Source organism: Stegodyphus dumicola, chromosome 9, assembly GCF_044657685.1.
Source record: "Stegodyphus dumicola isolate Sdum_Otavi_A_Nest chromosome 9, ASM4465768v1".
In the NCBI taxonomy this organism is placed as follows: Eukaryota; Metazoa; Arthropoda; class Arachnida; order Araneae; family Eresidae; genus Stegodyphus; species Stegodyphus dumicola.
In genome coordinates, this window is record NC_140776.1 from 155,422,477 (window position 1) to 156,547,267 (window position 1,124,791).

General features: G+C 33.5%; 5 protein-coding genes across 10 annotated transcripts; 3 read left to right on the forward strand and 2 right to left on the reverse strand.

Annotated features, from left to right (window-relative positions):
* The first annotated feature begins 29,357 nt into the window (after nucleotides 1-29,357).
* Nucleotides 29,358-917,415, forward strand: LOC118184628 (uncharacterized). The gene is made up of 30 exons (XM_085824262.1): nucleotides 29,358-29,580; nucleotides 488,661-488,844; nucleotides 535,727-535,799; nucleotides 603,155-603,274; nucleotides 628,530-628,635; nucleotides 666,970-667,039; nucleotides 670,819-670,989; nucleotides 679,053-679,118; nucleotides 705,551-705,652; nucleotides 710,396-710,539; nucleotides 726,193-726,325; nucleotides 730,096-730,166; nucleotides 758,987-759,176; nucleotides 771,480-771,632; nucleotides 781,009-781,098; nucleotides 799,018-799,142; nucleotides 802,718-802,928; nucleotides 863,179-863,358; nucleotides 867,301-867,438; nucleotides 868,368-868,434; nucleotides 874,238-874,329; nucleotides 874,430-874,527; nucleotides 875,556-875,673; nucleotides 875,767-875,900; nucleotides 881,000-881,192; nucleotides 890,884-891,087; nucleotides 897,920-898,859; nucleotides 901,562-901,874; nucleotides 905,732-905,819; nucleotides 913,878-917,415. The coding sequence occupies exons 1-30, from the start codon at nucleotides 29,529-29,531 to the stop codon at nucleotides 914,085-914,087; spliced, it is 4,836 nt and encodes a 1,611-aa protein (XP_085680388.1). The 5' UTR covers nucleotides 29,358-29,528; the 3' UTR covers nucleotides 914,088-917,415.
* LOC118184627 (uncharacterized) lies at nucleotides 809,788-841,787 on the reverse strand. The gene is made up of 6 exons (XM_035354335.2): nucleotides 841,262-841,787; nucleotides 825,520-825,613; nucleotides 823,127-823,269; nucleotides 815,728-815,955; nucleotides 814,085-814,448; nucleotides 809,788-810,835 (listed from the first exon to the last, which is right to left on the reverse strand). Exons 1-6 carry the CDS (start codon nucleotides 841,628-841,630, stop codon nucleotides 810,237-810,239), a joined length of 1,797 nt encoding a protein of 598 aa, XP_035210226.1. The 5' UTR covers nucleotides 841,631-841,787; the 3' UTR covers nucleotides 809,788-810,236.
* Nucleotides 917,416-938,082: 20,667 nt separating the features above from the next.
* LOC118189613 (glutamate receptor ionotropic, delta-1-like) lies at nucleotides 938,083-990,017 on the forward strand. Its single transcript, XM_035360262.2, has 9 exons — nucleotides 938,083-938,173; nucleotides 944,687-944,826; nucleotides 960,550-960,776; nucleotides 963,795-963,882; nucleotides 967,676-967,834; nucleotides 970,867-971,008; nucleotides 974,968-975,191; nucleotides 986,074-986,327; nucleotides 989,786-990,017. The coding sequence occupies exons 1-9, from the start codon at nucleotides 938,083-938,085 to the stop codon at nucleotides 990,015-990,017; spliced, it is 1,557 nt and encodes a 518-aa protein (XP_035216153.2).
* Nucleotides 990,018-1,005,006: 14,989 nt separating this feature from the next.
* LOC118189618 (protein vav-like) lies at nucleotides 1,005,007-1,116,501 on the reverse strand. Of its 6 annotated transcripts, none has more exons than XM_035360268.2 (27): nucleotides 1,116,129-1,116,500; nucleotides 1,109,805-1,109,921; nucleotides 1,103,384-1,103,442; nucleotides 1,077,963-1,078,037; nucleotides 1,072,958-1,073,066; nucleotides 1,067,929-1,068,036; nucleotides 1,067,771-1,067,839; nucleotides 1,067,478-1,067,678; nucleotides 1,062,452-1,062,547; nucleotides 1,062,288-1,062,359; nucleotides 1,056,707-1,056,799; nucleotides 1,052,026-1,052,117; nucleotides 1,046,897-1,046,945; nucleotides 1,046,605-1,046,625; nucleotides 1,040,043-1,040,135; nucleotides 1,036,735-1,036,844; nucleotides 1,035,855-1,035,956; nucleotides 1,031,647-1,031,678; nucleotides 1,023,370-1,023,516; nucleotides 1,017,318-1,017,427; nucleotides 1,017,139-1,017,192; nucleotides 1,016,929-1,017,035; nucleotides 1,016,665-1,016,781; nucleotides 1,016,146-1,016,239; nucleotides 1,009,306-1,009,414; nucleotides 1,009,016-1,009,158; nucleotides 1,005,007-1,005,946 (listed from the first exon to the last, which is right to left on the reverse strand). In XM_035360268.2, the coding sequence occupies exons 1-27, from the start codon at nucleotides 1,116,336-1,116,338 to the stop codon at nucleotides 1,005,902-1,005,904; spliced, it is 2,634 nt and encodes an 877-aa protein (XP_035216159.1). In that variant the 5' UTR covers nucleotides 1,116,339-1,116,500; the 3' UTR covers nucleotides 1,005,007-1,005,901. The 6 variants fall into 6 exon arrangements, with proteins under 6 accessions (XP_035216159.1, XP_035216158.1, XP_085680389.1 ...); XM_035360267.2 differs by lacking the exon at nucleotides 1,072,958-1,073,066 and adding an exon at nucleotides 1,073,504-1,073,615; XM_085824263.1 differs by lacking the exons at nucleotides 1,023,370-1,023,516; nucleotides 1,072,958-1,073,066 and adding an exon at nucleotides 1,073,504-1,073,615 and having other exon boundaries at nucleotides 1,116,129-1,116,501.
* A 210-nt stretch (nucleotides 1,116,502-1,116,711) lies between these two features.
* On the forward strand, nucleotides 1,116,712-1,117,509 carry LOC118189619 (RNA/RNP complex-1-interacting phosphatase). The gene has a single exon (XM_035360273.2). It carries the CDS (start codon nucleotides 1,116,790-1,116,792, stop codon nucleotides 1,117,330-1,117,332), a length of 543 nt encoding a protein of 180 aa, XP_035216164.1. The 5' UTR covers nucleotides 1,116,712-1,116,789; the 3' UTR covers nucleotides 1,117,333-1,117,509.
* The last annotated feature ends 7,282 nt before the right edge of the window (nucleotides 1,117,510-1,124,791 follow it).

Sequence of the window (1,124,791 nt, forward strand, 5' to 3'; positions counted from 1 at the left end):
CGTAAACCGAAACGATTTCCTCCATACGAACTGATGGAAAACGTATTAATTCATTCCTGAACCACGGATGTTTGCTTATTTAAAATTTATTGCAGTGCCTAGTGTTGAAGGTTATATCGCAAAACCAGTGGATTAATCTAAGACATTAAGGAGACTCATACACCTTAAAACTAGCAAGACCTTCGAATATGTGACTGTTGCAAGAATAGAGGTAACTTATTTATTTTAAAAGCAATTACTTCCAACTTTTTACAGCTGACTACATAACATAGCTGCTTTCTGAAATAGTCATCAGAAAGTTTGTGTTGCCAAAAATATTTTAATAATTTAATCCGCTTTATGACAAAATCTTTCGTCATGTTTCCACCTTGCGCGCACAGTTTAAAACATTCTGTTGCATAATTTAATTCCATATTTAATATATAACTTTTATAACATTTGGAAACTACTGTGAACCTAAAATTCTAAAAATTTTATGTTAAATCTTTATTTTATTTTGAGTTGAGTTTATAAAATGTATTTTGTTAAAAAAATCTGTAAGGTTTTCGTCCATAAATTTTTTCAATATTAAAATATTCATCAGATTTTTGGTTCAGTTAGAAAGTAGTGCCCATATAAAGAATTCCATCCAATTTCAAGGATGTACCATTAGCCATTTTTAAAATATCATGCGCGCAAGGTGGAAATATAGAGAAATATTTTGTCACAAAGAAGATTAAATTACAAAAATATTTGTGGCAATACAAACTTTCTGGTTACTAGTTTCCAAAGCAGCTATATTACGTAGTCAGCTGTAAAAGGTTGGAAGTAATTGCTTTTAAAATAAATAAAATATCCCAATTCTTGCAACAGTCGCATATTCAAAGATCATAAGGGGTTTAAGGTGTATGTAATTAATGTAATACAATGTAAGACAAATTAATGTAAGACAAAAAAAATAAACACAGTATTAAGCAGATAAAATAGACGAAAATATAGTTTAATTTACTGCACTCGTACGGAGGAAATTGGGCGGTATAATAGAAAGTGATGAAGAGAAGAAATACAATAGATATCATCGTTTGAAGATGATCTTCTTTGATGAAATGAAATAGCGATCTTTCTGGGTCATCAGATAATGATCTGCCATTTTCTTCATTTCTTCGTCTCTCAATAGTGGCACTTGAACCTGCTTCAGTCTCATGGTGTCTCCGCTTCACTCAAAGGTATCCCAATATGATTTTTATTGTATATGTTTTAAAAGACTTCTAAGATAAGATAAGGCATTATAATTGGAAAAGCTTATGCCAGACTTTGATAGCGTTTTGCCACAGTGATATTACAAGAAAATTTTCTCTTTACCACGTTTTTTGCACAAATGTCACCAATCGCAGAACTAGATTCACCTTTTCTTCCTTCCTTTTTTTTTCCGAAAATACTACGCCCACAATCGCTTTTTTGTCATTTCAGAAGCTGCTCTAGTGATTGTGTTGTTCAGCTTACTTTTACGGTTTTCTAGTGATTTCTACATGTAAATATTAAGTCCACGATTTTACCCAGAGACAAAATATTCCAAATAACAAAAATATTCTAAATGTCCTCGAAGTATCTGCCTTCAATATAATATGGCCAATAGTTTCCTCCTGCTGAATTCATAGTCCTTAAGCTGCCAGGCTTTCATAATGAAAGAAGCAAAGGAAAATATCAAGTTAGTTTTTACAGAAACCCCTAAACCTTAATGAAATGCATTCCGCAAGAGAAGAAGGTGAAGAATGTCCTTGTTTGTTCACTTTAGCTATATTTAAGTCACGTTTATCGGCATGTATGTCATTTAGCGTCAAAGATTGTCTAAGGAACTTTTGAAAATCATTTGTTGCTGACTCGAGCGTTTTAAACTTAAACTAAATTCGGCGGCACAAACAGCCCTTAGCGAGCCATGGTCGGAAGTGTTCTGATATCTGCTTTCTAGACCGTGGGCTCCGGGGTGCTTATGTATCTTATTCTGGAAAAGTGGTCAGCTTGTCGTAGGGCGTCCGGTGTTTAGCCCCCATGCGAACTAGGTAGTCATTTGAAAGTAAACTTCTCTTTCGACAGTCTGAGCGATAACCTATTCCTGTTTGGCTTTCAAGTCTGTTTACAAAGTGAAGGACGGTAACCCATTTTCTTGGAACCGCAGTTCCGAGAAATGTTTATTTTGACATGGTGTTCCGGCAACACATAGAGTGTGTGATAGGGGTTCTAGCTATACAATAATTTACGGAATCTATGATTACATCAGATTGTATCTTATACAGCACTTGTATCGCTTTACCTCCGTGCCAATTTAATTATTCTGTTTGTCGAAGTTCTTCAGTAGCACCTCTGCGATGCCCGCAGCCGGCGAAGTTCCTTTACTTGTCATTTGGTTCTGGTTTTGAAGCTTATAAATACTCAAAGGGTTATTTTTAAGGCGAAAGGCACAATTTTAACACAGAAAGGGAGAGGAAAAGTGACAGGGCATTAATAGCAAGGAAAAGTTTAAAAATTAGAAAAAAGTGCATAAAAGGATTAAACGTTAATAAAGGCTTAGAAAATCTGAAAGCATTCAGAATTTAACTGTCGCCCTAAAGGACATTACAAAGTTTAATACGGTTTATTATTGGAAATTATCAACTGAGACAAGTCAAATGTTATGTATAATACTAGACGAATATACATATAGACTAACATGGGAACGGTATTAACTTCTGTACATTTATGAAGTGAAAAAATGTACAATGTAATTCTGTAAAAATATTTATAATGTTTTCAATGAGATAAATCATTAATTAAATCATTTTTATTTAAATCCATCAGATGGAAAGTAAAAAAAAGTTTTAACTTTCTTGACTATGTGACAGATTGACTTTGAAAGTTAAGTATCTCATATTTTGCTGAATGGCAGACTTCAATGAAAAGTGAAACCACGCATTTACACTAGTTGTGAGGAACGCTAATTCTTCCCCACATAGATTTGGTCGACTAGACCACGTGCTGTCTCCACTTACCCTTTAAATGGACATGATATTATGAATTACTGCATCTATCCATGCATTTCTTCGTGGCATAAATGGTAGCATGTAGTCTAGTAATTCGGAAATTCGGCGAATTGTATAACCTTCACCTAGTCTTTCTTTCTTTAAAAAGCAAGAAAAAGTAATGCAAAATTCGTTCAGATGATTTAATACAAAACCGACACAGTATAAAATATTAGTTGTAAATTTTTGTAGACTATTATTAGTTCTCTTAATATGGTGGGATTCAGAATTTTGCATTTCTGGAAAAACTTATGGCAAGTAGAAAGTATTTCATCATGTATGGAATCGATCTTCATTTCTTTAAGTATTTGCTTGTTCTGAACATACCACTGGGCCTTCAATATCATTCTTAGTAATTTAATTTGAAAAACTTCTAATTTTTTAGGATAGGTTTTAGCAACAGTGCTCCAAACAGGAATACCGTATGGATATAGCATACGTTTTGTTCTTATGTGAAGTTCCGAGTTTCTACGTAGGAGATTATAAAGGGCCCCTGCGTTAGCTTTTCGTAATGCATTCATAGTCTGTTCTTGAAACAATAGTTGTTCGTCAAAGAGCACATCTAGGTATTTACTAGAACTGTTAAGTGGTATTTGCACATTATTAATATGAATATCAATGGCGAACGGAGTATTCTTTCTATATATCTTCTAAAAATAGCAACGTTATCAAGTTCAATATTCTGTCTTACTCTCTTCGGGAACATGCAAGGACCTGACTCGGAACAGAGAGCTTACTAATACTATGTTCAATAACTGTGGGAAGTAGACAGAATACACAAGAAGGGTATACAAAACCCTTTATTTTTCTCTATTTACAATAAATTCCGTACTTCGGAATACAAAGACCCACTACTTGTGGTCTAAACTTAAAAATATAAAAATAAAACTAAACTCTTAACTTTGAAATAATAAACGTGGAAGATTGGCCTTATATTAACAGGAAGCCGTATGTAGTACAGAGAACTGTGAACACTACAATACGTTTAAAGTTATCAAGAGGATTAAACCTCTGGCCTGGAAGGCAACCAGCAACTGAGTAAAACTTCTAAGGTAAGCGGCCTGCTTCGACTAACTGCTTCCTCTCTCTCGTTTGGCAAAAAGCCACAACTTAAATACTTGGCGTTCGCCAGACAAACTTTGCATAAATACGTTAACGCTTATAATTCTGGCCGGAAGTAGAAAATAAGAAGTGATAGTAAAGATTTAAAATAAAATAAACGTTAGTAAAATTTAAGATCCTTACAACGTTACACTTATTTGGGTATAATTTAATTCTCCAGATCTTGAACCAATGATCAGTGATATTAACTGAGAACTTAAGTTTGTCAACAGCGAGGTGCGGTTTTAAAGACTTCATAAGAACGAGAGTATCATCAGCATATTTAGCGATTTTTGCATTTATTGGCTGCGGCATGTCATTTATAAAGATGTTAAATAGGATTGGCGCTAAAATGCTTCCTTGGGGGACGTCACACTTAATGACCTTTCTATTGGAGAGAGATTTTCCAATTCGAAATTGAAATGCACAATTTTTTAAATCGGAGTATATTAATTTAATGAGATTGATAGAGAGAAGTGCTTTTGGCATTTTGAAGAGAAGGCTGGAGTGCCATACTCCGTCGAATGCCTTTTCTGTGTCTAAAAAGCATGCAGCAATAGCAATTTTCTTAATAAAAGCGTCAGCAATAAATTCAGTCACATTAATGAGTTACTGTGTAGTACTATGTCCTTGGCGAAATTTATATTGATCGGAGATGATGATATTATTCTTTTTTAAGTGATTAATTTGTCAAATTTGAATAATATTTTCGAAAATATTACCAATGCAGGGAAGCAGGCTTATTGGGCGGTAACTGGTGGTTTCTTTTGGAATTTTACCTGGTTTAAGGAAGTTTATGACTATATCATGCTTCCATTGATGTGGGGAATAATTTAAACGAATGCAGTCATTAAAGAGATTTGTTAATAATACGATGTAACGTCAGTGAAGTTCTCTGATAGATTTATTGCAGATTGAATCGTATCCTTGTGCTTTTCTGATCCTGAGATTCTTAATGACGTTCTGTACTTCTCTAGAGGAGGTAGGTAATAAATGATTCACGTCAGTTGCGATGAATTAAACTCTCGTTGAACTCCTGGACTTCTTGTTCAGTTTCAGGATCGAAGTTGGGATTAGGAGTAAAGGTGTTTTCAAGGTGCTGAGCTAAAACTTCAGATATTTCCTGTTCAGAATAAACGAGTCCACTAGGGGTATTGAGAGGGCCGATTGCGATCCACAAATGGCTTTTTAAGACTTCTGGCAATTTTCCAAATAAGGGTAGGTTAATATTCTATATTATCTAGGAGTTCTCCCCATTTGCTTGATCTATAATCACTGAGTAATTTAGAGATTTCTCGAACTTTTTGATTAAGAAGTCTTTTTAATCCGGGGTGTCCAGTATTTCTTCATTGTTTTGCCAATCTATTCTTATCTTTGATTTTTTCTTGAATTTAACCTGGAAGTGAATTTTGAGAGCGATCTTCTTTAATGATAGTAGCTTTTCGTAGAGCATTTTGAATTCTGGAGTTGACTTTATGGATTTCAATTTCGATATCAGAAATTTTAGCAAGATTAGGGTAAGTATTTGGAATTTAAATAACAGTATTAAATTTCTCCCAGTTAATAGTACGTTTGAAATTTTGTTCATTTTATTCAAAGCTATTTAGGATGAATTTATCGGGTAAGTTATCAGATGACATTTTCTGTAGGACTTCAAGATAAGGAGTTTGAATAATATTTTTAGTGATAACAATGTCGAGAACTTCCGAAGAGCCTGTGTAGTGAAATCATGTAGGAGTTTCCGACCAAGTACTTTAAGATTATTGTGAAGAGCATAATTATCAAGGACAGTGCCATTTTGGTTCTACGTGAATTCCAAGACGGATGTTTATAATTTAGATCTTCAGCCATAAGTAACGGGAGATCTGTGTGAGTTAAGCAGTTTGTCGGTAATTTGGCTTCCTGGGGTCTGTCGGAGATAAATAAAGATAAATAAATAAACGGAGATAAATAAATAAGGATCACCAGATCTGCTATAGATGTTAACCGCGGTGCACGTATTTCTAGATATCTCATATAAAGTTGATTTGAGATAATTTTTAAGCATAATGAGGGTACCTCTACCTTTGTTATCTAGAGGATCATTGCGATAGATTTTATATCCAGCAATTTTAAAACGATCACAGCGGCGTAAATGAGTTTCATTTGTAGGGTTTATATTTATTTTAACTAACATTTATTTTAAGCTATCTTTCCTGTCAAGCCTTTACTTTCCCCTAGAATTGCCAATGCCAGAGTATGTAAATCGTAGTAGAACGCGCGGAGTATTCAAATTTTAAACAGAAGTAATTGAGTTTAAATAGAAGGGAAGCGAGATTGTAAGTGTGCTTCTTGAATCACGAGCGTGAAGGTTGCTTGTTAGAAAGTTTAAGAACCGCGCGTTTCGGTCTGTGTGCCTATTTCGACAGTTCGTTGAATCTTTCAAATTCTTAATCAGAAAGTTTGCTGAATCTCAGCTGTATCTTAGAACGCGGTTAAGTTAGTTACGATTATAGAGCCTCGTAGGTAGTGACTTCGTTATTTATTCATCCTGTCATTTATTTTTAGTTGCATTTTTGTCTATTTTGTTCAACTGCAAAGTTTGCTGAATCTCAGCTGTATCTTAGAACGCGGTTAAGTTAGTTACGATTATAGAGCCTCGTAGGTAGTGACTTCGTTATTTATTCATCCTGTCATTTATTTTTAGTTGCATTTTTGTCTATTTTGTTCAACTGCCGGGTCGGCGTAAATTGTGAACGTCAAGTGAACGCAACTGTGATTTCTAAAGTGAAATAAAAAGGGAGTTAAACCCTTCTTAAGAGTTTGTTAATTGAAGCAGTGTCGTAATTTGAACAATTATGACACTGCTTTGGTCCTGGCATTGGTTTAAATTGTTCAACAAAAAAGCAATTCCTGTGAGATGTGTTAGATTAAATATTTGATTGTCTTTTTCACTTCGAGCTACTTCCACTAAGATGAGCGGTAAAGGTTTAATTTCGTCATCCGTCTCCTTAGCAATTTGTTTTATTGATTTAACAGGTATACCTTTTCTATCAGGGCTTCTTCAATTTCAGCAACCTGGAGTGCGAATTGGGAGCTTTTATTACTTCACGAATAGGTTTATCTTGTGCTAGAGGAAAGGTATGGTAAGAGCGTTGAAAGGTTTTTCGTCTAGTAGAGCAGTAACTTAACGATAGCAATCAGGAGCGACTTTTCTAAATGCAGTTTTATCTCCAACACGCGCGACTGTTGCCACTCGGAAAAATGAGTGTGAAAATATGTTTTTTCAGAGTTTTTAATTAATATCTCGGTTGATTAAAGTCGTACGAAAATGAGAATAATCGAAATGACTTCCCACGAATTTTTGGAATTGGGACTTATGTATTTAATATTTGGCAATGCTATTTTTATTTCATTGTAAAACGTAGAAATATTTTATTAACAAACTTTACGATTTGAAAGCAAGCAGTGGGAAAACTTCCCACTGCAGCAGCAGCAGTGGCAGAATAAAGCAGATTTTTACCTCCAGAGTGCAAGACTGTTGCCACTCGAAAAAAATGAGGGTGAGAGTTAGCTTTTTAAGCGTTATTAATAAATATCTTTGATTTTAGCCATTTTGTTTTGGGAAAAGTTGGACGTCGACATTTCCCAAGACCTAGAAAAGAATTGTAGAATGTTTGGCGAGGATAGGTATAGTAGTGACTGAGTTATTAACGAACAAACAAACAAACTGTTTTCTTTATATACATAGATAAGACAAAATATCCGCATCAATTTCGCTAAAAGTTATCTGGTATGAAGTATGATTTATATAGATATGAATATATATATATATATATATATATATGTGTGTGTGTGTGTGTGTGTGTGACGTACCAGCTTTAGTCGTAGCTTAAATTATCAGACGATAAGTTTAAAAAAAAAACAAGATCCATTTATTATTATTCAGGAGAAATAGCAGTTACAAAATCAGATATTCGCAGTAAATAATGCGAATTACTAATAACTTTTTGTATGAAGTTTACTGCATCGTGACATTTAAGAAAAAGCCCCCGATTTTCCTTTGCGAGTCCTTTTATAGCCTCTTGAAAGTCCAAGAAATGACGTCAGGCTCGTCAGCCAATCCAGTTCGCTTTAAATATTTCCCCAACATTCTATAACTGTACGTGTAGAAAAGGCGGAAAAAACAACTTGACTACGGGGCTGTGGATTTAAATCCACGTACTTTCAAATAAGAGAACGTCGCCATTAAAAATGAAAAGAACATACAATTAGAAACTTAAGTGTATTCTTGACTATGGAATTTTATTATTACAAATATATAAATCATAATTAATATTATATATACATTTTTATATGTAATAGATATATATACACATGTATATATAATAGAATATTTATAGAATTCTTAAGAGTATATATATACTCTTAATATATACTCTTAAGAATCTTAATAGTTGTCTTTATCTACAGAATGATTTCGTATGGATTTTATAACAAAGAAAAGTTTGATTTTATGATAGGGTAAGTACAGACATTTTTTTTCAACTTGACTTTAACTCAGAATTGTATTTGTGACTTCAAAGTTTATCTAAATTTCTAATTTTACATAAAGGATAAAAAATAATTTAATATTTCTCGACATATAATGATTGTAAATAACATGATGGCTTCTAAGGACTCGAAATTTTAAATTAATTCAATTCACTTTTATAAGACGATATTAAAATATTTGCTATTCTGCCGGTCATCTGCATAGTATCTTACGGAAAGTAATGTCATTTTTCATAAAACTGAATTTATTTTGGTAGAAAAACTTCATGCTTCAGTGATCTAAGATGATTAAGTATTGAACAGAAGGAAACAGTTTGGAAAATATAGACATGTACTGCTCTTCATATCATACTATAAACTATACTTATTTAGTAGTTAGTTTTTAGTAATTTAATTTAAAACGTTGGATATTTAAATCAATATTTAACGTAAGAGGTTTTTTTTATTTTGCTGCTTACTCCTTGTTGATATTAGTTATCATCCCGCATATACTGGAACTAAATTAAAAAAAAGGTTTTTCAAACCTTCCATTCTCCGAAAGTTGAGTTTTTAATTTTACTAGAAAATTTAATTTAAGAGCTCCTATAAGTAAAACAAAAAATAGCGGATTTAGAGACGAGATGGAAAATACATTTTTACTTTTAGTCTTGTATTTACATTTATAATGAAAGACGACATTTAGCTTTCTATTTCAGATTCAATTTTTTTTTTTTTTTTACTGAAACTCTAAATTAAATCGCTTTCCTCATGTTCCTTTTGTTTTCATTACAGATCACCTGAGACGTAAGCTAATTTATTCTGTTTGATTGCAAGTTAGGATATTTCTTTAAACTTTTTATTTTAGAGAAATATAATATTTTATAATGAGTTAAATAATGATTTTGAAAAAACAACAGCATTCAATTAGATTATGACGTTTTCATTATCTATATAACGTTTACAAACAGCTTTCTTAAGATATATCAAAAATAATTCCAAGGTATGTGCAGATAATAGATGTATCAAATTATAAAAGATTTGATATTTGAATCAATCCATTATCCCTTGCTCATGAGGAATGTATACTGTCATTTAGGAGGATATCTGCAAGAATTAATTTATAGGTCCTTGTGGCAATTGAGGAACGAACAGAAATAGTTATTAGACAATTTGAGACATCTCCATTTGATACAATCTCTGAGTAAAAATCAAAATTATGGTTATTAAAATTTCTCTCACATGCATTTATCAGTGACACAGATCATCAGATCATGTGCAGCAAAATCTGGCCGCGCTACAGTCTCATGAAAGAAAGAACGTATAAAGTCGTTACAAGGTTGAGGTATCTACAACAAAAGGTCAGGCGTTTTGGTGAGCGGAAAGCTGGAATATTTCAGGCGAGCATGCTGTATAGTAGAAGGATGTATCAGTTCAATAATGAGGAACTGATCGATATGCGTTACGTTTATGAGGCAATACATAGAAATGAATCCCATGTAAAGAGAAAACTTCTTAAACAGACGTCTGCCGAGTCATCCATTGTTTGGACCATTGCACCGCAGATTAAGAGAGGCTTAGCTTTCTAAGTGCAACCCCAATGGTCGTCAATACACTACATGCACACCTGCCGTAGAGGTAGCTGTGTCACGGGAAACTGAAAGGAAGCTCTGAAAAAATAACAAAACAATCGAACGTAACTTCGAAATATCCAAGCTCAACCTTACCTTAATCTGTGGTGCAATTGCCCATACAATGGATGTCTTGTCAGAAGTTTGTTCGGAAAGGGCTATCGATAGATATGTCTTGTGGCCTGTCTATTTCCATTCATAGCTCCATAAATATAATGCGCGACGCATTCTTTCTCCTGCAGCGTCCTTGCTTTAAATGATCTCTCTTTCCGCTCTTCAATACACCTATGAACATCTCATTCCCAGTGCACTGGCGACAGTTTCTAACGCAACGTCTTACGCAAAATTTGTTCGCCATAGTCTGATACACCAGGAAATAAGGATTTGTAAAAGAACTTTGGAACACTCTGTGTACTCAGAAAGCCTCCTCTTTGCAGAGAACATTCGCGGACCGTGTTTCTACTTAAAGTCCTACAAGGCAGACAACGTAGCGAATGACCAGAATTCAATCATTTCTATTCCTATATTTGAGAAGTTGGGAAGGTTATTTTTATGGAACTCAGTGAAACTGGCAAACCTCTAGCCAGAGTTTTAGCAACTCCTTAAAAGAGGCCTTCCCTTTACAGAACTCCTTTCTCGGTCCTCAAAGGAATCCAGAAAAGAAAATTTTACCTTATAATCGCTTTTCGCCTACAGGTGATCTAAATCTTTTTTCTGTGATTCATTTTTCCATATATTTTTATTCGGTGATACATGCATGCTAATTGCATAATTATGTAGTTTTAGTCCCTCTGCTTCTACCGTACATGTATTGAGAAACTTTGTCTTCCCGTCTCGTCCTGTAAATCATTATTTCAACTGCTTTCTTTCATTGCTGCATTTTCTCCATACATTGCATATACGCGTTCGCAGCCTGCTTCCCCAAAGAGATGTAAATATTGTTTATTGAAACTGTATTATAATTTCCTATGAACTAATTCTTGGGTAGAAGTTATTTAGGGGGACTATAATCACATTCTTTAAGACGGCCATTTTCACAGAAGACTAAAACTGTCTCAAACTATAAATTATCGGCTTAGAGAGCCTTAATGTTAGTATATTATTCACGTGTGAGATAGTACTGAATAACTAATTAATTAGCAATACATACTGGGAGCAAATGTAAGCAAGTTAGTTCGAAAAAAATTAAATACACAAAAATTGATAAACCTTTCTGGAACATTAGGCATAATAAGTACAATTCAGGTTAAAAATTGTTTTGACTTTAAATATATAAATAATAACTGAAATCGATTCATATTATTCCCATATCAAATATTTTGATTTTAAATTCAGAATAACTCTTTAATAATGTTGCCACAGCAGTTCTGTAACTGAAAAAAAAAAAAAAAAAAAAAAAAAAAAAAACCTAAATTTACAGCTTAAGCTTTTTCATTCTTTATTTGTCTTGTATTACTGTGACATATTTCTGAAGCTCTTTATGCCTCACAATGAAAGGGGAGAAAAATCTGCTTCTTAACTTTTCAGATATCTAAGATATTTCAGCAGTTTCTTTAGATTCTCCCTCTCTTGATATAAAGGCATTACTTTGTGAAGCGTTAACGACTTTATAACGTAATCTACATATGAACATGCATATTCCATTAATCATAACGCACTTACAAGATCTCTAAATGAATGGAGAAGAGCTCGATAGAACTGCATCACATCTCTGCTTATATAATATAAGGAAGACATTAAATGCTTTCCCTCAAAGTGTCAAGTGCTATATTTTGAATGTTCGATCGCAAATTACTGTAACGTTACAAAGTGCTAGAAAGAGAAAATTTAACCAAACCAGGAAATAAAAGCTGAGAACTTTAAAATGCTTTCTGAACATCGAAATGTACAACGATTTATAAGTCAACTATAGCTCTGGGGTATATATATATATATATATATATACATATGTAATAATAAAATTCCATAGTCAAAAATGCACTTAAATTTCTAACTGTATGTTCTTTTCATTTTTAATGGCGAAGGTGCCTTATTTGAAAGTACGTGGAATTAAATCCACAGCTCCGTAGTCAAGTTGTTTTTCCCGCCTTTTCTACACGTACAGTCATAGAATGTTCTGGAGATATTTAAAGCGAACTGGAATGGCGGACGTCATTTCTTGGAAGCTCCGCGTTTCCAGAGACTATAAAAGGACTCGCAAAGGAATATCGGGGTCTTTTCTTTAATGTAACGATGCAGTAAACTTCATACAAAAAGTTATTAGTACTTTTTATTTACTCCGGAGATCTGATTTTTTGTAACTGCTATTTCTCCTGAATAATCATAAATGAATCCTGTTTTTTAAACTTATCGTCTGATACTTTGAGCTACAACTACATCTATGATTCTTCACCAATCTATTTATTCCGGACAAAAGCTGGTACATCACACACACACACACATATATATATATACATACGAAACATTTGTTATTAATTTAGCTGTAACTGGTAGAATCAGTTTTACTCCAAGCGTATACGTTTTGATTTATCACTTGCAACTTCAATCGCTCCAAGACTATATTCCTAAAATGAGCGTTACCTCCCCCCCCTTCAGCTGCATCTGAGGGGGGGGGAGGTAACGCTAGGAATCACTGAGATAGATAATAAGTCTGAATGACATAGTTAGGAAAAGAAGAGATCAATTTTGAAGCTTTCTTTATTTTTCTCTTTAATTATAGCATGTTAATAATTCATACGTAACACAGAAACATAGGAAGGCTGCAAACGACATTTTATTTAGGACCTAAGTAATTTAACAGAACGCAGTTCTTGTGCTTACAAAACCAGCCAGCACTTATGGTATAGTAAGGAATTCAAAGTTAAGTTTAAGTCTTAGGTTAGCCGAATGCTACATAGAAATTGTTAACGCGCAAGTTGGCTCAAGCCTTCACCAGAGTGACAAGCACTGTTTGCAAGAATAAAGCTACGTCAAAGACAGAATGCTATTATAGAAATCCATCTAGTAACGTGGCCTCCAGCAGGCGAAACACGCTCTGTTTAAACAATCTAAAACTTCCCTTTTAAGACTATTTCTTTCTGCTTCATTTAAATACACGATAACTAAAGTTAGCAGTCTGGCAGGAAACGGAAAGGGAAAAGTAACAATAAAGATCCATAACATAAAATAACGGGTAAGATAAAGTAAATAAATATTTCACAAATGTAATAATTTATATAATTTCCATTAGGAGAAAATATCAAAAATGAAATGAACAGTGGAAAGCCAAGTATTTATGTCTTGGATAAGGCAAAGTCAAGACCACTTCAAAAGAAATCGTAATAGTAGGGAACCTATTCTATCAGTTCCTGTCTGCATTTAAGGCTAGAACTTAGTTCTCTTTGATACTTGAAGACCTACTGTAGTCTCCTGCATTCTGCTCACTACATACGCGGAGTTAAAAGGCCAATCTTCGCGCTACTAGTCTTTGTAAAGTATCTAAGTGAAGTTTTTATTAAGTTAGTTTTACTTCTTATTTTCTACGCTTTAGACCAAAGTGCTGGTCTTTGTATCCCGAAGAGCAGGAAAGGCTGTAAACTGTGAGAGATAAAGGGTAATTTAACCCTTCACATTCTTGTCGTATCTTCCGCACACACGAGCATAGTTTCAGTAAGATTCTCTGCTCCCATTCAGGATTTGCATATGTTTTAAAGGCTATTAGAAGGAACAGAAGACCTGACAAAGTTACCTGGTGTAAATACAAGCTGCTTTCATAATTGATATAAATTCACCAATTTAATATAACCAATCCTCAGACCGCGACAGAATTCAAACGTACCAGTTACCAAACGTGAATTTACAGTATTTGAGACAAACTTTGGAGTCTCCAATAGCGAAAAACTTTACTTGGCAATGCAGCATTAGCTAGCAGGCAGAAACTCTTACACACAATTATTCGTAATTCGTCTAATCTTATATATAAGCGGCTTAAGTGTTTGTCGCCGATAGTTTATTGGTTGCTTGCGTAAGTGTAAATTGTTTTATTCCTCGTGCAGTGCAGCGCGTGACGAATATAATGAGAAAGCTAAGCCGGAAAAATTAAAAATACAACAGCACGTGCATTTAACATTTAATAAATAAATTTAACATCTATATATAATAGAATTCGGAAATATGGAACGAGCAAAAACCGGCAACGATGAAAAAAACAAATAAAATGACATAAATAAATATCTTTAATATATGCGGCTTAAGTGTCTGTCGCCGATAGTTTATGGGTTGCTTGCGTAACTGCCCTAGCCAATGAAGTGAAGTTGCTAAGGCCCAGGGTTGCCGTTTCAATGGAGACTTAGACAATTTCCTGTAAAACTTGCCTTTGCTATGACCATCAATAAGTCTGAGAGCCAAACGCTTAAGCGTGTTGGCATTTTTTTACCGGAGCCTGCATTTGGACACGGGCAACTTTAGGTTGCCTGTTCAAGAGTTCGTGAAAGAACGGACGTAAAATTAAAAATAATGGATGGTCCTCTGCAAGGCGAGCTTAAAAAGGATGGAAAGATCTACACAAGAAATGTTGTGTACAAAGAGATCTTTGACATGTGAATTAACATTTTATTATTTAAATCACCTTTATTTATTGAGCTAGCGGTGGATCTTAAGAAATGTACCGCCAGTGGTTTCCTTCATTGCACTCTACTTTAAGCAATTAAGCAAGTAGAAGGCGGAAACCAGTGGGGCAGTAAGCAAAGGGGCGTCCTCGCCGCCTGCCCTGGGTAATTCAGTTTGAATTAGCAGACACCTTTGCACAAATCATTTTAATTACAATTTATAATATCCAGAACAACGGTCATTTCGTATGACCGCCGGGCTGTCTAGTTTTATTATATATTGCTTGCCACTCGAATCTACATAAACTCTGTAATGAGAGAATCTCACGGCAGAAATGCAGAAAGAAAAGATATAAATTAAATAACATTTCCTTTAAATGGCACACTCACCTCTTTTAAAGGAAGAGCTTTGAATGAAAATCGTCCAATGGTCTTTATGAAAAGCTTTTAAATTCTACATTTCTAATACACATAGCTTTTTCACATTAAGTTTACTATATTGCTCCTATTGTGACCAATCTCAATTGTCTGACCTAATCAGAAGACGCCTACGAATTGTATCGTGGCACTGAGTAGAAGACCACGTCTGTCAACAAGAGCTTTGAGCAACATACAGATGACAGTCTTAGGTCCCAATCACATTATGTTTCGGCTACGCTGGACTTGTTGTCGTAAGGGACAATTCTAAGAACTCGAACAATTCCAGGAAACTCACGTAGCTAGGTTACCATTCTCACTTACTACAAAGACTCGAACGCCAAACAGTAATCGATTATCGCTCAAATCGGGACACGTCATCCTTCAGAAGCACAACATTCGTCTGATTGGTTGTCTCTACCCAGGACCAGAGACATTTTCAGTGAGGTTTGAAAAAATCCCGTGTAGCCGCAACATGTCTTCCGTAGCTAGGCGGGACTTCGCTTCAGGAGGTGCTCTTTTTTCTAGGAATTGTCCCGTTTAAACCAGTGCTACCAGAATCTCGTTTCTCAGAAAAGTCCCGTCTAGCAGGGACTGTAGCCATGTGTGATAACCTCTTTACTTTGCTCAGTTTGGCAAAAGGTTTAAAGCACAGCACTCCCGGAGACGGGTCCGAGAGTCTCTACTCCTCTTCCCTTACCACCAACTTCTTAGAGGCTTTTAGGATCAACGTATATTTTGAATGCCACTGTGTGCACAGATACTATACATTTACGAACATGCATGTCTTCTCCGGAATTCGAATGCCGGCCCTTCGGTGCGGCAGCCAGAGTCACTAACAACTATTACGGTTGGGTGGCACATACTAACAATTTTCCATCTAGGCAGCAGTATTTTGTTTCTAAGTTTAATTATAATTCTTTAACTAAAATTTTGCATAATACGTCTTTCCATCTGCATCTGGAAGGAAATCTGCATGCTATATTATTTGACTACACTAATACATTTCATTTTACTATAACACATAGAGTTTGCTTAAGACATTCTTGACTAAAACCCTGGTATTTTTATCCATCTTAATCTTTACCTACGGCTGTTATGTTTGCTTTGAAAATTGTACAGTGTATCTGTTGTCTTTTCCGCTTATAACTACCCTTACGTAATTCAATATATCTTGTTAGTATGAATTGTATCTTCTTGACAATATCTTACCACGCAAAATCTATCTTAATGTCTAAAATTTTGCATTTTATTTAAGTATGTTTGGCCGCACATTTACTTTATTTTATTATTTTACTTTCATATTTACAGAAAATCAAATGAAAACGTTGTTTTATCTTTAAAGTTACTTTACAGTTCCAAACTATTAACTTTGCGAGTGTTCCAGGTTAACATTCGTACTACATGCATCTAAATTCTGAAACTTACCCAATTCTGAAGAAGTCTGAGTACTTACTCAATTCTGCATAACTTAAAAATCTTTCCCAAATTAAGATTTCAACATACACTACAGTTTAGAAACAAATTCGAAATCTTTCCAGAATTATAGACGAGCTTTTATATTTAAACAATTGCAGTTAATTTTAGCTAATTTACTTCACCCATGTCCTAAGTCTTTTACAGCCAATGTTGCGGCATTTCGCTTTAATTTTGGATCAGCATGTCAATTTGAAATATTAGAATTACTTATCCGATCCATTTCAATTCGTATTTCCTTTCCGTCATTCGATGGTGACATCAGTTCCGGAACGTTTTGCTTGAAGATTTCAGTTCATGTTGAACTCAAATTGCCAATAATTCCTGTGTTTGCTCCAGAAGCACTCTTCTTCCAGTGTAGCGACTTTTGAACTCATGTAATGGTGGGAATTTAGCAGGGATGTCTTACACAGCACATGTATGCTATTTCGCTTTATGTTTGGAACTTCAGTTTGAAGTATTTCGTGCGGCTCCATTCCGTAATTCGTTGGTGACATTAGTACCGAAACATTTTGCTTACAGATTTCAGTTCTTGTTGAACTGAAATTGCTAATGGTTTGATAGTATTTGCTCAACAAGCGTGCTTCTAGATGGAACAATTGCGGTTGGCATTTGCAGATGGAACAATTGCAGTCCTTCTAGATGGAACAATTGCAGTTGTAATTTCTTGGCATTTACTGTCTTTCTTGTTTTCTTCAACCTTGTTGCCGGACTGCCATCTTTTCATGAGGCCTCAGGTTTGGCCGTTGAATATCAAGTTTCCTGCCGCACAGCTTTTCTGACGCCGTCCTAAGATTCCTAAACCTCTGCTTCTCATTTCTTCCCTGCCATGTTTTTACCATTAACCATTTTTCTTAGCCGTTTTGCCACTGGAACATTTTCATAAACCCATTTTGCACCTCTACACCTGTTTGCCTTCTACGTGGAACGTTTACTTGAGATTCCCGTTTCTGTTAATACGGGCACGTACACTCTATCGTAAAGCCTTTTAACTCAATCTACATCCGTGGAACTCGTCTGCAAATTGTTTGTAAAAATATTATAGTACTTTTGCCATCCACCGCTACATATAATACGCCCTTCAAACTTGGCATTCAATTTACTTTTTCATTTTTCCCCCAATGACAGCGTGTGATTTATTTTCAACCGTTTGTCTCGGACTATTATATATATTTCATTCCTTATTTTTTATCATAATGCAATTTTTATCTGTCTCCGGCTTTATCTGACATTTTGAGCTCGTGATCAATTAACCGTTTGAATGCCTTTTGTTGAAACTTAGCTTTACTTTTCTGAGCGATTATCTAAGGGTTCTTCCCAGAAATAATTTCACCGAGAATTTTTTGGCCTTTCATGTTTCGTGGACCGCAATGCACACTCTAAATCTTCAATATTCAAATCCCAGCTGCTATGATATTTTTCATATAACAATGAACTATCTCTGTTGCATTTTTGTTTACGCTTTCATCAATATGTGAATAAAGTCTGTATGGGGTCATTTTTATGTGTTTTATGTCCAAGATTGTTCATCACTTCTCAAAAATGTTGTTCACAAATTGTGGTCCTTTGTATGGAATTATTTTTAGTTGGCCCCCACATATTATTATATATTTTTTAAACACATATTCTACGGCACGTAGAAGTATTAGGTCACACATCTTTGAAAATGATCAACAATCTCTAATAAATAACACACTCTATTTACTTGACTTCTAGGATAAGAATCTGATAAACCTCTTCCTTTATGTCATATTTGGAAACCTAGATTTTATATTTTTTAAGTACCTGGCCAGCGTGGAATTTACGTATTTACACTTATAGCATGTAGTGTTCTGGACATACTAGCACGTAATTTGTTGCAACTTGGGCAAGAACATAGCTTCCTTGACTATCTTTATTGTCTTTGCATTCATCATGGGAGCTGAAATTGAACTGTTATATAATGAAATGTCATCGATTATTTCATAACGTTCCTTAAGACAAATTATGACAAGAAAACTGTAAAATTAATATGATGAAATCAAAAATGCTTAAAGATTTGAAAAAAATCAAGAATTTGAAAAGCTTTTCGGAAACAGTTGCTGAGTTTTACGCATATTTGTACGAACGTTCGCATTCCCGTAGGCAAACAGTACCTATTGTATTGTGACTGCTAAGCTAATTTTCAATCTGATTAACTCCTATTTCACGTTTACTAAAACTTGATTTCGCAAGATTTAAATCTTTGAAGTACTATCTTTTTAAAACTGAATTTGAGGAGCAAAAACATCGAAAGATTTGATCAATTATAGAATAAAAGTAGTTGAATCGTCGAAGATATATTTGTTGGAATCGATTTAGGATGTATTCATCTTTGTAAATGGCATTGTATGGAAATGCCAGAAACTGTTTGATATTTAAGGGTATTCTTAGATTATTGTGACAACAGAGGACTGTTTTTGAAATTATACTGAAAGCACATACACTCAAAATTCGAACCTACAGATATACGAGCATTATTCGTAAACTAAACAAACACTCGTGTACTACAATATTACAAGCATACTGTATGATGATCTGGAAGTGTTACAGACACAGATACTTTCATTCATTGCTGGTATTGTAGATAGTGATGGCATTGAGGTACATTAACTTAGTTGCAATGAAAGGTAACCGTCGTACGGAGTAAACACATTTTGTTTCTGGATTAAATAATTCCAGAGAAGCACAAATTAACTATGAATTATACACGGTGTTTATGTGAGTATCGTTTGCTTCATTTTATTGTTGCAAACAGCGTAAATTTCTTTTGTTTTTCTTCCTTTAGTTTTGAACTTTATGTGGGGCAACAAGATAATTGATTGATAGAATTGTGTTTGTGACAGCCATGTAGAATGGCTCGCTTATTTTGTATCAATTATTTCGCATCGCTGACATTTTTTTATAATTAGTGTAATGAAATAAAAGTGAAGGAATACAGTCCATTTGTTGATTGATTATTGTTTGTGAAACATATTAAGTAAAGAACACATGGTACTGAAAGAAATTCGCCTCCCGTTCTTCTTTGTACTTTTTATGGGTGCTGAGTTTTCTACATTTTACCATAATATGACAGATGAAAGAGAGAAGTAAGCAGCTACACATTAAGAGGAAGCTAGTAGCAGGAATTTAACTTCTTCTTTCCTTTTCTTCTCCCTGAGTTTTCCATATTTTTATGAGAATACGACGGATGAAAGAGAGAAGTAAACAGCTACACACTAAGAGGAAGCTAGTAGCTTGACCTTTACCTTTTTATACTCTTCTGCCCGCTGAGTTTTCTATATTTTTATGAGAGTATGAGGGATGAAAGAGAGAATTAAGCAGCTGCACTTTAAGAGGAAACTAGTAGCAGGAATATAACGCGTAATAATTCAAAGAAGAAAGCCTTTTCCTTGAAGGCAAGATTCACAAGAAAAAGACTTTTCTTGAAGAAAGAAAGTCTTTTTCTTGTGAATGCCTTTCTTACTTAAGAGAGAAGTCAAAAGGTTATACTTTTTTAGTCAAAGGCAATTTTGAGTTTCAGTTTCGAATTATTGTGATTAGCTAAGACGTTTATTTTAAGTACCTGAATTAGTAGCATTATATAAGACCATTTGATAAATATTAACTTGTAAATGACACACTTTAGAAAGAACAATTGCAAAAGAGTTACAACAAATTAAAATTAGAACTTTGTTTTCGATACTTTTTATGCTACTTACATATTTAACAAAAAGAAAAATTCTGTCTACTTGGTTGATAGTCGATAGTTGACTTCCTTCATCCATTCAAATGAATATATGTTCTCTTGCGAGTGGCCTAATTCTTTGCACACAGAAATTTATACGGATAGGAAACAAAAGCCTCTTTTATAAAACGTGTTGTTCCAAAGCTAGTTTATCTTATTATTATTTCAAAACATCTGAAAGGATCTTAAGGAAGATTTGCAATGGGTAACTGACTCGTATTCAAGTAAATTTGTGGGAAACTACGCAAATTCTACGGAACCAACGCATTTAATCGCGTTGAATCGTATGCACGAGCTATGTTCTGTGTAAACAGTGTACTTTGATAGCACCCAGGGAATGCTGGAAGATTATAATTCTTAAAACGTGGGAAATATTCCGCCTTTGAGGAATTTCCAGATCCTTAGAACTTCGGAATAGTTTTAAATTTAAAGATAAACTTTAAAACTAACGGAGTCTTAGTTGTTCAAAAATTCAGCAGAGCTTTTATAAGCGTTTTCCCTCTTAAAATGACTCCAGAACTTTAGGCTAAACATTTAATTAAATACGTATTTAACGAGGAATCATACCTGTTATCCTGCGCCATGGACAAATTCTGCCATTACGTAAAATCTGCAAGTTCTCCGAAATGAAATGTTAAGGGTTATATTGACTGCACTTTATGATGTTTGAACTAGAGTAGAGGTCTTCAGACTTTCTCGCCAGAGGGCCACATCAATAAATTAACAAAGATACACAGGCCACAGATCTGTCAACAAGAAGTGTAGTCAAAATATTTACTTGAAAAAAGGGAGGTTTGTTTTGCAAGACTACAATTGATTCTAAGCGAAGAGATAGTCTTACACATTTGCATATATATATATATGCAAATGTGTATATATATAAACATATGTTACGGTGAAACACCGAAATCTGGAGAACGTCATTTATCACATAGTCACATATTACACATATGTCAACATTCACATAGTCTCTTGGTGTATGTCCGAAATATTTTCCAAATACTCTTATTTCTGACTTACACCGGTCAATGTCGACATTCACCATGTACTAATGGTGAATGTAAAACATATAACAATATTATATTTTATTTTCTTCTCCGTCATTCAGTCGCGAATAAACGCACTTGATTCTTGAAATAAGAACTTAAGAACATGAGAACCTAAAACACACAATACATTCAAAATGAGAAAGGAAAATAATATAAGTTAAAAACTTACTTAATTATACAGTACGTTCTAAATGAGAAAATAAAATAACAGTCATAAAAAACTTACTAAATTATGCGATTCAAATCTTATTTATTGCAACAACTTAAACTATTATGGCACTTTATGACTTCTCTATTCGACTTTCACCAGAGCATATCTGTGATTGTCTACATACACCGGTGAGGGTCCGAATATACAAGAATGTAGTGAAATATTCGGTCTTTCACTGACGTATTTGGTGAATGTTGATATTCTCCTGTGAAAGTCGACATTCTCCAATTTCGGTCTTTCACGGTAACATATACATATAATATACATTGGTTCCAAAACGTCAAATGGAAATCGAATTAAAATCTTTTGCAACATTTTTAACTATGAAAAACAATATAAAGATCAGACACAATAACACGCCGAATAAATACTAATTAAGAAGTCAAACAACAAAAATCAGCGTTATATTTACAAAATTTTCACAGCTGTGAAAAGTTTGTAAATATAACGCTGATTTTTGTTGTTTGACTTCTGAATTAATATAAAGATGATTGTACAGAACGATGCTACAAAATGCATTTACAATAAAAAAAAATTTACATTTCATCTTGAAATATCCGATTTAATCTGCGTTGTCGTAATTCGTAAAGTTTCCTCAAATATCTGTCAGCCGTGTTCTTGTTTTCAATTTTAGGATATTCATTTTACTAAAAAGCTGTTCGCATATGTGGGTACTACCAAAGTTAGAAGACACGAAGATCGAACACCATGTTTACGAATACCTGGATACTTATCTTCGGTCACGTACTTGGAATAAAAATCAATTAATGTAGGATTTTCAGGAAACTTGCATTTTACTGCAGAGTCACACTGTAAATCTAAAAATTCTAATTGAAGTTCAGGTGGAACACTTCCAACGTCAACTGAAAATGGCGAGGAGAACATTCTCATAAAAATTCATTTTCACGGAAATCGGAAAATCTGCTTTCGAATTCCTTTTTCAAATTTGAAATGAATTGTACATAATTATTTGAATTCCCTGTTGTAGATTTCTTCACACACTCCATCAATTTTGGAAAAGGTGAGTGGAATTATTATTTAGCAACTGACTTTCCCACAGGATTAATTTTGTCTCAAAAGCTCTCACAAAGTAATAAAGATTATGAACAAGTAGATCTTTTTCCATTAAGCGGTAGTTCAAATCATTGAGATAACCTGTAACATCGACAAGAAATACAAAGTCTCTCAACCATTTCTCATCACTGAACTCGTGAATAGATTTCCCTTTAGATTCCATGAATTGTTGAACTTCGCTTTTCAAAGAGAAATGGCGCTGAAACATCTTTCCTCGGCTCAACCAACGTACTTCCGCGTAATACACAACGTCACCATCAAATCACACAAGAACTGTTGAAATTGCCTGCATTTAAGTCCTTTAGACAGAATGAAATTTACAACAACAACAGGGATAAGAATCTACCCTTTTTATGGAATTGAGATTTTATGCGTAGTCAAATTATTAAAATTCCATATAATAAAGTGACATTTTTAAAAAATTCGTCATTTTTAGAAAATTTTATCTCAAATAATATCAGGAGTGTCAATAAAATATTTCAAATATCAAGAATAAGAGAAAAAGAATTTTTTTTTATGACAAAAAGTTGACAAAGCAATTTTTCTTGAAATGAAAATGTCTTAAAATTCTTCAATTTTTCTTCAAATTTAAATGTAGGGCCACTAAAATGCCTTCAGCGGGCCACTGGTTGAAGAAACCTAAACTAGAGTATTGATTTGAATGTCGAGTTAATTGATTGAGCTATACTTTGACCTGAACACAAATGGTTTCGTAATAGATAAAGAATTCACTACCTGATAATGATATTTATATTAATTAGAATTTCAAACGACTGTGGATAATTTTCTAGAGAAATGACATAAGATATCTGCCTTAATAAATAATTAATTATATGTGTGTAAATTCCTTTGATAATTTCTTTCCCTCTGAAGTCATTTTAGAAGGTAAACTGCAATCATTTCTCATAATTTTCTGATTTTTATGTACCAAGGAAGTATGCAGGTACAGGAGCCAAAATGGTGCCTGTCCTACAAGTATTTCACTAAATCTATATTTCTCTAATCATACCAATGAAATTTACTTAAGTATACTAAAATGAATGTTTGAATAATGTAAGCTCCCACGAAGACAGTTGGCAGGAAAAAAATAACAATGTATAAGCATGAGAATAAAAAATGAAACACATAACAAAAGCACCAACTTTTAAAGGTAAATCCAAGATAACATAGAATATTTACAATGAAGTACAAACATGTGAATGTTAATGTTATTACCAATATCATACTCAATTATGCAAAATCCGATGTCGACACCACATGCCTTCCTTGTATGGCCTATTAAATTATACACACTTTTGGCTGCATTTAATTTAAATATATTTCCTCGAATTTCATTAGACATATATTTCTCAGTCAATTAATTCAGTTCTGTCTTTGCGGCAAAGCAAAAATACCCAAAACTTCAAAGCATCATTAAAAGATGTAAAATGCAGAAAAACATAAAATACCAAATACAGTTAAAACACTTAAAAACAATTTTTAAAACTATAATTAGAGTTTCTACGCAAAAACAAGCAATTCGGCCAGCGGACGAGAATGCAGAATTTTCGTGGCACAAAGCTGAAACTTTTGATGAAACGTGACTTTTGATCCCACTCTGCAAAAAGACATTGAAGGTGTCAAAACTGACTTAAATCACTATGCTACTGAGTTTCAAATGTAAACAAATGGCGGTTCGTTAGGCTTAACTCGCCACCTAAACTTTTAAATTGATGATATTCTATAACTATTGCATGCAGGTTAACTAAAGGCATCAAAACCTCAACCGGAACATAAAACCACACAATTCAATTACTTTTAAAGCAAAACATGCACAGTTCACCAACATATAAGAATAAAAAAACTATACTTAAGTAGCAAGGTAACAGAGTGGAAATATATATATTTATATAAGATTTATGCAGCCGATTGCAAAGAAAAAGGGAGGTGCACAACTACCGTATTATAGCAGTCCCATATACAAAATTTCAGCATTCTACTGATATTCAGTTTTTAAGTTTTGTGAGATAAATGCATACATACGTACGGACTAAGAAAAAAAAATCTCTTCTGAATCCTTTTTAAATGCAATTTACAGTCCGTTTAGACGCAAACACAGTTCTGTCCATACGTACAGACGTCACGCAAATACATTGTTCGAGCAGTTGAAATGAATATTTCGTTGAACTGTGATACCCGAAATTTTTCGAGATTACAGCACTTCCTTTACTTCGTACAAAGAAGTAAAAAGGGGGGGGGGTGATGGACAATGAAATGGCCTACAAGAAACCAGCACATGTGTAATTTCATCACCTACGTGTCATACCTTGCTAAATAATTATTATTTTACACACGGTTTCATTTCACACGGCACATGTGCTATAAAACTCAATAACCCACAATAAATATTACACATACTAATTTTGAATTTTTTTTAATAAGCGAAACTAAGATAACATATGCGCTAATGTGTCCGTATCCAAGCAAATCTTGAATGCATGTAAGAAATTAAATACTAGAAAGATCTATTTTTCTTTATTCTTTTACTTTTAATAAAATTTGTTTTATTTTATTACTTTTCTTTGCGTTTTTTAGCTTTTTTTTTTAAAAAAAAGGGGAAGGAAGAAGGGGATGCTTTCGTGGAGAGCTTCCTGCAAGGGAAACTGGATTTGCTCATATTGTATATGAGAAAGATAACGAAAAACACTCATGCAGCCAGCTCATTCGCATGGGTATATAACACATGTCAAACCACCAGTAGTGAGCTCTCTTAACCAATCGGTCTCTATGGGACTTGTGATTCGTTAAAAGTTTGATATTTTTTTGCAGGCAGTGTGAATTTATTATTAACCTTTTGAATCATTAAAATGAATTTATTAATCTTTTATTAGAAATTTATATGTAGTTAAATAAAATTAATATAATTAACTCTTATTTAAAATATAAAAAAGGGTAATATATATTTCTTTAAGGTAAAATAAAATCCATATGCATAACTTGTATGTAAATATTCCGTAAAATCCGAAATATTCTTGAATTTAGAAGTACCAGTTGTTATCAGTTCGTTAATGTTACAAGCTTATAAGTGCCAATCAGTTCAGTGTCCTGAGTCATATAATTATATTATCTCTGATATACGAGATGTCATGAATTTTCGTGACATTGCTGCAAATCTACAATAATTAAGCTTCTTAAAATTTTTTACTTCCATTTAGAAAGTAAAGGAAGTATTGTAATCGCGGAAAATTTCTGAGATCATATTTCAACGAAAATGTCCACTTTGACCGCTGCTGAATTCATTTGAAGGATGCTTTTGCGTCACTTCTGTACGTACGGACAGAATAAAGAACTCGTTTTACCGAAAAGGATTGTTATAATGGATTTAAAATGGTTTCAGAAGAGATTTTTTTTTCATGACGACTGTACGTATGTACATATGTATCGCGCGTGACTCAAAATGAGTAGCCGGGTAACACAGTGGTAATATATATATGTTACCGTGAAACACCGAAACTGGAGAATGTCGACTTTCACCGGAGAATATCAACATTCACCAAATACTACGTCGGTGAAAGACCGAATATTTCACTACATTCTTGTATATTCGGACCCTCACCGGTGTATGTCGACAATCACAGATATGCTCTGGTGAAAGTCGAAAAGAGAGGTCATAAAGTGCCATGATAGTTTAAGCTGTTGCAATAAATAAGATTTGAATCACATAATTTAGTAAGTTTTTTATGACTGTTATTTTATTTTCTCATTTAGAACGTACTGTATAATTAAGTAAGTTTTTAACTTATATTATTTTCCTTTCTCATTTTGAATGTATTGTGTGTTTTATGTTCTCATGTTCTTAAGTTCTTATTTCAAGAATCAAGTGCGTTTATTCGCGACTGAATTATGGAGAAGAAAATAAAATATAATATTGTTATATGTTTTACATTCACCATTAGTACATGGTGAATGTCGACATTGAGACATTGACCGGTGTAAGTCAGAAATAAGAGTATTTGGAAAATATTTCGGACATACACCAAGAGACTATGTGAATGTTGACATTCACCAGTGAAAGTCGACATTCTCCAGATTTCGGTGTTTCACCGTAACATATATATTGCCACTCGGTTAGCTCAGATTTTTTATTTTTATATATTCGTAAATTGAGCGTTTGTTTAAGAGATAGAACTTCTGTGATGATAACATTTTGAAGATTGCCAGGGTTTTCACCTCCGCCCATGGCACTAGTTGAATAGGCTTTATCATAGAGGCAACAACAACAACATTTATAGATGGCGCTACATTAGCGTTCCCTTCCCTCCACCCATTTTCTTCGATACAAATGCAGTTGTCGCTGTTTGCATTTTGTTGATGATTTCGAGTAGTAGCCAACGCCTTAGGACATTAACCCCAGGCCTTTGGGTTAATACAGAGTATACAATAATCCACCAAGCTCCAGTTTCTCTTTTTGCATAAATTTCGACCTTAGATGTAACACCCTGAATATGCGCTTCAGCTCAGTTACGTTATCGATTTAAAAATTGCAACTTTATTTTCTGACTTATTTCATGATTGCAATATTATTCTTTAAAGTCCATTAGGTGCCTGATAAGAGCGCACTTGATAATGCTTACACCCCTTTTACCAGCACCTGCATTACCTCTATATGGAAAACTGTTAGTCAGGTATATACAAAATATGGTATATACCTGACTAACACGCGCCCAGGTGACATTACTGTACTGAGCCGCATATATCGTTCTTTTATGCAATATTTGAGGCGAGTACTATCCATCGGTTATCGACGCCATAGATCGGTTGGTTCTTTTTGCTGAATTATTTTTATTCTAAAGAACAAAAAGCTATATCTGATTGTCTTCGAAATTCATACAGTTTTATATAAAATCAACTTCAAAATAAGGTTTCTGTTTTGCCTAACTGAGTTTAATTTTGATATCTTTATCTTCCAGTTTGATTCAAACTATATACAAGTTTAAATTTAAAGTACGACATCGTTGCTCCGCTATCTCAGGATTTTTAACGTACCTTCTATTATAGATGAACTCGGTAATTTATACTAAAATAGCCTTTTTAAGACAAGCGGCAACGCAAGAGTTTCATTACGGCAGGTTGTGATTCACTTCATTTATATTTTTAAGGGGACTCATACACCTTAAAACCCATAAGATGTTCGAATAGGTGACTGTTGCAAGAATTGGGATAACTTATTTATTTTAAAAGCAATTACTACCAACTTTTTACAGCTGATTACATAATATAGCTGCTTTCTGAAATAGTCATCAGAAAGTTTGTGTTGCCACAAATATGTTTATAATTTAATATGCTTTGTGACAACATTTTTCGTCATGTTTCCAACTTGCGCGCACAGTTTAAAATGTTCTGTTTCAGAATTTAATTCCATATTTAATATATAGCTTTTATAACATTTGGAAACTACTGTGAACCTAAAATTCTAAAAATTTCACGTTAAATTTTCATTCTATTTTGAGTTGCGTTTATAAAATGCATTTTATTAAAAAAATTTGTAATATTTTCGTCCATAAAATTTTTCACTATTAAAATATTCATCAGATTGTTGGTTCAGTTAGACAATAGTGCCCACATAAAGAATTCCATCCAATTTCAAGTATGTACCATTAGCCATTTTTAAAATATCATGCGCGCAAGGTGGAAACATGGCGAAATATTTTGTCAGAAAGAGGATTCAATTACAAAAATATTTGTGGCAACACAAACTTTCTGGTTACTTGTTTCCAAAGCAGCTATATTATGCAGTCAGCTGTAAAAAGTTGGAAGTAATTGTTTTTAAAATAAATAAAATATCCCAATTCTTGCAAGTCACATATTCGAAGATCATGAGGTGTTTAAGGTGTATGAGTCCCCTTAATGGACTAATCAAAGAAGTAAAAGTGCGGGAAAGAGTGCACATGTGAAATAACGTATTAAATAAAATAAACCTTAAAAGGTATCACAATAATTGTTGTACATAAAACTAAGCAAAGCTCGTGCTAATTTTTGTCGTAATTATTTCTATCCGTTTTTCAGACAAACAAAAGTTTTCTAGTAAGTATAATATTTAAGCAATTATTCCCGAAATTAATTCCTCGCTAGATACTCTGACAACGTTTCTTTCTGAAACTGCTGAAAACGCATGATCTATAAGCATTTCCATGGATCGGTTTTATGTATTATTTAACAAAACCCACTTCTGTGTACATTAGTTATTATTGCAAACATTCTTTTATGTATCTGAGGAAAAACGATCAAAAGAAAGAACAGTCTTCCGATCGCTTACTTGCGTGGCTGTAGTACTCAAAACCTCACGAAACAGTTTCCGAACTTCACGCAAAGCGATCGAACTATTTCGCGAGAAGGAAGGCGAACTCTCTTCAGTCCAGATGTCGCCGCCTTCTCTATCTCCCTCTCGTTCTCTCTCTCTCTCTCTACCTGTACCTCTCTCTATCCCTCGCAGAGAAATGTGACAACTTTCTTTGGTGGTAACGATGCGCGCGCTGCTCGGCGAGGTCTTCCACGCTCCTCCCTGAAGCGCTGGCTCTTCAGTGGCACTGCTAGAAGTGTCACCGGACGCAGGAGACAAACATTTGCCAGCGACGCTCCCGGACTTTAGTATATCGCACGTGTCCTTGTCCGGCATGCAGGCGCCCTACTGAAAGAGGTCAGTGAAGGTGGAAGCATGGCCGAGAGAACGCAACTTACCGGATATCTCGTCTACAAACCGGGAGGCAGTAAGTTTCTGTTTTGGTTTTCTTTTTCCGTGTTTTCCCTTTACGTGACAAAAGGGAAAAGTTTTCGGTACGTAGTGCTTATTGTTTTAACTAAATTAAGTTTCTTTAAGTTGCGCAATATTAAATTAAATATGTTCCAATCTCTCGTTTAAATATTGTAGTCCAAATTTAATGTTATCGTATGATACTAAGATCATAGCACAGTACTTAATACGTAGGCGAGAAATATTTAACATCTAAAGAAACTATTTTTGGAGAAACTATATAATATTTTCCTAAAATAATTGTATTTTAAACAGGTTTGCACTTAAATATTAACTGTAGCAGTTAAAAAAGTTAATGACATTTGAATAACCTAAAATGTTTAATTTTTTTAGCTTGATTTGTGATTTTCTTTCTTTGTGATATTCTTCATATGTACGAAACAACAAAAGTAATTTTATGGCGGGAAATATACGATAATTCTATTCACTTAAACAGCTGTGTAAATAAGCAGTCTAACTTTCGTAAAAAGACCGTGGAGTTTCCAGAAAATGTTTCATCTTCAATGGAGGCCATGAAGAATACTACAGACAATCTAAAATAAAATACTACTTACCTACGTTAATTGATATAAATGTCACTTTCAGAAATGAGAGCTATAAGAGTTCAGTTGTAAATAATCCTCACGTATTTATTTGTGTTCAGTTACACTCACATGCGAAAATGTAATATTCGACAAGATGCAATTTTTTTCTGTCTTATTTTCAATTTGGTGATATTATATTAATTATAAATTTAATGGCTATATAAATATATTATGTTATTGTTTAGACAGTAAACGTAGCAATACTAATTAATCATATCACGTTAATTGGATAATGTTTGCTGTTATAAAATTTACCGAACTTTCTAAAACTGATTTAATTGAACATAACACAGCAATACGTATAGAAAAGAGTTTCCTTCATTAAGATTGCCGTCAGTTGAGGGAATATATCGATGTTATGTTGTCATATGATATAAATGTGACAAATTAAATTTTACAATTCTGAATCAAAAAGAAAAGTTGTTAAAAGTGTTAAATATCAGACATTTTTAATCACACATTCCAAGTGTATTTTAAGAACTGCAATTGGAAAATTTAATTTTATAAAATTCAGCTAGAATGTTAGTGACGTTTTATATTTTATTTATGAAATATTCGACGAACATTTTCCCCCTACTTTATGTGCTAGGAATGCTATTTACTGATTAATAATACAAATACTTATTTGCGATGCGGATACAAAATGCAATTTTCTGGTGTTGACAGAATTATGATGTATGCAACATATGTTGAATACAAACATATATTAAATACAAACATATATTAAATACAAACATATATTGAACATAGTAATATTCAATACACAGTATTAAAAATTCATAAAAGTTATAGGAGTTTTCCTTTTGAATATAATGTGAAATTATCGTATATAAAACTGCAACATCGGATTAACATAACTGTAGGAGAGGGTATAAATATTGGTTTTCTTTCAACTCTGTTCAACTTACTGGAATCTGTTTTGGATATTAACTAATAATACATAGATGACAATCATTATTAATTATTTGACGTTGTAGTTACCTTTTTACATAGTACTATTGATAAATGATAAATCAGATTATTTACTGATTTTTTTTCCTATAGTGATGTGATGATATTCAGCTTTGCAAAATTTGAATAACTAACACGAGATGTTACTTCTTCTTAATTATTCATTAAATATCCGAATTAAAGTTATATACGCTAATAATAAAGTCATATAAGCTGTTATAATTTAAATCTATTGAATTTTCATTGTAATTTAAGGAATTAGACGTTTTATGTTTTTCATTAATAAAACTATTGACTAAAGTATCTTGCATATGATTTAATACTTTCAAACTAAATCGAAATAAAACTTGAATATTCTCTAAAACGTAGCATTTTTTTCATGCAAAATCAACGCCAGATAAAGACGTAATTTTATTGTATTTTATACATTGTGTGAATTTCTTGTATTTATGATTTCATATTCCTAATCCATCCGAAACAGCGAATACTACAAAATAAGGGACGAAAGGGATAAATTTACGTGTTCAAGTGCCATGTAAAAAAATTAATCTTTCTTTGAAGGTTTTTTGAACCAATCGTAACGACAATAATTTATTAAATTTCGCCATAAAATCGATTTCTTTCTTAGTTATTTAAAACATTAAGATGATACATATTTTCATAACTATTTTAGGAAGTGATTGGATTTATATAAAAGATAGATATAAAGTTTACAGTGAGGTAATTAGTTCAGAAAACAGTTCAAACCTACAGTTTCTAGGAGAAAGTAGTCTACTGGAAAACGTCAAATCAAATAAACATGTAATAAACCATGTTTTAGTTTAACTAAGAAAGCGTTTTATCTTTAAATTTCTTTAAGCATTTATAACTCAGTTCAAGTGGATTAAAAATATTCTGTAAATAAAACGCTTTGGGATAAAATTTTGGCATAACCATTCGTTATTATCCTTTTGGTGCTATGCTAGTTTTGCTATACACCAACAAAATTTAACTAAATCTCAACAAAGAAAATTTAATATTTCCTTTTAGTCAAAATTCATAATCATCTAATATGTTATAAAATGTTTTGCTGTTTCATCTGAGCCATCTGTATTGATAATCTCTGAAGAACTGTTTTAAACTTTTGGTATCCTTTTGGGTGAACGTTAAAATTTGAACCCTTTCAGATTTTAATTTTTTGTTTTCTTTCTGATGTTTCTACACAGACTATAACATTAAAATTTCATTTTCGACCTTACCATTGGCATATAATTCCGAAAGTCATAGGTGCGTCCTACCGTTTCGACAAGTCTGTAATACGTTACATATATTTTACTAAGATACTACGTTGCATATATTTTGTATTTTTATTGATTTATAATTTTTCTGATCTATATTATACTCTCGTGCAATGTAGTTACTGAAATAACTATTCCACACTAAAGAGTTCTTTTGATTTTTGTTTTATTTTGTTTTATTCCATTCTAATCTAGTTTTACTCCATTCTAATCTAGTTTTACTCCGTGATATTTCGTTTTTACTATTCGGTAGGAATATGTTTTAAAGATTGAATTTTACAATTATTTATCCACATATAGACATATGCACTTTCTTAGCTAAGCTATCTTTTTTAAATGTACTGAAAGTTTAGAGGTTTTTAGAAAGCACAAAAGTTTTGGGTATATTTGACTGAAAATAAAACCGTGGGAAGCCCACAAGAGAATTTATTGGATGTTAACAAAATTTTAAGCAAAACTAGAAGTGACAACTGGCAAATGGCATATATAAAAACGATCACTAGTAATAACCTCAACTTCGTTTTGACAATTTTGACTTGAAATTAGTCATTGTTGGTGTCATTTGTTTTACTTCCTTGTACGAAGGAAAAAGGAATTATTAAAATCCCGAAAATTTTCAGGTATAATATTTCAACGAAAATATCCATTTTGACTGCTTTCGAATGCAATTTAACGATGTTTTTGCGTGATATCTGTACATAAGGACAGAATAAAAGACTCTTTCCTCTTCCCAAAATTATAAAACTGATTTAAAATGAATTCTGAAGAGAAGTTTTCGTGGCGTATGTACGTAGGTATATATGTACGTACGTATCTCGCATAACTCAACGAGTAGCCTCAGAACGTTGAAATTTTGTATATAGGACTGCTATAACATGTAGATGTGTACCTCGTATTTTGGCTGCAATCAGCAGCACCAAATTTATATAAATAAATAAATAAATAAATAAATAAATAAATAAATATATATATCCATTCTATTAACCGCCTCAGTGATCTCAGATTTTGTACTCTTATATATTTGTAAACTAAGCTTCGCAACAACAAAGATAATGCATTCTTTTGTTATTGCGAATTAAATCATGTTTTATCTGTTCTGGAATTTATTCGAGGAAAGAAGTGTTTAAGATTTATTTCGTAATTTTTAATATAGATATTTTGAGTTTTTATATATTTTTGCCTTGTCAGGAAGTGAGAACTGAATTAATTGAATAAGAAATATTGAATCGTCTGTGAAAAACTTTCTTTTTGGTTTTGTATGCTTAATTTATAACATCTTTTATAACATCGTTCTAAACTTATTATAATATTTGAATATAACATGTGGCAACGATTAGATAATTCTTCAAATGATATAATTTTGTTCATTCTGATTTATAATTTGAACGAAATGTAACGCTGTTAAGTGAACCTAGCGCCAGAGTGTCGCTATGTTAAACAAATATAGTGAAATTTAAATAGTTTCTTTATTCTATTGTGGTTTATGCGCTGTCAATGAAGTAGATTTAATTCAATCCAATAAGTTTACACGAAATGCAGGAAACAATGCGTATAATATAATATCGCGTACAAGGAAGTCATGTGTTGTACACAGTTGTACACATCAGGTTTTTTTGATAGGTAAAACCAACAAATTTACAACTAAAAGCTATTTTCTCACATGTCAGTACATTTTATAAATCTGTGTAATTTAAAAAGAAATTTTTCATATCGCATTTCATTTGTATTAAAACATATTCCAAACAAAATAGAAATGATGTTATATAAATTTGTAACACAGAATACCTTGCGGCACCAAAAGTATAATGGACCAAAAAATATTTTCCTATAGATTATCACAGAATAAAAGTTGACACTTTTCGACAGAGTCTAAATTAAATCAATTTTTAACTGGACATGACAATTTTAAGAGCTAGTTTTAAGTGATTTAAACTTGCTTCAACGGTTTTTTGCTGCTGCGATAACGCTGATGAAGATTTTAATCATATTAATCTAGAGTGTATTCATCATGTCCAGCTAAGATAATTCAGGACATTTTAAAAGCACTTTGTGTATCTTCGTCAAAATTGTTTTTGAAACTTTACGGACTAAAGAGACAATTTCTGCCTTTTGGAATTTCATTCGCAATTTAGATTATTGAGTTCTCATTTTTTTATCTTTATTTTATTATTTTTAGTTTTCATTTTTTACTTAATTAAAAAAAATTTTCTTGCCTTTGCAGTGCTATTGTACATTTCTTTATTTACTTTGTTAGTGCTATAACTTACTTGTGTAAACCTGGTGATATTCTATGTGAAACACGAGAATTTGGAATTAAATTTATCCAGAAATAAAAAATCATGTCAGAAATTGCATCAGATGTAATGATATCCTGGATTATTCCCAGCAGAGATTCAGATACTGATAATCAATATTCGCATACATTTATAAGACTCAATATCAATGAATCGATTAAATGATGCCATCCGTCATTCCGTCTAATGACAAGCAATGTTGCAACGCTTCCTTGGAGGTTGTTTCTTCTCTAGTGTTGTAAAGTTGCCTTATTTCAATGAATTAAATAAAATATTATTACAGTTCTTGTATTTAGTTTGCTATTTTTAGTAGAATTGAAATTAGTATTGTTTTGTATCACCGTGCAATGCAGCACGAGACTTATATGTAAAGAAAGATATGCGGGAAAAGTTAAAATACACGAGCATGCGCATTTAATAAATAAATATCTCGTACTCTTTTGCTATCCAGAAAAATCGAGGAAATACGAGAATGTTCTCGTGCATGATTAAAAAGCTTATAATAGCTGGAGTAAAACATCTCAATTCAGTTCTTTACTTAGTGTGGTTATTTGATTGTAACGAATTCGAGGTGAGATCGGATTATCTTCCTCAGTATTTGAATTGAGTTCTATTCAAAGTTTTAGTAGTTTAAAATATAACTACTGTAAGATATCATGATATCGTACGAATATCTCTGAGAAAATTTCAGCATTTTGTTTTATTTGTTGTTTAAGAATAAATTTTATTACTTTTCATCGGATTTGTGCATTCAAATTATTACGAGCCCGTACACACGCAACAATATAATATTCTGTTCAGTACATAGGTTGCAAGATTCCTATCAAAAATTATTACCACTTTATTCAGTAATTCAGCTAATAAAGGTTCAGTTTCAATCAAAATATGTGTGAATTTCATTCACTTATCATTTAAAATCCATATTTATTATATCATACAATTAAATTTTGCTAAACGTGCTTTTTGTATACATTTATAAATCTAAGAACATTTCTTGTAAACTTTTTGTAGGAATAGTAAAGAATATGTGCTTAAAAATTATTGGAAAGTTTTAAAAATATACCTTTTACTATTCACACATGATAAGATTTCTAAGCACTTGTTATAATTATTTAAGGACAAAAGAATTTTTTTAACGGTAAATCATAATTTCATAATAAATAAATTTTTCAGATTACAGTCAAGTGTATTGTCTGATTATTGCGAAAGGGATTAACCTTGTGACGGATTATCAGGGATGTGTCTTAAAAAATGTTAAGTTTGTTTATTGCTGAAAGATGAAAAAATGATGATCAGCGACCATCAGCGTAAAATGAATCTGTTAACAAATATAACTTCCCCACTCAAAAAAAAAAAAAAAAAAAAAAACTGAAATCTTTTAGATTTTACATTACGCTCAAAGGGAAATTTTTTAACCTTTTCTGTGTTATTTTATTTATTAAATGTTCTTTGCACTTAAACCATAAAGTTATGAGCATATCTTTACAATTTCCGGATATACAGTTTTGCGCGCTAGAGATAAAAAGTTTTATTTTTTTCCCTCCCCGTAAACTCTTGCCATTGCTCACTTTCAAATCATTGAGTTTGTTACTCAAAAATTCGTTAAAGTTTTACAAACTATGAAACAAATTCGAAATTTCGAATTTGGGCTTCCATCTGCCCATATTCGCAGTAGGATTACGTCATTCAAAATTCGATGGCTCTATGTACCGTTGTTTTATCACAATGCGAGAAATATACTTTCATTTATGTAGATGTTTTATTATTTAATTTCTTCAAATATAATGCAGGACTCTAAAATTTGGTGGCAACAGTTTGGAAAGTGAAACGGACATTTATAATGATTCAACGCAAAATCGCAAAACGGAAACAATAGTCCTTCAGGGACAAAGCCCCTTTGGACTAAAAACATAGCATAACAGGCTAATAAAATTCATAGCAGAAAGGCATAGTATTTCGGATTAGTAAGCCTTAGATGAAACTACAGTGGTTTGCAACTCATACTGGAATCACTGGAAACTGAAACGCGAATATGATTGTGAAAAGAGCAGCCATAGAGCCTAACACAAGCACACTAGATGGGTCACCTCCAAGCGCAGACTTAAAGGCTATTCAGAATAAAGAACTCCCCAATCAATGGCATCGACAACAGGAAGAATGGTATATAAATTCTTCTCTATGACTCATAAAAATTAATCAGTGGCACTTCAAATAGTATTTAACTGGCCATCAATAAGATACTTGCAACGTTTAATCCTTCGTGATAATGCCCAGTGTGCTTGTGGAATAGTTAGCGACTCCGACCACAGCCTTTTTCAATTGTTTAAATAACATCCAATCATCTTCTCTGCAAACCCGGCGAGATGTTAATGTAAGAACGTGGGCAGACAACGCATTTGGAATGCTTTTGCTTTCTTTAGTATCGAGAATGTGTAAGGACAGCCAGTGTTATTTCCAACATTCTGGATTAAACGCCTTCCTGCAAAAACTCACTGAAAATACCCCTCTCCTGATTTTACCCAATCTCTTAAATTTGTCTCCGTGAATCTTTGAGTGCTGTGAGTCTTCCTGCCCGTTTTTTGGTCATTCACCTGAACGTCATCTGTGAAAATTTTACTACCGTTTATGTTCGGTTATTTTCCAGTATCTTCTCCGTGCAATCGAATTATGTTGTATACATACACATTCTTAAATTTATCCCTTCTGCGTTTATATACAGTAAGGTCACTATGTAATTTATCTGTTTGTGTCTTTGTAAATGCAGTGTCTTCACTGTGTATTATCGGCCAAGTTTATAATTTAATCACTATTCTGCCTCATATACGGAGATGCTCGATTTAATTAACAGCATTTTATGCGACTTCATTGTTGTATGTACACAAAAATTCATTTTATATAATTTATTAATGTACCATTAGTCTCCAAATGTGATTATGCAGGAAACACTTTAAATGCGTCGTTTCACTTTTGATTCGAGCCTGGTGTCGTTCAATGTAAGATATTTATCTTTCAAATTGAATCTGTTGGTTTGAATTAATAAACTAAGCTATTTGAAAGTAATAAATGCAATTCTTAAGAATATTCGTTTCTTACTTTTAGATCGGATTGATTTAGAATAATAAAAATGCATTTAATTCATGATCTATCTAATTAGAAATATTTTATATTTTCATAGAGGAAAGTTGTATAGATTTGTATTATTTATTTCACGTTTCATAAAACCTTAATGCATTTTTGATTAACAAAACCAAAGGATTTGAAAGCGAGCAGTGGCAACACTGCACGAAATAGAATATTTTGATCTCCAATACGGGAGACTGTCTGTCGAAAATTCTAAAGATATGCTGTTTTTAAGTATTTTGTGATTTTGCTGTAGAATTTAATTTTATGTGGCTAAATGCGAACTAATATTTAATAAATAAAGCTGGCATACAAAACGATAATAATTAAATGACAAAAAATTGTGTAAGCCATCTTACGAAGACAACTGAACACTGGTTATTATAAACTAAGGAAAGACTGAAAAGATAGGAAAATGTACAGTGGATGAACAAAAATATGGAAACACCTTGTGAAATGCATGTTTGAAAAGAAAGATTGATTTTAATGAAATATGTAGGTGGCGCTGGCGTTTTTGACTACTTACGCCACCTATACAACTTCGTAAATGTGTAAACAGTTCAGTTGTTGTCGGAGTACCGTTATGTGAGGTTGTCATTGCATTATGTCAGAGTTAACAGACTTCGAACGTGGGCAAATTGTTGGAGCACGTATGGTAGGTGCTTCCGTAAGCAAGGTAGCCGAGGTGTTTAGTGTTTCAAGAGGTACTGTATCGAAGATTTATTCCGCATATTTGAAAAGCGGAAAAACATCATCTGCTAAATCACAGCGCGGACGAAAGTGTGTCCTGAGTGATCGTGACAGACGATCATTAAGGGCAATTGTGACGAAAAATAAGAAGACCACAGCCGCAAAAGTTACTGCTGAAATGAATGTTGTGTTACCGAACCCTGTGAGTACCAAAACAATTAGAAGGGAGCTTCATAAACAGAGAATTGCTGGCCGTGCTGCAATTGAGAAGCCACTCATCAGTGATGCTAATGCCCGTAACAGGAAAAGGTGGTGTTTAAGTCATAAAACCTGGACTATAGAGCAGTGGAAGTGAGTAATATGGTCTGACGAGTCTTCTTTCACATTGTTTCCCACTTCTGGCCGAGTTTACGTCTGGAGAACGCCATCTCAAGCCTATAATACGGACTGCTTGTTGCGAAGAGCGAAACATGGCGGGGGTTCTGTTATGGTTTGGGCAGCCATATCGTGGTTCTCTGCTAGCCCCATGATAACTGTGTCAGGGCACATGACTGTCAAGACTTATGTGAACATTTTGGCCGATCAAGTTCATCCCATGGTACAAACTTTGTTCCCCGATGGTGATGGTGTCTTCCAAGACGACAAAGCCCCTGTTCACACAGCTCACATTGTCCAGGACTGGTTTTCTGAACACGAGGATGAGTTGTCCCATCTCCCCTGGCCACCACAGTCACCAGACCTGAATATTATCGAACCTCTGTGGTCTACATTGGAATGGAAAGTGCGTTGTCGTTATCCACCGCCAACATCGTTATCTGAACTTGCCACCGTATGCAGGAAGAATGGTATAATATTCCCTTGGCAAACATACAGGAACTGTATTTATCCATTCCGAGAAGACTGCAAGCTGTTTTGGATGCCAACGGGTTTCCTACACCATATTAAGCAAAGAAACATGTTTTTTTAAAGGTGTTTCCATATTTTTGTCCAACCCCTGTATGTCCACACTTGACACTGCTTCAAGAAATCTAAACATATCCTGTTTTTAAAATTTTTGTTATTTTGCTGTTGAATTGTATATGCCCTAAGTGCAACGAAAGGGATGCTTAATAATAAATCTAAAAAGGCAAATAAAATGGTCTAGCGGAAATAAGGGAAATAGCAGTCTGGTAGGCCGCGAGAACCTTTTCTAAGCTTGTGCATCATAGGCATCGTATAAGAGACAGTTACAACAGTGATGTGTTTCGACCGATATGCTAACGTCCCAATGGATCGGCCGTCCTACTGTTGGCGAAAAGAAAAGGAAGTGTTTGGGATTTCCTTTTTCGGAAAACTACGTAACGTAATAGGATGTATAAACATCGTTAAATCACCTGTCAAAAGCTGCTAACTCTTTCGCAAAAATAGAAAAACACTTTATAACCATTAAATCTTCTTGATTGACTCGTATCGAAATACAAGAGCAGTGTAAACAAAAGCAATCAGCATAGGCACCCTGATGTGAGGATGCAAGGATAGACAGGAACAGGAAAAAAGGCAGGGAAGAGGGTTGTGAACGCTCTTAAGGGAAAGGAAGAGGAAAGAGGGTTGCGAAAGTATTCAAGAAAAAGAGATCGCTCTCTTTTTTTTCAATGGCAGATTGTGAACAATTACAAATGTAACCCAGTCCATTAATCTATACAAGGTCGCATGTAGTGGTCTCTTTATTATGGAGGCACCTAATACGTGGGCCACCATCGCCTTTCCTATGAAGGGACGAACGGTTACAACCATGCCTTCTCCGGGATTCGAACCCAGGCCCTTCGGCATCGTAGTCAGCTTCCCTGACCACCATACCGATTGGGCGGCAGAAAGATAGATCTTTGAATATTGATTTAATTTACGAAACCAAATGAGCTTATTCCGATTTAAGTACTAGTAAACCGGATTGATTAACCAGAGCAGCAGAATGAAATGAAACTTATTAAACCAATTTTTAATTGAATTTTTCTGCTAGTTATAATATGTGTTATTCCTGTTTTCTATGATTTTAACTGTCATTTAATTATCCACAATTTTCAGTTAATTGTGGTAGATATTGTTACGTTTTTCTTTTTCTTCTGCCACCAGTTGCTACGTTATCTTCTTCCTTCACGTTCGTACGGGGTTCGTAGATTTGGAGTGAATAACGACGACATTTGATGAAGTATCCAAACACACTTTATTTAGAAAATATTGTCAGGACATCTCCAAAACACGTTTTACAGTCGTCGATAAACAACTATAAACACTCTGACACGATCAGCGACGCAGCCTTCATGTTATCAGGCTATCACGGTGGAGACAGCTTCCTGCAAAGCCCCAGACTCTGCTTTCCGGAGTACAGCTCCCGACTCTGCTTGGTCGTTCTCGGAACTCCACGTACTCTCGAGACTCTCCACGCTACAACTCGCGATGCACTCGACGACACACAGAGCACAGCTCCTGACTCTCGGTTCAGTCGTTTCCGGAGCTCAACACGCTCTCTCGACGATGCACTAACCGCGATACTCTACGAGATTCTTTCGGTGCCCTCGACGACCCAACATTCTGGGCTAAACCGGTAAGAATTTGTTCCAGAAGGTTCTTCAACCGTCCATGGTATATCGTCAATTTTTTCGCCAAATGTCGCCAAATGGGTGATATCTCAACAAATATGGCAACCCTGCCTCCTTGCTATTTTATGGCAACCCTATAACTGCTTTGCGGGGAAGCTATCTTACCGTGCCTGTACATTTCGTAACAATATATCCGATATTAGCTAGGCAAATCGGTAGTTGATTTTTATGTTCCTTCTGTGCAGATAGTTTTTAATTTTGACAAAGAGGTATGCATATCGTCATTTTAATTGCTTTGAATACCATTTCCTTGAAAACAATTTTATGAATTTTGAGAGAATTTTATCATTTGTTAATGTTGGTGTGAATTTTGCATTAATTTGTGTAAGCGATTACTGTTGCCAAAGTAAATTTACATAATATCTTCTGCCAGATTTCACAGAATGAATTATTAGTCCAAAGGGGCTTTGTCCCTGAAGGACTATTGTTTTCGTTTTGCGATTTTGCGTCGGACTCATAAACGTCGGTTCACTTTTCAAACTGTTGCCACAAAATGTTAGAGTCCTGCATTATATTTGAAGAAATTAAATAATGAAAAATCTGCATAAATGATTGTCTATTTCTCGCATTGTGATAAAACAATGGTACATAGAGCCATCGAATTTTGAATGACGAAATCCTACTGCGAATATGGGCATCTGAAATCCCAAATTTGGAATTTGTTTTATTATAGATTTTATATTTTGTAAAACTTTAACGAATTTTTGATTTACAAACTCAATGCTTTAAAAGCGAGAAATGGCAACGTTATATAGAAAAAAAATACTTTTATCTCCAGCTCGCGAGACTGTGTATATCGGAAATTCTAAAGATATGCTTAATTTAACATTATTTTGCGATATTGCTCTTGAACTGAATTTTATGGTTTAAGTGCAAAGAACATGATATTTAATAAATAAAGGTAACACTCAAAACGTTAAAAAAACGCCCCTTTGGACGTAATTTAAAATCTGAAACATTTCAGATTTTTTTAAAGATTTTAAATTAATAAAAAGATGGAAAAGTATTATTTCTGTAATTTTATTTGCTTTTAATAATATTTAAATCGATTATAAGCTGTTCCGTTTTTATTAATACGCAATTTAAAACCAAATAAATAGCAAACTAATCTAAGATACATACATTATTTTTCTAGTGCCAATGAAAGCAGACATATTTAATTCTGGTTTCCATTTCTTTACTGTATTCTCTTATAAATACAGTATATTAAAAACAGATCAGAAATCATTTTATGTCAAACAAGCTCTGCAAACATGCTTGTGTTTACAGAGTCTCTGTCATGCGTTCATATGGGGAAAGAAAACAAATTCATCAGTAATACGAAAAGTAATTCTACTATTTTTGATTTTTCAAATTACTTGCCTTTGTGTATTGATTGCTTGGTAAAGGCTTTCATCAAAACAGATACTTTCAGAATCATGAAAAATGTGTTTATTCTGGTATGTGTATATAAAAAAAGAGATCATTAGAATGGGAAATAAATTATTCTGATTTTCCAAAATATCCATTATCACGAAGACTGTTCTTCGTTGACTTTGTTCCACGTTAAAACCAACATTATTTAAAGGATAACAGCATTATTTATAGTACATCATAGCTTCACAATTATAACTTAACTAATTTACAAATATTTTGACAGTTACTTCTTTATTATCAATGTAGATAATAAAACACATTTTAATACCTTGTAGAGACATTAGGTTGATTGGAAAAGCCGGAGAGATGAAAAATGAGCAGACGTCTTCGCCGGAAGTTGAACCACGGACCTTTAGAATACCGGCCCAGCGTGCAGAACCACGAAGGCAAGCTAAGAAAGCGGGAGAAACGCCTTATAACCTTCATTACGAATAGTGATAATTGATTAATTATTAATATTGTGGGGAAATAATCTTACCTCGAAGTCTGAAAATTTACTTCATAAATGAAAAAAAAATTAAGGTTACTTCATAATTTCTTTGGTCTAGGGAAGAATAATTGTGAGCCAATTCAATTCAAAATTTTTTGACCGTGATGAGTTTCTCAATGTTTGCTTAGAATGCTCTAAACTTTGATCTGCGGTAGATTTTTGGGACCTTCTCTGTTTTTCTTTATTAGGCTGTTTATACACATTTATCCTGTTGAATGAGCTGTTATTTATCTCACCGAAAATTCCTGCTTTTCCGCTCAGCTGCTTTTGTTTCAGTTTGGTTTTTTGAGATTATGGCAAAGCCTCGAGGGCTATCTCCCTAAGAGAAAGGGTTCCTTTGTGGAGGACTTTCTAAGGAAAACTAGCCTCGTATACACATTAAACATGGGGGAAAACACGAATCGCCCATGTAGCCAGACCGTTCGCGGGATTCAAACCTCGGACCGAACTACCAGTGATCGGCGACTTTACCGCTCGGCAGCTGATGGGACCCTCTATGGCCTCGCTATTTTAGATCTTTTTGAATTCGCTGCATATGCCAGTTTACTGTATTGTGTATTTTTCTTTAATGCAATGCGTAATTTTAAATGTAAAAATGTATTCAAGTTAAGTCATATAAATAATTTTCCACTATACGTTCCAGTATACTTGACGTTTTCTAGCATTAATTGGTACTTTTCCGTTTTGCCGGCGCAAGCGATAAAGTCGCCAATAATGGTACAACCGATGCCAAACGGAATATTCTCGCTGGTAACCTTTCACGCCTCATTTTCAAAAGAAGTCGCAGCTTTTTCTTATCAGATTGATTGTTTTCTTAATACTGGCATATAATTGCATAGAATTTTTATCAGATAATTCAGTTTCATGTCTAAGGCCATTTTCGGTAATTAAGTCAATTAGGATGCAATCACAGCGTTTATCCGATGCCGAAAATATAGAAAAGGTAAAGTCAAGGGTTAAATTCAATTCTTTAGCGAAGTAAAGCACTGCAGTTTTACGTAATTCCTAAGTAAGCTATTCGTACGAATTGAAATATTTCTTGCATTTAATCTTATGTTCCAAATTAAGATTTAACTTGAAATTAATGTAGATAATTACTGAGAGCATTAGATTTTTGTAGAGTAGTTTACGTGAGATGAGATCGCTAGGAGTCACGTGATATGAACCGGCGAATCAGGATGTTGAACCATGAAATCATAGTAAATTCTTAAATTAATGTCTTTTTACAAATTTATTGTCTTTATTTATTGGCTTTTTATAAAATTTTAAGCGATATTAAAATGTTTATGCCTTCAAAAAAAGAATTCTTAGAACTAACATTTTTTTTAATATTTTTTTTGTGTATACTGTATGTTGTCGCCAATAAAGTCTGCTTGGCGAGATTTGCGCCGGCTAAACGGAAAAATACCCATTAATTTTAATAATTATTGATAACTGGTGTTCGACTGGAAGAACATTTGTACACGAGTTAAACATTATAAAGCAGGGAAAATAAAGCAAAATATATTTGGTTAATATGACATGAAATGTTATGCCTCTTTCTAATTAGCAGTGAAATAATTAGCAATCATTACAATATTTTAATTTTATTGTTTAATTTTTTTTCAATTTTTATTAAAATAAAATTAACAAAAAACGTAAATATAACTGAAATAAGTACTTAAATTATTAAACAGTTTTAGTAGAAAAATAGAATCTTAAAAGTACAATCTGATATATTAAAATTAAATGAAATAGCAATTGTACAGAAATAATACTTACCTTTCCAGAATTGATTTAATCATTGTATGCTCTAAGGCTATATTTTAAAGTTGATTAGAAGTTTAGTTCTATACTATCGATTATCTAACTTCATAACACGCCCATTCTCTCCTGAAGATGCAAATTCACTTATTTTAAAAGCTGATGAAGGAGATGTGAGGCAGGAATGGAATACTATATTATTACAGTTATATTAACACGGCTTTACAGTTAGGATCCTTGCTTCGGATTTTACTAAACATTAGAATTCAAAGACGGATATCTTTAATTTGACGTTGTAGGTTAAAGCAATAAATTAATCTTAATTCTTATAATCCGCAAATCTTATAATTCCTAATTACTCATAACGTTAATTTTAACAATAAATCTTTGGGTTCTAATCTTAGCAAAAAGGAAAATGAGACCTTACGTGAAATTCATTCTGATACTAATATCATTATCTCTAAAGCTGATAAGGGCGGACAGATCGTTGTTATGGACAAACACACATATATTACTGGAGTCTCTAAATTGATAAATGAAGGCCCATACTGCTCGATCCCTAAAGATCCTTCAACTTCGGACCTCATGAAAGTAAAAAGTGCTATTAAATCTTCCCACATTCTGCCAACTCAGTTGAAGAAATCACTTATTCCGCCTATTACTAATTGCGCTAGACTTTATGCTCTTCCAAAAGTCCACAAAACCGGTATTCCTTTTCGACCAATTGTTTCCAACATACGCACTGCTTCATATCCTTTGGCCAAATATTTAGTTTCCAGATTTTCTCCTCTACTTGATAACAATATTCACACTGTAAAAAATTCTGTTGAAGTCATTGATAAACTTAAAAATATTTCCCCACTTCGTTCTATTATGGTTTCATTTGATGTCAAATCATTGATTACTAATGTTCCGGTCGAAGGAGCACTAAATTGTCTTGAAACTAGGCTTCGGGAATTTCACTTCACACATACTGAATTTAATGAGTTGGTTTCGCTTACTAAAGTTTCTCTAAGTCAAACCCACATTGTTTTCCAAAATGCATATTTTCGTCAAGTTGAAGGATTGGCTATGGGTAATCCTCTCAGTCCGGTACTTGCTGACATTTATATGCACTATTTTGAGATGAAATTATTTGATAAATTACCTTTTCGTTTTTGGATTCGGTATGTTGACGACACTTTCGCACTTTTTGACGGTTATAAAGAGGATTTATCCGAGATTCCATCTATTATGAATTCAATTGATCCAGCCATCCAATTCACTCTTGAAATTGAATCCAACAATTCCCTCCCCTTCCTCGATATTCTTATAATCCGCAATGAAACCGATTTTAGCACCACTGTGTACCGTAAACCCTTTGCAGTTTGTTTACCACCCCATGCCAAGTCATGCCACCCTGTTAAGCAAAAAATGGCTTCTTTTTACTATTATGTTTTCCGCGCGCTAAACGTTTGTTCCTCTGAATCTTTGCTTACCAATGAACTTAATTATTTGAGAGCAGTTGCGATTGGCCGTGGATTTTCTCCCGTGATTATTGATAAAGCCGTCAAAAAATTTTCAGATTCCCATCAAAGAAGACATTCCACTGTTAGAAATAATATCAATGACCTTGTCGTGCTTCCATTTTATCCTTCTGTTAGCTATAAAATTGCACGGATTCTCCAGAAATTCAATTTTCAAGTCGGTTTCTCCCCTATTAATAAAATTCACCCTTCGATTCTAAAAGATTGCGTTTCTGTCTTGAATTCTTGGGGAATTTATAGTATATCATGTCAGTGTGGTTTAAGATATATTGGCCAAACAAAAGGAGCGTTGAAGTTTCGTATCAAGGAACATGAATCTTATGTCAAAAAAGGGGAAATTAACAAGTCTTCAATAGCGTATCATAGCTGGACTTTTAACCATAATTTTGATTTTTGGGTCTGCAAAAATCATCCAAAAGGCTTCTTCCATAGGCGAATTGGATTTTCTTGAGGCTTTTCACATTCACAAAGATTTAAAAAGTTTAGTTAATGATTTGAAGTCCAATCCAGTCCTTCCTAATGCCTTTAAAATTCTACTGTCTTAATTCAATTATTTTTGCCGATAGATGGCGTTACCTCCTCGCACTTGGTACTACCAGAGGGTATAAAAATCCGTTCAGTGGTTGCTTTCCATTATTTGAAGTTCAGATTTTGAGCGTAATGTGCATTTGCCCTCGCTCCCTATTTTACCTTCGCTAATATTTCTTTATGCTTGATCAGACAGCCTGGCTCAGTAAAAGTAGGCGGCCAGTGCAACTCTGATTAAAAATCTAGTTATAACCACGTGCAGTGCTGATAAGCACAACGTGTTTCTATGATTCCTATTTTCTTCTTTCTATGTATTTCTTTCTCCTGATGAGGAGGGACCTTTAGCTGCCCTCGAAATCGATTGAGTGTTTCATTATACCTACGCTAAATATAAGGTTGTTTTTTACGATTTTGATTGTCATATTAGCGTGTTTCTCTTCTAGTCTAGTTTAATCTTAATTATCGTTAACTGAGGATTAGAATTAAACAACTGTTTGTCTGTTATAACGGATCCTTGTTGGGTCTGAAAATATGAACTGATATTACTGAAATATTAAAAAATTAATGTGTTTATAATAGATCAGCTGAAGAAGCAAACAGAAGAGCTTCAGTCTTTAACGAGTACACGCTAGTACTAGATCAGCACAACAGTCAACATGGTGGGCTTTCCCACCAAATAGTCATAAGCTGCATCATAACCTTAACCGTTTAACTGTCAAGTTATTTTGATGATTTGGGTACACAAATTGTCAAATTTTTTTATTGCAAAAACCAAATGTTTAGTAAAAAATAAAATATACTTAAGTAGTTAAAAATTGATATTTTGACGTACATGGCGTAATTTTTAAAGTTTTGTAGCCACTGCATATTTTTTGAAGCGGCTGTCACTCAACATGGCAGTTGCAAAGTTCGCTTCTAGTGGAGCATTATTTTCTAAAAATGAAAAAAAAATTAACTATTTTCTAAAACATAAATAAATATAAGTGAATACCTATTAGTAGTCCAGTAATTCAGTCTTGTGTGGTACAACTGGAAACACTTTTCCAAGCACAAACCAACTCCACAATCACTACACCAGAATCGTGATTCCTTCCTTATCTTTTCCCCATTTTTATCCTTTTTCGAACAACACACTTTGCACTGTCTTGTAGGCTCACGTTTCGCAGGAATAGGAGGAAAATGGGATATAAAATGTCGTTCAGTAAGACGAGCAGGGTTATCTATTGTAGGTGGCCTGCCAACATTCTTTTGTCCAGAAGCTGCATCATCATATTTATGTAAAAGCTCTTCTACAACTTGGATTCGAAATTCTAAAAATGTAATACGTTTCCCAACTACATTTTTATAGAGCAAATATGAGTTCCAGAGTACCTTGTCTAGTAAATGTAAAAATATCTTTTTATAATATTTTTTCTGACGTTTTCGGATTGTTGGATGAAAGGATATTTCCTGATCACAGCGATCTACACCACCCATAGTTAGACCGTAATTAGAAACAATCTTCGGCTTGAGTATATCGCCATTTTTTATTTTTGAGGCTGACCATGGAAGTATCATGAATACTGCTCATCAAACACACATCCTTCATTTTCGGTTGAAGAATCTAAATCATCTATATAACGTTTCAAAGAACTGGACGCTATTTTACAACAAAAAGATCCCATGCACCTTGAACCAAATAACCTCTAACCTTTGAAATCTTCAGTAAAGTGCTGTCATCTATTGAACTGAGCGCACGTTAACTTTTCCCGAAATACAGTCGGGTTTGACAAAGAGATGAAGCCGAAATAAACGTCTCTCGATATATATTCGGGTATAACAATACGATGCACTCAAAAAAAAAAAAAAAAAAAAAGAAATTACCCCGAGTAATACTCGGGCATGACATTTTCGAACACCAGTGCTGTGCCCGAGATTATCTCGGGCATGACACTTAAAAGGTTAAACTAACTAGCTTTAAAATATCCTTTTTTCCTGCTCTTAATTTGCATAACCTTCGGATCTGAGAAAGTATACATGACGTGAATCAAAACGATGATAGAGCAGTTCTTAAATTAAGCTCAGTTGCTGGTAACATTAAGGATAACTCTTACGGTATTTTCTGCCTCGTTCTTATGTAAGTGAGATACGTTTATCCTAAACTGCAAAAGACGATTGAGAAATGCAGAAATACAGTTCTATACTGTAAACTCTAACATATTGTGTCAAGAAGTGATGGAAATAAAATTGTGTATTTTCCTAGGCCTCATAGTAAGTACACTTGTAGATGCTAAGCTGTAGTAGCAACACATATCAAAAGCTTCGGGCCATTATTAAGGAGAATGTAAGCTAACTCAACACGAATGAGTATAAGAAGAAAGTTGGAAATAGACTGGAGTCAAATTTAGTGTAAAAGTCATAATAGAAAAAAGATTCGTACACTACAGGAGAAATGTAGGTACAGATGTAGGAGGAACAGATGTACAGGAGAAATGTAGGTAATGATATACGTCAGTTACTCTCTGGTCATTGATAACCGTCATTCCCCGTTACATAGTATAAATTACAGCTATTAACTGAAGCTTCAGCAAAGAAATACACAAATATAAAGGCCGCTTAATATAAAACACACATATGCCTCGAAAGAACATTTTCATTACATCTGTCACAAACGATTATGTAGGTGCATGAATACTGCGTTTCGTACTTTTCTGGATGTCAGAAACGTTACACAATATGTGATGGGAAATTTAACACATTATTATATAGAAACACCAGTTTTATGTACAAAATATTTACATGTGTATAGAGTATGATTTAAGAAAATAACTCCGTTTAAACTCAGGTGTTCCTAACAACCTACAAATTGAATCAACCAAACTAGTTAAAAACGAAATTCGAACTCAGGTGTGAATGCCCTACCAAACGTTTTGTAGACAATTCTCTTCTGCCACACACACTGTCTGTCTCACCACTCACTTACTGGTGGTAACTTCTCGCCGCGATGGGAGGCAGCTGATGGGCTGCCCGCAGAGAAGTACATGACACTAAAATAAAACAGTATTGGTAGGGTTTTTTGACAACATACGCAACGGTCCATATTTCTCATTCAATCAATCCAGTTCTCAATTCGCAGCAAGGCAAAAATACAAATAAATTCAAAACATTTTCATTAAAAATTGTGAAATGCAGAAAAACCTAAAACACCAAATGCAGTTAAAAGCAGTTAAAAAAATTACAATTAAAATTAGAGTTTCTGCACGAAAGCAAGCAATTCAGCCAGAGGGCAGGAAGACATTTTTCTATGCTCAAAATTGAAAGTGGCCGCACTGAGCCAAATGACAGTGAAGTTGGTGGACCAACAGACTTAATTCACTGTTCTGCTAAGAGTTTGAAATATAAACAAATAGTGACCTGGTTAGGCCTAACGCTACTTAACCTTCTAATTGTTTTATAATTCTACAACTATTGCATGCAGATAAAATAAAGGAATTAAAACCTTAACCGGAACATAACAAAATAATTCACTTCTCTTTGGAAAGAGGCCAAAGCAAAGCTCTTCGAATTATCACAGAAGCGGTGAAAACTGCCCCGATTACAGCTAAGCAAAGCTATACTTCCAACCCACCAAATGCTACTAAAGTCAAGTACTACCGAAAACAAGCAGTTGGTACATTCGTTAAAATGAAAGCATCGCATAGAGCGCATTGAATGAACGAAAGCAAACCAAGTATTATGAAGACCCAAATGTCTTCCCTAGAGGCTTGGGAGGAATTATTACAAGATATAGATGAAAACAAACCAATGAATTGTAACAAGATCATGGTTAATCCCCTTGAATATACTGATATCAAATACCAGCTAGATATATATGATTTGGGAAAGAAAAAATTTTTGACGCAATATTAAAACCAAACACATTATGTATTTTATATGAACAATACCCTAAACCTGGATGGACCAGAGTATACAGTGATGGCTCTAAAATACGAGACAACACTGGGGCTGGTGTATACAGTAAATTGTTTTCCCAATGTACTCCTGAGGGAACTTCATATCGAATTTTCATGCAGAGATCCTTGCAATCTCACTGGCTTTGGAGGTCCTCAAGATAAAGATCGATTGTTTCTCTAAAGCAGTTATTATAGTCAATTCCAAAGTAGCCATCCAGGCTGTAGTTATAAATCATGGCACAGATACCCAGATTATATCAATAAGACAAACTTTGAACCTTCTTTATAAACACAACAAAACGATCGTTTTTCAATGGATCCCTTCACATGTTGGTATCGATGATAACGAAAAGGCAGACTCACTAGCCAAAAGAGGAGCACTTGTGCCACACGACAGCAAACCACTTCTTCCAGAGTCATTTTATAAGGTATTTCTCCCGCCGTCTTAGCATGGCTTGGTGGTATAGTGGTCAGCACGCTCGACGCGTATTCGAGAGGTCCGTGGTTCGAGTACCGGCGAGGGCATTGCTCATTTTTCGCATTTCCTGCTTCCAAAAAATCCTAATGTCCCTACAACCTAACAAGCATATTTTTGAGAAATCTATGGATATTCTTATATCTGACCAGGCAGCAAAATCAACAGGTAAATCCTGGGTTAACATTCAAGACGCATCGAACACGTTTTGTCAAAAACCCCGTAGAGAGGCTGTGGCAAACTTCAGGCTGCAAACAGATCACGATTGCATCGCACATTAGCTTAATAAAATTGGCATCCTTCCATCTAATATATGCCAAATTTGCAATTTTGGCATCATCAGTGCAGAGGATCTTCTTATATGCCCAGAACTATAGATAAAGAATCTCAGAAACGTGGTGAGATAAGTAAACTATATTGGAATGCCAGAGCTTTCATGAACTCCTTGTAAAGACTACATCCCTTATGTTCCTTTCCTTGTTGTTTAAATTTTCAACTTTGTACTTGTGTTCCCATGTTCATTTATTCTGATTCTTACTTTATAAACGTTTGTTCTTTTTTATTATTTATTGTTTGCTCTTGTGTGATACTTGAGCTGTTTTATATGTTTGGATTGATCTTTCCAATAAAGCCATACGTAAAAACAAATAATTCAAGAGCTTTTAATGGAAAAATTGCACATTTTAACAACATTTAAGAACAAAAAGAAAACCTGAGCTTACAGAGCCAGGTAACAGAGTGGATATACATGTGTAAACATAATTCAACCACTTTTAAGGCAAAAATTGCACATTTTGCCAACGTACAAAAATAAAAAATCCTGAGTTAACAGAGCCTGTTAGCTTAGGTATATATATATATATTTATATATATATAACCAGCTGATGATGTACCAGCTTTTGTCTGGAATAAATAGACTGATGAAGAATCATAGATGTAGTCGTAGCTTAAATTATCAGACAATAAGTTTAAAAAACAGGATCCATTTATTATTGGTCAGGAGAAATAGCAGTTACAAAAATCAAGATCTCCGGAGTAAATAAAAAAGAATTACTAATAACTTTTTGTATGAAGTTTACTGCATCGTTACATTAAAGAAAAGACCTCGATATTCCTTTGCGAGTCTTTTTATAGCCTCTGGAAAGGCGGAGCTTCCAAGAAATGACGTCAGCCATTCCAGTTCGCTTTAATTATCTCCAGAACATTCTATAACTCTACGTGTAGAAAAGGAGGGGAAAAACAACTTGACTACGGGGCTGTAGATTTAATTCCACGTGCTTTCAAATAAGAGACCATCGCCATTAAAAAAGAAAAAGAACATACAGTTAGAAATTTAAGTGTATTCGTATTCTTGACTATGGGATTTTATTATTACATATATATATATATACCTTTGGTGTGGCTGATTGCAACCAAAAAGAGAGATGCACAAGCAACTCCCTGTTATAACAATCCATACAAAATTTCAACGTTCTAAGCCGACTCGTTTTTGAGTAATACGAGAAGTACGCATACGTACGTACGTACAGACGGTCACGGAAAAAACCTCTTTTGAAAACATTTTAAATCCATTTTACAATTCGTTTTGGAAGAAAAGATACTTTATTCTGTCTATACGTACAGCTGTCAATCAAACAATTCATTCAAATGGATTCGAGAGCGGTCAAATTTTCATTGAAATACGGTACCCGCTTTTTTTTTACAATTACAATACTTCCCTTACTTCGTACAAGGAAATAAAAAGAACTTTTTAATATACTAACGACGCAGTAGAACATTAGATGCACTTAAATATATTTCTATATTCTTTTCTTTTTTGTTCTGCTTAGAGGTACTAAACTTTTATGTACTAGATCAGCAAAATTGCTTCATGTAGTACATTATTTTGCAAAATTTATATTAGGAAATGTTTATCCTAAATTTATTGCAAATTACTTTTAAAATTCTACGCCTGTAATCCTTGATTTGATGCAAATGCAGTGCGTTATTTAAGTAACGAAATATTCATAAATTTAATTAAGTAATATTGGTTTTCGATTCATCATTCCTGTGTCAAAACAGATAATAGTTCTGTCACTCTCCGGCTGCAGCTCACTACTTGCAACTGCCAGCTTTACATCGTTAAGTAATTACTGATGTATTTTAAGAAAGTGCGAATTTTAATTTTACCCAGTATTTTACACTTTGCCTTCTAAAGATCGATAAGGTAATTTTGTGCTTTATTTATACTTCATAGATTCTAGTTAAAATGCCCTCGTATTGTGCATTAAACTTTCAGTCTTCGGTTCTGGGGAGCTTGTGCAGTTAATTCTGTAAAAGAGTAGAAATCTTCTTAAAATGACATTTGGTTTTTGTTTGAAATTTATAAATAGAAATTTGCAAAGCACTTCTAATTAGGTGCAAAGAGGCATACACAAATTAACTTCCAAATCGCAAACAAGTTTTGATAATTAAGCTGCTAACCAGGTGTATCAATTTCTACTATGTTTTATTGTTTCTCATTTTCAAGTACATAAATACACCACACTGGCTTCAAAAGTACAGTCAAAATTATTTTATGATAGTTTTGTTTATGGCAATTCATCTTTCGATTTAAAAATTAAACAAAAATGATTGTATTAAAAATATTAAGACTCACAAATACAAAAATCTAACTTTATATCTGAAAATGCAGCCTGAAACCGTACTCGTAGATGAATCAGAAAAAGGCATTAGAAGTACTAAAACTCATGACTAAAAATTTTTAGTGTCTTAACTGAATAACTTATGAGAATTGGCAATCACTGGCGAAATGAAATTTTGATAGGTGAAACTCAAATGAAGTATTAGCACTAGCAGCATATTGTCAGTTTTAGTGAAACATTGTCAGTTTCACTAGCAGCATATTGTCAGTTTTAGTTATTGTAGCATATTGTCAGTTTTTTAGCACTAGCAGCATATTGTCAGTTTAGCATATTGTCAGTTTAGCAGCATATTGTCAGTTCAGTCAGTTTAGTATTAGCACTAGCAGCATATTGTCAGTTTAGCATATTGTCAGTTTAGCAGCATATTGTCAGTTCAGTCAGTTTAGTATTAGCACTAGCAGCATATTGTCAGTTTTTTTATTAGCAGCATATTGTCAGTTTTTTTTTTTTTCAGAAAGGAAACGTAAGGTGAGAAAAAGGGCTTTTGATTTTTTCTTTTAAAAGTTAAATTTACCTTCTAGTCCGACTGGGCAGATAGATAGTGAAGTTAGTGCACCAACTGACTTAATTCACTATACTACTGAAAGTTTCAAATGCAAACAATTAGCCGAAACGTTATACTTAGCCGTCACTTAATTTTAAATTGTTAGTAGTTCTACAGCTATAACAATTGTAAGTCGCCTGCCTGTATTCGATATCAGTATAGGAGCCCTGAACCTGGTGTGATTGGTTAGCCATTGAGTATAGGACGCACCCATCTCTAGATTGGATCGACAGTAATTTGAACGCGGATGAGTACATTTCTGACATCTTACGTCCAGTGGTTGTGTCCTATCTTCGAGGATTGCCAAACGCCATCTTCCAACAAGATAATGCAAGACCACATGTTGCACATCATGTTCTGATCTTCCCCGATACACAGGGTATTCGATTGCAGCCCTAGCCTGCTTGGTCTCCAGATCTGTCACCCATTGAAATCTTCATTGGTCATGGGTTGCTGAGAGATTAGACCACCACCCCTCTAAAGCTAGTACGGTTGATGAAATGTGGCATAAACTTGAAGCAGCATAAAATGAATTGCCCGTTTCGGTCATTCAAGTCGAGTTCGACTCCATGACTAACCCGGTAAGGGGCGTTTTAGCTACCAGGAGTGGTAGCTGTTTCTACTAATTTCGTCCCCCTGCGAACTGCCAAACTGTTTATAAAGTTAATCATTTTGTTTTCATTCCATACTATTTAAGTACAATAAATATCTTTTTTGTATTTACTTTCCTTCATGGTGTTGCAATTTTAATGGCCAGCAGTGTATTTAAAAATCCTAGCGTGGATAAATAGGTACTTACTTGTATGCAAAAAACTAAATAAGGATTTGACATAAATATGTTTTATCTAGATAAATATTAGATTATTATTATTATTATTATTATATTATACTATCTAAAAATATTAACATTATTACATTCCTTTAATTAGCGTAATTGTAATTTTCCGTATTTAAAGTTGCAAATTTTGCTTCACTTGTCATAAATTGAATGTAGAGTGCATTGTGAGGGTGTGAACTGGTTTATGTATCTGAATATTTAATGAAAAGTTATTACCAGAAAGGTGTTAATTTTTGTGTTTTAAGACCAAATAGGTTAATAGGGGCTGTAGCTTAACTGACTCAAAATACTTTAAGAAACTCTAAACCACCATTTTTTTTAGCTTCATTGATACTGATAAAATATTGTTCAAATTAAAAAAAAAATTACTTATTTTTCTTAGTCTTTCATTTGAACGATTAAAACGGTTGTCCAAAATGATTGTTAAGTTTTTTAAACTCTCGCTGACATCGCAGTATACCAGAGTGCTGATGCATTCATTCCTGCTGACCTTCTTTCTTTTTGTCTTTTTAGCTTTATTATTAAGCATCGTTTTCTTTGCTGTTACATCACTTATAATTCAACAGCAAAATCACAAAAATTTTAAATGCAGGATAGTAGCATATGAAGCAATGCTAAGTTGTTGGCATGTATTGTCATGTAAGTCTTTTCTCATTTATAATATCAACACTCAGTTTTCTTAGCAAGATCGTTTAAAAACTTTTTCTATCTTTTCATTATTAAAGTTTTGAGTATGAACTTTATTTACTAAATATCACGTGAACGCCACACAAAATTCAATTCAACAGCAAAATCGAAAAACATTATATATTTAGAATATATTAAGAATTATATATTATACATTTAGAAATATATTATATATTTGGAAAACAGCATATATTTAGAATTCCCGATAGACAGTCTCGTTCGGAGGAGATAAAAATGTTTTATGCTATATAGTTACCACAGCTCGATTTCATATTGTTGAGTTTGTTAACCAAAAATTTATTTTTCGGAAATAAATTTTTAAAATAAATCCCAAATTCAAAATTTGGGCTTCCAGATATCCATGTTCGGGTGGAGGTCTACGCTATTCAGAATTGTATGTCTTTGGGTACCGTAGTTGTTTCACAATGAAAGGAACACATATACGTACATGCAAATTCACAATTACTTAATTTCTTAAAAAATAATACAGAGCGGTAATATTTGGTGGCAGCAGTCTGAAAGGTGATTCGCCGTCTATAGTGAGCCTACGCAAAGTCCTGTTTCGAGGCTAGCAGCACCTCTTGAGCTCTCTCTCTCTATGTATATGTATATATAATTGTAAAAGTCTAAAATTTCACTTTTTTACATATATAAGAAAAATGTTTTCATTAAGATAATAATTACATTAAGACATTATTTCAGTGTCTTCCGAGTTTTATCGAACCATATCATGATATATGTCGGAATAATAAAAAGTTTGGTAATAAATATAATTGTGTTTGGGAAAACAACTGAAACTAGTTCAGGATAATTAGGATATATAAACAATTGCAACTAATTCAGGATAATTTTGAGATGCTATAAGGTATTTCTTCCGCCTTCTTAGCGTGCCTTCGTGGTGTAGTGGTCTGCAAGTTGGGTGCGTATTCCAGAGGTCGGCAGTTCGATTCTCGGCGAAGGCGTTGCTCATTGTTCAAGTCTCCTGCTTCCAAAAATGCCTAATGTCTCTACAATGCTACTCAAAAGTATCTTGAATTGAAAACACCATCCAGTCATTCAATTTTCATACCTTATATAAAACGCATCAGCTAAATAAATCTAAACAGATAACAGCTATTTTTACAAAACCTGCAAAATGCCATACATTACAATTCAGCTTCATAAATTTTATTTCACACTAAAAGATTTCATTTTGACAAATCTAGTTTCTGACAAAGAAATCCTGTCAGTAGGGACACAGGCCTTTATCGAGTTATATTTATGTATGTTTTTTTATCTACTGCTCTAAAAGAGGATCAAAGAACTGGGAATGTTTGCAGTTTCTAGTCTCCGATGTAAAAGCCTTCGCAGCAAAAGCTTCAGTAAGAGGATATAAGGGGAAAACCACTATTTTATTTATTTACAGGCACGGGGAAAAGGCAAAGCGGCTAGGGACAGCAATATGAAGACTAGTCGGTTTTGTGTAGATAAAGCGCTTTGTTGCTGTGCGTTGTTGATGGCGAACAATGGCGGTATTCAGTAATCTCTTCTTTTATTATTGAAAAGGTACATCACTCTTTTTTGGAAACAGCTATGTATTGTGTCTCTCTGTAGGGGGTGTCCTATGATGAGTATGAACGCTATACAGCTCAAATGTGTTACCCAAAACATTGCTAAAGCTCAGTAATTATATTCTTGAAAGAACTGACCTTCCTGATGATATTTTTCAAACATGAATCATAGAAATCTTACAAGAATATTAAGAAATGTTTTGAATAATTATGGAAGTAGTAAATAATGCTATAGTAGACTGTTGTCTTGTGCGTATTTTCATTTTAGGTCTGATATGAAAATGGCTGATTATGACAGCCTGAACAAAGAATCAGAGGTAGTGAAATAAAATCTTTGAAATAAAGTACCACGTTTCGCAACCAGCGTTAACTGCAATATTTACATTATAGCCACAGTATATATATATTTCTCTCCTTTCTTAGCATGCCTTCCTACTGTAGTGGTCAGCACGCTAGGAGCGTATTCAAGAGGCCTGTGGTTCGAGTCCCAGCGAAGGCGTTGTTCATTTTTCATCCCTCCTGCTTCCAAAAATACCTAATGTCACAATAACTATTTACATGGTCTATAAAGTATGTTCTCCCTCCTTTCCACATGTCTTCGTTGTGTAACTGGAAGCATGTTCAAGAAGTATTCTGGAGATCCGGAGTTCGAATCCCAGCAACGGCAAAGCGGATTTTGCTGACACCGAAAAATTCTATAAGCTTCTACAAGTGAAGCCCGAACTAAGAAGGTGGTGGATGATAATTCGTCACCACCAGGATTTGGTGATTAGGTCTCCAAATCCCCAATCGTCCTTTATACAGAATTATATAAGGTATTTTCTCTCCTTTCCTCATATCTTCGTTATGTAAGTGTGCGCACGCTCGATGGGTATTCGGAAGGTCCAGAGTTCGAACACCGGCGTTGGCACTGCACAATTTTCCCGTTTCTTGTATCGAAAAACGTAATGACTCTCCAATTATTTTTTTCGACATCAATATTTTAATGTTAATTTGGAAAGCTGTATCTTATAAGCTTCACTGTTCCATCTTATCATTTGTGAAATATTTGTACTTTTCCGTTTCGCCTGCGCAAATCTCGCCAAGCAGACTTTGTTGGCGACAACATACAGCATACACATAAAAAATGTTAACAAAAGTTAATTCTAAGAATTTTTTATTTTGAAGGCATAAAAATTTTAATATGGTTTAAATTTTGTAAAAAGCCAATAAATAAAGACAATAAATTTGTAAAAAGAGATTAATTTAAGAATTTACGATGCTTTCGTGGTTCAAAAATCCTTATTCGCCGGTTCGTATCACGTGACCCCAAGTGATCTCATTTCACGTAAACTACGCTACAAAATCTAATTCTCTCAGTCTAAATCTAAATCTAAATTAATTTCAAGTTAAATCTTAATTTGGAATACGAGTTTAAATGCAAGAATTATTTCATTTCTTACGAATAGCTCACTCAGAAATTATGTAAAACCGCAGTGCTTTACTTCGCTAGTGTATTCTCACTAGAATTGATGAATTTAAAACTTGATTTTGCCTTTTCTATATTTTCGCCTTCGAGTGAGCTGTATGATTGCATTCTAATTGATTTAATTACCGCGATTTGTCTTAGGGGATAAAATTTAACTATTTTGTAAATATTTCTATGTAATTGTATGCCAGTATTGAAAGAAACAATCAATCTAATGAGAAATGGCTGCGACGTGTTTTGAAACTGAGGCGTAAAAGGTTACCAGGGAAGATATTCAGTTTGGCATCAGTTGTACCATTATTGGCGACTTTATCGCTTGCGCCGGCAAAACGGAAAAGTACCAAATTTTGCTACTAGATTTTGACAAAAATCTGTTGTTTTACATGACAGGTTGACATTATGTTTAATTTTGATACATAGCATAAAATTGTCCGAAGATAAAAAATGATTATTTTTTTAAAGCTTGTATTTCGTGTTTTAATGAAACGTAATACGCAGGAATAATTTCATACTGTTCTGCAAAACTGAAATAGTAAAACCAAATAAAATATATTTACAATATCTTTCAGTATATTAGTTGATTTATTGCAGCTTTATAATTAACTTGGTCTTTCTAAAGTACAAAATATTGTTAAAATATTGTGTTTGAGGGTTGCTAAATCATCTTTGGGAAATATCCAGCAGTGAGATCATATTCATTATATCAGCTTACCTTCCAACAGCTGTTTCGTATCTCATGCAAAATTTATTCTTTAGAAATACAGGTAAAGACCGTTTCTGGGAAGTTCGTTTAAACTTTCCATGAATCTCAACACTCTTAAGTTTAAGTAAGTCACTACTTTTAAATTTAAGTTTTTGTCGGTGCTGCTTGGCAACAATATGGAAGATAGAATATTTGTTACATACCTTATAATAATAATTCTAAACTTATTAGATACGCTTTAATATTTTTTTCTGATTATATCAACATAATTCGATAAATAAAGAATTAATGTAAACATCACTTACTGCAAGTGAGGTTATATAATGATATTTCTAAATTGCACGTCAAGGCGCTCTTGAATAACAAGCGTTTGCTGAATCTTATTTAATGCAATCATTATGGAGTAGTTTTTTGGCAATGATTTTAGGGGTGACAGAAAATTAAATATTAGTTTGATACAGAAAGAATTACTGTTTGCCTGCTTGCTTTGACCAATCGGGAATGGATTGGCTTATGCCAAAGTACACGAGGGCTATCTGCTCAGTGAAATACACGCTTTCGTGAAGAACTATTCAAGGGAGTCAGCGATGCTCGGCAGCTGGCACATTGACCAGTCAGTGCATTGTCCACTCTAAAAGCAAGGCTACTGTAATTACCAAGAGTTTTTCTCTTTACTATTAGTTGAGCTCTGGACTGCGAAATTAATAAATTTTTAATTAATTTACTACTTAGTGACTTAATAAATTATTATTGGATGTGATAATATACATACATTTATTTCTAGTCGATGCATTAGGTCCATAACTAGGCTCATGTAATGGTTATGCATTAGGTCCATAACTAGGTCTAGTTCAGTGGATGAAAGGGTATTTTAATTTAGAGATACTATGTTTACTATTGAAGGTATATAGTGGGACAAGTACTAATGGAGAGTAATGTGAAAATTGTTTTGTGTATGTAATTTGCAAATTACAGATATTAAAACAGAAACTTTCCATTACAAGCTGGATTGTACCTCTTTCAACATTTTTTGGGAACTGAAAAATGTAATAGTTTTTTATAAATTATATTAAAAGCATTGTGTTTTTGGAACATAATGATTATGGTTATTTGTTTATAATTTCTTTCCTTTGATGACGGAAACAAATATAATCTCGGGCTACTGATTGTTTTAACCCTTTCCGGCACGCTACCTTTTAAAGTCGGAGTTTTGATAAAGAAAAAGGTAGGCAGTCTAATTAGGCCTAGAGGAGTACACAAGTAAAATTTTGTGAAGATAGCACTTATCGTTTTAATTCCGTGGGTGTGCCCAAAGTGGGACCACTGATTGAATAGAGCTTCAAAAAGAGTGCTGAGTTGAGCATTGTTGTCAATGAACTGACCGATGAGATGCGGAGAAACAAAGAATACAGACTCTCACTGGTCCTGGATTATCGGTGAGTCCGGTCTGGGCACACCTAGGGTTCGCCGTTTGATTTTATGCAAGATTTCAAGGCAAAAATTTAAAACTAATATAGAATAAGGCGATTAGCATACAGCCAAAAAAATAACGTATAGATTTCTTTTCAAATAATTCCTTGTATACCCTAAAAAAATTTGGAGGATTTCTTTAAGAAATTAGGGTCTTAAAAAACTAAACATGGCTAAAATATATGGACTGTTTGTGTGTAGCTGCCATTTACTAAAGAAGGTTCAGAGTAACCTATAGTAACTTATAAATCCTTTTTCATTCAATTTTTCTGTGCGTACAGAAAAAATTTTTAGATTTGTCAAGACCGGACATACTGTGGCGCAAAGGGTTAAAATTGAAACATCTAAATTAATTGAGTAATCAACAATTCACATATCAAAATCAAAGAAAGTGTAGATTAAAAGTTTCATTTGCCTCATATATCTGAAAGAAATAATTTTTGATTATTTATTAAGTGGTTATTTGCATGTCGAATCAAAATTTCTGCACATCAGTAATTAATTTAGCAATGAATTTGAATCATTGCGTGTAAACCTCCAAATGAATTTCGATCATAGTTGGGATTCTGTAACCGTATGGCTAACCTTCAGCGTTTAAATCAGATCTATAGCTCTCTCAGAGTGATGTGTATAATTTACCAACGTTCCTAGTTAATTGCAATCACGGAAGGACAGATGGTCTGTTTATTTTCTCATCAATCAGGGTTAAATGACTGGAAATCTGGTTTGTTTTGGACAATATAATTGCAGATCGTCTAATAATCAGTGTTAAGGAAACTAACATCTCATTCATTTGTTAAAATTTTGGAGTCTGTTGTTACTCCAAATTACATAATTCTTCATTACATGGTTCAAAAATTGAATGACGTTCAAGAAGATATAGTAAAATGGCTGCTGTTTTTATACAACTATATGGATCCTCAGCCATTTGTAATCCTATACTGTCGAGCACAATTGACCGAAGTGGTAACTCTTGAAATATAAGTTAAATAATAAATGCACTAGTGTAATGTGAATTTATACAGTGCTATTATATTAGATAATAAAACGATATTAATGAATATTGAAGAGCGTTAAACTGGATTTTTGAATCAAATTTACCAATGAAATGCTCATAAATTTATTGAGTGACCTCGGTTGCGTCCTGCAGCTTACTCCTATGATTATCATCAAACGCTTAACTGTGGCGAAAATAGTTAACATAAATAAGCTATCAATGCTTTCTAAACAACGGCTGGTCCAAATTCCTGTTAGTTGCTTGTCACATTCTGGACTTTTGTCGAGGCTCATGAATTTTCGCCATTTTTCTATTTTTATTAAAATTCAGTCGAACCTTTTGGAACGATGACTGATGAAAAGATACGTTTTGTTTACGCTTGGTGAAGTTTATATTTCGCTAGTGAAGAAGGCAAACGTATTGCTAATAATTTTAAATTGCCATTTTAAGAAGTTATTTTAAATTAGTCTCATGTGGTATTTTTCACAATATTTTTTAATCCAATGTGAATCAAAGAAATGTAAAATAGATGAAATATAAATCAAATGGATTTAAGGCGTCACAAATGTGTTCTTATGGCAATTGCTGATTGCTTACAAATACTTATAACTGACAAAAACGTAGTGTGAAGGCAAGTCCTCACATTTTCACTCCGAATTCTAAAGGGTGGTCCAAAATTATTGAGTGCATTTCATGTTTGAAAAAAAAAAAAAAGGAAAAGCTGAGGTGCGTACATGCTTATTGTTTGCTTCAAAAGACAATTTAGAACAGTTTTACACACCAAAATTTTTAAACATTAAGCAACTGTCACATAAGGTCTATTTGTAGCATGCAGGTCAAACGTGAAATGCGCTCAATAATTTTGGACCACCTTGTATTTCAACTGTGGACGGAATATCTCATCACATAATCAGCCAGAACCAACCTCTAAGGTCCTTCAGCATAGCTAAATTATTGGCTCTCGTAATTACAAGATTGTACCCACTTTCAACTACATAGAGATCGACCAGAGTCCAATCACAAGTCTTTCTCCGAGCACCTCCTCATTGATGCACTGAGTCACGTTGCCTGCAACTCCTCACTCTCCTGTATGGACACTCGTTCACGATCGTGTGCCAGCTCAATATCGCTGGCAACCTGATTCCGCAATGATAACAAACCTTTATCCCCTTTCTTATTCTGAAATCTTTCTGTTCTCACAGATCTCAACCACATTGTGACAATATCACAGTCAAACGCCGATAAAAGCTGTATTTTAGCTGAGCTGATGACGTAGTGCTTTGGGAGATACGTCAGATATAACTTGGTATTCCCTCTGTCTCTTCTCTCTTCAGCAATACGCTCGCAAGCGTAAATGAAAGCTGCAAGACATGTCTCGTAACTTTTCTCCACACCATAATTTTCATCACCAAGTTCTCGTAATTCTTCATACAGTTACTATTTTTACGCTTGTGAACATGTTTAATTTCTGCTTTGATGGATTTTTAATTGCTAATAGCGATTTTAGTTTAGAATAATTAGAAACAGTACGCATTTTTTTCGGAAGTTCGTTCGGAGTGTGCTTTCTATGTAACAGTAATATTGACGGTTTTTCCCTTTCCGAATGATAATGTTGCTTACTTTACACTCAGAAATTTGAATACCCTGTATTTCACGACGTTTTTGAATTGTGGGATAATAATATTTCTCTTTGGAAAGTGCAAAAACATATTCTTCAAACCACAACTTGTTTATATGCGACATTTTGAAAGAAGAATAAATTTAAAAGTAGCGCACAAGATTTATTTTTGCAAGTAATGAGATGTTGCGGAAATTTTATTCTTTTAAAAAATTCTTTAACAAAAATCGTTCTAAAATGTGTAAACACTATCCATAATTATACAAGTGAAAGATAACCATACTAATATTCTTAAAAATTTTAAAGTTATTGTAACATTTATGTTTTGCGAATATAAATCTATAAGGAAAAAAACTTGCTGATACAACATAGGATTTGCTGAAAAGACCAAACCGGTTATTACAGTTAAAGGATATTTGCATGGATAAGAGAATAAATATTAATTAAATAATATAAAATTTATAAGCTGTACTGCATTTTTCAGTACTACTTCCCAAACCTGGCAGTATTAGCGTGGGGGGGGGTGATATCTTACAAAACAAGTGCGTACATAGTATTCTTATAATGCGATTTTCTCGAAGCAACTTTGAATGTGCAGAAAGAGTTTTAGGTGAAGGGCTCTTAACTATGAGCCAATCAATTAATTTTGATGCTAAGTGTCATCGTCTCAGGACATTTGATGAAGTCAGAAATCATTTGCGGATTAAAAATCCACTATGCAGATACTGGCAAGAATAAAATTCATCTGTCTGTGCTCTGGGGAATTTGATTTAATTTACTGATGCATTCAATCGGATTCGAGCAAGGTTTGATGCTAAAGTTGAAGATAAAACAAATAAAACTGCTAGAGGCCATTTTCTATCGAATGTGAAATAAGATTTGAAAAGCAGAGGTGGATGAATTAAAAGCGGAAGAAATAATTCATGCTTGAAAGATGCATGAGAAGCAGTGAGCAAAATGGCTTTTAGAAGAATAAGGAAGAAGTTAAGGAAATTATCAAGGCCACGAGATAATTCGAAGCGAATTAGCTTTGTCCATATCACGGACGAAGTTACTTAGTTACTTATTTGAACATGACAAAGCTTACGAGGGAACCCGTTTAAAAAGAGTTAGCATTCGTTATTTAAAGTGAAAATGGCTATTATTTCCGTTACACTCAGAGAAAACACAAGAAATACCCATAAAACCAGCCGCTCGTCAGGCTTCAAACCCAAATGGAATTATCAGTGTGCAACGGTCTTATCTGCTTGCCCATTTACAGTTCTAGTACTAAGGAATTTGGAGAAAATATCAGAAGACATAAATACTTTTTAAAACAATAAGTTATTTAGAATATTTTAAAAAACTCATGACTGAATATCTCTAAAAATATTCGTCATAAGCACATTCGTAATTCAGTCTAAGACTCAGTTTGTAGCAGTTTCCGCAGGAAATGAAGTGAAGTAATGTACACACTGTGGTAATCTTAATCGCGTAATAGCTTTAGTAAAAGGATGCAAAATACATATTTTTATATAGACTTCATAGAAGAGAAACGTGAGCGAGAAACATTTCACAGCCGAATGGGTAGTCATGTTATAAATATCCTAGACATTGTAAAATTTTGGGTACTGTAAGCAAATTCGCTATAGACATCCATTTAACATATGCGTCCAAGTTTCGAAGCCAATTCCTGAGACCTTTAATGCAAAAAATCTGATGTCAAGGTCACATGATTTTACTGTACAGCCTATTAAATTAAACACATCTTTTTTGCTGCATTTTGTTTAAAATTATTTCCATGAATTTCATTAAAGATAAATTTCTCATTAATTTAATTCTGTTCTTTCTCACTTCGCGACAGGGGAAAAGTACATAATAAAGACTCGAAACATCTTCAATTAAAAATTATAAAATACAGAAAAATATAAAATACAAAATACAGATAAAAGAAGTTAAGAAAATTTTCTTTTCACAAATAAAATTAGAGTTTCTACGCAAAAACAAGTAATTCGTCCAGCGGGCAAGAAGGTAGATTTTTTAGTGAACGAAATAAAAGTTCACATTTGGTGCCACTCGGCAAAAGTACAGAAACTGACTTAATTCACTATTCTGTTAAGTTTTAAATGAAAATAAATGGCTGCTCCGTTAGGCTTAGTAACTTTTAAATTGTTGGTAACTCTAAAACTATTTTACGCACTACAGTGAGTATATATATATATATATATATATGTGTGTGTGTGTGTGTGTGTGATATACCAACTTTAGTCGTAACTTAAATTATCAGACGATAAGTTTAAAAAACAGGATCCATTTATTATTATTCAGGAGAAATATCAATTACAAAAATCAGATATCCGGAGTAAATAAAAAGAATTACTAATAACTTTTTGTATGAAGTTTACTGCATCGTAACATTTAAGAAAAAGCCCTGATATTACTTTTGCGAGTCTTTTTATAGCCTCAGGAAAGGCGGAGCTTCCAAGAAATGACGTCAGCCTCGTCAGCCAATCCAGTTCGCTTTAAATATCTCGAGAACATTCTATAACTGTACGTGTATTAAAGGCGGGCAAAACAACTTGACTACAGGGCTGTGCATTTAATTCCACGTACTTTCAAATAAGAGACCGTCGCCATTAAAAACGAAAAGAACATACAGTTAGAACGTTAAGTGTATTCTTCACTATGGAATTTTATTATTACATATATATAAAATATACATTTTTGATGCAACCAATTGTAACCAAAATAGGGATTCGCACCGTCTGTATATACAATACAAATGTCAGGCAAAATCCTCGTTCAGATGTATTGGAAAGCGGTCAAAATGGATATTTTCGTTGAAATATGATACCCAAAAGTTTTCGCGATTACAATACTTTCTTTACTTCGTACAAGGAAGTTAAAATCACCCTGTTACCATTACTGTTTTGTCTAAACAGCGTTAGTTGCCACTCACCTTCAGTTTCTTCGACGTTACTTTTTTTTTTCACATTTTCTGCCATACAGAAAAGGCTGTACAGAAAACCCCATATCTGTGCTTAAAAGCAGCCTGGGAAAAACTGATTCTTTTTTCTCCCATTTAAAAGAAAATGTTATTAAAATAACTCTGGGCAACTAATAAAGTTTACACCTTTCTAAATAACGTGCAGAACAGGGCAAGTTCAGGTTTCATAGGTTTTGCTACAAGCATTCATCTTTTAACAGGAATTTCAATTATTATTACAGTGCCGTAAGTTTACAGATCAATTACAATGCAGGTATATTTTTGTCATCGCAACACTCTATAAAATTTTTAGCACCAGTTTTACGCCTTTCCAAGGCAAATTATTAACCCTTTGCAAACATCGAATTTTTCCAAACCAATGAATTAAACTTTTAAAGGTAATTTTTCTTTTTATATTACTATATCTTTAATTTTGTAGAGAAAATCAATTAGATGTTTACTTTCTGAATGGATGTGAAGTTTGCGCCTGAAGTCATGTCAGGGCTTTATCTGTAACATAATGGAACTGAAAGAAAATTTAAAATCTTTTTCTGGAAGTTTATTCACGCAATAACCAGTTTGCTGGTTGGATAATCAATTAAGGTAAAACACAAAACGATTTCCTGCCTAAGGAATACTTTTAGAATTATCCAACGATTATTGGCTTGCGATTACATGTGATAAAAATTGTAAAAACATTACGTATAGCCAGATCCATCGCCGAATTTATTGGTATTCTCTGGGATGGCAGATTAAATGTTGACATGGGAAGCGCTTACTTCACCAGATCACTGTACAGTTACTAATTTCTATCAGACAAAGTGTATTTAGTATTAAGCAAATTACTGACTATTTCCCACTTTCATGGGTTAAACTAGTTCATATGCATATGCAAACTAAAAACATTGCACATGAAAAATAAAGAACACCTCAAATTTATTAGTAGCATATAAAAATTCCAGGCTTTTTAACTTTCTAGAATTCTAATTGTATAATTCTTTCAATTGATTTTATAGACTTGATGTGGTAAGTGATAGAATATACATAATTTTGTGTAATTTAATGAGCTGGCTATTCTTTAATAATCTTCATTCTGGGAGTTAGTTTGCAAATTTAATATTAAAAAAACTACTGCAATTGATTGAAATTTGAAATAAAGTGTATAAACCACATTTGGCGAACGCTCATAGCAAATTTGCTGAGTTTCAGAACCTGCCAATGTATAAATTCACGTATGTCTTCGGGAATTTTGAATAAAAATAAGTTTTTTGTAGAAAGATAAATCCCTAGAAATACATCTACTTTAAGATTATGGTAAATGTTTTGCAGGCTATAATTCAAAATGCTTTCGGAAATTTTATAAAAATTATTAAAAAATACAAATTTAAAAAATAAAATAGAAAAAAAGTGGTCGAATTTTATTTGGCTTGGACCTTAACTTCGAACTGTCAAAGAAGGAACCAAGTAAGTTTGATAAAAAAAGAAATATTAATAAATATATACCGAATTCAATTAACCTTGAGAAACTTAAATTTTGAGAGCTAATTTTTTTTAACAACTACCAGGGCGATTTTTACGAAACTTGGCACTTTGGCGAGATTTGAGGTATAGGATATGTGAAAACAAATCAGTGTGTCAGCTCAGAAAAGTCCATATAGGTGTCAAATTACCTGCAATGCTAGAACAATGCTATATATAAATTTAATATATGTCCTAATTTCACGCATTCGAGACATAAAAACGCAAATTAAATTTCGTGAACCAGCCATACAGAACGGGAGATATAGAACTGTTCCAGTTTTTTTGATTGAATGGGTGTACATCATAAAACATTATTCAGTTTTCCTTCTCTGCATTTAAAACATTTTCGATAAAAATGTATACGCTTAGTTCACAGTGCGCTATTTTAACGCTAAGGAAGAGCATAGGACAAGCCCCTTAACTCTGTAAATGAGCAACATCAGAGTAAAAATATTTAGGGTTTTGTTGAAGGATAATATCCGTTTTCTAGACGATGCAATCTGTTCCTAAACTTGTGGTCTGTATATAGATTTTTAACTTTTCCTACAGTTATTTTCCACAATTCGAGATGTTTATAGTAATGGACCTACCTCTATTTTCCAGTGATGTAATTTTACAAATGTAAGCACAGAGCGTTAAAATTCATTTTACAATTTATACTTGCAATAATTCCGTCCCTTGTTTTCTTCTCCAAGATTATAACAGCATGGTTTATGTCCAGCCGATCTGCTTTTAAACTGAACTTTATTAAATTCCTATGCTCCGACATTCGCTTCTATTTGAAGAGAATTCAGTTTTATTCTCAAATATAATACAAACAAATACAAAATAATAAATAAACTCTTCAAATAATGACTGATTTCGCCTTATTCAGTTTCAATTAGAAATGGAATTAAGAATATGACTTCTAATAGTCATATTCAAACAAAATGACTTCTAATAATCACTTATACACACATGACTTCGAATATACAGTGATACATATGACTATTCACTTATACACATATGACTTCTAATATACAGTGATACATATGACTATTCACTTATATGACTTCTAATAGTCATATTCCACAATCAAACTTAATCAACGCCTTAATAAAAGACGTTGATTAAGTTAGATTGTGGAAGCCGCCAAATCTGGACAGTGGTTAACGTCGCTGGCCGCTGTACGGCAGCGCCCGGTTCCAGTCATAGATAGGGCATGGATTGTTTGTAAATATAGAGTGCCCTAAATATATATATATATATCGTGCATTCTAAATATATACATAAATATATAGGGCTCCCTGCATATTTAGAGTGCCCTATAGGAAGCCGAAAGTTCTTTTGAAAGGTTGTGATAGGGGGAAGGAGACCTTCGGAGAGGTTCGAGTAGGAATTTCTGTCGCATGACAGGAAATACACTGAAAAAAAAAAAAGGGGGGGGGACAGTTCTATATCTCCCGTTCTACTGGGCCCATTGATGAAATTCAGCATGCCTTTTTAATGTCTCGAAAACGCGACTTAGGATATTTATTAGATTCATATATAGCATTGTTCTAATGTAGGTATTTTGACACAAAATCGAACTTTTTCTGAAATGACATGCCAATGTTTCCCCATATTTCGATTCTACGACTCAAAGTATGCTAAACTATCAAGCCTTGTAAAAATCGCACGAGTATTTTTTAGAAAATTAACTCTCAAACTTTTAGCACCTCGATGTTAATTGAATTTAATAAATATTTATTAATATCTCTTTTCTATTAAGCTTATTTGATTCTTCCTTTCATATTTCGAAATTTATGTTCATTCCAAGTAAAATTCGCCCATTTTTTTTTAAATTTATTTTTTAAATTTCAATTTTTATATAATTTTTTCGAAAAAAATTTGAATTATAACCTACAAAACTTTTGCCTAAAGTAGATGTATTTCTAAGCATACTTGCAAAAAATTAGAATTTTGTATTCAAAATTCCTAAGATAAACTTGAATTTACATTTTGACGCGTTTTGAAATTTGGCGTAATTATTATAAGCGATAATAACGAAAATGTGTTTTACGCACTTTGTTAAAATTATTTGAAAGTATGGATCATGCCTTTTCTTCCCGCTGGTGCACAAAGAAAAATGACAAACGAAAATAGGTTGTTATAAATTAAGAAGTTCGCCAAGCGAATTATATGGCGCACGCTGAAAAAATTACTCAAAGATAAATTTTAAAATTTCTCCATAAATTTCTCACCAAAAATTACAAAATTTAATATCTAGGCACAATTTGAGTTGTAGAACAAAATATGGAAAAAAAAGTGCCAGGTTAGTTCAGAAAAAGTACGATTTTGTGTCAAAATACCTAAGTTAAAGCAATGTTATATATACATAATATATATCCTAAGCCGCGCTTTAAAGACATGGAAAACGCAATTTGAATTCCGTCAATCGGCCCTTTAGAACGAGAGATATAGAACTGACTCCTTTGCTGCATTAAACTGATTATCACTGCCAAGGTAATTTCTGTAAAATTTTCTGGTAGACCATATGCTAAAAATTACTAAAATCATTTATTGAGGCATCTCGAAATTATGATAGTGTCATATACAATGGAGAACAAAAGACTTGACAGATTTTTCATGCTTCCAGATATTATATTATACTTGAATTTCCATTCAGATTCCCATTAATATTTCGAAGAGATTTCGATTTGCCTTGTTTTGCTCGTGTGCACTTATGCATAAAAGATGTGTTTTCTGAGCATCGTCGATAATATGATGCTCAGATGAATGAGGAGGAAATATAGACATCACTAATACGTAATAATTCAGGAAATGAAATATAGGGTTACAGCCGAAAACATCGCGGCAAAAACATCGCAGACGAAAATGTCGCGGAGAAAACAACGCAAGGCGAAAACGTCGTGCTACAAAACATCGTGGGAGAAAACATCGCAGTTCTAAAACATCGTGGTACAAAACATCGTCGTCGAAAATAAAGCGGTTCAAAAACATCGCAGTTTAAAAACATCGCCGTCGAAAATATCGTGGTAAAAAATAAAGTATCTACAAATCATCGCATGACGATAACATCGCAGATATGCTTTTTTCAGGCATGCTTTAATAAGTGTAAATGGATATTCCCATAATGATTTGTGAGCGCAAGATGAAAAGAAGGATAATTTTTACTTTCAGATTTTTTATTAATTAATAAATTTTTGCTGAGAAAATAAAAAGGAAACTTAAGCATAAAAAATTAATGCAACTTATAGCACTTAATAGAGTTTTAAACCGACATAGTTAACTAACAAAGGCCATTAATAAATCATTTTTATAAAGTTCTTACTGGTAATATTTTATTAAAAGTATAATTAATTACATTTAATTTTCTATGCTCAAGTTTCCTTCTTACGTTTTCAGAAAACATTTATTAGTTAATAAAATATGTGAAAGTAAAATTTATCCTTCTTTACACCTTGCGCTCACAAATCATTATGGGAATATCCATTTACAATTATTAAAACCTGAAAAAAGCATTTCTGCGATGTTATCGTCATGCGATGATTTGTAGATACTTTATTTTTTACCACGATATTTTCGACGACGATGTTTTTAAACTGCGATGTTTTTGAACCGCTTTATTTTCTACGACGATGTTTTGTACCACGATGTTTTCTCTTTGCGATGTTTTTTCCCACGATGTTTTGTAGCACGACGTTTTCACCTTGCGTTGTTTTCTCCGCGACGTTTTCGTCCACGATGATTTTGCCGCGATGTTATCGGCGGACACCGAAATATAGACATCATTAATACGCCTTTTTAGTGTAAAAAAGAAGTGGCATTTCCAAAAACAGATACCAAAGAACTTCTCTGCTGAAATAAGTAGGAAGTTTAGATGTCAATTAAGCTGCAAGCCGAAAAGTAAAATTTAATTTTAAAAATGACACCAGCTTTTTTACGGATGAAATACTCGCGAGCACGTAAAAACCACAAAGTACTTTTAAGTAGCTGAGGGAAATTTTTAGTACTTTTTTTAATGTAATTATGTTATATAGAAAATTACTAACTCTGAATTTTTCTGTGTCCTCCCAACTCTTGTAAAACTTCAGATTTATTAAGAATCAAGTTTAAACTTTCCTAAAGAGTTCATTTTCCTAATGCTAATTAAGATGAAGTATTCAAATTCCAAAAATCCAATTAAGAGCAAACGATTCTAAGGCTTAGGAAAAAGTAATCTTTAAAAGAATATAAGACATTTTTTCTTTTTCTGCAGATAATTGTTTTACTTTAGATGAGAGACAAGAGAGACGATCTTCTCTTTTTCATTAAGGCAACCGAAAAAGAGCGAATTCTTAAACGGGCCAATTTTCTTTTTCATATCTCAAATTCTTTGAATTCCATAGACTTTGCCAGAGGAATGTAAAGATTTCAGCATTCAGTAAGCTTGAATTAGTGTATAAAAATAATTGTGAAAAATTATTGTATAAATATTTGAGCTTAATAAACTAAACTCACATTATTCATAAAGGTTTTCATAAATATCGCATTGTTCTAAAATATGATATCTTCCGATAAAATGCGTGTTTATCTGAAGATACTTTAAAAATTTCTCAAGCTTTAATAAGATATTAAAATTTCTACAGAAGTGTTTGCATTAAATCTTCTATATAATGTCTTCGAATTGTAGGTAGTAGATTCAGGTACAGGTTGTTTAGGGGAAAACAAGACATTCACGATTAATCACTAAACATCATTCTTATTCAATAGCTTTCTATAAGAGCATCCGCAGCAATAATTGGCCCTTTCTGATTTGAGAGCTATTTGTGTTTCACATTACGACCAGCTCCGCGATTTTCAGCAGCCTATCATGCACATCACATGCTCATCGCAGGTGTACATTATAAGCAGGACTGCAGATTTTGATTAGAACAAACTGATTTGTACAAGGCCGTCAGAATTGTATAGTATTATTGCATTTGTATATGTATAGCAAACAAATGCCATGCACATCTATTTTCATATGATATACATCGGTATGCTTATATCAGTATTGTAACGGTTTCTTTTACATGTAATCTACTTCGAACAACTGTGAAATTTCCAGAACTCTTAAAACGACAGTTGCATTTATTCATGCATTGTCTCCTTCCTACCTCTTTCAGCTCAAGCTGATGAATCAAAGCAGAATGTTTCTAACCACATGGCTAACTTCATCGCTTCCACTGTTCGTTTCAGTACTGCGAGAGATGACGTCCGAGTCACTCTTGTTTGTCATTCACTTTGGGAACGAACGTGTGAGCTCTTTTTCTTTTTAATCCATTGCTTCATTTATATTGAGTGTAACGAAATGTCCAGGCGCAGTGAGACAGCTTCCCCGCAAAGAAGGTTTAGGGTTGCCATAAAATGACAAAGGAAGGCAGGGTTGCCACTTTTGGCGAGAAATCGCCAATTTGGCGACAAAATTGGTGATATACCATGGACGAATGGAGAACCTTCTGGAACGAATTCTTACCGGTTTAGCGCAGAATGTTCTCGAACGCAAGCCGAAAGCTATATAAACCCTGCTGGCTCGCAGTCCATTCGCGTGCTTTGTCTAGTGAGCTGATAGTCAGTCACTGAGCGTGTGTCTCGAAGTCTAGCGCCGAGTTGGTCGTCGAGTGCATCGAAGAGTCAGGTGTATCGAGGTTAGAGCATCGTCGAGAGAGTGTGTTAAGTTCCGGGAACGACTGAACCGAAGAGTCGGGAGCTGTGCTCTGTGTCGTCTAGTGCATCGCGAGTTTAACGTGGAGAGTCTCGAGACTACGTGGAGTTCCGAGAACGACCGCTCAGAGTCGGGAGTTACTCTGTTGCTTTGCAGTGAAGCTGTCTCCACCGTTATTGCCTGACAGTGCGAAGGCCGTGTCGCTGATTGTTCCAGCGTGTTTATTGTAAATCTTCGACGACTGTAAAAGTGTTTTGGAGCTGTCCTGATTAATGTTGGTAAATAAAGTGTGTTTCGATACTTCATCAAGTGTCGTCTTTATTCACTCCAAATCCACACGAACCCCGTACGAATGTGAAAGAAGAAAATAACGTAACAACTGGTGTCAGAAGATAACGTAACAATATTGCCAGTTAGCTAGATATTTCTGTTTCAATTGGAATTATAGATATGGACGAGGCCACAGTACTGAAAATATTCACCTTCTGGATTAATCCCTGCAGTTTTTAGCAGTTCATCTGCTTTTCTCTTTGCCTTGATGTCTACTGTGGCAGTTGATCCATGATATTTCAATTTTCATATCTTATAACGAGTTAGAAAACGTGTTGATGCCATTTATAATATACGATGTACTTGTCTGATTGTTAATTGTGAATTAAGCAGCCTGGCAATCTGTTTTAATGTGTAGTTGTTTTCAGATGGTGCTTGCGACTATTTGTAGTGCCGTTCGAATGACCACTAGTGCCCTTGTTGGAACATGTTATTTTCGGGATTCTTGTGTCCAATCTAACTAAACTGAATGATGCTTTATTTCTACGTACACAGCGCAGCCAACATTGTTGTCCGTTTCGGTCTGTCACTAACCGTGGACGGGTAATCAGCTTTTCTTTTTCTTTCAAGTCCGTAAAAATTTAAATCTATTGCTGGGGAAAGATCACATGGCAGTATTTTATTTTCATGTTGACTGAAGATGAAAGTTTGGGATCTGTACTCTAACTGCTGATTCAATTGCAGGCTTATCAGATACGTAGTATTTCTACATTATTATTAAAAGGAATTGTTCGTGCTCAAGCGTTTAGTGCTATGTTAAATATCGTATAATAAGTTCTAATTATTCGTAACACAAATGGTTTTTGAATGGAGCAAACGGTCCTCATTTTCCTTGTTTTTATGGAAACGTCAGTATGGCTGAACCATTTATTAACATTATTACCATTTTTAATACCTGTCCATTATATGGCGAATAAGTTCCCATTTTTAGCCATGCATATGCCAAGTTCATCAAGAAAAATTCAGAATTAATTGGGACATTTAATTACATGACGTAGTGTAAATCCTATTGCCTCAGTGCGTAACTTAATGTCTGTAGACGTGAAATCCAGCATAAATTTGGGTCAATGGTAAAACCAATATGTTTCATTGCTTTAACTTTTTGATTGTGTTCACTTCGGTACAGGTGGTATTGTTTTAAGAATTTTCTTGCCTGGCTTATGAATCACTAGCAGTTGAGACTTTGATGCTATATTTTCAGCTTTTGTGAGTTACAGATGACACTGATTCTGTGAAACATTTCATTGCAGTTATTTCTAAAGACTTTCGTTATATTACCAGGGGTCACAAATGCTGGTTCGTTTACGAAAAAGCAAATATTTTTCTTATCATACGCTGTAGTACTATTTTATTTGTTCGTCTTCTCATATTTAACTGTCCGGATTTCTAATTATACTTTTTGAACGCCAGTTTCCCAACAGCTATCGTGAGGGTAAAAGCGCTAAACGTTGATAGCTAGATATGAATTGAAATCCTGTCGAATGGACTGATACGTGAACGTTTAAATAGGTTTCCACTTAGGTAACATGAGTACGAACCAGTTTTTCTCATAAATTCGTTTAAATGCATCCGTTTCCTTAAGCAACAGTCCTAGTGTGTTTTGTAACAATCCAGTAATCCACTTGCAGAGTTCCTCACTTTGTTGTACTAAGTTACTGTTGGAAGTGAAGAAACTTAAGAATTGATAAGGGAATAATCTTTTGAGTTCGTGTGACAGGACAGGACAGGAACAAGTACAGGGGGCACCAAGCCATCGCCATTGACAAAAATGGTATAGCCCCCATGCACTACCTCTCTAGCGTACCGCCCCTTCCACAGGGTACCTGATTATGGTAAACATAGGGCATAGCACTATGAACATATAGGAAATAGCACAAAATACTGTTATAACATTCTTCAACACGTAGGACATAGCATTAACATACTGTTACAGATTATTTACAATGCAAGAAGATATGTTTATTATAGAGCTTGTTGGTTTTGGCACCGCCCCTTCCACAGGGGACCTGATTACAGTAAACATAGGACGTAGCACTAACAACGTATAGGACATAGCACAACATACTGTTATAACATACTTCAACACATTGGACAGCATTAACATACTGTTACAGTTAAGACACAATAACACGCCGAATAAATACTAATTCAGAAGTCAAACAACAAAAATCAGCGTTAATTTACAAAATTTTCACAGGACTAGTTTAAATCATGTCATCCGACTAAACAAAAGTTAGCTTCATTTTATTCCTATGTTTTCCGTGCTCTTCAAGTTTGCTCCTCCAAACTAGCCCTTGATGAAGAACTAAATTATTTAAAAGCAATAGCTATTGACAGGGGCTTTTCACCCAACATTATCAACCAATCAAGCAGTTAAAAAATTCTCATCTCAACACACTAAAAGCCACACTCTTATTTTAGGAGATTATAAAAATTCTGTTGTCATTCCCTTCTTTCCATCAATTAGCTATAAAGTTGCACATATTGTGCAGAAATTTAACTTTCGGGTTGTTTACTCTCCCATCAATAAAATTCCAACTTCTATACTCAAGGACCCCATTCCGGATATGAATTCCTGGGGTATTTATAGGATTCCTTGCCAGTGCGGTTTAATTTACGTTGGCCAAACTAAGAGAGCCTTAAAATTTCGCGTCAAAGAACATGAGGCATATGTTAGAAAAAAGGAAACACAGAAGTCTCCTGTTGCTCAACATTGTTGGTCCGAAAATCACACTTTCAATTTTTCTGCTGCCAAAATTATTCAAAAAACATCTTCCATTGGAGAACTGGATTTTCTAGAGGCATTTCACATTCATAAAAATCTTTCTGTTCTAGTTAACGATCCTAATTCCAATCCAAATTTGCCTTCGGCTTTTAGAGAAATTATGTTTTAGTTCTGGTTTCGCCAACAGATGGCGCCACTTGCTTATTCTTGTCCAGGCTTTCTTATCTTATCTAAACATTATTTCCTATCTTGTTCATTTGCGGTTTTGCAGCTGAAGATGATGGTTCGGTAAAACCATCGAAACTAGTCCTGTGAAAATTTTGTAAATTAACGCTGATTTTTGTTGTTTGACTTCTGAATTAGTATACTATTACAGATTATTTACAATGCAAGAAGTTATGTTCATTGCAGAGCTTGTTGGATTTGGCATAACATATGCTAATGAGATCTAGGGTGGTTATATTTGAATTATGTATGGAATGTTGTAGTGCGGTAATTAGGTAGGTAGTGTTCCATTTGGTCCAAGTTCAATATTCAGAATTTAGCGGTCCATGGATGCACTACTTTAACGTGTACTTTGATATATTATTGTATTTGATGCACTGTTCAGCTGTTTCAGTTCACATGTGAAATTGGTACGTTATACCTGGTGCAGATTCTGCTACCTGTTTAAGGTGGTGTTTGATGAGTTGAAGGCACCCCTGTTACGATACAATTCTCCTCTTGTGGAGTATGTGAACACTTTATGAGTGACACAATGGCATAGAACCAGTGGATGCAGGCACACGTACAATATACATTTATAGCTCGCATTTTAGCTAGTCCCTTTGGAGGACAGTTATTATGAGATACAGTCTTTGAGATCACGTTGCTCTTAGGTGGTTGGGGCTGGTTTCCCATTCTGTGAGGAGTCCATATAAAGAACAAGATAGAAGGGTAAACAAACCCTTTATTATTCCAACTAAAGTTCAACAAAACTCCGTCTTGGAGCGTACAATAAAATCAACACTTCGGCTTGAACTTAAGATACTAAGAATTAATCTAAACTAAAGAGGTATAGCCGAAGCTATCAATATTCTAACAGAGTTGTCCCCTTAACGTTAATAGACTGCGAAGTTATCAAGGGCCTAAAGTACAGCCGAGCGTGATAATAGCTTACGAGAGAGTAGCCTAAAAAGGCGGACGCGTGCAGCCAGAATATTTGGTATCTCTCTCACTAAGACCGAAGAACTTCGCGGTTAAACACCGCTCTTCCTCATTATGTATCCAGACGTGGTTCTAAAACTACGTTCTGGCCGATAGTGTAAGTTGAAGTTAAGAATTGATAGGAAAGGAAGTTCAACTCAAAATTTAACTGTTAATAAAATTAACATAATCCTTACATACTTTCAATAAATCCAAATTGTAGGCCAATGAAATTAATTTTGTAAATTTTTTTTTTCGTGTTTCTTAACTTTTCCGTTGATTTAAGGAATATGAAAAGATAATTAGAGCGAAATATGTGCTCTTATTAAGACGCTTATAAGGTATTATCACCCTCTTTTCCGCATAGCTTTGTGGTGTAACTGAAAGCATACTCAACGTATATTGGGGAGGTGAGGAACTCGAATTCCGGAGACAGCATTTCTTGAATCTAGAAAGGCTAACGACTCTGAAAGCTATTAAAGATGTTTGAATGTAGTGTATGACAGATATACACATGTATACTCTTAAACTATATGTATAATGAAAGACGTCATTTAATGCTACTTTCTATTATTTATTGACTGTTTATTACGTAATTTTATTCAATAAAGAATAATGTTCTTATTTAGTTTTAATTGAATTGAAATAAGTGATGGGATTTATGTAATACACATTAAAACTAATTATTTTATTTAATTTTAATACACCTAAAGTAAGTATAATGTTATGGGCAAACATGTATCCTCTGCTTTACATGACGTCCCTTTTACGAAGGACCTGCTGTTTTACTTATTTTCACTTAAATAAAGAAGTCTAGTGAACCAGATAAGTATAATTGCAGTTACGTAAATATTTCCTTAGTGTCTCTAAAAGCTAATCTGCTTTTCGAATTCAGTGTGAAGCTTGTGTCGTAAAACAACTATTGTACTATATAGTACACTTCTCTCTCCCAGGTATATAAATAAATTCTATTTTCAATGCAAGCAGTGGTTGGTCGATGGACTGCCGCAGACATCCCGGATATTGTTATCATGATGACTGCATAATGAATAGTCAAATTAAGGCGTAAGCAGTAGTTTGTTCTAGTACCGGTGTGAACGATAAATACTAGTTTTTCCCATCAATCTGCAAGCACTGGAAGTTTCAATAACAATTAATTTTACTCTGACTTATTAAAGTATTAACCAAAAGGGCGTCTCGCTCAGTGTGCTAAGTAGTTTCAAAAGGGGGTTTGCATCGTCGACTATAAACGGCTGCATAACATTTCAAATTATTCCTACCAAATACTATCGCCCTGTATCATATCTAAAAAATTAACTAATGAGGAATCTGCATGAATGTATGTATTTTTCTCGCATGTAAGAAAACGACGTACCTAGAACCATCCAATTTTGAAAAACGTAGTCCTCCACCAGAATATGTGCCCTTGAAAGCACGAATTTTGAATTTCAATTTGTTTTGTTATCTATATCATATTTTTTAAGACTTTAATGAATTTTTTATTAACAGACTCAGTTATTTGAGAGGAAGCATAACACTTAACGCAATAAGACATTTTTATCTCCAGCGCATGGGACTGTCTATCGGAAATTTTAAAGGTATATTTAAATAGTTTGTTATTTTCCTGTTGAATTGAATTTTGTGCAGCGTAAACATGATATTTAAATAATGAATTTAACGCCCAAAGTGTTAATATTAAAATCCAAAAAATTCTGCAAGTTATCTTATTAAGAAAAGAAAACTGAACATTGATATGATGAACTGAGGAAAGACTGAAAAATATGAAAAAGCTGTATGGCAACATTTAACACTGCATAAGGAATTCTAAACATATGTTGCTATATTACAGTTAAAACCTTTGTAATCTTGGGGCTTAAATGCATATCGCGTATGTGCGAAGAAAATGATGCTTAACAACAAAGCTAAAAAGACAAAAAGAAATGTGTTAGCAAAAGTGAGTGCAACAGGAGACTGGTAGACAGCCAGATGAGTGAGAGCGTAAATATCCTTCACAAACCCTATTGGGCGACCGTTAAAATCTGAACCCTTAAAAATTTTTTTCTCCTCTTTCCTAGTTCTTTTCTTTCAACTACAATTTCATCAATATTCTCTTAACAAAAATATCAGTATCAGGTTCTTTATATTTTCTTGAAAAATAGTTTAAAATTTGCTTTTTCCTTTAGTACGCAATTCTTCTTATGATCATCTAACATATTGTAAAATACTAATTTTAGCACCAAATGTGCCATTCTTCTCGAAACGCACTTTTTAATTTAATTAAGTTTATTAAGTTATTTTAGTTAATTTTTCGTTAGATTGTGTGGCTGCTTAGTACTGTGAAAAATGAGCAACGCCTTCTCCGAGAATCGAACCATGCACCTCTGGAATACGCGCCCAGCACGCAGACCACTACACCAGGAAGGCACGTTCAGAAGGCGGGAGGAATACCTTATATACTCCTCCTTTTAAAGGGCGACTGGAGTTTTTTAGGTGACCAAATCGACAAATCCTGTGTATGGAGAATAATCATCCACTACCCTTTCAGTTCGGGCGCCATTGTAGAGACATTAGGCATTTTTTTGGAAGCTGGAGATATGAAAAATGAGCATCTCCTTCGCCGGTAATCGAACCACGAACCTTTGGAAGACGCGTCCAGCATGCAGACCACTACACAACGAAGGCACGCTGAAAAGGCGGGAAAAATACCTTAAGATGAAATTCATCCATGATGATAAATGATAGCATTGGTAAATGTTAGTTTGATGAATTACATTTTAAAAACTATATTATTTTGGGAATAACACCGAATATTTTAGAACTCTGTGATTTCTGAAACAAGTATGCATAGCTTCCATTGAATAAACAGCTGCTACAATATGACAATCTAAATAAATAAAAATATTTTTATTTTGATAATTTTTGGAATACAGCTAGTATAGTTACAATTTCGTTTAAAAAGTGGGGTAATGTTTCATTTCATAAAAATAAAAACTTGTTATGCCCAAATAAAAGGGAATCATATTATAACAGAGGTAAAAGACGCTACTAGAATGAATGTGTTCTCCTTTCCGTTACAAATGCTATTCAAATACATATTTGGAATATATATTCCCTAAATAGTAAATTACTTTAAATCGTTAACTACAATTATCCAAAGCTTTGTCATCGCAGTTGTTCGAAAGTTTGGAAACTTCCACTTCACGGTACAGAATTAGCTAAACAGCTGCAGATTCGAAATCGATAGGCAGCTGCGAGTTTCGTATCTATGCATTATGAATTTCACTCCCACTTCTCCGTTTCAGCTACATCTAAACCTAATGGCCTGTTTGGAATAAAAAAACAACACAGACAAGTTCATTTCGCCGTTTCTGACAAGCAATTTTTAATGGCTAAAAGAAAACCTTGTCAGTTAGGAAGCACTAACCATAAATTAGAATCCATTTATCTCATGAATTATGATAGCGATAAGAATTGACATGAATCGCATAAACATTACCAAAATTGAGATTTCTGAAGAATAATTAACTTCGTGTAGTGATCTTTACTAAACATGAAGCACAACAGAACTCTAAAGATTTAATCGAGATTATAAACCATCCACATTTTTCGTTTATTGTACTTTATCTTAAGAAGCATTGTGCAATTAATACCAATCTTTTATAAACAGATTAAAATGCTTACGCTTTTTGATAATTAAATTATGAAAATACGTTTTCATATTTGCATAAAAGCGCTCCTTCGACTAAATTATGCAAAATTCTTCCTAAAATACTAGTTTTCTTTACTTCATTAACAAAGAAACGATTCTTTTATTTACTTCATTAACAAAGAAACGATTCTTTTATTTACTTCATTAACAAAGAAACGATTCTTTTATTTACTTCATTAACAAAGAAACGATTCTTTTATTTACTGAAAACAAATTGCTTACCTTATTTCAGTTCAATTAAAGAGGCCTGCCAGTAGCCAAATAGGGTAAAATCGCTAAACTCGGTAATGGGAAGTAGAAAAATAAAACTTACGATTAAAAAATATTAATATCTCTTTTGCACTTTGAAATAAATTTAGGAGTACATCAAAAATAAAGTAATAAAATCTGATGTCAACACCACATGACTTTATTGCACTGCTCGGATTTCATTTGAGATATATTTTCCATTCATTCAATTCAGTTCTCACTTCGTGGCAAGGCAAAAATTCATAAAACTCAAAACACCTTCATTAAAAATTGTAAAATACAAATAAACATAAAACAATAAATGCAGTTAAACAGTTAAAAACAATTTTTACAACTAAATTACAGTTTTTACGGGAAACAAATATTTCGGCCAACGTGCATGATCAAAAATTTCACAAAAGTTTCGATACACAAAATTCAAAGTTAACTTTTGGTCTCACTGGGCAAAAAGACACTGAAGTTGATGCACCAATTTATTTATTTCATGATTATACTAAGAGTTTTAAATGTAAATAAATGGCGATCTCAGCAATAATTCTACAATTATTGCATGCAGATTAACTAAAGGCATGAAATCTTAACCAGAATATAAGAACAATGTAATTAAATCACCTTTAAAACACAAAATATACAGTATCCAACATATAAGAATAGAAGAAAGAGCTTACGGAGTCAGGCAAGATGGTGTATATATATATATATATATGTGTGTGTGTGTGTGTGTGTGTGTGGTGTGTTAGGTGAGGCTGACGGAGGTGCGTAACAAGATGTTATAACTGTCCCATATACAAAATTTCAAGGTTCTACAGCTAATCGTTTTTGAATGCGATATATATATATGTGATGTACCAGCTTTTGTCCGGAATAAATAGATTGGTGAAGAATCATAGATGTAGTCGTAGCTTAAATTATCAGACGATAAGTTTAAAAACAGGATCCATTTATTATATTTCAGGAGAAAATAGCAGTTACAAAAATTAAGATCTCCGGAGTAAATAAAAAAGAACTACTAATAACTTTTTGTATGAAGTTTACTGCATTATGACATTTAAGAAAAGCCCCCGATATTCCTTTGTGAGTCTTTTTATAGCCTCTGGAAAGGCGGAGCTTCCAAGAAATGACGTCAGCCTCGTGAGCCATTCCAGTTCGCTTTAAATATTTTCAGAACATTCTATAACTGTACGTGTAGAAAAGGCGGGATAAAGAACTTGACTACGGGGCTGTGGATTTAATTCCACGTACTTTCAAATAAAAGACCGTCGCCATTAAAAAAATGAAAAGAACATACAGTTAGAATTTTAAGTGTATTATTGACTATGTAATTTTATTATTACAAATATATATACGTAGGTATGTAAAAGAATCTCTTCTGAATCAGTTTTAAATCCATTTTACAATCCGTTTTGAAAAGAATAGTCCTTTATATTTGTACGAAGACGTATAGATGTCACGTAAAACTCGTCTAAATCATTCCTTTACTTCGTACAAAAAAGTAAAAATCTTTACGCGATGTATTCGTTCATCGAATTTTACTTAGCTTTTCATAAATTTGATTTGTTATTCATTATTAAAATAAATGGAAAATTTTTATATGCGTAAATAAGTTAATACAAGCATATTTGCCTTCTTTAGTAAGAAGAATAAGGATTTCGAGTAATGAAGTTCTAAGAATCTTGTGTTCCGATAATTGGAGTTTTCATCTAATAGAAACGCAACTGAACATATAATATTTTACTTTTGTGCATGTAATTGAAGTGAGAAGAATTTATCAGTCACGTTTGATGAAAGGAATGGCATTTACAGTTTCGAAACATAATCGGTGAAAGAAATTAACATCTTCGAAATTTTCTTATATGGCAATAAAAAGAACATTAGTTTTCAAAGCTGGAAAGATAACTGTAAAAATCAACTGTGCTCTTGTTCGAAATCAAACCACGCATCTGCCTGTTTCTAACAGAACATGTTAAGCACTTGCACTATCATAGTTTTTTCGGGAAATGCGATAAATCCTCAGTTGGGCAACAGCACTTCAAATATCTTCATATTTAATCTTCTCATGTATCAAAATTCTTTCTCTTCTGAAGACCACCAGCGGCCGAGCGGTAAAATCGCTGAACGCTGTTAGTTCCGACTTGAGTTCGAAACTATGCGAACGATCTGTTTGCATGGGCGTTTTCGGGGTTTTTCCCATGTGTAACAAGTATATGAGCCAGTTTCCCTTGCAAAGTCCCCCAACAAAGTATCCCTCCCCTTAGGCAGATAGCCCTAGTGTGCTTTGCAATAATAAAATAAACCAAATGAAACATTGCTATAAACATGAAATGTTCCGCAGCGTTAAGTATGTATAGAGAAAAAAATCCTTTGTATAATTTTTATAACTAGCAATTCTTATGTAAACTGTATAATTTTTACAAGAGTTATAAGGTCTTTTTCCCGCTTTCTTAGCATGCCTTCGTGGTGTAGTGGTGAGCACGTTCGAAGGGTATTTGAGAAGTTCGAGTCCTGGCCAGGGCATTGCTCATTTTTCATGTGTATTGCTTCGAAAATAACTAATATCTCTACAGCGGCGCCCGAATTAAGAATAAAGGTAGTGGATGATAATTCTTCACCACCAGGATTTGGCGATTGGGTCCCTGAATCCCCAGTCGCTCTTTTTTTATATAAGGCCTTTTTCCCGCCTTCCTTGCATGTCTTCGTGGTGTAGTGGTCAGCACACTCGGCGTGTATTCAAGATATCTGTGATTCGAGTCCCAAGGAAGGGATTGCTCAGTTTTCATGTCTCCGTCTTCGAAATAACCTAATATCTCTACACAGCATTTAATGTTTATATCGCAATTATACAGCATATCGAGTGGCATGACATATATGGAGTATACATCATATCGAGTGGCATGACATATATCGAGTATACAGCATATCGAGTGGCATGATACAGCATATCGAATGGCATGAAAAGAATTATATAATTCTCTTGCCTATGAATTGTTTTCCCTGTTGAGATACAGACGTATATTTCCAATGCGCACTTTCTCTCATATAGAATACTGGTCGATAATATTTAGATCGATAACTGTCGTAATAAATCTTCAGTTACACGTTGAAAATTTAAGCCATCTCAAAGAGAACTGAGAATTTAAGGAAAGTTTGAATATATCAAACAGAAACCTAACACAAACGGTGGATATATCGTTATACTTTTACCTCATTTCTGTCTCGAACACACGCAAACAAAAATATTAAAAAGTTGCTACCGAAGACTAAAGGAATAACACGGCCGTAAATAAAATAAATTGAATTTAACGAAAATGTTCCTTTATTCACTTTCTCATCTTCCTGAAAATTTATTTATCTTTTGTTATTTCTTTTTAAGAACTTTCTAGGTATCGTTTGTTTATATTTTTTCTCTGAAAATAAACCAAATTGTTGAAACATTAATCTGTTTATCACGAAGGTTTGCAACAAAGTTACATGTATTGAACTGACTCTGGAGGACATAATTATTATTTTGATGGACTTGTAGAGATAATGAGGGTTTGGTTTGGTTTATTTAACAGCTGCAAAGCACACAAAGGCTATCTGCCTAAGAAGAGGGATGCCTTTGTGGAGGCCTCCGCATGAAAAACTGGCTCGTATCTACATTCATGTCCATAAATTAAGGATAATTCGGAGTCACACGGAAATCGAACTCTAAAATAAATATATCACTGTAAAATCACTACACACATCTTCAAGAATCATATGCAAATTTCACTAAGTAACCAGATGACATCGATGGTACGTCACAATGACTAGAGTGTAAGAGAGTGATATGTAAGGAATACAGCAAAGAAGTAAAATTGTTCGCAGGCGCTTTATAAGTATTTCGGTGCAATAACCGAATAGTTATGACACAAAGGACGCATTTCGATGATTTTTTACGTGGTAGAATTATCGGCCGTCTGGAATGTGGGCGTACCCAACTGGAAGTATCAGACGAACGTGGAATTGCCCGGAGTGTCATCTCCAGGCTTTGGCAACGATTCCAAGATGATGGTAATGTGAGTAGACGTTACAGCACAGGTCGCCCCAGAGTTACAACGCCGAATGAGGACCGGTATTTGGAAGTTACTGGGAAACGAAATAGGCGGAGCACAGCTTCAGACCTATATCGTCAGCTCTCTTCATCCACTGGTACGACAATTTCAAGGCAGACCGTGTACAGACGCTTAGGGCAGATTGGTCTATATGCTCGTAGACCTGTCAGATGCGTTCCACGTACTGCAACTCACTGTCGCCTGCGGTTAGTCTGGAGTAGAGAGCATGCATTGTGGACATCGCAACAGTGGGCTTGCGTGATGTTTTCCGACGAGTCTAGGTTTAGCTTGCAGTCTGATTCTCGTCGGACTTTCATATGGAGATCTCCAGATACCCGTTACCACCAAGAAAACATCATTGAACTACACCGTTACGGTGGTGCAGGAGTGCTCGTTTGGGGTGGAATTATTCTGGGTTCCAGAACTGACCTGCATGTGAAAATTGGAATCATGACAAGCCAAATCTATCGGGACGTCATTCTGGTACAACATGTACGTTTGTTTCGGGGCGCCATGGGCGCACAATTTGTGTTTATGGATGACAATTCCCGTCCTCACCATGCAAACATCGTAAGCGAATGCCTTCAATCGGAGGATATCACCCGAATGGACTGGCAAGCATTCTCACCGGACTTGAATCCAGTAGAGCACGTGTGGGACATGCTTCGCCGACGAGTTGCAGCCCGTCAACCTCCTCCAACATGTCTAGCGGAACTTCGGAGAGCATTGCTTTTTGAGTGGTGTAATATCCGCCAAGATCAGATCGATAATTTGATACTCAGCATGCTAGGCGTTGTACGGATTGTATTGCATCGTCTGGGAGGCATACAATGTATTAACAAGCATACCAACCATGTAATATTGTTTTTTTGTAAATAGGTTTTTTTTTTGAATTTGCTCCAGGGAGAAAAAATCGCTAATTTTTTTAATAATATCAAACATATAGGGTCTTTTTTTGCTCTTTACCTTTTGTTTAATAAATAAGCTTTACAAATAAGTCAAATTTGTTTTGCTTTTAACTCTTCATTTGCCTGATTTTGCATTATCCTTAATTTATGGACATGAGTGTACTTTAAACACGAGGAAAACCAGGAAAACGCTTATGCAGCCAACCCATTCTCCGAGATTCGAATCTTGGACCAAACTATCAGTGCTTAGGAGTTTCACCGCTTGGCCGCTGGTGGACCTAACCTAAGGAGAGGGATGCCTCCCTGGAGGATTCTCTAAAAGAAATCGGTTCATATCTACGTTGACATGGAGAAAACCACATTCAATGACATGGGGAAAACCTGTCTGCTCACAGGACTTTGAGCCCGGGTCGAATTACCAGTGGTCAGCAACTTTACCGCTTAGCTGCTGGTGAGCCTTTGTTCCTCAAAAGAAATAAAGGAACAAAAGGAATGTTTTAATGCTTTTCACAATGCTGTTAATATAATAAACTGACTTCACGGGATTTACATATAATTTCTTTTGCGCAACATAAATTTCAGCCATTTTTTTTCAGAGAATTCTTCAGATGGGTTGTCTCAGAAGATATCAGGCGATCAAAAGTGAATATTTAGGAAGATGGCTTTCGTGCTCTTTGTCGTCAGTAATTAAACTAACACACTACACTCTACAGAAATCAACAGTATAGTATGATCAGCTATCAACATACATAACACCTCTGTCCATCTTAATAGAACTTTGTCATGCAGAATATTTAGCTTTATTATTTTGAAAAGCAAATAAAATTTCAGGGAAGCTTGCTTGTTTGTGTAAAATGAAATCAATTTTTAATATATTATATCTGATAAATTCTGTACACAGACATTATTTGAGCATTAACAAACCATCAAACATAGCTGTCTGCAAAGAGTAGAAGTATTCTTATTTGTTTTCTTGTAAAGCCACTAAAAGCTATTATAAAGCTAACCATTATTTGAACGAAGTAGCAGTACAAAAGTATGATAAGTATTGTACGATACCTCTGATTCATCGCATTTAATAATAAACAAAGAAAGGCAAATTTTGTATTCCACGGTATCAGTAAGAATATATAAACAATAAAATTTATTTTCTTAATTTACATATTAGATTTTAATATTATCTAGAGTTTTTTTATACTATGCCTATTTTATTCATTCTCTCGCGTGTATTGTGGTTTTGTTTGAATGCATTATTTACTGTATAGCAATTTACATCGAAAACAGCAAACTCAGTGAAAACTATTAATAATTTACAATGAAGCATAAACATATTGTTTGTGTGCGTACGGGTTTGTAATCGATAGAATTCAAAGTCCGATAACAGGTTAATACAATTTATTATTATCAAAACAAATATTTCAGAATTCTGGAATTTTCCACAGAAATGTTCATACAAGTTTTCACAGTATCACACAATATAATCTGTAGCTGCAATTCAAACTACTAAGAACGTTAAACACAACGCAATGTAAAGTGCATCTAAAGAGAAAATTAATTCGGATAATTCAGTTCGCGCGGAAAGACAGCTAGCAACAACAATAACTAAGCAACTGAGAGCAGATTCATTCTCTCCGGGATTTTATAATTTTCAAGATTTCCGCCAAGAGATTTCTGGTACTTCTCGAAATTAGTGAAAAGCAACACGAGGGTGGGGAATTACGGTTACAGCTAACATAGTGGTTAACTGCATTTATTCAGTTACAATACATATTACGGTAATACAGTAACCGCTAAATTTGGCGACTTTTGTCGGTTTTGGGCAATTTCTTGCCATGTATTCTTATTTTTCTGGCATAGCTTTCTCTTAAACTTCATTTCAGGCTGCATTACACAGAAAAATATAACAATTTTACTTGTAATTCTACTAAAATTACCTATCTAAGTACAAAATTCGTAACAATATTTACTTTATTTCGATTCATAATAGCTTTCTGAAATTAAGTGAATGTTATCTCTCGAACAACTAATTTGCAATGTTTTTAGCCCTCAAGGAATTGATTATAATTTTTCCCTGTACAAAATATTTCGCTGTTTCAAGGAAGCTTTAAAAAAAGAAGAATCTATACAGAAGCTTACAAAATTAACACTATTAATGAAATTTAATAATTTAGTTGATGATATAGATTTAATGAGAAGCCCGGTGGCACGGTATCCGCCGAAAACATCGCGACAAAAACATTGCAGACGAAAACGTCGCGGAGAAAACAACGCAAGGCGAAAACGTCGCAGTACAAAACATCGTGGGAGAAAAAAAAGCAAAGAGAAAACATAGCATTTCTAAAACATCGTGGTTCAAAATACCGTAGTCGAAAATAAAACCACGATTATCGTGGTCGGAAATAAAACCGCTGTTCAAAAACTTCGCAGTTTAAAAACATCGTCGTCGAAAATATCGTGGTAAAAAATAAAACACCCACAAATCATCGCACACATGCCTTTTTCAGGTTTTAAAAGTAAGTGCATTTTTCGCATAATGATTTGGGAGCGCAAGAAGGATAGAGGGATATTTTTACTTCTATATTTCCTATTTTTCCTAATAAGAACGTTTTGCTGAAGAAGTAAGAAGGAAACTTAAGAATTTAAAAACTGCAAATGAAAATAAAAAGTAATCCAATTTACAGTACTCAGTTTTAAATTTACTTAGTTAATTACAAATTTTGTTAATTTTTTATAAAGTTTCACTGATTATTTTTCATGAAATATACAGTCTAAAAATGTTTAGAAGAAGGAAGATAAATAACTGCATCAGGTTAACTGTACAAAAGTTGCTTAGTTAATTATAAAATTATTTTCTTCCACGTTTGTTAATCCGTTATTCTTTTAGTGAAAATTAAATCTTATTTTGTTTCCATTTATTCGTAAAGTGTAGTTAAATATTTTCTCCCTCTTTCCTCCTTGCGATACCAAATCAATATGCGAAAATGCATTTACAACTTTTAAAACCTGAAAAACACGTGTGTGCAATGTTATCATCATGCGATGATTTGTAGGTACTTTAATTTTTACCACAACATTTCCAAAGACGATGTTTTCAAACTGCGAAGTTTTTGAACCGCTTTATTTTCGACCACGATACTTTGCACCACGATGTTTTAGAAATGAAAAGTTCTCTCTTTGCTTTCTTTTCTCCCACGATGTTTTGTACCATGACGTTTCCGCCGTGCGTTGCTTTCTCCGCGATGTTTTTCTTCTGCGATGTTTTCGGCTGTAAACCGGGGTCAGAGTGGCTAGCGAATCGCGTAGCAGCACCATAGGTCCGGGGTTCGATCCCCGGTCTGGGCAAGGTTGACTCAGACTTTCATCCCTTGAGTGGGTCGAGAAAATAAGTTCGCTTGGGGGCTAAAAACACTAGGGGTAATGCCACAAGAGGATTACTTGCTCAGGGCGTATGCTGATGCACCCCGAGGCATACGGTTAACATTGGCCCACTAGGGCTGTTGCGTCACTGAGTTTAGATTTTTTTTATAGATTTAATGATCCCATGTTATTCGCAATAAAAGGTGTGGTGTATTTAATTGTGGCAAAGCACACTAGGGCTATCTGCCTAAGGGAATGGATGCCTTCGTGGAGGATATTCTAAGGGAAACTGGCTCGTATACACGTTACACATGGGGAAAACCACGAGAACACCCATGCAGCCAGCCCGTTCGTGGGATTCGAACCTCGGACCGAGCTACCAGTGTTCAGCGATTTTACCGCTCGGCCGCTGGTGGGCATATTTGCAAAAAAAGAAAATATATCTTAAATGAAATCCTCTGACGATCTTGAAGGAGATATTAAGTAGTTCCAATTAAAGAGAAGCAAAATAAATTTGCAATAATGGGAGAAGCAGCATAACCTTTATAGGAAAATGAATAAGCGCGACAAGGAGATTAAAATTTTTAAAGCGTGTTGAAGAAATGGAATTAAATTAATGTCATCAATTAAGAAAGGTAAATTTTTTAGCATATGAAAAGCTTCATGAAAATCAGATTCACCAACTGAAAAGGTTGTGCGAATAATTTTCACAAAAATAAAGTAAAAACTGTGGTTTAGGGGCAACTATGAGGATTTAATTAAAAGAAAATAGGTTAAAGTAAAATAAAAATTAGAAATACATTTGTGTAAATTTTGCGGAAAGTTCTGTTAATTTTGAAGACTATCAGACATTATTTTTGCTTCTGAAGAGAGAAGATCTGTATATGATCGTCCTTCTAAACCGGACAGAATTTTATTCAGAATCTAAGTCCATCTAAGAGTGATTTTTTTGTGTCATTTAAATTTCGAAAATTTGTTATTAAAATCTTGCTATCCTTGAATTATAATTATTTTTAGCCCAAAGGAGCATTAGCTCGGAATGGCTATTATTCTCGAAACGGATTTTCCGTTGAATCACTATAAAAGACTAAATCACTTTACAAATTGTTGCCACTAAATGTCATCGATCTGCATTATATTTAAAGAAATTAAATAACGAAGAATTTGCAAGAATGTACGCATGTTTTTCGCTTTGTGAAAAAGCAACGGTACGTAAAGCCATAAAATATCGAATAACATAGTCCTACACTCGAATATGGATTTCTGGAAGCCCGAGTTTGTTTTATGTGTATTTCATATTTTGTGAAACTTGATTTGTCACCAAATTTTTGATTAACAAATTCAGCGATTTCAAAAAGAGCAATGACAGCATTGTAGGGAAAAAAATATTTTTATCTCTAGTGCAAGTCACTGTATCGAAAATTCGAATGATAGGCGGTTTTTTAATATTTTTAGTGGAAAGGAACATTAGTCCAAATGCTCTTCAAATGTGTATGTGTATATAAATGAAAAAAACGCCCCTTTGGGCGTAATATAAAATCTAAAAGTTTTCAGATTGTTTAGTCCAGTTGGGCTTTGGGACTATTGTTTTCATTTTGTGATTCACTCTGTACGGTTCACTTTTCAGACTGTTGCCACCAAACATTATTAACCTGCATTATATATAAAGAAATTAAATAATGAAGAATCTGCAAAAATGTATATATGTTTCTCGCATTGTGATAAAAAAACCGTACCTAGAGCCATCCAATTTTGAATGACGTAATACTACTGCGAATATAGGCATGTGGAAGCCCAAATTTGAAATTGGAATTTGTTTCATTACCGATTTCATATTTTGTAATACTTTAACGAATTTCTAATTAACAAATTTAAGAATTTCAAAGCGAGCAATGGCAACGTTGTACAGAAAAAACATTTTTATCTCCAGCGTGTGAAACTGCGTATAGGAACTTCTAAAGATATGCTCAGTTTAAAATTATTTTGCGATATTGGTCTTTAACTGAATTTTATGGTTTAAGTACGAAGAACATGATATTTCATAAATAAAGGTAACACACAAAACGTAAAAAACAAAACCGCCATTTTAGACGTAATTTAAAATCTGAAACCTTTCAGTTTTTCGTTTTAATATATATATATATTGTTTATTTTTCCCGAACATATGATTAGCATTTTCTGTTTGCAAAATTTTAAGTTTTTAAATATGGGCGATATATGTCTCTCATTATTGGAAAGTAAAATGGTTCAGCATTCTTTCTGTGGATACGGATTACGCATATAATTATCTGTTTTATTATTTAATATAAAAATTGTAGTAAGCTCGCCTAAAAGTTACCAAGAGCTGCTGCTCCAAAAGGTTCAACACGTTTTATAAAAAAATTAATACATATGAAAATCAAACCATTAGACATGTAAAACATTAAGGAAACAGAAACAGACAAAAAGTTAAGCGGAAAATGGTAAATTAGCCCAATTCGACTTCCAAACTGGCTTTTCAAGGGAAATTTCATTTATTTGAACGTCGAATCAAGCTAACCCCATTACGCGTTTCGCCGAAACAGATTTGAGACTTTTTCGCTAAAAAATGTTTTAAAATTTAGACAAAGTGTCTTGGAAATTTTAATAGTCTCAATTCTCTGTTCCAATTTCTCGACGCGTCCGCACAGAATGATACATTAAGATGTTAAAATATGTTAAACAATACTTAAACTTCCTAAATCTAGACTAAAATCAAAATTAAAATAAAAATAAAAACGAAAATAAATAGCGATGAGCTATTAGTCCTAAAAATACAAAAACATACGGGCTGGGCCTGCAAGCTTAAAGATTAACAATTTAATTTTTAAATTATAGATTTTACAATATTATATTTTAATTACAGGTTTTCATTACAGATTTCTAAAATCTATAATTTAAAAATTAAATTGTTAATCTTTAAGCTTGCAGGCCCAGCCCGTATGTTTTTGTATTTTTAGGACTAATAGCTCATCGCTATTTATTTTCGTTTTTATTTTGAGTTTAATTTTGATTTTAGTCTAGATTTAGGAAGTTTAGGTATTGTTTAACATATTTTAACACCTTAATGTGTCATTCTGTGCGGACGCGTCGGGAAATTGGAACAGAGAATTGAGACTATTAAAATTTCCAAGACACTTTGTCTAAATTTTAAAACATTTTTTAGCGAAAAAGTCTCAATTATCTGTTTCGGCGAAACGCGTAATGGGTTAGCTTGATTCGACGTTCAAATAAATGAAATTTCCCTTGAAAAGCCAGTTTGGAAGTCGAATTGGGCTAATTTACCATTTTCCGCTTAACTTTTTATCTGTTTCTGTTTCCTTAATGTTTTACATGTCTAATGGTTTGATTTTCATATGTATTAATTTTTTAAAACGTGTTGAACCTTTTGGAGCAGCAGCTCTTGGTAACTTTTAGGCGAGCTTACTACAATTTTTATATTTTACTTATTTTGCAGCATATTGCGCAAGATGTTTTCTAGACCAAAATTGGTTTTTTTTTAAAATTATAATTACTACTTTGCTTGATATTTTATTATTTAATAATATACTCTGAACTTTGACATCTTAGTAATTATTGTGAAGTAAGGTTTCATGATTTACTGCTAAAACGTATAAGATATCACTTTACAAATAATAAAAAACAGGGTCTGACACGGTAATCATATTGTTTAGGTAATGGATACGCAGTGCAATGATCCTTTTGTGTTTCTTCTCAGTAAAAATCTTGCAAAATCCAATATACGTTCTACTTGTCGATATACTATTAGTAAGGCTCAGGAAGTACGAAACCGCCAGTTCCAATAACAGGAGCAATATGGAAGCATTATTTATTTTTCAGTTGACACTTTCGGGCTATTCGTTAGACAGAAATTGGCAGTTTCCGTAATCGACTGCTTAGAACTCTTCTGGGAAGCGATCCATTACTCTCCGTCTGCTTTCTCAGTGGCTTGTTAGGACATCATTTCTTGAACAGCAAAAAAAGTCTCTACTGACTACGAATAAGAGAACTGCGAATTAAGCGAAGATTGCAGAAGAGAAAAGTTAAGGAACTTAGCGCTTTGTCAGGCTTAAGAAATGAGCTTCAGTCTGGGCAGGCTTGGATTAATCGGATTAAGGGAGCAATATTAGCGTGTTGTATGTCTGGTATGCTTCTGAGGTTTGCTTGGAGAATATTCTAAGAAAGAAATATTTGGTGTAGTATATTCCATGAAAAGAAACTGTAAAATAGGATTATGCAAACATCTTCTTTGTTCTGTGCTCCAAATATAAGTAAAGTCTTCCTAGTTGGCAAGGCCCTACTTCTACGTTCAAAATTTAATGCACATAAAAACTACTTTTCAGTATCTCATGGGAATTTACATAATTTCATTAATTTGTAGCAATCTTTAGTCCTTAGCTGTTGCAGAGATATTTACTTAAGAGAATGCAATGATTGTGTGCAGTCAGATGGCGGAAAAAATAGAATACTTTGAGAATGTTGAGAAGTTTCTACAATTTATGGGCGTCCACCTGTGGCCTAGCGGTAAAGTCGCTGAACACTGGTAGTTCGGTGTAGGCTTCGAATCCCGGCGAACGGGCTGGTTGCTTGAGTATTTTTATGTAGCGGATGTACGAAGCAGTTTTCTTGAGAAAGTCCGTCACGAAGAATATATAAATCAAAATTATAATTAATGTAAAATGTATGTAATTAATTAATATGAAAAATAGTTAAATCAATTTATAATTTAAACTAAAGGTAACCCCTTCTTTCTCCCTCTCTATTCTAAAAATCATAATAACTTTTCTGGATTGCGTCATTTCTGGATCAATCCATCTTGCATGGCCATCATAAAGCTGATGGCGTAAGTAATTCGGAACCTAATCTCAGAATTTTGAAAACTAAAACTTTTCTGACCTAAACCAAAATCTTTCTCTTGGCGATCATCCATATTGGATAAACGCGCACTTTAGCTTCAACTTCTGGACTGCTTGGACGCTAGTTCTCTATGCTCTCCTCCTATAGATAATAGCATCAAAAATGTAAATGTTCTGGAAATATGCATAATTAGAGTGCCAAGTAAATTGTGGCCACAAATGACAATTGAAATAAAAACTGAATACTTAATCTTAATTCGTCTGCCAACTTTCCTAGTCAATACGGATTCAACATTTTAGCATTTCGTAATTACCGTTCAGTATGCCATCTACGTTCTTCGTCATCAATATTTCTACGTCTTTTTCTGCATTTTCATTACATTTTTAGTCAACGTGGCCGTTGATTGAACATAGTTTTATTTCAGAATAAGGAAAGACTTGATAAGCATAAATAGGTTCGTATATCATCATCATCATGCGCGCAATGGTTGCCACACATTTCTCTACAGCTTACATCTCTTTAGACAAAGGACGAAGTAGACCAATAACCGATGCTTCGCTGGAAGCAGTAAGGAGAAGCAGAAAAACGGGTATGCAACAGCAAATCGCCAGATATAAAGTGAAAAACTTCTTTAATTTGATTGGTTGAGAGTCGTCTGCATTGCAGCATGGTTTCATAATTAAACATGAAATGGATTAATTTTGAAAAACGCAGGTCAATAAATTTATTATAAACTATTTCGTCTTTTGGAACAGAAAAGGAGACATAGCCAAATTAAAAGGAGGAATAAAAAGGACTATTTGCGAAATAAAAGTTAGTATTCTTTCTTATTTTATAGCTTTCTCTTAGCATTCTTTCCTATTTCTAATTTCATAGAGTTATTTACATAGAAAGTAATTTGTACATTGCAAACAACTAGGTGAGGATGTTTCATCTTCACCTTGAATCAGTCACTAATTATGTAGGTACGTAGAAATTAAGAAAGCTTTGTTTCTAAACAAATTAAATCGTCTCTTTAATTAAAACGAATAATGTAGGCAAAAATTGCGATGTGCTTAAAACTCAAAGCAGTTTTATCCCAATTTTCAAGGACAGGGCGTGCCAGTCTTTCTTATTCAATCAATGTGCGTTAACATACTCTTCACTCTTGCTTTGGAGAAAAACCATCTCCCAAAAAAACGGACATTTTTGTAATTTATGAGTTTCGGAAAATTTAATATAGCGATAGCACTTTTGACAGAGTCTTTGTCACGTAACTGGTTTTGGCAGACGTAAACAACTTATAGTGTCATATATTGTAATTAATGATGACAAACATCTGAAAATCTGTAAAGTTTATATTATGACAGCGGATTCTTTCATTCATCATCAAATGCTCACCAATTTTTATCCATACAAAAAGCTACGGGAAAATTTATAGTCAGAAGATAGACTATAGATAAACCTTAGTAAGACATTTTCAAGTTTAAACAGACTTTCCTAATAAACAAATATTTTACTTTGGTTTCAGTTTGAGATAGAAGAAGCACACAAAATTTAAGGAAGCGATTAAATACTTTATATAATTTCACTCCTTCGTACAGTTTTCCTCTTGGTTATAACTAAAACACCAGTTGTCTCAGTAGTCGTGATTTGTTTAAAAATGTATGCTTTCAGGATCTTAACTAAAATCTGTATTATGTTTCATTTAATAGTATTTAAAGTTGTTTTCACTTGGCAGTGTCTGTAGAAATTCAAACAAAAATTTTATTTTAACTTCTTCCAGTAAGGGTACAACGAAAGAAAACTTATCATATACAGGGTGTCCCGTAAATATTGCGAGAAACTTCTGGGGCAGGTAGGACACATAATAATGATTGAGAATTACATAGGAACCCCTGCTCGAAAAGGTCATTCTACGCCACCAGGGCGTGCTGTATAGGAGAGTGCTAGTGGAAAATGAGGATTGCCTCATTCGAGCGATACGGAGAGCACGGGACGCTATATGAACAGAGAACAGGTGGTTCCAACATGAGTGCTCATTTTGGACTGGATGTTCGTAGCCATTTGAACAGATCATTCTTGCATCGATGGACTGGTCACGGTGGACCGGTTCCCTGGCACCCACGCTCACCGGATTTATCGAACCTTGAGCTCTTTTTGTGGGTGGCCATTAAAAGTGTCGTATATGAGGATCCTGTTGTGTCTGAAATGGATCAAGTGGCAAGACTCGCTTGCGCAGCTGCTACAATTAAAGCAACTCATGGTGTGTTTGAACATGTCCAGCAATCAATGGTACTTCGGTGTCAGGCATGTTTGGCGTCTGATGGTGCAAACTTCGAGCATCTATTGTAACATTCAAGCTGTCGTACACCATTTGTAGTCATGTCCAACAAATGTTTCAAATTAAATCACTCTCTTTTTCCTTTTCCATCTTCTACTTCTGATACCACTTACCCCTGACACTTCCGGGTATCCTTATGATCCGGGTATCCTTAATCCTTATGATATGCCTTACTTCTCTCAGACGTTTGTCGCAAAATTTACGGAACACTCTGCATAGCAATGTATTGCCAAGAATAATTATCTGTCTGGTGATACTAACTGAAAATATTCAGTTCTAACACTTTGTAGAGACACCACTTATGTTAATATTCAAACTATAAATGTTACTAATCATTCCAAATTTAAATACATTGCTTCCTCAATAATGTCATATTTCTCATATTTAATTAAAAATTTATTTTTCCCCTAAGATCCAAATTTTATTTAGAAATTTCTTTGCTTAGAAAAATATAGGTTGAAATTATCCAAAGTATTTATTAGAATTAAAATCTGATTTATTCGATTTATTACTGTTTAAAGGTATTCTTGTATTCATACTTGTATTGAAGATTTTATTTTGGTTTCCTTCTAAAGTTTTGCATTAGACTAGACTTTCTGTGGGATACCTTAATCTTTAGATTCAAATAAACTCAGTACCCCAAACAAATATTTTTCTCTACAAAATGGATTCCTAACAGCGATGTTTGTTCCTCGCTGCGAAATTTTACATCATCATTGTTGTGGTAGAACATTTTCATCATTACGAAGCACACTATGGGCCATTAAGGCACCTAAACAATCTACTTGAGTGTCTTTTAAGTATTTGTGCTGGAATCTGTATATTGAAGATGCCTCTTTTGTTGGATTTGCATAATTGCACATCCAGTATACAAGACAGTTATCATGTTTTCTCGAAATGCAAAACCTGAATGCCGCACGTGGCTGGGCAAAGAGACGGAGATGGACAAAGAAAAGGAGACAGCATTGATCGATCTCATTTGCAAATGGACTTGGAATTTGTTTTCCGCTTCAGAGATTCTTTCCCTTTACTCATCATTCCATCCATTCCTCATCGAATATTAGAATACGACTGCTGAATCGTATAATAGTAAAGCCCGCATCGATTCGCTTAAAGAGCTTTTCGCTGAGGAGATGGCAAAGGAGAAATTTCAGCCAGTTCAGCGTAAATTCGTTTTGCAAATGCTAACCTCTCCGTCTGTTAAGGCTGAAGTTGTTTTAAATGCTAAGGTTATTCGTTAAAAATAACAATAAAATATCAAACAATGTTTTGAAATAATATTGTCGGCAATTTCAAAAACCAGATACACAAGCTGTTTTTACCCCTTCTCGTTTTCACTGTCGTTCCCATTTTTTCGTGTATGTGCGTGAAAGAGGCAAATCAATTTATTATCATATTCTTCAAGATGGTTACGTTCTGTCTGTCATAAGAATAGCTCTCGCCAGTTAGTCTGCAGCTGTCTGTTGCTGTAGAAACGAGCACTGACCCATTTTCCGTAGGAGTGTCTTGAAAATTTACTTTTCATTTTTGCCATCTTGGAGTATTTAAAGATGAATTGGCAACGCTTGGATCGCCCATATTTGAAATATTCTAGCCCTGTTGCTATAGCGACCGCTACCCTGTAGCGTGAGCTGTTCTTCTCGTAGACAGACAGTATTTTCGCCTCCTTTTGCAACTAATACGTGACTCACTGCGCAGAATTATGAAACTCTCCACTTAATTAACATTTTCGTTGACAAAGGAAAGAGTCCCGGTTGGAATACTGGTACCCAAGGGAGCTTGTTCATTTGGTTCTTGATTCGCCATAAATTGTATTATTAAATTACTGTAAGCTTGACATTCAGAAGGTGTTTTTCACGGAGTCTGGAACATCGTTTTGCTTACAAGTGCATAATAAAGCGAGCGATCAGGAAAAATCTCTGATATTTACTTTGTTGAAGCTGGCGTATACATCGCAACGAAGCTGTCAAGGATCGAATACCGCAATGGACAGGAAACATATGATTATAAATACCTATATAATAACAAGCATTCAGTCCCCAAATGGCAGTAGATAGAAATGTCGTGCTGAGAAATATGATTACATATGTTATGGTGATCCATAAGGGATTTACTATTCTTTTTTATATGAATGATGTGGAGAAAGACATGTGGTTAGCAAGATGACGGTGATATTTAATGGAAAATACGTTACATTCAAAATCACACGTTTACCCATTAAAACGTAAGGGGAGCGTTGGAACAACGAAACCATTTTTTTCTTGAATTTAGGGCAAGTATAAAATGATCTATTGTTAACTGAGAAAATACTGTAATTGGGTTTGTTTATTGCCGCTACAAATAAAAACAAAACACAGTAATTATTTATATACTGATAAACGGAAACTTCTCTGATCGAATAACATTATTGCAATTATTTTAAACTTTAGAAATATATCTCATATATCCCACCGGTTTAGATCAATATAATTTAAGATAAGTATTAGGTTTATTTTTGTATTTTCAAGGGTTAAATATAAAAATTATTAACTAGGTTCTGATCAAATGTTTTACCAACTGAACTGCAATAACAGGTGTTAAAGATATCTTTTCGCAATAATTTTTGTGTTGACAATAATGCTTGTGCCTTAAAGTTCGTTAATAAACTGCGTTTTTCTAATATAGGGCAATACTTGCATATTTCGCCTTCAAAGAAAGTCTATGTATCCATTATTTTTTATGCTGCAAGCACAGCGTTTCCTTTATCGCTACTGCAGTATTTTTATCTTGATTTATCTAAATACAAGAACATCGCGTGATGGATTGGGTTTTACTATGCTACAGATTCACCAATAAAAAACTTAAATAAAATGAAATATAAACGAAACTGCTGAAACGCTTTAGTTGTGCCGTTAGTTAACACTAAAGGCTTCTTATGCATCTGTAAGTTTAACACTTTGTTACTTAAGCCAGTATTAGAAATCTGTTTACCTAATGGTACTTCCATCAGAGTTACTCAAGAAATGTGCATGGATTATTGCCCTAACGACTGTCAAGTTACTCATAAACATGGATTTAAAATAAACAAACGTTATTGCAAAAAATTACACCTGAAAATTTGATTACTTCTCAACAGTTAACTTTAAACACTTCGGTAACCGGCTTTTGGTACTTTCAGTTACCAGAATCAATTTCGTGTAAGCATTTCAGTGCATTTGGGTGTTTTTGCTTTAGCTAACCATTTTAACACGTTGAGCGCCACGCGTATTTCTTAGGCAATCCCGTTCAGGCCACGCGCGCCGCTTAAAAGCGCTGGTGTTGTAGGGCCAGTGATTTTTATAGCAGTAGAAGATAGTTTACGTTTGGAACGCGATTCCTATAGGCATTCATTCAACACGTAATGCGCCAAATCTGTTTTGTTTTATTTGTTTGTTTTGTTTGGCCAACTAGATAACATTTTATCGAAAGAGATTCGTGGCCGGTGTCCCCTTTACAACAAACCAGGTCATTGCAGTTCTTGGCCCCGTGCAAACAAAAATTTTCTTTAACCTAAGCGTCAAAATGCCAGTTCTAGAGTATGAAACCGATAGCAGCAGTGAAATTATTCTTGCTAGAAAACTGGCCAGAGAGAATGTATTTTTATCATCTTCTGACGACGAGGAGGAGATTGTTAAAGAATGGCATGACCCGAAAATGGCGGACTGAACGGAAAATCTAGTGTCAGCCACAGATGGCTGACGCGGCCTAAACAGAAAGTCTAGTGTCAGCCACAGATGGCTGACGCGGCCTAAACAGAAAGTCTAGTGTCAGCCACAGATGGCTGACGCGGCCTAAACAGAAAGTCTAGTGTCAGCCACAGATGGCTGACGCGGCCTAAACAGAAAGTCTAGTGTCAGCCACAGATGGCTGACGCGGCCTAAACAGAAAGTCTAGTGTCAGCCACAGATGGCTGACGCGACCTAAACAGAAAGTCTAGTGTCAGCCACAGATGGCTGACGCGGCCTAAACAGAAAGTCTAGTGTCAGCCACAGGTGGCTGACGCGGCCTAAACAGAAAGTCTAGTGTCAGCCACAGATGGCTGACGTGGCCTAAACAGAAAGTCTAGTGTCAGCCACAAATGGCTGACGTGGCGCTCAACGTGTTAAACAACAGTTATCAACCTAGCCCTCTCAACGTTATCGACTTAAATTTTCTGTGTAGAAAGGTGGCTTTCTAATTCATGACACAGGAAAATTTCTCCCAGCTTTTAGAGTATCCGATTTCGGGTTGGATGCTTATTAGAAGAAAAGGAATAAAGTCATTTTTTAATTATAATCGAGAGAATACCATTTAATCATGACATTTGAGGAACTTTGAAATTTCAGGGCTACACTGGTAGCTTTCGGTGGTAAACTTGAATTGTTGCGGACTCTGGTAAATACAGCACTTTTCCAAAAAACAGAGCTAGTTCTCACAGACAGCACTAAGGTTTTTCTCAATCTATTGTTGCTGTGACGTATCTTATTTTTCTGATAGTAAAATCAGAACAAGCCCACGAAATTCATCGTGGCAAGATTGCGACTGTCATTGGCAAGAGCCTTGAGCACCATACAGGTTGCACTGCGACTATGATCAGTTCCACATCCAGTTTTGAAGGAGAGCACCCTACGGGGACGGCTCCGAGGGTCTCCCACCCCTCTTTTCCTTCCACAACCTCTCGACTCGCTGCATATTCCGAGTGCCCCCATGCCACACGGACCCTATACATTTACAAGCGTCCAAGCCTTCTCCGGTATTCGAAACCGTGCTCTTCGGTACGGCAGTCAACTTCACTAACCACTATCTCGGCTGGGCGGCTGCTTTTCAATCTATAATGCATAAGTTTATAGGGTTCCAGCCTTGAATTTACAGCTCTATGTGTGAAACCTTGAGAATTGGTAAGCGAATAATCGCTTTAGCTCAGGAAACAGAAGCTTAAACTCAGGGTTAATTACCCTTAATTGTCCAACATAAGAATTAACAGACTGTACTTTTAACAGGACGTGCCAAAAAGCCTCCCCTTGGGCTTGAACTGAAGAGTACTAAGAAATAAAATTGAACTAATACTTAACTAAAAAGATATAGCCGAATTTAACTAAACGGGAAGCTATCAAGGGCTAGAAATACGGCCGAGCGTAGTAATAGCTTCGTGTAGGCAAAAGGTAAACGCGCGCTAGTCAGAATCTCTGACTCTCTAACGAACTCAGTGGAACTTCGACTTAAGTGCCGCTCTTCCTTCATTTGCATTAACCGCGATTCTAAAAACACAGACTCTGGGAGGAAATCTGTAAGCTGAAATTAGGAGGGACAGGAAAGTATCTTTAACTAAAGATAACTGTTAAAAACATAGGATAAACCGTAAAAGTTAACTAGCTTTTGAACTCCCTTTTACAAGGTCCTAAGTTTCGTAAATCTAGTTTGAGCGAATTTTTATGTTTTAAACCAAAAGAAGGACAGGATAGCGTTTAGACTCAGTTTAATTGCTGGTAAGACTTAAAATAATTTCGCCGACTGACTAAGTTAAAGCAAATTATTCTACTATACTTAAGATATTTTGTCAACTTTAAAGGTATAATATAATGAGAGCGCAATAAATTACCGCCTATAGCAGTTGCTTTGACTATAACAAAATGGGAAAAGTAAACCTTTATAAAACATTTAAGCATTTTATTATCTATCACAATAACGTCGAAGGAAAATGGAATTAACCATTAATTTTATTATTGCTTGAAAATGTAATATCTTTCCCTGCGTAAAATCATACTTATTTGCGTATTAATTTCAAATTTTTAATCTTACTTTTAATAATGCCAGGTAAGTTAAACATATAATACAATATCTAGTAATTTTGCATTTCATAAGTAAAAAAGAAATTAAAATTTTCTGATCCTGAAGTTAAGACACAAAAACAGGTCAGCAAAAAATATTGAAAATTATGAAGTAGAAGAACTGGAACATTCTCGGTAAAACCTATTGCTGGAGAAGTACTATAAAACTGGAATAGTTTCAAAAAATGTTTGAATATTTTGGAAATATTTTCTTAAAGATAGAACTATATATTACGTTTTCAAAGAAAATTATTCCTCTGAAATTAATAACAGGTTGCGAAGGTCTGTAAGAAAAATCCTAAAAGACGCAAACAAAGATATAAGAATCTGGTACTTTTATGATTGTTGCCAGGATGTGGAATGACGCTTTGGGCTCTAAATTGTGGAAGAATGAGAGGAAGTAAAATAAAATAAAAAACTGTTCTTCTTAAACGTAAAATGAAAGGAATTTTATTTTACCGCATTTTTTCTGTACGTACTAAGGAAACATTTCTCTTAAAACAATTCAGGAAAAAACATTTGATTTGAAATATTTTTTTTCCCTGGAAGAAATTTCGAGAAAAGGAATGGCCTGAGTAAAACAAAAATCAACTAGAAATTTTCTAGGTAAAAGAGATTTTATTAAACATTTTGTAAGTACGGTGAATAAATGGATAGAACTAGATAACGAACGTCTTTTATTTAAAATATATTAGGTATGAAATTATTTTTATTTAGTACCTGAAATGCAAGAATGATACCAATCCAAGTTCTGATATTAGTTTTATAGTTTGCTTTATGTAAAAGAAATTCGAAATAATGATGTTTAATTCCAGTTTCTATACCAAAAATGGAACCACCAGTGGCCGAGCGATAGAGTCGCTAAACACTAGTAGTTCGGTCCGAAGCTCGAATCCCGCGAACGGTGGGCGTTTTCGCGGGTTTTCCCACATGTAACGTGTATCTGAGTCAGTTTACCTTAGAAAATCCTCCACGAAGGCATGCCTTAGGCACGTAGCTTTCGAGGTGTAATCACGTAAACCAAACCTACAACAAAATTTCTAATTCAATAACCCCCACAACACACAGAAAAAGAACTTGTTTAAGCAATGAAATTTGAATTTTATGAGCGTTTTGTTAATTTTATGAAAAGAGCACTGACACAGGTTTTAGTAGAAGCAGTTTTTAGTGATATAGTTTAACGAAAAATAGCGTTAATTAATGCATCCTATAAACGACCCAGAAAAATAAGCAGATAGGATTAAATATTACCAGAAAATGTGAAAGAGCATATCGTCATAAAATATCCAAAAATGTCACAAAAATGTTGACAGGAATATCTGATATTAAAAAACTTTGTAACGGCATTTATTGCTTTTTTAATCTTGTGTCACTCAGTATAAGTCAACTTGTGCTTTAAGTTTTCCTTTCTTTTTTTAAATCTTTTTTTGTTCATTTTCTATTCACAAACTGCAAACTTTGTTTCTGACTGAAATTTGTAAGTTTTGTTTCAAGCTATTTATGATGCCATTTTGAATTTGGCAATTCGAATGCTCGTTCCAAAAGTGAAAATGCAAATAAGTTTATGAAAGATTATAAGTAGTTAAATTTATCAAAAATTTTGTAAAATTTATCATTTGCTTTATATTGTTCTTTTTGCTTAATGGATAATATTCGTTTTACTTCCCACATAAGTATAATAATATGGAGAATATTTGGTTGGAGAGGATTTAAATCATTCACAACAAATAAAATAACATGATTCACAACAAATAAATCATCAGAAAGTTTTTCCTTTATCTTATTCTTGAAGCCCAAATTTATCTTATTCTTGAAGCCCAAATTTATCTTATTCTTGAAGCCCAGATTTATCTTATTCTTGAATGCTTACTTAAGGTAAAGAATTTAAGTCTATTTATAAAATCTTTGATATATATTAAGGTATTGATATATAATAAGGTATCTTTGATATATATTAAGGTATTGATATATAATAAGGTATCTTTGATATATATTTGATATATATTAAGGTATCTTTGATATATATTTGATATATATTGCATAACTGGGATTTCTTTAAAAGAATATACTTTTATCAAATGAAAATTAATACATAAAAAAATTATTGTTTCCCTTCAAAAAGAATAATAGTAATAAAATTGTAATGCTTATCTATCAGTTAGTTTTACTACATTTTAAAATGAAGTAAATGACTAAATAATTTTCTTCTTAGTTAGTAATCATGTTATACAACCTGAACAGATTCGTAATGGATTGAATGCACAAGTCGGCAGAAAGTTAATAAAATTGATTCTTATCCTAAGAAATAAAAAAAAATGCTGAAATTTCCTCAGAGATATATATTCGTACAATATCACAATATCTCACAGTAGGTATATTTTGAACTACTAAAACGTTAAATAAAACTCAATTAAAAACAGAGAATGCTAATCCGATCTCACCGCTAATTTGCTATATCCCACAACAGGAAATAAGTAAACAACTGAATTGAGATGTTTTCCTCCGGCTTTTATAAGCTTTGTAATCATGAAGGAGAACATTCTCGTATTTTCTCGATTTTTCTGGATAACAAAAGACTACAATTACGAGATATATATTTATTAAATGTTAAAATGCGCGTACTCCTATAATTTTACTTTTTCGGGGTGGCTTTCTCTTAAAATTCGTCGCATGCAGCATTCCACGGGGAAATGAAGCAATTTAATTACAATTCTACTAAAAATAGCAAACTAAATACAAAAACCGTTATAATAATAAATTAAATGATGATAATAATAAATAAATAAAATAAATAAAATATCAGTTGCACTACAAAAATATCAAAATATCTATTTATAAAGGAGCTAAATAGAGAGGAAGAAATATTAGGTAGAGGAGTATGTGTTTATATAGATATAAATAGAGGAGTATGTTATGAATAATATTAAGCCTTATTAGTAATTGGAAAAAAAGGAGTAGTTTAAATTTAAAGAGAAGAGAACAGAAAAGAAATGGTATAAAGGATATAGAAAAGTGATTACTAATCATACAATTTAACAATAATTTAACTTAATTTAACAATTTAACTTAAAATAAATAATAAATTAAATAATAATAATAATAAATAAATAAATAAAGTAAATAAAATATCAGTTGCATCATTATTGTTAAATTAATGTTAAATTAATTATCATTTAATTTATTATTTTTAAGTTAAGTTAAATTGTAACTAATAAAGCTTTACAACTAAATTATTGCATTACAAAAGAAGTATAAGTAAATGTAATAACAGTAGCAATATTATTTTTTGCTGGGATTGCTTATTGACTGCTATATTACGCTTGATATACATATAAATAAATTATGTTAAAATATGTATTAAGATTAAAGTAGTAAGCTTTGTTACAATAACGTTTATGTGACAAGAAAAGTAACTTTACAGTTAATATAGACAAAGTAATTAAATGGAATTAGTAATATTAATTAGTTATGAAAAATAACGGTAAAGATTAGTAATATTGATGTATAAATATTACATAATCAAAGAAAAATCTTATTATGAGAAAAGCAGTATTAGGTAAGTATTTTAATTAATAGAAGAAAAGGAGTATTTTAAATTTATTGAAGAGAAAATATTGAAGGTAATGTTAAGGGAAGGAGATGAATAGACAGTAAATTGAAAAGTGAAAGACTTGGGAAAGATGATTAATATTGAGCCAATGTTATAGATATAATAACTTCAATACAATCTCTGGCGGAAAATCTTCAAAGAAAACCATAGACATTCACAATTTGTTAGTGTCAATAATGAATTACACCACTACGCAATTTTCTCCAGGTGATTTTCTGATTCAGTGAATAATTACCCTTGTAAAATCATCCAAAGGTGCTATTTCTACAGAAAGGAATTTTAAACAGTAATAATAAATATTTAGAATAACTTAGAGCTGTCCTGAACACATTATATCCTACTAATTTCTGTTTTAATTTCCGGGTATTAATTATTTAACAATAATACTCTTTAAAGCAACAACTTAATATTCACCAATAACCAGTACAAATGCCATTCCAATGGTAATTCTTTTATGATTTTTAAATAAAGTTCTTTTTTACCTAGACAACTAGAAAAATAGTTTTACTACAGAAATAATATATACGAATTTTTCCTTGGAAAAAAAAATTGTTAAAGCAAGAATTGCAAAAATTTAGATTCCCAACTTAAATTAAATATCGGTTACACAGTTTCTGCCTTGTATCTTCTGAAACGGGAATATATGACATTGGCTACTAAATCTGATAAAATAAAAATAATTTACCATTGTGTTATTCTTTTCATTACCAATATATTGTAAGTAGAACAATAAAATAAGCGGAAAGATTGTTATTGGAGACTTATAAATTTCAACAAAGAAGGCTTGTATGACATATTGAATTATGTAATATTACCAGAGGACTGAAACCGTTAAACATATATTAACAATTATTTAGCTGAAAATATATTACTACTGTTAAAAATTCAGGATACAATTAATGAAAGACAAGTGGTTGGTTTATTGATAATAGTAAAATATGCAAGCATTATAAGAATGCTTTTCTTTAGAAAAAACATGTAATAACGTTATGCATTAAGAAACTCATCCTGGTTGCTAAGAACTAAACCAAGAACCAAGTTTCAGTGTTCGATTGACTTAACAACTGAACCACCAGTTGGGGCCTGCCAGTGAGATAATATTTATACAGTAAGCATTATTAACACGATTTAAATTGACATAAATAATAGCACACTATATAAAATGTCTCGTTAATCGTATACCAAAAAATAGCATCAAAACCCCGAGAGAACGAGTCCCAGGATGTCCCACCCCTCTTCACGAACCACCAACGATGCCCCAAAGACACTATTAGATTTACAAATATCCATGCCTTTTCTGGGATTCGAACTCAAGCCCTTCGGTAGTAGGCTCCCCTAATCACTGCATCGTCTGGACGGTGAATTACAAATATAGATTCATAAAACTAAGTTCGAGAATATTAAAACATTTAAGAAAAATTCATTAAATTTCGGACTGCATTTTAATGGCTGCTCCATGGCTGCATTTTAAATACTTTGCTAGCAGTGATATGGATAATTTATCTGTATTTATCTTTAGGCATTCATTTAGTTTTACAGTAGTCTAATTTTCTAATCAAACTTATTTTTCTTTAGATTTTCTATAAATCATGTGCTCAGATTCAACTATGGATACTTATAACATGAATAGTAAGAATAAATGAATAAAACAGGTACAACAACACGAACCCACTGTATATTTCTTTAACTGCAGCAGATTTAATATTTAAAAAAGCTATTTTTGTCAAATTCTTGCGGAGTTTTATCGGCATATAACTCACGAAAAATAATAAATTCCACCACCTCTAATTCAAAAGGCTTTTATTCATTAAAAATTCATTTATTCCTTTCATTGCTGTGAATTCATTATTAACATATATTTACAGAATTAACATCCAAGGAGCAATTCTATGTCTTCTCTTTCCAAAACGCTTCTTTTGTTATATTGAATTCATCGCACAGTTAGGTACGACTTGTAATTCCATAGTAATACGTATGTGGCACATCGAAATGATTACAATACTCTACTAAATGCTGAAACAGTAACCCAACATTGAATTTAAAATGCAGATAAAACGGTATAAATCTTGAGCTTAGATAACGTCAGAGTGTTCTGTAGTAGAAGGTGAAAAAAGTGCATCCAATCACGATGACTGATTTCACCTGTGTTCGCTAGATGGTATTGTTTGCCTACATGCATCTACGCATCGTGTTCGCATATCAATCTTTCTATACGACTTCGCACCGGTTTGGAACTGTACAAATATACTACAGCTATAAATGACTATGTCATAATTCCGAATCCACACTCACCTAAGAGGTACCAAATTTTCATACCAACTGTATGATTAAAATTACTCTGTAATTTTAATAGCTCAATTTTTCACAATAACTTAATGTGTTTTTTTAACAAATTATTTTACAAACTTATGATTTGAGCATCTTAAGGACGGTTACAGTTAACATTGAACCTAATTTTTCCTATGAATATGCAAAATAAATTTACCATTATAATGCCCAACTTATAACGTGTAGTGGTGCGTCTCATAGGGAAAGAAATCCGTTCTAGAACGATGCTTTTTGTACAAATCGTTCGTTATGCGAGACGGTATTTTCCATATGTTTATGTGGAAATAATCTTAATCCTGTACTTCTTTTTACTTTGAAATTGCAAAACGTTGGAAAAACATTACGAACGATATTAAAAATACCACACATTTTGGAGATATGATGTGCTTACTTATTTTAAGTTATAAATTTATTTACGTGCACAATGTATCATACAAACAGTTCTTCAGCTCAGTTTGGAATAAGTTTCCCTTTCCTTCCAGTGGGGGGGGGGAAGAAAATTCAGCGATCCTAATTTTTCTTGTACACACGTTTTTAGAAGATTTAATCTCTAAGAATTATTTTAAGGTGGTTAGCATTTTTCTATTTTAAAAGACGGTCTTGAATTTTTGCGTGAGCTTGAGGAGATCTATCCTGGTTTACCAGTTCTTCCCACTTCTTCAAAGGACGAGAGGTAAAGCCGCAGAACACTGGTATTCCGGTATGAGGTTCGAATTCCCGCGAATAAGCTGGCTGCATGGGCATTTCTGTGGTTTTGTCCGTGTGTAACGTGTATACGAGTAAGTTTCCCTTTCAAAATCTTCCAGAAAAGCATCCCTCCTCTTAGACAGATAGCCCTCGAGTGCATTGCTAATGTCAAATAAACCAAACCGAACTCACTTCTTCAGAAAGCTTTGAGGGTTACAATAAACAAGAACCATCTGCGCTATTAAGAAAGAACTCTTTCAGTGTTTCTTCATGTTCTCGCTCAAGGTTAGTCTTCCAGATGACATGCATTTTTTTTTGTTAAATCCCCGAAGATTTTTCTGACAACACCCGGAAGATTTTTCTGTGTTTGTTCAACTGTAATTGTAAATGGAATCTTAAAACATATTTAGATCAGCTTTACGTGAGACACCGCCTCCTGTTATGAGCTTTAGTTTATTGAATCATATATCACATATAACACTATAAGGTGTGTCTCCCACCTTCTTAGCGGGCCTTTGTGGTGTAGTGGCTCATTTTCATTTTGAGATTGTTCATTTCTCATCTTGCCTTCTTCCCAAAAATACCTAATGTCTCTACAACACTGTAACTCATAACAAAGCACATGAAATAGGATATAGCTATAAGATAAATTTTTTTGAAAAATTGCAATTCTAAGCTCTGAAATTACAAAAATGTATTAATTTTAAGATTAAAATTTTAACTTCTTATTTATGCTGTGATGTTACGTATCTTACCGGTTAATAATCACAATATTTAATAAGCCTATGTGGTTAGAAATTTCAAACTTATACAGGATTTATGTGCAATTAAATGTCGTTTCGAGGCGTTCTGTGACCTCGTGTATTATTATCAGCATTATTGACTCTTATTATTATTTTTGTGCCACAAGCACAGCGATAAAAATTATTACAAATCCAAGTTTTTAGTCTGAAACATTTTACATAAGATTTGTCATTAGGCTTTTCAAATTAAATCTATCACCGATCATCTCCAAACTTCATTTCCCGAACTTCGATTCTTCATTTTCAGTTGGTATTTGTTTTATTCGGAACTTCAAACAGTGCTTTGCTTTATCGGCAGTAGCTGCACACCGAATAATAATTAATTCCCTAACAAAGCGAAAGAGATAAATTCTTTGTACGTTCTCAAGGAGTTAAAACGAAACTTCAATCAGGTTTGCTTGATACGCTTTAATTTCGTAAAGTTAAAAAGAGTTGACTTACAGTCTGAAAATTTAAATGAAAGGAAGGTAAAGGTTTTAAAATCAGCATTTATCAGCAAGTCCTGTGTCGTTAATGACAGATTAAACAAAATGCTTGAAAGAAAGAAACATTTTTTGCCGCAGATTGGAAAGCATTTTTATACTGCTGTAGGATAAAATTAGAACTGTTAAGTATCAGTTACAATTCCTTAAAATAGGTGCGGAATTGTCTTATAATATTGTCTTTTTGTATTGGCTGTCAAAAACAAATAATACATCGCAAAAGTATTAAGCAATTCTTTCCTAATCATGAATTGTTGGAAGATATTGTGGAAGGCTCCGGATCATTACTTATCGTCATAAGAAACATTTGAAAATGATTCCGATTTGATGTGAGAAGATCGTTCGAAACTTTTCCAGTAAGAGATAATCTTGCATGAATTTGAAAAAAAAAAAAATTAAAAGTTCGGTGAGTGAATCCATATGGATTAGTACAAGAAACATTAAACTTAAAGACACACACGTTTTTATTTTATATAACCAATTTTATTTAATTTGTTATTCTTTCCTAAAAGCCTTAATTGTCCCCTAATCGTCAGCGCCAGAATATTTAAATTTGATAGCGCGTGTGAAGGAATGCAAATTCTAGATTGAAGAAAGAGTTTTAAAACGGAGTTTCACTAGGAAAGAGGAAGAGTTAGGCTACTGCCGTCAACTTTACTTTTTAAGGCGACTCATACACCTTAAACCCCTCATGATCTTCGAATATGTGACTGTTGCAAGAATTGGGATATTTTATTTATTTTAAAAGCAATTACTTCCAACGTTTTACAGATGACTACATAATATAGCTGCTTTGGAAACTAGTAACCAGAAAGTTTATGTTGCCACAAATATTTTTGTAATTTAATCCTCTTTGTGACAAAATATTTCGCCATGTTTCCACCTTGCGCGCACAATATTTTAAAAATGGCTAATGGTACATACTTGAAATTAGATGGAATTCTTTATATGGGCACTATTTTCTAACTGAAGCAACAATCTGATGAATATTTTAATATTGAAAAATTTTGTGGACGAAAATATTACAAATTTTGTTAATAAAATACATTTTATAAACTCAACTCAAAATAAAATAAAAATTTAACATGAAATTTTTAGAATTTTAGGTTCACAGTAGTTTCCAACTGTTATAAAAGCTGTATATTAAATATGGAATTAAATTATGAAGCAGAATGTTTTAAACTGTGCGCGCAAGTTGGAAACATGACGAAAAATGTTTTCACAAAGCGGATTAAATTATAAAAATATTTGTGGCAACACAAACTTTCTGATTACTATTTCAGAAAGCAGCTATATTATGTAGTCAGCTGTAAAAAGTTGGTAGTAATTGCTTTTAAAATAAATCAGGTATCCCAATTCTTGCAACAGTCACCTATTCGAACATCTTATGGGTTTTAAGATGTATGAGTCCCCTTAAGTCTTTGCTCCCAGAGTTATTGCTGGTTCGCGTGGCTTAATTGCATTTACTTGCTACCACGACTTTACCACTCAGCCTTCAGGTTGGTCATTTTACATCTATTAGCAATAAAATACATAATACTCCCAATCGTGAACGATGGACTACAGGAGATTCTCGCGGACTTGCGTCTACTCTTTGTTAAATTTGTCTCTACTTTGTGATCCCTTTTATGTTTTTGTTTGCGTTATAAGGTATTTCTCCCGTCTTCTTAGCATACCTTCGTGGTGTGGTGGTAAGTGAAATGTTATTGAGAACATCCGCGTGATGGACGCGTATTCCAGAGGTCGGTGGTTCGATTCCCGGCGAGGGCATTGCTCATTTTTCATCTTACCTGCTTCCAAAAATACCTAATGTCTCTACAGTGACGAAGGAACTAAAAAGACTGTTGGATGATGATTCTCCACACCCGGAATATGGCGATTGGGTCCCCAAGGACCCTAGTCTTCTTTTAAAAGAAGGAGTATATAAGGTATTTCTCCCTTCTTGGCATGCCTTAACATCGCGTCAAAACAGCGATACTTCGGAAATACCAACATTGATTGGTTGATTGATTCTTGGCATGCCTTCGTGGTATGGTGGTTTGCAGGCTGGGCGCGTATTCCAGAGGTCCGTGATTCGATTCCCGGCGAAGGCGTTGCTCATTTTTCATCTTGCCTGCTTCCAAAAATACCTAATATACCTACAACATATTTACGTCTTCCAAGGAAAGGAAGTGCCTTCATATCATATTATAATCACACTTTAATTTGTGTTTATCTTTATATAAACGTTACTCACTGAACCTTTTGCATTAATCTTCCATTTATGTTAGTCTGAATGAGCTTTCAACTCGATGAACAACATATGAAAAAAATTAAGGATCTTATTTGACTATACATCTTTCAAATTTCAAAAAAACATACTTAAATGGGAAACATTTAAAGAATTTAATTCTATAGTTCATGAGAAAACATTTGTAAAAAATCATCACTCGGCTTTGGCTTTTGAGCCCCCTAAAAGAAAAACTGAATGTCCAAAAGGAAGAACATAATGAGAGGCAGCTTTAGGCACAAATAGTGCTGCATTTGCTTCTTCCAAGGAAATACTTAGTAAAAGAATTTACACATTCTTTTACTAATTTCTGTAATAGTTTGCGACTACTTTTTAATTTTATACATTTTAATAATTTTTTTATTTTAAAACATTTTTTTTTGCTTCGCAATATTATTTTTACTTTTCATTTTTTATTTTTGAAAGAAATAAAATATGTGATTAGATTTTGATATTTTGTTCACAGCTCACCGCTTGAAACAACATAGAAATAAAGGCTCATCTCTATTTTTATTTTCATTTTTATTTTTATGTAGCGTGATAGTAACTAAGATATAAAAAATTATTTAAAGTGATATTACACTAAGCAAAGTAATTATTCTTTTTCTATGTAGTTTCTAATCCCAAAACTGGTTTCCTTTTTATTCCAATTTTGAACTGTCTAATGTAACATCTGCCCGTATCATAATTGACAGCCATTGTTCTAGATCATATTTATCATTCCAATTTTATTTATTATTTTTAACAATACACTTGGACACAATAAAAACTTCGTCCTTATTCTGCAGAGATTCTGCATCCTTATTCTGCAAAAGTATTTGTGCAAGTTGTTTCTAAAGATCTTTATAAGAAATACTGTACTTATTTATTTTGGAAAGCACTATTTCCACATACCGTTCCTATTCAGTATTCTGTTTAGTCTTCAAAACAATGTTTGCAGAACAAAAATCAATATATTCTTTCGCGAGTGACTAACCTTCGTACTAGATAAAACAAACTAAATTCCCTTCTCTCCGCGCAGAACAACTGAAATGTTATTGAGGAATTAAGTGAATAATTTTTCGGTAAAGTTTCATACACATGTGAATGCACAAATATTATGTCTAGACTCACGTATGAAAAATCTTTTATTTTCCTAATGAGGGCAATCGTTGTGAGATAACGAATATTTGGCAAGCAACAATGCAATTCATAGTTCCCTTTGTTCTCTGTATAGAAGAAACTCTTCTAGTTTCTCGTTTAGTTTGTAATGAATTCTTTCACTAAAAGTTACCGTATTACATCTAATCGGGTTCATTTCACTTTCTATTAATGCTAAATTAACCATTATATAATTGGAATTTAACCGCCATATATCTATATAAAATCAAAATAGATACGTAATTAACGTAATTAGAAAAACGCGCTACAAAAAAAGCTCTTGGTTATACTCTAGTTCATAAGGCATCTATGTTTACTACATTCATTATGAATGAAAAGCTTAAGACTAACCAGATCTTCAATGATTTTACATAGCAACTATGAATATTCGAGAGAGCGTGTATTACTTCTGATTAAAAATTAGTTAAATAGTTTTAAGAATATTCGTATCTCTTATCTACAGCCATTCTAGCCAATAAATGCAATCTTTCTAATCCTTCTGATCTTAAATCAGATTCCAGATCACGACAACGTATGTTATAGAGACCATGACGAAGAAGGTAGATCTTAACGTTTGTCTGAGAATAAAAATGTTTTATTCTCTACAGTGTTGCCACTGCTTGTTTGAAATCTTTGAGTTTTTTAATAAAAATTCGTTAGTTTTACAAAATATGAAATAAAGACATTTTGAGATGAAGTTAATGTAATTCAGATAATATTTCACATAATTAATTATTAGAAAAGGAAACATCAGTTTGATCACTAAAACATATACGTTATCATAAATATTAAAACAAATCGTAATTTTTAAACTAACATTATCGCAAAAGCATTAATGCTTGTATAATTCTCTAGCAAGCATTAATGTTTATATAATTCACTAGCTGCTATACAAGCATTAATGCTTGGCATAATGCCAAGTTATGTAATAATTCGATTTATGAAAGCTTGGAAAGGAATTTCATTTCAGATCTGGATTTTATTGGAATTCTTTATACCGCTTAGTAAGCATTAGCTCTATTCTCTGTCAAATGTCAAGAAATTTTTGCCCTCTCCTCACAAAGCAGAACGCGATAAAAATAAGAGAAAATTACATGCAGTTGAAGATTTCGGGGAATAAAACGAGAAGTAACTTGTGCATTCTTTGTGGAACAAAATCAATAAAAAAGAAAAGTAAAATATAGATTTTACATTGAATAAAACCATTAAAAAAGGAATAGCGAAACGTAACTTCTGCGTGGAAAAACAGATTGTGCGAGGTATAAAATCGGTAACTGGAGACAGACACTGCATCAGGAAAAAAACCAATTAAAAAAGAAGGAAAGAGAAAGTTGATTCTGCTCTTGAAATGAAATAAGTTAACAAACTTATATAATAAAATTTATTAATTGATTTTTAACGTGCTTAAACTGCTGTATTCCGATCAGTTATTGAAATGTGATATTTTAACATCTAAATTAGTCAACAGTATAAATACCAATATTCGGAATATTAGAAATAGCAATATTTGGAATATTGGAATTACCAATATTGGGAATATCGAAATTTCCAATATAAATTCAGTTATTTCCAATATTCCCAATTTGGTAAATTCACAATATTCTGAATATTAGGAATATTGCAATTACCAGCATTGGGAATATTGGATTTACCAATATTGGGAATATTGGAATTATCAATATTGGGAATACTGGTATTAACAATAATGTGAAGATTAAGAATATTGGTAATATTGGAATTACCAATAGTTGGAGAGAACCTTTCGTATCAATTAATCAGCTGCTATTTCTTAAATTGAGCAAATGATCGTATATTACCCAAGTTCAAAAGTTCAGTGAGACACTAATACCCTCATGCGTTACAAAAGCTTTTATAAACGTTTCTTGCTGTGACATGCAAATACTAAATTCAACAATTTAACCAGTTCAGAGTATAAAGTTAAGTTTAAATTGCACTTAAGAGCTCATTAAATGCAATCACGCCTAATTGAGTCTTTACTAAGCCCTAATCACACACTAATTAAATCCTTTACTACGTGCACTAGATTGCTGGACGAAATTTTGTCCCTGCTCAACTTAAAATTCTACAACACAAACTAATACCAACAAACATACAAAAGTAACTAAATATTTAGAGATACTTCAGGTTAAAATTAGATCTACGGAAATTAACAAAAATTCCTTTGTTTAGGGCCAGAGAATGCTATTCATTGGGCCTACCATACTTTTAATGAATTTATCGTTGTTTATTTTGAATGTTGTAAATAATTTCCTTTGTTTATTATTTTTATTTTTTGGATGTGTTACTTTCAGTTAAAGGTGTTTGAAATAATTGTATTATTTAAAGTTGGGGTGTCTTTTTTTACTTACATTCGTTTAAGCCTCGTGTAATACTTTGTGGTGCACTAAGATATATATTTTCTTCTCAATAAAAAAAAAAAAATCTGATGTGTACACCACAGGACTTCCTTGTACGGAATATTAAATTATATGCATTTTTCTTGCATTTCATTTAAACTTATTGGATTGATTGAATCTACTTCGCCGACAGCGCATAAACCACAATAGAATAAAAGCGTTCTTTAAAATTCACTCTAGTATTTGTTTATCATAGCGACACTCTGGCGATAGGTTTACTTAACAATATTATATTTCGTTCATATTATAACTCATAATGCACAAAATGTATATCATTTAAAGAATAGAATAATCTAATCGTGCCACATGTTCTATTCAAATACTATAATAAAGCTAGAATGATGTATAAAAGAAATTAAGCAAACAAAACAAAAAAGAAACAGTTTTTTTCACAGACGATTGAGTATTTCTCATTCAGTCAATTCAGTTCTCACTTCGCGAGAAGGCAAAAATACATAAAAACTCAAAATATCTGTATTAAAAATTACGAAGTAAATCTTAAACACTTATTTCATCGAAAAAATTCCAGAAAGGATTAAGCATGATTTAATTGGCAATAAAAAATGAAAGCGTTATATTTGTTGTTGCAAAGCTAGGTTTCTCTAGTTTGGCGACAAATCCACTAGTATGCTGTTTCAAATGTAAAAAATCAATGGCCGCCATTAAAAAAAGGCTTAGCGGCACTTAAACAACTTTAAAATTGTTGATAATTCTAAAAATATTGCATACAGATTCACTAAAGGCATAAAAACTTTAACCGGAAGATAAAAACAATATAATTCAATCATATTTAAAACAAAAAATGTACAATTTACAAACATATACGAGTAAAGAAACTGAGATCACTGAGCCTGGTAACAGAGGGGATATATATATAAATATATTTATATACGTTTGGCGCGGCCGACTGCAACCAAAATACGAGGTGCACATCTAAATGTTATAGCAGTCCTATATACAAAATTTCAACGTTTTGAGGCTACTCGATTTTGAGTTATGCGAGATACGTACGTACAGACACCACGAAAAATTCTCTTCAGAATTCCTTTTAAAGCAGTTTTATAATTTTTTTGGAGGAAAAGAATCTTTTATTCTGTCCTTACGTACAGATATCATGGAAATACATCGTTAAATTGCATTTGAAAGTGGTCAAAATGAGATATTTTCGTTGAAATATGCTGCCTGAAACTTTTCGCGATTACAATACTTCCTTTTTACTTCGTACAAGGAAGTAAAAAACACTTAGTCCTGCATCGGAATTCTAAATTTACTCTGCTACGGAAAATTTTTGTAACTTGGCTGCTGAAATGTATATGGCACAAGCGCGAAAAAATTGATTTTTAATAATAAAGCTAAAAAGACAAAAATAAATGGGGTTAGCAAAAGCGAATGCCAGACTAGTAGCTTGCAAGCTCATCCTGAACGTAAAAGTCCTTAACAAATCCTTTTGGACTATTTTTAATATCTGAACACTTTCAGATATTTTTCTTAATCTTTGTATTAATTCATTTAGCAAGTCGTAAATTTATGCAGTTTAAATAAGTCAATTTATAAATTATAACTTGAAAGACAAAGATATTTTGGATTATCATATGGCACTTTGAGGATCATATGGCATATGATCATATGGCCTATCATATGGCCCTTTGAGGATTGACTCTTTACCACAATAAGCGAAAATGAGTTGAAAGCCTCGTGAAGCGAACATAGATGTTCGCTTCACGAGGCTACGAGTACCAGGCTACGAGAATAAAGGACAAAGAGCGCTCTTGGAGAACTGTATTTGTAATTTATAAAATATAAAAGGGAAATACAATAAATTGGGATAATAGCCAAAAGCAGTATCTTCTTAGTCTAAATCTTAAAAATATATTTTTTAACGGAAAAAAGGATAATATATAACATTCATATTTCATATCAAATAATTCAAATAAATTTAAGTAGACTTCATTAAATATAATTTAATTGCGGAAAATTTGGAAGTAAACATTCCTAAAATTAAAAAACGTATTATTAGCATTAGCACTTAAATGCATTAGCACTCTATTAAAACATCTCTTTTCTGAATTGACAAACATGAAGTTTCTTTAAAAACTATTTAGAAACTATTTGAAACATACGTACGTACGTATGTATGTATGTACCTCGCATATCTCAAAAATGAATAGTCTCAGAACGTTGAAATTTTGTATATGGGTATAACATGTAGATGTGCACCTCCCTTTTAGAATGCAATCGGCAGCACCAAAAGTGTATATATATATATATATATATATATATATATATATATATACACTTTGTTACTCGGCTCAGTGAGCTCTGTTTCTTTATTCTTATTTGTTTGTAACTTGTGCAGTTTTTGCTTGCTTTAAAAACGATTAAATTATGCTGTTCTTATCTTCCGCTTAAGGTTTTTTTTGCCTTTAGTTAACCTGCATGCTATAATTGTATAATTAGCAACAATTTAAAAGGAGTTTAAGTGCGGCTCAGCCTATTTTTTTTTTTACCATGGCAGACATGTTTGTTTACATTTGAAATTTGGCAGAATAGTGCATTTGTTGCCAATCTAGAGAAACTAAGCTTCGCAACAACAAACTAGCGTCTTCTTTTATTATTGCGAATTAAATTATGCGTAATCCATTCTGGAATTATTATTTAAGTTATTAAATTATCTCATATATTGACTCAGCATAGCGTCCACAACAAATTAAACCATTTTCTACGGCTTCAGTATCTTTTTGCCGAGTGATACCAAAAGGAAACTTTCAATTTTGTGCAACGAAAAATCTATGTTCTTGCAAGCTGGCGAAGTAAAGGAAGCATTGTAATCTCGAAAAATTTCGGGTATTATATTTCAAAGAAAATAGCCATTTCAGTCGCCCTCGAAACCATTTGAACGATGTTTTTGCGTTACATCTGTACGTATGGATAGAAAAAAAGGACTGGTGTTTCCAAAAATGATTGTAAATTGGATTTAATATGGATTAAAAAAAAGATTTTTTTGCCCTTGACGTCTGTACGTAAGTATGGAAGTATCTCGCATAACTCAAAAATGTGAAATTTTGTATATGGGGCTGTTATAACATGTAGTTGTGCACCTCCATTTTTGTTACAATTGGCTGCCCCAAACGTGCATATCTATCTATTTATCTTTGTATATATATATATATACTCCCACTCTGTTACTTGGCTCGGTGAGCGTAGCCTTTTTTTATTCGTCTATAATGGTAAATTGTGCATTTTTTGCTTTAAGAGTAATTGAATTATGTGGTTTTTATGCTCCGGTTAAAGTTTTTATACCTTTAGTTAATCTGCATGCAACAGTTGTAGAATTATCAATAATTTAAAAGTTTAAGTGGTAATTTAAGTATAACGAACCGCCATTCCCTTAGATTTGAAATTCAGTCAGTTTCTGCACCTTCAATGTCTTTTTGCCGAGTGGGATCAAAGTTATTTTTCAGTTTTATACACCGAAAATTCTGCCTTCCTGTCTGCTTCCCGAATTGCTTGTTTTTGCGTAAAAACTGTAATTTTAATTGTAATTTTTAAAATTTTTTTTTAATTGTATTTGGTGTTTTATGTTTTTATATATCTTTAAATTTTTAATAAAGATATTTTGTGTTTTTATTATTTTTGCATTGCCGTGAAGTGAGAACGGAATTAATTAAATGAGAAATACATGTGAAATGAAATTCGAAAAAATAAGTGTTTCATATTAGCAGAAAATACTGTAGCTACTCTGTTTCGGACCGAGCCAGAATCGTTACGAGTAGAGCAATGCGCATCAGGTAAGCAACGCATTTTTGACTAAGAAACTCAACGATTTATAAGCGAGCAATGGCAACGTTGTACAGAAAAAACATTTATATCTCCAGCGCGCGGAATTGTGTATTGAACTGTGTGCTCATTTTAAAAGTATTTTGCAACATTTCTGTTGAACTGAATTTTATGGTTTAAGTGCAAAGAACTTGATATTTAATCAATAAAGGTAACACACAAGACGTTAAAAAACGCCCCTTTGAACGTAATTTAAAATAATAATAATAAAAATAAAGTAAAAGAAAAATCTGAAAGGTTTCAGATTTTTAATTACGTCCACTGGGGCGTTTTTTAACATTTTGTCTGTTGCCTTTATTTATTAAATATCACGTTCTTCGAACTTAAACCATAAAATTCAGTTCAAGAGCAATATCGCAAAATAGTTTTAAATTGAGCATATCTTAAGAATTTTCGATACAGAGTCTCGCGCGTTGGAGATAAAAATGTTTTTCTGTACAACGTTGCCATTGCTCGCTTTGAAATCGTTGAGGTTGTTACTCAAAAATTAGTTAAAGTTTCATAAAATATGAAATCGATGATAAAACAGATTCCAAATTGGGGCTTCCACAAGCCCATATTCGCAGTAGCATTACCTCATTCGAAATTCGATGGCTCCGTGTACCGTTGTTTTAACACAATGCGAGAAATATACATACATTTATGCACATTGTTCATTACTTAATTTCTTCAAATATAATGCAGGACTCTAACATTGGGTGGCAACAGTTTGAAAAGTGAAACGGATATTTATAGTGATTGAACCCAAAATCTCAAAACGAAAACAATAGTCCTTCAGGGACAAAGCCCCTATGGAGTAAAAAAAAAAATCAGATTCATTTTTATTTGTTTAATTTCTTTTATACGATATGTTATAGTATTTGAGTAGAACATGTGGCAACGATTACATAATTCTTCAGATGATATAACATTTTTCTGCATTCTGAATTATAAATTGAATGAGATGTAACGTTGTTAAGTGAACCTAGCGCCAGACTATCGCTATGGTAAATAAATATAATGAATTTTAAACAGCGCATTAATTCTATTGTGGTTTATGTGCTATAGACGAAGTAAATTTAATTCAATTCAATAGGTTTAAATGATATGCAGGAAAAATGCGTGTAATTTAATATTCCGTACAAGGAAGTCATGTGGCATACACATTATAATTTTTATAATTGAAAAGTAGCTTATTATCAGCACTCGTCCGTAAACATCATGAAATTTGAATTTCGTAATGATAAATTACCGCTTTCTACCGTGCATTATCTCGTGACATAATTGGCTAGAATATTCAGCTAGAAAAAGAACGATACTGTTTCAGATTCATTCGAGGGTCCATCGTTCCCTTCTTCACTCCGAAAACCAGAACTGTTTCTACAATCTTATTAACCGCATAAAGTTTCCTTTTCTATTTTATTTATGCATGCATTTTTTCTTGATCAGGGTTGCTCGTTGCACAAGTGTCCAAATTAATTTAGCGTAACAAGAAGCATGCACGTGCATTTAATACAGAGAGAGTGAGAGAGAGAAAAGAGGACGTGGGCACTATCCGCTTATCGATAGAGCAGGACCACATACCTGAGCTGAATTATTGAGTGATTTTCTTTCTAAACAGCAGCAATGATAATTTGCTCAATCGTGCATGAAGCGCCAAATTTTAGGAGTGCAGAGGCCTGTAACAGAATTGCCGGAACTCCTTAAATGATACGTAATGCGACCTCTTGCAAACTGGAATTGCTTGAAGCAGGAGCTGAATAAGTATTTACATAATACTGTTGATTACCCAAATTTGGATTTGTATCGATTGGAGGTACAAAAGTAGAGTCATAATTAGTTTTAGATTAATGTATCAAATAGGTTATTAGACCTGAATATATATTTTCTATATTATTTATATGCTTGCAAGTGTATTTAAGCGTTTGACATTCAGTGTTCCTAGACACAATGTACATTTTTAAAGGCAATCAAATTCCTTATTTTACAAATTATGCATAATAGCATGTTTATTTCAATGACTGCTTGAATAGAATTGCTTATAAAATAATCTGTTTTTGAAAGAAAAAAAAATACTGTTAACTATTTTTTGCTGTAAGTAGGTATCTTTAGACATGTTAAATTTCTATTAAATTACTTCATGTAAAACCATATGGAAACTGTTAAACAAATTAAAATAATAAATCAGATTATTTGGCAATTTAAGAAAATTATAGAGCTATTTTATATGGTGGAATACAAATTAGTGTCCCTAGGAAAGAGTTTACACGAGTTAAAGATTAGTATTCCTAAATAACAACATGCAAAAAAAAAAAAAAAAAAAAAAAAACTGTGATTTTTTTTAAATGTTTGTTGCCGTTACTAATTCTCTATAGAATAAAATTATAATTAAGGGCAGCATATTTCACACCTTTGAATATGAAGTTCGTTATGTAAAATCAAATCTCTTTTATACTTACTTAAGCCTACAGACCTAATAACAGAGATAAAAGATGTATATAAATAGCTTTCATAACTAAACTTTAGAACATACTAGCTCCACTACATTTGATATTTCCTATGAAACGTTTAATTATTAGGTTTACATTGAACAATATCCCATCTGTTTTTACTAGCTGTAATTATGTAGAAAAAATCTGAACGAAACTATGGTTTTCGTTGTTAATTAACTCACAAGAGAAAAATATCTGATATGGATACCGCATGATTTACTTGTACGGCCTATTAAATTATACACATTTTTGCTGCTTTTCATTTAAATGTATTTCCTCGAATTTCATTAAAGATATATTTCTCATTCAATTAAATCAATTCTCACTTCGTGGCAAAGCTAAAAGACATAAAACCTCAAAATATCTTTATTAAACATTTGTAAAATATAGAAAAACATAAAACACCGAATACAGTTAACACAGTTAAAACATTTTCTACAATTAAAATTGGAGTTTCAAAGCTAAAACAAGCAATTTTTCCAGCGGATCAGAAGGCAGACATTTCGATGCACAAAAGTTAAATTTTACTTTGATCCCATTCGGCAATAACACATTGAAGGTAGAGAAACTGACTTAGTATTTCACTGTTCTACTAAGTTTCTAATTTAAACAAATGGCGGTTCATTAGGCTTAACTCGCCATTTTTAAGTTGTTGATAATTCTGCAACTATTAAATGCAGATCAATTAAAGGCATAAACACCTTAACCGGAACATAAAAACTACATAATTCAATCAGTTGTAAAGCAAAATATGCACTATTTACCAACATATACGAATAAAAATCTAAGCTCACCGAGCCAGGTAATAGAGTGGGAATCTATATGTATGCATTTACGTGCGATTGGTTCAGCCAATTGAAACGAAAAGGGGTGGGGCATGATTATGTATTATTGGAGTCCCATATGTATTATTTCAAAGTTCTAGAATTCTTGAGTTATGTCAGATACATACATACGTACGTACGTGCAGACGTAAATAAAAATCCTCTTCTGAATCCATTTTAAAACCAATTGACAAAAATAGACCTTTATTCTGCCCGTACGTACAGATGTCACGCAAAAACTTCGTTCAAAATATTTCGAGAGCAGTTGAAATGGATATTTTCGTTGGAATATGATACCCGAAATTTTTCGCCATTATAATACTTTCTTTACTTCGCACAAAGAAATAAAAAGTGCATTCTGCACCAGTTAGGAATAAATATCTGCCATACACCATCCATCAATGTCCAGAGGAAATTCGCATTGTCGATACGACCCCAAAATAAGAATATGATTATGTATTTCAACGAGAATATTCCCAAGAAAAGTTCGGGGATATAAATGATTTTGCAGCTAAGGAAATTTACTTGAAAGATATGCAGGAAATGTTTCGAGAATGAAAATTAGAATTCATAATCTTAGCTGCAGAGAAACATACAATTATGAAAATAAAAATTCACTAAAATGCAACCTAAGATTTTTATAGATTATGAATGAAATTCTATTGGCGATAAAAGCAGGTATTCTTCTCTGGAATCAAATACACTCATGTCTATAAATTAAGGATAATTCAGAGTCACGCGGAAATCGAACTCTAAAATAAATATATCACCTGTAAAATCACTACACACATCTTCAACAATCATATGCAAATTTCAGGAAGTAATCAAATGACACCGATGGTACGTCACAATGACGAGAGTGTAAGAGAGTGATATATAAGTAATACAGGCAAAGTAGTAAAATTGTTCGCAGGCGCTTTATAAGCATTTCAGTGCAACAACCGAATAGTTATTACACAAAGGACGCAGTTGGATGATTTTTTAAGTGGTAGAATTATCGAACGTCTGAAATGTGGGCGTACACATCTGGAAGTATCAGACGAACTTGGAATTGCCCAGAGTGCATAGGTCGCCACAGAGTTACAACGCCGAATGAGAACCGGTATTTGGCTGTTACTGCCAAAAGAAACAGACGGAGCACAGCCTCAGACCTGTCTCGTCAGCTCTCTTCAGCCACTGGTACGACAATTTCAAGGCAGACCGTGTACAGATGCTTAGGGTAGATTGGTATATGCTCGAAGACCTGTCAGATGCGTTCCACTTACCTCAACTCACTGTCGCCTGTGGTTAGCCTGGAGTAGAGGGTATGCATTGTGGACACCCCAAAAGTGGGCTTGTGTGATGTTTTCTGACGAGTCCAGGTTTAGCTTGCAGTCTGATTCTCGCCGGACGTTCATATGGAGAGCTCCAGGTACCTGTTACCACCAAGAAAAAACATTGAACGACACCGTTACGGTGGTGCAGGAGTTCTCGTTTGGGGTGGAATTATACTGGGTTCCAGAACTGACCTGCATGTTCAAATTGGAACCATGACAAGCCAAATCTATCGGGACGTCATCCTGGAACAACATGTACGTTTGTTTCGGAGAGCCATGGGCGCACAATTTGTGTTTATGGATGACAACGCCCGTCCTCAGCTGGATTCCAAAATATTAACTTTGTGAATTATTATGAGTTAAACTTTTAATTTCAACTCATCGGAAACAACGATTATTTTAAGTTCGAATAACCCTAATTACATAAACAATGTTAAAAGTTGCCAATTCAATGAATTTAAAGAGGTAAATCCAATGATTTAATTATGCACAGGTGAATGGCAAATGACATAAGAAGAATTAAATCTAAATGCATATTATAAATATTTGACCATTTAAAAAAGCTTAACTATGAAACCCTAAATATTTACTTACTTTAAAAGTGAAGTAAGACCAAACATAACATCATGCTACTAGGAAATGCGCCACTTAAGCTTAAATAATAAAGAAATTGTTCTGCTATTTTTGTTTGCTGGGAAAATTTCTGGATAGCTGCAGTAATTTATTTTCTTTCCTAAGTGGCTTCGGTTGTCATATTGACAGAATTTTCAATAAGCTAAAAGGTAAGATCTAACAAAGCTTTTTTTTTCTCTGTTTCTACTATAAACGGCTCAACGCTATTAATTTCATGGGAATTAAAAATTTATTTCAATATTTTAAAGCATGAAGTTTCGCTATTTGAGAAAAGCTATTTATTTCTCTTTTTCGTTTCAAGAGGAAGATTGTAGAAGGCTATTTTTATTACTCTAACTGTACCAAATAAAGGCGAAAGAAAAAGAAGGCTGCTGAAATGAAAGAGCATTTTTCAGTTTATTATTAATCCATAAATGTTATAAAACGTTTCGTTAGAAAAAATAAAACAAGTATCGTAACCATTACGACAATGATGTCATTAAAGTATTAAAAAGACATTTTTTATTCACAATATTTGAATTATTAAATATCTCGAAAGGGCTTTTTAATACTTTAATGATGTCATTAAAGTATTAAAAAGACATTTTTTATTCACAATATTTGAATTATTAAATATCTCGAAAGGGCTTCCTTTTTATTTTCACACTTTGCGATACAATTGGGTTCGCGACAAATAGGTGTTGTTGTCAACTGATGATGTTATAATACCTTTTACTTATCTTAGTTATTGACAGATTGCTTCCAAATACAACATACAACTTTGGACGACAAAATTATCAGCAAATCTATAACATTGTATTTATTTTGTAATACATCTGAGATGAAACCAAATTTTTATCATTGAATGTAAGCAACGTTATTCAAATTTTAATATTTGACGTTTCCATATTTTTACCTAGTTGCAGAAGCGACTTTGCTCGGCATACTAGCCACTATGATACTCTTACACAATTACATCATTCTCAACTTGATCAAAAGCTCTATTAAGAGCAAATTTGAAAGTTATTAAACATTGGCATAGTTTTGGCGTTGTAAAGAACCCACAGATATTCTATCCGAACAACATCTGGAAACTGTGGTGGCCAGTCTAAAACATTCTGGACTTTGCGTACGCAGCTGACAACCATGCTTACCCATATCATAAGGTGTCCGCCGATAACATCGCGGCAGAAACATCGCGGACGAAAACGTCGCGGAGAAAACAACGCAAAGCGAAAACGTCGTGCTACAAAACATCGTGGGAGAAAACATCGCACTTCTAAAACATCGTGGTACAAAACATCGTCGTCGAAAATAAAGCGGTTCAAAAACTTCGCAGTTTAAAAACATCGTCGTCGAAAATATCGTGGTAAAAAATAAAGTATCTACAAATCATCGCATGACGATAACATCGCAGACATGCTTTTTTCAGGCTTTAATAACTGTAAATGGATATTCCCATAATGATTTGTGAGCGCAAGATGTAAAGAAGGATAATTTTTACTTTCATATTTTTTATTAAATATGAAATTTTTGCTGAGAAAATAAGAAGGAAACTTAAGCATAGAAAATTCATGCAACTTATAGCACTTAATAGAATTTTAAACCGACATAGTTAACTAACAAAGACCATTAATAAATCATTTTTATAAAGTTTTTACAGGTAATTTTTCATAAAAAGTATAATCTATTAAGTTGCATTTAATTTTCTATGCTTAAGTTTCCTTCTTATTTTTTCAGCAAAAATTTATTAGTTAATAAAAAAATGTGAAAGTAAAACTTATCCTTCCTTACATCACTTGCGCTCACAAATCATTATAGGAATATCCATTTACAGTTATTAAACCTGAAAAAAGCATGTCTGCGATGTTATCGTCATGCGATGATTTGTAGATACTTTATTTTTTACCACGATATTTTCGACGACGATGTTTTTAAACTGCGAAGTTTTTGAACCGCGTTATTTTCGACGACGATGTTTTGTACCACGATGTTTTAGAACTGCGATGTTTTCTCTTTGCGATCTTTTCTCCCACGATATTTTGTAGCACGACGTTTTCGCCTTGCGTTGTTTTCTCCGCGACGTTTTCGTCCGCGATGTTTTTGCCGCGATGTTTTCGGCTGTAACCATATCATAATGCTGATTCTTACATGTTTTACAATGTGAACCACGTTTTCTCTTGCTCTGTGTTGTGGCCCACCAGCGGCCGAGTGGTAGTTCAGTCCAGGCAGTCCAGGTAGTCGAATCCTGGCAAACGGACTGCCTGCTTGGGCGCTTTCGTGGTTTTTCCCATGTGTTACGTAAGAGCCAGTTTCTCTTAAAACGTCCTCCACGAAGGCATCCCTCCCCTCCTGTGCTTTGCTGTAATCAACTTCGTCTTACATATGTTGTGTACCAAACACCTAAAAGTCAAGAAGAAAACGATGCTTATTTAAAAGACTCGTTTGTGATCAAGAGCATTTTGATCATTTTTCAAAGATTGTTTTTGCTTAGAACAGAAGCAAAACAAAGCTTCAGAAAAGATAATACTTGACCATTCCTTTTGTGTAAACTCTTTGTGGTTTAATAACCATTTTAACCGCAATGTTTTTATTTGTTTGAGCTCCACGGCTTCTTTATAGCTTTGCAGTCTTTTAAACCAGCAGCTGTAAAGTCTCCCTCTCAGAGTTTTAGCAATAATTGAGAGCTCTGATTTCCTCCTGTAACTTAACAGCACGTTAAGTTCGCGAGAATTTTTACTTCGATCTTTTACTGATTTTCGAAATAAAGTTCAGTCATCACGTTTTGATAGTACATTTTTCTCCCAGTTTCCTTTCTGTTTAAGTGTGAACCTATTTTTTTTTAAATTCTCCGAAAGCAGAACATTGAAGAGCAAATAACAAACATTTAAGATTTTCATTTCTTATTTAAAAACAGAATTTGATGTTATAAACTTCTTTACGTTTCATCGTTTTCTGTAAGAATGGCTTTAGTTTTCGAAATTATCATTTAACTAAGGTAATGCAATAATGAATTTCCGTTAAAATAAAGCAGTCTGAACGCATTTTGTTAAAGAAATGGATGAAAATGAAACTAAAAATTGAGTTTTTGCTTCTTTTGATTTTTTCAACCATTTTGAGGTTTTGCAGTTGAGGATGGTGGTTCGGTAAAACCATCGAAACTAGCCCTGTGAAAATTTTGAAAATATAACGCTGATTTTTGTTGTTTGACTTCTGAATTAGTATTTATTCGGCTTGTTATTGTGTCTTAATTAATTGTATTGTGTGTTTTGATTTAATGAAACTTGTGTATTTTTATTTTGCTTTTAAATGTTAATTTCATATATTAAACTGTAAATCGAATAAAACTGAATGCGTCGGTATTTATTTCCAAAATTAGCTAAATTTGATCCGGAGATTCTTCGGACTATTTTAGCGTGATTTAGAGATTTATGGCCAACTTGGCGACAATCTAGATGTTTGCGGAAACACATTTTTAATTTCCTGGTGTCTATTGTTTTTTTTAAGCTTCCAGATGTGCTACGGCAACCCTTATAAATACAGACAGCTAGCTACATTGGGGCAAATCAATTTAATTTTTCATTTCCGATTTGTGCGACTGTTGAGTTCCTACTTGTAAAAGGCAATTTTAGAATTTGCTCAGTAAGGGATAATGCTGATCTAAGATATATTCAAGAATGAAGGAGAATTTAATTTATTTCTAGTGCTCTCTTTGTATATATTATAGCTGTTTAACCTTCTGTAAAAGGTATAATATTTTTCAATAAAATGTTAAATTCTGCTCATTCATTAAGAGTAATTCTCAATGAGACTCTGCGAACTCGCATCAGGAAATAGTATCATAAATATAATACGTTTCTAACATCTTGTAAATTGGGGCTTAGAAAAGCTGAAATTTATTTAATTTCTGCATCCAGAATCAAATCTAGTACTTAAAAGGATATATTGTGGTAGCTATCCATTGATTAAGGACTTACACTGTAAAATTTTGATTCTGTTCTGTGTAAATCTTCTTAGATAATGGTTAACCAGTGACCTTGTAACTAGCTAGAAATTCGAAGTGAACACTAACGTCATAATTAAAAGAGTTTCCATAGCATATTGTGCATAGCTTTCGAATAATTATAAAATTACCTGGCGTATAGTCAGTTTTGATTTATGAACAATGACCTGACTGTTTAGAAGTTTTTATTTATTATTTTATTACTAATCCAATGTAAATAAGAATCAGGTTCTTTTAGGAGACATTCTACTAACGCCTTTTCAGAGGCTAGCTTTTCCCTAGTTGCTTTTCCTAGTAGCATGTGAGTTTGTTTAGATAAGGCACTTGATTAAAGCATAGCCCACAAGAATAATCCTTCCGGGCTTTGCCTTAATCAAATACCTACCCTAGCTGGTATGCAATGATTCAGAGATGACGCGTATGAAATTTCTACATATATTACTCATATGCCAACTCGCAGTAAATTAATCTTATATGGATAATATGTGCGATTGCATCGAAACCCTGGCAAGCTATTTGAAAAGTAAAGTTAATAAATGTGCATACATTATTTTGGCTTAAGTAAGGCAGTTACAGTATGTTCATTTGCTTGTCTTTAAATCTGTGTAAAATAGTTTTATAAACATAGAAGCGCAATTAAAATGTAAGGTGAATCACAAACAAATATTACTTTAATGTACTGCATTAGCTATATTTATTAGCTGAATTAGCTATTTCTGTACTGAGTTATTTCTATAGTAATAACAATTTTTAAGAAAATTCTCTAAAATAAAGAGAAAAATTGTTTAGGGCAAACACATTCTTGAAGTATTATTTCTCCTCGCAACTGCTGGTGAAGCAAGTTTGAAAAATATATGGAAGATTACTGTATGTTTCAAACAATGATAATCGTTGTGTATATCATATAATGATAATACAATGATAAATATTTCTCACTTTCTCCCTAGTACCTGTAAAAATAATATTTCCTTCCTGAACATATATTTTCTAACTAATATAATTTAAGTTTCAGAGTTATAAGAAATTTAAATCATATGCACGATAATTTTTCTCTTTACATAGTCAGGGAGAAGTAGTATGTAATGGTACATGAAGGACGTAGTATACGTACATATATTAATGATCGTATACCTACATAGTATGTATACCTATATAGTATGTATACCTACATAGTATGCATAGTATATACCTACATAATATATGCCTACATAGTATGTAAAATACCTACATAAATGATGTAGTATACCTAGATATATTAATTAATGTAATATACCTACATAAATTTAATTTTAGGCCAATTATTTGCCATAATGTATTTGGTCAGAGCTGGGAATATTTGCTGCAGCCTGAGGATGACATAGGACCACATAAAGTCATTCAGGTTGTCTATCAAAAAGCAAACAGAATTTTCATTTTTAATTAACTTCAAACAAAATAATGCAGTTTTACGAACTAGATAAATTCGTAATACATCTATTCCATCTAAGACATTAAAACATATTTATAAATTATTTCAAAAGAAATGCATGTATCTTCAAGTTTTGGAATTGGAACCACAAATATATGTATTTACTAAATGTCCAGACTAATGTGTTGTTGTTTTAATGGAAGGCAAATATGCATTTACAAATGTAATGACAAATTTATATTCAGGTATTTATGAATGGTATATATAAATTTATATTTATATTTATATTAATTTTTATATTCAGGAAAAAAATGAAACTTTGTCTTTAATAAAAATCAGCACTCAAACCACGATATGCATCAAAAGTTTAATATAATTTCAATGTGAATAACCTGACCGTAATAATGCCACAATTATTTAACCAATTTTTAGAAAAAGATTACATTTAATGGCCAAGAAAGTATTTCAGGAGTAATTAAAGAAAACCTCCTTGTATAGAGTTTATAAATGTTTTATACTTATGGTTATAGGTTTTTGAGCAGAGCCAATCTAGTGTTTCATGTACATTCATCTAGATCAATATAAAAACTAAAACTTCCTAAAAATATATATTAAACTTATGAGCTTTTTATGTTATTTAAATTACCAAAAAGATTATTAACGCATAGCAATCTTAAAAAAAGACTTTGCCATTTTTTAGATCAAAAACAGTGTCATTAACGTGAGGCTCTCTGATAGATAAGTACTCTGCGTATACTAATCTTTCGTGTTTTAATCGGAAGTGTATTAAGCTATTATATTATATTAAATATGAAAAGCAACAGTATTAAATTTGGATTTGCATATTATTTTATCTGATTAAATTGTATTGATTATACGTACATTTTATTTTAAACAATATAGATATATATTACAGTAAAAATGAAGAATTTAAAAATATTTGTGTACGTGAAATTGATTAACTACACTTAACGACAACAATATAGTATATACCAAAAATATAACATGTGAAATCAATTTCCAAAGTATAATATTGTAGTTTCATTTTTGAGAAAACATTTTATTACGAGATTTCAGCATTTTCAACTCATGTATTGTGTTCCAAGTAAAGCTTTTAAATCCTCTAGCTCACATTGTAGAGTCATTAGGTTAATTGGAAGCAGAAAAGATGAAAAATATGCAACCGCCTTCGCCCGGAATCGAACCACGGACCTCTGGAATACCGGCCCAGCGTGCTACCGTTACACCACGAAGGCACACTAGAAAAGTGGGAGAAATACCTTATAACATATCTACAAAAATTCCTATCTTTGCTGAAGTAGAGGCTTTCAAAATTGTGATATATCTGAGACGTACCTATACTGTTTTAGAAATATTCAAATATTGTATATTGCTTTCAGACTGTGATCAAACACTGAAGAATTTTGCTGCCTATTATCCGGATATTCAAAATCTAAAATATTCTTTCCTTATAATTTCGTATCCGTGGTATTCTCGTGTATATTTCTTTTCTAAGAAACTTTTTCTTCATTTTTTACATACTTATAAACGATATAGTGTTATTGAAAATTAGGAAATACCTTTCGTTTAGTAAACCGTCATATGAAATGTATTAAATATAAAGTATAGATGATCGGTTAAAATCTCTGTCTGTTTGTGAAAATGAGCCATCTTGAATTTCACTTAAACTGTAATATGCATAATATTGTTATGTCAAATATGAATTTGAATTTAAGTTTTTTTTTTTTTTTTTTTTTGCATTCTAAACACGCAGCTGCATTTAGAAATATGCATTTTGCATTTCTCAAAGTATTTTAAGAAGACAATGCCAGTTTCGAGATATTGCTGTATATTAGCTAGCGAGATGTACTAAGCTATATGAGTTCGTGAAATCTTTTGTTTACTTATTGACTACCATTCGATATTGTATTTCTCGGATGGATTTATTTAGCAGCCAGGAACTGAAACTGACACATGGCAATTATAACACATAAGTACGTTAATGTACTTTAACACATAAGTACGTTAATTTAGTATGCACGTTACGTTAATTTAGAAGTCTAAAAATGAAGTTACTGAAAAAAATGAGTTTAGTTTGCTATTGGAGTTCAGATACTTTACACGTTAATATTGAATACTGAGTTCTATAATTAAAATAATTAATTTTGAGTCCTCATTAAATATTGAGCTTTTCTAAAATGCGAACTCTCACTATAGCAGAATCTTTGAGTATAGTCTAATTTCATACAGTTCTATAGCGTGGTGATTAGGGTTTCATAACTCTCGTAGCTTGGAGTTATTTATTTATGCATTGGTTTAACTTGTTAATGAACGTGATGACACTAAGTGTTTTTTACTCCTTTGAGTGCAATAAAACATATGATAAAGCCTATGACTCAAAATATTAACCTTACGTTTATATGATTCTTTTAAGTAATATTGTATTGTCTTTTAAGTATGATTCTTTTAAGTAAGTTAATGAATATATGAAACTTCAGAGGTATTTTCATGACATTTCTTTGAATAAATTGAGCTAGTAGAGTATAATTTGTAAGGATCCTAAGTTTTACTAACGTTTATTTTATTTTAAATCTTTACTATCACTTCTTATTTTCTACTTACAGCCAGATTTTAACTTATTTAAAAAAGCTTTTAACTTATTTATGCAAATTTGTCTTGCTAACGCCAAGTACTTAAGTTGTGGCTTTTTGCCAAGAAAGAGAGAGGAAGGAGTTATTAGAAGCAGGCCGCTTGCCATAGTAGTTTTACTTGGTTGCTGGTTGCCTTCAAGGCCAGAGGTTTAATCCTCGTGATAATTTTAAACGTATCGTAGTGTTAGCAGTTCTCTGTACTACATACAGCTTCTTTTTAATTTACGGCCAATCTTGGAGTTAGGCACTTGTTTATTTATCCAAATTATTTTAGTTTAGTTAATATTTTTATATTCTTACGTTCAGACCACAAGTGGTTGGTCTCTGTATTCCGAAGTTCCAGAAATCATTGTAAAGAGAGAAAAATAAAGGGTTTCGTATACCCTTTCTGTGTGTATTGTCTACTTCCCAAATTTATTGAACATAGCTTTAGTAAGCTCCCTGTTCCGAGTCAGGACAGTTAATGTTTCCAAAGCAAGTAAGGAGGAACACCAGTCCTGATAAATTTATATAATGCTTTAGAGTTATCAAATGTGTAGAGGTTGTGAGATTTATCTATTTATTTTTAAGTAATAGTCCATTTTAATTTAGAACTTTCCTATTACTCACCTTTCACCTATGCGTTTCATGCCAGAAATTCGAATGAGACAGCGAGCGTTTATTCAGATTAAAGTAGAAAGAAGTGCTATTTAAGCAAGCGTTTCAGAAGTTAGTTTTAGAGCGTATCTGCCTATCCCAGGCCACGCTATGCTATGATTATTAGCAACCTGATTTAGTGGCGTTTAGTGCTTCTAGCCATTCGGCTTTATTTCGCCGGTTTTTTACAAACCAAAGCCTTGCCTGCGCGTTAAATTATCCTGTGAGCCTCTAGGCTAATCTACCGCATTTTGAATTTGTTCATTGTTACATATTTCCGTTAAGCCAGAAATACTTGGTTTCTGTAAACCCAAGTTGTGTTCGAATAGGTCTTATACACCCTTCTTCTAACTCTTGTTTTGTTTCACAAGGCTAGAAGATTCTTCAACAAAACTAGAATTTATAAGGTTATAAGGTATTTTTCTCCCTCTTTCCCTTCGTAGTGTGATTGGAAGCATACACGACACGTATTCAAGAGGTCCAGAATTTCGAGTCCATTGCACAATTTTCACTCAAATGTTAAAAAAAAAAAAAATATTCTGCAAATGGCACCCAAACTAAAAGATGGTGGCCGATAATTCCTTACCCTGAGGATTTGGCGACTGGATCCCATACTCTCCAGTTGCCCTTTCAAAGGGGTGTATATAAGATATTTTCTCTCTCTTTTCCGAATACCTTCTGGTATAACTGGAAGTAAGCTGTATGCATATTTAAGAGGTCCAGGCTTCAAGTCCTGGCGTGGGCATTTCATCCTTTTCATATCTCTTCCTTCAAGAAAACCTAATGATTCTGCAAGGTTACGACTGTCGTTTCGCTATCCCATGTCAGATTCGGGCAACAAGCAAACGCCTACGTAGAATACAGCTCAAGTTTAGGTCTTCATACCGAAGCATATCATTGTTATAGCTTTAAGAGGTGTGAACAAGTTCAGCCGTTAACTGAAAATTGCACTAAGGTTGAAAAACAGTTCGGGTTTTATGAGAAAAACAAAAGACGTATTAACTGCTCCGAATTCCTCGTAAAAGCACATTGATTCGTGGAGCAAAAGCCATATAACGTCCATTCACAATGAAATGGTGCCAGCAATTCGAATAAGGCTGCACAGACTTGAGTAATGCTGAATGACAAGACATCGATGGGTCAGCATCGATTAATGCAAAGATTGCTCTGCAGTTTGGTGAAACGACTGTCAGCAGTTTCAGAGTGGCAGTTATGGCAGAGAAACTGCTTTGGAGCTGGTAACTGAGTGGGCAATAAGTGACACTCGGTTACCTTGAGCTGACCTTTCTATGATGATAAGCTGATATTTCTACGATGGCTGCGTGATGAAGTAGTAGATTTCTTTTGTCAGAAAATCAAATCTTTAGATTATAGAGACTCTTTAGAGACCCGTTGATTATGTTAAAAAATATATGTTTCTGTGTCGTATCTTAATGCAGTGCGTCACTCGTAAAATTTTCTTGACCTGCAATAAACAAATGCATTCCATATTTTGAATCCCTCTCTCGTATAATACTGTTATATAGATTACCGTGAGAGTTCAATCCAAAAAAAAATTTCTTATCTGGTAAAGACATCTTGACCAATGTTATATCTTAAATTCATATTATGTTAAATGTTAAATATGAAACTACTTGCCGTTAAAGGGAGTGATCGTATAGTGAAACGTGTACAGCATTTTTGCGTTGTCAAAAAAAAATGCATTCCGGGACCGCGCCGTGAGAGGATCGAAAACATAAAACATATACAAGATATAAAGGAAAAGTTCATATTAAATATATAAAGAAAACATACTGTAAGAGGTTCCAGATTAAATATCAGTTTATTCAATTACAACACAATAAGGAAAAATCTTAACCTCATCTGAGAGTCTGTACATTTAAATTCATAAAAAAAACTTAAGGTTTGTCTGGTGATTTAAAAGAACGGAAAGGGAACAATTTATGGCCTGAGAGTTAAATTTTAGATTCGACGTTGTTTTTTTTTTTTACTGCTAAGGACGTTTTTGAAAAAACTTGCCTAAAGTTCCAACACACCAAAAAAATAATACTTATCTTGAGTGGACATCTTGAAGTGGAGGAGAGCTCATATCTTAGCTCTATCCTTACGTCACTTGGCAAATCCGCAAGCCAGAAACTCGAACGGCACGACAATAATTTACATCAGCTATACCGTCAAATCTTACGCCTGCTACTGGTTTCCATAGAAGAAAATTATTCCCACTGGAAGCAAGAGAACAGCTTACACCGCACGGCTGTCTGCCTAGACTCTCAGCTCCACCAAGGAAAACGTAGACAATTAAGCTAGGCATTTTAGAGAACGGCTAACGCAGGCTTCCAGTTGTCTAAGGTGACATAATTCCTTTTGTTTTCAAGTCGGAGTTCAGAGGACATCGTCCTGACTTTTGCCGATACAGATAGTGACCCAAGTCTCTGTTAATTTTTTTGTTATTCGCTCAACAGTTTTTTTTTCTTCGCATTTTTGAGAAAACCCGCGGCCGGGGAGCATAATTGCCGCTCCCCGCCGGAAGCACTGCTCGATGCCGACTAAATCTTTTCCTTTCTCCTTCGCAACACCCGCAAGTTTTTTCTCAGTCTCCGTCAACAAGTCCGTCAAGCCCGAAAGTCAGCGAATCCAAGCAGTGAGTGCCTAAGCGAGTCCAGAGTAAGTGTGTAAGAGAGTCTCGCCTCTTAACCAAAACGCGACCGGGGAGCATATTTGCCGCTCACCGCCGGAAAACACCTCTCGGAGTCACTTACATTTTGTCCAGCAAGCCCAAAAATCAGCGAGTCAGTCCGAGAGTCAGCCAAAAGTAAGTGTGTCCAACTCAAATTTCCTTCTTCTCCTTCACCAAACGGGCTCCCACTATGGCTTCACTTATCGCCCCCTTAATTATGGCAAAATCTTCGTTTTCAACTTCAGAATGCGGAAAAAAAAGGGTGATCGCGCATGCGCGCCCTTCTTCACTTAGCCAACAACCGGACCCTCAATCGCCAAAAACCTGAATGACTTACATTGAAAGACAAGTAGCAACCTTTGACCTTTCCGTCACGTACTTTCCTCTCTTAAGGTCAACTAACAATGAAAATTCTTTCTCGAACATTCTAAAGCGCGCGAAATCATGACTTGGCGAAAATTGCCTCCCTTTCCCTGCTTCTTTCACAATGAATAAAAGTTTTGTACAAGATTTGCAAATAAAAGAAAATAAATAATATTCATTTAACTAAATAATATTTCCAGAAGCATCTGTTTCTCCCCAAAATTAAAGCCTTAAATTAAATAATTCAGAATCAAAATAAAATTTAAATTTCCATAAATCATAAAATCATTCACCTAATTTTTATAACGCTATCCGGTAATTTCCCTACATAACATTCCTTTCCCCTAAGGAATTAAATTTTGGTTTACCAAAATTTAGCAGACAGACACTTCTTGAAATACCATGACTCATACTGTGCAATAAGGCTAAAGGATAACATGATGTAACAATATTTCATACGACTCCTTGGTACAGTGACGTTACTGACACATTAAATGTAAAGTCCAAAATGTGCAAGTAAAACAACAAGATTAATCAAAGCAATTACTAATGAAAATACTCAAGGAAGATCATCAAAAATAATTAATCAAAAACATCAATTAAATCACTTAATTAAACCTAGAAATACTCAGAACACATACAGAAATAAAAATAAAAATAAGGCGCTAATCACAAACAAAATATGTCTAAGATCAATCAATAAGATAATTAACGCGCCGCAGATACATAAAATACATTCCTGAGAAAATAAACACACTAATAATTCAAACAATTCCAAATAAAATATGTCACATGAACGTATTCAAATAAGGAGTAAAGACCCCTAAGTACTACGAAATTGAATAACTTCTAAGATTGAATCCTAAACAGTCACGTCTAAGAACAGAAGCGGCCTGATCAGGGCCAAGCATTAGAAAAGAAAAGAACGTTACAACACAAGGAACCTCGGAACCAGCCGAAAATACCCCACACAAAAAAAATCAGAAAGAAAGAAAACGTGATTGTCCAAAATTTCAATTCAACCAAAATCAATTCCGAAAATAGCATCCAGAATACGCTGTGCAAATACCAATTAGAATTTTATCCAATACACACACAAAAATAATACTAATACCTAATGCATGTACAAAAACGTTTGGCCAAAAATTTACAAATACTACCAAGATACACATATACACATAAAATGAAAATACAATTAAACTGTAAAAATTTCGTACATAATTCAAATGAGCAATGAGATCAGTGATACCTAAACAAAAAAATTTTAAATTGCAATACCTAAACAAATACACAAATAGTCATTGCGTTAAACCATATCAAGTCAAAAAATAATTTCACTGTATTTCAAGTCAAGCCAAAAAAAAATCAACCAGCAAGAGTGAAGTGTCGCTAAAAATTTTTTCAAACCTCACGGTAAACACTAGTGAGTAACAACACCATATTTAAGTCCCCTTAGAAAGACAACACCAAAAAAAATTCAGTAATTCTAAAAATCCATTAGGTCCACAAAAACAAATTTCAACTAGTCAAAGAAATCAATCAAAGCTGGACTGAAGCACGTTACTAGAACACTAAATAAAATATCACAAATAAAAAAAAGTGTTCAAAACAAACTCCCCAATTTTAGGCAAAACTAAGATCTATTCTGCATCAGACTTTTTCAAAACGTTGTATAGTAAGCTAAGTAACAGCCTTCAGAAACACCTCCACCCAAACAAAAGAAACAAAGTAACTCTTTACCGCGTCCATGTAAGCTGAGAAAAGCGCTGTATTATGAATGACAGACTCAAACTTTACGTATCAAGCAAACCTCCAGACACGTTGAAAGAGAACATAAGATCTCTTATCTCGGAAAGAAAAGTGCGCTGACTGAAACGTTACAATCCTGAACCAACACAATGAAAAAGATACAACAATAGTTTTCTCAGATAACAAGTTCCTGTTTCTCCCGGTGTAAGAGGTCAAGTGCCACCATGAAGTGCAAGTATTTACAAGAAAACGAGCTTTCAGGACATTCCAACTTCACGCAAGACCTAACTGCAAGCAACAAATGCAAAGTTCTCAAAAGTGCTAAACTAAAAAAAAATACTCATAACTCGTAACTCAAAAATCCCTAAAAATCACACAAATGAAATCCATAACTCAAATTCTACTATTTTCCTATGACCACAGAAATCTCAATTCTTCCACAGAAACTAAACATCAGAGAACTTACATTTTACGGACCTTGGCAGAAACCACCAAAACAAAACAAAAACCTGATACAACTATCTTGATACTACCAATTCAAATACAAAACTTAAGCCAAAAGAAGAATTAACCCCAAATTCAGCAACCAGTCCAACCAAGAAAGAAAATTCAGTATCTCAAATCACATCTATTACGATTAACTAGCAAATTCAAGACAAACTACTTGTAATCAACAGAAAATTCCCGCTCATGAGTACAGAGCAAAAGTAACTAATCTTCTCAAACTTATCTAAAAATTTCCACAAACCAAATTCCCGTTGTCACAAAATTCTCATTAAAATTCACTTTCTACAATTCACAAGACTAACTCAATTTCTACTGTTTAAACAATTCTCACATGACAACTCTTCACAAACTTAAAACTCAGAAGATAACTAATCCCACTTACTCTGACTCATTAACTAATTAGAACTTCACTCAAGCTGAAGAATTCAATCCAAAAAAAAATTTAAATATGCAAACATCACTATTGCTGATCTCAGGCAAAAATCCAAATCTAACCCATGTTCACTTTAAAACAGAATTTTGCAATTGAAAAAAAAAAATCTTCAATTTTTTTTTAACTCATTCATTTGTATCATTATGCCTTAAGAACTTATAAAATTCATTGCTCAATACTAAATTAAATTTTCTAACACATTACACAATATACTGGAATCATATCAAAACAATGTAATCAAAAAAATAATAAGATACTTGGTAAACTAGATAATCATCAAAACATTACATACATTTCACAAAATATTATTCAATCAATTCAAAATAATCAAAATTTCTCTAACGTAACCCCTCACGATTACACATTTCACAAGATTCTGGGTTAAATAATTTGCGAAAACACACACACAAAAAAAAAATTTCTAGCTACGCCTAGCTATGGCTTGTCTCATTCAGTAAAATAATTAGAGTCTTTAATCTCTTTCTCTTAGAAGTGCTCAAAAAATGAGTCCAGTTTTTACCGACAAGCACTCGAAACTTGTTACAAGGATACACAAATAGCATAGGATTATCGTGAAATAATTCATTTTCCATCTTGTATCAGAAATCAGAAATCAAAAGTATACATGCAGGAAACACTCAAGGATTTTCTACAGTAAAAATATACAGTACCTATTCTCCTACATTAAAAATATATATTTTTCCTAACTTTAAAGTTCAATTCTGTTTGCCTAACGTTAAAGTCCTAAATTCCTGAAATTCACAAAGATTCTCAAAATTTATCCTCTTGTATTAACAACTTCATTAAAACAGTAAATTACTAAAAATAGGTAAATTCAAAATCAATTACTGATTCGATCCTTCACTAAGCAGAGGTCACGGCACCAATGTTATGAAGAAAGTTTCGTCGTGAGAGGATCGAATAAACACAAAAAAAATATATATATAATACTTATCTTGAGTGGACATCTTGAAGTGGAGGAGAGCTCATATCTTAGCTCTATTCTTACGTCACTTGGCAAATCCGCAAGCCAGAAACTCGAACGGCACGACAATAATTTACATCAGCTATACCGTCAAATCTTACGCCTGCTACTGGTTTCCATAGAAGAAAATTATTCCCACTGGAAGCAAGAGAACAGCTTACACCGCACGGCTGTCTGCCTAGACTCTCAGCTCCACCAAGGAAAACGTAGACAATTAAGCTAGGCATTTTAGAGAACGGCTAACGCAGGCTTCCAGTTGTCTAAGGTGACATAATTCCTTCTGTTTTCAAGTCGGAGTTTAGAGGACATCGTCCTGACTTTTGCCGATACAGATAGAGACCCAAGTCTCTGTTAATTTTTTTGTTATTCGCTCAACAGTTTTTTTTTCTTCGCATTTTTGAGAAAACCCGCGGCCGGGGAGCATAATTGCCGCTCCCCGCCGGAAGCACTGCTCGATGCCGACTAAATCTTTTCCTTTCTCCTTCGCAACACCCGCAAGTTTTTTCTCAGTCTCCGTCAACAAGTCCGTCAAGCCCGAAAGTCAGCGAATCCAAGCAGTGAGTGCCTAAGCGAGTCCAGAGTAAGTGTGTAAGAGAGTCTCGCCTCTTAACCAAAACGTGGCCGGGGAGCATATTTGCCGCTCACCGCCGGAAAACACCTCTCGGAGTCACTTACATTTTGTCCAGCAAGCCCAAAAATCAGCGAGTCAGTCCGAGAGTCAGCCAAAAGTAAGTGTGTCCAACTCAAATTTCCTTCTTCTCCTTCACCAAACGGGCTCCCACTATGGCTTCACTTATCGCCCCCTTAATTATGGCAAAATCTTCGTTTTCAACTCCAGAATGCGGAAAAAAAAGGGTGATCGCGCGTGCGCGCCGTTCTTCACTTAGCCAACAACCGGACCCTCAATCGCCAAAAACCTGAATGACTTACATTGAAAGACAAGTAGCAACCTTTGACCTTTCCGTCACGTACTTTCCTCTCTTAAGGTCAACTAACAATGAAAATTCTTTCTCGAACATTCTAAAGCGCGCGAAATCATGACTTGGCGAAAATTGCCTCCCTTTCCCTGCTTCTTTCACAATGAATAAAAGTTTTGTACAAGATTTGCAAATAAAAGAAAATAAATAATATTCATTTAACTAAATAATATTTCCAGAAGCATCTGTTTCTCTCCAAAATTAAAGCCTTAAATTAAATAATTCAGAATCAAAATAAAATTTAAATTTCCATAAATCATAAAATCATTCACCTAATTTTTATAACGCTATCCGGTAATTTCCCTACATAACAATACGTTTATGCGTTCATTAAAGAAAAACATTTCTTTCGAAGGAAATCATATGGAAAGAATCGCAGCTTTATTTATATCTTTGCATTCAAGAGATAGCAAAATATATGCCTTAAATATACGTAGCATTTTCTTCAGAGAAACCACGGATCTTCTCTTTAATGACCAGATTGCGTGGATTCTAGTATTGAAGCATATTATTTGAACAATTGTTTGCTTTGAACTGCAAACATATTTAATAAAAGAATAGGAGGTTTGGTTGGAAATACATCGAAAGGTATTTACTTGAGATAGCTGGGACAATGGAATATCTAATTTCGAATATGTAAGTCGTTATAAGTGGAAGCTAAAGTACAATTGCTTTTGAATTACTTCTGTTGTTGCGTGCATAACATCTGGTGTTCTGTGTTGCATTAAGTGTATTATGGTTCGAAAGTATTTCAGATGTTACGAAATTTAGTGAAGATAAACTAGCTACATACGCCATGAAATTTTTAAAGTTAGGCAAAATTAAAAACGAGAACTCACTATTAAAATGATACACATATCTAATTTTGCTTATTTAATTTTATTGCGATAATTCAAAGCTCGCTGGATAAATAGTTAAAATGAAATTAAAGTCAAAATTTGCCAGACAAGCAGAGAAAAGGAACGAATTTCCAAACCCTGATAATTTCAACACTTACAGTTTCGTGAAAACGTTTGAGATCGAGGATTTATGTAAACATTTGGAGTAGGAGGAAAAGTAAGTAGATCCTAAATGAAGTAATAACGCAAGTAACTAGTATGTAACTAAGTAATAGTTGTATTAATCATTTTTGGATTAAAATTTACCATGATAAACTAGTCAAACTCTAGAAAGTGAGTCGATATCGTTATTTTTATTCAAGATTACGGGGATTGTATTTTCAATTATACTACCCAAATTTTATGATATAATTTTAAAATTAAATTTTTTAAATTTTAAATTTATAATTGACATCGAAATTGTTTGCTGGTATTGGCAGGTAAAAAAGACGACTTCGGTAACTGAATTTTCTCGTGTGCCAGAAATACATTAAGTCTCTCAGAATCGGTCTTTGGATTACCATGCAGTGCATTTTTATGAAAATCCTAAAAACATTACTTAAATTGTAAAGATATTATTTTAAACTAACCAGTTATTATAATCTGCATCTGTACTTTAATTTCTACGTTCCCTTTCCTCACCATAATGCAAATCAGAAACCAGTATTTAAACTGAGGTTTTTGGATTTTAACACAGAGCATATTATTGGCTGAGCGTGCACGCTGCCTTTAATTCCTGCCATATGTGATAGTTGTAATTATTCAGCTTTGCGTTATATCGCTGTCAACACTTGTATTTTGAGGTATACAATTTAGGTCACATTTAAAGATAAATCAGTATAAACTTGGTTTCATAAGGCCGTCGATTTATTCAAACTTTAATACATAAGTATTTAGGGCAAATTTAAAAAAAATCCTATAAAATGGCTAGTGTTTTTATTTATTTGACAGTTCGCTGTTCGCATTCCATTTGGTTTGCTCTGTACAGTACAGAAATAATTCACTTCAGGCTCTAAGCATTTTCAATACTTCAAAAATTGCATTGTTTAAAGGAAGCTAATTAGCACTAATGATAGATTTACAAAGAAATCTCAAGCTTTCATTTCTTAAAAGGTTATTGCTAGCACTTCATCAAGAAATGGTGATAAATTACTCAGTAATTTATCACCATTTCTTGATGAATTTCTTTATGAAATTATTTCATGAAGAAATTCATCAATTTTTTATTTCTTTATGAAAAATTACCTAATTCCTCATAAAATCATTAAAAATACATTAAAAAAAGCTGGCATTAGCCTTACCAATTTTTAGATTTCTTGAGTTAGATAGTGATATTTTATGCTTAAAGCCCAATGGGACGATATAAAGTGGATGGCTGATTCAGGGAATCTAATGTAAAAATGTATAGATAATTCTTGTAACTACATTTTCTTTCCTCCAAAAAACTTTTGGCACAGTACTTTTAATAGTATTGTTTAAATAGTTTTAAATTACTTTGATGGCCAATTTTACTACTTTTATAAACAAATCGGGCCTTTTCGTTTTTCATTGTAGCTTGATCGCCCTCTAGCTTGAAGAATTACGACTTTTATTAACACATTACTGTTTTTTTCTGTTTTTTCCTTTGTTTAAAGGACTGACATTTAAGGATCTGTTACAGTGACACTTTGCTCAAGAAAGAAGAAAAAAGGTTTGTGTGATGATTTTGCTTACTTTCAAGCAATCAATGTGTGAGCGTTTCTTTAACTTCTTGCAACAATAACTCTTGCTGATATTATGAGAATTATAGGCATCTTTATTTTAAATAAACGATCTTTAATTCCAGATACTTGCGTCTATTTGTACTCTAATTATCTTTTTTAAATTTGAATTCAAATTATCCAGTTAAGTAATTGGTCATTCATAGCAAATTAAAATTAAATTTGTGGCTTATTTAACTTTCCCACTTTCTTCGTTAATTTAATATTATAAAAATGAATGCAGTGACACATAGTATATATACATATGTAAGATATAATAAAATATGATATCTGTTTCAAAAAAAATATAATTGGTGACCTCAAAATTAACATTCTAAATTTGGCGATCTGCCGCTAAACTCATCTCTTCTCACAGGTTCCAGACTTTTCTATCTTATGTAACGTTTTAATGCAGATACCTCTTGTCCAATCAAATTAATTGTAAACCAAAACTGAGCTGAAACTTTTCCATTCCCAATCTTCTTCCTCTGAAAGTACTATAACTTTCCCCTTTTTCCGCATAAGCTCTCCTGCCGGCAAGATGCGTTTTATGTATGCTGCTGCCGCAGTCCCAATCACATTATGTTTCGGCTACGTGGGATATGACGTTGAAAGGGACAATTCTTAGAACCCGCACAATTCCAGGAAACCCACGTAGTTAGGTTACCATTTTCACTAACTACAAAGACTTGAACGCCAAACACTAATCGATTAACGCTCAGATTGGGATCACGTGAGCCTTCAGAAGCAGAACTTTCGTCTGATTGGTTGTCTCTACTCGGGTTTGAGGTCCAGCCGAGACATTTTCGGTGAGGTTTGAAGAAATCCTGCGTAGCCACAACATTCTTTCCGTATCTAGGCGGGACTTCGCTTCAGGCGGGGTTCTTTTTTCTAGGAATCCCTCCGTTTAAAGCAGTACTTCCAGAATCTCGTTTCTCAGAAAACTGCCGTCTAGCAGGGACTGTAGCCATGTGTGATAACCTCTTAACTTACTTAAAACGACGTCGTACTTCAAAATGCAACTTACTGTGTTCAAATATAATGAGTATGATTTGATATGCGTAAAAAATAAAGATTGTGATTTTTCAAGATATGTTGTGCTAAATTGCGTTATCATGCTTTCCACCCTGCCACCTTCAACCCACTACGGTCTTCGCCTTCATCTACGCAGTATCATAAGCTGTTAAAAGTTCCACTGTTTTCATCTACGCATTTTAAAATCATGATATATATATATATATATATGTATATATATATATATATATCATTGGAAAAATAATGTAGAGCATTCTTTATTTATTTCACAAATCGTTGGTTATTATACAAAATTATCGTTTGTTTAATTTTCTAGAAGCAGTCTAAATTAGTAAATTTAAGTCAATTATCTTTCTATTTAAGGAACATGTGTTTCTTAATATGCAATATAGCCGCACTTAGTTACCTTTAGACTTTTGGTAATGTGTTGTTTCTAATTCGTCAGATCTTCTGTCAGATTCCAGTTTCAGTGCACGGTCACGGCTGAGACCTTTCCCCGCTGCTCTTCAGCTTGGATGGAGACCACAGGGACAGAATCTCATGTCTCTAACATTCTCATTTCCCTACCATTAAACCTCATAGAAAATTTCCTGTGAATATGTAAAAAAGGTCTCTACTTGGAAACTTTATAAACTAACAACAATTTATAACTGAAATAACCCCATGAACACCTACCTCTTTTGTATTACTATTACAATGCATTATAACATTGCGTTCCCAGTATTTATTATCTCATTATGTTTATCTTTTACATTTGTTGCACCACAAAAGATGTTCAATTTAATTTGCGAATTTCAAATTGTATTGAGACAGTATTGTAATCTTCTGTCCTAGATCATTATTTTTTAATAAGCACTGGCTGCGAGGCGGCGTATGGTGGGATTACACGATGTACCATAATAAGCAAACTCTAGATCTTTTGGAAAGCTTCAGTTTCCTGATTCCTCAACCCTTCTTTGCAAATTCTTATAAAACTTGCAATTTTTATTTTTTTCCTCCTTCCCTCCTCTCTCTTTATATATATATATATATATTTTGTACGAGTTAGTTAGTCTGGGATGGCAATATTTGTCGATTCATGGTACATCTCTGGTGTTCCCCATACTTTTACCTGTATTTGTACCTATGTATGTGAGTTCTTGAACATAACGTCATTTTTTATTCTTGAGAACAACGTAGTTTTTTATTCTTGATCATAGCGTCAATTTATTCTCTTATAACATGTGACATTTTTAACTGTACATCTGTGTTAATCGAAATTTGATAAACAAGAAATTCCTTAATTTGGCTTACGAAAAGTGCGTACATGAGCTACGAAAGAAGTTAATGAGCTTATCCAAATTTTTTCCATGTCCAATGAACTGTCATATTCTCTAGGTATTTGGAATTGCGATCTATTTAAATCTTAGATATTTGTCAAGATTTATAATTATTTCAAAATTTATAATTTAATTAATTTTATAATTTCATTTATAACTCTACAATATAAAAATTCTTTCACTGAGAAAAGTAGCCTAAGGAAATGTGTGTTCAATTAATCTTTTACATACATTACTGTTAAAGGAAAAGGAAAGCTAAGATATAATTAAAGGAAAGTGTTTTATTCTAAATATAATCGTAACTCCATTTAATATATAATTAAGTTGAATAGTTAATGTGTTATTTTAAATATCTCATTGGTTGTTTACATTTTTATTCTTTAAATTTAAGCTTCTATACTGGGGCAATCATTTAAATGGAATAAACTCTTAATATTAATTTTCGGCGTGTTTTCAGAAAACCATATGCAAGTGAAATGGAATAAAATTGCTTCTTGAAGATGAGAGATCTATACCAATGGATTTCAGATCAATTGAATTTTATATTGATCTGATTCTATTGAAGTCTATTTCAGTGTACGTTTCTTCTCCTACTTTATAATTTATATTGAAAATCTCTTCTTATAATACTATCAACTTCATTAAAAAGAATATTAGTGTTTTTAAACAAGTGTGGCGGGACGTCAGTAATTCACCAGTGGTTGAACATTTATAGTCCTTCTATACTAATTTTTGACCTCACACCACTCTTTCCCTGCCACACAGACACTATATACTTACAAACATCCATGGCTTCTCCGGGATTCCAACCCACGCTCAAGTATACGGCCGTCAGATTGGTTGGCCAATCAGGTTGGCTGTATTTTTTAACACTGATTTTGATAAATGAAAATTTTAAATCGGTGTGCATCGTTTACAATCTTTATCGCAATACACCACTCTCCTTTCGTCTATCGCGATGGGCATTGCTACCTCTTACTATTTATTTATTTTTCCGAGGAAGTTGAGGATCATAAAAGATGTGGAATTTGAACCTTTAGAAGGATCATCACTTTTCTTATTCAAAGATGAGATCTGAAAATTTTTACGACGTCTCATGCTGCTTTGAATGGCTATGAAAATGGCGCCTTTGGAATTTTATGATATTCTATTGCTTGTTCAAATGATGTTTTATTTTCAATTGCTTACGAATTATTTTTTAAGTAGAAAGTTATTTTGCTAAGCTAGAAAGCTCCGTAACATAAACTTGTAAGCATAAAAGAGGAAGGTTTGTAATAATAGCTGAAAGCATTTTAAAATATCATATTATGTAGCAAGACGTTTAACACTTAGCACTCAGTTCTCTAAATCTACTCTCTCTTTGCCCTCTAAATTTATTGGGTTTTATTTAGATTTTAATTCAATTAAACTTTTCGTTATTGCTTGGAATAATAATAAAGATAATTAGGTGAAAGAAAACCGTAAAATTTAAGCTTTTTTTTCTGTAATGCAGCTAATTCTTGCAATTTGTCTGAAATGCTATATTTAAGGTTTTTTTGGGGGGGAGGGGAAGTTACACACACACACGCCTAAATTGAAACTATACAACGTACGTAGTTTATGAGAGGAAAATTTTTCTTTATTTTAACGGTTTGAAAAATTAGAATAAAGACTTCTACGATTGTTCTTTCCTTTTCTTCTTTAAGAATTTCAAATTATAAAATGATATGAGTCTAATCGCATCGCAGAGCCACCCCTCTGATCAATGGTACTTTGTAATACATTAGAAATTTCTTTCATCGTATGCATACAATACTAAAAATGCGAAAATGTATAAATATTTTTATCTTGATAATTCTTTTTTTCAAAAGTTTGGTCCTTAAAATGCAGTAAAATAAATTTTTAAATAGAAAATTTAACAAAAAATTAAATATTTAACAAGTTACTAAATTCATTTATCTGCATTAATCACACGTGTAAAATTTATGTGTTTGCTTCACTATGCAGTTTCCTTCTATATAAATATAGCAATTAGTTTTCTTTGATTCTGTTTGTTTAAGCAGATTTCAGTTTACTGAAATAACTTTTTAAAGTAAAATAATTACTTAAGCATTTGCTAAAACATTCATAAAATTTCTTGACATTTATGAGTATGAATTTTGTCATTTGATAAATACCGTGTTTCCTCGGATATAAGATCTAATAAAAAATAAGTCCCAAAATGATTATTCAGGATAGTCCTAATATAAGGCCTACCCTTAAAATAGTTAAAATCGCCAGCCAGCGGGCACCTTTTTGCCGAATGACCAAGTACAGACACAATACGCATGCACATTTGAAACAAACACTCGTGGTTGCAACAGATTAGAATCTTCAGTATTCAATCCATCACGTTAGTTGCAGATGTTTGTCAGTTGATTCAATAATACACTGTGATTCTCAGATACAAAAAAGAAAAAGTTCTTCCATCAAGTACAAGAAAGGAATGTGGAAGACTATGAAGGTTTTTATAAAAGGTTTTTATTAAAGGTTTTTAAGGTTTTTATAAAACCCTACAGCTTTCTGCAAAGAGAAGTTGGATCTACGAATCATCCGAAAATGGGGATCAGAGTACGAGAAACTCAGGCAAGTCGACGGAGAAAATGCTAAGAAGGGTTAATGTAGATAGTTTCAACAACCATTATTTCCTGAATAGGAACACTCATCTGTTAATGGATGGCTTACAGAAAAGCAAAGTGTTTGGTTGTTCGCAGAGCTGATATTTAGCATTTGCCCTTGAAACGAAAATTATTCTAGATCAAATTCGAATCATAATCCAAAATGAGATGCATGGCCTGGAGCGTTTTACATAAATTTTAATTAAACTTAATATATACATTATATATAATGTAGACTAAAATGCCTCAATCGAATATTAAGGCTCAAAAGCAAGAACTGAATAGTTCCATCAAAGAATCTAAATCGAATTCTATTGCGTAGTGCATCGAATTCTACCTTCAACTAAAAGAATAAAATTTCAAGTCACGTGTTCAGAAGGGGAAGCGTCAAGTAAGCCAATAGATGGACTTCTAATGCCATCTCTTGGCGATATCAAAGAATATTCCTTAAAAACCTTGCAATGGCATCAGAGCTACACATATGGCTAGAAGAATTCAAAGCATTGCAACACTGTGTGAATGGCTGCCTTCAGCGATATGAAATCTCTTTAAGGAGATCGAGTTCAAATTGGAAAATACTGAAGGGATTAAACGTGCACTTGCATCCAAGTGTTTCGTCGATGCATCGAGTTCTGTAAGTACCAACTCTCGAACATGATAACATGATTGCTATAGATAAAACTACAGTGCTTATTGGCCAAAGGTCTCAAAGTACCATTGATCAGAGGGGTGGCTCTGCGATATACATTCACTCCACTTGTACGAAAGTGCATGCATTACAGGTATTTTGACAATTGGTCTCTATGGTAAAACCCACCCCGCTTCAAATTATCTCTAAGGGCAGGAAAAAAGAAATCTAAAGTTCTAAAGTGTTTCAGGTAGTCTTGAGACTGAAAAGGCTTTGTAAACAAAGGCAGGAGTAAACAAGTCGGTCGATTTATTTCTTCCACTTGTTTTGCAATATGGCTAAAGTGGTATCCCAGTGTGGGATTCTACCATCATTCATGAAGCTCAAACCCTTAGGAACTTCCTCATACAAAGAAGAATTGATCAAAAAATATTCCCACAGGGATGAAAGCATATCTCCATCGTTTTGATATTGTAATGAACAGACAATTTAACGACCATTTACGCCTGGAAATCAAAAACCACATTGAAAGGAATGGAGGGAAAATCAACGAGGAATGTTTATGAAGGCTAAATTACAAAACGTCGTTACTTGGGTGAAGAATGCATGGGATAAAATAAATAACAGCTGTGTTGCCAGTGCTGTACGAGCTGCCAGTGCTACATAGGTCTGAAGAGTTCATGTGAGGAAAGCTACATTGCTTAGCATGAGAGTCTAGAGTGTTTTAGACGAAATGAAGTCGCAAAAACTTCAGGCCGGAGTTCGTGATCTGGAGTTTTATGATGATACTTAGAAGAAGAAGACATGGCTGCATTAAAATAAATGATTTTGTTCATTTCTGAATGTCTCTTGAATGTGAATAAATGTATTTCTTGACTTTTGAATAAAGGGGTGCTTCCCTCTCGTCGTTATAGAAAAGAGCTGGCTTAGAACGGAGGAAAGCTGCCAACCTGTTATTATTAATCTCGGATTTATTGAAGATAATTCACTCCCAAGAGCGCAGTTCAGTGCAACAGCTCCTTGGTGCAAAGGCAGAACTCAGCGACTCAGTAGGCAAACTTTTTATGCTAGTTTTATAACATTGAAACGTTACTCGTGTATACTAACATGGTTGCTTGTTTTGTTTTCCGAGCAGCATTAAGTATTGAAAACGAGTTTGTCAGGGAGGTGTTGGAATTGTTAACATAGCTTGGCAATAATGGCAGCGCGCAGATGGAGCATACATAAATTATAAATCCAAAACATTTAGCTTCGTGTTGTATAAGTGCTATGCACTTATCCTATACATTCCAAGTGATAATTATCACTTACGATGTATCGCCATAAATTCTTGTTCTTTTTCATAAAGAAATATTTGTCTAGGATAATTTAATTTCGAATTATTTACTAGCATCAGATAATTTTCCCCAAGATGATAAAATGTATTTTTTATTATCAGGTCTACTGAATTATTTCGCACTATTTTTCGTTCTGTTGTTTAATAAAAAAGTTAAGGAAACTTTGCAGAGAACTTTTAAACAAACTTTTGCTTGCTAAATGGTTTTAATTAGAAGTCATCATGTAGCTCCTCAACGCAGTTTTTCAATCTAATTAATTAATCTTGCATTAGATACTCACAAGTTTTCTTTTAGTTGAAGGTAAGTAGCGAAAGTTCAATTAGCATGGGTAGAGTTATGCAAATGCAGCACTTTCAGAGACGAATTCTCTAAACTACTTAACGAATTCCTTTTTGCTATGGGAGGTAACAAAAGAAAATTGTCATCAATGGCGAAGCGCAGAAAGTTTACACCTTTTATAGCAGAGGCTCGAATTTTTTATTCCTCTATATTTTATTATACTAGTATATTTATTTTTTCGTATTGTTGTATTAAATTTATGCTTTGTTTTACACATTGTTTTATTACGTATTGTTTTATTAGTTTTCATACGTACTGTTTTACTGATTTATTGTTGATTAGACTCGTACTATTTTACATTTTATTATACTGCTAAATATAGATAAAAACATTAAATAGCAGCAGGAGGGTGTTTTCAGTTACATAATTGAATGGATACTACTATTTGGTACAAAATAAAGTAAAAAAGTTCTTAAAGTAACAAAAATTAAAGCTGTATTATTCATAAGCTGTTGTTACGTACTAAAACAGATAAAAATGGGAAATATCAGACATAAAAATCTCAAGACAAAAGTAATTATTTGTACGAACGGCAGCTAATCATTTCTTGTACTATCTGTAACTTGCTTTAAAAAAATAACATATTTCCGATAATAATTTCCTTTCTTGCTCTCAGTTTCTAGATAAAGTACCACTGAATTAATAAAGATTTGAAAATAACACCACTTGATTATATATATTGTAAAATTAAAACTGCTTTCCTAGCATTTCAGTGCATTTATTATCTTGCATAGCACTCCAGTTTTCATTTTGAAAAATGTTATTCGACTATGCTTAAGCAAATAAGAAGCGTTATGCATAATAAATAGAAATTAGCTCATATTATATAATTCAAACCTAAAATAATGCTTTAAAAATACCTAAATTGTTATTTTAGTGATGATTTATTAAAACTAGAATCATAAGCGTCACATTAGTGAATATGATAATCCATAGTTCTTAAGCCGTATCATCAAAATATGTCCGTTAGAACTGTTATATAAAAGCCTAACATGATTGAAATATCTTATGCTTAGCCCATCTAAAATGTTTTTGTTCGTATCATAGCTATCGTGAATGTCAATCTATAAGCAATCTTAATATTTGTTAAATTATATTAAAAACAAAATTGCACTCTTAAGAAGGAAAGAGTGTTAAAATAAAAGTCAATGAAATTTTCTTGCAAAAGCGTCTCATGATATTTGTTCGCCAAAACTTTTCATAACAGTAGGAAATAGTACAATGTATACTTTCCTGTTTAAACAGTACAATGTATAATTTTCTGTTTAAACAGTACAATGTATACTGTTCGGTTCTGTTCATACTTATTTCCTTGAACTGTGAATCCTGAATAGTAAATCTTGATTATGTATCTTGCTTATTTTACGTATTATTTTTACTGTTTTGCCTTATTTTATTTATGCATTATTTTGCTTTTTAAATTTTTAGTATTGCTATTTAGTATTTTCCCGTGTTTTATGTATTATTTTTGCTGTTTTATCAGTCACTCTGTTAATTGCTTATATTATAATGCATTTTTCCCGCCTTCCTAGCGTGCCTTCGTGGTGTAGTGGTTCTGCACGCTGGGCCGGTATTCCAGAGGTCCGTGCTTCGATTCCCGGCGAAGGCGTGGCTAATTTTTCATCTTGCTTGCTTCCAAAAATACCTAATGTCTCTACAATATATTTTACAGTACCGAATTATTATTCACGTTTTGGATGCCTATTGTAACCATCTATCTATAACTCTGCAACTATGTAACTTAAATTGTTCTCCTCACCCACAATGCACCCTTCTTCCATCACTGCACTATCAACTCACCCAGCATTTGCTTGCACCGCCCCTAGCACTCGTCTCGAGCACAATATGCACCAAAGTGTTTTATGTGGATCAAGTTAATCTCGTCAGCGGGGCTATTTGGCCGATACGCTATCTACTCCAGTGGAGCTGCTGCCTCGCTGTCGGTGGAAAGAAAGAAAGTACAATGTATATGTATGTGAAGTAAAAACTTCTTATCATATCTTCAATATCAGCAAGAATGAAAACGGGGCTAAATTACATCCATAGTTATAAATTCCACAGCTTTATTATTAATATTTTTCGGCTCATCAATTTTAAAAGCAAAACGTTTTTATAAGTAATATTTAAGGAAATAATGTGGCATTTGAAATTAAGTTTTTTTTTTTTTTTTTTTTTTTTTTATATATATATTCGGTCGCGTCGCTCAATCAGTTTTTCGAGGCAGTCTAAATACTAAAGAATGTGTTAAGGTAAAATTAGTACAGAAACAACCTTGTATTTGGTGTAGATTTAGACAAATAACTCGATTCTGAGAGCAAATACGTCCATCTTCAGTGGTCACATATCGTACGTGATCTTGATTCACGTATCATTATGAACGCAAATGTTATGTGAATCATATGCGTCCATAATGATATGTGAATTGGTATCCATAATTGGTATCCATTCTCCACAATATTTTTGGAAGTTCGCTACATCTTGAAACAGGCAATGGATGACAGAAAAAAGCAGCGAGCCGTTACGTGGTAGCTGAAAGCAAGCAAGCGGAGAAGTGAGACGCATTCAGAAGAAAGCCTCAAGTTTTGATTCGAAGAGAAGATTTTTGATTTGAAAGTGTCAAAAGGTTTTGATTTCAATCGAAATATTATTTGCTGATTGGCTAGAAGATTATCTGATTGGCTTAAGGTCAACTCATACACCTTAAAACCCATAAGATGTTCGAATAGGTGACTGTTGCAAGAATTGGGATAACTTACTTATTTTAAAAGCAATTACTACCAACTTTGTACAGCTGACTACATAATATAGCTGCTTTCTTAAATAGTCATCAGAAAGTTTGTGTTGCCACAGATATTTTTATAATTTAATCCGCTTTGTGACAACATTATTCGTCATGTTTCCAAATTGCGCGCACAGTTTAAAGCATTCTGTTTCATAATTTAATTCCATATTTAATATATAGCTTTTATAACATTTGGAAACTACTTTGAACCTAAAATTCTAAAAATTTCATGGTAAATTTTTATTTTATTTTGAGTTGAGTTTATAAAATGTATTTTATTAACAAAATTTGTAATGTTTTCGTCCATAAAATTTTTCAATATTGAAATATTCATCAGATTGTTGGTTCAGTTAGAAAATAGTGCCCATATAAAGAATTCCATCCAATTTCAAGTATGTACCATTAGCCATTTTTAAAATATCATGCGCGCAAGGTGGAAACATGGCGAAATATTTTGTCACAAAGAGAATTAAATTACAAAAATATTTGTGGCAACACAAACTTTCTGGTTACTAGTTTCCAAAGCAGCTATATTATGCAGTCAGCTGTAAAAAGTTGGAAGTAATTGCTTTTAAAATAAATAAAATATCCCAATTCTTGCAACAGTCACATATTCGAAAATCATGAGGGGTTTAAGGTGTATGAGTCCCCTTAAACAGACTATCTGACTGGCTAACCATAGCTGTATTGCAGCATTATGTATGATATGGGTTAATTTGAAATAACGTAGTTTAAGTTGATAAGTTAAAAGAAGTTACTATTTTCAGAACACAAAGGGGAAATACTGAAATTAAAATGAAGAATGTAAGGGGTTATTGCCAATTAAAATCAGAAGTTTAGTTTACAGACTTTTATTTTATTAGTCTCATATAGTATATATGACTAATAAATCGATGGTGGTTCTTCGCATTGTAAATTGCGTTTAAATACTAATAACTTGGAGAGACTTTAATGCGTAGTTAGAAAGATGACACTAAAAAAAAAAAAAAAAAAAAGACTTGTTGCTGGACACGAACTAATTATTCAAAACATATTTTTCGTCACACATGATCCTGTACATAATACGCATTCCACAATTCTATAAAGAATATCACATGTTAGATAATAATATAGTTAGGAGCACGGCAAAGCAAATGGAGCGAAGTAGCGTCTTGACTGCAAGAGAACTGAAGCTAAAGTGCACAGTTATCCAGTACGGAATCTCCACAAGAGAAGGGTTTGGTTTAGGTTTTAGTTCTCGAAACTTTGAATTCAGTTTCCGAATTAGTTATGCCATCAGCGTTTTGCAAATAATGCAAGATAGACTGATCTAGAAATGATGCAGTCCAGAAAAATTATTACGATTTTTATAGCAGAGACGGGGAATTAAGGGATTGCCGATAGTTTAAGTTATAATTTTGATTTACATATTTTTATCTTAGATATGTATGTATATAATTAATTATATACGTATGGAAAATTTCACATATTTTCTAACAATTTGATTAAAATAAATAAAATATATAGGGTGGCCCAGAAGTCACTTTACATTTTGAAAATTAAATAACCTTTTCTTAAATGACTGTATTTAATTAATTCTTTTTTATGTTTTGCTTATTCACATGTCCATTCAAATGGAAATGAGCTTCATCTCCCATGATCAACTTGTGAATAAACTCATTGTCATTTCTTGCAGTTCTCTGAAACCTGACAGCATAATTTACTCGTTTCTGAAAGTCTGCTGGTTTTAAAGATTGCACTAATTGAACCTTGAAAACGCGTCACTAAGTTCCTTATTGCAGGCCTACTAGGAGGATGTCGAACATTAAAATGGTGCATATCTTTGCGTTGCAACAATTGACCGTCCATTTTCAAAGTAAAATTCAATTAGCTTCACTCGTTGTTCTGTTGTAAACTTATCCATGCCAAAAATTTCCAGGGATTATGTTTTTTAATTCTGAAAAGAGAAAAAGAAATATATTAATAGAAAAAAAGTTATTTAATTTTCAAAATGTAAAGTGACTTCTGGGCCACCCTATACTTAATTTAAACCACATAAAAGATCGGAAAATTTATGAGTCTAATAAAAAATAGTAAATTTACTTCAGAAACGTAATTTTTGCATAAATGTCAAAAGCATTCTGTAATGCGATAAATTCCACGTCTAATAAATTGATCTAAATAATATATTTCAAAAGCATATTTATGGAGACGCGATTTAAAACTTGACTAAACAAGAAATATCATATTCAAATTTCAAAAATTAAGAAGTTATTTTTTATTCTTCATTTCAAAAGAGCTCAATGAAATCCTCTTGTAAGAGATTTTAGTGTGGTTTATTTTGGCATTTGAAAATTTACTTTACAAAATGTTGAAATTACATTTTCTTTCTTTGAGAATCCAGTGCATTTTTTTATTATTCGAAACGTTCAGCTTGAAAACAACACTTAAACTCTTCAAAATGAGGCCGTAATTAAAATAATTTCCCTTTTTGGCAACCAATCAGTAGCAGTAGCTGCAACACATAACGCAGAGACGCATCATATCAAATTTGGCTTCGCAATTAATTAAGTACAATTCTTAAAATCCGTGTAAACTGCAATTATGTAAATTTTAATTATGTTGTTAGCATACCATTTTATAAAAGTATAAGTGCTTTAATTAATTTGAAAATCAGCTCAACTTAATGACGCTTTTCTAACAGCTACATAAACTAATGCAATTCAGTTTTATTCCATTACATTTAAAATGAAGGACTCAACTTAAGAGGTGTTAAAATAGTTAATGATTGTTTAGTAGTGAAATTTAAAGTTCAAAATAAATTATTAACGCAATATTACTTCTCGAAGTTCTGATAGAACCAGCGCACAACTGTACAGCAGTAATAAATGATAAGAAGTGATGGACAACCAGCTCACGTTTTATAAGGTGACCTTCACCCCCGTCTTGTAAGATATTTTATTTTAATTAAATAACTATTATGGCTTAAGCTTTTGCTGTAACTTTCCTTTCTGTAGTTCTAACACGAATGGAATTTAGTTGGTTGAGTATTTTAGTAGAGGATTTTGAATGTTTTAGTGTTACAGCTTTCAGCAGCATCGGGGGGCAGTTTGCATTTTATAGCTCAATTCTGCACGTGAATGTTCCGGCTTTAGCTATTTCGCTAGCGTACTTTAAAATGCGCCGTTAAGCTATTTGTGTCGGCTTATATAGACCATTTTGTGCTGTATCCAAGTGCGTTACCTTGAATTTGAATTTCAACTATGTTATGTTAAATAACCGCAAGTGACGAAGAGAGCCTTCTGTTTAATTTAAAGATTTAGTAAAAAAAGGTTATCTTAACCTTCTAAAGATTTTGTCATACTAATTCAGAAGGAGAGATAATTCAATCGTCAGTCTAGTAGGTATTTAAGAGCATTGATTTAATCTTTTAAACAGAACTGGATTTTCTAGAGGCATTTCACATTCATAAAATTCTTTCTGTTCTAGTTAACGATTCTAATTCCAATCCAAATTTGCCTTCGGCCTTTAAAGAAATTATGTTTTAGTTCTAGCTTCACCAACAGATGGCGCCACTTATTCTTGTCCAGGCTTTCTTATCTTATCTAATCACTATTTCCTGTCTTGCTCATTTGCGGTTTTGCAGCTGAGGGTGGTGGTTCGGTAAAACCATCAAAACTAGTCCTGTGAAAATTTTGTAAATATAACGCTGATTTTTGTTGCTTGACTTCTGAATTAGTATTTATTCGGCGTGTTATTGTGTCTTAAATAAATAGAACTTACAATTGCATCGTAATTGGAACTCGTAAAACAATTCCATTATATGAATTTACCAATGATATATTCTACATGCTTCAAAACATGTTGTTTGAGTAGACAATTTCAATATCAGAATTTTCACAATTAAAAATAATATTTCGATTTTAATTAGTATAAAATAATAATTTTTAAATTAATTGCTGTTTTTTGTTGCATGCTACGTGTTCTAAAAGATCTTCTTAATAACTAAGCCAGATGAATAGGAAGAAACTGAAAATTTATTAAAATAATACGACAAGATAAACAGCTATAAATAGACTAAGAAGAACACACAGTGGCAGACTAAATTCTCCTTAACTCCAGAGAAATATCACGAATCGTTGAAATTAAAGCTAAGCTAAATCTAAAGCAATAGTCACAGACTTGCATAGTCTCCTCTAATAAAATAGACTTAAACTATTAAAATAAATATCTTAGACGCTCAAAGCCATATTTTTTTAGGGTTGCTTAGGGGAAGAATAAGCATTTCTGGAAGCTTCAAGAAAAATCGTTCCTGGAATTTCGGAAAGGAGCATTCCGGAATCTTTAATCCTTTCGTCAAATTGGCAACAAAAATTCACACTAAGACTTACAAGGGTTTCTGTTCATATCATTGGCTGTACTGAACTCTACCCTTGTCATTCAGATGTCTATGGATTTAATGTTAGATTTTAAAGTAATTGCAAACAGATTCACAATAAACAGCGACAAACCTTATTAAAAAATACAGTATAAGATTATTACACAAAATTCATAAATAATAAACAAAACAAGGCATAAGTTCACATGAGTATGTAAAACCTAAATTACAAACAAATAAACTTAATACAGTAGAACTTGAATTATCCGAATCAATTGCGGCCGAACCCTATTCGGATAATCAAAAATTCGTATAATTGGATTTGTTTCCGATTTTTAAGCACATTTTAATTAATTACTTATGATGAAAATGGAAGAAAAAATTATTTTTAAAGAAGCGCTTTTAATTAAGTAAAATGAAAAAGCAATACTTTTGCTTACATGATATATAGCGTACTGTACAGTATTTACACGTGCTGAAAGTCATTTCTTGCTAAACATCTCGGTCAAAGTAAACTGCTTGACGGACACCGCGCCTGCACTTAAAATTTCTTAACTAGTCGTTATTTGCTTTAAAGGATGAGCAACCAAACTTCTGAGCTAAGATCTTAGCTTTTTCACAAAGAATCGGATCCGAAATTGGGTTTCCCACAGAACTTTGCTTCAAACACCACTTGGAAACGGGCATGTTCTAAATTTTTGTTTGCTACTGCATAGATTTCCTTGAAAAACTTCCATCCTCGTTTTCAAGCAGTCACACGAAGTTTAAAAGTGTAGGTTTGACCTTTTAATGACTGAAAGCGTTGATCGTCCAACACTGCGTTTCCGTCTTAATTTTTTTCTTAAAGCGATTCAGACGATATAAACGCGAATTTTATACACTTTTGATAACTGTGTAATATTAACCCGAAATCTTTCAAACCCTATTAGACTGACAAGAGAGTTATCTCTCCTTCTTAAAATATATAACAAAGTCTTACGAGGGTTTTAAATAAATCTTTTTATTTACTCTAGAACTGAACAGGAAGCGCAGTTTGTGCGCATATAATCCAGAATTACGCAAATTGCCGGTATTAAAATACCATAAAGTTTAATTTATAATTTAAAAAGAACTCGTAGCCGCAGATTACGCGAATTAGGCCAAACTAAGTTTGCTCAACTTTAATAGCACAATTTAACTTAGGCTATCAAAGGGCTAATGCTGGAGTATTACTTGGAAGAGCTGGGCGATGGAAATAAAAATTCCAAGCTTAGCTACCAAAAGCACGCTTTCAAAAATATTCTAAACTACTGCCTTAAATACACCTTAATCTCATTTACATCTTGGTGAAGGTTAACGAGGAGAACTTGTAGAAAAGATAAAATCATAAAATTGATTAATTAAAAGCAGCAATTTGTTAAAGATCCAGTGGATATTAAAAAATAAAATACTTACAATTAAATAAAAGTAAGTGATTTTCATACAGGGGAAAATTCTTAAAGAAGTCTGATTCATATTCCTCAGTGATTATAACAGAAAAAATCAAATAAAAAGTTAAGAAAATAGAAATGATACGCGATACAAGTGGTACATATTTATTTATTTCGAATTATATCTTCCATTTATTGACATGAACATTTAACATTCTCTTATCTTGACTTAGCCAAACAGCGGTGGAACGGTAAAGTCGCTGAAGACGTGTAGTTGAGTTCGAGGTTCGAATCCCGCAAACAGGCTGACTGCATGAGCGTGTTCGTGCTTTCTCCCATGTGAAACGAGCCAGTTTCCTTTAAAACATCTTCCACGAAGGCATCCCTCCCCTTAGGCAGATAGCTCTCGAGGCTTTGCTGTAAGTACATAAACCAAACGTATCTTGACTTACACCAAAAAACACCCGCAGGTAATAAATACCATAAGTTATGCAAGAGGATTATTATATTGGATGCTGTACGGGAATTTGAAGGACATAACTTTGAATTTCAGTGGATTGAAATTTAAGTTGACAATTAAATAAATTTTGATTTTGTCCAATATCTTTTAACTCACTGGGGACTTCTTATAAGAATGCTTTTTATGAAATATTAAAAAATATATTATAATTATGTTTGTGCCAAAATGTCATTTGCTATTATGATGAAATATATTTCAATTGCTTGAGCAATTTTGTGATTGAGAAACCCTCCGCCAGCTTACAGTTTTCGGCCCTTTTCAATAATTATGTTTATTATTTAGGCTTAAGTAAGAAAAATTGGAGAAGTTGAATGGAGTATTTGTTGAGGGTTAAATATTGTTGCGTGCGTACGGGTTCGTAATAGATTGAATGCACACAGGTCCGATGATAGGTTAATACAATTTATTTTATTAAAAGAAAAACTTCAAAGTTTTGTAATTTTAACAGAAATACTCGTATAGGTGTTCAAAGTATCACACACTATTATCAGTAGTTACGCTTCAATCTACTAAGAACGTTAAACACAACGCAATGTAAAGCGCATCTGAAGAGAAATCTAACCCGGAAGTATCTCTGATCTCACGCTGAACTAACAATTCGCAACAATAACGACAACAAGGACTTACTAAACAACTGAGAGCAGCTGTTCTCTCTCCGGCCTTATATAGTTTTCAATCGGCCTGAGATATTTCTAGTACTTTCTGCTCCTCGAAATTACTGTAAAGCAATATGAAGGTTGAATTACGGTTGTAGCCGATATAGTGATCAAATATAACACGGACCGTACCAAAATATCACAAAACTGTGGCCATGTTTGGCGATTTTTGGCGATTTCTCGCCAAATTACCGAGATACCCATTTACTCGATATTAAATGAACTTGTCCCTGTAGTCTTAATTTGGAGTATGTTATCTAGCATTGGATAATTACATTCAAAATGCATTATGACTAGAAATACTGGACGCAATTTAAACAGTATTAGATTAGGACTAATATTAGATTGGAGAGTAATGCTATTTTCATCCTCTGTATTATTTAAAGGCATTCATTAAATGAGGTATTGAAAGCCGCAGAGCACGCTAATGGGATATATTATCATTGGTTGTATAGAAAATAAAAAGAATGAGTAATATTATGACATTATCAGATGCTATTTTCGTATACGTGAGAAACCTTCTACTCTTTTAGAAAGGGATTGTATAAAAATCAGCATTTAACAAGATTGACCCGCAGTTCATTTTCATACTTGCGAGAATGTAACGTATTAAACATGCTTATGATTGTCTTGAATCGTCTATTGACTACCATAGCGATGATTATAGCGAGTTATGATCGTCTTGACTCCTCTATTGACTAAAATTCGTCTTGACGTGACTACAACTACTATATACTGACATTGTAAAAAATATTATCGATATAATATACAGGGTGATCTTTTTTAAAGTGACAGTGTTTGGAGCGACTTGTAGCGCGATCTAATAGCCGAAATGGCACCAAACTTGGTATTTAGACTAAACAAGATATGGAAAAAATGATTTCGTGAAAACAAATTTTAGTTCCACAAATCGCCGCTAGGGCATTTTGTGACGCTACTGTAGCTTACAATAACGAGAATTAGCATAAAACACGGGTATCAAAGAAAAATGCAGATGTTGTGCGATGTAATAGCGGCTATAATAGCGCCAGTAATAGCGGCTATAATAGCGCCAGTAATAGCGGCTATAATAGCGCCAGTAATAGCGGCTATAAAAGCAAGCAGTAGACAGCTCCGAAATATAATCTCAGCTGAAGTAAACGAGCTCCAGTGGACATTCCTCTCACGTTACCAGAACGTGCGTTACTGGTGAAGCTGTATTACATGATTAATGTAATGCATCCGCAGCTCTTCGGGAATTTCGAACCAGAAAAAAATTACAAAAGGGGCCTTTATCGCTGAATGGTCTTAAGAAAATGATTAAGAAGTTCGAGGAAACGGAGTAACTGACCATTCGCGCTAGGAGAGGACGTAAACCAGTATCAGAAGATGTAATAACTGATCTGGCAACTGCAACTGTCGAAGGATCGCAGGGAACCATTGCTGGTACTAGCAGCGCCCGGGGTGTCGCTCAACAATTGGACATGAATTATTCCACGGTATGGAAAGTTTTGCAGCGCGTTATTGGATTTTACCCCTACAAAATAGCCGCTTCCAAGAACTGAAACCAAGTGATTATGATAAGCGAGTGACATTCGCTCTATCGTTTCTTGCCAGTGTAGAAATTGATGATGCATTAACATGGCACATTCTGTGGGGAGATGAGTGCCATTTTTATCTCAATGGGTCCGTAAACACACAAAATGGCCGAATTTGGGCTTCTGAACAGCCCCACACGGTAAATTAACAAACGAGGGGCCAGAGATCCAGCCGTGCTCAAAAACTAACAAAGAGAAACAAACAAATAAAATATTAATCTATTAATCCCGGGAAACCAAAAGCCCCAGGAACCGAGTAACAAAAAGTTAGAAAAAAGAAAACTAAACAAAATCATAAATACGACCAGTGAATTTCTTGTCATCACTGGACCTTAAACATTCACACAAACGAACATAATAAAATAATAAGGAACTGTTAGAAAATAATAATAAGCCAACACATAACCAGGCAAATACAAAACAAAAACACCATTCACACATAAATTCCTATGGCTTCTCTTGAACTATTCACAATCTTCATTATTTGTCTAGAATATTCCACAAAGTTCTTATAATTTTTCTTGAAGTCACTTCTATAATATTTTCGATATCTATCCCTTGCACTCCCAGTAATAATACAATTCTCAAAGAAATGCATAGAGTCTCCAGTGACATTACAAACATTACATTTATCATTGTCCTGCAATCCAAATCGTTTCAAATATGCAGGGAAGCGTCCATGTCCCGTAAGCATTTGGTTAACATCTATATCTTTAACCTCATGTTCTTTTGAATCTTTATAATTTTCATTAAACCACAATTTCTATTAGATTGCTCCCAATTATTTTTCCATTCGTTCAATATGTAATTAAATAAAGTAGAGGTGGCCCTTCTTCTAGAATCTGGGATATTTTTAATAATCACATTTTCGTCCACAGCTGCAGACTTAGCTAATTCGTCCGCCCTCTCATTCCCCTCATATCCTGCGTGTGCTTTTATCCAGTGAAGCTTAATATTATGTAAATCTTTCAATTGTGCATATGTCTTTTTTATTTCGAATACAAGAAAGTTTTTACTTGCAGGACCCGAGAGGGTCTGTAACACCGACAGTGCATCAGAGTAAATATTTATATTATATCTAATTTTCAATGTACCTTTAATCCAATTAAGAGCTTCAAAAATAGCATACATTTCTGCTTGATAGACAGAATTCATAAAATTTAAACGAAATTTCCATTTATGTATTTCAATTCCGTAGAAGAATACCACAATCGCACCTCCAATACCCCCTCGAGTCCTGAACCATCTGTGAAAAATATTCATTTCCTGACATTCGAGAAATGCACAGTCATAAGGAATCAAAATTTTATTATTAGGATGAATGCAGTCATCATCAAAATTTTGAAACGCTTCACTTTTAATAACACATTCGTTTATATCTATATGATCAACCAAATTATTCGAAAGTAAAAATTTTTTATAATAAAAATTATACTGGAATGAGAGGGGCGGGACACCAGCAAGGAGGCAAACCACCTCTGTAGAGACTGTCCTGAAGACTCTCGTAACTGCCAGCATCCAGCTTCTCTGCAAGGTATTCAATTTGTCTCGCAAGCAGATTAACTCCCTTGCCCTAGCACCCCAAGCACCTATTCCATAGAAAATTTTAGGTAAGATAACACTGTTAAAAATTCTCTTCAGTGTTGGTGCCTTTTTATGCAAGGTTTCTGTATTAAAAGTACTACGATAAAAATGTAAAATTCTATCAGTTTCTCTATGTATAAATTTAAAATGTTCAATAAAATTTAGCTTTTCATTTATGATAACACCCAGATATTTTATATTTCTCTGAAAACGGATATTCTTACCCTCAAATTTCAATTTTGGTGCTCTAGTTCTAGCAACCCCTCTAGGAAAGAAAAGTCCAAAAGTCTTTTCCACATTAAAATAAATATTTTCAGATTTACTCCACTTCAACATCTGCTCTTCAACTTTTATAAAGGTATGTTGTATTTTTTCCAGAGAGGAGCCCTTAATAATAAGCAGAATATCATCTGTATAACAAATTATTTCTGCATCAGGAACATCAAAATCCACAAGGAGAGTATTAACTATTAGGGCCCAGAACAGGGGAGCACTACACGATCCCTGCGGACAGCCTTTAAACATTTCCAAATTTATATCTAAATCCTCTGAGAATCCCTTAAAAACAATTCTTCTATTACTAAAATAATCCCTGATAAGCAGATAAAGATCTTTTGTAATCCTCAGCTCAATTAATTTATTTAATACGGAGGACCATCGAACAGAGTCAAAAGCAGCCTTGACATCGAAAGAAACAACCGCGACATGTTCAATACTTTTTATTCTACGTATTTTATCAAATACCCTAAAGAGTGCCAGATTAGCAGATCTTCTTTTCCTAAATCCATATTGATTTTCCGCAAGATGTTGTTTATCATTTATGACATATAAAAGTCTATTTACAATTAGCTTATCCAATACCTTAGCAAAAACCTTTAATAGACAAATTGGGCGATATTTATCTTCATTTTTAGGCAACAAAATTAATCTTCCAATCTTCCAGGCAATAGGAAAAACATGCAAAGACAAACATTTATTAAACAAAATAATAAAAAACGAAGGATAGTTCACAAACAATCTTTTTACAACTCTTGCCCGAATTCCATCCAATCCTGGAGCGGCTCTGTCTCTAAGACTTAAAATGACTTCCCTAATTTCTTCGTAGGTAAAGTCCAATTCACCATCTAAGTCATCATTACCAAAGTTATCACATTACCAAAGTTATTATTATCAGGATCATCAATTTCATCAGTTTCAATATTCAGTGTCTTTTCCACAATTTTCAAATATTCTTCTTTTACATCCGTAGCCGCTCTATTATCACCATCTCGTAATATAATCTGTTTCTTAATTTTATTCGTAGCAACCTTAAAAATTCCTTCGTAATATTCCTTGTCTTGAATAAAAACCTTATTTCTAAAATCACCCTTCACCCTTTTAATTTTCTTTTTATAAAAAGCCAAACATTTTTTATATTCTATTTTTCTTCGTATTCTAGTTTCATCATCCAAGTCTTTCACCTGGCAACTCTTGCGGATAGCCCTGACTCTCCTTCTAAGAGTATTCAGCTCATAATTCCACCAAGCAGTACCACTACGTTGTCGTATTTCACATTTTAAATCTATTCTCGTTCTTTCTTCAATTCGCTTCTCCATATACAAAATTAAATCATTAAATTCCCCAGCATCCTTCGTATTGACAATACGATCTTCAATCTCAAAAATAAACCTTCTCATCTTAACGCAACATCTATCAATTCTTTTAACATCTTTTAACATCTGGTCATCTGCTATGGTTATATGTTTATGTTTCTCTTAGAATAGACATACTCTATGATAGCTTTGACGCGCCGCTGTCCGTAGTAATCCTGAAGAAGGTCTTTGAGGCTATGTGATCCCTGGAGCTGAGGAAGGAAGGCTCTGATGGGAGAAGTGAGTGGACAGTCGTGGATGTAATGTGAGACGTCTTCTGAAGAAGCTGAAGTACCGCAGGCGCATTTGACGTTTTGATGGCAGAACCTGCTGAGGTAGCGGGAAATATTCCGTGATTTGCGGAAGCTTGTTGTAGATAGAAATCGGTTTTGAGCCTCTTGCTGTAAACCACGTGAGAGATGGAGTAGGTGTATCGATTAGTGCCTGATCGTCCTAGCGAGCGTGCTGCCAGATAAAGAGTTACCAAAACGAGGATTTAGGTCGATTCCCGAGTTCTACTATGTGATAATATATTACTACACATTAATCCGTTGTACTGATCTAGGTACGCAATTCATGCAAAAATAGTTACATTACTACAAAAGAAAAATATATTACAAATTAATTAGGTATTCTTTGAAAAAACTCTGGAAAATAGATTGTTTTTTCCATTTATTCCCTGTTCGCGGTGCTTCAGTATATAAATAAAGGAAGAACAATATGCCCGATACAGAAGCAACAAATTTCAAATTAATGAGAAGTTTCTTCAGTAGTTTGTAATTTATTCGGCGTTATCGTTTTCATTTTTATATCGTCTACTGTGCCTCATTCTCTGGTTCTTCACCTTTTGTTTGACTACTACAACAATTTCGAAGCCTGCTGAAAGAATGTTATTTCTCTTTCCTTATCATCTTATCAAAATTACATTTAACGGTTTTCCTTCCAATTTCGAATCATTTTTAGCAAATGCACTAGCCTAGAATTTTATATTTTTCCTGTGGTCTCTTGGAATGCATTTTCTATAATCTCCAATAAATTTCTTCAGGAACAAACGAATCTCATTATGTTATCTTATCAGGTTCAATGTTCCTTCTAACCTTCTTCGGGAACATACAAGGACCTGACTAGGAACAGAGAGCTTACTAAAACTATGTTCACTAATTGTAGTAAGTAGACAGGATACAGACGAAGGGTATACAAAACCCTTTATTTTTCTCTATATACAATAACTTCCGTACTTCGGAATACAATGACCCGCCACTCGGGGTCTAACGTAAAAGTAAAAAAATAAAACTAAACTCTAATTTAACTTTAGAATAATACACGTGGAAGATTGGCCTTATAATAACAGGAAGCGTATGTAGCACAGAGACTGTGAACACTACAATACGTTTAATTTATCAAGAGGATTAAAACCTCTGGCCTGGAAGGCGAACAGCAACTGCGTAACTTCTAAGGTAAGCGGCCTGCGTTGACTTACTGCTTCCTCTCTCTCGCTTGGCAAAAAGGCCAAACTTAAATATTTGGCGTTCGCCAGACAAACTTTGCATAAAAACCTTCACGCTTATAATTCTGGCCGGAAGTAGAAAATAAGAAGTGATAGTAAAGATTTAAAATAAAATAAACGTTAGTAAAACTTAAGATCCTTACAATCTTATTATATGAATCTTATTATTTGGAAATCCACCCTACTGTGTCCAACTGTATTTTATTTAATATCTCGACCTAGGCAATGGATAATTTCAGTGATTAAATGAGTTTAAGCCCATATGTTTTACTATGTCCGTTGACTTACTTACAGAAGTAATATAAGTAGCCCAAAATAAACCGAATCGGACGTAGGGGGGGAGACTTCACTTGCTTTGGAATCAGTTTACTTGCACTACCCGATGTTTAGAGTTAAAAAATGGGCTTTGATGTCCCTCTACCTCAGTTTGATCTTCTTGGTAGTTTTATGTGTTATATAACTAAAAAAAACAAATTTTGGTAAAACCAAGTCTTAAACCTCGCTCCATATATGTGAGCACCCAACATATATGGTCGTTATGCATATAGAATAAAAATGAATTCTTATAAAATAGGGCACGAGGATTTTTTGTCTTTCCTAAAAAGCATGATTTTTATTTTGCTTTTGTTTATTACCAGTTTCCCAGATACCCGTCAGTATCGTGATGGCTGTTTTTACTTAAGGGGTCTCATACACCTGAAAACCCATAAGATGTTCAAATAGGTGACTGTTGCAAGAATTGGGATAACTTATTTATTTTAAAAGCAATTACTACCAAATTTTTACAGCTGACTACATAATATAGCTGCTTTCTGAAATAGCAATCAGAAAGTTTGTGTTGCCACAAATATTTTTATAATTTAATCCGCTTTGTGACAACTTTTTTCGTCATGTTTCGCTCTTGCGCGCACAGTTTAAAACATTCTGTTTCATAATTTAATTCCATACTTAATATACGGCTTTTATAACATTTGAAAACTGCTGTGAACCTAAAATTCTAAAAATTTCATGTTAAATTTTTATTTTATTTTGAGTTGAATTTATAAAATGTATTTTATTAAAAAAATTTTTAATGTTTTTGTCCATAAAATTTTTCAATATTAAAATATTCATCAGATTGTTGGTTCAGTTAGAAAATAGTGCCCATATAAAAAATTCCATCCAATTTCAAGTATGTACCATTAGCCATTTTTAAAATATCATGCGCGCAAGGTGGAAACATGGCGAAATATTTTGTCACAAAGAGGATTAAGTTACAAAAATATTTGTGGCAACACAAACTTTCTGGTTACTAGTTTCCGAGGCAACTATGTTATGTAATCAGCTGTAGAATGTTGGAAGTAATTGCTTTTAAAATAAACAAAATATCCCAATTCTTGCAACAGTCACATATTCGAAGATCATGAGGGGTTTAAGGTGTATGAGTCCCCTTAATTAAAAGGTCAGGAAAAGAATTCTTATTCTTAAATGCAAAGGTTCTCTTTACACATTTAGGCCACTCTTATTGCATTTCTTAATTTTCTGTCTAGAATGTCTCTAATTCACAATAAATTTATGTCTTTAGTACAAACATTTTACACTTCTCAAGTAAATGCCCTACACGAATTATTAACTGCTTAGTTTTCTACAATTTTTTCTTGTTCAACAAGCTACCTCTTGCAGTAAATTTGTAGTAGCCAGTTGGCGGAATGCATTTCAGATTTACATTTTGAAATCGGGTGATTTCAATTGAAAAACAAATACAATTTTTAATTAAAACGAAAATTCGTCTATAAAATTCTTTTTAATTATGTGAAAACTGTAATATGAAACAGTAGACAGGATAATCCAAAGTCTTCGTGTTATTTAATGATTGAAGGGATAATATTGAGAAGATGAGATTGAAGGGAGCATAAAAAGAATTTCCGGCAATCGAAAATTCTACATAAAGAGGCATTTACGTTGCAAAGTCATTTACACGTTGTGGATTTTTTGAAGCAGGAGACAGGAAAAATCAGATAATAGATTTATTTCGAAGGGGAAGAATAAAAAATCAATAGTAATGTTCTTCGCGGGACTTGAATTGAGCCTAGCGACTGCTAACCGGACGAGTTTCCAATTACATCACGAATGCTCGCATTTAGAACGGAGATTCTTTACATTTTTCCTTATTTAACGAGTGATCGTGGAAGATTGCACCTAGCCGCAAAATCCTGGTGATAACGAATTATCGTCCACCACATTTTAGTTCGGGAGGGGGTATTGCCATAGAGTTGTAGAATCTCTTAAGTGTTTGTCTGAGCAAAAAAAAAAAAAAAAAAAAAAAAAAAATGAAAATATGAGCAATGGATTCACAGAGATTCGAACTCCGGACCTCCCGATTTCTAGCCGTACATCTTTCGAATTACACTATGAAGGCAAGCGGTAAGGAATAAGAAAGGTTCTTGCAATGTAACTGTATCTAGCAAACATCTAGGATTCTACATAAATTTGTATCTAAGCATATTCAGCAAAACAAGACAGAAGTTTCTGTTATTATTTAAATTTTTTTCGTTGGATAAAAATGGTGCAAACGTGGTTAAAAATAAAGAAATTAGTTTTCTTAATTGCGCATCTGCTTTATAAAATTCAGCTAGAGACGAGAATAATATTTATGGAATTATTACTTTCCTCTAGGTGTAAGCAGTTATATGTTCAGGTATCAGTATGGATGATTCGTGGTAGTTACATGGTGATCAGCGAGGTACAGTTGATTTCTCATGTAGACTGCACGATAACTTTTCAGTACTTGTATTTGATTGGTTGAGTCTCATATTTCTCTCCTGACGCTCTTTATGGGGAGGAAGATGTTCAGAATTATCGCATTATCAATTGTGTATACCAGTACTGCAAATCTCGGAGCACATTCAACTAGTAATTTGGAAGCTCCATTGTTCAAACCCCGGCTAAAGCACAGATGATTTATAATGTTTCCCTTTCTGAATGCCTAAGGAGACTATAGAACAGAATCAGAAGGTTCTAATGCATAATCAAAAGATATATACTCTCGCGAAAGTGCGAAAGTGATAATATGCTTGATGTGCGTTTACAGTTTTTCCTCTTCGTTCAAAACTGAAAATGTTGATATATACCAAAACGATATTTAAGCGGTGTTACAAAAATTATACTTAAATTTTAAAAATAAATTCATTGTTCAAAAACATATAGAAATATAGATTATCGAGTGTCTCACCGTTGCACGCCTCATAAAAGTATAGACTATATTTTCCTGAAATACATTATAATTTTCTTCGTACAGCATTTTCGGATATTTATAGGAGAAAGAGATTAGTTAATTTTGGGAATGGCTATAAGACCTGTAACAAATCAAGGCAAAATTACTTCGCATAAAGGATTAGTGATGCCAATTAACTCAGATTTAAGGATTCTGACAGAATGGTTGGTTCACAGCGTTTCTAACCAAAAGATGATATATGATTTCTAATAATAAAAAACGAAAAGGAAAGGAATTAATTTCGCTTTTTTGGGGAAAAGACAAAGCGTATAAGTTAGACTTTTATATCATTAATTATTTCCAGATAAAAAAATTTCAATTTATTGAAGAAAGCTAACATTAATGTTTACCAAAGTTCCTTTATGAGAAACATTAAATTCGGCTTATCAAAATATTTTCTTCTGTCGAATACTCTAGGGAAACTTTTGATTCGAATTTTCCAGCGGAGAAAAATTGGGAATTATTAATTTTCAGTAATCGACTTTCCTTTGTATTGTATGCAATTAGTTGCGTTTGTTAATTTTGTTCTTGTTGTTACCTATCTCATGTGTCTGATAAATAGTCATCGCAACCCCATAATATTCATGGTGACTTGAGTATCATGCAGGTGGCAGCCAGATTTTAACTTAGTTCCACCCCCAAATTTTGACAAAGAGCATTCCGAAGGGACGAGTCCGAAATCTTTACACCAAACTCTAGAAAGGACTTCCATGTCACTCCATATTTACAAGGTGTGTTCGAAAAGTTCGGTGATTGGTCTCATAATTAAAAAACCGCGCCGGTTAGGATCTTGCACTCACGCAGACGCAGTGAGAGAAATGTCATCTAGAGCCGTCTAACGGCCATTTTACGATAGATAAGAGAAAGCTCATGCTATGAGCAGTTTAACACAGTCAGTGTGAGAAAGATTATCAGTGTGACATGGAGCAATGCATAATCATTGCATATCAGTGTGACATGGCAATGCATATCAGTGTGACATGGATTCGGCCACAGTACCGGAATGGACAGTGGAATCTGCTCTATGACAACGCCCGGCCGCACACTGCGATCCGTGTAAGCCAGTTCCTCGGCAAGCAACAGGTTCCAGTTTTGGATCACCCTCCATATTCTCCAGATATGCCTCCCGCGGACTTCTTCCTGTTTCCCCGCCTCAAAGGAGTTCTGAAAGGCCAACACATTTTTGACATTACTGAGATCCAACAACGTGTGACAACGGTGCTTCGAGGCATACCGAAAGAAGCGTTTGCAGACAGTTTCCAACAATGGTACACCCGATGTCAAAAGTGTATTGTTGCTAATGGCGAATACTTTGAAGGCCAGTAAAGCTATTTTGCTTGTTTCTATTGTTTCCTTTTTTATGGTAAAATTCACCGAACTTTTCGAACACACCTTGGAGAATGATAATAGCACAGCCTTTTCCAGATTTCGAACCTGGGCTCTTTGGTACGGCAGTTAGTGTCACTAACTACTATTCCGGTTGAGCGACTTTAGCTTTAATAAATGTAAAAGAAAGCTTAACCTTTTCCCACTGAAATATTAATTTTTACTTATGTTTATCAGGGTCAATGTTCCTTCTAACCTTCTTCGGGAACATGCAAGGACCTGACTCGGAACAGAGAGCTTACTAAAGCTATGTTCAAAACTGTGGGAAGTAAACAGGATACACAAGAAGGGTATACAAAACCCTTTATTTTTCTCTATTTACAGTGACTTCCGTACTTCGGAATACACCGACCCGCTACTTGGGGTCAAAACGTAAAAGTATAAAAATAAAACTAAACTCTAATTTAACTTTAGAATAATAAACGTGGAAGATTGGCCTTATAATAACAGGAAGCGTATGTAGTACAGAGAACTGTGAACACTACAATACGTTTAAATTTATCAAGAGGATTAAAACCTCTGACCTGGAAGGCATACAGCAACTGCGTAATTTCTAAGGTAAGCGGCCTGCTTCGACTCACTGCTTCCTCTCTCTCGCTTGGCAAAAAAGCCACAACTTAAATACTTGGCGTTCGCCAGACAAACTTTGCATAAATACCTTCACGCTTATAATTCTGGCCGGAAGTAGAAAATAAGAAGTGATAGTAAAGATTTAAAATAAAATAAACGTTAGTAAAACTTAAGATCCTTACATGTTGTCTATGGAATATATTCGATTCGTCGTATCGAAATATTCATTTATACCAGAATGCTTATTATTTAATTTCAATAATTGATGCTCTACTCTATGTACAAAAAAATCATTTCATATGTTAATCTTATGTCTCAGTGTAAGCAAATGTGAAGAAAACCGTACCATTTCCTGTAGAAATATTACTTTTCACTTAAATTCGTCTACATGAAATATTTAGTTCTATCGAGTATTTAACAGGAAATTTTCATCAAGAAATTTCAATATAATAAAGTCTGGTAATCGAAATCCCGTTGCATGTAAAAAAGATAACAAGTCATTTATTACTGTTAGTCTTATTACTAAATGTAAATATAATGGAGAACTAGATATTTTTCTGTAGCAGTCAAAAATAACAAAACTTTCTTTCCTCGCTGAGAGATAATTTGTATCTTTGCTGCCCAGACAAATGGGCATATGAAACGGATTCCAGGCCGTTGAAAGCATTCCTGAGGAAAATATCTGTATATTATCTTACGCTATCTGTGTCTTCCGTTTACATACATTTTGAGAAAGGCCAGATACATAATATAATAAATAGACCGCATTCAGATTCTAGCTTTTATTTTGTTGAAACCATAGGTCTTAGAAGAATGTTTGGAGCCTATTCAATGCAAAGTATTTTTGTTGTATTTGTTTCCAATTTCTCGCAGAATTTCCTATTCAATATAAATATCTTTTATGTTGTACCACTGCAGTTTCTAGTAAGAATGGAACAAGTACATCCCCTTTCCCAATGCGTTAATAAAAGATGCATAATATGTGTATGTGTCTATAAAATTTTTAATCAATTATGGTTTTAGCAAAAAATAATAAAATTTAATTTAAAATTAGCAAAATACCCAATTATTCTTGTCAGGAACTTTTTTATACTGTATACAGTCATTATGTTATATAAATGCAGAAACCTGAAAAACGTGTAATGCCCTCGCCGGGATTCGAGTTCCTGACCTCCCGAATATGTGACAAGCATGTTCCCCATTACGCCATAAATACATGCAGAAAAAAAGGAGAAATTACCTTATATACTCCCCCCAAAACCCAATCGCCAAATCCTGGCTGGTGACAAATTATCCTCCCCCACCTTTTTATTTCGGGCACCTCTGTAGAGTCATCAGAATTTTTCGTTGTTAGACGGCTGAAGAAATAATCCGTTGTAGCCTCGCCGGATTCGAACTCCCAACTACGCTTCGAGTGGGCTTCCAGTTACACCACGAATGCATATGGAAAAGAAGGAGAAATTACCTTATATACTCCCTCTTTTAAAGAGCAACTGAGGATTTGGGGAGCTAGCCGCCAATTCCTGGTGGAGTTGAATTATCGTTCTCCACCTTCGTAGTTCTGGCGCCACTTGTAAAGTCTTTTAGAATTTTTCGATGTCGGCAAACTGAAGAAATCCGCAAGGCTCTTCGCGCTTCAAGTTATATCATGAAGGCATGCGGGAAAAATACCTTATAACTGCATATTAGAAATGAAGAACTGTACGGTTCATGTATAAAGAAAATATGGTATGACAAATTTCGCAGCTGATATAGTGGAGGATTAAAAATCCTGTTATTATTTGAGAACTATTACCGCAAATGGGAACCAAAGTAAATTTTGCTGTACTCCTGCTAAATGTCGTTCGTGCACTAAAAGTTGGGAGAGCAGTAAAAGAAAGAGAAGCAATTGGTATCAAAAGTAGCCTTTCATTCTACTTTTATGTCACCCCTATATTCGCTTTGATGCTGAGGCAGAAGTGGCACTTTATATAAATGTCTGATATACACCAAAGAGCCATTACATTACAACCACCCTGCTAATAACATGTACGACCACCTTTAGCCCTCAAACCTGCCAGTACCCGGCGTAGCATTGACTCCACAAGGTGCTAATACGTAGTCTGAGATATCTGGTACCAACTGCTCATCAACTAGTCCAGCAATTAGCGTAGCAGCATGAATTTGGTTTTCCAGGTGAGATCACAAGTACTGTATTAGATTAATGTCAGACGAATTTGGAGGCCAAGACATTACTTGAAATCACTGAAATGTTCTCCGAACCACTCCGTGACTCTGGTGAACCTGGTCTGAAACGATGTTCACGGAGCACACAGACGTCATGGATCGTTCTATGGGGATTATGGGTGCTAATGTGCTCTATGAAAACATTCACTGCACCATAATAATCGCCACGGGCTTGTCTCTGTCCAACTATGCATTCGGGAGCCAGGGTTTCATTTGCAAATCGGCGCATTAGCACACGCCCGTCGATGGGATGGACCAGAAGACGTGATTCGTTGGACCATGCAACTTTCTTCGATTCTTCTAATGTCCAATTCCGATGTCTTTTGGTCCATTGCAAACGGAGCCTGCGATGACGTGCCGTCAGTGCAGGGACATGCTTCGGCCCATACGCAGCAATGTGCGCTGCACAGTGTGCCTGGACAGTGTAAACTGTCTGGGTCAGCACTGTTGTAGCTGGTGGGGATTTCGACTGTTGTAGGTCTTCGGTCACAGCGAACAATGCGTAGCAATATCCTCTCTCCTCTGGAATGAATGCGCCTTCGAAGATACACTGCTTGCCGGCGACTTGTCGTTTCACCATCCATACGCCACATTCAATAGGTGCTCACAGTACCTGAACAGCCCACTAAACGTGACATTTCTGATATTGATATTCCCAGTCGCCAAGCCATAATGATTTCATCTTTATCGAAGCCTGATAAATCAGCTAGTATTCTTATTATGTCGCTAATAGCTCTATGCTTGGAAAGACAATGCATAGCAGCTTTATATACTCCAACATTAGCCGCACATGTGAAGTGGGTTTGTTTCTGTGCGAGACAATTGTTATAGATGGAGAGTGGTCATAATGTAATGGTCCTTTGGTGTATATATCTAAGTTACAGGCACAACGATATATATCCTTTTAGCGATATAATGTACAGCTAGAAATACAGACGTGATTTTAATTTAGGTTTCCAATGTTGGCTGTATGTTTGTGGCAAAATCTTACTTCTTGGCTTATTTGCAGATCGTCTTATATTCCAAGGCATATATTAATACAGCATTTGTTTTTGCTTCAGTAGATATTTGTACTGTAAATATGTCCAATCAACGTATAGAATTTCAACTAAACCGTGATCCCTTTGCTAGAGTTCTATGTTGCTCTTTTAACTGAAATGAGTAGCTGGGATGAAAGTTAACTATATAATGATTATTTAACTAGGAAATTTTTCTTTCGAAATTCTCACCTGTAAGCTTCGTAAATTTAAAACTAGATTATTTATTTTAATAAAAATTGCCCAATAAATAAAAGCTGAATTATTTCCCTTCATCATAAAATATCTTTGGATAGTATAAATAAGCAGTAGCTTTATTACAAAATTTTTCTAGAGATAACAATAGTATGCGCGAAGAAAGAAGCGTTTTCTAGAAATAAAATGCGATATTTTTTATTTAACCAAATTTAAAAATCAGGAACTTCAAAGTTACTCACAAATATTTAACCATGCTATAAGTAATTAGATATTTTCTGACACGCATTTTTAAATCAAATTTTAATGGCAGAATTACATACTATATACTCTATCCAGTTTCAGAAAATAGTGCTAGTCAATGAATTCCAAGGTTTATCTACTGCATTTAAAAGCTAATGAACATTTTCTAAACAGGCTTAGTTAGTTTTGCGGTAATTGTTGGAAATGAATTTTTAGAAAAGGTAAAAATTGGCATTTTTACCTCTCTAGCTTAGAAAAAGAACTATTTCATAATCAAGTAATCATAGAGCAAAAATAGAATTTTGACATGCATTTAAAATATAAACGGCTGTGGATTGATAAAAAAGGACACTTCGCGACACCATCATTTTTCACCTAAAGATACGACTTATGTTTGATGACATTAAGAAAGAACTATTTATTGTGAATCCTCTTCTAAGAACCAAAAAATCAAACTATTGTTAAAGAGCTCTGTTGTGAGCAACAAATATAACTGAAGCTAATCCCTGATGTAAAAAATACTTAATAGCTATGAGAAAGAGTTTACGCATTTTTCACGAAAATGCATGCCTTTTATGCCGTAAGAACTTCTGTAAAGATTAAAATAATTTGGATGGAAAATTATGACTTAGCTATTGCAGGTTTCTGATTTCACATCCCAATCATCTTTTCAAAATTTACCCTCGCATTCGACCATTTCAAATCTACCAAAATGCCCTAATGAAAAATATTTTGATTTGGTATATGAAATCATAAGAAAACTTTCATTTCCTCTTTAAACTAAAATACAACAGTTTCTGATAAAAAGGTAATGAAAATTTAGGAGATCAAGCAATTTCAAATGTATTTTAAACTAAAGCTAGAACTATTTATTTTGCTAATTTAGCTGGAAGCTAAATACTGTCAGTTTTAATTCAGACCTCATACCAGACACGGTTATAACTGAAGTGGGAAATTTCAGACAAGCCGAGTGACCAGACACCGAAAGACTGAAAAAAACATTTCCCATTGAAAATGGATATTTGAAGAAAGTCTAATTTTTCTCTCTACCACTGAAGAATAAACATAAGCATCTGACTTCAGGCTTTTTCATCTTCTTTCCAAATGTTTATAGCTGTCTCGACATCTGACTGAGAGTTATAAAAAATAAACTTTTGCCATTTCATTTTTTTGCTATCTTCTTTTCGTTAAGGAACTAAGATTCCCGAAAATTCTACTTTAACTAGGATTTCTCTTAGGATTTTCTTTAGCAAGAAATCATGTACTATTTTTGTCATAATTTATCATGCGTAAATAATGTTTTTATGTTTTAATAATGAATATGTTTGCATTTACTTAACTGGAATAACGTAACTCATAATTAATAATCTTGTTTGTGTAGAAAGAATGATTTTCGAAAATGTATAAATTAAGTTATTGCATGCTTTTAATTATCAATCTTCTTTTTTTTTCCCGAATATTGTACGTTTAATTAGTGAGTGGCAGGTAATTAAGGCTATTTCTTTCTTTGATAAATGTGCAACAGCAGAATAATTCTCTTTCAAATTCTGAACAACGTTTCCCCTGCCACAATATTCTTTTTAATTATGTTTATTCTTTTTTTACTGTTATTTTTTACTTTAATTTCCTTTCATTGCTTTTCTATTGCGTAAAGTTTGTTACTAAATAATTGTTTATTTATCAAAGCTATCATTAAAAAAATTCCTACTGTCTTTTTGCAAAGATTACATAAAAATTATCAAAAAAGAATTAGCGAAAGAAAGAACATGGAAAATTATTCTTAACACTATTATAAATATAACAATTGAATAAACTTCGCTAAACTAATTCATAATCACCATAATAACGTTTTGCTATAATGGCTAAATAGTTTAATTATGGAAAAGGCCTTTAACTAGATTCAATAAATCAGCTTGCAAATTTTTCGCTACGACACAATCCTGTATTTGGAGAAAATGTTATTAATTATTGCGCTTTCTATGAATTGTGAAGTATTAATCTTTAATCCTCTTCGAAATGATGTTAACAATATTTTTCGTGGATTTGGAGTGACTGATAACAATACTTGATGAAGAATCAAACCACAATTTATTCGTCAGTATTACACAGGAAAGTTACAAAGACGCGTTACAGTCGTCGAAAAACTACGATAAACACGCTGAAACAATCACCAGCACAGCCTTCAGTCTATCAGGCTATAAGTGAAGACAGCTTCATGGCAAAGGTCTAAGGTACAGCTGTCGATTCAATCGATAACTCTCGAGGTAATCTCCGAATTCAAAGCACTGCTACTGAACTCAATACACTCAAGATACTCTTCACGATAAAACTACTATTCCGAGTACAGACAGGGCATTTGTAGCTCTTGAACTGCCTTGGAGAACATTCTCGGGAAGACCTGGTAAGAATTCGTTCTAGAATGTTCTCGCGCCGTCTATAGATATCGCCAATTTTGTCTCAAATGCTGAATTTCGCGCCAAATCTGGCAACCTGACATTCTTTGCCACTTTCTGGCAACCCTACAACTGCTTTTTTGGGGAAGTTATCTTACCGAAGCTGAGCATTTCGCAAAAATATTTAGACATTTCGATAACATTTTCCAAATATAAAAGCTGATGGCTAAATATATTAAAAAAAAAAAAAAACAATAAATACAAAAGCCAAAGCAATTTAACTTTAAAAAATTATTTCTTAGTAAATATGTGACATATGATAATGCAAAGAGCAGAGAAATTTATACATTCCGGAGTACGTATTTTTAAAAACTTTATTATGAAAATTTTCTAACTGTAATTACGTCTGCAAAATGGTACTTCATGAATGAAGAAATAAAAGAATCCCTCAAACCAGTGTTGGATGAACAGTGCTTGGAAACGAATTAAGGCATATGAAGGGTAGGAACCAATTTTTTTATCTGATGTGGCCTTCCGATAGTATTTTTTGAAGGCGAGAGTGACGCTGAGTCATCTCTGAACATCTCTGATTTTTTGCAATGCAGCAACGAAAAATCTCTAGGTTTCGATAGTACAGATCAGAAATGTCATTCTTGATGAAACGATGATATCTAACTCGATTTCAAAAGTTAAAACTGAAGTAGTACGTAACCATGCATAAAGGTCACAAAATTCGATGCTCTTTTATCAGCCCATAACTTGTTTTCTTGTTCTTGTAACTTGTTAACTTGTAACGGGAACTGATTTCGACGAGAAGAACAACTATCTTATGAAACAAAAAACATGTATTTCTGGCCTCTTTTATACTCTCAGCGCAATGGGATGCATATTCTAGTTCGTGACATCACTCGAGACATGTCAATTAATTTTTGAGTTTCCAGAGGAGCCAGCTTAGCTGGGAGAACATTCCTAAACTACCGCCTTGTGATCTTGCTGGTACGGCGTGAAAAGTCTGAATGTAATGTCGACCACCTTGCCATTCACTTTCTTTACATTGTGTACATAATTAAGATAAAATAACACACCGAACAAGTATTAATTTAGAAGTCAAACAACAAAAGTCAGGGTTATATTTGGAAATGTTCACAGAACTAGTTTCATTCATTCTCACTTTGGCAGCTGAGGATGATGGTTCGGTAAAACCATCGAAATTAATCCTGCGTAAATTTGCAAATATGACGCTGATTTTTGTCGTTTGACTTCTAAATGTGTACAGAATGTTAAATATATACAAAAACACATATATTATGAGATCCACGAGACGTTCAAAATAAAAGAATTATAAATCAGATCAAACATAATGCTACGAAAGCTTCGATTTCGAATACTATGTAATAGATACATGTAGAAGTGGGTGGGATATGAGAATTTCATCATTTGTTGTACAGTTATAGTCCCATCGCACTCACTGTGCAGTTTCATGTTACTCTCATCCCACTTTCCCTACCCCTAACTACCCAAGAAAACGTTTGACTACCTGACTCTATGCCTCACGTATACTGTACACTTACAAACATCCTCCCTCTTGGGGATTCCGATTTGGGCCAAACAATACGACAGTCAGCCTTGCTAACCCTTTTAACTATCGGGGCGGTCGCAGCAGGCAACTAAAGGCAATTGTACATTTCCAGTATTTAAAGCGTTCTTGTATTTAAAGAGTGAGGAAGCTTCAACGTGTTGTGGGAACCAAAAAATCTTTTTCTTCACATATTTGGCATATAAAAAAACTATTAAATCGCGTGTTCTCAAGCAAATGACACTTGGGTGCTACAGCAGATGCAATATTGAACTTGGCAAGTTCTTGTTCAGAATATAACATCTAGGTTTCGTTTATTTTGATTTTACTTTCTTTTCCTAATTGTTTGATTTTTTCAGTTTTTAATAATTTTATTTTTTGGAATGGCCACGGAACCCATATAAAGTACAGGCGGCGACTTAGGAGATCTTCAGAGCACACTTTGAGAACAGCTGATATATAGCATTGCAATAGCTGCACTTAAAAAGTATGAGTAGAAAATATCTGCTGTAAAATCATAAGAATAATAAATAGAAAAAAAAAAAATCTGAAAGTTTTCAGATTTTATTTTACGTCCAAAGGGGCGTTTTTTTAACTTTTTTTGTGTTACCTTTATTTATTAAATATCATGTTCTTCGCACTTAAACCATAAATTTATGTTCAATAGCAATGTCGCAAAATAATTTTAAAATGAGCCTATCTTTAGAATTTACGATACACAGTTCTGCGCCCTGGAGATGAAAAAGGATCCCCCCTCCCGTAGATCGTTGCCATTGCTCACTTTTAAATCGTTGAGCTTGTTACTCAAAATTTCGTTAAAGTTTTACAAAATATGAAATCGATCATAAAACAAATTCCAAATTTCAAATTTGGTCTTCCACATGCCCATATTCGTAGGAGGATTACGTCATTCAAAATTCGATGGCTTTATGTACTGTTGTTTTATCACAATGCGAGAAATAGACATACATTTATGCAGATGTTTCATTCTTTAAATTCTTCAAATATAATGCAGGACTCTAACATTTGGTGGTGGCAACAGTTTGAAAAGTGAAACGGACATTTATAGTGATTCGACGCAAAATCGCAAAACGAAAACAATAGTCCTTCAGGGAAAAGCCCTTTTGGACTAATAAAAAATAACAAAAGTAGCGTGAAAGCAAGTAATGCTATTTATATTTTAAGATCAACAGCTTTCAGGTTTCGATGTTTGATTATTATTTAAAATTCTACCATATTGCTTCTCTTTCAAACAGTAAAGCAATTTAATAATACATTTTCGTAGTCATATTAATTACCGCTTTCTTTCTAAATGTTTGTCATGCAATTCCAGATATCCAAACTAATTAGAAGTACAACGGATTTGGATACCCTGATAATTTCTTTTTGTATGTTTAAAATTGCATGCAAGCGAAATACGTATTTACTGCAAGTGAGAAAAATATTACTTTTTAGCTTATTGTTTTTCATTTTAGCAAAGACTCTGCACTTCGAAACAATAGAAATACATTTTATTTCCATTAATAACAAATAATGTTTTACATTAAGTCAAAACCTGACATCAATTTTGTTTGTCTAAGTTCACAACTAGTTTCTGCTTCAAATAAAGTAAAAGGGAGGAACTTATTTTCATTACAGGTTCGAAAACTAAACGTTTTGTTTTTATTTTCATGCCATCAAAATCAAACGCAAAAATCATTTTTACTTCCTTGTACAAAGTAAAAAAGAAGTATTGTAATCGCGAAAAGTTGTAGGCAACATATTTCAACGTAAATATCCATTTTGACCGCTATCGAATGCAATTTAACGATGTTTTTGCGCGATATCTGTGCGTAAACACAGAATAAAACTTTCCTCCAAAAAATTCTAAAACTGCTTTAAAATGAATTCTGAAGAGAATTTTTCGTGGCGTCTGTACGAACGTATGTACGTACGTACGTATCTCGCATAACTCAAAAACGAGTAGCCTCAGAACGTTGATATTTTGTATATAGGACTGCTATAACATGTAGATGTGCACCTAGTATTTTGGTTGCAATCGGCCGCACCAAACGTATATAAATATATTTATATATATATCCACTCTGTTACCCGGCTCAGTGATCTCAGTATCTTTACTCTTATATGTTTGTAAATTGTACATTTTTTGCTTTAAAAATGATTGACTTATGTTGTTTTTATTTTCCGGTTAAGGTTTTTATGCCTTTCGTAATTCTGAAAGCAATATTTGTACAATTATCAACAATTTAAAAGCTGTTTAAGTGCGGTTAAGTTTTAAATAACATGGCGAACATATTTGTTTACATTTGAAACAGCAGAATTGTAGATTTGTTGCCAATCTAGAGAGACTAACCTTCGCAACACAAAAATAACGCCTTCATTTATTATTGCGAATTAAATCATGCTTAATCCTTTCTGGAATTTTTTCGAGGAAATAAGTGTTTAAGATTTACTTCGTAATTTTTAATGCAGATATTTTGAGTTTTTATGTATTTTTGGCTTGTCGCGAAGTGAGACCTTAATTAATTGAATGAGAAATACTAAATCGTCTGTAAAAAACTGTTTCTTTTCTGTTTTGTTTGCTTAATTTCTTTCGTACATCGTTTTAGCTTTATTATAGTATTTGAATAGAACATGTGGCAACGATAATTCTTCAAATGATATAAATTTTGTGCATTCAGTGTCGTTATAGTAAACAAATATAGTGAATTTTAAAGAGTGCATTTATTCTATTGTGGTTTATGCGCTGTCGACGAAGTACTAGATTTAATTCAATCCAATCAATTTAAATGAAATTCAAGAAAAAATGCGTATAATTTAATATTCCGTACAAGGAAGTCATGTGGTGTACATATCAGATTTTTTATTTAAGTGAAACAAATGCGTAATCTCTTTCTATTTAGATCAGATACAAATTACTTTTCAGGGAAAAAAAACCCTTCTCCAGTGCAGACAATGATTAAAATAATAGAAAAAGAACACATGTAGCAAGTATATTATTTTAAATTAATATAATAGTCTTATTTAAAATAAATCTTTTGCATTAAATTTCATGAAAATATAATTTGTACTTTTTGTTATTTATCGAATATTTATTTTAATTTAAATGTGTTACACAGTATTCTAAATTAATATAATAATTTCTGAAATGTATATATCATGTGAAATACAATCATTTTAGCCCAAAGGAGCGTTAATCCAGAAGGCTATTTCTCTCTAAACGGCATTTTGCATTGAATCATTCTAAGATTCTGAATCACTCTTCAAACTGTTGCCACCAAATATTATCTCCCTATGATTTTGTTTAAAATAATAAATAATGAAGAATCTGCATGAATGTATGCATATTATTTTCATCCTGAAAAACGACGATACCTGGAGCGATCAGATTTTGAATTAAATAATCCTCCACTCGTACATCAGCACTTGGAAGACCGAATTTTGAATTTCGAATTTGTTTTATTATCTATTTCACATTTTTTGAAACTTTAATGAATTTTTTATTAACAAACGCAACGATTTTAAACCGAGCAATGGCAACACTGTATATATATATATATATATATAAAACATTTTTATCTCCAGGCTCAGAGACCATGTATCGTAAATTCTAACGATATGCTTATTTTAAAATTATTTTGCGATATTGCTGCTGAATTGAATTTTGAAGCCCGAATTTTAAGTTTCGATTTTGTTTTACTGTCGATTTAAAATTTTGTAAAACCTTTAACGAATTTTTCATTAAAAACTCAATGATTTCAAAGCGAGAAATGGCAACATTGTACGTAAAAAGCATGTTTATCTCCAGCGCGTTAGACTATCTATCGGAAATTCTAAAGATATGCAGTTTTTTAATATTTTGTAATATTGCTGCTGAATTTAATTTTATGTGATTTAAGGGCGAATAACATGACATATAATAAATAAAGGTAATACACAAAACGTTAAAAGCGTCTCTTTGGGCGTAATATAAAATATAAAAGCTTTCAGACTTTTTATCTTATTTAAACCAAAGTAAAACTTACTATTTTAATAAAAAAAATTGATGTGTACACCACATGACTTCCTTGTATTGGAATATTAAATGATACGCATTTTTTCTTACATTTCATTTAAACTTATTGGATTAAATTAAATCTACTTCGCCGACAGCGCATAAACCACAATAGAATAAATGCATTCTTTAAAATTCACTCTAGTGTTTGTTTACCATTGCGACACTCCGGCGCTAGATTACATTACAGTATTAATAATTATATAACAGTTAACTGATATAATAATTATATAACTGATATAATAATTATATAACAGTTAACTTATATAATAATTATATAACGGAAAATAAGTTAACTGTTATATAATCCAATAATTATATAACAGTTAACTTATATATTTCTTTCATATTATAACTCATAATGCACAAAATTTATATCATTTAAAGAATAGAATTATCTAATCGTTGCCACATGTTCTATTCAAATAATATAATAAAGTATTTTCAAAAAATTCCAGAAAGAATTAAGCATGATTTAATTGGCAATAATAAATGAACGCGTTATCTTTGTTGTTGCGAAGCTAAGTTTCTCTAGATTGGCAACAAATCCACTAGTCTCCTGTTTCAAATGTAAACATCAATGGCCGCCATTAAAGAAAGGCTTAGCGGCACTTAGACAAGTTTAAAATTGTTGATAATTCTAAACATATTGCATACAGATTTACTAAAGGCATAAAAACCTTAACCGGAAGATAAAAACAACATAATACAATCATTTTTAAAGCAAAAAATGTACAATTTACAAACATATAAGAGTAAAGAAACTGAGATCACTCAGCCGGGTAACAAAGTATATATATATATATATATATATATATATATATATATACGTTTGGTGCGGCCGATTGCAACCAAAATACGAGGTGCACATGTTATAGCAGTCCTCTATACAAAATTTCAACGTTCTGAGGCTACTCGTTTTGGAGTTATGTGAGATACGTACGTACACGTACATACGTTCGTACAGACGCCACGAAAGATTCTCTTCAGAATTAATTTTAAAGCAGTTTTATAATTTTTTTGCAAGAAAAGAGTCTTTTATTCTGTTTTTACGTACAGATATCACGCAAAAACATCGTTAAATTGCATTCAATAGAGGTCAAAATGGATAATTTCGTTGAAATACTCTGCCTGAAACTTTTCACGATTACAGTACTTCCTTTTTACTTCGTACAAGGAAGTAACAATAAAGGAAATTTTACTTAACTTTCAAGGGATTTTATTAAATAGACAGCCGGATATCTAGGGTACCGTATTCTTTTCACTCAGTGTTGACTTCTAGCTTTTGTAATAACAGCCCAAAATAATCTGATTCCTGAAAGACAAAATGAAAGATCAGTTTTGTCATCTGTAATAGAGACAGATTGTTCAGTTTATTTTCCTTAACGCGACCTCACGCAGGATTTAAAGTACTACAGCAGCAAGGATTTTGTGTTACTGGAAATAGCTTCCAAAGAACATGAAAAGCTAGAAGCCACAAATAAATGTGCTTCTTTGTGAAAGCAGTTTGTAAGGAGAAATCGGATACTTCCGCGTCCGATAAGACTCAGCCGGAAATGATCCGAAATGCTCTGCCCATTTCACAATGATACGTCGTTATCGGTAGTAAAAACGAACAGACGGCTATCGGAAATCTGAGAGAGAAAACATCGATGCATGGCTTTTCCGATTCAACGGCAGAACATTTTTTTTTTTTTTTTGAACAAATTTTTCGATAACTTACCTGGTGAAAAAGGCGCAGAAGATTCACGCGACATTGAATAGATATATCGGATTAGTCACTAAAAGAAAACTCATAAATCAGAACTATTGATTTCTGATGTTTCAACTTTTTTCATCTATCAAAGCATACCAAATTTATTAAACTACTTTTTATTTGTATTTTACTTAAGACTTTAGTATATGCGTGCTCATATGTTTTGGAAGTGGTGAAAAATTTAAAGTGAAAGAAAAACTTAAACTTTAAAAATCAGATAGATTTTAGATAGAATTTTAGATATTTTTTTTTAGAAAATTAGTAACAAACTTGTATCCAGATTAGATTTATTAGTTATTTATTTGATTGTGTTTCTGCATTTACGAAATAAATGCAGAAAATCATTCATTTTTAATAAAACAGTATAGCAGATATATTACTTTATGTTCAATTTGGTGCAAAAAATATCCATTATTTACTAAGATGAGCGCGGAAATTAAGCAGTTTCAGAAATAAGAGCGAAATTAGTGTATTTACAGTGACTATTTTAAGAGTCAAATTTGCTCTTAAAACATTCATGTTAAGTACAGAGGTAAATATGTTTGTTCATATGGAAAGTTAATATTCAATTTCATTGGAGCAGAAAAACATCTTTTTGCATACTGCTTATTTATAGTGCTATACTGTCTGCAGTCGTAGCTGGCTTTTGGTTTATTTAATTAAGGCAAAGTACGTGAGGGCTATTTGCCTAAGGGAAGAGATGATTTCGCAGAGGGCGTTTTAAGAGAAACTAGCTAATATACATTTTACATATGAGGAAAACCTCAAAAACGCCTATGCAGCCAGCCAGTTCACGGGGATTCGAATCCTGAACCAAACTTTCAGTGTTCAGCGAATTTAACTCTCGGCCTTTTGTACGCCTTTAGTTTTAACTGCAATTTCAACATTGAAAACATAAAACAAATGTATTAAATTAATTCAGCTTAAGAATAATAAAAAATTTAATTACCAGAAATGCATTCTACATAAATACACTTTGAAGCATTTGCACTCATATTTTTTATCAATTATAATTTTCTTGTAAAATATTTGGTGTAATATTTTATGTTACTAGAAAAGGTTGTAGAGACATTAGGTTTTTTTGGAAGCAGGCAAGATTAAAAATTAGCAACGCCTTGGCCGGGAATCGAACCACGGACCTCTGGAATATTCGCCTAGCGTGCAGACCACCACACCAAGAAGGCATGTCGAGAAGGTGGGAGAAATACCTTATATACTCCCCCTTTTAAAGGGCGTTGGGGTTTCTATGGGACCCAATCGCCAAATTCTGCGTATGGGGAGCCATCATCCACCACCCTTTTAGTTCAGGCGCCACTGTAGAGACATTAGGTTTTTTTTGGGGGGGGGGAAGCAGGCAAGATAAAAAATTAACAACGCCTCAGTTGGGAATCGAACTGCAGACCTCTGAAATACGCGCCCAGCGGGCTCACCACCACACCACGAAGCCATGCCAAGAACGTGGGAGAAATATCTTATAAGGTGTGCAAAGTAAGACGTAGATTTACTTTTCAGAAACGTCTAAAATGTTTCTACGTTGATACAGTGTTCTATGGCTATAAGAAATTTTTAACATTCCGCTTATTTTCTTATTATATAAATAATAGCTAATTTTATGTGTTTATACACAGAAATGTTTTAATTTTTTAAATTTATTTATTTTAAGACTGTATTTTGCATGTGGCATAGACCTTGCGCGGACTACTTCTTCAAATTTAATAGGAGATAGCGTAGTTTTTACGACAGTTTTATTGTTTCCCTCTATGAAAATGTTATTTTCATCATTTCTAATTTTATTGCCACGACCACCTTTGACAAAAAACAGAAACTTTGTTGCTAATAATTTGTAGCAGTTCGGAAGTAATACAAAAAATGTAAACAGTCATAGCTTTTGTACTAGAAAAAACACATAAACAACTATCATGTTATAAGAAATACAATGCCACATTATTATACTGATACACTCTTGTGTATATTCTTATGGTCTTGTAACACCGGATTCTTATACTCATCGATGAATAGTCTACCACTAGACTACATTTTTTATTTAATACTGTAACTAGTATACTTTTATGCATACTTATAATGCAGTATAGAATAGATATCACATTAGTACTATAACGTACGTTAGACGGAGAAGTGATATTGAGAAAATGTCCCTCAGTACTGTAATATACATATTGATACTTAAGTTTACATCTTAAGATTTCAAGATTTCTCTATAGAGATATGTAATTTCGACGCTGATCATCAGAAATAAAAATATTTTGTAAAAAAGATATTTCGTCTCTTTTATGGTTATAATGGACTAGTTATCTCCGTAAACGCTATACATTCAAGGCACACATAATATTATCTATATAATTCTCCTAAATGCAATTGTTTCATTTTCTGTATAATTTTTCTAAATCCAATTATTATTTTCTATATAATTTCCCTAGTGCAATTATTATATTTTCTATATAATTTTCCTAAATACAATTCTTGCGCCATTTTATTAATATACCGCAAAATTCTAAAATAAATTTAAATTATACATATCAAAAAAGTTCAGAGAATAAGTGGAATCTTGTTGTTCAATCTACATTCGTAACTCAGTAGTAGTATTGTTACGGAATGCCCAGCTGCGTGAGATAGCTTCCCGGCAAAGTGAGGTTAGTGTTCCCAGAAAGTGGCAGGAAAAGGCAGGGTTTCCACATTTGGAGCGAAATCGCCTATTTAGCAATATTTGGAGACAAAATTAGCGATATACCATAGACGGAGCGAGAACATTCTAGAATGCGTTTTTAGCGGTTTTCCCGAGAACTTTCTGGAAGGTAGGTTAAAGCTATATATATCCTGCCTGTACGCGCTGTAGTAGTCTTGAATTTAGTAGTGTGTTTTGACTTAAGAGATTAGTTTGGGAGTGATCGATTGAGTCAGTATCTGTAGTTTAGTGCTTTGCCGTGAAGCTGTAGTCACAGTTATATCCTGAAGACTGTGTTGCTGACTGTTTCAACGTGTCTGTCGTAGTTTCTCGATGAATGTTAACATGTCTTTGGAACTCTCCTGTGCAACAGCTTTTTTGCAACAGTTTGTGTAATACTGGCGAATAAATTGTTTTTCGATTCTACATCAAGTGTAAATCAACTATTCCAAAGTCGATTCTACATCAACTATTCCAAATCCACGAACACGTAGGAAGCAACATAATCATAGATCTGCAATGACAAAAAGCGTAATCAAAAGTTATGTGATTAATTGACTAATTTCTGTCACTTATGATAAAATACAATAATGACAAATAGTATAATTCTGTCACATTTTCCGTCATGTTTCCGCCATGATGTCCTTGATGCATTTTTACTGCCTTATACCAAGTAAAGAAAATATCGTAGCAAGGATTTCAACTGAAATATCCATTCTGATCTGTCTCAAAACCATTCGGACGATTTCACTAACATTTGTAGGTACGGGCAGAATAAAAGAACTGTTTCGCGCGAAATGATCGTAAAGTTAATTTAAAATGGATTTACAAGAGAATTTTTCCGTGACGTCTCTACGTACGGACGTATGTATCTCGCATAACTCAAAAGCGATTAGTCGTAGAACCTTGACATCTTGCATATGGGACTACTGTAATATCTAGTTGTGCATCTCCCTTTTCTGTTGCAATCGGCATTACAAAACATGTAAACAAAAATTGGTAAAATTTAATTGGCCGTACAAAGAAGTAATGAATGTCCACATCAGATTTCTTATATTTATAATTTTAGTATGTGTTCTTTAAGTATTTATTATTTTAAATTTTTATCTCCACAAAATTTCTTTCCCCATAAACGTATTTTATTGGCACATTCGTTGCATTTTCATTAAAATATTATGAATTATGTTAGGATCTTTAACGTCATCACAAATTCAATATTAGACATTTTAATTTTTAATTCATAAGCACATATTAAAGCGCGAATCAATAATTAAATTTTAAATGAAGCACTGTAGGGGGTAACGTAAAGCTCAAATCATTGTTATTTTTCTCTTATTCATGTCATAGAGAAACCATAATAATAAGCCACAAATCGATACTTTATTGTCTCAATTTTCATGTGCTAATTAAACGAAAGGTAAATTTAATCAAGGTTAAGTTGACTTTAAAGAAATGTTTAAATGTAGCCAGAAAAATGATATATTCTTACAATATATATAATACGAATTCCGTTTCATGATATTAGTCAATGTATTTGATATTTCTGCTCCATGAATTGTGGAATAACTTCCCGCTTGAATCTGAGAATAGCTCGGTTTACGAGAGTAGCTGTCATAGGGGTGATCATTGATTTATATTTAATTAATGAAGTTCCCGGCTGAAGTAAGCGAACAATCTTTAACGCCTAAGAATAGCCTGAGTTCAAACAGATAAAGCAGGAGTCGGTTTCTAGAAATTAATTATGTAGTTGTGCTCTTCTGCAAAAGGAAAGATAGCAGGAAAACTTCCTGCGTAACATACGTATTTGAAGCACTTACGTAACCACTTCTCAAAAGAAAATATAATTCTGAGTACTCCTTGAATTGTAATCACTTTTGCTTTCTTATGAGAAGTAAAAGAAGTGCTGTAAACGCGAAAATTTCCGGATACCATATTTTAAGGAAAATGAAAATTTTGACCTCTCTCAAATCCACTTGAACAATTTTTTGCGTGACATCTGTACGTACGGAGAGAATAAAAGACGCATTTTACCGAAGAAAATTTTAATTAGATTCAGAAGAGCTTTTTTTTCGTGACGTCACTACTGCATATGTATATCTATATGTTGTACATATCTCTCATAACTCAAAAACGATTAGCCATAGAACGTTGACATTTTGTACATGGAAGGACTGTTATTATCTAGTTGTGCATCTCCGTTTTTCTTGCAATCGGCAACACTATATATATATATATACTATATATATGTGATACAGCTTTGTCTTCGACTTTTGAGCGCGTCTCATAGTTATTAGAAACGCATGATTTGGATATCGTCTGCTGCAAAGACGTGAAGAATTTCAATTATTTATGCTGGTTTTTTTAGTCCAAAGGGATTTGAATCCCGAAGGACTATTAGTTTCGTTTTGGCATTTTGCGTCGGACTCATAAATGTCGGTTCACTTTTCAAACTGTTGCCACAAAATGTTAGAGTCCTGCATTATATTTGAAGAAATTAAATAATGAAAAATCTGCATAAATCTATGTATATTTCTCGTATTGTGATAAAACAACGGTACATAGAGTCATCGAATTTTGAATAACGTAATCCTCCAACGAATATGAGCATGTGGAAGACCAAATTTGAAATTTGAAATTTGTTTTATGATCGATTTCCTATTTTTTAAAACTTTGACGAATTTTTGATTAACAAACTCAAGGATTTCAAAGCGAGCAATGGCAACGTTGTGCAGAAAAATCATTTTTATCTCCAGCGCGTGAGTCTCTGTATCGGAAATTCTAAAGATATGCTCGTTTTAAAACTATTTTGCGATATTGCTGTTGCACTGGATCTTATGGTTTAAGTGCGAGGAACATGATATTTAATAAAGAAAGGTAACACACAAAATGTTAAAAAACGCCCCTTTGGACGTAATTTAAAATCTGAAACATTTCAGATTTATTTATTTATTTATTTTATTTATTTATTTATTTTTTCAATTGAAGAATTGTGAATTGTGATACAGCTTTGTTGTCGCATTTTGAGCGCGTCTCATAGTTAGAACCGCATGATTTGGATATCGTCTGCTGGAAAGAAGCTGAAGAATTTCAATCATTTATGCTGTGTTTTTTTTAACAGCACACAAACGAGCAGGATTAAATAGTGTACTAAACAGCCAAGTAAGAACATATTTTAAGAAATTATTTTTTCTCAGCGTGTGAACTAAGTTGCTACGATAATAGTTTATTTTAAATATATTATGTTAAAGTAATTACGAGTTTATTTAAATTTCAAGTCTTATTCTAATTAATAGTATTCTAAGTAAGATTTGGTATTATCCTGAAATGTGTAGTGATAATCATAAAATTTGAGAATACAAAATTTTTATTTAAGTCTATTATTCTATGAAGTGTTGATAATACACTTAATAAGTTCTAATTGTATGTTCTTTCCATTTTTAATGGCGACGTTCTCTTATTTGAAGGTACGTGGAATTAAATCACAGCCCCGTAGTCAAGTTGTTTTTCCCGCCTTTTCTACACGTACAGTTATAGAATGTTCTGGAAATATTTAAAGCGAACTGGATTGGCTGACGATGCTGACGTCATTTCTTTGAAGCTCCGCCTTTCCAGAAACTATAAAAGGACTCGCAAAGGAATATCGGCAGCTTTTCTTAAATGTCACGATGCAGTAAACTTCATACAAAAAGTTATTAGTAATTCATTTTATTTACTCCGGATATCTGATTTTGTAACTGCTATTTTCACCTGTATAATAATAAATGCATCCTTTTTTTTAAAAAACTTATCTTCTGATAATTTAAGCTACGACTAAAGCTGGTACAGCACACACACATACACATATATATATATCCTTCCTCTTACTCGGGTCGTAAGCTCTGTTTTTTTACTCTCATATATTTGTAAATTGCGCATTTTGTGCTTTAAAGGTGATTGAATTTCGTTGTTCTTATGTCCCGGTTAAGTTTCCTATGTTAATCTGCATACAAGAGTTGTAGAATTATTAACAGTTTGAAAGTGTAAGTCTAAGCAACACCTCCTAGAACTAACTGAGTTAGTTCTAGGAGGTGTTGGTCTAAGCCTAAAGTGGCAGCTGTTTATTTACATTTAAATCCCTTAGTGAATTAGGTCAGTTAGTGCAGCAACATTTTGCCCACCGGGGCCAAACGTTATATTTTTGTGCGCCAGAAGATTTCTTTTCTCGCCCCTCGGCCAAAATGTTTGTTTTTGTGTTGATTTTAATTTCAAAATTATTTTTATTTCGTGTTTTAGGTTTTTCCGTATTGTACTATTCTTAGCGAAGATGTTTTAAAATTTTTACGCCTTGCAGCGAACTGAGAATTGCGTTGATTGAATGAGAAGTATATCTCTAATGAAACTCGAGAATATAAGTTTAAATGAAATGCAGCGAAAAATGCGCATGATTTAATAGGCCGTATAAGAAAGTCATGTGGTGTTCACATTAGATTTTTTATTTTTTCTTCTGTAAATATTAAGCAAAAGAGAAAACAGGTAATAAAATGTTCATGTACTGTAAAAGTCAAAATTTCCGAAGTTCCGCATTCCGGGGGGAGGAGGAAATGAAAAAGATTTTGAGAAAAGGGTTTAAGTTCTAGATTTTTATTTAAATTAGTTGTCCCGTTATAGGATATGAGACAATTTAAAGAAATATTAAATGTAAATAGTTAGCCTAAAGGGCGTTAGCGCAGAACGGCTATCAATTTAGTTTTGCCACTTTGCGTCGAAAACTTTAAATTTCACATTGATAAAACAACGATAGCTAGAGCCATCAAATATTGAATAACGTAATCCTCCACCGAATATGGGCATCTGGAAGCTCTAATTTGCAATTTTGAATTTGTTTTATTATCGATTTCATATCTTGTAATACTTTAACGAATTTTTAATTAACAAACTCAACGATTTCAAAGCGAGTAATGGCAACACTGTACGAAAAAAAAAGACATTTGTATCTCCAGCGCACGAGACTGTGTATCGGAAATTCTAAAGACATGCTCTTTTAAATATTTTGTGAGTGAAGAACATGTTATTTAATAAATAAAGGTATCACACAAAAAATGATAAAAAAAAGGCTCGTTTGGGCGTAATATAAAATCTGAAAACTTTCATTTTTTTTAATTGCAGTTAGAAGTAAATTTTAAAGTCATACTTAGATACACCAGAGTAGAACAAAAAAGAAATAGATTGTTCAGAGTAGTAAATAATCACTGTATAAATTTAATATAAGTGAGAAATGGTTTAAAAAATAACATTTTATGGTGAAAATTGAAACGAGTAAAAACCTAAAAACACATGCTCACATAACAGAGCAGAATAGAGGAGAAATTCGGAGCAAACACAGCAAAAAACTGTTCCATAATTTCAAGAAAAGTGGAAAACAAAAATATGTATTGTGGTCACCATATGACTTCTTCTACAGCCTGTTAAATTATGCACATATTTTGCTGCACTTCTTTTAAACTGATTTCCTAGAATTTCCTTAGAGATATATTTCTCATTCAATCAATTCAATTCCGACTTCGCGATAAGACAAATATACATAAAATCTCAAAACAAGTTGAAATAACTTATAAAACAACTTATAAAAATTGTAAAATACAGGAAAACCTAAAACACCAAATGCAGTTAAAAAATAATTTTTACAATTAAAATTATTTTCGAAGCAAAAGAAAATAATTCGGCCAGCAAGTAGGAAGATAAAATGTTCGATGGACAAAACTAAATGTTAACTTTTGGTTCTAAAGACACTGAAGTCCCAACGTTACAAGATGAAAATGGGAGCTGTTAGAAATGGTATTCTGGAACCACTAAACCAGTTGTCAGATCAAATGCTCTTTATAACCTTTCACGTTGCACCTCCACATACTTTCGTTTACATATAATTTAATTTCGTGACAATTTATGCCTATCCATTTGCAAGGTAATATATTTTTTTCTTGGAAAAAGATACTGCATCTTCCTTACTCCGTGATGAATTAAAAATCAACAACCCTTTTTTTTATAATTAGTCCAAAGGATATTTGTCCCTAAGAGACTATTGTTTTCTTTTCGCGATTTTGCGTCCAATGTTCGTATCACTTTTCAAACTGTTACCATCAAATATTATCGCCCTGTATTATATTTGAAGAAATTAAATAATGAAGAATCTGCATAAATGTATGCATGTTTCTCGTATTGTAATAAAACAACGGTAACTAGAGCCATCCAATTTTGAATGACGGCATCCTACTTCGAATATAAGCATCTGAAAGCCCAAATTTGAAATCTGGAATTTATTTTATAATCGATTTCATATTTCATATTTTGCAAAACTTTAAAGAATGTTTGATTAACAAACTCAAGGATTTCAAAGTGAGCATTGGCAACGTTGTACAGGCAGAAACATCTTTATCTCTAGCACGGGAGACTGTGTATAGGAAATTCTAAACATATGCTCAATTTAAAATTATTTTGGGATCTGAATCTCTTGAACTGAATTTTATGATTTTAGTGCGAAGAACATGGTATTTAATAAATAAAGAAACACACAAAATGTTAAAAAACGCCCCTTTGGACATAATTTAAAACGTGAAACCTTTCAGATTTTCTCTTTTGTTAAAATTGAAAAAGGCTATTACGATATCCCTTGGTTCGGCAAATTCGTGAAAATACCTTTTTCCGCATAATTTGACGTTTTATCGCGGGGACTAGAAAAATCAAGTAGTATCCACACATCTTTATTTTAGTATGTAATATCAAATCATGAAAGCAAGCTCCAGCTGTGAAAAATTCAGTACAGCTTCTTGATGCTTTATTCTGAATTATTCAATAATGCAGCACTGTAATTTGTTGCATTTGTTAACTATTTATTCCCTTTTCCGCCGTGGTGGAAATAGCGCCGGTGAGAGCATATTTTAATAACAGGGAGTCTGACGTCACATAAAACCCCAAGGGTACCCTGTCGGATTAATTGCAAGTCAATTGATGCGGATCGATGCCTGTGGTGACAGAAGTCTTGGATGCAGCTACAAGATATCTAACGTTAACAGATAAAACTATTTTTCTGCACTAGAGAGATATATTTCTATCATTAACTAATTAACTTACTCTGTGGATGCGAGGAATGCGATTGCTAAGATTGAAAGTTGTATTTCCTGCGCACCTCTCGAGAGGGAAGTTCTGAGATAGGATCACGTACTGGAGAAGGATTTCGGATAATGATAACGGCTTTGTTGCAGATATTGCTTTATTTAAAAGGGAGGCTAAGTCTTTAATCTCTACTCCCCTCAGGCCTTCTGGAAAATAAATTGCCTTAATTAACGGAAACAAATTGATTTTCCGTTAAAATTGGAGATCAGTCGTAAATTATGAAGGTGTTTCAAGCATCAAAATGCAAAGAATAATTAAAAGCTAATATTTAAAATATCAAATTGAATCTCTTAGCTCATTAATTTTTTGGTAATTATGCAGCAAAATGAGTGTTAATTGATTGGTGATATTTTTCATATAGTCAAACATAATTAAGCCCTTTTCCATTTGATTATAATGGTTTAATATATATATATATATATATATATTTGTAATAATAAAATTCCATAGTCAAGAATACACTTAAAATTCTAACTGTATGTTCTTTTCATTTTTATTGGTGACGTTCTCTTATTTGAAAGTACGTGGAATTAAATCCACAGCCCCGTAGTCAAGTTGTTTTTCCCGTCTTTTCTACACGTACAGTTATAGAATGTTCTGGAAATATTTAAAGCGAACTGGATTGGCTGACGTTATTTCTTGGAAGCTCCGCCTTTCCAGAGGCTATAAAAGGACTCGCAAAAGAATATCGGGGGCTTTTTATTAAATGTCACGATGCAGAAAACTTCAGACAAAATGTTTTTTAAATTTATCGTCTGATAAAAAAGCTGGTACATCACATATATATATAATAAAAGTGTGGAAAAGACGATTTGAGAGCTCTTTGCTCAGAGCAATTCAAAACCACTCAGAAAGACATAGTAAAATATTTATTTATTTTACTTATGAGTTTTCTGTATTATTATAGTACCAAGATGAAGCATTATAACTTACTTTAATTAACAAGCTTTTCTCATATTAAAAATTATCTTATATTCTTACTGTTTGCTTATTTTATTACGATGTGTGAATGAGAAGCATTTGAAACAGACATAAAAGTGGGAAATGAAGAATTAAGTACCTCCTTACCGGCCTAAATGATTTGTGAGCAGTGATTCTGTTAGATAGCGAATTTTACCTTTTCAGTTGAATATAGGTAAATCTTACCGAGATAGGTATAAGAATGAAATTCAGCTTGTAAATTTAAAACAGTTTGAATTTGCCTGTTGTCTGTTATTCTTGTTAGAATCAGAATTAAATTTGTGTTCGTTAGTTTATTTTTATACCTTAATTTGAAGGTGTAATAAAATTTAGTTCCGGCTACTTTCTGTAATACTTAGTGTTTGACGTTTTAGGAAGGATAAAGACTGAAATTCATTCTTAAGATTAGAAATGTTCCAGCTTAAGCAAAAGCGAAATTATATTTATGTATGTAGTACTAGTCGCTAAGCGACCAGCCTTCGTCTGGCTTTTAAATGTACCGGGAAAATGCCTGAAGAAAACACCAAATATTAAATTTAAAAACTCCACAGAATTTTACTGTGCACATTTGTTGATAAATTTGTTCTGCACAGAATTTTACTCTGCAGAACAAATTTATTAAAAACAAATATCTGAAAGGTTTCAGATTTTAAATTACGTCCAAAGGGGCGTTTTTTTAAAGCTTTGTGTGTTACCTTTATTTATTAAATATCATGTTGTTGACACTTAAACCATAAAATTTAGTTCGATAGCAATGTCGCAAAATAATTTTAAAATGAGCCTATCTTTAGAATTTCCGATACGCGGTCTCTCGCGCTGGAGGTTAAAAACGGTTTTTTTCCCCATAGAGTGTTGCCATTGCTCGCTTTTAAATCATTGAGTTTGTTACTCAAAAATTCGTTGAAGTTTTACAAAATATGAAATCGATCATAAAACAAATTCCAAATTTCAAATTTGGTCTTCCACATGCCCATATTCGTAGAAGGATTACCTCATTCAAAATTCAATGACTCTATGTACCGTTGTTTTATCACAATTCGAGAAATAGACATACATTTATGCAGATTTTTCATTATTTAATTTCTTCAAATATAATGCAGGACTCTAACATTGGTAGCAACAGTTTGAAAAGTGATTCAACGCAAAATCACAAAACGAAAACAATAGTCTTTCACGGCAAAGCCTCTTTGGTCTAAAAAACGAACAAGTTTCAATAAAAATGTATTACATAAAATAAACAATATCTCTTAAAGTAAATATTAGTTATCCTAATATTAAATTAACCAATTTCCCTTTGACTTCTCTCGAGAACGTCCAGTATCCAAGAGAAACATTAAATTTAAAAGTTGCACAGAATTCTCGCCCTCATTTTTCTTAGTGGCAAGAGTGCTGATATCAGCAACAATGGCAACAGCAATATATTAGCAACAATGGTAACAGCAATATATCAGCAACAATGGTAACAGCAATATATCAGCAACAATGACAACAGCAATATATCAGCATTAATTGCTGTGTGCCATCATTGCTGACACAATGAGAGAGAATTATCGATTTGATGCGATTTCATTAAAAAACAAAATAAAAAATCTATTTCTAATTTTGAAGAAATCGCTTCGATGTGCCCTGGCTTTTGTGTAGATGCGCCCTATGTACCAAAGTTTGTAGCTCTGGGTCAATGAGCTTACGCTAGTGCGATCGAAAGACACATACACATACAGACAGAAGCTTCCATTTATCTATATAGGTGAAAAGAACATTCGCAGTTACTTATGATTGTTTCTGTTTACTTCATTATTTATTGATCTGTCTCCATCTTAAGAGTTTACAAAACTTTGCTTCTTCTTCAACAAATAGGTTATGAGGCACGTAAGAATTTTGAACTCACGCATATTAGTAATTAAATTATTTTAATAGTTTAGATAATTCAGTAATTATAACAAAGAAGCTATTTTCGGCTAGAAGAAAAATCTACGTAGAGAATATTTTTTAACCCTCTAAGCGGCGAAGCCGTATATATACGGCCTAGAATATTTATTGTGATATCTGTAAGAACGTATATATACGTGCATATTAAAATATGTTAACGAAATTAAGGCAATATATCAAAAGAAAACAAATTCAGATATGAAATACCAGTAGAAATTTTACATTAAAATCAAAAAAATAATTTGTTCTCATAGTAGTTTTGGGCAATTTGTGCTTTCTTAGCAAAAACGCTGGCCGCCCAGAGGGTATAAAGGCTGCTCAAAACCAGAAAGTTTAGTGCTAGATAAAGAGGGGTGGGAGATTTCTAGATTCACCCCGGAGTTTTCTCTTTCTAAATTTATGGAGGAACTGAGCATACAGTCGGATTGTAACTTCTAAGTTCTGGCCAACGACAGGCGTCTAAAAGCTGCGCCCAACGACAGATGCAATCTTGCACATTTTACACCATAACAATTCGTAGGCTTTTTCTGATTACATCAGACAAGTGAGATTAGTAACAACACCACCAACAACAAAGTGATTAGCTTTCACAAAAATTAATTTTAACTATAATACAGCATCACTCGAACGGAAAAATCCCCAATATAGAACGAATTTCTTCTAAACCTTGAGTTAAATGAAATGTAAAGTTGCAAGCAATTTCCAAAAAGAAATGTCAGATAAAGTTAATTAAAAAAAGATTAAAATTAGTAACGAGAATGTGGCAACGCAATTAAATTCCCAAACCGCGTTTCGAAAGTCCTAACATGATTTCTTCTTCGGCGACTAGTAAGAAAATAAAATTCAATACCATGTAACAGTGCACAAAAGCAGATGGAAAACACGAGAAAACTTCTTCTTCCAAGAGACAAGATAATGATAGCAAATGAAACATACCTAAAAAACCTAGTAATGGGAAAGTGAGTGGAGACGCAACAGAATAATCAAGTTCTTTTCAGAACATTTTACATTCTTTATCTTCTGAAACACGATTTTTCAGTTTGATTACAAAATATATAGTGAATGTTGTTGATACCAAAAAACTCTAACTCTTTTAGATTTTTGATCCATCAATCACAAGTAAATAAAAAAGTCAGAAATATATTACTGGAACTCTACCGTTTTATATGGGATAAATTTTAAAAGATTATTTAAAAAAATTACTTCAGTCTGTAGAGACATTAGGTTTTTTTTGGAAGCCGGAGAGATGAAAAATTAGCAAACGCCTTCGCCTGGAATCGAACCACGGACTACTGGAATACCTACCCAGCGTGCTACCGTTACACCACGAAGGCACGCTGGAAAGCGGGGAAAATACCTTATAAGTCTTATCGATATATATTTTGAATGTTAAATATTATCACTCTAAAAAACGCATAAGTATTCATTTTCAAAATCTAAACTTTTGGCATCAAAGAAAGATTCGCGAGATGAGTTCAAAATAATTGAGTAATTCCCAAGATGTACCAACAACCAACCTATACATATGTAGCTTTGTATAAAAATATATGCTGACCATAAGAGCAAGATATATACTTCAGTATTTAAGAAACTAATTTGAAGGAGAAATTTAAAGATATAAGTTTGAAATGAAGGGTTTAAAATCGTATTTGGAAAGCTGAAATTATTCGAAAAGTTAACAAAGAAGCAAAATTCCTGAAAAAATGTTATAAGAAAAAATTGAGAACAGTAACTGATAAAATATATATGAGATAAGAAAGATATATGAGATGAGAAAATATTGAAAAAGAATGTTTGCAAACGGGCTTACATTCTTTTTTTTGCGTTTTACTAAAAAAATAATAATTCAAAATTTAGGTACTACATACCTTTCTTTTATCGTGCCTGATGAGCTTGCATTCTAGCATTTATTTTCTGTTGAAATTTCCGTAATAAAAGTAAAAATAGTTATAAATAATCTGGTGTGGACAAAACATGACTTCTCATATGGCCTATTAAATAGTGCACATTATTTTGTTGCATTTCGCTTAAACATATTTCCTAGAATTATTAACTTAATTAACCGATGCAAATTGGAAATGGCATCAAAAATTGGAAATTTGAAATTAAATATTTGTCAATTCATTTTATGATACGGAAGACAAATTTTTTGTATTTTTATTTTTTCATAACAAGTATAAAACTTCATAAAATATAGGTATAGAAATCTGAATTCATTTGTCTGGCAGAGTTACTATATTATTTTAAAGCAGGAAAAGTGAAAAATGTGTATTACCCTCACCGGGAATCGAACCTGGACCTCTGGAATACGCGCCGAGTGTGCTAACTTTATACCCCGAAAGCATGCAGGAAGGAGAAAGAAAATAACTTATAAAATATCCTCGGAAATTTTTGTGGTAAGGGAGTCAAACTTCTTATGATTTTATTTTTTAACAACGAGTGTAAAAAAACGTTCCCAAGTTTAAGAATAGGAAACGCGAGATTACAATTTAAAGTTAGATTTTTGTTATTTGTCAAAATTAAACATTTTAAAGTTTTATACTGCCAAAACATGAATATTTTGGTCATTTAAAACACTTCTGTAATCACAAGTATACAGGTAATGCAATGAATGCACGATTTTACAAACCGAGTTTACAATGGAAAAAGGCTGTATCGGAAACTTTAAGACTGTATCACTTTTCAAATCGTTGCCACCGTACATTATCGCCCTGTCTTATATTTAAAGACATTAATTAAATAATGAAGAATCTGCATAAATGTATGCTGTTTCTCGCATTGTGATAAAACAACGGTACATAGAGCCATCGATTTTTGAATGACGTAAACCTCCTACGAATATGAGCATGTGGAAGACCAAATTTGAAATTTGGAATTTGTTTTATGATCGATTTCATATTTTGTATCACATCAATGAATTTTTGATATAAAAACTAAACGATTTCAAAGCGAACTATAGCAACACTGTATGAAACCAAAAACGTTTTTATGTCGAGCGCGCGAGACTCTGTATCGGAAATTCTAAAGATATGCTCATTTTAAATTAATTTACGATATTGCTGTTGAACTGAATTTTATAGTTTGGAAAAAGAAGTTTTTTTATTTTGTACAGGCGTCATGCAAAAAATAGTCTAAATGGATTCGGGAGCAGTCAAAATGAATATTTCCTTTGAAATATTGTACCCGAAATTTTTTGTGGTTAGAATACTTTGTACAAGGAATTAAGGAGGGCAAAAAAGTCCTGATAGCAAATAGCACTAGTGCAACGCTGCTGACGTGATTTTGTGTATGTGAACTAATTTCGTTCACCTGCTAGAAAGCCAGGGATCGCTTTCAAGAATAACAAATCATATTGTTTGTCCTATGGTTTAAAATTTTCGAGACAATAGAGCGGCTGTCTTCTGGGAAATGAGGTTTGTTGTCTTATAAGGTATTTCTCCCACTTCCATGGTGTGCCTTCGTGGTGTAACGGTAGCACGCTGGGCCGGTATTCCAGAGGTCCTTGGTTCGATTCCCGGCAAAAGCGGTTGCATATTTGTCATTGTTCTGCTTCCAGTTAACCTAATGACTCTACAGTCTCTTTCTTCAATGACAGGAATATGACACCAGCAGATCTTGGTCATCAGTTTTGTGGGTAGTAAGCAAAAATACTATGTTTAATGTAACGGTAAGTAGAATTTAGCAAAACCTTCACTGAGGAGGAGAAGGTAACTCCACATGCAGATAGGATTTAGAGCTGAGCTAGTTTCTTCATTCTTTATTTCATAATATTCCTTGGTGTCTGAATTTTCCTCAAACTTTATTGTGTCAGAAAAATAGAGTTAGGCTTTACTACAGGAAAAATCTTTTCAAGAAACCGGAACGGAAAAATCTGTGTTATAAATATGAAACGGTTATAGCCGATAACATCGCGGACGAAAATGTCGCGGAGAAAACAACGCAAGGCGAAAACATCGTGCTACAAAACATCGTGGGAGAAAACAACGCAAGGCGAAAACATCGCGGGAGAAAACAACGCAAGGCGAAAACATCGTAGGAGAAAACATCGCATTTCTAAAACATCGTGGTACAAAACATCGTCATCGAAAATAAAGCGATTCAAAAACTTCGCAGTTTAAAAACATCGTCGTCGAAAATATCGTGGTAAAAAATAAAGTATCTGCAAATCATCGCAAGATGATGGCATCGCAGACATGCTTTTTTCAGGATTTTAATAACTGTAAATGGATATTCCCATAATGATTTGTCAGCCCAAGATGGAAAGAAAGAGAAATTTTTACTTTCATATTTTTATTAACTAATAAATTTTTTCTGATAAAGTAAGAAGAAAACTTAAGTATAGAAAATTAATGCAACTTATAGCACTTAATGGAATTTTATATCGACATACTTAACTAGTAAAGGGCATTAATAAATCATTTTTATAAAGTTTTTACTGGTAATTTTTCATGAAAAGTATAATTTATAAGTTGCATTTAATTTTCTATGCTAAAGTTTCCTTCTTACTTTTTCAGCAAAACATTTATTAGTTAATAAAAAAATGTGAATGCAAAAATTACCCATCTTGCTCTCACAAATCATTATGGGAATATCCATTTACAGTTATTAAAGCCTGAAGAAAGCATGTCTGCGATGTTATCGTCGTGCAATGATTTGTAGATACTTTATTTTTTACCCCGATATTTTCGACGACGATGTTTTTAAATTGCGAAGTTTTTGAACAGCTTTATTTTCGACGACAATGTTTTGTACCACGATGTTTTAGAACTGCGATGTTTTCTCCCACGATGTTTTGTAGCACGACGTTTTCGCCTTGCGTTGTTTTCTCCGCGACGTTTTCTTCCGCGATGTTTTTGCCGCGATGTTATCGGCGGACACCATATGAAACACAGATTTTTCTATACCGGCGTCTCAGGAAGGAAATCTGAACTAAAAACCTAGAGCTTCATTATAACAGGCATCTTAGTAAAATTGAAAAATACACAGAGAAAAGTACCCTATAATCAGGCGAACAACGCTCACTGGGATACAATGCGCATCTATAATTTCAAATTACATTTTGTAGTTTTTAGGTACATTCGCCGTATAACGCACCCCCATCTCTTTATGAAAAAAACCCCTAAAGATAGATGTGCAATGCTCTTATCTTTTGAAATCATTCATTCAAAGATTTTCTCCAGGTTTTCGAGCAATGTTATGCTAAGCTGACAAGCGATAAGGAGACCAATATGTGTGTGGTGGTTATGTTTAACGGTGCATATATTTCCGCAAAGATGGTGCATTGTATTCTTTCATATAATTCTTGAATAACAGGTACACTGGGAAAAAAAGAAAATCTAAAAGGTTTCATATTTTAAATTACGTCCATAGTGGCGTTTTCTTAACACTTTGAATGTTACTTTTATTTATTATACATCATATTCTGCGTACTTAAACCATAAAATTCAGTTCAAGACCAATATCGCGAAATAATATTAAATTGAGCATATCTTTAGAATTTCCGATACAGTCTCACGCTCTGGAGATAAAAATGTTTTTTCTGTACAACGTTGCCATTGCTCGCTTTGAAATCCTTCAGTTTGTTAATCAAAAAATTCTTTAAAGTTTTACAAAATACGAAATCGATAATAAAGCAAATTCGAAATTCAAGTTTGGGCTTCCAGATGCTCATACTCGCAGTAGGGTTACGTCATTCAAAATTCGACGGCTGTGTGCCTTTGTTTTATCACAGTGCAAGAAACATACATACTTTTATGCAAATTCTTCATTATTTAATTTTTTCAGATATAATACAGTGCAATAATGTTTGGTGGCAGCAGTTTGAAAGGTGAAACGGACATTCAGAGTGATTCGACGCAAAATCGCAAAACAAAAACAATAGTCCCTCAGTGACAAAACTCCTTTGGACAAATAAGCACAAATAAATTATTTGCATAATAGAATAATAGAATTCACCTTTTTTGCCCAAATAATACCAGAAGGCATTTAAAATCAAATTGCCTACAGATTTCCTTTTAATTCAAATTTAGCCACCAAATGCCTTCAAATTAAGATATAGCTGCAGAATTAAAAAAAAAAAATATTAGCTACATGCTTCTCAAATAAGTTTACTGAAAATCCCTTAAAATTGTTAAACTGAGATAGAAAAAATGGAAATGAAAGATTAATAAACACATTTTGTTATCTAAGTATCACCACTGAATAATCTAGTGCTATTCACTTACACGTATTATTTGTCTTTTAAACATATTTCATTGTCGATTTTATATCATATCATTTATCAAAACTGATGTGAGTTTACATTAAAGATATTATTTTGTTTTAAAATAACTGTTACATTTATCAGTCTTTGTTTTCCCCCCTCCTTCAAATTCGGGTTAACAGTGACGATCATGATGATGGTGACTATCGACTGCTGCTTGTTGACGTAGTAGGTAACGCCCAAACACGACAGAATAATCGGGTAAGGAGGGCCCTTTTACTTACCCAATTGGTTGCTATTTCCGTCTAGGTTATGAATGACATGTTTCCATTGAGTGAATTATTGTTACTTAAATTATGAGTAGGAAGTTCATAAACTCTCTTGAAAATTGCAGAAAATAGGGTTTCTTCACTAATTTTGTCAAATTTCTTTAAAAAATTAGTGAAATGATATAATCCAAATAGTTTCTAAATTGTTTTTGTTATTTTTAGTTAATCGAAAGATGCTAGTTTTTTTCAAGATATAATTTTCAGGAAGGCGTTACGTATTAAATTATGTGTTACGTATTAAATTTCAAAACCTTTTAATTTCAATTAATAAATTTTACCTTAAATTTAATTCATGACTATCGGATATAAATCCTAAATCATAAATACAGATACACTTGTAGTAAATTTAATTTTCTGAGTTTTTAAATAACTTTTATATAAATATAAATTATATTCTTATCGTATAAACTACGATTTATATACTTTTTGATTAGATTTGTATCTATAAATAACTTAATGTCACTTTATGAAACAATTAACACTTTCTTATGTTAAATACACAATGAGCATAGTTTAAAACAATAATGATAAGTATAAAGATTAATTTCAGCGAAGCATAATTTTATTGAACGTTAGTTATATTACCGCCCAACCGGGACACTGGTTGCTGATCCTGATTGCCGTGCCGAAGGGTCCAGGTTCGAATCCAGGAGAAGGCATGCATGTTTGTAAATGTATAGTATCTGTGCAGCATGGGGGCACTCTAAATATGGTGTGATTTGAAAGTCCTTTGAAGAGGATGTTGGTAGGAGAAGTAAGGTGGGAGTGTTTCAGACTCCTCCCTCTAGGGCGTGCTTTCTCTCAAAATTTGGGGTGGAAGTGAGCAAACATTTATCTGTCACCTTTATAGTGGTCAAATCAGTACCAATCAGTATCAATCAGTATTTGCCAATCAGTTACCAATCAGTGCAAAATGTGCATTTGCACTGATGCATCTAATCAAACAGAAAAATAGACGGTATAAAATTATTTCTTAATTAAATATTTAGTAATTGAAAAGGATTAAGAAATTTGAACAAGATAGATATGGTTTTAATGTAAAAGGTGCTTTGTTTCTCTAAGGTACTGACTTTGATTCAAACATAGCCTCCTTCCTTCTCCCAAAAATGTGCCATAAATGTTGAAAAACACCAGAAGAGAAACAACACATTACTAAATATGTTTAGTAACTTAGTAATAAAATGTTTTTTGAGATCGAATAATAAACATACTATGTCATTCTTAATGCTCTTCAAAACCTTGCTGAGTACTATCTCCTATTCGCCTTTGTCTTTTCATTCACCATTCATGTTTAATTACTATGTTAATCATTATGATTAAAATACCTTGCAGTTAAAACCCTTTTTTTTCTTTTAAACCTTTTCAACAGATAAATCGTAGTTTTTTTAATCTTAAATATTCAGTGCATTTTATTTTGTCTCTTCGATGCTATTTAATTTTTGTAGAAGAATAATTAAATAACCGAAACTAGAAAGGTATAATTTTTCAGTTTTTATTATGATGAAATACCACTTTCTTTGAAATATTAAAACTAAGCATTTTTTTACCTCTTATTTGTTAAAACTGATCTTCCTTCCTGCCTTAGTTATTAATCACTAGGTCTGAAAGAGCAAAAGAGGTTTATATTTTTATATGTTACATATATTTTAGTGATCAAAAAGGGCTATGTTTCCGCAAATCAGATATATTCTAGAGATAAAATGTGTCTAGCAATAAATATTTATATAGTTCTAGCGATAAATATTTATATAGTTCTAGCGATAAATATTTATATAGTTCTAGCAATAAATATTTATATACTTCACGTGTGTGTTAGCGTTGAGTAAATAAAATTTAAAAAATAGAATGGATTAGGAAGGAAATCAAACAAAAAGATTCAAGTAAATGTTTTGCTCGAAGTTTAAGAATTCTGCTCAATTTTACTGCTTGATTGTTTTTCGAATACTGTGTGAACTAACATTTCAGTAAATAAATGCATTATTCTTTTGAAAAATGTAAATACAATTTAAAAACTGAAACCGGTTTAATAATATTTATTAATGAATGGGTTTATTAAATAAAGTTAATTTTTATTACATATATAAACTTGTTTCCACTGTAAACGACGATAAAATTTCTGAATCATGTACAGTAACATAATACAAAATGAGGAGACTATAGACATAGGCATTTCTACATCGATACAAAACAAAATACTCCTAAAATGTAGAGTTTGAATTTTTTTACATGCGTTGAATATTTTACCACAGTGACCAAATAATTTATTATTAAGCAATTCGTTAGGAATGGTCAAATCTTCCGGTATGAAGCTGCGTTTCCCTGAGAACTTTGTCGAGGGTGCACCACAGGTCACCACAGGACTGACCACTGAGTCAACCTAAGAAGTGTGCACTAAGGTTCATTCTAAAAAGGGGATTGTTGACGACATGCATGCAAGCCTTGTTCGAGATTCGATACCCGGTTTAATAATATTGTCGCTTACGTACGGGTTCTTAATATATTGAATGCACACAGGTCCGATGATAGGTTAATAAAAATTTATTTTGTCAAAATAAATACTTCAAATTTCTAAAATTTTCCGCAGGAAAAATCTAGTACGGAAATTCATAGTATATCACAGAATATTTATATAGTTCTAGCAATGTTGGGGAAAATCAGTAGTTACGCATCACACTACTTTCTTTCTTTCCACCGACAGCGGGGCAGCCGATCCACTAGGGCAGTTAGCATATCGGCCAGATAGCCCCGCTGACGGAATTTACTTTCCACATAACACACTTTAGTACATACTATTAAACTCAAGACGAGTGCTAGAGGCGGTGCAAACAAATGCTGGGCAAATCAATGGTGCAGTGATGGAAAAAGGGTGCATTGCGGGTGAGGAGAACAATTTCAGTTTCACATTTAGAGTTTTAGATAGATGGTTACAATAGGCACGCACAACTTGAACAATAAATGAGTACTGTGAATTTTCAAATACAGATGTAACTGAGTTATAATCAGCTAAATAGTGCATTAATTTGAATACGAGCAATTAACAGAGTAACTGATAAAACACTAAAAAGAATGCATAAAATAAGGCAAAATACTAAAAGCAATATTAAGAATACTAAAAAGCAAAATAATACGTAAATAAAATAAAGTAAAAAGAAAATCTGAAAGGTTTCAGATTTTAAATTACGTCCAAGGGGGCGTTTTTGTAACATTTTTGTGTTACCTTTATTTATTAAATTTCATATTCTTCGCAATTAAACCATAAAATTCAGTTCAAGAGCAGGATCGCAAAATAATTTTAAATTGAGCGTATCTGTAGAATTTTCGATACACATTCTCACGCGCTGGAGACAAAAATGTTTTCCTGTGTAACGTAGCCATTGCTCGCTTTGAAATCTTTGAGTTCGTTAAGCAAAAATTCGTTAAACGTTTACAAAATATGAAATAGATAATAAAACAAATTCCAAATTTCAAATTTGGCTCTCCAGATGCTCATATTCACAGTAGGATTCCATCATTCAAAATTTGATAGCTCTAGGTATTGTTTTATCAGAATACAAGAAATATACATACATTAATGCAGATTCTTCATTGTTTAATTTCTTCCAATATAATACAGGACGATAATATTTGGTGGCAGCAGTTTGAAAAGTGCAACGGGCATTCAGAGTGATTCAACGTAAAATCCCAAAACGAAAACAATAGTCCCTCAGCGAAAAAGTCCCTTTAGACTAATAAGGCAAAATTATAAAAGTAATACATAAAATAAGGTAAAATGCATAATCCAAGGTTCACATTTCAAAGAAATAAATATAAACAGAAAAGAACGGAAAAAGCTAACTTAAATAAAATAAATTAACTGCAAGTACAGAACATACAGGGGCTGAGTTGGTGACGAGGATGGCAACTGAGAATTATTCCAGCCTATCTGAGATGATACGTGCAATATTAAAGCAATCGCTATGCATTATTTCTCGAAATATCTTAATATCTTCGGCCCATGCATAGATATGATCTCTTACTGGCTGTTTGAGATGATTTTCGGCAATCTCTCTGCAAACGGACACATAGTGGTCCAGATCTCTTGCCATGCCGCATGAGCACTTGTGGTTTTCTCGTTGTCTGAGAAGATGCGGGTAAGTCATGAAGGGACCATACCCTGTTAGAAACTGGGTACGGTGAGGAGAGTCAGTTCTTAGTAGCCGGAAGACGTTGGGGAAAATTCTGTAAATTCTTCAGCCAGTAGTCTGTCTCCCACAGATGTTGTCAACGCTTCATTAATTCCCTCTCGAGCTCGGCTTTTAAGAACAAGCCCGGGAGAAGTACAGCAAGTGTGCGGGCGTAGGGGTCAGCTGCTGCTCTTTTGGTTGCTGCATCTGTGATTTCATTACCCAGTATTCCGGTGTGGTCAGGTACCCACTGGAGTTTGAGCATATAGTAATTTGGTCAAGTTCTTTAGTAAAGAGTTTTTGTATGGCCCTGACGAGTGGATTTTTACTGCATGTTCATTGGATTGCCTGAAGGCCAGAGACCGGGTCTGAATAGATACTGAAATAGTTATTTTCCAGTGCATAGACAAGTGAAGCTTTTAATGTAATCAGTTCAGCCTGGAAAACTAAAGTGGTGCCTAAGCTTTCTTTTCCAGGTCTTTGGGATCTGATTCCCATGCAGAACACAACAACCGCTACGGTGCCACAATCTCCTATAAACCATCGGTATATATTGCAGTGGCTTTGAAGTACGTTGGTGAATTACAGTTAATCGAAATATTGAATTCATCCGCGTGATAAGGTGACTCGGGAGTGCTTTGCTCATAGTCAGTATATACATAAGTCCTATCCCACAAACCTGTTTTCTCTTTGATTCGGAGCACATGCACTATTGCACTCTCGCTTTGAGCTACGACTTGCAGAGGCGGCAGTTCTAAAATCACATTTAGTGCATTAGTAGGTGAGGTTTTATATACTAGGGAAATGCTTCAGAGGAATGTTCTTTGTGCTGAGCGTAGAAGATTCTTCATTTTAGTAGTGATCGTAATGCTCCACATGGGGCTCCATACGCTCAGAAACTACGGAGTACCATGGCTTAAGCAACATCGATGAAACTCCCCATGTTGTTGCTTGCTGTCCTGAGGATGTAACGAAATATCCTGTCGTCCCTGACCTCCTTAAATGTGGCATCCAGGTGAGTGCGTCGTCAATTACAACACCAAGGTATCTCAAGTTTCCAACTATTTTAATATTTTTGCCATGAATGTTGATGCACGGAGTTATTCGATGCTTGGGTTTTTAAATTAGCAGTAATTAACTTATGGTCATTGGCCCATTTGGCCATCTATTCCATTGCTTCTTGTCCTAGTCTCATATGCTTTGCAGCTGTGCCCTTTGATTACAAGCAAAAAGTCATCGGCATAAGCCAGTATTTCCGTGTGAATATCTGTGTTAAAGAAATTCAGCCACAACCCAGTGACAAAGTTAGCGAAAAATATGAAACTTTTGATGATGTCATACGACGTGCGCATGCACAGTAAGTGGCTATGCATCCACCTTCCCGCGTATTCTCGGCTGGTGGGCAGCTCCGGCTCAGTAGCTTGTTGGATGCGGTCGCGAATGGTTTTAAAGTTTGTGAATTTTGTTGACTGAAATTAATAAATGACTCAACAAGAAAAAATTTTTGAAACGAAGAAGAGAGTACAAGTCGTTCTAAAGACAGATAACGAAAAGTCAGTTTCGTGGAGCATTACCGATTGTAATTCAATGCGGCTTACTTTAAACCGTAGTAGTAAGAAAGAAGAAATATGGGCCGGCGATGCGTGTGTGGTTGATATTACAATTAATTGACAGACACGTTTTATATTGGCTGGCATCTGTATGCATTCATCCATTAGTATGGATTATTATTATTATGCATCTGTATGCATAATACAGACGATTTAAAATTGTTTCTCTTCAGTGCGCTTATGAGATACTCAGCGTAAAGCTTGCTCAATTATGATGATTTCGAGATAGATATAGACGTATCGATTATTATAATGGGATACGTTAATGCAGGCGCGAAAAGAAATGAAAAGGTATCCGATTTTCTAAAACAACACTTTAATATGAACATGGTATCTTTGAATTATTTAAGTACACTGGCACCTCATTTAGAGATCTCACATTCACAGCAAATATGACTGTACAATTACTGAATTATGTTTGTTATTTCTCGTACAATCCTCTTATATTACATAAACCAATTACGAATAGGATTTGTATACAAACATGAATAAATATTATTTACCTTTTGCAACAAAAGGTTAAATTTACGTTACGTGGAATATAATTAAATTTCTTAAATCTCGATCTCACCATTTTCATAAATTTCTGAATTTATATGAGTTTTGTGTTCATCGGCAATTTTTCAGTGAAAATCTATGTTTTTTTTTATCTTTTAAATATGCTTGCCAACTTCCTGCTCTTATGTTAAAGAAAGGTTTATAATATTAAAGAAACATAATATTTTGTAGCAATATTCTATGACGAAACGAAGTCGTAAAACCTTATACCCTCATACCGTCACTTCAGAATGTTTTCTTAAACTTTATGTCGCACTCGCGAAATTATTCTTCACAGAAGAAATTCTTAAATTACATTTTACAGGATAATTATAACAATTATAATAGTTCGTGTTGCTCTGAAAACAAAAGCCTCAATCTTTTAAGCTCTCCAGAACGACAGAAACTTTGAAGCAAGTATGCATGTTCTGAACAATAGTATTTCGAAGGCAATCAGACTATAATGGTTTTTCTTTACATTTTAAATAGAACTGCTTATAAGACGTTTTCGCGAGTTTCCCGGCATAAGATTATTCTGATAACTTTATAAAACTGGGTTTTTTGAATTGCAGTTATAACCGTTCAGGCTAGGTAACAAATCTGTAAATTCTTCTAAGAGAAAATTCATGTAATTTATTTTAACAACGTGTGAATATATATATATATATAGATTTTAGCAACATAACTAGAAATATCGGATAAAGCAAATAATAAAGGATTGCGGTAAGTAGGGATTACAAAATCATGTTACTGTCTAAAAGCAAAAGGCAACGAAGTTAAATTTCTTTCGATCGTAATCTCATTCGAAATCGAAGAAATAAACTTGAGGCTTAAGAGTTCTTTCATCCCTCTCCTTCGTCATTTTCTTACTATTTCGTTGCACTTTCTGTTTGTTTATCCTCTTTTCTAAAATTGAATCGTATTTAATCTCCTTTTCAGAGCTCGAGTGATAATTTGGATTGGATGGTTCGTGTAATACCATAAGCGTTGGTGTAAGAAGATATAATCAGATCATAAGAAGCATACCGTTTTATCTTGTTTAGGGTATAATACATTATAAGATTAAACAACTGTAATGTAATTCCCGAATTTAATGCTATTCAGAACAACTTGGTAAAGGATCGAAAATAATAAGGACAAAAATAATAATGATTTAGGCCAGTAAAATGTTAAAACATTTTCAGATAAATATCAAAACAGACATGCGAGTACAGTGCGTTATGGGACAAACGGGAAAAGATAAAAAGATAAAGAAGAATTTAAAGATAAAAGGATTTTGGCTTAAAGGGAAAGCAAATGTATTTATAAATATTTATAATTTAGAAGTGAAGGAAACTTAAAAGTATGTAAGTAATTTTTAGGTAGTTACAATTCTCTGTAGTATTAATTATTTAGGGTGAATGTAATAAATTATATATAACTGTAATAAACTATATAAACATTCTGAAACAGTTATCAATTTAAAATGCTTATTCTGTACAGCAGATGAAATTACAGACAGCATTTTACATTACTCTAGTTATAATAATTTCCATTTTATCACAGTATTCATGTCTTCTTATACCTTTAAGGGTACACACACAGTGTTAGAGCGCTTTATGAAATTAATTAAGTTACGACGGCAAAATATCTAACATCTGTGTAAGAAAGAGCTGTTTTCGTGGAGGAGTTTGTTAGGATAATTAACTTAACGGTAGATACCATGGGCTGATACTAAGCTGGGAAGAATCTGAAACCATCTGACATTTCATTAAAACCAATTGATCGAGAATACGTGACTTTAAAAGGGGATTTTGAAATTTCTTCTTTGTTTGTTTTTGTGATTAAACTTGAAATTTTATCACTCTACTGCAGATTCCCTTTAAAATACTTTGCTTTTCCAATTAAAAAAGGAACATAAATGCATAAGAATATCATCATTACCTAAACCGTGTTTCTAAATGCAAAGAAAATTATTTCAATAATTGCTTCAATTTACAACGAAGGTTTGGCCCAGTTTTCTAGTGAAAATGTTGAAATAAAGTATGCGATCGTGGACGGAATCTGTAAACTTTACGACTAAATTCTGGCTCCATGTAGAATGACAGGCAATTTATAGCCCTATATTAGTCTTCCAATGAAATAATACCGAACTCAGAAGAAGATTTAAAGTAAAACTTTTAATTTAACAGCTTACAAGTCAGATAAAACTTAAACAATTTAAGCATGCAACTCATAAGGTAATATCCTACTTTAAGTTTTGGGTCAGAACGCGCGAATCATAAGAACAAACACCTCTCCAGCGAAAGATTAAAACCTGTTCACAAAAAATCTATTAGCTGGGTAAAAATAATTCAGAAACGATCAGCAGTAACTGCCAAAAGCTCACTTTTATCTTTAAAAACTATATTCTTATAAACGTTAATTTATTCGCATCCTGGTGGACGCCGGCGAAATTACAAGTGCCGCAAAGATTAAAAAAAGAAATCCGAAAGATTTCAGATTTTATATTACGCAAAAAGGAACTTTTTAATGTTTTGTGCTTTCTTTATTTATTAAATCTCACGTTCGTTGCACTTAAAACATAAAATTCAATTTAACAGCAATATCCAAAAATAATTTTAATAGAGCAAATGTTTAGAATTTCCGATACACAGTCTCGTGCGCTAAAGATAAAAATGTTTGTTTTTTCGTACAGCGTTGCCATTTCTCTCTTTGAAATTTTTGAAATTCTTAATAAAAAATTCGTTAAAGTTTCACAAAACAGGAAATATATAATACAACAAATTTGAAATACAATATTCAGGCTTCCAGGTAGGTGTCCATGTTCGGGGGGAGGATTACGTTATTCAAAATTGGATAGCTCTAGATACCGACGTTTTTCACAATGCTAGACATCCATGCAGATTCATAAGTATTTAATTTCTTTAAATATAATATAGGGGGCTATTATTTGGTGGCAATAATTTAAAAAAGTGATTCGCCGTTTGAGTGAATCGCCGCAAAATGCTGTTTGGAGATTTATAGGTCTTCTAGAGTACCGCCCATTTGAGCTAGAAAAAAAAAGTATAAGTTAACGAGTACATAAAAACCCAACAACCGTAATAAACATAAAAACCCAACAACCGTAGCTCAGCACATTATTACTTCCTTGTACGAAGTAAAGGAAGTATTGTAATCCTGAAAAATTCCAGGTACAAGATTTCAACGAAAATATCCATTTTGACCGCTATCGAATGCAATTTAACGATGTTTTTGCGTGATATCTGTAGGTATGCACAGAATAAAGGACTTTTCTTAACCAAACAAATTATAAAACTGATTTAAAATGGATTCAGAAGAGATTTTTTCGTGGCGTCTGTACGCACGTGTATATGTATGTATATATCTGGCATAACTCAAAAACGAATAGCCTCAGGAAGTTGAAAGTTTCTATATAGGACAGCTATAGGATGTAGTTGTGCACCTCTCGTTTTGGTGGCAATCGGTAAATATATATATATATACCCACTCTGTTACTCGGCTTCGTGAGCTCAGTTATTTTTATTCCTATATGTTGGTAAATTGTGCATTTTTTTGCTTTAAAAATGATTGAATTATGTTGTTCTTGTCTTCCGATTAAAGTTTTTATGCCTTTACTTTACTTGCATGCAATATCTGCAGAATTATTAAAAATTTAAAAGGTGTTTAAGTGTGGGTAAGCCTAATTTTGTTTTACCATAGTAGCCATATTTGTTTATATTTGAGACTCAGCAGGAGAGTTGGTTTGTTGCCAATCTAAAGAAACTAAGCTTCGCAACAACAACTGTTTCTTTTTATCTGTCTAATTTCTTTTAAAAATCATTTTAGATTTATTATATTATACTTATTTCTGATTCATGCAAGAACCAAAGATCTTCGATGAATCAAAGATCTTGAATAGAACATGTGGCAACGATTAGATTATTCTTCAGATAATATAATTATTGCGCATTCTGAGTTTTAAAATGAATGATATGTAACGCTGTTAAGTAAACCTAGCGCCAGAGTGTTGCTATGGTAAATAAATATAGTTAATTAAAAAAAAATGCATTTATTCTATTGTGGTTTATGCGCTATCGACGAAGTAGATTTAATTCAATTCAATAAGTTTTGAATGAAAGGCAGGAAAAATGCGTATAAGTTAATATTCCGTGCAAGGAAGTCATGTAGTGTAGACATCACATTTTTTGTTCATAACTTCACTTTGTTGAAATGAACGTGAGTAAACATGTAACATGTTAATTTACATGTAAATTCGATAGATTTATGCTTTAGTGTGAATGCTATACAATGATTATTCCTCGTGGAAAACATTCCTCATTTTCTAAAGAAATATTTATTAGCACTTTTCATATCATTACTAGGAAATTCTTGAAACTCAGGAATTTCTTTTTCTTGATATCCCCAACTATGCACTCCATGGAATCAGCATTTACACGGCATCAGCACTTCGCATTCTTATGCTGATGTTACGGTGTCCGCCGATAACATCGCGGCAAAAACGTCGCGGACGAAAACGTCGCGGACAAAACAACGCAAGGCGAAAACGTCGTGCTACAAAACATCGCAAAGAGAAAACATCGCAGTTAAAAAACATCGTTGTCGAAAATATCGTGGTAAAAAATAAAGTATCTACAAATCATCGCATGACGGTAACATCGCAGACATGCTTTTCTCAAATTTTAATAATTATAAATGGGTATTCCCATAATGATTTGGGAGCGCAAGATGTAAAGAAGGATAATTTTTACCTTCACATTTTTTTATTGACTAATAAATTTTTGCTGAAAAAGTAAGAAGGAAACTTAAGCATAGAAAATTAAATGCACTTATTATACTTCTCATGAAACATTACCAGTAAAAACTTTATAAAAAATGATTTGCTAATGGTCTTTGTTAGTTAACTATATCAGTTTAAAATTCCATTAAGTGCTATAAGTTGCATTAATTTTCTATGCTTAAGTTTCCTTCTTATTTTCTCAGAAAAAAATTTATTAGTTAATAAAAAATATGAAAGTAAAAATGCCATGCTAAAGCCTGAATAAAGCATGTCTGCGGTGTTATCGTCATGCGATGATTTGTAGATACTTTATTTTGTACCACGATATTTTCGACGACGATGTTTTTAAACTGCGAAGTTTTTGAACCGCTTTATTTTCGACGACGATGATTTGTACCACGATGTTTTAGAACTGCGATGTCTTCTCTTTGCGATCTTTTCTCCCACGATGTTTTGTAGCACGACGTTTTCGCCTTGCGTTGTTTTCTCCGCGACGTTTTCGTCCGCAATGTTTTTGCCGCGATGTTTTCGGCTGTAATCGATGTTACGGTGTGTGCTGATACGCCTCAGGCTTCACTTTCTCCGGTTCTTAAATCAGTCATTACTAATACAAATATATCTTTGTATTGATTATTCTTGCAAAATAGCTGAACCAAAGATCTTGCACAGAAAGAACTCTTTCTATTGGTTCTTTTGCAAAGAAAATAAAGGTCTTTATTTGGGAATTTGTTGGATAATTATGGAACATTATAAATACGAACTTGTATATCAAATTTTGTTTAAAAAATATTTTAGAATGTTAAGAGAACTTGCGTAGTAGATCGCTTGTTAGCCAACCAAAGAGGAACATGGGATGTAAATGAAATAAAAGGCTTTTAGTTGGTACTTTCTTTGAACAAAATACCTGTCAATTTATGACATTGCATTTATTTTTATTATTCCGTCTGCTTCACCTTTCAATGGGCAGTACAGGTCAGCCATATTTATCTGATCGTTGCACCAGCAATCTTTTTTGGTTGTTTACCTTTTCAACCTTATTATTAATAAACAGATTTAACATTAGTGTATTGCTTTTGTTCGGTGCTCCAACTTATAATGTTTTGAGTATGTTAGTATAAAATTAACAGAAAGGGAGGGTTAATTAGTTTAGAGATATTTAAATATGTTACGTAGGAAAAAAATGTCATTAAAATTACTTTACTTTGACATTTTAACCTTTAAATCTGACTTCTTCTTAACTAACTTCTGTTTGGTGCCACGACATAAAAAAACCACAAATTAAAACCAAAACTAACTACATACTTACTACTCTCATAATCAAAATCTTAATACTTTATATCAAAGAATGTGAATCAGACATCCCTGGTGTTTTGTTATCCCTGGAAGACATCCCTGGTGTTTTGTTATCCCTGGAAGATATCCCTGGTGTTTTGTTAAAATCACAGATTATTCATCAAAACAAAATGCGAAATGCACCTCCGCAACAAAATCACCAATCTGCTATCTCTCACTAAAAATAAAACTAATTCAGATTTCCAACCTAAAACACATAAATTTCAACAAACTCTAGAGATAGTCCTAAAACACCTTACATTTAAATTCAACTCAGAACTTTTCAAAACACCAGAGAAGGATAAATCTCACCTTTAAGCAGTCTACTGATCAGTGCAAGTAAATTAATTAGGTAAGCCAATCGCATAGTCAAAAAACATCTAAAATAAATTTTTCCACTACCGCAGTATGGTTACCCATTTTCTAATGAATAACCATGTTTCTGTACTGATCACATGGATGACCTACAATAGACCACAATTAGAACTCAAAAGAAACATACACTAATAAAAGTAATAAACACATTTATTAAATATTCCAAATATGATAATTAAACATAGCTGGCCAGACTACCCCTACAAAACATTTCATTTCAATCTCTTTTAACATTACTCAAATCGTACGAAATCATAGGAAAGCACCTCATATTAATCTTTTAAACATGAATTTAAATTCATGACAATTAAACGTAAAAAAAAAAAAAAAAAAAAAAAAACATAACTAACACCTTCTCAGCTATTGATTACTCGTAACACTTTCTCAACTATTAATTGCTCATAACACTTACTTAACTATCAATATATTGATTAACAACAAATACTCAAATTTTAATCTTCATAATATCAGCTAAAGCTTTAGAATTTAACACTTCCAAAGTCCTAAAAATTACTTCCTAAAAGAAAAGGCAAAAATGAAAATAACAAAAATTTCACTCATCATCGCTGTCTAAAACCCAAAATCTGAAGACTCTCACGTAGAAATAATATTCAGTTACTACTTAATTAGTTGACATAACCACAATCAGTCTGGAAACTGTTCGAGACCGTCACTGTTTGATATTTCATCTCTGTCGAAAAACAAATCTGAAGACTTGCAGTTAGAAACAATGTTCGATCAATACGTAATAGTTGATAAAAAACCGTCAAACCGTCGGATGAAGATTCGAGACACTCACGGCTAGCTATTTCATCTCTGTCAAAAACAAGTCTGAACACTCTGAAGTCAGAAACAATGTTCAATCGATACGTAATAGCTGATGAAAACACAGTCTGATGAAGAATCAAGGCATTCACGGTTGGCAAACAGACAACTGGAGATGACAATTTAGATCTTCGCCGTATGAACATCTTCCACAAAGCGAAGCGACAAATTTTTCAAACAAAATTTGCCGGTCACGGATAATGCTGCACCTATCCTCAAATGTTCAGCCAATTTCGCCGCAGTTTAACCGAGAGGAGCCCGCAACGAGCTCGGACCGGTCCCCGCGGCCAGTACCTCGGAAATAAACAATATAAACCGCAACCGCGGTCGCCCACAAGACGTCCCCGGGCTACGCTCCTCTCAAAAGTCGATCAAATCTGGACCAAAATCTTCCTCCTCATACCGTGCAACGGCTTAAGAAACCACAGTAGATGCTCACAACGTAAACGCCTCTAATTCACTATTGGCTCAAACAACAGTAAAATTAAAATTTAGCCAATCTTAAGCAAAACTTGGACCCCCCTGTAGCCAACTAAAACAAAGGTGATAAACAACGACCAAAATTCGAAGTAATTCAGAACTCTCTACAAGATGACAGACCCTTTCTTTCCAACGCAACAGAGTTATGTTTCCAACCTATTATTCATTCAAAAAATCGCCGCATCTTAGAATTGTTCGTCCCTGCACGAACAAAACACGTGTATTCAACCCCCCCCCCCAGAAAAGAAGAAATTGCAGCTGGCCACAACTGACTGCTTCGCAGGAAACGGAAGTAACAGCCTCGCCTTTTTTTTTTTTTTTATGAATCACATCCTCAGCTAAACTTAAGGGGACTCATACACCTTAAACCCCTCATGATCTTCAAATAAGTGACTGTTGCAAGAATTGGGATATTTTATTTATTTTAAAAGCAATTACTTACAACTTTTTCCCGTTGAATACATAAAATATAGCTGCTTCGGAAACTAGTAGCCAGAAAGTTTGTGTTGCCACAAATATTTTTGCAATTTAATCCTCTTTGTGACAAAATATTTCGCCGTGTTTCCACCTTGAGCGCATGATATTTTAAAAATGGATAATGGTATATACTTGAAATTTGATGGAATTCTATATATGGGTATTATTTTCTAACTGAACCAACAATCTGATGAATATTTTAATATTGAAAAATTTTATGGGCGAAAACATTAAAAATTTTTTAAATAAAATACATTTTATAAACTCAACTCAAAATAAAATAAAAATTTAACATGAAATTTTTAGAATTTTAGGTTCACAGTAGTTTCCAAATGTTATAAAAGCTATGTATTAAATATGGAATTAAATTATGAAACAGAACATTTTAAACTGTGCGCGCAAGTTGGAAACATGACGAAAAATGTTGTCACAAAGCGGATTAAATTATAAAAATATTTGTGGCAACACAATCTTTCTGATTACTATTTAAGAAAGCAGCTATATTATGTAGTTAGCTGTAAAAAGTTGGTAGTAATTGCTTTTAAAATAAATAAGTTATCCCAATTCTTGCAACAGTCACCTATTCGAACATCTTATGGATTTTAAGGTGTATGAGTCCCCTTAAAAAGAACTTTGCCTAAACGAACGAAAAGTTTAAACAAAACTAAATATTAAAAAGTAATTCTTAAATAAAAACATTACAAATTCGTTATTCACAGTAAAATAATATAATTGACATGAATACCTTATGCACAGTAAAATAATATGTAATAATTGTTCACAACAAAATAATACATAACATTTTCCTTAACATATATGTACATGAATGGAGGCTTGCTGCCTTTATATTTCGTCAGGTGCCTAGACCTGGTTATCTGCTATGATTACGTTTCTCTTAGAATAGACATACTCAATGATGGTTCCTACGCCCCGCTGTCCATAGTAATCCTGAAGAAGGTCTTGGAGGCTATGTTATCCCTGGAGCTGAGGAAAGAAGGTTCTGATGGGAGAAGTGAGTAGGCAGTCGTGGATGTAATATGAGACGTCTTGCTGAAGAAGCTGAGGCACCCCAGGTGCATTTGACGTTTTGATGGCAGAACCTGCTGAGGTACGCGGAACATCTTCCGTGATTTGTGAAAGCTTGTTGTAGATCATGATGTGATGCTTGTTGAAGATGATATGAAAGCTTTTTGTAGATTTGTGAAGGCTTGTTGTTGTATTTATGGCATGTGAAAAAAAGCATAGGGATGATAACAGGGTGATAACTTTGCGATGCTAAGAGCTGCATCGTATTAATCGGGTCCACTTTGGCATTCTGGCATTTAATGCAGGTATCGAAGGCACAAACGGGAATAGGAGGTATTTCACCGAGGTATTTCAAACGGGTGTTAGCTCGGCAGGTATTTCACGATGAGTTGATGCTTTACTTCATGGTAATTACTCTCGGGCACTTGAATATCATACCGTGTAGAATATTCCTATTCCCGTTTGTGCCTTCGACACCTGCATTTCATGTCAGTATTCTATTCATCGCGTTGCCGTATCACTATAGAGAGAACCATGGCTACCGCTACGTCAATAACCTCACGGACAGCTACAAGTACATCAGAATGATACCAAAACGAAGCACACTCTTGGCGTTTAACGTAACATTATACATCTTGCGTTTTCAAGTTTTTAGCACTGTGCAGGCGTAAGGGGAAAAGCAAATTTCTCAACAATCATAAAGTTAATTTAAACATAAATTTAGGCCATAGGTAATAATTTTTAACATGCTCAAAAGAGACATACGTCAGTTTAGAATTTAAAATTGAGCAAGAATGCTAATTTTAATTGGCACTAATTTTGAATAAGATTTTAAAGAATTCTAAGGCGTATAGATTGCTTTTTCATGAGCGAAAGCGTTTTGCTTAATTTTAAATTTATGATTACCAAGTGAGAGAATAGTAGACTAATATAAATTGTAAACATGAAAGAGTATGAAGGGAGAAGTCTAAAGCTCTCACGACATTATGAAATTTTGGGAATTCATCGTGTCGATTCATAATTTTACCTCTTTTTTATTTCTGTTTTGAAATTAAAGAAGAAATTTTTTTTAAAAAAAAATTCAGAAAATTTCAGATTTTAATGGTCGCCCAAGAAAACCTATCTGAGATTATCAATAGAGATAACCCACTAAGAATAGGGATACATTTTATAAAATACTAGATGAATATACGTTTGGATTAACACGAGAACATTATAATGTAAGGTCATTAGATTTTTTGAGCCAGGAGGCTTGTAAAAGGAGTAATGCCCTAGTCAGGACTCGAATCTAGACCTCTCGAATACACACCTAGTGTGCTACCGGTACACCATGATGACATGCAGAAAGGAGGAGAAAACACCTTATACACTTCCCTATAGGGCTACTCGGGATTAGGGAACCCAGTCGTCAAATTCTGGTGGTAAAGAATCATTATCCGCCACCTTTAAGATCGGGCGCCAAAGTAGAATAATTTAGAATTTTTTATACATTTGACATTTTTATACTACATGGTGGAATGACAACGTTTTAGTAAATGATAGACTTTCAGAAAGACAAACTGAGCCAGTGTTGATGACATAAGAACTGGCATTAGGCTAAAGGATGCTGTGAAGGACATTCTAAGAAGGATTACTTATTAAATCTTCATCACACAAATAACAGACTTGTAAGGTATTTACTTATTTAAATTAACTGGTTATTTTATGTTAGACATCTTTTCTGTCAATTCTTGCTTTCCGTTTTCCTGCCAGAAACAAGTCTTAACTTGTACGTATTTAAGTAAGGGATGGAGATTGCTTTAGTCAGAGCATGTTCTGCCTGTTGGACGCCACGTTACTAGTTGAATTTCTACGACAGCATTGCAGCGTTGCTTTTAATCCCGCAAATAGTACTGTCGCGCCGGTGTAGGTGTGAGGTAACTAGCGCATTAAATATTTCTGCGTAGCCTTTGGTTAATTGTAGACTTAGGTATAATTTAAAATTCTCGTTTTCTGAGTTACGCCATAACTGTTGGCTGACTTTGTAAGCACCAGAAGTACCTTCTGTTGAACTTATTTGAATTCTTAATAAAAAGATCTTTTACATTCTTTTTAACTTCTGCTTGCTTAATACTAGACATAATAATAAGCTTTAATTGCTTATTATTATGTCTAGTATTAAGCTTTAATTGCGATAATTTGCTTAGTTCTGTTTAGCTTCTTGACTAAGCGTATGTTACCGAAAAGAGACGACTCTACAGACTACATCACATACGAGTAGGTCACATAAAGTCAAAATTCATTCTTAACTCATCAGAGGAAGACTATTCTCGTCATCAAAAAATCAACAATTTTAAGAACAATAATTTCTTTTGTACATTAAAATAATTGAGAAGGGCAATTAATGAGCAGTGATTAATAGAGGTAGGCAAAGAAAAGAAATGCTTTAAAACTCAAAGTAATTTACAATAAAGTTCCTAATGCTGTGAGGATCTTAAGTCTTACTAACGTTTATTTTATTTTAAAACTTTACTATCACTTCTTAGTTTCCACTTCCGGCTAGAATATAAACGCGTTAAATTGTTTATGCAAATTGTACTTGCTAACCTCCAAGTACACTCATGTCCATAAATTAAGGATAATTCGGAGTCACCCGGAAATCGAACTCTAAAATAAATATATCACCTGTAAAATCACTACACACATCTTCAAAAATCATATGCAAATTTAAGGAAGTAACCAGATGACACCGATGGTACGTCACAATGACAAGAGTGTAAGAAAGTGATATATAAGGAATACAGGCAAAGAAGTAAAATTGTTCACAGGCGCTTTATAAGCATTTCAGTGCAATAACCGAATAGTTATGACACAAAGGTCGCATTTGGATGATTTTTTACGAGGTAGAATTATTGGCCGTCTGAAATGTGGGCGTACCCAACTGGAAGTATCAGACGAACTTGGAATTGACCAGAGTGTCATCTTCAGGCTTTAGCAACGATTCCAAGATGATGGTAATGTGAGTAGAAGTTACAGCACAGGTCGCCCCAGAGTTACAACGCGGAATGAGGACCGGTATTTGACAGTTACTGCCAAAAGAAACAGGCGGAGCACAGCCTCAGACCCGTCTCGTCAGCTCTATTCAGCCACTGGTACGACAATTTCAAGCCAGACCGTGTACAGACGCTTAGGGCAGATTGGTCTATATGCTCGTAGACCTGTCAGATGCGTTCCACATACTGCAACTCACTGTCGCCTGCGGTTAGCCTGGAGTAGAGAGCATGCATTGTGGACACCGCAACGGTGGGCTTGTGTGATGTTTTCCGACGAGTCCAGGTTTTGCTTGCAGTCTGATTCTCGCCGGACTTTCATATGGAGAGCTCCAGGTACCCGTTACCACCAAGAAAACACCATTGAAGGACACCGTTACGGAGGTGCAGGAGTGCTCGTTTGGGGTGGAATTATTCTGGGTTCCAGAATTGACCTGCATGTGAAAATTGGAACCATGACAAGCCAAATCTATCGGGACGTCATTCTGGAACAACATATACGTTTTTTTCTGGGTGCCATGGGCGCACAATTTGTGTTTATGGATGACAACGCCCGTCCTCACCGCGCAAACATCGTAAGCGAATGCCTTCAATCGGAGGATATCATTCGTATGGACTGGCCAGCATTCTCACCGGACTTGAATCCAGTAGAGCACGTGTGGGATATGCTTGGCCGACGAGTTGCAGCCCGTCAACCTCCTCCTACAAGTCTACCGGAAACTTCGGAGGGCATTGCTTTTTGAGTGGTGTAAGATCCCCTAAGATCAGATCGATAATTTGATACTCAGCATGCCTAGGCGTAGTACGGACTGTATTGCATCGTCTGGGAGACATACAATGTATTAAAAATCATACCAATCATGTCATATTGGTTTTTTTATAAATAGGTTTTTTTTGTAATTTGCCCCAGGGAGAAAAAATCGCTAAATTTTTTATGAATATCAAACATATACAATCTTTTTCTGCTATTTACCTTTTGTTTAATAAATAAGCTTTACAAATAAGTCAAATTTGTTTTACTTCTAACTCTTCCTTTGCCTGATTTTGCATTATCCTTAATTTATGGACATGAGTGTGTTTAAGTTGTGTATTTTTGACAAGAGTTAAAGAGAGCCGCCTTGCCACTGCATCTTGTACGAGTTTTCAATCAGTTGCTGCTTGCCTTTAAGGCCAGAGGTTTAGTCCTCTTGAGATTTAAAACATATCGTAGTTTCGGCAGTTTGCGTACTGCATACGTAATATTTGAAAAGGCCAGTCTTAGATAGTTTTGTAAACTATTCACAGTCAGCTCTTACTTCAAATTTTAGTTAGTAGTTTTATATTTTTATGTTCAGACCACAAGTGGTTGGTCTCTGTATCCCGAAGTGCGGGAGCACCTGTAATCTTATAGAGAATAAAGAGTAAAGTCAACCCTTCCTGCTGGTGTTGTCCATTCCACACATATTTGAACATACGAGCTTGAGTAAGCTCCCTGTTCCTATTTAAGACACGTCATGTTCCCGAAACAGATAAAGAGACATAGAAGTCCTGATAATACTACGAAATTTGCTAAAAAAATGGCAATGCGCGAGATCCCCATCTGTATCATAAGTCACTTGCAAAAGTAATGGATCTGAGGTTCGAGATTTCTAATTGAAAATCCCCATTTGTTTGTAGCAAAATGTTCAACGATATACTTACTTCTGTGTAGATAATACGTTACTCAAGCACAAAATTTCAAACTCTTAGATGCTACGAGTTTTAAGTATATTTTCGACCAATGATCGGACGCCGGAATTGCAGGGTATTATTTATGAGATTATTTAGAATGAATCTTTGTATTATATTTATTATTTTCAATAATTACTTTTGTATTTTGCAATCATTAAATCTTATTACTTTCTTACTCTAATAATGCTATTAATTTGTATAAAATATTATTAAATTATTCTCACAAGCCACACTTTATTAACTAATTCATACATTTTAATTAAAAGAATTTATGTTAATTTGAAACAGTAATATATGTACTAGATCATTAGAAAAGACCGGTTGAATTTTATATTGTAAATTATTCCAAATGAGTTTATAGCTGCATAGGTTTATGATTACTATCGTCTTTTAAATAACTTAACTAAACTATTATTTTAAAAATATGATTATAAGAATATATTTCGAAGCGAGAGCTATAACAGTTCTAGAAAAATTGTCAAGAACTTTTATAGTAATAATAAACGCTTCCGGATGTAACATGCAACTATTTTAAAAATAATGTTAGAGCATAACTGGACGCGTAAGAATGCGGATTTCGAAAAAAGAGTTTTCTAAAACTTCAAATTTTGTATGGCTTATCTTCACGAATGTCTGGCAATTTGTTGGCATAAATTATGAAACGCAGACAGTCACGTTCTTCCTTGCATAGTTTTCATGCCTTTATGAGCTAAATTTGCTTACTTTGTCTCGCAGTTAAGTGTGCTTTCGTAATTTTATATGAATTATTCTAAAGAACATTTGCAGAATTCTCCAATTATAAATATAATAATTACATGATCTTGATATGCATCAGCTTTAAAATATCGATGCAGTTAAAGAGAAGTACTCCAATTTTAAGCTAATTATTTTCTGTGGCTTAAAAGATTAAACATATATTTTAATACATATGATGTTCTAAACTTGTGCAGTCTATGTAAATAACAGGAAAAATTAATTTTCATATAAGAATAACTATATGACATCATTCTGAAATCAAATTTCATTTTGTTGTTCTGGGCAGCTCAATGCTCTTTTAATTTAAAAAACAATCTAAACAAGTTATTAAAATAAAAAGAATTTGCGTAATGCTACAATGAAACTAAGCATATAGCAAAAAATCCTATAACAAAGTTCGCATATTTTGCTTTTTAAAAATATGTAATTCAAGGTATTACATGACTACTGAATTAAGCTAATATTTCTCTTTTCATCAGAACTAAAACAAATAATTTGCGTCACAAACTGATTTATTTAAAGAATGAAATATGATATTTCTCTATTAAACACATTAAAAGAAAATTCCTCGAAGTGTTATTGTCTTTAGTTTGCAAATCTGGCCCTCTTGGCAATGGAGAAAATACATCCACTTAATTTGGGAGACATATTTATTTCAAACTTCATGCAAGCGATCTAGCAAGAAAAATGTGCAGTTAAGTCTATCATCATTAAATATTGTTCTATTAAATAAACTACATAAAATACCGTAAATATTTAGCTATCCTCCATATACAGTTATTTTATACTGCTGGCTGTTAAGCAACGTTCTACCAAGAAGGACAATAAATAGTAAAAATGTACTTATACAATATAACAGATGGAAGACTTCATTAAATTTTCAGGTTGTTTCTTGTACACAGCGTACATAATTCAGTATACAGAACTACAATCTCTGGCAGCAACAACGGCGGGGGTAAAATTAATGCTTTTTCTTTTAGAATTTAAACACTTCCTGACTTAAGAACCTATACATTTGAATTTTATTACAAATTCTTTATATATATAAGAGTAGCGAAAAATTTTATATAGTGTGCTGTAGCTTATACAAAATTAGTTTACGATATAAAACATTTACTGAATGAATCTTATCTCATTGGCAGATACAAAGTAATAGTCCAATCTGAAAGTTCTTTCTGGGTTTGTTCCTAGCAAATGAAACAACATTAACCTACACATAACTCAAATACAAGATAATTTCGTTGCAAATTTCAGAACGAAAACATATCTGGGAAGGCGGATATGCTTATATACTTCATTTTCCAAGTACGCTGCAAGCCAATAAAATTGATATACCAGGAAGGAAAGCAAAAATCGGGATCTTACTTATTACGCATATACAGTATGATGGGAAGACGACATTAGATTTGCAGGTGGTTTCGGCTATACAGAATCCAATAGACAGAGCTGCCATCTATGGCAGCAACAATGGCTGTAATCCAGCTGGGCATCGACTGGAATTGAACTTGATGGCAGATGTAGAATCCTCATTTCGTGTGGCTTTATTTTTACCTAAGTCATGAATCGTAGTGTCTGGCGAGAGCTGTATGCCAGTCTTTTGATAATCCATGACTAGATGTCATCCCTGGGTGAGAGATCTTGGCCAAAGCCTCACTGGGTGAGAGATCCGGTAAGAGTGCTGCCAGAGCAAACATCGAACACTCTCTGTGTTGATGAAGGTCAGGACAACGCACACAACATGCCGTCTTGCATAATTTTGTTAAAAGGCGGCGGCACGCAGGCCTCAAAAACAGGACACAGCCACTTTTCTTAATACGTCAGAAATGGAATAATGGCTTCCTCATTACCGGCTTTGCAAACAAGAAATAACCACGGCGTGTAACCAATAGCAACTCATACCAACATGCCAAATGCTAGACCTGTTTGACGATGACAAGTGCAAGCTGGCAATGTTCGTTATCATCGGTGCTTTCATACACGGATACATCCGTCATGATGCTGTATGCAGACTTGCGATTAGTCTGAACAGGCAACATGGTGTCATTCTTGTGTCCAGTGCCGCTGTTCGTTTCAACACTGTCTCCACTCCTGCGTGAAAGGTTTGGTTCATTTAGTTAAGGCAAAGCAATCGAGGGTAATCCTCCTGAGGGGAAGGAAGCCTCCGTGGAAGACTCTGAAACTGGCTCGTATACCCGTTACACATAAGAAAAACCAGGAAAGCATCCAATCAGCACCCCATTCGCCGAGATCATAATCCCTGACCGAACTACCAGTATTCAACGGCTTTACTACTCGGCCATCGGTGGGCCCCTGCATGAACGTAAGCTGCAGTGAATTTTCAGTACAAGGGCCCAAATCCAGTCCGTCTTTATGCGCAGCTTTTAAGGAAATTATTTCATAGTTGTTTCAGTTTTTCATCAATAGATGGCGCCAATACCTTGACTTCCTTCTTCTCATTCTTATCTTCTTATCGTACCTTTTATTCGGTTTCTTTAGACATTTTTTTTCTACACTATTACCGGCTGTAGGAAAGCACAGCACTAAAGGGTCAATGGTCTCCAAATTATTATTCAGTTCGTAGTTGTGTATTATTGAGTTCGTAATAAAACCCACTGACCAATTTTGAGATTCCCTTAACAACTTTATCGAATATTCGACGAATATCCTGAATTTAGCGTTGTTAACTTATACATAGTTGTACAAAAATTACGAAGTTTGACCTCTTTCATGAAAATGCTTTCGCGCTCTTCAACCATGCAGGAGCTATCTACGATAGAACTTACTACTTATTCTACACAGCTTTCAACCTACGTTTAAGTGCAGGTTTTGATGTCATTAGATTATTCGGTCTGAAAATAAAGTAGGTTTAATTATCAATTTTTATAAAGGACACGGAAGGCAAATTATATTTTAAACACTTTTTGGAAGCCTTCATATTTTCTTAAAATAATTTGAAATGTATGGAAGCATTTATTTAATAAATTAAGAATTACAATTCTTTTTCAATGTATTTTCTGAATGACTTGTACAAATATCTCAGCAACTCTTAGATTAGTGGGAACATCTTCATCTGAGATTCTAAAGGAGCTGATATTTTGATTACCATTTAACTCAGCCAAGTTCAGCAAAGGCCTCACTTTGAGTTTCTGTTTCATTACTGAAAACAAGAGAAAAATTTAAGAGGTTCTTGAGAACAGTGAAATCGTCGCAAGAATAATTTTACATTCCTCCGAAATTGCTCATCACTTAAATGTGTATGGAGAAAAATTGGAAATATTTTCGTTTTCAAACAACTAATCTCTGTTCTCCAGTTTTTCTGACCACGTTCGTTTCTACGTTTTATAAGGTATTTCTCCCACTTCCCTAAAGTGCCTTCGTGGTGTAACGGTAGCACGCTAGGCCAGTATTCCATAGGTTCATGGTTCGAATCCGGCGAAGGCGTTGTTAATTTTTCATTTCTCCGGCCTCCAAAAAGGTCCTAATGACTCTACAAGTGGCGCCCGAATTAAAAGGGTTGTGGATGATGATTCTCTACACCCAGGGTTTGGCGATTAGGTCCCCTAAAATCCTAGTCACCCTTTAAAAAGGGGGAGTATATAAGGCATTTCTCCCGCTTTCCAGCGTGCCTTCGTGGTGGAGTGGTTCAGCACGCTGGGCCGGTATTCCAGATGACCGTGGTTCGATTCCCGGCGAAGGCGGTTGCATAGTTTTCATCTTTTCTGCTTCCAATTAACCTAATGACTCTATAAGTGGCGCCCGAACTAAAAGAGTTGTGGATGATGATTCTCCGCACCCAGGATTTGGCGACTAGGTCCCCTAAAACCCTAGTCGCCCTTTAAAAAGGGGAGTATATAAGGTATTTCTCCCATTTCCCTAGCGTGCCTTCGTCGCGCAACGGCAGCACGCTGGACTGGTTTTCCAGAGGTCAGTGGTTCGATTCCCGGCGAAGGTGTTGTTAATTTTTCATCTCTCCGGCCTCCAAAAAGTCCTAATGACTCTACAGCTTTAGCACATGAAGGTAAATTTACTGAATTAGCATTTGTCCTTGCATTATAAATTCTTAATTCACTATTCTCTCAATGTTAAACAGAAAGATTTAAAGTTGCTCTCATACTTTTGCAAATTTCGCTGACCTATGCTTCTGCTCAGGATGATAAATATAAAGCAAATTCTCTTATTACCTACTTTAATTTTTCTGAGAAAAAATTCTATTACCTTGATTTGTTTTTGCCTGCAAAATAAATCCTCGCACAAATTTATTTTACACAAAGCCCATTGAGCCATCAAATGTTCCATTAAGATGTCTTAACATGAATTTCATGCCACATTTGCGTTTCCAAATATCTCGTTAGTAGGCTATTGAAGATATCGGATATTTTCAGAATTCCTGTTCTGTCATTGTGCAAGGAGATATGTTCCATGTTGTTACTTAAACGAATGTTTAAAATTTGATATTATTTAAAGGAGTCATTAGTATGTTTTTTTATCTTGTAGCTTTTACAGCTATGAATGTTTAAGTAGAAGTACATATATAAACTTTTAAAATTCCCCATTCGTCTTTTATATCGTTCATTTCAGTTGCATTATAAAATGCATTAAAGCTTGAAAAATGCAAAAAGAAGCGGTTTGGAAAGGTTTTGTATATCTCAAAGCCGCACAATAGGACCTCATTTATAATATTCTAGACTTTCCGAGTTCTAAAAACAGAACTTAAACACTTCAACCATTGCTCTTGTATTATTACTGATTATGTTATCTGCTGCATTAGAAACAGAATTTGGTACATTATATATTATAGCAGAAATAACAATGCTACTTTTTACCTTTATTATAGTTTTACAATTTAGACGTCTTGCATTTGATACATTGTTATACATTTAGAAACTAGACAAACTACAAATAATGATTTATGAAACAATCAACTTTAGTAACTGTACTATGCTTCTAAACTACTGAGTGGGCTGTATAGCAAAAAGAACTAGTTAATTTATTAACAGTAATTAACTAAATTCAGTTTTAATACATGCTGGCATGTTGCTTGGCCATCTGGATTCAGCCGGTATACGTGGAATGAACTTGCACACATGCATGTAAATGCCAGGCATATTCCAGAAGGTCCGGTTGTCTATGAAACGCCGTTGTGAGTCACGCATTCTAGCACATGGTCAGCAGTTCGAGCACCTCTTGTAAGTCTCTAAAACCGATGCAAAGAAATGTTACATGTAAGATAATAAATGCTTTTTTTCCTTCCTTCTTTTTTTCTTAAGTGTTCTTTCCATCATTGAACTGGGTTATTTTGCCCTACTATATGGCATATGCGCCCATGCATTCCTGTGTGAAATATCCTTCTTTTCCTGTTCCCTACCTCCCCATCAAATACAGATGATGAATTCTGAATCACCCTGTATAAGTTTGAGTTAAAAAAAATCATATCGTATCTAAGCGAAACAGTGTAGAGCCGCTAATGTCGTCTTTATATTAAAATAAAAATATTTGTAACGTAAGTTGGAAACTAAAATTTTGTTAGGAAAGAAAACATATTTAAACAGTGGTGTAAACATTAAATTAAAGAATGTGCGAAAAAATAAATTTATCACCCTTTCTTAATGTTTGAAACTAAATTTATAACGATTTAGAACTTCACTCCGGACGATTAATGAGTGCAGAACAATATGTTTCATTCCTTCCGATGCTGTAAGACTCAAAACCCCTGTAAATTAATTTCCTGTTTGAAAAATTATTTGACAAACAGTCTTACATTGCCAAAGATCTACCCCTACATGTCGTTCCTCACTAATGGAATTATAAGCACAGAATGTGTAATAAATTCAAAAACAAACAAAATTAAATAGGAAATGTACAAATATTAAATTACTGTAAGTGAAAAAAAACTGGGGAAGCTGCTCACAAAAACTTCCGAAAACGTTATTCATATAACTTACGAAAACTTCCAAGTAGTCAGACGTAAATTAAAAAAGAGCTGACTCGTCAACTTGAAGTTCTAATCTTTAACTCTTAAAAATGAAATTTTAATCATTTTAAGAGCTCTCAGTTTTAAACTAAGCTTGCTAAATTAATACAATATTAGATTTTTTAAAAGTGCTGAATATGATATTACTATGGTAGTCCAGGAAACCTCTTCGCAATATATATCTATAAAGAAGAAAATTTGTGCGTTTATTCTCTAATAACTCAGTCACTACTTTAGCTATCGTCACCAAACGTTCTATAGTTCTTTTCTAGGTCCTCGAAAAGGTCAACTTTTTTCCAAAAAAAGATAGTTAAAATCAGAGATATTAATTACAAACTCGGCAAAAGGATAATTTTGGCCTTCATTTTTCCGAGTGGCAAGTTCGAGGCATAAATCTGCTTTGCTGATACTGCTTGATTTCAAATCGTAGAGTTTTTTAATAAAAAATTTCGAAGTTTTATGATGAGATAAAAATAGCATTGTCAAATATTCAATATATCATATCCCATTCCAAAAACTCGTGGGAAGTCGTTTCGGCTATTTCCATCTTCGTACAATTTTAATCAGTTGGAATATTAATTAAAAATTTTGAAAACGCTAGTTTTCGTACTCGTTCTTCCGAGTGGCAACAGTGTAACGCGTTAGAGTTAAAAATGTTTTATTTCGAAAAGTGTTGCCACTGCTCGCTTTCAAATCGTAGAGTTTTTTAGTCACAAATTGGTAATTTTACACAATCTATACATATAAAGAAGAATGTTTGTTTGTTCGCGTTATTCATTTCGGATCAATTATGATAAATGTTTTGCCACATTTAATTGGATAAAATTGAATGTAGGCGAAATATTGGATGGAACTTGAGCTTTCACTACCATTTGATTAGAAAGACGAAAATCATTAAAAACTGCATAGCTTTGCTTCTGATATATTGAGAGAAAATTAGCTTATTTTCCTATCGAAACTTTTTATGTGGGTTCCATATCGCACCAGGCTGAAAAATGTATGACTATGAATCGTATTTTTTCCATCGTTATTGGAGAAGAATGACAGTGGTTTTATTCTCTCTGTTGTTAGATGCATTACTCTTAATCTAACTTAACTGGCATTGTTTAATTCTGCTAGTATGTATATATATTCGTAATGTATATATATGTATTCGTAATAATACATATATATGTAAGATATAACAAAATAGGATAGCTGTTTCAAAAAAATAATTAGCGACCTCAAAATTAACATTCTAAATTTGGTAATCTGCCTCTAAATTCATCTCTTCTCACAGGTTCCAGATTTTTATATCTTACGTAGGACTGAAATTTACAATTTTGTACAACCTTGAGAATGTACGCAAAATAATTAGACGATAAAATACAGTTAAAAAAAGGTTTTCATACGATAAGCTTTTATACAAAATGGATATGATAATTAGTGGACAGGAAGAAGAAACATAATTTCCCATATAGTTTAATGCAAATAATACATTAAATGATTATATTTACATAATTCATCTACAATTTTCTATCCCGATTAACGAAAGCATGAAATGCTTAAATAATGATAGTTTAACTGTGTTTTCCCTCTTTTATTACGCCAAAGTACTCGAGGGGTATATGCCTAATGGAAGGAATGCTTTCGAGAAGACTTTCTCAGGGAAACTAGCTCGTATCCACATTGCGCCCAAGGAAAACCATGAAATCGTCCAAGCAGCCAGCCCGTCCACAGGGACTCGAACCCTAGACTGAATTACTAGCGTTCACCGGTTTTACAGCTCGGCCTCTATTGAGTGATAATTTAATGACATTGTCAAATGTATAAGCCATTATCTTTCTTAATTTATCACAGGTGCCCCCATCCTTTTGTTATTCGCTATATGAAAATGTAGATGAATTTTGTAAATAATATTTAATCTATTATTCCCATTAAACTATATGATGAATTATGCTTCTCCTTTTAGTGAATTAATAATGATTTCCAATTTGAATAAAAGCTTATTCAAAACTTGTTTTTAATTGCATTTTGTAGTTTCAATTGCACGTTGTCAATGAAAATGCTTACAAAAAGCAAATACCGCCTGTACCATCTTAGAGCACTTAACTAAAGTGTTCTAATATGGCAAGCTTCATCATTAAGCGCGTCAAAAAGCAATTTTTCCCTGTAAATGTTTTTTTAAAGAGGTCGAAAAGTTTGCTTTATAATGTATGAAAATTTCTAAACATTATATTCGATGCATTTTTAAATGTTGAAATTTTAAAATCATAAACTTCAAATAATCTAAAAATTTGAGCGATTTTCAAAATTTCTTCAAAAATTCATAAATTAAATTTTAACTTTCTTGCAAATTTCATTGAAAAGATTGCTTTTTAGCAAAGAGAATTCTATTTTTCCCCCCCTTTAAACGAAGCTATGTGGGAAAAATCGCTTAACCATTAAATAAAAAATTGTAAATATCATTTTGAAAATATCGTTTCACCATATTGCATTGTCATCGACCAACAGTGTGTGTATAAGATTTGTACTCGATAGCTTATCAGGAAGTAGGTTAAAAATCAATCTCAAAATTCCTTTCACAGTTCCTTTATTTATAAGCAACAGAAACAAGGTTAACATTTTTAATCATGGTGCTTCCAATAGTTTAGACAGCACTTGAAGCTTATTGAAATTCCGGCTCATCCCTGAAATGAAGGATTTAATTATCAGCAAATGTATGCAAAACTGAATTGACATGCAGGAATTGATAGATTTTGCAAGCCATTCATTTTTAAAACCAGTATATCGTAGTTCGTGTGTTATATATTTTAACAATAATTGCATAAAGCTATGGGCATTCACAGTTTAAACTTTTAACGCAATATTTTATTTAGGTTTATTAAGATTTATTATTATTATTAAGGTTGTGTTATTTTATTTTCAAATTTTGTATTAAAGGAAGGAAAATTTAGAATTTTTTTGAATAGATTCTTTTAGGAAAAATAAATACAGCGATTTTTGACGCCATTTTAAAAATACGATAGATCAATCAAATAAATATTTGAATTCTTAAAATATACCTTATTATGCAGTTAAATTTTAATCGTAACATGTCAGACAACAATTTTGAAATTCTTGTCCATCTTATCTCAATTTGTCAATGTCTGTCAGATTTAATTTGCAATAAACCTCGAAATGAGAGAAAAATGTCTTACAAATCTAATATTACCTTTAATCCAAAATTTTATTTTTATTTCAACCTTTTTCATGCTGTTTGAAAAATATGCCATAAATCAGTTGAAAACAGGAAGGAAGGATACTTTTACTAACTATATACAACCGATTAAGAAAGAAAAAAATTACATGAAAACAACCGAATCTATAAATAAATCCTGAAAAATCTTCTCAAGTTTATCTCAAGCGATGTTACGGAATACACAGCAATTTATTTAATAATATTAATTTTCAAATCTATCTAAACCTCAATTTAGTAAGGAAGTTATTTTTCCGTCCTGTAGTGTATGTTAATGTAAAGCTCATGTATATGCTTTGCATCGCAAGGGCGCCAGAAAGAAATATTTACTTGAATATGTGTGGCAACAGTAGTTGGTACTTCATCTATTGTCAATTAGAATAAAATGTAGTTGGTTCGTATACATCTACGTTTGACTTTTAATGAATGAATGCTAGTCAACTTCATCTCTCCATTACAACATTATTTTCAAGACACTATTCTTATAGTAGCTAATATTTAATGAGAACATACTCCAATCACTTAATCCATAAAATAAAGGAAGTATTATAATCGCGAAAACTTTAAGGTATCATATTTTAACGAAAATATCAGTTTTGCCCGTTCTCCAATTCATTTATACGATTTTGTGAGTAACATTTCTACGTACGAACGGAATAAAAGTCTATATTTTGCGAAACGGATTGTAAAAGGGATTCAGAATACATTTTTTTCTTGACGTTTGTATGCTCGTACGTATGTATCTGGTATAACTCAAAAACTACTAGTCTTAGAACGTTGACATTTTGTATATGGGACTGCTATAACATCTAGTTGAGCAGTCATTTTTGTTGCAATCGGCCGCAGCAATTGTGTATATATATATAGAACCCATTTTTTGCGGCGAGTTCGACTATATATATATATATATATTCAAAATAAAGTAATTAAAAGTAAATTAAAAAGCCTATAACTCTCGCTAAAGCTGCAAAGTAATAAACCAATAATTCATAATAATTTATAATAAGAAAACTTCCCATATACCATCTCCAAGGAACACAAATTCAATCTAAAACCATGAATGAAAAAAGTTTTTATTCAGAATTTAAATTAGTATTTTAAAAAGTAATATCAATCTTCTTGTTTAAAAAAAAACTGCTAAGAAAAATCTTCAATCGCAAAAAAGCAGCACGTTTCCTTAAATTTTTCTTAGCAGTTTTTTTTAAACAAGGAGATTGAAATTACTTTATAAAATACTAATTTAAATTCTGAATAATTTTTTTTGATTCATGGTTTGAAATTGAATTTGTGTTCCTTGGAGATGGTATATGGGAATTTTCTTGTTAAAAATATTATGAATTATAAATATATATAAAGAAAGAAAATTAGAACCGAATTTTCTCAAACACCAAAAATTTAAATTCAAATGAACTTCATAAAAATCCTATAAATGCAAAATAAGAATATTTTAAAATGTAAAATTTAAAATAAACCATCGCAAAAAAACTCAAAAGAATATAAAAGAACAAAAGAGAAGAGGAATCAATTCCACGTCGACATAACGTCGTGAGAAGGAGGTATGTCGAACTTAATTACAGTTCCTCTTCTGAAACAAAATCTCTGCTTTTCTGTTTCTGTATATATATTTACAGGGTGTCTAAAAAAAACTCACAATTCGAATGACGAGAAAAACTTTATTTCTGAATATAGAGTGAAATAGAATGGCTTCGAATACAGAAGACAAATATAATTGAGGAATCATGTTCGTGAATATTCAGATTGATGACCAACATTGTCCGGACAACGCTATAACGCACACCAAGGGATTCGCAAACGTAACGAAACAGGTCATTAGGAATATCGCGACATTATCTTTCAAATTACAGTTTCAATGCATCAGTTGTTCTTGGTTTGGTGCGATAAACATTGTCTTTAAGACATCCCCATAAAACGAAATCCATGGGCATAAGGTCTGGGGAACCCTCAGGTTATTCAATGGTGCCCCTTCTTTCAATCCATGTGTCTGGAAAAGCTGCATCGAGGTGAGCTCGTACGTCGCAATGGTGTTGGGGATGTGCTCCATCTTTCTGAAAGTAAATCTCGTCGTCATCGCCAAACATCTCTGAAATTTGTGGACCGGAAACTCCTGAAGCAAGTTGAGATACCTCTCACCAATGACAGTCCCGTTAAAAAATGGTCCTGTGATGCTCAATATGGATATTCCATACCCCACTGTTACTCCTGGTAAGTTTACATGGTGTTATAGTGTTTCACGAGGATTTACAGGACCCCAACATGTGCAATTACGGCCATTAAGGGAACCATTTAATTTAAAGGCTGCCTCATCGCTCCACACAATTTTGCGTGCAAATCCTGCATCTTCGCGCACATTTTGCCAGGTACCATTCCCAGAATTGAACTCTTTGGTCAGGATCGTCTTCATTGAGAGCATGAATTAGTTTTGGAATGTATCATTTCCAGTGCAGAGGCTTCCTGATACGATAGACGCTATCTTTTTCCGAGCAGTTTATCGAAGGGATTTCTGTGGTGATGGAAGGAGTGTTTCCTGCACCTGCTCTTCTTTTTCAGGGCTCATGGATGTCCCTGGTCATCCAGAATGTTTCTTGTTGACGTTCTGGACGGTTTCATCTGCTTCAAGCTTGTCTCTCAGGCGACGAACGGTCCGGTGCATTCATGTGGGTTTTGCGAACTCTCATCTGTATCGTCTCTGCGCTTCAATGGCGTTTTCGGTATTCCAATAACATTTCAGGACAAACTTCTTCTCTTCCGAGCTATACTGATTTCCTACCGTACTGTGATAAATTAATTACAACTGCAGTTCAAAAAAGGCAACATGTTAGCGACAGTTAAAGTGTGAGTACATTTTTTGAGACACCCTATATATATAAATATATAATAATGTATATATATATATAATACCCTGTATATATACATATATATAAGCAGGGTTTTTGTTTTAGAAGGGGAACTGTAATTAAGTTCGACATTCCGGTTAAGGTTTAATCAATCTGCATACATTAGTTTAGCTAACTGCATGATTATTTAGTTAATCTGCATGCAGTAGTTGTAGAATTATCAACAATTTAAAAATTTAACGGCGTAAGCCTAACGAGGCAGTCATTTGTTTACATTTGAAACTTAGTAGAACAGGGAATTAAATGAACTGGCGCACCAAAATCCGTGTATTTTTGCCCAGTGGGATCGAAACTTAATTTTCAATTTTGTGCATTGAAAATTTTGATTTCGTACCCGTTGGCCGATTTGGCTTATAAAAATCTAATTTTGATTGCAAAATTTATTTCTTAACTGTATTTGGTGTTCTAGATTTTTCTGTAGTTTATAATTTTCATAGTTTTTCTGTAGTTTATAATTTTCATAGTTTTTCTGTAGTTTATAAGATATTTTGAGTTTTTATGATTTTTTGCCTTGTCACGAATGAGAAATATATCTCTAATGAAATTCGAGAAAAAAGGAAAAAATTATATAATTTTATAGGCCGTACAAAACAATCATGTGGTTTTGACATGAGATAATCCCCATTTGCTTTACAAGGCCGTGCTTGAGTAATGCATAGAATTATTTACTCTAGATTGAAATTTTCTTTTCCATTACTGAATGCTGGACTATCGCAAAGTATGTAAAGAATTAAAGAATTATCACTTTCTCTGGTCCACTATTCCGTGATGTAAGCAGCTAGAAGGTGTTTGATTCTCAATATTTTCTGGTTTCGATAAATTTATCTCTAGAATGACATTCGAGCTAAATAGTGGCAAAAGATAAGTTATCCACATTTCAGTTTGATCGATTATATATCGTCTTTGTCCTCAGTCACGTTTCAGAAAGTGAGAAAAATAAAATATTTGGAATTATTGCATTCTCACATGTGCACGTGGTGTAGATGATTAGCACGTCCATTTGTAGCTGGATGATCCGTGGTTAACATGCCAGCAAGCAGTTAATTTTACCCATTTTTCGGTTATAAAATGCTTAATTATCTGTACAAGTTTCTGCAGAAAGCTTTCAAAGAGTGGAATATTAAGCTTTCGAAAATTCAAAAGTTTGTATTTTCAAAGATTATGTAATAGATTCAAATCTCATATTCTAAGCTAAAAGAGAAACTGGAAGTGAATCCAGATCTGTGGATCAAATAAATAAAAACAAATTTGGAACAGCTCGCCAGAATTCGAGTTCCGGATCATCTAGTTGACAGTCTGATCTATTAACTTCCAATGGTAAATGTGACAAGACAATTCCTTATATTCTTTCCCCACTTCAAAGCAGATTGAGAATGGCATGAAAGCCACTCGATCAAATCAAGGTGTTGTCGAGTTATCTTGAACGACAGCTTTATTTCCAGCTTAGCCGTAAAATATTGCCAGACAAAAGCTGATATATACATATTACTAATTTGCTTTAGAAGTAACTCTCAGACTCGGTTGAATGTGCTCTAATTAATGTATATATTAATAAGCAAACAAATCAAAAACAAAAACTCAGTAAGTTTTCCCTTCAGATTTCAGAGTAGAGAGCGAAACAGAAGGAGATTATAATAATTATGGTTTACTAGATATATACGTTTAGAAACTGAAATAATATTAGATATTACAATGAATTATACATTTTCCCATGCATAGGACATATATATTTATATATATATATGTGTATACAGAAACAGAAAATAAGGGATTTATATGTACACCCACCCTGTTACCCGTCTGGCTAATCTCAGTTTTTCTTATATGCCGGTAAATTATGCAATTCTTACTTTAAAAGTAATTAACAGGAAATTATGTCAGCTGGTGCACCAACATCAGTGTGTTTTTGCCCAGTGGGATCGAAAGTTAATTTTCAACTTTGTGCATCGAAAATTTCGTCTTCCTGCCCGTTGTTCGAATTACTTATAAAATCTAATTTTAATTGTAAAATTTGTTTCTTAACTGTATTTGTTGTTTTAGATTTTTTTGTAGTTTACAATTTTCAATGAAGATGTTTTGAGTTTTTACGCTTTTTTACCTTATCACGTATGAGAAATATATCTCTAATGAAATTCAAGAATAAAGAAAAATAATTATATAATTTTCTATGCCGTGCAAGAAAATCATGTGGCGTAGAAGACTATAAGGTTTCAGGGAGCGTGAAACTGGAAAAATCAGCTTTAAACTCGACGTATCCCGGAAAACAAATATTCTTACTGTTATCTGCATATCATAAGTAAATTTCTTGAGCTTGCATAAGAAAATGCATAACTCATCACAATATTAATTCAGAAGACAAACAACAAAAATCAGCGTTATATTTACAAAATTTCCACAGGACTAGTTCCGATGGTTTTACCGAACCACCATCCTCAGCTGCAAAACCGAAAATGAACAACATAGGAAAAAAAGATTAGATAAGATAAGAAAGCCTGGACAAAAATAAGCAAGTGGCGCTATCTGTTGGTGAAACCAGAACTAAAACATAATTTCTTTAAAGGCCGAAGGCAAATTTGGATTGGAATTAGGATCGTTAACTAGAACAGAAAGATTTTTATGAATGTGAAATGCCTATAGAAAATCCAGTTCTCCAATGGAAGATGTTTTTTGAATAATTTTGGCAGCAGAAAAATTGAAAGTGTGATTTTCGGACCAACAATGTTGCGCAACAGAAGACTTCTGTGTTTCCTTTTTTCTAACATATGCCTCATGTTCCTTGACGCGAAATTTTAAGGCTCTCTTAGTTTGGCCAATGTAAATTAAACCACACTGGCAAGGAATCCTATAAATACCCCAGGAATTCATATCCGGGATAGGGTCCTTAAGTATGGAACTCGGAATTTTATTGATGGGAGAATAAACAACCCGAAAGTTAAATTTCTGCAAAATATGTGCAACTTTATAGCTAATTGATGGAAAGAAGGGAATGACAACAGAATTTTTATAATCTCCTAAAACAAGAGTGTGCCTTTTAGTGTGTTGAGATGAGAATTTTTTCACTGCTTGATTAATAATGTTGGGTGAAAAGCCCCTGTCAATAGCTATTGCTTTTAAATAATTTAGTTCTTCATCAAGGGCTAGTTTGGAGGAGCAAACTTGAAGAGCACGGAAAACATAGGAATAAAATGATGAAGCTAACTTTTGTTTAGTCGGATGACATGATTTAAAGTGTGGTGGAAGGCAAACCGATGAAGGTTTACGGTAAACCGTAGTACTGAAATTGGATGTGTTACGTGTGACCAGAATGTCGAGAAACGGAAGAGAATTGCAAGTCTCAAGTTCAAAAGTGAACTGAATAGCAGGATCAATAGAATTCATTGTTGAAAGAACTTTATTTAAATCATCTTTATTACCTTCAAACAGGGTAAAGGTATCGTCTACGTAGCGGAACCATGCCGGGAAGTTTAAAGTTTTAAGCAATTTTGATTCATAATAATGCATGTAGATATCAGCCAGGATGGGACTGAGGGGGCTTCCCATGACTAATCCCTCAGTTTGCTTGTAATATTTATTTTGGAAAACAAAATGTGTTTGTTTCAAACAGAGTGAGAGAAATTAGCTCACCAATTTCGATTTAAGAGAAATGAAATTCGCAAAGTCTGGTTTCTAGACATATTAATGCACCCTCCACCGGGACATTGGTGAATAATGTTTGTTGTTTGTCTTCTGAATTAGTATTTATTCGGCGTGTTATTGTGTCTTAATCATCACAATATGTAATATAATTTCAGTTTCTAAACGTGCATATGTAGTAAACCATTGTTATTATAATCTCCTCCTGTTTCGTTCTCTACTCTGAGACCTGAAAGGAAAACTTACTGAGTTTATAATTTTTTACTTACTTGCATATACACCAATTATAACGCATTCAACCGAGTTTGGGAATTACTTCAGAAGCAGCTGCAAAAACCAGCAATATGTATATATCAGCTTTTGTCTTGCAGTATTTTACGGCTAAGCTGTTTCAGAAAAGCGAACAACAGCAGCTGTGTAAACCAATAAATAATAAGAACTATTCTTGAACTTCTGTATGGCAATATTTTACGAAAGGTCTGACTCGAAAGCCGAAGATCAAACACAAAACAGTTTCTTGTTTCTCCTACTTCAAAAATCTCTCGACATCAGCAGGTTTTATTTCTTTGTTTTTTCACTCTTACCTGCAGTATTACTTTTTATTATTGTTGTGAGAAAGTCTTAAAAAGGATTCTGGGAGGGATCTAACTGCAGGAAAATATATGAAGTACTTTATACTTTACAGAAACAGTGAAAGTTTATTCTCGACTTATATAATATTTATGATGATATATGCTTATGTCTGCTATAAACAAAACTTCAGTGAATATTAAAAATCCTCATTGAGAATACTGAAGAATGTAGATAAAGACTGGTACTTTATATGCTGTAGAAATCCGCTACTATATATAGACTTTACTTTTCTAAAATGATAGTTGTCCTTTTCTGTAAGAGCGGTGAAGATGTGCTTTCTACCTGCCCACAGTCCGGAGATTCAACATGGCCGGTTACGCTGCATCTCTAATTGTTAGAATAATTACAGATGCATGTTTGTTACTTATGCTAAAAGAGGTATTGCATTGAATTGTTATGGTCCATTTGGTACTAGTAAATTAATTACTAAGCATTGACAGTTAGGTATTTTGTGGCAAATGGAAATATGCGATGGTTTGTTGTTACGCGATGTTAATGCGCTGTTGATGAAAATTATAGAGGATATGGTTATGTATTATATGTGTCAGGTGGTTGTAATTATTGAGAGTTTTCTCACTCATACATTACGTGTGCCTGTCTTGAAACGATTCTTCCCAAGCGGAATTTTTATGGAATTCAGGCATTCTTCCTCGTGTACCTTTTTAGTGAGGTGTTACAATCAACAGTTCATAATTCGGAGACCACTAGTTTGTGTTTGGATAAAACCAGTATCAGTTTTTACAGTTAATGCAGACGATTATTTCTTATCTACCGTTGCCACTCGAACTAAAAATCCTCTTGAGTTTAATGAGGAATCACTGTTCAATTAAGGAAGCAATCATTATTAAATGAAATCTATTTTCATTTTAGCCTAGATAACTTAAAGCAGAGTTATCAGCTGCACAGATCAAGGAAATTCTCTCTATGCAGTAGACTAAATGATGTTGAACCGGAACGAAGATAGGAATTTATTTTCGGCTGTTGTTATACAGTTAAATTTCAGAGAACAATATACATTTATTTTGATTCCATTAAAACAGAGATTAAAATTTATCAGTTTCGTTAATGATATTCACAAATTTTTATTTCTATCATTTAAATGTGAGCAGAATACCAGATTGGTTTGCTTATTCATACTGGCGATGGACATAAAAATGTGTAATGCATATTTGTTAATGCACATGCACTTACATGCGCACGTATATATTCAGAGTGATTCAGCTAAGCGTTTACAAACTCTGAGAGAGGAGTTTGGGCAAAGACAAATTAAATCATATAGGAATGTGAGTCTTCATGTCATAATGAACAGAGTGGACCAGAAACGAAACGAAAACATTAAAAGAATAGAATGTATTTTTATTATTCACAAGATACTTTTAAAATGCATTGATGATACATAAGATATTCAGAGATACGCCCGTGCAATATAAAATACGCTTGACGTCGTCGGCACAAGGGATCACTTACGGTTTGGAAAATCCTCTTTATTTCAAGTGACATTTGTGGCCACAATTTACTTGGCACTCTTTATATGTAAGATAAAAATATATAAATCAAAATTTTAATTTAAATAAGCAATAGCCTCTTATTTTTCATTTTTAATTTGGGTATTTTACCTCTTTCTTCAAAACATAGTAATATTTCTGGACAGCGCCATTCGCAATGTCCTGAGGATATAGTAAGTAGGAGTTCAGATCCTAATAACATTCCGTTCGCTGTGGATGGGACTTAATTAGGATGTCCTGAGGATATATTGGGATGTGACATTATGCATTCGGGAGGATGCATTTAGGAGGTTTAGGGGATATTCCGGGATGTCCTGAGGATGTGTCTCGCGAGCAACATCCACAAGATATCCCAAGGATTTTTTGTGCTATGTGGGTCTAGATTAATCCACGTCACATGACTGGCATAACGCTTATTACGTAGCTAATTCGGAAGTTGAACTCAAAAGTTCGAGAACTGAAACCTTTCTTTTGGTGAGCTTCTGTACTGGATAACTGCGCAGTTTTACTTCGACTATTCTCGCTAAGACGCTGCCTCTTTGTTCTCTTCCTATCGCAACAGCACTCGGCTGTCAAGTTGGCTTTTCAATGTGTATCAACATTCTACGCTATCAGTATTGCTAAATTTGCATCATTGTAATCAGTCACACAGGACGTAGTAAATGCGGGTACAGAATGGGAAAATTTATTTGCATGAGCGAAAGGTTTCTATATATCAAGACAAAATTAATACTCTATTCTTCAAAACGAAATGTATTTACAAAATGCATGTATGGACCTTCGAAGTAATGTGATTAGTCGATGAATTCTACACTCAAGCCATTCTATTTACCTTTTCGTAGTGCTAAATAGTTATTTTAGTGCTTGCCTAATATTTTAAACCATCTATTCAAATCCTCGCTCATATGAGATGCTCAGTAGTAATATCTAGAAATGACGCATTCCAGAAATAATTATTGCTATTTTTAGAATGGAGAGGGGAAATACCTAAGTGAAAAATTAGGCATTAAAGGGCTATTTTTAATTTGAATTATAATTTTGACTTACATATAATATATATATATAAACGCTTTCTATCGTAGAATGAACCGTCGAGCTTAAAATGAACATCACTGAATGGCACTTTCCATTTTCCCACACAAACTATGGTATTAGAATCCAAAGCAGGATAATAACGTCTGCTGCTTATTCGAGTGCTTAGATAGTCTAAGCCGTTAAGGACAATTTATGAGCGGCGAACCTGAAGATTTAGCCTCGAAGGAGCACACATGTTCAGCTCAGTAAAAAATAGGGTCGCTGGAGATGATGACTCCTCCGGGAGTATGATGGTAGAAGTAGAGTAAAAACATGAGACCACCGTATCTAAACCGAAAGCTTCCTTTTTTAAGGCCTGTATGTGTTTGTGTTGTCATATTTCATATTGTGGATTAATAACATCAAATATAAAAATTAGCTGAGACACTGCATGCAAAAACTAGCAATTATATTCGCGTCCCTGAAAGTGACATATATCTTTGCGATGAGAAAAATGGCATATGGACGGAAATAAGAATTATTACAGAACACCTGACTGGATATTTTGAATTTCAAGTTCCAATATCTAAATAGAATGTCAGAGAGCGCATGAAGCATTCATTTTCATTAAGCATGTTACATTTAGTTTCATCTCAGTCCGCCAGGAGGCAGACGATATACACTAAATGGTGAATGTCTGAGCATTTCTTTTGAACCACGTGAAATTTAAAGTGTTATCGGGAAACTAGGAATGAGATCCAAACGCAGAGAGAATGCAAGACAGGATTTAGTATTCCACCCCAAATAGCAGTTACAAGTTCTTGCAACATTACGAGATTATCTAACAAGCTTGAGGATGAAACCTAACCACTTAAAGAGTGGCCATGCATTCCATGATAAGAACAGTTTATTTCAATGTGTTCTAAGACCACTTAATTTTCTTTCAGTAATTTTAAAACATCCTGTTTTTTAAATAAACTCACACTCCCTCTAACTGTCACTGGTTCCTTTCAATTCCTGTTTCGCTATATTCCATTGGTCTAGCAAGCCAAGAGTCATATGTTGAAGCGCCATTTACTTTCCCATGAGATCTTGTTTTAAGATCTTTCTTTACTGCAAATGTAAAATAATAAAGGTTACATAAACCGCCCTCCTTTCCTTATACACTTTCTGTTATTTATTTCAAACTGTAGAATTTATTATATTGTAATACATATCGAGCAAATGAGTTAAGTTAAACCAGAAAATAAAATAACTTTACTAGACAAAACTCTTCGGATAAATATATTTGATACAAACGAAATAACGAATTCTTATCCTATCAGGTTCAATGTTCCTTCTTGGCTTCTTCGGGAATATGCAAGGACCTGACTCGGAACAGAGAGCTTACTAAAGCTATGTTCAAAACTGTGGGAAGTAAACAGGATACACAAGAAGGGTATATAAAACCCTTTCTTTTTCTCTATTTACAATGACTTCCGTACTTCGGAATACACCGACCCGCTACTTGGGGTCAAAACATAAAAGTATAAAAATAAAACTTAACTCTAATTTAACTTTAGAATAATAAACGTGGAAGATTGGCCTTATATTAACAGGAAGCGTATGTAGTACAGAGAACTGTGAACACTACAATACGTTTAAAATTTATCAAGAGGATTAAAACCTCTGGCCTGGAAGGCAACAAGCAACTGCGTAACTTCTAAGGTAAGCGGCCTGCTTCGACTCACTGCTTCCTCTCTCTCGCTTGGCAAAAAGCCACAACTTAAATACTTGGCGTCCGCCAGACAAACTTTGCATAAAAACCTTAACGCTTATAATTCTGGCCGGAAGTAGAAAATAAGAAGTGATAGTAAAGATTTAAAATAAAATAAACGTTAGTAAAACTTAAGATCCTTACATACTTCCCGCCAGAGTTAATTAGTTTGAAACTGAAGTCTAAAACGACCTTGTTGAAAACTTTTAGCTCTAGAATCTAAAGCGAGGCCAATCTTTTACAAATATTTTTCGCTAGAAACTAGAAATTTAAAAGAAAGAAATTTGGTTTTACAATAGCAGCTCTCCGGATACACAATTTTTTTTTTCATCTGTACTGCATCCAAACAGGAGCTCTTATTCAAATCTGGTTCCTTCCAGAGATCTGGAAGGAAAACTAGTTTAATGAAATGTTACACAATGAAATGGCAAGTAACATATATAATTATACTTCTCTTAACATTCTTATTTCATTCATGACTATTTTAATTATCTCTCCCCGTGCCCTCTGACATGTGTTGTAAAAGAACACCAAACACGAATGTGTTTCTGTCTACGTGTTCCACACTTCCTCCTACAATCAAAACACTAACGTGTTAAAATTCAACATAACAAGACCTCTTAACACACCCTAATTTCAACTCTAAACCCTGAGGTACTATTCTGAAAGTGTCTAACTCTGAAGTGTAGCGTTAGAGTGCCTAACTACATCATTCAACCTTTAACACATATTCACCATGATCTAGACTTTTTAGTCACACAAAATAAAAAAAAAAATTAACATTCACTTTTACCATATCACGGTATTTCTTAACATTTAAAATAACAGTTCACATTGTATATAAGAACATATCAACATGCCGTTAATTTTACACATTTTGAAAACATACATTAGTAGTACATTGTTAACTTCTATTCTTTTCAAAGCAAGTGCCAATTCGTTCTACATTGAAATACTACATTTCAAAACGTCTTTCAGACTAAAACTTATTTCTTGCTGGAATGTTTTAAATAAAATTTATACAATAACTTTTTACAATATTTAAGTCTTTACACAACGCTATTTTACATCAACTTTAGTTTTACGCGCGAGTAATTGAAAAACATAATAAGAAAATCGGTCACAACTCATTTCTCGCCCTTTTGGCGATAAAGGTAGACCTCGCATGAGGTAAAACTTCTTGAAATCTGCCACTTGCAGTAAGAATGAAAGATTAACTTAAGTTTGCAAACTAACATAAAATTTTACTTATCTTTGTGATATTCGGACATCCTTTTCTGGGCCCAGTCCTTAAAGGTATTGCAGATAGTTGTTTGATTTATCCTCCTTCTTGTACGGGCTCGCCCTTCAGTGCCTTCCTCTGGAAGCTTCCTTTTTTCACCAGTTCGGTCACCCTTGAATACCTTCTTTTTCTCCTCTGCTTGTGGTCTTGGCCGTTTGATGGCAGCTGGTCTTGGCGGAACCGGGAAACTTCTTTCGTGTGCCTGCTTGGACCTCGTTGCTGGCCGTTCAAATTTTCCTTGTAACTTTTCCTCCGCCGCTGATGGCCCTTCCGCAGTTCGGCGACATTTGCTGCGGAGAGTCCTGTCGGATGAGTAGATCTTCCGTTTCAGAGCCGGGTTATAGTTGCCGTCATTTCTCCTGGTTCTCTTCACATACGTCGTCCTTCTCCCTTCTTCATTCTGGGGGTGTTCGTGAACTCTCTTTTCTGGACGGTGGAACGGCTTCTTTTTCTTGCTACCTTCAATTTTCCCGCGGGAAAATTTTGTTTTCACTTGCTCCTGCCTCTTAATGGCTTGCCCTTGTACTTGTCGTTTTTCCACCTCTGGAGCTTGTGCCTGCGGTGTCTGCCGTGCCGGATCCTGCAAAAGATCTGAAAATATTTGCATTTTATTACGATCAAAGTAGGGTTTGATTTGATCAATGTTTGCGGAGCAGGTTTCACCATTTCTGGCTTTTAACACTACTACAGCGTGAGTTATTTTTTCTATAACATATGGTCCTTCAAATCGTGGAAAAAATTTGGCAGTTTTATCTTCTGGTGCTGAAGAAAGTGAATGCTTAATTTTTAAAACTCATCCCCTACTTTATAAGTTACTCCCCGTCCTTTCAAATCATAATAGAGCTTCTGTTTTCTTTGTGCTACTTCCGTATTCTGCTTTGCTTCCTTAATTAGTTTTTCTATATCACCCATTTTAAATTCTGGGGCTCTTTGTTGCACATAAAATAGTTTATCTAACGGCGTTATAATCTTTCTGCCTAAAAATAACTCAGCAGGAGTTTTGCCCGTTGTATCATGTTTTGCGGTCCTAAGGGCGAACGCAAATTCATTGACATAGTTATCCCAGCTTTTATGAAAATTTTTAACATAACTACGGATAATTTTCACTATATTTCTATTGACCCGTTGCGCTATATTTGATTGCGGCCGATACGGGACCATTTTTAAATGACGTATGCCCAGTTTTTGGCACATGTCTTCAAATATATTACTTACAAATTGAGGACCATTATCCGATATAACTTTTAGGGGCGCCCCGTATTTTAAAATATATTTATTTAAAATAGAATCAGTAAATAATTTCGCGGAGGCTCGTTTTAAGGGAACAATTTCGGTCCATTTACTAAAATGATCAACCATAACAAGGAGATAGCGACTTTTATTTAACTGACTTTTTGGGAAAGGGCCCAATAAATCGATGCCAATTATTTCATTTGGAAATTCGGATTTAAAACTATTTAGAAACCCGGCCGGGCGGAAATTAATATAATTAACTGCTTGACATGTTGGGCAGGACTGGACATACGCCCTTGTTAACTTTTGCAGTTCAGGAAAGTAGACTGCCTCGCGTACGCGTTGGATAGTTTTTCGAATACCAGCAAGAGAAGCTAAAGGGCTGTCATGGAGCTCCTGCAGGATATTTAATCTAAGACTAGCTGGGATAACAGGTCGAAATTCGTTGTTGGAATTCGTAGTTTTTGTATAGAATAATAGACCATCTATTAGTTCGTAATGGGCCGCCCTATTTCTTATCGCCACAATATCTTGGTGGCTAAAATTTTCACGATCATTTAAATACTCATAAATGCTTCCAAACTCAGGATCCTTACCCAGTTTGGTTATTACAGTTTCTCGGGAATTTATTGTACATGCTGTGAGCATTGCCACCTTTACGGTATTACCTTGTTCATCTATTTTAATTCTTGATAGGGCATCTGCTACGATATTTTCCTTTCCGGGGGTATGCTTGATTACCAGATTATATTCTTGCAGCTTGAGTGCCCATCTTATTAACCTTGGGGATAAATTTTTCCCTGAGTACAATCTAGTTACCGCCGCATGATCAGAGTACACTGTTATCGGAGCCTTTCCAAAATAGACTCGGAACTTTTGCACTGCTAACAGAACTGCAAGTGCCTCTCTCTCGGTCGCGGAATAGTTTCTTTGTGTTTGATTTAAAGTCGGCTAAAAAATGCCACGGGCTGCTGATTTTGCGAAAGTACCGCTCCTACCGCATAATCCGAAGCATCCGCTGAAATTTCTAAATTCTCATCCTTTTCAGGAAATTTCAACACAGGGGCTTGCGTTAATGCTTGTTTTAATTTTTCGAAAGCACTATTGGCTTCGACCGTCCACGAGAATCTTGCCTTTTTCCTTTTTAATTTTAACAATGGCTCAACGATAGCTGCAAAATTTTTATAAAGGACCTATAATATGAACAAAATCCTAGAAAAGAAGAGAGCTTCTTTGCCGTGTTTGGAGTCGGATACTTTTGTACAGCGATTATTTTTGATTCGTCTGTCTCGATTCCTTTTTGAGATATTTTGTAACCTAAATATTTTAATTCAGGGGCTGCAAATTTGCACTTTTCGACATTAACTTTTAGACCGGCCTCATTTAATAAAGAAAACACCTGTCTTAAATCCTGTACATGTTGGTCGAGATTATCACTAGTAATAATGATATCGTCTAAATAGATAAATGTGGACTTTCCAAGAACAGGTCTTAACACAATGTCCGTGCATCGCTGAAATGTTGCCGGGGCCCCTGAAAGGCCAAACGGCATACGCAAAAATGCATAAGTGCCAGACTTGGTTATAAAAGCAGTCTTAGGCACGTCCTCAGGCCTACCCCTATTTGAAAATAACCAGTCGTTAAGTCTAAAGTCGTCATAAATTTGGTTGATTTTATGTTCCTTAGAATTTCTTCTATGATCGGTAACGGATATACCGGATATTTAGTTATGGAGTTTAATTTACGGTAATCAATTGCGAATCTCCACCTTTTCGGATGCGTCAAAGGATAGTCATTATTTTTCTTACATAAAACCACCGGGCTAGCATAACTACTTGAGATGGGCGTTATGATCTTTTTACGTAGCATATCGGTGATATGCCATTCTATAATTTTTTCCTTATTCTTATCATACCGGTATGGTTTTTGACGAACTGGCATTGCATCTCCGGTGTCAATACTATGGTTAGTAACCTGAGTAAATCCTGGAATATCACTAAATAACGAAGCAAATTCACTTACCACTTGTCGGATTCTTCCTTGCTCGTCAGTAGGGAGGTGGTCAAGTTTTAACATCGGCGATTCAGCCTTTTCTGCAGGAACTGGTTTCATTGTAAGCTTAAGGGACGCTTCATTAAAATCCAGTGTTGCTTGTGCGTCTGAAAGAAAATCTATTCCTAAGATTATATGTGCTTGCAGATTCTTTATTATAAAAAACATCACCTTTACTTGTTCGTCCTTGATACGGATATACAACGGTACTTTACCTATGCACTTACATTTTTTCCTTGCGCCGCTAACACTGTCGTATTATCCGAATTATATATGCGGTATTTGCGAAAATACTTTCTAAAAAAGACTTCTGCCACACAGGAACACTGCGCGCCGGTATCCAAGAGTGCAGTGGCTGGGATATTATTCACCAACACTTCAATCTTCGGAAGAGTCAAATTTTTCACCATTACTGTATTTAACTTGTAGGAAGAGGGGTTTTCGCGACCTTCGGATTTCCGCACCCTCCCGTCAGCAGAAATCCGTTTTAGTTTAAATCCTTTTTTGTTTCCATGCTTTCCTTCTTTTTCCCCTGGTCTTGAGACTTTTTTCCTGGATTGCTATTGAACTGTCGACGTTCGCCGGCTGTTTTTGAATGCTCGGGTTTCCTTGCCCACTGGTTCGCTTTTTCTCCGTAGCCGTGTTCTTGAGTTTGCTGTAGTCTTGGCGTACCAAATTGGTTTCGCTGTTGATATTGGCGTCTTCTTTCGACGTCCGCCGTTCTTCTACTTTCAAACTGGATTGCTAGCTCAAATAACTTTTCCAGTGTAGTCGGATTTCTTAATTCAATAAAGTCTTGCACTTGGGGCAGTAACCTCGGCAAAATTACTTGAATTATTTCAGGATCCGGACGGTTTCCATACAAGAGTTTGAAAGCGTGAATTTTTCTTAAAATAAAGCTTGAGAGGTTTTCGATTCTTTGTTGATATATACTAAAAAGTTCCGTTTCTAATTTCGCACGATCCCTTACAACAGGGAAGGCTTTTAGTAGGGCAGTCTTGAAATTTTCGTAAGTATAGGTGGGACTTCCTGCTTGACCCAAGAGACTTCTGCCTATACATTTGAACCAGTTAAGCGCTTGGCCCCTCAAAGCGCTGGTAGCTAAGGTAACTTTTTGAAACTCGTGCACGGGGTAGAGCATGAAGTGGTCATCCAATTTTTCCAAAAAACTGGTTACCGGTGAGTTTCCATTAAATGTTGCTTCTGGTTTCATCGAAGCGCGCATGGTCTGGACGATGTAACCAAATCCTTCCAGGGCGGCAGCTGGCATTTCTAGATTCTGAGCCGTTTCTGCAGGCAACACAGGTTCTTCTTGAAACTCGGCCATGGTTATTCTTCTTCCTTGGGCGCCACTATCAGGTTCAATGTTCCTTCTTGGCTTCTTCGGGAACATGCAAGGACCTGACTCGGAACAGAGAGCTTACTAAAGCTATGTTCAAAACTGTGGGAAGTAAACAGGATACACAAGAAGGGTATACAAAACCCTTTATTTTTCTCTATTTACAATGACTTCCGTACTTCGGAATACACCGACCCGCTACTTGGGGTCAAAACATAAAAGTATAAAAATAAAAATAAACTCTAATTTAACTTTAGAATAATAAACGTGGAAGTTTGGTCTTATATTAACAGGAAGCGTATGTAGTACAGAGAACTGTGAACACTACAATACGTTTAAAATTTATCAAGAGGATTAAAACCTCTGGCCTGGAAGGCAACAAGCAACTGCGTAACTTCTAAGGTAAGCGGCCTGCTTCGACTCATTGCTTCCTCTCTCTCGCTTGGCAAAAAGCCACAACTTAAATACTTGGCGTTCGCCAGAAAAACTTTGCATAAAAACCTTAACGCTTATAATTCTGGCCGGAAGTAGAAAATAAGAAGTGATAGTAAAGATTTAAAATAAAATAAACGTTAGTAAAACTTAAGATCCTTACAATCCCATCATCGAAGACTTAACTCCAATTCCTAAAACGATTGTAGAGAGTAGACAAGTTTTCGCTATTAGAAAACTGCAATTCGAATTGAATTTTCTCGCTGCTAGAAAATGCATTAAAGAAAACAATTGAAACTCCTTTCAAAAATTTTTCGGACGGCGCTTCTTTATTGTTTATCTTAAAAGTAGAAAACTGCGTCTAGGAAGTTTAAATTTAGCTCCATTGCAGATAGGGTTTTTTTATAGCTTTCTTCTATATTTATTCTACATTCTAATATTTTATCTATATCTAATACACAAAATATGGCAGAGGTTTTGAGTAATATTCCATAGATGAAGGACGCTTTATGTTTCATTATATAGTGCAAGGTATGAGAAAAACACGATGATTACATGTATATGCAGCATTTTTTGTTATCGAGTATTATTTTGTATAGACAAATTAATCGATATGCATATATCTACGAATATATATATGTAATAATAAAATTCTACAGTCAAGAATACACTTAAAATTCTAACTGTATGTTCTTTTCATTTTTAATGGCGACGTTCTCTTATTTGAAAGTACGTGGAATTAAATCCACAGCCCCGTAGTCGAGTTGTTTTTCCCGCCTTTTCTACACTTACAGTCATAGAATGTTCTCGAGATATTTAAAGCGAACTGGATTGGCTGACGAGGCTGATGTCATTTCTTGGAAGCTCCGCCTTTCCAGAGGCTATAAAAGGACTCATAAAAGAATTTCAGGGCTTTTTCTTAAATGTCACAATGCAGTAAACTTCATACAAAAAGTTATTAGTAATTCTTTTTATTTACCTCGGATATCTGATTTTTGTAATTGCTGTTTCTCCTGAATAATAATAAATGGATTCTGTTTTTTAAACTTATCGTCTGATTATTTAAGCTACGACTAAAGCTGATACATCATATATATATATATATATATATATATATATAACGAAATTAGCTAGCTAGGTGTAATGCCATATTTTATTGCTTTAAAAACTACTAAAGAAAGCAAAAATATTGCTGCTTTTTCAAAATGATGCTATCTACATTTTTTAACATATTTTATGCTTAGTTCGTTATTGATTGTTTATATCTTATTTTCCTCTAATCATTACTTGTAAAATCTCAGTAATGTTTATTAGATATTTATAGTTTCAGTAAATATAAAAATTTTAAATGATCTTCAGTTGAAAATTTTGGGTTTCCGGCAAAATATTCATAATAATGCAATAATTCAGTATCTCCAGTATAAAAATGTCTCATTTTAGGTTATTATATAAAATAGTAATTATGGTATGGTAATTTACTATTTAATAGTATTAATAGTATTGCATGAAGATAAAATTTTACAATAGTACTTAGCTTAAAAGTTTCAGCATTCAATTTTATATATTCACTCACTGAAGTTTCTCAACTTAATTTTAAGCCAATAAAATTAGTATTGTTAAAACGTTTCTATGAGCGGAAGTAGAACGCCACTTTTCCTCATGAATCGCATGACTCAATTATTTATCTTATGAATTAATACAAAGGATATCTTTATCCAGTAGCAAAACATGAATTTTTTGTAATAAAAAATAGTAGTTCGTTTTATTTCAGGAACTCCTATTCAGTTTAACTTGCAATAATAAGTTAAATCTACGCGAATAAGTCAGCCAAATAAGATAAAACTGAACTGAAGAATGGGCCAAATAGCCATAGGTTTAACAAGACCATGCAGACGATAACTAAAAGTTGTCAATCTACGAATATTAACTACATCTACGAACGCCAGTGCAGTACCTACGAAGGCAGTGTTAAGCAAGCTACCTAGAGTAAAGCAGCACGGGGCAGAGGAAAGTAGGGACAATGATGGATGTTACATATATTACGACGTTACAAACCACCCAGTCAATCGATAGTGGGAAAGAAAATTTAAATTTTCAAGAGCAATTAACAGCTGTTTTTGTATTCAATTAGATATACTCAAAGACATATATAGTATGTGCACTAAATGGTCAAAATAACAGAGATACAATTTTTTAAGTTTCGACCAGACTGTCGGTGACTTAGTTTGACATGTTAAATAGGAAATGCTTATATAAGGTAATTTTATCTTGAGCAGTCAGTCTGAGCAATTTTAACGGATGTATTATCAGGGGTGTCAGGAGACTCGTTTCCAGCATCGCTAAAACAGCAAATGCGCTTTGTTAGTGCAGCAATATCTTGGGTGTAAGATAATCTTGGCTTCCCGCCCCGTGAACTAAATCACACTACGGGTCTATTCCCCCTTTGGGCAATTCGTGGAGGTTCAACCTCTACTCTTACCCTTCCAGGGAAGCAGCGCACCACCTGGATATGACACCAGGAAGCGCTGGTCGTCAATTGCTCCTGCCAGTCGCATGGGCGAGCCCGTCGCAGAGGGCCGTTACCCAGCAAACCGGGGGGATAATTCCCCCGGCTACGGGTCCAACCGCTCGGGACATGCCAAACCCCGAAGCCGGCCAATAAGTAACCTTTCCCAGGGCCTTCAGAACCACCAAGTTCATGAATTTTATACCCTCGTGGCCGAGACTTCCTAGATACAGATCCTAGCCAGTAGACTCGCAGAATTCTCTACGTCCACCCTTGGGGGTGGTATCTTGGGTATAGTGGCAGTTGAGCAAAATGTCTACTTACAGCAAGAAAAATGTTCATAAAGAGAAATGTTCATAAAGAAAATAATTAAAATGGCTGGCACGAGCTGCCCACAGATTCAAAGAGACAACATGATAACAAGTTGCAACTCATTGCAATTCAGGTGTGTCACATTAAATATTCGATTGCATAACAGACTGATGATCTTTGTAACGAACGGATTTTAACACGATGAGACCATCAAAAACGTGAAGTGGGTCCCTTCGTATGTTTAGAAATAGTTCTCAGCACTACAGCTTACCTAACGTTCTTGCCTTCGTTTACTGATGAAAATGGTTACTTATACCAAGACAATATTCCTTACTATTGTGTATGATTAATCTCAAACTGTACTGGTTTGGAGTTTAAATTGCTTCTGTGACCCAATCAATTCTCTGACCTCAATTTATTCTGAAATTGTGTGAATGAAATGGAAAGATCACTGGCTGTAATCATATGCTAATTTTTCTCAAAAATGAAATTAGTACTTTGTTGTGTATGTGCATGGAAAATATCGATTGTGAGTGCAGCTAAATGTAAACCATTGCATAGTTGGAGGGTATCTCTAAAATTTTAGATGCTCATTTTATATCATTCTATGTGATTTCTTGACGAAAACAATCGTATAATAAAAACAATCGTAATTTTTGTGGCATTATTAGAAAAGAACATTAGGATATTTCTTGAACTAATATTGTCTTCCTAAATCTGTCAGCAAAATGAATTAATCTCGTCTTTACAAAATTATTTTCGCTATAGAAATATAGTCACAGTGATTACCTGGTTTATTCTTTTTAGTCTTTTGTTTTTCACATTTACTATCTAGTTTATGTTTCATCCCCCGCCCTTTTCATGTTTTGGAAAATCTAAAAAGACATGACATGTATTTTTATATATTTTATCTTTTATAAATCAACAGCTTTGTCAAATGCATTTGTAAATGCAAATACTGCATATTTCATCAGCGCTTCACACTACACACATCAGAAAAATTGAAAGGTTTTAAAAAAAAGAAGCTTTGGAGGAGAGTTTTACTTTTTACGCTATTGCAAATTATGGCCTAGTGATTATTATTGTCTGTTAATAAATCTTAATAAATATAGTTCTTTAATTTGTAAGATTCTCCACTGTGCATTTTTAAGTTACAGTTGAAAGTAAAGAACATTAAGAGCTAGTAAGCGAATGATCGCTTGAGTTCGTGAGATAGAAAACAACAAGTGTGAAATAACCCTTTATTATTCCAACTAAAGTTTAACAAATTTTCGTCTTGAAGTTGTACAATAAAGCCAACACTCGGGCTTGAACTTAACTAAGAATTAAACTAAACTAATCTTAAATAAAGAGATATAGCCGAAGCTATCAAATTTCTAACAGAGTTGGCCCCGTAACGCTAATAGACTGCGAAGCTATCAAAGGTCAGAAGTACGGCCGAGCTTAATAATAGCTTACGCGAGAGTAGCCTAAAAAGACGGACGCGTGCTATCCGGAATATCTGGTATCTCTCTCTCTAAGACTGTAGAACTTCGCGGTTATAAACCGCTACCGCTCTTCCTCATTAACAATCAGACGTGATTCTAAAACTACGTTCTGGCCGGAAGTGGTAAGTTGCAGTAAGAATCGATAGGAAATTAAGTTTAACTCAAAATTTAACTGTTAATAAAATTAACATAATCCTTACATATTCTTTGCATATGGTATTTTCTTATTTTTGAATGGTACTTATGAGAATTTTAAAATGCCCTAAAACGTAAGATGGAATTTTCTAATTTAACTACCTATTTGGCTGAAATAAAATATTTTTTTTATAAAATACACATAAATGATCAACCCCTGATCTTCAAGTTATCACTGGTTTTGATAGACGAATCAAGATTTAACGTTTCTCGCTATGCCTTACAAACAAAAACAAATAAATTTGTTCCTGTAATAATGTGTTGTAGCAATAGTACTGGCCTTTTGTTACTAATATCATTATTAGCACAAAGGACGTGAGCTGGGAAAGGCTATTAATTTCGTTTTGGCATTTTGCATCGATTCACTTTCTGCGTTGATTCACTTTTCAGACTGTTGCCACCAATTATTACAGCCCTGTATTACGCTTAAAGAAATTCAGTAAAGAAGAACGTACATAAATGTAGATATGTTTCTCACACTGTGCTAAAACAACGGTACCTACATCTATCGAATTTTGAATAACGTAATCCTCCAGCGAACATCGAAAGCCATAATTTGGAATTTGGAATTTATTTTATTATCTATTTCATATTTTGTCAGCCATTAAAGAATTTTTGAATTTCAGAGCGAGCAATGGCAAGACTGCACAAATAAAAAATTATCTCCAGCGCGCCAGACTATGAATCGAAAATTCTAAAAATATGCTCATTTTAAAATTATTTTGCGATACTCCTGTGGAACTGAATTTTGTGGTTTAAGTGCGAAGAACATGATATTTAATAAATAACGGTAACACAAAATGTTAAAAAAAGCCCCTTTAGACGTAGTGTAAGAGCTGAAAGATTTCAGATTAAAAAAAAAAAAAATATTTTCTTCTATTCAATATATGTAAAATGCTTCAGCATATTTATTTTGATCTGGGCACGTGTAATTACTCTGTATCATATTTGTCTGTCAATAATGCCTTCTTGGTTCTTGGTTGTCGTTTTGTAGTTAATAGTTTCCACTGTTCGTGGCCCACCAGCGGCCGAGCGGTAAAGTCGCTGAACACTGGTAGTTCCGTCCGAGGTTCGAATCCCGAGAACGGGCTGGCTGCATGGGCGTTTTCGTGGTTTTCCCCATGTGTAACGTGTATACGAGCCAGTTTCCCTTAGAAAGTCCTCCACGAAGGCATCCCTCCTCTTAGGCAGATAGCCCTCGAGGCTTTGTCATAATTAAATAAACCGAAACCAAATATTGTTTCCTTAACTAAATGCTCTAGTAGATTATTTTCTTGGTGTAACTTAAATTTATCCACTCATTAGAAATCACAGGGTTTCAGTGGACGACCATTAATTTCGAAAGCGATGCCTAGCTACTTCATTGCTTCCAAATATTCACCTCAAAAGTTGTTTAAAAGAGAAGTAACATACGTTCAAAAGCATGTAAAAAAGAAAAATCTAACTTTCGTATTTCTCACAAGTTAATGCTATTTCGCAATATGTTGGCGTAATGCTAACTCATGTCTATGACAATTCAAAAGCAAAGCAAAGTATTCAAGGTACAAAATTGTTTTACTGATTTCATTATAAATAAGGCTAATAAAATTCTTCGGGAAAAACGAACAACTAACTGTACACGTTTCTTTGATAATGACATTATAACTATACGTTATAATACGTTTAATTATACGTTGTAAATTTACAGAAAAAACTTTTTTAAATGCTTTGTATCTTATTCCATTACTCAGAACATATGCGGATGAAAGATGCGTATACTGGTTAAAATTTTAGCCATAATATTTAACTCTGTGTAAACTATATATCGTGGATTCTGAACCAGGGGTGGAACTGCCTCCTTGGGGGAATTTCATAGTTTCAGAGGGGAAAGCGAGCAGTTGCAGTTTGTATTTATCTTATTAGTTTATCTTTTTATTATTTATTTAATATTTTAGTTTTATTATATGAATATAAAAAACTACCTTTACTCAAGTTTGGTATTTATTAACATTTTCTACATTCTTTGTTGTTTAATTTATAAAACAGCTTATAAAATTATCTAAATCTCTCTAAATCATAGAGCTCTATGTATATATATAGATATATATATACACTGAAGTGACAAAGTCATGGGATACCTCCTAATATTTTTTCGGTCCACCTTTTGCTCGGCGAAGTGCAGCAACTCGACGTGGCATGGACTTAACAAGTCGTTGGAAGTCCCCTGCAGGAATATTGAGCCATGCTGCCTCTATAGACGTCCATCATTGTGAAAGTGTTGACGGTGCAGGGTTTTGGGCACGAAATGACCTCTCGATGATGTCCCATAAATGTTCGATGGGATTCATGTCGAACGATCTAGGTGGCCAGATCATTCGCTGGAATTGTCCAGAATGTTCTTCTAACCAATCGCGAACAATTGTGGCCCGGTGACATGGCGCATTGTCATCCATAAAAATCCCATCGTTGTTTGAGTACGTGAGGTCCATGAATGGCTGTAAGGGATCTCCAAGTAGCTGAAGGTATCCATTTCCAGTCAATGATCGATTCAGTTGCACCAGAGGACCGAGTCCATGCCATGTAAAAACAGCCTAGACCATTATGTAGCCACCACCAGCTTGAACAGTGCCTTGTTGACAACTTGGATCCATGGCTTCGTGGGGTCTGCGTCACACTCGAACCCTACCATCAGCTCTTACCAACTGAAATCGTGACTCATCTGACCAAGCCACTGTTTTCCATTCGTTTAGGGACCAACCGATATGCTCACGAGCCCACGAGAGTCGCTGCAGGCGATGTCGTGCTGTCAGTAAAGGCACTCGAGTCGGTCTTCTGCTGGCATAGACCAAGGTAGATAAATTTCGCCGCACTGTCCTATCGGACACGTCCCTCGTTGATTTCTGCGGTTATTTGACGCAGTGTTGCTTGTCTGTGAAGATTGACAACTCTGCGCAGGCGTCGCTGGTCTCGGTCGTTAAGTGCTGGTGGTCGGGCACTGCGCTGTCCATGGTGGGATGTTATGCCTGGAATTAGATACTCTCGGCACACTCTTGACACTGTGGATCTTGGAATGTTGAATTCCCTAACGATATCCGAAATGGAAGGACCCATACGTCTAGCTCCAACTACCATTCCGCGTTCAAAGTCTGTTAATTCTCGTCGTGCGGCCATAATCACGTCAAAGCCTCTTCACATGAATAACTTGAACACAAATGAAAGCCCTGCCAAAGCACTTCGCATTTATACATTTTCTACGCGATACTACTGCCATCTGTATATTTGCGTATTGCTATCCCATGACTTTTGTCACTTCAGTGTATATCTATATATAGCATTTTAACTGTGTAAGAGGAATCCGGTACCTTTAGTAGCTTGCAGTCGTAATGGCTGAGATTTGAATGCATACTGACGAAGATAACAAAACTGGATTTTTACAAATCAGCAATATTTATTTTCGCACATATCAAATCATTTCTTAGTAGATAAGTTACATTTAGATCATAAGCAGTTACAATACTTTTTATATGCACGACGTCATTTTAGACAAGTGAGCATAGCAGCATGCAGATAGTGGAAGGCGGAAGCCAGGAAAAGAAATGACGTAGTTGTTTTACAAAGCAGTATTTATACTGAGTAGATCCATAAGTATATCTAAGCTACTATTGGTTAACTTTCGGTTGTTACATAACATGGAAAAATCTCGAATCTGGGAGAACAGATTGATTTGGAGGGGAGAGCATAAAATCTACAAAAGTTAATTTTGAGACCGCCAATCGTTTCTTAAAGCAGCCATCGTATTTTGTTATATCTTACATATATATTCCGAGTTTTGGAAAGGAGTAAGGAAGAAATATCTTCCAGCAATACTGAAAGGAACACATGGGGCAAAAAAAGAATGAGAACCCATGCTGTATATGAAACGTCCTCAACGTTTTTTGCTCCATGCGATCCTTTCAGTATTGCTGAAACACAGCTGCCCATGCTGAAAACGAAAACGCATCAGAAGGAGAAGAAAACATAAATAAAGCTAATCAGAAAGGAAAGAAAATATAAAGAAAGTTCTTTACAAGAAGATGAGGGGATGATACGTTTTCAAATATTTACTCTCAGCCTTTAATTAATACTTTTTGTGAGGGTGAGAGTTTTGTCTTGGGATGAAATTATATTATTATATAGATATTGTTTATGGACTTTTGGGACTTTGTATTATTCGTAAAGTAGATGCTTAGAAATAACGTCATCATATGCCGGGTGGCCATAATTAAACTGACAGTGCTCACAGTGTTCTGTAGCGCGATCTATTTGCGAGAATGACGCCACATTTTGTAGGAAGATTAAACAAGACGGGGGACGATGGATTCCGCGAAAAAAAATAGTTCTAAAAGTCACCGCTAGGGGAATATTTGGCGCTGTATAATAGTAAATAGATTGTTAACAAATGCAAATTAATACGGAATGAAATTTATCGTAGTTCCATTCTTCTATGAGAACATTATCCCGACAGGACCGGAAACCTGTTCTGTTACCGGAGAGAAATATCGCCACATGTTGAACAGCTTTGTCGTTCCGGCATTTCAACAAAGACAATGCCTGGGGGAAATCATTTTCATGCAAGTTGGAGCCCCTCCACACGTTGCTGTACGGGTACAACAGATGCTACGACAGAAATTCACAACAGAAAGAGTCATTAGCCGCTACTTTGCAACTGCATGGCCACTTCGGTCGCCTGATCTTACCCCATTCGACTTCTGGCTATGAGGTTACCTTAAGTCCAAGGTCTATCAAGGAGTGGTCCAGGACCTGGCTATGTTGAAGGATAACATATCACGGACTGTACGGGAGATTCCTGCCTACATGTTACTTTCTGCTGTTGTGCATACTGTGCACAGAATGAATATGTGGTCCACAACAATGGCACCCACATTGAACCTCATTTGAATGCAAAATAAAAGATAATTTCCGTATTGATTTGCATTTGTTAACACTCTATTTTCTATTACACAGCGCCAAATATTCCCCAAGCGGTGACTTTTGGAACTAATTTTTTTTTCGCGGAATCCTTCGTCCCCCGTCTAGGTTAATTTTCCTACAAAATGTGGCGTCATTCTCGAAAATAGATCGCGCTACAGAACACTGTGAGCACTGTCAGTTTAATTATGGCCATCCGTTATTTCGCCATATCAGATGCGTTATCAATTGTTGCTTTTAATTTAATTTTTTGCTTAATTAGAGGCTTAATTTAGCTTAATAAACTGTAATATGAGAGGAAAATTAACAACACGCTAACTGTGTGACAATTATTTTGAGATTTACTAACAACTAAGCTTCATTTAAACATGCTCCTATTTTCTCTTTCATATTCGTCACATTCGCTCAAGCAGAAGGTTATGTATTCTCTTCGTGAATAGGATACGTTGGAAGCCGCAATGATTGGCTTTGCTGTTCGAGAATGGTAAGTGATCCACTTGCGTAGCGATTAACTAAGGGAATAAAGTTGGACGTCTACTTTTATAGATTTTGTTTTTATGATATTCGCTCATTCAAGGCAGATCACCTTATTATTATTATTATTATTATTATTATTATTATTATTATTATTACCAGTTATTGTCAATACATAATCGCTCTTCAGCTTACAAATTCCGCTTTATTTGTTATCTGCTCGGTGTAACCAAACAAGAGGTATTGAAGTTTAATCTGTTCTTATGAGAACAGATCGATAACTCGCCAGCATTTAAGAAATAACTCTTTGTGAAGTATCCTTAGGTAAATATAATTTTGAGAATAGTTTAAATATTAACGTTAAATCTTATTGAATTATTCTGAAAAATGTTTGAAGATAAGATTATCGTTAAGTGAACATATTGCTTAATACATATTTTTGCAAAGCGTTAAATAAAACAAGTTGCATAGTAAGTAAAAAGAACTGGAATTTTCATTTTCTGACAATTTTTAAATTGAAATAAAGAAATATTTTATATGCTTAAGCAACCTAAATAGAAGTATTTAATTGAAAAATATAAGTTTACAACTTTTAATTAAAACCATTAGCGTTTTGTTTCAGTTAATGACTCATGCTTAATCATCAGCAAGAAACAGTGATAAAAATAGCAAAAATAGTTTAATACTACAAGAATGAAAGTTTTGAGATATAATGTAGAATAGAAATATCCTCTTGTTGAATTCGAAATGTTTGCGATCATGCAAGAAATGTTTCTCGCTGCATTATGAAACTTTTAGGATATGGATGTAAATATAGATTCCGTTATTTTTATATGAATTTCAAATGAGTTGAGTTCAAAAGTTCAATTTGAGTTGCATTTGGAGATCACGACGGAGAATATGAAGAACATTTGTAGCACAATATTCAAAATAATCTATTAAACTGCTTTTGCATTGCTAAATAAATTTAGTACATGAAATTTCGCAGATATTTAGTAATGAAGCTGATTGATTTAATAAAACAAGGATGAGGATTTGCATTGCGAATAATATTGTAGAGTCAGTAGGTATTTTCTGAAGACGTGAAAAATTTGCAGTGCCCTTCATGGTGTGCTACCGTTGCACCACGAGGGGCATGCTGGAAAGAGGGAGAAAATACGTTATATACTCTTCTTTTTAAAGGGTGACTGGAGATTAGGGGACCTAGGCACCAAATTCTTGGTGTTGACGAATTATTATCTACTACCATTTAGTTCAGGCGCTAATATAGACATTAAGGCCTGTCTACACGTAGCGATTTCCTCGGCCGACTTATCTGGCTGACAACATCTGAGATAGCTCGCCTGTCCACACGGAACGATTTTCTCGATCAAGGATCAAGGAAGTTCGTGTTACGGAGTTCTTAGGCATAAACGCCTTTACCTCCACATCATCTGAAGAATAAAATGTCATCATCAAAAGAGGTAATTTTCTAATACGGTAAAAATTTTGTTAAGCCGAAAAAAGCTTTTAAGAATAAGTGCCTTCACACTGAAAACAAATATAAAAACTCAGAAGGTCTAATTTTGCGCCAAAATAAGAGCCAGAATAAATTAGATAGGGGCAGTCATCTTAGACAAAATTTTTGCTAAAGACTAGAAAATAAAAGCAGGTGTTTCCTTGATACTTGATCTTTCTTTGCGAACGTCAACTTCGCGGAGGGGAAAGGACGGGGGGACGCTCTTACGCGTCGAAAAAGTTGCTGTGTCAGTTGGTCAGCTGACGGAGGGAGCAGTTTCGTTTCCGCCCGCTATTCAGTGCATGGAGGTAGGAAAGGGAGGAGGGGCCATTCCGCGCTAGAAGTGAAGCACTGCTTTGAAGCTTGGGTCACCAGACGGGGTGTTTTTTGTTTACATTCAGAAGCTCGCTTGACAAAATTACTTCCTACCTCCATGATTCAGTGCGGTCTTTAAGGCCAAATGATGGACACCTCTTAAGGGGGTGCTAAAAGCAAGTAAAAGCCCTTTTAGAAGGGCTGAAAGAGCTATTTTGAAGTAGAGAAATAGTCAATTGACTTTAGATTTAAAAATTAGGTTCAGTCGCCTGCGACTGTAAAGCTTCTTCTTAAAGAAGCAGGAGGGGTTCCTCCGGTCAATGACTTAAGCATTCAAGACTCGAGAGGCGGGAAGGGGAAGGAACGAGAAGTAATTATTCACATGCATGTCAGTGTGAGCATACCTTGCCTGTTTAAATGGGTTTGCAGTATAATCCGGGTTGAGAACCGATCTCGGTCTCTTCCTAGATGAGGCGACTGCAGGATCATATACAGGTAGCATATGCAGCACAGGATTTGCAACATGTCGAATATTTTTGAAAAAGTTTTCCGAAAGTCGCTGTATAAAGCGATTAATGGGCATAATTTTGAGATCATTATGAATCTCTTCGTTCCTTATATACCACGGAGCTTTGAGTATTTGCCGAATCAATTTAGATTGAAAAGTTTGGACATGTTTTCTGTTAGTCAGTGCTGATGAGCCCCAAATGGGGCATGCATAAGTCAGAACAGGCCTTATGATAGACTTGTAGAGCAAAATCTTGTTGTCAATTGACAGGTCGCTATTTAAAGCGAAGAAGGGGCGCAGATTGGATTTGACAGCCGTCGCATTCGCAATGATTTTTTGAATTGAGGTTGCCAAGTTAATTTTGAATCAAGTAATACACCAAGATATTTATATGAAGAAACCCAGGGAATAGGTTCACCGAAGAGAATTAAGTTACCTAAACGGGGGATATTTCTTCGGATGAACAGAGTAGCAGCACATTTTGCGACATTGATTTTGATTTTATACAAACCGAGCCAGAGTTCTAAGGCTGAAAGGTAACTCTGTAGTGTAGATATTATCGTGAAGGTGTTGGAATGTTGTGCGATGATGGCTGTATCGTCCGCATATAAAGCAAGATCGATACTAGGGGCCTTAGGAATGTCATTTACGTAGAGGTTGAAAACTGAAGGCCCGACGAGACTGCCCTGTGGACAGCCGGCATAGATTGGGCGGGGAGTGGAGAATTCGTGGTTAACTCGCACACGGAAACTTCGTCCGGTCAAGTACGAGTTAATAATTTTAATGAAAGGAGCCGAGAAACCAAGCCGCATGAGCTTGTAGATAAGTTCGTCATGCCAAACCCTATTAAAGGCTTTGGCTACGTCAAGATAGACGATACCAGTTTTCTCTCGCTTGCGAAAGCCTTCATGAATGAATTCCACTACACGTAATAACTGATGTACAGTGGAGTGTTTAGGTCAGAAGCCGAACTGTTCCGGGATGATAAAATTTTGATCTCGACAGAATTCATTCAGGCGATTAAGCAAGACATACTCGTAGATTTTTGAGAGAGACGAGAGCAGACTAATTGGTCTGTAATTGACGGGTAAGTTTAAATTTTGTCCCGGTTTTGGAATGGGCACGACAGCTGCAGTTTTCCAACAGTCGGGAAAATAGCTTCTCCTGAGCATTAAGTTAATAAGGACCGTAATCCAGACAATAAACATTACGGGGAAGTTTTTGATCATGCGATTCGAAATTGAATCTATGCCAGGGGCCTTGTCAGGTTTAATTTTATCAATGTAAACCATGACTTCAGTTGGATCAGTTGGCCTGAGGTCAGGCGTGAAAGGTTGTGATAGAAAGTCTTCAACCCGTGAATGGATGCGCCCCTGTGTAACCGGGCGGTTACAGTAGGAGTCGTTGTTTGGTGTGAATTGAGTAGCAAGGCTGTCAGCAATAGCTTCGGCCTTTTCTGAGTCTGTGTAGGCCATCTGTGCGCCATCGGCCGTTTCAAGGGGCGGAATGAGCTTGTAATGTTTGCGTAATCGGGCGGCTGCACGCCAAATCGATTTGTTTTCAGTCGTTAGGGACTCAATATAATTTTTCCACTCCTCTTGTTTTAATAAGCGGGTTTCAGTCCTTATCTCGTTTTGTATCTTGCGAAATTGGACGCGGATACTGGGATCGCGCGACCTTTGCCAGATTCTTCGCAAGTAGTTCCGCTGCTTAATTTTGAATTTAGTCTCAGGTGGGAGTCTAGCACCAGGGTGCTGAATAGGTTTTGAAGCCGCAGCTCTCGCTTCTTTAAGTAAAGACTCCAGATTTTTAATCTGCCTGTCAAAGTCCGCATTGCTGGAAATTTGTATGGGAGGGAGTGCTGTGTTTTCCAAAATAAATCGAAAATCGTCACAATTTGTTGAGACTCGCTCCTGTAATTTTGAGTAACGATTTTGAACATCTAAGGTTATCAAAATAGGATAGTGATCAGAGTTTAAGTCTTGTATCACTTCAATTTCATGCCTAAAGAAAATATTATAGAAAGCAGCCAGATCGAGTACTGCAGGGGACCGTCTTACAGGGTAGTAAGTCGGGAGGGTAGGAGCTATGATCTGTACATGGTTACTCTGGCACCATGAATTTAGACTAATGCCATACCTGTTCCTGTTAGGACAAAACCATGCGGTATGACGTGAATTTAGATCGCCAGCAATGATCAGGTGATTTGAAATATTCAAAAGTTTGTCAAAATCACTGACAGGGAAAGAAGGCCTTCCACGTGCAGTTGATTGTGGAAGTAAGTAAGCTGGAACAATTGTGAGTGGGGGAGAATTTTGAAGGAAAATTTGGATAATAGTCGCTTCCAAAATATTTAAATCAGGGGACGGTATTATGTGATGTTTGATCGAATGTTTCACATAAATACAAGTGCCACCACTCGGATTTCTGCCTTGTGACACCCTGTCCGTCGAGTAAATGTCATAATTCCCAATTTTGGGAGTATTCCCTGAGTTTAGATGAGCCTCTTGGACTAAAAACACGTCAAGATCGTGTTCTACCACAAAGTCTCTTACTTCATGGATCTTGTTTTGAAGTCCATTGGCATTCCAGGAGCCAATGGTTAGTTCAGAGTTGGTAAATGAACTTTTTTTGACACAATTGAATGTTAGGCCGTTTAAAAAGATTCCTGGCTGAAAAACAGAAGACATGGGTCTAATGAAGGTCGAAATTAATTTGAAAGCTCGATATAGCTTTCATATAAGTAAAAGGCCCTCATCAGAGCGTCTGCCTGCCTAAGCTTTGGCATAGCTCTTTTGAAGGCTTGGAGCAGAATATGCTTGTCTACCGTAGGGTCACGGGAGATTTCAATCAAGCATTTTAGTGTGGATGCGAAGACATTTTCGGAATCATTTGCACACTCTGCTGAGGTTAATACTGCTGGGGCTACAGGTTTTTCTGCGGCCGTCAATCTTGGATTCTAAGCTCTGAATCCGTGCCCGGTGGCGTTCTTCCGGAACCGTTGCATACGACGGTGAGTTGACTTCGTTAGGGGGAGCAGGCATGAGACGTGCTTTAGTAGCTTGTGCTTGGGGCTTAGAAGAACCTTGAGGGGGGCTATTCACTCGGCCAATCACTGTGAAAGGAAGTGTTCCCGCCCTCTACAGCGTCACATAGTCTACGATTTGTAAACAAAGCTTACGGTGTTGTCAAATGGTTAAAATAATGGATGACTATTTTAAGGGGACTCATACACCTTAAAACCCATAAGATGTTCGAATAGGTGACTGTTGCAAGAATTGGGATAACTTATTTATTTTAAAAGCAATTACTACCAACTTTTTACAGCTGATTACATAATATAGCTGCTTTCTGAAATAGTATTCAGAAAGTTTGTGTTGCCACAAATATGTTTATAATTTAATACGCTTTGTGACAACATTTTTCGTCATGTTTCCAACTTGCGCGCACAGTTTAAAATGTTCTGTTTCAGAATTTAATTCCATATTTAATATATAGCTTTTATAACATTTGGAAACTACTGTGAACCTAAAATTCTAAAAATTTCACGTTAAATTTTCATTCTATTTTGAGTTGCGTTTATAAAATGCATTTTATTAAAAAAATTTGTAATGTTTTCGTCCATAAAATATTTCACTATTGAAATATTCATCAGATTGTTGGTTCAGTTAGACAATAGTGCCCGCATAAAGAATTCCGTCCAATTTCAAGTATGTACCATTAGCCATTTTTAAAATATCCTGCGCGCAAGGTGGAAACATGGCGAAATATTTTGTCAGAAAGAGGATTCAATTACAAAAATATTTGTGGCAACACAAACTTTGTGGTTACTAGTTTCCAAAGCAGCTATATTATGCAGTCAGCTGTAAAAAGTTGGAAGTAATTGCTTTTAAAATAAATAAAATATCCCAATTCTTGCAACAGTCACATATTCGAAGATCATGAGGGGTTTAAGGTGTTTGAGTCCCCTTAAATTGCTACTATAGATACAGCTACAACTTTGACTACAATTTAGCTACTGTTTCAGAAGGGGGGGGGAAATGCGTTTGGACCAGAAATTGAGACAAACGATGAAAAATTCATAGTGCATTCGTAATACCCTGCTCCGGGAGTTGCGTGTTGAAAACACGGTACGATTCGGAAAGTATTTACGGATGATGTCGCGTGATTTTGATTATTTGCTAAATTTAGTTTGCAGGAAAATTTAAAAAAAAAAAAAATAAATAAATAAAAATAAAAAAAAAATATGCTTTTCCTTTGTGTACTGAGTACACAGATTACTCCCTTTTTTATTTTATTTTATTTATTTATTTATTTTTAAATTTCACTTTCTGGCACTCCTATTTGTGTATTTAAATCTTGAAATAATAAAATAACCATGTTTCAGAAAAAATAAGTAACTACTGTGCTTTAAATCAAAACCTTTATTAATGAATAAATAGACAATACTGTCATGAATATCAAAACAGTATGAGTAAAAAGTAGTAATAAAGAATAAAAATTACTACATTACAAAGCAACAGTGTAATTTCAGTGCAAAATTTTTAAATAAGAAATGTCATAAAGGTCCGAAGTCTTAAGTAGTATATTTATTGAACATTAAATAACTAATACAGTCTGAAAACTATGATCATATGATTCTGTCAGTTAATCAGCGAATAAAATTTAGCAATATTGTATTAAATTGGGCTGTAACTTGCTTTCGTAAAACTCAATTAACACAAAACTCAGTTTGTGATTTGTGACTTTCTTTTCACCAGTAGATCTAAAACAGGTGCCAACGGCCATTCGAAAAATAAAAAGAAAGACGTTAACATTCAATAAACACCCCACCCGTAGGCGAAAAAATAAAACGCGACTTTTATGTCATGCAGTTCGAATTTAGTGATGGAGAAACTAAATTAAAAAGATCTTCCAGGCTCAGACAGTCCAAAATTAAGGTGGTAGATCAAACTCACGATCTCGATGTACGGAGAAAACCTAGTCTGCTCTTTACCATTGGGCTATGATCGCTCGTGTAGGAGGTTTCGAAAAAGCTATGTACATCATCACCTGATTAACTCCCATTTTTGGCGAAGTCAATTGAGTCTCTGCCCTGCTTTATTCTCGACTGGAGGTTTTGCTTCTTGAATTTTTTCAATAAGTGCGACCACAGTTTCAAGTAGTTTCTGAATATTTTCCTCTAGTACCCATGACATGGTATCATGAATAGTTTTCGGAAATTTTTTTGGAGGAGTTAAAATAATTTTCACCCCGAATAGAAAATATTTGAATATATAAAGTAATGGGGAAGACAAAGCTTACCAAATTAAGAGAATCCCTTAATTTTTTATTTTTAAAATTTACATTACTCGTGTCCCACAACACAACATTTTCTCTATAGAAATCTATTAGTTGAGTTTCGCTCCAACGAAATGCAGCCATGTTTATTATTCCAAATGAGAAGAAATACACGTGATCACTCAAAGCAATCTTACTGGCTAGAGACTCCGATTTTATCGTACGCTAGTAAGCAGTGAACACCAGCTCTGAAATCGCGGCAGAGAACGTGACCGATTTTTGGCGCATGCTCAGATCCTTAAAATTGTTGCTCTGCGAGAAAGTCCGCCGAGAAAATCGCTTCGTATAGACGGGCCTTTAGGGTGTTTTGAAGCAGGAAACATGAAAAATGTGCACATGTCCTCGCCGGGACATGAACCTGGACCTCTCGAATACCCGCCAAGTGTGCTACCATGAAGCATTAGTTACACCATGAAGGCATGCTGGAAGAAGGGAGAAAATATCTTATAATATAAATATTATAAATCTTCATAACACGTAATTAGAAATGATGAAGGGAACTTAATGTTACATCTATTAATGGGTTCTTTTATTAGTGAAATTTAATTCAATTGTCATACGTATATTTTAACAATGTCATTCAAATGTCATATTGTATATTTTAACAATCTTTAATGTTTGTTGCTTTATCTAAGTGTCTCTGAAATTTATTTCATTTCATATTCACGACAAGGGAAATAAAATTAATGATCCTTCTAAAGAATATCGTTATATAACATTAAATCAAAGTTTTGCCGGCCAAATGGCATAGTGGTTAGTTACTCTGGCTGCCGTACGGAAGAGCCAGCGTTAGAATCCAAGAAGGTATGGATGTTTGTAAGTGTATAATGTCTGTGTAGCATGAGGATACTCTAAATATGCATCCAGCCGAAACCCCTCTCGCGAGGTTACTGGTAGAGGAAGAGGAGTGGGAGACCTTTGGACACGTCCCCCCGGGCTGCTTTCTCTCAAAATTGGAGGAGGTTGAAACGGAGCTAAAGTCGGGCGTACACCTATGGTGCTAAAAGCTCTGGCCAACAACAGGCAGATTTGACTTCTTGTTACGATGAATTTGGTGAACTTGTTTTGATCAATGTCAGACAAATGAGTTTGGTAACAACAACAAAGCAATGTTTTCAAAAAGGTTGCATTATTTAATAGCTTTAAATGACCTTATAGACTTTATTTGAATGACCATGACCTAATTTAAGAAATCAGACAAAGAATTATTTTAAGAAATGAAATTTCTGATGAAATTACTTTCAAATTTTGGGTTCAAAAGTTTTTAGCGTGTTTCTTTTAGTTGCATGTTGAAATTTATATTTTTGTATCCAGTTCGCGGAAAATAAAGCATATAAAAGCGAGAAACATTTTCCATAAATAAAATAATTATTAACTGATATACCCCTCACAAATGGTATCATTCTGAAATTTTGTACATCTTTCTATGAAATATTTTATTTTTTAAAGCAGTCATTTTACATTTGTCGTCTATTAATGATAGCTTAAATGGTAAGAAATCTGGGAGTTAAGGAAAGGAATGTATTTGTGCACAGAGCAAGGTAAAATGGTTCATCATAGATGTTCTTTAATATTCTTTCCTAAACTGTAAGCTTCGATGTGAATTTATTTCACATTTGCTCACAAATCTGAAATTATCAGTTATTAATTATCAGTTGTTAACTTTTTTATTTTATTTTATTTTATTTTATTTTTATTTATTTATTTATTTATTTTTGCTTAATAATAGCAGTTAAAGGCAAACAGGTGTTTATCTTTTCTTTCCCGCTGTTGACCAGAGCTGCCTGCATTTTACAGAAATTTACCTTATTTCTTTTTTATTATTTGTAATTACATTTACTCCTATCATATCGGAAACGAATTCTTGGGTAATTAATGGCATTCCACAGCAGTGAGGTTTGATATACGTATAAAAAACAAAATATGCTTTTTCTCAACATGAAAGACGCGAAAAATTATTTTATGTCTGAAAATTGAAAATGATTAGCCTTATGTTTGAAAAGATGAGGCAAGAAAATCTGTTACTCAAACTGTTGGCACATCAATTTTACATCTGCCAAAATCATCCCCAAATGCTCTCAGCTGGTGACTTAGATATTCTTGATGCTCTCTATATCCTTAAAAATTCCTCCATTTTAATCAATGATTGAAATTCTAACCACTTTTTCCCACCCATTTAGCAACAGATAATTTCTGATTTCATTTGTCATCCTTAGATAGGATCTCTTCCTTTCTTTCGTTTATGTTTCTTTCCCTTCATTACAAAGAAGTCTCGGTTAGCTATTACCTAATTCTCGAAAATTATTTTCAGGGATCTTATCATTCTCCTTTCCCTGCTCCGATACTTGTCTTTCATTTAATTGCAACTGAAGACGATAATGTTGATTAACTGAAAATTGTTTTGTTAAAATACAATCTGGGACAATTATTGTTAATTGTCTTGCAGTCAGTATCGCCTAGTATTGATAACGATGTAAAGACTCCCAGCAAAGGATTTTATAAAAATTCTTAAAACCTAGTCTCATAATTATTTCAAACAGAGCCAATATAATGTATATAGTAAGTGAGATACATTAGACTTTATTAATAAAATAAATCATAAAATTTTGGCTCTGTCCAGATGGTAAGGAGAGCCTATTGCTGTACTGAAGTGTCCGAGTTTGAATCCCGGAGCAGGTATGGATGCTTGTAAATATAGTGTCTTTGCAGCATGGGGACACTCTAAATATATGACCAACCGAAAGTCCTGTTGTGTAGTTTGGTGGTAGAGGAGAAGAATGGGAGATCTTTCGATCAACCCCGGGATGCTCTCCGTCAAGATTAGGATGAAAAGTATAAGTCTAACTTCTTTGAGGATCTGAAAACCATTCTTCGATGAAATCCATGGACAAAACAGCAACAACAATACAATCTTGGGAGTACCATGGCAAAAAGCAACGCCTTCAACTCCGCATATCGAACAACTGAAGACTGAAAGAATTAATATTTATATTAAGTAACATGACAATTATTAATTCGATATTAGTAAATAAATGTTTAAGTAAATAAAAATATTATTTAAGTTATAGAGACATTAGGTTATTTCGAAGCGGGATACATAAAAAATGAGCAATGCCATCGCCGGGACTCAAACCTCGGACCTCTCGAATACGCACCGAGCGTGCCGACTATTACACCACGAAGGCATGCTAAGAAGGTGGGAGAAATACATTATAAATGAAATAAATATTTTAAGCAAATAAAAAAATATTATCTTTTAAAAATAAATAAAAATATTTTGCTTTCAAAATCTACAAAACTTCCAAAATACTCGTATTTTTTCTCATAGCAATTTTCATTTACAAAACAGTGTTTTATTTCAAGACACAATGTTTCATTCTATCTAAAATGCCTCTGATTAAAGAAACTGTGAAACTTTTAAGCATTCATCAACTTATTCATTTAAACAATGTATTCGTACCTTTCCCGATACTGTATCAATTAAAAATGCCTTTTGTTCGGAGCGTCCGGTCGCAGAGACTGAAAGAACTCATGCATATTTAAAGCAAACTTAGGTTCTTTCTTTTTTTCATTTTCATTAAACCAAAACTTCCGTCGATAAAAGGTAGAAGCATGAGGACGGAATTAAATGCATCGATTATTTGTTCCCGTGCATTTATTTCGGTTGTGGAAATCAATTACTTTTGTCACATATCGGGTTCTTTCTTTTTCCTCGCGCAGAAAATGAGAGGGAACGGTGAACACTTCATTTAGGTATGCTGATTAATTTCGCTTACCAAATACCATAATGAATGAAGATTCAGCATCCTTGTCTCTGCAGTAGAAGTAGTAGAGGTACAGTAACACATGCAAATACACTCTGCACACAAAAAGGGCGGGACAGTTCTATATCTCCTGTTCTACTGGACCGATTGATAAAATTTAATTTGCGTTTTTCATGTCTCGAACGCGCGACTTGGGATGCACATTAGATTTACAAGTAGCATTGTTCTAACATAGGTATTGTAACACAAAACCGGACTTTTTAAGAAATTACATACCAAAGCTTTTTAATATTTCGAATCTACAACTCAGATTATGCCCAAATATATTTCAATTCTTAAATATCAAATTTTGTATAAATTGGTCAGAGACGGAGCGAGAAATAAAAAAATTATCTTGGCGCACTTTTTTAAGTTTTCGCCAAGAATAACGTTTTTGGCGAAATTCTAATTCTAGGTTCTTGGCGAAATTCTTAATTTATGGTAACCTATTTTCCTTTCCCTTTCTTTGTATACGAGCGGAGAAAAGGTACATTGTTCATTCTTTTAAACAATTTTATCCTTAATAAGTGCTCAAAAACCATTTTGCGTTATTATCGCTTATCACATGTATGCCAAACTTCCAAATGCGCCAGTATACAGATTCATTTGCATCTTGCGAAATTTTCAACAAAAATTCAGTCAATACTTGCAGGTATGCCTAAAATACATCTTCATTAAGGAGTTAATACGACATAATGAAACGGTATTACGTAAGAATTTAATACTTTATAATTCAAAATTTGTTTCGAAAAATTTATAAAGTTGATAATTTAATACGTTGATAAATTTATATACTATAAAATTAATAAAAAATATAAATTTAAAAAATAAATCAGGGAATATCTGTGAATGTTATTTGAATTGAACCTAAGTTTCGAATTGTGTGAGAAGGAATCAAGTAAGTTTAACGAGAAAAAGAAAGAAAGAAAAAGAAAAGAAAAGACAGAGATTAATGAATATATATCAGATTTAATTAACATTGAAGGGCGATAATTTTGAGAGCTAAATGCTTAGAAGTTACTAGTGAGAATTTTACAAGACTTGGCGCTTTGGCATAAAGTGAGTCGTAAAAGCGATATATCATTTCAGAAAATGTCTATTGTGTGTTAAGATACCTTTGTTTGAACAATGATATACATAAATCTAATAAATAACCCAAGTCGTGCTTTCGAACCTCGAAAAAAGCAGGTTAAATTTCGTCAGTCGGCCCAGCACAACGAGAGATATAAGTTGCGCCTTTCTTTTTAGTCCAAAGGGATTTCAGTCCCGCTTTCGTTTTGGAATTTTGCGTCGGACTCATAAACGTCGGTTCACTTTTCAAACTGTTGCCACAAAATGTTAGAGTCCTGCATTATATTTGAAGAAATTAAATAATGAAAAATCTGCATAAATGATTGTCTATTTCTCGCATTGTGATAAAACAATGGTACATAGAGCCATCGAATTTTGAATGACGAAATCCTACTGCGAATATGGGCATCTGAAATCCCAAATTTGGAATTTGTTTTATTATAGATTTTATATTTTGTAAAACTTTAACGAATTTTTGATTTACAAACTCAATGCTTTAAAAGCGAGAAATGGCAACGTTATATATATAAAAAAAAAATACTTTTATCTCCAGCTCGCGAGACTGTGTATATCGGAAATTCTAAAGATATGCTTAATTTAACATTATTTTGCGATATTGCTCTTGAACTGAATTTTATGGTTTAACTGCAAAGAACATGATATTTAATAAATAAAGGTAACACTCAAAACGTTAAAAAAACGCCCCTTTGGACGTAATTTAAAATCTGAAAAATTTCAGATTTTTTTTTTTTTTTTTTTTTTTTTTTTTTGTGTGTGTGTGTGTGTGTGTAGAGTGTATGTGTCTCTTTGTCAGTTAATAAGGAATACGGTTCTAAAACTCAGATTAGAGACATATTAATGTTACTGCTCGATAAAAAGAGACTTTCAAAATTCATTTGTCTTGTAAATTTTAAAATAATATATGTGAAGTGTTATTATAACATAATTAGGTTGTTATCATTTATTCTGAAGTTTAGTTCCGTTTAAAAAGTTTTCTCTGAAAACTTAGATAGTTCCCGGAATTTGTTTATTTTTAGTTAAAATTTAAAAAAAAAGTGGAAAAAGTCACGATAAGTAAGTTATTTAATGCTTAATTAAAGTTTTTAGAATGAATTATGTGAAAGGAATATCAATGCAAGGAGTTCATATTTAGCTGTCAATATATTTGAATTACCTATTCTAGGCAATAAAAATGGCTTACAGGTCGAAGTTTTAGATTTCAGACAGAGGATAAACAAAAATTTCAAATTTTTCTTTGCGATACTATTACTATTGTTTATGTATGCTTTGATAAATATTTAATAAGCAAATTTTTAAATTTATTTAAGTTTTTTATTTTATCAGTAAAATTTTTCATTTTATTAAAAAAGTGAAAAAAAAACTGTTTTTCCTTATAATCATCCGCACCTTAAATGGAAACTAGGGAAAGGCACGAGATCCTGTCGACTCAATCCAGGTCGGGATGATTTATTATTCATGTGCCATGATGAATATTATATTAACTATTAACACTAATTTAGTGTTATATTAGTGATTTTGTATGTTTCTTGAAGCCACAAACGTGGAAATTCAACGTCATCCTCGTCAAGTTTCAAATCATGGATCTTCAGCGGGTAGCAAGACGAGCTACACACCACAGGCGAACACACAAAAATGATCGATGACCTTCTAAAAGTTTGTATTTGAAATATAAATTTAAAGGTAGATAATAACACTTTTATTGTCAATCATATCAGTAAGTTATAATGCGGGGTGTATCTAAATAATTCACATACATCTCATTATAGATATTTCGGAAACTTTAAGAATGCTAGATAACGACAAAAAGAAGTTTTATAAAATTCAAAATATTTTCTCAAGATAAATATTTTCTCAAAAGCTCTAATGTTAAGAAACTATTTTATGGGAAGTATCGTACTGTTTTGCGTAGGAAAAGAGAAAGTCAATTTTGACTTTGTACTACTCCCGATTTGAGCACCATCTGAAAGCATGCTGCTTATAAATTTTCTAAGTTTTCGCCTGATTCAAAAAAAATATCCACAGCTTTAAGAACTTTATACCCTTTAAGCAAACTTTTGTTTATTTTTTCGGTAATAGAAGCTGCAATGTTTTAATTTGGTGAGCAGCAGTTTACTACCACAAGGAGCCTAGCTAAAATTTATAATCTTGGTTGTAAATTAAACTTAAGTTACTTATAAATCATTAATTTATTCTGTCTTCTTATTCTTATGACTTTACCTACTTTTGATAATTCCAAATCCCTTTTGACAACTCATTGCTGAAATGAGCAAATTACCCCACAGATAAGCAATAAATAAATATTGTTAACTATATATATAGTTAACGTACAATTAAAATTATATATTTATAACGTACAATTAAAATTAACTATAACTTGAAGGTTTCTAGGTCTTTCAATGCTCCAAAAATATATACAATGCACATATGTTGCTGTCATATGTTTATTATCTATTACCGATATATTTCTGTCGACATATTACCCTCATATGCGCATAAGTCTTAGAAATGCGTAAAGTAAACATATTTTTCATTAGAGTGAAATATGTACAATGAATACATTCCTCAGGAAAACATATTTTCAATGCATACATTCTTCAGTGGAATAAAATGCGTGAGTAAATAGTTCTCTTTGGTGACTGTAGAAATCAATAAACGCAATGTGCATGAAATATTGCCTCTAACTCCATTTCTCTGAAAGGATAAAAATCTAACTCAACAAGCTCGCTTCGCAAAGAATGATGTTTTCTCATGCTAAGTTTAAACTCAATGCAGAATGTTATAAGACCCTGACAAGTCTCGAATATAGGTTTACGGAGAGACCTGAACTCGAATATAGGGTTTGTGGCTCATTTGTGGTATATACGTTCCTTGGAGTTCAATCCATCTTGAACAAACGGTCGCTATTAGTTTTAGTTTGAAAACAGCGACTTTCATTATTGCACTTAATCACCCGCCACATTGTTACGTGTTTAGTATTTTATTTTGCTCGTCTAATTAATTTATAATTATAAGGAGTAAAATGAAATCGTGGCATCTGCGCCTAAATTACTTCACTTGCACGATGGTACATTGGTCTCGTTTGCACACTTAAGACTTGCAGAACAATGCTTTTATCTTTGAACTTGCATAACCATGCCATTCCCCCTAGACATTGTAAACCATTTGAGTGTAATCTGGACTTGCAAAAGAGTGCATGTGCCTTAAAGAAAAACACCGAATTTATACAACGTTCTGGTACAGATACATATATGATTACCATATAAAGTACTTTCTCCCGTCTTTCTGCATGTCTTTATGGTATTATTCGAAGCATAATCGACGCATATGTCGAGGGTTCGAGTCCCAGCTATGGTATTTCACATTTTTTACATTTTCTGACATCAAGAAATTCTAAATGACTCTACAAGTGGCGCTCGAACTAAAACGTGGCAGACGATAATTCGTCACTACCAGGATTTGACGATTGGATCCCCTAATCCCCAATCGCCCTTTAAAAGGTGGAGAATATAAGATATTTTCTCCCTCCCTGATGCCTTCCTGATGTAATTGAAGCATACTCGAGAGGTCCAGGCTTCGAGCCCCAGCCAGGGCATTGGATATTTTTCACGTTTCCGGACATAAAAGAATCCTTTACAGTTTACTCCCGAATTGAAAGGTAGTTGACGATAATTCATCAATACAGGGATTTGACGATTGTATCCCCTAATCCCCAGTACCCTTTAGTCAGGTATCGTGTGTTGTAAGGGGAAGTACGTAAGACATTTTCTCTCTCCTTTGGAATAATACTCGACGCGTGTTCGAGAGGTCCATGGTTCGATTCCCGGCGAGAGCATCCTAATGAATCTGCAGCATTTTGACAATCACAAATATTTCTTTGGTGATATAGGGTCACATTCAAAATTTCACACAAGTAATTCTGCTGCTTTCTAAATAACAACAGCCAGCCTTTGCGCCAAAATTCCAAAATAACTAATTTGTGAAAAACATATTCATTTATATTTGTTTTAGTGCCAATAATCGAAAGAAATTAGTGACCACTGATGAGCTAAAAATGCAACTGTAAAATAAAATAATATTAGGGATAGAGTAAAACTTAGTTGGTAAAGAAATTAGCTTAGTTAAGAAATTTGATTTAAAATAACATTAAACGCTGAGAGTAAAATATATAGAACGCAATAATTAAAACAGTTTATTTTATGTGTAGCAGATTTCGCGAATCTTTAGTTTACTTGAAATGTCTTTAGAAAACAAGAGCTTCAGAATATTAGAAGGGATTCTGTAACCGAGATATTAATTTTGAAATTTTTAATAATTTCCCTAAAATTTTATCATTTTTTCCATATATTTGACTTATAACTTGTGATGTATAATTTTTACTATGCTGTTGGACTATTGTTCGAATCTTGAAAAAGGCTGCCCAATAGATTTTACGTGCTGTAGGGGATTTCCTTATTTTGCATATCACATTTATTTTAAGTTTGATACCTGTCTTGAACATCTCAACTTCACCTCACATTTTCTCGCCAGGATGTAAATTTAAAATCCGGTGAAGTGCGCATTTAAACGGGTGAATCTCTGAGGTTACTGAGCGCGTGTTTTTGCTAGCCAGCGCACATTTCGTTATTGTTCTGTTGTTATGTTAGTAAGCCTCTTGGCCATTTCGGATTTACCATCACGCCTGTTAAGGTTTTCTGAGTCAACCTGTTAGGGGTAACTTACGTGCTATCTAGCACTATTTATTTTGGATTTTGACTTGAATTAAATTCTACGTTTTTAGCTCCACCGCAAGTTTGACGGTGCCATTGTACCGCACGAAGATCGTGCTTTTCTGTTAACTATTTTGAATTTAATAAAGGGTTACTCTCACCCATCTTTCGTGCTGGTAAAAATTTTGCCTGTGTGAGAATTCGCCAGGTTCATTGTAGGATTTACTTTAGTGTACGCGGAAAAACAGAGAACGACCCTACAGTGTATAGTATATTATCCTCATGTAGCTCAAGCCAAAAGTAAACTATGTTGATGGTAGTGGGGAATGAATACGAGACTCTTAAGACTACTTTTTAATGTTATTTTACATCAAAATTCGCCGGAGACCACTGCAAACGCAGGTGCTGTATTCCTTTTGAATATGATCAATTCTTACATCTGGTCTGGTTTCAAATTCTTATCAAGAGTCTAAATTAAAACAACAACTTTATAGACACAAAAATGATAAAAAATAAATTTTCTCTTTAAGTAAAGAAAATGTTATTAAATAGACCGAGAAAGTGGGTTATGGGATGATTATATGATTTTGGTTACAGTCCAAATCGATAGAAAGTAGTTAAATGTAAAACATATGACGTTTTTACTTGCCAAAATCACAATCTGCTGCTTTTATTTCTTGGAATTCATGAAATATTATAAAATCCTAAAAAGGGCTTAAATCGGATTCATAAGAAAACATCATTTGCATCAAACCTCTCTGCTTCTTAGTTTTTCTTGAAAGAAAAGAAAAAAAAAAATCTGAATTGTTTCAGATTTTAAATTACGTCCAAAGGGGCGTTTTTTAACATTTTGTGTGTTACCTTTCTTTATTAAATATCATGTTCCTCGCACTTAAACCATAAGATCCAGTGCAACAGCAATATCGCAAAATAGTTTTAAAACGAGCATATCTTTAGAATTTCCGATACAGAGACTCACGCACTGGAGATAAAAATGTTTTTTCTGCACAACGTTGCCATTGCTCGCTTTGAAATCCTTGAGTTTGTTAATCAAAAATTCGTCAAAGTTTTAAAAAATAGGAAATCGATCATAAAACAAATTTCAAATTTCAAATTTGGTCTTCCACATGCTCATATTCGTTGGAGGATTACGTTATTCAAAATTCGATGACTCTATGTACCGTTGTTTTATCACAATACGAGAAATATACATACATTTATGCAGATTTTTCATTATTTAATTTCTTCAAATATAATGCAGGACTCTAACATTTTGTGTCAACAGTTTGAAAAGTGAACCGACATTTATGAGTCCGACGCAGAATGCCAAAACGAAACTAATAGTCTTTCGGGATTCAAATCCCTTTGGACTAAAAAGAAAAGAATCATCTAAGAAAGCATCAAAGAAAATAATTACATTAGAAAACATTCATTCGGTACATTCTTTGCGCAGTAATCGAAGTCTCGATTCATTTAATAGCGCTTACGGAGTACTTTATTCTTAACTTTCTCACCTCTGAATTGCAATTTACTTCCACCAACCAATCAGAAGTTGAAGATAACACTTCCACAACACTCACCGGGCCGTAATGTCACGAGAGGATTCATATATCTAAGAGATTTGCTCTTCCTTATGAATGGGTTTGCAAGCTACGACGTATAAACAGACAATAAAGCTGACATGACATTCCCCCTTCGTGGTGCAGTATCTAGGATTTGGAGATTCCGCTGAAACAAGGAACAGCTTTCCTGGATTACAGACGATCATAAACTCACTCAATACCTCCGGTCGTTAGAATTCATCCTCGGCAGTAACTCGTTAGGAGGTAATCGGAAAAGTCATTAAGAGAGTCTGATTAAACTCTTTTAACGTCCCCCTACTACGCTTATTGTCTCCCCTTTACAACACACGATACCTGACTAAAGAGCTGCCATCACTAATGAATTCCACGCCGGCGCTTCCTTTGATAAGCCAAAACGCTTCTAAAAATAAGCATCGCAGCCTAGCTTCATTTTACATAGTTAATGGGAAAATGAAGCGTGATTTAAAGCGATATCACACAAAGTGCGATCAAAAACCCAATAGCTATTTTACTTTTTGCTGCTCGGTAAAACGTTGCCTTAAGCATTAATATCTCGAGACTTATTTAATTTTTGCTTCCTTGTACGAAGTAAAAAGAAAGTATTGTAATCGCGAAAAGTTTCAGGCAGCATATCTCAACGAAAGTATCCATTTTGACCGCTATCGAATGCAATTTAACGATGTTTTTGCGTGATATCTGTACGTAAGGATAGAATAAAAGACTCTAATCCTTCAAAAAAATTATAAAACTGCTTTAAAATTAATTCTGAAGAGAATTTTTCGTGGCGTCTGAACGAACGTATGTACGTACGTGCGTACGTACGTATCTCGCATAACTCAAAAACGAGTAGCCTCAGAACGTTGAAATTTTGTATATAGGACTGCTATAACATGTAGATGTGCACCTCGTATTTTGGTTGCAATCGGCCGCACCAAACGTATATAAATATATTTATATATATATCCACTCTGTTACCCGGCTCTGTGATCTCAGTTTCTTTACTCTTATATGTTTGTAAATTGTACATTTTTTACTTTAAAAATGATTGTATTATGTTGTTTTTATCTTCCGGTTAAGGGTTTTATGCCTTTAGTAAATCTGTATGCAATATTTTTAGAATTATCAACAATTTTAAATTTGTCTAAGTACCGCTAAGCGTTTTTTAAATGGCGGCCATTGATGTTTACATTTGAAAGGAGACTAGTGGATTTGTTGCCAATCTAGAGAAACTTAGCTTCGCAACAACAAAGATAACGCATTCATTTATTATTGCCAATTAAATCATGCTTAATTCTTTCTGGAATTTTTTGGAGGTAATAAGTGTTTAAGATTTACTTTGTAATTTTTAATATAGGTATTTTGAGTTTTTTCGTATTTTTGCCTTCTCGCGAAATGAGAACTGAATTAATTGAATGAGAAATACTCAATCGTCTGTGAAAAACTGTTTCATTTCTGTTTTGTTTGCTTAATTTCTTTTATACATCATTCTAGCTTTATTATAGTATTTGAATAAAACATGTCGCAACGATTAGATAATTCTATTCTTTAAATGATATAAGTTTTGTGCATTATGAGTTATAATATGAACGAAATATATAAGTTAACTGTTATATAATTATTGGATTATATAACAGTTAACTTAGTTTCCGTTATATAATTATTATATAAGTTAACTGTTATATAATTATTAATACTGTTAAGTGAATCTAGCGCCAGAGTGTCGCTATGGTAAACAAATACTAGAGTGAATTTTAAAGAAGGCATTTATTCTATTGTGGTTTATGCGCTGTCGGCGAAGTAGATTTAATTCAATCCAATAAGTTTAAATGAAATGCAAGAGAAAATGCGTATAATTTAATATTCCAATTTAATATTCCAGTACAAGGAAGTCATGTGGTGTACACATCAGATTTTTTTTTTTTTCCCAGGTAAACAGTGCAGATTACTAATTTAGTTAAATATTTTAAATTAATGCATGTAAGTAAATGACATAAAACCAAATTTTTTTTTCTTTTTAATACTCAATATCTCATATTTAAACAATAGATCTTCAGTTTTCCGGACTCAAGATATCAGACGCAGAATTTATCCTGATCGTCATCTTCTTAAAGCAAGCGAAACTGCATTTCTTGTTAATTTATTGATCTGTCTCCTTTGATTTGGTTAACAAATAAAGGAAATATTCAGTGCATATTTTTAAGAAGCTGTGGAATAATTAACTCAAAAGAGCTATTAATCCCGAAATGGAATTTTGTGTTAGTTAACTGTAAACGGTGTATAAATGTTCAAATATAGTGCCACGAAATATTATGGCCCTGCATTATATGATAATGAAACTTAATAACGAAAAATCTGCGTGTAGGTATGTTTCTGGCATTGTGAATAAAAAACAGTACCTAAGATCATCAAATTTTGAATAACGTAGCCCTCCATCCGAAACCGTGAACCTAGACTTTCGAATTTGGTTTATTACGTATTTCATATTTTCTAAACTTTTGATGAATTTTTGATTAACAGACTCAACGATTTGGAATCGATCAGTGTTAGCACTGATCGAAGTAAATGATTTTTATCTCCAGCGAATGAGAGTCTTTCCATTCAGAAAAATATAGAATATCTATATTTCAAATTTAATCTGAAATACTCAACTCCGAAAGCAACGTGTTGCCGCGGCTGGAAATAAAATACTTATATCTTCCGCGCGACAGCATGTTGACTTTCAGTAAAGCTTAAGATACTTTCAAATCTAGTCAAGAAGATCACTCAGTAATAAACTAAACGATTTAAAAGCAATAAACACAGGTCTTAAGAATGTTTTTTGCACTTTTTAATGTCAATGATTTAAATAGAAACGTATTCAAATCGTCAGATGTTTAATTAGAAATACTCAATATTTTTATGAAATTATATTAACTGGTCTCATTAAAAATCATTATACAATTTTCTTTTTGTGATAACTATTTTAAGCTGGACGCCCAAGCATAAAAATATGTATCGCAACCTCTAGCCGTCTATCAAGAATTCTAAAAGTATGCTCTTTTTTTTAAATGTTTTGTGGTTTTGTTGATGAACTAAAGTTTATGTGGTGTAAGGACAAAGAACAGTAACATTTAATAAATAAAATAAACATATGCTACTATGCAGCATTTAAAATTTTGGTGGTTTTCTCGGGGCTTAGTTACGAAGAAAACGATGCTTAATAATAAAATTAAAAAGGTCAAAAAAGAAGGAAAAGTACCTAGCGGAAATGATGGCAAGAGCAGACGACCGTGATCTCAGCAAGAGAATGAAGAACTTGAAGAAACGCTTTTGGACGATTGTTAAAATCAGAAACCTTTCAGGTTTTTTTAGTCCAAAGGGGGTTTTTGTCCCTGAAGGACTATTGTTTCCGTTTTGCGATTTTACGTTGAAAACTTTAAAAAGCTGCATCACTTTTCAAATCGTTGCCATCAAATACTTTCGCTCTGTATTATATTTGAAGAAATTAAATAAGGAAGAATCTGCATAAATGTATGTATGTTTCTTGCATTGTGATAAAACAAAGGTATCTAGAGCCATCCAATTTTGAATGACGTAATCCTCCTACGAATATGGTCATGTGGAAGATCAAATTTGAAATTTGGAATTTGTTTTATGATCGATTTCATGTCTTGTAAAGCTTTAACTTTTCAGCTGAAACCTTTCAGATTTTTTTTTAAATCTTTTTTTAGCAGTATTAAAATGACTGTATAGATTAGCTTACAGTATTTTACCGCGTATGAATCCCCGCGCTGTTCTTTATAGCAGATCCTCAGGTGGAAGTATTTAAAAATATGCATTTTACAGCTTATTTCATTATATCTTATTTTCAGTCTCTATATAGGGTATTTCTCCCACCTTCTTAGCGTGCCTTCGTGGTGTAGTGGTTCTGCACGCTGGGCCTGTATTCCAGAGGTCCGTGTTTCGATTGCCGGCGAAGGCATTGCTAATTTTTCATCTATCCGGCTTTTCCAATTAATCTGATGTCTCTAAAGTGGCGCCCGAACTAAAAGGGTTGTGGATGATGACTCTCCAGACCCAGGATTTGGCGATTGGGTCCCCTAAAACCCCAGTCGCCCTTTAAAAGGGGGAGTATATAAAGTATTTCTCCCACCTTCTAAGCGTGCCTTCGTGGTGTAGTGGTTCTGCACGCTGGGCCGGTATTCCGGCGAAGGCGTTGCTAATTTTTCATTTCTCCGGCTTCCAAAAATCCTAATGTCTCTACATCTGAAAAACCGCTCTGATGATCTGATAATTTGTAAAGCCGGCTACCATATCGTTGATTCTAGGTTCAAATATCAAATTTTTTTTATTTTATTTTTGACCACCAAATGACCGGTCATCTGGAATTTTCTCCGGAATTGCTGAGACCGTCAGTTGTATAACCATCTCATCATCAAGAGATCTGAGAAGGGTTCACCACAGAAGGACCGAAATTACAAATGCGAGAAGGGGAGAAAGAACACAAGCAAACATATAAATCTTACCCAGAATTCGAACCCGCACGTATCAAAATTCTATTAAAGACTGCCACATTGCTGCAACTAGATTTCCAAAATATCTCTTCTCGCACGCAGGTAAGTCAAATTTATGACGAAGCACTCAAAAAACGTGTGCGGCTCAAAGTTGTACTATACCAGAATCTTCTCTGAAAACTAACTTCAAGGTAAACATTTTTAAATAACAAAATTAAAGATGATAAATGTATTCATGGCTTGTTTACTAAAAATTAAAAAGTAAAATTATCAAAAATTACGAATTGTTTCTAAATTTAAAAAAAAAAAAAATGTGTTTTTCCCGAATATAATAAATAATTATAACTTAAATAAAAGTATTAAACGTTTTTCGTACTTCAAAAACTTTTATTGGGAGGACTGAACAAATGGATAATAGTAAGTTTATACTATTATCCAAACGCATTTGGATAAAATAAGTTTAGTAAGTATAAAAAATTGATGAAAATGGAAAACTTGCGCTGCTTTTCGAAATTTTGAGTGCCAAGCTTGATACATTTTTACATGAAAACTTTTAATTTTATTTTGTATAGTTGGAAGATCGGGATTTGTTCCGGGATACAACGATATAAAAATTAAAAAAAAAATAATTTTCGACACACCCTACCACACACACACAATTACTACACCTCTACACATAAAATACTGCTACACAACGCCAAAGTACAATGGCATCCTGTCAAAACCATCAAAATTACTTCCATCAAATTGTCTGTCATGCATACTCTTAGATTATATTCAGTGTATAATTTCCATTATTGCTGAACGTATAAATTGTACGGGAGTTTTCGAAAAAAATATCAAGGGCTTACTGTAAGCGAGTTTTAAATAATTATCAAAATGAAGGTTTCGTTTGAGCATCAACGACAATCAGATTCTGAACTGATGCATCCATAAGCAAACACTTAAGTTAAACGCATCTCTGTTATTTATGTAAGTCATGTCATCAGGAAAAGCGCAAACAACCCAGCAAATTAGCTAATTGGATATATATGTAAGTCATGATGTATTTTTTTCTGTTTTTTTTTAAAGGTCCTTTGTTTATATAAAGAACAATGAGCAGTTAGTAGTGTATTGCCCGTTTTGTTCAATAAATGTTTGCATTCTTTTAAATGAGCTTAGTAATTCCTCTTTCACAAATGAAACTAGCTTTATCATAGAAAAGCTAGCAATACGTTGTTTTACGCCCTCGTCTGAATTGAATGTTATACTACGAAAGAAATTTTGAAGAGAGTGAAACAAGTCAAAGTCTGAGGGTTCAAGATCAGGTGAATATGATACGCCTGGCAACACTTTTTATCCAACCTCCAATAATTATTTTCCAGTGATCAAACTTGCGTGTCGTCTCGCGTTATTGAGCAGTTCCTATACGATTCATGGACACGAATCACGAACCTCTCGAATGCGCGCCGAATATGCTGACCACTGCACCATGAAGGCATGCTAAGAAGGCGGGGAAAATACCTTATAACATGATACATAAATGATATTTAATAAAAATTTTCAAGTGATACAATGAGTGCAAGCTAATGCAAAATGCAATAAATTTTATATCCGGCAGTTCAGTATTTTGAGAAAAGAATATTTCCATCTCTTGAAATTCTATTAAATCGAATCTTAGTCATTTTCTATCACGCACCGCTCATGCTGTATGAAGATCACCGATAATATATTGAGAACACTTTACTGTATCCTCTTGCTATAGTTCTTTCACAAACCAAGTATTAATAATTTCAAAGATTACAGTTACAGTTTTCATGTAAATGAAGGTGAAGGTGAAGGCTAAATTTATAAATTCCATTTAGAATTAGCATTGTGTGCAAGAAACAAACATAAAAATTCACCTGCACGAAAATTATACAAGATGATTAAAAAGTTTTTGAAAAAATATTTTGTAATGGAATGTATGTGCTGAAATAGGGCTTTGAGGTAGCATAGGATATTGTTTGAATTAAAGCTAAAAATATTTGATCATGTAAATCGTCATTCAATGTGCAAATTTCCAGCGTTATATGTCACTGCACGAACACGGACATCGTCTACATATATTATCAGGTTCAATGTTTCTTCTAACCTTCTTCGGAAACATACAACGACCTGACTAGAACAGAGAGCTTACTAAAGCTATGTTCACTAATTGTAGTAAGTAGACAGGATACAGACGAAGGGTATACAAAACCCTTTATTTTTTTCTTTATATACAATGACTTCCGTACTTCGGAATACAATGACCCTCCACTCGGGGTCTAACTTAAAAGATATCAAAATAAAACTAAACTCTAATTTAACTTTAGAATAAGATTGGCCTTATAATAACAGAAAGCGTATGTAGCACAGAGACTGTGAACACTACAATACGTTTAATTTATCAAGAGGATTAAAACCTCTGGCCTGGAAGGCAAAGTAGCAACTGCGTAACTTCTAAGGTAAGCGGCCTGCTTCGAACTCACGGCTTCCTCTCTTCTGCTTGGCAAAAAGGCCACACTTAAATACTTGGCGTTCGCCAGACAACTTTGCATAAACTCCTTCACGCTTATAATTCTGGCCGGAAGTAGAAAATAAGAAGTGATAGTAAAGATTTAAAATAAAATAAACGTTAGTAAAACTTAAGATCCTTACATACTTCCCGCCAGAATTAATTAGTTTGAAACTGAGGTCTAAAACGACCTTGTTGAAAACTTTTAGCTCTAGAAACTAACGCGAGACCAACCTTTTACAAACATAACTTAGCTAGAAACTAGAAAATTTTAAAAGAAAGAAATTTTTTACAATAGCAGCTCCCGGAATATACAACAATCTTTTTTCTTTTTCATCTGTACTGCATCAAAACAGGAGCTTTATTCAATTCTGGTTCCTTCCAGAGATCTGGAAGGAAAACTAGTTTAATGAAATGTTACAGAATGACATTGCAAATAACATATAGAATATACTTTTCTTAACATTCTTATTTCATTCATGACTATTTTAATTATCTCTCCCCGTGCTCTCTGACATGTGTTGTAAAAACACCAAACACGAATGTGTTTCTGTCTATGTGTTCAACACTTCCTCCTACAATCAAAACACTAATGTGTTAAAATTCAACATACGAGACCTCTTAACACACCCTAATTTCAACTCTAGACCCTGAGGTACTATTCTGAAAGTGGCTAACTCTAAAGTGTAGCGTCAGAGAGCCTAACTACATCATTCAACCTTTAACACATATTCACCATGATTTAATCTTTACAGTCACACGAATAACAAATTTTTTAACATTACTTTCACTTTTACCATATCACGTTATTTCTAAACATTCAAAATAACAGTTCACATGTATACAAGAACATATCAAGATGCCGTTAATTTTACACATTTGAAAACATACATTAGTAGTACATTGTTAACTTCTATTCTTTTCAAAGCAAGTGCCAATTCTTTCTACATTGAAATAATACTACATTTCAAAAAGTCTTTCAGACTAAAACTTCTTTCTTGTTAGAATGTTTTAAATAAAATTTATACAATAACTTTTTACAATATTTAAGTCTTTATACAACGCTATTATACATCAACTTTAGTTTTACGCGCGAGTAATTGAAAAACATAATAAGAAAATCGGTCACAACTCATTTCTCGCCCTTTTGGCGATAAAGGTAGACCTCGCATGAGGTAAAACTTCTTGAAATCTGCCACTTGCAGTAAGAATGAAAGATTAACTTAAGTTTGTAAAGTAACATAAAATTTTACTTATCTTTGTAATATTCAGACATCCTTTTCTGGGCCCAGTCTTTAAAGGTGCTGCAGACCGTAGCTTGGTTGATCCTCCTTCTTGTACGGTCTCGCCCTTCAGTGCTTTCCTCTGGAAGCTTCCGTTTTTCACCACTACGGCCACCCTTGAACATCTTCCTTCTGTCCTCTGCTTGTGGTCTTGGCCGCTTGAAGGCAGCTGGTCTTGGTGGAACCGGGAAACTTCTGTCGTGATCCTGCTTGGACCTCGTTGTTGGCCGTTCAAATTTTTCTTGTACTTTTTCCTCCGCCGCTGATGGCCCTTCCGCAGTTCGGCGACTTTTGCTGCGGAGAGTTCTGTCGGATGAGTCAATCTTCCGTTTCACAGCCGGGTTATAGTTGCCGTCCTTTCTCCCGGTCTTTTCCACATACGTCGTCCTTCTCCCTTCTTCATTCTGGGGGTGTTCGTGAACTCTGTTTTTTGGACGGTGGAACGGCTTCTTTTTCTTTGTACCTTCAATTTTTCCGCGGGGCAATTTTCTTTTCACTTGCTTCTGTCTCTCATTGGCTTGCCCTTGTACTTGTCGTTTTCCCACCTCTGGAACTTGTACCTGCGGTGTCTGCCGTACCGGATCCTGCAAAAGATCTGAAAAGATTTGCATTTTATTACGGTCATAGAATGGTTTTATCTGGTCAATGTTTGCGGAACAGGTTTCACCATTTCTTGCCTTTAATACTACAACAGCGTGAGTTATTTTTTCTATAACATATGGTCCTTCAAAGCGTGGAAAAAATTTGGCAGTTTTATCTTCTGGTGCTGAAGAAAGTGAATGCTTAATTTTTAGTACTTCATCCCCTACTTTATAAGTTACTCCCCGTCGTTTCAAGTCATAATACAATTTTTGTTTTCTTTGTGCTACTTCCGTATCCTTTTTTGCTTCTTTTATTAGTTTTTCTATATCACCCATTTTAAATTCTGGGGCTCTTTGTTGCACATAAAATAGTTTATCTAACGGTGTTATAACCTTTCTGCCTAGAAATAACTCAGCAGGAGTTTTGCCCGTTGTATCATGTTTTGCGGTCCTAAGGGCGAAAGCAAATTCATTGACATAGTTATCCCAGCTTTTATGAAAATTTTTAACATAACTACGGATAATTTTCACTATATTTCTATTGACCCGTTGCGCTATATTTGATTGCGGCCGATACGGGACCATTTTTAAATGACGTATGCCCAGTTTTTGGCACATGTCTTCAAATATATTACTTACAAATTGAGGACCATTATCCGATATAACTTTTAGGGGCGCCCCGTATTTTAAAATATATTTATTTAAAATAGAATCGGTAACTAATTTCGCGGAGGCTCGTTTTAAGGGAACAATTTCGGTCCATTTACTAAAATGATCAACTATAACAAGGAGATAGCGACTTTTGTTTAACTGACTTTTTGGGAAAGGGCCCAATAAATCGATGCCGATTATTTCATTTGGAAATTCGGATTTAATACTATTTAGAAACCCGGCCGGGCGGAAATTAATATAATTAACGGCTTGACATGTTGGGCAGGACTGGACATACGCCCTTGTTAACTTTTGCAGTTCAGGAAAGTAGACTGCCTCGCGTACGCGTTGAGTAGTTTTTCGAATACCAGCATGAGAAGCTAAAGGGCTGTCATGGAGCTCTTGCAGGATATTTAATCTAAGACTAGCTGGGATAACAGGTCGAAATTCGTTGTTGGAATTCGTAGTTTTTGTATAAAATAATAGACCATCTATTAGTTCGTAATGGGCCGCCCTATTTCTTATCGCCACAATATCTTGGTGGCTAAAATTTTCAGGATCCTTCAAATACTCATAAATACTTCCAAACTCAGGATCCTTACCCAGTTCGGTTATTACAGTTTCTCGGGAATTTATTGTACACGCTGTCAGCATTGCAACTTTTACGGTATTACCCTGTTCGTCTAATTTAATTCGTGACAGGGCATCTGCTACGATATTTTCCTTTCCGGGGGTATGCTTGATTACCAGATTATATTCTTGCAGCTTGAGTGCCCATCTTATTAACCTTGGGGATAAATTTTTTCCAGAGTACAATCTAGTTACCGCCGCATGATCAGAATATACTGTTATCGGCGCCTTTCCAAAATAGACTCGGAACTTTTGCACTGCTAACAGAACTGCAAGTGCCTCTCTCTCGGTCGCGGAATAGTTTCTTTGTGTTTGATTTAAAGTTCGGCTAAAAAATGCTACTGGCTGCTGATTTTGCGAAAGTACCGCTCCTACCGCATAATCCGAAGCATCCGCTGAAATTTCTAAATATTCATCCTTTTCAGGAAATTTCAACACAGGGGCTTGCGTTAATGCTTGTTTTAATTTTTCGAAAGCACTATTGGCTTCGGCCGTCCACGAGAATCTTGCCTTTTTCCTTTTTAATTTTAACAATGGCTCAGCGATAGCCGCAAAATCTTTTATAAAGGACCTATAATATGAACAAAGTCCTAGAAAAGAAGAGAGCTTCTTTGCCGTGTTTGGAGTCGGATACTTTTGTACAGCGATTATTTTTGATTCATCTGTCTCGATCCCTTTTTGCGATATTTTGTAACCTAAATATTTTAATTCAGGGGCTGCAAATTTGCATTTTTCGACATTAACTTTTAGACCGGCCTCATTTAATAAAGAAAACACCTGTCTTAAATCCTGTACATGTTGGTCTAGATTATCACTAGTAATAATGATATCGTCTAAATAGATAAATGTGGACTTTCCGAGAACAGGTCTTAACACAATGTCCATGCATCGCTGAAATGTTGCTGGGGCGTCTGAAAGGCCAAACGGCATTCGCAAAAATGCATAAGTGCCAGACTTGGTTATAAAAGCAGGCTTAGGCACGTCCTCAGGCCTGATCCCTATTTGAAAATAACCATTCGTTAAGTCTAAAGTTGTCATAAATTTGGTTGATTTTATGTTCCTTAAAATTTCTTCTATAATCGGTAACGGATATACCGGATATTTCGTTATGGAATTTAATTTACGGTAATCAATAGCGAATCTCCACCTTTTTGGATGCTCCAAAGGATAATCATTATTTTTCTTACATAAAACCACCGGACTAGCATAACTACTTGAGATAGGCGTTACGATCTTTTTACGTAGCATATCGGTAATATGCCATTCTATAATTTTTTCCTTATTCTTATCATACCGGTATGGTTTTTGACGAACCGGCAATGCATCTCCTGTGTCAATACTATGGTTAGTAACCTGGGTAAATCCTGGAATATCACTAAATAAGGAAGCAAATTCACTTACCACTTGTCGGATTCTATCTTGCTCGTCATTAGGCAGGTGGTCGAGATTTACCCTTGGCGGTTCAACCTTTTCTACACGCACTGGTTTCATCGTCAGCTTAAGAGACGCTTCATTAAAATCCAGTGTAGCTTGTGCGTCTGAAAGAAAGTCTATTCCTAGTATTAAGTGTGCTTGCAAATTCTTTACTATAAGAAACATCACCTTTACTTGTTCGTCCTTGATACGGATGTACAAAGGTACTTTACCTACGCACTTACATTGTTCTCCTTGCGCCGCTAATACTGTTGTATTATCCGCATTATATATGCGGTATTTGCGAAAATACTTTCTAAAAAAGACTTCTGCCACACAGGAACACTGCGCGCCGGTATCCAGGAGTGCGGTGGCCGGGATATTATTTACCAAGACTTCAATCTTCGGAAGAGTTAAATTTTTCACCATTACTGTATTTAACTTGTAGGAAGAGGGGTTTTCGTGGCCTTCGGATTTCCGCACCCTCTCGTCAGCAGAAATCCGTTTTAGTTTAAATTATTTTTCCTTTCGGTGCTTTCCTTCTTTCTCCACTGGCCTTGAGACTTTTTTCCTGGGTTGCTATTGAACTGTCGACGTTCGCCGGCTGTTTTTGAATGCTCGGGTTTCCTTGCCCACTGATTCGCTTTTTCTCCGTAGCCATGTGCTTGAGTTTGCTGTAGTCTTGGCGTACCAAATTGGTTTCGCTGTTGATATTGGCGTCTTCTTTCGACGTCCGCCGTTCTTCTACTTTCAAACTGGATTGCTAGCTCAAATAATTTTTCCAGTGTAGTCGGATTTCTCAATTCAATAAAGTCTTGCACTTGGGGTAGTAACCTCGGCAAAATCACTTGAATTATTTCAGGATCCGGACGGTTTCCATACAAGAGCTTGAAAACGTGAATTTTTCTTAAAATAAACCTGGAGAGGTTTTCCATTCTTTGTTGATATATACTGAAAAGTTCTGTTTCTAATTTCGCACGATCCCTTACAACAGGGAAGGCTTTTAGTAGGGCAGTCTTGAAATTTTCGTAGGTATAGGTGGGACTTCCTGCTTGACCCAAGAGACTTCTGCCGATACATTTGAACCAGTTAAGCGCTTGGCCCCTCAAAGCGCTGGTAGCTAAGGTAACTTTTTTGAAACTCGTGCACGGGGTAGAGCATGAAGTGGTCATCCAATTTTCCCAAAAAACTGGTTACCTGTGAGTTTCCATTAAACGTTGCTTCTGGTTTCATCGAAGCGCGCATGGTCTGGACAATATACCCAAATCCTTCCAGGGCGGCAGCTGGCATTTCTAGATTCTGAGCCGTTTCTGCAGGCAACACAGGTTCTTCTTGAAACTCGGCCATGGTTATTCTTCTTCGTTGGGCGCCACTATCAGGTTCAATGTTCCTTCTTGGCTTCTTCGGGAACATGCAAGGACCTGACTCGGAACAGAGAGCTTACTAAAGCTATGTTCAAAACTGTGGGAAGTAAACAGGATACACAAGAAGGGTATACAAAACCCTTTATTTTTCTCTATTTACAATGACTTCCGTACTTCGGAATACACCGACCCGCTACTTGGGGTCAAAACATAAAAGTATAAAAATAAAAATAAACTCTAATTTAACTTTAGAATAAGATTGGCCTTATAATAACAGAAAGCGTATGTAGCACAGAGACTGTGAACACTACAATACGTTTAATTTATCAAGAGGATTAAAACCTCTGGCCTGGAAGGCAAAGTAGCAACTGCGTAACTTCTAAGGTAAGCGGCCTGCTTCGAACTCACGGCTTCCTCTCTTCTGCTTGGCAAAAAGGCCACACTTAAATACTTGGCGTTCGCCAGACAACTTTGCATAAACTCCTTCACGCTTATAATTCTGGCCGGAAGTAGAAAATAAGAAGTGATAGTAAAGATTTAAAATAAAATAAACGTTAGTAAAACTTAAGATCCTTACAATATTTTATCTATGGATTTTTTAACGAAAATGGAATTGATGTTCAAAGAATCATTCTTTTGGTCTCCTTTGAGTAGCTGTTCCATTTTATCAGCAGCTCTATAGACAAAATGCGTATTAGCGAGCTCCATTTTCGTGTATCAGCAGCTCTATAGACAAAATGCGTATTAGCGAGCTCCATTTTCGTGTAGCTCCTACTTTTCGTATATACAGCTCGAAATTCGCACGGGGGATGGCGATTTACACCAGTGGAATGCTTTTATCTACCGCTCAACAGCACCCTACATTACCAAAACGCATCATTTTCGCATACATAACTCATCATAACATCTGCTTATTTGGATCCTTTCTGCTTGCTTGTACATTTTTTCCGGATATTCTTATTCCGGCCCGGATATTCAAACTGTATAGCTTAAATCCTCAATCGATCCACTTCAAATTCTTATTGATGCAATACTGAAAGAAATAAAAAGAAAGGAAAGTTAGTAGAAGATCAAACATATTTTTAAGCCTTAACAATATAAGTTTGATTAAAAAATGTATACTTGGTCATAAAAAATATGGAAGGAAATAATTTAGTTTTATTCCTCCCTATCAAAGAAAAAAATCTGATGTGTACACCACATGACTTCCTTGTACGGAATATTAAATTATACACATTTTTTCTTGCATTTCATTTAAACTTATTGGATTGAATTAAATCTACTTCGCTGACAGCGCATGAACCTCAATAGAATAAATGGATTCTTTAAAATTCACTTTAGTATTTGTTTACCATAGCGACACTCTGGCACTAGATTCGCTTAACAGTCTTATATTTTGTTCATATTATAACTCACAATGCACAAAATTTCTATCATTTAAAGAATAAAATTATCTAATCGTTGCCACATGTTCTATTCAAATGCTATAATAAAGCTAGAACGATGTATAAAAGAAATTAAGCAAACAAAACAAGAAAGAAACAGTTTTTCACAGACGATTGAGTATTTCTCATTCAATTTCTCACTTCTCGAGAAGGCAAAAATACATAAAAACTCAAAATATCTGTATTAAAAATTACGAAGTAAATCTTAAACACTTATTTCCTCGAAAAAATTCCAGAAAGGATTAAGCATGATTTAATTCGCAATAATAAATGAACGCGTTATCTTTGTTGTTGCGAAGCTAAGTTTCTCTAGATTGGCAACAAATCCACTAGTCTGCTGTTTCAAATGTAAACAATCAATTGCCGCCATCAAAAAAGAGGCTATAAAATTGTTCATAATTCTAAAAATATTGCATACAGATTTATTAAAGGCATAAAATCCTTAACCGGATGATATAAACAACATAATTCAATCATTTTTAAAGCAAAAAAATGTACAATTTACAAACATATAAGAGTAAAGAAAGTGAGATCACTGAGCCGGGTAACAGAGTGGATATATATATAAATATATTTAAATACGTTTGGTGAGGGCAACTGCAACCAAAATACGTGCTCATCTACATGTTATAGCAGTCCTATATACAAAATTTCAACGTTCTGAGGCTACTCGTTTTTGAGTTATGCGAGATACGTACGCACGTACGTACGCACGTATGTACATACGTTCGTACAGACGCCACGAAAAATTCTCTTCAGAATTAATTTTAAAGCGGTTTTATAATTTTTTTTTGGAGGAAACGAGTCTTTTATTCTGTCCTTACGTACAGATATCACGCAAAAACATCGTTAAATTGCATTCGATAGCGGTCAAAATGGTTATTTTCGTTGAAATATGCTGCCTGAAACTTTTCGCGATTACAATACTTCCTTTTTACTTCGTACAAGGAAGGAAAAATAGTGAATTGAATTTCGAAATTGGAATAGATTTCCTAATTGGTAGGCAGATATCTCTAGCGTGCTTTGTCATCATAAAATAATCCAATCACGTTAGTCCTAGTTAGACTTGATTAACAATGGGAAATGTTACACGTTATGGCTATGAGAAATGTTATATTATATATGGGAAATGGTATGAGAGTTGTTATGTGATAACGACGCTAATAATAATGAATAACCAAGACATTTCCTTTGCGCAGCTGCCAAATGCAACATATTTCTTAAAACTCGCGAAGATTTGTTGTAATATATTTAACTATAATAACCTGTTTCTTATTTTCCTGAATAAAATTTTTATGTGATGTTAAACGAGTAAGATTGTATACTTTAAGGCTTCAATAAAATTTCAGAGTTTTAAAGAATTTGATTTTCTTTTTGACTGTCGTGAATCCTGTGTAGCGCTTTCCGGTATTATCAGGGGAGAAAGTATTTAGAAGTTCGTTGACTTTCCGAGGTTGAAAGCCTCTACTCTGGTGTCTAATCCTAATAAATTACTTCACCGTCATTGTTGCCTAATACCTTGTCTGCTAGCTAATATCTAAGAAACTTTTAGCAAGAATCCCCACCTATGGCTTTACATTCGCATAGTACACCAAGATTATAAAATACAGTGTATTGCATACTGAATAAGACAATACGCCACGTTTTAAAAGTAAATATTTTTAAGTCCCGAAACTTGCATTAAAAATAAAGGAACAGATACACAATCTGACAATGGTAATATGTATTTTACCTCTGAAATTTGGAAATTTCTAAAAAACAAACAAAAAAAAGTATTACTTTTCTTATAAATATTTTCATCTCGAGAGTAATAAAAAGAATGTGAGTGTTTTTTATATTAATTATAATAAAAAACCAGATCTTAATGCAAGTTTAGAAATAAATTTACCAAATTATAGATATAAATCATATCTTTATTGGGTTAGTTTATTTAATTTTGATAAACAAATTAAATGTTCTTTTTTGAATCAGTTCAATTAACTAAAAAATGTGTTTAACTCACAAGTAAATATTAGACACCTTGACTTTAAAAATGACACCTTAACTTTGCATTACTTTATATCTTAAAATTACACTGAAGAGAGAAAACATTATGCCAACTTATTCAATAACGCATTGCGCGACCTTTAGCCTGCAAAATAGCTGCAACTCGACTTGGCGTGGGATGCCACAAGTTTTTGGTAGATGACTGGAGACAAGTTGTACCAAATATTTAAATATCAGTCACAAAAAGTTGAGATATTCCGAAATGATGGTGTTTGAGATGCCGTTCCATGACATCCCAAATGTGCTCTATCGTGTTAAGATCCGGCTATTTAGGTGGGCAAGACATTTATTGGAATTCATCCTTACGCTTCTCGAACCACTCCAACTAATTCGCACCTTGTGACTTGAGGCGTTGTTCTACTGAAAGATTCCATTTACAGCTGGAAAGGCAGATTCCATGTAAGGTGCAACTAATCCGCAGCTTTCATGGTCTATTCTTCCACAACTAGGAGCTCCACAGCCGCCCATGAGAAAGTTCCCCAAAGCATATCATTGCCACCTCCAGCCTGTGTATGACCTGCTTAAGGAGGGGGAGCAACTGTTCGCTTGGAAGTCCGCGTACCCTGACACAACGACCATCGATGTGATGAATGACCAACCAAGCAACTGTCTTCCACTTATCATAATATCGATGTTCCCAGGACCACTGTAGGCGTAGTTGATAATGATGCTTGGTCAACAGAGGAACACGAAAAATGAAACGACTGTTTCGCAGTCCCATATCCAATGGTGCCCTCTGAACTGCTTGTTCTTCACGCCTGAACGTCCATCACGATGGCTTCTACTGCTGATTTGACCGTCAGTTATTCACTTTGCATAAATACTAACAACGACAGATCATTAACAACCTACTAGTCGTGCAGTTTCGGAGATATTAGTTTCGAGTCAACATTACAAATTGCCCTCGCTTAGATCAGCAGCCTTTCATCCAGGTCAAATTCACTTAGATCAGCAGCCTTTTCCATTACTCTCAAAAGTAAGTACAAGAATGATTTACTTACCATCTCCAAGCAGCAGTTAAATACCATGCCCACTTAATCACACGTCATCCAAATCATCTAAACACTTCATTGAAACATGTGCGAATGGTCATAGTGTTTTTGACTCGTTAAAGTTATATTTTGCTTTATATGAGAACAGTTGTTAATAATTTGAGTTAGGAAAAATCAATTTATAATGTTCTGGAACTAGATAAGTAATAATATTAGTAAAGAAGTTGTATAAGAAATGAAAGCAATAATCTAAGATTCAAAGTAACGAAAGGTGGTAAATATCATATAATACTTTACGTAACAACAATTACGTGATTTATCGATATATTTTTGGTAAATTTCAAGCACATTGTACATTTAGGGATGAGGTGCAGGAGAAAACAAACTTTGCTCTTTTCAAGTGTTCATTTAAGGGCTCATTCAAGGAAACATGTATAGCTAGCTAGAAGGTGCGCTTAGGGCCAGAATCTGGGAATAGATTCACCAAAAATTTAGACATCAGTTCAAGATTTCGACCTTCGTGACGATGATTCGGAATTACACGTCTGTACATTTTTGTACACGAAAAAATAATATTTTTATTTATCACGAATAAATGAAGATTTTTGAAGGTATGAATAAATGTAGATTGTTGCAAATGGATAAATTTTAATTATTTTGCATAACAAAATAAGGTACACTTTGAAATAAGCACCATTGGAATCATTTCTAACAAAAATTAACATAAGATTAGACCTTATTTTCGTAGTATAAATATTGCAAACATTTGCGAACGCAGGGATTACATCATTAATGCGTTACACGTAATGCAAAATCGCGTTCCGCGAACATAACGTTTAATGGAAAAAGAGCGTTAAATATGATCCATATTAATAAATTATGTATAATTTAAGCAAACCTAAATATCGTTGTAACTAAACTAAAAAAAAAAAAAAAAAAAAAAACTTAATAACTGTTAATTGAAAAGATCTTTATTGTTATTTAAATAAGTTCGTATTTTTTTTTTTTTTTCTAAAAGGTGGCAAGTTTTGCTTGGGACAATGACTGACGCAACCTTTTAAAAGTTTCGCTGTAAGAAACATTGAGGTTTTCAATGGCTTTAAAAAAGTGTCCTCTTGTTTCTTCATTTGGGTTAATCTTCCCTTTTTTCACTTTTACACTGATAAGGAGGACTACTGACCAGGAACAAGCCCTTGCAGTATGATGTCCGCCCTGAAGAAGCCATAACGGCATTTAATGAGTCTAAATTTAAAAGAAAACGAATACAAAGTCACATCTAGATAGGGGATACAAAGGATTATCTTGGATACATGTGACATTCTTGATTGCATAGATTTAAAAAAAAATACTTAAAAGTACAGAGATGCATTGATACAAAACTGGTTTGTGTTAAAAAAAAAAAAAAAAAAAAAAAAAACTTTAAAATTCAAGACTAACAATGGAATTTCTAGCCTGCAGTTATATATCACACTGACTTACTATTATACAACTATACACTTACTATTATCCCACACATTACTAAAAAAATTATGCAATATATTACTAGAATACTGAACGACACACTGACATAGCAAAGCTGATACTTACACTTATATAGAACACACCATATACAATGCTCGTATCAGAAAAGTAGACAATTCTGTACATGACGCTGTACTGTAACGCTAAAACTAATCAAAAGAACACTAGACAATGACCTTTGGAAGACAATATATTGTAGCAGAGCTAGAATGCTGCGTCAATTCAAAACATCAAATTCAGCAATACATTTCAATACGTATTTACAAAGTTCTAAAACCAAGAAAGTCTTGTTCAAGACTACTGTTATACATCACACTTACCATTATACAACACTAAACTATTATACTCCACATTAGTAGAAAATAAAGTATACAACACACTTAATGGAGTACTGTACATACACTGGAATAAAATGGCGAATACTACAATATAACAATCAATATACAATTTGAGTATCAGAAAGTTGGCTCTGCAGCTGCGAATATTTGTTAGAACTGTTACATTTTGCACAATACTAGAAACTGTAACAAAATATTTCCACCCAATATTTCATGGTGCTAACCGAGAGCACTATATATGTATTTACTATTATACAAAAAACTTATTTGAAAACATAATACAACGCACTTACTACTTAACAGGTCAATACACTAAGACAATATGTAAATTGAAATACACAGAATACAATACACAAATTAGGTAAACACAATAAAATATAAAGATTAATAATGAATAAAAGCGACACTGAAGTACAATAGACAGACATTAATTGTGGTAATCTGCATCTAGGAGGTAATATATTCCAGCAAAGTTATTCATGTACTGCACTAAACATGACTGTCATGCATATACGTAACATAGGTACAATGACATGCCATTAGAGTGTCTGAAATTATCCAAATTTAAGTAGTTGAATATTATCGCATATAGTTAGATACCAAATTTGTAAAGTAAGAATTATGAAAGCTACTAATCTTCTGTAGTTGTTGTTTAGAGTTGCCTGCTGTTGATACCACTCCTGTTCAACAGAATTCACGAGCACAAATGACCATCACTCGATGAATCTGATTAAATGCGAGCTTACTTCTCTTGAGGGTGACCGGACCAGTGTGCTTCAGTAGTTTTTTTTTTAAATGAAATGGAGTCGTGAGAGGGCATTCAAAAGCAAAGTGATCTGGATCACTTAATGTTCTACATCTACAACTGTCTGAAGTAGCTAATCTGAAGCGCCGTAAGTAGCTTGGAAATAGTCCGTGTCCAGTAAAGAAGTGTGTAAGATGAGCACTACTGGTGACCAGATTCAGACCAACTTTGGGGAAGAAACGAAATGTTCTGCGGCCTGTGGTGGAGTTGTTCCATCTCTGTTGCCGAATTTCTAACATTTTGAGTTTGGTAATCTTTTTAATAGGAAACTGGTGCTTTAGGGGTGTTTATCGGGTCGTTAGCTGCTAGCTCAGCAACGCATGTAGGCATTGCTGGAAACAAAGAGCTATTCGGCCTCTTCGTTTCCAGGAATGCCTACATACGCTGGAACCCAACTAAGGTATGATCGTTGGGACTCAGGGATCTGAAGCAGAGCAGAGTATCCCTAATAATGTGGACAGAATCCGCTTTGCTGATGAGTTCTTTAATGGCCAGTAGGCTCGATGCTGAATCACTCAGTATTCTGACTTGTCCTGTTAGATTTTGCTTAATATAATCTAATGGCTACCTTAATTGCTACAGGTTCTGCCTGAAACACAGTATTGCAGTCTGACAGCCTCTGTGACCAGGTGTAGCTGATAGTATTGCCTCGCATGACGCAGAAGCCGCAACCTGTGCCAACTTCCGTTTTGGAACCATCCGGTATAAAGACAAATTTCGTGCCTAGCCGGAATTAAGGGCTCTGTGGTGACTTTATCATCATAAGTTATGTCCGCCGGATGTCCCAGGGAACGAGAGAAATGATCCTCGTAATCACGAGCGCTGTAATGGGTGCCCCACAAGATAAAATCTTCTTTTATGCGAAGGATTCGTGCTTGTCCAGCTTCCCTCACCACGACAAGATCCAATGGTGGTAACCCAGCGAGCACCTGCACTGAAGCTGTCGAGGTGGTCCTATAAGCTTTAGCATGAGGAGTTGGAGACGCTGAATAGAATTGAGTTTCCTCCTCAGGTGTGCAGTGAGATGAATACCCATGCTCACACCCTCTCTGTTATTGTGCGATACCTGATCTTCAACATGTCTGGTCTAATGCCCCAATACATGCCAGTAGTTCGTGTCATGTTATTGGTGAGAGATACTACTTTTTCGTGTATATTTTGGAAATGTGGAAACCAGTTGAGGCCGTTGTCTATGCTGAGATTTAAATATTTCCACTGGGAAACAGTCCTGACTGGATGACCTAATAATCTGAGAGTTGGATTCCGCCTCAGTGGACCTTTACGCCCTATGAGTAATATATTAGTTTTGGAAGCTGAAATTTTAAATTTGTGATCTGCTGACCATTGTGCAAAGAGGTTTAGCGCCCGCTGTACATTCTCTTGCAGCCTGTTAATCTTCAATGAAAAATTAGACAGCTTCTATGCTTTTTTAATAATTCTCTTAAACTTGTAAGTTAAGAGGCACTCTTCTTCTTCACTCTTTATTATTATATAATCCAGTTTTTCTTTCATCATTTCTTGATTAACATTTTGACTTCTCTTTCTTCCACATATGAAAATCCTTCATTTTAAAATGCTTGCGCAATTTGTATTATTTTATGGACGTAATTTTTAATCGATGGAAAATTCTTCAAAATTGTTGATTACTTCTGGCCAGAAGTTATGCCATTCGGTGTTAATAGGTGACTGAGGGCGGGGACACCTTGTGGCTAACAGAAGTAAGCGTCTCATGTTCTACTACGGCTAGAAGCCAAAACTCTATGGAGCTCCATGGGAGCATTCTTCAGGATGAATACAAATATAATGAGTTTACTTAAGCTTGCGGTTCGCTGTCCATTGTAATTCGCGTAATCATATTATATTGTCCTAAGTGTTCAAATTGCGCACATGTGCTGCAGCTCTAGATTTCAAAATATATGCTGTTTTGTTAACTAAAGTGAGGGTAGCTCTGTGACAGATAGTCTTATATGCCGTGGAAGATATCATGTCCCTGGGCTGCAGTCATGACGACTGTCTGACATAGTTTTTCTGCTGTCACATGATGTTGTATAGTAAAACGTTTCTGTATTCAGACTGTTCCTATTTCCGGTCGCTGTTAATAAACAAAAGTTGAAGCTGGAATGAATAAATTCAACCTTTGGACAGATTAAATGGAAGTCAGGCACATGTGAGAAATCGCATTCTGAAAATCTTCGTTCGGCAAGAGTTGGATAGAAGCAGCCAGGAGTCACTTGACATTTAGTTTGCAGATGTACTTTTGAGTTTATTTACTTAATAATTTTCGACCAGTGCTTGATTTAGCAGCATCTGTATTGCAATTCTGAGGAATTTTAAAAGCAGTTGTCCTGCATATTTAGAAAGGAAATATTGATATCCATTCTGCGTTAAATAAGCAGCAGCATCTTTTGTTCTACCAGAATTTTTTTAAATATTGTCATATGTAGAAAATGTTATTGCTTGTATCTGTATCAAAGGTTCAAGTTTTTATCTTTATCTGGATCTTTACGAAATTGTAACATGTAATGATATTGTTACGAATTTGGTATTTAAAAAGCTAATGTTAGTTCAATTATAAATTGAATGGTTTTATTTCTCGCGCAGTGCAGCGCGTGACGAATATTAAAAGAAAGCTAAGCCGGAAAATTGAAAATACAAGAGCGCGTGCATTAAATAAATAAATATCTCTTTTTGATTTCGAGAAACTACTGGAAAATTCTAGCGCGTGATTTTAAAATCTTATAAAAGGAGGAAAACATCTCAGTTTGTAGGAGTTGCTTAGTTTGTTGTTGTTTAGAAAACTGCTGTTGTTGATTATAGCGAATTCGCGGATTAGCGTTCTTTAGCTGTTTTGAATTACGTTCTATTGTACATTTGAGTAGTTAAAAGATAACTACTGTGAGATATTGTAATACTGCATGATAATTTGAGAAAAGTTAAGCATTTTTGTTGTGATAATAATAAATTTTTGTTCATTTTTCATCGGACTTGTGCATTCATTTCATAACGAACCCGTACGCACGCAACAATTTTTGGTGGCAGCGGTGGGATATTGAATGCCAGTCACAAGAGCGATGGAAGAACAGTTAAAAAAATTCATGGTAGCCTTTGCTACATTTAAAGAAGAAATGAAAGACTCTGTTAGAGAAGAAATTAGGTCCGTTAAAGAAGAAATGAAGTTGGGCCAGGAATCCGTTAAAGAAGAAATGAAGTGGGCCAGGAATCCGTTAAAGAAGAAATGAAGTTGGGCCAGGAATCCGTTAAAGGAGAAATGAAATTGGGCCAGGAATCCATTAAGGAGGAAATGAAAGTAGGTCAAGAGGAATTGAAGAGAGAAATTACTTGCATAATAGAAAACAAGTTCCAAGCTATGGAAGGAAGAATGGACACAGTTGAAGACAAAGTTGGAGAAATTCAAGAAAGAGTTTCTGCGGTAGAGCAACAAATTGAAAAAAGAGTTTCTGCCGTCCAACAACAAATTGAGGAAAGGGTTTCTGCTGCTGTTGCAAAAAAGTTTAAAGTTGACACTTATACAAAAATTTAAAGTTGACACTTTAAAGAAGAGCATAGCGACAGAAGGAAGCAATTCTGAGGGTTTTAAATTCTTATCGATGCCTGCTCGTCCATCTCTGAAGTTATCCACATATGATGGGAAGACATCCTGGCAAGTGTATAAAACACAATTTTCTATCGTTTCGGATGCGAATGGATGGGATTCCCAAACTAAGGCCTGTCATCTCGCCGCTTCTCTAAGAGCCGACGCAGCGGATATCCTTCAGACTCTTCCTGAAAACAAAAGGTTAGATTTCGAAGCTCTATCCGGCGCATTGGAGCTGCGCTTTGGCGAGAAATGTTTAAAGGACTACAGCAGGCTTCAATTAAAATCCCGTCAACAGAAGCCCACCGAATCACTCCAGGAACTCGCCACGGATGTTGAAAGGCTGTCCCACCTCGCATTTACTGAGTGCCCGAGAGAAACGAGGGAAATTCTGTCGCTGCAATATTTCATCGATGGCATCCGGGACCCTGAAATACAGAAAGCACTGCGAATGGCAGATGTAAAGGATGTAAAAAGCGCTCTGTTGTGCGCCGTGAAATTGGAGGCAGCCCAGCAAGCAACTCTTAGGGATCGCTACCCAGTCAGAGCTGTGCGACTCCACGACCCAGGGGACCAATTGATGGCTCGTTTAGATGATTTATCCAGACAAGTCGATGCTTTGATACGGAGTAGCAGGGAAAACAAACGCCACGGATGTTGAAAAGCTGTCCCACCTTGCCTTTACGGAGTGCCCGAGAGAAACGAGGGAAATCCTGTCCCTGTAGTACTTTATCGATGGCATCCGTGATCCCGAAATACAGAAGGCTCTACGAATGGCGGATGTTAAAGATTTAAAAAGCGCTCTAGTGTACGCCATGAAATTTGAGGCAGCCCAGCAAACCACTCGTCGAGACCGCCACCCAGTCAGAGCTGCTCAAGTGCAGGAGCCAGGGGATCAAGTCACCGCTCGTCTAGACGATTTAACTAGACAACTGAACTCCTTGAGACGGAATATTGGTGAGAAGAAACCGACCATTAAGTGCTGGAACTGCGGTGCTGAAGGACACATATGACGAAACTGCAGAATACCCCAGGGTACGGATGTTAAGACCGCTCCTAACAAACAGCAGGGAAACTAATTAGTGGCCATCTCGCGGGGTGGAGGTGGCCAGATAATGAAAAGCCCCAGTTTAAAGCATTTCAGATTTCTGCAGTGAGAGGCGGCAGTAATGGACTTTTCATAATAGGACATATTAATGGAGTTCCCTGCAATATGACGATAGATACAGGAGCCAACGTTACCATCATCCGAAAAGATTTGGCTCAACAACTGGGAAACAAACTTATCTGGACGCCGCCCTGCGTTACCCTCCAAACTGTGTCCGGTGAGAAGATCGACATCGAAGGAAAAGCAAATGTTAACATCACGTTTGGAAGTGCCGCTTACCACCACACGGCATATGTAGCAGAGATCACTGATTCTTGCATACTCGGATTGGACTTTCTAAGGAAATACAATTTTTCCTTGGACTTTAAAAATAACGAATTGCATTCTACATCTGAGGACATAGCGTTATTTGGAGTTAATGATGAAGAAGTTAAATCTGTCCATAAAATCATAGCACAAGACAATATCACAATACCGGCAAGAACAGAAATTTTACTTCCTGGATCCATAGCCGAAAACAGGAATTTCCGCTACGGCATCATAGAATATCCAAATAACTGTAATAGCCCAAAAGGAGTACTAGTAGCCTCAACACTCGTCGACCTATCCAGAACGGTTATCCCGGTGAGAGTCGCCAATGTAACTGAGAAGTTGAGAATTATTAAGAAAGGTGAAGTGGTTGCAGCATGTACTCCAGTAACCACCGTTGAAAGAAAGAGTAACATCCAAGAATCCGTGTCTTCAGAAAGCATTACATCAGAGTTACTTCAGAATGCGCAATTAAACGATGAAGAGAAGAATGCTGCCGATCGCGTCATTAAAGATCTTCAAGTTGTTTTCTCCCGCTCGTCTTTTGACGTGGGTCGAACCAGTTTGACACAACATAGAATTGATACCGGCGATCATCCTCCGATCAAGCAACATCCAAGACGTCTACCGATTGCTAAACAGGAAGATGTACGAACACTTTTAAAGGATATGGAAGAAGGCAATTTCATCGAGCCTTCAGCAAGTCCATGGGCATCTCCCATCGTTCTTGTCAGAAAGAAAGACGGCTCAACAAGATTTTGCGTTGACTATCGCCGGTTGAATGAGGTTACGATGAAAGACAGTTACCCTCTTCCTAGAATTGACGACATTCTAGACACTCTTTCTGGAAGCAAGTGGTTCTCAACACTTGATTTAAAGAGTGGTTATTGGCAGGTAGAAATACACCCTGAAGACCGAGAAAAGACGGCATTTACTACGGGTCAAGGGCTTTGGCAATTCAAGGTGATGCCGTTTGGACTGTGTAGTGCGCCGGCAACATTCGAACGTCTTATGGAGACTGTTTTGAAAGGCCTTTCCTACGAAGCCTGTCTGATATACCTGGACGACATCATCATCGTCGGAAAGAGTTTTGAAGAGCATCTAGAAAATCTTAGAAAGGTGCTTCAGAAACTGAAAGAGGCCAATCTGAAGCTGACTCCCGCTAAATGCAAATTGTTTCGAAAGGAAGTGACTTACCTGGGACATGTCATCTCTGCAGAAGGTGTGCGCACGGATCCTGAAAAGGTATCAGCGGTTAAATCCTGGAAACGTCCCGAAAATGTTCATCAGCTGAGAAGCTTCCTAGGGCTTTGCACCTACTATAGGAGATTCGTGAAGAACTTTTCTTCCATCGCAAGACCACTTCACAAGCTGACAGAGAGCAAGCAAAGATTCTTGTGGACAAAGGAATGCGAGGATGCATTTAACAACTTAAACGAAGCTTTAACATCTGCTCCAATCCTGACGTATCCTCAGCTCAACAGACCATTTATTCTCGACACCGACGCGAGCAATGAAAGTGTCGGTGCTGTTTTGTCCCAAGAAATAGACGGCCAAGAACGTGTAGTATCTTACTGGAGCAAGTGCCTGTCTAAACCGGAGAGGAATTACTGTGTCACAAGGAAAGAGTTGCTCGCCATAGTCAAAGCTGTAGAACATTTCCATCACTATCTATACGGGAGAAAATTCCTCCTCCGCACGGACCATGCCTCATTGGCCTGGCTTTTAAATTTCAAAAATCCTGAGGGTCAAATAGCCAGGTGGATACAGAGACTCCAAGAATATGACATCACTATCCGCCATCGTAAAGGATCATCACACGGAAACGCCGACGCCCTGTCTAGAAGACCTTGCCAAGAAAGCTGCCGATATTGTTCCAGGGTGGAAGCGAAATACGAGCTGCTGACTCCGGTCGCAAGACAAATTACAACACCAACATCGGCTGATCGAGACCCGTGGAGTGATGATGAAGTCAGGAAAGACCAACTGGAAGACCGCGACATTAAACCCATACTTGATTTAATAGAGTCATCAAACAGAAAACCTACATGGCAGGACATTTCTATCTGTAGTCCTACAACAAAACAATACTGAGCACTCTGGGATTCACTTCACATTCGAAAAGGCGTCTTATACCGGAAATTCGAGTCGGATGATGGGAAGACGTTCCGATGGCAACTGATACTTCCAAGATCCCGGATTCCTGATGTCCACAAAGAACTAAATAACAGCCCTACAGGAGGTCACTTTGGAATAATGAAGACCTTACAGAGAGTTCGTGAGCGCTTTTACTGGAATAATGCAAAGAATGACGTGCAAAAGTGGTGCCGATCTTGCGATGCCTATGCAGGTCGGAAAGGACCGAGGAAACGCAGCCGAGGCAGACTGCAACGTTACAACGTAGGTGCGCCTTTTGAACGTATCGCCTTTGACATCCTGGGACCTCTGCCACGAACTGCTGATGGCAACAAATACATACTCGTTGTCATTGATTACTTCACCAAGTGGCCTGAAGCTTATCCTATTCCTGATCAAGAGGCAGTCACAGTAGCTGAGTTAATGATACAGCACTGGATTTCCAGGTTCGGAGTGCCTCTTCAGTTACATTCCGATCAGGGAAGGAATTTTGCCTCGGCAGTAATCAAAGAACTATGCAAACTACTTGGCATTGACAAAACTCAAACGACGCCATTGCATCCCCAGTCGGACGGCATGGTAGAGAGGTTCAATCGAACCATCCTTAATAACCTCTCATTAGTGGTTTCCAGAAACCAACAGGACTGGGACAAGAAATTACCACTCTTTTTACTGGCTTACCGCAGTGCTGTCCACGAGACTACCGGCTATTCTCCATCACAGATGCTCTTCGGTCGTGAGCTTCGTCTGCCTTGTGATCTATTGTTTGGCCGCCCTCCGGATGCTCCTTCATCGTCTGAGGAATATATTCAAGATCTCTAGGCCCGGTTTGAAGTGATGCACAATTTTGCACGAGAGCGAGTCAACTTGGCGACGGAGAAGATGAAGACCCAATACGACACAAGAGCTACTGAACATCAATTCCACGAAGGAGACAAGGTGTGGTTGTGGAATCCGACTCGACGGAAAGGACTTTGTCCGAAATTACAGTCACCTTGGGATGGGCCGTACACAGTCCTAAACAGGCTGAATGACATCGTGGTTCGGATTCGTAAGTCTTCGAACTCTAAACCTAAAGTCGTTCATTACGACAGGTTAGCTCATTACTATGGCCATAGTACGTAATGTAAATAATTGTAAATAGTATCAGACCATGGTCCATTTTGTTTTTAAATGTGTCTTTGATTTGATTTGTATTTAGTATTTCATTTGCATTTAGTATTTGATTTGTATTTGATAGCATTTGATTTGTTTTATGTATTGCATTTATTGTTCATGTTGTTTATTATTGTAATGTAATGCTTATTAATGCATTTATGCCACAGTTGTAAGTTTAGCTTCCTGTCCAGGGATTGTACTGCCCGGGACGTGCAGTCCTTGGGAAGGGGGAAGTGTTACGAATTTGGTATTTAAAAAGCTAATGTTAGTTCAATTATAAATTAAATGGTTTTATTTCTCGCGCAGTGCAGCGCGTGACGAATATTAAAAGAAAGCTAAGCCGGAAAATTGAAAATACAAGAGCGCGTGCATTAAATAAATAAATATCTCTTTTTGATTTCGAGAAACTACTGGAAAATTCTAGCGCGTGATTTTAAAATCTTATAAAAGGAGGAAAACATCTCAGTTTGTAGGAGTTGCTTAGTTTGTTGTTGTTTAGAAAACTGCTGTTGTTGATTATAGCGAATTCGCGGATTAGCGTTCTTTAGCTGTTTTGAATTACGTTCTATTGTACATTTGAGTAGTTAAAAGATAACTACTGTGAGATATTGTAATACTGCATGATAATTTGAGAAAAGTTAAGCATTTTTGTTGTGATAACAATAAATTTTTGTTCATTTTTCATCGGACTTGTGCATTCATTTCATAACGAACCCGTACGCACGCAACAATATTTTTGCATTCCTATTAAGATAAAATTTACATTTCATGCATTTTTTTCATTATGTCTGTTATCTCTACAGTAAAATCTTTCATGATTTCAGTATCGTGTCAAATAAAAGCCTCTGTAAATGATGCACAAGTAAAAAGGTTTATTCTCTTGAGGTAACCTGCCTTTTCTTTAAATCGGCACTCCAATCTTTGCTTAAGATAGTAATTATTCATTTTGTATGGTAAGTGCCAAAGTAACTTCGCATAATTCATAATTAAATAGCTTCACAAATCAAAATATATCTATTTAACAAATACATAACTTGCAGTACCATAAAAGATGTATCAAACGGTCAATATAAAAATAAAACTTGAATTAATGATGCAGTATCAAACATCTGAAAGAAAATACCAAACTTATAATGATAGCTGATTAAAATTATTGGTGGGAATGGAAAAAAATTAAACAAGGAGGACTCCAGTGATGCAATAAATGCGATTACATTGCAGTTTATTTTTGTTATGGGAAATATTTACGCTTGAAAATATTATCAGAAGGCATCAAAAATCCCAGCAGTTTAATTGTGGAGCCGCCCAGATGGTATAGTGGTTAGGGAAGCCAACTACGATACCGACGGACGCGGGTTCGACGCCCAGAGAAGGCATGGCTGTAACAGTCCGTCTCTTCATAGGAGGTAATGGTGGCCTTCTATATTAGGTGCTTCCACGATAAAATGGCCACCACTTCCGGCCTTAAAACTGGCCAATGTCAAGAAAAGACAAAATGCCTGCCGTTCGGGGGGGGGGCAGAGTTCAATTTCGGCAGCAGAAATTGGAACTGGGTCTATGGCAATCTGAACTACTCTCAATGATTATTTATTAAAGCTTTTTATTAGATATATTGTAAACGTTTTAGACATTTTGCACGGCAAGAATCATTCACAGTTAATATTACCATTCACTAAGCTCATTTGTATTTTGAGAGAAGGATAATATAACCCTTATCTATGTTGCTCTAGCATGATTTACGGAATGCATCGGTTAAGTCAAACAGCTACATTGGTTTCACCAAATGTTTAACTTAATGCTATCGATCTACTAGAAAATTCAAAATCCATCTCCTTCGCAACAGTTGTAAATGAAAGGTATTTTGGCAAATAAATGGAGCAGAATGTGTTTACTCAAAGTTTACGAATTCTAACATTTATTCCAGTTCAAAGCTCTACATCATGGTCTAGTTTCTTAATACTAAAGCTATATATAAGTCGTATTTTTATCATTTTGTGTTTCACTTCTTTAGATATTGCGTATGTATTACACAATATCTAAAGAACATATGTATTACAGTAAACTTTGTTAATACAATGCTTAAGATTTTTTCTTCCTCTTTCTGTGCCGATTCTAATGAAGTCCAGAAATATCCATTATATTTAGCACATTTATATATATATAAAGTGTATTTTCCTTGGCATGTTTGTTATTACATTATGTGATACGATTTATTTCACTAAGTCACGCTTAGAATCATTACCTCTTACTTTCGGTTTTATATATTTTAGTCCGAAGTTTCAAATAATACTTATCACTTAAGTATCTAAAATATAATTAATGCAAAAAGAAGTATTGATAGTGTAAGGATTCTAGTTTAAATGATGACTTCATACGAAATTTACATCGTGGCTGAACCCGATTATTGCATATTTACACAGATTCTGGCATCCTTCGCGAGCGTTGCCGAAATGTTACAGGAATGCTTCATATGTGCCCGAGAACTTAGTAAGATTCACAAGTCTTTAATTAATTCAGTTTGGATTATTTAGTTATGGCAAAGAATTCGAGGGCTATCTGCCTACGTCTTTATTGATTCAGTCTTTAATTAATTCAGTTTGGATTATTTAGTTATGGCAAAGAATTCGAGGGCTATCTGCCTACGGAGAGAGATGCCTGCGTAGAGGACTTTCTAAGGAAATACGCTTAGTTAAACATTTTTGCGCTAAAAATAGCTGATTTGTTTGGGAATTCATTTATATGATTATATTCATTTATATGGCTCGTATACAAGCTATCATGGAAAAAATTACGAAAAATCCCAAGCAGCCAGCCCTTCAAACCGCGGGCCAAACTATCAGTGTTCAGCGATTTTACCGCTCGCCTACTTGTACGACCCTTTAATTTTTCACTTGTTTGATCGTTTCTAGGAGTTACATTATATGTCATAAAGGTACTTTTATATATCGATTTGAAATATAGTTATTTTTTATTTAAAAATCTTTATTTTTTCGATAATCCTGTTATTCCATAAACAATACTTACTCTTAAAAGAAGTATTTAATTCTTATCTTAAAGAAAAGTTATCCTTTCAAACAGTGATCTTATACTCAAATTGCAAGCAGGGCGAATGCACAATCTAGAAACAGATGACGGAATAGATTTTTATTTTTTAACAAAATGAAAATTTTTTACCACCAAAAAAAAAAGTTTCAACTAAATTTGGCAAAATATATTTATCAAAATAAGCATAAACAATAGTAACACTAATTCAAGGGAAAAGAATTAAAAAAGCTGTTTCTTATTTTTTACATGAAATTTAAAATTTGGTACCTGCAAGACATTATTATTGCTTATTGTAATATTATATTATTTTTTATTACTTTGCAACATGTATTGACTGTTAAATATTACATTTAAGACAACCATTTATTTCGCATAATTATAATGCTTTAACGACTAAATAACTTACTTAAATTGAAAATAAAGGAATTATGAAAACTTTCCTTGTGGGATAAAACAGTAAAAAATGACAACGAAGTCTTCTTTTCTTATTTATTAAATTGTTTTTCAGATAAATAAATAAATAAATATATATTTACATGAATTATTATACACCGTTTTTGTAACTACAGTTTGACACTTGATGGAACTTGATTCTGATAAAATACGTAGTCTTGGGTTAAAAAATAATCTTCGTCATGGATTGTAAATGCTCAAGGGCTCTTATTAAATTTCAGCTATTAAAAAAAGAGCTGTTCTCTTATAAATGAATTCCCAAACAAATCAATTATTATTCGTGTAAAAATCTATAACTGAGTGTGTTTTCTAAAGCGTACGAATCAGAGTTAATTAAATTTGCATCGTCGAATCTTTGATTAAGATTTATATCACACGGTAAATTAAAACACCTCCACTTATGGATTTTCTAGGGCATTATTCGCGTTCGAATTTAGTATAATTAAAATATTCTAAACTCGGGCTACGCATAATGTAAACATTAGAATTGTTGCAATTACTTTTTATATTACTAAAAAACATCTGCTTGTTTTCAGAAACTCATTAAAAATAAAACTAAGTTGCTCTTTGAATCGGATAAATTTAATGCTATTACCTTTTTTCTGAAATCTCTCTAAACAATTTTTGTGTGCATTAAAAGCGCCATCTTTTCTTTACATTGCTTATTCAAATAGTGTATGTCTTTTAATTCAGAAAAAAAAAACTTTTTTTTAATATCATCATTATTTCCCCTTCTGCTTAGTTGCATTGGAATGAAACAGAAAATCTTTTCCTAAATCGTTTTAGGCTGATTAAAAAGTAAATTCCACAATTTTCTTTTTTATTTATGATGAGAAAAGAGTATTTTATATTGCTCAGTTTCTTCTTTAATATTTTGAAAATAAAATGCTATTTTGCCCCTCATAATTCAAGCATCATATCAATTACCTTTGTCCTTAAAAAAAAAAGGAGTTATTTGTAATGCCATTTAGTTTTCTTAAAGGTTTCAGAAAGGATTTAAATTTGTGTTTTTGGCGGTTTTTATAAGCACTGGAAATATGCAGAGCCATTTAAAGAATTTATAATTTTTTAACTCTTAACCTGTTAAGATGAAAAAACGAGATACGCATTCAATATCTTATTTGAAAACAAAAAATATTCTCTGAATTATTTTATAAAATATTTGAATAAATCAGATGAACTTTAGTTTCAGTTATGTTCAATTTTCCAGCTATGATATATAAATGTATTTAAAACTTTGTTTTGCTATGTCTATTTATGAGACATTAAGGTTAATTCTTGTCTGGTTCAATCTATTCTTTCCTGAATGTAAAAAGACCTTTTTTGACAAAACAAGGTTTATTTCAAAAGGGTCTTGGTTGTCCTAATATTGAGAAAATTATTTAGCTTTCACAAAGTACTAAAATCCATAGAACTCTAACTCTAGTTCTATAGAGAGGAATTGTAACACTAGTTCTGTACTAACACACAATTATGTATCTGAAAGTTCTATATCTTGGTAAGTTTGTAGAGACATTAGGTAATTTATGAAAGCAGGAAAGATGTGAAATGATCAGTGCCCTCGCCGCTACCTGAACCACAGACCTCTCGAATACGCGTCGAGCGTGCTGACAACTACACCACGAAGGCATGATAAGAAGGCGGGAGAAATACGTTATAAGTTCTGTAAGTTGTCATAGAAAACATCATTCACGTTCGCAGTTTTTTCTTTCACACTTCAATATAGGTTTCATTAGATTTTTTTGTCCAAAGGGGCTTTGTCCCTGAAGTACTATTGTTTTCGTTTCATGATTTTGCGTTGAATCACTATAAATGTCCGTTTCACTTTTCAAACTGTTGCCCCCAACTGTTAGAGTCCTGCATTATATTGGAAGAAATTAAATAATGAAACATCTGCATAAATGTACGTATATTTCTCGCATTGTGATAAAACAACGGTACATAGAACCATCGAATTTTGAATGACGTAATCATCTACGAACATATGCATGTGGAAGACCAAATTTGAAATTTCGAATTTGTTTTATCATCGATTTCATACTTTGTAAAACTTGAACTAATTTTTGAGTAACAAACTCAACGATTTAAAAGCGAGCAATGGCAACACTCTACGGCGGGGTAAAAGAACCTTTTTATCTCCAGCGGGCGCGGAGCTGTGTATCGGAAATTCTAAAGATAGGCTCATTTTAAAATTATTTTGCGACACTGCTACTGAATTGAAATTTACGGTTTAAGTGCGAAGAACATGATATTTAATAAATAAAGGTAACACAGAAAACGTTAAAAAACTCCCCTTTGGGCGTAATTTAAAATCTGAAACTTTTCAGATTTTAATTTGTATGCTAATATTATTTTGATATGTTCTCAAAGTCATATGTAAATGTTATGTAACAACCTGATAATAATTAAGATTAAATATTATGAACTCTTTTGTTTTCGGTTCCTTGAAAACAAAGATGAGAAATCTGTCCTGAGTTGTTACAGATGAGATATCTATCCTCTGTTGGTACAGAGGACAGGCTTGCAGTCGTTGGATAAAAATAAAGAACATATTGGCAATAAAAGGATCGTTTCTGTTTTAGTTTCTCTTAGGGCGTGATGGAGGGGGTCAGGATATACTTTCTGGCGTTCTAATGAGCCAAATCATTTCAGCGCATAGAGGGCGCTTCGTGTAAATGACTGGACGTAAGAAAATGTAAGAAAAGGCCTGTTTGCGCTCGATTGTCATACATCTGAAATTAGAGATTCCGAAATAATGGGAAAATGAAGTTTCCTGTAGGTAAAATGTAAAAGCTGCAGCTTTAAAAAACGTTTTCCTTGTTACGTTTGACACCATTTAGGAGTATGAATTCTCTTGGGATTGAAAGGAATATTAAGCATACAAACTGTGCACCCAGTCTGTATCATTTCCCAAGATTCGTTTTCTCTAATGGTTTGGGTCTTCGGCCATGCTCGGGGAAGTGAATACATGCATTAGGCTCTCTCTTGAAGTAAACATCTAGTGGTTCTAATCAGCCATTGTGAAAATGGCATGACTTCCACCTAAACCAATGCGATGGTACGAGGTGTGGTTGCGCAACAAGTCAGATTTTACTAATAATTTAAGGACAGGCATATAATATTAGGAAAATGACGAAAAGCCCAGAAAGATAAAAGGGAAAGAAATGTCAGCTCTTTCAGTTTTTGAGATGAGGCAAATTTGAATGAAATGGTTTGGTGCCCAGAGTTTTGGATTGACTGGTTAGAGTGTATTTATGACAACAAGGGTCATAGCAAACAATGGATCGGCTTCTCAAATGATGATCAAATGAAATAGAATGTTATGATGCATGTTTGAAATTTTACGTTTCAAGGCTGTTAGTAAGTGTACGATGGAAAAGAAAGCTAGAAAATACAAGTGAGAAAAAAAGATGATGAATTCACACGGAGCATGGCGGATATTTTGAAGGATATGCAAAAGATCGACGTACAGTGGTATTTTGTTTTTTTTTAATAAAAAAAATATAAAGGACCATGAGGGGATAGATGGTGTAGAAAATGCATGCACGTTTAATAGGCCTGTTGTTTTTTTATGAAAACAAAGAAAAATCAACTTGAAGAGCTGACTGGTAAGAAAATTACCACTTCTGATTAGTGGCTACTTCCTGGACATCCGAAGGCATGAAACACGCACTATAGTTGGAAAGGATGTATCTGAATTAGAAAAATCCGTCTTTAGCGGATGATGTAACCGTGACGCATCTGACTAATGAAAATTTATGCTCCAGGATCCAGCAGTTATATACGATGTTTTAACTGGCAAACCTACAGGTAGTCAACAAAAGGCATAGTTGAACTGTAGTATTTCGTGTGTTTTCGTTCGATGTATCTAGATGACCCCTACTCTCAGACCCGCACCGCACTCTTACTTGAAGAAGCAGTAAATAAAAACACCTATTGAAAGATCTCTAGAAAACAGTATATAGGACATTGAGTTAATTGCAATACTGCCCTAAGGTTACACTATGCTTCCCTGAAGAAAGCCTCCTTGAGTGTTATCATCCTTCCCTATATATGTCTAAGATATATATAAAATCTATATAAATAATGTAGAAGTCTCATCTTTAACAACACCATTAATCCCAAATATGTCAATGTCTTATCAATAGCATTATACACGTATGCTGGGATTGGTGTTAAGGTGGTACATCATTTGTATGATTTGCATTATTATCCGAGATCCTTCACTGGAAGAAAGTGAAATTTTCATTTGGAGTTAACATGAAGGAAATATCACTTACATATGGACTTTTGGAAAGTTTATTGTTTCGGGGCTAAACCTTTGAAGGTTAATCTTACTAAGTATTAAGTACTAAGGATTAACCATACAAGAATTAATCATATTAAGTTTGATGTATTTTATCAGTTTTAGGCTAACATAATGAGATTTTGTCTGAAATAATTTTAAATAGAATGAATAATCTTGAGGCACTTTTAAAAATGAGTGCTTACTAATTTGTATAATTATCTTGTTCATATATCCTCCATTGATACGAGCCTAAGATTCAAAAATTGTGTTTATTCATTATATCCTGGGCTGCATAAAAATCTAAATTGATAAGAATTACAGAATTATTTTTTAATTTGTCACCTTATCAAGTTTATTCCCCAGTATATAACATACAAGAGGAGAAACTGATATTAATGTGTATTACGGAATACAATGAGTGGAGCAGATAGTTATAAAAACTTTAAAATTTGTTTATCTGATTCAGATTTTTGGGTATGTTCCAATGGTTATCATTGACTGTAATACAGAAGAAACTATCAATTCGAATAGCCCGTTGCTCCTCACTATTGTTATTTAACGCAGAAGGTTGGGATTTGCTCACGTATTGCGCCTGTTATCTATTTCGGTACACGAGATCCCACATTATCGCTACGCGATGGACTGTATGCGCGTTTTGACATTTTTAATGAATTTCAATCTCAATTTTGAGAGTATTTGTTCCTATGAAGCTATGTTCATATGTTCATACTATTTATTCATATGTTTTCCCATAGCGGTATTGTGGCATTTAATTCTGATTGACTCCTTGATTTAGTCTAAGAGATTTAATATCTTAATAGTTGTTCCCCTAACATTTATACTTATTAGCTGGTTGTCGTATCATTGGGTCCCAGGTCTAATACTGGAGAAGGTAAGAATATTTGTAAGTGCTTCTGTACGGCACGGGAGTAATTCAAATACGAGCAGAAGGAAGGTGCATCAGGAATGAAGTACATTCAGGAGTTCCTGATTAAAAGGGGCATCAGGAGTGGGTAAGTACCAGGCAAAGGTCAGAGCTCCGAGGTGTTTTCCTTCAGGATTCGGTAAAAGATCCCACTTATTTCTCGAAATACGTGTCTCAATAACAGCAATGTGTTAGAAGGTTTCTTTAACAGCAAGGACCCTTATTTTACCGATATTTGGATTGTTCATATGATCTTTTAATCCAATATTGTACGAGGCGTATTCGGAAACTAGGTACCGTTTTGAAAAAAAAAATAGTAAAACAATTTTTTCGAATCCAATTTTATTTTTACATGAAAATACATGTCTTAAACTATTTTTCAACATAGTTTCCGCCAATGATCAAACACTTGTCATAGCGGGTGACCAATTTTTGTATACCATCGTCAAAGAAACTTCCCGCCAGTTTCGATAACCACGACTCCACAGCATTTTTCGTGTCATCGTCAGATCCAAAGCGCTTGCCACCAAGCTCGCGCTTCATGTGCAGGAACAAGTGATAGTCGGACGGCGCCAAGTGCAGGCTGTACGGCGGGTGATCGAACTGCTCCCAATGAAACTGTCGAATTAACGATTGAGTGACACCAGCAGTATGGGGCCGAGCATTGTCATGGAGCAACACAATTCCTTTACTGAGCATTCCTCTTCGTTTGTTTTGAATGGAACGCCTTAGTTTTGTTAAACTCTCGCAATATTGAGCCGCATTAATGGTTTCACCTCTGGGAAGAAATTCAGTAAGCAAAACGCTTTTCCTATCCCAGAAGACAGTGCACATGATTTTTTGTGATGACATTGTCACTTTGAACTTTTGTTTTTTCGGAGAATGAGTGTGTCTCCACTCCATCGATTCTTGTTTCGATTCTGGTGTGAAATGACACACCCAAGTTTCATCACCTGTCACAATATGGTTTAAAAAGTTTTCTCCCTCATCACTGTACCGCGTGAGAAATGTCAGGGCACTACCAAGTCGCTTTGTTTTGTGAACATCAGTGAGCATTTTTGGAACCCATCGGGAACACAGTTTGCGATAATTCAAGCGGTCAGATACAATTTCGAACAAAACAGTACGTGAAATTTGTGGAAATGCCTCTGAAAGAGTTGTCATTGTGAAGCGTCTGTTCTCATGAATTGCTTCATCAACTTTCCTTACCAAATCATCGGTGACAACAGAAGGCCGACCACTCCGAGCCTCGGCGTGGACATTTGTTCGACCTGCATTAAACATTCTTACCCACTTTCTCACCATTCCATCACTTATCGCGTATTCACCGTAAACTTCTGTCACTTGATGACAAATTTCGGCCGGTTTAACATTCCTCGCGTTCAAAAATTTAATCACGGCACGAATCTCACAGTCATCGGGAGAACTAATTGTCTTAAACATTTTGAATGTGCACAGCAAACTGAAAACACAACATAGAGCAACCAAAAGGGCGACAATTGAAAGTCAGTGACCAAGAAAGACTAGTGCGCATGCGCGGGACGCCTACCACAGCGCTGCGACGGCGCTAGAATGAAACGGTACTTAGTTTCCGAATACGCTACGTATTTCTTTTTAAAATTACGTATTTCCTTAGAATGAACGAACACGTACGGGACTAGTAGGGTTAGGTATTATGGACGTCGATCGAAAGAAAATATTAAGGTTAAATTTCGATATGTTAGATTTATTAATCCAGTGAATTCGAGTGAAATATCACAAGATTCATTAAGTCCATTCCTTAGCGTCAGTAATTCAATCAACAAATAATACAGGAATTCGAATTGAACTTGTTAAATAATATATAAAGCTCAACACGTGCTACCCATAGTGACAATCAGGAGCTTCACAATAAAAATAAGGAAGGGTGCACCTGAACTCACCAAAAGCTCCCACATGGGCCAGAACCACACAGCGACAAGCTGGGTTAGCCAATTAAGAATTTCCTTTAGTCTCCAGTTTGATGATTGCCATAGGGATAGATAAAAAAATCTGACTGAGATTAAAACATTTCTGGCCAATATTAATAGTTTTGCATTCAATTAATTTTATTTTAATATTTTCTTTACCATATGTATAATTTCGCATAGGAAGAGGTAGGTGTCCGGATGCTTTTAATTGCGTTTTGAATTGAGTGAAACTTATAAGGTATTTCTCCCGCCTTCCTAGCATGCCTTCATGGTGTGGTGGTCTGCACACTGGGCGCTTATTCCAGAGGTCCGTGGTTCGATTCCCAACGAGGGCGTTGCTCATTTTAAATCTCTCGGGCTTCGAAATAACCTAATGTCTCTACAGCTGCGCCCGAACTAAAAGGGTGGTGGATGATAATTCTCCATATCCAAGATATGACGATTGGGTCCGCTAAAAACCCTATTCGCCCTTTAAAAGAGGGAGTATGTAAGGTATGTAGTCCCGCTTTCCTAGCATGCCTTCGTGGTGTGGTAGTCTGCACGTTGGACGCATATTCCAGAGGCCCATGGCTCGATTCCCAGAAAAGGCGTTGCTTTTTCAATCGATCATTTTACAATTTCTCTTGGTTTCAAAAAATACTAATGTCTCTACAATCTAAATATCGAATTTTTTCCTAATGCAAATTAAGTAAGAAGAAATTTGCTCTATTTTAAATATACACATTTTTTCAGCACTTCATTTAAATTTATTCAACATATTTCCTTGGAATATTCTAACTTAATTACTTTATTTCTCGAGGCAAGTTGAAAATGACATCAAAAATTAGAAATTTCGAAATTAAATACCCTATTCAGTTTTTGTCGTACAGAAGTTAAACTTCTTATAATCTTACATTTTTCACGACGAGTATCAAACTTTCTCAAATATAGGCACTGCACCTGAGAGATATTCGCATTTAAATTTGCTCATATATATATAATCAGCAATATTACGCTGACTGCACTAAAAAAGGGAGGTACACAACTAGATGTTATAGCAGACCCATATGCAAATTTTCAACGGTTGTACGACTAATAGTGATTGAGTTATGCGAGATACATGCATTGATACTTACAGAGATTACGAAAAATTTCCTTTTGAATTTCTTTTAAATCCATTTTACAATCAGTTTTGGAAACAAGAGTCATTTATTTCTCCCATACGTACAGACGCAAAACAATCGTCCAAGTGGTTTTGAGATTGGCTAAAATTGATATTTCCGTTGAAATATTGTTACGAAATATACAGGCGTAGTAAGATGGCTTCCCCGGAAAGCAGTTATAGGGTTGCCATAAAATATAGCATGGTAGGCAGGGTTGCCACATTTAGCGATAAATCGCCCATTTGGTGACAAAATTGGCGATATACCATGGACGGATGGAGAACCTTCTGGAACGAATTCCTACCGGTTTAGCCTAGAATGTCCTCGAACACCAGCCAAAAGCTATATAAACCCTGCTGGTATACGCGGAGAGGTAGTTAGTATCGAGAGTGTGCTTCATTGAGAGGACGAGTCAGAGCGCCTCGTTGAGAGGGGGAGTCTGTGTGCCTCGTCTAGAGAGCTGATAGTCAGTCATTGAGCGAGTGTCTCGAAGTCTAGCGCCGAGTTGGTCGTCGAGTGCATCGAGAGAGTCTTTTAGTGCATCGTCGAGTTTTGTCTTAGACTGTGCTGAGTCGAGAGCTGTATACTAGTACTATGCCGTGAAGCTGTCTCCACCGTAATAGCCTAATAACCTGAAGGCTGTGTCGCTGATCGTGTCGCGTGTTTATAGTAGTTCCTCGACGACTTTAAAACGTTTTTTGGAGCTGTCCTGACAATTACTGGTAAATAAAGTGTGTTTCCATACTTCATCAAGTGTCGTCCTTATTCACTCCAAATCATACGAAACCCGTACAAACGTGAAGGAAGAGAAAAACGTAACAATATGATTTCCGAAATTGTTCTCGAAATACTTCCATTATTCATACCCGAAAGTAAAAATATCGGAAGACAAAGCATATCTCGGATATGAATGTTCGGATTTCATAACATGTATTATTATTATGTATGAAAATACCAATGTTTTAATACAGTAGCTAATCGGAATACTTTTACAGGTAGATTTGAAGTCATTCTGTATGTATATTTGTATCAGTATATAAGATAAATAAAAATTAATGAACTTGTGGCGAATAGTTACAGCTTTTGGCGCATGTTTACTTATGATGCAGCAAATTAATAGCTCTTTATTCAGATTTCATACCAATAATCACAGTTACAGTACATTAGTTCCATTTGCAGTGCTGTGTAGGTCAGTTGTAGAGTCTAGAAGAGTAAATGTCAATATTTTCCTAAATCTGCTGGATACCATTTCTTGGGACTTTTTCTTGGGCCAGTGATTTTAAACATTGTTTTCATGCTGCCATTGCCGTCTGGTCATGATGAACTTAAAATCTGCGTTATACAATCCGTCATATCAATACCAACAGTAATGTTTTAGTCTTAAATGAACTGCGGACTAGATGCGTGTTGTATGACAAAAGGATCTGAACAGAGCATCTGCAATTTGTGAAAAGAAGCTAGAAAACGTAAAATTAAAACTTAAATAAATATCAGAGGTTAATTTGTACCATCTAAAGTATTTGCTATGATAATTTTTTAATAGAATGATGCTACTTGCCCTGCGTATGTGTTTACGAAAACGCCTAATATCACAAATTATACTTAATTTGTCAAGTATTATCGTTGCCTCAAATAAGTGAAAACATCTGATGAACACTTTAGTGAAAGGATATTATATATGTAAATATTCAAAATTTTCAATTGAAAAAACTACTTTTAGTTGAAAATGCTTAATTGCTGACAGGTTATTTAGCACAACGAGCGATTTGAATTTCAAGTAATTTGTCAACAATTGAAATTTGAAGTAAATTAATTTAATTATTTATATGTTGACATCCTTAAATTTCCCCATCATATTTTCACTTAACCCGCGGGAAGGCGCATGGGGTGTATCATACCCTAACCCTACATAAAAGTGGAATATTCCTAACTTGTGAAACTGAAATTTTTTGTGCTTTCAGTAGCTGAGTTTCTAGTTGTGGTTGACTTTCAGAACCGCTTTTTCTTTGCCTGTGTGTTTCAGAAAAAGATTTATCGGTATTTTGTTGGAACTGGGGTATGACACATCTTACGCGCCTGTCCGTGTAAGTGTTTTTCTGACTGAATATTTAGTTCAGAAATTTATTTCTAGAGTGAAACAAATATTTCTACTCGCAAGTGATTTTAAAGTACTTGACATTAAATTCTTAAAAAATTCTAACCGCATTATGGTAAAAAGAATGAGTCCCTATGAACTGGAGATGCAACGCCTGTGAGATTTATTAGAAATATTTGAAAGCGATGAAGATTGCATTTTGGAAACTGAAGATGAATCTAAGAATATTTTCTACAATGTTTTGGTTTCGAAAAAGATAAAACATTAATTCCTGATGTTCCTAAAAAAGGAAAAACTGTTCTTATGCTTTCAACATTATATAACGATCATGCTATAGATGATACTATTGGAGAAAATAAAACGTCAGGAATTATATGTTTTAATAATATGACTAAAGAAGGGATGGATATGGGGGATGAAATGTCAGCCTATTATTCAATTGCCAGAGTAACAAGAAGGTGGGCAATGGTAATTTTATTACCTGCACTGAATGTTGCTGTAATAAATGCTTGAATTATATTACAATCAACTGCTAATCCACGAACAAGAAACAGAAGTCTGTTTTTGAAGGACTTAGCATTACAATTAATGAAAAAAAGTATTGAACAAAGATCAGAGATTAATACTTTTCCAAGAAATTGACGTACTGCATGCAAAACAAAAGCAGAAGTTTCGATGAAGAATTAAAACGAATACATGAAATTCGAAACAAATGAGTATGAAAGATGTGTTAAATTTTTTGCCCTCGCGCCAAGGACAGAAGAACGTGAATGCAATGTTTAAAATATGAAAACATTCTGTGCCAAGAACACATGAATGCATTTCGTTAAAAGTGTGAAGAAATAAAATAAGCATTGTGTATTAGAGATGCAATGAAACTTAGAGGCATGATGTTTATTATTTTCATTTATCTTAATTTTAACTCTAAGATTATTTCGGAAATTAATTTTTTGAAACCCAATTATTATTCACTTATTTATAATACACGAGAAAAAAAACAGTTTTAAAAATAAATAATGCTATTTTTATTGTATTTTAAATATTGGAGCATGTGATACGCCACGCGCCCACTCTAGTAACTTTTCTTGGTGCGACTTCCGCTGGGTTAAGAATAAATTAGCCTTTTGGTTATACAAATAAAGCAATTATCTTTTTCTCATTTGTAGTATATATGTGATTTTCCAAACGCTTTGATTTAGATTTGCATAAATTAATATATAATTATTAATAGCTTATAATGGAATCTACATCACTAATACCGGAAGCTCTAAATGTGTAATCAGCCTTAAGATGTTTGACAGCCAATCCAAAGCACATGGATTTTCACCATTCACCATCAGGCATCGAATTCTGAGAACAACCTAAGCGACATAATGGCTTTGCAATACGAAATTACGTAGATCTCTGAGTCAGAACTCGGGGAATGTCAGAGTGAACGACGCGGAAAATTAAGTTAGATGAAAAGATTTTTCTCTTTGAAGTAGTTGGGAAAAGTCCCAGAGCACCTTGAAGACAAGACCTTTTTCTTTAATTAAAGCTTTCGAATGCAAATGGAATTGTTCTTTGATGTGGAATTTCGAAAGAAGGAAGAACTTCACGATTAGCAAGCAATCTCGAAACTTTCGCTTACCATGATGTTTCTGAGAGGTAGTTTTTTACACGATGTAATGTAAGACGAAACATTCTGAAAATGAGAAAAGAAAATTTTGTTCAAATGTTTGAAAAACTGATTTTATATGTAATTGCATTCCTTTCAAAGTTTTGCATTCTTAAGTGCCAAATTAGTTAAACATCATTTAGTTAACTACATAAAAACTTAGAAGTTCTATTTGTGAAAAGATTTAAACTAGTGCTCACATCCGCCTTTGATCACTAAAATTTGCATCGTGACTGTAATGGAATCACTGACACAATTTATGTTCTTGTTGAAAAAATATTTATTTATCTAAATATAATTGATTTTAAGAGAAAAATGGTTTTATGGAACTACAAGCAAATTAATGAATTTTGTGTTACTGACAAGAGAAGGTGGCATCACAAAGATTTTTCAATATTGCATTGCTTTAAATATAATCACATAGTAAACAACACATTTTTTCTAACTATGATTCACAAATGTATAACAATACTCTAACCGCTAGTATCTCGTGAGCATCCTCTTAGAAAATGCGATGAGGGCACTCAAAAAAGGGCAAATGATCCACTTTATTTACAGAGGCTGTTCGCACATTTTTTAGACGATTTTGGTAAGCGGTAATAAAAACTCGTTTCCTGCGAAAGAAGTAATTGCAATTGTACTATATTTTCAAAAGTCAAAATTATCATCTGTGGCTTGAAAGTTTTGTTTTTATTCAAAATGGCGAATTTAACAAAGCAGTGGTTCGAAGGCTACATTGACGCTCTTTCCGAAGAGAAATATGCATACTCCGTTATCCAAAAAAGATGTAAGAGTCATAGTTTTGTGATATCTAAAACGTCGATAGGTAATATGATCAACAAGAAAGAAAAAAAAAACGTCAAATTCGAGCCTCAAGTGGGACAAAAATTCCAAACAAGTATCCAAGGAAAAAACGGACATCTTCGACTATTGGAAAGGTACGTTGTTTAATGTTAAAAGAAAATCCCCCTAGTCAAAGGACAGTTGCAAAATCATTAAAATGCTCGGTGTCCACTGTAAACAAAATGATAAACGTTGATTTAAATCTTAAGAAAGCGAAAAAACGCAATGTGCATCGTCTTCTTCCAAAGCATATCGCTCAACGCAGGACACGCTGCAGAATTCTATAAGAGAAACACTTATCCAAAGAAAAATAGAAAACAATTGTCACAATAGATGAAGCATGGGTGTATTTAAATGATTGTAACAAAAAAAGAGCCATTTATTATCATAGAAGGGGAGAAAAAAATTAAGTACATGGTTCAAAGAATCGAAAGTTTTTCTAAGGGATTTATGATTGTTGCTGATCTTTCTTATAATGGCAAGTTAAAAATAAAGAGAGTGCAAAAAAATGTCAAGATTAACTCCAAATACTATCAGGAACATATTTTATCGCCAATTTTTCTGAATTAAATAGCATCGCTTTACCCCCAGTGCCATCAATCTGTGAGACTCCATCAGGACAAAGCTAGCAGTCACACATCAAAATCCACTCTAAATTTCCTAAAAGAAATGGAAAAAAAACTGGTATCAAGGCCATACCCTTCACTGATATCCCTACGAAATCTCCCGATGTGTCACCTATGGAGTTTTGTGCTTTCGGATTTTTAAAACCTGCATTATCCAAACGTTGTCCCAAAACCCTAACAGGACTCTGGAAAGTTGTTCGGGAGGAATGGGATAGAATACCTCTTCTGCCACTTCAAAAGGCATTACTCTCCTAAAAATCGGGGTGTCGAAAGATAGTTCAGAATAAGGGATGTCAAATAGAACATTTAAAACACAATAATTTTATGTAATTTTGTTTCGTGAATACAATATACATCGTCTAAGAAATGTGTGACCAGCCTCTGTACATTGCTCCAAACAAAAATATTTCAGTCCTTAAAATGGTTGTCCTAATCTGAAAATGATTTCATAAAAAGAAAAGCCAATAGTAGGACTACTGCAAAGAATGGGAAAAGGAGTGCATATCAAAAGGAAAGCTGGAATAAGTAATTATAGTGACAGATTGAAGTTATTTTGATATCTATGGATGCAAGGATCTATGGATACGATAAATATGAATATGTACAGGTATGTAAAATTGTAAAAGAATGTATCTTTTAGCTAGATGAAGCTGACTTGCTAATCAACACATCGGTCTTATACAGTTATCCAGATCATTAGATGCATCTGTTCACTACTGTTGGTGATTGTGGCTTCTAAAAAAGGGATTTCTGACGTAAAGATTCCTTTGAAAATCCATAAAACGACTAAATGTCATGATAATACATTTGGTGAAAACACCACGACTGGCACCAACTAAGCCACGTTCAAAATGGGTAATCTTATGATGATATCTGAATGTCCTGGTGTGTCCAATTTAATCAGGAGGTATCGCATGTATCATCAATCTAGCTCTGGGAGCCATTTCATTCTTCATTTCAAGCCAAATATTTATGACCATTGCAGGTATTATTTGTGCTGACGTCCACCCCAATGAGCATGGATAGTCCCCATAGAAATTCCAAACAATACCTATTAAAATATTATATTACTATTACATATTTATATAGGCAAAATTTCAATAAAATCCCCTCGGTAGAAGCAGGGCAAAGTTTCACTTCAAAGTTTAATCCAAAGGAAACAAAATAGAGAAACTATTTTAAATAAAACTCTTCAATAATATATTCACTCTGATTTTTCTAGCTAATATTAATGTAAAAAAATATATGATATATTTACAGTTTTTAATAACTAACTTAATATATCGCATGTTTTTCTCATTATCTTACTTAAGTCAGCAACCTTTTTTCAAGCAAGCATGACTGCCTTCAGTTTTGTTTCTCCAGAGTATGATCCTAAAAGAACGAAAACTCCGAACCTATTACCCAGCTTTTAAGCATTCCAAGTTCCCTAGCACAATCCTTTTAAGGATGAAGCCATTTGTACTACTCAACGCAAGAGGATATTGACAAACTCCTCTCAGAAGTCAGTCAACAAATTCGATTAAAACCATAAAAGATGATGATATATCGCAAAATGCAAGCTTAACCGAGGGAGGGAAGGCAAAATTGTAATTCCTAGCGGAAGGGTGTATCCGAGTAGACGGGCACTTTATTTTCTCGGCTGAGCCATCTTTTCCGAGAAACAGAGTCTGGAGATTATTTTCGGAAAAGTCCAAACACTTTTTGGAGTTACAGTTTTCTTGTGAGTGCTGATGGGATTAGGAGGCTATTTCAGTTTTTTTATAGATGAGAACCAAACAAAACGTCTGCGCTAGAACTGATTTAATTTAGTAGCAAAGTAAAGATTTATATCTTTCGACCAATTTGAAAGTTTGAAATATAAATTGAATTTGTTATGTTTGCTTGGCAATCCAATCTGAAGACTCTCTTTTAAATATTATAATACTTATGGGAGTTTAGAAAGAGTGAATATTAAAAGCAAGTTATTCTAAAAGCATAAATATGTGCAATACTATCCATACATTTTGAAGAAATCCGTTCGTCCTTTGTACTAAATTTAAATCTATATTCTCTAGACAGCAAGAGGTAAAGCAGTATTTCGCTTAATATTTTCCTTTAGTTATAATGCAGTATTTCTTGGTATTACAAAGAGTTCAAAAGATTGCAAGCAATATTTAAATCTACATTGTAGGTCTTTTAAAGAGTTCATTTCATTAAATTTTAAAATACAAAATTTTACATTAGTAAATGGAAAGTTAATTTAATTTGATTCGCTCAATTTTGTACTTCTGTTATATTCTACTCTCTATTACATTCATGACACTAGAGTTTGCAATGTGACATTTATCATTAGCGCAAAAGTGCATAAGCATTACAGAATTAATATTAATTAATTATGGAATAATATCAGTCGCTGATTTCTTCAGTTTCAAAGTACCCTTTAGTGGTTCGTCAGGATTTGGGGGTAACCGATACTGAATGTGAGAATAAGAAATGAAACATGAAATAAAACACCATGTGGTTCTTGAAATAGAATTGAATCTCTGTGGCTTAAAATTTGTAGAATAAAACCCGACCTTTCCAAAAATAATAGCTTTAAGACGTGATAAACATGACAGTTAGTTTACATGATAGCTACTTCGCGCTAGACTTCCCAGATGCAGATCTTACCGTCTATGCTTCATAAAGAACATAAGCAAAAATGTGACGTGAGTGTCACGTGGCTTCCTGGTATGGGCTTTAAAATATTATTTTTTTTTTTAGAACAACAGAAAACTGGTATTAAATATTGTTAGATATTTACAATAATAAAGTGATATTAAATATTGTTATACTAACTACATATGCAAACTGTTATTATATTTCTGGTTAGGTTTTTGTTATTTGTCAAAAATCACTTTTCGTAAATTTGAAGTTCCAAAACATTAGTATTTTCTTCACTTAAAACACTTCTAAAATTGGAAGTATGGTCACTTTACTTACTCAAGTCTTTCTGCCCGTCGAGACGCTTTTGGTGCACCAAAATTCTTTCTGCCCGTTGGCAGATTCGTTCAATTTTCGTCATAAAATTGTAATTTTTACTTAAAAAATTATTTTGGAACTATTTAAAACACAAAGTGAGATGGTTCGTCCAAAAAATAAAGAGCCTAAGGAGCAACGCCCCGACAATGAAACGCAGTCGGCCAGTGCTCCAATAATAGATAAGACACAGAAACAGAGCAGTACACGACAGCTAGACGTTGATATAACTTTGGTAGATGCCAGTACAGAGTATCAGGAGGCTTCAGAGTGCTATAATAATCTAATTGGATATTTAAATAGAGACGACATTTCCACAAAAGCAAACAAAAAGATACGAGGTTTCTTTGACCGTATGTTAAGAAGTCGCGAGGCAAAGTTACAAAATAGCCAATTTGGAAGGACAAATAGAACAAACTAAGAATATAGAGACATGCATCCAAGGAATAGTCGCTACTCAAAAGCTGTCTTATGCAGAATTATTTGATGACGATCAAAGACCCCGAAAATAAAGACCAAGTAAAGGCTTCTAAGCCTAGAAAGGAAATAAGAATGGATACGTTAATACCTTTGGCAGGAGACGAGAAAATACTTTGCAGTTGGCAGTTTGGAAAGGAAACCAATGAATCAGAAAACACTGCCGAGGCATTGGTTTAAGATAAACTGACCCACAATTTAAAGTATGTAATTACATAACATAGCAAAGAGAAGACCTAAAATGAAAAGCGACCAAACAGAGAGATTTCGCAGCAAAGACCTTTTATACCAATGCATGATTACATTAAACAGATTACATTTCGGATCACATTATAAGAATGTTTAATTTAAGCGAATTAAATTTCAGATACATAGCACATTGATATTCGGATGTTGGAATCAATCGCATTCCAGGGATAATTGCAAAACAGAGATCAGATGGCGGATCACTTTTCAGAATTATAGGAATTAAACTTTATATTAGAAAAGTTATTGCTGTGCTATTTTTAGAATGGAGAGAGAAGCATGTTCAAATTTAAAAGAGGAGTTAAAAGGCTATTGTTAATTTATCATTAGAAAGATATACACGTTCTACGACTGATTAGTTTTGAGTTATGCGAAATAAATACATATGTGCATATACATGTCATGAAAAAATTCCTTTTGAATCCATTTTACAACTCGTCTTGGGAAAAAAAAAACGGTCCTTTATTCTCTCCGTATGTACAAAGGTAGGGACAAAGTTCTGCAGCGTCATCCTCACTGTGCATAATTATGTGTTTATCAGCGTTTTATGGTGACGTCCAGGAGTGGGTATTTATACCTAACGAACACAACCTTGGTCACAGACATCTGGTAATCTCTTCAGAATCAACGCTCGTCCTAAGGCGCTCTGAGAATATATCATGCCAGACGGTTAATTCCTTTTTGAATTGCCATTAAATGTGCTAGACGAACTTTCTGACCTCTCTTCCAAGTTGCTCGAGGCATGGAAGATTAGTGTCTGTCATCAGAGTGTTCAGAAATTCCCGATCGAAATGTAGGTTTGACCGAGTATTTTGTGTGAATTCGCTCTCTATTAAATGGTATCCGCCGATAACATCGCGGCAAAAACATCGCGGACAAAAACGTCGCGGAGAAAACAACGTAAGGCGAAAACGTCGTGCTACAAAACATTGTGGGAGAAAACATCGCAAAGAGAAAACATCGCAGTTCTAAAACATTGCGGTACAAAATATCGTCGTCCAAAATAAAGCGGATTAAAATTTCGCAGTTTAAAAGCATCTCCGTCGAAAATATCACGGTAAAAAATAAAGTATCTACAAATCATCGCATGACGATAACATCGCGGACATGCTTTTTTCAAGTTTTAATTATTGTAAATGGTTATTCCCATAACGATTTGTGAGCTCAAGATGTAAAAAAGGATAATTTTTACTTTCACATTTTTTTATTAACTAATAAATTTTTGCTGAAAAAGTTAGAAGGAAACTTAAGCATAGAAAATTAAATTCAACTTATAGATTACACTTTTCATGAAAAATTACCAGTAAAAACTTTTTAAAAATGATTTATTAATGGCCTTTGTTAGTTAACTATGCCAGTTTAAAATTTTATTAAGTGCTATAAGTTGCATTAATTTTTTATGCTAAAGTTTCCTTCTTATTTTCTCAGCAAAAATTTATTAGTTTATAAAAAATATGAAAGCAAAAATTATCCTTCTTTCCATCTTGCGCTCACAGATCATTATGAGAATATCCATTCACAATTACTAAAACCTGAAAATATCATGTCTGCGATGTTATCGTCATGCGATGATTTGTAGATACTTTATTTTTACCACGATATTTTCGACGACGGTGTTTTTAAACTGCGAAGTTTTCGAACCGCTTTATTTTCGACGACGATGTTTTGTGCCACGATGTTTTAGAACTGCGATGTTTTCTCTTTGCGATGTTTTTTCCCACGATGTTTTGTAGCACGACGTTTTCGCCTTGCTTTGTTTTCTCCGCGACGTTTTTGTCCGCGATGTTTTTGCCGCGATGTTTTCGGCTGTAACCCTATTAAATAGTGAAGAACATTTCCGTCTACTCGGCCGCAGCCGCAACGCTTTGACAAATCCAGTCAGACTCACTCGAGGTAGTGCGGCAATCTACAGTGACCCGTTATCAATTGATTGACATAACAATTTATTGACTAACTTTATTAATAAACATTAACGTTAATCGTCCAGTATCGGACGACTCCCATTGAATTTGCCATTCAGAAGTGAAGAACTATACCTTTGAAGCTCCGTGTGATTATGACGATGGGGATAGAAAGGTTTTCATTAAATCTAATCCTTTAAGGTGGTGGGAATGACTCGAAAATTTTACTTTTATTTATGTTTCATAATAAGTTTTTGATTACTTTGTGAATGATGCTGATTCATTTTATTTCTCCTTTTAGTTTTTGTTTTTATTTATCTCTTTCAATATGACATTCCATACAAGCATAATAAATAGAAAGGGGTGTCAAAAATAAAATGTAATCAAGAAAATGAAATTTGATAAATTTCCAAGCAAACAAGTATGTCGAATAACAAAGCACAGTCACTAAGTGAACTAAACGAAATATGTAAAATCAAAAATAAATAATTTACTTCTTACTTCAAATTTGCTATATGCGAGTAGCAAATAAATCATACAAATAAGAAATTTCTAAACTTCTATTTTGTATAAATTATTTGCTCTTTACTTAACTATTATTCAAAATATCTTAAAATATTAATAATATGGTTTGCAGACATCCGATTTTTTGAAGCAGGAGTACATGAAAAATGAGCAATGCCCACGCCGTGTCTCAAACCTCTCGAATGCGCGCCGAGTGTGCAACCGTTACACCACGAAGGTGTGCAAAAAGGAGAGAGAAAATACCTTATACACTCCCCCTTTTAAAGGACGATTTGGGATTAGGGAACCTAGTCGTCAAATCCTGGATGTGAAGAAACATCATCCACCACCTTTTTAGTTCGGAAGCCACTGTAGAGACATTAAGTATTTTTGAAGCAGGAGTACATGAAGAATGAGCAATACCCTCGCCGGGGTTCGAACCTGGATCTCTCGAATACGCGTCGAGTGTGCAAACGTTTCACCAGGAGGGCATGCATAAAGGAAGGAGAAAATGCCTTATATTGGAAATGATATTTTTAAAATTTATCTACTCAAAAATATGATGATGACCATGATATTATTATCTGTTAATTCACTGTATTATTTCTTTCTATTTACTTATTATTTCATATAATTTATTTATTAATTGGAACGCTTTTACATAAAAGGTGATGCAAAAGTAATCAGGCCCACCAGCGGCCGAGCGGTTAAGTCGCTGAACACTGGTAGTTCGGTCCGAGGTTTGAGTCCCGCGAACGGGCTGGCTGCATGGGCGTTTTCGTGGTTTTCCCCATGTGTAACGTGTATACGAGCCATTTTCCCTTAGAAAGTCCTCCACGAAGGCATCTCTCCTCTTAGGCAGATAGCCCTCGAGGCTTTGCCATAATCACATACACACACACACACAAAAGTAATCAAATAAACGCATAGGAAGACCTGGTTTTGAAAGCGATAAACTCTCCAATGTAAGCTAGGAGTAATAAGTATTATAATTTCAAATTTAGCAGAATATGAATAACTTAATAAATCTGACTATATTCATATACCGCGTTCTACCACAGGGTTGCGACTGCAAAGAGCTTAACAAGGGCACAAAACATCAAACATTTAAGTGAATTTCCAGTAAAGTCATTTCCAGGACATAATTGAGCAGTTGAGGTTTTGAAATAAATTTCACTCTTTTAAAAACTTCTTGCAAAAAGCAGCTTTCAATTTACATAATCATTCTTGGTCATGACAGTATCCCAAGGATAAACATCTCAAATGCAAGGAGAAAAACTTCTGTAAGAGTTAAGTTTTCCACTTCCTGAGTATGAAGATCTGATCCGAAAACCTCCATCACATCGCTTCGTCCGACAACTAATCCATATTTATGTGAATCCCTCGCCTCTTTACGACACATAAAAAAAAGTAGAAAGTAAGGATGTTTCTTCATTAGCATATAAAAAATGCTCTGCTTTAAAGTTTTCGCTTAACATTTTTATGTTACTCTTTTTATTAAAATTGAGTTCCCGTCATGCTTCTTTTTTATGACGTCATATCTTATAACAACGTTATGATTTTATACACACTAAGCAGAATAAAGAAATGATTTACATTTTATGATTACTTCAAAATTAAAAAAAAATAAATGAAAGATTTATAAGATGGAAATTACGAGATTAATAAAAATAAAAAACTCTATAAGTCATGTAAAGTTAATGTAATATAAATCTTTAAATCTTAAAATCGGCAAAATGCAAATATGATATTCAAATACGTCCAGATTATAAAGCTTAGATTCAAGTGTGCTTATTTCCTGTATTTGGTAATCATGCGCAATTTATTACATGGATCAGCGAAGGTTTATTTTGTTGTGTGTGCTGAAATCAGATACGCTTTTATGAGTGCTGGTGTCCACGCACACGTTTGCATGCTCATCTAGCAGTATGTTAATGTTTGTGCTTTAATATCAAAACTTTAGTGTTTGAGCAAATATAATTTAAATTTTAAATTATATATGCTTCTATAAGCATATGTAGCATAGCAGAAATTTAAATTAAGAAAAATGGTTTTGCTACTTCCTTGCGAGTTTATTTTACACTTTTCTAGTAGGTTTTATAGGCAATTTCTGGGTTACTATTAAATATAATCCCAAGCCAATTGTAATATTAAATGCTTATCAAAATCTTTAACTCATGCTGATAAGAATATTTTGTTTTTCCATGCCTAACTTGAATATGAAGATATTTCTCTTAAAAGTCTTTCATGACGGTAATTCTACGCTTAAACAGATAGCTCTCGAATTCTTTGTTTTATTTGGTTAAAAAGAATCTAGCTAAGAGAATTTCAGAATTCTTCTTCAGTAGGATCCGTTATGAAAATACAAAAAAGAAGGTTGGTGATGATTTGAAAATAATAGTTATTTTCCTTAACTTGAAGCTGAGTTTTACAAAGTATCACTATTTTCTATGCAAATATAACAAGAAAAGGAAACAAAATCATGGTTGCCTAAGTATTACACGAAAGAAATATCACTAATTTGAGGAAGATTTAATATCATCAAAATTGACTGTTTGGAAAAGATCTATTTCACTCTGCTAAACGCTACACTCACAATTTTGTAGAAGAAAAAGTTGGAAAGAGTAAAGCTTCTAATAAAGAAGCTAATTTTTTAGCATGGACGATACTAAAGTCTTTCCATTCTGTTAAAAGACCACTGATTATCTCTCTTGTATCAAATTGTTATATGGATACGAAAAAGAATGAATGTACAATCTAGTGATCTGTTTTCAGGGATGATACTAACTGCTTGTTCAATTCCACTATAAGAAAGGTGAGTAATTTTAGGTGTGATAGGGAATTAAGTGCCCCCACGGGCGAATAGATAATACATGCATAGGAATAAAAGCTTCTCTTCCTTGTAGTAACAATGAAATCCCTATTTTCACTTTAATGAACCAAATCGTTTATGAACCGTGAGGGGTTTCGCTGAGAGCAGCGGACGTTAATTTGAAAGCAAGGCTTTCTTGTATACAACTTTCAAAAATCCTAGAAGTTAAAATTAGGCAATATATAATAAAATCCTAAACAAATCTGAAATATTTAGCAACCAAGGTAAATCTTCGGATTATAGAAACTTGGCGATTTTTTGGCGAAACTTTGGCGACCAACCCTGTTACAGCAACCTGCTAGTGTTTTTTTTTTGACGCCATTTTGTTTTCACGAAGTAAAGGCATTTTTTTTTTTTTTTAATTCAACATTTTTTCCAACAATCCGCTAGCCGAATTACGCTTATGCTAGAACTTTTATGGAACAAAAGTGCTTAATCATGACGAAGATTAGGTGCGAAATTGGGAGAAAGTGTACAGTCTCCCACTGCTTCGCACGATTTTAAGAATTGACATGCACGTCCATGTACAAGTCGACTTACTTTCAATTAAAAAAACATCCCAGAATTGCACGAAAATGGCATTGCGCACACTCTTGACTTTATCCATGTACACATCGACCTATTTTCACTTAAACAGTCAAAGAAAATTGACAAAAATCCAATTCTTCTTACTCTTGTAAAAAGCGGGCCCACCAGCGGCCGAGCGGTAAAGAAGCTGAACACTAGTAGTTCGGTCTGAGGTTCGAATCCCGCGAACGGGCTGGCTGCATGGGCGTTTTCGTGGTTTTCCCCATGTGTAACGTGTATACGAGCCAGTTTCCCTTAGAAAGTCCTCCACGAAAGGCATCCCTCCCTTTAGGCAGATAGCCCTCGTGTGCTTTGCCATAATTAAATACATCAATACATCTTGTAAAAAGCGCCAAACAAATAAGTGGACGATTCTGCACTTTAGCAGCGAAATTGTTTCTAAGTGCTTATTAGCTAAAATCTCGATCGGTATTTTCCGGAAAATGTCACATGACATGTCTCATGATCTCTCATTTCTCTGAGACAAAATAATCTGTGATTCGAACTGCGCACTTTTCAGATTATTGTTAGTGTTATATAGTCCTACCTAGTAACCTTTATAGCCTTACCAAAATATCGCCAAATTACCTGTTACCATATTCCAAAGATTAGCCGCAACCAAATTTTTAAACAAAATTGAAGTTTATAGTAAACAAATTCCTTGTATGAGGCGATATAAGAAGTAGTTTTGTGAAGAAATCTTTTTATTAAACATGACGTTATTTTAATTTCTGAATATCCTCTAGACAGGCAAAGAAATGAAATGCAGATAGACTCTCTATCGAGGACTAAAATTTTTAAGAGGCATTTTGTCGGTTTTCGCTGTGCAGAGTGTCTAATAAAATGCGATTGTCGCCTTTTTAGGGTGATGCAGGAGAAATAGAGAGAATAATTTTAATAGCTAGGTGCTGGTAACTGGTTTAGAGAGAATGGTGGTGTGAGGGACTTTTAGCTATTGTAAATGAGGTCAGGCATGGTGGTGTCTGAAGTTAGTTTCAATTAATAATTAGGTCAAGTGTTATATAGTAAGAAATATCGTCGGGGACGAGAAAAGTAAAAACAAAATTGGTATGGAGAGAGAGAGCAGCAAAATATAGCTGATAGAAAGGTTTGTAGCAATGGTGACCAGAGACCGATGTAATACAGGGATGATTCATAAGAACGTAAGAAATGAAGGAAAATTTATTGAAAATGCACTAGCCTCGTTTATCATGATCAGCTGAATTAAAGTCTCTCTTAGTGTACGTTAAATTTTATTTTGAGATTGTTATTAAAGTATGATGAAAGGGAATGACGGATTGTGTAAAGTCTTTGTAGAGTGATGGTATGTGTTTTGTGCAGACTTTTTCGGTGTGTTCCTCTTTACGATGTGTTGGGTGCGACGATATTCCGATTATATTATTTCTTGAATGATGTTTGAGACTGTCATTTAGCGTGTGAGAGCGAAACAGGATGTGAACGTGTAAATTCTTGACTTCAAATATTGAGCCTTTGTTCCGCCTGCAGCGATTGTGTAATGATCTTTGTGATGCGTTTCTGTCTAAGACGTGTTGTAAAGGGAGTGTTCTGAAAGTTATATAGCATGGTGGAGAAAACGGATATACTGTAATAGTAATGGACAATGCTAAGGACACGTTACATAAATTCATTTATATTTCAGCTTCCAGTGGAACATTTGGGGGATGTATTATTCCTCATGGTCGTATAATAGTCCAAATGTCCTGCATTATATTTGAAGAAATTAAGTAATGAAAAATCTGCATAAATGTATATATGTGATAAAACAACGGTACATTGACCCATCGAATTTTGAATGACGTAATTCTACTGCGAATATGGGCATGTGGAAACCGAAATCTGAAATTGATCGATTTCATATTTCGTAAAACTATAATGAATTTCTGATTAACAAACTCAAGGACTTCAAAGCGAGCCATGGCAACGTTGTACAGAAAAATATTTATACCTCCAGCGTTCGGGACTCTGTATCGGAAATTCTAAAGATATGCTCAATTTAAAATTATTTTGCGATATTATTCTTGAACTGAATTTTATAGTTTAAGTGCGAACAACGTGATATTCGATAAATAAATGTAACAGACAAAATGTAAAAAAAAACCGCCATTTTGGACGTAATTTAAAATAACCTTTCAGATTTTTATTTACTTTATTTATTTTTTTAAATTTGAATTTCTTAAAGCTAGGATCATTGTAAACAAGGATCACCATTAGAATGCCTTTTATTATGATCTCATATCATTCTAAAGAACTGAATGTATCAAATATTGACCTAGCTATACTAAATATTGACTCAAATATTAAGAATGAATATTGGGTTATATATAAACTTTTTTATCTATCTGTATACTATAATTACAGCTTTATGAATTTATAGAGACATTAGGTATTTTTTGGAAGCAAGCAAGATGAAAAATTAGGAACGTCTTCCCCGGGAATCGAACCACGAACCTCTGGAATACCGGCCCAGTGTGCAGAACCACTACACCACGAAGGCACGCTGGGAAAGCGAGAGAACCACCTTATAAATTCTAGATTGTATTTATCAAACTGAACCTGTTTGAAATATTTGCAGCCGTATTTGATATTTTAAAATTATTTGGAATGGTATAGGATTCAAAATCGTGTATTATCATTTTGTACATGATGTATTCATAAAACTAACATGACAACAAATGTAATTATAGAAAATTAAGCTAAAAGGAATGTTTATCAGCAACAAAAGAAGAATTAAACCAGTGATCATTGCTACTAAATCCTTATGCCTGGCTCTGTAATCATAGCGTTTCCGCGTCGTCATTGCTATTCAAACGTTTAATCCATAGATATAGTTAAAAATACGTTGTCAGTAGTTTAAACTATAATTACGTATTTGCCAGTAATCATGTATTTAACAACAGTATTTTTCCATAAGATTTGTTAATTGCAAGGAGTCTTTGTTAGTCATTCTCGAAGGTGGAACTACATGCTTTGAAAAATGTAAGGACATTGAAATTTTTAATTATTTGTGAATTTGAATTTTATATCGGTGTTTATCTTATAACGAAATTTAAAAATTCATAGTTATAAATATTCCACTTTTGTTCTTTATAGAGGTTTTAAATTCCCCTTTTATGCTTTTTAAGAAACTCTTTTTATACAATAAGTAAATTCTATGAAATTTAGAATTTCTCGTTAGATATTAAATAAGGTATTTTTAAAATATTTAAATAATATATATAACCATATTTGCTTACATGGCTGTCATGTTATTTATATTACAGCCTTTGAATTTAGTTGTCTAAATATAATTATGTTATTTTATATTATTTAAATAGCTCATGTTATTATTTAAAGAATTGTACTGTTTTATAATATTTCCATTGTGTTTTATTATACTTTCCATAATTATCAGTATATTTTTAGAAAGCTAAATTTAGAAGATAAATTCCCGTATACTGGCGCCTCATACGAAACATGTGAAGGCTCGTTTTAAATTTTTAACTCAATTTAACATTGCTAATTTTATGCCTCTTCTCAAGTTTTATAAGGTATTTTCTCTTTTCAAGTTTTATAAGGTATTTTCCACCTATTTTCTCAAATTATCTCTGTATGTCTCTATTCATGCTTGCAGCATGTATTCATGGTGTAACAGTAGAACACTCAACTCAGCACGTATTCCAGAGGTCCAGGTTCGAGTCCCAGTGAGGGCACTGCACATTCTTCCAATCTTCTGCATCATTAGTCCGAATGACTCTAGAGGTGCACCCGAACTAAAAAAAAAATGTAGTAAACGATAGTTCGTGACCACCAGAATTAGGTGATTGAGTCCCCATAATCTCCAGTGGTCCATTAAAAAGGGGGGAGAATAAAAAGTATTTTCTTCCTCCTTCCAGCTTGCCTTCGTGGGATAACTGTAGCACAATCGGCGCTTATTCAACTGGTCCAGGTTCGCGTCTCTGCTCATTTCTCATATTTCCTGCTGTAAAATTACTTAATGACTCCACAGTTTTGCTTACTTTTTCTCTCTAAAGCAAGTGTATATGAATAAATAAATAAAAAAATGCAAGAAAATTTTATACAAGTTATTCATGCCTACTGAATACTTCTGTTATTTTGCTTGCTACTGAATATCTGCATTTCTTTTCCTTACTAATAAACATCTCACCAGGTGAAGTTATTTCCTGGTGAGGTAATTTCCACCTCACCAATAGCCGAGTGTTTATAGACCACTGAATATATTATAGACCACAAATATAGTTTGCCTTGGTTTAAACTCAAACGAATTGATTGGCTGTGGTTATCTCCATGTGTAATGTAAATACGAGCCATTTTTCGTTCGAAAGTCTTCCAGGAAGTCATCCCACTCTTTGGCAAATAGTCCTTTGATGCTTGGCCAAATTCAAATAACAAAACAAAAAAATCTGAAAGTTTTCATGTTTTAAATTACGTCCAAAATGGCGTTTTTTGTATGTTACCTTTATTTATTAAATATCATGTTCTTTGCAATTAAACCGTAAAATTCAGTTCAATAGCAATGTCGCAAAATAATTTTAAAATGAGCCTATTTTAGAATTTCTGATACAAAGACTCACGCGCTGGAGATAAAAATACTTTTTCTGTAGAACGTTGCCACTGCTCGCTTTGAAATCCTTGAGTTGTTAATCAAAAATTCGTTAAAGTTTTACAAAATATGAAATTGTTCATAAAACAAATTCCAAATTTCAAATTTGGTCTTCCACATGCCCATATTCGCAGTAGGATTACGTCATTCAAAATTCGGTGGCTCTATGTACCGTTATTTTATCACAAAGCGAGAAATATGAAATATGCATACATTGAATGCAGATTTTTCATTATTTAATTTGTTCAAATATAATGCAGGACTCTAACATTTGGTGCCTACAGTTTGAAAAGTGAAACGGACATTTGTATAGTGATTCAATGCAAAATCGCAAAACGGAAACAATAATCCTTCTGGGACAAAGCCCCTTTGGACTAACAATGTTACTACCATCACAATTCACTAATATGGAACTATTTCAAGTCTCTGATAATGTCGTAGATCCTATCAGATTTCTCGAAGTAGGTAGAAAGGAAAAGGGACTTTGCCCTTACCACGATTTTAATCACGAATCTTGGACCTGTTAACATGAGATAAGTTAACTCCTTACACAGAAGGGCAAGCACAGAAGTATTTCATAATTCTTTTCACACTTGGGCTGTTTATAGAGTGACGGCAAATAGCCAGAGACGCGTAGGAGAAAATCCTGGTGGTGAAGGATTATATTTCTCCGCATGTTAATTCTGTCATTATTATGGAGAATATTTAAGTTTTTGAAGCGAGAAAAATGAATTGTTTATTGTGGTGTTGCTGGATTCGAAAGGCGGAATTACCACTTGCTAGTTGAACGTAAACTACGAGAACATGCATGGGGAAAGCTTTAATTCCTTACATTATTACTGTTGACACCTTTGTTAAATTTAGTCATTTAAACTAAGTTATGAACTGATTAGATATGTTAGGAGATGTCGCGCCTATTTTGAGAATTTTGTTCCTCTAAATAACTTCAAATTGTTAATACACTTCATTTTATTTGAAATAATAATTTAGTTCTCTTCGTGTGAATATTACATCTCTTATTGAAATACTGCTAAAAAATTTTATATTTAACTAACTGTTCTTGTGTTTCTATCTGTAAATCGCCAAAGATATTTTACTGCATGATGCACCAATAGCCTGAAGTTGAATAGGAATAATAGCCTGAAGTTGAGTAAAGAGTAAAACATAATAAAAGTATCTCTTCAAGAACCAATTAATTTTGAAGCATTACATTCGCTGACAAAGAAAGGAGATTAAATTCCTTCTACGGGAGAATTAGAACTCTCTTTCATTCAGCGTCTATTTCATTAAACCTTCAAGAACATACGAAATTGAGATAACACCTTCTGGTATCAGTCTACGATAGCAATTTATTATTAAAGCTCTTAAGGCCTAAAAGTATCAGTGATTCATACTATATTAATAAATGATGATAATATTGCTTTAGTGCAGTCATTTCGTATTTTTGTAAGATAGAATCCTGTTTTAAGTTCATATCAAATAAAAGCGACTGGGGGGAGAGTAAAAGTACTCATCAGGATTTTACGTTTCTCTAAGAAGCTGCCGACGTTTCGAAGAAACGCATTTACTTATACGTATAAAATGCTTGGTTAGTATGTTGAACTTTATTAGTACAAAGGGGCTTTGTCCCTGAGGGACTATTTGCGTCGAATCACTCTGAATGTCGTTTCACTTTTAAAACGGTTGCCACCAAATATTATCGCTCTGCATTATATTTGAAGAAATTAAATAATGAAGAATCTGAATAAATACGTATATGTATGTTTCTCGCATTGTGATAAAACAAAAGTACCTAGAGCCATCTAATTTTGAATGACGTAATCCTACTGCGAATATGGGCATCTGGGAGACCACATTTGAAATTTGAAATATGTTTTATGATCGATTTTATATTTTGTAAAGATTTAAAGAATTTTTTATTAACAAACTCAAGGATTTCAAAGTGAGCAATGGCAACTTTGTACAGAAAAAGCCTTTTTATCTCCAGCTTGTGAGACTGCGTATCGGAAATTCTAAAGATATGCTAAATTTAAAATTATTTTGCTATATTGCTCTTGAACTGAATTTTATGGTTTAAGTGCGAAAAAATGATATTTAATAAATAAAGGCAACACACAAAATGTTAAAAAACGCTCCTTTGGCCGTAATTTAAAATCTAAAATCTTTGAGATTTTCTTTTTTTATTTAATTTTAATTTACATCATAGTTATCTGTTCACCGTTTTCATTATAGTTCGATATGATTTTTCACCGTTAAGAAAAAAGCCTAAAACTGCCAAGTATAAACAGTGTTTGAAATTTATGAATATTCACAGGCTTCTCATAATTGACTTACATCTTTTCATTGGTTTGCGTTGGCAACACACTTTCGCGTTGTCTTTTGAATATGGTCACCAGAATGCAGCTGACCTGCAACTGTTTAAGTATTTATTTTTAATTGAATTATATTAACGAATTTTTATTAGATATTTATGTATGGATATTCAATTATATGATTATAATTTCGTATGTATGAAGTGGGAGGATATCAATTTATTAAAGAATTATCAAAAAGGCAAAGATTATTCGTATTTCGGCGCCATTTCATTAACGATCAGTAAACGATGACTTACTTGATTATAAAGCTTTCAGCACTTGTACTAAGAATAGATATTTTTCGAAGATCGAAATAAATTCATCCTTTTATAATTAAATCGGAATTACATTTTTTCGGGTGTTTTAGAAAACGTTAGATATTTGTGAAACGCTTCAGACGTGTTGTAATTTTTTCTTTAGCATTTAAACTGTTATATTTTCTTTCAGAACTCCTTAATAATTTCAAACCACGTGTACTAAGGTGTAATACATATTGCAAGTCTTTCAAACTCTTAAAATGTCATACCAAACCTTCATTTTTGGAAGCTGTTTAAGTTTGTCATAAGAATTAAACTAACTTTAAGATAATTATAATGTATTAAAGCGGTAGCTAAAATGTGCAGGATTTAGCTCGAGTAATAGTGCTGTAATCTTAGGTGTTTTAGTTTGCTCAACCAATATCATTTATACTTTGATTTTTTTTAACACTAGAAGTGATAATAGTGTCGAAACTCACATTTCAAATTTTTGCCAATAAATTTGTTCAATTGCAGTGAAATTTATAACTTTATTTGGAGTTTATGTATGAGTATGTAAATTTATTTGAAGTTTGTGAGGTTTATTTACTTATTTTTAATTAATAGTTCATTTTAAGTTTTTGCACTTTCCTATTACTCTCTTTTCACCTACGCTCTTCATGCCAGAATGGAAATGAGACAGCGAGCGTTTATTCATATTAAGGTAGAAAGAAGTGCTATTAGATTTTCGGAATTTAGTTTTAGAGTGTGTCTGCTTATTCTAGGCTACGTTGTGACGTGGTTATTAGCGACTTTATTTAGTGACGTTGAGTGCTTCTAGCCATTCCGCTTAGTCTCGCCGGTTTTCTGGAAACCAGAGCCTTACCTTCGTATTAACTTACCCTGCGACCCTTTAGACTAATCTAACACTTTTTGGATTTGTTCATAGTTATGTATTTCTGTTAAGTCAGAACTGCTTGACTTGTGTAAACCCAAGTTGGATAATTGTTGTCTTTGTATAAAAGGGTTTTGCACACACCCTTCTTCTGAATTTTATTTTGTTTCATAAGGCTAGAAGAAATTCTTCAATAGTCTTTTGAAAGTTTATAGTATTTGCTCTCTAAGAGAACTAGACTTCATAAGTTTATGTGTGAGTATATATTAAATTCTTTATTCCCTTCCCAAAGTAATTTAAAGCGTGTGAATCACTGATATGTCGTAACCCAGTGATTCTCAGGGGGCGCGAGCATATCCAAGAGAAAATGTTATTTAAAAAAATTGGTTAAGTGACTTAAAGGAAAGAACACACACACACATACAAAACAAGATACATTTCGACATATTTAATAATTAACTTATTAAATTAAAACAACTTACTAAATAAAAAACAAATTTAATAATTATTAGTGACTTCATTGGGCCTGTCTTGCAGAGCAAAGTTTTTCGAAGGAGGTTTTAATATTAGAAATAGACACTCTCAGTTCTTTTTCTATATTTAGCTGAGATCAATATTTTGTCTTCAAAGAAGCCACGTCAGAAAATCCAGTTTCACAAAGGTAAGATGTTGAAAATGGTAGTAAAATGCGAAATGCCCTTGTTTTTCGTGTAGAAAACTCATCATCCACTCCTGCCCAAAATTCAAAGAGTGATTTATTACTAAATTGTCTTTTGGTTTCGCCGTTTGCCGTGAAGTCTATGAAGGTTTCTTCCACTTCAATTGAGAGTCCTTCGGGAGTACTTTGAAATGGATCCCTCACCCACTTGCAACTTGATATCAGTTAGTCGTCAGCAAGAAAGTGCTTTTTAAAATTCTTTGCTAGCATTGCTAAATGATTTTCAATGGTTACAAAAACAACTTTTACATGTTGTTCTTCAGCCTTGTAAGTTTTAATACAATCATTCAAATTTGCAAACATTGTTAAGTTTTCTTGCTTTAAAGTTTTTCTCCACAATCCCAATTTCCTACAAAAAACATTAACTTTATCACTCGTATCCAATATATGTGTATTTGCTCCTTGCAGTTGAAGATTAAAGTTATTTAATTTCTCGAATATGTCGACCATGTAGCTCAATTTCATCACAAATAATCTATTGCGAAAATTCTCAGCTTACGGTCTGTTTTCCTCTTCTAGGAAAACAGACCGGAAGCTGAGAATTTTCCTCTTCTATCCTCTTCTAGGAAAACGGCGATTTCTTCTCTTAATTCATAAACACGTTGCAAAAATGTCCCTCGTGATAACCATCTTGCCTCGCAATAAAATAGTAACGCTGAATGTACTTCACCCATGTCTTTACAAAGTGCGGAAAAGATTCTTGATTTCAGGGGTCTCATTTTTATATAATTTACTACGGTTACAACCGTAGTTAACACAATATTCAAACCAGGACTCATTTCTTTGGAAGCCAAAGCTTCTCTGTGGATCATGCAATGTGTCCAGACGCACTGCGGCGATTTTTGTTTCACAAGTGCTTGAATACTTGGAATCTTCCGGACATAGAACGAGCACCATCGGTGCATATTCCGACGAAATTTTTCCATTCTATGTTTGCCTCGTTCATAAATTCATTTAAGATAGCAAATAATGCGAGTGCTGTTGCTTTGAGTTCTATTGGTTTGCAGAAAAGTAATTCTTCTACTACTGACAAATCATCACAAAATCTAACATAGGCAATGAAATGAGTATCTTTATTACTATCTGTTGCCTCATCGAGTTGTATTGAACACCATTTGTCACGTAACTTCGACAAAAGCTAACACTCTACATCTTCAGCTATATCAGCAATGCGACGGGCGACAGTATCATATGAAAGAAGTACAGACTGCAATTGTTTTGTAAAATTATCTCCAAACATAATTTCTACAATCTCAGTTGCGGCTGGCAAAATAAGCTCTTCACCAATGGTGTGAGGCTATTTTATATGAAACTTTGTCAGAGGCAATTAAAGCTTTTTCATTCACAGGCAAAGTTTTTTTAAAGAACGATTTTTGCTTTTCATATGATTTTAATTATAATTCGAAGAATTCTCTGGGTTTGTTTACGTACTCACTATGAAGCGTTTCCAAATGTCGTTTAAGTTTATTAGGTTTCATGCTGTCTGCCGACATTTTTGAGCAAATTATACACAGGGGCCTTTCTTCTTCATTTACTTCAGCACTAGTGAACCCAAAATTTAAGTATTCTCGAGAATATTTTCTTGATTTTATTTTCGGAACCACGCTCGTCTGTGTACTTGTTGATGTTTGTCTATCGTCTAATGCTCGCTTACGCCCACTTAAAAATTTGTCCATGATTCTGCATAAGTCTGCTGCCGTTAATATTTAATACGTTGAATTGCAATTACACGAAAATATATATAACATACACATTCAGCATAGATTCAATAGCGATAGAAGGATCGACTCGAATGAGAATGTCTGGAATTGAAATTGGCGTCATTGAACTTTCTCCTTCTCCTTATGAGAAAACATTTGTTCACATCTGCGCATGCTCCTAATTTAACTTTAACGCTGACCAGACAAATTCCAGACAAATCGAAACTTCTCGCGAAACCGTGAGAATGCCCGACATGGCGGGACGCAAGAGCAATAAAAAGGCATAGGATTCTTGTTTTTTCAATGCTGAGGATCGGTGTTGCAAAATGTCAATAAATTTCCGCATTCTTGGTAATTTGTAAAGTTTAAAATTAAGGTTGTAGTGTAGGTTTAGCGCCAAAATACTCAAAATATATTATTATTGTATACATTTTATTGTATGCGGTGGGGAGGGGGGCGCGATGAAAATTATGATTGAAAATTGAGCCGTGAATACTAAAAGGTTGAGAAACACTGTCGTAACCAATTTAATTATCTTCAGAAATATAAATACTAATATGAAATTAAATGAAGACGGTAAAACACTATGAGTTCGTTTTCAAGCACACTCATACTAGTTGAGAGAAGGTCTGAAAACTGAATGCTGGTAAACAAAATCGTTTGATTATAACGCAGATCATAAAGTACTTTAGCAGACAGAAAAGATTCTAGCTTGAAGTATGAAAAAAACCAAACAAAATTCTAATATAAAATTACCTCTTTTTCATCGATGCACTTTTCAGGTTGATTGATTAGCATTTATATGGCATCAAAAATTAATCTGAAGTTTTGTCCTCAAAGTATTCCCTAACTGTTCTTTCCACCATCATTAAATTTCTTTCCACAAATTCAGATTTCAGTTTGGAAAACAGTTGGTATTCACCTGCAGATAACTCTGGACTGTAAGTGGGTGTCGGCAATCTCACTAAATTCATATTCCTGCTTTTGAGTCACAGTAACATGTTGGTGTTTTAAATTTCAGAAAGAAGTCGGTATACTTACGTTGTAGAGATTTTACTCTTGTGAAGATGTTCAAATAGAATGCACAAAACAATTTTTATAGACACATCCAAGGATGCTTACATCTTGTTTCTGCTTACTTCATCCTGGCTGTAAACAATATTTGCTAATGTCAATATCTCGAACAGCCGGCTTTTACAGGAATCCTCTCTACTACAGATTCTCGGCACGTGTAAAATAATTTTATCCATTCTGTTACTGTAGAAAAGGAAGAAGACCAATCAGCATGATCGAAGCTTTATTTCATTCTGGGGGGTTAAGGGGTTAATACACCTTAAAACCCATAAGATCTTCGAATATGTGACTGTTGCAAGAATTGGGATAACTTATTTATTTTAAAAGCAATTACTCCCAACCTTTTACAGCTGACTACATAATATAGCTGCTTTCTGAAATAGTAATCAAAACGTTTGTGTTGCCACAAATACTTTTATAACTTATACTGCTTTGTGACACAATTTTTCGTAGAGTTTCCAACTTGAGCGCACAGTTTAAAACATTCTGTGGCATAATTTAATTCCATATTTAATACATAGCTTTTATAACATTTGGAAACTACTGTGAACCTAAAATTCTAAGAATTTCATGTTAAATTTTTATTTTATTTGGAGTTGAGTTTATAAAATGTATTTTATTAAAAAAAAGCTGTAATGTTTTCGTGCATAATTTTTTTTAATACTAAAATATTCATCAAATTTTTGGTTCAGTTAGAAAATAGTGCCCATATAAAGAATTCCATCGAATTTCAAGTATGTACCATTAGCCATTTTTAAAATATCATGCGCGCAACGTGGAAAAATAACGAAAACTTTTGTCACAAAGCGGATTAAATTACAAACAAAATAGTAGCAACACAAACTTTTTGGTAACTAGTTTCTAAAGCGGCTATATTATGTAGTCAGCTGTAAAAAGTTGGAAGTAATTGCTTTTAAAATAAATAAAATATTCCTATTCTTGCAACAGTCATGTATTCGAAGATCATAAGAAGTTTAAAGTGTATGAGCCCACTTAAGGTCTTATTAAGTAAACAAGTAATAAAAAAATTAAAGTCAATTTCTACTTAGGTCAACAAAGAAAATTTTTATTTTACTTACTTTTTATTAACATTATTAACATTTTTCCGTTTCTGATTTATGAAGCTGATGGTGGTCTATAACTTCTCATTCTATTCATCTCTTGTAATGCTTCATTATTGCAAGGAACCTTTCCAGTGAGTTTCGAGCAGTCCTAGTCTTCAATTAATATTATATATTAACTTAAACGCTTATGTTTAAGGATAATTTAATAATAGCCTTATTAACTTAAACGTTTATGTTTTTCTTTCTCTAATCGTCACTTGCATTGTGTTGCAGTTTCTTTTCCATTCTCCATTTGTGAAGAAAGGAACATTTTAAAGGGTTAAATTTTTAAATTTTAAATATATATTATTATCACGTTAACATAGAAATATGGGGAGAATTTCCGCTACATTAATTTTGCAATCTAAATCCGTAATCATAATCTACGAGGCATATTCGGAAACTAAGTACCGTTTTGAAAAAAAAAAAAAAAGTAAAACAATTTTTTTCGATTCCAATTTTATTTTTACATGAAAATACATGTCTTAAACTATTTTTCAACATAGTTTCCGCCAATGATCAAACACTTGTCATAGCGGGTGACCAGTTTTTGTATACCATCGTCAAAGAAACTTCCCGCCAGTTTCGATAACCACGACTCCACAGCATTTTTCGTATCATCGTCAGATCCAAAGCGCTTGCCACCAAGCTCGCGCTTCATGTGCAGGAACAAGTGATAGTCGGACGGCGCCAAGTCCAGGCTGTACGGCGGGTGATCAAACTGCTCCCAATGAAACTGTCGAATTAACGATTGAGTGACACCAGCAGTATGGGGCCGAGCATTGTCACGGAGCAAATGAATTCCTTTACTGAGCATTCCTCTTCGTTTGTTTCAAATGGTACGCCTTAGTTTTGTTAAAGTCTCACAATATCGTGCCGCATTAATGGTTTCACCTCTGGGAAGAAATTCAGTAAGCAAATCGCCTTTCCTATCCCATAAGACAGTGCACATGATTTTTTGTGATGACATTGTCACTTTGAACTTTTGTTTTTTCGGAGAATGAGTGTGTCTCCACTCCATCGATTGTTGTTTCGATTCTGGTGTGAAATGACACACCCAAGTTTCATCACCTGTCACAATTTGGTTTAAAAAGTTTTCTCCCTCATAACTGTACCGCGTGAGAAATGTCAGGGCACTACCAAGTCACTTTGTTTTGTGAACATCGGTGAGCATTTTTGGAACCCATCGGGAACACAGTTTGCGATAACTCGAGCGGTCAGACACAATTTCGAACAAAACAGTATGTGAAATTTGTGGAAATGCCTCTGAAAGAGTTGTCATTGTGAAGCGTCTGTTCTCATGAATTGCTTCATCAACTTTCGTTACCAAATCATCGGTGACAACAGAAGGCCGACCACTCCGAGCCTAGGCGTGGACATTTGTTCGACCTACATTAAACATTCACTGTAAACTTCTGTCACGTGACGATAAATTTCGGCCGGTTTAACATTCCTCGCAATCAAAAATTTAATCACGGCACGAATCTCACAGTCAGCGGGAGAACTAATTGTCTTAAACATTTTGAATGTGCACAGCAAACTGAAAACACAACATAGAGCAACCAAAATGGCGACAATTGAAAGTCAGTGAACAAGAAAGACTAGTGCGAGTGCGCGAGACGCCTACCACAGCTCTGAGACGGCGCTAGAATGAAATGGTACTTAGTTTCCGAATACGCTACGTACATAATGGGACATAAAACTACAATTTTTTAATTCCATACACTTTAAAAAGTTTTAGAACTCTGTCTCATTGTTGCCACTTATTTTTGTTAAATATTACAATCCCTTTATTCACAGTCAAAATTAATTTTTATAACAACTTATTGTTGCCACTTATTTTTGTTAAATATTACAATCCCTTTTATCACAGTCAAGTACTAATATTTACAAGTTGTAATAAAATTAATTTTTGCAGCGCTTGAGAATTCCTAAAAAACGGTCATTATTTGTAAGTCTTTTAATATATTAAAAAAAAAAAAACAGCATATCTTTAGTTTCGATAAACAGGAATAAATAAGTAAGAATTGACTTTAATATGCGAAAAAAACTGTATTCACATCAAGAGTCATCCACTACAAGTTTAAAAAAAGTGTATTAGAACTTAAGTGGATGAATAAACATTCTTTATTAATGATTGAAAAGTTATAGGGAGAGTGTCAGCTAATAGTAGGAATTTAAAAATTTAATCGATGAATGTTGTTCAGCTTTAAATATTTCAGAACAAACTAGCATATCCATTCTTTTAGTAAAGAAGAAAAATATATACATTTTTTATAACAAAACTTTATATTAATTCAGAAGTCAAACAACAAAAATCAGCGTTATACCTACAAAATTTCCACAGGACTAGTTTCGATGGTTTTACCGAACCATCATCTTCAGCTGCAAAACCGCAAATGTACAAGATAGGAAATAATGATTAGATAAGATAAGAAAGCCTGAACAAGAATAAGCAAGTGGCGCCATCTGTTGGCGAAACCAGAACTAAAACATAATTTCTCTAAAAGCCGAAGGCAAATTTGGATTGGAATTAGGATCGTTAACTAGAACAGAAAGATTTTTATGAATGTGAAATGCCTCTAAAAAATCCAGTTCTCCAATGGAAGATGTTTTTTGAATAATTTTGGCAGCAGAAAAATTGAAAGTGGGATTTTCGGACCAGCAATGTTGAGCAACAGAAGACTTCTGTGTTTCCTTTTTTCTAACATATGCCTCATGTTCTTTGACGCGAAATTTTAAGGCTCTCTTAGTTTGGCCAATGTAAATTAAACCACACTGGCAAGGAATCCTATAAATACCCCAGGAATTCATATCAGGAATGGGGTCCTTGAGTATAGAAGTTGGAATTTTATTGATGGGAGAATAAACAACCCGAAAGTTAAATTTCTGCAAAATATGTGCAACTTTATAGCTAATTGATGGAAAGAAGGGAATGACAACAGAATTTTTATAATCTCCTAAAATAAGTGTGTGGCTTTTTATGTGTTCAGATGAGAATTTTTTAACTGCTTGATTAATAATGTTGGGTGAAAAGCCCCTGTCAATAGCTATTGCTTTTAAATAATTTAGTTCTTCATCAAGGGCTAGTTTGGAGGAGCAAACTTGAAGAGCACGGAAAACATAGGAATAAAATGAAGCTAACTTTTGTTTCGTCGAATGACATGATTTAAAGTGTGGTGGAAGGCAAACCGATGAAGGTTTACGGTAAACTGTAGTACTGAAGTTGGATGTGTTACGTGTGACCAGAATGTCGAGAAACGGAAGAGAATTGCAAGTCTCAAGTTCAAAAGTGAAGTGAATAGCAGGATCAATAGAATTCATTGTTGAAAGAACTTTATTTAAATCATCTTTATTACCTTCAAACAGGGTAAAAGTATCGTCTACGTAGCGGAACCATGCCGGGAAGTTTAAAGTTTCAAACAATTTTGATTCATAATAATGCATGTAGATATCAGCCAGGATGGGACTGAGGGGGCTTCCCATGGCTATTCCCTCAGTTTGCTTGTAATATTTATTTTGGAAAACAAAATGTGTTTGTTTCAAACAGAGTTGAGTGAGAGAAATTAGCTCATCAATTTCGATGCAAGAGAAATGAAATTCGCGAAGTCTGGTTTCTAGACATCTTAATGCACCCTCCACTGGGACATGGGTGAATAATGATTTTACATCAAAAGAAACCATGAGTAAATTACTAGGAGAAATGTTTTTAACCTTTTTTACAAACTCTATTGAATTTTTTATGGTGTAAATGTTATTGTCTAATAGAGTGGAAAATCTAGAAACTAAATATTTAGCTAAAGGATACGAGGCAGTACCTAAATTTGATACAATAGGGCGGAAAGGAATACCACTTTTATGAATTTTGGGAAGAGCATATAAACTGGCACAATTCGCAACAGATGGAATAAGCCAATGTTTTAAGTTGCTTGAAATGATTTGCGAAGATTTGATCGCAGTTTTTATTTTGGATAAGTCCGAAGGTGAAGGATCTTTAGGGATCGGATTATATGGTCCTTCGTTTAAGAGTTTAGTGACACCATCGATGTAAGTGTTCTTATCCATTACGACTATCTGGCCACCTTTGTCGACCTTTGAAATGATAATATCCAGGTTAGAATGAATTTCGCGCATTGTAGCTCTTTCTCTCGCAGTTAGATTTGGTTTCAAAGGTTTATTATTGAATTTCACATTAAGAGCGATAAGATGCCTAATCATTTCTTTCTGTGAATCTGAAACTTTATTGAACTTGAAAGCTTTTTCGATAGGAGCCAAAATCTTTTGAATCGAGGGTTTACAGGTTTGTGAGAAGTTAAAATTATATTTTAGAATTCTCTCTTGTTCTTCTGAAAGACTAACATTAGAAATATTAACTATTGGCTTGATATTTACAATGGGAAGATTTTTTGAACTACTTGAACTGGAAGACTGTAAAAGAAGTTTTTCGAATTTAACTGCAAGGGTGTTTTTATGACGGTTAACTGCATTCTCCGTTCTAGACCAAGACTTTTGTTCAAGGGCAGTGAATTTTGGATATGATTTAGCGAGTTCCAGATGAAGCTTATAGAGTTCATGTTCAATTTTGGACAATTGTTGACGTGTATCCCTTATCACGGACCGAAGTAAGGCAAGCTTGCAATTTAACAGAATTCTTGAAACGCGACTCGAAGGTTTTTGATTAGATTTGATTTGAATAAAATTGGGGATCAATTTTTTACATTTACATTTAAGTAAAAAGTCAAGATGATTCAGGAATTTTTGCCGTTTCAGGCGTAATTTAGCGAAACGATTAACGGATGAAGGCATGATAAACAATGCAGAAAATCAAGCTAAATTAACTGAGCAATAATAAAGTACACACAAAACAGCAGAAAAATCCCTCAGTGAAACGAATAGAAAACAAAACGTTTGTAAACAAAATGCATGAAATCAGATAAGCAAAGCACAATATCCAAATGTACAAAACATAAACATAACTTGAAAACTGCAAAAATGTACTCACCGAAACTCCTACAATCACAAAATGGCGGCCACACCACGTGCAAAAAAGAAAGCAAAATGTAAGCCTGTTTGGGGCTTCTATAAGTAAGACACAATAACACGCCGAATAAATACTAATTCAGAAGTCAAACAACAAAAATCAGCGTTATACCTACAAAATTTTCACAGGACTAGTTTCGATGGTTTTACCGAACCATCATCTTCAGCTGCAAAACTGCAAATGAACAAGATAGGAAATAATGAATAGATAAGATAAGAAATCCTGAACAAGAATAAGCAAGTGGTGCCATCTGTTGGCGAAACCAGAACTAAAACATAATTTCTCTAAAAGCCGAAGGCAAATTTGGATTGGAATTAGGATCGTTAACTAGAACAGAAAGATTTTTATGAATGTGAAATGCCTCTAGAAAATCCAGTTCTCCAATGGAAGATGTTTTTTGAATAATTTTGGCAGCAGAAAAATTGAAAGTGTGATTTTCGGACCAGCAATGTTGAGCAACAGAAGACTTCTGTGTTTCCTTTTTTCTAACATATGCCTCATGTTCTTTGACGCGAAATTTTAAGGCTCTCTTAGTTTGGCCAATGTAAAGCCTGAGTAATGTAAGCCTGGCCAATGTAAAGCCTTAGTTTGGCCTGAAACGGCAAAAATTCCTGAATCATCGTGACTTTTTAGTTAAATGTAAATGTAAAAAATTGATCCCCAATTTTATTCAAATCAAATCTAATCAAAAACCTTCGAGTCGCGTTTCAAGAATTCTGTTAAACTGCAAGCTTGCCTTACTTCGGTCCGTGATAAGGGATACACGTCAACAATTGTCCAAAATTGAACATGAACTCTATAAGCTTCATCTGGAACTCGCTAAATCATATCCAAAATTCACTGCCCTTGAACAAAAGTCTTGGTCTAGAACGGAGAATGCAGTTAACCGTCATAAAAACACCCTTGCAGTTAAATTCGAAAAACTTCTTTTACAGTCTTCCAGTTCAAGTAGTTCAAAAAATCTTCCCACTGTAAACATCAAGCCAATAGTTAATATTTCTAATGTTAGCCTTTCAGAAGAACAAGAGAGAATTCTAAAATATAATTTTAACTTCTCACAAACCTGTAAACCCTCGATTCCAAAGATTTTGGCTCCTATCGAAAAAGCTTTCAAGTTCAGTAAAGTTTCAGATTCACAGAAAGAAATGATTAGGCATCTTATGGCTCATAATGTGAAATTCAATAATAAACCTTTGAAACCAAATCTAACTGCGAGAGAAAGAGCTACAATGCGCGAAATTCATTCTAACCCGGGTATTATCATTTCAAAGACCGACAAAGGTGGCCAGATAGTCGTAATGGATAAGAACACTTACATCGATGGTGTCACTAAACTCTTAAACGAAGGAACGTATAATCCGATCCCTAAAGATCCTTCACCTTCGGACTTATCCAAAATAAAAACTGCGATCAAATCTTCGCAAATCATTTCAAGCAACTTAAAACATTCGCTTATCCCATCTGTTGCGAATTGTGCCAGATTATATGCTCTTCCCAAAATTCATAAAAGTGGTATTCCTTTCCGCCCTATTGTATCAAATTTAGATACTGCCTCGTATCCATTAGCTAAATATTTAGTTTCTAGATTTTCCACTCTGTTAGACAATAACATTTACACCATAAAAAATTCAATAGAGTTTGTAAAAAAGGTTAAAAACATTTCTCCTAGTAATTTACTCATGGTTTCTTTTGATGTAAAATCATTATTCACCAATGACCCAGTGGAGGGTGCATTAAGATGTCTAGAAACCAGACTTCGCGAATTTCATTTCTCTTGCATCGAAATTGAGGAGCTAATTTCTCTCACTCAACTCTGTTTGAAACAAACACATTTTGTTTTCCAAAATAAATATTACAAGCAAACTGAGGGTTTAGCCATGGAAAGCCCCCTCAGTCCCATCCTGGCTGATATCTACATGCATTATTATGAATCAAAATTGTTTGAAACTTTAAACTTCCCGGCATGGTTCCGCTACGTAGATGATACTTTTACCCTGTTTCAAGGTAATAAAGATGATTTAAATAAAGTTCTTTCAACAATGAATTCTATTGATCCTGCTATTCAGTTGTCAAAATCAAAATTGTTTGAAACTTTAAACTTCCCGGCATGGTTCCGCTACGTAGACGATACTTTTACCTTGTTTGAAGGTAATAAAGATGATTTAAATAAAGTTCTTTCAACAATGAATTCTATTGATCCTGCTATTCAGTTCACTTTTGAACTTGAGACTTGCAATTCTCTTCCGTTTCTCGACATTCTGGTCACACGTAACACATCCAACTTCAGTACTACAGTTTACCGTAAACCTTCATCGGTTTGCCTTCCACCACACTTTAAATCATGTCATCCGACTAAACAAAAGTTAGCTTCATTTTATTCCTATGTTTTCCGTGCTCTTCCAAGTTTGCTCCTCCAAACTAGCCCTTGATGAAGAACTAAATTATTTAAAAGCAATAGCTATTGACAGGGGCTTTTCACCCAACATTATTAATCAAGCAGTTAAAAAATTCTCATCTGAACACACTAAAAGCCACACTCTTATTTTAGGAGATTATAAAAATTCTGTTGTAATTCCCTTCTTTCCATCAATTGGCTATAAAGTTGCACATATTTTGCAGAAATTTAACTTTCGGGTTGTTTATTCTCCCATCAATAAAATTCCAACTTCTATACTCAAGGACCCCATTCCGGATATGAATTCCTGGGGTATTTATAGGATTCCTTGCCAGTGTGGTTTAATTTACATTGGCCAAACTAAGAGAGCCTTAAAATTTCGCGTCAAAAAACATGAGGCATATGTTAGAAAAAAGGAAACACAGAAGTCTTCTGTTGCTCAACATTGCTGGTCCGAAAATCACACTTTCAATTTTTCTGCTGCCAAAATTATTCAAAAAACATCTTCCATTGGAGAACTGGATTTTTTAGAGGCATTTCACATTCATAAAAATCTTTCTGTTCTAGTTAACGATCCTAATTCCAATCCAAATTTGCCTTCGGCTTTTAGAGAAATTATGTTTTAGTTCTGGTTTCGCCAACAGAATGCGCCATTTGCTTATTCTTGTTCAGGCTTTCTTATCTTATCTAATAATTATTTCCTATCTTGTTCATTTGTGGTTTTGCAGCTGAAGATGATGGTTCGGTAAAACCATCGAAACTAGTCCTGTGAAAATTTTGTAGGTATAACGCTGATTTTTGTTGTTTGACTTCTGAATTAGTATTTATTCGGCGTGTTATTGTGTCTTAATTAAAACTTTATATGATTAAAATTTATTCATTTAAAAGGATTTAAGATTTATTCATACCACTACATGCCTAAAAATAAATGCTTTGACAAAAATTGTTTATATATGATACTAGAAATGTTTTGATCTACACTGGTGTGCAAAAGTTAAGGACGAGACGGTTTTTTAAATATAACTTTGTACAAAAGCTTTCCAAATCAACACATTTAATACCGTAAGATCCCCAATAAGTAAGGACATGAGTAATGTAAGCAAGACTTACTAAAAGAGAAATCAGAGGGATAAAAAGAAGATTTATTGTAAAAGTAGTATGGAGCGCAATGCGCCTGAAGGCCGAAACATCCCTGTAATGGGTGTCCAGCAAGAAACATCCGGTCTTTAATAGGGATATGATCTCTCCTGACTGCTAGGCAGTTTTCACAGCGTCAGCCCGTGCTGAGAATGAGGGTGTCAATGAGTTGTTGAGGCATTGCTGCCCATTCGTCTTGCAGCGCCAATCGAAGCTGCGGAATCGTTACTGGTGGTAAGGTACGAGCTGCCAAGCGTTTGCCTAGAAAATCCCATACATGCTCGATGGGATTGAGATCCGGAGATCGTGCCGGCAAATCCATACGTTCAATATCCTCACTCTCTAAGAGCTGTTCGGCAGCTACTGTGCGATGACATGGTGCATTGTCGTCCATGTAAAGGAACTGCGGACCCATAGTGCCTCTAAAAAGGCACACATGTGGAAGAAGAATCTCGTTACAATAACGGGTCCCGTTGACTGAACCTGCGTCGAAATGTGAAGGTCTGTACGACTACCAAGCATGATGCATCCCCAAACGAGAACACCGCCACCTCCATACCTGTCCCTTTCAATGATGTTCGAGGGATGATTGCGGCTTCCCCGCTCTCTCCAGATGAGTATGCGATGAGAATCGCTACTCAGACTGAATCTGCTCTCATCTGTAAAGAGTATTCGTCCCCATTCATTCTCTCTCCAATTCCGGTGTTCTCGGCACCACAGAGAACGCCTTCTCCGATGGGCAGGCCTTAGAGGTACACAGCGTACAGGGCGTCGTGCAAACAGACCACAACCGTACAGTCTTCTGGCCACGGTAAAACGCGATATCGGTCATCCAGTCGCCTGTGTCGTGTGTCTAGCGATTTCTCCCGCTGTCTGGCGCCTGTTTCTTCTCGCCTGTAAGGCAATATATCGGTCATCTGCGGGTGTGGTTTCTCGTGGACGACCACTACTAAACCCCCGGATAGCTGTTCCTGTAGTTTGAAATTGTCTCCAAAGTCGTGAAACGATGCTGTGAGCAATTCCGAACTCTGCAGTCACACTTGTCACACTGCAGCCTTCCTCCAACTTCCCAATGATTCGACCTCGGGTGAAAGCATCCAGATGTCGTCTAACAGATTGATTATTCCCCATTTCTCGCTGAGGCAGCAACTCGGTGTGATTTTAACCGTTATAAGGCGTGCAATCTCTTTGCCAGAAATACTGATCTTACACCGACAACATGTTTTATAGTACTCAGACACTCCCCCATTACGTCTACCTGCATATCTGCGCATGTGCTACCGTACATCACCTTAATCTCCTGATTGGTCTTTCTGTCCGCTCTGCCTCTTCGTTCAGCTGATATGCTAATTTTTCGACTTCGTCCTTAATTTTTGCACACCAGTGTATTTAGATTTGAGTTTCAGCATTATTATAACGGAAAATAACGAAAATGTATGTTTCCAAAACATTGCTACCAGAACCAGTCGGAAGTATTTAATAAGCACAAATTTGATACGTATTTCGTAGTTATAAGTGTGAGATTGACCGTGTTTACCAAGCGTAAATAAGTGCAATAAAGTTTCACGAGAAATGCATTATGGGGAAATTACGTTATGCAGTGCTTTTAAAAATGGAAGCATTCTGGGATTAAGTTTTTGGTAGAAGACAATAGCATAAATTAAATGAAATCTGATAATATTTTGACTTTTGCGTGAACAAATCTATGAAGAATTATTTCAAACCACTCTACGAGCTTTCGTGGAGTAATGATAGCACGCCTAGCTACGAATGAAAAGTGTATGGTTCAAATCCCGGCAAAGCTATGTTAACTGTTCCAGTTTCCTTACTTTGAAAATTTCTGTTATCTCTATAACTGTTGAAGATGATAGTTTACGTGAATTTAAAAGCTTTCACCACGCTTTAGAAGTATTATTGTTAATGTTATTCAAAAAGTAAAAAGATACGCATGTTTCTCGAAATTCTGATATAATTATTATTTTAGTATATTTTTCCAAAACTATAGTCTCCAGAACTATATATCTGAAAACTACAGCAAACTGACACTATAGATCTTTAATATACTGGAATAACAACAGAACGTATATTTGAGAATCGCTCCCTTTCCATCTAATTGTAATTTTACATTCGTCAAGAAACGATAAACGTCTCGAAATGAATTGAAGCAGGTAGTAAATCGTTTAAAAATGAAAAAGTACATTTTTCTGATTCACAACTCACCTTTTTACAGAGTATCTACCATGAAGATAATTCTTTCTTCATTGAAGTGCTCTCATTAGCGATGACCATATTATTAGATTGCTGTAGTCTTATTTTAAACTTCGGTTCTTCCGCTTTTTTAACTTATGGAAAGTTCTGGATATTTCAAGCAGCTTGGAAAAACTATTCTGGAGATTTGAAAAGAGATATTTCCCACATCTTTCATTTTTCTGCATAAAATATAACGAAAGAATGATCTTTCCTTTTTTCCATCGGTTTTCTTCCCGCAGTATTTTCAGATAAGAGATTTGAATGGAGTTTTGACGGGAAAGTAGCTTTAGCCTTATTGCTGTTTCGAATGACTTCTCCCTCTTTCATTTTCTGGGGGCTCTAATATGCTCTACATTTATTCCGTAGCCAACTCATATTATGTTTCATAGGATTAAGAATAGCTGAATGTGCGGGGGGAAATGAAGAGAAGGAATTCTGTTATGAAGTTAAATTACTATAATTTGTTGCAGAAAGTTCATAGTTTTTGAAAGATAGCATATCAGCCAGCTGGAGAAAAAAATATTGTATTCAGATTAAAATATATAGAAATGCATTTTTTTGTTCGTTTTAATTTCTATGTGATTTATTCTTTCCACCCCCACATTTATTTTAAGACTTAGAGCCTTGCAGTTTGTCATCACTATTATTTCAGTTGGCATTTATTTTCATACATATAACAGATATTCCTAGGGTTTTAGATTTAATGACAGATTGACTCAACAGTCTAAGACGACTTACTTCATTCATTTTAGCTATTACTGGTGAAATTAAATGTACGGGTTAATGCAGAAGACCTAACTTTTACCAGTACTAGGTGATAAAACATCCTATTTTTCGCAAATCTTTACTTTTCACGCTTAAGCTTATATTTGATTTTATATATGAAGCGAGATTTAAACGTGTGAGGTGGTAGCATTACTTAGGTTCAGTGTTGAATTTATATATAAATTTCCCAGGAATTGTAATTTAAACGCTGGCAGTGGTTGTTTCTTTTAATGTAAGTCACATCAAGATAAATGACATGGAATATAAACGAATTTCTGATTTTAAAAGTGAATAATGTCTCATAAGAGAATGATATTTTTTATTTAACCAAGGAAAACATATTGGATTGCTGAGTGGGCACACACTAGGACTATAAATTTTATTTCACTAGATTTCTTTACACTGTCTAATCTTAATGTTTGTTCTCAAAAGAATTATTGTTGTCAAAACCTAACTAAAGGCATGTTCTGAACTTCAGTTAATGCAGAGGTTAGGAACTGAATAAACGTTGTATTGCTATTGTTTGAAGACTTTCTTTTCTTTCTTTCTTTTCACCATCGACGAAACAACTGGCCCACTGGATTAGGTGCTTTTCAGCCTGTTGGATCCCGTCGATGGAATTAAAAATAAATACATGAATAAACATAATTAAAGCGCTTAGTACTGTGTCCTCCGGGGATTGGCCACGAAACGAGGAACATTGAAATAAGGACCAGAACATGGAAAGAAGGCGCAAGGTGGGGACTGCTGAGACTAAGCGGGACACTTTGCACTATTATTGTACGTGTTAGGCATACAGTTATATTAAGGATGTGCTATAAAAATCAGATGTAAAGATGTAAAGATGACCAAATACATTACCAATCGTGAAATACATTAAATGAGTTCTGGATTAATCATAATATTAAATATAATTAAAAACAGCAAAAACAAAAAAACACAAGACATTAAGTAAATTAATATATGTACAGAGCAGGCAGGTGACGGCACGGTGTTCAAGGAAAGTAGTCACTCCAGGTTGTCAGCAATGCTTTTAGCAATGGTAGTGCAGTCTCTAATGCGGCTGAGCGGATATTCTTAATTGTGTTCTTGAACCATGCTGGCATATTGCCAGCTGGCATGCTGGCAGTTGGTCTTTTTAAATGTGAATTCCCTGTGTGCGAGCAGTCAAACATATAGTGATCTGGGTCACCAGTACTGCCACAAATACATTGGTCACTGTTTCTTAAGCGAAATCTGTGAAGACAGGACATACATGGGCCATGCCCTGTCAGATACTGTGTGAGGTGAGAAGAACTGCTATTTAAATTGTGGTTAACTTTTGGTTGAAAATCATACAGGCTTCTGCTTGTGGGGCTTGTTTCAAATAAAAAATTAACCTCTGCTTAACACTAACTTTAAACTGATGAAGTTATAACTCACATAGACTTATTAGCACGGAAGGCTAACAAGCACGAAAGCTGCGATTTACAAAGTTTCAAGGATTAGTTAAATGCAATGGTTCTCAATCAGGGGGAATTTCCCCTTGTAAGAATTTTGTAATTTCAGAGGGCTATGCGCTCACCTTTCTATTTAGCTGATAAGTATTCAGATTAAGATTAAGAATTAAGAATATATAAATTACTTTTATTAAAGTTTTTTTATTTATGAACAATTTCTACACTATTTGTAGTATAATTTATAAAGCACGTTAAAAATCATCTAAATCTAGGCAAGTGTTATACTTAGTTTTCAGGTTTTAGAAAGGAGGGAAAGAATGAACTTCTAGCAATGGTGAAAAGGTTGCGTGTGGCAAAAAATGTTGAGAACCGGGTGGTTTAATACTTAGCTTTAAAGTTGCTACTACAGGCTTTCTAAATATTAGTTGCATTAGCTATTTAAAACTAATTTTATTTCGGTTCTGGTGAAGCTCGGCACAAAAATAGAAGAAACAGAAAAAATTAATATAAAAATAACTGGTTACTTAAGTAAAAGATGCTGGATCAGTCAAACTCTACTGATTCCAGTTTGGAACTTCATGATGTACTGAAGTTACGTAAAAATGAATAACCGCTACAGACAGCTCAGTTATTAAGATTTGTCCACGAAATGGTACTATCTAAGTAAAACTCTGCAATACCATCCAACAGTTAGAGAACTGTTGGAGAGTAGGCAACTCATTCAGCGTTGTTGCCTAAGATGGGATACATGCTGCCGGAAATTAGACACAACGAACACTAGCATACATCACCGTCGGATAAATTTAACAATGGCATTAAAGGTAACAACAAAAAGTCACAATTAACTAACTGTGGATGGTTAACAGTTCCGAGTAAGTCAGCTGATAAATATACATACACAAGGCAAGGATGTCTCAGTTGCGGACAAAGACAGTAACAGCATCAACAGTCGCAATATCGGTAACAACAGAGTATTGTAGCTTCCATAGTTAAAAAAATTTACTATTATTTGTTGTTTTCTAATTCATTTAACACTCGTAATGCTTTCATAATCCCTGTCAATCTATATGATGGATAGACAGAGCAAAGATAAGCAACTGTTATGAAAAACAAATCTGATGACATCACATGACTTCATTTTACGGCCTATTAAATTATGCACACTTTTTCCTTAACTTCATTTAAACTCCTTTCCTCGAAGTATTTTAATTTAATTAACTTTTCTCTCAAAGCAAGCTGAAAATGGCATCAAAAATTGCAAATTTTAAAACTGAATATTTCTGTCAGTTTTTGTCTTACGGTAGTCAAACTTCTTCTAATTTTATTTTTTCATGGTTTGTATAAAACTTTCCAAAATATAAATATAGGACAGTGGAGATCGCATTAAAATTTCGGTTTCCTTAATTGTCGAAAATAATTTTTTTTTAAAGTTGACATTGCCGAAAACAGGAATACTTTCATCATTTAGAACATTTCTGTAATTGGAAGTATATGACTATGACCAGCAACTGCCGAAATAAAGGCCGCGTAAGGACGTTTAAGCCGGCAAAGGAGATGGATATATATAAACGTTTGGTTTTATAATTACAGCAAGAAAGGGAGATTCACATCTAGTACAGCAATCGTATATACAAATTTCAATGTTCAGAATTTCATTTACTATAAACAGTCAATATACGCAATACGCGTTTCAAACGCAATAGAGTCGACCTTTTCTAAGCAAATTATCACTGGAGATGAAAATTGGATCGCCTACAATAATATTAAGCGAAAACGATCATGATTCAAGCATTATAAATCCTCACAAATCATATTGAAACCTAAATTCAGTCATTACAAAGATACGAATTTTGAGCTGCTTCCAAGCAGCCAAAAGTTCAACTCGAATGTTTAATGCGACTTATGAAATTGAAGGAAGCAATTAAAGAGAAAAAGCCAGAATTAGAAAATAGCAAAAGAAATCGAATTCCACCACGACCATGCGAGGGTTTACAAATTTTTAGCAGCACGTACGAAATTATTAGAGCTTGGTTTAAAGTGATGTTGCTTCCCCCATATAGTTTCCATCTTGCACCATAGATTATCATCTGTTTGGAAGCTTACGAAATTTCTTTAATGGTAAAAGGTTGAGCAATAATCATGACCTCAAATTGGAGCTGGTTGAGGTTTTTGCTGCTAGAGACCAGAAGTTCAATAAGCGAGGTATCATGAAGTCACCAGAAAGGTGGTAAAAGTCATCGAACAGAATGGAAGACGTTTAACTTTCTTATACATTTCTTACACATTAGACATTTAAATTAATAGAATTTTCTATGCATTTCTTGTATAGAAAATTCGAAGTTTTATTTCACTCTAAAAAACCGAATATCATAAATCAATGCATAAAGATAATCAATGCATAAAGAGAAATTGTGTAACTTTTAATATAAAAAAATATATGATACTACATTATCGTTTAAAAAGTTCTGTTTGAGAAGAAGAGGCAATTGCGTCTAAATCGTAAAAAGAATTTTGTGTGTATGTTCTTTTATTTTTTCGAAGCCAGTCAAAAATTAGATTCAAGAGACCGGACGAATTGGACTTTATACAGGATGTTTCGAAACGCATGTGAAAACATTTTGGGGTGATAGAAAACATTTAAACAAGCAATTTTCACGATACAATGCATGGGAGGAGAGCAAGCAGGAAACCGCTAGATCACGGTGTAATGGAAAGCATAAAGCGCGAGTTTTCCCACACAATCGGCCCATTTCTACCGTGGTTCTACCGTTGGTAATCAGCAAAAGGCAGACATGCGCTTATATATGGTCTTGCCAATGGAATGTTCTGGAAGCCGAAATTGTACAGCAGCGTTTCTCGAAAAGACACCTGCCGGACAGAGAAATGTTTGAGCCATTGCATGGGTGCCTGTGTGAAACGAGATCCTCTGTCACCTGCATGCATGATACAAGGCATGGGAGGAGTATGCGAGCACCACAAGTTGTAGAGTACATTGTGGCAAAGAGTGGAAGATCGTCCAGACAGTAGCACGCGAGAGGTTCTCGTGCCGTAAATGTGCCCCACTCAACTTTTTCGGTAAGATTACGGAATGAAGGATTACTACACCCCTACCATGTACAAGAAGTGAAAGCCTTGATACCTGCAGATTATGCGCCACGCCTCGAGTCTGCACGCAGGTTTTTGCAACAGCTAGCACTGCAGCCTGATTTCAGTGTACATGTGTTATCCACAGATGAATGCACCTTTACTCGCGAAGGCATTTCTAATACGAATCTTTATCCTCTCTTTATTTTTTCCCATGTGTTTCGAAACATATGTACAGCTAGCGTCCTGGACTTCCTTACTTTGCTAATTGCGATTTCTTTCTTTTGAAGATAAGATGTTTGAGTCACCCAAGTTCTCAAGCTTAAATTCTTAAACATATCTCTCCTGTTTTAGAAATTGTTGTCTCTCATATATTCAGACACATTTAACGAGAATTTTCATTAAGCCTTCTTAGCATTCTTAAGCCTTCTTAACATTTTTTTCTCAAGCCTTCTTAGCATGCCTTCATGGTGTAGTGTCAGCATGCTCGGAACATATTCGAGAGGTCCGTGGTTCGAGTGCCGGCGAATACGTTGCTCATTTTTCATGTCTCCGGCTTTGAAATAACTTATTTTCTCTATAATGTAACTAAACTCAGGTCATGTCGAACATTTCTAAATAATATTTTGTTTTTATCATTAGTGTATTATTTATTATTTTGGGTTGTTAACTTTTAAAGGCATAAAATCTTCAAAATCGGATGACTTTCAGTTAGCTTTTTTTCTGAATCATTGTATTAAGCACAAATAAAAAATATCATTTCCGACAAATGGTTTCACTGTCATTACTTCAATTTCTGCTCTAGGTGTCCATTGATACACTTTGAAAAATCATATGAATAACAGGTGTAATTTATATCACAAGTACTCACTTTTAAATCGTTACTTCACAGAACGCCAACTTAAAATAACTGTCAGTAACAATTACCAGAAGAACTCTCATTCCAGTTAATAAGTCATGACACAAATATACTAGCTAATACGCTTCAATTAATTATTGTTTAATAAGATATTTATGTGCGTGAACACATTTTATTGTGTAGGATAGAAATTCGATTATTTGAAACTCTTGATATCAAAATTTTCGGCTAGTCGAACAGAAGGTTAAAAATGTAAAATATTACTCAGAAATATTCCATAAGTCAAGATTTTGATGGCTCGATTTTTTTTCATTTTTCAGATTCAGCCTATCAGAGTTCGAATAGCACATCGTTGAAAGAAAATTCGATGATAAGTGTTATTATAGCACTTAATGTCTTGTAAAAATATTGACACATTTTTACAGTCTTTAAAACGGCTTGTAAATATTAAAGTCCTTCAAAACTTTTACTAAAATACGATAATTACATTTACACATTTTCCCCAAAATTATAAATATTGGAACATGATAATGAGAATATTAGCGTTATCGAAGTAAACATGTATATTTCAATTGTGTCCTTATCTGAATTCACACCGAGAATCTTTCATTGCTAGCTGGATACGCTAACCTCTTACAGAAAGAGAGCACATGCACATGGGAATGCGGTATTCCTTACATCTTCTCCTCACTTTGAAAAGTGACCAAAGAGAGACGCAAGACTCAACGGATCCAGTCCAGATGGATGATGATAAAATTATGGTCTACACATTTATTTTAGTTAGGGCGCAATTATAGAGACTATTAGGTTTCCTGAAGCAACAAATATAAAATTCAATTGTACCTCAGCCGGGATTCGAGCCATTAATCTTGCATTTGCCAGCAACATTGATGAGGTATTTTCTGTCTCCTTTCTACATGCCTTCGTGGTGTAACGGTAGCACACTTGGCGCGTATTCGAGAGATCCAAGTTGGAGTCCCAGATAGGGCATTGCTCATTTTTCACGTTTCCAGCATCAAAATAACAAAATGACTCTACAGTTTCGCCCGAAATAAAAGTTGATGGATGATCCTTCATTACCAGGTTTGGCAATTGGATCCCCTAATCCCTAGTCGCTCTTTGAAATGGGGGAGTATATAAGGTATTTTCTCCCTCCTTTTTTGCATGCCTTCGTGGTGTAACGGTAGCACATTCGGCGCGTATTCGAGATGTCCAGGTTCGAGTCCTGGCGAAAGCATTGCTCATTTTCATGTCTCCAGCATCGAAACACCTAATGGTTCTACATATTTACGAATCACTTACTCCAAGAAAGTACTCACAGGGGGATACGATTATTCTTAACGATGATACATACGTATTGGCATGAAAAAGAAACTCTTTGATTTAAAACAATGTATCAATACATAATGAATAAATTCATTCCTAGCGCAACATTCTTCGTAATTATAAATTAATGAGTGCAGTTTTTCCTGCCTGAAACATTCTACATAGTTACAATTTCCTGTGCGTATTCGATTACGACATTTCTAGAAAAATGAACCAAAAATAATTGGACGTAAATGGTTAACTTTTCAACATTTAAGAAAGATTTCCTGTAAATAGAAGCGTACAGAAGGTAGCTCATTATTTTACATCACTTTAAATTGAACATACGTTTAGAGGTTCCAAATGCTTTCCTTTGTATAAATAATATATTCAAGATAATTGAGAAAACAGAATGAATTAATTGCGGTTGAAAACTTATAAATTTGGAAGTAAATGAATTATTAAATGCTATTTCAAGATATAGAGTAGTAGTAAATACGCATTTTCCTAATTTTAATTTTAAGAGTTATATTTTTCATATATATACAGACTTTGTTTAGAGAAATGCCAATTTTTTTCAGAAATTTCTGCAAAATCTTCAAATGAATTCTTAAAATTCATAAGGAATTAAATGCTCTTGTGATGATAATCAGCACATCTATCCAACAATTCGAAAGGTTCCGAATTCGACTCCGGCCACTAGTGATCGAGCGAATAATATCGCAGAACGCTGGTAATTCGACTTAGGTTGGGTTCAAAGCTCTTAAACGAGCTGTTTGCACGCATGATTGCTTGGCGCTTGTATTGAGTAACATAGAAACGCGTCAGTTTGTCTTAGAATTCCCTAAACAAAGTCAGCCTTTTCTTTAAGTAGATAGCTTGCGTGTACATTACTTTAATGAATGTCAGCTAACCAACCGACATATTTCGATTCCAGGGAAGTCTTAGTTTCTTTTTTTCCTGATACCTAATTTTTCATTTAACTTTACAAAAGGCATTCGAGTTAAGAGGTTTAGTTCAATGATGCCCCAGCATCACTCTTTGATTGGTGAACTATGGTTTTTCATCTTTCTCCCAGTAACTTTTAGGTATGTAGATTGCAAAAAGAATAGCATTTATTCTGAAAAAAACTAATAGCATTTATTTTGAAAAAACTAACAGCATTAAAAAACTAATAGCATGTATTCTGAAAAAGCTAATAGCATTAAAAAACTAATAGCATTAAAACTAATAGCATTACAAAACTAATAGCATTACAAAACTAATAGCATTTATTCTGAAAAAACTAATAACATTTTTTCTGAAAAAACTAATAGCATTTATTCTGAAAAAACTAATAGCATTTATTCTGAAAAAAACTAATAGCATTTATTCTGAAAAAACTAATAGCATTAAGAAACTAATAGCATTTATTCTGAAAAAGGCTAATAGTATTAAAAGACTAATAGCATTAAAACTAATAGCATTACAAAACTAATAGCATTTATTCTGAAAAAACTAATAGCATTTATTCTGAAAATACTAATAGCATTTATTCTGAAAAAACTAATAGCATTAAAACACTAATAGCATTTATTCTGAAAAAGCTAATAGCATTAAAAAACTAATAGCATTTATTCTGAAAAAGCTAATAGCATTAAAAAACTAATAGCATTAAAAGACTAATAGCATTTATTGTGAAAAACTAATAGCATTACAAAACTAATAGCATAAAAAATAATAGCATTTATTCTGAAAAAACTAATAGCATTAAAACTAATAGCATTATAAAACTAAATGCATTTGTTCTGAAAAAACTAATAGCATTACAAAACTAATACCATTAAAACCAATAGCATTACAAAACTAATAGCATTTATTCTGAAAAAACTAATAGCATTACAAAACTAATAGCATTATAAAACTAATAGCATTTATTATGAAAGCTCTTATGTAAGCTCAATATACCTCTCTGGTGTTTCGAAGGTCACAAACTTCGAAAAGGCTACTCGACTTCCACCAAAGATTCTGTCAATTTCCTCCATATCTTCGTTACAAACTTCTGTCGTCTTCTTATTTGTACGATTTTAATTTTGTGTCATGTTTCAAAAAAATGAAATTTTCAATTTCTTTATTTTAATAAATTTCTTTATTTTAATACATTTCAACAAATGTGGAGAGTTTACTAAAATCTGATTGTAAGAAAAATTCTCAAATCTAGTGTCTGAATCATGGCAAAAATATTTGTATATTATGTAAGGTTATATTTCTTCAGCTCTCTAATTTGCCATGTATTTAACATTTCTTGTTCCGGTAGATAATGATGTCCACAAGATAAAAATAAGTCTAATTAAATTACAGTGGCATACACCAGAAATAAATCTTAACTGATAGATTGATGAAATTTAATTTTATATGACAATACAAATTAAAAAAAATATTTGGCCTCCATTCCTGGGATATTTCAGGACCTCTATTTAAATCAATAAAATACGAAATTTAACTTTATGAACTTTGATTCTACATTGGAAGTTAGAAACTTAAACTCTGTAAGGCCTTTGTTTTATTCTAACCAATTAGTTTTAGTTTTTCTTTCCTTTCCCTCCTGATTTCAGTTTCCTGACGGAATGTAAATTTTTAATGACGTAGAGGTTAATCTAAACGCGTTGCAGAAGAATTATTTAAGCTGCGTTTCAAGTGTCCAAATGGAGTAGTAGCGTACTTAGTTCCGAATTTAGTATGTTGTGTATTTGAATTAGCTTTCTAGTCGGTGTTAGACACAATTTCAGTTATACTTATATTTCTAGGCTCCGATTTGCTGTGTGCATCCTATTTAGCGTTTAGTTAACTAGGAAGCCAATCGTTAGCTATCGTAATTTATAAGTGATTTGTTACATCCTTATTTTCTGTTAAATTTACGTTAGCCACAAGTGGTGGTGATTTGTGAGCACCAAAATCCTGCATCTGTTTTAATTTTAGTTTTAAATTAAAAGGCTATTTTATACCTTTCTCTGCAGTTTTATTCTCAAACATCATAGCCAGTATTCGTTATTTCGTCTTCTACACAGAGTACAAGTTGTATGCTACCAAAACGAACAGACTGTATAAGATAGAGAAGACTGTATAAGGGAACAGACTGTATAAGGGAGACTGTATAAGATACAAAATTTTACTTCATATATGAAATTGAGCTGCGGGAAGGATGGTCTTCTGATGCCTGACAACGTACTGCATAGTTTTCGAAACGCAGGACACAGAATATGAATATTTGTTATGGTCCATATGATTATTTGCCAATATGATTGTTCCTGCCGAAGATAGCTCGAACTTATTTAATGAAACTTAACTTCAGTAAGTGGACTGTAATATTAACAATAACAAATTTATTTTAACAAAAACAACGTTATTGAATACTAGCACACGCATGTGCTTATAGTTACCTATGTAACCTAGCTAAAAGCGAGCAACCATATGCTCTTACATCAAGTCAAAAATCATACATACTAATAAGGCAAAAACGAAATAACTTTAGGGTTACACTAAAGCCAAACTCTGCTTGGCGTAAAACAATGCTGCCAAGAAATACTTTTTCAGACACCGAACAATGATAAAGAAAAGAATTCGGCCTCTATTTTCATCATATTTGCCAATCTTATTAGCATGTACCTCTGCTCATCATATCTATGGACGCATAAATCATATAATATTTTGTTACTGACCATAAATGGCCAGTATCGTTTGAATTTCATAAATAATGCAATATTGTTTTCATTTTATTTACAGTGTTTCCATATGGATGACATTAATTAACCCAAATAATTAAAAGGCACAACTATTCTTCAAGGATAATAAGTCTAGAGTTTTAATCAACAACATTATATATGAACTTAAAGATCCAAAAAGAAATAGAAGATTACAGGAAACTTAGAAACAGCCACTCTGGTGTGAGGTCATAATAAAATATAGTTTTACATGGCAAAAGCTTAATATCAGAGATATCCATATTTCTTTAGAATAACGTTGCAAGATCACGATTCCCAAACATTACAAAAAAATGAAATCTACGCAAAAGGTTATCTTGTGCATTTTCAATAACAACAGAAATCAGTTTTGGAAACTCATGCAAGAGCATCAGCAGAGAAGTTTTTACAGTAAACAACATGATCGAACTCTTAATAATTTAACATGTTATTTCACTTGCCTTTAGGCATGAGTTTGAAAAAGAAAACAGTCTATCATTTGTTTCTTAGTATGAAGTTTACCACTGTGTAATTGCAGTCAAAAGTGAGTAACCTTAAGAACTAGTTAGCGAATAATCGCTTAAGTGACAAGAAATAACAAGATGGAAGGGTAACTAACCCTTTATTATTCCAATAAGATTTAACAAAACTCCGTTTTGGAGTGTGCAATCAGAGCCGACACTTGGGTTTTAATTTAAGAGACTAAGAAATAAACTAAACTAGATTAACCAAAGAGATATAGCCGTAGTTATCAAGATTCTAATCGAGTTGGCCCCTTAACTCTATTTGACTACAAAGCTTATCAAGGGCCTGAGTACGGCCCTTGATAAGTACAGTACCTTGAGTACAGCTTTGAGAGAGAGTAGCCAAAAGACAGACGCGCGCAAATCAGAAATTCTGATTCTCTCTAACTCAGCAAGTAATTGAGATTTCATTATCTGACCATAAATATATCACTTTTGAAGTAACACAACATAGTTCTTTACCTATCTTACCTCGTTATAATCTTCCTGGCAGGAAAATTAATCAGTTTAGTCGAAAGGTTCGTGGAACTCTTAATCGTCTTCGTCACCAAATCAACTCTTTAACCATATCTGAAGATATTGAACGTTTTTCAGAGTCCTTAATGCAAAATCTTCAAGATATTTGTCACGAAATACTTCCAAAGCGAACTACCAAGCAGCTCCATACTTTACATTGGTGGAACTCTGATCTTCGCATACAGCAGCGGAAGTGTCGTGCGCTTAGGCGACGATTAAAATCTGAACGACGCAATGGAATAACATCTAATACTCTTCAAGTTTTTCAAAGAGAGCGTGCTCTGTATAAACGGATGATTATGCAGAGCAAAATAGAAGCTTGGAGAAAATACTGCACATCAAATAGAGAAATATTTGGCTTACCCTATAAGATCGCTCGAGATAAGCTTTTCCAGCCTGCATCAACGTATCTTTCAGAATCATCACTTGCTGGGTCTAGCCCAATAGAAAATACTATTAATGATATTCTAGCATCAGTTCTTCCTCAGGATGATATTACAGATGACTCCCCAGAGCACTTGTCAATTAGGCAGCAAACTTCTATTCCTAACACAGAGGATGATCCACAGATTACAATTACAGAAATTAAAACCACTCTTCGAAGTATTCCAAAAAAACGGGCCCCGACGGGATTGACTATTCTATAATTCGTGTAATCATTAATTCCCACATCTTCTTTTTCTGTGATTATTTTAATAAGTTATTTCTTAATGGTGTATTTCCTCGTATCTTCAAAGCTGGAAGAGTGGTTCTTTTTCTCAAAAAAGGCAAAGATCCGCAATTATCCACATCTTATCGACCTATATGTCTATTATCTGCTCTGGGGAAAGTTTATGAAAGAATTATTGTCTACCGTTTAAAACATTATCTTCACAAAATTCACTTTTTAAGTGATCACCAATATGGCTTTAGACCAGGTAGGTCTACCCTACAAGTATTATCAAAAATTACAGAAGATATACATCGTAATCGCAACAATGGTCACCACAGTGCTTTCATCAGTATAGATCTTAAGAATGCTTTTGACTCACTGTGGTGGCCTGCAATACTGGAGGCACTTCGACAAGCTGATTGTCCTCAGAATTTATTTCTTGCATTTCAAAGTTACTTGTCGGAAAGAAAAATTATCTACTCCACTAATCATGGCATTATTACAAGACAACAAAACAGAGGCTGTCCGCAGGGTTCTTGTGCTGGCCCTGATTTATGGAATATAACATTTAATTCTGTTATTGCCGCAAACTGGCCAGCACATACCCGGGCATATGCGTATGCAGATGATACAGTTTTTATCATTCAAGGACGAACTCGAGAAGAGTTGCAAAGAAATGCTATTGAAACCTGTGATCTCTTTTATAACTTATGTTCTAGAATTAAATTAATAATTTCCGAACCAAAATCGCAAATTTTATTAATCCCTAAAAAAGGAGGATCTTTGGTTCGACGGCCTCGAATCACCATTCATGGTACACGTATACCTATCAAACCGCAGCTCAAATTTCTCGGCGTTATCTTTGACGAGAAACTGAACTGGATGCCGCATGTTTTGGAACTAAAGAGACGAACTGTTATAATTGCATGTAAATTGCGTCAAATGCAGGGTCGTGGATGGGGAATTAGTCCCTATATACAAAAGGTTCTTTATCTCACCGTTATCGAGAGAATGGTCACCTATGCGGCTGCTATATGGGCTGAACCCATGCAGGGTCGCAAAGTGCGCCACTTGCAAAGTCTCCAGCGTCAATTTGCCTTACAGATAACTAGGGCGTTTCGTACTACCTCATCCAGTGCATTAAATGTCATGGCGGGACTGATCCCTCTTCATCTACGTATTCTGCAGGAAGCAGCAATACAATCCGTCAAGGTTTTGAAAAAAACTTTCATCCTATTTGATGAACTTTTCACACCATTGCACTATGAACAACCCTCACAACATTTGGATGTGCATCCAGTCCTTCAAGGAACAGGACTTCGGATTTTCCTTAAGGACGTAACACTGCCACCTATCCCAAGCATTCAATATTACACTGATGGATCTAAAATAGATCAACAGACAGGCTGTGCCCTTGTAGCCTTTCATAATGGTCAGTCAATTTATCAGTGGCTGGGTCATCTCCATGGAAATAATAGTGTATTTCAAGCGGAGGCCCTAGCCATCCTCAAAGCAATTCAACACTGTAAAACAAGTGGTGCTATGGAAGCAATAATTATCACTGATAGTCTTTCGTCGCTTCAAGCGATTCAAAACCCCAGACATTCTTCTTCGCTTATCTCGGACATCCAATGTGAACTTCGTAATCAAGTGGGAAATAACATCACGCTAGCTTGGACTAAGGGCCATGCTGGGAATCACGGTAATACTTTGGCAGATAAGTTAGCCAAATCAGCTGCCGAAAATACCGATGCCGAGGCTGAAGAAGTGATTCTTAAGTGGCCAACATCTCACTTAAAACGAGCTCTTCTTTTAAAAGTTATATCCCAATGGCAACTAGAATGGGATACTGATGAAACTGGTCGACGAACGTACAATCATATTACGTATGTGGATCAATGTCGTCAGATAACAAATCATCAACTAGTAAGATATATCTCGGGGCATGGTCCATTTCCAAGCTACTTTTACAAGCATGGAATTGCAAATAGTGAATATTGTGTCTGCGGAACTCTAGGCATACCTGAACATTATATTACTACATGCCCGTTAACGGAGGAATTTCACATTCCTTTCCCTGTGGATAATCAACTAGCATTTAGTAAATTTTTAATTAAGCAGAAGTACCTTATCAGAAAACTCTAAAAAATTATGGACATTCTCCACAGTTATGGATCTGATCTATGTCAGGTTGTCTAATGTTAATGGTTTTTTCCTGTTTTCATAATACAACTGTATTCTTGTACACTCCAGTTGCATTCTTGTCTGTTTACATAGTGTTTTCATAATACAATTGTATTTTTGTACACTCCAGTTGCATTCTTGTCTATTTACATATTATAACTATATTCTTTCTTTTTAATAGTCCCAGTATTGTTACAAATATTATTAAAAATTGTATTGTATTTTAAATGCACTATAAGATATTGCACAATAAGTATTATACTCGTAACCTCAAACTATACATATGGTATTACTATCTTACTGAATTACAAGCTACATATTAAGTATTCTAATCTGGTTATATATCAAAAATATTGTATCGAGCATTGTAATAACTATTGTATCAAACTATTAGCATTGTATCATATTTCATTATAATTACAATATGCAATATTTGCACTCTAAGTACTGCATTATATTCTAACTAGTCTATTAACTTAATTTACTTATTATTTTAATTCTTGCATTAATTATTGTATTAAGTTGGTAGTTATGTAATATTATGTTGAGTTATAAGCTCTACCCTAAGAATATGTGATGCAACATATTGAAATTATGAACATCGTATCGCTATGTATGCTTTAGTATGGAACTGTAAATTAAATTCTTTGCAATACAGAAACTGGATTATTAGCATAACGTTATAAGTAGTCTTGATTCAACTTGGCGTTAGACTTTAGATTTTAGATTTAGTTTATTGATTATATTGAATTATATGTCGTGTTTTGCATATTGCACAGAATTATTAATATTGAATTGATCATAAGTATTTTTTATACATTATAATGGTATAACTATATTGTTGCATTGTATCGCATATTGCACAGAATTAATAATATTCAATTGATCATAGATATTTTTATACATTGCATTTGTATATATATACTGTTGCAAAATATGTCTTTTTACCCTCAGTATTGTACTGAAGTGTTGCTTTTGTGTATTGTATACAAAGTATTGCATTTAATTCGCTTTAGTTATTAAGAACATTGCCTTATAGGCATCATACTATTAAGAATATATATATTGCACTTCTTTTTATACCCTGAAATACGTATTGAATTAAATATTGTATTAATTATTTTACTGAACTAGCAATTGTGTTAAAATACTGTATGAAAGTTAAAGTAGTATTTTGGTCTCTTTTTGCTTTAAATATTCCATTAAATTATAAATAGTATCATAGACGTAGCTTATCGATTTTATACTGTATCATATGTCTTGTATTGCATATTGCATAGAATTATTACCAATTACTTGACAATATGTATTTTTCGACATTGCATTTGTCTATATACTGTCACATACTCTATTTATTTACTCTTAGTATTGTATTGTACCTATTGTTGTGTCTTGTATGCTAACCCTGTAAGCATGTTAATTTACCTATTGTATCACATATCTTACGTATTTGCAGTACATTATATTATATCGTATAACCGTATTGTATAATATATATATTAAATTGTGAGCTATGTATGGATGTGTATCATCTTATATGAAATTGCAATGTTGTGAGCATCGTATACATAATAAAATTGCACTATAAGTCCCCTGCAATACAGGAAATGTGTAGTTGGTATCGTAATATAAATAATGTATCATTAATTTTGCATTAACTTTTGTAATTGAATGATATAGCATCCATTATCTTACGTATTAGTTGTAAATCATATTGTACTGTATAATGTATTATATAATATATACATTAAATTGTGAGCATAGTATAGATATGTATCATCTTGTATAAAATTGAATTATAAGTTCCCTGCAATACAGTACTGTGTAATATATATTAAATTGTGAGCATCGTATAGATATGCGTCGTATAAAATTGCACTAATATAGGAAATATACAGTTGGTATAGTAATATAAATAGTGTTTTATTAACTTTGCATTAACTATTGTATTGAACAATATGGCTTATTGATCTTATATTGAATTATCTATCTTGTCTTGCATCTCGTACAGAATCATTAGTATCGTTTTACCTTGTATTAGTATATATCTGTATATGTGTATGTATGTATATATGTGTGTATGCGTGTATATATAGTTGTATAATGTATCCTCTTTACCTTGCATTGGTATTTATATAGTTGCATAATGTATTTATGTATTGTATCCTTGCTTTGTACACTAACTATTGTATTGAACTTACCATCAGTATTAAGATCATTACATCATCGATATCATACTATCAGCATTATTATCAGCCTAGTATGTAGCAGCAGTAGCAGTTTTGTAATATTTAGCATTGTATCAGTTTGTAGTACTGTTTGTAAGTATTCTAGTAGTAGTTTTGTAGTATTGTAGTATGTAGCAGTAGTAGTTTTGTAATGGTGTTTATTCCTTTGGTTTTCTATTGTTATCGCTATCTGTATGTGTTTTGTTCTAATTATGTCTATGTGATTCTAGTATTTATTCAAAACTGGCACTTGCACCTTTGTAATCTTATGCTTTGTCAAAACTTCAAATGTACCCTTTATTTATCTATTTATTTTATTTTTTGAGCCCTTGTCTGGCCATGTATTTGTTGAACTTTGACTCAATAAATACTAGGCCCGGGCGGTTGGTGTGAACATGCTTCTGGGGGCTTCTTTGGTCTTTTGGACTGCCACCTGGATGGCCTGGTCGCTGGGTTTCGGTGTATGGTGCGAGGCGCCTGTGTGGTCCATCTGGCTCAAGATAGAGGTGGACGTGTTGCATATGCCAATTAACCATTACGGTAAAGGGATGGTGCACACGTCCCCCGTCAACTATCAACTATCAGCTATCTAACTCAGCAAGTAGGTTTCCCGGTTTAAATATCGCTGCTCCTCATTAAGTATTGAGAGTGATTCCAAAACTACGTTCTGGCCGGAAGTATTAAGTTGAAGTTAAGAATTTGACAGGAAAGAAACTTTAACTCATAATTTAAATGTTAATAAAATTAACCTAATCGTTTCACGGCATAACATTCTTGATAGAAGCATAACATTTTAATAGTATAATGATACGCAGGTTTAAGTCAGTTTCAGAAAATGTGTAGCTTGCTACACCAGGGGTACCCAACCTTATGCCAGCGGGTACCATTGCGCCCGCCGATCGTTTAAATGTGCGCCCGCCTATGTGCGATCACAATAAAAATGTTTTAGTTTTCAACAAAATTCTAAGTGAAAGTCTCCTCATTCTTAATGAAATAGAAATTGCTTTCAACACAGATACAAAAATAAAGTGAAATACAACCGATATCTTTCTTATGTGCATGTCTCTAACTAACTATAAATTCATCTTAACAAAGTAAATGGTGATCGCCGTCCGACAGATATTTTAGAATGTGCTCTCGGGACGAAAAAGGTTGGAGACATCTGACTTACATAGTAATCTAGGAACCAAGTTGCATAGGATAGAAGACTAACTTTCAATTTTGGTACTTTGGGTTAGTCAGGGGTATTGACGAATTGTAAGCTTAATGACCTACAATTCGTCCTTTCCTTGTAGAGTAATTAGATTACTAAGCAAGAGATGCGACGACTGTGCAGTGCCTTCGCTAGGATTCAAACCTGGACCTCTCGAATACGCGCCGAGTGTTCTACCATCACACTACGAAGGCATACCGGAAAAGGAGGGAAAAAAACCTTACTATACTCCCCCTTTAAAGACTGACTGGATATCAGGGGAACCAGTCACCAAATCCTTGTGGTGGAAGAATTATTGTCCACCGACTTGTATAGTTCGGGCGCCACTATGGATTTATTAGGCTGTTTTTAAGCAAGGGATTGGAAAAATGTGCCGCGCCTTCGCCGGGACAATACGCGCCGAGTTTGCTGAGCGCATACATTTCTGCCTAAAGTAGATAGGGAACTACTGGTTGCACGGCCACAAATGGTGTACTACATCACAGGGCATGGGCCTTTTCCAGTATATTTTGAGAGATTTGGAATCTCCAATTCGGATCAGTGCTGCTGCGGCGATCAGGGCACAGCAGAACACTACGTTCATGAATGTCCTCTCACGGAGGGATTGCACATTCCGTTCCCGCAGACGAACAGGGAGGCATTCAACAGATTTATGGTCAAGCAGCGACACCAGATCAACAAAATTACTCATATAGTTGATAAGCTAATGGACATGGGTCCAGACTTATGCCATGTGTAAATATAACTGGTCAGTAAGTCAGCTAATTTCAATGTAAATCAGTATCATTCAAGCATAAGTAATGTAGGTATGTCTGCGATGTGTGTATATAGTGTGGGCAAGCGTGTCCTAATGTATGTTATTATTATTATTATTATTATTATTATTATTATTATTATTATTATTATTATTATTATTATTATTATTATTATTATTATTATTATTATATTTTTATTTATATTTTTATAGTGCTAAGTGTATATACTATCTCTATCTTATTATTCCAAAGCAAATTAAGGTAATGTCATGTAGGTATTTAGAAAGTATATGTATGTAACAGTGCTGGATTGCATGTCAGCAAATATGTATTAACAGAAGCATGTAGATAACTACTAATGTATATCTGCCCTTGTTTAGCCATGTACAATGTTATTCTTGAAGATTCAAAAATCACTAGACCCGGGCACTTTGGACGGGTGTCAACTTGGTGGCATTTGGTTCGCGAAACTGCCAACCAGATGGTCCAGGCGTTGGGTTTGAGCACCCAGTGCAAGCCTCCCATGTGGCCTCTCTGGCTTTACTCTGTATAAGGGCGGACGTGGCCCTATATGCTAATTAACTTAATTATAAAGGGGTGGTGGCCACGTCCTCCGTCACTATCACTATCACTACCGTTAAATCGGTATACAGGCATGACAGAAGCAGGAAGAAATTCCCTAACACATTGCTTGTAACCTAAGACATCCTAATCTAATGAATTTAATATCCGATGACTCAGCTTATCGTGCCATCTCTATTGTAATTAAAATGAAATTAATTTTACAGCATTTCCTCTTTGAGAAGATGAAGGTCAGATGTGTGATATTCCTGTTTATATAGCTTGAGAATTTTTTATTTCTTACTTTTAGTTTTATATGACATACTTTAATATTTTTACTGACTTGCTAACATTTTAGCAATTTAGGACACTTTGTAAGGGAAAAAAAAAATTTTTTTTTGCTTTTTTAAAGCGGTGGAAATAACATGTTTACATAAATATTCTCCACCATGTAAATATTTTGCCAATGCTTTTCTTCTCAGAGTTTGAATACTTATAGGATTAAATATATAAAAATAAATTTAAATCATTTGGGGGTTCTATGCACTTAACGTCCTTGCGTCTTAGAATACGTACTTATGTCCTTTAGAGCTTATTTTAAACATTTCTTTGTTTTTCTCGAAAGACACCAAATGCTTATATCAAGGAGTAAAATTGAAGACAACATTTCAAATAAATAAATAAAAAATGCCTAAAACGCGAAACGCTATGATTTTAAAAAAAGCTTTTTAAACTTACAGAGCAATCTGAAATTTTATCCGCATGACTTACGATCTTTTCGAAAATAGACCGATTTTTAGCTTAATCTCTTTACAGAAGCGGAGTTTAAAGATGTATTTTAAAGTGCACTTTATTGTTTTTTCGATATAAAGTTTCGAGTTTTTTTAAGCATAGGATAAGCTTTCACAGTCAGTTAGAGTTAGATGCCAATGTGAGCGTTTAATCCTTCAAAAAATAAACAACGGTTTGAAACATTCAGCGGACTTGACATTTTGAAAAAATATTTTAAGAAAAGTTTTTAAAGAAGAGTATGAAATCAACATTTTTTAGGAAAAGAATTTTTATCATATTTGAATCAAACTTTCTTTAAAAAAACATGCTGTAAATATTTCTTTCGCAAATGTATGCAGTATTGACATGCTTTGTTTACTTATTTTATTTTTAAAATGTTACTGTAGCAACACAGTTAAAATCGTAAATATGTTTCAGTTACGTAATTCAATGATAAATATAAACTTTGTAAAAATACTGCATTCACAGGTAACCTGCTTGTTATCTAAGCAAAGATTGCTAAAGCTATCTGTATATAAATAACATTACGTATAAAACTCATTTTACGAGTTTATCGCGATGTCATATCCTTGCAGCTTTCAAAAACCTATGCATAATATTTTGAAGGAACGTATTTTAAGTACATGACTATTTATTTATGAAATTACATTTAAATACATGGGATTATAAGGCATTTCTCCCGCCTTCTTGGCATGCCTTCATGGTGTAGTGGTTAGCACGTTCGACGCGTATTCGAAAGATCCGTGTTTCGAGTCCTGGTAAGAGCATTGTTCATTTTTTTTTGTCTCCTGCTTCGAAATAACCTAATCTCTCTCTACAGGATGTTAAAATATAAATCCCCTTCTTTAATTCCCCAAAACAATTTAAGAATGAAAGCTATTTGTGCTTAATAATTACATAGTTTAATGTCATAAAATGTCAGTTACGAATATGAATTATTTCTTAATCACAATGGGAATAATAATGGAAACTTTATTGGTATTAAGTTATTTTCTTCACTTGTGAATTTCCTCAATAAAATATGAAATGCTGAATGCATTTTTTCTACTAGGTTTGCTTTTTATGCTAATATTTGCAGGTGTTGTATTTCATGGTAGTCACAATATTTGTATGCAATTAAACAATTAAATTATTAAATGCAATAGCTTTTACTCCTAAACCTTCTAGAAACTAATAAACGTTATGTGGAAATGCTTAAAACAATGATTTCTCAGACTAGAGTGTTTATTATACATTTATCCTTTATAGCAACTTTCTAGATGTTGCTAAAACTGAAAAAAACATTTTCAATGAAGTTTCTTCAACTAATCTTTAACTTTTGTAGAATAACCAATTAATGTATTTTTAAAGTTCTTTATATTCATTAAGCTAGTTATTTTAAGATTTAGACCTTTATTGCCACTTCTTTCTATTTCCTCGCCAGAATTTAAATTAGCTCGTGTGTACTTAAGATGAGATTTTCAGACTGTAAGATAGAGTGTTCTGCTTCGAAGCCACGCTATTAAATTGCTGCTAGCTCAGGTAAAATGTCTCGTCTTCAGTTTTGTATTTTATTTGTCGATACGTGAATACGTACGCCGGTTATATTTGGGAGCTCACTTTGCTTTAATTTGATCTGTATATCCTTTGGACTACTAGCTTATTTAAATTCAAATTTTAAATTTGAATGTAATGTTATTTAGATTATCTCCCCACAAGTGGTTGATTTAATTTTAAGCAGCAAGTGTAATGATAGGCAGTAGATAATAGTCGGTATCTCATTTATAAAGATCCTGGTAGACGAAATACTCCTGTACTTGTGGAAGAAAGGGTTCGATTTGGCGGAAGTGGAGTGATGGTCTTAGCCGGTATTTCTATCAAACAATGGCTGCGCTGATTTGTATGGTATCAAGAATGGAGCACCAGAAACTCATAAAGATACAAGGATGAAATCCTCAGACATATTGTAGCCCTTTACGCTGCAGCAATCGCGAATGAATTAGTTCTCATGATGATAACGCCAAGCCACATCGTGCTAAGAGAGTGGACAGTTTCCTTTTCAACGAAGGAATCCTTTGAATGGATTGGCCAACACCTTCTCCAGAACATGTTTGGGACATTCTAGGAAGAACGGTTGCTATCACTCCAGAAACAATTCAGAAGTTTATTCTAAAGGAGTGGGAGACAATACTCCTGTCCCTCATTGATAACCTCATTTATTCCATGCCTCGTAGATATGCTACATTGCTTTTGGTCAGGGAAATCCGTTCCCTTTATTGAAAATAATTTGTAGCTTAGAAATCACATTTTTTTTTTCTGTATAATGTGCACAAATTGGGCCTTTTTTGTCTACCGACGACAAATATAGTCAATAAAATTAAATTATTCTCTGTTCGTTGCTTCTTTTGATTTTCTCATATCTTACAACTTATACGTCATACATGAGTCACCAAGACATTTCCTCATCCGCAATTTTTAACCAAAATCATAATATCCCTGAATTGTTTTGAGCAGTGTATTTCAGTGACTATTCAATAATGGTATATTAAAACAATAGAAAGGTTTGTTCATTCACACGTTTCAGTGAATTAAAACTGCAAATTAAACTTTAGTTTTTTTTTTCACTTTTAGTAACATTTTACTGCATAGTTCATAGGGAGAAAGCTTCGGAGATGCCAGAATATCCAATATGTTCATTTGCAGCATTTTGTGGTAACTGAAAGCTAGAAGTCCTCCAGATACAAGTAGCGTAACAGCGAGTTTTCGCTACGTCCTAAAACAATTCGCAAATTATTGAAGGAGATCAAATAATCCGAAGCAGGTCGGTTCGACGCCAACGGTTCGACGCCAGGGCAGTTCGACGCCGGGGCAATTCGACGCCGGGGCAGTTCGACGCCGTACGTTTCGACGCAGGGGCAGTTCGACGCCATATTTTTTTCGTATTTTTATTTATTTTTAGAATAAATATAAAGTAATATGACTGATTTTTATTAAGTAATATGACTTAAAAATCAGTCACTAATAGTCAATAATAGTCAATAGTTTTAATAAGTAATATGACTGATTTTTTAATTATTGAATTAGCGATTGTTTGCATGCATATTTGAAATAAATATAGGTGTGTATATGTGTGAAAGTGTTCTAGATTCTAAAATAGATTTGTGTCCCAGATTAGTGAGAAGCCCCCTTGCCAACGTCAAGGCCCCGGGACATGAGGGACAGCGTCAAAAGGCAAAATACACAAATGGTAAATAAACATATGGTTACAATTGCAGACAAATATAATTACAGATAAATAAGATTAGAGATAAATAATATTACATCACAGAACTGTTATTATATTAATCCATTGCAAAATTATTCTCCCCACCTTTCAATATTCCATTATTTATCTATTTGCAAAATCTTCAACTATTTCTTTAATTCTCATATCAGCCCGCAGATACCTATTCCGCTTGGGCTGCGGTTCATCTCCACGTAAAAATTGTTCATAACATTGATCAATTGACTTTTGAACACGACTGAGACCATCTATGAATTCCCATAACGTGGGGTATGAAACACCAAATGATGATGACACCAAATTTATTTGAGTGATTATGCAAACTTATACTAAAAATAAATAAAAATACTAAAAGTATGGCGTCAAACAAAATGAAAAAAAGTATGGCGTCGAACTGACCCCGTGTCGAAACGACCTCGTGTCGAACTGACCAAGCGTCGAAATGCTCGCGTCGAACCGTTGGCGTCGAAACGTTGGCGTTGAACTGACCTGTACCGCAAATAACCTTTCTTATTTAGTCTTAAACTGAACAGAGCAGGCACAACCTATGCTACAGTCTCAATTGCCATCATTTAAGTATTTAAATGAATATGACAGAGAGTTAAATCCTAATGTGGATAACGTAGTTTAAGACTACACATAAAATAGATTACGTTGGATCAGAATTTTACCGTCACGTAATTTAAAGCATCCGCAAACGAATAGCTAAAGCTGGAATATAAGTTGAAGTACAGCTGGCGAGAGTAACTATCAGCAAAACGCAGTTGCCAGAATCTCTAATCTAAACATTCAAAACACATCAGCAAGACGCGGTTACCAGAATTTATAATCTAAACTTACAGAACCCCCAACTTAAATACACAAAAACTAATTTTCATTCTGATGAGGAATGCAGTTACTATAAAGATATAAATGATAATAACAGGTTTATTAATATAAAGTAACTTACACAGTTATCTGCATATTTTCGGAAAGTATGTCTGGATTGAATAAGTCAAAGATCAGATCGAAAGGTGTGTGTTTCACACGTTAATGCAGTAGAGTAGGAAAGAGGACAACCGCAATCTTACTGTAGATATTCTGAAAAAATAACGAAGCTTTTTTTGGTTTTTAAAAAAACATTAGGAGAAATATTTTGCGAAAAATGTGATTATTAGGGAATAAAAATGCAATTTGTAGTAAGTTTATGTCTGAGAATATACTAATGACACAGAATTGACTTCAGAAGATCTAATGTCGAAAACAAATGACGGCGTGTTAAATTAAACACATTTTGTGCTGCCTTTCATGTAAACTTATTTCCTCGAATTATTCTAACTTAATTAATCGATCCCTCAAGGCAACTTGAAAATCACATTAAAAATTGCAGATTTTTAAATTAAATATCGCGGTCAATTTTTGTTGTTAAAATTTATTTTTTCATACCGAATATTATCAAATATATTTGAAGTATAGGAACCAGAGAATCGATATTAAAAGTTAGAATTCGCTGTTTATCAAAAATAAGTTTTTTAATTTGCAATTTTCAAATAATGAGTGTTTTCATCATTTAAAACACTTCTGTAACTGGAAGTATATATCGACGACCAACTATTGCGAAAACAAAGGATTCTAGTTATATTATATAAAGTCTTCTAATTATATTATATGTCTGAGTATATTCTAATTATATTATATTATATAAATATAATATAATTAGAATATACTCAGACATAAGTACTTTCAAACTGTGTAAGGGATAGGTGGGTATGTATAAATATATACTTTTGGTACTACAAATTGCAATTAGAAAGAATGATGCACAACTACATGTTAAAGTAGTCCGATTGACAACGTTTTCTGGCATTTAAAATTACAACGTTCTATGGGTAATAATGTTTGAATTATGCGAAATACATATATAAATGCATTACGCACTTACGTACAGACGTTCCTTTTGAATGTATTTTAAATCCATTTTACAACCCATTTTAGAAGATATAGTCCTTTATTCTGTTTGTACTCACAGATGTAATACAAAAAAATTTGGGAATGGTTAAAATAGGAATTTCGTTCTAAATATTTTTCGCTATTACAGTACCTCCTTTACTTCATAGAAGGAAATAAAAAGGATGTTTACTTCCTATACATGGTTAGAAAACATATAACCGCCCTAGTTAAAAAAATAATCATAACCTGAATTAATTTCCCATTCTTACAACAAAATAATTTGCAATTTTTTAAAGCTCTTTCCCTTTCAAATGATTTTAAAAGTAACTTATAAATTATATGCACTATTATATTCCAGGTACTCTGGAATAATTTAAAATAAGCTTTTAAGTTTTCGTAACGTTAATTTATATTTGCCACACTGCTGTTTGATTTTATTCCGTGATTATGTAAAATGTACGTAATATAAAATGCTGGATATAAATAGATAGAAGCGTATTCACATGGAAATGAACCATGTTTGCTTCCATGAAATATAAATTTATGTGTTTTATTATGAATTAAGAATTTACAGTAATTTATCATATACTCAAAAGCGTAATTTCAAACATTTATTGCAACTCCTTTTTCTGTTTATATTATTTCTCTTTATAATAAAACACTATTTAGAATGAATTATAATGCTAAAGGATTATTATTAATATTCTAATTTCATGGTGAAATTAAAAAATATAACTTTATTAATTTTCAAGTATAAAGGTTCATTTAAGAAAACGAGTTAAGCAAGAAAATTAGCAACAGTCTTTTTACTTACAATCTTAACACCAGAACTCTACCAATAACCATCCGTTTGACGAATTTGTAGTTATTTTTAATCGGTGTAAAAATATTACATTAGTTTTAGTGTTAACAGTTTAACCAGAGCAATTTTCTTCTGGTTCTAAACATTCTGTCTGGCAATTCAGTATCTCATTTTGAATTACTCATGATGAATAAAAAAAAGTATTTCGTTAGAACAAAGAAAGAGTAGTACTTTCCTATAATTCTATAATTTCATTGCTAATAATAATCTAATACTTTCATCTCGATCGTTTCTGCTTGATTTAACTGTAACGTTTACTAAAACGTCTTGACACATTGATTATAATTCAAAGTCTTCAATTCGTTTCTTAATCTTGAGCATAACACTTTATGTTTGTATTTTAGGCACAGAATAACAGACAGTTAATGTAACATTTCTCTTTCTCTGGCGAACTATGATGCGTTAATGATTCGAAGGTATCGAAAGATATTTCTGTTGAATTATGATTTTTTAGTATCTATGTTCTAGTTACTTTTACATTTGTCACCGGAAAACTAATTTCGTAAAAAATAGGTTTATAGCGATTAACTATGAAACTAAATTGCCCGTCATTTTGACGGGTATACATCATACAGAGCTCTGAAATTAAAAGCCTGAAGACGAAATAAATTTGGATGTGTATCTGTCTCAGTACATCGATTATTCTCATCGTAAATTAGAAAACTATAGAAATAAAGGATTAATGGATTTTTTTATTTCGTTCGTGAAGTCCGAAATCGGTCAAAATGACGGGTCACCTAAATCTATTGAAATCTTCTTTGAATAATGTCTATTGGAAATTGCTTTGCATTCTTATAAACGAGCAGATGTCCCGCTAGTTCGCTGGTAGTTAGCCAGTCTGATAGAAATCGAGCCTCTAAGATACTGCTATTATTCATTGATCTTATCCATTCTACCACTAGTAGCTTAAATATTTGCTAAGTCATTAAATAAGGCTAAATTCTGTCGTTGAAATATTCTAAAATATATATTAATGTGTGCTGTTTAATTCGAGTGTAATATTCAGCTGTTAATATAATCTGTCTCTTAAATTTGTTCTAATTGACTGGCTACAGCGCTCCATACATAATGCAGAAGCAATCTTGATTTCTACTTTAGTATCTGATTTAAAGTTTCTACCATATTGGAATTGTTTAATATTCTGAGCTTGTCTTTTCTTCCTTTTTGTCCTGGAATTAATTTAAAAGCTAAAAAAGAAACTATTTCAGTTATACTCCAAATTTGAGAGGTTTTAACCAAAAGAAAAGAAATGCTTTCTCATTATAGCGATCAGTTAGTGATTTCGATTTTCAAAAAGAAATCTATGTCATTAGTTTCATTTTACTCTTGAAATATCGTCTGCCTCTAATAATTAATTTTTCTCCTTTTTCTATTACACAGAAGAAAGAAAAGCGCAAAAAGGAAATAAATCTTTTCATGCATTCTCAATTTGCTACTGCCGAATTTAAAATATGAATTCAATGATAATTTTAAAAATATAAATGCTTCCTGAAATCAATAAATTAGAAGTACTACGAAATTAGAAAATATTTATGAACCAATGTGCAATAAACTACACATTACTTAAAAATATCAGAATTCTGGTCTAATAATAATTTTGGTAATTGGATATTTACTGATGATATTCAACTTGTTACTATTCATTCTACGCAGACGATATGATTTATTAGTTGTAACATTTAACTGCTGTAACATCAGTTGTAACTTCACTGCTCGACGAACGTATTGGCATCTCTATCACCAAATGTATCTCCATAGAATTTTGTATATTAAAAAGTAATTTTAAATAATTAGTAAGAGAAGCAGAAACAGAACATACTTATTTGGGAAAACCCATTAAAAATAAAACAATCAAATTTCGATAATTTCCCGCTGTATATTATGCACTTCAGATTTGAGTGTATTATAGTAACGCATTAATCGTGCTGAAATGTAAAACAGATTTCAGAAAAAAAAATTAACGCTCATATTGTTAAGTTTTCTAATAATTTTTCAAACTTTTATTTAGAGATAGATTAAACATTCAATAGGATCATGGCTGAATATAGTATTCTTTATAAGATTCACGCATTTTCGAGAGTAGTTAATGAGATACGTTACAAACTTTCCGTTTGCAATATCAGATGTGTTTCTAATTTGTGTATTAGGTGATTTAATTCATATTATTTCAATTTAAATAGCACAAAAAGGAAAAATTTAGAAACCTATCAATAAGGATCTCTAAAAGAGAACGACACTGTAAAAACTAAAACCAAAGATACTTAATAAATGCTACACGAAAATTACTATTATTCAAGATGAGTATACTGAAAGTTAAGAGGAAGAGATTAATCTAATCCATCTTATAAAACTCTCAGGAAATAGGTTGTAGATAATTTAGATATTCCAAACTGCGAAGTACAAAAAACTGACATTTCTCCATTGCGTAAAGAGCGACTGGACGCAGGCATAAATCTAGTCGGTAAATCTAGGGAGTGATAAGACATACTACTTTTAATTAGCTCTCTATATTAAAGACCATTAAAATTTAGGCTAGGATACAAACAACATCAAATGGGACCTCTGATAAGATTCAAAATCACTAATTTTCCATTTTGTCGACTTAGTACATTATGACTTTACATAAGTACTACTTATATTATGAGAGCATGCGTGGGGAAATACAATGATTCCTTATAAGCAGATTTCCTTGTAAGCCATGTGCATGTGCTCGTGCACATGTGCTCAATGATCAGATATGTTAAAATTTCAGAAGACTGGGGAAGTAAGGATTATGCTTTCGCATTTTCAGAAATTATTATATCCGTGGTAAAAAACTGACGTCATAGAAGAACTCAAGGTATGTAATTTTCACGAATTTCACTATCAACGAGCGTATTAACATTTCTATCACCAAATGTGTAATATTACACTTAAAATTTAGCTCTTATCAAAATAACAACGTAATTGTTTACCGTAAAATAGCTCAATTTAGATGAAGTAATGCTTTTTCAGTTCTTTCGACAATAGAATAATTTTATACAGAAAACAATAATTGAAAAAAAATGGTTATGTTTACTTCTGATGGAGCAGCTGTTATACTAGGACAAGAACATGAAGTAGCAGAAAAGCTAGAAGAAAATACACCACATTTGGTTCAACAAAAGCACTATGCAGCTTATCGGGAATATTTGGGTATTTGGTAGAAACAGTGTAAATTTGATCGTACTTTAAAATAAAATTTAAAGATAGATAAATTTTAAAGATAGATGTACGATTTAATATATATACTTACATGAACGGAGGAAGCATTCTTTTAGATCTATCTGAACAATATTATTATTATTATTAATATTACAGCTAAGCTATGTTTTTAGTAAAGCATTTTATTGTATTTACATGTATATTGTGTATTTGAAAATAGTGAATATGACTAAAATAGAATCAATTGAAATATAAAAGGAAGAGAAATAAAAGCCACACAACAATTCTTGTAGTAAAAACGTTGCACAAAACAAACTGGCATATCAAAAAGTAAAAGAAACACTGCTTACAAGATTTGAATTTGAAGTGATAATGCATTAACAAAGTAAGAATAGAATAAAAGTGTAAACATTTAACCTAGATCATCCTTATTAGAGGAACAATTCTTTCTTATTACTTGACGTAATAAGAAAGAATTGTTCCTCTAATAAGGATGATCTAGATGTGCAGAGTTATATGCATGAGTAACTCTATAAGGTATTTCTTCCGCCTTCTTAGCATGCCTTTGTGGTGTGGGGGTCTCGGCACGCTCGGCGCGTGTTCCAGAGGTCCGTGGTTCGATTCCTGGTGAGGGCGTTGCTTATTTTTCACTTCTCCTGCTTAAAAAAAAACCTAATATCTCTACAGTGGTGCCCGAACTCAAAGAGTGGTGGATGATGATTTTCCACACTCAGAACCCTAAAAGGAGTTCATATATGGTATTTCTCCTGTCTTTTTAGCATAACTTCGCAGTGTGCTGGTCTGCACGCTGGGCACGTATTCTAGAGGTCCGTGGTTCGATTCCCGGCGAAGGCGTTGCTAACTTTTCACTGCTCGGGCTATAAAAAAATCCTAATGACTCTACAATTCTTTTTCACATTTTTCAAAAAGTGAGTTAACCCCACCGGCGACCTCTGAATACTAGTAAGTTCTATCTGGGTTCAAATCCAGTTAAAGTGCTAGTTGCATAGGTTATTTTTTATAGATTTGCCCATGTGTTGTACGAAAGCGAGTCAATTTCTCTTCAAATGTCCTCCACGACGGCACTCCTTTCTTTCGACAAATAGTCCTCCTATACTTTTCCATAACTTAACCTCTTTAAAATGTAATGTGATAAGCGAAATAGTGAATGTGAAATAATGAATGAATCCATGTGATATGTTATAAAGAATTTTGTTTGATTGTATAATTTTAGACTTGAAATGAAATAGTCAGTTCCCCCATAAAACATAGATCATTTTCTCAAACATGACATTAATGCAGAATGGTGCTCTCGCAACGAAACATGAAAATTAAATTGAAATCATTTCTTATCTTTGAAAAATATCTCTTCTGCGATTGGCATATCACATCTATGACATAAAGGAAAAAAAAACGAAACAGAGCTTAGCTTCACATGTCGTGTAAAAGACAAAAAAATGCGAGTATTAATCCAGATGTCAAATTTCTCAGAACTCTCTTCCGCTCCATATGATGCTATAAAAAATGTCTTATGGCTTTCACATTTGTCGAATGTCTACCAACGAGATCGAGGTTTCTGCAATCACTGAAGCAAGAATTCTTTTCCCCCGTCTGAAAAAATATTTTCACGAAATTTGGAAAGAGAGGTTTTAGGTTGTATATATTCTTTAGATTTATTTTGAAAATACATGTATATCAAGCAAATTAAATAATAGTGCACAAACTAAAGACACAGAACATTAAAAATACTTGATTTATATAATTTTCACTTAAAGATATATATGAAAAGAATTAAAAATAATATGCCAGTCTCTATGAACGATAACTGCTCTTAAAGGTTCAAAACGTAACGCATTATAGTGATGAGAATTAAATGCTGTATTTAATACTTCTTAACTAGATACGTTTTCATATATTCACAACAGGCCAAAAATTGGCAGTTTGGGTGGTTTTCATTTAAACGAATTTTAAGGGTTCCTTCTAGATATTTTGTTAGTTTGCCTAATTTTGATATAACGGGAAAAGCAATTGTTTCAGTTACTCAGTAAGAGTATTGGTATGAACTAATTTTGGACAAGAAAAACTTTGTAAACTGCTATTAGTACATAACATTCAACATTGTAACTTTGGTGATTTCTCCGCTGTGACGGTATATAATTCCGTTTGGTTCATGTCCGTGGCCGAAGCCATCATAGAGGTGCACTCGCTAATAATGGGAAAGCATGCGAGGTGTGTATGTAAAGGAATGCCTTTGTAAAGAATATTCTACTGCCCCGTATCCACATTAAGCATCGAGATTTTATGTTATTCATAAATAGAAGCAAGTATATTATCTGAATTGTATGTGAAAAAGTTACTATTACAATGTATCCCTTCTTTTTATACTATCGAAAATGGATTCGGAGAATTGACATTATACACACGTACATTACATTCATTTTCTATGGGGCGTGGATATTAGAAAGAACTGCAGTATATTACATGGCGTCTCTTTTCTCTAGAATAAACTGTGCATTCGACGATCTGTTAGGGGATTTTAGGCCCCCATCGGTGGTCGCATGGAGGTAGGAAAGGAAGGAGGGGCCAACCCGCGCTAAAAGTGAAGCACTGCTTTGAAGCTTGGGTCACCAGATGGGGTGTTCTTTGTTTACATTCAGAAGCTCGCTTGACAAGATTCTGATAGTATTTCGACACACGACAGTTCCATAGAAATCGAAAAAGGGACACTTTCGCATGAAAGAAACATTCATACTGTGATGGATAATAGCAATTTGTATAGTTTAGTGACATTTACGCAAAAATCACATCTTCGTTATTTTTCGATAACTAACAACAGCGATTTTGATTATGAATTTGTTTTATCAAATTCTAAGCTGTTGCACTACAAAAATATAGATTTTAAGAAAAATGTTATGCTTAAAGAATGAAAAATACCTTACGGTACATTTAAAATTGTATACGTCTTTCGATACCATTGATAGAGTATTCGCTACTTTTATTTTATTTTCCAAACGTCAAAATATTTTAAATAAAACAAATTTTTTTCACATCCATATATTATTGTAACATGTACCTTTTAAAATTAAGTAACGCATGCAAGGGCTATCTGCCTAAAGAGAGAGATGCCATCGTGGAGGAATTTTGAAGAAAAACTGACCGTTGAGTGGGTATTAAAAATAATACTTATAATTTTCATTCAAATTATATTCATATATATTTTTTATGTAAAACTTTCGGGTGTATGCTAAATAAGTGTAAATTACTTTACACGAAAAATATAGTGAATGCACAGAAATTAAAGATTTGCACATGCCGGAAATGAAAAATAGGAAATATGTATGGGTATTTATGCATGTGCTTGCAAAAAGCATGTATCTGCCTTTGACAATATACTTAAATATTCATTAAATTATTTATAAATGTATTTGAAATGAAGAATTTATTCACTTATAAACAACTGTGAAAGTACTGTGAAGAAATTTAATGATTAAATGTATCTAATTTATAATGATTATAAATGCTATCTAAATATATAATAAATAACCTTAATATTGAATTGTAAACATAAATTGAAATCCTGTTGACAAATACGTTATAAAACTATTTAAGCAAGAATTGCTCGTATTGGAAAGCAATCTGTTAAAAGGTATTGTAAAGCAAATGCTATGAGATGCGCACTTAAGAACGTAATAAAGAGTTTTGGAATATGTATTGTTGAAATGAAGGGTAAAAAAAAATCTGATAAGTATAATTAAAAGAATTATTCCCCTTACATTTTATAATAACTCAGTTACAAGTTTTAAATAATACTTAAAAAAAAAAAAAAAAAAAAAAAAAAAAAAAAAAAAAAAAACTTATTTTATTCCCTTTCAGAAATGTCCAGAGAAAGTCAAGTACTATTTAAAGTATTTCGCTAATTCCTAATAATTCTCTAATTTAAAATGAACCGAATAGAGCATTTATTATAAATTGACTTACATTTTTCGATTTAAAAGATTCCTCAGAAGCCAAAAAATCATGTGATATTTAAGAAAGTATTTTAGGAAGAAGCTCTATAGATAGAAAAGAAATAATGCATCATTTTAATATTAATAATACAATAAACTTTTATCTTAATTTTTGTACCTTAACCGAATAAAATCGAATTACCTTATTTTTTTTTCTAATGTAATTAACGAAAACTTGTGAAAATATTTCATTCAAATTAAATCATTCTGAGAAAACTGTCCTGTGAAAAGTATAGCATTTAATTCCGTTCAGAATGAAATGTTGTTTAAAAATATGTTGTTTTCACATACTTAGGACTCTGAAGTGTTGTATAAAAAGAAAATATATACATTTATATGTATATTTACGACGTAATTACAAAATATTTACATCCGAACGCGTCAAATCCCATAGAACTCAATGGTAAATGACCCAATGTTTTGGTCACCACGTAGGGATCGCCGGTGCTTCAGAGCAGGGTACAGGAGAAACTTGTTTAGGGCGACTCCATCTTACATCTTACCTCCATGGGTGGTCGAGTGTTTGAGACTCCTGAATTCCCAGCTGCTGTGAGATAGCTTCCTTACAAAGCGGTGTTAGGTTTGTCAGAAAGTGGCAGGGAAAGGCAGCGTTGCCTGATTTGGAGCTAAATCTCCCATTTGGCGATATATGGCCACAAAATTGGCGATATGTCATAAACGGAGCAAGAACATTCTACAACACATTTTTAGCGATTTTCTGGAGACTGTTCTCGAACGTAAGTTAAAACTATATATATCTTGTTTGTCCTGGGAGAAAATGATGTCTTAAATTGAGAGATTAGCTTGAGAGCGATCGACCGAGTCTAGACTGTACTTTAGTGCTTAGTCGAGAAGCTGTCTTCGCCGTTATAGATTAAAGTTTGTATTGCTGATTGTTTCAGGGTGTTTATCGTAGTTTTTCGACTACTGCAAACGTGTCTTTAGAGCTATACTGTGTAATACTGGCAAATAAATTGCACCTTGATTCTTCATCAAGTGTTGTCATCAAGTACGCCAAATCCACGAAAACGTAGAACGCAACAATACTAACAATTCAACAGAGGTTCAAAGCTGAGAGAACTCATTAGCTGTATGGATGTTTTCCGTGAATTTTCCCACGTGTAATGTGAATGCGAGCCAGTTTCCCTTAAAATGTCCTCCGTAGAAGCAACGTTAGGCAGATAACACTCATGTGCTTTAACATATTCAAATAGACCTATTGAGAATATTTTAGTCCTTTCTTTAGAGATGGCTCAATAGGTTGATTTCTCGAGACAGCATTAAGACCTTTTATATTTTTCTTCCAGCTTTTTGTATGCTCCATTTGTAAAATTTTGGAGGTAAATGAGGCAAAAGCTCTAAATAAGAAATCTATCCTTCAGTAGAAGGAATAGAAACATTAATAATAACAAAAAGTGGTCCAACTATTTATACAGCTATTGAGTTTGTTTTGACTATATTTCGTCCACATGAAGCATTGTAATAGGTACTTTTACTAGGCTGGACGACGTTATTGTTGTCAGATGCTTTTCTAATCACATTTGTAATATACCTGATTTATTTTTATCTACACAACAAAAGCTTTCGTTCACTAGTTGGAGTTTACTGGCTATATTGTAAGTCTTGACGTATATCTTTGAGAGCGTATCTTTGAAGACGACATCAAAAGGGTCCATCAGCTTTACTATTGTGGATGAATACTGTTGCTGCGCCTAATTTTTTCGAAGGAATGCTTCTGCTTCTAGATGAAATTGACAGCAGAATTTGCTGATTTTGTTATGAGCAAAATCGTTATATACAAGCTGTGGACGCATATGTATGAATTAATTCTGATAGGCTATTCAGAACTTTACATTTCGCTAAATTGTTGATATTTATTGTTACGATTACATCTGCTTTCAGTTGCCACAAAAATAAGTAGATCTTGTGAGTTTTATAAATGAACCAAATTATGTTGTAAGGTTTATACTAAGTTTTTAACAGTTATTTTAAGTTAAAGCTCCTTTCCTATCTTTTCTAATTTCAGCTTACAATTTCCTACCAGAATGTGTTTTTAGAATCGCGTTTAATGCAAATTAATGCTCTCTCTCGAAATTCCACTGACTTTGAAAGAGAACCTCAGAAGTTCTGACTAGTGCACGTCTGCTTTTGGCCATATCTCTCTAAGCAGTTACAACGTTCGGCCATATTACGAGCTCTTGATAGCTTCACTAGCATATTCGATATTTAGGGGCTAACTACTTAGAATTGTGATAGCTTTGGCTATATCTTTTTAGTTAGGCAGTTCTCAATCAGTTCTTATTTCTTATTTTTGAGTTCAAGCCCAAGTGGAGGCTTTGCTGTACGCCCTGAGAAAGGGGCTAACTGTTCATTCTTATTTTGAGCACTAAAGGATAATTAAACCTTCTCGGAGTCTTATGTTTCTGTCTACCTAGTGAACAGCTAAGCGATAATTGGCTTAGCTGTTTACTAGGTTTCGCCACATTTAGTTGTTAGATAAAAGGGCGGAACCTCACAGTGTGCACCCTCAGAATCTTTCAAATGGGCATTTTTTGTTGTTTACTTTTTTTGTTGTTTTGTTGAAACACCTTGGTCAAAGACAGGTTGGGTCAAAGATAAACGAAGAAGTAGGATGCGCGTTCTTAACACTCCTCTCATAACAAGAAACAACAGAATGGATATGACACCTAAGAAACAACAACAGCGTTTTCCAAGCAGAGCTTTCAGCCATAAAACACGCTATTCTACGGTGTCACCAAAAGCATCTAACATACGTTACAATCTACAGTGATAGCCAAGCGGCAATTAAAGCTGTTGATGAAGCAAGAAACAAATCATAAATAGTACAAGATATCCACGATTTAATATCACAGCACAACAGGACTTCTATAAAAATAAAGTGGGTAACAGCGCATGCAGGACAAACCCAAAATGAAAGGGCAGACGCACTTGCTAAGAATGCAGCTCAACAATGTCCCATTTCCAAAATCGTATGCAAAACATATGTTGAAAAAAATACATTAAAGAAATGGCAAGCTGAATGGGACAATGCAGAAGTAGGTAGAAGACTTTTTAACTTCGACAAGAAACCCACCTATGATCCAATCTCATATAACTTCTTCATCAACATCTTCTTATCTGGTCATCGTCCTTTCCCACACGTACCACTTTGGACAAAATTTGAGCGATTCACACAAGTGCGTATGTGGGGAAAAGGAGACACAGAGAACTATATTTTTAAGTGCCAGCTCACAAAAGAGCTACACTGCAAAGAAGGTCACAAATTAAGCCTGTGTACATCAAATGCTTATTAACGATCCCTCAATTACAACAAAAGATTTCCTTGATTATGAAAAACCTTTTCTCATATAAAAGAGAAGACATACGTCAAAATGCGATCTTGCACATAGCAGCAGGAAGCGATCATTTGCCATTGTATTAATTCTCTGGCGTTCGGACCCACGTCTTCTACAGTAGTTTTGATCTTTTTAGTAGCGATTCCATTGCCTATTGATGACACTACGATGCACATTCAGCTTTGTCGAAATAGCGAATTGTCTTGCAGGAGCTTGCAACATCTCGACAATCTTTCAATGCAATTCTCGTGCAAATAGCTTTTTTGGCTCATATTTCTCGCTTTGGCTATCTCGGATTACATAGAACTATTGTTGCTTGAAAACTGACGCATAAGTTCGACATGCTGCTTTTAAGGCGTTGTGGCAGGACTTCAGAATTACGTTTTATACTAATTTTAGTTGCCTATTTGATTTTAACGATGTATATTCTACCTCATGTGTAAATTGTGTGTTTTAATGCCCCTTTTTTACATTCGTACCTTTTATTTTAGCATTTGTTGCTTATGTTTTTAGCACGAGTGTATTACATAAAAGCTGTAACTAGCTTTTTAGATAATCTGTGAAAACTTTAAAATGAATATCTCTGGTAAATACTGTTATGCAGACTCATGTGTAAAGCTTGGTACCCATTATATAGATTTGATATTTTATTGTAGTGTATTGTACATTTAATAAGCACGCAGTGCGTAAAATAAAAATTTATAATAATGTAATAATTACCAAGAGAAATTATGGTATATTACAGTCTCATCGAATTTTAAGCGTTTATTTTGAGCTTCTGTTTTGCGCGAATGCTCATTGATGAATAATGAATGAGTTATGAATTCCACATTCTAAAATTTTAACATTGAGGTATTTGAGCTGTGCACAATAGACAGTTAAAGAAATTCGTCAATATTTTACAGTAAAGAAGAAATTTTCAATATAAATAATCGAAAATACCAGATAAGTATAAAATTTCGCGTAATGATTGTAAGAATAAATACCTCCTGAAAATATGAAAATATCAAATTGTAAAAACCAGCTATAATCTAACACAAAATTAGAAGTGATGCCTTTATATATATGTAGAAATTGTATAAAGCTATAGTTATATTAGCTTAATTTCTGATCTGTTTCACATTGCAAAGATTGTAGCGATTTAATTCTTAATCTTTATTCTTTATCTAACGCGTTGAGTAAATACAAAATAAAAAGAACAATTTCTTTGGCGATTTGTGGTAAAGAAATGACGATAAATTCTCAAAGGAAGGGTTATTTTAAAGTATTTCTTTAACAAAGGCGCCTTTTAAGCACCTATCTAAAGCTTAAAAGATTTTTAATGAATTCCATAAAAAAGCTCAAAGTTCTTTAATTAGGACGCGTTGAAACGAATATTTAACAAGACACATTATTTAAAGTGTTCTTAAGATGCAATCCATTCTTTTCGCACAGAATTTGTTGTTCCTGTTTTTTTACGTCTCAAAGAATGAAAGTAAGCTTGATGGACTAAAGGACGCATGCATTAATTATAAGGGATGATACTTTATTATTCCGTGATCCTTTGATAAATCTAGCAACTTCTCCTCTTTAACACCGCAGATGAGGATTTTTTCATTAGTATAAACATTAACTGCAATTTAATGTGAGAGATTATTAAAATGAAATTTAAATTTACTCTCTATATGATAGGGCATAAAAATTAAGTAGTTAATTTCAGGCCAATTAATTTTGTGTGAGATAAAAGTGGCTCACCATATTTTTACCTAATAATAACAGAAAAAATAGTTGAAGGGAATGCAATATTTAGAAGATCAACATATTGACCGTCTTGCGCATATTCATTTAGTTCGTTTTGTCCATTTCAGTATGTTAAACTTCAAATAAAAGAATCGCATGAATACTCACTCTACCACTCTCATATTACCAAAACTTCTTCAGCTCTGTACATTTTTCTGAATGCCAGTTTTCTTTAATTTTAACAGTCTATATCAAGTAAATAGAGGGACAGATAAAAATAAACTACCTAAGATGAACATCTACAATTCCAGACGATGTTGAATTTACGTGAAAATTTTGCTTTATAGAAGGTCACATCACAATGTTACCAAATATAATGTTTATTCATATTCTGAAGGGGTTCAAAATTATTGTTCTAGACCCACATTACTCTATACTCTTTCTGCTACAGTTTATGTTTTTACGTGCACTTTACCCAAAGAATAAATGTTTACTTCAGTACAAAAGAATTTCCGCTTTTTAAGCTTTTCCGCCGCACATACTACAATGGCAGAGATCCAAGTTAGATAGTGTGCAAACATATTACACAAGATGCCCTGGCTTCTGACGCTCAATGGAACTACAAGAAATGGTAAATAAGCAATCACATCTAGCAGCTGAATTACATAAGTTTTCTATCAAATTCGTAACTTCACATTATTTTCTTAAACTTAACAATTTTATGGCATAAAATTGCGATACCTGACCCTCTGGATCTCTACCACTAATTTGCGCCAATTTATCGAAGTATCAAATAATGTTTCTCAACGGAGATTAGAAAAATTTTGATGAACAGTATACCGACCAGGGACAAACAGCGCCAGGTCAGGACATACAGATAAATTATTTTTTCAAAACAGGAAACATAAAAACTCAACTGCAAGTTGGCCGAACGTCATACCATGAATCTTCCAGTCATTAACATACTTATACTTATTTCATAGCATGGAGGAATAAAATAAACGCCCCCACAACCTAAGGGACACCTCTGAAATGGCATGAGATGTAGTCAAACAAATTCAATAGGTGAGGGATTATCGGCTAGAAACATTTTATTTTGAGTGCCATAGGCTGTAAGATTTTCACTAGTGTAATTCTCAGTTACTGTAGAAAGTGACGAATCTTAAGAACTAGTTAGCGAATAATCGCTTAAGTTCGTGTGACAAGAAACAACAAGATGGAAGGGTAACTAACCCTTTATTTTATTATTCCAATAAGATTTAACAAAACTCCACTTGGAGTGTACAATCAAAGCCGATACTTGGGCTTGAATTTCAGAAACTAAGAATTAAACTAAAACTAAGATTAACTAAAGAAATATAGCCGAAGCTATCAAGATTCTGAACGAGTTGGCCCCTTAACTCTGTTTGACTACGATGCTTATCAAGGGCCTGAGTACGGCCGAGCGTAATAACAGCTTTGAGAGAGAGAGTGGCCGAAAGGCAGACGTGCGCAAATCAGAAACTCTGATTCTCTCACCCTAAGACCAAAGAACATTGGGGTAAAATACCGCTCTTCCTCATTATGTATTCAGACATGATTCTAAAACAACGTTCTGGCCAGAAGTAGTAAGATGAAGTTAAGAAATTGACAGGAAAGGAACTTAAAATTTAACTGTTAATAAAATTAACATAATTCTTACAAGGCGAGTTAGAGCAAGAAACTTGAAAATTCAGCTGTGCTTTCCCAGTGAATTGAACTACGACTCTTTTGGTTACTACCTATATTTGACACTCATGCCATTAAGTACATAAAAGAGAAGGCAATCAGTCCTTACCTTCCACTTAAACAATGATTAGGAAGATGAATGAAAGCCAATCGATCAAGCGATGATGAGTTATGTCCCCTCTCGAGTTACATTTGGCGTTATGTTTTTCAAAACAGGAAACTCCTGGATTTCAGCTGTTAGCTGAATGTAATTCTTCCCTTACCTTACGAAAGCATGTACAGGTAAATACGATAATTTCTCATAAGTAGTCAGTCTTGTAGAGTTTATTATCTAATTAATCAGTCATTTTATGTTCTGAGCCTGTACTGCTACGTCTCTCTTTCCTCTTCTCTTAGTTTTATAGCGATAAGTAGCTTACGAGTCATAATAAGGAATTGCCACAAGTTGCATTCAGTAAAAGGCATATTCTCTACAAGGTTTAAAATCCTACAAAAGGAAGATTTCATAAAACATTCTGAGTGCAGATCAATCTGCCTTGAACTGTTTTCATAAAATGACTTGATCCGAAATTGGGTGACAGAGAGACTGGTATAATGAGACTTGTAATATTTTGACAAGAGTTACGGCTTTTAGTAGAGATACTTTCTCGTTTCACGAAGTTTCTGAGTAGGACTCAAATCCCAATTGAAGCCAAGTATTTGACCACTGCAGAGGTAATTTTGAGAGTGGGCAAAGAACTTCTGATCTCTCGTTACTTGAAGTCCTGCTGTGAAATTTTTACTTACATAAAATTTCCTCCCTTTCCTTTTTTTTTGCCAAGCAGAAAAGTTCGAAAATAATTTTCGTAGCTCAAAACTAATCTTCATTAAACGAGAGAATATGACTCAACTGCAACTCTAAACTCCTTTTCATTTAGATCATCCGCAAGCAAATTATTCGCTACGAAACAGTGTATAGATTTCTACAAAAGAAAAAAAAAGACTGATTTAGAGTCTACAAAAAGAAATCTAACTCTATCAAATTTATTTCTCTGTAAACCATTACCTATAAATACTGTAAAAACTGCAATATCAAAATGAAGACTTTAACAAAGAAAATTCAAACTGACATTCTTGTTACCAATTATTGCCACGTTACAATGTTAACAGAAATACTTGTCACTTTTAGAAGTGATATAAGCTAACACTGAAATTCAGAAGCTGTATTCAAGGGTTGTCTGTCAGAAAACCCTTGCCACTCTATATGGATATATATATATATGAAAGGTTTCACTGTATATATAAATAATTAAAATTTAAAACATATCTCAAAAACAGCGTTCTGAAATTACAACAGGCAATCTCTATCTATACATGATGGTTTTCAATCAAAATGGCGCCGTTATCTTGAAAATTTTATTTTAGAACATTTAGCAAAGTAAACCCAAACAATAAAATTAATACAAATGATAAAAAAATCATAAAGGTTTCATATATTAAATTACTTCCAAAGCGGCATTTTGTTAACGTTCAGTGTGTTACCTTTTTATTAAATGTTATGTTATTATGTTCTTTGCACTTAAACTATAAAATTCAGTTCAACAGCAATGTCGCAAAATAATTATAAAATGAGCCTGTCTTTAGAATTTCCGATAAACAGTTCCGCTCGCTGGATATAAAAAGTTTTTTTTCCGCGTAGAATGTTGCCATTGCTCGCTTTTAAATCGTTGAGTTTGTTAATCAAAAATTCGTTAAAGTTTTACAAAATAGGAAATCGATCATAAAAAAAATTCCAAATCCCAAATTTGGGGTTTCAGATGCCCATATTCGCAGTAGGATTACGTCATTCAAAATTCGATGGCTCTAGGTACCGTTGCTTTATTACAGTGCGAGACACATACATATATTTACACAGATTCCTCATTATTTAATTTCTTCAAATATAATACGGGGGGATAATATTTGGTGGCAACGATTTGAAAAGTGATACGCCGTTTTTAGGGTTCCGACGCAAAATCGCAAAACGAAAACAATAGTCCTTCAGGGACAAAGACCCTGTAGACTAAAAAGTGTCTTTTAATTAATATTTAGAATATAATAATTGAATTAAATCAGATAAGGGTATATATATTCGCATAAAGTAAGAAGGGTGAGAAATATTCTTCCGCTTTGGATCTGCTTTAGAGACTCAGTATTTTTAAGTGAAATAATAATGTCAACTTAAAATCCAAATAAGATAAATTCAGGTAATGTATACCCATGTTAAACTAATCTTGACACGATTCCTCTGGGCATAGAAGAAAAAAATTAATCCATTAGCAAGAAATAGTAGCCAGTTTTCATATCAATCAGTTTATTTTATGTTTTAGTAAGATCATGTTATAGTCTTCGGCTTTGGGAACACTACATGTGATAGATACAATCAAGCAAAAAGAGGTAAAAACGGTCACATCGTTTGTAGTAAATAAAAATTTTGAATGTCTGTATTCGAATATTCTTTTCTTTCCTGAAAGGGTAATCAGACTTTTCTGGCACTCTTCCAACGAGAGATCTACCATCGGTGGGTGGATTGCATTTTGCTATATAACTGAGTCATAATATGAAAAAAAAAATCATTGTCATTAATATAACTTACAAATATATTTGTTTATTTTATAATATTTAATTTAATTTTAATTGCTCATTGTTTGTTATTTTAATTGTATTCCTTTTTTCTAATGGTCTTCCATAATCCACTCAGTTAAATTTAGAAACTAAACTTCGGCCTAAACAGAACTAAAGTTTATTTACTCATATTTAGATAATGAATCCAACTACAAGTTAAAAATGTGTTTGGTAGTTAAAATATATTTTCAGACAAAAAGTAAAGATATACTTGCTCATAAAATATTACTTATATGGGTAGCAAAAACCGAGATAACTTGTATTAAATGACTGATATATAATAACTAGAAAGCCTGGTGGTCATACAAAATGACCGCTGTTCTAGATATTATAAATTATAATTAAAATGATTTGTCCAAAGGTGTCTGCTAATTTAAACTGAATTACCCAGGCAGGCGGCGAGGACGCCCCTTTGCTTACTGCCCCACGGGGTTTCCACCTTCTATTTAATTGTTTAAAGTAGAATGCAATGAAGGAAACCACTGGCGGAACATTTTTTAAGAGCCCACCGCTAGCTCAATAAATAAAGGTGAATTAAATAATAAAATGTTAATTCACATGTCAAAGATCTCTTTGTATACAGCATTTCTTGTGTAGATCTTTCCATCATTTTTAACCTCGCTTTGCAGAAGACCATCAATTATTTTTAATTTTACGTCCGTTCTTTCACGAACTCTTGAGCGGGCAACATAAAGTTGACCGTGTCCAAATGCAGGGTTAGGTAAAAAAATGCCATCACGCTTAAGCGTTTGGCTCTGAGACTTATGGATGGTCATAGCAAAGGCAGGTTTTACAGGAAATTGTCTACGTCTCAATTGAAACGACAACCCTGTGCCGTGGCACCTTCACCCCATTGGCTGATACAGTTAAGTAAGCAACCAATAAACTATCGGTGACAAACAGACACTTAAGCCGCATATATTTATATATATGGGGTGAAGTAACATCATCTCCTCCGAAACGGCTGGCTCTCGAGCTTAGCGAAGCACACCGTTGGATTCCACAGGTCCGTGGCACGCCATTTTGACCATTCGCGTCATCTTGGGACTTTAATTAGCCGGGATATTAATTAAAAACTAATTTTCCCCTACGTTTTCCCTACATCTTCCACTTCCTTTCTTGAGTTTTCCCTATTACAGGGATTCGGCTACGGGCCTAATTCTTTTTTCTCGAATATGTACGGAACAGCGCCGAGTTGAAATTCGAGACGCGTATCCTTGGATTCGAAAAAAAACTATCCGAATCCATCGATACTGTTCTCATCTTCGTACGACTTTAATCGGCCGAGATATTAATTAAAAATTGCAGAAACGTTAATTTCCGCGCTCATTTTTCCGAGTGGCAACAATAAACTATCGGCGACACACACTTTAGCCGCTTATATATATATATATATATAAAGATTTGTTAATCTTATTTTAAAAAAGCATATTGAAATTTTAAATTCATATTTTGTACATATCGTGATTATCATACTAAAGTAACCTGTAGTTTGGGTATCCCTTCGTTTTCCCAGATAGCTAGAGATTTCGTGAGAGCATGGGAGAATTAATCATAATTTAATCATAGTCCAAATCAAACACAACTAATAATCAGAAATAATTAGGCTTTCCTGTGTCGCAAAACCAAGAAAATAGTCAGTACTTCTAATCTACGAAATATGTTCCGGTCTAGATAACTCTTTTAAGAATACAGTTGTCTTTCAGTCTCATTAGTGAGTTTCCGAGATTACTCCAACTTTGCCAATTAATTTCGGTATACTGTTCGATAATCCATCATGTAGTATCTTACCATTTATTTTCATTCGGAAAATGAGTTGCTTAAGCTATTTTTTTTTTTATATATCCTTGCTTAATATATCTATTTCTATTAGCAAGTTCATTTAAGCAGGTTTTTTACGTTATAGCTGAGTTCACATTATGTGACTACGTTTTCAATTTGGTGCATTAAAAATTATTTCTGTCTAGTATGGAAGGATTACGGGAAAAAGACATTATTCTTAAGAATCGAATAAAAATAAAGCCACAGTATGTATTTTAGATGGATTGTTGCTTTAGTGTTAAGTAACAATTTCGGTTCTTATACACAAGGATTTTTCAGAGTTTGGATTTGGGAAATATGCAGACCTGACATTGAATGAACTAAGGTTATTTTGTCTAAATCTCTAAATAAATTACACAGTCATGAAAGGAAAATTCGGAGAAAAAAATTTTATCTGCGAATTAAAATGCATTTTTAATTCTTGAGCACAGAAATGAGTACGTTAATTTAAAATCCGTTTTATGTACTTTCAATATATATAGAAGACATTTTAATTTTTATAGGCGATTAAAACTTAATCTCCGCTTTTGTGACTGGAATTTTGACCTATCACATCCGTTTTAATTTCAGGTCCATTAAAATAGAACCTAATACATTAGAAATGGTTGCTAAATTCATACAGATTTTTCGAATTGGGTAGTGTATCTAACTTTTTATGATTTTCGAATTTTTATCTGGGTCTGAAACTTAATCTCAATTTAAATGAACGAATATGCTGTCATTTCCATTTTTAATTCCGCTACGCTAAAATCTCTGTAATTCATAATTTGTGTTATAAGGTATTTCTCCCGCCTTCTTAGCGTGCCTTCGTGGTGTAGTGGTCTGCACGCTAGGCGCGTATTCGAGAGGCCCGTGGTTCGATTCCCGGCGAGGACTTTATAGTGGTGCCCCAACTAAAAGGTGGTGAATGATGATTCTTTACCACCAGGATTTGGCGATTGGGTCCCCTAATCCCCAGTCACCCTTTAAAAGGGGAAGTATATAAGGTATTTCTCTCACCTTCTTAGCGTGCCTTCGTGGTGTAGTGGTCTTCACGCTCGGCGCGTATTCGAGAGGTACGTGGTTCGATTCCCAGCAAGGGCATTGCTCATTTTTCAAATCACCTGCTTCTAAAAAATCCTAATGTATCTACAGTGTCACTGTTAGTTCAGAAATAGCCAGATATTTCCTTCTTTCGTTACACCACCCTCTGATAACGATGCGGCGAAAGATGTAAATCACGTTTCGAATTTCTGTAACTATTTTCATTTTTACCTTTAACTGATTTTGCACTTTTCGTGAAATTTTCCACTGTGCTTCCGGTTTTTTATTGTTGCATACGGTTTGTACTGAACTGAATACGGGATGGATTTTAAATGTTTCGAATTAATTTATTTTCCATGATATATATATATATATATATATATATATATATATATATATATATATATAAGGAAGTAAAGCAAATTAATTTGCGAGCTTCCAACTAAAAGGAAATATGCACTAAAGTTATGAAATTAATCAGTTATTAATGCAAAATGTTTTTAAAAACTTAAAAATTTCGTCAAGAATCCAATAGATAAATCAAAGTATAACTTTGACAAAATAAATAAACATTTATTCCGTTACTTTTCAAAGCTTGAATATATTGTATTTGATTATTGAGCATATATTTAGATCTTTTCGCACTGTTTTTAAATTAAAGCTATATTCGGGATTCAGCTACAGCAGATAAGGTAACATTTCATTTTGTTTTTATTTTCATGTTTTACAGTCTAAAAAACTTTTACTTTATGGTGTGCAATTTCCTAAATATAGCTTTTGATTTCATTAGATTATTTAACATTATTTTAAATACAATACGTCTTATTTTCGGTAGAAAGTATTTTTAAATCTGTCTTAATTATTTTATTATTTCTATCATTTTTAACCTTTATTTTTTATTTCTTTTGCTTTTCATTTTATTGTAATTATTTGCAAAAATGTTGCAAGGCTTGAATTTATTAATATCGTCATTTAGAGTTATTTTTATGGGTTTCTTGAAGAGCATTTAAAGTTATTATAAAATCAATATTAGAAATATAACTAAACCAAGATCTAACAGTTGTGAATATTATAATATTAGCTTTGGATTGGAGATATTTTAAATCGAGACTGATTCTTCAATTTTAAATGTGATATTATTAAAACGTACTAAATATTTCGTTTGTGTTTAACAAATTTTACATTTTAAGCAGACTTACAACAAAATATTTCTATAAAAATCTTTTGTAGAGTTCTGCTTAATTTTACATTTCACGGTTACGTGTACCCTTCGTCTTTGTTTTATTAAGAAGAGTGATTGAGAAAAAACAGTCTGTCTACATCATAAATTATCACACTTTTTTCGCACTTTAAAGCCTCATTTATTTGAGCAGAAAATACTTTCTTACGTGTTTCACATTTTCTTCTACGTCATTGGCAACGTTTTTATTCCGCATCCTTTTCTTCGAGCGTAATAAATTTTTTTGAACACATCGAGATTCCAATTTCCTCCCGTGAATCGCAATTTACGTCACGTGTCAACCTGAATCGCAATTTATATAACCTACGTAACAACGATTGTTGTAACAGTAACTTTGTCGTCAACCTTATCCTGCTCACATTCCTTGAAAACTTCTTGAAAATAAAGAGTTATTAGTTTTTTATAAGAAAAAAACTGAAAATGGAAAGATTGGTGGAAACTATACACACCGTAGGCTTTAGTAGGCCAAAATTTTTATAAAATACTTTCTATAAACCCAGCAAATTTCTCATTAAATTCAGGATAATTTGAACTTATTTTAATCACTTTGTGTCGGGCCAGGCTCCTTTGTGAAAGTAAATATTAAGTTAAGGATATCGTTATCGATAATGATGTCTTTATATTAGGTTTGAAATGATAATGTTGGGTAATATGGTTACTAATTAATATTGGCTATAAATCATTTGAAATCTTAAACAGATAAATCAAATTTGATTGCTTGTTTTGGAACATAAGACCTTTCTTTGGAACTCCCGCAAAACAGAGAATAGAATTTAGCCTTTTCAGTCTTTGGAAAATTTATAGCATTTAAAGAAGATCATTGATATTGACTTCATTTAAAATTAATCAGCGAATAATATAGGTGCGGATTGTGAGTAAATCTATCAGTTTCGAGGTCAATCAGACAGAATTCCATCTTCGTCAGAAGCAGAACATTTTTAAAAAGATTGGAATGGTTACAATTCTATTATTAAATTTGGTACTCTTAGGTAACATTAAGTCTCTTAACATACTCTTGGTACTCTTAGGTAACATTAAGTCTCTTAACATATTAACTCTTAACATACTTGGAGCGAATCATTGCTTCGTCTGAAGAGACTGTTTTTATTTAACAATATGTTTGTTTTTATTAGTCCAAAGGGATTTCAGTCCCGAAGGACTATTGCTTTCGTTTTGGCATTTTGCGTCGGGCTCATAAACGTCGGTTCACTTTTCAAAGTGTTGCTACAAAATGTTAGAGTCCTGCATTATATTTGAAGAAATTAAATAATGAAAAATCTGCATAAATGATTGTCTATTTCTCGCATTGTGATAAAACAATGGTACATAGAGCCATCGAGTTTTGAATGACGAAATCCTACTGCGAATATGGGCATCTGAAATCCCAAATTTGGAATTTGTTTTATTATAGATTTTATATTTTGTAAAACTTTAACGAATTTTTGATTTACAAACTCAATGCTTTAAAAGCGAGAAATGGCAACGTTATATAGAAAAAAAAATACTTTTATCTCCAGCTCGCGAGACTGTGTATATCGGAAATTCTAAAGATATGCTTAATTTAACATTATTTTGCGATATTGCTCTTGAACTGAATTTTATGGTTTAAGTGCAAAGAACATGATATTTAATAAATAAAGGTAACACTCAAAACGTTAAAAAAACGCCCCTTTGGACGTAATTTAAAATCTGAAAAATTTCACATTTTTTTTTTTTTTTTAATGTTTTAAACATGTTTAAAAAAAAAAAAAACTTTTTATTAAACCAGAACTGGTTGTAACTTGAAGTAACAGTCAGTTTTAAGATTTATGAAAGTCTAGTAGATAAAGGCTACACAATTTATTTAACGAGAGTTTAGCTCAAACTTCTCACCGGCTAACAGTTTAAATATTAAACACTTCTCAAAAGAATTAGGGGATATTATGATTTTGGATACATACTGTGGATAAGAAAATGTTTCAGGTATTAATACATGAGCTGTAGGTGTTGTAAGATATGAGAAAATAAAAAGAATCAACGAACGAGAAATAATTAAATTGTATTAGCGATATTTGTCAATAAGCAAAAATGTACAATTTGTGCATATTATACAAACAAAAAAAGAGTAATTTCGGGAACACAAATGAGTTTCAATAAAAAGTATGGTTTCTTCTGACCGAAAGCAATGTCGCGCAACTACGAAGCTTAAAATCAACGATGTTATCAATGAGGGACTGGGTGTTTTTACCTCACGCCTGTATAACAAAGCATTAAAATGGCTGAATTGTTTCTCAGTGTGATAGAAGACTAGCAATCTTTCTCTCTAGAATGCTCCAAACTTCTTCTATTAGGTTTATATCTGGAGCACCTACTGGACAATCCATTCAAAGGATTCCTTTGTCGAAAAGGAAACTGAGCACTAACTGCCGCTTGGCATTATTATCATGAAGGAATTCATCCCGATTGCTGCAGCGTAAAAGACAGTAGGTCTGAGGATTTCAACCTTATATTGCTGAGCTGCTAGTGCTCTATTTCTGGTAATTTGGATGCCGATGCAAACACAATTTATTTAGCCAATATTAATCAGGACAGCTCCAAGGTCACGTTTTACAGTTGTCGAAGATCTACTATACACTCGTTGGAACCATCAGCGACACAGCCTTCAGGTTAAAGCACCAGAGTACAGCTCCCGACTCTGCTTGGTCGTTCTCAGAACTCCACGTACTCTCCACGCTACAACTCGCGATGCACTCGACGACACACAGAGCACATCTCCCGACTCTTCGGTTCAATCGTTCCCGGAGCTCAACACACTCTCTCGATGGTGCACTAACCGCGATACACTAAGAGACTCCTTCGGTGCACTCGACGACCCACTCGGCACTCGTTGCCCGGCTGTCAACTCGATCGACTCCGCACGGCTCGCTAGACGAGGCCCACTCTCTGAGACACTGACTGTCCGCGTACCAGCAGGGTTTATATAGCTTTCGTCTTGTGTTCGAGAACATTCTGTGCTAAACCGGTAAGAATTCGTTCCAGAAGATTCTCCATTCGTCCATGGCATAACGCCAATTTTGTCACCAAATATTGCCAAATGGGCGATTTCTCGCCAAATGTGGCAACCCTGTCCTCTTTTGATATTTTATGGGAACCCTAAACCTGCTTTGCGGGGAAGCTATCTTACCGCGCCTGGACATTTCGTAACCATATTTTAATTATCAAAGTTGAAAATCTTCCAGCTAAAGACTGCATTTATATTAAACATTTTTAACGAGATTCTGGTACCAAAAATAGCTAAGCATCACATGTTTAAGAAATTGAAAAGTTACAGGTACGTTCATAAAATAATTTGGTTTTAATTTTTGAAACATTTTAAGATTAAAAACTCATTCGGGACATTTTTATTGTCTAAAAATATTTGAATGGCATGGTATTCAAATTTGAGGAGAAATCTGAAATTATAATTTGACTCAAATTATAATTTCAATGTAAGCTTTTGCTTTGTAACACTTGTTGTGGGTTCCAAATAACTTAGCGATATCAACATAATATCAAATACCGCTGATATATAAGGCGATTTTATCCATCAGAATATCTAATCATCAAAAAGACAGAGACAGAATTAAAATTATTTAAGTATATTCCAGCTGATCAGTTGTGGGCACTTATATTAAAATATGCAAACTCAAATTTAATAATAAAATTTGACCTTAATTCAAACACAAAAACCTCCTTTCACAAGGTCTATAAATACAACAAATTAAACTTAATTTTCCTATAAACTACAAGACTGCCTTGACCGCGACAAAATTTCAAGCACTCACACAAAGAGAATCTAAACTTAGTCTAAAATATTCGCACTAAGACTAGCATAAGCGTGGCCAAAAGACTTTTTTTCAATCGGCAGAGCGAGAGAAAGCAGACCAAACTCTTATTCTCTTATTCGTAAATCTGTAATCTTTATAGAAAAGCTGCTCATCATCTTACACAAATACCTTGATATTCTACACAGATGCTTGCTTTTCTATATAATCCTCATAAATTCTGGAATGAGCGAAACTCATGGCGAATAGAGGCAAAAATGTAAGATATAAATTAAAATAACATTTGATTAGTTAAACATAAATGCTTTAAGATAGCTTTATAAAAGCTTTAGCAGTTTCATAAAAAATTACTAGCAGCTTCGCTGCCAGCCTTCGTCTGGCTTTTAAATGTACCGAAAAAATGGCTGAAGGAAACACCAAACGTTAAATTTAAAAACTGCGTAGAATTTTACTCTGCAGAACAACTTCATATAAAAAAAGTTATTACGTATAACAAAATTACAATGAAATAAGCAATATCCCTTAAAGAAATATTAATTATCCTAATAAATAAATTTACCAATTTCACTTTGCAAAATCTTAAGAACACAAATGGTATAAAGGGGGTTAAGAACTTTTGTTTCCTAAAAAAATCACTCGAAACTTATCAGGTTCAATGTTCCGTCTTACTTTCTTTGGGAACATGCAAGGACCTGACTCTAAACAGAGAGCTTACTAAAGCTATGTTCAATAACTGTGGGAAGTAGACAGGATACACAAGAAGGGTATACAAAACCCTTTATTTTTCTCTCTTTACAATAATTTCCGTACTTCGGAATACAAAGACCCACTACTTGTGGTCTAAACGTAAGAATATAAAAATATAACTAAACTTTGAAATAATAAACGTGGAAGATTGGCCTTATATTAACAGGAAGCCGTATGTAGTACAGAGAATTGTTAACACTACAATACGTTTAAAATTATCAAGAGGATTAAACCTCTGGCCTGGAAGGCAACCAGCAACTGAGTAAAACTTCTAAGGTAAACGGCCTGCTTCCACTAACTCCTTCCTCTCTCTCGCTTGGCAAAAAGCCACAACTTAAGTACTTGGCGTTCGCCAGACAAATTTTACATAAATAAGTTAACGCTTTTAATTCTGGCCGGAAGTAGAAAATAAGAAGTGATAGTAAAGATTTAAAATAAAATAAACGTTAGTAAAACTTAAGATCCTTACAAACTTTTCAATATCTTACAAACAGTGAAATAAGCAAAAAATAGCATGAAAGCAACTCAAAAAACATAAAATTCCGCGCAGAACTTTACTCTACAGAACAAAATTATCAAAAAAATCAATAAAAATGTATTATATATATATATATAAAATGACAATGAAATATGCCAATCTTTAAAAAACAGTGACGTAAGAAATACGATGAAAAACTGTTGCCAAACCCATATTTCTAAAAAAATGAAACTGCTCAAAACAATGCGATTTCATCAAAAATCTATCAAAAAATAATAAACAGGAAAATTGTTGCCGGAATCACATTTTTAAAGATGTGAGATGTGAGAAGTGTACTCGGAAGCTTCATTTAAAAAATTTTGTAAAAATATAAAATATTATCATTTTTCGAATATTCTTTTTGTAAAAGCACTCGGAAGGATGAAAGTTTAACGTGTCCAAAAATCAAAGAAAAATAAACTGTATATTTTTAAAAATAAACTTTTTTAGAAAAAATCCCGTTCAAAAGCTCCCTTTGTTAAATAAATTCTTATTGAATCGATTTATTGAAACACGAAAGTTTATTTTATTATTATTTTATTTATTATTAAAAGAAAAGAAATTTTAAGTTCGTAAAATAGCTAAGCTCATTTCATGACGATATGAAATTGGAGTGTGTAGGGTAAAATCTCGCTTTCCTATAGCTCATTATGTCTCAAAATGACGCGATTTCGTCACGGCACCAAATGTTATGTCTGAGTTTCGACACCAAGGTTAAATAGCTTTACTTCAAGGTACCATTGTTAAATAAAAAACTCCTATATGTTAAATGTTAAATATGAACCTACTTGCAGTGAAAGGTTTCTACTTCCTCTTAGGGAGGAAACTAAACTCTTAAGAATTTGCTAATTACCCAAACTTTTAGTGATCGTATAGTGAAACCTTAAAGCATTTTGCGTTGTGAAAAAAAATGCATCCCGGGACCGCACCGTGAGAGGATCGAAAACATATACAAGATATATAGGAAAAACATATTAAATATATAAAGAAACATACTGTAATAGGTTTCCAGATTAAATATCAGTTTATTCAATTACATCACAATGAAAAAAATCTTAACCTCATCTGAGAGTCTAAGGAGAAGTCATCAACTTGTCATTTACCCTTTTTTTTCATTTAAATTCATATAAAAAAAAACTTAAGGTTTGTCTGGTAATTTAAAAGGGGAAAGGGAAAACAATTGATAGCCTGAGAATTAATTTTAAGATTCGACGTTGTTTTTACTTCTAAGGACGTTTTTGAAAAACTTGCTTAAAGTTCAAACACAAAAAAAATAAAACTTAACTTGGTTGGACATCTTGAAGTGGAGGACTCGTATCTTAATAAGCGTTGACGTCGGCCGGGCTCATCTTTACACTGGTTCTCATAGTGTCGACGCCACTTCACCACTGTAGAACAGAAACAGGAGCACTGCTGCCCAGGACGGCTATCCGCTTGGTCCTGAAAGTCCTAAGTCAACACGCAGGTAACTCGTTCAAATTTCGTCTCTTTACCAGAACGCGGCAAGGGAGCGTGTTTGCAGCTTCCGGCCAGAAACGTTTTTTCTAGGCAATTACGGCTCGCCTGTTCTTACTAATCCCAAGAGCAAGCTTCACGAGTAACGTCCCAAGTAAGTTCCACCCGCCAGTCAGTAAGTCTCGCCTCTTAACCAAAACGCGGCCGGGGAGCATATTTGCCGCTCCCCGCCGGGAAACATCTCCCGTCGTGAATTACATCTTGCCTCTCTCTTTCAAGCCCATTTTCAAGAGTAACCTTCAAAAGTCCAGCAAGCCCGTAAGTCAGAGAGTGAATCCATCCAACTCGAATTTCCTTCGTCTCCTTCACAAACGCGGGCTCCCACTATGGCTTCACTTATCGCCCCCTTAATTTTGGCAAAATTTGCGTTTTCAACCCCTGAATGCGGAAATAAGGGTGATCGCTCATGCGCGCCCTTCTTCACTTAGCCAACAACCGGACCCTCAATCGCCAAAAACCTGAATGACTTACATTGAAAGACAAGTAGCAACCTTTGACCTTTTTTGTCACGTACTTCCTCTCTTAAGGTCAACTCCACAATGAAAAATCCTTCTAGAACATTCTAAAGGACAAAGCGCGCGAAATCATGACTTGCTAAAAATTGCTTCCCTTTCCCTGCTTCTTTCACAATGAATCAAAGCTTGTACAAAATTTGCAAATAAAAGAAAATAAATAATATTCTTTTAAACTAAATAATATTCCCAGAAGCATCTGTTTTTCCCCAAAATTAAAGCCTTAAAATAAATAATTCAGAATCAAATAAAATTAAAATTTCCATAAATCAGAAAATCATTCACCTAGTTTTTATACCGCTATCAGACAAATTCTCTACACAACATTTTTCTCTACACAACAAAACATAAAATAAAAACATTCTAATTATAATTTCGAAAAAATCACTTCGAGGTGCACTGGCACCTATGTACCTATGTACACCTATGTACCAAATTTCGTAGCCGTGGGTCTATTAGCTTACGCGCAAGCGCGAACGAAAGACACACACACAGACAGACTCTTTCTTTTATTATACGTAGAGATTATCACTTATCTTTTAAGAGGAATTTATTCCAATAAAGTTTTCTACAACTCTTTTAAGTACGCTTTCCTTTTAATTAAGTATTTAAGTTTTTTGTAACTTCTTTCGTCTTTTCAGCTAAAAATGTAGTAAACCACTAAAATTTTTTGGGTACTATTCGGTTTTGAGGGCCCTAAAAATCGCCAAACTATTGTTGATGCCAATGCTGCCAAAAATAGTTGCGGCAACCCTAATAATTGCGGCAAGAAAGGACGTATAATAGTAAATAACTATCTAAGATTGATGTTTTAATTTAGATGAAAGGTTAATTTCATATAATACTTTTTTATTATTATAATTCATATGAAAATGGCTAAACATGACTGAATGGAAGCATAAGAGTCAATAACTATTTCAGATCATTGTTATAATTTATATAAAAATTGCTAAACGTAACTGAATGGATGCCTGCATCGCTATTTCGTTACCGACTTATCGCTAAAGCATAATTTCATTTCTTTGATTGTTCAAACATAATTTTTTACAATGAATGATGCTTTTTCTTTGAAAAAATTCTCGGTAAAGTGCAGAATCGCCCACTTATTTGATTACCGCTCTTTACAAGGGTAAAAACAATTGGATTTTTGTCAATTTCTTTTACTTTTTAAGTGAAAATATATCGATGTGTACATAAAGTCAAGGGCGTGCGCAGTGCCATTTTTCTGCAATTCTGGATTTTTTTTTAAAGTGAAAATAGGTCGACGTGTACATGGATACCGAGTATGTGCAATTCTTAAAAACGCGTCAAGCAGTGGGTGATTCTGAACTTTATCCAAAATTCTATAGCACACTTTTCGTCATGGGCAATTCTCAAATTGTTAAATCCATAGGATATCAAAAAAGAATTTCAAATCAAAAAAGTATTTAAAAATTAAACTAGTATTTCAATGGCGTCTTAATAAATATAGAACTATATAAATTTACGCAATCTGAAATCAGCGCGTACGCTAGATTTGGCGCTCTGTTAAATGGGCGCGTTTGCTAGATTTGGCGCTATTGCGCATACATTTTCGCTGCAATTTTTTTACGGTCCTCAAAACGGAATAGTACCATTTTTTGTAAGTATAATTTATCGTATATTTTTCAAACTCTTAATTGAGCTACTGTCTTGTTGCTATAAAAAAGGAAGTTTCATATTTCTTTTCACACTATTAGACATTTTCTCCTTCCTTTCACATTCCTCCGTATTGTAACTGGAAGCATGTTCGACCCGTGTTCCCAAGGTTTGGTGTTCGAATCCCAGCGAAGATATGGTACAATTTTCTCGTACCTGTATCGATATAACTTAATGTTTCTGCAACTTCAAGCTTTTTAGCGATCGATTAATTAATTAAAAAAGCAATATAATCATTCAGCATTAAAGTCAAAATTGCGTGTGCTAGAATAAGTATTTAATTTCTTTTAACCTTAAGTAATTCAATACTATGTTAACCATTTTTGCTTAAAATAGTTTTCACTGTGGAATATTTTAATAAGGAAAATAGTCGATGAAATAAAATATGCTAATTTTTCTATTGTACTTATAAAATTTACAAAGTAACTCTGAATTTAAGTTCAACTCTATATGCTTTATTCTTGAGACTATTCCTTTTGTAATAATATTTAATACCTATGATTTTTTTTTAATATTCGCATACTGTTTGTGTGAATCTCGAGTAAATCTTTTCATTCTTTACACCTCTTATATCACATTAATTCTTACTGTCAGTTATTGAGTTTGAGTTTTTGAGTTATAAAATAATATTTTTCCAGTTTATCACGAACAAATAAAATATGTCTTTATCTGTACCGAGTAAATGCATTATAAAACATATATAAATAGTTTACATGTTTTTTTATGAATTAAGGCTGTTATTGAAGCATAAAGAAATATTACGTTAATTAATTGCTTATTTATAGGGTATTTCTGACGCTTTATCTTTTCCCGCTTCAAAGAAAATTTTAAATTGCTCTGCCTTTATATATAAGTCATATGTAGAGTTATTAGATTTACTATGGAGGAAGAAGTGTGAAAAAAGAGAAATGCCATTTCCAGGATTCAAACTCCTGGTCTCCTGATGTAAATCGCATGTATTTCCAATTACACCATGAAGACACTTGGAAAGGGCAGAGAAAACTCCTTACATTCTCCTCCACTTAAATGGTGATTAGGGAAGAGGGTGCGCAGTAGTTTAACCCAGGTGGTGACGAATTATTACCCACTATATTTAACTTAAGATGCATCCTATACAGTCATTAGGTAATTTTCGAAACAAGAGACCAAAAAAATCACTATGCATTCGCAGAGTTTTGAAATCCGGTACCCTCAATTTCTAGACTGACGGGCTCCCAATTACATGATAGCACGCTGTACGGAAGGAAAAAATTCTTAATGTTCTCCTCGACTAAAATGGCGACTAGAGAAAAGGGAAAGCAGTCGCCAAACCCAGGTGGTCACGAATTATTACCTATTAGACTTTAGTTACGGCATTTTTGTAAGTATTTTTTTTGTAAGTATTATTATATTATTTTTGTAAGTTTTTTATTAGTATCTAGAGAGTCGTTAGGTTAATGTTGAAGCAAGAAACGTGAAAAATCACAAATGCATTGGTTGAGACTCGAACTCTAGATCACCCGACGGATAGCGAACGCGCTTCCATTTACACCTCAAACCCACGCAATAAGGAGAAGAGAAATTTCCGATGCTAATCGGGTATGGTTTCAATTATACTATGATTTCCCGCTGTAAGGAAGGACAAAATTCTTTACATTCTCCTCCATTTAAAGAGCGACTGGGGATGAGGTAACGTAGTCGCCAAACCAGGTGGTGACGAACTGTCATTCGTTAGATTTTATTTAAGTGCCACTTGTAGAGTCAGGCTATTGTCGAAGCAAGAAACAAAAACAAAACAAAAAATCGCAAATGCACTTGCTAAGATTCGATCTCCGGATATCCCGACTGCTAATCGAACGTGCTTCTATTTACACCTCAAATGCATTTGATGAAGAGAAAGAAAATTACTTGCAACGTCACCTGAAGTTTAAAAAAAAAGTAGGTAATAGATCTCTGCACAGTTGTAAATGAATAATACAATAGCATACGTTTAAGAAATTTTTCATGGATTAAAGAATTAAACTCGTCTTAAGTTAAAAGAAATATATGTAGAAAGCTTATTAAGGCATTTTTCTAATACAGAAGAGTTAACTAATTGCAGTTTTTGAATTAGTAATAAGATTTATACTTTTGATTACAAAATTACTCTTTGCATAATAATTAAACACGCTCCCTCTGTCTTGAAAAGATAACGAATTTTTCCCTAACATAATGACAAGAATATTTACGGGTTCTTAAACTATACATGTTTTCACCTACGTCTATAAATATTGCAAAAGGATGCATTAAAAAGCCTGCACTAATGTACTTAATGAACATCATATGGGCCGAAGCTATTACATGTTACCTCATCCATCATTTTCTATGAAAAATAATTGTTAGACAAAGCAGGCAACTTTATTCAATGAAAGCACGTATAATTTCCTTTCATGCGAGGCTTTCAGTTTCTTGCATACTAAAACTGTAATCAAACTTTTAAAGTTATTTATAGAGGTATTGAATGACAGAAATCCGATGTTTTTAAAAAAAGAAAGCTGAAATTTCTTCTTCTGTATTGCAGTTGGGTTCTAAATTTTCTCGTTAAAAAATCAAAAATTCATTGCTTACTTGGAATTATTTTTATATTTTAACCCTTTTTAGTGTTCTGATGTAGATAAACTCGATAAATGTTCAGCTTTATTTAGAATTAGGATTTATAAGAATTCTTTCCGGAGATCCTTGTTTATAGCCCATATTCCTTTTTTTTTAATCTCAACTGATTTGTTTTATTAGAAGTTTAATTTGATGCCGAAAGACGATAAATGTATCTCTGATAATTAGACAAAACCTTTTCCTCAATGATCCCCATACATCCGCAAAGGAAAAATAAATTAAACAAAAATGAAAGCTCAAATTCACCAGAAATACTAGCAGTCTTAAAGAACTTCTGAATTGGACATTACATCAAATATCATTTTTTGTGTAGTGAAATTATTTATTGAATGCAGCTCTGTTAATTGAGAGGATGGGTAAAAATATTTTTTTCGAGTAATGCATATAAAAATGTTGATATGTTAACAATAGTGTAATACTGTTCGAATGGCAAGCACGTTTATATACAAAACTATTAGCTCTAAAGGCATGTTCGGACTCAATGTGATATTAGTCTCGAAACGATATTTTGCATTGAATTACTATAAACGGCATATCACTTTTGAGATTGTTGCCACCAAATATTATCGCCCTCCATTATATTTAAGGAAATAAAATAATGAAGAATCTGCATGAATGTATGCACGTTTCTATATTTCACTCTGAACGGCGAATCACTTTTTAAATTGTTGCCACCAAATATTATCGTCCTGTATTATATATAAAGAAATTAAAAAAAGGAAGAATGAATGCACTATGAAGAAACGACGGTATCTGAAGCCATCAAATTCTGAATAACGTAGTCCTCCACCCCAACAGGCCACTTGGAAGCCCAAATTCTGAATTTCGAATTTCTTTTATTATCTCTTTTATAATTTGTAAAACTTAAACGAATTTTTGATAAGCAAGCTCAACGATTTCAAAGCCAATAGTGGCAACACTGTACCAAAAAAAAAAAAAAAAAACTTTTATCTCTAGCGCGCTGACTTGTCTATCGGAAGTTATGCAGACATTATTTTACAACAAATATTCTGTGATTATGTTTTTGAATCAAATTTTATGTGGCGTAAGCCCCAAGAATGTGATATTTAATTAATAAAGTAAACACACAAATTATTAGTAATAAAAAGACAAAAAAAAAAACAACTTTTGTAAAGCCATCTTAGTAAAAAAACTGAACATGATGAACTGAGAGAAGACTGACAAAAAAACAGAAAAATGGTTGCCAACATTTAACCCTGCATCGAGAAATTTTAAACGTATACGTTAAAAATTTTTGTAGTTTCGCAGTTGAATGGTGTATGGCGTAAGTGCGAAGAAAATTATACGTAATAATAAAGCTACATAGACAAAAAAACTGTTTTAGTAGGAGTGAATTTAACAGCAGACTGGTAGATTGCGAGAGCATAAAAGACCTTAACAAACCGTTTTGGGTGATCGTTAAAATCTGAAAACTGTCAGATTTATATTTTTTACTTATATATTTATTTAGTTAATAATTATACTTAGCTAGAGGAGGATTAGGACACAATTCTGTTAGTTGATGAATTGAAGTGTAGTTGCCTTGAATAAAGTCATAAAGCTGTGAGACTTAGTATTTAAGCTGAGTTACTAGTTAGAGTTTACTTTGACAGGGATTTCAGGAACTTTTTGATTTGTTTGGCATGTTACGTAGGAATTGCTACAAATGTGCGTTCTCCTCTCGCTGTTTCTGGTTATTATTGTGCTGTATGAGCTATCTATTGAAAATATTTTCCTAATAAGGTGTTCATTTCTTTTTGCTTATTTGGATTCATTATTTAAAGAAACATACACAATCCCTTCACTTGCAGCAATGCTTTTACTGTTCAAATTGTATGATTCCGCCACCGTGCGTCATGGTTTCACTTATAGCTTCCCAAAGTGTATAATACATTAATATAAAAAATTTAAAAATTCAAATAATTAACCAACAGTATTTTAAGGTATTTTCTCCCTTTTCTGCATGCCTTTGTAGTGTAACTGGAAGAACACTCAGCGATTACTCGGGAAATCCGAAGTTCGAATCGCGGGGAGGACATTGCGGATTTATTCAATTTCCTGCCTTTGAAAATTTTAAGAAAAGATTCTACAAGTGGCTCCCGAACTAAGAAGGTGGTGCCCGATAATTCGTCACCAACAGGATTTGGCCATTGCCCCTCCCCTGATCTCCAGTCTTCCGTTAAAGGGGGAAGTATATAAGCTATTTTCTTCCACCTTTCAGCATGCCTTCGTGGCATAACTGGAAGCACGCTTGACGCATATTCGGGAGATCCGGAGTTCAAAACCTGGCAAGGCCATTGCACATATCTTACATTCCTGCATGGATATAACCTAATTATTCCATAGCATAAAAGCATAAAACAAACCTTGCATGTTGTCTATGTGTTCCCATTCATTCTAAGAATATTCTTTTTAGGTTCCTTTTAATAGTCAAACAAATTAATGGAGCAAGTATCATTCCCCTCAACATGGCCACAAGATAACTTTATTAAAAATTCCAAGTGTTATCTGGCATTAATTTATCAAGCTCAGCTTCAGAAATAAAGACAATTTTAAACTTGCTTCTGCTATTCTCTTATAGTAACTTAAATATCACATCGCTTCAAAAAACTCTGCACTGCCCTGAAAGTGACATTTAACTAATTTATGGCTTCTCAAGTTTCTGAGTATTCACATTCTTTCCTTTCTCGTCTAAACATTCATCTTCTGCTAGCTATTTTATTTACTTTCTTGTGCGAGCACCTCAGAAAATTAGGTTGTAATCACCCAAGTATTACATTTACTGAGTTCAGTATTGTGGATCCATGGGTTAAAAGCCCACATAAACCTCTGCCCTTCAACCTCGATAAGCATACCTAAGATAAAATTCATTATTCTTAAGAAACTAGTGTTTGAGCTATAAAACAATTTACACCATAGTAACTTCTAATTAAATGATAAAGTTTGTTATGCAGTCCATAAAACGTAGGTTACATAGGTTTTAGCACTTGTTTCCTTCTGAGAAAATGGCTCGTTAAGCCATAGATGCAGGGCTGTAAAATTATATACAGCCAGTGGAATACCAAATAACATTCGGCTTTTGTCTCGCAAACAAAATTTGTAACCTGTAACAGAATAAATTGTGTTAAAAACCTCAGTTCATCAAAGTTATAACAAAGAATCTATCTATAAGTTTATAAAGTTGTATTTAATTTCATTAACCAGTTATTTTACTTTAATTTGCTTTTCTATTCTTCCATAGTAAATTTCTAGCTCGCGTGTAATCAGATGGGGTAGAAAGGAAATATTATTTCAAAGAGGTCTTTAGAGGGTAGAATCGCAGCGTGTTTAGCCTGCTGAAGGTCACATTGCTAATTGAATTCTCTTCAGAGCTGTATTCTGCGGCGTTGGATTATTCTCGCCAGCTTGTCACTCCGACTCTCTCTATTTCTTTATTTGCCATTTACTTAGTTAACCGTTGGGCTAAATTACATTTACTTAGTTAAGTCAATTTCATTACCTTTGATTTAAGCCATAAATGCTTACAATACACTTAATAATAACTCTATTATGTGAGCACAAGTAATGCATGCTGTTAACTTTTATTTGAGTCAAATATAAGGGTCTTTTACACTCTTTCTCAGTCTCGGTGGTACTTATTTACAAGTACCACAGAGATAATGTGATTATGCATTACATTATGTCTTGTAATACACAATATTACAAGGCATAATGAAAACAAGACATAATGTGTTAGAAGTTTTGTACATCCGATACTTCCAAAGAAGACGAAACGTTATAAGTTAGTAACCATATTTAACGAAACTGTGCTTGCCTTTTATGATGACTAGTTAATGTCGGACAATTGGAATACTATTAAACATAAAAATTTGAATTTTTTCAAGGAATTTAAATTATTTGTTATGAAAAAGGTAAAATGTATTCAACTTCTTGATATTTATGGCAAATATGTAATGTACAAAACGTTTAAAATTTGCAAGAAATGGTTTCTGGTTTGCTTAAAGTACCAGTTATGTAATAAAGAAAGTGAAAACATATTAGAAATATTTATAAGAGTAATTCAGACTGATTTTGAACACTTAATACACTTAATAAATAACTACTGAACACTACTGATAATATTTTGGGTTATTGAAAAGACAGAAGAAATGAAATCTTGTACTCATGTTATTTTTGTACCAAGTTACTGCCAATTTGTTCCTCTCAAAAGAATGTAATATACACATAATAGGCCTCTTTGATCAACTTTTATATTGCTGATCTTAAATATGGCAAGCAAGTGTTAGAGATTACTCCTGCCTTGCTATCAAAATTGATTCAAATTCCACTACAGTTCCCTACATTTGTCTACAGTTTAGTTGATATGCACACATCCACCAAACATTGTCCATCTTCCATTCAGTAATTTTGCATAGTGTTCTGAAACTAGTATTTGAGTATTTAAATTTAAGTGTACCGCATTAAATTTTACCTATTTTCAGTATAGGGTAAAACATTTATTATGATCAGCAATAAATACATCTGAGCACGATTAGGTAATACACTATGAGATTAGGTAATTCATGATTTCCAAAACAAAACTGTACGTTAGATACAATGTTTGTAGTAAATGTTCTCCCTGAAAATCGAGACATTCCTGCCATATCTCAGATATACTTGCCATAATGCGAAGTAGAGTTATAAGGTATTTCTCCCACTTTCCTAGCGTCCTTCGTGGTGTAGTGGTTCTGCACAATGAGCCGGTATTTCAGAGGTCCGTGGTTCGATTCCCGGCGAAGGCGTTTGCTAATTTTTCATCTTTCTGGCCTCTAAAAAAATCCTAATGACTCTACAAGTGGCGCTCGAACTAAAAGGGTTGTGGATGATGATTCTCCGCACCCAGGATTTGGCGACTAGGTCCCCTAAAACCCTAGTCGCCCTTTAAAAAGGGGAGTATATAAGGTATTTCTCCCACTTCCCTAGCGTGCCTTCGTGGTGTAACGGTAGCACGCTGGGCCGGTATTCCAGAGGTCCGTGGTTCGATTCCCGGCGAAGGCGTTTGCTAATTTTTCATCTTGCTGGCCTCTAAAAAAATCCTAATGACTCTACAAGTGGCGCTCGAACTAAAAGGGTTGTGGATGATGATTCTCCGCACCCAGGATTTGGCGACTAGGTCCCCTAAAACCCTAGTCGCCCTTTAAAAAGGGGAGTATATAAGGTATTTCTCCCACTTCCCTAGCGTGCCTTCGTGGTGTAACGGTAGCACGCTGGGCCGGTATTCCAGAGGTCCGTGGTTCGATTCCCGGCGAAGGCGTTTGCTAATTTTTCATCTTGCTGGCCTCTAAAAAAATCCTAATGACTCTACAAGTGGCGCTCGAACTAAAAGGGTTGTGGATGATGATTCTCCGCACCCAGGATTTGGCGACTAGGTTCCCTAAAACCCTAGTTGCCCTTTAAAAAGGGGAGTATATAAGGTATTTCTCCCACTTTCCTAGCGTCCTTCGTGGTGTAGTGGTTCTGCACACTGAGCCGGTATTTCAGAGGTCCGTGGTTCGATTCCCGGCGAAGGCGTTTGCTAATTTTTCATCTTGCTGGCCTCTAAAAAAATCCTAATGATTCTACAAAGTGTCTTACGAAACATTCGCAATCTTCTTACGAAGTTGCATTTGATAAGCTTTTAATTTCAGGAAACGTGTAAGTCAAATTTGAGCTTTCGAATGCCTTTATAAAAAGTGTCTAGAATAGTAAGCTCTCTGGGCCTGACTGTAAGCTATTTATTAGCTTACAAACAAGAAACAAGAAAACAAGAAAGGAATCAAACAGGAAACAAGAAACACATACAAACAAGAAAGGAATCTCTTAAGGAATGCAACACGGATAATTAAATGAGTATTTATATGTTCAAATTTTCATTCATTCCTATTTAATATTTATACCTTAAAAAATCTGAAAGGTTTCAGATTTTAAATTACGTCCAAAGCGTTTATTAACGTTTTGCGTGTCACCTTTATTTATTAAATATCATGTTCTGCGTACTCAAACCATAAAATTCAGTTCAACTGCAATATCGCAAAATAATTTTAGAATGAGTATGTCTTAAGAATTTCCGAAATAGATTCTCTCAAGCTGGAGATAAAAATGTGTTTTTTATCGGACAGTGTTGCTATTGCTCGCTTTGAAATCGTCAAAAATTCGTTGAAGTGTTACAAAATATGAGATCGAAAATAAAACAAATTTCTAATTCAAATTAGGGCTTCCACATGCTAATATTCTACGGAAGATTACGTTATTCAAATTTTGATGACTCTAGGTACCGTCGTTTTATCACAGTGCGAGAAACATATATACATACATTCATGCAGATTATTCATTATTTAATGTCTTCAAATATAATACAGGGATCTAATATTTGGTGGGAACAATTTGAAAAGTGATTCGCCGTTAATAGTTTTACACGCAAAATGCCAAAGCGAAATTAATAGTCCTTCAGGGCAAAATACCCCTTTGAACTAAAAGGACAATCATCAGAAGAGTCGAATGTTTCACAGCACATTCCATCTAGCATCGTAACAAGTATTTCTGGAGAGGAAGCAATGATTTTACTGTGATGAATGATATCCTCAAGACTCTACATTGAAAGCTTGAAAACGTGCGGACTATTTTTGGAATTCAAAATAAGTATCATGGTACACCTAATCATGTGCAATTTCATTTATTGCTATGCGCAACAAATATATCATCCGAGTTTGAAAAGTATGAGGAGAAAATGGATCAATAATTTAAAAGAAATTTTATAAAAAAGGAACTCGGTATTTTTTAGTCCAAAGGGATTTGAATCCCGAAGGACTATTAGTTTCGTTTTGGCATTTTGCGTCGGACTCATAAATGTCGGTTCACTTTTCAAACTGTTGCCACAAAATGTTAGAGTCCTACTATATATTTGAAGAAATTAAATAATGAAAAATCTGCGTAAACGTATGTATATTTCTCACATTGTCATAAAATAACGGTACATAGAGTCATCGAATTTTGAATAACGTAATCCTCCAACGAACATGAGCATGTGGAAGACCAAATTTGAAATTTGAAATTTGTTTTATGATCGATTTCCTATTTTTTAAAACTTTGACGAATTTTTGATTAACAAACTCAAGGATTTCAAAGCGAGCAATGGCAACGTTGTGCAGAAAAAACATTTTTATCTCCAGCGCGGGAGTCTCTGTATCGGAAATTCTAAAGATATGCTCGTTTTAAAACTATTTTGCGATATTGCTGTTGCACTGGATCTTATGGTTTACGTGCGAGGAACATGATATTTAATAAAGAAAGGTAACACACAAAATGTTAAAAAACGCCCCTTTGGACGTAATTTAAAATCTGAAACATTTCATTTCATTTTTTTTTTTTTTTTTTTTTTTTTTTTTTTTTTGCTAACTGTCTCTCAAATTCTATCTTCTTCTATTACCCAGAGAAGTATTCCGCCTACGCACGTCAGTTCTTGAAAATGTTTCAAAAAAAAAAAAAAAAAAAAAAAAAAAGAAAGAAAGAAAAGACAGAAAGAAGAAAAAAGGAAACCATCAAATTGTTTCTCAAGCGCTGGGATTGCAACTAAACGTAACTAGTTTTGCATTTATTTTATCGGCCAGAAGGAGTTTTAGCTTGTCAGAAGGTTTCCTCTTGGCAGTTAGCTGAGACAGAATTGTAAGACAGATTCCAGAGAATATGCACTTTTGTGACAATGCTAAATCGAGTTTATTTTCATCTGTTAATGGAAAAGAGAAGACGGAAAGACAGAAGGCAAATCTGCTTCCTTCGTTAGAACTAGCAGTCATGTCTCTGAGGCAGCCATCGCAATTATTAAAGGAAAGTGCGTGAGGAACAGCTAACGTTTTACCTTTCAGAAAAGCAATTCTTTCGTTTGTTTGTTTGTTTACATGTCCTGGAAGAAAGCGAAGTTCATAGTTTCTCTCATTAGTTTCTTGACAGTTGAAAATGTCGTGCATTTATTGGAAGCTCATTAAGAGATGCTACGTTGCCTGTTATACGTATGTAACTGAAATTAATTTAAGATAGTCATGTCTCTCTAATAAGGAGAAAAAGCCAAAATACTGCCACCTCATTTAATTTAATTGCGGGACTTTATGAATTATGTTTGAATCTGCAAAAGTAATTATAGAGAAATTAAAAAATACTTTGGTAAAATCTTAAGATTTTTAATGAATTAAAAATTTTAATGTATTTCAAGTTGCGTATTTTGTTAATGGTGTTAAAGTATGTAAAATATAATTATAATAAATTATATAAAATTATATAAAATTATAATTAATAAATTATATATAATTATTAATATATTTTATAAAATTATAATAAATTGTATAAAATTAAAGAAATTCAAATTTTTTATGCATCTCACAATATACTAGATGTAATGTCCAAATGTGCAAAGCCATGCCATGTTGATGTTGCACTGCATGCTTTTGTTGCTGTTTTCTCCAAGTATAATAAGAGTAAAATCAGTTTACACCTGAAAGCTTTCCACAAGTGAAAGCTTTTAAGATAGATAGACTTAAGGAATTTTTCATTAAAAGTGTCTAATCTAACAAATAGTTTTCGATTCCTTAAATTAACTTTTGCTGATATATAGGGACGCGTTTATTTTACATAATACGTATTAGCAAGCAGCAATAAGGCCCGCAATAGCTTTTAGATGAAACACATCTCTTATTTACAGTATTTTTGTTATGAAAATTTGTAAATATTCTGTTTAGCTAACTATAATGTTTAATAACATAATATTATATTGGTGTTTTACAGCTCAGAATTTTGTTGTAATTTTTGTACTCTGAATAAACATAAAAAACAAGAGTAACTTTAATTATTCTACTAAATTCTTAAAAATTGAAAATGACCTGCAATTGCAACTAAAAAATTCCCAGTCTTATTTGAATCATTCTGCCGCCCAGTCGGTATAGTAGTCAGGGAACCTGACTGCGATGCTGAAGTGCCTGGGTTCAAATTCCGGAGAAGGTATGGTTGTAACTGTCCGTTCCTTCATAGGAAAGGCGATGGTGGGTCACCTATTAGGTGCCTCCATAATAAAGAGATCACCACATCCGGCCTTGTACAGATTAATGGACTGGGTTACATTTGTAATTGTTCTCAATCTGCCATCGGGAAAAAAATTGAATCATTCTAAAGTTTATGCAGAGATGGGAAAAATTTTAGATTTTCCTGTAATTCTGAAGCAGTCCCAAAATCTCAAACTGTTCATCACCATATTTCAGAACATCAGAGATGTGGCTTCTACGAAACAAAGTTCCAAGCTTGTTCTGAAACTAATTCAATTGAACTGGTATGGCATAAGCAGAATATAACAAACATAAACAGAACAGAGCAAAAGCATAAACAGAAATTCGTATCAAACAGAAAGGCAACTAGAAACCGAATCATTTAATGCCGAATTTGTTTCGCTGTAAATTAGGAATAAATAGACAGAAATAATCGAAATTTTTTAACGTATATGGTTTCCTATCTAATGTATATGCATCTCACAATATACTAGATGTGCTGTCATAAGCCATGCCATGTTGATGTTGCACTGCATGCTTTTGGTAACTCGTCGTAGTGATTTTCACGAAGAATGTAGGAAATTTGGTTACAGCCGAAAACATCGGGGCAAAAACATCGCAGACGAAAATGTCGCGGAGAAAACAACGCAAGGCGAAAACAACGCAAGGCGAAAACGTCGTGCTACAAAAAATCCTGGGAGAAAACATCGCAAAGAGAAAACATCGTGGTACAAAACATCGTCGTCGAAAATAAAGCGGTTCATAAACATCGCAGTTTAAAAACATCGTCGTCGAAAATATCGTGGTAAAAAATAAAGTATCTACAAATCATCGCATGACGATAACATCGCAGACATGCTTTTTTCAGGCATGCTTTAATAAGTATAAATGGATAATCCCATAATGATTTGTGAGCGCAAGATGGAAAGAAGGATAATTTTTACTTTCATATTTTTTATTAATTAATAAATGTTTGCTGAGAAAATAAAAAGGAAACTTAATCATAAAAAATTAATGCAACTTATAACACTTAATAGAATTTTAAACCGACATAGTTAACTAACAAAGGCCATTAATAAATCATTTTTATAAAGTTTTTACTGGTAATATTTCATGAAAAGTATAATCTATAAGTTACATTTAATTTTCTATGCTTAAGTTTCCTTCTTACGTTTTCAGCAAAAATTTATTAGTTAATAAAATATATGAAAGTAAAATTTATGCTTCTTTACAACTTGCGCTCACAAATCATTATGGGAATATCCATTTACAATTATTAAAACCTGAAAAAAGCATGTCTGCGATGTTATCGTCATGCGATGATTTGTAGATACTTTATTTTTACCACGATATTTTCGACGACGATGTTTTTAAACTGCGATGTTTTTGAACCGCTTTATTTTCTACGACGATGTTTTGTACCACGATGTTTTAGAACTGCAATGTTTTCTCTTTGCGATGTTTTCTCCCACGATGTTTTGTAGCACGACGTTTTCACCTTGCGTTGTTTTCTCCGCGACGTGTTCGTCCAGGATGATTTTGCCGCGATGTTATCGGCAGACACCAGGAAATTTAGATAAAGCAGAACTGGCACATGGATAAGAGAGAGTTACATATCTGACATAGTGAACATTTTAAATATGACTATAAGACGTTCAGAAGTCTGCTCTTATGTTCAAGTACTGTATCACTGCATAATTCTCAGAAATTATAGAATTCTATGAATATTGTTATCCCACTTTAATAGCCGTAGTACAAATTGTAAAACTAGCTTAAGAAAAGTATTTATCATATGAAGGCCCAAACGGGAAATCATTTAAAGAAATACAGGTGATGCAATCATATATATGATTGATGGTGAGACACTGTAATGAGTTGTCAACAACACAGAGTGCGTTACACTTACAAGGTCAACAGCGCTGACAAAGTTTCTCTCACTAAACATTCAAGAACTATGTTCTTAAATAAAGGTAGTTAATTTTCATCCTGGTGGTATCTGATGAAACTAGAAGTGCTACTTCAGATAAAATATAAATAAAGAACTAATTATCATAAACTTATAATTTCATTTCAAAACGCAGATTGTTTACTTTCGTTTGCATGCAAAATACTTATTTTGATTTTTTTCGGGGGGGGGTGTAAACATGTTATTCTATCATTTACTCATATATCGCCTTTTTTTTTTTTTTTTTTTTTTTTTTTTTTTTTTGTTGTTGTTGTTAATTCAAAGGAGCTTTGTCCCTGAAGGACTATTGCTCTCAATTTGCGATTCTGCGTTGAATCACATAAATGACCGTTTCACTTTTCAAACTGTTACCACCAAATGTCAGAGTCCTGCATTATATTTGAAGAAATTAAATAATGAAAAATCTGCATAAATGTAGGTATATTTCTCGCATTGTGATAAAACTACGGTACCTAGAGCCATCGAATTTTGAATGACGTAATCCTTCTAAGAATATGGGCATGTGAAAGACAAATTTGAAATTTGGAATTTGTTTTATTATCGATTTCATATTTTGTAAAACGTTAACGAATTTTTGATAAACAAACTCAAGGATTTCAAAGCAAGCAAGGGCAATTTTATCTCCAGCACCGCGGAACTGTGTATCGGAAGTTCTAAAGATAGGCTCAATTTAAAATTATTTTATGACATTGCTACTGAACTGAATTTTATAGTTTAAGTGCGAAGAACATGATATTTAATAAATAAAGGTAACACACAAAACGTTAAAAAAACGCTCCTTTGGACGTAATTTAAAATCTGAAAATCTATCATATTTTTTTTTTTTTTTTTTTTTTTTTTTGTTTTGTTGGGTTACGTGACTGCATTTTTTGAAACGAAAGGCAGTAAACTGAATGATATAACTACTGTCCCTTTAAAGTTCACTCTGCCTTTAAATTTTCGAAATTCATCTAGTTGTACTTTAAAAGTTCAACTAGATGAATTTTGAAAATTTTGACTCAATAGTGTCCGAGCAAATTAGATCAGCTAAGCTCTTAACAAGTTTATTCTTAAAAAAACATCAGAAAACATTAGATATTAAAAAGCATTCCAACTTTATGAAAGATTTAATTCTGCCCTTTTTGAAAATGGTTTGCCTGAGTTTGCACACTATAAGAAGAAATAAAAAAAGGTAAAATTTTAATTGTAACAAATGCTTCTTTGTACAATAATTTATGGAAGTCATAATTATGCAAGCGCCATGAAATATCTTTCACAAAAATAGAGTATAAATATTTTTCTAGTGCAGTAGCTACATCCAGGTCAAAGATAAGAAAGAAGCTGTAGGGTTTATTAATATTAATAACTAGTTATTTTATGTTCTGAATCTGTACTGTCACTTCTCTCTATCCGTTTTCCTGCCAGAATGCAAGTTATCTCGCGTGTAATTGAGATTATTTAGACAGAACGCATTCTGCCTACTTAAGACCACGTTTCTAATTGTTATTCTATGATAAGAATTCCTCTCTTCGACGTTGCTTTATTCTTACCATTAGTACTTTCACGCTGGTGTCAGCTTAAGAGGCAGCCAACTTCTGCGTTCAAATTTATAAGATATTTCTCCCGCCTTCCCAACATGCCTTCGTGGTGTAATGGTCAGCACACTTAGCCGGTAGTTCAGAGGTCTGCGATTCGATTCCCGGCGAAGGCGATTGCTAATTTTTCATCTCTCCGGCTTTTCCAATTAACCTAATGTCTCTACAGTGGCGCCCGAACTAAAAGGATGATGATTCTCCTCACCCAGGATTGGGTCCCCTAAAAAAAACCAGTCGCCATTTAAAGGGAGGAGTATATAAGATATTTATCCAGCCTTCTTAGCGTACCTTCGTGGTGTAGTGGTCAGCACACTGAGCCGGTATTTCAGAGGTCAGTGGTTCAATTTCCGGCAAAGGCGATTGATAATTTTTCATCTCGTCTACTTTCAAAAAAATGCCTAAAGTCTCTACAAATTACTCAGAGTAGCGCTTAGCTAATAGATATTTAAATTCACTTTTCATTTTAAAATTCTATTTTGAATTTTCTCCATACCTGCTGGCTGGTTTGTAAGCACAGATTTACCTCCTATTCAACTTACTTAATTTTAGATAAAATAGTCATTTACATCTTTCTTAAGTTTCCGCTTAAACATAGCGATAATTCGCTTAGTCTTATTAATAATTTGTCGCAAGTTTCGCTTAGTAAAAAACATATTCTCTGTAAATCCACTCAAAGAAAATCAAATATGAAAACTTTCAAATTTTATTTTTTAATTTATTTTGTTCTGAAAGTTTTCATATTTTATAATACGCCTAAACGGCCGTTATATCATTTACAGACGCATACACATTTCAGGACTAACAAGGACGAATGCCGCATTGGACTAAATATATTTGAAAACAGCATATCTTTAAAATTTGCGATGGGCAGTCTCGCCCGCTGGAGATAAATTGTTTTACTCATTACGGTGTTGCCACTACTCGCTTTGAAATTCTTGAGTTTTTAATCAAAAATTCCTTAAAGTTTTACTAAGTAAAACAGACAATAAAACAAATTCCAAATTCGGGCTTCCAAGTGCCCATGTTAGAATCGGAGACTATGTTATTCAAAATTTGATGACTCTAGGTACCGTTGTTTTTCACAATGCGAGAAACATACATACATTCATGTAAATTCTTCATGATTTAGTTTCTTTAAATATAATACAGAGCGATAATATTTGGTGTCAACAATTTGAAAAGTGATTCAGTCATGTAAAACGATTCGACGCAAAATGCCGTTTCGAGACTATTAGCCTATTTGGGCTAAAAAAATGCCTTTTCTTGCATATGCAGTCGCAAAGGATAAGTAATTGAAATCTTTATCATAAAAAAATCTGAAAAGTATCATGAAGGTCTTTTCGAAGCGGTTAAATTCACTTATATAATTTAGACTCATTTTTGAAACAACATATTTCACAAAATTAAATTAATGAGATAACAATAGTACAGTACATAGTAAAAATCAAACTTCAGAATATTCATAAAGAAATGTTAAAACTATTATAACTTAATTGCTGAAGATAGTTTCTGAATTTCTAGGCTGATATTTTAAAAATACTTTTATACGCATTGTTAAGTTCCACCTTAAACGTGTTTTCGCGAATTTATATTTGAGGCTATTTTACATATGACATCAAAAAATGTTTTTGAATTTTGAATCATTTTTATATCCCAACGATATTATTTACGTATGAGTGCAAGCGTATGTGTTCCATTTACATTTCATCTCCTGCGAAATTTTCTTTTTTCTCGAGGAAAAAAAAAAGAGATTGTATATTTATTGATCTGTCATTACCATTGAATATCAATCAGCAATGCTATGTTATATTTGAAAAGAAAGGAAGAATTGTATCAAATTTTGGTAAGATGCTAAGTGTTGTACGTTAGAGAGGACATTTCCTTTAGCTTCTAAATTCTGGTTTTAAAAAAGTTATTCTTAGAAAGCAATAAGCAAACGATTTCAGTAGTGATACCTGTAAGTAGTCTGTTTCCTTGCGTATCCGTATTAGCATAATGCATGCCAGGAAAACCTATAGAAAACTGAAATCCTTTTCTGAAAAATAGTTGAATTGGATATTGGCTACCTAGTGGCGAGAGGTAGTTTGGTTCGGTTAACTGAGATTACTGTAACGCACACTAGGGCTATGTGCCTAAGGGAAGGGTTCGATGCATTGGTGAGGGACTTTCTAAGGAAACTTGGTTCGAATACATGTTACGCCTGAGGAAAACCACCATGCAGCTAGCCTGTTCGGTTGGAATCGAACACAAGTCGGAACTACTGGTATCTAGCGACTTTACCACTCGGGCGCTGATGAACTTGAGGGAAGGTCGAAAGTTAAACCTAATAAGCTACTTAAATGCACCTGTTTAACCTTCTTTTTTTTCTTATATGAAGTTTCGTTTTCGTACTTCAAAGTAGTAACTAAACTTCAAGAATATAGAAAAGAGGGTAAACCTAGCTGAAAGATTCATTAAAAGCTTCCCCTGTAATACAAATAAATTTAACACAAAACCAGGCCATCGCTACTTGCGTGGCCTCAGATTTGAAAATATTTAAATGAATACGACATGGAAGCTAATTTCTAACGAAAAACTAATTCCGCTCCATTAACTACAAATTTCAGCTCTGTGCTTTAGCAAGTTTAAACGCATTTTCTAAAAATAAGATCGGCCATATGTGGGCGTCTCAGAAATAAGCCCCTTATTAACTGGATTAGCACAATTCTTTCTCTCTCTCTCTCTCTCTAAAGTTATACACAGCTTAATCAGCCTTCTGGAGATAGCTGTCGAAAGAAACAGAAAATGCACAAAAGAATTAACATAAAAATGCGTTAGCTAAAATAAATTTTACAGTGCTATCTAAGAGTTATTCGAGTTAGAACTGAGACTTATGTTAACTTTAGACATTTATAATATATTTGAAATTTTTGATTTTCAAAGAAAAGGAACCCATAATTGAGCGCAGTGGAAGTTGAGAGAATTTTATTCAACAGTTACACTAAATTAAGATTGCTTTTTTACCCAAGTTTAAATTTTACACCGTTGTCTTTCTGTTCCACCTTGATAGAAGTAACATTTTAATTAGTCCTTTTAAGGAAGCTAGAAGTACTTAAATTTTCAAAGTATACTCGCGTAATTATTTTCAAAGTAATTGTCTGTCATACCTTAGTATCAATATTCAATTTCGTGGAGTTTCTTACTCCGAGTTTAATTTTTACTTTTATTTTCTGCACTTGCAATATATTCAGAAACTTCTAAAAACATCTAAACGAAATATTTTCTGTATATCATGATGCATACATACAAATTTCTTTGCATTAATAGTACAGAAATCGAATACACTGAAAGAAGCTGGAACAGTTTATATATGGTATAAAAACAAGAGTAGAACATTAGAAAAAGAGTGTTTAAATCATGATTCAAGAGCAATAATTGTTCACAAAATGAAGAATGATAACGTTCATACTTGTATGCGTGAATAAAATGTTCAGAATAAATTTTATCATATATACTTTACTTTAATTAAATTTATTATAATTTAAACAATTATTTAAAACGCGACATGTTGAAATACAATGCTTTTGAGAATACAGGATTATTGAAAAAGTTAGGTTTGAACTGGAAAGTGTTCAAGCTTTGACTGCAAGAGGGCTGACCTATTTCTGATATATGGCAAGGCTTTGCTTAGGAGTAATGAAGCTGCCGCTTTAAATTAGCCAGTTTGCATGCAGTGAGCAACCATGCATCAAGCAGAAGAATTTGTATTGTGAAACACATGAAATTTTAATTTGATGTAACTATTCAACACAGTTTTCGTCTAACGTATGAAACACAAACTATTTATTGGAAAAAGCGCCATATGCTACACTTCCCACAATCACACCAGACATCATTTAGCGTAATGGATGCAAACATAATACCGCTTTAATACCTACGGGATGAATTTTCCTCTGCATGAAAATTCTTTATTTTTATATTATACCCACCGGTTTTCCAATAAATAACTATTTAAGGAGAGGGTTTGAAAGTTTTAGATTAAAAAGTCTTTAAGGGGAGGTTTGTAAATATTTCAGACAGAGCTTTTGACAGCGACGTTTGTAGCTTTCCTTTCCATTTCCCTCATCTGCCAGTTAATATTCCGGTATTAGCCATTTTGCTGGCAGAATTTGAATTGCACCCTTCAAGCCGAACCATCTTATTTAAGCCAATATTGTGCAGTCTCGCGTTACGATAGCTTTTTAAATTGTAATCTCAACTATATATTATTTTAATACTCGCAAGTGTAGGAGTTTGGATTATACTCATAATCCAAACTCCTGCATTTACAAACAACTGACATAAAATTATGTTTTGTGTGCAATTCAAGCTTAAATAAAAAGGTATATTTAAAACATTCATAAGACTTAGTCATGCATTTTCAGAAAGAGCAGTGACTCGTTTTGGTGTCTGATAAGGTCTGAAAGAATTGAAATATTTCCCAATTTGGGATTTTATAAGGTAGCTTCATTTTCGATAAGGTACACTGAGAAAAAAATAATGGAACAGTTCTATCTCTCTCGTTATACTGGGCCGATTAACAAGATTCAAATTACGTTTATCATGTCTCGAAAGCGCGACTTAGGATGTAGACTAGATTTATATATAGCATTTTTCTAACATAGGTATTTTGACACAATTTTTTTCCTTAAATAACATACGATTTTTTCCATATTTCGATTCTACGAGTCAAATTATGCCTAGATATTAAATTTTGTTAAATTTGGTGTGAATTTTACGGAGAAATTTAAACTTTTATCTTGATGCAACTTTTTCAGTTTTCGCCAAGAATAATTCACTTGGCGAACTTCATAAGATATGGCAACCTATTTTCCTTTCCCTTCCATTATGCCGGAGCGGGAAAAAAGACACCTCGTTCGAACCTTTTTACATCGTGAATGGGCGGAAAAAACGTTACAGTAAGACCCCGCTTAACGCGGGGGATACGTTCCATCGAAGTAGAGCGTAATGCGAAACAGCGCTAAGCGAGGCTATCTTAACATGTAAATAATGGGGTTAGGGGAAGACGGATAAAAAATGGTTACACATTAAATTTAATAATGTTTTTTTTAATAAAAATAAAATCAAACATTTATTTCTTACAAAAATAAAAACAATATAAACGCATATACTTTTAAAAACAAATAAAATTCTCAGTCAGATCATTCAGTCTATTCTGGGTTTCCAATTTTCTGCCTTTTTGTCAAGAAGGCATTATGATAGATTGGCTTAATGGCATATTGCGTTCAATTTCGTCATCAATCCATATAGACAGTCGTTTTTCCATTTCCTCTATAATGTTATTTCTAGAACGGGTAATTCTAGTTGCAGAGCTTGACGTAGTTGCAGTTGCCGATGACAGTATTTTTTCTTTATTCTTAAAAATTGTCCTTATTGTTGAAGTTGCCAAATTCAATGCAGCACTAATTTGAGATTGACGTTCACCAGAATCTAATCTTCTAATCACTAGCATTTGAGTTTCCAGTGAAATGCTTTTTCTGGTTGCTTTCTTTTCTTGTTTTTTATTATCACCCATGATAAAAACTAAATATCATAATATTTGTCACTGTATTAATCGTTATAGTATTATACAAATTTAAACTTACAATAATGTCAACAAATGTTGTTTCAAATGATAAAAAGCAAGAAACACAACTACACTGTTTCGGATATGTTATTTGGAAACCTAGCGCTGCGCACAATTTCGGAGAATCCCCGGGTTGAAATAAAAGAGCGCTAAACCGAAACAGCGCTAAACGAAACAGCGTTAAGCGGAGTCTTACTGTACTTCGTTCCTGCTTCCGAATAATTTTAACAAAGTGTCTAAGCCACATTTGATGCTTTATCGCTTTCAACAAACATGCCAAATTTCAAAACGCGTCAATATATAAATTCAATTATATCTTCGGAAATTTTGAAAAAAAGACTGTAATTTTTTGCAGGTATGCATAGAAATACGTCTACTTTAAGATGGTGGTAAAACTTTTATAGATTATAATTCAAATTGTTTCTTAAAATTTTTTTAAAGTATTTAAAAGTACAAAATTTTAAAATAAATCATAAAAATGGGTGAATTTTATTTGCAATGAACCTGAATTTCGAAATGTGAAAGGAAAAAACAAATAAGTATAATAAAAAAGCGAAATTAATAAATATATACCAATCTTAATTAACATTGAGAAGCTATAATTTTGAGAGCCAATTTTTAAGAAACTACTCGTGCTGCTTTTTACAAGATTTGGTAGTTTGGCGTAATTTGATTCGTAAAACCTAAACATGGAAAAAATTGGTATATTATTTCAGAAAAAGTCCGATTTTGTGTCAAAATACCTATATTGGAACAATGCTATATATAAATCTAATACATATCTTATGTCGTGCTTTTGAGACTTGAAAAAAGCAAGTTGAATTTCGCCAATCGGCCCAGTAGAAAGGGAGGTATCGAACTGTCCTTTTTTTTTCGCAGTGTAGTACGTTTTTAGCTTAAGAAACCAAAAGCCGAGGTAACTCTTTACAAGCACGACTCTAACAAATGTCAGAATCTAACAAAGTCTTAATAATTAACCTAATAAACCTAATAAGAATGATAAGTTCATATATTAAAATAATTACGTTCTAAAATATTTAAATTTATCAAAACAAAGCGAATGCTTACTGGAATATTTTGTACCTAGTCAAACAATCAAATTATATTTTGCACGTTTCATTCTATTCCATCAGTAAATAACTTTTTGAAGATAAAGATAAGAAGTCAGATAAACAATAGCACTAACTCTTAAGATTAAAATACTGGAATAATCAGACCCAAATCCGGCACAAAGATAAATATTGCTTTTCATCTGTAAACAGTATATGCTATATGGATCTGCGAGGTTTTTAATATCGACTTATTATAGCAGTTGAAATATTTATCTTCTCTTGAAATTTTATGTAATTTTGTTTGAGCAATGCAAAAAATGGCTGACAAAATGATTTTGGTTAATTCCGTCAAGCAGCATATTTTCTTCCTGCCAGTGTTCGTAATTATGAACCTTTATTATCAAATATTTTGATCGTTTCATATCATTTCTGACTTTTTAATGACTTTGAATTACCATAATTTTGAGTTTGTCCATATTTATAGAAAAACATTATTTATGATATTTAGAAATTTCCACTGAATTTTCCTTTATGGTAATCATCTGCCAAATGAAATTAGAAAAATATGATGTAAACAGAAATTGTTCGAATAAAAATTACAGTCGTTGTTCATGAAATATCTCGTTTTTATTGTTTACTTTGCGTCTGCATTTGCGCTTTTAAGTACAATTTGTAATTTGTAATAATTTGTAATTCGATATTGTGCTTATTTGCTACATAATTCAATAATAAGCTCTTTCTTCTCGTTCGTTAAAAAGATCCATATAAATTCTCACGCAGCAATTTAAAATGTATTGTGTCTATTAATATTTTCCCTCATGGAAACAGCATTTATAAAACTGCTCTATATTGTATAATGTATTATGTCTAAAACAAATCTTTAATTATTATTCTTAGCGATAATTATCATTCTCAGGAAATTATGTTATTTTTGTCAATAATAATTTCATCTGCTGTCAGCACTTATGAAAGAAATTACTGTGAACAGGAATGTCAGAAGATAATAAGCGTATCATTCTCCGAATGCGTGACCAGAAATCTACGTCAGGCTTAGATCGATGCACACATTGAACATCATAATTCTCTTGTCAGACTTTGCTGCACCTAATGCATCAGAAGAAAGACTTAGTTCAGCTATTTTCTGCTACTGACAGTGCCATCTTTTATGTAACTCTACGTTGGATTAACATTTTTCAAATATCACTTGAGAGACCACGATACAAAGCATTATAGTTATCCGGATCGCTTTATAGGTCAATTAAAATATTCTTAATTTACTTATTCTTTTTAATTTTGTCGATCATATAAATAATATTGTGAAAACATAATTCACATTGGAAAATGTTGAAATGCTGGGAAAAACATACTTTTATAAGATATTTTCTCCCTTCTTTCTGCATGGCTTCATGGGGTAAAGGTAGCACATACTGCGCGTATTCGTGAAGACCAGATTCGAGACCCGGTTATGCATTACTCATTTCTTCAGTTCCTTGACATCGAGAAAAAAAAAAGACTAATTACTCTACAGTGTCCAGTTGCCCTTTAAAAGGGGGGAGCGTATAAGGTATTTTCTCCTGCCTTCTTAGCATGCCTTCGTGGTGTGACGGTAGCACACTCGGCGCGCATTCGAGAAATCTAGGTTCGAGTGGCGGCGAAGGCATTGCTCATTTTTCTGTTTCTTAAATAACTTAATTATTCTACACTCTGAGTCAGTGGATATAAAAACAGGCATCTCCAATTAGCCTTTTTCATTGCTTTATTTTTCATAGATAAATAACACATGCTATTGTATAAATAAGTTATCGCAGTTCTCTGAAACTTCTCTGAAAGAGAATGAATTACTATAAAAAGGATCATTACGTGTTTCGATTAATTATCAGATTGTAAAAAAATGTGTTATTGCGGTTGTCTTGGAGACTCCTTAGATATTTCTTGAGGTTTTAGCTCTCCGGTATGAAGCGGCGGCACCCTGAGAACTAGCTTTCATGAAGATGAAAGATACTTGCCTTATATTCTCCATTATAGTATAAATTCTGATTGTTAGAATAAGGTTCTGTTAAAATTCTGCCCATTCCGATTTTGATTGGGTCAGAAGACCAGCAGTTTCTAGCTTTATGGTTTCTTCTCACACATTTGAAACAAGTAATCTGGGATCTTGCATTTGATGCATCAAGTTGTTCAATTGAAACATTTTATCTATAACTGTCTGCTTTTTTATTTTTTTTTATTTCATTTACTTCGTATAATAATTGCTTAATTTATTTAAGCCTTTAGTTCACCATCAACTAAAACATAAACTAAAAGGCGGGTGACGTAATTTACCTGCACTTGAGCCATTTCCTTATTTGTTGCAGCTTCTTAATGATTTGCTTTGGTTTCTTGTGAAGGAAATTTTTAGGGGTTTTAACGGTTGTGGTTTATGTGATTTAGCAAATTAAGTAGGTTTGTGGGAGCGAATTAAGTAATTTCAGGATACAGACGCTCAAAAGTTTTGTTAATCATAAATTAGCCCTAATTTGGGATTTTCCTTAATTAATAGATATTATAACGAACATAACTATTTTAAAAGAATTGTATTTCTAGTTAGTTATGGGCTCATGGGCTCATTAATTGCTTGCTTATAATTAATAATTAACACTAGATCATTCAGCTGACTAACTTTTTACTTCCTTGTACGAAGTAAAGGTTGTATTCAAATCGCGAAAAACTCCGGGTATCATATTTTAATAGAAATATCCACTTTGACTATTCCCGAATCCATTTAGATGATTCATTTTGCATTATATCTGTACTTACGGATAGAACTAAGGACATTTTTCTCGAAAACGAATTGTAAAAGAATTTAAAATAGATTCAAAAGACATTTTCAAAAACATTAGCCGTAGAATGTTGAAATTTCGTATATAGGACTGCTATAGGATCTAGTTGTGCACCTGTCGTTTTCATTATAATATGTGGAACCAAATGCTTATATGTTATTGAAAATATATATCTATATATATATTGTATATATAAAATATGCATGCTTACCCAGCTTAAAACATACTTACCCGGCCTTTATGTTCGTAATAGTCTTTCTAAATGACGAAACTATGCCTGTTTCGGCAGTGCTAAAATAAAAACAAAATTTCGACAAATAACGATATCTAATTACAGGGTGGGGCTAGTAAACGTGGCTCGGAGAACAGAATTCCACGTTACAAAGAAATGCAGCAAAGGAAAAGAAATACAATACTAAACTGACTATAGCAGATGTTGAAACTGACCACCATTCATCTTTTGGCAGTTTTGGTCCCTGGTCAGTAAATTACTGAAGGCAGATCAAAACTGGACTGCAGAAATTGCTGCAATCTCATCCGAAATGCTCTGTTCCAGCTTTTGAAGACTATGAAAGTAGTTGCGATGCACCTTAGACTTGTTGGTTTCGCTACAAATAGTAATCGCACACTGACAGATTAGGTGACCTGGATCGCCAGTTAGGACCCAGACCACACTGACCTCTGCTAATAAATCTGCCAGGTGTGAAGATTGTGTAAATGTGATCCAGGTGCGGTCGGTTGTATGGGCAGTTGCTTCATCCTGTTTGAAGTAACTGTATGTCTTTTCCTCCTCAGTTAATGGTGCTACAAATGGACTAAAAATGCTGGAAATGTAACGCTCCGAATTCAGCGTCTGTTGAAGGAAGATGGGACCAATAATGCCGAGTGCAGACAATGAACAACAAATCCTAACCTTCTGATCATGCAATAGTGGAAGGTATTCAGATTCTCCGCTGCCCAGAATCTGTGATTCTGTGAGTTGATATAACCACTTTGGTGAAACCAGGGGTCATCAGAAATAAAACAATGATTCATGTGCAAGCCATTCACTGTTATCTCAGTGAACAGCCACTCACAAAACGGGAGGTGCTGAGGAGCATCTGTTGGTTTTAGTGCATGAACAAAGACACTCTATTGGGAAGCATTTTCAGGTCCAGGTGGAGTATTCGTCGACATGATCGATGTAATATGTCGGCCTCTTGCGACTGGTTTTTGATTGGTTTGGTAGGACTGTGAAGCATTTTCTGCTGAACTGCAGCCAAATGTTCTCTTGTTCGGACACGCTTGGGATTGTTTTTTGATTTGTTCAAGACATATCCTGCCTGACTCCATTTTCTGATTAATTGTTGCACGGTACTCTTTGCTGGCACTTTGTCATCATTAAATGTATGAGCGTATGAGCTTTCCACGGCGAATACCCTCTGCTGCAATGTGAGTACCTCTTCACCTTTGCGATGCTCAGCTCGCACTATCACAACCCGCACTAAGCTTTAACGGTTAACCCTTGCCGACGTTTTAACCCTTGCAAATGCAACAGTCATTCGAACACTCATATCCCAACAAGTTAAGAAAAATTCTATTTCTGAGCTAAAAAGCAAACGAATTATTTCATCTACTGCAGCCAGACTGAGAACAAAACCCTTAAAAATATAAAATATCCCCAGATGGTCAGCGAAGTTATAATTGCTGCTCTCACTGTCCTGGTACACAATTTTCTCCAGTATACATCTTTGACTGTCCTGCCGAGCTCATCAGAATTGCGTTTGTCCCCCAGGAGTGCCAGCTCCTTTATTCTTCGAGGACCTTCGACATCCTTAGGGCTGTTTTAGTTATTTTTGGCCCTATTTGACCTTTCTGCACTAACTTTCGGATAAGACAACAACAAAAACACAACAATTCTTGCGAGCTCTAACACGACGAAGTCCTGCACTAAAGAATATAAAGCCATTTAGATATCTATTTCTCTCCTCCTAATTAACGAAAATTTGAATAAAGCAAATTAGTTGAGGAAATCATTCTGCTGAAAGAACGCCGGTCATTTTTCACACAGGTAGAGGAGTTGTTATACTTTAGGAACAGGCTGAAAGTAAAGTATCAGCACTTGTCAAAGTCAAAAACGGCAAAACGGGGTATTCTAGGAATCATATTGACTCTCGTGGTGAAATTTATTTTTTACTGAACATTACACAGTTCGGTACTGTATCATATTGAACATTACTGAACACACTCGAAGATTATTCTCAAATTCACTTGTACTACTTGTTAACTAATCTCTATCATGGCAAATTACGAGCTTTAAGAAAAACTCGACACACTATTTGACACAGATAGCGGAGGCCGAAGACAGTCTCTACCTATGTTGTTTGCCGTTCAAGAGAGAGGAAAAACAGGTTCGATGAGAGTTTAACTCTTTGCTGCGCGTCTTCGATGATGATTAAATAATCGGAAGTTCAAATATGAATACTTGGATTCACATTTATATGTATTCAGCATATTAGATAACATTTACTGCAGTTAAGTGTAATTTTGCCTTTGAAACGTATTGAAACATTTACATATTTTTGCCCTTGAAAAGTAAAAATGTATTTTTAAATGTTATACTTAATGGTAATAAGCTTTTTCTTAAAAAGACAGCCTTAATAAAAAAAAAGTCGCTGTATGCTTCCTAAAAGCAATTAATAGCGCTAAAATTTAATGTAAAAAGCAAGAACATTCGAAATAATTTAAAATCCAAATCCTCAATTTTTATATTTAATTAAACTCTTTAAAATTGAGCAATTTATAAAAGGAAATTCTGAGATTGGTAAAGAATGCAAATTCCATTTATATTATAATTGTTAAAATTTTAATGGTAAGAAATTAAAATAATAAAAAAATCATTAAAATTGCCTGTATTCTAGAAAACATGTGTTTCATTCTATATTTGTAATATAAATACTCTTAAAGGTGGCATTCTAAAAATGATTCAGTTTTATGAAAAAAATGTAAATAAAGAATGTACTATAGAATAAAATATTTTCCCTGAAAATAGCATTTTGTTGTTATGCTAAAACTCCTGAAACTATTTGCGAAAGGGGAAGTCTGATTACATATCAAAGAATTTTTGCATTTTCTTCGCAATCCTATATGCTGGAAACCCTCAGTAAATATTTTTTGAGGCAAGAAACTTGGTGAACTTAAGATTACATAATATATACACTTTTATAATAAACATATTGTTTATGCTTACTATTTTTGAGAAAATTCACATGTGCACAAATGTATAACTTTTACAGGTCTTGGAAACATTTTCTAAAGTTTAGCAGAATCTTGTTTGTTTAATTTTAACATGATCAACCCAGTATTAATTATTATTCTAAGAACTCTGCTTTAAATTAGTTTTTATTAACATGTAACAGCATTGCAGGTTTCTTTTAATACATTTTATTTTTCGGATTGTTGTTTACTTTAGCTTTATTTCACTTCTGTTGTTTAACTTCAGTAAGAAGTTTATCGAAACATTTCGTTATCCTAAAGAACGTATCGATTTCAGTATCGATTTTTAAAAGATATTCTGCGGCGGTCCATCTCTATCTTTCCGACATCAGGAGGAAGAACAAACTTGCTTGGTGTTTTTTCTCCCTTTTAAATCAGACGTTCCTCGATAAATAAGGTTTATCTCGATATTTTGTTCGCGTTATAAAAGGAAAGCACAAGTGAAATCAATTTTAGTCAAAGAATTCCCAAACCCTGTTTTTACCAAAATTTAAATATTTGTTTACTTTGCATAATATTGAAAATGTCGTTGTAGCAGATTTTTCTTTTTCTTTAGTTCATAAAATACATAATGTTAACAGTAAAAAAGTCAAAATCGGTTGATGGATTTTTGAGATTTAAAAAGATTTTTTCCCTCTGAAGTATTTGCAGTAGTTATATGTTAAGCTTTAAAAACTGGTTATTACACTATTCATTACATATGCTCATTTATTTTAATCCTGATCCTTAAATCAAAGCTACAATTAGCCTCGAATATTATGCATTTACTAACACCTGTGGATTAAGAGTATTCAAGTGTATAATTTTTTGGACTGGAAGTGTTACAATGAGTCTAGTGTTTTCTTATTTCAAAGCTTGCATTCTTTTGAATTTTAAAATGTAAGATTTAGAATACATATTGTGCATGATCTGATTATATCCATTATTAACAGTAAAAGTTAATAAGTGAATAAATTTAATATATTAGTTGTGAATAAAATAAATTCATTCAGTTTGATGAGTATTTCTTGTGTAGACAGGACATGTAAGAGTGAGCAGTTACTAAATGTGAAATTTAACACACTAAAATGTATACGAATCCAATTTAGTAAAGTTCACTTTGAATAAAATTCCGCATTGGTTATTAGAACATCTTTTTCATATAGACTGCAATAAAAAGTCCTGACTTCTATTTACTTAGGCATTTGGTATAAATATTTTCTCATATGCATAGTTTTATGTAAAGATAGCATTTGGGACTCAGATGTTTATCACATATTTCTTTCTTCATCATATTTACCACATATTAAGTAATATTTTACATGGATATTTTTGTGGGGTATCCAACATTTGTTTGTATTTATTTCAAATTCTTTCAATCAGGTAGTGAAATCTTCACAATTGCTTGCATTTGATCTAATTTCGCAATTAAAAGTTTCAGAAGAAATCGACGATGCTTTAATTATTTTATACAGATAAAATTACGTGGCAGAATATTTTCAACCAATCTTGCTTAAATCTTAAAGCACGCGAAAGGTCATGTGACATGACAGAAATATTACTGGATGCCCATTGGTCCATCCTAGAAACCACTCCCTCGGTGGCTACACAGATGTGCACTTGTGAAATATGTATCCCGGGGACTTTTTGTTGGGTACCTTTCTCAAAACTCAATTCTCCGCCGTTCCGGAAGAGATGATGTCACAAACAAACAAACAGAGGCCTATAGTTTTTAGTATAGATGATTTCATATCAATCAAAGTGGGATTACGAACTCAAACTTTCAACATAGGGCTAAGAAGAAAAAGACACTGTATTCATTATGTCTCAAAAGTTAACGATCCTCTTTCCCTTATGTTTCCTTAGCAAATGGCGATCCTCTTCTTCTTACGTCGTAAATGTCCTCCTTATCGAATTTCTGACAAATCCGCATAATGAGCATTGTTTCCGAAAAATTTAGATAGTGGTAGCTAAACTCGTTACTGTTCTATCTAGTACTACTAAGTCTTAAGCACTCACACTCGAATAGAAGTATTGCATATATTTGTTTTCAACTTTAATTGCGATTAGAATGAGATATGAGTCGACTAAATCTAGATTCTGGCGAGATGCCGTTCACCCAATTTTAATTCGGGCGTTTCTGTAGAAATGACTGCCCGGTGACGAAGTGGCTAGCGCGTTGCGCATCTGCACCACAGGTCCGGGGTTCGATCCTCGGGCTGGGCAAGGTTAACTCAGCCTTTCATCCCTTGAGTGTGTCGATAAAATGAGTACCAAGTTCGCTTGAGTACTAAACACCGGGGGGTCCTGCGATAGGCTGTCCACTTGCCCAGGGCATATGCTGATGCACTCTGGGGCCCAAGGTCAAGAAAGCAGATTTCGGGGCACTGCAGGCTTTGGCCCACTAGAGCTGTTGTGCCACTGAGTTTAGTTAGTTTAGTTTCTGCAGAGATGAAATACTTCGAAGATAAAATCACAAAAAATTAGTTATGTCCGCCAAGATTCCAAACAACGGAATCTTCCACGTATTAGGTTGATGTACTACTTGTATTACTTGCACCATGAGAGAATGCATTATTATTTATAAAGATCTAGAAGATATGGAATTTCTGTTTCTTTCGGTTGTCTGCTCATGTCAGTCCTGTTTTAGGCTTATTTTAAGTTTATGTTATTAGTAGCAGCGTTGCAATTGGTCTAGAAATGAACTTTCTGTCATCAATGCATCAATTTGCGTTTAAAAATGAAATTTGATAAGAGTCTGAATAACTTTCTAAATTGTTGTCATCAAATATTATCAGAATGTATTATTAGAAAATAAAGAATCTGTATACTATATGTATGTATCACATTGTGGAAAAATGACGGCAATTAGCATCACCGGATTTTTAATAAGTAGTCCTCCATCCCAACATGGGCAAAAGGTAGCCCAGATTTTGAATTTCGATTTTACTTTTGATTTCTTTTATATTTTGTAAATAGTTAACAAATTTTGGAGGAGTTTTCAAGCTCAGCGTTTTGAAATCGAGAAGTGGCGACAGTGTTTGAAATAGAACATTTATATCTCTAGCGCCTCACACTGTTATCAGTAAGCAAAATGTAAGGTACTTATCAATTTGAATCCTCATATTCGTCTGAGAACAGTGTTTTGCCACTGCCTCAAACAGAATACTTATTATCTCCCCGCACCAACATGCTGCCTTTCAGTAAAATTGTCATTCAATAGAGCGTCAGAGATTTAAATTTCGAGTTTAATCTTGTTCTTACTGAGTAGCAAACCAAGTAATTGAAAAGCAATAAACGCAGTTCTTAAAACGATTTCCTGATTTGTAATCTGGTTGATTTAAATGAGAGTACATTTTAAACTATGCAATGTCCAATAAGAAATGTTAAATACTTTTATAAAATAACTCTAGCTGAACTCATTAGCATTATTATACACTTTTACCTTTTCTTTTTATTACTTTACCGCTCAACCACTGGTGGCCTCAGATGTTTTAGGATTTTGCTCTTGAATTTTATGTAGCTTAATTGAGGAGAAAGCGATGCTTAATAGTAAAGTTAAAAAGACAGAAAAATGTTGGGATAAAAGTGGGGAGTGAGTCTATGAGCAAACTGTTAACCTGAGATATTGAGCGAGAGCAGGAAAAACCTTAACAAATCCTCTGGAGACACTCTAAAATCCGAATCCTTTCAGATTTTCTTCCTTTCTGATCATCTTGCTGATAATGGTAACCTGGTGCCCATATAGTTTATTAAACGCTTAAAAGTAAATTTCATTTAATCAGAAAAAATTCATAAGGTGTGAAAAACAAAGCTGATTTTTTTTTAGTCTCATGCTTATCTAATATGGCGCTTTTTTCTCTAGTTATTTCTACTTTCTTCCTTTTATTTTCACAGGAAGTTACGTTGCTAAAGCTTATATGTTCAAAACTGAGAAACTCGCTCACGATAATCGGCTTTGACAAGTTTACTAAAATGTATAACTGTTGACAAAGTTTCGCCTTCGATCTGAAAAAAAGATTAAAGAGCGTAGTTAAATCTGAATATTTTTTTTCTTACGAACAGTTGCAAAGTTCTTGAGATATGAACGATAAATCTTCTATATACATAAAGCGTTCAATGAAAACATATTTTCTTTACCGGAAAAGTGAATTCAGCTTAAGATCACATACCTGAACCTCTGCTTAGAAGTTTAAGTTATATCATCCGAAACATGGCTATCCATTTTCTTCCCTTCTTCTGGCAGTGTCATTTCGAGCAGCAGAAAGGACATTAATCATTTTCAGCAGTCCAAGGATTATTTCTAGGAAAGGTTTAATGTTTGTGTACGGAATTTCTTCCTCTGCTTTATAAATGGCAAGCTTAGAGGCTGTTACAAGGTGTTTTGTAAAGTGCATTTGCATGCATTGATGATGATATATTAGACCAGAACAACAGAAAGAACTAATCTTTAGAAAAAGTGTTGTATGTATTATCTGAAATTCGTTGTTTTCTTGGTACTTTGAAACCTAAAATGTGGAAAATTAGACATATAAGCTATCATTTGCAGCCGTTTGGTAATACGTACCATCTGCTATGAATTTCACTCCCATGAGCATAAAAAATTTGCGTTACCAGTAAGTGCTTCTTGCAAAATTAATATAATAATATTCAATACGCAGGGTTGTTTAATATTATATCATCTTTACAGGAAAAGGGAAAAACTTTAATTGGATTGGATATTTCCTTAGCAATGTTAAGCACAGCGAAGTTCGAGTTATCCATATTAAAAAAGAATTCAGAAACATAAGATATAACAAAGTTAGAGAAACAGGTTTACTGCTGCTTTTTATACATCCGATATATCAGCTAACAGTCTTTATTGATGGCTTAGATGCAAAGGGGATCTTTACTTTATATTCAATAAATCTTCCGACGTACTAAGGAACTGTATTTTCAGAAGATGTTACTCTGAAATAAGGTCCTTTGGGATATTCGCAGTAGATTGTTAAGCCTGTTGTTATCTTCAACATATTCTGGAGATTTTCTCTGATGAAAATAAAGTCTTTGGGAAATAATTCTACTTAGTAATGGAATAAATATTTAATCCTGGATAAAACAGCAATTTATTTATTCAAAGACTAAAGTACTCTATCAATATTTTAGGGGCATTATTTCTTATTACACTTTGAGAGTTATTATTAATTTAATCAAAAATTCTTATGATTTATATCTTTACTATAGCATCTTCTTTTCCGTTTCCTCACCAGAAACGTAAACCAGTTAGAGAGCTATCCCCAGAGAACGTTACTAGGTTTTCCCAGCTCTGAAAAGACTGTAATTATTTAGCTCCGCGTTGTCGCTGCCTATAATTAATTGTTATGCCGGTGAGAATTTCCGAGTTAAAATCATTTGTATAGTCTTTGACTACACCGCTTAATTTAAGACTAAAACTCTTGACTGTTATTCTAAGTTACATCACTAGAAGTGGTGGCTGTTTCTGTAAGCATGAGATGTGTATTTTATGTTAAAGTTCTGATTTAATAAAAATGATATTTTTACCTTCTCAAGTCTCTGTCAATATCTTCACACACATATAGGCTTTGACTACACCGCTTAATTTAAAACTTTGATTGTTATTCTAAGTTACATCACTAGAAGTGGTGGATGTTTTTGTAAGCATGAGATGTGTATTTTATGTTCAAGTTCTGATTTAATAAAAAGGATATTTTTACCTTCTCAAGTCTCTGTCAATATCTTCACACACATATAGGCTTTGACTACACCGCTTAATTTAAAACTTTGACTGTTATTCTAAGCTACATCACTAGAAGTGGTGGCTGTTTCTGTAAGTATGAGATGTGCATTTTATGTTCAAGTTCTGATTTAATAAAAAGGATATTTTAACCTTCTCAAATCCCTGTCAATATCTTCACACACAACGATAGTTCGCTTCAAGTCTGTTTGGAGTTTGCTACTAGTTAATGCTACCAAAACAAATCAAACTGTGTGAGATCATTTTTGTATCTTAATTCCAATGAGATGAAATAGAAGAATAAAACATAACTGCTGGGAACTAAGACGTCATTCGGCCACTATAAGACGTCATGTTATGAACCCTGTTCAAGATGTCATCCGACACCGATATAGGAATTCAGTTGCTTTTTGAGCTGCCGTTTTGATCGTGTGCCAACAGACTGTTTGTCGACATTAAGCAGTGTCTAACCCATATTCTTCTTTTCTTATCCTTGAAAGTATAAGTAATTATACGAAATGGTGAGTCTTGATTTAGTCAATGTAACATTTCTCAGTATGTGGTCTTCGAAGCCTGCCCTTGTGGTCCTTCTACATTTCCAAAAAGCATAAAAAGGTAAAATTCAAATTAACTGCATACGCCATAGTATATCTGAAAATCTCAGCTTTTGATAATTACACATACCAACCGCTTATGACTTCTACCCTCGAAGACTGATATTTTATGACATCTACTAGTAAATGTGGAAAATTAGACATATAAGCTATCACTTGCAGCCTTTTGGTAATGCATACCATCTGCTATGAATTTCACTCCCATGAGCATAAAAAATTTGCGTTACCAATAAGATTCTTAAATGTGTCGAATGACGCTTTAAATAATTGTGACCAACCAAGGTACCTGTTATCCTGTCCAGCATTCATCCCTTGTTTTCAAGTCTCGAATAATTTTTTGGTTTGTTAATATTGCCGTTAATTCTACCCAATATTTTTTCTCAGAAAGGTTTTGATTGCTTTCATTTTCGTAAACATTACTTGTAATTTATTCGCGATTATTCTACAAAAGCCGGGAATCATTGCCACTCAGCCGTTTATTTACTGATAAACTACTGTAAAGTTTTCCTATAGTTAGAATCTGGCAAACAGTGTATGACTGATCCTTACGTACATTATATGTTCAAGCATTTCTACATAAATGTAGATTTTTCGTTCAAATGATGGAAAAAGTCAAAATTAATGTAAATAAAAATTTTGAGTTCATGAAGGCTTTTGGTTCCGAGAGCAATTCGGCTCAAGAATTTCGACTCCGCCCGCTTAGATTTATATTATCGATCGAGCTAGACACTCGGCAGCTTACCTCGGATAATCTCTGTTTAATGGTGTGACTTGAAGGATTAGAACTTGATGACGCAGTATTAAAGCTGCCAGATATTGAATTTGACGGTAAAAATTTCACTCATTTTTTTCAAAGACTTTTCTCTGTATGATCAGAGCATTTTGAATCTCTACCATTTAATGTTTTAGAGAGAGGACTTCTTTATTCCTCTCTTCGGAGTAATTAACATTAAATGAGTGTTAAAATTATGTGTAATAGCTTTTTGACGCTTAGAGAAGATGTTTTAATTCCAATTTGATCAATTTATTATACTTAATTATTAGGAAAAAACGCATATCTTGTTAAGCTATTGAGTTAATTACGGAGAATGTTCTTAAATATTATCCATAACTTTACGTAAAGAAATTATATAAACTTGGTCTGGTAAATCGTGCTTCTTTTTGTGTTTAATTATAATAGTATACTGCTTCGTGCTGTTGGAAAGCAGTATATTTTGTATCCAATTATCCCAATCATCCGAGTGTGGATTCTTATAAAATATTATCAAGCTGCTATTCAAGGAGATGAACATTTTTCGTCTTTTTAAAGACAATCGCGGAATTTGATGCATAGAATCCTATCACTGAAGTTTGGAGTGCAATTACAAAGTTAAATTTACGGGTGGAAGAAATGTCTTTGTTCGCGTGAAGTAGTGGTGTGGTGTTGTGGTGTATTTAATTATGGCAAAGCACACAAGGGCTATCTGCCTAAGGGTAGGGATGCCTTCGTGTAGGACTTTCTAAGGGAAACTGGCTCGTATACACGTTACACATGGGGAAAACCCATGCAGCCAACCCGTACGCGGGATTCGAACCTCGGACTGAACTATCAGTGTTCAGCGACTTTACCGCTCGGCCGCTGGTGGGCCGCGTGAAGTAGAAAGATTCTTCTTTTAAAAACATGACGAAACCAGACTTTCTTGAAACTGTCTTTGGGGTTAAGCGTTTTGAATATTTAAGAGGAGAATGTATAGTATGTGAATGCGAAAGATATAATATATATGATGCTAAAATCTGTAGAATTTTATCAGTTTAACACATCTTAGATATAACTACTTCAAAAAAAAAAAAAAAAAAATAAGGCGGAAAATGAAGGAAAGGTGTAGAATTTTAGTTGGTAGAGACTCAGTAAAATATAATAATAAATATTTTAATTTTAAATTTAAACGCTAGTAAAAACTGTCTTTGTGGTTTCGCATGCACAAAGTTTGATAAAAAGACTTCTTTAATTAATGTTCTTTCTTTTAAAAAACTGAAATTCGCGTTTTATTATTAAAATGCGTGAGAAAAGAAGTTTTAAAATATTATCTTTTAAAGCGTGTAAACCTTGTTTTGCGTGATTTACTTCACGTTTTCGTGGCATCATATTATTAGAAATCTATCAAATCTATTCATTCCAAGCCCAGACTGTGGTTCTTACAATTCTCCGTAATTCGCGTAATCGAATTTACGTGACTGCAAAAATGAGTGTATTTTCATCTTGCCTTAAAAACAGTGAAAAAAAAAATGATAAAAACCGATACAAATACATACTTGCAATTTTTCGAGTTAGATTTTTTTCACAGTTTTGGAAGCATTTGGGAGAGAATTAAAACGTAACGAGGACTTGAAAATTGTGTCGTTATTTTTAACGAGCTCCTCCAAATATGCTGTGGTCTTATTTTATCTTTGAAATAAATTATATAGACACGCGAAAATTTTGTAGTTTACCATCGTTAAAAATTTATTTCGTAAGAAGGTTTTTCGTGATTGTTCCTGAAAGAACTTAAATAAAGTTAGCATAGTTACATTCCTATCAGATTAAGGACTCAGACACAATCAGTTGCCATCCTTCAGTGTCGGACTACATCTTATCTAATAGTTAATTCCAGCCTCATATTTACGTGGCTAGTAAAAGTTTTCTTTAATAATATCATAGGTATTTTCTTTCTCCTTTCTGCATGCCTTCGTGGTATAAGGGAAGTACGCTCGACACGTATCGAGAGGGCAAGGGTTCGAGTCCTTGCGAGGGTATTGCACATTTTTTACGTTTCTTGCTTCAAAAATGTCTAAGGATTTTACAATGGCGGTCAGAACTAAAACGTGCACCACAGTATTTAGCGACTGGGTCTTCTAATCCCCAATCGCCGTTTAAAAGGAAAAATCATTGTGGTCTTTCCTCAATCCTTTCAGCATGCCTTCGTAGTGTAGCATACTTGGCGCATATTCGATTTCCGGCTAAGGCATTGCATACTTCTCTTTTCTCCAGCTTAAAAGGAATTCCCAATGATTCTACAGTGGCGCCCGAACTAAAAAGAAGGCGGTAGATGATGATTCTTTACCACCAGGATTTGGGCGATTGGTTGCTCTAATCCTCAGTCGCCCTTTAAAAACGGGGTGTATATAAAATATTTTCTCTCTCTTTTCTGCATGAATTAGTAGTGTAAGGATAACACACTCGGCTCGTATTCGAGAGGTGCAGGTTCGAGTCCCAGCTAGGGCATTGCTCATTTTTTATATCTCCTGCTTCAAAATAATCCTAATCTTTTTACAATAATATCTGTCAGCTCTTTAGGTAAATAATTTGTAACTGGTGAGACGTAAGTGCTCCTGCTGTTTGAAGAACAATGCAATTGTGAGAAATTTAGACAATGAACATTAGTACATTAAAACTATAGTGTAAACTTGATTATCCGGGTGCGGATTATGCGGTTTGCGGATTATCCATGCGAGGCTGTACCCACGCACACTTAAGTGTAAGCGTGAGAGTGTGTAAAAAACAAACATACGTAAGCCTAAATTGTGACTTAGTAAATTGTGTAGATTTAGTTTCAATGATTACCTTCATTCATTTCGAAGTTCTGGAAAAGTGAAAAAAAAATATAATGAAATTCTAGAAAACGTTGACTGCATTGGATGCTATATACAGATTAGCAAGAGTTTGGTCGAAAGTAAAGCCAAAAACACTGATTCGCTAATAATGCTTCCTAACAAAAAGAAAGATGCTTCCTAACATAGATACAGCAGATCTAATTGTGAAAAAGTTAAGGGAATAACTGAAGTTGCAGGCTGAAAATTGAAAATGTAAAATGCTTCGAAAATGTTGATCAGGAATTCTATTGGACTTTGGCAAACTAAGGAGATTCGAATACAATGATAAAATAGTATTTCGAAAAATGCGCAGTGAAATTCAACAGGTATTTAAATATTTAAAAAAAACCTTATTGTCTAAGGACCTTGTTTGTCTAATTGACTTGTCTAAGGAGTATACTCGTGCAATATGTATGAAAATTGATAGTTTGGATTATCCTTTTGTATCCCAAAAAGCGTTAGCCCAGAAGGGCTATTAATTTCATTCTGGCATTTTGCGTCTATTTACTTTATGCGTTGATTCACTTTTCAAACTGTTGCCACCAATTAATACACAGCTGTATTATATTTAAAGAAATTGAATCTACATAAAATAATGCAATAAAGAAATGGAATAAAGAATCTACATAAATATATATATGTTTCTTGCATTGTGATAAAACAACGGTACCTAGAGCTATCAATTTTTTAATAGCGTAATCCTCCGGCGAATATGGGTATCTGGAAGCCCTAATTGGGAATTCGGAATTTATTTTATTATCTATTTCATATTTTGTCTGATATTAAAGAATTTTTGATTAAGAAACTCAAAGATTTCAAAGCGACGAATGGCAACACTATCCGGGGAAAAACATTTTTATCTCTAGCGCGCAAGTCTGTGTATCGGAAATTCTAAACATTTAAACATTATTTTGCGATATTGCTGTTGAACTGAATTTAATGGTTTAAGAGTGGAGGACATGATATGTAATAAATAAAAGTAACACACAAAACGTTAAAAAAAACACCCCTTTGGGCGTAATGTAAAATCTGAAATCTGAAAGCTTTCAGATTTTTTTTTTATTTATCTGTGACCGTTTCCTCGGTGTTAGCCCAGATACTAAAGAGTGCACTGTATGTACGAAAAAATCAGTTTGAATCTTATAAGTTTGTGTAATTCATCGTGAACGAGAACTATCTAACTCGAGAATATCGTGCAAGGTTTTCCAAGGTATATTGGCTCATATTCATGATAGCGAAAGTAACGAAACCCCCATGCAACTGGTCCGAGAAGAAGAATTTAAACCCGAGTCGACGAATCATGTGTACAGTAACGGCTTTGCACTTGGCAGGCTAAGTACTGAGAGTAGTTCTTCAACTGCCGGGACACTTTTGTCACTAAATTTTTATTATACGGATTTTCTCTCCTGATAAAGGAGAACTTAAAGAACTTAGTTTGCAAAAATATCTGTTGCAAGTTTCATGAAAACAAATTGCCTAGCTGCTTTGCGGAAGCATTATATAAATCGTCGCTACTTAATTTCCGAGAAATATTCATTGAAAATCTCGTGCGCCAGTGATCCAGTGAAAATTTGCGTACAAAATAATAACTCTTTTATTTAATAAATATTCTCAAATTTTTCTTAAATTATGATGTATTTATATCACTGAAAGATTTTTCATGCAATATGACACTGCTATTTCGAACTGCTTATCTTAAATACACGGTTTTCTATTTTGTTTGCTATTCTAAGACTAAAATCTGCTTCATGTTCATGTGGTATAAAATGGCGGCATTTGTTGCCTTGCATGTTTGCCCTGTTCATTGTGGTTCATCATTCCAACAAACACGGAGTGCACTCTAACAAAGGAAACATTTTCTTCACTCTAGATGTTACAACAAACGTCAATGTCGAAATATTCGCTATTCAATCTCGCGAGGAAATGAATTGGTGTTTTTCATTTTATTCACAGTCGCATACCTGCGACATGTAAGCTTGTACATGAAGTATATAAGACGATATTCTAGTAACAACAGTTTTCTCGGCAACTTTAATTTAGGATAATGTTCTGCTAGGAAATGACGAAATACTATGCTGAATTTTAAATGAAATTCTTAAACTTCTGGAAGTTAAATCTTAAAATTCTGGAAAATATTTAAATATATTTCTCTTGACAAAGTTATATCGTAATATTTAAAGACTAGTCTTGCTTTTTTATTTTTAGCCCAAAATAGACTATTGTTTTTGAAGAAGGATTTTGTGTTAGTTCTGTATAAACGGTATATCACTTTTCGTCGCCACCAAATATTATCGTTTGTATTATTTTAAAAGAACTTAAATAATGAAAAATCTGCATATATGTATGCATATTTCTCATACTGTGAAACACCGATGGTAGCTAGAGTAATCAAATTCTGAATATGTAATCCTACACACAACCATGTGCACCTGGAAAGCTGAATTTAGGATTTCCAGTTTGGTTTATTATTAATCAAAAGGGGCTTTGTCCCTGAAGGACTAGTTTTCGTTTTGCGATTTTGCATCGGAACCCTATTAACGGCGTATCACTTTTCAAATCGTTGCCACCAAATGCTATCGCTCTGTAATATATTTGAAGAAATTAAATTATGAAAAATCTGCATAAATGTATGAATGTTTCTCGCACTGTGATAAAGTAACAATACCTAGAGCCATCCAATTTTGAATGACGTAATCCTACTGCGAATATGGGCATTGAAAGCCCAAATTTGAAATTTGGAATTTGTTTTTATTTTCGATTTCATATTTTGTAAAACTTAACGCATTTTTGAGTAACAAACTCAACGATTTAAAAGCGAGCAATGGCAACACTTCACGGGTTAGGGGGAAAAAAAACAAAACCTTTTTATCCTCAACACGCAGATCTTCGGGTACAACTCTTAAAATTCTAAAGATATGCTCACTCTAAAATTCTTTTGCGACATTGCTGTTGAGCTGAATTTTATGGTTTAAGTGCAAAGAACATGATATTTAATAAATAAAGGTAACATACAAGGAGTTAAAAAAGCGTTCCTTTGGACGTAATCTGAAACCTTTCAGATTCTGAATTCGAAATTCAACGCCTGCTTGATTAAAATGGGGACGGTTCTATATCTCCCATTCATTTATATATAACTTTATTATAACCTAGGCATTTTGACACAAAATCGGGCTTTTCCGAAATAACATATCATTTTTTTTTTTTCATATTTCGATTCTACGACTCAAATTATCCTAAATATTAAATTTTGTAAAATTTGGTGCGAAATTTACGGAGAAATTTAAAATTTTATGTTGGAGCGTTTTTTCAGTTTGAGTTAAGAATAATGTACTTGGCGAACTTCATAATGTATAGCAGCTTATTTTCCTTTCCCTTCCATTGTACAAGAGTGGAAAAAAAAGTAACATTGTTCCTACCATTTTGCATTGTGCATCAGAGGGAAAAGTCACATAGTTCCTACTTTCAAATAATTTTAACAAAGTGCCTAAACCGCATTTGATGTTATTATCGCTTTCAACAAATATACCTAATTTCAAGAATTTCATGTATATCTACAGAAATTTTGAATACAAAACTGCAATTTTTTGGTGGTATGCTTAGAAATGCATCTACTTTAAGATCGTGGTAAAAATTTGATAGGTTATAATTCGATATTTTTGTAGAAAAATTTATAAAAATTATTTAAAAACACAAATTTAAAAAAAAATAAATCATAAAAAATGGGCGAACCTAAATTTTGAAATGTGAAAGGAAGAATTAAATGAGTTTAATTAAAAAAAGAGAGGATAATAAATATATACCAAATTCAATTAATATTGAGGAGCTAAAATTTTGAGAGATAATTTTTTTTGAAAACTACTCATGCGATTTTTACAAAATTTGACAGTTTAGCATAATTTGAGTCGTAGAATTGAAATATGGAAAAAAGGGCATGTCATTTCAGAAGGATTTTGTCGGATTTTGTGTCAAAATACCTACATTAGAAGAGTGCTATATGTAATTTAATAATAACATAATTCGCGCTTTCGGGAAAAACGCAAGTTGAATTTCGTAAATTGGCCCAGTAGAACGGGAGACATAAGAACTGTTTTTTTTTTCTTCTCAGTGTACATCTATCTCGAACAAATGTATCTTAATACAACTTGAATGCAGCTTGTGTTTACGTTTTGTTTTCTGTTCTACTAAGCGCATTTTTTATACATCTTAAATTCACATATTTTCTGCAATAAGATTATAAGCCCTTAATGAAAGTGTCAGTAGTATTGAGTTTATTAATTCAATTTTAGTCAATTAAGTTTATATAATAATTTTTAATTAATTAATAATAATTAAAAAAAACAAAATCTGAAATGTTTCAGATTTTAAATTACGTCCAAAGGGGCGTTTTTTAACATTTTGTGTGTTACCTTTCTTTATTAAATATCATGTTCCTCGCACTTAAACCATAAGATCCAGTGCAACAGCAATATCGCAAAATAGTTTTAAAACGAGCATATCTTTAGAATTTCCGATACAGAGACTCACGCGCTGGAGATAAAAATGTTTTTTCTGCACAACGTTGCCATTGCTCGCTTTGAAATCCTTGAGTTTGTTAATCAAAAATTCGTCAAAGTTTTAAAAAATAGGAAATCCATCATAAAACAAATTTCAAATTTCAAATTGGGTCTTCCACATGCTCATATTCGTTGGAGGATTACGTTATTCAAAATTCGATTTCTCTATGTACCGTTGTTTTATCACAATACGAGAAATATACATACATTTATGCAGATTTTTCATTATTTAATTTCTTCAAATATAATGCAGGACTCTAACATTTTGTGGCAACAGTTTGAAAAGTGAGCCGACATTTATGAGTCCGACGCAAAATGCCAAAACGAAACTAATAGTCCTTCGGGATTCAAATCCCTTTGGACTAATAATAATAAATTAATTAATAATTATTATTTAATTTATAAGGTTAATAATTAAGTCAAAAAGATAAGTTTTAATCATAAGCGTGGTAGATGTTGTAATATTTTGTTATTTATCAACTAACTATATTTATTGTTGAAGTGGCAACGCCATATTTGTATTATGTAACCGTTGCTCAGCAACGTAACGTAAGAAATTGTTTTTAAGATTAGAATTCTGAAGTTTGACCAGCTAGTAGATGTATTAAAATTTTGCCACTTAAAATTTGTATGCAAATTACCTATCTCCGTAAACTAAAAATAAAATTTATGTTTTACTAAGAAGATTATCTATTTTGTCAATTACTGCAAAATGCATTACAATGTCAAAGAATAGAAATTATGAATCTCTCTCTTTCTTTCTCAAGAGAATAGTAGACAAACTCTGTATATCGATAAAGTGCGCGGAAATAGAAAAATAATTTCATGTAAATTTTTAAGTGATATTTTGTGCATCATCTAATGGAAACTTAATTTATTCTTTTAATCGGTTGTTTCTCCGACTGGAATTAATATATTTGCACTGTAATTATTATTTCTGACAACAAAAAACTACTGAAAATGATTTCAAAACAAAGCACATTTAATATTAAATGAAATAAAAATTTTCATATATATTGTATTCATTTTCAGTAAGTAAAGTTAAAATGAGCAATTTTACTCTGAATTTTTAGTAATTATATTTTTAAAATTTATAAGGTTAATAATTTATTAAGTTGGAATATAAAAGTGTGCCATTAGCTTGTCTTTTATCCTATAATTCAGATAATTATCCTTCAATAATTATCTACCGCCATAGAACGAATAACAGATTAGCTGCCAAACTAATTATGCAAATATTAATATCAGCTCATAAATTAAGGAAAATTACGGCGTAAATAATTAGCGAACAATATTTTTAAACTGACAAGAGAAGTATACGAAAGCTGATTTACAAGTCTTGTTTCTATGGTAACTATCAAGTAGAAATTTATTCAGCTTAAATCTTGTGACCTGCGCATTACGCATTTTATAATTAGACCATTACTTAACTCTTGTTCCAAGTAATACGCAAGTTTGTCCCTCAGGAATCCCTGAGAAGTTTTGCGTAATAATTTGGAAATGCTAGAACTATCAAATGAAGTTCTGTTGTGCAGTTTTTTATATTCCTAATTTTCTTCTTGTTCTTCAAAAGACAATATTACATTTTAATATTACTGAAGAGTAAGAACGTGCTTCGTTTTACCGATTAAGGCAGCGAAAATTTCATTTGAAGTTGAGCAGTATGAATACAAGCCATCGTAAACTTTAATATGTAAAGAAATGCTCTTGGAAAGCAATTTGCTTTTAAGAATTTCATTTTAAAAGTGAAGTTCTTTTTTTTTTTTAAAAGAGTATTCTTTTTTTCCTCTGAAATTAAAATTACTTTGGGCAAGCGCATTATTTTAAATTAGTAAGCACCCGGTTCTCCAACAAATCGAGCAAACGAATGTGAGAACCTCAATACGATATGAACTGCATGAGAATGAAAAAGCACATAATAGATGCAAATTTAAAATTGTGTATATATTCTGAAAAATGGCAATAAGAAAAAAATCTGATGTGTACACCACATGAGTTCCTTGTACGAAATATTAAATTATACGCATTTTTTTCTTGAATTCCATTTAAATTGATGGATTGAATTAAATCTACTTCGTCGACAGCGCATAAACCACAATAGAATAAATGCACTCTTTAAAATTCACGATATTTGTTTACTATAACGACACTCTGAATGTGCAAAATTTATATCATTTGAAGAATTATCGTTGCCACATGTTCTATTCAAATACTATAATAAAGCTAAAACGATGTATGAAAGAAATTAAGAAAACAAAACAGAAAAGAAACAGTTTTTCACAGACAATTCAGTATTTCTCATTCAATAAATTCAGTTCTCACTTCGCGACAAAAATACATAAAAACTCAAAATACCTGCATTAAAAATTACGAAGTAAATCTTAAACATTTATTTCCTCGAAAAAATTCCAGAAAGGATTCAGCATGATTTAATTCGCAATAATAAATGAAGGCGTTATTATTGTGTTGCGAAGCTTAGTCTCTCTAGATTGGCAACAAATCTACAATTCTGCTGTTTCAAATGTAAACAAACATGTCCGCCATGTTATTTAAAACTTAACCGCACTTAGTGCTTCCAGAATTGCGAAAGGCATAAAAACCTTAACCGAAAGATAAAAACAACATAATTCAATCATTTTTAAAGCAAAAAATGTACAATTTACAAACATATTAGAGTAAAGAAACTCAGATCACTGAGCCGGGTAACAGAGTGGATATATATATAAATATATTTATATACGTTTGGTGCGGCCGATTGCAACCAAAGTACGAGTTTCACATCTACATGTTATAGCAGTCCTATATACAAATTTTCAACATTCTCAGGCTACTCGTTTTTGAGTTATGCGAGATTACTTCGTACAAGGAAGTAAAAAGAAATTAAATTACAAGTAAATATTATTAAATGAAGATTATATGAATGTGGATCAATTATTTAATTGTTTTATTTCGCAACATAAATCTTCCCAATTATGTGCAATAAAGTTAACAAACAAAATCAATTCAGGAAATTGATCTAAAACTTCACTTTATAGAAAGCTTCGGATACAAATGTTATTAAACATTGTTTACATTAATAATAATGATTAAAAGATAATGATAAATAGCTCCAAATTTGATGCTAAAAATGTTCTTCCACCTGATGCGATAAAGCGCATTGCATGCAAAAACAAAATCTGAACGGTTTTAGATTTTAAATTACATCTAAAGCGGCGTTTTTGTTTTACGTTTAGTGCGTTACCTTTATTTATTATGTAATGTTGCGCGTCCCAACCTGCACGCAACAATAGTGGTGACTGCTATGAACTGGAAATTACACAAAGTCTTGAGAAGGGTTTAAATCCCTTTTTATTCAACTTTAGAAATTACAGATGCGTGCTCTTGACGCTCACAAACTTACGCCGACCCGGCGGTAAAATAAAAATAAGAAACTAAAAATGAATAATAACTAGTGACTACCTACGAGGCTCTCTAAAACGTAACTAACCTAACCGCATTCTAAGATACCGCTGACAATTCAGCAAACTTCTGAATATTACGTTGAAAGATTTAACTTTCTACCGAGGCAAGCACACAGGCCGAAAAGCGTGGTTCTTCAATTTCTAACTAGCCACCTCCACGCTCGTGAAGCAAGAAAGCACACTTTCGAACTCGTTTCCCTTCTATTTAACTCAGATTACTTCCGCTGACAATTTTAATACTTTGCGCGTTCTACTAAAATTTACATACTCTGGCATTGGCAATTCCAGGGGAAAGTAAGGCTTGACAGGAAAGATAGTTTAAATTTAAAATAAATGTTAGTTAAAATAAATATAAACCCTACAATTAAATATCACGTTCTTCGCACTTAAACCATAAAACTCAGTTCAACAGCAATATGATGAAATAATTTTAAAATGAGCATACCTTTAGAATTTCCGATACATTGTCTCGCGCGCTGGAGATAAAAATGTTTCTTTTTCCCTACAGACAAGCCGTGGCTCGCTTTGAAATCGTTGAATTTGTTAACAAAAAAAAAAAATTCGTTAAAGGTTTACAAAATATGACATAGATAATAAAACAAATTCCATATTCCAAATTTGGGCTTACAGATGCCGGTATTCGGGTGGAAATGTACGTTATTCAAACTTAGATGGCTCTAGGTACCATGGTTTTATCACAGTGCATACATGCATCTATGCAGATTCGTCTTATTTAGTTTCTTTAAATATAATACAGGGCTCTAATAATTGGTGGCAACAGTTTGAAAAGTGAAACGGACATTTATAGTGAATCAACGCGAAATGACAAAACGAAATTAATAATCCTTCTGGGCAAATTGCCCTTTTAGACCAAAAATTGGAAACAAATTGGTATGAAAAGTACGTAAACAGCTTTGTAGAAAAAAGGTGGAATTCATATTAATTAGAAAATATATATTTAATGAACGTAAAAATAATGATTAAATTGATACTGTATTTTTGAAGGATAATTTCTTCTCTTTACAGAGAGATCGAAATTTCGTTAAAAATGCATACAAACCCATTTTGTTAAAATTTATTCGATTGTAATATAAAAGGAAACTGTAGTATGCCTGTTGCTAAGTGTCCCTGCCGGAATTTCATAAGTTTTATAAGAAGATATCGATGGAGTTTTTATATCCGACAATATGAAATGTAGGTTGACCTAATGTTACTGTGTTTGCAAGCACGATTCTCTGGCGAGTGACAATGCAAGAAAAGTTATTGTTATTATATGTTACATTCTAGAATAATACGAAATACTAACGTTGATGTATCAATTTAAAATAAATGTTAGCGTGACAATACTTTCTGTCCATGATTTGTACGATTTTGAGGTAGATCTGTCATTAGGGAATAGCTTTCCAGGGCTCCAACCCCCATTTCAGCTGGAATCCCCATGTCTTGATACTATTTACAGTAAGTTTAACAGACTCCCCAGAGGACATCAAAACCTGAATAATGAACTATGTCACAGACGTTCTGTGATTGCGACAATACCCAAAACGTAGACACTGGGTATGTGACTGAGGACAGTCAAGTGACAAACTGAAATTTTCAGTGTTCACGTACAAACGGAAATTTCAGATGCAAATCATTTTGCCAAATTGATCCCACAAGAGACAATGACTTCTTAAATAGTGTCAGCCATGTTTTTGTACTTAAAAAAACCTTGAAAGATTTCATTTAGGACTAGCTGTTATAGTGCATGACGTCATGATCGAAGAAGACATCTTCGTACAGTGTTAACGATACCTTACGATAATGACAACAAACGACGCAGTAGATTTTCCTTGAAGAAACTCAAACAATAAATATCAAGCAAAGATGCCGAATCATGACTTTAAATTATTGCAATGCTTTTCGGGTAGATATTTATTTACTTAGAGTCATACTCATAATAGGGCATTATGGCATCACATAATTTTCGCATATTATTTTCATAAATTCGATTAGCATCACAATGTTTTAATTACTTTTATATATTCTATTAGCATCAGAATATTTTAATTATTTTTATATATTCTATTAACATCACAATGTTTTAATTATTATTATTAATACTGAAATTCTACATCATTATTCATTTTTAGATTCGCATTGTCTTCATGAATTGGAGAAACATTCATAAATTAAAATATTAGATTAGTACTACTATTTTATCCTTTTCTCAGTTACAAAATTGCATGGATTCACCAGAAGTGAAGTTTTTCAAGTTATTTTTTTCGCCTTTCAAATAAATTCAGCCCACCAGCGGCTGAGCGGTAAAGACGCTGAACACTGGTAGTTCGGTCCGAGGTTCGAATCCCGCGAACGGGCTGGCTGCATGGGCGTTTTCGTGGTTTTCCCCATGTGTAACGTGTATACGAGCCAGTTTCCCTTATAAAGTCCTCCACGAAGGCACCCCTCCCCTTAGGCAGATAGCCCTAGTGTGCTTTGCCATAATTAAATAAACCAAACCAAAAACCAAATAAATTCATGGTTCGATTCTTAAAGATTTCATTTCTGACTTTTACTCTTGAGGAATTTATGACATATTATGCCAGTGTGGTTTGAGGTATCTAAGAACACAATTTTTATGTCTGAAAAGGCGAAATTACTACGTCTTCGAAGCTAACCGTAGATGGAAATTTAATAACATATTTTAATTTTGGGTTTGAAAAAAAATTATTCAGAAAGCTTCTTCAGTTGGTGAATTGGATTTTATTGAAGAGCTTCACTTTCACAAAGATTTATTTTGCTTAATTAATGTCTAAGCAAAATAAACAAAGATTTATTTTGCTTAGAAACTTAAAAAGTCACAAAGATTTTTTTTTTTTTTTTTTTTTTTTTTTTGCTTAGAAACTTAAAAAGTCACAAAGATTTTTTTTGCTTAGAAACTTAAAAAGTCACAAAGATTTATTTTGCTTAGAAACTTAAAAAGTCACAAAGATTTTTTTTTTGCTTAGAAACTTAAAAAGTCACAAAGATTTACTTTGCTTAGAAACTTAAAAAGTCACAAAGATTTTTTTTGCTTAGAAACTTAAAAAGTCACAAAGATTTTTTTTGCTTAGAAACTTAAAAAGTCACAAAGATTTATTTTGCTTATTTAAGTCCTATCCAGTTGTCCCTAAAGTTTTTAAATTTCTATTAACTTAATTTTTCAATTTCGTTACTATTTTCGCCGAAGGATATCACTACCTTCTATCTATCTTCTGATGAAGAGGGAGCTGTACATGTTTGCCCTAGAAAACGATTGAATTTTTGACTAGATCTACGCCATACATAACGTTGCTGCTTTGGTAATTTTACGTTCTTAAATTATCTGATTAAATCTTGAAAAAAAGTTGGGTTGCATGCTATTATTTCAGCAACACTGTTACAAACTTTGCAGAACATGACACAAATATGAAAACTTTCCAACAATTTCATTCGAAATATGCTGCACTAAAGAGAATTAAAATTTGTAACGGAAATCCATAGTTATACCAAAAGCTCTAAGTCAATTCTCTTATTGTGAAGATCTCATGTATAATCTTCTAAAAACTGAAAGGATTGAAACTACTGTATAATTTAAGTTATTAGAACACAAAAACTAGACACACTAGATAAAAGAAAGTCAAAAATTGTGGAGTTTTTTTATATTTTTAAAGTGAAATACTGATTTGATTTCTTATTTTCGGTAAGCTTCGGAATTAAATATTGATTCGAGTTAGCAGATGTACGTTTATTCCACAATATAAATTTGTGTACCAGATGATATAGTTATTTACGTATTATAAACAAAAATGTTTAGTATTTAAAATTCAGCCTGAATAGAAAATTTATTATATGAAAATTGGTCATAAACCCTATTTCTGTCCTGTAAGTTCTAAGAAAACAACCTTATATTGCACATAATCTGGCTTTTAATGTGCAACATTTTGACACATAAAACAGTAAGTTCTAACCGGATGAGGATTTTTTCTAATGTAGCACTACAATAATATTATTATGGCATCTATAACAATGTACTATGGTCCATAAATAATAGTTTATCCTTTAAACACAGCGGCGCTTAAAGAGTAAATAAGTAAATATGGCTAATCTTTAGAATATGGTAACAGGTAGTTTGGCGACATTTTGGTAAGGCGATAAAGCTAGGATAATCTGAGAAGTACACAGTTTGAATCACAGATTATTTTGTCTCAGAGAAATGAGAGATTATGAGACATGTCATGTGACATTTTCCGGAAAATTCCGATCGTGATTTTAGCTAATAAGCACTTAGAAACAATTTCGCTGCTAAAGTGCAGAATCGCCCACTTATTTGTTTGGCGCTTTTTACAAGAGTAAGAAGAATCGAATTTTTGCCAATTTTCTTTGACTTTTTAAGTGAAAATAGGTCGATGTGTACATAGATAAAGTCAGGAGTGTGCGCAATGCCATTTTTGTACAATTCTGGGATTTTTTTTTTAAGTGAAAATAGGTCGACGTGGACATGGATACCGTGTATGGGCAATTCTTAAAAACGCGGCAAGCAGTTTGCGATTCTGTACTTTCTCCCAATTTCGCACCTAATCTTCGTCATGATTAAGCATTTTTGTTCCATAAAAGTTCTAGTATAAGCGTCATTCGGCTAGCAGATTGTAGGAAAAAATGTTGAGTAAAAAAAAAAAAAAAAAAAAAAAAAAAAAAAAAAAACATGGCTTTACTTTATGAAAAGAAAATGGCGTCCAAAGCAAAGCTAGCAGGTTGCTGTAGCAGGGTTGGTCGCCAAATCTTCGCCGAAAATTCGCCAAGTTACCATAATGTAAAGATTCTCCTTAAGTAGCTTTAAATTTTAAAATAAACTTCCTTTGCACATCATAGAAATTACCTGATATAAGATATATGCTTTAGTTAACTAGCAAAAATTACTTTTATACTAGTTATAATAAGCGACTTTGATAAAAGTTCTCTTCAGTTTTTGCGAATAAAAAATGCCATCCAAAAATTGTATGCCCTTCATAAATTTTACGACTAAAAGTCTGGATTTAAGCTTTAGAGTTAACACTGTTGATGCATTATTAAGCAACGTATTTAAGAAATTACATATGATGTGTTTCCTGGTTTATGATGCTACACAGCTGAACCTGAGCAAGCGTAATCTGGGGTTTATAGTCTCAGAAATATAGGCATCATTGGGCACCGCAGCAGAAGGGCCCATCGATCTTTGTTTATTGGCCGTTGTAAACGCAGCACGTTCAGAGACAGAAAAGGCTACGACCCGCAAGATGAACCTTTATTCTTTACCAACTCTATTCCCATGGCAACGAAAGATTCTGAGATCCATAAAAAGCGATTCTACCGCGAAAAAAAAAAAGAAACTTTAGTCAAGCAACTTTGTGGTACAGAACCTTGTCTTGAGAAAGCTTCTAGATCAACCTTACTATCATCATAAAATACTCATAATTTTTCTTTAACTTTCTTGCTTGAGTGATTCCCAAAGAGTGTATATTAAATACAAAAAAAATATTAATACGGTGTACACTGCGCAAAAAAAGGAGGGACTACTCTATATCTCCCATTTTACAGGGCCGATTGTCAAAATTCAACCTGCGTTTTTCCTGTCTCGAAAGCGCGACTTAGGATGTGTATTAGATTTATATACAGCGTTGTTCTCCTATAGGTATTTTGACACAAAATCGGACTTTTTCTGAAACGGCATGTCATCGTTTCCCATATTTCGATTCAGCTACTCAGATTATACCAAACTGCCAAGTTTGGTAAAAATGGCGAGTAGTTTTTAAAAAAATTTTAGCTCCTCAATGATAATTGAATTTGATATATATTTATTAATATGTCTTTTGTTTATTAAACTTGCTTGATTCTTACTTTCATATTTCGAAATTTAAGTTCATTCCAAATAAAATTCGCAGCCAATTTTTTGTGATTTATTTTTAACATTTGTATTTTTAAATACTTTTTACAATTTTTTTGAAAACCTTTTTGCATTATAACCTATCACATTTTCACCGTCATCTTAAAGTAGATGTATTTTTTATGCATATCTGCAAAAGATTAAAGTTTTTTATTCAAATTGCCCTATACGTGAGTTTACATTTTGGCGAGTTTTGAAATTTGGCGTATTTATTATAAGCGATGATAACGAAAATGTGGCGTACGCACTTTCTTAAAATTATTTGAAAGTATGAACAATGACTTTTTTTCCCGCTCATGCACAAAAAGGAGAAAAGAAAATAATTTGCTAGAAATTAAGAAGTTCGCTAAGGGAATTTCTTCTTGGCGCAAACTGAAAAAGTTCCCAAAGATAAATTTTTAAGTTTCTCCGAAATTTTTCACCAACAATTCCAAGATTTAATACCTAGGAATAATTTGGGTAGTCATAGAATCGAAATATGGAAAAAAATGTGTATGTTATTTCAGAAAAAGTCCGATTTTGTGTCAAAATCCCTATGTTAGAATAATTCCAATATATAAATCTAATATATATCCTAAGTCGCCATTTCGATACATGGAAAACGGAATTTGAATTTCGTCAATTAATCAAGCAAATAATAATTACACAATCGGGCCAGTAGAACGAGAGATATAGAAATGTACCCCCGTTTTTTTTTTTCAGCAGTGTTCTTTAACGTAATGTATAAATGTCAAAAATGTGTATTCTTTATTACATGAATTATTTAGTTGGCTGTTTTGCATCTAATGGTTCTGTGAGACTAAAGGTGCATCCAAGAGATAATACGAGGTTTTGTTAACAATAACAACATTTATTTACAAGAAAATATACGAAAATTTTAATCAATTAGATATATTATTAGGCATCTCTGCCTTCCACGTCTTACACCTTTAGTATCCTGCCTGCCACTGACTATTAGGACGAATGCAGCGCCCTCTAGTCAGAATGACGCTGGAAATACGTAATACTCCCCACCTGAACTCACTTGAGTTCACTTACCATTGAATTTTAACTAAATTTACATTCAGGAACCATTTAAATTTACAAGAATAAAAATATAAGTAGCATATTATATCAAATACAAAGCTTCAAAATTATTCAGTGACTTAACATACAAAAACCAATTACACTTTTAACTTCCAAAGAAAATTGTTCAAATATCAAGCATTAAAATATAAGCACAATTAAACTATCATTAATACACAGATAGAACATTAACAGGTTGCAACTCAATTAAACTAACACAATTAAGGATTAATTTCCAAATTATACACAAGTTGTACTGAGCGTTTAATTTGTCCTTTAGGAGTCTGAATAAGAAGAGAACGAACTTTTCCATCTCTTCCTGGATATAGCTCTAATATTTTCCCCATCATCCACATATTTCTGGGATAACGCTCATCATTAATCAAAACAATATCCTTCACTTTAAATGAAACTATTTTACCTGGTTGTGGAGAAATCTAAGCTGATCTTAGATTAAGTAAATATTCCTTTCTCCACCTGTTCCAGAAGTGATTCAAAAGTGTTTGCTGATATTTATATTTCTTTACTAAAGAATTCCTATTAACACTTAAATTTTCATTTTTATGTTTTATTACAGGTAAATACACCAATCTTTTACCAATAAGAAAATGAGATGGGGTGAGTGGAGAGGGTTCTGAGGGTTCGTTGTACAGATACGTGATAGGCCTGGAATTAACCAGAGCTTCAATTTCCGAAAAAACAGTTTCCAATTCCTTCAAAGATAGAGAGGATCGTCCAACAATTTTCTTTAAGCAGGTTTTAACCGTCCGTATCTGTCTCTCCCAGAAACCTCCCCACCATGGACTTTTTTCAACTATAAAATTCCAAACTATACCTTTAGAAGCAAACAAATTTTTAACTTGATCATTATTTATCTGATTCCACCATTTTTTCAATTCACTATTTGCTTTTTTAAAAGCTTTGGCGTTATCAGAATATATAGTGGAACATAATCCTCGACGAGAAACAAATCGTCGGAATCCTAACAAAAAGGAATCAGCACTTATGTTAAGAACTACTTCTAAGTGGATAGCTCCTGTCACTGCACAGCTGAATATAAATAAATAACACTTTGAATTAAAATCACGAACAAAAAATGGTCCGGCAAAATCCACACCACATACATCAAATGGTGGATGCTCTTGAATTCTATCAGGCGGTAAAGGGGCAACCACCTGCATTCCAGATTTCACTCTGAATCGTCTACAAATCAGACAGTTATTTAACAGGCTGAATCAAATTCTCTTCTGTGATAAGAACATCCTGATAGTATTAAGTATAATGTTATCAGACTCTGTAGTTGGTAAGAATCAGGCTTATTGAGATGTTGAATAACTTCAGTTATCCGAACTTCAGATATCCGAAACTTGTCATAAATAATCATTTTTTTTACATAAATTTAGTATTACTTTTGTGTGATGACATGCAACCTTTTATTCGATACGAATGGATAACATGGAAAAATTTACAGACTTTAGGTATTCAAAATCTAGCATTTCTTCAATAACAAAGTTGTATCATAGGTTTTTCATAAAGTTTGCTTTAAAACTTGGAGACAAACTTTTTTAAATTATGCTTACGCAGAGAATTTTTTTAAAATTACGCTTGAGCAGTTTCGAGATCATTTCTTAAGGTTTAGAAAATGTCATATCAATTTTCACATTTAGATGCATTTCCAAAAGAATTTTGTTGTAATAAGTGTAAATCTCCAATTCAAGTTCTTTTCCAAAAAGACGAAACGAATTAATTTTCAATTAAATTCAAAAAAGTTAACAATGAAGTTCAAATTATCTGAAGCAGTCATCACATTTTAGTGAGGATTAATTATATGGAAATTTATAATCTTGTATTTATTTAAATGAAAGAGGATTATCCAATAAAAAATTTTAATTGGACGAATTTGTTTCTAATTATTTATCTAAATTTGTTAAGCAAATAATAATTACATAAATCGCTTGGAATTTAGATAATAAGATCGCAAATATATGGTACAATTCTATGGAAACAAATAAAAAAATATGAAAGAACGTTTCGGAAGTGAGGGAGAATTAGGTTTGATTTGAAATTTTTTCATCTTTTGGAGGTGTCAGATGTGTGATTCCCATCTAATGAATGCACATCCTTGAGATGATGAATCCTTGATGAAGGCGCATACTTGAGATTTAGAACTACACTGTCTTTTATAGTAAATAGAAATTTGCCTTGATGTGGGAATGAGGCATCGAACTAAACTCGTTAATATTATTGGACATGACGACGGACCCAACAATACTGTTCCGATGAACAGAAGAGACAAAGTGGATGGACAGCAAAAGGCCAAGCTAAGAAGTGGGGGATGAAACTTTTTCGAACGCCCCTTTTTACCTAAAAGGAGAACCATTGCGACGAGCAAGGAGAAGCCCGCAGCCATGTAGAAAACAGGGGGACACTAAAAGAAGCGCTTTTCATACTGAGGAAATAAGAGAACCAGGATCCTGCAGTTAACATCAATCTAATAGCTTTCAAAGCTGAGTTCGAGGAGAATTTTAGCCACTTGACGATTCGACCTAACAGTATATTTCTGGATCAACCAATTCCTTCTTGAGCGAAAGGCGGGAATTTGCGACAGACTGCAACTCTTAAATTTTCTCATGTATCCTCGTCATGTACCGTTCTGCTCTCCAGTACTGCGAGGAATTCCAAGGTTAGCTTCAATACAAAAGTTTCAACATTTTTATCGAGATGTTGAAACTTTTGTATTAAACCTAACCTTGGATTCCTTGTATTAACCAATCCAAGGTTAGGTTTAATACAAGATTGAAGTTGGATGGATTTTGTTATTAAACCTAAGAATGTTGATCTCATAAACTTTCTTGCATGGTTTCCCATCCTCATTATAATGTTGCATTAAGGTATGTGATTTTGTAAGCTTTGCAATGGGAATGTATACTTGCTATTTTCTTTAAAAACATTTATTTGATACGTAACCCTGGATATCGTTAAAATTTAATATGCTTAACTTTCGCGAGAGAAAAGAAATGAAAGTTACGTCATTTAAGTACTGTTTTTATTTTCGAAGGTCTACTGATGGCTTTTTCGGCATCATTTCAGCTTACGCTCACTTTTATATGTATGTTTCTACTAAACACTGCACAACATTTCGTGACCATTATTTTAATGAAACATTATTTTTAGGCAAAAGGGCGCCCAGAAGGGCTATTTATTTCGTTTTCGCATTTTGCGTTGATTCAATTGTCAAACTGTTGCCACTTAATATTACAGCCCTGTATTATATTTAAAGAAAAATTAAATAATGGATAATCTGCATAAGTGTAGGTATGTCTCTCGCATTGTGATAAAACAGCGGTACCTAGAGTCATACAATTTTGAATAACGTAATCCTTTACCGAATATGAGCATCTGGAAGCTCTAATTTGGAATTTAGAATTTGTTTTATTATCTATTTTATGTTTTGTCAGACATTAAAGAACTTTTGATTGACAAACTCAACGATTTCAATGCAAGGACTGACAACACTGCACTGAAAAAAAGCATTTTTATATCCAGCTCGCGAGACTGTATATTGAAAATTATAAAAATTATTTCGCGATATTGCTGTTGAATTGAATTTTATGGTTTAAGTGCGAAGAACATAATATTTAGTAAACAGAGGTAACACACAAAACGTAAAAAAAAAAAAAAAAAAAAAAAAAAAAAAAAAAAAAAAAAAAAAAAAACGCCCGTTTTTTATAATGTAAAATCTGAAAGTTTTCAGATTTTTTTTATTTAAAAATGGCACGGTAATTTTCATATAACAGTATAAGGTATTTCTCACACTGTCCCTAGCGTCCTTCGTGGTGTAACGGTAGCACGCTGGGCCGGTATTCCAGAGGTCCGTGGTTCGATTCCCGGCGAAGGCGGTGCATATTTTTCATCTCTCTGGCTTCCAAAAAATCCTAATGTCTCTACAAGTGGCACCCGAACTAAAAGGGTTGTGGATGATGATTCTCCGCACCCAGGATTTGGCAACTAGGTCCAGTAAAATACTAGTCTCTTTTTAAAAAGGGGAGTATATAAGGTATTTTTCCCACTTCCCTATTGTGCCTTCGTGGTGTAACGGTAGCATGCCGTGGTGTAACGTAGCCTTCGTGGTGAGCCGGTATTCCAGAGGTCCGTGGTTCGATTCCCGGCGAAAGCGGTTGCTAATTTTTCGTCTCTTCTGCTTCCAAAAATCCTAATGACTCTACAACAGGATTAATATAATTTTCATATAACAGGACTAAGGTTTCACTTACCAACCGAATAAAATTTTTGTCTCCAAATCAGCATTTCAGCTAGCTACTTCTTAAAATAAGTTTTAGTAATATATTTTAAAAGTAATTTAAGTGTATTAAGTGCCCTCAAGTGTCTTTTTTTTTTTTTTTTTTTTGCAGTATAATGAAACGCTAAAATTCTTCATGAAAACTAGACGCAAAAGCAGAATTAGAGAATGAAGAATTAGCTGCAAAGTAAACTAATTATTTTCACTGATTTAAACTCTGACCAAATATAAAGTGAGAGCGATGAAACTTATCTCTTAACCCTCTGGGCGGGCAGGATTTTTACTAAGAAAGCACAAATTTCCCAAAACTACTATTAGAACAAATTAATTTTTTGATTTTAATGTAAAAACTCTCCTAGTATTTCGTACCTGGATTTGTTTTCTTTTGATATATTGCCTTAATTTCGTTGACATATTTTAATATACACGTATATATACGTTTTTATAGATATCACAATAAATATGCTAGGTCGTATATATACGGCCTTGCCGCTTAGAGTGTTTTAAACCTATAGTCAATGCATTTAACAGTAATTCTAAATATCGCGGACAAATACAGTAGCCGCTAAGATAACAATGAATAGTTTTCGTTATTACTTGCTACAAGGCAACGTTTTAATGTAAAATCTGGATGTCCTTCTTCTCATATAGTTTTATCCATTACGTTTTTACATAGACTAAAGTTAGTCAATAGACGGCAGTTTGAGAAGAAAAGCAAGGTAGGTTGAACATAAAAAAAAATTTAAAAATGTAGATAAGTATTGCATCTCTTTCGCACAGAAGAGAAGGAATTAATTCATTTGACTGAAATATCAAAGAACTTCTTATAAAACTGAATACCCAAACCTCATTCTTACTAGATTTTCATGGCAGACAAAAATCATGAGCACACAGAATACACAGCAACAAAAAGAAAAGAAAAATTAGAAAAAAAAAAAAAAGCTGAATGTTCAGATTTTGAATTGCGGCCAAAGGGGCGTTTTGTGTGTTACCTTTATTTATTAAACATCATGTTCTACGTGCTCAAACTATAAAATTCAGTTCAACAGCAATATCGCAAATTAATTTTAAAATGAGCATATCTTTAGAAATTCCGATACAGAGTCTCGCACGCTGGAGATAAAAATGTTTTTATTTGTACAGTGTTTCATTTTCTAGCTTTTCAATCGTTTAATTTTTTTAATCAAAAGTTTTTTAAAGTGTTACAAAATTTGGTATCGGTAATAAAACAAATTTCAAATTCAAATTAGGGCTTCCACATGCTCATATTCTATGAAAGATTACGTTATTCAAATTTTGATGGCTCTAGGTACGGTTGTTTTATCACAATGCGAGAAACATACATTTATGCAGATTCTTCACTGTTTAATTTCTTTAAATATAAGACAGGGCGATAATATATGGTGGCTACGATTTGTAAAGTGATACAGCCTTTTAAAGGTTTCGACGCAAAGTACCAAAGCGAAATTAATAGTCCTTCAGGGAAAATTGTCCCTTTGAGCTAAATGAGTGTGAATTTAATAACTACTTTGGGTTAATAAAGTTCATTAGTAGTTCATTAGTTAGCCTGAACATACTCTAGCCTCCCAGAAGTAGTTGCAGAGTTCTTATCCAAAGACTTCTATGCAAATCGTGTAGAAATTTGAAGTCTGTATATTGTGTTTTATATAATGGGTGCAAAATGGGGAATATAGAATTTTTAAACCAGAAAGTCGTTGGGCTAAACATCCATGTAAAAGACGATCACACAAATGCCGTGATCGTTTTTTTAATGCACAAAATGTATCAACCTATCGAATTTAGTATACATGCTTTGTATAGCAAACACGTAACTAAATGTATGTTCTTGTTTGTTAATGAATCCATAACGACCCGGACACAGAAATGATGAATGACAAGACCCTGGGACGCATATGATGAATGACCAGAAGTATTCAGTAATATCTTCTATTCTTCTTTCAGATATGCACAAATGAAATCTTGATTTTTGCGGATGAAACAAACTTATATATTAGGTCATCCCTAAAAATCTTGTATTTTTGACTAATAGCAATTCGCTATTTATTTTATTTTGTACATTTGCCTAACCAAGCAAATATAGATTTTTCTTTCACCATTAATGTGATTTTTCATTTACATTTTCAAGCGGACGCGTCGGGAAATGAAACAGAGAATTGAGACTATAGTTTTTGACTGTTTTCAGTTAATATTCAAAAACAGTTTCGTGTGCAGTTTCAATTGTCTGTTTCGACGAAACGCAATATGGTGTGGTGTGGTGGTGGTGTATTTAATTCTGGCAAAGCTCACTAGGGCTATCTGCCTAAGGGCAGGGATGCCTTCGTGGAGGACGTTCTAAGGGAAAGTGGCTCGTATACACGTTACACATGGGGAAAACCACGAAAACACCCATGCAGCCAGCCCGTTCGCGGGATTCGAACCTCGGACCGAACTACCAGTGTTCAGCGACTTTACCGCTCGGCCGCTGTGGGCGAAACGCAATATGGAATTAGCTGGATTCGAAAATCATTATAAATTTCCCCTGAAGAGTCAGTAATAAGATTCGAATTGGGCTAATTTACCATTTACTGCTTTTTTGCTTTTGTATTTTTACTTAAGTCTTATGCAGCACTTTTATTCTATTGTTTAAAGTTTGCCTTACATTGATCAACATATTACTTACAATTAGATCTGAATTTTATTTTTAAATATTCTAGTGATAATATTCAGTGTTTGCACGTTTCATTGCACTTTATTTTAATTAAGTTAAATTTTTTTCACCGGAACCACAGTATCAAAGCAACGTTTTAGGGGTGGTGGTGTGGTGTATTTAATTATGGCAAAGCACACTAGGGCTATCTAGCCTAAGAGGAGGGATGCCTTCCGTGGAGGACTTTCTAAGGGAAACTGGCTCGTATACGCGTTACACATGGGGAAAACCACGAAAACACCCATGCAGCCAGCCGGTTCACGGGATTCGAGTCTCGGACCGAACTACCACTGTTCAGCGACTTTACCGCTCGGCCGCTGGTGGGCACGTTTTAGTGGAAGCACTAAGAATATTCTTTTTACATTGTTTTCTAATTTTTGCAGATCAATGCACAGAAGTTCTTGACCACAAAGGTCATTTTTGTTTGTTCTCCTTTCTTTAATTATATATATATATATATATATATATATGTTCTGGTGAATATATATATATATATATATATATATATATATACTGGTGAAACTGAAAAATATTCATTCTGTATTATATTTTTCGTTGCGTATCATAAATAAGTAAACATTCTTTTTATTAAGGATAAACATTATTATTTATGCTATTTATCTGCCTGAACGTGCTCAATTATAAATATTTAGAGTTCAAAGGCATTAAAATATTTTTCTGCCTTCTTATATTCCGTCTTGTATATCCATTAAATTTTCTGGAAAATGGCGTTTTTATGAATTTATTAAACTGGGGAAAGGAATCCAAAGACATAATAGCTTTACCATTACTATTCATGAAATCTGCTCGTTTTGCTTTTGATTACAAATCCATGTCTAAAGCAAGGCTTAACTATAGACTTTCTACCTGAGAAACGGATAGAATATTTAGGAAACAAAATCTTTTCATTCGTCGACAAGGCCTTTTAGGAAAAAAAAAAACCCTCTAAAATGCTTTCTGCATGTTCAAGTAAAGCAAAACGAAGAATATTTAAATATGCTAAGAAAAGCATATATTTTGGAAAGCATTATTTTACGTTTTGAGTGAAAGACCGGTAAAATATTATGTAAGGTAATAATATTCTTTATAAAATATAAAGTGTTTACCAGAGCAGTATTTTAGCGCAAATACCCAAGACAGTAAATAATGCATAGAAGAAATATATTCCAGTCGGAGAACCTGATATCACGATTTAATATTTGAGAAATGTTGTCCTTCATTAATTTTAATCATTTTCAGGCTAAAAGAACATCTGTGGCTTTATCTTTCTCTAATTTATAAAACATTTTAAAATTTTTCCCTAAGAGCACCAGTATCGTTTTGAAACTTTTATCACAATCATTTACAATAACTTATTAGAGTTTGAAACAGCGTGGGAAAAAATGTGTATTTAAAAAGTCAAATTCAAATCAAGTTAAATATCTTATTTAATTTTTCTGTAACTTAAGAAAGGTATTCATTAGAAATAGGTAGTTTTACCAAGAATGCTATTTTAATTTCTCAGGGATTAAAGAAACCAAAATGTACTCGTATTCAAAACAAAAAGAATATTCACACTTGGCTAATTATCTGCAAATTGGATGGACACATAATGTAATCAGTTGTGGATATAGTTTTATGCGATACAAAAATCCCATAACAGAAGCAAAATTGTCCTTGGCCATCGTTCGTTGGCTTTAAATGAGAGATCAAGTAGAACAGCAAGATAATAGGCGTTATGTTTGCTTCTTTAGTCATTAGTTCTTCTAGAGTTATATTGGAAATGAGGCAAGTAATGAATCCCTGTGGCAATCGGTCCCACTCCTACTTTTTTCAGATTTTGGAAAGTTCTGGGGAGAAAGTTATTTGCAATGCCCTCCCTAGAGGTGACATTTAAGGTCATTCTGGATTTTAGGTCTAGAGATCTTGCTGGTCTTTTCTAAAAGCCTTGACAAGCCAGATGAGGAGATCTCATGAATTAATTAATAGTAAAATTATTATGTTTTTGTATTATTTCTCTCAGCTTAGTATTCTTTCCGTTCTCTGATGTTACCATAATGATGCCTTTTTTAGATGTTGAGAGACTGGTAGTAAATCCCTGATTCCGCCTAGATTAAGGTACTTCGATTAGACTGAATCGGGACACATTCGTCAAAAGAATTAACCTTTAATGATATTTCGTTCATTTCAATATTCAGTGCATCGTGTTAAAGAATTTTATCTGTGCACAGAAGTAACTATTAAAAGAAACCATGTCACTTACAATATGTTTATTATTTCAATTTATGCATATACTAGATGTCCATAAATCAGCTAAATCAGACAGTGTGGCAGTCTCTACATATACTCGTAACAAAAGAAAGAGTCTGTGTGTGTTTTGTGTGTCTTTCATTCGTGCTGCGCGTAAGCTAATAGACCCAGGGCTACAAAATTTGGTACATAGGTGCATCCAGACAGGAGCCAGTGCACTTCGAAGCGATTTCTTCAAAATTCGCATCAATTTATTTTTTTATTTTATCATTTTTGATGAAATCGCATCATTTTGAATTCTTTTAGAAATGTGGTTTTGGCAACAGTTTTCCATTCAGTGCTTTGCATACTTGACTACTGACTGTTGAAAATATGAGATAAAATATTATTAATTATACGCGCAACACGCACATCGAAATCTTCTTATTCTGACGCATATGTGTCTCGCGAGGCCCAATAGAAAGAATTTACTTTTTTCTCTCTCTCGCTTTATTAGCTAATGGCAAAGAGGTCTGTATATTTTGAATTATGTCGTCCACAAAGCAGAATTTCGATTGTTTATTGCTTTCTGATGATAGTTTTATTCTTTTAGAAATGTGGTTTTGGCAGCAGTTTTTTATTCATTGCTTTAGATACTGGACTGCTGAACTGTTTTCTCTTGAAAATATGAGATTTATTGCTTATTTCGTCGTACATTTTTGTATTATGTTTTAATTATGTATAATTTGAATTATATAAAAAGTTTTGTATGATTTTGTTTAGGAAACAAAGTTCTTCCTTTATACCATTCGAATTCTTAAGATTTTGCAACGGGAAGTTGGTTAATTTATTTATTAGGATAATTAATATTTGTGTTATTCATTGTAATTTTTTTACATATAATACACATATTTATTGAATTTTTTTTTTTTTTTTTTTTTTTTTTTTGTTGAAGTTGTTCTACAGAGTAAAATTCTCAGCAGTTTTTAAATTTAATGTTTGGTGTTCCCTTTAGGTATTTTTCTGGTACATTGAAAGCCAGACGAAGGCTGGCCGCATAGCGGCTAGTAATTGAATAAATGAGAAAATTCTGTTGATTTTGAATTTCAGAGCTGTAAGTTTCAGTGCTTTTGCGCGCTAGGTTACAACTTACTTATGTATACTTATATATATATATATATATATATATATATACCGGGTGGCTTTAATTAAACTGACAGTGCTCACAGTGTTCTGTAGCACGATTTATTTGCGAGAATGACGCCACTTTTTGTAGGAAGATTAAACAAGACGGGGGACGAAGGATTCCGCGGAAAAAAAAAAAAAAAAAAAAAATAGTTCCATTATTCACCTCTAGGGGAATATTTGGCGCTGTGTAATAGAAAATAGAGTGTTAACAAATGCAAATTAATACGGAATAAAATTACCTTTTATTATGGCTATGCCTTACAGTACGGTATAGAAAATCCTACGAAAGATTATCAATTTCTATTCGTACAAGATCAGCCGTGTACAGGAGTTACTGTACCCCGACCATGATAAGCGATTGACTTTTGCTCTCACCTTTCTTGCCAGAATCTAGGTGGATGATGCTTGGCCGTGATGAATGATCTTATGGGGAGACGAGGCCAACTTTTACCTGAATGGAACTGTGAATACCCAGATCTGCCGAACTTGGGATAACAAATCACCACATGCAGTCACAGCAATTCCCTTACATTCACCAAAGGTAACTGTTTGGTGTGGGTTCACAGCGGAATTTATCGTTCCATGAGATAATACCATTCTTCTATGAGAAATATACCATTCTTCTATGAGATATATACCATTCTTCTATGAGAACATTACCCCGACAGGACCGGAAACCTGTTCTGTTACCGGAGAGAAATATCGCCACATGTTGAACAGCTTTGTTATTCCGACACTTCAGCAAAGACAATGCCTGGGGGAAATCATTTTCATGCAAGACGGAGCCCCACCACACGTTGCTGTACGGGTGCAACAGATACTACGACAGAAATTCACAACAGAAAGAGTTATTAGTCGCTACTTTCCAACTGCATGGCCACCTCAGTCGCCTGATCTTACCCCATGCGACTTCTGGCTATGGGGTTGCCTTAAGTCCAAGGTCTATCAAGGAGTGGTCCAGGACCTGGCTACATTGAAGGATAACATATCACGGACTGTACGGGAGATTCCTATAGACATGTTACTTTCTGCTGTTGTGCATACTGTGCACAGAATACAATATGTGGTCCACAACAACAGCAGCCCACATTGAACCTCATTTGAATGCAAAATAAAAGTAATTTCCGTATTGATTTACATTTGTTAACACTATTTTCTATTACACAGCGCCAAATATTCCCCTAGCGGTGACTTTTGGAACTAATTTTTTTTTCGCAAAATCCTTCGCCCCCCATCTTGTTTAATCTTCCTACAAAATGTGGTGTCATTCTCGCAAATAGATCGCGCTACAGGATACTGTGAGCACTGTCAGTTTAATTATGTCCACCCGTTATATATATATAATGAAAAATAAATTAAAATAAACAATACTTTCAAAATCTGTCCCATATTGTATATGTATAAACGGTATTTAAAACTCAAAAGCCAGAAATACAGTACCAAACTGCATGAAAGAAGCAACAAATCCCAAGACCAAAAATTAAAAAAGAAATTTGCATATTTCGCTGCATGTTTATCAGGAGGTTGGTAAAATTAAAGAAGTAAATACATCAGCTCTTTTTAAACCAAAAAAGCTTAAAATTTTGTATTTATAATAATCTCAAGAAATCTATCAAAGTTATCTGTGTCTTTCTCAGTCCCACCCTTCTAGCTGTAGTAAATAGAGCAAAGATTTTCAGCTCATAGCAAGAAAAACACAAAAAAACTTAAAAAATGTTTAAAGTTTAAAAACTTTATTTGAAGTAGACAGAGTCTAAAAAACAAAATATGTAAATATAAGCAACCAAATACTGAAACAATAACGTACAAAAATTCTGAAACCATATAGACCGGAGTAAAAAAATTGAATTATAGCCTCAAAATCAAAAAAAAAGCATAAAAGCTTGAAAAATCTAATAATTATTTTCAATTTAATAGAACAGAGTACAAAACCAAAACATGTAACACAGGAGCAATCCAACAATAAAAACAGTAATAGCAAATGAAAATTTAATCTAAAAAATATAAAATAAAAATAAAATAAAATACAAAAAGAAGAGTTAGTTCTTTAAATCTGTAACATGAGAGAAAAATGCATAGAAATAAAAAAGTGTATTCTACATGCTCCGTAGCAAAATACTCTTGCTAAGCATAAACTATACTAAATACATGAAATTAGATAAAAATTCGAATATTAAACTAATTATCAATGATAAAAATAATTAGAAAAACTTCTATTGTAGACAACTATTGTAGACAACGGTAAACATAATTTAGTAAAAAAGGAATAATTCGTAGCAAGGAAAATATAAACATCGAATTACCTGGATTATAAATCCTAAATGAGCTCCAAGAACTAACTGACAAAAAATTTAGTAATGTATTAATTCGCTTAAGTACCAAAAAACTATTTCTTTTAAGTTCAGATATCATAACTTTTGTAGCGCTTAGTGTAAAAATATTTTCGAAGAAGTTAAAAAAAATGTGAAGAATAAATAAATAAATTCGAAGAAACTAAATAATTGTGATGAAGTTAGGTTAGTATCTAGTCAACTGTGAGCAATCTTAGACAAGGAAAAACGTTTAAAATTAGAAACCTGGAAGCTAAACTAGGCCCATTTTGTTAATAAAAGAGATCAGTAATTATTAAACAGTCTAATCTGAATTAAAACTAATGTCAAACCTTTGACAAGAATACCTAATTCAACTGTTTAAGAACATCCAGACTGTACTGTCCTAATGCTATAAGGTAGCCTATCATGAAAAACAGCAGTTTGGTGATGAAAATAATTTTTAGACTGATAACTATAATTCAGTTAGCTGCTTTCTACAGCACCTGGTTTACCTGCCAGCTGGCTAAATTACGGCTGACCCTTTGGAAAACATCTGACTGCATTTGTGCTATCATTTACAATATCTGTAAATCAAAATACAACCAGAACTGGAGCATATTAAACAACATAATTTTAACAACATTAAAACTGAAATCTTGGAAATTGTTTTAAACAGTAAAGGACGCTTTATTTGTGTCTAAAATGCAATTTCATTTCTGAAGTGTTTCAATAAATTGTTCCAAAATTATTTTTTAAATAATATTCTGAGGCGATTTAAAAACAATAAACACAATTATTAAGAACATTTTTTTTTTTTTTTTTTTTTTTTTTCAGTGGGTTTGATTAAAATAAACAAATATTAAAATCATGACATGTCGAATTGGAAATATTGAATATTTTTATGGAATTACATTAGCTGGACTCATTATACACTTTTTTTATGATAACTCTTTTAAGCGGATGGCAACGTGAGAAGCAAGATTTTAAAGAAATAATGCACGAATAAAAACATATGTATGACAAATCTGACACTCTATCGGAAATTCTAAATGTATGCTGTTTTTGTGTGATTTTGTTATTTAATTGAACTTTATATGTAAAAATCTGATATGTACACCACATGACTTCCTTGTACAGAATATTAAATTATACACAATTCTTTTTTCTTGCATTTTATTTAAACTTATTGGATTAAATTAAATATACTTCGCCGACAGCTCATAAACCACAATAGAATAAATGCATTCTTTAAAATTCACTCTAGTATTTGTTTATCATAGCGACACTCTGGCTCTAGATTCACTTAACAGTATTAGTATAATTTCGTTCATATTATAACTCAGAATGCACAAAATTTATATCATTTAAAGAATAGAATTATCTAATCATTGCCACATGTTCTATTCAAATACTATAATAAAGCTAGAACGATGTATAAAAGAAATTAAGCAAACAAAACAGAAAAGAAACAATTTTTCACAGACTATTGAGTATTTCTCATTCAATTAAATCAGTTCTCACTTCGCAAGAAGGCAAAAATATATAAAAATTCTAAATATCCGTATTCAAAATTACGAAGTTAATCTTAAACATTTATTTCCTCGAAAAAATTCCAGAAAGGATTAAGCATTATTTAATTGGCAATAATAAATGAAGGCGTTATCTTTGTTGTTGCTAAGCTAAGTTTCCCTAGATTGGCAACAAATCCACTAGTCTGCTGTTTCAAATGTAAACAAGCAATGGCCGCCATGAAAAAAATTATTAGGCTTAGCGGCACTTAAACAACTTTAAAATTGTTGATAATTCTAAACATATTCCATACAGATTTACTAAAGGCATAAAGACCTTAACCGGAATATAAAAACAACATAATTCAATCATTTTTAAAGCAAAAAATGTACAATTTACCAACATATAAGAGTAAAGAAACTGAGATCATTGAGCCGGGTAACAGAGTGGATATATATATAAATATATTTATATACGTTTGGTGCGGCCGATTGCAACCAAAATACGAGGTGCACATCTACATGTTATAGCAGTCCTATATACAAAATTTCAACGTTCTGAGGCTACTCGTTTTTGAGTTATGCGAGATACGTACGCACGTACGTACGCACGTACGTTCGTACAGACGCCACGAAAAATTCTCTTCAGAATTAATTTTAAAGCAGTTTTATAATTTTTTTGGAGGAAACGAGTCGTTTATTCTGTCCTTACGTACAGATATCACGCAAAAGCATCGTTAAATTGCATTCGATAGCGGTCAAAATGGATATTTTCGTTGAAATATGCTGCCCGAAGCTTTTCTCGATTACAATACTTCCTTTTTGCTTCGTACAAGGAAGTAAAAAAAGGAAAAAAGTGATATTTAATAAATAATGTTTATCAGACATTTTATTCAATATTAGCCATCTTAGTAAAAAAATTGAGTATTGATATAATGAACTGAGAAATGACTGAAAAACAATATTTAAAAGAAATTGAAAGTTTTCAGATTTTAAATTACTTCCAAAGGAGTGATTTTTAACTTTTTATGTGTTACCTTATTTTAAATATCACGTTCTACATACTCAAACCATAAAATTCAGTTCAACAGCAATATCACAGAATAATTTTAATATGAGCATATCTTTATAATTATGAAGAGTTAAAATTCAGTATTTTCCTATGTGTTACGGATGTAAATCACTTCCTCCGAATTCTTTCAAGTCCCTATGTGGATCGCACGTCGACTGATGCCCATCTAAGGCTACATCCCTGCATGCAATTTAATCACTCCTGTGTCGTTATGTATCATTTCTGTTGTTACACAAATTTTCTGTTGTTACACAAATACGAGAAAATTTCAAGAAGTATTAAAACAATTAAGAATCCAAGGCACATAATTATACTGTAACTGTAGTTATAATTGCTTAACTGTGATATTATGCGGACGAGGTCTGTAATGTTTGGTATAATTGCAGAAATTAGACTATTAACTTATTTGCGAGCTGACAACAAATATAGTTACTCGTTCTAATTTGAGCTAAATGACATATACTAATTAGTGCACGGTCTTAACTACGCACTATTTGCTATTTTGCGTTTTAGCTTAACATAACTCGATTTAGACATCTAAAGTTGTAGGTATTTCTCCTGCTTTTCTAGCGTGCCTTCGTGGTGTAGTGGTTCTGCATGCTGGGCCGGTATTCCACAGGTCCGTGATTTGATTCCCCGCAAAGGGGTTTGCTAATTTTTCCTCTCTCTTGCTTCCAAAAAAATCCTAATCTCTCTAGAGTGGAGCCGAACTAAAAATGGTTGTGAATGATGACTGTCCACAGCCGGATTTGGCGATTGGGTCCCCTAAAAAGCCCAGTCTCCCTTTAAAGAGGGGAGTATGTAAGGTATTTCTCCGGCTTTCCTGGCGTGCCTTCGTGGTGTAGTGGTTCTGCACGCCGGGCCGGTATTCCAGAGGTCCGTGGTTCGATTCCCGACTAAGGCGTTTGCTAATTTTTCATCTTTCCGGTTTCCAAAAAATTACCTCATGTCTCTACAAAGTATTTAAATGTATATAAATGCAATAGTTTCAATGTATATTGCATTATATTTTGAGATGCTGCGTTTGTTATAAGTATCCCTTTGTTTCAGAAATGCATTTATGTTTTGATTCGGTATATTGAAATGAAAGAATTAATATTATTGTAAAAGCCAAATCTTCTCGCAATTCAGTTTTGCGTATGCATAAAATTGGTCTGCTAATTAAACACATAAAAATTAATTAAACTAACGCCTGCTAATTAAACACATAAAAATTAATTAAGCTAACCTATCTCGAAAATTTCACTAAACTTTCACATGTTTAATATTTTCCTGTAACAAAAAGTTAGTAGTAATTCCACATTTTGGGTGAGAACTTTTATTTAATATTTGTAGAGACATTAGGTAATTTGGAAGCCGGCAAAATAAAAAATTAGCAAACGCCTTCGTCGGGAATCGACCCGCGGACCTCTCAATTAAGCGCTGAGCGTGCAGTCCACTACACCACAAAGGCACGCCAAGAAGGTGGGAGAAATAACTTATATATTACAATATGACTTTGATCAGCCCTTTTGTGAAATTGTATTCCTTTCTCATAATACAATATTCAGTAATGTGATACAAGCAAACACTTTCCGGCAAGTTTTTTATCACACCCTTTTTATACCACATTTGATTACAACAATCACGTCACTCGGAAGATCAATTGTTAATTAATACTGCTAATAATTTATATATTTCTTATATATTAATAATATTTATCATTTAAATGTTGCTGCTGTCGTATACCGGACAGCGGATATTGTTACCATTACGTTATTCATACAAATTCGTTTAAATCGCGAGTCACGTGTCTTAAAGTTTAATATATTTATTGATTCAGCATTTCTTAGCAGAAACTATTCTGTGAAGCGTGGGGCAGCGCACAGATGTAAGCATAAAAATTACAGTTTATATTGCTAATCGTGTAGTATAGCAAATTCTTTACTTTGGATAAGAATAAGGACCTCAATTAAATGAAAATGTTTTAAGTCCCTTACGCAAAATGAAAGCAAAACTCTATTAGACCTTAAATCTATTAGCTTATTATTACAACTTTACTGAAGTTGTAAACATATTGATAACGCTGTACTAAAACTACTGCTTTTTGCAATATATTTCTTATAGGTGGTAGAGCACTTCGAGAAAATAACATTATGATTATTTATTAAATACCATAAAAATATATTAAATGGAGTGTATGAGAAATAATTTGATATAATTAGTGACATAACTAAATAAGATATGTGTATAATAGAACTGGTATTATCTCTTAATGGACTCTTAATGACCTATAGCTCTTAATGGGTATAACAGAAACCGATAGACTTGTTTTGAGTATAATTTGTGGTATTGCATATATGAAATAAATACAGTATATTCAATAGTTATTCTAATTTCCTTGTTCTTCTTTGATACAGCTTTTAGTCGACTGAAGAGTTCGAAGCGACAGTTTTATGTGTTGGATGATCGCCACTGGCGTCTTTTTTTCTATCGTTGCGAAGAAGACTTCCGATGTTCTAGACCACCCCTAGGGTCCATTGCCCTGACAGAAGCTGCTATCACTCTCGCATCGTCTGATGATGCCCATCAGTTCGTTGTCCAGTAAGTAACTCTATCTTCATTATTTTAATGATGCTTTCTTCTAGTGTGATGTAGTTTCGTATCTGGAATGGCAAAGTTCAGTGATTTTCTTTGTGAAATGATTCACCTGATATGTATTTCGTAGAAGGGTTTTTCTGAAAAAATAGTGCTTATTGTGGTAGTTGTAAAAATTGTCAGACAGTTTGAATTACACAGTGTTATGGTAAATCACTCTCTTCTTAAATGAGAAAACATGATAAATAAATATTCACTAAAACAAGAGGACGTAACCCATAATGAAGGCATTCCATATAACTTATATTAGGCGAAAAACAATATGTCCAACAAAACCTGTTACCTTATTCAGGTTAAAACCTAAATTCACTTCATCCAAACTTCTGTTTAGTTTTGCTAGATTGCAAAAGAATGTTAGCTTAGAATGCAGAAGCTCAGATTTAATACAAAAATAGTAATACCATCAAAGTTCACTTCATGGTATCATTACTGATGTACTTCTAGTTGGAACTTACATTTAAATCCTTAACAGAATTAAAACAGATACTTTTATATACCTATTTTGGGTCTCATGAGTTTATTTACAGTATTATGGAGGATTAAACTTTACATTTTCAACCTGCTTTGTTGCGCATTAAAATGTAAAAGTAATTTTAAATAGTATTTACGAGCAAGGATCCGAGTAGAAACCTAATGACAGGTTTACAAAGCAAGCGCGACTTTAATTTGTAAATATTCTTAACATTAGAAAGTGTCGAAATAATAGTACAGTGATACAGTCAACAGGTTGAATTGTTGAAAGTTAAACCACTACATGTTCAGTTGATAATTCTCTACTTTTAAATTTGCATTCTCACTCTTTTCAAAAGTTTAGTTTGGATTTCTAGTAGAGTCGACAAAAAATAGCAGGACAATTTCTACATAACAAATAGCATATTTAATTTAAGCAAAACTTAGAAATTAAGTCGAATGTATTTTGCACTTTTTCATTACGTTCTTAGACTCTAACAATTTCAAGAAGCCTAGATTACGGGTGAAACTAGACAAAACGAAACGAGAAGATTCTATAAACCGCTGTAACAAATAACACTCAATAATCATAATAAAATATTTGATATGCACACGACGCGACTTCATTGTACAGCCTATTAAATTATGTACAGTTTTTGATGCATTTCATCTAAACATATTTTCTCAGATTATTCTAACTTAATTAACCCATCTCTCAAGAAAACTGAAAATTATATCAAAATTGCAAATTTTGAAGTTAGTTGTATTGAGCAATTTTTATGGGAGCCAAACATGTTATAATTTTATTTTGTTTTTCATTACAAGTATAAAACTTTTATAGAAAATTATATATATTTTTTTTAAATCTGACATTGCTAAAAATGGGAATATTTTCGTCATTGAAAACACTTATGTAAATGGAAGTATGTGATTATTACCAACGATAGCGAAACTATAGGCCAAGTAAGAATTTTCGGGAGGTGCGTAATCAGATATTATAGCAGTCCCTTATACAAAATTTCAACATTCTACGGCCAATTCTTTTTTAATTATGCCAGATTTATACATAAATACGTACGTACGTAGAAATGTCACCAAAAAAATCCCTTTTGAATTCATTCTAAAAACATTTTGCAATACGTTTTGAAAAAAAAAAAAAAAAAAAAAGATTCCTTTATTCTGTCCGTATGTACAAATATCAAGGAAAAAAAGGAATCGTCCTGACAGTTTCAGGAAGCGTCAAAATGGAGATTTCCGTTAAAATATGATACCCGAAACTTTTTGCGATGGCAACCTTCCGTATAAGGAAGTAAAATGTGCCATGACAATTTGTGCTTCCTATTTTGTTTATTTCACTAGTTAATGTTTAGAGGTCTTTAAAATATGTTCTGTTATTAGAACGTTCATGCATCAGGATCATTTCTCTTTTCTGAACTTCGCGCATTAAAATGTGTAAATGAAAATTCGTGGCATATTTGCTTTGATTTCAAAATGAAGCTCTGATACACTATAACTCAAATGTATTCAAGAGATACTAAATTTAATGTGGTATATATTCATATCTCAAGTGACAATCACAATAAAATTCAATAAAAATATTTTATTTTCATTTGATAATTCATTAAAAAATACTTTTAGTTTACCAAGCAATGACGCATATACGACACGATCGCCATATGCATATTTTCGACACGATCGCCATATGCATATTTTCATTAAATAAGCATGCATCAGTTAATGACGCATAAATATTCTGTGACTTTAACATGCTCTGAGAAACCATATATCTTTTTAAATGTTGAAAGAAATAGGAACATTCAACTTATGTTTTATCTCATTTGAGTTACTGCAGCAAAGCTTAATATGTGCCAAATGCAGCTACTATTTAAAGATGAAGAAACAAATAATAAAAAAGTGTTTTAGAGACGGAACAAAATGAAATGAAAGATGAATAATCAGGGGTTATAAAGCAGAGAATGATATCAGTTTGTAAAGAATTTGGTCAAGAAAGAAGTATGTTTAACTTAACGATAAAGCCGCATGAAGTTGTTCTGAGCGAAACAGTGAATTGGAGATAAATAGGAATCCAAAGAGGCAAAGAAATGATGGCAAATGACTGAAGAAATTCTTTTAGGAAAACGTTATCGAATGCACTGAAACTGGAAATTTTTAAAAGAACTAAAATAAATATCTTAAAGGTAAAATCATTTTAACGAATGGAAAGAAAATTTACATAAATAAATGCGAAACTGCTCATCGTGTAAAGATTTATCGCATCATCCCTTTTATGCTGCCATAGCACCTCCAGGTAAGTGATCCGTGTTTCAAATTCCGGCGGTAGGACAATTCATTTCTGATGTCTCTTGCATTTGAATTTAATAGTCTTTACATGCGACATGCGACGGGGGACGTGGGCACCACCCCTTTACCGTCGGTTAATTGGTGTAGCGCCACGTCCACCAATATCTAGAGTTGAACCTTGAGTCTTTCAAAAGAGCAATTACATGGCCATTCAAGGGCTGTTAATATTTAGTATTACATTCTTGTTTGCTGGTTAACATATTCTATGGATAACGTGATTTACAGAGTTACATACTGACTTTGTCTCTCATTTCCGGCATACAATGCATATGCATTACCTGAATTACATTAATCTTACATTGCGTTGGATTACTTTTGTGTACAGTTACAGTTTTTAGCTGTACATTTCAATAAATATACCTACATTACTTGTAGATTGCATATAAATACAGTTTGCATGTACAGTTACATATGCCAATATTACATGTGCCTTGCGTTACATTATTTTTATATACATATATAGTCAGGCACGCCTGCTTCACATATTACTTGATTTTACCTACACTGCTTAACCTTAGGTTAACAGTTGCATATAGATACATACAGATACATTCTGATTAATTTTTTAGATACAAATATTTACAAACATAATAGTCTTACAGGTTACTTACATTACATGTTATTTGGGTACTTATTGCATAATTTTCCAGTACATGAAATAGACATTCCAATACATACATTGCTTTGCGTTAGACATCCTATATCCCTTATTCATAATACAAAACATATATGTTACCCATGCATTTTTATTAGACATTTCTGCATTTATATTGCATTACTTTAAATTGCATAACTTACTTATACATAGCTTACTGATACACAAAAATATTTACATATATTACACTCCCTTACATTACTTTGCTTACAGATATATGCACTTTCATACATTCGTTATGCCTACATTATATATCGGGTCATTATATATGGTCTTACGGTATAATTTGCCGAAATTTATTTACACAGTACATGCACATTGTTAAATGAAACTGACGTTCCAGGTATGAATACAGGCAGTCTTTATACTGTGAGTTTCTAGTCTACATTATAGTTTCTTACAATTCACTTGAATGACAGTTTTCCTACATTGCAATACATGTCCTTTTTAAAATGCTTAAGTTGTTTTTACATGCTGGGTCGTTCTATGGCTGACACAAGTCTGTATCTAAGTCGGACAGTCTGTCCATCAACTGTACCAGCTTTTTAATAAAGTGCCGCTGTTTTATCATATAACAGCGGCACTTGAAATAAAATGTAATGCGTGATAACGTCGCATCACCTCCATTTCTTCCACTGGATCTCATTCCTCTCACTCAGTCGCCCTTTAATTGCGAAAGCGTTTAGTAAATTATTGCACTCTCCATTCGTGATATTAAATAGTTAGCAACCTAGCAAGCAATGAAGATCTGGTAGTTCAAATTTCAGCTAAGGCATAGCTGATTTTTCTTATTTTTCTACTCCGAATAGATTTAATATTTTGAAATATATTTAGTCAATCTTAATATTTTGAAAAGATCTAGGTAATTCTAAAACGCAAATTATCAAACTAAAATAATTAGTAAATAAATAAGAAAAAACTAAATTGTCCATGCTTAAAATACGGTTTTTAAAAAGAAAAGGGGGATTACCTGATACATACATTTAGCGGTGTTCTAATAGCTTGGGAATCAAACTACATATATTTGTTCAAGCTTCTAGCTTCTACTTAACACATTAAAGGCGGGAGTCATAGTACTACGATTTATCTCGACTGTAGCTTAAAAGCGGGAGTCGTATTATTACGATTTGCAACCACATGCGCCACTTTACATTTGCATTTAGTATATTTTGTGGTTTGAAGCTGTTCCAATACAGATTGGCACAGAAATACAAAAATAATGAAACCAAAATGCGTAATAGAATACAACAACTAGATGAAAGGTGTTGATAGGGCAGACCAGTACCTTTCGTATTAGACAATATTACAAAAAACAAGAAAGTGGACCAAGCGGGCTGTAATAGATTTGTTAAATTGTGCATTTTTAATTTCTATTTAGTATATAACATGCATAATAATAGTAGCTTGACATATAGAAAATATTTGTTAGAGTTATCACACTGTCTTATAACTGACAAAAAATCTGAAGATCTGGAATTGATGGACATTGAAGAGCCACAACCTGGTACATCGAACTCGGCACCACGGACTCCACGATATAAAATTGATCCGCCTGGATGTCTTTCGCTAGACATCAGAAAGCACAAATTAATTCGGATAGAAAATAAAGGCAAAGAGCTATAGGGTGGCCCAGAAGTCACTTTACATTTTGAAAATTAAATAACTTTTTCTTAAATGACTGTATTTAATTAATTCTTTTTTATTTTTTGCTTATTCACATGTCCATTCAAAAGGAAATGAGCTTCATCTCCCATGATCAACTTGTGAATAAACTCATTGTCATTTCTTGCAGTTCTCTGAAACCTGGCAGCATAATTTACTCGTTTCTGAAAGTCTGCTGGTTTTCAAGATTGCACTAATTGAACCTTGAAAACGCGTCACTAAGTTCCTTATTGCAGGCCTACTAGGGGGATGTCGAACATTAAAATGGCGCATATCTTTGCGTTGCAACAATTGACCGTCCATTTTCAAAGTAAAATTCAATTATCTTCACTCGTTGTTCTGTTGTAAACTTATCCATGCCAAAAATTTCCAGGGATTATATTTTTTAATTCTGAAAAGAGAAAAGAAATATATTAATAGAAAAAAAGTTATTTAATTTTCAAAATGTAAAGTGACTTCTGGGCCACCCTTTATATGCCCTACGAAACTGCGCAGTTTGTGGGGCACATAAAAAGAGAAAGTTGACTTGCTTCAAATGCGAGTTTTGCAATGCACCTCTTCACCGTGGCGAGTGTTATCAACATTATCACACTCATAAAAAATACTAGATTCTTCTCATAAATATGTACTTTAAAACATTTTTTGTAATTAGTGTTTAGTTCTTTTTTAATGTTTCTTATAGTTTTAAGAGTTTAAATAAACTTTTTAAGTCTAAATTTTTTTATGAATACACAAAATATCGCCCGCTCTAGGATGAAAAACGAGGCGAAGCGGTCGCCGCGTTACCTAGCATACTTTCGTCAAGATCCCCCGCCTTTAATGTGTTAATTAGCCAGTCAATTCACATAGAAATTTCTAAGCTATCATCGAAGTATAAAAAGAAACATTATTCTTAAAATAAGTGAATATTTGAATTTAACTCACTCATCTTTTAGCATCGATCCCAAAGAATCAATCGTCAAAGTAATGTAATTTGAATTACAAAAATGCTTTATGAATTACCTCATGTGAAATTCTTGACGAGCAATTTGTTAACAAGCTATTTTCTGTAATTGAATATACTGTGAATAGCAAACAAACGTTGGGCATACAAAATGATTACGATCCAATCATTGAACTAAGAGTTTGTGGGGAATTCCAGAACTCATGAATGGCGACACGGAAGTAACAACATGCGTAACAACATACAAGTCTTGCCTGGGGCCGAGAAAAGCACCACAAATTGATAAAAAATTCTCTATTCTGCGAATCACTCCAGTAAATTTGAGAAAAAAGGAATAATCACTTAGTAATAAGATTGGTATAATTTTCTAATTTAAATTCTAAACTTTAATGCCATTCTCAATTTAAATAAGAATAAAATATGATTGGTATTGAAGTGCGTCAGTTTTATCCCTCAGGATATGAAATATATATTTTCTTAGGAAAATGAATAGCATTGCATATAAGATGCCTCTGAATCGTTTAATAAATTTTATCTTTGACATATGAGCTCAAAAAGCTCTTTGACATTGATTTAAGGATTAAAATATTCGACGCCACCTGAGTGCTGAACGAAGAGTTATTTATCATCAATGCAAAACGTGTTGCCATTGCATGAAACTTAACCTATCTTCTTCATAGCATTTGAAATAGCCAATGCTCACAGTATTATTAATTAAAAAAAGTTGCAAAATCTGAAAGGTTTCATATTTTAAATTGCGTCCAAAGAGGCGTTTTATTAACGTTTTGTGTGTCACCTTTATTTATTAAATATTATGTTCTTTGCACGTAAACCATAAAATTAAGTTCAAAAGCAAAGTCGCAAAATAGTTTTAAAATGAGCTTATCTTTAGGATTTCCGATACACAGTTCCCCGCGCTGGAGATAAAAAGGTTTTTTTCCCCGTAGAGTGTTGACGTTGCTCGCTTTTAAATTGCTGAGTTCGTTACTCAAGAATTCTTTAAAGTTTTACTAAATATGAAATCGATAATAAAACAAATGCCAAATTTTAAATTTGATCTTCCACATGCCATTATTCGTAGGAGGATTACATCATTCAAAATTCGATGGCTGTATGTACCGTTGTTTTATCACAATGCGAGAAATATACATACATTTATAAAGATTTTTCATTTATTTAATTTCTTCAAATATAATGCAGGACTCTAACATTCGGTGGCAACAGTTTGAAAAATGATTCGCCGTTTATAGTGATTCGATGCAAAATCGCAAAACGAAAACCACAGTCTTTCAGGGACAAAGCCCTTTGGACTAAAAAATGTTTAACTTAGAATTTTTGAATTGATAAATTGAAATCTATATTTCCAAATTTAAATATTTTTTAATTTAATTCCATAGCGATATCAAATTAAAATTTCCTTTTAATATTATGTATTTTTTTAATTTTTCGTAAATTTGACTTTTTGGATCTTTATATTTAGTTAGTCTTGTAGATTTCTTTGCTCCTGACAAAGAAGGACCTGCACTTGGCTGTCCTCGGAATCGGTTGAGATATTAACATAAACCTACGCCAAACTCAAGGTTGTTGTGTTACTAATTTTATGTATCACCTGACGTATTTCTCTCCTTTTCCCCCTTCTGTTTTCTTTTTATTTCTTTGTGGTTGTAGAGACATTACGATTTTTGATGCAGGAGACATGAAAAATGAGTAATGCCTTCGGTGCTTTCTCTTTTAATTTGCGACTCTGGATTAGGGGATCATATCGCCAAATCCTGGTGGTGAAGAATCATTATCCACCATCTTTTTCGTTCGGGTGCCAATGTAGAGAGATTAGGGTTATGGATGCAGGAGACACGAAATATGGGCAATGCCCTATCCGGACTCGAACCTGGACCTCTGGAATACGAGCTGAGTGTGCTGCCGTTACACCACGAAGGCATGCAGAAAGGAGGGAAAAAATACTTTATAAGGTAGTAAGTTAAATTAAACAATTTGGGATTTTTTCTCTTTGAAGCCTAGAGATTGAGGAATATAATCCCTCACCAATAGTTCTTCTTTGGGCTCATTACCGCTGCACGGAGCAGAACTACTCAGGGAATACAGCGGGACTGTACTTGTACACCCAATCATAAAATTCTGCTATCCGGCACACTTGTACCTGTACCAATAAAGATTTACGCTTAGACATGTGTTATTAAGAACGAATATACTGAGCATCCTCAGACTTAAGTCAAATATCCAAATTGCACTGCACAAAGAATTTTTGAGAATTCGTGTAATTTAAATATACCATCCTGAATTCAAAATTATTCGATTTTATTAAATCCATTGAATTTTGAAACAGCTGCTTTATTAATTTTAGTGATTCCATATTTTTTTCAAAAAGAAAAAAATGGTTTAGACTAACACAACTATTCAAATTCTAAAACACCCACACTTTTCTCTGTAAAACATTGTTTATAATCTTTTCGAAAGAGTTTCATTCAAATTTTACGACAAAACAATGCTTTGTTTTCCCCTAATTTTAATTTCGCATTGACGTGCTTCTCTTCCAATTAAACAGTTCCCATATTTTGCAACAGGTAGAGAATAAATATTATTATTATTTGAAACCGTGTGACATAGAAAGAAACCTTAACACCAAAACTATGTTACACGAGCCGAAGTTTGCTAAATTCACTGGTTCTAATCGCAAAAGCTTATTTTGGTTCGTGGTCAGGATTGTTGCGAGACAGAAAAAGGAACATACTGTCTAATAAATTAGGTAATAAACCACAGCGTTTAGTTAATAATTTTCTCCTTAACATTCTGAAAAGCAGTCATCCTTGTGGAAGACTCAGTACATTTCCTTGCAGTAAATTTAAACCAATTAAATCAGGGTTCAATAACATTTTGCAGTCATAATTCTAAGCACATTTTTCTCATTTATGTGACTGTTATAACCAAGTAAAATAAATCAGTATTCTATTTTGAAATTTTTTGTAAAGATATGAATGTCAAAAGGGTTTAAAATATTCAAATTTAACTCATATACATATTCAGGGCAGCGAACAAGCAGAGCATGATTTCATGCTTCGAGAAACCAAAGAAGCTAAAACTTCCGTGCCTTTAAATATTTCATTCTTTCTATGGCGAGCCATACCTTTCGTCGTACGGCGAAACATACTTTTCCGTACCTTTGTTTTCTTCTTTCTCTCTTCGTCTGTCTTTTCCTCACTGAACAGAAAGAAAAGATGCCTTAAGAATTCTGAAAATCTCAAAGAATCTTGAAATAACAACTCATGTTCTCTAAAATATAGATTTTGTATATTCCGCTCTGTCCAGTTTTATGGTGGTTTTCATTTGTTGAAGTGCTCATCAGTGAAGCCTGCAAACATAAAACAACGCATAAAAGAATCATGAAGCCATAAATTTATTTTAAATATTTTTATAAATATACTGTGTGTAGTATTATTTTCTGATGAATTCAATTTAGTGTATAGTATAATACATTACATTTCTCAAAATTTTTATCAAACTTCTAGATTTATTAAAAGTTTTCTCTTCAGTTTAATTAAACATTAAATAATAACATTTTTAAAAATAAATTAAAATATATATTAAATATTTGTATTTGCTGCCCAAATCAAATAACAGAACCGTCGTAAATAAAAACCAAGTATTCTTTGTGAATGCAAATTTAGAAGTAAGGGAAATTTATATTTAATTTCTGTATTTCCCTACTTTTATGTAAGCGATAATATTTATTTATGATAACTATGCTTTAATAATGATACGTCTTACGAAATTTGACAAAAATATTTTAATAACCACAGTTTTCGCTTATGCGAAACATCTTATTGTATAGTTTCCTCTCAAGCGACCTCGAGCATATATTATATTTCGTGTAACTTTCTACCTGTCCTATACTTCCCTTTATTCATAAAATGATTCAATGGCCACAGAAAATATGAATGCGTCTTCTACAGCTTTTGTTCCGATGAGAACGCCGCTTCTTTGAAATAAGCATTTCATCTCTCAATTCTTTGAATTCTACATTCTTTCTAGCCCAGTTATTCCCTGGGGATTTATATACATAAAAAAAAGAAATATCCTTTTGTAACTGAAAGTTGTATCAGCTGCAGAAATGTAAAGAGATTTTGAAAATCTGAATGCTTTTGAGTGATAATGCAATGAGATAGGTTTCCTCACATTTATCTGACTTTTTGACGGAAGCACTAATTTCTGAATTTGTTTCTTCTCTTGTAATATAAAGAGTATCTCAAATGGAAAACTGATATAGCTTGAATTTAACACAGTTGAAGTAGTACTATGTTAAAGTAGTACACAGTTAAATAGACTGTTCTCTATTTAGCACAGCTTTATTAAAGAATCATAAGTTAGAATAGCTATGAAATCTTTATTGAACAAGTTAGAGAGTTTGCTTAGCTCAAAGAGAACACAAATCAAAGTTGACTGTATTCTCAAACATTTAAATTGAAATGTTGAAAAGCGGACTTGCAAGAGACTCATTTATGAGTTTTAAAGATGTTCAGGCTTTCCTATGAGGCAATATTATTAGGAGTCTATTCCAAAAAGAAGGTAATACAGCTGAAAAAATAATGAAGCTCAAATGAAAAATCGAAGTACAAAATCGAAGCTCGAACTACAAAGTGCAAAATCGTTTTTTACACTTTTGCATCAAAACATATGTAGAATACAATATATCGTTTGGCGCTTGTTTGTTTTTGACGTTACTGAGTTTCATTATGCAAATGTCACACTAATTTATTCTAACAAAAGCAAATTATTCTCAAAGCAAGAAACAACATTTTACCACTTTATCAGGTTCAATTGTTCCGTCTTACTTTCTTTGGGAACATGCATAAACCTGACTCGGAACAGGGAGCTTACTAAAGCTATGTTCAATAAATGTGGGAAGTAGACAAGATACACAGGAAGGGTATACAAAACCCTTTATTTTTCACTCTTTACAATAAGTTCCGTACTTCGTAATACAGAGCCCAACTACTTATGGTCTGAACGTAAGAATATAAAAATATAACTAAACTCTAACTTAAATTTGGAATAATCAACAAGGGCCTGCGTGTAAGATTGGCCGGATATTAACAGGAAGCCGTATGTAGTACAGAGAACTGATAAGACTACAATACGTTTAAAATTATCACGAAGATTAAACCTCTGGCCTGGAAGGCAAACAGCAACCGAGTAAAACTTCTAATGCAAGCGGCCTGCTTCGACTAACTCCTTCCTCTCTCTCGCTTGGCAAAAAGCCACAACTTAAGTACTTGGCGTTCGCCAGACAACTTTTGCATAAATAAGTTAACGCTTTTAATTCTGGCCGGAAGTAGAAAATAAGAAGTGATAGTAAAGATATAAAATAAAATAAACGTTAGTAAAACTTAAGATCCTTACAACTTTATCGAAAGAAATGTAAATAATCTAACACTTAAAATATTCAAACGAAAATGCATTAGAGAACCATTTTAGATATTTTCGATTCCCAACTAAAATGATTCTGGGAAAGAAAGGATTAGATATTAATACACTAGCTTATTTGTTTCTTCTGTCTAAAATGTTATGAATTACACAAGGAAACTATTTCGTGATGCTGAAGGTGCACTAAGCAAATATTTTGCAACGTAATTTAGTTATTTTAATCATAGTCCAAATATTCCTCAGGTCCAATGTAGGGTTCAAGAGAAGCAAAATCTGGATTTCCCCCCAAAAAAATTCATTTTGAAGAACTCGTTTTTATCTTATTATCTTTATTGCATTTATTAATCTCTTAAGGGATCCCTTCTTGAGCTTGCTCAGATTATGCACGTGTGTTGCAATTTATATCTAAAAGCCAACTGTTTATGTTCTCAAAACATTTCAAATGTGTTGTTCGGATGCAAATGGAAGAGGGAATGGACCTTGTTTAGTTTTCTCTTCACCTGCAAGGAAGAGATGTAGAAAGTAATAAGATTTTGGCCTTTCTTTGAAGGGTCACCAGTTTCACTGAAGCTTAAAAAACCCCGTTATCCTCCAAATCCTGCTTTTAAAAATTAATACCTCCTTGACTTTGTGACTAATTATTAAGTCTTTCACCTTTGTGATTCTTACTTGTTTGATTTTAATACCTAGCTGGTAGGAATTGATGTAGTATTCAGCTAGGGTTTTATTTGTTCTAGGAATTTTGCTTTGTCTTTTGAACCAAGCAGTAAAGTATCATTTAGCGGTGGAGAAATTAGATGTTATAAGGATACAGACTGGGTTGAAATAAATTTATCATGGTAACGATTACCTATAATTGCTTCTAAATAAAAATATCGATTTCTTGTATTGGTAGTGTCTCTGAAATTGCAGCAACTACTGTGGAAAAGGCTTCCTTGAACATCCTCTTAGTAAGCTGTTCTTCAAGTTGCGGTATGACAATCTCCTGATTCGTTATAATATTATGGATAGAAGACAGGAAATTATTTAATTTAGTACTGCTAAATTAAGATATTTTCTGGCATTCTTTATGAATGCTAATATTGTCGCAGATTTATTTTCCTATCTTGTTCGAACAACTTTAGGAGAAATATCTGAGCTCGGGGCTAGTTAAAATGAAGGAATTTTCGGGGAAGACTGTTTGCTAAGACGTTTTTTTGTCGAAAAGTTAAAGTTTCAGTATTGAAGGGAATTTATGTTTCGACAATTTTAAAGCCTTGCACAGATAAAAATGTAAGTACAAGTTCCAATGCGAAAACATATAAACAGGATTCATTTTTATAAAAAAGTAATAACCATAAAAATCTAAGTCACATTATCTATAAAACAAAAGAAGCATTGAATACTACAACAATATTTTATAACCAAATGGAAAAAAATGGCTGCGTTGTTTTCCCCGCGTGCAGAGTCACTTTGCTAAGTAATACTTTCACAGGCATTGAAGATGATTACAGACGTGATTCTCTGATTTTTAATATTGGCAGCCTAAAATGTCCCAGAAGGAGTTAAGGGGGGAGCTTAATTTTCAAAGACGATTAAGTCCGATGCCAAACTGAAGGAAATTAAATATTAGAAATGCTTTGCAAAAGAAAACCGAAACTAAATTAAAAGTTCAATTTCAGCGAAATTATCGAAAATAATTGCATAAACTCACGTCAAAACAGCACAGAAAACTGAATGAAAGTCTATAAATGACGTATTTAACGACATCAGAATTTATTAATATGGAAATGAAACATACAGCCCCGTGTAGTTATTAAAAATAGGTATCTGTCCTTTAAATAGCAGAACAACAAGCACATGCACATTGGTTTATAATGTACTTTCATATTAATGCCAAGAATTGTAGAAAGTGATAAAAATGACTAAAAACATAGCTGACCAGAAGATGACCCATAATTTAAACAATTGTGAATTAAATAATGCCATAGGGGTACTTATTGAAGGGAGCTGAGCAATCTGAAGCATAAAATTTCAAAATAAAATAAACTAACATCTGTTGTGTAGAGAATTTGTCTGATAGCGTTATAAAAACTAGGTGAATGATTTTCTGATTTATGGAAATCTTAATTTTATTTGATTCTGAATTATTTATTTTAAGGCTTTAATTTTGGGGAAAAACAGATGCTTCTGGGAATATTATTTAGTTTAAAAGAATATTATTTATTTTCTTTTATTTGCAAATTTTGTACAAGCTTTGATTCATTGTGAAAAGAAGTAGGGAAAGGGAAGCAATTTTTGCTAAGTCATGATTTCGCGCGCTTTGTCCTTTAGAATGTTCTAGAAGGAATTTCATTGTGTAGTTGACCTTAAGAGAGGAAGTACGTGACAGAAAGGTCAAAGGTTGCTACTTGACTTTCGATGTAAGTCATTCAGGTTTTGGCGATTGAGGGTCCCGTTGTTGGCTAAGTGAAGAAGGGCGCGCATGCGCGATCACCCTTATTTCCGCATTCAGGGGTTGAAAACGCAAATTTTGCCAAAATTAAGGGGGCGATAATTGAAGCCATAGTGGGAGCCCGCGTTTGTGAAGGAGACAAAAATTTTGAGTTGAATCACTTACTGGCTTGCTGAACTCACTTTTGGAGGTTACTCATGAAACTTGCTTGAAAAAGATGTAATTTACGAAGAGAGATGCTCCCCTGCCGCGTTCTGGTTAAAAGGCGAAATTGAACCGGGCGAGTGACTTAAGACTTTCAAGACCAGGCGGATAGCCGTGCTGGGCAGTAGTGATCCTTTTTCTGTTTTCCAGAGTTAAAATAGCTTCGTCGTTATGAAAACCGACTTAAGACTTTCAAGACCAGGCGGATAGCCGTGCTGGGCAGTAGTGCTCCTGTTTCTGTTTTCCAGAGTTAAAATAGCTTCGTCGTTATGAAAACCGACTTAAGAGTTTCAAGACCAGGCGGATAGCCGTGCTGGGCAGCAGTGCTCCTGTTTCTGTTTTCCAGAGTTAAAATAGCTTCGTCGTTATGAAAACCAGTTACCTGCGTGTTGACTTAAGACTTTCAAGACCAGGCAGATAGCCGTGCTGGGCAGTAGTGCACCTGTTTCTGTTTTTCCAGAGTTAAAATGGCTTCGTCGTTATGAAAACCAGTTACCTGCGTGTGTGTTTCGCCAATAGTGCCAGGACAGGACGATGTCTTCTGAAACTTCCATTTGTGACAGTAAAAATGAGCCCCGCCGACGTCAACGCTTATTAGGATACGCTTCAAGACGTCCTTACCAGATAAGTCATTTTTTTTTTGTGTGTTTGAACTTTAAGTAAGGTTTCAACGATTTCAAGGAAAATAGCTTCGTCGTTATGAAAACCGACTTAAGAGTTTCAAGACCAGGCGGATAGCCGTGCTGGGCAGCAGTGCTCCTGTTTCTGTTTTCCAGAGTTAAAATAGCTTCGTCGTTATGAAAACCAGTTACCTGCGTGTGGACTTAAGACTTTCAAGACCAGGCAGATAGCCGTGCTGGGCAGTAGTGCACCTGTTTCTGTTTTTCCAGAGTTAAAATAGCTTCGTCGTTATGAAAACCAGTTACCTGCGTGTGTGTTTCGCCAATAGTGCCGGGACAGGACGATGTCTTCTGAAACTTCCATTTGTGACAGTAAAAATGAGCCCCGCCGACGTCAACGCTTATTAGGATACGCTTCAAGACGTCCTTACCAGATAAGTCATTTTTTTTTTTTTTTGTGTGTGTTTGAACTTTAAGTAAGGTTTCAACGATTTCCTTGGAATGTAAAGTAACAACGTCGATTCTTAATTTAATTCACAGGCTTTCAATTGTTTCCCTTTCCCCTTCTTCTAAATTACCAAGACAAACCTTAAGATTTTTATATGAATTTAAATGTAAAAAAAAGGTAAATGACAAATTGAAGAATTCCCCTTAGACTCTCTGATGAGGATAAGATTTTATTTTATTGGTGATGAATTCGAATAAACTGATATTTAATCTGGAAACCTATTACAGTATGTGTCTTTATATATTTAATATGTTTTTCCTATATATCTTGTATATGTTTTTCTTATGTTTACGATCCTCTCACGGCGCGGTCCCGGGATGCAATTTTTACTACGCAATGCATTACTGTTTTACCTATACGATCACTAAAAGTTTGGTAATTGGCAAATTCTTAAGAGTTTAGTTTCCTCCCTAAGAGGAAGTAGAAACCTCTCACGGCAAGTAACATTCATAACACATCGCACCTGCATACTGTTTTCTCCCTTTTCATTCATACACAGAATAACTGAAAAAATTAATTAAAAATTTAATTAATAAGCTTACAACAGACAGAACTACTGAAATTGCCAGTTAACAAATCCCACAAAACACAAATTTTAAACGCTCAGAAGAATAGAAGTTGCCACTGAAAAAGCGAGACGTTTGCAAAAATTGATCAAGTGCACGAGCATCACCAATTTGGGACTTAGGAGAAGGCATATGTTTTCATGCCAACTTTATGAGAGAAAATGAATATCAAATTTAACATGAATCAGAATCTCTTTTCTTATTGATTACAGCCGTATATAAAGCGGTACTGATCAATTGTCTTCTCTTCATTAACTTATATAGAATTTATTTTGATAAAATATATAGTATTTTTTCCCTTTTTGAAACATCAAAGAAAAACATAGATTTTATACTTTTAGCCATTGAATACAAAAACGTGCTATCACAGGAGTTTATTATATTAAGTCTTTGCAGGGAATTTTTGTTGTTCGAGTTAACTCACTATGACAAAATACGTAAGGATCCTTTACATTTGATGGGTTCCGTCATGACGAATTTTCAGAAAGAAATTGCATGTAATTCCTGTTATTCATGTTAAAAATTATAAATTTGTACGTAGTCAGCTGCTCATGGAACAAAATATCATTACGTGACACACTGTACCTTGTTTCTTGATCAAAAAGGAACCAAATAATATATTTGAGCTTGAAATTATATTTTTTAACAGCTCAAACAAATTGACCGATTTAGAGAATGGACTACATGAATTGTTAGCCTTGTTTGCTGTTGTCAGCCGTTAGATTTTGAAGTAACAAGTTAACTTTAGAAGCAAACTACTGAAGTAACTCAGTACAAGAAGTTAAAGAACTGATAAAAAATGCTAAAATTGATTTATCTAAAATGAATAATATGATTAAGGAGATAAATAATTTAAGAAATAATGAGAAATAATTATCTGCAATTAAGCAAATTATTTTAAAATTAATTAAGCAAATTATTTTAAAATGCTGAAGCTGCATACATAAGAACATATAAGAAATACATAAGAGAACATATTTTAGACTTCATTTCTGTAAATATACACACTACTTAAAGTAATCAGAAGAAGAGATGATTTAGAGAAAACAGATACTTGCTGAGGAACTGCAGCACAATATCACATAGCCCTCGAAACTGATAAAGTTGTAGAGTCATTAGGTTAATTGGAAGCAGAAAAGATGTAAAATATGCAACCGCCTTCGCTGGGAATCGAACCGCAGACCTTTGGAATACCGGCCCAGCGTGCTACCGTTACACCACGAAGGCACGCTAGGGAAGTGGGAGAAATACCTTATATACTCCCCTTTTTAAAGGGCGACTAGGGTTTTAGGGGACCTAGTCACCAAATCCTGGGTGAAGAGAATCATCATCCACAACCCTTTTATTTCGGGCGCCACTTGTAGAGTCATTAGATTAAATGAAAGCAGAAAAGAGGAATAATATGCAACCGCCTTTGCCGGGAATCGAACCACGGACCTCTGGAATACCGGCCCAGCGTGCTACCGTTACACCACGAAAGCACGCTAGGGAAGTGGTAGAAATACCTTATAAAGTTTTATACAAAATCTACGCTAATCCTTCTTTAACCAAAAAGGACGTCAGCAAGAATGAGCTATTAGTCTTGGAACGGGGTTTTGCATCGTCCACTAGAAAGGGTTGTATCACTATTAAAATTGTTGCCCCCAAACATAATAGAACTGTGTTATTTTTTAAAAAAAATAATAATGAAGAATCTGCTTGTATGTATGTATGCTTCTGGTATTGTGAAAAAAACCACGGTACCTAAAGCAGTCAGATTTTGAATACCATAGTCTTCCTCCCGAATGTGTGCATTTGGACTTTGAATTTCGAAGATTTGAAACGATTAGAAATGATTCGAAAGCGAGCAGTCGCAACAGAGTACGGAACAAAACATATTTTTTTCCAGCGCGCGAGACTGTCTATCGGAAGTTTTAAAGATATGCTGGTGAATTTGGTGAATTTAATGTAGAATTGAATTTTATGTGGCTAAAGTGTGAAACACATGATTTTTAATTCGTAAATTTAATATAATGTTCATAATAAAAACACAAAATTGTTTTACAAGCTGTCTTACTAAAAAAAGCTGAATATTGATATGATAACCAGAGAAAAGCCTGAAAAAATAGATAATATATTGTAGCGTGTGTACAGGTTCGTAATTGATTTACTGCACAAGACTGATGAAAAAATAATAAAAGTTATTCTTATCACAAGAAATAAAACAAAATGCTGAAATATTTCCTCACAGATATTTGTACAATATCACAATTAAGTTCCCATTTGGTAATCATCATTTTTCGTACAATATCACAATATCACACGGTAATTATAGTCGGGAGGTCTTCCCATCTTATGTAGCTAGCTTCAGAAAGGGATGAGCAAGCATCGGTAAAAATTTAAAACCATCTGTATTGCTCAGGGCCGTCGCTACCAATTTCTTCAAGGTATCAACTTCTTTAGTGACCGTAGTAACCCTGTCATCTAGTTGTTGTTCCACAGCAGAAACTCTCTCTTCTACTTGTTCTTTTACAGAAGAAACTCTTTCTTCAATGTGTCCAAATTTATTTTCAACCGCGTCAGCTCTGCCTTCCATAGCCTCGAAATGATTTTCTATTATGCAAGTAACTTCTCTTTTCATTTCTTCTTTACCTTCTTCAATCTTTCCTTGTATGGCTTTCACTCTTTTTTAACAGATTCTTGATAAGAATCTTGTCTTTAACAGATTCCTGTCCCGCTTTTCATCTTTTCTTTAACAGATTCCTGTCCCGCTTTCATCTGTACTTGGCTCGCTTTCATTTTTATTCTCATGACAAGAAATCAAACAAAAGGCTGAAATATTTCCTCACAGATATTAGTGCAATATCACATATTAGTTATATTTAAAACTACTAAAACCTTAAATAGAACACAATTCAAAGCACACGTAAAGGCAATCCGATTTCACCGTGATTTCGCTACAGTAAACAACAACAGTTTTCTAAGCAAATCAAAATTAGTAAACAAATGAACTGAGATGTTTTTATTCGGCTTTTATAAGCTTTTTAATCAGAAGCTTCTCATAATTTCTCGAAGTTTCTAGAAAGTAAAAGAGTAGAATTACATTTGCAGCTAACACACAATTGCATTATTTCAATTTAAATATAAATAGAGACATCTATTTATTAAGTGTGCCTGCTTCTGTGTTTTTATTTTTTCAGCGTAGTTTTCTCTTAAAACTCGCCATGCGCTGAATGGAAATATAACAATTTTAATTACAATTCTACCAAAAATAGCTAACTAAATACCAAATCCAAATACCAAAAATAGCACTAATTTTACTGAATACTAAATACCAATAACTAAATACAGTATAGCAATATATAACACTGCACCGGGAATTATAATCAGTTTTAAGAATTTTGTGATTTTGTTTTTGTATTGTATTTGGCATAAGTGCGGAGAAAACGATACTTAGACCTAAAAAATTGCTAAAAAGGCCCAAAAAAGGGATTAGTAGGAGTGAGTGAAACAGCTGAATGGAACAGTAGAAGTGAGTGAAACAGCTGAATGGATCAGTAGGAGAGAGTGAAACAGCTGAATGGATTAGTAGGAGTGAGTGAAACAGCTGAATTTATTAGTAGGAGTGAGTGAAACCGCTGAATAGTAGGAGTGAGTAAAACAGCTGAATGGATTAGTAAAAGTGAGTGGAACAGCTGAATGGATCAGTAGGAGAGAGTGAAACCGCTGAATGGATTAGTAGGAGTGCGTGAAATAGCTGAATGGATTAGTAGGAGTGAGTGAAACAGCTAAATGGATTAGTAGGAGTGAGTGAAACAGCTGAATTTATTAGTAGGAGTGAGTGAAACCGCTGAATAGTAGGAGTGAGTGAAAAAGCTGAATGGATTAGTAAAAGTGAGTGGAACAGCTGAATGGTTTAGTAGGAGAGAGTGAAACAGCTGAATGGATTAGTAGGAGTGCGTGAAATAGCTGAATGGATTAGTAGGAGTGAGTGAAACAACTGAATGGATTAGTAGGAGAGAGTGAAACAGCTAAATGGATTAGTAGGAGAGAGTGAAACAGCTGAATGGATTAGTAGGAGAGAGTGAAACAGCTGAATGGATTAGTAGGAGGGAGTGAAACAGCTGAATGGTAGACTGCGAGCTCAGCGAGAGCGTAAAAACTTAACAAAACCATTTTAAGCGACGGTTAAAACCTGAAACCTTATTTTTTGTGCCTAATTTTACATTTTACACTGGCATGGTTTTCTAACAGGCAATGGACAGCCTGATTCTCTTACAATTAATTAACAACATATATGTATACTATTTACTCATTTTGATTTAAGTTTTACGATTGCAAGCAATTTAATAACAATATATTATGGAGACATTAGTTATTTTGGAAGCAGGAGACTTGAAAAATGAGCAACGCCTTCACCGGGAATCGAACCACGGACCTCTGGAATGAGCGCTCAGCATGCAGACCACTACACCACGAAGGCACGTTAAGAAGGCGGGAGAAATACCTTATATACTCAGCCTTTTTAAAGGGGGACGGGGGTTATAGGGTACCAATCGCCAAATCCTGGGTGTGGAGAATTATCATCCAACACCCATTTTTAGTTCGAGAGCCACTGTAGAGACATTAGGTATTTTTTGGAAGCAGGCAAGATGCAAAATGCGCAACCCCTTCCTGAGAATCGAGCCTCGGACCTCTAGAATACGCGCCCAGCCTGCAGACCACCACCACAAGCTAGAAAGGTGGAAGAAATACCTTAGAAGATAATGAGAGAAGCAACTAGATCTCATGTTTTTGTCCTAATTAGTTTTATTTATTTTTATTTTTATTCCACAGATTTTTTTCTACAGCTTTCTAAAGTTTCATTTGAGAGAGGCACGGAAAATTCTAAAGTCTGGATGTGGCAAAGCTTTAATTTTCTATAGAATCTTCGCACGATGCAATGAGGGAAGATATTCGTAATATTTTTCTTCTACAAAATGTTTCAAATTTTGATGTATTTCTTCTTTATGGAGAACTCGCAAAGCTATCCAAAACTAAAACTTACATCTCAGGCTATGGATAAAAACTGCAATAATTCCAAGCAGAGTTTTTCTCCCCGGTATTAAATTTTGCATAATAAATGTGGCACCATTTCTTATCCTCATACGCCAAGGTTTTTTACTACTAATGTGGCTTTTAGAAATAAAACTTGATTAATTTCAATACTATGCAGAAATGTTCTTTCACATGACCATAAATAAATTCTATAATATTTTTATTCTATAGTTCCAGAAATGTGAGATGAAATAAAAATTTCAAAGAGCTTGCGTTCTTTGACGAATGAACCAAAAAAAAAAGAAGGAATATTATTCATAAAATTATTGGTAACATTTGCCTAATTGACGACCGACAGTTCTAAACACAGGAAGAATTCGTAAAATTAACGGTATGTTGTTGCATATGTAATGATATTTGGTATAAGAAACAGAGGATTGTGCTTTAGAATAAACATCAGATTTTTAAGATCTCTTACCTGTGAAAAATGTATATATATTTTATTTACGGTACATATGTTACGGTGAAATACCGAAATCTGGAGAATGTCGACTTTCACCGGTGAATGTCAACATTCATATAGTCTCTTGGTGTATGTCCGAAATATTTTCCAAATACTTTTATTTCTGACTTACACCGGTCAATGTCGACATTCACCATGTACTAATGGTGAATGTTAAACACATAACAATATTATATTTTCTTCTCCGTAATTCAGTCGCGAATAAACGCACTTGAGACTTGAAATAAGAACTTAAGAACGTGAGAGCGTAAAACACACAATACATTCAAAATGAGAAAGGAAAATAATAGAAGTTAGAAACTTACTTAATTATACAGTACGTTCTAAATGAGAAAATAAAATAACAGTAATAAAAAACTTACTAAATTATGTGATTCAAATCTTATTTATTGCAACAACTTAAACTATTATGGCACTTTATAACCTCTCTTTCCAACTTTCACCAGAGCATATCTGTGATTGTCGACCTACACCGGTGAGGGTCCGAATATACAAGAATGTAGTGCAATATTCGATCTTTCACCGACGTATTTGGTGAATGTTGACATTCTACGGTGAAAGTCGACATTCTCCAATTTCGGTCTTTCACAGTAACATATACTACACCATATCCATAAAACTCCTTGCCCAGCTTTTATGTTGGCAACCGTTGGCCGCAAACATAAAATTTCACTTGCAGAAATGGTTTAAATGATAAAACAATTCATCATTTGGCATTGCTAAATTTAAAACCTCAATTTTAAAATGCTTTGCTCTGATTTATGTACGTTATATTCAGAGAAAATTAATACTGATTCAAAGAAACAGAACACAAAAAGGTTGACGTTCGTACGACAAAAAAAATTGTCGGTGATATTTAATTTAAATTTCCAGGTTTATATAAATTTTACAATCTAGGCATTTTTTTATGTTTGAGGTAATTTAAACACATTAAAACACATTGAAATTAAGAAAGAAATCATAGATAAACATAAGCATGGTGTATAAGTGACGGAATTGGCGAAGACTTCTGTCCGTTCGACTTCGATGATCTGCATTATTCTGAAGAAGAAGGAAGAAATTAAAAAACTTGATGTGGCCAAAGAATTTACCGTTACTTCGAAGCACCGTCCAAAATTCCTAGAAGATGCTAAGAAGGTACTGTTGGTGTGCATTAACGAGATACAGTTAAAAGGTGATTCGATGTCGGAAGCTATCATAAAGCTCAAATACGGTTATGTTATTTACCAGCGTTATTTATTAGAAAAATTGATTTTTATGTTGATTAATTGATTTTTATGTTGATTAATTGATTTTTATGTTGATATTGTTGGCGGTACTGAACTGGTTAACTGGATTCCCATTATTTTCAATGGGGAAGTTTCTTTCTAGATACGAGAAATTCGCTATACGAGTCCAATGCTGGAAAGAATTAAACTCATATCTCGTGGTTCCACTGTATTCAAATGGAGGTTTTCCGTGGCATCTGTATATACGGATGCAAGTATCTCGCATAACTCAAAAACGATTTGCTGTAGAACGTAAGTAAAGTTTCAAAGTGCTATTTGTACTTCAGAAATTGCGTGAAGCATTTCGAAAACGATTTCGAGAAATGATTAGTAACAATTGAGAATCAACAGTTTTCAAATTTATATTATATCTTATTAGATTAATAAACATAGATATTACTATATAGTTGAAAAATAAATACGGTCGTTTTACTAAAATACATTATTTGAAATTTTATAATGTATATAAGATAAATTTTTGATTCTTCTTACACTTTTTTTACTAAGATTAAAAATTGAAATATAAATTAATAAAGGAAACCTTACCATTTTACATTTAAGGTAACTAATACTGATGTATTTATTTATCTCATACAAATAATTAGTATTTTCCTTATCCGTTTTTTCTTTTTTTGTCTTGCAAATAACACCATTTTTGTAATATAATGATAATTCAATAATTCATATTTTCGATTTCATTAAATTACACTTTATATTGAGTTTATTTAGTAAAGGCAGGATGAAATTTTCGTCGCTTCAGAATTTGATAATTTATTGGATTGAAAGGATACTTAAGTACAGATAACGGCAATTAAGTACGGAGTTAAACGGAAGTGAGTAGAACGGAAGATACTCATACAATAAGTAACTTAAATTTGTTTTGGATACAAATAGTCATATTATTTCTGGTTTTAAAAATTAGTTCAAATTCAAGTCATAGGAACAATTATCTAATAATTAGAGAATTCGGATTTTAACGTGATATCTTACTTTGCTTTATAGCCTTTCATAGTAAAAAACAGCGTTTTCTTTCTCGAAGTTTGTTAAAAATTCTTTAATTTTACCCTCATTTATACAATTTTTTCCTTATACCTTTGCGAAAATTAAGCTTCTTATCCTTACATGCAATCCGTGTTGTCTTGTTTACCTACATAAACGTTTCTGCATTCACATAAATCATTCTTTTATCTTTTTTTTATACTACACGATGTCATTTTTTTATATCCTCCTTCATATTTTTCCTCAGAGACCTATTTAAGTCTCATTTGTTCTGCGGGATGCCAAGAATATTATCAATTCATTTTCATCACCCAAAGCCTATTTCGTGTTTTATCTTAATGATGACTGTTCAACCGAGTAGATCCTTTATTAATGCTACAGTGTAGTTGAGTTATATTTAGAATTTATACAGAAACTATAATTTCTCAATTTTTTTCGGATCCATATATAAAAACGCTTACTTAGAGCCACAGAAAAATCTATTTTTATTGTTTTATCAGCGTTCCACAAGATATGCTGCTATTATTAGCCATGCTGTACTTGTAATTAATTATTTAACTACTTTTACAAATCTGCGTACTAATGATGCCTCACGCAAAACTATTCTTTTTATGTATTGGCGAGTTATCGTCTTGGATACTTATCACCTTTACATATACACACAATAAAACTAAATAATACGTATAGTTAGCCATTCCTGGTGAGAACTAAAATTAAAATTGTACAACAAAAATATGTCGACAACCTTTGCTGATACGTATTAAAATTATAGAGATTTACCTTTTTGAGGATTGAAGGTTTACAACAATAATTACTCTCAAACAGCTCACATAGTTGTTTTGCTACTAACTAAACACTTAAATACATTTCTCAACTCATACGACAAAATGTAATGCTATGGCTTCCGACAAATAACAAGTATAATAAGTTTTTTCGAGACAACACATGACGTTCACTCAGATAACCATGAAATGCAATTATTTTATCTGCAATTTTGATTATTTTATTTTGAACTAGCGAAAGTACCCGATGCCAGTTAGATTGCAAGAAATGCATCTAAATCAGAGAAAACGATACAGCTGTAATCCTTCTCTAATAATTATGCAAAAAAATACGATTCACAGTCATACATTTTTCAGTCTGATGCGATATGGAAACCACATAAAAAACTTCGATAGAGAAAGAAAACCTAATTCTCTCTCATTATATCGGCAACAATGGAATGCAGTTTTTAATGATTTTCGTCTTTCTAATCAAATGGTCGTAAAGGCTCTGTTCCATACAATATTTCGCCTATATTCAATTTTAGTCGATTAAATGAGGCAAAAATTAATCATAATTGATCAGAAATCAATAACGCGAACAAATAAACAAACACACAAACAGGCATTCTTTTTTATATGTATGGATTTTGTAAAATTTACAAATTTTCTATTAACAAACTCTATTATTTGAAAGCAAGTAGTAGCAACGCTTTTCGAAATAAAGTATTTTTATCTCCAAAACACGATACTGTTGCCACTTGGAAAAATGAGTGCGAAAACTAGCGCTTTCAAAGTTTTTAATTAATATTTCGACTGACTAAAGTCGTTCGAAGATGGAAATAGCCGAAATGGCTTCTCATAAATTTTTGGAACCGGGAATAATACATTTAATGTTTGGCAATGCTATTTTTATTTCATCGTAAAACTTAGAAATTTTTTATTAACAAACTCTAGGATTTGAAAGCGAGAGGTGGCAACAACTTTCGAAATAAAGCAAAGTTTCATCTCCAGCTTGCGAGACTGTTGCCACACGGAAGTATGAAGCGAAAATTATCGTTTTTTCAAGTTTTTAGTTAATATCTCTTATTTTAGATACTTTTTTGAAAACAAAGTGGACATAGACCTTTTCCAGGACCCAGAAGAGAACCGTAGAAAGTTTGGTGACGATAGCTATAGCAGAGACTGAATTCTTAGAGGACAACCAAACACACTTTCTTCTTTATATATATAGATAACGTTATGTAGATAACGAATGTATGAGATTTTAACCAAGGATAGGACAGTTTTCAACTTAAATACTGGTAATACATGTAAATAATTGTTACATGTAAATAATTGCTACAGTAACAATTAACATATTCTTGCTTTTTTACTGTCTGAAATTCCAATGTATAAAATCATTTGTATTTCAATTTGTATTCAGAGAGAAAATTTGAAAACAATTATATGTTTGAAATAAATTACCACGTTCTGTATTTTTATTTATTTATTTATTTATTTATTTATTTTGTTACTAAGCTTTGCCTCGGAGGAAAATTAGCGATTTTTTCTTTAAATCTTAGATTAATTTGTCATGACAGCTCTAAAGAACGCAGATGGCAGAACAATATTTCTTTTAAATGTATAACTTGCCCGCTTACAGTACATGAAGTAGAAACTAAACAAATAGATTCTTAAAACTTTATTAGTGAATTCTTTAGTTTCTTTACTCCATATATTTATCTTGGGGTAACATCAAACGTTACGATAGTGAAGGGAATTAATAACTGAAATAAAAAATGGCGATAAAATGTCTGATAAGATAGTATATTTTTAAAATCATTTTATGACATTCGAGGGGTAAAATCTATTGCGTGCAAGTAATTTTTTTTTTATTTTATGTGTTCTAAATCAAATAATTTGAACGAATTTATTATTTGGTTAGTTTTAATAAGGAAATGCGTTAGAGTAAAAAATTAGTATATTTATAAGCAAATAATAGTTTCAAGATGTCACTAACAAATCTCTGCTAACTTGTTCAAAGCAGATTTGTTTTAATCTGAAGTAGCAAAGTAGTTTTGTACCTCAGATTAAAAACTTTTCTTTTTTTGTAATTTGTGCCTAAATTTGGACAAATAATATTGAATTTCAGAAAAACTCTAAGAACATTTAAGTCGAGCAGCTGTCAACTGTCCTTTGAATTTTGCACATAAAGCGAAGGAACATCTTAAAATGGATTGATTTGGTATTATGAACTTACGGCAAAGTCTCGGGGGTTATCTGCGTAAGACAGGGATGCCTTCGTGGAAGACGTTCTAACGGAAACTAGCTCGAATACACGTTACACATGGAGAAAACCTCGAAAACGTACATGCAGCCAGCCCGCTCGCGGGATTGAAACCTCGGCCCGAACTACCACTGTTCAACAACTTTCACCGCTCGGCCGCTGGTGGACCTTCTTAAAATGTAATGACTATTTTACCAATTGAATTCTTTATTGCACAGCAATTAATAATGAAAATACGTTGCATTTACTGAAACTGTTACTTACGTTATTGAAAATACACACAATGATATTTACTGGCATTTTCTGGCATTACGTACATATTTACTGGCATTACATACAATGATATTTACTGGCATTTTCTTCGGGACACTAAATACTTCCATTTGAGAAATATTCAATGTCCTAAACAAATTCGCAATTTCTTCCTTATAGTGTTTGCTATTCTTTGGTAGCGTAAACTAAATTCGCAGTTTCTTCCTCATGGAGTTTTGTATTCTTTGGTTGCATAAGCTAAATTCGCAATTTCTTCCTTATGGAGATTGGTGTTCTTTGGTAGTAAAAACTAAGTCCTAACTCCGTTCAATCGTAGAATGAATTAGCGCTGTGTCTGAAATTAACTGCATGGTCTTAAGAAGGTTTAGCAAACCTTTTTTTTATTAAACCAGTACTTTATAAAGCTCTAGTTAATTCACTTCTCCTTGGCTACTAGAACTTTTATGGGAGTGTCTAGAGAACTATTCACTGGTCTTCCTGCAACTATAAAATATAAGTCCAAAGAAGGGTTAAAATACCATTTCATTCGCTCAAAGAATCACTCACAGACGGCCCCTTCTCGGGCTTACAGGAAAGCCTACACCTTGGCCTTTAACTTAAGATAGAAAATAAGAAACTAAACTAATTCTAACTAACTAAACTTTAGCTGAAGCTGTACAAAGATAAATAACCGAGGTACGAAGATAACTAATAGAGTTGACCCCATAATTAACAGGCACGTAAGACTACCTTTGTACGCAATAAGATAGGCGTAAAGCAACAACGTGGTCCGAAGGCTTAACACCCTCCATTGAGAACTCTTGAGCTCTTCTCCGAAAGCGACTGAATTAATTACTCCCATTAAATACTGGTTCTACTTCATTTACATGAAACACGGCACTGAAATCTCATTCTGGCATGGAGTCGTAGGTGAAAAACAAGAATTAAAGTAACGGGTTTCAAAATTAAAAATAACTATTAAAAAAACAAAATACATCTTTTCCTACCAGAATTTAACTACTGGAACCAAGAATGTTTCACAACTACCTTGTTGAGAATTTAAATTCTAAGAAAAATCTTTCTGTGAATTTAACCCAAACGAAATCCCAACTTTAAATTTTACGTTTTAACCTAACCTTGCGAAACTTTGACTTTGAGCTCCAAATTTACCAGAGTCAACTTTACAGTCTTACTCTAATTTAAGTCTAAGAAAAAGAATTCATTTTACAAGATTGATAGTCTTCTTCTCAACCTACATAATTTCTTGAATTTTCGTGCATTCTCCCAGTATATCCGGAATGAAAAAGCATTAGTACAATAATATTTTGTCCACATTTTTAAGAACAAGTTATATTTCATCACATTTAATTGACTGAAGAAACTCACTTAACACAATGAATCAGTACTTGCTATATGTATTTCAAACATAACGTAATCGACTCTTTACTGAAATAAATTATCACTGGTGATGCAAAATAGATCGTGTACGATAACGTTTATTTAAAAACACCATGCTCCAAGCAGGGTATGTTCGCACAAATCATATCGAAAGCTAAATTGCATCAGAAAAAGGTAATCAACTTTGTAGGATTACAAAGATGTTGTATCTTTGGAGCTTCTTTCAAGCAATCAAATGCTGAAATTAGATGTTTACTGCCAACAGCTAATGGAATTGGACAAAGCAATCAAAGAAAAAAGAACTAAAATTGGCAAATTGCAAAAGAATTGTGTTCCACCACGGCATCGCGAGGCCCCATACAGCTTTAACAACACGTACGAAATTATTAGAGCTTGGTTGGGAAGCGATGTCGTTTCCTCCATATAGCCCAGTCCTTGCACATCGGATTACCATTTACTTCGTAGTTTACAAAATTCCTGGGTGCTACTTTGGTAGACGGTTGCACGGATTTTTGGCGATTTACTTTGGGGCAATTGTTGGCGCGGTTTTTACAAACGTCAGCCATCTTGAAAAACGCTGTTTTTACGCATAGTAAAGTATTCGAAACTTAAAAAAAAAAATAAATATCGTTAAAAGTAATCGATTAATTTTTTGTTGAAAATGCCGTTTTTTAAGATGGCAGGCAAGTGTAAATAAATACATTTACTATGTATGTATTATACTTTCATATAGCAAAGAAGTGAATAAAAATACCGCTATAAAAACATTTGGCCAACGTTTAATTAGATTAAAATATTACTGAAATTGAATATCGAATTAAAAACCATCATACCAGCATTTAAAAGAATTAGAATATTATTAAATTCAAATACTTTAAAATACGTTATATAGAATATAATTAACATAAAAACATATGGACAATAATTATCTCAGCAATTACTGAAAATAGTGTATTATTTTTTAACAAAAATTGAAGTATACAATTATAAAATAAAAGAAAAATATGTACTTACATTTTTTTGAGTATTTAACCTGTTGTTTATTGATAAGTACCACAAAAAAATCAGAATCATAATTTAGATAACATCTTTGAAGGAATTCGAAGATATGAATTAAATTTTAAAACGGCGCGTAAATGCACAAATTGTCAGTAACCAATCAGGGAGCTGATTACAGCTCGTTAATGCACAAATATTCTATAACCAATCAGAGAGCTTATTACATCACGGCTAGAATTAAAATTATTTAAAAATTCATACATAATAAAATCATTTTTTTAAATGCAAAATTAAATTGTATTTTAATATTTAACAGCCATAAATAATATTTAAAACATTAGATTAAATTTATACATATTAAAACGAATTACTTTTAAAGTAAGGTGACGTCATCATCCACAAAACATAAAATTTCATAAGATATGATAAACAATAAAATTTTTATTTCAAATAAAAATGCAAAATTAAATTGATTTTCAATATTTAAAAGCCATAAATAATATTTTAAACACGGGATTTATGCACAATAAAACGCATTATTTTTTAAATAAAATGACAACAAAGTATCGGTTACCATAAATAACTTTTCCAGCAATGGGTTTACCATAAGTTGTATTACTCGCCAAAGGAAAATCGCCAAGAAATCGCCAAAATCCGTGCAACCGTCTACCAAAGTGGCACCAATTCCTGAATTTGAGTTGCAATGATGACCTCAAATCGCAATTGGTTGAATTTTTATTGGTGAAGATCGGAAATTCTACGAGCGGAGAATCATGAATTTAGCATAAAGATGGTGAATGGTTGTAAGATTCCTATCTTTTAAGTTACATCTACAGTTGAGGAACCTTAAGAACTTGTACGCGAATAATCGCTTTAGCTCAGTAGACAGAGAAAAGATACTCGAGAAGGGTTCAATACCATTTATTATTCCAAATAAAGTCACCGACGACTCCTTCTTGGAGTTTACAATAAAGCTTCCACTCAGGCTTGAACTCAGGAAACTAAGGAATAAAGCTTAACTAAGTTAAAACGATACAGCCGAAGCTATAAAAATTCTAGCAGAGTTGGCCTTTTAACGCTAACTAATGGTGAAGCTAGCAAGGGTCTAAAGTACGGCCGATCGTAAAAATAGCTTTAGAGAGGGTATAGCCAAAAGGCTAACGCGCGCTGCATAGAATCTCTGCTTCTTTAAATGTCATGGAACAGAATGGAAGATATGTGACGGTTTAATGTTCTTCGCACTATAAAACCAAAATGACTTCCTTGCCAAAACTATAAATAAAGATATTTTAAGAGAATTTCTTTAGCATTTGGAGGCCATTGTTAGTGTCGATTTGGTGAGATCTATCAATAAATTTCTCTAGGAATTTTATTGGATTGCAGCTCTGAACTCTTGAATTGCTAGTCGAGCTTTAGCTTTATGTTGTTTTATAGTTGTGTAACTTTGCTTTTAAATAACCTCAGAAAAAAACTGCTTCTACTAAATCTGACGATCACAATGGCTAAATAAAATTTGGGAAGTGGGCCTTTATGTAACTAACAACAATACCTCTCGAGAGAAATAATGGTTATCCCTGAAAATATTGAACCATTTGGTAACTGTTGCAGTAGGTTGGTGATGGTGTATTTAATTATGGCAAAGCACACTAACAAAGCACACTAACACTAATTATGGCAAAGCACACTAACAAAGCACACTAACACTAATTATGGCAAAGCACACTATCTGCCTAAGAGGAGGGATGCCTTTCGGGGAGGACTTTCTAAGGAAAACTGGCTCGTATACACGTTACACATGGGGAAAACCACGAAAACACCCATGCAGCCAGCCCGTTCGCGGGATTCCAACCTCGGACCGAACTACCAGTGTTCAGCGACTTTACCGCTCGGCCGCTGGTGGGCCTGTTGGAGAAGGCTAATTCAAGATATTAGAGAAGTTGTGTAAAAATAATACTAAAGTATTATTCTCAACCTATAATGCTTTTCTTAGTTGTGTACCTTTTCAGCTGTCAAATTATATATATATAATACTATATTAACTGTCAAGAATTGCAAGATATCTTGGTTAAAAAAAAACACTAATTCAAATTACACATAACATAAATGAACATTACGAATCAGATTTCTAAACTGCCAAGTTTATTCACGTCTAACACACATTCAACTGGCGCTGCCAGATCCAAGAACAAGAAGTATAACATCATGAAAGATTTACGCCCTCTTTGGCGATTAAAATATATTTCCACATAAAATTTTGTACAATGTATTCGTAAAAGAAAAGGAAGAATTGCAATACGAGAAAAAATTTGTTTATTTCAATCGTAATGTTACTTTTGCGCATTTCTCTACATATCTAAAGGGAAAATAATTCTTAGCTTCATAACAGCATGCTTATGCAAAGAGACTTAGATTTACTTTAACTTTTTATATTCATAATGCACACTGACAGTCTCAACTTTAAGAGAAATACGATTCGTCAGTTTTGATGAAAAATTTCAATTTTCAGCGACTCGTTTTTTATCTAGCGAAACAATCTCTGTAGCATGTATGTCGTATGTCTGAAAAGGAAAAACAGCAGTATTAGTTTTTTCCCTACTCTATTTATGTAGAATTCTTAATTCTTCTAATTCTTCTTTTAATATTATTTATTCCAGTTGGAGAAAATGTGAAAGGAAAGAATCACTAAAAGCATTACCGGTTCTTTATAAATTAGCCGTCATTTCAAACAGAAGGAAATACGATAAAAAAATGTTCACTTTCTTCAATCAAGCTTTAAGTATTCCTTCCTATTTGAAGCATCAACCTTTTCTTTTGCTTTGAAGCTGAATACAGAACCGCTAACAAAGCATATTTCTTTTTCTTGTAAAATTTTCTTTTGAAATCCACTTTTTCCATTAAGCCAAGGCGGTATTTTATATATTATAGATCAAGAATAACAGCGTATATATCAGATATTTCTACCATAACTGAAGTAATTTTAAGATTAGTGTGTAATACAGGGTGATTATAATTAAAGTTTAAGTTTCAAACCGCTATAAAAATAGAACCACTCATGAAAATGACGTCAAATTTGAAAGGAATGTTATTGAAGAAGGCGGAAAGCGTATGGCAGAAGAAAAAATTTAGTTTCAAAAGTTAGCAACAGATGGCGCTGCAAGCGAAAGAAGACTTAAATTAAAATGTTAGTTAAATTTCAGTGTTATAAAGCCACCAGGTACCAGGCTGTTCCTCATTTCGCGTCTCAGACGTTCGCCATGGGTGTTTCACTGCAGGACCGCGCTCTGCTGGTAAAGCTGTATTACAAGAATGATGATTGTCAAGAGTAGCTCTGCAAAAATTCAGGACACTGAAGGGTATAAAAGAAGGCGTTGGTCCAATGAGTGTCGTAGGTCTAAAGAAAATGATGCAAAAATTCGAAACGACAAGTTCGTTTGATGTGCAATCTGGTAGAGGGAGAAAACGAGTGCATTCGACGGTAGTTGAAGAAGTGGCCACAGCATTACAGGAGGGGTCGGCCGGTGGTGTGCAACCGTGCAGTGCACGAGGAATTGTCCGAACATTGGACAGGCCTATGAGCACAGTGCTGAAAATTGTGCGAAACATTCTGCAATGCTATCCGTACAAAATTGGCCATGTGAAGGAGTTGCTTCCGTCTGACCTGACAGCTAGGGAGACGTTTGCGTTAGAATTCCTGGCTCGCATGGAAGTGGATAATGAATGGCCGTGGAAAATTTTGTGAACAGATGAAGCCCATTTCCATCTGACAGGATACGTGAATACCCAGAATTGTCGAATATGGGCAACAGAAAATCCACTGGCAACGCACCCCGTACCACTTCATCCTCAAAGGGTCACGGTATGGTGTGGCTTTACGGCATCATTCATCCTACAACCATATTTTTTCGAGCAAACGGGTGCTTCCGGTTCTGTTACCGCAACCGTCACTGGTCAGAGGTATGCGTCTCTTTTGTGCAACCACGTGATTCCAGGTCTGCAACAGCATGGATGTGTGGATGAAATCATTTTTATGCAAGATGGCGCTCCTCCGCACATAGCACATCCCGTGAAACAGCTGCTGAGGCGCCATTTCGGAAATGCTCGAATTATCAGTCGTCATTTCCCTACATCCTGGCCATCCCGATCGCCTGATCTTACTCCGTGTGATTTCTGGCTGTGGGAGTATCTGAAGGATGTTGTGTTCCGTGCTCCAATTGCAAATTTAGCGGAATTAAAGGCACGCATTTCGCAACACATTCTGAACATCACCCCGGAGACACTGCGATCCGTTGTGGAACATGCTGTTTGTCACTTTCAACTTGTTGCACACAACGGTGGACACCATATTGAACATGTTTTGCGCCAGTCTCGCGACAGTTCCGAACTTCTTTGATGAATGGTTCTTATGCGGTATGTCGCCGCAAAACTCTTGAAACCGATTTGTCCCTTTCGATGTGATATGTACAGTCATGCAAATAAAATTATTCAACAATTCTAATTTGTCAATGCGTTTTAATGTGTAACTTCCACCTTAGCCATTGTTTTACGAATCATTTCTCGTTTCTCGTCGTGATTCTGCCGCTTACAGCGCCATCTGTTGCTAACTTTTGAAACTAAAATTTTTCTTCTGCCATATGCTTTCCGCCTTTTTCAATAACATTCCTTTCAAATTTCACATCATTTTCATCAGTGGTTCTTTTTTTATAGCGTTTTGAAACTTAAACTTTAATTATAATCACCCTGTATATTTTGATAAAAAGATCTTTCATTGACCTGAAATTAAAAACAAAAAATAAATATGTAAATAAGTATGTTTACAAAAAGGTAAAATATTTATTTAAAAGAATTCAAAACCTTCAGAAAACTCAAAGCCCATTTTTTAATGACATATCAGACAGACATCTAGAAAGATGACGAAAAATTAACAAAATGAAATTTTTGATTAAATATACTGAATTTTATTGCAAATTATTCGATTATTTAAATAAATTTAAACGCGTATATTGGTTTATAAAAATACAGAAAAATTAAACTGATAAACAGTTTGGCAATGAATACTGTTTATATTTATGGAATATAAATTTTTCAAACTGCATTTCCCTAAGATTTATTACCTTAACCTCTAGACTATTAGTATAATAAAACTATGCAAATGAAGTTCGTAAATAATGTTCCTGCATATTGAAAACTATTTTTCATTGAAGTTACGTTGATAAAAATATTAGAGATTCAAAATAACAAGATTAGATGATTAATTATCAAAACCTTCAATTGCTATATTATTTATAATCACAGACAACTCTCCAAAGTATATATTTTTTTAAACACTTGTCTTCTGTTTTTTAAGATGTCCTGAAAAACGAAATTTCTCCTTATTTTATGTTTTTGGATTTTTACCAAAATATTTGCGTTTATAACCATCGTAAACTAAACTCTGAAACTCGAATCTTTCGAAAAACATCTGTAATTTTTCTTCCTTTTTTTCTTATTAAAATTAGCTAAGATTTGGCCTTAAAAAGCAACAAAAATATTTTACTATAGTGTTTAGGTTACGAGGTCCTTTGAGAAAATTTTTGTCTCAGCAAAAGTTCGTAAAAGCAATTCCCCAGAGCGTCTACTTTTTAAAAATTTTGAACAGGGTCATGTGATTCTACGGATTTTCCTCTCCTCTATAGGACAACACGTGAAAATACACAGTATTTACTAATTTTCTCAATCTCAAATTTTAAATAAAAAATACATTCGGCAAATAATTCAATGTAATTAACGTTATTTTGTACAAGTCTGGAACTATGAACAACTTCTAATTAAGGAATCTGATATTTTCTGCAGCGAAATCGCTTTGGGCATTTATGCTTGAATTATAAATACTCATGCCATTCGACATTTGACCATAAATAATAACTACTGAAGAGCCATTTTTATACCTGTACAGAAAAGAGAACATTTTACATATATATCTTGCATGCGTATTTATATATATATTTATATTACCTAATAAAATCCTGTTCCCATAAACTGATAACGAAAAGAATTAGTAATATTGTACAGCGTGTTTTCAAAGTTTGCTCCAACTATTGAAACATTTTTGAAGAATATAGAGGTCTTGTATTACGTTTGCCTTCCAATAAGACCTCCTGGAATTTGAACTCATTTGATCCAGTAGAAACCTTTGAACATAAAGAAACGCAGTAGGAATTAATAAATCACAGTATTTTGTGAAAACTAAATGGGATGGCTACATTTGTGTACGAACAAAAATACTTACAAATGTTTTAATGTATAAAACATACACGACACTCATTGTATTGCTACAATAAATATTACTTCTCGCTGTTCCCTTTCTTCCACACTGTAGTTTATTGTGTTTCTTTAGAATATCCTTTATGCTCCAAACTGTATGAGGAACCAAAATACGTCGGACGCTAATATATAAGAGTACAGTAAAATACTTGTGTGTATTTAACGCAACAATTTAAGTAGGTGTAACTTTTCCTTTACAGAATTTATTCCCAAATGGTACGGCAAGGCTTTAGCTCCCGAGAGCTATGATGACAGAGGCTCGCGTTATCGCATGGGTAGACATAGACTTACATTCAATTCTCCTGAATGACTTTCTACCTGCTTGCCACTAATGCATGCAAGTGGCAAAGTGGGGATGATAGCTGCTTGTTACTGATGCATGCTATTGATATATGTTTCTCTACATAATAGTGGCAACTCCTAGGCCAGGGGTTCATGCGCACATTTGGTTAAGGGGACTCATACACCTTAAAAACCATAAGATGTTCGAATAGGTGACTGTTGCAAGAATTGAGATAACTTATTTATTCTGTAAGCAATTACTACCAACTTTTTACAGCTGACTACATAATATAGCTGCTTTCTGAAATAGTCATCAGAAAGCTTGTGTTGCCACAAATATTTTTATAATTTAATCCGCTTTGTGACAACATTTTTCGTCATGTTTCCAACTTGTGCGCACAGTTTAAAACATTCTGTTTCATAATTTAATTTCATATTTAATATACAGCTTTCATAACATTTGGAAACTACTGTGAACCAAAAATTCTAAAAATTTCGTGTTAAATTTTTATTTTATTTTGAGTTGAGTTTACAAATTTGGTTAATAAAATATATTTTATAATGTTTTCGTCCGTAAAATTTTTCAATATTAAAATATTCATCAGATTGTTGGTTCAGTTAGAAAATAGTGCCCATATAAAGAATTCCATTAAATTTCAAGTATGTACCATTAGCCATTTATAAAATATCATGCGCGCAAGGTGGAAACATGGCGAAATATTTTATTACAAAGAGGATTAAATTGCAAAAATATTTGTGGCAACACAAACTTTCTGGTGACTAGTTTCCAAAGCAGCTATATTATGTAGTTAGCTGTAAAAGGTTGAAGTAATGGCTTTTAAAATAAATAAAATATCTCAATTCTTGCAACAGTCACATATTCGAAGATCATGAGGGGTTTAAGGTGTATGAGTCCCCTTAAGTGTAGTCATTTATGAGAAGGTTCCCGTAGTAGAAAAGGGAGTGGGGATGGCGATAAAATAAAAAATAACAAAAACTTGACTTATACCGCTATGCGTTTAATGACATAAATAAATTTAGAATTTAGAGAGTGGAAAGTGTAACTACCATTCTTCACAGTTTACAGCTCATCTCGCACTTTGGGATACAAAGACCAGTATTTATGTTCTGAAACGTAAAAGTAAGAACTACAAACTAACTAATTTGAATAAGAGCTAAACTCAAGTACTTTACAAAGACTAGTAATGCTAAGACTGGCCTTTTAATCTTTACGTACGTAGTAGCAGAATGAGGAAAAACTACAATACGTCCTCAGTATCAAGAGGACTAAATTTATGGCCTTAAAGGCGGACAGAAACTGACCGAAAAGCACGCGTGAAGTAAAGTGGCGAAAAGTCTCACTCTCTCTATGCTAAAAACCACAACTTAAATACTCAACAGTTTACAGGCTCAATTTGCATAACTAAAACTAACCGCGTTTATTCTGGCCAGAAGTGGAAAATCAGAGGGGACACTAAAGTTTTAAAATGAAATAAACGTTAACAAAGCTTAAAATCCTTACAAACATGTGTCTTGGCTACAAAAACTTTGAACAATCGATGCTCATCAACGTTTTCTCACACGGAATAATAGCATGACAGTGCTTGTAAGTTTATGCTACAAAAAGTGGATTTTGTTACAAATTACATTTCTCAAAGTATTTTCTGATGAAGGTAAAAAAGTGTAACAAAACCGAATGTCATTGCTGTAAAAGGTGAGAAAACATGGGAAAAGTAACAATTTTAGTAATGCTGTAGACATTCTTTTGATTTCCTAAAAGAATCAGTATTTAATGGGAAGTTTCAGTTGCTTCCATAGAGGAGCTCAGAAGTTCTCAGTAGAGCGTGTTCTGCCTTTTGGCCACTTAGTTGCTTTAATCTTTAACTTCTGTGACTTTTTTTGGCATAAATACTGTGAGCGCTTTCACAGACTGCTTTAAAGAAACGCATAAAAGTACATACTTTTATGCCTTTTTAAGGAATGTTATAGATACTTTATGCATATTTATAGAATTCTAATTCATTCAAATCAATATATTTTAAAAATAAATCATTTAATTTTACGCAGTTAAATTCATATAAAAAATGACTATTTTCTTTGTTTTAAGGAACAAAGCTTTTAAAGAACAAAATATTTTACTAAACATGCAGGAAAATATGTGACTTTATTAAACATTACTATCAATTAAACCATAAATCTACAACAATGAATTTAATTAAAAAATAATAGATTAGTATATCTTTGTTCACAAGGATGAAATCGTGAGATGATACGCAGTCAAAACACATTTTTTGAGAGCACTGAAAACACACTGGTTCTTTGCATTCCAAGCATTTGTATGCTGTTTTTCTCTTCTTACAAGGTGGGCGCAGACTACATGTTTTTTTTTTCTTTTAATTTTTCTTCTTGAATTGATAAATCCATTCTCTGAATTTCCAAGGATTCTTCTAATTGTTACCCTCAGTTCCCTTTGCAAAAACGCGGAAGTTATCCCAACTTTCAGGTGCGGTTTAATAAGTTGATTTGCTAATAAAAGCATATTTTTTTCTTTATAGATTTGTAGCATCAGGATATAACTGGAACAATATGTAGGAGCATAAATTCCAAGTATCTCCGGGTTCTGCTCTGGGGCCTATTTTTGCAGGATGTTTCAGACCAAAGAGCTGAATTAGTGTGTTATGCTTTGGTGTTCAAACCGCACGATTGGGTTCTTTTTTCTACCATTTAAAGTGATTTTTTCCATAAAAATTATCATTTTATTTACAGTCATTAGAAAAATTATAACATTCATTTGCAGAATGCTCAGATTCACTTTTGCTTTCGCTGTGAATACTACATGATTCTTCAGAATCAGAGTATTCTACATAAAATATATTGTTAGCAAGATATTCAATTTTTTTTAGTAAGATACACTGGACGTTTTCTTGTGAAATATGAAGCCATATTTATCACTTTTGTGAAAAAACATGCATCCGGTAAATAACTTCTATCGTCCACTAAACTGGTACGCATCTGCTGTGAGCGGTCTCCTAGACCACTTAAAAAGTAAAAAAAAGTGGTGACGGAAACCATAATAAAGCTAGAAGTGTAAAACTGGATATGTGACCTTATGGGACGGGTTTGGGAATGTAGAAGGAAGGACAGGGACCATTCTCCGTTTTCAGGGGTGGAAACAACGGTTAGAAAATCTTCAGCGGTTTCTCAGACTGTTCACAGTACATAAAAGTTAAACTAATTATTCTACGTTCGGATGTATTCTTACGTGCCTATTAGCAATCACCGGTGCGGTTTAATTAAGGACCAACTCGGTTAGGTACTTCTGTACAACTTCGACTATGTTTTAGTCAATTAAAACTAGTTTAGTTGTTTATTTTCGATCTTAAGTTAAAGCCCAAGTAGAGGCTCGGAAGCCCGAGAGAAGCCGACTGTAAATATTCTCAAATAAACTAAAAGTGTAATTTAACCCTTCTTTGGACTTTCTTGTAGTTCTCAGAAGGCCAGAGAATAGTCATTACATTCCTCGCCAAGAATTTTAGTTGCCAAGGGCACTCAGTTTAACTAGAACGCTATAATGCAATGTGTGGTGGATGGGGAATTGCAAACCCAAACACGGTAAGCATGAAGCACTTAAGAAATAGAAAATAATTTTAATTAGGGATGCTTACAAGAAATAAGTGTTTGATATTTACAAAAATTTCTCAAATAAACAGCTAACAATTACATTACACACATTGCAACTACGACGATCTCATTTATAACACGTATATTGTTCTCTCCTGATGACCTTATCCTCAGAAATGTTATTTTTGCTCGAATTTTCACCAACGTCGCAGAGCATTTATTATAATAATAATATCCTTTAAAAGTTTATCAGTTGATGACAAATAGCTAAGTAGAATCATAACATTACAAGCACAAATATACAGATTTAAGTTTCATCTTTCCGTTACCTAATCTACCTTATTTTATTTAACAACCAGCATACTTAAAATAATATTCCGATCTAAATACTTTGCAAATCCCTGTCTTAAGCCCATATCACACGGCATTTGCTTCACACGAACAACTGTTTCGGACAATTTTTCTGCCTGGTTTACTATTGAAAGAAAGACGTGCAACTCTTTCCTTCCTTTCGAAAAAAGTTGCAAGTTGTTCGTTTTCAACCAATCAGCTATCAGCGTCGAACGCTGTTAGCTTGTTTGTAATGGAGAACCAGTTTCCCCTGTGTTAACCCCAAAGCGATCTGTGGTGATTGGCTGTTGTGACAAAGCAGAAAAATTGTTCCAAACAGTTGTTCTTTCGAAACAAGGTGACGTGTGATAGCAGCCTTAGTGGTCTTGTCAGTATTCTACTACACTATATTAAACATTCCCTCCGTCATCTTTTATGAGGGAGAGAGCAACAGGACAAAAGCAGACTAATAAATCAGTCCCCGCTGTAGATGAGAATTCCTTATAAGATCTTTAGACATGTATGGCTTCGGTGTATCTTACTTTACGCCATATATTATCGTGACAAGCGAAACCAGTGAAATGACATTCGTGACAACCTTGCTCAACACTCTGAAGCAGTTTATTGAGATTAGGTGAAAAGCGGAAAGCTGTAGATTAGATTGTACTGTATCTTAAGATTATCACGCAAAGTGTATTGAATAATCCCACAGCAATCTTCCGGAAATACATTAATCTCAAACAAATGCTATATAATATATATTCTTTACATAACAGTTGAAAAAGATTAATTTGAAATGAAAAAGAATGTGATTCCATTCGAATTTCCCATTTTATGGAAATAAATTATTTTAACAAGATTTAATTTTCATAGTTAATTTCATTGCCACTTTGCAAGTGGTTTACAGTTCATGTATATTAAAAAAAGAAATGGTGAAAAATAAAATCATTTGGAAAAGAATTTTAAATTTATGTTATTTCATTTTTATTTCCTTGTACGAAGTAAAAAGGAAGTATTGTAAACGCGAAAAATTTTGGGTATCGTATTTCAACCAAAATATCGATTTTGACCGCTACCCAATGCCAATTAATCACGTTTTTGCGTGACATCCGCAAGTAAGGACAGAATAAAGGACTATTTTCCTCCAAAAATATTAAAAAACTGATTTAAAAGGAATTCTGAAGAGAATTTTTCGTGGCGTCTGTGCGTACGTAGGTATGTACGTACCTATCTCGCATAACTCAAAAACGATTAGCCTCAGAAAGTTGAAATTTTGTATGTAGGACTGCAATAACATGTAGATGTGCACCTCGTATTTTGGTTGCAATCGGTTTCATTAAAAGTATAAAATACATGTATATATATATATATATATATCCACTCTGTTACTCGGCTCAGTGATTTCAGTTTCTTTATTCTTATATGTTTGTAAATTTTGCATTTTTTGGTTTAAAAATGATTGAATTATGCTGTTCTCATCTTCCGGTTAAGGTTTTTATGCCTTTCGTAAATCTGGAAGCAATATTTGTTCAATTATTAGCAATTTAAAAGCTGTTTAATTGCGGTTAAGTTTTAAATAACCTGGCGGACACATTTGTTTACATTTGAAACAGCAGAATAGTAGATTTGTTGCCAATCTAGAGAGACTAAGCTTCGCAACAACAAAGATAACGGATTCATTTATTATTGCGAATTTAATCATGCTTAATCCATTCTGGAATTTATTCGTGGAAATAAAAGTGTTTAAGATTTACTTCGTAATTTTTAAAACAGATATTTTGAGTTTTTATGTATTTTTGGCTTGTCGCCAAGTGAGAACTGAATTAATTGAATGAGAAATACTGAATCGTCTGTGAAAAACTGTTTCTTTTTTGTTTTGTTTGATTAATTTCTTTTATACATCGTTTTAGAGTTATTATAGTAATTGAATAGAAGATGTGGCAACAATTAGAGAATTCTTCAAATGATATAAATTTATATGCATTCTGAGTTATAATATGGACGAAATGTAATGCTGTTAAGTGAAGCTAGCGCCAGAGTTTCGCTATGGTAAACAAATACAGTGAATTTTAAAGAGTGGAATTTATTCTATTGTGGTTTATACGCTATCGAGAAGTATATTTAATTCAATCGAATAAGTTTAAATGAAATGCAAGAAAAAACGCGTATAATTTAATATTCCGTACAAGGAAGTCATGTGGTGTACACATCAGATTTTTTTAATATTATATCCATGACGCGATGAAATTAATATTTGGATTGAATAAATATTTCTCTACATTTTAGCTATACTATTTTTTTAATTTACTTTTTTTATTTTTTTAGTGTTTATATATTTGTTTTTATAATTACTTATTGAATTTCAAAAACTCTCCCGTTACATCTGCTTGCTATAAGAAGTTATTGCCATTACATTTCCATTTTTTCAGTGGATAGTATAACACTACGCGTAAGACTGTCAATTGGAAATTCTAAAGATATGATGTTTTTAAATATTTTTAGTCCTCTTGAAACGTGTATGTATCTGTAAATGAAAAAAAGGGCCTGTTGTTTCGTAATATAAAATTTGTAAACCTTCGTAATATATATATGTTTTGTTCCTTAAAATTATTTTCTGTATCTTAGAAACATTTACAACTGGAAATAAGTATATATGATCAGTATATCAGGAAATAATATCTAAAATTAAATACGCCATCCACCGCTAATTCTAAATCATAATTACGTCGAAGACAGTTTGAAGAACACAAAGAGATCAGTACTCAATACTCAGTACAATAAACAAAAGAAGAGAGAAGACTCAGTACAATAAACAAAAACAAAATTTTTGTTAACAATTCAATTTAATTTAGATTAGTTTCCTCTGCAATTTAAATCCGCATTCAAAGTGTCAAATATCACGTTCTAAATAGCGTAATTAAATAGCTCTGGAGTGTACACCACATGACTTCCTTGTACAGAATATTAAATTATACGCAATTATTCTGCATTTCATTTAAGCATATTGAATTAAAGGCTAAGTTTAAAGGATTTTGACATTAGCTTTCACTGTTATTATTCTATCCGGTTTTCGCTTTCATTTTGTATTTTCTATGGACACTTTTGTTTTATGCTGATAATCAGTGTTAAGGATTTTCCATCACACCGCAATAAATAAAATGAACTTTTTGCTCTTTAGGGTCGGTTAATTGTACCTAATAGAACTCCATCGTACCTTGAATAAATGTTCTCTGGGCTTAGCATTGGTTCTCTAAGTATTATAAGAGTAACAAAACTGAAAAGGTAATAACTAGTTAAAAGTTAATAAAAGAATGAAATTGGAAAAATTGCACAAAATACGCAAGCTCTTCGTTCAACAGAAAATATTTTCTAATGTGTAATTTGAAAACATTTCATTAACATATTACAAATAACAAGACAGAAAATTAATTTTATAATCAGTAACATTCTCTATCATTCGTTATATATTTCTCTATGATGATCGTCTACATGAACCTTTATCATTTAAATCTCTAATTGAAAATAAGGTACAACAAATTTTGTTCCGAGTAATATCCGTTAAAACTATACTCTCCCAAAAACATTTTTCTTTTTATATCTTTCTATTACAAATATCAGCATAAAGCAATTTAGACATTAGAAATTTTTATTTTTAACAGTTTGGCAAAAGAAAATATATTGTTACGGATTTGTATTTAGTTGGCTATTTTTAGTAGAATTGCAATTTAAAATTGTTTTATTCCCCGTGTAATGCAGTGCTTGACGAGTTTTAAGAGAAAGCTACACCGAAAAGGTAAAAATACAGGAGCAGACGCATTTAATAAATAGATATCTCGTAATTTATGTTTAATATGAAATAATGCAATTATGTGTGTTAGCTGTAACTGTAATTCTACTCTTTCGTTTTCCAGAAACCTCGAAAAATTACGAGAAGCTTCTCGTGACTGATTAAAAAGCTTATAAATGTCGGAGGAAAACATCTTAGTTCAGTTGTTTATTAGTTTTTTTATATAACTGTTGTTGTTTACTGTAGCGAATTCGCGGTAAGATCGGATTAGCTTCCTCTTCTTGGTTTGTTTTTTATCCTGATGTTTAGGACTGTATATACAAGTTTCTTTATCGTGAGATTTTATATTGCCATTACTTACAGAATACTCACTTGCAGTATTTTTTAATGAATAGAATCATAAATATAATAAACTCTCACTCACAGTTTGGTCTTGTTATGATGCTATTCAATTCGGCAATTGCAATGTATTTTATGAATTTTAACAGAGAATACTAAAAGAAAAGCTAAAACTTAATTCTTTTCCAGGCAAAATAATTTATAGTTCAAAGTGCACAGCACCTTTGCGGTAAATATTTGACTTTCTAAACGACTGGATCTCTCATGCATACTTATGCCATATTTTAAATCTTTATATACTTTTCACAGCTACTTAACTGTTTTAGAGTAGAGTTCAATACGTAAGGTGTTTTATACTGTAAAACTGTAGGAATTTGGAATTTTGGGGGAATTAGCCGAAAAAGGTGAGGAAAGTGTGCAAATTACAAACATTCAAGAAACTTACGAAATCCTACAAGACAAGACACTGATGCATTAATCAACTGTAATGCATCGAAGTTATTAATAAATAATTTTAATTACTTAAATTCACAACAGAATTATAAAGAACGAAGGGTTTGAAGACTATTCTTGCTTTCCAAATTTTAAAATTAAAGAGATTTAAAAGTACAAAATGGGAAAATGAATAGAAGACAAACATTTTTAAATAATTCAAAATAATAAATGACTTAAAGGGAAAAAAAATCTAAAAGCTTTCACATTCTATATTACGCCCAAAGGAGCGTTTTTTAACGTTTTATGTGTTGCATTTATTTATTAAATACATATTCTTTGCACTCAAACCATAAAATTCAATTCACCAGCAATATCACAAAATATTTAAAAGAGCATATCTTTAGAGTTTCCGATGCACAGTCTCGCGCGCTGCTGATAATTTTTTTTTCCGTACAGTGTTACCATTGCTTCCTTTGAAATCTTTGAGTTTCTTAATCCAAAATACATAAATGCTTTGCAAAATGTGAAATAGATAATAAAACAAATTCTAAATTCCAAATGTGGGCTTCCAGATGCGCATATTCGTGTGGAGACGTACGTTATTCAAAATTAGATGGCGCTAGGTACCGTCGTTTTATAACAATGCTTAAAACATGTATATACATTCATGCAGATTCTTCATTATTCCATTTCTTTAAATAGAATACTGGCCTCTAAATTTGGTGGCAACAATTTAAAAAGTGATTTGCTGTTTATAGTGAATCCACGCAAAATGCCAAAACGAAATTAATAGCCCTTCTGGGCAAATTGCTCTTTTGGACTAATAATAGTATGGAACACAAAATATAATTATAAAAATAAATTATTATAATTTATCAAATAAGGATTTCATTATAATAAATTCAATTAAGAATTAAGTAATAATAATCATGTAATTAAAGACTTGTTTACTATTGATTGGTTAAATAATTGTGTTTGAATCTGCAGCCTATGATTTATGATGTGGTCCCTGCCGTGTAAATTGTTCATGTGAATCGAAAAGAAAACGCATCCCATTGTAAGGAATATGCATAACCATTTATCTAAGTCATGTTTAAAGAAGATCAGTGGAATTTCAAATTATCGTTTTTAAGAAGAAAACAGTTATGAGTTCTGCGCAATAAAACACAAATATTTACTTCACAACATAATTACTACTGCTTTAATAATAGTAAAAAACATTAAAAAGCCCTACAGAAATGTTCTTTGTTTCTCGCAGACGATGTTATAAATTATATTTGCAGAAAATCATTTTTTTAGTCCAAAGGGATTTGAATCCCGAAGGACTATGAGTTTCGTTTTGGCATTTTGCGTCGGACTCATAAATGTCGGTTCACTTTTCAAACTGTTGCCACAAAATGTTAGAGTCCTGCATTATATTTGAAGAAATTAAATAATGAAAAATCTGCATAAATGTATGTATATTTCTCGTATTGTGATAAAACAACGGTACATAGAGTCATCGAATTTTGAATAACGTAATCCTCCAACGAATATGAGCATGTGGAAGACCAAATTTGAAATTTGAAATTTGTTTTATGATCGATTTCCTATTTTTTAAAACTTTGACGAATTTTTGATTAACAAACTCAAGGATTTCAAAGCGAGCAATGGCAACGTTGTGCAGAAAAAACATTTTTATCTCCAGCGCGTGAGTCTCTGTATCGGAAATTCTAAAGATATGCTCGTTTTAAAACTATTTTGCGATATTGCTGTTGCACTGGATCTTATGGTTTAAGTGCGAGGAACATGATATTTAATAAAGAAAGTAACACACAAAATGTTAAAAAAACGCCCCTTTGGACGTAATTTAAAATCTGAAACATTTCAGATTTTTTTTTTTTTTTTTTTATAATATTTAGGTAATGAAAGGTAATAAAAATGCTGATTGGTCGCATGAATTCTAACGGTGTGTTGGGAGCAAACGCAGGTGTCCATTTATTGCTCCATTTTATCAACCGATGTTAACCATTTCATTATTCTGCTAATTAGTCCATCTAGATACGGAATTCATCGCGTGATTTTGAAATTGATTAGTTGTTGAAAGCAAATGAGAAAATCTGAAGCCATCTCTCAGGCTAAAAATGAATTGATGAATTACCGGCACGCGAGGTATAAAGATTCTGCTTTAATGGAGTACTCATTATCGTTATTCTAATTTAAAATCGAATAGCGAAGGTAATAAATTAATTTTGGAAATACACCATTTTGTAAAGCACTCTCACATGGTTGAGCCAGCCAAAAACGTTCGCAGATTTTGTAAATAATTTCGAGATTCATGTTTTATGCTGCAAAATTAACATGAAAAGCTTGTATGAAAGCCATTTGCATAAGAAACTAATACTGAACTTTTCCAATTACATTTCAGTTCGGAGGGAAAAGAACATATCCTCACAGCTGACAGTCACCGAGCTATGATGACTTGGGCATTAGCTCTTCAGGTATGTTTGTTATTCTTTTGGCGTTTTAGATTTTCTTAATTAAATGAATGCATTAAGCTTTTACACAAAGGAGAATGTTTCACGAACATTAGATGTGTCTGTAATATGACAAAGTATATTATTTCTCAATTAAGAATGCACAAATCTTTCCTAAATTTTGAATTCATTTGGCATTTACTGCTTTCGTATGTATGCACGTATAATAACTGCCAAATGCATGTACACTGTGAAAAAACAAAATGGTACAATTCTGTATCTCCCGTTCTACTGGGCCGATTAACAAAATTCAAATTGCGTTCTTCATGTCTCGAAAGAACGACTTAGGACATATATTAGATTTATGTATAGCATATTTTTAACACAGGTATTTTGACACAAATCGGACTTTTTCTGAAATTACATGTCAATTTTTTTCCATATTTCCATTCTATGATTCAAATGATGCCTATATATTTTTTTTAATTTACTAAAAATTTTTAAAAAAATATCTTGGCGCATTTGTTTTCAGTTTGCGCCAAGTATAATTCATTTGGCGAACTTCTTAATATATGGCAACCTATTTTCCTTTCCCTTTTTACATTGTGCTTGAGAGGGAAAAAAATCACAATTTTTCTACTTTCAAATAAATTTAACATTGTGCCTGAACCACATTTGGCGTTGTTATCGTTTTGAACAAATATGCCAAATTTCAAAACGCGCCAATATATAAATTTACCTATAACTTCGGAAATTTTGAAAAAAATTCTAAATTTTTGCAGGGATGCTTAGAAACATCTACTTTAAGAAGATGGTAAAAATGTTATAGATTTCAAAACATTTTTCAAAAAAATTACAAAAAAGTTATTTAAAAATTGAAAATTTTAAAATCATAAAAAATGGGCGAATTTTATTTGGAATGTACCTAAATTTTGAAATGTGAAAGGAAGAATAAAAAAACTTTAATAAAAAAAGAGAGGGTTTTTTTTTTTTTTTTTTTTTTTTTTTTTCTTCACTAATGGCAGATTGTGAAATGCAATTATCATGGAGGAGTTAAAATTTTGATAGCTAATTTTTTAAAAACTACTCGGGCGATTTTTGCAAAACTTGGCAGTTTGGCATAATTTGAGTCATAGAATTGAAACATGGGAAAAAAATTGGCATGTCAGTTCAGAAAAGGCCCGATTTTGTTACATACTACCTATAGTAGAACAATGTTATATATAAATCTAATACATTTTCCAAGTCGTGCTTTCGAGACATGAAAAAGGCATGTTGAATTTCGTCAATATATAGAACTGTCCCCCCCACCTTTTTTTTTTTTTTTCCCGCAGCGTACATAACAGATATATCTAAGGGATGAACTTCTCTTTATAGTTCTTTAGACAAATTTTCTATTGCATTTTATGGTGATATAAAAGTAATATATTTCAGTGGCAAATCTAGGCTGCTTGTTTGAAGGATTAATCTCAATATATAGCAGATGTCTTTAAGCTCTGATACTTTTTATTAGACTATTACTAGTGATTTTCTACTCCGAAATGAATAAAATTTCCGAAATGAATAAAAGTAGAAATCAGAGTTTAGAGCTTTTCACTTTTTCTTCCATATTTGCCTTTTCTTTCTGCAGAAAATGATCCAGTTTCATTGCGTTTCCTCAGAATTCGAGAAACGCTTGAATTTCCAACGCCAGCCGCACAAGCAATAATCGTTACAACTATGTCATAATCTCTCTTGCTAGGCTCCAATTTTTTCTCACTCAAATCAACGAATTCAAAACGTACTTAAATATATGCAAAAGTAACTTCCTGTTCTCACAGAAACAAGCTTAAATTTGGTACAATAATCCTAAATTACAGTCTAAACCAGTTTTAAGTTGACCAGATGTCATCCAGATGATATTAAGACTGAGACTGAGATATGAGACTATTAAGACTGAGATATGAGAATCATGCCGGCGACAGCTGGTAACCGACTTAAAATTTTGTGAAAAATTGCTTTGTCCCAAACAATGTGCGCACTATAGTATGTTAGTATTTGCCAAGCGCTGTGTAAAGTAGAGTTAAATTTTTTTCATAAATGCACACATTTATGCCTGTACATTTATAGTAATAATGTTGACAAATTATGCAGCTAATCAGTCATCTCTTCAGCTGAATTGCGATAAAAATTTCAACAAAACAACAGTGAACGGTAGAAGTTCCTTATCTTTGCCGAATATAGAAGCAGTTGCATAATGTAAGTTTCGCTTCGAATAGAAGTCTAATTTAAGAATTTGCTATTAGAAAGCATGGGAGGAAGATTTCAAATATAACTAACTAGCAGCTTCGCAGCCAGCCATCGTCTGGCTTTTAAATGTACCGGAAAAATGGCTGAAGAGAAAACCAAACATTAAATTTAAAAACTGCTCAGAATTTTACTCTGTAGAACAACTTCATTAAAAAAAGTTATTACGTATAACAAAATTACAATGAAATAAGCAATATCCCTTAATACAAATATTAATTATCCTAATAAATAAATTAACCAACTTCCCTTTGCAAAATCTTAAGAACTCAAATGGTATAAAGGAGGTTAAAAATTTTGTTTCCTAAAAAAATCACTCAAAACTTTTCAATATCTTAAAGACAGTGAATTGAGTAATAAATAACATAAAAGAATACAAAAAACAAAAAATTCTGAAAAGCAAAGTATAATTAATGATATTTTGTCTTATGAGAAAAAAATTACAATAAAATAAGCTATATCCCTTAATACAAATATTAATTATCCTAATAAAAAATTAACCAACTTTCCGTTGAAGAAAAAAATCATGCAAAACTTTTCAATAACTTACAAATAGTGAAATGAGCAAAAAATAACATGAAAGAAACTCAAAAAACAAAAACTTCGCAGAATTTTACTCTGCAGAACAACTTTATCAAAAGAAAATCAATAAAAATGTATTATATATATAAACAAATGACAATGAAATATGCCAATCTCTTAAAAACAGTGACATAAGAAATACGATGAAAAATTGTTGCTAAACCCATATTTCTATAAGAATGAAACTACAGTACACTCCCGATTATCCACAGATTGGGTGGCGCAGCCGCCGCGGAAAACAAAAATCGCGGATAATCCGAAAAAAAGCTAAAAACGGGTATAGCAAAAGAGAAAACAGTCATTCCAACTTTGAAAAATCGTTTTATGTACAATAAAACGTAAACAAACAGCAGGAAATGTTTGACTAATGCTTAATATTTTAGTATATCACTCAAAACTAACCTAAAATGCATTTTGTTAATGAAAACAGGAAAGTGCTTTGTCTTACGAGAAGCGTCAAGGATACACAGAAAAATTAATACATATGTACTGTTTCAATACTGTAATGTATTATGCAATTGCAATAGCATAACTGTAAAACTACACCTTTTTGAAGAAATCAGTCATTTGTGTTTGCTTCTTGCTTTGGAAGCATTTTCTCTTGATCCGAGATTGCATTTTTTGTAGCATAAGTTTCTCGGCGAATTCCGCGTCGTCTTGTTCTTCCAAATAGCTCAGCAGTCCGTCGACTTGTTGCAAAGCCGCTTCGTGAGTCTTCCGCATCTGCACAGTGGGCTCTTCTTTGCCTTCATTTCGTTGTCCTTCATTCTCGGTCTTTCCCCTTGCTTTCTTCACAATTTCGTCATCTGTCAAGCGTTCGAAGCCAGGCTCGTTGACGTCCCACTCCAACCACTCGTTAATGTTTTCAGCATCGACGTTCTCACCCCCCCCCCGGAACTGTTATCGGCAAGAGTAGCCGTGGGCGTGTCTACATCTTCATTCTCTTCTTTACAACTCAAAGGGGTTAGGTTGTTGTTGGCTTCAACATTAGGCAGGAGTTTTCTCCATGATTTTATGAGGGTTGACGGTTTTACTGAGTCCCATGCAGATGCAATATCGTAGATGCTGTTCAAGATTGTGTAGTGTTTCCAAAACTCTTTCAGATCATAACCTTCTTCAATTTTGGTCATTAGCAGCTTGGTTTGGTATGTTCTCTTCATTGTTGCAATGACTCCTTGGTCCATGGGTTGGATTAGCGCAGTAACGTTTGGGGGAAGAAACTTTGAAAATATTTGTCCATCAGCACGCTTGTTGCTGGGTGAGAAGGTGCATTCTCGATCAATAGCACAGCTTTTTCAGGCAGGTTTTTCGATTTAAGATGTTTACGCACCTGAAGAACAAAGATTGTTTGGAACCATTCTTGAAAAATGTTCGGTTCATCCATCATTTTTTTGGTTAAAGTAATCAACGGACAAATTTTCTATCCTTGTGCCTTTGGAAGATCTCGGTTTTTTTTTACTTTCCAATAACACCAAGTCTAAGTTTATGTCCACCGGTAGCGTTACTACAACACATGATAGTGATCCTTTCCTTGCGGCTTTTATGACCCGCCGCTTTACTTTTACTTTCAGATGCTAAAGTGCGAGTGGGAAGACATTTCCACAAAAGTCCCGATTCGTCGGCATTGTAAATTTGTTCAAAAGATAGCTTCAAAGATAGCTTAAAACAAATTCTTCAAATTCATGGAGGAAATCGTCAGCTGCTTGTTGGTCACCACTAATTTTCTCCCCATGAAGTCCAATTTCTCGAATTCCATGTCGCTGCTTAAAACGAGTCAACCAGCCAGAAGACACATCAAAATTACCTTTCAGGCCTAACAACTCAAAAAAAGTTTCTGCCTTCGCCGCAAGGATAGGACCATTTACAGGAGTACTCTCTTTTCGAACTTGAGCTAACCACTCTGGCAATGCCGTGTCTAGCTCGTCAAAGGTAGAACCCTTCATAGATTTTCGCGTTTTCATTGCGGAAGCACTGTTCGACATTGATGCAAAGTTCACCAGTTTGTCTTTTTGCTTTAGAATGTCACGCACTGTTGTTTCCGCGATTCCGTAATCCAATTCCATCTGCTGCTTGTAGCGCCGTTTGCTACTTTGGAAATTAATTCTAGTTTTTGCGCAATCTTCAGCACAACCTTCTTTCGTTTTCCTGACATTTTAAATCGGTAACGAAAAACACAAGACCAAAAAGCACAAGCACTGAACACAATAAAAGATAAGAAATTAACTCCGACCTAACCAAACACTATCAGGCTTAAACTAACAATGGCGAGGGGGAGGAGGTGGACGTGCCAGTAAGGTTATGACGAGAGAGGGCGGTGGAGCGGGCACTGCAAGGGTGAGTAAGAAATCACTTACTCCTCAGAGGGAAAGATTCCGAGAAGGCCGAGGGGAAAGTTTGAGAAGGCCTGGAATATTTTTGCGATAAATAAGCACGATGTTAGCAAATTTAACGTTTCGCTCAGTTTTGTGAACATTTTCATTTTCTTTGCTTTACGCTTGAAAAAAAAAGAAAAAGAAAACTTTGTGCGGCAGGCGCGGATAATCCACTGCACGGATTATCCACCCGCGGATAATCGGGAGTCTACTGTATTCAAAATAATGCGATTTCATCAAAAATCTATCAACAACAATAAGAAAGGAAAATTGTTGCCATTTTTAAAGATGTGAGAAGTGTACTCGGAAGCTTCATTTAAAATTTTTTTTTAAAATACAAAATATTGTCATTTTTCCAAAATTTGTTTTGTAAAAGCAGTCGCAAGGATGAATGTTAATGTTTAACGTGTCCAAAAATCGAAGAAAAATAAACTGTACATTTTTAAAAATAGACTTTTTTAGAAAAAATCCCGCTGAAAAGGTGTTAAGCTCCCTTTGTTAAATAAATTCGTATTGAATCGATTTATTGGAACACGAAATTTATTTTAAGTTCGCAAAATAGCTAAATGCCTACGTTTCTTTTATGACGATGTGAAATGGAGTGTGTAGAGTAAAATCTCGCTTTCCTATAGGCCATTATGTCTCAAAATGACGCGATTTCGTCACAAAACATAAAATCAAAAACAATTCGAATTCGAATTTCGAAAACATCCTTCGAGGTGCACATGCTCTTGTCTAGATGCACCTATGTACCAAAGTCGTAGCCGTGGGTCTATTAGTTTACGCGCAGCGCGAACGCAAGGCACACTGACACACACACACAGACAGACTCTTTCTTTTATTATATGTAGAGCTGAGAATATAAATAAAGGTATATTTTATATATAATGCAAATGAAATAAAATAAAATATACGTCTATTGTTTTCGTCTTATAATTTTGAATTTTCGATTTACATTGTTACATTCGAATGTTACATTTGGAATGTGGTGTTGTGGTGTATTTAATTACGGCAAAGCACACAAGGGCTGTCTGCCGAAGGAGAGGGATGCCTTCGTGGAGGACTTCTAAGGGAAACTGGCTTACAGATGGGGAAAACCACGAAAACGCCCATGCAGTCAGCCCGTTCGCGGGATTCGAACCTCAGACCGAACTACCAGTGTTCAGCGACGCTCGGCCGCTGGTGGGCTCATTTGGAATGATAAAGACATAGATGACTTTCGTTGATTTTCTAAGATTACTTACAAATTTTAAACTTTAATCTGCGCGTTTGTCGGCCTAGAAACAAGATGTTTTATTTATTTATTTCCTCCGTTGCGCCAACCTCTCCTGACGATGCAGGAAAAGATGGAAATTTAATTTTAATTTTTGTTTTTGACGTATTTTGCCTCCCCATTCCTTGCAGTTTATCCTGTGCTTTTAAATACGTATGAATTTTAAAAGTATTTTATATTGTACTTTATTTTGCGTTATTACCACTATTTGTTGCCTATATCACGCTCAAGTTTGTTAGGTTTCAAGCTGTGTTTTACTTTGTATTTATTCATTCATATATATATATATATATATATATATACATATATATATATATATATATATATATATATATATATATATATATATATATATATATATATATATATGATATACCAGCTTTTGTCAGGAATAAATAGATTGTAGAAGAATCATAAATGTAGTCGTAGCTTAAATTATCAGACGATAAGTTTAAAAAACAGAATCCATTTATTATATCAGGAGAAATAGCAGTTACAAAATCATATTTCCGGAGCAAATAAAAAATAATTACTAATAACTTTTTGTATGAAGTTTACTGCATAGTTACATTTAAGAAAAAGCCCCGACATTCTTTTGCGAGTCCTTTTATAGCCTCTGGAAAGGCGAAGCTTCCAAGAAATGGCGTCAGCCAATCCAGTTGGCTTTGAATATTTCCAGAACATTCTATAACTGTACGTGTAGAAAAGGCGGAAAAACAACTTGACTACGGCGCTATGGATTTAATTACACATACTTTCAAATAAGAGAACGTCGCCATTAAAAATGAAAAGAACATAGAGTTAGAATTTTAAGTGTGTTCTTGACTATGGAATTTTATTATTACACATATATATGTGATGTATCAGCTTTTGTCCAGAATAAATAGATCGTTGAAGAAATATAAATGTAGTCGTAGCTCAAATAATCAGACGATAAGTTTAAAAAACAAAAGATCCATTTATTATTATTCAGTCGAAATAGCAGTTACAAAATCAGTTATCCGGAGTAAATAAAAAGAATTACTAATAACTTTTTGTATGAAGTTTACTGCATCGTTGCATTAAAAGAAAAGCCCCGATATTCGTTTTGCGAGTCCTTTTATAGCCTCTGGAAAGGCGGAGCTTCCAAGAAATGACGTCAGACTCGTCAGCCAATCCAGTTCGCTTAAAACTATCTCCAGAACATTCTAAAACTGTACGTGTTGAAAAGGCGGGAAAAACAACTCGACTACGGGGCTGTGGATTTAATTCCACGTACTTTCAAATAAGAGAAGGTCGCCATTAAAAATGAAAAGAACATATAGTTAGAATTTTAAGTGTATTCTTGACTATGGAATTTCATTATTACATATATATATATATATATATATATATATATATATATGTAAAATAAAAAAAAATACAATGGCTTTGCTCTTTGCGAACCAGCAACCTTTAATTAATTTTCTGCAATTCAACATCTCCCCTTAAACCAGTACCTTCTAGAACATTCGCACCTATTACATAACCTCCTCATATAAATGCTGCGTCATAAGGTTTTCTACATTTTTCTAGAAGCTACTCTGTTACATAACCTTTCATATAAATGCTGCGTCATAAGTTCTCCTACACAGATGTCTTCTCGCCTTCGTTCTGCTAACGCTTCCGCTATGATCCTCTTTCTTTGTTAGAACGTTATGACGTATTAAAGTTTAAAGTCAGTCATATCCATAGTTCAATTACTGAATAAGTTCTTTGATTAACTTCATCTGGAAAAAGTAATCTGCTCTGAATTAAAATAAAGATATGCTTGCTGTTAAAAGTGAAAAGTCCTGAGTCGTTATTTTTCTCCGTGCTTCAATCCACCCAGCTTAGTCAACCATCTGCCAGAGCGTGTAACGGAATAGCCTCACCATTCGCCCACGATGTGTTGGAATAACTGAAAACGTTACAGTTATCAATTAGCCGGTAGGATTTATCCTCTACGTGGGAAAAAGCTCCTGGATTTATTTCTAACGCGCTTCTAAATTCAACAGTAGGTCAAGGACAATTTTGGTGTGATCGTCTTATGCTTTTGCTTCTTTTCCGGCGGTGTTTAAGTGTTTTACCTCGCCTCCAAAGTTATGTGTTTATCAAGTGCTTCTAAAGTGATTGATTTTAGTGTTCAAATTGATGTGTATGTGAACTCTTAAATTCAAGATTTTGTGATTGGAATGCTAACACGCTCAAAAACGGTAAAAATGTCAACTGATAAGCAAGAATCCGTAGCTATTGTGGATACAGTGAAATTTCAATTCCCTATTTTTGATGGCACAAGTACAAATTTTCCAATAGACAAGTATCTTCTATTGTTTGAAGAGAAATGTGCCGCAAAGAACATTCCAGAACAGGAAAAGAAATTTGTTTCCTCAGAGTGTATTAGAGGAGAGGCTTTAGCCCTCTATTTACGTGATTTTTTAGATAAAGACTGGAACAACATAAAGGATATTTTTGAGACATACTTCACAACATCGGAATCTGTTACTTTTAGTGATTTTGTGTCTTTAAAATACGAGAAATTTAATAATATTGATGTTTATTTTCGTAATAAGTTGAAATTAGGAGCCAGCTTGAAACTAACAGATTCCACAATGGTGGAAGCACTTACGGAAGGACTTCCTGAGTCTCAAAGAATGCTGTTAACAGTGAAAAATATAGACACACCGAAAGACTGGATTACTCTTGCTAGGAAACTGTTTCCAGTTCAGATGCCGTTGGATGGTCTAGGAAATAGTAATTACCAATTTGTTTTTCCAAAGCAAACTGTTCCGAGTTGCTATTATCCCAGACCAGTGCAAGCCACTCCTTATCGTATCTCCCTAAGTTTTCGGAGTGTGAGACCTTTTAATTATCAACAAGTGCAATACCGACCTCTACAGTATGCGTATCGGCCAATTCGATATCCACAATTACCTGCTATTAATTATAACACAGTTCCTAAAAGAGAAGTTAAAACATGATATTACTTTAAAGTGAATGTCCAAATTGGACAGGAAAAAATTCCCAGTATTATTGATACGGGATCGCAAATTAACGTTTTACTGTTAAAAATTTTTAACAAAATTGGTGATAAATTTAGAGAAATTTCAGTGAAACCCCATGATAAAATATTTTCAATATCTAGTCAAGTTCATATAGAGAAAAAAATAAAAGTAAAGTGTAAAGTAGGTAAAATAGAAAATAATGTGATATTTTATGTAGTAAATTCAAATTTGAATTATTTATTGCTTTCATCACCATGTGTTTCATTATTTAAATTACAATTGAATTTTCATAATTATGAAGTTTATCTGCTTGGAAAACAGGTAAGTAAAAATGTTAAAGTAGAAAAGTTTTTCCAAAATAATTATGCATGTAAAAATGATATCAGTGCTGAACAATCTAGTAAATATTTTGATAATAGCGAAAATTTTGTATGTAAAAATGATCTTAGTACTAAAAATCGTGGTAATTATTGTGAAAATAGTAAAAATTCTGATAGTAAATTACAGAAATTGTTGAATGATTATAATCATATATTTGCAAAAAGTAAATATGATGTTGGTTGTATAAGGGTTGAACCTCCCAGAGTTATATTAACTTCTGAATTACCAATAGCCTATAAACCATATAGAGCATCTCCTAAAGATAATAGTGAAATTAAAAAACAAATAGATGAATTGTTAAAAGCTGAAATTATTAACCTTCTTATAGTCCTTATGCTGCTCCTGTAACTTTAGCTTATAAGCGAGACGAGCAGTCCAAAAGCAGATTGTGTATTGATTTCAGGAAGCTTAACCAAATTACTAAAACTGATTCTGAACCTATTCGTAGAATTGATGCTGTATTAGATCAATTAACAAATGCAAAAATCTTTTCTACATTGGATTTGGCATCAGGCCATTGGCATATAAAATTAAATGAAAAGGATACTGAAAAATTGGCATTCACTTCAAATTTTGGACTGTATGAGTTTACTAGATTACCTTTTGGTTGGAAAAATTCCCCAGCTGTTTTCCAACTAGCTCTTAGACAAATTTTAAACAAATATCAGATTCAATTTGCTTTAAATTATTTTGATGATATTATAGTATTCTCTCCAAATTTTGGTGAACATTTAAATCACCTTAAAATAATATTTGATATATGTGAGAAAGAGAATATAAAATTAAAACAATCTAAATGTAATTTTGCTAAAGAAAAAATTAATTTTCTAGGATATGAAATTCAAGCAGGTAATGCAAATATAGAGGTTATTAAGAAATTGCAACCCCCTAAAAGTATCAAAGAATTACAAATATTTTTAAGAAGTATTAATGTTTATCATAAATTTATTCAAAATTATGCTAAAATTAGAGCTCCATTAACTAATTTACTTAAGAAAGATACTCCTTATAATTGGACTGATGAATGTCAAAAAGCTTTTCAAATTTTAAAAGATGCATTGATTTCAGGACCTATTTTAACTTTGTTTAATCCTAAATATCCCTGTCATGTATTTTTTGATGCGTCCAAAGAAGCTGTTGATGCTGTTTTAAAACAAGAACATCCTGATGGTAGTTTACATCCAATTGCTTTTCATTCTAGAAAATTAAGATCTTATAAACAAAATTATGCTATTACTGATCTGGAATGTTTATCTATTATTGATGCAATTGATAAATTTTATTATTATTTACATGGTAACCATTTTACTGTACATACTGATCATGCTGCTTTAGTTTGGCTTAAAAATATAAAACACCCTACAGGTCGTCTATTTAGGTGGTCTTTAAAATTATTTTTGTATGATTTTGATATAAAATATAAAAAAGGATCTACTAATGTGAAGCTGACATGCTCTCTAGAAATCCTATGTGTCAACATTTAAGATTGCAAGTTAATTTATTATCATTAGAAGAAATAAAATAATATCAAAATTTAGATAATGTTTGTAATACTAAGTATAGGAAAATGAATGATGTCTTAACTATTAAAAAACAGGGATTGTACAAAATTGTGGTACCCATGTCTCTACGTACGAAATTACTTGAAAAGGCCCATATACAATTTGGTCATATTGGTGTATCATCCATGCTAAATTTGTTATCTCCACAATATTATTGGCCAGGAATTGTTCAAGATGTTAGAAATTATTGTAAACATTGTGAAGTATGTCAGTTTAATAAGAAAAGTAAACAAAAGAAATTTGGTTTAATGCAAAATTTACCATCAGTTAGTGAACCTTTTGAAATATTATCTATTGATACTGTAGGTGGTTTAAATTATTATAATTCTACTAAAAAGTATATTCACATAATTATTGATCATGCAACTAAATATATCTCGACTTTTGTTTCTAAAGGTGTAACTACAGATACTTATATAAATTGCTTAAAACAAATTTTCCAAATTCAGGTCCCTAAAAAGATTTTAAGTGATAGGAACGCTGCTTTTACATCTTCAAAATTTAAGCACTTTTTAAGCAATCATAATGTAAAACAATTACTAACTACTGCAAATAGACCCCAAACTAATGGTAAAATTGAACGTGTTAATCAAACTATTATAACTAGATTAAAATGTAAACTAAATTCTTATCAAGGTAATATAGCATGGACAAAATTATTACCCCAAGTAACTGAAGAGTATAATAATACCCCTCATTCTGTAACAAAATTCCCTCCATCATATTTAATGTATGGAAAATTATCTTATGATTCCTTAATTCAAAATCAAGAATTGTATCCGTCAATAGAAGAAGCCAGAAAAATAGCTCAAAAGAGATCTGATGATTATCATAATGTAAATAAAGAAAGATATGATATTCATTTTAAACCTAGTAATTTTAAAATTGGTGACTTAGTAATGTATGAAGAATTTCAATACCCTAATACACGTAAATTATCTCCTCCATTCTCAGGACCTTATAAAATTTTAAAACAATATTCTGAAGTTACTTATGAAATAGATAAACCTAATCCTTTAACTAAAAAGAAATCAGAAATTTTTCATTCAACTAGATTAAGACCTTTTAATCCAGCAAGTGAGTTTAAGTTAACTGTCAGAAATAGTAGAATTCCTATCTCTGTTCAAAATTAAAATTATTTTTTTCAAAATTCTCTTTTAAACATTTTCCTGATTATGACTTTTAATACCTGATTTAGACTTAAACCCTAACTATGACAAGTTATTTTCCCGACTATGACAAATTATTTTCCCGATCTTGACCTTTTATATTTTTCACATAATTTGAATTATTTTGTAGCAAAAATTTTCTTCTTCTTGTAGGATAATATTTGTTTCTAATTTAAAAAATTATAAAAAAGACTTTAACTTGATTATACAAATTACCTGTCTTATAATTTTGATTTTATATGATCTTTTATTTTTATAAAACCACTTTGAGGTAATGTACAATGCCAAAAACCAGTTACCTTGTGTTAGGCAACGGAGGTTTTTCGATATTTGTACCTAGCACCCCCCAACCATCAGCAAGTAATCACGCTGATCTTTTGGCGAGGACATTCCATAGTTTTAAAGTAAAAGTGTTCATGTTCTAGTGTATAATTGTATTATTTCTATTGAATTGTTTTTTGAATAATTATAATATTTTGTATTGAAGTGTAAAATATGTCAACCTTTAATTGCCTACGCTGAGAGGAAAAAATGCACATAATATATTATTCATAACTTGTATAATCTATTTCTTTTCTAAGTTTTATCTGAAAGAAGAAAAATTTTAAATATTTTCTAATTAAAGTTTGTTATTATGAAAATATATTCAGCGGGAAAAAAATGCATCATATTTGTGAAATATCAACATGCATCATATTTGTGGACTATCTGGCATTTCGAGATTTTACCAGATATTTTCATTCTATTCGAACTCTTTTTATGAAAAGAACTTTCAAAAACAAAATGGATTTTTAACAAAATTTTTAACAAAATTGAGGACTTTTGTAATTATAACTTATTTATTTATCAATATTCCATATTTATTATGTTATAGTTTTAAAATTAGTTACATATTGTATATTTATTTACAACTCATAGTTTTAATGTTCAAAATTTCATATGTTATAAAGTCAAAATTTTATATGAGAAAGTCTTGAACTATGATAGGCCATAGTTAAAGCTCGTACGCTAGGTCCAGGATGTTTTCATGTCTTTTAGCATACTTTTGCTTTACTCCTGTACTAATGCTTTTCTCACCCCGGCCTCTCTTTTTGACGGGGGGGGGGGAAGATGTAAAATAAAAAAAAAAAAATACGATGTCTTTGCTCTTTGCGAACCAGCAACCTTTAATTAATTTTCTGCAATTCAGCATCTTCCCTTAAACCAGTACCTTCTAGAACATTCGCACCTATTACATAACCTCCTCATATAAATGCTGCGTCATAAGTTTTTCTACATTTTTCTAGAAGCTACTCTGTTACATAACCTTTCATATAAATGCTGCGTCATAAGTTCTCCTACACAGATGCCTTCTCGCCTTCGTTCTGCTAACGCTTCCGCTATGCTCCTCTTTCTTTGTTAGAACGTTATGACGTATTAAAGTTTAAAGTCAGTCATATCCATAGTTCAATTACTGAATAAGTTCTTTGATTAACTTCATCTGGAAAAAGTAATCTGCTCTGAATTAAAATAAAGATATGCTTGCTGTTAAAAGTGAAAAGTCCTGAGTCGTTATTTTTCTCCGTGCTTCAATCCACCCAGCTTAGTCAACCATCTGCCAGAGCGTGTAACGGAATAGCCTCACCATTCGCCCACGATGTGTTGGAATAACTGAAAACATTACATATATATATATATGTGTGTATATACTATATATTATTTAATCGTTTTTATAGGACTTATTCGTTTTCTTATTAAAAGGAAGAACGTTTTCTAATCTTTTGTGTACAGTTTTTAACGATATTTATCTTTTTGCAAAATCGGTTTTCATATTATTTTGGAGTTAATTTAAGTGCAATTCTACAAGTAATGATTTCTACAAGCACAGACATAAATTAAGAAACGTTGTCGAACATCAGAAGTAAACGACGCTAAAATTATGTTAAATAAATTTGCATGTTTGTTTCTCAATTATGCTTCACGCTTAGTTTATTAGAAACATCGAATACAAAATTTGTGTTAGAGGTTTTTCTCTAAATTAACTACGCTTTTTGACTGTAATGACTTTTCTGTAAATTAACTACGCTTTATTTTTTTCTGTAAATTAACTACGCTACTGTTGAAGAATTGCTGATAATTTAAAAACAATTATCAGCATAAATTATTCTTTTCAATTAATTATTCTTTAATAATTAAGCATAAATTATTCTTTGTAAATTCATGAAATTTTATGCAATAACTAAAAAACAGTCAATATTTTATTCGATATTTCATCTAGAAATATAGACGGCTTCTTTTAAAGCGTAGATATGGTAATGTTTGAATTGTCCCTAAATAAAAACAGTATTTTTCATTTAACTAATGAACTGAAGTAATTTATCAACCAAAACTATGGAACTGGACTTCGTTGGAAATAAAAACTAATTTAACCAAAATATTCAGTGTTTTGGAAGTTCAATTTCCAGAAGTCAAAAAGACACCCTAATACGAAATCAATGAACACACACACACACACAAAAAAAAAAAAAAAAAAAAGCCAAAACTCGTAAACTGGCAACTCATTATTTTGTGAAGCCAAGGAGTGAACTGATGATGACGTATGATTTACTTTGAAAATTAGAAAAAAATATTGCTTCATTAAAAGAACTTCGTTTGCTTTTAATAGAATAAGTTTTCAGCCTCATCGCTTTGAGAGTTAAGCGTGTTATTTGCCATATTCGGGATCCATAATTTAACATTGTTAGAGAAAAAAAATCCTTGGACACCACACGACTTTCCTGATTCTATGGCATATTAAACTATATGCGATAGAATAAATTTTTATTGGTGAATATCATCTATAAATCTATAAAAATCATCTACATCTATAAATTTTTCCTGCATTTGATTTAAACTTATTTCATTAGAGATATATTTCTCGTTCAACTAACTTACTTCTCAATTCGCGGCAAAGCAAAAATACATAAAAACTCAAAACTAAAACTCTTTCATTAAAAATTGTAAAATACAAATATGTATATATATATATATAGTTAAAAGAGTTAATTTTTTTTACAATAAAAATTAGAGTTTCTACGCAACGACAAACAATTCGGCAAGAAGACAAAATTTTCGGCGTATAAAACTGAAAATTAACTTTGATCCCACTCGGCAAAAAGACATTGAAGATGCAGAAAGTGACTTAATTCACAATTATACTGAATTTCAGATCTAAGGAAATGGCAGTTCGTTATACTTAACTTTCCACTTAAACTTTTAAATTGTTGATAATTCTACAACTGTTGCATGCAGGTGTAAAAACTTTAAGCGGAGCATAAAAACCACATAATTCAATTATTTTTAAAGCAAAAAATGAACAATTTACCATTATAGACGAATAAAAAAAACTACGCTCAACGAGCCAAGTAACAGAGTGGTAATAAATAGATAGATATGTATGTTTGGCGCAGCCAATTGCAACAAAAAATGGATGTGCACAACTACATGTTACAGCCGTCCCATATACAAAATTTCACATTTTTGAGTTATGTGAGACACTTAGATACTTACGTACAGATGTCAAGGAAAGAAATCGCTTCTGAATCCATAGTAAATCCAATTTACAATCATTTTGGAACAACAACAAATCCTTTCTTCTATCCCTACGTACAGATGTCACGCAAAAACATAGTTTAAATGGTTTCGAGGGCGACTGAAATGGATATTTTCGTTCGAATATAATACCCGAAATTTTTCGCGATTACAACGCTTCCTTTACCTTGTGGAAGGAGGTAAAAATATCTGTGTCAAGAATACCAAACCAAATTAACTCGGAATCATCCAGATATTTATTTTCAGAACTGAATATCGCCTTACAAGAAATTCTAATTAATTTACAATAATTATTCTCTTCTGATTTCATAAAGTATGGGACTGAGAACGTTATTGTATGACAGAAACAATATTTCTCAATTTTGCCTATGTGCGCATGCTCAGTATATAAAGTAACCTGCTATTCTCTCATCAAGTAAGGTTTCCAATACTACTATACGAAAAAAAAATGGCAGAAGTCTTTAGCAGTCTTTATTTCCATTACCCGCTCTTATTTCTACGATATCAATTCTCTTCATATATTTCGCTTACAAGCAAGAATTTCGCAATTAGAATCGTCTGAATGCTGGTTGCGATATCTCTGTAAAGCATCTTGAAAATAGCCGTATTTTGTATTTTACCTTTGAATTACATATAACATATCGTAATTCTGGTATACATTTAAAACTATCTGTCTTGAATTCTAGAATTCCATTACGTGTACTTTATGGAATGCAAAATTTTCTCTTTCAAAATATACTTGCAAGAGAAGGAAATTCGGTACATTAAACTTGTTTTTCTTAAATACAAACAAATTTTACTACACCATTTGCAGTTTAGATATTGTAAGAAAATGTATTACAATAAAAGACTTTTAAATTAATTATAATACGTAGTTAAACAATACTGCAAATTGTAATAACTTTCTGAAAATGAAGAGTCGTATACGTTTTGCAAACAAGATTATAAAATAGACAGATTATACAATAAAATTATAAAACAGATTTAAAGATGAATGTAAAGTATTTTTCGTGCTACTGTTAAAACTTTTAAGTCTCATAAAAGTTTCATGAATAGAATTTAAAGTAAATCAGATAAATTCATTTTCAAATGCTGTAAAACGGTCAATGTTATATATTAACCTGATTTTTTTACTTCCTTGTACGAAGTAAAAAGGAAGTATTGTAATTACGAAAACTTTTGGGTATATTTCAACGACAATATCCATTTTGACCGCTATCGAATGCAATTTTAACGATTTTATGAGCGAAAACTGTACGTAAGGACAGAATAAAGGAATCTCCCCCCCCAAAAAAAAATATAAAGCTGATTTAAAATGAAGCCGCCTAGACGGTACAGTGGTTAGGGAAGCCTGACTGCGATACCGAAGGGCCGAGTTGGAACCCCGGAGAAGGCATGGATGTAAATTTGTCTATCCCTTCATAGAAGGTAAAGGTGGCCCACCTAATTAGGTGCCTCCATAATAAAGAGACCACCACATCTGGCCTTAGGAGTGGCCGATGCCGGCATAGAAAAGTGCCCGCCATTGGAGAGAAAAAAAGATTAAAAATGAATTCTAAAGAGAATTTTTCGTGGCATCTGTGCGTAAGTATATGTATGTATGTATGTATCTCGCATAACTCAAAAATCAGCAGCCTCATAACGTTGAAGATTTTCATATACATGTGCATCTCCCATTTTGGTTGCAATCGGTCGCACCAAAAGTATATTAAATATACATATACCACTCTGTTGCTCGGCTCAGTGATCTCAGTTTTTTTATTCTTATATGTTTGTAGATTTTGCATTTTTTGCTTTAAAAATGATTGAATTATGTTGTTTTTGTCTTTCAATAAATGTTTTTGTGGCTTTAGTAAATCTTTATACAAGATTTGTAGAATTATCAAAAAGTTGTTTATTTGCGGCTAAGCCTAATTATTTTTACCATGGCGGCCATGTTTGTTTACATTTGAAACTTAGCAAAGTGAATTTGTTGCCAGTCTAGAGAAACTAAGCTTTGCAACAACAATGATAACGGCTTCTTTTATTATCGTGAATTAAATCAAGCTTACTTCATTCTGGAATTTATTCGAGGAAATAAGTGTTTTAAACTTATTTCGTAATTTTTAATATAGATATTTTGAGTTTTTTTATGTATTTTTGCCTTGTCGCGAAGTGAGAATGATTTAATTGAATGAGAAATACTGAATTGCCTGTGAAAAACTGTTTCTTTTTTATTTGTTTTATTTCTTTTACACATCGTTTCAGATTTATTATGTTATTTGTATAGAACATCTGACAACGATTGAAGTTCTTCAGATAATAAAAATTTTGTTCATTTCGAGTTATAAAAAGAATGAAATGTAACGCTTTTAACGGAACTTAGCGTAGAATCAGAGTGTCACTATGGTACTATGGTCACCCAGTGCGTATTCGAGAGGTCCGTGGTTCGATTCCCGGCGAGGCATGGCTTTTTTTTTTTTTTTTTTTTTCACGACTCCTTCTTCGGAATAACCTTATCTCTCTACAGCAAAGATCCAATTTATTTTGTGGCTGACACTTTTTTGTGCCTGAGAACTTACGAATGTTTCAGATAATAACCGAATTCCTAGTTCATCACAATTTCCTAGTTCATCACAATGGTATTAATAAAAAAGCTGTTTCTAAATTGAATATTTTGAGTAAAATTGTTGCAGCTACGACCTGGCGGCTTATTTCAATTTTAAATGTAATTACAAACACTTATGAAATTTAAAACAAAATTTTAAATTGGAAATGTAGAAAGCATTCATTGAATGTCATTTCAAAAAGGCGATGATAACACTTTTCAAAAATAAAGTAGTACTTCTAAAATTACGTATAAGTTTAATTTGGTATCACTTTAATGCAATCTAACTGAATGAAAAATAGTCTAATATTCTAGACTAAATTAATCTGCTCCAAGATTTAAGACGAAGTACAAAATTCAATTTAAACTAATCTTAGTATTTCGATATTTGCTCTGGTAAGAGAGTTTCCTTCTAGAATCAAACCAAATATATGGGGATTTAATATATCAAATGCGAGAGAATCAATGAGAAGCGTTTTAATTTGACGTTTTACGTTTCAGCTAATATTTATCATTAAAACTCATGAGAGGTTCGGTAATTTAAGCACGTTTTGCTAATACTGAGCTAAATAAAAGTCTATATTTATTCATTGATATTCATTTGGTTGAATATAAATCATTAATTGCTTGTGAAAACATATTTAATCATTCATTGCAAATAAATTTCTAAATTATTCTGCAAGTAAAAGCATTCATTAATTTCATGTGTTCGTGTTTCAAATTAAACAGAGAAAAGTATCTAAAAGCGTTATTGCTTGAGCTGTATCATTAAAACAGCAAAATACTTTCAAGTTGGAGGAATTTGTTTAGAAATGTTAAACAAAAGTCTATAAGGAATTACATTCAAGAATGCACAAAATAAATACCTTTAGAACAGTATTTGTATGTTACGTACGTACCTGATATATTTTTAAACACGAGGTACATTTCACTTTTTCTCACTCAATACAATCTCACTCAATACTCGTTTTCCATGTTTGAAAAGTGCAACTTATATATATTAGACATATATATATACTATATATATATATGTGTGTGTGTGTGTGTGTGTGTGTGTGGGATGTACCAGCTTTAGTCGTAGCTTAAATTATCAGACGATAAGTTTTAAAAAAAGGATCCATTTACTATATCTGGAGAAATAGCAGTTACAAAATCCTATTTCCGGAGTAAATAAAAATGAATTACTAATAACATTTTGTATGAAGTTTATTGCACAGTTACATTTAAGAAAAAGCCCCGATATTCTTTTGCGAGTCCTTTTATAGCCTCTTGAAAGGCGGAGCTTCCAAGAATTGACGTCAGCCTCGTCAGCCAATCCAGTTCGCTTTAACTATTTCCAAAACATTCTATAACTGTACGTGTAGAAAAGGCGGGAAAAACAACTTGACTACGGGGCTGTGGATTTAATTCCACGTACTTTCAAATAAGAGAACGTCGCCATTAAAAATGAAAAGAACATACAGTAGGAATTTTAAGTGTGTTCTTGACTATGGAATTTTATTATTACTTATATATATATATACACCTTTGATCTAACATAGGTATTTTGACACAAAATCGGACTTTTTCTGAACTAACATACGAATTGTTTTCCATATTTCGATTCTGAGACTCAATGCCTGGATATTAAATTTTGCAATTTTCGGTGAGAAATTTTCGGAGAAATTGAAAAATTTATCATAGGCGATTTTTTTTCAGTTTGCGTTAACAGTAATTCACTTGGCGAACTTCTTAATTTATAGCAACCTACTTTCCTCTTCATTGTCCACGAGCGGAAAAAAAGTCATCGTTCATACTTTCAATTAATTTTAACAAAGTGCGTAAACCACATTTTCGTTATTATCGCTTATAATAAATACGCCAAATTTCAAAACGCACCAAAACGTAAATTCACGTGTATCTTGGGAAATTTTGAATAAAAAAGTCTAATTTTTTGCAGGTATACTTAGAAATACATCTACTTTAAGATGACGGCAAGACTTTTATAGGTTATAATTCCAAGTTCTTTTTGATAAACTTGTATAAATTATTTAAAAATATGAATTTAAAAAATGAATCATAAAAAATAGTCGAATTGTATTTGGAATAAATCTGAATTTTGAAATGTAAAAGGAAGAATCAAATAAATTTAATAAAAAGAGAGATATTAATAAATATATACCAAACTTAATTAAGATTGATGAGCTAAGATTTTGAGAGCTAAGTTTTTAAAAACTACTCGTGGGATTTTTACAAAACTTTACTGTTTGGCATAATTTGAGTCGTAGAATCGAAATATAGAAACAAATTGGCATATCATTTCAGACAAAGTCCGATTTTGTGTCAAAATACCTATATTAGAACAATGCTGTATATAAATCTAATATATATCCTAAGTCGCGTTTTCGAGACATGAAAAACGAAAGTTGAATGTCGTCAATGGGCCCACTAGAACGGGAGATATAGAACTGTCTCACTTTTGTTTGGGCAGTATACCACTAGAAAGCGCACAAAATGTTGCACTTCAAATAATACATGGTAAGAAACTTTTTGAATGGCTTTATGATTCTCAATAAATTTTATACACCCCTTTCGTGGGTGGCAGACCTTCATATCAAAAACACATGTTTTGAAAGCTTTTAAAATCACCATTGTAATCACCAAAAGCCAAGATAAATTTCAAATCCATTTACCTGACGTTTCGCATATAATTAGCTAAATGAACAAATCTTTTATACTAGATTATTTTTATAATTATCTCATTAAACTGCGCTAAGTAGGTACTTCAAACTGGCGAACATTTTAAATCAATGAAAAAGAAACTGAAATATTGCGTACATAATTAATTTCGCCTTGAAAGCTTCTAGTATTCACTTTCGTGTTATAATCTTCTCTGAATATTTTTTAAAAATTATTTATTAAAGGTTAAAACGGCACGGTTGTTTAGCGTCTGTCATCAGACACCGTTCATTAATGAGCAACTCTTTTATCTTTTGACAACTGTCAAAGTAATTTAAATTGAATTATTTTTTCTTCTTTTTTAAATTGAAAATTATATCTAAGCTCTTAAAACACTTTAAAATATGGCAAGATGCGACATTTTTGAGAAATTCGGAAATTTCCTTTATTTTTTCTATTTAAAGCAGCTTATTTGTAAATTAGTATTCTCAATATGACTGGTAATAGAGAGGATATTCTTGGATATTTACTGATTCCTAATGGAAATGTAAAAAAAAAAAAAAAAAAAAAAAAAAAAAAGAGTTTTTCTGAAAGAAAGTATGCTTTCAATATTTTATCTTTTGATGTGATGCATTTTTATCTTTGATGTGAGGAATTTTGAATTTATATTAAATCAGTATGATCTCTCTACCTGAAAATGCATGAAAATGAAAATAAGCATGCTAATTCTATATTGCTAAATTTATCCTTGATCAGAATTTTTGATGAATAATTGCGCTGATGGTATTCTGATGGTATTCTCAAGGTTGCTTTGAATTAGATTGTTTGCTAATGAATTTAAACCCCAGTTGGAGGGCATAATAATTTCTGATGAATCTCTGCTTTTATTAAGTTGTAAATTAGATTGAAGATTTACGTCAGATGTGAAGCAACTTGTTATGAAAATAGAAATTTTCTGTCGAATAAACAGCAAATTAGTGATATCTTCGAACAGCAACGTTCTATTGCATATAGCATAATTTTGAAATGAATCAATGAGATTTCCTGCTTATCTCACAAAATGGAGAATTTGAATTCAGCTGCAAGAAAATGAGGTTAAAATTAATTTTAGTTTATTTAAAACTTATGTTTGTTTTCACCTATAATTTCATTAAATGAATTTAAAACACACTTGGTAATACCTGATGTCTTAAGTTTTCATAAATAATAATTATCATGAGAAGAAATACTGTGTTAAAATGACAAACGTAGCAGCACATAATCTCATTTCTGAATGTATATTTTAAAATATTAATATTTTTAAGAATTTTGTACAATGTAACATACACGGCTTCAAGAAAAAAAAAGCTTTGCTGGAAAAATAAGATTATAGGGGCAAGTCCATTTAACATTGAGGTCAATGGCTACCTTGCTAGATTGGCGAGATATCGCCAAGTTGGCGATGGTTTTGGTGGCTGATTTTGTACATAAATGTGGCGAAAAATCGCCTAAAATTTATAATTTTTTATGTCATTTTCAACTGCCTTTGAGAGATCCGTTATTCAAGTTATAATAATTCTTATTAGAGTTATTCAAGTTAGAATAATTCAGGTTTAAATGAAGTGTAGCAAAAAATGTGTAAAAAATGTGTATCAATAGGCTGTACAAGGAAGTTATGTGATATCCACATTAGGTTTTTTTATAAAATGTGGCAACATTTTGGACTGTTATTGGTACTATAATTGATATCTATATATAACTGTAACCGTATACTGCCCTTGTAGGCAACTTTTACCATATATGCTTCCAGTTATTTCGAGAGATAAAAGATTAGATAGAGATTTCACGGTGTTTCGGGGAAAACTATATTAACCCGGAGAAAGTTTTGTTTTGTTTTGTTAGGGCGCAGCCCGGTCCACCTTGCAAAACAAAGATTGCCCTATGACCATATGCGGGCTACGCCAGTACAAAAATCACCACACAATTATACAAATACTTAAATCACACAATGCCAATGGCTTCTTTATTGTTGTTAATAATCTTCATAATTTTATGCGCTATTCCTCTTGCCCTAAGTAAACCATTTTTCATAAAATCTATGTTCGCTCCATCAATGCATCTGGTTAACTTACATTCTGTAGTAAAGTGGACATTGTCTTCTACTTTTGTACTACTTTACATAAATCATTATCTTGAACATGGAATCTTTTGAGATAAAAGGGAAATTTCCCATGACCTGTAATTAACTGATTCAAGTTAATGTCATTGTTAATATTCATATTTTCCTTAGGAACAAAAATCTTCATGAACATATTATTTTTAGCAGAGTTTTCCCATTGAGTCCGCCATTTATCTACAATGTGACACTTCATAATGTTGATGCATCTTCTCCTGGAGGCTTGTACATCGACAGTTTCAATATCATTACTCATTGTTGCCTCCTTTGCAAAGACATCCGCCCTCTCATTGCCCAGGCAACCAATATGGGCTTTAACCCAATTAAAATTCAATTGATGCCTTACCTCCAATTGTCGGTTTTCAGTTTTCAGTTTAGTGTCAGATCTCCGTGCAGGCTTCGATCTTCATATGCACTTTGCATTGCATTCCAGTTAACGCTGTTAGTAACTATTGATTGTACTTGTCATACTAAGAAGAGTAATACGAGTACTTTGAGGGAAATTTTTAGAGCTGTAAAGTGTATTTTTTGTGACAAAAATTTATCATCATATCATTAGTGCGGTGAGCATCCAGTCCATCAAGAACTCCTTCGCACGCAACAATATATTTTTGAGAAAATAGTCTGCATCAACTTTGTTAAGACATACTGTGCAGCGTTTAAAAGCTTTCGAAATTTAAACAAAATTAAGAGCAAGGTAGAAGACTTGATGTAAAGCATACAAGCTCACTCTTTTATACTGATGAGTATTATTATTAGAAAAATATACTAAAAATGCCGTGTGTTTGTAGTAATAATTTTCTATTTCCGGCGTCACTTTTTTACGTCTCTTCTGTGTCGGAAAACCTTTCATGACGTTAATAAGTATTTTATATACAGAAGATGAATCAGGTTAATACGTATATATATGACATCATGACTTGAATTAAACGTAATGTAACAATTTTTCTTCAATATCAATAAAAGAATTAACGTGGCAATAACATATATCCTAACTATCCTATGTAATTATCCTAACCTGAAACAAGAAAAGCTGCCAAAAGCAGATATTGGATCTCGGTTCGTAATCTTGCTACTAGTACCTACTACAAAGAGTACAAACCAATAAATAAAAATAAGAAAAATTAGCATTAACAAAAATAGAGAAAATAAAGGTGTTAAATTTTTAACACCGCACCCGAAGGTGCAAAACTCAATGATGACAAAGTCATTCAATTATGTGGGGATAAAAATAAAAATAAGTCTGTGCAGGGTAGAGTTTGTAAAAGTCACGTTCGGGAATAGAACCCGAAAATTTTTCAGTACTCTGCTGCGGTACTGAGCTGCGGTGTCTACCTTAATTTTTGCTTCATGAAACTAGTTTAGTACTTTTGGCGAATTCTATGAGTATCTTGGCTGCAAGGTCCGTAAAGTAGGTTTTACTTACCTTGCCTTGGCTGCTTGGAATTCAGCTCTTAATTGTTTAAAAAGAGTTTGAGCTTGATGATTTTTTGTAATTTGCTAGAACATGGTGTCTAATAGATTTTGATTATTTTCATTTAGAATCCAACTGACTGCATCATTAAAAGTTTTGGGCATAGGTTTAAAATTTGCTTTAACGTTTTCGCTGCAAAGCATCTTTTTCGTATCTTCAGCTGGGACTTCTTTAGAATTTGAAAGTTCGGGAAAGTTCTTTTTTGAGTTTTCTGGTGGGGCAGGTGCCTTCTGAATTTTGAATTTTCTTTTTCTCACATTTTTATTTGTAAGCTTTACAGCCTCTGTAAATGCTTACATGGTCTTCACCGCAGAAAATGCAAAAAGGTTTTCTTCAGGCGTTTTCGGACATACATTGCTTCTATGTGATTTTCCACATTTGCAGCATCCTTCTTGATTATTGCAAAGGTGCTGGGTGTGTCCGTACGCCTGACAACGGAAACATTGCATAAGCCTTTTACTGGGCGAGAATCGCTCAATTTTCACATTAAAACTGAACATTCAAATGAAAAACAGCATTCAGGCGGTGTTTATTCTTAATTCCAGGAAAAATATCGGTTTTCCGTAACTTCTTTTCTTGTTCGGGTAAATTGTTTCACTCTCAGTATGGAAAAATTTTTTCTTTAAAGTCGAAGAAAATTGCTTCCTCTTTCACTAATGACGTAGACTTTTCATAATTACTTTAACATTCTTTTCGCTGGTCACCTGGAATGTGTAGAAAGAAATATTTTTTTCACTTAGAACCTTAGTCGCCTTTCTATAGTTCGTTGGGATTTTAACATAAGCGTAGATATTTCTATTTTTCATAGTGCATTAGTGTTCCTCTGTACAAATTTTTCGGAAAATTTCATCTAACTTCATCCACACAGTGGAATCCTGGGAAAAGACGATCGTTGAATTTTTCCTGCACTTTTTCCTCATTTGTTTCCATTACTTCTGTTTTATACAGAGTTTGAAGGGTTTTCGTTAGTCAGATACATCGGTTTTGGTCTTTCTGCGGCTGTCACTGGATTTTTGAGGTACTTCCATTCAGCATCACTTTCTTTTTCATATGCGAGGTTATCTTCCCTGTCTTGAGGTTGTACTGCAGTAAGCGTCGCATAGTTATTATTTCTATAGATACGTTTAAGTACTGTATCGCTTCCGAGGATATTTATCATCGTAAGAAGTTCTTCTGCCTTAGGTGAGTCAGTAATCTTAGATAATTTACTGGACAGGTTCTGAATAGTCTTAATTTCATAATCAGGGTAGATTTTCGTTTCAGATTCCGGTATCACTTTCGTCGAGGAAGACATTTCCCCTTAATGTTTTTTAAGGATCTTGTCGAGTCATTATTAGAGTCTTTCAGGTATTCCATTCGTCTTGGGTTAGGCTGAGATCTAGTCGAGTATTCCGACTCCGGATAGTTGCTATAATCATCTTCAATCGAGTCCGGTGTCCTAAATAAAAATATTTTTTGTGATTCCCGAAGGAAGCACAACTGAAGTTATTTGCAATCACAATAGATTCAAGAGCTAACAGAGGTACGTGTTACACGTTCAACAGTCGCTGATTCTATCACCTGTCTTCGTACTTATTTTTGAAAACAAATTCGAACGTTTCCTTTATATCGAGCTCTTTTTTACTGTTGAAGCAGCTATTAATTTAAAATATTGGCTTTAACGAAAACTGTTGGGCATACAGTGATGTCAAATGCAATCGCGTGATTTCTTCAAATCCAGAACATCACCTTATATAATAATAATATATTTAATGTTTGGCAGTGTTATTTTTATTTCATATATGTAAAACTTACAAGTTTTATATTAACAAACTCTACGATTTGAAAGAGAGCAGTGGCAAAACTTTTCGAAACAATGCTGCATTTTCAGAGCTTTTATTTAATATCTCAGCTGATTAAAGTCACACGGAGATGAAAATGGTCGAAATGGCTTCCTCCGAATTTTTGCAATCCGAGGCGGAGTTACCTCTCTCGAAACTCAACTCCCCGCCATTCCAGAGGAGTTTATGTCACAAACAAACAGACACACGCATAGAGATTTTAATAGTATATATGCTTCGCTTTCTACCTAGACTTATATAAGCTTAGTTCTCAAAATCATTCTTAACTTGTTCTATATCTCCGTTTCTTGAGTCTCACCAAGAACTTAACTATAAATTAGTTAGGTTACGTTTATTTACGTTTAGTTAGGTTTAGTACGTTTTATACCTAGAATAAAAGAGAAATTGTTTACTTTGATTATCACATAAAATCAGAGACTTTTTTCGCCTTAACGTACGTACCCAACAGATAGAAGTGAGGTTTTTTTCGCGAATTTTCTCCAGACAGAAATAGATTTGATTGTCAGCTGTGATCCTAAAACCAAACTTTATAGCAAATCCTCAGTCTAAAAGAAAGTATTTTATTTTGGAAAATGAAATAGGACAGTAGCGAAGAAAATTATATCTAGTATAAAAACCAATAAAGGTTAGACACTTCTTATTTCGAACAATAGCATTTCTATACCGACGTTTCATCGAATAAAAAGAGATAAATTTCTGTAGCATAACATTTATGTAGTGTACCAAGAGTTTATACCTAATATCAACACCAATATACTTCACAAAGTGTATTTCGAAACAAAGTGTATTTCAAAACATAATATTAGTCGATTTTTTTGTCTTAGATGAGAACTTTAGTTCTTCAAACAGCCAGCTTCAAATGTTATCAAGCAAATTATGTTGTGAAATTTCATTTCTTACACTTTAGTTTCCCCTTTTTGAGTTGCCGAAGACTATAATTTCTTTCTCTTCCATTATACCAAAACTACGCGTAGTTCATTTTTATATCAAAACTGAAATAGATTTCAGGATTTTATCAGTAAAAAAATTATTTTCCTGGCAGTAAGAATTTTTTCCTTTCAGTAAAAGAAATTTAAACTGTTATGTTCAATTGCCAAATAAACTGAGCTAGCAAATTTGCCACTGAATGGAGCGCTTTTGTTGGTTAACTAAAACAAAATAATCAAGAGAACACTTTTGTCTTTTTAGTGTCTTTTGCAACTATCCAAGGTATCCAAACTCTCGGTAAACCTTTAGAGAATCGTCTCTACGTCTAAAATAACAACTGAAACTTGGAAAGAGTGTAAGAGAGCCTTTATTTAAAACTGAATAAGAACAGATGGCACACTTTGTGATTACAATTCAGCCAAACACATGTGGCAAGGTAACTTAAGATTAACAGTAAGAGAAACGTAACATTTAAATTCAAATTTACCAGTAACTAAAACTATACAATCATCTTAACTGCAAGTTGGCTTAAAACTTAACTGCAGTAGAATTCAACTGTTGGCATTTATAATGCAATGATGAAGACAAGAACTCTCATCTAAGACAGCAACCTAGAAACGTGTCCACGAAAGGAAGAACACGTTCAATCTTACTGTCTGAAAATCGTAACCTTAAATAACCGCAAAATAATTTGCATTCTGGTGGGAAAATGGAAAGGGAGAAATTACAGTACAGATCCAAAATATAAAATAACTTGTTAATTAGCATAAAATAATCTACAGCTTTCCAACAGTGCGTTAATTTTGAAAACACGTGACAGATATCTTTAATAGAAAAAAATGCTATGCATTTCAGTACGCTATATTAAAAGATTTTTACAATAAATATTTTTAAGTAATCAGCGTACAGAAAATCTGTTTTACCGAAAAATTGTAAAATCATAAATTTCAGAACAGAAATCTAACTTTGATAACGCCATGCGGTAAAACAGAATACAAATAAAAATTATACAAACAATAGAGATTTCTCTTTCTGCCACGATATTTCGCGACTACCTTCGAAAACAATGAGTTTTTATTTTTTTTGGGGGGGGACCACAATACTAAACATTGGTATTGCTAATTACCATAGCTATTGGTATTGCTAACTACCATAGCTATTGGTATTGCTAATTACCATTGCTAATAGACCGAAATAAATCAATTGCATTTAAAGGTCTTTCAAGAAAATAAAAGCTGTTTTTAGCGAAAATATCTTTTAATTATTTATTCAGCGTGTTGATGTTAATTATGTATGATTAATTTGTATTATAAAACTGATTTCTATTTTGAAACTACTTGTGTTGATTTTTTTTCCTCTGCTGTTTGAGAAGCCGATAACATATAAGAAGTATGTTTTGAAATTGCGCTAAATTTTTACATTGACGTCATCGCAACCAGTCGCATGAGGCTGGGAATTTAGTGTATTTTACATTAATAATAAGTAATTAAGATTAGATTAGATGACTGCTAAAGATAGTTAAAAGCATAAATAGAAACGCAGTTAAAAGTTATTAAAATATTGTTGGGAATCTGTGCCAATTTAGTATATTTGTTTATAGAATTCCTGAGAAAACTTTACAATATAAATATTAAGATCTGTTTTGAATATCAGAAAAGTACTGTAATTCGGAAATTGCGATATTTCAGAAAATGAAACTTTTTTTCTAAGTATTTCTCTTCTTCGTTGCATTCGTTAATTAACTATATAATTAGTATAATGGTATTAATAAAACAGGATTTCATACGTCTACATTCTGTACAAAAAAATAACAGTTCTATATCTCCCGTTCTATTGGGCCGATTGATGAAATTTATTTTGCGTTTTTAACGCCTTGAAAGCGAGACATAAGTTACATGTTATATTCATATACATCCTTGTTCTAAGGCCCACCAGCGGCCGAGCGGTAAAGTCGCTGAACACTGGTAGTTCGGTCCGAGGTTCGAATCCCGCGAACGGGCTGGCTGCATGGGCGTTTTCGTGGTTTTCCCCATGTGTAACGTGTATACGAGCCAGTTTCCCTCAGAAAGTCCTCCACGAAGGCATCCCTCCCCTTACGCAGATAGCCCTAGTGTGCTTTGCCATAATTAAATAAACCAAACCAAACCAAACATCCTTGTTCTAATGTAAGTATTTTGATTCAAAATCGTACTTTTTCTGAAATGACATATATATTTTCATATTTCGATTCTACGATTCAAATTATGCTTAAATTAGTAAAATCTGTTGAGAAACGTACGGAGAAATTTAAGAATTTATCGTGGGGCACTTTTTTCAGTTTGCGCCAAGAATAATTCATTTGGCGAAATTTTTAATTTCTGGTTTAATTTACTTTACTAGTTAATTACTTTACTTACTGGTTTAATTACTCATTGTGCATGATGGAAAAAAATGGTGCATCTTTCATTCTTTCAAATAATGCTTACAAAGTGTGGAAACTGCATTTGGCGCTATTAGCGCGTATAACAAATAAACCAAATTTCAAAACGCGCCAATATATAATTTCACGTATACTTTGGAAAATGTTTACTGTAAGTCTATTTTTTTTTTTTTTCTGAAAAAGATGCCTGGGAATATAGCTACTTTAAAGGCATGGTAAAATTTTATAGGTTGCAATTCAAAATTGCTTTCAAAAATCTATAAATTGCTATAAATCTATAGATAAATTACAAAAAATACAAATTTTAAAAATAAATCAGACAATATCTAGGAGTCTTATTCGGATTGAACCTAAATTTTGAACTGTGAAAGAAGAAATCAAGTAAGTTTAATAAGAATGAGATATTAATAAATACACTGCTGGCCACTCAAATTGCAACACCATGAAAGACAAGAGATATCACAACAAAATTTATTTCGTAGATAACATGTTGACCAAGTATCAAATGATTAAATTTATAGACTTCTGTAAAGTGTCCTTCCAGAATCAGTAGCCAGAGTAGCCGCCATTGTTAGAGATCACCGCTGCCACACGCCTCGGCATTGATTCAAAGAGACTTTGGATGAGTTCTTGGGGTACAGCAGAACAAGCAGCTTCCACACGTTGCCAAAGTTGATCTGGTGTGGCAGCTTGGAATGTAATCTGCGTCAGTCGTTCAGCAACCATGGACCATATGTTTTCTATCGGCGATAGATCCAGAGAGCGAGCCGGCCAGGGAATCAATAGGGGGCCAGGGATAATTCAATCATTTTTAAAGCAAAAAATGTACAATTTACAAACATATAAGAGTAAAGAAACTGAGATCACTGAGCCGGGTAACAGAGTGGATATATATATAAATATATTTATATACGTTTGGTGCGGCCGATTGCAACCAAAATACGAGGTGCACATCTACATGTTATAGCAGTCCTATATACAAAATTTCAACGTTCTGAGGCTACTCGTGTTTGAGTTATGCGAGATACGTACGCACGTACGTACATAGGTTCGTACAGACGCCACGAAAAATTCTCTTCCGAATTCATTTTAAAGCAGCTTTATAAATTTTTTGGAGGAAAAGAGTGTTTTATTCTATCCTTACATACAGATATCACGGAAATACATCGTTAAATTGCATTTGAAAGAGGTCAAAATGGGATATGTTCGTTGAAATATGCTGCCTGAAACTTTTAGCGATTTCAATACTTCCTTTTTACTTCGTAAAAGGAAGTAAAAATGAATATCCTTTTGATGTATTTGTGTACAGTTTCTCTGGGTTTTCTTTCTATATATTATTAGTCCAAACGGGCAATTAGCCTAGAAGGGCTATTATTTTCGTTTTGGCATTTTGCGTCGTTCACTATAAAACGAGGTCTCACTTTTCAGATTGTTGCCAGGATATATTAGAGCCCTGCATTGTATTTAAAATAGTTAAATAAGGAAGAATTTGTATGAATGTATGCATGTTTCAGGCATGTGCAAAAACAACGGTACTTAGAGAAATCAAATTTGAATAACGTGGTCCTCCACTCGAATATGGGCACCTGAAAACCCAAATTTGGAAGTTGAAATTTGTTTTATTATCTATTTCGTATTTTGTAAAACTCTGACGAATGTTTGACGAACAAACTCAACAATTTCAAAGCAAGAATGGCAACACAGTACGAAAAAAAAAAAACATATTTATCTTCAGCGCGCGAGACTGTGTATCGGGAATTCTAAAAGCATGCTCTTTTAAAATTATTTTGTGATATTGCTTTTGAATTGAGTTTTATGGTTTACGTGCGAAAAACATGATATTTGATAAATAAAGGTAACACACACAGGAGATAAAAATAAATAGAACACCCCTTTAGGATTTACATAAAATCTGAAATCTTTCAGATTTTTTTTATAAGTGTGTGTTTCTGCAATTCAGTTCAATAAAATTTTAATTTTTTTATTCTTTATTTATAACTAATAGCGTCATGAACAGCACGTTGGGATAGTTTATTGTTGTTATGAGATTATTATAAATATTATTTTAATTATATTTATTTAATATTAATATTGCACTTCCAAACAATTAATGAACAGCGATTTGAGTCACGTAATGTCAAGAAGATTGAAACGTGTGTTCGACGCTAATTAATCGTCCGGGCTTAATGTTTAAAATGCTAAACCCTTCAAAAGTTCTATTTGAACCATTAAGCTTACGATTTTTTACTTGATACTCATGTTCATTCATTTTCCTAACTTTCATTGCCCTTCAGATGAAATTTCTATACTCATCTCATTGTTTTCATTTTCAATTAACATGAGGCAAATTTACTGCCTTACATAATCTTCCTCAGAGAGAATAAAAGTTTTATAAGCTTTTTTTTTAATATTTGTTATTATATATGTGTGTGTAACAATAAAATATGCAAATATATTTTCAAACTTAAGTCTAGAGCAGCTGTTGCAAAGATTATAATACAATCTTTAATTAAAGCAAATTATAACTACGAAATTTTACAAATTAATAATTTAAGAAATAGTAATTTTAAAAAAATCTGAAAGATTTCAGATTTTAAATTATGTCCAAAAGGAAGTTTTTTTTTTTTTTTTTTTTTTTTTTTTTACATTTTATGTGTTACTTTTATTTATTGAATATGACGTTCTTTGTACTTAAACCATAAAATTCAGTTCAAGAGCAATATCGCAAAATATAATTTTAAATTGAGCATATCTTTAGAATTCGTGATACATAGTCTCATGTGCTGGAGATAAAAATGTTTTTTCTGCACAACGTTGCCATTGCTCGGTTTGAAATCCTTGAAATCAAAAATTCGTTAAAGTTTTACAAAATATGAAATCCACAATTTTGGACTAATAAATAAATATATATATTTTATGTAACAGTATTTTACTTGGAACATTTTCATAATACCGAAAGGAAAGAACGTGTTTTATCATAATCCGGATATATAATAAAAAAATATATTTATTTTTATGCAAAGAATAAATAGCTTATTTTATTTCGTTAGATACTGATTACGTCTTGGTTCTTCTTGAAAAGTTTAGTGTGTTAGTTAGTTTAAGTAGATAAAAATTAAGGTGCGTTGTAGAGTTCCTCACATTGGAATTCTAAGTTAATGTTGGAAGTGAAGAATCTAAGAACTGATAAGCGAATAATCGCTAGAGTTCGGTGACAAGAAACAACAAGATAGAAGGGTAACTAACCCTTTATTATTCCAATAAGATTTAACAAAACTCCGCCTGGGAGTGTACAAGCAAAGCCCGCACTTGGGCTTGAACTTAAAAGACTAAGAATTAAACTAAAACTAAGATCAACTAAAGAAGTATAGCCGAAGCTATCAAGGTTCAAACTGAGCTGGCCCCTTAACTTATTTGACTACGAAGCTTAGCAAGGGCCTGAATACGGCCGGGCGTAATAACAGCTTTGGGAGAGAGTGTGGCCAAAAAGGCAGACGCGCGTAAATCAGAAACTCTGATTCTCTCTGCCTCCGTAAGTAACTTCGTGGTTTAAATACCGCTCCTTCTCATTAAATATTCAGCAAGATTCTAAAAATACGTTCTGGGCGGAAGTAGTAAGTTGAAGTTAATAATTTGACAGGAAAGGAACTTTAACATAAAATTTAACTGTTAATAAAATTAACATAATTCTTACAGCGTAATACTTTAAAAGGCAAAAACTGTATTTTTAGCTTTACGAAGACAGTGATATTTAATTCTAAAATTAAGCTTAATTTCTTAGCTTAAATGCGTTTTCTATCGTCCGCTACTCCAAGAGAGAATCTAAATTCCATTCCTATACTTGCTTTGCGTTATAGAAAAAAATTATAAATGTTAAAATTGAAGAAAAGAATTACCTGCTTGACAGCGCTTCCTGTGTGGATCACCTCCAAGCGACAACTGCTCAAATATTTTATTTTCGGTCCCCATCTTTCTTGAAACGTCCAGCGAGGCAGGTAATTGCCCCTTGACTTCACATGCGGGATAAAAGTATTTTCTTCAAAAAAATCAAACCAAACTTTCTTTTCCCGCAAGGGTCGTTGAACACCTCGATGAGGTTTATATTTTTTATTACTATTTTTTTTTCTCTGACGGACGAAAGACGTGGCCATTCCTTTATAAACAATTTTATGGCTGCAATGTTGAATATTTGAGTTAAAAACCGTAGACAGGTATAAAGCTTTTACGTGACATTTCCAAAGCAGTGATTTTTGCAAGTGTAACAAAAGTACTTGAATAGGTATTTTTTATGCTGTTACGTTACGTTATTGCTACATGTAGAAAGCACCTAATCAACAACAGTCCGTGACGTATATGTTACCAACAAAGTACGAAGTACCGGCATTCTATGGAAAACCTAGGCATTTTATAGAATGCCTGGCATTTTTAAGTTAAGTATGAAATATGATCATTTTTGTATACTTTACCTAGGCATTGTATATAATAGCTAGGCATTCTACAGAATGACAAATGCTCTATATTTATTCTACAGAATGACAAATGCTCTTTATTTATTCTTCAGAATGACAAATGCTCTTTATTTATTCTACAGAATGACAAATGCTCTTTATTTATTCTACAGAATGGCAAATGCTCTTTTTTACGCGTGCGAACTTTAGGTATGAAAAACGGTTGTTATTTAAAAGAGGTAAAAAAAAAGTGGGATACGTCTGTATCTTTGTAGCTCCCGTTCTACTGAGCCGATTTACGAAATTTAAATTGCGTTTTTCACGTCTCGAAAGCGTGACTTAAGATGTATATTAGATTTATATATAGCATTGTTCTAACATAGGTATTTTGAAACCAAATTGGACTTTTTATAAAATAACGTACAATTCGTTTCCATATTTCGATTCTACGATTCAAATTATGCAAAAAAAAAATTCATTTTGTAAAATTTGTGGCACATTTACGGAGAAATTCAAAAATTTATCTTGGCGTCCTCTTTTCAGCTTGCGCCAAGAATAATTCACTTGGAAAACTTAATATATAAAAGCTCATTTTTCTTTCACTTCCATTGAGAAGGACCGGAAAAAGGTCACATCGTTCTTACCTTTTTACATTGTGCATGAGCAGAAAAACCATAACATCGTTCTCCTTTCAACTAATTTTAACAAAGTGTCTAAAGCACATTAAATGTTATCATCGCTTTCAACAAAAATGTCAAATTTCAAAACGCGCCAATATATAAATTCACGTATATCTTCGGAAATTTTGAATAAAAAATTTTAATTTTTTGCAGGTCTGCTTAGAAATAAATCTACTTTAAGATGATAATAAAAATTTTATAAATTATAATTCAAAATGGTTTTAAAAAATTTATAATTTTTTTTAAATACAAATTTAAAAAATAAATCATAAAAAATGAGAGAATTTTGATTGGAATGAACCTAAATTTCGAAATGTGAAAAGAAGAATCAAATATGTTTAATAATAAAAGAAATATTAATGAATATATATCAAACTCAATTAACACTGAGGAGCTAAAATTTTGAGAGCTAATTTTTTAAAAACTACTCGTGCGATTTTTACAAAAGTTGGCAGTTTGGCGTAATTTGAGTGGTAGAATTGAAATATGGAAAAATTTGGCATGTCATTTCAGAAAATGTTCGATTTTGTGTCAAAATACGTATTTTAGAACAATGCTATCTATAAATCTAATACATATCCTAAGTGGCGCTTTTGAGACATGAAAAGCTCACGCTGAATTTCGTCAATCGACCCAGTAAGACGGAAGATATAGAACTGTCCCATTTTTTTTTCGCGGTGTACATTTCTCAAAGAACACAAATGTAATTTTGAAAAAAATTTTTAAGGAGAGCCATTGAAAAAAATTATTTAAAATACATAAATAAAAATTGAAGTTGCACGAAGCAAAAAATAAGAAATTAAAATTAACTTATTTGTTGCAACATAGTAGTTGATTTGAAAAACATTTTGAATTCCTTTCCCTAATTTTTTACATATTTCGGCACTTTCTTTTACACATTTACACATACACTTGATGCATCCTTGGCCACTTCCACTGGACTGAACAACTGTAACTTATCAGAGAGGAATTTAGTGGTCAGGAATATTTTCAGTTCTTACAACATAAAATGAAATGTGATCTCGTATGTAGTTGCTTTAAACTTCTTTCAGATGTTCCAAGTCGGTATAAATTATCCTCTAGCACATTCATGGTAACTGCCAATATATTCTACGAATTATACTTTCTCTATGCATTCTATATAGTATGGGTGATGTAGTATTTCATATTTTGCCGGTTTGTCATTGTCTAGACCAGAGTTTATTAAATTCTGGGTCGCGACTCTCATGGGGGTCGCGTGATCTGCAGCAGGGGGTCGCCAACAATCTTAGCAGTTTTGATAAATTTTGGCAATTTTACAATTAGCAAATATTTTATTGTGTAAAAGTATTTGGTAATTGTACAATTACCAAATATTTTTGCACAATGTATCTGAAAATAGATAAAGATAAGACAATACAGACACAGGAAAAAATGAAAACGTTTCGACGCATTCTTTTTATAATATGAGGTTCGAATCCCGCGAACGGGCTGGCTGCATGGGTGTTTTCGTGGTTTTCCCCAAGTGTAACGTGTATACGAGCCAGTTTCCCTTAGAAAGTCCTCCACGAAGACGTCCCTCCCCTCAGGCACATAGCCCTAGTGTGCTTTGCCATAATTAAATACACCACCACACCACCTTTTTATAATATAAACGTTCATTTTCCTTGCTTTGCACGTGACGCTGTCATTTCGTCTGTTACTTATTTAAAAATTTTCACATTGTTCTATGTCTTAAAATTAGAAATTAAAGTTAATGACCTAAAACTGCAATAGTATATTACAGTGCAAGTGAAAAAAACTGACGGTTTCACTCACGCGTGTGTCGGATTTGCGCAATGCTTATGGGTTCCAAAAAATTTCCGTAAATATTATGGGGTCGCGAAAAATGTCTCAGTGATAAAAAAGGGTCGCGATTGAAAAACGTTTAAGAAGGCTTGGTCTAGGCAATGTGTAAAATGTTTAATCGTTGCATACATTGCCGGCCAGTTTTCGGCATTCTATAAAATGCTTAGGTATTTTATAGAACGTCGGATTTCATACTTTGCAAGTAACATAGTGACACAAACATTTTAATGTTTAAGAAATATTTAAAAATGATCTGAAAGTGTTTCTTGATTGCAACTAAATGAATTAATTTTAACCAAATAATGATCAAAATTAAATCTTTATTTGGTTTTGATCTTACATTAAAACTAACATCTTACATGATAAGATATCCTTTATATTTTGAATGAATTGCACTGAAATTCTTCAATTTAAATTTAAATTGACATCTAATCACACTTAACCGAATGTCAATTGGGTGATCAATTACTTTCAAAATTAAATTCTTATCATCCCAAAAGGGGGCTATTAATCTTACGTTAATTCACTTTAAATGTCTCTCACTGAAAATGCGGTTTTTTTCACTTTATATTCGAGTCTGTTGTCATACGGAAAATGAAATTCTTCCAATATAAGTCACTTCACTATTGATTAAGACAGTAGCCTATTTAAAGCCATGCATGCAGTTCCTAAGAATATTATTTTTAAAAATTTTATATTGGATTGATTTTAATTAACAGTGTATTTAATTTATGATACATATAATTATAACAATAAATAATTTTATGGCATTAGATTACACACTTTTGTCTTTTTTCCCATATGCAGAATAACGTTCCCATATTAGTCTGTATGCATTTCGCTATTCAACCTGGGTCATTTTGCTGATCATTTCTTCTAATATATTATGATATTAAATATCAAAAAGCTTCTTTTATCAGCAATTGATGGATAGCTACCTACAGTATCTCGGCTGTACTGCCACCTGCTACGCATTGGATGAGATGTAGAAATTCATATTCGTAGTCACTTGAATGACTATTGAATCGTCATGAAGTCAACTGGTAGAGACATTAGGTTATTTCGAAGCAGGAGATATGAAAAATGAGCAATGCCCTCACCGGGACTCGAACCACGGACCTCTCGAATACGCGTCGAGCGTACTGACCATTACACCACGAAGGCATGCTAAGAAGGCCGGAGAAATACCTTATATACTCCCCCTTTTAAAGGGCGAATGGGGGGTACTTTTCCGTTTCGCCGGCGCAAATCTCGCCAAGCAGACTTTGTTGGCGACAACATACAATATAGACATAAAAAATTTTAACAAATGTTAGTTTCTAGAATTTTTTATTTTGAAGGCACAAACATTTTAATATGGTTTATAATTTTTCAAAAAGCCAATAAATAATGACAATAAATTTGTAAAAAGACATTAATTTAAGAATTTATTATGCTATCATAGTTCAACATCCTGATTCGCCGGTTCGTATCACGTGATCCCAAGTGATCTCATCTCACGTCAACTACGGTACAAAAATATAATTCTCCTCATTAATTATCTACATTAATTTCAAGTTAAATCTTAATTTGGAATACAAGTTTAAATGCAAGAATTATTTCAATTCGTACGAGTAGCTTACTCAGAAATTAGGTAAAACCGTAGTGCTTTACTTCGCTAGTGCAATAGTGCAATAGTGAATACTTCGCTAGTGCAATAGTGAATGGATGAATTTAACCGTTGATTTTGCCTTTTCTATATTTTTGCCTTCGGTTGAGTGGTGTGATTTCATCCTAATTGACTTAATTACCGCGAATGGTCTTAGGGCATAAAATTTAATTATCTTTGTAAATATTCTATGTAATCGTATGCCAGTATTAAAAAAAAACAATCAATCTGGTAAGAAACGGCTGCGACTTGTTTTGAAAATGAGGCATAAAAGGTTACCAGCGAAGATATTCCGTTTGGCGTCAGTTGTACCATTATTGGCGACTTTATCGTTTGAGCCGACAAAACGGAAAAAGTACCGAATGGGGTTTTCGGGGACCCTAATCACCAAATCCTGCTGGTGAAGAATCACTATTCACCGCCTTTTAGTTCAGGCGTCATTGTAGAGACATTAAAGGTTTTGGGATGCAAGAGAGATGAAAAATGAGCAATGCCCTCGCCTCTGACTCGAACCACGGACGTCTCGAATACGCGTCGAGCCTGCTGACCACTACACCATGAAGGCATGCTAAGAAGGCGGGAGAAATACCTTATAAACTGAACTGACTCATACCTTATAAACTGAACTGAATACATTATAAACGTGAGTCCGTCTTTCACTTCCCCGTTAAATTTAAACAGTTCTATTTTGTGATGCTTTAATTTTGCTCTTAACGTGTACTTGATGACAAAAATTTAAAAGTTTTTCGGTAACTGCTTTAGTACGAATGGGAACAAATATTCTCGATATTATTCAATTTTATCGTATTCCATATCAAAAATCTTCAGATTTGGAGTCTATTAATGCAGTAAAAATTTTATCATCACGTTCAGCCAAATCTGTAGCAATTTGCTGTAAAGAAGAAAATTTAATTTCAGTTTCTTCCTCTTTTAAATCTGTTCATTTAAAGATGCTATTAAAAAACTGTTAGGCTTCGCGAACATTGCTCTAATAGGTGTTCTTTTAATATATTTTCTATGTTAATCAAATTTCAAATCCATAAAGTCATTAGCAAATTCACTAACCCTTGTCTTTAAATATCGCGTCCGTACTTCACCACGATGTTGAGAATGAATAAACAGATAATGTACTTTCTTCTTGTGAGTATGTTTTTCACTAAACAACGATATTTATTTAGGTACACAGTTTTACTTCAATTCATGACACTATAAGGATAAATATATCTTTAGAACGGTTGCCTAAATGCAGATATATATTTGCAATAGAGTTGCAGTTCCAAAATAACGTCACAGTAATAATTTTAGGTTTGGCTTGGGTTATTTAATTACAGCAAAGCACTGCACGGCTATGTAGCTGGCCCGTTCGCCGGGATTGGAACCCTGGTCTAAACTGCCAGTGTTTACCAACTTTTAACGTCTCTACCGCTGGTGGTCAATAACTTTAGAAGCAGTGATATCAACTGCAGTATAAATGTTTCAGAATACTTCGCGTTATGCTTATTGTATTATAAAATATTACCAAATGTTTTTGTTATTTCCTGGGAGTTGATTACTAGCTTTTACATCTCCCAGCTTCTTGCTTACTCCTTATCATGTTTTGCTGCACTGTAGCAGAGAAAACAGCATAGAAATCTCTTGCAAAAGTAGAATAGTAAAGAGGGTTGTAATATTTTTTAGTGGATTAAATGTAAAGATTCTCACCGTAGAATACCAGAATTTTGTTCTAAAGGTTATGCATGTGATTCTCTGTGCGGTTTCTTACTCACGTTCATTATGAAATGCATACTGTACGTAATATCGTAGCATGTAACATGAACGGCCTGAACAACCCTTAAGAATTTTCAATCCTTCTTAAGGCAATTGTATGGAAAACAGTACATATAAGCAAAGAGATAAAATTCTCAGGAGTTAATTTTTTTAAGTTTTTAGCTTGTTCATTTAAACAAGAATAAAAGAAATAACCGAAGGCTGTATTATTCCTTTCGCCATAATTAAAAGAAAGAATGACAATAAATTTCAAAGTACAAATTTATTTTGGCATTCTTAATGCGTTTTCTTTGTTGACACTAAAATATTTTTTGCAAAATACTTTCTCTTTAGATTTTATTTCTTTTACTATAATTAAGAAAATAAAACGCACCTGCGAGAACAAAACCTGCTTTGCATGGAGGATTTTGTTGTCAACAAAATGGCTGCATTAAGAATATTTAATGAACGTTTGCACTTAAATTTATTGTTATTGTTTCTTCGTTCTTCCTGTAAATGCCTTAAAAAGTTATAGAGGTGAAATTAATTCTGTAATGCTCTCTTTGGTTTTTGCTTTGAGAAGCAAAATCTTAATGAACAAGACTGCAGAAGTTCTAGTTCTTGCACATTTTTAAAAGTTTAGCTCACTTGTCTTAAAAAAATAATAAAGATGGCTTTAATAAATTTATATTCCTAGCATTTTTATTGAGATTTATACTAAAATTATACAGTTTTCTATTTACTTGCGAAGCAACAGAGCAAACGTTTTTGTATACAAAATAAAATAAGTAAAATCTGAAAGCTTTCAGAATTTACATTCCAACATTTTGTGTGTTACCTTTATTTATTTTTCTTTTCGCATTTAAGTCATAAAACTCAGTTCAAGAGCAATATTGCAAAATAATTTTAAAATGAGCATATCTTTAGGATTCCCGATACAGTCTCGTGCGCTGGTGATAAAAACTTTTTTTTTTTTTTTTTTCGTACAATACTTCCATTGCTCGCTTTGAAATCGTTGAGTTTGTTAATCAAAAATTCGTTAAAAGTTTTACAAAATATGAAATAGGTAATAAAACGAATTCCACATTCCAAATTTGGCTTCCATATGCCCATATTCGAGTGGAAACGTGCGTGATTCAAACTTTGATGGGTCTAGGTACCGTTGTTTTATCACAATGCGAGAAACATACATACATTTACACAAAATCTTCATTATTTAATTTCTTTAGGCTCCAATATTTGGTGGCAACAATTTGAAAAGTGAACCGACATTTATAGTGAAGCAACGCAAAATGCCAAAACGAAATTAATAGCCCTTCTGGGATAACTGCCCCTATGGGCTAATAATTATATGAAATACATAATATAATTATTATAAATAAATTGTTATAAATTATCAAATAAGGATTTTATTATAATAATAATTAACCTTCGAATTAAATAGATGACTAATCGTGCACATGTAACAGGCGCAAAAGATGGGTAAAAGGAAAAGATAAACAAACCCAAAAGATAGGTATATCAATAAATACAAGTAGATTCTCCTTATTTCTATACGCACTAAAACCAAAGGTCCACGCCACTGTTTATAAAACAAACTTACTTAAAACAATATATATGTTAAAACAAATTTTGAAACAAAATCAATTTGCTAATTAAACAAAGCTTCATAAATTAAAAAAAATAATAAAACACCTCAGTTGCTTAAATTAAAAGAGTAATAATTCCTTCAAATGTGATTTCAAAACACCTTGAAACAGTTATAGAAATGAAATTTTAGTTGACCAGCATAACACTACACCGTTTCCTTGCATTGAAAATCACGCTGAATTTCGATTGTATTTTAAGACACAGAATAAAATATAAGGCCTTCAGTGTTTAGTTTCAAATACTGCCAAATATTCCACAATATCAGTACATATTTAATTATTTATAGCTACATTGATAAACTAAAATCATAAAATATTTTTGTTAGTCAAATACAATGTGTTGATTTAATTAAAGAGCATGAGCTGTGACTAAAACTACTTAAACTCAGAAGCAATAAAATGTTAAAGTATTAACTAAGTTTCTTGATCAATATCTGACTTCAGCTTTATGCTATAACTTCTCTATTCCTAAGATAACGTAAAATGTCATTTGAATCGATGAATATGTAAATTTTACTGAAAAGCTAATCAACGAGTAGAAACATTTGACAACGCCAGTTTACGATCAATGTAAGGATGCACAGAAATGTCTTATTGCGGGGAGAAATACAGAAATCTAGAGAATTTTAATCAGATAAAAGGTTAAAGTATGCGACCGAAAGACATCATAATTCCAAAGCGGGGACAGTATTCCAGTGCTTAAGGATTTGATTGGATTTAATATATTTAAGCAATTACATAAGGCTAGAATAGAAATTAGTTATTGGAAACTTTTGAAGTTAAACACAGGCAGAAACTAGGTTAAGGTTTTGAAATTATTCAGAGATGCCGAAGTTATACATCGTGCATTCCGAAGTATATGCAGATATAACATCATATTCTAGTATTATTGTTAGTACGGTTATGGTGTGTTATTTCGTATGGAAACAAATAAGTTTTTATTTTGGCCCTTACTTTTGAATCATTCCGCATAATTTATTTTTTTTTTCGTTTGTAAAAATTTTTGTAATACATTTTTAGTATTATATTAATTACATGGCCATCTGCATAAAATAGTTATTATAAAGAAGACAAAATATAAAGAAGACAAAATAAATAATGATTTACATCAGTAAAATTAGTGTTTTCATTGGGTTCAGTTAGTATAATTTCGAAATAATATTTAATGATTTTAGTATAAAATCAGAAAACAAAAACAAAAACAAAAAAAAAAAAAAATCTGAAAGGTTTCAGATTTCAAATTACGTCCAAAGGGGCGTTTTTTTAACGTTTTCTGTGTTACCCTTTTTTATTAAATATCATGTTCTTTGCAACTAAACCATAAAATTCAGTTCAATAGCAATGTCGCAAAATAATTTTAAAATGAGCCTATGTTTAGAATTTCCGATACACAGTTCCGCGGGCTGAATATAAGAAGGTTTTCTTTCCCCCGTAGGGTGTTGCCATTGCTCGCTTTGAAATCCTTGAGTTTGTTAATCAAAAATTCGTTAAAACTTTACAAAATATGAAATCAATTAAAAAAATAAATTCCAAATTTCAAATTGGGTCTTCCACATGCCCATATTCGTAGGAGGATTACATCATTCAAAATTCGATGGCTCTATGTACCGTTGTTTTTAACACGATGTGAGAAATATACATACATTTATGCATATTTTTCATTATTCAATTTCTTTAAATATATTTAAGGACTCTTACATTTAGTGGCAACAGTTTGAAACGTGATACGGACATTTATAGTAATTCAACGTAAAATCGCAAAACGAAAGCAATAGTCCTTCTGGGACAAAGCCCCTTTGGAATAAAAAACGTTTTTTGTTTGCATTAATTTAATTAGTCACTTCGGTTCAACGATTCCTCTTAAACGCAGTGTAAATTACGAAGAGTAAGCTGTAATAAATATTGCAGCTTTAATTGTACAATTTCTTTAATACAACTCCCTTTATTTATGCTCCAGAAAGGTCTAAAATGAAGAAAAAGTGTTTTAAAGAATTTTATCATTTCAATACTCAGAAGCGTCTCATTGTTCAATATTTAAATACGATATATGAAATATGAATATCAGCTTATTTTTACCCTTCGAACTTCACAAACTATATTTAAATTATTTTTGATATGCAATTCAAACTTTCAATATAAATTAGCAGTACTGATATTATCTCGAATATCAACTGTTTCACTTTATTTTGCTTTTGTTTTGTTCCAGAATTTCATGATAGGAGACACAATGGTAGCTCTGTAGCAATCATCATATGTAGCAATTCTGTAGTAAACTTTTTTTGTATTTCTACCTATGAAATAAAACTTGATGAATCATTCTAAAAGAACCACGAAACAAATTAAGAAAAAGGTTTACAGCGATCAAATTACAAGATACAGGGTAGATTTAACGATTGAACTTCGATAAATTACGAAAAAAAAATTTCCATACTATTTATTAATAAAATATCTCATGCACTAAATGTATTTTTATTTAAACTGATCAAATTAAAAAATATCATTAAGAACTGCGTTTATTGCTTGTGAATCTCTAAATTTGTTTATCAATAACGGGAGATTAAATCTGAATATATTTGCTTTTAAATCGCTATCTTTGTTAATAAAAAAATTCCTTAAATTTGCACAAAACATGAGATTTTTGTGTCATTGCCAGGTTTCAGTAGAGTATGTAAAAGAATGGGTCTAATTAAGCTTTGTATAATGGAATCTTCGCTTTTCTGCTAGTGAAGGTAGACTTGAAGTAATTTTTAAGACCTAAAAAACATCTGTTAGCATCTGTGAATCTCAAGTATTAAATCATTGAGATTCTGGTCCTAAATATTTAAATTTGCTAACAGTTTCAAATCTGTAATTTCCAATTTCAAAATAGGAGCTGCTGTTATTACCACATGGCATGTACTTAGTTCTATTTTGGTTGATAGCTAGTATAATAAAAATGTGATGTGATGATAGAAGTGTGTGGTCTAAAAGAAATATAAAATTAAAGTAACGTACCCCAAAAGGATGACACTTCAAATAATGTAAATTAAGTAATATTTATTATATCTTGACATAACTAAATTTTGAATTAATATCAGCATGAATTAAGTAAATATCGTCAGACAGAAGCTTATTAACCGTGATCGAATAGCGGCTGAAAGAAATAGTTCTACCATTTTGAAACCTAACCTTTCGTACAAGAAATGCGTAATAGTTCAATCTATATTAATCTTAAATAAATTCATGATAAAAAAATCAAATTTTATAACGGAGGAAATTGAGTTGACTGGTTATTCCAGTCAATTTTTCAAGAAACACAAGGCGAGTATTCGTATCATCAGGGAAGTGGAGCACGTGCACATGAAGTCCTTCGAGGATATTTCAAGTCGTAGCACATCATTAATTTACTGCAGAAGTCAGCATCTAGATAATTTTAGTTGAACCTTCAGTACCAATTTCTATTTTCTAGTAGAAATGCATTACTCTATAACAATATGGAGATGGCAGTCAAAACAGGAACGAAAAAGAACAAAATGGCATACAAGCGTCATCCGAGGTGAGAACGGCCAGAAAAAGATCCTACACCTTTGGAGCCCAGCAGCAGAAGAAGGAGAAACCGGTCGTAGCCGTCAATTTCGCTCTGTCATTGAGCGGTCGCAGTGAACAGACTTGATATTGAATAACTGTGGAGGCTTGCCTGCACATCTAGATGCATTTTGCTGAGTGCAGCCTCTAGCCATGTAAAAGCCTCTCTAAGTGACTAGGGAGTGCGTGCGACTACGTCAGTATCATCAGCAAACGCAAATATCCTGAACAGGCCGGTTAAAGATAGTTCCACGAGTATTAATGTCGGAGTGTATTATGATTTTTTGGAGGGCAAGGTTAAAAAGCAAGCAGTTCAGTGCATCACCCTGTCTGCGCCTATTTGAAACAACAATAGGCTCCGAGAGATTATTCTGAATTTAACCCCAAGTTTTGTCTCAGTAAGAGCAATGGTGACCAAATTTATAAGTTTTTCAGGTATTACGAATTCGCTCATAGCTTCAATTAAATATTTTCTGTTTACTGAGTTGTATGCAGTCTCAAAATTAACAAAAAGATGGGGCGACGTTATGCCATATTGATTAATTTTTGCAATTTGTTTTACTACCCTTTATCTCTGGGATATTTTTTAATGCAAAGAATTTTGCTTCCAAAATGAGGCATAAGCAGTTGTGAAATTCTTCATAGTCAAGACACTTTTAATATTAGTCGTGGTGATGGGGGAAATATTTAGAATTATTATGGCTTGGTTTATTTATATTTATGTTTTGAAGTGTTAGAATGCGAATCAAAAAATTCTGTTAGTTATCAAACCTATGAGATCTATAATCATACAAACAAACCTTAAAATGTCTGTTTTGCTACTTTTGTCTTTTCTTTTCCTAAAACACGTCTCAGAAATTCCGTAGTATGCAGAATAGTCTAATTTGCTTTCTTTATTAAAGCTATAGCAAGGAACATATTTTACCTGAATGTTCTTGATGTTATTGTGAGAATCCAGACCCTCTGCTCTCAAACAAATGTTATAAGTATATCACTGAGCATTTAAAGGCGAAAAGGAACTTTATATCTAACAGAATGTATTCGGATAATTCTCCCTTTGTAATGTAAATTTATTTTGGGAAAAAACGGCAAAGTTCCTGGAGCAATCGGCGAAATAATTAGTCGAAATTGAATCTTTAACGTCCTGAGATTTAATATAATTATTTGAAAAAATAATCTCAAATATTCGTGCTTATTTGTGTAACTGCTCTATCAACAGCTAGAGTTCATCCTGCAAATGATAGTTTAAAAAAAATTGATTTAATATTTTTTTTTACAGTTTAACATTTTAACGGAATATTTTGGGCTGTAAATTAAAATTTTAATTTGCTATCTGTAAAACTGTAACAGAGAGGTCTTAAAGCCTTTAGTTTAGAGTGACATAAGCATTTTGGAAAAGAGTTTAAGCAAAACTGCAGTAGAAGCATAATATTAACAAAAATAACAATTCGCTTTTACTAAACGAAATCTTTTATAAATTATTAATGTGCCAAAAATAACATCACTCATACATTTAGCGAAATATTTCTTCTTAAAATAATTGCAATGGAATTAAAAACAATGCAATCATTATTTCTCAGAGCTATAGCTCATTACCAAAGAAAAGGAAGAAAATGCAATGGTCATAATGGTATTCTCTCACGCAATACTTCTTAATTTATAAAAATCCTTCTTTAATTATTAATTTTCCTCAATCAGAATGCAGTAATAAAGAGCATAATGCAGGAAAGCATAAAGGCAAATATTAGTGAAATATAAATGTTTTACATAGTTCGCTTAATTTGTTTTAATTTCTTACGACATTTATGAATTTATCATTAACAGGAAAAATTCCTCAGCTTGGTATAACTAAAACCTAGAATAATTATTAGCGTGGTTAATTTTCCTATTTGTCCGTAGATTTAGTACCCGTACTCTAAAACGCTGTATACTTACGGTGCCGCCGGAGGCGGGATAGTGGTTAGTGGTACTCACTATTGTACCGAAGATCCTGGGTTCGTATACTGCAGAAGGCGTGGGGTTTCAGATACTATATAGTGTCTGCGGCTAAGAGGCGCTCAACGTAGACAGCTCAGAATGCACAGACACTATAATATTATAGTGGTTTTGCAACAAGACACTGTAACTCTGTATATATGCACTCTATCCCTCTCAGCGGCATGATCTACTTTATCCGGTCATAAGATTTTTTATTACTTTATAAAGTATTTCTCCCTCCTTCTTCGCATGCGTTCGTGGTGTGGTGGTCTGCACGCTCAGCGCGTATTGAGAAGTCCATGGTTCGGTCCCCGGCGAAGGCGTTGCAAATTTTTCCTTTCTCCTGCTTCCAAAATACCTAGTGTCTCTGCAGTGGCGCCCGAACTAAAAGAGTATTGGATGATGATTCTCCTCACCCAGGATTTGGCAGTTGGGTCAGCTAAAAAAAAAACCCAGTCGCCCTTTAAAAAGGGGAGTATATAAGTATTTTCCCACCTTCATAGCGAGCCTTCGTGGTGTAGTGTTCTGCACGCTCAGCGTGTAATTGAGAGGTCCACGGTTCAACTCCCGGGGAAGACAATGCTAATTTTTCATCTTGTCTGCTTCCACAAAATACCTAAATTCTCTACAGTGGCGCCCGAACTAAAAGTATGTTAGATGATGATTCTTCTCACCCAGGGTTTGGCGATTGGGTCCCCTTAAAAACCCCAGTTGCCCTTTAAAAGGGGGAGTATATAAAGAATTTCTCCCACTTCCTTCGCATGCCTTCGTCGTGTAGTGGTCTGCACGCTCAGCGCGTATTGAGAGGTCCATGGTTCGAATCCCTGGGAAGGCGTTGCAAATCTTTCATTTTCCCTGCTTCCAAAAAATACCAAATGTCTCTATAACCTACTACATATTAGCTTAAGAAATTTTCTTTCTTACTCTCTTTAACAATGTACATATAATCCTAATGAATATAAGTTTATGAGAATAGAAGCTAAAATAAGTAATTATATAAATTTAGCTAATAAGTGCTGCATAAATACAGGTCTTTATGGCAGATCGAAAATCCCGTGCCGCTCAGAGGGCTATATATAAGAACTGTCTGTATATACACTGAAATACTTGCTGTCTGTGTATACACTGAAAATGCACTTTCAGCAACCCAGTGTGGAAACTTACCAGTTAGCAAGGCCCGGCGATATATAATATGCTCTACTGGAAGCACAGATGGCGGCCTTGCTGCAATGCTTACCCGTATTTTTACAGTTTGTGATAAAATAATACGAGCTATCAGAAAATCAACTGAAGCAAATTACTTGTGAACTATGTAGTGTGTAAGATACCAAGTTGGAATTGTAAAATAACAGATGAGCTCTTTCTATTAAGAGCCTTGTAAAGCCATTAAGATTATTTTAAGCAAGAGATATGAAAAATGAGCAGTACTCTCGCCGAAACTCGAAATTGTATCTTTCGAATATGCGCCAAATCATCACGAATGCATGCAGGAAGGAAGGATAAAATACCTTATAGCCTATACATTATCATGCGTTTACATTATCATGCGTTTCAGTTTTCAAAAATGCCCAAAGAAATTATACTTCATAATCCTGCGCATGCTATCATCATGTTGTAAGTGGTTAGCAAGGCCAGCTTAGAACTGGAAGATCAGTAGTACGGACTCTTGACAGCGCGTTGTTGATTATTCACGTTTCTAGCTTTTGTTAAACTGCGTTTGTATCTCTTTCAAATCTCATTTTAAATGGAGGAGAATGTAAGGAATTATCTCACCCTTCCTTGCGGGCTCTAATGGTTAAGTACTTATCAAATCCATCTAGCAATCAGAAGATCCGAAGATCAAATCCCGGCAAGCGCATAACTGATTCTTCATGTTCCCCGATTTCGAGAAATATTTATCCGAACTACTGAACTACTGAAAATTATTTTGTTTAATAAATGGCTATGGTGAGGAATAGTAAATGAAAACCAGCTTAGCAAATTAGCCTATTCGATACAAATATCAAAAACAGTTGAACTTAATAACAAGCAACCGTAAGCTACTTTTGCTGAGTTAACAGAGGATGTGTTATGGGCAAATCGCAAATAATCTCGGGTAAGTAAATATTGTGTTTAATGTCACCAATAGGTGAGAAATATTCCAGCGTGAAACAAACTAAGGAAAGGTGTATCTCTAGAGAATTGCGTCCAGCCATAAAAGTAACTAAAATACCAGAATATTTACGAGAGCAATAACGGAAGAATTACCAAAACCTTCATCCCACGAAGCAGTTTGGACATGTCTGAAAAGCAAATAAAGTACTAATTACAAGGAAATGAAATCCAACCATCACCGTATAAGTTCGACGAAAAAAGACCTGTACTTTATTGTTCATGAAAATGCATCGGATATTCTCATTGAAACGTATCATATTTTGGTATATTTAAGCATAATACTGCAGTAGTATTATGAAATATACTTCAACTGAACTCTTTCTAGGCGTTTATTAGAAAATATGATCATCATTAACGACGTAAAAAGTAAGTATTCTAAGTATAGTTGCTGTCATAAAACAGTATTGAAGTTTCGTATAGTTATGCAATGAATGCAGTTTTCCTTTTTCTTAAATATTAGAAGCATAATTTTGCTTAAAATTTAGCAGCTTCAATCATTATTCTCAAAACATCCAGGGATGAATGCAAGTGCAGAATATACATTTTATGTCCCATAACTGTGCTTCAGGCCAAAGGAGCGTTATCCCAGAAGGGCTGTTAGTCTCAAAACGGAATTTTGCGTTGAAACGTTTTGAAATTCTGAATCGCTTTGCAAATTGTTGCCACCAAATATTATCGAGTTGTATTATATTTAAAGAAATTAAATAATGACAAATTTGCATGAATGCGAGAATTTATGCATGTTTTCCGCATTGTGAAAAACCAACGATAACTAAAGCTATTCAATTTTTAATAATCGTCCTCAGTGTGCGAGACTATCGGAAATTCTAAAAATAAGCTGTTTTTAAATGTTCCTAGCCCAAAGAACCATTAGCCTAAATGTTGTCGAAACGTGTATGTGTATTTAAAGGAAAAAACGCCACTTTAGGCTTAATTTAAAATCTGAAAGTTTGCAGATTTTCTTTAATTAATTAATTTATTTTTAAAGCAAAGAATACGCAGGATGTCTTTGCATGAATTCAGTAGAAAAAGTGCAAATTTAAATAAAGGGCAGTTCAAATTTTCATGAATAATTAGTTCAAAAAAAAAACCCAAATACTTTGCGACAACTAGAATTTCTGCAAAAACATTACAGAATCAACTGGAAAAGAAACTGCCTGGTAAACGAAGAATTAAATTAACAGCCGGATATAACTACGGTTTTGATTTTCCAAGTTTATTTAAATTTACATAATAATTATAATTCTTTCCAAACGTAAAAACGACAAATCTAAAAGTCCACAGTTTCAGCCCCCGCTAATTACAGCTACCCGTATCATGTGCTCGTATTTTAATTAAGTTTTTATATGCCCAGGAAAAAGTGGAAAAAAATTTCGTTAAATGTAAGGGGCATCATATTTGTTCGAATTCAGAATCCTTCCTTGAACTGATATATTCATTTACTCTATTATTACGTTCTCAGTAAACAACATAATTATTCTTTTTGTGTTTAGCTCTGCAAAGAAACGCTAATTGTTAGTCTTAGATCAAGGTTTAAGTTCCACTTCTTCTTAAGGCTTGTTGTATCTCAGCTGCGTTCACTTACCAATTTTTGCGGGTATAATATCGATCGTCTATCCTAGAAAAGCTAATTGCTAGTTTAATGTCAAGGATTTTTGTTATACTTCTCCTTAAGAGTACGTCGTACTTGAGTTGCCGGCATGTACGAATTTTGCGGGTGTAATATCGATCGTCCCCCCTGTGGCAACTTTCTTTCTGTGGGATGAGACGAATAAATGACTAGACGATTCCGCTATATTTGATAACTTAAGGAGAATGTCTCAGGCCATTAGGGGAAAAGTCTTATTTTTATTTCTTAAGTATTACTTTCCTGTTTGTTTACATTTACTTCATTTTTACTTCCTTCCACGAAGTAAAGAGGAAGTATTGTAATCGCGAAAAATTTCAAACATCATATTTCAACGAAAATATCCATTTTCACCGTTATCGAATGCAATTTAACGGTGTTTTGCGTGACATCTGTACGTAAAGACGGAATAAAGCACTCTTTTCCCCCAAAAAAATTATAAAACTGATTTAAAATGAATTCTGAAGACAATTTTTCACGGCGTCTATGCGTACGTATGTTTTTACGTATCTCGCATAACTCAGAAACGTGTAGCCTCAGACCGTTGAAATTTTGTATGTAGGACTGCTATAACATGTAGATGTGCACCTCGTATTTTGTTTGCAATCGGCTGCACCAAACATATATAACTATATGTAGATATAAATCCACCCTGTTACTCGGCTCAGTGAGCTCAGTTTCTCTAATGTTATATGTTTGTAAATTGTGCATTTGTTGCTTTAAAAATGATTGAATTATGTTGTTCTTATCTTCCGGTTAAGTTTTTTATACCTTTAGTAAATCTGCATGGAATGTTTGTAGAATTTGCAACAATTTTAAAGTTTTTTAAGTATGGCTAAGCCTCATTATTTTAGCCATGGCGGCCATGTTGACATTTGAAACAGCAGAATAGTGGACTTGTTGCCAATCTAGAGAAGCTAAGCTTCGCAACATCAAAGATAACGCCTTCATTTATTATTGCGAATTAAATCATGGTTAATCCATTCTGAAATTTATTCGAGGAAATAAGTGTATATATATATATTTATTCGAGGAAATAAGTGTATACATTACGAAGATTTACTTCGTAATTTTTATTATGAATATTTTGAGTTTTTATGTATTTTTGCCTTGTCGCGAAGTGAGAATTGAATTAATTGAATGAGAAATACTAAATCAACTGTAAAAAGTGTTTCTTTTTTGTTTTGTTTGCTTAATTTCTTTTATACATCGTTCTAGATTTATTATAGTATTTAAATTATAGTATTTGAATAATGAATTTGATTTTGAATGTGGCAACGATTAGATAATTATTCAAATGATATAAATTTTGTGCATTCTGAGTTATAATATGAACGAAATATAACGCTGTTAAGTGTTAAGTTCTTAGCATGCCTTCGTGGTGTAATAGTCAGCATGCTTGGCGCATATTCGAGAGGTCCAAGTTTCGAGTCGTCCAGGCGAGGGCAATGCATATTTTTCATGTCTCCTGCTTCGAAATAACCTAATGTCTCTACAGTGGCGCCCGAGAAGGGGCCAGCCTGGATAGTTCAGTCGGTAGAGCGTTAGGCTTTTAACCTTACGGTCCATAGTTCGAGTCCCTTCGAGGCCATTGCTCATTTTTCATGTCTCCTTTTTCAAAATAAACTAATAATTCTACAGTGGCGCTCGAATTGATAGAGTGGTGAATGATGATTCTCAACCACCAGGATTTGGCGATTGAGTCCCCTAATCCCCAGTCAGTCTTTAAGAGGGGGAGTACCTTCTTAGCATGCCTTCGTAGTGTAATGCTCGGCACGCTCGGTGCGTATTTCACGAGGGCATTGCTCATTTTTCGTCTTTTGCTTCAAAAAATTACCTAATATCTCTACATTACTTGTAAATTTAAACATTGATCAGCTGAATGCGTCTGTAGTGGTTTAAAATCGAAATGACAATTAAGTTTGGTTTCCTTACGTGTATATACATTTTTAAACATAATCTTATTTTTTATGATCGTAACATTAATGTCTGTAAAAACAGGTGAACCAAAACATTTAAAATAAATTGTATTATTAAAGTTTTTTTTTTATTTATTATTATTTTTTATTGTTTGTTGTTGTTGCGAGTGCTTCATTTTGCAAAATGAGAAAACATGTAATTATTATTTTTGGAATACTGCCAGTTGCAGTTGCACGTCCACAAAAAAATGCATACTTTCCCCCCTTCGCTTTTCCTTTTTCTTTCCCATTTTTCCCTCATTTTTTTTCTCTTCGCCTTTCTGAATCAAAACAGTTCACACAATGCATCAAAACTTTAACAACCTATGAATTGTATTACTGGAGTCTAAAAATTCATAATTTTAAATATCAAAAAATAACATCTTAATTTTTTTCCAAAGTAACATTTTAAAATTTAAGATTCCATTTTAAATTGCTTTACCATCGTTGCCATCCACAGCTTCATAATAAAGAATAATCAAATTTAGTACTTTGATATTTTCCAATGTTTTCTGATATTGAATTAGAATTTTTGTGTGTAACATTTCGCATAAACTTTGTGAATAAATGCAGGAGAACAGCAAAAACTTTAACCAAAAATTTAACCCACTTTTTTCAAAATTTCAAGAGTTACAACTGTTTTAATAAAAGGTATCCGGGATAAATTCGGATATCTTCCTCTTCCGATACGTTGCTGAGGAAATTCGGATAAATTATTCGGAGCAAATTCAGACGCATTTAACATCAGGATACTTTTATCAATTTATATCTCAAATATAAATAATATATAAATAAGTATGCCATTATTTTGCAGCGATTTATGTTTATTTTAACTACCAAGTTAAAGTTTAATTTTAAACTTTCTTAAGAGCCTTCATTCTCCTAATTGTCAATGCCAGAATATTCAAATTTGGTCGCGCGCGTGAAGGAAGGTAAATTCTATCTTGTGAAGAAAGAGTTTAAAAACCAAGGTTCAGTAGGAAAGTTAGAGAGTTAGGCTATTGCCGTCACCTCAGTAGTGTGAGTCACTCTCGGAGTTATTGCTGGTTTACGAGGCCTAACAGCATTTTATTTGCTACCACTAATTTCGACACGAGTTTAAGAAGCAGGAATATGTAATTTCTGTAGCTTCTATTACTTGTGATCAACTTCGAATTTTTTGTTTAGTTCTGTGATTTCAGTTACCATCCAAAGGAGGCGTAGTTAGCTTCGAGTTGACGCTTCGTAAATTTTAAAAGAGTTTAATAAAGGGCACTTTTAACCCTTCTTCTGTAAAGTTCCTACCAGAACTTACTACACGAACGATTATCACTTAGACGTTAAACAAACTGTAAACGTCAGCATTGATCAGCTGACTCCGTTCACGAACACACATATTCACTTTTCTTAAGGGGACTCATACACCTTAAACCCCTCATGATCTTCGAATATGTGACTGTTTCAAGAATTGGGATATTTTATTTATTTTAAAAGCAATTATTTCCAACGTTTTAGAGCTGACTACATAATATAGCTGCTTTGGAAACTAGTAACCAGAAAGTTTGTGTTGCCACAAATAATTTTGTAATTTAATCCTCTTTGTGACAAAATATTTCGCCATGTTTCCACCTTGCGCGCATGATATTTTAAAAATGGCTAATGGTACATACTTGAAACTTGATGGAATTCTTTATATGGGCACTATTTTCTAACTGAACCAACAGTCTGATGAATATTTTAATAATGAAAAATTTTATGGACGAAAACGTTACAAATTTTCTTAATAAAATACATTTTATATACTCAACTAAAAATAAAATAAAAATTTAACATGAAAATTTTAAAATTTTAGGTTTACAATAGTTTCTAAATGTTATAAAAGCTATATATTAAATATGGAATTAAATTATGAAACAGAATGTTTTAAACTGTGCGCGCAAGTTGAAAACAGGACGAAAAATGTTCTCAAAAACGGATTAAATTATAAAAATATTTGTGGCAACAGAAACTTTCTGATTACTATTTCAGAAAGCAGCTATATTATGTAGTCAGCTGTAAAATGTTGGTAGTAATTGCTTTTAAAATAAATAAGTTATCCCAATTCTTGCAACAGTCACCTATTCGAACATCTTACGGGTTTTAAGGTGTATGAGTCCCCTTAATATAAGATAACTGTGTAAGAAATTTGGCGAAAAATACTTGTTCGATCTTAATTTTATTTAAAAAACGGAATAAAGGACGAGAATCATAATATCACAAGATTCCGTTTTTCAATATTCCGTTTTTTAAATAAAATTAAGATCAAATTAAGAACCAAGAACGAGAATCATAATATCACAAGCTCGATATAGAGAGAAGTTGAGAAGAAATGCGTAGATTATAATATGAAAGTTAGGCTAAGATTAATATAGCTAGGTATATATGCTTTATTGCTGTCGTTTGACTCAGATTTTGGTTTGAAAAACTTAATATTTTTTGCATTATATAAATACAGTGATTATGAGAGTTATATGAGAATAACGTGGCAGGAATTCGGTTTTAGACGACGCTTTTTAAGAAGGCTTATCACAATCATGTTACTTTTTTAAATTGAAAGGGAAAATAACATATATATATACAGGGTGATTATAATTAAAGTTTAAGTTTCAAAACGCTATAGAAAAAGAATCACTCATGAAAATGACGCCAAATTTGAAAGGAATGTTATTGAAGAAGGCGGAAAGCGTATGGCAGAAGAAAAAAATTAGTTTCAAAAGTTAGCAATATATGGCGCTGCAAGCGGAAGAAGACAAATTAAAATGTTAGTTAAATTTCAGTGTTATAAAGCCGTCAGGTACCAGGCTGTTCCTCATTTCGCGTCTCAGACGTTCGCCATGGGTGTTTCACTGCAGGACCGCGCTCTGCTGTTAAAGCTGTATTACAAGAATGATGATTGTGCAAGAGTAGCTCTGCAAAAATTCAGGACACTGAAGGGTATAAAAGAAAGCGTTGGTCCAATGAGTGTCGTAGGTCTAAAGAAAATGATGCAAAAATTCGAAACGACAGGTTCGTTTGATGTGCAATCTGGTAGAGGGAGAAAACGAGTGCATTCGACGGTAGTTGAAGAAGTGGCCACAGCATTACAGGAGGGGTCGGCCGGTGGTGTGCAACCGTGCAATGCACGAGGAATTGCCCGAACATTGGACAGGCCTACGAGCACGGTGCTGAAAATTGTACGAAACATCCTGCAATGCTATCCGTATAAAATTGGCCATGTGCAGGAGTTGCTTCCGCCTGACCTGACAGCTAGGGAGACGTTTGCGTTAGAATTCCTGGCTCGCATGGAAGTGGATAATGAATGGCCGTGGAAAGTTTTGTGGAGAGATGAAGCCCGTTTCCATCTAACAGGATACGTGAATACCCAGAATTTTCAAATATGGGCAACAGAAAATCCACTGGCAACGCACCCCGTACCACTTCTTCCTGAAAAGGTCACGGTATGGTGTGGCTTTACGGCATCATTCATCCTAAAACCATATTTTTTCGAGCAGACGGGTGCTTCCGGTCCTGTTACTGCAACCGTCACTGGTCAGAGGTATGCGTCTCTTTTGCGCAACCACGTGATTCCAGCTCTGCAACAGCGTGGATGTGTGGATGAAATCATTTTTATGCAAGATGGCGCTCCTCCGCACATAGCACATCCCGTGAAGCAGCTGTTGAGGCGCCATTTCGGAAATGCTCGAATTATCAGCCGTCATTTCCCTACAGCTTGGCCGTCCCGATCGCCTGATCTTACTCCGTGTGATTTCTGGCTGTGGGGATATCTGAAGGATGTTGTGTTCCGTGCTCCAATTGCAAATTTAGCGGAATTAAAGGCACGCATTTCGCAACACATTCTGAACATCACCCCGGAGACACTGCGATCCGTTGTGGAACATGCTGTTTGTCGCTTTCAACTTGTTGCACACGACGGTGGACACCATATTGAACATGTTTTGTGCCAGTCTCGCGACAGTTCCGAACTTCTTTGATGAATGGTTCTTATGCGGTATGTCGCCGCAAAACTCTTGAAACCGATTTGTCCCTTTCGATGTGATATGTACAGTCATGCAAATAAAATTATTCAACAATTCTAATTTGTGAATGCGTTTTAATGTGTAACTTCCACCTTAGCCATTGTTTTACGAATCGCTTCTCGTTTCTCGTCGTGATTCTGCCGCTTACAGCGCCATCTGTTGCTAACTTTTGAAACTAAATTTTTTCTTCTGCCATACGCTTTCCGCCTTCTTCAATAACATTCCTTTGAAATTTCGCATCATTTTCATCAGTGGTTATGCATAGATAGATGGATAAAACTGTATATAATAATGATGCATTCATTAATTAAAGAACTGTAAACAAGGTATAAAATATTTTGTTATTTGCTGAATAAAAAGTTAGTAAAATAAATTATAGTAATAAAAATGAGATTTCATGAGATTCAATGAGAATCAAAATATATATCATAAAACTCAAATATATTTATGATTTTATGATATATATCAAAATATATATCATAAAGATATATATCAAAATATATATCATAAATAATAACTTTTTATGATATATATCAAAATATATATCATAAATAATAACTTTTTATGATATATATCGTAAAAAGTTACTGACATTAACATAGAAGCTCCGATATCTAAATATAAGTAAAAATGTGGAAGTTTCAAAAGACTGTTAAAGTGAAATAATTGTACTTAAACGTGCATAGCTTATATGAGGGTAATAATATTTTATTGCAGTCATTAAGGAAATGCGATCAGAATTCTTATTCTTACATGACAACAGACTTTTGAAAAATCTACATCTATGTTACGAAATTTAAGCTCACTTAATGTTAAAATAATAACTAAATCTTTTCAACGCGTTTAAGTTCTGACTTCAAATGCCACTGCCAGAAACTGAGATTCAAGTTGTAAGAGGTGCTGGGAATGTTCTATAGCTATGAAGCGGAAATGTCCACTACGTTATGCATTTTGGAAAGCGGTCCATAAAGCAATCTACTCCCTGATGGTGAATTAACTGCTTGGAGTTTGCTTGGAGTTTAATTTCCCCATCATATGTCAAAGCTGTTCAGTAATTTCGTGCCACGAAACCGAATCAGCCAATTCAATATTTCAAAGTTTAATGAACATTCTGACGTATTTAGACAATTAAGCAACTGCGAGATGACACAGTGTGATGGAACTGAATAATATCACTTAAACGAGCCGATTCAAGTAGCTAACGAAAACTACGATGCAGTTAAGAGCGTTTGCAGATAGATATACTACTGTTTCAAGTTTATCAGAGTTGGGTATTCTCCTCACCTCTACTGAGTTCACATTGGTCTCTACATTTCACACTTTAGTTAATGGGATCATTTCCCGCGAGGTTTTGTCGAATCGTCGGCATTGTCATTACCTCAGAACATCCAGAAACTCGAGCTAATGCATGTCTGGTAACTACATAGTTCAAAGACAATGTTCGCAAACGTGTTTTTAAGAAGCTAGGATATGGCTTTCACATTTCTTACTAACGGGGTGCTCATTTATAGACAATTAATACATGCCAAAATCAGTACAGCCTTTTGCACACAATTTACTTATATCAAATTAAATCCCTCAACTTCACTTCTATCAAATAAGTCATTTAAGCTTAACTGTTGCTTGGCTTTAAAAACGAATATGACCATCCTAGAAATAGGTATTACTGCCTCTACACTCTGATTTAAAATGCATGTTTTATTAAAATATAATTTCTGAAATATAGAGTCTATCCATCAATTATATATCTTTTCATTTCTCAGTCAAACTAATTTGTTTTGTGTATCTTTTTACCATCGACAGGCACTTGAGATAAACTAATTTGTTTTGTGTATCTTTTTACCATTGACAGGCACTTGAGATATAGGGAATCAATTCATTTCTGCCTAGGTAGATTAATCGACGGAATTATCAAATTGGTGTTCAAGCTAAACTGAATATTTTAGCTTTCTTGTGTTAAATTTTATAACAAACGTAATTCAGTACTTCCTTAGGACCAATAAAGCTGTTTTTAATCACTTCTGCCAAATATTATTATTACAGCAGCATCTTGGGGGAAAACTACTATATTTACTTAATAATATTTTTACGAAATGTACAGGCGCGGTAAGACGGCTTCTTCCCCGCAAAGCAGTTTTAGTGTTGCCATAAAATGGCAAAGGAAGGCAAAGTTGCCACATTTGGCGAGAAATCGCCCATTTGGCGATATTTGGCAACAAAATTGGCAATTGAGTTTTGTCTTAGACTGTGCTGAGTCGAGAGCTATACTTTTGTATATCGTCGAGTGCATTGCAAGTTGTATCGTGGAGAGTCTAGAGAGTACGCGGAGTTCCGAGAGCGACCAAGCAGAGTTGGGAGCTGTACTCTGGTGCTTTGCAGTGAAGCTGTCTCCACTGTGATAGACTGATAACCTGAAGGCTGTGTCGCTGATCGTGTCAGCGTGTTTATAGTAGTTCATCGACGACTGTAAGACGTGTTTTGGAGCTGTCTTGACAATTACTGGCTAATAAAGTGTGTTTCGATACTTCATCAAGTAGTGTCGTCATTATTCACTCCAAATCCATACGAACCCCGTACGAACGTGAAGGAAGAAAATAACGTAACACCTGGTGTTAGAAAAAGATAAACGTAACAAATGCTTAAAGTATTCAACGTAATTTTCCCCTTCTCAAGCCGTTCTGAAAGCGAGCTTCCCTAACTTTTAAAATGCGTCCGCATGTTGATTTATTTGCTCATAGATTTGGGAGACATAAGCTCTGATTCATGAAACAATAATAGCACTATACCTTGTACAAATGTAATACTATATCTCGTACAAATGTAAAATATAATGATATAACTGATAGACTAGCGAGGGAGGGTACTTCAGGTTTATGCTGAACTTTTGACCTACCTTGAACCTATAGCCGAGAAAAAAGGTTTTAATTAGCAATTTTTGAAGACACACTCATGGTATCGTGATACAGGTCTTGCTACTGCCATTAGTTGCAAGAGATTGGTCTTGCTACTGCCATTAGTTGCAGGAATGACCACACAGCTCTGGCTTGCTTGACTTGAAGCTACTGCGCAAATTCTACTTAGTTGTGTTGCCTTGATAAGCGAAGAACTGCTGAAGAGAAATTCGTGCTGGAAGTCATTAAAGCGAATGAACTTATGGATCTGATCCGATTCAGATCAGAGGGTTTAGTAAGAAGAAGAAGATAATAGTGAAGAACTTAGAAGAATAGAAGAAAACAGGGATATATAATGCTAATGAAGAGGTACAGACTGAACCGCGCCGAAGACGACGACAGCGGGAATGATAAATGGTAACTATTTACAAGCTGTGCAGATTATATAGACAGTAATTCTAGCAAAGGTAAATGATTTGGAACATAGGTGGTAGCAGTGGACGACGATAAGGGGAGGATGTGATTCAAGATACAAGAAGAGGATAATACATAGGATAAGTTGTAAAAATTAGGAGCGTCACGACAGCGAAACGTTAGTTAATTGTTTGGAGATAGATATTTTAATTATGTTTCTGCACTGCTGCTGTAATAAGACTCAATGGACAGAATAGAAAGATTTTGATTTTGGTGTGCCTTAATATACCTAAATTTGGATAAACGATAAATGTGAATTACGCATGCACAGTAAGTACCAAAAAAGAATACGTAATATCTTCACCTGTGAAACGCGTATTCTTTCATAACATTAATGTTGTTGTATGAATTTAAAAACATATTTGGTCACAAAAAAACCTAATAACTCCAGTCAGATAGCTGGCATAATTACATTCGCGAGTTCATAGCAGAAGAACAGGGTTTCGAAGAAAGTGAAATCTTGAAAAAAAGTCAGTAATTAAATTTCGATGTCATGCTTACAGAATACTCTAGGACTTGGTAGGAATGCAAACTGTTCAGCTGTTTTTTAACAAAATGCTCTGTTTTGTCGACCTCGTTCACAGGTATGAAAATAAATAATTATATGAAGAAACACGAGGAATTGCTGAGACAATTAAAGCCCTGAATCGACGTGGGACGAAAAGTTACCATACGTGTCTTGTAGCCTTTATTCACGCGTGCGAGCGTAACACTAAAAGTCCAATTCAGACCAATGCGGTTACGCGTTCGGGCGGATAGGTAACAAGTTAGAGAATCCGGACACCCGGGCGGCTTTCACTGACTATTCGAGTATCTTCCGAATCTCGCAACTGTCCAGAAAAAGAATATTGCAAAGAGGGGCAGATGTTGGGAGACAGGCGTATTGACTACAATACCAATGTTCGGGCGGATAGCAGTGACCAATCAGAAGCAAGCTCAGAGGCGCTATTTTCAGAGAGTTAAAACCATTCAAAACATGCATTGCTACTTTCAGAGTGGCGCGGATGTTTATTGCTTCCTGGGCGTAAAGTCTGAAACCAACTCTCCCCGCAAGACACCTTAGCTCGGAGGTAACACACTGAGTGGAAAATTCAGGTAATACTGGATGCTTCTATTGGGGGCTCGGGGCTTTGCTTTGCTCACCTTTGACGGTGTGAATACAGGTTTTGTTTTTATCTGGCAGGATATTTTTTTATGCAAAAAAGGTTTGCACTCATTTTTCATTGACTATAAACATAACTTTTGCCTTCCAGACGCGATTGTGAGCATTATCCTTCTTTTAACAACGGGGATTTGACACAATTCATAAGATGATCTGACTGTTCTAGTCCGATTCTACATCGACTGACACCGGACTAGCAAAAGCGACACTGGTATCATTATAAAACTGTTATTTTACCTAATTAAGAAATTTAGGGAATTTTTAATTTTAAGAGAGTTGCTATGAGTAAACCATTTGTTAACAAAATAAGAAAACTATTGTTTTTACTGAAAGAAACCTTGTCAATATTTAGCTCATCTTTCCACCTTGACGATGTGGCGATGGTTTCGGCGAGTAATTTTTATCGCCAAACTTGGAGAGAAATCTCTAAAAGTCACCAGAGTTGGCCAGCATTTGGTGACATTTTCGTCCCATCCCTCTATAGCTGTAATTGTACTGTAATTTACCCCTCTATGTAACTCGGTTTCTTATTTGTAACTTTAACCATATATATCTTTAAGTAATTTCGAGAACTGTAAGGTACTAGAGTTTCTAGGTTGTCGAGGGAAAACTACATAAGACCGAAGAGATCATTAGTATTCAGTTTTTAGTTCATAGTTAACTTCAGACAACTGAGACATCGTGTGAGTCTCGCTCTTTGGATGTGCTTTGCATTCCGTTGCGTTTAACGTTATTACTTGTTTGAAGTGGTGACAGCTGATTATGCTGTGTTATAGTAAAAGGAGCTGTTCAAGTACTTTTCTGAAAAGTTTCAGAACAGTAAAATGTTCTTTTGGAAAAGTAAATTCTATCACGCTATCATCGGTTCTGTCTGCTTCTAATGCATTATGAACCCCGTGCGAAAGCAAAAATAATTTCCTTTTTTAAAAATTTTATCCAGCAAGTTTATCCATTTACCTGATTAAATTTAGTAATGTAGGCTTCAAGATTTATGATTTGAAATCAGCTTTTCTTTCACTATGTTAGAAAATATCATTAAATAATGGTTAAGAAATAATTTTTTTCTTTTTAAATGTTTAGCATCTTCGTTTGGAACTCTTGTAACAGCTTCTAATATCAAATGAATTCCCTAGGGAACTGTTGATTGGAAAGGCCATCACGTAGATGCGTCTCTTATTTGACAGTCGTCTCCTCTTGAACCCGTCGAGGCCTTAGTGCAATCGATTCTAGGAATCCCCTTACATGTCTTTTGACCATCTCATGCATCTTAATCTTGTAACCAACTGTCACGAACAAACAAAATCTTAAACAGACTTCTAAACCTTGTCGTTGATTTTATTATTTCTGGAGACAGTGGTTTTATGAAGCGGCAAATGTTTAGTGATTTTGAGTTTATAAAATGGTTTGTGTATTCATTTTATGTTAACAAGAGCCTGATTATATCAACCAGTGATTTTATATGTGTAGGAAATGTTAGGGCAAACTCTGAAAATACCTCGTATAATTTAAAGAATGTGCTAAATATTACTTTAAATTCAAGAATATTTTTTAATTCAAAATTTAAAATATCAGATGCGGTAATGTCTAGAGATAAACACTCGTGAAAGTCATTATGATGGCTGATATTAAAGTTATTAACGGTATTTTGTAACCCATTTTCTCATCACCCAAGCAAGTATTCTTGGTATTAATTTAGAAGTCATATAACAAAATATCAGCATTATGTTTTTAAATTTTCACAGGACTAGTTTTCGATGGTTTTCCCAATCATCATCCTCAGCTGCAAAACCACAAATGAACGAGGTAAGATATAGTGATTAGATAAGATAAGAAAGTTTGGACAGAAGTTAAGCTACTGGCGCCATCTGTTGATGAAACGAGAACTAAAACATAATTTCCCTAAAGGCTGAAGGCAAAAATAGATTGGAATTAGGGTCGTTAACTAGAACAGAATGAATTTTTTGAATGTGAAATGCCTCTAGAAGATCTAATTCACCTATGGAAGATGCTTTTTGAATAATTTCGGCTAGAGAAAAATTGAAAGTGTAATTTTCGGACCAACAATGCTGGGTAACAGTCTGACCAACAATGCTGGGCAACATTGCTGGGCATATTCTTCGTGTTAATGGTTAAAATATTAGCAAACTGGAAGATATAATGATTTGATTTTCTCCAGGGGTACAAATGAGTTTTCCTGTTTCCTGGTCCCAAATTTAAATAGTCTTTGAAATACCCTACTGAAAAGCGATGAATGATGCTTCGTCGCCATGTGGGTTTGGTTCATTTAGTTTCATGCTCCTACATTGTCATTCATTAAATGTATCAAAAATCTATTATTAAAATTATCAAATTTTCTAGTGTATGTTCTCTTGATGGAAGCAGTTATCATATCCCTGTAGCATCTAAAAGATAGGTAATTCGATTTCCTGCGGGGTTACAGTGGAATTATCAAGTTTTCTGGCTCCAAGTTATCTCTATCAAGTTGACGGTCTCTATTTGTGCTGTAAATGTTTAGCACGTCCACCTGGCAGTTCAAAGACTTGTGGTTCGAATCTCGTACAACGGAGTAGTTGATTTTTCATGTTTCTCGACTTCAAAAACCTATGTTCATACACACTTTCCTGAAACAGAAACTGATAATTTTATAATTTCATATGACGAAGCTGATAATATTTCATTTCCTTTACTACAGATATTTCTAGAAAATAATAAACCCCAGAACACATTGATGTATTTATTTCAGATAGCTTAAATGTAAGTAACAACACTAATGATAAATTTGTCTTTACCATTAACAAGAATATGAAATCACGCATTATAGATAGCTTTTCAGTCGCATTTCAGATAGCTTAAATGTAAGTAACAGCACTAATGATAAATTTGTCTTTACCATTAACAAGAATATGAAATCACGCATTAAGTATATTCAGTTTATTCAGACGTATATTGCCAGATAATGAGAAAAGCCTAAAGGGAGAAAAAGTACACGATGTCGTTTGTGCAGAAACTGGAAAATGCCAATCGTGTCTATGGAAGAGTCGTAAACAGATCAAAGAGCAGAGAGCCATGGTACTTGAAGAGCCAATTTTTCCTTTTCTCATTTGTCTGCCACTCTCGGTTAATGGTCAGTCGTTTTCTGACCTTTGTATTTCTTTTGCACTTCTTAAGGTGTTATTTCTGTGCTGTTTTTTGTTAGGCTACATATACTAGAATAACCGACAATGGTTTCCGAAAATAGGTTCAGTACGTGTTCGACAGCATTCTTTGACAAATATGTTGAAAACTTATAACGTTGCGCGCCTCTAACTAGCACGCAACCAAGAGGTGACTGTGAAAGCTTGTATAAACCACAGAGTCTTATAAAGGGTTTAAGTCCCTTTTTATTCAACGTACTAATTTACAATTGCGTTCTCTTGACGCTTACAAACGGTGCCAACTCGGCAGTCAAAATAAAAATAAAAACCTGAAAAGAAATTAAAGACAATATTCTAACTACGAGGCTCTCTCAAATAACTAACTCACCGCGTTTTACAATACGGCTGCTAATTCAGCAGACTTGAAGCTCACTGGAACAATTGCAACTACTTCCCGCCAAGCACATAGGCCGCAACGCGGGGTTTTTCAAATCTCTATAACTACCTCCGCGCTCGCTAAGTAAGAATAACTCTCTCTCACCGAACTTGTTTCCTTCTATTTAAATCATACTACTTCCGCTGATAATTTGAATCCTTGCGCGTTCTACTCAAATTTACATATTCTGGCATTGGCAGTTCCAGGGGAAAGTAAGGATTGACAGGAAAGATAGTTTAAACTTAAAATAAATGTTAGTTAAAATAAATATAAACCCTACAAACTGATAACAAACTCTTTCCTTTGAATTAAAGAATTAGATTATAACATGGTAATTAATTTGTAATAGTAAGGCATAATCACAGATTTGTATTTCGAAGTTGGGCAAAGTTATAAAAACTTTGAATAATGAAATAATTTTCTTAATTTAGAAAAACTGTAAAACTATTTGGCTTGTTTACAAAAAAAAGCGCATACTATATAACAAATGTCATACCTTATATCTTTTTATTGAACGTCAACATTTGCTTAACCTAAGATTTCCGAAGCATTTCAAAGGGAAACTTATCTCTCAACAGAAAGAATATTTTTAAGACTAAAAGATAGGAAAAATATGCATAGCATTTTAATCATGTATGTATAAAGAGAAAGATAAAAAGAAAAAGAAAAATAGGCTAAAAATTAGAACTAAAAAACTTTCTAAAACCGTTCTGCGCTAGAGCAGCAGAATTGAAGTAGAATAAACATAAAGCATGTAAATTATTATTAAATTCTAATTAAAGCAAGAGAGTTCCTCTATAACAGGGTTTCTTAAACTGTGGGTCGCAATCTCCAAGGGGGTCGCGGGACCTGTAACGGGGTGTCGCCAAAACTTTAAGCAGTTTTGATATTTCTTTAACTTATTGCAATAATTTTACAATTTCCAAATATTTTTACACGATGTATCTGAAAATATATAAGACAATACAGACAAAGAAAAAAACGAAAATGTTTCGACACATTCTTTTTATAATATAAACTTTCATTTTTCTTGGTTTGCACGTGACACTAACATTTTGTTAATTATTTAAAATTTTCACATTGTTCTATGTCTTAAAATTAGAAATTAAAGTTAATAAGCTAAAACTGCAATAGTATTTTACAGTAAAAGTGAACACATTGACGGTTTCACTCACGCGTATGTCGGATTTGCGTAATACTTATGGGGTCCCACAAACTTTTTGTAAAAATTATGGGGTCCTGCGGGTCGGGAAAAACTCTCAGTGGTACAAAGGGGTCGAGATTGAAAAAGGTTTAAGAAACCCTGCTTTATAATATAAAAATTTCAACTGTTTATAAGAGGTTTAACACAATATCATAACAAATCCAGTTAAAGAAAGAATTCACAGTAGAACAAACTCGAGAAATAAAAGTACAAAAGGGAAAATGTACAAAATTATACAAATAAAAATTAATCTCCTTTCATTATAACTCCAATACAGAACTCTAGCGGAATTACCCAATATTAATTAAGTTAGATTGAGTGTAATGTATCACGAATCATCTAATATTAAATGCACGAGCTTTAGGAGCCTTACACCTCGGTCGCACGCATAAAGAATGCGATAATTGCCTACTTATTTAAATTCCCAACTACAAAATATTGTATTGTGATTTTGTTATATATCTGTAACTGAAAAACAACTTATAAATATATATTTATCTATTTCCAGACAAAGCGAGATGCTTGGGATAAGATGATGACTTTAGGCACCACGCAAGATGAATTGAGGCTAACCTACACAGAGGCACAACAAAAGGCACTACGATCAACAGATAAACCTTCAGTGCAAGTATGCTGTGAAACCTTTTATCTAAATGCTTCAATTTAAAAGCTTTTATCAACTTTTAGGCAGCAGTATGTATAACACTCCCTAAGATGTACATTGCATTGCTGTATAAAACAGCCTACAAGCATTATGGCATGACCAGCCTTTATATGGGTATGAACAGGTCTGTTTTGATTATATACAAAGCCTTCTCAAAGCAATCTAAGAGACAGTCACGACATTGCCATTACTCCTTAGTCATTATTCCTAAGCACACATTCCTTTATCAAACGTTTGTACACACTGGGAATAAATATTTACTGCAGGTCGTATATCGTAAATATAAAGCAATGGCTTGCTTTATATTTACGATATACGCCCTGCAGTCTCATTACAAGAGAAAAATAAGTTTTTCTGATAACAGTGGAATCTGCTTTATTATTTAGATTAAAAACGAATGGGTAACGTTTATGAATTAACATATTTGCGTCAGCTATCATATTTGACATTGATCTGCGTCTTTTACGGGAAATCTTTCAGAAATCTTGCCCAGTATTTAAATGCATTTGAGCATAAATACTTATTTGATTCTGTACAGAATGCCTTGAAAGTTGTAAGGTACACCTTGCGAAAAAAAAAAAAAAAAAAAAATGAGACAGTTCTACGTCTCCCTACTGAGCCGACTGACGAAATTTTACTTGCATTTTTCATGTCTCGAAAGCGCGACTTAGAATGTATATTAGATTTATATATAACATTTTCTAACATAGGTATTTTGACGCAAAACCAGACTTTTTTTTTAAATAACATATTCATGTTTTTATATTTCGAATCTATGACTCAAATTACGCTAAAGTGCCAGGTTTTGTAAAAATAGCTCAAGTAGTTTTTAAAAAGTCAGCTCTCAATGTCAATGGAATATGGTATGTATTAATCAATATCTCTTTTTTTTTACTAAACATACTGGATTTCTTCTTTCACAATTCGAAATTCAGGTTCAATCAAAATAAAATTCGCAGCTATTTTCTGATTTGTTTTTTTTTTTGATTTGTAATTTTTTACTAATTTTTATAAATTTTTCGAAAACATTTCGAAGTACAATTTATAAATTTTTTCCCATCGCCTTAAACTGGATATTTTCTAGGCATACCTGCAAAAAATTAGAATTTGTTATTCAAAACTTCCTACTGCTGTACGTGAATTTATATATTGGCACGTTTTGAAATTTGGCATGTTTATCATAAGGAATAAAAATGCCAAATATGGTTTATACATTTTTTAAAAATTATTTGAAATAATAAAAGATGCACCTTTTATTCCGCTGGTACACAAAGAAAGGGAAAGGAAAATAAGTTGCCATAAGTTAAGAATTTCGCGAAGAGAATTATTCTTAGAACAAACTGAAAAAAGTGCACCAAGAGAAACTTTAAAATTTCTCTGTTATTTTCTCATCATATTTTATAAAATGTAATATTTAGGCATACTTAGATAGTTAGAAACGAAATATGAAAAAAAAATAGTTATCCCATTTCAGAAAAAAGGTCCGAATTTTTGTCCAAATACTTATGTTAAAACAGTGCTTTATATAAATCTTACATATATATTCTAAGTCGCGCTTTCAAAACATGGAAAACCCAAGTTAAATATTTTAAATCGGCCCAGTAGAACGGGAGACATAAAACTGTCCCCCCTTTTTTTTGTCCAAAGTGTACATAAGCGTACAATTATTCCTAACCAATAAATCTCCTCAAAGATAGATAAAAAGTAATCGGAAACAATTTTCATTTACATCCTCAGGTAAATTTAGTATAATGAATATATCAGTAAGCATATGCACGCATTTATGTCACTCCTGAATGAAGAACGTTTCAATTATCAACAAATACTAACACATCCGATAGTTTTAGTTCCTGTGTACGTTCAGATTATCTGTGCACGTCATATTGGATCGTTAACTTCCATTTTATACTTTCATAAGGAGTGATTCACTAAACTTAGTCCCTAGTGAGACTGTCAGCGAGAGTTACATGAGTTATTGCTCAGTCTATTAAAATAGCATAAATTTAGAAAAGATTTAAACAACAGCTTTGTTAAACGCTTTAAACTTAACAAGTACATACCTTGAGCACACAGAATAATCTCCTCTGCCTAGAGTACTTAAACTAACATAAGCTATAAATTAAAACTCAAAGTAATTTAAGGGGACGGTGGACTTTAAAAATTAGTTTAAGTTTTTGTGTTTTCAACAAGAAATTTTACATATATACATATTATAACATCAGTTTATAAAATATATGTTCAAAATTTCAATTTATTTTAAATTAAAAATTTTTAAAACAAATAATTAATTATTTTAATTAAAGATTTAAAAAGCTCCTTGCGCGCTAATTTTCAATATTTTTTCCTAATTTTTTCCTTTTAGTTAGTTATAAAGACTTGACAAAAGTTTTTGTGTATCCATTATTGAATAGGATGGATCAGAAATTTTCAAAAACGATTTTTGTAGACTTGAACCCAATTTACAGAAAAAAGTCACCTTTTGTTAAACATTATCACACGTTTAAACTTCTTAATAACCTCATATCCAAAAATGCATACACAAATCTACTGTAACATATAGCAATATAGTTTCTTTCAAATATCATTCATTTTTAACTAAAAATGAGACGCATGGAGCATTTTCAAGACATACGAACTGCGAAAAAATTTGTTTTGAGAAAATCGAATTCAAAGTTTTTCTTCAAACTTCCCTTTAATACATGGTCATGAGAAACAGCAAATTAAATATTAATATGTAGACAATAGATAACATTGTTGTATCATTTAACTATTTTTAATCGCATAATATTAAATTTGAGAAAAATAAACATATCGAAAATCGCTATGTGATTCGAAGTTAGAGGTAGAAACAATTTATGAATTATATCCAATGAAACTTAAAAATTCACCCGCATCATATGTTTTACCTTCATTTGTTACATTTACATTAATTTTTAAGGCTTTACAATATTTTTTACTATTTCTGTTTTTTTTTTTTTCAAGCAGGTAAACTTCTCGTTTTGCTCTAGTTCAAGCGACGATGATTACTCTTTTTTGCAGCATGTAGGGAAATCCATTTGGCTTCCTCCTGTTCTACGCCTATACCATTTACATAATCAAAGTTAAATTCATTAATGGTTCTCAATACTGAAACTTCTAGCCTTTTTTTAAAGAAATAAACACTTCTTTTGGTCAAATATATATAAATTATAACATCAGTAAATAACTGTTGAAATACATTTTTTTACTTTTTCTCCAAATTTTAAAGGGCAAAGTTTGCGCTGTTTGCACATTTTAAATGCTTGTAACTTCTTTAAAAATTATAATATTTGAAATCGGTTTTTTGCATATGATGTAGTTACATATGTGGAAGATTAGGAGACTAAAACAGCAAATTCAATATTTTGGTTGATTTTTAGCTATTTTAAAGTCCACCGTCCCCTTAACACTGGAAATTAACAACATAAAAATCTACCAATCGTTCTCTCACATATTCTAACTGCTCGAGAAAACTCGCATAGAAAAATTCCAACGTCGGTCAAAGTAAATTCTCAGAGCTAGGAAAGTAAATATCATAATGGTCAGCATCGCTGCCAAACTGTCTCCCTAACATTAAAGATCTCTATTCTTGTAAACATATAGCTAATATGAAACCTGGCAACCCTGCAAAAGCTGATAAGAATAGAAGTATTAATATAGATAAAATAAGAATGTAGTGGGTTTCTCAACATGGGCCTAATATTGATGGAAGAGAAGTATGTGCTCAGGCGATAATAACGACAGGAAGGACGTTAAGCGGACGCTATCTGACGATGTCGTGTCTATGACAAAATACAATTATATAGCTTCGAAGCTGTCAAAGACAGCTTTTGCAACCTCGGCAGCTCTATCAGTATAAAGTAGGTCCACTGGGTCTTCAATGCCGATGTTAAACAGTCTGGCCTGGATTGCTGGGCAGCTGAAAATGGGATGGCGAGACTCATTGAAAAAGAAGCTGCCAGAGCCTCAAAGAGGTTGGACTTCTGCCTGTTGGTCCGCGAAAAGTATTTTATTTCCCTCCTACCAATTGTATTTTCCTCCTACGCTATCTATTTATGAAACAAAAAACAACTGCAAAATAAATTTTTTTATAGCTGAGGGTAACGATTGACTGTAATCAGGATGTTTAGCTGCACGTCCTAGCGCTGCGTGGTTCTAGTAACCCGGGGGTCTCCCCCGGGGTCGCTGGGTAATGTCCCGCTGCGACGGGCTCGCCCAAGCGACTGGTAGGAGCATTAGACGACCGGTGCTGCCTGGTGTCGTATCCAGGTGGTGCGCTGCTCTCCTGGAGGGTAATAGTGGAAGTTGAACTTCCACGATGTGCCGAAAGGGGGAGCGGACCTGCAGTGATATTGAGTTCTCGGAGCAGGGAAGCCAAAACTCTTATCTCTTATCTTATCTAGGGCTGAGAAATTTTTATGAACTTGAAATCTCACTAGAAAATCTAATTTGACAAAGAAAAATATGTTTTGAATAACTTTGGCTGCAGAAAGATGGAAAATGTGATTTTTGACCAACAGTATTCGGCAGCAGCGAATTTATGTGTTTCTGTTTTCTTAACATATGCGTCATGTTCTTTAGGGAAAAATTTTAATTGTCTCATAGTTTCGCCAATGCAAATTCAACTACATTGGCAAACAATAATATGTACATATATCACAAGAACTTATATCCAGCATGGAATGTTTAAGTATGGGAATGCGAATTTTATTGGTAGAATCATTTCTGTAAAATGCGTGCAGTTTTATAGATAATCGATGAATGAAAGCTTCTGTCAATAGCAACTGCTTTTAAGTGGTTACATTCTTGATCAAGAGCTGACTTGGATTAGCAAATACGAAACGCTCGAAAAAGAAGGAATAAAATGAAACTAACTTCTGTTTAATCGAATGACATGATTTGAAGTGTTCTAGAAGGCAAACACATAACGTTTTATAGTATACAGTTGTCCTGACGTTAGATATGTTGCATCTGACAAAGATGTCGAGGGACGGAAGGGAATTGAATGTCTCAATTGCAAAAGCAAACTGAATAACTGGATCAATGGAATTCATTATTTAAAGAACATTACTTAAATCATTTTTATGACTGTCAAACAGAGAAAATGTGCTGTCAACGTAGCTGAACAATACAGAAAAGCTTAAATTTTCAAATAATTTGGATTCATAGCCTTATCACTCCCTATTTTAGATCGTAAAAGTTAATCCAACAGTCTTACAAGAAACTAATCATACAAGTTAAACTCATGTAACAGACGTGCAATAATCATGGTATCTCTTCATAAATATACCTTCAGAAAAAGGTAAGTGTATTTCATATGGAATTTGCTGGTTTTTCTAAATCTGCTTAAGAAATATTGCACCTGAAAAAACGATAAACTAGCAAAAAACTTATATTGCGGTCGCAAGGCAACATCCACTAATTCCATAGTAAAGTATTAGTGCCCTGATTTCTTCTTACTTAGCAACTCTCATATGCCACTGTCTGTTGAGTGATCTTGATAGTTAGATCTATACTCATAGCTAGATTCAATGCAGTATTCAATTTTTTTATCTGAATTCTTTATGGCTGAGGTAAACGTTTTCCCAGTCCGTGTGTCTAGAACTTCAAGATCTCGGCTATGCCTCAATTGGAAACCATTGTCTCCTCATTCTTAAATATACATGGTATCAATGTTGAGTCATTAGATTTAGTTAGGGGCACGAAGAATGGAAAAACACGATGCCTTCTGATTCGATCTTCTTATCTTCCGACCAAATGAACATGTTTCCAATTGAAAGATGAAGGTAAAGAAGATACACAGAAAGAAAGAAGAAAATACCTTGCATTCTCTCCAACTTAAGTGACTGAAGAGAAGGGAACTTAATCTACAAATCCAGATGGGGACGAATTCTCTACCATCAGAGTTTAGTTCTCGTGCCACTTTTAGAGTCATTAGACTTATTTAATATGGGAAAGCATGAGAAAATCAAAGATGTCTTCCCCTTTGGTTTTTAGCAGCCCTTTTGGTTTTTAGCAGGACTTGCTTACAAACATATCACAAAGGCATGCGGTAAAGAGAGAGGAAATATCTTATAACACCATGCTCTCAATTTTTTTAATTGTCACTTTCTTTAATATTTATTTGAAAGTTAGTCAATCCGATGTTAATCAGTTGTATAAATATTCTAACGGCAAGGCAATAGCATTTCAGAGCAAACCTGAAATATATGTTTAGACATCGTTTTAGTATCCATCATCTGTCTTCTCCATATCCTGAAACCTGAGTTGAACAACATGACATTTAAGACACAATAACACACCGAACAAATACTAATTCAGAAGTCAAACAATAAAAATCAGAGTTATATTTTCAAATTTTCACAGGACTAGTTTCGATGGTTTTACCCAAAACATCATCTTCAGCTGCAAAAGCACAAATTAACGAGATAAGATAAGAAAGCCTGAACAGGAGGTAAGCTACTGGCGCCATGTGTTCATAAAACCAGAACTAAAACATAATTTCTTTAAAGGCTGAAGGCAAAGATGGATTGGAATTAGGGTCGTTAACTAGAACAGAAACATTTTTTGAATGTGAAATCACTCTAGAAAATCCAGTTCACCAATGGAAGATGTTTTTTTTGAATAACTTTGGCAGCAGAAAAATTGAAAGTGCGATTTTCGGACCAACAATGTTGGGCAACAGAAGACTTCTGTGTTTCCTTTTTCTAACATACGCCTCATGCTGATTTAAATTTAAAATGTTAATGCGCATTTAATATACAGTGCATATCTGTACTAGAGATAAATTATTTTAAAAGATTTCTTAGCTGAATATATTTGCAGGACTATAGGTCCTAATCTATGGTTCCATTTTAAGAAATACGTTAAGCAAGCTAGGCCTTTCAGACTATGACAGTGTTACGTAACAGCTTTTGATAGAAAGAGATAGGTAGATAATCATTGAGGTACCTCTTTGAAACATGTAAATGTATACACATATGCTGCAATCACATGCATGTGCATGGATAGTACAGTATGTAATAATACAGAACATATGTAAGAAAATAAATTACTTTATATAAGTAATCTTGTGAATACATCGCGTTAGTTGATGTGATGTTTCTTTATCTGATGTTTCTTTGAAATTATATCTTGTAGGATTCTCCACTGTATAATTCTAAGTGTTAAAAGTGTCTTCACTTTTAACTGTAATCTTGAGAACTAGTAAGCGGATAATCGCTTGAATTCGTGAGGCAGTGAATAAACTTGGAAAGGGTTAAAAGACACTTTATTATTCAAATAAGATTTAACAGAACTCCTTCTTGGAGTTGTAAAATAAAGCCGACACTCGGGTTTCAACTTAAGAAACTAAGAATTAAACTAAACTAATCTTAACTAAAGAGATATAGCCGAAGCTATCAAAATTCTGTCAAAGTTGGCCGCTTAACGCTAATTGACTGCGAAGCTATCAAGGGCCTAAAGTACGGCCGAGCGTCATAATAGCTTACGAGAGAGTAGCCTAACAAGGTGCCAGAATATCTGATATCTCTCTCACTAAGACAGTAAAACTTCGCGGTTAAATACCGCTCTTCCTCGTTAGCATTCAGACATGATTCTAAAACTACGTTCAGGCCGGAAGTAAGTTGAAATTAAGAAGCGATAGAAAAGGAAGTTTAACTCAAAATTTAACTGTTAGTAAAATTAACAATAATCTTTACAATCTTCAGAATGAACGTTCATTCATTTACGGAAATGACAGACCTCTAACACTTTGAAGAAGTAGTGTGTTGGTACAACTAAAGGTGAGTAAATGCTACAGAACTCAAAATGTAAAGTTTAACATAAATTTTAATATTCACAAATTGTGTGTTTTCCACTTAATGAAAAGTAGGTTGTTCAACTTCTTGTTGACAACCAATTGATGGAACTCTGCGAGATATTATTTTGTAATAACTTCAGCAGCTCTGTGTAAAGTTACAATTAACTTTCAACACTTATCAAACGTCAAAATGTCATGCATTCACTTTCAATCGGATGCGCGGCTCTTAGGCAAGCAGCAGCACTAGGGGCAAACTTTTATACAGAATTATACGATTTATGTCTCTTTAGGATTTCTATCTCATTCTAACTTTGCCGATGGCTATAAAATTTGCATATATATCTGCACAGAGCGAATACACGAATAAACAAGGCATAAGAAAAGAATCAACATAAATCTAGTCTTAGTAAAATTTATATTAAATGTCACAGGTTCAGACTATGAGAACTAGTAAAATTCAACAAAATCAAAAATATAATTTTGAATTCAAAAAAGAAATGGTATAACTGCAAATTGCAATTTTATTTTATTTTATGCATTCAGCCACTTTGGCAATATTTCACCTCATATTTCCTGTCTCAGAGTGAAGAAAAACAATACCTAGACAGACGAATTTATAATCGAAGAAAGATTAATTTTTCATTTTAGCAGAAAATATGGATCTGAATAATGTTCCGGAAACCTTGCCGTCATAGAGTGGAACAAGAAAGTTTATAAAGAGATGAAGTTTTATAAGAAGAAAGTATTGATTCTCCATTTTCGATGAAATGTAGAACAGAATACCTACACGAATTCTATCTTCCTTTCTCAAAGTGGATTAGAAAAGGAATTTAAGAAGGCTAAACTTTTATGACGTTAATGGATGATACTAGTGTACTTCAGTTCAAAAAACAAACCTGATTCTCTCGATTGAATGAAACTTTAATAATCCGATACAGTTTGAGAAGAAAAAAGAACACTAACAAGAACATTTTGCAGGAAGTTGAGAAAAGAAAGAGTTCTAGACAGTAAAATCAGAAGTAATACAGCAAAGAAACAGAGATTGTCTTTCAGGCCGCAAGGTAAGAAGGAAAAGTACTGATGATAAGTGAAGGGTGAAGTTGTAATAGTTTTTACTGAGAAAGTTTAAATGATTTCTTCCGTCTTTTGTTTGCGTATTCAAAATATAAACTTTTTTTTTTTTTTTTTTTTCAGTTTTATGCTGGAAAAAGAAGCATTTCATTTAAGACAATATGTATCAGTATTTCATGTTAAGAACTATTATTTTGTAAAAATGGCATTTGAATTGAAAACTGTTCAATAAGTTCAAAATAAATACTTTTCTAGTTACACTGTGAGTCAAGTTTAAAGCTTCTTAAATTTTACACTACATTTCATTTCAAGAATAAATTTATCATAGGACAAAATGCACAATTTTAGTGAATTTAGTCCAAAAAAAATGAAGAGTTTAAAAGAAAAATGAAATACATCCTAAAAATTTTTTCAACGAATATTCTGAGCTTCTTTTCTTACATTTTTATTTCACTGAGAAATTGTAGATAATCGAATTTCGTTATATGTTTCAAATCTTAGTTTTTTAGAATAATAATTTTAGTATGGTAGGTGTGACAACTGCGATGAATATCATGCAGTACCTATCAGATTAAACGAAACTTAGTTAATAATAAGAAGTTACGTTTTCGAGGATAAAAAATTCTAAAACATCCGATTTTAACGCATTATCAAGCATTGCCAATGATAGTTGGATACTCTGATTTTTACAAGATTTCACGATTTTCATAGTGTGATTCGCACTAGAGGAAATACTAGTAATAGGTTTAATTTATTTCCAATTTTGATTGATGAAAACTGTTGAATAAATTTTGAAGGCTAATGTTGACTATAAATGTTTAATAAAATTTGTTACATTCAGATTGGAAGTTTAATAAAATCCAAGAAAATTCAAAAGTTGATGCCTGATTTAAGTTAAATAACTTTTATTGACATAATTTGATCCACGCTATAATACTACAAAAGTCATTAATTCACCTTTAAAAGAAAAACAAGGGAGAAAATTTTTTTTCAATTGTTCTATGTAAAAATTTCTAGCACTCCCAATAACAAATTTTTGCTGCATGATTCGAAGCGTTCATTTGAATTTAAATAAAGCCTGCAAATTTCTTGCAGTACATAGAGTAAAATATAACGATAAGGAATTTAATGTAATGCAAATAATCAAACCATTTAAAAATCAACCAGGCCTATTTAGTAGCAACAGCATTTAAGTTCATTTATAACGTCTTGTATGCTTGGCTATCATAAACTGAACTAGACATTAGAAGACTGTCTAGTGAATAATCATTAAGTCTTAAAGTACGACAAAGTCAGGAGAAGTGTGTAAAGAACCTTTTATGAACTTAAATAAGGTTCAAAGATGGTACCAACTCAAGCTTACGAAAGACAACATTTTTTGATTAACTCAAAGTGTAATGAACAACTTTAAATAAAGTTACGTTTAGTTAACGGCTTCACAGGTTAATTATCACTCATGCTGGCTCTGACTTAAAAAGTCGGAATAAACAAACCTAATAGCAAGAGTATCTCAAAGCCACAAAAATGTAATCATCAGAAAATCAAAGATAATACCGTGGCCTTCCGGCAGCCAGAACACGCTCTGATTTCACCTTCCGAAACCTTCTCTTAAATACTAACTTCTCTCTACCTCATTTGAATATGCGCACGTTAGACGATTTGCATTCTGGCAAGAAAGTGTAAGTTGAAAGCAAGAGCCATAGGAAAATCTCTGAAGCATAAAATAACTGTTAAGTAAATTAAATAAATCCACACAAACCAATCTATTTAACAGGAAAATATCTTTAAATGCGTTGTTTCAATTGCAGTGCAGTAGGATGTAAATCTTCAGACTCTAGTCAAATATTAATACCGCTTTCAAATGTAACACATGTAGACACTTGGCAAGAGATTGTAATCTTTCTCCATCAGTTTTAACTAAGCATATGTAGAATAGCCACATTAATTTAATGTATATATATATGTGTGTGTGTGTGTGTGTGTGTGTAGCGATATTAATTTACTTAATGATATAGTTTCAATCTTATGTTAATAACAACTATATTATATTAACTTGTGTTCATATACTTACGATCTTTCTATTTACTCTCATCCACTATTTTAGGAAGAGAAGTGTTCATATTTTGTAAGGCAACTGCATACTAAAAAATGCTGCAAAGTTGAAACTGTCTTAATACTGTACGAACGTACGCACGAACGCACGCAGGGACATCACAAAAAATTCTCTATTAAATCCATTTTCAATCCATTTCGCAATCCTTTTGAGGAAAGAAAGTCCATTATTCTGTCCTACGTACACATGTAACGCAAAAACATCGTTCAAATAAAATCGAGAGCAGTCAAAATGGATATTTTCGTTGAAATACGATAACTGAAATTTTTCGCGATTATAGTACTTCCTTTACTTCATATAAGGAAGTAATAAAAGACTTGTAACAGTAATAAACATTAATGCTGTTTTCCAAAATATTGCGATAGAAATGGAATTGATCAGAGAAATGATTGAACCATTAATGATAATTAAAGCCTTCGATATAAGAATAACAATAAATTAAAAATATGCTTAATATATTGTGAAAAAATTCAAAATTTGAATAACATTGAAGTTAAGAATACCATTCAAAATTATGATTAAATTTTGAATGTTATTCTTAAATTGTATTACTATGTACAATTTATGAATAAAATTCAAAATTAAATCTTTAATTGTAAACGTTAAAATATAAAAAGCTGTGGCATCAAAGTTAATTTCATATATTAATGGATTTTATTTCTGTTTGCTAATTACATTAAGGTTTCGCTTTATCCTAAAAAGAAAAAATTGAGCAACAGATGAAATGTTCTAAAACCTTTTAAATTTCACGGTATTAATCGATTACATTAAAAAGCAGAAGATAATTTTAGCCCTCATAATATTTTGGTCACATATGGCTAAAACTTAAATCTTAAGTAATGAAAATAATGGTAATGGAAGATTTATAATCAAAAGTATTAAAGAGAAATTTTGGTGAAGAGAATGCAGACATTTTTCCATATCTATGCTTTCCTATTGATCTCTGAAATCCAAAGTCCTAATTCCCGAATACCGGATTCCTTGAATTCTGACTGCTGTAATGTATTTCCATAAGCAGAAAAGGCCCACTGTTTTATTTTAAGTCGAATATGATCAAAATTATTATATTAGGTAAAAAGATGCATTTTTGTCTAACATAATATTGTAATTAATTTTCATTTTAGTGCACTTGAATATAAGCACATAATTTAAAAAGAGTTTTTATAATTTTTGTATGAATATAATAATAATAAATATTATTTTATCATTCAGGCGGAAAATGGAATGTTTTATATATAAGCTTGATTATAAGCACATAATTTGAAAAGATTTTATATAATTTTTATATAAATATAATAATAATAATAATAAATATTATTTTACCATTTAGGCGGAAAATGGAATACTTTATATATAAGCTCGATTATAACTACGTGATTTAAAAATAGGTTTTACAATTTTTTCGTATAAATATAATAATAATAAATATTATGCTACCATTTAGACGGAAAATGGAATATTTTATATAAAAAAATAAAGAAAGATATTCGAATGAAAAAAATATTCTTGCTAATATGGCGTGGGATTACATTTAATCTATTCAAATTTCTATTTCATTTCTTTATCACTTAAAGGGACTCATACACCTTAAACCCCTCATGATCTTCGAATATGTGACTATTGCAAGAATTGGAATATTTTATTTATTTTAAAAGCAATTACTTCCAACTTTTTACAGCTGACTTCATGATATAGCTGCTTTGGAAACTAGTAACCAGAAAGTTTGTGTTGCCACAAATATTTTTGTAATTTAATCCTCTTTGTGACAAAATATTTCGCCATATTTCCATCTTGCGCGCATGATATTTTAAAAATGGCTAATGGTACATACTTGAAATTGGATGAAATTCTTTATATGGACACTATTTTTTAACTGAACCAACAATCTGATGAATTTTTTACTATTGAAAAATTTTATGGACGAAATCATTACAATTTCTTTTAATAAAATGCATTTTATAAACTCAACTCAAAATAAAATAAAAATTTAACATGAAATTTTTAGAATTTTAGGTTCATAGTAGTTTCCAGACGTTATAAAAGCTATATATTAAATATGGAATTAAATTATGAAACAGAATGTTTTAAACTGTGCGCGCAAGTTGGAAACACGACGAAAAATGTTGTCACAAAGCGGATTAAATTATAAAAATATTTGTGGCAACACAAACTTTCTGATTACTATTTCAGAAGGCAGCTATATTATGTAGTCATCTGTAAAAAGTTGGTAGTAATTGCTTTTAAAATAAATATGTTATCTCAATTCTTGCAACAGTCACCTATTCGAACATCTTATGGGTTTTAAGGTGTATGAGTCCCCTTAATCTTGTGTGCCTTCTGAAGAACGAAGAATTAAATCTTTTGATTTAAAAGTTTATTACGTTGGCAACTGCATGTAAGTAAATCAAAAGGTTCTATAACTTATAAAAAATAGCTAAAATCATATATTATGTTATAAATTCCATGAAATGTTCTTTTGGAAAAGTACTTTTTCACTCTATCCGATGGTATAAAATTTAAATTTTGCAATAACCAGTTTGAATTTTAAAAAAGATTTACGGAAAAAAATCAACATTAAGTGAAAAAATATAGTCCGATTTTGAAAGTATTTATCGGTATTTCCAATCATCACAAATACCAGTGCTTGGAACATTTTAAGAAAATATAGAAATAAATCAGTTTAATTTCAAAATTTGTCCAAGATATCAAACAGAGAAATTATATTAAAGACTGCAGTAAATCAACAGTATTTTGAAGCTGTTATTCACCAGTTGGAAAGAAAGATCACTGTTCACTAAGACAGTTATCAAAACTAGAATGTATATGCTTGTAGCTGAAGTGCACTTTGATATATTTATCATGTTGAAAAAGATTTAAATTTAAAAATCAGGTTGACAGGTTAAAGCCATTCTAAATACTTATTTAGAAACCCTTTTCTTTCTTGTAACTTTTTATGAAAGTGTCAAGATATATATTTTTATAATACCAACCATATATTTGAAATTTCTCAAGATCGAAGAACATATGTTATTATCCTGCTGTTTATGAATAATTTGATTTTCCCAACTTAAGTATGCGAAGAAGCTGCAGACAGTATAAAAAGTGATCAGATCCATTAAAAAACACGATCTTCAAATTAAAGGAAACAAAGCCAACCTTTAGCCTTCTAATCGGCCAGGGGTTTCGCTAAGAGAGCACAAATTTCTTCCCAAAACTACTATGAGAACAAATTATGTTTTTGATTTTAATGTAAAAACTCTCCTGGTATTTCATACCTTGGTTTGTTTTCTTTTGATATATTGCCTTAATTTCTTTGACATATTTTAATATGCGTATATACACACACATATATATATACGAGGTAAGTTGAAAAATAAGTTTCCCTGTCGACTGTGGTCAGAGTTGTGTATGAAAGTCAAAAAATAGAATGAGACATTAAAGATATGACATACCTTTATTTTTCCACATAGGTACCAAGTACATTGAGACATTTGTCATATCGCTTGATAAGCTTCAAAAAGCCCTCCAGGAAAAAATCAGGGCTTTGCATATGGAAGAAGCGTTGAACGGCTTGTTTCACTTCAGTATTGCTTCCAAAGCGCCTTCCCCCGAGATTTTTCTTCAAAGCCGGAAACAGATGGAAGTCGCTTGGTGCGAGATCAGGACTGTATGGCGGATGGTGTAGGCGCTCCCAACCAAGAGTTGCAATATGGTTTTGCGTTGCCGTCGCCGAATGTGGTCTGGCATTGTCATCCAACAGCAGAACGCCAGATGTGAGTCGAGGTCAATTGTCGGGGCACCCATCGTGCTGACACTTTTCTGTATCGAAGAATGTCGTGGATGATGTTTTGAGCTCGCTCATGTGAGATTCCAAGTTCTTCCGCTACTTCATCGATGGTGATACGCCGGTTCGCTCTAATCATGTCATCCACCTTCCTGACATTTGCATCTGTAGTGGCCGTGCGCGTCCGTCCAGCTCTCGGTATGTCCTCCACTTGCTGACGTCCATCACTGAATGTGCGACACCATCTCCGCACCATTTGCTTCGACATCACACCTGGCCCATAGACTTCCACGAGGCGGTTATGAATTTCTGTTCCTAATACTCCACGTGCCCATTCATAGCGGATAAATCTCGGGGGAAGGCGCTTTGGAAGCAATATTGAAGTGAAACTAGCCGTTCAACGCTTCTTCCATATGCAAAGCCCTGATTTTTTCCTGGAGGGCTTTTTGAAGCTTATCAAGCGATATGACAAATGTCTCAACGTACTTGGTACCTATGTGGAAAAATAAAGGTATGTCATATCTTTAATGTCTCATTCTATTTTTTGACTTTCATACACAACTCTGACCACAGTCGACAGGGAAAGCTTATTTTTCAACTTAACTGCGTATATATATGTGTGTGTGTGTGTTCTTACAGATATCACAAAAAATATTCTAGGCCGTATATATACGGCCTTGCCGCTTAGAAGGTTTTAATGCAATCTTATAAATATTTAGATACCACTTAACGGAATAACACAGTAAAACAATCTCTAACAAAATTCTTACTGCATGAAAGTTTCCTCATCCTCGCAATGTTTATTATGCTCAACGTTTATTGGGAATGATTCGTTATTTTTGCCATTTTATTTTTACAGATTATGTGCTTATAGTGAAAAAGTAATTGGTTTACGATAACGAAATTTGACGATTTGACATATGTTTAAATATATATAATTAGTTTAAATTCATAAAAATCAGAATTCCTAGGATGTCTTGTTAAAAAAGCATGTGATTCGAGACTAAAACGTAACTGAGTACTGATGTTTATCGGAATGGGTTTGGAAGATATGATTAGCTAATAATATTTAAGTAATTGAAGATGCATTTTGCTAATTACTTAAATCAAAACCCATCTGAAACGGAAATTAAATATGGCATTTAGGAGCTTAATTTGTCAGTGGCAATTGAAGATGTAAAAGTGTTTTGCGTATACCTCTTAAGATGGAAGTTTAATTTACTCTGACACAAAATAAGAAGCACCAACAAGGCAAGATAGACTTTACTTTTAAAACGTTCTTTAAGACGAGTTCATCGTCAATTATCTATCGGACATCGCGTAGGAAACTTGATAAAGAAAGCATGCGATGCATATGAATAGACCTCTACTAATAAATGAATGTTTAGTCAGATTCATAAAGAGTCAACATAATAGGTGCTTAGTAACAAAACTGAAATTGATAAAAACTGTACCATAAAAAAATAGTCTTACCCCATGACATCTCATATAAAGACGAGAATGATGTTAATCTGTTAGAAACATCTTAAGAATGCCAATAAATATTGAAAATAACGTTTTGATGCATAATACCGACAAATACTGAAATAATACACATAATAAATAATACCGCCAATACTGAAAATAATGTTTTCGGAAAAGTTCTTAAAAGAGGATACTTCATTACAAAAAAATTCAAGAATTCAATAGGAAAAGTTTTATCTGCAGTTGTTCACAAAAGATTAAAATTGCTATTCTAACCTAAATTTATTATATTTTGATTAAAACGAGAGGTAAGATAAATAATTTCGTATATTTCATTGATAAATGATAGCTTCCTTTAGTTAGTTATGAAGATTATCCAGATTTTTGAGATCAATGCCTAAGTTGCTTTAAATATCTAGGGACTAATTCAGAAGTCAAACAACAAAATTCAACGTTATAATTTCGAAATTTTCACAGGACTAGTTTCGGTGAAAATTTCGAAAATATAACGCTGATTTTTGTTGTTTGACTTCTGAATCAGTATTTGTTCGGCGTGTTATTGTGTCTTAATCTAGGGACTGTAACTGATCCCTTTACTAAATTTGTTTAACTATATCGAACTAACACAAATGACATCCACTAAGGATGGAATTAAAAACTTAGACATGGAAAAATCAACGTTACAAATCTCTGATGTATAAAATCAGAAAGTTCAAAGAAGGCATTCAAAAATTAAATCCAGAAAACTTGACATTTGGAAATCGCCACTGTACAAGATATACTAAAATGAATTATCGTAAGTAATTACAGCAAAAAATGCAGTCGTCATGTATTTACTTGTGATACATCAAATTAATCTTTATTTATCCATGTTTTGGGGTCCACATTACAGATACTCTTAATTTGTATGAAATCCTTTTGTTATGCATTATGCATCAATTCTGCAATCTAAAAGAGGAAATGACATTGTGTTCCTTACTTTAGCATCAAAATCGCCAGACTTCCCTCCTTGCAATTTGAAGAATATTAGTACATTGAAGATGCTGTTTTGGGGGTCGCTATTTCCATCCGAACTTAATATGCACAAAATCTGCATTATCAGAGCTGGCGCGACAATGACATAGATTATACTTCAACGTGGTATGTACCTAAATAGGCCTATAAACTGAATGAGTGGTATGTGACAAATGAATCTCACATACAACACAGTAATGTGTGAGAAGAAATGTAAACAATAAATATTTAATTTGATGCAGCACAGGGAAACATGTAACTCATTTATATCAGGAGGGTTCTTAAAACTCTTTCGCATCGAGAGAGGGCAAAATCTCAATTCCCCAAACATCGAAAACGCCCGTATCTAAGAATTTCTCCTGGAATGATTTTCCTTCCCCCATGACAATTTGAATACTACAGCGCTAACAATAGCCTTACTTAAGTAAAGAGAGAACTTCTTTCTTCGACGCTTTGACACTGTGTGAAGTTCCCCCTTGGGACGGGATTGCAACTTCGGGCATCAAAAGCTAAACACTGACAGTAAACAAAGGAAGTAGCTTCAAAAGAATGATTGACATGTGATTTAACAACACCTGAAAGCAATGAGTAATGCAGTAACGTTATGGGGGAAAGCACTGGGTAGGATATTATTCAGGCGTTTCGAGCGTCCAGCCGATGTCTGAATGTTTGGGCGTTTGGGACGACTTCGATGCGAAAGAGTTAATATCAGACAGGGTAATGTCATTTGCTATTGCAAAAGCACTTTTGAATGATAACGTTAATAAATTAAGCACATTAGCTTAAGGTGTGAGTTGAAAGTGCTGATGAGTAAGAAGAAAGATAACATGAAACTGTTATTTTGAATAGAAGCTTAATCAACTAGAAGTGTGGTTTAAAAGTTTTTACATTTTTCAAACATCAGTAATTATCAAAGAAAAACGGAAAGGCCCCATTTGTATTAGTATATGGAATGAAAATGAAACATTCTACTGTGTTTAAAAATTAAAGGAGAACTGACGACGAAAATATTTCTGCATTTAGGAGAAAGTAGCATAACGCAAGAGTACATAAATTTTGGAAAACGTTGGCAAATTCATGTCAAAATGCTATTGTAATCAAAAAGTTTCGAAACAGTTAGCTAATGAAAATGTTTCTTTAACTGCATAGTAACTAACGTAACTAACATTGCACCAAAACCAGATTTACAGGTAAAGAATGAATCAATCCAGAGGAAATTTCAGAAATTTAAGACGAAGTGTTGCCTCGTACACGATTCCAAAACACACCTCCTTTTTAACTGTAAAACCTTTTTCGATTATAAAATTAGATCTATAAAATTGCAGCCTATAAAATTAACAATTTTGGACCTGTATTTTGGAATGTATTTAAACTTCCCAATTAGAATCATGGATCTTTGGTTTCGTTTAAGATATGGAAATTACGATGCCTGCAACATCGAAGATAAATAGAAATATATTTGTAACATTTAATACAGATATTGTGCTAGAGCGTCAACAGCACAGCACATGATGTTTCATGGGGCAGCTATAACATTTAGAAAACATAAGTAAAGTAATTCTTTGAAGATTTGAGCTAAATCCATTCATTTTTAAAGTCAAAAAATTAATAAATAAAATGATCTGAGTGACTACAGAGTTTACAGTAAATAATGTCTAACGTGAATTCAGACATCTTTATAGAGACTCTAAGTTAACAATAAAAAATTATTCTATCCGTTGTTAAAAACAATTATTTGAGATTTCATGTTTTACCATGCATATTTTTTACATTAAATGTAGGATATTGTAAGAAGGATTCAAACTAATCCTTTTCTACTCAAATGAAATTTCCCAAAATCTGCTATTTGTTAATTTAGTATATAAAAGTCTTCATTACTGAACACTGCATTTCTCTTGATTTATAATTCAAATACGAAACTTGTTTGTCAGTATAAAGCTTCCATTTTATTGAAAATAATTACATGAATTTGTAGTTAATTTTAAAGATATATAAGGAGACAGTTTCACTTAGATTAAACACCTATGAGATTTATTTGAAAGAGAAGCTTAAATTACTCGACACAGACATCTGCTAGTAATTGTCATTAACTGTATCCATGATGCCGTAGGATATCATTTCGAGGTATCCCATTTCAGCGTATCTCTGCACGAATGTAAACATCCAAAGATTCCTCAATTGATTTCTCATTACGGACGACTCCGCCATTTTGCTATCATGTAGTTCACTTAACTCTGCTGTGAAAGACCTTCCCAGATACACTGAATCAATGTTTCATGCACTGAACTACTGTTTGAAATAAGATCTTTAAGGGAAGATCTCCAAACATTATTAATATACGAGAAACGACAACGTATAATTTAAAACATATGCAAAACACGTGCGAATTTACATTAGTTGAAAGAAATAAAATGAATATTTATCAAATTCGTACGTCTTCTTAGAACAGCATGTCAAACTCAGGAACTCGTGTGGTCCAAAGAATCGACACTTTATAACAGGTAGAGGTAAGGAAAAAAAGCCATTTTCATTACTTTATGATGTATTAAAAATGTGAGTAAATGCATAACATATTACGTAATACTGCTGTTTTTTTTAAAAAAGAGAACGAACATAAAGAAATAAAGGTATTAGCAAGTTTATACCTTTATTTTCTTTCCCTGTAGCTAACATCTTTTTCCCCTGCAACTAGTTTTCAGATGTCTGGAGACATGTTGCTAGCACTAGCGATTTTCATAACAAAGGTTCAATGAATATCTGTTAACATTTATCTCTCTGGTTTTTTTTTTTTTTTTTTTTTTTCTTTTTCATGAGAGAGAAAAGTTGCTGACTTTGATACATACTACTGAATATTGAAATCCCGTACGATGCTCGTTTGTAGCATTCTGAGAACCGCACCGACAGTTATCTGAAAATTTCGGGGGGCAGGCATTTTATTGAACTTTTGCTTTTTTAGAGTCAAGTCGAACTGAATTTTTGTCAATTCCATCTACAGACTGTCTACCATTTTCTGAACGTCAATTCAGAAAATACTTTTGGAAAGAGATCACAGCTAATGTTCTTTTAGCACCCGAGTCTATATATATATATACCCAGCTTTGGCCGGAGTTTTTTTCTATTAATACATTATAGTTATGATTTTTTTAAATAATTTCTCAAGAAGAAACAAGGGCTGAAACGGGCAGAGTCCCACGAGGTTGATAGGTCTATCTTAGAAATATTCAGAAATTTTTTTCTGGTAGGAGTAGGAAAGGTGTTTTGCTATGTGGTGAGTCATACATAATGAGTAGCTTATATCATTCGCAACCTCTGTTACATAACCGAAGTTTTAACCAACAGCTGATATCAAAGAGCAAACCTCATCGTATGAAATATGAGAGGAAAAAATCTGATGTGTACACCACATGACTTCCTTGTACGGAATATTAAATTATACGCATTTTTTCTTGCATTTTACTTAAATTTATTAGATTGAATTAAACCTACTTCGCCGACAGCGCATAAACCACAATAGAATAAATGCATTCTTTAAAATTCACTTTGTTTACCATAGCGACACTCTGGCGCTAGCTTTACTTAACAGTATTTTATTTCATTCATATTTTAACTCAGAATGCACAAAATTTGTATCATTTAAAGAATTATATAATCGTTGCCACATGTTCTATTCAAATACTATAATAAAGCTAGAACTATGTATAAAAGAAATTAAGCAAACAAAAAAAAAAAAAAAAAAAAAAAGTTTTTCACAGACGATTGAGTATTTCTCATTTAATTAATTCAGTTCTCACTTCGCGAGAAGGCAAAAATACATAAAAACTCAAAATATCTATATTAAAAATTACGAAGTAAATCTCAAACGCTTATTTCCTCGAAAAAATTCCAGAAAGAATTAAGCATGATTTAATTCGCAATAATAAATGAATACGTTATCTTTGTTGTTGCAAAGCTAAGTTTCTCTAGATTGGCAACAAATCAACTAGTCTCCTGTTTCAAATGTAAACATCAATGGCTGTCATTAAAAAAAGGCTTAGCGGCAATTAAACAACTTTAAAATTGCTGATAATTCTAAAAATATTGCACACAGATTTACTAGAAGGCATAAAATCCTTAACCGGAAGATAAAAACAACATAATTCAATCATTTTTAAAGCAAAAAATGTACAATTTACCAACATATAAGAGTAAAGAAACTGAGATCATTGAGCCGGGTAACAGAGTGGATATATATATAAATATATTTATATACGTTTGGTGCGGCCAATTGCAACCAAAATACGAGGTGCACATCTACATGTTATAGCAGTCCTATATACAAAATTTCAACGTTCTGAGGCTACTCGTTTTTGAGTTATGCGAGATACATACGTATGTACGTACGTACATACATTCGTACAGACGCCACGAAAAATTCTCTTCAGAATTCATTTTAAAGCAATTTTATAATTTTTTTTGAAGGAAAAGAGTATTTTATTCTGTCCTTACGTACAGATATCACGCAAAAACATCGTTAAATTGCATTTGATAGCGGTCAAAATGGATATTTTCGTTGAAATATGCTGCCTGAAACTTTTCGCGATTACAATACTTCCTTTTTACTTCGTACAAGGAAGTAAAAAGAGAAACCAACTTTAGATCAGCGGAAAGAAAAGATTTTGTGTGTGAGTGGGGAAGAAATCTGAGAAAGAGTTTTAATTTTACTGCAATGAGTTTTTTTCATGCGACTAGAATATAAATGAGTAATAGTTGATAGATTTTTAAAAAGCAGATGTTTCCTCTGCTAAACTCTAAATTATCTGTATAATAACAATTAAGTTGCCTTAGCTAATTTACATTCTTTGCGTCAAATGATATATTACATTGGTTGCATCAAATGCGTCAAATAATGTTTTTTTTTTTTTTTTTTTTTTTTTTTAGTCTGCTTTATACTGATGAGTAAGCGAACCGGACTGTAGGTTGTCATATATTCGGTAATTAAAATTTGAAAACAGTATTCTGGCCAATAAATTCTAATAACAACATTCTCGCTGATAAGTGAAGTTTAGTTAGTACAATATAAAACACTTAGTTGAGCATTGTAGACAGTTACTAGCATTTATTGACATTATACATATTTGTAAGCATTATCATTCTGAAACTTTGATTTTTAATCCGCAGTTACATTTCAGTTCATATAACTAACAAATTTTGGTTCCATAAATCTTTTCTTTAAATTTTATTTCCAACACTTTATTACATTATTTAAATTGATATATTAGTATGTCGTGTGAAAATTAATGATGTAAAATGAGCGTTTAACTAAAATATTAGAAACTGCAGGATTGAAGTTCCAGCTAATTTTAATAAATTGAACTTCGTCATGAAAACATACGACTTAAGTATTTTAATACTTCCTGCATTCAATACAAAAGCCAAATTACGCTTAGCAATTAATTTTTGAAAAAGCTTAAAACTGGTAAATTTTTTACTTTGCTTAGGAAATCTTCAGCCACTGGGTTTAAAGGTTTATAGACAGAGGGCGTTCAGGATCAGGAACGCTAAATGATTGTTTCATCAAAATAAAAGTAAACGCAATTACTCAAAAATATTATTAGAATTTTTACGCACAAAACCATGAAAATCATTAATTACATTTAAAAAAATTCCGTAATGCTTAACAAAGCACTCGAGAAGGGCTCAGAAGTACTCAAGGTATTTTATGAAAGCCACTCAAGTAAAAGTTTAGCCTGCTTGAGTACCTTTCAAAAAGAAAGAATTTATGTTTATTTTAAAGGTTCTAATAAAACACACAATTTTTTTCTGGCTTTACCACTATCATTTTATCATGAAGCTATATCCAGACTTGGAAATACGAGCATAAACCTCCAGCAACTGGGAATGATTCCAAAATTGAGGAAAAGAAGAATTGATTTTGATGAATATTTGAATTTAAGCAAATAAGAACATTGTGGAACCATATGAAATTGAAATCTGAGGAACTTATTTTGCATAATAAGTATTTAATTAAGGTTGAAAAAGGATTCGCTGAAGAAATTTTTCATTTTAAATACATAAATTAATTGATCTATGAGCCGTCAATTAAAACTCAACATATTCTAAACTGTATAATTAAATTACAAATAAGTGCATTTCTGCAACAGTATAGTCATATTTAAGCCAAGCTTGCACTAACGGCAATGAGGCTCAAAAATAGTTTTCTACATTAAAATTAATGATAGGTTATATGTAATCACTATTAGGTTAATTCTAATTAAACACAATGTATAGTTATGTGACGATCCTCTCTGAAAATGACTGGTATTTCCAAAAATAAAAGTAAATATCGATATTGAATAGTTTGTCTCTAACTGGTCGAGTTAGAAGACCAAAATGATCTGAAAATTTAGTAGTCTCTTCAGGTTCACAGTAATTTAAGTGTACGGTCAATACAGCATACTAAAAGAGATCGTAATAAAATTGTAATAAAAGTGGCACAATCTGCAGAGTAAATGACGATCTTTTTAAAGATTTTCCATTATGTGAGCTGTTATAAATGCAAATAAAACGCTGTTATTTTCTCTAGTATGATAAAGCACTAGCTAGCGTAGAAACTGTAATTTTTATTTAAAAAATTGTTTTTATAATTGTTTTAACTATACTTGGTGTTTTATGTTTTTCTATATCTTTCAAATTTTAATGAAAATACTTTGAATTTTTATGTATTTTTGTCTTGTTGCGAAGTGAGAACTGGATTAATTAGGTCAACGCCGCTGAATCGTCTGCGCAAAACCGTTTGTTTTATATTTGTTTAATTTCTTTTATACATCGTTTTAGATTTATTATAGTATTTGAATAGAACTTATGGTAATTCTTCAGACGATATAATTTGTGTGCACTCTGAATTATGAAATGAATAAGATGTAATGCTGTTAAGTGAACCTACCGTCGAAGTATCGCTATGGTAAATAAATATAGTGAAGTTTAAAGAGTGCATATATTCTGTTGTGGTTTATGCTTTATCCACGAAGTAGATTTAATTCAAAATTCGTTAACTGTTAATTCAATATGTTTAAATGAAATGCAGGAAAATTACGTATAATTTAATATTCCTTACAAGGAAGTCATGTGGTGTACATACCAGATTTTTCCTATTTGCTGTAAAAGATACAAAACAGAGGATTTGAAAGAAGAAGAATATGATTATCTTACACTTAACGACAGACACAGTTTCTTAGATACAAACACTGGATTTTATACAGAAACACTTATAAAAAAAAAAATGTGAGGCATTGCGAAATAACGTAGTAAACGCTACCATTTTGAATCATGCTTGTTAGAGTTTATGTGATGAGTATTATATAAAAAAAAATTAAATTTTGTCAGAAATGTTGGTAGACGTCTCTACATTCATAGCCTCTTTTCAAAATTTCAGTTGTATTTCATTTATAAACTATTTTAAATTTCTAATAAATAAGTTATAATAAAGAATATCTTACATTTTTACGTGGCGCCCTATAACAGACAAATACCTAATATTCTTCGCATTTTTTTTCCTTTTGAAATCGTCATCTATTAAAAGACTGTGAATTATAAAAATTATAATGCATGTTTCTAACTTATTTGTACGGTTAGTTGTAAATATATATGTACTTGTGTAAAATATAATAATATGTTTATTCAAATTTTTCTGTATTTTCTGTTTTAATTTTCTTTGCAGAGATACCATTTGCAAGATTTAATTACGCAGCAGTTATATTTTATAATAAAAAATATAAAATGAACAGTAGTAGTTTCCGCTAATGCTACTTAATACTTATTTAACAAACTAATAGTCTCTGTATCCCATTACAAATTAATTATCTGTTATACGAAATGCCATGTAAGTACACAATTTGATTCAACATTAACACACTTTATAGCAAATTGGAGCTTATTAAATACTGCTTATTGCAAATGTTTCTGTTTACATCCACAGGGTAGGAAACAGTCATTACAGCTTAATGGAGGAGCTCACGAATCGCTTCGAAAGATAGTTTCTGTCTCTTGGGAGAAAAGGAGGAACTCTACTCTAGCGGATATAGGTTAGTACTTTTAATAATTAAATGTGATATTTGCTTCGCAAAAAGTGATCATGTACATTCAATGAGCATGTGGCATCTCTGCATCTTTCATATGTATACTTTTAATTTTATATAATATTACTCAACAAAGTTAAACTTACATTTACAAACTGAAAGGGCGGTTTTCCAGTTGATTAAGCATGCTTCTTTGCTTTAAATCTGACATTTTATGCTTAATATGTCAAGCATTTTTCGTTATACTTATTTTAATTGTTGAAATTAAACATATTACGTTACCGTAACGAATCAAAGAACACGAAGTAAATGCTAGAGCAATAGCAATTATAAACTTCTCAGATAAAAAATGAAAAAAAAAATTGCGTTTACTTTATTCAATTAATTTTTGCTTTAAAAGATCTGGTACATTTAAAATCTTTCTCTATATAGTTATATATAAGCGGCTAAAGTGTATGTCGCCGATAGTTTATTGTTGCCACTCGGAAAAATGAGTGCGAAAATTAACATTTCCGCAGATTTTAATTAATATCTCGGCCGATTAAAGTCGTACGAAGATGAGAACGGTATCGATGGATTCGGAGAATTTTTTGGAATCCAAGGATACGCGTCTCGAATTTCAGCTCGGCGCCGTTCCGTAGATATTCGAGAAAAAAGAATTTGGCACGTAGCCAAATCCTTTTAATAGGGAAAACCCAAGAAAGAAAGTGGAAAATGTTGGGAAAACGAAGGGCAAAGTTAATTTTTAATTAATTTCTCGGTTAATTAAAGTCCCAAGAAGACGCCAATGGTCAAAATGGCGTGCCGTGGATCTGCGGAATCCAACGATGTGCTTTGCTAAGCACGGGAGCCAGCCGTTTCGGAGGAGATGATGTCACTTCACCCCATGTTGTTACTTCACACCATGAGGCTGAAGTGTCTGTTTATCGCCGATAGTTCATTGTTTGCTTGCGTAACTGTACTAGCCAATGGGGTGAAGTTGCCACAGCACAGTGTTGCCGTTTCAATTGAGACGTAGACAATTTCCTGTAAAACTTGCCTTTGCTATGACCATCACTAAGTCTCAGAATCAAACGCTTAAGCGTGTTGGCATTTTTTTACCTGAGCCTGCATTTGGACACGGTCAACTTTATGTTGCCTGTTCAAGAGTGTGAAAGAACTCTAAGTTAAACGTAAACTAACGTAAAATTAAAAATAATTGATGGTCCTCTGCAAGGCGAGCTTAGAAATGATGGGAAGATCTACACAAGTAATGTTGTGTAAAAAGAGATCTTTGACATGTGAATTAACATTTTATTATTTAAATCACCTTTATTTATTTAGCGGTGGCTCTTAAGAAATGTACCGTCAGTGGTTCCCTTCATTGCATTCTACTTTAAACAATTAAGCAAGTAGAAGGGGGAAATCCCGTGGGGCAGTAAGCAAAGGGGCGTCCTCACCGTCTACCCTGGGCAATTCAGCTTAAATTAGCAGACACCATCGCACAAATCATTTTAATTACAATTTATAATATCTAGAACAGTGGTCATTTCGTATGACCGCCGGGCTTTCTAGTTTCAATATATGTCAAGTATATAACGCATTTTAACCTTCCAGCACGCGTGCTTGGCAATTTTACATGAGCACGCGCGCCTCGTATTTTTTACGACATCCGTTATTTTACCATTTTGGCACGAAAAACGACAGAAATGAGTGAATAACAAACTTGTTAAGAAATAAAATATTAATCTTATTATTGCAAAATACAAATAATATCGCATTCAAATATAAGTAAATTATTTTTAAGTCCTCATGTTAGTGAGATGGAAATGCAGTGATGTATTTCATTTACAGAAAATTTTTAAGTTATTGTTTAATAATTATATTTTAAAATCGAAGCTAATTTAAATATTCATCAAAGACAAGTATAGATAATAAAAAAGGAAAACACTTTGGTATGAAAAAAAGTAAGTTTAGCATTACTTACTTCTGCAAGGAAATTTACTTCTCTTTGGTTACAAAAACGCACTTTAAACTAACTTGAATGTTTTTATTTATTTCTAAAAAATATAAATAAAAGAAAATAAGGAATAGAAAGAAAATGAGGAATGGAAATCGCTATTGTTCTCGCATCCAAAGGTTTCCCCGTCTTCCTTTTCTTCATAAGATAATTCTTGAAGAATCTGAGCAAAATCAGCTTGGTTGCACATATTTTTTTGCCATGAAAACCGATATAAAATTTACAGACCCAAATGTATTCAAATTAAAATAATACGCGACAATTAATAACGCAAAATTACAAAATATTTGAGAAAAAAATATTTTCCGAATTTTAAAACACGACCACGCGCGTGTGGCAACTTTTATGAAAAAGCTGCCACGTAGCACAAAAGCGCAATTAAAAAAAATAAATGACTTCCTGTTGGCACAATCCATGATGTGGGGAAGGGTAGAAACGAGGAATAGCAATGACTTTCAGACGTCTCAGCTTCGATATGCGAAAAATGTGCATTAAAAACTGAATTTGTCATAAATTTTGCTCATACGCGCGTGCTGGAAGGTTAAAGCTCAATATTTTCATATCTAACCGGTTTATGTTCATGAAATTTTGTACTGTTATGTGAATGTGAAGTTTATTCGATGAAAATGACTAGACAAGTAAGTTTAAAATGTTTGCTTTAGAAGCAAAACAAAAAAATAATTAGAAAGAACATAAAAGACACAGATGGAGTTGATTTCATATTCATATATTAATGGCGACTGCAAAATTCACAACTTAGCTTCCACTTTGTTTATCACCAAGCATGGCAGAGTTGAAGTTTAAAAGTTGGAGGAGGAAAGAAAACTCCTTCCGGCCAGGTTTTTCAACCTGAAAAAGACGAAAGAAAATTGTACTTTTGTTGTTGTTGTTTGTTTGTTGAAGTATTATTTATTTTTATATCCCTGATACTGTATTTTTTACTTATACTGATTGTGTTTTATATTCCAGATATAAAATATCATAAACAAAATAAAGTAAACACACCTTCTTCATTAACATAAAATTGTAATGCTTGCTGCTCGCAACATAGCGGATAAATAAATCAATATTTTTAGCTCATTTTTTTTTCAAATTAAAAACATAATGTGCAAGTAAAATAGCTTTCTTTAATAGTATAATAGTTTCTTTAATAGTTTCTTTAATAATATATTTGCATAAAAACATTATTTTTTTAATTTAAAACCGCAAAGTCAATTAATTTTTGTATATATAATTAAACGTAATTTCTAATGTTTTTAAATAATAGTTGGCCATTTTATACCCATATATGGTTTATGGAATTGTTCAAGTTTTCTCGAAGTTTTGAATAAAATCTTCAGAGAAATCATGCTCACTAGCAGGAAACCTATAGTGTTGAGAAATCATAACTTAATCATTTTCAAATCCTGTAAATGCACATTTTTTTATTATTATTATAGAAATATATATATAAGTGTGCAGATATGCATAATTGATATTTAAATAGAATAGCATGTATAAATATTCTGTGAAAATGGGAAGTGAGAAATCGATGTTGTCACATGATTTCAAATTTAATTACACTTCTAAACGTTCGTAAGTAAAATTTGCAATAGTTACTATAGTGTTTAAACATTTAATCAAAATTTCTTAAACGTCTAAACAACCATTTCAGAAAAATTATGCAGCCAAATTATAAAATCACACTTTTATGAAATTTTAACTGAAAAAAAAATTACCATGAAATCTCATAAGCATGTTTTTTACCTTAAATTAAATAATATATAGATAGATATGTTCAGAAATATATTTTTCTATAATGGCTAACTATACATTGGTATAAAATTTTATACATGATCACTTTACATTTAGAGGGAATAAATAAGAGGATTTAAAGCTTTCAATTCATGTCAAAACTTTTATATTATTATCTCTGAGACATTATTAAGTTGAAAGGTACCTAAAGTATAGAATATTTTAATATAAAATGGAAGGACTATATAATTACGCAGAGTATTATTCTTCTTAGAAAAAAGGCTTCTTCAGCCCGTTCCTGCTTTCTTTCATTTCGCTTTATTTTCTCTGAAAAGAATTATTTTGTTTAATATTCATTATGTATAGACATCAGGTTTTTATCAAACTGGGAAACGTGAGAAAGGAGCTATGCTCTCACCGGTATTCGAATCCCAGATCTTCCAGTTGTCAACTAAATGCGTTACCAAATCAAGAGAAAACGTAGGACAGAACATGTAAATTCCTTGTAATTCTGATAGTTTATCAACAAGAAAGAAAGTAACACCTTCAGTCAGGGAGGACGAAAAAGGCTCTCGGCACTGAACCAGTATCCAAATTGCAACTCTGTATTTTAAGGCATTTCTCCCGCCTTCTTCGCATGCCTTCGTGGTGCAATGGTCAGCACGCTCGGCGCGTATTCTTGAGGTCCGTGGTTAGAGTTCCGCCGAGGGAATTGCTCATTTTTTACGTCTCTCAGCATCAAAATATCCTAATGTCTCTACAGTATCACGGTTCAAAATGGTAAACAACAAGAGAATTTGCTGATGCTCTTTGAATAAACTATGTAAGTAGATGTTAATAAATTACTCTCGTCTCAGATACAAAATAAAAGTAAAAATATTATGGTACATTATTTTGAAAGTAATTTAAAACAAATCCTTTAAGCCATCATCTTTCGCTGAAATGTAGATGTAAAGAAGATGTCTACCTCTTTAAAATGGCGAACGCTTAGATTTATCGTTTATTAAAGCTTTGGTTCTAAAAAGAATGTTTACATGAGTTTCTTTTAAAATATTTGCGAAAAAGCGAATTTTAATATAAAAGTATAAAAAAGTTCGATTGTTTGGTCTTTAAATATATTTGACCCCATAATTTCATACCATTTAATTCCTTCTCATCTCCACCGTATAAATAAAATGTCTGGAGAGTACGCAAATGAATAATACCATGTTACTCTATTACTCCTACTGTATTACTTTATAATATCATTATTTAGAAATTTTAGCTCGCTGGTAGATCATGATGTCGCCTGTAGAAAATCAAAGGAGTACTCTTTCATAAAATATCTGTCTAGCCTTGCTCTGAAAATAAGCGCTAAGATTCAGTTAAAATCGCATCGCTTACCTCTGTTACCTCAACCAAATCATGTCGTGTCGAATCACTATGGAAAGTAAGAGAAAAACATGCTTGGTTAGGAAACTAAGCAGATTTCAACTATATGCTCTAAAATGGTTCGCATTTTCGTAAATTTACCGAACAGAGTAAGGTAACTCATAATTGGTTACGATATTATTGCGCTGTAAATCGAATATGATATACCACTTGAACCTAAATTATTCTCTCGAAAACCTTTGATAAAAGGTAACTTACCAACTTTAAATTTGGTTTTGATAATTATCTCATTTGCAAATTAAATGTATAATTTATTTAATATCATGAATAAAATTAAAGTTGGGCCTTCGGATTTGCATGCACTCGACTAACGTACTACGTTTTTGAAGTCATTAGTGATGATATCGCGCCTTTACAGATTACAGTAGGTTTAAACGTGTAATTTACTGCGCAAAAGGAGACAAATGGGGACTCTGAAATATATATCCCTGAAACTTCAGCCGAAACTATGCAAAAAATAGGCAAATAAATACAAGATTGTTCGAAACCAAGTGAATCGATATCATAAAACTATAACGTACTAAGGGAAAGAACTTCAAACCACACAAAGTACCGTAATTTCCGGAAGAAAGGCCGCATCAACGTAAACGCCGCACTCGAGAAAAATGGCGGGAAAAAAATTAAAATTACACAGAAACGCCGCATCAGCGTAAACGCCGCAATAGATTAAATTGCGCGTGACCTCGTCGGGGGGTATAGATGCAAAAACTCAACCTAAGTCCTGATATATGACATACCAGTTAAGAAAAATGCATGAAATGAAACCATAACTAAAAAATAAATTAAAGGTAAGAAATGTATAGCTTCTGTGCCGTTTAGAGACATTTTCAAAAATTTTCCGCTCCCTTCTTACTTAAAAACTATCCAACAAGTACTTGTACCCAAACTGATGGGATCTGTATTTGGCAGAATGCCAAGAAAAATCCATTCATGCTGAAGGGGAAATACGTCAGAGTTCGTTATTGCGAGGCAGGTGGAATCGTGTCCGCCTTTGAAAAAAATTGCAGAAAAGGCAGGGGTGGGGAGAGGATGGGTCCTGGAAGATTCATCGAATAGCAGAGAAGAGAGACTATTCAAACTGATGAGAATGTTGATTTGAAAGTGGGAAGAATGTTATTGTTCCGAGATCTCGTTTAGGGTGAATAAGGCATGTAGGTCCGTTCAAGGGAAAGAATGTAAACAAAATAACGTTCGCAAAAAGCAAATGAGTGGTCTTTTGTGTGGGAATATCACCAGTCTATGCACAATGACAAGGCCATCCAAACAATGTACAATGACCATCGTAGGAAATATTTTATTTTTAGTGCACCTAAACGCCGCATGGGTAGAAACGCCGCACCCGCTGAAAATTTAAGTTTTAAACACGTAAACGCCGCGGCGTTTCTTCCGGAAATTACGGTATATTCTTCTGATAATGAAACACTTATGTGCTAAAAGTATTCAAATGGGTTGGCTATCTTATCATAGCATCTAGTTTGAGTTATGAAATCACGCAGACTTGCGGAAACGGTTCTCGGAATGTCTCCACTCTTTGCCTTAAAACACGCTGTCGTCCAGGTTTTCATACAGACATTGACTATCCTAGAACTATCAAAATCACCGTCGAATATTACCAAGCTTGAATGTTTTTTCAATGGCAGATTGTGAACAATTACAAATGTAACCCAGTCCATTAATCTATACAAGGCCGGATGTGGTGGTCTCTTTATTATGAAGGCACCTAATAGATGGACCACCATCGCCTTTCCTATGAAGGAAACAGACAGTTACAACCACGCCTTCTCCGGGATCAGAACCTAGGTCCTTCGGCATCGCAGTCAGCTTCCCTGACCACTATACCGACTGGGCGGCACAAGCTTGAAAATAAAGAGCGCTATTTGTTGACGTATCACAGTTTTGAGTCTAAATAAGTAAACAAGCATGGAGGGAAATGCAGCTAAAGCGTGACAGAGCTCCCTGCTGGTAACTATTCAAAAGCTAAGAACCCTGCTGTTTTAAATGGTGAGTGACTCCCTCCATGGTAGTTCTTCAGGGCTACAAAACAGGACTTTCAGGGCTACAAAACAGGACTTTCAAGGCTACAAAACAGGACTTAGAAATAGACGTATTCTTTTTTAACAACTATATATTTTATGCTCTGACAGCATTCACAAATTGCTTTATTATTTGCAAAATCTTAACTGACTTAGAGCGAGTTATACTGTGTCTGAAGTCACTGCAGAGACTTGAAAATATTTAAAACAGACTTTTCATTAAAGCAGAACTTCAGGATAAGTGAACGACGTGTGCTTCACAAAATCATCCACCGCTTATGGCGATGAAACTAAAGTAACAATTATAAGGAATTAGTTTTAAATAATCTTTCCGCATGCCTTCGTGGCGTAGAGGTAGCACACTTCCTATGTATTCGAGAGGTCCAGATTCGCGTCCCGGCGAGGGCATTGCTTATTTTTCATGTTTCCTGCCACGAAATAACTTAATGACTCTACAATGGTGCGCGAACTAAGAGGCGATGACAATAATTCGTCACCACCAAGATTTAATGACTGGGTCTTCTAACCTTTAGTCACCCTTTAAAAGGTGGAGTACGAGTATATAAGGTGATGTGATGTGAGAAGCACAGCCCAACCCTCCCGACAGAGGAGGTTAACTCAAAGACCCTATGTTCTCTCTTCTTCCAGCATGCCTTCGTGGTGTAACGGTAGCACACACACGTGGCGCGTATTCAAGACGTCCAAGTTTGAGACCCGATGAGGGAATTGTATATTTTTCCGTCTTTTGCTTAGAAAAAAAAAAATGAGGGAAAAAAATAAGAAAGCTTTCCAATTTTACATTACGCCCAAAGGGACGTTTTCTTAACTTTTTGTGAGTTACCTTATTTATTTCATGTTCTTCGCTCTTAAGCAAAAAAGTTCAATTCAACTGCATTATCACAAAATATTTTATTAAAAAGAGTATATCTTTAGAATTTCTGATACACAGTCTCGAATGCTAAAGATAAAAATATTTTCTTCTCGTACAGTGTTGCCATTGCTCACTTTGAAATCATTGAAACAAAAATTCGATCAAGTTTTACAATTTTGAAAGAGATAATAAAACAAATTCCAAATATAGGATTCTAGATGCCATATTCGTGTGGAGACTTACGTTATTCAAAATTGGATGTCTCTAGGTGTTTTATCACAATGCAAGAAACATACATACATCTATGCAGATTTTTTATTATTTAATTTCTTTACATATAATACAGGGCGATAATACTTAATGGCAACAATATGAAAAGATATCCAAAAGTTTTCGACGCCAATTGCCAAAACGAAATTAATAGCCCTTCTGGGCTAATAAAATAAAATGAAAAAAAAAAAAAATCTGAAATGTTTCAGATTTTAAATTACGTCCAAAGGGGCGTTTTTTAACATTTTGTGTGTTACCTTTCTTTATTAAATATCATGTTCCTCGCACTTAAACCATAAGACCCAGTGCAACAGCAATATCGCAAAATAGTTTCAAAACGAGCATATCTTTAGAATTTCCGATACAGAGACTCACGCGCTGGAGATAAAAATGTTTTTTCTGCACAACGTTGCCATTGCTCGCTTTGAAATCCTTGAGTTTGTTAATCAGAAATTCGTCAACGTTTTAAAAAATAGGAAATCGATCATAAAACAAATTTCAAATTTCAAATTTGGTCTTCCACATGCTCATATTCGTTGGAGGATTACGTTATTCAAAATTCGATGACTCTATGTGCCGTTGTTTTATCACAATACGAGAAATATACATACATTTATGCAGATTTTTCATTATTTAATTTCTTCAAATATAATGCAGGACTCTAACATTTTGTGGCAACAGTTTGAAAAGTGAACTGACATTTATCCGTCCGACGCAAAATGCCAAAACGAAACTAATAGTCCTTCGGGATTCAAATCCCTTTGGACTAAAAAAAAAAACCTAATGACTCTACACAGTTGAATTAAAATTTGAAATGGGGACTAATAGTCAAAGGCTACCCAATTATATTTAAATCTATGCTGATTAGGAAATCTCTAACCGGCGTAGCAGTTTAAATGTCGGCAGCATAAGACGAATAATTACCAACCTATCCGAGATAGTAGAACTAAAGCAGCATGGCCTCGAGAGCTCTCGAGACTTCCAAAGCTTTCAGCTTAAATACTATCAAGCTTATCTGCATTTTGATAAGGAAACGGAGAGAAGAAATTATAATAAAGGTTTCAATTATAAATAACTGGATTAGTTTCAAATAATAATCTTATAAATGACTGATCTTTTGCACATAATAATTCCGGTAGAAAGCACTGTAACCAGTGCATGAAATACAGTGATATCTTTAAAAATTTTCATTTCATGCTATTTCTGCTTCGTAAAATTATACAGTTAATTTTATATTAGAAAATATGCTTCATTTTTAAAGAACTTTTAGGTATGTAGCTATGGAAGCTATATAGGTTTTATAGAATATAAATATAGTGCAGCTACAAGAGAAAAGTAGAAAACAGTTTTGGCAATTTTCATAAAACTTTATCTCAGAAGTTACGTAGTTTGTGTAGTTGTTAACGATAATACAGTTACAGTATACGAATTGAATGAGGTTTGACTTCTTTCCCTTTCGTGTTATAAAGATTTGGTGCGTTCTATATTCATTGTACAAATCCATTAGCAAGAAAAATAAATGATGCTGCGTCTGGTACTTTATTTACTCACTTTATGCTAAGATTTTTAATCTAGATGAGTGGGAAACTATGGTAATGTAAACGCTCTCCCCATAATGAGGATTTCTTTCATTAAGTTAAAGAGTAGTCATTTCCAGAGAGTATTTAAATGATGATCTTTACTTCAACGAAAGCTCTTAATTAGTCTTACACATTAAACTATAAGTACATGATTAATTATTCATACACTCCCTAAAAAAAAGTCGGTTAAGTACCATAACAGTGATAAAGCAGGACATTGTTTTCAGAGATTGTTGTATCAATTTTTTGTGTTCGAGAAGAAATGAAACGTGTCTTGAACAAGAAGAGATTCAATTACATTTTATTAGGGAGGGCATAAAATCTGTTTTCCTTTCAAACTGATACAGTATTACGGAAAATTAATTTTATTTAATTTTCGTGTAATTCACTGTGTAAATTAAAATGTACATTGGAAAGTAAAAAAATTAAGAGAAGTTAAATATTTATAAAAATGTTCTTTTTGCTTCCTTCTACAAAGTAAAGGAAGTATTAATTTAGAAATCAAACAACAAAAATCAGCGTTATATTTTCAAAAATTTCACAGGACTTGTGTCGATGGTTTTACCAAACCACCATCCTCAGCTGCAAAACCGCAAGTGAACAAGATAGGAAATAATGAATTCTATTGATCCTGCTATTTAGTTCACTTTTGAACTTGAGACTTGCAATTCTCTTCCGTTTCTCGACATTCTGGTCACACGTAACACATCCAACTTCAGTACTACGGTTTACCGTAAACCTTCGTCGGTTTGCCTTCCACCACACTTTAAATCATGTCATCCGACTAAACAAAAGTTAGCTTCATTTTATTCCTATGTTTTCCGTGCTCTTCAGGTTTGCTTCTCCAAACTAGCCCATGATGAAGAACTAAATTATTTAAAAGCAATAGCTATTGACAGGGGCTTTTCACCCAACATTATTAATCAAGCAGTGAAAAAATTCTCATCTCAACACACTAAAAGGCACACTCTTGTTTTAGGAGATTATAGAACTTTTGTTGCCATTCCCTTCTTTCCATCAATTAGCTATAAAGTTGCACATATTTTGCAGAAATTTAACTTTCGGGTCGTTTATTCTCCCATCAAAAAAATTCCGAGTTCCATACTCAAGGACCCCATTCCGCATATGAATTCTTGGGGTATTTATAGGATTCCTTGCCTGTGGAGTTTGATTTACAATGGCCAAACTAGGAGAGTCTTAAAATTTCGCGTCAAGGAACATGAGGCATATGTTAGAAAAAAGGAAACACAGAAGTCTTCTGTTGCTTAACATTGTTGGTTCAAAAATAACACTTTCAATTTTCCCGAAATTATTCAAAAAACATCTTCCATTGGAGAACTGGATTTTCACATTCAAAATAATCTTTCTGTTCTAGTTAACGATCCTAAATCCAATCTATCTTTGCCTTCGGCCTTTAAAGAAATTATGTTTTAGTTCTGGTTTCACCAACAGATGGCGCCAATTGCTTATTCTTGTCCAGGCTTTCTTATCTTATCTAATCATTATATCCTATCTCGTTCATTTGCACTTTTGCAGCTGAGCATGGTGGTTCGGTAAAACCATCGAAACTAGTCCTGTGAAAATTTTGAAAATATAACGCTCATTTTTGTTGTTTGACTTCTAAATTAGTATTTATTCGGCGTGTTATTGTGTCTTAATTAAAGGAAGTATTGTTATCGCAAAACATTTCGGCATCATATATCGACCATTCCCAAATCCATTTGGGAGATTTCTTTGTGTGACGTCTGCTTGTACGCACAGTATAAGGAATCTCTTTTCCCAAAATAGATTGTAAAATGGATTCGAAAAATCATTTTTTCATGACGTCTGTACGTACGTTTGTATGTATCTCGCATAATATATATATATATATATATATACATACACTCACCCCTTAATCGGTGTAAACGTTCTTAACCAGCCTTTGTTTTCGCAATCATTAGTCGCGGTCATATACTTCCAATTATAGAAGTGTTTTAAATGACAAAAGTACTCATATTTTGTTAATGTCAAATTTAAAAAAAAAAACATTATTTTCGACAAATAACAAAAGGCAAATTTTAAAAAATGTGTATAATTGAATAGGCCTTACAAAGAAGGCATGTGGTGTCCACACCATATTTTTTTATCTTGATATCTTGCAAATAAATGAAGTGCGAATATCTTGGTCGTCGGTCTACAAAACAGGTAGTGTTTTAGAAACAAACATTGCATAGCAATTTCAGGTTACAAACCTATTTTTGAAGATATCGCCTAGAGTAATTATTAATAAGTAGAACATAATTCTTGCTCGTATTGCCAAAGACACAAAAGATAAAAAGAATTTTCAAAGCGAATTAAAAATTAACAAGTAATAAACAATACGATTCGGCTTAACATCTGTAGGGTTTATATTTATTTTAACTAACATTTATTTTAAGTTTAAACTATCTTTCCCGTCAAGCCTTACTTTCCCCTGGAACTGCCAAAGCCAGAATATGTAAATTTGAGTAGAACGCGCAAGGATTCAAATTATCAGCGGAAGTATTATGATTTAAATAGAAGGAAACGAGTTCGGTGAGAGAGTTATTCTTACTTAGCGAGCGCGGAGGTAGAAATCGAGAATTGAAGAACCCCGCGTTGCGGCCTATGTGCTTGGCGGGAAGTAGTTGCAATTGTTCCAGTGAGCTTCAAGTCTGCTGAATTAGCTGCGGTATTTGTAAAACGCGGTGAGTTAGTTATTTTAGAGAGCCTCGTAGTTAGAATATTGTCTTTACTTTCTTTTCAGGTTCTTATTTTTATTTGACTGCCTAGTGGGCACAGTCTGTAAGCGTCAAGAGGACGCCATTGTAATTTATTACGTTGAATAAAAAGGGACTTAAACCCTTTATAAGACTCTGTGGTTTATACAAGCTTTCACAGTCACCTCTTGGTTGCGTGCTAGTTAGAGGCGCGCAACGTTATATTGGCGCCCGAACACTTATCGAACTGAAATGGCCGAAAACTGGATGGAAGCCGCTGGACAACACCAAGAAATGACAACGCAGTTAGAAGGATTTGGATACCTGGTCCAGACTTTGAGAGCATCAATCAAGCCAAACGTCTATTTCGACGGAAAAAAATTCGGTGTCCGTATTTTTAGAAGGTATAGAAAACCACTTTCAGCTCTACCCTGTGCCTGAAAGACAAAAAGTTGCCATCGCCACATCAGCACTAAGAGGACAGGCCGCGCTATGGTGGAAGAACATAGGCAAATTTCTATTAGGGGAATTTGGAAGCCCGACATATACATTTGAAAATTTCAAAAAATCGTTAGTAAAGGCCTTCCCCATAGTGAAAGATCGCGCACGGCTGGAAGCCGAGCTATATAGTTTCTATCAACGGGATACAGCACAATTGACGGACTTTATTTTACGAAAAATCAAGCTAACGGATATGATGTATGGCAAGAAACCCGATGCGGAGATTATTGAAATAATATTACCAAGATTGTTACCCGCTGTTCAAGACTACTTTGAAATTAGAAACCCAACCACATTGCAGGAACTTTTCGAATTGGCAGTGAAATTTCAAAATCGCAGAATAGCGGAAAGAGCGAGAGGGGAAACATATTCTCAAAGTACCAGAAGGAAGGAGGAAACCAGAAATGGAAATCGCTCGTATGGGGGAAAGAACTATCAAGCTAACGCATCGAAACTCGAAGGTCAAGGCCCAAAAAGAAAAGTTGAAAATAAGCATCCGTGTACCCAGAAGACACAGATTGAAAGGAAAGCTTTAAACGACTAGAGGGGCCTGTGAAAGGGAGGGTCCAGACCCCGGAAGTTTTAGAAAAACCCTCAAATAGACATCTAAATACAGTCATCGTAAAAAACTCACAGCTACCAATTATACAAGTCCTGGTTGGCGATGTACCAGTAGAAGCCCTCATCGATACAGGGGCAGGTGACAGGTGACGGAGGACGGGGACGCCTGGCGTATAACATAGGTAAACAGGCATATGTCCCACGTCCTCCACTATCTCGAAAAAGCAACTCGCTGGAGCCCCGTGAGGCTGCACCGGGAGTTTACATGGCCATACAGGTGCTAGATGTCGGGTAGTTTTTACATAGGACGTTGTTAATAACACAAAGTAACTTAAAAAAGAATATAAAGGATAGCATTAAAACACTGAAACACTCATATAAGCTGAAACACATAGATATACAAAATTCAACGTAAAAGCATAAAAACACACTCGTTATTACGTAACATAAAGACATAAAAACACACACGAGAATACATATCATGACACATACATATGGAAACACGTAGAGCACATAAATGCAAATATTACACACAGAAGAAACATATGAGACATAGTAACGTGTGCGTAAAGCAGTAGCGCTGTGCGGAAATATGCTCAGTTCACATAATACATAATGTACATACTTTCATTACATGAATTACATATTTCGTTGCATACACTATATTCGTGCATTGTACGGATATTATATATTTCGATTTACGATAACACATCATTCCATTGGGTACCCAGTGCTTTACACTGATAAACATGTCAGTAACATTATTTCTGCAAGTTGGTGGCTATTGAAAGCGGATGTTAACACGAGGCTCGAAATTGAATGTGGAATGTGTATTACAGAATGTGTACATGCTGCGAATATCTAATCGTTGAGTACATTGTCTGCAGTACCATGCTACTGTGGCTCGCAAATGTCTTGCCCTAGGGCGTTGATTTGCTGTACAACTGCGCAGATACTCCTTATAGCTGGCGGGTGTTTGATTATGAAACGATAGTAAAGTGTTCTATCATTCATTGGATGTGGTAAGTGGTGGTTTGTTGTTAGACCGCAGTCAAATAGGTAGTGCTCGGGAGAACCTAGCATGCCACAGACACAATTGTCAGATGCTGAGATGCCATGACGCATAAAATAAGATGGAAATGGGCCATGACCCGTTATGTACTGTGTCAGTGGGGCTATTGTTATAAGACGTTCCGTGTCTACCTTTGGTAGGAAGTTATACGTCCTTCTCCCTGTGTCGCAACTATTCCATTCTTCTTGCCACTTTTCTTTACAGATATTACGCAGAGTTTTTTTGAGGTGTGAGACGGGGGTAGGGGCTCTTATAGTTTGAGCGTGGATGTTGTTGGCAGCCTCATTAGCCAGACGGTCTGCGACGTCATTCCCTTCGTTGTCGGAGTGTCCTTTCACCCATACCATGTTAAAGCGGGCTTGATGATTATTGCGTAAAAGTTGCTGTATATCTATGATGATGGGTGAAGTGTGGTGATGATCCCTGAGTGCGTGTAGCACTGACATGCTGTCCGTGTAAAAAGTCGCATTGGTAAGGGTAAGGTTGAGGGCATGTCGTAGCGCATTCAATATTGCTAGTGCCTCTGCTTGGAAGATACTATTGTTGTTAGTGAGATGTCCTTTCCATTCCTTTACTAGTGTGCCATGTTCGTAGTGAGCAAACGCGCAGCCCACTCCCTGATCATGTTTTGATCCATCAGTGAACAGTTGTGTAATCGCAGAGGAAGTGTGTTGTCTGGAGTGCGATTGCTGATGTTGGATTTTGACATGGATCCCTCTACCTTTGATGGCAGGGTGGATGTGTTGCACACTGCCAGGGAGTTCATAGTCTGTTGTTCTGAACGTAATTCCTGCATATGTGGCTTCTTGTCTGTGATGGGTAATTCGTACATAGGTAGCCTCTGCCTCTGCCTTTATGTGTAATGGCAGCAGGCCTGCAAGTATCGTGGCGGCGCTGGACGCTGTTGTGCGATAACCTCCGCAGATGTTTAATGCAAACGGCCGTTGAATTGTGGTCAGTAGCTTGGTCTTTCGGCTGCTCATTGGTTGTGCCCATATGACTGCTGCGTAGAGAATTATTCTCTCTGCCACTGTTAGATACAATAGTTTCCTGATATGGGGGTTTTGTCCCCAATTTCTCCCTTGAAATTGCCTGGCTTTCCTCGCGATGGTCGATGTTTTTGTACGTATTTCTTGGAGGTGCGGAAACCAGGTGAGTCTTTGATCCCAAGTGACTCGTAGATATTTAATCGTCTTCGTTATTTTTAAGTTCTTGCCCAGTAGCTTTATACATGGACGTCTTGTGGGATTTGTGCCAGGACGTGGAATTACGATGGCTGCGGACTTTTGTCGAGAGATGATTAACTTAAGTTTATTGCATAGGTCCGTGAATATCGAGCAGGTTTCTGTGGCATTCCGTTCCAGTTCATCTCTTGTGCGGCCAGACACCAGAAGAGCTACATCGTCGGCGTATGCTATGATATCTGTGTGCAAAGGCCATTCATGTTGTAGTATGGAGTTAAAGGTGATTATCCAGAGCAACGGACCGGCGCAAGAGCCTTGTGGACACCCTCTTTCCTGCCGCTTGATAGTGAGGCCATTGTTGTTGGCTACTATGAGGCTACGTGCATGTAGATAGTCCGTGATGATGTTAAAGATGTTTTTGGGACATTGTGCCTCTCTAAGTGCTTGCTTTATAGCAGGCCACCAGAGGGTGTCAAAGGCGCCTTGCAGGTCCAGGGATATGAATGCCGTGTGAAGATTTCTGCCTCTATTTTGTTCTATGCTATCTTTAAGATGACTCAGGGCATGCGTGGTTGACAAGCCAGTTCGGAACCCGTATTGCCGTGGGCTGAGGAAGTTGGTCTGCTGGAGATGGAATTTAAGTCTGTTTACCAGTAATTTTTCATAAATTTTTCCCAGAGACGAAAGTAGGCAAATTGGCCGATACGAGCTTGGGTCATCTGGGGATCTCTGCTTCTTCAGGAACAGGACCACTTCTCCTTTTTTGAAAGCAGTAGGGAAGATCTGGTATTTTAAGAGCTTGCCGAAATATTTCTCGAAGAAGGTAGGGCGGGATGTGTAAGCCACCTTTATTATTGCATAATCTAAACCGTCTGGTCCCGGAGCCTTTTTTTATGGGAAGAAAACGGAAGATTTGCTGTATTTCAGCTGAGTCGAAGCGTATGTCGTCTGGTGTGTTAGGAATGGAATGGTTGTCCCGTATCTTCTGTTGTTCTGTTGAGTCATCATCCGGGTTATCTGCTAGGAAGATTGCATTAAGGATAGCAGATGCTGTGGTTTCTGCAAGATTGGTGTTGTCTGAGTTATTGGCTGATTGGGCATAAAGCTGGTCAGGCTTGTAAACTTTATTTGTAGCTAGTTTATGCAGGATTCCATAGACGTTGGTATTAGCTGTGCAAAATTTCCGCCAGCTATTGACTTTGGCTCGTAGTATGCATTTTTTATAATGCGCTCTTTCCCTGCGGAATGTGGTCAGCAATGCCATTTTGGTGGCTTCGTCCATTACACCTCGGAGACGCCGTCTTAGGGCTCTGCACTTTTGCCGTAATTGGCGTAGTTCCTTAGTCCACCAGCATATGCCTTGTATGCGTTTAGCAGTGCGAGTCTTCAGGAGCTTGTCGCAAATACATCGCAATGTATTGAGGAGATGATCTGTATAAGTGTCTAATTCCTCTGGGCTGTTTATTTGGTCTATTACTTCTTCTTCACATGGTATCCGAGAAAGTCTTTGTTAATGCACGCAGTTTATTGCCTGGGATCTTGTAGCTCTTAAGGATAGTGATGCTTGTGTCGGTATTAATTGCAAAGTGGATATATTTATGATCAGAGCAACTCTCGTCGTCTGTGACCCTCCAATCTGTTATATTGTTGGCTATGTTACTTGTAGCTATTGTTAAATCAGGCCATCCTTTGTTGTATGAGTTGTCGAACGTCGGTGGGGCATTCTGAGTATTTATTAACTGTAGATTGGCTGTCATTATAAATTCTTCTAACGCTGTTCCTTTCGGTGAGGTATCTGGGTATCCCCAAATGACGTTGTGCGCATTTAGGTCTCCACTTATTACGTGAGGAATGGTAGTATGTTTTCTGTGTATTTCTGCTATACTATCTACTGTATTGCTGATGTCTTCTGGTGGAGAGCTGTAGACGGATGATAGGATAATCTGGGAGTTATTATAATTCAGAAGAATTGCAACATGATCTCGTGCCTGCTTGATAATGAGTGGGAACCATTGTGGATTACAACAAATGATCGCCGCTCTCGGGGGTAGTTCGTTAAGATGCGCTTTCCGCTGGAAGATCTTCCATGAGAGTGGTAGGCAGGCTATTGCGCCATTTCTGCAGTAAGGCTCTTGGAGAAGAATGATATCTATCTCATGATCGAGGACATGCTGCACTAGTTGCGTATTAGCTGCTTCTGCCCGCTGGAGGTTAATTTGCGTGCATTTTATGGAGCCTGCTGAAGAATGAGTTAGAATCAGGTTGACTGGGTTGTCGATATTTGTCGGTAGGATCTCTTGTGAGAAAGTGTTGCTTTCTTCAGACGCATTAGGTAGTAACATAGCATTGGTAGGCTGCTGTGATGTTATAGCTTTAGTATTGTGTGTTGCAGCGTGTGTTGTAGACGGCTCTCTGGTACATCGGGCATTTCGGGTGGTATGCCGGATGTTCAAAGTAGTAGGAGGTGCCGTTGCGGTAGTTACAGTCCCCGCAGTTGATACAGGCTGGTGACTCTGCTTGACAGACTTTGGTGTTGTGCGACCCAGCGCAGAAGGCACAGAACTGTTTCTTACTGCGGCAGAGATCCTGGGAGTGCCCGAATTGCTGGCATCTATAACATCTACGGATTCCCAAAACTCCGTGATAGTATGAGCCTGCCATGCTGTGAACAGACGTCTGATGTTGATGGCGATTCCAAAGCTCTCCGTGGTACACTCGAGAACCCATTTGACTCTGTTTGCTCGGCGCTCTTTAAGTCGGAACAGGGGTTTGTATACTCTTGCTGATAGACCTGCTGTTGCGCTGAGCTCTGCGATGAGCTGTTCTGGTTTAACATGTTCTGGAACATTATGGATGGCTATTCTCGGCTGCCTCTTTTGCCTGAGACGAACCTCTGCCTGGACCTCAGCTCTTTTGATGTGCTCCTGTAACTTGAGTACCTCCTCGTTTGTATTACAAAAAACTTCTAGTTCGCCTTTTGGAGCCGGTTTGATAGCGTTGACGACAACTGGGATCTCACTAAGTGGAACCTTTTCTTGTAACTGTGTTCTTAGATCACGTGGATGGATACTCCCTAAAGGGTTGATGATCAGACTGGGTTTACTGAACTGTTTAAGCACTGCCGCAAAGGTTGGTTTCTGGGGCACAATCGCTGATGGTGTTGTCGCTGACTTCAAGTGGCTATGCCTTTCCCCTGTGTTCCTGGAAGCCTGCGTAGTTGCTGTTACTGGCAGGGAGTCCGTGTTTGTACTTGAAGTAACCACCTCAGGGTAAGGGGTGTTAGTGCCAGTGGTACAGCGCGGGATTACAGAAGTGTTCACGTCTTTGTTGACTACCTCTGTTCCACGTAATGCGATGTCCCGAAAGATCTCTAGAGTGGCTATGAGGCGTGGTAATATATTTTTATTACCTCGAACTGTATTGGCTATTTGTACGCTCTCGTCGAAGACCGCTTTTATTTTTTCTCTATATGAGAAGTCAGTTGAAACTAAGTGATTTGGCAAATCTAGATCACTGCAGTGTGTAGAGGTACGCATTTCAGACATACTGCATTGAGTCTAATGTATGAAATCACTAATGATAAATAAAAAATATATAAATTATTCTGCTATTCCACAGAGTCACTAAATGCTATTGGAATCTTTAAAATTATGCACTAAGTCTCTAATTTCACTGTGTAGACTATCTCACTGAATGCTGTAGAAATCTCTATATTATGGCAATTAGAGGCACTATACTGAGCACTAAATTGTGGCACTATAACAAGGAACTATCTTTAGGCACTGTAATCTCTGTATTAAAGCACTGCTGTTGAAGTCTTATATTAGGGAGCTGTTGAGATCTCTATATTAAGACACTGAGTCTCTAATTCACTGAATACACTAAATCAAAAAGCCACTGCATAACTGTAGTTCACTTGAGCAGTGCTTAAAATTGAGCCCGCAGGAAGAATTACAATGTAAAGTGCACACAAATTATCACTTGCGCAGAACTTGAAACTGAGCACGTAGAGTTACAGTACACAACACAGCAAATGTGTGATGGAAATAATTAATTATTAATGCACAAAAGTTTCAATAAGCACAATAAATAGCAGTACACATGATATTTTGTAAGTATACACATATATTTAAGTGATAAACACGTAAACCGAGAGGTTATAGTGGTATGCCAGAGGCCCGAAGAATGTTAATAAGTCAAAGATAGCAAAGAGAAGAGATGAGTGATGAAAAATGGGGGAGAATGTAAGGAATAGCTGAAACGTGAACAGTAGGAGAATCGCAGGTGCAGAAAGAGTAGTAATAGACCTTAAAGAGGTTGCGGGTTTACAACAGGAAGAATGTGGAGGTGTTTCCACTAGAGGAAACTGTAAAAAAATAAATAAATAAGTAAATAAGTAAAAATAAATAAAAAATAAAAAAAAATACAAGTGTATAGTTGCAAAAATTGCTCGAAAAAAAAAGGATTAATTAAAATATAAAAAAAAGGTGTGCGGAGGGTTGTGGTGGAAAGAAAGAGGGGGTCAGCGAAAGAAAAAAAAATAAATAAATAAATAAAAAATTCTAAAATTACAAGTGTATAGTTGCAAAAATTGCTCGGGAAAAAAAAGGATTAATTAAAATATAAAAAAAAGGTGTGCGGAGGGTTGGGGTGGAAAGAAAGAGAGGGTCAGCAAAAAAAAAAAAAAAAAAAAAAAAAAATAAGGTAAAGTGTCAAGAGGGGGGAAAAGAAAAGAGGACGCTATCTAATGTAGTTAAGGAGAAAACTTAGAAATTAAAAGAAAATAACAGGATAACAAGGGGATGAAAAGAAGAGTTTGAGGCCGCTAAGTTGCATAGAAGCGAAGTTATGAGAGAAATATAAAGAAGGGGAAGTCAGTTAAAGGGGGAAAGAAGAGGGGAAAAGGCTTGAAGACAGCTTAACTAGAAAGTCATAGAGGAAATAAAATTAATGTTGGACTGAGAACTTATACTACCCGTAACTTAAACCACAAAATACAGACATTTTAGTAGGAGAAAGAGACAGAGGAAAAAAAGGTTAGAAAGTGCAAACACAAAATTATTAAATTTATATCAATAGTCAGTAATTTATAATACAATCAGTAAATTTCATTAATCAATAAATTTACATCTATAAAGTATAAAAAGATTGTAACATAAACATGAATGGGCGAATAAATGACAAAGTTGAAGTTCGAAACATAAACAAAGCAGCGCGGTAAAAAGTTCTAATGTCACAGGTGTCAACAGGTACTGTGCCAAGCGCGCATGCGCTTTGTAGGTGGAGGGGAAAGGTCGTTGTTAATATGCTAACCCTGAGGGGCTTCTTGAGAAAACAACAACCTTGCAACCCCTGCGTCGAAAAATTCGACTTGGAAGAAGTTAGTAGGGGGGAATACGAGTTACGGATTATAAAAATAACACAAAAGTGTGCATAGCAGATGAACTAATAAACATAAATTCAAAGCAAGGGTACCGAAATAAAGAGTACAAGAAGACCTACTTTGCCGAGGATAAATGATGATGATAATCCAAATAGAAGCCGAGATATCCTAGAAGAAATCCGCAAAAATGACACTTTATGGACGCTAATTAAAATAATTATAACTCTGCTTAAACACACACCACAAACACAATTCTTGCACCGTTAGAAAGCGGAATGCGCCAGCTTTCTCCAGGTATCTGTGTTGAGAACAGAAGGCAATTTGGTCGCGAGTAATCACTTAACAACGACGGAGCATAAAGCAGCACTTCATTTTCTTCTTCCGGTTCTTCATTCAAAAACATAGGCTCATGCGTAAACAATGGATGAGAATTTAAAAATTTCAATAACTCCGGAATTATATGACGTAGGAACACAAATCAAGCATCAAAATTTGTAGCTTGTTGAGACCTTTACGATGTTACTAACCTTGTAGACACACGACAAATATTACCGCGGTTATAACTCGTTCAACGAGGAGCTCCTAACACACTGCTGCAGCGTTGTCACAGGGCAGGGCGTCACTAAATCGATACAGGGGCAGAAGGAAATTTCATGAGTGAAAAGTTCTTCAAAAAGAATTTTTTTAGGATACGACTCTTTAAAACCAGAAATACGGAAATTATAGCGGCGCAAGGAAAAACATGTCACTGCATCGGGAAAGTATCATTAAACTTACAGATAAAAGAGGAAAATCTCAAAGTATTAATTTTTGTGGTGAAAGACCTCCAACACTCTCTTATTTTAGGTATGGACTTTTTAAGGGCCGCGAGGGCCAAATTAAATTTTCAAGATAGTTCCGTGGTGCTGGAGATGGACCAGAGGGTGGTGGAACCGGTGGAGACACCTGAATTGGACCTTAGCCATTTGAATGACCAGGAAAGTAAAGCAATACAGCAAGTGGTGAGTAATTTTTCTCATTTGTTTTCAGAAAAACCGGGAAACTGTCAGATCGTGACTCACAAGATTCAATTAAATGCCGAAAAACCTTGTAGGACTAAACCGTATCGCTATGATAAACAAAAAGACTTAATCATCGAAGAACATATTAAGGAGATGTTAAAGAATAAAATAATAACGCCCATAAATAGTGAGTACGCGAGTCCAGTCGTACTATGTAGGAAAAAGAACGAGTTTCCTCCTTCGAATAAAAGGGCTTGGAGGTTTGCTATCGATTATAGAAAACTAAATAGCATAACTAAATTTCCAGTTTACCCTTTGCCGGTTATAGACGAGATCATTAGACAGATCAAATCGACGAGATATATGTCTACTTTGGACTTAACGTCTGGCTACTATCAAATAGCTATGAGACCCGAAGATATACATAAAACCGCGTTTATAACAAAATCGGGCACTTATGCATTTTTACGCATGCCTTTTGGGTTGTGTGGGGCTCCATCAACATTCCAGAGAGCTATGGACATTGTTCTAAAGCCTGTCCTAGGAAAATCAACTTTAATTTATCTAGATGATATAATTATAACGAGTAGTACGTTGGAACAACACATTAATGACCTCGAACAAGTTTTTAAATTATTAAAAGAGGCCGGTCTTACAATTAACGCCTCAAAATGCAAGTTCGCAACTAAAGAACTTAAATATCTCGGTTATAAAATTTCGCAAAAGGGTATACAAACGCAAGATTCAAAAATAAAAGCTATTAAGAATTTCCCACCGCCCAACACCGCCAAGAAACTTTCGTCTTTCTTGGATTATGTTCTTACTATCGATCTTTCATAAAAGATTTCGCTAATATTGTTGAACCACTCTTAGTAATCAAAAGAAAAAAGAGTAAATTTACGTGGACAGCGGAAGCGAACACAGCTTTTGAAAGATTAAAAGAAGCGCTTATTAATGCCCCTGTTTTAAAATTCCCTGAGGGGGACGAAAACCTGGAAATTGCGGCAGATGCATCAGACTATGCGGTGGGCGCGGTTCTTATGCAAAATAACCATCCGCTGGCATTTTTTAGTAAAACATTGAATCAAACACAAAGGAATTATACAGCTACAGAAAGAGAAACATTAGCCGTATTAATGGCTGTACACAAATTTCGAGTTTATTTCGGCAAATCGCCAGTAACAGTCTTTTCGGATCATGCGGCTGTTGGTAGACTTTACTCGGGAAAAAACCTAACGCCCAGGTTAATAAGATGGGCTTTAAAACTCCAAGAATATAATATCACAATAAAATATAAACCGGGTAAGGAAAACAATGTAGCTGACGCACTTTCTCGTATAAAACTGGACGATGAAGGTAATGAACTTAAATGCGCTGTGTTGACTTCAAAAATTTTAGATTCTAGAGATACGGTTATTACTGAACTGAAAGCTGATCCTGAATTTGGAAATATCTATGCTTATTTGAAAGACCCCGAAACCTTTGAGCATACAGATATCGATGCGATAAGAAATAGAGCAAAAAACTATGAAATAATAGATAATTTATTATTCTATACGAAAACAACAAACGAAAATCTTGAGTATAAGCCAGTCATCCCAGCCTCGCTTCGATTAAGCATTTTGAAGGAGTTGCACGAAAAAAAAACAGCGGGCCACCTCGGGGTCAGAAAGACTATAAAAAGGGTACGCGAGGCGGTATATTTCCCGCAATTATACAAAATAGTAACGGCGTATGTCAGGTCCTGCAATCAATGTCAGTTAATAAATGATATTAATTACAGCCCGGCCGGGTACTTAAATAGCATTCGCGCTACATTTCCGAATGAAATTTTAGGCATAGATCTCCTTGGTCCCTTCCCCCAGAGCGAGTTAAATAAAAATCGTTTTCTTTTAGTAATAGTAGATCATTTTTCAAAATGGATAGAAATTGTTCCACTTAAACGCGCGTCAGCCAAAACAGTCGCAGATGCATTCTTACACAGATACATTTTAAAATACGGTGCACCGATAAAAGTCATTAGCGATAACGGAAAACAATTCATTAGTCAAATATTTGAAAACATATGCAATGGACTTGATATACGCCATATCAAAATGGTTCCGTATAGACCAAAGGCTAACATAGCAGAAAGAGTTAAAATAAAAACATTGTAAAAATAATTCGCAGTTACGTTAGCACACATCACAAGCGCTGGGATGGCTACATAAATGAATTAGCTTATGCTTTAAGAACGGCACATCATGATACTACGGGAAAAACTCCAGCAGAATTATTTTTAGGCAGAAAGTTAATTACGCCTTTAGATAAATTATTCTTTGTGCAACAAAGAGAGCAGGAATTTAGACAACAAGACGTGCAAAAGTTGATTGATCAGGCGCTTAAAACCTCGGATACGGCAAGAAATAGACAGAAGTTATATTATGATAGAAAACGCCGTGAAGCAGATTTTAAAGTTGGGGATAAAGTATTGAAACGGAAATTTTCTTTATCAAGTGCCCCAGACAATTTTATGGCAAAGCTAGCTCCAAAGTTTGAAGGCCCCTATGTAATTCAGGAAATCAAAGGAGTAGTCTTATATCTTAAAAACGAGAGAGGGGAAATCTGTAAAGCAAGTCCCGACCAGGTGAAAAAATACTATAATCCAAATGATTTTGAAATCCTTAAAAGTTTCTTGCAGGACTCAAGTCTAAACGAAATAGAAGGGCCAGAGACTGCAACAACTATTCCACCACCCAAGAAAGGGAGAACTGAAGAGAGACCTAGCACTTCTACAACCCGGACGTCGGTATCAAAAAGAAAAAAGGATTTTCAAACTCCGGCGTTTAAGAAAAACAAAAATACAGATGAACCGGGTAAAGAAACCGTGGTAAAGACGAAAACACCACCTACAAAAGATGGCAGGAGAAATTACACATCAAGGAGAACGCGCACACGGCCACAGAGTCAGGTGCCAGCAAGGCCGCCGTTCCGGAAACTGAAACGCCAACAGGAGGCACAAAAATACGACGAACAGAAGAAATTCAAGGACTCCAGACCGGAGGACGTCACGACCAGCCGTCCCAGGCAGAAACGCAAAGGCCAACAACCAGACGATTACTCCGTCAAGAGGCCAGCATGTAGAGGACGCAAAAGAAAAAGCAACGGGGACGACACTCGGAGATCAATAAGGAGAAGATTGACATCCATGAAACCTCTAACTTGGGATCAAATTTGCCAAAAACGGATGACGGAATTTCAAGCATCGAAAACTCAAAGATTAGTTAAAACCTTCTATAAATATTTTTCTCTTTTGTTCCGAAATGTTATGCATAAGTACGAAGTTCTATGTTTTGACGAAAGTCAATATGTCTCGGTTGAGACTTAGTTTTGTTTTACTTTATTTAGCTAAGGCAAAAGTATTATTTTCTTTAAGTGTAAAAGCTAAAAACAAGCATTTTCTGTTGGTCCAAAGACTAATTCTGTTATGTTAAAGCCAAAATTTGGCCGGAGATAAAAATAACTTCGTATTCTTGTACTAATAAGAATTTTAGTTTCAGTGCCGCCAGTTTGGCGAAGAATGAGTAAAGTAAAAATTTATTTTCTCTTATTCATTTTATGGTAAATTGTGAAAAGCATATGTATTAAACTTTTGTAAATGTATGTAAATACTTGCATGTTATGTAAAAGTAGAATTTAGTCTAGAAGCATAAAATTGTAGATGCTAAAAGTGAATGCTTAAAAGCAATGAAGTCAAAATTTAAGTATTAAACTGTAAAGTCATGCTTTAGAGCGAAAGCCTGCATGTTTAAAAGATGAATGAGGGGGAAGTTAGAATGAATGTGTTTTGTAGGGTTCTCCACCTACATTTGAATTTTTAAGACTATTAAAGTAGCTCATTGAGTTGTAGAATGTCGAGTAAGATGTGTCTATTTGGTTGTTGAATTCTAACAAATCATGGTGGTTAGGGGAAGTGTTGTAAGACTAAAACACGAATATTCCCGTTGGACACCACACATGGTGGAGAGCCAGGGTAAAGTTAAATTAATGCTTGAAAAATTGAATGAATGTGAAGTAAGCAATAACTAAGAAAAACGAAACGTTAAAAACAAAAATTTATTGTGTCAAGAAGTGTAAATTATAATGTATGTAGAAAGATACTGATACTTATTCCTTCCAGATGCTGGAAGGAAAGACCAAGATTGATTCATGAAGTCCAGGAAAAGTTGCTGTAAGAAGAAAGCTTTGTAACGACTAACAGAATTTTAATATATAATTGTTACATAAGATTTTTTTGTGTAAACGAGGCTTTCGCCAGTTAGTTCAGAATTAGATAAACTTACAACAGGTCGTTTGTAGGACCTGCTTCCAAGTTTTCCAAATTCTGGCAGCGGCAAATGTAGGGTTTATATTTATTTTAACTAACATTTATTTTAAGTTTAAACTATCTTTCCTGTCAAGCCTTACTTTCCCCTGGAACTGCCAATGCCAGAATATGTAAATTTGAGTAGAACGCGCAAGGATTCAAATTATCAGCGGAAGTATTATGATTTAAATAGAAGGAAACGAGTTCGGTGAGAGGGTTATTCTTACTTAGCGAGCGCGGAGGTAGAAATCGATAATTGAAGAACCCCGCGTTGCGGCCTATGTGCTTGGCGGGAAGTAGTTGCAATTGTTCCAGTGAGCTTCAAGTCTGCTGAATTAGCTGCGGTATTTGTAAAACGCGGTGAATTAGTTATTTTAGAGAGCCTCGTAGGTAGAATATTGTCTTTACTTTCTTTTCAGGTTCTTATTTTTATTTGACTGCCTAGTGGGCACAGTCTGTAAGCGTCAAGAGGACGCCATTGTAATTTATTACGTTGAATAAAAAGGGACTTAAACCCTTTATAAGACTCTGTGGTTTATACAAGCTTTCACAGTCACCTCTTGGTTGCGTGCTAGTTAGAGGCGCGCAACGTTATACATCAGTTAATTTGCAGAACTTTAGCTTCGAAAGTTAAACATAACTTTCGAAGCTAGAGTTCTGCAAATAAATGGCGAGTCTTAAGTCATGAGACTGAATATGACGAAAAACGAGATGCATGAACCTACATAAAAATAACAGAGCGAAATTGGAAAATAAGTGATAGAAAACCAAGGCATTAGCTCCGTCTGTTGATGGAAAAATGAAAAATAAGCAGCTAAGAAATAAATTCTTGGAAAACAGATAGTGAAAAACGGACTAAAATCGGGATAACTAATCAGAACTAAAATATTTTATGGATATGTAAAACGCCTCTAAAATATAATTTAATAATTAATGAGATTTCTTAATTAGACAGAAAGTATGAGATTTATTTTACCAGCAATGCTGAGAAATAAAGGAATTACAAATTTTCTTCTTTTTTACTTCCTTGTACGAAGTAAAAAGGAAGTATTGTAATCGCGAAAAGATTCAGGCAGCATATTTCAACGAAAATATCCACTTTGATCGCTTTCGAATGGAATTTAACGATGTTTTTGCGTGATATCTATACGTAAGGACAGAATAAAAGACTTTTCCTCCAAAAAAACTAAGAAACTGCTTTAAAATTAGTTCTGAAGAGAATTTTTCGTGGCGTCTGTACGTACGTACGTACGTATCTCGCATAATTCAAAAACGAGTAGCCTCAGAAAGTTGAAATTTTGTATATAGGACTGCTATAACATATAGATGTGCAAATCGTATTTTGGTTGCAATCGGCCGCACCAAACGTATATATATATATATATATCCACTCTGTTACCCGGCTCAGTGATCTCAGTTTCTTTACTCTGATATGTTTGTAAATTGTATAATTTTTGCTTTAAAAATGATTGAATTATGTTGTTTTTATCTTCCTGTCAAGGTTTTTATGCCTTTCGTAATTCTGGAAGCAATATTTGTACAATTATCAACAATTTAAAAGCTGTTTAAGTGCGGTTAAGTTTTAAATAACATGGCGGACATATTTGTTTACATTTGAAACAGCAGAATTGTAGATTTGTTGCCAGTCTAGAGGAACCTAGCTTCGCAACAACAAAAATAACGCCTTCATTTATTATTGCGAATTAAATCATGTTTAATCCTTTCTAAAATTTTTTCGAGGAAATAAGTATTTAAGATTTACTTCGTAATTTTTAATACAGATATTTTGAGTTTTTATGAATTTTTGCCTTGTCGCGAAGTGAAAACTGAATTAATTGAATGAGAAATACTCAATCGTCTGTGAAAAACTGTTTCTTTCTCGTTTTGTTTGCTTAATTTCTTTTATACATCGTTCTAGCTTTGTTATAGTATTTGAATAGAACATGGGGCAACGATTAGATAATTCTTTAAATGATATAAATTTTGTGCATTCTGAGTTATAATATGAACGAAATATAATACTGTTAAGTGAATCTAGCGCCAGAGTGTCGCTATGGTAAACAAATACTAGAGTGAATTTTAAAGAATGCCTTTATTCTATCATGGTTTATGCGCTGTCGGCGAAGTAGGTTTAATTCAATCTAATATGTTAAATGAAATGCAAGAAAAAATGCGTATAATTTAATATTCCGTACAAGGAAGTCATGTGGTGTACACATCAGATTTTTTTAGGATTATCATAGTAATCAAATTAATAATTTAAGACAATAATTTTTATTAAAATAATAGTAAGATTATATAATATTTATGAGTTTCATTTCAACAAAAACTGCGAAAATACAGTTCGTTTTACCAAAATTTGAATAATTACCAAGTTCCGAAAAACGAACATCTAACTCCACTTCAGACATTTTGCTGTATTTATAATGAATATAATGAATATCTACTGTACAGCCACTGGAAGAAATCTTGGTCTGTAACTGAGATATTGATGAAATCATCGAAGTGTCTGAAAATTCCGTCTCAACGAAATTGTTGAGGTATTTGGAACCGAATGAAATCTTTCATACTCCCTTCCTACATAATGTTCATGTTGATACCAAAATAATACCTGCCTTTATTTGCATAATTATATAATCCTATGTAATTTTTTTAAACAAAATAATATGAAAGCTATTAAAGAATGTGACACAGCCATGAAAGCATTGTCACTGCGATTTTCTTACGCTTCAGATATTCAAACGAAGACAAACAGACAAACTAAAAACACAGTCACGTCTTCTTTTCGTGTTTAAGAATTTCTAAAAGCTTTCTTTCTCTTTCTGAGTATATAATGCAGAAAAATGCGAAGAGTTCTGAATAAAAACATAAATCCCATTAAAGTAAGTTTATAGGATTCTCAGACTATGAAAACATTCTCAGACAGTGGGATCAATTACAGTAAAATTCTATACTTTACAAATCTCGGTACTTTTATACCAAACCAAATAAAATTAAGCTTTTTGTTAAATAATTTGTATGATTTCTTTGATTCTCTGACTGTTATTTTAAATTTTACAGTTCGAAAGTTATTTACACATCTTTCTAACGATTTCTGTAAGGCGTTTTAAAAAAGTAATAAAATTTAAACATTTCTGGCCACAGTTTATTATGTGTAAGGAGCAATATCATCAGCTACTTTTAAATTTGTTCTTCTTTCAAAATGTCGCATGTAAATAAGCTGTGAATTGAAGTATATATTTTATAAACCTATCACTTTCTAAAGAGGAATTAGCCAATCCGTAGCTCAAAATCGTTGAGGAATGCATGACATTAAATTTTCTAATCTAAAATTAAGCGGCATTATCAGTCGGAAAGGAAACACTGTCTATCCATACTTCTATATTAAAAGAAAATTCCAAACGAATATCAGAAAAAAAAGTATGTACTGTTTTTAATGTTTCTAAAGTTAAATTGTTGGTAACAAGAGAATATTCGCGAAGCAGAAATCATTTGCAAAGTATTTAAATTCATCTTTAACAACGATTCATAAAATAATAAACCAACATTTCCAACTTACTATAACTAAAATATATAATGTTCTCTAGTTTTTTCCGAGGCAATTTATAGAACTCGGTATAAAACTATTCAGCAAGAGATAAACAGAAATAATCTGGTTATGTTAAAGCAAAGAAAGTTTCAATAAGGGATTTATGACTGTCGCGGGCTTCAGATTCTAGAAAATTCTACAGTCGGAAATTAAAAATAAAAGGAGTAGAGAAAAGTTTTAAACCAATTCAACATACTATCAAGAGGAAGTTTTATGTCCGATATTTACGTAAGAAATTCCATTTCTTTATCCCAATGACTTTCAAAGAATGAGACCTCTTCAGGACAAAGCAGGAAGACATAAATTGAAACCTATCATTGCACTCCTTGAAAAAATGAAGACTGATACAGGCATTGCATATATACCGTTTCAGCATATTCCTGCAAAGGCGCGTGACGTTTCACTTATGGAATACTGCTCTCTTGAAAAGAACGCGCTGTAAGTGAACCCCGCCACAATTGTTGGACTCTGGAAAGGAATGCAAAGCTATAATCCCTAGAAAATTTGCGAAAAGCCCACCTATTATTAAAATCATGGTGCAGACTCATATTCTACAACACATGCAGTTTAATTTCGTTTAACTACTGTTCAGTCATTCCTTTAATTCGCACGTTCATAGATTCGATCAGAACAAAAGATTATGCAAATTAAGCGCATATAAGAGACTTGATAAAAAAGCTAATGAAGATTAATTAATGCTCATCCTTTTATAAGCAGCCTGTTTATAACTGTTCATCATAAGAAGCTGAACATAAACCTAACGCCGCTCTGTTTGGAAGGTGATTCCGTTTGCCACTCTAGGATGATAGAAACCGCCTACATAGAGGCATTGCTGTATGTGAAATCTAGGTGTCTTGCTTGAGATGATTTGGTTTTGTTTATTGCAGATTTTAAGGTTAAATGTGTTAAACGTTAATGTCGACAACCAAAATCAGTCCTTTCCATGCTTACTCTAGTTTAAACGCACCGGAACATGAAAAGGAAAGCTTGGTGGATTTTTAATCTGTGGTTGTCACTAGGACTTTAATCTGTGCTTCACAGTAAGTTGTACTCACAGCAGAAATTTACCAACACTTCAGGAAATACCTCTTAATGAAGTATCATTATATAAATCAGTTTTGCTGAATAAAGCAAAAGTATCCTTTTTATTTTACCAAAATTAAAAAAAAATATTTCCTCATTAAATTTAGAACGGTGAATAAATAGTGCAGTGCGAAAACGATTATTCTGTACGGAGGTAAGCAATCTATGGTGTTGGAACATCTTTCATTGATTACAATAATAGTAGGCTTAGACATTAATTTATTAAATATCGCGTTCTTCGCATTTAAACCATCAAATTCAGTTCAACAGCAATATCGCAAAATACTTTTAAATTGAGCATATCTTTAGAATTTCCGATACAGAGACTCACGCGCTGGAGATAAAAATGTTTTTTTCTTTTCAACGTTGCCATGGCTCGCTTTGAAATCCTTGAGTTTGTTAATCAAAATTCATTAAAGTTTTACAAAATAGGAAATCGATAATAAAACAAATTTGAAATTTCAGATTTGGTCTTCAACATGTCCATATTCAGAGGAAGATTACGTCATTCAAAATTGGATGGCTCTATGTACCGTTGTTTTAGCACAATGCGAGAAATAGACATACATTTATGCAGATTTTTCATTATTTAATTCCTTTAAATATAACACAGGGCGATAATACTTTGTGGCAACAGTTTGAAAAGTTACGGTTTATTAAATTATAGATAATTTTGCTGTATTTTATTTAAATTTATATCCTCGAATTTCATTACAGATGTATTTCTCATTCGATTAATTCAGTTCTAACTTCGCGGCAATGCAAAAATACATAAAACCTTAAAATATATTCTTTAAAAATCGAAAAATGTTGAAAAGCATAAAACACCAAATGCAGTTAATTAAAAATCAATTTTTACATTTAAAATTAGAGCTTCTACGCAAAAACAAGCAATTCAACATGCAGGCAAGAAAGCAGAATTTTCGGTGTCAAAGTTTACTTTTGCTCCCACTCGGCAAAAAGACGCTGAAGGTGCAGAAACTGACTTAATTCCCTATTCTGCTAAATTTCAAATGTAAACAAATATGGCTGCTCCGTTAGGCTTAGCCGCACCTAAACAATTTTTAAATTGTTGATAGTTTTACAGCTATTGCATGTAGATTAACTAAAGACATAAAAGCCTTAACCAGAACACAAAAACAATACGATTCGATCATTTTAAAGCAAAAGTTGCTTAATTTACCAGCATATAAGAATTTAGAAAAAACTGAGCTCACCGAGCCGAGTAACAGAGTGGATATGTACATATATATATATATATACTTTTGATGCCATCGATTGCAACTAAAAAGGGAGGTGCACAACTATATGTTATAGCAGTCCTATATACAAATTTTCAACGTTCTGAGGCTACTAGTTTTTGAGTTATGCGATATGCATACATAATTACGAGTGTACAGACGTCACGAAAATATTCTCTTCTGAAATATGTTTTAAATCCCTTTTACAATCTGTTTTGGGAAAACGAGACCTCTATTAACTATCGTTTCCACGCAAAAAAAAAATCATTAAAGTACATTCGCTTGCGGTCAAAATGGATATTTCGGTTCGAATATGATACCAAGAAATATTTCGTGATCACAGTATTTCCTTTACTTTGTTCAAGGAAGTAAATTTATATATTCTTAAGAAACAATGCAGTACCTTTTACGCAGTACAAGTCGTTTAGTTTGTTATAAAATCAGAAGTATAGTTTTAGTCTGCAATATAAGGAGGTTATGCTGCAAATATATGGCAGCGCCACTGATATCTATCAGTGTCTCAGACAACGTAAAAAATAAATTTATACTACCGTTGACTGTAAGACTTTCCAAGCCACGTGAATGGTAAATAACCTTGCAGTGTAACTCTGCGGGAATTCTTCTTAACTAGATATATTTTTAATATCAAATTTAATTAAGAATTAAAGGGTGATATTTTGATTAAAATAGAAGTTCTGTACAAAATGTTTATTATATACCTATCATTTTATAATACGTTCTTATTTAACTATTTTCTTCTAAATTCCAAAAGCCTATGAATCTATTTTACCGATTTATTTAAGTTCAGCATCATTTTAATTAACTTTTTAACTTTAGCACTACAATTCTAATTTGATGATTTTCTTTTTCAATGGTATAAAAGTTACCTTAAAGCAATAGTAAATAACGATTCCCTGAATTTTGTGGTCACAAGCGATTTTAATTCTGTTAGACCTTTACTGATATTTTAACCCTGCCTTGAACTCAGTGAACAGGCCTCTTCAAAAAGTGTTTTCCTATTTTCCCGTTCTGTAACATGGGTTTGAGCCAGTTTTCCTTAGAAAGCTTTCCCTTCCTTAGGCAGCAGCCCACCAGCTGCCCAGCGATAAAGTCGCTGAACATTGGTAGTTCGGTCCGAGGTTCGAATCCCGCGAACGGGGTGGTTGCATGGGCGTTTTCGTGGTTTTCCCCATGTGTAACGTCTTCACGAACCAGTTTTCCTTAGAAAGTCCTCCACGAAGGCATCCCTTCCCTTAGGCAGATATCCTTAGTTTGCTTTTCCATAATTATATATATCAAATCCTTAGGCAGAAACCGTTGTTTGCTTTGCCGTATTTAAATAACCTAATCTAAATTCTGGTAACTTATTTTTGCAATCAAACTAATAGAACCCTTTAGTGACAGGGTTTGAGCTTGAAATTTTTAATAAAAATACACATTTTATTTCATTTTCTGACTAACACAAATTATTAAGTCTGATTAATATTATAAAACTCGACATATCAACTTAATTATTTGAAGTTAGTTCTCCTTGGATGAGTACAGAAGTTACGACATCAATTTCAGTTAGCGCTGGAATGGAAATACGTGACTTTGGTTCCAGCATAAACGAGAAATTTTTCGTTTGGGCAATTGTTTACGTGATGCCATCATAAAGAGCGTAATAAAGACTACACGTGTGCATGTTGCGGAAGTAGAAGCCGTAGTCGATCATGCTGTCACCATGGAAACGGATTCTTTTTAAACGCATAATGCAGCTTATCACTCCAACGTTTTACGCTCCATGAACACTTGAGCAAATATTGGCACAATAGATTTTCATCACAACATGAATTTAGCAGCTATCCTCGTTAACATGAAAAAATATTTTCAGCAGTGCCATATAATTTAGATTTTCGTATGCATATTTTACCATTGAAGTACCAGTAATTTATTAAATTTAAATTCACTCTTGTAACATAGGTTCTTGTTAGCACATTAAATAAAGCAATTAAACATATGACAAGAAATAACGGAATTAATAATCGTAAGCCTGAGAAGGTAAACGTAGCTCGGCAGATTAACAGCGTTTTATACTTTAAGGGAAGTAATGTAATGTAAAGTAATATAGTACGAATATGCTGCATCCCTTCCTGCCAATAAAAGTCGGCCTCACACTTATCGCAGCACACCCGGCACAGATTAAAACCAAAATACTGTTAAAACCATCAAATCAAAATTCCCAATACTGTTCTAGTGCCGTTTATAAAGTTCATCAAATACTTTGCAAATCTCAACCCTTTTCTAAGACAATAGAATTCCTTTATGTTGCCAAGTCTTTCCCTAACATGTTGTAGTAATACTCAATCTTCGACAAAATGTCGAACCTTCAGCAATTCAAATTAAGTACAGTAGAAGTCCGATAATCCGCCACGTTCGGGACCGGCTCGGTGCGGGACTACCGAAAATTCCAGTCTATCGGGCGGTAATTATAAGAACAATTAGGTTAATAATTAAACTAAAAATACAGTATGCAAATACATACAACAAAGTTTATTTTACATTTCATATAATGTATGTACACGTACTGTAAAACATATTTCACTTGGATTTAAAAAAGTCACGAATGTCTTTTTGTTTTCTTGACTTTTGGCGTTTAGTATAAAATTTATTTCTAATGATATGGAAATCAATAATTTCTGAAGCACTGTAGCTAGTACTAGCCTCGGCAAAAGAGATAAACTTATTTAGTGATTCTGCAGCTTCTGCCCAGCTGATTTTTTCCTTGAACAATACACTATCTAGCTGTTCCAGTTTTGGTTTTTTTAATGTTTGTCTAGAAACCAATTTTTCAGTTGTTACCGATTGAGAAGCAAACTTCATCAGTTCATCTTTTTGTTTTTTAATGTCATAAATAGTTGATGAGTCAATATTAAACTCATTCATTAAAACATTTCTATTCTCGCCTTTTTCTAGCCGTTTGATGATTTCTAGTTTCTGATTGAGAGTCGGTGTTACGTGTTTTCGTTTCTCTCCTTTTGAACTCGAAGGCTTAGGTTTTGAAAACATGGTCACTGTACAGTTAGAACGAAAATCACTTTTTTTATAAACAGTTTCAAAAGTTACGTTTACTGCGATGTGAAAGGACACAAAACAACAACGCACAAAAAAATGGCGAAGACGCTTCGTGATTGATTAACGGAGCTGCACTGCACCTGAATTTGTTGTGACAGCTGAGACTAGCCGGCCGCTAATTGTTTCCGAACAATACCGAGCGCTTCCGGATGATCTCGAACTACCTCGAAAACTTCCGAATAGCTCTCGAGCGGTTTTATTTGCTTTAAAGACACACTTTTGGAGAAAACCAAAATTTTTACAATTTTCCGGAGCGATGCCGGACTAGAACACTAGCGAAGAAAACACTAGCGAGCGCAGGAGAACTAATAAAATTTCTTATTATGCAAATGAACTATGATTTAAAAATTTATCACTATTATAATGCTCTCGAGCTTTATCAAAGCGTATAGCAAAGATTCGTTATTATCTCATTGCTTGCAGCATTTACAATGAGTGAAACCTAATACGCATTAATGAATTAAAATTGTTAAGGTTTATTTCTTATTAAAACAGTTGTAGAGTCATTAGGATTTTTTTGGAAGCAGGAAAGATGAAAAATATGCAACGCCTTCGCCGGGAATCGAACCACGGACCTTTGGAATACCTGCCCAGCGTGCAGACCACTACACCACGAAGGCACGCTAGGAAGGCGGGAGAAACACTTAACACAGTCTTAAGCGCAGTATATGTTTAGAATTTCCATTGTTAAATGTTGCCATATATGTTTCTATTCTTTTTTCAGTCATTCTTTTTTCAGTCTTTTCTATCGGGCATTCCGGACTGTTGGATGCCGGACTAATGGACTTCTACTGTACATTAATTTGGTTTAATATATAAAATACTGGAGATTCTGACAAACAAAAATATGAAGGAATAAATGATTAGTTCCAGATTTTAAACGGGTCCCCAAAAGGGTTTCTTAAGGTCTTTATGTTATTTTTGAACTTTCAGTACACCAACGTGCTCTGGTAATCACTGCTGCTAACACATACTTTTTTTGTCTTTTTAGCGTTATTATTAAGCATGTTTTCTTTGTACTTACATATAATTCATGAGTAAAATCACAAAAGTCTTGAAGAGACATTAGGTATTTTTTGGAACCAGGAGAAGAAAACACTAGCGAGCGCAGGAGAACTAATAAAATTTCTTATTATGCAAATGAACTATGGTTTAAAAATTTATCACTATTATAATGCTCTCGAGCTTTATCAAAGCGTATAGCAAAGATTCGTTATTATCTCATTGCTTGCAGCATTTACAATGAGTGAAACCTAATACGCATTAATGAATTAAAATTGTTAAGGTTTATTTCTTATTAAAACAGTTGTAGAGTCATTAGGATTTTTTTGGAAGCAGGAAAGATGAAAAATATGCAACGCCTTCGCCGGGAATCGAACCACGGACCTTTGGAATACCTGCCCAGCGTGCAGACCACTACACCACGAAGGCACGCTAGGAAGGCGGGAGAAACACTTAACACAGTCTTAAGCGCAGTATATGTTTAGAATTTCCATTGTTAAATGTTGCCATATATGTTTCTATTCTTTTTTCAGTCTTTTCTTAGTTTATCATATCAGTGTTCAGTTTTCTAAGTAAGATGACTCAAAAACCATTTTTATTACTATTTATTATTAGCGTTTAGTGTGTTAACTTTATTTATTACATATCACGTTCTTCGCCCTTATCCTTATAAATTTCAATTCAACAGCAAAATCACAAAATATTTAAAAACAGCATATCTTCAGAATTCTCATAGAGGGTTAACGGTTGACTTACGTATTTTTATATACGCTATATTATTTAATAAATAGCCGCTCACTCGGCCAACCACTTAAAATCGTTATCATGAAAAAGGATGTAATGATTTCAATGAGTCCAGTTGGTGCAATTTCATAAAAATATTGAATATTTTTAATTCGACATCTCGTGATTTTAATATATTTTGATTTAAATAACACTTAATATATTAAAAACTGTGTTTATTGTTTTTAAATCGCGTAATTTACAACATTGAAGATTATATCTGAAAATATCTGAAGGTTTATTGAATGACAATGCGCTGGCCCGGGAAAGATAAAAGTATTTTATTTCCAGCCGTGGCAAATATTGCTTTTATACAGCCGAGTTTGTTAGTTTTCCGAATCTTGCATTTTTCCGAATAGCGACAATACCGCACAATGGAGATAAAATGTTTTATTTCGAATAGTGTTGCCATTACTCCCTTTCAAACTGTTGAGTATGTTAATGAAAAATTTATTTGTTTTACAAAATATGAAATAAAACAAATTCAAAATTTAACCTTTCGGGGCTCATGTTCAGGTAGGGGATTCACAGTGCGAAGAACATGCGTACGCCTATGCAGATTCTTTATTATTTAATTTCTTTAAAAATAATACAGGGTGATAATATTTGGTGGCAATCATTTGAAAAGTGATTTAACGGTTTTAGTGATTCGACTCAAACTGCAGTTTCCAGATTAATAACCCTTCTGAGCTAACGCCCCTTTGGGCTAATAACATTACAGAAATACATAAATAAAACCAATTAATCACACAAATTTTCATAAAATTTACAACCATATATATAAATTAGTAGATTCATCAAAGTTTTTTTTTTTTTTTTTTTTTTTTTTTTTTTTTGTTACAGGTCTTCTCAGAAATTCTGAAGTGCCAAAGACAGATGTCGAAGCAAGACCACCTTCTGTTTCTCCACAAAGGTGAGTTGTTATCTTATGGATAATCTAATTCCTTTATGTCACTTCGAATAATTCGAAATTAACATCTTCTTCATAAAATTGTTTTCAAATTCATATTCCGAAAATAAATGCAGTAAATATTAAATTGGTGGAGACTTAAGTTACATATGCATATTTAAATATCAAATTTATATTTGTACATTGCACGCTATTTTCCATATTGGAGTATTTAGTCTAATATTGATATTCTAATACTGACTCAACAATTGGTCAGCGTTGTACGTTCTGGTGAAATGCTTCCACATCCACACAGGTGAAAATCATGCAATTATTTGGTATTCCAGTAAGGAGTTATTGTAAGTCATTAAAACAGTGTTAGAATATGTTTTCATTGTTCGACGAATGCATTATCCATTCGAAACGGGATAAATGTACTCGTTTCCATATCATAGATGCATACATGTGTGCGTATGTGCATACGTATATGAAACGGCTAAATATGCTACAACATATATGGGAATACGATGCTTGAAGTTCGCTGAGAAACGTAAAATATATGTAATGCAAATGAGACAATATCATTGTCTTTCAAAAGCAATATTTGAGCTGGTAGAACAAGACATATCAACGCGTAGGCCAAAGCCTTACATTAAGGACACCTGTCTCAAATATGGCATACACGAAGGTAAACGCTGTCATGAATAATTTGATAAACGAATCAGGTTTGTTATTGAAAGAATTAGTTAGCTGCAATTGTTTTATAAAGCCTTCCTGGCATTCCTTCGTGGTGCGGTGGGCTACACGCTGGACGCGTATTCCAGAGGTCCGCGGTTCGATTCGCGGTGAAGGCGTTGCATACTTTTTATCTTTCTTGCTTCCAAAAAATTCTTATGTCTCTACAATGGCGCCCGAACTAAAAGGGTGGTGGATGATGATTCTCCCCACCCAGGATTTGGCGATAGGGTCCCCTAAAAACGCCAGTCGCCCTTTAAAAGGGGGAGTATGTAAGATATTTCTCCCGCCTTCTTCGTATGCCTTCATGGTGTAATGGTCTGCACGCTGCTGGACACGTATTCTAGAGCTCCGTGGTTCGATTCCCGGCGAAGGCGCAGCTAATTTTTCAATCTCTCTTGCGTCCAAAAGAATCCTTATGACTCTACAGTTTTTAAAAACCGCATTTTTAGCAGAGAATGTTTTTGCTGTCAACTTGGATTAGTTTTATATAATAAAGGAATTCTTAACTTATATAATGAAGGAACATTGTTAGGTGAAATTTTAATAGCATTTTGTTGTATCCTGCTAAAATCAAATTACTAATTTTGAAGAAGTTAAGAAATATATTACGCCATAAGACAAAAAACTTTACTTTTGTGTAATTCAAGTTTTACTCAGTATGGCTTTTCCCCCTAATTTCTTGTCATACTTTAGAGTTATATTTACTTGGGATTCTGAAATGGTCGCGTATTTTTAACACTGAGCATTTAACAAATGACTTTTAACACTGCTTTTTACACTTTTCAGTGCAAAACATTGTTCTAAACGGAGCGTTGTACAGCACGAAGCTTATCTTCACTTTATGTTTCTGCCCCCCCCCAAAACATAAGCTCGAAATATTCCCCCGATCTCTAAAATTTCCTTTTGTAATTACGTTTCTTTGTTCCAAAAGAAAAACAGCCTCCCAAAGGAATTACTTCTAATAATGAAAAGCTTCAAATAATTGGGACGTACACTCTTAGAACCTTATAAAAATTAGATGTCTATGATCAGTCCTTTCGATATCTTATTGGACTGTAAGGATATGTTAATTTTATTAACAGTTAAATTTTAAGTTCCTTTCCTATCGATTCTTAACTTCAACTTACCACTTCTGGCCAGAACGCAGTTTGAGAATCACGTCTGAATACATAATGAGGAAGAGCGGTATTTAACCGCGAAGTTCTTCGGTCTTAATGAGAAAGATACCAGGTATTCTGGTTGCACGCGTCCACCCTTTTTAAGCTACTTTCTCGTAAGCCATTATCACGCTCGGCCGTACTTTAGGCCCTTGATAGCTTCGCAGTCTATTAACGTTAAGGAGCTAACTCTGTTAGAATTTTAATAACTTCGACTATATCTCTTTTCAGTTAAAATTAGTTTTAGTTTAATTCATAAGACTTATGCTATGTTTTAAATTTTTTTTAAACATTCAATCTCATTATTTAATTGCCATTCCGTGTATGCTCTCTGATTGTTTGTTTGGTTTTGTTTTTGCGGAAATACATAATCAGCTTAAGAATTTAAACCGACAAACGTTTTATAGTATAGCTCATGAAAATTGGATTGAATTTTCTGAGTACTGCTTTACTACTGCACAGCTATTTATAACATAAATAATAAAGTTGGTTATCAATGCTTTTATACCTAACATTTTAGTATCGCAAAGCTATTTCCGGAAGGTAATCTGAAAATGCTTTCCACTAATTCCAAAACGTCTCTAAGAAGTAAGTGCAAACTGAAATAGCAATAGCGAAAACGTTGGTTAAGAAGATAATCATAAATAAATATCACAACTTACTAAACATGTAAAAGAAAAACTGAAAAGTTAATGACTCTGAATCGAGTGAAAAAGAAATTTCTTTGGCAATATATTAATTCGGCAGAAGAAATTTTCAGTGATCTCGGAGATAATTAAATCAGCTAAGGAAATATAATTCTAGAAATGAAATTCATTGGCAAATTATCATTTCTAAATTGCTTCAAGATCGCAAGAAGTTTATTAGTAGTTTACAGTAAAAAAATGCCATCTTTTTTCTGACGATGACGAGATGTTTCATGGGAATGCAGTAAACCTGGATGATGCTAGTGTAATAAATAAATTTACGGAAAATTTTTTTTTAAATCTTTCAGTAGTCGTTAAGACGTATGGGTCGATTATTTTATTTTATGAATGTAGATGAACACTGAGCCATATCAATAAGTCAAATCCGATAAATAAAACTACAGAAATATTTTAAAATCCTAAATAATTCGAAGGAATTGGATACCCTAACAAATACGTTTGTACGAATAAATACTGTTTTTTAGTGTTCGTTTAAACAGTTATTACGAAAACTGTTAAATGTTTAATTCTTTTTAAGTATGTTTTTGTATGAATTTTCTTGGCCCTCGTAAACGGGCCGAACTTCAACAAAGTGCTCTTGCAAAGTTGCTTTGATAATTCTTAAGGATTAAAATATTAATAATTTCGATAATTAAAATTCTTTATCTTTTAGCAGTTGTTTCAAAGAGTAAATTGAAAAGTTTTAAAAACTAAGTTAATTACAGAACTCTTTAAATTTGAAAATTAAAGCACATGTCAGCTATTTTGATGTAGTTTTAAATAAAGTGCTAATTTTTATGTAACCCAGTTCAAAAAAAGAGCTTCACGTTTAGAAAACTATTAATTTATAAACGTGATAAATATTCTCTTCCTACAAAATAATTTGCGCCAAAATTTAATAAATAATATAGATTTTTTAATTACTTTTTAAAATAAACATTTGTTTGTTTCTTTTACTTTAAATTAGTATTATAAAGAATCCTTTCCATGACTTTACTAATAAGTAAACAACACCATTAACATTAATGTAAACAAAATTAATGTTATGAGTCTATCATGTACAATTAATTAATTTCCCAACAAGAAACAACATGAAGATTAATGCTAACAACATTAACACAAATAAACACAATTAACATTAATATCAACAATTAACAATGACTCCATAAAGGCAAGCTTTTGTACTTTGTAAAATTTACAGTACCTTTTTATCAATTACTAGGGAGCCTAGTCCAAGACACTGCGAACCTATCTGCGAAGAAGACGTGAAAGAGTCTTCCCCGGAAACTGAGTCCGCTTCTGAATCTGACCGACTTGCCGCTCAGGAGATTGATGAAGATGAAGAAGAAGCACCAACTTTACTCAGGTTAAGTGGCTCGAGGGTTCGATCCAGGTTTGTAAACATTCATGAAATTTATGACTGTCTGTCTTTGAATCCAGTTCATCAATCAATGTACGCTTGTCATTTAGTGAATCTGCCTAGTTTGTCGGCGGAAGTATTTCTGATATGTTCTCAAATATATCTTTATTTATTTAATAATATTGAAATCCATCTTTGCTTTTAGAAAGCGTATACTATAGTTCTGGGAAAAATATTAGATTACAAGAGCTTTCTATGTGAATGAATATATCGTATTAAAAAATAATTCATGTTGTCTTGTCTTAAGTGTGTTTGAAGTAAAAACGTCTTAAGTGCTTAACAGAAAGTATAGGATAGTAATTGTTGTTGTATTGTCTATATTACATGGAATAATGTTTGCCAGAGCCTACTCCGAAGAGAGTAAGCTCTGGCAAACATTATACGAAGAGAGTAGGATAGTAATTATAAAGCTATTATCAATATTCAAAGTTAACACAACGTGGTCAATTTTATAAATAGTTATTACTTGTTGCTTGATGAAAATCTGCAAATCTGAAAAACGAATCGATCTAATAATTAGCATCAACAACGCATTTTACGGTTACCACAATTTGTTATCACAAAAGAGATATTTTTCTGTTGAAGACCAGACATCTTTATTCGGTCATCTCGAAGTCGATTCTTTTACTCAACATTTATGCAAGATTGCTTTTTCAGGCAACTTTAATAATACTTACTTCTTTGTGAAAACGTTAGCGATAGGCATTTGGGAAGCTTAGGTCCATAGATATTAGAATATGTTAAATAATAAAACGCTTCTATAATTAAAATCATCAAATTTTAATTCTACATCTTACATCACCATGGGAGAAAAATTACATTCAGAAATAATATTTAGGCAATTCATAATTATTCTAATGTCTGTATGTATGCAATGTAACCTTATTCTAAGTTGTTACTATTAAACGTTTCTTCAAGAAAATATTTGAATAACTGAAAATATGTAATTTTTATTATATATTTTCCTTAAAAGTTCATCTTTAAAAATGAAATGTCTATTATATATTTACTAGCTATTTAACGTTCGAAATTTTAATATTCAGTTTTATAATGTAAAATGGTAAAATCAGTATGACACCGAATAAATATATGAGTGATTATATATCTAAAACCTGTACCTCAGGCAGGAAAACGAGGTATTTTTATAAACAGAAATTTTGTAAGGATCTTAAGTTTTACTAACGTTTATTTTATTTTAAATCTTTACTATCACTTCTTATTTTCTACTTCCGGCCAGAATTATAAGCGTTAAAGTATTTTATGCAAAGTTTGTCTGGCGAACGCCAAGTATTTAAGTTGTGGCTTTTTGCCAAGCGAAAGAGAGGAAGCAGTTAGTCGAAGCAGGCCGCTTACCCTAGAAGTTTACTCAGTTGCTGGTTGCCTTCCAGGCCAGAGGTTTTAATCCTCTTGATAATTTTTAAAACGTATTGTAGTGTTCACAGTTCTCTGTACTACATACGGCTTCCTGTTAATATAAGGCCAATCTTCCACGTTTATTATTTTAAAGTTAAATTAGAGTTAGTTTTATTTTTATACTTTTACGTTTTGACCCCAAGTAGCGGGTCTGTGTATTTCCGAAGTACGGAAGTTATTGTAAATAGAGAAAAATAAAGGGTTTTGTATACCCTTCTTGTGTATCCTGTCTACTTCCCACAATTGTTGAACATAGCTTTAGTAAGCTCTCTGTTCCGAGTCAGGTCCTTGCATGTTCCCGAAGAAGGTTAGACGGAACATTGAACCTGATAATTTCATCGCTATTATTCGAACATAAAAACTTTCTCAGCTTCTTCAAGACGAAAGTAAGCTTCTCTGATCCATTTAAAGTAAAATTTAAGTAAATTCAACACACAAATATGTACACTTTCTTTATATAGATCTTACAGCATTTATCAGCACATTTACTGGAATTTACATTCATTTGTTAAATGCATTCTCCATGAGGAAAAGTAAGATGTATTTTTAAGAATCAGGAGCCCAGAGACGCAATCTTAACGGCGAACAAATTTATTTCATAACCTCTAACTAAAATCTTTCAGAGAACGCTTTGATATATTTAAAAAGAGTAAAGGGAGAGAATCCTGACCAGTTTCTCTATAATTTATGGGTGATTGCTTTTGTTCGAGTTCTTATAGGAATTCAGTTACTATTCAAACTAGTCTTAGTTGAAAATTAATATTCCATTTGCTCACGAATCATAATGATCCTAGTTCAAAAAGCACAGTTTTAATGAAAATTCTTTATAATTAGCCTCTGTTTAATAATTATAATTCATGACTTCCCTTTTGCTTGATAGATTTTGAATTATTTAATGCGTCTGTTTAAGAAAGATTATAAATATGTAAAAGCTTAAAAAATAATCAAATTTTTAGCTGCAAAAATTTGAGAATATTAGTTCAAGGAAAGTATAGTCGCCAATATTAATTAATTTTATATATTTATGGAAAGAATATAGTACATAATTTATGCAAAATATAATGCCTTCGTCATTATTTAGAATTTTGTCACATGTCATTACTGTACCATTAGACCTCTGTGAACAGAAAGTTTTAAAATGAAACTTTTTGCAGTGAAATAACTCCAGATCTAATTTCTATTTGGTTATGCTGAATCCTGCACTACAGTTACAAGTGAAGGCATTTAATTCTTTAACAAAGCTTATTTTTTGTTTTATTATTACTAGAATACACTTTGAAACAATACTAGTAAAAATGATATAAACATTTCAGAAATTTCAATACCAGGTTCCACTATTTTAATTATACTTTTATATTTAAATCGTTTTGATCAAAATCTAGCAACAAGTTGTTCCATAGTAAAGTTATTTAAAAATGTTCTACAGAAGATATACACATATTCACTTAAATAACTTATTCATTTCCTATATTTTATTCATAATTTCTTTTATACTAATGATGTAATTTGGAAAACAATATTCAAAAATTCAATTTTCTTTCAGCCAATGATAGGCGAAGGAAAACATTTGCTTCGAGGAGATGTATTCCGCACTTATTTTAATAGCGTCGCCTTAAAATACAACGTATATTTGGAATCAAAAGATCCCAAAAATTCAGAAGTCAATTAATTAAATAATTACTTCTGAATTCCTTAAAGATACCTCATGTAATCGTCAAATCTGGAGTTTTAATGACCATTCTTTAAAAGAATGAAAGGAGATTAAGTCCTGTTAATGGTTAGAGCCTTTATATGAGCATTGTTGGTTAAGGTGTTTAAAAGAATTTAGGGAAACTAAGTTGTGTAAATACCTGAAAGCTGTTGTTTTAGGACGCATTGCTACTGCAAAGATTTTCAGGAATTCTTTGAAATGTTGAATTTTTGTGCCGATAACATTACAGGACAGTAGTTATACGTCTTTTGATGGTCCGTCCTACGTTCTTGTTTCTGCCAGTCTCTGCTTGCAGACAAAACACACTTTTAGCGGAGATGTCGTTTAAATTTTGCAGTACGCATTACTGATCAATTTCACTATCAATATCATCATCCAAAGTCGATATTGATTATGCTTCCACGTGAATGTATGATGTGGCACCATTAATGATGTCCTTTTGGAATGTTATCTGCCATCAAGTTATTCCACAAACAGTCTAATTTCTTAACCAATCAATTACCAGTGTTATTTAAAATATTTCCCTTATTACCTGTGGTTCATACATAATGAAACAAGTGTTCGTTTTGAGTAATATATATGACACATCTAACTCGAACGTGCAGCACAACAATAAATGGATTGAAAAGGTATGGCCCGACGTTAAGGCCTGACCAGTTTTCTCATAAAAATTCAATGGATTTTTAACTGGATATTTGGATCTGCGTATCAATTTTGCCATTGCTATTCCACATGAACTTTGGTATTTATTGTAATATCTATATACGAGTATGTTTGAGCATTAACGTCATGACATTTTGTTATAAAATGAAGGTTTTTATGGTACTGGAGTATCAGAGTCTCTTACCTCTGTAACTCATGAGTTAGGCCGTTTTTCGTAGTAAGTTTATAGGACTTGGTTTATCTATATATAAACTAAAAAACTCAGTGGCGTAACAGCTCTAGTGGGCCAATACCTGCAGCGCCCCGAATTCTGCTTTCTTGATCGTGGGCCCCGGGGTGCGTAATGGCAGACCGCACATTGAGTTGAACAATGTTAAGCAAATTTCGCTTACTGCGCATGCTTGATGGTGTACCTTTGGCGCGGGGAGAAATATTGGCGACTAAAAGCAACCCTACGCTAGCTTATTCGTGATCACCATGGCTGTCGAGTGTGTTCGAATGATGTTTACAATTGTAGTGTTGTGGAACTTTGCTTATTAGTTATTTTAACGTCCATACCGATTGCACTTGCTTATTTTTCTAATATATATTTCATTGTAATTTGTCAATAACAGTGCATTTAATATTTGTTAACATATGTTCGTAATAATTCGCTATTTAAATGTAATTTATTTACATGTTATAATTCAGTAATTGTAAATTGCAGTATCTCGCTTAGTTTGTTAGCGTATATTCGCGCTTTTATTTTCTCATTTCAAAGAATTTAATAACTAGCATTAAGGAATTGTAAAATTTCTTCAGTGTTATTTGCAAGCACTTGTTATATTCCTCAGTCTTTCTTTATGTATGTACGAATGGAACGTATGGTAAATCCTGAATTGTTTTTATTGCTTAAAAGTATAATGAATAAATTTTCAACTAATATATCCTAAATTTCAGTCTTTTTCTGAACGAAAATTTGTACAGTTCCAAAGGAATGTGCAGAATTTCATTGGTATTATATTTTACATTTTGAATGCAAACACTGCTTCACATTACTTCGCAATAATTTCAGCTTTCTAGTTGTTTGAGCAGTACAGCAAAAAATAGTATTTTAACACAGTAATTAATTTACATTTACATTATACTCTACGAAGATTTAAACGCCAGATTTGTTTACAATCAGATGGAGGTACATCTACCATATACCGTATTTATCCTCTTTTCAAATCGCGCCAACATAGTAATTACGCCAAATTGTTTCTGGGCATGCGCAGCATGCGACATTCGTTTAACACTGTTCAACTCAATGTGCGGTCTGCCATTACGCCCCCGGGGTGCGTAAGCATATGCCCTGAACAAGAGGTGAGCTTGTCGCAGGACCCCCAGTGTTTAGTCCCCAAGCGAACTTGGTACTCATTTTTATCGACCCAAGAATGGAAATCAAGGGATGAAAGGCTGAGTGGACCTTGCCTAGCCCGGAAATCGATTCCCAGACCTGTGGTGCTGCTGCGCGATGTGCTAGCCACTGCGTCGCCGGGCCTCTTTATAGCTTTAGTAGTATTGGGAGTTTCTTAAGAGATTCTTGAGAATCCAAGTACCTAGCTGTACTTCAGTATAATACAGGAGTACCTAGCTGGAACAGCTTACTTCCATCGAAGAATTTTCTTTCTGAATGTATCAATACGAAATAGAGACAATGTCCAGAACAGGTAGGCAGTCAATATGACTCTCAATTCCGAAGGCTTATGGTGGCTCAGCGAATCTGACAGTTGAGAACATGGTCACAGAAAATGCAGATAAAAGGCAGAACGAAATATTTTCGGGAAAAAATGCATAAGAAAAATAAGCACATTCAAACGACATAATTCACACAATACAAAACTTAATAATAGAAATAACACATATTATACTAATTACTGAAAGGAAGAGAATGTGGGAAAAGTCTATGCAAAATAAAAATTCTAATTTCCAATACTACTAAAGGTATTCTTAAAAATATTGAATACTACCAGCAATTTATCAGTGCGGATGGAGCATTACTACTTTCATTTGCCTTCATTTGCCCTTCTTGCAAAAGTCCTAAATACATCCATAATTGAAAAGTGCGAAAATATTCTTTATGTCTCTGACAATTTGAAGAAACTCTGTAGTGGCACTGTAGTATTTCGGTTACATTCAGTAACTTCTAGGTTTGAATTAGTAGATATTTTAGCTCGTAACTGCTTTCTATTTCTGGGGAAAAAAATTAGATTTATTGACATTTGGAGCATCAGATTTATTCAAGTCCTGTGACTTGTTAGTTTTTTTTTTATTTTACAGCCGCAGTATATGAATCAAACATCGAATTTCCGGGAATTGTATAACAGTGCTAGACTGATCAGGCATCTTAGATTTATTGAGTTTTCTTCACATTCATTTAGGTTCTTAGGACAAGATCTAAAGTTGGCAGCGTGACTATGACCACAATTACAGCAATTAAATTTTTAAATACATTTCACAGAATAATCCGAACTCTTGTGACCAAGTTCACATTTAACGCATCTGGACAGAAGCTTACATTCGTGCAAAGAATGATAGCAATGCTGGAAATTGTGGCTTTGAGCTAATCCACCCTTGCATTTAAATGGTTCCACTTTGATTTCGAAGTTCAGCACATGAGTGAGATTATAAATTTCTTCTAAACCAATTTTGTTTACTAGTTACTTCTAAAAAACAGGCACTTATACGTATTAATCTATGTATGGGGCAAACGTTAATAATGTAATATTCCTCATCAGCTAAGGACTGCTTGATTTCTGATGCATCACAATCTGAGCGCAAACCTCTTAAGATTACCTTGGCCGGTTTAATCGAAATGCTGCGCGCAACATAATGTTGTATCATATTCTCAGTAAGGTATCTAGTAATTGTTCAATGGCTCTCCGGACACAAAAACATAATTTTGAGAAAGTGATCTGAAGTTCGTGCTTTGAACATATATGCAGTATCCTCATTCTGATTTCCTAACATATTCAGATAATTCCACGGGTGGAGTAATCATGATAGGTTGGACTCAAACCTTTTCGGATGGCGAGGTAGGAGTGGAATCCATATGAATTCCTTCGTCATTGTTAACGAAATTATCAACACGGTATTTGTATCTACATTTTTAACATTTTTTGCATGAAAGACTTTAAGCTTATTTACATTAATTAAGACACAATAACACGCCGAACAAATACTAATCTAGAAGTCAAACAAAATTCTGCGCTACATTTTCAAATTTTCACAGGACTAGTTTCGATGGTTTTATTGAACCACCATCCTCAGCTGCAAAAGCGCAAATGAACGAGATAGGATATAATGATTGGATAAGAAAGCCTGGACACAAAATAAGCTAGTGGCGCCATCTCTTGATGAAACCAGAACTAAAACATAATTTCTTTAAAGGCCGAAAGCAAAGATAGATTGGAATTAGGATCATTAACTAGAACAGAAAGATTTTTTAGAATACCATCGAATACCATCGAAATTAGTCCTGTGAAAATTTGAAAAACTAACGCTGATTTTTGTTGTTTGACTTCTGAATTATTTACATTAGTTATATCAGTGTTACAATTTAACATTTTATCAGGCCGTGCAGTTTTTTTGGGCGACAGGAAACCACTAAACCATTTCCTAAAATAAGGCAGCATTTTTTTTTTTTCAACTTAATCGTCACCAAAGCATTTAGCAGCAGAAATACAGGAATTTACAAAAAATGCATTTATAGCCCTAAAATCATCGCATTTACTTTTTAATGCTTTCAGACGGCTGTTCACAGTTGTAATTTCCCATTTAACCACTTGACAATGAACCGCTCGGTCCAGGTGGGGGGATTTCCTTCAGAAATCTTTCCGATAAATCTCGAAGATTAGCATCGTATCCTTTAGGATTTGATGGAAGTTTTAGTGCATGCACAAAGTCCGTTTCGTCGAAATTTTCTTCACATAGTAAGTAATCTGTCAAGTATATCATCCAGTTCCTCAGAACATATATCAAATCCCTCCTCCAAGTCCGAATTGCAATCAGAAAGACACACAAAATTAGAAGCTCATGAAATACATCTCAATGTTTGTCGACTCATTTCGGTGATATTCTGCACTTGATTATAACTTATATTTTAACCTTATCCTAATTTGCCAAATTTTACTTGCAAATTGTATTAAGTGCTTTTAAATTTAAACTTCATCACCAGCAGACTGGACTTGCGAATGTTTTATCTTGGATTTTGTTCCTTTATTTTCAGGAGCTCTTCATCGTCTGATATTGATGAAGGAGAATCTAGGCTAATGGTGCTTCAAAATGAGCTCATGTAAGTATAACTGAATATTTTCAGATGATAGTGATTTGAATTTTAAATCATTAATGTTATTGGCATGATATTGACATACTGACATCAGACATGAAGTCATTTTATGATGTACAAATCGGTCCGGATGTGTTCTGATGCTTGCAAGCTATCCTATAAATCATTTTTAGCAGACATGCATCTGTTTTATTTATAATATTTAAATGTTTAAATGTTTGTAAAATTTCAGATTGTTTCCATTGGAAAAAATGATGATTCGTGCAAATATGACTTTGGGATTTAAATGAAATTTTTATTGCATTGTTTGCGACAACAAGGCACTGACATCGCGAATAAATCTAAAAGCAAGATGCTGACCTCTCTAGAAATTTTACTTTCACAATAAAATTGCTTGAAAGTTATAGCAATTCATTTTTTTTTCCTCGAAGAGTAAGAAACACATTGCATACGCTTCTTGTCCCTTATCCAAAAGAGGGAAATTAAATTTTTATGACTGAAACGGCGAGCGAAACGCGGTATATTATTTTATTTGCTATGTTTGTCAAGTAAATATTAGTTCTGTTATTATCATGCTCAGGAGTTTTTTACCGTAGCTGAAATTTAAAAACTTGAGAAAAATGGTATAAGCACAGTAATTTTTTCTATTATTGAAACCACAAATACGTCAATTTTCGCAAAATTTTTCGGTTCTATCTCTAGCCAAAGTAATATTTTTTTGTTTTATGCCTAATTTAAAGTGTTCAACTGTTGGAAATTTCTTTAAAATATTAAAAATACGAAATATGCAATATAATTTTGCATAAAGCATTTCTTGCTATCATAAACTGCATGCTCGTAATTTTACGACAGAACAGTTTGGATACTCTATTCTAATACATTATGTAAATAAACGTATTTACGGAATACATATTGTTACGAATTTTGTAGATATGTAAATAATTTCAGCGAAATTATAGCATCTTTTTATAACGATATATGAAATGTTTGAAAAAGCAAAGCTGTGCCGAAAATGTAAGGTACAAGGGCAAGTCTATTTAACATTGTAGTAAATGACTCTCTCACTAAATTAGCAAGACATCGCCAAGATGGGGATGTTTTTGTTATGTTGAGAACCAAGGCACCAATCTGTTATGTAGAAACTCACGGCACCAATTGTCAAGTCACGGTTCCAGTTTGTTAAGTTGTTGAAACATTAGAGTAATTGGAAAAGCCGGAGAGATGAAAAATGAGCAATAGCCTTCGCCGGGAATCGAACCACGGACCTCTGGAATACCAGCCCAGAGTGCAGGAACACCACGAAGTCACGCTAGGAAGGCGGGAGAAATACCGTATAAAGTCACGGAACCAATTTGTTACGTAGAAAATTTAGCTGACGTTTAATATACCAAAAATTAAAATATACTTCTTTGAACTTAAATCAAATACTGATCAAGAACTATTCCATATAGTGGTTTCAATTAACTGTGTCAATATTAATAGTGAATTTAACCTAGATATAGATAACCTAGAAAGATATCCGAAATAACTTATCATTTAAACAAAATCACTTTAAAGGAAAGAGTAAGCAAAAAAACAACACATGTAAAGTGACATACCTGCAGCTCATGAGTGACATACCTGCAGCTCCTGTAATATTAAGCTCATGAGTTCAGTAAGTCCATAAAGAATTGATAATCCAAAATATCAGAAACAAAAGGATAAAATTACGGATAATGACACAGATCACAGGGTACCTTTTTCCCTATTCTCAGGTTGTGGATGACCGAGGTGATTTCTTCCTCTATTTTCCTCCTTCAGATACCTTCCATTTTTTGCCCAGGCAGGAGTAGGTTGATTTTAGCAGTGCCGATAGCTCGAATCGAGGAAAGAAGCAAATTGCACGTAATACTCCTACACAGTCTTCGATGGTCGATGATGAAATGGGGACGTGTGGTATCCCCGTCCACTCATTTTGCCTCTTCCCTTGGCCAAATAGTCTACATGGTTGTCTCCGATCAGATGAAGAGGCATTCGATAGAATTTAGCCATTCATCTGGATTCTCTCACTCCGCTGCCGTTACTCTAGTCACTCAAGTAATCTTGCAGAAAAGAGGTATTTGGGGGTCAGTACAGCCTAACCACTTCGTGTCCTCCACCACGTTCTCACATGACTGCTGCAGTTCCTCTACACCACTTTTCAATCTCCCCTCGGCAACTGGGCCAAGGTAATTTATTCGTCGCCGGGTTACTCCCAGATAAAACAACTCGTTCCTTTCATGGCACTCTCTCACGGCAATGGACCAGTTTGTTTTCCTTAAAAGCTGAGTTCTCGAAAGTTTCGCTCATATTTAACTCTCCGTTCTCGATGGTTCCCCATTCATTTGATGGGGATCATGAATTCTCACCGCCCTCCCCAATTCCCGAAAAAGGAAACCTTTGAAGTCATTTTTCTCATTTCTCCTCCTTCTAGAAAGCTCTCTCATATTTTTTGCTTAACTTTCAGTGAATATTACTTGCTTTTATAAATATATGCAAAGAGTCAGAAACCATTTCTTCCAATTAAAAATTCAAATAAATAATGTTATGAAATGCGTTTATCCTTAAAAAACGACATAAAAATTTCGGCCACTAATTTTTGTCGCAGATTTAGCGAGAAATCACCAAAATTAGCCAAATTATCATTTTGCGACAATTTCATCCTGTTCCTGTATAACTTTAATTGATACTGTAACTGAATACCTGTAATTGATTCCTATATGTAAATGTAACCGTATCTGATTCTTATGCGTAACTTTAATCGCACATGCCTTCCGGTAATTTCGAGAAATGGAAGGTACTAGAAATACCTTGGAGACCGGATGAAAGCTATATAAGCCCAGAGAGAACAGGAATTCGCAGTATTCCCAATTATAAAGCCAGTCGCAATTATAAAGCCACATTGAAAGGTGATTCACTCACCTTAAGAATATATGAAATCGATTATTATCGTTTTATCACTAAAATGTTTGAAACGCGTGGAGTTCCTTTCCACAGCTTTAAACTTTGAAAAATCTTTGAAAGTCATGATTAAAAACTTTCTAAGAAATACCAACGTTGATGCTATTAAGCAGGAAATTCTCAATAAAAAAATTCCAGTAAACAAAATAAGGCAAATAGCTACAGCTAAAGATGAAAACATTATCATTCTTTCCCTATTACAAATCGAAACCAAACGCACAGTAGAAGGAAAGAAAATTTACAACCTTGATATCACAGCTGCAACTTACGAATCTAAGCCAGGTCCCTTGCAGTGCCATAAGTGCCAGCGGAACGGGCACACACGGGATCTGTGCCACCACACTGCCAGATACCTTAAATACACAAAAGGACATGAAACATATCAGTGCGTTTTGAAACGAGATGACCAAAATTCGGCTTCTTGCGTCTAATGCGGTAGAGACCACATCTCATCGTATAAGGGCTGTGTCAAACACCCAAATAATATCCTAAAAGCCATCGCAAGAGCGAAAAATAAAACCGCAAGAGCGAAAAATATAAACCTTAATAAGTGATAATTCACAAATATTTATATTTGATATTGAAGATTTTCCTGCTCCGAAATTTTTATGTCGTTTTTTAAGGATAAACGCATTTCATAACATTATTTATTTGAATTTTTAATTGGAAGAAATGGTTTCTGACTCTTTGCATATATTTATAAAAGCAAGTAATACTCACTGAAAGTTAAGCAAAAAATATGAAAGAGCTGTCTAGAAGGAGGAGAAATGAGAAAAATGACTTCAAGGGTTTCCTTTTTCGGGAATTGGGGAGGGCGGTGAGAATTCATGATCATCAAATGAATCATCGAGAACGGGGAGTTAAATATGAGCGAAACTTTCGAGAACTCAGCTTTTAAGGAAAACAAACTGGTCCATTGCCGTGAGAGAGTGCCATGAAAGGAACGAGTTGTCTTATCTGGAAGTAACGGCCAAATCCGGCGACGAATAAATTGCCTTGGCCCAGTTGCCGAGGGGAGATTGAAAAGTGGTGTGGATGAACTGCAGCAGTCATGTGAGAACGTGGTGGAGGACACGAAGTGGTTAGGCGGTACTGACCCCGAAATACCTCTTTTCTGCAAGATTACCTGAGTGACTAGAGTAACTCACCTTAAGAATATATGAAATCGATTATTATCGTTTTATCACTAAAATGTTTGAAACACGTGGAGTTCCTTTCCACAGCTTTAAACTTTGAAAAATCTTTGAAAGTCATGATTAAAAGCTTTTTAAGAAATACCAACGTTGATGCTATTAAGCAGGAAATTCTCAATAAAAAAATTCCAGTAAACAAAATAAGGCAAATACCTACAGCTAAAGATGAAAACATTATCATTCTCCCCCTATTACAAATCGAAACCAAACGCACAGTAGAAGGAAAGAAAATTTACAACCTTGATATCACAGCTGCAACTTACGAATTTAAGCCAGGTCCCTTGCAATGCCATAAGTGCCAGCGGAACGGGCACACACGGGATCTGTGCCACCACACTGCCAGATACCTTAAATACACAAAAGTACATGAAACATATCAGTGCATTTTGAAAAGAGATGACCAAAATCCGGTTTCTTGCGTCTAATGCGGTAGAGACCACGTCTCATCATATAAGAGCTGTGTCAAACACCCAAATAATATCCTAAAAGCCATCGCAAGAGCGAAAAATAAAAACGTTACCTTAATAAGTGATAATTCACAAAATTTCAAGTTTGATATTGAAGATTTTCCTGCTTTTCCAAGAACAAAAGTCATCAGATTCTCCTCCAAAAAGGAGCCTAACACATAACGAATCTAAAAGAAAGAAATGATATTTCATTCTTTGATTGGATGAAAACCCAATTAAGGAAAGTAAAAGAATTATTTGCGAAATTTAAAGGAGCAAAAAAATATTATGGACAAATTCTCAGTAGGCATTGCTGCAGTAGAATAGTTCTCAAACCTCAACTATGATTTTTAAATCAGTCAGCAACTGTCGTAAATCTGTACTTCTAAAGTTTTACCACTTAGACTTCCCATCACCTGCTTGAGCTATGACATCGTAGCAAACGCTTTCTCGAATTTGGAGGGATTGTATATAGATTGCCCATAGACATTTAATCAAGTCATTACCTTAGTTCTTTACTTACATTTACTATTACAAAACTCTTGCAAAGAGTAAACTTTGTTTAATTTGACAAAGTCGAAAGGAATTTATTTTATTTTATTATGCATTATATTTCTACCTGTGTTATTTTCGCTACTCTACGCTCACTGCTACACCCTCATTGGCTGCTCGTTATCACGTGCCGCTATTTTTACAAGCTCATGTTTTTACATTTTATTCAAGTTTAAGGGAAGAATTAAGGACAATCTGTATTATTCCACGAAGAAATAGATTAAGTACCAGATTAAGGAAAATCTCCATTATTCCACGAGGAAATAGACTTTTTGCTATCTAGTTACGTTAACCTTATTACTCAAGCTTATTTTATTTATTTTACAAATTTTTGTGCTTGTCTTTAAGTTTGGACTCCTGACCAATCACGAACGCTCAGACAATCACATGCACTCGACGCTATACTAGCCCCGCTAGTACAGCTGTATTCTCACTCGAGTAGTTAGTTGCCAGCGCACTGTTAGGATCGCTCCTCACGACCATATGCCATGTACGTGCTCCCAAATTTCATGCGATATTTCATGTTTATTCAACTTCCTATTTTTATCTAAGGGTCACCATGCCCTAAGGTGCATCTATGTGCTTTTAAAACCAAGCAAATGTCAATCGCATAAAATTAATCCCCTGGTAAAAACTCTATGAATTTAAGACCACAAAATAAGTGATGATCAACAATCAGTTCGCAGTTTTTAGTTCAGAGTTGACTTCGCAATATTGAGAGTGCGAGCTTTGCTCTTTAGAGGCGCTTTGCATTGCTTTGTGGTTAAAGTTCTTGGTAATTTGTAAGAGTAACAAGTACTGATTGTGCTGTATCATACTGAGAAATGCTAGTAAAACTGTACGAGTACTTTTGTAGAACGTTGTGAAGTGTTTCTTTTATGAAAATTAATTTTGTCGAGCTATCATCGTTTCTGTGTGCATTCAATCCACTACGAACCAGTACCCACACAACAATATAACACATATAGTGAAACATGAAATAACTTTATTCCTCATCACAATTACATACTTTCAGTTGCATATAGCTTTAATAATCTCATTAATTGTACATATGATGTATACTGAGCAAAAAAAAAGGGAGGGACAGTTCTATATCTTGTGTTCTACTGGGCCGGTGGACGAAATTAAAATTGAGTTTTTCATGTCTCGAAAGCGTGACTTAGGATACATATTAGATTTATATATAGCATCAGTCTAACATAGGTATTTTGACACAAAATCTGTCTTTTTCTAAAATAATGCGCACAGTTTTTTCCATATTTCGATCGTGCAACTGAAATTATGCCTAAAAGTTAAATTTTGTAAAACTTGGTGAGAAATTTACCGAGAAATTCAAACATTTATTTTGGCGTATTTTTTTTCAGTTTTCTCCAAGAATAATTTACTTGACGAACTTCTCAATTTATAGCATCCCATTTTCCTTTTCTTTTTACTTCCTTGTACGAAGTAAAAAGGAAGTACTGTAATCGCGAAAAGTTTCAGGCAGCATATTTCAACGAAAATATCCATTTTGACCACTATCGAATGCAATTTAACGATGTTTTTGCATGATATCTGTAAGTAAGGACAGAATAAAAGACTCTTTTCCTCCAAAAAAATTATAAAACTGCTTTAAAATTAGTTCTGAAGAGAATTTTTCGTGGCGTCTGTACGTACGTACGTACGTATCTCGCATAATTCAAAAACGAGTAGCCTCAGAACGTTGAAATTTTGTATATAGGACTGCTATAACATGTAGATGTGCACCTCGTATTTTGGTTGCAATCGGCCGCACCAAACGTATATATATATATATCCACTCTGTTACCCGGCTCAGTGATCTCACTTTCTTTACTCTGATATGTTTGTAAATTGTATAATTTTTGCTTTAAAAATTATTGAATTATGTTGTTTTTATCTTCCTGTCAAGGTTTTTATGCCTTTCGTAATTCTGGAAGCAATATTTGTACAATTATCAACAATTTAAAAGCTGTTTAAGTGCGGTTAAGTTTTAAATAACATGGCGGACATATTTGTTTACATTTGAAACAGCAGAATTGTAGATTTGTTGCCAATCTAGAGAGACTAAGCTTTGCAACACAAAAATAATGCCTTCATTTATTATTGCTTATTAAATCATGCTTAATTCTTTCTGGAATTTTTTCGAGGAAATATGTGGAATTACGATTTACTTCGTAATTCGTAATTCGAGGAAATATGTGGAATTACGATTTACTTCGATTATTCGAGGAATTACGATTTACTTCGTAATTTTTAATGCAGATATTTTGAGTTTTTATGTATTTTTGCGTTGTCGCGAAGTGAGAACTGAATTAATTGAATGAGAAAAACTCAATCGTCTGTGGAAAAACTGTTTCTTTTCTGTTTTGTTTGCTTAATTTTTTTCATACATTGTTTTAGCTTTATTATAGTATTTGAACAGAACATGTGGCAACGATAATTCTTCAAATGATATAAATTTTGTGCATTCATAGTGTCGTTATAGTAAACAAATATAGTGAATTTTAAAGAGTGCATTTATTCTATTGTGGTTTATGCGCTGTAGACGAAGTAGATTTAATTCAATCCAATCAATTTAAATGAAATTCAAGACAAAAATAAGTGTAATTTAATATTCCGTAGAAGGAAGTCGTGGTGTTCACATCAGATTTTTTTACGCAATGTACGTATCATATTCCGTTACTAATACAACCTTCGAACGTAATACTGTGCATCAAATCATCACATACTAAAACTACCAGAATAATAAATAAACCAGATTAGCAAACAGATTAATAAAATTAATAATCGCATTGAAGTATAATATTCTACGTAATATTGTCAAAATCCCCCAAAATATGCTTTGCACGAATTATTTAGAAAGAATAAAGAGATGAAAACTACTCATTTAAATTCTCATTTCTAAGTATTAAAATCCTAGTTACAAAATTGCAATTTAATGAATAATTTGAAATCACTCACAACAAGTTCTATGCATATGTTACTAAGGATGAAAGAAAACAAATTAACGAATCCATTTCATTAGTTCACGTTCTGCATCTGGTTAATATTTTCAGATTTAAGGCAGGAGAATTTTTAATTAATCCTTTTCAGAATGAAATGCTCGAGAAACCGGGCAACATTATAAAATAAATCAGCCTGGTTTTAAATGACTTAAGAAAACTTTTAAAATACACAATGCCGGCATGTAAAATTCATTTTATCCGCTTAGGTTTAAAATTTAATTATTTCGGGTTTTATTTCTTTTTCCCATTTTAGCTTTACTTATTTATTTATTGAAAAACGTGTTCTTAAGTTACTCATTTCGTTTGAATTTTCTTTATTCTCATGGTATTACTTTATTTAATGTTATTGATTCCACTAGATATTACATACACGTAGGGGAAACTTCGATAACTGTTTCTTGTCATTAAGTGTCGCTATCTTTATGTAAATCGGATATTGTTAGGTAAAAAAGAAACCCTCGTAAGGGTAAGCTGACATAAAGGTAGCCGCACCTTTATGCAGATCATTTTCTGAATAGCGTGCTATCTAATAATTAAGAACTATAATTTAAGCTTATCTAAAGGACAAAAAAGGGAAAGAATTTGGATTGTACTTCCTACACTGCTTTTATTAGTTCTTCCTTTTCCTTCATTACATTTACTTGGAAAAATAAACAATCTTCATAAGGATGCGGGCAAACTAGGAGCCCAATTATGCAATTATAGGTTAGATTTTCTTTTCTAATAAAGAAATTAACCAAACTCTTACTTGCAGAACGGTACTTCGGTGTAAAAGTTCTGGCACCTTCGTGAAAAATGCGTTTTGAAAGTTGTAAGCTAATCTTTATGGGATTGCGAGTACCTTTATCCGATTGGCACCCTTAAGAGATTTCCTACTTTTTAGCAGTGGTAGGCTTCTCTAAAACTCTAAAAGTGCCAGCACTTTTAAAAGTGCCAGCACTTTTATGCCGGGATATTTTATGAATTGTATTGTTCGACTGAACTGTGGTTTAAGCATTTGCGGTCAGTAACAGTAATGTATAGTTATGTAACTTAATCCCTCTACTACATCAGAATGTGGGACTTGATGCTATGCTGGCTTATGACTGTGATTTTGGGGAACTGTGGATTTTATCGGGCAGCCGCAGTACACTGCAACATCTTGGTGGTTGGTCGTTCGCAAACCATGAAACCAGCATATCTATTCTGCTCAAACACACGACCACGACGTCCACCTCCAGTCAATCCCATCACATATTAATATTAGTGGTTATGAGGTCGCTGATAGACTGGCAAAATAGGATAGTGAAAATGAAATGGTCACTGGTTTTTTTTTCGCTTACTTACCAAGAACATTACTCAAATGAAAGATCCAAACTCAATATAACATGGCTTATTCCACCTGCGCACCAATGGTACACAGGAACATCTCCTGGCTCCCTGCTGGAAATCAAATGTGACCGTGGCTCACAGACTGCCCTGACTAGACTAACAAGTGTCCACCTTAAATGTCTTTCTTTTGGTAGTGGCAGAAAAACCTACCCCGCTTGTAAAAAATGCTCTGACCATCAGGTTCATCGGATCACATACTGATTTGCGTCGTACTTTCTAAGGGGGGCTTAACATCCGATTCCCTCACTCTTATTGATTTTTTGGAGGTCAACAACCTTCTGGAGCTGATCTGACATATGTCAATCTTTCGAGGATAAGCAACAACAATAACATCAGAATAAAATTCTTTGGGGTTTGTTATGTTGTTAACTCAAAATTACGCAAACTATAAAATGAAAATATTCTGGAATTATCTAAGGCAATTCTGGAATTATCTGATCAGTTTCAATGTAATACTCGTAAATTTCTAATATTAAGAAAAATACTACACTAATCAATCTAGGATAAAGTATAGAAATTGACCAGAATATGAAAGATTTTCAAACTGCAACAAATTATGCATTGTTAAATTCATGCACGTTAGAGATTAGACTGTGTTACTTGGGGAGTAATTTACTGCCCACATTTTCTTTCTCTGCTTGTCTCCTAACAATATGTAACTTGTTTTAACATTGCACTATTGAAAAAGAGTTTTTGATAGACAAATGCTTTTACAATAAGTTATATGTATAAGGTTACCATTATTTTGCATTAACCAATCATTTATATTTTCAGAATTTACTTTTACATCTCCTTTCCGTTTACTCACCATAACTGTTAATGTGTTATAAAGTATTTAAGCTGGGGGTTTTGTATTGTTAAGGTAGAGCCTGCTTTTGCCTCTCAAGCAGCGTTACTTAGTTTTGTCAATTCCGTTAATATTGTAATGAATCGGCTCTACGTTAACTATGGCGGGAATTTAAATTGTTGCGTCGGTTAAAAGTTCTGAGCCGATTTAAAGTTACCTTTGTAGTCTTTGAATACTAGCATGCACTTTAATTTAAGGGGACTCATACACCTTAAAACCCATAAATTGTTCGAATAGGTGACTGTTGCCAGAATTGGGATAACTTATTTATTTTAAAAGCAATTACTACCAACTTTTTACAGCTGACTACATAATATAGCTGCTTTCTGAAATAGTCAGCAGAAAGTTTGTGTTGCCACAAATATTTTTATAATTTAATCCGCTTCGTGACAACATTTTTCGTCATGTTTCCAACTTGTGAGCACAGTTTAAAACATTCTGTTTCAGAATTTAATTCCATATTTAATATATAGCATTTATAACATTTGGAAACTACTGCGAACCTAAAATTGTAAAAATTTCATGTTAAATTTTTATTTTATTTTGAGCTCAGTTTATAAAATGTATTTTATTAACAAAATTTTTAATGTTTTCTCCCATAAAATTTTTCAGTATTAAAGTATTCATCATATTGTTGGTTCAGTTAGAAAATAGTGCCCATATAATGAATTCCATCCAATTTCAAGTATGTACCATTAGCCATTTTTAAAATATCGTGCGCGCAAGGTGGAAACACGGCAAAATATTTTGTCACAAAGAGGATTAAATTATAAAAATATTTGTGGCAACACACACTTTCTGGTTACTAGTTTCTAAAGCAGCTATGTTATGTAGTCAGCTGTAAAAAGTTGGAAGTAATTACTTTTAAAATAAATAAAATATCCCAATTCTTGCAACAGTCACATATTCGAAGATCATGAGGTGTTTAAGGTGTATGAGTCCCCTTAAACTTGACTGCTATTTTCCACAGTTTGATTTTCTTTGGTGACCTAAACTAATATCAAACTTCTAACAGACTTGGAGCGAATTATTGCTTGGCCCGAATTGACAACATTATTGTAAAGGTTAAAAACAATCTTTAAATAAGAATTTTAACATAAACACACGTCTGATGTTTAACAAAACAACAACCATTTGTGGCGATGGAACTCAAAGTATCAGTCAATTAAAAATTTAAACTGAAACTACTAGTCAAGTTCTACAGAATTGATTTTAAATTATAAGTTGGCTCTGAACTTCTGACCGGCGTAACAATTAAATGTCGTCAGCAATAACGCAAAGATGAAGAATTACAATCTTATCAGAAATATAGTAACGTAGTCTCGAGAGTCAGAAACATGTTCTGTCTTATAATCCAAAACTCTCAACTTAAATATTTTCTAAATAATTTGCCATTTGGTAAGGAAACGGAAAGAAGAAGGGATGGTAAGTTGAAATTGCAAATAACTGATCAATTAAAATAATACTAACCCTAAAACTACAGTTTCATACTCACAAGTGATGGTTGTTTAGTTACTTCTAAAGGTGCGTCACGCGAGTACGCTAGCGATGTAAATGACACAACGAAACGCACGTCTCCGGAGAAGAGTCGTTCAAGCGAGGACGTGTGCAAAGTTTGCATTTAGCCAATAGAATTATTGAAAGAAAATATTATGTGACACTCATAGAAAGCTGCAAGTTCAAAGTGTTTCGTTTTCTGTTTCGTGGTCTAGTCAGAAAAATATCGCACTCTGTTCGTTTCATAGTGAAATTTTGTTTATTAAGTAATTTAACAACTCTGATAGCACGATTATACGCACAAATCAGTTTTTATGTAATTTAAGATTTATAAAATTGTTTTGGTTGTTAAGATTTATAAAACTGTAAGAAATTTTAATTTACATAATTTATAAAAAAGTATACAAAGAGAATTAAATGGCTTGAAACACCATCCACCATATAATAAAATCACCTTGATATTTTTTAATCTCCCCCCTCCCTTGCCTTGTTTGTTTATATGTATATGGGAGGATATACAGTGGATGGACAAAAATATGGAAACACCTTGTGAAATGCATGTTTGAAAAGAAAGATTGATTTTAATGAAATATGTAGGTGGCGCTGGCGTTTTTGAGTACTGACGCCACCTATACAACTTCGTAAATGTGCTAAACAGTTCAGTTGTTGTCGGAGTACTGTTATGTGAGGTTGTCATTGCATTATGTCAGAGTTAACAGACTTCGAACGGGGGCAAATTGTTGGAGCACGTATGGTAGGTGCTTCCGTAAGCAAGGTAGCCGAGGTGTTTAGTGTTTCAAGAGGTACTGTATCGAATATTTATTCCGCATATTTGAAAAGCGGAAAAACATCATCTGCTAAATCACAGAGTGGACGAAAGTGTGTCCTGAGTGATCGTGACAGACGATCATTAAGGGCAATTGTGACGAAAAATAAGAAGACCACAGCTGCAAAAGTTACTGCTGAAATGAATGTTGTGTTACCGAACCCTGTCAGTACCAAAACAATTAGAAGGGAGCTTCATAAACAGGGAATTGCTGGCCGTGCTGCAATCGAGAAGCCACTCATCAGTGATGCTAATGCCCTTAACAGGAAAAGGTGATGTTTAAGTCATAAAGGCTGGACTATAGAGCAGTGGAAGCGAGTAATATGGTCTGACGAGTCTTCTTTCACATTGTTTCCCACTTCTGGCCGACTTTACGTCTGGAGAACGCCATCTCAAGCCTTATAATACAGACTGTTTGTTGCCAAGAGTGAAACATGCGGGGGTTCTGTTATGGTTTGGGCAGCCATATCGTGGTTCTCTGCTAGCCCCATGATAACTGTGTCAGGGCACATGACTGCCAAGACTTATGTGAACATTTTGGCCGATCAAGCTCATCCCATGGTACAAACTTTGTTCCCCGATGGTGATGGTGTCTTCCAAGACAACAAAGCCCCTGTTCACAGCTCACATTGTCCAGGACTGGTTTTCTGAGCACGAGGATGAGTTGTCCCATCTCCCCTGGCCACCACAGTCACCAGACCTGAATATTATCGAACCTTTGTGGTCTACATTGGAACGGAAATTGCGTTCTCGTTATCCACCGCCAACATCGTTATCTGAACTTGCCACCGTTTTGCAGGAAGAATGGTGTAATATTCCCTTGGCAAACATACAGGAACTGTATTTATCCATTTCGAGAAGACTGCAAGCTGTTTTGGATGCCAACAGGTATCCTACACCATATTAAGCAAATAAACATGTTTTTTTAAAGGTGTTTCCATATTTTTGTCCAACCCCTGTATATTAGGGAATTTGTGTCAAATAAGGTAGAAGAAAAAAGTTCATCCATTAAAATTTTTAAAGATATGCTGTTTTTAAATGTTTTTAGTACAATGTGACGTTAGCCTATAGGCTCTCGAAACGTGTATGGGCCTGTAAATGAAGAAAAAGGCCCGTTTGGGAAGTAATATAAAATCTGAAAGCTTTCAGATTTTATATTCTTAAATTATGAAAGCTTTCAGATTTTTTTTCTTTTTAGATATTATGAAATCTTTCGGGGGTTTTTTACTTTTGTTTTTCCTTTTATTATTTCTCACTTTTATTTATTTCTGAATGTAGAATAATGTTTAAATTTTGGACAGTTTACATAAAATTATGTAGAGAATAAAATCTGCAATGAGTTAAAAATAAAGAGATAATTTTTACAAGAGATGCATATATATTATTACATAATGAGTTAATGGTTTCTATTTATAGGGGGCACATTTTTAAATTAAATTGAAAACAATAATAATAATAAAATAAGATAAAATAAAAAGTGAAAGCAAGAAGAATAAATAGATAAAGTAAGAATAAAATGATTCATGATTAGATAGAGGAAACCCGTTTCAAAATGAAAAACGCTAGTTTCATTTATAACGCAGTCCAACGCGCTGACCACTCAACTATCTGAGATATCAGTTTCTACGAAAAACAATGTAACAAATAGAAATCACCACAAAGGTAATTTAATCAATATTCAATAAGTGAGTGTCGTATGATTTAAGTTGTAATTTTCCTCGAAATTTCATAACTGAATTTTATTGAATACTCAGTTAACATTTACTCTACGAATCTACCCTTGGCGCGGGTTACTATTATTATTATTGTTATTTATTTATTGTTATTTATTTACTTTTGTCTCTTTTTTAACGCGAAGATTGGCGCCAGGAAGGATCGTAACCAAATTCAAGATGGTTTACAAATAAAATATCTTCAGTTAATATGTTGTTCTTTTTGAAGATTTTCTTCTTTCTTCCTAACAGTTTTAGTATTCCAGTATCTTAATTGTATTCATGTTTTATTTGCATTTTCCTACTAAATAGCGTTACGCTAATTTTAGCTTTATTTTCGCTTATAGATTTTAATATAAAATAATTGCCTTTCTCTCATTCTTAGTAAAACTATTTTCCTTCTGAAAAAGAAAGACTCGTGCCTGGTAAAGGTCAAAGACGATAGAATTTCATTTAAATTTCAAAACTTAGATGGTTTTGGCCTGTTTTTAACACTATTGCATATTAGAAATATGTTACCACAAATCGTTTAGCGCATATGTAATTTATAAATAATAACAGAGAAGCAATTACATTTTATATATAGTTGTTCTTTGCTTATTGCGAGAATCTTTGCTTAGCCGTAAAATGGTTCTGTCTGCACTTCCCTAAAAACAGATTAAACAAATGAATGACATTATATCCATTTTCATTCTGCCCGCACAATGAGACAAAATTATGTGTTGTTTATATTATTATTATTAATATTATATGTATTACTACCTGATTTCGTTAAAATTCATTTCGTTGCTTTATTTTAATTGAAACTAGCAAAGTATCCTATGCCAGTTAGGTTAGATTGAAAGTAATGTTATCTAGCAACAAAGAGAATAATACCGCTGTAATCCTTCTCTAATAACGATGCAAAAAATACCATTCATAGTCATACATTTTTCAATCTAACGCGATATGGAACCCACATCAAAACATCGGTAAAAAATAAACTAATTCTTTCTTATTATATCTGCAACAATGGTATGCATTTTTAATGATTTTCGTCTTTCTAATCAAATAGTCGTAAAAGCTCAAGTTCCATTCAGTATTTCAACTATATTCAATTTTACTCATTTAAGTGTGCAAACAATTGATCATAATTGATCAGAGATCAATAACGTGAACAAATAAGCAGACTCACAAACAAGCATTCTTCTTTATATAAAGAGATTTTGTAAAACTTGTAAATTTTTATCCCAAAGGGCGTCAGCCCAGAAGGGCTATTAATTTTGTTTTGGCATTTTGTGTGGAAAAATTTAAATGTCCATTTCATTTTTCAAATTGTTGCCACTAAATATTATCTCCTTGTATTATACTTAAAGAAATTAAAAAATAAAGAATCTGCATAATTGTATGTATGTGTCTCGCATAGTGATAAAACAGCGGTACCTAGAACCATCAAATTTTGAATAACGTAATCTTCTATCGAATATGGACATATGGAAGCCCTAATTTGGAATTTGTTTTATTATTGATTTCATATTTTGTAACACATTAACGAATTGTTGATTAAAAAATCCAACAATGCTAACACTGTACGGAAAAAAAAAATTATCTGCAGCGCCCGAGAGTGTGTATCGAAAATTCTAAAGATATTCTCATTTTAAAATTGTTTTGCGATATTTTTGTCGAATTGAATTTTATTGTTTAAGTGTGAAGAAGATGATATTTAATAAATAAAGGTAACACATAAAATTTTTTAAAAAAATGCCCCTTTGGGCGTAATGTAAAATCTGAAAGCTTTCAGATTTTTTTTATTTAACACTACGATTTGAAAGACAGTAGTAGCAACACTTTTCGAAATAAAACATTTTTATCTCACTTGCGAGACTGTTGCCCCTCGGAAACATGAGTGCAAAAATTAGTGTTTTCAGAGTTTTTAATTAATATCTCGGCTGATTAAATTCGTACGAAGATGAGAATAGTCGAATTGACTTCCCACGAATTTTTGGAATCGGAAATAATGTGTTTATTATTTGGCAATGCTATTTTTATTTCATTGTAAAACTTAAAAATTTTTTAATAACAAACTCTACGATTTGAAAGTGAGCGGTGGCAACACTTCTCAAAATAAAGCAGGTTTTTATGTCCAACTTGCGAAACTGTTGCCATTCGGGAAAATGATTGCGAAAATTAGCGTTTTCAGAGTTTTTATTAATATCTCTGATTTTAACCAATACTTTTTTTTTTTTTTTTGGAACAGTGGTCGGCGACCTCTCCCAGGACACAGAAACGAATTGTAGAAAATTCGGTAGTGAAGGAGTTAATCGCGTACAAACAAACACACACACAGACTTTCTCATTTATATATATAGATAACAAATAAAAATATACTTAGGTATATGGAAAACAATTTCTGCATCCAATTTTATTGAAACAAGTTTAGCCTGTATTTTATTCTTAATAATTGTATAATCTTTAATGAAATGTAAAACATAAATCTCTCTCGCTTACAAAATATATGTATTTATTTTACTCACATATCCGGGTTTTCTAATTATCCGGATTAGCAATGTTTCGGTTAGTTCAGATAAATAAAAGTTCTACATTATCATAATTATTTCAGGCCAAAAAAAATCTATACTGTTATTCTCTAGTCAGAAAACTTTAACAAAATTCCATTGGTCTTCTGGTCTGAGATTATAAAAAAGATGCATTCCTGTACTATGCTGCATCATAACTATCGTTCAAGTGCTACTGATCAAAGAAAACTGCTATTCCTTATCACCTTCTCAACATCCGTCTTTAAACATATTGCACGTTTGAAAGGTCATACATCATCTCCCCCTGATAGGTTTCCTTTCACGAATAAATTTCATTTTCCTCCAAGCCAATCATATTTTACACATGTTGTTGATCGTATGCAAGCAATATATGTAACTACTTGAATAAACACAAGCCATATGTCAGTCTATTTAGCATAAATATATTCCGTTTGCATTCTAAGTAACTAGGAAGTAAACTAGTTTATTGTGTTAAAGAAAACTTCAAGAATAATTCATGCTCGTTGAAAATGTTTTTATAAAAATATATTATATTGCCATTTCAAAATTATCTAACTTTTTTTAAAAGTAAGGAATGTATGAGCGTTATTATGACCAGAATTTCTGTGTTTAAAATCACAATTCAAATTTACTGAATCATCAAAATCCCATGTTTTCTATATTATGTTTCGCGTAGTTTTTTTAATTCAGTGGCAGACCAGTATAGGCGTTGGCTGATAATACGGCCAGAATTGGCGTTTACTTTATTATGTAAGCACTTAATAGGTGGGCTGCCGTTGCCTTCTATGAAGAGATAGACGAGACAGACAAATTACATCCATGCCATCTCCGTGGTTCGAAACCGGGCCCTTCTGTAAGGCAGTCAGAATCACCGGCCACTTTTCGCGTTATACACTATGTACCATTAAGTATTTGGACACCTATGTCAATGCCGATATCAGCGGTCCTGATAAACGCTATGTCCTCCACCATTAAATATCGTGTAGGAAACAGCATTGGCATTAGTGGCACGCAAGATGTCACGAAGAGCAGAATTATCTGATTTCGAAAAATGTGTAATCGTTGGGTATCAGAAAAGTAGATCTATCCTTAAAGGGCCTATCTAGTGAGCTGAATTACCCAAATTCGACAGTGGCCTATGTGATTCACTAATGGAAGGTGAGTGTGTGACTGTCGGAATGTCCTTCGATTCGGCAGACTCACTAAACTACGAGAGATGGATCGACGGATGCTGTCCAGAGAAATTCGAAAGCACCTCATCGAGTTGATGGCCTACATACTCCATAAGTTTTAACCGGGAATGCTGTTTGTATGAATACTATTCGTACAAAAGCACATCTGCTTGTTTCTTATGGTCGTGCTGCTGCTCATAAGCCATTGATCGAAAAGTTAACGCTGCTCTGTTAATTTAGTGCAAAGCATGCCGACAGTTGCCCATTGATCAGGGCAAGCCAATTCCCTGTAGCAACGAATCAAGATTCACCCTCTAACGTTCGCATGGCACGATCTGAGTCTGGTTTCTGCCTACCAGAACATTTCCTGCCAGAATGCATTGTGCTCACAGTAAACGTTATGAGGAGGTGGAATTTTGATCTGAGGGTGTTTCTCCTGTATGGACTGAACCCTTTGTCCAAATTCGTGGTAATCTGAGCACCGATGCCTACTGAACTATTTTGGGTGACAGTGTGCTTCCTACGTTGTGACAGTTTTGCGGGTTCAACTCATTTTACTTTCAGGACGACATCCCCAGCTGCCATGTTGCGAGGTCTACCAAGGATTGACAGGTGACAGGTGACGGAGAACGGGGACGCCTGAAGTTTAACAGAGGTTAACAGGCATATGTCCCGCGTCCTCCCCTGGAGTTTATTTAATAATTATAAGTGGGGATACATGGCCATACAGGGGCAACTGTTCAACATCTGGCATTTGAAGTACACTTGAATTAACATACAGGCACGGAAAGAAAAAAAAAAAAAAACACTTAATAGGTTATAACAAAAGAAGAACATTAAACACCTAAATATGGTGTTCAATTTTCTTCTGCTCCCTATGCAGTCAGAGATTAGATGGTAGAGCATTAGAGTGCATATGTCAGTGCAAGTAATGCATATAAACCCTATTACTCTGGTTGACAGAGGTCCTGGCCATATGCTGCAATGGTGGTTATTACTTTGCAGATTTTATTTATGGCCGCTCTGTTTTTGGCTAGGAACTTGTGAAATGCTGAGATATTGGCTGGTATCGGAAAGTGGAACTGTTTCGTGAGTGGGGACTGAAAGATATAATGGTCCGGTGACCCCTCATCCCCGCAAACACAGCGATCCGTGGTTGAGATGGTGCGGCGGTAGAAGTAATCCGGGAAGGGACCATGACCAGTAATGAAGTTGGTAAGGGGAGCAATTGCCATAAGGCGCTCCATGACCAAGGATTGACATGATGACAAAAGAGTTAACAGATGTTTAATTTAAACTGCGAAGTTTTTGAACCTTTATTTATTTTCTTTATTTATTTTCAACTCCGATATTTTGTACCGGGATGCTTTAGAACTGCGATATTTTCTCTTTGCTTTATTTTCTCCGAAGATATTTCGTTCCACGACGTTTTCGCCTTGCGTTCTTTTCTCCCCGACATTTTCGTGCGCGATGTTTTCGCCGGACACCAAATGCAATAAGTGTAAATTACGCAAATGTAGCGGCGAAAATATAGGTTATGAGAAATATGGGTTAATATATATGAATATATAGATGATGAAATACATAGGAATATATAGCAATGGAAATATAGGTTATCTAAAACTGTTCCTGAAACTCTAATGTGTAAAATAATGAGATAATATACAACTTTGCCTCACTGAAATAAAAGACGCAGTGAATGAGACATAATTGCCGGTTGTGCCTGAAAGGGCTAATTGTAATCTGTCACTTTGTTTACGGGACAGTAGAGAAGCCATTTGCCGTAGCTTTAGAAGATTCGAATTCTGGATACGTGTACAGTATCTTTGCAGCATGGATGCACTTAAAATACTATCGAGCCGAAAGTGCTCTTGAGATGTTGGTGAAAGGGGTGGAGGACCCTCGAATCCGTCTCGTGGAAGTTTATCCTTAAAACTCAGAGGGCGTAGCTGAGAAAATTCATACAAAATTACCTATCGACCACAGTACAACTTCTCGACTTAATCTTATCTTCTATTCTCACACAGGTAGGAAATGAAATATTGCATATAAAAATAGTTACATAAATTTACGCTGTCCCAATGAACGTTTGAACAGAAAAACTACTTTGCCTTATAAAGGGTGAGATTTTTTTACATTTTGTAAATTAAATGTTTTATATAAATACCTCCAAAAGCGTGAGATTTGTTTATTTTTTGCAAATTTAATGTCTTATATATATATACCCCAAAATATGTCAAACTTTTTCCACTGAAATATTTTCTCAACTAATTTGTTTACCGAAAGCCTTTATACATTAATTAATAATAAATTACACTTTAAATTTTCCAGTTTAATTTGCAATGATACTGAAATAACTTTATTATTTTAAATATTAAAATTTAATTAGTGTCTGCTGTCGAAATCTATTCCTAACTTTTGTATCTGTTTGAGCCTTTTTCAAAAAGGCAATATCTTCATATTTAAATATAAGATACATATGCTATTTCTAAAAGTGTAGACGATTGAAAGATAATAATATAATAATAATTTTCTAATATTTATAAGGGCCCACCAGCGGCCGAGTGGTAAAGTCGCTGAACACTGGTAGTTCGGTCCGAGGTTCGAATCCTGCCAACGGGCTGGCTGCATGGGCGTTTTCGTGGTTTTCCCCATGTGTAACGTGTATACGAGCCAGTTTCCCTTAGAAAGTCCTCCACGAAGGCATCCCTCCTCTTAGGCAGATAGCCCTAGTGTGCTTTGCCATAATTAAATACACCAAAAACACCTAATATTTATAAGTTTCATCATTTCAGTGTATAACTAGTACCATTTTAGATTTGTGGTAAATTTCTAAGAGTTTCATCTCTGTCGTTATAACTTTCATAAGTAAAATAAAAAATGCTTTTAAATTGGAAACGGCATTTCAAACTTATGCCATGCAGTTGAGAGAGCAAATATTATTCATAAATGTTTCTAAATAAAGAATTAAAATCAAACTATCGCTTTCAATAACAGGATATATTTTACCAGATTTTGTTTTCCTGGATAGATCGATAACAGAAATTAAAAGTTGGAATCATTGTCCATAGTGTTGGTGTACTTCATTTCCATACCATCAATTGAAATGCCTCAAAGCGGAGAGACAAAAAAAGACAAAACTGAAAATCACCTATATATACACAACGCTTTCCTAATCACTAAAAGATAGGAATACTATGATAATTGCTTTTGATATTCTAAAATAATGCAGATGATTACCCTTAAAAAGCATAACATGAAGAAAGACTTAATCCGGCTATTCCAACTTGTGGGGCGCGTTCAATTAAGGAATCATGATAACATTAAATAAGGGGAGCGAACATATCGAAAAGAAAAAAATTTGAAAGGTTCCAGATTATAAATTACGTCTAAAGGGGCGTTTTTTACCGTTTTGTGTGTTATCTTTATTTATAAAATATCATGTTCTTTGCACTTAAACCATTAAATACAGTTCAACAGCATTGTCGCAAAATAATTTTAAAATGAGCCTATCTTTAGAATTTTTGATACACAGTTGCGCGCGCGTGAGATAAAAAGATTCCCTCCCTCCCGCCGTAGAGTGTTGCCATTGCTCGCTTTTAAATCGTTGAGTTTGTTACTCAAACATTCAAATATGAAATTACAAAATATGCAATCGATAAAACAAATACCCAAATTTGGTCTTCCACATGCCCATATTCGCAGTAGGATTACGTCATTCAAAATTGGATTTCTGTAGGTACCGTTGTTTTATCACAATGCGAGAAACATACATACACTTATGCAGATTCTTCATTATTAACTTTCTTCAAATATAATATAGGGCCGTAATATTTGGTGGCAACAGTTTGAAAAGTGAAACGGACATTCAGAGTGATTCGACGCAAAATCGCAAAGCAAAAACAATAGTCCCTCAGGGACAAAGCCCCTTTGATTAATTAATTAAAGAAATGCGAAATCCATCCTGAAATAATAAAATAAAATACACATTTACACTAATGTAGCACACTTTAAACAAGATTCCATCAGTATTGCGTAATGTAATTAATAATTAACTTATCAGTATTAAATCAAAAACAGGTTTTATAATTATTAGTGACTCTCTTAGGTCTGCCTTGCAGAGCAAAGTGTTTCGAAGTAAGGTTTAATATTAGGAATGGACTATCTGAGTTTTTTTCCTATATTTAGCTGAAACCTATATTTTCTTCTTTAAAGCAGCCAGCGCGAAAAATTCGTTCCCACCCTTTCTCAAAATGAAAAGAGTTTTTTATTACTCAATTAACTTTTGATTTCGCCACTTGCCATGAAGTTTTTTAAGATTACTTCCTCGGCAGCTGAGAGACCTTCGGAAGAGATTTGAAATGGATTGCTAACCCACTTGTAACTTACTTCCAAGATGTCAGCAAGAAACTACTTTTCAAAATTCTTTACCAGCATGGCTAAATGATTTTCAGTGCTTACAAAACAACTTTCATATGTTGTCTTCAACCTTGTATGTTTTAACTCTTTCATCCACATTTCCAAATGCTTGTACCTATTTTTGTTTTAAATTTCTGTTTCATAATTCCAATTTTCTACAAAAGGCACTAACTTTATCCAGCATATCCATGTTTACGCATTAGAGTTGAAGATTTAAGGTAGTTAATTTTTCAAAAGTGTCAACCAAGTAGTTCGGTTTCATTGCAAAGAACCATCTCGGTATTCCTCTTCTAGAAAATAGCGATTTCGTCTATTAGTGAATAAATAGGTTGAAAATGTTTTCCACGTGATAACCATCTTGCCTCGCAATAAAATAGTAACGCTGAACGTACTGCATCCATTTATTTACAAAATGCCGAAAAGAAACTTGATTTTAGGTATCTCCTTTTTATACAGTTTACTACGGTTAGGACTGCCGTTAACACAATACTTAGACCAGGACTAATTTTTTTAGAAGCCAGAGTTTCTGTGTGGATCATGCATTCTGTTGTCCAGACAATTGTGGAGATTTTTGTTTCGTATGCTTTGGAATCTTCCAGAGCAGTGGTATTCAAAATAGGGGCCCCCATTTCTGGTCACAAAAAATTTATATTCGAATCGCAAAATGCATAAAAATCTGAACTGAGGGAATATAACTAAAGTTCGACTTTCTGATTAGGTTGGCGAAATTATGTTTTGGGGTTATCTGCATTTTTATTGGGTCGCACTGCCATAACTCATGAATACCGGTGTTCCAAGTATGGAACAAGCACTATCGGGAATATTCCGATGCAGTTTTTCCCCTCGTACGTTTGCCTCGGTTATTAAAATCATCTAAGAGAGCAAATAATACGAGCGCTGCCGCTTTGAGTTCTAATGGTTTGCAAAAAAATCGTAATTCCTCTACAGCTGACATACCATCACAAAATCGAACATAGACAATGAAACGAGCTTACTTATTGTTGTATGTTAGCTTATCAAACTGGGATGAAAGCAATTTGTCATGCAACTTCTTGAAACTCTGATGCTGTGCACCTTTAGCTATCACCAATTCGACAGGTAACAGTATTATTTGGTAAAGATATGGACAGCAGTTGCTTGGTAAAATTACTCCCAAACGTAGTTCCTATAATTGCAGTTAAAGGTAAGGACCCTTAAACCTTTCTCATTCACAAACATAGTTTTTTTAATTATTTTTGCCTTTTCATATGCTTTTAATTTCAATTCGAAGAATTCTCAGTTTTTTGTAGTGTATTTGTTACGGTGAAACACCGAAATCTGGAGAATGTCGACTTTCACCGGTGAATGTCAACATTCACATAGTCGCTTGGTGTATGTCCGAAATATTTTCCAAATACTCTTATTTCTGACTTACACCGGTGAATGTCGACATTCACCATGTACTAATGGTGAATGTTGAAAATATAAGAATATTATATTTCCTTCTCCGTAATTCATTCGCGAAAAAACGCACTTGAGACTCAGAATAAGAACTTAAGAAGATAAGAACTTAAAACACACAGTACATTCAAAATGAGAAAGGAAAATAATAGAAGTTATAAACTTACCAAATTATGTGATTCATATCTTATTTATTGCAACAACTTAAACTATTATGACACTTTGAATTGCACAAGAGGCTCTTGCTTTTACAACTGCATTTATTTGTGGAACACTTCCTTTTGGAATGGCAACGTGTACTTATACTCCTCTCTTTTCGACTTACACCAGAGCATATCTGTGATTGTCGACATACACCGGTGAGAGTCCGAATGTACAAGAATGTAAAGAAATATTCGATCTTTCACCGACGTATTTAGTGAATGTTGACATTCTCCGGTGAAAGTCGACATTCTCCAATTTCGGTCTTTCACAGTAACATATTCACTATGAAGAGTTTTCAAATATTGTTTAAATTTACTAAGTCTAATGCTGTCCGCTTCCAACATGTTTGAACAAATGACAAGTGGGCTTTCTTTTTTTTTACTTCAGTACTGGTAAATCCAAAAATTATGTATTCTTCATAAATACTTGATTTTACTTTTGGAACCACTCTCGTCTCTGACTTATTGATGCTTCACAATTGTTTAATACGCCCACTTAATAATTTATTCCTGATTCTGTGTAAATCTAGTGCTATTAATTGCAATTAATGCGCTAATTAAAACACAGACATTCTGGAAAGATTCGATAGCAATAGAAGGATCGACTACTCTAAGACTGTCTGGGACTGAAAGAAGTCGAGCATTTAAACATGTTTGCGTCACTGTCATGCAGACGTTCCCGAATGTGTTAATTCAAATCGGAACTTCTTGCTAAGCTGGGAGAATGTCCAAATCATGGACTAAAACAGAAGGGACAGAGAGAGACGTCGATTCTGTTTCCGGTAGCAGATCGGTATTGCCAAATATTTACAAATTTAGTTATTCTCAGGAGTTTGTAAGACTTGTAATTAAATTCATAGTGTAGTATAGCATCAAAATACTCAAAATGTATTATTGTTATATGCATTGTTATTGTATGAGAGAGGAAGTGAAGAAAATTATGATTGAAAATTGGGTCGTAAATATTGAAAGTTGAGAAACGCTGATTTAGTCTATTGTTTCGAACTTTGAATGATTTATAAATCTATGAAACATGTAAAAGATTATTATCGTTAATAAGAGTACATAGTGAAGCATTATTTCTTTTAAAAACAGTGTCATAGTGTAAAGATCCTAGTTTTACTAACGTTTATTTTATTGTAAAACTGTGCTATCACTTCTCATTTTCTACTTCCGGACAGAATTAAATGCTTTAACTTGTTTATGCAAATTGTCTCGCTAACGACCAAGTGCTTAAGTTGTGGCTTTTTGCCAAGAGAGAGAGAGAGAGAGAGAAGGAGATTTAGGACGCCCAAGTACTTAAGTTGTGGCTTTTTGCCAAGAGAGAGAGAGAGAAGGAGATTTAGGAAGCAAGCCACTTGACACTGCAGTTTTACGAGTTTTCACTCGGTTGCTGGTTGCCTTTAAGGCCAGAGGTTTAGCCCTCTTGATATTTGCAATCGTATTGTAGTTTCAGCAGCTCGCCGTACTACATACGTACCCTTTTAAATAAAGGCCGGTCTTAGTGCTAGGCATTTGTATACTAATTCAAAGTTAGCTTTTAGTTAGAGTTTTAGTTAGTAGTTTTATATTCTTACGTTCAGACCGCAGGTGGTTGGTCTCTGTATTCCGAAGTTCGGAAGTGCGGAGGTCCCCGATCTGCAGGTCATCCATAAGGCAATTAGCAACAAATCAGATATACCGGTACACAACATCCAATAGTATCTGAGCGGTCGTCGTGCTATTACTGATGTGGCCCTTTGATCCCATGGATTTGTCGTCAGATGATAGTACATCATTTCTGATTACGTAACAATTAAAACGCTATACAAAGCCACTTGTTATCATTAATAAATATCTGGTATTGTATTGATGTACGTACACTAATATATCCATCGCAATACCGCACCGTATCTGTAAACTTTACCATATCAGATCTCCTAGTTGCTGTTGTTGCCTCTTATTGTGTCTGAGAGCGACGCAGATGTTTTTGCAATCCATGAGCGTGTAGTCATTTCCTCCTTATGACAGAAGTTACCTCCTCGATAATTATGCCTTTCGTAACTCATCCATTCTTTATCTTGCATTTACCAGCAACTTATATGATAGATAATTCAACATTGCACGATTTAGTGACACTTTAATCGTGTACTATGAAGCTGTTATTATTATTATTGTCTTTGTTGAGATTTTTGGTAATCGAGTAGCTATGCAATTTACTTTTAACTTTTTATTAATTTACTTTTAACGTCTTTTTCAGATCTGTAAAATGTGAGTTAGCAAAGTGCCTGAACCGAGAAAATTGCTGTAAAGTAGCCCTGGAGGAGAAAGAAGCAGAGATACGGAAGTTAAAAGGCGAGAGGTAATTACTTCTGCTATAAAATTACTCTTTTTGTTCTTTTGTTTTCCGTTTTTTTTTTTTTTTTTTTCATTCCATTTCGCAATCTAGGCAACTCTACCGAAGCCATTACAGCATTTTTGAAACACAAACAGTGCCAGATATTTTTCAAGGAAGAATTTTGTGAATTCAGTTGCATCTTTGTCAGGAATTAAACTGGAAACCTTGTAGAGTCTTTACGCTGTTTTGAAGCGGAAGACATGAAAAATGAACAATGCCATCGCCGAGAATCGAAACCTGGACCACCTCTCGAATATGCGCCGAATGTGCCACCTTTACACCATGAAGGCATGCAGAAAGGAGGAAGAAAATACCTTATATATTCCTCCTTTTAAAAAGTGATTGCGGATTAGGGAACCCATCGGGCTTCCCTGTAGAGTCATTAGGATTTTTTTGAAGCAGGACAACATGAAAAATGAGCAGTGCCTTCGCCGGGACTCGAACCTAGACCTCTCGAATACGCGCCTAGTGTGCCACCGTTACACCACCAAGAAATGCAAAAAGAAGGAAGAAAATGGTTTATAACCTTCCAATCGATGGTATATGTTCTTGGTACTAAACTACTTGTACATATGGAAAGGGGTGCTGTTCTATCCCATCCAAGAATAATTTAAAGTATCACTATGATTCTTCAAATTATTTGTCTTCAAATTATTTGGCAAGTGGCGGAGTGAATACCAAATAACTGAATAGTGGTATTTTATCCCAATTTAGATGCCACTCAACAGCATTGCTTTGTGAGATTTATGTATTTTACCCCACTCATAACGTGAAAACAAATACGAATTTCCCTTTACGTATATAAAATACAATTATCCTGAATGGGGAAGGTTTTTGGAGCACTTAGATATTTAACATATTTCTTAGCCAATGATTATACTTTACTCCCGTACTAATATAACAAGTACAAAATGCCAACAATGGGAACTTAAATTCTGATCATTGAGAAATTTCTTCAGCATGACAGCAAATTTATTGAATATCAAAGTTTCGTTAACCATTGCAACTCTTTGACTACCACTTCACATAAAGCTGGGTTTCATTAAATAACTCTGGAAACGTTTGATTAAAAGTGATAGTTGCTTTAAATATCTGTCTGAAATATTTCTCATTTAAAAAGCAGACTTACGAAGACATTATTATTGAACAAATAATCTTCAATGAAAGATTTCAACTTAGATCCAAATCATATGGAGTCAAAATTGTAAGTCTTCATGTGAAAGATATCAAATAGATATCCCTAACAAAACAAAAGTGAATGCAAGCCGTTTTCCGTTATAAGGTGCTTCATAAAGGCATCCTTCCTCAACGCAAGCAAAATGTTTTCCTTGATTTGTTATAGCTAATAATCAAACAGAAACAATTCTACATACCAAGTTTTGAACATTTTGAATTAAATTATTGATATACTGCCAAGTCATTTCATTTTATTACGCATTGCCAAAATGTTTCCAATTTTAATTTTTTTGTTAGGGATATCTATTTGATATCTTTCCCACGAAGACTTACAATTTTGATTCCATGTAATTTGGATCTAAGTTGAAATCTTTCATTGAAGATTATTTGTTCAATAATAATATCTTCGTAAGTCTGCTTTCTAAATGAGAAATCTTTTAGAGAGATAGTTAAAGCAACTATCACTTTTAATCAAACGTTTCCAAAGTTATTTAATGAAACCCAGCTTTATGTGAAATGGTAGTTAAAGAGTTGCAATGGTTAACGAAACTTTGATATTCAATAAATTTGCTGTCATGCTGAAGAAATTTCTCAATGATCAGAATTTAAGTTCCCATTGTTGGCATTTTGTACTTGTTATATTAGTAAAGTATAATCATTGGCTAAGAAATATGTTAAATATCTAAGTGCTCCATAAAACTGCCACATTCAGGATGTATGTATTTTATATACGTAAGGAGAATATCGTATTTGTTTTCATAACCTTTCGAAAAGATAGCAAATGTAGATGCCTAACTTGTTACCGCTATGCAAACCAAATATGCGAAGATTTTTTTTTTTGAAAAGTTAATAAAGAATGCTTAAGATTAATTTAAAATATCTAAATATGATAGTAATAAATTCCAAGTCATTTTTTACATATTTTGCAACGTAATACGTTGGTCATACGTTGCAACGTAATACTCTGGAAAAGACATACGTTGACCGTTTCTGTCAGCTATTGTTACCAAAATTTTAAATTAATTTGTACTGTATGTTACATTTTCTATGAGGAGATATTAACATAGAAAAGTTGAACTGTAGATAATTATATGTAACACAAAATTTTAATGCCCTATTTTGAATGCCGTCTTCAAATTAACTATAATTATAACCAAGATCTTCAAAAGTGATTTTTATTGCATGGCTGTACAATCAAATTTCAATGACTTAAATGTGCTACACAATAAATATGACAACGTCAATTATTATATTATTATGTTATATTTATTACATGTATATATTAAGCCTTAACTTAAGTAGAACAACTTTACTAAAGCCCCTTCTGGCACTATAAGATGCTTATAAAATTTATCAATAAAGGCTGAGAAGAGGACGAGGGACATACCTGTTAACCTCTGTTAAACACCAGGTGTCCTATCCTCCGTCACCTGTCACCTGTGATACACAGTAAATAACAATTTATTTCAATTTTTGTCAATTTTGTCAATTTTGACTTCAATTTTTGTCTTCATCAATGTACACACCATGTAAGGCTTATGGTTAATATATTATTCTAAATATCATCTCATGAATAATTTTGTTCTCTCATCTCTGACAGAGTTATCAAAATTTTAAAGAAAAATGATAGTATAGATGATAGATATAACTCCTTTTTCAGCACTTTAAGAAATTGAGAAGAATCTATCCAAATTAGTCAGACATATTTTACAAGAAATATTACATAATTTACGCTTGCACAAAAAAGAGACACATTCTATATCTCCCTTTCTACTGGACCGTTTGACAAAATTCAAATTGCGCTTTTTATGTCTCGAAAGCGCGACTTAGGATATATATTACATTTAGGACAGTTTATCTAATTAATTAATTTTTTTCGTAACGCAAAGTTTCAATTGTCTGTTTCGGCGAAACGCGTAATGGATTTAGCTTGGTTCGACGTTCAACCAAAATTTCCCTTGAAAAGCCAGGTTGGACCTCGAATTGAGCTAATTGACCATTTTCCGCTTTTTAATTTTATATGTTTTAACTTTTTTATGTTTAAACTTGTGCCATCGATTGGTTTTTTACTATGTTTTATATTTTGCCTTTAACTTGTTTCCTATGATAAGTAGTTTACTGTGTTTTATAATTTACATTTTATTTCGCACGTAGCCTAATATTTCACCTCATACAATGTAATTTTTTTACAAAACTGTATTGAACTTTTTCTTGGAGCCACAGCTCCTGGTAACCTTTAGGCGAGCTAACTACAATTTCTCTTCTCGTTTTCTTACTTTTGTAGCATATTGCGCAAAAGAGTTTGACCAAAATTGGTCTTTTTAGTATTGTACTTACAACCTAGTTTATAATATATTACATTTATATCTAGCATTGTTCTAACATAGGTATTTTGACACAAAATCGGACTTTTTCTGAAATAACATACCAATTTTTTTCCCTATTTCGATTCTACGACTCAAATTACATCTAGATTTTAAATTTTGTAAAGTTTGGTGTGAAATTTACGGAGAAATTGAAAAATTTATCTTGGCGAATTTTTTTTCGGTTTGCGCAAAGAATAATTCGCTTGGCGAACTTCTTAACATGTGGCAACAAATTTTCCTTTTATGGCGGAGCGAAAAAAAAAGGCACCTCGTTCCTATCTTTTTACATTGTGCATGAGCGAAAAAAGTGTCACTTCGTTTCTACTTCCAAATAATTTTAGCGAAGTGTCTAAACCACATTTGATGCTTTATCGCTTACAACAAATATGCAAATTTCAAAATGTGCCAATATACTAATTCCCGTATATCTTCGGAAATTTTGAATACAAAACTGTAATGTTTTGCAGGTATGCTTAGAAATACATCTACTTTAAGTTGATGGTAAAACTTTTAAAAATTAAAATTAAAAATTTATAAAAATTATTTAAAAATACAAATTTTAAAAACCAATCATAAAAAATGGGTGAATTTTATTTGGAATGAACCTGAATTTCGAAATGTGAAAGGAAGAATCAAATAAGTTTAATAAATACATCCCAAACCCTCAATTAACATTGAGAAGCTAAAATTTTGAGAGCTAATTTTTCAAAAACTGGCGATTTTTACAAAATTTGGTAGTTTGTTGTAATTTGAGTCGTAGAATCGAAATATGTAAAACGATTAATATGTTATTTCAGAAGACGTCCGATATTGTGTCAAAATACCTATATTAGAACGATGCTATATATAAATCTAATACATATCCAAAATCGCACTTCTGAGACATGAAAAACGCGAGTTGAATTTCTTCAATCGCCCCAGTAGAACGGGAGATATGTAACTCTCCAATTTTTGTTTCGCAGTGTACATGCATTTTTGGAAAAGTACTATTTACTATTTCTATCTGAAAAACTATTAGAAATCTATAACTACTGCTCATTTATCTTTACAACAATATTATTTACAACAATATTATTTACAACAATATTATTTACAACAATATTATCGTATGCACATTTTATATGATAAGTATGTAAAATATTTGTTTTATTTTTTTCATAATTAGAGCTAAAGAAACACAAAAAGAAGTGGAGAACTTGAAGTCGAAGTTAGAGATGCTGCAAAACCGCAACCGTTTCCTGAACGATGAAATACAGAAGCTTTCCAGAATGCTTCAGCAAGAGCAATTTAAGAATCACAGTAAGCAACTGTGAGTGTTTCATCCGCTCTCATCCCTCCAAAAGAAATTTTCTGTGTGCTAATGACTCTTCGAAAACATTTCATTCTTTCTACTACCGACTAAACTTTCTTTTCTGAGAATCTCCCGCCTGTCTTAATGTTTAGATATTTCTCCAAGAGAAAATGAATTTCTTAAATTCTTTTTCATTTTAAAGTACGTATACTGGGCCATATTTTACCTGATTTCTTTTGAATTACGTTTCTGGATTGTTCAGAACTTGACAGATGAAAGATACTTCATTTTTACTTCCTTGTGCGAAGTAAATGAAGTATTGTAATCGTGAAAAATTTTGCGGATCATATTATAACAGAAATACTCATTTTGACAGCTGTCGAATCAATTTATACGATTTTGTTACGAGACATCTGACATACGAACTAAATAAATATTCCAAAACGAATTGTAAAACATATTTAAAATGGATTCATAACGGATTCTTTGTAATGTCTTTGGTATCCGCCGAAAACGTCGCGGAGAAAACAACGCAAGGAAAACGTCGTGGAACAAAACATCGTGAGAGAAAACATCGCAGTTCTAAAAAATTGTGGTACAAAATATCGTGGTTGAAAATAAAGCGGGTCAAAAACTTCGCAGTTTAAAAACATCGTCGTTAAAAATATCGTGGTAAAAAATAAAGTACCTACAAATCATCGCATGAAGATAACATCGCACACATGCATTTTCAGGTTTTTGAAAGTTGTAAATGCATGTTCGTATAAAGAACATAGAGCGCAAGAAGGAAGGAGGGATTCTTTTACTTCTACATTTCATATATTTGAACAAACTAATAAATGTTTCCTGAATGAATAAGAAGGAAACTTAAGCATTTAAAAATTGAAAAGGAGTAGAAAATTAATGCAACTTAAAAAGCTTAATTTTTAATTTATATAATTAACTAACAAAATTCATTAATAAATTAAGCTTTTTTTTTTAAAGTTTAACTGATAATTGATAATTTTTCATGAAAAATACAGTAAAAATGCTTAGAAAAAGGGAAGATAAATAACGGCATGAGGTTACTTCTATAAAAATTGCTTAGTTAATGATCAAATTATTTTCTTTTCTTTCACATTTGTTGATCTGATATTGTTTTCATGAAAATTACATATAATTTTGTTTCTGTTTATTCTTAAAGTGTCGTTAACATTTTCATGTATAGCGTGTAATCAATTTTTGGGATGTCGATTTGTTAGTTATAACGAATGTCAGTTACATAATATGTCACTATGCAATTTGAAAAACGCATGTATGCAATGTTATCGTCATGCGATGATTTACGGGTACTTTATTTTTTACTACGATATTTTGGACAACGATATATTTAAACTGCGAAGATTTTTAACAGCTTTATTTTCGACCACGATATTTTAGAACTGCGATGTTTTCTCTCTGAGATGTTTTCTCCTACGATGTTTTGTAACACGACGTTTTCTCCTTGCGTTGTTTTCTCGGCGACGTTTTCCTCCGCGATGTTTTCGGCTGTAAGCAATATCTCTACGTTCGTACGTACGTAAGTAAATATTTCGCGTAACTCAAAATACATTAGCCGTAGAAAATTGAAATTTTGTATGTAAAACTGCCATAACATCTAATTCTGCACCTCTCTTTTTTTATTGTAATCGGCCACATTAACGCATATATCTATGCCGACCTAAACTCTAATTTTAACTATAATTTTTTAAACAGTTTTGGTGTTTTAATGAATTTTCGCCTTTCCACGAAGTCGGAACTAAATTTATTGAATGAGAAGTATATCTAATGAAATTCGAGGAAATAAGTTTAAACGAAGTACCGCAGAAAAGGGGTGCAATTCAATAGGCCGTACAACGAAGTCATGTTATTATCCACATCAGATTTTTTAAAGACGGAGCTCAGAAATATATTTAACACCTCAAAGGAGGCGCTTTTGTTCGACAACATGAATTTTCTATTTTCACAAAATAAAAATGGTTACTACTTCCTTTACTACTAGATATTTAATACAAGCCGCATAAGCAAGAGATACTTACATCAGTGTCTTGAATATTTAAGCCTAAACCCCAAATTCTTCGTATGGCGTTAATTTATGGTGAAATAGTATCATAACAATATGTTTCTTTCTACCGTTTCGAATTGCAAATTTAAAGAGATCGTTTTAACCATCTGATTCCATTTTTTGAATTTTGAATTTCATGGGACAGATGGTTAAATTAATTGAGCTATTGTAAATATTTACTTTTTAATTATTTCAAGTTAAACTAGAACATGATTACAAAGATAAAAATATTACTTTTCATTAATAAGATTTTTATATTTTTTAATATTTAATTATTTTTTATTTTTATGAAATTTTTGTTTAAACCTTTCTTTTAAGGTATCAGAATTATTTGAAATTTACATTTATTTTCTATCACATTTTAAAAAAATCTGCTACTTGCTGTGCTCACATGCGCAAATACTGGCACTTTCGAGAGCTCAAAACAAATTTCAATTTTCGTTTTGGACAGCTCATTAGGAAAAGTAGTTAAGCTTTTTGGGTACAATAATTAAAGAAAAAATTTACTTGCTTGTTATTATAACTTTGAAGTAAAATACTATTATTGCTATCTTGTCATAATCAAGCAAATACAAAACAATGTTTCGAGAAAGTTCTTTTAAAAGTTCGCACGCTTGGTTCTGAATTAAAGAAAGTATGAACTCTGTGCAATAATTCTCATATATTTACATCAATACGTGCTTCTCGTTTTTGATAAGCAGAACATAATTAATATTAGCACTATGAAATCTTCCTCTCAGTAAATGCAATATAACTTTTCCTTCACTTGATAATATGCAAGACATCAAAAATGCCATCCAAAAAGCATTTAAATGTAAACAACAAAAAATGCAGATTCGTGTTTCGGGAATGGTATCAATGACATTTAATGTGAAAAATTTCAATGTAGCCACAAAAAGTACTTGTATTTTACAGAAAATCCGAAGGAGATTAGAATAAATGGCGTATGCCTCCTCCGAATGCCCGTGAAATGAAAATGAAGCCATATAACGTCACAACATAATCATGGCCGCTGTCATAAGCAAGCTTCTGGTTGGTTTTGTTTACATTTTTAACCGGTGTTGTCTAAATGTAAGCTACTCATCATTAAATGTTTATAAATGCCCCGTTCTAATTTTAATACTCAACACAAATGATTTTCTACTTAGTACATAGAAAAATAACAATGATTGTAAATAATTCTTTCAAAGTGAATAAAATCTACGTACAAGAAGATGTATAAATGTTAACAATACGATATGGTAAAACCTAGAAGACCAGTGCAATTTCAACAATATTTTACGCAAACTATGATTAAAGACACTTCTAAGCTTCCGAACATTTATATTTGCTATCAATGTCAGTGTAATTTTATTTAACAATGTGTTTTGTACTCTTGTTCGTATGCCGTATGGCGGCCATGATAAGTCGTGACGTCACATTGTTAACATTTCCTTGGCTTCAGTTTTGTGACGTCATGCTTACTTCATCTATTCTAACCCTCATTGAAAATACCTGTGGAGAGATGCTTCATTTCTATTATTAGCATAAGAACTTCCATAGATATTTGTTAAATAAAAGAATACGAGTAATGATGGTAATCAACCATCGACTGAACAAATTAAAATCTATTTAATAAAACTCTGAGAAAAGTTAATAAAAATAATTTCAAGGAATAAAAACGAAATCTGATGGCTTTCAGATTTTATATTACGCTCAAAGGAGCGTTTATTTGATGTTTTGTGTGTTACCTTTATTTATTAAAAATCATGTTCTTCGCGCTTAAATCATAAAATTCAATTAAAGAGCAATATCACAAAATATTTAAAAAAACCATATCGTTAGAATTCCCGATTCACAATCTCGCGCGCTGGAGATGAAAATATTTTTTTCTCGTACAGTGTTGCCATGGCTCGCTTTGAAATTATTGAGTTTGTTAATCAAAACTTCGCTAGTTTACAAAATATGAAATAGATAATAAAATTAATTCAAAATTCCCATAGAGTGTAGGAGTACGTTATTCAAAATTTGATGTCTCTAGGTAGTGTCGCTTTTCATAATGTGAGAAATATACATACATTCATACAGATTGTTCATTATTTAGTGTCTTTAAATATAATGCGGACTCTAATATTTGGTGGCAACAATTTGAAAAGTAAAACGCCGTTTTATAGTAGATGACGCAAAATACCAAACGAAATTAATAGCCCTTCTAGAAAAATTGCTCTTTTGGGCTAAACACACTAAACCAATTAATGCAAATTTATTTCGATTCATAAACCATATCGAGACAAATAAGAAGAAAAATAAGAAGAAAACTTAAGCATTTGAGACAGCAACGTGAAAGCTTAAGATAAGTTTTTAAGTTGTTAGCAGATAAATGATAAAAGATCTTAAAAAATAAATGAATTTAAATGAATTGATGCAAAAGCAGTTACAATTCCTTTCAATATTAAGTGGACATTCTGCGTTCATGGTTCACATTTGCTTCCAAATAAAGCTCATAAAGCCGAAATGTTATTCCAAATTTAAAAAAAAAAAAAAAAAAAAAAAAAAAAAAAAAAATAGCAGATAAAACTTGGTTAGTAACAGTGCTACTGTCTTAGAATATTTCGGAACCACAAATAATTTCATTAGGTATTATCCCCTCTTTTAGCAGATTTACGCGAAACCTTTAAATTCGATCACAATAATGTTACAATGTCGCACAGAAGAAAAAGATATCGATAATCTTCTTCCGAGAAAATATTCGATTACCGACAGATGAGCTTACCGAGATAGATCTAGAGGAATATCTACAGAAAATATTTTCCGCATTAGATTTCTCATCTAATGCAATTTTCCTAATGCAATTTTTAAAATAGCCAATAACGTTATGGTACCAAGATTACTCACATTCATCGTGTAACTAATAATTCGATTGCTTGCTATGTCATCTTTAAATAAGAAACTTGATTACTATTTTTAGTCCCTGAAGATGCTTTAGCGGGGAAAGAGGAAACTAAATCTAGTAACTTCTTATCTCATCCATGTGTAAACTGGTTACGGGAAATGGGTTAGGTTACAAATAACTTTTTATCGGGATAATTAACAGACGAAGCAGATATTCGAGGCTTCTATGGTTTTAACTATAGACTACAGGACATTTTTTATGTTATGTGTAGTATTTTTATACTCAACGTGTTTACAAAATTATAACTTTGTAATTTTTTTCTCAACAAATTCCAGCAAAACTATGAAATAATAATTAACTGCCTTTATTTTTATGATATCTCAATTAGAGTCCCATCGAGTTAGCTACATGATCTTCCATGCCTTCTGTTTTCACTCAGTGAGCAACTTCTGCCATGGATTCGAAACAAATAGCAAAAGACTTCATTCTAATAGAAGACGTTCATCCCAATTTCTCCCAACATATATATGAAATCGGATTTCCGTATGACTGCGAGACATACAAGTAATTAAGTGCTTACGCTGGAGATTATATCATAAGTTCATCATATCAGATAAGTATTGATTTCAAATACCTCTTGTGAAGACCATGTTGGTAAGCGTTTTTGATTGAAACAGTTTGATGCACAAAGAACTTGTCTCTGAAGAATAGCCAGTGAACTTCGTATTTTATATACTGTGTTCCCTCGCCACTTCGCGCTTCATGTTTTGCGGCTAAAGTGCTTCGCGGGTTTTTCCAAAATATTCATCAAAAAATAAAAATGAAAACATACAATCAAACATCTTTGTTTGGTTGTATTGAGTATTTAGTTGTATGAGTACCCCCGAACACTACATATCTAATTCAGCCGATGTATCAAGGTGTCATTCTTGCCTTTAAGGCACTCTAGACTCGCTCCACAATGGAGGGCCTCATTTCGACAGTTGACGATGCCAATAACGAATTCATCTTGAAAGCATACTGGCGCAATTACGGCATTGCCGTATGTTTGTCCAATATTCAGCGAGCATTAAAGGACATGAAGAGTGAGACCATAAATTCTAGCTGGAAGACATTATGGCCGAACGTGGTACCCAACTATCCAGGCTTCACACCTGAAGAAGTTCAGAAGGCGGTGAGGCTGGCTCACATTATAAGGAATGAAGGATTTGTCGACATGACAAAAGAAGACATCAGCGCTCTTATTAACTGCCACTCGGACACACTGACCGATGAAGACCTCTTAGAGATGATAAAGTCTGCAATTGAGGAAGAAAACGAAGAGGAAGACGGAGAAGAAACTGAAAAGCGTGGCCTTACCCTGGAGAATCTGCAACAATTGTGCGACATAGCAAGAGCGATGCAACATTTTGTACAAGACATTGACGACAATATGGTTCGAGCTATCGTGTTGACGGGGTTATGTCCTTGTACAGGGGAATTTTGAAGGAGACGAAAAAAAAAAAGACAGCAACTACCCATCACCATGTTTCTCTTCAAGGTAAAGCCCCCGGCTCTACCGTAAGCGCCTCCAGCAGAAGAGTCTCCCGAGTGAGCCTAAAGCTTCTACGAGTCAAGCAGAAGCTTCTCCTCCGCCACCAACACAAGACTCTTCACCTCTCTCAGAAAGCAATGTTTATTACTGTATAAGGTTTTGTAATTAACCTTATTAATTAGCACTGACACGTTTAAGTGAAGAGTCTTCTTAAATGTGTAAATTATAAATACTGTTTACATATTTAAAGCATTCTTGTACCCGCATACACGAAAATTCCTAGAGACAAATCCTAGTTCGCAGTTTTCCAGCTTTCCCGGAAGGTTCTGGTCCCCATTAACCGCGGAAAACGAGGGATCATTGTATAGATAATGGAAACATTAAATCAAATATTAATTTGATTGGAAGACTTCTGAAAATAATTCAGCGGTTTGTGTCACAAAAAGCAATTTATAATAACGGGTTTCTTGCTGAATGATAATCTACCATCGCACAGTTTCATAGCTGCTAAATATTACCTAGCTAAGATGAGTATCATAATTCTCAGCCACCAGTTTAATCAACAGATATGACCCTTTTTTAGACAACTTCTCCTTCAAATGTCAAGTGTTTCCTAATGATTTCAACAACAGTGAAGAGATTCAAAAACCATAACAAGAGACTTAAATGCTATTTCGAAAGGCGAGTTCCACAAAGAAATCGAGCAACTACATGATCTTGACAAGTGAAATATATGGACTTTGAATATTTTAATATTAAATTATAAAGGAAGAATGTTATTTTCTTCATCTTGCAATTTTATACAAATTTAAACAAATAACAGTAACAAAATTTCACTTTCTTTCATTTAGAAAAGTCTGGTAATACGGAATGTAATGGTTCAGGAGATTCAGTGATCTTGCACGCATGTAACCAATATAAGCACTATTTAACGAAGCATGTCATAACCGGAAGCGTTGTTACCAGCATCCTTTTGACTGAATATTATGCAACAAATTGTTGCTGAAAGAATCAAAATATTGAGTTAATCGATAACTAATAACTCTGAAACCAATCCAAAGAATTCCTTCCAACGAATCTCTGTTTACACTTTCTGATGACAAAATTTGGTGAATGGCTTAAGAAAGCCAAAGACAAACCAGTTGTTGAACTAATATCAAGTGAAACAGAAGATGTAGAAGAAGGTTTAAATAATATGTAGATCTGTTGAAGCATGAAATATATTTGTAGAATTTACAAAGCGTAGTTACCATAAGGCAGCAGTAATGGATCTTAGCATTATCTTTAATGAGATTTCGATGAAGTTGATATTTCAAACACTCTGGAAAATCTTCATACAACAACAACATTACCTTTTTCTTCAATGGAAGTTTCCAGAGTATAGTCGTATAGTCCATTTTTAGTTTTCACTTACCTATTTGACCGTTACAGGTTTTTTTCTGTTCTAATATGCACAAATTCAATATAAGAATAATATGGCTGTAGCTCAAAAGGCCGAAACAGTTGAAGTATTGAATATTGAAAGAACGCTCCACGGGAATATCTACTAAGCAATAAGCTTGCAGCTAATAACAGAAGAATCCGCTAATATTAAAGTAATATTAAAGTAATAATTAAGGAATAAGCTTATCTACACAGAATTAAGCTGAATGATTAGCTGTAACTATTAAATGCTTAAGAATTAAGAACTACTCCAAAATTCGGTAAATGTTGTTTCATCATTCTCTGAAAATAGAGGTATGCAAATCGTGACAGCGTCACTGCAGCTTTCTACTTTACATTTATATTAATAACGTAAAAGTTTTAGTATAAAAGCACCTATAAAGGGGTTTTGGAGAAGCTTACATAATCCTAGGCTGATATCAAAAAAATTAAACGGACTAGCTCAAGCGAAGTTAGAACTCTTTACCTGAACTAAACTATATCTATATTTCTCTTTAAAGTAGTCATATTCTGAGTTTATGCACCGATCCTTATTCTTTCACCAAGACTGGAACCTTGCCTGAACGTTTTTAAACTGAAATATGCTAACATCCCCCGAATTTGAGCTTCATTATGTTTATGAAAACTAAGAAGGCATTGATATTTTTGTGGACATAAAGAGCATTGTGCTCTGTAAATTCGTCTTCCTATGTTAGGCGTTTAGTACGATGTTTAATAGTAAGGGTCTTTAACCTTTCCCTCCCGAGAGCCCCATCAGTAAATTCACAAAGATCCTCGGGCCACATGTCTGTCAAAAAATAGTGTAGTCAGAAAATTTATATAAAAAAGCGAGGTTGTTTTGAAAGACTACAATTGATTCTAAGCGAAGAGATAGTGTTACACATTTGTATATATATATATACATTGGTTCCAAAACGTTAAATGGAAATCGAATTAAAAAGGTTTGCAACTATTTTTAACTAGGAAAACTAAAGTAACTACCATCTCAGTAGTTATTTTAGTCTTAATGTGAAATTTAATATTGTTTTTGCTTGATTAAAGTTTCAATATCCGGTTTAATCTGTTTTGTTGCAATTCGTAAAGTTTCCTCCAAATGTCTGTCTGTCAGCCGTGTTCTTGTTTTTGATTTTAGGGTTTTCATTTTACCAAAAATCTGTTCACATATGTAGCTACTACCAAAGTTAGAAGATATGAAGAGTGCATGTTTACAAATTCCTGGATATTTGTCTTTGGTCACGTACTTAACATCCATGCCTTCTCCAGGATAAAATAATAATAATAATAATAAAACAACCAATTAATGTAGAATAAAAATAAACTAATGTAGGATTTTTCAAGAAACTTGCATTTTACTACGGAGTCACATTGCAAATCTATAAATTCTGTTTGAAGTTCAGCTGGAACACTTTCAACGTCTGCTGAAAATGGGGAGGAGAACATTCTCATAAAAACTTCATTTTAACGAAAATTGGAAAATCTGCTTTTGAATTCCTCTTCCAAATTTAAAATACATTGTTTATAATTACTTGAATTCCATGTTGTTGTGTTCTTCACACAATCCATCAATTTTGGAAAGTGAGTGGAATTCTTATTTAGCAACTGACTTTCCCACAGAATTAATTTTGTTTCAAAAGCTTTCACAAAGTAATAAAGATCTTTTCCCAGTAAGCGGTAGTAAGCGGTCCCACTCATGGCCCGACCCCTATTTTATAGTAATGTTTTGAAGCCTGTACAGAAAAAATGTTTTGTAAAACCCTTCGAAATGGGTATTGCTTGCGATAGCACACCAATTCATTTAGCTAAATTATCGTGCAGGACTCACACTTTTTGACTGAAATGGGAACTCGCAGTAATCCATCAACCATTTGTTTCATATATCGCACTATATATCATATTTTTGTTTTGGAGACTAAAATTTCAATTAAAAGTTCACTTTTGCCTTCATAGAGGATGGCCATGTTGACATCCAGATGTGTAAATTATCTAAAAGTCATACAGGAACTATTCTGGTATTGTTGAAAAAGATCTGATCGATAAATATATCCAAGGGACAACTAATAATTAAGAGGTAAAGACAATATTTGAATGCAATAGAGGGTAGATGAAAATGTGACTAACCTAATTTTGCAAGAAGTTGTCGCAGTTGAATAAAACACCTTTTCTTCTTTTCCTTTAACGCAAAGCTGGCCCACAAACCTAACCGACGTAGTTATATCCAAACATTGGCAATTATAATGCAAGGCCGAATATAACAAATCTTACCTGAGCTAACAACCTAGTAACTTGGTCTAAAGAGGCATAATACGCTATGCCTTAAAAACTGAAAACTTCTTACGTACACGCGAGCTGTTTTGTAACCTGGCATGAAAAAGGAAGGAAAAAGTGACAGTGCTGCCCAACCGTGATAGTGTCTTGTGATTCTGACTGCCGTATCGAAGGGTGCGAGCTCAAATCCCGGAGAAGGCATGGATGTTTATTTATAAGTGAATAGTGTCTGTGCAGCATAGGTGCACTCTAGAGATGATTTTCAGCTTGCATGCAGCAAGCTGAAAATCATCTCTAGCGGTTGATGGTAGCGGAAGAGTGATTGGGAAACTCTCTGACCCCGTTTGGGGGTGGACAGAACTAAAGTTGGATTACCACCTATATGGTCCTCAAGGCTCTTGTCAACAACAGATGCATTTGACTCCTTGTTACCATGAATGTCGTAGGCAGGTCCTGATCATTGTTAAACAAGTAATACTGGTAACAACAACAGAAGTGACAGTAAAGGTCTAAATCATAATAAATGGTTAATTAAGATAATAAAAATCCTGTAATGCGTTTCAAAGCAAGTAAGCATTTTATTCTTTTCACGAAATCAAGTTCTGAAAATTAAAACCTATGTGTTTTTCTACATTTCTTTACACGCTCTATTATATACGCTTCATTATTCATCAGCAAATTTGTCAGTTCAAAATATTGCTTACTTGAACGTTATCTTCAATTAAGAAAACCATTACAGATGATATGTCATAATCTGTAAATATGCATATGCATTTTCAAACATGCCTAAGTATTTTAAATAGCGCGTTTATTCAGTTTTTTCTCTTAGCGCATAACTTGATATTATAATATAAAAATAATCATACTTAAAAATCAGAATAACATTTTCTAATTATATTGAATTCCGAGTGATAGTACAAAATAAAAAGAAAAAACTTCTTTTTTGAAAGAAAGAAAAGAAAGCATCTTACTCTACTAGATTTAAAAATATTATATAAAAATGGAGAAGAGATAGGTGTGACATTTTACGATGATGATGTGAAAAAAAAAGTACACTTGAAAGATTATAAAAAGATAACTAGCACTAATTAAAGAAATCGTTTTTTTTTTTTACTAGGCAATATTTCATTGCTTCGATTTGGATTTTTTTAATGTTTGAAAACCTTAATAGCTTCTTATCGTTAAGTTAATGATAATTATGCTCGGGATTATTAGAGTTTGCTTTATAGTCTCTTTTTACCCCCAAGGAATGCATCAGACTTGTAGTTTTTTTAGGACAGTCCATTTTTGGTATGTATATACATAATGAAAATATATTATGTTATGGCAATTTTCATTAATTTTTAAAATTATAATTTTGATATATTCCTTTATTCTAATTTGATTAGGACTATGGTTGTCAGATAATAAATTGTTTCAATGTGGTATTAAAATTGAAAGAAGCTCCAATTTTTTCGAAATTTTACATGGCATTTTTTATTTCTTTTACCAGTATATCATGATAAAAATAACGATTTTAATATTAACGCGCTTTACAAAGCAGATAAAACCTTTATAACCTTATTTATTAATTTCTTGGAGGCATTAAATATAATCCTTTAAAATATTTCAGTCTCTTTGCTTTCAGAGAGCAGTAAAATGTCTCCTTTCTCTATTTAAAATCTATTAGGCTTCTCAAAGCGGGGAATATAGAAAATGAACTGTGCTTTCCCTGGGATTCGAGCCACGTGCATTGCGCACAAAAAAAAAATGAGACAGTTCTATATCTCCCGTTCTACTGGGTCGATTGGCGAAATTCAACTTGCATTTCTCATGTCTCCAAAGCGCAACTTAGGATATGTATTAGATTCATATATAGCATTTTTCTAATGTAGGTATTTTTACAAAATTGGACATTTTCCGACATGACATGCCAACTTTTTCCCATATTTCGATTTTACGACTCAAATTTCGCCAAACTGCTAAGTTTTGTAAGTAGTTTTTAAAAAATTAGCACTCGAAATTTTAGCTCTTCAATGTTAATTGAGTTTGGTATATATTTATAAATATATCTTTTTTTATCACATGTATTTGATTATTCCTTTCAGATTTGGAAATTTAGGTTCATTCAAAATAATATTCGCCCATTTTTTTATGATTTATTTTTAAAATTTGTATTTTTAAATATTTTTTACAAATTTTTCGAAAAACATTTTGAATTATAATGTATAAATGTTCTACCATCATCTTAAAGTATATGTATATCTAATAGCATACCTGCAAAAAATTAGAATTTTTTATTCAAAATTTTCGAAGGTATACGTGAATTTTTTATATTCCCGTGTTTTGAAATTTGGCATACATATTGAAAGCGATAATGACATTAAAATCGGTTTAGGCACTTTGCTAAAAGTATATAAACGTAGGAACGAAGTGACTTTTTTCCGCTCATCCACAATGTAAAATGGTAGAAACAATGTGATGTTTTCCCGCTGCTACAGAATGGAAGGGAAAGGAAAGTAGGTTGCCATATATTAAGAAGTTCGCCAAGTGAATTATTCTCGGCGCAAACTGAAAAAGAAACTGGTAGTTCGGTCCGAGGTTCGAATCTCGCGAACGGGCTGGCTGCATGGGCGTTTTCGTGGTTTTCCCCATGTGTAACGTGTATACGAGCCAGTTTCCCTTAGAAAGTCCTCCACGAAGGCATCCCTCCCCTTAGGCAGATAGCCCTAGTGTGCTTTGCCATAAATTAAACTGAAAAAGAAAATGAGTAAAGTGAAATTTATGAATTTCTCCGTAAATTTTACACCAAATTTTACAAAATTTAATATTTAGTCATAATTTGGGGCGTAGAATCGAAATATGCGAAAAAATGGTATGTTATTTCAGAAAAAGTTCCCATTTTGTGTCTAAATACCTATGTTAGAGCAATGCTATATATAAATCTAATATATATCCTAAGTCGCGCATTCGAGACAGGAAAAACGGAATTTTAATTTCATCAATCGGCCCAATAGAACGGGAGAATAGAACTGTCCTATTTTTTTTTTCGCAGTGTACATTCCAGTTACTAGCTGGACATACTAATCGTTTACACCACAGGAATATACGCACAAGAGAATGAGCTAATTCTTTGCGTTCTGTTCTACGTAAAAGGAGACTGGGGAGACACACACGACCCGGCTGTCCAAATTCAAATAATGAAGTGTGTGTGTGTGATTATGGCAAAGCTTCGAGGGCTATCTGCCTAAGGAGAGGAATGCCTTCGTGGCGGAATTTCAAAGGGGAAACTGGCTCATATACACGTTACACATGGGGAAAACCACGAAAACGTCCATGCAGCCAGCCCGTTCGCGTGATTCGAACCTCGGACCGAAATACCAATGTTCAGCGACTTTACCGCTCGGCCGCTGGTGGGCCTCAAACAATGAAGAGTATCTTCTTCTACCACAGTTAAGTTCTGTTGCCACTACGATCTTATTAAGTCTCATTAAGCAGAACACTTAAAAAATAATTGTGCCTTTGCCGGGATTCGAACTATAGATCTTCCAGTTGCTAATTGGATGTGCTAATCACCGACAGGCAAGAGAAGCAATTTTACTTGAAAGCGGGCAAAAAGGAATGGAAGAATTTTTTAAAGCTTAATAACAAATAAACAAACTGAATTTTAAAAATTGCCAAATTCCCCTTACCTCGTAATAAAATCTTAATAAACTGTACCAGTGTATTCCAAGGGTAGTTTGATGTACTTAAACAGACAGTTTCTCAAAAGGTGTCGAAACTTTTCATGGGAATTTGAAGTCAAATTAATGTAGTTAGTAGGCAGTCAGCAGTTAGCAGAGCACGATTTTAACCCTCATGGCAAATCTTAAAATCATGGCAAATCTTAAAATTGAAACCCTAATTTTTTTATTATTTTCAAGTTAATACTCATTTTATTATATTCATATATCTTGAACTTTACATTGGTATCAAGCTGAATTCCGCATTTTCCTTTCCCTCACAACTGTTGTACCGAAATATCTAATCTGTGCCATTCGGAAATTAGATTTATTTTCTGTTCAAAATCCCGGAAAGCGTATCTCCAATTTTGATTGAAGATATATCTATGTTACCGGCAAAGTAATAAAACGCTGGCATTCTATAGTAATTCTATATTATTCTATTTATAGATTGTCGTATGTTTTTAAATGTTTATATACTTTACCTAGGCATTCTATATAATGAAAAATGCTCTTTAGCAAAGCATTAAAAAAGGATGTTATTTTAAAAGATGTACATTCCTCAAAAATACAAGTGTTATTTTAAAATATATTGAAAGAGTGCCATTAAAAAATGTTTATTCAAAATACATAAAGAAAAATTAAAGTTGCACGAAACAAAATTTATGCCTTTCTTATTAAAGAAAGTAAAATTTTCATATAAAAAATAAGAAATTAAAATTAACTTATTTGTTATAACATGGTAGGCTTGAATGACGTTTTCAGTTCACTTCCCTACTTCTTTCACTCATAAACATGATATATTTCATCATTTTTTTTACGCATACACTTGACAAATCCTTGACCCCTTCCATTGGACTGGGCAACTGCAGCTGACCGAAGAAGAATTTCGGTTTCAGGAATATTTTCAATTCTAAGCAAGTTCTTAGAACATAAAATAAACGGGGATCACGTATATAGTTGTTTTAAAATACTTTTAGAATTTCCAAGTTGGTAAAAACTATCCTCATTCATTATAACGGCCAATAATATATTGCACTAATTATTATACTGTTACGAATTTTATACATACATAAATGATTTTAGTGCAATCATATATGAAATTGTTATAATTTTATGTGTAATGTAACGCGAAAAGTCTAAAAGAGATAAACTATGCCAGAAACGTAAGCGATAAGTCCATTTAACATTGAGTAAATGAGTATCTTGGTACTTTGGCGGGAAATCGCCAAAATTCGCCAAACTTGGCGACCTTTTGGTAACAATTTAGTCCAGTCCCTGAATCACCATAATAGGTTTTGTAATTGATTAAATGTAATTGATCACTATATTAGCTGCAACTGTGATTCGACTTTCATATTGCTTTCCAGTAAATTCGAAAAGCAGAAATGTACTAGAAATATCTCACCCAGCGGTTGAAAACTATATAAGATCAGAGAGAGCATCTGCTCTACGAACCGTAAGCACACAACAATATACTTTCCCTAGGAATAATATAATATGGAATATATAATTTACGGAGATGTATTTTACACTTTGCCGGTTTGTCAATTGGCATTCCATAGAATTTCCAGGCAATGTGTGAAATGTTTAATGTTTGCAATGTGTGAAATGATTAATGTGTGCAATGTGTAAAATGTTGCCGGCTAGTTTTCATCATTCTCTAAATGCCTGGGTATATAATATAATGCCGGATTTCATAGTTTTCCGATAATATTTATATTAAGGATGACTTTTCGAATGTTTATGATTTAAAATATGTTTCCCTTGCAGGAACTTACATGAAATGTCCGCCGAAGTAGATCAGTTGAAACGAGATTATGTGTTCCTCTTACAGTCTTGCATACGCATTACATGCACCGATGGTCCAGAAATGATGGAGTTATACATGTACGGAGAGAAACGGGTAAGATTTTGTATTTCATATTTTATCTAGGTTTGGGGATTAAATTGACGTTTGGTTAACAAGCATACATGTACAAGTTAACTCTAAATGTTATGCCATTGCATTATTGCAAAACAATCATTAGATTGGTTTAAAACTGTTATTATATTCGTATACAATGGTTTTCATTTTTAGAGGAGAAACCACTTCTACCCAAGATAAATCTTAATAGTGAAATGCAATAATAATACCTAATTATTCATTTTAAAATTTTTAAACTTTAGGCTATAGTGAATTACGTTTCTTAATAAACCGAACAGATAACCGATGTATTCAGATTAATACAGCTGAAGCTTATGATATTTGTGTTACTTCTGTGAGTTTTATATTGTCACGAGCACCTATTGTATGATATATAATAATAGCTGCGAGAGAAAGGGTGAGAAAAAAACAGAGTTAAAAACCCTCGGGTACGACATTTTTGCTTGTTTTCTCTGACGCCTTTAGACTTGTTTTAACAGTCTCTCTTGTAAGATTTATAACAACCCTTTGAAAGAGAAAGACCCATAAATGTTTTTCAAAACTAACTTTTATGTAAGTCGTCCTAGAACGGCTCTACAGAAAATATTCGAAGCAAAGTGTTTGATGTTACCAAGAGGAGATGAAAAGAAACATTTCTCTAGCATATGTCATTGCAATTTATGGTAAATGTAGTAAAGTTATAAATTAGTATTTCACATATATTTTCGTATAAAGAAGCATACGCGTATTTCATCATGATCAGCCTTTATTCTGTAACTCAATTAGAAAATCGGTTTTAGTTAATAATGTCGTAAAGATATTTTGAATACGAAATTACCTTATCCAATAACCTATACAGAGAATAGCTTACTTCAAAATTTGCACTCTTTTTAACTTATTTGTGGCGTATTGTGAACCTGGGGCATTGAAGGAAAGAACACGAACTAATAATTAAGTGATTCAAGCACACAAATTCTGCTTTTCAATGAATAAAATGTTATCATGAAAAGCTATATCGAATATTTTTTATTTATAAGAAGAATATTAATGAACATTTAGTGGCTAATATTCCATAAGCGGGGTAAATTGGCGCCAAATTGTTTTGGTCTTCAAAATTTGGCGAATATTTTAGGCGGCAATGAAAGCACTAAGATGTGATTTTTAAACCTAAACAGAATAGTAACTTTTAAGTTTTGCAGTAGGTGAAACGCCGTTATTTTTATAAAAGAATAGTAAAATGAGATGATAATTTATTAGAGGAGTTAATAACTTAATAATAATAGTCCAACATCTTTGCAAGTAAAAACATATTCCTAGCTATGTAATTCATCATAAAATAGTAGAATGAACAATTCTTGTAAATAATTATTGAGTAAATAAATATATACACTTATCAGAGAGCACTGCAAAGTGAGTTTTAAACGTAAAGAGAATAGAAAATTATGCTTATTCAGTATAAAATCTGACTAAAATATTCAACTTACTGCTATCGTCCTGGAATTCAACACACTGAACAACTTTCGTTCAAAGCTTTAAATATTCCACATCTATCGATTTCCACATGCAAGAAGCAAAACTTAAAAAATAATAATAATAATTAACTAAATAAAATTAAATGAAAACATTCATAAATTATAACTTCACGTCATCTGAAATCCAACTTATATATATATATATAAAATACTAAACAGTAAAACTTTTAAAAACAAACACAGTATTTCAAAATTAAATTTAAAAAGAAATCTTCTGTCTACACTAATTTCGCACTCTTACAATTACCGAAATAAAGCTCTAGGTTTGCCACAAGACAACATACGGCCGGAAACCACAATCAAATTGAAATCGCTCTAAATAAAAAACTCTCGCCAAGTTTGGCGCCAAGCTAGCGCCAAACTTGGCGAGAGTTTTTTATTCCCGATTATGGAATATTAATTTAAAAAATTCCCGATTATGGAAATTTTTAAATTAATGGAATTTTTTAAATTAATTAAAAAAAAATTTTAAATTAATGGAATATTAATTTAAAAAATTGGAATATTAATTAAATTTAAAATTTTTAATTCCCGATTATGGAATATTAACCAACATTTATATAGTATAGTCCACTTATAGTATTATTATCATATTCGATTGTGATAAACCTCAACTTTTGTTCAATGTTTATGCTTTTTTTTAGTCTTTTATAAAAACTTTGATTTTGCTTTTGCTGTGCATTCTTTTCCTTTAAAATTTTCAGTTATAGTTTTTCCGCCTATATTGTAGCAAACATGAAACTTCAATATTAACGCTAGAGTTAAAAATATACAACGACTTACGATTTAGTTTATCTTATTTATTATATTCGCAGTACATGATTGTGCACTTTAGGCATGCATCTACGTAAGCCGTTACCGCGGTAACGGCCAAAGAGACATATATATGCAGAAATTTTAAGTAGTCAGCGTAATACAAGAGTTAATCTAAATGGGAGATGAAACTGCTCAGCAATACATTACACATTACTCAGCAATACATTACACATTACTCAGCAATACATTACACATTACTCAGCAATACATTACACATTACTCAGCAATACATTATACATTAAGTGCTGACTTTCAAACTATGTTACAAAGTAGTGTTTGATGCAATTTTTGTTTATCGTTTACATTAAAACTGTAATCATAAATATTACAAATATAAAAAATAAGTATAGTTATCCATAAAATATATTGATTTAAATCAATATGCTTTTTAAAAATCTATACGATCTAAATTACGTTTTGAACACTTAAATTTCGAAATGAATTTCGAAACAATACAAAATTTACAAAACGTTCTGACTGCGCTTTTTTTTGTTCTAAGATCCCGAAATAAACTTAAAATGTATATTTCTGAAGATATTAATAGAAGATACTTAGAAACTGATCATGTCTTAGCAAGACATAAAAAATTAAGAAAAAGTATCCAACTTCCTTTTTGATTGCTTAATGGGCTGAAATCCTTCTTTTGTTCGTAGATTCCTTATCTATCGAACAGCGACACCGTAGACTATACTGAATTTGAGTTCAGCTCCAGTAAGAAAGTTGAAAATGGTCATAATTCTCATCGTGTGGCGATTGCATATTTATGTGGCATTATGTTACGAAATTATATGAGAAAGAGAATGAGCATTACAGAAATCGCAGCACCCTAAAAGCACATCTGTCGTCCACCGAATAATACATCCGAGCGCAAGGTAGTTGACTCACGGCGGGGGACTAATCGCCTTCAATTGTGATCACTGCTTGTTCTCTCCTCCTGTGTGCAAACAAGAGGACTCTCAACGATTCTTGAACTTTAGCTTATCTGCTTTTTTCATTAACTTTAGCCACTGCTTTTCTCTTATTTAATTCATTTTTCTGAACGATGATGTGGAGGTTATTGCATTTAATTGCAAAGGTACCCCGTAATTCAAACGCCTTGGTCCTTGGTCCGAATAATACGAGCTTGCTGAAAGAAAAGCGAGGTTTGTGAGATGACTACCTATGACGTCAGTGCTTCCTCTGGCTAATATTAGTTGACTAATTAGGATACTAAATATGAGCTCAACTAGTCAGGATACTAATTGTATCCATGGCAAACCACAAAGATAGACTAAGTTGTATTTTGGCTAAGAAGAAATAAATCTGTATAAAAACTTAAAACTTAACTGTTAAGAAATTAGCATTATTTCACAACTGTTCTTTAAGTATTAATGTTGTAAGTACATATTGTCCACTTTGTATTTTTTGTTTTTATATTTTCAGCATAAACAACGGGTTTTTACTCTGTTAGAAGAAGCTCGAAAAGTAGATCCATCTTTGCCTAACTTGGAAGGGTAAGAATTTATTTTACAAATCTTTTCCCCTCTCCCGAATGCCTTTTTAAATGTAGAAGTTTCAAATATTTCTCCCACTTTTATCAATCTTTTAACAACTTTTATCAACTTCTACATTTAAAGTTATTTAGTAAGTGGCATTTAACTATCAATATCGATGTTTCTCTAAATACCCACTGGCAGTATTTAATGCAAAAGTTCATTTGAAAATTGTTAAAATTTCCACATGTTAGAGCAGGTGAAGATGAATGAGCGGCAGATCATACGTCTCGCCCTATACTGGAAAGTGCTAAGACTTAGCGGAAGTTATTGTTTTTGCTGTTCATGTTCATATATGGATATTTGTTTTCGTGTATGGACGCCATTTTTAGTTTTCGGACCGTCTGCGTTGTAAAATGTTAACTTTAAGTTTATGACCAATGTTACGTATTATTGGAAGATTTTGAATTTGCAGCCATTCTACTTGATTACCAGTACGTATTGACATAACCTTTGTATTTTTCAGCAAACCTTTAATTTAAATTCTGTTCTTAAAGTAGTGAGGCGAAATGAGGTATCAAATAGTTTTTTCCATGATAGGATTTTTTTGCGTAAGTAATGAATTTTCAAATGCAGGTATTTTTGTTTCGTATGGTTCAAAGCTATTGTTGCGTTCTACGGGTTCGTGGATTTGGAGTGATTGATGACAACACTTGATGAAGCACAATTTATACGTCAGTATTATACAGGACAGTTCCGAAGACGCGTTACAATCGTAGAGAAATTACGACAAACTCACTGAAACAATAGTACAGTTTCCGGACTCGGCCGCTCGGCTGAGGAGCTGAAGGCATTACTACTGAACTCAACGTACTCTCAAGATAAACTGCTACTCCAGGTACAGGTAGGGTATTTATAGCTTGTGACCTTCCTTCGAGAACATTCTCGGAAAAACTGGTAAGAATTTGTTCTCGCATCGTCTATAGCATATGGCCAATTTGGCCTTTAAAACTGTTTAATAAAACAAAATTGAGATTTTAGCCGAAATCGGCCTTTTAAGCGAGGCCGGTTACTTTCAGTGAATCTTTACAATGGCCTTGTTTTGGTTCCATGTTGACTGAGCTTATATTTGATTTAAAACATTATTCTGATAAAACTATGATTTGTTTTTAATAAAAATAATAAGAAAAAATATTAAAAAAACTGAAAGCTTTCAGATTTTAATGGTGACCCAAAAGGGTTTCTTAAGGTTTCTTACGCTCCCGCTTAGCTCGCTGTCTACCAGGCTGCTGCTGCACTCACTTCTGTTAACCTATTTTTTATAGTCTTTTTAGCTGTATTATTAAATACCATTTTCTTCGAAATTGCGCCATATACAATTCAACGGCAAAATCAATTTTAAAAGCAGCAAAGCAGCATGTATTTAGAATTCCCGATGCAGTATTAAATGTTGGTATACATTTTTCTACTTTTCTTCAGCCTTTTCTCAGTTCATAATATCGATGTTTAATTTTCATAGTAAGATAGCATATAAAACGTATTTTTATCTTTTTATTATTAACGTTTTGTATGTTAGCTTTATTTATTAAATATCACATGAAACAGATAATAAAGCAAATTCAAAATTCCAAATTTGGCTTCCAGATTCACATGCTGGAGTGAAGGATTACGTTATTCAATGTTTTTTATTATTTTAACAAGAATGTTTATCCTTTTGATATCTTTCCAAACTATATTTTCATTTTACTAAAGCAATAGTTTCTCAATGACTTGAGTTAATATTTTAGTTACCGTAAGAATTCTTCGTTCAAAATATAGCCCCAGTTTCGTTTCCTTTCCGTCATCTTTTTTTTTTTTTTTTTTTTTTTTTTTTTTAATTGAAGCATTCTGAAAAATATGCCTTCTTAACAATACTTCCCTCAAAGATTACTTCTTTATTATCTACATGAAGAACCTTTACTTCTTTTGCTTCTTCATTACTATTGATTAGTATGATCTACTTGAGCTCAAACAGATTTAAAAATTCGAAAACATTTTACTTTTCAGCTCCTGGTGAAGTGCAATTGGAGCTGGAATAGTAGATATCTTTTGGTAGAAATCCTTATTGCAGTTAAGGGCAACATTAATCTTTCCTGTGCAATATGCGTTTGTGCTCGCCATAGCGCGAGGATAAAAACTTGAACTTTTTCGCCGACACTTAACTACTTACTTCTCATCTTATTTTGCCTGTTCTTTGCAGATATCTGACTTCGGCTCGTGTGAGTTTAATATTTAAATCTTTAGCCTATCACTAAATGTGATTTTCTATTTTAAATCTATATACTATAAAGAAGAAAGCCTATGTGTTTGTTCGCGATTAACTCAATCATTACTATAGCTATCGTCACAAAACATTCTACAGTTATTTTTCTGTGTCCTGGGAAAAGTAGATAAATAATAATAATTTTTCAAAATAAATAAATAAATAAAAAATCTGAAAGGTTTCAGATTTTAAATTACGTCCAAAGGAGCGTTTCTTTAACATTTTGTGTATTACCTTTATTTATTAAATATCATATTCTTTGCACTTAAACCATAAAATTCAGTTCAATAGCAATGTCTCAAAATAATTTTAAAATGAGCCAATCTTTAGAATTTCCGATACACAGTTCCGCGAACTGGAGATAAAAAGGTTTTTTCCCCGCACAGTGTTGCCATTGCTCGCTTTCAAATCACTAAGTTTGTTAATCAAAAATTCGTTAAAGTTTTACAAAATATGAAATCGATCATAAAACCAATTCCAAATTTCAAATTTGGTCTTCCACATGCCCATATTCTTAGGAGGATGACGTCATTCAACATTCGATGGCTTTATGTACCGTTGTTTTATCACAATGCGAGAAATATGCATACATTTTTGCAGATTTTTCATTATTTAATTTCTTCAAATATAATGCAGGACTCTAACATTTAGTGGCAACAGTTTGAAAAGTGAAACGGATATTTATAGTGTTTCAACGCAAAATCGCAAAACGAAAACAATAGTCCTTCAGGGAGAAAGCGTCTTTAGACTAAAAAAAAAAGCTAAAATCAGAGATGTTAATTAAAATCTCTGAAAACGCTAATTTTCACCCACATTTCTCCGAATGCCACAATCTCGCACACAGGAGATAAAAATTTGCTTTATTTCGAGAAACGTTACCACTGCTCGCTTTCAAATCGTAGAGTTTGTTAATAAAAAATTCCTAAGTTTTACTATGAAATAAAAATAGAATTGCAAAATATTATATATATTATTCCGTATTCCAAAAACTCTTCGGAAGCCATTTTCGTACGTATGTACGTTTGTTTCCATCTTCGTACGTCTTTAATCAGCCCAGGTATTAATTACAAACTCTGCAAACACTAATTTTCGTATTCATTTTTCCAAATGGCAACAACCTCGCGGGTTTTAGATGAAAATGCTTTATTTTGAAAAGTTGCGCTACTTTCGGGTCGTAGAGTTTGTTAATCAGACATTTGTAAGTGTTACAAAATATATATATATAAAGAAGAATGTCTGTTTGCGTGTTTGTTTGTTTGTTTTTTTGTTTGTTCGCGTTATTAATTTCTGAACAATTTTTACCACATTTAATCGACTAAAATTGAATATAGGTGAAATATTAGATGGAACGAGCGTTTACGACCATTTGATTGGAAAGACGAAAATCATTAAAAACTGCATGCCATTGTTGCTGATGTAATGACAGGAAATTAGTTTATTTTTCTATGTAAATTTTTATGTGGTTTCCATATCACATCAGATTGAAAAATGTATGACTACGAATCGTATTTTTTGCATCGTTATTAGAAGAAGGATCACAGCGCTATCGTTCTCTCTGTTGTTAGATACATTAATTTCAATCTAATTAAACTGGCATCGGGTACTTCGATTAGTGTTAAATAAAGTTGGTTTTAACTGTTAGCAGGAGTTTGTGATTCTTAGGTTCTTCTAACGACCTTCTGATGGAGTCTAATTGCGATAAAACATTGTTATATGCTAACAAATATCAATTACATTTCGGCGAAAACTTTAATGACACGGTGATCTTATAGAGCAATCCACGTCAGTAGGAGTCGCATATTTTGATTCAGGAAAGTTTCAGAGCTGCAACTAGATTTTCCAAAAGCCCCAAAGTCCATATTTGCGTCAGTTTAAAAATAATACAGATTTCAAATGGAGAGAAACATATGATAACTTTATAAATTGAAATGCAATAAATTAATTACTTTATTTAGGACCCTGAGTAGCTTTAGTTTACTATATCTCATATATATATTTTTGTATAAAAGCCGCGCCGCAATTCTCCTGAACCGCTCTACGGCCACCCCTTGTACACATACAAGCAAAACATAGATCTTAATATGTAATGTATAGTATTTGATATAATTTATACTCCTGTTTTACTCTGTAGCATTCGACGTGACATAGTACAGAATATAATCATTGCATAGCGATATATGTTATGTCGCTATGCAATGGTTATATTCTATATTATGTCACGTCGAATGCTATGCCGTCATGTCTATGCTGAGCTATGTTATGTCGCCATGCAATGCCCTCCTGTCGTGTAGGTAATGCAACGCTAGGTATTTTATGTTGTAAACATGTTATGCTCTAGATGGAGCGGGTCCCGGACGCGTAATGGCAAACCGCACATTGAGTTGAATTTGACTTACTGCGCATGCCCAAAAGAGAATTTGGTGCAGTTACTACTTTGGCACAATTTTAAAAGAAGATAAATACGGTATATAGTTGATGTGTTATCTTGGGCGCAAACAGTTCGAGGTTTTAAAACGTGTCAGGTTGTAAGCTGCTTCATTATTTGGAGTGTGTATGTCGATTGTAAACTAGCCAAATTTTCTTTTAAAAAGGATTACAAAACAGGAAATATTACAAGATATATTAGCTGATTATACTTCTGAGGAATAAAAACAATTGAGTATTTACCATACGTTCCATTCATATATACTTTAACAAATTAAGGATTAAATGTAGTTTAAATTATTGAATTAAAGGTCAAATTAATTATTGTAAGTAAATGAAATCGACTGTTTCAATTGTAAACAGTCGATAAGACCTACATGACGAACAGGCTTATATAGGGTTGCTTATGCTTAGTCGCCAGTATTTTCTCTTTCGTCAGCGGTACACCATTGAGCATGCGCAGTAAGCGAAATTCGTTAACATTGATCAACTCAATGTGCGGTTTGCCATTAAGCGTCCCGGACCATACCCGATGAGTCTTTGAAAGCCGTCCGGGTGTCCGCCCCTGCTGTCACCTGTCACATGTTTCACTTTGTGCTTTTCGAAGCAAAAGAAAATCAGCTATTTCCTTGTTGAAATTCGAACTCCTGTGCTCCCAATTGCCCAGCCTAGTTAAACAGCAAATTCACGAGGTAAAGAAGGAGAGAATTCCTTACAGTTTCCGCCACTTAAATTGCGGGTGTGAAGGAGGAAACCTGCTCCTAAATTTTGGTGGGGATGATATAGAGTTAGCACTAGCCTATTTGGCTTTCTCGCATTTTAATTTGAGTACCCCTTGCAGGTATATCAGGCTTTTCGATTCCGGTAAACATGAGAAAACTCTGCCGCCCCTGTCCGGAGTTCTATCGACAGACCTTTTAATTGCTAGCTGGATGCGCTTCTAATTGCACCACGAAGGCACTCAATACGAAAGAAGGAAATTTCTAGTAACTCATTTTGGAATATTTCAATTGCTAAAGTTATCTCAAGCAAGACACCTGAGAAATCCATTACTGATAAACGGCAATCACAGCGGCCTTCGACAAAGCCAAACAGGCGAGTCCTGATTCTCATAGTGAAAGCAGCGACTTTCATTGTGCAACATATGAGCTACAGTTAAATTAAGCTAATTTTTATATTCTCTTTCACACTCTCTTTATTTGTATAATCTTCTGGGTCTATGACGTGATTCAAAGAGAAGAGAGGTTAGCTCTTAGTGCAATTTATAATAACTGTCAAGTTTTAAATTAAAGTTATTTTGACATATTCCATCTGTAAAATGATATCGTTGCGCGGGTACGAGTTCATGATGGACTGAATGAAGACAGAGCCGAAGATAGTTTGATAAAACTTCTTTTCCCAAAAGAAATACTTTACGGATCTTGAACTTTGCACAAATTTATACGGTGTAAGGTGATAAGAGTTCACTCTCAATTTTGGCTTTACTGCAAAAACTTTCTTCCCATTATGCTATACATCTGCAATGGATCCCTCCACACCCTCAGTGGTAATGAAAACGGGCTTATGTCTTGTATAAGGAAGGTAATTAAATGACTCTGACCACTGGTACTGTAACCTTTTTGGAGATCTGCTCGAGAGTTAAATCCGCTGTTACCTCTTCCCGGCATTGTCCTCCGTCTCATAATTTGTACCTTTTCAGGAGGCCTTGGAAGTGCTATTTCTTTTGGGGATAATCGTGCTCAGTCACATTGACGATGCTCCTAAGTGGACGCCTAAAATGCCTTGAATTTGACCGAGCAAATACGATCTACCCCATCTGTAGGAAATGTAATACTGATCATTTCACTCCTGGGCATCTTCTTACCTGGTTGGGGCTTGTAAACGAGGACCTGTTGAAATGATCTACCTTCGTATTGGAAATACTGACGGCGTGAATCTGCTCTAGCCTAATAGCTAACCAATTAAGATCAGCCACAAGCAGAAACAAAAACGTTAAACACTAAGTAAAACAAAGTGCGTCTAAAGAGCGAAGCTCATACGGATATATCTCAATAATCCGTAGTGGACTCTGAATTGAGAAAGTGATAACTGTTGCTCTGTTTGGTCTCATATAATTATACCGCGGCCGCCCAGAAATCTCTAGTATCTTCCATTTCTCGAAATTACAAAAAGACATATAAATTAAAGTTACATATAAAGGCTAGATGCGGTTATAGTTATATATAGGGATCAATTACAGTATCAATTAGTTATACAGGGAACAGACAAACATGTCGCCAAATGGTTACCAACTTTGGCCTATTTCGGTGATTTCTCGCCAATTTAGCCAGATGGCTCTTAAACTCAATGTTAACTATGACTTGCCGCTTTTATCTTATTTTTCCGGCAGCGCTTCCACTCTTCAGATTTTCATGTTACATTATACAAAAGGTACTACAATTTTAAGCATATTATTGACTAATTTTTTTACATATATGCAAAAATTCGCAATAGTATATTTAGAATAAATTTTTAAAAATAAATTAAGTAGTTTTTCCAAAATTAAAAGTCTAAATAAATAATTTGCTGCGAACACGTGTAGAAAATTTGAACTGAACTTTCTTTCTTGACACTTTTTTTACTTTTAGCATTGCTGGCATTATCTTCGACGAAAATCAAGAAATCATTCTGCTTCTTTTCTTTTATCTTTCATTTTTTATTTCAAAATAGTTTGTGCTATAAAAGTTATTTAATTTTAATTCTCCTTCGATACAATTGACTTTCTAATTAAGACAAGTTTGCAAAGAAATTTTCTGCGTAAATTAACTTGATAACTAGCAGCAGGCTTCATAAAAGCACTTTTTTTCCCATCTCACTTTTATTTTTGTATTTGCTTATCGACTTCGTTGCTGTTTTCTTTTGTTTTTTTCCTTAAATGCGCGTGTTCTTAACTATTAGGTGATGAGTTTCCGAAGCAATTAAAAGCAAGAAAGTAACAATCTTAACACTTTATTGATCGTATTTCCGGTAAGAAAAATCTATGCAATATTAAGCTGCAGTGACAAGTTAAGTGATCTGATGTTTTCCTATCATGTTATTTCCATTAGTTTTATGAACCTAAGTTCGAACCAGAAATCGCAAGTGTTTCCTTTTTCTTCTTTAATGGGATTTGTTTACCAATGATTCACTACATAGTTTTCCACTGCGAAAGTTATTTCAAAATTTTACTGACAGATGAGCTTAATTTTAACACTGTCCTTTCCTATCTTTGACTCGCATCATATACAATGAAGTCCCAGGTATACGAGGTCAGAAGAAAGAGTTTGTGGATTGACCGGGCTGTCTGAGTTTGTAAATCATTGTGTTGTTGCGAAATATTGCAATTTTTTTATCGCATTCAACAGCTTAAAATAAAATTGTAATGGGATAGGTAATAAAAGCTGATAGCTTACAGCGAAACAGCTGCCTATGTCCTGGTTTATTGTTCTGTATTATCTATAAGAACTATAAACTCGAAAAATAAAAGCTGGGATAACAGCAGCAATAACAGATAATGTCTGCTACATGAATTCTGGAAAAACTCTGGAAGAGTTCATGTTTTAACTATCACCCAAAAGGACTCTGTTAATGTTTAATGTGGTTTATTAGTACAGATTATCGATAGAGAGGGCCCAGATGGAATAGCGAAACATTTTGCAGGATATTAGATGAACATGCATTTAGCCTAACAAGGAAAAGTTATATATCTTCTGTATATTGAAAAAAATGGAAGAAAAATGTAATGTAATTTTTAAAAAAAAATTAATGCTTTTAATTAGATATATCATAAATTAAATGCATTGCTGTTTAAATCAATCAGATTTAAAAGGTATAAGGTATTACTCCCGCCTAGCATGCCTTCGTGGTGTAGTGGTCAGCACACTCGGCGCGTATTCGAGAGGTCCGTGGTTCAAGTCCCGGCGAGAGCATTATTCATTTTTCATCTCTCTTGCTTCGAAATAACCTAATGTCTCTACAAAGTAAAAAAGGAATATTTTTAAGATATGCATCTATTGCTTTTAAACATTTAAGTTTGTTAATTATTGAAAGGCATACTAAATATGAAAGAGTAATAGCTTACATTTTTCCGGACGGCAACAAAATCGAATGAATAGTGAAAATAAATGCAGAATCGTTTTTCGAGACTAATAACTCTTTTCGGATTAAAGAGGTTTAACCGATCGAGGAGGTTAGAATAGATGGAGTAAGATTGAATTCACAAAAATGAAGCCAAGGAAATATCAGCAAAGTGACGTCTAGATTTACAGCAGTGTGACTCCATGAAGTGCACGGGTAAGACTACGTAACATATTGTTAAATAAAATTGCAGTGAATTTGAATGCAAATATCAACGTTCGCAAGCTCAGAAAAATGTTTTAGGCATTATTTGCTTAAATACCATTTAAACTTTCACTGACCTTCCATGTTTCACCATGTAATACGTTAGAGTTACAGTTACCTTTTACACATTTGCATGTGCCTAGATTTTATACCATTTACATATTTGTATATACTGTATTTTATTAAGTTTGAAAGAGTAATTCCTAATCTTTGTGATTTTCTTATACGCTAAGTAAAACATCTTTTATGTTAAGTATCAAAATTAGAACGGAAGCCTTATAAATGTTCCCTGATGAGTAGCTAACATGTAGTCAAAGCCGATTATAACGTAAACAAAACCAATTAAAAGTCCGCTTATGACAGCGGTCATGATGAGTCGTGACGTCATACCGTGACGTTTCATGGCTTCATTTTTATTGCAAGGGACATACGGAGAAGTCTTACTCCATCTATTCTAACCTCCATTTAACCGACATTTTTCCGCCAGAATGCGCTCAAGGCTATTATTGTTTAAGTTATCTTATAAGTACTGTTCTTTAATTTCGTTTGTAACTTAAGTTTCTTAATTTCTAAACATGCTTAGTCTTTTCAGTTATTTTATTCTTTTTTAACGCTGATTTAACTTCTGATTAAATTTGTTTTAATATCTAGATTAAACTGCTTGAGACTACACGCAAATTATCAATAACATTTCTCTGATTTTATAATAGGATATGTGCTTTTTAGTATAAAGGAACTTTGTCCCTGAAGGACTATCGTTTTCGTTTTGCGATTTTGCGTTGAATCGTTATAAATGTCTGTTTCACTTTTCAAACTGTTGCCACCAAACCTTAGAGTCCTACATTATATTTGAAGAAATTAAATAATGAAAACTCTGCATAAATTTATGTATATTTCTCGCATTGTGATAAAACAACGGTACATAGAGCCATCGAATTTTGAATGACGTAATCCTCCTACGAATATGGTCATGTGAAAGACCAAATTTTAAATTTGGAGTTTGTTTTATGATCGATTTCATATTTTGTAAAACTTTAACGAATTTTTGTGTAACAAACTCAATGATTTAAAAACGAGCAGTGGCAACACTCTACAGAAAAGAAAATAACCTTTTTATCTCCAGAGCTCGGAATTGTGTATAGGAAATTCTAAACGAATTCTCATTTTAAAATTATTTTGCGACATTGCTATTGAACTGCATTTTATAGTTTAACGGCAAAGAATTATGATATTTAATAAATAAAGGTAACACACAAAATGTTAAGAAAACGCCCTTTTGGACGTAATTTAAAATCTGAAACCTTTCTAATTTTTTTTCTGTCTTTAAATGCATTTAGATTTTCTTCTTTTCTTTTATTTCTTGCTCTACATTAACAATTAATGATTTAAGCTCATTTTTCGTTTTAATTGTTTAAATAATTTCAGATTTTCAGTTCTGATTTCTGATGAAAGCTACATTCTTCTATTGTTAACTTCTGTGTTAATACTTAAAGATTTTTTTCATTATGATAACATACATTTAAGCATACTTATAACAGTAAATATCTGTAGGTTTATCCAATATCACAGAAAATAATAACTACTTTTATTTTTTGAGCAATCCAGGTGAAATAACTTTCTTTATAAATGCTATGCATTTTTCCTGTGTAAATATGAAACCACAGTTGATGAATTTGATGATTTTTTTTTACTTGTCCCCGATTAACTGGTAATTTTGAGTTTTCCGTGGACGTCATTCACTAGAGTTAATTGTGATTTGACTAGATATTCATTCAGGTTAGAATAGTATGCAAATTAAGAACATGCAAAAAGAATTTAAACCTAATTAAGTTAATTGCAACTCCTGTCTAGCTAAGCGAAATTCAACCATGCTGGTAGACCATTAGTACCAATCTATATCTAGGAAACAACAGCATTTCCAGTTTGTCTAGCGAGACTGACTCTTATAGCGATTAGCTAGTTGCAATAGGCAGATGTATTGGTTGAGAGTACTTTCAGTGCTCTCAGATTATCCCCATTCCCATAAAAAATCGCCAAATAATTGGCGATTTAGTGACTTGGCGATGTACGTTTGTCTGCTATCCTCAAATCAATCAAACAAATCATCAGTAATAGTAAAAAGCAAAAATTTATAAGAAAATTGAAATTCATTCGTATGGCAGTCGGTTAGCAGTTATACCATTTGTTTAAAGAAATTGCTTCAAAACACGGAAATCTGGAGCCAAAAGGGCAGATAGTCAGTCAATGCCCAATCTATTTTTCCTTTTTTTAATCTATTTTTTCGAACAGCGGGCACTATTTTGTCTTTTTTCGACATTGGCCCTTAGGAGTAGCCGAAAGTGGCGGTCATATTATTGTGGAGGCACCTAATAGGCGACCACCATTATCTCCTATGAAAGGGTGGACAGTTACAGCCATGCCTTCTCCGAGATTCGAACGCGGGCCCTTCGGTATCTTAGTCGGCTCCCCTAACAATGATATCATCTGAGCGGCTCAAAATTAGTTAAAACATACAAGTTCTTTGTAATCATTAAATATTTCGTAATTAAAATTTGATAAAAGCCTGAAAATAAATTGAAATAAAGATAAAAATATAAAACAAAAAAAAAAAAAAAAATCTGAAATATTTCAGATTTTAAGTAATGTCTAAAGTGACCTTTTTTTTAACGTTTGTGTATTACCTTTATTTATTACATATCACGTTCTTTGCACTTAAACCATAAAATTTAGTTCAATAGCAATGTCGCAAAATAATTTTAAAATGAGCCTATCTTCAGAATTTCCGATACACAGTTCGACGCGCTGGAGATAAAAAGTTCCCCCCCCTTAGAGTGTTGTCATTGCTCGCGTTTAAATCGCTGAGTTTGTTAATCAAAATTTCGTTAGAGGTTTACAAAATATGAAACAGATAATGAAACAAATTCCAAATTAGGACTTCCTGATGCCCATATTCGGGGAAAGATCATGTTATTCAAAATGTGATGGTTCTAAGTGCGGTTGTTTTATCATAATGCAAGAAACATATATAAATTTATGCAGATTATTCATTATTTAATTTTTTGAATACAACATAGGGCGATAATATTTGGTAGCAACAATTTGAAAAGCGAACCGCCATTTATAGTGAACTAATTCAAAAATGCCATTTGGGCTGACGTCCTTTGGGCTACTAAAGGCTTTTAAATGCATAAAAGTGTACAAAAAATTGCTTTACATCAAATGTCATTTCACAGAATAATATCCTACGTCATTAAACATTTAAATGTTGGCCATATAGAAGTTAGTATTTTCTAAAATTTCTTCTCATAAAATGCTTCTTTTATTATTATTAATAAATACAATAGTACCTATATGCCATAAAGATATCCAAATTTGCATGTTTTGCCAAATTATAAATTTGTTAATAAATATAAAGTAAGTAAGTACAGTGGATGGACAAAAATATGGAAACACCTTGTGAAATGCATGTTTGAAAAGAAAGATTGATTTTAATGAAATATGTAGGTGGCGCTGGAGTTTTTGACTACTGACGCCACCTATACAACTTCGTAAATGTGCTAAACAGTTCAGTTGTTGTCGGAGTACTGTTCTGTGAGGTTGTCATTGCATTATGTCACAGTTAACAGACTTCGAAAGTGGGCAAATTGTTGGAGCACGTATGGTAGGTGCTTATGTAAGCAAGGTAGCCGAAGTGTTTAGTGTTTCAAGAGGTACTGTATCGAAGATTTATTCTGCATATTTGAAAAGCGGAAAAACATCATCTGCTAAATCACAGCGCGGACGAAAGTGTGTCCTGAGTGATCGTGACAGACGATCATTAAGGGCAATTGTGACGAAAAATAAGAAGACCACAGCTGCAAAAGTTACTGCTGAAATGAATGTTGTGTTACCGAACCCTGTCAGTACCAAAACAATTAGAAGGTAGCTTCATAAACAGGGAATTGCTGGCCGTGCTGCAATTGAGAAGCCACTCATCAGTGATGCTAATGCCCGTAACAGGAAGAGGTGGTGTTTAAGTCATAAAGCCTGGACTATAGAGCAGTGGAAGCGAGTAATATGGTCTAACGAGTCTTCTTTCACATTGTTTCCCACTTCTGGCCGAGTTTACGTCTGGAGAACGCCATCTCAAGCCTATAATACAGACTGCTTGTTGCCAAGAGTGAAACATGGCGGGGGTTCTGTTATGGTTTGGGCAGCCATGTCGTGGTTCTCTGCTAGCCCCATAATAATTGTGTCAGGGCACATGACTGCCAAGACTTATGTGAACATTTTGGCCGATCAACTTCATCCCATGGTACAAACTTTGTTCCCCGATGGTGATGGTGTCTTCCAAGACGACAAAGCCCCTGTTCACACAGCTCACATTGTCCAGGACTGGTTTTCTGAGCACGAGGATGAGTTGTCCCATCTCCCCTGGCCACCACAGTCACCAGACCTGAATATTATCGAAGCTTTGTGGTCTACATTGGAACGGAAAGTGCGTTCTCGTTATTCACCGCCAACATCGTTATCTGAACTTGCCACCGTTTTGCAGGAAGAAGGGTATAATATTCCCTTGGCAAACATACAGGAACTGTATTTATCCATTCCGAGAAGACTGCGAGCTGTTTTGGATGCCAATGGGTTTCCTACACCATATTAAGCAAAGAAACATGTTTTTTTAAAGGTGTTTCCATATTTTTGTCCAACGCCTGTAAGTAGGTAACACTGCATGAAGCACCTTCCGAATAGCAATACTTAGGTGTAAAAGTTTAGTAACAGTTACTATCATAAATACTCAAAATCATTCGTTGCTGTTAATATTCTTCATTATCTCGCAAATTTGGAATTGGTTAATATTAAATGGTCTAATGGGATTTTGAAATATGCTCCATTTGAAAGATTAAATTGCGTCAAATTAGAACCTATTCCACTTAGGAAAAGTGTCGTTTCATGAGTTATTATTAAGCTTCGTAATTTTCTCAGATATCTCATCAGTTCTCGCGATTAAAATGGTTGGAAAATTAGTATGTTCATTTAATCGATGAAAATATCCAATTTTCCTCTTCGTTGAAATGAGATGTATTATGTCAGATAGTTTCTTGCGGAACAAAATATCTAACAGATGGTACATACCACATATCTTTGCCAACAATTTTAACTTTTCTGAATTGAAAATAACTGCCATTATTATATCTGAACTGAGAATGTGTTTATTTCAATGCATTTCTATTCAGTTCTGTATTTAAAGAATTTAACCCTCATTTTTTTACTTTTGAAATTTAATATTTACTATACAATTCAAATTAAATTGGAAAGGTTCTTTAGATACCTTAAATATTTACATGTTAAATATGTATGCATTGATTATCAAAAAACTAAAATAATATAAACACATTGTCAAATATTTATATGTTAAATATTATGTATCTAATGTCTACATTGCCAAACATTTTAGTACCAAATGTTGTCAAATGTGTACATTGCAAAATATTTAAATATTAAATATTTGAAAATTTATATATGTTACCGTAGACCGAAATCGTATCAAAAAACCGAAATCTGGAGATTGTCGATATTCTCCGGTGAATGCCAGCATTGATATAGTTGCTTAGTATATGTCTCAAATATCTGCTGAATATTCTTATTTCTCCCTTATACCGGCAAATGTTGATATTCATCATGCACTGATGTTGAATGCTGAATAAAAATATTTTTGTTACGTTTTTAAATCATGCTTTATTATTTAAACATATTATGATATCTGTTGAAATAGGAGAAAGCTCAAGTAACAGCACATGCAAATAAACTGTTCAACTTAAAATGAACAGTACATTCTAAATGATAAACGAAAATAACACAAAAAAAAGAAAAAAAAAAAGAAGAAGAAGAAAAAATCTGAAAGGTTTCCGATTTTAAATTACCTCCAAAGGGGCGTCTTTTTAACATTTTGTGTGTGTTACCTTTATTTATTACCATAATTCTTTGCCCTGAAACCATAAAATTCAGTTCAATAGCAATTTCGCAAAATAATTTTAAAATGAGCATTCCTTTAGAATTTCCGATACACAGTTCCGCGCTCTGTAAATAAAAAGTTTTTTTTTTTTTTTTCCTGTAGAGTGTTTCCATTGCTCACTTATAAATCCTTGAGGTTATTAATGAAAAATTCGTTGAATTTTTACAAAATATGAAATCGATAATAAAACGAATTCCAAATTTCAAATTTGAGGTTCAAGATGACTATATTCTCAGTAGGATTACGCCATTCAAAATTGGATGGCTCTAGGTACCGTTGTTTTATTACAATGCGAGAAATATACATACATTTATGCAGATTTGTCATCGTTTAATTTCTTCAAATATAATACAGGGCGATAACATTTGGTGGTAAAAGTTTGAAAAGTGAAACGGGCATGCAGAGTGATTCGACGCAAAATCTCAAAACGAAAACAATAGTCCCTCAGGGACAAATGTTCATTATAGACTATGTTCATTATAGAGCTTGTTGGTTTTGGCACCGCCCCTTCCACAGGGGACCTGATTACAGTAAACATAGGACATAGCACTAACAACGTATAGGACATATCGCAACATACTGTTACAACATACTTCAACACATAGGACATAGCATTATCATACTACTACAGATTATTTACAATGCAAGAAGTTATATTCATAGGACATAGCATTATCATACTAATGATACCTTGCATTGTAAATAATCTGTAATAGTATGATAATGCTATGTCGTATGAACATAACTTCTTGCATTGTAAATAATCTGTAATAGTATGATAATGCTATATCCTATGTGTTGAAGTATGTCGTGCTATGTCCTATACGTTGTTAGTGCTACGTCCTTTATTTACTGTAATCAGGTCCCCTGTGGAAGGGGCGGTGCCAGAACCAACAAGCTCTATAATGAACATATCTTCTTGCATTGAAAATAATCTGTAACAGTATGTTAATGCTATATACTATGTGTTGAAGTATGTTGTAACAGTATGTTGTGCTATGTCTTCTATGTTGATAGTGCTATGTCCTATGTTTACCATAATCAGGTCCCCTGTGGAAGGGGCGGTACGCTAGAGAGGTAATGCATGGGAGCTATACCATTTTTGTCAATGGCGATGGCGTAGTGCCCCCTGTACTTGTTTCTGTCCTGTCCTCAGGGACAAAGCAACCTTTGGACTAATAATAAACTTACTTAATTATGGGATTGACGTCATATAATGTTATTTACTGCAACAACTTAAACTGTTATGATGCTTTAAACTGTAAAACGGTCCCTTGCTTTTACAACACGCCTCTCTGTCAGTCTTCTCGACTTCTCGTTTGAATGGTGAATGTTGAATAAAAAATATTTCCCAACCATACTCCCAATCATCACTTCCCACACATGCTCCAGTAATTTCGTACATGTTGCTAAAGATGTGATCCCTCGCACTGTGGTGGTTGAGTGCATTTCCTTTGCGATTTGCCAATTCTGGTCTTTCTCTTTCTGATTGCTTCCTCCAGTTTCACACGTTTGGCAGTAAACATTTGAATAGATCGGTTGCTAGCTTACTAAGCAGCTTAAAATGGAAAACACTTTTGTTATCCCAACAAACTGACAGTATAATCTTTTGCTGATGCAATTTAGCTTTCGATATGATTTTTTCTGGCTCATCATGCTGGGACCATGACCTTTTCCGATTAGTGTTATTGTAGGTGATCCATTCCTTCATCATCTGATTATTCATGTTAAAAGGGTCGATTATATTATGCGTATCGCAAATATTGATTAGTTGTGTTAAAGGAATTTCTTTCAATTTATGCGGAACCAAAATATCGAGCTTCTTAACGAGTCCAAGACATCTTATGTCATTTTCAGTTAATGTGTGTGATAAATTTCACCTTCTCTGATCTTTTGCCATGAGTATATGACGATTCGATTCAATTATGGCTTTAATTTTGTCACCATCCCCTTCAGAAGATCGGCCAGAACGTTGGTCAACTTCAAGTGAATGAACAATTTTAAACCAATTCTGATACATGTATTCTGTTAAGCAATCTCTTTTTGAGCCTCACCTGTGTTGTTCTTGCCTTACAAAAAAGTCTGTGTATAAAATGTTTATTTTTTCCCCTCATGTTAAAATTGACCATAAACTAACAGTTGTAAACAGTATTACATGGATTCCAAATCTGAAAACAAAAAAAATAGAAGATTGACAGAAGAAAACTAAACGAACATAACACTTATATATTTGTGCAAACCGAAATTATTCCCTTGCCAAACCAATAAATAAAGTAACAGTCTAAACATGTTGTTCAAGTTTAGGCAAATTTCAATTGTTTTAACTCAATAAACACAATATTTGTATGCTTAAAAAGATACATATTTGTTACTAGATCGTGCATTCAAAATTCTGTAATTATTAAAAAAATATATTCCAAAAACTATAATTGGACTTAGTAAAAGATTTGAGAAACAAGTCACCCGCAATATATAAATGGTAGACGTACTAGACGTACTGAAGTCTTTCCTAGTTTATCCCAAAATGAGTTTTCCGGCTGAGAGAAAACTTCAATTTTCCCGGGAATGCATTCCTACTGGTGGTAGGGGGGTCAGCACTGTCTTCCATCTGACTAATCATATATTCGCATGATAGATTTAATGTTGGGTTATGAAATGAGGTTCGTTCTCATCGGAAAACTCTGGGTATTCATTCGCTGCAGTGTTTTAGTCACTCATTTGCTTAATTACTCAACTAAATTATTTGTTCCGTAATTAATTTGTTTGATAAGTGAATGAAAGCAGAAGAACAGCTAAGAGAATTGCATTCTGTTCTGGATTCCTGCGAGCAAGATTTTAAGTTTGCTTCTGTTGGAAATATATTGTAGATACAGAAGATCTATATTTTCTTTATCAATAATGTCCGAATACCAGATATCTAGACATTTATTTATGCTAAATGTTTGTTGCTCTTTCTAGGCAAAGTAAATTTAAACATGCCTTTTGAATTAATGAATCATCTGCCTTCGATTTTCGCTAAAAAAAATTGTATATTTGCTTCTGTTGGAAAAATAGATCAAAAGGATTGATATTTGTTTAACAGCAGCTTAAAACTACAATTATACCAAAATCAGGTAGCCATAAATTCCAACATTTTCCTAAAATGTTTATTTTTCTATCTGGAGCAAACGAATGTACGTTTTCTCTTTGTATATTTATATGCATTATTTTATGTGTTGTATTAAATAATGCATTAGAGCTGCAGTTATTTTATAAAGTATTTCTCCCGCCTTCTTAGCATGCCTTTGTGGTGTAGTGGTCAACAAGCTCGGCGCGTATTCAAGAAGTCCGTGGTTTGAGTCCCGGCGAGAACAGCGCTCATTTTAAATCTCTTCTGCTTTTAAAAAACCTAATAAAACTACAGTGGCTTTCGAACTAAAAAAAAGGTGGTGGATGATGATTCTCCACCCCCAGGATTTGGAGATTGGGTCCTCTAATCCAAAGTCGGGGAAGTGTATAAGGTATATCCCCCGCCTTCTTAGCATGCCTTCGTAGTGTAGTGGTCAGCACGCTCGGCGCGTATTCGAGAGGCCCGTGGTTCGTGTCCCGGCAAAGGCAATGCTCATTTTTCATCTCTCCTGCTTTCTAAAAGTACCTAATGTCTCTACAATTTAACAACCGGCTATCTAAAACCTTTTTATCGGACATGGTGATTCATCATTCCAGATAAAATGAATTTAAGAACTAAATTTACTTTCGTTTCTGTTGGGTTTTTTATCTGTTTGCGATTCCCGCCAACAAGACTAGGAATTTGCTTTTGTTAGCGATATAATCCAATAGAACTTCTACTCAGAGAAATTCATATTTTTCAATAATATAGTAGAATTGCATTTATCCGAATTCCAGATATCTGGACTTGCATTTTTTTATACCAAGTAAATTTAAACTTGCTCTTCATTTATTTATATGTTTTTAATGGATGTTTTATCTGTCTTGAATTTCCGTGAAGAGGATTATAAATCTGTTTTGTTCAGAATAAAGAAGATTGATATTTTTGTTCAACATTACATTGAATCTGTAATTATCCAATTCCGGCTATCTAAAATTTTTTTATCCGAAATGTTTATTTCTTTCAGATAAATTTAAGATTACGGTTCGATTGCTTATATGTTTCTGTTAGGTTCTTTATCTGTCTTGGATTCCTTCAAATAAGATTGATAATTCCACTTTCTCGGACTATAGAACCACAGGAATGCTATTGCATATTACTATTCCTAAACTAGGATTTTTGTTAGGTATTTTATTAATTATAATAATTTGATCAATGTAATTAAAGGAAGTTCACACAAAATGTTTTAATTTTAGTTAATTGAGTAGATTAAGGACAAATTTTAATGAATACATTAATTGAAGGAAATGATTTGTTCAACTTTCCCTTTAAACTTAATCATGAAATATAACTACTCATACCAACTCTCATTGGCTTGTCATTGGCATTAATGCCTTTTATCTGAAAAAAAAAAAACAATTTTTTCGTAAGTTACTTTTCACCTTTAAGCAAAGTCGCTTTATAATTTATCTTTGCTCTGAGGTAACTTTTTTTATAACATTTACTAGTAGTTTTATTTTGAATCTAACTTGTTTTTAATATTTATCTTAGGAGTTTTTTCAAGATTTTACTATGTTGTTGTTGTTACTAATTTCGCTTGTATAACATCAGAACAAACCCACAAAATTTATCGTGTCAAGAAGGCAAGATTTCGCCTGTTTTTGGCAAGATCCTTGGGCAACCTACACTTGACATTACGACTTTGCTCAGTTCCGCCTCCAGTTTTCAAGGAGAGCGAACCAGGAGGACGGGTCTAGTGTTTCCCACCCTTCTTTCCCTACCATTAACATCTCAAGAAGACTTTCGGCTCCTCCCATAATTTGAGTGCCCCAATGCTGCATTGACACAGAACATTTACAAACATTCGTGCTTTATCTGGGATTCGAACCCGGGCCCTTCGGTACGGCAGTCAGAGTCATTAACCATTATCCCGGTTGGCCGGAGAAATTTTGCTGTTGATGTCTAAAGGAGGAATTTTTAAAATCGTTTATGACAGAATAAGGAAACCCATTTCATAGTTACGCCACAAATTGCTTCACAGTTGCACCACAAGTTGGTTCTTTAGCAGCTAAACTTTCTGATGTTAATGCATGCTGCTTTTAAAGTTTACAATAAAGTTGAAACTAAATTGTAAAGGATAAAACATTCCGCTTTTCTTGCTGAACATTTAATTTCCGCTGTTTCTCTGCCTGTAGCGTATAAAACCATTTTAAATCCTTGCATTTTTTCTTCCCAAATTACTTGGGAACAGTCTCCGGCTTCGATCATGATTTCCCTACGGAGCTGCAAAAGAATCGTTTACGTGTTTTAGAATTCATTTGTTGAATTGTTTTCAGAGAGAATACATTAGAATCTGTGATTTCAGAATAAAGGCTAGCAAGCATTGCCTTTGCAAAGGGAAAGAGTATTTTGATGCCTTGGAATAAAACAACAATAAAAGGTGATTTCATTCCAAACACCCTATCCTGAAAGTGATCAATATGTCTTATAATAAAATTAAACAGTGGTATTAAACACTAGAATTTTATGATGATCACTATAAACAAATACCAAAAATGATCTGCAGCTAAAGGTGGTTGTCGTATATAAGATTTATTGTAAATGTTGCCAGGCAACTTGTCGGCGAAGGAGACATGTCGGGAGATTAGTCTCCTCTGAAATTAATAGTGATATAGGTTATTTTCCGACAGAGCCATTATGCGCCATGTAATTTTCTTATTTATATTTTCAAGTTACAAAGTTAAACAACAACAAAGGAAATTATAAAAATAAAACTAAATTACATTTTTCCCTCAAAAAGCAAGAAAGTTTTATGAAAACTTAAAAACAATAAAGTTACGAAAATTATCTTTTAAGCTTATAAGGTATTGTATTTCGGACACAATATTTACTTTTCGTTCGCTTGTAAAACAAACTCAAGGGTTTGAAAATCACCATAAAATATGTTTTTTCTTAATTCTCAGTTAGGTCTCATATTCCTTAGTTAGGTCAACAAAAATTTAAGACGAATATAATGGGACAATACGGTTTGTTATCATATATCAGGATTCTGCCCCCATGAACAACCATATTAAGAAAGACAAATAAAGCAGAGCATTTGACTGATTAATCTGTTTATTCAATTTAATTCTAGATTCTAGGTTAACTATTATGTTGTACTATGGAAAGAAATATATATTAATTAAAACATCTTCATATAAATAAGGGTTACCCCAAAAGTCTATTTTTCTATCCTGGCACAGAAAAAGTCCGTTACATTTATCTAGCATTATCACTTCATTCTAAAAAATAAAGCTTCTTAAATATCTACTTATATATTAATGATATTTTCAATAACAAGCTAATAGTTCATTCCAGGCTAACAAATAATTTAATTATTTAATTTCATAGATGTCGACATCAGGAAAAGAGAGCGAAGACAATTCCAACTGCTTATTCATGCAAAACTTTTAGCAGTTAATCAGATTATGTGTAAATTAAAGAAAAACATAAAAAAAAAAAAAAACTTATCCAGGAGAACCAAGTTTGCCGACGACTCTCACTGTTAAGATGAAAGCTGGAACTTCGCCGGGTCAAAACCTAGGCTGACGATTCTGCTGTACGGAAAATCATTCCAAGTGAATCCGGCTCCTCTGGAAAATCCGACGGGTAGCATTTGATAGAAGACACACTGGTCAAAAAAGTCCAACAAAATGTTAAGAAGCATCGCTAGATCCGCTATGTTGAAGCACTTACCGAAGAACGCTCATTAGACGAGTACTAAGAACATTTGGGATATTTCACTCTGGTATAACTAAAGCAACAACTAGTCACCAAATACTGTCTGGAAACACTCCAAAAGCATTTTAAACATTTGACATGAGGATGCACACGGATTAGTGGCCAGGTGCAAAATGCATCCGTTTCTTGACTCATATTGTCTGACTACACGTGCTGCAAGAAGATAATAATTTTCACGCGAGCTCCACATAAAATATTGAACTGAGAGTCGAACTGCTCATAAAATTCAGTTCATTCATCTCTCTACTGGATTCCAGGAGAAAAAAAATTCATCTCCACACCACATCAAACACCAAGGGTGTCTAAGATCGGCTTTAACGGCATGCTTCTGATCGGCATAGCAATCGCTTAACATGTGACACACTCCACAAGTCCTCTGCAAGATAACGAAAGAAAAATCCCAGATAGCACAATTTCCAAGTTTGACACGCCCATAAGGACCAAATTACCATTTTACCGCTAAGCCAGTCGAAAACAAGCCTTTGCGCAATCACGACCGGAAAAACCAGTAGCCAACGGTGGACAGTTCCAGTTTCAAACCTCTTGACCTTTTCACGTAACCTTACATTAACCCTTGACCTTTACTGAAAGACACCACGTACGCCTACCCACCTTAAGATAAGAACAATAAAAGAGCTTCTAGAACAATCTATCGTACTCCCGTACTTTGCAGAATAAAATGACATAGCAAAAATCCGCTTCGCTAGCCCTCCTGATTTTAAAAAACAAATTATTTCCTTATTTCACAATTTTCCAATTAAATTTAACAAGCAAAAATTAGCACTGAAGCGCTAGTTTTCAGATCCATTATTTAGTGAAAATTAATAAATAAAACTATTAAGCCAAAGAGTAAAGAAAGAAAATATATTATAAAAATTATAGTCTTTCTAAATAATTACAATTACGCTTATTACTTTCCTTACCGAAAAAATCAGACTTTTTTTCACACAACAGTACTTTCTTTCTGATTTCCTCATGTGTTCATGGTGTAATTGGAAGCACACTCGACACGTATTCGAGAGGCCCAGATTTAAAATCATTCACATTTCACATTTCTTACGTCTCCATTAAAACCTCGAATGACTCGGCAAGTGTCGCCCGAACTAAAATGATGGTGGACGATAATTTGTCACCACCAGGATTTGGCGAATCGGTTCCCCTAATCTCCAGTCGTCTATTAAAAGGAGAGATATATAAGATATTTTCTCCCTCTTTTTCGTATACCTTCATGGTATAATTGAAAGCATGCTCGGCGAGGATTCGAGTGATCTGGGGCTCGAGCCCTGGCGAGAACATTTTACATTTTACCTGTCTTCAGCATTAAAAAAAACCTAATGACTGTACAAGCTAACAATAAGTAATTTTATCCCACCAGTGGCCGAGCGGTAAAATCGCTGAACACTGGTAGTTCGGGCCGAGGTTCGAATCCCGCGAACGGGCCGGCTGCATGGGCGTTTTCGGGGTTTTCCCATGTGTCACGTGTATACGATCCAGAATCTCTTAGAAAGTCCTCCACGAAGGCATTCCTTCCCTTAGGCAGATAGCCTTCGAGGCTTTGCCATAATCACACACACACCGTAATTTTAAATTTAATTAAGAAATATTTTTTAAAAAGGTTTAAACGTGATTTTGTAAACTTCTAATCAAAAATTGCTTAAAACAAGGAGGAAAAGGTTAATTTTTCTTTCCTCTATTTTATCTTACTGCATCATATTTCAAGAGTAACAGAAATCCATAAAAAGAGGAAAAGAAATCAACGTGGGAATTCTAATTCTCTTCTGAAAGAGAAAAACATTTCTTTTTATACGCTTAAACCAATAGTAACTAGAAATGACTTTCCTTGGCAGTTTTCATTCTTTAGGTTTACTTCTTGAATCGCAGAAAACATTGAATAAACTAGAAGTCCATTTAAAGCACCTGCATTCGGTTTCAGCGAAAATCTAGCGAATTTACGAATGATTGAGTTCCACTATTTATTTATCCAACTACCGGATAAAGTAAATGTAGGCCAGTTAGATATATTCTGCTTTTCTGAGAATTTTATTTTTATTCTAAAAACAGAGAACTGTTGAGTAAACTGTATTTTTCTCTAGACATGTTAGCTTTTATTCAGTCCCATTCATTAAAGATAAACTTTTTTTACGTAGAGTTATCTATATTTTTCTCGTAAATATCTACGTAAAAGTCTAATATACGAGCTTCAAAACAACCAAATAAACATCAATCAGTAAAAATACTAAGAGTTTTTTTTTTTTTTTTTTTTTTTTTTTTTTTTACATTCCAGATGAAATTGAGGACGTGGAAATGTACCTTTCCAATCAAAACGAAAAAGAACATTTACTAAGCATCAATTAAGTCATTACAAAAAATTATACATTGTGCATATATCAACATAATTTTAAAGCAAACATTGAATTTTAATTTCTGGCGTCAGAAGCATGTATAGCCTAGCTTTCCCACTTTTCATTTCGCTTTACGTTACGTTGTGACTCTCTTTATTACGTTAATAAATCTTCTTACTACGTTAATTTATCATTCATACAGCTCTGAAGTTAGCCATTTTGAATGATATTGCCTATTGTTGGGTAATCAGATATTTATTTGCTTTTTAATTACAGCATCGTATTCCTTTCTATATCCTTATCCTTTGACTATATGTATGCGTAACTCTTCATAGTTCTTAGCTTTGCTTTATACCCTTTTAAATTGTAGAAGCATATTTCTGGACTGTGTGAAAGAATGAGCTATTGAAAAATAATATGCTTGTTCATGTTTTACAAAAATTCTGTAATAATGTGGTCATAAGTATGTGAGGTTAATTTCGTTTATTTAACCAGTTATTTTATGCTGAAATCTTTACTGTGACTTCTATCTTTCCGTTTCCCCGTCAGAATGAAAATTAGCTCGCGTAGTGAAGGTTTGAGATTATTAAGAATGATTGGGTTCTGCTTCTTGAAGGCCACGTTATTTGGTTTGCTTAAGAACCTTGAATTCTCGTCGTAAATGCTGACGGATTTGTAAGCACGAGGTGTTCTTTCTGTACATCTATCTGAGTTTAAAATAAAAGGTTCCCTTTTTCCGGTTTCTGTACTTACTTTTAAACTTAGCCATAAGTCGCTCTTCACTGAAGTGACAAAAGTCATGGGATACCTCCTAATATTCTGTCGGTCCTCCTTTTGCCCGGCGAAGTGCAGCAACTCGACGTGGCATGGACTCAACAAGTCGTTGGAAGTCCCCTGCAGGAATATTGAGCCATGCTGCCTCTATAGACGTCCATAATTGTGAAAGTGTTGACGGCGCAGGGTTTTGGGCACGAACTGACCTCTCGATGATGTTCCATAAATGTTCGATGGGATTCATGTCGGACAATCTAGGTGGCCAGATCATTCGCTGGAATTGTCCAGAATGTTCTTCTAACCAATCGCGAACAATTGTGGCCCGGTGACATGGCGCATTGCCATCCATAAAACTCCCATCGTTGTTTGAGTACGTGAAGTCTTGAATGGCTGTAAGTGATCTCCAAGTAGCTGAAGGTATCCATTTCCAGTCAATGATCGGTTCAATTGCACCAGAGGACCGAGTCCATGCCATGTAAAAACAGCCCAGACCATTATGGAACCATCACCAGCTTGAACAGTGCCTTGTTGACAACTTGGGTCCATGGCTTTGTAGTGTCTGCCCCACACTCGAACCCTACTATCAGCTCTTACCAACTGAAATCGTGACTCATCTGATCAAGCCACGGTTTTCCATTCGTTTAGGGACCAAGCGATATGCTCACGAGCCCACGAGAGTAGCTGCAGGCGATGTCGTACTGTCAGTAAAGGCACTCGAGTCGGTCTTCTGCTGGCATAGCCCAAGGAAGACAAATTTCGTCCGCCGCACTGTCCTATCGGACACGTCCCTCGTACGTCCCACATTGATTTCTGCGGTTCTTTGACGCAGTGTTGCTTGTCTGTGAACATTGGCAACTCTACGCAGACGTCGCTGGTCTCAGTCGTTAAGTGCAGGTGGTCGGCCACTGCGCTGTACATGGTGGGATGTTATGCATGAAATTAGATACTCTCGGCACACTCTTGATACTGTGGATCTCGGAATGTTGAATTCCCTAACGATATCTGAAATGGAATGACATATGCGTCTAGCTCCAACTACCATTCCGCGTTCAAAGTCTGTTAATTCTCGTCGTGCGGCGATAATCACGTCAAAGCCTCTTCACATGAATAACTTGAACACAAATGAAAGCCCTGCCAAAGCACTTCGCATTTATACATTTTTTACGCGATACTACTCTGCCATCTGTATATTTGCATATTGCTATCCCATGACTTTTGTCACTTCAGTGTACGCTGTCAAAGATTTGGTCAGAGTTTACAGCAGTGAAAGATATCAAACTTTACAAGCAGTTATTGTTAAATATATTATAATGTTATCTAATTAAATGTATAAAATATGTCATATTCTTATTCAATATACCTAAATGGTAAATTTTATAAGCAATTATTAAAACACGTTTCTAAACATTATGAATAATGAGTAACGGCTACAGACTAACGTCGTCGTTTGCCTCCAAATCTTATCGCATATCTTGTTACATTATTTCCCTCATCTGTCAAATTTTGTAGTCCATATGCGTAACATTCGGTACTTTAACTAGTTTTGTGGTAATACCCTTCATAAATTTACATTAAAAAATAATAATAGGGTTTACAGTTTAGATTATTTTTACTTTTAAAGTCTTTCAATGATGGTAGTGTACTTGAAACGGACTTCAAATACCTTAGAGTTTAAAATAAATGTCTGTACTGTGTAAAATACAGTAGAACCTCGATTATTCGAGATAACTGGCATCGTATCGCAGATAATCGAAAGCTTGGTTAATGGGGACTAAATTTTAAATATTGTCAGTTTTGCTTTCACCAAGGTTTTCTAAAATTGTTCATTTAAAATTATAAAAATAAGTGCATAAGGGCTATTATTGTTATTTTAGCGATGCCCAATCAGTGCAGTTGTTAGCGTCGCTGATTGCCGTGCAGAAAGGCCCGGGTTCGAATCTCGGAGAAGGACATGAATGTTTGTAAAATGTATAGTATCTGTGAGGCATGGGGGGCACTCCAAATATGCCGCTAGCCGAAAATCCTCTCGAGAAGTTGTGGTAGATGAAGAGGGATAGAAGGCCCTCGGACTCGTTCCTCCAGGTGTTCGGTGTTCTCCATCAAAACTGGGAGCGGAAGTGAGCTAAATCGCACTGTCACCTGTAAGGTGCTCAAGGCTGTTGCCAACGGCAGGCGTAATCTTGCGCTCCTTGTCACGAGGAACTTCGTGGGCTTGGGCTGATTATACGTCAGACAAGTGAGCATCAGCAACGAAAATAACAACAACATTATTAAGACACAATAACACGCCGAACAAATACTAACTCAGAAGTCAAACAACAAAAACCAGCGTTATGTTTTCAAATTTTCACAGGACTAGTTTCGATGGTTTTACCGAACCACTATCCTCAGCTGCAAAAGCGCAAATGAACGAGATAGGATGTAATGATTAGATAAGATAAGAAAGCCTGGACAGGAAATAAGCTAGTGGCGCCATCTGTTGATGAAACCAGAACTAAAACATAATTTCTTTGAAGGTCGAAGGCAACGATGGGTTGGAATTAGGATCTTTATAGCTAAAAAGCTGCACATATTTTCCAGAAATTTAACTTTTGGGTCGTTTATTCTCCCATCAATAAAATGTCGAGTTCCATATTCAAGGACCCCATTCCGGATATGAATTCCTGGTGTATTTATAGAATTCCTTGCCAGTGTGGTTTAATTTACATTGGCCAAACTAAGAGAGCCTTAAAATTCCGCGTCAAAGAACATGAGGCGTATGTTAGAAAAAAGGAAACACAGAAGTCTTCTGTTGCCCAACATTGTTGGTCCGAAAATGACACTTTTTCTGCTGCCAAAATTATTCAAAAAACATCTTCCATTGGAGAACTGGATTTTCTAGAGGCATTTCACATTCAAAAAGATCTTTCTGTTCCAGTTAACGATCCTAATTAGAATCCATCTTTGCCTTAGGCCTTCAAAAAATTATGTTTCAGTTCTGGTTTCATCAGCAGATGGCGCCACTAGCTTATTTTCTTCTCAGGCTTTCTTATCTTATCTAATCATTATATCCTATCTCGTTGATTTGCGCTTTTGCAGCTGAGGATGGTGGTTCGGTAAAACTATCCAAACTAGACCTGAGAAAATTTGAAAATATAACGCTGATTTTTGTTGTTTGACTTCTGTATTAGTAATAACATTATTATTTTAGCAAACCCATTTATTAATAGATATTTTTTCCCTTCAGGTAAACAAAAAATGCCTGCTATATATATATATATATATATATATATATATATAATGTTGTATGATCTTAAATTCATTTAGTGCGAAAACAAGTTACTACTACTTGCCCAATATTTAGTAAATAAATTATATATATATATATATATATATATATTTGTAAAGTAACTGGAATAAACAAACTCCATCAAAATTTGCGCATGCAAAATTCGTCAAATTTCTTACGTAATTTTTTATCTGAAACCAGATCTCTTTTTTTTCTTACGTCTATTACCTCTTCCTATAACTATCTTATGATTAATTATAACAGAAACCTTCGAAATTGATAGCGTTCTTAACTGAATCTATGCCAAACACAAGGTCGTTGCTTTGATAATTTTATATTTTACTTGTTTCTCTTCTAATTTTATTACATTTTCTCAATGGAATTTCTTAAACTTGATATCAGCTGCATTAATAGAAGCCTCGGTTAATAGAGGTTCTACTATATACGTTCTAAACTGCACAACCCTCGGAATTTTTTTCTGATAATTTAACACGTCGGTTTTTTTGTAGGATGACGACTTCTTTGTGCCATGTGGATTCATTAGGTTTCAAGCACCTATTCGTGGACAAAAGTCTCATTCTTCACTACGTGTGTCGACAGCTTCATCGGCATTACTCAACTCAGCTTCGTTCCCATGAGAGACATCTCGCGGCCTGGAGACGTTACCTGAAAAAGCATCCGGATCTTGCTAAATCCACGGTAATCCTTAAATATCCTATCCTTTTAGACGTGAGTAAAATTCTTAATTACCAAAGGATTTCGATGTTAAGTTATAGAACTATGAATAATATAATTTAACACAGCTACATATTAGGCAAAAGCAATTATATATGAATTATATTATTTGCGTGATTTACCTTTTACACTGAATTTTATTATTAAATTCCTTGTGAATAACAGAGCTATTAAAAGTCATTGTACTAAATAAAACGTTTTCTACTTGTTTCTTTTTTAAAGGGGGGTATTTCATTTATTATTACAGGATCCTTTTAGTTGTTTGCATAAAGCCAAATGATTGTCTTTGTGAAATTGTGCCTTTATTATATTAGGTGATCAGACAGGCAATCTAATCATAAAATTCTAACCTTGACGTAACCACCACGTCATGTACACTGCGAAGAAAAAAAAAGGACAGTTCTATATCTCCCGTTCTACTGGGCCGATTGACGAAATACAAATTGCGTTTTTCATGTCTCGAAAGCGCAACTTAGAATATGTATTAGATTTATATATAGCATTGTTCTAATATAGGTATTTTGACACAAAATTGGACTTTTTCTGAAATGACATGCAATTAGTTTTTTCATATTTGGATTCTACGACTCGAATTATGCCAAACTCCCAAGTTTTGTAAAAATCCCACGAGTAGTTTTTAAAAAATTAGCTTTCAAAATTTTAGCTCCTCATTGTTAACTCAGTTTGCGATGTATTTATTAATATCTCTTTTTTTAGGGAACTTATTTGATTCCTTCCTACACAGTTTCAAAATTTAGGTTCATTCCAAATAAAATTCACCCATTTTTTATGATTTATTTTGAAAATTTGTATTTTAAATTAATTTTATAAATGTTTCGGAAAAAAATGTTTAATTATAACCTATAAAATTTTTACAATCATCTTAAAGAAGTTGTATTTCTAAGCATACCTGCAAAAAATTAGAGATTTTTATTAAAAAATTCCGAAGATATACGTGAATTTATATATTGGCGGGTTTTGAAATTTGGCATATTTGCTGAAAGCGATAATGACGTAAATGTGGTTTACTCACTTTGTTAGAATTATTTGAAAGTAGGAACGCGTTGACGTTTTTTCCGCTCCTGCGCAATAGAAGAGAAAGGAAAATAGGTTGCCATTAATTAAGAAGTTCGCCAAGTGAATTATTCTTGGCTCAAATTGAAAAAAAAAATGCGCCAAGATAATTTTTTGAATTTTTCCGTAAATTTCGCACCAAATTTTACAAAATTTAATATTTAGGCATAATTTGCGTCTTATAATTGAAATATGGAAAAAATATTGGTTCGTTATTTCAGAAAAAGTCCCATTTTGTCTCAAAATACCTATATTAAAACAAAGCTATATATAAATCTAATATATATCCTAAGTCGAGCTTTCGAGACATAGAAAACGCAATTTGTATTTCGTCAATCGGCCCAGTAGACCGGAAGATACAAAACTGCCCCCCCCCATTTTGTTTTTTTTCCTGCAGTGCACATGAGACCCAGGACTGAGTACTTGTTTGCAGCTGTATTTGTATTTGATTTGTATTTGTATTTGATTCGTCCGTCATTTAGAGAGTTGTAACTTCTATGGTGAAATACACTTAAATTAAATGTTCAACCTAAAGGCTAGACGCGATTTATTATCTTGTCATGTTGACCAGTTATCTCTCTTAACTATTTAACTGTCAGCACAAATCACAAGTTACTTAAAATTCATATAAGATATTTTTGACGTTCCCGATTCCTTACAACCTAAAATTTTAACACATATTAAACTGGTAACTTTTCATATAGAAATTGTTACGAGATGATGCTACCTGCTTTGGTCTAACATTCAAAATAATGAACAAGCGAGGTTATGAATTCAAAACTAAATACCTGATCGTCTATTCCAAACTAGTAAACTCCAAACTCGTAAACTGATCTCCAAACTCGCAAACTTATTCCAATATTAACCATTTTAGCTTTCGCAGAACCAGGACGAACTAGTTCTTTTTGAACATCTCGACAAAACTGTGGTGCATGCTATTTAATTTCTAGTCTGGGAAAATATTGCGGCAAAGAGCCAAGAAACACTGAGTAAAGATCAAATTCAAAATATCTGCTAGCAAAATTTAAGAAGAATTGTCACATGGTCTGAAGACAATTTCATAATATCCCGCTAATGTTTCCTCCGTAGCCGAAAAATACAAAGCCTTCTTAACTTTTAAAGTAATTATGTAAATAAATTTTAAAAGAAAATAAGTTACTGCCATCAAAGTGTTCCATCAGTTCTACAGCTTGTCTGGAAGCAGTTTATAGAATTGGAGACATGGATGTCATCAGTGATTTCTTCAGATCAATAATGATGGAAATAAAACCGTTATCAAACCTGATAGCTGGCTTCAAGTGAGCGTAGGAAAATATATTGCCGATAATCTTCGCTACCAACTACTTTTACTGGTTGACCTACGCGAAGATCTTCCAGAAATATATTCTCTCTATCCTCTCCTGTGCGAAATAGAGCAGCGGGCACTTCTCTTGTGAAATGTCCCGGCTATGTACACACAACTGATCGCCGAGCGGAACTGTTTCGGCTAGCAGTCTCCCGTTCAAACTAGTGCTGGAAGAAAGTCGTTTCTCAGAAGAGGCTTTTAAAGGGCCGCTTTACCAGGTGTGACGCAAAAAAAACGAGACTGTGTAGCTTGAGAGCAGATGGGAGTTGGCACAACTGCTTTGGTGACGTCATGCCGCACACCTCCTCTATCCATGTGGCCAGTTTCGACCTAACCGACCACGTCAGTCGGGAGTACTGCGTCATTGAGTGAACACGTCCAAGTGCATTCTGCAGGAAAAATGTCTGATGTTAATACCGAACAGCGAATCAACACTAAGTTTCTTGTGAAACTTAAGAAATCAGCCACGGAGGAAACATTTCAAATGGTAACCGAGGCTTATGGAGACAAAACTTTGTCTCATGAACGTGTGTTTGAATGGCATAAGTGGTTTTCAGGGGGAAGGGACAGTGTGGATGAGGATGAATGTGCTGGGCCCCCCCTTGGGCGTTTATCACGATTGAATGGGTTCCCGGTGGTCATACTGTTAGTCAAGACTATTATATTGAAGTACTAAAAGACTTCGTTAAAAATTAAGGAAAAAAGACCACAGTTGTAGACTGATGGATGGCTCTTGCACAATGCACCCGCTCGCACGGCCCTATCTGTCAAGTAGGTTTCTGACCAGCAAGACCTTTACTGTGATGGGACATCCTCCTTATTCACCTGATTTGGCTCCATGCGACCTTTTTTTTTAATTTCCTAAAGTTAAATACTACTTAAAGGGAACCCACTTTACCTCAAATGAAGATCTTCAGGCAAAAACGGAAAATCTCCTGAAGGGCCTTCCAAAAACCAACCTCGTTCCAGAACTGTTATTAGCAATGGCAGCACCGAATGAATGCTGAAGGGGACTACTTTGAAGATGATAATGTCACAGAGACCTGATTCTGTAAATACAATGACGTGTTGTACCAATCTCGTTTTTCTTGTGTCACACCTTGTATGTTATAATCTTAATATGTTCGTTATAAATAGGTACTTAAGCCTGAAAGTGAAAGAAGTTCATGTGCTTTCTCTGTTTAAAAAAATGGAGAACTGCTCCCAATAACTTATTAACACAATTTCAAAATTCTACGTCATCAGAAGTGCCGTTTTATGAAAACTTACAAAGTACAATTTCTACGTTTGTCAACTCTGTCGCAGGTGAAAGAACTCTCTAAGAGACTAGATCTACCCAAAAGCTCAGTAAGTTTGAATTTAAAACTGGACCTGAGAGATTCAGGTCTGAGTGATGAGATCACTTAAGAACCAAAGCGATTCGATATTCACTGAAAGCTTCTAAAGTAATGGAACAAACTTCAAGGTTCACATAACAACAACATACACAAGTCAAAATAAACACATTTCATCGTAAAGGCATGGTGACATGTTATTAGGTATTATAGAATGCTTTTGTTTTTCCAGACACACAGAATTTTGCAAAACAAAAATATAGAACCGTTTCAGCATCTTCACACATAAAGTCTTTCGCAGTGCAAAAACATAGAAGCTTTTCAAATACACATATAAAAGCAATGATTTTCGCACATGCTGTTATTACTTTTTTCCTTTCTCATTTTTTCTTCTGTATTTTTATTTTCATATATTTTATTTGAATGTACGTTCCGTTTGTGGCATGGACTTGCCTATAAATTGATGACTTTTATATTCTATGTTTTTAATTAATAGTGGTTTTATAATTCTCTCCTACCATTCAAGTAACTTTTGGTCCAAACAACTTTTGTACTAAAAAAAGTCTCATTTCTTTAACCACGTCTCTATCAATTCCACTGAGGGATCCACTGTCCCAGAGTTTCTGGCGTTATGTGTTTCCGAAGAGCGTATTTTCATTCGGATATCTCGCTATCTGCGATATAATCGAAGATAAATTTTCGCAATCAGAGCTCATGCACACTTACTGGAGACTTGTATACCAGATCGAAGAAGGCGGATAGCATCAACTGTATTTCCGTTGCGAAAGAAGCTCTTCACAAAATTAAGAAGTACATTTGATAACCTGACAGCTTATCCTGTGAACATAAATTGTATAATGAAAAGTATTTTGTCACTCTTTAAGAATTTTTCTGATAGTTTTGAAGCACTAGTGTTTGATTTATATATTTTTCCTTTACCCATATAATCACCTGGTTCTAGAAAGGCTTCAAATATTTTACGCTTGGTTTCTTACCTAATTTCAGTGTAACCGTTATCCATAAATTGCACTCTGTGATGAAGTCTTTAGACATCAACTGAGGTGTTTCATTTGGCTCTAATAAATAGCCAATTCACTAAAATTCACAATATCTGAAGCAAAAGCTTTCATACGCGAATTTAGTATTAAGTTCAGGTTATTCCAATTAAATTGTTTTCCTTGTAGAGACGTTAGGTTAACTGGAAGAAGAAGAGATGAAAAATGAGCAACGCCTTCGCCACGAATCGAACCACAGGCCTCTGGAATACGCGCCCAGTATGCTGACCACTACACTACGAAGGCATGCTAAGAAGGCGGGAGAAGTACCTTATATACTCCCCCTTTTTCTAAAGGGCGATTGGGGTTTTAGGGGACCCAGTCGCCAAATCCTGGATGTGAAGAATCATCACCCACCCCCTTTTAGTTCGGGCGTCACTGTAGAGACATTAGGTTAACTGGAAGCAGTAGAGATGTAAAATGAGCAACGCCTTCGCCGGGAATCGAACCGCGGACCTCTGGAATACGCGCCCAGCTTGCTGAACACTACACTACGAAGGCATGCTAAGAAGGCGGGAGAAATACCTTATATCCTAATTTTAAGGTATTACTCTTTTCTATTTCTTCTTGGCTTTCGTCGCAATATTTCTTTAGTTCAGGCAAACTCAGTTAACGTGATTTTATTTTTTATTTATTTCTTCCTTGTTCATTGTTGATGCATTATTTCAAACAAAATCATTACTAATACATTATTCTGCATGAGTTCGAATAACGTGTTCATTACGATTATTACAACATGAAGTTCTTCTAGAAAGTAACACATATTTTCTTTAGTATTCTGAGAGAGAATGTAACATTAAATATTTTTATTTAAATTTTGAGGGCAACGTACCACCATGAATTTTTTTAAAACATAATTTATTTTAATGATTTTCCAGTTATGAAACTCCTTTACAAAGCGGCCGGAGAAAATGATTTTACAAATATAGGAGCTTCATAATGTCTTAAAACCCTAATTTCAAAATTCGTCTTATTATATATTCTTCTTTTTCGTAAACTTTCCTTGAATTTCTGTGTATTATAAAAATTTGCTTCTATTTCAGTATTTTCCACAGTCGTCTGTTAGTGATGTTATATTGCAAGAAGTGATAAAAGCATCCATTCTTCTGGGTATAAACAAAGTCAAGTTGTCACATATTGCTTGTCAAAACAGCATGTCGTAGATTACACCAAGCGCATATTGCTAGTCTTTAGTCCTTTCGGATTTTATTATCAAAACAACGTTTTATTTGTAAACTACCTTCTGGGAAGGAAAGTTATACGGTTTCTGCATATTACGAAAGTAATTCAGGTTCCAAATTAGTTCCCTGACATTATGAAAGCTCTATGTCTTAGGATACCATATTTTATGATATGTTTGCTCAGTATAAGTACATCGGTGGCTAGCTGAATATAGTTTCATAGATAAATACCAAAACCATTGGTATATTATGTCATCTAGTCAAGTGAATAAATTCGGCACAAAACATTAAGATATATGAATTTAGTCATATGAACAAATTCGGATAAAACATTAATAACATTTTTGTAGGTACCTAATATTACACTGTTTAAGTGGCAAAACGGAAGTTTATTCGTTTCGCTAATTATTGATAATTTATTATCCACAAAGTCATTCATTTATTTTATGTAGCTCCTAGACCTAACTAATATTTCAACTGCTTTGAAAGGTTAGTCGTAAATTGATTGCGTAAAGTACAAAAGCTAACAGCAGTTTAGAGTATACAATTTTAATATCAAAGCACTTGAACAATAACCAATAAAAGTTCAATATCCTTAGAAAAAAATTTAAAGATCTCAAATGAGTGGCAAAACTCGTGTGGGGTTAGCACGATTATTAAAAATAATAGGGGTTTATTTTATTGGAATTTTAATATTCAAAGTTTCTTGCCTATTTTTCCCAAGTATGGTAGTTCGTTCTAATATTCTTATGAGTTTTAATATATATATATATATATATGTATATATATATGTGATGTACCAGCTTTTGTCCAGAATAAATACATTGGTGAAGAATCATAGATGTAGTCGTAGCTTAAATTATCAGACGTAGCTTAAATTATCAGAAATTTAAGTTTAAAAAACAGGATCCATTTATTATTGGTCAGGAGAAATAGCAGTTACAAAATCAGATATCCGGAGTAAATAAAAAAAGAATTACTAATAACTTTCTATATGAAGTTTACTGCATCGTGACATTTAAGAAAAAGCCGCCGATATTCTTTTGCGAGTCCTTTTATAGCCTCTGGAAAGGCGGAGCTTCCAAGAAATGACGTCAGCCTCATCAGCCAATCCAGTTCGCTTTAAATATTTCCAGAACATTCTATAACTGTATGTGTAGAAAAGGCGGGAAAAACAACTTGACTACGGGGCTGTGGATTTGATTCCACGTACTTTCAAATAAGAGACCGTCGACATTAAAAAATGAAAAGAACATACAGTTAGAATTTTAAGTGTATTCTTGACTATGGAATTTTATTATTACATATATATATATATATATATAAGAGATTTGTAGAGATCATTTTGAACGTAGCATTTTGTTATACTTGAAGTATATTAGTGTAGTTCTACAACGCTTAAGTGTGTAAGGATATGAAATTCATAATGTTCATGTAAATTACAATTTGCTGTTTAATCACCGAGTGACGTTTCAAGCATTTAAAAACTTGCATACCTGTACAACCTGTGTTTATAAACTTTATATTTCAGTAATTAAATACGTCATGCATCGAAAAGATGAACCTAGTATCGAAACCATTATTATTCCTTTTGCTGTTAATGTATGATACAGCCCTATTATCTGAATAAATTAGAGAATACCCATTTCGGATAACACTTGTTTTCGGATGATACGTGGGATTTTATTCACATCATTTATCAAAACCATGTTTTGCAATGCACTAACATATCCATTTTGCAATATTATTTATCAGTATTACTTAAAATGGTGACTGAGTTAACTGGAAGAGAAACAAGTCGATAAAAAAATTTTAAATTTGGCAAAACTGCAACCATATATCAGCAAAGGTACTGTATAAAACTCTGCCAATTAGCTATAGCTGATAGGTCAACACAAGACCCTCTTCTTCAGAAGCTTGAACTTATGCCCTGTCGGATTCTTCAGGAGCAAAATATTTTGCTTCTGAAAAGAAGTATGTATGTCTGATTACGAGATCACTGTTGATGCGGTAGAAGCATTTTAAAGAGAGCAAATTCAGTTTGCAGAATGAACTGAGAAGTGGTCTCTCATAAGCATTTGTGAATGACGAAACATCGTGAAAGCTGAGAACTTGATTATGGTCAAGAACTATCAAGAAAACTTAATGGAGATAAAGCAAGCTGTCATGATATTATCAAGAAAACTCTGAAAATATATCATGTTTATATAAACTGGATGCCATGTAAAATGTCCTGAGTTCTTGAACGGAATAATACCCAGCTCTGGTTTAGACAAGATTTCCAAAGCAGCAATACAGAATTTGGAAACACATTGAAGATTCCCAAAAATTTCGATTTCTGTTCCCTCAACGAAGTTAAAGTTTATTTATTTTGTTTAATATCCTTGGAAAAGTACTTGCAGCATTCTGAATAAAACCTTCTGAAAAAGCATGGTCTAATAATAGTAAAGTGATTGTACGCTGTCTCTATTTATTGACGTTTCCAGCGCCTTCAGCGTCGAACTGAAGAAATGTGTGTGTGTGATTATGGCAAAGCCTCGATGGCTATCTGCCTAAGAGGAGGGATGCCTTCGTGGAGGACGTTTTAAAGGAAACTGGCTCGCATACACGTTACACATGAGGAAAACCACGAAAACGCCCATGCAGCCAGCCCGTTCGCGGGATTCGAACCTCGGACCGAACTACCAGTGTTCAGCGATTTTACCGCTCGGCCGCTGGTGGGCGAACTGAAGAAATGAGAATTCGTATCCGAAAAACGTATTGGTATTCGCATACTTATACAAATGCATGAAAGCGCTTAGGTGAAAGTATATAGATTAATCAATTTGATGTAAGATACAGCAAACAGCTTTCTCGCAAGAGCAAAAATTTGCACTAATCTTCAAATATATCTTTCGCATATACCTTAATACTATTTAAAACAAAATTCAATTTCCTGAGCTAATTATTCTTTACTATATAAAATAGCCCAATTTTAACCTACAAAAGCCACAAAAAATATAAGTTTCTGTAATAAGTAATATAAGTTTTTCTGTAATATAAGTTTTCCACAAAAAATATAATTCTTTTATAAATATTAATAGAAACATTCTTTTGCATTTCAAGTAACTAAAAATTTTATTGCCCAATAGTTTCTTCAAGAACTTTTCACTGTTCTTTTAACATTCGCCCAACAATTTATCTACTAATATTATTTTCATCAATAAACTAATAACAACCGATCAAGCTAAGCTAGGATCGATTGAGATATCAGGCCGTATATCTGACTACTGAAAGCTGAGTGATTAATAAATGTTTATCATTTCGTAAGAATTTTTCATTTCTTATTATTGCTTATCAGCTTCTGTAATTTCGAAAATGAAAATTAAAAAAACTATTAAACATCTATATAATATCTATATAAATATTAAAAACGCTCAGAATTTTCTTGAAGTACTCATCCCTTTTTAATGTTACATCCGAAAAAAATATTATTCCCATTTTTATTTCAAAAATCGTTGCTGCAAAAATAATATACTACATAGTTGCTGCTAAAAATTTCTAGGAAAAAATGTTTAAGGAGAACTACATTTTAATTTCATTCCTCAAGTCTTTCGCTTTCTTTCTTAGCATGAGGATTTCATTTTTTACGCTGCGTACGTCATCAAAATGGATTTAATTTCAAAGAGAAATGTGACTTTTTTTTCTCCCTAATTTGTTTTCCTTTCTCTAGACAATCAAGTAACGCACGCAAAAAGTACGACTCTCTGATGCAATTAATGTTGCAGATTCGTTGGTGCTGCCATCTGTTGTAGAATATTGTCATTAATGAGTAAATTCGAAAAATGTTAATTTAAATATGTTTTGCAGAGTATTTCAATCTGAACACTTCTCAAAATTAAATATGTAGTTGAATTTAATGGGAGTAATCTCATTACTTATTCTGCATATTTAAAACGAATTAAATTTCATTAAATTAACATAGTCGCAGTACTGTTAACAAAGTACTTTTCCAAATGTTCCAATGAGTTTTCTCTCCCCCTCCCTTGGAAAAAAAAAGTAATATTTTATAATTGTTCGTATTTTATTCATGTAAATCATATTATTTTGCATACTTTAAATGATGAAAAGTCTACTATTGATAAAGTAAATCAGTAAAATATTGCTTCGTCTACCCATCTGCTGAACGGGCTACCTGTAAGGCTTTCATCTCAATTGTGTAGACTAGTTTCCTACGGAAAGAGCTGCAAGAAATTATCTCACTTCATAGGTAGATAGTTGAAGTGTGCTCTGCCAATGATCAAATAATCCTGCCCATAAAAGAATGAATGAAAATTGTGTACATCTATCACATAAATGATATGTAATATAAATTTAGTTAAATCAAAGGATATAAGTAATGAACTTTTTTTCAGCAACACTTGCTATCGAATCAACACTTGCTATAATACTATAGAATGAGTGCTGGTCATTAAAACAATTTAATAATTTACCTTTCGTTTCGTATTATTACATGTTCGTCTTTTTTTTTTTTTTTTTTTTTTTTTTTTTTTTTTTTTATCAGCTTTTTTACTTATTTATATTTTGATTGTGAAGCTGAGTTTTTCTCGGTTTGATGTCAAATATTACAAAGTCTGCAATTTAAAATTCATTTAAACCGGATGTGATTTTCAACTTAATAAAACCCTTAAACATTTGGCGTCAAAAATTTATGAGCCTAGATAAATACATCTCAGGCTGGATAACCCCCCCCCCAAATGAAATAAAAATTATTCTCCTTCTTTGCAGCTCCTTTAGAAAACAGCTTCAGCAGTAGAATTCCCCCCTCCTTAAAAACAAATGATCCTCATTTAAGTCCTTAGATATCTATGTAAGAACTTCCAGCTAACTATATTTTAATGCCCATATAATAATAAACATAGATAAATAATGATGTTTAATGCCAGATGAATAATAACTTTTTCTACAATGTACAAATAGTTTTCTTTAAAATGTTAGCTTTCTTACTCATTGATTCTTAATTATGTGATTTATTAACTATTCCTTTTCGCTTCCTTTCACATTCTAATCACATATTCATCTCTAAAGCCAAATTTGCATATTTCTCTGAAGTATTTTAGGATGTACTTTGTTATATGATATAAAACATTAATAAGCCATTTATTATCTTCGTCTGTTTAATTCATTACGGCAAATCATACGAGGCTATGATTAAAAATATCTGTCTTCGGATAAGACATAGTAAAGAGCACTGGTCCGTTATAGAAGGGGAAACACCCATGCAGCGAACCTCTTAACCACGATTCGAATCCAGGTTAACAATTCTGTTCTTAAATAAATTGGCAACAAATATCTATTTATTTTATGCTTGTTTACTTTTGTGCCTTTTCTAATCATATAAGTGATGTTTAAAAAAGTGTTTAAAAAAATTGCTATCATATTGTTGCGTTTTTTTTTTTTTTTTTTTTTTTTTTTTTTTCTGACACCAGTAGTTACGTTATTTTCTTCATTCACGTTCGTACGGGGTTCGTTGATTTGGAGTGAATAACGACGACAGCACTTGATGGAATATCGAAACACACTTTATTTCGCCAATATTATTCAGGACAGCTCCAAAATTACGTTACAGTCGTCGAAGAACTACTATAAATACGCTGGAACAATCAGCGACACAGCCTTCAGGTTATCAGGCTATAACGGTGGAGATAGCTTCACTGCAGAGCACCCGAGTACAGCTCCCGACTCTGCTTGGTTGTTCTCGGAACTCCACGTACTCTCGAGACTCTCCACGCTACAACTCGTGATGCACTCGACGACAAACGAGCACAGCTCCGGACTCTTCGGTTCAGTCATTCCCGGAGCTCAAAACACTCTCTCGACGATGCACTAACCGCGATACACTACGAGACTCTTTCGGTGCACTCGACGACCCACTCGGCACTCGCTGCCCGACTGTCAACTCGATCGACTCCGTAAGGATTGACTCGCTAGACGAGACACCAACTGGATACTAACTAACTCGCACTCTAGACGAGGCGCACACACTAACTGACTGCGGACCAGCAGGGTTTATATAGATTTCGGCATGTGTTCGAGAGCATTCTGGGCTAAACCGGGAAGAATTCGTTCCAGAAGGTTCTCCATCTGTCCATGGCATATCGCCAATTTTGTCGCCAAATGAGCGATATCTCGCCAAATGGGGAAACCCTGCCTTCCCTTTATGGCAACCCTAAAACTGCAATGCGAGGAAGCTATTACCACGCCTGTACATTTCGTAACAATATATTTTTCATTCGCAGCCAGAACTAAAATCTCTGGTTCGAAGAGGAGTGCCTGAACAACTGAGAAGTCGTGTTTGGAGCTCCCTGTACAGGATGAAAGTTAGAGACATACGTGAAACTAAAGGACCAAAGTACTTTGAAAATCTCTGCACTAAAGCAGCAGAAGCAGAGGTATGTAAATTTCAACTATCATGCTTAGAGCTGGTTTGTACCTGTTGAAATGAGTCGTCGTTATATATATATATATATATATATTGTTTGTTTGTTTCTCAGGCCTTTTGTCAAAGTTCAATTAAATATTCTCGGTGTGAAAGTTTTGCCATTTCCTAAAAATGAGTGAACATGTATGTAATCATACACAAAAGTAATAATGTGATATTCAAAATAAAAGAACAGTGTTTCCATTTAATATACAAGATGTATGGAAAAAGTGGGTACATACTTCATTACCTTAACATATTTATCCTAAATACTACAAATTACTACAAAATACGATTTCAAAATATTGATTACAAATTTTCACAAAATGAAACACAGTACTTTGAAAACAGTTTCAAAATTGTGAGTGAAAGTGTTTTCACACAGTGCCGTCTTAATTACACGTGTCATTGGGCACTTGCTCGGGGGCCTTACGAGCGTAGGGTCCCCATGCTAATCTGTGCATGTCAACTGACTTGCCATTAAGGTATGTATGTGCCTACCCTAAATTCGTCACTTTGGAGAAAATTTTCGAAAATGTTTTATTTATTCATTTTATAGGCCATACATTTAGGTTTCCAAAAATGCTTTATTTTTGTTTTTACAATAACTAAAAGAAAAGTTGTAAACCGGAAGTGAATTTTTGGATGCCGGAAGTTGGCATTTAAATGGTCGTAAAAATTTAAACAATAAGTTTAAACAACTATTTTCTAATTATTAAACAATATAAAAGCTGTAAAAGGAACACATCTTTCACTGTGTGACACTTGCTTACATACTTGACCTTGCTGATAAAATGCCTACATGGGAAAACTCTAAACAATAATGAGTGTTTTAATAACCTTTTGAGGACTATTTTACCTAAAGAAACTTTCGTCCAACTGAAAGCATTGCTTTTAGGTGCACATATTGCTGTATTATTATTTAATTCAAGATATTTAGGACTTTTACCTATTTTCAGGTATATAGAAATAAAAATTAATCCCATTATGCTTGAAAGCTACGTGGAAATAGACAAACAGCGAATTCAGAAATCGAAACGCTAATCTCTACAAGCAACAAAGTTATCCAGAAAAATGCTAAAAGAAAGTCAAAATTAGTTAAAAATGAAGTAAAAGAGAGCCTAACATACAAATACGGGGCGGTTTAAAGTTCTAAAGTGGCTACAAATTTTTTTATGCTGTATTAAAATCTTTAAATGCATTTTCTGACTCAAAATGTATTTAGAATATTGAAATGAATGTTTTCCAAAATGTTTTATTCATCTTTAGCTATGTTCTGTAGCAAAATCTGATTTTTTTTTGTATTTATTTATTGATTTTATTGACAGTACTTTGAAGAAAAGAGGATTTTTTTTTTGTTTTAATTTTGAGTTTTTGTACTATGTTTTGAATATTTCAAAAATATTTATATGTACAGCAAATCTTTTGCTACAGAACACGAGTATGTTATTTATATACTGTGTAAAGATTATTGAAGTATATTGATAGGATCTATTATAGGAGATCTGGCGTAAATGAAAATTTTCACTAAAATTTTACTAAATATTATCTATATTTAAAAAATTAATTAAACGTTTTATAAAGTCCCATTTAAATTCATAGTTTTATATGTCATCTTAATCAAAAACATGTGTGTTTAATTAAAATTTTATATATTTTAAAAAAGTGCTTCGTATGTAGGCACATACCTTAATATGTTAGTTGTTGCTGTCTACGTCTGAGTACATTGATTTACTCAGACTTAGAAAGCAACAACTAACAGGGAAGGCATTGCGCCTGTAAGAAGTTAAAAGGAAAAGGATTCATATTTTTAAGTTTATAGAGCTATTCGAGAATGAATTTACTCAGGTCAATTTTCAATGCATGCTAACAAATTAAACTCAAATTATTTTAAGCAGAAATAAATTCTTCAACCGCATTTCAGAAATTTGTAAAACATTTGTAAAACAAAATGTGTTGGATTCAGTGATTAACGGCTTTGTCTTAATTAAAGCAGCATTATGCGTTTAGTTTGCAGTTTTCTGCATGAAAACATTATTTAAGAATATATCTGAAAATTGCATACCTGTAGGTAAGAAATATTTTGTGTTTAATGGTTTTTATAAACAATTTGTGATATTTTTTGCCTTAGTTTTAAAATATGGAGCTTGTGGAATTTGCCAATAACAGAAAAAAAATGCGGTGAAATTTCTGTATGAACACAGAATTTTGCTGAAAATTTTCTAAAAGAATCAATGAGTAAATGCGTTTCTTAGATAGCCACTGTTGTCGAGGTTTGAACGAAGCAGAGTTTCCGCAATTTTCTGATGTTTTCTTAAGCGAAACAGATCGCTGTGTACTTAGGGAGAATAATAACGCAGAAAGAAAAATTACAGAAAGATTTGAAGGAGAATGCAAATTTTCTTTTATTAATGTAACACATAATTCTTGTTTAATAATTCAAATTTGTATTTTAAATTACCATAATAGGTTTTTCTTTCATATGTTCATAATGTTTATGAACATACGATTAATATTTATAATTTGAGAATCTTTGTAAAAAAAAGGCTCAAAAACCACCAACTTGTACCCGTTGAATAACTTTTATTTTATCCGCTGTAAAAAATTCCCAAATTGCGCCATGGTGGTTGCGTTAATATGTGTGTGTGTAAGCACCTTATTTTGAACTTTTGGTATCTTTAGGTAAAAGAGTTTTGATAATTAAATTTTATTGTAAAATATCAACATTTCAGTTCTTTGAATAGAATTCCAATTTAACGAGATTCTAAAGTTATAACTGCTAATCTATACTAATGGCCTTTCCTATGCATTTTTGTATCTTCCTTTATGCTCCAGAACATTCGTAGTATACATGGATGCAATAATTATCATTTATTTATGTTTAGTACAAAGTACAGCGATGCAATTTATGAAAGATCCAAATATACGTATCCTTTTCAAAATAAAAACAGAAAAAATATTGAAATTTCTAGATTTTTTTTCATCTGCGTTGATGAAGAAATGATACAATATTTTCATTAAACTGAGGTTTTTAAATCCATATATTAAACACGTAAATATTTCTTTGATTATATTTTAATATTAGCCTTAAGAAGAGAATTAATATCTAGGCATCCTAAAAGTAATCTACATGAGCTTAGATACTCGATCTTATACTAAAACTATTTTTACTCTATGAGAAATTAATGACATTGATCACTTTAATGCAATTTAATCACTTTAATTTAAATTGATCACTTTAATGGAAATTATATCCTCATAAGTTCAAAGCAAAGCAATCCCGGCATGTTGTTTAAGTACGTCTTAGAATTAAACTGATGTGATTAATTTGTCTCTTCCTAGTTTAACTAATCCCTTCCCAGTTTCTAAATTGATTAAATTTCTTTTGATGTCCATGATCCATCGAAATTGTCTACTTTTACATCGACGTAAATTATTTTAACTAATTTTATTCATTCTTTTCGTATTCAGCGACCTTTCGAAATTTCATAGAGTTTCCTGAAGAGAATCTACTCTTTCATCTTCCATTCCATCGCTAATCTTAAGTTCCCCGCGGAAAATAACCTTTTACGCTAATTTTTCACGCTGTCAACTTTGATAGAAAATCGTAAAAATTGTTACGGGGGTAAGGCTAAGCGTGAAACGAAACTGTTCAATCGAAAAACACATCCGTAGAAGAGGCGTGAGAAAAAACTTATCAAATGTGACAATTTCAAATTTAAAGCAAAAATCCATAGAACTGATATGTTTAGAAAAATGTACTTCTGAGCTAACGAATATGGCTCACTTTGCAAACAGTTAACTGGCTATGATTTTTAAAAAAAGGGGGGGGGTAATCAAATACCAATTCGGAATCCAGCGTTTGACGCTTTAATCAATCATGTGATGCCATCTAGAGCATGGACAAAGTATAAAGATAGCTGTAGACATGGAATGTCTTGATTTTAATTATCTCTTCAGCAAGGCTGATATTCGATTTGTCAATATTTACATTCCATAAAATCTTTAATCGTCATTTCAAATTATAACATGACAACATTTTTAGCATAAAAAATGAGCTATGTAGAAACAATATACTAGTTTAGTTATCTAGTTTTGTGGATTCCAGATATGTAAACCGCCCAACCGAGATAGTGGTTATTGACTCCGACTGCCGTATCGAAGGGCCCGGGTACGAATCCGGAGAAGGCATGAATGTTTGTAAATGCACAGTGTTTTGCACAGTAGTGAGGCACTCAAAATATGCGAAGAGCCAAAAGTCCTCTCGAGAGGTTGGTATCATTTCAATTCAGTAAAAAACAGATCATTCAAAATTCTAGATAAGCAAAAGAAGAAAGGTTGCTTACCTTTATGATCCGCGTTCTTCGATTCTGGTCCGCCGCTTTTGTAGACTCCGATTTGGTTTCAAACTCATCTAAAATTGGCACTATTTTGTATAAGTCGCTTTATTTGACATTTCACACAAAAGAGGAACAATATCTAAATCATTGCAACATCAAAAACACTTCTAACTACTTAGCGTCATTTTTTTACATATCTAAATGCGTCATTATTCTACTGCGTCATTGTTCTAAAACATAAAACTCATCGTTGCCAGTTTTCAAAAAACAAACTTTCTTTTTCGATTCTCGTCGGTCTGGAGACTCAATCCGCTCCCCAAGGCGTAATGGCAGACCGCACATTGAGTTGAACAGTGTTAAACTAATGTCGCATACTGCGCATGCCCAGAAAACAATTTGGCGTAATTACTATGTTGGCGCGATTTGAAAAGAAGATAAATACGGTATATGGTAGATGTATCGCCATCTGATTGTAAACAAATCTGGCGTTTAAATCCTCGTAGAGTATAATATAAATGTAAATTAATTACTGTATTAAAATACCATTTTTTGCTGTACTGCTCAAACAACTAGAAAGCTGAAATTATTGCGAAGTAATGTGAAGCAGTGCTTGCATTCAAAATGTAAAATATAATACCTATGAAATTCTGCACATTCCTTTGGAACTGTACAAATTTTCGTTCAGAAAAAGACTGAAATTTAGGATATATTAGTTGAAAATTTATTCATTATACTTTTAATCAATAAAAACAATTCAGGATTTACCATACGTTCCATTCGTACATACATAAAGAAACACTGAGGGATATAACAAGTGCTTGCAAATAACACTGAAGAAGTTTTACAATTCCTTAATGCTAGTTATTAAATTCTTTGAAATGATAAAATAAAAGCGCGAATATACGCTAACAAACTAAGCGAGATACTCCAGTTTACAATTACTGAATTATAACATGTAAACAAATTACATTTAAATAACAAATTATTACGAACATATGTTAACAAATATTAAATGCACTGTTATTGACTAATTACAATGAAATATATATTAGAAAAATAAGCAAGTGCAATCGGTATGGACGTTAAAATAACTAATAAGCAAAGTTCCACAACACTACAATTGTAAACATCACTCGAACACACTCGACAGCCATGATGATCACGAATAAGCTAGCGTAGGGTTGCTTAGTCGCCAATATTTCTCCCCGCGCCAAAGGTACACCATCAAGCATGCGCACTAAGCGAAATTTGCTTAACATTGTTCAACTCAATGTGCGGTCTGCCATTACGCCTCCCCAAGAGCGGAGTGTGCGTCGTTCGCGACAGTTGGGTGTAGGGGAAGAGGGATGAGAGCTCCTTGGTCCCGTCCCCCTGAGGTGTTCTCTTCAAAATTTGAGGGCGGAACTGAGCAAAGTCGTACTGATACCTGTATGGTGATCAAGGCAAACGCAATCTTGATTCCTTGCTAGAATGAAATTCTTCGGCTCGCTCTGATATCAGACAAGCGAGTTTAGCCACAACAACAACCAGATATCCAAAACTTGAGTAAAAATGAACTACGTAGAGACAATATACAGTTAAAATTGTCTATATTTTCTAGCTTAACTGATTTTCAAGAAAGGTCCATTAACACTGTGCATTATACGCTAAGCAACAGTGATTTGATCAAAAAAGAAATCGAAACATGAGTTTTCAGAATCTAAGCTCTACACAAAAATAAGCCTCAGATAAAATCATCAATCAAATAGATGCCAGGCTTATTACCAAATGACCAATCAGAGCGCAAACAGAACACTAGTGATAACGGAAATGATTATGACTAATTAAAAATCTTCATTATTCAGTGTATCGTGTTAGAGTGCTTGCTTCATATACTTAAATGAAAATAGAGAAATATCTGATTCGTGCCTGCAGATTTTTGTCACTTACTGTGAGGTTCATCAATCTTAATGGGTTTTGTTGCCATGCCTGTCTCTTAAGTGTACAATTAATACTTGATTTAACAGTAGATGATTTAAAGAAAATAATATTTTGATCCCCAAATAAAGAACCGTGAGATTTGCTCTATCTATATCTGCTAAAAACTTGTCCCAGAAAAAAATTTTCAGTAACTATGTGGAGTAAATGACATTTAGTAAAGCTGTGACAGAACGCTAAAGATGTCGGCAAAATGAGTTACCATCTGAATTTTTTCCATTGTTAGCTTCCCATTTGTGGTCGAGTACTCCATTTCTCAACTAAAAAGATTCCCATAAGTGTGCAAAACACAGAGCCCAAATATTGGTACCTCCGAAACTTGCAAGTCAGGTTTTCATCAGTAAGTTGTTATTGCCAATTCTATTACAGTTAACGATCTAGTTTTCTCGATTCCAGATTTCCAAAACTACAGTTATCTACACCGCATGTTACTTATTTTAGGCCAAATAAAATTACATTTTGTTAAATATAAACTTACTAATGTAGCTTAATTAAAATCGTATACAATGTCCGTCAACTTTGTACCATATAAACAAAACGAAAAAGCAATTATATGTACTGCATACTTGCCAGCTGTGAAAAATAATGAATCTGCTTATAATTTAACAGAAAGAAGTTATTCGTTCTGTTTATGCAAAAAAAATAATTACTTTACTTACTTTCATTATATGTGACTTGTATACGTTTAGGAGGCCACTTATTATTTATCCTAAATAAATAGGCTTTAGCCACTTCCATGACTTATCTAAAAAACCAACACCCTCTCGGAGCCTACGGTGTCATCCAAGGGCCGTGACGAGGTGAAGCTAACATCGCAAGCCCTACCACCTCTGGCTGTGTCACCGGCACTCTGAGCTTTCATCGTTATTTAGCACAAGTAAAATGCATTATATTACATGGCACATTTAGCAATGCATAGTTGTACAGGTGGATGTCTCATGATATTATGTATTGCAGTAGGTAAATGGTCATGTTTCTCAACATTATATACTGTAGTAGGGACAGGCATGATGTTTCTATTCTTCAGATTATCTTTACAAACATGATTTATGTACACTGCGCGGGGGAAAAAAAAAAATCTCAAAGTTTTCAGATTTTAAATTACGTTCAAAGGGACGCGTTTTTTAAACATTTTGTCTGTTACCTTTATTTATTAAATATCATGTTCTTTGCACTTAAACGATAAAATTCAGTTCAAGAGCAATGTCGCGCAATAATTTTAAACTAAGCATATCTTTAGAATTTTTGATACGCAGTCTCAAGCGCTGGAGATATATATATATATATATATATATAATTCTGTACAATGTTGCCATTACTCCCTTTGAAATCCTTGAGTTTGTTAATCAAAAATTCGTTAAAGTTTTACAAAATAAGAATCGATAATAAAACAAATTCGAAATTTTAAATTTGGGCTTCAAACAATCATCTAGCACCCACACAATGAAACGAACAAAATTATCCCCCCCCCTTTCCCCCACAAACCCCCACCCCAAATATGCGCCAACCCCCCCACCCCCCACCCCCACCTACTCACCCACCACCCCCCCCGCCCCCCCCCCCCCAGCCCGTCCTTCCGATGCCCATACTCGCAGCAGAATTGCGTCATTCAAATTTTGATGGCTCTATGTACCGTTGTTTTATTACAATGCGAGAAACATGCATACATTTTAGGCAGGTTCTTCATTATTTAATTTCTTCAAATATAATACAGGGCGATGATATTTGGTGGCAGCAGTTTGGAAAGTGAAACGAACATTCAAAGTGATTCGACGCAAAATGAAAACAGTAGTTCAGGGACAAAGCCCCTTTGGACTAAAAAAAAAAAGGTCTGAAAGATTTCAGACTTTATATTACGCCCAAAAGAGCGTTTTTTATCGCTTTGCGTGTTATCTATATTTATTAAATATCATGTTCTTCGCACTTAAACCATAAAATTCAGTTCAACGGCAATATCACAAAATAATTTTAACATGAGCATATCCTTAAGAATTTTCGATACACAGTCTCGCGCGCTGGAGATAATTTTTTTCCCCGTACAGTGTTGTCATTCCTCGCTTTGAAATCGTTGAGTTTCTTAATCAAAAATTCTTTAATGTCTGACAAAATATGAAACAGATAATAAAACAAGTTCAAAATTTGGTCTTCCACATGCCCATATTCGCAGGAGGATTATGTTATTCAAAACTGGATGGCTCTACTAGATACCGTTGTTTTATCACAATGCGAAAAACATGCATACACTTATGTATATTCTTCATTATTTAATTTCTTTAAATATAATACAGGGCTGTAACAGTTGGTATTTAAAACTACAAATTTTAAAAATAAATCACAAAATTGGCGAGTTTTATTTGGAATGAACGTAAATTTCGAAAAGTGTTTAAAAAAATCACAGAATCAAAAAAGTTTAATAAAAAAAGAAATATTAACAAATATATACCAAATTCAATTAACATTCAGGAGCTAAAATTTTGAGAGATAATTTTTTAAAAAGTACTCGTGCGATGGTTACAAAACGTGACAATTTGGATACTTTGAGTTGTATAATCGAAACATGGAAAAAATTTGGCATGTGATTTCAAAAAACGTCCGATTTTGTGTCAAAATATCTATATTATAACAATGCTATATATAAATGTAATATATATCCTAAGTTGCGCTTTTGTGTCATGAGAAACGCAAGATGAATTTTGTCAATCGGCCCAGTAGAACGGGAGACATAGAACTGCCCCCCTTTCTTTTTTTTTTTTTTTTTTTTTTTTTCTGCGCAGGGTACGTCGTCAAATTTAGAATCAAAATGAAATTAGAGCTACAAATTTGTTTACAAAAATTACCTCAAACTGCATAACATGAACGTTTCTAACATGAAGTATTGTATTATCCCTGCTGAAGAATTTTCTCTTTTTTTCCCCTCTTTTTTCTTTTCTTCCTGAACAGAATCATTTTTTCCATTGCATAAATCTTTTGCTCAGCCAATTCATTACATACAAGGCCGATTCATTAATGGGAAACCTTTTTTTATTCCAGCTGCCTGAAAACCACAAGAGACAAATTTCTCTGGATCTTCTTCGTACAATGCCAAATAATGTAAACTTTTGTGACAGAAATTCAGAAGGGGTAAGTTAAGAAATTTATCTTTAGCAGCCTGAAAATTTTAGAACTTAATTGTAAATTATTTGTGAATTAGCCTAATGAAAACTTTAATTTTCTTTAATTACTGAATTATTTGACTTTCTAATATATATTCCATTCCGGTGAAGGTATTCTTTTATATAATTGTAAACATTATATTAGGATATTTTAATGCTTTTGGTTGGCCTTTATCATGAATCTCTGAATTATTTCACCTCGCGTTAATGATTATTCGACATAAAAATCGAATTATTATCCTAATCTCAACCAATAGATACGAGTGCTTAAATGTGGGTTGTATATTGTTGTACATTGTATATTGTTGTATATTGTTGCATGTTACAGGTTCAGAAAAATTAACTTAAATAGCTAGGCCATAAGAACAGGAAGTCCTGAAATTTCATTGAAAAAATAATAACTCTTAGTCCTAAAAGAATAAGAGACAACACAGAGATCATAATCAATAATCATCGACTAGTGACATCATGCTATTGACGGAAATGAAGATGCTATTATAATAATGATGTTAATGGTAAAGTGCAGGATCATGCCATTCACCCGGCTATTCTTTTTACGTATTTCATTTGTCCTTCTTAACGATTGGGATTAATATATTTTAAAGACTGGGCGTTTTATTTAATAGCCATTAACCTTGAGCCATGAGATTAATATTATGAACCTGAATTCTCCCACCAAATCGGAAGCTATTTAATTTTTTTTAAAGAATGCCTTTTCTTTAATATGACGGTTAGTTAATATCGGATAAGTGTATACTTCTGTTTAGTGTTTCGAATTTTAATTGCATGTATTTCTTATTTATAAAATACCCTAGGTTCGATGTAAATATTTCCAAGATAGAGAAATTAAGAAAACTTGTATAAAGTTTCAAATATTTGAGGATTTACTGGGCTGTGTATTAATTGTTTAATTAGAAAGCATGTTTTTTGGTCAGAAGCCATGATTTGAAAATATATCCAATTATTTCCAGTAGATGGCAGCACTATGCTGAGTCTAAAGCAAATTTGACAACGTTCCTTCGTTAGCCTGTCAAAGAAGGAACCATAAATAGGAATATTTCCAAAAAATAGGAAATTCATATTTTTTAATCTAAATTTAATCTTTGTAATCCAATTCCAGCTCAGCAGCTGAAACAATTTTAAACTAAGCGACAATTTGCAAGCTAAAAGAATTTATTTTTAATCTGTAAGCTTCGCATTACTGTCTGGTATTGCAGGTTTACCTTTAAAATTATCGAGTAAATTTTTATCGAATAAAAAATATAACAAAAATCACAAGAATAGTTTTCTTCTTTAATAAAAGCAATAAGCACACTTGCTAAGTCATAAAACCAAATCTTTATGCTGTTAGATAAAATTAAAATTTAAATTAAAAAAATACACACAATTTTAAATTCTGCATTTCTTTTTCTAAAATATACTATATAAACAAATGAACAAAAAAATACCAAAATATTAAAATATTTTGCTACCATTTAAAGAAAATTAAATAAATAAATATAAATATTGTGTAAAAATTAGTTTATTACTAAAAATTTTCTTGTTTGATTTTGTTTTGTGTATAGATATTAATATACAAAAGATGTAGAGTCAATTATCTTCCTATTGATATATTGTTGATGATATTAGAAATTAACACTTTTACGACACTAATAAATATCTAAAATTCGAAAAATTTTGCTCGTAGTCAAAATCGTAAAAAATTAAAAATAAATATTGCATATTGCCGATGCAATCATACATTACCTAATGGTATTATTTCTGATATTTACTTTTAATGGAGACGACTTTATGGTTTATTCGCTAACATAAAATGCTACAATGCTCTCTAATAATATTTCAAACATACATTTATTTGAAATATTGTAAAAGAGTTTGAATAGCAAATATATGTAATTTAGATCGTTAATTGTCGAACTCTGAACTCCATAGGACAAAAGCTTGTCTTAAAAAAAAAGTAATTCCGCATTCAGTGAAAAAAAAAAAATCAGAAAAATAATATATATATATATATATATATATATATATATATATATATTTACAGAGTTTAAATAATTGTATTATCAGTGTTTAGTTTTTATTTTTTATTTGAACCGTCTGGTTCAAATACTCTACTTGCGCTAACGCTTGTTACGATAGATAGTAGGTAGATAACCACTGAGAAAATATTTTTTTTGGTTGTGACTACTATCAGTTATTGCCCAGAAATCATTCATCAACCCAGAAATCGTTTCACTGATAGTATATTTCCTTTTCATCTCCAATGATGACATGCTGCTTGCTAAGAATTTGGGTCCAATGATGACCCAAATTCTTAGCAAGCATTTACACATAATTCTTTCATTCCTGGTGTTAAGCGCTTTCGTTCCTATTTTCACACACTTCAGCTCATCTAGAATGATGTGATGGACTAGTACAATGCTAATGTCCAGTAATGATGTTGTAGAGTCGTTAGGTTTATCGATTCAGGAGCTTATAATGTCACCTACTGCATTGTAATGCAGTGGTTTTCTAAAATTATGTTACCTATAGCAGCAATGCTATCTTCCGTGACTGCTGAACCACAGCGAGAAACATCCTTGTGGTACTTTCATCTTCTCACTTAAGTCCACATCCTTATGAGCTGTACTTACGTCAGTAACCATACTGAATTCTCATATGACGATTAGTCTGTGTAGATTTCATTCCTCTGCTAAAGAAAATTAGCAGACTTGCTTGGTACACTGTTGTCTATTATCACGCCGACTTTTGTTTCTATGCGTGCCACTTGCATGCTAAAAGCATCAACTATATTAGCATTTCAAAGCCACAGCTTTACATAATATGTAAGAATTGCGTCTGTCTTATACGAAATTTTTAGTACATTTTTTCCTGTTTTCCAATGAACGGCCTAATATGATAGTAAAAATAAAATGCAGCGTATATGTAACTTATGTGATAATGCAACATGGTCTAAGAAATGTAGCTCGCAGCAGATGATAACATGACAAGTTAGACACCATCTTTCTGCCGCTATGTACATACAGGGTGCCGCAGCGTTCATAGTAGGATATTAAAAACACACCATAAAGCAGTAACTGTAATTTATTTATTACCTCTTATGCCAGTTAATAGTTGAAGGTATGCCATTTACGAATGTGTAATTCATTGTCCATTGAGTGGCTTACTTTTTGAATATGATGCCTGTCAAATGATGCTCCCTCTGCACAACACATTCATCTGGGCGGCGTTGGAAGCTTGCCATAACTCGGCCTTACGTATTCCCTGGGACATTGCCAACGGCAGTTCTGATGCGATCCTTCAACTCAGGAATGGTGGCACAACGTGTTCGGAAAACTTCTTGTTTCAGGTGGCCCCAAAGGAAAAAGTCTGCACATGAAAGATCAGGTTGTAAGGATCTTAAGTTTTACTAACGTTTATTTTATTTTAAATCTTTACTATCACTTCTTATTTTCTACTTCCGGCCAGAATCATAAGCGTGAAGGAGTTTATGCAAAGTTGTCTGGCGAACGCCAAGTATTTAAGTGTGGCCTTTTTGCCAAGAGAGAGAGAGAGGAAGCAGTGAGTTCGAAGCAGGCCGCTTACCTTAGAAGTTACGCAGTTGCTATTTGCCTTCCAGGCCAGAGGTTTTAATCCTCTTGATAAATTAAACGTATTGTAGTGTTCACAGTCTCTGTGCTACATACGCTTCCTGTTATTATAAGGCCAATCTTATTCTAAAGTTAAATTAGAGTTTAGTTTTATTTTTATACCTTTTACGTTAGACCCCGAGTGGAGGGTCATTGTATTCCGAAGTACGGAAGTCATTGTATATAAAGAAAAATAAAGGGTCTTGTATACCCTTCGTCTGTATCCTGTCTACTTACTACAATTAGTGAACATAGCTTTAGTAAGCTCTCTGTTCCTAGTCAGGTCATTGTATGTTTCCGAAGAAGGTTAGAAGAAACATAGAACCTGATAGTGGCGCCCGACGAAGAATAACCATGGCCGAATTTCAAGAAGAACCTGTGCTGCCTGCAGAAATGGCTCAGAATCCAGAAATGCCAGCTGCCGCTCTGGAAGGATTTGGGTACATCGTCCAGACCATGCGCGCTTCGATGAAACCAGAAGCAACGTTTAATGGAAACTCACAGGTAACCAGTTTTTTGGAAAAATTGGATGACCACTTCATGCTCTACCCCGTGCACGAGTTTCAAAAAGTTATCTTAGCTACCAGCGCTTTGAGGGGCCAAGCGCTTAACTGGTTCAAATGTATCGGCAGAAGTCTCTTGGGTCAAGCAGGAAGTCCCACCTATACTTACGAAAATTTCAAGACTGCCCTACTAAAAACCTTCCCTGTTGTAAGGGATCGTGCGAAATTAGAAACAGAACTTTTCAGTATATATCAACAAAGAATGGAAAACCTCTCGAGCTTTATTTTAAGAAAAATTCACGTTTTCAAGCTCTTGTATGGAAACCGTCCGGATCCTGAAATAATTCAAGTGATTTTGCCGAGGTTACTACCCCAAGTGCAAGACTTTATTGAATTACGAAATCCGACTACACTGGAAAAGTTATTTGAGCTAGCAATGCAGTTTGAAAGTAGAAGAACGGCGGACGTCGAAAGAAGACGCCAATATCAACAGCGAAACCAATTTGGTACGCCAAGACTACAGCAAACTCAAGCACATGGCTACGGAGAAAAAGCGAATCAGTGGGCAAGGAAACCCGAGCATTCAAAAACAGCCGGCGAACGTCGACAGTTCAATAGCAACCCAGGAAAAAAGTCTCAAGGCCAGTGGAGAAAGAAGGAAAGCACCGAAAGGAAAAATAATTTAAACTAAAACGGATTTCTGCTGACGAGAGGGTGCGGAAATCTGAAGGCTACGAAAACCCCTCTTCTTACAAGTTAAATACAGTAATGGTGAAAAATTTAACTCTTCCGAAGATTGAAGTCTTGGTAAATAATATCCCGGCCACCGCACTCCTGGATACCGGCGCGCAGTGTTCCTGTGTGGCAGAAGTCTTTTTTAGAAAGTATTTTCGCAAATACCGCATATATAATGCGGATAATACAACAGTATTAGCGGCGCAAGGAGAACAATGTAAGTGCGTAGGTAAAGTACCTTTGTACATCCGTATCAAGGACGAACAAGTAAAGGTGATGTTTTTTATAGTAAAGAATTTGCAAGCAAATTTAATCCTAGGAATAGACTTTCTTTCAGACGCACAAGCTACACTGGATTTTAATGCAGCGTCCCTTAAGCTGACGATGAAACCAGTGCGTGTAGAAAAGGTTGAACCGCCAAGGTTAAATCTTGACCACCTGCCTAATGACGAGCAAGATAGAATCCGACAAGTGGTAAGTGAATTTGCTTCCTTATTTAGTGATATTCCAGGATTTACTCAGGTTACTAGCCATAGTATTGACACCGGAGATGCATTGCCGGTTCGTCAAAAACCATACCGGTATGATAAGAATAAGGAAAAAATTATAGAATGGCATATTACCGATATGCTACGTAAAAAGATCATAACGCCTATCTCAAGTAGTTATGCTAGTCCGGTGGTTTTATGTAAGAAAAATAATGATTATCCTTTGGAGCATCCAAAAAGGTGGAGATTCGCTATTGATTACCGTAAATTAAATTCCATAACGAAATATCCGGTATATCCGTTACCGATCATAGAAGAAATTTTAAGGAACATAAAATCAACCAAATTTATGACGACTTTAGACTTAACGGATGGTTATTTTCAAATAGGGGTCAGGCCTGAGGACGTGCCTAAGACTGCTTTTATAACCAAGTCTGGCACTTATGCATTTTTGCGTATGCCGTTTGGCCTTTCAGGCGCCCCAGCAACATTTCAGCGATGCATGGACATTGTGTTAAGACCTGTTCTTGGAAAGTCCACATTTATCTATTTAGACGATATCATTATTACTAGTGATAATCTCGACCAACATATACAGGATTTAAGACAGGTGTTTTCTTTATTAAATGAGGCCGGTCTAAAAGTTAATGTCGAAAAGTGCAAATTTGCAGCCCCTGAATTAAAATATTTAGGTTACAAAATATCGCAAAAAGGGATCGAGACAGATGAATCAAAAATAATCGCTGTACAAAAGTATCCGACTCCAAACACGGCAAAGAAGCTCTCTTCTTTTCTAGGACTTTGTTCATATTATAGGTCCTTTATAAAAGATTTTGCGGCTATCGCTGAGCCATTGTTAAAATTAAAAAGGAAAAAGGCAAGATTCTCGTGGACGGCTGAAGCCAATAGTGCTTTCGAAAAATTAAAACAAGCATTAACGCAAGCCCCTGTGTTGAAATTTCCTGAAAAGGATGAAAATTTAGAAATTTCAGCGGATGCTTCGGATTATGCGGTAGGAGCGCTACTTTCGCAAAATCAGCAGCCCGTGGCATTTTTTAGCCGAACTTTAAATCAAACACAAAGAAACTATTCCGCGACCGAGAGAGTGGCACTTGCAGTTCTGTTACCAGTGCAAAAGTTCCGAGTCTATTTTGGAAAGGCGCCGATAACAGTATATTCTGATCATGCGGCGGTAACTAGATTGTACTCAGGGAAAAATTTATCCCCAAGGTTAATAAGATGGGCACTCAAGCTGCAAGAATATAATCTGGTAATCAAGCATACCCCCGGAAAGGAAAATATCGTAGCAGATGCCCTATCACGAATTAAATTAGACGAACAGGGTAATACCGTAAAAGTTGCAATGCTGACAGCGTGTACAATAAATTCCCGAGAAACTGTAATAACCGAACTGGGTAAGGATCCTGAGTTTGGAAGTATTTATGAGTATTTGAAGGATCCTGAAAATTTTAGCCACCAAGATATTGTGGCGATAAGAAATAGGGCGGCCCATTACGAACTAATAGATGGTCTATTATTCTACACAAAAACTACGAATTCCAACAACGAATTTCGACCTGTTATCCCAGTTAGTCTTAGATTAAATATCCTGCAAGAGCTCCATGACAGCCCTTTAGCTTCTCATGCTGGTATTCGAAAAACTATCCAACGCGTACGCGAGGCAGTCTACTTTCCTGAACTGCAAAAGTTAACAAGGGCGTATGTCCAGTCCTGCCCAACATGTCAAGCCGTTAATTATATTAATTTCCGCCCGGCCGGGTTTCTAAATAGTATTAAATCCGAATTTCCAAATGAAATAATCGGCATCGATTTATTGGGCCCTTTCCCAAAAAGTCAGTTAAACAAAAGTCGCTATCTCCTTGTTATGGTTGATCATTTTAGTAAATGGACCGAAATTGTTCCCTTAAAACGAGCCTCCGCGAAATTAGTTACTGATTCTATTTTAAATAAATATATTTTAAAATACGGGGCGCCCCTAAAAGTTATATCGGATAATGGTCCTCAATTTGTAAGTAATATATTTGAAGACATGTGCCAAAAACTGGGCATACGTCATTTAAAAATGGTCCCGTATCGGCCGCAATCAAATATAGCGGAACGGGTCAACAGAAATATAGTGAAAATTATCCGTAGTTATGTTAAAAATTTTCATAAAAGCTGGGATAACTATGTCAATGAATTTGCTTTCGCCCTTAGGACCGCAAAACATGATACAACGGGCAAAACTCCTGCTGAGTTATTTCTAGGCAGAAAGGTTATAACACCGTTAGATAAACTATTTTATGTGCAACAAAGAGCCCCAGAATTTAAAATGGGTGATATAGAAAAACTAATAAAAGAAGCAAAAAAGAATACGGAAGTAGCACAAAGAAAACAGAAGTTATACTATGATCTGAAACGACGGGGAGTAACTTATAAAGTAGGGGATGAAGTTTTAAAAATCAAGCATTCACTTTCTTCAGCACCAGAAGATAAAACTGCCAAATTTTTTCCACGCTTTGAAGGACCATATGTTATAGAAAAAATAACTCACGCTGTTGTAGTGTTAAAGGCAAGATATGGTGAAACCTGTTCCGCAAATATTGATCAAATTAAACCCTACTTCGATCGTAATAAAATGAAAATCTTTTCAGATCTTTTGCAGGATCCGGTACGGCAGACACCGCAGGTACAAGTTCCAGAGGTGGGAAAACGACAAGTACAAGGGCAAGCCAATGAGAGACAGAAGCAAGTGAAAAGAAAATTGCCCCGCGGAAAAACTGAAGGTAAAAAGAAAAAGAAGCCGTTCCACCGTCCAGAAAACAGAGTGCACGAACACCCCCAGAATGAAGAAGGGAGAAGGACGACGTATGTGGAAAGGACCGGGAGAAAGGATAACCCGGCTGTGGTTACTATAAACTATAACCCGGCTGTGCCAACTATAACCCGGCTGTGAAACGGAAGATTGACTCATCCGACAGAACTCTCGGCAGCAAAAGTCGCCGAACTGCGGAAGGGCCATCAGCGGCGGAGGAAAAAGTACAAGAAAAATTTGAACGGCCAACAACGAGGTCCACGCAGGATCACGACAGAAGTTTCCCGGTTCCACCAAGACCAGCTGCCTTCAAACGGCCAAGACCACAAGCAGAGCACAAAAGGAAGATGTTCAAGGGTGGCCGTAGTGGTGAAAAACGGAAGCTTCCAGAGGAAAGCACTGAAGGGCGAGCCCGTACAAGAAGGAGGATCAACCAAGCTACTATCAGCTATACCTTTAAAGACTGGGCCCAGAAAAGGATGTCTGAATATTACAAAGATAAGTAAAATTTTATGTTACTTTACAAACTTAAGTTAATCTTTCACTCTTACTGCAAGTGGCAGATTTCAAGAAGTTTTACCTCATGCGAGGTCTACCTTTATCGCCAAAAGGGCGAGAAATGAGTTGTGACCGATTTTCTTATTATGTTTTTCAATTACTCGCGCGTAAAACTAAAGTTGATGTATAATAGCGTTGTATAAAGACTTAAATATTGTAAAAAGTTATTGTATAAATTTTATTTAAAACATTCTAGCAAGAAAGAAGTTTTAGTCTGAAAGACTTTTTGAAATGTAGTATTATTTCAATGTAGAAAGAATTGGCACTTGCTTTGAAAAGAATAGAAGTTAACAATGTACTACTAATGTATGTTTTCAAATGTGTAAAATTAACGGCATGTTGATATGTTCTTGTATACATGTGAACTGTTATTTTGAATGTTAAGAAATACCGTGATATGGTAAAAGTGAAAGTAATGTTAAAAATTTGTTATTCGTGTGACTGTAAAGATTAAATCATGGTGAATATGTGTTAAAGGTTGAATGATGTAGTTAGGCTCTCTGACGCTACACTTTAGAGTTAGCCACTTTCAGAATAGTACCTCAGGGTTTAGAGTTGAAAGTAGGGTGTGTTAAGAGGTCTCGTATGTTGAATTTTAACACGTTAGTGTTTTGATTGTAGGAGGAAGTGTGGCACACGTAGACAGAAGCACATTCGTGTTTGGTGTTTTTACAGCACATGTCAGAGAGCACGGGGAGAGATAATTAAAATAGTCATGAATGAAATAAGAATGTTAAGAGAAGTATATTCTATATGTTATTTGCGATGTCATTCTGTAACATTTCATTAAACTAGTTTTCCTTCCAGATCTCTGGAAGGAACCAGAATTGAATAAAGCTCCTGTTTAGATGCAGTACAGATGAAAAAAAAAAAAAAGAGATTGTTGTATATCCCGGGAGCTGCTATTGTAACAAATTTCTTTCTTTTAAATTTTCTAGTTTCTAGCTAAGTTATGATTGTAAAAGGTTGGCCTCGCGTTAGTTTCTAGAGCTAAAAGTTTTCAACAAGGTCGTTTTAGACCTCAGTTTCAAACTAATTAACTCTGGCGGGAAGTATGTAAGGATCTTAAGTTTTACTAACGTTTATTTTATTTTAAATCTTTACTATCACTTCTTATTTTCTACTTCCGGCCAGAATTATAAGCGTGAAGGAGTTTATGCAAAGTTGTCTGGCGAACGCCAAGTATTTAAGTGTGGCCTTTTTGCCAAGAGAGAGAGAGGAAGCAGTGAGTTCGAAGCAGGCCGCTTACCTTAGAAGTTACGCAGTTGCTATTTGCCTTCCAGGCCAGAGGTTTTAATCCTCTTGATAAATTAAACGTATTGTAGTGTTCACAGTCTCTGTGCTACATACGCTTCCTGTTATTATAAGGCCAATCTTATTCTAAAGTTAAATTAGAGTTTAGTTTTATTTTTATACCTTTTACGTTAGACCCCGAGTGGAGGGTCATTGTATTCCGAAGTACGGAAGTCATTGTATATAAAGAAAAATAAAGGGTCTTGTATACCCTTCGTCTGTATCCTGTCTACTTACTACAATTAGTGAACATAGCTTTAGTAAGCTCTCTGTTCCTAGTCAGGTCATTGTATGTTTCCGAAGAAGGTTAGAAGAAACATAGAACTTGATAAGGTGAACGAGGCGGCTAGGAAATGTCACCAAAACGGGAAATTACTCTACCTGGAAATGTCTGTCGCAATGGTCCGTCCATCTGGAACTTTCCCATGACGTCCCAAGTTGAAATGTTGCCGAAATAGACGCTGGGTAACAATAACAAAGTAGTTATTCTTGAAATAACTTTCAACAGCAAAGGCACGATGCTGTGCAGTCCACCGATCCATATCACTGTCATACTCGAAATGGCAGCTCATTAGTACACGAATGTGGCACGAGCTGACGCGCATTCATGCAGTACGTCATTGTACTACTCACGTCAAATTACGCTATGAACGCGGTCGCACCCTGTAGAAGGAGTCAATTTGATGGCAAGATAAAGCTAAAACACTGTTTCATTGGCGACATCATATCGCTGGATAGATGGACTGGTGGCCAACAGGAAACAAGGGCCACGGCCTTTTCCCAAGAGTGTAGCAACGGTATTTAGGTGAGGTTACTTTTTGTAACCTCTCCTACAATATGTAATATCACATTTTTTTTCATTCCTTTTACTTTTAAAATATATTTATGAGCTACTATCATAAACGTCTCAAAATTTAGCATTTTCGCACCGTAAACGTCAACTGTGTTTTGTTCATTCGTATTTTCAGTTCTTGCATCTTAAAATTTCAACAGTGTTATTTGAAAGCTGTATTTCGTTTTACATCAGAACTTTATTCATAAAATAAAGTAAAAATGTGTTATGTTTAGAATAAAATAGAAACCCTGCGGTCAAATCAGTTTTTACTAATTAAAGTATTATAATTTAAGTTACAGCTTCAGATTTTTAACTGCACAGAATGTATTTCATAAAGTAGCATATATCTCGTTAAATTGCCAATTACTCACTTTAAGAACAGTTTAAGGTATCAAATCTTAATCAGTTTATGGATTCGGAAATAATAGATTTATTTTTGAAATAACACTAGCAGAAAATATTGCTTCACTTTCTAAAATAAGAAAAAAGCAATTATATTGCTCTTTTATAAAAAAAAAAATAAGGTTTTATAATTCCGATAATAATTTACCCACAATCCTACTAATTAGTCTCGTGAGAGATTTTTTTTTCCTATTATGACAAAACACTGGTAAGGGATATCTGTGTACAAAAAATGTTATGTTAAAAGCTGAAAGATAATCCCATGCTGTTATCTTAGAAATAAACATTTTCCCACTTATAATTAACGTTAAAATAGAGAAGTTATGAATTAATTAACGTATTGAAAATTAACATAATTTGTGGTTTTCTAAAATTTTCACAAAGCATTTGAATGAAAATTACTGTGAGCCATCTAATTTTTATATTCTAATATTAATATTTAATTACAGGAAACTAATTTAATTCATATAAAAATATAAGATTATGTTCACATTTTTCTTTTCTTTTCCCATCTAAAATTTTTCAAAAAGAAAAGGAACTCATTGTTAACTTTAACTCAGAGAACTTTCTTAGCAAATTACAAATTTTTGTTATTTTTGGTATTTACACAAAATTATCTTGTTATCAACACAAAACGGTGCAAAAATTTGTATAATGCAATATTATCGCTGCATCAACAAAAACGAAGACCTATCATTGTTAAACAATTTTATTTACACCATTTGAGTAAAATATTCTTAAGCTGTCAAACGATATCATTACCTAATGAAAAGACAAGTACAGAAAGCAATTCGAAATGAAGATCAGCAAGTATCATTAGCATAACGTGATAAAACATTAACATGACGTTAAATTAGCATAACGTCAAAAATGACACGGATTCAAAAATCATATAATATAGCTGCTTCATTCTCAATGTTGTTCTTGTACCACTTGTTGCAGAAGAAGCTGCTCTAGCCTACCCCATGCCATTGAACTGAACCCAGTTTACCAGAAATTATCGTGTAGCGACGGTAAAGATTGGAAGTTAATGGATCATAGAATCCGTTGGAGCAAGCCGAAAGGTTTGTATCGCAGGCCTGAAACAAGCCCGGCTGAAAAGCATTATGATTGAAAAACCTGCCAAACAGAGCCAAGTGCAGGGCTGAAAATCTTTAAGATTGGAGACCTGCCAAGTAGAGCCAAGTTCACTTCTTGGATCAATTTAAATTTAGCCTACACCCGGATAATCGATGGCTTCTGGTCTGGAAACAAACTATCACTCAATATAGTTTAGCTGATTTCAAAGAAAAGTAACGTTTTAGCTGGAGACAGTGTGCTTGTTTAGACAGAGAGTAGTTTATGCTACTGAGCTATGTGTTATTCAAAATGGGACTTTTAGACTTCGTTCAGATAAGAACTTTGTTGCCTAAGACCTTTGTTGCCATCTAGTCCGTTCACACCTCTGTAATAAGGTTTAAGCCGAAGCCAATCGGGGAAGGTAAAGTTACGCAACTGTTAATCTGCAGCTGACTCACAGAAACCATCGACCGAATATCAGTTCGTGTTTCCTTCTCTGTGATTGTTTGGTTTGTATATCGAGTTGGCCTAAAGTCGAAAATTTGGAACATTTAGGGAAAATCCTTAAGCCAGTTTTTGTGACGTAGCAAGGTCTTGTTGTCTAGCAACAAAATTTCGTTTATGCTTCTTAAGGTCCGTTTGCCTAGCAACAAAGTTCGCTTATGCTTCTTACGACCGTCAGAAACTAAGTTTTCCCGCACAAATATACAGGGATCACATAATTTATAGGTAATAGTTTATAGTCCTGTCTCATATTGCTATCGCTGATTCAGGCAGAGTCGTAGCTAGGGTTTTCAGTGCCCAGGGACAACTGAAGATTTTGCGAACCCTACTGCTTGCCAAGGATGGAAAACATTTAATTCTAAAATGTCGTAACATCAGTTTGGCGCCCCTTAGATTCTGCGCCCGGGGACAGATGCCCCCTTGCCCCCCTCTAGCTACGCCCCTGGATTCAGGTTATGGCACTGCCGTAACTCATCGAGTCCCACTCGTGAACTGGTTGTTTAAAACGAAACAATAAAGCTTGGAGACGTTGATGTATTTCTTGGGTTTGAACTCAATAGAATGCGCTTGGCAAACCTTAGAAGCGTTGATACTAAGCCATAACCTCCGCTGACGCAATTTCAGTCCTTTCTTATAAAGCGAAAAGCTTTGGACCACTTCATTAATTCAATGCCTCGCGGGCGTGAAGCCGTTATTAGACGAGCAGTCCACCCCCTTATTAGACAGTTGATAAAGCTTATCTTCAGTACTTATGTTGTCATCCTACAAAATATAAAATGGTAATGATTCTTTACGACACCAAGTGGATTTTCGATAAAATAATCTTTGCTTACTTTAGAACATGATTTTTCGTTTGCTCTACCATAAGTCTCCAAATCGTATAACGAAGACACCTTCATTATATTATTAGGGTAATACGCTGCCTGAAATAATGTCATTTCCTGTAAAACCTGATATCGCATTTTCGATAATTATTTTTAAAAATTATCTTTTGCACCATTATGTAGGTAGTTCCATCAGAAGAAAAGAGCTTACCTTTACATAATTTTTCATGGATAGTAACAGTTGATTTTGATGTATGTATAATTATAGATCAAGGTCCGGTAGCGCAGTGACTGGCGCGTTGTCCAGCAGCAATACAGGTTCGAGGTATGATGCCCAGGCTGGGCAAGATTAACTCAGCATTTCATCTATTGAGTGGGTCGATAAAATGAGTACCAAGTTCGCTTGGGGATTAAACACAAGGGGTCCTGCAACAAGCTGACTACTTGTCTAGGGCATACGCTTACGCTATTTCACGCACCCCGAGGCCCACGGTCAGGAAATTTGTCTGGTGTCTTAAAAAAGTTTAAAATACAGTATGATTAAACAGTAAATAAACTGGAATGAGTTTTACACCGTATCATTTTAAATTTAGATTACGAAAACGGAATATAATTTCAGGTCAATATTTTATCAGGAGAAAACATTTTGAATGTTTCCAAATTTGGACGTGCCGCTATGTTAAAACACATAATATACAATCAATATTTACATTCTGAAATGTTATACTAGCTTTCAGTTATAAATGGATAATTTTCGACATACTTCGTTTTTAGCAATTACAGTAACAGAAGAATAATCCAATAAATGCATGTTATAGGCACTTTTCTGGGTACAAGTTTCCTGTTCAAAGGGTTTTGGTTTTGGTTTTTTGAAAAGCCATTTCTTTGTTGTATATAGACATGTTAAAGAGAAAATTAAATTCTTCATCCTATGTTGTTCGTGTGTTATTTACATCAATTACATTTGCAACAATTGAAAAATCGATATATTAGCAAGGACTTTACTAGTATTCAGATCTTGAAACACAGATAAACATCCAATAAATGTATTGGAAAATCGACATTACTTTCATTCTTCTGTGTTATGCCCATTTCATACAAATAGAATGAATATATTTATTGGCCAAAACTAATAACAATGAATAAATATATTCCCTAAACATTTTGTACCGTCGGATTTGAACAACGTAGGTTTGTACAACACAGCAGAAAAGTGAAAGGTGAATTGTTTTCAATAAACAAGGTGACAAAATTTTTACACGTTTGCTAAAGTCTAGAAATCTCTCACACGCATCATCTGAACATCGAAAGTTAAGAAAAATGTTGCGTTCCGTTCTTAAAATATACAGGAAGATGTGACTATTGGCTTTAATTCGTTAATTAAAGATTATAAACTTGTGTTTCTGGTTATAACATTTATGAAAATGTGGCAGAATGTTTCATAAAAGCAATGCATTTGAAAATATCATTGATATAAATCTACTTTTAAGTCTAGATAAAGTAAAGCATCCAGATCTTAAACAAATTGGCTATGTTTTAATAAGATAAATACAAATGTGGATAAAATTCTTAGATGAGCGGAATACATTCATGGCATCAGCTATAAATTTGATAACGAATGCTGTTTTATTAGGACACATTTACTGCCTAAACGAGTACGCTTTATTTTGTACTTTGTTCCAAAATGGCCGAATTCTCTGTAAATTGTAAAGAGATTTAAGTCAGTTAGTTTGTTCAGGAATACCTCCATGAAATTTTGTGGTGATGAACAAATTTTGCTGTCATATTTTAAATTCGTGGAAGACAAAATAACAAATTATTTACCTTTATTATCATTAATGTATTTCTTAATTAGATAATCTCACCTTTTATGATTCTAATAAAAAACGAAAAGAATGCTATTTAACATCCAAAGATGAAAATCAATTCCATATTTACTTTGATTCGTCTTTAAATTTAATCTTGACTTGCAAGATAAATATGTTACTAGAAAAAGCAACTTTTAACCAAGCTTCCATTTCAAACCGCGTTTAAATATGTTTTTATTAACTTTCCAACCTTAAAAAGAGTTTACTGCATTTGGTAGCAGGCAAAGGAGCAACACAAATCACGTGTATAATACAGGATGCTTCAAAAAGAATAAAGAATCCTCTGACAAGAAATACGTATATTGTGGACAATATTGAACATAGAAACTTTTCCAGTTTAATTTCAACTTTAAATTAATTTTTATCAATCATAAAGTACATTTACAAACGAAATTATAAAGATGCTCAATATATCCATCTTCGGAAACACCATATGTCTCTACGATACTTAAATTCGTCCTAGGTTTTTGCGAGTGTATCTGTATCCACAGCTTCCACGGTTGTTGTTTTGCGAATGTTAAGTTCGTAATGTAGCTGGAGCTGGAAGTGGAGTCACAGAAACGTAATGTTTTATAAACCCCCACAAGAAGAAATCTCACAGTGAGATGTCCGGCGATTTATGGAGGCCAGTGATGTTTAACTAAATCGTCAGGTCCGAAACGGCCATCGTTTAGAAATGCGATTGTTTAAAAATGGTTGAACGCCCAATCTGCAGTATAGTGGTGCCCGTCTAGCTGGGAAATGCAATCATCTCAATCTTTTCTAGGGAAAAACTAGTTTTCAAATACTATATTAAGATATGTGATTCCCTTAACAGCGACCTCTTTGAAAAAAAATATCATTTACCTTTTTCAGAGAAATAGCGTAAAAAACATTAACTTTTGGCGACTCTCTCTCATGCTGTACAATTCGATGTGCCTGCTCCAGACCCCATATTCTAACATTGTGTCGATTGGCCCTGCCACTTAGATGAAAAGTTCCCCAGTCCCTAAACGCGAAACGTATTAAAAAATTGTCATCTTATGACACATTCTCAAAACTCCACACATCTTTCCTTGTAACCTGTATGAAGAGCATGCAGCTATTGAATCCTGTATGGTTTGAGGAACAAACGTCACCGCAAAGCACTCCAGACAGAAGCTAAAGGGATTCCAAGTTCCCTACTGGCACGGTGAGTGGATTTCTGAGGATTACAGGCGAAATTCTGTTGGATGAGCTCCACATTTTCGTCTGACATGTGGGGACGGCCAGGTGATTTCTTTTTATCCACGTCTTGGAATGTTTATACCATCGCTTAGTGCTCTGAGTTGTAGGTTGTTGAGCAGCAGGACGACGAAAATCGCGTTGAAGAGTTGTTATGGACTCACACTTTGCCAAACGTACAGCACAAAACGATTTCTTGTTTCCCAGTCGCCATCTAGACACACATTGAAGTGGCTAGACGAAGGAAGAGTGTAGAGTGTTAGTTCTCCCTGTCGCCAACTGCATTAAACTCCAAATTATTCTCTCTCCACCTATACACCATTCGATCAAAACGGATTGAAAGCTGAGTAGGTATGATTTTTTTAATCGGATGACTCTTTTTGATATACCTGTATTAAATATTGTTATCGACTTATTTAAATATTGTTATGTATTAAATATTGTTATGTGACTATTTATTGCATTGCTTTAAAAGTAGGTAAAAATATTTCTTATCTCACTTCTAATCTGCATATATAAGTGGTTTTAAAAAATGTTACATATTTCTATATCCTTAAACGGTAGGTCATGAACAATAATTCAGATTTCATATTTAAGTGACATTCATATTTAAGTGACGAATCAAGGCAGCATTTCAAATTGTGACAATTTTTATCGCATCACACGCTTCGCTAATGTAAGAAACTTAAATTTTTATACAGCTCCTGTAAGAAAAGGGAAACATTCAACGCGAAAATTTTTTTTCACCTTCATAATGGCCAAAAAAAAAAAAAAAAAAAAAAACAGAATCTCACCAATCAAACTTTCTCAATAAATCATTGATTAAAGTTTTCGGGGGACGTGTACAAATTTCACTAAAGACAGCTATGAATATAATTTTACGAAGATTTGTAAAGGGTACTTTTTGCACTAGAAAAACATGTTTGTATTGTTACAAAATTCGAATTCCCATTTATAAAAATATTTTTGGCTAATATAATTAAATTTTTATACTGTTCCTAAAATAGAGCTTTATTTTTCTTCGCAAAGGTGAGGAAAGTATGTAAATCATGTAATTGTGATAATATTAAAAAAAAAAAAAAACTTGTGTGTCAAAATAAAATCTTTTTTTTTTTCTTTTTTTTCTTTACAAAAATGTGTGATGATGATCAATCCATTAATTTTTCCCTAGATCCAGAAAATGCAGTCTGTTCTGCATGCTTTCTGCCTCCATAATCCAAAGCTGGGCTACTGTCAAGGCATGAATTTCCTTGTGGGGATGATGTTACTGTTTGTTGACGCAGAGGACGCCTTCTGGTTAGTTTCTGGTCTTTTTACTTTGGTGAGCATCGAATTTTATGCCAAACACGAGGTAAAAGATTTTAACAGCTAACAGCAATTTTGTGCCACAAAATCGCAGTTTCTTGTATTTTTTATTCCAGTTTCAATATTAAGCGTATTTTGCATGAAAACACTAATCCATAAGAATTAACATTTTCTGTATTATAAAGTGATCTGAATTTTTAATCATATTTAAATAACAAAAATCGATTTTTTTGAATAAATTAACGTTTTAGGTAAACAATTAAGTAATACGAAAGGCACAAATTGCATCATCTTACCGAAAAAAATCTATGGATTGTATAAGACATTTAGGAACTTAAGGCATAGAGATTGGTGTTCTTTGGTAGCATAACTAATTCTAAACTCCCTACAGACATAGAGGGTCTTAAGAAGGGTTAAAAAATTATTTATTAAATCAGGGCTGGAATATAAATGCACGTCTCGTGCTTGACAAATCAATCAACTACTTGTGGCGATGTAACTTGAAGTAACAGCACGTTCAAATTTAAATCTAAGTCAAGTAGCAAAGGCTACACAAAAGATGTAACAAGAAGCTGGATCAAAAAACTCACCGGGGTAACAATATAAAAGTCGGCAACTACAATGCAAAGAAGGAAAGTGGAATCTTGTCTTAGCTAGCAGAAACTTAATAACCTGGCCAGACAGAAACGCGCTTTCTTTTTACAGTCCAGAAACCTCGCCTTGGATACTCTCGAACTAATTTGTATTCTGGTAGGGAAACGGAAAAAAAGAAGTAACAGTAAAGAGCTAAATCATAATAACTAGTTAAATTAACATAATGGAACCTTACTAAGGAACCAATTGCATAGACAATACTAATATATGAGGATATAAATCTTGGGATTTATTAGAATTTTAATACACATATCGTTTAAAATAGAATGTTAAAAAAATGAGTTCATTGACAATTTTTCCGCCCTTTTAAAATCCTTTATCATTTATACAGTGTGTCCCAGAAAAGGTGCAACTTTACATGAAGTGTTCTGGTGGTCAAAAGAAATAAAATGTCGTTGGAGTTGTTTCGAAGCACGGCATCATTCAGGACATAAGTGATTTAAAACTCCCGTAATAATACCTCTGGTTGAACGAATGAAGAGATACTGTGTTTTAGTTGTGGACTCATTGCCAAAGAGAGAGAACATCGTGGTTTAAAGCCAAAGAATGCCTATGAACAGACGCAGAATAATCGGAAGCAAGTGAGAAAGGTCAAAGCAATGGATTCATTTCAATTAGTAATATCGTGACTGAGATGCGAAATTTTACTAGATGTGAGCAAACACAACACCTGTGAATACAAGATTAATGAAAAACGCCGACATAATTACATCACAGATCACAATTCATTTTACTGTGCACTACGCAGACAACAGAAGATGCCCAAGAAATCGAGCATTGTGTCTCAAATAAAGTAATTCATAGCAAATATCCGTACTGCCCACAATTGACATCAATGAGAGCAGCTTTGCGTCCTTCCTGTTTGGCACGTTCAAACATCATGTGTCATCCACGTTCAAAGATATCTGTCGAATATTGCAAAGCCTAACTGAATGCGTAGTAATAGTCTTTTCTATAGCATTCACAGCTGGATTTCCATGAGGAGGGGGAATAAGAAGGAAACAATGGATTTTAGGTCTAGTTAATTGCAGACAGAGAGAGGATATCGAAATATTAATAGGCGTATAAGGCAAAAGACTTTCCCAAATGCTTCGCGAGATCCATAATGCACGGCATAACTCAAACCCATATTATGCTAACTGGTTGTTAACGGATCATGACCATTTCCCCGCTTTTTCTGTGAAAATAACATCTCTATCATGGAATAATATCTTTTCAAGAAAAGGAATGACGGAGAACATTATTGTTTCAAGAGTTCATTTATCATGAGCTTCCACTTCAAGCAGCTCTAGACAAACACAGCAGCCTTATTCAGGCATGTCGTAAGAATTAAACAACTAAATAACAAATTAATGAACACGATTTAATTCCCAGCTAGCAGAGAAGAGCTTCGTGCAACTTATTATCCAAAAAATAATTATTTGGAACACACTTATAGTACATGAAGAATAAAATTATTTTCCCCTTATTCACTATTCTTTATAACTGTTGTAGGAAGTTGCAATGATGAAAGATAATAACAATCCAGAAAATCTTGTACGCAAGTCTAGTATTTAATTGACTGCTCACAGAAGGGCAAATCTGTAGAAATACGAGATGACACAGAACTTCATTAATGTTGTGTTGGCCATGAACGCATACTTCATGTATAGCAATCTATAATTTTGCTTTGACATATTGAGACTTGGATGGTTGTGATAAGGCTTCAGGCTCATATATATGTTTCTCTAATCATCACTTGGCATCTTTAGGTTTGCTAGTAGAAGCCAAACCTATCAGAATGAATGCATGGCAAGAACGTATGTAATTCATCAAAATGGATGCGCACATATTTTCTCTTGTCAGAAATGTTTGTTGACTTACCAGAGGTACTACTGAATTCCAGCTGCAAAACCCCTACCATTATAAAGGCATTCTCCTGTTGCTATATAGGATTTCGTGGGTTCACTCGATTTTCTCCATGTCTAGATCTTTCAGTCTACCCAAAACTGACCAAAGCAGGTAATCTTATTTCTAGACATCAAGTTTCCAGACAGCCTATGTAGTCCAAACTGTCGAATCCAGAAAACTTGCATATGTCTGTGTTGTGCATCCGTCTACCATTCAAGGCTAGTCTAGTTGGGTCCAGGCTTCTAACCCTCACCTAATGAAAGGAATGCTCCATAGTCCTCTTGTTGATCTTTGCTCAAACTCCAGCATTGAATTTTAATGTTATTAGAGACAGTATTCTAATCCCTTAAAAACGTTATTGTTGAAAGTTGGATTTTGTTCACTATACGCTATTAAAATGGTCACTTGTGAAAAACTTTACTCTAACACCATAGTACTCTAAAACGCCATAGTACTTAACGCTATAGTATCTCTAAAACACTAGCGTAGCTTGCCAGTTCAAACTATTAGATCGCGATTTAATTGCTTAAATCTTAAAAAATCTCATTTCTAAGGATGACACAGCTTTACAAACTTCTACACCTTTTAAATACATACTGGTAGATGCAAATTTTGTCAAATGGACAAATAACATTACAGTCTATTTTCCATATGCTCAGTAGTACCAGTTTTTTTAATATAGTACTGTACTATATAATTTTTTCTTGTAAACAGCTGGGTAAAGAATCTTAAAAGCTAACAGTGATTTCCACTTGTACTGTCTTTCAACCATTTATGTAAATGATAACCTTAATTGAAGAAGTTAATTTTACTTCCTTGAAATTTTTAAGCAATTTCTTCTTTTACGTAATTACAACACATTAAAGAGATACTGATTATTTTAAAATTTACTCTATAACCAACAGTTTGAATAAATTTTTAACTTTCATTCCTCTTTTGGCAACAATTAATAAAATCAGAAAATACTTAATGTCAATCATTATTATTTAATTTAAAGGTAACTGGTATAAAAATAATTTCAGGTGTTTGGTTGCTATAGTAGAAAGGTACTTCAATTCAAGTTACTTTGACCACAATTTAATCGGTGCTCAGGCTGATCAGGAGTTGCTGAAAGAACTGCTCAAGAGCAAGCTTCCCAAAATATCAGCACATCTAGCTGCATTAGATATTGAACTCAGCACCGTCACTCTCAACTGGTTTCTCTCTATCTTTATTGATTCAGTTCCGATCGAGGTAAGGTGATTTGTTTCCTTCATTTCACTGTGTATTATAAAAGCTGAACTTAACAGGTCTAAAGCATCTGAACTTAATGCCACTATTTGAGTTAATTTTTGAGATTTGAGTTCAGTCTGCTTATAGAATTATGCGCTTATCCTGATATTTAAATGTGTCTGACTTTAATGAACTATTTTGTTTTTGTACAGTATCTGCCATACGTTTTTGAGGCTGAATCAAACGCCTTGAAATGTAACTCAGATATATATTTATTTCATAAAAAATAAAATAAACAATGTTATTACTTCCTTGTACCAAATAAAGGAAAAATTGCAATCGTGAAAATTTTCGGGTATCATATTTCAACAGAAATATCTATTTTGATCGTTCCTGAATACATTCGGACGACGTTTTTGCAAGACATCCACACGTACGGACAGAATAAAATACTGTTTATTGCAAAAATGGATTTACAATCAATTCAAAACGGATTTTATTTCGTGACACGTCTGTACGTACGCGCGTATGTATGTAAGCAATGTATATGTTACCGTGAAACACCGAAATTGGAGAATGTCAACTTTCACCGGAGAATGTCAACATTCACCAAATACGTCGGTGAAAGATCGAATATTTCTTTACATTCTTGTACATTCGGACCCTCACCGGTGTATGTCGACAATCACAGATATGCTCTGGTGTAGGTCGAAAAGAGAGGAGTATATGTACACGCTGCCATTCCAAAAGGAAGTGTTCGACAAATAAAAGCAGTTGTAAAAGCAAGGGCCTCTTGTGCAATTCAAAGTGTCATAATAGTTTAAGTTGTTGCAATAAATAAGATTTGAATCACATAATTTGGTAAGTTTATAACTTCTATTATTTTCCTTTCTCATTTTGAATGTACTGTGTGTTTTAAGTTCTTATATTCTTAAGTTCTTATTCTGAGTCTCAAGTGCGTTTTTTACGCGAATGAATTACGGAGAAGGAAATATAATATTCTTATATGTTCAACATTCACCATTAGTACATAGCGAATGTCGACATTGACCAGTGTAAGTCAGAAATAAGAGTATTTTGAAAATATTTCGGACATACACCAAGCGACTAGGTGAATGTTGACATTCACCGGTGAAAGTCGACATTCTCCAGATTTCGGTGTTTCACCGTAACATATATATCTCGTATAACTAGAAAATGACTGTCCGTGGATAGTTGAAATTTTGTATGTGGGGACTGCTATAGCATCTAGTTGTGCACCTTTCTTTTTTATTCCAATTGGCAGCGCCGAACATATATATAAATATATAAAAGGTAATTCATAAATTAGCGATAGCCCTTTAATGGTTAATGTAGTATTTTCCCTGTGTTAAAACATGTCATATGACTTTTACAAAACACTGATGATGTAAATTGAACTAAACTCAAACACTAATTCAGAAGTCAAACAACCAAAATCAGCGTTATATTTACAAAATTTTCACAGGACTAGTTTCGATGGTTTTACCGAACCATCATCTTCAGCTGCAAAACCGCAAATGAACAAGAGAGGAAATAATGATTAGATAAGATAAGAAAGCCTGGACAAGAATAAGCAAGTGGCGCCATCTGTTGGCGAAACCAGAACTAAAACATAATTTCTCTAAAAGCCGAAGGCAAATTTGGATTGGAATTAGGATCGTTAACTAGAACAGAAAGATTTTTATGAATGTGAAATGCCTCTAGAAAATCCAGTTCTCCAATGGAAGATGTTTTTTGAAATGTTTGAATGAAAAAGATGTTTTTATGTTTTAGTTCTGGTTTCGCCAACAGATGGCGCCACTTGCTTATTCCTGTCCAGGCTTTCTTATCTTATCTAATCATTATTTCCTCTCTTGTTCATTTGCGGTTTTGCAGCTGAAGATGATGGTTCGGTAAAACCATCGAAACTAGTCCTGTGAAAATTTTGTAAATATAACGCTGATTTTTGTTGTTTGATTTCTGAATTAGTATTTATTCGGCGTGTTATTGTGTCTTAATTAAACTCAAACAACCAATAATAATTTTTCAGCACTATTAAAATTATCCAATCAAATGCACTGAAAACCAAAACCATCTTATTCTCAATTAAAATTTCATTCTGAACGCAACTGCATTTGCTTTATACACTTCTGACGAGTTGAACTGCTGCCTGCTGCTCTCTTCTTAGTGCAAAGCTATCAAAAATGTAAACGTTTTGCAACAGGTATGAATTAGAGTGCCAAGTTTCGTGGCCACAATATGTTTTCTAAAATAAAGTTAAAGGTTTAATTTGCCGCGGCTGCCAGTTTCCTATTCATTATGGATCAACATTTTAACATTCTACGTTCTATGCTGTCAATATTTCTACAATATCATTTCATCTAAGTTTGATTCATTACAATGAATGAAATGCCAGATTTTTCTATCTACACTTTCATCGCTTCTCAGTCTACTTTCTTCATTGCATATATATATATGTAATGATTTCAAATGCGTAGATGAAAGCAGTGGACCTCCCAACAGCTTACGAACACTGCGTAGATGACCGAGAAGACCGTAGTGGCTTGAAGGTGGCAGAGTGGAAAGCATGATGACGCAATTTAGCACAACATATCTTGAAAAATCACAATCTTTTATTTTTTCCATGCATACCAAGTAATCCTTTTTCATACAAGATATTTCTTAATAATATTTGAATAGAATAACTTCCATTTTGAAGTACGACGTCATCTTAAGCGGCAGCAGCATGGATGAAATGCGTCTTACCAGCAGGAGAGCTAACGCGGAAAAGGGCAGAGTATCATAGAACTTCAGAGGAAGAAGGGTGGAAGTCGGAAAAGTTTCAGTTCAACAGTTCTGGTTTAGAATTAATTTGATTGGACAAGAGGTATCTGCATTAAAACGTTACGTAAGATAGAAAACTCTGGAACCTGTGAGAAGAGATGAATTTAGGGGTATATCATCAAATTTAGAATGTTAATTTTGAGATCATCAATTATATTTTGAAACAGCTATCATATTTTGTTATATCTTACATATATATATATGTAATATATATATTCCCCACATTAGACTTAAAAGTCCTTAACCGACCATTATTTTCGCAATCGACGATCGTAGTCACATAGTTCCAGTTACAGAAGTGTTTTAAATGACGAAAATATTCATGTTTGGGTATCGACAAATAACGAAATCTAACTTTTAATGCGGCCTCCCGGTTTGCATACTTATATTCGGCAAAGAGTTATACTCGTTATGGAAAAATACAAGAAATTTGACTCCAGTCCGAAAAAAATTTAACGCGATATTTGATTTCAAAATTTGCAATTTTTGATTTCATTTTCAACTTGCCTCAAGGGACCGGTTAATTAAGTTAGATTAATTCGAGAAACTAAGTTTAAATGAACTGCAGCAAAAAATCCGTATAATAGGCCGCAAAAGGAAGTCATCTGGTGTTCACAACAGATTTTTTTATTGCAGATGTGGCCAATTCTTCTGTTTTTTTAACAGTGTGTTTAACATATGTTCTTCTCAGAATCTGACGATTTCTTCAGCAGCGCAGGTCGACAATGCTGCACTAGCAGAAATATTCTTAGCTCTGTGATACCTAAAAGAAAAGGAGTTCTACAATTGGTATGTTTTAGATTGGTCAGTATGCATTCCCTGAGCTTCTAAAATCTGAGTCTTTAATAAGTCTAGGAATACTGACGAATTTAAAATAATATTATAGGCCAGAAAGACGTGGGGTACAGACTGTTAGAACTTAACCAATGGTTTACAGGTATAGTCCCAACCACGCTAACTGTACGGTTCCGTCTAAATTTCAATGGCGAACATCCCCGGGAGTCTAATCCAAAAGATCTTCTATCTCTCTTTCTTACCACCAAACCTTTCGAGAGGACTTTTAGCTATACATTATTTTACGCCATGCCATACAGATATTAATATACTATATAAATCCGAGTCCTTTCTAGAATTCGAGCCTAAGCCCAAAGATTCTATAGCTAGCGTGTCTAATCGCTATACTGATAAGAGCGGCGAAATAAAATTACAAGTTGATGCAGTTAGTTACGAGGTTACCTGTACCGCATCCTTTCAAGGTCGCACAACTAGGCTCGTCCATTAGTTACTCCCTATCTCAAATAGGAATTACTGGACTGGCAAGGCTCGCGTGGTGCGAGGAGTCGAAGGACTGACTGCAGCGCCAGCCTACTCTGACGGCCGAAGCCAGGACCTTCCAAGACACTATTGACAGCCCCTTTCTGGCACCAGGTACCGGGTCTGTTATTTTATCGCCTGGTGCCGAGATCGCAAAGGTACAGATCTGAGGCAGTGCAATAAATAACTGCCGGAAGAAAGAAAAAAGATGCCGGTGCGAGTGAATGAGATGAACTGTTATTACAGGAAACAATTTCAGTTCTACCAATCAATGTGGACCAAAAATTGAACCAAAACTGACGAATATTGCCCAAAAAGAGTAGAATGTTTCAAAAGCATGCCATTCAAAGAATAAAAGGCTGAAGGAGGAAAAGGGCAGTTTTATTAAAGAACATTGGCATTGTATACCCTGGTTATTTGTAAAATTAATAAATATTTCATTCTTAATAGTCTTGAATTTAGTCTCATAATCCTTCAATTCCAGTGGTGCGCTTTTTTCTTTAGCCATGATTCTGTTTTGAAATCAAGAGTAAATAAAATTCAAGTTGTATATGAATGTGGATAAAATATGACGTATCTTTATTACGTTTTTTCCAATTTCACTCTTTTCAAATTAAGTTTAAAATTGATGTATTAAGTAAGTAATGGAGAGGTATTTGATTAATGTAGGTAATTCCCTGTACAACATGGTCTTTAGATTCGTAAAATTCAAGAAAATAATGAAATTAGCGAGCGTGAGCATTTCAAGAGTTTTGCCTTCTTAGACTGCCAATATGGTCGTTAAATTTAAAACAACATAAAAAAGGCCACAATATACAAGGAAAGAAAATCTATCGTAAACAGAGCGAGCTTCAAAAATTAACAAAACGGTCAGCTTTTACAACTACTCAGAAAATATTTATTGAAAATGTCAATAATTTCCGAAAATTCTTACCCTAGATGTTTCAAAAAAGAAACATTTGGAACTTAAATAGTCTTATTCTTTACGTTTACTTCAAAATAAGATAGATAATTTTATAAAAACAATTTCAGCAATATATATGAGAAGGTTCTGCAAACATATTCTATATTCTCTAAGTACAGAATGTAATCATGTTCATTGTTCCGTTATGGAAAACATTTCAAACAGTAAAATATTCATCATGCTTTAATAAGCTAAGTATTTAATATTTCTTACCTTTACTTGTAAAATTCGCAAGTTACCTTGTTTATATTTTAGAGCCAGATTCATATTTAATAATGAGAAAACACTTAAGATTAATAAGTAAATAATACGTTTTATTTTCGTGGTTCAGGTACACTAATGTAATTTATCTAATTCCATAGTTGATAAATCTCACTGTTTCATTTTCATTATTTAATCTCAATCATTTGATTTTGTTTCATTTAATTTCAGAGACTTTTTTTAACTAGTTACTATCTTTTAACTCAACTATATGGTGATTTTAAAACTTAAGTCAAGATGAATAGCACAAAACATGTACACAGAATAATGAGATACTTCCAAATTTAGAACGTGTCTCAGTAAAGTGTATACTGTTCTTTCTTCTTCAAAACATTCTTCTGGTAATTTCATAGACTGGAATATTTAATTTAAACTAATGCATCAAACAAGCAATTTACCAGAAACTATACTAATCGGAATAATGTGTTCATTTTATCATAAAGTTTATTTAAAAAGTAGAGGCAGATTTTGTTTATTATAGCTATCAGATCTTGAAATACAAAACCAAATCATGCATTAGATGATAGAAAAATATAACATATTATATTCCCAGGTTCAGAAGAATTTAATGTATTGTTTTAATGTAAATGAATGTGAAAAACCCTGTTTCCCATATAACGAATTGAATGGCTTCAAGAAGGCCTTAGTTTCGAAATCCTCGGAATTGCCCTTTATGGTTGTTTATGTCGGCATTTTTCAAAGATAGTTTTGTACACGCCGCAAATTTAAATTATATTACAAGAACTCTGGAAGCGAACTATTTAACTGGTATACCTAACAGCTAGTCTACAGCTATACGAAACTAACTTAATTTGTTTAGAAAATTTGCAAGAGATATTATGCAAATTGTGAATGAGAATAAGGAGAATATTGGCATCGTGATATAACAAAGCAGAAAATAAAATTGAAAATAGAGATGATTGAAGTAAACTTATAAATTTAAGATTATTTTTTGATAATGTAAAGGAAATTTAAATAATAATAATTGAAAGTAAAACTTAAAAAGATTTAAAATTTAGGAAAAAAACACAGAAATGGAAACGATACTTCTATATTCTAATTATTTCACCAAGAGTGTTTGGAATGTATGCATCTGCTTTATGTGTTGCGATTTCGTTTTATATATATATATAAAACCTTTGTTTTTTTTTTTCTTTAGAGTTTCTTATGTTCGTTTTGTGCTATCTGAATTTATTACCAGATGTTTATTAAGTTTGTTATATTCCGTTATGTAACCATTTATTAAGTTTTTTATTTAACATTCGTTTGTAGTTGGATTGGCCGGTCCCCTCATAGCCATGGCAGGCTTCGTCTGCTAGGTGGGCTGGGGGCCAGTTCTTAGAACTAACAAACGAACTTTGATGTATAAGAACTTCGTAAAATGCACGTTTAAAATGGATACCGTATCTTCTTTATATTTTTTAAATATCCTTTATGTTTCTAAAAATATAAATAGATAGCTTAATATAAATATATTTTATTTAATTTTCCCACTTTCCTTAGCTAAAAATTTATAATTAGTAACTAATAAATTTAGCTAACTAATTCAGAAAAATTAACACTTACCACTTTCAATTATTTAAACACATTTAATTTAAAAAACGTAATATTAATATTTACATTAAGGTGTGTACATTTATAGTGCAGTTCAATTAGCAATGCTTTTGCAGTAATTTGAAAGACGGTTTTACATTGCCATGTAGTCTAGTCTACAGTTATTTAACCAAATTCATATTCCGATGACTTTCAGTAACCAACATTCGTCCTTGAACTATTGAACAGTTTCAGTTATATTTTACATTGAAATTCATCCTTGAGCTTCAGTTTCTTTACATGTTTTTTTTAGCACAACATCAATACTATACTGAAACTTCAAAAAAGTGTATATGGAGTGTTCTGGCATTCAATTATGCTGTCACGTTTTCAATCGCTATCTTACTCCCTCGTCATGATCCAAGTGGTTTAATTTTCATGTCTACACTCTGTAATTGTATCCAGTCATGTTTCTGTTCATCATACCAAGTCATTCCTATTGCAAATCTCCCGTTCAGATCGGCTCTATGACAATGTTGGTACCACCAACCAGCAGTATAATGCATAGCGCAATTTGTGCTAGATGCATCATTATCTTTATCGTGAGTACTGAAACCCATACCAGAATGGTGACTTAAGGCATCACTTGCATTTCCGCTGTAACGACCAACCACAAGAGTGTACAAATTTTCTTCCGATTTGACTTTAAAATCATCGTACTCAGCAAAAAGATAGTGCCCAAGCGTATCTCGCATATCGATGCGAAGCTTCATTTGTCTGTCCTTTGTCAGAAGATAGAGAATTTCATTACCCAACCAGTGTTCTCCTTCTGGTTTACCGAAGCCATTACGATATTCCTTCCAGCTGCGATAGAAATTTTCGGATCCGTCTGCCCTGTTTTGCACAACCAACCACGGTCCACCTTCAGTATAAGTATCACAATATACTTCTGTGGGTCCTAATGTAGGTACATTTATCAACTTCACTCCACTTTCAGTTTCTCTGGAGCAATCTGAAAAAAAACAAATATGCTATTTAACGTTTCAGTAACATTCAATTCAATTCGTGCACTAAATGAGATAAAGAAGACTGCATTATTTGTTTTAGCCCACCAGCGGCCGAGCGGTAAAGTCGCTGAACACTGGTAGTTCGGTCCGAGGTTCGAATCCCGCGAACGGGCTGGCTGCATGGGCGTTTTCGTGGTTTTCCCCATGTGTAACGTGTATACGAGCCAGTTTCCCTTAGAAAGTCCTCCACGAAAGGCATCCCTCCCTTTAGGCAGATAGCCCTCGAGGCTTTGCCATAATAACACACACACACACACGCATTATTTGTTTTACTTCAAAATTTCACTAAAGAGATAATAGCGAAAAAATCAGATTACATTGACTTGAATGAGCTAAACTATATGAACTCAAACTTACATTTTATTTCCTAAGAATCTAAGATTTTAGTTTGCAGTTTTTTCTGCATATGTTTTTTCATTGTCCACATAGAGTCACCTAACTCTGCGTTTCCATTTTGATACGTTACTAACACCTTTTCGGGTTGATTTCACAGCCGATTGCGGAATCGTTGCTTTCACAGAGACAAATTTATCGGGTCGAGTCAGTACCTCCTACATACAAAGCCACGGCACGGCTGACACTACGTCACTAAAGTCGTCCTTATCTACAGACAGAATGGTTGCCACATGAAGCCACTTATCGCTGTTATTCCCTTAAGACGATAGAAAATGAAACGTAGTCCCCCCTTGCAGAAGGCCTATATCATTTGATTTTAAATAAATAAATATGTATATCCGATTTGCCCTTCATCGACTGCATTTCCTAATTTCAAATACGTATCTTAACTTTTCTTAAATAATTTTACACTTAAAATAATAGAACAGAAATTGATTTAACATACTTCGGATGGTGGTAATAAAATACATGTTTAAGATCTGGCTGTTGCTGGTTTGTTTTTTGAATATATATTTTACTAAATATCCTCTTCCTTGATAAAAAAAGGCAACAATAATGCATAATGACAAGTTAACAGTTGATTAAAACTAAAACTCCCTAACCCTAAATTTATTAATCATGTTTTATTTTTGCAATATCAGTTTTTAGGAGTATGTTTTAGTTGTATGTAGGAGGTACTGGTCGAATGCTTAGCTTCCCATTCCGAAACGCATTAGGAACACTTCCTATTGAGTCTTTTCTCTCATCTCATTAATATTGAATCAGTCGTTGTAATATTCGTTAAGTAAAACTGTCTGCTTTTTGAAGTCGAATCACTTTAATGAATTTTATGCCTCACAGATGATCTAAATATGTAGAAATACCAACCAACCCGTTTTTATTCCTAGGGATTTAGGAGTTGTAGAGAATTTTTCTCTGCTGCAAGGCATATGGGTCACACCAATCAATTCTGAAATGACTTTTAGTTGACGATGAGGGGTTCCCCTTAACTTCGGCAATGATACAATTGAGGTAATAGTTATACAACAGAATACGACATAAATTATGGGATTGGATTGGATTATATAACTGTAGTCTTTACTGAGTTTTGTGTATAGAAAAACCTATTTTTGATAATGCGACAGAATTGCACTTTATATGGTTGCCATTTATTAAACTAACTGCAAAATATACTACATTAATTATGAGCCTTGCGTAAATTTACAGCTAGAAAAGCAATGTTTATGATATCTTAGGCCATTTTTATTCGTATTCGTTGCTTTCGAAAGACACATAAATTAGCATAGCCATTTAGAATACTTGAAATATCCTGGTCTAAATTTGCACTTTTGAGTGAAAAGTTATGAGCTTAGGAATGTCTTTCATCAATCTTATAAAATATAGACTAATTTAAAGAGTAAAATGAAAAAAAAAAAAACAAAGTTTTTCACGAATAACAGATTTAAATTTCTGGGTTTTATTTGGCAACACTGAAAAGCTCGCCATTTCCGAAATGCTGACTTGAGGCGCTAATATTCAAAATGGCGATGTTTGCGAATATAAAGCTTGTTTCTTAAATAGGCAAAAAATTCATGAAAAAGCATTGTTGCGGCATGGTGTTAAGTTGTCTACTGGCACGGTACTTTGCTGGAGATTTGCAAATAAATTGCATAAATGTTTTTCATCACTTGTTTGTTGACAGATGGCTGTCCAGTGTTTTTTTATCTGGTAAAAGCAAGTCATTTCTTGAAACCTTTTCACCCGCTTGTGATGGTGAGTTGCTTTTTTATCATATTTGATCAGAAATCTGCTTTACAACAATGGAGAATTTAGCTTTTTTTTTTCTGATGTCTCCATTTAAAACAACAGCGCTTATAATGAGCATTTCTGAAAGGGTTCCTTTTTTCAGTGTTGCTATATAAATTTTGAAGAGTAAACTTTCATGTTATACCTGCAAATGTAAAATAATTTCATTAATCACACATGTATTTCCCTTTTTGTATCATGCATTTGAAATTACTCTGTAAAACGAATTTTCGTTTGATTGCAATTAGCAAAATAACTGGGAATAACAAACGAATCACAGCTATATATATAATATTGAATGAACTGAAATTCATAGAAATCGAAAACAAGTTTTTCTAATAAGCTGCAAAAAAGATAATAATAATTTATTTGCTAAAGAAATATTGATTAGATTATCTCCTAATATAAATTTAGTAGAATGTATCAGAATGAGGTAACCCAGAAGTATGAAATTTAATTCCGAAAATTATTTTTTAAAAGGAACTTGAATGAAATTTAATTCCGAAAATTGTTCGTTTTAATTCAAGCTCCTTTAAAAAAAACAATGCGGTAACCCAGAAGTATGAAATTTAATTCCGAAAATTGTTTTTCAAAAGGAACTTGAATGAAATTTAATTCCGAAAATTGTTTTTTAAAAGAAACTTGAAGTGAAAATTAATTCCGAAAATTGTTTTTTAAAAGGAACTTGAAGTGAAATTTATTTCCTAAAATTGTTTTTTAAAAGGAACATTCAAGCTCCTTTTAAAAAAACAATTTTCGGAATTAAATTTGATACTTCTGGATTACCTCATTTTGATAAATTCTGCTAAATTTATACTAAAGAGATAATATAATCAATATTTCCTTAATGAATAAATTTATATATATATATATATATATATATATCTTTGTTTCATGAAATAAACGAAAACAATCAAATGATGCTAATAAACTAAGTTTGTTATGCCTAATAAATTCAAATCGTTAGTTTTTCTGTACCAATTCCCTTTGAACAAATTCTAGTTGTCACTCACCTCTAGGCAACTGTCGAATGAATTTGCTGAGCTCATTCCTCAGTTGATCTTGATGTTCCGTTACTTTCATCAGCTCTCCGCTAATATTACCTGTTAGTCTAGAATATTCACTTACAGAGTCTCGCAGTCTCCTTATTGCATGCTCGTTAGCATTACGTGACATTTCTGAAAGTCTAGCTCTTTCATCCATTCTACGATGTGCCTGGTTAAGTTTCACTTCCAGATCTGCTATTTTTAAATCTCGATTCATGTCCTTTGCATCGCTACGACATCGTTGCAAAGTGCTGTTAGTGGCTATCATCTCCACTGATGTCAGTCGATGTCTCTGGTTATTTATTTCATGCTCAGTCCTTTTCTGTGCTTCCTACAACATAAAAAGAAATCAATAATTGATTACAAATAATCATTTGTTGTTACTAAACTTCCTGATATGAACCTATACTATGCCAGTTCAACGAATTTTATTGTGGCTAAGAGCCTGTCCTTAATCAAGCCTATGCACATTGTATATAACAGAATAAGTTTGCCCAGCTTCCTCCTAGTTTTGATGGAGAACATAACGAGTGACGGATTCAAGGATCTCCTATTCTTCTCTGACACCAACCTCTCAATCTCTTTCGATTTAATAATATTTAAGTGCCCACAGGAACAAAAACACTACAAGTTTACAAACATACATGTCTTTCTCGGTTTCGAGCTCGAGCCAATCATTGAGGCACGAATAATCATTGAAAATTCTCAAGCTAGTAAGTTTCCATAAGTAGCACTGCATGGTAAAACCTTTGTTGCCAACACCCAAATGTGAACGCCCGGCTACAAGAAATAGAAGACAGCAGAACTGTTTTGAATGATTCCTATGTGGCCAACATTTGTAATGATTTCTAAGTTATTCCTTACCAAGGTTACTGGAGAAGGGTAAACAATTAGTCATATTAATAATACTTTTTTTCTGTATAATAAACTTGCTTTTCTAAAACGTTTCCACTGCATTTGAAATGTTTCTAACTTTAATATATGATTTTCATCAGTGACAGTGAAACTAGCATACATTTTGTTCAACAAGTAACGAGCTGAAAACTTTGGACAACCGGGTTTCAGCAATAAACCTCGGTCTATAGAGCTCATACACTCTAAAATTTGATTGCGAAGGTGCAGAATTCACGATTAGGTATTCAGAAAGATTTTTACACTTGAAAGGCATCTTAAGGTCGGACGCAAAGTGGTTTAACGACTGAAAACGATATTTTTTAAAACATTTGTAAAGTTCTTAGATGTGCATTACAAAAGCATGCTGTCTAGCCTGGCAAAATATTTAGGTTAATGCACATTGTTTCAAATCCTTGAATTTCTGAAATATTTTCTTTGCAATATATTTACATAGGAAAGAATTAGCATCCTTTATGTGAAAACATAAACCAGCTTGTTTTTCGAAAGACCTTTATTGAAATTTATATAAAAGCTTGATACTGAACATTAAAAGCTTTCTGCCAGTCCATTCCGAATGCACTGGTTAACAACTGCTTCAAAACGTTAAATTGAATAGCTGAAACGTTTTATATGTAAATGGCCAAATCATCAAGGTTATTTCACTGTAACAGATCAGTTTCTCTTTACTGGATAATAAAAATGCAGTGTCAACTTACCTGTAATTCTCGTATTCTACTCCTGTCGGATGCCTGGTCTTCCGTGAGGACATGCAAGGCAGCCTGTATGTTGTAGTTGCTAAATGTTACTTTCGATACATTTTTCTGAAGACCCACAAAACTCTCTTGAATATTCTGGACTCTTTCTTTCGATATTTCCATCACATTCGTCGCATTCGAAGCCACAATCGCACAGGTTTCTTCGGCCCGTTCCATTCTACCTCGTACCTATAAAATACATTTTGTAATTACAGTTTAGTATTGGTTAAATTTGATCGTGGCAAAGCACTCGAGAGCCTAAGAGGAGGGATACCTTCGTTGAGGGCTTTCTAAGAGAAACTGGCTGGTGTACGCGTTACGCATATAGAAAAACCCGAAAATTCGAACCCTGGACCTAACTACCAATGTTCAGCGACTTTACCGCTCAGCCATTGGTGGGCTAATGATAGTTTAGACATTTAAAGTAATCATTCTGTGAAGAATTTGGTAGCTGCAAGTTTTCCATTACAGTGAATTTACCTTCTAAATAAGAAGGGATATTTTTTAAAAATTTTTATTCGTTGTATTTAATAAACAATGCGTAGTTTTAATGTCTACGGGAATTAAAATGAATTTTTGAAGTTATCCCGTTAATTATTATATACGGACACTTTCTAGCACTTGTTCGTAAGCAACAAGTAATGAAATCATTTTGCTAATTATTGTTACGAAAGGTTTAAAGACTGAAAAGGAGCATTTGTCGTATTAAGTAGATAAGCGCATAACGTAAGAAAATGAGCTTATCTTACCTAGATTAAAAGTATTTTTGCTTGACTTCTGGTCTCTGGGCAGTTACAAGAGGCATTAAAAGAAATATAGAGGGTGAATCTGAACAAGGGGGCAAAATCTTACGGGATGACAGAACGTAGCTTATACGAGCAATATTCGTCGTAGAATTTATGGTCGGAACAAAAACGGTGAGAAGTTAAAAGATAATCTTTCACTGAAACATTAAAAAAATTAGCACAAGAAAGACAGGAGATACTTCAGAAAACATTTTATGACCACGAATGTAATTGATATACATGTTCAAAGACATTGATGAAAAGATCTTCACCAGCTGTAATGCAAGCTTCACGCATGCGCGATAGGGACTGATGTGTATTTGCGACGACACCAGGAATTCCCAGAGTATCGCCAGCAACAAGGCTAACCTGGCGACTAGATTCACATTCGTTTTAACAGCGCTTTCGTAGATTAGGCTTTCGGATGACCCCACAGGTAAAAAAAGTCCAAACACGAGATATTCGATGATCTTGGCAGCCAAGCGATGGGATCTCCTGGACCAATCCATCGCCCTGGAAATTTCGTGGCTCGTACAACCAGCCATCGTCTCTGCAATCCGCAGTAGAAAAAGCCGTTAGGGGCGAGGACCGACCCTTTTTGTTCCATTTACAGTGCCACCTAGCAGCTCGCCGTTTGCATTCCGCCCAAACTTTATATGAAGAATATCGCTTGCAAAGTTGCATTCTATCACCCCGCAGTGATTTGTCCCCTTGCTCAGATTCACCCTGTATATAAGAAAAGTCTGGCTAATATTTTTCAAAAAAAAAAGTCATAAAATTAAATCTAAAGTTATAAATAATGTACATGTTACTTTAAATCAGAAACATACATAACTATTAAAGATAAAAATATACTAAACGTTAATTTATCCAAAAATATATGTGTATTTTATGGAATTATGGTGTCTGGATTGTTATTAAAACTTCAAATGGCGCAGTAATAACGAGGAGCGTTTCAAAAAAAAAAAAAATGCTCAATCCTTCGAACGTTTTACTCAAAAATTAATTTGGAATTATATGGTACTATGCTACTTTTTTGAAGCATTTCTGATAATTTTTTTTAAAGAATCAAGTTAAAAAATTAACATTTTATAGCACAATAAATGGAACAAAATATAAAAGTTAATTTTCTACATTTTTTTCTTATATGCCAACCCTTTTTCAAAAATTTCTATAGAAACATTATAACTATAAATTTTTGATTGCTCAAAATCATAAAATTATTCCAGAAGAAGATATCCTGTAATCCATTCTTTAATATTTAGTAAATCTTTCTTTAATATTAAGTAAGTTTTTTTTTTTCAAATGTTAAAATATACATTTTTAAGTGTTGTTTACATTTTTAAGCGATTTTTAAATGTTGAATTTTTTTTTCTTTTTGAATGTTAGAAAACGTGATTTCCATTCTTGATTTCTAAGGAAAATGTTTTGAAAATTGACTTATAATTGAGTATAACGTATAGAGATTTAGTCATTGATAATTATATATATAGCAGCACCATTTTTTTTAAATGTTCTGTTTTGTCTCAGGAAAAACATGAACTTAACTAAACTTTTTGCGCCTAAAATAGCCTTTAATATCTTAATATGACTACCATAGTAACTATTCATAACTTGAAGAAAAATCCAACAATAAATATTAACTTATGAAATATAAATGAATAAAATATTAACTTATGAAATATTTAAAAGAGGAGCTGTTGTTTGGAATTTTAAAATGACACAAAATGCAACCTTTCAGATTGAAAGACTACCTGAAATGAATCACTTTTCTTCAAGAATAATTAATCTTTAAAGTGCCGCCATGTCTCACCGACACTATACATTTGCAAACATCCATGCCTTCTCCGGGATTCGAACCCGGGCCTTAAATTTTTATGTTACATATTAACACGTTTACTGCCCGTTACAAGATAATACATAGGAGCATTCTGATCCTGACCAATATGAGTATATTGGCATTTCTTCTCTTGAAACATATCGCCAACTACGAATGTTCTCGTAACAAATTTATGTTAATTATACATACTAGAGGCTTTAAAATTACTATTCTACTCGTATATGAATAAACTAAAAATGCATATAATTTCCATCAATATCTAAAATGACCTGTAAAAACAATTCCCACTCTGGATCACTCATATTTGCCTATTCCTTTTTTTTTTTTCGGTTACTTTTTTTAAACGAATAATTATTCTGATGAGACACCTACGTATTATATAAAACTAAATGTTCTTCTATCTCATGCAACAGTAGCCAGTAGTCTGAGCGCACAAGAACAATGCCCACTTAATTATCAGTACGTGGATAGAGTGGTACGTTATTCTAAGCGTACTGTCTAACATCTAAAAACCGATAAAGGGCCTTCTCGTTTACTTCAAAGGGCCATTTTTTAGAAGATCATTATTTGATATTAAAGCATTGCAGTATTTTAAATAATTTGAAAGTTGTACGTGGCTCTGGAAATATACACCAAAATTTTATGAATGTTTATAAATTTATAGGTATCTTATTTCCGTATATTGGTTCAAACTTTCAATTAGGTAGCTAAACAAAGTGCTATTTGCAGTTCTCATAAATTTCATTCCATTAGGATTTAATTACTTGTTTGTTACATCACAATATTTTAAATACATATTTAGTGTAATACGTAATAACATAGGTAGAGATTATTTAAGAGATAGTTTATCTCCTTTCTATCTTATCTCCTTTCTTTAATTACTGTGACACTTTTATAACTTTTACAATACAATTTCTTCTACTCGATATTTGAAATTTTGATCTAATTTAAGACTTGTTCACCTGAATCAATGGGATTAAATATTTTGGTATAGCTGCAGATAATGAAGAGCCAGTATTCTTCAAAAAAAGAAAAAAAAAAGGGGGGGAAAGGAAAAGATAAAACAACCTCACAAAAGGTAATCAAGCATTTCTTGATCTTTCGCAAAAATAAATCTTGACTTGAGGCTGGTCTAGGATAGTTGCTGCTTGTCAAAGAAGGAATCTCTTTGTAAAAAATTATTATCGGTTATTACAATACGATGCGCAATAGCTGTCTGCCTAAGAGGTTCGGGGACTTTCTGAGGGAGCGTCGCGCATGTGGAGAATGGAAAAATCAATCACACAGCCATCCCTTTCACCTGAGATCAAACCCAGGTTGAAATTCCCAGTATTCAGCGATCTTAACTACTTGCCCATTGGTAACACATATCTCCGTAAAATGATTCTGAAAAGCATAATGATTCAAGCATCTTACATTTCCAGAAAGGTACTGATTGCCTATCTCCGAAGCCAAACTTTATAATGCAGGTAGGGATCGAACGATGCGTAGAGACATTAGGATTTTTTTTTTGGGGGGGGAAGGTCGGAAAGATGAAAAATAGCAAACGCCTTCGCTGGGGATCGAACCACGAACCTCTGGAATACCGACCAGCGTGCAGAACCACTACACCACGAAGGCACGCTAGGAAAGTGGGAGAAATACCTTATAAAGGGCGACTCGGGATTTTAGGGGACACAATCGCCAAATCTTGGGTGTGGAGAGTCATCATCCACAACCCTTTTAGTTTGGGCGCCACTGTGGAGACATTAGGTATTTTTGGAAGAAGGCCGGAAAGATGAAATATAGCAAACGCCTTCGCCGGGAATCGAACCACGGACCTCGGGAATACCGGTCCAGCGTGCAGAACCACTACACCACTAAGGCACGTTAGGAAGGTGGGAGAATATAGATGTCCTCTCAAAAAGCAAATACTCATAAATGTTACGTATAACATATAAATGAGTTACGAGTTCTAGACTTTAGCCATGGATTGATTTTCTATTTTCTGAAGAATTCCGTTCCTGCTGCCATGGATGTTTTATCACTTTTAATCAGTTAACTGCGATTGACGAGTATACTCGTTATGGAGAAGCGACGCGATTTGTGTATTGACGAGTATACTCGTCATGTGTATATTATGTTAATGAAATGGAAAAATAAGAAGGAGGTTTATTTAGTAAGTACTGTACATAATGACAACGTAACAGAAACAGAAAAAAGAAAAATAATAACAAAGAAACCGGAGCTAGTGATTGATTATAATAAAAAAATGGGTGAAGTAGATATGAGCGATGGAATTATCATAGCGTACTCCACAGCAAGAAAATGACCTATAAAATACTACAAAAAGATATTTCTCCATTTCTTAGACATTGTATGTCTGAATGCATTCATATTATAGAAAAAAAATAATGGAACATTATTGCGTATCAACTTTTTGCTCAAATTTATTCAAGACACTTTTGCGACATATCCAATTGAAGGAAATAAATCGACACAAACTCGGTCATTTACACCTAATATACGCCAATTAGGCGGGAATTATGTTAAAGATTATATACCAGGTACATTAAAAAAAATAAATAAATAAATAAAAGAAAGAAAAGAAAAGAAAAGAAAACCTACGCGAAGGTCTTCGCATTGCTACAAACGTAAGACCAGGAAGGAATCGCGTTACTGATGTTCGATTTGCAAAGTCCCATTGTGTATAGTACCCTGTTTCGCTGAATATCACTCCACAGCAGGAATTTAAATTCTTACTTTTATATGTATAATATTTAATTTAATTTATTGCGTTTTTAGTTTAATTTGTAGTATATAATATATGCTTATGTTAACCAAATAAGTAAATATTAGTAATAAAATGTTCAATTTTATAAAATAAACGTATCTTTTCATTCAGTATCTTACCAACGCAAGCTACTCTGTGATTGACGAATATACTCGCCATGGTTCGATTCTGGCGACACAAAACGGTGCGCAATCTCAAACGAGACCGCCACAGTTAACTGGTTAAGGGATCCTGTAGATGTGAGCACGGCAAGGAAATTGTTAAATCCTCGTGAGTTGACTAGCTGAAATGACCAGCCAATTCGTACAGGACGAAACATAAATGTTAGCCAGTATGAGCGTCTGAGTGTTTAGGCAGCGATATCCATAGCATACGCAAGACGATCAAATTATTCTGTATCTCTACATAGTCTTTCTAATCGATATAAGGAAGTAGGATACTATCCTCAAAAGAGAAGCGTCGTATTAGATAAAATTCCTGATTTTAATCCTGCTGAATGTGCGAGAAGGCCATGCTCTAAAGTCTTACAAAGATGCTCAATAGGATTACAATCGCAATGCTCTCGTCAAATCCCCAAGGGCATTGCCATTTTAATTCCACTGAATAGCCCTTCAAAGGTAGTAAGTATTCGTTATTAACAGTGGCACATAAATAACTGCTAATGGAAGCTTTTACTTCCATCCGACAGCGTTGCACATATCCGTCATTATCGGCAGCCTAAAATATGGATGATAATCTTACCTGTAGAGTATGTTTTACACTCTACGTAGCAAATCCTTGTCTTATTTAACTTAAATATTTTTATAATAATGCTAAAATGTTACTTTTATAAAAATCTATCATATTTCAACTTTTCATAACCGATAATTGTTTGACAGGAAATAGTTTTGGGTATTTATGCTGTAGAGTTCCTCACTTTGTAAATGCTAAGTTACAGTTGAACGTGAAGAATCTTAAGAACTGATAAGCGAATAATCGCTTGAGTTCGTGGGACAAGAAACAACAAGATGGAAGGGTAAATAGCCCTTTATTATCCAAATAAGATTTAACAGAACTCCGTCTTGGAATGTACAATAAAAGCCGACACTTGGGCTTGAAATTAAGAGGCTAGAAGTAAACTGAAACTAATCTAAATTAAAAAGATATAGCCGAAGCTATCAAGATTCTAACCGAGTTGGCCCCTTAACGCTAACTGACTGCGAAGCTATCAAGGGCCTAATGTACGGCCGAGCGCAATAATTAGCTTAGAGAGAGTGGTCTAAAAAGGCGGACGCGTGCAGACCAGAATACCCGGTAACTCTCTCACTAAGACCGAAGAACTTCGCGGTTAAATACCTCCTTATAATTCCTCAATATGTATTCAAACGTGATTCTAAAACTACATTCTGGCCGGAAGTAATAAGTTGAAGTTAAGAATCGACAGGAAAGGAACTTAAAATTTAACTGTTAATAAAATTAACATAATCCTTACAATGCAACATTTAACACGATAGAGAAAGAAATTTATCCAATCCAAACTTCATTTCAAATGATGATGCATTTATTAAAATACTACAATATTCTCTTCCGATTTTTGACTAGCAAAAAGTGTACATTACGTAATGTTTTATTATGTCTAATTTATTAATTAATTTTTATCATATATACTCAAAAGTCATGTATAGCTATCCATATTACCCGAGCGCATTACCCGCGGATAAAGCAGCATTCATTTTTATTTATGTTTTCTTTTAATTCATTACACAAGAGACACAGTCCAACCCTTACAACTTTTTCTCTTTTTCCATAACAATATAAGGTTTTTTTGCACTTAAGTTTTAATAAATAAAGCTGTTATAAGAAAAAATAATAAAACTTCATTTATCATACACATATTTGCTACATAGTATATCCATTAAAGCACATAAGTAGAATTAAAAATTTTTATTTTATTCCAATCGATAGAATAAAAAAAATCATTACCTCTTCAAGGCGACTCTCAAAGTCGGTTAATCTTTTTTCAAAGCGTTTTCCGTACAGCTCAATGCTTGAAATTTCTTCTTCATAAACATCTGTCGTAAGCACAGTTAAATCCGTTTCACTCTTATTAACTTCTGGAGTCACAACTGTAAACAATATTTATCATAAGTAACACAGAACCATATCTATTTGTAAAATATATAATTTTATTCTAATAAGAGTTAGACAATCTTAAGAGGGAGATACAACTTCTCATATTACTTTATAAAAGTGCGTTAAGCAGTTGCGAGTAACTGACCGTAGTAACTGTTGATTACTAAACAGAATGATTAATGAAATTCTTCTTAAAATTGCTTTTTTTAGCTTATCACTCAACTCATATAGTTCTAGTAAAATTTAACAACACTAACTTAAATTTGCAATTAAAAGTTATTTGTAAATGTTTTACTCAGCAATATTTGCAAGGTTTAACTAACATGTTTTTGCATATGTCAAAATCTCTTCTATACTACTACAGTTTCATTTGCTTCTGCGAGAATAATGTGTGTGTGTGTGATTATGGCAAAGCTTCGAGGGCTATCTGCCTAAGGGGAGGGATGCCTTCGTGGAGGACTTTCTAAGGAAAACTGGCTCGTATACACGTTACACATGAGGAAAACCACGAAAACGCCCATGCAGCCAGCCCGTTCGCGGGATTCGAACCTCAGACCGAACTACCAGTGTTCAGCGACTTTACCGCTCGGCCGCTGATGGGCCCGCGAGAATAATGAGAGTTAAAAAATTTTAAACAGTTTTAAGTTTTTTAAATAGATATAAACCCAAATTAAGAAGGAAGAGAAACTGATCAGGTAGTCAACTTAAAAAAATCTCCTTTGTGTTGTAGTAGCTGATACAAGCTTAAAGTCGTTAGCTGACTGTTACTTATTAGCTAATTAGCTTGGAAATTTAGATGCTGGGACAGAATTTAAATACAATTTTAATAATATGACCTTGTGTGCTGTCCTGCTATTCCTGGAAAAAGTGAAAGGAAATTTTTGTTTCATAATTTTAATTCATACCTCAAGTACCAATGTATTTTAGTTGTTTAATTTCATATTACTGTAGTGTTTATTTTTGCCTTCTGAGTTTTAGTACAAGAAAGGATGAAAATACATCTTGCAGGTTTAAAGGTTAGACTAGTTTAGTTGAAGCAACTTAGAATTCAACTTCCTATACAAAGCTACTCTTAATGCCAGGGTTATGCTCCTAATTGAAAATGTTTCTACGAGAGAAAATGAAAACGAATTAATACGTTATTATTCTCCAAATTCTAGTACTTACTTTAAAGCCTTTACATTACAATAAATCAAATAATTGTCGAAGTATCCCGAAGTTTATTGTTTCCTCTTGTATTTTCCAGTATGACGAATTTCATTAATTGATTGAATTTTCATAACATTGTATCGGAAGTTTCAAATTACTAAAATCAAACTAATTAATTTACAACTGAGTATTCTGAATTATTTCTTCTGAAAAAGAAAAGATGCCGAATTTTCTGCGGTGCTGCCTTAAATTTTTTAATTAAAATTTAGATTCGAATAAAGAATTGGTTGTTAATTAATAGCCAGGGGAAAAGCTGACTTTCTGGTTAACTCACACTTCTAAGACTTTCAAAAGTAAGATTAATTTTTGCCAAATCTCCCAGTAGAACATTTAAATATTAATTTTCTAAATGAGGTAAGCTCCTTTCAAGCAACAAATAACTATTTGCTAAAACAAACTTTGACTAAGAAACGTGCAAAAATTATAAACTTATTTACTCGGTTTCGGAAAAGCTCTGAAGAGTTAACTACTTAAAGGAAGAAATGCTTTAGTGGAAAATTTTCTAGAGTAAAATAGATAATAGTAATATTATACAAACTAATTCTTATTAAAGAAAAAAATTTTCGAAGCGAATTCATCTCGTTCAGATCTAGAAGAATAGTTTGACTTCACAGCAATTATCGTGGCTTTCTTCATGTGTAACGTGAATACGAGATAGTTTCCCTTAAAACGTGCTCTATGATGGCATTTCTTCCTTTAAGCAGAGAGCTCTCGGGAGCTTTTCCAAAATCTAAATAAATAGTAACATTATTTTCTTCTCCTCCCTGATATGGAAAAATCAATCGTAGTTTCTCACACAAAATAAGTTTTCATAGGTACTGTTCAATCGATGTTTAGTTGCTACTTTTGATTTTTTGGAAATTTAATATGTCATTATGATTGTAAAACATTACCACAGTTTTTACTCAATACCAAAAGGTTCGACGTTCTTAAAATTATTTTGCGTATATTCTATAAACAATTAGAAACATTTATTTGGTAGAGTTTCGGGACGCATCACTTTAAGCAAGAAGTATATAAGACATACAAATTACCTGTAGTCTGATCGACTGGTATGAAAGATTCTCCCATTACATCTCCAGATCCCTCACCTGATCCTTCCTCTATATTCCAATTTTTTCCATTCAACTGCAAATTAAAAAAAAATTAAATGCTTTATTTTATTTTAGAACAGAAGCGGCATTGAACATTAATCATTTTCAAAGGAGCAAAAGGCCTTTCTTGTATACAACAATGAATATAGTTGAATACAGGTAACTAAATCAGTGTCTCATATTATAAAACATGCCTCACACTTTCATTCTGAATTCTTCGCATATATTTATGACAATAAAGGCAATAGGTACACTAGCTATGAAGCAATGTTGGGCGATTTGCATAACATCCGCATTCTGCAAGAATCTCATTAGATCACAGAATGATAGCTGCTGCACTGCCTACAGCAGGAGTATTGGATTAGCCAGTTTTCAGTTCATTGTCTGAAGCCTCACCGGTTGAGAAAATGTAGCAATCACACAGCTCGAGACCCAACGTAATGACGTCACTGCGGCTCATTCCTGCATTTAACTCCATCCTCCAAGGCTGGATTGTATTGCGAATGCAACAGATTATTTATTAGGACTGCTCACTCATGCCGTTGTGGCACCGACATGACCAGTCTCGGTAACGTTTCGGTCCAGTAGACCTTTGCCCTTGAACAAAGTACGTTACCGCCCCTCCACCCTACAGAGGGGCCTACTACTTACAGTACCGAGATCAATAAGTACACTTAAGCCATCTGGCTCCAGGACGTTTCCCCTTCACGGTACAAATTTCGAAGCAGGGACTCGTAGACATAAAGGCCTCTGGATTGCACCGAGTTGAATAGTCCTTGTTGTCAGCATAGTCTTTTCTATATAGAGTAGGCTTAGGCTTCGTTTAAAATAGCCCACGGATTCGCAACGCACAAAAGTATCGTTCCAGTGATTAGGCAGAATTCTGACTAAGAGGTGTTCAGGCATGGTATCACTGGCTAATCGACCAGGTTTTATGACAATGAATTGCATCCATCTCCTAGGTACACTACCCGATAGAGAGCGGCCAGGGTGACACACGCAGTCTCCTGAAAAATCGAATTTCGAAGATTGTTATTATCAGATAAAGTATGAATCAAAACTCGAACTTTCAAATACCCTCATAAAAAGTCTGTTACAGGAAAGCAGAGGAATTGTATGAGAACCGCTGAATGTTGTCAAGCTGAAAGATAAGTTATCTACGGAATGCAAAATTTTAATTACACCTGAAGTGATTTAACAAGCTCAAAGGTGTAATTAATCAAGAGATTGTAAATGTTTCGTGCGATTTTCTACATCGCGTAAGGGAAAGTATATATGGCAGCAAGGCTCTCAGGAAATCTCTAAATGGTCGTACTGGAACAGTGAGGCTTGTTTTGTGAATTCAACAGAGTTAACGTAGCTGTATTCAATCGTATATATTGCTATATACATTGAGTCCGTTATACAGTTTTAAAAATGGCTAATTAGAAATGTCGCATGTTTTATTTTAACCAAAATAATTTTAAACTGAGTTCATAATGTATATTTGCTAAAACTAGAGCATTATTTTTCTAATAATGTCTCTGGATACATGATGAAATAGAAATAAAACCATTAGTGTTGGAAGGATTCTAAAAATGCAAACACGTAATGCTTTATATACCTGTTGTTGAGCAAAATTTCCAAATGCAAAAATGGTCCTTATGTTTTAAAAAGTCAGACATAAAAATTTCCATCTGTAGGGAGAAATTAGTGATGTATTAGTAATGAATCGTTACAGAGAGCTAGATACATAGTTATAGATGAATATTGTTTGACCCAGTTTCAGAATTATTGTTTCTAATTATGTTTTCTAAATTGCTTACTAACAGGCCTTAAAACATGATCTAAATCTGTAAATGCTTTCATTCTGTTGCTTCTTCTTTATGTTGATCAAAACCTTATTTAATCATTTAGCAATAGGCAAACAATTGAAAAGCAAATTAAGTCAACTATTCCTTCCCGAATGTTTTCGCAAATTTATCACATAAACGTTACAGAACAATTTTTATTTCGCTTGAGAAATAACAAACAGTTTGCAGAGCTGGACGTTTTAACCTACGAGAATTAAAGTTAAAATTTATAGAGGACTATATTTTAAGAAAACACGTTTTGCATTAAAAACAAACAACTGAAATATTTTAAAAAGAAAAGTTCATTTTCTAAATTAACACAATTTTCTATTTTCGTGTCTAACTTCATTGTGAGTTTAAACATTTCTCGCAACATAAAGGAGGTATTGGATATCCTCGTCTGATAGAGTTCTGACATCGACTCAAGATCGTTTGCACTTCTACATCGATGGTTTTCGTTTCGCATATCATTTGCTCAGATCTCCTCTTTTCTGAACACGGATCTCAACTGCCTGGCCGAACATTTTAATGATTACAGGTGAGCAACCAGAGGTCGGTTTCTCAAGGTCATTTTTCTAATATTCCTTGAGCTATTTCAGACATTTTCGCACTTTATTGTCACTCATTACATTCTCACCGTACACTACACGTACCGGAAAGACAGTTTTTCTGTCCTTGATACTAACCAGATGACTGACCATATTTCAGTCATCAGAGACTTCGATTTTCTTTAATATCTTAAACGCACACTGCGAAATGTACAGAAGACGGACAGTGAACACCGAAAACATCGCGGCCAAAAATATCGCAGTACAAAACATCGTGGTGGGTGTCTAGGACGTTTCGCCGTCAAAACATATTTTTCTTTATGTTGATCAAAACCTTATTTATAATGACTGTATTTTATCTTCCCGTATTATACTTGTATTAAATTCATTTAGCATAATAAATCTGTTTACCTTTTGTATACTTAATAAAGGTTGCTTTTAATATATATAGTTATTTATTTACAAGTATGAGATATAAAGAAATTACATATCGTTAGTTGGAAAATTATGTCAATATCAAAGAGAACTGGGGCTAAGCTTATGATATAGCAGAAATTATATTACCAATTTTAAAATTATGCAGGTACAATATTTCCATGATTCGTAAAACCTTTTTGAAAGTTTAATCGGCTAGTCAAGAGAAATTACTCATACAAGCAGGAAATTCACATTTTTATGAAATCTGAATGGAAAATGGAATTACTTTGAAATCTTGTCAGCACCTTATTCTCTTAAACAATCACTATAATAATAAGTCACTAATAATAAGTCATGTGTAACGGTGTATTTATATAAAAATGCAAACAAAAACATTTTATATATTTTATATAAAACGTTTATGAAATCAAATTAAATTTTTAAACTAAACAGAGTTATTAGTTTAAAGCAATTTAATACAATACGGCAAGATATACAGAGGCTGTTCGCACATTTTTTAGACGATTTTGGTAAGCGGTAATAAAGAATCGTTTGCTGCAAAAGAAGTTAATTGCAATTGTACTATTTTTTAAAAGTCAAAATTATCGTCTGTAGCTTGAAAGGTTTGGTTTTATTCAAAATGGCGAATTTAATGAAGCAGTGGTTCGAATGCTACATTTACGCTCTTTCCGAAGAGAAATATGCATACTCCGTTATCCAAAAACGATGTGAGAGTTATGGTTTTGTGATATCTAAAGCGGCGATAGGTAGTATCATCAACAAGAAAGGAAAAAAACGTCAAATTGGAGCCTCAAGTGGGACAAAAATCCCAAACAAGTATCCAAGGAAAAAACGGACATCTTCGACTATTGCAAAGGTATGTTGTTTAATGTTAAAGGAAAATCCCCCTAGTCAAAGGACAGTTGCAAAATCATTAAAATGCTCGGTGTCCACTGTAAAGAAAATGATAAACGTTGATTTAAATCTTAAGAAAGCGAAAAAACGCAATGTGCATCGTTTTCTTCCAAAGCATATCGCTCAACGCAGGACACGCTGCAGAATTCTATATGAGAAACACTTATCCTAAGAAAAATGGAAAACAATTGTCACAATAGTTGAAGGATGGGTGTATTTAAATGATTCTAACAAAAAAAGAGCCATTTATTATCATAAAAGGAAAACAGAACAGAATTTAGGCTTTCCTGCCCCGTGAACCAAATCACACTACAGGTCTACTCCCCCTTTGGGCACGTCATGGAGGTTCAACCTCCACTATCACCCTCTAGGGAAACAGCGCACCACCTGGAATTCACCAGGCAGCATCTGTCGTCTAATGCTCCTACCAGTCGCATGGGCGAGCCCGTCGCAGTGGGCCGTTACCCAGCAAACCGAGGGGAACCAAGCCCTCCGGCTACGGTTCCACACCGCTCAGGACATGCCAGTCCCCGAGGCCGGCCAATAAATGACCTTTACCGGGGGCTTCAGAACCACCAAGTTCATAAATTTTATCCCCCGTGGCCGAGACTGCCTAGGTACAGATCCTAGCCAGTAGCTTCGCAGAGTTCTCTACGTCGACCCCCGGGGGGATCATAAAAGGGAAGGAAAAAATTTAAGTACGTGGTTCATAAAATCGAAAGAAAGTTTTTCTAAGGGATTCATGATTGTTGTTGGTTTTTCTTATAGTGCAAAAAAGATTTCTTATAGAGAGTGCAAAAAAGGTCAAGATTAACTCCAAATACTATCAGGAACATATTTTATCGCCAATTTTTCTGAATGAAATACTATCGCTTTACCCACAGTGCCATCAATCTGTGAGACTCCATCAGGACAAAGCTAGCAGTCACACATCAAAATCCACTGTAAATTTCCTAAACGAAATGGAACAAAAAACTGGTATCAATGTCATACCCCTCAATGATATCCCTACTAAATCTTCCGATGTTGTCACCTATGGATTTTTGTGCTTTCGGACTTTTAAAAACTGCATTATCCAAACGTTGTCCCAAAACCCTAACAGGACTCCGGAAAGCTGTTTCGGATGAATGGAATAGAATATCTCTTCTGCCACTTCAAAAGGCATTATTATCCTAGAAATTGCCATGTCGAAATATAGTTCAGAATAAGGAATGTCAAATAGAACATTTAAAACACAAGAATTTTATGTAATTTAGTTTTGTGAATACAATATACATCGTCTAAAAAATGTGTGAACAGCCTCTGTAATACAGTCATGAAAAGAAAAATATGTCTTACGGCCCGATGGCGAAACGGCCACGGCGAATAGTCCCATTCCCGCGTGGGGGAAGAGAAAGCAAGGAGAGAAATAGCATTCTAAAATATTCTAGTATGAAATATCGTAATGAGAAATAAAACAGTGCAAAATTTTATCAATATTAAAATATTGTTGTACTAAATATCGTGTTAAAAAAGGTACCTACAAAAATCGCCGCATGTGTACATTTTCTGACTGTAAAAAATTTAACTGAATTTTCCGGTAATGATTTGTGAGTATAAGAAGAAATAAGAAATGTTTGTAATGTTATATTTCATTTATTTTTATTAACTAATAAACATTTACGGAGAAATCAAGAAGGAAAGTTAAGCATTAGGAACTAGTCGCACGCAGTTAATGCTAGCAGTTATTAGAATTTCTAACTTACGTGCTTCTCTTTTCGAATCTTTTTATATGACTATTTTTTTCATGAAGAACTACTGATATGTCTTTGTAAATAGTACTGATTGAATAATAGTTAGCAAAATAAGTTTAAACCTCTTTTAAATGTTATACGTAGCACTCATTTTTATTAACTTCTAGATTTTGAATGCTTAAGTATCCAGATTCTAGATTTCAGATTTTGAATGCTTAAAAAGATGTGATAGATCAATAAGCATTCTAACGCCCCAGACGCATTTTCAAATTCATACACATCGAAAGGGATTTAATAGGGAACCTGATTCTATTTGCATAAATTTTTCCGCCATCAGAAGATGCATCTGGATTTCCCTAAACATGAGGGAAAAGGCGTCTGCTTTCAAAACGTCATCAGCAAAGCCATAAATACCGCAGTGGAAACACATGGCACTGATGTGTTGTGTTCAGTTACGCAACCTGAATATAGCAGCTTATGAAATGTTGAAGACATAACAGTGAGAAAAGGATGCCAATTGGAAAAGCGCAGTAACGACTGGAGATATTCAGCACAAATCATGAAATGTTTGTGTGGATTTGAGATTTCATCAACAATAATTTCTAATATGAACACTGAAACCTATTATTGCCTAAAGTTTAGAGTAAATTTACCAAGTGGATCTGTGGATGATGTTTCAGAAATATTGCAAGACCTGATTTCGTCTTAGAACCATCGCTCCACTTTAAGATAAAAATCAAATAAGGTAATATTGCAAATTGTAGATACCAGTGGCTCTCAATCAAGAGTGAATTTCGTAATTCCAGAGGAGAATGTGGTCAGCCTTTTATTTACCTATGTATTTAGTTTTAGTTTATGAATACAAAAATATACCTTTATTCAAATTTCTGTATTTGTCAACCTTCTTTACACTTTTTCGTTTAATATATAAAACACATTAAAAAGTAATTTAAATTTAAGGGGACTCATACACCTTAAAACCCATAAGATCTTCGAATATGTGACTGTTGCAAGAATTGGGATAACTTATTTATTTTAAAAGCAATTACTTCCAACGTTTTACAGCTGACTACATAATATGGCTGCTTTCTGAAATAGTAATCAGAAAGTTTCTGTTGCCACAAATATTTTTATAATTTAATCCGTTTGTGACAAAAGTTTTCGTCAAGTTTCCACCTTGCGCGCAAAGTATAAAACATTCTGTTGCATAATTTATTTCCATATTTAATATTTAGCTTTTATAACATTTGGAAACTACTGTGAACCTAAAATTCTAAGAATTTCATGTTAAATTTTTATTTTATTTGGAGTTGAGTTTATAAAATGTATATTATTAAAAAAATCTGTAATGTTTTCGCGCATAAAGTTTTTTAATACTAAAATATTCATCAAATTTTTGGTTCAGTTACAAAATAGTGCTCATATAAAGAATTCCATCAAATATCAAGTACGTACCATTAGCCATTTTTAAAATATCATGTGCGCAAGGTGGAAACATGACGAAAACTTTTGTCACAAAGCGTATTAAATTACAAAAATATTTGTGGCAACACACACTTTCTGGTTGCTAGTTTCTAAAGCTGCTATATTTTGTAGTCAGCTGTAAAAAGTTGGAAGTAATTGCTTTTGAAATAAATAAAATAACCCAATTCTTGTAACAGTCACATATTCGAAGATCATAAGGGGTTTAAGGTGTATGAGAGCCCCCTTAAATAAATGTGCATGATTTTTTTCGAATTTTGGAAAGGAGTAGGAGAGGAAATGATCGTTTAACAATGGTGAAAGGGGTGCATGAAGCAAAAAATGATTGAAAACCCCTGTTATAGATTATCAACGCTCTTGAAGGAGAAGACACAAATCAGCTGTACCCTGGAAGGGATTAAAACCACAGATCTTCTACTTGTTAACTGAAACCTGCTAGTCACAAGAGCATAGGGAATTTCGATTGACAGAGAAAAAAAAAAGTCCGGAGAAGGTAGTATAAGACCTTTTATTTGAACACAAAGAAATGACAATGATCCAACTTGGGTTTACAGAAGCCAACACCTCTGGCTTAACTTAAATGCGTAATGTTGAACTAAAATCAAATGTAGCAAAATTAGCCTAACGGCTGACAGGATAAAGTAATGCACAGGAAAGGCTCTGGTTTGTAGAAAACCGGCGAGACAAGTCTAATGGCTAAAAGCACTAAGTAGGTAGAACACGCTCTGAAAACAACTGTAATACTGTTTTTAGGCTAGTCTCAAAGCGAACCTCATCACGCTCTTACCAGCTCCTTAACTCTGGGATTCCTCGCTTATGAGACCTTATTTGGATTGCCGCTAATGGGTGGGAGAGAAAATGGGGGGGAGAGAATAAAAATGTATGCTCCTGCCCTGGTAATTGAAATAGCCCTTTTTCTCCCTTAATCTGAATAAATGCTCGCTATCTTATTTACATTCAAGCATGAAAAGTGTAGGTGAAAAGAAAGTGACAGAAAGGTACTTTAACTTAAAGTTATTTATTAGCTAAAAAAATATATAAATCCTCAAAAACTATTATTTGGCACTGAATTTTAATTTTAATATAAAAATTCTTGTCGCAGTAAAAGTATTTCCGTAAGCCGAGATGCGAGAAAAATCTAACAAATCAACTTCGATGTAATTAATCTATTAATAGCTAACTCCAGATTCTTCTACAGTCAAAAGATTTTACTTGATGCAACGCACTCCAAAATTTAGCTTCCTTGTTATCAGAGGAGCACTTACGAAAAAGTCATAAATTTTGTCTTGCTATGACGTCTTATTTAGGCACAGGTAAACTATAGAAATCTTTACTATAAAAGTTTACAATTGGGTGCCCCTTGTTTCTTGGCGATTCTTTTTTTGATGCCAAGATTGGCGCCAGGAGGGCGCAATTTCAAGATGGCCACTAAAAAACCAAATTAAAAAGTCAAGGAATTGCACAAACGCCGTGTCCATGTACACATCGATCTGTTTTCACTAAAAAAAATATCCTAGAATTGCACAAACTAGGCATTGCGCACTGCCTTAAATTTTTCCATGTACACATCAATCTATTTTCATTTAAATAAAATCAAGAAGCTAAAATAAAGTTAAAACTATCATGGTAACCAGAAATGAGGTTTCATCTCCAAAAGTTTTTAAAAAATTGTCGCTAATCGAAGGAGAACCCAATTCTACACTTGAGCCATCTTTACTAACACATGTAATAAAAATTCTAAAGTAGGAAATAATATGCAGTGGCTTTCTAAAATTTGATTGAATGCAAGGGCATTTGAATTATTGAATATTCAATCGTATAGTTTTGTAGAGATAACAAGTTCAATTATTCAATCAAATGAAGTTAATCTATTAATAAAACTACACTCTTACTATTTATCGATAACTCAAATCATTCATTAGTAATGAATCACGTCGATACTAATAATACAGCATTAAATTAGCGCCTTTTTGAGGAGCTCGAATAAAACCAATTTCTAAAGAATTATCCACCATCTGGAGATTGGAGAAAAAACGCATTATACCGAATCGGTATTAATCAGAATAGCGTTAAATGAAAGCTTACTGTAAATACAATTTGCTTTCTTTGTTCAGTGAATGAAACTTTCAATGGAATATATTTACTTTTTGCTTTCTGCGCATGCTCTAGCTAAAGCTCGTTGGCGGTTGTGTTGCTGTATTCTCTAGAAGGCATGGGAATTTGCTAAAGGATTATTGATGTGGGAAAGAGAAGATGCTTCATTGGTAATCAGGGGAGAAGATTTTTTTTAGGAGAAGCTCGGAAACCCATTTACTCGAGTCGGTGATGGTCTTAATCGATATGGATCTTTCACGACGCATCGCTGACTTGTTGAAAAATTCTTGAAATATTTTAACAGCAACGATCGAAGGAGACACCATCCATGCTTTTGATTTATGACTTTAATATGTGACTTCACACGGTTATCCTGAGGCAATCTTTTAGTTTTCGAATAGCAGTTCTGTAGGATATTAAAATATATCATGTCGCCTGTAAAGTAAACTAAAATATTATCTTGCAGCTTTTACGTTTTACATACATGTTTTAGTGATGTATTGCCTTCATCCGCGTGTGGGCTTAAATTATATTTAAATCGCTGATAAATGTACTTTTATATTTCTTTTTCAATTTATATTTCTAAATATATTCTTAAATACTAAAATAAAAATTAGAGTACAATATACATTATTTTACCGAACTCCTAAAAATTAGTTTTAAAACATTATTTTTCTTTCCGAATTTCCCCACTGACTTTTGACAGCAGATTTTCATTCATAGAAAGATTAAATCTAGCTTTTTTTTTTATTTAAATTTTCCTGTTAAATTCTATGTTTATTATTAAGTATGTGATTCCTGTTGTAGTTTAGTTAATATTTAATATTTATGTTCTTAGATTCAGTTAAATAGAACGAATAATTTATAATTTTTGCACATTTCTGCTTTTTTATAACATTTTATTTTCATTTTGTTGACTTTTATTCCACTTTAATACATGTGTAAAGAGATCCAAAAGTTTCTGGCTTGATATACTCACAGAAGAAACAAAGGAAATTAAAATAGTTTATTTTTTTTATCATGTTGTATCTTGATATACTTTTGACATAATTTAAATGAGCAACTCTATGCCCCTGGAAAAGTAATCTGAAAGTTTGTCCTGAAAATGTTCCATAACAACAGTTTTCACGTCATCATCGTCAATAAATAAAAAATAAATAAATTAATTAATTAATTAAATTTAAAAAAAGATTTCAGTTTGGAGGAACAGTTAATAATCGTCTGGGGCTAAAAATCTGGGTTGTAAGGAGGGTTTAATAACATAATAATACCTAACCAGCATTACAACCCTTTAATAACAAGCTTTTAAAACAACATTGCTGTTTTTTATTGCGTTCATGTGTTTCTGCTTTTGAATTACTGAAAGAAGTGAGAATGCCCACTTGCAGAGAATCTTCATTTGAAGGTATTCATACTGTAGAGTCATTACGTTATTTTGAAGCAGAAGTACATAACAAATGAGCTGTGCCCTCGCCGGGACTCAAACCTGGACCTCTCGAATACGCGCCGAGTGTGTTACTGTTACACTACGAAGGCATGCTGGAAGGAGGAAGATAATACCTCATATACTCCCCCTTTGAAAGTTCGACTGGGGATTAGGAGACCCAGTCGCCAAATCCTGGTAATGAGGAATTATTTCCCCCCAAACCTTTCAGTTCGGGCGCCATTTACTGAGTCATTAGGATAATTTGAAGCAGGAGTACATGAAAAATGAGCAAAGCCCTAGCCGGAACTCAAACCTGGACCTCTCAAATACGCGCCGAGTGTGCTACCGTTACACCACTAAGGCATGCTGGAAGGAGAAAGAAAATACCTCATATACTCCCCCTTTGAAAGGGCGACCGGAGATTAGGGGACCCATTCGCCAAATCCTGGTGGTGGTGAATTATTTTCCACTACCGGGCGATACTTGTTGAGTCATTATTATATTTTGAAGCAGGGGTGCATGAAAAATTAGCAGTGCCTTCGCCAGGACTCGAACTTGGACGCGGAAAACAATTGGCTTAGGTAGATCCAATCTTGCTGCTGTCTCCTTTATTTTCGTATTCTCGTTCCATAATTCCTCCAGAACACGAGTAATAGTTTCTGATATCAGTGACTATATGTAGTAAATCTTCTCTAGACTCATATTTACGTAGCCACAGCCATGCGAAATTGCTTTACCTTCTCTTTCACTGTATAACAGAAAGGCGACAAATCAGCATATACATTATCCAAGATTTGTTTTATTTATTTGGTATTAAAACCTTCTTCAGTCAACAATCTAATCATAGAAAGGTACCCAGTTTTAAAATTTCAAAACCAATTAACACATCACTTCATTCAGTAAACAGTCAGAAAAGAATGCATACACCAAAACTTACGAATTTATTCATTTAATATTGCCGCTACTAAATGTTTAAAAGAGGAATTTATTCGTAAATAATTTCCTGTATGTGAGGCCGGACGCTTTTCGATCAACCTATATATTTTATTTCTACTAATATAATCAACTAAGCATATAACTGGTAATAGACAGTTCTTTAACTTTCAGTTTCGCAACTAGGAAAAATACTAATGTACATGCGAATCATCACAGAACAATGTTTAAAATCAATGTGTTGTAAATCATATTTGGCAAAAGTTTTCATTTTCTTCTTTAAGGAATTCCCTAGTAAGCAAATTGCTACTGGTCGGCTAATTTTTGAGGAACTTGACCTTGAGGTGGTTGTGTCCCTCCCCTCGGAGTTTCCTTTCCTGTTTGGGGAAAGATTTACCCCTGAGAAATGACAATGAAACGGCGGTAAAACCCCTTCATATTCTTTGGTAAAACGACCCACAACATGATTAATGATGGCTGCTGATTAATGAAACATTCAACTGACTGGCAGATATTTTAGCTTATTTAAAGCTAAATATTTATTAATGCAATGAATATTAAAATACGACTGCAAAAATGTATTAAAGTACTTTCGCTACTGGCATAATCAGCACTATGTCAAAACTACGAATCTGCATTTTTCCCTTTTTTGCCTATCAATAGTGTTCATATTATTTTCCGATGTTTCACAGTTTCCTTAAAGAGAGATGCATATTAGAAGAATATTATTTAAGTGACATTATTCCTGTTTAACCAATCACATTCTGAAAAAAGTTTTAAAATACATTAATTTGAAAAAATAAAAAAGCTGTCTTGCCTCTTTGAAGACGATATGCAGTAAAGAGGACTGCTGATAAATTATTAAACGCTTCGAAGATAACTTCTTCGTATATTTCCTGTTTTCAGTTAGAAGATTTAGTGCCTTGTCAAAATAAAGCATTTCCATTTGAAGAAATTACTTGTTGCAAATCTTGCGCACAAGCGATTGAAGGAAATAAATGCATAGCTTCGTCTATAATTAAATAGTTTCTTTATTAAATAAATTAAGTTTTCACGTATTTACGATGAAATAATATGTTAATATATTTGTTCTCTCTCTCTCTCTCTCTATATATATATATATGAATAAATGCAAAGTAAAAAACACTTCAAATCTTAATTCATTTACGGGCTATAGCAGTAACAAATAGTTGCAATAATGCAAAATAAAATAAAATAAAATAAATGTTTAAAATTCATCCCATATTCAGTTTGGAATAAATTACATGCAAAAATGAAATTTACATCTTTCGTTGTATCGTTAACAGTAGGTTGGTGCAACAAAAGAAGTAAACATATAAGACAGCCTGTTTCTGAACCTACAAAGACGCAAATTAAAGTTTGAAATTAAAAATTATGAACATTATTCTAAGATTATTATTTTAAGATAATTTTTAGCACAAAAGAGCAATTTGCCCAAAAGAGCTATTAATTTCATTTTGGCTTTTTGCGTCGTCCACTTTAAAACGGCGTTTCACTTTTAAAATTGTTGCCACCGAATGTTAGAGCCCTGTACATTTAAAGAATCTGCATGAATGTATGTATGTTTCTCGCACTGCGAAAAAACAACGGTACCTAGATTTATCAAATTTTGAATAGGATAGTCCTCAACTCGAATATGGGCGCATCTGGAAGCCCAAATTTCTCAACGATTTCAAAACGAGCAATGGCAACATTATACGTAAACATTTTTAAACATTTCAAAACATTTTTAGCTCCAGTGCGCGAGACTGTGTATCGGAAATTCTAAATACATTCTCTCTTTAAATATTTTGTGATATTGCTGTTGAATTGAATTTTATGGTTTAAGTGTGAAGAACATGATATTTGGATAGCTTCAGAAGCAAGTCGATATTTCTTGAAGTGACCAACCTTTACACGTATTTTTCTCGAAACCTCAATTCTGAGGTTTCTGAGCAATGGTAGTTGCGATGCTGCACATTAAATTTCCGTTTGAACAAGGAAGGAGGTCTGATCAATTTATGTCACAATTCTGAATAATAAAATATAAGTACTTTTATAAATAAAAACCATGAATAGCTTTATAAATAACAAACGTAAATATTTTTATTTCATGGGCAAAAGTAATTTTTCCATCTGTCGGGAAGAAGAACACATTTATATTACTATCAAATGTATTATAAGAAAAGATCAGAAATCTAAAATGGAAATGTATTTTCAGTCTTTGATATTTTAGGAAGAAGCAGAAGGATTTTTATCTTCGGAGACTGAAAAATGTGATCAGATATTTCCTGCTACATAAATTATTTAGCATCTTTATTTGCATTCATATATTTCAGAATGTTTAACTAATATTATATCAAAATGGTTATGCTCTTGAAGCTAGTGAGTAATAATATCCACTATCTCACATAACTCGTTTAAAATGTTAGGAATGACATCAAGGAAAAAATATTTAAGCCAAGCCTTTAATTGAGTAAATAATTCTAAATAAAATAAGATAAATGAGATTAGTTTGAAATATAGTAATAATCAATTTCATTCTGAATCTACATAAAAGTAAAAATATCAATAATTTAATACCATAATGTACAGCAAATAATATACGGCAGTGAGAAACACACTGATTTGAAGTTTAAAACTTGGAAAAAATTTAATCTTAAAATCAAAGTTGCTTTCATAATGAATGATATGGCTATACATCGATATGATAATATCGTATCCTTTCGAGGGAAATGATATGGTGTTCCTCTTTTTCAGGAATCAACAATCTTGTGCCTTCATAATTTATGAGCACACGCTGAAACCTGTTTCCCTTTTCCTCGAAATACACAGAATTGTTCACTTAAATTTACATGGACCCCAACAAAATAATTAATACTGTAATTTATTCTGAACTACACTTATCTGCTCTTAATTATTTATTTGTAAATTTCCTTTTTAATATTTATATCATTAGGTCTTTTTCAGATAAATGTGCGAAGCCCTGATGCATAAAATGCAAAGAAATTATTTACGAACTTTAGCATGCGTAAATTGTTCATAGTCAAAATTTCTACTCATAATAATAATTCATGTGGGCGAAAGAAGAAATTAAATAAAATATTCGTAAACTAAGGTACTGATATAATTGAAAAACTGCGTATTTCATTAGCATCCTTTTATGAAAATTTTTAAATAAACAGATTAAATTTAAAATAATCAAAGTAATGTAACCAATCAAAATTTTATTTCCATTTTCGTCAATTTTTATGATTTTAAAATTACATTTGCATGTAGTTTACACTTATGTACTTCATATTTTCAGTTTTCTTTGCACTTGGTACATATTTCCTCTTGAAAAGCTATAATGAATACACTTTTATCATGCACGTAATGCGATATTTATAGGTATTTACTTTTCAATTTGTCGTGATGTAAATTTTCAATTTATTACTTAAAAGCCTGGGAACAATATGATCAAAATGCCTTTAATGAGTGTTAAAGTATCACAGCTTACATTGGGGATACTTTAAGTATAGCAGAACACAGTGAGTTTTCTTTTCTCAAATAACTGTCATTATATTGAAAATTCTTATTTCAAATAACCTCAATAATAAATATAATGGAAAATATCTTGCTGTTTTCCTACTTTTTTTTATTTAAAAGGGGGTAAAGAAATTTTGAGATTTATATACTTCTTTCATTTATTGTAACAGATAATGTTAAAGTATTGTACTTTAAAGTTATTTAATGTATCGAAACACATTATTTGGGCTTTCATTCTGCTTTGAATAATTTGTTTTAATTTTTAATATTGCTGGTTTTTAATAAAAATGTAGTTCACATGTTTTATAACATTTTAAACATTCAGTACTTTCTAAAAGTTTTTATAATTGTTAAATAAATCCAAAACAAAATTTCCAGTTTCAGCAATAAGCGCGAAAAACTTCCATAGCAAGTAATTGATTTCTAAATTACAAAAATAATTTCCGCAGCAAGCAATTGATTTCTGAATTACAAGAAAAAAGCAGCCAAACCATGATATTATTACGAAATTTACTGGATGGATTATTTAATATGATAAGAACATTTGGGAGGAATAAAACAAAAGTGAAGATTTTATAAGAAAATTCATGTCTTGTCCATTACAGTATTATTCACACCACAAGCTAATATTCGCACTCATAACGATGAGATAGTTTTCATAATAAACAAAGATATTTTAAACCATAATTGTAAAAAAAAACTTACTTTAAACTTTCTAACACAAAAGGTAATCTTAAAGTTACTCTGTTATTTAATGTGCATGAAATTTCTCACCTGACTTGAAATCTTTTGTTGCCGTTGTCTGATAATCTTCAATTCTTCACTGAGGCGTCGAACTGTAGAAGCCTCTCGTTCTTGTCTTGCTTGGAGAGCGAATACCATTGACTCTAAGTTTTTCAACCGAAGCAAGTCATCTGTCTGTCTCATAACCTCATTCATCACTTCATACAAGACTTCTTCGACATCTTGGTGGCTTTCGCTTGGGGAATCCCTTACATCTCGATCGAGGAGCTTTTGCTCCAGAGCTTCAATGCGTTCCCTGTCTCTCCACTGCTCCCTCCGCAACATGGCCACCTGCTCGCGAAGGGGCTCTCGCGCCCCGCAGCTCAGAGTCATTGCCAAGAGAACCGTTACTACCCACATCACGGAACTGGAGAGGGAGTGCAGAATGGGCGTCGCATCCGTTGCTAGACAAGAGAGCAGGCAAGCGGAGAGGGTTGTCGTGCCCGGTGTTCTTTTCCACCGCCGTGCGCTTTGGAGTCTCGCTGAGGTTTGTTCGCAGCGTCCTCACTTCTCCAATTCTGCGTTGCTACTGATAAGAAGCGCGGACGAAGAAGGAATTAGGAGAATTGGTTTACGAAGGGGGGGGATATGTTAATCCCTGTGGTCAATAGTGACCAAGTGGAATCATTTCACTAGTGCGTCTGATTAGATTTCTTAAATAAAGCATCCAAACAAGGAACTTAAAATTATGAGCAAGGTGATGTTTAACGCAGTAACTGTTCGCGTTTGTTCTTCTTTCATTCATTCGATTAGGAACTGTAAATCGAATAAATCGGTTTCCCGATTAATCGTAAAAAATATCCTAAAACTTTCACCGGTTATTTGGTAAAAATACATATTGATATGATCTGTACAAGTTTTCTTAACTCAGTCACCGATGCGTCTCGTAGCTCCGAAATGTCATATAACTTATTAAAACATTTTATGAAAGCATTAATTTAAATAAGTTATATGACATTGTGAGGTTCAATTATTATTAGCATGTTATCTTAATTGTTTTCACTTTTCTAGTTTTTACCTTCGTCCAGCATGCAGATTACTTTAAAATATAAATAGCGTCAAATTTCGAACTTCGTGAAAAAATGGCGGCGTTAGGCTGGCCGTTATTCTACTTTTGATTTCTGCGTTTAACTTGGCAGAAATATTTTGCTTGCTGTAAATTCCTCGTAGACATCAAGAAAAGCCAAGGTTTAGTTTGGGCCTTATTAATATTCTATATAACACGCATTCGTGTCGAAAGCTGTTATTTCTGTCCGTAAGAAAGCGGAGTTCTGTTCTTGTTAATTTAAAAGGTTGTGTAACTTTCAGATCACAGAGTTAAATAGTTTTATGTGCCTTTCATCTATGGCTGTGATACTTTTAGATAAGAACTCGGACTGAGGAAAATGCTGTTTAACAATCTCCTATGATTGTTAAGATTTGAATTGGTCTTTTGTAATAAACAGAGTAACTGGTTTTCAGTGAAAAAGTAATTTCATCGGACATCCAAGTAAAATAAGCTCTGGCATTCGTTGTTTAAGTGAATTGAAGTATCATCAGGAAATTTAACGTTATCATTAATTTAATTTAATTTATTAATTCTCTATTTGCTACTTACCATTTAATATTAATTACTCATTAGCTATTGCTCTGGTAATTATTTTAATTATTTTTTTCATTTTTCAAATAGTATACCTCATTGATCCCGTCAATTCTGATTTTAGAAATTAAACGCTATTTACCCTGATATTCCTGCTTGGTGATTTAATAACTCAAATTACACTTTTACATAATGAAGAAAACAATGCTTTCAAGCATCTTACGAAATAAAAGTTGATTAGAATAGAAGAGAAACACGCCAATGTCACAGTCAAAACCGCAATAACAACCTTGTATTTAGCTTACATATGTATTAGCTACACTCAATTGATTTCGAGGGCAGCTAAAGGTGCCTCCTCATCAGGAGAATGAAATTACTAGAAAGGGGAAAATAGAAGAAAAGTAAAGCAGCGGCAAAGGAGTCTCAGAAACACGTGGTCGTTATCAGCACTAAGTTTATTAGTTATTCTGATGTTCTACAGTATGTATTCGATCCTGATCTAAAAAACTGAAATAAAGAAGATGAAACAATAAATTGAATGTATATATATATAAACACAAAAAATATTATGTTCTACCAATTCCGAAAATTTTCTTAGCCTACCATCCTCTTCTACTGCTATATTAGTTATGAAAAATTTATGTTTGTAGAATCAATAGGTTATATTGATTCAAGAACGTGCAGTATGTGCAACGCCTTCTCGGGGATTGAACTCCGGACCTCCCGAATGCATGTCGAGCGTGTTTCCAGTTACACCATGAAAGTATGCGTAAAGGCGAAAGAAATGTCTTACATATTTCCCTTTTTCAAGGGCGGGTGGAGATTAAGGGGCCCAATTACCGAGTCCTGGAGGTGATGAATTATCATCCACCACTTTTTAGTTCAGGCATTACTCATCGTTGAGTCTTTTAGAACTTTACGAATCAAGAAAATAGAAAAAATCCGCACTGCCCTTCCCAGGATTCGAACAGTGGTCTTACGAGTACGCTTCGAGCGTGCACCCAGTTACACCACGAAGGCATGCGGAAAGAAAGGGGAAAATGCCTTATAAATCTCTACATATAATAAAATAAATAGTCTGTCTGTGTGTGTGTGTCTTTCGTTCGCGCTGCAATAGACCCACGAAATTTGGTACATAGGTGCATCTAGACAAGAGCCAGTGCACCTCGAAGCAATTTTTTCGAAATTCGAATTCGAATTTTTTTATTTTATGTTTTGTGACGAAATCGCGTCATTTTGAGACATAATGGGCTATAGGAAAGCGAGATTTTACTCTACACACTCCATTTTCACATCGTCATGAAACGTAGGAACTTAGCTATTTTACGAATTTAAAATAAATTTCGTGTTTCAATAAATCGATTCAATACGAATTTATTTAACAAAGTCAGCTTAACACCTTTTCAACGGGATTTTTTTCGAAAAAAGTTTATTTTTAAAAATGTACAATTTATTTTTCTTTGATTTTTGGACACGTTAAACTTTCATCCTTGCGACTGCTTTTACAGAAAGATTTTCGGAAAAATGATAATATTTTGTATTTTTTAAAAAAAATTTAAATGAAGCTTCTCCCATCTCCCATCTCACATCTTTAAAAATGTGAGTTTGGCAACAATTTTTCTGTCTTGTTGTTGTTGATAGATTTTTGATGAAATTGCATCATTTTGAATAGTTTCATTCTTTTAGAAATATGGGTTTGGACACAATTTTTCATTGTATTTCTTTTCTTATGTCACTATTTTTAAGAGATTGGCATATTTCATTGTCATTTTTATATGTATATAATAAATTTGTATTGATTTTTTTGATAAAATTGTTCTGCAGAGTAAAATTTTGAGTGGAATTTTAGGTTTTTTGAGTTGCTTTCATGTTATTTTTTGCTTATTTCACTGTTTGTAACATATTGAAAAGTTTTGCATGATTTTTTTTTCTTCAACGGAAAGTTGGTTAATTTTTTTATTAAGATAATTAATATTTGTATTAAGGGATATAGCTTATTTCATTGTAATTTTTTTCTCTTGAAAATATAAGATAAAATATCATTAATTATATTCTGCTTTTAAGAATTTTTTGTTTTTTGTATTCTTTTATGTTATGTATTGCTCATTTCATTGTTTTTAAGATACTGAAAAGTTTTGAGTGATTTTTTTAGGAAGTTCTTAACCTCCTTTATACCATTTGAGTTCTTAAGATTTCGCAAAGGGAAGTTGGTTAGTTTATTTATTGGGATAATTAACATTTGTATTAAGAGATATTGCTTATTTCATTGTAATTTTGTTATACGTAATAACGTTTTTTTATGAAGTTGTTCTGCAGAGTAAAATTCTACGCAGTTTTTAAATTTAACGTTTTGTGTTACCTTCAGCCATTTTTCCGGTATATTTAAAAGCCAGTTTCCTAAAATGAACGGGTGTGTTTTTAGCAGACAGAAGTGAAAAATAATAACTGTCTTAAAATAAAATCTCATTTTCCTAGTCACCGGTAAAGTAATAAGTACGTAAGGATGGTCGAGGGGTAAAACCACAGAGAATTGGTCGTTCGAACCAACAGGCCCGAACGGCCAGACTGTATGATTGGTTTTTGTAGTTTTTCCCATGTGTAACGTGAATATGAGCCACTTTATCTTAGAAAGACCTACATGAGATTATCTCATCCTTAAAGCAGATAACCCTCGTGTGCTTTATCTTATTTAAGGTATCTGCCTACGTTAAAAAAACGATTTCGGCGAAAAAACTCGATTTTTTTATTGCCCAATTTGAAAGGTCAATTTTGTAGGATTCCGAAAATGGTTCATTTTTACGTTTGTGATAATTAGAAGAGAAGGTATAGCCAATTAACTGCACTGGAAGTGAAAGCAGAAAGACCGGAAGTGCCATTTAAAAGGCTCAACTTAAAGGTAAACAATGTTGTTATCCGTGTTTTTTTTTAACTGTTTGTGTGTAAAATTGTGCTAAAACATTTCATTTTAATTCTGGGTACTTTTTTTTTTGTTTCTGGCAATAATTATTTGCCTTAATTCTTTGAACTGGGACTGGCAACATTGCGGTTTTCTTAACTGGGTCTGGCAACATTGCAATTAGGTATAAAGACTATGTTGCTGGGTGCATATATAGCCGTTTTAATTTTTAATTCAGGGTATCTGGGATTACTTCCTGTGTTTGAACATTTAGGCATATCAATTGACCAAGAAATGATTAAAAATTACTTTGGAATTGATAACGAAAGAATAAAGAACTCGAAAATTCATTCGTCGCTCATTTCGAAAATAGCCAGAAAAAAATTAAAACCAAATAGGAAATCAAAATTACTTAAGTATAAAGATATGGAGGGTGCGATGTACAAATGTGGAGAATTTTAAGTGTGTAAATACAACAGAACGGTTTTTCTGTTAATGTGAAATCTTTAAATGCGTTTTCTGAAAAACTAATTTTTCTAGTGTTTTTACATACAAGAAATGTAATTACTCAAAATGTTCTAAAGATATCTCTATTAAATTTCACTAAAATGTTTTCTATATTATTTATTAGGTTTTAAGCTACAATCTAAGTAATATTTATTAATTTGATTGTTTTATAAGTATTTCTATATAAAACGACAAGAAATATTTTACAAAAAACTGTGTTTTTTCATGTAATTACACATATTTTAGTAAATTTTAGAAATATCATATACAATTTAGTTCATAACACAGATAAGTGTTGTAGTAGTATACAGTATAAAAAAAATTGAAATATATGCTGTGAGAAAAAATATACGGCATTTAACGTAAGTGTTAAATTCTCCTAAAAATTTGCATAAAATTGCATATATTTCAAAAATTTATAAAAATATTCCTAAAAATTTACGTATTTTCATGATTTGATATCATATTTTGACTAAATAAATATATATTTCATCAGAATTCTATGTTTTTAAAAAAAAGTGCTCCGACCGTAGGCAGATACCTTAAGCAGCATAACCTAACTAAGCTTTCCAAGCCGCTCGCGATTTTGTGCAAAAAATAGATTTTCTGTTAAGAGACAACAATCTGGAAATCGTGCTTCTCGCGTGCTTAATTTTAAAAAAAAAAGTTTCAGATATTTAAAAGGGTTTCATAAAACGTTTTTTAATTATACTGTGAAGGATTTCCTCAATGCTTTAGAGCAGGGTTTCCTAACCTTTTTGTCAATATCTGTTGGACGGCCGGTAACATTTACTTTTTTCAAGGTGAATTTATAGCTGGATAGATTTAATAATACATGCACATAGAAAATGAGATCGGTCGCATTTCGCTTTGTGCTAGCATCTGTGTTGGACGCAGTTTCTATTTCATTAAAAATGAGAAAACATTCACATAGAATTTTATTGAAAACATTTTTATTGCGATCGCACAGCAGCGGGCACACGTTAAACGATCGGCGGGGCATGGTGCCCGCGGGGATAGGGTTGGAAACCTCTGCTTTAGAGAGAAAGATATGTGCATATGTACGTAATTACGTATGCACATATAATTCGCGTTAATAATACCACAAATTATTTTGATTTTTTTAATGCTCAAATGTTCAAAATATTATAATTGATTGTGTTCTTTTTAACCCAAAAGCGTCTATCACTCTCGAAACGAGATTTTGCGTTGGTTCATTACAAACGGAGTATCACTTTTCAAAATGTTGCCACCAAATATTATCAGCTTGTATTATTTTTCTAAAAATTAAATAATGAAAAAACTGCATGTACGTATGCACGTTTCTCGCATCGTGAAAAAACCATGTTACCTACAGACATCAGATTTTGAACAAGGTAGTCCTCTACACGAACATGTGCACCTGCAAGCCTGAATTTTAAATTTCGAATTTGTTTTATTATTTATTTCATATTTTGTGAAAACCTTAATGAATTTTTTTATTAACAGACTCAACGATTTGAAAGAGAGCACTGGCAACACTTGTTCGAAATAAAACACTTTTGTACCCAACTCCACAGATTTTATGTCCATTCAGAAAATTATAAGATTGGCTTTAAGAAAACAATGCGTTGCCGCGGCCAGAAATAAATTACTTTTATCTTCCACGCGCCAACGTGTTGCTATTCAGTAAAACCTAATATACCTTCAGATTTAATCTGGAATGTTATTGCGTAACGAACGAGAGATTTAAAAGCAATAAACACATTTCTTAAGAATATTTTTCCTATTTTTTTAATGTGATTGATTTAAATAAACATATATTCAAATCATGAGAGATTTAATTAGAAAAATTCGATATATTCGTGGACTTGTTGAAATCATTGCTTACTTTTCCGTTTTTATGAAAACCATTTTAGGCGGTTCTCCGCGCAAGCTTCTAGTTTTTGAACAAATAACATAGCTAATATAAACTCTTAAACTCTGTCGGGAATTCTTAAGACATGCTGCTTTAAAAGATTTTGTTATTTTGCTGCTGAATTGAATTTTAAGTGCCGTAAGTGCAAAGAATGTGATATTTAGTAAATAAAGCTGGCACATGAAAAGTTAATAATAAAAAGAGAAAAACAATTGTATACCATCTTGTTAAGAAAATTGAAGGTTAAGAATATGATAAACTGGGAAAATATTGGAAAAATATAAAAGTGCATGCGGAACCTTAATACTGCATTCCTGCCTTATCTTATCTCGTTCATTTGCTCTTTGGCAGCTGAGGATGATGGTTCGGTAAAATCATCGTTCCATAAATTTGCAAATATAACGCTGATTTTTGTTATTAGAGTTCTAAATTAAATGATGCTATGCAGCTTTTAAAACTTTTGTGATCTGCTTGTTGAACTGTATGTGGTATAAGGGGCGAAGAAAACGATTCTTAATAATAAAGCAAAAAAGACAAAAAAAAGTATTGGGTTAGCAGGAGTGATTGCAAGAACTGGCTGGTAGACTATGAGCTCAGTGACAGTGTAAAACAACCTTAACAAACCCTTTTGGGTAATCGTTAAAATCTAAAACCATTCACACTTGTTTTTCGTTCTATTTTATAATGTTTGGATAAAAGTCTATTTTTTTGTATTATTTATTCCCATGCTTTTGAGAAACTTTCAGACGAAAAAGTATTCGTATATTACACTGGATCTATGTCTTTGTAAGAATCTTCTAGTTCATAAGAAACAGTAAAATATTTTAACAAAATATAAATCCTGCGGTTTACCATTCAAGACGCGGATGTGTAATTCTGGTACAGTTAATTAATGTGTTTTACAATCATTAAATCAGAGGCATATCTTGCCGATATTCATGTACGTGCTACTGGAAAACCTTACATAAATACGAAGAAACATGAAGAGAAAATATTAAGATGTAATTTAACCTTGGATATACATATTATTTATTTTTCTGAAACTACGCATATCGAGTGCCGAATTTTCTGCATTAGGTGATTATCTCATTACTTATCTGATTACTTTTGAACATAAAAAAGCGAAGGAAAAAATAGCAAAGAACTTGTTTCTTCGTATCAAAAAAATAAGAGCAAGTTCATCTGCTTTTTAGCATTTCTGTTTTAAATTTTTATTTCTAAAAATGTAGCAAACATCATTTATTCTTGAGATATATTGAATATCGCTTAAATTAGAAAGTATTAAATATTCTCACTGAGGACCATCTCAGATTCCGCTTATTTTTTAAGTACTGTAATAACTGATTAAATTTTTTTATTCTAATGATACCTTTATTTTCATTTCAGATATTTTGTAATTAATGTCTTTCAAAAAACTTCATTTGTATAATTTCTTAGAGGATACTTGGAATTTCATTGCAATATTAATGTAGAAGATCAGATTCGTTTGTTTTTAAATGTTTTATCGATAACGAAATGAATCTAATTTGATATCTAATTTGAAAGTCAATCTTGGAATAACATAGCTAAAGATGAATGAATTCTTTTTTTCATAAAGATTTTGTTGCCCATTGTTGAGCTTTAACCGTCTGAATACAATGTGGTAAAGCTTGACTGCGTCGTCAAATCTTTTAATCCTCTCCCTAAATAAGTTTACAAAATGACCTGCTTTAAGCTGCCGAAAATTTTATTCCGAAGAACTGTTATGAAAATTTTTGCTTTGGCATTAATTTTTGCTTGATTAGGAAGTGTTCAAGAGTGGGCCAGTACCCTTACGCTGAGACATTGTTATGAAGGTATCCGCAAAAGGAAAGGAAATGGGAAAATTTCGAAGAATTTTATCCCCTGTTTACAAGCAGGTTCCCTAAATTTTTAAAATCATAGGAGTAATACTACGTAGAATCGACAGGGCATAGGATCGAACTCTGCATACGATAAATACAGAGTGATAATGGCGAGCCATAGGATCGACATTGCGTAAGAGTGACAAGGAACATGATCGACATTGCGTAGAATCTATATAACATAGGATCGACAATGCGTAGGATAAAAACTGAGCGAGATTGGCAAGGCAATGGATCAGTACTACATAAGAGCGACAAGACATGGGATCGACACTGCATAGAATAGGTATAGCATGGGATCGAAAATGTGTCGGATAAACAATGAATAAGATTTTCAAAACGTAGGATCAACACTGCGTAAGAGCGAAAATATTACAGGATTAAAATAAACAGGATTGACACCGCATAGAAACAATATAACATAGGAAACACAATGCGTAGGATAAAAGATGAATGAGACTGGCAAGGCTCAATCAACTCAATCGACGTAACGGGACAATGCACAGGATCGAGTCTGCGTGGAAAAGATATAACATAGGATTGGCAATGCGTACGATTGACATTGTATAGCGTTGATCCTAAGTAGAATCGACATTTAACACAGGATTTACACCGACGTACAACCGACAGTAGTGATTGGCATACGACTGATAAGATAAAAAAGAAATTCTGAGTATAATTTAATCATGACTAGCGCACTGATCATCTGTGCAGAGACATCGCAGGTATATGATGGAAGTATTCGATAAAACTGACTTCAATATAGGAATCGATGTAGCGTAACATCGATAGTTTTGTAGCATAGACAGTGTTCATAATCAGAACTGTGCACGATCAAGAGGATAAGAATTTGAATAAATTATTATTTTTGGGAGAACTTGCATAGGATCGATATTGATATAAAATCGACAGATATATAGAATTGAAACCCGGTGTCGATCCTATGTGAGCAGAGAAATTATCGATTCTTTGCAATATCGATCATGTCCTACACTCCCTTCCTTATGTTTTCCAAAAACTTTGTATTCACTTGTTCAATAAAAATCTTAAGGAATTCGCATAACCGCTCATTAAGATAGCAAGTGTATAGATAACCAAACTTTCTATTGTAATTTTAAACCCTACTAAAAACCCATCTTCACAATCTTTATAAAATTTTATGCCATCCCATTTGAAAATGAATATAAAATTTTATAAATAATAATATAAATTATAGCTTGAATTTTAAGTAACACTGAAGTATTGGCATGGTTAAAATAAATTTTCTTTTTCCAAAAGTTGCTATTGAATGTTATTTTTTTATAAAATTTTATACCACTTAATTTAAAAGTTATTAAAAGCTAGGTTTTTATATAAAAAGCATTCATTTTATATAATCTGAAAATGGAGACTTGATAGTACTAAATTTTCTCATCTATTTTATCTACTATCGAACAGCAATCATCTTCTAGCTTATCTTTTTTTACATGATCAGCAAATATTGTCCGATTAGGAAGTTGATGACCTTGATGCATTTTAGTGAAGAAAGGGTTAAAAACACCTTCCAAAGTCCGGTATTTGTTGCTTTCAAGTAGATTAGTTTGATTTGATAATGACACAGGAAATGAATCATACGTGCAAAAGATATAATTTTTAAAAAAGGTGTTTATATAATTTTGTTTCCATTTCTGCCGATACTTAATTAATTTTTACTAGCCAATTTCTGATCTTTATCCTCCAGTAAAATTCGGGAAATGTCCATCCATTGAAAATTTCCAATAGTGCTACAATCGGCTTTTGATTACCGAGATAACACCGGCGATGATGTCCACGGTTAACTCAAAAACACGGCTAATTATTAAATAATTGAAAAAGCACACGAAAGCAAAATAGCGCCTGTTACAATCAACATAAAATGCTATTAATAATTTACCAAAAAGTGCTGTTAACAATTTTTAAGAAGTTTAATCTGAAGAATAATTAGATTTGATAACCTTAAATTAAATCAGTATTCAAATCAAAACGAACAAGCTATAAACAATGGAGCCACCCAATGGGTATAGTGGTTAGTGACTCTTACTGCCGTACCAAAGGGTCTGTATTTAAATCACGGAGGAGGCATGGATGTTTGTAAATGTATAGTGTCTGTGCGGCATGGGGGCACTCAAAACATGCGGCCAGCCAAAAATCCTCTCGAGAGGTTGTGGTAGGGGAACAGAAGCGGGAAGACCATCTGACCCATCCTCGGGGTGCTGTCCTTTTATTCCTGTTTCATTGCAGGAATACTTCTCAAACACATTTGAAAAAGCCGAGTGAAAATAACTGGCACGCGTGGACTGAAAATTCATTAGAAAATAAAAACACGCTTAACAAACTATCCCAGACCATAAAATATTGTGCAGCACAATATGACGGTTCGGACTAAACTTTTCTACCTTTCTTTTCTTTGTCAAACCTGTAAAGCATGTCTCTAATTAGAAAATCTGGTGTAGCACGTTGTGGTCCTGAGGAAGTATTATTTTAACACACCTGTATAATATATTCTTAATAATGTTTAGGATACTGTGATTGTGTCACTGTATTTTTGTTTCCATAATTTATGTATTCTTAAACAAACACATCTAGTATTAGTAATCTAATACATTTAGTTGATCAATCTAAACATTTTATATTTTCTTTGTTTCTCTAGTATTCAATATATATATATATATATTAATAGTGTACTTAACTTATAACTAGTAAATATTTTGAACTATATTTAATTATCGGTTCGTAGCTTCCTTGTGCATATTTGTGTCTACGTAATCAGTAGTAACACTTGTTGTATTATAAGAAATATTTTGTAATATTTTTTTCCGTATATTTTTTGCTTTGATGAAACTAGAAAGTAGATGTTATCCTCTACAAGTCCTATAGGCAAATTTGTTATTCTCTTTTCAACGATTATGTAACTTCTAAAATCATGTAGCTATAGTTTTATAATAAGTGGTTATATACTTTCGTTATTTGAGTATACTCATTTTAATCGATTCTATTGTAACTATTTGTTTATACAAAAGTAGGAATCTTGTATTTAATTCACAACGGGGACTATTAACCTTCTGCAACTGTAAATTTTGTATTTAATTAGTAATGTGCTCTGTTAAACTTTTTACAAAGTAACCTCTTGGAACTGTTTAGAAAAATGAATCTTTAGTAATATCCAACAAATGGGAAATGCAAACGCTAGGCTAAGTTACTCATAACAAACAGCTGTTTTTAACATCCTAGCATCGAAATTTTATAGTATTATATGTAAAAATGTCTATGTAAAACTTATACATGTATACGTGGCACTGTAAACTTTTGGAGAATTGTTAAAAATGCCATCCTGCCTGCTAGCTGTAACCAAGGATTACAGGTCTTAGATGTCATCTGCCAACATGATAATTAGACCGAGAGACTCTTTAGGTCCTAGAGTCGGTGGTCATTTTGGTAGTGTTTTCCAAGACATCCTTTGCGCAGATAGCTCTCGTGTGCTTTGTCATATTCGATTAACCTAACGCAACCTTATTCCGAGTTTCGAATTCATAACCCAAAGGCATGAACTTCACTCAGCCTCCGTTAATCTCCATATACCTTCCATGACGACAGGCTGTCATCAATACCATCTTCTGTAATCTTCTTAAAAGCAATAATTTGAACTACGATATTATTAAAATGCTGTAGATAAACAATTATTTATACACCATGAGAAACCAAAAGTGTTTTCAAAGTAGCGTAAAAAATGATATAGTGGGCATTATCAAAGTGGAATATAAACATAACTTTTTTAAGAATAGGGAAACAGATGTGTTATCATGTTTGATATATTAAGACTGTTGAGAGAGAAATGATGATTTAATGAATTAACCTTTATATTACATCGTTCAGTATTACAATATGCCATAAACAGTTTTTGGTGGAGCAATCGAAAATAACTTGAAGCTACTAAAATAAAAAAAGTCTTCCTTCCCCGCTCCGAGTTTCTTCTGTGAGGTTTTCAATTTCTTACTCGAGACAGCTGTCACAGATGCGTATCTTATATGCTTACTTCTGCAAAAAATTTTCAGTGTCGAGTACTTTTTTTTTTTTTCATAACTTTTCCTTTATATTTGCTAAACTGAAATAGATCTACGTGGATTTCCCCTTTTATTCGAACATTTCATATTCGACTGGTATTTGGTTTGCATTATTATCATCATCACAAATTTTATTTAAAGCATTATTTTGTTGTTAAATCACTAGACAGCGAATTTAAATCAGAATCACTGAAGCTCATACGTTTCATTCTTTGGTTGTCTATTTAAACTTGTTTTGTGTCTTACTGAATAATTTCCATGTATTATTTATGAATGCATTATAGATTTCAATAACAAAAAGAAAGGAAAAAAATCTGAAATGTTTCACATTTTAAATTACTCTCAAAGGGGCGTTTTTTTAACGTTTTATGTGTTACCTTTATTGCTGGCTTTTAAATCGTTGAGTTTGCTACTCAAAAATTCGTTAAAGGTTTATAAAATATGAAATCGATAATAAAACAAATTCCAAATATTAAATTTGGGATTTCAGATGCTCATATTAGTCAGTAGGATTAAGTCATTCAAAATTGGATGGCTCTGGATACTGTTGTTTTATCACAATGCGAGAAATATACATATATTTATGCAAATTTCGCATTATTTAATTTCTTCAAATATAATGCAGGACTCTAACATTTTGTGGCAACAGTTTGAAAAGTGATCCGACATTTATAGGAGTCCGACGCAAAATGCCAAAACGAAAGTAATAGTCCTTCGGGACTCAAATCCCTTTGGACCTACAATTAGACTACCACTAAACTATAATTTATTAAAAATTTTATTTGTCTGAAAGTTTTGATTCTCCTGAATGGCAACGCAGAGAAAGATAAAAACGCATTTAAGTACAAAAATAAAAAATAAAAAAAAAAAAAAAAATCTGAAATGTTTCAGATTTTAAATTACGTCCAAATGGGCGTTTTTTAACATTTTGTGTGTTACCTTTCTTTATTAAATATCATGTTCCTCGCACTTAAACCATAAGATCCAGTGCAACAGCAATATCGCAAAATAGTTTTAAAACGAGCATATCTTTAGAATTTCCGATACAGAGACTCACGCGCTGGAGATAAAAATGTATTTTCTGCACAACGTTGCCATTGCTCGCTTTGAAATCCTTGAGTTTGTTAATCAAAAATTCGTCAAAGTTTTAAAAAATAGGAAATCGATCATAAAACAAATTTCAAATTTCAAATTTGGTCTTCCACATGCTCATATTCGTTGGAGGATTACGTTATTCAAAATTCGATGACTCTATGTACCGTTGTTTTATCACAATACGAGAAATATACATACATTTATGCAGATTTTTCATTATTTAATTTCTTCAAATATAATGCAGGACTCTAACATTTTGTGGCAACAGTTTGAAAAGTGAACCGACATTTATGAGTCCGACGCAAAATGCCAAAACGAAACTAATAGTCCTTCGGGATTCAAATCCCTTTCGACTAATAAATAAACAATGGAAACAGATAAGAAGAAAAATTTGTTTCATTTGTGCTTTAAATTTAGAAAGCCACATATTAGACTATGGATTATATTTGTTTGCGACATTTCTAATAAATTCCTTTTCAAACTACATTTTGCATCCATTGAAATAGATTACCACTGAATCATCTGACGTACAGTTAAATGCAGCAGATTTCGTTATATTTAAATTTATCAGCTTTGTAGATAATCTGCAAACAGTAATATTATTTTAAAGAAATATAACATTATTAAAAAATAAAAGTTTCAATCAAGTAAAAAGAAACTGCCAAAAAAAATCTATAGGTAAGAAAATTTTAAGAAAAGCTCGCATGGATGTAATATTTTCAGTTCAAAGTTTTAGAAATAAAATAAGCAATATTATGAAACCTGAAAAAATGATTGTATTGCCTAAATAGGAAAACTAATGTTTCATATAATCTCCCTACAGAGGAAATAAAATACTAGTATTTAAAATGTTTGTTATGTTATATTGAATTTAAAACAAAATGTTTCATGATTTTACATTCAAAATTCGCTGAGTTAATCTTAATAAACACTCACATGAGACCAGTTACAAAATTAAAACGTTAGCGCATTTTTTATTCAAATCGAAACTGCCCAGATAAGCATATTTTATTAGCAGCTTTACATATTTTATTTTATGTATGTTGAGATGTATAATAACAAGCATAGTCAGGCATACGTTATTAAAAATGAAAGTAGCTTCAATCAATAAATACATTCTTAGGTACCTCAGAAAATATTTAAGTAAAAGCAAAAAAAGGGCTTTAATTAAACAAAGATCAGTAAATATATTTCTTATTAGAAATTTTACTTTGCGGAGATCATATAAAAACTTTAATTTTCAAAATTCAGACAGATTATTCTTTAGAACTTTGAAGAGGTTACCAATAAAGAATCAAGGATGCAAGGGGGGAAAAGATTGTTAAATTTAAAGAATAAAAATAAAAAAAGAGTACTCTTAAAAAGGTTTTTTTTTTTTAGCATTTTGTGTGTTACTTTTATTTATTAAATATCATGTTTTTCTCACTTAAACCACATAAAATTCAATTTAACAGCAATATCACAAAATATTTTAAAACAGCATATCTTTAGAATTTCCGATACACAGTCTCGTACGCTGAGGATACAATTTTTTTTTAATTTAATTTTATTTATTTATTTATTTTTAATTTTTTTTAATATACAGCGTTGCTATTGCTCGCTTTGAAGTAGTTGAGTTTGTTAATAAAAATTCGTTAAGAGTCACAAATTTGAAATAGATTATAAAACAAATTTAAAAAATCAAAATTCGGGCTTCCAAGTGCCCATGTTCAGTTGGAGGACTACGTTATTCTAAATTTGATGGCTCTAGGTTTAGTTTCTTTAAATATAATACACGGCGATAATATTTTTCGGCAACAGTTTGAAAAAAGAATCAAGAAAGAAAGTGAAACGACGCAAAATGCCGTTTTCAGACTAATAGCCCTTCGTGTCTAACGCCCCTTTGGGCTAATAAGATTAAAAAGAAATTGCAATCTAATCTAATTTCGGTATGCATATTTCAATTTAACTCCTGAAACAATTTGAATTCAGTTTAATATCTGAAACAATTTGAAGCTTAGTTACAACGGACTGTACAATAGTTTTAATTAGTCTAAATTTAATAATTATTAATTTAAATTAGGCATTTCAAGGCCGTTACCAGGCCCCTTGCATTTGCGATTGTAACTTGTGTCGTTATCACCCAAAACATTTAATTTCCTCTCGCCATTTGAGACTTCACTTCAACTCATTCTTCATTCACCTGCTTTCCTCGAAGCGAAACATGCTGAACGGAAATGAAGTGGGTGTGCAAGGAGTATTAAACGATACCTTTTTTTCCGCAGCTTTTGTTCCCGTGGTTACGAGTAAATTAACCTTTAAATTCCTGTTTGAAAGTAACAGGTCAAAGTTTAAGAATTATTTCGATAGATAGAGCATAAAACCTTATATTTATAGCTAGCTGTTCCAAATGGCAAAGCGGCCCACCAGCGGCCGAGCGGTAAAGTCGCTGAACACTGGTAGTTCGGTCCGAGGTTCGAATACCGCGAACGGGCTGGCTGCATGGGCGTTTTTGGGGTTTCCCCATGTGTAACGTGTATACGAGCCAGTTTCCCTTAGAAAGTGCTCCCCGAAGGAATCCCTTAAGCAGATAGCCCTCGTGCGCTTTGCCATAATTAAATACACCAATACACCAAATGGCAAAGCAAAATTGTAGGAAAAAAGGATTAACTATGCTATCATATCATTATAAATAAACGCGATAAAGATTTCAGCCCTAATTTAATAACAAAAAGACATAATTTTTCAAAATGTATTTGTGCATTTATTTCACTGAATTTCTTGGCTGCCAGGTTTGCAACAAGTATTTCCTCCAAATGGCTGTGCCAGAATACAAGACCCGCTTATCGAAAATCGTAAACTCTTCTTCCAGGTGTTTAATTATAAAAAGGAATTTTTTAAGATTTTGCATTTTCTCTATCACAAAGTTGAAAATATTTTCACAGCTTTTTGACTTTATTTTAAGAAAATTTATAGTTGGATATATATGCTTGAAATCAGTATTCAAAAATTCAAACTTGTAACCAGCGTTATCAAGGGCATATATAGAGTCACGTAATTCTTTATATATTCAAATAATATTATTATCAGAAGTAAGACTGAAATTTATCATTAGCAATTTTCCCTTTGCATGTTACTGTTTGACTTACTGTGCAGTGCAATGACCATCTATTTCTAATTGCAATAAAAATCGGTACGATATAAATCCTTTTCCTGTTTTCTAGATTCAAAACTTGCCATCAACCCTTTATTTAAGGTCTTTGGTCTTTGGGAATAGACAATTTGTCTGAAAAATCTTCAACTAACTTATCCATCTAACAAATAACCGGACATGGAACAAGCCGAATGCACAAGATATGACTCGTGAATTTTATTTGAGATCGAATCAACTATTTGTGTAAAAGATAAGTTTCGTGTGCATCCCTATTGTCCTTGAAACTATTTCCTCTGTCATTTACTACAATAGTTTCCGCGTAAAGAAATACCAACTTGCATCCTGACCAGTCTTATCAGTTGCATTAATATGTTTATTTCAGTTTACAACTACTTCCGCTTAACGATGTTCTTGGTGCCACATCTTTTTGCCAACACGCAAGCTATTCTGAAATGACTGGATATACTTCTAACCATTTTAGAGTATACTATTAAAGTTTTAGCAAGCAAAATAAAAGGATTTATAACTTCATGCAAGAAGTATCCTTTAAACTAGCATATATTTTAATGGAGGTTCGAATTGATACCATGCTATCATGACTGAAAGCAAACATATAACAGAAATGTTTAAGTACTGTGGTGAATCGATTTAAATGTAACATTATTTATCTATATATATAAAAATCCGATGTGTACACCACATGACTTCCTTGTACGGAATATTAAATTATACGCATTTTTTCTTGCATTTCGTTTAAACTTATTAGATTGAATCAAACCTACTTCGCCGACAGCGCATAAACCACAAATGAATAAATGCATTCTTTAAAATTCACTTTGTTTACCATAGCGACACTCTGGCGCTAGGTTCACTTAACAGTATTATATTTCGTTCATATTATAACTCAGAATGCACAAAATTTTTATCATTTAAAGAATTATCTAATCGTTGCCACATGTTCTATTCAAATACTATAACAAAGCTAGAACGATGTATAAAAGAAATTAAGCAAACGAAACAAAAAAGAAACGGTTTATCACAGACGATTGAGTATTTATCATTCAATTAAAATTCAGTTCTCACTTCGCGACAAGGCAAAAATTCATAAAAACTCAAAATATCTGTATTAAGAATTACGAAGTAAATCTTAAACACTTATTTTCTCGAAAAAATTCCAAAAAGAATTAAGCATGATTTAATTCGCAATAATAAATGAAGGCGTTATCTTTGTTGTTGCGAAGCTAAGTTTCTTTAGATTGGCAACAAATCCGCTATCCTGCTGTTTCAAATGTAAACAAGCGCAATGGCCGCCATCAAAAAATTTATTAGGCTTAGCGGCACTTAAACAATTTTAAAATTGTTGATAATTCTAAAAATATTGCATACAGATGTACTAAAGGCATAAGAATCTTAACCGAAAAATAAGAACAACATAATTCAATCCTTTTTAAAGCAAAAAATGTACAATTTACAAACATATAAGAGTAAAGAAACTGAGATCACTGAGCCAGGTAACAGCGTGGATATATATATATACGTTTGGTGCGGCCGATTGCAACCAAAATACGAGGTGAACATCTACATGTTATAGTAGTCCTATACACAAAATTTCAACGTTCTGAGGCTACTTGTTTTTGAGTTATGCGAGATGCGTACGTACGTATGTAATACGTTCATACAAACGCCAAGGAAAAATCTCTCTTCACAATTCCTTTTAAAGCAGTTTTATAATTTTTTGGAGGAAAAGAGTGTTTTATTCTGTCCTTACATACAGATATCATGGAAATACATCGTTAAATTGCATTCGAAAGAGGTCAAAATGGATATTTTCGTTGAAATATGCTGCCTGAAACTTTTCGCGATTACAATATTTCCTTTTTACTTCGTACAAGGAAGTAAAAAAGAAAGTCTGTGTGTTTGGTTGTCCCCTAATAACCCAGTTACTACTATAGCTATCGTCACCAAACTTTCTACGATTCTTTTCTGGAAAAACTTCCACGTTTTTCCAAAATAAAAGTAGCTAAAATCAGAGATATTAATTAAAAACTCGGAAAAACGTTAATTTTCGCCCTCATGTTTAGGAGCGCCAATAGTCTCGCAAGCTGGAGATGAAAATCTGCTTTAATTTCGAAAGTTGTTGCTACTGCTTGCTTTCAAATACTCCTCGCTTTGTTAATCAAACATTTCTAAGTTTTACGATGAAATAAAAATAGTATTGCCAAACATTAAATACATTATTCCTGACTCCGAAATTTCGTGGAAAGCCATTTCGACTATTCCCATCTTCGTGCGACTTTAATCAGCCGAAATATTAATTAAAAACTCTGAAAGCGCTAGTTTTCGCATTTATTTTTCCGAGTGGCAACAGTCTCGCACGCTAAAGATAAAAATGCTTTATTTCGAAAAGTGTTGCTAATACTCGCTTTCAAATCGCAGAGTTTTGTTTGTTGATCAAATATTTGTAAGCTTTACAAAATCTATGCATATAAAGAATGTCTGTTTATGTTTTTGCTTAAGTTATTGATTTCTGATTAATTAAGATAAATTTTTTGCCACATTTAATCGACTAAAATTGAATATAGTTGAAATATTGGATGGAACTTAAGCTTTTACGACCATTTGATTAGAAAGACGAAATTCATTAAAAACTGCATGCCATTGTTGCTGATATAATTAGCTTATATTTCTATCGAAAATTTTTATGTGGGTTCCATATCGCATCAGAGTGAAAAATGTATGATTATGAATAGTTATTATAGAAGGATTATAGCGGTGTCCTCGATTATTAAATGCATTACTGTCCTCGATTGTTCGATGCAATCTAACTTAACTGGCATCGGGTATTTTCACTAATAAGTTTATAAATAGTATAAATGAAGAGTGAGTTCTAAATCGAAAGGTCGAGAAGCATTGCAGGTCACGTAAACAAATTTCGCAATTGATGTTCATCGATTAAAGGAAAATTATCTTGGACGAATCTAACCAAACTCTGGGTTTTTAGTTCTTCAGTGTTTGACCTACTGAATGAAAATAACCAAGACTTTACGAATAAGCCTCAAGTAAGGAAGCTATTCCAGTATTTTCTCACCAATGATGTTAAGATATCAGTTACATTGCGTGGTATTGATTTATATATTCCAGTATTACCCTTAGTATGATTTAATGCTAACAGGAGAAGGGAAAATTAACGTTAGTAAATTGTTAAAAAAAAAAAACCTGATGTGTACACCACATAACTTCCTTGTATTGGAATATTAAATTATACGCATTTTTTCTTGCATTTCATTTAAACTTATTGGATTGAATTAAATCTACTTCGCCGACAGCGCATAAACCACAATAGAATAAATGCATTCTTTAAAATTCACTCTAGTATTAGTTTACCATAGCGACACTCTGGCGCTAGATTCACTTAACAGTATTAATAATTATATAACAGTTAACTTATATAATAATTATGTAATGGAAACTAAGTTAACTGTTATATAATCCAATAATTATATAACATTTAACGTATATATTTCGTTCATATTATAAATCATAATACACAAAATTTATATCATTTAAAGAATAGAATTATCTAATCGTTGTCACATGTTCTATTCAAATACTGTAATAAAGCTAGAATGATGTATAAAAACATTTAAGCAAACAAAACAAAAAAGTAACAGTTTTTCACAGACGATTGAGTATTTCTCATTCAATTAATTCAGTTCTCACTTCGCGAGAAGGCAAAAATACATAAAAACTCAAAATATCTACATTAAAAATTACGAAGTAAATCTCAAACGCTTATTTCCTCGAAAAAATTCCACAAAGAATTAAGCATGATTTAATTGGCAATAATAAATGAAGACGTTATCTTTGTTGTTGCGAAGCTAAGTTTCTATAGATTGGCAACAAATCCACTAGTCTCCTGTTTCAAATGTAAACATCAATGGCCGCCATTAAAAACAGGCTTAGCGGCAATTAACCAACTTTAAAATTGATGATAATTCTAAAAATATTGCACACAGATTTACTAAAGGCATACGATCCTTAACCGGAAGATAAAAACAACATAATTCAATCATTTTTAAAGCAAAAAATGTACAATTTACAAACATATAAAAGTAAAGAAACTGAGATCACTGAGCCGGGTAACAGAGTGGATATATATATAAATATATTTATATACGTTTGGTGCGGCCGATTGCAACCAAAATACGAGGTGCACGTCTACATGTTATAGCAGTCCTATATACAAAATTTCAACGTTCCGAGGCTACTCGTTGTTGAGTTATGCGAGATACGTACGTACGCACGAACGTACGTACGTATCTCGCGTAACTCAACAACGCGAATTAATCTTTAAAATTAATTCTGAAGAGAATTTTTCGTGGCGTCTGCACGAACGTATGTACGTACGTACGCACGAACGTACGAACGTACGTACATACGTTCGTGCAGACGCCACGAAAAATTCTCTTCAGAATTAATTTTAAAGCAGTTTTATAATTTTTTTGAAGGAAATGAGTATTTTATTCTGTCCTTACGTGCAGATATCACGCAAAAACATCGTTAAATTGCATTCGATAGCGGTCAAAATGGATATTTTCGTTGAAATATGCTGCCTGAAACTTTTCGCGATTACAATACTTCCTTTTTACTTCGTACAAGGAAGTAATAAACGAGATCTTAAAACTTTCTTTTTAACTTTAACCTTTCTAATTTGATAAGCTTACAGGCAAATGCTATAATAGTTTTGGTGTAAAAATAAAAAAAGCAAATATTCTATTCCTTTGCAGTTTATCAAAACTAAAACACTTCCTATTTCATCATCAGTTTAATTTTCCATAGACACTACTTAGAATCTGGGACTGCTTTCTGCTGGAAGGCCCAAAAGTACTTTTCCGCTTTGCCCTTGGAGTTTTGTTCCTTCAAGAAGAAGCCATACTTGCAAAACACGATACGGTATCTATCATGCGACAGCTAAAAGCAGCTGGCAAGCTGTGTTTTGACGTGGACGGATTGATATCGGTATGAATGATACATATTTTATTAATTTGTTATAGTATAATTCAATCCAAACAGTAGCTTCATGTAAACAAAATCATATTGTTTTTTTATTGCTCAAAATAACGAATCTTTTAAATAACTTGCAGTAGTTAACTGGAGGTATGAGAAATACCTGTAATGCACATTTTCCGACTGGAAACGTACGCAGGAAAAGTATAATGCATAAAGAGCTCCGTCTCTTTTAAGAATTTCTACTATAAAAGATGGGTACTTTTCCGTTGCCCCGGCGCAAATCTCGCCAAGCAGACTTTATTGGCAACAACATACATTATACACCCAAAAAATATTAAAAAAATGTTAGTCCTAAGAATTCTTTTTTTGAAGGCATAAACATTTTAATATCGCTTATAATTTTATAAAAAGCCAATAAATAAAGACAATAAATTTATAAAAAGACATTAATTTAAGAATTTACTATGCTTTCATGGTTGAACATCCTGTTTCGCCGGTTCATATCACGTGACCCCAAGCGATCTCATCTCACGTATACTACTCTACAAAAATATAATGCTCTCAGTAATTATCTACATTAATTTCAAGTTAAATCTTAATTTGGAACACAAGTTTAAATGCAAGAAATACTTCAATGCGTACGAATAGCTTACTCAGAAATTATGTAAAACTGCAGTGCTTTACTTCGCTAATGCATTCTCATTAGAATTGATGAATTTAACCCTTGACTTTACCTTCTCTATATTTTCGGCTTCGGGTAAGCGCTGTGATTGCATCCTAATTGATTTAATTGCCGAAAATGGCCTTAGACATAAAACTGAACTATCTGATTGAGGCGTAAAAGGTTACCAGCGAGAATATTCCTTTTGGCATCGGTTGTACCATTATTGGCGACTTTATCGCTTGCGCCGGCAAAACGGAAAAGTACCAAAAGAAAGATGCTGTTTGAAAACAAATACTCGTCGTTCGTTTTGCTTATCTGAAACAGTCAATAAAAGCGCCTCTCACCCCATTGGTTTAGCAAATATGTGTTCAATGATTCAGTGACATAAGAATATGCCTTCTGCAATGTTATTTTACCTTGAAAATTTTATCATTTAATATGAATCTTCTGTAGGCTGAAATAAGATTTACTGGATGATCATTTGAAGTTTCCTCTTTCTAAGTTGGTTACTTTCGAAAATTTATTGCACTCACTTTCAGTCCCGGATTTACGTCTAAACTACACAAGCTGTAGCTTAGGGCCCCCACTTTCTTGGGGGTCCCCCAAAATTAAAATATAATATGAATAGTATTAAAATATATGATAACAGACTTATAAAGGCCTCCATATCTCAAATAGCTTAAGACCTTACCAAGTTTAAATCTGAATCTGCTCACTTTCATGATTCTCAAACAAATATGGTCACCAGTTCAAATTAGTTGGGCCGTTTGTTATTATATCAATGCGATTTCAGTATACGGTTGATCCTCGAACACAAGGTTCAAGGATGCCGAATCCCCCTCAAATCACCCCCTCCCCCACTCTATTAAAAATCCGCATGTAACTTGTCCAAAAATAGCTAAAATTTAACAAAATAATTAATGTACTAAGATGAAAACCTTCTAAAGATTTAAAACAAAACTCACTCTTGAGGGGAAGTATTAATGGTAACTCAGAGAAACACATTTTTCAAATATACGTATAGTTTTAATTAATAATTCAGGGGAAGTAGATTAAACCATCCCAGGAAGATGCTAAAATTATATAAACAAAAACCTATTATATTTTTGAATTATGAATAAAAATAAAGATGATTCTTTACTCCTTTTAAGCATTTTTTTAAATTTATTCAAAGTGGATATATCAATCATAGTAAAATTTAAAATGGGGTAATAAACTGAACATCAAAACCTGAATAATTTAAAAGAATTGTATCCGATTTTATTCGGCATGACCTTTTGAGCATTTAGAGATAAAAATAAAATACGATATAAAATAAAACGAAAATTAAAAAGAAAAATGAAAAATGTATATATTATTTACACCCCATACTCAAAATATTTTGCAATTATCTCGAAGTGGTAAGATCTGGCACTAATACATAATTTTAAAAATAAAGTTACCATAATACATTACCATATTAAGTATCAATTGTAACTTAATAGAGAATCTAGTAAAAACACGTCAGTTTACGCAAAAAATACAGCGGTCAATTTAATCATAAAATTTAAATTTGCCAATAATTGTAAAAAGTATTATTGTAGAAAATAATTAAAGTCCTTTAAATTCATTTCAAGCTATTCATAGCAAAAATTAAAGCTAAAACTTCTTCTATGAGAAAATAAAAGAAATTTTAAAAAAAACTTACAAAAATTCTGTTCTCACCATTCAAACAACCTGTAAAAATCAAAATGGCGCCATTCCTCTTTTCTTGCTCAGAACACGTGGAATCGAAGTAGCAAGATTGCCATTTCGTGTGAACTTTATTCAAACGTAGCACTGGTCGAACCTGACAATGCACTTTGCATTTAATAACCCCGCCTAAGTTGACGATGACAGCAAATTAGTTGAAGCAAATGACATTAAGAATAACATAATGCTGACAATTTGCAGTTATTAATTATTTGGATAGCTTTAATTACTCTGTTTGCAAAAGGTCTACCTATCAATGCTCATAAACGAACGCAGTAGATGTTACATGTGTTATTAACAACAGATATGAAAACTCTTACTTCTGGGTATACTTTACAGCAGTAATTTCTGTAGGTATGTGTGCTTGGGGAAAAAATGAAAAAAATTGTTAACTAATAGGGGGACTGGAAAGTAATGTCGTTTCTGCGCATGTTGACAACAACATGCTAAGGGCAGAAGTGGAAGCAAATCCATGTCAAACACTCTTAACCAACCTTGGTAGACCATCCAAGAAAATTTAAAGCAGAATGTAAAAATAAGCAAAGCAGGTGTTTGAGTCCCCCATAATCTGTCCGAAAAGAACAAAGCCAACATATCCATCACATGCAACGTATTGTTTCAACGACACCATACAGAACCGTTTTTTGATCGTTTGATTAGTGGAGACAAAAAAAATGTAAGTCCTATATGATAATCCAAAACTCCAAAGGCAGTTTTAATAGGGGTTACAAAGGGTTTACATCCCGAAACGGCGCTTCTGGGTGTTTGATGGAGTATTCGCGGAATTGTTCATTTTGAATTGCTGAAACCTGGAAAAACTGTTAATGTAGACCTTTATTGTGAACCAATCTTTAATCGAAAAACATCTGGCGATTGTCAACAGAAAAGGCATCATTCTGCAACACGACAATGCAAGACCAACACTGGAAAAATATAATGAATTGGGGTGGGAGTTACTGCCTCACCCACCAAATTCGTCCAATATCGCACCCTCGGATTTCCATTTATTCCGATCCCTGCAACATTTCCTTAGTGACAAAAAACGATTGTCAACAGAAAAGGCATCATTCTGCAACACGACAATGCAAGACCAACACTGGAAAAATATAATGAATTGGGGTGGGAGTTACTGCCTCACCCACCATATTCGTCCAATATCGCACCCTCGGATTTCCATTTATTCCGATCCCTGCAACATTTCCTTAGTGACAAAAAATTTGAAAATTTTGATGATGTCCAAAATGCCATCTCGAGATATTTTACTCAAAAACCAATTAATTTTTATAGGTCTGGGATTCAAATCGGCATACTAGATGGCAAAAAGTTGCTGATAACGAGGGTGATTATATTATTGATTAAAAATAAAAACTTGTTACAAATTTATTCGTTTGAATTTAACGTAAGAAAGTGACATTACTTTTCGGTCCCCCTATTAGATCTCAATGTCAACATAAATAATAAGCATTTTCTATTGAATATTATGCACGTTTTAGAGGGAAAATCAGCAAACTTCGCATAGAATACAGCGACAGATTAATCGCTTATGTTTTTATTAGGCTGCTTTCGAAGAACTGGAACCTTTCCCCAAACGTGAAGAACTCTGGACTCGACGAGCGGATTTCTATAACGTTCTTCTGGAGAAAGCCAAGAAAAAAGAAAGAGAGCTAAATGCTTTGAGAGAAAGAGAACGCATGGTAAGAATTTTTCAGAATTTAAGCACCAAGTCTTCTGATTTGAGTACGATACAATATACAATCGAATGATCAAAGCAACGAATTACAGTACTTATACTGCGAAATACTTATTACAAGTTTTCCTGGAGAGTTTATTCAAGTGTTAAAGTTGTCTGACACTACAAGAAATTAATTCCTGTATTGTAAAGAATTAAATGTGAATAAATTCTAATTGGGATGATATCCATCGTCAGCAATGGCCAGTCTTACAATGATCAAAATCCAACAGCTGCAAGGTTCTGAGCAAAAGCCACGTTAATTTGTATCGAATGGCTTCTTTAAAATCGCCATTTGCAATTAATTCTGAAATCTGTGTTTTCTTACTTCCTAGGCGGAAACGTGAATAATCAGTTTTTCATTGTAAAAAATTTCTATCGAGTAATTTGTTCTAAACGAACAATAAATTAGTTATTATGCTTTTATATTAAATACGAAAATATATAATTAATTGCTTTTTAATAATATTAAATATTTTAATAATATTAAATGTTTCGATTTTTAACGCAAATTTTAATAATATTAAATGTTTCGATTAAATATAATTATTTTTTTTTTCAATATTCCTATTTTAATTATGTGCCACGACTTTTGTCATGCATGTCCACAGGAGGGAATAGCCAAAAGAAGCTTACCAACCAATATCAAGCATAAAATGTGTTTATGTATTGATGAATGTATAATATGTGCATATTTTGTATTGTATAAAATATTTTTGAATATCGCTAGATGAAATAATCAATAAAGATTTGCTAAAGAATTATTTTCCTCCCTTCCCCCTGTTCCATAGAATATGGAAAATTTTCAGTGAAAGCCCATAGCTGTTGTGATTTAATATGTAAAGCACCTATGTTGAACACAATGTTTTACTAAATTTCTCATTTTTTATATAGATGGCCCAAGTAGAACTGGAAGGTCCTCATAATCATCTTATTGAGTGTGCAGCAGTTTGGGGCAAAGGTGAGTGTGCTCAAAATGTGGTACATTTACCACATTGTTATCACTTTGTGTATGACTGCTTTGATTAAATTTACAATTAAACAAACCTAAATAATAAGAGATTATATATCTTTAGGCAAAGTACTTTGATTACTTAAATGAAAGTTTATTTCGGTATTTTACTGACATGTCATTGGCCGAATGTGATGGCTGAATGCGGATAGTTTGAATTCTGGCAAACGGGCTCTCTGCGTCAGAGTATGATATCCCTCGTCTTTACGATATCCTTCGTAGTTTTTGATATCCCTCGTGGTCCTTATCTTAAATAATTAAACTACTCTAATCCTAATCTCAATATTTGACTTTCGTTTAAAAGACAAAACACATTAAATTTATACAACCACACTATTACCGAAAACGTTTCGATAAACGCTGTAAAAGGTAAATATTGCCTTCAAATAATCCGTCACGAAATAAGTTTGGAAATCCAGAGATCCGAGACCAAAAATGCTTTACAAATATAATTAACGCTGCTTAAAAAACTTAGAACAATAACTGGCCTCAAATTTATATCTGAATCGACGACGGAATAGAACGAAGTGCTGAATCTTGCCTCGTTATAACTGAGAAATGCTTAGTTGGTTATTTGATCAAATCAAAGCACCTCGAGGCTATATATAGGTAGGTAGGTAGATGACGGAAGACGGGGACGCCTGGTGGCTACCAGAGATAAACAGGCATGTGTCCCTCGCCTTCCACTATCTAATGGCAACAATTCCCTGTGGCGTCAAGAGTCCACACCGGGAGCTTATTAAGGGTGCAGGAGTTTACATGGCCAAACAGGGCGACTTAATAACATTGCTTGACTAATTACATAATTACAGGTATGAGACTTGTGGGACGGATTTACAGATGAGGGACTCAGAGCTAGGTACTAAATGTATGAAAACACAAAAACATGAAAATACACAGAAAACACACACGCAGAGGGAAAAAAAGGGGGGGAGAGGGATACACTTGATTAACACTGAAGACTTATGACAAATAAAGCACACTTAAAAATAATAATACACATATACCACATGTCAGATACATATTTGGCCTCATTGATCACATATACTGTACATTGTGGGGTGTGTTTACAGACGAGGGGCCATAAGATGGGAATAACATGTGATTGCTGGACATTGATATGGGGGAAACGTAGAGGTCCGGCGAATATATATTTGTGGAGGGCATAGGTTGCTGAGTATATGAGCATGCCGAGCGCGGTGACATGTTAGCAGCACAGGGTGATATTCATGTTGACTTCTGTTAGTGGTGGACGTTGTGGGATTATGCAGCGTCGCATATATCTTGGCCCATAGCGGCGAGCTGGTCAATGACCTTACAGATTTTATTGATTGCAGGTTTGTTTTTAATAATGAACCGTTGAAAGGCGTCTGTAGGAGGAGTGGGATGCTTAATGTGGTTGTTTGCTGTGAGTGGGCAAGAGTAGATATAGTGGTCTGGTGATCCAAGTTGGCCGCACACGCAAGCATCTGTAGAGGAGATGTTGTGCCTATAATAATACGCTGGATAGGGGCCATGTCCCGTTATGAACCGGGTGAGTTGGGGTATAGCTATGAGGCGTGATAGAGAGACTTTGGGTAGGAGATTGTAGGTCCGTCGTCCGGTGTCACACGCGTTCCATTCCTCTTGCCATATTTTGAGTAGGTCTTCTTTGAGAAGCCTCTTTAGATGCGATGGTGGTGCACGGATACGGATTTGCTGAACTTCAGAACTGATGGCGGCTTCTTTGGCTAGGGTGTCTGCTGCCTCGTTTCCAACTATACCAGCATGCGCCTTGACCCAGGTGAGGTGAATGCGTTGCTGGTGGTTTACAGAGAGTAGCTTTTGGATTTCGGAGATAATTGGGGAGGTGTGGCTTAAGTTTTGAATCGCCAGGAGTGAAGATTGGCTGTCTGTACAGATGCATGCTTGGTGGTAGCCGTTACTTAGTATGTCGTTGGTGGCGTTGAGGATGGCCAAGGCTTCTGCCTGGAACACACTATTGAAGTGCCGAAGTGCTGCCTTCCAACGGGTATGTTCATCATTTTGGTGGTAGCAAATGTAGGCGCTACCAACTCCGTCTTCAATCTTGGATCCATCGGTGTAGTAGACGTACGTAGCGTTGGGAATACTAGAATTGCTAGTGTTGTCTATGGTGATGCGGAAGTTTCTTCCTTCAATGCCTGGGTGTGGGCGTTGGGTGAGGCGAGGGTTTTCATATAAGGTCGGACTGTGGGTTGTATCGTGGAAGGTGGCGTCTTTGCGTAGTTGCAGGACTCTGGTTATTGTAGCTTCTTGCTCGGCTCTAAGATATAATGGCGGTATGCCTGCAAGGATGATGGCCGCAAAGGTGGCTGTGGTGCGAAAACCTTTGCACATCATTAGTGCGAAAGGTCTTTGGATGGTCTGTAGTTGTTTACGTTTCCGGCTTTGCATCGGCTTCGCCCATATTGCGGCAGCGTACAGGACTATGGGTTCAATCACTGTCGTGTACAAAATCTTGTTAATATATGGGTTTCGTCCCCAATTTATACCTTGAAATTGACGGGCCTTGCGTGCAATGGCTTGTGTCTTAATTTTGAGTTGCTGTAGATGTGGGATCCATGTAAGGCCTCTGTCCCATATTAAGCCTAAATACTTGAGCTCTGACGATTTTTAGATTTTTCTGTTGGAGTTTAATACATGGATTTCTGCTTGGGTTGGTGCCTGGCTTGGGAATGATAAGAGCGGTTGATTTGGCAGTGGAGATGGTTAATTTGAGTTCTTGACAGAGGAAGCTGAATTTTTGTAATATTTGAGTGCTTCTGTGTTCCAATTCGTTTCTGGTGCGACCCTGGATTAGGAACGCAACGTCGTCTGCATAGGCAACTAGTTGTGTATGCTGTGGCCAGTTGGTGGAGATGATGCTGTTGAAAGTTAGATTCCAGAGCACTGGGCCGGCGCAAGATCCTTGCGGGCATCCTCTCTCCTGCTATATATATAAGGGAGGTGCCTAAGGGAAGACCTTCGTGGTGGATTTTCTTAGAAAATGACTTGTCTTCCCATAATGAGAATGGAAAAAATGGCGTATGGAAAGTTCTAAATATTGGCTTCACAGATTTACTATATTCAAATAAACTAATGTTTAGATCTCGAATTTTGGATTTCTTCGAAAGTTTGGATATGTTTCATACATCGTTTTCAAATTATACCAGTAAGTTAAATAAACCATTCGATATTCATTTCTCCAACAGAGTTATTTCCATGCAAAGAATAGCAATTTATATTATATTTTCCGCAATACAACATGTGATAATGTTTCGCATATACAGAGAACATATATTTCAATTAATTATAAAATTCTATTAATATTAATTAAATAAAACGTAGAACAAAATACTATTGCAGTGAAATGAAATACATAGTAAATTTATCTGTGTACAGGAATAAAATATAAGTATAATTAAGACACAATAACACGCCGAATAAATACTAATTCAGAAGTCAAACAACAAAAATCAGCGTTATATTTACAAAATTTTCACAGGACTAGTTTCAATGGTTTTACCGAACCACCATCTTCAGCTTCAAAACCGCAAATGAACCAGAGAGGAAATAATGATTAGATAAGATAAGAAAACCTGGACAAGAATAAGCAAGTGGCGCTTCGTGGGACTTTAATTAGCCGAGATATTAATTAAAAACTAATTTTTCCCTACGTTTTCCGTACATTTTCCACTTTTATCCTTGGGTTTTCATTATTAGAGGGATTTGGCTACGTGCCAAATTCTTTTTTCTCGAATATTTACGGAACGGCGCCTAGTTGAAATTCGAGACGCGTATCCTCGGATTCCAAAAAATTCTCCGAATCCATCGATACCGTTCTAATCTTTGTACGACTTTAATCGGTTGAGATATTAATTAAAAACTGCGGAAACGTTAGTTTCCGCGCTCATTTTTCCGAGTGGCAACAATAAACTATCGGCGACACACACTTTAGCCGCTTATATATATATAAAGAAGTAGAAAACTAATCCTCTGCATAACAATTAATAGAGTTTTGAACTTATGTAGGTAACTATTTAAAGATATTATTTAATTAATAATCTTTGTAAATTGGATTAATATTATTCTCCTTTATGAATTTTTCCAATGATATGGCCTCGCATAAAATCATCAAAGTGATCTCAAGAAGATATACCGAAACTTTCAGGATCGTCAGTTAAATCTTTCCCGTAAAACTTTCACTTGGTTCAAGTGTTCGCATGCGTCAAATCATTTGTCAGTGCTATCACGTGAGGAACAAGCGAGAAAATGAAAATTTGCATCAGCATAACTCTTCTTATTGTATTCTCTCTTCTTTAACTTTCCATATTTCGATTCCTTTTATTTTTTGGTTGCTGTGGGTGACAGTTTTGTACGTCCTTAGCAACTGTCTATCAATGTAAAACTTTAAAGTCTGAAAACTCATGTCTGCGATGATTTGTGGGTACTTTATTTTTTACAGAAATATTTTCTACGATTATATAACTTCGAAGTTAAACCACTTTATTTTCAACGACGATGTTTTAGAGCTGCGATGCTTTCTCCTTGCTTTCTTTTCTCACACGATGTTTTCCCTTTGCGTTGTTTCTCCACGACGTTTTTGTTTGCGATATTTTTGATGGACACTTTCTAAATGGTTGATTATCAACTAACTTAGCAACTAGTTTAACTAATTAACAGCTACCATCCGAGGAAATAGGAAATATTATTAACTCATTTTCCATATTCTTCGATTCCAGTTTTTTATTTAACATGTTGTAAGAATTATGTTAATTTTATTAACAGTTACATTTTAAGTTCATTTCCTGTCAAATTCTTAACTTCAACTTACTACTTCCGGCCAGAACGTAGTTTTGGAATCTTGCTGAATATTTAATGAGGAGGAGCGGTATTTAAACCACGAAGTTACTTACTGAGTCAGAGAGAATCAGTTTCTGATTTACGCGCATCTGCCTTTTTGGCCACTCTTTCTCTCTCTCAAAGCTGTTATTACGCTCGGCCATACTCAGGCCCTTGCTAAGCTTCGCAGTCAAATAAGTTAAGGGGCCAACTCGGTTTGAATCTTGATAGCTTCGGCTACATTTCTTTAGTTAATCTTTGTTTTAGTTTAATTCTTAGTCCTTTAAATTCAAGCCCAAGTGCGGGCTTTGCTTGTACACTCCCAGGCGGAGTTTTGTTAAATCTTATTGGAATAATAAAGGGTTAGCTACCCTTCCATCTTGTTGTTTCTTGTCACCGAACTTAAGCGATTATTCGCTTATCAGCTCTTAGAATCTTCACTTCCAACATTAACTTAGAATTACAAAGTGAGGAAACTCTACAATGTAATTTATTTCTCAGGGTTTACATATAACAGTTTAAATTTTTTGTGGTCGAACAATGAAAGAAGTAATAGAGTTAGTAATACCTTCATTACCAAACTGCTTCATTGGCGGCAAGTCCAAGAATGTCACAAAAAGGTGCAAGGCTTGTTATCTAATATTGTGCTTCTATGTGTTATCTTCTACGTTTGGGCGTATTTTTAATCCCGCTTATTCATTATGTAGTTTTCTTTCCAGTTAATTTATTCTTTTAAAAATTTTTGCATGGCACATGTATCAGTTCAAATTTATGCAAGATGGCGCATGTTTGCACATTCCAAATTAATGCAAGTAAATATTTCGTACATAATATAAACATTTAAAAGCATCTGAATAAATTTCTATGAATTTTATATTGATTTCATGCAATCTTTCTGTGCATTTTTTAGATAAGGTATGGGTATGTCATGGTCATCATCATGGTTCCAGAGTTTCCATGATCCACTGCCACGAGAACATCATGTACCGGCTTCATATAGAGGTCTATAATTTGTCTTACTTCAAATATTAAATATAAATGTGTATGCAGATGCATATTAAACATTTCGAAATTTGTGAATGTCTAATTTTTATTCTTACAGTTCGAGTCACGTGTCATGTGCATGCACGCGCCGAATGATGACACTATGCTTTTCGGAACATATTCAAAATTTGTCCATGCTTACCACACTATATCAAGGTATCTATTTTTAAAATAATTATCATTAATCACACAGCATGCACTTTGTAAGATTTTATGTGAGCTGTCTTTAGCTGTTTGCAGTTTAATTTACCAGTCTTATACATGACACGAATTATTTTTGACATGCTCTTTGTGGGAAAAAAATGCATTATCTCCGAATCAAATAAATATCATTTTAAAGAGATTAGCCATATATTACTTGAAATCAAAAGATTCAGCGGTAACGTAATTCAGCGGATACTTCACATAATGCTGTTATAAAAATAACAACAATATCACAGAGAATGGTGATAAGCATTAACAAGAACTCCAAAAAAATCAGTTCTTAAAAGTAATATCAAATCACGAATTTAGAACAACAGTGTCAATGTTCAACAATATATATTCAACGCAATATAATTTTTAACGATGGATATATATTATTTTAATCATGTATTTTTATTTATCGGTGAAATTTTTATGAAAATAAAGAAGTAAACTACATTTTTTTATTTTTCTGCTCAGTTCTCTAATTCTATGGTTAATATCATTGCAACTGAAACGTCAATAGACTCAAAATTAAAAGATCTTTAGCATAATATATGAAATAAACCCATACAAACAGAATAAATCACAAATTTATAATTAAGTAAACTATGTGGCAAGAAAGTATAAAATAATTATAAATTTTTAAATAAATTAAAGTAAATTAGTAAGTAAAGAAAATTAAATTAAATAAGAGCATACAAAAAATATAAAATTCAAACTATAAACATTAAACGTAAATGTTAGCAAAATTATACAACACTAATATACATTATATTGTCATTACAACTCTTGTACGTTTTAATTTATGTAGCTTGGAAATACGGAAAAGCAATCCAAGTAAGTAGAGTCCATAGCATTAGAAATTCTCTTGTATTCAATTTATTTATGCAATATGTCATACATAAACTAATACTTTCTCAGGCATAAGACCATGGTATCATTGAAGACTTTCTTGCATCTAACATGGCAATTTTAAGTACTATATCACTGTGTTTCAGGAAAAAGATGTGGGAAATATGTTTGAACGCGTGTGTCCTCAGTCTTTGTTCACATCAACGTGATGGTGTCAAGCAAGTGTTCGCTGGGCTAGCTGATGGCACATTAGGAGTTGTTGAGGTAACATATATGTATTCAAGAAGGTCCATTGATGTTTAAGTATACTCATTGTAATTTGCAACATTTTTTATTGATTTTCTCTTTCTCCTAAAGAATGTTCAAGGACGCCTTCCAAAGCCTGAGGTATTTTACGTAGTTATAGGTTCCAATCCTGTGACGTGTCTGCAGATTGTTGGAAGGAGACTCTGGTGTGCTTGTGGACCTAGTGTAATAATTCTCAGTGCTAGGCGAGTTCCTCTTTTTATTAATATTTTAGTACTATAGACAAGTACTTGATATTGCAATACATTATATGTAGTATTTAGATATATACTTCAATTCCAGATACGTTAAGATATATAATCGATTAAGTACTACATTTACGATAAACATTTGAAACGTGATATCTGGAAATGCCCAAAACGGAAAAAATGTTATCTGTTGTTGCTGCAAATAATCCTCCTGATCTGGATGTAATCTAGATTAAGTCCATCAGTTCCTCATGATCAAAATTGAAGAAAATTCCTGAAGGTGATAGGGGTAGGGATTCCTTGTAGGTGACAGGGATTCTTTGTAGGTGATAGGGATTCCTTGTAGGTGATAAGGATTCTTTACAGGTGATAGGGATTCCTTGTAGGTGATAGGGATTCCTTACAGGTGATAGAGATTCCTTGTAGGTGATAGGGCACTTTTTTTCATCTACAACCGAATTTTGACAGAGATTATAAATAATCTGAAAATTTTAGCTCCCTATTGAATGGGTTAATTTTTTAACCCCTCTTACTACCAACCTCTCGAAGCTACTTTCGTCTTGACGATGTTTTAAGTGTTTCCATACATTTTACAAGCACCCATGCGTTTTCCTAGATCTATTCTGGGTTTAATAATATAGCAGTCAGCATTATTAACCGAAATATCTAACAGAGAAGAAGCTAAAATACTTTTTAAATACTTTAATTGTAATTAAATTTTCTCTTGAGAATATTTTTAAATTGTTACGGTTATCATTACAACTCTTGTATTTATTTTAAAAGTTAGTATATATTTATTTTCCCTGTGAAATGGAGTAGAAGTTGGATATGTTCTTGAGTCGATAATACCAGTGCTAGAACAGACAAACTGCAAGAAATACCCCATATAAACAATTTAAGAAAGTTAATATGGAAAGAAAAGGCCTGTTGAAAGCTTGTTTATTTCCTTTATGTTTTTAGTTATAGGCAAGAACGTTTACGTGCCACCCCACATTCTTCATTTTCAGCTCGCGTTCTTACATTCGCAACTAGATAAATATTCGAGTCCATCTAAAATTTTTTAAGAATTAAATATTTTTATGTCTTATATATAATATCTCTTTTTTCACAGCGATGTCTTTCATCCACATTCTTACATTAGGGAAAAAACAAGGGATAATTCGAAAACTATGTATTTCCGTTTGTATATTTCTATCTGTGCGTCGCCACTAATTCTTTTGCATAACTTTATATTATAAAGGGGTCTTCAAACTGTTTCGCAGAATGTCGGGACTGGAAATGACACCTCTAGATTCTGCACGAGCAAAATCGGAATTCAAAAGAGTTTTTGATAACGGATAGAAGAACTAACCATGTAAAGTCATTAATTGAAAAATAATTATTTCTATTGTTACTGTTACCTAAAACAATATAGAGTAAATTTATTTTATGAGTATAATTATAATTAAATAAATAATTTGCTTTTAGTTTTTCACATAAGTGTATGCAGTACTGGTACATTTTGAATATCTCTTGAAACTTAATATTTCTAAATATGATGAAGAGGATTTACCAATATATGTACATAATCTGCATCTGTCTGACAGTCTATCTATCTATCTAAACTTAATTTTTCTAAATATGATGAAGAGGATTTACCAATATATGTATATAATCTGTATCTGTCTATCTGTATGACAGTCTATCTATCTATCTATTTGCCTGGCAGTATATCTATCTATGCAAAAAACAGAAACACTGTTGCAAGCTGCACGAAAGAGAGGTGCAAAATATGCAAAAACCAAAAAGAAAAATCAACATTATATTTTTCCCTGTATTTCTTTTTTTAAACTTGTCTATTATTTCGCAATTTGTTTTGAACTTATCTATGTTTTTGATGCTATAATTTTGAATTTTTTGGCACTGCTTGCTTCAGCCTGTAGGGGCTGGAGTTATAAACACACATATTACTTTGATTGTTTTCCTAAGATTATTTTTTAATTTTAAATATTAATTTTGCTTTCGTCGGTTCAGAAACAGGTTATTTTATTTATTTACTGCTTTCCTTGCACCTCATCCGGTAATGAAGTAGCGAAAGATGCAAAGTTCATTTTCATTTTTTGTTTTGGCATATTTTTGTTTAATACTAAACGCATATTCTTTATTTTATTTTAAATTTGCATTTTATGCATACATACATATATATGTATTGAAACCTTTTAATAAATTTAAGTGTTCTTCTACGAACGCTGTAAGCTTAGGAAATAAACAATTTACAGTTTTGAAGTTTGCATAAGAAACTGCGGTTTTAAGGGCAGGAGTTCCATAAAAGTAGTAGTTTCAGGAATTCCATTAAATATTTATAGGTTTCCGGAAAGGTTCAAGACCTGTTGGAGAGCATGCAGAGTATTATGTATGTTGCAAGAATTATCGGATTCTAACTTTTAATCATTGCGCTGAAACGGAAACCAGTTAGGTATGAAATTTCCAAACGTTGGCAGAGCTACTGAATCCTGAAATAAGTTACTCTTTTTCTGTTTTTATTTTATATTTTTTAAATTTATTTATCTGAGAGAGCGAATCTACAGAAGCAATCGCCATGCTCTTAATGTTAAAAACGCAATAGTGTAAATAAAATTATGAAAATCAATGAAGAAATACATTTTCTAATGTCTAGAATTGTGTAATAACAGCTAAATCGCTTTCAGGGTAAAAGTAGACACATGTAAATTCATCTGCGAAAGTTTCTTACTCAAGTATATTAAGTATCAGGTAACTAAGAACGTTTGTGCGGTTTTTGAGAACAGTTATTGTTGACTCTTTAGTGTGGTCAAATGGATTCTGATGACGTCATATGTTTACATTCCTTTCAAACCATATTCAATAGAGAGTTGTTCAGTGCATCTAGGAAACGCAGTCTTCGAAAAAACATGTCGTTGGAAAAAGAGATTTTTGAGGCCTATTTTGCTTTAAAAGCACAAATTAGGAAACAAAGCTGAAGAGGCGGTTAGAAGAATGTCGTCCGAGTTTGCAGAGTCGTCTTTGAGTGAATGGACTGCTCAGAGTGGTTCAGCCGATTTTCTTCCTGAGACAAGAGCCTTTGGTCAGCCATCCACCCTCGGTAAAATCCAGCTGGAGGAGAAAATCAAGCAGAATCCTCGTCAAACCTTCCAGGAGCTTGCACGCAGGTTTGTAGTATCTAACGAAACCATTCGATCCCATCTTCATAAACTTGGAATGACATGGAAACTAATTAAGTGGGTTTCTCATATCCTGTCCGAGGAAAATAAGCTCCAATAAGCTCTATCTACTTTCCGTTGCTGCCGTGCCATAATAAAGCTTCGTGCCTGGACAAATCTTGACATGTGGACAAAAAATGGGTCACGTATGATAACAGGAAGATGAAATATCAATGGTGGATTTCTCGTTTGGTCTCATTGGTCAATCGGGCATTCACCAACAGAAGGTAATGCTGTGAGTTTACTAGACCAGCGCTGGCATAGTCTAATTTGAATATCCAGAAAAAAAGTGGAAAAACGTAACAGCCGAAGTCTACTCATCACGATTGCAAAGAGGTTTAGCTACACTGCATTAGAAATAACCATTACTGGTCAACAAAAATGGAGTTCTCCTCCTCCTCCACAGTAATGCCAGACCTTATATGGCTAAAGAGACCAATAAGATCATTAAAGGAATATGCTAGGAAATTCTGCCGCAGGTACCCTATTCCCCGGGCATCACCTCATTGGAATATTTCCTGTTTTTTGGTATGGATAACCTTTGGGAAAAGCGGTTCCGAAAACGTGACGATGTTACGACACCTGCATCACAATTTTTAAACACCAGAGAAAAGGATTTTTTTTTTTCGAAAAGTGCATTTATAAGCTTGTGACTCATTAAGAACACGTAACTGAAGCCAATTGAGATTATTTGGAAGAATAAAATGGGTGCTTAAGAATTTTGTGGGCCGTTTTTGATGAGTGACGAAAACCGCACGAACTTCCTTGGTTACTTGGTATATCATTCAACTTCCATTTCCCCGCACTTATTTTACAAGAAAAATTCCGTTTTTTCCACTTCCAGTTAACGAAGCTTATGAGTCAGTTAACGAGTCATGAACAGTCCAGTTAACGAGTCATGAAATTCGTTGTACATAAACTGGCAGCTTCATTAATTAGCAGTTAACGAATCATGAAATTCGTTCTATTTAAACTGGCAGCTTCATAAATTAGATGATTTCAAATTCTAAAGTTTGCTAACAAAAGTATGAATTTCACAGATTAGATATAATTTTTAAACACTTCGAAGAGAGCTCTTATTGTTTTCATGACAAAAATTTCGCGCCTTCCCAAAATTTACTGCAGTTTTAACTGTGAAAATATTTTTGTAAAACCTCAAACCCTCACGTGTAGGCGATCCATTGGAAAAAACACATAAATATACTATCGAGTAACTAAATCTTTTTCTGTATGAAATACCTGCAAAGTCTCCATGTGGTGATATTTTATGTTGGAATAACTTAATAGCATTACCGTCTGTTTTTTGTCGTTGCTGTTTTAAACAAGCTTGCTTTAAATTTTTGAGTTTATATCCTACAACTGCCGTCCTAGACATTATAATGATTAGTGGAATACTAGCCTGAAATTAAGGGTATGAATTCTACCCCTCACTAAAATTTACTGTTGTTCTTCCCCCTTCTTTTCGGGTGTAATATCGGTCGCTCCCTGCGGTGCACCTTTTGTAATGTTTCTGGTACTGAGAGGACTAAATGATGACTGACGAATACTAAGGAGCAAGTTTTCACCATTTGATTAAAATTTGTTGTTCTAATCCTTGTTTGGGAATTAGTTCTTAAAATATTAGACCTATCGTGATTTTAACTAAAATCTTATTTGGCCGCTAAACGGGAATACAAATGCAAAGATCAGATTGTATTTTTGTGTTTAGATTTTTATGATATTTTATGATATTTTTTCATTTTTTGAAATTTTTAATGGTAATCTATTTTTTGAAATACCAGAAAGTAGTCTAATAATTTAAAATTGCAGATTTTAATGACGAAAACTATTCAAACACATTTTAAATACTAAACTTTATGATCATGCACTTTCTTACAGAACACTGGATTTGTTAGATCAGTTCCAAACCTCATCCAATGGTTTGGACTATATCTATCGCATGGTCACTGGAGACCAAGGAGTGTGGATCACTTTACGAGGATCCTCTATTCTTCAGCTTTGGGATCCACATAGTCTTACATGCAGACTTCTCTATGACGTCAGAGATAATTACAGTACTCGAGCGCCGAAGGTATATGTGAATATTAAGAGTACTTGAAATTCTAATTGGTACAAATATTAAATCTGAAATATATGTATATCTGTTCTAATTGGTAATAATATTAAAATTTAGAAGTATTGTATCTATTCTAATTAATAAGAGTAATATAAACACTGCATATATCGGTAACAATATTAGAATTGATAATAATATTAAAATAGAAAAATGTTGTATCTAATTAATAATATCAATATTGCGTATATTGGTAAAAATATTAAACTGTGACTTACCACTTATATGTGAGTATCATTTCTTACTATAATGATAAAGTAAAATTAAATTTATATTTCAGCTAAATACAGTAATTATTCTTGCAGAATGTATTACGAAATATCGCTATATTTATAAATTTAGTAAATTAATTTTACCCTAATTTAAACTTGAGTGGAGTTTATTTTGAATACAGATTCTCATCACGATCGGCAACGATTAACTTAATATAGAATTTCCTTTCAATTACAAATTCGAAATGCATATTCACCTGCAGCCCCCCCCCCGGAGCTCAGCTGTAATATTTCTTAATTTCCAACTGCCCACCAGTGGCCGAGTGGTAAAGTCACTGAACACTGTTCGGTCTGGGTTCGAATCTCTGGAAACGGGCTGGCTGCATGGGCTTTTATAATTGCTTTCCCCATGCGTAACTTGTATACGACCCAGTTTCCCGTAGAAAGGCCTCCACGAAGACATTTCCTCCCTTAGGCCAGGGGATGGGCAAACTACGACCTGCGGATCAACTCTGGCCCACCGGAAGGTTCTATCCGCCCCGCGGATAGAATTTTAATTTACTGTGCCGAGGTAAATTAAAAGAAATATATATTTATATATTATATATCCATCTCCTTATCTACTTTATTTAAATATTTTTTCTTCCTTTTTTTCAAAGGACTGATGATCTTTTTTACTTTCTCTGTTTTTGTTCTACAAAACATAAATCAACGTAATCAACAAGCAGAGAAAGCTTTCAATAAGGAAAGTGTTAAAAGCGGAATTTCCTTGTTAGTTAGAGCTGTAGCTTGGCGCCAAAAAGCGTTATCTCTTTCTCGGGTAGCAGACATAGACATATGGAAATCCAATATAGGTGAATTAGACTTCACGTGTGGCAGACTGCACATTTTAAGCTTCAGTAAGGACATTTTCTTTTGGCGCGAGTTCTAATATTATTGATTGCGTATGGAAAGACTGCGGACATATAGTATCATTGTAAATAGTGGTGAAATTATTAAAAGTATAGTGTAGCTAGTGCTTGTTTGGGTTGTTCGTAAAATATTTCAACACCAAAACGGCTACTAAAAAACGTAAAGTTGATTCCGAGTGCCGTGCTTTTAATGATGAATGGACCTGGAAATATTTTTTACAATTGTAAAAGGAAAATCAGTGGGTCTCATCTGCAATGAAGCAGTAGCAGCCTTTAAAGAATAAAACATTTCCCGTCATTTCACATCTAAGCATAAGAATTCCAATTGCGAAGCTATGTCCGAATTTGAAAGAAAACAAAATGCAGAATGTCTTTGTAAAAAAATTATCAGGCCGACAAAATTTTTTCAAGAAGGTAAACAGTACCCAAGAAGCAACTACATTGTTACTACAATGTAGTTGTTACTACAATGTAGTTGTTACTACAACTACATTTAACTCATACAAGTTTACTTTGCAGTATACAATATTGCTAAAAATAATAAAAAGCTCTCATTGATGGAGAGTTCGTTAAAAAGTGCATGCCCCAAGTTTGTGATGTTTTATGTCCAGACAAGAAAAATAATTTTGAAACTGTAAGCTTATCTCGAAAAACGGACTTCTAGAATTGAAGATATCAATAAAAATTTTAGACATCAATAAAATATATAATATTATGAAAATTAGAGTCAAAGACTGGCCAGTTTAAATTTTGCTCCTTAGCTATGGATGAAAGCACTGATATAAATGACACTGCTCAATTAGTATTATTTATAAGAGCTGCTGATGAGAACTTTGAATTTAACGAGGAACTGGCGTGCATGCGTTCTTTAAATCGAACTACAACGGGATGTTATATTTTTATTGAATTTCAGGATGGTGAATTTTGGAAGGAAGGAATTCAGGAAGGAAATTTCGTGAGTATAACAAATATATATAATATTTTGACCGATGGAGCACCAAATATGACAGAAAAAAATATGGATTTCTGGAATCCTTTAATCAAAATTATCCCAGGAACAATGTTGTTTTTCTACCTTGTGTTACACATCAAGATGCTCTGTGTAAAACTGCACTGAATGTGAAACCCTATTTTGATGCAGTCGCGAAACTTGTAAACACTATTCGATCTCGTGGCAGTTTCGAGATTTTCTTCAGTCCGTGCAATCTGAATACTCTGATGTACTGATGATGATGATACACGAAAGTAAGGTAGCTTAGAGAAGGATGTGTATTCGAGCGAGTTTGGTAATTGAAAGACGACATTGTGTCGTTCTTGCATGTGAAACAGTGTTCTGCGGAGTGCTATATGTTAGGAGATACAGAATGGCTTTCGGACTTTGCATTTTTCACAGATCTTCTTTGTCATATGAGCAACTTGAATGTCAAGATGCAAGGGAAAAATCAATTTATCGACGGTATCTGGGCCCATCTCAAAGCTTTTAAACTAAAACTTTTAAACTAAAACTTTAAACTAAACTTGTTTGCTGGGCAGCTAGCTAAAAACGACTTATCTCATTTCCCGGGGTTAAATTCGATATCCTCAGTAAATAAAGAGAAGCTTAAGAATTATGAAGATGGCTTGGAGAAAACTGCATTTTGAGTTCGAACGCAGATTTCAAGATTTCAGTGTCATTCAAACAGAATTGGATATTCTTACCATGCCTTTCAACGTAAATTGTGAAGCAGTCGGGTCAGTATTGCAGCTTGAATTAACTGAGTGTAATCTAACAAAATTATCTCAAGCAGCTGTTTCTAAATATGTCAAAGTTAGAGTTTTACAAATCATCATCGAAAGTAAGTTTTCCAAATTTAATATCTCACGCCCAGAAAATCAGTGCTATGTTTGCTGCATCTTATACACGTGAACAAATGTTTTCAATTATTAATCTTAGAAAGAATTATTTCAGAAGTAGACTGACAGATGAGCATTTAACCTCGTTCCTTAGAATCAATATATCTCACTTCGAACCTCAATATAAGGAACTTTTAAAAATGAAATCGCAATTTTATTTATCTCATTAACATATTTAAATTGTAATACGTTTTTTTTAAAAGAAAAAGAAATTCTCGTGCACCAGAAAATATCGCACGAGACTTACAAAGCGTAAGTAAAAAAGGCAAAATTGTAAGTAATAACATCAGTTTAAATACTTGTATATTGTTTTGTAATACTTGTATATTGTTTTTGAAATTTTTAAAAAATTTATCTTGGCCCGCCAAACTTTTTTTTTCAATTTTTGGTCCGCGACCGAAAACGTTTGCCCATCCCTGCCTTAGACATATATCCCTCCTGTGTTTGACTTAATCAAATAAACCAAGTTATCTCAGTTTTATTTTGGGGGGGGATGAAATCGTAATTCCTGCTTGAGCGCATTAATGTCCGAAATAATGTAAGTTTTGGTACTTTCTTGTGTAATTCAGTCCTAATATAAGGAAAAAATTATATTGCTGATTCAACATGACTTAAAAAAACTAACACTAATATTAACGTCGATTAAAAAAACTGACACTAATATAAACTGTCGAATACTTGTTTCTCTTTCTCTTGAAGAGCGAAATGCACAGAAAAACTTAAGAACCCGAGTAACAATTCCATCCATTTCCTAATGCTGTCTCTTTCAGAAGAGGAACATTTATGGAGCCTACCCATCCGGTCAACGAACTTTAATGACTTGGAAACAAAAATAAAGAAGCAGTTTTATATAACCGCGAAGAATGCCATTGAAAAGCTTTTTTTAACGTCCGTGTAAAATTAATTTAGTCACTTTTTATTGTTTCATTTTTAAATTTCATTTCCTTTTTAGAATGCACTCGCCTAATTTAACTTGCTTTAATTATCGGGAATTTTCATTCATCTATAAATATTTTTATTTATCTTGCTTTATTTAATTTTAATAATGCTTTATTTATTATAATTTTTAGCCCAAAGGACCTTTAGCCCAGAAGGGCTATTATTCTCAAAATGACATTTTGTGTTGAATCACTTAAATGCGATATATCACTTTCCAAATTGTTGCCACCAAATATTATCGCCCTGTATTATATTAAAGGAAATAAATATTGAAGAATGTGAATGAAAGTAGTATGTATATTTCTAGCATTGTGAAAAACAGCGGTACCTAGTGTGAAAAAAACAACAGCATCAGATGTTTAATAACATAGTCCTCCACCCGACATGAGCGCGTGGAAGCTCTAATTTGGAATTTGTTTTATTGCCTATTTCATATTTTGTAAAACTTTAACGAATTTTTGTTTACAACCCAAAGTTTCAAAGCGAGCAGTGGCAACACTGTAGGGAATAAAACACTTTTATCTCCAGCGCGCAAGACTGTCTATCGGAAATTCTAAAGATATGCTGTTTTTAAATATTTTTTGCTCAAAGTGGCGCAAGCCTAAATTCTCTCGAAACATGTATGTGTCTTTAAATGAAAAAAAAAAAACACCCTTTACTCCTGATTATATTTATTAAACTCTGGCACGGCATTTCTAATTTTAAACAATTAAGCTTTAATTCAGGAATTCGTACAAATAGGAAATACAGTATGACGTAACATAAAACTTAATCTTATCTTCTAATCTTCTAAATTTTGTTTTAAGGGAATGGCAAATTAAAGCATTTATAAATAATCTAAATAGTTAGAAGTTTTAGATTTTTTTAATTTTCTTTGAATAAATAATCTATTTATTCTGAAGGAATTTTAGAAATTACTAAAAATTTCAGTGAGGTATAAGAATTTTAACTTTCATTTTAAGAAAATAATCTTTATGATTCATATTTAGATTAGATGTGTTTTGAACTACAACACATAACGCACGAAAAATTTCAAATAAATAATTTACGTTAAAAATACATACAGAGGTTGGACAAAAATATGGAAACACCTTTAAAAAAACATGTTTCTTTGCTTAATATGGTGTAGGAAACCCGTTGGCATCCAAAACAGCTTGCAGTCTTCTCGGAATGGATAAATACAGTTCCTGTATGTTTGCCAAGGGAATATTATACCATTTTTCCTGCAAAACGGTGGCAAGTTCAGATAACGATGTTGGCGGTGGATAACGAGAACACACTTTCCGTTTCAATGTAGACCACAAAGGTTCGATAATATTCAGGTCTGGTGACTGTGGTGGCCAGGGGAGATGGGACAACTCATCCTCGTGCTCAGAAAACCAGTCCTGGACAATGTGAGCTGTGTGAACTGGGGCTTTGTCGTCTTGGAAGACACCATGACCATCGGGGAACAAAGTTTGTACCATGGGATGAACTTGATCGGCCAAAATGTTCACATAAGTCTTGGCAGTCATGTGCCCTGACACAGTTATCATGGGGCTAGCAGAGAACCACGATATGGCTGCCCAAACCATAACAGAACCCCCGCCATGTTTCACTCTTGGCAACAAGCAGTCTGTATTATAGGCTTGAGATGGCGTTCTCCAGACTTAAACTTGGCCAGAAGTGGGAAACTATGTGAAAGAAGACTCGTCAGACCATATTACTCGCTTCCACTGCTCTATAGTCCAGGCTTTATGACTTAAACACCACCTTTTCCTGTTACGGGCATTAGCATCACTGATGAGGGGCTTCTCAATTGCAGCACGGCCAGCAACTCCCTGTTTATGAAGCTCCCTTCTAATTGTTTTGGTACTCACAGGGTTCGATAACACAACATTCATTTCAGCAGTAACTTTTGCAGCTGTGGTCTTCTTATTTTTCGTCACAATTGCCCTTAATGATCGTCTGTCACGATCACTCAGGACACACTTTCGTCCGCGCTGTGATTTAGCAGATGATGTTTTTCCGCTTTTCAAATATGCGGAATAAATATTCGATACAGTACCTCTTGAAACACTAAACACCTCGGCTACCTTGCTTACAGAAGCACCTACCATACGTGCTCCAACAATTTGCCCACGTTCGAAGTCTGTTAACTCTGACATAATGCAATGACAACCTCGCATAACAGTACTCCGACAACAACTGAACTGTTTAGCACATTTACGAAGTTGTATAGGTGGCGTCAGTAGACAAAAACGATAGCGCCACCTACATATTTCATTAAAATCAATCTTTGTTTTCAAACATGCATTTCACAAGGTGTTTCCATATTTTTGTCCATCCACTGTACATCTAAGCATTTTAATTAAAAAAATTTCTTTTTATTATTTTAATAACAGATAACTGAATAATAATCTTATTTTAATGTATTTCCTTATATACAGAGCATTCGATAAAATGTGGAAACTGGCTTATCTTTCAGTATTAATTTATATGAATATATTTAATTACAGCGTTCATAAAAGTAACCTACATAAACCATCTTAACACTGCTAATGGAACGGCTAGTGAAAAGTCCAATTTCGGTACTATAGGCCGAACGATTTTGCGAATCCAAAATTCCACATTTTTTTGCATTTTTTTACAGTCCTCACTAGAAAATAATCTATTAGTAAAATGTTCAACTTGCTTTCCTGATTCAAATGAAGAAAGATCCTCTCCCTTGGGTAGAAAATTGGCAGTTGGCTTTGGTTTTGTTTATTTAATTATGGCAAAGCCCTAAAGGCTTAAGCAAAGGGATGCCTTCGAAGAACTTTCTAAGGGAAATTGGCTCGTATGCTCGTTACACATGGAAAAAAACCACGAAAACCCTCATGCAGTTAGCCAGGATTCGAATCCGTATTGAACTACCAGTAGAAAATTTGCGGATATGTTAATAAACAATAATTTCAAAGAATCTAGATGTAAAGTTAATTCAGATGATGTTTTATTGCATACGAAATAATTAAACGTTTAAATCAGTAGCTTTTGTTTTATAGTTCCTTCCTAAAATCGATTTAAAATATTTTGCTTGATGATGTGTGCTGAAGAAAAAGGTTTAAATCCATAAACTTATACATTAATATCTCCCCGAAATTGGTACTAGTATATAAAATGGAACATTTTCTTAATTTATGAAAACCTAATAAATATGCTTCTAACTGTACTTTTGGCACTTCAGAGATCGTATAAAAAGTTAAATTTTGTATTTACAAACCCCATCTACCGTCAATGAATCTTCTTTTATAAAATGACATATTTTATTTCAAGAAATAACTGAAAAATGCGTGTCTAGGATGAATGTTTCGAAGAAAAATACTGTTGCCATCTTTTGCAATACACAGGTACAAAAAAAGCGTATTAAAATCTAAAGTAAAATGCAGTATTTCTCTGAGTTTTATATTAAGAAATTTAACTCGGCCAGCCGCAGATTTAACTAAAACATAAGTAAATAGATTTAACGTAAAAAAACAATGATTTTATTTAGAACAGTCTTAAGCGATAGCTTATTGCGCAGTGTTTCTCTGTAGGAAATAACGACTTTTATTTAAATTACAGTGCTTAAAATGTAATTTACAAGTTAATATATTTAGTTACGTATATGCATTTATTTAAAAGAAATTGCTTAAAAGAAATCTATTAAAAACCTATCCGTTAAATATTTTTTAGCACTAAAAGAATTTTATCATGCGATTTTAGTTGTATTTATATCCACTAGATGGCACTATATTTCGGAATAAATCGCTCAGCTTTTGAAATTCTGAAAAGCTATTTTTATCGAAACCGGAGCGGAGACATTTCGCGGAATATATTTTCAAATAATACTACTTAAAGCAGTTCACAGATTTTTATAATTTGATAATTAATTTATCAATTTTAATAGTGCTAATAGCATACAGTTACTCATTTTCTTTTTTCTAATCTATTTTAGGCTTTATTTTTCAAGAAAATTTGCCAGTAAAGCTTTGTAAAAGAGATTAATTACTTAATGAACTTCATTAGTTAACTATATTTCTCACATGACTAGGTAGTGACGCCCTCTTCACTATGCAGTCCTGGTGTATAGTCGAACTCAGGCATTCTCATATCTGCAACGTCCACAGTAGCATCTGCTTTACGATTTCCGGAACAAAAGTTGTAAAATTGCAAGTTATTCGTCGGCCTACAGCGGAACTTGGAGTTAACTATTAAGATAATATTAGATATTAGATAATACTATAAGACAGATATATTACTTACATTAAATAAGATAATATTAGATAATTATATAAGATACATTCACTTAACTGCTACTATAACATTATTTTCCTATTCATTTTCAGTTTTTGAATGCTTTATTTCAGTTTTTGAATGCAGTTTTTGAATGCTTTTTCTTCTCATTTTTTAAGCAAAAATGTATTAGTTAATTCAAAAATATGAAATATAAAAGTAAAACTATTCCTCATTCCTTCTTGTGCTCACAAAACAAGCCTAAAAACGCATGTCTGTAATGTTATCGTCATGCGATGACTTACTGGTGGGACTTATTTTATTACTTGCTTATACTGAAAGTGCTTATTTTTTACCACGATATTTTCGACGACGATGAATTTAAAATGCAAGTTTTTAACAGCTTTATTTTGGACAGCGATGTTTTCTACCGTCATTTTTAGAAATGTGTTTCCTGCGATGTTTTTTCCTTGCCTTCTTTTCCTCCAGATTTTTGTCAGACGAGGTTTTCGGCTTGCTTTGTTCTCTCCGCGACGCTTTCGTCCTCGACGTAGTGACCGCAATGTTTTCGGCGAACACCCTGACTTTCCTACTATTAATAACGGGTTAATAGTTAAATTAGAAATTACTGCTAATGAAATTACTACTAATTTCAGGGTAATTACTTTAACTTTCCTACTATTAATAACGGGTTGATAGTTAAATTAGAAATTACTACTAATTTTAGGGTAATTACTTTAACTTTCCTACTATTAATAACGTTCTTTGCTGACCATGTTTAAGGTATGATATGTTCTCCCTGTCAAGAGCGATCATAGTAGTTATTCAATGTAGTTGAAATCCAAAGAGAACAGTGAAGATTTAAAAGCCACTATTCGATTTGTATTTTTATTGGGTCCTCTAAAGAGAATTTTTAATTTTTTATACTTTTCTTTTATCTAATGAACTAATGGCATTGACGGGAATTTATTTCCACTGACAGGAATTTACTGTTAACTGGTAACTGGGAGCAAAGGTGGAAACTACGTACGGAAAGAGATTCCATAGAAACGAAAAGAAAAAAGGTTACATAAAACGAAAAATGCGAAAAGAAGTGACTTATTTTTTGAAGTGACTTTAGAAGTGACTTGAAAAGAGCGAAAATATTTCTTGTAATTTAAATTTAAATAACATATGACCGAAGTAATAAAGACAGGGAGTTTTTGCATAGAATTAAAAAATACTTACACTTTCTTAGAAAGTTTTATGTATTGTTTAAGTAACATAGCAATTGACGTTACTCTAGCATAGAAGGAATACGGAACATCTACGTTGAATCATCACTCACGAACACACGAAAACGCATCTACCTTCAGTAACTTGTAAAAAATGGCAAAGTGGTTTTCGACTAGTTTTATCCACTTGCGTATTTAAGTCATAAGAACTAATTTTTCACTAGGTCATCACTTTATTAATTTTCAGGTAGACGAAACTTATACAAATCACGCACGGATTACATGTGTGCTGCCTTTGGACAACTCGGTGCTCGTAGGTACAGCAGATGGAACGTTAGTTATTTACGATGTGGTTGCACGGAAATCTCCAAGCCCTAGTAATCCTTCATCACCTCGTCCTTCAAGTAATCCTGAATCTGGGCATGCTAAGCAGATACAAGAAAGATTACAGGTAAATGTTGATCATTACCAACTCATCATAAACTATTTTCTAGTTGTAACAATGGCTGTAAATGAGTATTAAAATTCACTTATCACAATATCGAATTGCAGCTGGTAGCAAATAATATTTACATGCAAATAAATTATATACCATGTAGTGTATATGTTACCGTCAAAGTTTGAAATCCGGCATTCTATAGAATGCTTAGGTATTATATACAATGCTTAGGTAAAGTATGTAATAATTCTCTTATTCCTTACTTTGCCTAAAATCTCCCGGCATTATACAATGTCTAGGCATTCTATCCTAGCATTCCGGTAACATATATATTAGCGTACAAATGTATGTACATGTTATGTCAAAGCTAACTCAAAATACAGGATAAGGTGCAGTTGAAATCTTATGACTCAAGAAAGGTTGAAGTTATCATTTAGTAGACACAGCAGAAACATTTAGTTTATAACAAGTGACTTTGCATTCATTATGTTAAAATACGTTTTCAGTCGTGCGATCAAAATGTCATGAAACTCATTATGTCATTGGGGCCTTTCCGAGCCAAGTATTCATCATGTTATCAACCTTTCTAAGTGATATGATTTCTTTCGAAGCATATTCAGTATTTCTCATAAGCCTCAATGATATTTCAAACGGTCTAATTATGTAAAATATTACACTCACTTCCAAAAGTTAAGCACGGAGAGGAAAATGCTAATTTCCGGAAGCCAATCAGAATTGAAGAGGATGCAATTCGCTGCAGAGGTAGATGGAAGTATGCAAATATGTTAGGTAACAGCCAATCGCGCTTTCATGTCAAGAAATATGCAAAAAAGTCAGTCTTATAAGAAACCAGCTTTATGAAGGGTTACAGAAGTTGATTGTAAGTGCTGATAGAAGGTGTTTAAAACTTTCGTACAATTTGTTTTCAAGATATAACGTGTTTCTATGACTTCCAGAAGACGAATGGAAGATTCTGAGCACTGGCGTGCTGTGGGGCGCATTGAAGCACCATAGTCGATCACAGATGTTGCTCTTTTCTTCGGCGTTCATCATTCTGTAATCTCACGTTTATGGAAACAATTCCAAACCACACAGACGGTTGTCCGAAGGTCCGTATCCGGTCGCCCAAGGGTTACAATCCCCGCAGAAGATCGATATATTGCTATTGTAGCCAAGTCGAATCGCAGAGCGACCTCCACACGTGTGACATCTATGGTTACAGCGTCCAATGGTAAGGTGATATCTGCAGCTACTGTATGCCGAAGATTACATATGAGTAGACTGTACGCCCGGGTACCTCGAGTTTGTGTTCCTCTTTCTGTCTAATCAAGAGGGGCACGATTACAGTGGTGCCGGAAACATGTCAATTGGAATGTGTCGGACTGGGGCAATGTCATGTTTACTGATGAGTCAAGATTAGCTCTGGAGCCAGATGACAAGAGTATAAGGATATGGCGTAAACAAGGAACACGCAATCAGTCCCAAAACATCACTCATCCCGAGGCCGAAACATTATGGTGTGGGCCAGGATTTCATTAGGATACCGCACCGACCTGCACATCTTTAAACGTAGTTCTTTGATGGCTGTTCGGTATCAAGATGAAGTCCAGAACCCAATTGTGAGATTGTACGCTGCAGCAGTTGGCCCTACTTTTGTTTTAATGGACGATAACGCACATCCTCATAGAGCTGACATCGTCGATGACCTGGAGAGTGAAGGGACTGCGCGTATGGCGTGGCCTGCATATTCGCCTGACCTTAATACCATTCAAAATCTCTGGGATGCTCTCGGCCGTGCTGTATCTTCCCGTTTCCCACCTCCAGCCACTCTTATTAAGCTGGAAACTGCTCTATAAGAAGGAAGAATGACGATTGCTTAATTCTGCGGTGGTTGACCACCTAATTGAAAGCATGGTCACAAGGTGTAAGCTTTGTGTACAGATGAGGGGGGATCACATACCCTATTAATGTCCTTTTTTTCATTTTATGCTGTTTATTTTCACTTTATACATAATTCTGTTTAAGTCTCCGGTATGTCATTATCTAATAACTTACAAAATTTTAATATTGTTTCCATTTCTGTATATAATTATCGATTTTGTTTTATGCATAAATATATATGCTACTTTCCTGCCGAATTTTGTGTCAATCAAAGCAGTATTTGTAGATTTTTTTGCATTTTACACCTTCGTGCTTAACGTTTGGAAGTGAGTATATTTTTTAAATTAATTTTGTAATGTTTACTTTTAATTAACGGGGGGGGGGGCTGTTTTGTTAATTCTTCCCTGTCACTCCTCACTTTTATTACCAGGTTCCAGCTTTCTATAAAATGCATTTAAATAAATGAAATTAAAAATATAAGCAATTTGCATCTATAAAAATGAAAATTACATTGGCAAACACTCGTAAAATTTTATTGCTAATTTAGTAAACAGTTAGAGTTTCAGGCTCCACTTTTGATGTAATTTCAGCAGTAATTAAATTTTGAGACAGAAATTTCTGCTATATCAATAAATATATGAGAATCTGCTGCATTTCTATTCTGAATCATAATTACATTGTATTTAAATTGCAAGTTGCGGCCATTTTATGTTTTGTGGTGTAATAGCACTGACCGAATAAAGAATGGGTAATGTAGCAAGAGTTTGTGATCTTTCACATTTACGTATATTACTATTTATTACATTAATTAAACATTATTACATTAATTACCTGTTTCAGGTGTTTTTACACCTGAAACAAGATTCGTGGCAATCTAGTTAGTCATTTAAGGACAATTTAATAACTCGTTTTTGTCCTTAACAATTATAGAATCATATCCTACTCTTTTACTCCCCAGAACTGATATTCTGAATTTCCCTTTGAGAGTGAGATCTGGAAACATTATGCCCGATTCTTGATATCACTTTGACAGCTACGCTGCTCTTGACATTTTCAGAAGAGGAATCCTTCCTGTTTGCCGTGAACCTGAACACGATTCACGGATGATTCACAAAATCGCTCCAAGTAAAAGAGCGATAACCTCGTTTTTCTCGTCTGCTTATCTTCCTCGAATTGGAGGCGAGGTTTTGTGTGCTGGGAGGATCTACCCACATAGCACAAAAACATCCTTCGGATATCCCGAGGATATTGCTCGCGGGATATGTGCAGATCCTCAGGACATCCCGGAATATCCCGCGAACATCCTAAACACTTCCTCCCGAGTGCTTAATGTCACATCCCGGGATATCCTCAGGACATCCTAACTAAGTCCCATCGACAGCGTGCGGGATGTTATGAGGATATGAACTCCTACTTACTACAGGACTTCCCGGGATATCCCACTAACCTCCTGAACACATCCCACTATATCCTAAAAACATCCTATCTATGTCCCATTGACAGCGTATGGGATGTTATTAGGATTTAAAGTCCTACTTACTACATCTTCAGGACATCCCATAATATCCCAGTTTCTTCCTAAACTCATCCTCCCGAGTGCTTAATGTCCCATCCCAGTATATCCTTAGGACATCCTATCTAGGTCCCACCGACAGCGTATGGGATGTTATCAGGATTTGAAATACTAGTTACAATATCCTTTTAACCTCTTAAATACATACTCTCAACTGCTTAATATTACATCCCAGTATATCCCCAGAAATCTTCTTTATATTCCAGTGAAAGTGTGTGAAGCTGTTGTGATAGCTTGAAACTTGCTTATTTTCCACAGACAGTCTCAGGTCCTCCATCTGTGGTTACTATGGAAAAATAAGAAATGTTAAGAATATTTATACAATTTATATTTCTAATTTGAATTTCAATTTATTTAATAATTTGTAAATATATCTAAAATTGAACAAAAGACTTGAAATGAATTATTAATACACAATATTATAAGAGAAAATTTTGCTTTAAAATATTAAAAATCTTTCGATCATTTTTAACCATTCAATAGCCCAAATTCAATGAATTCTTCGATATATTCATAATTAAATTATTCTACAAATTCAATTCTGACTTCAGTTAATTTGTATTTAAAATTCAATAATAAAATTAAGCATTTAATAACTTTTAAGTAGTGGACCACATGTGTGTAAATTTTGAAATTCTGAACTTAAGTCGTTTACGTTGATTGAATCATTATTCATGGCTACAATATGATTAAATAGTTCATGAGTTCGTCTTGCTATTTGCTGTAATGGAGCGGAAGATTTTCTAATCAATTTTTTTTATAGAAGATATATAGCTTTCAAATTTAAATGCACTGTAATTATCTAACAGCCCAAACATTTTTACATCTTCGCAAATATGCAGTAGGCCGTGAACATTATGAGAAATATACTGTTTTTCATAATAAAGCCCAAAATTTACTACGAAGAGTTTTAATAGAGACTGTGCGTATTCATCAATTGCCGTCTGATTCTGCATTTTGCATAAGAGTCTAATCGAAATATGAAGTAGTAAAAAATGATCATATAGCTTTTTGTTAAATTTAAGAAAAAAATAAGTGGGCTAGTGTACAGTAAAAATTGACGGTATTCTGTAGCTTTCCAGTGTTTCAATTCTTTTAGAGTTGGTTCCTTGGTTTTCTTGCAAATTCAATGGGTACATAAGGCTTTAAAAACTGGTCATTAAAAAAAAATAGTTCAACATTTTTTGTGGAAATCGTGCTTATAAGGTGCCTCCGCCTATCCTAATAGTAATCATTTTTTGTACTTCTCCTAAGCACACAAGGGGCATAAAGTCTAACGGTATATTTATTAGTCCTATATTTGGAATATTCCTTAAAATGGGGTAATCGTTTTGGTAATCGTCATCAGTCAGTTCTTCTTGAGACATAAAAGTTCATATTTCGAATCACAGTTTGAAATGGAACTTAAAGAATATTTGCTAGCGCGAAAATTCGGCACAGGCTTTTTTCATAATTAAATGCTACTTCATCTTCTGACGAATCCGATAATATACGTTGATTTATTCTGCTGTAAATCCGTCTTTTAGATATCTGAGATAATTTTTTTTAGTTCTCATCATTTTTGTAGAATAAAGGAAAAATTTTGAAACTTACTTTCCACACTCTCCCAATGTAACGCTTGCAAGCGTCAGCAAGTCAGTTCGTAACTGAAAGAGAATTTGGAAAAGTAAGTACTGAAGATATTTGAGAAACAACATCCTCAGGACATCTTCATATATCCCGGGATATTACGACTTGAACAGGACATCCTTAAGATGTTGTATCAGGTTCAGTGTTCCTCCTTACTTGCTTTGGGAACATTCAATGACCTGACTCGGAACAGGGAGCTTACTAAAGCTATGTTCAATAAATGTGGGAAGTAGACAAAATACACAGGAAGGGTATACGAAACCCTTTATTTTTCTCTCTTTACAATGATTTGCGGACTTCGGAATACAGAGACCAACCACTTGTGGTCTGAACGTAAGAATATAAAAAATATTAACTAAACTCTAACTAGACTTACTTTGGATTAATAAACAAGTGGCTACTTGAAGATTGGCCGTATATTAACAGAAAGACCGTATGTAGTACAGAGAACTGTTAACACTACGATACGTTTAAAATTATCAAGAGGATGAACCCTCTGGCCTTGAAGGCAACCAGCAACCGAGTAAAACTGCTAAGGCAAGCAGCCTGCTTTTACTAACTCTTTCCTCTCTCTTGCTTGGCAAAAAGCCACAACTTAAGTACTTGGTGTTCGCAAGACAATTTTGCATAAATAAGTTCTTTTAATTCTGGCCGGAAGTAGAAAATAAGAAGTGATAGTAAAGATTTAAAATAAAATAAACGTTAGTAAAACTTAAGATCCTTACAGTTGATTTACGAAGTCCTCAGGATATCTGAAAATCAACACCCTGAGGAGATCATATATCCCGGGACATTGAGATTTGAATAGGATATCCTCAGGATGTTGACTTAAGAAGTCCTCAGGATATTTGAGAATCAACATCCTCAGGATATCCTAACTGCTTCCCGGGACATTGCGACTTAAATAGGATATCCTGAGGATGTCTTGTGTTATGGAAGTAGCATAGCAACTTACACTATGAATAATAGATTTCGTCAGATTTTAAACTTAATTGGACGACTTTTGATGGAACAGTAACCACCAAAATTTACAGGTTGCTTTTACGAAACTTCAAATTATATGTAAACTGGCGGTAGAATTCCAAAATACTGCAATTTTGTCAGAAAAAATTGTGAACGTCAGGAAAATGAAGAGTTTCAACCTTTGGATAAAAAAATTTCTTTGAGTTGTTCCTCGTCTTCTCTGTGATTAACCGAAGAATAGTTATTTCGTGAAATCCGACCGTGTCTTTTCACCCATCTGGAAAAATCTTTCATGATAAGTACTTTGGAAAAGTTGCTGGGGAACGAGAGTACTTTTCCATTACTGGATTCATTTTCTCGAATAAGAAAGTATCTAAAAGTTGCATTACAGCAGAAGCAAATCTAATGTGACACAGACGCTTCACGTCAATCAATTTGGGTTACAATACAGTTCGTGTAATTGGGTAATTAATTGCTTTTCTACAGCAAAACTTTTCACATTTCTCCAAAAATCATTACTATTTTACCTGTTTCAGTGAGCTTCTACCAACCGTCTAACTTCTGCTTTTTTTTTCTCTAATTAAGTCTGGGAGAAATATTTGTTCCATAATTATTTGCGATTATTTAGTTGGGTAATAAAAATTTTTTACATAGTTTTGTCACTTCTTATCGCGATTTACTTTTCTGTTTTTACAACCCACTGAACTGTGCATGTCGAAAAATTAATAATTTACGAAATAACTTTTCAAAAGACTTTTATGAAAAAGAACTTAGGTATTAAATTTATTTTTGTTTCAGAAACTCTTAATGGAGCAACAACTTCTTGAAGGTGATTCCGAAGTCAAACCTCGCCCTGGAGACAGCCCTAATCTGACTCCAAACAGCAGTGCCAGTCGTCGCGAAAGCAGTGCTTCTTCTAAAGACTCGGGCTCTGATCAGGGTCAGGAGGAAGAAGAGCCAAGCACTGCTAAAAGGAGTCCTACGCTCCAAACATTAGATCCAGAAAGAAGCCCTCGGATTTACGGAAGAGGACTTCGAAAATCTTCTTTCGTAATTAGTACTCCTATTGCGGAAGAGAAAGGATCCAAATTCGAAGAAGAAGAGGAAGAAGAATTAGAAGTTCAAACAGCTCAAGAAGAGCAAGTTACTGAAAGGCCTGCAACCATACCTTCAACTGAAAATGTTGCAGAAATGCCTCCAGTAGAAGAAACCGCAAGAGATGTCACGGAAGCCGAAGTCGCTGAGGTAGCTTCTGATACCCAAAAGAGAAAATCATCGGATCCTCAAGAATTCAGCAGATTCTGTCATGTAGATGCTGGAGATCTTGTATCTGCCGAAGGGGCTGAGAAAGTTGTTTCGGCTTTAGAGTTCCAAACAGCAGCCTTGAAAGCTGCTAAGAAACGATATCAATCATTGAGTGCAGAGGATATTCCAACTTGGGTTGCACAAGAAAAACCTCAACCAGTCATTTCAGCAAAAGGCGATGTGACTTTCGAATATAAAAGTCGTTTGCCTTCCATAAAAGCTTTCATTCGGAGAGAGGCCAATGAGCTGGCGTCGTTCCTGAAAGGCCAACAGCAACAAGAAGAAGAAGATAGTAATAAATGCAAGGAACCTGTCGTCCGTAATCGCAACCATCCAATGCTTAGCATACGACCTCCTACCCTAGACATAGCCGACCATCAGCTATTCTCTAAACAATTTTCAGAAGAGGAACCAATAGAAATTACTGTTGAAGGTAAGTGATGCACATGTTTAGTATAATTATTTGCTCAACATTTAGAAGCTTTCTGGGAAATAAGTTATGAAATGCCAAACTGCTTCAGTTTTGTTTATACACAAACACTCCTCTTGTCTGACAAATAAAAGATATTTTGTAGAGATAATTAGGTATTTCATTTTGTTTCGAGAGACATGAGAAATGTGCAGTGCTCTCGCTGGAATTTGTAGTCATGGAACTCTGGACTTTCCGATTGTCAGCTGGCTGGACTTTCCAGATACGACACATGCAGTTACAAAAGCATACAGTAAGGAAGAACCTTACTTACATTCTCCACTTAAGCACATTTGTAGAGTCATGAGGAGGCCGGGATACAGTCACCAACATGGTGATGATGAACCGTTGACCACCTTTTAGCTCGGACTCACTTGTAGAATCATGAGGCTTATTTCAGAGCAGGAGAAATGAAATATTTGCAAGGTCCTCGCCGAGAGTCAAACTCCGAACCTTCCGATGATAGCGGAACGTGATTTCCATTTAGTAAAAAGGCATGCATGTGGTAAGGAGGGAGGAAAACATTGCAATTTAGTCGCGCTTTTCACAAAAGCAATGAAGTCTATTTCCATTTAACATAACATATGAAAGCAAATTTAATAGAAATTTAAGCTTAATTTTTTTTGCGCATGCAAACAATACTCTGTTGTTTTAACTTACTTTCATTACTTTCTCTTAAAATTTAAAAAAAAAAACTTGTTTTAGTAATTTAGTAGTTTTTATTTTTATGGTAAAAAATTATTTTAGTAATAGTTACGGTTAATGAACATTTAATTTATATAATAGTATAGTGGGATCCCAGATATATCTTAAAGATAATCTTCCCTTACCAGATATATCTTAAATCCATTACCAGATATATCTTAAATCCATTATAAGATATATCTTAAATCCATTATAAGATATATCTTAAAATTTACTTCATAAACAATTATAGCTTAATCCCGTGCATGCTTTTTTGGTGTAAGCGGTCACACGTTTAACTAACAATTAAAAGGTTTAGGATTCGGATCCCATTGATGTCATAGCTAAATTTCCACTTTCCTGGTTTCGAGAAAAACCTAATATCTCTACAGTGGCGTCCAAAATAAAATGTTATGGACAGGAATTTGTCACCACCTATATTTTATCGACTAAGTCTCGTGCCTTTTTCAATTCTGCCTTTTCTCACGTAGCAGAGAATGTAAGAAATTATCCCACTTCCCGTATATGCTCTCGTGATGTGAGTGATAGCACATCTAGCTGGCATGGGGAGGTCCATTGTCTGAATACCGGTGAGGATACATTTGATTTCTCACGTTTCCCACTTTGAGAAGGAAAAAAATCCCTAAATATCTGCAAATGGTTCATTGCAATAACTGTGGCTGATTTGTAATAGCTGACGTTCAAAACGCTTCTACATTTTATGAAACATTTTACAAGAAAAAAAGAAGAGTCTTGAATTTAAGATATGGACTATACATACTTCATTTTAATTTGTTAAAAGTTATTCCACACAAAAAGATATATATTTTAAACACTTTCCTAAGGTAACTAAGTAAAATACGTTACAGCACCAAAGTTAAAGGACAACTGATGAATTGGCGTAATACAGCAAACTTACCGTAAACGTAAAATTACTTTTCACCTGCAAGATTAATGAAATTTGCAGAGCGCTGTTTTGAGTTTAAAACGTGGTATATCGGCTGTAAAATAGTTCGGCCAAAACTTAATGGTGAAATGGCTAATACATATCAAATATAAAATTATAAGGTATTTTCCCCCGCCTTCTTAGCATGCCTTCGTAGTGTGGTGGTCTGCACGTTGGGCGCGTATTCCAAAGATCTTTGGTTCGATTCCCGGTGAAGACAAGTCTCCTGCTTCCGCAAAATACCTAATGTCTCTACAATGGCGCCTGAACTAAAAGGGTGGTGAATGATGATTCTCCACGCCCAGGATTTGGCGACTGGGTCCCCTAAAAGCCCAGATGCTCTTTGAAAGGGGGAGTATATAAGATATTTCTCCCTCCTTCTTAGCATGCCTTCGTTTTGTGGTGGTGTGTATGCTGGGGGCGTATTCCAGAGGTCCGTGGTTCGATTCCTGGCTAAGGCGTTGCTAATTTTTCAAGTCTCCTGCTTCCGAAAAATCCTAATATCTCTGCAAAATATGTTATTTAAGTCAAAATGTTCAACTTATCGCATCGATTGATGGTGAAATTTGATTAGAGTTCAAAAGGGTTTCGAAATTAAAATATAATATTAAAATGAGTAGCATTATGATAATATCATTAAAATGAGTATTATGAATGAGTATCATTAGATTTAAGTAATATTTTCACATAATTTAAGAAGCAGTTTATGAGAATAAAACTGGATTATATAATTTAAGTCAAAATTTTCAAAACATTTACTTTTTATTTTTGAAAATTTCTTTCTTTCTTTTTCTCCTCTCTTTCTCAGTCCTTTTTTTCCAATGCTCATTTTCTTCATTTCTTTTCCTCCTCTCTTTCTCATTCCCATTATCTAATACTCATTTTCTTCCCTTGTCTCTTTTCTTTGATCTCACGCTCTCTCCTTCTCATCTAATTCTCTTTCACTTTCTTCCGTTATGTTCCTTTTCGTTTCTTATTTTCTTTATATCTAATTCATTCTTTAATTACAATTAAAAGTACTTGTAAATAATTAAAGGTACATCTCAGTCTAACTCATCAAAGAGTGCCGGAGCATCTCTTCCCGATTCAAGAAGATCTTCTGGTATACCAGGTGTAGACGAAGGACCACTTCCTCCTTCTTATCTTGCAAGTGATGAGGAGTTTCTGAGTACAGCTCAATTTAATGATCTGCTTCAGCTTCAGGACTGGACACGCACCTCCCGTAAAGGATCTGATACTGCAAGCAATGTTTCATTTGGAAGTGCAGAAGTACCTTTTGCCTTTGAACTACATCTCAAAGAAATGATCAAGATCTCAGACAAGCCTATACGGAGTCTCCTTCAAGCAACGTGAGTTTTGCAAGATCTGTATTATATTTTTCTATTGCTACATTATTACATATTGCTATTACTCTGTAACATTCATACAAGACGTTTCAAAAGAGAGTATAAAGCTTTACATAATAAGAGAAAGTTAATAGCAATAAATGAACAATTATATTACCTTGCAGTTATACGGTAATGCTTTAAGTTTAAAGACAGATGACGGCCTACATTAAATTTTAAGCGTACGAGTTGTATCAATTTATTATCAATCAAGTCGGCAAAATAAGTATAATGTAATTTAAATAGTAATTCTGGAATGCAGTTCATCAGCATTTACTAGAAATGAAACTGCATATACTCGATGATTCTCAAAGGCCCACAAGACATTGGTGTAAGGCTTCAAAACAAAATGCGCAGCAGTCTTGCTCTGTATCTTCAAATACTATCTCCAATTTCAAATTTTGATGTCTTGCACTCCGTTGTCAAACCCTTGACTCATCTTACAATTCTTAAAACCTCAGTAGGTTTTACGCGTTCTAGACATTATCAATTCCCTTACAAAGCGTATACATCTTATTGAACATTCTGTATAGAATATGGAAGGTGTTCGATCAATTTTAAACGTATGGCAAATTACTTTCTCATTTTTCTACACAGTTTCCTTACACTTGGTTCAAAGATCCTTTAAGCGCCAGATTTAAACAGAAAAAAACGTTTCGTTACTGTCTTCCAAACTTATTCCTGAACGTCATATTTAAGACCATCATTTGCATTTTAATCGGAACAAGCGAATGCTGCTTCAATTTTTAAAACAATAATAAGCCACTTGAAACTAAATTTGGTGAATACGGAAAGTGGGAGAGAAACTGAAATCCGCATGGCTGAATACTAATTTGCCAAATCCAATCCGAGCTGTGTGAGATGGACAATTATCGTGCAAAAACAACACATTTCTTCTGAGTTTACGTGGAATTTTACATTTATAGCTTATCATTTTTGAGTCAGCAGGTTAATAAAATAAACACCTACTATCGTGGTATTAATGTGGCATGTAATCAATAAGTAGCTATCTCCCTTCATCCTAAAAATAATGCCTTAAATTCCTGTTGGCATATTTTAGGGCCTTGAACTTGCAGGGTATTGCAGATTTACTCTTTCCTCATCGTGCTTCACTTTTTCGCGTTTGGATCACAAGAAAGAAGATTGTTTCATTTCCTATCACTAGCTGTGAATTACATTTTTAACGATATTCAACATACAAAGAATTTTCACAGAAAATCCATCCTGATATTTCCTGTATATCTGGCGTCGAAGTTATGAGTAGCCATCAGGCACAGACTTTCAGCACTCTCATATTTACATTACAGATGTTTTTTGTTTAGTCCAAGAGTGATACCAGTTTCCGTAACATTCTGAGAAGCTATCATTATATACTCATTGACTTTACATTTTGTCGGAGGTAACTTACACACTGTGGACTCCTCTGGGATCATCTTCAAGTTACTCTTTCCTTGTTAGACATGGCAGTCAATCTTTTGCAAGTAGCATAAGAAAGTGCTGTATTACCATAGGTTGCAACCATACGTTTATGAATATTTCTTGAATTTATGCCTTTGTCAACATCTCAACAGTTAAGGGGACTTAAACACCTCATGATGTTCGAATATGTGACTGTTGCAAGAATTGAGATATTTTATTTATTTTAAAAGCAATTCCTTCCAACGTTTCACAGCTGACTACATAATATAGCTGCTTTGGAAATTAGTAACCAGAAAGTTTGTGTTGCCACAAATGTTTTTGTAATTTCATCCTCTTTGTGACAAAATATTTCGCCATGTTTCCACCTTGCGCGCATGATATTTTAAAAATGGCTAATGGTACATACTTGAAATTTGATGGAATTCTTTATATGGGCACTATTTTCGAACTGAACCAACAATCTGAGGAATATTTTAATACTGAAAAATTTTATGGACGAAAACATTAAAAAAATTTTTAATAAAATACATTATATAAACTCAACTCCAAATAAAATAAAAATTTAACATGAAATTTTTAGAATTTTAGGTTCACAGTAGTTTCCAAATGTTATAAAAGCCATATATTAAATATGGAATTAAATTATGAAACAGAATGTTTTAAACTGTGCGCGCAAGTTGGAAACATGACGAAAAATGTTGTCACAAAGCGGATTAAATTATAAAAATATTTGTGGCAACACAAACTTTATGATGACTATTTCAGAAAGCAGCTATATTATGTAGTCAGCTGTAAAACGTTGGTAGTAATTGCTTTTAAAATAAATACGTTATCCCTATTCTTGCAACAGTCACCTATTCGAACATCTTGTGGGTTTTAAGATGTACGAGTCCCCTTAATCAATACTCGTTATTTTCAGTGTTAATTTACATCACTGACTGACAACATTTAAGAGCCTTTAAAAAATAAAACAAAATCATTTCGTATGTGAGCTTGTTTTCATGCTTCCCAGGGATGTGCCGTTGGGTTTTATTTCTCCCAAAGAATGTGTTCACCATGCGTCATTGTGACCATGCATCCTTGAAGTTGGATTCAATGATATTTTGCATGTGCAACATATTTAGTGTTTTCTGTACAAGAATTTCACATTTATTTAAGTATTAGAATTGCTTTTCAGCTTTCAAAACTAATATGAAATCTTGAGTAGACCTTATTATTTCTCTCAGTAAATCTTTTCAATTGCATGTATGAAATTGTGGAAATCATACTTTCAAAACTAAAATATCTCTCTTTTAAATACCAAGAGTTCTGTTGAATGAAAGCATAACATCAGGAAATTTATTGTAACAATATCAAAATTTAACTGAAATTTAAGTAAATAAAACAAGTAAGTATGCGTTACTATTTCGCTTTACCCATAAGATGTTCGAATAGGTGACTGTTGCAAGAATTGGGATAACTTATTTATTTTAAAAGCAATTACTACCAACGTTTTACAGCTGATTACATAATATAGCTGCTTTCTGAAATAGTAATCATAAAGTTTGTGTTGCCACAAATATTTTTATAATTTAATCCGCTTTGTGACAACATTTTTCGTAATGTTTCCAACTTGCGCGCACAGTTTCAAACATTCCGTTTCAGAATTTAATTCCATATTTAATATATGGCTTTTATAACATTTGGAAACTACTATGAACCTAAAATTCTAAAAATTTCACGTTAAATTTTCATTTTATTTTGAGTTGCGTTTATAAAATGCATTTTATTAAAAAAAATTGTAATGTTTTCGTCCATAAAATTTTTCAGTATTAAAATATTCATCAGATTGTTGGTTTAGTTAGAAAATAGTGCCCATATAAAGAATTCCATCCAATTTCAAGTATGTACCATTAGCCAGTTTTAAAATATCATGCGCGCAAGATGGAAACATGGCGAAATATTTTGTCACAAAGAGGATTCAATTACAAAACTATTTGTGGCAACACAAACTTTCTGGTTACTAGTTTCCAAAGCAGCTATATTATGCAGTCAGCTGTAAAAAGTTGGAAGTAATTGCTTTTAAAATAAATAAAATATCCCAATTCTTGCAACAGTCACATATTCGAAGATCATGAGGGGTTTAAGGTGTATGAGTCTCCTTAACAGCTGGAACATTTCGAGCAGGTTTCATATTTTTGTCCGGAATATTTTCGATAAGTAAAGACTTATTTACAAACGCATTCATATTTAAAATATTGTCCTCATGAAAACAAAATACAATATTTAAACTATTCTCGGATATTGACTTAGTGCAAATTCAAGTTCAAACTTTCTTTACAGAAAATGTTTTCTTGTTCATTGAGCTTATTCTGTCTCATTTTTTGCATTTCAAATTGTTCACTGTCATTTTAATTATTTAGGTGTGAAGAGGATATTGTTATAATAAGTTGCGCTGGTTACTATGGTGACGATGAAGCCGTCCTGAAATGGATAAGAGAAGGAGAAGAGGTAAAAATATCCCTTATGATAATGACTTTAACCTGCGCAAATATGTAAGATTTTTTAATGCATTTGTTAATCATGTCAGTTTTTACACATCTCAAAAAGTTACGCATCTCTTTTTTTAATTTTACGCTTGTTGGTTATGTTATATATTTATTGGCAGTAAAAAAATTACATTTTGCATGAGTTATTTCGATATTTTTCTCTACTTTTTAATTTTAAGCGCGATAAAGAACGTTTTTTTAATTCTTACCATTTTTTTTAAAACTTTTAATATTCAGAAAACATTCAGATACAGAGATAGCATATTATAAAGTATTTGTATATAAAATGTGACTTTTGCTTCGACTGATAACACATGTTTTCAATTTGTAAATACTCTAGTATCAGTGCTAAGTGTAAGTTAAAATATAACCATTTATATTATTGATTATTTGTATCAGTAAACTTAAATTTTTCAGTTTCATTGAATAAAAAATAATAATAATTTAAGCGTTTTCCAGCAATTAAAATTTTAAATAATTTTTATACATGACAAATTTATTTCAACTGCACATATTCGAAATTTCACATGCTATTTTAAGGACATTTTAATTTTCATTAAGGTATTATAAAAATGTAAAATAAGCATATTAACATCCGCACTACGCGAAAACCATGAATGTGCACATCTTCTCCATTTATTCTTAAATACCTTGTCTAGTTTCTTTTCCTGACGCTCGACAATATGCAAAAACATGTAGAGGTTTATTTTTATTACAGCGACTGCTGACCTTCTTAGTACTATTGTCGACCAGCTCCTAGATTTATTTGAATCGGCCATAGCTTTTGCTAGCCGCATCTTCTCGCGTCGATTCGAAGGCCTGAACTAAAATTTACCGGCGGACTTTGCCTTGTAAATTTCATGCTCAAGTTACTTAAGTTTTACTTTAATTTCTATTTTCTGATAAATCCTGCAAGAATCGTTTTTTATTGTGTTATTGCACCAGCCGTGTAATTTTGTAAATTGAAGCTTTAATAAAATAATTTATTTGTAACTTCCTTTCGATGCCTTCTGGCGTTATTTCCCTGGAAGTTTAAGACGAGCAAAAGTCATCTGGCTGTCTTTCCGGAGTCAAAATTCAATATTTCAGATAGGTAGGTCCCGTAAAGATATAGATACATTTCCGGTTGAGAAGCCCATAAAAGTATCAACATGTAAAAGCAGTAATTCGAGTAACTAAAATTCCAATTAACAATTTTAAATTGCTACATCAAAGTATTTTAATTATAGATAAAAAAATTAAGATTGAATATTCAGTGTTACTGAGCATTTTAAGTTATCTGTTTCACTGAAGTTTCTTAGCTAAAACAGTTTAGAAACTACCTCATGTCATTAAATTAAGGATAATGCAAAATCAGGCAAAGAAAGAGTTAGAAGCAAAACAAATTTGACTTATTTGTAAAGCTTATTTATTAAACAAAAGGTAAAGAACAAAAAAAGATGCTATATGTTTGATATTATTAAAAAAATTAGCGATTTTTTCTCCCTGGAGCAAATTATAAAAAAAAAACTATTTACAAAAAACCAATATTACATGGTTGGTAGGATTGTTAATACATTGTATGTCTCCCAGACGATGCAATACAGTCCGTACTACGCCTAGGCATGCTGAGTATCAAATTATCGATCTGATCTTGGGGGTTATATTACACCACTCAAAAAGCAATGCACTCCGAAGTTCCGGTAGACATGTAGGAGGAGGTTGACGGGCTGCAACCCGTCGGCCAAGTATTTCCCACACGTGCTCTACTGGATTCAAGTCCGGTGAGAATGCTGGCCAGTCCATATGGGTGATATCCTCCGATTGAAGGCATTCGCTTGCGATGTTTGCACGGTAAGGAGGCGTTGTCATTCATAATTGTGCGCCCATGGCGCCCCGAAACAAACGTATATGTTGTTCCAGAATGACGTCCCGATAGATTTGGCTTGTCATGGTTCCAATTTGAATATGCAGGTCAGTTCTGGAACCCAGAATAATTCCACCCCAAACGAGCACTCCTGCACCACCGTAACGGTGTCGTTCAATGATGTTTTCTTGGTGGTAACGGGTACCTGGAGCTCTCCATATGAAAGTCCGGCGAGAATCAGAAACAAGCTAAACCTGGACTCGTCGGAAAACATCACACAAGCTCACTGTTGCGGTGCCCACAATGCATGCTCTCTACTCCAGGCTAACCGCAGGCGACAGTGAGTTGCAGTAAGTGGAACGCATCTGACAGGTCTACGAGCATATAGACCAATCTGCCCTAAGCGTCTGAAATTGCCGTACGAGTGGCTGAAGAGAGCTAACGAGACAGGTCTGAGGCTGTGCTCTACCTGTTTCTTTTGGCAGTAACTGCCAAGTACCGGTCTTCATTCAGCGATGTAACTCTGGGGCGACCTGTGCTGTAACGTCTACTCACATTACCATCATCTTGGAATCTTTGCCAAAGCCTGGAGATGACACTCTGGGCAATTCCAAGTTCGTTGATACTTCCAGTTGGGTACGCCCACATTCCAGACGGCCGATAATTCTACCACGTAAAAAATCATCCAAAAGCGTCCTTTGTGTCATAACTATTCGGTTATTGCACTAAAATTCTTATAAAGCGCCTGCGAACAATTTTACTTCTTTGCCTGTATTCCTTATATATCACTCTCTTACACTCTCATCATTGTGACGTACCATCGGTGTCATCTTGTTACTTCCTGAAATTTGCATATGATTCTTGAAGATGTGTGTAGTGATTTTACAGGTGATATATTTATTTTAGAGTTCGATTTCCGCGTGACTCCGAATTATCCTTAATTTATGGACATGAGTGTATTTGTATTATGTTAAAATGAAAATGCTATAGACAGCTTTGAAGGGAAAAGAAAGGATTTTGTGGAAAAAATTAATTAAGTAAAGGAGACGTAAAATCTATTAGAATTTTTCCAAAAGGCTCATCCTGTCGTTGAGTAATTAAAACAAAGACACTGGCTAATAATTAAAGTTGAAGTAGAAGTTCTTTTACTTTTCCAGAAAACAAATTGCACATCATTGGCTATATAACTAAATAAAGTTAAATATGTATAGGTTAGAGCAAAGTTAAAGGCTTGAGGGCTTATTTGTATGTTTTTCCGGCTCATAATTAATTAACATAATTTAAACTTTTTTAACTAAATATGGAAAAAATTGATAAAAGTTTATATGAATAAAAATAAAAAATTATCTGAAATAAATTTGCTGAAGAATCCTTCTTATGCGTGAAGCCTTAGAAAAAGAAATCTGTGTCTGAAGAAAAACGGCCATCGCATAGTTAAGCAATCAAGGAACTTACTTCTGCAATTATTTTAAACGAGGAAGCTCTTCACTACAAATAAACTGAAGCAAGTGAAAATTTGTGCCGCTTCCGGTATGAAATTATAAACAGAACCATGAGCAAGGAATATGCTATTTTTAGATTTGTTTAGTTATCGTGAAGAACTGTATCGGTTTCCAAAAAGTTTAACTTAAACAGCATTTTCAAATTAGCAACGCAATTCATTTTTCTTCACGCTGAAGTATTGAGTTGTGTGAAACCATTTTTCTTTAAGAAGACAATTTTATAACTTAAAAGAAACTAATGAATTTTTAATAACATTTCGTAATGCTATTCACTCGTATTTAGAATTTCAAATTAAACGTATTGTACTGCAAATGCATAAATATTTCGCTTCTACAGCAAACAAAAACAGGTTATCCTCTGGCTGCAAACGAGCATAACAGAAACTCATTTATCTGATATAAGAAACGGCCAAGCCGTTTAAACATGTCTGTTTTTAGTTTAAGTCTTCTATTATCTGTTATCACCTAAAGTATTACTGAAGCTATCCATATTAATTTGTTAATAACTGTGGCATGTATCCCATGGAAAGGCCATTGATAATGCCTGTAATTTATGTACAGTAACCATGTTATGTCATAGGTAGTCAGTATTTAGATACTTGGTTAAGTCTTCCTATGTTTTGTACTATGTATATCGAATGTGCGTATTATTATACTATGTATTGTTCTTATACTACGCAATTATGTTCAAACATGTCTGTATTTAGATACTTAGTTTAAGTCTTCTAGTATCTGTCTTAACCTAAAGTATCCCACGGAAAGGCCATTGATAATGCCTGTAATTTATGTACAGTAACTATGGTATGTGATAGGTAGTCAGTATTTAGATACTTGGTTAAGTCTTCCTATATTTTCTACTATATCGAATGTGCGTATTCTTATACTATATATTGTTCTTATACTACGCAATTATGTTCAAACATGTCTGTATTTAGATACTTAGTTTAAGTCTTCTAGTATCTGTCTTAACCTAAAGTATTACTGAGGCTATCCATATTAATTTGTTACTAACTGTGGCATGTATCCTCAAGGAAAGGCCATTGATAATGTATATAATTTATGTACAGTAACTGATACGAAGAAACTAACGATACGAATGCGAAATTCGAAAGGCGAGTACAACACTTGATAATTCTTATACAAATGCTACTTCCGTTTCGACTAGTTAACATCGGTGGTAATTTAATGATCTTGATTTGATGTACAAAATGGATGACGATAACTTTCGTTTATATTTTATTGGAAGCACCAAAATATATCACGGTAATACAGCAGCATTGCAACGAGTTACATAATGTAAACACACAGAAAATTTCTTTTGGCGCAACAGCGCCCTCTATACTATGAAAAGTTGTAACAGTAACAACGTTATGTGAAAGGAATGCATAATAGCATAACTGTTTAGTAACGTCTGATCACTGTGCACCATTTTTAGAAACAATTCCACGGAAATATCCACAAAGGCACGATGGTATTTCCCTAGAACTTTGGACTCTCAATTTTCACCTGTACTATTGACTCGTTTAGTGATTCAAACACGAAAGCATATCATTGTCAAAAGTAATTCCCCTCACGAATAATCGTAGCATTCCTATGCAAGGTGACTAAGCAAAAATAACTTACCCTGACCGTGAAACTCTTCAGTGGTAACGAATAAAGCTACGTCTGTTAGGCCTACATTGAGATTCTTCCGCCAAGCAGGCATCATTCCGCATGGATTTCTGAGACGGAGGCCTGCTCCGTGGCTACAGAACAATCTTGTCAACACAGAGATATGTTGAAATAAATTTCTTAGGCCTTGAATCAGGCTTTTACGATCGATGCATAATAATGACCTCTCATAAAAGTACTCGGTATATTTATCCAAGTCTAGCATTCTGTTCTCAGACAGAAATTTAGGTGTCTCGGTATATAGCGTGCTCTTATCCCGATAAAGCAGCAATCTTTTAAAGATATCTTAGCGCTATATAAACTGAGTTTCATTTAATACTGGGATTAAAAAGCAAATGAGAACCTTGCTTGTAAAAGGGTGATGGCACTTTATGAAGTTTGCTTTCTTCAAAGGGTACTGTTGTAACTGGAAATTTGTAAAAACGTCCTGCATACCCTATTAGACTAATAGCGAGCTGCTGTTGAGTCTGAATCTAGTCATAAAATACTAAAGAAAGTTAAAATAATTTTTATTTAGTCTTATATTGAATAGAACAGCCATCACTTGTGCTACGGACGAAACTTCCACTGCTTGAGGATATTCAAATTAGCATAACAAAAGTTAAATTCAAACGTAGATAATGTAGTTTAAGACTACGCATAATATAAATAAATTAAACTATCTTAGAATTTTACTGTGGAGTTTTTAAAACATCGGCAAACAATACGCTAAAGCCACAATATAACTTTAAGCAGAAGTGAAGAGAGTAAATAACAGCAGAATGCGGATGCCAAAAGCTCTAATCTACACATTCAAAAGATTACAAGATTTGCATTCTGGTGAGGATTACGAAAAGGAGCAGTTATAGAAAGAACTCAAATCATAATACTAACTGTGGCATGTTATATACATTAATTAATGTAAAATACCTTAAAAAGATTTTAAAAAATACTGACCATCATAAATATGAGTGCACTTTTATGCCAAGATACTTCTAAAAACATTTTTATCTTGGCGAACGCGTGTACGGATTTGCATAAAAGTGCCGGTTTCTTGAGGGCAAAGTATCGTTACATAGCCATTCCAGGCTCTTTGGTTTTAATATGAATAATGATTTTCTTCATATTGAAAATGTTTGATTTTTCTTCGAGTGAGTAGTTTTGTACATTTCTATAAGAATTATAGTTCTGGTCAAGATCGATTTGCATAAATATTCATATGAAAGTCAATTATTAAGATTTGGATTATGATACTTGTTTCTCTTACCCTGAATAGTGTGCCTTATTAAGTTCCTTATTCTAAGATAAATTGCTTTCCACGATTTAAATACTGTTTACAGCATTATCATAAAAATTAATTATTAATTTATGCCCAAAACCTAGTTGCTTTTCACTATCACGTGACGTTTTACAATTTCATGAGTAACAATTACCCAGAGTTCCACTCCCCGTTATCCCTCGCTTAGTAATGAAGTCCACTTAGATAAAAGCGAAACAATGACAATCCAAAGATAGCCTTGTGAAACTGTAATTAATGCCCAAGTACGATAAAAGATATAAATTCTTGAGTACTTTTAAATATAGGACTTACACAGGTTACTTTTAAAAAGAATAATTCGTTAAAACAGTAAAAGTTTCACGTTGTCAGTCTTTTCGTCTTGCTATAATTGTTGATTGAGTTTTTTTTCATGGTGGCATTTTTATAACATTCTCTACTATTAAATAATGAAGAGGCTGTATATATGTATGTAATAATAAAATTCCATAATCAAGAATACACTTAAAATTCTAACTGTATGTTCTTTTCATTTGTAATGGCGACGGTCTCTTATTTAAAAGTACGTGGAATTAAATTCACAGCCCCGTAGTCAAGTTGTTTTTCCCGCTTTTTCTACATGTACAATTATAGAATGTTCTGGAGATATTTAAAGCGAACTGGAATGGCTGACGAGGCTGACGTCATTTCTTTGAAGCTCCGCCTTTCCAGAGGCTATAAAAGGACTCGCAAAGGAATATCGGGGGTCTTTTCTTTAATGTAACGATGCAGTAAACCTTCATACAAAAAGTTATTAGTAGTTCTTTTTTATTTTCTCCGGAGATATGATTTTTTGTAACTGCTATTTCTCCTGACCAATAATAAATGGATCCTGTTTTTTAAACTTATCGTCTGATAATTTAAGCTACGACTACATCTATATTTCTTCACCAATCTATTTATTCCATACAAAAGCTGGTACATCACATGTATATATGTATGTATGTATTTATGTATGTATGTATGTATCTATGTATGTATGTAGGTTTCCTCACATTGTGGAAAATGGCGACATAAATATTTTAAACATAAATAATCTTCCATCCAAACATGGGCGTTTTCGTGATTTTCCCCAGGTGTAACGTGGATACGATGCAGTTTCCTTCAAAAACAATTTGCATTTTTAAGTCGAATTTTGAATTTCGAATACCGTGAGTTTATATCTTTCATCGTTCTTGTCTCACTCCCTCTATTCTCCTGCATTTCTCTTTCGGTAAACAATTTCAGTAATGTCTGATGTTGCTACTTTTTCGTTGGTAGAAATTTCCTCTTTGTACAAAATAAAGAATAAGTTCTTTTTCTAGACGTAAACTTACCTTTAAGTATTTTAACTTCATGCCAAATCTTAGAAATGAGATTCGCCGTAAAAAAAGTCAGTGATTTGGTTACTAAAATTTCACAAGTTTTATGTCTTCTTTAAGCACCGAATTATAATATTTTCGAATACCCGGATAACCAGTAAAACACATAACTCGCATATGGTTAAGTAGGAATTTAATAAAAATGTAACTGAAATGTTGGATATTTACTAAACAAACCGTTGGTTATTTCTTATTTTATTAAAATGTTTCCTCATATGATTTAATACTGATATCATTTTAGCATTACTTAATTCTATATGACTGGCAATTTTTGATAGTTATTTCATAATTTGACAATTCTGAAAGTAGACTTTGAGCTTTATAATTTGTTTTTATTTTTGGTTAGAAATTATGGACCAACGATCCAATTGTGGAAGTGTGCCCCTTTACCCACACTATGAAGCCCTCCCCTTACACCCGGTCACGGTTACCCCGTAGAGCATCGATTGCCACCACTGCCCTTGCCTCTGACGTAGACTTCGTGGGTCGAGCCTCCATAGAAAGTGGCATAGCCAAAGTCCAGCATCTCTTGTCCAGAGTCAGCGAAAGAACGTGATCCTCCAGCCAACCCTAACCGTCACCGAAACATGCACTAGCAGTCCACGAGTGGTCTGATGATATCTAATTATATTTTAGCCATTTGTGACAGAACTGTGATATTAAGGTTTTCAGATTGCCTGCTAACCTTGTGTAAAGTGCAAGATTTACACATTGTCAAGTATAAGAGTAAATGCCCTTATTGTCATTTCCATTGATGTAACAGAACACCTTATTGAGCTGTTTTAAAAGCTTTGTTATCCAGCACTGCATTTCTGTGTTCTGAAATTTAATTTTGCAGAGGTCTAATTCCATACTTGTTAATATCTTATCGCATTAAAATTCATATGCGTATGTTAAAATAAACATAAATCTGCCTTTCTAATATAATTCCGAGATTGACTTTATTATCAATGGAGTAAATATTAATAATACATCCCGATCAGAATCTGTGAAAGAGCTTTTATTTTCTCTCAGTATTTATGTCGCTTGTATATATTGGGGAACAAATGAAGTCTTCAATAGCTGAAGGTTTATAACATTCTACGAGAGCTTTTATATCTAATTAATATGTAATAACAATATATATCATGTTTCATGATATGATGAAGCAGAAGCTGTGCCCTGTTACCAAGCTTCATTACATAGTTCTTTCAATCTTCCCAGAGCATTTATGAAGGGGCATAAGTCTGCAGTATCACGAAGCAGGTTGTTTCGACGCCGACGGTTCGACGCCAATGGTTCGACGCCGTACGTTTCGACACAGGGGCAGTTCGACGCCATATTTTTTCGTATTTTTATTTATTTTTAGAATAAATATAAAGTAATATAAATAAGTAATATGGCTGATTTTATTTATTGAATTAGCGATTGCTTGCATGCATATTTGAAATAAATATATGTGTGTATATGTGTGAAAGTGTTCTAGATTTTTCTTTGTGCCCCAGATTAGTGAGAAGCCCCCTCGCCAACGTCAAGGCCCCCGGACATGAGGGAGGTGTTTTTTATTTATTTATTTCACAAAACAGCATCAAAAAGGCAAAATACACAAATGGTAAATAAATATATGGTTACAAAATAGTTATATTATATTGCAGACAAATATAATTACAGATAAATTAAATTACAGATAAATAAGATTACATCACAAAACTGTTATTATACTAATCCATTGCAAAATGATGCGCCACACCTTTCATGTATTCCATTATTTCTCGATTTTCAAAATCTTCAACTATTACTTTAATTCTCATATCAGCTCGCAGATACCTATTCCGCTTGTGCGGCGGTGCATCTCCACGTATAAATTGTTCATAACATTGATGAATTTATTTTTGAACACGCCTGAGACCATCTATGAATTCCCATAATGTGGTGTGGGAAACACCAAATGATGGTGACACCAAATTTATTTGAATGATGATGCAAACTTAATCTAAAAATAAATAAAAATACGAAACGTATGGCGTCGAACTGACCCCACCTCGAAATGACCTCGTGTCGAATTGACCACGCGTCGAAACGCTGGCGTCGAAATGTTGGCGTCGAACTGACCTGTACCGGCAGTATTACGCTATCACCCCTGCGTAAAATGAAGCAGGGCTAAAGCAGCACTGAGGCTTAAACAAGGTACGATCAAAAAGAAAGTCCTGAGTTGTAGCCATTTACTTAACAAAATAAATAATAAAGAAAAATCTTAGCTGACAGTTTCTTATATTCATTTCAACTAGAGCGGTATACTCTTTGAGGATATGCAGATATACCCTCACTAAATGAATATCTAATCACTTTTCCAGAATATTTGGGTCTAACGACAGAAAGTGATCGTTCTCGATAGGTGATGTTTAGAATCAATATTTATTATGCTCTGAGAAATACTGGCGACTTTCAGAAAAAGTCATCTTCGGGTAGTGGTCGCCTTGAGAGGCCATGTAGGTTTGGATGTTAGAACATTTGGCTGAGTTACAGTTTATTACTATTTTATTTTATAGAGAGTGGAATTATAATTTTTATGTAGTTGATAATCATTTTAGGAGTAGATCTTTAAGAATTACTTCTTTATCTTCTTCATCCGTGAGGGTTATGAATCTAAGTGACAAAATATTTTCTTTTCTTTTTATTAAATAATCAAAGTATTTTATTTTTCTTTCTTATCTCTTTTTTACATTTTGGGACTATGAAACGTATGCCAGCCTACTTGGCTAAAACAGAAATAAGCTGTATAAATGTAACATTTTTAAAGTTAGCAAGCCTCAAATTGTACCCATCGTTAATAGAAATTCATTTATGTTGCTGGATAACAAAGCTTTAAGAATTGAGCGCATTTGTTTCAAAATGTAACAAGAAAAGAACAAGCCACTTTATCAAAGTAATTACTTTTAATAACATAAATATCTAAAAATAGTTATGAAATGATGAGTTACAAGCCGGTCTTTTGAAAAGTTTGGTTATATATCATTAAAATTTAATAACGCAGTAGCTACTATATATATGATGTATAATTGAAAAAAGTAATTGTATTTTGTATTGTGTCTGATTGACATTCGTGAATAAACTAATAATCATTGTGTTTCTCCAACTAAGTGGTAGGTAAAAGTATGAAAATGTTTATCATTTACAGGCGAAAAATGACCATGATTCGCAGTAGATTAAAAATTGTTTAAATTTATGTTCTTTGAGTGTTTCGAACAGTTTAATGATTTGTTCAATTTCAGGGTGCAGTTAACCGGATTATGCTATATTCAAAATGTGTGTTGGCCCAAGGCAGTGTATTTGAAATGATTTGATTTGAAATTATAATTAAGTTATTCACTTCAATTTTTATTTAGAACACTATCATTTTAACAGTTTGTGATTTCAATTTCTCGCCTAAAATTGGCCACATATCTTATTTCAGTATCCAATACAAAGTAATAAGTCTATATTTTTGCAAATCAAAATGTTAATTAATTGTAGATTTTTATACTTATTTAGTCTATTTTATGTAGTTCAAATTCAAGTTTTAACGGTAAAAAGAATGTTTGACATAAACTCTGTACACAGAATAGGATTTCAAAGATTAAACCTTAGTAAAGGTTTAAAAATAAAAATAAAAAATTATAATTAAAATTATTTTAATTATAATTAAATTATTTTAAACCTTAGTAAAGGTTTAAAAATAAAAATAAAAAATTATAATTAAAATTATTTTTCAGTTTTACAGCAGGTATCAATAAATGTTGTTTAATGTTATTAGATAAATTTTAGCTTGCAAAACTTATAAATGTATATTTTTCATTATATTCTTACAGATGTAATGTCATCAACATTTCAATCACTTTCAACAAAAAAAAAAAAAAAAAAAAAAATGTAATGAAAGACTCTTATAAGAAATTGCTCCTCAGATAGAAGAAATTTAATAATTATTTATATTTCATATTCTTGTGTATAATATGAAGTAAAATTTTCAATACTTAAAACGCCACATGAGAAGTAGCATTTAAATTTATGTTAATTCTTAATCGTCATTATATTTTATTACTTTTTAATTTTTGAATTCCTAAATTATTATTATAAGAGTAAAACATTAAAGTGATTTTCATTGTTCAAAGATTCAGCCTTTTAAAGAGATATATAACTACTAAATAAGATTGTAAATTAGCTCTAAAACTGCCTTAAATAGAATGATTGAAACTGTCTTCTAAGCAGTGAAGTTAGGATGGTAATCAGTACATAGTTTTACTAGATTATTAATGAATATAATAATAATTTAATAACAAAGAATTAAAATCGATCACAAAAACTAGCTGCTAAAAATTCTATTATTAGAATCACTGTTAACATCTGGTGTTTTTAAGTAAACGTTCATAGCTTTCAAAGCGCCCAATTCTTGTTCACAACATTCAACAAGTAATATTAAAAAAAAATTAAAGTCAATTACTACTTAGATCAACAAAGAAAACTTTTATTTTAGTTACTTTTTATTAACATTATTAAAATTTTTTCGTTTCTAATTTATGAAGCTGATGGTGGTCTATAATTTCTCATTACTGCAAGGAATGAGTGAGTTTCGAACAGTCCAGATCTTCAATTAATATTCCATCTAATAATTTCACACGATTCAAGTGAAGGCGACATATGCTTGGCCTGCTGCGAAGAGGTTTCGTCCTAGATATATTACTTCATGATCTAGAGTTATTTATTTTAATAAGCAAGGGACATTTTAAAGGGTTATATTTTAAACAAATATTATTGTCACATTAACATAGAAATATGGAGATAATTTTTGCTACATAATGGGGCATTACATCCGCTTCATCCAACTCTATAAAACTACGATTCTTTAATTACATACACTTTAAAAATCTTTAGAACTCTGTATTACTGTTGCCACTTATTTTTGTTAAATATTACAACCCCATTTATCACAGGCATATACTATTGTTTATAAGTTGTTATAAAATTAATTTTTACAGAACGAGAAAATTCCTAATAAACGGTCCTTGTTTGTAAGTCATATTTAATAAAAACAATATATCTTTAGTTCCGATAAACCGGAATAAATAAGTAGGAATTGATCAAAATCGTAAAAAAAACAACCTTATATTTAGCGTAGGTATAATGAAACACTCAATCGATTTCGAGGGCAGCTAAAGGTCCCTCCTCATCAGGAGAAAGAAATACATAGAAAGAAGAAAATAGGAATCACAGAAACACGTGGTGCTTATCAGCACTGCACGTGGTTATAACTAGATTTTTAATCAGAGTTGCACTGGCCGCCTACTTTTACTGAGCCAGGCTGTCTGATCAAGTATAAAGAAATATTAGCGAAGTTAAAATAGGGAGCGAGGGGCAAATGCACATTACGCTCAAAATCTGAACTTCAAATAATGGAAAGCAACCACTGAACGGATTTTTATACCCTCTGGTAGTACCAAGTGCGAGGAGGTAACGCCATCTATCGGCAAAAATAATTGAATTAAGACAGTAGAATTTTAAAGGCATTAGGAAGGACTGGATTGGACTTCAAATCATTAACTAAACTTTCTAAATCTTTGTGAATGTGAAAAGCCTCAAGAAAATCCAATTCGCCTATGGAAGAAGCCTTTTGGATGATTTTTGCAGACCCAAAATCAAAATTATGGTTAAAAGTCCAGCTATGATACGCTATTGAAGACTTGTTAATTTCCCCTTTTTTGACATAAGATTCATGTTCCTTGATACGAAACTTCAACGCTCTTTTTGTTTGGCCAATATATCTTAAACCACACTGACATGATATACTATAAATTCCCCAAGAATTCAAGACAGAAACGCAATCTTTTAGAATCGAAGGGTGAATTTTATTAATAGGGGAGAAACCGACTTGAAAATTGAATTTCTGGAGAATCCGTGCAATTTTATAGCTAACAGAAGGATAAAATGGAAGCACGACAATGTCATTGATATTATTTCTAACAGTGGAATGTCTTCTTTGATGGGAATATGAAAATTTTTTGACGGCTTTATCAATAATCACGGGAGAAAATCCACGGTCAATCGCAACTGCTCTCAAATAATTAAGTTCATTGGTAAGCAAAGATTCAGAGGAACAAACTTTTAGCGCGCGGAAAACATAATAGTAAAAAGAAGCCATTTTTTGCTTAACAGGGTGGCATGACTTGGCATGGGGTGGTAAACAAACTGCAAAGGGTTTACGGTACACACTGGTGCTAAAATCGGTTTCATTGCGGATTATAAGAATATCGAGGAAGGGGAGGGAATTGTTGGATTCAATTTCAAGAGTGAATTGGATGGCTGGATCAATTGAATTCATAATAGATAGAATCTCGGATAAATCCTCTTTATAACCGTCAAAAAGTGCGAAAGTGTCGTCAACATACCGAATCCAAAGACGAAAAGATAATTTATCAAATAATTTCATCTCAAAATAGTGCATATAAATGTCAGCAAGTACCGGACTGAGAGGATTACCCATAGCCAATCCTTCAACTTGACGAAAATATGCATTTTGGTCAAGTTTACTTAAGTTGGGTTTGACTTAGAGAAACTTTAGTAAGCGAAACCAACTCATTAATTTCAGTATGTGTGAAGTGAAATTCCCGAAGCCTAGTTTCAAGACAATTTAGTGCTCCTTCGACCGGAACATTGGTAAACAATGATTTGACATCAAATGAAACCATAATGGAACGAAGTGGGGAAATATTTTTAAGTTTATCAATGACTTCAACAGAATTTTTTACAGTGTGAATATTGTTATCAAGTAGAGGAGAAAATCTGGAAACTAAATATTTGGCCAAAGGATATGAAGCAGTGCCTATGTTGGAAACAATTGGTCGAAAAGGAATACCGGTTTTGTGGACTTTTGGAAGAGCATAAAGTCTAGCGCAATTAGTAATAGGCGGAATAAGTGATTTCTTCAACTGAGTTGGCAGAATGTGGGAAGATTTAATAGCACTTTTTACTTTCATGAGGTCCGAAGTTGAAGGATCTTTAGGAATCGAGCAGTATGGGCCTTCATTTATCAATTTAGAGACTCCAGTAATATATGTGTGTTTGTCCATAACAACGATCTGTCCGCCCTTATCAGCTTTAGAGATAATGATATTAGTATCAGAATTAATTCCACGTAAGATCTCATTTTCCTTTTTGCTAAGATTAGAACCCAAAGATGTATTGTTAAAATTAACGTAATGAGTAATTAGGTGGCGGATTGTATCCTTCTGCGTTTCCGAAATTTTGGAGAATTTAAAGGCTTTCTCTATAGGGGCGATGATTTGAGGAAAGAACAATAAATCTTTGGGTTCTAATCTTAGCAAAAAGGAAAATGAGATCTTACGTGGAATTAATTCTGATACTAATATCATTATCTCTAAAGCTGATAAGGGCGGACAGATCGTTGTTATGGACAAACACACATATATTACTGGAGTCTCTAAATTGATAAATGAAGGCCCATACTGCTCGATCCCTAAAGATCCTTCAACTTCGGACCTCATGAAAGTAAAAAGTGCTATTAAATCTTCCCACATTCTGCCAACTCAGTTGAAGAAATCACTTATTCCGCCTATTACTAATTGCGCTAGACTTTATGCTCTTCCAAAAGTCCACAAAACCGGTATTCCTTTTCGACCAATTGTTTCCAACATAGGTACTGCTTCATATCCTTTGGCCAAATATTTAGTGTCCAGATTTTCTCCTATACTTGATAACAATATTCACACTGTAAAAAATTCTGTTGAAGTCATTGATAAACTTAAAAATATTTCCCCACTTCGTTCCATTATGGTTTCATTTGATGTCAAATCATTGTTTACCAATGTTCCGGTCGAAGGAGCACTAAATTGTCTTGAAACTAGGCTTCGGGAATTTCACTTCACACATACTGAAATTAATGAGTTGGTTTCGCTTACTAAAGTTTCTCTAAGTCAAACCCACTTTGTTTTCCAAAATGCATATTTTCGTCAAGTTGAAGGATTGGCTATGGGTAATCCTCTCAGTCCGGTACTTGCTGACATTTATATGCACTATTTTGAGATGAAATTATTTGATAAATTATCTTTTCGTCTTTGGATTCGGTATGTTGACGACACTTTCGCACTTTTTGACGGTTATAAAGAGGATTTATCCGAGATTCTATCTATTATGAATTCAATTGATCCAGCCATCCAATTCACTCTTGAAATTGAATCCAACAATTCCCTCCCCTTCCTCGATATTCTTATAATCCGCAATGAAACCGATTTTAGCACCACTGTGTACCGTAAACCCTTTGCAGTTTGTTTACCACCCCATGCCAAGTCATGCCACCCTGTTAAGCAAAAAATGGCTTCTTTTTACTATTATGTTTTCCGCGCGCTAAAAGTTTGTTCCTCTGAATCTTTGCTTACCAATGAACTTAATTATTTGAGAGCAGTTGCGATTGACCGTGGATTTTCTCCCGTGATTATTGATAAAGCCGTCAAAAAATTTTCATATTCCCATCAAAGAAGACATTCCACTGTTAGAAATAATATCAATGACCTTGTCGTGCTTCCATTTTATCCTTCTGTTAGCTATAAAATTGCACGGATTCTCCAGAAATTCAATTTTCAAGTCGGTTTCTCCCCTATTAATAAAATTCACCCTTCGATTCTAAAAGATTGCGTTTCTGTCTTGAATTCTTGGGGAATTTATAGTATATCATGTCAGTGTGGTTTAAGATATATTGGCCAAACAAAAAGAGCGTTGAAGTTTCGTATCAAGGAACATGAATCTTATGTCAAAAAAGGGGAAATTAACAAGTCTTCAATAGCGTATCATAGCTGGACTTTTAACCATAATTTTGATTTTGGGTCTGCAAAAATCATCCAAAAGGCTTCTTCCATAGGCGAATTGGATTTTCTTGAGGCTTTTCACATTCACAAAGATTTAGAAAGTTTAGTTAATGATTTGAAGTCCAATCCAGTCCTTCCTAATGCCTTTAAAATTCTACTGTCTTAATTCAATTATTTTTGCCGATAGATGGCGTTACCTCCTCGCACTTGGTACTACCAGAGGGTATAAAAATCCGTTCAGTGGTTGCTTTCCATTATTTGAAGTTCAGATTTTGAGCGTAATGTGCATTTGCCCCTCGCTCCCTATTTTAACTTCGCTAATATTTCTTTATACTTGATCAGACAGCCTGGCTCAGTAAAAGTAGGCGGCCAGTGCAACTCTGATTAAAAATCTAGTTATAACCACGTGCAGTGCTGATAAGCACCACGTGTTTCTGTGATTCCTATTTTCTTCTTTCTATGTATTTCTTTCTCCTGATGAGGAGGGACCTTTAGCTGCCCTCGAAATCGATTGAGTGTTTCATTATACCTACGCTAAATATAAGGTTGTTTTTTTACGATTTTGATTGTCACATTAGCGTGTTTCTCTTCTAGTCTAAGTAGGAATTGACTTTAATATGTGAAAAAGTTGCATTAACATAAAGTGTCATTCACTACAAGTTTTAAAAAAATGTATTTGAACTTGAGTGGATGAATAAAAAGTATTTCATTAACGATTGAAAATTTGAACAAGATTATAGGGAGAGTGTGAGCGAATAGTAGGAATTTAAAAAAGATCTAAAGTGTCATTTTCATTTTCAACTTGATTCTTGAGATTTCACATCGCTGAATTATTTTTATATAAAAATGACGTCATTAATTTATGACTAACCGTATCGTCACGGTAAGCTTAACTACAGGAACTGAGCTTCCAAGAAGGAGTTTCGATAACACAAATAAAAAATATTTAATGGTAAATCCTACTTATATTAGCTTATTTCAGATTAAAAGACGAATTACTGAGAAGATCAGGTAAGCCTGATATATGACTTCTTTATTTCTGTTGGAATATCAGTAAAAATAATAATAATATAAGCCAATTATTGAAGAAATAAATAATTGGTAAAATTAACCTCAGAGATTGATCCATGATGTACTATTTTCTATAGTCATTTGTGCATTTGTGTTGTATGATTGTAAATGTACACCATATTCATAAATTCTACTCTTGAAAGAATGAAGAAATATATTCTCTTAGAATATTCTAAATAAAATTAAATCACGCCTCGTATAACTGTGACGCTTTGGAGGCGGAGCTTATATTAATAAGGTATAGGAAAATTTTATAGATAATTTTTGGAGTCCGTCTTTTACGCGTCTGTCTTTCTTACGCACTTTCTTATTCCCTGTCCAACAATGCGACGCACTCACTTTGTACATATAATAGAAATAAAAATTTTAAAAATTGCACTGAATCCTGTTTTCTTTGTTCTCTTTTTTGTGCATTGTAATAATTTATGTAGCTGTTTAAAAATATTTATTTGCTTGAATGCAAAAAAAATATTACATATCATCAGTCATAAAGGATATATGAGATCTTCATAATAAAATAAGCTACATTATTCAATCAGTGATTCTGACTGCGGTCCCGAACACGGCAAAGTGCCTCTGAGTGTCGTACCTAAGTGCCCGGATTCGAAACCTGTAGAACGCGTAGATGTAATTTGTCCGCCTTAGTAAGAGCCATCGCTTATAAACTCCTAGAGCCTGCCATTGGAAAAAAAATTTAAACTACATTTCTTCCAGCCCTTCTAAGTCTTCAAAGCCTATCTGGGATACTTAATATATCCTTTGTTTAATTATCATCAATCTTTCAACATTTGTCTGGAATAGCAGAAAACGTCAACGTTACTTGAAGGCCTGGAATAGCAGAAACATTTCATTCAACATTTGCCTGGAATAGCAGAAAACGTCAACGTTACTTGAAAAAAATTATTATAACAGTAGATTCTGTAAGAAAGCACTGAAGAGAGAAAAAATGCTAAGGAAAACTTTCGTCTTGTAAAGCGAGGTATGGTTAAGAAGTAACATGAAACTTTTCGCATTGATCGTACAAAAAGTCTTAGTGGAAAGTAAAAATGCACTTTATATCTCTAAGACTGTCATGATCTAGAAAAATAATAATTCGTTTCTTTGTTTTTCGCTAAAATGTTTTGAATTGGAAAATTTTACTATATTATTTTTTATTACGATGTTTTTCTACAGCTATGTTTTAAAGCTGAAAGTTTCCATTATTAGTCCAAAGGGCCTTTGTCCCTGAAGGACTATTATTTTCGTTTTGCGATTTTACGTTGAATCACTATAAATGTCCGTTTCACCTTTCAAACTGTTGCCACCAAATGTTAGAGTCTTGCATTATATTTGAAGAAATTAAATAATGAAAAATCTGCATAAATGTATGTATATTTCTCGCATTGTGATAAAACAACGGTACCTAGAGCCATCGAATTTTGAATGACGTAATCCTCCTACGAATATGGGCATGTGGAAGACCAAATTTGAAATTTGGAAATTGTTTTATTATCGATTTCGTATTTTGCAAATCTTTAACGAAATTTTGAGTAACAAACTCAACGATTTAAAAGTGAGCAATGGCAACACTCTACGGCTGGGAAAAAAAACCTTTTTATCTCCAGCGCGCGGAACCGTGTATCGGAAATTCTAAAGATAGGCTCATTTTAAAATTATTTTGTGAGATTGCTACTGAACTGAATTTTATGGTTAAGTGCAAAGAACATAATATATAATAAATAAAAGTAACACGTAAAACGTTAAAAAAAGTCCCTTTGGACGTAATTTAAAATCTGAAACCTTTCAGATTTATTTTTGTTGCTTTATTTTTTTCCATCATGTTTTATGCGGCAATGATTCCTCTTCGTGTTATTTTTTTTCTCTGCGATGATATCTGTGGATACTGTAGCTATGAAACTGCTTTAGTATTTTGACGTTTCCACTGCCCATTTTCCCAAATGTAAAAATAATTACTTGACTTGACTTAACCATATGCTAAACGGAGTAACGGTAACGAAGCTCGCAAATAAGCTGATGGCTTTGAAAAGCAGGTATTTAAAAAGTACGTAAACATTTTCATACCTTAAGGTATTTTCTTCCTCTTTCCAACATGCTTTCGTGGTGTAACGGTATCACAGTCGGTACGTATTTGAAAGGTCCAGGTTTGAGTCCCGGCGAGAACATTGCTAATTTTTCATGGACTTCTGCTTAGAAAAAGCTGATGACTCTACAGTGGCGCCCGAACTATAAAAGATGGTGGACGATAATTCCTCACCACGAGGATTTGGAGATTGTGTTCCCTAATTCTCTGTCACCGTTTAAAGGAAGGTTATTTTCCCACTTCTTCCAGCATTTTTTCGTGGTGTAACGGTAACGCACTCGGTGCATATTCAAGAGGTATTGGCGAGGGGATTGATAATTTTCACTTCTCTAGCATGAAAAAAAACTAATTACTCTATAACCTAATATAAATTACTTATGCAAATATGAAATTTTATATAAAATTATTTTTGCTGCTATGAGGTTACGTTGTTACGCAGATATGAAATGTCTTAGTAAGAAAATTTCTCTGTAAGAAATCAGGTACTTTCTTGCTGTTTCTTGTCCACTGCGCTTAGTCGTAAAAATTGCCACACTTTATCGCGTATGACCCTTAACCCATAAACTTTATCGCGTATGACCCTTAACCCATAAACATTATCGCGTATGACCCTTAACCCATAAACTTTATCGCGTGTGACCATACCCTTAAAATGAATCGTAATAAGACCATAAAAGCAGGCCTGCTTGATCCAACACAAAATTATGTCTACTCTGCCTTGCTGCAATCTACAAAGGTGAGAGTTGAGAATTTTAGAGAAAATCTGAAACCCAAAATTTCTAATCGGAGAAATCAAACTCATGATTCCCAATGACAGAAAATATTTAATATGGCTTAAAAGGCTATAAAAATTGTAAGACCACCCATGAAACTAAAAAATACACACCAAGTAAAAAAAAATATTGTAATAAGTGTTGTTATCTCAATTATCTCAAATAGAAAGAAACCATAAATATACATAAACACAAAAAAAGAAACTAAAAAAATGCCCCCTCTCTTTTGGTTTTTATTTAATTAATACACCAGAGCGTAGGCGAATTTAATATTCCTCTCTGTATGAAACCAAATTGAGCTGTTATGAAACCAAATTAGCATTTTGATAGTTTGTTGTTATTGATTAGGTAGGATAAGTCTCGGCAAAGCGTCAGTTCAATATTGGTCACAATTTTCATTCTCCTGCAATCTAACTATAGTATGTCGAGAAACATTCTATCCACTAATTAACTGATTCAGATCACTGTTGTAACATATTGTCTTTTTATCTATCTCAGAGTTAATGAAATAATTTTTCTTTCTTCTGACATGCTCCACATTTCTTTCTATTTCCGATAAACTTGATTTTTTTATCATATGAATATTTTTTTCTGAAACTTAGATATAGTCCGCGTTCCTGGCATTGCTTAATGCAATCTACATCGTCGGTCTTCTGGTTGCTTAAATGCCTTGCATAGGCCCGGATGCAGTGACAATATAAATTTCGTGTCTTTTACAAAATTCCTTGCATCAAAAATCCATATCACACAGAAGAGAAACTTAAGATTTTCGGATTTCATTATCAGAGACGTGGTCAATAAAAATTGGGTTTCTTGCAGGTGAAGTTACTCCATCAACGCCATGATGTAAGATGAAAACTTCTTTGGTCAGCACACGCGGCCAACACCTTCAACCAATGATCGGGGAGCCCGCTGAAACTCGTTTCAATAATTATTTGCACGTAATGTCCTTCTTCCATTTCTTGGTACTCAGATTATCAGGAACAGCCATTACTGAATTCTATACCAGCCCTCGGCAACCTATGGCCCGCGGGTCAAAGAATAACCCATTTCATACACACTTGATATAAAACACCGAAAATAAAGCATATAAAACTAAATTATGAAACTTAAATATGAAATGAACACTTGAAGAAGGCATAAAAATTTTAAAATAAATAATAACAATAATATGCTTGTTCGATTATAAAGTCGAGGTATTTTTTCCATTGACTGGCTTTATCCGTTTATAAGCATTGACCACTACTAAAGCAGAAAGCGGTGGTCTCTTTATTATGGAGGCACCTAACAGGTGGCTACTGCTGCATCCTATGAAGGGACGGACAGTATGATAAACATCTTCTCTTCATTGCCGTTAGAGATTGTACTGTAACATCACGTACCCTGAGTCAAGATATCGGATGTGTTGGGTGGCAAAAATATCTGCACACACGGTGCAACGATATCTGCAATGCCACGGACTGTCAGCAAAGTAGCCATTTCTTCGACTTACCTTGAAACTATAGCACAACAATTAGCGCCTACGGTGATATGTTCAAAGACGCCTAAGAACGCATGAATGGAGTAACGTAGCCTTTCTAGCGACTCTAGTTTTGGTTCCAGCATCGTGATGACCACATATGTGTGTAGAGGTACTGAGAGGAACAAACAATGAAAGCGTCCCTTCTTCGATGCCGGCCTGGCACATCATACTGGCTGTTTCATTGTAATACTGCATTGATGGTGTGAAACGCCACTGGATACACCTGTGGGTACTTTGACCACCCATTCTGACTATGCCATATGCTCAGAATTTGCATTGGCCCATTTTTTTAACAGAACAGTGCGAAACCGCATGCTGCCCACACTGCTCTGTGTTTCTTTTAGTACAGAAAGTTCATGCTTTGACCGGCATGTTCTCCAGATCACTCCTTAAGTAAAAACGTCTGATCAGTTCTTGCAGAGAAAGCGGTAGAATGCCATCTTGCAGAGAATGTGTCAGATGAACTGGAGCATATTATTACTCAAGCTGCATGGACTGCAACGTTCTTAGCAAACGTTTGTTTGAATCTGTGAACATTCTATAGCATTGCTACTGATGCGAGATATGGATGTTCGAGGTACTGATTTTTGCACAATTTATATTTAAAATATACCTGAAATTTTAATCATTTCCGCAGTCTATTAATCTAAATACCTAAAATGGAACTTATTATAACACAACTATTTCCAGTTTTCGCATAAAGAGTGCATGCATATTTACTGCTTAGTGCGATTTTGTTTCGTACATTGCTGGCCATTAATATTGCTACACCATAACGGAACCTAATTATCAGAACCAAAGTTATTTTACAAGTACATTTTAAAGCCAACATAACGACTCTCATAAGTATCATTAAGAGACAATTGAAGCCGTTTATCGGTACCTCTTCTAACTTCTCGTATCGAAAATTATTTACACAAAGTTTGTGAAAACAGCTAAAGTCATATTATTAACTAATTATGAAAAGCAAAATATAACTCTAACGAAACTCCTATATATCACGATTCATTCCGAAGTGCTGTTATTGGGAAGATGCAAAAGCACAAATCGTTTGTCGATTGCAGGAAAATAGCATGCCTGTGAAATCGCGCACCTGTATTTCAAAAGTGGGCGTGTTTTCGCTTGTTAATTTGATTTTTTGTAGTGGTTCTCTGCAACACCTTTGGAAAATCATTATATCGGGATTCATTGAAAACGAAGGTAGGTGTGTCATTGACTAAATTCATGCAAAAAGAAATTTTTTCTTCATATATATAAATTGCTAACTGGAATGGTTAGTAAATTCTAGATACACGTTTTGTGAACTGGTTTTTTGCAAAGAAGCATGTTGTCATTTATAACTTTGGCTCTAATAGGTATGCTATAGTTTAAATGAAGTGTATTTTAAGCAACTTTATTTATATTTTATGTTATATTTTAATTAAAATCCTTAACAAACAAAGTATGTATTCAAACAAATTATTCAGTTACAGTCTTAATATTCTAAATTAAAATTCATGAGTTAGTATTTAATCTGTTTAAATAATTACATTGAAAGCCAGACTGAAAATTTATTATTTTAAAAGTGCATAACGACTTCGAGATTTATGTATGCTTGATATTAAAATAATCAATTTTTAATTTATGTTTATAACCAAATATTTTCGAAGAAAAATTAATGTCTATTCATTTAAAAGTAAAATGGTTATAGAGTAACTTAGAATAATATTAGCAGAAATTTCACAGGGCGTGCAAAATTTTATATTCTTTCTTCTTAGATATGCTTTTCTAAAATTTGGGAAAAAATGATGATTTAAAGCTAATAAGCTGCAAATAAATACAAAATGCTTTTTAAGAACACTACTCTTAGTTCCAGAAGATTTTGGTCTCGAAGATCTTAGAAAAATTGAGTATCAAGGATAGCGGTTGTCAATTTGTGAAATGAATTTACTCAACTTCAAGCTGCTGATAATATGTTGAAATCAAATAATGAAATTAAAAGGCACGTATATGTTTATTAATGATTATATGTATTCTTAAACATTTTTGTCTGTGCTTTACATGACAGTTTATAAGGTCTTCTTGGCGTGCCTTCGTGGTGTAGTGGTCTGCATGCTGGGCGCGTATTCCAGAGGTCCGTGGTTCGCTTCCCGGCGAAGGCGTTGCATATTTTTCATCTTTCCTGCTTCCAAAAAAATTCTAATGACTCTAAAACTGTTTTAATAAGAAATGAGCCTTAACGATTTTAATTCATTAACGCGTATTAGGTTTCACTCATTGTAAATGCTGCAGTCAATGAGATAATAACGAATCTTTGCTATACGCTTTGATCAAGCTCGAGAGCATTATAATAGTGATGAATTTTTAAACCATAGTTCATTTGCATAATAGGAAATTTTATTAGTTCTCCTGCGCTCGCTAGTGTAATCTCATTGAAATGCATTGCATATTGTGTACGATTAAAAACAATTTTAAATATCTGCATTTAAGAATTTTTATTTTTATTATTCATTAACGTAATCTGAAGCACCCCTCACTTATATACGTTTAATAAGACATAAGAAATGAGAATATAGATCCTCTAATAATTGAAAACTGTTAAAGTTATCATGCCTAATTCAGGCAAAAAAACTCTTAAAGTTATTATCTCTAATTCAGGCAAAAACTCATTTCGAAATTCAGCTAAAAATTATGTACATGTTTACAAAGCATTAAAATAGCGAACGTATAAAATCATATTTATTACAATACAAGTTACATACACACGTACATACAGAAGGGATAGAGATTATTAGTTGTCGGCGCAATGGCAGTCGTAAGTGTATATCCCATTCTCTGATTTGCCTATCAATATTCCTTGAGAACGTTGGCGCCCTAGTTACATGTCGGATCGTTGATAATGATGAATAAGATGCTGATGTTCTGTTTGTCCTCATGTTCTGTCCTCTTCCTAGATCAACTGCTACTGCCCATATATATAAAACAAGCTGTAACTCGTAATTGTTCAGAATATGAACAAAATCATACTAAAGGTACTGTAGATTACAGTACACATTCTCTCATACAATAAATGATACTGATGTTTAGGCTTAATCTTCTGAAGTCACTACAATAATGAAAAAGGTAGCTGCACTGTGCGTATAAATCACGGCAAGTTTTAAAAAACAGAATACGTTTCTGCATCAAAACACTACGTAAGCAAAGTGACAACATCATGCATGCAATAGAAAATTCATGGTCGAAGATGATAAACCAAATGTTTTGGCTTTCCGCGGTAAATTACGAACATTGAGTTAGCGGATATTTATGAATCAGAAACATAAATATTGCGTTGCTCGGAAAGTAATTTCTTTTTCTTCCATGAAAATGTAAGATTTTCTAATGGTGAATAAATATTTTTTTGAGTTATATATTGTCCATTCTGGTCCAATACCTTTTGACATCTTTGCGACAATAGAATGATTTCACGCTCATCTTGTTTTTCCTTTGTTGGAAAAAGCTGATCCAGGTGATTTTTGACCTCCTCATTTGAAGTGAAGGTCTTACCATCTAAAAACTGTTGTAGAGACCGGAATAATAATAAGAAGAAGGTGCCATATCTGAAAAACATGGTGGCTGTGTCAATATATCTCTTCCAAGTTGTGAAAGCTTTTGGCGATTTACCAATCTTGTATGAGGTCTAGCATTATCTTGGTGGAACACTACACCTTTTCTATTGATCAATACTGACCTTTTCTGTTTAAGTGAATCATTCAGTTTGTCCAGCTGATGACAGTACACTTCAGAACTGATCGTTGTGTTGTCTGGTAGGAACTAAAAAAAAAACGATTATTTTGAAATCCCATTGAAATCTCATCATTACTTTTCTGATGAATATCAGCTTTCGAAGTGCTTTGAGGTTGGTTCACCTTTTTTTCGCTCCATGATCTCTTGCCTTTAACATTCTCGCAGACAACCCACTTTTCGTCCCCAGTGATAGATAATACGCTTCAGAAATGGATCATTTTTCTTGATGTTTTAAAACACAAATTTCCTTGCCTGAGAATATAAGGAACCCATATGTTGAGTTTTGATATTAAACCTAAGCGTTTCAAATGATCATGAACGATCAAATTCGATAAATTTAATCTCTCAGCGATTTCAAGAGTTGCTATTTGCCGGCTTCCATCAATTAATGCTTTTATTGCGCCTTCATCAGCTTTAACTGGCTTTCCAGAACGTGGTCCATCTTCAAGATCAAAATTGCCGGATCGAAATTTTGCAGAGCAGTTTTGGCATTGGCACTCTGTCAAGACATTTTCTCCATATCCATCAGATAATTTTTTATAGCTTCAACAGCATTTTTACCTTTTCAATAGTAAAAAAATATACCGAAAATGCTGTGCCATATTTGAAAGGGCACAAAAAAAAAAAAAAAACTACTGCACAGAATCAACCGAACTTTTCACAAGCAGGCCTTGCTATATCAGCTGACAAAACATGTCATGATTATGCAATTTAAGTGTGAAGATTCTGTGAAAAAATATACTTAAGCCCTCAGTTGGAAAAAAACGAAATGCTTTCCGAATTACCCATGTAATAAAGTTTTAAAGAACTCTCGCCATTTTTGAACGAACAACAAACTTTATCAGTCAAAACTTACAGAATAACTGGAAAAACATTTTTAAAGCGCGCGCATCGTCTGCCGATAACCTTTGCGGATTATCCTCTGCGGTAATTTACATTTCTTAGTGGAATTATGTTGGTAGCTTAGCAACGCAAATACATTACACCCACTAATTAGCTAACGATGACCTTATATCTTTCTTTAAATATTTTCCTAAGTTTTTTAAAAATCTAATTTAATACAAACTATTACTTAATTAACATTAAATATATTCTCAGATACCTTGTAAGATTCTAGCTAAATTAAAGTTACTTTGTTGGCTAGATTTTTTACTTGAACTGTGAAGCTACCATTCGCTAAATTCAACTCTGTCAGTAAGAACACGTGAAAAGGGTGAAAAGACTCTTTTATTCAACTCAAGAAAAGTATTTACAGTCGGCACTCCTGGTGCTTACAAATCTACGGCAATACTTTTGGTAGAAATTCAAAATAGAAACGTCAAATTAAAACTAAGCCTAGCTCCAATAATCAGCCGAAGCTCCACAGAGATATTAAGCGTATAGTTGGTACTTGGCCCTACCACCACCGTAAACAAACCGACAATTAATACGCAAGGACGTAGAATAGCAAGCTTAAATAGCAGAGAAACAATATGGAGGAAAGCAAAACACGCTCTGTATGAAGGAACTCAGACACCAGCTTAAATACTATCTTTCTACAATATTTTGCATAGCACGTGGAACTAAAATCTTATTCTGGTCAGAAAAAGCGGGTTGAAAACAAGAGCAATAGGAAAGGTTGCTTCAAAATAAAATTAGCTATTAAATAAATTAATAAATCCCCACAACCTAACATTCCTTACTTATACTAAGTACAGTATTAACCAGTTAACTGTGGTTGACGAGTATACTCGTCATGGAGAGTCGGAACGATTTTGTGCATTGACGAGTATACTCGTCATGCGTATAAAGCAGTGTAAGCAGCGCGCGTATAAAACAACGTAATAGAAATAGAGAAAAGAAAAATAATAACAATGAAACTGGAGCTAGTGATTGATTATAATAATAAAAAAAAATGGGTGGAGTGGATATGAGCGATGGAATTATCATAGCGTACGTACTCCACAGCAAGAAAACGACTAAAAAACTACTACAGAAAGATATTTCTCCATTTCTTAGACATTATGTGTCTGAATGCATTCATATAATATAAAAAAATAATGGAACATCATCTCGTATCAACTTTATGCTCAAATTTATTGAAGACAAGTTTGCGACGTATCCAACTGAAAGAAATAAATCGACACAAACTCGGCCATTTAGACCTAATATAAGCCAATTAGGCGGGAATCATGTCCCGGATTATATGCCCGGAACATCGAAAAAAACAACCTTACACGAAGGTGTTCGCATTGCTACAAACGTAAGATCAGGAAGGAATCGTGTTACTGCTGTTTGATTTGCAAAGTCCCATTGTGTATAGTACCCTGTTTCGCTGAATATCACTCCACAGCGGGAATTTAAATTCTTACTTTTATACGTATAATATTTAATTTAATTTGTTGCGTTTTAGTTTAATATGTATGTAATATATGCTTATGTTAATCAAAAGAGCAATATTAGTAATAAAATTTTCAATTTTATAAAATTAAACCCATCCTTTTTCATCCAATATCTTACCAGCGCAACTTACTCTGTGATGACGAATATACTCGTCATGGCTCGATTCTGGCGATACAAAACGGTGCACACTTTCAAACGAGAGCGCCACAGTTAACTGGTTAAGAAGCTAGCACAGGGTCATTGCTGACAGTATTAGGCATAATAAGCCAAAACAAAATATACATCAGAAAATATAATTTAACTATGGTTATTTTTAATATACATTTTTGTTGCATTAACTGATGCTATTATACCAGTGGGCAATATCAGTATCTTTTGTTTGGATCCCTAAAATCCCTTCGTCGAAATCTATAGTCGAGAATTCAAAGTTTTACACAAATTTTAAAAAATGTCATCTATAGAAGTTAAACTTAAATTTAACATGTAAAAATTACTTAAATTTAATTTACTTGAATTTAAGATCTATGTATTGACATTTAACTTAAAAAATTTAAAAAACTTTATGTATGGACATTTCCAACGTTAAATCAAACTACATCAGCGATCTTTAACATTAAAACAAATACCTTTCCTTGCTATAGCTATTGTTACGTTATTTTCTTTCTTCACGTTCGTACGGGGTTCGTGGGGATTTGGAGTGACACTCCAAATAAACGACGACACTACTTGATAAAGTATCGAAACACACATTTTATTGGCCACTATTGTTAGGACAGCTCCAAAACACGTTTACAGTCGTCGATGAACTACTATAAACACGCCGTCACGATCAGCGACACAGCCTGCAGGTTATCAGGCTATCACGGTGGAGACAGCTTCACGGTAAAGCACTAGATTACAGCTCCCGACTCTGCTTCGACTTCTGCTGGGTTGTTCTCGGAACTCCACGCACTCTCGAGACTCTCCACGCTACAACTCGGGTTGACTCGACGACACACAGAGCACAGCTCCCGACTCTTCGGTTCAGTCGTTCTTTGAGCTCAACTCGCTCTCTTGACGATGCACTAACCGCGATACACAACGAGACTCTTTCGGTGCACTCGACGACCCACTCGCCGGCCGGCTGTCAACTCGATCGACTCCGCAGGGATTGACTCGCTAGACGAGACACCAACTCGATACTAACTAACCCGCACTCTAGACGATGCACACACACTTACTGACTGCGGACCAGCAGGGTTTATGTAGCTTTCAGCTTGTATTAAAGAACATTCTGGCTAAACCGGTAAGAATTCGTTCCAGAAGGTTCTCCATCCGTCCATGGGATATCGCCAATTTTGTCCCCAAATGGGCGATTTCTCGCCAAATGTGGCAACCCTGCCTTACCTTGCCATTTTATGGAAACCCTAAAACTGCTTTGCGGGGAAGCCATCTTACCGCGCCTGTACATTTCGTAACACTATATTAATGTGACAAAGCGCACAATGACTATCTGCATAAATGGGGGGGTAGTAATGGCAATATCTGCCTAAAGGGTATAATGGCAATCCCTCTTGATATGTGATTCAATTTCTCGAGCGGTTTCTTGATACTTGCGCACACCGCACAATGAAACTGAAACTAGTGACTCTCGAATGTATTACTTAACAACGGTTTATGTCTTCTTTTGAAGGCCAGAACACCCACGGTTCTGTGAAATCAGATACAAACCTTGTTCAATTTCTATAGATACTTTTAACCATTCCTCCGGCAAAACAATGTTATTTCAAACCATGATGGTTTGAAGAAAGAAAATGTTTTCCATCTCTACCCAGTATACCAGCCTATCAGTGGCCGAGCGGTAAAATCGTTGAAACATTCTTCCATAAAGGCATTCCTTCCCTTAGGCAGATAACCGTCGAGTTAGTCTGCCTTAATCAACTTCCCTATCTAGTTCTACTGTACCTAAGTTAATCTTCATATTAGGGCATTGTGCAGTTATGCGGAAGATATTCAAGCGCATTTTCATGTTTTTGAAACCACTCTGTTATTAGCTTTGCTATATGAAATGGTGTATTGATATATTAACGGTTTTGGTATAAAGTCAAGAGCAATCAATATTCTCAGAGATTTCAATAATACTGCGGCCCAAACAGTCATCAGTCGTCCTTCGTGCTGCAGGGCGAATACGACAAGGTCTGAATGATATACCTATAAAAGAGATTTCCATACATATCTCTTCGAAACATGAAAACGGCGGTGATGGTAGATTCATCACTAAACAATACATATTTTTTAATATAACACTGTTCGTATTTTGAGCTTCTGACACTTCCAAAACTTGCATTTAGCTTGGACAATATTTATTAACGAATTTGCTGCCTGAAAATTAACCTTGTGGCACCATTGAAAGACTATTTTTATAGAGATGCAATTTAAACAGAATTAAATGTTGTAAAGAAAATTATGAGTCATTGTTTTATTTTTTAATTGAAGTTTTAAACACACTCTCATCTCTATCATCTTTTCTAAAGAACTTCTTTTACGTTGGAAATTATTCCGATTAGACGAAATATTTCCCTTTTTCTATGTTTTGTTGGTAACAGGTTCATCCTCCGGATGAGTATTAATAATCTGTCATTTTTAATTCAATATTTGCTCTATATATGTCATATAATTCACAAGACTTGCAATCAATATTTCTTATTAGAAATAACCTAAATTCAAACTGATAAAATTCGAAATCATTCAGAATTCCTTACCAGAAGGAAATTTACTGGTTTGAAATTTGTAGTGCTGTATTCACTAAGTGATTCAGTTTCATTGTAACTGTACTGGTAGCATTCATGAAAAAAAGAACAGAGAAACCATACCTAAGTAATCCTTTGGACAAGTCACTTTGGGCCACTTTGCTCAAACAATAATTTATTGGAACCGTAATTCTCTAGACGCCTAAACATTTTCAGTATCATTTACAGCAACAGAAATGGTACTGGCAGTGAATTTTGTCATCTGGAGAATAATGTCGTCCAATACAAATGAAGTGAGCCCGGGGTCAACAACTCCATTTATCAAGCGGAACTAATTGCCCTGCAAGCTGCGATGTGCTACGCAATAAAACATGCACCAAATGCCATGATTCTAGTGATTGTGTCAAGCCTCCAGGCCATATAAGATTCCCTTCTCCTAACAGCTCTCTTCTATTTTGGGTTCCAGCCCAGTAACACCGAAAATGAGATCTCGGGAAGCAGGTATCAAACAATATCCAAAGTGAAGTTGTTTCAACTCGCCTCCCAGTATCATATCTTAAGCGGATCACTCAGAAACACATGCTCAAAAAGCAACAGGATGGATGACTCACACTCACTACGTATCGCTTGGCGTTCCTCTTCTTTCCAAAGGTGGCCACAAAGTTACGCAACAGCTCCGCTTCACTAACACAACACTTCTCTGGAAATGGTCTGTTCCCAACATATCTGTACCGCTTCCGATACAATGATCTATGTATATGTGGCCAGAGAAAGAAAAGCGTACCACTATGTAATTGACATCCCACATACTTCAAGATACCATCTTAAAAAGCCAGCTTTCACAAATTGGTAAGCGTCGCCACTAACACTAGCAGTAACATATCAGTGCATATAAAACTGGCTCAGTCATTACAAATTGTGCCACTGCCTGCTCAGCCATATCAAGCCATATACAGCCTGCTCCAAACACATCCTACATCAATAGGAGGACAGCGGCCCACTTGCTCTCTATATTCAATGCTATACTCAACTTTGCACATACTTCTGTATTGATATGTATATTTTCAGTTTGTTTATTTGTTTATCAACTGCCCATATGTTTAGATGTTATGTCCTCCTATATTAGCTTTCGCAATAGCTGCAACTCTTCGTTCATATAATGCTATTATACTTTTGTCTTTCCCTTGATGCTAAAGCTGATGCTTTGCTCAAACCCTTCTGTTCACTAAAGTACCCTGCCATCCTTAGCATGTTTGCAAGCTATATTCGGACAGTTCAACAAAACTAATCTCACTTCATAGCCGGAATTTCTTCCTACATCTGTTATTTAAATCGTAAGGAACTCCCGATATTTACATACTAAATTGTATTTCAGCAACTTTCAACCTCAGTCTCGCTATGGACCCTGTTTTCTACCGCTTCATGACAGAACTGGTAGTGGACTTGTTGCAGTGGCACTGGGTCGTCATCATCGAAGAAATGGAGAAAGGTCAGTGTCTTACCATTCAGCCTCTCATATTTTGAAAAACTCAAATTGAATAAATCCTTAATACTGCCATTATAATAACAATGAATTTACTGTTTTTTCTAAATGAATCATGAAACCAATTTGAGAAATTTTAAAACTTCTTTCTATTAAAATATAAAATTTGGAAATAAAGGAATTCACCCAAGAATCAATCTACGAGTACATACAAACATGTATTTTACTCATGTCACTTTTAAAAATAATCAGTATTGTTACATTTCTGCATGTAATGAAATAGTAAGGTTTTCGTTCATAAATAAGTTCTTATTCTTCATTCATTGTTCTATATTTCAACTTTCGGAATTCTTTACACCTTTACGCTCAGCTCAATACTGTTTATAAATATACAAATATACGAATTGTTGAATAAGCTGTATTGGACGCTCAGATATAAACGTAGGTCAGCATGTAGCCTTTCGTCCACTTGTTGAGTTTCCCAAGAACATTCTCATATAATGTCTCATTAGTTGTAAGATAAATACTATTTATATAGTGCGTTTATATATATACAGTAAAATATTGTTGCGTTTTTTTCTCTGGCACCAGTTGTTACGTTATTTTCTTCCTTCACGTTCGTACGGGGTTCGTATGGATTTGGAGTGAATAATGATGACACTACTTGATGAAGTATCCAAACACACTTTATTAGCCAGTATTGTCAGGACAGCTCCAAAACACGTTTACAGTCGTCGAAGATCTACTATAAACTCGCTGGAACGATCAGCGACACAGCCTTCAGGTTATCAGGCTATAACGGTGGAGACAGCTTCACTGCAAAGCACCAGAGTACAATTTCCGTCTCTGCTCGGTCGTTCTCGGAACTTCACGTACTCTAGAGACTCTCCACGCTACAACTCGCGATGCACTCGACGACACACAGAGCACGGCTCCCGACTCTTCGGTTCAGTCGTTCCCGGAGCTCAACACGCTCTCTCGACGATGCACTAACCGCGATGCATTAAGAGACTCCTTCGGTGAACTCGATGACCGACTCGGCACCCGCTGCCCTGCTGTCAACTCGGGATCGACTGCGCAGGGTTTGACTCGCTAGACGAGACACCAACTTGATACTAACTAACTCTCCGCGTAGCAGCAGGGTTTATATAGCTTTTGGCTGGTGTTCGAGTACGTTCTGGGCTAAACCGGTAAGAATTGGTTACAGAAGGTTCTCCATCCGTCCATGGCATATCGCCAATTTTGTAGCCAAATGGGCGATTTCTCGCCAAATGTGGCAACCCTGCATTATTTTGCCATTTTATGACAACCTTAAAACTACTTTGCGGGGAAGCTATCTTACCGCTCCTGTACATTTCGCAACAATATTATTAATATAAGTAATATACATATAGTGGTAAATAAATCGAATTACGGAGAAAACAGTTATAAGTAAGGAGGCAAATTTTGCAACTAACAGAAGCAAACAAGCTGCTAAACACGTGCCTGCCCCATTTTGAAGAACTGACTGCAGAAATACAAAATATTCTTGTAATATATTTGTGCGAATGATGCCCGTTCTTGGTTATAAATATCGTTACTCGTCTACGTTATCGCCGAAGGGGAAAAATTAATTGTATGATGTTTATAAGAATTCACAGATTATTAGTTGAGTAATTGCTTCTTGTTGACCCATGTCGTACATCTGCACTAAGGTGTAATCTTCGTTAGATACGAGAGAAGACGAGACGAGAAAAGATATATGTTTCTCCATAGTCGTCCAATGGGAAAACAAAAATTAAGACACTATTTGAAGTGTGAGCGAATGTTCATAATTTTCGAAACTGCAAATGTTACAATCAATCTAAATATGTCATTAGATATGAAAGAGCACATTAGCGAAAAAAAATTCAAAAAGTGGACAAAGGGTATATGCATAGTAACGCATCAAAACTCTTGAAATTTTGGGTGACGTTAAAGTTTCTTGCGCATGCGCGATTGCATATGAGTGGCAAGGTCGTCTGGTAGCGAGTCGCGCGTATTTAGTGTATTCGGGTGCGTGCTGTTTATTGTATTTTATGTACGAAATGGTACCGCTTTTGATTTTATGAAACATCATTTTGGTCTCAATATAGTACCAAGTAACTAACCAAGTGTACTTTGCAATTCATTTATAGATTTACGAGGAACATAACTGCAGATATCTTAAATTATGTATCTTATTTCTCGTAGCATTGACCAATATTACATAGGGTCATTTTGAACGAATAAATTCAATAAATAAAAAATAAAATATACGTATGTATAAAATCTTTTGTTCGTTTTATTTATTCCATAACATCCTGACACTTTCGTTAGTAATCGTACGCATTAAACACCAGCGGCTCTTTAAACTAAGAAAGCATACCGTCAAATTATTTTCATGATAATGAAGTTGAAGGAACAAAGATTTGAATATTTTTGTTGCCATTACGGATTTCTAAATTCCATTCTTGCGGTCAATAATTTGCAAAACATTTAATGAATTTTTTGTCAAAGCCATGAGCAGCATACTTTCTGGAAAGTGGTCTCACACATATTTAGAGATTTCCTCATTAAAATTATCATAAAATTACTTTTAAAGAAAATATTGTTGCTTGCTAAACGATTCCCAGAGATCTTAAATAAATAAATCTGAAGAACAGAAATATTTGAAATCTTGGAAACATAACAGCTGCTATGTGTACATAGCAGCTGATATGCTATAGTACATAGATAAACAACTGTAAGCAGCTCAAGAGAAATAAATGTATGTTATTCTTTTTAATATGTGAGAAGTATGACAGGTGATCAAAATTAGTGGTGTCAAACTCAAATCGGACTCGGGCAGAATGCAGGATCCAAAAGCTGCTGAATAATTTTTTAACGAAATTCATAACCATTCTGAGCGAAAACAAAATAACTAAATTTTAAGAAGAAGATTTACTAAATATTTACATTAATGATACATAAACAACATTAATGATAACGCAAAGGAAAAATTCAACTTTATTCTTTATCTGAATTCTAAAGTTTAGTACCTTCAAGAAATTTCTGCTGGTTGTAATTTTGGAATTCAAGTATAACAGCAGCTAAATGTTAAATTTGAGGTTGACATTTATTTCAGGTAATTCCAATATGTTGATTAACAAGTAAATAAGTTAATTTTAACCTAAACCAGAAAACGGGAAACACTAGAATATTTTGAAGTGCCGTTAACTATCTTTATTGGTTCTAATACCAAAGCGGAAAATTCTCCTATTTTATCCTAGCCACGTGGCCTGGCGTACAAGCATATAGTACCAACCAGCTGGATGGTGGTTAGTAACGCAGATTGGCGTGCCAGTGGGCCCGTTGCGAATCCCGGAGAAGGAGTGATGTTTTAAGTGGATTTGTGTGGCAAGGAGGCGCTCAAAATACACGGCGAGTCGAGAGTCCTTTCCAGAAGTTGGCGGTAGGGGAAAAGGGATGTGAGACCCTCGGACCGATCTCCTCAGGGTGTTCTCCTTCAAAGCTGGAGCGGAAACTTAACAGTTAACAATGTTCAGCAGTATCTCAAAATCCCTAACGTATTCATTCTAATTTTTTCTTCAATAGCTCATGTGCGCAGTCCATATCGCCATGTCTCTAAATCTATAAGTACTGCATTGCAACAAATATATAACTAAAAAGCATTCACCGGTCGCATAAAATTGCTTCTGAGTCTGCAAGTTTGAGACCACTGACTTAAATCATTCACAGAGCGAAATCTAAATCAGTAATCACGAGGAATAAGACTTAAGTGAACTGGTCACTAGTTGCAGGCTTCTGAGCGTATGCTACATCCTGGATGGAATGCTATTAAAAACCAGCACATACATTTTTGTGACTACTTATATGAGCTTGAAAGAATGGAGAAAAGGCTAAAGCCTAATTTCATAATATCAAGAGCTCATTGATGTGATGTCTTTAACGGCATGTTAACGGTGAGGGTCTTGAAGAAACTAATTTTTTCGTCTGCAGCAATAAAGCCCAAAAAGCATTTTCTATAGATGGTGGTAAAAAAAGAGAATTAATAGAAAGTTAATAGAGGCATTTCTTGTTCGAAAAAACATGGCGTACATCTCAGCAAGCAAGGCGCCTGGCGTCTCTAAGTGATCTGGCGAGCAACTCTGGAAGGCTGGATGAAAGATTTAGGTTGATAATATGGTCACGCGTAACCAATGATCTCATCAAGCAGTTGACACGTGTCGTGTAAGCAAAGTTCTGGCTGGAAAGAAAGTGCACCTGCGTGCTAATCAGGTATCGGTTGAAAGAGCAGGACTCTCTCAAAACCATATTTAATTTTGGAAAACAAAATAACAGAAAAATAAGGTACACAGGAGGAATTATTTTAAGATAAACAGTTTGTACAGTCCAATATAGGAACCTCTGTCTGAAACTGGAGTAGCAGGAAACTACACAAGAGAAGGCTTAAAGTACCCTTCATTAAATCTTTGAAAATTTACAATTCGTCAGCTCGACGCTAACAAACTTCGCCTCTCTTGGGCGGTAACGGAAAATCAATTAACGAAACTAAAATTTGAAGATATTAATTAAGGACAGAACTAGACTACAGGGCTCAGCGAGATCCCGTAACCTAAACCCCCTTCGAAGCTAGTGGCTGCAAATAAATGCAATTAAGCCACTTGAATCAACAATAAGCAAACGTATCTACATGCAGGGACGGCGGCTAGAGCCTAACTCTCTCTTTCTCTTACCGAAACTCGGCTTTTAAATACTTTCTACACAGTAGAAATTTGCATTCCTTTATGCGCGCTACAACATCTAACTATTCTGGCACTGGCAATTAGGGGAAGGAAGACTTATAGGAAAGTTTGAACTTAAACTTCAAATTGTTAGTTAAAATAAATATAAATTCCTACAAGTTAAATAATTAAAGAAAAAATAGAAACGAATAAGCAAAGCAAATTAAATACAATGATAAAATATTGACAAATTAACAGATTAAATGCTACTTGAAATGGAACAGAACCGCTCCGAGCCTTTTCCTAATTTTCTGATCTGTGAAATCATAATTCATTAGGGGAAGAGAGATATTGTTGAGTTCACGAATTTTTCTGAAAACGTTTTAGCAATTTTTGCTAAGCATTCGCTGAGTTTACCGATGCTGAGTATATCGTAAACTGCGTGTTACGAAAAAACCAACACATTTTCGTGTTTTGACGAAGAGTCATTTGAATAGTTTGTAGTTTATTTAATGCAGTAATAGTTAGATAATTCCAGATGGAACAGGCATAGATAATTACGGTGTGCAACATGGTCTTATCTTATACATAAGTAACTTGTTTTTTAGAGAAAGAACGGAGCTTCTGGCAATTAAGGGGTCGAGGAAAAATTTTACGCCAAAACGTTTTAATAATATGTGTTACATATGGATCCATGCGAGTCTTTGGTCTAAAATAGCATCATGTTAAGAGTTGCTTGGCCTCCGGAATTCCTGGGTTATACATGCTAATATTGACATTTAGATCCAATCTTCATCTCCTGGTAAAAAGTACAGCTTCAGATTTTTAAACACTAGTTTTTATTTTTCATTTGATCATCCAGAACTACAGTGCATAGATGTGTTCCTGTTTGAACAACTGAACACAGAGACTGGATTTGAGATAAGACGCTGGGCCGTCTGCATACATTGCAAGTGTAATGATGGGATATGTTGAAGATGGTTAGAAAAAAGAGAGAATAATGTAGGTGCCAGCAGGTCTTCCGTTAGGATTTGCCGGCGTGTAGAATAAATATTATCATAGCGAGCTGGTGAGTGGTAGAATGCCTTTTTCTAAAGCCATGTTGCTGAAGAATAAGAATACCTCTTTCTTCAATAATGCTGTTAATTTGATGTAGAATGATTGCTTCAGATATTTCACTGAGTTACGGTAGCAAGTTAATAAGTCTGTATGCAGCAGGGACCATTCCAGCTTCAGAATCGGTGAAGCAATGACATATTTTTCAGTTGTATGGAAAGAGATGGATTTTCTACATGCACTTGATAATTTTCGTAAACTTACAGAGAGTCTTAGGATCTATTTCTTTGATCTCTTTTTTTTCTAATTTTATGTAATCCTGGACTTTTGTGATTTCTTTTTACTATATATCTGCTCATCTCTGATATTATGACTAAGGGAGATACTGTTCATGCACGTTCTTGAAAAGAATTTTGTATTGAGAGATGAAACTAGACTCAACTTTCTCAAAATCAGTGTGTGCGATCCTGTTGAGACTATTAAACACAAAAGCTAAACAATGAGCTAATAGAATATTTACAAAAACTTGCAAAAACATCCAGTTATTCCAAAAGTATTTTTAAAAGCCCTTAATGTAAAATCATGTTACAGAATATATATATAAATAAAACTTCATATAACTTACAGATCTCAAGTGTGGTGACAATTAGGATCTATCACATTTTAAATTTATAAAGTTATATGATTTAACGCCAAACAACAGTTGTTAGTTACATTCTGATTTCATTATTTCCTTTAGAAACGGACCCATTACTTGTTAAATACCTCATGAAAAAGAACGTATCCGTAACAGTTCTAACAGCAGACATTGAATCAACCATAAGTAAATTACTTCTAGAATATGATGTGATACAAGCGATAGTTTTGCATTCTCAACAGGTAAGTTGGTTACTTCAAATTTTATCTTTCAATTTATATCATTTCCAATTTACTGTGGAAGGTGGTACAGAAACGTTTTTCATACACATATTTATGGAAAATGCTTTATCTAAGATTTTGAGACACTGTATAATTTCTAGAAGTATGACTAAACGTAAAATAAAATGAAAATTTGAGCTACATGTAATTTTCTGGTGATAATTTGAGATAAGAAATTCCCATTTAAAGAGAAAACATCATGAGATATATGTTAGTATTTTGTAAAATTATAATCAGATTCTTTCAAGTGTATTAATTTATTTTTAAAAATAATCAGTCTGTAGCCCAAAAATAAATATTAGAAATTTTCTGTGTTTATACTTCCCATTGAAACACAAAAAGCAGAAGTGTTTACAGTTTACAGAGTGAATCATAAATAAATTTGATATAAATTAGTAAATTAATGTATATGATGAAAATTTGGAACTTCACTTTTTATTTCAAATAAAATGTGTATATATGTATATAATGATTTCAAATGCGTAGATGAAAGAAGTGGACCTCCCAACAGCTTACGAATACTGCGTAGATGACCGAGAAGACCGTAGTGGCTTGAAGGTGGCAGAGTGGAAAGCATGATGACGCAATTTAGCACAACATATCTTGAAAAATCACAATCTTTTATTTTTTCCATGCATACCAAGTAATCCTTTTTCATACAAGATATTTCTTAATAATATTTGAATAGAATAACTTCCATTTTGAAGTACGACGTCATCTTAAGCGGCAGCAGCATGGATGAAATGCGTCTTACCAGCAGGAGAGCTAACGCGGAAAAGGGGCAAGGTTAACAATCATAGGAAGAAGGCTGGGAGTGCGAAAGTTTCAGTTCACAGTTTTGGTTTAGAATTAATTTGATTGGACAAGAGGTATCTGCATTAAAACGTTACGTAAGATAGAAAACTCTGAAACCTGTGAGAAGAGATGAATTTAGGGGTAGGTCACCAAATTTAGAATGTTAATTTTGAGGTCGTCAATTATTTATTTGAAACAGCTATCATATTTTGTTATATCTTACATATATGTATGCGTGCATGTATGTGTTTGTATACATGAATACATATACGCATATATATACATACATACATACATTTTCGAATCCGGTCCCGATAACAGAAGATTACTTAAATTTCACATGATCAGTTTATGTCATTAGCCAAGATAGCAGTTATCATTTAACATCTAGTTACAGACGACGGTTGACGGTTGCATATTAGAATAATTTTATGGCCGTGTGTACTGGTGATTTTTAATTCAGCATTTTCGCCATCGAGTGTGGTAAAGTGGAGAAAACACCTGCGTATACATGAAACATCCAGAAAAGAAAACCTGAAAGAAATCACAGCAATATCGTTAATTGTGAAAGAGTTTGAAACGGCAAGCAGTTTGAGACAATGGAGTGCTATCGTTCTTCACTTTGAAGACTTAACTTTCCTTTGACACTATCTCATTTCTCCTAGCCACAGTACTGTTACCACATAGTGCTATCAAGCAATCAAATATGAAGCCATTTTTCTGGATAACCATGTGCATAAGATGTATGAATTCCTTTGTTTTGTTCCAAGAATTAAGTATTTTAACTTTTGCTTTATTTAACAAATGTTTTCTCCGAAATCGACAGATGCAAACTTAACGGCGTGTAAAATCTGTTTAGTGATTTAAATATCATGGATTGTCATGGATGTTCTACTGATAGCACGCTAGCTCGAAGATTTTCAGCGAAAAAGTTGAATTTTTGCTACCATTTCATTATAGCAAAAAAAAAGCTGGCATTTGTTACCATCAAATAGAGCTGATTAAACACGGTGATAAAAAATCTCCATTAGTTACTTTGGAATTAAATACTATGACACTTTTAGCACTTTAAATACATGGCAGACACACGTTTGCATCACTCAAGCAGAATATTTTGGAACATCTATTTATATTTTACAGTTTCCCGCCAAAATGAAATATGTAGATGATATAATTATAAATGGTATCGTGATTCTAAGTAATTCATCAATCAATCAGCCTCTTAAGCATTTGAAAAGTTTTCTTTCAAGGTAACAGAAAAGTCACATAAACAATTTAAAGAGTATAAAAATTGTTTCAGTGCGCCCCTTTGAATTACATGTTGAGATCAAAAGACCGCTCTATTTTTATGCTCGGTACTAACAAAAAATGTAATCAAGTTCAAAGTGAAACACTTCACATTATCTTGATTCACACAAGTTTATTCATAGTTCGACTATTCAAACTGATCTTAAAACTTACTGTTTTGAAGATGATGTAATAAAACAGTTAAGAAATTCCAAACTGCTTGAATCTTCCTTCTGAATTTGACCGAATATAAGTAATTACAATTCTTTTATTGAGCATCTTTATACAAAGAACTTTCACCAGCTCTCCTAGTGAAAGCTGATAACTTCCTTTCTTATTTTTGGCAGTATTTATTGCATAAGATTATTTTTCATTGCCTTTAAAAGGACATTATCATTGCCATAAGAGAAATATAAAATTATGTAAACAGTTTTCCGCAGACGACATTTGTTTAAAAAATGATTGTGTTTGCTCTAAATCTACTGTCAAAAGCTCATTAGATGTAATTTGTTCTTCTGCATTTAACTTCAGTAAATATTTCTATTAGTGTTTAATTTTCCTGTCATCAGAGGCAGCGAAAATGTAATTTATCACTAACGCTTATGTTTCATAAATAACGAGATACTTCTTATGACACGTATGTTCTCTCCTACATATGGCCGAATTGAAGAATCGTGTTTTCAAAATCCAGTATAACTGCTGTTATACTCAATCTGTCTCTGCATACTAATACTTTGAACTACTAGTTTGTGATTCATGTGCTGTTAAAAACCATTTGTAATCGTATAAAAAACGAAGTTGCTTTCCATTTCTTTTTGACATATATGTACAGGAATTACTCGCAAACTTTTCTATAAAAGATTCTTCTGCTGCAATCTTGATTGCATTATAGGACCTTCAAGAAAATTCGTTAAATTCCTTTTGGGTTATCATGTCTTCTTGCCGATATGGAACACGACAAGGATGAAGGATAGAAGACAGGAGACGATAAAAAAAGTGGTTTCTGTTTCAATTAAGTATCAGTATGTCAGCTACGCATGAAATGCCTCATAACAAGATGCAACACATTTGGCGGTACTACAAACGTAGGATCTTCAGACATTTCATGCTTTCCCGTGTGTTGTTTGTTTCTGCTGTTCGGGATACTGGATTGCCGACTGAATCTCCCTGCCTAACAATCTCAGATAATTTTCTATGGAGATATGTCAACTTTAAATTGCATGATGCTTAATCTCGTCGTCAAGAGCTTAAGCGCATCGTGCTATTTTCGAAATATGCCCAGTCAACGTCACTATGTTGCAGCACGTTGGACGACACTTCCATGAGCACAAACAACATTACGTTCATCCTAACGTAAACCATGTTTTTTAATGTTACTTTTTAAGATGTTAATATTATCGGTTAATTGCAATGAATATTCTACTTGTTCCTAAATATATGTGGGACTCTTTAACTATGATTATAGGGTACAAAAGGATCTAATGAATAAGAAGAGAAATTGTGGAGATAGTTACATTGTTTACAAAAGAAACTGAGATGAAAATAATAATTTCAGCAGAAACAAAATATCCAGAAGCTCAGTAGAAAAGGTATTCTTTAATGGAGCTTCAGAGTTCTGTAGCACAGGAGAAAAACTGAAATATTTTCTAGAAATGCGTTCTGTGCAGATTTCCATGGATAATATTTTATTAGGATCAGATAATATTTTATTAGGAGATCTAAAGCATTCTTTCGAGCGTGATATTACCGGCAATTGAGCTAATCAGAAGAAACAGTAAAGACGATCTGGACTCTTTTATAATATAGCGAGCAACAATGGATTTCTACTTGATGTTCGATAAAGATAGTTGCTTGAAGACGATAATCTAACAACATAAACAAAAGTCTGAGAACTGTTTGTTCAGTTTACTCGGAGTTGCAGCGGCTGTTTCCGAATTTGATGGGCCTTTAACCTGTCAAAATGTTTTACGGAATGAAACAAAATTCTGAGAACTTGTTTGTTCAGTTTACTCGGAGTTGCAACAGCTGTTTCTGAATTTGATGGGCCTTTAACCTCTCAAAATGTGTTACGGACGATTATTTTTGCACGAATTTCATTTACGGATTGCTCCACAATTCTCGGCAGTTACCTGTTTTTGGAGAAGGAACTTTCATCAAAGGTTTTTTAACAGAAAATTTTTTAAATTCACATTATAAGTGATGAAAATCATGAAGCCTGTAGCACAACCAATGGAGAATCAAACATGGAACTAAATTCGTGGAACTTAACACGGAACATGAAATTAAAACACATCACGTTTTAATGCTATGGTATGCATGCCTTCTTTCATTAACCTTCCAACAAATCCTATCAGCCTTCAACCCTCTAACATCAAAGGCCGTATATATACGGCCTAGAATACTATCTGTGATATCAGTAAGAACGTATATATACGTGCATATTAATAAATGTCAAGAAATTAAGGAAATATATTAAAAGTCCACAAATCTAGGTACAAGATACCAGGAGAATTTTTACATTAAAATCAAGAAAATAATTTTTTCTCATAGTAGTTTTGGGAAATTTGTGCTTTCTTAGTGAAACACCTGGCCGGTCAGAAGGTCAAATTGTTGAATATTGGTAATTCAATTCCATGTTCGTTTCTCGATTGATTGTGCAAGAGGTTTCATGATTTTCCTCTCCTATAATTTTAATTCTAGGTATTTTCTGTTGAGAAACATTTTATGAAAGTTCTTTCTCCAAAAGCAAGTAACTCCCCGAGAATTTTGGAGTAATCCATTAATGAAAGGTAGGGAACTCGGGTATGGTTTCTAACATATGAAATTCAATTTATTTTCCAAAGTTAAGTGGTTTCGTAAATTGTTCTGCTCTTGATAGCATTATCTGGGGAAAATTTTCAGTTTAACTTCTAGATAGGTAGCCTACTGATAATTTTGTAATAAAATTGTTCTGGACAAAGCTACTTTGGAGTAATCCATTAATGGAGGGTAGGGAACTCGGGTATGGTTTCTAACATATTAAATTCAATTTATTTTTCAAAGTTAAGTAGTTTCGTAAATTGTTCTACTCTTGATAGCAGTATCTGAGGAAAATTTCCAGTTTAACTTCTAGATAGGTAGCCTACAGATAATTTTGCAATAAAATTTGAGCAAAGTTACAATATGTTGCACTTGGCCTGCACTTTCGAAAAGCTCCTGTCTAATTCGTTAAATACTCTTTTTTGACAAACTATATGCTAAGTAATTCTGGGCATTAGCTACTATCTCTAATTTTACAAAATTATCTATTGCTAAAGATAATAAGATGCCCATCCAAAATGTATTATAACTTAATATTGGTATACATAGTTTAATATCATATTTCTTTCTGGTTTTAATAATGCGCACATTGAGTTAGCTTTCAATATCGTGCAAAGACTCAGTTTTAGATGTTTATAAATGAGCAGACGTAGAATTAAAGGTTTAAGTAATATTCGTCACATTATGCTAAGAATAATATATTACTTTAAAACATTTGTTTCAGATTGAAAATCGAAGTTTCTTCAACAGTTGCCGAATTAAATGGATCTTGTACCTACCAAGCATGTTATCGACTTATGCGTCCTCTTCTAAAAGCGTCGAATTCATGCAACAGCTATATATTTTACTTGTGATTCCAGGAACAGAAGGAACTTTCTTTATCCAGGCGAGTACATGCAATATTAAATAAATAAATCGTTTACAAGAATGCAAAAATTCTGAGATAAAATCCTTTACTGTTGCGAAAAATAACTCATTCTTATAAATATTTAGAATGAAGTAACGGAAACATTAATAAATAGCTAAAAATAAACTATAAATTAAACTCACTATTTGAGATATACCGCTTGCATAATTACTGTTGAAAATTTTGCAAACCACGGCAATAAGGCCGAGGATGATCTTCTAAGGTTTGTCCTACGTTTCCTAACAGTTAATTTTTAGTTAAAGTTACTTTCCTCTCCATTCTTAATTTCAGCTTACAACTTCCGGCCAGAACGTATTTTCAGAATCGCGGTCAAACGCAAATGAGGAGGAGAAGTATTTAACTTGGAAGTTCTACTGACTTCGTTAGAGAACCAGATATTCCGAGCAGCGTGCGTTTGCCTTTTAGGCTACTCTCTCTCTCTCTCTCAAGCTATTATTACGCTCGGCCGTACTTTAGGAGCTTCGCCAGTTTAGTCAACGTTAAGGGACCAACTCTGTTAGAATCTTAATAGCTTCGGCTATATCTTTTTCGTTAAGTTTTACTTCTTAGTATTCCTGAATTCAAGCCCAAGCGGAGACTTTGTTGTAAACTCCAAGAAGGAGTCGATTGCTAAATTTATTTTGAATAATAAAGGATACTTAATCAGAAATCAAATAACAAAAATCAGCGTTATATTTTCAAATTTTCACAGGACTAGTTTTGATGGTTTTATAGAACCACCATCATCAGCTGCAAAAGCGCAAATGAACGAGATAGGATATAATGATTAGATAAGATAAGAAAGCCTGGACCGAAGATAAGCTAGTGGCGCCATCTGCAGATGAAACCAGAACTAAAACATAATTTCTTTAAAGGCCGAAGGTAAAGAGGGATCGGAATTAGGATCGTTAAGTAGAACAGAAATTTTTTTTGAATGTAAAATGCCTCTAGAAAATCCAGTTCTCCGATAGAAAATGTTTTTGAATAAAAACATCTTAAAATTTCGCGGAAGGAACATATGAGGCATATGTTAGAAAAAATGGAAGCATGAAATCTTCTGTTGTTGTTGAAAAAAAATTGAAACATCCAATATTGTTGGTCTGAAAATCACTCTTTCAATTTTTCTGCTGCCAAAATTATTCAAAATCATCTTCCATTGGAGAACTGGATTTTCTAGAAGCAATTCACATTCAAAAAAATCTTTCTGTTCTAGTTAACGATCCTAATTCCAATCTAACTTTGCCTTCGGTTTTTAAATAAATTATGTTTTAGTTCTGGTTTCATCAACAGATGGCGCCACTAGCTTATCTTCGGTCCAGGCATTCTTATCTTATCTAATCATTATATCCTATGTAAAGAACGCTCCTGAACTCTACTAGAAAGACCTGTGATGCTTTTGACTAGAGAGAACGTCGTTAGCAAACTTCTCACATTACGAGTACTGTAATTCATTTTAACGCCTATTTTAAAGAACTGTGAATGGCAACGACTTAACTGAGGAATACGCATGCGTAAAGAGATGAGACTTCTGTTGAGACGCCTGTCAGTGAGAGAGAGTTTGGGAAGCTCCGCCAGCGAGCTGAGGTGTAGAGACTTTGTTTGTCGAGTGATGACGAGTACCATCTTCGTTAACGTCTCTGATCGTGTCACCAGCTCGGATATCTACTAAAGTTTTCTAAATGTATTAATTAAATGTTGTATCTGTGTCATGTTGTGTAATTAAAAGGATGCATCACCAATACCAGTATTGATTCCGTTTCACTGAAGCATCCACGACGTCACAGACAAAAGAAATAAAAAATTGGAGGTTCCACCGAGATTTGTGTGACAAGAGACCAGGTATGTGTTTTCCACAATATTCATTTCCAGGCCTGAAGTGTATAATGTAGTTATTTATTACTTATTCTGGAAATCAATTCCCAAAGCAGAAGTATCACGTCAGTGCATAGTACGAGTTTAAACACTCAATGTGTTTGGTTTATATATCTAACAAGATATTTTCCTTTTGTGGTATATTCGGGAAAACATTTTCCCATTAACACGTAGCACATCAGTGCATTTTATAGCACGTCAGTGCATACAAGTTTTAAAACAATCAAAGTGTTGCATTTATATATCTAACGAGATATTTTTCCTTTGTATGATAATGGCGAAAATCCATTCCCATAAATAAACAGCACATCAGTGTATTTATGTTTAACGTTTCGCTATAAATTGGTGTGATAGAATCTGAACTGTTTATTTTGTGTACATGTGAAAGCACATCAGTGCAATATTGCAATTTTCATTTTTAAGTCATTAGAAGAAAATTTATGTTAAATTCTTATGAAAGAAATAAGTTGTTGAAGATATTAAAAACTTGTTACTTTGGTTTTCTCATGAAAGCACACCAGTGCTGTATTTTAATATGATGTGTATTTTCTGATAAGTAGAATATTAAATTCTATCATCTCATTTTTAATTTTAAAGCTTTGAGCAGTAAAGAAATGTTCTAATAGTGTTCTGATTTAAACATGCGCCTATCGAATTTATGTAGTAATTGCGTTGGCCATGTGGATTGCCAACTAAAGTAGCTGTCATGAAAACGATAGTTAATTAAAGGTGTTTATATTTATTGGCGCCACTCTGGTTTTTTTTTCTGCCTGGCTGTACTAAATGAAAAGAATTTGTTATTAATTTTTTATACGAAGTATTCAGTAAGTTTGTTTATTCGTTTTATGTTTGAATGGAAATAAATCCACAGTGATTAATGCTTTTATTAACCTTTTATTTTCATTTGCCTAATTTTGTAAGAAAGAAGAAAAGTTAGTGTTTTTTTATATCTCTGATATATTTTTATGTGTATTATTTGTGAATAACTATTTGAGTTCTTATTTGTTTTGGGCAATTACTTTTGTGAAAATGGCATTTTTGGGAAAAGCTAAGAAAAGGGATCTATTCCTTGTCGCTTCAGAACTTGGGGAAATAGCTTTAGAAGATATGAAAGTGATAGATTTAAAACAATTAATAACGAATAGTAAAAATTATGAGGAAGAATTTGTTAAAAATTTGTTAGAAAGTATTATGACTGATAGGATAGAAAAGAAAAACTTAGAGAAGCAAACAAGAGCGATAAAATTACAGTTAGAACAGGAAGCTAGGGAGAGGGAATTTCAGATACTACAACAAAATAAAGAAATTGAAAAGCAACAGTTAGAACTAGAATGCCTTAAAGCAAAACAGAACACTGAATCTGCTAAAGCTGGAGGTGAAACGGTATTTAATCAGAATTTTCAGAAACTTATGCCCAAGTTTAATTTAAAGACTGATGATATCAGTTTATTCTTAGAACTTTTTGAGAGGCAAGCTAAAGTTCTAAAATTGCCCACGGATCAATGGGTGTCATATCTCATTGGTGTCCTTCCGGTTGAGGTAAATAATATAATTGCTAGGGAACCTGAAGAACAGGCTAGAGATTACCAACATATTAAAGAATTACTACTTGAAAGATTTAAATTAAGTGCGGAGAAGTTTCGGTAACTTCTTGTTAAGATTCAAAAAAATCCGGATTCTACGTGGTACGATTTTTATCACGAAATTAAGACATTTTTAGATGGGTGGCTTAAGGGATTAAAAATCGAAACATTTGAGCAACTCAAGGATTTAATGTTGGTAGATCAGATTAAAAGGCGCACGCCTAATGAGTTTAAGGAACATTTTATAGATGAATGGACTACGATCACTTCACCAAAACTGTTGGTGGGTAAAATAGAGGAATTTGAAGATGCGAAAAAGACGATGGTTGGGAAAACGAAATTGGGTGAAATCAAAACGAAAATATCAGGTAGACAAATGGGTGTTTTTCAGTCCACTGGTAACGTTTTCAAAAATAGAAAAAACCCTCAGGGCACACAATTTAAAAAAGATGATGCACGCAATGTTGGGAAAAAATCGGACTCGAATTTTGATAGGAGAAAAAGTGTTATGAATGTGGATCTTTTGACCATTAACGTCCTCAGTGCCCTAATTTTAAAACTAAAAAGGCAGATTTGTATCGGATAAGCGGGAGATCAGAAAAGAATCTGTTAGATCCCTATACGTTAAATGGAAGAGTGAATGGTTTTGAAGTACCTATTCTAAGAGATACAGGAGCAACGGTAGATATTATTTGTCAGAAATATGTAGACAGAGATAGAATGAAGGGGGAACATGTGTGGGTTCGACATTTGTTGGATGATCATATGACTTGTTTACCTGTTGCTGAAGTAGATATTGAATGCGATTTGGGTACAGTAACCACCAAAGCAGCTGTGATAGGAGACCACTTAGACCAAGGACGATATATATTAGGCAACCAGACAGCGGCTCTTCTCAGAGGAACTGAGAAAAATTATTCGTCGTATGTCGGTAATGTTAATGCGGTCGTTACTCGATCTCAAGCACAACAATTAAAGGAAGCGGAAAATTTATGTGAGACGAATCAAAATTCTGAGCAGAATGAGTTAGAATTGGAAGAGGAGGACGATGCTCATGAGAGGTTAGAAAATGGAGAGATATTGCCTCCTGTCGACCTCTGTGTCCCCACAAGTCCTGCAATTCAAATTGACTCAAGTACTTTCATTGATGAACAACAAAAAAGTAAAGAATTTGCCCCTTTATTAGAACTAGTAAAAAGCGGAAGTAAAACAAGTTATGGGATTAAAAATGGGGTTTTAGTGAAAAAGAAGGTAAATAAGTTAGGAGGAGAAGAACATTTAATTGTTGTTCCAGAAAACCTCAGAGAGCAAAATAAATCAATTTGTCATGAAGGAACTTCAGGTCACTTAGGAGTTCTGAAAACAAAAGACCGGTTACTTAGACATTTTTTCTGGCCAAATTGTTATAAAGACATTGAGGAATTCGTTAAAACATGCGACTCCTGTCAACGTGTAGGAAAAGGAAGTGACAAAAAGAAAGCACCGTTGGTAATAGTACCTGTGATATCGGATGTCTTTAGTAAGGTTAATGTAGATGCTTGCGGGCCTATGCCTACATCTACTGAAGGTAATAAATATCTTATTACAGTTATGTGCTTAGCATCCAAATATCCTGACGCCGTCCCGGTACCGGATATAACGTCGAAATCTGTTGTAAGTGCACTCTTGCAGGTATTTAGTCGGATGGGCTTTCCAAGGGAGGTTCAAACTGATCAAGGGAAATCTTTCATGAGTCGCTTAACCGTCGAATTTTTGAAGAGGTTTGGTATAAAAATTTCCAGAAGTTCGGTTTATCACCCCCAGAGCAATCCAGTAGAACGGTTCCATAGGTCAATAAAAAGGGTCTTAAAGGTATTATGTATTGAAGCTGCCCCGAATTGGGAAGTGCAATTACCTGCCGCTCTCTTTGCCCTGCGAACAGTAACGCATGATAGTACAGGATTTAGTTCAGCTGAATTAGTGTACGGGACCAACCTCAGAACCTCACCTGTCGCATTATTATATGAGAAATGGTTAGATCCTCAGGAAAAAGAAGATACCGTAATAGAATATGTTTTCGAATTAATCAATAGGTTAAAGAAAAGTAGAGAATTAGCTACAGAGAAAATGGAAGAGGTGAGAGACAAAAGGAAGAAATGGTATGACAAAAATGCCGTGAAGAAGGAATTCCAGCAAGGAGATTCTGTATTAGTATTAGCAGTGAACCAACCCCATAAACTCGCTCCTCAATGGAAAGGGCCGGGGAAAATAGAGAAAAGATTATCAGAAACAAACTATGTGGTTAGTTTTGAAGGGAATCAGGAAGGGAATAAAGTGTATCACATCAATATGTTAAAACCTTATCATAAGAGACCTGAACTTTTGAATATGGTGCTCTTTGACAACGAGGAGTTAGTTGAACCCTCGGAATTAGAGGAGGATTTTCCTTATATGTTAACCGACCCCAATGTGTTTGATTTTAATGAAATAATAGCAAAAGATAATCTTAAAGAAAGACTTAGTGATGAACAAATCCTGCAGTTGGGAAAGTTGTTGGTAAAGTTTTCTGCTATATTTTCGAATATTCCAGGGAAAACAAATTTAGTCGAACATGATATCGAACTAATCAGTGACAAACGCGTACAGCATAAGCCTTATAGAATGACAAATCGACAGAACGAAATTCTTAAAGTCGAGATTGAAAAAATGTTAAAATACAAGATTATTGAACCAGGACCCTCTGAGTATATTTCACCCATGATCCTTGTTGAAGCACCAGGTAGGGATCCTAGCCCGTGTATTGATTACAGAAAGTTAAACGAAATAACGCGTACTGAGTTCTATCCGATCCCCAATATAGAGCAACGTGTTGAAACTGTTGCAGCAGCCAAATTTATCACCTTGATAGACTTAACTAAAGGTTATTGGCAAATTCCGCTGACCTCTAGAGCGCAGAAAATTTCTGCATTTGCTACAAATTTTGGCGTATATAGGCCTTTGCGCATGCCATTTGGGCTTAAAAATGCTCCTTATTATTTTAGTAAAATGATGAGCGAAATATTGTGCGGATGTGAGAAATATGCGACCCCTTATTTAGATGATATTGCTATTTTTTCTGAAACGTGGGAGGAACATTTACAACATTTACATGAAATTTTAGAAAGAATAAGAAAAGCCAATTTAACTATTAAACCCTAAGTGCAAATTTGCACAAGAATAAATGCAATATCTCGGTCACATAGTAGGTCGAGGAAAACGTTCTCCAGCAGAACTAAAAATCGAGGCGGTTCAAAATTTTCCTGTTCCCACAACTAAAACTGAGATTAGAGCTTTCTTAGGGTTAGCTGGATACTACAGACAATATATACCCATGTTTTCTGCTATAGTCGCACCTTTGACAGATTTGTTAAAAGGGAATAACAAAAAGGGTAAAATTGTTTGGAATGATGAATGTAGTGAATCATTCAAATCCTTAAAAGAAAAGCTATCTAGTAGGCCTGTGATACATGCACCCGATTTTTCTAAACCATTCATACTACAGACAGACGCATCCGATCAAGGATATGGTGTTGTTTTAGCCCAAAAGGATGATAAAGGAAAAGAACATCCCATATTGTATCTCAGTAAAAAATTTACTGACAGTGAGCGGAAGTATTCCACCACTGAAAAAGAGTGTGCTGCAATTCTGTATGGAATAAAAAAATTGCAAGGGTATATAGATGGGCAGACTAAATTTTCAATTCAAACGGACCATAATCCCCTAGTATGGCTAAAAAATAATGCAGGTAGAAATGGTCGATTATTACGCTGGGCCTTAGCCTTGCAATCTTATAATTTTACGATACATCATAAAAAGGGAAGTGACAACTTAAATGTAGACTGCTTAAGTAGAAACTCTGTACATGCCAGTTAAATAGACTAGTTATCATTTCTTTTAAATTGTTTTGTTATTTGATTATGTATATTGTATTTTTTTTTAATTCATACTATATAGTAAATTGTTAGCTTTATTCTTACAGAGAAAAATTTTTGTTTTGGTTTTTCATATATTGTATGTGAATTTTTAAATGTGTTCTTTTTATGATGGCCTGGTTATGAGAGTGGAGAACCTTTGTAACAGTGTGGTTTAAAATTAACTGGTAAAATGTTGAACAATCTCTATTGAAACCATAAACTGTGAACTGTGAAGGTTTACTTCTCCTGTGTCCGGAGAAACAAAAACTGGAGGCGGAAGATGTTTGTAGCGAACGCCTGCCTGAACTTGTATTTTATCCCGTAGGAACTTTAAAAAAATTTTGTTTCCTCTGTGTCCGAGGAAAGCAAAATCTGGAGGCGGAAGGAGTTCGTCTGTAAAGAACGCTCCTGAACTCTACTAGAAAGACCTGTGATGCTCTTGACTAGAGAGAACGTCGTTAGCAAACTTCTCACATTACGAGTACTGTAATTCATTTTAACGCCTATTTTAAAGAACTGTGAATGGCAACGACTTAACTGAGGAATACGCATGCGTAAAGAGATGAGACTTCTGTTGAGACGCCTGTCAGTGAGAGAGAGTTTGGGAAGCTCCGCCAGCGAGCTGAGGTGTGGAGACTTTGTTTGTCGAGTGATGACGAGCACCATCTTCGTTAACGTCTCTGATCGTGTCACCAGCTCGGATATCTACTAAAGTTTTCTAAATGTATTAATTAAATGTTGTATCTGTGTTATGTTGTGTAATTAAAATGATGCATCACCAATACCAGTGTTGATTCCGTTTCACTGAAGCATCCACGACGTCACACCTATCTCGTTCATTTGCGCTTTTGCAGCTGAGGATGGTGGTTCGGTAAAACCATCGAAACTAGTCCTGTGGAAATTAGAAAATATAACGCTGATTTCTCTTATTTGATTTCTGAATTAGTATTTGTTCGGCGTGTTATTGTGTCTTAATTAATAAAGGATAATTAACTCTTCATACGTTTACGTTTCTATCTCTCTGAACTAAGCGAATATTCGCTTACCAATTCTTAAGTTCCACACAGTTGGCAGTAACTCCAAGGTTGGAATCTTGCAATTTTGCAAAGAAGGACATACGGGTCTTAACACTTGGTTCTAGAAATGTCACTAAATCGACCTACATTCTCCACTGCATATCAAAGAATCCGAGTAACTATAAGACATTACTATAAAGAAGAATTTTGAGAAGTGATCTGCTTGACATACTAGACAATCCGGATGTAAGGTAGTTGCTGCTTTTAGTTTGACCACCGGGCATGATTGCCTTTCGAACTATCGCTTTCGATTTGTAAATGTCTCTAGCCAGTATCCCCCGAACTTTCATTTAGTTCTATGTCTACTTCTCTAAACCGTCGTGTCTACTCTGTGGGAAAGCATCTGTGAGGGCTTTCCATTTGCCTACGTAATGTCTTGTTATGGACTAAATTTTACTTCAATAATTGGGAGGAGCCGAACCTATGCACGAACTTTTGAATTTTCATATTTTGTATTTGCTCCTATCTTTAATATCTTGTATCTGTATTTTGCACTGGATCTCATTTTTTCTTACATATCTTCTCTTTACTTCTGCCTGCCTTCCTCTTTACCTCTGCCTTTATCTCTGCTTGCCTTCCTCTTTGCATCTGCCTTTATCTCTGCCTGCCTTCCTCTTTGTATCTGCCTTTATCTCTGCCTGCCTTCCTCTTTGCATCTGCCTTTATCTCTGCCTGCCTTCCTCTTTGCATCTGCCTTTATCTCTGCCTCTCTGCGCATGCTGTTGCATGTGTTCCTTTTTACCTCTTCCTGTCTGGGCTTTAAACATAGTTTCTTTTTTCGCATTTGAAATAAAATATCCTTTTTCAAAACATTCTTCTTCTTCTTCATAAGCACCGCAGCTTGTTACAGGCCAAGGCTGTCTCTCCAAGTTTCGTCCATCTGACCCCATTCGGCGCAATAGCCTTCCATCGGTTAACTCCAGTTAACCTTAAATCTTGCTCGACATCATCTATCCATGTAGTGGGTGGTCTTCCTTTTCGTCTTACTCCCTCAATTCTCGAAAAGGTTATCTTTTTGGTTGGAAATGCATCATCGTATCTAAACACATGGACCAGCCATCTGATACGAGATGCCTTTACGGTTCTCACAATATCAGTTTCACCATAGTTTTAATATTTTTCATATAGTTCATGATTATAGAGAATCCTCCACATGCCATTTTGTTGTACCGGTCCAAAGATCTTTCTTAGGATTTTTCTTTCAAAAGTTGATATCAGGTCTTTCTCTGCTCTGTTAAGTATCCAACATTCACTTCCATAAATGGCAACAGAAACAAAACATTAAAAAACATTAATATATATATATATAAAATTCAAAAGGTTCTTTCATATTCAAATTTGTTAAAGCATAGTTTTTGCATTTTGACCATTCTGAGTGTTTTAGATATTTATTTAACTTAAAAAAAACTGAACAATAAATTAAACTGTATAGATCCCAGAACACAGTGGCGAAAGGTCCAAGACGTTAAATGTATGGGATCCTACATCTGGCTTCCAAAACCAGCATTCATTCCAGGAATGCATGCCGAAACCTTTGGGTCACCTTCGTATAGCGATGGAAAAACACTTTCCTTTTTTCACACCAGCGAACGAAACTCATCCCGCCTCTGGATCGGACATCGTTTTGCTCGATAGCCTGGCCAGCGTCCTAAGATTCAAGTAAGTATTAGAATTATTAATTGCACTACTTTGATTAACCCTGTACATAAATGATATGTGAGAATACTTTAAAAGTATTTAATAGTGCACAGTGTTAACAATTATTTTTTTCTTTGTCCTCCTTCTTATAATATTGTTGAGAATATTTCTGTTTATAATTTAAGTTTTATGTGTTTTGCCGTGTCATATGTTGTTTTGTTATTTATTTATTTATTTAAATCATTTTATGTAGCAATCCAGTTATGTTCTTTTGTTTAAACAAATTCGTTGCCACATATTATAGTGATAAGTGTCATGCATTTTGTTGTAGAGCTTTTAAATTTGAATCGATCGAATGTAAGAAATGTAAGGATAGCTCTTGCAAAAATAGATATACCGACAAAAAAACATTCTACCGGGGTAATATTTGGTGATTTCTTGCCAGCTTGACGAAATTTTGGGAGTTTATGGGAAACGCATTTTTGAAGCCCTAGAAGAAACTTTTTTCGAATTTTCCAAAAAAACGTTTGTAGAGACATCAGAGCTTCTGATGCAGGAGACATAAAAAATGAGCAATGCCTTCACCGAGACTCCAACCTGGACCTCTCGAATACGCGCCGAGTGTGCTAACCACTACACCCCGAAGGCATGCTGAAACGAGGGAGAAAATAGGGCGACTGGGGATTAGGAGACCTAATCGCCAAATCTTGATGGTGGAGAATTATCAATGACCACCTTCCAGTTCGGGCGCCAATGTAGAGCCATTAGATTAATTTGAAGCAGGAGATGTGAAATTTGTGCAGTGTCCTCGCCCCTGGAACTCTCGAATACGCGCCGAGTGTGCCAACCATTATACGACGAAGGCATGCAGAAAGAATGAGAAAATAAGTTTAAATTGTTTTCCTTGAGGAAAGTTTAAATTTTCTTAAGTTTAAATAAGTTTAAACTTTCTTCCTTGAGAATGACGGCTGCGTTGCAGCCGTGTATTAGTTCGAAATCTGCAGCTACAGAGCATGTGTAGGGCATCGTTCTTCCTTTTAGTTTTATATCAGTAAGGAAAAAATTACATTATTCTTCTGATATAAAAGCAAATTTTGCCGATGTAAAATCAGCTCAGTAGCAGATTTTGCAGTGTAATTACGTTTATGTTTATATTCTAAAATAAAACCCTAACATAAATCTAAAATCTAAATCCTAACATAAATCTCCAAACTAATATTACGAACAATTGCTTGTTTTGGAGTTTTTTTTTTTTTTTTTTTTTTTTTTTGTATGCTTTTTGTTTAATACTAAACTAATATTGCACTGAAAAATCTTTATATTTCTAACAAATAATCCGTCTTTTATAAAGAGATTATTTTTAACTTAAAAATGAGATTTTTAATAAAATTAGTAAATTAATAAATTACTCAAATAGCTTTCATATTTACATTTGTTGCAGTTACTTTTTGTGCCATTTAAATTACTCATTTTTAAGAAATTATTGATTAAAGTGTCCTTTAAACATTTATTTTACTCATAAATTCATTTCAACCTCCTTCAACATATGTAAAGAAATTAGATAATGAAGAAACGGCATAAATGTATGTATTGTTGCGTGCGTACGGATTCGTTTGAATTGAATGCACAAGTCCGATGAAAAATGGACAAAATTTATTATTTTCACAACAGAAATGCTTAAATTTCCTCAGATATTCGTGCAGCATTACAAAATAACACACTAGTTATCTTTTAACTACTCAAACGTTCAAAAGAACTTAATTCAAAACAGCTAACGAAAGCTAATCCGGGAATTCGCTACAATCAACAAGAGCAGTTTTATAAACAAACTCTTAAAACAACAACAAACTGTCTACTGACTAACAATTGAGAGGTGTTCCTCCTTTTTATAAGATTTTTAAATCGCTTTCTGGAACTTTCCCGAAATCAAAAAGAGATATTTATTTATTTATTAAATGTTAAATGCACGTGCTCTTGTATTTTTAATTTTTCCGGCTTAGCTTTCTCATAATATTCGTCACGCGCTGCACTGCACGGGGAATAAAACAATTGAATTTATAATTCAACTAACATTAGCTATTTAAATACCAAATCTGTAACAGTATGTTTCTCGCTTTGTGATAAAACAACGGTACCTTGTGACATCAAATTTTGAATAACATAGTCCTCCACTCGAATATGGGCATCAGAAGCCCAAATTTGGAATTTGTTTTATTATCTATTTCACATTTTATAAAACTTTAACGAATTTTTTATTAACAAACTCAAGTATTTCAAAGCGAGCAATGGCAACACTCTACAGGGGGGGGGGGAACCTTTTTGTCTCCAGGAAATTCTAAAGATATGCTCATCTTAAAATTATTTTACGATATTGCTGTTGAACTGAATTTTATGGGTCCAGTGCAAAAAACCTGAAATTTAATAAATAAAGGTAACACACAAAAAGTTAAAAAAACGCCCTTTGGACGTAATTTAAAATCTGAAACCTTTCCGGTTTTTAGTGCTTTGTCCCTGAGGGACTACTGTTTTTTATTAATTTTTTATTTAATAATTTCAATTTTTCCGTTTTTAAACATTTTAGATCTAAAAGTCTTTTAGGTTTGACTAAACCATGTTTATGTAAATTTGAAATTTCTTATATCATTAAAATTAAAATTTGGAGATTAGTTTAAAATTTGCTTTGGAACGTAATTTAATGAAGTTTAGATTTCAGATTATTCTTAATCGAGTACACTTTTTTATATGGCATTATCATTATACTGCTAATGATGACATTAAATTTATTCTCCAAATTTCATATTTAAATATTATTAATTCATGTACTCTGAGAGTAAGCGCCAAGACTGTGATTTAGTTTATCTCGCATTTTAACTTGGCATTTTAATTTACATACTTTATAATTTAATCAAATGCAGAAGGAAATTAGTTAATAATTTATTTTCAATGAATGATATTTTGAAAACATTGAATAACTTATCTATGAAGTGAAATACTTAAGACGTCTGCTACGTGTGTTTTATTACCCTGGTTTTTATATAGTTACGAGATTGTTCGTCCACCAGATGGTGCTTGGGGAGTTTTTAATGGTAGCAGCTGGAATGGCATGATTGGAATGTTGGTAAGAAATGTACGTATTTTAATCTAATGTGAAGTTTTTTAGTTATTTGTTGTCATATAGTAAATAAGTGAGCGATCCAAACTTATTATAAGTCGAATAAAATTTATACGCTGCGAGAAGACTGCCAGAATAAAAATCAAAAATAACATAAACACGACAGAGAACAATTATTTTAATGTTTCAAAATTAAAATTCTTTCTAAGAGATCTTTTTCCTGTATTGCCTTCTAATTAAAATGTTTTTTTTCTTCTTCATTAGAATAAAAAATCTGATGTGTACACCACATGACTTCCTTGTAGGGAATATTAAATTATAAGCTTTTTTTTTTTTTTTTTTTTTTCATATTTCATTTAAACTTATTGGATTGAATTAAATCTACTTCGTCGATAGCGCATTAACCACAATAGAATAAATGCACTCTTTAAAATTCACTAAATTTGTTTACGATAGCGACACTCTAACGCTAGGTTCACTTAACAGCGTTATATTTCGCTCACATTATAGCTCAGAATGCACAAAATGCAACTCTTTTCACTAATCAGCTTTTCTTCTGCAACTGTACCTTTGTCAGGCGGCTTAAGCACTACATTATTTCGCATATTAAGCAAACAACTCAAAGTGGACATTAAATGAGAGGAAAAGTAAAATAGTTATAGATCAAAAGAACTTAGAAACAAATAAGAGCTTATAATTTTTTAATCATTACATATGATGCATGGGAAGAGGAAACCAGAGTTTAAAGAAAAAAAAAACTGTTGATGGCCTTTTAAGTAACTGCATATCAGAAATAAAAAGTTGAATATATATTTTAGAATGCAACAAAATGTGAATGGTATTCTTGTGAATCTTAACAGTGTCTTCTAATTCATTAAAAGATTAAAATATTTCTTAGAATTCAAAGTATAAATTCAATTACAAATACCTTTAAATTGTATGTAGATTAATTCAAAGATCAAGTGTAAATATCAAAAATACATTATCTACCGGTAAGTATCAATAAGTACTTGGAGAGCTGTGATAGAAAAGAAAAACAAAATTTACTCATATTCAATAATTGGTAGAGCCTATATGAGCGGCAACTACAGACTCAACCCTCCGCGTCATGTTTTTTACAAATCTTTCCTTGTATGGTGGTTATTGGTATTTTCTTCTACTCATCTTGTAGAAGACATGTTTCTTCACCGATGTTGGACGGTTAAATTCTGCAATCCAGCTCGTCTCAGAGGTTCTCGATAGGTTTCTGATCTGAGGCTCTGGCCAGGCAAATTCATTCGGTTAACCCCATTGTCACCATGAGATCAAGATGGGGCTCGCAACATGACAGCTGGCTTTGTCGTTTCGAAAGTAACGTAAGTCCAATCCGGGAAACAAAACCACAATGTAGGAAGCATATCGTCATCCAAAATGGTACAGTACGCTTCGGCGTAACCATGTAAGTACGTAACATGTTACCAATTAGCAAAGCTCTTGGTAATGTAGCATCTACTGCATCAATTTTTTTTTTTCATTTAATATTCATTTATGCTTATGTGTATTTATATGTGTTTTATATGTATTCAGTTTAATTGTATAACTGTCAGTACACATTACAACTATGAGCACATTGTACTTGATAGTGACAGCACCTCCTTGCAAGCAAAAGCAACTTGTATTGCTCAAGATAAGTAGTCATCAGCATTTTACCCTTAGTCTCAACACTCCCCACTATGCACTTTCTTTCAGTATTCCTCACTTTACGTCGACAATTCCTGGAGGATACAGTACTAAGCTCTAGTTTGTTTTTTCCTGATTCCATCGACGAGATCAAAAAGGCTGAAGAGCACCTAAACTTAGTGGGCCAGTGGTTCTGTCGATCGCGAAAAGAAAGAAAGTACACGTTGGCGTTGAGCTTGTCATGAATTTGGACCAAAGGTCTCAGTCCTTACCAGAAGAAACACCCCCAGATCATAATCCCACCTCCGCCTAACTTTACTGGGGGCTCCACACATTCTGACAGGAGATGTTCTCTAGGCAGACGTCAGACCCTGACCCTGCCATCCGAGTCATAGAGGGTGAACCTTGATTCGTTGACCCGGACGACCCGTTTCTAGTGATCTACGCTTCACTGTCGACGTACTTTGCAACACATTAACTGAGCAACGCCACTGGACAACACGATAGGTCAAAGGCTTATGGACGGCAGCATGACCATGAAAATTAAGCTGATGTGCTTCCTTACGGATGGTATTCATCAAAATAACACTCCTGGATGCCTGTTTATCGGTTGGGTGTGGTTCTTCCGAATTTCTCTTTACAGCACCCGTCGGTCTCTATTTCCTAGATTCTCGGTATGCCGACTCGGGGCACATTCCGACAATCACCGCTCACCTTCCACTTAATCACATAAGTCACTGTTGATTCTGGGAAATTCAACTCGATAAATATAGCCTTCACTTTCCTTTTAATCCTTAAGAATCCTTAAACTTCCCTTTAAGGATCGGCTATTTCTGTGGTACCCAAGGATTACTCCTTTCTCAAAATCAGATAACTCTGCCTTTGTTGCATCTTGCATGCGACTAATCTAAATGTTGTTTCTTACGCGATATTTTACGGTCGAAGGCGTGACGTATAACAGGACCGAAGATAAGATATGGGTGAGCAAATACTTATTGGTAGACAGTGTATGATAATACCATGGATCTGTCAAAGATTAAACCTTAAATAAAAACAAGGAAATTTTGTTGGAAACTTTCTATGCCGCAACTTTGAACCTAAAGCGTTGAATCTGTACTATAAAAATGATAAATAAAGCATCTAAGTATTGTGCCTTAGGCAGCTAATTAAATATGTTTTAACATAAAGTTTAACTAATAAATGTGTTATCTAAACAAGTATTATCAATTTAGGCTTAGCATATAATGCGAGTATAATTTTCAGAACAATTTTTAGGGATTGTTATTTAGTTTTAGGGATTGTTAGAATTCTCAATGTTTTTTAGGTACGAGGTTATTAAAAAATGAATCGAATCCATAGAGATATATTTTATTAAGAAACAGAACTTTGATTTCTAATCGGGCAAATTATTGAATATTTTTCTGATAATGAAAATTTATTTCCTGTCTATTTTAAATATTCAGCAAGTTTGGAGATCACAAGCTCATGGCAGCTTGAGTTATGGATTTATGTGGACTTCGCTGAAAAGTTTTCAAATATTTTTTTCTCTGAAATTCGATACTGTCCAGGACTTGTTCCTTCACGCAGATACCCGATGTTTTGAAATTCTCAGAAAACCGCTGGATATTCGCTAAATCGAGAAAACAGCAAATTTTGATGATACCATTCTGAGTGGAAACACGCAACTGAAAGTTGAAGGGGACGACACGTCCAGAACACAGTAAAGCGACACGCTGGCAACTGTTCAGAACTTAGAAACCTAACGCTTTCAAAGGATCACTGTTCAGAAAGAACTTCAAAGGACTCAGTCCAAGAAGATGTTTGAGGATTTCGAAAGTGTTTCATTCTTTATTAATAGCCCTATAATAACTTTTCCAAGAATTTCAATTAGGTTACCTGGAAACAGTTTAAGCTTTACCAGTGATCTTACTCTCAAAAAGTTTCCCCGAGTTGACCTACTAGAAATACCTGTTTCAAATTGCTTCCGAGTTGACCTACTAGAAATACAGGTTTCAAATTGCTACAAATATATGCATCTTCGCTAGAATATATTTAGTACAAAAACTAGATTAAGAGATTATAAGATAATCACGAGAAAGTATTTAATACAAAATCCCGTTGAAAAATTATAATCAGCACTTCTTTGCAGGAAGCCGACGTTGCTCTGTCCGGCATAACTGTCACGTATCAAAGACAGCACTCTGTACACTTCAGCATTCCTTACGCCTTCGACAGGATTGTTTTCGTGACAAGTAAACCAGCTCGGAAACCGAAAACGTGGGCAATATTTTGGCCATACACATTGCAGGTATGATTTTCTTTAGATCCTGAAGTATTAGGGAATTAAATAGTAAACAAGGTACTTTAGATAACACAACAAACTTAAGTATAAAGCTTCTGCTTTATTGACTTCAGTCTTTAAAAGCAGATTTTGAATTACATTTAAAAATGTTAATTAAACAACCTGATATGGATAACACATGTTTTCCTTGTATGGCCTAATACACATCCTTCATTTAAAGTTATTTCCTCAAACTATTCTAATTTAATAAACCGTTCCCTCAAGGAAAGTTGAAAAGGACATCGAAATCTGCATATTTTGCAATTAAATACGCCGGTCAATTTCATTACTTAAAATACTTATTTAATTGTGTAGTATATGATTGGGAGTATGCGACTAAGACCAACGATTGCTAAAATAAAGGCCAAATGAGGACTTTTAAGCCTTTTAAGGGGGCATATATATATACATATAGAGAGAGAGAGAGAGAGAGATGTATATATACTTTCCCGTTGCATTATTACCCCCCCCCCATTGCAACAAAAAAGCGAAATGGATAACTAGACCTTATACTAGACCTATATACAAAAGTTCATTGTTCTATGACCGATAGTTTTCGAGTTATGGGAGATACATACTTACATACATAATTAGAGGAGTTACGAAAAAAGTGCTTTTGAATTCGTTTTAAATTCATTTTACAATCCATTTTGAAAAGAAAGTGTCTTTTAGTAGAGACGTCACTCAAAAAAATCCTCCGAATGAGTTCGGGAATGACCAAAATAGATATTTCTGTTAAAATATAATTCCCGAAATTTTTCGAGATTACAGTACTTCCTTTTTACTTCGTACAAGGAAATAAAAAGAAAATTGTAACATCTTTAATCCAAGACAGTATTTAAAATTCGACGCCAATAAATATATAAAGTGTAGGTTATCTATTATAAATGGAAGCCAAAGTCCTGTAGACTCAACCTGATTAATAGTGAGTTATCATTGTGTTTAAAACAACTCACAGAAGAAGGCTAAAATAACTTTTTTATTTAATCTTAAATTGAACAGAACAGGCGCAGTTTGTGTTACAGAGTTGCTACAGATGAAACTTTCTCTGTTTGTGGGTCTATAATTTGTCATAACAGAATTCAAATTCAAATGTATTAATAAAATTATTAACGTAGTCGGAGATTTCATATATAATAGACTAAAATAAGCTGGTTGAGAATTTTACCGGTGGGTATTTGGAAACATTGGCTAACGAGATGTCAAATTCGGAATGTAATATGAAGTAGAGCTAGCGAGAGAAGTCACAACAAGACGTGGCTGCCAGAAATCTGATTTATACATCTAAAACCCTCAGTTTAAATGCAAAGAACTAATTTGCATTCTGGTAAGAAATACGAAAAGGAGAAGTTGTAGTAAGTACTTAAAATATAATAACTGGTTAATTACATAAAATATCAAACAAAACAAATAAAATAAAAAATAAGAATTGGTGTATTAAAAATTCTAAGGAAGTTTCAGGAGGTCTGACATCGGATGTGCAACAAGATACCATTGATGCACTAAAATTAATAAATTGTTAATAATATCTTGTAAAAGTAACTTTAATGTTTGCTTTAAAACGTTCGAAAACACATAAAAATTCATGTTAATACTGAGGTTAACACAGAGTATACAAACCTAGAAAAGCCTATGCCATAGGCACAATGGCTATACAAATTAACCTCACACACCAGCTTATGTTTTTTTGTATAATCAGCTTATTTCTCAAGAAGAAATAGAATATACAAATAAAAATCACAGAAATAGAAAATTATGATATAAGGCTTTTAAAACTTTTCGCGAAATCTTTATTAAATTATTAACTAAAATTAAGGCTTTTAAGTAAATGGGTAAGATTTCAAGGATATCTAATTTGCCATCTGAAGAAGCTCCTTGGACAGAACCTTCGGAAGTCAAGTACAAAAATACTTGAGAAACTAACTGTGGAAGATTAATTTATTTCTCTTTTCATGACATTAAAATTTGTGTCCTTTAAATGCAAATTTTTTAATATTTGCTTAGTTGTTTCATGTATGTTAAACTACACTGACAAAGAATGATATGAATTCTCCAAAACATTAATGTAGAGAAAAGATCGAACAATGCATTTTTTAATAGCCAAAGGAATAATTTTGGGAAGCTTAAATGTATAAACTTTAAAATAACGTAATATAAATTGTTTGAAAAGATTTATCAAATTGACGATTAGAACGTAGTCGGATACCTTAAATTAGGAAAACTTTTTTTTTCTTTTCAAAATAGATTGTAAAATCAAATACTGAAGTACTTTAATTACTCAAAATAAATGTAGGATAGCAAAAATAATATTTTCGCGAAAAAATGTTCTTAGTGAAGTTGGGAAAAAACGCATGAAGTCAGTACCTTTCGTGCGGGTAGTAATCACCACCCAATTCTATGATTTTCTACCAACCTTTTGGTAGTTTTTCAAAGCATTCAGCAAACGTGGTTGCCGCGAGTCCAAAAACAATTCGACCTCATTTCGGACGTCCTCTGCAAAATGAAAGATAACATCAGAAAGATGTAGCAGAAGATCTCATTCGAGTCCGTACAGAGTACAATCGGTAAATGCAAACATATGTCGTCTTGCATTACCTTGATGGAACATTACCTTTTTGCGACGGAACTCAGTTCTACATGCTACCTTGATAGCAGCGTCAACTCAGACTAGCATCACATTGTACACCTTACTGTCTAGGGTTTTACCTTTTCCCAGGTACTCTTTGTGGATCGGCACCACGGCAATCCCACCGCATACAAAGCATGATCTTTCTGTTCGTCAAATTGCGCTTTGCGACGTTGCCGACGGGCTCTTCGGAATTTCGCAACTCAAGTGGGTCACTTGAAATTTTGAAGTTAGTCATTCGGTGACCCGCGAGTCATAAATTGCCGAGGCCTGCTCTACGATGTAGTTATTTACTTCATGAAGATGTCAAATTATAATATAAAATATTTAGAATTTCGTTTAAAAATATCCTAACAACGCGTCTTCTTTTTAGGTTTGGATAGCTATCGCATTCTCCATCATTTGCGTGGCCGCACTGCTAACTTTGCTGGAAAACGGAATTGTACGTAACTCAGGACAAGGAATCCGATTCCAGGATGCGGCATTCTATATTTTTCAATCTCTTTTAACACAAGGTAATATCTTTTCTAATTTTATTTTTATTCTTATGAAACTTTGTACAACTAAATCATTTTAACTCCATCAGCTTATAAGGTATTTTTCCCATCTTCTTAGCATGCCTTCGTGGTGTAGTGGTCAGCACGCTCGGTACGTACTCGAGAGGTCCGTGGTTCGAGTCCTGGTATTATTCATTTTTCACGTCTCCTGCTTCAAAAATACCTAATGTCTCTACAAACTTATTGAAAAGGACAAGATATTTTGAAACATTCCTTGTATGCACCTCCATTAAACTGCCAATCTGTCTTCAGTAACAAAAGATCAGAAGAATAGAATCCAGATTCAACTAATCAAATATGATTGTTAACAAGATTCTTAAACCAGGATGTACTAAAACAGACACAACAACATACAAAGGAACGTAAAGGTTATAACTTAATTCATTTACACATCCAAAGCACCATGACGGAATTTAAAAAAATTCATTTTCTTCAATAAATGAATTTTTAGAGAACTTGTACTAATTTTTTTTTTTTTTTTTTTTTTTTTTTTTTCATTTCAAAATTTTTGTTTTCTCATTCTGCGCTGATTTCAAAAATTTCATTACCCGAATTTAGTCATCGATTTTTTAATAACATTAGTACTCCATCCACTTATTTAATCTTATTTCATTAGAAATACTTTTACTATTTCTCAACTACAAATAAAATCAGTACTGAAATTCCTTCTGATTATCAACATCTGATAACTGCTTTCTACTTCATTATCATCTTACTGTATTATCGTTACTTCATTAGCATCGTACTGTACTGCGTATAGTATCGTACTTCATCGTCATATTGTACTTAGATAGAAATCGCTTTTCTGCCTTATTATTTGGTTTGGTTTGGTTTGGTTTGTCTGAGTATGGCAAAGCACTCAAGGACTACCTGCCGAAGCGGAGGGATGCCTTCGTGGAGGACTTTCTTAGTAAAATGGCTCGTACCCATATTACACATGGGGAAAACAACGAAAACGCTCATGCAGTCAGCCCATTCGCTGGGATTCGAACCTCGGACCAAACTACCAGTATTCAGCGAATTTTTGCTAATTACGTCCATTTAAATCTTTTAACATTAAAAATTAATACTTTAAAAACTAATTATAAATGAATTTTTTTAAACTAATGTGTTCATCCTTACAATAGCAGAACATATTTGAAGATACAAAGGGTTTTAACGGCTAGAAGCCCCTTAGCAGTATTGGTCACACAAAATAATCGCTGCACATATTTAGACCCAGACATTCAAACCTACTTGAGTTCTCGTGTCTTCCAGCAATACATTCGATTTTATAAGAAACATAGCAGAATACTGCAATCATTACAATTATTGATATTTATAAGGTGATCTCTGAAAATAAAATAAAATATGCCAGAAAATAAGATCTTTTACTAATTTTAATGTCAATTTCTGGAAGAATTTACATGGGTAACAGTTCCAGTATTATACAAGCTGCACAATATTCTTTTTCTAAAAATTCAGAATTAATAAAAAACAGTTTTTTGTTTTTTCAGGCTAAGACTAAATTTTTTTAAGTATTTACTTTACAGGCGTAAGCAAATATCTTACGGTCCAAGGCTGTGGTTCTCAATCTCTCGGGCCCACCAGCGGCTGAGCGGCAAAGACGCTGAACACTGGTAGTTTGGTCCGAGGTTCGAATCCCGCGAACGGGCTGGCTGCATGGGCGTTTTCGTGGTTTTCCCCATGTGTAACGTGTATACGAGCCAGTTTCCCTTAGAAAGTCCTCCACGAAGGCATCCCTCCCTTCAGGCAGATAGCCCTCGTGTGCTTTGCCATAATTAAATAATCCTCAATCTCTCGGTATTTGGAGTATTTAACTAATTCTCTTACCTCTGAACTTAATGCTTTAAGTATACTTCTGTACCCCAGTTGGCCAATTTTGTAAGTTCAGAGACCAGTTCTGAAGCTACCAGTTCCTTATATATCTTTAGAAACAATTTATTTCTTGTTCAAGGCCTCGTTGAGTCCAGCTAATGTATCATCGTATGTTGCAAGACTTGTAACATACCTGCGCATGTTAAAAGTCTATTTGTGTTCTCTCTGCACGAAAGTCTGAGTAGTTCCGGGCGACTATTAAAATAAATCTGCAGGTATCACCTTCAATCGAAACAAAATGGAATTCCATTCGAACGAAAAAAAAAAAAAAAATAGAAATATGCTATTTTATGTTTCCCTGAAATCCGTGGCCCAAGACGCTGGGTCTTGTGGGCCTTCATGAAAATCAGAATCTGAGGTGAACTATAAACGAAAAACGTCTTTCACAATTTGCTTAGCATGCTTTAAATTGTGAAATTTGTCAGAATATAACTTATTTGACGTTTTGCATTGCAATCTATTAATCAAATCTGGTCACATACTCTTGAGATAGCTAAAGTATATAACATTTGCCAAAACACGTAGGTCAGTCAGAAATTTGCACCTCTTTGTAAAAACTTTCTTTTACTTAAACTTTAAAGGCTATTTCGATGAAACTCTCTGGCGACAATTCAGACATTTAGCTGTATCGTGTGGCGTAGCGGCTTTTACGAGGAAATTTTAGTTTGTCTGATAATCACTTGTAAGCATGTCTGGACAGCTGAAAGTGGCGTCCAAATTAGAAATGCGTCCAGTGATTCGCTTTTTGTAGGTGAAAACGTGTAACGGCTGTGAAATTTATCGGCAGTTGCATGAGGTTTATGGTGAAAATGCTATGTAATGTCAAGCTATTGCGAAGTGGTGTGACATATTTAAGAACGGACGTATAGATATTGACGACACTGAGCACGATGGAAGACCATCAACTTCTGAAATGTCTGCTGGCATGAATGAATGCATTATTGCAAACAGACGCATAACAATAGCCGAAATTTCTAATGGACTAGATATTTCTCATGGAAGTGTGCATAAAATTACTGCCGATCAGCTTCAATTTCATAAAGTTTGTGCTCGATGGGTGCCTCGTCTACTGACGGAGGAACATAAAGGGAAGCGTTTTGAAATTGCGTTGAAATTTCCGCAATGTTACCAAAAGGAAGGAAATCAGTTTTTGGACAAGATTGTGATCGGAGATGAGTCTTGGATTCACCACTTCTCACCTGAAACGAAACGCAGATTCCCCAAGTGGAAACATTCCACTTCCCAGACACTAAAAAAGTGTCGAACTGTTCCATCTGCGGGAAACGGGATGCTGAAGCTATTTTCGGCAGAGAAGGTTTGCTGCATACAGATTTCATGCCGAAGGTTGCCACAATTAATGCAACTTCTTATTGTGAAAGACTAAAACGATTACGACAATCACTTAAAATCGACGCCCAGGTAAACTGTCGAAAGGCATTGTGTTCCTGCATGACAATGCAAGACCGCATGCAGCAAAACAAACGTGCGACCTTCTGAAAACGTTTAGGTGAGAAGTCTAGAATCACTCTTCTTATACCCCACACCTTGCAACGTGATTTGGTTTTGCTCCCATAGTAGCAGAACTTTCAAAGCATTTATGTCACTGGGATGACGAGGTGAAAACGGCAACCCAAGAATGGTTATCGGGCATTGGACGGGATTTCTTTGCAGAAAGCATCGACAAACTTGTACCACGCCTCGACAAATGCTTAAATAATGGAGATAATTACGTTGAAAAATAGATTTTGGATGGAACTTTAAGATACAAATAAATTTATTGTAAAATTTCTCTCCTGTTTTGTTTTCTAAAGCAGTGCAACTAACTTTTTGACTGACCCTCGTATATGCTAAAAATTATCAGATATTCATTATTTCTTATTTAACTCAGTTTTTATACCATCTTAAACCTAATTCATTCAATAGAGTCTACTATGTTTTATATGGTATAAACGATAAAAGCAATATGATTAGTACACATTTCACTGTAGTTTTCAATTCATAATAACAAAATCTGTTGATTTCTATTTATGGTTTTCTAGGTTATTACAATGCAAGTTACACACGCTGTCGAATACTGATGTCTTTTTGGTGGGCTTTTTGCATTACACTTGTAGCTGGATATAACGGCAGTCTGATGTCTTTCATGGCGAATCCGGGACTCAATCCAGCCCTCGACACAGTCTCACAACTAGTGGATGCAGTTCGTTATGGTCGAATTGCAGTGGGAACTATCCAGGATTCAGCAGAGTATGCCGTATTTAAGGTAAATAATATATTATTAAAATTCATCTATATTTTAGCTCGATAATACTTTGTTATAAAACAGCTGGAAATCGTATTAGTGCAGAATAATTTGAAAGAAATGCATCTTGGAAATTTCAGAATATAAACTATAAAATTAATGCATTAAATATAAATCAGATATGTTTCTTTCATAGTTATATTGAAACTTCTCAAACTATAAATACACCAGACTTCCTCATTAACTATTTCTTCAGCCTCCCAGACGGTATAGTAGTTAGGGGAGCCTGACTGCGATACCGAAGGTCCCGGGTTGCGCAATGGCAAACCGCACATTGAGTGGACCAATGTTAAACGAATTTCGTTTATTGCGCATGCCCAGAATAGAATTTGGCGCAATTTTAAAAGAGGATAAATACCAAACAGTTCGGAGTTCTAAAACTTGTTAGGCTGTAAGTTGCTTCATTAATTAGAGTGTAAATATCGATTGTAAACTACTCAAATTTTTGTTTAAGAAGGGTTACATAGTTAACCTAGTTACAAATTTAGTTTCCTAGCCTAGTTAACCTAGTTTAACCTTATTTCCTGTTACAAAACAGGAAACATTACAAGATGTATTAGTTGAATGCTTAATGCTTATTGATTATACTTATCAGTAATAAAAGCAATTGAATATTTACCATACATTCCATTCGTATATTCTTTAACAAATTAAGAATAAATTCAGTTTAAATTACTGAATTAAATTCAGAATTCAAACAACAAAAATCAGCGTTATATTTTCAAATTTTCACAGTGAAATTGCTGTGAAAATTTTAAAATATAACGCTGATTTTTGTTGTTTGAATTCTGAATTAGTATTTGTTCGGCGTGTTATTGTGTCTTAATTACTGAATTAAAGTCAAATAACTGATATTAAACAAAATGAAATGAAACAGCACATGCAATAACTACACACAAATTTCCGTAGTATTGCAATTGTAAACAGTAAAACCAACATGACTAACAGGCTTGTATTGGGTTGCTTCTGCCCCTTAGTCCCCAATATTTCCTCCCACGCCAAGGGTACACCATTGAGCATGCGCAGTAAGCGTAATTTGTTAACATTGATCAACTCAATGTGCGGTTTGCCACTACGCGCCCGGGTTCGAATCCCGGAAAAGGCATGGATGTGATTAATAAGGTCTGTCCCTTCATGCGAGGCAAAGGGGGCCTACCTATAAGTTGCCTCCATAATAAAGAGCCACTACATCTGGCCTTAAGAGTGGCTGATGCCTACATAGGCAAGTGCCCGCCATTGGGAAAAAAACTATTTTTCAAGGCATATTGAGCTCATTATCAGAAGAGAATGAAATAGTTATTCATACAAGGAGAATGCATTTGAACTTTCCTATTTGTGGAGCTCTGTCCAAATGTTAATAAAGTACATTCATAAGCTGTACTATTTCAAGTGCTGCTTTTAGCAATATGCCATAATATGTATCTTTGGTACGATGTTTTTAATGGCAAAACACGGTTGTGTAACAAAATGCAGCTGGCAGAAGACATGGGCATACAAAATTACGTTTTTAACAGGCTATGCTGCTATGGATGACCCCAAAAGAACTTTAAGAAATCCCTAGGACCTTAAGGAACAAGATGAGAGATCAGATAATAAGGTGGAAAGGCAAAGTGAAACCGCTGGCCTTTTGGGTTCTCGTATTATGTTCTCGAAGACCTTTCTATGTAGACTATGGTTTCTCAAATTATGAAACATGTATCATTAACGAAACATTACATTATTTTTGGTGGTATAATTTTACATAAAAGGTTTAAATAAATGTTCAAAATGAATATAAAATGACGCTCCTTCTGGTACATATGTTGGTACATGATAGAACATGCACTTTATTTATGTGGTACAATATTAATTTTAAATGTTTGAGAACCTCTGATGTAAATCAAATCATTTTCGAAGTATTTCTGCTCTACTTGAAATTGTCTAAATCTACGCTGAGGGTTAACAAATTTGTTTATCATACTCTCATGTTCCTCATGAATTGCTAAGCAGATCTTATTATTTGAGAAACTTCGGTTTCAAAGTAAAATGCTTCAATGATAAATAATATTCTAAATTCATAAATGTGGACTGGCAAACATAATGAAATTTGTTCCATTTCATATGGGTTTCGCTTAGTCCATGCTCACAAAACGCGTAATTCCATTTTCAGCTGCGCATTACCAATTTCATGCGAGCAAGATATGTGGAAACGAATGGCAGTCGATTTTGGAAGACCTGCAGCTATGTGTTCTGGTGCCCGTTAAAATTCAAATAGATAGAAATTTAAAATATTCTGTAAAATGTTTCTGAAAATTCCACGGTATGTGTATACGTTTTAAGGTATCCGACCACGTTGGGAGCACGTTTTTTCAAAAAAGTAGTATAGGTATACTATAAACACATTTCCTCATTTATTATCTACAGAGATGAATTATGGAATATCAAAATTTAATATATACTATTATTATCCCGCAAAAAATATTAAATTTTAAGCAATTTTAAAACAATTTGAAACATTCTATATGAAAATATATTATATTTAAAAAAATCATAGAATAATAAATTACATGCTTTTATCTAGGGAATGACATAGGATTTTAACGATATCTTAAATATTTTTGATAAATTCACTATGTCATTATTTAAATAACAGGCCATAATTTCAAAAATATTTAACATATAAATATTCTGGTATGTCATTCCCTAGATAACTATACATAGATTAAGCATACAAAGTTTCATAAAATAAATTAATAATAATTTGATTCATCTTGCACCAAGTGAGCCAGTTTTTAGAAAAAATAGATTTTGAGAAAAATGCATTTAAAGTTAAAAATGCTATATTTTAATTATTAAATCCTGACCCAGATACCTAAAACTCCTCGTATCTTTAGGTTATACCTTCCTTTTGTTCACATTTATCTGTTTTTCTATTTATACTTATCCTATTTGTTTTTTGTGGCAATTTTTATTCTGAGAAGTGAGTGTTATTTTGATTTACTTATTCGCTTCATGTCGAGCTTACTAAATCTCTGGATTGCATATTCACCATTTTTCATACCTATATAATTTAAAATATCTGGTAAGAATAAAAGCCCTCTGTTCAAGAGTATAACAGCTATATATGCCCCCAATTTGCGACTTTGTAATTCCACAATGGCAAACCATCGGTATAAATTTCCAAAAAATGTCATTAAAATTTTGTTTGCATTTTGTGTCTTTCTTTATAAGCACTTATATAAGAGCTTCTGCTCACATAGTTTTATATACGCTCTGAAAAATATTAATTGCATTATTTGGCCCAGTCCTTTGGATTTGTTTGTGTACACTCTTCTAACTGATACAGCTCGCTGATATTTACAAAAAATGTCTGGTCCATCTGGGCACTGACCATGTATAAGTAGTTTTGCACTAGACAAAGTGTGAAAAAATGGAGCAGTTACAGCACTTTCCATTCGTTGTTCCTGATTCTAACTCCATTTTGAAGTTTGTCAAGAAAGACATCCATTAGTGAGCGACGGTGAACCTTCCAGCAAGATATTTTTGTTTTTCCTTCAATTTTCTAACTCTGGAACGGGGCTTCTGAATATGACTTATGCGTTCATATTTAGTGACACTGCCTAAATATAAATATCTTTTACGTCACAAATCACTTTCAAAAGCATCTCCTGCCGATGAGAAACATTTTAATTTTAGTTCACTCGATGGGAATTGCTTTATTAATATTATTTTCAATTTCCTTCTCAACCCGTTTCATAAATTTGTTCCTTACGCATTTTCGTTTACAAACACGGCTTAGACGTTTTTATCACCCTTTATTATTATACTTTTAACTCGAATGTTATTAAAAATAATCAAAGACTAACATGAATCTAATTGCAGTATGCAATGTTTCGAATCAAATCAAGCTCATATGCTAGCCAGGACATAACACTTTCAGCATTTAATTAATAAAAATATTGCATTTTATTGGAAATAACTTCGTGTTACTGCACAGATTACAGATAACATCCTATTAATTCCCTCTCTTTAAAAGTCTTTACATTACATTTCAAAGGTAAAATATTGTTTGTGTTCATATTTAGTTCTTTTCAATCCTTTAAATGCGCACTTTCGGTGATTTAAATGCCAATTTCCGGTTTTTGCGTCTTTATGAAATTATTAATATCTCGGTTTCTAATTAACGTAGAAACAAAGGCAGACCAGTTTTGGAAAGCTAAATAAACAATCTATCCAATGAACGAATAAAAGAAAATTGCCATTTTTTACCAAAACTGGTCTTTTTCAACGTGTTCGGATACCTTGGAAGACCTGCAGCTATGTGTCCTGGTGCCCGTTAAAATTTAAATAGATGTAAATGTAAAATATTCTGTAAAATTTTTCTGAAAATTCCACGATATGTGTATACGTTTTAAAGAATTTTCTGATTACCCTAATCGTCTGTGAATGCGTAACTATGAAATATTCTGTTTGTTCAAAACTTGAATTATTTATTCATTGAAGACTAATTTGCGTGAGTAAACCTCGACGTTATTGTTTAAACCATGTGAAATGCAGACACAGCATTATTTAGGTTGTCATGACCACAGCATGTTGTTTTATTTCCAAGCTGTTTATTTTTCTGAAGTAACGATCTCCTAATTAATATTGTTACCGCAGTTAAATGCCAACACTGGCAAATATAACATTTTTAAAGTGCAACTTGATAACTAAAGAGCTATCTTAATTTTTTTATGTCAAAATTTGCACACAGTAGCCGTTTCAGCATAGAACATTTTTAAAGTGCAACTTGATAACTAAAGAGCTATCTTAATTTTTTTATGTCAAAATTTGCACACAGTAGCCGTTTCAACATAGAACTTTTGGTACTTTTCCGTTTTGCCGGCGCAAACGATAAAGTCGCCAATAATGGTACAACTGATGCCAAACGGAATATCTTCGCTGGTAACCTTTTACGCTTCATTTTCAAAACAAGTTTCAGCCATTTCTTATCAGCTTGACTGTTTCTTTCAATACTGGCATAACAATAACACAGAATTTTTCTAAAAAATAGTTAAATTATATACCCTAAGACCATTTGAGGTAATTCAGTCAATTAGGATGCAATCACACCGCTCACCCAAAGGCAAAAATATAGAAAAGGCAAAGTCAAGGGTTAAATTCATTCATTCTAATGAGAATGCACTAGCGAAGTAAAGCACTGCAGTTTTACATAATTTCTGAGTAAGCTATTCGTACGAATTGAAATAATTCTTGCATTTAAACTTGTATTCCAAATTAAGATTTAACTTGGAATTAATGTAGATAATTACTGAGAGAATTATATTTTTGTAGCGTACTTTACGTGAGATGAGATCACTTTAGGTCACGTGATACGAACCGGCGAATCAGGATGTTGAACCATGAAAGCACAGTAAATTCTTAAATTAATGTCTTTGTACAAATTTATTGTCTTTATTTATTGGCTTTTTGAAAAATTTTAAGTAATAGTAATATGTGTATGCCTTCAAAATAAAAAATGCTGAGAACTAAAATGCTTTGTGTGTATACTGTATGCTGTCGCCAACAAAGTCTGCTTGGCGAGATTTGCGTCGATGAAATGGAAAAGTACCGAACTTTTTTGTACGATGTACAGTATATTCCTGCGATAAAATCGCTGAACTCTGGTGGTTAGACCTGAGTCCGCTTCTAAGTGAACTGACTAGTTGCATGGGCGTTTTAGTGTGTAACGTGTGTACAAGCCAGTTTTCCTTGGAAATTCCTCAACGATAGCATCTATCCTGTTAGGCAGATCCCTTCCTTAGATGACGTTTCCGTCCGCGATATTTTTGCCACAATGTTTTCGGCAAGAACACCTCGTAATTTGCTTTGCAATAATCAATTAATTTAAACCAGTATATTCCTGCAAGTTTTGAGGGTTATATAAACTTAGTTCTTCTTTTCTTCTTTCTTTCTTATTACCTTCTTTCAGAAGTATATGACACAAAACTGATAAGAAAGCAATTTTTTAAAACGTTACTATGCCAGAACCTAAAATGCTCCCTAGTGGAATGTAAGAAATGTACCTACATGCAATACCTGCAAAACGAAAATATATACACTGTCTCAAAAAAGTGATGGGACACTTGTGCTTTACAAAAGGAAACTGCAATAAAATAAATTTAAAAAACAGGTAAAATTTTTTGTGGGTGTGTTTCATACTTAAATTTAGTAACAATTATTACATAACATACATTTTCTCAAAATATTAAAATATTAATTTAATAAAAATACAATTGTTTAGAACGGAGCAGAAAATGGCTCACTTAAGTGATGGGACATTACGTACTATGCAACAAAAATCGTCTGAAGTAAGGAATAAAAATATCTTTTGGGGTATTTATTTTTACTCAAAAGCAATTGCCAATAATTTATAAAATCGTCTGCAGTATTTCTCTCCAGTTTGTTTTGGAATTTTTGTGTTTTTTAGCTCTGTGCAGCCATGAATGCTAAACGAAAAGAAACTTTGCCTGGAATTCGAAAATTAATTATTAATTTGCATATTGAACGTGGAAAATCTATTAGAGAAACTACTGAAACAGTTAACCTGAGTCATTCAACAGTTTTCAATATCATTAAACGATATAAAAAGAATCATATGATTCAGGATAAAAGAAGACCTGGCCAACCATCAAAGCTATCCAATGGAATAAAGCGAATTATTGTTCGAAATATTTAAAAAAAAATCCAAGAATGAGTGCTCCTAAAGTTGCTGCTGATTTACAAGCATTATATGGAGTAATTGTTAATTCTGAGACTATTAGAAGAGTAATTCGATCTATTGGATATCACGGTAGAGCATCCAGGAAAAAATTCTTCGTAAGTGGAAAGAATAGAAAACTCAGACTGGCTTTCGCAAAATCCAACATAAATAAGAATTCTGATTACTGGAATGAAGTTATATTTGCTGATGAGAGTAAATTTAATATATTTGGTTCTGACGGTAGAATCTTGGTGTGGAGAAAACCCAGGGAAGAATTTCGCAAACAGAACTTGGTGCCAACAGTAAAACATGGTGGAGGAGGAATGGGGATGTATGTCGTCCGCTGGAGTTGGTAATCTTGTTTTTATTGACAGTATAATGGATCAGTACAAGTATATTGACATTTTAAATCAAAATTTGAAATCTTCAGCACGAAAATTGAACATTCATAACGATTTTAAATTCTACCAGGACAATGACCCCAAGCACAGTGCTTTGAACGTTAGACTCTGGCTGCTGTATAACTGTCCTGAAATAATAAAAACACCCCCACAATCTCCACAATTAAATCCCATAGAGAATATTTGGCAAGAATTGGAATCAAGAATTCGCAAACACACCATTTCTTCAAAACAACAATTAAAATCGGTGCTTCAAGAAGAATGGGGTAAAATCACTCCAGAAATCACAAAAAAATTAGTCTAATCCATCCCAAGAAAATTAATCATGTTTTAAAAGTAAAAGGAAATCCAACAAAATATTAAAACCTTTTAAAAAGTAAAATTTTTGGATAAATATTTGATGGAAAAGTAAGTGTCCCATCACTTAAGTGAGACATTTTCTGCTCAGATCTAAACAATTGTATTTTTATTAAATTAATATTTTAATATTTTGAGAAAATGTACGTTATGTAATAATTGTTACTAAATTTAAGTATGAAACACACCCACAAATAATTTTACATGTTTTTTAAATTTATTTTATTGCAGTTTCCTTTTGTAAAGCACAAGTGTCCCATCACTTTTTTGAGACACTGTATATGCATATTATACTGATGTGATGCAAAGTTCTAGAGTTTAAAACATTATGTTTAATTTATAATAAGTATGTTATTTAACTTATTCTTTATAAAGCTCTCCAATCAAAACGTAATATCATGCAGACGAACTATTAAATTATTTGCATTTCTTAAAAGATGAGTATCAGTTGTAAAATCTTTCATTGAAACTAAAATGAACTGTGATATTTTTAATGTATTTACTCAAAATTCAGTTTATTAAATAAATAATAATTGGAAGAAAAATAAGCTAGGTGTGAAATTTAAAACTAGGCAATAAAAGGAACCTTACTTTCAGGCAGATTTTGAATAAAATTGCCCTTGAAATCAAAAGATTTTTATTCAAAAACCTACATCATATTAAAAGCTGTTGCTTTTTTAGCCTAGTATAACAAAGAAATCTATTTCTATGCTCTGATTATTAGATGAAATATATATATCCATCTCAGAAAATACACTCTAAAAAAAAAAAAAAAAAAAAACGACGCACCAAGAAGGAATTATCCGAATGGGACGAAAATCGGTAGAAGTGATGTACATGTACAGAAAAACAAATTATTACAATTTGAGAAAAAATTGGATGATTTATTGAAGTGATAGAGCTTCTAAGCATTCTAAGCATTTTTTTTTCTATTCTAAGCATTTTTTATTTTGATGATTTATTGAAGTGAAAAGTCAGTAACGCGTTTGTCCACCTCTGTCCCTTATGCAAGCAGTTAATCGGCTTGGTATCGATTGATGGAGGTTGCGGATGTCCTCCTAAGGGATTTGTGACAAATTCTGTTCAACTGGCGTGTTAGATCGTCAACATCCCGAGTGCAGTGTAGGGGCGGGCATTATCTTGCTGAAATGTAAACCCAGGGTGGCGTGAAGGACAACACAACAGGCCTTAGAACTTCGTCGACGTATCACTGTGCAGTAAGGTTGCGACGGATGAAGGGGGAACCAAAGGCTCTTAGCATGAAATGAAATGGCACCCCAGACCATTACTCCTGGTTGTCAGCCTGTCTGCGGAAGACAGTCTGGTTGGTATCACACCGCTGTCCGGGGCGTCTCCAGACTCGCCTTAGCTGGTCATTGGTGCTCAGTTCAAAGCGGGACTCATCATTGAAGACTATTCTACTCCAGTCAGTGACATTCCAGTGCGAATGAGCCCGACACCACTGCAAACGGGCTTGACATTGTACAGAAGTCAATGGTAGTCGGCGCAAGGGGCACAGTGACGTCAGCCCCCTCTCTGTGAGCCATCTATGAATGGTCCTTTCGGTCACTGAAGCACTAGTTGCACATACAATCGATGGTAATGATGCATCTGGGGCTGTGAGTGCCGCTCTGACGATTGCTCGGTCTTCACGTTCTGCCGTTTTTCTAGGCCTACCACTTCCTTCTTGACTCTGTGTACGGCCATGGATCACCCATTCCTGCCAACATTGTCTAATAGCGGCATCGCTTCTGCTCAAATGTCGAGTTATTCGCCGATAAGACCGACCAGCTTCTTTGAGTCCAACTATACGACCTCTCTCAATTTCTGACATCTGCGCATATCGTTCGCGCACCTGTATGCGAAGCATAGTTACTCTCTACCAGAGCACACGGAATGAAATTCTTATAGAATTTATGACCTGGCATCGTAATTTCTCCTCTTAAATATCCTGACAGTTGAGCAGATCAGATGCGCTGTAGCGACAACCATTTATTCATTGGCAGCATAAATGCTGAGTTTTGGGTTTTCCGTCGAAACCCGTATGTATATCAATTTGTGTATTTGTGTTCAATTTGCTTTATATCTTCTCGGTGCGTCGTGGTGGTTTTTTTTTTTTTTTTTTTTTTTTTGGGGGGGGGGGGTTGTCTAAGAGTATACATAGCTAGAAAATGTTTTTTAATAATATTATCGACACTTAGCCAAAAAACTAAATTTGTAATTTTTACTAATTTCAGTTCCCTGTATTTTCTCTGTTGTTTTTCGATATCTTGTACTCTCCTTATAGTGAGACATGCTTGTTCTTTATAATGCAAATAAAAGAAATATGATGAAGAAATAATTATTTTGTTTTCTCAAAACCAAGCTCGCGTGAATCTTTTAGGGTACTTACTTATTATCGTAACCACCTTGGAGCAGTTTGGCGAATTTCATGAAAGAAAAAGAACAGCTACTTTTGTAAACAATTATATATTATAATCATACATATTATTGTATGTTTCAACTATATATTACATACATACATATTAGTGTATGTTTCAACTATATATTTATTCCAAAAGACAATTAATATGCCTAGTTACAAACGGGTTTTTGATGAAGTGGAAATTTCACAGCGATCACCATGAGAAAGAACTGGAAGCATTGTTCTTTTAACGATTTTAAGGGAAAATAACGTGTTCCTGCAGATATTTCATCTCTCTTCCTTCTCTTATAGGAAAATCTACAAATACAAATTTGAAAATGGAACTTAAAACAAAAAAAATAATCATAATTTTCCTCTAAAGAATCCTCTAACTTGGAATACAACAAAGAGAACGCACACGAAAATCCTCTTTCGACTTTAGAAAGTGAATATTTGTCATACGTTTGGTTGCTTGAATAATTGTTACGTGCGTGGTTACGAGAGTTTGGCGCATTTTGAAGCATTGGCGATTTCTACTGTTGTGGTTGCGATAATATTGTTAGTACCTTTTTAACATGTGGTTTCTGAAAGAGTGATTTTCCAGATTTCTGGTTTGACGTGGTGCTGATGATTTAACAACCAGATTCTTTCTCTTCTCCTTTACTGATTAATAGTATTTCAGAAATATCTACAATCCATTAGTGCTGCACTAAATTAATATTTTAACCAATTCCCAAAGCAAAATAAGAAACAATACGGGGGAAATATTTTTCTTTACAGTTATTTTGCTTCTTTAACAAAAAAAAAAGTCAGCTTTTTATTACGTGCTTTTTAATAATCCTTATTAACTTTGCAATATTTATCATATTTTTATTAAATATATTAATTAGCGTATTCGCAGAAATTAATAATAATAAATAAATAAATAAGTAATAAAATCATTTTTCATGCTTCATACAGCATTCTGAAGAACCAGATCTTCGTCTCCTACTTGAAAATATGGAATCTGATCCACATAATCTGGTGTCTCATGACAGTGATGGTTTGGTAGAGTGCTTACGTCGTCAATATGCGTACATAGGTGGCCAACTCACTGTTTGGGCAGATGTCTGGGACGCAAGATTGTTTTTGTTTTCACGTGATTTTTTCTTACAATACGGGTATGCAATCGCCTTCGCTCCTGGCTTCGAATACATCGAGACGTTCGACAGAAGGTAAGTTTTTACCATCCTCCCCCTCATATTAATAAATCATTACGTCTTTTTCATACATAAAAGTTATTTAACTTGATTTCAAAAGGGAAATCGCAAAAGGTTTTTCCGAAAAGCAAGCTCATTAAGAATTGTTATTTAACGTATTAGAAATACAACAGTATTTAGATATACAATACTTAAAAAGTGAATATTTAATTGGTTTCATAAATATGCAATATGCACCGAAATAAGCATTTAAAATCCAATTACATCTTCATTTATGTTTCAACAACCTCAATATTATCGCAAATATATATTTCGTATTTAATCTTCCTAGTATTCATTAACTCATGCGTACTCTTTTAGTGTTAAGTGCTTAACACGTCTAACTATTCACACCCGAAATAAAATATGGTGAAAGATAATTTTCCTGCACATTGGTCAAGTCGATTGGGTCTCATTCTTCTCCTCCGTCTTCCTTTACGCAGTAAAGAATGAAAAAAGATATAACAGTTTTTTGCGTGTGTTTTCGTGATGTTGGTTAGCACACCATCCAACCAGAATCAATGAAATATTAGAGGTTTGAATCCCAGTGAGGGTACAATTAAAAATCTGGTGTGCACAGTTTGACCTAAGAAACGAAAATAATAAGCTTTATTTTCCTTAAGTTTCTGAAGGGTCTGTAGTGTCATCGTAATCCAATCATTATATTTCGCAAATAAACATCGAACATTCAAATGATCAAAGGTTTAAGGCAAATGAGCTGGAATTGCGATTGTTTTGTATTAGCTGAGAAATGCTTGGCGCCAGAGCGGAATCTTGGCTAATGGCGCATGCGCCGCCGGAATTGGCATTGAAATGTATTGTGTGAGAAACTTGATTTTATGGTACATTGGAAGTTGCGATTCATATGTTACGCTGTAAGGTGAAACTTATACAAAACAGCGATCTCAGCTAATACAAAATAGCGATCATAGTGCGCATTTATAGTGCGCAATTCGCAAAGTATAAAACCAGTAACAGAGGTGGAAAATGTATCTTTTTTGTTGCTGCCATTGTATTTCCATAAAGAAGCAACTAAAGATGCCATTACGACAACATCGAAGACATTACAGACAACTAAATGACTTCAAACATGGTCGCATTGTAGAGTTAGGTGAAGCTGGGTGGTCATACCGAGCAATAGGCCGCCACCTACAGCATTCGGACACCGCTGTGCAAAGATGTTGGCACCAATGGTTGCTACAAGGAAATTGCCGACGAAATGAAGGCTCTGGAAGGCCAAGGAGCACAAATGCGAGGCAAGACAGTATAACTGTTCGCCAGGCCCGAACCGCCCCAGCGGTATGTCTGCTATTCAACGCACTATAGCCACGGCTATACCTCTCATGGTACCGTCCACCGTCTCACGGCGCCTGTCTGAGGCGGGGTTACGCTTACAGAGGCATTTAAGACGTTTGCCTTTGACCCCACAATATCAGCCGAGTCGTCTGGAGTGGTGTCGCATCCGATCATTATGGCTGCTATCAGAGATGAATAGTGTTCAGAGATGCTATATAGTGTTCAGAGATACCGCTATAGTGTTCAGAGATGAATCCAGCTTCACTTTTGAAACAGATGACCACCGCGTTCATGTTTGGATAGGACGGCGCGAGCGGTCCCAATCAGCCTTTGTAAAACAAAGGCATACAGCCATAACCCCTGGTGTGATGGTGTGCGGCGCTATTTCTTATGATAGCAGATCATATTTAGTCATCCTCCGTACATCTTTAACAGCTCAACGATATGTTGATACCATTCTGCGAACGGTTGCATTACCCTTCATGGCACGTCATCCTGGGGCAATTTTCCAACAAGATAATGCTAGACCACATATCGCTCGCATATCTTTGAAATGTCTCCGTGCGGTTGATACTCTTCCTTGGCCAGCAAGGTCACCACACCTTTCACCAATCCAGCAAGTCTGGGACATGGTTAGCCGCCAGATTCGGGCACCACAAAACATCGCAGGTCTGGAGCTACAACTGACGAATGCCTGGCAGAATGTGTCGCAGGATGACATTAGAAACCTCTACCACTCCTTGCCTCGACAAATTCAAGCATGCATTGCCACTAGGGGCGGTTCGACCAACTACTAATCTGAACACTCAATAGGTGATTGTGAGCCGTGAACAGGTACTATGACCTTGAATTTTTTATCATTTTATTATCTGTGTATGAGCTATACACATATTCAATTTCATCAATCATGGTTCCTTTATTCTTCCTTCATGGTGCTTAGATTTTTTTCAAAAGAGTGTATTTAAAATATGTCAGTTTATAAGGTATTTTCTCCCTCCTTTCCGCATGACTTCGTAATGTAATTGGAAGCATACTCGACGCGTATTCGAGAGGTCCGGGGTTCGAGTCCCGGCAAGGGCATTCATTGCACATTTTTCACATCTCCAGCATAAAAAAAACCTAATGTCTCTACAATGGTGCCCGAACTAAAAAGATAGATTTGGCGATTGCGTTCTGTTATCCCCAGTTGCCCTTTAAAAGCGGGGGGTATATAAGGTAGGTAGGTATGACGCTGTCCACTCTCCTGGCAAGACCAAACTCGCCTTATGGCTTTTCAAGACAGGGCACGAAGGAAAAACATAAAAGGCAGCACAACCTGAAAAAACGAAGTCTCTAGCAGCAGCCATATTGGGTGTTCTTTGTTATTGTTCTCTTCCAGTTTCGATCAGAGTTTTATTAATTCTTCCAATGATCTCTTTTGCTATGTTTTTTGCTTCATTTCCAGTATAAACCAGGTCTCGAAAGTCCAACTTGCTATTGCTAAGGTCTTTTGCTTATTCCCACACTTCTACATAGTGTCTGTTATTTTCCAGCTTACTGCATAATAAACAGTTTGCGTTTTCTTGAATTTTAAATCTGTTTCGGTAAGCCGGGAATCTACCGCGACCTGAAAGGATCTGAGAAAGGTCTTTATCAAAAGGGAGGGAGTATATAAAATATTTTCTGTCTCCTTCCAGCAGGAATTCGTGGTGTAATGGTAGCACAATCGGCACATATTCGAGAAGTCCAGGTTTCAGTCCCGGGGAGGTCATTGCACATTTTTCACATCTACTGCTTCAAATAACCTAATGACTCTACAAGTTTTATTTTTGAATTTCTGTTACGTTTTATTCTCGTTCATATGACATAATTACTAAAATTTCAGGACATGAGCATTTATAGAGATAACATCAGATTTACTCAGTTCATTCAATTCAAGAATCACCAGTCTCAACGCATTTGTAAAAGTGAAGTTATGAAACATTAAACGAGCGCGTTATTTCCTTTGTCATAACTAAAAACTTTGCAGAGTTCTGTGATGTTAAATTTTTTAACGTTATCAATTTCAAATTCTTTTTTTCTAAAGTGCAATTTTTAACTTATCAATTTCTATGAATTTCAATTCATTCAATTCGAGAATAATAAGATTTCTTTTACAGAATTCTGCAACTTCGGGAAGCTGGACTCATTCAAAAATGGATAACAAGAATTATCGAACGAAATCAAGTGAATGGTCTCCTGAAAGATGACCAAGTGATTCATAATAAAGATGAAGAAGACACTACTCATATACTTCGAATGGATGATGTCCAAGGTGCATTCACTGTGCTAGGCATAGGTTTGGCTCTAGCATCTCTAACTTGTTTTATTGAATGGCAAGTGAAAAGGTGAGGATTTAAGCAAACTTTATTCAAGTAAAGAACTTTCTACGTGTCATTTTATTAATCAGTAACAGGCTTTCAAATAAATCCCTAATACATTCATTATCTAAAATGAACACTAAAATTGCTGTTTAAACATGACAGCGATTTCTATCCGATCCTTATACATTTACCTCATAAAGAAGGCACATTATGCCTAGAAAAGTACATGTATGACACCATACCTTACTGCAAATTATCAGGGCAAAAGTATGCTTAAATACTATAGTATAAAAAAAGATTTAAATCGCATACACAGGATCTAACAGTAAAACCTCTAATATAAAAAAGAAGAAATAAAGGCAAGAGATATAAGTGACCTAATTTATTGGGCTGTAGTTTTATTAAAAAGTATCCGATTTCAATGCGGTTTGCCGCAAAAGATTCAGGAAGAATGAAAATTTAGTGTGTTTGTCCCGTGTTTTGATTTGTAACGCCGAAATATCATGGGGGTATATTGGTCACACAAATTGTGGAACCAATATTTTTCGAGGGAACAGTAAACAGCAAGCGCTACATGCACATTTTTAATGAATTTGTAGAACAGCTTGATGTCGTGGAACTGACTGAGGTGCATGACACATGCATGATGGTGCTACATGAACATGTCATGGTTACAGCATGATGGTGCTACATGCCACATGTCATGGTTACAGCATGATGGTGCTACATGCCACATGTCAAAACAAAGCATGGATTTAATCAGGAGTTTGTTTGGGGACCGCATTATTTCCAAAGGTGTATTGTCTATTCGGTCACCAGATCTATCATCCCCAGATATCTTCTTATGGGTTTTTCTGAAGGGCCGTGTTTATCGCGATAAACCACGTATACTGGACGAATTTCTAGGGCCTCCTAGAATTTCTATCACTGCCGACATATTGCGGAGTGTTGCAGCCAACATAGAACCGCGAGTTCGGTTATGCCTACGCCAGGAGAATGGTCATTTTCAATACCCTACTATAAAATAAGTGATTATAAATCTTTACTAGTCACGTTTTGTACACCACATGGCACTGAAGAGTTTTTAACAACGTTTTATTGGCGCAAGCCATCTCTCTTTGGATAACATTTCGCGGTTTTCGTTATTTCTTTCTTACTTCTTTTTTTTCGGCGTTGCACATCGAAAAAACGGGACCGGATCACTAATTTTCCTCCTTCCTGAGTCTTTTCTCGTAAGACGCATTAAAATCGGATGCTTTTTTACAGAACCACAGCCCAAAGAAATGGGTCAGTTCTAAAAGAATCACACTATATAATATGCTAGATAGAAGAAACAAAATATGCCATTTGTCATCTGCAATGCAGAATTATCGTAGGAATGAGCTAAGATAATAGATAAGACTAGATATCACACTACAAAATATTGAAAGAATTCTTTTCACATTTACTCATGCCAACTCTTGATGACATTCAATGGCTCCGCAGACATCACATTTTCTAATTTCCCCTGGGACCATCAAGAATGTGAAATTTTCAAATATAAGTCTCGGACTCTTTACATGTCATGGACGAAACTCTGAGAAATTACATGAAAAAAAAAAAAAAATTCTGAAAGGTTTCAGAGTTTAAATTACGTTCAAAGGGGCTTTTTTTTTAAACATTTTTTGTGTTACCTTTATTTATTAAATATCATGTTCTTCGCACTTAAACCATTAAATTCAGTTCAATAACAATATCGGAAAATAAGTTTAAAATGAAGAATTTCCGATACACAATTCTACGACGCTGAAGATAAAAAGGTTCCCCCCCCCCCGTAGAGTGCTGCCATTGCTCGCTTTTAAATCAGTGATTTTGTTAATAAAAAATTCGTTAAAGTTTTACAAAATATGAAATAGATAATAAAACAAATTCCAAATTTGGGCTTCCAGATGCCCATATTCGGGTGGAAACGTCCGTTATTCAAAATTGGATGGCTCTAGGTACCGTTGTTTAATCACATTTATAGTGAACCAACGCAAAATGCCAAAACGAAAATAATAGCCCTTCAGAGAAAATTGCTCCTTTTAACTAAAAAAAAAACCTCAGGATATGACAAGGCAGCTATGCACAGCTTCGGAAGGTATAACTTAAAATATACTCGCTGCAAAAGCTGAAATGATGCATTCGTCGAAACGCGCATCGTAGTTTTATGCTTTTTTTTATTATTTAAATATAAAGCATAAAACTAAATTACATAAAATTCTTGTGTTTTAAATGTTCTATTTGACATCCCTTATTCTGAACTATCTTTCGACACCGAAATTTCCAGGATAATAATGCCTTTTGAAGTGGCAGAAGAGGTATTCTATCCCATTCCTCCAGAACAGCTTTCCAGAGTCATGTTAGGGTTTTGGGACAACGTTTGGATAATGCAGTTTTTAAAAGTCCGAAAGCACAAAAATCGATAGGTGACACATCAGGAGATTTAGTAGGGATATCAGTGAAGGGTATGGCCTTCATACCAGTTTTTTGTTCCATTTCTTTTAGGAAATTTACAGTGGATTTTGATGTGTGACTGCTAGCTTTGTCCTGATGGAGTCTCACAGATGGATGGCACTGTGGGTAAAGCGATGGCATTTCATTCAGAAAAAAAGCTGTTGTTTTATTATTTAAATGTAGATAGTAAATTAATTCACACGAGTATACTAGTAATTGGCATATGAAATAACACTTTTTTACTATGGGATATCTGGGAACTAGTTAAAAATATTCACCTGTTCTGCGCATTCACGCACAACTCCTTATGGGATATGTTATGTTTAATTAGTCTTACTTGAATCACTGACCAAGAATTTGAGCAGTTCGTTTATAACATTCCTAAAATCAATAAATCAAATAAATAAATAAAGGGTTTTGCGTTCTAAATATTTAGTTACTGTATCTACGTTTCGAGAAATAAATTACCTATTTATTTATCTTTCTAGTGCGTCGAGTGTTTTACTTAATCCCTTCCTATAAGCCAAACACACTGCACGAATTTGCTACAGCAATACTCATTCTCGGTAAGACAATCAATAACGAGGTATATGGTAGCTGGAAAGTAAACTCGATTTGCCAACTACGTGTAATCTCATAGATAGCAGCGAACGAACTAAAATGAAATTATAGGATACCATCACGACTCTTACATTATATGATAACATTGTTCTCCGATGGAATATCATTTGAATACAGTGATAAAGAATTCTGTATTCATGAGAATGAATCGCACATTACATTCGAACCTTTGAACAATGCAGTTAAAGCACATATTGTAGCACTGCTGCCTATATTACTTCTGTTTCATATTTAAAAGTTTTCTACCAAATCCTGTACTCTGATCAAATATTTATAATATGAAAAAAAAATATGCCCATTATCATATCAACAAAACTAATGCCTCTTTGTTGGCATAGTACCAGAGAAGCCAATTATAGCCTTAGCCTGAGAAAAGAATATGTATTGTTCTTTGGCCGTTCATAGACGGTCATAGGTGGTTCATAGACGTTCTTTAGCCTGAGAACGAAGGGTTCCATAGTACCTTTGCAGCCGGCGCGCACACAACATAATGGTTAGTAATGCTGACTGCCAAGTGGAAAGGTCAGAATTCGAATCCCAGAGGCAAGGATAATTTATTAGCGGATAGTGCTTGTGCAGCAAGGAGGCATTCAAAATACAAAGCCAGCCGAAATCCTCTCAAGAGGTTGGTGGTAGCGAAAGAGATCCTTCCTACCGCAGGGTGGAAGCTGAACACTTACCTAGGTATAGCAGTATTACAATCATCTATGGCAATGGCACGTGTGTCTAATTGGTGGACGGCGGGCCACAAGAAGCCCCCACGGTAATTTTATGTGGCCCATGATGGTTTGAAATAAAATGAACACAGAAGAATATGTTAAGAAGAAAATATCACTTACGGGAGATCAATACCGTGTGGCTCTTGGTTCATCCCGAGAAAACAAGAAAAAATGTTTAGTTATACTATATTAATTTATTGTGACTCTAAAGCAAAAATTCCCTGAAGTTCATATTGTCGAATTTCACAAATACCTGCCTACCTGGTTTCCAGAAAGTCACAAATTTTTCACCATGCTTGGTAGTACGAATCAATGTGAACAAATTTTCTCATTTATGAAAGGAATATGTCTCCAACGAAATCCAAAATGTAAAGTCATTTTAGAATTTTTCGATGTCGGGAAACTGGAAAAGTCCGCAATGCCTTCTCGAATTCCATACCTCCCGATTACGTGTCGGACATCGTACCAGTTACACGATGATGCTATGAAGAGAGGAGAGAGAAAATACCTTATAAAGTTAAAAGGCATTCACTTCTGAAAATCGCTAGTGCGAGCACCATGTCTCCAGACACATCTGAAAACTCGTTGCAGAAAAATGATTACAGTTATTAGGAAAGAAACAATAGGTATCGATCTACTATCAAGATTTCGTTACACTTTATGAAGAGAACTACAGTATTAGGTAAGATTTTATATGTTTATCACTTTTAATATGTCATTTAAGCATAAAAATGGCATTTTTTTCGCCAAATTTCATTTTACGTTGCACTGGTTGACTCACATGTAGGCTCAATATGAACCTGTATTCATCATTGAAAAAACATGAAAAGTGAAATATGAAATTACTTGCATAAAATACTTTAAATTGTAAATTTAAAAAATATATATCTATTATGGTGGAGTATCCTTCTAGTACAGAGGCTATTCACACATTTTTTAGACGATGTATATTGTATTCACAAAACTAAATTACATAAAATTCTTGTGTTTTAAATGTTCTATTTGACATCCCTTATTCTGAACTATCTTTCGACACCGAAATTTCCAGGATAATAATATCTTTTGAAGTGGCAGAAAAGGTATTCTATCCCATTCCTCCAAAACAGCTTTCCAGAGTCATGTTAGGGTTTTGGGACAACGTTTGGATAATGCAGTTTTTAAAAGTCCGAAAGCACAAAAATCGATAGGTGACACATCAGGAGATTTAGTAGGGATATCAGTGAAGGGTATGGCCTTCATACCAGTTTTTTGTTCCATTTCTTTTAGGAAATTTACAGTGGATTTTGATGTGTGACTGCTAGCTTTGTCCTGATGGAGTCTCACGGATGGATGGCACTGTGGGTAAAGCGATGGTATTTCATTCAGAAAAATTGGCAATAAAATATGTTCCTGATAGTATTTGGAGTTAATCTTGACATTTTTTTTTGCACTCTCTTTAGTTTTAACTTGCCATTATAAGAAAAACCAGCAACAATCATGAATCCCTTAGAAAAACTTTCTTTCGATTCTTTGAACCAGGTACTTAAATTTTTTTCTCCCCTTTTATGAATAAATGGCTCTTTTTTTTGTTACAGTCATTTAAATACACCCATGCTTCATCTATTGTGACAATTGTTTTCCATTTTTCTTTGTATAAATGTTTCTCATATAGAAATCTGCAGCGTGTCCTGCGTTGAGTGATATGCTTTGGAAGAAGACGATGCACATTGCGTTTTTTCGCTTTCTTAAGATTTAAATCAACGTTTATCATTTTGTTTACAGTGGACACCGAGCATTTTAATGATTTTGCAACTGTCCTTTGACTAGGGCGATTTTCTTTTAACATTAAACAACGTCCCTTTGCAATAGTCGAAGATGTCCGTTTTTTCCTTGGATACTTGTTTGGAATTTTTGTCCCAGTTGAGGCTCCAATTTGACGTTTTTTCCTTTCTTGTTGATGATATTACCTATTGACGCTTTAGATATCACAAAAACATGACTCTCACATCGATTTTGGATAACGGAGTATGCATATTTCTCTTCGGAAAGAGCGTAAATGTAGCCTTCGAACCATTGCTTTGTTAAATTCGCCATTTTGAATTTAAAAAAAAAAAAAACTCTCAAGCCACAGATGATAATTTTGACTTTTAAAAACATAGCACAATTGCAATTACTTCTTTTGCAGCAAACGATTTTTTATTACCGCTTACCAAAATCGTCTAAAAAATGTGAGAACAGCCTCTGTAGCACCTGGTGAACAATCGGGACACCACAAAAAATTGCCACACAAGCACCCTCTAACCTTTTAATGACTCTGCTTCCATAATACACTATAAAAGACTTTTTTAGACCAAGCTTAAAAGCATTTCCCTACCCTTGCCCTACACTAATATTCCAATATACTTCAACATTCAAAACATTTTAAAGAAATTTTAGGAAAATATACGCAAAAGCAGAATATTTTGGCAGAGAAAATCTAAATCCTTAATACCTGTGTTATTTAAATAAATTTTAAAATCTGAAGATTTGTTTAATTTTTCAACCCACAGATTGAAAAAGAAAATTTGTAAATTTTATTGCATCTAAGGATATTTTATTTCGTGCACTAGGATGTCAGCAAATTCTTAACTACTATGAAATAAGTACTTTAAATTTCTTGTATATGAATGTGTTCATAAATTTAGTTTGATTTTAGATGTTTTCTTAAATGGTAACTTAATCTATTGGATAACTTCAATTTTGGCTGAATAGCAATACAAAACTAAAAAGTAAGTACATAAATTACATCTTCGCATATTTCCAAACTTCTTTCATGATGTTTTTCTTATTTGAAAAATATATAACTAAATATTGAATCAGGCCAAATTAATGAATGAAAAACATACACAAATCAATAGCAAACAAAAATACAATTTTATAGCTTTTAATAATATAAATATTGTATTTACAAACATATTTTTTTACTTTAGTTTTTGCAGCATGATTCAAAAACTTCTGATTTATGATAATAATGTAAAAGTATGCAAGATGTCCTTTCTTTGAAAGACAATATAATAATATTTGTCTTTATGTCTGCTTTTTAATATGCTATGTTTATCATTTAATTTTCTTTTTTGAAATAGCATACATCGTACATTTTTCTCCTCTTAATTTTCAAGCAGTAAAATTAGTAGAAAAAGGGGGCAACATGCGAGTAAATACGGTATTTATAACTCAAAATTCACTGATACTTGCTTTTTATTTCTAATATTTTTCGAAAGGCTACAGCTTCATCCTGCGAAAAATTCTATGGCGGAAATATGCATACAAAAAATTTGCAAGTACGAAAGGCTATTTTTTTAACTAAATTCTAAAAAGATCGCAGATAAAAATGGGAATAAGGAAAAAAGCTTTAATATACAAAAAAAAAAAAAAAAAAAAAAAAAAAAAAAAGGTACATACTACTATTATTTCTTTTTGAAATTACCTTCTAGATTAAAATATTTGATACAATGCATCACTAGTCATCATGTGTCTTACTCACAGAATCATACCAAGGCAGCCTATAAAACAACTGAGGAAAATTCCACAACTTTTTTTATTTCTGTTCTGATCTTTTGCAAACAGATAGCTTGAAATTTGTGGCATCATTTTATCACAGCCATTTTTTCATATATATGTCATAATCTATGATGAATCTCATTGCATTTTAGTCTTCGGAACGAAGAAATTTAATTAAGAGAATGAAACTTGGCAGGAACATTGACTTGATCAGATAATCTTGCATGTGTGCTTCATACACATGAATGGCTCATATGAAGAATTATAGAAATATATAATATTATACCACAGCATATATATAACTTTTTGCATACAATATCACTATCTTCATTCCCAAATATATATTTAAGTTATTTAAAACTTAACTAAAAACATTTCTCCTATTTAAATACTCAAGATTTTCTCCAATATAAAATAAATATTAAAGGAGTTCATTTTGTCATTTGCTTCCCAAAGCAGATGAAATATCTGATGACAAAGAAAATAATGATGATCTACGATTTTGTTATTACCATCAAGGATTTACCAAAGAATAAAAGTCATCTTAAAGTTTATACAAATAAAAATGAAGAAATTCATCAAGAAAGAAACAAAAAAGAAAAATCCGAAAGGGTTCAGATTTTAATGGTTGCTCAAAAGGGTTTGTTAAGGATTTTTTATGCTTCCGCTGAGTTGCAGTCTACCAGTGTTGCACTCGCTCTTGCTAATCATTTTTTTTTTTTTTTTTTTTTTTTTTTTGTCTTTTTAGCTTTATTATTAAGTACCATCTTCTTCGCACTTATGCAATATACAGTTCAACAGAAAAATTACAAAAAATTTTAAAACAGCATATGCTTAGAATTCATGATGCAGTGTTGAGATACATTTTCTACGTTTTTCATCAGTTCTCAGTTCATCATATAAATGTTCAGTTTTCTGAGTAAAATGGCTACCAAAAGATTTTTAGGATATGTTGGAGATACATCTTTTCCAAGCATAACAACTTTCTACTTAATTTCCAAAATTAATATATGCCTGAATAACATACTCTGAACTAAACATTCCCCTGCTCTAAGCTCAGAAGTTAATAAAGAAAAAATTGATTCTCAGTATGAAAACATGAGTGCACATGAGTACAGCTGCAAAATAAGCCTTGTGTCTTTATTCATGGCTTCTATTCCAAAAGTGAAGGAAATCCTATCAGGAACAAATGAATTTTAATTTATTATTATCATTTTTATTCATTATTTTAATAGGAACTATTATTTCCATCTTGTACATGCAAAACGTTTGTCCAGTACTAGACAATATATTTAAAGTATTTTATGTTATTAATGCTTCTTCAGATTTTCCTTCAATAAGTTCAATGACCCGAATATAAGCCTACTGAAGATTTGACTTGTAAAATAATCTGTTATACTTTCAACTACCAAAATATAATGTATAACAGTAACAGTGTTATATATAAAATATTCATAAATAATTGTTTCCCTTTCAGGAAGAAACCCAGTAAACAGAAAATCAGGATGAAAACAAGAAGATGGAGGTGATAAAAGAAAAGTACCAGACACTACATTAACTGATAATTAGGTGATATGCAAGAGACAGTGAAAACTTTTCTACTCCAGAATCGTATGGCCTGATTGAATTCATTTCCTTTTGACAAAAACTGCCATAACAGCAGCTGCAACAATCAGGAACAAGCTTAATAGTGCCCTTCTAATAGAAATTTTTTAAACAAATTACCTGTTGAACAAAAGACCAATAACAAGCTATCTTCACCTCATTAGTTGAGCCATAAATGACTTTTCCAGAAAAGTTTTCAAAGGCACAAAGAAATACACAGCATTAATTACATGATTTTTGACTTCAGAGACATTTTTAGAGAACCAATGATGAAAATTCTCACAACCAATAATGACTATAGGGCCAAACAAAGTCTCCCACTAACATGCTGACTGCTATGCGAGTTTGTAAGAAAATCTCCTTTAGGCTGAGTGCTGCTACACCATTCATCTATTGTTTCTGACTGTAGGAGTTTAGAACATCTTGAATGAAACATTTTAGGATATGCCTTCAGTATACAATCCTTCCTCAAGAACTGAAGTACCTAAGAAAGGGTATGAGATTCGAAAATTATTTCTTCTTTTCCAAATATTTTTTCTGTTGTGACAAATAGTTGAATTTTTTTTACGTGTGTTCAAATTGTTACCCCAACAAGCAAAGTCTAAAAGAAAAATGGAAGGATAATTTTTAAATGAATCCTATAGCACTGGAAAAGAATTTTATAAACAAATTACCTGTTGAACAAAAGACCAATAACAAGCTATCTTCACCTCATTAGTTGAGCCATAAATGATTTTTCCAGAAAGGTTTTCAAAGGCACAAAGAAATACACAGCATTAATTACATGATATTTGACTTCAGAGACATTTTTAAAGAACCAATGATGAAAATTCTCACAACGAATAATGACTATAGGGCCAAACAAAGTCTCCCACTAACATGCTGACTGCTATGCGAGTTTGTAAGAAAATCTCCTTTAGGCCATAAGTGCTGCTACACCATCCATCTATTGTTTCTGACTGTAGGAGTTTAGAACATCTTGAATGAAACATTTTAGGATATGCCTTCAGTTTACAATCTTTCCTCAAGAACTGAAGTACCTAAGAAAGGGTACGAGATTCGAAAATTATTTCTTCTTTTCCAAATATTTTTTCTGTTGTGACAAATAGTTGAATTTTTTTTACGTGTGTTCAAATTGTTACCCCAACAAGCAAAGTCTAAAAGAAAAATGGAAGGATAATTTTTAAATGAATCCTATAGCACTGGAGAAGAAGCTCCAGTGCTATTGCAAAGCTTACAAAAATTCGAAAAGTAGCAATGAGAAACAGTCAAGATTTTTCAGAAATTTAATTATAAATGAAATTAAATCTTCAGATTCCGATTCGAATACTGATAAATGCAGCGATAATAAATGTGGTGTAGATATTACTGGACATATTTTATAAGAATTGGTTGTTTAGGGAAAAAGAAAATTTGATACCAAAGAAAGCACAATATAGTTTAGTGAAGACAATGAATTTAGCTGTCAGCAACAATAATTTTTGTTTGTTTTTTTCAACAATCAGTTTTTCAAATACCTACTTTACTCCATAAGTACTCACAGAACTGTCACCCAGATACAGATGACGGGGTCTAATCAGAATTTTTGCCATCACCCGAATATAGGCGACATGGCAGTCAAAGTGTTAAAAGGTATCCAATTTCTGCTTCATAAACCTAACAACATATAAGTCTGGATTGCCATATAAAAAGATTAACCTTTCATAGAAGTTATCAAACTATTTCATTTCAATTATATGTCACAACCAAATTACTAGAAGAAGATAAACATCCAACAGTCAAAGCCCTCCAAAGTATCCTTCCAAAAAAACAATAATAGTTTCAAATTAGTTTACCATAAATATATTTAATCCCAAACGTTCCATGTTCTACACGCAATTTTAACTGCAATGGATTTCCTTACTAACTGTATGGCTCGGTTTAGTTTGGTTTATTTAATTACGGAAAAGCACACTAGGGCTACCTGCCTAAGGGGAGGGATGCCTTCGTAGAGGACTGGGAAGCGAAACTGGCTCGTATACACGTTACACATGGGGAAAAACCACAAAAACACCCACGTTGCCAGCCTGTTCGTGGGATTCAAACTACCAGTGTTCGACGACTTTACTGCTCGGCCACTGGTGGGCCCTGTATGGCTCGATCATGAGTTTTACATTGCCTTAATCGAGACAATACACATTATAAGTATGATAGCTGTAGAGCTGAATGCAAGCATTTTGAAAACTTCCCATAATGCACGCTACAGTAGATAACTTTCAGCTGAACTAGAAACAGATTTTACAAATATTAATAAAAAGTATAACATGTAACCATAATCAGATTTTGTTTAAATATAAAATGATGTAAAGCAATTAAGTTTAATAAAATATTATGCCTTTTACTTAACTGAATTATTTAATATATGCAAGGCATATGAGGCAATTTGCCTCAGCTCCATCCTATTTCTGATTAAGAACACATGAGGACATGAAATCTGAGATTCTTGTAACCCTCTTCTCCAACCACCATCCTCTTGGAAAGACTTCTGAATCACAGACATAAATAAATCTCTACAAGAACATTCATGTTTGGTTTGAGATTTAAATTCTGTGCCAACAAATGATAAATGCAGTCACCTTCAGTTAAACAATATACTACGAGAACTGCTTCTGCAGAATTAATACAGTACAAAGTCCGAAATCCAGACTGGTCGTGACTTCGATTCCGGATTTGGGATCTTTCTGGATAAAAGATCATCCATTTAAATCTGGTAAGATGGCATGCAGAAATTATACAATTAAAAATATGAAATCGTAATTTATGAAATAAAGAACAATTATGATCTAAACGGTATCAAAATTTACAAAAAAAAAGGCTTAATATTTATTAAACATTAAAATTTCTTTCTTAAACTTTATTAAACATTTCTTTCAATGTAAGTTGTTAAAGATGCTTCCACAAAAAAATTCAAAAAGTTCCTTTTTCTTGTGTCATATACAGTGAACTTTCCAATGCCATACTCCTCTCATAATTTTGAGGCAGATATGCCTTTATTTATTTTTTGCAGCAATTCCACTTTTTGTTTAATGGGCATCGAAACATGGTTTCACTTTTTTATCGCCCACATTCCTTTCGAAACTCTTTTCGACATAATCTAAAGTTTAAGCTTAGTTTTTATAAAATTGCTGTAATAATAACAGTCTGCAAAAAATAATAAGCTGGATAAAATTAGAAGATCAGGGAGCAGTGCAGCCTGCTACGCTAATTGAAATGCCTTAGAATTGGTAAAGATAATTTCAGCCTAGCTTAATAGCATTTGTTATACATTACTGGCTGTGTATCACAAGTTGGCGATGAAAGCCAAGTTGTTTCGCTAAATTTTCTCTTGCTCCTATTGCGTGCTGAATTAAGCTTGAATTGTATTAGTTTAGTTATTTACTATACCTACGTTTATTTCTTGCACATGCTTCAAACAAATCAAAGTCCTGAATAAATAAACTCCCACATATATTTAAGGCTTTATATAGGACCGCTGCATGATACCGCCTGGTGCAGTCTCTACGAGTCCTAAATTCTGCTACAAAAGTTCTAAATTTTCATCATGCCTAAACTTTGGATCCCAGTGCTTTCCCTAAATCATAAAAACTTCTCATCCCTTAATTTTGCCCCTCGGTGCTTCCCCAAATTCCAAAAATTTCATCTTCCCTATATTCTACCACCATTTCTGGGTTTATGGAGAATAACATATCAGTTATTCTTAATTAAAATAGCACTAAATGTAATCTTTTGGCCTGTGAGTTTAATTAACAAAATCTATTTTTAGCATATAAAAAGAAATTTTTGTTTAATTTTTCCTCGGCAAAAATTTTTAGAGCTTTTAAAAATCTATAATCATCGCCAAGCGTAATATTAGCAGAAAAGGTTGCTTGTTATTCAATTACTAATATAAAAAAATCTGATGTGTACACCACATTACTTCCTTGTACGGAATATTAAATTATACGCATTTTTTCTTGAATTTCATTTAAACTTATTGGATAGAATTAAATATACCTCGCCGACAGCGCATAAACCACAATAGAATAAATGCATTCTTTAAAATTCCCTCTAGTATTTGTTTACCATAGTGACACTCTGGCGCTAGATTCACTTAACAGTATTATATTTCGTTCATATTATAACTCATAATGCACAAAATTTATATCATTTAAAGAATAGAATTATCTAATCGTTGCCACATGTTCTATTCAAATGCTATAATAAAACTAGAATGATGTATAAAAGAAACAAAAGAAAAAAGAAACAGTTTTTCACAGACGATTCAGTATTTCTCATTCAATTAATTCAGTTCTCACTTCACGAGAAGGCAAAAATACATAAAAACTCAAAATATCTATAATAAAAATTACAAAGTAAATCTTAAACACTTATTTCCTCGAAAAAATTCCAGAAAGTATTAAGCATGATTTAATTGGCAATAATAACAAATGAGGGCATTATCTTTGTTGTTGCGAAGCTAAGTTTCTCTAGATTGGCAACAAATCCACTAGTCGGCTGTTTCAAATGTAAACAATCAATGGCTGCCATAAAAAAAAGGCTTAACGGCACTTAAACAACTTTAAAATTGTTGATAATTCTAAAAATATTGCATACAGATTTACTAAAGGCATAAAAACCTTAATCAGAAGATAAAAACAACATAATTCAATCATTTTTAAAGCGAAAAATGTACAATTTACAAACATATACTAGTCAAGAAACTGAGATCACTGAGATGTGTAACAGAGTGGATATATATATAAATATATTTATATACGTTTAGTGAGGCCAATTGCAACCAAAATACGAGGTGCACATCTACATGTTATAGCAGTCCTATATACAAAATTTCAACGTTCTGAGGCTACTCGTTTTTGAGTTATGCGAGATACGTACGTACATACATTCGTACAGACGCCACAAAAAATTCTCTTCAGAATTAATTTTAAAGCAGTTTTATAACTTTTTTGGAGGAAACGAGTCTTTTATTCTGTCCTTACGTACAAGTATAACACAAAAACATCGTTAAATTGCATTCGATAGCAGTCAAGATTGATATTTTCGTTGAAATATGCTGCCTGAAACTTTCGCGATTACAAGACTTCCTTTTTACTTCCTACCAGGAAGTAAAACATTTAGACATCACAGCATGAGTTATTACTGAAGCTGTCATGTATTGATAAACATGTGGTGATGAAAGCAAAATATAATAAATAATGACTTGTCAGGCCCATGTCAGGGATATAATATAGGTGAATATTTTGGTTTGAGATGTATGCCAAGCAGATACTCAGCTATGGAGCCAAATTATTAATCTCATAAATTTATGCTTACATGATTGTTTTTCCATAATGAGGAAACCGGAAGATAAAAACAACATAATTCAATCATTTTTAAAGCGAAAAATGTACAATTTACAAACATATACGAGTAAAGAAACTGAGATCACTGAGATGTGTAACAGAGTGAATATATATATATAAATATATTTATATATGTTTAGTGCGGCCAATTGCAACCAAAATACAAGGTGCACATCTACAGTAAAATGTTTAGACATCACAGCATGAGTTATTACTGAAGCTGTCATGTATTGATAAACATGCGGTGATGAAAACTGAGTCGTTTAATTAATTGTCACAGCATTGTTTAATATTATATATCAAACAATGCTGTGATGTCTAAACGTTATTTAGTGCCTAAGTGAAATTAAGAATCGGAATTTTTAAGTGAAAGTCTCCACATGTTTTATTATGTAAGGAAAAATCAGATAAGCATGCGTAAAGCATTAATTAAAAAAAAATCCGGACATCCAGATTTCAGACTTTGTACACTGTAATACATTAACAGGTAAATAAAATTTACTAAGATCAACCATAAAATGAAAATTAAAAAATTTCCAGTTGCATGATACACATATCTCCCCATTTGTTGCAGTGTTTAACAAATTTAGGATTAGTTGCAAAGTGTGTGACTGAGTGCATTTGTTACAGTGTCCAGTACAGCGTCAGAGTGTCCTTTAATAAATTTTATGTGAGAAATCAAGAAACAGATACAGACTTTCAGAAAAACAGGATATTTAATAAAATGTAATTTCTGCAATGCATTAATTTAATTTTACATTATTACATTAACTAAACGAATTAACAACAAAACCTTCATCTCCTTCCGACAATTATCAATAATGATTCTGAATGAAAACATGATGACTGTATTTTCATTTCATTTGTACAAAAAGCTATATAATCAAAAATACATTCATGCACTTGCTCTTTAAGAACCTTTACATAGTTATTTTAATACATTTTAATATTATATATCAAACAATGTTTTTCACAACTCCATATCACAGGCTATATTTAATTTTTATGTCTATGGAACATAAACCCCATAAACATAATTCAAAGTACTGTTTAAATGTAAATTATGCTTTCAAGTACATAAATTAAAATTTTTATTTTTTGAGAAAAAAAGTTTATTATACACAAATAAAGAATATGAAATTACGGCATATATACACACAAACAAACACAGGTAATTAAATATGTGTACACACACACACACATATATATATATATTTATTTAATTTTACCAAGAAATATTTGTTCAACATTCAACATGATTAACCTTAACTACATCTTTTGGCAATTTAAAAGTACATATATACAAAATGAAAAAATAATCTGCTGTTTACAAAGCATGAGAGGAAGCATGCTGTTTGCAAAGAGAGATCAGTAAAATATAGAAATTTCTTTCAGCTGCTCTAAGCTCACTGCATGCAAACAGATGATTAATGTTCAATAATGATATGCCACTGGCTTACAAGCCACTTTATTAACTGATGCTACATGATTCAGAATTAAATGGATAAAAAAAGTCAGCACCAATTCGCCAGAACTTGTGATGGCAGGCTTATAAGAAGAAAATGTATTTTTATCACAGACTAAATTCCCTTTCAATCAAATATTTCCTTCACATAAGAATAAGGAAAGTACCCAACCTGCAAGTAAAAATTGACAGAATAAGAGCACAGTTTTAATATTAATGAAATAATAATATACAGGAAACTTTTGATAATCTATGACCACTTAGATTTAGTCAGTAATCCACACTTGTGTTTGAATGTAAATAAATAAAATTTCAATTCTCATGAAATTCAGCATAGCAAACTTACAAGAATTTTCTTTAATATATATACATGCAAATAATTTTTTCACAAAAATACTCTATATTTACTGTATATTCTGATTGAAGAAGTAAATTTATTTTGTTACTGAAATTCTTTGATATTTTCTGCATGTGCATCACTGCTCCCATTTTATAATAAACATGAACCATAACTCATCTCAATTTTTTTAAAGACAAATTCCTCATTTTGGATATATATTCTGTTGTTTTAAATTAATCTTGAATTTATGTGGTTAGCATGGGTTAGGAATTTATCTCTGCATAAGTTTTCCTGCAGTGAATTTGAAAATACATGCATCTTGCAGCTGCTTCATATCAATAGTGAATATGGATAGATTATTAAACATAGTACTTCAAGAGATTTTTTGGCATAAACTGAAGAAAATGGTAAAGAAAAATGTGCTAAAGAATCCAAAACAATTAATAAATCCAAAATTCAATTTAAGAACTTGAAGATTAACTGCAAACATTTTTTGTTATTAATCCAACTGTACATATGCAAGACATAATAGCAGAAATGCCAAACGGAAAGGTTAAGATATAAAAATTACTCTGAAAGCAATTTAGTTTTACATTAAAAATTCTGTAATAATAATTTTAGAAAAGAGTTCTTTAGTTCCTTAATATATCTGCCCATAATTTCTCCATTTTAAACAATATTTCATTCTATACTGATATTACTAATATTATTTCCACTGTAAATAACTGTATTTATAAAATATCATTATATTTCATTCTATAAATTTTAATTAGGTTAATTCTTAAAATAAGGATATGCTTTGAGAGCTACTTGTTTACAAACAATTAAAATGTAATGCCAAACTTTGAAATGAGAAAAGTGTAAAGAAAACCCAGGTCCATAATTTGTTAAATTGTCTAATCTGAAGCCCTTGATTCCAAGGTGTGTGGATTATCAGAATCCTATGGTATTATTCAAAAAATGTCATGCCTGAAATTTAATAAAGAACTGTGCAAATTTTAGAACATTCAAATAAAAACACATTTTAGAACTTAACCAATACAGACATATACAGAATGAAATTAAAAGTGGCCACGATGAAATAGAGTTATACACTCATTCTTGTGATATAACATGAACAACATATTTTGGTATATGGTAAAAAAAAATCCACACCTTATTTGCCAATAATATCGTAACACAAAGATATGACTCAAATCAATTATGACAATTATATCAACATGATATATAGAAATGATATATTGAATAAGAATATTAGCAACATGATATATAGAACAAGAATAATAGCAACCTGATATACAGAATAAGAATAATATCAACATGATATTCAACAGAAAAATAATTTATAGATATATCTAGACATTTATTCTAATTTGATTATATTTTAATAAGCAAGGCTATTCTCAGATATAATAAACCATACACACTTTTCAAGATAGTTTTATCCAACAATTCAGGGAATTTTCCCATTTAAAAAGATCAGCACTGCTTTACAAATTATCATAAAAAGAATGGTAAAATGAAACACAAATTGCAAAAACAGAAATAAAGTTCAAAGCTAATATAAACATATTTTTATTGTGCAAGGACTAGAACAACCATTTTTCTTGTAGCTTTGGTTTCAGTTTAAAGAGAAAATTTGTCTTCTCTTAAAGGGTCACATGAAGGTGCAGAAATCTAAATTTGGTTAATAAGCAAGCAGTGCTCCCACTGCTTACTTATTAACCAAACTTAGATGTTATGTTTTGGGATTTCTAAATTGTTGCAAAGCAGACGAGAAGTACCATCATCTTATGCAAAATCCACATATTTTGGTGCCATTCTCGTATTATTTAAACCAATTACAAGTTGCTTTCTAGCCAGAAAATTTGCTTGCACATCTCAGTCATACTTCTTTCACACTTGTAACAAAATTTAATGAGCCCATCTTGTTCTAAATCATCCTTTTCCATTAACTTCTTGAATCATAAAACACAGCAACATGACATTAAAAAGTATGAAGAGTACAAGCACCCACTGCCTCATATAAAAGTAATAAATTCTTTTTTTTCCCCACAAAAGAATGTAGGTAGCAGCATCTGTAAATAAAAACAGAAAACCTATGCAACTACGCATTTTTTACCCAAAGCAACCTACGCAATTTTTGTCTTCTGGGTGACTTCTAAACTCTAAAATAGATGGCAAATTAGCTCTTTGCATTCTACTAATAAAAGACTACAGCTCAGAACTGTAGGTTAATATGCATTTGTTTAAAGACTGCAATTCACGGTTCATCTGGGCACAATACTTGAATTGTTAAGTATACTCCCATTTCTCAAATTAACAGAGACATCAGAAGGGTCTTTACTCTTATAAATTTAACTAAATAAGACTTATTTAGTTTAACTTTATTAAATTATACACCAAAATCTTATTTAATTTAACTTAATTGAATTAAATAAGATTGTGGCAATTTTCATGACATATTTCATTTGACTTCCCTCTCAGTGGTGATTTTTCAAACTTAGTATTACTGATATGATATATGAGTCAACTAGCTGGCAAGCAAAAACAGCCACTTTTCATGATAATTTCAAAACAGGAGATTTCTTTGGCATACAGTGCAATCACCTTAACAAATGTAGCAATTTAATACATTTTACCCGGAAGTAAAAAAATGTATACTATATAACACACATATTTAAAATTCCAAAGGGAAAAGAAAAAATAGGGGGAGATATTGAAAAGAAAGTTTAACAGGAAAATATAGTTCAGAGATACAAGAGTACAAGCAAAAGAAAAATTAAATAAGGTTAAAGCTGAAAAACCTATAACATTTGGCATAATATAAAATAAAAAAAAAAACATGCAAAAATTAGAAAATTTATACAGGTTTCTGAACCAAAAAAACAAATTCATTACATTTTCATCTATCTGCCCCTTCCACCACCCCTTCTGGTTCCCAGCTTTGCTCAGAACAGCTACTCGATCACCTTTATGAAGGGACAGCATATTAGGAGCATTACCTTGAAAATCATACAATGCTTCTGCATATCCTATAATACCTGTTTAAAACAAAATCAAGTCAAATATCAATAATTATTTTAAAAATGTAAAAGTGCAAATATTCTTCAAGACACAGAAACTACAACAGAATAATCTAGGTTATCACCAATCAACTATATAACAAGTTTTAAAAAATGTATACTTACTTTCATTGTTGAATCCTGCAATTGCTTTTTTGTACGGAATCATAAGAGTCACATTTAAGCCATTAAAACTTTCAGCTAAGCTATTTTCTTTATACCAATTAATTAGCTCCTATAAAAAAAAAAAAAGAAGGACAGACATTGATAAATATGTTGCAAAAATTTTAAAATGTAACATAATATAATAAAAGAACATTCTTATTTTAATATTAGTCACTCTAAAATACACTCTCAGCCAAAAATAATGTTTTGTTTGGAAATAATACATGTTTGGAATTTGTTTGGAAATAATGTTTTTAAATTACGTATATTGAATTAAAATCGCAATTAAATCCACATGCTTCTGTTACTTAACAAACTTCAAGAAAGAAAAGACAATTCAATGACCTATTTCTAAAGTTACCATATATTCTGGTGTATAATGTGCACCTATTATAATTTCAAATTATAATTTTTTAATTTTTAGATATATTCGGCACATAATGCACATCCTTTTCTTCATGAAGAAACCTGAAAAATAAATGCGCTGTGCTTTTATTTTTCTTTTAATCTTTTGAAGACATTCGAATGAAGGTTTTTTTTTTTTCAGGCTTTCGAGCAATGGTATACAGAATCGATAAGCAATAAGGGGAACAATATGTGTGTATGGGGAATTGATTGAGGGAGTAAATAATTCTGCAATGTAGGTGGGTTGTATTAAATGCAGGTGTGTTTTGAAAATGTTACTTTAGGTTTTGAGAAAAGGGGACATAGTTTGGGGTAATAATGCACTTCTGACCCAAATGAATTCACGGAATTAGGAGTCGGACATTTTCTCTTTCTGTAGTCATTTGACACTGTAATTTTGAAGTGAGCATCGAAGACTTTAGTAAATCACATTTGCTTTGAGTTAAAATATAGTTGATCTAGTGTTCTTTTTAGTAGTAAATATGGCACTTGCCAAACGAAACTCTGGTTTCAGATGTTAATAGTCATCAGCATCAAAATGACTTATCCTAAAAGAAAGTGTTGCAAATGGGTCCTAGAAAATTGGCTGAACACATTAATTAAAAAAAAAAAAAACTCCACATGTTTATTGGCCTTAAAGTGGGCAAATGAAAGTGAAAAAATGGACAGTACAAAATTGTCTTTATTTTTAAAAGAAAGATGATGCTTAAAATTTAATTTCCCAAATGGTGTTTTCATTCATGTTCATGAGAAAGAACAGATGGCTGAAAATGGTGTAAACTGCGGATATAGAAATGTTTGGCAAGAACATCCAGGGTTCGCACACATTTCTGCACACGGAAATTAAGTACTTTTAAGGACTTTTAAGGACCATTAATGAAAAAAATTAAGGACCTATGAGCAAATGGGAACTGAATAAATTCAATTAAAAATATTATTCTATGCCTGAATTTCACTTTGGCAATACCCTCCTAAAAATAAAATAGATCCCTAAGTAGTATGCATTATTATAAAACATGAATTAACATAATTATTGATACGTTTGAGAATAAAATAAACTTTATGCAATTTATCAAGTAGCATTAAATATTTTACACTTATAATAGTTGCACATATTTGAAAGAAGATAAGTGAGATTTACATTTTACTAATAGTTAGCTTTATGTTGATTTTTTTTTTATGTCTCATTTTGTCACATACTTGGTCAGTCTAGAGCAGAGGTTCTCAACCAGTGGTATGCATGAAAAAAATAGGTGGTACACAAAGAAGCAAAGTATTTTTAACTATTAATTTTTAAATTAAAAACATACAGATTGAGTTTTTTCTCTAACACTCGTAAATCTGAGCTTTGTTCAAGAGTGGTGGTGGTAGTAGTACTTTGTATGGGTGGTACTAAAGGTTTTCAATTTTTGTTTAGATGGTACACGTTAGTCAAAAGGTTGAGAACCACTGGTCTAGAGGTTTAGTAAATAGCAGGTAGATTTTATGTCAAACAGCATAGGTTAAAATGAGAAGTAAGATCATAATCAGCATGATTCATAACTAGACTGAATGTTATCACCGCTGCTGCTTGTCTAGAGAGAGACCTGCTGATTAGAACAAACATGAAGGGCCTGATGTAGGCATGGTTGGCAAGTGTTGAAAGTTAGTCAGGCTCTGTTTGATGCAGTTAATGTCATAGCTTTGTGTAGAGTTCCAGAGGTTGTAACCCAGTTAATATACTTTCAGGTTTTAATAAGCCATTAAAGTACCAGAGGTGATAAGTTGTTTTGTATTATTTTAAGTCTCACTAGATGCAAAGAAAGTTTTACTTGAATTTCTACATTTTTGTGTTTTATCTTGTGACCACAGTGAGTATTAATGAAAGGCAATAACTCACTTTAATATGTAGAGATAATTTTTAAGAGAAAGCAGTTCGCTATAACTAATTAAATTAGGTAAATAGGTAACCTTAGTCATTATGGATTTACATGGCCACTATTAAATTCTATTATTTTTAAATATTTGTTAAAAAAGCTCTAATAAAATTTCAGTTTAAAATACATGTAATTTATGACACTTATTTTTAAACGATATTAGAATAGTTACATATTAAAAGCTACAAAACATTTATGTTTTACAACAACACTCAACAAAATATTTATCCATCATTTTAATTTGAAGCCTTTCCAAAAATTTTGGCTAGTTTATATCGATTTCATTCTCTTTAAGCATCTTTTCTAACAATAATTCGAGATTTGTCTCAATATGCAAACCAATGCTGTCGCTAGTTTCTGCATGCTTTATCTCCTAACTTGTCAACCTCTCCACAATGTACCTATGAGGGTTTACTTGATCTGGTAAAAGTTAAATAGTCCAAAACCCCTGATAGATGTTAAGCAAATTATCACTATGTCTGAAAGTAACTACAATATCAGACAAAGGTTTAAATAAGCCTCTTATTTAAAAAGAACTTAGAACAAACTTAGCATGTTCTGATGCTAATAAAGTCAATTACATCTCACGGTGATGTAATTAAACAAGAACAGTCAAATTCAAACTAAAATGTGGAAAAAGAAGATTATACAATTTAATTTTAATTTAATCTGGCTCCATAACTCTATCATATGAAGAAACAGAAATGGAAAATTACAGTAAAGGCTGAAATCATAAACAATTGGGTAATTTACATAATAATTGCACATATCTTTGAAGAATAATTTTCTTTATGTATTCAGTTTCTTTCTTCAGCATGTTCCCTTTTTTGGAATTTTTGGATTTAACTAAGGATTTCTGTTTTTCTAAAAAACACTAAATGCATTTAGAATGTATAGAAAAAGTGACTAATTTAATTTCTTTCGTAATATGAAATTCAGAAGAAATATGAAATATATATGGTAAAGGCCGGTTACAGAGCTGATGTGGCAGAATTTTTAGAATTTAGTGACACACCAAACAACAAAATTTAGAAATAGCAAAACTTTTAGAATTTAGAGCAAGCATTGGAAGCAGAATTTAGAAAAGCACTATGCAGTCGAATTTAGGATCCATAGAGATTGCATCAGATGGGAAAATGCCTAGTGTCAGCTCTGTGTATGATGCCATTAAGACATATTAGATAGATCTTTTAAATTGTAAGTTTTCAATTTCTTTATTAATAAAAAAATCCCTTTCTCCAAGTGATAAGATTAGAACCATTTTTGATATTTTCCATGCTTGTGTCTAGTGAAAAGTAGAGAACATAAAGGGAAGATTAACATGTTAAGAAAAAGATTCTAGTACCAGGAGTAAAACATTCAAATATTATGTCTTCATTGTTCTCCCAAAAGTAAGAAATTCATCGCAAACTTCCTGTAAAATACATCCATTACACGTTGATACCATGGAGACATTTTTCATTTTGTCACCTATTTCTCGAATCTTCTAGAATTGTGGGTCTATAAATTTTGCCTTCAAATCCTTCTAAATTTTCCAAGCCGCAATGTCAAAAATAGTAAAGAAAAATTATCCCAAACAATTCTGTAACAGCAAAAAGCCAGAAATATTTTGAAAAAAAAAAGGGGGGGATGGAAAAAGGTGTAAAATTAATTTTATAGAGAAAACTGATGCATATTCTGAGAATTTGGAATATTTTGAGACAATTACATGGAAAAAATTCAAAAGAAGACATTTTTAATTAATTACATAGCTAATTTTGCTTTTGATAAGAGCTGTTTTGTAAATTATGCTTTATAGCATTATACCTTGTTTATTTTACAAATTCAAAATATTGTATAATAAGTTGCTAAAATGAAACTTCATAATATGACAGCAAAAAATAAAAATGTTTTAATGTTATTTTTTAAATATAGTTCCAATATATTACCATTATTTTAATGAAATTTATCAATGTTATGATATTTTTAAAAAATGATCGAAAAATTCTCAGATTTTGGAATTAAAATTTTTTTATAGAAACTGATCTTAAAATCACCAAAATATTGATAAGTCGCCAAATTTAGAACCGTTTAATAAAAGAATTCACATCCCCAAAAGCGAAAATTGTTTAAGAGCTCTTTATCACAAAAAATGAATTTCGAAATTCTTACGTTTCACTTCTCGCTTAGCAATTCGAGTATCCCATCATTTATATTAGAAATAGAAACAAATTATAACCCATGAACCAATTCAAAAGATAACCATATACCTCAGTGAATCGCCAAAAATATTCCTCCAAAATGCTAATTCACACTCAAAATGGCAGTCGTAAAAACAGAAATTTCAGATGATTAAAATTAAAGACCTTCTACTGATTTTGGCCAAAATTAAGGACTTTTAAGGACCAAAAATTGATTCCAAAAAAATTTAAGGACTTTTAAGGACTCTTAAGGATCGTACAAACCCTGACATCCTGTTGCCTCAAAGAATAAAACAAAGATATTGTCAAAAGATTACAACACAGATATGGCAGCCATTCCAGACAGATTAACACCATTACTTCAGCTTTACTTAGATGTGTATACCAATAAACTATTCAAAGAAAAATTTGAAACAACAGTACAATTAGCATATGTTAATGAGTGGGTGTTAAAAAGTTGAAAAATATTTACAAAAAGAGGCAAATGCATCATGCCAGTCTAGAAATAGTGTGTGAGTGGCTAATGAAAGCATAGAATTAAATTAAAGAAAAATTTACAAAAATTATATGTAGTATATCTAACAATTTTAATGGAATGGAATAATTATTTATTTGTGGATGTGAGCAAGAGTAATGGTGATGATGAAACAGAATTCAATTATACGAGTATTATTCAAGATATAGCAGACGATGAATATGATGAATGTTATCCAATAACTAAAAATTTTTAAGTTCAAAAGGTACGTCATTTCTTTTGATTAAAGAGTGTAGAAAATATAATTTCTGTATGCTAATCTTTTCCTTATTTTTAAAACTATAATCTTTATATCTGACATAAAAAACACACCATAAATTTCAATCTTCCTTTTTGTATTAAAAGTGCACATTATATGCCAGAATACATGGTACTTAAAATCTAAGATTCTTCATCCAAAAGTTTTCATTTAAAAGATAAATGTTTTTTGAATATGAAAAAGAATTAATCACTAGAGCTGGCATAACTTCAATAAAATGTTTAGTATAATACTTCTGAAGACTACACATAAGCTGTAAATGTGAAAAATTACAAAAATTGAAACACATATGTAGTTGAGAAAACAGAAACAGCTTTGACATAATAATACAAAATGGAACTCTAAGCAGCATCTGTTGATTAAAAGGTTAATGAGAAGCAATCAAGAATCAAGTTCTGTCAAGGTTAAGAGTAAATATGGATTAGAATTTGGAATAATAATTATAACAGGGGTATTTTTATGGATGTGAAAAGCCTCTAGCAAATCAATTTTGCCAATCGAAGATTTTTTAAATATCTGTGGCTACAAAAAGCTGCATCATATCTACTTGGAAAGCAAGGGCAGCAACTGTAACAATTTTTTTACCATATCTGGAGAATTAACTTCTTAACTAGCAATAAAATTTTAGGTAATGGATCACAGGTGTGAGGTAGTGCAGTAAGTTCAGACAGATTGAAAACAAAGCAAAAGAGTGATCATTAAGGCTATTAAATGCTAACAACCTACACGTTGGTAGTCACTGAAGTTTAATCCAAGACTCACCAGTTTGAGGGACTAGAGTGAATTTAGATACAACACTTTTAAGAATAAAATTAAACCTAAGTACATCAGGTGCACATCCAAGCAGCTGGTCACTAGTTACCTGCAGGTTGCTTACAGAAGAACTAAGTCTTGATTACCAGTAAATTCTCACTCTTACAGTCAACATATAAAATGACTTGTATGAGTCAGTGCAATAAATTTAGGTAAATTATTAAAAATTAATGAAAACTAAAGACCTAGTTGACTGTACTGGAAAGACATTGGTAACTATCAAACCTATGATCACAAATATCTTTTAAAGCCATCTATCACCAAGATAGGTCAGTGCAATGCTATTACAATGGCAACATTTGCTAAAGCAAATGGACGATGCTTGATACCAAACATAACAAAATGTAACTGTAATGTAATGCTCCAAAAATTTTTAAAGACTCTGCTAACAATATTTCTAATGTTCAAAACTTAGGAGTTTAAAAAAAAAAAAATGCAGTTGAACAACACAAAATTAGGTATCTAGTTGGTTTGAGAAATTTATCAGCAATAAGTTATGGGTGAATAGCAGCACAAATACCTTAAAATTAACAGATATATAATCTATTTTTAAATGCATTATAGCTTACTGATTTTCCAAAAAGCTCTTTATTAAAAAAAGATTATGTCACATGCACAAGCTTTCTTAAGTTACAGAAAAACATGTAATTTCAGAAATGAATTAAACAGTTCAAGAGAAGTTCCAATACTTACAACTATAGATTTGAAGTATTTTGTTTCAGATAAGTAAAACTGTTGACCATTATCTGCTGAGCAGACACGCATATGCTTCACTTGATTTTGATAGCTATGAATTATTTAATAAAAAATAAACATATAATTTTACAATCAAACACTAAGTAACTGTTACTTTACATAAAATTTCAGTTAACCCACTTATTATTAAAAAACGGTAGAAATGAATAAAAAAATATTAATTTACAGAAGTCATTCAATAATTTATAAAATGGCAGCATAGAACTTCAACAAAATCTAAGATATAAGTAATACATAAAATACAAATTACGTAAAAATAAATAAATTTGAATTATTATTTTTGAGCTAGCCCCCCCCCCCAAAAAAAAAAACTTGCTGAATCAAAAATAAATGTTTCTTTAGATTACTTGTATTAGACATTTTTTCTTTTGTACATTATGTTTTCAGAAAATATGCACATGTAAACAAATTTACATAGATTATATCGTATTAAATTTAAACATTAAAATATCATACTTAATACTGATGGCGTATGACCCATTCTGCTTTGGACTAATCCTTAGCAGGAATGTTCCACTTGGCAATTCTTCTAGCTTCTTTGTTGCAGTGTCTCGATCCATAACACCAGCAAACCTAAAATTTATTTACAGTTCTTTTAGAAAAATATAAAAATAGGTAAAACTTCGGAAACACTCAATGTTTATACATTCTATTACCAATGAATAATAAAACATAAAGCATTTACCTATAAATAAATAGTAATATAATATCAGAACTTACCAATCATGACCCTCTAACATAGTATTAATGTAATCTGGGGAAGGAATGGCACAAATGGCAGCATTATTTCTTGAAGTAAAAGGGTTTTCATATGACGGTGGCCTCTTCTGCAAAACATTACATTATTTTTTAAATATAAAAATGCAAAAAAAATTTCACAAATATTTACAAACCATTTCCCTACAGACATTTTAACTGAATATTTATTACCTCAACATGATCAGGTGGAAAGCGACCTGATTTACCAGTTCTAGCAACATAACCCTGCAAAAAAAAAGTTTTCAAATACTTTAGATATTTTTGCAACGTACAAGATTAGTAAAAATAAAATTTTTATAACTATACTGAGGATTAAACATGAAAACCATTTTTTACAAAATGATACCTACTTCCCAACACATATTATTAATCTGTTTTGTTACATAAATTTCATCATCACTGTCAAAGGAGAGATGATCAGGTGGAGGACCATGATATGGAAACCTTGCTATCACTTTAACTAAAGGGGGAAAAAATCACATATATTGAAAATAGATCGTCATGTTGGTAACAAGACAATGCAAAAGATTTTTAGTGTAATACTATTATTTTTTCAGGGTTATGAACATTCTTTTGATTAAAATAACATTATAAAAATTGTCATTTATTAAATTATAAAGGCAGATTAAACATTGCACTGATAAGTCTTCCCCACAAAAAAAAAAAAAAAAAAACTGAAATGTTTCAGATTTTAAATTACGTCCAAAGGGGCATTTTTTAACATTTTGTGTGTTACCTTTCTTTATTAAATATCATGTTCCTCACACTTAAGCCATAAGATCCAGTGCAACAGCAATATCGCAAAATAGTTTTAAAACGAGCATATCTTTAGAATTTCCGATACAGAGACCCACGTGCTGGAGATAAAAATGTTTTTTCTGCACAACGTTGCCATTGCTCGCTTTGAAATCCTTGAGTTTGTTAATCAAAAATTCGTCAAAGTTTTAAAAAATAGGAAATCGATCATAAAACAAATTTCAAATTTCAAATTTGGTCTTCCACATGCTCATATTCGTTGGAGGATTACGTTATTCAAAATTCGATGACTCTATGTACCGTTGTTTTATCACAATACGAGAAATATACATACATTTATGCAGATTTTTCATTATTTAATTTCTTCAAATATAATGCAGGACTCTAACATTTTGTGGCAACAGTTTGAAAAGTGAACCGACATTTATGAGTCCGACGCAAAATGCCAAAACGAAACTAATAGTCCTTTGGGATTCAAATCCCTTTGGACTAAAAAAAAAAAACAGGAATTTATATGATGTATTATTTTGGGTTCTTAATTATTATTTATTCCAAATTATATGAAAAATTCAGAAACTAAAGAGAAATATTTATTGAGAATGATACAATAAAGACAAACATTTGAAAATAACTCTCACTAAAGACTTACAAATATTAGAGAATAAATTAATCTGAGCAGTAGAAGGCAGAAAAATCAAGAAAATTTCAGTCATCAGCTATATATACAGAAATAGTATTCTAATCTAAAACTTCAATAATATGTCATCAGCCTAGGCAATAAAGTCAAATTATCAAATGTGATATATCTTGCTTTATATGAGCAACCCACTTACAAAGTAGAAACTATATGAATTTTTTAACAATGAAAAATGACTGTACACTTATACACATATGCATAAAACAAATATTCACACAAATTTATAACAGAAAGTAAATATCAAATATTTATTTTACTACTGCAAATATATTAAAAAATAATAGAAGTTATAAAAGCAGTACTTTACTTTTAGTGCAATAAATCAAAAAAAAAAAAAAAAAAAAAAAAGTGAAGAAATAAGCTTTGACATTATAACTTTATGCTTAGTTAGTTACCAAAATTGGGTCTAAATCAGATTTACTCACAAAATTCATGAAATTGCTTTCTACCTAATAATTAAACATTCACCTATAGCAAGCATTACTATCAGGCAAAATTAACATGAAGAAATTAAGGATCTGAGGGGTAGGGGAATTTCCTGTTTTTTGCTTGCCACTAGTATTATATACATCAATCATTTATCTGCTAAAAACCTCATGATGAATTAGCAATACTCTTATTTGCAAGTTTGGAGAAGGGGGAGAAAAGGCTTCAATTTCAAAGCATAAGCAAGAGATGCATTTTTTATTTCCAAAAGTTAAGCCAGAAAATAATCTGAACATATAACTCAATTTATAAATAATAATTAGGAATAAATAATATTTTTCATACTTCTGCTGTTTTAGCACACTTTATATTTGTTCAATTTATCAAGTCATCTCTGTTATAAACTCTTTCATCCTTCCCCATTTACCACTTGGGAGGGGGTATGCACTAACATTTGCCACGTTAAATATTAATATATTTATATATTATAAATTTATATTATTTCAGTTTTTTAACAATCCCTCCTAAAGCAATAGAATAAAGAATAACCAGTCAAATAACATAATAAAGAATGATAAAGCTCTGTTTCCCCTTTTAAGCATAGAACACAAAATCATTCCATAAGAACTGAAAAATTTGGAAGAGGGTAAGTTGTAAATTCTTAGATTATAAAATATATATCCACCTTCAAAGTAAAAACCTTTTGTAAAACCATTTCCATTGGAAGTCATAGGGCCTTTGAGATCTTTGAAGCATTTCAAAACCTATTCTGAAAATATTCTTTGGTTCAATCAGCTTTATACTATTAAAATTCTCTGCATTGGAGAATCAGCGATGTTTATATCAAGGTAGAAGACACATAGCAAGAGATTAGGTGATTATAAGTCGGATAGAACAACACACCTATTTTAGCAAAAAAAATTTTAAAAACAAAGAATTTTTAAGAACATGTCCCTGAAGAACTATTGTTTTTGTTTTGTGATTTTGTGTTGAATCACTATAAATGTCCGTTTCACTTTTCAAACTGTTGCCACCAAATGTTAGTCCTGCATTATATTTGAAGAAATTAAATAATGAAAAATCTGCATAAATGTATGTATAGGGTGATTATAATTAAAGTTTAAATTTCAAAATGCTATAAAAAAAGAACCACTGATTAAAATGATGTGAAATTTGAAAGGAATGTTATTGAAGAAGGCAGAAAGCATATGGCAGAAGAAAAAATTTAGTTTCAAAAGTTAGCAACAGATGGCGCTGTAAGCAGCAGAATCACAACGAGAAATGATTCGTAAAACAACGGCTAAGGTGGAAGTTACACATTAAAACGCATTGACAAATTAGAATTGTTGAATAATTTTATTTGCATGACTGTACATATCACATCGAAAGGGACAAATCGGTTTCAAGAGTTTTGCGGCAACATACCGCATAAGAACCATTCATCAAAGAAGTTCAGAACTGTTGCGAGACTGGCGCAAAACATGTTCAATATGGTGTCCACCGTTGTGTGCAACAAGTTGAAAGCGACAAACAGCATGTTCCACAACGGATCGCAGTGTCTCCGGGGTGATGTTCAGAATGTGTTGCGAAATGCGTGCCTTTAATTCCACTAAATTTGCAATTGGAGCACGGAACACAACATCCTTCAGATATCCCCACAGCCAGAAATCTCACGGAGTAAGAGCAGGTGATCGGGATGGCCAGGCTGTAGGGAAATGACGGCTGATAATTTGAGCATTTCCGAAATGGCGCCTCAGCAGCTGCTTCACGGGATGTGCAATGTGCAGAGGAGCACCATCTTGCATAAAAATGATTTCATCCACACATCCATGCTGTTGCAGAGCTAGAATCACGTGGTTGCGCAAAAGAGACGCATACCACTGACCAGTGACGGTTGCGGTAACAGGACCGGAAGCACCCGTCTGCTAAAAAAAATATGGTTGTAGGATGAATGATGCCGTAAAGCCACACCATACCGTGACCTTTTCAGGATGAAGTGGTATGGGGTGCGTTGCCAGTGGATTTTCTGTTGCCCATATTCGACAATTCTGGGTATTCACGTATCCTGTCAGATGGAAATGGGCTTCATCTGTCCACAAAATTTTCCACGGCCATTCATTATCCACTTCCATGCGAGCCAGGAATTCTAACACAAACATCTCCCTAACTGTCAGGTCAGACAGAAGCAACTCCTGCACATGGCCAGTTTTGTACGGATAGCATTGCAAGATGTTTCATACAATTTTCAGCACCATGCTCGTAGGCCTGTCCAATGTTCGGGCAATTCCTCGTGCACTGCACGGTTGCACACCACCGGCCGACCCCTCCTGTAATGCTATGGCCACTTCTTCAACTACCGTCGAATGCACTCGTTTTCTCCCTCTACCAGATTGCACATCAAACGAACCTGTCGTTTCGAATTTTTACATCATTTTCTTTAGACCTACGACACACATTGGACCAACGCCTTCTTTCATACCCTTCAGTGTCCTGAATTTTTGCAGAGCTACTCTTGCGCAATCATCATTCTTGTAATACAGCTTTACCAGCAGAGCACGGTCCTGCAGTGAAACACCCATGGCGAACGTCAAATGAGGAACAGCCTGGTACCTGGTGGCTTTATAACACTGAAATTTAACTAACATTTTAATTTATGTCTTCTTCTGCTTGCAGTGTCATCTGTTGCTAACTTTTGAAACTAAATTTTTTCTTCTGCCATACGCTTTCCGTCTTCTTCAATAACATTCCTTTCAAATTTGACATCATTTTCATGAGTGATTCTTTTTTTTTATAGCGTTTTGAAACTTTAATTATAATCACCCTGTATATTTCTCTCATTGTGATAAAACAATGGTACATAGAGCAACTGAATTTTGAATGACATAATCCTCCTATGAATATGGGCATGTGGAAGACCAAACTTGAAATTTACAATTTGTTTTATTATCAATTTCATATTTTGTAAAACTTTAAAGAATTTTTGATTAACAAACTCAAGGATTTCAAAGCGAGCAATAGCAACACTCTACAGGGGGAAAAAAACCTTTTTATCTCCAGTGCGCAGAACTGTGTATCGAAAATTCTAAAGACAGGCTCATTTTAAAATTATTTTGCGACATAGCTATTGAACTGAATTTTATGGTTTAAGTGCAAAGAACATGATATTTAATAAATAAAGGTAACACACAAAACATTAAAAAAATGCCCCTTTGGACGTAATTTAAAATCTGAAACGTTTCAGATTTTTATTTAGTTAGTTTTTTTAATAGTGACATCTGTAAGTATTATCATATCAGCTTTTAATTCTACCCATTATTTAAATAATCTCTAGCATAAGTTCAAACTGAATAATAATCTTTGATGTCAAAAATATCTTTAGAATGCCACCCAACCGGAATGATGGTTAGTGATGCTGACTGCCATACCAAAGGGCCCAGGTTTGAATCCCAGAGAAAGCATGAATGTTTGTAAATATATAGTGTCTGTGTAGCATGGGGGTGCTTTAAATATAAAGCAAGCCATAAGTTTTCTAGAAAGGTTGTGGTAGGGGAAGAGAGGTGGAAGATCCTCGCACATGTGTTTTCCTTCAAAATATGGGGCAGAACTAAGCAAAGTCATATTGTCACCTGCATGGTGCTCAAGGCTATTGCCAATGAAAGGCACAATCTTGCACTCTTGCAACAATAAATTTTGTGGGCTTTTTCTGATATTACTGTCAGGCAAATGAGATAAGTCAATATCTTTAGAAAAGAACAATATCTTTAGAATGGCTTTTGTTGCAGTCTTACTACATTTCTGCTTACAACTTACAAACTTCTGTTCCCTTAATTCTGATCATACATCCTATTCATTTTTTCTTTGGAACTATTGGAAATGCTTCAGAAACAGAAGAGAGTGTTATCACCACAAACCTGCTTCAACATGCTGTATGTTTTCATTGCACATTTGTCCAACAATGCACAAAACATAAATCACTCATTAAATATAATTTTTTGTTCATTAACAATCAGAATAAGATTAGGGATATTAACTCAGGAATCTTATAGGATCTGTCACATTAGCAGATTATTTTCACACTCAGTATCTTTCATAAATTATAATAATGATGACAATATTCAAAAATTATTAGGCAAATTACATTTATTTCAATTAAATGCAATAAAATAACATAATTTATAACTTAAATATAAAAAATTAATTTATTATTGAAAAATTAAATATAAATTATTAAAAAGCATTAGCTGAGTTTGATAAGCAACTACTCATGTCATGTTGAATGCAAAATTCTTAAAAACTAACTATTTGACAAACCATGTGAGAGTTAAATTAAAAAAAAAAGCATATGTCTCTTGGAATGACAACAATTGCCAGACCACATGAATGATAAACGATTTGAAAGAAAAACATGATGGTTAAAAAATAGAAAAACTTCACTGTAAATGTTTTTAATACAGCAGAGATAATCTAAAACGCTTCGATTATACACCAAACTTATACCAAAAAGCCAGTTAAAATATGCATACACATATATGGCTTTCCACCAGCTGAAGACAAATTTCTCCTGAGAATTTCAGGCACAATAGTAGCTGATGGAGGTCTTGGTGGTAGGCGGGGTGCTCCACAAGATCTTACGTCTTCAATGCAATCTTTGTGGACAGCTACTCCACAAACTGTAAAGATATACTTTACACTTATGAACTGTTTAATATTAGAGGTATTACATATATTCCAAAGTTAAAATTCCTAAAAACCAGCCTCTAAAATAGATCTGAATATTACAATTATAGCTAATCTTGATATAATATAGTAATCTTGATATACTATAATAATAATCTTGATTTACTATAATAGGAGTTGTTTTCTCCACTGAAGATTGAGATTAGAATCTGCCCAATCTGGATTAAAAATGTCTTTTTTTCAGGTAACGGAAAGTAATAAATCTATTTATTTGATATTTTTTAATAAATTCATGTGTTTTATATTTATTTAGCAGCATACATAAGCAAAAATTATGTGCATTAAATTTTGTGATGGCATGTCGCCATACTGCTAGAATTAGTTTCAATCTTTACTAATAATAAGTAAACTTAAAAGGGAAGATAATTACTATTAATCAAAACAAAGATAATTACTTACAAATTGAATTAGAATAATCAACAATATTTTGGCAAATATATTAAATGGTTAGCCTAGGTGACCGATTACTTTTTTTTATTATTTTACTACAAAATGACAAATAAAGCATTTATTAAAAAGAAAAGGTTTAAAAGATTTTGCAGTAAAATCCTATTATCCTGCTATGGCCCTGGCACTATTTTGAAAACCGTCGCCAAATCCCGTGTGTACCGTAATTGGAGGTTAGAATAGAATACATGAAGGCTATTCTAACCTCCATGGTAACATATACTGGGATTACACCAATTTGGTTTCATACGAGAATATGTATTTTCTTTAGTTCAACATGCACTGCACATGCGCGTCTTTCGATACTCGAGACTACTGGTAGCGAAATTTGCTGGAAACTTGCTTTGCCTTTCTAAAAGACAATCTAATTAGAGCTGCGAAAACTGGATCTATGCCAGCTGGCCAAATAACGCTCACATGATAAATAATTCGCCAAGAAAGTGATCGCTTCAAACGTCGCCGCAAAACTCACTTTTTTTAGGGATCACTGTATGAAATTTCCAGATTTTGATTCTTATTAATTATTTATATTTAAATTCTCTGACTTTTCACTGAATTTTTTGGTCAATTTTCGAACTCCCTGACTTTTTCCGGTTTTCCAGGTAGCGTGGCAACCCTGAATGATTAGAATAATTCAAGGTTGATTTTTTTCCTTTGAATGTGATTCGCATGACCTTCTTTTGCGATTTCCTAATGTGCAACATTCTTTACTTTTTAATTTCATTACAAGTGGAATGCCCCCCCCCAAAAAAAAAAAAAAATTTCACTGAAGTAATTTATAAGTATTTAAATATTATTAATTGTTCTCATGAAGTATTATTACTTACCTAATAATCATACAAACATTCATAAAGGTGAAAATATTTTAAATTTGTAATTCATGTAGATAATGTTATGAGTTAGCTTTGTGCCAACATTGAAGCCTGCATTTTTTTTAACAGCACAAATTTTATGATTCGGTAAATATGGCATCTTTTTTAAAAACAAATTTTAGTACTTGCTCGGTATTTTTCATAACAATCTGCACAAAAATACCCATAACTTAATTGATTAATATTAATCTTTTTTTAAACCGATAATTTATTTTTAGTTACAAACTAATGCACACATTTCACTTAAATATGTAATACTGTAAATACCTTTGTGTAAGGCCCCTAAATATGTTCAGCAACCATATAATGTAATATAGTGCTCAATTTTGGTGGTAGAGAAATCAAGTTTTTTGTACTTTATTTATTTATATTTATTTATTTATTTTACAACGAGTATATAATTTTCTTAATTATAAGTATAGAGATCAGAAGATTCCATGAAAAGTTACATTTCATATTTTTATAAGATTGAATTTTTAAATCAAAAAATGACAAAACGTGAATTTTTGTGGCACTTGAAACATTTTTGTAACTTTAAGTATTGGTCTATAAGCAACAGTTATGAAAACAAAGGTTGGGTAAGGACTTAATGAACTGAACATAATTCTGACAGAAAAAAAAAGGAGAGTGTGCACAAATTATATACATTATAAAAAGCATAACATTGTAACCTATGGGAGATAACTATTCCAAGGGCTTTGAATATCCCACTTTAGAACTTAATTATATAGGGACCATATATTTAGGTCCAAGCTCAAGCAATTTTGATATATTTGTTCAATGAAAATGCAATCACTGAAAAGCATCTTGTATTTATATACTGAAGAACAGAAATATTTTGTTCACAGTCATTATTATTTAATTGTAGCCACTTTTCAGTGTTCCACTAATTTATGAAGATCTTTCCTATAATTTAGCACTCTAACTTTTTTTCTCATCAATTAAATTATTCTGAAATACCAGTCAGAAGTAATTGAAAAGACAATTAATAATTAAGAAAATAATTGTTATGATTAATATAAATTGTGTAGCAATATTTTATCTTAGACGTTTCATAAAATACTACAAAAAATTAGTTTATATAGATAGTTAATTCTTTAAAGCTCAGTCCGACTTCATATTTTATCTGTCAATTGTTAACAACCTAGGTTCTCCTTATTTATGAAAACTCCAGATTCCAGTACCATACAGAATACTGTTGCCGCATACAGGTTCATAACAGAATGAATGCACACTGGTCCAATGACAGGTTGATAAATTTATCAAGTACTGTTTTGTATTAGCTGAGAAATATTTGGCGACAGAGCAGAATCTTGGCAAATAGCGCTTGCGTCATCAGAACTGCCACTGAAATATATTCTGTGAGAAACTTGATTTTTAGGGTACATTCAAAGTTGCGATGCATATGTTACGCTGTAAGAAAGAAACCGGGTGCCAGAGTGTCGCTATGGAAAATAAATATATTGAAAATTAGAGTGTGTTATTTTCTGTAATCTGTGTGGTGTTATTTTATCGTGATATATAGCTATCGACAGGAAATAGAATAATTCAAGTTTTTGGTCGGTCAGAGCCGGAACAGCTAATGAAGTTTACGAGACTGTGATGTTACTTTCCGTTTTGTGAAATGAAGAATTACATAGGATACTTTCAGATTGAAGTTTTGTAGAAACAAAAGGGTAAGTATCCTCCCCCTTTTTTGAAGCTCTTTATTTGTTTATTGATTTTGCTAATTAAAATGTCAGTAAAGGAGATATTAGTGAAAAAACGTACATTAAAATCACAGTTAACAAAGTTAAAACAAAAAGTTACAGATAAAAATGTCCAAAGAAGTGACTTGGAAGTACTGAAGAATAAATTTAAAGTGCTTGAGATGGAGATAAATTCAAATTTCGATTCTTTGTTCGGGTTATGTTCGGGAAAGTATTGATATTTATGTAAAAGAGAAAGAAGAGATTAACGATATTCTCTTAGATGTAGAAGTCGAATTAAATCGTAAATTAGTTAAACTTTCCAAAGAAATTAGATTTGGAGCCTTCAGTTTGCACGAATACTGGAAACAAAGTTAAATTACCCAAAATTAGTTTGCCAATGTTTTCAGGTAACTTACATGAGTGGCTTTCATTTAAATTACCCAAAATTAGTTTGCCAACGTTTTCAGGTAACTTACATGAGTGGCTTTCATTTAAAGATATCTTTTTAGCCAGTGTTGATTCAAATCCTAATTTAACAGATGCAGTCAAATTACAGTAACTAAAATCTGTGCTAAGAGGAGATGCTTATCGTATTACGCAGTCAATATCCATAGTTGACTCTAATTATAAATTAGCCTTTTCATTACTAGAAAAAAGGCTCTCTAATCACTGCCAACAAGTGTATGCTCATCTGAAACGATTTATGAGTATGCATCCTATGCAAAATGAGTCTGCGTCAGCAATATTAAACTTAATTGACATTACAAATGAATGCATGAGATCATTAGAAGTTTTAAATCAGAGTGTTGAAGAGTTTTCTTCCAATGTATTTGTATACATTTTAGGGCAAAAATTAGATCCTAACACTAAAATATGGTGGGAAAGAAAATTAGAGAAAGAGAATTTGCCTAATTTAACAGATCTTATAGAATTTCTTAAAGATCATGCAAGAACTCTCAACACTTCAAAGAGAGTGACTAATACAAAAAACGTTACACATAGAGTTACCGCCGTCGTTTCTAATGCAAATGAAAAACATATACAGAATTCGTGTAGATTATGTAATTTGAGCAATCACAAGCTTTTTAATTGTTCTAAATTTCAGAAATTAAGTGTAAAAGAAAGGGTAGAATTTGTGAAAAAAAAAAAAGAATTTATGTTTTTGTTTTAATTTGCACAGTGTGAGAAACTGCCATTCTAATTACTTGTGCAAGAAGTGTAAGAAAAAACATAGCTTTCTCTTATGTTATCAAAACGAAAATAATTCCATTGGTACCAGAGTAGAAAGAGCACACACTTCAGATCAGGAGTTGGATAATCAAAACAGCAATGCGTTAAATGTACATGCACCTGCATTTCAAGCTAAAACTCAAAACGAAACCTTTACAGCCACTACGGGTACTAACAGTGGGAAAAACGTGATTTTGTCTACTGCCTTTGTATTCACTGAGATTAATGATGGAACTTTAATTAAGGTGAAAGCATTATGTGATAGTGAATGTGTTTCTTGTTTTTGTACCACTGAATTAGCAGATATACTTAATTTAAAAAAGGAAAAGACATATATTTCGGTTTGCAGTATATCTGTTATTTCAACTACGATAAAAAGAAAAGCAGTTGCCCTTATCTGTAATCAGGAACAAACATATAAAAGGAAATTAGAGGTTTTGGTAATTCCAAAAATAGCAGGTTTAACTCCCGCAAAGTTTATCGATGTTAGTAACCTTGTGATTCCTGAGGAGGTAAATTTAGCAGATCCGGAATTTTATAAACCAGAGAAAGTAAACCTGTTGCTCGGCGTGGAAGTTTTTTATGATATGTTATGAGCTGGTAAAATCTATGTTCCTCACACAGGCTTGATATTACAAAATGGCGTGTTCTGATATATAATTAGTGGAAATATAAATGATTCACAGAGAATTAATTTATCGTATTGTGGGTTAATAAATGATAATTCAGAGAGTGAAATGAAAATGTTTTTCGAACTAGAATCATTAGGAATTAAAGATGATCCTTATTATCATGAGGAAGACAAAGCATTGGAAATATTTAATAAGACAGCTTGTTTTAGAGCTGGTCGCTACGAGGTTACTTTACCTTGGAAAAGGAACTGGAGTGAATTAGCTGATAATTATCAAGTAGCGGAAAATAGATTAAAAACTCTTGCAAAGCAAATGAATTATGACAAAACACTGTTTTCAACATATAGTGAAATATTAGATGATTATCTCAAGCAAGGTATTATTGAGAAAGTGTCAGATGAAAATATACCTATCGGTAAACCTGTCTTTTACCTACCACACCAACCGGTATTTAGAAAAACCAGTGCTTCAACGAAGACTAGAATAGTGTTTGATGGCAGCTCACATGACTTCGGGCAGTTATCACTGAACGATTGTCTATGGACAGGGGCAAATTTGAATCCTAACATCTTCCATCTGCTAATTAATTTCCGATTAAATAAAGTTGCAATTTCAGCGGATGTAGAAAAAGCATTTTTGCAGATTGCTTTGGCAGAAAAGGTTCAAGACACAGTGCGATTCCTGTTTGTGGAAAACACACAATTAAATGATCTAAAACTAACGACATATAGATTCAAGCGCGTAAATTTTGAGATTAAGTCAAGTCCATTTTTGTTGGCTGCAGCAATTAAAGAACACATTAGAAAATATCGAGATGAGCAGCCAGATGTATTTGAAATATTGAATTCTTGTGTTTATGTTGACGATTTTATTACTGGACAGGACAGTCTAGATGAGGCTCTAAGGTTATCGCGTAAAGCGAAACAAATTATGAATGAAGCAAATATGAACTTGCGTAAATGGGTACCCAATGATCCTGAGCTGCTGAGAAAATGGGAAGAAGAGTTCGAAATCCATCCACATAAAATCAATGACTCAGACGAGACACTTAAGATCTTGGGAATGCTTTAGGATACTAATGAAGTCAGTCTGAGTATAGACACAGACAGTTTGATGGAATTTCTTAAGAATAAGCGTAATATGAAACGATTAATCTTGAAAACTGCAGGGAAGATTTTTGATCCCTCTGGGTTAATAACTCCATTTACTGTTAGACTTAAATTCTTGCTACAAGAACTTTGGGTTCAAAAATTGACATGGGATGATGAACTACATACAGATATCTGTCAAGAGTGGGAAAAGTGGTGCTGTGAGTGTCATCATCTAAGTAAAATTGCAATTCCAAGATTTATTCTGATACTTGAAGCCGATTCCATAGAGATCCATTGCTTTTCAGATGCCAGTCAGAGGGCGTACGGTACTGTTGTCTACGTAAAACTGCGTAAGCAAGAAGAAATTTCTGCGAGTTTCATCACATCAAAATGTCATGTTGCACCTGTAAAAAGAATTACGTTACCTTGTCTTGAATTACTTGGTGCATTACTAGCAGTGCATTTAGGTTCTGGAGGGAAAAAATTGCTCGATCAAAAGAAATCCTCGAGAACATTTTATCGGACTGATGCCAAAATAGTGTTATGCTGGATTAAAGGTACCAGTACTTTTTGGTTGGTAGACCTATCACAACTCTTGCTGAGCCAGATTTATCCAACATAAATAAAAACCGACTTTCTAAATGGCAAAGAATCACTAAGTATACACAAAAAATTTGGAAATTATGGAAACGTGATTATCTTAATAATTTACAAGAACGTCACAAGTGGAAATTTTTAAAGGAAGACATTCAGTTGAGAACTCTTGTATTAATAAAAGATGAAAATTTGCCTTCAACTAAATGGTTAGTGGGAAGAATAGCTGAGGTTTTTCATGGTAGAGATAACAAAATAACAGCAGTAACTGTAAGATTGCCTAATCAACATTTGTTAAAACGAAATGTTCGAGATATGTGTACACTTCCTGTAGAATGATTGTTTATCTATTTATATAAACTGGTATTTGTTGTAATGATTTGAATACATATTTTTCAATATTGTGATTTGTTATTGTGAAGTAATTTATTGTAGTGCCTTTATATTTACATTTATTGTAATAATAATTTTGAAATTGTTAATTAAATGTCGGGAGTGTTTGGTATTAGCTGAGAAATACTTGCCGACAGAGCAGAATCTTGGCTAATAGTGCATGCGCCACCAGAACTGGTGCTGAAATATATTCTGTGAGAAACTTGATTTTTGTGGTACATTCGAAGTTGTGATGCATATGTTATGCTGTAAGAAAGAAACCTAGCACCAGAGTGTCCCTATGGGAAATAAATGTATTGAAAATTAGAGTGTGTTATTTTCTGTAATCTGTGTGGTGTTATTTTATTGTGATATATAGTTATCGACAGGAAATAGAATAATTCAATTCAAGTACAGTCAGCAGTTACACTTCAAACTACTAAGAATATTAAATGAAATGCAAGCAAAGCACATCCTTCAAAAGAAGTGAAGCTTTCAATACTTCGAAGTCACTCTGAACAAACAACTCACAACAACAACTACTAAGAGCAGATGTTATCTCAGGCCATATATACTTCTCACCAGCTGCTAAGATATTTCTAGTAGTTTTTGCTTCTCAAAATTACTGGAAGGCAATATGAGGGTCAAATTATGGTTACGGATAATATAGTGATCAATTACATTTGTTGAATTACAATACATATTATAGTGATACAGGGACTGGACCCAAATGGTTGCCAAGTTTAGCGACTTTTTGCGATACAAATTACAGTGAAATCGAATTATCTTTCTATACATTTCTCTGTTCTGAATCAAGTTCACTTAGTAGTTTAAAAGATAACTACTGTATGATTTTGGGATATTGACAAATATCTGAGGAACCTTAAGCATTTTGTTTTATTTGTTGCGATAATAATAAATTTTATTCACTTTTCTTCAGACTTCTGCATTCAATTCATAATGAACCCGTACACACACAACAATACGTATATAACAATTTCACACATAATTTCACTAAAATTATCCATGTATGTACAAAAATCGTAACAATACTGAACATAAACTGCTCTACAAGATTTCTCAACTCGTGTAGTTTTTTCTAATACAGATAAAAGAATTTACATAAAATCTTACCTGAACATAAATAACCTTGATAAAATAAACCCCTGAAAAAAATAATATTTATAAGTAATGTAATGAATACTTAATATTCAATATAAATCTCAAAAAACTATATAGAATTATCTCCAGCAAAATTTCAAATGGTTTTTTTATATTATTCTTTTAACAAGCATAGTTACATTTACTGTTTTACAAGGGAATTGGTGCAATTAATTAAATTGCTTTATAGGGTATTCGCAAACCAATAAGGATCAACTGGATACACTGACTATCCACAAAAATTACTTTGTATAGTATCTTAAAATTCAGGGATGGAAATATAAATGCTAATTAGACCTTATTTGGAAAAATACTCAATAAATTCTCAGCATTCCTACTCTTCCTATAGTCTGATACCACGGATACAAATATTAAAATACCAAAATTATCAAATGCATGATCATGGATATATGAGTATGCATGAATAATCAGAACTTATCTTGCATTTTACTATCCATAATGGCAGGAATGTTTTTAAAAAGCAAACAAAAAATAGCTGACGAAAATAGATGATTTCAAAATAATCAGGAAGAGGAACATTTAGTGCAAAATCAACATATAAACTTGTTTGCTTTGCCATGGAAATGTGATAGTAAAAAAATATAAAATTGTTCATCATTATATTATGAAATGCAAATATTTTAATGATACTTTCCTTGCAGATCTTTTAAGAATAGAAAAATTAATTTTCTTCAAAAAATCTCTGCAACAATAACAAAATATAATGGCAATTGTATAAGATACAGCAATAATAAAAGCATCATATGAAGTCTGTTACTTACATGGCAAAAATATAAAATCATTTATGGATGCAGAAACTGTGGAAGAATGGTTCATCAATGCAAATATTTGATAAGTTTAGAAATAAAAATCAAATAATTGCATAAATTAAAAACACTATTTTTGGATTCTATTTGCTTCAAGCCCACTGAATATATAGCAAAACACATTTCTGATCACATCACAGAAGATTTTAAAAAGTGGATATATTTAGCTTCGCTAGTCTTTGATTCTAGCACTAATATTTCAGCAATATCACAGTACAGTACAAAGTCCGTAATTCGGATGTCCATTATCTAGAATGATCTATAATCCGGACCTCAAAGACCACAGATCTTTTTTATGCTTTATGCATGCACGTAAAGAATGCACACATTGAAAGAAATGCTTAATAAAGTAAACAAATAAATATTAAGCTTTTTTTTGTAAAATTTGATACCCTTTAGATCATAATTGCTCTTTATTTCATAAATTAGGGTTTCATACTTTTAATTGTATAATTTCTGCATGCCATCTTATTGATGATATATAATCTGGAAAAACCCCTAATCCGGAATCCCTGATGTCCCAACAAGTCCGGATTACAGACTTTGTATTGTATTTTGTTTTCATTAGATATTGTAATGAACATAATTTAATTCACAAAATTATTTTTGCATTTCTTCCTATGAAGAATCAAACGAGAGGCAAATGTTTTCTTCATGCTACTGGCACATTTCTTGAAAAGAATTATATTGATATAAACAAATTAGATTTTATAAGTCAACAAATAGATGGATACAAGATCGGAAAAAAGATTTACTTCCTTAATTAAAGTAATATAAATTAATAATTTTGTTACTATTTCACTGTATCATTCACCAAGAAAACTTTGCTGCATGTGTCTTTATGCCTGAATTAGATGCCATGATGAAAACTGTAAGAAATATAGTGAATTATTTGTTCACAAGATCCAAAGTATATATATATTTTTTAATTTATTGGACAAAATTAATAGTAGCATCTCAATCAGAGTTCAGAGGGTGAAAAAAAAATTATTTTACAGATGGGAAACAAAGTTGTTGCTGAAAAGGAAAAAAAGCACTCACTCTTTTTTAAAAGAAACTAAGTACTAATTATGCAGAAACACACAAGCAAATGCGGCTTAATTTTCTAACCAAAGCTAAACAGGAAATTTCTCATCTAAGCACTTGTAATTTTTGCCAGGATTTTTTAACTTTAATTAAGTTTTATGCTAATGGCAATCAACTAGAGGTTCACGAGAAGTATGTGGCTCATGAGATAACTCATAGTTAACCTATAGCTCACTTTAACAATCCTTTCTTTTAGCCACTTCCCAGTTTTGAATGAATGTTGTTCATGTCTTATCGATGCTTTCATCTTATTCATCAGTACTTACATTTTTTCTGATGATGCAAAATTTGACGCTAAAATGCATGAGTGTCCAAAATTGCAGAAACTGTGGCCGGTAATCAAGCATCTGAATTCTTGTTATCAAGAAGTTATTACACATGAGAGAGATGTGACAGTAAATGAAAACTTGATGCTGTTCAAGGGAAGATTACACTGGAAACAGTATATACCTCTAAAGAGGTCACGATTAAGTATAAAGAGTTTTGTTTTATGTGAATCGAAGTCCGGTTATGTATATCAATTTATTATATACACTGGAAACGATACTCTTTTCGATGATGATTACCAGCATTTCTGCAAGTCCTCTCAAGTAGTGATGACTTATATGCAGCCCCTATTGAATAAAGGGTATTGCCTAATAACAGATAATTATTATACATCACCAGAGCTTGCAGATATTTTTCTCAAAAATCAAACGAATATGTATGGAACACTCAAACTTAACTGAAAAGACGTTCCAAAAGAATTTCAGTCAAAAAAAACTAAAAAAAGGTGAAATCTGTAATCAAAGAGGGAAAGTCTGCATCATCAAATGGATGGATAAAAAAGTTGTATCTCTGTTATCTACTGTACACAACCGTGTGATGATTTACGTGCTGTCTTATAAGGATGAGATCAGACAGAAACCGAAGGTGGTAATGGAGTACAATAATACCATGGGAGGTGTAGATAGAATGGATCAGCATCTCACTGATTACCCAATCACAAAAATGAGAGGAAAGAAATATTACAAAAAAATATTCCTCCACTGGCAAAAATAATAATTTTGGAAGTGATTTCTTCCACTGATAAAAAATTGAGACCAACAAGGCAATGTTTTGTGTGTTGCTCGAAAATAAACGACTTTGGAAAATGGGAGAGAAAAGAAATGCGATATTTTTGTCCTGATTGCGATGTTGGACTATGCTTGTTTCCCTGTTTTAAAATTTATCATACAAAAACTGAATTTTAAAAGGAAAATTAATGTAATAACAATAAATAATTTTAAACTCTGACATCTATTTTTGTAAAGTGTTCTTTCCAGTTCGCTTACTTGTTCGAAAAAAGCCAACTTTCAGGGAAAATGTGCTTTTTATGATGAAAATAAAAATTAGCATAAATCAATAAATTCAACACTTGTAATAGTTCTGACTGCTGATTTGGGAGAAACTGTTAAGTGGTTAATTGACCACAGATTTTTCAACAAGCATACACTTTCATATGCTTTTCTAACAATGTGCAATGCATAAATGCAGATAGTACATACAAACTTATAATTTTGTGAATGCGTCTACATGACTTGGTGGCTGTATTTCCAGTGAACACCCCAGTTGTTCTTATGAACCTGTACACATTAATATTATTAACTTGTAAATATCTCAAAATTTTAATATTCATTAATTTATGTTGCAACAAAATTTAATGCTTTCATTACCTCATATCACATTACAATTCAATGACATTAACATTTTACTAAAATGTCTATTCAGATGGACACACTGTATTTGTTAAACCTAAAGTCTTACATCTAGTCTTGCTAGTGTTCTTTCTATCTCCAAAACAATTTACAAAGATAATTTCAAATAAATATAAGAATTAAAACAGTTTTAATCATCATACAACATGTTCCAAAATATTGAATAAAGAATTTATATTTTGCACAATACCAGTGTAGGCTTTAAACTGGACTCCACATGTGCAAGCATGGTGATGTGCATTATCTTGAGAAAATATAACTCCTTAGTAATACCATTCATCACTATGCCTTTCTTTCATAGTTCTGCTGAAAGCAATCTAAGTGATGAATACACTACTTATTGATATTAAAGGTATAATTTGATGACAAGAGCTCACCAAGCATCAATCTAGGACAATCCATTAAAAATTCAGCACTGCTTTCTTCCCTACAGAGATGCCTTTTATAACAGACAGCGATGCTTCTTCCTACAGAGATGCTTGAACTTCTCTATAAAAAATGCACAAAGAAAAAAAAAAAACTTTTATCTTACCTCAACAGCTTTTCACATTCTGTACATGTTGTTGGCTTCTCAAAAGAATGCATTTGAAATATGTGGTCTGTGGACCTTAAAGCTGCAGGCATAACATTGTCCCTTTAAATGGGGGGAAAAAATGGTGATATTTCAAAAAATCAGAAATCTAGAATCATGAGCAAAACTCAATTTAATAATTAGAATTTTTTAAATAAATAAAGCAGTGTTTCATGAAAGAAAAGCAATGGCCAATCCTTAATAATGTTTTCATTTATTATTAAAGTTGTAATCTTATTAAAAAATTATCTATTTATCCCTGCTTTTTAAGAAAAGCTGTAAGGTTATTCTTTCATGGCAACAAGTCTAAAAATCTGTCTTTAATTTATATTGAACTCTGTTATAAAAATGCTAATTTTAGTACACATATATAAATAAAAAATACATCTTCTATGACCACTGAGAGCAGTACAACTCTGTTACTACTAAGAGCAACCTATAAGCAGAATTTCACTTTGAATTTCTTCTACAGAAACTAATTCTTAAAAAAAAAAAAAAAAAAAAAAAAATGGGTTGAATAACATATAGATTAAAAAGAAATCATATTAGCACATTTTAAAACTTATTTATATTATATGCATCTATATTACATTCTCCACCAGATTTTTTAAAAAGATTATGTGCATCAATAAGTAAAAGAAAGCTTCAAATGCATAAAAAATGTTCTAAGAAACTATGCATAATCAAACTTCATTAAAAACATAATAGTAAATTTTACAAAAAAGGCCATTAAATATTTAAAAAAAACATACAGGTTAAACAATACATGTTACATGATCATAACTTATTCTTAATTATCTAGTCATGCACCTCAATAATGTATTAAAAATTGTACACATACAGTGCTTTTTCAATAGCCTCAATCCACTTTCGTTTCATTTCTTCAGTTTTTGCATACATGGTGAGAGCAGTTTTGTTCTGTTTGTGAGCAAGTAACCAATAGAAGCTCCACTGAAAATAACATAGTAGTAACATATACATATGTTGCACTTAATCACAATTCAATCACTTAGCCATTTTATAATACTTTAACAACAAATTACTTTAAAAATATTCATTTCATGATGACTGCACTGTATTCTGCTTGCATGATCATAGACAAATATTTCTAATAAAATAATAAAAAATAAATTTTAATGATTCACACAAATAAAATACTAGTATTCACTTATGCAATTTAATTTGGTCTTAAATATTACTTAAAAGTTCTTTTAGATTAATTTTTTGAAATATATATTTTTTCATTGTTTTATATACATGCACTTAATTTACATACGCTGTCAGAATTTAAATGATACTGTACATTAGTTCGCAGCAATAATTAATTTTATTTTTGCAATTAAAACTTCTAAATTATATTTTAAATTTATATTAGCTTTATAAGAATAGAATATTTGTTATATATATATATACATATATATGTATGATATATACGTAGGTTGGGGCAAAAGTCATGGCAACTATTTTTTTTCTTGAAGATACCAGTCCGGTTGGAAAATGTGACATATACAGACGAAAGGACAAGGTCTTAACTACATGTGTGGACAATAAATAGCACTGAAATATCGTAACACACAAATTTATTATGGTAGTGTACAGGGCAATATAGCCTTCGCCGTGCAAAATGACATGACAAACCTGGGCCTAAAGACTTTCAATGCTACTGTCACCAGATGCTGCCAACGATGTGGGAGGCGTTGAATACCATCAGCCTCAGCATTTGCAGCACAATATGTGAATGGAGTCATCTGTTGGCGCACAGCATTAGCGATGAATGTCCTCTCGTGTTGCAAACTGCCTACCACATATTGGTTCCTTAATCTTGGGAATGAGATCAAAGTCACAGGACAAAAGGTCAAGAGAGTACAGTAGGTGCTCCAATTCTTCCCATCCCCAACGTCGGAGTAGCTGGCGTACACACTCTGCATTATGTGGTCTTGCATTGTCGTGCAGAATTATTGCACTGTCCACAAGAACCGGATGTTTATCCCGAATGCCACGTCTTACCTGTCGCACCAGGAAGTCCACTGTGCGGTCACTGTTCTGCCATGAGGAACAAAATGGCGAACAATGACACCCTTGACGTGATATGCGACAATCACCATCAATTTGACTGGGGAAGGATTCTGACGCTAGCTCATTATGCAATATCCTGTGGACAGTGCGTTTCTCGATGCCACTTGCCTTCTCTAACTCCAGTAATGTCCATCGTCAGTCTTCATCCATGAGCTGCTCGATGACGGCACATGCCAAGTCGGTCCGCACACTCACCGGTCGTCCTGAATGTTGCTCATCACTGGTTGACAAACGTTCTTGCTGAAACTTTCCTACCCACCGTGCTACTGTACGATATGGTACGGCATTATTCCCAAGGGCTTCTACTAATTCACTGTGACATTCCATCGCATTTCTCCCTTGGAGAACGACTATTTTGATGTAAGCAAGCTGCTCAACACGGATTACTTCCATCTCGCACGAAATTTTTAGAATTTCAGAAATACTGAACAAAATTAAAGGATGGCAAAATCTATAGAACTTAGAGTGGCACTGGTAGCAGAATTTAGGTCCAGCAGAGACTGCACTGAGCTGAAAAATGTTAGCAAAGAGCCTGGATAAGCCTTTGGTATTCATCAAATTTTATTCACTTGGGACTCAGATAAGCATTAGCATGTGTGGGAAATAGGCATGAGTATAATAAATAACTAGACTAATATAATCAGGCTTAACTTTCTTAGCATAAGATGGAAGCAAAATTTAGTGTAACAACATGCCTTTAGTTGCCAATCTCATGATACATCACCAATACTGAATAGCAAGAGCCAGCCAAGCTTTATGATAATAACTGCAAATTTGAAGATTTTCAGATGCAGCAAACTAAAAGCGAAAATTTTCAGTTAATGGAATGTGGAGAAGTGGTAATAAATGAAGATGATATAACAGAATTTTTTCATTGCAATGACAATGCCCATATCAACTAATGGATAGCGAAAAAAATAGTATGATTCTAAATCCAGAAAATGTCACATAATACTGAAGAAAGAGATAGAGAAATTGTTGAGGGTGCTTAATTTTGATCGACAATTTAGTGAAAATTCTGGACATTGCCATTACATGACTTGACAATGGAACTTTGTAACGGAACAAGAAATTATAGAGAATTAAAAAAAAAAAAAAAAAAATTCCTCCCAGTATGAAGATATTACTTAAAAAATATTCAACTTCAAAATGTGATTCCACTACAGTAACACATTAAACAGTGTGGTTAAGTTAAACTGATGATTGACGACTTCTGATTTGGAGAGAACATGGCACCCAATGCAATTCTATGCATGTCAAAGAGAGATAACAGTTTGCTGGAGAGGGTGTTTGAGTGAGGAAATGCTTGGGTGGACGTACTGTTCTGTATGCCATTCGAAATCGGCCTGATTGTTCAAAGGTATAGGGTTGAAATTTTTAGACCCTTGATCATACCTTACATTACCGCTACCAATGCTTCAATTCTTCTGATGCATGATAGTAACTAACCTCATCCTGCATGTGTTATGAACCAGATGCTTGAGAAACAATAGACTGTATAGAGTGTCTGGCATGGTCCTCAAATTTGAAGCCGACAGTACATGCTGGGTCACATTAGGTAGAATGTTGCTGCTAAACCATAACCTCTACTAACAGACTTTGAAATAGCAAAATGACTTTTTTGAAGAGTAAGGAAGAATCCCTCAAAATCTCACTGAACAGCTCATTAACTCAATGGCTCACAGATGTAAAGCCATTCTGCACATTTGAGGGAGCTACAGGTTTTCTCAGAAAGTTGACAAAATTCAATAAAACCTATTTTTCAATTCCAAAAATATGGATAGTAAAGACTCTTTATGGCAGCAGGCCAGTTTCTAGTAAAATGATCTTTCACTACATTAAACACAGATTTTTCACCTGTTGAGTTCTGTATCTCCGTCCCTTTCAAAAATATATTTTCATGTTGAGCCATATTTTTGCCAGCGGTTGTCTGTTCTCACTAAACCATTTGCACCATATATTTTATTGAGTATTTTTTCACTTTAGAATGAGATATAACCATATTTCCTAAAATCAGTATTCAACATGTACTAATTTTAAGACGTACAAAAAGTAATTTGTAAAAATAAATACTTTATCTCTATTCCCTGCTTTAGGAGTATTTGCCACATCTTCTACTTTATAATCCAGCAGAACTAAAGCTTCTTTGTAACTGTACTGTTCACCCTATAATAAAGCACAAGAATACAATAAAGCAAAACTTAGAAACACAAATGTATAATTATCAAAGCACTAAAAAGTTATATGCAAATTTATATTAATGTTTATTATGCTTCAATGATTTACTTCAATGTTTTTCATAGTAATTTTGAAATTATGTAACTGGTCTTTTTCAAATTTTCTCTATAACACAGACTTAGCATGTTATTAGTAATCTATAAAAAGAATTCGCATGTAACATGTCAAAATCTGTATCATTTCAGAACCATGGAAATTCAAGTGGTTAATACACGTGGAAATTCAGAGCTAGAATACATTCAAATTCATCATGGAAATTTAAAATATGGATGTTAGATCAAAAATGCAATTTATTTTATATTTCTATACTACACACTGTGTCTGGATACTGTTTAGCATATAATGCATTATTTCCCCCTAAAAGATGAGAATAAAGATATATGTTCTAAATCAAACTGCTTGATTGGGGTCATCTCTTATAGGAAATTGATAATTCTATCCTAAATGTCAACAACTATACTACTTTCTTATCAAAATTACACATAGGATCAAAAGAAATGTAGAATTTTACATTCTTCCATAGAAACTAAAGAACTAATAATAAAATTAATTAATCTTATTTACATATAAACTAATCAATCTTATTATTAAAATTCAGTTCATATACCACATCTTTAAACTTCACTTTAATAAAAAACTGCTTTTCTTAAAAAATTTTTTTTTCTTTGCTTAAAAAAAATCAACTTCATCCAAAGTTCACTACTAAAATGTTAAAAGAACTGAATAATACATAAAGAAGACTTGTTTAAATTAATTAAATATGGAAAATAATACACTGTTGGGAAATTTTTTTAATGGCCATCCTTTAATTTGCAATACCCACCATAATTATTAATATTATTACACTTTCTCCTTAAGATAAAAATTAAACCTAAGAAAATTAAAGTTTTGTGATTCATTACTTAGTTTAAATAAAATATTCCGAGGAAATTTCATTCAAGAACAGATATTAAATGCTAAATTTAAATTATCTTTAAAAAAATTATATATAGCATCAGAAGATATTTATTATTATAAATAAATAAATAAAAACACATTTTAAAAAGTTCAGAAAATAACTACATATAAATTATGATGTTATCATTATCATTTAAAGAAATCAAGCCCATGAACTACACAAAATTGTTACCCCCCTCCCCCCAAAAAACTTTTTATTTAACCTAACAATAAGCTCAATCATTCATACTATGGAGGGAAAGTTTAACAGGTGGAAATGGTGCTACAGCTAACAAAAATTTCCATGTAGCAATAAAGTTATCAGAATATCTCTTAGTTTTTTTTTTTTTTTTTTTTTTTTTTTTTTAACTTGCAGTAAAATGGAGAATGTATGAAAACCAGGACACTGCAATCGCTTAATAAATCACAAGACATGTTCTGCATGAAAGAATCTATCTCAATCTTCTCTTAAAAAAAATTACTGCATGTGAAATTTATGAATGAATGCATCTGGCCTTTAGAAATTAGAAAAATTAAAATAAATACCAAGTTTTTTTAAAAACGAAATGTTGCAGAAGTTTAAAAAAAAAAAAAAAAAAAAAAAGGCTTACGTTACAAGAAAAATGCTTAAAATTTATCCAGAGAAATCCTCTGCTGTCATCTGTCAAGTTTTAATAGGATATCTCATATGCAAGCCCTCAAATAGCCTTTTTAATGAAAAAGAGGTTGAAAACCATAAGCAAAAATGCTGTATTAAAATGCAATATATTTTTTAAAAATAAATAAATAAATAAAAAATCGTGTACTTTTCAAAGAGGATCAATTCACAAAGTTAAAATAATCCACAACACGGCACTTTATGAGAAATCAACAATAGATTTCTCATAAACAGCCAAAGAGTAGGCCTGAACTTTTACCTGAACTTCTTGAGATCTAAAGTGTGACATCCACTTAAAGAGAAAGCTTTCAATAAAAGACATACCTAAATGAAATTCTTCTGATAAAGTATTCTTCAAGCAACATCTAAAATTCTATGGAAGATAATATGTAAATCAACTGACTAGTAGATAGAGTGTTTTTGTCTTTGTGTCCAGAAACAAGACAATTACAGTTACACAGAATAAATTATGTAAAATAATAAACATTTTTCAGATAGACTGTAAACATATATGCATATTTATGTTGTGGTTCTTTGTACAATCAACATGGTTAATAATACTTTTACGTTTTTGCGTGCGCGTTTTATGCATAACGGACGGTATAAGCTAAAATTATCTAATTATCTATTTCAGTTAATGTTGATGATTGCATTGTTCCTTAATTTTCGAATTGGACCCGGCTTATTATTTTTTGCAGACTGTAAGAGCAATACTATAAAAGTAAACTTGAACTTTCGATTATGTCAAATAGAATTTCCGATTCTGGAGCTCCCAAAGGATCGTACAAAACGAAAGTATGTTTCGATGTCCATCAAACAAAAAGTGGAATTGCTGCAAAAAATGGATAAAGGCCTGAAGAATGTGACAGAGAGGTTAGTGAAAATGAAAAAATTTCGATTAACAAGTTAGTCGGTATTCTCGGCACAGCAATTAACGGGACTTGAACAGAGGAACTTTGTAACTGAACAAAAAATTATGTCTGTTTATAGAATTAAAGAGAAAGTATTATCACATAAAACGAAGCAACTTAAACAACTTACATTAAAAGAAATGTTTAATAAAGTAAACAAATAAATATTAACCTTTTTTTTTTTTTTTTTGTAAATTTTGATACCTTTTAGATCATAATTGTTCTTTATTTATAAATTACGGTTTCATATTTTTAATTTTAGAATTTCTGCATGCCATCTTATGCGATTTAAACTGATGATCTATAATACGGAAAAATCGATAATCCGGAATCGCCGAAGTCCCGACGAGTCCGGATTAACGACTTTTGACTGTATATTATTTTAAGTTGTGAAGAAGCCTGTTGTCAAAGAGATATGTTGACTCAAAAAATGCTTTCACTAAGTATTTTTGTATTGAATAGAATCCATTAGTTCAAATACTTCATCAATTTTAATTTCTGCACTTTGAGTGTTATATCATTATAATAAGTAATAATATCTAATTCAGCCTCCAACTTGCTAAAACATTATTTTTCCATTGACAATATCACTTCTGTTGGCTAATTCCAAGAAAGGATTTTTCGTGAACAATAAAATAGGTTCCATACAAAACATATCTTGCAGTCTTCTTTTAAATTCTTAGCTAAGTAATAGAAGTTTTTCAACATGCTTAGATGGGTCATACTCCAGAATAAATTCCAGGTCTAGAATGAGGGCATATGATGGAAAACACCGATAGTCTTTCTCCAATAAGTTGTTCTTCCACATATAAGTTTTAGCTAGAAAAGCAGATATTGAGCTCATCATTTTTTATATGTGTTTTCCTTTTCCTTGTAACATGATATGAACTTTTTAGGTCATTGGCTTCGCAGTGATGTCAGTTAAAAATGCCATGTCAGCAAACTACTAAATGTCATCCAATTTCTGGTCACCATTACCGTTGGGTATGAGGAAATTTTTAATCTCCAATAGCATTTGAACTAATTTTGTTAAAACTTTTCCTCAACCCAATCATCTTACTTCTGCATGGTAAACTGTACAACCTTACTTGAAGCAAAGTTTCAAAGATTTCATGATTTAAAGGCTGCCTCTGGATAAAATTTACAATGCACTGAATAACAATCATTACATAAGAGCCTGAATTTTTCAGGTGCCAGATTTTCTTGATGAATAACACAGTGATATGAATTAAATTTGGAAATTCTATCATCTTGCTTACAGAGCCCAATAAACCTAGTATTATTCCAGATCATAGCCACCGCACCCATGGGTGTGATTGTAGCGAGTTTTTTTATTGGTACATTCTTCTTCCAATAATACAGTTTTTAACTGCATCACATATGCAGCATATATCTTGCCTTCAAATGTGTTTTGCCAAAGTCAACAATGCTTCTTTCACAGAGAGTTCAGGTAATACTACTGACGTGAACATCAGAAGATGAGGTGTGCCAGTAACATCACTGTATTCATCAACCTGCAGGAGAAAATATGCATATTTTTCCAAAGCAGATCTTATTTGTATGTAGTTATCATTCACCATATTGTCCACTCATTGTGCCACCATTTATGACAGAGGCACATGTTTTATAAATGAGATTATTTTTGTTTTTGAATTTGTGAAATAAAGACATCATCAGCACAGCACAGTTTCATTTACAATGGCCCTGTCTAAATATGCCTTTTTATATGATGCAAGAATGTAACTCACTTTGAAAGGTTATTGTTTCATTTTTTAGGGTACAAAGATTCCTTTGTTGAGCTTTTACAGAAAATTTCAATGATTGAACTTTATGCCTATGTAAAGCAGACCCTCAGTAGACCACTAAAAGCCTTATGAATGGTTCTTTGATGACATTCAACATTCAGTTGCTTTGGTAAGGCTACTGAAGTACTGCATAATAAACAAACTGCTTTTTTGCCAAGGTTTGTAAATAACGGCTCTTCCTTCCATTCATTAATGAAGTGGCAGTAAGTTTTCTTCTCTTCGATATTTCTTGCACATCACTGATATCGACAAGCATACCAAAAAATATACAAAATAATTAGTATTAATTACTTTAAAACTTGTCAGAAACAGCACAGTTTGGTAGCTGTTACCATGCTTTTATCAACTTATTTCAAACTGAACTACACAACCAACTTTGAGATGAAAAAGGAAAAAAAAAAAAAAGAAAGAAAGAAAGAAAAACACTTTCAGATATACAGCATTATTAAATTCTTCAAATCCTGACTATCTGACCTGTACTGTAGGTGTTAAGGCAACAAGAATTAGGGTAATATTCATAAATTTGCAGAGATGCCAGTGATAAGATAACACAATAAAAATGAGAAGAAGGAAGTCAAGCTACTGGAACTCTCTATTGATGAAAAATAAAAACAACTCTGAAATATTTTCCTTAAAAGCTGAGGGTAAAGCAGGATTGGAATTGGGATCGTTAACTAGAACTGAAAGATTTTCATACATGTGAAACAGAAATGAGAAAATCTAATTTGCCAACGGAAGATGTGTTTTAAATAATTTTGGCTGCAGAAAAATGGAAAATGGGTTTTCTGACCAACAGTTTGGGGCAACAAGAGATTTGTGTGTTTCTTTTTCCCAAATGCATGGGAGGTCTCCTTCCATCTGTCCACACTGTTGGATTAAAATTTTTCTGTAACAGTTTCACTAATTTTTCCCTCTTAATGCTTTAAGTTTAATTTAGAGTTCCTTTTTTGCATCAGATTGATTTGCACTTTTCCTTATTTGAATTCATCGGTAGACTTTCTCTTTAACTTTGACTAGTCATTTGTTATGTTATTTTAATTCAAATATATTTAATCTGACTTAAACAAGCATTAAAGAAACTCAGGTATCAGTAACTTTGAAAAAAAATTCTATTATTTCCTTAAGAGGTGGTAGGCAGGACTAGGGTTTGTTTTCTGTTTTGATACAATGAGGTAAAATGCATGCATCACTGAATTCATCAATGAGTAGACATGTGTGAATACAAACCAGATAGCTGTTTATTAACAAGATTGATGAAACCCCTAAGTTACCTTCATTCAGTATACCATATTTCCCTCTTACCTTTTTAAAGACAAGTTTTAAAAATTTATAAAATATTTGCATAATTCTCTTCCTCTATTGTACATAGCTTTTCCTTTGAGGGATAGTTTATGGTAAATTGTACACCCTTGATTATTTTTATTTTTATTCACAGTATTCAATTTATATTTGCATTTTTGTATTAGCATTTCATCCATTTTATGTTCCCTTGTTTTTATTACTTAAAACATACTTCGTGTGAATTTTTCTTTAAGCTACCCCCAAATGTGGCAGGTGTTCTCACACTTAAGAAATATTTTAAATATGATTTCACCTTACTTCCATTATTTAAATATTATCTCATTGTAGCCCTATCTATCTACTGCTGATGTGTCTGATCTTCTGAAATCCTGATCTTTTTTCGCCTTGTTTCTTTTTCATTCTTCCACTGTCCCTTGTGGAAACTGCAGTCAAGGTGGTTTTATGTGAGGTTCCCCTCAGGCTTTATGAGGTAAATGAGACAGACACATTTTGTTACACAATACGTTCATAATGTAATATTACTAAGTATTCTTATTGGCATATAGGTTTCTTTAAAAAATTAATATTTGATGGTTTCCAGCAGTTTATACATTACTACTTTTTATTTGTTAGGTTTTTAATATAAGTGCATTCCTTGAAAAAGGAAATAATTAAATTTTAAAAAAAAAAAAATTTTAATTACTTTTACAATTTTTTCTTTTTCATTTTGGACAATATAATTAGTTCAAAAGGGGAAGGAAGTATGCAAGGAAATACAATATTTATAACTATTGCTAAATCCTTACCCAAAGAATTTTATCCATTATCTAAAGCAGCATGAAAAACAAATATATACATCTATAAAATAAACCCTGCACACAAAACTTAAGAGTTCAAACTATTACAAATTAATAGTTTAATTGCACCAAATACACACACATACACACAAAAAAAAAAAAAAAAAAAAAAAAAAAAAAATGTAGGTATTGAAAAATGTTACATTATTTTGCTCCTAAACAAACAACAAAAACAAAAAAAAAACTTTTTTGTTACAAATATAAATTGGTTAAAATTTAAAAATTAATTCCAAATACATACTCTTGTTGATTTACACATCAGCATTACTTTGTCGAAGATAAATACATATCTGTAAGAGAAAAGAAAAATTTCACAATACATTTAAGAAGTTATAATTCATAACATAACATACAAAAATCCAGTATAAAAACAACAAAATTAAATGCATATATTGTTTATGTGAGGAAAAAAAAAAAGTTTTAGATAAGCATCACATAACCAGCAAATACAATCATAATCACATAAAAAAATAATAAATATTCAATAAAAGCAAACAATCATCACTGAAGCTTTCATTTTTAGGAGACTGATGATGAAAATCATGGCAAAATTAACCACGTTTTTATGCCTCTGTTTAAAAATACCTAGGCAAGTAGCAAAATAAACTCAATGTAATATGAGCTAAAACAACTATATCCAGAATTTATATACCATGACAGGTAGAATAATAAGCTCTTGACGTGAAAAGCATGCATTCTGTAACAGATCAACAAATAAATATTTATTTACAATAGACCTGCGTATAAATAAAGTTTACTTTCCTCAATTCCTCAAGGACAATGCTATCTCATTATAAAGAGGAGACAAATAATCTTCATTAAAAAGCCATTCACATTATGTTAAAAATGATAAGTTTACAAATGAAAAAAAATCACTATATATTATAAGAAGACATTATGAATATATGTACTTAATACAAGACTTCCATGCCATTTCAATAACAAGAAAACAAATAGAAAATTAAGACACAGAATAGAAAAATATTTTTAAAAATGTATAAAACATATAATATAAAATGTAAAATGGCATGTGTAATGCAAAAAACATGCATAATGTGATCAAAGAATTAATGGATTGAGCTTGTCTTTTTTTACCAGGCAATTTCAAAAGGCGGAAGACACAAGTTCTTTATGCTCAGTATAAGTTTTATGTTTGTAAGAATCCATATAATGTGGACATTACTTTTTTATATAATTGTTTTGTTTTGTGCGGTGAAAATGGAAAACAATACTTTCATAAAGCAATAAACTAAAGTGAAATTTCTTATCAAATTTGAGTAAAATAGAACTGAGACTAATAAAATATTGAAGTTAATACATGCCGAAATCCATTATGCAATGATCACATTCTATAAATGGGTTAAATATTTCTAAGAAAGGCAAAAAGACATAGATGACAATATGACAGGACAGCCTTCAATTGAATGCACTACCACAAACATCCCTCGTACACTGCCTTATGTGCACATGATTGACAACCAAATGTTAGAATGGTAACCAAAGAGTTACACTTAAGACATATAACAGTTCACAGTATAACAGTTTCTTAATCAAGAAACTGGAAATGGGAAAACTGTCAGTAAAAAATAATCCAACAACTAAACAAGAATGTAAAAAAAAAAAAAAAAAAAAATGGGGACACCATGATTTTCTTGCATAACCTCTTAAATTATACACATTTTTGCTTCACTTCATTTAAACTTATTTCTACGAATTTCATTACAGGTTCATTTCTAATTCAGTCAATTCAGTTCTCACTTTGTGGGAACTCAAAGGGGGCGGAATGCATAAAAACTCAAACTTCATTAAAAATTGGAAAATACAGAAACACCTAAGACACCAAATACAGTTAAAAAGAGAAAGTACTTTTACAAATAAAATTAAGAGTTTCTACACAAAAGCGAGCAATTTGGCCAGCTGGCAGGAAGACAAAATTTTTGACGCACAAAACTGAAAGTTACCTTATAATCATACAGGGCAGAAAAACACCAGAGTTGGTGCATCAACTGACTTGATTCACTACTCTACTAAATGTTTCAAATGTAAACAAATGGCAGCCTCGCTAGCCCTTGCACCACTTAAAACTTTTAAATTGTTCATAATTCTACAACTACTGCATGCAGTTTAACTAAAGACATACACTTCCTACTGCATGCAGTTCAATCACTTTTAAAGCATAAATTATACAATTTACCAACATGTAACAATAAAGAAAAAAAATTAAGTTACCTAGCTGGGTAACACAGTGGGAATATACATTTGGTGAGGCGGATTGCAACAAAAAGCATTGAAGTGCAACTACATGTTATAGCAATTCCATACACAAAATTTCAGTGTTCTACAGCTACTCATTTTTGAGTTATGCTATAAGATATTTCTCCCACTTTCTTAGCATGCCTTCATGGTGTAGTGGTCAACACACTCAATGCGTATTCGAGAGGTCAGTGGTTCAAGCCCCAGCGAGGGCATGGCAAGTTATTCTTCGATTTCCTGCTTAAAAAAAATCCCAATGTCTCTACAATGTGTGATACGTACAAACAGATGTCATGAAAAATTCTCTTTTGGTCATTTTACAATTCATTTAGGAGGGGGAAGAGTCCCTTATTTTGTTCTTACATACAGATATCAAGCAAAAAAGAACATTGTTCAAAATGTATTTTTTTGTTAAAATATGGTACCTGAAATTTTTTGTGATTACAATTCTTCCTTTACTTCATACAAAATTATGAAAAGCACTCTCTTGACTGGGCAGTGCTTTTTCAATGATCTTAATAAGATGATTATGATGATCGAGTTACAAATTTGATTTAAGTTAGACAGTAAAGAACAGATAACAAAATTAGAACCAAGAACAAAAAAACCTCAAAGAAACAGATCTGAAACCAAAATTATGGTCATTATTTTTTCAATATTTGTGGAGTTGTATACTATAAATTTCTCCAGAAGGACAGAATAAAAATGGAGCTTACACTGTGAATACAAAGAGACTATGAGATGATAAAAGGTGTCCACAAATGCTGGAAGGCAATAGATAAATTATGAATTATAACAATGCTCCATCACACACAGCATTAACTGTTCATTAAATCTAAGCTTGTATTTCAATCATTGTGCTTATATCCTCATCATTACTCTGATCTGGCTCTCTCACAACTTTTTTCTGTTTCCGAAAATTAAAATGATTCTGCAAAAGCAGCATGTGGGAAATACATAAAACATCTGGATTGAAGTCATAAAATGGTTAAAGGACCTATCAGAAAGAGATCTGCTGCACTGATTCCAGCAATGAAAATTACACAAGGAAAAGTGTGTTAATAATGGAGAGCACTATTTTGGAAGTGACTTTAAAATTATACCTGAATTTAATAAAATAGTAAGTTTCATAAAATTAAATTTCCACAAACTTCTGGACAGACTGAGTGTATATGTATATATATATGTCATAATGAAAGCAAAACAAGGAAAAGGAAATGACGGAGCAGTGTCGATGCGTGATTAGACCCATATTGAAGAAGAATTTTGATTGCATAGTATTTAAAGAACTTGGCAGTCGAGGCAGTTTTAATTCCATTTTTATTTCCAATTGATATTTGTGGCCACAATCACTTGGCACTCTAGTCGTGCCTTTCCACAGAAGAATTAATTTTTTGATATTGTTGGGATAGAAAGCAAGCCAGCGAAATCACATCTTAGCACAGAAGCGAGCAAAAGCTGAAGTGCATAGTTATGCAAGATGGAAGCATGCGAAGAGAAAAGTTTTGGTTTACAATTCGGTGATTGGTTGTCAAGAGGCATCTGGTATTAACGGTTGCGTAAGATCGCATGATTAATCTGAATGACGCAATGCAGATAAGTTATTACGATTTTAGAACAGAGAGGAAGAATTAATGTTTATAGTTATAATTCTGATTCATACATTTTTATCTTACATATATATATATATATGTAAAATATAAAAAAAAAGAAAAAAAAATACGATGGCTTTGCTCTTTGCGAACCAGCAAACTTTAATTAATTTTCTGCAATTCAGCATCTCCCCTTAGACCATTACCTTCTAGAACATTCGCAACTATTACATAACCTCCTCATATAAATGCTGCGTCATAAGTTAAGTTTTTCTACATTTTTTCTACGGTTTTTGACTGTATTTATTTTTCAATTTTAATCCACAAATTTGGGAATTTAAAAGCAATGTGTTTTCACTGCATGAAATAAAATACTTTTAACTTCAATATGGCAGAATGATGCTATCCAGTAAAGCATACGATGTTTTACTTTCAAATTAATCTGTCTCTTAATGAATAACAAACTAAGTAATTCTAGTATTACTAATACAAAAAAAAAATTATTTTTAAAAAACTAAAACCATTTACCTATTCTGAAGCCTATGGTCATCATGAGATTTTATTAAAAGCAATAAACACAGTTCTTAAAAATAATTTTCTATTTTTTAATCACACTGATTGAAATAAAAGTACATTTACCAGAAACCTTCTCTCCGCTTAATTTTTTTTTTTTTTTTTTTTTTTAATTTTTTTGAAAAAGGAAAGGCAAAATTATACTTATAAAAAGTATCGCAAATACTAGAGATTGAATGTTATTAGATACAAGTATTTACTTAGTTTAATATTAAAATCATAAGGCAACAAAAAATGGACTTCTAAAAATCACCAGGTTCTACAAGCTTATGATACCTTTATATAAGAATACCATAGCATTTTCAATATCATATAAAGCACCTAAAATAATTTGTCTTTATTTGTATGTTGAATTTACACTACTTATTAACTTAAAGAATTAGAAAATGAAATTATATATATAATCATTTCACAATTAAATTTTCCCTTCTTTCTTCCTTTGCTTAAAAAAATCTACAGGATTAAAGCTTACCACACTTTGTTTACCTGTATCAAAAGATTCATGTGATTAAATAATCTCCCCCATTTTTTTTTAACATACTATGAACATTTATGAAGGTGTTTTAAATTCACTGAAGTCCCATCACCTTTTTTCATGATGATATTTGATATGGGTCCTTTGTAATCAAGGCTTTATATGCAGAAAATATTTTGAAATTGTTTAAAAATTACATTGTCTGACAAAGACAATTCAATTAAGTATAAAAGAATACATTAAATGAATAAAAGATATGAATACATAAACATAACAAAATAAAATTTTCCCCAAACTTTTTCACTTAATACTAGATTCAAAAGAAAGTAATTTGAGCTTACTTATTAAACTAATACAGAGACTGAGATTACTATAAAGAAATTTATTCATGTAAAAGAAAACCACATGAGTTTATATTGCAGAAAGGTACATTATCAGAAATTATTAAAAAAAAAAAAAAAAAAAAAAAGCATTTACCTATTCTTAAGCCTATGGTCATCATGAGATTTTATTTTCAGCTCACCATCTTTCAACAACCTTCCATAATCTTTCAGTTCAAGATCATCAGGCTGTAGGAAAGGAAATGTGCAATGCTCTTTTTATTATTAAAGCACTATTATGTCACAACAACAACAACAAAAAAATGAATAAATGCAACACACATATATAAGGAATAAAATATTTAGTGTAAATATACTATTTTTAAAATATTTTATTTACTCATTAAAAAAAAGTAACACCCTGAAATTTTGTTTCAGTATTATGTTAGCATCTGGGGATATTTAAAGCAATAAATTTATTTATTTCAATTTTTAATCAATCAGAGAATATGGTGGTGAAATAAAAGGAGTAAACTAATCTTAACTTCTGAATTTCTACATATTAAAACTCTGCCCGTTGTTTTCTATTTTGAGATAAAGATTACCCTAGTTTCAGATACTAACCAAAACAATTTTCCTCAAACAGACTAAATAAGGTTTAGTCAGAACCTTATATACAGCTGGTTGATTGCTGTGGTGTATTTATTATAAGAGAAAATCAACAAAATGGAACACCTGTCATGCAAACTTCGAGAAAATATTTAGAAGAAAGAAATGTAACTTGTTGTACAGATAGTGGAACACAAGATAAACATCTATCTAATTTCATGTTGTAATATACAGTTAGTGATATTATGCAGACTATATGAAGACACTTGGATAAACCAGTATCAATTGGCTGTGTATAGGTTGACAGTCAAGCCATCTTTTGCAATGATTCTCATTAACTGACTAGTTAATTTTGTAGTTGAACTATCCTTCATGAAGGTTACCATTGAAAGTATATGCATAGAACCCACCATTTTTAAATCCCTGCAATTATGTCACATCAAAGCTATGTAAAAGGATGAACAGCAAAATGTTGCCTTCAATGTTCCCTTGATTCTCTCTCAACAATGATGATTGCTATTTAGTTGAGAAATAAACCACCAATTCTGCTCACCAAGATGAAGTTATAGTTTGAAATACATCATCAAGAGCAATCACCAACAGTATCAACAACCTCAGTGCATGCAGAAAAGATAAAATGATGGCACACTAAAATATTCATAGATGCTACACTACAATGCAGTCTAAACATAACAAATCATATTTATCAGCAGTATACAATATGCCTACATTCAGCTAACATCAATAAACATCTTTTGTAAAATATAAAAGTAGTTCCCTGGCCAGCACAATCCCCAGATCACTCGTCAGTCGAGAATCTATAGAACATGATTTGTCAGCATATGAATATTCTCCCATATCCTCCCAATAAGGATGAACTAGGACTTTGGTTAACCCTCTGACCAGCAAGACCATATATACATATAAACAACAGCAACTCACTTTGGCATCCTTGCCATAAGTTCTTCATAGACAACTGGAGACAGGTTGGGTGTATGAGTAATGTGAGGGTGCAACTGCCATGTAAGGGTGGCGTGTAATGCCATGTAAAGATGCAACCTATCCGAAGTTATATTCAGGAAGGGGGGGACAATTGCTTGCCTGGAGAAATCGCGATTCATCCAACCAGGCAACTGTCTTCCACTTATCCATGGTCCAGTCTCAATGCTCTCAGGCTCACTGCAGATGCAGCTGACCATGATGCTTGGTCAACAGAGGTACATAAGTGGGATGTCTGTTGCACAGTCCCATATCCAAAAGTGTCTGCTGAACTAAGTGTTCCAAAACACTTGCACTTGAACCCACACTGTATTGGGCTGTCAGCTGAGTCACTATCTAGTGTCGATTTTGCAGCACCAAGCAAAACAGTCTCTGACGTCCTGTTTGTTTGATGACATGTCGAGATCCAACACCTTGGCGTCTGCTGCTGGTTTCACCAACACTCATCCACTTTGCATAAATAATAACAATGGTACATTGCGAACAACCTACCCATTGTACAGTTTTGGAAATACTTGTTCCGAGTTTTCGGGCCATTACAATCTGCTCTCTATCAAATTCACTTAGATCAGCAGCCTTTCCCATCACTTGAAAAAGTAAGTGCAAGAATGATTCCTTACCTTCTCCAGCAGCAGTTAAATAACATTTGCACTTAATCACATGCCCTCCCCATCATCTAGCTGAGTTCACTGAAAAATGTGGGAATGGTCATAATGTTTGGCTCATCAGTGTACAGGGTATAACCTAGGATATGTTTTGTAATGTCTTTAAATAAATATATATATATGCATTTTGAAATTATGTTTAAGAAATTAAAGCAGCATTTTAAAAGATAAAGATTTGTCAAATACGAGTCAAATTCTCCACTACTAGGGCAAAAGAGCTCCCGTGTCAATTCCAACTCTTTTCAAATTTGCAAGCATTGATTTGCTCTCTTAAGATCACTACAGATTCCAGATATAAAATACAAAAGATTTTTTTTTTTATTCTAATTTAAAAAAAAAAAAATACCCCATTCTCATGAAAGTTTGGAGACTTTCGAGTTTCAGAGTCAAACCCTCTGTTGGTTGAAGGGTTAATACCATATGATCCACAGAATTTAAGTACTCATTTAAAGTCACAATTAAAAAATATGTCTCCCAAAGTGCCTGCCCTACAGCTTGAAAGAGCTTTATAATGGCCAAATGAACAAGATTGCTGAAATTCAATCCAGATTCAAATCCTGATAAATGGCCTAAGAAGGAATTTTTTATGGCTTCCTTACGTAAAATCCAGTTTTGGCAAAAAGGTCTTTAGAAAGACACAGTTCATGCACTTAATCAATCAACTAATCAGCTTAAAATATTGACTGCTGCATTTTGGAAACAGTGCCTTACCTTCACTGCATAATCAAAATAATTTATAATTTAAAACAGAAATCAAAAAGCCATCAATTTTCAATATGCATCAAGGGAAATAAATTCAGATTTAACCTTCAAAAAAAATTCTAACCTAATAACCACCTCTCTAAAAAATATTATTCTAATCTCACCCTCTTTCCAGTGTTGGAATAGCTATGGTGCGCTCTTTCCATTTTTCAAATGTATTACATTTTCTACTACACTACCAAGACATTTATCATTTATGTGACTCAGCAGAAATGTTGTTCCATGAAACACAAAACGCTTCATAAACTGTAAGTTTTCATATATGTTGCATTCATTGTGATTTAATATCATTATCTTTCAAATTAAATGTATACTAAGTGAGCAATCTGAAAGCAATATATGCATGTTTAATAATTTGATGTAAATAATACATTATATTATTTTTTATCAGGATGATTCAGGATCGATATCTCATCCTTAAAAAAAATTAAATAAAACATCCTCAGGAAAAATAAAATATAAATGTAAATGTAAGGTTATGGCTTGATCTCAGTATATTGGTTCCCATGTTAATTGTGTGGGAAAAAAAAATAAAACTAAATTATTATTTTTATGTAGAATCTGGAAAAAGCTAAGAGCTTATTTTAAAAAGATATTTCTTTCTTGAAAATCATATAAATGAGCCAGACTGCCTTTAAAAAATCTTTCAGGAAGGTATTCTTTTCCTTACGCAGAAGGTCTGTAAATGCTTTGTTAAATTCAATCTTTTCCTGAATTGCAATTTGCTTGTAACATGCATTGTAACATATATTGGTTCCCATGTTAATTGTGTGGGAAAAAAAAATAAAACTAAATTATTATTTTTATGTAGAATCTGGAAAAAGCTAAGAGCTTATTTTAAAAAGATATTTCTTTCTTGAAAATCATATAAATGAGCCATTTCCAGAGAAGTTCATGCGAGTTAAAAATAAAGAAAAATTATTTGATTTAATTTTCAAATTAGTGATTTATTCTTCTACAAACATTAAAATTTTACATTTCTCTGTTCGCAAAGATTATTATGATTTTTTTTTTAGATTTCGATACCATTCAACAATTATAAATGGGGAAGAAAGGAATAAATTAGAAGAAAATGCTTGACTTCCTTAAAAAAAGAATGCTCAGTTGCATTATACAAGAGTTTAACATCTGTACACACAGAAACAAGTTTTCCTGAATATACAGCAAGAGAAATAAAAGTTCTTATTCATATTTATATGCAAGCATATTAATTACAGAAAAAATGGAAAATTATCACCAATTTACCTCTCTCTTAATTATGACTTTTCATGAAAATATGTTTCCTTACTTTTAAAATAATGTAACTAAGAAATTGTGGCTAAAAAAAATTAGTTGCAGTTTTCAAAATTTTCTGAATCCTAATATGCACCTCACACTCTCGTGCAGTTTGGCTACTTCCTGGTAACTCAATACAGAATAATTAGTAAAGTGCCACCAAACAATATTTTTTATAAACAGTATAATTTTTTTATTTTTATACAATCAAACTCAGTATTTGCTTAAATATACAGATCTCTGATTATCCCACAGTAAAAGAGAGGGGGAACACTGTGCTGTAAAAATTCACAATTACTATTACAACTATTATAACCACTTGATTTAAAAATGTTTTTGATAATTTAAGCAGACAGAAACATTACTTCAGATAAATTTATATTTCACTAACATAAAAATTCTTAACTATTCACCATTCCACAACATAAGCAAACAGCCATAAAATTATACTTAAAAACTAAAGAAATGTATTTGAAAACTATAATGAAATAATTTCAAAAAAGAATAAGAATTTTACAATGACTTTACCATATGTAGGTCAGTTATACTGGCTTGAATGTCACGAATGATTTGTAATGTTTCATTATCTCTCTTGACTTCATTGATATATTGAGCCAAGTCCTTTAAACATAAATACAGATTTAGTATATATATAGCTATATTACAACAAAAGGAAACAGTAATGATGGTAACTGAATCCCAACATTCAACAACGTTAAACCGAATGCTAATAGATAGCAAAAAGATATATCCAGAGTTTCACCTGCACATAGAAGGCCAGCAAGACTAAAAATTCATTAATTCATATATTCTTTCAATATTAATGCATTAAAGCATATATATATATATATATATATATGTGTGTGTGTGTGTGTGTAATAGTCTGTCTAATAGCTCTTGGACAGCAAAAATTCCTTTTTCCTTTCTTAAATTCTTAATCATTGCGATACAACAATTAGCCAGAAATTAATTAATTTCCATTCACTAGTATTTTCAAAAAAAAAAAAAAATTCTTAACAGATAGTCTCACTCAAATAAGAACTCCACATAATACATCCCTCAAGAATTCCAAGTCCCACCCACTACCATAAATTACTTCACCCAAGTCTTACCGCCTGATATTATTCAAAGCCCCCACTGCCGCTAAGAATTTTCGGACACCCTACACTTATGAGTAAGACACGAGAGAACACTTTGCCAACTCCCCCACTAGAAAGAATGTAAGTTACTTAATACCTTTTCTGGCCTTTATATCTTCATGTACATTCACTGTTCTTATTATATCTTATTTTTTATATTATTTTTATATTGTCTTTGATTTGTTTTTACAAAGTTTGCATTATTTATCTTATTATTAATTATTTTTTATATTATTTTTATATTGTCTTTGATTTGTTTTTACAAAGTTTGCATTATTTATCTTATTATTTATTATTTTTATTTTTTATATTATTTTTATATTGTCTTTGATTTGTTTTTACAAAGTTTGCATTATTTATCTTATTTTGCAATCTTCTATGTTTATTTCAACTTTACTTTGAATTCGATTTCATAATGACAATTTTCAATGTTTAATATTTACAAATAATATAGAACTCAAATGCATAAACATGAAAGTGTCAGGGATGGTTACTCGGGTTAATTAAGATTTCTCTACAGTAATTGCTTTTTACTCCAAATTGAATTGACTAAAATGCTTCATAAGAATAAGCTCTTTGAATATCAGCATTGGTTCATAATCACTTCTATTCGCGGAAATATTTGGCCTGACTAGAATTGCCGGTTTGGCTTTAACTTATAACTCGAGTAAAGATGAAACACTTTCGTATTTACGTATTTTTATCAATTATTGTTCATTGAACAGGAGTTGGTTTGTTCCCCTTGAAAAGTCAACTAATTTCCGATCAATTACAATGATTACATGTTTTTAATTTTTCCTTTTACAATTGAAATTTTATTATTCATGATGATTTAACTCCATTCCCCGTTAGAACATTATTAACATTTTGCTTTCAAATTACTTCAAAACATCTTTCAAAATATAACTTACCAGTATGGATTCACTCTTTTAAGATAATTCTACTTTAATTAAACTTAGGAGATAATATAATCAATTAATCAATACTGTTTAGGAAATAAATTATTATATATATGTATGAATGTAGTACAGTACAAAGTCTTTAATCCAGACATCCACAGTCCTGACTTCAGAGCTACAAACTTTCTGCGCAAGCGCAGCGTTTACGCGTGCGCATATGCGTTTACACGTGCACATAATACCTTTACGCATGCGCATATGCATTTATGCATGCGCATAATATGTTTACACATGCGCATGATATGTTTACGCATGCGCATAATACTTTTACACATGCGTGTTTAATGTATAACGGACGGTATAAGCTAGGCTAAAATTATCTAATTATCTATTTCAGTTAATGTTGCAGATTGCATTGTTCCTTAATCTTCTAATTGGATCCAGCTTATTATTTTTGCAGACTGTTAGAGCAATTTTATAAAAAGTAAGCTTGAACTTTTGATTATGTCAAAAAGAGTTTCCAATTCTGGAGCTGCCAAAGGATATATCTACAAAGCGAAAGCATGTTTTGATGTCCATCAAACAAAAAGTAGAATTGCTGCAAAAAAATGGATAAAGGCATGAAGAAAGTGACAGAGAGGTTAATGAAAACGAAAAAATTTCGATTGACAAGTTAGTCGGTATTCTCGGCACAGCAATTACAGGACTTGAACAGCGGAACTTTGTAACTGAACAAGAAATTATGTCTGTTTATAGAATTAAAGAGAAAGTATTAGCACATAAAACGAAGCAACTTAAACAAACAGATATTAAGTTTTTTTTTATTTTTTTATTAAATTTTGATACCCTTTAGATCATAATTGCTCTTTATTTCATTAACTACGGTTTCATACTTTTAATTTTATGATTTCTGCATGCCATCTTACCAGACTTAAATTGATGATCTATAATCCGGAAAAACACCTAATCCGGAATCGCCGCAGTCCCGACAAGTCCGGATTAAAGACTTTGTATTGTAGTATGTATTTGTGTATTTTCAGTATTCTTTAAAAATGTATATTATTTTTAGACATTACAACTATAAAGAATACATTTTCACAATTCTGGGGGGGGGGATTTTTAATAAATTTTACTATGCATACAAATAGCAAGAAAAAATCAAAAGTAGAATGAATGACGTATTTCAGTTATGGTTTGTTAGGATTTCTTCTTCATGATTGAAGCTCCCAATAACATTAATCTGCATGGTTTCCAAATAAAGCAAAGCAGCATCATTGGATAAAAGCTTGAAATTTCCCTCATTGCTGTGAATTAAGTGAACCGCATAATTTATGTAACATACGAAAGCCATTTGTTGAAGAATAACATATCAGAAAGATTATTTACAAATACTTTCCTATTTTTAGGACAAGGTATCAAAATTCTACTGAAAGCACAGCATGGATGAAAATGTGAACACTTAGTGAGCAAATAATGGTTGTGCATGTGGTATTACGGAGTGATATCAGTATGCTGTTCAGGCTGGTAAAAAATAAAATGCAATAATAAAGCAGATCACATCCTAAGTAGACAGCATGGAAAAAACTTAAGACTCCAAATGTATTATCAGACATCCTGCCTTATAATGCATCTACAGAGATCCAGATTAATCTAATTAATCTCAATTCCTCTTATTATGCTTATTATTTTGTTATTCATTCATTAATCTAAATAATCTCATTCCTTATACATACTTGCCAACCTATGAAACTCAGAAATCAGGAGATTTTTTTAAGAAATCAGGAGATTTTTCACAATGTTAAAAAGACTTTTTAAATGATAAAAATATAGTTTTTAACAATGAATTAACTTTAAGTAGTAACTAATTCTTAAATGCAAGCAACTCAAAAATACCTTACACATAAAAAAAAATTTTTATTACATGCATCGTTTAAGAAAAAAAAAGACACTTTAATAAGTTTTTTGTACAAATGTTATAAACAGTGGCAGATTTTGCTTTCTTTACGAAAGAAACTTCATCATTTTGTTCACAGCAATTGCCACGTAGGCCTGCTTTCGCTAATAAAAGTTTTTCTAATGTGCCATCTCTAATATTAGATCTAAATTTAATCCTCGTTTTCGCAACAACACTGAGAATCCTCTCACACTCTGCATTACTATGGGAAACTGTCAAGATGGCCAACACAATTCTAGACAGTTCACTATATTTTAAAATTCCATCAGCACCTTTCAGTTTTCCAATTAAACTCCACTGGTGTCAATCGTAGCTGATTTTATAACTTCATCCAAGTTTTCTAATTGTAAACTGCTGTTATGCAGCTGTTGGAACTGTTTCAATTTTTCCTTCCTTTTAGAACTCCTTTCAAGACAATAATAAGTATCAACAATGTGTTCATCCACATTTATTGGTAAAGAAGCTGCCCCTTTTTCAGCTGCTAAATTTAAGAGGTGACAGCTGCACCTCATAATCTGAAATTTCCTTTCTTAAGATGCCTGCAACACCAGCCTTCCAAGCCTACCAATACTGGTGCATTATCGGCACCAAGTGCTAAGCAATTATCCAGAGTGCCTGCAGTTTTCTTTTAAAGTTTTAATAATTAGCTGTGCTATATTAAAGCCTGTCAAATGTCCATCTAAAGTGGGAACATAAAGTAAACTGCACTCAATTTCTGAAGACTCTGGATCAAAAAAAGAAACAACAATTGGATACAGTTTTGAATCGGTATTATTGCTTCCATCCGTAGAGAGGCAGACCGGAGCTGTTTTAATGCAATCAATAACTGAGAATTTATTTTTCAAACCCATTTCTTTAACAATTGCACCTGTTTCGATTCTTGCACCTTGAGTATTTCTTAGCGATTTCACTATCGGGAAACATTTTTCTAAATAAAGCTGCAGCGTGATCCGATGCATTCAGTGGCAGGTTGTGCTCCAGTAAAAAGGCAGAGAACAGACATTCTACATTAATAACTTTTTGGTCCTTTGTTTCCGAAGAAAAATTTAATTTTTCATCTTTTTCAAAACAACTCATGTTATCCTTGTGTTTTTGTGTACGCACATGTTTGAGAACATCCGCCCTTCCAACATACGAAATCGAAAAATCTCAACGACAGGCGGTACACATCGCAAATTTATTACATTTCCTTGAGGAAATAATGGAAGGAAAGTCAATTGTGTACGATTTTTGAAATGTACACGAGTACTTCACCTTTCTCGCAGACGTAACAAAAGATGATAATTTCTAAAACTATTTCCATAAGGCACAAGTACTCACACAACTCAGGCCAAAACGAACAAAATAACTAAAGAACGTCCAAATAACAATTTGCTTTGTCCTCATTGGCTAATGTATGCCAGCTGACACGCAGTGGAGCTTGAAGCCCATTGGAGAACTGGAGAACGACGTTTCTGGATACATATAATGCTCTCACTCACAAAGCAGAAACTATCTCATTCACAAGGTTTTGTTTTAGATAATGGAGAGAAAATTCAATTGCTTTCAGACGTCCAAAAGCACTTTTTTTTTATTCATATAACAAAGTATTAAGCCAAGTTGCATAAAAATCATGAGAAATTTTAAGAATAAGGAAAAGTCGGGAGAAATATATTGTAAATCGGGTTGGCGGGAGAGCGGTCGAAAATCGGGATTCTCCCGCCTAAATCGGGAGAGTTGGCAACTCTGCTTATAGTTTCACCCTCATGGGTGGATACCAATAATCCACTACCATCAAGACATAAGGAACAGGGAAATGAGTTTTAGATAATCTAGTAGTTTCATGATTTCTAAATTTACTTCTTAGAGAATTTCTTTTTACAGATTTTGAATGAAATTTATTTATGAATCCAGAATTAATGTTAAAAATAAAGTTGTAATAAACTAAGCTCCGAATTTCTCAAACAAATTTCCAGCATCTAAAAGAATCAATTTCTTAGTTAACAAATATTAATATAGATACACTTTAAAACTCACAACTTTTAAAGAGATTTTCTTTTGAAGGAACACAAATCTTGTATAAATATTATATAACAAATAAATACATATATTAAACTATAGTGTATTTAATCACTTACCAGCATAGCCTCTAAAGCTTTTTGCAAGCTAAAGTAGTCATCATGTGTTTTTGGTGTATTTCTGATTAATTCCTGAAACAAAAAAATAGGGGCATTTAAATAAAATGAACTTTAAAGTGTATATAGTATAGGTATAAAAACAAAATTAATATGTTTAGACTTACTTTCAGTAGTAAGTGATATTTGAGAATCCTCTGCATGGGAACAGATAGAAGATCTCTAAGCTTGAATTTACCACCATTGGCTTCTTGCTGACACCGCTAAGCGATGAAATCAAAATCATAACATTAATTTTACACTAATGAGTGAGCACAAATAAACCACAAATAAAATCACTTATTATCTTACTTCAACAATTTTTCTAAATAATGTCTATAAAAATATTAACATCATCAGTCACAGGTACTTCTATATCTTAGATATTATTTTACTATTGTTGGCCCATTTTCAAATTTTGTTTACATGTGCTGTCCCAGAAGTAAAGAAAGAAAATTCAGTATAAATTATATTTAAAGTTTAATTTGAGTAAGGCATTGCAAAAAAGATGACTATAAACATATTTCTACAATTTAAAATATAAAAAAAATTAATTGAAATTTTTTAGATATAAATCTTGAAAAAATGTGATCGTAGCCAAAAATGCCTGTCCCTTTCAAGTTTTATGTTATTTGACATCTTTGTTTTTTATCCTAATTTATTTTTTTAAATAAAGAAGTTTAATTACAAACTAATTGGGTGGTAAAATAATATCAAGGTAAACAGACTTGACATGAAGTAGAAGACAGATTATTTTTATTGATTTGCTAAATTTATATTTAAAAATTTTCAATTGATTTTTTTTATATTTTAAACTGTAGAAATATATTTATAGTCATGTTTATGCCACGCATTGCTAAAAAATTAACTTTAAATATTAATTTATCTTGAATTTTCTTTCTTTTCTTCTGGGATAGCATATGTAAGCAGAATTCAGAAATGGACCTGTTTCAATTAGAAAATTGTTCATGAAATCCAACGCAAATAATTATGAGAACACAAGGAAAAGGAAATGTGAAAAAATAATAATAGTTTTTAAATGGTATCGCTGCTAAAAAATGTGCATTAATTACTAATTTTATTTATTGAAATAGTTGACATTCTGTATCCTTAATTAGGAATGTTCATTATCTTCAGAGACATGCTCTACAAGCAATTAATATACTTTAATATATTTCAACTAATGATATATTTTTGTTTGCTACTTTTAAAAAAATACGATCCTATAAAAACTAATTTTAAAAAGTAACTCAAAATTTAATTAAACCTTACAAATAATAAAATTCTCATGTGACCTACTTTTGTATTAATACTAAAATAGAGAAAATTTCAAATGACTTTACAAATATTACAACATCAAATGTAATGTTGAACATTTGAAATCTATAGTTGTGCTTCGAGCACTTGAAAGGAGCCAAAGGCTATGGCAACCCTTCTTGATTTTTTTTTATGGTCGCGTGGAAGATAGTCGATAAAATTTGAATGCCAACAGGCACATAAAATTGTTTATGTTAATGTCACCATTTTACATTATAGTTTATAAGATATTTCTCCCACCTTCTTAGAGTGCCTTTGTGGTGTGGTGGGCTGCACGCCGGGCGCATATTCCAAAGGTCCATGGTTCAATTCCCGGCCAAAGTGTTGCTCATTTTTCATCTCTCCTGCTTCCAAAAAATACCTAATGTCTCTATAGTGGCGCCCGAACTAAAAGGGTGGTGGATGATGATTCTCCACACCCAGGATTTGGCGATTGGGTCCCCTAAAAACCCCAGTCGCCCTTTAAAAGGGGGGTATGTAAGGTATTTCTCCCATTTTCCTAGCATGTCTTCGCGGTGTGGTGGTCTGCACGCTGAGCGCGTATTCCAGAGGTCCGTGGTTCAATTTCCAGTGAAGGCGTTGCTCATTTTTGTCATTCATCTGTCCTGCTTCCAAATAAAATAACTAATGCCTATACAAGTTTTTTACATATTATATATAAGTGCACACATAATAAAGTTTTAAGAGCTACGGAATTTAATAAAGTTTAAAAAGAATATGAAGAATCCATTCATGAAACCTGAAATTGCTATTCATTTCGTGCAGTCAAATGGGGGGGCATCAATACTTCATTAAAGTGGTAAGTTCTTTATTTGAAATTTTAAGAATAAAGGCTTTGAATTAATAAACTAATAAGTTATTGATGATTTAATTAATAAGCTGTTGATGAATATTGATTAATGTATAGTGTTGTTATAATTTCCATTTTGATTTACTCAAAATATCATTTTAATGATCAATTTAAAATAGCAAAATTAGAAAAATATAAAAAATCAAGAACATTCGACTGGTAGCAACAAAATATATCAGTAAAATTAGTAACTTACTGAAAGATGAAACAACTGATATTCATATGAAATTATACATGATAGAAGATTTAAGAAATCAAATACTATAAAAATAAAATAGCTTAAAACCATTAGATAAACAGATACATATAAATATATCTAACTGATGCAAAGGATATAGAAAATGGACTTGCAGTGACCAAAAAATAAGCAAATGTTTCCAGGTTTCATTATAGAAAACAAAAGTAAGCAAAATAAAAAAAAAAATCTGATGAATCAGTCATGCAAACTGGTAATGAAATGAATTTTGCAAATAATTCTAATACACTAAACTTACCAAATTTGTTAACAACAAAACTTTGTAATGAAACCAGTAATGTTTTGGTAGTTTGAAACCATTTTAAAAATGCTAATCATAACAATGAAAATTTAAGTAAAATCAAGAAATTTATTTACTCGAAAATATTATTTGGTGGAGCTGCACTAAATTCTATTAGGAGTTCCTCCTTAAATTATGATCACTGCATTAAATTGTTGATCAAAAGATTTTGGAGAAGGGACATAATTATAAGCAATCACATGACAAAGTTACTGAATTTAAAACCCATAAAAAATTCTAACAGTGTTGTCACATTAAGGAATTTGTACAATAATCTTGAAACAAATATTAGGTCAATTGAAAGTTAAAAATAGAAACGGAAACTTAAGAAAAGTATTACACCAAATTTTTTTAATTATTTTCAAAAAATATGAATTTAGATTTCAGTCTAAAATGATCATCAAAAAAGAAATTTAATGCTCACAAAATATTAATATCCATTAAGTATGAAGTTGAATGCTGCAAGATTTCATCAATGTAGCAGAATTCTATGAGGGCAAAAAATACAAATTTCTCTAAATTTGTTCAACAGTCAAACAGCTGTACAGTTAAAGCTACAGAATATTTATTGGCACACCATTCAGCTTTCAAACTTAAGATAATACTTGCCAGTATTCTATAAAGTCATTGTATGATAGACATGTTTTTAAAATATATTTCACTATTAAATATGAAAGAGCAAAATACTAACTTCAAAAATCAATATGTTGTTTTTTAAGCAATGTCATAATTAAAAACATTATTGAAAGCAATATCCAAACAAAGATCAGAGACATTACAGCATGTTAAGAAATCCTTTTAACTCTTTCGCATCGAGAGACGACCAAATCTGTTTTCTACAAACATCGAAAACGCCCGTGTTTACGAATTTGTCTTGGAATAGTTTTCCTTTCCCCCTGCTATTTCATCCATTGTGTGCAGTTTCACTTTAGAGCCGGATTGCACCTGCGAACGTCAATAGCTTTCCGTATTTCTCCTTTATTTGCTTCAAAAGAATGATTGACATGTCTTTTAACAACTCGTGAAACCAATGAGCTATACACTAACATGGAGGGGAAAGAACTAGGTAGAAAATAAACGAGGCGTTGGGGTGGTTTGCCGTTGCCTGAATGAACGGGCGTTACGGGCGACTTCGATGCGAAAGAGTTAATCTGGATAACAGAAAAATATTGTGCTTGTGATCACTTATCAGATTTTGATAACCTGCGAAAAGGCAAAACCAATACCACAGGATATTTTGAAAAACAAGGCAGGAACAAATGAAGTTGGTGAAATGTTTCAGACCAGCTATGGCTGATTTGGTAATTTTAAAATCATTAATTGCATTTGTGTTGTGAGACATGGAGAGTGTTGTGAGACATGAAGAGAGCCAATGCTGATAAAGATGCCACTACGATGATTTATTTAAACAGTTTGGAGAATGTGTAAAGGTTGGGTTTTGTTTCCCAAACAAGATTTTCAATGGTCTGGAATGGTCAACATGTTTGAAATGAGTTTGACTCTTGAGGTTGCACTGATAATTGAGAATATTCCCACTCTTGGTAATTACTTGGGTCTGATAATGATGTGAAGAAGTTGTAGAGGGACACAAAGATATGCTGACCATTGAGGATCTGCAGGAACTTGAGAAGAAGGAGCACAAGATAGGTCCACTCTCATCAGGTTCAGAGGACAAGGAGGAAGCCCCTATTTCATTGGTGAAAAAGAAAAGTCTTTATTAAATGGATGGACGTCAAAAAATTTCTAGAGAATTTAAATCCCAACAAAGCTCAATCAAACCTTAACAGCATAGCCTGAGATGACTTAACAATATCACATTTCCAAAACATCCTACGGATAATCAAGAGCTAAAAACCTTTGGAAGATTTTTTGTAAATGCCAGATTTGGCAATCCTCAAGTAGGGATCTGACAGAAGAAAACAGACAAAAAAGAGGTAAATAAAACTGATAAATTTTCATTCATGTGCAGTATGTATTTCACCCACTGAATTTGTATTTTAGTGTCAAACAATGTGATAATAAATACAACAGGATTTTTTATAAGAATGAATGAATTATATTCCCTTTATTTCTTACTGGAAAAGTTTGCTTTGCCTATGTCCAGCTTAGTTAGTTATAAGTCTAAGGATGTGACTAAGGATTAATGACTTTTAACGGGAAGCCATTATACCAGTATTCAATCTTTAACACCTTGGCTAATAATAGAGCATAGCTACTGCTACAGTGCTAAACTTGGGTTAGGTGCCATCTGCTAAAATCATCATTGCTGCTGTATTAACTCTGCATATCTAATAATTCAAGGATCAGAGGCATTAAACTTAATAACAGAATGAATTCAAAATAAAAATCATACTAATGCAGCTTGAGATTTTCAAAGCTTTCTAAAACTCCAAAAGTTAATTTCTAAAAATAATGGAAGAATTTTATGTATGTATTCATTAATAATCTTACTAAAATAGCTTGATTTACAACTTCACTTTTATTGCAAAGGTCTTCGACACGTTCTTGTGCAGCAGGTAAATTAGAGCAATATTCACCATAGACAATAAATTTGTCCTTCCAGTGAAGAAAACATTCACTGATTTTATAATGGCTAGAGGTACATGCTTTATATAATTCACTGTGAAAACCTGTATGAATTTCGGCCAGTTCCTAAAAGTAAAATCAAATATTGAAAAATTAACAAAATTATACATAATTCATCTAAAAATTAAATATTAAGTAAAAATAAACAAAGAACATACCTTTATATTCATAAATATCACTTTTCGTACATCAGTTGTTAATACTGACTTCAGAGGCCTCATGAAATGCTAGAAATAATACAAATAATAATAACTCTTAATATTAATTCATTAGTGATAACTTATAAAGTGTCAAATATGAAGCACATAACCAGTACCTTTATAATCATATTCAGAGCTTCAATATAATTTTTTTCTGTTTCAATCAACTCTTTTATACAGTAATCCCTTTTTTCTACAGGATGCACAGTCTGAGATGCAGACACCTGAAATTAATGGAAACACAATAAGTGTTATTATTCATAATTTGAGAAGTACATAAAATTTACTACTCTATACAAAGAATTTACAAGCTATTCAGAACATTATTTTCTGAAATATGGCTTTTAAAATCAGCATTCACAAAAAAGAAACTCCCTTGTAATTAAATATGTTCTAATAATGTAACATTACAACATGGAAATCAAATGATCAAATTGTAATTTCATTTAATTCACAATACCTGAAATTTATTTTCACTTTTTTACATATTAATGTAAAAAAAAAAATTGAATGCAGTATTTTTTTTAAATTAAGTTTGAAGTCTTTTACCGCTGTTATCATTTATAACATTTAATACAGAAAACTCATTACGTACTTAAAATCACTTTCTGAAAACTATTCATAATTCCAGATACCACGTTTTCATTTAGATTAGTTAAAAAATTTTATGCATAAATTTTTTTAATACATTAAATACATGTGTCATTCTCATGACAATTAACATGAACATAAGAAAAAACAATACCTTATAAGCATTTAATGGAATTTAAAACAGCAACTTTATTTTTGCATAGATATGAAATAAAACTCTATTGAGTTTGAGAGCAATCACACACAAGTCCCTATTCTTCTTCAGGGTGAGAACCCATTCTTTTGGAAGAATTCCTGAAGGACAAACATCCATGACCTTGCACAGCTTCCTTAGATTTTAATGATTCATTTAAAATGGTATAAACGCTTTTTTTTTTTTTTTTTTTTTTTTTTTTAAATCAGTGAACCTTTTCTCAAAATAGTCCTCATGTAATCCATGGTATTACCCTTAAATAATAGATCAGCCACTCCATTCATTTCAGCTTATTGAGATGTCAGTGTTTAAGATGACCTGAATCTTTTCCTGCTTCTAATTAAATAAATTTTACTTACTTTATAAAAGCAAAATAAGTCTAATTTCTATTTCTTGAGAAAGTCCTTGATAATTACAGCTGACATTGATCCTTTGTGCTTTTTTTTATTTTAATTTATTTATTTAATTTCAATCCAAAGTTTGAGATTTAAGATCACAAATAAAGGATGAAAACTGTGATTCTAGTATAAACAGGTTACAAATATTTAAAAATTTCCATGAAACAGTTCGTAAGATTATTTCAGGAAAAGCAAAACAGACACAATTACCAAAGACAAATAGTTGCAAATGGCAATGATCTTATGAGAATATATATGTTTTTAAAACTTCTGCTCTAAAAAGTAAATAATATAAGGGAGCAAAACATGGTAAATAATAAATAATCATTTTTATTTTGCATGAAAAAAGATGATAAAGCAAACACAAACCTCTTGTCATACAGAAAGTTACAAAGCCAAGGTAATTTAAGATTTTAAACCTAGATAATCATCCTGTCTTACATAGGGATAATAAATAAAGCCTTTTTCATGAATGATTTGTGCAACTCAACCATGAAATGGTAGCTAAATATAGAAGATTAGATATAACTGCATTGCTCACAATTTCAATCCCAAGTAAATTTAACACATTGAGCGCCACGTCGGCCATCTGTGGCTGACACTAGATTTTCCATTTAGGCCGCGTCAGCCATCTGCGGCTGACACTAGATTTTCCGTTTAGACCACGTGAGCCATCTGTGGCTGACACTAGATTTTCCGTTTAGGCCGCGTGAGCCATCTGTGGCCGACACTAGAATTTTCGTTTAGGGCGTGTCAGACACCTGTGGCTGACACTAGATTTTCCGTTTAGGGTGCATCAGCTATCCTTGGCTGACACTAGATTTTCCGTTTAGCCATCTGTGGCTGCACTAAACTTTCCGTTTAGGTCGCGTCAGCCATTTGTGGCTGACACTAGACCTTTTCGTTCAGGCCACGTTGACCGCCGCTGGCTGACAGCGTGTTACATGACATATATAACTATAAAATTTACACTGTTTTATGAAATTACACAAAATTTATTTTAAATTTACTTAATTTTGATTCATGACTTGATTTTGATTCATTGGATTTCATTGAAATACAGTAAACATAAAAACAGTTCTCCATTACAGCTATTACAAAATGTGACAACACTCTTTTAGTCTTTTTTTCTGGCCAATGCTCTACCAGCTTCTGTTGCATTTTTATCATAACATAATTTACAATATTTTCATACTTCAGAGGCTTTTCCCGGTTTCCTTCGAAGTTTATGTTGTCGTTTTCTAGATATTCTTGCATTTTTGTTCGATGGAATGTCTTCTTTTTCACATCTTGTTGCTATCTTCTACCGCGATACGAATCACTGGCCCTACAATACCAGCGCTTTTAAGCGAAGCGCATGGCCTGAACGGAATTGCCTAAAATATACGCATGGCGCTCAGCGTGTTAAAATATGTGGATCATATTGGAAGAGGGGGCCTTTTCTAATATTATCCACATATTTCAGCTTTTTAAATCAGAGTACCACTTTCAGATTTAAATGCTAGCTTAAAATGATACTGCATTTGTAGCTGTTGTGGTGGTTCATATTCACTTGTTTCACTTAATAAAAACAAGTCCATGAAAAGCAATCTACATAATAAAACCCTACAATAATTAAAATGCAAATATTGTTTCTAAAATTGTATGTACAATAAGAAAGAAAGTTTGCAAATTTTTAAATAACTTCAAACAATAAGGCAGATTTTTGTTCTAAGATGCATTACATATCCAAGATAACAGTTTTCATGTTGGGAGTTTAGAGAACTTGAGAATCTGGTTTCACATTTATTAATTTAAAGCATGGAAAAAGTAACATTGAAACTTTAGAAAAAATAGCTTATATGAAAAGTTTTATATCCATTTCAAAAGCTTAAAAAAAAGAGAGAGAGGCATATTCTGTAAAAGTACCTTTTTTTAAGCAAAAGGTTTATACAATATCCTTAAATTTCAAAAGAAAATACCCTTACAAGAGAAAAATTTTTAGGTTACAGTGACTATTACCAATTCAAAACTTTTCTTTTCCCAACATATTATGGCATTATCATTGCACATACACCTGCTTCAAAAATGAGACAAATTAAAAGATTACATATAACAAAAGTTAACAGTAAATGTGAACTGCTTCTCAAAATCATTTACTATTCAAAATTTTATCTTTTTAATCAATTAATCAAAAATAGTTAAAGATTTATCATACAATGATGAATTGCATCTTCTTAAATTAACATTTCTGAATAACAAAACTTTTAAAGCAACACTACACAGTTTTGAAATAATTAAATTAACTGTGAACACAACTGAATACACAGTAACCACACAGAAAACAAAAATTTACAATAATAAACAGGATTCCAAGCATTTGCAGAAAGCATAATGCAGCCATGCCCATGCACAGATGCTTAAGAACAAATATTTTACATTAAAATAATATAAGAAGAGCTAATGAAACTATATAACTGCAGTAACAATTTTAATGAAATAAGCCTTTCAGTTATTTCCATGAAAATCTCAGAATTGAGCACTGCAAAAGAAATTAATTACATACACAGCATATCAACGAAATTTTAGAGCTACAAAATTTGTGCAAAATCAAAAGTTTAAAAATTCAGTGTACTTCTTAGCTTTCAATAAGAAATCCCTGTATGTGTATACAATGCCTGGCATGTTTACACAGCTGTCCAATTTTTTCTGTAGAACTCCTCTATTGTAATATTGTTAAGTTTCTTACAGCATTTTAAATTTCTTCAGTGTCATTAAAATAATGATCTCTGAGGAGAAATTTTACTTTAGAGAAAGGGAATTAATTTGCAGATGTCAAATTCAGGTAAATAAAGGAAGAGTCAAGAATCACAATATTTTTATTTGCTAGAAACTGCTTGACGAGAATAGAACTATATGATGTGGTGCAGTAAAAACAATTATTCACTTGAAATTTTCAGATCTAATGCATTAAATCCTCTTCAAAAGTTCCTACATCCCACCTTTACAAAATACAGAATTTTATATACTTTAAATCTCTCAGGAACAAATTCCTCATGAATTATCCCTTTCCAATCAAGAGTTCACTAACATAGTCTTTACTCCAAATTTCCAAAAGCGAAGTTTCTATAGCCTTAGTGAACTCTCCCCAATCTTAGCAAATGATTTTCACCGTGTCTTAGGATTATAAACAAAGCACCAACTTTCATCTCCAGTTACAATTTGTTTCAAAAAGTCAATATTAATGTTAGCTATTTGGGTCAAATCATGACATGCAAAATTTGATTTTCTTCCAGTTCTGCAGCTAATGCGTGATCACTGTGCCATAAATTTTTAAAGATCTTTACTGATATTAAGCTCATTGACTATCATTCAAAGAGACAGGTGAGAATTTTTTAGCAATGCTTTTGAACTTATATGATGTTCTCATCTATTAAAGACTGCTCAAAGTGATTACTCCAGGGTTCATTATCATCTTTGCATCCACCATCAAATCACTCATGACCAAAGAAAAACACTGAATCATGTTAATATTCATATTCAATTCCTATATGCCTTCTACAACATTTCAAATGTCTCCATTAGTATTTTTTCCATTTTAAAGCAAAGACTTACAACTATTCAGATTTAAAATCTGTGACATGCTCCTTGATCTGAGCAAATGACTTGCTGCATAGAATGTTCTGTCTGCAAGTAGACAATATTTTAGCAAGCTGAGATGTCATAGCAATAAATGCCACCAGTTATTGTTTGACAGGTTTATTATATGATTATGGTTTGGCTGAAAATCATTAACAAATTAATGCTGATACTTTGTATATGTATTGTGTATTATAAACAGTGCAACACTTTTAAAGTACTATTTTATTCTTCCTAAATATCATACCTGAACTATAAAATTTTATGTTTGTTTAAAAATGTTTAGAAATTATTTCCAAATTCATAAATTAAGGGAAAAATTCATGAATATGCTCATAAAAATACCTTTGAGGGTTTGTACTGAACAATATCTTCGTAAACATCATACGCTTCCTCACCATCTTCATTAGTTAGTGTATACGGCTGTTCCACATTTCTCGCGAAATCAGCTTCACTGCAGAGTAAAGAATCATGCACCACAAGCATATTAACCAAATACAATACCATGCAGATTCAAAATAATTTTAAAACAGCCTAAAAGTAAAGTGAGTACATTTTGTCATGCAATAAAAGCACAGCAAATAAAAGAAAGACAAATGCAAAAACAAATGTGAAAGATAGTTTAAATCATAATATAACCCCAAGGGGTTCTTACAAAGCCTCTTTCGCTTAAATAAGTACTATATAGCAGAGGTAAAAATTGGCAGCCAGTTGCACAAATGTTGGCTTGTATTCCATGAGAATTTTATAAAATAATTTTTTTATAAAATCTAAATTTTGGGGGGGGGCAAACTGGGATTGAAAGCACAACATGTGAACAAGATTATTTCTCAGCAACTACAGCCATGCAGTAAACCATGCTTAAGTGATTCACCACTGTAACTAAGATACCTCACGCATCCTAAGAGTAACATAGCAAAGATCCTCATAAATGTCTTCCTCTTTACTTCTGCGAGGACTAATAGGAAATTCAAGAGGAACCATTGTATCTTCTTCATTGTGGCTACAGGGTCACATATAAAGTTATTGTTAAACTTTTCTAACTAATAAATACATACCAAAATGAAAAACTTGTTGGTTTTTAATTCATAATTACTAGGTGGGAAATACACAGATGTCCAAAACTATCATCTTTACATGCATAAAAACATTGATTTCTCAAAAACTATAGCATTAAAACTGAATGAAATTTTTGAAGTGATGCACAACACCACGACACAAATATAAACTGAAAAATCAAATGTAAATGCACAGTACACAAAATTATATCATGAAATAAACAAAATTTATGTAATTAGTTACAGCAGAATTTTAGAGAAAAGCTAATACCTCAGAAAGAATTGTAGAATTTTGACATTAAGGAACATGATATCTCATATGCCTACAACTTATAATAATGTGATTTCAGATTCTTAATAATATCATTAATAACAATTTTGGATAATAATTCTCTTCAAAACATAGCGATTTCTAAAAGAAGTATTTTTTCCATGCAATCCACTCCCAAAGATGTCCTATAAACTTTCTACAGGATTAAAATCAGAAGATTTAGTGCCCACTTATGCTCAGTGTCAATTAATTAAGAAATTCATTAACTAGATTTGTTCAATGTAGATTTTCCATCTGCATGTACTTTTTAAATGCCACTTAGCCCGTACAGTAGTTAGTAGTGCTCACTGCATTATCAATGGGCCTGTGTTCAAATCACAGAGAAGGTAAGGATGCAAGTACAGTCAAAAGTCGTTAATTCGGACACCCATAATTCGGAATGATCTATAATCCGGACCTCAAAACTAAAAACTTTCTGCACATGCGCATAGGCGTTTATGCGTGCGCGTAAGACCTTTTACGACTGCACATATGAGTGTGCGCAAGTGCAGAATATGTTTTCGCGTGCGCGTTTTATGTATAATGGACGTATAAGCTAAAATTATATAATTATCTATTTCAGTTAATGTTGATGATTGCATTGTTCCTTAATTTTCGAATTGGATCCGGCTTATTATTTTTTGCAGACTGTAAGAGCAATTTTATAAAAGTAAGCTTAAACTTTCGATTATATCAAATAGAATTTGCGATATATATTTGTTAATATGTAAAGGATCTAAAGCGAAAGTATGTTTTGAAATCCGAAATCTGTTTATCAATTTCAGGCTGCTCGGCGGGGGGAACGCGGCGGCGGGCGCGTAATGAATTGGAAGTTGATCTATCAGCACTATCCTTATCTTCAGAGCAGATGTTTTTATTTTATTTGGCTTATAATTCCTTACCAAATGTAGTATTTCATCTCGATATGCTCCGTCTTTGATATGATTTAAAACAAGTTCCTCGTCATTATAATTCGCTTCCGATAGCAAAGAAAGTGACAGAGGTTATTGAAAACGAAAAAATTTTGATTGACAAATTAGTCGGTGTTCTCGACACAGCAATTATAGGACTTGAACAGCGGAACTTTGTAACTGAACAAGAAATTATGTCTGTTTAATAGAATTAAAGAGAAAGTATTATCACATGAAACGGAGCAAAACTTAAACAACTTACATTGAAAGAAATGTTTAATGAAGTAAACAAATAAATATTAAGCTTTTTCTTTTTGCAAATTTTGATACCCTTTAGATCATAATTGTTCTTTATTTCATAAATTACGGTTTCATATTTTTAATTTTAGAATTTCTGCATGCCATTTTACGAGATTTAAACTGATGATCTATAATACGGAAAAATCGATAATTTGGAATCGCCGAAGTCCCGACGAGTCCGGATTAACGACTTTTGACTGTATATAATGTTTATGTAACAGAGGGACACTTAAAATACATCATGAGACAAAAGGGACACTTAAAACACATGGTGAGACAAAGTTCTCTTGGGTGGAAGGTGGTAGAGGATTGGAAACTCTTGGGTTGCCCTCATCGGGATGTTCTCCTGTTATCATAAATATGCATTATTATTTCCCATTCTAATATGGATATATTCCCTAACACTGGTAGGAGTATTTCATTTCCTGGTTTCTTCTTGATATTTAAATGTTCAAAATAAGATGTTAAACTAAGACTTTACCTTTCACTCAGAGAATGCAAGCTAATATTGTAGATTCCAATTTTGATATTCAGTGCAACAATTCATATGGGCTTTTTGTGTGTGTGTGTTCAGTGGTTAATAAAACACTTTCTAGTTAGATATAAAATACCTTGAGAAGTGGCCTTTCCTTATGACAATAACTGGATTTTTAGTAAGAGTTTCTGAATCTTTGAACTGTTTCCAGATGGCATAGAATGCCTGCCTTAAAATATCTACCAGTTCATAACTACCCATCCTATTTATAAATTGCCAACAGGTCTTTGCTTCAAAAATTCAATCAAATAACAGTATGGTGTAAATAAAAAATTATTTTAAATCTGTAAACACAAAATCAATCTGTGAATTAACGTTATATAGAAATTTGCTTTGTATTTGCCACAAAAAAAATTTTCACGTTTTCACTACAAACTGATTATAATAAAATGGATAATGATAGTTTACCTTCTGATCGTTCACTGAAGAAATATATCAGATTGATCAGTTATTTTAAGAAATATCATTATTTTTAAGCATGTAAATATAATTTCAGACACCAGTGTAATTTTTCAAGCTGAAAAAGCCACCAAAGAAATCAAATGGCAGCTTTGTTTTAAATACTAATGGAAGCAGAAACTTATTACATATTTTCCTAAAAATCAGAATGCATTAATTGCATATCAAGAAAAATTTCTGAGAAGAAAAAGAAAACTATAACTTATGAAGATACAAGCAAATCAATCAGTTTTATTTTAATGTATTCTATAAAGTACCATTTTTGCTCAAACTTTTCATTTGTAATATTCATTGAAAACTACATAAATGTGTTAAAACTGCTTTTATGGTACTGATAAAAGCTAAGATTACAATTATACAACAGTACAAACACTAAACAAATAGAGTGTATAATCATGCAAAACTACACAATTAAAGAGTACCATCATATACTATGGAATTAAAAAGTAGAGATAAAGAAAATAAAAAAATTCTGACGTTGTATAGCCTTAATTACTAAAATATCAACTGACATAAATGAAAATTTCAGCAAATGACAAAAGTAGTACACTAGGCAGAAAGTTCAGAAAACAAATTGTATTTTAAATAAAATAAAAATGCAAAAGTGAATTAAAAAGCTATAATAATGAAGAATAATTTTGTTTAATTGGAAAGTTTATAGTACCATGCTTGCTTCACATGCTTAGACAGCACTATTATAAATACAGATTTTCTTTAAAAAAAAAAAAAAAAAAAAAAAAAAAAAACTTTCAATCTATTTTAAATTGTTACCATATATTCAAGAATATAAACAGACCCATAAGTAAATTGAAAGTAAGATTTTGCTATAAAAAATGAGCCCAAATTGAAAACCGATGTAGAGTATAATTTAAAATCATTCAATCATAAATCTAGCCTTGTATACATCATCAAAAGTGCAAATACTTGGGCATCTAATTTAGGCAGACCTATCAGATGAGCTGAAGATGAATAAGCATTCAGCATCCATTTGAAAAATAAGAGATTATTATAGCATAAAAGGGTATTTAGTGTCAATAGTTTTTTTTTTTTTTTTTTTTTAGTTAATTTTCTCAACTCCAGGAATCATTTGGCCCTTTGAAAATAGTGCAATGAATTTTACTTAAGTTCTCAGTTATAGTAACCATTCTAAAGCAAGTCTAGCAATCATAAGACTTTTTCACTCAAATGACCTCTTTTATGGGTAAAAGGCAATTCTTCATTTCTACTTATACTGAAAGATGCTTGGATAGAAAAGAGTAGCATGCTAATTTTAAGCCCAAAGTAATCAATTTTGCTTAACAACGCTATTAATGCAGCTGAAGACAGTATCATCTGCAAGGGGCATGACAAAATTGTTAAAGTTGAAACAGAAGACAATGATAGTCACTTGGACTTTCTGCTAAGTAGGTACAGATTTCTGAGAACTGCCAGAAAATTCAAAGTCAGTATGAGTTTTAAAACCAACATTGGCATTAAATGAATCTCAATATCATTAAAAAACATTATTTAAATTTTTTTATAAAATTATAAAAGGCTGTATCATATCAGAGAAGTATAATGTCTAGTAGAAGGAAATTCATCATTATTTAACTGCTACTAATATTAATTAGAATAATAATAATATAATTAAATTTTAGCAAATGTCTCAAATTGTCAACATCTGTTATATAAATAAATACACCCAAAAATAATATACAAAAAATAAGGAAAGCCTTATGGAATAAACTGTGTAATAATAAAAATAAGGAAATAATTTGATAAGACTAAAATATCTTACTTTGCAATTTCTTCTAAGTTTCGGTAAATTTCATCATTATAATAGTCATGATTCTTTATGACGGATGGAAAACCCCTGAAAAATTAACATAAATAATAGTTGATTAGCAGTGCAAATCAAAAATAAGTTATATTTAAAAAAAAAATCATTCATAAGAGTAAACATGTTTCCACAGAATAATGCCAAGAGCAAGTCCAAAAGTAAATGATTAACCTCACACTTTTCCTATTTTACCATTATTTGTAAATGTAACATTGTGTATGCACAGATATATAGATAATTACTTGTTTCACATTTTATTTACCACTAGCGTGTTATAATTTTAGTTGCATATAATGTAAATAAATACATCTTAAACTATATTTACTATTAGAATTACCATATTATATTAATTGCTTCTTATATGAGAATACTTATTTTGAGATCAAAAAATTCTGAAATATAATTTCACAAATACACAACATTACTAACACATTTTATCTGGGGGGGAGGGAAGTAAAAAAATTCATTTTAGCGTAATATTTAGAATTTTTTGATTAAAATTCTTATTAATCATAATATTTTGTCAATGATTTCACTTTTTACTAATATTCTTATTTTCAGTTGTTACCAACATAAAAAAAAATTTACTTGATAAGGCAGGAAGTTTAAATCAAATTTAATAACATAAGTGTGATTTAAACTGGCTGCTGATAAATAATAATAATATTTTTTCAAAAATCAGGTATAATCTAAAAAATATTCTCCAGTTTTCCTTTAAAAAAAAAGGAGGCCTAACCTATTGCAAAATCTAAATTAAAAAAATACAGAAAGAATGAATGAAGTACATTTCTTGAAATCCAAAATCTAAATTCGAAACGTTATATTAATATGCAAGTCTAGAGAAAGATAAAATTTGGAAGATAAAATTATAAATTCCATCCATAATAATAATAATAAAATAATCCAACCAGGCAAAAGAATAAAATCAAAATATTATTATTAATAACGGTACCTATTATCTAAGGGTTCATCCCGGCGGATGACCGCCCATTTCAGCATAGCCGCATTTTTGAAACCTGTCAGATGAACTGAAGAGAGAAAGCGTGAGGAGAAAATGCTGCTTTGTAGCTTGAATTAAAGGGCTCAGAGGAGCGAGGGGGAAAACGATTTTTTCCCCCTTGTAGTTAAGTCTCACTCACTGGGGGCCGCAACACCGCGTTGGCGCTTGGCACAGAAAGCTTGCCATATTTCCGTCATTCAACCGCACAGACAGAAAACATATCTCAATGAATTATTTTACGCAATTTATTTTTTGAACATTTTTATCGTATATAAACATTTAAATTGCAATTTTTAATTTCCCTACGATAAAATAAAGCACTCGATACAATTTAACGCGTCTTGGTCCCATAGGAAATTTTACTTATTTATTTTTTTAACACGCTGATAAATTATAGATGATGCAGAAAGTTATCTTTTTAGTAAATGATTTTTCAATACATGTATTGCAAAACACAGAAAGACAAACTTTTTTATTTAAATTCGCTATAAAATTAAAACAAAATACATATTTTAACAATTTTAATATTCTTTGTCATATGAGACTAAAAATTAAATCGTGCGACTGCTAACACTCATGTATTTAAATACAAAATAGTCAAAAAGCATTTAAATTGAACTGAATTTATCAGTCTTACATAATATTATTCCCACGCAATTATTTCCTCTGTTTCTTCCTCGTCCAATTCTTACAAGGGGGCCCCGCGATTTTATTTATAATAGGTAGCCAAAATTATTTTAAATGTTTTCTGTGAACTTTAACTAAAATTACATAATTAAAAAAAAATATGTAAGTGCAAACAGACCACATTTCAATGAGACAAAAATGCGACACTGGGATAGCGCACGCGAAATCAGGATTAATTATGATTAAAAAAAAAAGTACAAGAAAATGCTGCATAACATAAAAATGGTGACTTTACCATTACTTTCCAGTAGCAGAAACCATATCAAAATTTACATACTCTCACAAGTGAAACTTTACTTAGCCGTTTTGTACTATGAATACTTCTCTGAAGAAGATATCATACACGGTATTTTGGATTTTCCAAACCGAATTATTTACACTTCAACACAGTTACGTACCAAACTTTAGGATAGCTTTCAATGTACTAATGCTTCATTGGCAATACATAAAATAAAATATTCTTTCAATAAGTTGTTATTTCTTGGATTTCAAGAAAAAATAAATTATCTATAATATAGCAAAAATATCGTGAAAAATCACGGCGACTTTCGCTCATGTCAGGAAAATTCTATAGCTGGGTTTCAGACAATTCTCTTTTTTTTTTTTTTTTTTTTTGGAAGCATTCAAGTGCCACATGATTTTTATAATTCTCTGTTTACAGCAGATACCAATACTATCGCAAAATAGAACTCCATAATTATCCTGGCATTCGTAATATTGGTACGCGATTGCAAGTTTACCTATTAAATAAAACCTTTTTAAAACTGTAAATCTTGGTTTATTACACTCACCTCCGAAAGTTAAGCAAGGAGAGGAAAATGCTAATTTCCGGAAGCCAATCATAATTGAAGAAGATGCAATTCCCTGCAGAGATAGATGGAAGTATGCAAATATGTTAGGTAACAGCCAATCGCGCTTTCATGTCAAGAAATACGCAAAAAAGGCAGTTTTATAAGAAGCCAGCTTTATGAAGGGTTACAGAAGTTGATTGTAAGTGCTGATAGAAGGTGTTTAAAACTTTCGTACAATTTGTTTTCAAGACATAACGTGTTTCTATCACTTCCAGAAGACGAATGGAAGATTCTGAGCGCTGGCGTGCTGTGAGGCGCCAGCGCTCAGAATCTCAGTTGATCACAGATGATCACAGATGTTACTCTTTTCTTCGGCGTTCATCATTCTGTAATTTCACGTTTATGGAAACAATTCCAAACCATACAGACAGTTTCCCGAAGGCCCGTTGCCGGTCGCCCAAGGGTTACAACCCCCGCGGAAGATCGATATATTGTTATTGTAGCCAAGCGGAATCGCAGAGCGACCTCCACACATGTGACATCTATGATTACAGCGTCCATTGGTAAGGCGATATCTGCAGCTACTGTGCGCCGAAGATTACATATGAGTGGACTGTACGCCTGGGTACATCGAGTTTGTGTTCCTCTATCCGTCCAATCAAGAGGGGCACGATTACAGTGGTGCCAGGAGCATGTCAATTGGAATGTGTCTGACGGAATGTCATGTTTACTGATGAGTCAAGATTTGCTCTGGAGCCAGATGACAAGCGTATAAGGATATGGCGTGAACAACGAACACGCAATCAGTCCCAAAACATCACCGAACATCACGCATTCCGAGGCGGAGGCATTATGGTGTTTTCATTAGGATACCAGGGATTTCATTAGGATACCGCACCGACCTGCACATCTTTAAACGGGGTTTCTTTGACGGCTGTCCGGTATCGAGATGAAGTCCTAGAACCCATTGTGAGATTGTACGCTGCAGCAGTTGGCCCTACGTTTGTTTTAATGGACGATAACGCACGTTCCCATAAGAGCTGACATCGTCGATGACTACCTGGAGAGTGAAGGAATTGCGCATATGGCATGGCCAGCATATTCGCCCGACCTTAATCCCATTGAAAATCTTTGGGATGCTCTCGGCCGTGCTGTATCTTCACGTTTCCCACCTCCAGCCACTCTTATTGAACTGGAAACTACTCTAAAGAAGAATGGCGATTGCTTAATACTGCGGTGATTGACCACCTAATTGAAAGCATGGTCACAAGGTGTAAACTTTGTATACAGATGATGGGGGGAGGGGATCACATACCCTATTAATGTCCTTTTTTTTTTTTTTCATTTTATACTGTTTATTTTCACTTTATACATAATTCTGTTTAAGTTTCCAGTATGTCATTATCTGATAACTTACAAAAATTTAATATTGTTTTCATTTCTGTATATAATTATTGATTTTGTTCTATGCATAAATATATACGCTACTTTCCTGCCGAATTTTGTCCGAATCAAAGCAGTATTTGTTGATTTTTTTTGCATTTTACATCTTTGTGCTTAACGTTTGGAAATGAGTGTATATGACTTATTGTTACTACAGATGTATTTAAAGACTCTGTAATTGATTTCTGCGCCGGCGGACTTTCTCTTGCTACCAACGATTTAACTTTAGAAACGAATAAAGCTACCATTTTCATCAAAACGATAAAACAGCTAGATGTCGTGGAAAAAGAAAACAGTACTGTCTTATTTAAAAGGGGAGTACGGTCGGCTTAGATATATATATAATAATTTGTATATTGAGACAGATGTTAAAGACATAGCTACTGTCAAAACGTTAGCAGTTGTGCCGATTTAGTTCTTTCTTTCTTCAATTCTACAGAAGTACTATCGTAATATGAATTCACATCTTAATGGGAGCATCTGCGCCGCTAATTTTGATCAAACTTTTGTCTTTCCTATAGCTTCAGACAACACAAATGATAGAAGACAGATAAGCAACCACATGTTCGCAATACATCATTTTATAGAGCTATATATTCATAATGCTAAATACATCATTTTTAAATTTAATTTATAACTATAACCATTATTACACACGTTTTTTCCCCCTTCTCCTTAACCGGCCGTTTGCTTATCTGGCCTGATGTGCGTAAGAGTCCACCATGCATCTACTATGTTGTGAAAGGTATTAACACTAATCTCAGGAAGATAATATCTTTTGATAAGTATCCATAGCCTCTGATCACGGTTCAATAATGGACGTACTGGTTGCTGGATGAAATACAACCTCATACGCATTAAGGGAACACTTATACTGCATATTGCACAATTTTATTGGTTAAAAAAAAAAAAAAATATTATTTTGAGCTTCGATATTTTATTACAACATCAGTTCATTAACAATTACTGATATAATAAATCATAGCGTTTGTTTGAGTAAACCAAATGCTATGATTATGATAAATAAAACGCAATTTCTATTCATTATTATGTTCTTCCATAACTTAAAAATATTCAAAACGAATAAAAGTGATAAAAATTCACGTTCATATAAATCATAACCACATTTGGTTACTTCATCTTATTGAAAATATTCATTCTGCTTCATTCGGATAATATTAAACGACCTTCTCAATACAATAAAAGATGAATGCCCAGTACATCTGTATTATAAATGAATGAGATTTTCATAATTTTATTAAAATATTCGAGAGCATTATTCGTTAACAAATAGAAGGCAATCGACTCTGTAATTCTTCTTGCCTGACTAACTGTAAAATAAGTGAGCATATTTCTTCGAGCAGCTTATGCTCTTCCTGTCTTAGAAAATAAATGAATGAAAGTTAAATAAATAATTAAGAACTAATGCGCATCTCAATGCTCACTTCCGCTAATTGTGTTTTGTTCGCCCGTTGCAAACGGATTCCTCTATACATAACCTGCGCTGAACACTGGGAGTTCAGTCTGTGGTTTAAATCCCGAAGAATGAGCTGGCTGCACAGGCGTTTTCGCGGTTTTCCCCACGGTAAACATGCATACGACCCAGTTTCCCTTAGAAAGTCCTCCACAAAGGTAACCCTTCTCTTACGCAGATAGCCTTCGCGTGCTTTGTCGTAATCAAACAAAACCAAACCAAAACCTATCCATCCCCCACCAACGCATGCGAATTTTGAGATCTGGCATCCACACACTTCAGTGCTCACTATTATCTAATTGTTTCAGATATAATTCATATTCACTACCTGTAGCAGTGTTTCTCAATCTGCAGGTCAGGAAACGATATTGGTGAGTAGCGATAGCGACATATCTTGAATTTTTTTGTTTTCCGGTGCAATCACAAATACTTGTTTACAATTATTTTAAAATTTTTAATTAAGTTTTATTAATTACATATACAGGGTAATTCGCTACTAAACAGACAAACTTGCAGGGTGTTTAGGAGGTACAGAGACGACTAGGAGTCACATACGAATACAGGGTCGCAAATGCCGTAGCTGCGAGCTATGGTGCAAAGAAGCAGAGAAAAAGACAGAAAAATGGGACAGAAAACATTTTATTGAAAGGTTGTGCAACAACAGGTGTTATAAATTACGACCGGAAGTCGTCTGGCAGGCTTGACAGCGGCGTTGCATGGTATCTCTTACGTTCTGGAAGATTTCTGGCATTTCACGTATCCTCCCGGCAGCAACGGATATTCGAGCGACGAGGTCTTCAACTGAAGGAACGGACGTCTCGCACACCCCAGACTTGGACTCTTCATGTGACCCCAGACTTGAACTTGGATGCTGGCATACAGATAAAAGTTAGCTCTTTCCAGCTCCTTAAAAATTCCCAGGAAGGGCATGACGAAATTGGAGAACCTGAGTGAAGTTTTCTTGAAAAAAAGTTGCAAAGTAGAAGAGAAAAGGCAACATTATCCTCTGTGGAATGCAACATCTGGTAAGTACTGGAAAGCAGACGGTAGAGGTGTCGTCATTTAATGGACAGAGAGGTGATGAAAATTTCATGTGACCCCAGGAAAAGAAATCCATGCATGGCAAGTCCGGTGATATGGCAGGCCAATGAACTGGGCCACCTTGACTTATCCACCGCCGTCCAAAAGTTACGTCGAGATGTCGGCGAACGTCAGTCATGTAATGTGGAGGAGCCCCGTCATGCTGGCACCACATGAAGCTGCTCAACGATGGAAGAACATGTGCTGCGTCAAGAAGTTCGGTCAGAACTTGTTGCAAGAAGATCAGGTATGCTCTACCGTCCAAAGGACTGGGCGAAAGGTATGGTCCAATGAGGTAGTCTCCAAGAATGCCAGCCCAAACGTTAACCGAGAAACGCTCTTGAGCTGCACGTGATTGCGTGCGATGAGGGTTCTCCAAAGCCCACACATGGGCGTTATGCTGATTGAAGGCTCCTTCACGTGTGAAGTATGCTTCATCCATGAAAAATACGGATGCAGAAAATGAGTTGCGTCTGTTGCAGGAGCCATGTAGCAAAGTCCTCCGAAGTGGATAATCTTCAGGCTATAATAATTGGACGCTCTAATAATTGAACGCTATTGCTCGAGTACTCGTACTTGGATTGTCTTCTGCCAGACGTAAGACCGCCTCCTCATTGCCAGGTGTCCTCGTTGTTCGCTTCCGATTCATTGTAGCTCTCGTTAAACAACCAGTCTCACGTAACCTTCTGTTAAAACTTGCGAAGGTCATGTGATGTGGAACACGCCTGTTCAGGTAACGTTCCTCGTACATCTGCCGAGCAGCGTGCCCGTTACATTCCGCAGCTCCATACACGATCAGCATATCGACCAGTTCAATTGTAATTGCAATTGCACTTTATCACGAACTTTATGTATGCAGGCGTTGTAATGGTTATATACAGGGTGATTAGCTACCAGACTGACAAACTTGCAGGGTGTGTAGGGGCTACAGACACAACTCGGAATCATATAGGAATGCAGTATTGCAAGTACCGTAGTTGCGAGCTATGATGCAAAGAAACAGAAAAAAAAAGAACAGAAACAGCAACACATTAATAGGAAAGAAAACATTTTATTTAAAGGTTGTACTACAACAGGTGTACAGAAGTCGTCAGCCACGTCTGACAGCGGCGCTGAATGGAATTCCTTACGTTCTGGAAGATTCCTCTTTGCAGTCGTGCGGTAGATGGAACGGAAGGTTGCGTAAACAGCGATCCTGCTGGAAGTCATTCATATACGATCCGTTTCCAGAGGTAGTAGGATGAACGCGTATTCAAACGCTTATTCTAATGATAAACTGGTCGACATGCTGATCGTGTAATGCCGTAATTAAAAAAACGAAACCAATTCGATCCTTTCAGCATCTCTCATAAGTCTCTCAACAACATATTCGAGTCATCGTTCTTAAATTAATACACTGAAATCCGCTAATATCTGAATCTTAACTGTTCAACACATTCTTATATGAACTTATAGAGAAAATTAATGCAAGTAAAAAACAAAAAGATATCGCCTTCTACTTGCTAATTCTACTTCTACAAAAAGAAGACTATGCAAGTCAAATTCCGGATTAGTCTGGTTAAAATACAACGCATTTTGCCCACTCAAAAAGAACGATATTAGTTAAAATTAGCAACTAAAATACCTATACATTATCCAAAATTATTATTAAATATGAAATTTTTATACATAAAGGCGTACGTTTCAAAAAAATTCGCAATATTTTAAAATTTCCGAAAGTCACAAAAGCAGCACAGAAATAGTTACATAATGTAGTGAACTTCTTTAAGGCGATCCCTTATAGTTCCTGACAATTTTTGTACATTTTATTTTTTAATTTCGAATACATTCACTACTTATTACATTCTTCAAATTGTCAGGTCACTGAAATCTGGCAAATGCTTTTGGGGGGAGACACACACCATCAGCAATATCTTCAGTAACTTTTATTTGTGAATTTAAAACTTTTTTTTTTTTTTTTAATTTGCAAACATTTTATCTAACCTTAAACAGTTGAAATTAACGAAGTTAACAATACAGAGAAGGAGAAAGAGGACATCCATAGCGAGATATATTGAACTGTCAACTCTGATATTGGTACAAAAGCATCAAAAACAAAAGTGAACTGCTTTTAGCATCTTTAAATATCGACTTCTTATGCTGTACTAACTGCTCAGATAGAAAACGAAAACATGAAGAAATGTGATAAAGCATTTCAAGAAAACGGTTTCATAACTGATGGCGATTATCTTTGTGTGTCGCCGATAATTTATTGTTGCCACTCGAAAAAATGAGCGCGGAAATTAACGTTTCCGCAGTTTTTAATTAATATCTCGACCGATTAAAGTCGTACGAAGATGAGAACGGTAACGATGGGTTCAGAGATTTTTTTGGAATCCGAGGATACGCGTCTCGAATTTCAACTCGGCGCCGTTCCGTATATATTCGAGAAAAAAGAATTTGGCACATAGCCAAATCCCTCTAATAGGGAAAACCCAAGAAAGAAAGTGGAAAATGTAGGGGGAAATTAGTTTTTAATTAATATCTGGGCTAATTAAAGTCCCAAGAAGACGCGAATGGTCAAAATGGAGTGCCACGGACGGTGTGCTTCGCTAAGCGCGGGAGCCAGCCGTTTCGGAGGAGATGATGTTACCTCACCCCATATATATATGCGGCTTAAGTGTCTGTTTGTCACCGATAGTTTATTGGTTGCTTGCGTAACTGTCCTAGCCAATGGGGTGAAGTTGCCACGGTACAGGGTTGCCGTTTCAATTAAGACGTAGACAACTTCCTGTAAAACTTGCCTTTGCTTATGACCATCCATAAGTCTCAGGGCCAAACGCTTACGCGTGTTGGCATTTTTTTAACCTGAGCCTGCATCTGGACGCAGTCAGCTTTATGTTGCCTGTTCAAGAGTTCGTGAAAGAACGGACATAAAGCTAAAAATAATGGATGGTCCTCTGCAAGGCGAGCTTAAAAACGATGGAAAGATCTACACAAGAAATGTTTGACATGTGAAAGAGATCTTTGACATGTGAATTAACATTTCATTATTTAAAACATCTTTACTTATTGAGCTAGCGGTGGCTCTTAAGGAATGTACCGCCAATGGTTTCCTTCATTGCATTCTACTTTAAGCAATTAAGCAAGTAGAAGGGGGAAACCCGTGGGCCAGTAAGCAAAGGGGCATCCTTAGCCGCCTGCCCTGGGTAATTCAGTTTAAATTAGCAGACACCTTTGCACAAATCATTTTAATTGCATTTTATAATATCTAGAACAGTGGTCATTTCATATGACCGCCGGGCTTTCTAGTTTATTATAATTCATTAATTAATATCTTCTGATTATCTAGAAAATTTCAAAAAATTCCAACTGCAATGATATTAATCTTTTGCTATTTAGAACCTGAAAACGAGAACATTTCATTAAAAATTTTTCATATCTTCATTTTAGTTGTGAGACTGAAATACTTACTACCTTCTGCATTTCTACCATAGAATAAAATCTTTTGAGAAATTAATAATTTATCAATCAATTTTATACTGAATTATTATTATTTCATTTTTCTTCATACTGCATTGATATATTTATCTTTCAACTAAATTTTCTTATTTATCATAAATACTTTTTTGCCTTCATTATATATAATAGTTTTCATTATACAGCATATATATGTAAGGTATAAAAATATGATAGAAATTTATTAAAAAAATTAATCTTAATTTGAACAAACTGATTGTGTTTCTCTCCCCTGCAACCAAATTGTGAAAACTCATTGTGAAATTGTGAAAATTGTCCCATCGCTGTGCAGGAAAACACTACTGCAACTATTCTGCATGCTCTTCTGCTGCCTACATTTGCTAGCTTAGGGATGTCTCTTACTTGGTTGCTTATATTCATTATTAAAATTGTAATGTGTTATAATCAAAATTGTAGGTTGAAGATTGTCTCATGCCCTAAAGTAATCAAGAAATAATAAAGGTATGTTTAGATTATCAAGTAATTTTGTAATTCTTCATAAGCTCCCATCATCTTCAACTATGTAATCGATATTTTAGTGATACAATACAATCGCAACTGCAAAATAATTGGTCTCTTCCCTAGTCAAGACTCATCTAATGACAAATTATCTGCAATGAAATAAAATAATCATCATGATTTTAGTCAACAGGATGGTTACCTGCTGCCTCAGACCCAAAATGGAAAATTTATTACTTATTTATAACCTCTTTCGGTATTCAAAAGTAGGGGGGGGGATCCTGCATAATTTCAACTATGCATTCTCAGTGCTTTTGAGGGTCGTTAATCTCTGCTCATAGAACATGCTTGAAATGTGCATGCATGATAAATTTATCATTCTTTCTTCTCGTCATCCTTCATGTTTGTTACGCTCACACACACACACACACACAAAAAAAAAAAAAAAAATCAACATCACAATATATACACTGGCATTTTTTCTTCTCTTTTAACACTTTAAAGGGCCATTTTTTCCAAGTCATGTTAGAATATTTTGGGAACTGTGATTTATAATAAACCTCTTTAAGCATCCAAAAGTGGGGGGGGGGGGAAATCCTGCACAATTTCACCTATGCATTCTCCGTGCATTTGAAGGTCGTTAATCTCTGCTTATAGAATGTGCTTCAAATATACATGCACAATAAATTTATTGTTGCTTCCTCTCTGCATCCTTAATGCTATGCATATCAATCAAAAATACCAAAATTAACATCACATATTATATACACTGACATTTTTTTTTTCTCTTTAAATGTGGCATTTATGTAAAACTTGCAACTTTTAAAGTGTATACCTGATTTTAAAAACTTTTCCTAGCAATAAAACAATAAGTTTGATACGCATAGTTTTTTTCTTTTAATGCTGATGTCTAGGAGTGCCTGAATAAGACTCTGAACACTGGTAACTTGTCTCACATTTGGTTCTGTAGGAAACAGAAATAGCTGCATTAGGTTTTCCCCATGTGTAACTTGAATATGGCAATTTCCCTCAAAAAAGTCCTTCATAAAAGTATATAGCAATGATATGCTTTGCTACATAATCAACCAGCCAAATAACTGACCATTCATATATGCAATTTTCTGAACCTTTTAAGTGATTCTTCTCTTTTCATTTCTGAATTTTTATAACAGAAAAAAGGAGAATTTATATATTTGAATAAGACCTTTATATGTTAGTTAACTCTTAATTAACATACCATGATGGATTGCCAACTCATGAAACATGTTTTGGGATATCACCAGCTATGAGATATTTTTAAAGCAAAAATTTATTATTAATGTGACTGAAATTGATTTATCAAGGAAGCTTAATGTATTAATTTTTTTAATATATATATATATATATTTGTTTCAAAAGAATAAATTGAGTTTAATTAAAAAAATTTTAATTTAAATACATATTTAATTAAATATTCTTTGCACCATTGCTGCAAGGAATGAAATTTAAATTTAAACAAATTTAAATTCTAAACAAATACGTATAAAAGTAAAAAAGTAAAAAAGCAAATTTAAATTAAAAAAAAAAAAATCTGAATATAAATTCCAACTCAGTTTAAATAAAAATGAATTAAAGCTATTTGCTCATACTTTTAGATACATAGATGATATTATAACTTTCAATAATAATTCTACTTTTGAGAAATTCAAAATTTACCCAAATAGTTTAACACTTAATAAAACAAATACGAATCAAGATACTATTGAATTCCTAGACCTGCAAATTATTAAACACAACAAAATTAAATTATTTGATAAAAGAAGGAATTTCCATTTTCCTACTATTAAACTAATTAATTGGAACTCTAATATCTCTAGAAAAGTAATAGAAAACATGTTTCATAGCCAAATTATCAGAATAAAAAATATATGTACTGAAAATGACAATTTAAAGGAAGAAATCATAAAACTAATTAATGTACAAGTTGATAAACAAGTACCACCAAAATTTATTAATTTATATATTAAAAAGGCTGGCCTTTATAATTTTTTGGCTCTTTTGGATATGATAACATTACCTTAAACCTTAACTGGAGGGTAATGAAGGATATAGAAGAGTAGAGAAATTATTGTAAATTTTTATTGTAAATATTTTGTAAATATGTATATTTAATCAATACTGGATTCTTTCCTTTTACTAATAAAGGGCCAACTCTTTTCAAAAGTCTCAATTATAGCCTGAATTGAGTGAAGATTTTAATCTTCTTCTTCTAATTTTCCATACTTTAGCCAGTATTTAGTTAAGTTTTGATATACCAATTAAATCAAGTTCATTAAACTTTTAATATTTTCTTTCATCAAATTTAAGTTTTATTTAACTTCCTAAAGCAATTTTTGAGAAATTTCTGGGAATTTTTAGAGGTTTTTTAAGAACTTCATTTCAAAAAATTTTTGGGAAATTTTACTTTAAAACTTTAATATTAAAACATTTCAGTTTTTCTTAATTACTTTAATTTTTTGCAATTTTCACCATAATATCTTTCACTTAATTTTTTTTAACAATTTCCACAATTTTTCAACAGAACACACATTTCAAATTACATACAGTTTACATTTTTTTCACATACCACTTCACTTTAATTTCCTTCAAGCAAACATACATCTCTTGATTGACTCAGTTACTTAACTCCCTAAATAATTAATATTACTACCTTTAGGATTTTTAATTTAATTTAATTTAATTAATATTAATATTTACAAAAAATTTTTTACTATAACAAAGATAACAGCTTGACACTCAACTTTACCTACATAAGTGCCACCTATATAATTTGAAGAACACACTTACTTCTCTTTCACAACACTTTTGCAGACCCCAACACTCATATAGTAGGTAAGTTAGATTTAAAACTTACTATTTACTTGCTTTAAGTATTTTTTTAAAAATTTTTTATGTAGTATCTACATATTTTCTAAATATGAAATTATATTTTTAAATATATATTTATTTTAAAAATTGTGAATTAGTTCTTTTTGTTTCTTTTTGTTTTTTATTTCTTATTGGTTTATATATATAGTTCTTTTATAGTTTCTTTTTATTGATATGCATATTCGTGTAGAGGAAGTTTCTGTAGACAAGGATTTCTAAAATACATTGGTTTCTAGATTTTTTTATTATTTTATAAAAAATTAATTTTTAAAAAATTTGGTTTTTTAAGAAAGGGTTTAACTCTTGACTTTACTTACTTGTTTCTCAGGGGACTTAATTAGTGTTTTCCTTTTTGAACTTTAATTCTTAAACGTTAATACTTCAGTGTTGATTTCTGGGGGTGCCGCTTAGTTGGAATTACTTTTGGTTTTGACTTTTGCCCTTGCCTGCATGAATGACGAAACACGAATTGAATGATTGGAGAGTTAGGTTTGGAGGCAACTTCCCCTTGATAAGTCTGTCTCCTGCCTACTCTACGATCATTCACATATGCATTTTTTAAAAAAATTGCTTAATTTAATTTTAATTTATTAAATTGGTAGATTTATTTTCATGGATAGATTTTACACTTGATTTGCTTATGCTTCTGAATTTAAATGATATTGTAGATTAGTTTGAGAATTAAATCTTTTACATGTTTGCATATTTTTAAATTATTTTAAATTATTTTGGCTTTTTTCTTTTTTCTTTTTCTTTTTTTTTTTTTTTTTTTTTTTTAGAATTTAAATTTGCTTTTCTACTTTTTTACTTTTATACGTATTTGTTTAGAATTTAAATTTGTTTAAATATAAATATATATATATATATATTAATCTAAAAATAATATACATAAAATTAGCTAAATCGAAATGAACATTTTTTTAAATAATTTCTCTTACATCACTTATTTTAGAATTAACAAGAACAAGTTATCTTAATTCTACAAGGGTAAATTTCAAATCTTTCTTTTTCATCTCTATGAAATTAAACGTCTTTTATTGTTTTATGCAAATAATAGAGAAATTTAAGTTATCATGTTACCCTCTTTTTAGAGAAAATACAACTAAAGTATTGATTTGCTTATTATCATCCTAAGTTAATTATAATTCTTACAGCAGTAAGTGTAAATATACCCAACTGTACAGTCCTGAGGTTCTAAGTATGACAAAAATTTTAACCACAAGAAACTGATACAGTCAAAAGTCTTTAATCCGAACTACTCATTGGGACTTCGGATTATAGATCATCAATTTAAATCTTGTAAGATGGCATGCAGAAATTATAAAATTAAAAATATGAAACTGTAATTTATGAAATAAAAAGCAATTATGATCTAAAGGGTATCAAAATTTAAAAAAAAAAAAAGCTTAATATTTATTTGTTTACTTTATTAAACATTTCTTTGAATGTAAGTTGCTTAAGTTGCTTTGTTTTATGTGCTAATACTTTCTCTTTAATTCTATAAACAGACATCATTTCTTGTCAGTTACAAAGTTCCGCTGTTCATGTCCTGTAATTGCTGTGCCGAGAATACTTACTAACTTGTCAATCGAAATTTTTTTGTTTTCACTAACCTCTCTGTGACTTTCTTCATGCCTTCATCCATTTTTTGCAGCAATTCCACTTTTTGTTTGATGGACATCGAAACATGCTTTCGCTTTGTAGATCCTTTGGCAGCTCCAGAATCGGAAACTCTTTCTGACAAAATCGAAAGTTCAAGCTTACTTTTTATAAAATTGCTATAACAGTCTGCAAAAAATAATACGCCGGATCCAATTAGAAGATTAAGGAACAATGCAATCTGCAACATTAACTGAAATAGAAAATTAGATCATTTTAGCCTAGCTTATACCATCCGTTATACATTAAATGCTCATGCATAAACGTATTATGTGCATGTGTAAACGCGTATGCGCATGCGTAAGGTATTATGCGCATGCGTAAACACTACGTATGCGCAGAAAGTTCGTAGCTTTGAGGTCCGGATTATGATCGTCCAGATTAAAGACTTTGTACTGTACTTAGCTTGTAAAAGGTGTTATTCATTCTAAAAATTCAAAATATCAGCTTCAAATAAAAACAATGAGAACTGATTGAAAGAACAAACCAACAAACCCACCAATGTAGCAACATTTACTTATTAATAAAATGTCTTTGAAAATACAATGGATATTTACTAGCTAATACTGGCAACTTAAAATTGATCTTCAATACTATACTTTCTGATTATCTGCATCCTCCCAAAAGTCGCTAATTATGCAAAAGGCAACAGCCACTTTAAAAATGGTGGTACAAAAGAATTTCAAAAAACAGCATTAAATTCATAAAATTAAAAAGGAAGAAACTTCAGTAATAAATCACTTACTTTTCCAAGAAATCTCTATGTAATTTTTAGGTGGGGAAGGGGATACTGTTGTTATCCCCATGTACACAGAGATCTGTTTTTTCTTAAAAAACAGAGAGTTATACAAATTCGATACTGCACACAAATTTCGATCCATAAAATTTTATCACTTAAGAAGTACAACATAATGAAATATGATTTTTGCATTCTTTACAGTTGGACAAAACAATAATTTCTTTTTCATTGTTTTTCAAACTCCACAGTCCCATTACAATTTCTTACACGAAAACGTTTCACCCAATGCAGAAAGAACATTAACAGAAACATTACCATCAAATTTGAAAGTGGAAATCCAAGTTCATCTTCTGTCAGCATGCATATAGACAGGTTGCCACATAAATACATTTTAGTGACATCATGGGTTGCCTATTTTGGCAACATAGTGTGTTCGTTCATGAATACTTTTCAGACAGATGAACGATAACCAAAAGAATCTCTTGAATAATACATCAAACAACAATTAAACATACATAATATATGTTTAATTACTTTATGATGCAGAACTTTCAACCAATATTTAAACTATTCCTTTCTGGATCTGAATACTTAACCGGCAGCATAATTACAACCTGCATTAATTATTGGGTTAGAGTAGATTTAATGGTGCCCATTGAATTATTGCTAAGTTGTTGTTTCATTTATTCGCAAGTAATTGGTTGCATGATTGCGGTGAATTTGAATGATGGGAATAGGTTCAGAAAGATTTGTCTGTTGATCGGATTTTGGATAAGAAATATATTCTTATTTTGTGGTTTACATGGTAAAATGGCTGAATGTAAGGTTAATTTGAAGTTTCTGTACGATTTGGAATGAAAGAGAAAAAAAGCATTAATAGATTGGTGTGTAAATCAAGGTTTACTTAGTAGGAAGGAAATATATATGGTTGAACATTGGAGGATACCGGCACTACAGAAAATATTTTTTACTCTTATTTTTGTGAATTTATGTTGCGATACCAGTATACAGATTCTAGTTCAGGTAATTTTAGGAAGTTTTTGGATACTGTTAAGAAGACACACACATTTAACTGAAGACACAAAAATTTGTAAATAAGGTAAGTGGATATTTCCTTTGTGTAGTGCTAAGATGAATTTCCCTTTTTATGTTATTTCATTGTCTGATTTAAAATGTAGTTCATTGAGATTATATATTTTTGGGGGGCTGCTCCTTTGACTTTTTAAGTGAATATAGATCGATGTGTACATGGGCAAAGGGAGTGCACAATGCCTAGTTTGTGCAATTCTCTAATTTTTTTTAAGTGAAAATAGGTTGATGGGTACATGGATAATGAGTTTGTGCAATTCTCTGACTTGTTATTCTGGATTTTTGTAGCAGTTCAAATTTTAAATTTAAACACTGTTTGTTTCTAATTGAAATTCCAATGATAAAAATATTATTTACTTAAATGTTTGCTACCAGTAGGCTCTTGCATGAATTATATAATTTCATCAAACAGACCCATGACTCGTATATGGAATAGTGGTAGAGATGTAGTCTCTTTTTAAGTGCATAGTGATTGCAGCCATGCTAATGGTCTATACGAAGCTATCACTGATATTTGTGAAACATGGTCTCAGGTTTTCACTTGTTGTTTGAATAATACAGTACAAAGTCCGAAATCCAGACGTCCATTATCTGGAATGATCTAAAATCCGGACCTCAAAACCACCAACAACTTTTCTCATAAGCTTTACGCAAGCACATTTGATTCCCCCTCCACGCATTATAAAACATCTGGAGAGTCCCGATTATTAATTTCACTTTGACACTAAATAAAATACCTTGTTATTGAAGAAACAATCATTTTAGCATAAATTTGTATGATCAGTAAGTTGGCTCCATTGCTGCTTATCTGCTTGACACATATCTCAAAACGAAGCATTCCACATAGATACATAGCTGATTTGATGCCATCCTGTCAAATCTTTATTTATTATATTTTCCTTTCATCCCCACATGTTTATCAAAATATGACAACTTGTGCCGGCCCTCAATATGGCTTAAGTATATGTGGGAATTTATTTATTTCAGAACTCTAATAAGCCTTAAGCATATGCAAGAAATACACATAAGTATAATAAGCAACTAATACAATTCAGGTTTAATTGTCTCTGCACCATAGAAGCAAGGTAAAATTTAATGTAACAACTTCTTGCTAGTTGCCAAGCTCATGATGCATAACCAAATATGTAGAGTGAAGGATAGCTAAATTTGATGATAACAGCCGCTAATTTTAAAGGTTTTCGGATATCGCAAAACAATGGTGAAATTTTCCAATTAATGGATTTTGTAAAGAAATGTGGAAAAGCGGTAATAAATGAAGATGATATAAAAGAAATTTTTCATTGTGATAACAATGCTTCTCAATCATCAATCAATTAATGAATGGCAAATTTTGTAGTATGGTTCTAGATCTATAAAATACCTCTACCAGTAGTAAAGAAAGTGACAGAAAAGTTACTGAAAACGAGAAAATTTCGATTGACAAGTTAGTCTGAATTCTCGAAACAGCAGTTACAAGACTTCAACAATGTAACTAAACAAGAGATTATGTCTGTCTACAGAATTAAAAAGAAAGTGTTATCACAAAAAGTGAAGCAACTTAAACAACTTACATTGAAAGAAATGTTTAATAAGGTAAACAAATAAATATTAAGCTTTTTTCTGTAAATTTTGATACCCTTTAGATCATAAATACTTCATTATTTCTTAAATCACAATTTCATATTTTTAATTTTATAATTTCTACATGCCATCTTACTAAATTTAAACTGATGATCTAATATCCGGAAAAATCCCGAATCCGGAATCGCCGAAGTCCCGATGAGTCCGGATTTCAAACTCTGTACTGTATTTAAATTATTATATAATATTAGAATTGTTAAAGTCATATTTTTGATTAAAACAACCCTGAATTCTCATTCTGAAATTAGTTTAGGGATAACTAATACGAAACTAACAAAAATACAATACGAATTTGTGGGGAAACACTGCTCATTTATATGTCAGTGCAAACATGTTAATTTAAAACAGTACACAGATGTTAGTTTTATCTCAAAACTTTCTTCTCCAAATATATACACTTAACAAACATCTTTATTATTTTAATTTGTTTGTGTTTCATGCTTTTTTTACAAAGATATGATCATGTGCATTCAGAACACTTATTTCTATTCACATACATATTAATAAATTCTACCTGAATAAAATGATTTCGTATAATATATGTAGTCTTTGATACCTTGCAAAAATATTTAGTTATCATTTTTTTTCTAAAAGTCATAAAAATAACATTCTTGAAAATATGCATAAAAATATAGTAACTGCTTTTAGACAAAAAAAAAACTGTTGTTCACAGAACTTGCAATACAAATGATCAATGGTATTGCAAGTATCGTAACAAAGGTAGTAAACAGAATTCATACAATGTAAAATATGAATCATTATAATTTCAAAGCTATTTAAAAGCTGCATACTAAATTTAATACTTTGTTTCTCCTCTTCAGCCTTTATACCACAGACTATACACAGTATGATAATTAATGACTGACAGAGAATTTGACTACTTATCTGTAAATTGTCATCTAATTCAGATTGGATATTCTAATTCAGATTCTGCACATCTAATTCAGATTCTGCACATACTGATACACATTTAAACATAATTACATGGGAAAAACTCTTATAATGAAAAAATCTAAAAGAAGACAAATGAAACTAATTTTAAAATAATTACGAAAGCTTTTCTGTTTTATTCTCAGAAGCATTTTGGAACTGAGCTTTATATTTATAGCATTTATTATTTTGTTTATTTTTCAAAATCAAAATATTCTTAAGTTGCGAAAATAAAAGGTAATCTCCCTTTAAGACAGGAGAAAATAAAAATATTTTATTTCAATGTTATTTTTTACATATAATTTTAATTTATCATTATTTTATGATATTTAACAATGTTTGTAAAAAAAAAATCTTCCAAAAATTCGCAAACCTCCGAATAAAATATGACCACGAAACAGCCAAAATGTTGTTACGTCACCAAATTTATCATCGCATAATATCAAAAAAGATATTTTTTTAAAAGTAATATTTTATGAACTCTACATTCCCATAAAAGAAATAATTTAGAAACATCTATGTTTCAATCAAGGCAGTGCCTTGTGCCTAAAACTCAAGTATCCAATATATTAAGTAGTAAAAAAGAATTCAAACAATATGTCAACAAACTATAAAATACCTATTTGTCAATGCACTGCCAAAAAATATTCCTGCAAAATGTTAATTCAGACTCAAAATGGCAGTCGTAAAAAAGCAGATGGGGCTAATCTTTGGAATATGGTAACAGGTAGTTTGGCGACATTTTGGTAAGGCGATAAAGGTTACTAGCTAGGACTTTAGTAGTGTACATGGATAAAGTCAGTAACATGGATAAAGCACGCAATGCCATTTTTGTGCTATTCTGGGATTTTTTTTAAGTGAAAATAGGTCGACGTGTACATGGATACAGTATATGCGCAATTCTTAAAAACGCGTCAAGCAGTTTGCGATTCTGCACTTTCTCCCAATTTCGCACCTAATCTTTGTCATGATTAAGCACTTTTGTTCCATAAAAGTTCTAGCATAAGCGTAATTCGGCTAGCAGATTGTTGGGAAAAATGTTGAGTAAAAAAAAATAACATGCCTTTACTTCGTGAAAACAAAACGGCGTCCAAACAAAAACTAGCAGGTTGCTGTAGCATGGTTCGTCGCCAAATTTTCACCAAAAAGTCGCCAAGTTACCATAATCCAAAGATTAACTGCAAATGGAAATGTCAGATAAGTAAAATTAAAGACCTTTTGATGATTTTGGCTGAAATTAAGGACTTGTAAAATCCAAAAATAGCTTCAAAAAAATCTACGTGCTTTTAAGGACTGTAGAAACCCTGACGTAAATATGCCTGAGTATGACAATGATGAAGCTTCCACTTCCTGACAAATATAACACTGACTATTCATAGTGCCTGCAACTTATAGCAGGCAACAGGATAGATGAAATGTGATCAGGTTTTAAGCTATGACACTGACAGAAGAGCTGCTATGTCCAATACTTTCTTCCAGATGATATTTGTGAACAAATGTCTGGTTGTCATGGGTTCACAAATTGTATTAGACTCCCTGGGGAAGATGATATATTCCCATAAACAGCCTCAGTGTCTTTGCACCATTACCTTTGATGCTGATGTGATTATTTTTCATAAATTTTGACATGAATTGTCCAGACAAGAATGATTGAATGAACTTAATTCTTTATACAGTCAAAAGTCATTAACCCGGACTTGTCGGGACTTCGGCGATTCCGGATTATCGATTTTTCGGATTATAAATGATCAGTATAAATCTGGTAAGATGGCATGCATAAATTATAAAATTAAAAATATGAAACCGTAATTTATGAAATAACGAACAATTATGATCTAAAGGGTATCAAAATTTACAACAAAAAAAGCTTAATATTTATTTGTTTACTTTATTAAACATTTCTTTCAATGTAAGTTGTTTAAGTTACTTTGTTTTATGTGCTAATACTTTCTCTTTAATTCTATATAAACAGAAATCATTTCTTGTTCAGTTACAAAGTTCCGCTGTTCAAGTCCTCTAATTGCTGTGCCGAGAATACCGACTAACTTGTTAATCGAAATTTTTTTGTTTTCACTAACCTCTCTGTCACTTTCTTCATGCCTTTATCCATTTTTTGCAGCAATTCAACTTTTTGTTTGATGGACATCGAAACATACTTTCGCTTTGTAGGTCCTTTGGAAGCTCCAGCATCGGAAATTCTATTTGACATAATCAAAAGTTCAAGCTTACTTTTATAAAATTGCTCTAACAGTCTGCAAAAAATAATAAGCCAGATCCAATTCGAAGATTAAGGAACAACGCAATCTGCAACATTAACTGAAATAGATAATTAGATAATTTTAGCTTATACCATCCGTTATACATTAAACGCGCATGCGTAAATGTATTATGCACTTGCGCACACGCATATGCACAGCCGTAAAAGTCTTATGTGCATGTGCCAACACAACGCATGCGCAGAAAGTTTGTAGCTTTGAAGTCCGGATTATGGGTGTCCGAATTAACGACCTTTGACTGTACAGCAATATAGCATCATCCTACAGCACTGTAAAAAAACCAGCACAGTAAAGTCCATAATTCGGACGTCCATTATTCGGAATGATCTATAATCCAGACCTCAAAGCCACAAACTTACGCATGCGCGTTTAATGTGCGCGTCCTCTTTGTATGCACGTAAAGCCAGTAAAGCATTTACCCATGCGCACTTCCGATAGTGAAGAAAGTGACAGAGAAAGTTATTGAAAACGAAAAAATTTCAATTGACAAGTTAGTCGGTATTCTCGACACGGCAATTACAGGATTTGAACAGTGGAACTTTGTAACTGAACAAGAAAGTATGTCTGTTTATAGAAGAGAGAATTAAAGAAAAGTATTAGCACAAAAAACGAAGCAACATAAAGAGCTTATATTGAAAGAAATGTTTAATAAAGTAAACAAATAAATATTAAGCTTTTTTTAAAATTTTAATACCCTTTAGATCATAATTGTTCTTTATTTCATAAATTACAGTTTCACATTTTCAACTGTATAATTTCTGCGTTCCATCTTACCAGATTTAAAATGATGATCTATAATACGGAAAAACCCCTAATCCGGAATCGCCAAAGTCTCGACAAGTCCGGATTACGGACTTTGTACTGTATAATGAATTCAATTGTGGTCAACATTCGCTCCAGGACGAATTTCTTGAAGTTCGTCCAATATCGGCTGTTGTACCAGAATATATTGATGCTGTACATAAACTGATAAAGCACGATTGTTATGTGAAATGCTGTGAGATTGACACATCTCTGAACATTTGGCGATAAAAAAGATTTGTTCCCTTTGGATCCTGCATAATCTGACAAACACTTAAAAGAAGGCCTGCATCGAGTGGTGCAAGGCAATGTTGGAAAAATATGTTCAAGGTACATCAAAGGCTGTGTATAACATCTATACAGGTGACAAATCATGGAGCTATGCATATGAGCCCAAAACAAAATAGCAGTGAACTGCATGGGTCTTCTAAGATGAGCCAAATCCAACAAAAGTTGTTCACGGGAGAAGCATATTGAAGCAAATGGTTGCATTTTTTTTTTTTTTAATTTTTTTGTTTTTGACATTACCAATAACGTGACGATAGTGGCATTAGAGCAAGACAGGATCGTCTATTCCAAATGGTACATGACTATTTGTTTGCCAGAAGCTATCGGAATCAGAAAAAAGAAGAAGACGAAAATCATTCTTCATCATGATAAATAGAAGCTGTCACACATTGGCTCAAACAAAGGAATTTTTTATGGGTCAAAACATCGAACTGATAGGTCATCCACCATACAGCCCTGATTTGGCACCCAATGACTTTTTTTTAATTCCCATGCATCATAAATAAATTACATGGCCAGTGATTTGCAACATCCAAAGAAGCAGTTGATGCAATCAAAATGCATGTTTGAGTTACCTCAGTCAGAGTGGGAAAAGTGAGCCAAAATTGTATTGATCTTTATGTGGAATGTTTTGAAAAACAACAAAGCCAATTTCGATCATAAACATTTGTTTTTTTTTTTTTTTTTTTTTCATTATTAAGTTAGAAATAAAAATAACAACCCTCGTAATGCCAGAAAACATTACTCAATGTGTAGTGCCATTTCACTCAAGTACACATAACTGTATTCACATCCCAACAACACATTCCATGATTTCACAAAATGAGAAATTACCTTCTCCCAAACCTACAATTATTTCTCTTTAAAAGTTGGTCAGTTGTTCATAATGCAGTTTCAGTTCTAGATATGCTTCTGTGTTGTCAATGCAATAATAACTTATTCTATCAATAGAATGAATGAGTTTGAGTCTTACAACTCTATTTTATAGCTTTGTAATACAACCAACATTGGGTATTTTTTTAAGGTGAGCCACAATCTCTGGTACTTGTTGCCTCCAAAATTTTACCTTTTCTAAATTCTGCCAGGTAGCACTAATTTCATAAGTTCTGTTAAAGGCCCTGCTTTTGAGTCAGATTTCATTCTCAATTGCATAAGCATCCTACTAGCCAATGCGAATGAAATTTGAATTGCACCTCTCATGGTAACTAATTCATGTTCTAAATGTTTTGCCTTTCTGATTAATTTTTCTTGATGTTACAAATTTTGTGAACAGCACTGTATACCTAATTATACTGTTAAAATAATGCCCAAAGTCTTATCACAAGTTATTATGCAGAGAGTTCAAAAGAGAAGATTACTTGCAGGGTGATTTAAATTTTTATATAGTCTCTGAAAAATATAAATTCCCAACTTTTATTTGCATTCTATTAAGTACAAATGTCTTTTAAACATTTTCTCCCAAAATAAAGAGGCTAGATGCCAGTTTAATAATAAAAGAATTTCCCTCAAGAAAATTATTAACTTCCAAAACAAAAAACAAAAAACTTTTTCTTTTTAAGTACTCTTAATTTGTTCTAGAAAAATCTTTGGTTAGCTTATATTTAAGCACGCCCCCTTGGATCATTGCCAAGTTGTTTCATTTGTCATAACCTGGGTAGTTGAATGTTATGGAAACTCTATTATGATGTAATTGTTTGTGTGATTGCAGCGAATTTGATTGATGGAAAAAGATTTGTAAGGGCTTGTTTGTGTGTCGGATGTTGGTTGTACGCTGCTTATTTTGTGATTTACAAGGTAAAATGGCTGAATGTGGTAAGATTAATTAGAAGTTTCTATACAATTTCGAACAAAAGGGGGAAAAAAGGCATTAACTGGCTGGTGTGTAAATGAAGGTTTACTTAGTAACCATTATAAATGTCCTGTTCGTACAAAGGAAATGCGTCTGGTTGAATGTAAAGATCGTTCAGATGGCTTTGAATGGGTATGTCACAAGAAAGGTTCAAATGGTCACCATATAAAGCATTCCATTAGGAAGAGAACATGATTTGAGGAAAGTTTTTAGATGCTGTTAAGGAATTTTGTGTGACACAGACTGAAGACACAGAAATTTTTAATTAAGATCAGTGGATATTTCCTTTGTGCAGCGCATAGTGCTTTTTTATGTTTGATTTAAAATGCAGTTTCTTGAGATTATATATTTTTGTTTGGATCTAGTGTAGAATTGGGTGCTCCTTCGATTTTTAAGTGAAAATAGATAGATGTGTACATGGACAAAGTCAAGTCAGTGCGCAATGCCGAGTTTGTGCAATTCTCTGACGTTTTCTCAGTGAAAATAGGTCAATGTGTACATGGATACCATTTGTGCAATTCTTGGACTTGTTATTTTGGCTTTGTATAGCGAAGCCAAAATATTAAGTCAAAGAATTGCACAAACTTGGTGTTCATGCAGCGCCAATTTTCGCCAAAGGGCACCCGTAAATATACTTTTACCAAATCTTTAACTTCCAATTGTATAAAATAGTCACATAAAAGCATGGCACATAGACTGTGACAATATTTACAATAACTTAGCATTCAGTTTACCTTTTATTAAATAGAATACATTTTAGAAACTTACTTGATTCCAGCTGCTTGAGCTTTATCTGTCTTTGACAACACAGACAAAGTATGCAATACCTATATTAAGAAAAATGTTGATTTTCATTAACTTTAAAAAATATAGATATAAATATTTATATGCAAATGCTTACTTAAGAATTAGACTTAAATGGGGATAAAAACATTCAAGAAAATATTGACTAATATGTTATTAAAAAAATTGTCAACATTTTAATGCAATTAAACAAAAAGTGTAACTTTAATGAAAATTAAGAATTACTATAAAAAGCATTTCTTTTATTTTACATGCAAATGCTTACTTAAGAATTAGACTTAAATGGGGATAAAAACATTCAAGAAAATATTAACTAATATGTTATTAAAAAAATTGTCAACATTTTAATGCAATTAAACAAAAAGTGTAACTTTAATGAAAATTAAGAATTACTATAAAAAGCATTTCTTTTATTTTACTTCCTTTTAAAATACACAACTTGTTTATACTCTTTCAATTTCATTGATTAAAAAAATACATTCAAAATTTATATTCTAGTAGAAAACATTAAAGAAAATGTGCATTAGCCTTTTTGTGTCAACTGCTATGTAGACATGCCATTATGAAACAAATGCCTCATTTCTCGGCTGCCATGCCAGTGTGACAGAACGTTTTCTCATCCCCCCCCACAACCTGTCACATATTCAGATCGGTGTTTTGGATTGTTTTAGAAACTAATACTCTTGGCCCAAGATGACATTGTATATCCATAGGATATGAGATAGATGTAGATTTTTGCTTCTACATCTAAGCTTCTACTCAAAAAGAGACAAAGATAAATCACATGCTCTTGAATTTTGATTCTATAAATATAAGATGAAAGATAATGCTCTCAACTCATAGGCTTTCTGGCAGGTTTTTAAACGTTTTTTAAAATGATAGTTATTACTATTATATGGGTTATATTATGGATGACTTTTTTTTTTTTTGCTACAGCATTGGGTATTTCTTTAAATAAGCACATGGTATTTATTCATAGATATTATGAAAGTTTTTCCCTTTCCCCCCCCCCATACACAGTGCTTGGCGTTTGGATTTGCAGTCCAGTTTCAAATTGAGAATTATACTTTGTGCACGTGAAATGTTCATTAGCAGCATCACAATTTTGAAAATCTTTAGCAAATTATGCGAATCTAGATACTTTTACACCTGTAACTTCACCATTTACATAGGAATACAAACAGAGTTAATGGAAACTTCAGGATTATGCAAGGAAAGAGTTGTTGAATCTCTACTTGAAGAAATTAAATATTGATATTTTTCTCATGATTCCATTATTGGCAGAAGAATTAATTTGACATGGAACAAATACTCATGAGACTGTAGGGAGGAAAAGAAAAGGATTAACTGAAAATTTTCAGCTGCCCAAAACGAAAATTGGTGAGGCAATGGTTTTGAATAGTGGGGGGACCTAAATTTAGCTGATTTTAAAGATAAACGGGAAGTATTTTGTTCAAGTGAACATTCTAAGAAAGTGAGATGATGATGCTTTGTTCACATCCCCACAAAAATCCAGCAAAAATGCAAATGAGCTATCATGAATACAAAGACTGTAACATAGACAGTACAACTCTGATATACGCCTTAATTTCACCAAATGTGGCGATATGTGTTCTGCACTGGTTTTTGGCACGATTGCGAGTTCTATGGCAACCCTGTTGACGTTGAACAATCTTTCGCTGGAGCTCGTTGATTCGCATCTGTGTCTGAGAAGATGGGAGGGAAAGATAAAATGGTAGAAGGTGTTGAATTGAAGTTCGGCAAAAGGAAATATTATTGTGGCCCTCCTGTTGAGGGGTAGCGGGTATTTGGAGGTGTGGAAAGAAGGTCTGGGAGATTATTTTTAATGGCTATGCATGACAGAAGTAGGGATTTGTGATTTTTTTTGTTTGTGAACCATAGTATGAATTTTCTGGAGTGTGTCTAATTGTCATGTAAATACGATAGTGATTACGTGGCGGTATGAAATTGGTATTTCTGCTGCTCGAAAAAGCATTAATTCATGGTAAGTGCATTTTATTTTATTATTGTTCTTATTTTGTAGAATGTTATGTTCATTGGTTATTTAGTATGAATTTCTGTCATTATTGTTGTTTTTGAAACAGAACGCTGTGTACATGGTATTATTTGAAATTTATTGTTATTATGTTATTTTATTAAAGTAAGGTGTGCGTAGATCGTAGATTCATTCCTTGTCTAAATTGTGCAATTCGTAGATTATTTTAAAGTTTAAACAGGATGCTGTGTACATGGTATTCTTTGAAATTTATTGTTATTATGTTAATTTATTAAAGCGAGGTGTGCGTAGTTCGTAGATTCGTTCCTTGCCTAAATTGTGCAATTCGTAGATGTTTTTTTAAGTTTAAACAGGATGCTGTGTACGTGGTATTCTTTGAAATTTATTGTTGTTATGTTAATTTATTAAAGCGAGGTGTGCGTAGTTCATAGATTCGTTCGTTGCCTACATTGTGCCATTTGTAGATGTTTTTTTAAGTTAAAACATGTTGCTGTGTACATGGATTCTTGTCAAATATTTTTGGTTTGAAACTTTATGTTTTTGCTATCTACATTTTTTGTTTTTGTTTTGGATTTTTAGCTTAAATCGTGTGTTCAAAACATAGTTTTTGCATGTGCGAAAACCGCGTTTTTGGAGAAATTTTAAGCTTAAAGTTCGAAATATAGACAAAAAATTTAGATAGTAATATGGCAGCGTGAAGTTTCTCACCAAAAATGTTTGGCGAGAAATTTGCCGACTTGAGGGCGCATATCAGATTAGTTCCACATAGACCTGCCTGCAGAACTCCACTTTGAAATTTATAACACTAAAAATGAATTTTAAGTAAAATGTCTATTGTCAAATGTATGATGTCAAAGGTCACTAGCAAAGAAATAAATACTGAACAAAAAATTAATGTCCAAATTAAAATATTCTAGCAAAAAAAAATTAAGTATTAAAAAAAGCATTAACTATATGAAATAAATAAATATATTAATAAAAAATATATAAAGCATATACAACATATATACTCTATAGAACGCTATTAAACAACACATTCACCTTTCTGTAATTTTATGTATAAACTTAGTAATGGAAAATTCCCTAGACCTGGAGAGACGTTCGCGAAAAAAACAGCCAGCCCCAGCAGTATATGTGCATTTGCACTTTTTGCTATAAGAGGGTTAAATATACTACCTAACAACTGGTACCACTGGTACGGTATACCCATTTTTTAGCTGTTTTTCATCTCAAAAGACATATGTAATTGAAGAGACACCTGGCATATATTACTGAACTCATTTTCAAGAATCAGATACCTTAATGAGGAGTTTCATGTTAGACTTAAGTGTTGTTAGTTAATTCTCCCAAAATACAACAGCTTACACACATTTACATGTATCCAACATGCAAAAGATTTGGAATAAATTAACTGAAGAAGGGACTAAATTGTGCCAGGAATACTGGTACACCTAGATGGATGTCAGCATGCTTAGATTGATGCATCTGACCTTAACAGCATATTAAGAAGTAGTTTAAAACTCAGTGACAATCAGCTGAAGAAAAGCTTATAAAAATTGCTATAGGAAGTGCAGTGAAAATAATACAGTCAAAAGTCGTTAATTCGGACACCCATAATTCGGAATGATCTATAATCCGGACCTCAAAGTTAAAAACTTTCTGCGCATGTGCTGCGTTGACACATGCGCATAGGCGTTTACGCATGCGCGTAAGACCTCTTACCACTGCGCATTTGCGTGTGCGCGTTTTATGTATAACGGACGGTGTAAGCTAAAATTATCTAATTATCTATTTCAGTTAATGTTGATGATTGCGTTGTTCTCTAATTTTCGAATTGGATCCAGCTTATTATTTTTTGCAGACTGTAAGAGCAATACTATAAAAGTAAACTTGAACTTTCGATTATGTCAAATAGAATTTTTGATTCTGGAGCTCCCAAAGGATCGTACAAAACAAAAGTATGTTTCAATGTCCATCAAACAAAAAGTGGAATTGCTGCAAAAAATGGATAAAGACATGAAGAATGTGACAGAGAGGTTAGTGAAAACGAAAAAATTTCGATTGACAAGTTAGTCGGTATTCTCGGCACAGCAATTAACAGGACTTGAACAGCGGAACTTTGAAAGTGAATAAAAAATTATGTCTGTTTATAGAATCAAAGAGAAAGTATTATCACATAAAACGAAGCAACTTAAACAACTTACATTCAAAGGCATGTTTAATAAAGTAAACAAATAAATATTAAGCTTTTTTTGTAAATTTTGATACCCTTTAGATCATAATTGTTCTTTATTTCATAAATTACGGTTTCATATTTTTAATTTTAGAATTTTATGAGTCTTATTAACTGACTTATAAACCCTTATTCACGTATAGCAAAATCAATTAATATCATAGCCTAGCATCTGAAAAAAGTACCCTTAAGTATTATTGTTGTTTTACATTTTTCTATTTATATCTATTCTAGCTTTCTCTCATACACACTTTTCAGTTCAAAGGAGCTTTGTTGCTAAGGGACTATTGTTTTCGTTTTGGCATTTTGCGTTGAAATCTTTAAAAGGCTGTATCACTTTTCAAACTGTTGCCACCAAATATTATCACCCTGTAATACATTTGAAGAAATTAAATAATGAAGAATCTGCATAAATGTATGTATGTTTCTCGCATTGTGATAAAACAATGGTACCTAGAGAATTTAATTTTGAAATTTTGAATGACATACTCCTACTGCAAATATGGGCATCTGGAAGCACAAATTTGAAATTTGGAATTTGTTTTGTTATCGAGTTCATATTTTGTAAAACTTTAATGAATTTTTAATTAGCAAACTTAAGGATTTCAAAGCGAGTAATGGCAACATTGTACAGAAAAAACATTTTTATCTCCAGTACGTGAGACTGTGTATCGGAAATTCTAAAGATATGCTCAGTTTAAAATTATTTTGCAATATTGCTCTTAAACTAAATTTTATGGTTTAAGTGCAAAGAACAAGATATTTAATAAATAAAGGTAGCATACAAAATTAAAAAATCGTCCCTTTGGACGTATTTTAAAATCTGAAACCTTTCAGATTTTATTTTTTATTTTATTTATTAATCTAACGCAAATTTAACACTAGGCCCTTGGCATACTTTTTTGTTAATTCTTAACAATTCTGTTCAGCTACACATTTAAAATGCAAAGTGTACACCAGGGCTTCTTAAACTTTTATCAGTCGCAACCCCTTTTTATCATGGAGATTTTTTTTCCCAACCCCCAGGACTCCATAATATTTATGAAAAATTTTTGGAACCCTATAAGCATTGCACAAATTCGACATATGCGTGCGCAAAACTGTCAATGTTTTCATTTGTACCGTAATACAGTACAAAGTCCGTAATCCGGAATCGCCGAAGTAGGGGTTTTTCTGGATTATACATCATCAATTTAGATCTGGTAAGATGGCATGCAGAAATTATACAATTAAAAATATAAAACCATAATTTATGAAATAAAGAGCAATTATGATCTAAAGGGTATTAAAATTTACAAAAAAAAGCTTAATATTTATTTGTTTACTTTATTAAACATTTCCTTCAATGTAAGTTGTTTAAGTTGCTTCGTTTTTTGTGCTAATACTTTCTTTTTAATTCTATAAACACACATACTTTCTTGTTCAGTTACAAAGTTCCACTGTTCAAGTCCTGTAATTGCTGTGTCGAGGTTACTTCCTTCACCATCGGAAGTGTGCATGGGTAAATGCTGCTTTACTGGCATTACACACATGTGTAACGAACATGTGCATCAAACGTGCATGTGTAAGTTTGTGGCTTTGAGGTCCCGATTATAGATCATTCTGGATAATGGATGTCCGGATTAGAGACTTTGTACTGTATACTATTGCAGTTTCCGGTCATTAACTTTAATTTCTATTTTTAAGGCATAGAACAATGTGAAATTTTTAAATATGTAACAGACGAAATGAAAGCGTCACGTGCAAAGCAAGTAATATGAACGTTTTTATTATAAAAAGAATGCGTCGAAATGTTTTCCATTTTTCTTTGTGTATTGTCTTACCTATTTTCAGATACATTGTGTAAAAATATTTGGTAATTTTAAAATCATTATAATTAATAAGAAATATCAAAACTGCTAAATTTTTGGCAACCGCCTGGGGATCATGACCCACAGTTTAACAAGCAGTGGCGTACACAGTAAAAAATGATTACAACTACAAAATTTCAATAAATCTGAATTTTTACACCATAAATAATTTACATACAATACTGCATTAACATAAACACTCACTTTTCCAAAATCTGTACGATCAAACAGCATATTACACCATAAATAATTTACATACAATACTGCATTAACATAAACACTCACTTTTCCAAAATCTGTACAATCAAACAGCATCCCAGGTTCAAATAAATCAGCAGAAGGAATGTTAAACACGTTCTGACATGTTTGCAAAAAAGTCCGGATATTTTTCAAACATAGAAACTGAAACAATAAATGGAAAAATAAAAACCCAGATCAAGGGGGGGGGAAAGACAGAAGGCTATTTAATGGCATATAAAACAAACAACAATTCTCAGAAAAATACACTCTTCTTAACTTGATAGTTAAATTTAGCATTTTATAAACTCATATTCACTCACAATGTATGTGTTCATGCATATATGTATGTACGTATATACACACACATACATATACATGCATTCTTTTCTGAATTCAGTGCTGATAACAGAAGAGTACCAAATTCTACTAAGGTTTAAATATATTTTTTTTTTATATGCAATCAAACTTTCACCCCCATACAATCATTTTTTTTTTTTTTTTTTTTTTTTGGCACAAGTAAACTTGGTTGAAAAAGGGGAGGGGAATATTTGATGATTAAAAAAAACCTTTAATTACTGTAACAACCTCTGTAAATATTTCATTACTACAGTTTATCTTCTTTTACAATTTATTTTTTAAAATGCCACAGACTTTTGAAGCACTTTACATAAAGACTTTTAATATACAGACAAATAAAGCTTATTCTTACATATCATCCCATCAACCATGAAAGTCGAAATATGAAAATAGGCAGAAATCTTGAAAAAATTAGGCAAATCATTCTTGCAGAATTCAGAAGAAACTGATGACTGTTTATTTAAAAAACAATCAATACTCAAACAGGCAGGCTTCGTTTTTGCACTTTGTGTAAAAATGTGTTTGTTGGTTTCTACTATTTTGTTAGGGCCTCTAGATTTTCTGGAAGCTCCGCTTAAGATGCTAAGAGACTTCCCACACCTGATTGTTTCAATATATTACTTTTTTGAGTACAAATGTCATATACGGACACATGTGGCCACCAAATGTGGCAATATTTTGTGTGGATGGTTTAGTCGATATTTTGTTTGTATGGCAACCCTTTTCAAGTGGAAAATGTTCTGAGGAATGTAGTTGTATTTCGTCCAGCTGGTTGTTTTGTTATGCGTTAAATAATGGCGTATACTTCCATGAACAAAGTTGTGTAGATATATCAGCCACGTGTTTTAGAGTGCATTCAAGCTAAATTTAGTTCGAGAAGATATGGAGTTATTAATGAAGCATTTGTTCATGGTTGTCCTCATTCTGACAAAAGCGTATTTTTGCAGTTTTTGTGAGATACAGGATATCTGAAACCAAACTTAGTATGTGAGAAGTGCAGGTCTGATATGAAGATTCAGAAGAAAAATCGTGTGATAAAAATATATTTATGGGTGCCCCTTGGCAATAACTTGTGATTTTTGGCAATAGTACATGGACACCGAGTTCGTGCAATTGTTTGCTTTGTTATTTTGGCTTTGCCAAAAATCGCCGCTAGACAAATCCAAAATAACAAGTCAAAGAATTCCAAAAATCGCCGCTACACAAATCCAAAACAACAAGTCAAAGAATTCCAAAAATCACCGCTACACAAATCCAAAACAACAAGTCAAAGAATTGCACAAGCTCGGTATCCATGTACACATCGACCTATTTTCACTTAAAAAAAAATCAGAGAATTGCACAAACTAGGCACTGTGCACTTCCTTGACTTTGTCCATGTACACACCAATCTATATTCACTTAAAAAGTCAAAGGAGAAGCCAATAAAAAATATATAATCTCAATAAACTACATTATGAAGCCTGGTGGATAGTGCATCGCGCAGCATCACCACAGGTTCAGGGTTCGATCCCCAGGCTGGGCAAGTTCGCTCAGTCTTTCATCCCTTGATTTCCATCTTTTTGGTCGATAAAATGAGTACTAAGTTTGCTTGGGGACTAAACACTGGGGGTCCTGCAACAAGCTGACCACTTGTTCATGGCATATGCTTATGCACCCCAGGGCCCATGGTCAAGAAAGCAGATTTCGGGGCACTGCAGGCACTGGCCCGCTAGGGCTGTTACGCCACTAAGTTTAGTTTTAGTTTAAACTACATTATAAATCAAATAATGAAACAACATAAGAAAGAAAATTCATCTTAGCACTACACAAAGGAAATATCCACTTACTTTACTAACAAATTTCACCGCCTTCAGTTAAACAAAGTTCCTTACCAGCATCCAAAAACTTCCTAAAATTATCTGAACTAAAATATGTATACTGGGATCGCCACATAAATTCACAAAAACAGAGTCAAAAATATCATCCATAGTGCAGGTATCCTCCAATGTTCGACCATATGCATTTCCTTCCTACAAACAGAACACTTATAAAGGCAACTTAGTAAACCTTCATTTACACACCAATCAATTAATGCTTTATTCCGTTTCATTCAAAATCATGCAGAAACTTCAAATTAATCTTAAAACATACAGCCATTTTACCGTGTAAACCACAAAATAACAACATTCAAAATCTGCCCCATCATTCGAATTCACCTCAATCACTCAACTAATTACATCATAATAGGACTTCAATATCATTCAACTACTCAGGTTACCATAAATGAAACAACAACTTGGAGATAAATAAAACAACAACTTAGCAATAATCCATGGGCACCCTTCAATCTACTCAAACCAATCATGTTTCTGATGGATTTGTGTGGATTTCCAGAAAAATTGTTGAGGGTAAATAATGTGGTTCCCAACAAAGTTTGAGGTTTGGATCCTGGTTTTAATTCAGTAAGTTGACTTTAGAAGAAATTTTTATTGTAATGTTTGAAATTTTGAACCATAGAAACATGTCTGACATAGCTAAGTCATGGCTATTTCATTCACATGCTTTGTGTGATTGCCATGGGTTTATTAATCAAAGTATATTGGATTATACATGTGATATGTCTGTCTTTACAAGTTTTTGTTTGAAATTAATATTTTGCTTTTTTGTCTGAACTATTTTGAATGGTAAATGAATTTACTTTTTAATGTTTTTTATTTTGTAGAGAGTTATTTTAATTGTTGAATTGCTTAATTTTGCTTTTTTTTTTTTTTTTTTTTTTTTTTTTTATTATTATTATTTTTTTCTGTTGAAACTGTTTGGAATTTATTGTTGTTATTTTAATTTAAATTTGTCATAAAATGTTTTTGGCGAGAAACTTCATGCTTTTACTTACCTAAATTTTTTGTTTTCATTTCAGACTTTTAGAGTAGTAAATCGTGTGCAAAAACGCAGTTTTTGCATAGGTGAAAACTGAGTTTTTTCAGATATTTTAGGCTTTAAGTTTGAAATGTAAACAAAAAATTTAAATAAGTAAAATCGCGGAGTTTCTCGCTAAACAAATTTTTCCGGTTTGTATATGACAGTAGTTCCCTTTTTTGTTAGTCGTATTCAGCTCACTAACTTGTGCACACTGCTATGCACATTTTTTATGGTAGAATTCAATAATTTAGAAAATAATAATCTGCTTGATGTTCTGTAGAAGGCAAATCCCAAACTTAATTCATTTATTTTTCAAAATGCAACAAAAAATAGAGTAATGACAGTTAATTTATATCCTTGTTCATAAAAACAATGTCTAGCTTATTGACTATCTACTGGGGCTACACCAAACGAAAGTGCAGATGTTAAAAGTGCGTTGTTACATCCTGCTTAACTGTACCTAACGTTTGCACTGCTTTTTGCAATTAGTGGATAATAACTAAGTATCAAATATTAACCTTTTTTAAAGTTTTGCAATTAGTGGGATAATAACTAAGTATCAAATATATAATTACATTTTTTTTTTCTTGCTTTCCATGACTAACTGTGAAGTCGAAAGAAATGTAATACTGATGACTTGTATAATTTAACTACAGGCAAAAAACCAAATGGAAACTCTTCTAAGAAGGTCCACCTGAGTCACCAATGCAGATGTAAAAGAGCATTTTCGCAATGAAATTTAGAGAAGATGAATTAAGATGCTACAAAGTATTACACTGTCTCATTATGAGAATACTGAACTGGATACTACATTGCAGTGATAAAAGTCATGGGATACCTCTTAATATTTTGTCGGTCCTCCTTTTGCCCGGCCAAGTGCAGCAACTCGACGTGGCATAGACTGAACAAGTCGTTAGAAGTCCCCTGCAGGAATATTGAGCCATACTGCCTCTATAGACGTCCATAATTGTGAAAGTGTTGACGGTGCAGGGTTTTGGGCACAAACTGACCTCTCGATGATGTCCCATAAATGTTCAATGGGATTCATATCGGGCGATCTTGGTGGCCAGATCATTTGCTGGAATTGTCCAGAATGTTCTTCTAACCAATCGCGAATAATTGTGCCCCGGTGTCATGGTGCATTGTCATCAATAAAAATTCCATTGTTGTTTGAGTACGTGAAGTCCATGAATGGCTGTAAGTGATCTCTAAGTAGCTGAAGGCATCCATTTCCAGTCAATGATCGGTTCAGTTGCACCACAGGACCAAGTCCATGCCACATAAAAACAGCCCAGACCCAGACCATTATGGAACCACCACCAGCTTGAACAGTCCCTTGTTGACAACTTAGGTCCATGGCTTCGTGGGGTATGCGCCACACTCGAACCCTACCATCAGCTCTTACCAACTGAAATCGTGACTCATCTGACCAAGCCACGGTTTTCCATTCGTTTAGGGACCAACTGATATGCTCACGAGGCCCATAAGAGTCACTGCAGGCAATGTCGTGCTGTCAGTAAAGGCACTCGAGTCGGTCTTCTGCTGGCATATCCCAAGGAAGACAAATTTCGCCGCACTGTCCTATCAGACACGTCCCTCGTACATCCCACATTGATTTCTGCCGTTATTTGACGCAGTGTTGCTTGTCTGTGAATATTGACAACTCTACGCAGACGTCACTGGTCTCGGTCATTAAGTGCAGGTGGTCGGCCACTTCGCTGTCCATGGTGGGATGTTATGCCTGAAATTAAATACTCTCAGCACACTCTTGACACTGTGGATCTCGGAATGTTGAATTTCCTAACGATATCCGAAATGGAATGACCCATGCGTCTAGTTCCAACTACCATTCCACATTCAAAGTCTGTTAATTCTCGTCGTGCGGCCATAATCACGTCAAAGCCTCTTCATATGAATAACTTGAAGACAAATGAATGCCTTGCCAAAGCACTTCACATTTATACATTTTCTACGCGATACTACTGCCATCTGTATATTTGCATATTGCTATCCCATGACTTTTGTCACTTCAGTGTATATTTGAATTCTCTACTGAATGAAATTTTGTACAGACTTCAAATATAATTCCTAGTTTTGTATGCTTTAAATGTAAAAAAAAAGAAAAAAAAAAATTTTTGAAATAATTAGCTTAACCTTTAACAACGAAATTTATTATCATTTATTACAACAACATGTGCTAATTAGTGCTGTACTTCTCAGCTATATGTGAAATTAGGTTTACAACAACATTACACATTGGGCAAGTCTTATTTGGTTCATTTGTGTACAATGAGCAAGTGGTGTCTTGATTTTCCAACTATTGGAAGAGAATATCCATCATTCAGAAGATTCTAAGTACGTTTTAAACCAGCAGTAATTTTTAGTAATTTTAGCAGTAATTTTTAGTGGGACATATATGTTCCATCAGGAGTCAAAAGGTTAATAAATAAAATAACATCAGTTTGAATGGCTGTTTTATTACTGAATTGCATATTTATTCAGTACTCATGTTTTTGGGACCAGATTCAGAAATGCATGTACACATGGATATATGTGTTTATATATGCAAGTACATATGTATGTGTGTGTACACACACACACATCTGCACATATATACGTATATTCCTGAATTCGGTCCCCATAATGAAGAGTACTATTTATTCATTATCATTAACTTGCTTATTATTACGATTATCAACATATGACTCATAAATGCTAAAGGCTTATGCAGTTCATCATTAGCCTCCCTTGAAAGCAGTCTCGGTTTTATTTGCAAATGAAATAACAGAAAAAAAAATCTAAATTCCTTCATAAACTCTAACTAGCATGAAAATAACGATATGCAGAAGAAAACGCACAACTGTCATCAGTTAATTTTAAAAATACGAAAATAATGCCATGTATAAGAAATCACAGAATGGTCAAGATTTAGTTATGTATAATAGCAAAAAAAACTTTTTTAGGAATTCATTCGGGCTCATAATACTTTACGTCAGAAAGTCATGCATTAATAAAAATTTCACCGAGTTTTATTTTCCAATAAACTTAAATAACATAAAAGAGTAAGTTATATTACGAAAAGAGAATTTTAAAATATATATGTAAAATTACCTGCGACATCTGGGGCCGTAAACTTATTTCTTTCAGATCGATACATCCTATCACTAATTTATTAAGAAGCTGACACAGCAGAACACCATCACGAAGTGTGTAAACCAAGTCTATTACTTGAGCAGATGGCCATGTAACTCTATGATCTGGGAGTAATACTTGCTGTTTAATTAACCAGTCTGCGCATTCCCGCCACAAAGTGTCCGCCATTTTGATCGACCAGCAATCAAAATATATGAGAAAAGAAAATAGATACACAAAGCATATTAAAATAAAGGCAAATGTAAACACACCCTTCCCAAAATCTGACACTTCGTATCACTTTTCATCACAGCATCTGCTAATCTTCCATCACTACATTAAATGTCTTATAGCTCATTGCCAAAACCGATGTCAATATTTAATTGCGCAAACTTTCGGGAAGTGCATTAGGGAATGCCATGAAGTGTAATAAGATATGCTGAAATTGTCTGTAATGAGTGAAATAAGATTGTTTTATTCAATAACTTTAAAGTATTGTAGTTTAAACTTAGCATTTTAAAAATAATGTAATCTTGCCATCCTTGGTTAAATGTTTTAACTTCGAATGGCAACAGTTCTTAGAGGGACAATCCGTATGTTGATATTTGAGTTTCGAAATTAATTTCATTATTCGTAAGTAATGGGGCGACAGAAGAAAATTCCTGATGGTTGGCTTGATTACTACCCAATTAAAGATATAGTTTATGATGCTCGTATTGTACCATTTAAATGTCCTCTTCCTGAAAGATTATTCCAAAATAGCAGCATTGTTTCTTATAAATGGACTCCATCTGATGTAATGCAACGTGTGCCTAACTTAGGTATGGTTATTGACTTAACGTTTAAATTTCCTGCTTATTATAATCCGCAAGAATTTTTAGATTGTGGTGTGCAATACAAAAAAATAGGTTGTGTCGGCCATGATGTGCCTAAAGAAGAAAATTTTTTCGAATTGTTAGATACTGTTGAATCATTCATGATATCGAATGCGAGAAATGATCTAGTTATCGGATTGCATTGTACTCATGGTGTGAATCGGACAGGCTATATGCTTTGTCGCTTATTGGTAGAACGACTTCGTTATACACCTGGGCAAGCTTTGGAAGCATTTGCTTGTTCTAGAGGTTATCCTCTAGAACGCGAAAACTATAGAGAAGCGATATATAATCTTCAACCCAGGTAGAGTTAAGGAAAATGCATAATTATTGATTATTCTGAGCATCAAAACCTAAAAATTTTGAATATGCATAAATATACTGTGTTAAACTTTTATATGTAATACAATTGATTGCAAAAAAAAAAAAATGTATTTTTGTGTAGTTTTCTTGTAATTTTATTAAAAGAATTATATGCTGCTTTAGGTTTGTTTATATGTCTGATTTATTTTACCTGTGTATTCGCTATGCCAATGGTTCTCAAAATGTGAATTACAACTGGACTGAGCTCTCCATGATACATACTGTGGGACAAAGATGATAGAAAATGTTTTATGACATGATTTTGTTAAACGTATTATTATATTTATTAGCTGAACCTATTTAAAAGTGTAGATATGCTTTGTATTCAACTGAATTTGGCCATTGTTATGAACATATCTGTGATGAAATTGTATAGGCATGGCTAGAATAGAGCAAGATGCCAGAATTTCACCATTAGTCATATGGGTATAATCCCCCTGCATTCCAGTTTTGATTGAGAGAATTCCTGAGAATAAATGTGAGAGTCTTCCGGTTATATTCTACAGCATATTGCTTTTTCTGTGTCTTATTGTAAAATTCTTATACTCCATAACACAGTTAAATATCAAAATTTGGGATAGCTTCCTATCTTAGTGTCTTAATCTATGTTAAGCATTAAGTTGTCCCATAACTTGATGCTTAACATAGATTTCTCCTTTGGCCATTCTATTACTTGTGCTCGCTAGTCTGGCAGCATCAGCCCAAGCCTACGAAATTCCTCCTGGCAAGGAGTGCAAATTTTATGCCTGCCATTGGCAACAGCATTGAGCATATAGATGACATTGCAATTTTGCTGAGTTCTTTCCCTAATTTTGATGGAGAGCACTGCGAGGAAGATGGCTTCAAGGGTCTTCCACCCCTTTCACCAAACCACATAAGAGGACTTCAGCTTGCCATAGCGACACTATACATTCACAAACATCCATTCCTTCTCCAGGATTCGAACCCGGGTCCTTCGGCACAGCAGTTAGGGACGCTAACCAGTATACTGATTGGGTGGCATTCTCCCAGTTGTATATTTCTGATACATTTTGAAAATTTTATGATTTTTTAAAATCGACTTTTTTAGTTCCAAAAATTCTCTCTCTCTCTAATAGTTTGTTAATTCCAGAGTCAATGAAGTAAGTCACAAGTTTATTTTTTTTAATATTGCGGATACCGATAATAACAAAAAAATTAACTTGGCATTCATAATGTTGATATATAATTGCAGTTGTGGGCAATTATTTATGACTATATTAAATTCTTATTTATACAGTCAAAAGTCTTTAATCCGGACTCTTTGGGACTTGGGCAATTCTGGCTTATAGATCATCAGTTTAAATCTGGTAAGATGGCATGCAGAAATTATAGTTAAAAATATGAAATCATAATTTATGAAATAAAGAGCAATTGTGATTTAAAGGGTATCAAAATTTACAAAAAAAAACTTAATATTTATTTGTTTATTTTATTAAACATTTCTTTCGACGTGGGCATGCGTAAAGCATACATTACGCATAGTCGAAATTAGAAAATTGCAACCAGAAAACTATTTTATGCTTATTCGTGATATTTATAATGACGAGGGAATTGATTTAAATCATATCGGAGTACATAGAGATGAAACACTACATTTGATAAGGAATTATAAGCCAAATAAAATAAAAACATCTGCCCTGAAGATGAGGATAGTGCTGACAGTTCAAATTCCAGTTCATTGCGTGCTGCAACGTCCCTCCCCCCTCGCAGAGCAGCGTGAAATTGATAAACAGATTTCGGAATGGTTAGAAAAACAAATTACCTCTCTGTTATTTTCTTCATGTCATGTACCCAATGCTTGTCCATTTTTTTTTATCCATTTTTTGCAGTAATTTCACTTTTTGTTTAATGGACATCGAAACATGCTTTTCGCTTTATAGATCCTTTGGCAGCTCCAGAATCGGAAATTGTATTTGACATAATCAAAAGTTCAAGCTTACTTTTCTGAAATTGCTCTAGCAATTTCATAAAATTATAGTCTGCAAAACATAATAAGCCGGATCCAATTCGAAGATTAAGGAACAACACAATCTGAAATAACGCGACTGAAATAGATAATTTTAGCTTGGCTATACCATTGGTTATGCATTAAACATGCATGCGCAGAAAGTTTATAGCTTTGAGGTCTGAATTATAGATTATTCCACATTAAAGACTTTTGACTGTATCTTTTATTAAAAAGGAAGAAAGCTGTCATTTTGGACAAATGTCGAAAAACTATACAGTATCATTTAAAATGGTACATATGATAATTATTAGTTAACTAATAATAGTTATTTATATTTATTAAGCACTTTCTAATTATCCACACTTCATGAATTGGTGACTTTGGGGAGAAATGCTTGTTTGAGTATCTTTACATATATTTCTGTAATGCATCCAGTGCTGCCTATTTTAACACCTTTTTCTAAAAATCATTTGGTATTTCTTGTTACTTTTGTTCTCTCCACCAGGTATACAGTGATTTTCTAATCACTGTATACCTGGAGAGAAAAATAATATAATTTTTGCTAAAAAGAAGATTGAGGAATTCTGAACCACCCAATAACATTATAAATTTCATTGTAATGAAAATAAAAGAGGGCAAACTCCACTATTCCATTACAGTTCATTACGACAAAATACACACTCAGTGCAAAATGAAATGTTAATAAAAAAAATGACTTGAATTTGAAAAGCAAATCCACATATACTCAAACATATGTGTGCTAGATGCATACCGGTGTTCTTGCATAAATACTTTTTGGCAACTTGATGCATTGTATCATGAATATATTTCTGGGAGTATAGATAATCATATAATACTGTATATTAAATAGTAATCCTTCAATTTTACCATATAATTTGATGAATATAATACTGTATATTAAACAGTAGTTCTTCAATTTTAACATATAATTTGATGATTGCTGGTGCAATTTGGATGGTTTATTTATGAAATAGGATGGATGGATATGCAGTAAAGAGTTTCTTCCTTGTTTTAGCTGTTTATTTTGTACAGAGTTAAGAAAGCAAAAAATTCATTTTACTAATCTGAATTGATATGTGAATCATTTGAAATTAATTCTTTGATTGCATTGTATTTAACTTTGTGCATTTGGTTGATCTTTACATTATGGTAACTTGGCGATTTTTTGGCGACCAACTCTCCTACAGCAACCCTCAATTTTTTTTACCCCATTTTGTCTTCACGAAGTAAAGACATGTTTCTTTTCTTTTTATCTCCTGAACACTTCTTCCAACAATCTACTGGCTGAATAACACTTATGCTAGAAATTTTATCAAACAAAACTGCTTAATCATGACAAATATTCACTGCAAAATTAGGAAAAACTGCACAATACCATTCTCCTTACGCATTTTTCAAAATAACACATACACGTAAACCATGTACACGCCGACTTATTTTTACTTAAAAAAACATCCCAGAATTGCACAAAAATGGCATTGCGCACACTCTTCACTATATCCATGTACACTGCTTTTTTCTCATAAATTAGAAAAATTTCACGAAAATGCATAACAATGTCAAATATTTAAATTATTTCCATGCACGTTTATTTCAACTTAAACATATACCAAATTCCTACAAACATAAAATTCACAAAATAACTATCATTTCATTAAAATATAATTAAATTCAAAAACACTACTTAAAATGAGCACATACATTAAATTAATAAAAATTACCTTACAATCCTAATTACTTTAAACTAAATCATTGCTAATAACAATTTTCCCAATAATACCAAATTCCTTTCCACCTTACATTTACAACAATGCATAAAAATAATATCCTCAAATAATTAAAAATACTAACTTACCTAATCTTCTTCAGAATCTTGATTACGTGGCAGATACACTTTTCTTACTTCTGTTTCAGAATCTTTAAAATCATACTTATCTTTCAAAGCAAGATACCAGGTAAAATAAATAACATAATAAAACATCTTTATTTCTCTCTTGCACAACCTTAAAAAACATTTATTACTATCCTTTTCAATACCACTAAATACCCATTTCGAATTCACTTTAGTTACGGCCATGGGATCCAAAAATTCACAAACACTATTTCACACAACACAGAATAAAGCCAAATACAAAATTGCCAGATTTTTTCCCGATTAAAGAACAGTAATTCGTCCATTAATATCACATAACTTATCCCATGATCTCTCATTTCCCTCACACAAAATAATGCGTAATCAGAACTGAATACTACTCACATTCTTAACAAAGTCTAACTAACCTAATCTTCTTCCGAATCTTCCTTACATGGTGGATACACTTTTATTATGGATTCAATAAAATTACTGAACGATTTTTTTTCCGAATTTGATAAAAAAAAAATTCTCTTTATCACATCTACAATTCACTTTAGACAGCGCCATACAATCCCAAAATTATTCAACCCTACTTCACACAACACACAATGAAGCTTAATACAAAATAATATACATCCACAGATACTTGTCCAAATTCCCCCCTTTTCCGATTAAAGAACCGTAATTCGTCCATTAATATCACATGACATATCCCATGATCTCTCATTTCCCCCACACAAAATAATGCGTAATCGGAACTGAGTACTGCTCACGTTATTACCAAAGTCCCAGGTAGTAACCTTTATCGCCTCCAAAATGTCGCCAAACTACCAGTTACCATATTGTAAAGATCAACCATGCATTTATTTAGTAGTAGTAGAATATTGGTAGAAATAATATCTTCAAAATTTAATTTTGCTGTATTGGGGCATCTGAAAAGTTCTAGAGATTTCTGATAATAATCACATAAGCACCATTTTGTTCTAAGATTTATTGCTATCTTTCCAGCAGTTGGCAATTTCCTTTTTAAAAAAGTTTAAGTTTATTCATAGAGAAGATAACGAGGTCTTGTTTGACGTACTGCAAAGAAATCAATTTCAAGCCATTCAGAAAGTTTTGAAGAGATGAATATCCAGGAAGCCAAGGCTTGGTAAATACGGATAGTCAAATGAAACATTCCAGCCATCAATAAGTCTTTGTTTGATACTTATCAAAATGTGAGGCTTTGTATTGTCACAATGAAAAGAAAGTTCTGGGCACTTTGCTTTGATTTCTTTTAAAACTGACATTTGGGAACAGTATTTTTCAGAATTTGTCTGATTTGATGGCAGCAGTTCATAATATATAATTCTTTTTAGTCCTAACATACACAAAGGATTCCTTTATTAGAATACAAACCCCTTTATTAGAATGTAGATTTTCAATATTAATTAAAGGAGAGTTGTTTTACTTTATGATCATTTCTTCTAACATTATTGTATAGTAATTAGTTCTCATCTTTAGTGATGAGCTGTTTGTAAAAAGGAACTTTATTTGGTTTCAGCAAAAAAGCACATGCTGAAATTTGAGCAAGCATATTCTGCTGAATTATAAAGTATGAGATACCTATACATCATAACAGCTTACATACCTAGTCTTTTTCAACTTATCATACATCACAGTTTTCAGAGTATTCAGTCTGCCTGATGGTTCCTGAACTATGTAATGTGGATTTTTAGAAATAGCTTCTTTTTATAAGCCCTTGTTTCCAGAGGATGATTGTCCAGAAGAGATAACATCTTCAAGGGTGAAATTTTGGCACTTCTCAAACCATCTTCAAACTCTGCCATCAGAAAGACTAACATTTTTTCCCCTTTTTTAAAATAAAAGAGCATAAAATGAATTTTCGAATTCTTCATTCTTAGCATTACACTGAAAAAAAATATACCAAAACACAAACTAGAATTACTTGGCATGAGCTGAAATCACGGTCACTCCATATCAATATTGTTACAAAATGTCCAGGCGCTGTGGGATAGCTTCCCCGCAAAGCAGGTTTAGGGTTGCCGTATTTGGCGACAAAATTGGCGATATGCAATAGACGAATGGAGAACCTTCTGGAACAAATTCCTAGTGGTTTAGCCCAGAATGTTCTCAAACACAAGCCAAAAGCTATAGAAACCCTGCTGGTTCGTGGAGAGTCAGTCAGTTAGTCCGTGTGAAGTCGATCGAGTTGATAGTCGGTCAGCGAACGAGTGTCTCATAGTCTAGTGCCGAGTTGGTCGTCAGTGCACCAAGAGAGTCTTTTAGTGTATCCTCGAGTGTGTTGAGCTCCGAGAATGACTGAACCGAGGAGTCAGAAGCTGTACTCTAGCCTATCGTTGAATGCATCGCGAGTTGTAGCGTGGAGAGTCTCAAGAGTATGCGGAGTTCCGAGAACGACCAAGCAGAGTCGGGAACTGTACTCTGATGCTGTGCCGTTAAGCTGTTTCCACTGTGATAGTGTGAAGGCTGTGTCGCTGATTGTGTCAGCATGTTTATAGTAGTTTTTCGACGACTGTAAACGTTTTATTGGAGCTGTTTTGAATAATACTGGCCAATAAAGTGTGCTTTGATACTTCATCAAGTGTTGTCGTCATTATTCACTCCAAATCCATGAACCCGTACCATAACATACGTATGAAGACAGAAAAATACGTTACAATATTAATAAAATAAACAAGAAAACTTCCATCAGTTTGAAAAACCACAGAAGTTTTTTGATTACCCTTCATATGCATAATTTTTATGCTATGATGTATCAAATAATTATTATTTCTAACTTAGCATTATATTATCGAATTAAGCTCTCCTATTGAAGTAACTGAACCTTTCTTAAATACTCCTTCTACCTTATTTACATGCAACATAATACTAAAATTTCATTCTGGTAGGGAGTTGTAAGTGGGAAACAAGAATTTAAAGGAAAGGGTTTGAAAACTTAAAATATCTGTTACAAAATTAAAAAAAAAAAAACTTACAGTAATGTAATTATCAGTGTTTCTGAAATAAATACTGTATATTTCCGAATATAAGCCAAAAATGCATTTTTCCTTCAAAAATGTATCCAAAATTCAAAACTAATATATAGGCTGAAGTTTAAAAATAAAAATCCTGTAATATTGAAATGTCTTGCCATGAGGGTGAAAATTTTGCCAAGCAAGTAAAATATGGATTATTTTTCAATTAAATCTGTAAAGTAAAATGGCAGATACCCAAACTTAAGTCTGGTAACCCTTTCTGAAGCTAGCACATTTTTTTCATTCTTTTGTTGGCCTGTTTATCTGTACTAGTCTTTATTTCCAGTGCCATTTTATTTTATGGCTGAAAGATAAGCCAGAAGAGAAATTCTTATGTGGCAAATTTCAAAATAAAAATAATTGCATTTGATGAAAATTCTGGCTGCTCATCATTTCTTCACAAATAAAAAAAATTGGGTGAAAATTTAACCACTATCAGAATTTTCATGTTGCCGATGTGACAGCAAACCAGCATTATAAGCAATAACAAGAATAAAGCAACTCATTTACATAAAATGAAT

What these genes read in the sequence shown, in the direction of transcription:
- LOC118189619 (XM_035360273.2), top strand. Translation starts at nt 1,116,790, where the DNA reads ATGGGGCGACAGAAGAAAATTCCTGATGGTTGGCTTGATTACTACCCA.
- LOC118184628 (XM_085824262.1), top strand. Translation starts at nt 29,529, where the DNA reads ATGGCCGAGAGAACGCAACTTACCGGATATCTCGTCTACAAACCGGGA. An exon ending in TGTACCGGCTTCATATAGAG is followed by an intron (nt 874,330 to 874,429) that starts GTCTATAATTTG and finishes TTATTCTTACAG; the next exon opens with TTCGAGTCACGTGTCATGTG. An exon ending in CGGAGTCTCCTTCAAGCAAC is followed by an intron (nt 901,875 to 905,731) that starts GTGAGTTTTGCA and finishes TTAATTATTTAG; the next exon opens with GTGTGAAGAGGATATTGTTA.
- LOC118189613 (XM_035360262.2), top strand. Translation starts at nt 938,083, where the DNA reads ATGGACCCTGTTTTCTACCGCTTCATGACAGAACTGGTAGTGGACTTG. An exon ending in TTTGGCCATACACATTGCAG is followed by an intron (nt 967,835 to 970,866) that starts GTATGATTTTCT and finishes TCTTCTTTTTAG; the next exon opens with GTTTGGATAGCTATCGCATT. An exon ending in ATCGAGACGTTCGACAGAAG is followed by an intron (nt 986,328 to 989,785) that starts GTAAGTTTTTAC and finishes TTTCTTTTACAG; the next exon opens with AATTCTGCAACTTCGGGAAG.
- LOC118189618 (XM_035360267.2), bottom strand. Translation starts at nt 1,116,338, where the DNA reads ATGGCGGACACTTTGTGGCGGGAATGCGCAGACTGGTTAATTAAACAG. An exon ending in AACTTAGAAGAAATTGCAAA is followed by an intron (nt 1,073,616 to 1,077,962) that starts GTAAGATATTTT and finishes GTGACCCTGTAG; the next exon opens with CCACAATGAAGAAGATACAA. An exon ending in AATACTTCAAATCTATAGTT is followed by an intron (nt 1,009,415 to 1,016,145) that starts GTAAGTATTGGA and finishes TTTTTTTTATAG; the next exon opens with GAGCTAATTAATTGGTATAA.
- LOC118184627 (XM_035354335.2), bottom strand. Translation starts at nt 841,630, where the DNA reads ATGTGGGTAGTAACGGTTCTCTTGGCAATGACTCTGAGCTGCGGGGCG. An exon ending in AACAAAAGATTTCAAGTCAG is followed by an intron (nt 825,614 to 841,261) that starts GTGAGAAATTTC and finishes TTTAATTTGCAG; the next exon opens with TTGAATGGAAAAAATTGGAA. An exon ending in ACCAGTCGATCAGACTACAG is followed by an intron (nt 823,270 to 825,519) that starts GTAATTTGTATG and finishes TATTGTTTACAG; the next exon opens with TTGTGACTCCAGAAGTTAAT.